General features: G+C 39.9%; 29 protein-coding genes, 8 long non-coding RNA genes and 1 pseudogene across 70 annotated transcripts; 16 read left to right on the top strand and 22 right to left on the bottom strand.

Annotated features, from left to right (window-relative positions):
- Positions 1–217: 217 nt before the first annotated feature.
- ppp1r12c (protein phosphatase 1, regulatory subunit 12C) lies at positions 218–15,072 on the top strand. Of its 2 annotated transcripts, none has more exons than XM_044346489.1 (20): positions 218–601; positions 2,121–2,295; positions 2,405–2,535; positions 3,560–3,678; positions 4,016–4,175; positions 4,328–4,472; positions 4,579–4,653; positions 4,742–4,821; positions 5,119–5,231; positions 5,334–5,401; positions 7,073–7,203; positions 7,442–7,529; positions 8,130–8,247; positions 10,139–10,254; positions 10,611–10,663; positions 11,047–11,086; positions 11,331–11,444; positions 11,861–11,911; positions 12,542–12,592; positions 13,919–15,072. In XM_044346489.1, exons 1-20 carry the CDS (start codon positions 396–398, stop codon positions 14,003–14,005), a joined length of 2,121 nt encoding a protein of 706 aa, XP_044202424.1. In that variant the 5' UTR covers positions 218–395; the 3' UTR covers positions 14,006–15,072. The 2 variants fall into 2 exon arrangements, with proteins under 2 accessions (XP_044202424.1, XP_044202426.1); XM_044346491.1 differs by having other exon boundaries at positions 219–601; positions 11,331–11,435.
- Positions 15,073–16,550: 1,478 nt separating this feature from the next.
- Positions 16,551–32,416, bottom strand: LOC122979218 (rho GDP-dissociation inhibitor 1-like). Its single transcript, XM_044346488.1, has 6 exons — positions 32,317–32,416; positions 27,915–28,103; positions 24,162–24,245; positions 21,119–21,195; positions 19,101–19,164; positions 16,551–18,671 (listed from the first exon to the last, which is right to left on the bottom strand). Exons 2-6 carry the CDS (start codon positions 28,099–28,101, stop codon positions 18,472–18,474), a joined length of 612 nt encoding a protein of 203 aa, XP_044202423.1. The 5' UTR covers positions 28,102–28,103; positions 32,317–32,416; the 3' UTR covers positions 16,551–18,471.
- Positions 32,417–33,795: 1,379 nt separating this feature from the next.
- LOC122979499 (THO complex subunit 4-like) lies at positions 33,796–36,881 on the bottom strand. The gene is made up of 6 exons (XM_044346991.1): positions 36,570–36,881; positions 35,495–35,638; positions 35,264–35,411; positions 35,079–35,145; positions 33,960–34,185; positions 33,796–33,866 (listed from the first exon to the last, which is right to left on the bottom strand). Exons 1-6 carry the CDS (start codon positions 36,759–36,761, stop codon positions 33,846–33,848), a joined length of 798 nt encoding a protein of 265 aa, XP_044202926.1. The 5' UTR covers positions 36,762–36,881; the 3' UTR covers positions 33,796–33,845.
- Positions 36,882–42,445: 5,564 nt separating this feature from the next.
- LOC122979629 (excitatory amino acid transporter 3-like) lies at positions 42,446–51,663 on the top strand. The gene is made up of 13 exons (XM_044347229.1): positions 42,446–42,653; positions 44,042–44,182; positions 45,615–45,707; positions 46,171–46,282; positions 46,526–46,568; positions 46,675–46,737; positions 46,867–47,048; positions 47,460–47,567; positions 48,480–48,602; positions 48,803–48,997; positions 49,174–49,308; positions 50,490–50,606; positions 50,867–51,663. Exons 1-13 carry the CDS (start codon positions 42,539–42,541, stop codon positions 51,153–51,155), a joined length of 1,716 nt encoding a protein of 571 aa, XP_044203164.1. The 5' UTR covers positions 42,446–42,538; the 3' UTR covers positions 51,156–51,663.
- Positions 51,664–52,621: 958 nt separating this feature from the next.
- anapc11 (APC11 anaphase promoting complex subunit 11 homolog (yeast)) lies at positions 52,622–55,288 on the top strand. The gene is made up of 3 exons (XM_044346487.1): positions 52,622–52,785; positions 52,900–53,017; positions 54,932–55,288. Exons 2-3 carry the CDS (start codon positions 52,909–52,911, stop codon positions 55,075–55,077), a joined length of 255 nt encoding a protein of 84 aa, XP_044202422.1. The 5' UTR covers positions 52,622–52,785; positions 52,900–52,908; the 3' UTR covers positions 55,078–55,288.
- Positions 55,289–56,902: 1,614 nt separating this feature from the next.
- On the bottom strand, positions 56,903–58,162 carry ppp1r27b (protein phosphatase 1, regulatory subunit 27b). The gene is made up of 3 exons (XM_044346486.1): positions 57,736–58,162; positions 57,462–57,612; positions 56,903–57,099 (listed from the first exon to the last, which is right to left on the bottom strand). The coding sequence occupies exons 1-3, from the start codon at positions 57,965–57,967 to the stop codon at positions 56,976–56,978; spliced, it is 507 nt and encodes a 168-aa protein (XP_044202421.1). The 5' UTR covers positions 57,968–58,162; the 3' UTR covers positions 56,903–56,975.
- A 1,941-nt stretch (positions 58,163–60,103) lies between these two features.
- p4hb (prolyl 4-hydroxylase, beta polypeptide) lies at positions 60,104–74,378 on the bottom strand. Its single transcript, XM_044346485.1, has 11 exons — positions 74,047–74,378; positions 71,734–71,940; positions 70,356–70,489; positions 69,837–69,974; positions 67,724–67,828; positions 67,470–67,595; positions 67,077–67,277; positions 66,661–66,781; positions 64,344–64,525; positions 63,266–63,379; positions 60,104–61,729 (listed from the first exon to the last, which is right to left on the bottom strand). The coding sequence occupies exons 1-11, from the start codon at positions 74,183–74,185 to the stop codon at positions 61,646–61,648; spliced, it is 1,551 nt and encodes a 516-aa protein (XP_044202420.1). The 5' UTR covers positions 74,186–74,378; the 3' UTR covers positions 60,104–61,645.
- Positions 74,379–83,673: 9,295 nt separating this feature from the next.
- On the bottom strand, positions 83,674–103,687 carry pecam1b (platelet and endothelial cell adhesion molecule 1b). 14 transcript variants are annotated; one of them, XM_044346472.1, is made up of 16 exons: positions 103,499–103,687; positions 103,352–103,387; positions 98,176–98,472; positions 97,427–97,708; positions 97,067–97,342; positions 96,687–96,959; positions 95,496–95,774; positions 95,010–95,288; positions 92,689–92,790; positions 92,541–92,571; positions 91,074–91,153; positions 88,337–88,390; positions 87,357–87,449; positions 86,760–86,816; positions 85,580–85,602; positions 83,674–83,939 (listed from the first exon to the last, which is right to left on the bottom strand). In XM_044346472.1, exons 1-16 carry the CDS (start codon positions 103,539–103,541, stop codon positions 83,838–83,840), a joined length of 2,307 nt encoding a protein of 768 aa, XP_044202407.1. In that variant the 5' UTR covers positions 103,542–103,687; the 3' UTR covers positions 83,674–83,837. The 14 variants fall into 14 exon arrangements, 12 of the variants coding, with proteins under 12 accessions (XP_044202407.1, XP_044202409.1, XP_044202410.1 ...); XM_044346474.1 differs by having other exon boundaries at positions 87,357–87,446; XR_006402821.1 differs by lacking the exon at positions 91,074–91,153 and having other exon boundaries at positions 87,357–87,446; positions 103,499–103,685.
- Positions 103,688–104,907: 1,220 nt separating this feature from the next.
- rptor (regulatory associated protein of MTOR, complex 1) lies at positions 104,908–283,941 on the bottom strand. Of its 3 annotated transcripts, none has more exons than XM_044346469.1 (36): positions 283,486–283,941; positions 281,036–281,210; positions 261,181–261,283; positions 258,787–258,869; positions 221,888–222,046; positions 219,173–219,319; positions 210,905–211,080; positions 195,550–195,609; positions 183,418–183,518; positions 181,807–181,951; positions 176,338–176,413; positions 174,804–174,905; positions 170,983–171,066; positions 168,774–168,884; positions 168,267–168,341; positions 167,976–168,041; positions 164,700–164,891; positions 161,117–161,257; positions 160,328–160,448; positions 156,879–157,019; positions 153,317–153,472; positions 143,577–143,695; positions 138,684–138,787; positions 138,069–138,246; positions 137,851–137,961; positions 132,210–132,315; positions 127,862–127,976; positions 127,613–127,737; positions 126,441–126,566; positions 122,966–123,013; positions 112,778–112,884; positions 111,431–111,558; positions 110,020–110,106; positions 109,822–109,938; positions 109,390–109,519; positions 104,908–107,736 (listed from the first exon to the last, which is right to left on the bottom strand). In XM_044346469.1, the coding sequence occupies exons 2-36, from the start codon at positions 281,201–281,203 to the stop codon at positions 107,668–107,670; spliced, it is 4,077 nt and encodes a 1,358-aa protein (XP_044202404.1). In that variant the 5' UTR covers positions 281,204–281,210; positions 283,486–283,941; the 3' UTR covers positions 104,908–107,667. The 3 variants fall into 3 exon arrangements, with proteins under 3 accessions (XP_044202404.1, XP_044202405.1, XP_044202406.1); XM_044346470.1 differs by having other exon boundaries at positions 126,465–126,566; XM_044346471.1 differs by lacking the exon at positions 122,966–123,013 and having other exon boundaries at positions 126,465–126,566.
- LOC122979212 lies at positions 146,626–151,221 on the bottom strand. Its single transcript, XR_006402819.1, has 3 exons — positions 151,211–151,221; positions 148,804–148,805; positions 146,626–147,085 (listed from the first exon to the last, which is right to left on the bottom strand). It is a non-coding gene; the product is annotated as an uncharacterized LOC122979212 (long non-coding RNA).
- A 22,691-nt stretch (positions 283,942–306,632) lies between the features above and the next one.
- LOC122977324 (neuronal pentraxin-1-like) lies at positions 306,633–310,784 on the top strand. The gene is made up of 5 exons (XM_044345527.1): positions 306,633–307,206; positions 307,574–307,781; positions 308,636–308,877; positions 309,262–309,441; positions 310,076–310,784. Exons 1-5 carry the CDS (start codon positions 306,775–306,777, stop codon positions 310,295–310,297), a joined length of 1,284 nt encoding a protein of 427 aa, XP_044201462.1. The 5' UTR covers positions 306,633–306,774; the 3' UTR covers positions 310,298–310,784.
- A 6,287-nt stretch (positions 310,785–317,071) lies between these two features.
- On the bottom strand, positions 317,072–398,393 carry LOC122979208 (endonuclease V-like). 3 transcript variants are annotated; one of them, XR_006402817.1, is made up of 10 exons: positions 398,230–398,390; positions 396,585–396,756; positions 393,143–393,277; positions 389,497–389,536; positions 388,078–388,190; positions 380,759–380,827; positions 380,453–380,581; positions 364,443–364,512; positions 317,839–317,992; positions 317,072–317,661 (listed from the first exon to the last, which is right to left on the bottom strand). XR_006402817.1 is itself a non-coding variant. In XM_044346465.1 (9 exons), exons 1-8 carry the CDS (start codon positions 398,271–398,273, stop codon positions 364,456–364,458), a joined length of 759 nt encoding a protein of 252 aa, XP_044202400.1. In that variant the 5' UTR covers positions 398,274–398,393; the 3' UTR covers positions 331,628–331,953; positions 364,443–364,455. The 3 variants fall into 3 exon arrangements, 2 of the variants coding, with proteins under 2 accessions (XP_044202400.1, XP_044202402.1); XM_044346465.1 differs by lacking the exons at positions 317,072–317,661; positions 317,839–317,992 and adding an exon at positions 331,628–331,953 and having other exon boundaries at positions 398,230–398,393; XM_044346467.1 differs by lacking the exons at positions 317,072–317,661; positions 317,839–317,992 and adding an exon at positions 360,940–363,950.
- On the top strand, positions 393,220–394,559 carry LOC122979209. Its single transcript, XR_006402818.1, has 2 exons — positions 393,220–393,307; positions 393,961–394,559. It is a non-coding gene; the product is annotated as an uncharacterized LOC122979209 (long non-coding RNA).
- A 3,253-nt stretch (positions 398,394–401,646) lies between the features above and the next one.
- si:dkey-237i9.1 (SEC14-like protein 1) lies at positions 401,647–434,212 on the bottom strand. Of its 2 annotated transcripts, XM_044346455.1 has the most exons (17): positions 433,841–434,212; positions 432,196–432,285; positions 414,706–414,855; positions 414,369–414,500; positions 412,903–413,031; positions 412,153–412,426; positions 411,789–411,898; positions 411,244–411,433; positions 410,565–410,653; positions 410,220–410,290; positions 409,308–409,479; positions 408,848–408,982; positions 408,559–408,693; positions 407,717–407,968; positions 407,392–407,570; positions 406,901–406,927; positions 401,647–404,692 (listed from the first exon to the last, which is right to left on the bottom strand). In XM_044346455.1, exons 2-17 carry the CDS (start codon positions 432,256–432,258, stop codon positions 404,596–404,598), a joined length of 2,205 nt encoding a protein of 734 aa, XP_044202390.1. In that variant the 5' UTR covers positions 432,259–432,285; positions 433,841–434,212; the 3' UTR covers positions 401,647–404,595. The 2 variants fall into 2 exon arrangements, with proteins under 2 accessions (XP_044202390.1, XP_044202393.1); XM_044346458.1 differs by lacking the exon at positions 406,901–406,927 and having other exon boundaries at positions 433,841–434,211.
- A 4,628-nt stretch (positions 434,213–438,840) lies between these two features.
- Positions 438,841–451,814, top strand: rasal3 (RAS protein activator like 3). Of its 2 annotated transcripts, XM_044346453.1 has the most exons (20): positions 438,841–439,265; positions 439,361–440,025; positions 442,393–442,511; positions 442,647–442,725; positions 443,996–444,063; positions 444,173–444,258; positions 444,960–445,089; positions 445,228–445,326; positions 445,427–446,098; positions 446,248–446,392; positions 446,485–446,629; positions 446,762–446,998; positions 447,112–447,313; positions 448,215–448,306; positions 448,411–448,524; positions 449,408–449,594; positions 449,826–449,936; positions 450,039–450,229; positions 450,557–450,641; positions 451,401–451,814. In XM_044346453.1, the coding sequence occupies exons 2-20, from the start codon at positions 439,401–439,403 to the stop codon at positions 451,509–451,511; spliced, it is 3,498 nt and encodes a 1,165-aa protein (XP_044202388.1). In that variant the 5' UTR covers positions 438,841–439,265; positions 439,361–439,400; the 3' UTR covers positions 451,512–451,814. The 2 variants fall into 2 exon arrangements, with proteins under 2 accessions (XP_044202388.1, XP_044202389.1); XM_044346454.1 differs by lacking the exons at positions 438,841–439,265; positions 439,361–440,025; positions 442,393–442,511; positions 442,647–442,725 and adding an exon at positions 443,096–443,313.
- Positions 451,815–452,523: 709 nt separating this feature from the next.
- Positions 452,524–461,474, top strand: trim25 (tripartite motif containing 25). The gene is made up of 10 exons (XM_044346459.1): positions 452,524–452,703; positions 453,010–453,616; positions 454,749–454,844; positions 455,479–455,712; positions 456,415–456,583; positions 456,838–456,888; positions 456,982–457,092; positions 457,372–457,506; positions 457,690–457,749; positions 457,845–461,474. The coding sequence occupies exons 2-10, from the start codon at positions 453,017–453,019 to the stop codon at positions 458,375–458,377; spliced, it is 1,989 nt and encodes a 662-aa protein (XP_044202394.1). The 5' UTR covers positions 452,524–452,703; positions 453,010–453,016; the 3' UTR covers positions 458,378–461,474.
- Positions 461,475–463,123: 1,649 nt separating this feature from the next.
- Positions 463,124–471,262, top strand: LOC122979206 (E3 ubiquitin/ISG15 ligase TRIM25-like). Of its 3 annotated transcripts, none has more exons than XM_044346463.1 (8): positions 463,124–463,229; positions 463,516–464,119; positions 464,570–464,665; positions 464,834–465,067; positions 465,402–465,570; positions 465,723–465,779; positions 466,812–467,009; positions 470,645–471,262. In XM_044346463.1, the coding sequence occupies exons 2-8, from the start codon at positions 463,532–463,534 to the stop codon at positions 470,782–470,784; spliced, it is 1,482 nt and encodes a 493-aa protein (XP_044202398.1). In that variant the 5' UTR covers positions 463,124–463,229; positions 463,516–463,531; the 3' UTR covers positions 470,785–471,262. The 3 variants fall into 3 exon arrangements, with proteins under 3 accessions (XP_044202398.1, XP_044202396.1, XP_044202397.1); XM_044346461.1 differs by having other exon boundaries at positions 463,127–463,229; positions 463,483–464,119; XM_044346462.1 differs by lacking the exon at positions 463,124–463,229 and having other exon boundaries at positions 463,244–464,119.
- A 379-nt stretch (positions 471,263–471,641) lies between these two features.
- On the bottom strand, positions 471,642–482,087 carry dgke (diacylglycerol kinase, epsilon). The gene is made up of 11 exons (XM_044346460.1): positions 480,889–482,087; positions 480,308–480,467; positions 480,072–480,191; positions 479,799–479,942; positions 479,510–479,667; positions 479,357–479,405; positions 479,048–479,161; positions 478,818–478,889; positions 477,321–477,448; positions 476,962–477,073; positions 471,642–475,479 (listed from the first exon to the last, which is right to left on the bottom strand). Exons 1-11 carry the CDS (start codon positions 481,338–481,340, stop codon positions 475,255–475,257), a joined length of 1,734 nt encoding a protein of 577 aa, XP_044202395.1. The 5' UTR covers positions 481,341–482,087; the 3' UTR covers positions 471,642–475,254.
- Positions 482,088–483,785: 1,698 nt separating this feature from the next.
- Positions 483,786–487,938, top strand: c3h17orf67 (chromosome 3 C17orf67 homolog). The gene is made up of 4 exons (XM_044346464.1): positions 483,786–483,934; positions 485,217–485,317; positions 486,820–486,971; positions 487,707–487,938. The coding sequence occupies exons 1-3, from the start codon at positions 483,880–483,882 to the stop codon at positions 486,934–486,936; spliced, it is 273 nt and encodes a 90-aa protein (XP_044202399.1). The 5' UTR covers positions 483,786–483,879; the 3' UTR covers positions 486,937–486,971; positions 487,707–487,938.
- Positions 487,939–489,251: 1,313 nt separating this feature from the next.
- cbx8b (chromobox homolog 8b) lies at positions 489,252–492,872 on the bottom strand. The gene is made up of 5 exons (XM_044346590.1): positions 492,633–492,872; positions 492,474–492,517; positions 492,190–492,255; positions 491,994–492,060; positions 489,252–490,890 (listed from the first exon to the last, which is right to left on the bottom strand). The coding sequence occupies exons 1-5, from the start codon at positions 492,801–492,803 to the stop codon at positions 490,027–490,029; spliced, it is 1,212 nt and encodes a 403-aa protein (XP_044202525.1). The 5' UTR covers positions 492,804–492,872; the 3' UTR covers positions 489,252–490,026.
- A 6,514-nt stretch (positions 492,873–499,386) lies between these two features.
- On the bottom strand, positions 499,387–507,378 carry LOC122979305 (E3 SUMO-protein ligase CBX4-like). The gene is made up of 5 exons (XM_044346659.1): positions 506,653–507,378; positions 506,408–506,451; positions 505,736–505,801; positions 503,423–503,489; positions 499,387–502,142 (listed from the first exon to the last, which is right to left on the bottom strand). Exons 1-5 carry the CDS (start codon positions 506,719–506,721, stop codon positions 500,670–500,672), a joined length of 1,719 nt encoding a protein of 572 aa, XP_044202594.1. The 5' UTR covers positions 506,722–507,378; the 3' UTR covers positions 499,387–500,669.
- Positions 507,379–555,731: 48,353 nt separating this feature from the next.
- On the bottom strand, positions 555,732–582,305 carry LOC122979198. Of its 2 annotated transcripts, none has more exons than XR_006402814.1 (5): positions 581,883–582,305; positions 578,041–578,108; positions 564,844–564,978; positions 559,124–559,218; positions 555,732–558,541 (listed from the first exon to the last, which is right to left on the bottom strand). It is a non-coding gene; the product is annotated as an uncharacterized LOC122979198 (long non-coding RNA). The 2 variants fall into 2 exon arrangements; XR_006402815.1 differs by having other exon boundaries at positions 559,124–559,215.
- On the top strand, positions 579,378–585,246 carry LOC122979196. The gene is made up of 2 exons (XR_006402811.1): positions 579,378–579,653; positions 584,533–585,246. It is a non-coding gene; the product is annotated as an uncharacterized LOC122979196 (long non-coding RNA).
- LOC122979197 lies at positions 582,542–583,823 on the bottom strand. Of its 2 annotated transcripts, XR_006402813.1 has the most exons (3): positions 583,373–583,823; positions 583,127–583,213; positions 582,542–583,005 (listed from the first exon to the last, which is right to left on the bottom strand). It is a non-coding gene; the product is annotated as an uncharacterized LOC122979197 (long non-coding RNA). The 2 variants fall into 2 exon arrangements; XR_006402812.1 differs by having other exon boundaries at positions 583,127–583,823.
- card14 (caspase recruitment domain family, member 14) lies at positions 583,863–597,446 on the bottom strand. The gene is made up of 21 exons (XM_044346451.1): positions 596,750–597,446; positions 595,969–596,667; positions 595,384–595,521; positions 594,972–595,297; positions 594,071–594,229; positions 593,842–593,961; positions 593,267–593,392; positions 591,945–592,094; positions 591,736–591,858; positions 591,052–591,152; positions 590,449–590,504; positions 590,155–590,215; positions 588,820–589,036; positions 588,609–588,735; positions 587,997–588,237; positions 587,838–587,901; positions 587,636–587,756; positions 587,384–587,548; positions 586,557–586,675; positions 585,859–585,974; positions 583,863–584,731 (listed from the first exon to the last, which is right to left on the bottom strand). Exons 2-21 carry the CDS (start codon positions 596,180–596,182, stop codon positions 584,524–584,526), a joined length of 2,952 nt encoding a protein of 983 aa, XP_044202386.1. The 5' UTR covers positions 596,183–596,667; positions 596,750–597,446; the 3' UTR covers positions 583,863–584,523.
- Positions 597,447–601,731: 4,285 nt separating this feature from the next.
- Positions 601,732–611,330, bottom strand: ccdc40 (coiled-coil domain containing 40). Of its 2 annotated transcripts, none has more exons than XM_044346447.1 (19): positions 611,223–611,330; positions 610,629–610,774; positions 610,198–610,303; positions 609,639–609,775; positions 609,262–609,345; positions 608,685–608,892; positions 607,688–607,845; positions 607,471–607,593; positions 607,034–607,155; positions 606,443–606,686; positions 606,093–606,275; positions 605,626–605,871; positions 605,230–605,443; positions 604,834–605,003; positions 604,640–604,731; positions 604,089–604,203; positions 602,869–603,057; positions 602,626–602,784; positions 601,732–602,210 (listed from the first exon to the last, which is right to left on the bottom strand). In XM_044346447.1, exons 2-19 carry the CDS (start codon positions 610,767–610,769, stop codon positions 601,959–601,961), a joined length of 2,943 nt encoding a protein of 980 aa, XP_044202382.1. In that variant the 5' UTR covers positions 610,770–610,774; positions 611,223–611,330; the 3' UTR covers positions 601,732–601,958. The 2 variants fall into 2 exon arrangements, with proteins under 2 accessions (XP_044202382.1, XP_044202384.1); XM_044346449.1 differs by lacking the exon at positions 611,223–611,330 and adding an exon at positions 611,139–611,160.
- An 833-nt stretch (positions 611,331–612,163) lies between these two features.
- Positions 612,164–646,199, bottom strand: LOC122979192 (testis-expressed protein 2-like). 3 transcript variants are annotated; one of them, XM_044346444.1, is made up of 13 exons: positions 645,061–646,199; positions 644,435–644,526; positions 627,477–629,030; positions 625,274–625,474; positions 624,671–625,001; positions 624,170–624,405; positions 623,713–623,880; positions 622,826–622,925; positions 616,708–616,834; positions 615,683–615,796; positions 615,005–615,214; positions 614,412–614,532; positions 612,164–614,281 (listed from the first exon to the last, which is right to left on the bottom strand). In XM_044346444.1, the coding sequence occupies exons 3-13, from the start codon at positions 629,013–629,015 to the stop codon at positions 614,132–614,134; spliced, it is 3,297 nt and encodes a 1,098-aa protein (XP_044202379.1). In that variant the 5' UTR covers positions 629,016–629,030; positions 644,435–644,526; positions 645,061–646,199; the 3' UTR covers positions 612,164–614,131. The 3 variants fall into 3 exon arrangements, with proteins under 3 accessions (XP_044202379.1, XP_044202381.1, XP_044202380.1); XM_044346446.1 differs by having other exon boundaries at positions 615,683–615,790; XM_044346445.1 differs by having other exon boundaries at positions 644,435–644,523.
- Positions 646,200–646,298: 99 nt separating this feature from the next.
- Positions 646,299–647,789, bottom strand: LOC122979194 (myeloid-associated differentiation marker homolog). Its single transcript, XM_044346450.1, has one exon. It carries the CDS (start codon positions 647,444–647,446, stop codon positions 646,517–646,519), a length of 930 nt encoding a protein of 309 aa, XP_044202385.1. The 5' UTR covers positions 647,447–647,789; the 3' UTR covers positions 646,299–646,516.
- An 18,269-nt stretch (positions 647,790–666,058) lies between these two features.
- Positions 666,059–668,593, top strand: LOC122977276 (perforin-1-like). Its single transcript, XM_044345524.1, has 3 exons — positions 666,059–666,091; positions 666,293–666,828; positions 667,113–668,593. The coding sequence occupies exons 1-3, from the start codon at positions 666,068–666,070 to the stop codon at positions 668,278–668,280; spliced, it is 1,728 nt and encodes a 575-aa protein (XP_044201459.1). The 5' UTR covers positions 666,059–666,067; the 3' UTR covers positions 668,281–668,593.
- A 7,765-nt stretch (positions 668,594–676,358) lies between these two features.
- LOC122979835 lies at positions 676,359–677,916 on the top strand (annotated as a pseudogene).
- Positions 677,917–733,126: 55,210 nt separating this feature from the next.
- On the bottom strand, positions 733,127–750,607 carry LOC122979234 (axin-2-like). Of its 2 annotated transcripts, none has more exons than XM_044346530.1 (11): positions 750,297–750,607; positions 747,807–748,750; positions 745,087–745,227; positions 742,234–742,336; positions 740,209–740,349; positions 739,201–739,622; positions 738,910–739,059; positions 738,559–738,792; positions 738,267–738,371; positions 737,522–737,647; positions 733,127–734,875 (listed from the first exon to the last, which is right to left on the bottom strand). In XM_044346530.1, the coding sequence occupies exons 2-11, from the start codon at positions 748,637–748,639 to the stop codon at positions 734,749–734,751; spliced, it is 2,382 nt and encodes a 793-aa protein (XP_044202465.1). In that variant the 5' UTR covers positions 748,640–748,750; positions 750,297–750,607; the 3' UTR covers positions 733,127–734,748. The 2 variants fall into 2 exon arrangements, with proteins under 2 accessions (XP_044202465.1, XP_044202464.1); XM_044346529.1 differs by lacking the exon at positions 750,297–750,607 and adding an exon at positions 749,665–749,988.
- Positions 750,608–817,106: 66,499 nt separating this feature from the next.
- On the bottom strand, positions 817,107–837,888 carry LOC122976495. The gene is made up of 3 exons (XR_006400946.1): positions 837,814–837,888; positions 834,843–834,848; positions 817,107–817,117 (listed from the first exon to the last, which is right to left on the bottom strand). It is a non-coding gene; the product is annotated as an uncharacterized LOC122976495 (long non-coding RNA).
- A 16,793-nt stretch (positions 837,889–854,681) lies between these two features.
- Positions 854,682–858,409, bottom strand: LOC122979278. Its single transcript, XR_006402831.1, has 4 exons — positions 858,046–858,409; positions 857,069–857,926; positions 856,731–856,853; positions 854,682–855,103 (listed from the first exon to the last, which is right to left on the bottom strand). It is a non-coding gene; the product is annotated as an uncharacterized LOC122979278 (long non-coding RNA).
- Positions 858,410–875,647: 17,238 nt separating this feature from the next.
- Positions 875,648–918,991, top strand: LOC122979186 (FERM and PDZ domain-containing protein 1). The gene is made up of 16 exons (XM_044346441.1): positions 875,648–875,924; positions 885,039–885,152; positions 898,434–898,556; positions 898,847–899,010; positions 903,093–903,195; positions 903,340–903,385; positions 905,593–905,697; positions 907,475–907,570; positions 908,020–908,145; positions 908,282–908,401; positions 908,977–909,113; positions 909,626–909,845; positions 909,966–910,148; positions 910,807–910,951; positions 911,097–912,437; positions 913,830–918,991. Exons 3-16 carry the CDS (start codon positions 898,438–898,440, stop codon positions 917,432–917,434), a joined length of 6,510 nt encoding a protein of 2,169 aa, XP_044202376.1. The 5' UTR covers positions 875,648–875,924; positions 885,039–885,152; positions 898,434–898,437; the 3' UTR covers positions 917,435–918,991.
- LOC122979188 lies at positions 893,270–895,183 on the bottom strand. Its single transcript, XR_006402809.1, has 3 exons — positions 894,981–895,183; positions 894,603–894,763; positions 893,270–893,781 (listed from the first exon to the last, which is right to left on the bottom strand). It is a non-coding gene; the product is annotated as an uncharacterized LOC122979188 (long non-coding RNA).
- A 6,346-nt stretch (positions 918,992–925,337) lies between the features above and the next one.
- On the top strand, positions 925,338–942,814 carry LOC122979187 (multidrug and toxin extrusion protein 1-like). Its single transcript, XM_044346442.1, has 16 exons — positions 925,338–925,593; positions 926,734–926,835; positions 927,001–927,069; positions 927,228–927,376; positions 931,437–931,479; positions 932,255–932,299; positions 932,385–932,482; positions 937,888–937,985; positions 938,204–938,385; positions 938,604–938,712; positions 939,005–939,080; positions 939,617–939,686; positions 939,786–939,918; positions 940,020–940,114; positions 940,234–940,297; positions 940,902–942,814. Exons 1-16 carry the CDS (start codon positions 925,438–925,440, stop codon positions 941,009–941,011), a joined length of 1,599 nt encoding a protein of 532 aa, XP_044202377.1. The 5' UTR covers positions 925,338–925,437; the 3' UTR covers positions 941,012–942,814.
- A 2,457-nt stretch (positions 942,815–945,271) lies between these two features.
- LOC122979185 (multidrug and toxin extrusion protein 1-like) lies at positions 945,272–956,327 on the top strand. Its single transcript, XM_044346440.1, has 16 exons — positions 945,272–945,578; positions 948,088–948,189; positions 948,320–948,388; positions 948,617–948,765; positions 949,683–949,725; positions 949,885–949,929; positions 950,029–950,126; positions 950,433–950,530; positions 951,152–951,333; positions 951,505–951,613; positions 952,424–952,499; positions 953,016–953,085; positions 953,178–953,310; positions 953,426–953,520; positions 953,641–953,704; positions 953,786–956,327. Exons 1-16 carry the CDS (start codon positions 945,393–945,395, stop codon positions 954,028–954,030), a joined length of 1,764 nt encoding a protein of 587 aa, XP_044202375.1. The 5' UTR covers positions 945,272–945,392; the 3' UTR covers positions 954,031–956,327.
- A 1,216-nt stretch (positions 956,328–957,543) lies between these two features.
- LOC122979182 (high-affinity choline transporter 1-like) lies at positions 957,544–970,311 on the top strand. 6 transcript variants are annotated; one of them, XM_044346435.1, is made up of 10 exons: positions 957,544–957,699; positions 959,487–959,606; positions 960,981–961,094; positions 961,666–961,821; positions 961,912–962,060; positions 963,117–963,260; positions 965,761–965,914; positions 967,232–967,449; positions 967,622–968,988; positions 969,019–970,311. In XM_044346435.1, the coding sequence occupies exons 2-9, from the start codon at positions 959,600–959,602 to the stop codon at positions 968,180–968,182; spliced, it is 1,503 nt and encodes a 500-aa protein (XP_044202370.1). In that variant the 5' UTR covers positions 957,544–957,699; positions 959,487–959,599; the 3' UTR covers positions 968,183–968,988; positions 969,019–970,311. The 6 variants fall into 6 exon arrangements, with proteins under 6 accessions (XP_044202370.1, XP_044202369.1, XP_044202366.1 ...); XM_044346434.1 differs by having other exon boundaries at positions 957,544–957,704; XM_044346431.1 differs by having other exon boundaries at positions 957,544–957,704; positions 959,383–959,606.
- Positions 970,312–975,175: the final 4,864 nt, after the last annotated feature.

The following is a 975,175-nucleotide window of genomic DNA, read 5'->3' as shown; positions in this document are numbered from 1 at the left end:
TCATAAGTTCATTATCACGGGTGTCTTATTAGGAAGTGGTATCAATAGTGCTATAACTGCTCCCACAGTCCAGTCATTAAGTGGTTTTGGAAGATGTATTTGCCTCTATTGTGGATATTATTTTAAGATGACGCTGACCACAGTCTCAGTAGCACAATGACAGGAACGTCCAGGCTTGGAGCTATTTCAGCATTTCCCCTCCAGGGTCTACTGCGCAGCGGTGGTGACGTCAGGCAGGCCTGCGCGCTCTCGACGCGTACAAGCACAAGTTGAGGCTTCCTCCTCCACATCCAGAGCAAGAACCAGGAAGTGAAAGTATACACATGGAGGGTGTGTCATTCCCTGCCAGTGTATGTTTTTATTTTTAAAAACATAGTCCTCCTCGGATAGAATAAATGGGGGACTCGGCGAGGACCAAGCGGCGGGAGCAGCTGAAGCGCTGGGCCGGCTCCTGCACCGACAAAGCGCCGGCCGTACCTCGGCGGAGATGGCGGGGCGACGCCGAGAACGGAGCAGCGGAGCCGGAGGCCGAGCTCTGCGAACCGCCGAGGGACCAGCCAGTGTTGGGGAGAGATGGAGTTAGCCCCCTGCTGAAGAGACGGTGAGGAAAAACCTCCTCTGACACACTGTTTGAGCAGTAACGGCCAGCCTGCCGCCAGATAGCTTAGCTGAAGCGTCTGGAGACATGCTAAAGCACGAATGTAACGTTAGTGCGTGGGCTTCTATAGACCGGGGTTGGACAAAATAACAGAAACACAACACAGCAGCCCTGTAACAGTTTAATAACGTTACCCGTGTACTGAAGCTAATAATGTTGCGGACTGTCGAGGTGTTTGGCCATTTCTGAGGCCGCAGTTTGTTGTGCTAGCTCCCTGTTAGCTCGCTAGTTAACTGTCTTTACAGTCTGTCCTGGTGAGTTTCCTTGTGACCACTGTCTTCCTTCCTTCCTTGGGCATATATCATTATCGTTTCTGAGACTGCCACATCATTTTGCAGTCTTTGTTTTCAAGCAGTCAGTAAAATTCAGGCAGTGACTATCTCTTTTAAACCTTACACTTTAGCCTAATGATAATTGACGAATTGAATATGCCAGACGTGTATTATAGTTTTATGTTTAGTTGCTTCCTCAGTTGCAAGTCTATCAGAAAGTCAGAAATGCTGCGAAATTATGAATTACTGAAGATGTGGGGACGTGAGAATGAATGACGTAATGATAAACAACTGCATTAGCACAGAGGGGTCACAAGTAGACCCACATACTAACACTGACTGAAAGACACTTAAAGGGATATTTGTGTAATAACACAGAACATTAAGGCCTCAAAGTGACCAAGTTAAAATCTGGTCATATTCAGCAGTTCCTATATCAAGTCAACAGATCCTATGATAAGATCAAAACCGACAATGAATAGATCCTGCTAACAGGAATTGTCTCTGTGTATTCTGATACAGCTTGTTCCTCTGTGCCTCTTGTCGTCCAAATGTGAGGCAACAAGAGGTTGTTCAAAAACTATTAAAACATCTTCAGTAAGCCACACTGTAGCACTGGGTGACATGTTCCTTCATTTCCATGAACAAAGACACTGTAGTCAATCCCACATACATCGTCCTGCAGCTGGAAATACTCACTGGCACAACAGATTCATGGCTGAAAATAGTCACAAATACAAACATGATTTTGTTCCTGTTAGAATAAGGGATGCAAAAAACTACAGCGCCCAGCTCTTTCAGGAATTTACCAAGCCTTTTTCAAAAGTAAAGTATCTATTTGTGGACTACATATTCAGTAGGAACTAATGGGCGTGGGGTAAGAGCCACAGACAGGGTAGTGAAGTCTGAAGGTATGGAGAGGGACTACCACATTGATGGGATTTGTTGACAGTAACAAACCATAGATTATCGTCAGCTGTTTCTTTTAACTCAACCCCTCTGACAAATTCATCAATTCAGTGTTTTTTTCTTGCAAAGTTATTCTACTGCCTTAAAAGGTGTTTCTCTTTTGTCTACTCCCTGTATGAACATAGTGGTGCTACAAGGCATGTTTTTCCCCTGAAATTGATAACCAGCTACAACAGCTAATCAGTGATGCCATCTCGTTGCCTGCACCCTCTTTTTTTTAGCAAAAGGGTGAGGTTTGACAGGGCTGCAGAGTTCCTGGCGGCTTGTGCCTGCGGGGACACAGAGGAGGCCCAGATGATGCTAGTGGAGGCCAGAGAGACCAAAAAGAACAATGAGGAGGACGTACCAGAAATTATCAACTGTTCTAATGCTGATGGAATCACTGCTCTCCACCAGGTAAGACAGTCTGTCTTTCTAAGGTTTCATTGAAATGATTGACTGATGGATAAGAAACTTATTTACAGTTGTATTATTTTGTCTCTGGTTTATTTTCCTCTCTGCAAAGGCCTGCATAGATGGCAGCATGGAGATGGTGTCCTTTCTTTTGGAGCATGGTGCCAGTGTGAACCAGGTTGACAGTGAGGGATGGACACCCCTGCATGTTGCTGCCTCCTGCGGCTACCCTGAAATTGTGAGGTAAGTAGTATATGTCTCTACAGTTAGCAAAACACAACAGCGTAACAGCTGTGTAATACGGTACTATTTGTCACAGTAGGGACTTCAGAATGCAGCGTGGGTGCCAGACTATTTCTGCATTCAACAATACTAACATTGTTGTCGTGTTTGGCAGCACAACAAGCCAGCTAAAGCATGAGTGGGCTGGCCTGGCACACAAATGCATGCAGCTCAAAAGATTTAAGAATTGATGCACCTTTCTTTTTTTCTATGGTTTCATGTTCCTTGCCTGTGAATAATGTCTTTTACAGGGCTTTACAGGGATATGGAGTAGCCAGCCAGTGGAGTGGGGAAAAAGTAGCTAGGAGGGTCTGGAGGCATGCCTCCCCCCCCAGAGAGCATTTTTGGCCCAAATTTGGTGGCCTCTGGCACATTCTAATATACACTGATCTTAATTGTTGCATATTTTCATGAGTTTGCCTACCGGACTGTAAACATGTAGTGAATTATTGTAAAGCAGAATTAGGCTTATTGTTCACTGTGCACACACAGTCTGTAAATAGCTGTAGATATTTAAAACCACATCTATTCCTTACTGATCAGAACTTTTGTAATTAAGAATCATTAGACCTTATTTATTATTTATTTATTGACACCTTCACTTTTGAGTTTATCAAGACATGGCACAGTGATGGACTGACAGATAGGCATGTTTCTCTATCATCATGCTTGCATTGTTTAGAAGCAGAGGCTGGTGATCATAAATGTACATGCATAGCGAATCGCTACTTGATAAACAAAACTATTTTATTAGAATCAAACATTAATATAATGAAGTAGCCTGCTGGGCTTAGATGAGTAGTCGGCTGTTTGGCCGGCAGCCGGCGCTTATGGACAGCTCTGCTTTTGGCCTTCCTTTGAAGGCACTGCAAACACAGATAATGTGATGGGATTTGGTGTTCTCTGTTTAGAGTTGGTTGTCCTTGTGTAGACTTTGTTTCTGCTCTTAAATGGATTCTCACTCTGTCCATGTTTGTTTTGTCAGTTTCCTTTTGCAGGATGGTGCATCTCTCTCTGCTGTGAACTGTGATGGTGATGTTCCTCTGGACATTGCTCTGGATGAGGCCACTGAGTCTCTTCTCCAGGAGTACACTGTGAGACAGGGTGAGCACTGTTCTTTGACAACCGCACACCCCATTTAAAAGGATGTGTCATCATTTGTGCTTAATCTAGGGCAAATGTTTGTGTTATGTTTCGTTGATTACAGTATACTAGCCTGTATATGGTTGTATTAGCAGTGCTGGATATAGTATGGAAAAATGGCCACCCATTCATGAAAAAAGTTTCCCTCTTTGTGGTTGACTTCCATTTTGTCATTCCAAGATGTGTGCCTTTCTGTCCATCTATAGTAATTAGTTAATTAGTAATATTGCCCTGCCCTTTTTGGAATGTCTTTCTGAAGATTTTTTTCATTTTCAATTCATTCTCTGTTTGTGTCCAGGTGTGGATTTGGAGGCAGCTAAGCGGCTGGAGGAAGAACAGATCATGACAGACGCCCGGACCTGGCTGACTGAGGGCCCACCTGCCGATGTACGGCACCCCAGGACCGGAGCCACCCCACTGCATGTGGCTGCAGCCAAAGGCTACCTGGAGGCTCTCAAGTAACCATCTCCTGATGTTTTTCAAAACCAATATATAATATACTTGCCCCTAGGAATGGTTCTTCGTTTTCTTCTTCAGATCGTCTTTACCTCATTGTTTTGCCATACACTGTCTCATGCGCTTCCTCCTGCTCGGCTCTTGTGTTGTCTAGGATACTGTGTCAGTGTGGGCTGGATGTCTCGGCTACAGATTTTGATGGCTGGACGCCTCTTCATGCTGCAGCACACTGGGGTCAGGGGGAGGCCTGTCATATTCTGGCTGAACAGCTGTGCAACATGGAGGCCCGCAGCAATGCGGTGAGGCCCACAAAATAATGAAAACTTTTCTCATTACAGCCTCACATTCAGACAGAATGTCATATTTCCATCTTGGTCATGATATTTTATAAAATGAACTCTGCAGGGTCAGACGCCCTTTGATGTAGCTGATGAAAGCGTTGAGGAACTCCTGGAGGAGTTATCACAGAAACAAGCCAATGTAAGAAAGTGTTTATCTTTACTTGGTGAATTTATATGATTTTAGCAGATCTTTTGTGTTGATCACTGACAGCTGTATCTCTCTGCAGTGGCGTAATGAACAGTCTATACTGGACAGGCAAAACCAACAGGGCTCCACCGCTGCAAACGCGCAAAACAAACGGCGGAGGTGAGTGTCCACCTCTAATCTACCCTGAATAAGCACATTTTTCCTAAATAAAAACATTTCAATTTTTCATTCCTGTGAACACCAAGGGCATGTTTCCCGATGTTCATTGAAACATGCCTTACTGCCAGTAACACCTCTATATATTACCTACATGAACAGAGCTTGGAAAGATTGTAATAATAATAATAATACCTACAATAAAAGATAAGAGGTGCAATGTAATCAACACAGGAAATTTGAAAAGTCTTCTTGGAGATCCTCTGTGCCAACATCTGTCCCCACTTTCACACCTTCCAGGAGCTCCGTGTGCAGGATGAGCAGTAAAGACAAGATGAATGTGCAGGATCAGTCTAAAGAGAGGGGCATTTCAGGAGGCCTGGAGCTGAGCGAGGAGAAAGAGAGCAGCCCAGGTAAACCATTTGCTATGTTGATAAGTTGGCCTCAAGTAGTTCATTCTCTGTAAATACATGTGATTGTGCTGATTCCCATAGCTGCTGGTTCTCTTTTCCCAGAAAGCTCCACCGTGTCCAGTCCAGACACTGAGAGTGTGACCACATCCACCATCAGCCCTGCTGACAAGGTAAAAATCACAAAGCACAGTTCAGTATGTCACACAGTAGGGCTGGGCGATATGACCAAAATCTTATATCCTGATATAGGTAATTTCATATCCAGATATCAGTACCTATCCCAATATAGCACATTTTAATTCAATGAATAAATAGTTGGTCCATCCCCTCTGTCTCCCCCCGCCGGCATAAAGCCGCCTCTGTGTATGCTTTTACATAGCATGCTGGTGTTCTGCATTCAGAGGCGTGACAGAGATCAGACTGATCAGAGCTGTAAACTCTGCCATGAGGGAGTACAAAAACATTACTAGGACGAGGGGGGGACATTTCTCTTTGTTTGATAACATTAAAAGTTAAGTTAGACTTTTCTGTGGACTCATTTTAAAAAAGATGAGAGAAAAAAAGGGAGAGCGAGCGCAGCTGTGGTCAAGTGAGCTAGAGAGTGAATGAAGACATGGAGCGCTGGTAGGGATTGTTTGTGATTGTACTGATTGTTTCACAGCTGTTACGTTCTAAAGCACAAACACACCCACACACCTCTGCTTAACACCGTGGCTGTACGCCGCACCGTCTGATTTGGTCTGAATACGGGCTAAGAGGAGAGCAGAGAAGAGTAGCGCGACCATAAATGATAGCAAAACACAGTAGAGACTCTCACACACTGAGCTGAAATTAAAAGAGTGCACATGAATTTGGTAAAAAAACATAAATAAAGACAGTCTCTACTGCGTTTCATTTATGGTCGCCGTCTCGCAGTTCTCTGATATTTTCCGTGCGGGCGGGGCTGAGCCCTCCGTGTGTGTGCAGCGCAGTAGAGATAGACAGCGGAGATAGACAGTTGGAGAGTTGGCAACAACTTAACTTGTTACGTTACTGTAGGTGCAGTAAAAGCTTCACAAGTAAAAAGCCAAGAAGAGCAATTTATCAATGTAATATATGCAAAAGATGGACAGACTCCAAATAATGAAAAATATTGCTGTAAAGAGTGTGATTTGCGTCACAACGAAATAAACGATAGAGCACAATATGACACAATAGACATTTTTCTCTCGTCAAACAATATACATCGTCATATCGCACAGCCCTGTCACACAGTAGCTTCCTCTTGCTCCAGTCCTGTTGATGCCATTACAACTTATATGAAACATGTCTTTTAAAAAACAAAATTTGCATGTCAGTCGGACGGAAACATAGCTGTTGTTTAGATGGGGATTTTGTCTGAGGGTTTTCAGCTGTGTATCTAATAAAGACAGAAATATAAAAAGATAATTTGAGGATATGAAGAGAAATACACTTTCCATTTTCATTTATATCCTATACATGTCTAATGTATGTACAAATTTTAAACCAACTATGCCCATGAATATGCCTAATGAGGAAGTACATGTATTGAGGTTGGAAAACTTTTCAAATCAGTTTGTTTAATCTAAGAGTGTCAGCCCACATGGTCACTAACACACCCAGCATTTCATCTGAGGTTTCAGACACACCCTTGATGTGTTGAAACTGCAGATGTGTAGACTTTTAGGCCAGATTAAAGAAGGAAGTAAAAAAAAGTAATTTCAACAGTATACTGGCATTAATCATGTTTCCCCACTGGCATGATAAATCTCAAATTTAATTGGTGACAGTTGATGAAAGTTGGACTTCTGGTCTTTTTTCTTGTCTCATATGTGCTTCAGACGCCAGAGGAGAAAGATGAGGAGGAGAAGGAGCAGGACAAGGCGAACCGCACTGCCAGAGTCCAACCCACTCCTCAGACGAGGGATGCCACAGCTGAGAGTCCCAACACCCCCGGCGCTGACCGCCGCAAGTAAGAAACGAGTTTTGAACAGAAAAGAAGTATTTTTGTACTCAACGTGTATATATTTATTATTAATAACTCACGCTGGATTTATGCCAGCAAGCCTGCTTTTTTAAAACTTTTTGGTGGCAGAAATGGTGACACTCCCAAGTGTTAAGAAACGACTTTTTAATGATTTCTTATCTACCAGTATGTTGTCTTGAGTTCTGATGTTTGGTGTTTGTTTTGTGGATGTTTGTCTGTTCAGGTTTCAAGCTCCAGTCAGAGACGAGGAGTCGGAGTCTCAGAGGAAAGCTCGCTCTCGACTGTTGCGTCAGTCTCGCCGCTCCACACAGGTACAGCTCACTGAGGAGCTCTGAACTGAATGCATCTTTACACTCTTCATTTGTTTCCTGTCTTTCTATTCAGCAGCAGAGACCCGGAATCATTTAGTCACTGTGAATTCTATATATATATATATATAAATTGTTGTTAAGAGTCCATGCTGCTATTAATAGTGACACTTTACAACTTATCACACCCTCTGGTGTTGGTTTCAGAAGCTGTATTAGCTCAGTCTATGATTCTCACGCATATCATTGTTAAAAACAAACTCTGACCTCGTATTGACTGATGCTCACTCATCTGGTATAACTATCTCACTAATGTGTGTAAGCGCTACACATTCTGTGGATGATTAAACATTTGTGCGCTGAAAGACAACTAACCTGCCTGAACACAGCAGTGGAATAGAGTGAATCATTTACTGGTTTAATGATGTAGTTAAGCTGATTATTGCAGGACTGTATTGACTTTAACACATATACAGCATCAGCATCTTTACTTATTCTTTTCATTCATGATGGAAAAGTTTCATAATCTTTTTTTGACCAAGAAACAGTTCTGAATGCAGCAGAAGGCCTCTGAGTGTTTTTGTTTTTGCTCTATGCTTGCAGGGTGTGACTTTAACAGACTTGAAGGAAGCAGAGAAGAGTGTGCCTAAAGCTGCTGATCCCCCGCCTCGCAACATCCAGCCCGTCAGCCCCATCGTCACTCTCACGCCTGCTGAAAGGGGTGAGTGAGGCTGAAATGCAAAAGGAAATCTCTCGCTTACAGTCTCAGTGAGCTGTGGATTCCAAAATTCATTCTCCACCTGTGTTATTTTACCAGCTAGATTGATTTTTGTAGACAGGTGTCTGAACAATTCCTCCTTATCAAAGTAACAAACAGTCACCCGGGCTGATATCATCTACTGATTTTAGCATTAGCTTTTATCACAGGTGTATCGGTGTTTATATTGGCTGATGAGTACGAAGAAATTGAAGTTGAGAAATACCAAAAATATATTTGAGGTTACTGTGTCGCCATTGGATAGTTTGTCCACCAGAGATCTCTAAAAAATGTATTTTCCAGCTGTAAAATGTCTCACTCAGTACATATCCTCATCACAACTCTTTAATAACCATGTTCAAGGGTAAAAAAACAACTGTTAGCTGACATATTGCGGTTGGAGTCTTACTTCTGTTTACTGTAAGACTACTAATGCAGTACTGGGTGGAGTACTTTGTGAGATGGACAGCTTTTAAAGGAAATGATATTTTCTCACATTGAAGGACCACTGCCAGGGTGGTTACCACATACTTTGGGTTGAGTGCATCCTCTAAACTTCGTCGTGGTGGTATCACCCCCTCTCACACTCCACCCTTGTTTTCTGAAGCGAGCATTTCCCCCTCTGACATACAGTGCTGTGCAAAAGTATTAGACACTAAAAATGAAGTGAGGATGCTTTCAAAAATAGTGCCACGAATAGTTTTTATTCACAAGTTCAATAAACAAAAGAAACCAAAAGGAAATCAATATTTGGTGTGATCACACTTTAAAACAGCAGTTCTCCTCAGAACACTCACACGCAATTTTTCAGGTACTTGGCGGAAGTTGGAGAAGTTTCCACAGTTCTTCTGTGAATTTCGGAGTCTCAGTTGCTTCTGTCTCTTCATGTAATCCCAGACTGACTCCATGATGTTGAGATCAGGGCTCTGTGGGGACCAAACCATCTGTTGCAGGACTCCTTGTTCTTCTTGTTGATCGAGACAGTTCTTTATTACTCTGGCTGGATGTGTGAAGTCGTTGTCATGCTGCAGAGTGAATTTTGGACCAATCAGACGCTTCCCCAATGGTGTTACATGATAAGAATCTAAACACATCAAGTGCCTAAAACTATTGCACAGTACTATGTCTGATCAACACCACTGAAATCTCAGTGAACTCAGTGAACACATCTGGTCAGAATGGTTTGTCTTCCTCCAAACACATCTGGTCTGGATGTTTTAGCTAGCACCAGTTTTCTTTTCAAAGTCAAAAACGGCAGCTTGTTCATGTTATCTGAGCTCACTGATCAAGTCTCAGCTTGCAGTGATCTGGGGCCGTATTCATAAAGCTACCTAGCACAAAGAGTTGCTCCTAGTGTCAAAATTCTAAGAAAATTCTTATGAACTCTGACATTATCTAGAATTTCCCCTTACAGTTGAGGAGAAACCTCTTAAAAGAATGAGTCATATCTAGCATAGGGGTCAACCACACCTCACTGAGGTTAATGTTTATGTCCCTTCCTTGCACAGAGTTGCTTTGAGAATTTTCCTAAGCTAGGACTCCTTGCTAGAAATGTTTAGGCTAAATTCAGAGCTCTCTGTGTTTGTGAATACGGCCCCTACACTAGAGACTGAGGCTAAAGATAAGACGGTTTCCTTTTATCACACAAAGTTACATTTGGAAGATGGTGACATTGTTACTGAGCTCAATCAACCTCACTAACTGTGCTTGTTATATGGTTAGCTATTATTCATGTTGTTATATGTTCTCCATACATGTAACATGAGACATATTTAGTTAAAAATGTGACTCTGCTGCAAAGCCTCTGCACCGTCAGACTTCATAGGTGTTTTCTGTCAACCTTTATGTGTCTCAGATACAGACCCGGTGAAGCAGGTGGAGCCGGAGGGAGAGAAGCGTCTGGGAGTGAAGGACAGGAGGAGAGGGAGGAGGGAGAGACGCTCCACTGGCATCGTTCAGCTGGGTGGAGAGGTAAGAAACTACTTGACATCATCACAAACACAGCAGAGATCTCACTGCCAGTCAGGTTGGAGACTTTTGTTCAATTTAAACAAGCCAGAATATGTTTATTCACATTCACTCTTTAAGTTTTACAGCTTTCAACTTTGCAAAATGTTTACTCAGAGAAACTTGATAGAGCTATGAGTGTCAGTTTTTAGTTTGCACAAGTTAAACTAACCTGTTATTGCAGGGATTTCAGTCATATTTGAACATTGCATAGAGAAGTGTCAGATTGATGTGAAATGTGTGTATTATTTCAGATTAGACATGCCAGTAAAGTGTAACTGTAGTGCTGTGTAGCTGAATATGAACCTTTTTTATTTCAGAATGAAGATGAGGATGCTCATTCAGACGATACAAACAGTAACAGCATTTCCAAGTAAGTGTTGCTGTTTTGATTCTTGTGTATTTGGTTTCAGTTTTACTCTCCCATGTTTCAAAGATGATACTTAATGCATGCAGAGGCTGTTAGAAAGTTAGAAAATAGCAAAGATTTCCATTTAATCTTGAGGTGTAATTAGATGTCAAGTTTGGTGTTTGGACTTTTCTTACACAGCAAGATGTGGGGGATCTGATCATGTCACGTGTGTCAGACATGACTTCTGTACTTGATAAGAAAATGTATATGCACCTGCTGTTCTGCCACGAGGTGGTCGACAAAAAGGTAGTTTGATTTCCAGGACTTGAGGGTAAATGTTTAGTGTTTTAAATGTATAGTCCTGTGTTGCTGTGAAGGCTTTAAGTCTTTGTGTGTCTCTGCAGTGAAAGTCAACTGGGAGACTCGTCAGCTGACTACAGAACGGTACGTGTTTGACCCTCTTCCCACAGCACAGCGTACACATTCCTGAAAAATACACCTAAGGGGTGAAAGTGAATTATAGCTGAGATCTAGATAGACCAGAGACAGGAATGATACCCAACAGGCTTTAAAGAGAAGTGAACAGAAACCCCCAGCAGGCTGTAACATCATATTTCACACCTGCACACATGAAGCTTCTCTCTCCAGCAGACTCTCCTCTGAAGTGGTTGTGTTTGTTTCCCTCTAGCTGTACTTTAAGGTACTGCAGGATAACCTGGCTCTGAAGGACAAGCTGCAGGAGATGGAGCTGCTGCTCTGCCAAAACAAAGTGGAGCTGGAAAGACTCCGACAGGTTGGGCAGGTTTGCTGATGCATCCGACCTTTTGATAGAGAGAGAGAGAGAGACAGAGTGTGTGTGTGTATGTATGCACAGAGGGATGCTATGTGGGCGAGTCAGCCATAATAAGTAGAGCGTGTCAACTTGGACAGCAACAAAAATCATCCCTTAATAGTTGTTTATGTTTCATTTTATGGAAGTCTTGACTTTAAAGTATAAATCATTAACTGTTTAAAAGTCGTCTTTGTTAGGATTTGTTTATCAGAAACTTCTTTACAGATCATATCTAAGAATTTAGGCTGTTTTTTTGTTGTTTTTTTTGCTACTTGTTGAGTATTGCTGTCATGTTTTGAGTGTGATGGATGTTTCATTTTGAAAAGAACTCTTTAATTCAGTGTCTGTTGCAGTTGTCATATCTGTAATCTGCTTTTCTCTGGCAGAGTCAAGAGAGCAGCTCAGACAGACCGGCCCTGCTGGAGCTGGAGAGATTTGTAAGTCTGCTTTGTTGCTGTATCAGTAACACATCTCAACTTTTTTTTTTTCCCTTCAGTTCACAAGCTATATTTAGAATGTGTGAAAGTCTTTTTTAAATTTTTTTTTTTTTATGCCTCCACACCAGTACCAGCTGCGGCCAGAGGTATAATGTTTTCAGCTTCTATGTCCATCCGTCCATCCATCCCATTCTCATGAATGCGATATCTTAGGAACGCCATGAGGGAATTTCTTCAAATTTGGCACAAATGTCCACTTGAACTCAGGCATGAACAGATCAGAATTTGGTGGTCAAAGGTTACTTTGACCTCTCAAAACAAGATTTTGGCCACAACTCAAGAATCCATACACAAATTTCACTCAAATGTCTAATTGTTGACATTTTATATCCAAATAGTCTCTGAGTGAAGACAGCATGTTTCTCACTGGAATCATACATGTCAATATAGTGATAAGAATCAGATAGTTTCAATCAAACAGTGCTTTTGTTTCCTGTTGTGTGAATTCAAACTTGGCTTTGAAAGGTGTAATGAAATGTAAGAAGAATATGCGCTCTGTTATATTAATAATAGCAGATGAATTTCTTGAATTTCAGTCAGTTTGTGTGTTCACACTTTTTTTTTCCACAGGAGAAGTTGGCCCTCCAGAGGAAAGCAGTAGAGCTGGAGGATGAGCTAAAGGTACAGATGTTCACTTAAACAATGATTACCACTGTACTGAGTCAACTGGTTGAAATAATTTGATGCTCTAATCTCATAAGTTTTACATTAAGTACAGCTTTGCATAAATAATGTTGCTGTCAGATGTAAAACTCATTCTCACTAACATTTTATTATAGGCTGTTAAGCAGGTTTTCCTCCTGGGATCCATATAAACAAATTAAATCAGTTTAAAACCATTTAAGAAGAATCACATAAATCTAAAAACATTTTTAAAATTTCATATGACACCCAAATCACTAAATCTGACCCCTGACCTGTCATTTAGTCAAAACCCAGTGTGTGAACCACCAAAGTACCACTAGCGGTCACTGTGTATGAGGTTTAACTTAACGCTACAGCAGACATGCTTTGACTGAGTTTTAAAGTCATACAATTCAGTATGAAGTCAGATGTCTCCAGTTCAAATCATTTTATTAATTCATAAAAATAAATATCTTTCACCATGTATGATCTGATAAATATAACACTGTCACATGTTTGAAACTAAAGTGATATTGTATAATTACATTGAATTACATTCACATCAGTCTGCATTCATTTCTGATGACAGAAAGAGGCTTACTGATTCCCTGACAAACTGCAGAGGTCAGTTATAAATGCACCAGCACAGCAGTGAGGTCATGTGATCAGTCCGACAGTAAAGAAGGAAAGTGAGACAAAAGATCAAAGATGATGATAAAAAGACAAAATAAATAATCAAAGTCACAGCTGATTATGAATTATTATTTTTTTCTGAAACCTCAGAAATATCTGACTTAATAATTCACAAGTTTCAAAAAACCAAACACACACGGACGCCTCACATCAGCCAAAGACTGACGTTCAATAACATTAAACCCAAATTTAATGGATACAGTGTTATATTGTGAACCCTCACACTACCAACTCTGTAATCATATAACTGTCTTGATGACATGAACACTCGCAAGTCGTTATGTAAATCTACCATCCATCCCATATGACGTGAACACAGCATTAACACTCGCTGTGTTTTAAACATCAGCAAGTTCCCGTTTCGCTGAACTGTAAACGTACTAAATCTCAGCTAAGCTATTAAGATGCTATGAGACACAGCAACAGCCCCATCAAGTATTTAAATGTCTTCCACATGCCTGAAGCTGAACACTCAACATGAACACATCCCTAACAACAGCACAACAACTCCAGCGATTATCTTGTAAAATAGCTGAAGAAATAAGATCTACAGAAAAAGCTTCATTACTGTTATTTTTTTTTTCAAGAGTTTAAAATCTGAAAACATCAATGTGTCATGTTTTTCTGAAGGTTCTGGGAGACCTGAAAGCAGACAACCAGAGGCTCAAGGATGAGAACGCCGCCCTCATTAGAGTCATCAGCAAACTCTCAAGATGAACCTTAACGAAAAACAAAAAAACAACCTCCGTGGAGCAAAAAGTATTACAGGATTCGTCTTTAGTCCAACTCAGAAGACGCAAACCAGGAACAGAGACAGAGTCTGATTCAAGACTAACAGCACATTCAACAGTAACTGGAACAATGTATAGATTTCAGGGTTATTAGCCTGTGTTTGGGCCTTTATGTTTTGGCAGATCTACTGTATAACAAGCTGAACTGCACCTCCTGTGGATCGACAGGACGATCCTGTTCACATCCACTTTTATATTAAGTTTTTATTGTTGTATTTTTTAACTGGAATATTTTATGTGCTTTGCTCCTATACTTTGTATAAAATCTGTATTGAGAGACTTAAAGCCATGCACAGTGGGAGCTCATGATAATGTTTTAGATTGCTTTCTTGGTTACCAGAAATATACAAAAAAAAAAAAAAATGACTTAAATGTGCCAAAAACCAGCCCTAGTCTTGCATGTCCTCTGGGGAAAACTCCAAGTGGTCAGTGTTGTTTCTCAGGATGAGTCTGGGTCGATGCTTTCTATTTTAGTTGACTGCTGTAAAGGTGGACCAAATTTGCATGCCCATCTCTCCGCACTCCTCTGAATGTGTATTTAATATACTGTATATATTCATGTACAGGGGCCATCTGTCCTGACTCAGTGACGTGTGATGATGCGTGGAAGTCAGGTGCAGCTCATGTTCAGAGGGACTGCTACAGAAAATATTTGTTACAAAAGTCAGATCTTTCAAGGGGTTGTGGAAAAACGCATGTTCTATCCTTAGTACTGTAAGTGAGTAGTCATTTCACTTTGCCATTTTGACTGGACGCTTCTGAAAGCAACAACTCCCAAGCTAAGTATTCACCCTGTGACGGACGGCTGTTATTGTTCAACAGACAGGCCAGATGGGTCAACTTCTGAATGTTTACTCCAGTTTAAAGAAAAAACTTGCATGTCATATAGTATTTTTATGCTGTGCCTTTCCATATACATTTGTAAGTAATATTTCTATTTTGCTTTGGCAAATATACACTGTTCAGTATAAAATACAGTATGGGCATAAATGATTCAAGCTCTCTTGTTTCTGTTTCTTTTTGTGAAGCAGAAGTTCAACTCTGGAAAGAAGAACTTGATATATGATTATGGAGATGAGAAATATTGGAGGGTTGACACTAGAGTCCAGCTGATGTCAGCATATTGCATACATATTGGTGACCACAGACCAATAAATAATGAGAAATAGCCAAAAATATTTTTGAGGTCATTAAGAAACTGTCCCATTACAGCCATTAGTGTTCAGCTGTAAAATGTTCCTCTCACTACATGTCTTGGTCACAACTCTTTAAAAACTAAATTTAAATACATCAGCTGTCTAGATATCTTGATTGTATTTGTATTCTTTAACTCTACAATATGGATTTGGCCTTGGTCAGGTTCAAGTCAACATTCAACAAATTTGTATTGAAGGCCTCAGCTGGTGCATTCATAAAAAAAGAAGCCAAAACCTGCTCACTGTTAACGTATATTGGACTGCTGTTAATGTCATCAGTCATGATCAAGTTGAGAAGATTCACAGTATGAGCCAGACAGCTCACCCTCCACCAACTTGTTTGTTGTGGATTTTTTTTTTTTTATAAAGCTGGATCTTATTTTTTTCAGACGTTTCTAAGATTAGAGGGGACACCAAACTATCAAGAATTCCTTTTATAAAAGAATTAACAAGGTTAAAACCAGTATTTTACTCTATGAAAGGTTATTTTGATTAAAAAGCTGCATGTATGCTATTTATTAACACCTTTACTAAAACATTTGAGGCTACAATTAATAATTATTGATTAATTTGTTGATTGTTAATCGTTTCATCTATAAAATGTCAAATAGTAAAAGATTAAAAAGATTAAAGCCCATTGCAATTTCTCAGAGCCTTGGATGACATCATTTTTTGTCTAACAGTTAAAAATACTCTTCACAAGGATATAAAAGCAGCAAAACCTCACAGTTGAGAGACTGGAACAAAATGTTTGGCATTTTTGCTGAATAAATCTCCTTTAGGTCTCCTCCACTCAAAAATGTGTTTTGCTTATTGTTACTTCACATGGATGTTTGAGCTTCAAAGTTAGTTTTCTCATTCATCTGCAGAAGAAGCGTTGCTCACCTTAAATGTCAGTTTAAGACGTGTATCTATGAGCATGACTTATGACATCACTACTAGTTTAACTTACGCACACGCACACACACATAATGGACTTTTCAGTGAAGTAGGAGATATCTTGTGTCCAACAGTTAAACTTTTGAGATTCAAATATTTACATACTGATAGATTCTGGATTTTTTCAACGAGGGAGAAGGTAGAGATGTCATTTTAAGGATTTTAACAAAGTAATTTAACATTTTTGGTGGAAAATACCCCACTAGACGCAAATTATTCAAAACAGCATTTTTTTTTATGTCTTAAACATGTCTGGAGGGGATCTTTAATGATCAGTGTGTTCAGGTTAAAGCAGCACCACTTGTTTTCAAACCAGCACACATGTTAGAGGCCAAGTTGAGCAAAATCTTTATTGACCGAGAAGAGCAATCACAAATGATGATAGAATATACAACCCCACCAGCATGCCAGCGTTTTCATAGAAACTGTACAATGTGAAGGAATGTATGGAGCAGGAATACATAGTTTTCAATATCAGAAGAAGAAAAAAAAAAAGTTTTACATCCATATGTTCTTTTACAGTACGAGTCGATTTCAATTTAATGTTACTGGTCAGTTTTAAAACCCTCCTCTCTCATTACATACTGAGCATGTGTTTCTCTGGTAGTGTCACCTGACTCTTTATGTCACTGTTGTCTCTGTCTGAGAGGGTCACTGGGTAAAAAGGCTGAAGGCCTGGTCAGTTTTCTCTTCACTACCAGCTCTGGAAGTTAGCGGGTGAGGTCAGACACCGCCGAGGTCTCCGGCAGCAGCAGACGGTGCCTGGCTCAGCCTCCTCCTGTGCTTTCTCTGGTACTACTCCTCCACACAAGGATCTCCTGACTGCAGGCTACGAGTTTGAAGCAATCTGAACGTGCAAGGGGGGGCTTTGTAGGGGGGGGATGATGTACATTAAGGCAAAGGGGGAACAACACAAAAAAAAGAAAAAAAAAAAGACACAATTTGAAATGTTTGTTGCTGTTTTTCTCCACATGATCATAGTTGGTGATAAGGCCTCATGGCTAAAAGGAGTGCCGAGATTCATCAATACTGATTTTTTTTAAAATGGGTTTGGTATCTTTTTTTTCCCTCTCCTATTCTTAACATTCAGTCCCCTGCAACTACAAGAAATGTTTTATGTTGGGATGCAGTGGGCGTGTGCACAGCTGTATCTGAGTAACCTGTATAAACAGTCTCCACTACAACAGGGCTACAGATGGTTATTAGTTGATAGCGAGAGTGAGCCCTTGATATACAGACTACCTGATAGCAAATACACACAAGGCATGCTAATTCTGCAGAGCTCCTGTCCTCCTCAGGACAGGATAGACATTAAGAAGTTTAGTCGATACATAAGGCAGCTTCTTTTTTACCCTTACTATACTTTTTACTCCCTTGTTCACTTTGGCCCCAGTCCCTATTTGAAGGGGAGTGGGTGAATACATTTAGGGAAAGGGAGGGAGGCGGCGTAGAGCAGCTCTGAATGAATTGTTCTTTTTTACAAGGCAGGTATTGGTAATTATATCAAAAGACAGCAAGCAAGTAGGCAAGCAAAGGAATGCTGAATGTAGCGAGGAGAAGGGGGGGGGGGGGGGGGGGCAGGTGGATGTGGTGGGGCCTGCTATGAACACAACAGCTGATTAACAGTGATGTGAATACAGTCACAATACACAACCATTGATACAATTATATAAAAAAGGCAAACAAAAGTTGATTGTACAGTTGCTTTTCCACATGTACTTCATACTGAGAGAGGAAGACACCATTCTGGAGAGGTGGAAGGCGGGGGTTAATCTCTTCAAGCAGCAAACGACTGGGACAAAAGAAACAAACAACGGGGGAGGGGCTGGGGTGTGAGGGAGTAAGGTGCTACATGGCACAGCTCAGTGAGTGAGTGAGTGAGTGAGTGAGTGAGTGAGTGAGTGAGTGAGTGAGGATGGCAGATTGGTGAACGGGTGTGCAACCAATGAAACCTTAAGGAGGGAGGAGATGGACGGACGGACGGGTGGGCAGGGCGTGGGTGGGTGGGTGGGGGTTTGGGGTTGATGGGGGACTGCTGCTACCGCTGCTGCTACTGATGTGGACAGAGAGGTGGGAGGGACGCTGAGGTGTTAAGACAGCGAAGGTGGGAACTAAGGCATGAGAGCATGAAATGCACAACAGAGGACAAACAAGGCAGAAATGAGGGACACGGGGCAGGGATGAGGGGGGGGGGGTGCTGAGGAACACACAGGGCTGAGGGATTCGTTTCCCTCGCCCCCCAACACAAAGGCCTCTTTTAGTCTTTCCAGTCTTTCTTGATGTTGAGGTTCCACTCCCAGGACAGGTGGTCGTGCTTGTCGTCATCGGTGAACTTGGATTTGATGACGTAGTTGCCGCGGGCCAGAACACCCTTAGGGGCCTCCTCCATCGTGGTCAGGAAGTCGTATTCGGCGGGACGAGGCCCGTAGCTGCCCACCATGTAGTCTGATTTATCAACTGTGCACAAAGAAGAAAGGACACTGTGGTCAGAGAGAAAAAGGAAGGGCAAATGTGTACATGAAATCCTCGTCTATGCACACAAACACAAATCTTAAATTTGCAAGAAAGGCTATTGTCTGTTATGCTTTCTTGAGATCTTCTTGTAAATATATAAATGTCTCCACTTTGGGTACACGGGTTATATTTCTCTCAAGGGAGCGCAGGACATTTATAATAAACAAACCGATGTGGGACGATAATGAAAAGTTGTTTCCAGGATTCTCACATGGTCAGTTGATACTTGACATTTCATTGTTTTTGCCAACAGCAGGGTGGCAGACCTGACTGGAACCAGGTCATTATTTGTTAAATATTGAACATTCAGGGGACGAAGTGGTGTGTTTGTGGACATAACTTCCAACAGGTCAACAAACACTGTTCACTCACTCTTCATTCCTTTCCTGTATGTCTGCTGCACATACTTCAGACCTGAAACAATCTCCCTGTTCACCTGCGGAGACAAAAACATTGTTAGAGACATCTGCCACAACAACCAGTGTTAGAGTGATAACAGGGTAGAAATTAAGAATGGCTCGAGGCTAAATTGTCCCTAAAACTTTATTAAAAGCTTCTGCCGAGGTTGAAAATACCCTGTTTTAGAATAACACGTGACCGTGACTAATATCCCAAAAGTACAGCATGTTATTTTGGAATCTAATGGTCTATTGGGGGATCCTCAAGACAAGAAAATAGGGCAAATATTTATCAGAAAAGATAAATACACAGCTTAAAGCAGGAAAATGTTGTCACATAAGTGCTGCTATTATTGTAAGAATCAGGACAAAAGTGACATCCCCCAAGACCTGCTGCCTGTTTCCAGCAGTGAGACAGATGTGTGGCATGTGAGATGCATTGACATTTAAACAATGACTACTAATTAATGAAGTATGTTAATACTCTTACATACATTTTTGAAAAATCAAAAATCATTCTTTTCACCTCTTTTACTTCTACCACAACTCAAGTGCTGCAGATGAATGTTTGCTGTGAGTAAAGCTGGAAAATAAATAATATCAATATCATGAGATGAGACTGGATATTTCCTGGGATTGTTTGTTGTAGTATGATATAGTTTTAATTTATTTTGCTTGTTCTTGTGTTGATTTTATATTGACTTTGAAATCTTTAAACGGTGATTTTATTGACACCCGGTAAACAGATTTATGACCTGCAATCAAATCACTATTTCATGCTTGTTCAGTTATCTGTTCACATAAACAGAGATATGCTAAATGAGAAGCAAAATCTTCAACACACAGACTTGAGTTTCTGCAGTTTCCTCCTAATTATGACTTATTAGACATTTTAGTACCATACAGAATTAGGGATAGGAATTTATAAAATTTTATTGATACCAATGCCATTATCGATTCTGCTTATCAGTCTGATTCTTTATCGATTCCTGATCAGTTTTCTCTGTGGAAAAAAGTAGGCCTACACAGGTTTTCAGTGTTAACGCGACTGTTTTGTTATCTCAGCTGTTTATCACTGACTTTGCATGCTGATGAATATATGAAATATAACTGGTAGATAAGATAAATGGTCCACAGCCAAATGTTAACTACACTAATTAATGAGTGAACTAATGTGAAAGCATCTTACAGTCTCCTGCCTGAGAATAATTCTCCACATGAGAATAACAACATGAGGAGGATGAGGAGTGCTCCACTGTGTTTAACCTTAACGTTATATCTCCAGCAGTAGAGCCTCTCTGCTGCACTACTGCCTTTTCACAATCACAAAGTCCAAAAAGTGACAGAAAACCAGCGGAGACACTAAGGTCTACAATTATTTAGTAATTTACTGACTTTCATGTCCCATTTTTGTCAGTACTTCCCAACTGTATATAACAATAATTTCTATTAATATAATAATGTGACCTAGACCCAGAGTGGCAGAAAATTGAGGGATGGATTAACAAATTACAAAATAATTAATTAACTTCAGTCTTTGCTAAATTTGCCACTTGCCACATTTGAGTGGATGAACTTCCTATCTATTGTAGCTAGTAGTAGTAACAGTGTTTGCAGCAGGTCTGATGGTGCAAACTGAAACTCCAGAAAACAGGATAAAACAGCTTCTTGCAGCACAATCCACTGTCAGCCCAGTCTGACTTTATAGATGTAGAACGTCTCCTAACAGCTCATTAATGTTGCTTTCTACAGCAGTCAAGAAAATATAAGCTTAGTACTATAGGCCAGCCTAAATAGCACAGCCTGGGTCTGTGATTTCAAAATAACATGAATCACCTCAAATTCATCAATCACCTCCAATTAGTGTATTGGGACAATCACATTTTCACAACTGCAACAAATAAAAAAGGGACAGATATTGTTTGCTCCTATTCCAGGGAAACAGGCTATGACCATATTTCTGTATATATCTGTAGCTACAGCAGCCCTCACCTTAAAGCTGATCTTTATTTTGTATTCAACTCCCTCCTTCAGCACAAAGGCCTGCTTCTTAAAGGCTTCCAGGTCCCCTGTTAGAAAATAAAAGAGGAGAAAATGCACAAGTATGAATATTTAGTTCATCACAGTCATAATGATTCATTCGTTGGGAAAATCCAGGACAAAATCCAACAACACCAAGTTCCAGTTAACTCCTTGACCGTTTGAACACAAAGATAACTTCTATGAAACAGATGGAGGTGTTTTAAACTGCCTTCTTTACATGACCGTAGCTCATACAGACTAGAGTCTGATGACTCATTCTTCTCTTTTGAGTCAGCTGAATAAAATTTGGAAGACATAAGATGTTCCTTGTTGTCAGCTGAGGGACCATCCAATGCCCTTGGTTGGCTGTTAAAATTCAAAGCTCTTTATCATTTCTTGTTTCACTTTGGGAATATTTTGCTACGAGCAACAGGAAAGCCCGCCATCATCAAGTAGTGTGAAGATCTTTACAAGGAAACATTAAGGAAGCTCTTTAATATTTCCTTTAAATTATTGATCAACTATGAGTGATGAACATCAGAGGACACTGTGATGTGAAAGCATTTCATTCTGGCTGGAGAGCTGTGACTGGACTGTATCACCATGAAGAGCCAGACACTCACAGCCTTCTGATCTGTATATATTCAACATTCTATCACTGATATGCATGCTGTTTTTGTTTTTGGTGGCTTACGATGAAATTTAAATATTAAATGTTAAATAATTCTCAAAACTAACAAGGTTATTAATTGGTTGGCAATTAACAACAGTTAATTGTCAAAATCATGTAAAAATCTGCTGCATGCATATAAACACGCAGCCCCTTGCACCTTTGTTGACAATTATAACTTCTCCCATGAGACATATTCTGTATTTATACAACTGTTTTACCAGCATCAAGTTTAGAGCTGCAACAATTAGTCAAATCAATTAGTCAATCGAAAGGAAATTAATCGCCAACTATTTTGTTAATCGATTAATCATTCAAGTAATTTTTCAAGCAAAAATGGCAAATATTTGATGGTTCTGGGTTCTCAAATGTGAGAAATTGCTGCTTTTCTTGGTCTTACATGATAGTTAATTGAATGTTTTGTGGTTTGTGACTGTTGGTCGGACAAAACAAGTCATTTCTTGATGTTACTGTATCTTGTGCTGTAGTATATTGTGATGGGCTTTTTTCACTGCTTTCTGAGGATTTATACAACACATGATTATTCGATTAATCGAGACAATAATTGGCAGTTTCATCAATAATAAAAAATAATAATTAGTTATGGGTGTCCACGGGAGGAGTTATAGTTGTTGACAAATATAGTGTATTATAAAACATTTATTAACTGTTTACATACTGCTTATGAATGCTAAATGGAGGCTTTCAGTAAAGTGTATCAGGTTGCATATACAGAGTGCTAAAACACTTGCACTCACACTGTGATTATGAGGCCTAGAGGCTTTAAACTGTTAGAGAGAAACACCAGATACTATGGACATGATAATAATAAATCAGGATTTCTTTTTCTATTCCATAAGTGAACAAGCCTCTGAAAATTTTTTTTTGGCAGCCACCATGTTGAGACTCACTGTCCTGTAGTTCCCAAGCCTCTAAAAACAGGCTCTTGATTTGACTGTTAGCTTCCAGCATGTTCCTGCTGGGCAGAGAATGCGTTCTTCCCGAGGGTCCCTACATCACAAGGGGCTGTTACACAGACACTGCAGTGATTCCTTTACTGGGAGTAATCAAAGTTTGTATGACTCATCCTCAGCAGGGTTTAACTTTAACTTCACATACACCTTAAAGATGCATTTCACCCAAACAAAACAGTCAGTTTTCATTTCACAATCAGATATCATTTGTATCCTTGTCTTTATGTAAAACTGCTTCATTATTCCATTTTAGGGAATACTGGCTATCCACACACTGAGGTACTTTATTGAATGTCCTGTACAATCAAATATAACACAATACAATACAAAAGCCCTGCAAAAAATTTTGATGTGAATATTTACTATGTACAGCAAGATCTGTGGATTATCCAGAGTTAATGGAATAACACCAAAAACGTTTTCCAAAGAATCTGATGACCTTTCTAACATTTTCAATCTCCCTTTCCACTTGTGCACGTCTCTTTTTCAGTCCAATCATCTCAGTCAAAACACAGTAATTTCAAATTTGGCTTAATCTTCATGGTTCTTAAGATCAGAGGAGAGACAAACACAAATCTTTCTGCTTTGAGAAGCTGACCCTAAAAGGCTTTAATGCATATAATGAATTTAAGTATCCCATGCTGGTCTGAATATTGTGTTTTTGGGGGTATTTTCAACCTTAACGACTACAATTCAAACTAAATACTTAATGAGAATGTGGTCGGATTTTAAGAGCTGAATCTCAGCATTAGCATGAGCTATCTGTGTCTTTGAGCTATCAGTGGTGGGGATACTGACTGGAAAACCCATAGCCAGTCAAACTGTTTTAATTTTATTTACAGAATGGGCAGTCATTATTTTTAGCTGATACAGTAGGAAAAGCTAGACTGATACAGGGAAAGAGGAGACACAGGACAGAATGTTCTATGTGGATTCAAATCTAGGCCAGCTGGGGCATGAGCGGATCCAGAGGTGGGAGTCTTAACCACTAGATCATCACTGGGAATATCATGAATACAGTCTTAAAACAGAGCCAGCGCGGGGGTCAATAGTGATGCTATATTTGACTGGGACAAATATAGTTACTTGTGTTTCGAAATTGGATGTAGAATAAGGACAAAGGTACAGAAGGCAGCATTTCTGCATTGAAATTATATCTGGAGAATATAGGGGAATAACGTACTGTTGATTCTCAGTTCTACTATGAATGTTTGGATCAGCAAGAGCTGCTTTTGACCTCTTTTAGTCTGATGTACAGAGGTCTAGGTGCCCAGTTACAAATCCTTTTTTTGACAAAAGGCACATATTTAGGTCAGAAAGTAGTTAATATCTATTTTTGCTGCATATAACGGTGTAAACAAAGACTCACCTTGCAGGTCCAGGACCAGAGGGTTTGGGGCGCTTTCACAGATCAGAGACATCCGGGTCACCTGGACATTGGGAGCAGTGGGATCTGAAACAGAATGAAAAAACAGACATTTTCAAACCAGAGGTTTGATTTTTGTATATTTACTGCTCCTTATTAAGTGTGTAGTGCAGGGTTTCCCATTAATTCATTTATTTGTTGCAGCCTGCCTCAATATCAACATTGCCTGCCACATATTGATTTTCTATTTTCTCTCTTTCTCACACACACACAAACACATAGCAACAGAGCTGTCTGTGAATAGCATGTTACAGACTCGGTACAGCAGGTAGCAACATGCACCTTTAACGCTGGGTTATAGTCTGCCAGTAAAACCAAAGAAGAAGAGGAGGGGGTATGTATGGTTGTTGGTTTTTCCGGTTTTTCCCCACAAAGAAGGATGGCCAAGTCAGTCTGGAGATCACGTTTGGTTAGTATCATCTGCACAAATTTGTCAAAAACTGATGCATTTAAGTTAATTCAAATAAGTTAGTCAATCTATGTTCTTAACACAATCTCAGAGACCCAACTCTTCAAATAAGTTATTAGCAGTTATTATCAAGCTCGAGCAGACCTTCCATCATCCTGGGGAGGATGTAACGTTAAATTAATTTTGGGATGAATTTGGGACGAGAGTTGGAAATAAAAGGACAAAGTGCGCAAAAACAGAACAAGTCCAACTCCAGACAGCTTTCTGAGACCGTTAGCGTGTTAGCCGGTATGTGTGTGTGTGTGTGTGTGTTGACGGTAAGTTAGTAACAGCAGCTCAACATGTGTGAAGCCATTAACCCAGCTGTATTCTTGAAGGATGAAGACTTAAGTGGTTAATTGTAGCACCGCTAGTATAAAATATGTGCAGTGGAGCACCTCATATGCAGTACTATTTAATAATAATTTCAGCTTAGGCCAGGCTCAAAACATTTTCAACAGGACTGCGCAAGATCTGTGTCCTCTAACAAGCAGCTGTCCAAGTGCGTGAGCTCAGGGGAGCTGAAATCAGGACAGCTCTGCTGTAGTTGGGACAGCCTCTGCATTAATTAGACTTCAGTTTATTCCCAGTCCCAATGAAGAAACCTTCTCTCTTCTCCCAGAGACGACATACTGATTATCAGGGGTTCAACATACTAGAAAATGTAGACTAAACACACACAACTCCCTCTGATAATCTAAGAGACAACATCTGATCTGATCTGAAAAACTCAAAAGACCAGTTGGACCTGGTGTTGTGCCACTTTCACTCGACAGTGAGGACATTTTTATTTGGGCTGCAACTAACAATTATTTTTAGTATCAATTTAACTGCCAATTATTTTTTCCATTTAAGATTTAGTCTATGATGATAGCAATTTCTTAGAGCCCATGATGACGTCTTGAAATTGCTTGTTTCATCCAATCAACAGTCCACATTGGAAAAGCTGAAACCAGCAAATATATGGCATGAAAAATGTCTCAAGCCATTGAACAATTTTGTCAATCTGCTAATCAATAAATTGACGGTTTCAGCTCTCATGTTTTTAACAAAGAGGAAAAAGATCCAAAGCTCAATGTTGTGGGTAAATTCACCTCCAATTACCATCTCAGTAGAAAATAAAGACTCTGACATCAGCAACAGCATGTTTTATGGCATAATATCAGACTTCTTCTTCTGTTTTTCCTAACTCATATACTGTATGAAGTTAATTCCATCATAACAAAATACTGTGACACAAACAAGCCTTGAAGTACCTCTCCTCACAAACTTCAGCTACACCTCAGAACTTTTAGATCAGTGGTTCTCCAGCTTGTTGCACATGTCTATGAGCTGTATCCAGATCAACCAAAGGCTGACTGTTTCTTTGTAAAGGAAAATCAGAGATTTCTTTTTAACACATTATACACAAATGTGTTAAATTATGCTGATACCAAAAATAATTGCTGAAAACATGTGAAAAGACTCAACTATGTAGTACTGAATTGTGGAGTTGGACCGTTAGAATGTTTTTTTACATTTCTGTGTTCAGGATTTTTTGGGCGGGTCTTAAATGGTGGATCCATGATGTAAAGGGGTGACTAGCATGACCTTTGCCCCTCTATATTAACACTAGAGCGCACATACTCATAGTTACTATTTTTACACTGAGTAGTTTTACAAACAAAAAAATCGCAGACAACTAGGATTCACTTTAGATAATATACTGTTACTGGTAAATGGGGCCATCTTCAGTCAAGGTTAGTGCTCAAGGAATTTTTATTTTAATTTAATTAATTTAATTAAATTTATTTTAAACCCAGGTGAAGCATCCGTTGACGGGTGGAGCCGCCAGCGGCTTCTGCTTCAGCACCAGTTGTGCGGCTGGGAGGTCTCCAGCCAGAGGGAGAGCATTTACCAGGCAGCACTTCACCAAAAAGCACGGTGTGAGAAGCTTTTACTCCACGGATGATGGACACAATGACGTGACCCCCAAGGACGTTTCAGCAGAGGAGTGAGTAATGTTAAATGCACCGAACTCCATTCAAAAAAATGACAATCTAACATAATGATTGGTGATGGATCGCTTGTTAACTTGTCATTTAAGTTACATGTTTACTGACACTAGTCCACATTTACCGACAAAATTTGTGCCAAATTAAACAGTGGCTCCTAACGTTACTTTATGTTTAAAATATCATCCATGTTGCTGACCTTACACCCACAAACAAGGCTTATTTTAAATTGTGTATTTTTATACAAGAGTTTGGTATCAGCATTGTTAACTCAGAGGCTGTTCAGTTGGGCCGTGCTTTCAGTGCCTACAGTTGACACAACACCAGCGTTTCAGACCAGAGAATACTGCTTATTTTTCCACGATCTTGAAAACTTTTTGAAATTTTTTTTTTATACTTGGCGATTTTTTTTGATCGTTCAAATTTGACTGGGTGGTTAATTACACATTTACAATTACACACAAACTCAGAAAACATATTTATTATTGCTTTACATGGACTTTAGAGTAACAATCTCGAAGATCTCCATTTTGTTCTCTTTGGCAGCACCATATGGCGATAAGCGGTGATTGCTGGTGGGTTTTTGGACCTCACTCAGCTTCACTCCCAGAGATCCAAACAGTGTTGCTGTGTGATGTCATGCCAGCACAAACGCATTAAAGAATGAGTCTGTTGTGTTAGCCTACCCTCTCTGGCAGATCAAGCACTGGGTGATGGAAAACGCATCACTAACTGCGCCACATGTGATTTGAATGCATCAATCAAAATGATCAAAATACTGCAAATGCAAGAGCATACATCAGTGCACTCGGCGATAGATAGTGACTCAACAGACATTTATTTAAATGAAAATCTTCAAGATTATAACTTAAACTACTTTTTAGAGGCTGAAGAGGTAAAATTGTGTTGTAATTTACGAGAAACAAGCAATGATTAGAAGAAAGTCTAATCCCCAACGTTATTAGATTATACCTCCATTAAATTGCACCTCATACTTTAAAGTGCAAACTATGACACTCTATTGACCAATCAGGTATCCTCCTTTCCATTCAGCAAAGCAGAGAGATTGTTCTACATAAAGTTGGATTAAGGTTTTATGCCATCTAAAGTGTGACAATTATTTATTTGACAACTTCCAATTTTCTTACTTACTTTCACCTGCTCATTCAATTACCCCCTCTCTCTCTCACTCTCTCTCTCTCTCACACACACACACACACACACACACACACACAAACACACACACTGCATTACCAACTTCAGCAACTCCAGAGCCAAGCAGGGCTTCCTTATATTTGCGTAGGCTCTCATCATCCTTATCCAGTTCCTGGATCTCTTTCACGCTCTTTTGGGCTGGAGGCTTGTAGTTCACCGGCTCCGGCTCCTCGTTTTCGGCGGCAATGGCTGCTAGCTGCTCCGGAGTCACCTCATCCTCAGCCATGTCTGGAGACAGAGTGAGAGCAGGGAAGGAAAAATGGTGGGAATAAATGTGTGCAAAACACAGCAGGTCAGGGATAGAAAAAAAAGAGGCTGTAAACTACAATTTTTAAATGCGCAGCACGCAGGAAATTCTTCCTGTAATCGTAATGGACACTTGGCTCTTGGGAAAGAGGTTGTAAATCAGTGGACAAACAGATGACCACAACAATAATGCTGGTGAGGAATGCTGATGGAAAGCATGCAGCCTATTGAATCTTTAGCTGCACTGAGGTGGAGCTGATAAAACGGCTGCGGCTGATGACCTAATCTAGCTGTGTGGTATCATCTGAGCACACTTCTCTGAAATAACATCACCACTCTACAAGAGTCATGAAATGGACCAAACAAACAGTTCAGTCTGTCACTGCTTCTTCCATGCTATAAGCTCACAGCAGTGTACAACACACGGCTTTAAAAATCAGCTAATGCACTATATTTCTATTTTTGATATCAGGCTACATGACAGATGTTCTGCATAGAAAATATCATTCTGTGAAGAACAATCTGCAGTACAAGCAGAGGAATTCTTGTGCATACATAAAATACTACAATTCATGTCATAAAATGAGGACTAAAGAAGAAAAGGATGGGCGGGTTAAATTAAGAAAATGGGTTTCAGTTTCACTCTGAAAGTGAATGAAGGGCTCGACATTAAGGCTTGTCCACTTGTCTGGGGCAAGTGGATGTTTTGCAGGACAAGTGGAAGAGAAATATACTTGCCCCACCAGACAAGTTAAAAATAATAAACAAAAAAAAACAAACAGACAAACAAAAAAAATACTGTGTGTCTTCACATTATGTGCCAATTATTACTCAGCTATTTAGTTAAATGAATACATTCAGAACAGCAATTTGAAACAAATGCAGTTTTCTCCATGATACATCCATCTCAGAATGGGATAGATCAGTGCATAGGCTGTGTGCGTAGTGAGTGTGCGGTTGACAGAGACTGTGTGTGTGTGTGTGATGGCGAGCCTGGTGACAGGAGCAGAGCATGAAGTTAGCAGTATAGCTGTGAACGTAGGACATAAGAAACCTCACTGTAATATGATCATATTTATATTTCATGTTTAACCTTGATCAATGTATTTCTCTTGGTGGAAATCTGATGTTTTCACATCACAGATGTTAAAGAACAGCATTACAGTCCCAGTGAAATGGAGGTTAGAGTGTCTTTAACCTCTGTACTGAGCCATTTTTACCCAGACAAGTGACTTTTTTGCCTGGACAAGTGAAAGGTAAATTTACTTGTTCAATGGACAAGTTCCTCAAAAAGTTAATGTCTAGCCCTGGAATAACCTGGTTTCTTCATTCTGTATTTCCCTATGGTGAGGTCATTCCTTGCTAAGGAGGGTAGTAGGAAAAAATCCATCTGCCGAAACACAACAAGTAACAAAAGCAGGAAGAGCTTTGTTTATGCCAAAAGATTTGACATTCACATTAAGGCCATCCCACCCTCAGCACTAGACAGGCGCAACAGGCCCCCGATCCCCACTTGAGACTCAAGCAATGCAGTGCAGACAATCAAATCACTACAATTCGTGTCCATTCCTTAAAGTGACATCCTCCTACACCTCCTTAGTGTTGCTGGTTTATCTTTCATCACTTAAGTGTAGCAATTCAGATATTGTAAATAATCATGGCAACATTCTGAGCTCTGCTACACCTGAAGAAACATAAAGGGTCACTCTGTGTATAACACTAACTTGCTCAAATGTGGAAATACCAGCAGGGTGAATTAAGAATGTAAACTCTCTCTGGGCATTTGCAACAAGCTTAATCCTTCACTGTCATGCCAAATACACAGCTAGTCAGCTGACCTGAACAAATGGCAATGTAGAACTGTGTAAAAGTTGCAGATATGTCAGACGACATTTTACATTTAGCTGTAATGACACATAATTGTAGGAGCTAACTTTACCTTCATCTCCACCAAACATTTCTCATCAAGTAATAATGCTTTAATATCTATTTGACATCAGTTTACATAATGATAGCAACCACAGAGAGAGTGGTAGGTAAATCATGGAAGTGATTGAGAAAGTTTTAAGATATGATAATAGGGCTGCAAAGCCAATTGTATATTGCAAATACAATTTCCATTATTAATCAAGCAACAAATTGTTATATAGAAGTAAAAACAGCTGTACAATATTTTATATCTTAAGTCACCATAACATATGCAATCATAATCTTGTCAACAACGGTAAACGGTTGCTGTGATTATCTCTATATGGGTTCCTCCTCCTGGTTTGACGTGGGAGTTTCTGAGCATACCCTCTTCCCAAGTCTCTTCTCTGACCTGCCCAAACTAGCAGCCGTCAGAGGAATGTCTGCAAGCATTAGGCGACTCCATCACCTGAGGAGCTGTAGGTCTGTAGTCACAAACGTGCCTGAGCAGGAGCCAATAACCTGCTCAAATTTTCCCTTTTTTCATCCTAACTTTTCCACCACTATACTACATTGTACACAAATTCTGTTACCTGAACAGAGGAACCAATGACTGGTGACTAAATGAGAGAGGGATTCATTTGTAAAATGACCTCAGCTGGTTACACAGATTTTCTGTTATCAAATCTCACTTCATATGACACTAATATGCACTTTTCTGATAGAAATTCAAATAGAGCTTATTAGAAGCAAGTCCCCTGGTACATTTGAATAATGAAAATGTGCTTCTTCTCTTGGAATTGCGATATAGACCTGGTAGACGATTGGTCATATGACAAGGTACTGCAGCAAAGGAGTCCAGACTCTTTTTACTGAACATGCCTTTGATCTCAGAATACACTCCACTGTTTTGCATAACCAAATTTGATATCTGCAAGAAATTTTTTTTTACATCAAGGCTGTTTGTAATGACAGGAGAGGTGTTGGTGGGGGAGGGGGCTTCAGAGTGGACGCATTATGTAACTGCTGGCATTAAACCCTCTGTCACTGTGGTGAAAAATCAGTGCTTCTATTTAGGTGGAAAGGATCCTATAGAGTGGTCATGTCTGCTAACAGGACGTTGGCCTCAATTAATGTTAAGGATTTTTTTGTTACTGTTTTACATACCACTGTGAATTTCTAACATGACATATCTGCCACGCTGTTCTACTTGATCACATGAGCTTTGTTTCTATATTTCAGATGGGTTCAAGAGACCCAAGATTTAAAGATGGGTCAACCAAAATATATAAGAGGCCTCATCATGTGTTGTCATGCAAAACATCAACACAAAGAAATTTCAGGACTGCGCTGGAATCCAAAGTGAAAGGCCCACCCCACCCAGCCTGAGGGGAAAGAAGCAGCCTTTAGCAAGCAAACTGCTCACTGAATAAGACAGGAAGCTAGAAACTTCAAATGCACATAAACAGAGAAGTGCAAGAGAGGCCGGAATGTGACTAACTGAAGTTTACCTCTTCTGTCTGACCTGGGCTTCTTCAAAGTAAATCCATTTCAATGTTAAACACTAACAAACTGCAGAGCAGAAACACCATCTGTCCAGTTTCTTCCTGTTGGTCTGACACAAAGATTAAATATCACCTAATACAGAATGATATATGGAAATATTATTAAAATATTTCGAGGAATTATTATTTATTCCTATTAACAAAAATGTGAAACTCAAGATTTTTTTTCCTGACACATCAAAGCTATCAATCACAGCTTTTAGAAATCAGTGCGAATAATTAAATCACTGTTTGCTGGCAAGAAATGAGCTGTGAAGACAGGGTTATGATCATTTACAAATGTTGCCTATATTATGCAGCGTTATTGACCACGAGAGTATCAAGAGGCTGATCGCAGCTGCCGTAGAGATGAAACAGTAACATGTCATGAATGTAAAGGCTTGCTCCTCCTGTATACCGGCAGCTTTTTACGCCACCGGCTAACATGTTGACGAGTCCGAGTGATAAAAATGGATTTCTATTTAACAATGGGTCTCAACTTTTCTTGGCGCCGAGCCTTTCCTACAGGGTGGGACTGAAGGGAGAGACAAGTGGCTAGCTGCTGGGTTGCTGGGAACAATCCAGCCAAGCTAACCACAGCCTGCGGGCTAACATTAGCCGGACAAGTTATCATCACTTGACGGAGGGCAGGAGGGAAATAAAAACCCTTTTTGCGGCGTGTGCCGGTTAAGAATGCTCTAGAGATGCTGTTGCTCGCTGCAGCAGAAACCGAGAAGACTTACCTTTATATTAAAAGCAGTAGTGATTTCAGGAGCCTCTGCGGTAAGTGCGTTCGTAGCTCTGCGCTGCTGAGCAAGTATGGCGGACAACGGGACTGCCGGCGCCGCCCCGTGCGTCCGGGAACATGTTCGCGCACGTTGCACGCAAGGGACGTGCGGTGCGGTGCGGTGCGGTGCGGTGCCGCGCGCACTCAAAAATCGGTTTTCAGATAAAATTATGGAGCCTTACTCTATCTTCAGTCTTAGAACACTGTAAAGTATCGTAAAATACGATACGAGACGCAGAGTTTTCTCCTCTGACGGCTGCAATTAAAGGACGGCTCAGTCAAGGGCACACAGAACTATACTATTTAACTTTTTACCATTTAATATTTATTTCGGCACTCTTCACGTCTTTGCACTATTGGTATCCTATTTACAGTTCACAGAAACGGTTTTTCCCGTATATAGTCATTCCTCGTGCATATTTCTGAAGATGTAGTATTCTGTGTAAATACAGTGAGAGCCACTAAACCAGAGTCGAATTCCTTGTATGTGTAAACATACTTGGCCAATAAAGATGATTCTGATATTAGGATGAGCTAAATTATAGAATGGATTTTTCCACAGGAGGACTGGAAACCTTGTCCCCAGCACTGACATTAGAATCATATTAGGAAAGGATCTCTTCACAGCCAGTATGGACAACAAGAATTACATTAACTAATAACTCTTTGAAAGTGTACAGTATCAGTCAAAAGTTTGGACACAATTTCTCTTTCAGTTGAATGGGAAGGTGTCTATACTTTTGACTGGGACTGTATGTGGGCATGTTAGTAAAGTATACTTGAAAAATTGTGAACCTGTCCTTTTTCAACCTTACGCTAAAGATGTTTTGCAAACTGATTTGGGCTATCCCTAAATTGGGTTTTACTAGAACATTTTGTCACTTCTGAAGCCAACGTTACTGATAGTTATAAAGAGATACAAAAGCAAAATATTCTTACAGCACAATTCTGTTTTCATTTGGTGATATTTGGTTTCTGTCCATTTTAACATGGCTGACACTGTCATACTTAAGAGCAACAGCACTTTATGTCCTGGGAAGAAACATTTCTAAATAATCGAACACCAGATGATTCAATATAATGATTTATGTACAAAACCCTTGGAAATATGTCCATATGTCAAGTATACAGTACCAAGTGACAGAATTGATGTACAGTAACATTTAAACATCACATTAAACGGTCTATCAAACCACTGAATCATGTTTACATGATTGGGGAAGAAAAGAAAAAAAAAAAAAGACAAATCTATCATGTTGCAGGAAGCTGATGGCCTAAAGGAAAAAAAAAATCCTGAAAACATGGGTACAAAAATAAGAAATATTAAAATCAACAGAATGCATTGGTCCATAAAATAAAATGGCTTCAAAACAAGTGTAATGAGGTCCAATTCATCACGTCCGATCAACCAGATAAAAACAAAACATTTTTTTAAAAAAACAAAAAAAAAAACAGGACTTGATGCAGGTTTCTGTCCGGGTGCTTCTAACTGGTGTCCATCTGAGACTGAAAGATGAGACACAAGATCAGCATTAAATCTTCACAGTAGAAGAAAAATACAGTATAGATAAAGGATTTTATGAAAAGCTAAGGACATACCATAGCATTGTAAGCATCCAACTGGGCATCCAACTCTTCTGCAGAAAGTTGGGGCCTGTTTCCACTTCCCCTTCCCCGACCTCTGGAACCTCTGCCGCCGCCGCCGCCACCACCTTGCCTCCGTTCACTCCTTTCACTCCGTTCATTCCTTTCACTTCGTTCACTCCTTTCATTCCTTTCAAACTTGTGTTGGCCAAGCCTGCTCCTGTCGAACCCTCTGTTTGAACTGCAAAAGAACAAAAAGACCAGTCATTTTTAGATGAGATGTCATTTTGCAGGAAATTAAGCTAGCAAGCTCGGCTTGGGCGGTATCTTTTTTCCTGACATTTCACCGGGGTATCGGTATATGACGGTATTTGTGGTTAAAAAACAAACAAAACAAAACATAAAAAGCTTTGCTGCTGGTGATAGAAGTCATTGTAGCATGAATGACATTATCTAGCCTTCAATGCTGTGTGTCTATTATGCAATTAGCCTACAAGTCTTACTGTGTTTAAATTCTCATGGTCCATAGAATAATGAGCAGAAAATAAGGAAATAAGCGTCTTCCTTCCACAGATTCTTGCTGGAGGTCCTGGTGACACTTTTTTCCTGCAGCCAACACATCAGTGGGCTGAACAGAGATGATGTGCGGGTGGAAGTGGCAGACTGGCAGTTGAATAAAATTATGTGGCTAATAATCTGCTTTTGTAGTTAGAAGAAGTCATCTCAAGATCAAGAAGTTATATGTGGCAGTATTTTCATGATTCACTAGCAGTCGCCATCTTTCTCAGCTCAGCTGCCTGATCCACGAGTAGAGACTGACCTCTGGTGGCGTAGCCAAGTGCTACAATACATCACCTCAATACAGCATCTCCAGAAGAGTTTAATAGAAAGAAGAGCACTTGTATTTGACAGTATTGAAAAAAATCACACAGTCAGGATTTCTAAATACTCGTATACCGTAATACCATGATACTGCCCAAGCCTACTAGTAACTGATTACAGATACTTGCATTTGTGACTATTAGTAAAGCAAACTCTGTTCATAAATGTTTCCCCATATTTCACAATCAAGCTTCCCAAAATCTATAGTTTATTCCTACGTTCAGAATGAATGACTCCTTTTATGTGACATACCTTTGTGTAGGCTGTCTACTCTGTGTGTCGACCTCTGAAGTCACTTGCTGGATTTTCATGGGACGGCCTAAAAGAAGAGGGAAAAAAAAGTATTAACACATGAAGTGGTGCATTTCTTCTAAGCACTTTTGAAGAAGCATCCAAAGTAATACAACACCACTGTAGCATGAGAACTGAATCCTCACCATCGAGTGGGACACCATTGTAGTGCTTCATGGCTTTGAGTGCATCTGCCCTTGTTACAAAGTGAACATCTGCAGTTCCTTTACTGCGGCCGGACCGGTCATAGTGTACAGATATCTTCTTTAATTCTCCAAACTCTTCAAACAGCTCCTGGAGAGCAAAACAGAAATGTCAGTCACACTCTCAACACTTTGATGCTAGCAAAGTGGATTAACAGGGTTTTAGTGAATTACCTTCATATCTGAGTCGGAGACGCCAAAGTCCAGATTGGAAACTAGCAGCTTGCCACTACTGTCTTCACTTCTTTCTGGTGCCCTGCGTCCACTGGTGTGCTCCTCAAACATGTCATGCTGCCATTTGTCTGGTAACTCTCTGGGCTGCAAAAAGCAACAAAAGAAAAACCATACAATCTTCAGGTTCCTTTTAGCCTTTTAACAGTTCACAAGGGGATGTGCTCATGTTCAGATAGCTACAACATGTTACAATTCAAATATAGGTGATGGGTAAACAGTCTTGATCAAGATGATGATACAAATGAAGAACCAAAGGTGAGACCAGTAGATGTGGGTCTGGCAAGACTGAGCACTTTCTGTAAAGCCTATGCTGTTGTGGTGTTTTGCAAAAGTCAGATAACAATAAACCGCCAGTATGGTCATTTTTCCTTAAAAAAATATTTCTGACTCAGGCCAGGTTTTCCCACAGGAAGAGTCCAATTAAAAAGGGGATATTTACTTTTCTTCTGCAACAGAGAAAAACATTAACTCTTGCCTCCCGTTGAGGTTCTGACTGAAGTAGATAAAAATAGTTCAAGGAAAAAGAACAAAGAATTATAAGAGGAAGCTTTTAATTAATTCAAATGTATTTAATTAATTATCAGAATTTAAAAATACCTGGGTAATGTTGGCACATTGCAAAACATCAACAGCCTATCCTCCTCACCGGATAACTTCACTTGAAACACCTTCTCAAAGAGGCACAAAGCGGCCATCTTGATAAAAGAGCAAGTCTCACTCGGGGGACATTTTTTTTAAAAGCCTGACCTGTTGCTTCTGGTCAGTGCTGCTAAGGGAGCGTGAAACATGGTTGTAGTACACAGTCCACAGCTGAAGAAACATTCAGTGTAGACATGTGAACTAATTCTCGGGTAGTTCGCGTACATGTGACGCTGGTTCAGGGTGCCTCACTGTCATTAAAACACACCAGTTACGGAAGTCCCTTATCATGTAATAACGACTGTAAAAAAGAACACGATAAACAACATTTATCCACGTTACTTTCACTTCCGTTCAAAGTGTTTCTCTTTCATACCCTGGTGTACGGTGTGGTTCTGTTGTTTTTCTCGCGGCTGAAGTTATTCTGTCGACTCCGCACCGACCTCGACCATCCACCGGCCCGACCTGAACTTCCCCCCGAGCCGGACGATGCTCCGCCGCGGCCGCTGCCTCCTTTCTTATTCATCTTGATAATGTCATCCAGAGACATGCTCATCTTGTCGGCCATCGTGGCGCTCAAGCTTTTTACCTGAAGCTGAATATAAACAAAGAACTTTGAGCTGTGAAACACGATGGTTTGTCTGCTACTTTCTCCTGTGGCGCGGTGTTGAAACTGGCGGAAATGCGTAAATAGCTTGCGGACGTGACGACATCATGCAAGCTCCGCCCTCTCTTTTTTTCACAAAATACTTTATTGAACAATTAAAGTCCAAACACCATCTGCATTTTTTTTTTTGTTTTGATATTAATTTTAGGACCTTGGTACAAATTTATGTAAAAACACAGTTACATATCTCTAACCTCTGCAAGTTGAAGTTAATATTTCTCTTTTTTAATTTTTGTTTGCCACTGAATTACTCAACCTGTAGGCTTGTTCATTGTCCAAATATTAAAGGAATCAGTGGGTGAAAAGTCATATAATCAGTCAACTTACAGATGGCACAGATGTACTTAGATCTTAGATCAGATACTTAGATCTATGGTACTTTGGTGGCTTTGAAGAACTTTTCAGTGGCTATTGATACAGATTCCTCTGTGTCAATTGTCTGTTTATTGTTGGTACGGAATTATTACGCATGCGCATTGGTATTAATTGTGCAAGATCACATGATCAAATTCAAATTGTTTCAAAATGAAGGATCGTTTTTGCTTGTAGGTGATACACCAATCCTTCCCATGGTTTGGGTTAGGATGGTTAGGTGTACACACAAAAACCACTTTGTTAGGGTTAGGGAAAGATCATGGATTGTATTAAAACAGTAAAAATGTTCCGTCTAACGACACTGAAATGCCCAACATGACGGTCAAAATGTCCAATAAAAATTTCCCATTTAATGACACTAAAATGTCCGACATGATGGTAAAAAATGTCCTGTTACTGGCTACAAGAGGCCCAGCAATAGGTTCTGGCAACCCATATCAATAGGACAAACTACTATCAGCATGGAAAATCAGTCCAGACCAACAGCCTGTGGACTACTGGCACGGAATCCCGTTCCTTGTCAATAGTTGGTAAATTTTTGAACCGGTTCTGTAGCCATAGCCAGTGCCTTCTGAATAAGCGTGAATTATTGTACGTAAATGGACTGCCTTTATATAGCGCCTTTCTAGCCTTCTGACCACTCAAAGTGCTTTACACTGCATGCCAACATTCACCCATTCACACACATGGTCATACACTGATGGTAGGGGCTACCATGCAAGGTGACAGCCTGCTCATCAGGAGGGGAACCTAACCCATTCACACATACTCACACAGGGAGCAATTTGCGGTTCAGTATCTTGCCCAAGGACACTTCGACATACGGACTGGAGGAGCTGGATATCAAACCACTGATCTTCCGATTAGTGGACAACCCGCTCTACCTCCTGAGCCACAGGCATATGTGCCCATATGTACATAACTCTAACAAGATATCTGTAAATGGTATACAAACACTCAATCAATTATCTAGATATTACAATATGCAAAAACTCATCTGACAGAAGTAACAAAATTTCTCACCCAAATTATCAAAAGCAGCTGTTTTTAACTGCTGGCTACAACATGATCTAACTATTCAAGGCCATATTTTGCTCCCTAAAGCAGATGATAATTCACAACTAGTGTATCCTGCTTAATCATGTTTTGTAGATGCCAAAACTTGAGCTCATATTGATCACTCTTGTTTAAATTTTTGCGGAAACATAAGACTAAATAACCTACATTAAAAGGAAATCAATTATAAGAAGTTAATGATTGTTATGGATTTCAGCGCTGTCAACCAAATTTGTCCCTTAACTGCATTTTTTTCCCCCTGGAAACAATGTTTCTCATTTGTTATTAGGAAAGACCTTATAGTATTAGGGCTCTCATATATTTATAATATCAAATAAAGTTAAAGAAATACATACACAGACATCATCCTTGCAATGCTTTATTTAAAATAAACAATTCCTTAAACTGCTAATTTTGTAACAATGAGGAATTTTCTATTATGTCCACTTCACTTTTTTTTTGAAAGAAGTTTTGGTGGCTAAAACTTAATCAGTCTCCAAAAACTACAGTAATTAAGTAATCATAATTGGCAAAGTAAAGGCAGAGTACAGAGAAGTAAAACTTATATGATACACAAACCTTCCATTTAAAGACGGAACTTTATAGGATAGGTTCACAATTGTTTAGGTCTTTCTCCAAACAACAGTCAGGTGCCCATTTGAACATTGAAACATGTTTTGCTCGCTGTAATCATTCCTCCTGTTCATACTGAACATTAGAAGATCCTCTCTAAACATGCTTACATTGTAAGTGTAAGTGACAAAATCCACAATCCTCATTTTGAGAAAAAATTATTCAAAAGATTATCTGAAGCTTATATGAGGCTTCAGCAGTTGAGTTAGTCAAATAAAATGGATATCTTCACAGTTTGGCATCAAATTCCTTATTTGTTTCTCAACAGACTGACTAATTTGGATGACTGAAACTTCATATTGTCTTCAAATAAACTTTTAAATACATTTTTGCAGGGATGGAGTACTGTGGATTTTGTCCCCCATCACTTTCATTGTAAGTGTATTATGAAGAGATCTTTTAATGGCAGGTATGAACAGGGGGAATGATTTTGGCAAGGAAAACATGTGTCAATGTTCATTTGGGCATCTGACTATTGTTTTAAGACAGAAAAAATTGCAAACCTGTCTTTTTATAATGAGATAGTGATATAATGCACATGAAATGGGTACAGGGATTTAGGTGAAAAACATTTTGATGACAAACTTTCTATTGTGTCAGCTAGGCCTGACTCAGGGTCTTTAGGACCCCTAGGTAAAATCCAGAGAGGGTCCTCCTCTCGTCTGTGCAACAAGATAATACATACAGTGCTGCTTGAAAGTTTGTGAACCCTTTAGAATTTTCTGTATTTCTGCATAAATATGACCTAAAACTAGATAAAGGGAACCCAATTAAACAAATGACACAAAAAAATCATTTTTTTCATTTATTTATTGAGGAAAATTATCCAATCTTACATATTTGTGGGAGGCACAGGCAGGCACATCCTGTCCCAAAAAGATGCAGAAAAATTAGTCCACACATTTGTTACTTCTAGGATTATTGCAACTCCTTATTATCAGGCTGCCCTAACAAGTCTCTAAAGACTCTCCAGCTGGTCCAGAATGCAGATGCACGTGTACTAACAAAAACTAGAAAAAGAGATCACATTTCTCTCATTTTAGCTTTGCTACATTGGCTTCCTGTAAAATCTAGAATAGAATTTAATTGAAGTGAATTTAAGTGAATTTAATCCTTCTCCTAATTTACAAAGCCCTTAATGGTCAGGCACCATCATATCTTGAAGAGCTCATAGTACCGTATTATCCCACTAGAACACAGCGCTCCCAGAATGCAGGCCACCAGTAATGGTGGTTCATACAGTCTTTAAAAGTAGAATGGGAGGCAGAGCCTTCAGCTATCAGGCTCCTCTCCTGTGGAACCATCTTCCAGTTTCAGTCCGGGGGGCAGACACCCTCTCTACGTTTGATAAAACTTATAGTTAGGGCCGACCAGGCTCACTTTAGATCAGCCCTTAGTTATGCTGCTATAGGCCTAGACTGCTGGGGGACTTCCCATGATGCACTGAGCTCCTCTCTCCTCCTCCTCCTCTCCATCTGTATGCATTCATGTAACATCGATGCATGTTATTTACTTGGCTTCTTCCCCAGTTTTTTGTGCTTTCTCATCTCGCAGGAAACCCTTCGCGATCCTTCGCAGTCCTGTTGGTGTCCTTTCCCAGCTATTCCTATTGCTGCTGTTATTGTTATTGTTATGATTGTTGTAATTCCGGCTCACCACGGCTCCAGTCTCAAGGACTGGGAGGCCAATGTCATCATCAGAAAAGCTCTGACCTATTATGGTCAGATTTCTGCAGTTGATGTACAAACTTACTGTTCTGGATAAAGGGGACCTTCCTGAGCTCAAGAGAGAGGTGACATTGCATATTTGAGATATGACAAATTTATTTTCCATCCACCGACCCAAAACCCACCACAACAAATGAAGGCCAACTCTCAGAGTTTGGCTTATTAGTCTCCACCATTAGGCATTTATACTGCACTTTGATTATTTAACCACACATCTGCAGCACACTATTCTTTACACAGAGTATGGACTACAACAAATCTGATTTTGAAGGCCAGATCTTTAAGCCCTTTGATCCCTCCACAATTGACTCTCACAATTTTGATGTTGATCCAGACCTAGTTTTATCATTTGATGCATCTTTGTAGTTTTTATAATAAAACCCAGTTTAATATGGTATGTAATATGCCTCCTCATATATTCTCTACTTTTCATCTGAATATAAGAAGTCTCTTCAGCAGCTATGACAAATTCATTCATTATTTATCATCACACAAACATGATTTTTCTGTTATTGCCTTATCAGAAACATTGCTTACAGGGGACTCCAGAGAAATCTTTAAATTATCTAAATACAATTTAGTTCACAACATAAGAGAGAACAGATCTGGAGGTGGAGTGTCTTTGTTTATTAAAATTAGGGATGATCTCTCTCTCTGAAGTCAGGGCTGAGATTGAATCTGGGTTTTTTTTTTTAGAGCTCTCTGGTGTCTCTGGTGGAAATAATGTGATTGTTGGTGCCACCTGACTGTCATCAAATGAAAGTTTGTCCAGTTCTCTTCACCTGATAAACAATGAGGATTAACACTGTTACAATTTAGGAGATTTCAAACCCCTTTAAAAATAAATTAGATATTCTTACTGGGGATTTTCTCAATATTCCTTATCATAGTTACTTTTGCCCTCTTTTTCATAAATCTACACAAGTTAAAGAAAATTCAACAACTTTGATAACATCCAAACTAACTCTTTGAGCGAAGGTTTGAAATCTGGGGTCTTGTATTTAGACTTGTCAGATCATTTCCCCATATTCCAGTACTCTTTAATCGAGGTTAACATACCAAGACAATAATGCACAAAAGAATTATGAGCAAGTCAAATATTTCTAAATTTAAAGACATGCTTGACAGTATTTCATACTTACTTACTTACTTAATCCTCTTCGTTCCCTGTGGAGCATGAGGTTGTGACTATTTGTCCCAGTTTCTGCAACAGGATGGAATCTCTACGGGGTGGAGTTGTAGTCGCATGCCCAACTTCCAACCTGGAGGACCAGGTCCTGCTTTTCGTCTGGCCTTGACCCTGAATGAAACCTGCCGGGCTTGGTTGGACCTGCTGGGGATATGACCCCCGCCAGTACAGCCTTCAGAGTCATGGAGGCACACAGGCCTCCCCACCACAGCAAGGAGGCAAAACAAAGGGAAGCCAGTATTTCATGGATGATCTATATAAAGAAAATAATTCTGATTTTGTCATTTTTATGACAGTTATTAGCTTTACTTTCAATTAATGTTTTCCAATTGGCAGTCATACCAAGAAATAGAGCTTCAGTAAGCCTTGGTTTACAGTTGACTTACTGAAGCTGTTAAGGAAAAATAATAAACTGTATAGAAAATATGTCTCACTTTCTGGTTTTATTTGATATTATTATTATTTGATATTATTATTGTTACTGTATTATTGTTACATATATATATATATATATATATATATATATGGCGCAAAATAAAACTAAACTAAAAAATCTAAACTAGGTGAATGACGTCATATTTGTCATAGAGTTCTATCATTAATTTTCAATTTTGAACCAAAACACAAAAAGAGCAGGACACTATTGATGCAACTGAACTCTCTAGTTTGTTTACTTTTAGCTAACAAACTGTGCGAAAATGGAGACATCTGAGGCGGATAACAATCCAGGCAGCACAGGCTGCCTGAGGGCATGTTTGGAATATATTCTTCATCATAAATTTCTGGTTTCAAGCCTGACAGCTGTAGCGCTAGGTAAGTGATAACTGACAAGCTGTTAACGCTAGTTAACGGAAGTTTACTTAGCGTTAGCTAACAGCTAGGTTAAAGTTACTTCTGGTGGACAAAGATTAGCCAATAATACTGACTTTACATCCTGTGTAACATTACATAGGAAACTTTCATACAAGAAGTGACTGAAGTTAGAATTCATCTGAATGGAAAATGAATTATATTCAAATTATATTAACACAGATTTCAATGATAAAACCATTGAGAACTTAACTCAAACCAGTTCTTCATTGTAATAACGTAACATTTGAGGGAAATATATTAGCTGATATTAGCTTAAACAATGAATGTTTTCCAGGATACAACAGCATTAATAAGTTATGTTGGGTAATTATTGTCCGAGTTTTAATGAACATTTAAACCACAAATTCACTGTCAGTTAAAGAGGTCAGAGAGGTCAAGTTTGTAGGAGGTTAAATAAATATGTCACATTCTGTTGCCAGGCAACCAAAGCTGCTAAGTGATTTACTTCAAACTCATCCGGGTAACATCTTTTCAGCTGCCACTGCAAATGTTTCATCATACTTTATCATATCTTATATTTAATAGCTCTTACCAAACGCCACAACAGTAATTAGGTCACAGATTTGGTAACCCGTCAGATTCGGTGAGGCTACATGAAACTTCTGCATGGAAAAGACCCACAGGTTGATCTGATATTGACAGAAGAGTTAAGGACTGTACGAAAATGACAGTCCATAATGAAGACAACTCTTGCTGAAGAGAAAGGTCTTTTATTTTTTTCGCAGCCCACATCTATATTTCATCCTCCCCTTGTGCAATAAATTGAAAGAAAGAAAGAAGGAAAGAAGGCAACATAATGGTTGAAATAGTGGTGGGTCATTTGCTATATGTTGAGGACAATAATCTTCACTGTTTCAGGGCTATTTTTCCCATCACTGTCAAGTAGCTGATGGGACCGATATGTCAGTTTTGAGAAACACAACATCTTTATGGATACCAGGGAATAAAAATATTATCTTTACCAATAGTTGTTTGTAACTTTTTTCTAAGTTCAAATTGTCATTGACAGTTGGCCTATGTATAATTGAAGTTTAGTTGCATCTTTTTTCAGAAATAGTTGCTTTTTATGTTTGCCATAATTTTGTTATGTTTGCCATCCCATAACAAGGGATGAATTATGATTTATTATTGTGTGATCTCTGTTTGATTTACACCTAAAGTTTCAAGGGCCTTGCTTTCTATGAATTTCCACCATATGATTTGGGTGGCTGAAAAGATGAAAGCCCTTTTTGTGAAAAAGTTTTTGTGTTTTTTTACGTATTACATCCCTATTCTTACACTTATACACTTTGTTGATTTTGTTATATTTCTTTGTTTTTGTCTTGCAGGTATTGCTCTAGGCTTCATTCTCAAGATTTGTGTCCCTATGTCTGAATTCGACCAACAATACATCAGCTTTCCAGGAGAAATGCTCATGCGGATGCTTCAGGCAGTTACCGTTCCTCTCATTGTTACAAGTGTGATAACAGGTAAGCCAAAGGTATATTTCTCCTTAACTGTACATTAGGCTGCACATGTTATACACTCCACATTCATTGTAGAAGGAACATACTGGTGGTTTGGCAAGTTTAAACCCATTAACCAAAAATATTGCATAATCTACATTAAAGTTGCCCTCTTGAGTTTTCATTGTTTACCAATACAGGTTTAGCACCAAAACACATATCAAGTATCTTTCAAGCAACTCTGTGTAACTTTTGCTGAACACCAGCCACTGCTGGTCATACATTTCATTTCATACAATTCATACATGAATTGAACAAAGTTGTATTTTATTTCTCATGAATTCAGACTTTTATTTTTAAGAGGAAATGTTATTTCTTTTTTGAAACATTACATAGTCTTGCTTTAGGTATAACAATCATGACAAATACATTTCTTACCTCTTAAGTAATTTGCAAAGCCTTTGTTTTGAAAACTGCATTGTTTACCATGACTTCTCTCCCTCTTCTTACCTTCTTGTCCTAAATGTCAACTTAACTGGAACTAAAACGGTCTACTGCATATTCTTATTATAATTATCAAATACTGTATATCATTTATGTATCATTAATTATCCAGAGTAACTGGAGTATTGTCTTTGGAAAGACATCTGGGATATGTTGCCATTGAATGCCAACAAAATATTAGTTTTATCATGTGCAGGTGTTCAAATTTTACCTGCCATGACAGAAGTACACATCTATTTATTTTTTCAGTCATCTTAGCAGTGTTATGTTTCAATTTTTTTTAAGAACAAATAAAACAAACTTTTAATGTCAAAATAGAGAGTATTGTCTGGCCGAGGCAATTGGAACAGGGGCTAGAGTACAAAGGGGATGAAACCTCAGCTCTCTATAAATTGGGGCTGTTGAACACAGAGGACGTGCTGCCTTCCTTTACATGCAAGACAACATGTTTGACAGCTGGTCGACTCTGCGCTATGTTCATTAAACACCGTCTCTGGCTGACAGGAGGCTCATATAGATACAAGCCAATAGATTTGACAGATCTGAACAGTATACTTTTTTTTTTTTAAATACAGCGCTGTGTAGTTTGTGTAGTCTAGATAGTGTTTATTGATTAGTTGCCAGGTTACAGGTATAAAAATGTTTGTAAGTTTTAACAGAAATATGTTTTCATGGAAAAAATAACTAATTTGACATCAACTTATTTTTATTATTATTATTTATAAATTATTATTATTATAAATAGTATATGTAATATACAATACAGTGACGTATGGTTTAAAATGGTCCTCACAGAGGTCTTAAACAACACATCTGAACTCACATATTTGAGATTTTACCTGTGTTGCCCTAACTTTCCATTACATTACAGTGATGCAACACCCATATATGATCTTATTGATCCTTAAACCTTTCATTTGCAGACCGTACCTTATGTTGTTATTTTTTATAGGTGTTTCTGGTCTAAGTGTTGAAACCTCCAGAAGAGTTGCTGGACGTGCAGCAGCATACTTTGTCTCAACCACTGTAATTTCTGTGACTATAGGTAAGACAAGTATTGTTTGGTTTGAAGAGTAACATAACACTTTATTGATATAACACATAACCTCATCTGGGCAACTCCTACTCTTTAGTTAGTATTTGGTAGTGCCAGGAGGAAGCACTAACCCTTATTCAATTTAATTAATGAATCAGTCTCATAACTGTAAGTTATTGTCCTGCCAGTGACCTGTGTTTACTATGCTTACAGAAAACAACCAACCACAGCTTCTTAGGATATACGAAGACATTTATTAATAGCTAAACCTGAGGATACATGATAAAGCATAAGATAATAATAAGCCCTATGAATTATAATAAAATAAAATAACAAGGAAATTATTCAGGAATAGTGGCTTGAAGTGTGACTCGAGGCTAACACATTGCAACAGGGAATGCTAAAGGAAAGCTAATTCAACTCCTCTAAAGAAATTATCTTCTTACGTTCAACCCTGGATTATGTGTTGTAGGATTAATCTTGGTACTATCGGTCCAGCCTGGGATTGCTTATGCTGTTAAAAAAGGTGAAACAGAGGATGAGGAGTCCTTTTCCACTCTCGATGCCTTGTTGGATCTAGTGAGGTAAGAAAGTGTATGTTCTGACAACCAGGTTTCTCTACTTATTCATGTTGCAATCTCCAGTTCAGCAATGTTTAGTTCAGTCAGTACCATTTCTGGGAGTGCTGGAACATGTTTGTCTTAAGCAGAAATGATTCTGTACATCAAATGCTCTATAAAGTTACAAAGATTTGGTCGCATTTCTTATGTTGTTGGTCAACATTTACAAGCTTACTGATAGTGTGACTTTTTAAAAATTGTTTGTAGAAACATGGTGCCACAAAACCTGATTCAGGCTTGCTTCCGACAGGTATGTTTCTCATTCAGATACACAATATACTAATCATTTCCTTGCATTCCATGAAGAAGACATTGTAGTATTTATGATGTGACTACTGATCAATTTTTTATCATAGTATAAGACAGAGAGGGTGGAGTTTGAATCTGAAACAGATGAGCAAAATTCTAGTCTGGAAATGGTAAGTGTGTTTCCCTCGTCTCTATGAAGACTGATCTTTGAAGTTTTCATTTGCTGTAACAATCTTTGATACATTGAGTTGTTGTGTTGTATACATGGACCATTATATTTAATGAGTGCCTTATTACAGAATGCCACAGAAGTGCGACTGGTGGGCCACTATGTAGAAGGAGCCAATACATTAGGCCTGATTGTCTGGTCTTTTATTTTTGGCCTGATCCTCAACAGGATGGGAGAAAAAGGGGAAGTACTTGTGGATGTCCTTACTGTCCTCAATGAGGCCACAAAACGCATGGTCAACTTGATACTGGGGTAAAGTGAAACAACATAGCCAAAATATATGGCACTCTTTCTCCATAATTTAAAATATTTCAAATACAGTCCATACTCCACAGTGTGAAGTCAGTGTTGATGCTAAAATACTGAATGCATTGTTAATATTGGGTATTCTCTGCTCACAGTATTGCCATTAGAAATAGTAAAATTGTCTTTCAACAAAACATAGCACTATCTGTTACTGTTCTACCTCTGGTAGACTTGTGCTCTAAAGGGGTTTCACATCATTTTTCAAGTTTTGATGTCCAACAGTATGTATTCTTTATCACATTTGATTTATTCATTTTCCTCATAACTGGTTTCTTTTTTAACAGTCATCATCAAACTTCATTAACTAAGTCACTTAAGTATTCCCTTCACTTTTTCACACCATTGTTTTCTTTCCAGCTACTTGCCATTTGGAGTGTTGTTCTTGATTGCAAGCCATGTTGTTGAGGTTCATGACTGGGAAACTACCTTTAAACTTGGAAAGTTCATGGTAGTGGTTGTTGTTGGGTACGTTAACCTTCACTCTTATTGCGCTGTTGCCAAAATGGTACTTTGATTCTACATTTAGCGACATCTCTGCCCTTCATAGCAACTAATGGGTGAGAGCAGGAGGCTATGGCCAGTATATTCACTTTCAAAGTCATCTGTCCATTGCTATGTTTTATGAGAACAGGTAATACTGCCCATAAAGTCCCAATCCGAATGTGAATCAAATGGTAGATCTGCCCAACAAAAATCTAAACAGAGGACTGGAACCTACTAATACTCTCAAATTGATTTACTGGTATTTTAGTGCAGGGATTCAACAATTGTTATTTATGATTTCTGGCCCTTTAAAAGGTTGCAACAGTGATGAAAAAATGCCTTTTTTATGATCAGACTATAAGCCACACAAAAACATAAAGACTGGTCCTTTAAAGTAAGTCTATTCAACTTTTTAAAGATTAAACAAATTCCTCTTACAAATGAAAAGTTTAATTCATCAATAAAACTAGAAGTCTATATGGACTGTAGGTAGACATTACTTTTCTCTACTTGTTTTATTATTAGTATTATGTTACAATATCATATTTTAGCATGAGCATTATCAGTGGCAGCTGTTTAGCAAGTTAAATAGGTTACCTACTCTGTGTTGTGAGTTACAAAGCAATATCTAGGTAAAGTTTGCTTACATTAGCCACCAAACATACCAGACCAAATAAGACTGTAGCAGCAAAATTCCTGCATGTAATGAACTGAGAAATTGTAAGTTTCACTGCTTATGATTTCAGCTTTACCTTTTTAAGAGGAGGGACGTGTTATTTCTTCTTTCAAAAGTTACATGGTCTCACTTTAAATCTAGCAGAGCATTGTGAATGTAAACTCTTGCTGTTGTCAGTAATTGTATTTGATATAATCAGTATTTACTGTGTGTTTCAGGCTTATAATACATGGAGTGATAGTTTTACCTGGGATCTATTTCCTGTGTGTGAGAAGAAACCCTTTTTCTGTCATCAGAGGGGTTTCTTCTGCCTTACTGACTGCACTGGTCATCTCATCCAGGTAAGGTTACTTAACAGTAAAGTGTCTTAGAGAGCTGTGTGTTCTCAGTGTTTTCTTGACCACAGCTTATTTTTTCATTCATAATCAGAACTGTCCAAGCCAAGTGGACAAGAGCAGTTAACATTTTTAAGATGGTTTAAATTGATATTTTTTTCAATCATTGAATTGTGCACTTACAAAGTATGCATCGTGTCTCTAAGCTCTGCCACACTGCCGCTCACTTTCCGATGTTGTGAGGAAAAACTCATGATCGACAAAAGAGTCACTCGCTTCATGCTGCCCATTGGAACCAACATCAACATGGACGGAACTGCCCTTTATGAAGTGGTCGCAGCAGTTTTCATTGCCCAACTCAACCACATCCATCTGGACTTAAGCCAGTTATTAACACTTTCGTAAGTCACTCTCCATGTTCTATTGGAAATCAAAGAAAAATCATGAAAAAGCAATGTTAAGATTCATTAAAAGTGTATAATATGGAACCTTTATGAAGAAGTGGCTTAAAAAATGGATGTTGTGGTTTGTATTCTCCTCAAAAACCCACTAAAGAGTCTTTGTGTTTGATCTGCAGTGTGACATCAGCAGTGTCCAGCATAGGAGCAGCAGGGATCCCAGCTACAGGAGCAGTGACCACTCTCTTTGTTTTGACATCCATTGGTTTACCTGCAAAAGAAGCTTCCATTCTGGTGGTTGTAGAATGGCTCCTGTAAGTTTAACTTGTAGTTAAATAGATGACTGCAGCTGCTCTCTCTGCATCTGGATTAATTCCTTTGCTATGTTTGTGTGTAAAATCCATCCTAAATTCTCAGTAACTACTTGCTAGTTTCAAGCTAAGTCTGGGATTAAGGGATTTATTAAATTGGGCTGCACCATTAAAACTTAAGAAATGTCTTAGCTAGTTAAGACTTTGGTAATGTGTGAATTGGTTGCTGGGAAACATCCGTAGTCCAATCAAAAACCGTGTAGACAGAAAGACACTGCAGCATCACTAAGTAATATAACTTTCACGTAACTGTTTTAAGTCAAACAGTTTTATGATACATTAAACTTAATAGCCATCCTTTGTAGGTATTACATGATTTAATTTACGTATGCATAGGTGGATAAATCTGTGTTTCATGCAGTTTAAAATGAGTGGAAAATGCCTGATTATGCTTATCTTACTTATTGTATTTGGGTCAGTTACTCTATAGTTACTCTATTAGTAGCATTTTTTTTATCTGCCCGGTTCATATCACACATTATTAAACAGCATAGTCTGATCATTTTCATATTAACCTCTTTTATTTCCTCCATCTAAACAAGCAAGCTAACATAAGTTTAATTGGTTAGTTCAGTTGGCAGCAAACAGTTACATCTGGCAGTTATTGTGTGTAATACAATGGGATCATCGCTACCATCTCATTGGCAGGGAGGTTCCCTGCATATTGCATAATATGGATGGCAAGAAATATACTTTCTGTGTAAGAACTAGATTGCAGTGGTGGAAAGTAACTAAGTACTCAAGTACTTGTACTTTACTTGAGTATTTCCATGTGATGCTACATTTACTTCCACTCCACTACATTGTTGTTTTGATACTTTTACTTAAGTGAAGGATCTGAATACTTCTTACACAACTGCTAGACTGTGTGGTGCAACCTGTTTTAAGTTAGTGATCCGTAAATCTCAATTTAGTAGAAACTGTTCTACTAAATTGAATTTAGAAAGTTTTTCAATTTAGAAAAACATTATAATAAGGCTAAGTTTGAACTTATGAGCAGCTGGTGCAACCACCTCCTGAGTAGTAGGAGGAAAAATTAGAAGTAATTAACATACTGAAAAAAATACAGTTTAATCAGCATACAGCCTCTCCTTTTATAAGTTGGTGTTGTTTGTGCCTTTCAGAGATCGCTGCAACACTGTTCTTAATGTCATGGGAGACTGCATTGGTGTGGCAATCGTTAGCCATATGTCGAGAAAAGAACTGGAAGAATTGGACGAGCATGGACGGAAAATTACAAGGTAAAACTGTTGATGGTCTCAATTGTTGTTTTTTTTTATTTTCAGTTACATTTGCTGAAAACATTGGGTTTGCCAGTGTTTATTCCAAGGAGAAATACTCAATACACACTAGTAGCACTTTTTGAATATGTGAGCAGAGTAGAGCAGCAGAAATCTGCTCACAGACCAAATCTAATATGCTGATCCTTAAACACATCTACATGTCAGCGCAACAATTTGTCTCACACCATTGATGACCGTGCTATACTTTGTCTGGATAGGGTACATGACAGTGATACTGACAGCGGCACCCCGGACGAGATCCAGGTTAACATCAGCAGACAGGACTCTGATGACATCTTGTACCTACCCCAGGACAGTGATGCATTTGAGCACTTCCAGGATGCGGACGAGCTCAGTGAGGATTCTGATCTTCAGATTCTATGCATCCCTGCAGAATACCTGTCACTCCATGACAGTGATGCTGAGGGCTGCAGCCCAGGCGAGATCCAGGTTCACATTAGCAGCCAATACTCTGATGATGACAACAGTGATGATGAGTACATTTAGTGTCAGCTCAGCCTGAACAGGGACTGGGCATCAACAGAGGAAACAATGCAGATTGTCTTATGTCTTTAATTTGTTATTATTTGACTTGTTTGGTATCACATTCATTTGATTTTGTGTTTTGTGTTAGTGATGTAGTTGTCTATGGTCGATTTATACATTGTAGTAATAGATGCAGTTACTGAATTGAATTGAACTGAATTCAATTTATCTTAAGTGTATTGATGTAACAGATGTATTGTAGTTAGTGAATTGAATTTAATTGATATAATATTTGTAGTATTTGATGTAGTATATGTAGAATTGAATTGAACTGAACTCAGTTGAATAGAATCACACTGAATTGATATGATATAGTTATTAAATTGAACTGAATTGATGTAACAGGTAGTTATGGAGTTGATGTAACAGGTGTAGTTATTGAATCCAATTGAATTGAATTGATGTAATAGTTGAGTTCAGCTAGATTTATTTTGGTATTTATTGGTAAATAAACATTAAAGATGCTGCAGTCGTGTGTTTTAATACATGAGAGGATAGGCAACATCTCCATTTAAATACAGAGGTATTTCTATTCTATTCACCACCAAAAAAGAAGAGAAAGGACCTTCTGTCTTAATATTTTAAAATTATTATTAAATCAGAACAGTGAAGGAAATGTCAATCTGAAACTATTCTTCTAATTCTGCTATAGTACGGGGCGTGTCTGTGGGGGGTTGAGGTTGAGATGCTGTGTTTACTGCGTTGAGTATTTCTGTTTCCGAAGCATAATTCAGCTAGAAAAAAGACATCAAACTGACAACATATTTGGGGTTATGCATATTTGAAATTTGTGTAAAAGGCATTCCACCATTAATGTAGGCCTACAATTATTGTATACAGCCAAGACTGTTAGGATACAACCAACTTTCAACTTAGACCCCTGTGCTCATTTCTATAGCTAGAAATGAAACAAGGTGAACAGTGGGGTAACATGTTACTTTAAGTCCCCCTATTCAGCATTTATATCTTTATCTTAGCCCAAATAAACATTCTAACTATTGATAATATGTAGTTTATTATTTCCCAGAAGCAGGGCAATCTTTAAATTTGAGGTGTAACTCATTCAAACATGTCCAGACAGTCCAGCATTACTTGTTTTCTTGCAGTAAATACATCGGACTGCTAACATTCAGTGCTGTTGTTGTTTATTAGAGGAGTTTTATCAGTCACGATAAGTTGATTTGGTTTACCATATAAATATTTTCTGATTTTATCCTGCCAACCCCTTTCTTTGGAAGTATGTGTGTACTGCAGTTTTTGTATGTGCCAAAAGGCTGCTAAAGCGATAAATATGTACCTCAAATGACTTCTTTCTTCAAATAAAGTCATTAAAAACAGTTATTTATCAGTTATTTGCGCTCCAGCAGCTTTTACCTACACTGACTGTAGAGGGCAGCGTTTCACCTCCCAGCATGCAGCCTGCCGCAATTCCAATAGAAGAAGAAGAAAAAGGAGCGTTTCTCCCGGGCTGGTAAAGCATAAGCTGCTAGTTGTTGACTTCTAACATCAAACTAGACATAAAATGATTTGTTGTTTACAAAGAAACATCAAAACGTAACTCGTGTTGGATATCTGAAGGAGAGGCTGCCCAGTAAGTCAACTAATATCTCTAAACAGTTAGTTAACTGCAGAAGTTGGTTGTCAACAGTAAGTTAGCTCACATGCTAACTTATGTGTGATGATGAATGTTTTGTGCTCCTGTCAGACTCAGAGGATGAAGGTGAAGATCCGGCATTGGAGCGGAGTGGCGTCCTGGTTGTGGGTGGCCAATGATGAAAACTGTGGGATCTGCAGGATGCCGTTCAATGGCTGCTGCCCAGACTGTGAGTAACCAAGCCAGCCTTAAAGCTTCATGGATAACTGTTAATTCTAAAGATGGTACAGCTGACAAAGTGTTGTGTATTATGTGTCTGCAGCAGCTGTTCAGTGCTGTTTTCTAGACCAATGTAAGCATATCAGCATTAGAATGATGCAAACATCCCTAAAGTAAAGAGATTAACTAAAATATACAATCAGTATTATGGTAAAACATTCAGTAATGCTTTCAAACAGTGTAATTCTCTTAAAGTTTTCAGTGGTCATTTTCTGAAAGATTAAGGGAATGGAAACATAAAAATAATATTTAGTTATATTTAGTTAGACATCGTAGCAAAAAGCCTGAGCGCTGTTTGAACCCACTTTCAGATTTATGAGACCTGTATTTTGCTTATGAAAACAGAACAAAAATGGGCGATTTCACAGCTTTTTCCTATTCAGACCAGGTCCAGATCAAAAACCACTAGACCTGTCAGATCTTATAATAGTAATCTAGTCCAGATTTGACAGTGTATAGTGGTTTTTGATCTGGACCTGGTCTAATGTGGTCTGAATGGAAGGGGGGGGGGTAATTTTTTCACAAGTGTAAGTGGTGAAAAAACAGAATCAGCTGCTAAATATTAATTATGTTTCCCTTAACTTCAGAATTGTGAAGAAATGGGTAGGACTCAGTATTTGAAATGATGCCGAATTAGAATGACTTAAAAAACATTTTATTTATTGAATATGCAGTTTTGCCGTAAAGATACACAATGAAGTCTAGAGCCTGACTTTACACTACAGAACATCTTATATTTATACAAGGGAAATGGAGAAACTGTCCCATTTTATATGGAGCAGTTGGTCCAGGTGTATCTGTGGAATGAAGAAGTTCACCTCCATGAAGAACTGACTGTCAAGTCTCAAAACACAGTAATGAAATTCATGTGTGTGTGTAATGACAGACGTGTCTGTCCAATCAGGCAACAACTACTGAAACTACAAGGTACAATAAAAAGGTACTTCTTTGACAATTTGACATTTTGTTCAGTATACGGAAACACTTTTGTGTGCGCAGTAATGTCACTGAAGCAAGCAGAAAAACCAAAAAAAAGATAGGGGAGGAAACAGAGTTTGGACTTTAAGCTACTTAAAATAAAAATGTCAGGTGTGTAGAAGAACACTTATCATTACCGTTAAATCCTGATCAATTCTGTCGGCGTGTCGGGAGATTTATATCATTAAAGAAGTTGCAGCTGCTTGTGCCTCGTGCATAAATGCACACAGAACTGCTCTTAACGTAAAGACGCATTTATCATTTCAGCTGCTGTGAGATGCTGCGGGGATTTAATAAACTCAAAGAAAGAGTTAACACACAGCCACTCGTAGGCAACAAACAGAACCTCAGTATTACAGGCCTGTTCAGTGACACGTGACATTAATTAGTAAGATTCAGACAATAATCCAACCTTTTACAGACCTGCCTGCTCTGAAGCAAACTAATAGTTGAATGTTGACCAATATTTCAGTGGACTAGATGGGAAATACTACAGAGAAGGCAAAACTCAAGTGGATTTGTGACTTTGGAGAGACCTCTGCTAATCAAAGCCATGCAAACTTTGTCTTTTTGCATTCTCTACAGTCGACCAATCTCAGAGCTGAAATGTGGAGAAAACTTTGAAACACTGGAGGCAGCAGCTCAATGTAACTTGCTCCCCATCCCTCTGACGCAGAGTTCCACTCTGTTACATGTAAACACCAGGACCAAATATATTCAAAATATTAGAGGCTGAAGCCCAAAACGATCGTCCCTAACAACGCCTTATGAATCTCATATTAATGGTTAACATCCTTTATCTCCCACATTACACTGAAATAAGACATCTCAAACACAACACCACCCTCTCTTGAGTGTGAGTTTCAATATTAAACTTGTTCTGCAGGTAAAGTGCCTGGGGACGACTGCCCGCTGGTCTGGGGTCAGTGCTCCCACTGTTTCCACATGCACTGCATCTTGAAATGGCTGAACTCACAGCAGGTGCAGCAGCAGTGCCCCATGTGCCGACAGGAGTGGAAGTTCAAAGAATGAAGCTGTGGAGGCGGTGGTGCAGCTGTGCACCCACAGAGACTCAGAGAGAAAGGAGCGCTTACACAGGCCTCTTCATGGATGTTGTTTTTGTATCAGCTGTAAATAACTATGTTTTTTTTTTACTTCTACTTCTCATCTAATTCAGTGGACACAGAACATATTCTGTCAACAGAATTACTGATTAAATAAATTTAAAAAAAATAACATATAACTTGTAGCGTATGCCTCTTGCTTTTCATGGTGCATGTGAGTGACAGTGTTTCATCAGTGTGGTTGATTGCATGCAGCTCTGTGCTGGTGGTTTTGAAGCATATGACCTGAATTTCAGTGTGCTGCTCACTGATTCTGACTTTAATCCCTCTTGATGAGATTAACCCGATTGTTTTGTGTTTCCAGTAATGACTCTCAAGAGGCACAAGAAGGTAGTTTATATCAGAGCTAAAACTTTCCATCAAAATGGGATTGGAGATGTTTATATGTTTATTCCTTTTGGCATATATTTCTATTCAGAAATTATAACTTTAAAGTTATATTTATTGATTGTTTTTGGCCACTCTGGACCAGCCGAACAAGGTGAAGACACGACATTGACATATTTTCACCTTATAAAGTTAGGGCAACGTGTTGGCAAACACGTTTACACATCCAGCGGACACAGAGCAACACTGGCATTAGTCATAGTCACGTTTCTGTCCACCTGATTTATCTTTACAGCTTTGTTTTGATCTCCACCAACTGAAAAACTAAAACCAGAGCAAAATATCTGTATTTTTAGCTGCTAAATGCTCACTAGTTTCACCAGCTATTTGCTAACTTTGTGACCTGTTTGGTGCTGAGTAGGTAGCATTTAGTGGGTTTGTGGAGCTTTTTTTGTTGAAAACAGTTGGCTGCTGCTGGAGACAAGGTTGATAGAAAAAAAAAGTTAAAAGAGGCTAAGAGGATGAGGTGAAATGCAGAATTGGGTGACATTTCTCTGTGGGTTTGACATTAAGAGTGATCTCTCACTTTACACGTTGAAATAAAAAAAAAATTAATTACTATTACTAAATTTTTAGCAGTCCTGCTATCAACAAAACATAGCTGGTCCTGGTAAACTGCATGATTTTGACACTATTATATGTTCTGTACCAAAAGCTTTTGCTTTAGAGATCCTTTTGAGGATCAACTTTCTGAAACCAACACATTTTGCCGATAGGTCATGATGACCCCAATAAAGGTTGTAGACTGAATGTGTTGGTTTTGACTATCTTCATCTTTTAGATGGTACCATGTTCATTGCAGTGCTTTGATCAGTTTTGATCTTCAACTGCTGTAAAATGAAGGAAATGGTAGACAAACTGAAAACTATTTTCTAATAACTTTATTTTAAAAAAACAGTATAAAAATAATATACAAACAACAAATTAATACAGATACCTAAATTTTATCAGGAGGCAAGAATAAAAAAACACTGGGTTTATAACTTCTGATTGACTGTAAGCAAATTTGCTAATAAGCTGGTCAACACAAACCTGTTTACACTTTGCCTGACCTCATACAGAGGTGCTAATGACCTGAGCAGCAACAGTTTCAAGTTTCACAACATACAGAAGTCCTCCTAATTCCAGCGACATGCCACATAAAATCAACAGCTGAAAATCAAATGTTTCATTCAATTCACTGCAGTGTAAAAAAGATCTGAGGCTGTAAATCTGTTAAGCTGGAGACAACTCCACTCAACCAGCTCTGCCAGCCCTCCTTCCACCAGACATCCACAGTCCTCGACCTCCAGAAATGAGGCCGCTCACAAAATCAGGATGCTGGATTGACGTGGCCTTTTCTGTCCTTTTCTGCAGTCAGAAACAGTCAACTGGGCAGTAGGTTTGAAATGAGTGTGCGGCTTCAAAAGCCAGGTGTTCTCAGTCATCGACAGCCACGCCGAAGAGCTCCAGCAGCTCCTGGTTCTCCGGGTCGATGAGGTCAGCTGGCCTCTCCCCGCAGTCGTTCTCGAGCTCAGGGTCAGCGCCCAGTGAGAGAAGGTAGCTGAAAGAAACAAACAACATAACCTGGCTTAGTAAAAGAGATTGAATCTTGCTGGTTTGCCACATTGGTAAATTCAATGCGAGTTTCTGCCATACTTCAGCGTCAGGGAGGTCAGTGAGGTGCAAGAATGCAGCATATCCTCCAGCTTCTCTTACCTCTGTGGCATATGAGAGCTATGGAGCCAATGCATGTGTGTGTGTGTTGGTATGTGCTTTCAAAGTGTCAACATGTAATGTCATACCTCCTACTGGCTACATTTTGAGAGAAAGTAGAATAAACAGCAGCAAACCTTTGTTTCCCCACAGTGTTGGCTTTAAACTGAAATAGAGCTTTGACTGGTTTGTGTGGGACTAGATGCTCACCGTGCAATATGTGGGAAGCCGTCGCTGCAGGCCATGTGCAGTGGGGTCCATCCCTCCTCGTCTCTCTGGTGGATATCTGCTCCGTAGTTGACCAGCAGCTTCACACACTCCAGGTTCCCCGACAGGACGGCCTCGTGGATGGCAGCCATGCCTGCATAGAAAGAGCAGTGAGAAATCAGCCTCAGCAGCAGCAAACAATAATATTTGTAGTTTAAAAGTAAGATCTTTAACTGCATAAGCATTTCCCAGATCAGAATGTTTCATGGCATCTCACCAGAATGATAGATGGTGTCCAGGCTGACTCTTCTGGCTCGGATGAAAAGTCCAATCCTCTCCAACTCGCCTTGTCGGACATAGTCCTGGAAAACGATGTCATTGGGGAAGTGCACATTGCGGATGGGCTTCAGAGAAGAAGAGGAGCTCTTGCAGCTGACCGGGACGCCACAGTCCTCAGTGTAAGCCTTGATTCTCATGGTCTTGGAAACGGGGCACTCGTAGTACTTCATCCTGGTCAGACTTCTTAGTTCTTGCAGAAAAACTGGTGAATTCCAGCAACAAGATTACAACAATTAGGTTAAAAATGAGAGCAGATTCTTCTTTCTTCCTGCAGAGAGATCAAGTAGTTCCTCTCAGTGTGGCTCTCCTGCTGTCTGTCTAGTGTGTCAACTGTGATGCTGTTCCTCTGAAGACCAGGCCTCCCTGTGGATCCTTTATACTCTCTGTCAGGCTATTTTAGGATGTGACACCTCACAGATCTCAGTGGCGAGATTTGGAAGATGAGTCGCCCTCTCGGGTCAGGGCCCTCCCACTAAGTCTGTCACAAGCCAAGTTCAGCCAGTAACCTCTGGCTCTGTTTTCAATCCCACATACCCAGATGCTGCCCACTCAAGATAGTGGTGACATCCCAGCAGCAGAGAGGTAGGGGGAGGCTGGAGGTTTCTAGTAAACACCATAGAGGATAAAAGTGGTTTACTGCTGGAGTGTGTGGCTGCCAACTGCAGGGGAATGCAGGGGTGAGATGTCATGTGAAGGCTGCTGACCATTAACTGCAATGACACTGACATAAACAATCTAGAAAGGCTGCTGTCTTCACAGTCATACACTATCTTAATCACTTATGTGTGACACAGGATGGGTAATGATCATTTCCACATGACATTAGTTTACGTAATCCTTTCTCTGAGTGACAGAGTAGTGTATGCTTTATAAATACTGCCATTTTTACTGAAAAAAAACCCTTGATTAATCTATTAGTTGATTCACAGATGATTATTTAGCAACAGATTCATTGTCTTAAGTTCTGTTTCATTCAAAAATTCTTTCCAGCTTCTCAAATGTGAAGATTTTCTCTGTTTATATCACGATGAATTGAATTTTGGGGGGTTTTGAGTTTTGGCTAAAAAAAAAAGGTCATTTTTCACAATTTCCTGATATAGTTAGTTCCAGTTAGTTTCAAATAGTTAGTTTCATCTTATTTTCATTGTCACGTCCCACAAAACAAGTCAAGAGTGTGACAACAATGTAGAAACGGTTTTGTTGCTTCCGTTGAGGATACTGAGGTCATGCCTTCTGTATTTGTTCTGAGAATTTGGGGGTTTTAGCAACCCTGCGTGGGCGGGGGGCGTGAAACGTGGGGGTGGGGGGAAACCTCACACAGCAGGTATTTTTAGACTCATATTTAACTTTTACAACAATGTGGATTTAGAGACCTTCCTTTTGGTGTACATTAATAGATAATACAACAGTGGTGGGAAAAGTACTGAGATATTTTAAGTAAAAGTATCAATACAACAGTTAAAAATACTTCACTAAGTGGTATATTTGGTAAAAGCACATAAATAGTAAAATGAAGTTGAAATGTCAAAAGTAAAAGTACTCATTATGCAAAATGGCACCATTCATAGTGTCACATTATTGTGTGTATATACATACAGTATACATATTTATTATTGGGATACCATGACTAATGCAATAACATGGCAGCATTTTAATGTCGTGACATTTGACATTTTATATGTACTGTTGGGTAGTTTGATCTATCAAAATGTATCTTATTTCATAAACTGACATGTTTTACTCATCTATTATCTATAATGCTTATCCTGTTTTATTACATATATATATATATATGTGTGTTAGGTTTTACACTTAGCATCTTAATATGTACTATAATAAAAAGTTAAATATTTCCTTCTGAAGTGTAGTGGAATAGAAGTATAACATTGCATAAAATGGAAATTTGCAAGTGAAGTACAGATACAGTACTCAAGTACATGTAGTTATGTTACATTCCACCACTGGATGTGAATATCTGTTGCTCGGACTAATCGTCTAACAAAACAAGCTCTTTTTTTTTTTTTTTTTTTTTTTTTAAGATGCCACTTGATAGTTACTCTGCTCAGAGTCATTGTTGAGCCAGTTTGGACATAGATATTGAGAGTTCATTGGTTTCTAACTGGTGCTACACTGTTTGAGTGTCACAGGTAGATTCTTCATTCTTTTGGTTTTTATTCATCCTCATAAATTCTGATTAGTGAACGAGCGTAGTGACATCTTCCCCACTAAGGTTCATGTGTGGAACAATACAGGTATAAATTTTGAATTTACTTCAACACAAATCAACAAAACTGAAGACAAATGTATTTTTATAGTTTTTTTGTTTATTGGCCACCATTTCACGTTTTCCACATCAATTTGGATATGATGGAATGCTTTGTTAAGTTTCCCCCACCGCTGTACAGCTGTCAAACCCATCACCTTGCTCTACTCAAGCCTCCCCTCCCTGCCAAAAAACCCAGTACAACAATCACACAATACATTCATTCTCCTGTTCACTGACCACCAAAAATATGAACTAGTCATTCCACTCACCACACAGCAATTTGTACATCATTCACACAGCACACAATGCACTCACACACTCACACACCGCTGTGGCAACAAGGGTGTTTGTTAGAGCCAAGAGGGATGGAGGTACAGTATGGGTGAGGGGTGGGGCTGTGCAACTGTTCCCTCCCCGCTTCAGATAGAACAGACACTTCTCTCAGACCTATCTTAAATGTACCAAATCTCTGTCTGCTTTATAACCACAATGAATCTCTGATTAGGCATGAATGCAGTGCGACCTATCAGGACTGGCTCCAAAAACTGTCCTGAGTCTGAGAGTGTGTTCCAAGGGCCAACTCTGCCCCAACAAGGCCAACTGGCTACAGCTGGGCACAATGGTACATCATTAAAAATGACAAGTCCTAAATTAAAAAGAAAAACAAAACAAAAAACTCATAGTGAAAGCAATTAAATAAAATAGAGGATCTTCCCAAAAAAAAGTTAACCTTTGTTCCTTTTAGAAAATAGTCAGTAGCCGTGCTGTAAAGAGGAGAAATTGTTTGGGAATGAAGAAAATGAAAGAAAATAGACTCTTTATCCCCCCCCACCCGAAAGAAAGGAAGAAATTGGTCTCAGCTACAGTTGGGGGGCCTTTTGTGCTACACTGGACAAGCTCTGTGGAGTTTATTTTAGTGAAGACTTGCAAAATAAAAACACATCTATAGGATGGCCCCTTGTCCCCTGAGAGATCAGTCCTTACAAAACCGCCATGCAAAACCCTGGTCCTCTGGATTCCTACAAGAGGGAGAAGAACATTGGCAGCCCCCCCTTACCTACAAATACAGGTTACAACACTCATTTAGCTCATACCCACACTGATCAATGGCAAGGCTTTTTTTAAAGAGGAGGGGAGCAAATTCAGCTGGAAAAAACAAACATTTTGAAAACTGGATCTCAATGCCATTTTTACATTTGGTTTAAAATATACAAGGCAAACAGCTGATGTGGAGCTTTGTAGAGAAGGCATTGAGGTCTCCCATAGAGGTGGTGCACTGTTCCACAGAGTCCCCCCAGGTGGGACAAGACCAGTCTGGCCAGAAGTTGCGAGGTTGGAGATGTGGCTGGCAAAAAGGCCCTGCCACACCATTGATGGACTGACTGACTGACTGACTGACTGACTGACTAACTGGCGGGCCGGCTAGCAGGCCGGCTGACTGACTGAGAGGCAGTTAAAGGGGAAGTATTAATGTTCACAGGACAGGGAAGGTCCACAAGGAAGTGAAGGTGGTGATGGTGACTGGTTGGAAGGGTTGGGGCGGGACTTGTCTCCTCTCTCCTTTTCTCTCCTCTGCCAGCTCTTACAACTCGTCATGTCCATCGTCATCACCTCCGTCCTCAATGTCAGAGTCATCGTCCTGTCCATCTTCAACATCGTCCAAATCCTGAAGAGCAGAGGAGGAGAGGGTTGTTGATTATGACATAATCTCTTCAATCTGCCAAGCATGCTAGTTGATAATAAATGGATCCTAAAGTAGACCTGCAAGCTGCATGTTTTTATGGTGGAACTAAGAGTCATGAAAATGTCAGTTAAAAGTACGCATCATTAGTATAAAAAATAAATTATGAGGTTGTGACACGCATTCAACTAAAAACAGTCTGAACTAATCAAATCATTCATCACTCATCATGTAATCAACACTGTCACAACCACGGCTAAGCATAGGCTAAAGATGACATCTTCGTCTCGCACGGCCATTCCTTTATGTCTAGTCTGAGGACAGGTGTGGTGAAGAGATGTATGAGATACAGGAAGGCACTAATGTTGACTGCAGCGCTGCACGTGCTGCTTTTATCTGGAGGCTCAGGTCTCCAGGCAAAGCCTAGTAAACAGCTACAACAGCTGCAAAAGATATTAGTGGACAGCAGTCGGCTGTGCTGTAATTAGACTTCTGAGAAGGGGGCGTGGTGACAATAGTGGGGTTGAAGGCTGTGCGTAAAGAGGAGCCACAATAGTGTGCACCGGATCCAGCAGAGTCAGTAAGATATGGGAGAACTTGCCTTCTCTGCACCTTTGGTCCACCTTAGAGTAAGTGTAGGAAATGTGCCCCAAGATGTTTTCCTCAAATAGCTATTAAATCCAGAGACAATATAATGCTTTCTTTTGTTCTGTCATGTCCCCTCTCAAAAAAAAAAAAAAAAAAAAAAAAAAAAAGCCAAGTGAGTCAGTTCTAAGGTTACAATCTAAACTCCAGATGGGAATTTGTCCAGAGAATCTATTCTGCAAAGCTTCAGACAAGACGCTGAATATGCCTCCAAAAAACACTAAAGGTTCGATCAGAAACATACGTATGCACCTAAACCTGATCTTTCAAATCATTAAGAATAATTATGCACAGGTTATAGAAAAACACCCCTATGTCAGTAGATACACTTTATGGCAAGGTTTTGATTGCATACTGTCAGTACATTTTCTATTTCAAAACCTTCAGCTTTACTGTAATAACAAATGATGTGTAATGTTTGAGTGATGAAATTAAATTCTAAAAACACTGATTAACTCTCTGGAAAAGGCTATATGTCCTAACTTTCACTGCAGCAGCTTTTGTTCTCATATTGGTCATTGCTATTTCCTGTTTCCCTTTGGACTTCAGAGAAGGTTTGCCTCCAGTAGAAAATATACAAGGAGCCTCGGGCCTATACATCAAATAACAAGCAGATAGTCCTGCTGCATCTATCAAAGCAGACTAAGGAAATTTAGTGAACTATTCAGACATGTGTATGATGGGATTTTTCTGAGCAAGGTCATTTTTTTTTTTTTGTTTTGAAAAAGGCACACCCCAGACACTACTTTTCCTTTGCAGCTGATAAAAGAACAGTCGAAATAAAGATCATATAAAAGGCTACAACTATACTGTAATTGTGCTGCTTGCTATAGTCTAAAGTGCGTAGCTGTGTCTCTCAGTGGAGACAAATCCTACCTCTGCGTCCAGATCGTCGTCCTCGTCCCCTGCAGGGGCACCGCCATCCTTTCCACCACTCTCCAGGAACTTGGTGAAGCCTTCCAGTGTTCTCTCCCCGTTGTAATCAATCACCTGTTGATGAGATTTTATTTCTGGTAAATGCACAAGACTGTGTCTCATCCCCAACCCGAAAAAGGTCTATACAATGCAAACACTGCAAAAGCAAAAAATAACCCTAAGCCTTTGACCCTCACTGTGCCATTTTAAATGTAGCCAATAACCTTTGGCACTCAGTCTCCAAATGATGCCAGTAAATTGCCCAGATGTGATGTATTAGCAGTGATTCAGCAAGAAGTCGGTGGCGTGTTGATTTCACATGCAACCTTATTTTAGCAAAGGACAATCAAAGGACATTTGCAAAGCTACCATTTTAATTTTTAGTTACTTAATCCAGCCATAATGACCTGCCACTCAGCTCCATCCTTTCTTAAGCACCCCCAGTCTTCTGCATGCTTCGTCTAACTAGGGTCGCGGGCTAAGCCTTAGACTTACCACGGGGTAGCCCCAATAAATACACCGCTCATGTAAGATTGCTGAACTGAAGGCTGGCACGAGAATGTCTGGTCGATAAAGTAGCACTGTGGAGTGAGGCAGGTGCAGGTCTGAGCACAGAATCTCAAAGTAAGTGATGTCATCCAGCAGGAATCTTTAAAGAACCAAACACCAACAGAATGGTGCAGAAACTTACAAGGCCAGCAGGCTCAGGTTTCTGCACGTGTTTAACGCTGCTAAATCAAGAGGCACTAATGATACTTTGGAGGGCCCTATGGCAATGATTTTGGATCCAAATAACCACCCAGATCACTGTGGCTCACAACTGCAAAGGCATGTAATGAATAAGAAAGCAAACCCGATAATTACGGGTGGAGGGGAGACGGATGGATTACGATCAGTCAACACAGATGGAGATATTTACAAAAGAGCCATGATCAGATTAGAAGATGTGATATTTAATCTCTTTCTGTTTTCTGTCCAGTAATTAAAGCAAGAAAGCATTAGTAGAAAGAAAACTAATACTCAATGATCGAGATCTCACCTGGTGCTCATCTCCTGCAGGGAAGAATTTAAGAGTGGGGAAGCTGTGGACTTTGACTGCCTCGATCTCATTGGCTGTGGAGTCCATCTTTGCGATGACGATGTCTCCGCTATCCTTGTACTTCTCCCCCAGCTTTTCCCAGATGGGAGTCAGCTGTTTGCAGTGTCCACACCAAGGTGCATCTGGAATATAACAAACAAAGAGAAAAGAGGTTAAGTGTTGAATCATTACAGACAAAATATACAGAGCATTTAACTGCAACACCATGCTGTGTGTTTTTGTTTAACCCATTAAAGTAAGATGGGGTGTTGGATTTCAGACATGTGTACATCACTATACATCATATGGCTCACAGCTCCAGAATAATTTTTTCCATCACCGTCACAGAACCAGATAAACAATTTGAACTGTCCCAAAGTGAATGTAAACCATCACAAAATCAAAATGTTTCTTCTCTTTTTGCATGGGCCCCCGAATCACTAAATCTGCCCCTGTTGATGTGTGTTTTCTTTCATGATTTACTTTAAAGATTAGAGATGCTGCTTTCAGTAATTGTAAATGTTTCCATGGTGAACTGTGCCTTTGCAATACAGTTTCATATTTATGTTCTATGTCTGCAGCGGTTTGTTTCTGCTCCTGATAAGCCATGCAGTCTGGAAAGATTGTAGCATGCTGAGTGTACCAATTTCTCCAGCAATCTCTCTTGTATAAGTGTAGAAATAACTGTTGTTAGTGTCTGTATATTTCTTAGTTTGCTTAGGTGTGAGTCAGTAATTCGTGCCTGACGAAAAATGAAGCTGAGCAGCAGTGGAACACAGCTCTGCTCTGCAGCTCTGCCATTTTCACATTTTAGAAAATGTAATTAATATTTTCCTTATTATTGATGTATTATTTCACCACCTGTGACCCATCCACAATTAATCAGAATGTTCATTTTTATGACTCGACCTGCAGATTAACTGCAGTGCCCGCTGATACAGTATAAATGCAATCCACTCATCACTACTATCCATGTACAAGTTATGTTTGTTAAATGTTTAGAGCTAAATTATAACAAAATAAGACCAATTATTATTATTAAAAATCATCTAAATGTGTGCTTTAGCTAACATCAGCATTTCTCCTGTATTCATTCTGCAGCGGTGCACCGCCACTGCAAAACTATAACCACTACTGCTAAAATTTCACACAATCATTTACATCAATGGGCTACTAATGATTTTCACTTTCACACTGTGTGAGCATGATAACACCCTACATCTGCAGTGGAATTGTTTTGAGTCATCCTCCCTCTAATCATTCCTCAAAAGACATCTACGTGAAAAGTACTGTTGTAAGAGTAGCGTAATTCCTTTAAGGAATAGGGCAGTGCATAATATGTGTGCATAGCGAGTGTGTGGTTGAGCGAGTGGTGGAAAAGTGATGGTGAATGCAAGCGGAGCAGAGGAAAATGTCAGCAGTAAGTTGTCAGTCTGGCAGTTAATGTACAGTACAGACTACAATGTGTCAGAAAAGTCTCGTCTGTTGTTTCCCCCAACTGCTGGAAAAGTGAAGGGGGTTAGCCCCGAAGTTAGCGACAATGGGCTAGCCAAACCTGACCAGGCTCACTTAAGGTGGACTGAACTTCAAGGTGGACCAGCTATTCTCATTTTAGTGTCAATCTCAGCCGAGATTAAACAGAGACCAGAGAAAAGTCTGGCTGCTGAGTCTCTTCCAAGTGTTTCTCAGCCCCCACACCAGGGACACACTGAGCATGTCACGTGCAACCTCAACTTCATGGCCTCGCTCCCCTTTGACTGGCTAGAAAGCTCCCCTGTCACCTGTCAGGGAATACGGGCCTACCCTGCTGTGCATGACTGGCCGTAAGCTGTATTTAAACTGCCAGCAATGGAAAATTCCTCCAAAAATAGTGCAAATTTGGATGTGGATCACTACAAAAATAATCCAGCAGCTATATTTAACCGGATGTTTTCAGCATCGGGGTCAGGTAACAAATTAATTTGTGGGCGGTGACGGTCAGAGTGAGGCATCAACTCTTAGGTATTTGAAAATGGCTCAGCGAGGGCAAAGTAAGGAAGGGCAAGAGTCAGATTTCAGACACTGAAGCTCAAGTCTTTGCCAAATCTACCACTTATGAGCAACGACGCTTGACTGCCAGGAAATAGCTCTGAAACAGGTGAACCCCTTTACCACCTCAACCCGAAGATTATAAACAATGGTGTTTTCATGCCATTCAAACTGAAACATCTGCTAACTCTCTGGTCATAACAAAAACGTATGCAGGATAAATCATGACGCGTCAAGAGGAAGCTCTTACAGAATTCCACAAAGACGTTCTTAGCGGGATTGAAAGCGACCTCCTCGAAGTTCTTGCCGACCAAAACCTTGACGGGGTTTTTGTCCCAGTCCTCGGGGATGTCCTGGCTCATGAGGTGGGGCTGTGAGAGAAGGCAGTTGAGATGTGAGATACATAATGCTTAACTGTGACAGAGGTCTGTTACAGGTGTTCACCACAGACATGTTAATCTCATAGTCTTGTTTTTACAGCACATTCTCAAGTGTATAGCTCAGACAGACCATGGCATTAACAGGATTAAGGATTTAATTAGTTGTGGCCATCCAAAAAAATGTCCACCAAGTCTAAAATGAACTCAAACCTAACTAAGCACCATTATGGATGTATAGGTGTATCTATAGCTTACATGTGTTATAACCAACCACTCCTGCCCTCACCTTCAGTTTGCCCTCAGTGAACTGTTTGCAGAATTCAGTGATGCTCTCTGCGGTGATGGCGTCGCTACTGGGCTTGTACTTGGTCATCTCGTCCTCCAGGGTGATGAGGCGGATGGCGGGGCACTCCTCTTTCTTTAGGCCGAAGAACTCCAGGATGCGCTGGTTATCGTCCACGTCGCTGTCGATGAAAATGAACAGGATCTGGACAGGGGAGATGAAAGAAGTCAGTGTTTGATTTTGAAATATCCCAGCTGAGCAAAGCCTCGGATTCAAAGGTGTGTGTAATGTATACACAACGTACATGTATCACATTTGACTGATATAGGAAACTGAATTTACGGCCCCGCTAGCAGGTTGAAGACCAGCATGTCTCAGTTCAGACAGTTCACCTACCTGACCCTTGAATCCCTCTGCAGCTTTCTTAAACTGGTCCATTTTGTCCTGGAAGTCTGAGGCGGTTTTGGGCAGAAACATGAGGATGTGGGACTTGATCTCTCCACCGAAGATTTTAGGGGCAGTCTGCAGGAAATAGACATATACAAGTTTCACATATAGGGATCACATTTAGACTTGAACTGCTTGTTGTCGTGGACAGTAGGATGGAGTGGGGAAAAGAGATAAATGGTCACGTTGCTGTGCATAATTACCTGCTCAGTGAACTCAATGACCAGGGGCAGCTGGTTGGCCTTGACAAAAGCCAGGAGTTTTTCTTTGGTCAGCTCTCCATCAAAGGTATTGCGTCCCTCATCAAACTGTAAACAGAAAAAATAAAAATAAAAAAAAAAGATGGATACAAGTATTATTCACGCAGCTGGTGTCCCATCTAGTCTGCCTGTGAACACCAAACATAGATTTACCAGACAGACCATTTTAAAATCCCCTGGTAACGAAAGAGCCAGAAGACCAAACTGACTTTTATTGAGTGTTAAGAATAGCTGTGGTACAGCTGTGCCAAGTAGCTCTTACTGGTACACAATAGGAAGGACATTTGGCTGGTGGCTTGCTGTCAGACGTGCATATACTGACTGAGGCTGTCAAACTTAAGCCCCAAACACCCGTTGCAATAAACAAGTGAAAAATGCCAGCTGTTTATTAACATTGAGCCCCTGCTTTGAGAGGGTTCGCTTAAGTGCGGGCAAGGAGCCCACATGTCAGCGGTGTTTTCATCAGAGTCAAGTTACAAACATGAATCAGAGACCAGACAATAGCAGCGGGAGGATGGAGCATGTGCCAACACGAAAAATAATCATCAATAACTCAACGCACTGATATATTTAGAGTTTGCAGTTTCTTGCTGAAGCAAATAGGGCTGCTACAAATTATTATTTTATTTATTATAATTATTATTTATTGATATACTACCAATTATAAAAATTTAAAAAAAACAAAAACAAATGAGGCATGAATGTTAAAAATGAAACTGAAATGAATGCTCAAAACTGAACAAGGAAGTACATAACATAAGTCATCTGCATAAAACAATTAGCGAAATAAAGTGAATGGACTACAATAAAATAGCACCTTAGAACAGTCCAGAGTACAAAACGTTTACACTGCTCCACACACTGGCACGTTCAGTGTGTTGCTGCAAACTGAATCACCTGTGAGTAATTAAACATGCACTTTATTTTATAGTTGCATTTCCAAATATGTGTTGCTTTTTGATTTTAAAAACACTGATTAACTTTTTGATCGATAGTGTATATTGTAATTAGAATTGATCCAATATATTTTTTGTGAGCATTTCAACTGTGAAGACTTTTCATTCATTGCACTGCAATTAAATCAATCAGCGTTTGCATTTCAGAAGGACATTTAAGAGCGTCACACACTTTTGAACTTCTTACAAGAATACAAAACTGAGATGTGGTCCGATTTTAGTAAATGCACTTCATTGTCAGCATGACACATTTTACCAGTTTTATGTTAAATAAAAACGAATGACTAAGGGAAATGCAAAAAAAAAAAAAAAAAAAAAAAATTACCCGGTTGCTTAATTTTTATTGACAGACACGCTGGACGTTGACCTAATTTGATAAATCCACACACTGACAGATACAGTTTTGCTGATAAGAAACCTCATTGATCTCTGACCTAAGAAACTGCACCGTCAATAATGTGGTATGAGACGAACATGACCTCCTTTTAAAAAGAAATCCCAGAGTTCGTGTAAATTTCAACAATATGGAGGAAGAGTTGAAATGCATGCAGCTGTCATTCATTCCTCATCTGCTCGTAGCCAATGAGGCTACTTGAAGGAAGTACCACTGCCTTAAACAGCTCTTTACCATTCATCACCATTAGCTCAGCATGCTGAGGTCATACACCGAAAAGGTCTAGCAGGAGGCCCAAAGGCAGCCACACGTCAGAAGAAATATTGAAGGACCTCAGACAAGCCAAGATTAGCAATGGAGAGCGGATACTGTGAGGTCAACAGCATCGCATTTCTGAAGAGTAGATCAAATACACTGGAGTGTCTTCAGCAGTCTCGCCTGTGAGCACTTACACATGTGAGAGGTGTGTCTCAAAAGCCTGATGCGAGGCCACAAATAACCTATTTACAATATATTTTGATTACACCTGTCAGTGAGTAAGTACTTAAAATAACCAAGTCATTCAATTTGTAACCTGTAGATTTGGGAGATGTCCTGTAACCACAGTTTGTCCATATGATGAATGAATATACACAGATGTGTCACCGCATGACATCTAGTTACAAAATGAATTATTTTAGAGCAGTGAAGAAGAACTTGAAGTCACCTTCTTGAAGAGGACGACACTGTCCTTGGACACCTCAAACTTGGAGTAAACAGCATCGTCAGAGGTCATGGCGAAGGGAATGTCGTCTATTGCTTCAGCTGCTTTTTCGTAGGCCTTGGCACCAGCGGACTCAGCATCCTACAGACACACATGACAACCTTCCTTTAGATGAAGCACTGTGCAAGTGATCCCCTGTGATCAAAACTTTTAAACATTTACAGCAGTGTGGCTTTTGAGACACTTGGAAAGCTTATAATGACATCAAAGATGACAAAGATGATGCCAGGAACATTGTGTCCAACTAATGAACTTCTGGGTTAGACTAAAAAGCATTTATTGAGCTTTAGAGATGACATATTGATGATATAGGTATATGGGAAAGTGATTTTATTACATAGACCATCCAGTAACCTGACCATGAGTGTATGGAGCAATATTAGTGAAAGGAAGGGCTTTATTACAAAAGGTCACTCTTACATATCTTAATTTGTATTTTAGACGTTGAGACCAGAATCGCACCTTAAAGAATCCGATGACCGCCACCTCGTTGTCAGCGATCAGAGACTCCGCCTCAGTGACTCCTGCCAGGGTGGCAACAGCTGGGCCTGTGCGCTTCTTCAGCCAGCTGACGATGTCTTCGGCCTGCCTGCCAGCTGTAAGACAACAAAACACAACAACTTCAACACCTCGGTGCACAAAGACAGCATGTGACCTGCCGAAATCCACGGCTGAAAGACTAAACCTCAACAGGTTTATTCAAGCATGGAAAAGGTGCTCAGCTGACAGCCACCATCCATATTAAGAAGGCAGGAAAAACTTTTCTCTGTATTTGAACAGAGTGAAAGTGACAACATCTTTTCTCAGACAGTTGGAGACAGCTGACCTCAAATTCAAATTCTATAGTGTCTGAGGGGAACAGATGTTTAAGTAAATTTTGCACTGCCTCTATTGTAGTGAACTCAAAAGATTCATAAATGTACTGGTGTGAGAGACAGTGGTAAAGCAGAACCAGACTACTTCTGTATTTCTGGGGATCACAGCTCCTACAAATTCAGCTCATTTGTTTCTGACTTTCTCGTTAAAATTACATTTAACAATCATTCCAAGTCTTTGCAACACATTTACCTTTATTTGGAATAAGCCTGTTGCAATTAAACTGGACTTAAGACAGACCTGGCTGTAAGACTGAACCAGTGATGCAACACAGTAGCAATCACACATTGATGAAGTGATACCGCAAGTAGTCTTAGTGCAGACTAGTACTATGAGATTTAAGGCAGTACATGGGAGACGAGAATAGGGTGTTTCTAGAAGCTGGGCTGGAATCAAGAGTGGTCATTTCAAAACCAAAAAAAAAAAAAAAGGACTTCCCAACTTATTCTCCCCTCCCTTTCCAAATCCAGCTGGGCCACAAAGAAGAGGCGACGTGAAGAACTGCACATCTCACTACCAGGCTGAGAGGCCGGACTCAGTGTCAGCATGAGAGGAACGTGCAGGGGAGACCCAACCCACTTTCTGTCTCAGTCATGCTGTTGAAAGCTGATTGGCTGACTGCCTGTTTATGCTGCTGTGCAGATCATATTACCAGAATGAAGAAAGTCAATAGGGCCTGGCTCTGGCTGCCTGATCTGACTCTTTTTACTATTCAGGAAGCATTTAATAAAATTTTATTATGACATGATATCCACTCGCTTAACTATGACAGGTGTTACTCAAGATTATGTCAGTTTGTGGAGAGAAAAAAAAGAAACAAACAAAAAAAAAAAAATCTCAGTATAACACAAAGAAACACCTACCTGCAGTATATAAAATCAGATTAATTTCCCCACACTGCCTTAAACTTTTGAGTCATCTACAGTATCTGATGTAAGTACTTATAAATCACATGAATGCTCACCAGAGTACTCTTTGGGTGCCTCTTTCTCTCCACCCTTGAAGAACTTGATGGTGGGGTATCCGCGGACACCATACTCTTGGGCCAGTTCGGTCTCCTCTGTGGCGTCCACCTTACCCAGGCGGATCCCTGAACCCTCGGCCTTCAGCATACCGGCAGCCTTGGCGTACTCTGGAGCCAGGGCCTTGCAGTGACCGCACCATGGGGCATCTGTAGGAGTGTCGGAAGGAGATTTAGCCAGGTACATACAGAGTTTTGCACTGTTTAAGTAAACCTGATGTACAGACGTGATAACTTTTGGCACAAAAATGTCTATCAGGGTGAATAGAGTTCGATTTTATCTTATAATATTGTTGGGAAACAAAACGGCAACATTGCAAAGACAGAGCTGCGACAAGCTATTGTAATAATGGATACTCAAACTCTGTAAGAAACACTGCTTAATGTCCATCACAACAGCTCAAACAGATGTCTTCACATTTCCTCATTTGCCTGAACAGCCGAAAAACTTTCAATCTATGCAACTGAATTCTTTGCATTTCTGTATTGCTAACCAGATTTGATTTTATTTTTATAGAATAAATGACTAAAGTTCTTTTTAAAATAATTTTCTGATAATCACCCACCAAAAAACACAACATAACTGTCTTAGCTCTTGTCCAAGACAAAGTCCTGCTCATACAAAGCAGAGCAGCATATATTGATATGGAAACAATTGCTTGATCAACTGATGGTCGATTGACAGAGAATTTATTGACAACTATTTTTATAAGTTATTATCGTTTGTGTTATTGAGCTATTTTCTCCATTTTATTTAATTGTAACTTACCTTTAGACTGTTGGTCAGACAAAACAAGCAATTTGAGAACTTGTAATGGACCTTTTACATAATTTTCTGACATTTTAAAAACTAAACAATAATATACACACACACACTGTTGCAGCCCTACTTTATTATGTTTCAGGACAACTTTTATTTAAGTTAGTTTGTGACCTTTTTAAAAGGAATAGTTTGAACTCTAAGGGAACTCCTTTGGAGTTTGTGGAAACATATCATAGTGGCCGGAGTAGATTGCCACAAATATGTGGGATAATTTAATTTCTACTGTGGCTTCACGTGTTAATAATTTCTAAGCCATGGTGTCCAATTGTAAGTTCAAAAGTCTGACAGCAACCACTCAACAAATAATCACCTAATCAGGGATGACACGTCAAATATTATGACCTGCATTGCATCACCTATGGTCTTGACAAATAATAAAACTTCCTCGTTCCACTTCTAGTCAATATAAACGCATAGATGAACTTTTGTAAAGTACACGTCAACCTAGCTCCACATCTCCACAGAGATCCCGCCCAGCTGAGAAATACGTGGGCCAACAAAGCCTTCATCCCTCCCATCCCGAGCTCACTGGAGAGCTCATTGGAGAGTCTTCTCCTCCGCCACCTCTGACTGGTCCACGGATCAGTCACATAATATCTGAGCAGGTCAACAATCTCACTAAAGTGTAGCGGGATGGGCCTGCAGGCTATGAAGAACTGGATCATTAAAGCTTGCGTTACAACACATAAATTAATCCTTAATTACTTCAATGCAAAATTTGCATGAAAATTACAGGTTAAATGACTGCTCAAAAATGAAACTTAATATTATATGAAACCACGGCAGTCAATCGAAACTCAACAACTCCGCACTGTACTGATTCACCTTCTCCTTTCACTTCTGGTGTTTATAATACTGATATTACTGCATCATCCCGACGGCAAATGTGATCATGTTCACACTAGCAGATTTCTCCATATGCAATATGATGAACTGCTTCAACATCCTGGAGTTATAAAACATATATGTTATAACCAGGTTAAAGTAATAATTTGGCTAAACAAACGTTGTAGTGAGATTAACGACAGTCGTAAAACAACCTGGGTTGTGCTGCAGGTTTTACAGCCTCGTCAGAGTCCGTATAACGTTTTACTCCGAAGAGACTCGATGCTAGCTAGTCAAATGTGATGAGAAACAGTCTGACAAAGAGAAAACGCCGTCTGATAAACAATACCGCGTCCATTTCCACACAGCTTGAACTACGGTGAGATAGCTGGTGGGCAACTATGTGAAATAGCGTCACGCATGGGTGCAAAACTGTGCAGACCATCAGAAAGTTAGCCTCTAACAGCAGCAACTTGTCAGAAGTGTCAAAGTTTAATGCTAACACTAACCGAGGCTTCATTTAGCTAACTTAGCTAGCCGGGGACCGGTGAGCCCGCTAGGGGCCAGCTAGCGTTAGCTGGTAGGATTTAGGAGCTATTTTTACTTACAGAATTCAACCAAGATGTTCGGGTGAGCTTTCAGAGCCTCGTCGATGTTACTTTTCTTCAGCACCAGGACATCTTCTTCCTCAGCGATCTCAGCCCTGCTGGCCACAGCCAGTGTGCAGAACAGGAAAAACTTCAACATAGTTACCGTCGAGTATTCTTACGGACAGAGAGACGAGAGCTGCAGACACGGTCGGCTAAGGTTCAGCGGAGAAATTGGTCTTAGCTTTTGGTCTTTGTCCCTGTTTGACGTTGGGAGAGTAGCTGGTATTTTGTGCGGACCGCTACTAACGTGGCATTGCACGCAGAAACCGGAGGGGTCAGCTGTTGTGCGCATGCGCATTTATTAGGCCGAAAGCAGTTCGTGTTGAAATGTGACTGGACCACGGCAGACTGCACCTGGAAGTGAAAGAGAGGCGCTCCCTGCTCCCTCCTGGCGTGCCTTCACATCAGCCCGGGGACTTAACACGAAAACCAGGCGGGAAACATGAGTTTTAAGCACCTAAGCCTTTTAAACGGACACGAATATTTACATCTACACACAGTTTCAATCTCAATCATATTATAGCAACATAAGACCGTATTTTAGTATATCTACATATGTGAAAGACTATATGAACAAAAAGTGAAATATGTGAGGTATGTTGTAACTTGGGTATTTACAATATTGATCTGGCTCTGGACTATGAGGTGTATGTACTCATGCACGTATAATGGGGAGGGTGTTGTTTGGGGATTTACTGTAGGTGTTTTAATGTTTGCAAAAAGGACAGGGTATCTGAATGATGAGTAACATTTAGTAGTCAGTCACATGATGTTTTTACTGAAAGTGCCCCAGAGAGTGCATATCATATATTACTATTGATATATTTTTTAATTTCCCTGGGAAGTTGGGATTAAAGGGTCTCTTCTGGTAACAAATAACAAAAACACAACTCACAAGGTAAGATATCTGCTGCCACTCCCAATAAGTGAGTTAGTGTTGGTTTTATCTGAGAGTCACAGTGAATGAAATCAGGCACATTTTGTTTGCTCTGACTTGTTACTTTATCTAGTAAAGAGGGGATGTGTGTCTCATAAGCAGGAGTTAAGGAACCACACGGAAAACGTGACAATCAGGGATGTTAAGAGGAAGTTTTTTACAAGGAAGTCAAAGTAAACACTATTCTCAAGAGCATACTTATGAGGATATAATAATGGAGATGTGATTTCAACAGTTTTAAAGGCAAAAGCTTAGACATATGGTGTGTTCTGACATGAGATAAGACACAAGGTAGTTAGAGGCATTAAGGCCATAGGTCAGGAGGACTATCAGGCAAGTTAAAGTTGTGGTGCTGATACAACTTGGTAAGTTTTCTCAGCTAAAGACAACTTAAACTACGCAGATACTAAGAGACACATTAAACATTAAAAAAGCTAGTTGAATCAAACACCCATCTTATGGTGTCTGATTGGTGTGTTTTACCAATCCTTAGCTGGGTCACTTTACTGTAGTTTAACAGAAAGGTTCAGCTATGCGCAAGCACGTCTGGTTACGACACTTGTGTTTAGCTGCTATGAGTTGAGCATCTAATGTATCCGTGAATGAATGAGGAACCTGAGAAGCAGCTCAGCAGGCAGTCAGTGCTCACATCCACAAATACTGTAGGATATGTTCAACTAGTGCATAAGAAACTGTCCCTGGTGCAACCTGCAACAAGCTGCTAGTTTCTTACTTTCACACACAGTCTCTTCCTGTTATGTCATACCTGTCACCATGTTAGCAGAAACTGAGCAAAAAGGGACATAATGTATGTTTATGAACTTAAAAAATAAAAGCTCCTTAAATGCAGTAATTCTGTAACATGAGGTGTTCAGTGAAAAGTGCTACTTGGCTGATGGTCCAGCTGAGCAGGTACAACAGAACTGCTTGCTGTCATTTATTGTTACTGTAAATACATTATATTTTTATGTAATCCGTATATAGTATTTAAGTTTGACTTTTAATGCTCTTACTGTGACACTAACAATTGATTTATTATACTGTAGTGTTTTGGTAAATTAGTGTCTCATTAGAAAATATCAGGATTTGACAAAAAGGCACAAATCCATAACTCTAACTGTTTCTTTGCAACAGAAATGATTGCTTATCATGTGTTTGACTGATTTGCATTAGAAATATATCACACACCATGCCCCCGGTTTGTAAGGATTTCTATTAAAAATTAGGAGCTTCCAAGCCCAAATTGAGATTTTTTTAGACATTGGAGCGCTCCATTATTGCCACAGAGTACACTATACAACTGTTTTCACAGAGTAAGTAGTATGACCCATGATGAGTAAACTGAACATGTGTACCATTGGTGGAGTACAATTTTAAGAAAAGATAGGTGAAAAACTTTAACAAACAATTCTTCCTGAATGATCTGTATCATAGTAATATTTACCACGGGTCTTAAAACCCTTTGGCTCATTTCTCAAAGTCTTTTCTCTCTGTCATCATCACCTTTTAAAACACAGACTAAAGATTTACTAAATTTATACTCCTGACTTGTCAGTGCGCTTCAAGCAGAGGTGTATAGCCTGGATGAGGTGATCCAACCACCTGGTCAGAAATTAAGGAATAAATGCTGCAGACTAGGTCACACTACTACATCAACTTAGTCAGAAGTTCCTACTCACACCCAGCTGAACTCCAGGTAAGGAGGCCAAGTTAAATAAGATGCCTCCAGTTATTAAATCTGATAGCTGTTTATCATCAAATCAGAATTATATCTGCCCAAATTTCAAAAGACATAATGCTGCTTCTGGCCGTTTGAGTATGATTGCACAGGGACGCTCTCTGCAAACAGCAGTTATGTGCATGCAGAAGACACCAGCGCTCTGAGGGCAATTTGGATTCTTTCTCTTTGCATGAACCTGCACCAATAATTATAGAGCCTATTACATAACCTTTACATTATATCTGACATACTCTCCAGAATTTGGCTCATGTAATCCCTCTACTTAAAGAAGGAAATTGCAGTGATCTTATTGCCTCACAAGTTCAGTCATTTCTGATCAACGGTATTTTAGAGGATGTTTTTAAAATGGAGGAAATCTCATTTTGAAATTCAAGTATTTGGCTCCATTTAACAGTTTTTGGTCAGATTTTATGCATATGGGCTGCAGAAGTTGGTTCTGTTTCTCTCTGACAAGCTCTTCTGATTGAAGTAACAGTGTTTAGGCAAATTAGTACTCACCCAGAGCTCCCTTAATTCTACATGTCTGACTTTGGAGCTGTTGTGACAATGTCATATGATATGGTTGCCATAGAATCATATCTGTTAAGGCTGCTAATGTCATGTTTACCTACAGTCTTTGAACACAAGGTGTTCAGCAAATGACTGCAGTTCTATGTGGACTGGTGTTTGCTTTACTTTAACTAGATTCTGTCAATATTTCACAGAGAATATCAGAATTACTGTGTGCTTGTTCAGTAATAGTGCTTGTAAAACAAATATAGTATATACTGTAGCACTTCAGTTACTTTTCTTTCCAGCAAGGACAAAAAGACACAAGGCAGGTCACTCCTTGTTAAATGCAAATCATCCGTGTCATGAACTTCTGGCACTCCTCAGTTTGACACAGCAGAGAGATCACAAGCTGATTAGCTGAAGTAATTTGACAGTTTGTCACTTTTACACTTGGTTTGTCCACGTCATGCAACCTGACACATGAGAGGAAACTAAAATAACTTCAAGCCAAAATCAAACTTGCATTATTGTACATAATTTTACAAAATGGTTTATATAAGTTAAAACAATCAGTACAATAATGAATGCACATTCATGCACAGGATCTCTATTAATGCTAAATGTGAACATTTTCCTCTCACTTTCATTAAACTTCATGTTCATTTTACTACTGTTACAGTACAGTCCTACAGTAGTTTTCACTGTGTATGATCTTGAGCAGCTGCACATTTCATGTTAACTCTCACAGCTTTTACAAGACATGAAACAATTAAATCACTGGTGAAGGGTGAGGCTATTTGTTTATTTTATCTGGGGCAATTTCTAAATGCAAATATTGCCCTTGCTGACTGCAAATTTCATCTCCTTTTTACTATTTGTTCAACTTTTATGTAATCAGGCAGGTCAACCCTGAACAGTCTGCTGTGTATAATGATGGGAGATGGTAGGACATGAATGAAGATTAAAATAAAGTGATATAACAGGAAACATTTCCACGAGTAGAATGGAGTTTTCTTCACCTACTTATAAGATGCATGGAGAAGAGAAAGTAGTCTTAAAGGTAGAGTCAGTGATTCTGGAGAAAGATTGTTCAATACACTTTTAGTAAAACTCAGTGAATATCTCCTCACGGTCCGCAAGCTGTCCATTCTGTGTGTGCACTGAAAAAAAATCCAGTGTTAATACACAGCACTGGCTCTGTAAATGGGAAACAAAAAAAGTGGCTCAGACTGAACAAGCTACACAACACTACTCCAGCTGATCATTCGTGCTGGTGCACAGGGTAAGTCATCAAACAAATTCACAATTTCAAGTTTCAAAACAGGTTTGAAACAGGTTTTTCTTGCTGTAATCTTTCCACCTGTTCATACTGACCATTAGAAGATCCCTTCATAATGCATTTACAATGTAAGTGATGGGGGATCAAATCCACAGTCCTCCTTCTGTGCAAAAATGTAAAATCTAAAAGTTTATCTGAAGCTGATATGAAGCTTCAAATGTCCAAGTGTGTCAAATCAAGTCGATATCTTTCAATGTTACAGTCTGTTTAGTGCCAAAGTTCCTCTTTTTGTTACTATACTTCCACTGCAGCTCAACAGGGAAACACTGAGGAAACGCGAAAAGGTAATTTGATGCTGAAAAAGACAGTAAATATGGCAGATACCCACTTGATATGACTAACTCAGACTGCTGGAGCCTCATATAAGCTTATTTGCAAGTGAAACAGGAAAGACAGGTGTTACATAACGTTGGGAGGAATGTGATTTGAATGTTGAAAAGTGGACGTGTCATAATTAATCTTAGCTCTGTGCCACTAAAAGTTGAAGATTGATTGATGAGTGGATGTCATGATATTATTGGTTGAAATGGGTTCAAACCTACATAAGCACACATCATATTTTGTTTTACAGGAAGAAGAAAGAAAAAGAAATTGATTTTTTGATTGATTTTTTGTATTTTTTGGTATATATTGTTAAATAGGTGCACAATATGACTAGGGATGTGATCTTAAAGGGTTAAAAAGGCATTTTTTTTAATCTCATCTCAACTTTAATATTACAAGTGTTGCTGGAGTTTTGACCAGATTAGAAATGTGCACTGACTGGACCAGATATTCAGGTAATGTATCAAAATAATCCAGGTTAAGTCCATAATCCTGTTATATTTACTTAAAATGGGCATGTAGAGAATGAGAAAGAAGCAAGTTAGAGAATAATTCTTAAACTTTGAGACTACTGAGCTTTAATTTAAAATGTTTCTAATATTTTGTACAGGCATGTTATCACTAAAAGATATTTTATAAATGGAGAACACAGCTCTGTGAATTCAAAAGATGATTAATCAGGTCTTTGTTTTCTCCTACTAGGGATGAACAACAGGAGACTGCCAACCAGAGGGACATATAGAGCTGGTGTAGAGAATAAATTTAATTGTTCATATGGATGACTGCAGCAGGAAGTTCAGTAATAAGCAGGATTAATTCAGAGAGGAGGACAGAATAAAAGATGAGGACACGTTGATTGACGTAAACACGACGTTTGAGCTCATGTTCTGACTGTTTGGAAGAAGTCAGGTCATTAAAGCTTAATGGGATTTTAATGAGGATGTTGGCAGAGACAGAGAGATAGAGGAACATTCAACCCTAAATGCATTTATTTAAAAAAAAAAAGAAAAAACCTCTAAGTGCAGTTGCCATGCCAACGTTACCAGTGCAGGCCCCAGGAGTCCTTGAGGTTATTGGCGGGTGGACATTGTGAATATGATGTGAGTTTCTAATGAGGACGCTGATGTCATAGATTAAATTACTGTGTGCCTTCATATTTCATTAACTGTTTACAACATGTGAAAGGATGCCATTTAAATGTACCTTTAAAAATATGTGTAATTCTGTATCTTACGTCAAACAATGTGTCATTTCCTATACGAAGAGCTATTTTCTAAGTGAGAAAAAAATTAGTAATTTTCAACACAGCTTTAAAAAAACATAACATTTTAGCATATTTGTGAATTAAGCAGCACAAATTTGAAATTTCAGCAACAGATTGACACAACACATGATGTTATTAATATGTACAGTGTTGGAAAGTATCAGAAGGTTGTGTTTTCACAAATTAGAGATCCCAAAAATGTGTTTTTTCAGGCGACTTAGTGCATATACAGCCACATTAGAGACACAAGATATCACTATGGACGTCCTTAAGAGTCACAGGGTCATATTGTACATTACAGACGTTTTTTGTCTACCCACAAAGCTGTCTGCTCAACAGCCTTGCCTAAGACACAGTGACAAGACAACATCAGCTTCCTCTATTAGTGCCACATCATCCTTCTGCTTCATCACTGCTACAGTTTCTTCTGTTAAGAGCCGTTTCCTATTAGATTTTCAGATTGATCATTACGATACAGATAGATATGAAGCAAGGTGGATATTTTTGTTGTGAAACAATGCAGTAAGATACGTGTGTGTGTGTAAGTAAGACAAAAAGAGAGAGAGAAAGATAGATTAACATTAGCAGCTTCCCTCAGAGCAAGCCCTTTACAATAATGTGGCATTTGCACATACAGTACCAGTCCAATCCAAAAGTTTGGATTCTTTCTTATTCAAGTACTGTATTCTGATTTTAGATGCCATGTTCAAGTAGGAAAACCAAATTCTGTGTAACTCCAACTTCAAAGTTGCATTAATTGAAAATTAATGAATGTTATTTTATTACACACACACACACACACACACACACACACACACACACACACACACAAACATATATTTAACATATTTATATTATTTTCATCCTTATAAAGTTGTTCTGGCGAATGTGTTAACAAACAGTTGCCTATTTACATTCAGCTAACATAGAGCAACATTAGCATTTAGTGGAGTCACTAATTTTGTCTGTATCCCTTGATGCTGAGCAGGTTCTGTAAAAAGTGTTTATCTGAGCTTTTTTACTCAAAACAGCTGTCCGCAGCAGCTAGAAATGGGGCTTATGAGAGAAAAAGTTGCTGGCCAACCAAAACAAGGAGCTAAAAGAAGCTAAAAGGCTCCATAGAGCTGAGGGGAACTGCAGTCAGGTGATTCTTTTCTGTGGGTTCATCACTACAAATGATCCCTTTCACATTACACAGAGATTTGATCCATTGTTGATATAAAAGTATTGATAAGCCCAACTTTATCAAACCACATAATTTGAGATTTAGTATATTCTGATAAGATGTGAAATAATGTAGCTGGCCAATGAGCATTTCCTGTTTTGGTGATTGACCGATAAAATTATTAAATATTAAATGTCAAAAGAGGTCATATCTGTGAAGATAATACAGTACATCTGATCTGCTTTATGAAGAATGTTCAAATTAAGCCTATTTTAGTGAAACAATTCCATGGTAGATTTGTAAAAAATGTGAAACTGAAAAATCAAGCTGCACTGGAGAATACAGGAACTTCAGACACATGCAGATCACTGCAGGAGCACATGAAGTACATGAAGATTACAGTACAACACTACCGCTGTAATCCACAAAAAATACACCAGACAACAGACACCCATCTTAATGAAACTGGTTACATGACGGTAAAAAAATAACATCAACCAAAAAACATCACGTCCAAAATGTCGTATAGAAATGCTTCTGGTAAAATATCACATCTTTTGACATGATAATACAGGATTATATGGCACTAATGCCATGTAGATTTATTGTTTCACAAGTCACACTGCTCTAATGTTAACCTGTGTTATTTTAGCATGATATTTAGTTTGCATTTATCTCATACCCATTGCACATAATCATCAGTGAGGAATACTTTTTCTATATTAATTGTGTAACATGTAGCTGAAATATTTTTCAAGGTTCTACCACAAGATGGATCCATGTAAGAGCTGCACATATTGAGACAACAGTGCAAAGTGAGGAGAAAAAGAATCTGTGGCACAGTACATTGTTGGGGCAATGGTGCTCTCTAGTGGTATATACTAGGAAAAGCTGATTAGTGGACTATACCGTAGATTGATGTAAATACTGAACTTAAGGGGTGTGGGTTAGTGGGAATAGGCCTTTTTTCACAGAAGACATTTTGACATGTCACAGAAGGAAAAACACAGGTGCAAATAAAAAAAATAATGATGGTTGAATTCCATTTAGCTGCTTCCGTTTCAGGGTCCTGGTATTATGCATGCTGGCTCAATGTCACACTGTCATGACTCTGGGACACGTGAACAACATAACGTTATAAGTCACACGTGTGCTTATCAAGTGAAGTGAGACAAGTGAAAACGTCTGCTGTGAAAAAGGCCTATTACTCACAAAACATATGAATGATGCAGAGATTGTACTTTTTCTCAGCCATTACTCACTAACTCACATCTGACACATTTGGGTGGGACAGGATGTGACATCACTGAGCAGCTATCTCACCAGTGGGCAGAGCAGCTGCAACTGAGCAGCTCTCAGTTGCCAGGCTGTTGTATTTTTTCCAAGAGTGATTCAATGGTAGGAGGTGAGTCTGAGCCTTACATAGCAATTGACTGGTCACACCCAAGACACAAATGTGTATGTGTGTGTTGAACAGATTAGCTGAGGTACAACCCAGAGTCCCAGGCTAACAACTGAATTAAGATGTACCACCATCTGTGACTACACTGCACCATAAAAGATCAATCTCTGATTAAAGTTTGGAAATGACTGGAAACTTCTACACAGTCACAGCTGATCAGTCTGATATTCAGTTTTTTGCCATGATGTATTGTAATGTACTGTTTTAGTTTAATCATTTTCCCTCCACCTGCCATGTTTATTTATACTTTGAGGCTATTGTAACTGCATACATTTATATTACTGCCTTTTCTACAATGGATTTCTCTGTGTATCATTGTGAGATAAATCCTCCAGCCCATCCCTAATCTTCTCTACATATTATCATAAATGATTGCACACTGATATACTGACATATATAGATGTAAATATTAATCTTCACGTAAATATTGATTTATTTACACATCGGTACATAGAGCTTGGTTCATCGTTTATTTCCTATAACTAATATAAATTCTCTGAATATTGTCATCCTGTTTTTATTTTGCATAAATGTATACTGTATGTATTATATCATAGTAGTTTTACACTTTATGTATCTACATAACCTAAAGGAATAGAATCATGATCCATGTGCAGTAGACATTTTTATTTAATCTTAACTTCATTTTGCTCCTTTTTTTGCTCAAAGAGTGACCTGTGAGGACTGTGCACTTGTATTCTGTATGTGTGAAAATAGCAAAAAGTCACTTGACTTTGAGGAACTAAACACTAAAAGATGATATTATAGTTGATGGTCATAAAGTTATTTTCTGCTAATCAAACTTCTTTGTCGCTGTTATATCTTGACCTGCCATCACACTCCACCAAACAACACAGGAAGGATGTTTCATGCCTTTATTAGGATCAAAAAAAATATTTACAGCTCACATACAGTAGCAGTCAATTATTTAACCGATTGGGGAGTCACAAAAGTAATTGGTAGAGATGTTTGGATAAGAGATGTGAGTGGGAGGGGAAACAGAGCAGTGTATGTAGGAAGAAGAGTTAATCCACCGGCACCGGCAGGTCCTGGTAGTTGTTGACCTCTGGACTGCAGTGATTGATCTCAGGTTGTTCCCCGTTGAGCTCAGCGTATTCTACTGAACCCTGCTGACACACAGAGCACACCCATTAAGCACTGTCACAGCTAATTAAGACATAGTGCACGCAATGCAAAGCAGTTCACACTGAAGCACACATCAATGCTGCCACTAAGTACTACATTTAAACCCTCTCAGAACACAAAATAAGTTTAACAAAATCGAACAAAAGCATTTTCTGTGGCCTCTGGTAAAATATGCACGACAGAATTCCCTCTGCATGTGTTAAAATCTGATTATAAGCTGTATCTTCATCCATCTCCCCAAACACTTAAGTGCCAACCCTTATTTTTCATGGTGCAAAAACTAACAACACTCTCCAAGAGGATGCTCTGTATTTTTTTCTCCCAAAACACAAACTGCAAATTGTCAGTTCAACATCAACTTCCTGAGGAGCAGACAAACCATAATAAGGGTAGATATTTAACTGAGGCTACTGTCAGACCAAACCGCACAATCTGTCATCAAGATGATACACTGATGAGAGAGTCAACTGCTTTTAGATCATGATGTCACATCCATAGTTTATTATTTCAAATTCCTCTGTTTAGCTGACTCTAACACCATGTAGGGACAAAGAGTGCAGTTAGGAACAGTGGTGATTAAGGCAAGCTGGGGGACAGTGTGCTGGCTGAGATGGCCCTGGAGGTAATTTGACTGGGCCAAAGCGCTGATCTGACTGGCTGATAGGGAAGGAAGCCCCGGCCCAAATGCCTTTGTTCTTTTCTGGAAACTTTGACGGCCATTTCCCTCTCGCTCTGGATTATTGGCCTTGCAGAGAGTCACTGTGATCAGGAGGGAACGAGGCAGGCAAAGCAGGGACATGAGGATAGTTTTAGTAATTGTACAAGTAACATACATGAGTAATGAGACTATTAAAAACTTGCTATTTGACTTTTCATGTGGTTAATGTGGAATGTAAGGTTTATTTCAACTTGAAAATTGAGATTTGGTCATACTAATTCTCTCGACTACACAGAGAATAAATTAAAAAATAAAACCAGTGTTAAGGTTCAACTAGAGCAGCATTTCCTGAAGAAAATGTATGTGATTGCTGGAAGTACTGATTCTGACTGGCATCATTTTCAGATGTCTATAATCAGTTATAGATCAGTTATATAATATATAATAATTATAGATGCAATAGGATTGAATGGGAACTTAAAAACACATAATATATGCATGAGTCTTTAAAACATTATGGTGTATAACTCAAAGTGCATATATAATAGATTGGTGTCCATATACTTTAATGCATTATATAACTCATAATGATATATACAGTTGATTAGTGTGTCATACCGAGCATTGTGACATATCAATACAATGTATGTTTATAGGATTGTTTTTAAAACTTAACTACATCACAGCACTCATCTATAAAAAAAAATAAGTATGATTTGACACAGCATCCAACTGTAGAAGATGCAAATCAAATTTGTCTTTAAAAATAATGTTTTTCAGGGATATCTCATTAACTATGCAAATTTTTCAGAAAACACAGGAAACTGCACCAAATTATGCACATGCAGATATATTGATGGTACATGTCGTGTAAACGATTCTCAAGTTACAGGTGACAAACAAAGCAAGGAAGAAGTACTGTAAGCATGACAAACATGAGTGCGATAGCAGCTTATTACTCACATAGTCATGATGGTCAGCAGCACCTGTAGGGAAAAGCATCACAGGTTAGGTATGTGTGTGTTGGATGTGTGCCCTCTTCACTCACTGGCTGACCTCAGTGTTATTAATTAGTCATTTGACAGTTGTGACGACATGGCTGGCCTTGATGATTCACTTGTTCCTCCTTCGCAGAGGCCTTTGTTTCACCCCAGAGAGAAGGAGAAGTCTGTCACTGTCGTCTGAATCAATATTTAGAATATTCTCTCTCACTCTTACAGATGCTATCTCTCAACAACTTACGATTCTTTTGCCCCTGTTGAACAGGAAACATTAGGAGTCCGATAGACTGCTTGATAGAAACATCAGCATTTAGGTGCTGTTCTAATAACAGGAAGTTCCTGCCAGTAGTAACAGGATATAGTCACTGTTCTGTAGCTGGCCTTGCTAAACTCTCCTTCCATTAGAAATACAAGTTCTCACCTTGGAAATAATATTTATTATGATCAAGAAGTTTCTCTAATACCACCAGGTTGCAGTAAATTATTTAAAGCTACATTCATTTATTTTTTTGCCACTTGAGGGCAGTGCAATAAGCTGAAAACACAACATTTGTATATCATCTTATAAAGTTTATGTGGCAAACAAGTTAGCAAACAGTTGCCTATTTACACAAACAACAGGAACAGAGTGACATTAAATCCATTGGGTGTGTTTCTGATCACCCAAGTCAAATTTAATTTTCACTCTCTGTTTGGCTCTGTTTTGTTTTCAACAAACTCCTGACATAAATATCGGGTTCTTTAGCTTCTAAACACTCTACAATGTTCATCAGCTAGTCGCTAACTTTGTCTGTTTTCTGTTTGGTGCTGGGCAGGTAGTGTACAGTGGGTTTATCAGAGCTTTTTTTGCTAAAAATAGCTACCTGCTGCAGCTGGAAATGACTCTGATGAGAGCCGTGAGAGTGAACCAAAACAATAATGTTGTGGGCCATAAAACAAAGAAAAACAAAACAAAACAAAACAAAAAAAACAAAACTGGAAGATGCTCAAACGTTCAACAGAGCTGAAGGGAAGTGCAGAATTGGGCAATATTTTCTGTGAGTTCATCATTTTAAGTGACATCTTTCATATTACACACAGTCATTTTTTACAGTGTTGATGTGAAAATATTAATCAGTGCAGCTTTAAAGATTTAAACTCACCATGTGGAGCGTTTTGGAGCTCGCTGTACACAGTGTCTGTGCCTTTTCTCAGCGGAACTGTTAATGTAAAAATCAACACATTAGCCTGCTTGAACTTCCAAAGACAAAGTTTACATTGCAACTGTAGATACTGTTTGTTTGATATATCATTAACATAAACCTAAAAATAGATGGACAATTGTCACATTCTGTAACTGCTGTCTCCAGCACATCGGGACCTCGAGCACAGGAGCATAACGAAGAAGGGGCTGGTATCATAAACCAGCCCGGCAATTAGCTCAACCCTTCCTGTTTATAAGGTCTGCAACGGTTCTGGAAATCCCAGCAGTTACAACAACCTGGAGATGTCTTAATTATGGGTAATTAGGCTCCTCCCAGGAAGTGTTGGTCTGTCTTATCAACTATTAAGGAATGTTGGCAAAGCAGGAAAAAATGGTTTTAGCAAGGAGATGTGCAATGGAAAGGGAGATAGTGCAGGATGGTTAAAAAATAGGGGATACAAAGTTATCAAAGTAATGTGAGTGAGTAATGAGTTTGAAGGATGAGAAATAAAGCAGGCAGACAGTGTGTTTTTTATGGTGTGTGTAAGCGGTTTACCTTTGGCAGAATCTGCTGCCCGGGGATGCACTACCTCAGTGTACTCCACATCAGGCTCGTTGGACACCATGCTGGTCTCCTCGTCATTGGCTGTTTCGAGCACAACAAACAAAATTCTCTATGAAACACACTAAATAGTCAACTGCATGATTATTTTATTGTAATGAAGATAATGTTTCCTTAAGCATAAAAGTTCATTCTTGACAATGAAAGTAGTAGTTTGACAAAAAGAACTTTCAACCATATAACACGCTTCGGACTTTGAGTTCATGTTTGTTTCTGAGGTCAGAAATGAACTTTCCTGCTTTACTTTTCAGCCAACAGTATGTCCTGAAAGTACTATAGATGAAAATTATAAGTTACAGAGCTTGCAGGTTAATAGATTCAACTCCATGCCAGCTGGTCAAACTCTATCCACTGATGAAGACTGTGTGATACAGTTGAAAGCTCTGGAAAAAGCTAGTAGGTGGAACTTGAGTTGGGATTGTTGTATTCTACGGATTTTAGTGGTGCATTGAAATAGTTTGACTATAGTTTGACTGGTTTAGGAACATCTTACACTTAAAGACAGACTAACTTTTGAAAGAAGAAATAACACATTCTGTTTCTTAGTTTAGCTTATAGTGGCTAATGTTAGCTAATGTAAGCAATCTTTAAATAAATACTGCTGTGTTATTGACGTTACTGACTGTTTGCTGACTTTATGACTCTTTTCTACTTGTGTAACTGTTACACTACATTTTACCATTCACCGTTATTCCATACATATCACTTGAGGACACAGTGAAGCTATCCAGCAAAAGTTACATAGGCTTTAAGGAAGTTTTAACCTTTTTTTTTTTAAAGAAGAAAGATTAAAACTCTCTGAGGTTAGATGCTCAGTTTCAGGTCAACCCATGTAAATATACATTCTTTCATGTCACTGTTAGGTATTTTAAGTAAAAGCATTGAGCAAAAGCTGATTGACAAGCCCAGCTCACCTTCTTCAGGTGGTCGCTCGCTCCACACACTGGTGACTGCTTTGTCCACTCTCACTATGAGACACAGGAAGACAGACGTGTACATAAGGCATCTGACAAATACAACCCACTGTAATGTACTTGTACAGAATCTGCAACAATGAGAACAAATAAAAACATACCTCAACAGGTAATTAACTGTAACTGTAAAATCATGAATTACAGAGCCGCAGGTTTGAATATCACCTGACATCTAGGTGATGTGTTTGAATACCTTTTTAAGGAATAGTTTGACATTTTTGGAAATACACTTATTTGCTTTCCCAGAGTTAGATGGGAAGACCAACATCACTCGCATGTCTGTCCAGTAAATATGAAGTGAGAGCCGGCTCACTTTATGCTAGCTTAGCTTAGCATAAAGACTGGAAACAAGGGAAAACAGCTAGCTTGGCTCTGCCTGCAAGTTAACATGTAATATCTTGTTAGTTTAATCTAGTTTTAAAAGTAATTTTGGTTTTAAGGGGAATTATGTGCAGAACTACTTGTTGGCCAGGAGCAGCAACTTCATCTGCTGGTTGCTTGGCAAGTTACTACGCCTGGCAAAGGAATAGTCCTGAATGTAAAGTAACCCCCAGTGAAACCACAAATAGTATTAAAAATTAAGGAACTTATTTTTACTTTCGGACAGAGCCAAGTTAGCCGTTTCCCTTTGTTTCCAGTGTTTACACTAAGCTAACCAAACCAAACCAAACCAAACCAAAACAAACTCTCTCCCGGCTGTAACTTCATATATAATGGACAGATATGAGAGTGGCATTGATCTTCTCATCTAGCTCTCAGCAAGAAAGCTAATTTCCAAAAAATGTCAAACTATTCCTTTAATATTTTCAGATTTTATTCTGTTCTAAAGGTAGTAATGGAGAGATAAAAGACATGTATTTGTGGCATATCTCCACATTTTGGCCTCATAGTGTTGAATTTATTGCTCCCAACAAAACAAAAAACAAAATCAGTAAAGGAGCTGATTTTAAAGTCTTCATCTCATATACACACACATCTTCCACTGCCTTGAGCACAATAGGCTGTTAATTCAGCAGCGACTGCACAGTATGTTCTGGCAAAACAACTTCCATTGCAATTTCCTGGTTGGTAATGTAATCTCACACAGAGCTCAACCAAGTCTTATGTGATTAATTTCCTCCACCTGCTGCATGCATTCAAACTTGCCTGGCCTGAAACAAAATAAGCCCTATCCACCCCGACACTACCAGTTTTATCAACAGTCACCCCCCCCCCCCCCCCCCCCCCCCCCCCCCCCCAACCTGTTCTGTGCCAACTTAGGAAGTTTCTTGCAGACTCTATTGTTTCAACTTCTAAAGGAAGTCTCTGTTGTGCATTCCTTTTTAGAGAATGAATCGACTTAATGTTATGTTGGAATTCTCACTTTGGACCCGTGCTGGTATGATAACACCATCCAGAGCCCATAATAAAACATTCATACATGCATCATAATAATACACATTCTTGCACTTAGCAGTTTTTGCACTTCAAAAGTTTTCAGCATATGAATTTAGCCTCAGATGCAACAGCTGGAGCAAAATGAATGGTAATGACACGCTTCTAAATAAAACCAACTTCTTTATTCTACAAGTGTCTCTTTCAGACAGTCAAGGGATCAACCAAAAATATATACACACATTTCCTGTGATGGTGATAAAAATGTATATACAAATCAAACATTCACCAACTCCTTTTAAAGATGCTTATCAGACAAACAGAGCAGTTGCAACATTTAGAGGACATGCAATCGCACAGACATGGCGAACGAAGAAACAAAGGACAAAGACAGTAATGTTAAGTATAAAATCAAAGGCCATCTAGATTGCAGGAGGAGGGGAGAGGGAGCAGCGGGTGCTGGTTCATTTTTTGGTTGTAACACGCCCCTCCTTTTCACTAAGAAATCCCATCTATGAAGAGAATGTCCAAATCCTACAACACTTGGCGTGACAAGCACGATTACTGCCTTGTGTGTTCCTTTTGATTTTTTGCTCTCAGTCTTTTATTAGAACTTCCTTTTCTCTGAAAGTTTTTTAAAAATTGAATTCAAGTCCCTCCCACATCAGGGTGTCTCTACACTGTGGCTGGAATACTGTAGCTGCTCCTGTTGCTGATGTCAGCGGGAAGCGACGCCACGCTATCTCGCGTCCCATTGGTCACTCTCCCCTCCATGCCATCATAGTGCGGCGCTGCGTCTGGAAGAAGATGATAATGGGCGCTCTAAGCAGTTTGCAACACTTGACAGTCAAAGCCATGTTCTATGATTTTACTATTTAAGCAGCTTCTTCCTGCATAACACTTGCTTGTACCTTGTAGAGTTTACTTCCTACCGCAACTGTGTTCTAACAACATCCTACTTCTCCTGCCTCCGGAATACACACACGAACACAAACACAATGTACATGCAAAATGTCAGAGACAGACGAAGACAATGCACTCAAACACACAGACATGATAATGTGCTTGCATGTAAACAGGATATCTACAGCAACATGGACAGTTACATAAACAAAAGTAGCCAGGTTACAACAATATGACCCCTGCATGCATATTAGAACATGGATCATGGAAGTGAGTATGACTACTAAACAAAACATGCTATAACTGTTGAGGCAAAAGAAATGACCTATGGCTGTTAAAGTAATGACTGATGAGGACAGTCAGTAGTAGGCTACACAGGAGAATAGTAAAACCAAGCTACCTGTGGCTGCTTTATAAACCTCTGTGTCGTGGGTTAGATTCAATCTTAAAGAGTCATCTGATTTAGGGCTCGAAGGCTTTCTGAGAAATGGTGAAAATAAAGTCAACTCTGGCAGCAGTAAAATCAAGCAGATATCTATTAAATGCCAAATGATCTAAAGCAGAAAAACTATTTTAAAAAATTCTGACACAAACTAATAATGCACCTAAACAACTATACTTGAGGTTTTGCATGTTGTAGCCTATGAAAGGTGGTGTCACTCTGGTGGCAGCCTCTTGCTGCAGGTACCCTGTGGAGTTTTCTTTGAAACAAAGTTTTGTTTACATTCAGTGTTTCTCACCAAAACACACTATGCATTGTGCACTATGTCATGTTTAGCACATGGGGCTTAAATGTGTTGAATGCATTTCCTTCCTTTTAAAATATTTGTAAAGCAATCTTTTTAAACCTACATTTTTTACATTCATGTTTGCTAGCTTGCAGTCATCTTCTTCCTTCCATTTTGCTGAGGCGTGGCTACTTTTCTTGGCACATTACCACCAAATGCTGTAGCGTGAAACCATTGGTAGGAATGTGTAGCGTCAGTGTATACCTTTCTTTATGCATGAGATACAAACAAAGCAAGGCCCAATTATCAAAACATTGCTCCATAGCGCTACTAGTGGTCAAAGAAATTAACAGGGTACCTTTAATATCTGAGTATTCTTGCACTTTTTTGTGTTTTTCTTCACTTTTATTCTGCCAAACAACTATTTTTTCATATTACATACCAGACATACTCTATATCTACTTTCCTTACATTATTAATATGCAGTATAACACTGAGCAGTACCATTGTACAATGTATATTCAATACATATAAGGGATTAAATTATGATCCCACTTTTAGTCTCTATTCTGATATTTTGATCTATTTCAGATATTGCACATTATTTGGCTTTTTCAGATTTGATTTAGTTTCTTATTTATCTCATTTGACTTTGTGATTTATGAGTGACTTGGGTGTTCTGACACTGAAATTGCCTTTAGGAATGAATTAAATACGTACCGATCTATCACAAACCTCACATTCTTTACATTACTGCTGACAATTTTAGGTTAGGTTATTTACAACCACTCAAATTTGAGAGCTGGCTGCCAACCAGTAACCTTCTTAGCTAAAGTTATACTTCAAGATGTCCATATTTGCTTATTGTTTGTCCTACAGGTCTGGTTTTCTGACAAGTTGTTCTTATTTACACAACTTATCAATGAGACATATTTCAAAAGCTGTCTCTCAATGGGCTCAAACATGCAAAACAACAAGTATGGTTCTATAGTAAGTCTATAAATAATAGGAAATAATAGGAAAACAAAACACTGTCATAGACCATCAGCCATCTTAGCCAGCTAATAAAACTAGATACACTGTCACCTCTCTACAATATCTGTCATATTCAGAGGAAGCAAGGAGTCGAGCCAACTCACACTGACAATTCAGCAGCTGCTTCTCTTTTACCTATAATAAAAGAGGAGAGGTGAGAAGAGCAGGAAGAAGGAGGAGGAGGAAGGTTGGTTTTCATACATAGTTAGATATAAGAGGCCTGAGTTGCTGGAGGACTGTAGGTCTCTCTACCTCTCTTGGATCTGAAGCACAGCACAAGTACCACCACCAGCACCGAGACCACCAGCAGACAGAACCCCCCGATCAAAGCTTTCTTCCACGTTGCCAGGTTAACTATGGAGAGAGAGAGACACACAGAGAGAAGAGAGAGTCAGTGACAAACAAAAACACAAGGAGGAAGTAGGATAATGAAAAACAGGACAGTATGACAAAGGCTGCTTAAGAGGAGAGAGGCGAAGGAGCAGAGTGAAAAACAGGGTTGAAAAGAAATGAAAAAAAGAAACAAAGAATAATGTGATACCACAAACTGATGTCTATAGTTCACCAACTCCTGTGTAACTGCATTGAATATCTGCTGATGTGATATGATGTTAAAGCTACAGTATGTATGTTCTTTCTTATATCTTTTTTGTTGAAATATGCTTCAAAGCATATCTTAATGTGGAGAGGTGTTCTGTGACTCGGGCTCATTGAACAGCTCGGCAGCAGTACAGAGATATTCCCTTCTTAAGGTTTTAAGTGAGCCTCGCCCTTCTAGCCAATTAGAGAAGGCCAAAGTCATGGGTGGGAGCTCACAGCTGTCAATGAATACATTAACATACTTCTGGCCTACTACTCCTCTTGTATCGACGCTCCATGTTAGCATTAGCCTCTGGAAGATGCTGCTATAGCTTACTCACAGGCTCCAGATACCTTCATTAGTTGAATCTAAGAGCTCCTTTACTTCCAGTCACTGCAGAGAAATCAATACCTCAGGTGCATGCTATAAGCAGGTGCAGGTGAGGGGCTGGTGGAGTGCAACAGAGCAGGGAGAGGGAGGGGAAGGAGGAACGCAGAGGTTTGGTTTAGAGTCTTATGCTAGTGTATTTCCAAAACCTGCATAGTGTAGCTTTAACTATTTTATGTTTGTGCAGTTATGTGAAGAATTAGAAACTCAATCACTGGAGTGTCCCTTATGTTTAATGTTGACTATAAAATAAAAAAGCAGACATTGCAGTGCCAGGACTTTCAAGGACTATTCAGACTGAACACTCTGTAAGTGGCACCAATTTAGTAAAGATGAGTCCATATGAGTTGAAAATGTTTCAGCATGAGTGAAAAATCCACCCTTATCCTGAGGTTATATGACTGTTTCATGAAGAGACGCAAAAAAGGGTTTGGAGGAAAATACCAGGAAGAACTGGACTTCCTGGTAAGTTTTGAGATCAGTGTGAGTCTGAGCTGAGATACACACACACACACACACACACACACACACACACACACACATACACAGAGTCAGTCAGTGCAATGGTAGCTAGTGGTAAAGGCTTCACACTAGATCTTGTATGGATGAAAAGCATTGCTACACTGACATATTACGGGTTGAAAACTCTGTTGAATCTTTGATGACGGCCTACATCACATCTAAGTGTGATCATGTGTGATCTGTTGTAATTGTGGCCACACCCAGCTGTGATTTGCTGCACAGGGTTGGTCACATGGATGTATAAAGAGAACTAGATACAGCGCCGGAGGCAGGGCCCCATTCATTCCTATGAAAGTTGCTCAATGGCGCATGAAGCCAAAAAAGTTCAACTTCTTCCTCATTGCTTCCGCATCTGTGGGGCCCATAGAGCAATTGCACTGGTGACTTTCGCCGGCTGAGTCGGCTACTTCCAGTTTTGCCCTTCGGCTAAACTTGAATGGGGATAAAACAATTCAATCGTGTGGCTCTTCTAGGCTTTTGAAATGTGATCAGACTGAATAGATCAAATTCTCACAGTGAGACAAGTCATTTTGTGGGGGTGTGACGCTGTATTTGTATCCGCTGATTTACAGACGTGTCTTTGACAATGTAAGTCTATGGGAAAAAGTCTTTTTGGGCCAGTGTGCATCACGTGACATAATTACATGGTTTGGCCGCTATGTCAAATTTGCTTTAAAGCCCAGGCCTCTTCCTGTATCCAGTTCTCTTTATACATCCATGGTTAGTCATCTCTCGTTAGCTTGGAGCGCAAGCAAGATTGTCTACCTGGGAGCAGTTAGTCTTTAAAGTGAGGTAATGAAATTGCTGTGTTCAATCTGAACACATTTTTAAAAAACTCTCCCTGGATTATTTTATTTTGTTTTTTACTTTTGCTTTTGTTTTGTGTAGATGCTGAACTTGATTCTCACCACATCCATGAAAAATGTGCTAGCCGACTGAGCGTCTGGAGCTTAACTATCTTTCTCTACTTTTAGTTTAAAGCTATTTTTTGCAAGCCTGTTTTGATAGGGATGTTAGACATGAAAGATCAGAGACCACAGAAGCGCTGGGTTCCCTACAAAGTGTGTATACCCCTCAGTCTTACCCTCTATGTCGACCAACTCGCTGTGGACAGCATTGTTGCCGTGGTTGACGGCCTCACAGTAGTAGGTGCCGCTGTGCTGTTTGGTCAACCCGAAGACCTGGTAGTTTGTGTGATTGTCGTTGGAGGTGGTGATGTGCAGCGGCTGTTTGTTTCCAACACGGTACCACTTAAAGGTTACCGGCGGGGTGCCTTGGGTACCACATATCAAATAAAGATCATCTCCCTCAGAGATTTCGGGCAAGGGGGGGATGACGGTCAGAGTCGGCCTCGAAACAGGCACTGGGAGAAAAAAAAACATATTTATAAACAGATTTTAACTTCATTTTCATTAATTAAATTATATGATTAAAGGGTGTCTGTAAGTGTTTTTTCAGGGTTATTGTTACTGTGCAAAACTGCATGCAGTAACCCATTGACTGATTTGAATATATTGTCCAGTGTTGATGAGGCAAATCAAAAACATAGTAATCAGATTTGAATATTTACCTATGACAGTAGCGTTGAGTTTTTCACTGACCAGGCTTTTCTTGTGACTATTCTTTGCCTCGCACGTATACTTGCTTATTTCATCAGTATGGGTGACGGTGACTGTGAAGAGCGCTTTTTGACTGGGCAGCTTGACGCTGATGGTGCTCAGTTGGCTTTTGTCCTTCAGCAAGGTGTAGTTTATTGGCAGGCTGCCATTGTCCGACTTACAGAGTATCTTGAAGGGCTGTTTGAGGACCACCTTGTCAACCACCGAGATATTTGGATTGGAGACAGGAACTGAAGAGGAGAAAGAGAAAAGTAAAGTGGGGGCAAATCCTATGAAGCAAAAACAAAAGCTCTTTTCAAGCATGAAATATGTAATCTAACCTGTATGCTTTTTGTGTGTTTTGTCTGTCCATCTGATTAATGTAAATCCAATTTACATGTAAATTCAAAACCTTTTAGCTCGGTCTTTGGTCTCCAACAACTCCTGAGGGAAAAATCTGTTTCTTTAGCTGCTAATGCTCAGCTATGTTCACCAGCTAGTTGCTAACTGTGTCTTCCTGTTTGGTGCTAGACAGGTAGAGTACAATGGAGTTTTAGAGCTTTTCCCACTAAAAATAATTGCCTGCTGCTTCTAAGATAACAAAAACAGTTGTTTTGCAGACCAGAAATCAAAACAATGAGCTGACAGATACTAAAATCCCAGCAGAGCTGAGATGAACTGCAATTGGTTTATATTGTAATTCTCTGTGGGTGTGTCACTATGAGTGACCCCTTTTACATTACACAAAGTCATTGGATCCATTGTTAATATATACATATATACTGATTATAGCACCTTTAAGTTGGAATTAATTTGTATTTGCTCATTTGCTTAAAGCATTTTCTGTATACTAAGTCATACATCCATGCAGTTGGCATGAATAAAAACTGAAAATATAGAGAGATGGTCTAATTACTACAAGGGTTTTTTAAACCTCTTTTTCCTGAACTGTGAGGGGAAAATAATTTTTACAGTCTGATCTGACATGAGAGGAATCTCCTCAACAACTTACAATTGGCTTGTTAGCAGTGTCTTGTGGTTTACTAAACAGATTATTTTATAAGAGATATGAGGCCAACATGTCAAATTGCTGACACTTGAGCTTGAGTCCACTGTTAATCTGTTTCTTACATTTTGCATCTGAAAGAGGCAAGCAAGCTCACCTTTAGGACGAACAGTCAGGGTGTTACTGTGTTTCACGATGCCCTTGGCTCGAGCTATGCAGGTATAGTTCAAATCATGCAGCAGGGCCCGGCCAGAAAATTCCCCAACTTTGTTTTCGCTCAGTGCGTTTTCGGATGGATCCAGAGAGTATATCAACTCTTCCCTGCGGAGTTTTTCAGAGGCAAAGCTTTCACTTTTGCAGGTTAGTGTCATATAGTCCTTTTGAAAGACTTCAGCAGGAGACATGGTGAGAATGGGCACTGAAAACAGCTCTGTGAATAGAAAAAAAGTCCAAGTCATTACATAAGAAACACCTATAGACATCAGTACTTTTAAGATGAAAAGCATGATATCAGAGGTGAAACACAGGTTTACTCACCTGTCACTGAAATCGTCTTCGTGGCAACTTTCACTACATTTCCCATCACTAATCTGCACTCAAACTCCCCTGAGTTCTTTGCCAGTGCGGTCATGTTGTGGCTGACTTTGGTTTCAGTGCTTTCACTGCGGAGAAGTTGGGTCCCCTGGCTCAAGAACAGTTGGATACTTTGAGAGCTATGCTGAGATTTTATGATGGTGCACAAGATGTCGAGTCTGTCTCCTTCATAGATCTTGTACGTAGGGGAAATGTCCAAATCCAGTGTGATGGGATACTCTGTGGAGACAAAGTCAATGGAGAGAAAGTCCTGAGGCGGGTCTGATGCTTTAAAAAGTAAAGAAAGATCAAAACTCTACTTACCTTTGACTGAAATGTGGACAGTGTTGCTATCTTTGGACTTGAAGGAGTCTGGCATCACGAGGACAGTGTAGGCACAGTGAACTTTGTGGATGCCAACGCTGTTGAAGCGAAGCTTCACCTCAGTCTGGTTGGAGTTGACCTTCTTCTCCAGGATCTCTTTGGAGTCTTCGTAGAAGTAGAAAATGATGGAGCCTGTCTCACCAGGTGCCATGCACCTGGCTGTTACCTCCTCCCCCTCACTGACCACACCCGTGTTAAGGTGGACCTCTGGTTCTGACAGGCCTAGAGACCCAAATGCAAAGGAATATGCTCAAATTGTAAGCATAAGTGCAATAAAGCTTGTAAAAGCAGATGGAAATGAAACACCGTCATCTTCTGCCAATGTTGAATAAATTCTCCTGCTTGCTGTTGCTCCCAGACACATCATTCCAGTCACATAAAATTTAAATTTATTTCATGATCATGCAAACATTTGGAATCAAGCCTTCACTAGTTTCACTATTATGGCTAGTAATGTTTGTGTAAAGGCAAAACTCCATAGATCTGTTTTTCTTGCACCAGATTCCATTAAAATTTTAATACCTTTTTAGGAATATTCTGCAGACAGATGTTTAAACTGTTTTAAACTGTTGTGGTATTTTTAAAATAAAATTGCTCCCAATTGTAGCCTATTAACTTCATCTGATCACATTCAAATTCATGTAAACTTGTCAAACTGCTATTAATAACATCCAGATAGACAAACGAACCTGTTACTGTGAGTTTCTTAAAATCGCTGATCATCTTTTTGTCCTCAATGGTGATCTGGCACTTATATTTGCCGGTGTTGGAGACTCTGGCCTCGGGCAGTCGGTACAGAAGATCCTCCGAGGTGCTGGAGGTCTTGGTGTAGACTTCCTCCCCGTCCTTGTATATGGTGTAATGACGACTCAGTGGCTCCTGCCCTGAGCTGCTGACAACGGCCTGGCATTTCAGTATCACACTGGTGTCTCGAATGACATCAGCACTGGGCTCGATGAATAGGGTGATGCCTTTTATTGTGAATACTGGGGAGTGAGTTTAAAAAATGTATTAGCAATTAGCTGATTTACAAGGTAAGCTACTACACTGAAAAAGAGTAGGCAGTTTACTTTGAACCTAAAGGTTGAACTTATTCATTTGATCTCAGACTGAAAGCTTTATGTAAAAGCTACTTAATTAAGTGAATCTTAAGTTTAGATTTTTTTGTAGTAGCGTACAATTTCCTCTATTTCAATGGTGTTTCCTTCTCTATATTTACACAAGAACAATTCTGACACAGGATGGAAACTTCTAACCGTCACACATCAATGTGAGATAATTTGACTTCGGAACACAATCGTGAACATGTCTGAACAGCTCAGTGGAGATCATTAAGTGGGACATTTCAATCAAACACTATGAAACCTTTATTTTGCATTATTAATTTATTTCTTATTTTTCAAAACAGGTTACAGTGTAATATTAATATTAAAATGACAGTCAGTGCACATTGTTCATTATGTAAGAAAAGATGTTTTGTTGATATTTGGTAGAAACCTAAATTACATACTGTCGCTAAAGTGTAGAACCTTACGCGTACAACATTTGATCTTGTTAAAAGTCTGTGCAGTTATGTTGAGATACAAAACAAGTGAGTTTAATGGTTTCCCTGATGAGGCAAGACTTTGTTTGTTATGTGTTTAAGGTGAGGTTGAAGATGTCCATGTCCATGTTTTATTGCTTTTTATATTCAAGGAACAATTTGACATTTGGGGGAAATACACTTATTAGCTTTCTTACCAAGAGTTAGATATGAAGTTCAGTCTGTCATCTATAGAGCTTTGGCGGCGACACAGGCTAGCTGTTTCCACTTCTTATGCTAAGCTAAGCTAGCTTCAAATTTACTGTACAAACATAACAATGGTATCAATCTTCTTATCTAACTCTCAGCAAAAAAGCTACTAAATATACTTCCCAAAAAGTATTACTTTAAGGGCTAGACTATATCTTTTAGTAAAATGTCTCTCATTATGTTGTCTGATTTGATGATTATTTAAATTTTTTTTTGAATTAATTTATTTTTTTTATTTGTATAGACTGGGAGAGGAAACAAAGTCCTTTGATAGTGATGTAATGTTATATCTAAAATGTTCTTTTCTGTCAAAATCTTCACCACTGCAACGTTAATCTTGGTTTGTAAGTCCATGTGGGCTGACACAGTAAAAAAAGTAGACTTATTGCTTCATTTGAAAGTAAGCTTGTAGACGATTTTCTAAGTTGTGATTTTTGTTGCTTTTTTCCATTTTGTATTCATTGGCTCTTGTGGATGTTGAAGTCCTTTCTTGACCTCTCTATGAGTCTATATGTACATCTTGATTCCCCTTTGTTACATTTGTCCTGTACTGAGTATATATACAGTATATGTCATTCAGATGTCCAGACAAAGACAAGCTGTGCTAAAATACTTGTGATGGAGTTCTGAGTGTGTGACTTTCCCCTCCTTCCTTTGAGGTTTAACATCCACAAATTATGCATTACCTTGTTAGGCGGAGATTTCTGAACCTCGCTTTGCATAGAAGTGGATTGAATAGAATTTCCTTTTAATCACTCCCCATTCAAATCAACACTGGCATATTTATAATGACGCCCACTGACATTTTTCATTTCTGTTGCCTTAAAATTGGGTTCTGCTTAGCAGGAAGCAGGTGTGTTACCATGGAATCATTGACAGCATCCTATGAGACTCATACAAGAAACAATGCTCTCATGCATCACTGCTAATGTCTTTGGTAGCGTTCTGATGTTACAAAGCAACAACAATGTCACAGTAGATAAGGAAGAGTGCTTTCTATCTGCAGCTGGAGCTGATGAAAACAGCCCCGATGCTTTTGGAGAACCATTTTGAGCAGCTTGTTTGGCGATCAGAGGAAAAGGACTGGGTGAGACCTGATATGTGACTGCATGTTTTGCCATCCTGACCCACCTGATACACTAACCAGATTTATGATTTCTGTATCCACAGTCTCCTGTATACTATCTATATCACATCTTGGCCACAACTTGTTATCAGGAAATTAAAGCCTCGGTCTGGACAACAACAAGCCACTGTCTTGTCTTCCTAACACAATTTAAAGTCTTGTAATAACCTGCATCAGCCCTCATGAGTCACTCATTTCATATTTCTGAAGAAACTTTTTCAATCTATTCATGGTTATTAATCATGTTTTTTTTCAGGATGCTTTTCAATTCTCAGCCTCATTGTCTCTGGTTTAATAACAGCAGTCGAACTGCATCGTTCACACGGCCACATATGAACGTTTTGATAATCACTTGCACCAATCCCAAAGCCACGAATCAGCTCAAATGCTCATGTGGTTTGCAGGAACGAACAGCTGAAAACTAATGAATGATTTACAGGAGATACGTGTTCATGTTCACAAATGTTGAAGAGACTGTCCAAGACTAAGACTAAAAGCAACATTTTGTCTTTTAGGATACACTTTTTATTTCTGATGCTCATGTTATCTGCATCCAGAGAGTAGGGCACTTTCAAGTAACTTTTAGTGACAACAGCTTACTTTTCCGCAGTGTAACCAGAAACAAAAAGCATCTGTACGTGCACATCAAGCCTCGCCACCAAATCACCCATATGGTCGAGTATTAGACAACAGGCTGCTGTTGTGACTTCAGAGTGGGGTGTTGTGGGGCAGTAAACAAACCAGGAGAACAAAAAAAAGGGCAGGAAAAGCACTTTGTTAGACAAACAGGCCACTCGGGAGACCTATCACCATCTCAGAGCCTGCTGAATCTGGCCCACACCCAACATCATTCAGCAGGATCTGGCAGGCCTGATGATGAGAAAAATCAGGCGTGCAGAGCAGAGATTTGCTATGGGCCCTTGATACATAGTGTGAGTCATACTGAGCACTGGCTGCATCCATATAACATGGCTGAGACCAAAGATATAAGAGATACAGTGGGGATTTAAGGGTGGATATGAAGCTAAAAATAAAAAATTTTTCTCATTTGGGAAAATAGCTCAATAAACACTTGCATCGACCTTTCAAAGGCTTTTGATACAGTTAACCATCATATTTTATTTTTAAAAGTTGCATAAATATGGTTTTCATGATACTACATACAAATGGTTAAAAAGTTTTGTCTCCAACAGAAAATAGTGTGTTTGTGTTAAAGGTTGCTTGTTACTCTGTGGGGTTCCACAGGGGTCCAATAATGGACCCCTGTGGAACCATTATTATTCTTTATTTATCTATATTAATGATTTGTCCAATGTCTCAAATATCCTTTCTCCTATAATCTTTGCAGATGACACAACCCTAGTTCTCTCTAATGTTGGTTTAACTGCCTACGCTACATGGTTCAGATTAAATAAACTATCTTTGAATATAAAAATCTAACTTTATCATTTTCAGTGGCAAAAAATCATGTTCTAAAGATTTATCTAAAATCACAATTGAGTCTGTTGACATGCCTCAAGTGTCAACTACAAGATTCTTGGGAATTATTGTTGATGAGAGTTTGACTTGGAGAGGTCAAACTGACCGGGTTAGCAGAAAAATAAATTAATCTATTGGTATAATAAGGAGGGTTAGTCATCTTGTCACCACACACTGTCTCTACTCTTCATTACAGTCTAATTCTGTCATATTGTAATATAGTTTGGGTAAGTACTTTTCCTACTACTCCACAAAATGTTGATCCTTCAGAAATGTTTTGTTAGGATTGCAACTCGATCAGTCACACATCTCATCTGCTTCTCCATTTCAGAAACTCCATATTCTTACTATTTATAACATCAGTATTTCTCAAATATGTGTTTTAATTTATAAGATACATTCAAGTGAAGGGAATATTCCTGAGCAGTCTCAGACTTACTTAAAAGCAAATTCACAATCCATTCTTACTCAACTTGTCAATCTTCAGATTTTGATCCTCCTAAATTTCTCACTTGCAGAGGTCAAATTTCGATAAGATTTAGGGATACCAAATTATGGAATGGCTTTTCCCACTTTTAACTGCTGTTTTGTAACTGCTTTTCTCCGTGTATTTTTGTCCACTTATCCTTGTTTTATCTGTTTCACCCATAGTGACGTATAGTGATGTATCATAAACAGGTGTATAAACGAATATCCCCCTCACAAACACATGCATGCGCTCATGCACATACACACTTTTGTTTTTATTTTTGTTTTTATTATTGTTGTTGTTATTATATATATATTGTTACTATTAGTTTTCTATCACTTTTAAGTAGTCATAATATTTTCTATAACATTTTGAAATTTTAACATTTTTTTGGATGGAGGCTTCAAATAAGCCCACTGATTTTCTGCTTCTCCCTGCACTGTATATAATTTGTTCTTTGTCATTTTTGTGTATTTAAAAAAAAAAAACAAAAAAAAAACTAAACTATGAAATTTCCTTTTCACCTCTTTATCAGAGCCGCCTATAACATTCTGCTTGACAGAGAAACCACAAAAACACAATAATCAAATCCACAAAGCCACTTAAAATATGGGTTTTACTTCCAACCTAGATTTGCTAATTTTCCTGCAGCTCCATAACACGACCTAATGCCTTCCATCACCAACTGCCTTGAGAGGACAGGGAGGCGTGTGACACTGCTCACCAACACGTTCCCAACGCTTCCTACCACAACTTTTCCACTGTACCACACACTCGCCATCAGAAAGCTCTGATAACAAACAGGACTGTTTCCACTGACTCATACTGAGTGAATGTTTTAGTGTTTGACAGCTGATTGAAGAGTGTTCACACTGAAAAGTGCTCAACAGAACAATAACTTTGCACATATGGAAAGTAAAGCGATGAGTCGGTGGTCTAATCAGTAAACTGTCTCTATGCAGGTTGTCTTAACCTTAATCCAGAACACATTATACTTACATGCCTGCGCGTCCACCACTCTCCATGGATGGAAGTCTTGGAACAAGATAAGAAAAGCACCAGATTAGAGACAAATCTATCAACCATCTCCTCAAAAAGAAATCCAAAGAGATCCTAAAACAGCAGGTAAAAGAGCAGGAGTCTTACAGCTGGACAGGAGCGTGGAGGTGAGCAGTAGTAGGAGGCCCATCCTGTTGAGGAACACTGCCGACTGTCCTGTAAGTTAACGGACTTGTGACTAGGCTGGTTGATGGGCGGTGGGCAGATGTGGAACTGGTGGGTGGGAGCTGATACTAAGGTGGTGCTCTACTACAGCCACTCAGTGGTGAGCGAGTGGTGGCGGTTATCACCCCGAGCAGCCGTCGGCTTGGCTTAATTTGACAGGAAGTGAGTGTTGTTTCCTCAGGATGTTCGTGCCGCCCGGTTCTTTGCTGTTGTGGAATGTTCTCCTCTGGTCTCCTACATGTATGCGTGTGTATGTGTGTGTGAATCAGTAGTCACAATAATGTTGTATTGCTTGGGGTGCAGTAGTCAGGCCTTTGACCTCTGGCCTTGGCTGGCAGGGCCTGAGCAGGTAGAGAGAAGAACAAGAGCAAGACAACACTCTTTGTGTAGCAAAGCCCATTTCCTGAGATGAAGATAATCGTTTGGCTCAGCTACTGAAAACTGTTTCCTCTGACATAAATCTCAGCCTGGCTCTTACAGGACACAAATAGGTGGAACTACTTTCACTGGTACACACACTTTCCATCATGATTTACCCAATGAAGAAACAATCAGTGGAACGTCATTTTTGACTTCAAAGATTTGATTCAATTCCAAAAGTGACAGTTTTCTGGTCTTTGGAGGGACTATTGAGTCTGTGGAAACTATGCCTTCTGTGGCTCTAGAGGAGCTTTGTCGAGTCTGAAAATAATAAAAATAATCCTGATAATGCAACATTTTTGGATCTTGACTCATACTAACGACTTCTCCAATTTTGACTGTTCTTTTAAAAACTAGTCACACCCAACTTTATGGAGGTTTAAAACTATCTCACTTAGTACCCTTTAATTTTTTTTCATCTTAAATAGGGCTGCAACTAATGGTTGAAATGATTTTTTAAAAAGTAGTAAAAGTAATAAAAAATGTAAGGTAAAAATCTACACAAATTCTACACCACTACTTAAATTTCAAGATCATTTCAATTTTGTCTTGTTAATTTGGTTGTTGAGAGCACAACCAAAGCACATTCTCAACTTCAAAGATGATATTCAATACGGTGTACTTGACTGTTCCCAACAGAATCTTATGAAGACTATTAAATTCACAGTATTGATGTTTTTGAGAAAACGTAGTGCTCTAATGCAGCTAGACACGTCTTAATACTTGAAATGATTTCTTGAAATATTCAGTATTCCTGATAAGTTAATTATTTTTCTATTTTAGAAATATTAAATTAGTCCACAAATCATAATCTGCTTTTCTATAAAGACTAATGTGTCTCATACATGAAACGTTAAAGTTGACACGAGTTAAAACTCAAAAACATGTAAAATGTCAAAAACAAAACAAAATCAGGTGTTGTATTTGGTTTATTTCATCGATTTCATCTCCTGTCTTATAAACCACAGTCAGCAAAGCAGTCTAAAGTCACAGAGACAAACCTGATTGTTTTCATTTTTCCTTTCTTACTACTTTGTTAAAGTCTCTTCTTTTTCTCCAGGTCTAAAATCTTAAAACTCAAAGCAGGATACTTAGAGATGAATGTGATTCTGGGCAATGCTTTTGGCTGAGCCGGTGAAGCAGTTGAGGCCTGCTAAACCACGGAGAGCACTACAGCTCAGTGACTGGGTGATAGTGGGGACTGATACTGTAGTCGCTTATATGGACTTCATGGCATGTGTTTCCAGTTCATTTTCAGTCCACAAGTCCGTTCCTTCTGCGGGGAAAAGCAAAGCTTGGGACATCTGATGCAGAGGGGTGAGGTGGGCGCGGCAGGAAAGAAAGGAGGGGGCATGATAGAAGGGGGTGTGGCGGGAAAGACTTCAGTGCAAAGTGTGTGTGTGTATGAGTGTGTGAGACTAAGGCCATCCCCATTCTCTTCCCTTCATCTCACTGAGGCCAAAGCAAACAAAATGCTAGCAGAATTAAAAACACAAAATTACAAAACAGAAAGAGAGTTATGATTTAAAAAAAAGGTTAAATAAGCAAAGCTGCAGCCCCAGAGAAGAGGCACGTCAATGGTGATAATGCACAAAAACAGGCATCTTTACCAAACTGCACCACGATCTCTGGAGTGACACTCGGCCAGGTCATGTGACCGACCTCGCCTGTCCATCATGCTGCGGACACCGGGAGGCTGGCAGTTGCTCGACAGTGGTTTGAGGTGGTTGAGGTACCTGAGCGAGATTTAGGACACTGACTAAAACCTGATACAGTGGGCATGTACAGGTACAGAGTTAAAGAGAGTGCCACAGGTCTGATGCCACCCTTGAACATGCAACACGCTTTATGCCTCCAACTTTGTTAAAGAAAATCAAACCGAACACCTCTGGCAATAAAAACAAAATAAAAACTCAAAGACAGGAAAAAAACAAACCTTACAGAAGGTTTCATCAAAATGAAAAACAGTCCCAACAGTGGGGCGGCAGGTGATCCCTGGTGCAATGAGTCACATGGCCTAAAGTACTCTAAATCTACAATACCGTGTGCTCAAAGGGTGTCTTTGACAGTCTAGACATATGAAAGCTGCCTCACTGTGGTTAGGTAAGCTATCAGGGTCAACTTCTATTTATGTATTCAGGAGCCAGAAAAAGATGTGAGCTACGGGAGAGCTGTACTTGACTGGCACACAAGGGGAAAAACAAACAAAACATGTGCTTTTGGGACCAGTGTCATCATGTCACATTGGCCATAACTTGAATTGCTTTTCTCACCCTCTTTTGATTCCACATTGGGAGGATTTGGACGTTCTGATTAGCAGAAAGTTTAGACAATCACAGGAAGATCAATTTAATTGATATATTTCCTGTCACTGATGTGAGCTGCACTGATGGGGTAAACACGCACCCATCTGGTACTCTAAGAACACAAAAAGAAACTCAGAGGAATTACACTGCTGTGAATGGAAATGGGTGTGTTTGTATTGCTGTAGTGAGGCACCTCTGGGTGCTGGGGGACAATCACAACCGTCTCAACGGCATATGATACTGCTATTGCCTTCGATCTGAAACACTATTTTCTATCTGAAAAGTCGGGGGAGGAGCTTGAAGCTGACTCATGGGAGGTCTTTATTGCTTTGCAGGGCAGATAGGCAGGTGCTGCAGGCTCCTTGTAGGATTGGATGGGAGTTGAGTTTAGCTTTTACCGCTCTACTTCTCCTCTCACTGTGCTAGATAGAAGGGTATGTATCATCCATAGGGCAATGAAGATTTTCCCTTAAGCTATAAGTTAAACAAATAAACCAACAAAAAAAACCCCTCTGAGCCACAACAAGGGGGCTTTCATGGAAAATATGATTATGTTTGGCACGCTGGGGTCAAGAAAGCAGGGAGGAGAGTCCTAGCATGGTAGCAGGCGTATTTTTTGGGGCATCACTTAAGTCCAAGGCTATAAAGTCCCACTGTGGGGCTCATCTGTGCTATAGTCCACTTTAACACACACACACACAGGCACGCACAAACAAACACTCATCATGTCTGCCTTGTTGACATGTCAGGCAAAAATGACCACAGTCCAATCTCTGGGTACGTCTTGCCAGCGGTGTAGCGGAGTAGCAAAACTGTGTGTCCTTTGACCGAGAGTCAGTCTTTAAAATGAATTCATAAACACACTGGGGTCCAGCAGAGGGCAAGTCCGTATTTCTTGCACCAGTGAATGTGTTTTAACAGTGTGTGTTGTCCTCTGGATGACCCCTCTGTCGCCACATCTGGTTGGGGGGGGTTGTCACAGTTCGTTCAGGTAGTGAAGCTCGCTGCGTGGCGAGGAAGAGCCCCAGTGATCGGTGGGTACCACTTCTTTAAAATAGAACCTCTCTTCTTCTGTATATGCTATTTAAATATACACACTCCTCAGCACAGCCAAGTCTACAATCATTAGCTTCATAATAAGAATATGAATAAACAATGAGAATAATAATAATAATAATAATATATATAGTCGTTCGTAGCATGAGTTTTTGTCAGCAGCCATCACTAGAACATTCAGGGTGGTAATTGCATATGTACAACAAAAACGTCATTTACATCCCGGCGCTCGAGGCTCAGGGTCAGAAGTCATATGTGGTGGTTTTGGTAGGAAGAGGGGGCGAGGGGGGGTTGATGAATGCTGGTGTGTTATCTGAGCCTCTTCTCTGCTGAATAGATGGACATGTAGTAGTCGTTGCTGCCTACCGCCAGGTGGGGCTGGAGGGAGACAAAGAAAAGGAAACAAGGGAGATTAGACAGTCATGACTTACTACATGAGAATTGATGAGTGTGTTCATAGAAACTGAGCAGAGGAAAGGTCTCATGTTTAAACTGTAACAAACACAATGCGTTGACAGTATACCAATAATGATACAATTCATGTTGTATTTCCTTCACATATACAGTGGTAATCTAATAAAGCTCTAAGGCCAGCTAATGTAGTGATATAAAGTTAGCTAATGCTTGCCTTAGTGGTAAAAGACAGCTAAAGTAAAAGACAGTGAAGGTTCCTGCACAGAGAAGCGATTGCGATTGACATGCCGGTTTGAACCTGGAAGATTTCTCACACAATTCAACTCCTACATTTATGATCGGAGTAAAGTTAAAGTTACCAACATTCACAGAACACTGAGGTACTTGTATCTCAGATTATACACAGGAGTGGTGCCGAGGAGTGCTTGTAGCTAAACAGCTGCCAGCAGATGACTGCACAGAGGCAACAACAGCAACATGAACAATGAGTCTGACTTGATAAAAAGATACTGATTTAATCAACATGGTAAGACATCAAGATGTTTATGGAATTTTGCTGAGAAATACACTTGTACTCTGTTGGGGTCTTCACTGGCTCTCAAGGGAGATATCTGGCTCTTTACCTGCTAAATGCTAATATGTTCACCAGATAGTTGCTAACTTTGTCTGACTGCTATTTGCTGCTGGGCAGTAGGGTACGGTGGGTTTATCACAGCCTTTTCACTGAAAGGAGCTGCCAGTTGTGTCTGGAAGTGATGCTGATTAGAGTGGTCAGCTGAGAGGAACCGCAGAGTCTATTTTCTGTGGCTTTGTCCCTATGAGCAATACCTTGTTAATATAAAAACTTAGATTATAGCCGATTAAAATACAGTTTTGAGGTACCGTACTGTACTCGAGTATTTTCATTTCATGCTGCTTAATCCTTCTTTTTTAACTATATTTATAGGGCTGCAAATAATGATTATTTTCACAACTAGTCGAGTAACTGTCTTGTCTATAAAATGTCAGAAATTAGAGAAAAATTACTGTTAGAATTTCTTAAAGCTCAAGGTGACGTCTTAAGATGTCTTGTTTTGTCAGATCAGCAGTTCAAAATCAAAAGATATTCAGTTTACTATCATGTAGAAAAGCTTCAAATTCTCACATTTGAGAAACGGCAACAAATTAATGTTTGGTATTTTTGCGTAAAAGATGACTAAAACGATTATTCAGTTATCATGTAGTTGCAGATTAATTTTCTGTTGATTGACTAATTGATTAATCAACAAATCATTGCAGCTCTATACATTTCGTGCAAGAAATTTTTTACTTTTCACTCCAGAACATTTACCTGACAACTATAGTAACTAGTTACTTGAGTTTTCACACATATTCATCAGTCTATAAACTATGATGTATTGTTACACAGCACCAGTCAAAAGTTTGACACTCTTTCTCATTGAAGGGAATAGGAAGGTGTGTCCAAACCCTTGACTGGTGCTGTATATGAAACTACCCAAACTCCTCAGACTTTCAGTGCAAGTCCTGAGAGTAATACTGAGATGATTGATAATTATGGGCCCAGATATGAAACTGCATGAAATCTGTTGTAGTAAGTCATCATCAGTGTTGGTTTACCCAGTGAGGATGGAAGGCTAAACAGCTGATGGCCCCGATCCTTTGACCCATGAAGCCATCATAGTACTTTATGTTGCTGATCACATCGCCGTTAGCGTTGTAGACTGCTATGAACTGATTCATCGATCCACTGGAGGGCAGAGGATAAGACAGAAAAAGAGAGAGAGAGAGTGAGAGGAATGACTTGTAGCAGAATGTCTCAGCTTTAAACATCACATCAATCATAACACGCTGTCTTTACTGTATGGGATTTCTTTTGTGGTGAAATTTTTTTGTCTGACTTTGGTGAAAGCTTATTGGATATCAATTCAACAAAAACAGAAAATCAATATATTTTTCTTTTTTTTACTAGGAAGACACAAGAGGAAGACTGCACTTTCAGCTGATCTTAACACTGTGGACACTTGATGACCTTTTCTGAAACAAACTCACCAGGCGAACAGGTTAGCCTGTGGGTGGATGTCCAGGGCTGTTAACCCCTTCACCGTCTGCAGCACGTTAATGGAGTCAGGTGTCCGTGGTTCAAAGAATCTAACGTCTCCGTTAACGCTGGTGGGAGAGCATCAAAGTCAGTACAGGCAAGAAAACAGTGAAGTTATAAGACTCTCACCAGAAAGAGAAAGAATGTACCTGACGCTGATAATATGTCCATCTGTCTCCTTCTGTAGATGAGCTTTCACTACCCAGGCTCCGTGCTCCCTGTAGGTCATCACCCGACTGTGGAAACACATGACAGATAGAACAAATTTAACATCTAACTGTGCATTTCTTCAGAATAGCCTGGTGGGAAAAACAGGAAAATAGCAGCACAGCTGTGAGACTGTGAACATCAACAGCTCCAATATGCTCGGAAGCCCAAAAAAACTTGTTGCAAAAAAAGGAAAAGGAAAGAAAGTTTCTGAGCTGAAGTAAGATTAACAGATGATGAGTGAATTATATTGTTCTAGATTGTAAGTAATTGCTTAAGTAATAACACCAAAACTAAAAACTCTGGCTTAAAGTTGCTTTTGAGGACTGGCACTGCCACATGTGGGAGAAACATCTGTTCCAGTAAAAAGAAAACAGCAATGTGTAAAATGTTACAAGCGTCTCTCTATGCTATAAAATATAATAAAGGTGAGTGAACACTGGGTGGCAGTGTGTGATCATGACAGAAGAAAAACAAGTGTGGCTCCTTGAGCGGCTGAGACGGCATGAGAGCAGAAAACAAAACCAGTCTGATCATCTTTGTAGAACTGAGCTGTGCCACTATGCATGATAAACTATGAAACTATGTCTTATGCTGTGCTGCACATTCTGACTGCAGCTGTGACAGGAAGCACATCTGATCTTCCTTTAAATAGATTTCATGAAAAACACTCGAGACACAAAATTAAGCATTTTTTTCTGCCAGTACTGAAAACAAAAAGCAGCAGCAGAAGAAAAACTAACACAAAAACAATTAACAGCAAGTTTGAAATTTCCTCCCTAACATACAGGCCAAAGCCCAAACATAACTGCTGCATATGTGAAACATGCAAAACAGTCAACATTTCATCAAGAATATTCAAAACATGACCTGCTTGTGCCTGTCTACTAGTCCTGGACTACTCTCAGGAGGTGCAACATAGTTGCTTAAAGATGTAATTCCTTGCCTGAGGGGAACTATTAAATTAGCTTTACTTAAAGATTTATGGGGCACTTCATGGTTTAACTGCTTTGTTTTCCCCCTTTGGGATTGAAATTAAAATAATGTTTAACCAACTGGGGGGATACAGTACCACAAGGGTCCATTAAAAGAGGTGGCAACCCCAAAGGGAGATTTACAGCATGCTATATATAATAAATATAGATTAGAGAAGTGAATAATGTAGGACTCTGTAGGAGTTAAAGCTTGCAGAAACTGCTGTGTGTGTTCTAGTGTATTTAAATAATGGTGAGACAGTTAAAAAAAGAGCTGGGAATGAAACTGTAAATGAATAATCTATTTAACCTTCTCTATGATTAGCAACTGATGAGTTCAGAGGTTGCATGAAGATCTGAGAGAGATTGTGTGTTTTACCATTCATTGGGACCCATTCTCCTGTCGAAGACGCGTACAGACCCGTCACCCAGACCGGCAACGATGAGCGAACGCTGGGAATCACAGGACAGGCTGGTCACACAGCTGTCTGCTCCTGTTGGGATGTCCTGGTGGATATACAGAGAAATCCCCTTGTAAAGATTTGTCAAGAAACCTACCAAGCTAACTGCTGTTACAACGCTCATTTCACATTTAACAGTCTTTGAAATAATCAATCATGTGCTCTGTTGACTGTTGGCTCGTTTGAAGCTGGACCCTGCATCAATATGCAGCCACAGGCGAGGCTGGGCCATTTGTACTTGTATTAAGTCCATCCATCATGACAATGATTAGTACACTAAGGACCACTGGATGTGTAAAACAAAGAAAAAAAGAAAAAGAAGAAACCACACTAATGGTGTACAGCCACAGATTTCCATTACTGTTTACCAAAACAACATGAGAACAGTAGACAGTTCAGTGCTAAAGTAGCTAAAAACCACAGACATGATTCATTCATATTTTAGTGTAAGCAGAGTTATTCAGGCTGTTTTTGAGGAATACTATGATAATACAGTTTTCAAAAACTCCACCTGAACATTTACAGATACTGGACTTTGTTGAGGCAAGTTTAGTATTAACTATGACATCATCTTTTATGCACAAATATGTAGATCAGGGTTCTGCTTCATGGTCAGTCAAATGTTACATTGCAGTATTTTAAAGGTGTGAACTGATGTCGTTATCCCTCTATTATACATTCATGTATTTATAGAGGTTGATTCTGATAATGATTAAGTTGCAGTCAGAATACCACCATACTGTGCAGCTCTTCACTTGATATGTTTTAAGTTGAATGCTAATTCTAACTTTTGGCATGTTATTATCATGTTGTTGCTTATGCTATCACTTATGTAATTTTGTGTTTATATGTAAGTTTATATGTGGAGCCCTCCTTCAAAAATAAGACTGTCAGCAGCTTCTCTATAGAAAACTAAAGACATCAAACGATTAAAAGAAAGGTGACTGAAGGGAACCTGGTGGACAGCAACCCATAAGCACGAACACAATTCTCCAACTTTTCCAGAGAGCAGCCTCTTAACAATTTGTTCACTCATTTACTTTGGATTGGATGCATTTATCAAAAAAATAAAAGATGACACAATGCTTTTTAGTAACAGACTTGCAAGTCCTGGATGCGACAGTTTCTCACCATCTTCCTTACAAAGCCATAAAATGTCATTTTTGAGCCAAGGGCTTCTCTATGCACCAACTCTCAGCTATATATATTGTGACCTTTTTGAGAAAGTCAGACATACAGACAGACAGGTGCACTGAATACAATACCTGGACTTTCATCTCTCTGTCAGTGTCCCAGATCCTGATGACTCGAACATCTCCAGAGGTCATGAGGAGACCAGTCTCCTGCTCCCAGTCCACGACCATGCCTGCACCTACGAGACAGGATGACACAGTAGTTATAATGCACAGTGCAAACACGCTCCATAAAACATAAAGCAGTACGGTGTTGTTGTTAGACAAATATCAGTGAACTGGCTTCACTTGATTCAATTAAAACAAAACAGAAGGTGGCTTTTTATCAAAATTAAAACTAAAACAAGCTTCAAAAGGTGCCCAATAGCTCAAATATGAGCATAAAATATTTAATTACTGAAAATAATTTGCACACAATATGTGAACTGCCGTTTTCATTTACTGTTTTTAAATGAGTTCATTTAATTTATAAGTGAACCTTTACACACAGACACAGCTATTAAACACACCGAGCATGTATTTATCCAGCCTAATACACATCACACACAATCTGTTGGAGGTTTCAGAAGGCTCTTGTTGCCACATGTAGCAAGTCAAATAAAATATTAGTGCAACAGCTCACTGCACCACTGTGTCAATAATAAATAGAGCACAAAGGACTCGACATAGAGCGGAAAAGCAGGTCAGTTTATTTAATAACATAATTTTGTTAAAAGAAATGTTAACAAATCTGTGTTTTTACTAAAAGTTTCTCATTTCGGAGTGTATAAACATGGACTACACGCAGACGGAAGTGTAGTTTTGCATTTTGCATCCTTCCCGTCAAGACAACCACTGGGAGATGCCAAAGCTGACCCTGGAATTGAGCCTGTCAGCAGATTCTAGCTTCGATGAGTCAAACGGCACTCAAGTGAGAGAGTGAAGCGGGAAGACGCTGAAGACAGCAAGACTCTTCCTCACATGTTGGCAGTCACAGCAGGAATCAAGTGAGCAGTGCTATCTCAGCCACATTTGGCCTGCTGGCTCAGTGATGCCTGGCAGAGGCCTGCAGGCTGCAGCCTAAAGGGGTCAGTTTGCCTCAAACCAAGTATTTGCTGGATTGTTGCAGGGCTTCTGAACCTCTGTCTACCCACAGCTTTCTGATGTTGGAATTAAGGAGGGTTGTCCCACAATTTTTGACAATCACGCACACTTCATGAAGGGATTTGCCTAGTGTGCAAAGAAAGTGTAAAGTAGATGGGATTTAAACTTTTCCCTTACGCTCTTCTTTCCTTCTTTACACAACTATTCTTGTGACTTTTTGTTTGTACAACAAAGAGAGCCCTTCTCCCTGTTTGTATGATTCATCGCCTATATGGATGGAGACCCACAGCAGATGAACAAATTGTGTGACATTGCCTCACCACTTTTCGCTCAATTCTGTGGTTGTGTAAACGCTTGTTGAAAAATATTGTGTAAATAAGCAACCTACGACGCTCTCCAGCAAATTTTGTGAATCTGTGCCAACCAAAACATTGTTTCAGTTAGTATCTGTAATCTTGGAGGCAAAGAACAAAACAAAAGAGGGATTCCAGAAACTAAATGGTAAGGATCTTCTCCTTCACAGAGATGTATTCACCAAACTTCCTGCATCACTTCTTTGTTGTTAGTTTTTGGAAAATCAGTGCAGAGCCTCCAAACACATTTCAGCCTTTTTTTTCTCCACATTTTCCAACTTTCAACTCCTTTTCTTTCATGTAGCTTGAAATCCCACAATGCCTTGCAAAGTGATTTGCTCGCATCCCACAGAAAATGTTCAGTGGATCTTTAAGGTCTGATGGCAGATCTTTCCCCCTGTTTATGAGTGTGGCCATTCAGAACAGGTATTAACACTTGCCTTTATATGTGGTCTGATACAGACCAGTGGGCCTGGTTTTGTTTGTACTTTACTGGGTGTCTGTGTGTGCCAACGTGTGCAGTTAGTGCAGGTACATATAGTCCATGTGATTCAAAACTTGGTCTGTTCACAAATGTTCACATAGGGGTCTACAAGGACCCTTGAAGACTTGAGCAGATGACAAAATTTACCTGTCAGAAAGTTAATCAAAAGTTCATCAAAGTTTTTAGATTCATCTCAAGGTCTTTGAAGATTGTTGAAAGCTTTGGATCCTTGTTTCTACCCTGTGCCATGAGTCGAACTTAACCATCGGCAGCAGTAGGAAAATCACATTTCCCACAAGCCACGGAGCTAAGAAGAGTACAGGTGCTCTTTTGATAATGGAAGTTTATATGCTGGAGGAGGAGAGATAAGAGAGCCAGGAGGTACTCCAGAAAATCAAATGCCCATAAACACTCCTCGCCTTTCTCTCACTAGGATGCTTTTACCACAGATGCTAGGACAATAGCATCCTTCTCTCTCTGTTTGAAACTCATCATGGCATGCTTCATTTCCTCCCTCCTATTTTTTCACAATCAATAACCATCTCGAGCTCACCCACCTATGTCACCAGCTTGCTTTATACATTCACTTCATGCTTCAAGACTATTTTTTGCCCCTAATTGGCTCCTTTCACACAATTTTCAAGAGGAGATAGAAGAATAAGGACTCCAATACATTACTTTTCTTACAGCCTTGCAGAGCAATAGTGACTACGTGTATTATTTGAGATCCTTTCCCTCTGGTTATCTCCTCAGTGTGCTTCCTTCATGAGTTGTGACTTAGCTTAACTTTCCTCTACTGAACCATCTGTACCGGGGCTTTCTACTGTTCTACTTGGCTTGTGTTATCAGGAAAGCCCAAGCCCCATGTGGCGGCTTAAAACCCTCCACTGTGACGTCAATGGGCCTGCTCAGGCATCACGACATCACACTGCTGGTAATGTGGGCACACGTGGGTGGATAGCATGCAGGGAAAACCATCTCACAGAACTGTGCTCAGTCAGTGACACGTTCAGTTGCACACTTTATGCTGTTTCATTTCAGAGGCGGTGAGAAGAAAGGAGGCATTCCTTTTGAAGCTGGCAGCTCTGCGATGAGGAAATGTGGGTTACAATGAGAGGGCGTGGAGAACGGAAGATTTCCCAACACACAAAAACAAATGCATGTACGTTCTCTAAAATAAGGAGCCAAACCTTTCTTTTATTTCTTTTACGTTTTATTGCTCTTTACTCATTATCCTTCCATGTTGTCCCGTATATAAAACACAGTGTTTGTACAAGATCCCCAACAGACTGAGCACTGCTATGGTCAAACCGTTTTTGTGTTGGGGTTCTATCTTAAACATGGCTGCATTAATCTGCTACGGGCCCTGGTCCTCCCACATTCTTAGGTCTTAAAACTATTTTGACAAAGAGCCGCAAGATTTAAGGATAAGCCCAGTGTGTTACATTATGGATCTTATTTTATAGGTCTTGCCATTGTTTCTATCTGTGATAATAACTTACTCAAGAAACTGCTGAGATTTCAGAACTCAGCAACATCATTAAAAAGAAATAAGCTGGGACAAGAAACACAAGCAGTCAGACAATCAGACAGATTTTAAACTCTTCTTTGGAAGAGAAAACCAAGGTGAACAATCTTTACTCTGCCCACCTTAAACACCCAAAATCCTTCAACATGTACAATTCATACATACTCGTGCAAATATAAATTAATTAATTGGATTTGGAAAATCACATTTAATCCCTTAAAGATAAATTATTTTCTGATTTTTATTTTATAGTTCGGAGAATTTTTCCGCAAACTGTTTTACATGTGAGTGTTCACTTTGAGAAAATGAAGACTGTGATAATTAGTCATGTGACTCAAGTGTATTTATCACACCTGTGAGTACTCAGCAGTTGTACTGAGCAAACCTGAAGAAGCTACAGGCGAAATGCGTTGTTCGCTCTTAATAAAGTCACAGTAAAGTCATTACAGTGTGCGGTGGTTCATTTTGATTTTCACCTTATATGTTCCTGCGACCGACCAGCACCTGTCTGAAAATACTGGCTATGCATGGGGAGTTCTGTCCTTTTGTTTTACACGTGGGTTTGTCGCCCAGCAGACTTCTACCGGCTCTGTTCAGAATGTCTGACTGAAAAAATGTCAGCTGTAGCAAAAAGCCAATTAACCTGGTTTCAATTATCAATTAATACTGTCCATTTGTCAAACCCACTGTCTTGTCTATTAGATAAGATTGTAACTGCTTGCAAAGTGAATAATGTTCAGCCAGCAGTAAACATGCTAGCAAATAAGCTAGCTAGCACTAACTATCACTAAGGTTTATGCATGTACAGTATATGCAGGTCATATGGGTGTGTTGAGAGTCTCCCTCCGGTTTTTGCAGACCAATTTCCTGGTTCAACTTTGACCTGCAGTACTTACCATACTTGTGCACACACAGTTTTCCTGTGCTATGAGAGATTATAACATTTGGTTGGTTTTACCTCTAAACAAAGTGGTTTAGATAATTTGGCTAAACTGTTTGCTTGTTTAAAATCTGTCTGATCATCTGACTGCTTTTGTTTCTTGTTTCATTGTCCTGGTGATGACACCATGTTCCCACATGAGTGAGTACAGTGATTCCATAACCAGCAGAAATGATGGGCAAAAAAAAAAAATCCAAGTAGTAATGAACTACAATTATTTTTTGAGTAATAAAGCAGGGTCCATGCCATGTCAGTTGATTTTGCACTTTGATGACGCATACAATTCAAACCAATTTTGCATAAAGTGAACATGATCGATTCGTTGACACAGTAAACCAGAGGCTTTGGAGCTCCTGGAGTACTGGGATCCAAGGGAAGTTGCCCCTTTAGCCCAGTTCAGCCTTTCCATTAGTCTTTCAATCCCTTCCATCAATCTCTCTGGCTCTATATCCGGCAATCCACTTCCTCTCTTATCCTAATCTTACTTTATCTTCCCCTCATTATTTTCCCCTCTTCAGGCGACTGAATCCTCCCTAACTCCCATCAAAAAAGTTTACTAGGAGTTCAGGGGGTCAGAGCTCACAGATCTGCAACCTCAAAGCCGACCCTTCAGTTTTGTCTCTCGTGGTCATCACTCAGCCTCTCAAAACGGGAGAAAATTCTGCCTTAGAGGGAACCTTTGTGGGCCTGACTGGGTCTTAGTTACCCACACAGAAATCAATACAGACATGGAGAATGGAGATGTAAGACTGAAGAGCGGGAGCAAAGAAGTGTGAGCAATGTTTCCGCAGCTTTAAACATTACCACTTTACAGAGGTGTAGGTATAGATAGCTTCGGTGTGTATCCTCTCTTTATGGCTCTGCTCTTTTTGTCTCTGCTTTAGTTCAAATGTTTTCCCCCAATAACGATATCAAAAACAATAATTATATTGTTAGCAGAATGGTTTTTCCCTTGTTGAATCTTCAAGAGCTAGTTTAACCACCATTAACAGTCGGCCTGCCAGCAGTTGTGGTAGATCATCTTGCTCCTGTGCCAGTGTGTTGAGACAATCCCTAATTTGTGATATATATACATATCTATTCTTTTGCATAAATATCTTTGTTTCCCTCCTCTCTTTTCTCTGTGGAGAAGGCAGCTTCCTTTGTATTCTTATTGTGCACCATTATCTCCAGTGATGGACTAGCTCTCCCACACACTGCAGCTCATTAAACCAGCGCAGCGGCCTTCCTGGTTCTTCTTTCCCTCAGTGTTTTCTCCTCTCTTCCCTTCATCCTGTTTGCTTTGAAAAGGTCCTCCAGGATTCCGGTAATAAACTTTGTCCAGGTTTACCGGGGACTTGCCCGGCATGTATGTGTCTCTGATGGAAGATGACGTTATCTATGGGACCACTCTGACTGGCAGGACACTTCACTGCCATGGCATTTGACTAACCTTTAGCTGCCGGGCCCTGACATTCTGAGAGCTAAAAAGCTTTGACCTGCCTGGTTGACATAGACCCTGTGAAATGAGGCATAACCTGCATGACATTAACACTTGCTGACCTAATTATGGTGGACAGGAGACTAACCCTAATTTCTCAAACTGTTTTGCATAATTCACAACAGGGGAGTCCCCCAACAGTTGTGAACAGAGCCTGTAATTCTCAGCAGCTGCACACAAAGGCCAAACTAGGAACAAGCTTTCAGGAGACCTTTCATAACCAATTGCATCACATTATAACCTTATGTGATGTCAGAGTCCTTTAAAAATACTGAGCAGAAGATCATCTTGTGTCCGTGATAGATTTTCCAGTACTGTTCAAATTAAAGCGGTATTCTGCACTTCCATAAAGCTGGGGGACTCACAAGACTTCAAAAAATAACCGTCAAAATCAAAGTGGCAGAGACAGAGATATCTTAACTTTTAGTCCCTAGAATAGGTCAAGACCTCAAAATGCTGGATCCTACAATTCCCATAACGCAACTGTACAGTGTCATTTGTTAGACTCCAAACAAGGTGAGCAAGTCCACACCTTGAGCTTGTAACATTAACTTTCTGTTAAGAATTTGAAGTCTCGAAGCCCAAGATGAGATAACCTTGATGACATCATCAGAGTTATTTGTTTCTGACTGACGGAAATTTATGTTTTACTGTTTTTATAGAGTAATGCTCACCATGACGAGTAAACTGATCTTGATGTTGATGTTAAAACGCCGTGTGTACATGTTTTCAACAAGCTCTTTTATAAAAAGCATTATTCAAGGTTGTCTGTGATCTAAGTTCAGTTTCACTATATTAAGATTAACAATCTGCTACTGGTGGCTTTAGAGGGAGAACTTGATATCACCTGATGGTTTTAGATCTCCTACCTGCCTGCTGCAATCCCACTTCTATACCAATATGTATGGACAAGCACATTTCTGTTGTGTGTCTTCTTGGGGTTATTTGTGTCCTACAATACACTGAAACCCCTGCAGCAAACAAAAGATGTGAGCCTGCCTCAAAGCTTTTTGTCTCATTTTCCTGACACTTCCAAGTCATGTGCCTCTCTCCAAGTCCTCACCGAGCCCTCGGTTCTGGATTTAGCAAGTTCCCAGAGCCCCGATCTTAACAAGGCACCAGGCAGCAAAGCCAAATGTAGAGCAAGACACAGCGTCTGCCTCCCTAAAGCCAAAGAGGCGACAGCTGCCCTACTTTCACTTCTACAGCCAAAAGAAAAGGGACAGAGAGAAAGAAGGATAACAAAGGAAATAACATATCCCTAATCATGAGCAGGACTAAGAATAAACAGGGGGAGGTAAACGAAGAATGGAATAAAAAAGCTGGAACATTATTAACAGTATGTGGATCAGACTTTAATTAGATTGGCTCTCAATCTAATCTGCAGAGATGTAAAGTCTGTGCTTCACTCCCCAACAAATGCTGAGAACTCAAACGTGGGTAACGAGTATCTTTGTTTGTATTTTGTTGTGCGTGCGGTTGCTCCTTGCTCCTAGCCTGAAATAAACACTATCAGATATATATATATGACCTTCTTTTAGCGCAGTCTCTAACTTTTTGATTTGTTTATTTTCTCTCCATCAAGACTTTTTCTTCCTCTCTATTTTCCCATTTGATTCACAGCCATCTCCACTATCAATCTCTTTGCCTGTCCAACTGTTTATCCGACTCTTTTAACCCTCTCTCTGACCTTACTTCATAAGAAATCTCCCACTTTTACCCAGAAGCCATTTTCCTCTTGTTTTTGCCCAGACCTCTCCTTCCCCTCTCTCCCTCCAGTGACACGCATTGCATACTAATGCAGCAACAGTAGCTGCAAGAATAGTTCTCCAGTCTGTGCCAGCTACAGTCCCCTAATTTCACTGGTTCCTCTGGAGTTTAACAGGCTGATCCCTCCGGTGAGACGGATTGGGTGGCTCTGCGCTATTAAAATCACACAACACCGACACGCTCCCAATCAAACACTGACACCTTTGGGACCAGCCTAAATAGCTTTTTTTTTTTTTAAACATGAGAGAAACCATTTTAAGGTGAAGATGAGTAATGGGGGAAGTGGCTGTTTGGAGGAAGAGCTTGACCTTATTGAAGGCAAAAGCTATTTACTTGTTCTTTAAATAAGCCTCTATCTCAATGTAGTTTTGTATTTAGATTTCAGCCAAATATCCATGTACAACTTTGCTCTGCCACTGACTGTTAGCTAATCCCCTATTAATCAAACAGTGACTGTCAAGTCATAGCTTAGCAACTGTAACCAAGTACAGCACTTCTGATAAACTTGTAATTCCTCCAAAAGCCAAAGCAGTGTGTGGGGGGCTGTAGTAAGAGTGAGTGATTTAAAGAGTATTTATCCACTCATATATACATAACAAAAGCTACAATAGTTAACATGTCCAGCTAACTAGCTAACTACCTACAGTAGTAACAGAACATTACTACTGAGGCCAAGGAGTACATCATTAACTAACTACATTTGTTTGTGGGATTACAGCTTACATGAAAAAACCAAGTTCAGGACTAACACATCCACTGTGTAGTATTTCCCCACTGTGTGGAAGCTGAACCTGGATCAGCGTTGTCAGATGGGAAATGTTAAAGTATCATACCAGTGGCTTACAATTCCTATTTTGAGGAAGATGATTGTATGCAAATCACATCCAAGAGAACAAATAGGTATAAATGTGTAATTTCAGAAAAAGTGTATTTATTGAGACGAACAACTTTTTGACACTGCCTACAAATCTAGCCACATTGTTAAAAAAAAAACAAAACTTGCTGACATTGTTATATGATGTGTGGAAGGGGGTAGACTTTCAGGACTCACTCAAATGAAAATGTCCAAACACTGAAAACAAAAGCATAGTTGTTCAATAAACTAAAGGCTATAATAGTAAACTATAACAACACAAGCTGTGGAATGTTCAGCATCTACATGGAAATGAACAACATACTTACCCCTTCAGCTCAAGTGCCACATAGTCTACCATTGTGCAATCTTCAAATAGGCTACTCTATGTGTGTATGACTCGGTCTGATTCAGCACTTCTTTTCAATACTTTTTTTTCACATGGATGCAGCAGTAAGCTATCTCTCATGTAGAGTCTCTTCAAATGAGCAAACCAGCCAATCGTGCTTGTTATGATGATGAACATGAGTCACGTTCATCATCACAACAAGCATGATTGGCTGGAAAGAGGTCATGTGAGAAGAGATGAATGAACACCGACGTAGGATCGATATTTTACTATCCTGATGTGTTGAGAAATTAATTAAAATGAGATAGCATAGACTGCAACTACAAAGTGTCACAAAATGATCAAATTATCGTACATTATGGGACTTTAGGCATTTTTGATCATACATTGTGCAGAGGGCAAAATTATCTTACAATAATGATCTTACATGTGGCAACGCTGTCCTGGATGTTATCAGAGTTTGTGGCTCTGTCTGACTCATTTTTGAATTCGGGCAAGTTTACACTCAGCAAATGCAGCCAGCGTTACCCCAGAGAGTGTTATCTTTCCCAAACTCATTGGTCCTCATCTTTAAAGGTTTTACTCTAGTAACATTCAAAGTGAAAAAATATTGTTTAAAAAATAGGAACTAACATGTACGCTAAGAAATAACATTCTGATCTTACATTGCTCCTTTTAATACTTAAACAAAAAAATTTAAAAAAGGACTAACTAGTTCTACACTGCAATGCAGGAACATTGTGCTGTTTCCTTGTTATATCTTCTACATGGTGAGAATGCTGACTTTTTTCCTTGGGAATGAAACTTTTTGCGCAATACCATGTATGCACCCATCAACTGTATATTTAAGACCCCTAAAATGGTGTTCTCATTTTAAAATGAGTCAGCTGGAAACATTAAAAAGCCAGCTGAATGTTTAGCTTAATTAGCAAGTTAGCTCTAGCTGATAGCAAAAGTTGTCATTTCAGCAATACAGATGGTTGCTGGCAAGAAATGAGGCACCTTCGTTTGTCTACCTCTGTCTGAAATCATGACTCATTGTTTAATTTAAGTAAAATTTTAAATTTTAAGTGATAAATCTCATGCTGTTGTCATTGTAAACTTCATATACAAGAGCAGAAAGCCTGATAGACGCAGCCAAAAAGGACTGTCAATTATTAGAACTGTCTATCCAACTTGTAGGGCATGTTAGCATTTGTAGAAATACAGTACTCCAACTTGTTGTGTCTTAGTGAGTCTTCTAATCTCTGGGTGAGTAGCAGGGATGGAGTGATTGAGCACCACCGGACAGATGAAGGGATAAGGAGTGGTGGTGGTCAGGGGGATAAAAGTAAACAAAAACGAGGCACGCTGCTGGCTGTTAAGTGCAACACCTTTGCTCTGGGGTTGAGGGAGTAGAGAAACGAATGGCGACACTCACCTCCTTGCTTACTCCTGTCAAGATAGATGGAGACCCTTCTGGCCAGACCTGCGAGCGGGAGGAGGGGGGGCAAACGGAAGAGGGGAGGAGGAGGGAGGGAGGGAGGAGAGCGGGAACGCAACAAAGCAAGCAACAAATTAGCAAGGACCCCTGTGCATGCAAGAAACACACATTCACACACTTTCATGAGTGTATTCCACACACATTCCAATAGCAGAGGGATGAACAAGGCTGCTGTTTCCCAGTGTGGCATCTCCCAAATGACTAACAGTGATACGCCAGGATCAAAGTGTGTGATGAGAAAGACAGAGAGAGAGAGAGAGAGAGAGGCCTGAGCTGAGCTGCTGCCTCTGCATTACAAAAAGGAGCTGTGAAAGCTGCACAGGGTCCCCAAACTCCAAGCCTGCAGGACACAGAATCCCAAATCCCTTCACCACAGGGCAAAAAGTAGGCAGGGTGGAGCACTGCTAGAGGACTCTGAATGTGAGTATGTGCAAAGAGTCTGAGAAACATCAATAGTAACCAAGACCTATGGAAATAATTGAACTGGATATGAAGGTGTGTGTGGTTACAAGAATCATCATATATCCATTTATGTTATTAAATGAAATGACATAACAATAACAAGATTTGTTGCTGTGGTGGGTGTATGTCATCGGGAAAACTGGTCGCTGCCTTGTTCAGCCTCTCTGTCACTTTGGGGGCTGGGGCACAAAACAATATCAAAGAACCAGCAAAGTAACAACAAGCCAGACGGTCACAGAGTCTACAGAGATGGTTCAATGATGAAAAACAGCAGACAAGCATGTCATTGGAGGACAAGAATGGGATGAGTGCAGACAGGTTGTACAGGGACTGGTGTGTATGTGTGTGTCTGCCAGCGTCTCCTTGAAAAACATTCTCTGTCTTGTAGCTACTGCCTACAGAGGTAGAGCGGGTTTTCTGGCAGCACAAAGACAGACTTGTGTAATATTTTATCAGGTTTTACATTATTAATGCTGGCGAGGCGATGCTAAAAATCTAAAAGAGTCCAAACAAACGCATATAATTATTGTACTCCTGCTGAAAGATGTTCCAGGAAATGATAATAATATTATAATTAATACTGGGCCAGGAGGGGAGGTGGCCTGTGTGCATTAAATAGGGAAAATCGTATGTGTGCGCTTGTGTGTATGTGAGAATAAGATGTGTGGAGACAGGGAGTTTGCAGATGTTCTTGAAGTATCTTGCCGAGTTGGAAAACATATTTGAACACCACAAGCTGAAGCTGGACTCTTCAGTAAAACTTTTCCAGGAAAGATCTCGAGTGGCTGTTTTTATTAAAATTGATGCCTCCACTGTAGACTGAATGCAGTACCTACACAGTGACTGTCACTAAAGACACATCCAGGATAACAAGCACACCATTAAATGTTAAAGTCTTAGTGAAAACAAGGCTGTGGCTTGCTGTGGGAGAGTCCTCTGCAGAGGATGAATCTCTCAGGGCGATTTGTGTCGTGAGAGGCAGCAAGACAGTGATGCTAGTTAAGTGTGTCGCCTCTCTGCAGGTCTCTGCAGAGCTTTAGTGACTCTGTGGCTTTGTAATGATGGAGACACACATGTGCACGCAGTGTGTGGTCCACACAGATAACCAATCAGCCAGTCACTCATCCTGACAGCTCTGCTCCTGTTGCTACAGTACCAATTAGCCAAATATGTGTCTTACAGAGATGTGCTCTAAAAATGCTATCAGAAAGTTGTCCACCCACATAAGCATGTGCTCATGCTAACACGATGGGTCATAGATCATTTTAAAACTTTTTCAAAACATACAAAGGAATGGAAGTTGATTTTTGCATTCATTGAACAGCTTATCAAATATTCAGAGAAACATATAGTCATTCCTACAGCTGCCACAGTTTCCCCAAAAACTTCCATGACCCAGAAACGACGGCTAAGAAACGCCGGAGGCAGAGCGATGGAAATGTGGAGCAGTGGAGAGAGTCGAGAGAGAGAGAGAGAGAGAGAGAGAGAGTGTGTGTAGGTAACCTGACACAACGCAGAAGTGGGTGGATAACTCTGACAAGTGTGTACTGTGGGTGTCAGGCCTGGTTCAAATATTTGCGAATAACTCTGCCTCACAAACTATGGAAGTTTGCCAACACCTAAGGTAAACATGGCAGCACATCCACCGATATCCACAGTCCAATATTATATTCACACAACTTAAACAACCCTACAAGAATGATGAATCTACCCGTTACATTTTGATTAATGTAGTATTCTTAAATAAACAGACTTTGAATGTAGGTTTCTGAACAGATTAGACTTTCAACCCTGTCAGGTGTGAAAGATATGTGATGAATTCGGCATATGTCAAATGGTAAGACAGGTGGAGCTGACAACGGGGGGTAAGTTAGCTACATTAGTTTTGACTGATGGAGCTAAATACAGACTCCTGACTTACATCCAAAAACCTGCCACCAGTGTGGCAGGAATAATCATACAATGTGGAACTTAGGATCAACTCAGTTCATGTAAAGAAAGCATGTGACCTCCTCTCCTGGACTTCATGTGGTGACTATTACGTCATGTGTGTGTTCATACCTACTGAAAACACTGATAACTTGGTTCCACTGTGTGCTACCACTAGAATTTTGACATATTCAGTAATCCGAATGGCTCTCTGGTTGGTTGGCAAAGGTTCAGAGATCACTACTATCGGATGTTTTTGCCAAAGTCGTGGAATCATTTAAAACTTCTCTTGGCAACTGCAGAATGGACAGCCATTAACCTAAAATGTCTTACCTTATTAAAAGCACATGCCTACAGTATTTAAGACATTTATTGTGCTATTGCAGAGTGTGAACAAAATACTTTGGCTAGGTTTGATTGAGATGCTTCAGAGAGCCGTGCCATAACTGAGTGTGACGAATGCTTGTGATAGTCATAAAAGTTGTTACATGATTTCATTTTCACAAATGGACAATGCACTCAACAGTATTAAAGTGCAAATAATATCAGCTAATGCTTAGCCAACGTACTATAAGGAATGTTTACACCAGAGGTCAAATGGCTGCAGTGTCACCAGCACTTAAAGCTTCTTCTTCAGGAAATAATAGTGTGGTTCAGTTTCTACGACTGTTAGCTGTTTACTATTACTGAATCAGTTCACTGACTTAATGACTCTTCTCTAACTTGTTTTAGTAGTTCCCATTATGTTGTGATATTCAGTTGTGGCCACACTGGTTGCTGTTCAGCAAATACTTTCACAGGCTAACCTTAAAGTAACAAAATGTGTCCATTTAAAAGTTTACATTGTCTCACAGAACAACATGTGAAATCCTACCTGGTTGTTCTTTGGATGGGGAGGTGTGGAAGTGTGACTGGGAGGGGTATACAGTGGGGCACGTGGTGATTTACTACAGGAAGTACTATGAGAGTATGGGTTGGTGGGTAGAGGGGTCGGATAATAAAATAGAGCGTTGGTCTTTACTGTGAGCGCTGGAGGAGGGCTGACCTCTGGTAGTGGGCAGCATATCAGACAGGCCCTGCCAGGCCGTCACCATCTCCGGATTCTTCTGGTCGGCGAAGTTCTTCCAGATACGCAACGCTCCATCATCTGGAAAGAGGGGAGGGGTGGGGTTAGAGGTGGAGAGGGAGGGGAAAGAGTGAGAAAGAATGTAGATAAAAAGTTGCAGCGAGGTAATAAGGCCAGAAGGAGGTGAAGCACACAGACTCAACACTCGTTTGTATTCTTTTTGGATTTGGAAGTGCATTTTCAACTGTGCAGAACATTTGATGTAAACCTTGAAGTCAGACTCTTTCAAAACATGCAACACACAGTGCGACCTGACCATGACCACACACACAGACACAAAGAATCAATAGAAAATGTAGAGCAGCATCTTCAAAGGCTTTTTGCCTGAAAGAGTACAACTGTCAGTGGGAAACAACCTGAGGCAGGAGTCTCAAACCCCAAATATCTCTGTCAGAACAGTGTAGCTGAAACACAGCTAAGACACAGAGCTAAACATAAAACATGTCCGTGCACTCTTACGAGGAAGCTATTACAATCCATAAAGGTCTCCGCTTGATTTACATTCTGCATTTTACTTTTTTAATGCTGTATATTTTTTATAACTAATGTTCTCGCTGACATCCCTCGTAGCATGACTGATGGAGTAAAGCTGAATGAGTGCACATTACATTTTGATGAGAAGGAATTTAAATGTATTAATCCCTGAGCTTTTATCAAAGTTTCAGAAGGTGTGTAAGGGAATGCAGCATTCATTCTCAGTTTAATGTTATACTGTAAAGACAAAACAAAACAAATGTGTGTTTCTGTGGGTGTTTTCTACAGTTCCTCTGGGTTATGAAGATAAAGCCATGGAGGGTAATTGCTTTGTTCCGTTGATGAAAGATGATGAATACACATGAGTGTTTTGTGTGTGTCTGTGGGGGTAAGAGTCAAGTGTTTAAGGCTTGTTGTTGCTACAAATGAGTCGCATTGCGATTTCTACTGTGCTGGTGGGTGCGAACATTTGAGCTGCTCACTCAAGGAACATCTTTGCTAATATCTAACTTGAGTTTTTACTTTGTGCAGTAATGCGTGCACCTGAGTCTTCCATGTGAATGTATGTATATATGCCTGAATGCGTTTCCAACCTGTTGCAGTGAGCAGTAATGAACAGTCATGTCCATTCAGGTACTCCATGGCTGTGATGCGAGTGTAGCGAGGGTTCCCGTTGTAGAAGTAGTCCAGCCTCTCGCCTTTTTCCCAGTCCCAAAAACTACAACAGGCATACAAACATAAAGTCTTTAGAATATAATCTCTTAACCTGTCTCACATTTTAAACCAGTGTGTAAACTCAATTATTTTGTGTTCAAGTGTGTGTGGTGCTCTTTGTCTCTGACCAGATGCTGTCTTTGTCAGCCACAGCAATGCAGGTGTTGAAAGGGTGAAACTTCACAACAGACGGCACTCCAGGGTTGCGGTTGATGAATATTTGATCATCCAGACGGGAAACACCTGTAAGCGGGGACAAGCCAGGACAGAAATAAGTGTAAAGTAGAGCAGCCAGTCCCAACCATGGGACTCTGATGGTATCTCTGCAGTAACCAGGAGGTACTAGGAAAGATTATAAAGAAGAACACACATATATGTATAATATTTTGATAAAAAATATATAAACCTAGTATCCAGTAACCTTACAGCTGTCAGCTGTAAAACTTTAAGAGTAAATGTTATCAAATTGTTGTCAAGTGAGCAGAAAGGTAAAAATAGATTTGCATAAGTAATAAATTCGTTGTTGAATCGTCAAGCTTCTGCAGTAGTGCTACAAATGCTACCTTAAGACTTGAGACAAGCATAAACATCAACAATTCCAGGGGTCTTGTATGGATTCACATGCAGCCATGGTGGAAACATGGTTCTTCTCTCTCTTTGCAGAGAAATACAGCACCATTAAATAATTCCATTAGGCCATTCATTGAAAGGGTATGATGAAGGGGTGCTTTAGCCCAGCTGATTGAGCTGTGGGAGTGTGTCAGACAGCTCTGCTCCTGGTTCTGTACATGTACACTTACTTCAGACAGATATGCAAAAATCTACTTGCTAAAAAGTTAAATAGTATCAAGAACATAATTTCCAGCTGGGATGCAGAGGAGCTTCTCACTTCACTTTTCAAAATGCCTGTTTTGCCCGTTTTCACACTAGAAATGAACTGAACCATGGTTCAGTTTGATCCGAAAAGACCACCTCTTTTTGTCGGACCAAGGTTCGGCTATTTTTTGACATGTTCTTTATACTAGAACAGATGTTCTTGGTTCTTAGTTTGACATTATTCACTTTCTTGTTGAGAGTTAGATGAGAAGACTGATACCACTCACATGTCTAACAGTGCTATCAATCTACTCATCTAACCCTCAGCAAGAAAACAAACGTATTTCCCAAATGCTGAACTGTTTTAAAATTAGATTAGCTATCAAAAAGTGTCAGATCTCAATCAGTGAAACTAAATGTGATTTCATGTAGGTTTGATGCATTAATTGTAGACTTACTAAATTAATACAGAATTTAATCATTCTTTTGAGAGTTCTATTATTATGGAAGGCACAGCCAAATGGTTGATGTAAATGTATGTAAATGCAGATAATAGCAGTTGTAGTTGTTTCATAGGTTCAGTTTTTTTTTCTTCCTTTTTTTGGTTCATGAACAACCCCTGGTTTCAGTGTGTCTTCTTGGCTACTACCTTAAAGCACTCATTGCAGATGGCCATCTTAAAATGCTTTGAAAATGAAAATGTTTTTCCTAAATTAATATAAAACTTTAATAATGCCAGCAGCTTCTGTAGCTGCAAATAGGACAAGACAACAGAGCCGAGGAAAAACAAAACAGAAATAAATAAACAGCAGCGAGGCCTTTGTAACACAATTTTAGAACCAGAACATACTGGAATATATGATTGAGTATTGGATAATTGCAGCACTGCAAAGATGTTGTTACAAAACAACAACAGTAGGACTTGAGGCAAAGCAAGAGAGGAAAAAGAAACAGAACATATGACAATATTTATTAGTGATCCAGGGAGGAGAGACAAAAAGTCTCGTTATGTACCCCTTTGGCAGGTTTCAACGGGAGTATAATGCAGTGCCAACACACTGATACAACCGATAAGTTCACCGCCTCACCATATGTTGTCATGGCAACACCATGTCGGTTTGCCAGCCTGTCCTTGGCTACCTGAACAAACTCTCGAGACCGCCATAATGAGATGAAGAAGAATGAGGAAAAATCCACCATGAATTCATCACTGACGCAGCTATGTTGAAAAAATGTAGTTGGAGGGAAAAGTAGATACGAGTGTTTGAGTCCTTTGGTAAAAAGCTGGGCAAGATCATCTTCATTGATTGCTTTTGTTTGTGCTATTTGACAGCATGTTCAATACGGAACTACTGTAAAATCTGAGACTACCCCGAAGACTTCAGAACTGCTTGGTGATTTGTGTAAATTTTGTATCAACAAGAAAAGAAAAACCAATGAGTTCAAAAAACCAGATAGTTTCTTGCGTTTCACTCTTTTCTCCTCTTTCATTTCTTGCCTCCCCACCACCGCCTCGCATCCTCTCCTTCGATCCTACCCTCCCTCCACCTCCTCCTCCTCCTCTCTCGTCTTGTTTCTCTCTGGGGGGAACAGACTGAATGAGGGCAACCCTACTACTCCTCTGTCAGAAAAAACTCTAAGGATAGAGGGGAATTCAATGATATAGCAAGCAGTAAGAGAGGGGGGGGAGGACGTGCGTGAGCGAGCCTCAGCTCTGACGCCAATCACCTCGTGACTCTGCATGTATGTGTGGAGGGGGCTGCCAGTGACGTTGGGGGTGTTAGCTGCTTGAGAAAGCTCTGACTTCAATGGGGAGTCTCTGTGTATGCTGGCACCCCGGGCTCTTTAATATGTGGGCATGTGTTTGTGTGTTTGTGTGAGAGAAAGGGAGTCCTGTGACTCATAAAGGGGTTTGTTTCTGGCTGTGAGTAGATTTCAATCAATCCTCTTATCACTGCAAACCATCTGCACACTCAGTCACGTGACTGAAACAGAGCTGTAACATCTGCACTTGGTGTGTGTCTCGGTTTGGGCTTTTTTTTTTGGGACAGTCAGTCTCGGTTTCAACCTGATTCTTCCCTCGAAGAGGATCTAAACAACTATCAGTTAGACATTATTCAGACAAAAGCTCAGCATCAGTACAGACATATTCTGAATTCCCTAAAATCTTATTATTTGAGCAGAGATGTTTTCCTGCCCATCAGTAATTATGTTCAAATAAGTAAACCTGACATGTTTATTTATTTCAAGGTTCAATTCTCTGGTCTCTTTGTGGTGCTAAATAACAAATTTGCCTACATAAATATACAAACACTATGCACATTTTTATTTTTATTTTTATGGACTACAATTGTTTGGAATTGCTACGTATTGCATTGAACAAATTAAGGAATTGTTGTGCCTTAAATCCCTGAAGCTAAATAACGAAAAATGAGATGAATGTGTTTGAAGTTAACATGCACCATAAATCTCTGAACCTGATGACCAAAATCCAACCTAAAATCTTTGATATCCATATCAAGACATCAATAATCATTTCTTACCAACCTCGACTCAGACACAAAATAAACAATTAGCTTTGATTCTGATGTGTGAGATGCAGGTAGAAAATGTTTATTTTTGCCACTGCCGATTCTTAAAGCTACATTTTTAGCAACTTGGGGGCAGAAGAATTATTATGAGCTCATGAGGTTGCAACATAAAGTCAAGCAAAGCAAATATGGAGCAATATTAGCATTCATTTGAATTTCTGCTTTTGGCCTCCTCATGAATTTAACTCCAATATTAACTCTTCATGAGCGCTGTTCTGGTGGCCATTAATCCTGATGGAAATATACAGCTCTTAAGCTGCTAAATTCTCCCCTTTGTTAGCTAGTCGCTCACTTTATCTGTGTCCTGTTTGTAGCTGGACAGGTAGTGTATCATGTTTTTTGGAGTTTTTTCACTCAAAACATCTGCCTGCTGCAACTGGAAACTGGGTTGATGTAATAAATGTTCCATAAATCCAAAATAATGAGCTGAACATAGCTAAAACACTCTGTAAACCTGCATAGTTAGCTGATAACTCTGTGGGTTCATCATTATGAGCTACACCTATCAAATCATATCATTCATTTTCACATCATTACACACGATTCATTCTTAATATAAAAAATATTGATTAGTGCAGTTTTCAGTTTTCAATGCATGTTTTATTATCATTTTAACATTTAATTTTCTTAAGAGAGTAGTACTAATGTTTTGCTTGTTTCTTAACTTTTATATAGTTTTTTTTCAGCCTTTTACTATTTCATTTTCTTATGATTGTCTAACTTCATTATTATCTCTGTGATTTTGATTCTCTGTGCACATGTTTATGACTTGAAATAGCCATGTGTATGAAATGTGATCCATAAAACTTGTTTTACATTTTATTAGAGATATCAAACCAGTCATGTCATGTAACGTCGATATGATTAACATATCATTTTGATAATTGGTTTAATTTCATTTCCAGTAATGTGTGAGAAAATTATTTATTTATTTAACATGCAGCCCACTGTTCCTTTCATCTTTAAATAAGTAAGGTGGCTTAACCTGCCAGACAGAGTTGTAAAGTGTAAATACAATAGTATAAAGTGCACATGGGAGTATTTATACATTAGCATGTGTGAGACTGACCTCTTTGTGTGATGCTCCGGCTGTGCCTTCTCACACGAGCATTTCTCAGGAACCTCCACTGCCGCTCCATCCTCACCTGACTCTCCAGGTCATGTTCCTCTGGGATCTGAGAGTGTGAATAAAATAGAAGGACAGGGACACAGAGATTCTTTTGATCACTCTATTTGAAACATTTCTGAGAGAGAACAAAAGGTTTAAATTTATTGCGCACTCAGACACAAGTACATAAATACTGTGGATGTACTGTATAACAGATGAACACTTCAGATGTCAGACATCAAGTCCCACATCAGGCACAACGAGCATCAAGTATTGCTCCTCTAAACACTGACACATTTGGCTGCAAAATTTAAACTTTAAAGGCATTTTCTGATCTGGGTGTTTTTTTCAAGAGGAAGATTACAGGAAGCAAAGACATACATGAGGGCAGTTTAATTGTACTGCATGAAGAAAAGTATATTATTGAGCTGTTATAACAAGTATGCATCAACAGTATGTTCATCAACGGGGGGGTCTCTGGTGTAACCTCCAAACACACGAGTCAAGTTTTGTGAATTTGCAGAGGCGAGTAAGAACAGCATGTGATAAAGAACAATGCAGAAACGATATGAGAAAATAAGGAAATATAGGATACAAGTAAAATAGAAAAGAATGAGAGTGGGAAAATCAAACATATGAGAAGTTCTTACGGACCCAAAGAGTCATGTTTATATTCAATGCTTCTCACCAAACCCACACTGTGCGTATCACTGAGGCTTTACAAACATGTTTAATACATCTCCTTCCTCATAAAACCTTTGCAAAGCTGATTTTGTGAATATTTTGAAATCTGCATGCTCTACTTCTATGTTTCCTTCTTCTCTGTCATTTGATGGTGGATTGTCATGTTTCTTGGTGCGTGAACCAACAGAAATGTGTATTGTGCATGCGTGCGTGCTAGTGACGCACAACATACAAATAAAACATGGACCAATCAAACTATTGCTCCATAGCGCTACTAGTGGTCAAAAATTTCCACTGCCTTTACAGGAATGGTTCAACATTGCTTTTATCAATAAATAGGGATAAAATGTATTTATTGATTTTTTGTGCTTTAACTATTTCTTGACAAACAACAGTTTATCCCTCCGCCCAGCAGTGCCTACGGCTGTAGCTCTGGTTGCTATATACAGTCAGTGAACACAGGTATAGGTCGAGTCATTGTGCCTAGCTGTTGTGTGCAAGGATCAGATCAATTTCTCTTTGTAGAGAAGTAACAAATAAGATATATTGTGTTAATTAGTAAGCTTTAGAGATATACTGTAGGTAGGCGTTTTTTATCCTCTATGGACAAAACCAGTTGAGCTCTTTCTCTGTGGTTTTCAGTTGGGCAGAGAAAGAAAATTCCTAAAATGATGAATGATTCCTTTGATGCTTAGAGGCCTGTTTGGCCAGTGATGGAAACATTTATGTGCTGTGTTGTTTGCTAAATGACACAACTGAACCAGTGCTTGTTTTTGTCCTGGTGATCACACACAAAGAGAATAACACTGACATGATTTGTACAGTTAGTCTGTATGTAGCAGCCTGAGCACATCCACCTCGCTTTGTGTCACCCTATAAAACACTGACATCCTGATTGTCAGGTCGCATTATGTTCTCATATTAAAACCATTGCGCTCATTGACAATTTTACATGTTTAAAAACGTTTTTCATCACAGTGCAGGCCTAGATTACTGTGCCAGCTGCGATGTTAAGTGATGCTCTTGCAGGTATTCAGATAATGAGAGGGTGATGAGAGGAACAATATGAAAAATATTAACTCCATTAAGACTTATGTAACAAAATGTCCCCCACAGATTCTTTTTTGCCGCCTTTATTTTTAGAGAACAAAATGAGTCCCTTTTTTAACATGACATTAATTACACAGAATGTAACATAAGTATGATTTATGTCATTTTTCAGTTACAAGTATTAAAGTTATAAATTAAAAACTTGGACTTTGCTATTATTATGCATATTTGACAGGTGAATAAATAAACAACAGCGTGTAAACAACAGAGAAGTGTAATAGTGGGGAACTAACTGTCTTTGTGTGTGTGTGTGTAAATGCTGGTTGCCAGTGTGTGCTTATTAAGCACATTTCTACAGCGAGGCCTCCCACACCTACTGAATGCTAAACAGCCTGACACACACCCACACACACCCACACACACACACACACACCCACACACCCACACACACACACACAGCTACAGTGCCATGTGACTACACCACTACTGTAATCGATCAATATCCCAATAATGTCTTCACTCGGTGTATGTTGCTTTTAGGGAATACACATTTTGACACCTTTAAGCTGAATTTGAGAATGAATATATTTGTGTGTGGTGTATGTAGAGAGTGTGTCTCTGTGAGTGTGTGTAGTCAGGTCAGGTTTATCTGTATCACATGCAGTGTCCCAATGGGCTTTATAGTTTCTGACTGAGCCTGAGAAAAGGTGGATTTAGCAGTGAGCAGCAGAGTGTGTGTGTGTGTGTGTGTGTGTGTGTGTGTGTCAAGGTAAGAGCCAGCTGATACTCTGGCTCCCAGGGTTGTGGTCCTGCACTGTATCAGCTGCTAATGTAACGTATAATGAGACCCTGAGGTGAAATGTGTGTGTGAGACTCTTGCATACATTTTCAGCAGAGCTCTACACACTGTGGATATACTGTAAAATCACTCCTACAGTATATGGCCAGTAAGCATATGGACACTCACACAGTATGTAATTGTTGAACATGTCATTCAAAAACCATGTGCATCACTATGCTGCTTTAACAGCCTCCACTCCTCTGCTTTCAACAAAATGTTGATTTTGGAACCTGGCTGCAGGGATTTGCTCTCATTCAGCAACAAGAGCCTCAGTGAGGTCGATTATACCTGGCTCACTGTCAGTGTTCCACTTCATCCCAGAGGTGTTGGATGCGGTTGAGTTTAGGGTTAGATTGTAGCAGCTATTAATAAATTCATTACTAAGTTTGTGAGTAAAGTCCTTTTTAACTTCTCAGTAACTACTAGCTAGTTTCTAACTGGTAATCTGCAACATCTAGTTGCATCATTAAAACTTGAGAAATGCAGGGACTTTAAAAAAAAGTGTACATTCGTCCCACCATCCAATCAAAAGTAAACAACGCTGTAAACAGGAAGTCAGTGTAACATCACAGTGAAACAGTTTAAGGGGCCCAGCGATATATATTGAACTTAACTGCAAATCCATGGAAATGTGTGTTAAAGAATTAGTAGTATTCATGCGGTTTGGAATGAGAGGAAATTATCCAATTATGCAACCTAACCAAAAAAAAACCATTACTTCAATTTTACTGAAATAATGTTTTTTGATTGGAAGCATCATGTGTTATTTTTGTGAGATTACATTTAAAATCTTCCCAGTTTACATCATTATTGAACAGCATTTTGATAAGGTGTCAGGTCAGATGTGTCAACCATATTCAATATTACCTTTTTTACTCTTCAGTCTCATATTTTAACAAGGTAATGTTAGCTTTGTCGGTTAATCCAGTTAGTTGCAACAGTAACACCTGGCAGTTACCGTGTGTAAATATTTTCTAATGACTAAACTCTATGTAAAGCTAGTTTGTTTGATGCATTTTGTGATGTGTAAATCTCCACTTTAACACGTGAGAGCTAAGCTTAGTCAAGTTCTTCCACACTAAACTGTAACCCATTTCTATTATTTATTGACCTTGTTTTGTACACGGGGCACTGTGATGTTGACAAAGGAAAGGACCTTCCCACAAAAATGGAAACATTTAATTATCTAAAATATTATTGTATAATTAAGCATTAGTTGGAACTAAAGGGCCTAGCCCAAACTCTGAAAAACTGTCCTCAATCAAAAGTCCACAAAAATATGTAAACTAGGGTGTCCACATACTTTTGTCCATATAGTGTATCTGCAAGTTGTGTGTGTAACCACTGCTCTCTCTCTCACACACACGAACAATAACTTGTAGCTGTCATCTTTTTCATCAGTCTCTCATGTGAAGACATGTCCTTGCTCCTCAAACACCCCTAAAATTGTAAGTGAGGATACACACTCTCTGAAACTCTCTCACACACACACACACACACACACACACACACACACACACACACACACACACACACACACACACACACACACACACAAACAACCACACACACACCCACCTTGTTCTGATGACACAGTGATATGATACCCTGTGTGCAGACTTGAAGGCGTACTCTCACACACATACAGAGCTCTGTAAATGGAGTGTTTTATGGCAGCACTCAAAATTTTGCCAACTCAGCATTCTGATTTGTGCTACGGCAAAACCCCTCACCCCCCCCCTCCTCCTGCTCTTTCACTCACTATATACTTTTCCTATCAAATCATCTCTGTGCTTTTCATCACCTTTTGTTGCCACTTCTGGCTCAGTCTTCCCTTCATCCTGTTCCTCCTGCCGCTGTGCTCTTTACACAGTTTTACTTCACTTTCTACACCTCTTGTTTTTCCTCTTCTGTCTTTCTCCCACACACTCTCCTTCCACCTCTATCTGCCCCTCTATGTCTGCTCTTCTTTTCAAATATTTTACTTTCATCATCTTACTTATCTCTTTGTGCTCTCTCTCTCTCTCTCTCTTTCAAACACAAACCTTCCTCCTCTTTTTGTCCAAAATGTCTTCCTGTTGTAAATATTTTATTTTACTAAAATCTACTGTTCTACTCTTTCTGTATCCGCCACTTTGTCTCTCATGCACACATGAAATTCTAATTCTTTCCTTACTTATTTTTCTCCCTCCACATCCAAAACTTTCTCTCCTCTATTTGACCCTTATGCTTGACTCTCTTTGTAGTAATTCCCTCCTTCTCTGTTTAACCTCTACAAAATGCGCTGACACCGTTTGTTTTACCTTTTTTCCAGACAGGATGGTGTGTTTAGGTTGTTAAAACAGACAGAAGCTTGATTTAATATTACAAAATTCAGCACCAACTACTGTGCATGGTAAAAAGCACTACTTTTAATCTTAAATTTCACTTGGGAGGATGTAAAGTTATGTATCTCAGAGAGCTCAATTATTCAGCGAAGCCATCTTGTACAACCATCAGGCTCTTTCTCACACTGTGATTGGTCCCTGACCTGCTGTTTTCCATAGGACTTCATTATTTTTTTAAATAAATGCTATAACGGAGAGTTCATGTCCTCACATGAATCAGTTCCCTTTAAAGCAATTGTAAAATGCATGACAAACGTGCACCTATGACACCAGCTCACATAAATATTTATGTGAAAACTGAAAATTACCTGTCATATCAGTGCTTCTTTGTTGCTTAGCAACCACCTTAAGCTGCTGTTAAAGAACTAGATGGCTTGGTGGAGGAATAATATGAAAATATTATTTTTAAATGATTCATTAAAAAAGATGCCTTTGCTCCCTTTCTTTCTTTTTCATTTAGCTGCATTTAATCAAAACAATAACTCAACTGACATGTTGCTTGTAGCTTATCGATGGATTTAAAAAACAGTATACACACACACACACACACATACACAGAGGAGAAGAGGAGATGACAGGTGGAGACAAAGACAGGAAAAAGGAACAATGGATAGAAAAGAGAGGACATGGGAAAAGATACCTTCATGACTGGCTGAGCGAAATACTTGGCACTCCAATCACACAGACCCGTCTGGAGGGCTGCACTGATGTAGTTCCTGTGACCACCTGGCTCGTCCCCATCCTCAGCTGCCTGAACACACACACACACACAAACAAATATTAGTGATTCAAGGAGTTAATTTCAGATCATAATAACATAGTAACTTCCCACATTTCGGCTGAGCTATGTTCTTCTACCTGCTCAGGTCCCTTGTCAAACATCTTGCGAGTGCGGGGGAACTGGTGGGAGTGGGGCGCCTGTCCTCCCAATGTGGGTGTGTAAGGGGGGCGTGTAGCCGGCTGCTCTCTGGCTGGGGGTTTGGGCACCTCATTGGTCAGGCTGGAGCTGCTGGTGCTAGGCATGGGAGGAGAACCACTGGAGGACCAGAGAAAGGAAGGTGAAGACAAGACAGGAGGAGGCAGAATACTGGTATAAATACTAAATCCCATATTGGTATAATTTTACACATAAAATACATAATTGTTAATTTGTTTAAAACTAGTCGGTTATCATGTGTTTGTCATTTTTTTCCTTGTTTATACTCTCTTTGAGTTTATGCTCTTGAAAAAATGAGATAAAGAATCTTAAGGGTTACAATAATGAATCTAAAGTGATGCAAACAATAACATTTTTGCAAGAAATTCACATAATTCAGCTGAAGGTTCCCCCCAATGTCCTCATCATTAAACGAAATTGTGTTTCTGTCTTGCTAGAAGGAAGGTTGAGTGAGCTGTATGCATGACGCAAATGTTTTCAGGCTCCAATATAATTAGTTTTCTGTATATGTTGGGATTCATGTGTGTGTTCCTCACCCAGCCTGGTGGATGTGCGTGCCCTTGCTGGTGGGGCTGGCCGGGGCTGACTGGGTGAGAGATCCAGAGTCCAGGATCCTCTGAGGCCGAGCGTTCATGGTTGCCTGAGTGGAAAGAAACGGTGGGTTAGTTAACTGTTGTTTCATTAGGTTATATTACTGGACATTTGGAATTAGAAGCTAAAAAGGGTAGAAGGGACAAAGGATTCAGATATTTCAGAGGATTAGAAGCAATACATGAAAAGCGGATCCTGCTTCCTATAGTAACAGCGCATTTAAAAGTTTGCCTAAATTCCCAGAACTTTATCTCATTAAACGAAGCAGGTAATATAACCTCTTCATTGTGAGTCGTCTAATGGCTGCACACTGGGGAGGAGTAAACTTAATAAAGATAGTAGAGCGAAAGCATCACTGATGAATAGCAGAGTTGTTTACAAAAGCCGGTTGGAGAGAAAACTCTGCAGTGTAAATCTAGTTAACACAGGCAAACACATTTTACTAGCAGGGATTGCTTTTGAATTGATTTCTATGCTAATTACAAAATTGCGGCAGGTATCTTTTGTTTTGCATTTGTCTAAAAGGCTGAGAGGGAAGGAGAAAAGTTTTAAATGCATAGTTCACACACATACAATATACTGCATTTGTGAGGGTATAAAGACAACAGTAACAAGGGTTAGCTGTTAGCGCTTCATTAAAAGACAATTGGAAATGAAACAAAACAGCAGTAAAAGCAGTTGAAAGGATTATTATGGAAATAGCTCTGTCACTAATCTAAGTACTTTTTCTACTCAAGCAGAACAAGATCAATATGATGAGGACATAAAAAAGCAAACTAGATAAACAACCTTATTTTTGACAAATTGGAAAATGAGTGTATGCGGACGATGGGTAGCAGCAAGTGTCTTGAAGGCAGCAATGCACCGCAGACACCATGCAGAGAAACTACACATATTATAATGGAAAAACTGAGCTCAACACCGTAGCATGAAGCCTTCTGGAGCTCATTTGAGAGTTAGCGAGGGGTTGCAGCAGTGATGAAAGAAGTATTTAGATCGTTTATCGTTGGTCCCTCTGACTGACATATTATTATATATGACATCATTAGATTATTTCGACTACACACTGCTTTTTGTAAGATGTCGAAAGCCAAAAAGGTTGGAAACCACTGGTTTTATCTTTAACAATGTGTTGTATTTTAAAAGCTTGTTATATTATCCATTGTATCAAATCTTCATCTGAAAGTAACTTAAACTGTCAAATAAATGTAGTGGAGTAGAAAGTACAATATTTCCCTCTGAAATGCTGTGGAGTGGAAGTATAAAGTAGCATCACATGGAAATACTCAAGTAAAGTACAAGTACCTCAAAATTGTACTTAAGTACAGTACTTGAGTAAATGTACTTCCACCACTGGGTTGCAGCAAAGTGCAGCGGTCGTCTAGTGAAGGCACAAACAAAACATCCTTTGGCAGCAGGTTGGACAAGTGGTTATCAAGCCTGTCCGGCACTAAAGTTTCAGAGGTTTTATTCCCTTAACAGTCAAGTGTGCATCCATTAACAACTATGTGATCTGTTTCAAGTCACCAAATTTCACCAAATGTGTGTCCTTTAATCACCAGAGAACATTCTAGATACATTTGGCCATATGCTGGTATGAATGTGAAATTACAGGCCCATCAGTTAAAAGGGCTCCATTATGCAACATGTTCATGGATTATTCATCAACATTTGCCGGTCATCAACATGTGGTAAACAAACATCACGTTAACGCAGGAGGCCGCATGCCTTATCTGCTGACAAGCTCTCCAGCAAATGTGATATGCAAAACTCCTGCATTAGCAGGAAACCAGGGGTGGGGGTGGGTAATCGGTTCTACCAGCTGCGTTGCTCTACGCTGGGAAACAGCTTGCTCTCCCGTTTCAACCCGTTTCCCCTCTCTTCTTCAATCATTAATTGGCTAAAGAGTGAGTCAACTGAGCAAACAATTTACAGACCATGCTATTAGCATGGTTCCGGTAGGACATAGGCGTGAAAGCTGATGACAGCTCAGAAAAACTGAATGGTCCTATTTAATTATTGAAGGTGCATCTAAAATTTTAGCTGGTAAATGTTAGAGGTGATTTGTCAAAGTAGAGATGGTGGACTGATGGAGGGAAGATGTGGTTGGTTGGAGAAGAATGAGGAGCTGAGTGTAAGAGAGGAGATTTGTGCTGTGTCAGATAAGGGGAATTAGAGGATTCGGGCCTCTCAAGTCATAATCTCCTCTTATGACTATAACTGCTTTTTGTCTTGTCAAGTAAACAAACTGCATGAGTGAGTGAATTACGTCGTCCACTGAAACATTGAAGGACTTTATAAAGTAATGTTTCAACTGACTATAACTCTTTGTCAGGTGAAACTTCTGTTTTCTGAAAATCTGTTTTCAATAAAACTGTATGAATCTTTATTTCTCTTGCAATTTCACAAGTCAAACTTCAGTGAGTACGGTGAAAAGACCAGACACACTAGAATACCGGGATTAAAGAAAAAAAAAAGACCCATGACTTTCACCACAGAATCATGCAGCAGGAAGGGACTATTAAAAAAATATTTAATGCTTTCATTATCTAAGAAGCAAGCAAATTTTAATTAGCTGCTGACCTTGTTCTCTTTGTTACAAATCAATAACATTTGACATTTAAAATCCTAATTAAAAGTGCTGGATTCCCAGTTAGTCTGATGTTAACAGTGGTGAACTTGGGATGAATGTTCTGATTAAGTCATCTCTGATGATGCTCTCTGCAAAAAAAAAATAGAAATACCACCTTATGGATGTATGCCTCCGCCAGGAGGCATACATCCATAAGCTACAAATTCTAAAACGTGGATGCCTCACACACATCTTCAACCCGGCAGCACAGAAGATCTAAACAATCACCACAGTTTCATGGTGGGAACCCAGGATTAGTGTCATTGATTCAGTATCTGACCAAATGTGAAATATATCATCCATATCATCTATTAACACAGCTTTCATGTCAGAATAGTATGTATGACATGAATGAAACCAGCACCACACACTGAACTGCACTCATTTCAAACTGGACTGTGATGTAGGTGTATAACCAGAGCTGAAGAGGAGTGTGTGATCTAAATCACAGTAAGAATATTTTAGTTCAGTATCATTCAGGAGAAGCAAGAAGCCGAGCTGTTTTTAAAGCAACCGAGACAAGTCCAACCTAAGTCTCATGTCAAACTGAGACAATTCAAATCAAATCCTGAGTCAGTCGAGACAAATCAAATCTCAAGTCACTCAAACAAGAGTCAAGTGCAAGTAACGTTTCAAGTCTGCTGAAACAAGTTCAAGTGATGTTTCACGTCAGTTGAAACAAATTAAGTCTCAAGTCAATTGAGACAAGTTCAGGTCAACTCTTCAGTCAATTGAGACAAATCAAAGTCAAATTTTAAGGCAGCCGAGACAAGTTAAAGTTGGTAGATGTAAATCAAGTTCAAGTTAAGTTTCAAGGCAGTGGAGATAGGTCAAGTCAATTGAGACAAGTCCAAATTAAGTCTAGTCAATTGTAAAAGTCCAAGTCAACTCTCAAGTTGATCAAGACACATTAAAGTCAACTGAGACAGGTCCCAAGTTAAGTCTCAAGTCATTAAAATTAAAATGATACAGTATTTGAACAAGCACCTTTTGAAGCTTTGTAAATGGTGTATTTAAAGGTGAGACCAAATTCTTTCAATGCTGATGTCCAATAATTAAATATTGAAATTGTGTAGGCATAGAAGGCGTGCTTGTTGCTGTCTTATTCTTTGTTGTTAACATTAATATGTATGGATTTTACCAGTCGAAACTTGAGGCTTTAAAGTTTTTGCTTTAAAGTCTCAAGTCAAGTATTTCAGTAGTCAAGGCTAAAGCAAGTCTCAGCAGTCAAGCACAAGTTATATCCTAATTTTTATCAATGAAGTCTGACTTGAGCCAAGCGTAAAACCTAAAATCAACAGCTCTTGCTTATTAACAGACTTCTAAAGATGACACAGAAGGTCTGAGGTGGTTGCAGTGCTTGACTGAATTGTCTCTATTTCTGTTTCAGTTATCTGCCTTGGGATTATAGTGTGGCTGAAAGTCTGTTTGTTCCCATATGTTGGCTGTCAGAGTGTTTTTTTTTAATAAATATGACACCAGTGTTTGCTCAGTTGACTTCAGGTCTGCAGATACACAGTAACCAACACCACAGGAGTGTGTTGCAGTGCCACGCAGACAGCCCAGTGCATTACCTGGTGGAAGAGAAGTCTATTGCATTATGTTGTAAATCAAGCCCTGTTGTTTTTTATTGCAGTCCAGTAGGGAGTCTCATTGCAGAGATGCTGCTCGTTTGAAGGTAACTGAGGGGACAATTGGTGTTGGTGGTAGGAAATTTTGCCTCAGGATTAGGATGGGTGGTGAACTATAGTGGTTATTACGGCTCCTTAAGTTACGGAAGCCTCTTTGCTCTGCTCTGCTCTGTTCTGCTGAGCCTGGGGGAGTCATTGGCGCTTAACTGCATTTGCACAAAAGTAATGGCCTTTTGGAGGAGGAAAATACTGGTGGGAGGGTGGGGAATGTGTGCTGGAAACAGATCTTTTTCACTGCATAACCAGGTAGTGAGAAAGTACTGACATATGGATATTGAGACAAAAAGTCAATTATAACACCCCCCATTACATTACATTGAGGAAATTAGTTGATACTCATCTTCGAAATGACTTATAATGAGAACAGTAGTGAAAAAACTTCAAGTCCTGGATCCTGAACATTGTAAGCAACAACTAAAAGAGTAAAACACCCAAACAACAGCTCCAACAATTCCTGAGCTCCTCCTAGAACATTTGTGCGTAGCTTAAGACACTCAAACATGTGCACTACATACCTTGTAGGCGATGCTGTTAAGGACCTTCATGGCCAGATCAGACACTTCAGGAAAAGGGTCTGCAGCAAGATGTAGCAGCACTCTCCAGATTTGAGTGTAAACACTGTTGAAGGACACACCTGGAAAAGATACACAAAGGAAATAAGCGGGTTCAATAGTTTTAAAATTTTCTCCAAATAAAATTCAGTTTTAGATGATAAACACTAACCACTAAATCCAGATACACACATATACGGCACTCAAGGGCACATACACCTCACTCTGGTGTAACTCTCATCTGAGTTCATTACCACAGCACAGATAAGTGGTAATGCACAATCATCTCATTAGCATCATGCTACCCGCCCCGGTCATTTTCCTCTGGATGAGTTGAGGTGTGTGTGTGCGCACACACACACTCACACAGTACAAACAGTTGGCTCTTCTCATCCATTGGAGCTTCATTGCTGTCAACAATCACTGTTATCATGAACACAAATGGACAAAGTCTCTCCTGCTGTCAGGTGGTTTTGTTCATCTGTCACTACTCTTATCTTCGGCATTGTCTGTGGAGAAAGGTGACAATCTTCGCAATTTCACTCTTCAGGTTGTTTATCGTTTAAACTTGTGATTTTTAACTCTCCGTCTCCTCTTTGTTGTGCTTGTCTGCTAATTTACCATCTACCTTCATCTCCTGTCATTTTTTCTTGAGAGTTGCTTCCTGAAGTGTCGTCGACATCAGATTGTTTGTTGTGCATCTCTTTGTGTTAGCAGCAACCTCCTTCTCTTCCACACACCCTCCCTCATTCTGGACTTTTACTTGCTTTAACACATTGCCTCTGCAGTTCACCCAGCCTCCTTCCCTGCTGCTGTGCCTTTTTTTACTTGTTTTTTTTCCCTCCCTTCTTTGCATCCCTATGTCTGTCAGCTCCAATCTGTTGTCTTTCTTTTCTCCCTCTGTGTCAGCCATAGGGACACTGAGTGGTAATAGCCTCCAAACTGTTGCTGTTTCTAACTTTAACCCCACTTTCTGTTTCAACCTCTCTGTCCTTCTCCTACTCTCAACCAAGCAGGTGATCCTATAAACTTGACCTCTGAGGATGACCGCTCTTCATTTTATCTCCCAACATCTCTGCTTCCTTCCCAACTTTTCCATGAGGCAAACAGGCTGAACTCCTTAGGGTACTGTGGAGAAGTTAGAATGACTGAGGCCTGGACCGCTGCTCAGACTGATCTCCAGAGAACCCCAGGAGAGTTCAATGGTCCCACACTTCAAAGATGTGAGACCAAGGAGGGATGATCCAAAGAAAGGAGAGGAGGAGGATGAAGTGCTACAGCTAGGGGAGACAGAAGGGATACGATACAGAACAAGGAGGAAGGTGGAAAAGGTGAGGAGCAGAGAGGCCAGTGGGAGGAAAGAAAGAGAGAGAGAAGGATTAGACATTTCAGTAGCCTGTGTGCTCTGAAATAGGGACAAAGATTGGTCAAAAAGAAGAAAACGGAGGAGGAGGAACACAGAGAAAGAAAAAAAGAGGAAACCAGGAGAAGAATGAAAGGGAAAATGGGAAAGAGGTGAAAAGATAGAGGGAAATAGTGACTGAGGGAGAGAAAGTGAGTGAGAGAGTTGAAGAGGTGATTAGGCTGTAGCCTGAGGGGCAGGATATGATTAGTGATAGCTAGCCTGCACAGTAGCTGCTGCAGTAAACAGCCAGTTGATAAATGTGAAATATGGTTTCTCTCCCATTTAACCGCCGCACCACATCACGGGTGCACACAAATTACCACTGCATCGCCTCAACGTAGTGCACATGAGGGAACGTGGTGGTGGATATTATTCACTGGCTGTACACTGCACCAGTGCCTTGTCCTGATGTGACACTTGTGTCACTTGAAGACTTGCACAGAGAGAGCAGTGAGTGAAATGGATGTACAGTAGTAAAGATGTTAACCATTGGCTAAATGAACCACTGCATCATGGTTTTATGGCCTCCTCAATTCTGGTGATGACATAAAATACTTTTAACACTGCATAGTGATTTTTGGAGCTTCAAATGGTCGAGGCATAAAAAATGCATCAGAACATTTGAAAGCAGAGAAGAAATTCCTCTGTGAGGCATATTTTAAATACATTTCACAGGGAGCTGTAAGCAGTGTAAGCTGCGCCAAATCATATCTGTGGTGCTTTTTAAATGTGAGAGTGCCTCAAATACACTGACGCAGGTAGACGTGAATCTAAACCTTTGATGTGATAAAATATAAATGTCAACGCAGATATAGAAAATGTCTGAGTAAGGCACAGTGCAACCTTAAGACACCTTTATCTGGCATTTATATCAAGACACAGCCAGTCCACCTCTTTGGTCTAGAGTAAAATATCTTAAGAAATACTGACAATTTGTTGAGATATTTAACAAATACTGGATGGACTGCTATTAAATTTTGCACTGACATTCATGTTCCTCAGGGGATGAACTAATGACTTTATCCCTTGATTTTTCCTCTAGGCAACCCTGGTTAACATTTTTGGTTTTAAATGAAGTGTCTCAACAACTGTTGGACTGCTGGTTAGTATGGGAGTATGGGAGGAGTCCCACCAGAGGTACAGAGGAGCGAGAGTGTTGTATAATCATTTTAATATGATTATGTGTCATGTTACTCCGATGTTGAGTTTTACTGTCCTTTTTTTTTAAGCCATGCTAGTGGATGGCCAATGTTGGCCAGTTGATCTACCACTTAAGTCCAGACCCAAATATCTCAACTTTGGAAAAAAAAAAAAATTGCTTGTTCCCAAGAGAACAAATCTTAATGACCTTGACATCCCCTGACTCTTTCTCTAGCGCCACCATTAAGTTGACATTTTTGGCTTTAAAGGACCAGTGTGTAAGATTTAATGGCACCAGCGGAACGGACTTTGGTTGCAATCAACCTCACCGCTAGATGCCACTAAATCTTACACACTGGTCCTGGACAACTATTAGATGGATTGTCATCAAATTTGGTAGATATGCTGATGGCTGACGATGAACTGACTTTTATCATCTGGTGTCATATCTCAATATCTACAAGATGAACTGTGACACAATCGTCATCGTCAGGTCAAAATTTCAATTTCTCTAATACTTTGGTTGATAAACAAATACCTAGAATACAAATTCCCTTAGTCTCAACTGTACTTTGTATTTAGTACTAATTAGCAAATGTTAGCATGGTAACACTGAACTAAGATGATAAACATGATAAACATTATATCTGCTAAATATTAGCATGTTAGCATTGTCTTTGGAGCATGTTAACATGACTACCTCTACCATACCAATCACCACAATTTACATTTTTACTTTTACTTCATCATAAACAAAGACCAGAAACAAACTCTGAACGTCAACTTTTATCCAGCCTCACGGAGACACCAGCGTGGCTATGGCGTCTAACTAATTCATTCAGGCAAAATATAGTAAGAGGGCAAACACAAACAAAGAAAAGAATGAATTTTTACAAAGTAAATCAATAAATCACTATTGCAACTCTGCCTCAACTCCCACACAGTTTTGTTATCCTGCTGATTTCTTGTAGGCTAGTGCCCAGTGGTAACAGCATTTAGCATTTATGGTTTCAATTCGTTTTAAACTGCTACGCTATAATACACAGAACCCTCTACCTGTCAACATTTTTTCTAGTTTGGTTTGCAATGTTAAAACATAGATGAGATAAAACTGAGAATGTATGTTGTTTGCCAGAAAGAGAAAAACAAGTTACAGTAATACATTTTAAAGCAAGATGAAAAACAAGCTCCCAAGGGTCTTTTTGAAAACAACTTCAAACCAAACAAAAGATAGAAGCAAATGAGTGAACAACTGAAAAGTCAGAAATGACAAGTGAAGTCTCAGCTGAGTTAGATAACTGAATGTAAGTGATGACAGAAATGTAAATGTCAACAGAACATGGAATTCAATTCGGTACTCTGTACAGGTACTCTGTATTTCAGCCCGTCTATATGCGCCTGTACAGCATACTAGAAAATATCCATTCATTTGCTCTGCCCTGCTTGTTTATACATGCAGCACACTGCGAGGTGGGAGTTATAAACAAGCGCTGGGAGGCTGGGACTCTTTTCAGCCATGGTGGGGGCACAGCTTAGTGGGCGAGGGGCCAATATGTCTTTTAACCTGTTTACATGGGGACCTCACACCAGCATTAAGTGCCCCGAAGCAGCTTGAAAAAGGTTTAACTGAACATCGAATGCTAAGTTTGTCAGATTAAAAGGTAATGAGAGCAAGTGCTGTGCCAGGCGTTTTTTTTGTTGTTGTTGTGGGCTTTTTTTCCCATGGTACCTGTGTCCCAAAAAAATACTACTAGAACAGATGGACAACAAGGATGAATAGTTTAGACGGAGTTTGATTAACTCTGGATCCATGATAAATCCCAGATTAGAGGATGACTTGATATGTCTTCCCAGAGAGGGAAAAGGGCAGACAAAAAATATGATCACCTTTGGCCACTACTGTCTCTGTGTGAGTAAAATGAAAATGAGGTGCGTATATGAGTTTATCCCCATTGTGACGACCCCTGATGTCATCTGTGTTTGGCCTTGGGATTTACCTGTCTGCTCTGTTTCTGCAGGTGCTCGTTAGGGCAACTGGCGACACCTGAGGGCCCACGGTGTGGCCAGGTGATTAACATGAACATAGCTGAGGCAGCTCTGTCTCACTCTCCTCTGACTGCTGCTGTGTGCAGCTCTCTGCTCTCCCCTCCTTACTTCTTTAATTTGGTTTAATAAAGCTTCTTTTGTTAAATGTTGACATAGTGTATTTCTCTTTTGTTGTGGCCACTTGAGCCACGTCATAATAAATGGGGGCTCATCCATTAGGGTTAGATTGTTAAAAAGTTTCTTCTGTGCCTCAGGTAGCAGTTGGGTGCATGGTGTGACTACGCAGCTGTTGAGGTGATTTGGTCCAGTTGTGTGCTGGATTTTGGTCTTTGGTTAAGCTCTAGTTTTGCTCTGGTTTGTTGGTTTTGGGAGATACACCATGTGTTTATTCTCTCTAATTGTTTTTTGACTTGGGTTGGTTTGTTGTGTGCCGTTCAGAAGGTAAGTGTTACTGTTTTGACATGCTTTTATACAGAGTACTCCCAGTTAGGCTGTAGTGTCGTTTCCCCTTGGGTTGCGTCCATTTGTTTTATTTTTTTTTGTAGTGTTGTGGTGACGTGGTTAGCGTCAGCCGTTTTCGGACAGCTGTCTTAGGGGCACGTCTGCATGATTTTGTGGGGTTGCCTGCTAGCAGGTCACTTCACAAGTCCGCTGGTTTTCAGTGTGTTAATACCTGCCACAAGCCACGTGAAGACTTTGGGTGAGTTTTTAGTAAGTTTTTGTTATGTAGTTCAGAAATTCTGTTGGGGGTTGTCATTAGCCCAAGTGCTTAATTTGGCAGTGATACTGTCTGTTTCGGTAATTTGTAATTATGGCTTCCTTGTTGGGGTTTTTTGAGATGCTTATGGTGGCATTTTTGAATAGTTCTAAGAAGGAGCAGTTAGAAAAAATCGCTGACCATTATGGCATTGTTGTTGCAGAGAAAAGTCAGAAAGATGAAATTAGAAAAGCAGTTTTGTTGTCTCTGTTTGAACAAGGTGTGTTACAGAAGAGCAAGTTTTGTCCAGTCGCAGTGGAGCTAGCGCCAGTGCTGGTGTCTGCGCCAGCAGTTGTGCAGACAGCTGGTTTGACTTTTGAGTCAAACCAAGCTTTCTCCAGGGGGGTCTAGTACAGAGGATTCTGCTTCTGTTGGTTCTGCCCCAGGTGGTGTTGATGTTGTTGTGTTTGGTGTCGAAGTTTAATGAGCGAGACCATGACACTTTTTTCACTCTTTTTGAACGTGTTGCAGATGGAAAAAATTGGCCAGATTCAGACAGAGTACTAATGCTTCAGTGCGCCCTCACTGGGAGAGCTCAGGAGGCGTATTCTGCTATACGTGCTGAGGATGATTTGGATTAAGATACGGTGAAGTCAGCTGTACTAAAAGCATACGAGTTGGTCCCTGAAGCATTTTGCCAGAAATTCAGGAATTGGGTAAAGGGCGATAAGCAAACAAATGTGGAGTCTGTCCGTGATTTGGTGTCTAACTTTAAGCATTGGTGCTCAACTGCGAAAGCTGATACTTTTGTATAGCTTTGTGAATTGACTGTGTTGTAACAGTTTAAAGACACTATCCCTCAGTGCAATTCTACCTATTTAAGTGAGCAAAACCCTCCACCGCGATTAAAGCAGCTGAATTGGCTGATGATTTTGTGTTGATACATAAGGGCAGTTTTTCAGAGACGTGCTCTTGGGGTGACTGAAAAAAATGGGGATGACAACTGTGGTAACTCCCCTGGTGGTGCAAAATTTTTGCTTGGTTCCTTGCGTAAGTCTGCTTTTACGGGGCGACGTGAGGGTGCCAGAGTGTGTAATTACCGCCATGGGGAAGATCATTGGAAGGACCATTGACTGCTGTTGAAGTCAAGAGCTAAGAGGCATCACTGTCGCCTCCGCATCATTCACTTTCACGCAGTTTGCCATTGTATGCTCCAACTATGCTATGTTCTACAGTTTTGGAGCAGAGACCGTTGTGTGTGGATTTGAGTTCTGGTTCTGGCCTGATTCCCAAAACTGGTTCTGGTTTTGAGCTGTTTGTCGGCAATGCTGTTGTGTTCTTGGTTGGTAGTGAGAAGCGTGTACCAATTAAACTGTTGCGTGACACAGGTACTAAGCACTCATTTATTGTGGTGCTGCCTCTTTCACCCACTACAGAAACAGAGGATTTTGTACTGATGAGGGGTATGGAGCTAGGCTTAATGCCAATGCCATGCCATTATATTGTGCTGGATTGTGAGCTGGTACAGGACATTGTTCCTGTTAGGATGCACCCCATGTTGCCACTTGATGATGTGGGTATGATTTTGGGCAACAACCTGGCTGGTAGTGCTATGTGGGCCGATGTGCTGCAGTCTCCTGTGATTATTTCCAAACCACTAGAGTCTGGGGAGCTGGAAAAGAGTGGTCAGAGTGATCCAGGATTTTTTCCAGCCTGCGCCATGATGCGTGCACAGAGCCCTTATGTGTCTGCTCCACACCCGCCTGATCCAGGTGTTTGCTCAGCCTGCGATGTGACATGCGTGTGTTTGCAGATCCTGAGGTCCCTACTGTGTGTTTGGACGGTGAGAGGGACCTGAAATCTCCTGATTCTGATGTTCCTGTCACATGCGGTAGGCTAAACGAGAATTGTTTAGCCTACCGTCCTTTAGCTACTGGCCAAACTTTTTTTCCAGCTGGGGTTGGGTAGTTGGCCCCAGTTGAATAATGGAGGGATTTTTTTGTTCTTTTTGTAAATTCTTTCCTTTTTGTGATTAGTTTGGTTTTTGATTTAGTTTCCTATTTCATCCTGTGTTTTGATTGCCCTTACCTCACCTGTACTCTTAATTTTCTTCTCAAGTATCAGGGTTGATCAGAATGGGTGGGGGTAAGTGGTGGTCCAAGGACAGGATGAAGGTTATGTGTGGATACTTTGTGGGTTTTTTTTCTTTGGTTTGGTTTAGTAATGTTGCTGTAGTTTTGTTATGTTTTACTTTTTTGAACCTTACAACACTCACATGCACATTTTAAACCCATGCACACCATACACCACTGATACTACTGAAATCTACACCTTAATTATATTTAGTTACTTCTTTAATTTGGCTTAATTTGGGTCGATAAAGCTTCTTTTGTTAAACATTGACATGGTATGTTTTCCTTTAGTTGTGGCCACTTGAACCAAGTCATAACACCACACAGATTTACACAGTAGATTGTGTTAAAAATTAAAATCTAAGAGCTGAGGAAATTGTTCTGTTACTCAGAAGACAGATATGAGGCTGAGTTCGACTGAGTCAGGTACACCTAAAATAAAGTGGCATTCATTTAGCAGCAAATCAAAGAAAACAGGCTGAAAAGGACATTTCATTACAGTACCTGAACCTACTTTCATGCCAAGTCAAATTCATTGTTCTCTAGAGCTCAATTTACTTTTCCATTCAATTTTCCATTTCAACTCATTTTCCACTGTGGCGTGCAAAAGGCACACACTGGGATGTGACAGGGCGGCTGGGAGATTACAAGAGGTTTGTAACTTGAAATGCAACAATAACACAAAAAGAAAGAGAGGGAGAAAAAAAGGGAATCCCCTGTTTCACTTTCCTCTTTCCTGTGGAGGTGGGAGTGAGTTAATGGTTTTCCTGCTTGCACACAAACTGGCTGTCAGGACATATGGTGGAGCCTGCCAATCACCTAAGAGCAGGGTTAAGTGAGCGGGTTCCAGTTTAGTGTGTACCAGGAAAAGCACTTTAATGCCCTCAGGTGTCTCACGGGGTCTATCCTGTCACCTCCTCTGCTCTGCTGTCCTTTACACATCTGCAAACCTTTTTTACACTTGTTCTATTTTTAGACTGGGAGCTTTCTCCTCCATCCCTGCACTCGTTTGAGGGGCTTCACCATCTCTAGGGGTGGCCTGAGGTCTCCTCACTGGTGCTATCACAGTCTCCTAGTCATTTATTTCCCTCTATTTTTTTTCTCAAGTTTCGTCCTCTTGAGAGTGTTTGTTCATGAGAAGTCTGCTTCTGTGTCCAAGTGTGCAACACAGTCCCTGCCACTGTGTGCAGCCTGCAGCAGCATCTACATCACTCATGCTGCTACTAGCCTCTACATGCATACTCATAGAACATATATACAAAATTAATAACATGATGATATTCTAAATACATGTTTAATTCCAAACAGGTCCACGCTGTTTCAAAAACAGCCCAGCCTCTAAATTGTGGCAGCAGGTTCAACAGTAAAATTGATTATGGAAAATTACTGTTATCTCCCTTAAAGCTACATTAATCAGTTTTTTGGCCACAGAGAAAGATTAGCATTGATTTGAGGTCATGTTTCTGGCCACCTGATGACTGTAAATCTAATATTTACTCTCCTTTTTTGATCTGGCTTGGTCTCCACCAATCCCTGATAAAATATCTTCTTTTAAAATATCTTCCTTTTAGCTGCTAAATGCTCCACTATGTTCACCAGCTAGTCACTGATGTTGTCTGCTGATTTGCTGGAAACAGCAAAATAGCAGCAGTTGATGAGAGTGATCTAAACAGTAAATAAATAAAGCAGTAGAAAACAAAACAACAGGCAAAAGAGGCTATTAAGCTCTGCAGAGTTGCGATGATTCTCTGTGGGGTTGTCACTATGAGCTACTACTTTTTATATTACACGTTTTGATTTGACCCATTTGGTTATATAAACAAATTACTAGTGCAGCTAGATTGTATTCATGCAATTAATTTATTTGCATGGTTTAAGCAGCCATAATGTTGGGGGACTAGAAGAAGATAGAATAAAAAAAAAAAGAATGGTCAAAATCGAAGCAGCAGAAGCAGCAATATCCTGACTTTTAGACCCTAGTATGGGTCAAACGTCCAGCAACTCAGCAGTGTCTCTATGCCTGGTAAATGACCACAGAAGATATTACACAAACTTATTCGAATTATACAACTGTTTTCACAAGCTATGTAGTACTTCACATGATTAGTAGACTGAACCTAATGTGAAAAATTGGTGGAGTTCTCCTTTAAAATGAATGCATAAACAGCAATGAAAAAAAGTATTTTGGAATGGAACACATAGACCACATCGTCCTGTCTGATGCTCAGCAGTAGTCCTACAGAACAGGCATGGCAGAGCTGCAGTACCACTGACAGGTTGTTACCTATGAGGGAGTTGAGGGAAGAATAAGAGGACACTCGTCTCATTTTGTCGATGGTCTCGAAGGACAGGATGTACTCGTCATTGTCAGGGCTCCCCAGGGTGCTGCTGGCACTGCTGCTGGTACTCAAGTTACCAGGAGAGAAGGCTGCTGGTCCACCTGGATGAAGGGAAATCACACATAGACACAAAAGCTTTACACTCAGATCCAATCAGCGAAAAAATCATGAGCACCATAAATGTAATATGAGCTAAGTGGAAAAATAAGAGGCTCTTATTTTGTTTAGAAAGCACTTAAGCTGCTGTAAAAGTGCTGTATAAATAAAGTTTATCATTGTTATTATTGATGTAAAACGAAAAAGACAAAGCCAATGGCCAAATCAGCAGCCAATAAGGTGTGAGATGTGTAAACTGTGTAAGCAGTCCGCATACTTGGAGGCTGCACACCAACACAGGAAGTTGCCTATAACTTCATTTCAGCTGTCAGGCTCAGTCATCTCCTGTGTTAACTCTTTTTATTACCAAACATTACTCTGACTCATACAAACCCAAGCGCCATGCATCCTCCAAACCGACTGCAGGCTGAAATGTGGAAATGGAGATTGGAGGAGAATGAAAATACGCTCTGCTCTGTGCTTATTGATGATAAACACTGCTGCATATTGGAATGAGCACTGTGAATATGAATTAGAAATGGTGTCAGCAGTAGGTTACGCGCTTCACCAAGTGCCAGTGATTTAGCTCCACTCAGGACTTATGAATTACTCAGTCTGGCGGTGGTAGACAGAGGGCAGGGCAGGCAGTTAGCTTTGGTTGTCTGAATCACAGAGCAGTGACACAAACAGCAGGTCAAGAACTCAGTGGGGATGGCAGGTCATGTGCTCCCAAAGCTATGGACATAGATGTTTGGGTGACATGATTACAACTTGAATTATTACATGATTGTTTTGGTTGATATTAGGATTATCAATAATAATAATATCATAATTACACATATATTGTAAAAAAACAAAATTGTTTCATTGTAGTTGAACATCATAAACTGACAGTAAACCTCCTTCACACTTCAACAAAACCTGGAAATTATACTTCCTTCAAATATTTACCTCATAACAAATCTGACCTTTTTCACAAAATCAGCATGTCCTCTTAAAAGCTTGTTATATAGAGAATTTAATTATACTTGTACATTTTCTGAAGTCAAAGTGCCCTTTTTTTTCTTTCTCTCCTCCGTTAACACAGTATGTTTGTGTTTAAACTACTGCTATGGCCTATTTTTCCAACACTGATTTTTTCAAGGAATATTTAGATTAAATCACAGAGAGGTGTGGTGAAAATAAAGCAAAAACATCAGTTTTTGGTGCTCATCATTTTACAGTATATGCAAGCTTCTTTTTAAAAATGTTTAAAGAACATTTTGCCTGGGTGCCAATCCCCTTCCCTTGAAGTACTGAAGTTCTTTGAGAAATTTACAATGTAATGCAAAGTCAAGAGGTTGTGATATATAGCAGAAGAAGCTAGCAAAGTTCAGTAAAAGGAACTGTGTTCCTGCACATGCCAGTGTTGTCTGCTGTACAAGCAACTTCTTTCCCTAGAGTTACAATTTTATCACTGTTATTACTCTTTGGATCTGATTCTAAACAAACTATGGTAGCCATCGCCTTCGGGGCAAAGGAACATGTCACCCAGTGCAGCAGTGTGACTCAATAACGTGTTTTTAATAGTTTTTGGACAACAACAGAGGTCTACAGCATAGAGGAATAAATATATCAGTCTTTGGATACACACACAATTTCTTGTAAATATGATGAGTTCATTGTTGGTTTGGCTCTGCACGAGATTGTTGACAGTAAGAAAAATATAGAAAATTGCCAGCCAAATCCTTTAAAGGCCCCCTCCAGACATGTTTTAAGACATATAAAAAAAGACACACAGTGTTATATTATATACAGTATACTGTATACAATACAACTTCAGCTGGGTGCTATAGGTGTCATCAGGTCTCTACGTTTCCTGTTCATGACGTGGAGTGTTTATACCCTCCCTGTTCAAACTACTGTATTTGAGCTTGTCCCACAGTTCAGCACCATGGACAACGCCATGGACAGCGCCCAGTCCTCACTGGTGATCCTGCCCCTGCAGGTTGAAGTGAGGTCTGCACATCTGCTAAAATGATCTGGGTTGAGCTGTGACAAAAGAGCTCAGCTCAGCAGCATGTTTGTTGTCCCTGTTCCCTCCCTGGGTTTTGTTTAACAATGTGGATGAATATCAAATAAACTGGTAGCCCTGGTATGGGTCTTGAACTTGCATCATGTTGGTGTCTAAAGCCAGAATGGAAATTATGAATTTTGACAGTGCCACTGCACTAAGACTGTGAGGCAGATATCTAGAGTTCCATGGCAGAGAAACCACCACCAGGCCAATGAGAACCCCCACCAGGCTAAAAAAATCTTTTTTTTTTACTGCCAAAAATAACTCCAAATATCCATTAATGTGGAAATCAATAATCACATGCATTTGGGAGCCTCTGTGCGACACTGTTCCAAAACGTGAGTCAACCTCTGTGTTGTTGCCTGGGAAACTCTTGATGTGACAGAGTGCCACTGATATCAGAGTCCTTTTAAAATTACTGCAGAGCGAGAGTGTGTGGGATGCAGGTTAGCTAACGTGAGCATGGCACCGCCTAAAAAGAGAAAAAGTTCTAACGCAGGTGACAGACAAACAAATATATTAATGTTTTTCTCCAAAACTCTGGAGCCAAGTAAAAATGCAGAAGGGGGAGAAGTGAGAGGGGCCGCTTTTTTTTATGCAATAAATGCCATTTATTAAGTCATCCTCTCCTTGTGACCACTTTGTTTTAAGTTTTGAATATGCTGAGCAAACAAAAATTTGAATGCAAATATAAATTGCAGATTGCCTGCTGCGCAACCAAAGCTGAGCGCGCGAATATGCCGTCCTGCGCGCCTCGTCTCTTTAGGATTTTTTTGGTGCGTACCACCAGGCCTGAAAAAAATTCTAGGGGAAACACTGAAATGTTCTCTGTGTTTTAGAATTTATCCACAATAAACGTTTGAGTAAAAGACATGTACTGTTCTGGCATCAGTGAGATAAATGAACAGGTTACCTACACAGCTATGACTGGTGCATTGTGACAAAGATGATGAGCATTTTCCAGAGAGCTGGATTGGAATAAATATCAACAAACCACAAACTTAATTATTATCTCTGCTTGACAAACTGGTCACAGGCTCTCTGCTGCTTGTGAAGCCTCTTATTAATGTTCACTGAGTCTGTCTCAGGAATAATAATGATTGAATGAAGAAGTTAGCCTGAGGACTGTTACATCCACACACCACAGCTGATGTAAAGAAAGAAAACCTAATGAAATGTGTTGCTGGACTCTTCTTTGATTAACTTCTTTCATTCAGCTGAGCAAATCTTCATGTTTGTCTTCATTCAATCCTCCTACAGATTCATCTAAATTTCTGTTTCATCTTGTTTATCTCTCTCTCTCATCTGCCTTATTTTGTCTCTCACTCCATTTCCCAGCACTCTCTCCCGCCTACCCTCTTCGTTGAGGTTGAGGTTCTGCAGGCTCTTGTTCAGGTTGCGGGCAGTGGTAGCAGCTCGGATGTTGGTGTAGGAGTTGACTGATCGCAGGCGTGGGATTGCCGGGCTGTCCCTCACTGGAGTCAGATTACCAGGCTCTGGATGTAAACACAGGAGGACATACGTCAGGGTAGAGCCTCAATAATCAAAAGCCAATAAAAATGTCTTCATTTTTTTATTTAACCTTTATTTAACCAGGAAAAGTCTCATTGAGATTAAGAATCTCTTTTACAAGACCATCCTGGCCAACACAGGCAACAGCACAATTGACAGGGTTGCAGACATAAAAAAACATAACAATTTAAAAAGAAAATAAAGAATCATAAATCATAAATATTAAAATATTCATCACTATTCATTGAAGTAATCAACATCAGGGATCAAACAGGGGCAATATAAGTCAGCCAAAACATCTACAGCCAGATGTGCCTCCAAATCATTTAGAATTACTTTAAATGCATCCAGTGAGACCATTTCTCGAAGATTCAAGATTCATGCTCAAACACCCTTTTTCCCCACTTCAGTACCAGCTTTAGGGACAGATTATTAGGAATAAGACCTGGGAGAGAAGACAATAACTTCTCATACTTTTCTGAAGGATGTAGATCTGTAGGTAAGATGGAAGAAGACCAAGAATCACCTTATAAATAAGAATATGCCAATGGTTAAGTCTACGGGTGGACAAGTCAGACCACCCAACCCGAGCATACAAAGAGCAATGGTGAATAAGAGCTTTCAGATTTGTAATAAACGCCAGTGCTCCATGGTAAACAGTATCCAGCACGTGTAGGCATTACAAAGATGCATGCGTGTAAATAACGTCACCATAATCCAGCACGCACATAAAGGTGGCAGCAACAAGTCTCCTTTTGGCATCTAAGGAAAAGCAAGACTTATTTCTAAAAAAAAAAAAAAAAAAACATCCCAAAGAATGTTAAGTCACAAAGTTAAACATACTTATTCCAGCTTGAGTTTGCTAAAATCAAAGATGACTTCCAATCAGCTTTCTAGATTCACTGATGTAACTTTTTTCAATCATTATTACTGACTTTACTTTCAGATTTTCTGATAGTGTTGTTACTTTCCATATATATGCACTGAAAAAGAGCTAAATGTTAGATGAATAACAAAAACACAAATGTGAAGTACACATAAACACATAAAAAAAAATCTAAAATCTACATGCCCGGGTTCACTGTCAGTCAATTCACTTGCAACAACACTTATTCACCTCCTTTCATGCCTTAAAGCCAAATTACCTCAGTCATCTCAATTATTACACTCTTCACCTCACTAAGAGCACGTCACTGTTGACTCTGCATTTCATTAGCACTGACAGGACAAATTCAGCTAAACTGTTCTAGTTAGTGTCAGTGTTGATCAGCCTCAGTTGGTGAGTTTGCTGCTGAAAGAGTGCTGTGTTTTTTTGTGTATCACTGTTCCGACCCCTTTGAGTCTATACTGGCTAGTTCATGTTTAGCTATGCTAACAGAACTACCTGAAATCAAGCCCCCAGGAAAAGGTCAGGATCACCATAACTACATCCTCCACATGTCAGGCTGAGAAGTGCTCTCCTTTGGCAGGAGGATGGCAACCACAGTGGTGGCACCGAGACATCTGTAGCTTACTCTCTGCAACATTTCAGAGAGGGTAAAGGTCATTTATATAAGTGAACCAGCATCTGCTGAGGGTTTGTTCGGTCAGTCACTTAATGTTATTCAGGTGAAGTTTGAGCTGAGGAGGAAGCAACATCATTCGAAGATGTGATTTTCAGTCCAAACACACCATTAATGCCCACAGGCCTGCTGCTACACCACTGCCTCCAACTAAGAAGGCAGCACAGTCTGCAAGTTTAGTGAAGTGAAGCAGCAACCTCCCAGTCAAATCTCACACCGCTCAGCTTGGGGATGCTTTCTGTCATGTGGTGACACACATGGACTACAGGAACTTTCTAAGGTCTGCATTACAGGGCAGAGCCTACGAATACTTGGTGCTACTGTTTGGCCTGTCACTATCCCCCATACCTTTACTAAATATGTTGAGGAGGTGTTAGCTCCTCTCCAGGAGAAAGGTGTCCACATTTTAGCATATCTGGACTATTTTGCTCCGATCACACCGGTGATGGCGCAACTGTCGCTGGTTCTGTCGTATGTTCAGGCCCTGGGATTCTCAGTGAATTTGCAGAAAAGATTGCCGACTTCAAGTCAGCATCTGTAATTTCTTGGGCTGGAAACCATTTTCACTTTCCAGAAGAACACATCTGTCAGAGCACAGAGTGACTGCATTTTGCCACTGCCTTGTTCATTTTCAGTTGGGATGCAAATTGCGTTTCTGGATGATTTTACAGCTGCTGGGCATGATGGCATTGATGATCATGTTGGTGCAGCTCGGACTGTTAATATGTGAGCATTTAAATGCTGGACTCAATCTCACTGGCTGTGTGTGTTGCATCACCTCCAGAGGAGGATGTAGGTAACCATGTCTTGCATGTCAGCTTTCTTCATGTGGGGGGAACCAAGGTTACTATGCCAGGGCTCTCCCATTGGCAGGGTGTATTTTCGCAAGGTGGTATCAACAGATGCCTCCCTCAGGGGGTGGGGGTTCTGTGCCTTTGTGGGGGGAGTGTGGATGCTTGTACAGTGCAAGTTTCATACCCACTATCAGGAGCTACCGGCTACCTTCTTAGCTCTAAAACATTTCTGTCCGGTTCTAACAGGCCAGCATGTTCTGATCAGGACAGTAGTAGACAGCTATGGTTTCCTACATACACATGTAAGGAAGGACTCGCTTTCTTCCCTAGTTGAAGCTGTCTCACTCTCTGTTACTGTGTTGCAGTGTTCAGTTTCTGTCTCTCAGAGCCACCCACAGCCCAGGCTGTCTGAACCTGGGAGTGGACCTTCTCTCCAGCAGGGGCCCTCTTTTGAGAGAGTGGAGGTTACAGGCACTGGTGATGGCTCAAACATGGGATCTTTTTGGCAGGACAGTAATGGAACTCTAGGGAAAATGTCTTCTACCACTGTTTTCATAAGAGGGACAACTATGTGTCTCTGGGAATGGATGTGTAGCACATTCTTTGTGGTCCTCCATTTGAGCCAGTTGAGTCTGTAGATGTAAAGTTTCTTTAATACAAGACTGCACTGTTACTCGCTTTGGCTTCTGCAAAGCAGGTGGGCAACGTTCATGCTTTTTTGCGCACATTACTATTGTAACCCAGTTCACTTTGGATGGTTCTGGGTTGTTATCAAATCATCTGCTTTTACCTCGTGAACAAAGGTGTCTTTGGTCAGACGTGATATACAATACTTCATTTGTTGTACCTTGTTCCTCTCCTTCAGGGAAAAGAAGTTATAACATTTCAACAAGTAAATCTAAACTGTGTGTGTGTTGTTTGTGTGTGTGTGTCTACCTGCAGTGTTGGCTGGTGACGGCACTGTGTAGTTCTTCTCCTCTTCTATAAACTGCAGGGCAACTGTACAGAAGTTGCTTTCATATTGGACCACCAGGTGACTCAGTGCTACCACCAGCTCCTACCAAACACACACAGAAACACTTCATTAAAACTTTATAAACTTTAAGTTTTATTAATATTTTCAATATTTATAATGTGACAAAGGAGCAATAACAATCTAATCCAAATGTTTCTACTGTGTCTTTCTTGCTAGTTTGATAAAATCAAAGGACAAGCCTGGAAACTGTTAAAAAAGATCAATCTAAACACATAATCCCCCCAGCAATTTTTGTTCCCAGCCAAAAAAGCCAAAAGCCAAAAAACCCCCTACCTAATGGGGGAAATGTTTTTTCAAGAGATCTTCCACAAAGACCTTGGATTGGTGGTTTTAGTCAGATTTACCCATAAACTGTATTATTCTGATCTTCCTCAGTTATTGTATTTCCAGGCATAATTCTCTCTTTCATTTACTCTCGATATAGACTGCCAAATGATTCTTAGAGTTCTTTTTCTATTGTATGTAACATGATATTACAAGTTTCTCTAAATATATTAACTAAAATAGATCACTGTTAGATATAGTTATCTCCAACTTGGAGATATTTGAAGATTTTTTTTTTTTCAAGGTCAAATGTATTTGAGAGGTGTTGAAACATGTTTGCTTATTTAAATATCAGATGCATATAATGACATAGTAAACTGCATGTGCTTTGTGTGTGTGTGTGAGTGTTTGTGTGCTGCAGTGACCTTGCGGACCACAGGACTGCCATCATTGATGAGCTGGGCAAGCATCATGGCTACATTGTGGTCGATGGTGGTGGAGTGGTCCGTCCTCTCAGCAGAGTTTCCCACAAATGTTCCCAGAGCAAAGACAGCTGCACATCTCACCTGCAGCAGGACAGTTACAGCATGAATATAATAACACTATCAACTCACTTTACTCTTGGCTTAAAACAGATGTTGAGCTGATGAAATTTAAAACGCAAGGTTGAAGCTTTTTGAAGCAGTTGGATACTTTTTCCGTCTGATCTCTTTTCATTGGTGCAAAGCTCTGTCAGTGTGTGGCCCATTTCCTTGAAAAACCAAATATTTGCTTGCCAGACTTATTTAAAAATGTTCTGTTTTGTGCGACCAGAGGGCGAGAGTTTTAAATGGTAATTATGGTGTGATTTTCTCTCTATGTATCACCATAAAATACACTGGAGATGATCGGTGCCGTGTGCTACGGTGAGCTGCTTTTTGCCAGTAAATCTCATTATGTTGTCTGCCCACTTGATTGGATGTTTAATCCAAACTTACTATCATGTGGAAGGCATTTTCCATGAGGGATTGGATTCACTAACTGAACCAAATTGCAGCACAGAAATGACTATTTGGGTGTATTGTTTGTCATGGCAACAGAAAACATTTTATTGCCAGCATCAGGATGCATCATCAAAGCTTGTGAAGCAGCTTTAGTGTTGCTACAGCTCACAGATGTTACTTTGATATAGTTTGCTTCGCTCCAATTAAAATGATCAGCTCAGACATTTCAGATGAACATAATGTCATTTTCTTTCTAAAATCTGGAATGAAAATATGTCATAAAACCACGGTGACTTGAAAGCAAATTAGAATACATCTGTCTCCTTCAAATAGTAGCACATAGAGAGCATGGAGAGAATAGAACAGCCCCTCAGTTAATTCTACATCTGCATCAAGATGAGTTGATTCAAATCTATGGTATTTTTTAAAGCCATAATTAGTGATGGTGTTGTATTGCATTGCTTTATATTAAAACACAAACCCAATACAAATCCATGGGACTTTTTGAGTATTTTTGGTTTACTGCAAACATCCTCAATGACCACAAAGTTCAATCAACACCCCTCTGGCAAGTTATTTCTCCATTAAAATGGTATTAAAGTTTTAGTGGATTTCAAAAATTAATTTAACCCCCAGGCCACGAGGGCGCCCTGAACATTATCAGCTTTACTAAAGTAGTACTTGTTGACGGGTTGTTGCATTGATTAAACTTCACAGGTGTTTATTATATCGTGTCCAGCTCATGCACATACAGTATTTTGCCAACACTTAGCTAACCAACATCAAAATTTACTGAAAAAGACAACTGTAGAAGTGCTATCTTGCTACAACTGTTAAATAAATCACAGACAGAAAATACATATTAAAATATGCATCAATGAAATATTGTTTTTTCCTACTTTAAAAAACAAAAATCATGAAAGTTTTAATTCTCATAAGATTCAAATTTCTTTTTCAAGAGAAAACTAACAAATGAGGCAGCAAAAAAGAAGTGTTACCACAATGAATAGACTACAAACAAGATAAACAGAACTAGAAAACTGTGACACACTGCACACAAGAGTATGAACAGTATCCAAGGTAAACAAATTGGTGCTGGCGGGCGGACGAGGAGGCCACACATTTCTCCGTTCTCTGTTTAGCGTCATTAACTGATACACTGTAGTCTGCACTGTGCATTTACTGTCAGACAACTTTCTGCTAACCTTTTCCTCTGCTCCGCTCGCAGTCACCGTCACTTTTGACGCTCGCTCTCTCGCTTGACCACTCACTTGCTTACACTCTGCCATATTCCTTAAAAAGGAGTTATGCTACCTGCAGTTTCCCAGGCAACGACACAGACGTTGACTCAAGTTTCGAAACAGCGCTGCTCAGAGGCTCCCAAACGCTATTGATTTCCAAATGAATGGATTGGCATTTAAAAAAATATTTTTTGGCCTAGTGAGGGTTCTCGTTGGTCTGGCGGCCCACCAGGCCTGTACTATTATAGGAGGAAACACTGGACATCTTAGTGCTGTCCTCCATCAGACTTGTGCTGACACCTAATTAAAACTCTCTCACTGATGTCTTTCACTTTCTGTTCCTGTTCTACTACATATCTCTCTCTTCACTCATCTCTACGAGGCTCTGGGGGAATACACTTACTGTAAAGACACACACACACACACACACACACACACACACACACACACACTGTAGATACATTGTGAGGTGTCTTGATCATACACTAGAGAAGAACTTTAAAAAGCTGTCATTTATCTGTAAATATGCTATTTCTCAAAAATTTGAAGCAGTTGATTATGATCAGTCTCTAGTGGTCTTGAAGAACAAACACTGAAATTGCCTGATGTAAAACAAATTAACAGCTTGTAAGTGTAGCAGTATTTGTGTGTGTGTGTGTGTGTGTGCGTGCGCATGTGTGGGCACCGACAGTTGTGCCTGCAGACCCCAATTTCAACCCTATATGGCCGAAGCAGCTGTCTGTCCAAGGGAAGGAGGATGTTGCTGCTGGAAACAGATGTTCCTAGTGTGTGCATGTGTGTGTGTTTGTGTGCATGCATATTTGTGAAGTGTGAGAGTGAGGGCACAAAGTGTGTGGGTGAGCTTCAGGGCAAACTCTGTCTCACTGTCCCTCTGGTCCACACACGACCCAGTCAGATGCTGACCATCCTGCTTTAACACAGTGGGTCCCTAACTGTTCAAACCTGTGTGGATCTGTTCCATGTAAAGCCACAGAATATCACCGTATTCTATCAACGCATTATCATTCCTAAAGAATTAAGAAACTATGTTTTAATACCTTAATGACTAATATAAGGACATTAAATGCATTCTAGCTACATTCAACCTTAGGTTTAGTCCGGATGTCTCCTTCTTTTAGGACTCTATACTTCTTATACAGATGAGAAAAAATATTGTATAATCAAGAGACATTTGGCACAATCAAACAAATTTTTAAAAAAACCTGCCAGTGAGGTAGGCAACAATGAGGCCATTACGAAAAACAATCTGACTTTAAAAACTAAGTTTTAAAAAACAACAACACAGATATTGGCAATGAAACTTCAAAATGTCAAGAGAGTTTGTTGAAATTACATTTTTTATCCTTAAATCTAAATGATTTCAGGAGACATTGATGATACAATTTAAGGAAGATGTGACATTTTCTGCTTCTTTTTCAGATAAAGACAAAAAGACATTTGCAATTGCTGATTTTGTCTACCCTATTTCACGTCTTCTACTAACAGATATTCTGGATGAGTGTGACAACAATATAATCCACTTTTTGGACTTGTTTTTGTCAGCTTTAAGCTAAAAGGTCTATTAAAAAAAACAAAACAAATAAGTTTGAAACATTTGATAATCTAATGGTGCTTGACAAGATAATTTATTTTAAATTATTCTAAAATAAAGATTATGACTGACTTTTTTAAAATTGTTCTTTTAGCAGTGCAGGATTTGGAAAAGGATCAAAAACATCTTATAGTTTTTCAAATGTATGAGAACACTGCTATCCACGTCTCACCTCGGGGATGGGATCTGACAGCAGGGTGTAGAGCTTCTCGTGGGCACTGTCCCGGACTCCGCACCAGCGTGCCGGGTCGAAGTTCTGCCAGATGCGGCCCAGGCAAATGGCCACCCACTGGCGGAGCAGGGGGTGGGGGTCTGACAGCTGCTCCAGACAGTTGGCTATTAGGTTGCCCTGCAGACAGGCCTCCTGGTGGAGGGGGAAGAGGGTGAGAGGAGAGTGAAGAAGGAGAAGTGATGCAGAATGATGATGTGAGATGTTCACTTGTTCAGATGTACACTTGGACTTTTAGGTTTAAAGGGGGGATACCCTTGGATGAGTACATTCGGGAAATTTAAGATTTTAAGGACTGTGAGGTATGAGGTAATAACAGTGAAAAAGTCATTTGTGTTCACAGAGTTTGTCCTGATGTGTACAGTTGACACCGAACATGAAACTGTAGTAATCAGCACTGACCTGCCAGTACTTCATATTTAATAAAGTAACAATATCTGCTTCATAAATGAGTCGAACCGTCCTGAGCAGCACAGAGGCTCCCAGCTTGGAGCAGTCTTGTAACTCATTAGCCAGTTAATCACCACTGACCTGTAACCTCACGTTGTATGATGGACAAAAGGATTACGAGCTTTGCAGCAGTATGACTTATTCCTTTGAACCCCTTCAGCCCAATTCAAATCTTTTTTTTTTCTTTTTGTGAACAAAAGGTAATTGGTTTGAGGTTTGAAACTGTGTAAGGTTAGATGGAAAAAACTGGTATCACAATCTTTACAATCCTTTTTTTTTGGTTTGATTTATTGATTCTCTGCAGAGCATTAATGAGTACTCTCTCCTTTCTTGTTCTGTGATGCCTTTGTGTTTCTTCTTTTCATGAAATATCACAGGTATAGCACTTTAATTGTCTGTGTAGAGGATTAGCTGTGCTATAATGGCTTAAATGGTAAATCCACCTTAATGTACATTTCCATGGCATTAATTCTATCAGTACAACAATAGACATGTCATACTTACCACTATCTTTCTCTGTGTTTCTCTTTTTAAACATAAATACTATTTTCTATCCCCTTTTAAGTCCAATCACTTCTACTTTGCCACTTTCTGGTTTGGTGTTAAGCTACTGTCAATGAAACTCAACACTAAAAAGCTTACCAGGAAAAGGAAAAGATTATACCCTTTGAGCCACTGCAAGGCTTTTGCTTTGAGGAATCTTGAGTTATCATTTGCTAATTAATTCTACTTTTTTTCTACTTTAAGGTAGTGTCAATAAAATACAACATTTCCTGTACAGATGATTCAGTTTTTTTACTGCTACATTGACAGTAGCTTGACACCGAATTTTCAAGTCAAACACACTGAAATTCTTACTGAATAGAAATCAGTATTTCTGTTGAAAAGAGAAACTTAGAACAGCATAATGGTGAGTGTAATATGACTCCTTGTTATACTGATAACATTAGTGGAGTGGGAATGTACATAATCTTGAATATATATCAAGACAACAGGTAAACATAGAAGAATTGTTAAGTTTGCATTAACAGTGACAGTAAAATTAAATGGGAACAGATCAGAGCGCAAGGGCAAAGATTACTAAAATATGATGATAAATACTTAAAAACTGGGGAAATAAAGAATAAAGACAGTCAGGCTCTCTCTGCAGTTGGTGTAAATAAAAGCATTTATGGTAAATGTGTAATTTCTGTTCTCAGCGCCTCAGAAGTTCATAGCAAACATAAAAGCCTCCAAAAAACACCTCATACCCACATGAACCACAACAAAGACCCGTTTAGTGTGTTGAGAATCCTCCTTTGTCTCCTGCAGATTGAGGCATCATAACAACAAATCTTATATCAGCAGCGACACAATGTGCCCCTGTTTCCTCGACACCCCCCTCTACTTTCTTCATGTGCTTAAGATCGCTCTTTGCGTCATTCCCTCGGCTCTGATCGCACCTCCCAGCTGAACCCTGCGATCTGGAATATTAAGACGCCAGTGCTCGGTGACATGTTCGCAACAGCGATACCGCAGTAATGAGCGCTGTTGTTGAAAGTAAGAGGGATAAATCATGGAGATGTAGAGCAGGCAGAGAGTCTCTCTGTAATGTTGGGGATCATCTATTATTTACAGACCTGTGAGAGAGGTGGGGGCATTAAGTACATAGGGATATGGAAGAAGAGTGGGTGCTTCTGAGCACGAGAGCACATATAGCTTTTCTGATTTGTCACATTTTTATAATGTCGAAAGAGAGAGAGAAGTAGTATTAGCTGGTGAAGAAAAAAAAAAAAATCACCAGGGAAATGAATGAGTCAAATAACATTCAAAACTAGGCAGAAAAATAACTGCAGAGAGCAGAAGACAGGAAGCAAAAAGGAGTGATTGTGGAATATTTCTTTGTGAAAAAGTGTCAGCGAGTGTGTGTGTGTGTTTGTGTGTGTGTTCGTGTACTCCATGAAATGACAACCTTCATCATCCCAACATTGCACCCTTGGATGTTTGATCAGAGTCAGACACAAAAGGCTTCTGGGATTGAAAACCGGAGGCTAGGAGCAGGCTAAAGTGACACTTGCGGTGATAAAGTGTCACCATGGAGGTGGCTGGGACGGAGACGGAGATTATAGAGGTGACTGTTGGTGACAAAACTGTCACATAACCAATATCTCCCTGAAATACACAATGGGCAATAGAGTAATCTCTCAAAATGACGGCTGGCCCCGAAAGAACCCGCGGTAGGCTTGGTGAGGGAAGTAAATTAATAATTTGGTATGTTTTCCCTTTGGGCCCCTCATGAGCAAACCATTGACTGTATATAAATATGGACGACGCGTCTCCACTGCTGTGCAAAAGTGAAGCCAAAATATCTCCTTTCTTGGAGCTGCTATCTTGCTTGTGTGATGTCATTTGGGGCCAGAGTCTGCGCAGTAGAGTTGGGCCTGACAGAGTTTTAAAAGTGGCTGTCACTGCTGTCAATCATGATGTCAAATCCCCTTTCTATATCATCAAATAACTTATTAAAAACAAACTCATCGGAAAAAGCTCTTGGACAAGCATCAGTGTGATAAGAACTACTTAAAATGATAGAAGCATCTTTGATTTTTTAGTTTGGCTCATGTCCTACCCGCTAACATGGAGGAGGCAGGACTTATGACATGTACTGCAGCCAGCCACCAGGGGGCGATCAAGATGTTTTGGCTTCACTTTTGGGGAGCTGTCATAACGTCCATCTTTTATACAATCAATGATGGAAACACACACAGACTGTATCCGTACACACACTCGTACCTGTCCTGTGTTGTAGCTGTTGACAATAACAGCTAATATGAAGACAGCCATGGTCCGATGCTCAGCCTGCAAAACAGTTTTTTAACGGCGTCAGCTTCTTTTAATAGAAACCTTAAAAGTGACACATTAATATACATTTTACTCTGCTGACCTCTTCAACTCCTCTCAGTAAAGTGATGAGTTCAGCATCAGAATCAAGAGATAAACAATGATATATACCTTTACATTGTATTTAAAGTGCTACATGGGTCATTTTCTTCACCACTGTGTTTACATAATCATAATACTCACTGGCATGTAATTGTCAGCCAACACCGACAGGAAGTACTTGTGACCGTTGTCTTTCACCAAGTCAGCTTGACATGACTGCAGAGAGCGAGAGAGAGAGAGTTTGAAGCCAATCGTGGTCCAGTATGCAACTTACACAAGAGTGATGTGAAAACTTGAAGCCTCCAGCGCGCAAACACTGAGAATGGACTTTTCAATAGGAGACATCGTTTGTCCAGCAGTTAAACTTTTGAAATGAAACATATTTGCATATTCATAGATTGTTTTTTTCAGAGTTGTAGCCTTGAGACACATGGCAGTATTACATCATGCACATATCAAGACACTTGCACAGATAAAACTTAGCAAAAAGCTACTTGTAGCTGCTCTACTGAGCATTCATCTCTTCTGTCAGCTATTATAAGAAGCAGACAGAATTCAAATGATTAAACCTGTGGTGAAGAAAATCAGGGTTTCAACAGAGACAGTGCATCAAGATTTAAAAGTATGTGAGTGTTTTACATAACTTACACTGTCCACAGCGAGGATTTTAGCCCAGATAAAAACCAGCAGTGGCCGCAGCTCTCTGGCTGAGCTCTGAAGCAGCTTCAACACGTAGGGGAAGATCCCTACAGAGAGGGCCTGGAAACACACACACACACACAGAGCTGGTGTTTACAGAGAAGTAGATATTGCTGTTATGTGCCAGGCCTCACTGATCTCCAAGACACACTCGTGGTCTAAAATGTAAACATGTACACAAGAATGGAACTGAGCTGAGCAGAGGCTGGAAGAGTTATTGAAAACACAGTCTGATTTTTGATTGCCAATAAGATGAGATGGCCTTTTAAAGCAAACAGTATGTACTAAGTGGGACTGTGAGTGACAGTACAAGGCAGCCGGTGCCAAATTAAATCAACCACACAATATCTTGAAAACAGTATTACTGTATATCTTCCAGGCAAAGAAAAGAAGTGAAGATCAGTGGTATTACTATATACTGGCTTGCCAGGTTAGCAGCTACAGTATATTGTTTTCTGTAAAACTAGCTTTTTGTTGATTGTTCACAAATAAGGATGATGAAGGTGTAATTCGTCCCACCTTAAGATGCCAATCAAGCACTGTCTGCACACACTCACATAGTCCTGATAGGAGGCCTAATCAGCCCAAAATAACTAAAATCCCCTGTGTAGGTTTACCATGGGTATAGAGGTCCTAAAAATGTACATACAAATACCGACCACCATTAGAAGAGAGAGGAATTTGCTACTCAAACACCAACTTATTTTAGAATATAATTTGTGACTTGTATTTCTAATAAGAATTTGGGTGTTTCCTGTAGACTTTAATACAGTTTTGTTTTGTTTTAATATATTTTGGGGCATTCTATGCTTTTATTAGATAGCGGTAGTTGACAGGTGACAGGAAGTGAGGTGAGAGAGAGAGACAGGGAATGACATGCAACAAAAGGTCTCCTCCGAGTTTAATACAGTTAACTTTTGAGACAATGTATTGCAGCAATATGCCTTTTTCAATGAAGACATTTTGACATGTCATAGTAGGAAAAATACAGGTGTAAATAATAAAATGAATGATGGCTGAATTCCATTTGCTTCAGTTTCAGGGTCCTGGTATTGTTCATATTGGCTCACTGTCACACTGTCATGACTTACTGGGACACTTGAACAGAATGGAGCCATTGTTAATGTTATTAGTAACACCTGTGCTTCTCTTTCTACGACAAGTTAAAAAAACGACAGTTTACTACCTACCTGTAGTTGTATCTAGTTATATAGATAGCTTGCGTTTTAGGTGAAAATATTTTGACATATCTAGGTTTGAAACTCCTATCCCAATACAACAGAGGTAAATACATTTTTGTCTCTGTTCCTTACATGTTTTGCCTGGTGTTCATTGAAAAGTTAAGATTTAAAAAACTCAACTGCCAGTTTTGGTCTGTGGATTATCCAGAGTTACAGAATACAGTTTCTGGAAAAACTAGCTGCTGTTAAGGTTGCAACTAATGATTATTTTCATTATTGATTAATCTGTGTATTATTTTATTGATTAGTTGTTTGGTCAATACAATGTCAGAAAATGGTTAAAAATGTCAACCACTGTTTCCTGATGTCCAAGATGACGTCTTAAAATGTCTTGTTTTGTCCTGACCAACAGTCCACAACCCAAAGTTATTCACTTTATTGTCATGGAGGTGGAGCAGGTAAATATTCACAGAAAATATTCATATTTAAGAAGCTGCAATCAGTGAATTTGGACATTTTTTTCTTAAAAAAATCACTCAAAACGATTAATCGATTATCAAAATAGTTGCTGATTAATTCAATAGTTGACAACAAATCAATTAATTGACTAATCAGTGCAGCTCTAGTTGCTGTTGTTTTCAGATTTCTGAACGCCACAAACAAAACTCCTTTCACTTCTGAGGTGGAGGCAGAATCTCAAAACCACAGCTCATAAAAGTGAAACTATCAGCATGGCTAAACACCCTTTAACAGCACTTACAGGATTACATTTTCAACCAAGGTTTCTGCAGCTTGATGTTAATATGATCCAGCTGCAGAGCAGAATATAAGGCCAACCAAGTGTGCATAATTTTGTGCTAACAATTATTTTGTGAGTGAGTCACGGTATCCTCAGATTTATCTGCTTTTGAAATAGTATCATACCATCATATCATCATATTGTCAGACAGGTACAGTAGATGTAGAGCTGTACGCACCAGACTGACAGCCCAGGGTCCTAGGTCCAGAAACCGCCCGAGCAGGTCTAGAGCCCGCAGCCGATGCACCTGACTCAGGAGGACCTGTTAGAGAGCAGAGGTCAGAGGTCAACTGTGCGTTCGACTGAGATTAAAGGAGGAGGAGGAAGAGGAAGGACAGCAGGAGGAACGGCAGAAAGGTTGAAGTGGTGGCGTGAAACAGATGGCTCTCCCACCACTACTGCTAACACACTGGCTCCAGGATGCACTTGTTTACTGTGTGTGTGTGTGTGTGTGTGTGTTGGGGGGTGGGGGGGTTGACTGGGTGTGTCCTCTTGGCTGCCATTTCTCTTGGCCACTGATTAAGATACTGGTTTGGGACAATACCCGAGTGTGCGTGCGTTTTACTTTACGTGCAAGTGTACATGCAATGTAACAGTGATGCCAAACGGGATCACAAGGAAGCGATTTTGGCCAAGAACACTATTTTAAGGATACATATGGTAAGTGCTAAAAATGTATGCGTATGTAGTTTATGCAGCATAAAGCACAGCGTAGCACAGAGCCTGTGTGAAGGCTGGACACCGGTCCATCCCCATGTGACTGTCCCACAGTGTGTGTGGGAACAAGCATATGGTAGAACACAGGTCTACACACACACACACGCACGCACGCACTTCCACCACCAACATGTAAAGTATTATTAGCGTCCTCTGTGACTTCAACCTGGTGAGCATGACCACACAAACAGGAGGAGGCCGGGGGAAGACCAGTCCAGGGTTTCCTCCATCTCCAAGAAGAGCGTGGGAACATGGATATGGGTGTGTGTGTGTGTGTGTGTTGTAGGTGTGTGCTCTACAGGAATAAGAAAAGGCAAGAAGGAAGAATCAAACCTAAACCTCTCCTGATCCAAGCTTCAAGAAAATGTCTTTTTCTCACTTTTTTTTTTTTTTTTTACACGATTCACCTTTTCAAAACTCATCAGCTGATTTAACACAGATGTCTCACACACACACATGCACAAGCACATTTTATGCTCATGATTTAAATAACACATTAACATACATATGCCGTTTTGTCATAGCAGGACTGAACGTACAATCCCTGAGTAATGCAGCTTTATTAAAATGCGTGTGTGTGCATATTTGTCTCCGTTTCTCATTTGTGTAACACCTTGACTCCAATCTTGTTTAGTGAGATGAGTAAGCACTTCCTATCATGTTGTGTGTACGTGCTGTGAGACACACGCTATCATGTTACCATCACGACTTAATCACTTCACTGCCATCTCATGCCAAATGTGCGTGAACGTGTGTGAATGTGCATGTGCTGCTGTTACCGTAACATCACAATTTAGAGACGCTGTAATCTCTTTGCAAAAATCTGTTAATCCTTCCTGGATAAAATGGCTGTTGTCAAGACAACGCAGCGCCGTATCTCTCCTTCCTCAGCTCTGTTGTCCTCCCTTTGCTCATTTAATTAAAGAGCATTATTGATGGATTAATCTCCGTTGCCCATTTCTTGTCGCTCTTTGCATCTTTCAAACGGAGCCAGATTATATTTTGGCATAAAATCGTAAATCCTCTAAGAATACGGCAATCTTTAAACTTCATTATTATGCAACCGTGCTTAAAAGGGTATAAAACCTGTTTATGTGTCCATCCATTACATCAGAGTGCTTGAAGTAGCTTTGAGATTACTTTGCCCTCATGTTGTAAAGCTGCATAATGTTGCGTAATCTTAAAGGATACTGTTGCTTTACTTCCTCTCTCCCTTCTTGTGTCCACATCAACAGCAAACACACACACACACACACATACATACATACAAACATAGCTTCATGCACCATCCAGCACTCCCTAATCAGTCTGCCTTTTCCTCAGCTTTTAACAGGTCCCAACAGAACTGCTGTATGGATGGGCTGCGGCTCGCAGAGCACTGAGTCAGCAGTAAATTACCATTCAACATGGACAGCGGCACACCACCACTACGCTGTGATATAATACAGCACCACAGCTGTACAACCCCGTGGGGTGGTGGTGGTGCGGGGAGGAAGAGGGAAAGGAAGGGGGAGGAACATTACACCGCTATAGCTCAACAGCTGATCCACACAAAGAGGTTTTGACAAGATTTCACCCCAATTAAAGCATCCCAAACAAATTTAACACTACTACAGGGAGCACAGCAGACGCTGTTCTTGTCACAGGATTTGTTGAAGAGCTGTAAGGAGGAAAATTAGCCCGTTTTTGCAGCGCATATCGCGCCTTTGTGCTGGCAGATTGACAGTGGGGACCTGAAGAAAGGTACAGTAATAGTGTGAAAAACACTGCTGTAACGGTAGTGCTCCATTTTCGTCTTGCCAGGTGATGTGTGTGTTCGATCAAGATGCAATCATCATGAAGGAAAGCGGTTACTCGTGCATAATAGATAACATGTAATTAGCCACATTGCTGTTTGCTGCCGTTGTTAATGTGAAGGCATTTTGATGTTCAAACCTACAAATGGGTGACAAATTAAAGGAAAAACCAAGATGAAGTGTCTTAAGATGGAGTCAGGCCACCACAAGCCTCCAGAACAGCTTCAGTGCTCAAGTCTGGAACTCTATTGGAGGGATGATCAGCATTCCTCCACAAGATATTCCCTCATTTATATATATTTAATCAGGTAATCTCATTGAGATCAAGATCTTTTTTGCAAGAGAGACCTGAGTACAGCAGATAGAGAGAAAATCAAACACAGACAAAGAGTTGAAGTGAGTGGGAAAATAACGATGTAAAAAGGAAAAATGTGTCTTTAGTTCTCTCACAAGCTGCATGAATTTTTAAAACCTATTTTGAACCTGAATGTTTATCTTCATAACTTCATTAATGACCGTTGTGAGCAGGAGAGTCCCTGTGAATCCACTAATAGATTTTCTCATCAAGATCAACATTAATTAGCGGCATAGTTAGCATAGTTCAGAAAACAGTTAAAAATGACACAGTGAGACTCATTTCAATCCTATTTGCTGTAGCCTAGGTAAAGTATTTTGCTAGATTTTTCTTGCTGTATGCAGTTAAGATGAATAAAAGCAGAAAATGACTGATGGTCTGATTAACATGTTTTTTTTTCTCTAATCTTACCTGCGCTACAATGGATATAAATGAATGAAAACACACTTATAGTATATAGTATAAAATCAGCTCATCAACAGTATTTTGTGTTTATTAAAAGTATTATACTTCTCTGTGTGTAAGAGATTAAAATTAAATTGCTAATTCATAACTGTGCTCTTTGAAGGCAGAATAAGCAGCACATTTAACATCGCTCTCCTGTATTTCTTTATTTTATTTGCTAGAGATCATGTACAATATTAAACAAATGTTACCTCGTGTTGCAGTAGCTTTTACTTTAATGTGACAGCATTTAATATAGACTTTAGCAGTGTTGGAAGTGTTACAGAAATGTTACTGGGTCAGAGGCTGCCTTCGCGACTTTTACAGAAATGTCAGTCAGGAAATTTTTACAAGCATTAGTCCAACAGGAGAAAGTGCCAGCAGATGTACATAATATATCTGAAAGGGGTGTGATGGAGAGACTGCTTTACTGCTTTGTGCAGGTGTTTCTTTTGTGTCTAGCCCCTCCATATATGAGCTTATTCATCATTTTTCTTTATATGCTTTGAACATAAAATATTGTATTTATACAATATTATACAATAATTATACAATATAATATATGTATTTAGATGTCATGCAATTGAAGCAAATGGAAACTGAAAATTTCAATTGAAAAAAGAGAGCGACCATGCTTGGAGGGGCGTGTGTATGTGTGTGTGTGTGTGTGTGTGTCTGTGTGTATACCTGCAGTACAATAGGGAGCTGCTCAGGAGGATTTCTGTTCTCTACTCCCATCGTCAACCACACTTGAAATGCTGTCAGCTGCTCCGCAAAGAAAGGACTGTGCTGTGGACAGAAAACACACACACACAATGTTAATGTTAATGACCTTTTTAAAGAATGCTCAGTCATTTTCTCTCCCATACACACACATAATGAGCCAGTCTGCAGTGACTAGCCTATCATTTCATAAAAGCCCTGACACAATGAGCTCAGAAGTGACACTGCACTGCAGTAACGACATAAATCCTGATATATCATGATCATCCCCCCCCCCCCCCCACCGCCATGGCAGTTTGCCTGATTGATTGGTTGCTGGCTGCAGAGTTTTTGATCATGCGGAGTGTTAATATTGCAATGGGAATTACCACAGCGTTGTGTAGACTCTTGATGGATGTAGAGAGGGAAATATCAACGCTTCATGGCTGGATGGCTAAATTAATTTGTGCATAATCAAAGCTTAATAACTCTATACACACACCATTCATATTCTTACTGATACATTAAAAAAATTGGTGTACTGTATGGTGGACAGAAACCTAGGTTATAGACTGAGCTTCTGTATTTGCACATTTTTATTCAGTCCTAAATTCAGTTGTGACAGAGTCCAAGAAAAAAAACAGTTGAAGTACATCAGAGAAGGAATTAAAGGCTCCTGAAAGAGGGAGCAAGACAGAGAGGGAAGATCTCCTTTAGTAGGCCTCAGAGGCTCAATTACGATGCCGGTAATTTCTTTCGGCCTGAGTGCAGGAGAAAGTAGAGTAGGAGTGAGGATGGAAAACTGCTCCTGGGGGAACAATGGAGAAGATGCCCACCTCCGACTGCCAGGTGGATGAGAGAAAAGGCCCAGATAAAAGTGCCAACATTGGGAAAGCTGCGCCACTTCCACTCCTGCTCTCTTTTTAAGACTTTTCTGATTAGTCAGCGTTACAAAGAACATGTTGCAGCTCTCTGGTCTGTCCGGCATCTAGTGTGTATCTGCACACACACAGAAAAATGCCTCGTGTTGACCCAGATATCCTAATTTATCATCATTCCTTGCAGCTTCTCGCAGTGTGTTTCCATTACACTCAGCATCTCCATCACATCTCCTGCCATGTCAGTGTAACGATAAACACGCCAGTGGCTGAAAGTGCAGGGCCAGTGGTTTCAGCAACTATTTTTTATTTGACACTCATACTTGAATTATTAAACTTGACGTTTCACAACGTTATCCACTGGGACTGAGTTTGAGAGATTAATTGAGATGCTGTAGATGTTGGTGGTGGAGAACTTGCAGCGCAAACAATAGCAGTTTGTTTGAGGTTTATGGGCATCAGTGGTAGACAGATCCAAGATAAAAGCCATCCATCAAAATTACATGTCCATCCGTCTGTCCACACACACACACACACTTATTTGCTATAAACACAGTCAAATGGAACATCTTTCCACCGGAGTGAATTCAAGTGAAGCTAAAGAGGTATCACTGTTTTTTCTCTCTCACACACACACTTACTCTGAAGGCGGTGCCCTCCTCGATGATGGTAGGCAACTGAGAGAGGCAGATGTCCACAGCCAGGTCCCACGCTTGCCTGGAGAGAGATGACACACACGTGCAAAACACAAACCGCATTACAATTGCAACATTCATTGCAAGGAAGATCCCCAAAACCATGCAGATTTGTTGCAGTTTATATGGAATCTCATTTTTGTGACCTGAAGCAACAGAAGCAAATGCAGCTCAACACTTGGTCCTTGACTTTTCCTTTTCACCTCACCACTCACACTAATTTTCCTCATCTCACGTTTTCTCCCTTGCGCTCTTCCTTGTGCACATACACCTCTTAATATTCCCAGCCTGAGGTCCTAGAGAGGGCAGCATGGAGCATTTAATCCCTTTCTAAACACCAGCATTATCTCATGGTCATCATATCTAATTCATGTGGTTATGTAACTCACATCAAACCTTATAGCGGCTTTTCTTTTCTTTCTGTCTGTTTCTCTTCTTTCCACCTTCTGGCTCCTTTTTCTTGCAGTAAATTGAGCTTCTGGCCTCGATGGAGCTTTTCCCACTCAGTTTGAACGAGTTAGGGTTCAGTTATGCTCCCAGTCGATGCAGCCAGTGTAATGTGATGCTGAATGACTGACACAGTGTTCACACTATCTGAGACTCTTTCTGCTGCTTAAACAGCTTCCCCCATTAGCTGTGAGGAGTATAACAGAGTTTCACTCCTTGACACCACAGTGCTGAAGATACAATGGATCCACTGCTGCCATGTATGTGCAACATGCAAACTACACTTTAGTATGTGGCTACAAAGTATTAGTGTTTATTTAGAAAACTGGGGGGCTTAATTTTGGCGCGTGGCTCATCTGTTCCACCTTATGTTATTTTAAAAGTCAACAGAACAGTAATTTATTCCAGGATCCAAGTCAGCTGGTACTAGTTCAGGCTAAATAGGAAAAATTGTGAATTCAGCTGCCACTGTGGAGGAAAAATAATTTACCCTCCGAGTAAAAATGTCAACAGTGCATAACAGACATTCTTGCATTATTAAGAACAGGTGCTACTTTGCATGAGTGTTATTGCCAGTAAAGTTCTGATTTTAAAGAAATTAGACCTCTATTATGTTCAAGTTAATAAAAGGCTCTTTGCTGCACACTGGCTGCACCAAAAATACTCAGGAAGGAATCAAAGATCTTAGCTAGTATCTCCAATTACATTTAGAAAACAAGGATGATACTATGTATATCTATATATACACAGTATGTGTATATACTTTATACATAGTAGTATTATTTCTTAGTTAAATGTAAGTTTTTTTCTGAGAAAAAGGTGAAAAGATCAATATCAATCTCTCCGTTAAGCACTTGAGCTTGAATCAGAACATAGTTAGCGTAGCATAGTATAAAGACTGGAAACGGAGAAACAACTAGCCTGAACTCTCCAAAGTTCAAAAATATGCCCACCAAAACCTAAGAAGAGTTCTCATTTTAGAGAACTTAGGGAGAGTTACATGCTGAAACCAAACTAGCTGTTGCTCGCCAAGAAATTGTTTCTGCATAACTTCCCCAAAATACTTTTTCCCCCCCTTTCTCTTTGTGTAAGAATTTAAACAAACATGATACAATGTGTTACTTAATTAGCTTTATAGATGTTGGTAGGTGTTACTTTTCACTTTGGAGAGAGCTAGGCTAGCTGTTTCCCCTGCTCCCAGTCTTTATGCTAAGCTAAGCTAAGCTAACCACATTCAGACTCCAGCTCCATATTTAACACACAGAGATGAGAGTGATATCAATCTTCTCGTCTCACTCTTAGAAAAAAGCAAAGACGTATTTTCCATAATATTTAATTATTCCTTTTAGACTAAAGGCATGGTATTTAACATTGATGGACTAGTGTAGGAATTTGAGGTTTTGATTTTGTTTAACTCAGCTCATTTACTGCATGTTTCCTGCTGCACAGCTCAAAAAAATAATTGTCACCTTGCTGAAAGCTAAATGTTAGTTGTCAATGGAGGGAAACATCATTTTAACCAGCAACCTTTTGATGCCTTTTAAATAGTGATGCTCTTATTTTTGCTGTCTAAAATCATGATTATTGAGTAGAAATACAAAATCATTAGATGTAGAGCTGGGAACAAAAGTTTTTGTCTCACTAATTTTGTATCATGCTGGATTTTTAAGGCATTTCAAAGTATCAGTGAATACTGAAAAGTACTGAAAGAATATTTTAAATTCTCTTGTGATTAATGGGAGTATTTGTGAAGCAAATAAACATAATGGTCCTTGTGAACAGACAAACTGGTTTGCCATGAATAAAATTCACAGGAAAAATAACTTTCAGTAAAACAAGCTTTTCTTTAAAAAGAAAGGATTCAAAAAGGTATTTATTTAGGTTTCATAACATGAAGTACTGGGATTTGAATTGGTGTAGAAATGTTGCCAACAAATATCCATCCCTGCTGGTGTTTATGTAATCCAACTGTGAGGAAGCAAGCCGATAGAGCAGTCTAATCAGCAATGACACGCTTACAGGGTGGAGGCTGCCACACCGTTTGAGATGACAGCATTAACTCGGATGATGCCTGTCAATACAAATGAGTAACTCATCACCAAAATCTGTGTGTGTGTGTGTGTGTGTGGTGCATGAGATGAAGGGACATTCGACAACAGAGGAGTGTAGGGAACCAGTTGGCGGCTGACTAAGCTCTTTTTCCTGTTGCCTGCAGAGTGGTGCAGCTACGCACACTCGCAAACACACATAAAAAGTAGAGGCACTTGCACACATACACACCCACACTGAAACTGCCCACGAGGGAGTAATCAGCCTTGGGTTTATCTGCTCTCCCCAATTCAGCTCCATCTGAATAACAATTGCTGTTTGTGTTTGGGCACCGACATCGATCAACGAGCCCCCAAATTATTTAATTCCCTCCCTTCATCCTTCTCCCCCACCCTATCTATGCTGATCCAAACTTTTATTTTCCTACTCACCTTTTATCTCTGGCAATTTCATTTTTTATTATTCTCTCAGTCTTGTTTCCTGCACTCTTAAAGCACCTCTGTTCTTATTCCGTCCTCCTTAATACTGCATGTGCTGCTGTGAAACAAAGTGCAACTCCCAGTTTCTTTGGCGGTAAACAGTGCAATATACCCACAATCTAAAATAATGGGCCTGTATGAGCGAGAAAAAAAAAAGACTATTGCTTGCTGAAAGAGCAAGGAGCAGTATTCTTTACAATAAGCGATGCCAGGGTGTTACACAACAAGCCGTTCCTCGAGGCAGAAAAAGAGTGAGAATTTTTCTTTTTTTTTTCAACACGAGCCAGATAATGAGTGGGAGAGTGGAGGGAGGCATTTATAGAAGACCAAGAAGAGAAACAATACATAGTGGGAGAAGTGTTTGTGTAACTAAAGGGAGATAGATGACTGGATAATATTTGTTACACAGTGTGGAGGAGCATATAAAGTCAACTTACAACAGGGAGGATTTTCAGCATCTGTGTGTGTGTGTGTGTGCATGCATATGTGCAGGTGTGTGTGCAACATTTGTAATGAGAATACAGGGGAGACAAATAAGAAAAATTGGGGAAAATGTTAACTTCTGGCTCAACTCTCAAGTGTGTGCATAAAAGGGATAGCACTCTCAATCTCTTATATTTGTGATGTTTCATTATTTCAAAAAAATGTATTTTTGTTGGACTGGTATAGGCTATGTTTTGTGGTGCTTTGTGGAGCCGAAACCTGCCAGAGATTTTCAACATGTCCCACAAAGTCTTTTAATATCCCCCAGTAAAAAGGTGTCAACTCGCCGCTTTCAATCAAGGGTGGATATATTCGGCTGCAGGTTATGTGTGTGGGCGACTGAAGCAACAGCAATGTTTTTACTCCATATACAACCTGTCGTGTCTGTCTGCATCACATTCAGGTCGACTGAGGCTGCTGTCAGTGAAGAGACTGCTTTATCTGCCCCCGTTATGAGGCAGGGAGCAACACATGCAGAGCAATACTGGCATCAGACAATACAGTCCTACAGAAATAACTGAGAAACATAATTATAGGAATTACACATTGCATAAGTGAGATGTACACATATGCTAGAGGGCAGACGCAAATACACACACCTACATGTTTTGGCTTGCACTTCCTCAACATTTATTTTGAGAAGTTGTGAAAGTGATTAAAGCATTTTATTTAATGTGTCCATTTTGTGTTAAATGTGGCTTAAATTGTGGAGGAATTGTCACAGGTACTTATGGCTTGTGTTCCTTTTTTTTTTTTTTTTTTTTTAAACATGAATCGATCAGTTGTTGTACCTGCATATTTTCAGTTCACATCCATGGTCTGATAATGATAATCCTGGCAAACTTATTGTATATTTAAGTGCAGGTGAATTAATGCTTTTTTCCTTTTAGTACTGTACATTAATAGGTAGCTAGAGAAAAATATTACCACACTATACAAAAACAAACCAGGTACAAGTCTATGTCTCTGTTCCATTCTCACACCATTTCTGAGTGCAGTTGTGCCATCATCAGGAAAGCTCTGACATTTTGGCAAACTTTCTGTGCTTTCATAAAAAAGACAAATTCAAGTTTTTAGCTTTAGCTTAATTCTTAGCCTGACCACTGCAAGCAGGAAAGGCTAGCCTCCAACAAAAGAGGAAAATGATACCTTTAGAGAGTTATAAAATTGTATTTTTTTGTCATGTTGTAAATTGTTAGTTCACAAATAGCCAGCAACACATCTAAGAATCACAAAGGGTTCTGTTTCGAGTCAGGAAAGTGTGTGAAGTAGGAAACTAAACTGTGAGGTTAGGATTTCTGAGATTTTGTGTGTGGTGAGCAAACCAAGCTGTTGTTGGTCGATAATTAGCTCCAATGGGTAAGGTAGCTTCTCGATACACCACAATGTGTTGGTCTCTATTAAAACCAGTCTATAAAACTAGAAGATACCAACTTGTGCAGGTATGAAAGCAAACAAGGATATTTCAGAAACTGTAACAGTATTAGTTGAAGCTCTGTAAAGTTTCTGGTAGAGTAGCTAGCACTGCTGGAAATATCTTACTGTGAGAAAACATTGTTTTCCCAGTTACTTGTGGTAATAAAGAAAATTACAAAACCCAACAAAATGGCCAAAGTACATTGCTAATGGCTGTCTAACAGTGGAAAAGTATTTTCATTTAATGAACAAGCTCATTTACTTTTGTGACCAGTCTGATAGCATTTTCATCTCTTCATGACTTTTTAAAAGTAACCATTAACAACCATTTAATATACACACCATACTGTAAAAAAGAGCACTGTAATCAAAGTATCTATCTGTTAGAAAGTCTGTTCATTTAACTGCAGTGTGTGTGAACAAATTGTAAAGCTTTGTTCCTCTTCCTCTTGCCTTCTGCTCTGCAAAGCAAAGGACATCTGTGTTTCTGTGTGCATGAAAGCGAGCCCTGAGCTCAGGTTTTTTTTTGTGTGTGTCTTACCACATGGCGTGCATGTATGTAGGGGGAAGACGTGGACTGCTGACCGGTGTGCAGTTGTATGACCTCATTATCCTCTCTGCTAACAGGAAATTGCGGAACAAGCTGGCCACCAGCAGGTCCTGACGAAACAACTTCTGGAACAAATCTACAGACAGAGACAGAGTAGAAATTATCCATCACGTCAGAGACATAAAAGGGGCATCCAATTAATAAATTAACACAAAGACAGGATTACAAGTGAGGAAAATAGGGCACTGAATGAGTGAATGACAAAAAAAAAAAATCAAACTAGAAAAAAGAATGCTTACAGAATATACAGGACAGTGATATGCAGATTAAAGCGTTGGGTCGCGGTTACATTTTCATCTTTTCATCAGCTCATTAATGTATTCACTAATTCACTTTAATGGGGCCGGGCCAATCCCATGCCAATCTCTGGCTTATGATTATGATTCCTCTGTTTGTGTGTGAGAGACGGTGTGTGTGTGTGTGAGTGCGTCGGGGATATTTTATGATAGATTGTGTCTGACAACTCCTGTGCCAGCTGTTAGTGTTCAGCTGTTTAAATGTTGAAGTGTTTGTGTTAGTGTGTATAAGTCTGAGACGAAAGTGTGTGTGTGTGTGTGTGAGAGAGAGAGATTTGGATTAGGTGTGCAGTGCCTTCATTACAGGGATTCTCTCTGATGTGGGCTGCTTCATTAACAGCAGAGCCCTGGGGGTTTAAAAGGCTTTGGCAGCCATCAGCATTGTCACATTGCTATTCTAGCTGGGATACAGTGTGTCTCAAGGGAGTCTGAGTGTGTGTGTGTGTGTGTGTGTGTGTGTGTTTCATACTAGGGCAGGACAGGACAGCTGAGCAATGAGAGAAGTTATGTGCGCTGCATGCGAAAGGTAAATACATGTCAAAAAAGATCATGTGTGTATATTCTCATGTGGTCAACTGAGTGTGTGGGGCAGCATGTGTGTACTTACTATGTGTATGCATGTGTTGTCACCATACTGTACAGAGTATTGCTTGAGTGTGTCTTTGTGTGTGTATGTATACTTGCTTTTACTGTACGGTTGCCAAATTCTGGTTAAAATGATATCCCCAATTACTGTGCTACACTCAAAACACAATTAATCTCCATTTGAGGAGCAAACCTGCACTAACTGAACTTCTGGCATTTTATTTCATCATCTACACTGTTTTCAACAACTAAGGATGTTCTTAAAGTTTTAGTATTGCTGATGCTTCACTAAAGTGCTGTTTTTATTAAATGCCATTATTTGGGCTCTCAGTGGGCGGAATCATTGTCATGTTCAAATAAGGATTTTACATGTCAGTGTAGCAGAGATGTCTTCACAAGTTTGTCTTTCCTCCACTTCATTTTGCCAGATTTCTTTTTAGCGATGTCAAAATGCTCCCAGATCTCAGTAATTAACTTGGGGAGTACATTGTTACCATAACCAACAGAAATGATGTCCAAAACTACATTAGAAAAGCCCGAAGTTGTAATAACGTGGAATTATTCTGCAATATTGGTAACTATGGTAAATAAAATGGTGATGTGTGATTAAACATGTTTAACTGTGCATCCCTGGTGTATGCCTGCTTGTGTAAAGCCTCACCTCTGGGCAGCACGTTCCAGGCGATGGTGTCGGTGATGGCTGTGAAGATCCAGTTGAGCTCTCCAAGGGGAGTGCGCCTGTCGTTGAGCCTGCCAGGGATCCTGCACCACACACAACACAACACAGATGGCACTGTGTCAGCCGCGCTCACTGTATGTCACATAGTTGACTCAGAGCACAAAGTGGCAACTGCTCAGTACTATCATCACAACACATCTGAAGACATTTACATTTACAGGCTCTTACACATAGAGACTAACAATGAGTGCAAGCGCAGTTTGAATATTTATGTGCGCTTTTACATTCATATGTGCAGAGGAGCTACTATAGGCTGCAAACTAAGACGCAGAACAGCAGACACAAACAGAGAAAACTGTAGTTCTGCACAGATTAAATGGGAGATTTACATATACAGTAGAGTTGTTTCAGGTGATGTAATGTAACAGCTTCATCTGGGCTTTCTCAACAGAATTAAGCAGACAGGAATACATTTGTGTAATGATTCGTCCTGGACATTGGAAATCTTAGCAGTCACATCTGTAGGGTTTCCCCGCATACATCTGATTGTTGAGGAGTTTGGCTGCACCAGCTAAACTGTAGACCAGTTCCACCAACTCCATGAGAAATATGAAATTTTTAGAAAATAACATCTCAGAAACCAAGAGGGAAAAAGCAAAGGCACCATTTCACAGAAAGGCTGCATGTTTATGTAAAGCTATTGTTTAGACTGTCACCCTGTAAACTTATCTTAAGAGCACCAGCTGCCAGGTCAGCAAACAGCAGTCAGTACTTCTTTCTATTCCCCAATTGGCTGATAATCTTAATAGTCTTATGGGGAATCTATTTTGATTATAATTTATGGCACTTTGCTAGTTAGCCACACTTTGGAATATTGACCATATCCCATACCTCTTTTATCCAAGGTATTTTAATCTTTTCATTTTAATTGCTGGTTTATTTTGTCATCCAAAGAAGAGGAATCACTTGCAAGGCGTTGTCAACCTCAGCTCTAAAACTGTTGGCAAAACACACAGATCTTTAAACAGGCCCTCAAAATGATCATATCAAGGAGGTGGAAGAGATGATCAGTTTATTCTCTGTATAGATTAATAATTGAAATAAAGAAATAAAACAAGCTGCTGTGTGTGGCTAGTAGCTGCATGATATTAAAAATGGACACTTTGTCCTTTAAAAAAGCCAAGAAACAACTGTGTAAATGGGCAGATAAAGATACAACTCAGACAGACAGTACAGGACAGTAAAAGCTTACGGATAAAGACAAGACCACTTAAACATCATCATGTTTGATGATTTCCATATTGAACATAATGTACCAGATTGACCAACACCTCTGGCAACAGTGTAGAGATGGACATGAAACATGGGGGGAGAAAGAGAATGACATGAAACTGAAATTTAACAGGGAGACTACGGTTATGTGGTATGCACCTTAACCATTAGGCTACCAGTATGTCTTTTGTATAATTCTTCAATGGATTTCCAAAGAGCCAATGACAATACATCTGACAATACAAGCTGTTGTGTTATTGTTATTCTCCTCCTTATGTGCCAATACTATCTTATGCTTTAGTTCAAATGTGCCATTATCACCCCCACAACTTTTGTTAAATTTGCAATGATGGCACACTACTGTATTAAACGTGATTTTATTACATTACGATGATTATATAAATTTCTTTTGAACATACATATTTCTTGTCTTGATTGTAGTGAAAGAACATCTCATTACTGAGTTGAACATTCAGCAGTTGCCCAATGATATCAGAAGTATAGAAGCATCTTTTCTTAGTCTTGACCAACCTGTGGCACACTCCTTTCAAGTAGCTAACATGAGCGTGCTCAGACTTGCTTACAGCATCTCCTCTGACACCTTGCATCTTTTAAATGGAGAATATCAACTTCTGCCCTCTAATAGGTGATTCAGAGTCCCTCAATTTATATGCAGCATGCTGAAGAATTCAGTCTATCCTGTTTCTAAACCAAGATCGGTGTGCTGCTGAGATCTAAATCCAGAGGATATCATGTGATATGTATGACTGTCATGACCGTTTGATGTGTTTTGCACATCTATGAAAAGTGTCATACGTGTAACTGTGTATCTCATCTGTGTGTCACTACATCATTACAGTACAGTATGTATGTGTATCTGTAATGTGCAGAGGAACTTGAGGCATGTAAACCGATGCATCATACATCCATTTTCACAGAAACTCCTCTGCTTATAGTCTGGCACTCGAAATCGGAGAGGAGTGATTCTATGACCGGAGAGTGGGAGCACCATGGAAATGAGAGTGGGGAAATCTCTTCCAGACAAAGCCCAAGATGGTTTGACAGTAATCACTGTAGCAAATCCGAGAAAATTACCTTTACCACACCTAGCTGTCTGCCTTTTAATGAACACTGTGTAAAGCAGTGAGAGAAGACAGGGAATGAGGGCAAACACTGGCTGGCTCACAGATATTATAGTTAATGCGAGCATGTGAGTCATTTGTGTCTGAGGGAAGAAAAAGAAAGGAATATGCTTTAATTTAATGGGAAAAAATGTAATGAGAAGTGAAGATAAATGAGATAAATCACTGCTAAGCACTTTTAAAACTAAGTATAACAGCTAGCAATGCTACATCCAGACAAGAATATATTTCATTGTCTGAAAGCAGGCTTGGTAGATCATTTGTGTTGGCGACAGACATTGGACCAACAGATCATACTGTAGCTCAAATGTAACGGCTCCTGTACACTGTGTGATTTCAGGCTATCGCAGATGAAACTTGTCTATGTGAGAGAAATGTGGTGAAATCTCTAGTCAGTAATCCAATATGGTGCTCCTACTGTCAGACAGTCTACAGACAACTAATTTTGAGCTTTGGTGACCAAAGACAGTCTGCATTACAATTCTGATGTGTCAGAAATGTACAGAAGCACCAAAAGCCAACAATCTGACCTTTGCTACAACATATACTGAATGGTTACCATGTCAATCTGACATGTCTCAAAGCTGATATCATACAGTCTGACAAAAATTGCAACCAAGATTCAGGACCCTTCTCTGGCCAATTGTGATTTTTTTGTGCTACAGCAATTTCTGGTCTCATATTATGTTACATAATGGACCACCATGTCCAGTGGTCATCATGTTTTCTATGCGTAATGATACGTTATTGTAAATGGAATCATAAAGATTATTAATTATCATTAATCATAATATAATATCATTAATCATAAAGATTCCATTTACATTTACATTACATTAACACAGTAGCTACATCAACCATTATAAAAACCTGTAGTAACATAAATAGAATAAAAATTGTTTTCTATTGTTTCAGCTGTGTCTTCACATTAAAAACCCAAACCTTGGCATGTTTTAAACAACCTATAAGGCTGTGTAAGAAGTGCCAGTTTCACTGTGATAAACATGGTGGGTTGACACACTCAGTGATAATATTCAGTACTAAAAAAATTCCCCAATACCACACTGTTTCATGTGTGCCCCATGATATAATCATCTTGTTATCTCAAGATAGTAATTTTTGTTTTACTGAGATAGTTAGCTCTTTAACTCGAGGGTTAATTAATGAGATAATTGACCCTTTATCACAAGAAAACAACTCTTTTGTCTGAGATAAGTTAATTAAAGGGGACTTATTATGCTTTTCCTTATTTTTTTTCATATACAGTATATAATGTTACAATGTCGGATGTTAATATTTTCCCTGTGAGCAAAAAGCACCGACTCCAGACTGCTCTGAACGCTCAGCTTCATCAAACATCACCACTATGACTGTTTCTGCTGGTACTATTCCTCCCTTAATTATTCCTGACTGATCCGCAGAACAAACTGCTCCAAATATCTCCATATGTTGTTGAGTTGACCGGTTTTTACTGCAGAATAGCAGCCGCCAACGAAGCTCTGCTAATTCAGTGAGGAGGTTTCATTTCCTCTAAATTCACAATAAAAGTCTCCCGTTATTTTGTCACTTAAAAGCATTTAATATGAAGCAGTAAAGGAGGAAATGCTGGGTTTTCATCAGCAGTAACTTAACGTGACTCTGATACGGCTGCCCCTCGCTAGGCTTCCTGAAGCTGGGGGGGTCTTAATGAGCTAAGACTGCCTGTTAAGAGACAAAGGCTGAACTGAAGGGCTGCATAAAGGGCTAATATAAGATAAATAAGGAGTTTTTTGACCCGTGAATCATGTTAAACTACTCTAGTCCTGCAATAAAAATATAGAGCTGGAAATGAGCATAATAGGTCCCCTTTAACTTGTGGTTTTGTGATAACAGGACATAAAAACATAACTAATCAAAATCACTCTTGGCCTCTTTAATCATGTGGGAATGCAAAATTTGGAGGGAAAAATAAATGCATGACAAGCTCAAAAACATAATTATATTTACTTCACTGACACTGACATCCTGAAGTATTTTCTCCCAATTCTCTCCCCGCCCCACAAATATCATCACCCACTGTCACTTCTAAACATTTCTTTTCCACTGTGGAGCACTGCCAAGAGCATGTTTTGTATCTTCAGATGGAAGAATGAAATATAGTTAGCATTATCTGACAATAAATGACACACTATATAATAATACATAACTTACTCAGTGCTTATCAATTTAAAGAAACCTTTAGAGTACATTCATAATGTCTAATCATCACCAAAGTTTGGCTGCTGGCATGTAAAGTCAATCAGTGTGCAATAAATGACTTATAACTACACACAGAGCATCTGAACTTTTCCTGACCTAAACCTCCTGTATCCACCTCTAAGTGACAAATAATTGCAGCTGTGAAGCTCCTGGCAGGTACAAGCCCACTGTATAACTGTGAGGGCTGGCAAGCTCCTGAGCACTTTGAGTGCTTGCCAAAGGTGGTTGGCAAGTCAGCACTAAGGATGAACACTCAGTAGTTCATATCTTTCTCACTATCCAGTGTAATATATGTGAGGAGGGAAAAAGAGGGTGAGTGGACAGATAAAAGAATGAACCACTGAACAGGCTGGAGAAATGCCCTCAAAGGTGTTTAGGTTTGTGTCATTGATCAAAATAATTGTTTTACCTATTTATTCTGTGCTGTATTATCCTGTTTCTTCACATACAAGTAATCCTCTTTTTTATTTTTTATTTAGTGAAGCACCTTGTTATTTGAGGAGTGCTATGCTATGAGTGGCTATGTACTGTTGTATGTTTGTTTTTAGTTACTTGGATTGTGAATCTAAGATGCACAAATACAAACATTTTTAGTTTGCTGGACAGATTGTGAAGTTTACTCACACGTCAGAGCAGAAAATACATACCGTTTGATCACATGTTAGGCCATGTTCAACCCAACATCAGGACTTGGTTAAAAAAATTCATCCAGGGGTTAAGGTACTAACCCATGGCCCGCAACATCCTCTGTTTATGTTTGGCAAGAGTGATTTTTTGCATGTTGTTTCCTATCTCTCTCTCTCTTCTCTCATTTCCTGTCATTTTTCTATTTTCAACGATCTACTAGGATCTACATTAAATATGTAATATGTTCTTGACCAGTGAAGGTCTTGTCAACTTTGTAATGTGCATATAACACAATAACATAAATACAGAGGGACATAACTTACTTTCCAAACAACTACAACAACAATACAAGCACCTACAATACTCTACCCCAAATTTTATAAAAACAGTAGCCCCTAACATTAATCACTATTTTACAAAGCCTTGAAATGGAAGGTGGTGGTGGATGTGGCCTTGGTTGCTGCTCCATAGCAGACTCTTCTCTCTAACATCTCTGTGGAACATGGGCATGAAGTACATCCTCACAGGATCAATAAAGTTTCTCAACAGTATTATTAATGCTGAGGTGCCATCACAGCGATATGATTCCTTCAATATAAAGCCCAACTCCAGAGACCCCCCGGTGAATGGAGCACAGCTGGGTTTCAGACAATGAGGAGGCAGCCCTGTCCACTGGGGGGGAGACTCACTGTGTAGAACTCAGAGAGAGGCTGTGAATAGAGATCAACTCACGACACTTGTGTCAGCCATGTAAGATGAAAGAGAAGGGATGAGTGTGTGAAGGAGAGACTGGTGTATGTGCGACTGAGCATGAGGGAAGACAGTGAGAGATACTGTAGCGTGAGAGGGATCGAGCAAGTAGACATGTGAGTGTATCGCAATCAGGTAAAATCCACATGCGCTCTACGTCGTGACTGTCTTATCTAAAAGGCTATTGTGAGTGGATACAGCCAGAATGTGTGTTGGATGTATGTGGGAAGCAGAGACAGAAGGGTGCACAGATGGAGAAGAGACAGAGGAATTATCAAATTAATAAACAAATCAACAGCACACAAATACTCAATGCTGACATTATGCTGAAAACATTTTCCAAAAAAATGTCTAATATTACAAGGACGATGAGTGTTTGTTCGATACGATGAGTGTTTGTTCGATACGTTCCTTCCAACTGTGTATGGCCTTTAGAAGCTATGAATACATGCCCAATGAGTGTTCACAGAGTGTGATGCCCATTAGCTGTTTGCTCATGCTCATGTCCATGTGTGCAATCAGGACACACACACAACAAAATGATGACAAAGGAAAAATGCTCCTTTGAATACTATCTGAGACACATTTTCAAGGCTTAACAATAACGAGCTGCCCTGCATTTCTTTGTTGAAGCCTCCGAAGAAAAGCAACGTGGTTCGATTTTTGTGTTGTTGTTGCTAAGATACCACAAATTTAGCTGACAACTATCTGCCATTTCTTTGTTAGGTGTCCTACAGTTACATTATCATTTCAAACTGCAGGAATGATAGACAGTGCAGATAAAAATAAGGCTGTCAGAAACTCAACGTACAGCACAGATTAGCTGTCAGTAAAGACAATGAAAAAGAAAGACAACATCTTCCAAAAAAATTAAGCACAGACACTGAAAAATGTGAATTCACTAAAATACATCCTCTACAACAAGTTGTTCATGCTGAAAAATATCAATTTGTGATTCTCTGTGTATTCCAGAAGTGTTTGTGGTTCCTCCTTTTGTTGTACAGCATGCTCTTGTCAAACTTGTCAACACCCTCTTCAGTTAGTGAAGTTTTCTGCTGCTCATCTCTTCTTGCACTAGAAGTATCTGGATATTTGATGTCACATTGTGCACTTTTAGCCAAGGATCATAATAATAAAATCCCAGAATTTAAAGTTACACTGCCAAAATCTGTGTTTTAAGTGTGAATTGTTTCTTATAGTACTAAAAATGTACAACTTTTGGAAATATCTGGCTCTGCAGTTGCTAAATTCTCCGCTACGTTCACCAGCTGCTCACTTACATTGTCTGTCTACTGTTTACTGATGAGCAGGTAACGCTGGTAAGCTTTTCAGAGCTTCTTCACTGAAAAGAGTCATGTTGTGACTGGAAAAGTGGTTGATAAGATCGGAGTCTGTGGTGCAGAAAACCAAAACAATTCGCTAAAAGAGGCCAAAAGAGGCTAAAAAGCCCAGCAGAGCTAAGGGGAACTGTAGTCGGGTGGCAATGCTCTGTGGGTTCAGCAATACAAGCATCACCTTTTTCATTACAAATAGTCATTAGATTGATTGTTAATATGAAATGATTTATAAGCACAGCTTTAATAACATCTGAATTCATAAATTTGAATCATCTTCACGACACTTCTAGTCACACAAAGTGCTATTTCTGTGATATTTCCTGTTTTGATGAAGCGTCCCTTGAAAAATGCTCGACTTTGGCACTTGACTTTAGTTAGAATGCTGGCCCAGCCTCATAGAACAGAGAGGTGAGGCGGCAAATTAGTTACGTGCCATTTATCTTTTATGAGCTCTGAGGCCATCCATTATTTAACTCCGGCGGACATCAGCTGAGTCAACATTTAGCCCGCTGTACAACACGCTGGACATGCAATGAAGAAAAAGAGCAACTTAAGCATCAGGGATCCCCATGCTCATGTTCAGGGCTGCTGAAACTTTCAAGACCAAGAAGAAAAGCCCCTCTGTGCCATTAAAATTACTTTTCTCTTAATACTTAATTTGTGCATTTTAGTGTATTAGAGTATTTATTTTATTGTATTTAAAGAGGCCATATTACACCCCTTTTCCACAAGTTAACACAGTTCCCTGGGGTCTTGATAAAATGAATCTGACATGCTTTGGTCAAAATACAACAAGGGTCAAGCACCACTGCAGCCTTCTTATCCTGTCTAAACAGCCCCGTTCAGAATGGCCAGTTTGAGTGTAAATCAACTTAGATTTTGCTGTGATTTAATTGCAATAAACAGATCAAAAGGATGACAAAATAACTACATCATTATGTCCATTTGTAAAAGGCCTGAATTCATCCTTTGTCAAGTTTGTCCACAAGAAGACTAGCAAACAACTGTTAAAATGCTTGTTTTTTGAACAAAGTTCGGATTGATCAGAACTATGTTAACATTGTAGCTGCTCCATCCATTCTCAAAATAATGTAATCTAAAGGCGTAAATACCGCAGTAACGTTATTGTTTATACATATAGATATCTACATACTGTGTAACTTTAAAATTACATAAACTCACCGGCAATTAAGATGTCTATTACTGATGACATCAGCAGAAGTGGTGCCTCGGCAAGCAGCGGCTCTGTCCCCCGGTCCAGCCCCGCAATACACCATATTTTTCACCCTTAGTTTAGTTTAGCCTAGCTTAGCCCCATGTGATGTCAGAAGGGGCATCAAAACTGAATGGCTTGTTGAATTACATGAGTACAGAGAAAGCCAGCCCACACTAAACTGACTGGGTGGTCTTACTTCACAGCTTGTGTGTTAATAGGCACATCGGAGACCCAAATACATACACACAAGCACTGAAAAAGTGAGTTTTTCATTATATGGCCCCTTTAAATGTTAATTTTCTCCTGATGGAACATAACGCAGACTTTTTTGTAATTCTTGATGTTTTTTTGGTTTTTTTAGATTAATTTTCACCATCAATATTTTTCTTTTTTACATCAATTCAAGGTCATGTATCTTACTGAGTATCTACCGGTTTTCAATATTGTTTGGAATCAACATTTGAAATCCAATTTCAGGAGAGCGTGAAGAGCAAGAACTCTTTCTCTTAACCTTAGTGGCTTGTTATTAGTATACAATCCTGATGTGTTTATGTCTGAATCAGACAGCTGACACTGTGATACTAGAGCAGAGCACAGGATCTTATAAAACATAGCAGAATAGCCGGGGTATGACTGGTTCACCTCGCAGTCTCAAGGAATTTTTTTGTTGAAGTGAAACAGTTTTTCAGTAGTCGTGGCAGTACATTTTGAGAAGCCGTTATAGGCCTTGAACCTACAATGTAGTGGAATTGTACTGAGTGTTTCTTTCGCATGCATTGGTTTAGAGCTGACTTCATCCAAGCACTGCCAATGATGGTTAGTGACTGTAGCTTTGTATTCAGATCACAGTTTGTTTGTCTTTGACAGGAACCATTTTGAATTTCATTCTAAGGTGACAGACTGACTCTAAAACCGTTGTTAAACTGTGATGTCTTTGATGTTTCTGTTCAGTGCTTCACTAATGCTGAACAGGAGAGATCAGGTGAGAATGCATTTCCCAACACTGTTTCTGACGTAAACTAGTGTGACGTTTGTGGGTGTTAAAACTCTCCTTACAGCCAGCGGGTCATAAATTACTTTTTCCTCTGCACAGAAGCCCATTCTTTATTCTGTCAAAACAAGTGATAAAAGATGAAGAGAACATAAGAGCTTGAGCATGAATGGAGAGCTTCAGAGTTGTCAAACCCACCAACTGATGCTGGTGAGGTTGAGAAGGGAGAATTCAGAAAATGAGTGAAAGACAAATGGAAAAAGGCCTTATTTCTTCAAAGGTGTTTGTCATCGCTCTAGTGGTTTCCCATCCTGCCTTGGGAGCCACTAGGCAGTAGCTATACCTACAGTACTTGAGCATTTCCTGTGTAATACTTATCGAATGGAGAGAAGTGGGGTTTGACAGGAGAAGAAAAGCAATAGGGGAAATGATGTGGAGAAATAACAAGATGAAAGAAAAACTGGAAGCAAGTGAATGAGATTAATAATTAGAAAGATAATTAAATGGTAATAGAAGGAAGAACAATGTCAAAGATGATGTGGAGAGGTGAAAAAGGTGAAAGTTGTGGATAATCCTTATTTATCATGTAGAAACATGGGAAACAATATGTGACACATGAAGAAATAAATGAAAACTGAAGTGTGAGCCAAATCCTTCCTCATTCATTAGACTAGAACACAGAAAAATACAACTAAAGAATAGACACTAACAAAAGAAATTCCAGAGATACTGGAAATTCTTAAATAAAGTGCATTAGTTAAATACAACAACAGAGTGATCCCATACTCACCAATCTGCTGCTAGAAATTTTCATTCAATTATTAATTTCAATTGCTTCTCCTTTGCCATTACTTGGATCAGTGTTAAGGTGCTATCAATGAAACTCAATGCTGTCGGTAGATGTTTTAAAGTAAAGGTCTATTGCAAAAGGAGCTGATTATGTGTTTTGAGACAATGGGAGACTTTTAATGTAAAACATCAGTGCAGGAAAGTTTAGGTTTCATTAACAGAAGCTAAATACTGAACAAAAAGACAACAAAGTACAAGTGACTGGAATTAATTACTGAGAGAGAAAGGTTGATTAGTAAGTATAAAATGTCTTTGTTGCTGTAGTGCTGTGGAAGTGCACATTATTCTCAATTTATGAAGATGATGGGTAAACATGGAGGAAACGTTGAGTTGGCATTAACAGTAAATGGCAACAACAGCAAATTGAAAGGCAGCAGATCAAAAATGAGGAAGGCTTTTTATATTCTATACATATATAGATACTATGAACATCTGAAATGAACGCATGTCTCTAATATAAACTTATTTCATATAAAAGTTCTGGCATCCTTCTACAGTTTAGATAAATGAGGCTACAATTTGAGAATTTGCAGTAATATCAAAACTACTTCTGTTCACTTGACTGAGGTGAGGGATTAGAAGTATTTTCTCCAAACTAGAGCAGGTAAAATGTAAGTTTTGGCAGAAAAATAAAAGTGCGTCATTTTGGGACAGCTCCTGCTAACAGGAGTCGGAAGCGCCACAAACACACACACACACACACACACACACACAGAAACAAAGACACATACAGACACACCTGAAAACAACTCTTGAAGACACACAGGACAAAGAGGAGCAGATAAGCTCACAATGTCTCTGCACAAACCCTCAGCCAAAAACTAATTAAAGTCTAGTGGAAGATACAGATGCGCGGGTACTGTTCGTGCATGTGTGTTTGTGTACAAGCCCTCACAACCTGTGTCGTGTAGGCTGAAATCATAGCTTGATCAGGTGAAGAAAAACGATTATTTAACTTTAACAAACAGACTGAGAATCATCGTAAAGAGCTTGTTGAGACACTCTTCAACTTTGGCGCTTAGAGGTGTTTTCCAACAACATATATTTTTTCTGCTTTTAAGTCACTTACTATTTCTAAATCTAAGTTTCCTCAGTTTATGGGCGTCATTTAACTCTCCCCCGCACGTAAGGGGAAGAAAAGAAAAGCCACCCCCGATGGTTCTGTGAAACTACTAAAACTTTAAAACTTTATAGATATGACATCCATATTGAGTACCAATATCAATCTGAGAGTGTGTGCCTAAGAGCGAGAGATGTTCCATGCTCAGACGGTCGGCACCCGCAGGTTTATTGAAGAAATGTGGAGCTTTAAATCTGCCAAACTACTGCTGCTTTGGCTGTGAGGGGGAAACAAAGGCAGAGAATTATACCTGCAGGATGGAACAACAAAGAGAGGGCTGACAATAAGGAGGAGACAGCAAGAGACACAGACAGGAAGACAGGCAGAGAGAGACAGACACGAAGAAAACAGAATAATGATCTCTCTAGACTGTGCCCTCCTGAGAGAGAGAGAGAGAGAGAGAGAGAGAGAGAGAGAGAGAGAGAGAGAGAGAGAGAGAGAGAGAGAGAGTGGAGAGAGAGGGGAGAGAGAGAGAGAGAGAGAGAGGGAGAGAGACAGTAAGAGGGAAAGAGCGGCGACAGAGTGATTTGTTTGTGTGTGTGTTTTTAATATGGCTGTGGAGTGCCACTTACTTCTCGATGAGGTCTAACGTCACCCCTGGCACCAACTTGGCACTCTTCTGCATACAAAACCTTGAAAAAAAAAAAAAAAAAAAACCAGACAGGGAAAAGTTGCTGATGAGGGTTGGGAGGAGAACAAGAGGTGCTCAAAGACTAGACAAAGCAATAAAAACGTTTGGCCTCTACAGTACAGATTTTATGACCTACAAGAGAAACAATCAACGGGTAAAACACTCGAATGAAAAACGAGAGCTTCAAACATTACAACCACTGAGCACTTTGATAAGTGTATTTTGGCTGAATTAGAGTCAAAGGGGAGGGGGGCGGGCAGCGGGAGACACAGTCATATTTCTGAAATGTCTGGCATGGGGGTTATTGTTTACTGTGCCTGGTTAGCTCCGACAGGTCGGGCCAGCTGTAAGTAACAGCAGGTTGGCAGTCAGAGGCTCGACAGACGTGAGCGGAGGCGCTGGAGCTCACAGCGAGTTGTCAAACACCTGGAGGAGAGCAGGTGTGTCTGTGTGTGTGCATCAACTGCAAGGAACATAATATGAAGTAAGGTGACACTACATTGCCTTAAATTTAAAGTAAACTGATGTAGTACTGAATAGTTGGTTTAATATGCTCATTAGTTGTTGCAGTGCAAAACTCACTAGGTCAACCTGACATAACTTCATATAATTGAAAATATATTGATGCAATTATTTTATTTTATTGCCACTAAACTAAACATATAGTACCAGTCTAAAGTTTGGATACAGACTTTTGGACCCTACTGTATGAGTGTGTGTGTGCTGTACGAAAGTTTTAGGCACTAAAAATAAAGTGAGAATACTTACAAAAATATTGATATAAATTGTTTTAATTTATCAGTTAACTTCTTACAAAGTTGAGTAAACAGCAGAAACCTAAATGAAATCAATATTTGCTGTGAGCAGCTTTGCCTTTAAAACAGCAGCAGTCCTTGGTTCACTTTAACACAGTTTTTCATGGTAACTTGCAGGTAGGTTGTTGTAACCATCCTGGAGAAAGAATGTTCTTCTGTGGATTTATTATTTAGGTCATCTCAGGTGCTTCTTCATGTAATCCCAGATTGACTCCATGATGTTGAGATCAGGGCTCTGTGGGGGCCATACCATACCATCTGTTGCAGGACTCATCATTCTTCTTGTTATTGAAAATAGTTCTTTATGACTCTAGCTGTATGCTTGGGGTCATTGTCATGTCATGAATAAATTATGGACCGATCAGACACCTCCCTGATAGTATTGCATAATGGATAAGAATCGAAACATCTAGGGTGCCTAAAACTTTTGCACAGTACTATATATATGTATATGTACACACACACATCCTGTAGCTTTGAAATGTAGTTTTGAAAAGCTGCCAGCTTACTCCTTCGCACTAGTGTTGTTTTACGTTCATTTACAGCTGCCTCTGCCAGCTGCAGAAACAGTTGACCAATCATATCAGAGCTTTGAAGATGGGATTAGAAATGGGGATACCGTCTTCCTACATAGCTACCTAGCTACATCCATGAAAAATACTGTGGTTACAGAAAAGCCCATGAAAGGGACTGTAGCTGAAGAAGTTGTTTTAAGTTCACATACAGAAATACAACTCTTATTGGCTTATCAGTTGGCATATTTCTTCAATCAGCATGATAAATGTGAAGATAACTGCTCCCAGCAAATGCTACCACAGCTTCTATGTGAGCTGCACTGGATCCATCACTCACCCAACCAGAAATCTACCAACGTGAACCAGGGCTTGACAATTCATCGAAAAGTAACCAAAATCAACATTATGACTCCCAATTTTAGTCATATTGATATGTTCGATATATTCATTCCTTCATACAGAATGTCCACCTGCAGTTCAAAATGATGTAATTAACCATATTTGTGATCACAAAATGACGCATGCAGCTGGAGGAGGGTGCAGATGAGAACAAGCTGGTTAAAAAAAAAAAAGTTTTGTCGGTTATATGGACACATGTTGGTTTCATTCAACACGATACAGGACGGAGCAAAGCCAAATGGAAATAAAGCTGGAAAATAGCAGAGTAGTGCAGTTTCTTTGGGAGATTACTAGGCTATTTTTGCAGAGGACTGCAGCTGTAGGCAGCAATTGCAGTGGATTCCAGTGGTGAGCAGGTTGTCGAAGATTAAAAGCTTCCTCTGGGAAGAAGCGAGCTACAAACCTTTCAGAGCCACCTTTCAAACATTTTCTGTGGAGTATTGCTGTTGAGTAATATTCAAACTACTCATTATTAAGGTTTTGTCTATATTTAAAACAGCAGTTAACAGTTAACACATGATCCCAAGATCATCTCACTACCACATGCAGCTGCTTTCCCGTCTCAGAACGGGTCATATGAATTATTATATTAGCAGAACAACTGAGGTTTGGAACATGAGGGATTAAGAAGAGTCTAAATCAGAGCTCCTGGTTACAAATAAACCTCCCTAATAAACAGGATTTTCCATATTTACAATTTAAATGATTTCATAGAACAGTGTGATATATCTCATGATTATTTTAGGTCAATGACGGATCAGATTAGATTTGAGATCACCCAGCACAGAGACGTTCACTTGGGACAGGAAGGCTGATTGAAGGAGTAATGAGCTGAAGAAGACAGCCTGCTCTGTGGGGACCAGAAAAGACACTCTGCCCCCATCCCGCTCCTCCTCCACCCTCCCCACTCTGGGAGCAGTACAGTAGTTTCCTCACACAAGATCCACTTCATTTCCCTCCTCAAAGTTTAATATGTACACGCTCACTCCCACCCTCTCCTCTCATTGCCCACACACTCACTTTGTCTTATTCAGCGAACCAATTAAAGTTTGGCCACATTGCTCTCTGCTCGTAATAATCCTTCAATTTCCTCTTCATCTCTGCCCTCCAGCCCTTCTGTACTTCTGTCAACTGTCTGTGATCTCTTCAGCGTAGGAACGTTTAGTTCACCAGCCATAGTTGTTATATCCCGAAGTTCGCTTAAAGAAAAAAAGCTTACTTTACTTTCAAAGCAGTTAGAGGTGAGGTGAGTTATACGGATACAGTGTGCCTCACCTCTACCATCCATTTTCTGGGTATCTTTTATCGGGTTTCAAATCCCTTACTCCAAGACATAACTTTCCCCACATAATTTGGTACAGACATCCATGGTTCTAAGATGATGCATCCTAATGACTTTGGTGATCCCTTGACTTTTCATCTAGTGCCACCAGCAAGTAGACGTTTTCGGTTCAAAGTGAAATATATCACAAATTTTTGGATGGATTGCTATGAAATTTGGTACAGACGTTCATGATCCTCGCCAGATAAATTTGGTGATCCCCTGACTTTTCATTTAGTGCCATCATCAGATTAAATTCTCAATTTGAAAAAAAGTTTACAAAAGCAGGCACATCCAAATGATAAATACTAGGTGCTGGACAGGAGAATATGTGATAAACGGAAAAATAGAAAAATAGAGTCCGCACACTTGATAATGCTCCCATGAACATTTATACTAATAAATGCATTATCTGACGTGCAGACTGGTTTTTTTCTGTTTAAATTTTCACTTTGTTCAGTGCTTTGGTATATCATGAAAAACTTGCAAAAATAATGACATTCCCTTCCGTAGCTGTATTTTACGTTTAGAACCAATAGCAAATATTATCATGCTAACGTGCTAAAATACAATCAACCGAACCAAGATTTATACTATGTAACCTAAGAAAAATTACTCTTCCTTATGACAAACCTTTAAAATCTGTTTCATACATAAATAGGCTGACATTCGCTACTATTACAGACTACATATCTGCAAATGTGTGGCTGACAGGGAGGAAAGATGGTCACCTTGCCAAATGTAAATTTAAGTAAATAGCAGTTATATATATGTGATCCTTACACTTTCCTGTTCAGCAAAACTGACCACTGAAACAGCTCTAACTACATCAATATTTATCTTTTTTTTTTCAAATCATTTGGCTCAAACATTGAATCAGAGGTTGACTTGAAAATCCATAAAGAAAATGATGTCCAGCTGTTTCTGGAAATCTTTCTGATTAAAACCAAAAGCAAGTTGTCCCCATCACCTCTGACTGACTGATGTTTATTTTCCAAGTTTAAGTCATGGCTGAGATGAATTATGAAGTTATATGTTTTCCTTTGAATAGTGTTGGTGTGAATTCCCCTCCAGACATGTTTTAGGACATATAAAAAACATCTATTGGAATAATAAATTGTGCCTGACATGTTTTCCATAAAACAAGACTAGGTCAAAACCTAGTATATGGATGGACCGTATATAGTCGATGTGTGAAATTGTGGCCAATGTGTTACAAGGATAGTCAGTGGTAGTGTCTAGAATCTGAATTCCTGGATATTAAATGTTCATCTGCAGTTTTCTGTTGTGGACTCAGTAATATTTGTTGTTAAAGTGTACTGAATTAGCATCACATGACATGGTTAAGCTATGTTTGAGTAAAAAAAGGTTATAAATGCAGTTGTACAAACAATACTCTCCACTCATATCTTGGGATGTTTGATTTGAAAGAGAACTTATTTTAATTGTAATTATAACTATTCTAAATATCTGTTAACTGTCCCCGCTCTTTCATCTGTTTCACTCTGCATTGAGTGTTTTGTCAGAGTGATGGTTATCTGCGGTGCTTTAACTGTGCGCTCTCCCTCATGCCTCTATGTGCCTTTTTTCTGCCTCTTTCTCGGTTGATGATCATGGAGACTGTGGTGGAAATTATAAATGAAAGTTTCGACAGCATTTTGGGCACAAATTCAGGAGTCTTATTTCTGCTTTGTTACCACGCACATTCTGAATTCGGCAGATATTTTCCCAAGGCCAGCGAGTTTTACGCAAGACCGGAGCAACAACAGATCTGAGACAATACAGTACAAGCCTTGATAAAAGCTCCCTCCACTGACCTCACAACTCTCATTCAAATCAGACATCAAGTCTTAGAAACCAACGTATAATCTGGTGTCAGCTTGTAGAAGGCCGTTGTGATTCCTGCTTTGCTGTGCAGACTTAAGATTCACTTTTATCTTGTAGATATTCAGGGTTCCATGGATTGAAACATGCATCTGCATCCCTGCTTGATCCCCCTGTTGAGTTTGTCACAGGGATTGATAGATTGATACCCACTTTATACATAATTTAATATCACTTCTTATCACACACTAGACAACACATTTTCCATTTTAATTATTTACTTTTGGTCCCTGTCTCATTGCTAAGCAGTAAACATATTCACTTGCTTTGTTGCATTTGTAGTTTTGATATTGAAAAAAAAATAGTGTAAGCAAGCCAGAGGGGAATTGTTACAGTTCACGTTCAGACACTGTGATCGTAAGCGCTCACAGAATCACTTTCCTCTGATCACACTGCGTGATCAGAATGAAGTTTTTTATCATTTGAGAGTGCACGATAGAGCTTTTTCATTGGCAGATTGTGAATCAAAATAACTATAAATACTGATGTCACCAAACACTGCAAGTGCTCGCCATGCCTCCTCCTCCTCTGTCCTCTCCTCTTTCCTTCCTTATCTCTCCTCTCTTCAATGCCTGCGGGGATCTTGCATCTCTCTGTTCAGGGGTTGGATGGAAACACGCTCTCCCTGATGCAACCTCTACTATATCTATGCTCTGTTTATTTTAGCCCTTCTGTCTGTTCCTGCCAGACTCCATTTTGAGTTTATCATCTCTGTTTATATCTGCAGCGAACACAGACAAAAACATAAACAAAATATTTAATCAGTGGTTCAAATGATATTCAAGAGTCAATGTGGAACTGTCTTGGTTTGTACTGTATTGGGGAAAACAATGATATACCTCAAACAGCAAAGCGCTGGCACATGACAATGTAGGTTTAGCACATCATGGCTTTCAGTCAATATGTTGCTGATCATTAAGACTTAAGAATAAGTTTTCCTGGTTACATTCTTCTCCCTCTTTGTTCCTGGAGTGTCAGGCACACTCAGGGCCTGTGCTTTTCTTTAAAGAGACAGCAATTCACACTGATGTCATGTGGGATCTCATTATTCTCAGGCAGTAGGAAGACCCTTTGAATTTAAGTGCCATGGATTACGTCACAGTCAGGATGGATCAGTTGTTGGATACAAACTCCCAATCCATGCATGAATTTGATCTTTTTTGGAATTCAAATTCTGCTCCCAGGCGTGATGGCAGCTTTAAGTGCTGGTGGAGAAAACCGAATAATCAATAACAATCACCACAGATGATGGGCTGAATGTGGAAGCTGAAAAAAAGTGCAAAAGGCTTTGACCTTGTGATTGTATTCTTACAATAATATTTTGCTGTCAATTTAATTAAATTACCTGATCTTTTAACATTAACTAAATAGATATGAAAGTCAATTTAACGTTAGGTCAATTTGTAAATGGTAAATGGACTGCATTTATGTAGTGCTTTTCTAGTCTTCTGACCACTCAAAGCGCTTAACAACATTCACACACACATTCATAAACTGATTTCAGGTGCTGCCATGCAAGGTGCCAACCTGCTCTTCAGAATCTAATCTAATGCACATTCACACACCGCTGGTGCAGCCTTCAGGAGCAATTTGGGGTTCAGTATCTTGCCCAAGGACACTTCGACACACAGACTGGAGGAGCCGGGGATCGAACTGCTAATCTTTCGATTAGCGGACAACCTGCTCTACCTCCTGAGCCACAGCCGCCTGGTCTCACAGTCAGCACATTTTCAGAACTTGTAATCATGAATTCTTGGCGTTCCCAGCATTTGAGTTAAAATTCTCTGTTTTCTAATTTAAAGAAATGTTGTTATGTGTCTGTCTCAGATGAGCCACAGAGTCCTTTCTCAGTTCAGGATCAGCACTGATCCTGGTTTGAATGTTACTACTAACAGTATAGCAAAAACAGTAATCTTAAGGCAGTGTGGTCCCTGAACGATCAGATGTGAAACTATTAGAAAAAAAACAGAACTGTAAATGTAGCCTAACTCTACCTCTTGTTAAAACAGCTACTCTGTTGTTGGCTAAATTAATCTAACTGTTTTTCTTAGAGCTGAACGATTCAATATTTATTTATATTACAGTGGGTCAAAAATTACAAATAGAGTGAAAAGTGTTGCTCATGGTGACAAACCCACAGAGAATTATTATCCAACCCTGCAATCCCACTCAGCTTGACGGAGCATTTTTCAATCTTTTAACTCTTGGTTTTGGTTTTCCGGATGCTCTCTCACCATCAACCTCGTTTCCAGCTGCAACAGGAAGCTGTTTTCAACTCAAAAATCATATTCAATAACATGAATAATAATGTTTATGTTAACCATATCAATTTTATAAGCCCATAATATGTTAGATATGTAATGTTCAGCTTGTTGTTTAATGTTACATGGCAAAACTATTGTTGGGAATAAGCTGCAAAAACAACGCAATGCCTTCATTTCAAAATGGTACATGGCTCCTATGGGTTTTTGTAGCCGAATATATGTATAAAGGATTATAAGCAACAAAGGAGTATTTGGAGTATTTTCCACTTACTCATTGTTACATAAAGCTGATATCAAGCTGCTCATTAAGTGGCTGTGGACTCCTAAAGTCCAGTACAACTGCTGATTGTTTCTGAGCAAAATTTCAAATGATGATACATTATGATTAACGTTCAGGACAAATGTGAAGATGGAGAGGGTCCTGCTTGATCAGCATAGAAACATGCCCCATTAATGCTTTCACTTCTAATTAACATCAAAGTGTAGTGCTAGTGATATACTGTACACATTATGCTAATTAAAATACATTTCCTGAACATACAGGGATGTTAACCTTGCCTACGGCACTATTCAGTTTAAAAGAAGATCCACCTTAAAATTCACGTTACTTCCTATAATATTGTACAGATCCATTTCAAAAAAAATTTTTTTTTTAAAAACCCAAGCAGCACAGACTCTATCAATGATGTCACCTTGAGACAAATCCTGGAGCGGCTCCGACAATGAATAATGGAACAAATGTTGAGACTCTATGACAGCAGCCATGGTGATTTTGCTGGAATATGAACACATTTACTGACTCACAGCTATAAGTCTGACATTCAAATTAAACTGATTTGGATGTACAGTAATAAGCAGATGCCACCTGATGACATTAAGTGTGTAGACTATTGTGCATATTGTGCATTTATAGAGACTCATTTGACCCTCCAAAACAACCTGAATATGTTCTGGTGATTTAATGGCTGTATTCACGGCTGTACGAGCGGTCACTGAATGGTTTGAGTTTGAAAATGATGTGAATCATATTCTATAGCCAGAGTCACAGTCAGATCTCAACCCAGTAGAACACCTATGGGAGATTCTCTCTCTCCACCATCATCATCATCATCAAAAAAGAGGAAATATCTGTAGTGGAGTTCCAGAGACTTACAGAGTCTATGCCAAGGAGCACCAAAGCTGGACCAACACTTTACTACGACTGTACTGTATGTTGGTTCTTCCTTTAACTTGTCAACCATGTATCTGTATGTATTCAAAGCTTTACAAACAGATGCACCCACAGATGTTTCTTGTTCATTCTATGGTCCCTCATCACAATTTCACATTGTTTGACATGAGGCTTTAACAGAGATCGTCGGTTTCACCAACTCTGTTTTTCTAGAATCTAGCAAAGTTGGGACAGAGTAGTGATGACTTTTATCTTCAAGAGACTCTGTTTGTTACCACAGATCATGGGCATAACTGGGACAACCTGTTAGGGAGCCCTGGGGCAAAAATACACTGTTGGGTCTATAATAACCTCCCATCTACCGTCTGTGCATTGTGGATGTGCTCCGTCACCTCCAACCAAAAACCACCAAGAGATGGACCAGCACTGCTTTGACGGAATAACAGTACGGGGCACTTTGTCAGTAATTGTGACAATTTGATTAAACAATTTAATTTTGAAAATGCAAGACAGGGTAAAACTGCTGATAATGGGTTCACCTTCATTACTCAAGAGGGACGAATTCCCACATGTCATCTGTTCAATGGGGTTTCAAATCCGCAACACTGACCACCGTTGCTATTTAGAGACTGACTTGAGATGGACTTTCAGTGGCCATATATCTGTTTAAAAAAAAAAGCTAAAATATAATACAATGATCATATTCAGGGAGGTGAATAATTTAAGTTTTTGTACATTATTATAAGATGCAAAACCTGTTTCAAGTGGCAGCAAACAGGGTTCAACTTCCTGCTGATCAGGTCCTAGTGAACAGACGCTGCCATTAGTATGCACGTATGATGGGGTTTTCTGAGGTAAACCTGCTGCTGCCTTTAAATCCACAGAGGTCTACAGGAACTAGTCAGCCAAGGCATATGCAGTGTTATGTAACAGTTCCCTTCTGTAGTTCACCCTCTAACACGAGACAAGAGGGGGAAAGATGAATGTGTCAAAATTTTACAAGTAATTTATATTTCAGTTATTAAACCCAAGGCAAGAATAAGACCAGAGTGGTGTGTTGTGATTATTTCATTTCACCTATAGAAGCTGGAAAAAGGAGAATACATATGTAGCCACATTTCTTCTCAATGAACATAATGAGGCTGTGATGTGTGTGTGTGTGTGTGTGTGTGTGTGTGTGTGTGTGTGTGTATGTGGGTGTGTGTCAGGGGAGCTCCTGCTGAATGAAAGGAATACAAGATGTGGTCATGTGAGCCCTTACAGCTGCTGCATTTCCATTAAAACCTCATCTGTGTTCCTGCTCTTGAAGGTGTACATACTGTTTACAGCACATACATGAAGATAATGAGATGCTACATGAGGTCAACATCATGCCTGTCAAAGCTGAGCAGCAAGGTTGAAAGGTTTACATCTATGCATCGTTATCAGCATGCATGATTATTCACGTACATGCAGCAAAACATAGCACCCCGGTGGAAGGGTGAGCAAGTGTAGAGCGGGTGGGTATTGGTGCAATATTGAAGAGATGAGAGCAGGGTCTTGCTGAGGAGTTGGCTCAGCCTGCTTTGCATTCTGCACTGTGATTCATCACTGCTGCCTGATTCTTCACTAAAGCATTGAATGACAGAGGTGCCTGGCAGAGGTGGTACAGTTTCCCCCCTAAATAATCTTGCTATTATTTTGGCCACATGTGTTTTTTTTAACAAGACAATAGGTTTTGTCAAACAGTTTGTACTTGTGTTCTTGGTGCAGCCCAAGTCCTGTCACAATTTAAGTCAGAATTTAATAAAATATGGTCCAAATGACTGCAAGGGCCTTGTGTAAACTTGGGGTGACAAGTATCGCAGCATTCATTTTGCATAATCCAGTGGCAATGGCGGTGGCTATGAGCCATATTTACAACTGTTATAGTTTTTGTTCTACAGCACTTGTGTAAGTTTTGAGAGTTTTTTTCCTCAGGTGAAATATTAACTATTTACATTTCAAATATGTGGTCGATTTATCCAAACAATGTCTACTTGAAAATCTCACCATCGGGCCAAGATCGTAAGTCTTGGCAAGGCCTTTTGTAATTTACTGGTGGCACAGATGTTTTGAACAAAAGATATAATAACATTGGAACATAAACTTCCAGGGTCAAAATCTAATATTTGCTGCAGGTCAAGTTAGTTTGGATAACGGTGATTTTAAGGTTCATGATTTATCTTGCCTATTTGCCTCGGTGTATTTTTGGGTGCTTATATGCAGCTACCATTACAGTCACACTTCAGTAAAAATCAATCAATATGTATAAATGAAAACCAACAGTGGCAGTGTGGTATGTGATGATATTCAATTTTGTTTTACTGTCAATACATATTGCAGTGAGGAGAACAAGGTAACAGGATATGCATGTATTTAGTCTCAAAGCAAAGTATTCGACAATTTGCTATTTTTGTCCTGATGATGGAGCTGGATGAAGTGTCAGCAGACAAACAAATTAAGAGCAAAATAAAATGTTGACTCTTATGTAAACTAAAAGAATGATAAAAGCTGATAAAAGCTTATGAATGCACCTTTCATTGGCATTTTACAATTCTCTATGTAAATGGAAAAAAAATTTAAATAAATTTAAAAAATCACATAATCAGAGCAGCTGATTATCAACCTAAATAATGTTTTACTAAAAGATTCCATCTCTCATCTTATATTTAATCTCCACCTCATCACATCACCATGCTTTAGAAAAACATGTGTACACCTGGTTTGAAGAATGCGTGTGGTTCACACATTCTCACCGCACATTGTGTGTTTATAAATAGCAGTTTATGTGTGGGAAATGGCGTATGAATGGTTTTTGTGCGTACGCATCGTTTGTGCATCTGGCCACTGGTGAAATCCTGTTCCCTTCCCTCTATTTACAGACGCTCACCTCCTCCATCCCTCCCTGTCCATCACAGCAGTGGGGAAATCCCTTGAAGATGGCGCTCCATCAGTAATGATTTTCTGCTCAGCTGAGCAATGAAAGGTACACATGCACTCGCTCTGCCTGGCTCGCCCCAGCCCATTCTCTCTCACTCTCTCTCTCTCTGTAAACCCCATCATCCATCCCTCAATGCATCTCATTAAAGTTTTAAAGCCAAGGTAAGCCAGCACATCAGTGAATCTCTCCATCCGCCCACTCATACCCTGCTAAACTCCACCCCATCCCTTTCTCATTTTCCCCCAGTTTCTCACTCTGGGCCCATGTGAAATTAAGGAGAAGACAGCTCGGCATGTCTTTATTTAGAAAATAATAAGCGAACAGGAGAGGCGGCAACAAACTATAGGAAGAGCAGGAGGAGGAGTGAAGTGGTGAGTGGGAGCTGCAGCACCTTTGGAGACTCTTTAAGAGCTCCAAGTCTCGGTGCAAGCTGGAGAGCAGGTTGATGTAGCAGTGGGCCACAGCTGGCATGTTATCCTAGTGGGGAGGTATTTCGAGCACTGGGACTCTTCTCAATCAAATTGTTATTCTCTACCAAACCTGGCAGGAGGACTATGAACGGCAGCTGTATACTATGTCTGGAATTAGTAATGTACCTCCCAGCTGTACACAGTACCTCCTCCTTTACAGCCTTGAGTTTAAAGCGAGCCTCTGTAACTTTTGCTGAACAGCAACCACAAGTGACAATCACAGGATAATGGTCAATTCTAAATGTAGTTTAAGAGTAGCACAATAATGTAATGCTAGTAATGTCAGTTACACAAAAATATCTACATAAAGTTTGCCAACATTAGCCACCATGAGCTACTGGTCATACCAGACCAAGTAAGGCTGTAGCAGAAACCCCCTGAGTGTATTGAGCTGAGCAGGAGTGTATTTTACTTCTTATAAATTCAACTTTTCATTTCTAAGTGTTAGAAAGTGATATTTCTTCTTCCAAAAGTTACATAGTCTTGCTTTAATTTACAGTGAAGCCCACTTCAATTTCAGTTTGAACAGGGAGAACTACATGTCAAAAAAAGAGTGATGACTGGATTTGTTGTTTTCCTCAAAAAAAATCGATGGTATTCTTCTAAAAATATCTTCTAAAATAACATTGATGGAAAAAGTTTGTTTTTTTGTTCTTTCTGATAGGTATGTATTTCATTTATTATTATATTGTGTGCTTTCAGAGTGTAAATAAAGGTTAAATGAATTAATGAATAATACATTTGAATTTTCTCCTTTGAAGCTTTGATATTCATGTAAAATGTATGCCATGTGAGCTTATCAAACTCTACTGAGCTACGTAAGGGAATTTCAAATATATTGCATATATAATATGAGACTAAACTTCCCCCGATTCATTACTGACTAACAAATAATTACATTAATATGAGCCACTGAACTTGACCTTACAAAGTCATTAATAGAAAGAATCAGTCCCAACATTCCCTGCAAGTCACAACATCCATTTTTGGAGGCAGAGGGTATTAAGATATAGTTCAGTCAATATTATCCAGCAGGCTTTTAGCAACTTGTTCTCTGAAATGGGATGTTGGTAAGGGATATCAATATTAATGGCATAATACCGAGACCTCATTATGCTGAAGGTCATGGAGGCATGTGGATTTGAGTGGAGGAAGATAAACGAAACTCTTCAACATTTATGGCAGAGAAGAAACATTCGGCTAGCTGTTGGACACCTCCTGAAGGCAACCTGTCATTCTCACTTACACACTTTTTTAAAAGTTATGCGCCTCTTTCAAATTTTTTTTTGAAAATTTGTTAAATCATCCATCTGACTTTTAGTGTGTGCAAGGTGAATTCCATCATTAAAATGCAAAAAACTGTAGGGGTAAGTAATGATTTATGGCACCAAAGGGACTTTGTATGGGCCGTAAAAGGGAATGAGAGTTTGTCCAACTACCTGACATTTCAAAACAGGCCTTCTTTTTTGAGTAATTCACTATCACTTACTAGGGCTACACCAGTGCTCATATGATACCTGAGTTTCAGCACTAACAACAAACAATTTATTTTTTAAATATTATATTTATGTTTGAGGAATCAAAATCTGTTTTCCTACAAAACCCCTTTTTCATTTAACACATTGTGCCAAACTTCCAAATGCATGTGGTTAAATACTGTCTGAAGTCAAGCAGCTGTACAAGAACTTTGTTTAAATAACATACAGTCTGAAGCTAGCAAAGTTAGCTGATTTCCCGATTTAAATGAGGGAATATCTCCAACCAACCTAACCAGCAATACTTCACAGTTTTGGATTCTGGATGCTTGTGACAGATTTCAGTCAGGACTTTAACAGTATTGAGATTCAATACTCAGCCTTATCACTCACAGTGGCCTAATTTATCTCTCTAATCTGCTCTCACTTCTGTCAGGAATAACACAATCTACACATAGGATGTGGATTGACATGACATATATTGCATATGTGTGTGTGAGTTGTGTTGACAGTGGATCGGAGGTGATGCAATCACCTTTGCCTGGGTGTGCAAGCCCCATATGCTCAGTCTACCCCACACACAGCTGACTGGCTGATGAAACCAGTGTGCTCCTGTGGTTTAGCTTGAAGCTCCATCAGTACATCCCTCTGAATGATACATCATGGCACATTTAAATCAGGCCACTGTATCAGCCACGTCTCCCAGATGAACTCATTTTGCCTGAATATCTTTCACATCTTTTGCAGTGTGACTTTTCCACTAGGTGGGGCTACAGCCTGGCAGTTCTGTGTATTTTGGCCGTGAGCATACGCCGTACAATGTAGCATAGGGCTAGCTGCTTATGGCTAGTGGCCAGACTAGTGGTTTCTAAAAGTATCTTTTGGTGGCCACTTAGCAATTGCTTTACAATTATCAACACAGTAACAGAATTATCTGTGTACTTTTTGCCTGCCTTCAGGGTGTACATGTTGTCTAATAAGGAAGAAGCAATTGGGTGGAAAATTACTCAATCTGGCAACATTTCTTGGGTGTAAAATTTTCCGCCCCAGATGCAGTTATTTTCAGCATGCAGTGTCAACCAATCAGGGGCCACCAGGAAAAGCTGAACATATTACACACATACCGCCGTCAGGTGGAGAAAAGTACGTCCTTCAGCATATAGACACAGATTGTAGGCAGCACTTTTTCATTAGTCATCACATGTTTCTGTGATAATGTGTGATTAATAAGTAATTATGTGAGAGTAACAACTAACATTTATACACACATAACACAACAATAACAAAAATGATTTTTCATTAAAATGTGTATTTCACAAATGGAATAGCAGAGGGGCGGCGCCCCAGCACCTTTAATGGACCACAAGCCTCAGCCTATTTTACTGAACCCTCCTCTGCGGTGATTATCACCCTCCCCTCACAGCACTGGGGATGATGTTGGTTTACATTTTTCATCATAGCTGAATATTTATCAGAGCTGAATACTGAGCAGGGTTGGAGCTCAGAGGAATGTTGGTACTCTACACACTACACATCATCGTGTCATCAGAGTGTCCAAGAAGTGATCCAACCTGTCGCTAACTGGCCTGACAAATGAATGACACACGGTCTACTGCAGGGAGACATCTTCTGTTCCCTCATTATCACAGAGAAATTAAGAATAATATGAGAGAATTAATCCATAATCTTAAAATAACTTTATAAATGATTCAATCAGATTAATCATAATAAACATGATGTTCAGAAATGTTATGTTTGAAAATTTCTTTTTTTATCAGTTTCTTGAAGTTTTTCATTCCCCTTGTTTTAAAGCCAGTTTGGGCTCAGTAATGGAGAACACAGTTTAAAGGTTCTAATGTAAAACAGTTATGTGACAAAAATTCCATCTAACCAAGGGAATCAATTTGGGTCATATCCTGATTGTACCATCTGGAACACATATCTAAGAATTCCTTGATTCTTCAAACATTCAGTGGGTGATAAGAGTGGAGGTAAAGAAAGAGTGTGAGAGGAGCATTACCACCGGAGGGCGATCTTGATGGGTGTGGTGAGGCAGGAGGTGAAGAGGTCAGCTGGGAGGTCGGGGTTCATGGGCAGCAGCTCACTGGCCTCGCAGGCAGCCAGCTGGATGCAGTTCTTCATGGAGGGCGGCAGGGGCATCTGGGCAAGCGGGTGGCTGGGGTTGATGGCTGCCACCTGATCGGACACAACAGGACATTGTTTCTTTACCTTCATTTGGCTGCAATGATCCACATCTAGAAACATAACTGAAATGTGTCATGTGCCCACTAACAAGAAGAATTAGCTTTCAAATATAAAATCAGGAGATATTTTAAAGCTGTCCCCAATGCAAAGATATTCAGTTTAACTGTCATAAAAGACTAACGCTTCATTTATACTCCAAAGAGGACGCACATATGGACAGCTGTGGACAACATGGACGGGTAGTTGTTCTGTTTATACTACTGGGGTCTGCTTGGAGGACGCATTCCACACATGCACAGTACATCACCGTCTACAGGAAGACAGTGTTGTGACTGCATGTACCTGTCTGCACCAGCACTGACACAACAAATTGCAGGTACACAGATGTCTGCACGGAGACTACACATACACCCCACCCTCTGATGATGAAATTTATGTCATGCGGACCCTCATGGACGCAGAAACTATAATTTCAGCTTAAGGAAACCAGAAAAATTGGACACCAAATTGAGAATTTGGGCATGTTTTTCTTAAAAAATGACAAAAAATGATTAATCAATTATCAAAATAGTTAGTGATTAATTTAATAGTTGGCAACTAATCAATTAATCGACTAATCACTGCAGCTCTAGTTTCGGACATAGAATTATTTAACTGGTCCACAAGCTAACTGTCTGGGGAAATTATTGACAGAGGGACAAACAGAGAAGACCTGACTTTTCACCATATTCTGACATTTTATAGACCAAACGAGTAATCAAGAAAATAACTGTCGAATAAATCAATAATGAAAACAATCTTTAGTTGCAGTTCTAGTCAGAGGACTCAGACATGGAGAGTATACGTTTGTCACAGACCCTGATAGATCAGTCAAAAATATATTTGCGCAAAGTTGCTGCCATTTACAAAATGTGGAAGTACTTCACTTTGATGGCTTTCCTTGTTTGCTGTGGTATTATAGTGTCTAGAATTCAATTTAGCTTTGTGACAATGGCAAAAAACTAGTATTGTGGTGGTAGCAGACAGAAGAAGCAGACAGGACGATGAACTCAAGTTGAAGACCAGATAAGACATGAAATGAAAGGTCAGAGACAAACTAAAGAGCAGCAGCTCCAAACTGATGGAGAAAGATATAGATGAAGAAAAGAGTTAAAATTCCCAGAGAACAAAGACAACATAGAAAAGAGGAGACCTTTTTGGTATCTTAATCCTTGAAGTAAAAGCGAGTAGAAAGCTTATCTGATCTCCATGTGTGAGTTTATACAAATGTCCAGCGATGGCAAAAGGTGAAGGCTTTCGCATCCTCTGACCACCTACACAAGCCTGCTCTAACTGTCGTCACTATTACTGCAAGCTGTTTGTGCTCGACAGATTTGGCATCACCTCGTTGCTCCCCGGAAAACTTTTCAACAAAAGGCAGATTCATCATTCATTTCGTTTTTTATTATTGTATGGACCTTAGAGCTGTTTTTTAATCTTCATAAGATACCGGTTTGGAAAAGAACTGGCACAAACTATGAGTTAAACGTCTTGCTTTCATTATGAACAGTATGGAATGAGCACTGAAGTCTTTTTTTCAGTGCTTTTTGCAGGTTTTGGCACCTTGTGTTTCCAGGCAAAACATTACACCTGAAGCACTGCCTGAGACATTTTGAGAACGTTATGATAATGTGATAATTTATCGATCCCAGCGGGAAAATGTTCCCTCTCACCTGCCCCCTCAGCAGGTGGTCTTCGATGGTAAACAATCCTCTTGTCTATTCTTAAAACAGAATTAGCGTGTTATTTCCTCACTCTTGGACAGCTCAGTCAATACTTAGAAACGTGAATAATGGAGAGGGCTTGCATATGATGTAAAACTTTAATTATATTTGGAGCTCTTGACTATTTATGTGCTTATTGTGCTGTTGTACTGTTGATTTGTTTGCTGGGAGTTAAATATGGTTTCTGTCTTTTGCTGAGTAGACTTTAATGAGCTGTGGGTCTTAATAGAGGCAAGAACCCAAGACTTCCCTTCATCATCGCTGACTGCAATGGTTTATTTCTTTCATTTTGCAGCCCTGCCTAATTTTAGTAAGAAATTAGGGAGGGAGATTATTACATTATTATTATTATCGCCTCTTTTCTGCAAAACACAAGTCTCAACTTTTCCGAGGAGCACTGCATCATGGTGCTCGTCCGTGTGAAGGGTGGAGGGTTTCTGTTGATGTCATGTCAGATTACAGTCCATACTCTTGCTCCTCTTTTGTTGTTCAAATAACAAAAACTTAACAATAAACTGCCGGAGGACTAAAGATCCAAATTAATACAAGAGAGTTGTTTCTAACGCTCTAATTAAGGAAGACAAAAAAAGACAACTAAAATGAAACTTGATCACAGCTGAGGGAATTAAGTTGAGAATCACAAATTATTGAAATATGCTCCTCACATTTCATTAGCCAGAGCTCAGGAGATCTCAGATTCTTTAATACTCAATACCCCATCAACAACACTCCTTACAACAGTCACAATGTGCCAACTATAAAAGGGCTTCAATATCCATGGGCATAGGTTTACTTTTAGAAATATAGGGGGACTCTGAATCTCAATATTCAATACTCAATATTATATAAAGTTTGCACACCTGAAGCTCACTGTAGATAAATTTGTCGGTATAGATTGCAAACGGTTCCTCTAAGATCTCTTCCAAGAGCTGCAGACACCTCAACAGCTGGCTATAGCAGCGGAAAATGTTGCTTCAAGTGTTAAAACTCTTTCTGTGTTGTATGTAAACACTTTTGGGGGCTGCAGGCACCGAGGCCTAGCAGCAGGAGCGGGTGTGAAAAACCTTCAGACTGTCTGGCGCAGTGTTAGAACACACTAAAAGCCTGGCAATCAATCCACAGTAACACACGCAATGACGCAAGTTAACATGTGCAGACATATAGCATGAGAACATATCTAGACAGCCACGGGGGCACTTTTATATACATGAAACGATCTTAAGATACACGCAGCAGTGACACACCGGGGCTCCTGAACAGAAACTTCACCCTGGGCCTCCCAGCTTGCTGTGTGCTGTAGCTCAGCATCTGATGCGAGTCTGGTTGATCTCACACTACCTGAGGCGAGCACTGAGGGAACGCGCTGGTCTTTCTGCGTCCAGAGGGTGAGCCGAGTTGATTAGAAGATGATAAGAGAAAACAAATACAATAAATGATCCACGGGCTGCCTGGGAAACACGACAGGAAAAATGCACCTCCTCCTAGTGTAGTGTAGGCTTGAAAAATTCATTTGTCACAAGCAACACAAATAGTATTTTATTCAATAAACTGCCACAACCTGATTCAACTTTTCAATCCGGTTTTCAGTTAAACGAATCAAAGTGCAAAAAAGGCCTGTGATGGGGCACTGTAGATTTATGTAATGCCTCCTCGCTCCTGTATATATACTGCACACCCTCCCTGCTCTCTGCTAGTACAATAACTCATTAGTTGACTCTATAATAAGTCAACTAGCCGAGAAAAGGCGGCAGCAGAAGAAGCACAGATCTCAGTGTGAGACATTATGTATTTACAGTACCGCTCTACAAGAAGCTCTGCACACACATGAATAAATCATAATATTAAAAATACAGAAGAATAGTCTTAATTAATTGGGGGGAGTGTGATAACATGTGTTCAACTGTGTGTGCATTTCTCTTTGAAATGCTCGCAGGCGTGAGTGGGTGCCGATTGTTGCTTTGCGGATGGATCTGTGCCAGTCTTGGTGTAACATAATTCCTCTTCTCTGTCTCTGTCTCTCTCTAATGAGGAAAATGTCGACTGGCTCACAGAGACAGACATCACAAACAAAGCGGCATGCGTTTCCAAAGCCTCTTGTTGTGTCAACCTAAGAGGAACAGTGTCTCTTGAATGAAATTTCGGAGGAACTGTGTGACGGCGTGCCGCAGTAATCCGTATGGTAAATACGACAACATTAAGCTGATTAATGCCAAGCATCCACTGTAATTATCACATTAGCATATTGTAATCTCACAAATTACCATGAAAATCACCATGACAGCTTTCTTTTCTCTCTCCTCCGTTGGGGATATCAGGGCACAATTTAATTGCTGAGAATACCCTTTTTTTTTTTTTTTATAAAAGTGACACTAATTTATGAGACTAATCCTATGAGGAGGAGGGGAGGCTGATTTCAGATGTAACACAACAACACACGATCACTGCAGAAGGAACACAGTCACGCACGTACACGCAGGGCTACCAAAACACAACTCTAGTCGAGCAATAAATTTTACAGCCGTGAAATTAATTATTCATTAAAATGATAGAAGGAATCGGTGGAGGCTTAATGTGAGCATCCTGGAAATACCGGCAACACAAACACCTAGCCCGCAAAAATAAAACACCACACACAAGCTCTCACAGTCCAGCGTGCACTCACTGTGAGTGCTGCAGTGATTCTCTTTGAAAGTCAGTTACACACACACACACACACACACACACACACACACACACACACACACACCTCTTTCCACCCTGCAGCTAATGCAGTGAGCATGTTTGCTGAGTGCACGCATGAAGTGATGAGATATTTAAAAGGAAGCAGGTGGCCCTTTAATAGAGCACTCAGAGCAGACACCTACACACACACACACACACACACACACACACACACACACACACACACACACACACACACACACACACACTCTGACTGACTGACTGACTGACTGACTGACTGGAATGCAGAAGGTTGTTGCATTGATAAGGTGCGGTGGAGGAGTGATTTTTTTCTTCAGCTGTCTCCTTCATACTTTTGTCTTCATCTGCATCACTGCATCCCCAAATAATACAGTCCCCGGTGAGATCAGGCCTGGTGTTCAGGAAATGTGAAGAAGTGTGCTTGTTTTAGCAGTGTGTATTCAAAAAATGTGTGTGTGTGTGTGTTGTCTTTGCACGATTCCACTCGGGACCACCCGTGTGCATGCACAGACTGTCGCGACAGAGAGATGAATGTGCAGGAGTGCGTGGGCGAGGTGGGGGGCTCCCCGCTTGGATCATCTCCTGCATGATTAAAAAGCCTCTGGAAGTGATCGGCGCTCTCTTTATCTTCCATTACCCCTCACTATTATACACTTCCTGTGTGAGTGGGTGAGAAGGGCAAGCACTCAGGTGGAAAGGGAAATTGCTTATGGACCTTATGCAACTTCCCCTGCATTTAACTGGGGGGACTTACTCAATTTATTTCCCTCCCAAAACACTACAGTTAAACCCTAGAGCTCCCACTTTTAAATAAACACTTTTTGTGCAATGGTGCAGCTAATGCCTTTTGTACACAGCATGAAAAATCTATTTTCCCAAAACTAACTCACCAAATGTTTACCATTCTTGCATCAGCCACACAGTGGCCCTCCTCAATGACCACAGCAGCTTCACAAGCTTTACTCCCAGGCCTCAAGGCTGAGGTTTGACTAGAATTACACTCAACAGACAGTGGTAGCTAAAACTTTTATCTTGGCTGCAGCCTTGGGAGAACCCCAAGTGGCCCATTACTCTGTAACCCTTGTACAAACTAGCTACAAGAGCGTGGAGTTTCTGCTCCCACCACCTCCTCTCTGACTGCTACAACACTGATCCATTTGAATCTAACTTACTACTTCTGCTCCTGTGTGAAAGCCTGGCCTGATTAGATATTCAAGAGGCGAGAAAGGTTGGAGGGTCAATTTACTTTCAATATGCATTACTTCAGCCAAAATAAAAAAGTAAAAGCTCAGTCTGTAAATTGTGAACTTTCAGTATTGTTGTTTCATATATAAAAAATGTTCTGTGTGATGAGATTTTCAAGTAAGCTAGGTGTATTTTGGGATGTGATTTGAACCTTGCCCTCACCCTGTTTCGCCAACTTTAAACTTTGCTGACAGGTGATCTTCTTGGTTAAGGTAAAAACTGATAAAAAACAAAAAGCTTCATATACCTAAGATGTGCCATTAAAGCCAAGTCATTAAACATTGCTCATTATGTAGTTGTAAGTAGATCAATTCATTGTTGGTTTGGCTCTACACATGAGATTTGTTGAAACATGTAGAAAATCACCTGCCGTTTACTTAAACGCCATATAACAAGTGTGTGTTACATTCCCCCTAAGTGTTAACTGGAGCATATTTTCCTCTCTGGGTGTCATTGTGTGCTCTCTGTGCTCCTGGTTACTGTTGAGAGCAAACGAGGACAAGAAGAAAGGATTCTTAAAGAAAATGAGCAGTGTAGGTTGATTAAGTCCTGTCTTTGCTGTAGGATATTTAAACTTCATACTTGGGTGAATTTGCATTGAGATAATAGAGCGGTCGGGATAGTTTTATTTTAATGTACTGTACAGCTACTGTATATTCACCAGATGTAACACTTAGCTCTGGATAGGTGACTATGTCTCTAAAGGCAATTTACACTTCAGTTCCTTCACAGATTTTTCACAGGCTATCACAGGCTGTTTAAGAGCCACAGTTTGTACACCACCCAGCACTACATGTTTACGTATTTAATATCCAGTGAAGGCATAGCCTGATACAAGGATGCTTCATTTTTTTAAAATTATTTTACTTTAGCTAATATGTGGTGCAAGCTTTAAATGTAAAATCTCAAACAACACACATCAAGAAAACAGCAACTATTAAAAAGTAAAGACTGAAACTTTAACACTCATTGACTATATATAGTGCAAATGTTAAACTTGCTGCTACAATTACTGTCATTGCCTGTAAGAGGCACCATCAACTTACAGTATACAATATGCCAATTTTTTTTTCCTAGGATGGCGAAGTCATGACCCCCCCCCTCCAGGTCTGCATCTGACTGGATAGTCCTCGTTGCCTTTGTTGGTTGGATTAGTTAGGTTTAGGCAATGAGCCAATCAGAGGCAGAGTAGTGCAGGTCATGACTTTGCCACCCTAGGAAAAAAATATGGCATGCAGTATATACTGGCAGGTCTAAAGCATGCTATTACTGTCTTTTCCTATAGATGATGCAAGTTGTTGTGTGTAGAACTGGTCGAAAACTTTAAAATGTGAGTGAATTACAGGTCAGCTCCATGAGCTGCTTGAGTTTCTCTTATTGCAGAAACGCCTTCACAAAGTAAGAGAAAATAATTGTTTTAATTATCCAAATATGGACCTAATATAGAAATAAAAAATGGCCCTTGTAGCTAATCTTTTTTTTTTTTTTAAATAAGTAATAAGAGTTGTGATTTTTGTCCTGACAGCTCAGCCCTGCCGTGACCTCTGCAAACCGGGAGAGAGCAGGAAAAGCTGAGGATGGAGAGACATTTGTGACAAGTTCTGTCAAACATTGCAGCAACTCAGCAGTTTGGCTGCTGCCTTCACCTTTACTTTAACGGTAACACAGCATTCACAGCAGCTCTTCTTTACTCTCGCTCCACCTCCTGCCTCTCTGCTACGTACTGTTCATTCTGTACCTTCCCCTCTCTCTCTCGCTCTCACTCTCTCTCTCTCTCTCTCTCTCTCTCTTTTCCCAGCTAATCTACAGTCTGGCTGAAACTTCCCCATGAATAATTGAGATGAATGACAGCGCCAGCTCATTAGGAATTCACATAACATGCCATAGCCGGGAGAGAGAAAGAGGGAGAAAACGTAATAAAAAGATGAAGCAGTGAAAGGACTGAGGCTGGTAGTGGTGGTGTCTGTATGAGTGTATGTGTGTGAGTATTTATGTGTGTGTTATACACTCCCGAGACCAAACCAAAACTCAATCATCAAGTCAAGCTGAGAATCATGACTCGACACCTCTTGGGTCCCCTTTATACATACAGCATATGAGTGTGTGAGTGACGGAGTATGAGTGTATATTTGTGGTGTGTGTCACCCAGTTTGCCGCTAATAAATCATAAATACCGACAGATCATTTCACCTTGTTGGCGCACACACAACAACTGTGTGTGTTTGTATGACTCACCTAATCTCTGAAGGGTGTTTTTTTTTCCCCCCCAATTACAACCCTACCATTAATTCATGGCTGCTGTGTTGTGATATGCCATAAACCATGAGTATATGTGTGTGTGTGTTTGTTTGTGTGTCTCCACAGAAGCCCACCTCTAGCTCCTGCTCTCTCTGCAGGGCAAACTGTTTGAAGGACTTAACGATGATTCCCGCGTTGGAGCAGTCGTAGACAAAAATGGACGGGCTCCCCATCCACGTCTGCAGGTCGTAGATGGACAGCGGGATGTACTGGGTGTAGTTCTGAAAGAGAAAACGAGAGAGGCTGTCAGAGTGAGGGATGAGAGAGATGGTGCATCATGTTATTGCTGATAACTCACTTTTATGGATTTTTTTTGGTTAATTATTAACTAGTCATCTGTTTGATGAAGAGTGTGAGCAGAGGAGAGGGGGAGAGGAATAGTGGAAAAGAGAATTATAACGAAGTAACGGGAGACACAGAAAAACGAGAATCTTGGAGTCACAGAGAGAGAGGCAGGCGGTAATAAATCTAAAAACCAGTGTGCTATAAAGGTGTTACACTTTGTGTTAAATTTGGTTGTACAAGACTTCCTTCATTTCTTCAACACCAAATCCCCACTGATCTCCTGTTTCAGCAGCCAGTGACGCAGCAGCTTCATTTTATAGGAAATAGGAATAAGTATCAGGAATACATTATGGAGGAGAAGGAAGAAGAACAGAGTAAGGGAAGAAGACACAAGGCCCGAGGGTGCACTGGGGATGTGGAGGCAACAGCTAAGCCTGGACAGCGGCTGTGCATCATTGTGAGTGGGTGCTTACTTACAGGACAAGGCAATGAACAACTCAAGATTTTATGTCCATATCCTGTAAGAATATCTGTTTTCGAAAAGCTACAATACCGACTTTTCTTTAAATGTACATTAATTGAGTTTTTGGCTACTTAGGGGCAGTGGAGCAAGCTGTTAACATGACATTGGCTTATAAAGTTGTTATGGCAAAGACACACAGCAGACAGAGAGCAACATAAGCATTCATTAGGAGTCGTTTTGTGTTAGTTTGTGTCGATCTGTAGCTCCGTTTTGGTCTCCACCAGCTCCTGATAAAAATATATATGGCTTTTTAGCTGCTAAATGCTCCACAGGTAGTGCGCAGTGGGTTTATCAGAGCTTTGACGCTGAAGACAGCTGTCCACTGCTGCTGGAAATGATGCTGATGAAAGCGGAGAGAGTGAACCAAAACAGTAAGTTGACAGACACTAAAACTCTCTGAAGAGTTGAAGGGAATTGTAGATTCGGATGATAAAATCTCTGTGAGTTCATCACTACAAGTGTCCCCTTTCACATACACATAGTCGTTTGATCCATTGTTGATATATACAAATATTTATTAGTGCAACTTTAAAATGCTGCCTGGACAGGAATGTAAAAAACTAAGAAGGAAAAGTTGGTAAAAACCACTGCTGTCCTGAAAATTTTCTGAAACTATTATTTCTTGTTATCTTATTAGGAATGGATAGTACATGGTGTTTGTGATGATAGTGTTAAGATTTCAGCTTTCTATATTGGCATTGTCATATTTCACCAATCATATGATTCCATAATTTGACATCTGCCACGTGTTTTATTAATCAGTATACCTTTGACCAGGAGCTTTTCAGCATTAATCTAATAAAAGCATGTTTTACATGGGCTTTGCTTTACTCTGATTATTACCTTAATCACATTATAATTGTATTTTTAATGCATGTTGTATATCGAATCATTGTTTGGTTGAATATTCCATCATTGTTACGCAGATGACCCTCAGCTATATTTTTCAGTGAAACCAGATGATTTTAGCAACCTAGACATTCTCAACAACTGTTTAGCTGCAATAAAGGACTGAATGTCTCTCAACTTTCTTCAATTTTTGGCCCTGAAGAATCGACCCACTTGTCAAAACTAACACTACGAATCTTGGCATTATAGTTAACCCTAAATTGAAATTCGAACACCAGGTCAACAAATTGGTTCACTCGAGTTTTTTCTAACTATGGAATATTGCAAAAATCAGACCATTATTATCGGCCTCTGAATTACAACGTATCATTTATGCCTTTATTTTTTCCCCGCCTCGACTACTGCGATGCCCTTTTCACCTGCCTTAGTCAAGCTGATCTGGCACATCTTCAGTTCGTACAAAATGCAGCAGCTAGGCTGTTAACTAGGACTGGCCATAGATCGCACAACATTCCTATTTTAGCCTCACTGCACTTGCTGTCAATGAAGTTCAGGATCAATTTTAAGATTCTTCAATCACAGTTTAGCTGCTGCCTACATTTCCGAGCTACTAAGCCCTTACACTACCGAGTGGTTACTTACTCATCCAACCAAAACCTGTTGGGCATACAGCGTGCCAACCAAGACTTTGGAACAATCCCCCCCACCCCTATTAGATCCCCCTCCAGCTGAGTCTGTTGACTGTTTTAAACAACATTTAAAAACCCACTTTTTTAGGATTTCCTTTCTATAACATTAGATAACTTCAAGGGTTTGCTCTGGGTGGTGACTGGTTGCTGTATGCTTTGTGTGTTCGTATGTGCATTATGTCTGTATGTATTTTGGATTTGTTTTCTTCTTTTTTTTTCCTGTTTACTTTTCTTCTTTTCTTTCTGTGCCGATGTTGATGTAAAGCACTTTGTAAACTGTGTTAAAAAAGGTGCGATATAAATAAAGTTTTACTTACATGTAAACACAGCCTGTGACATCTTAGCAACAGATAATTAAGTCTTCTGTGGAACCATGTTGCATTAAAGGGTTTCCATTGCTACTATATGTGAATGTGAGAACCTATTTCCTGTATCCCTTGTACCTTATTAAAAACCCAGATCTCTCCATTGACAGTGGGTCGTGGCACCCCGTGGCCATTGTAGTGGAAGAGGACTCGCTCCTCTTTGGCGTTGCGTCTCAGTGACGTGCACAGCTTCTTCACCTCGTCCACTGTGGGGTCCAGGCTCTGTTTGTAACGTGCCTGAAAAACAGGAGGGGCGGGAGGAAGATATGAGCATCTGGAAGTCAAGTTTCAGGCACAGAAGTAGGAACTTGGTTTAATCTCACAAGCATGACTTTATGTACAATGATAATATTTTGGCATTCTGTTCGAGTAAACCAGCAGATCCACCAACAAGGTTAAACACAATATTCAAGATGCCGCTTCATTCAATCTCTGTGAGTGGATGTGAATCATTGCTTTGTGAAGGAACATGAAACACGCACCAGGAAAATGTACAATGACCCATCTTAACTACAATTTATTTATGACCCCAAAATCTTTAATCCAGATAGAGTTGAATATAGAATCACACCAAACATTTCCACATCCATCACTTATCATGCCTGCAAACCCTAAGAGATAGTAAAAGAAGAGCAAACCAAGCATTAGATCCCCATACATCATGTTAAATGATGCAATACTCTATATAGAGGCATCAGTAGGTATTGGTGGTTGTGTAACAAACAGAAAACAAAGCCCAGAGATAGAGAAGTACATCTATGACAAACAAGGCTAGATGGCCATCGGAGGTTTTCTCTGCTCATGTCTTTATGTACTGTATGTGTGCGTCATGAGTCTTCATATGAGAGAGAAACTGAGGGCACTGAGTCATGCTGATCAAACAGTGACTGACATAAACAAGACGTACTACTGTTTATTTTAATTAGTCATTTCTATGGTAGACATCTAGTAAGTATAGGGATTAAAGCAAGAAAAGATTTTTGAGCCTGAAGAGCTGTGTGACGTTAATCGCTTCTAAAGGAAACTACCTGACATGTCAAGCTGAACTGTAAGAAGATGTTTTTCTCGAGGAAACACTAAACAATACCAGAGAGAAAATTCTGTGTACTGACATTTAAAATTCAATAAATCTGCAGAACAGACAAGGACACAAAATCTATGACCAAAAAAGTCCAATTCTACATGTCACACTCACACAGTTTCAACTTCACATTAAGTTAGACATTGTTGAAATGCATATTACTGTTTCTTACAGTAACATGGTATACCCAGTCTTTTTACATTTAATGTGGAAAAGATGGTAGAAGAGGCCAAAAAATATTGAACAGGACCAGTTGACCTGATTTTTGATAAAGTTGGCAAGAGTGAATCACGAACCATGAAAATCATGTGAATCATGTGGTATGACCTTCACAGTAACCACATCTCAATCTAATTGAACACCTATGGCAGATTTTGGAGTTGACAGATTAAATCAAATCCAAAATTATTTTGAATACATTTAACCTTTTCACCAACAAATTACTTTATTGATTCTAGGCACTGGTAAATATACTGAGGCACAAATTCAGAACCTAAAACATTTTCTTACATTTAAGAGAAACAATCTTTATATTTGAAAATATCAAACATTCCAAGTGATTGGAGATATCTACTGAGGATCTGAATAAGTTAAAAAGTGACTAACGAGCTGGCAGACCAGACAATTTGTTTGCAATGATCCAACATTATATTGACTCAGACAAAACGTTGCGTTTTGCAAGATGTCAAACCTTTTACATGCTGGTACATTTTACATGTTACAATGATAATGATTTTGACTGAAAACCTGTCCGCATCAAAACAAAAGGCTGACAGCATTTATGGGATACTTGGCCTTAATTCTAAGAAACACAAATGCTACAAATGTCATTTGTGGACAGACACAGAAACTTTTATAAGCTTTTACACTTCTGAGTGTGAAATTTAAACAAGCTGTTGATAGTAGGAAGGGCATAAAATATGACAAAATACAGTAACAGATCTGCAGACAGTCTTGGAAAGTGTTGTACAAGCAGGCTCAGCAGTGCTTGTTGGGAGCAGATTCACAGTACAGTGCAGCAAATAGTCTACACATAAACTAACTCAAAAACACAGAACACTTGAGTTTGAGGTGATTGCTGAAGTTGCTTTACTGCTGTCAACTTGTTTTCTCTGCCACCTGTTGCTGACTTTAGATCATACTTCTCTAATTGTAAAGAGAGTGAAGTCAGTGTGATGCTCGTGTCTGTACCTGCAGTGTAGAAAAGCTGCTCAAGAAACTTTAGGAGTAACAGTAGGACACAGAAGATATGTGCATTATTTGTGTTCCCCTCCGTTCATTAAATAATGCGTTTGTGTGTGCGTGGATGGAAGGGACACAGAGGTGTCAACTAGTTATGCAACAGAAAAGTGGCCGTTAGACCGGCCTGACTCATTATCACACTCACCATGTGCCTTCTGTTATACTGTAACTAACATGCCTTTTACTCAACAGCCTGCCTCCTGTCAAATGACTTTGAATCACAGAAGAAGCCATATTTTGACCTCAACTTCTTGCAAAACTTCAAACCATTAAAACAAACCAAAAAAAGACACACAGACTGAATCTCGACAGTGTTAGGGGTGAGAGAAGTAGTTACCCATCATACAAAAATATGAATGTAAGACTGAATAGCTTAATAAAAGTTCCAGATGGGCATCAATAAAAAATAACACATACATCCTCCTAGAACAAATGTATCTCTCTGAGCGTACTATTTTCATCCACTAAACATTTTCAGTTACTACCATTTTGCAGTTTTTTGACTGCTGTTAAGTTACCGTTAATGACACTCACTTCCTACACAGATGTGTCATATTAAAAGCCTTCCACCTTTTTAGCATCAGATTCCCTCTTTGTTAAGTATAGTAAAAAAAGAAGGACTTTGACTGTAAACAGACAGAAAGATGTCTATTTGATTTGACCCATTTGGATGCTGAAGCTTCATATTAACTTCAGATAAACTTTTAAATACATGTTTGCACAGAAGGAGGACTGTGGATTTTGTCCCCCATCACTTACATTGTAAGTGCATTATAAAGGGATCTTCTAATGGTCAGTATGAACAGGAGGAATGATTACAGCAAGAAAAACATGTGTCAGTGTTCATTTGAGCACCTGACTGTTGTTTTAAGGCAGACTTGAAAAAGTCAGTTGTTAGTGTACTGGTAATTCTGCCTCTCCTCAATGTTTTTTTACACAGGTTTATTGTTAAATTTTATTTTATTGATCATGTAAGCTTTATTTGTATGAGTCTTTGAACTATACAGTAATTTATATGTTTACAGCTGTGTGATCAATGCTAGATGCTGTAATCCTAATTATTAATCACAATTCATGGTCCTGATTCAAGGAATAAAATGATCACTTCTAATTGTTGGTCACATCACACATCCTACAGAAGCCAAACTGAATAGACCTTGATCAAAGATGCTACCTTTCAGCTTCCCATATTTGAGTTTGAATTGCAGCATGATAGCAGAGCTGGCAGGCTGATTGAATTTGGGTATAATCAGATAAGAGCGTCTGAATGCCGAGAGCTGTAGCTAATCTTGACGATATCAAGTGGTATCTGAATGGCATAACGGTGTTAGTGAGGGACCTGCGGTGATGGAGATATAGCATCTGAAATCAGAGCTCGTATAGGAGAGGGGAGGGTCTCTGGTGGGGGAGGCATGACTCTGGAGGAGGAGAGTGCTGAATGAACTGAGGAAAAAGAGAGAGAGGGAAACGGGCAGGTGGGACAAGTGTCTACACCTGCTTGTAATTGTTATTTCAGAGGAATCCCAATTGTATTTAGATGCTTTCACAAAGCTGTGCATTTACATTCATGACAGTCGGGCATATTAAATTCAAGTGGCATGGAGAGATTAAGACAGATCCATATGTATGAGGAAGACACCTAGGAGAGTCCATATAAATATACCAATCAGTGGGTGAAGGAGGCATGAGTGTGTGTTCAGCACGGTGGAGTAAAGAAAAAAAGAAAAATGTGAACTCATATCCTAACATTAACCACCTTGACCTGGAGGGGGAGCTCCTGCTTCCCGTGGTGCCAACTCTCTCCAGAGGTTGATACAAACTGCAGTTGACTGCTTGTCTCTTTTTTTTACCTCACACCACCCCTGTAAAACACCTCCATTATGTCCATCAAGATCACAGGGAACAAACTCTTTTTAAAAAGGTATGTTCTGCGATGGCTCCATCGCCATTTATCATCATGTCACTTCCTGAGAAGAAGAGACCTTTTAAAGGTACTGTAAGCATTCAGGATTCAATTAAAATACGTAATAAATAAATAAGTAACCTAATGGAAAACATGCCTTTCATCTACTCCTGTGAGAAAAGGTGACTATTTTGAGTTGCGGGGAAAAAGAATATGTTAACTTGGATGACAGTGACAGTGGCAGCCACTTGTCAGAGAGAGGAAATGAACAAAGTTAACCTCTGTCCTCTCAATTGCCAATCAACATGTGACCAGTAACACTGAGCTTGGATGGGGAAAAAGAAAAACAGAAGGAAAAGAAAGAGCAGAGGAAGCGTTTCAAATAACGAAGAGTCAGTATTAATCACAATGTAACACAACCCACAACCCACGTCAGTAGGATTGGGTTCCAGTAGATTCCATTTTGAATCCACTTTCCGGTTTGCAAAATAATATCTGAATTTGCTCATCTCAGACATTAATGAATCACTTATCTAACTTTTTTTTTTTATCTCCTCTCCCTCATTATTATTAGGAAAAAAGAGCAACATAGAAATCATTCAAGTAACATTAGCAGGATTCTCATTTTCAATAATGGCTAAATGGTTAATATGCTCTCTGAGAGCTGATGCCCACACTCAGCCCAAGTTCATTTGTTACTGAAAAGAAATTTTGCCAAAAGTGGGCTCTGTGTGTGTGTGTGTGTGTGTGCATGTGTGTGTCTACAACAATCAGGGATTACAGCATGTCAGCATCAGGAGTATTTCCTTATATGCATATCAATAATTTAAATTGATCAATTCCACTATAAGGGACATGTAGCTTGTGAAAAATAAGGTGTAAGAGTGTGCAAGTAAGATACACCCGTTACTTCAAAGTGTCAGATACATATTTAATCAACCTTTCTTATCTTCTTCTGCTCATCTGATTTTCATGTTGTAGCTAAAGGTTGTGAACATTAATTAGGCTCCCACTCAAAACAGTAATGTTTCTGCCTTCTCAGCCAACGAAATGGGATTACAGATCTGAATTGAATCTTTGAGTTTTAGTTATTTATAATGTTAGTTAGTTGCAAATGTTGAAAACTAAACCTAATTAGATTTGATTAGGGATTCAAAAAGGATTTGGATTCAATACTGGATTTGTACTTAATGACTAGTTCAACACAAAGCCACAAACAGTGAAACTAAAGCTGTGCTCAGTCTAAAGTTGGGTTCTCTTGGTTCAGACCCAAGAGGAAAATGCATCCATTACTAGTCCAACTGAGTGTTTTAAACATGGCGTCACATGAACTGACAGGCAACTCAATCATTGGACGGTTTCAGTCACCGATCCTTTGATACCAGCACTACTTTACCCCACAGGGGAAGAAATATCAAAACTACAATAAGTTTATTCTGATGACTGATAGTAAATCACTGTGTTTCACTGTGGTTGAAAGATTTATTCATCTTCTGAGTTGGTCATGAGGAGCTCAGGCAGAAATGAGCATTATTCAAGACTGTAACTGGACTTCATCTGTCATAAATAACAATGAATGTCTTAGAATCAGAGTGAAGGAGAAAGTACACCCTACTCTGCGACACGATGGAGGAAATGGTTGCCACGATCAGCAGACAAATGGGGCACATTTGTTTAGTTTCATACATGTGTTATATATCAATGTCACATAATGCTGTAGGTGTTCTGTTCTGTATTCTCATCACACACAAATCACATCAGTTTGCTTGTGAGAGGACCAAGACCCACTTTTTCAGGCAGTATGGGTACAGGGGTTTACTTTTCCAAGGAACAAATATTCACTTCAACCTGACACCTGTCAATGACAAGGTGAGGGTGTCATTAACAACCTAGTTACACAACCTCACTTATCCACTATACCTTATGACCGGGGAAGCACTAAACACACACAGAAGTAGCTTTGAGACAAAGTCTCCTTCATCTTGAATGGCAATTTGAAAAAGCCATTGCTGTACAATATGCAGTGTCAATAGCATGATGTCAATGATGACGTTGTGTGAGTCACAGTCTATTCTACGTCAAGAGAAAGAAAGTCATCAGATTCAGATCACATTTTAGCTACCTGTTGTTACTGCACACTCCAGGACATTAGTGTATGATCAGTTAGTGAGTGGATTCAGTGATTGTTATTTTTAAACTTGCTTCTGGAAAAAAATATATGACATGATATGATAAAACAAAGGCTGCCAGCTTTTCTGATTTCAATAAGTCATATTTCATATTATGCCATATTGTGTAATTGTGGTGCCCCTATATAAGTACAAATCGGTACGGTATGTTGTAGCTTTTAGTTAAACGTTAGTGTTGAGCTACAGATTCAAGAAGAACCATGCAGATTCTATCCTGGTTGCAGAACAGTGGACCAGCTCTTTCCTCGGGGTCTATAAATTCTTTGTGGACTTGGAGAGGGATTATGTCCCCCAGGGTATCTCATGGGGGTACTATACACATGTGATCTGACCTGGAACTGGGGTAGGCAAAAAGATCATTTCAAGAGTCAAGAAAGTGTATTATTCAAATTTATATGAGAAAGTACAGCCAGCTTGGTAAAGAGCAGTGTGCAGGCCTGTGTGGCAGGAGTCATTTCCCCAGTGACAGCAGCCCTGCTGGGGCCAGTGTGTGCGGACTGAGTCAGTTCACAGCAGGTCGGATGGAGCAGAGGGAGAGATGACACATCAACTTCCCATCTTGGCAGCACACACACCTCCTGTCAGGACTACGTTACCCACACAGCCTTTTCTCAGTTCCAAAATTATGGCTTCAGAGGAACGAACGACCGCACTTTTGAAAAGTTTTAGTCAAAAACACCATATAGACATTGTAAGAAGGGAAATAATCAACTAACGTTCAACACAGGGCTTTCCACAAGGATATAGAGTAGCCAGCCAATGGGACAAAGTAGCTAGCTAGGGGGTACAGGGACACGCCCCCCTGGAGAAGAAATTTGGCCATAAAAGCCCAAATTTGGTGGCATCTGACAATCTGATGCCACTATTTCATCATATACACTGATCTTAATTATTCCATATTTTAATGAGTTTGGTTTTTGGATAATGTATTGTTTTATTAGAAACATAAATGCTCTCTTGTTCAATGAAAATAAACATGGTTGTTTTAAGGGGGAACATGTTTTTAATCCCAAGTCTTCTCTAGTCTATGTATTGGTTTTAAATTATTTACAGAATAAACCTATACCAAAAATATCTCTACAATAACAAAACATGTAAATCACTTGACTCAAATCATGTGAATCTACCGAATCAACACAACTTCTAGTCATCTTCATCTTCACTATCATCCTGAGTGTGAGGCTGACTTTTTAATAGTTACCACGCAACCATCAAGTTGCTGCCACTGGTATTTTCTGAAGTAGCCTGTCTAATGAGAACGTCCCCTGTCTGTGTAGTCAATGCAGCTCTTTATGTGTTTTGTCATCAATTATTTTGCTAATATTTGTCAAACATTCATATAGAGCATGTGAGGGCAGGACTGAAACAGACAGATAGAAACGTTTCTCTATCATCATGCTCACGTTGTTTTGAAGCTAGGCTAGTGGCTAGTGGTCGTAAATGTACACGCACAGCAAAATTCTACCTGTTAGTCAAAACTATTTTATTAGAATGAAATATAATTAATATATATATATAATATTATGAAATATAATTAATATAAAGCAGCCGGCTAGACTTAAATGAGTAGTCGGCTGTTTGGCCGGCAGCCGGCACTTATGAAAGCACTGTCAACATGTTGTAAATAAGGGAATACACTGACTTCTTATTTATTTGTATAATCTTATAGTACTAATAACTTAGAGGCATTTTGTGTTCCAAATGGCAGATAACTGATGGTACAGCAACACTCATCATATCTTCTTCGTCTGTTCTTGTGTTTAAGATGAGTCTGATGCCGAAAGGGAGCAGCAGGAGTCAGAACACTGCTGCTGCAGCTGACTAAGTGACATGGGTTATGTAACTGGCAGAAGGTCCAAAAGTGTTTTTATGTATTTAAACAGAATTTCAAACTTAAGCTACTTCAAACACAAGTGCACTAACTGTTTCATTGCACCGGTTGACATCTATCATTGCTGAAACACATCCTTCCACTATGATCATCAGTGCTCAGGCCTCTACGTTTGTATGGAACATGATCCGGATCATTGAGAAGTGCTGGGAAATCAATGAGGCTTCCTCTCTTCTAACCATAACAAATCTCACTTCCTGAAACCTTTTATTACTTGATATGCTTTCACACTGACTACCCTCTTCCTCTCCTGACATTTCATTTACGCATCCAGTCATACCTTTTCTTTTTTTTTTTCTTTTTTTTTTTTTTTTTTACAACATGCACTTCAACTTGTAGATGCTTTGGAAATTTGCCATTGCAGCGACATGTGAGAACACGGAAGTTGCAACATTCCCAGCAATACATATTACACTGTCACGTCATGCCCTTGTCCCTCCATTGTCCAATCAAGTTTTTGTGTGGCTTGATTCCATGTCTTTTGGTAAAATGTTTTGGCAGGCAGCAAAACATATCCAGCTTTCATTTCAGAGTCAGAACAGGCACAAAAACTGGTAAAGCATGCAACACAAAAAAAACCAAAAAAAAAAACCACTACACATGTGTGATCACTTCATTGTCAGACTCAAGGAGCTTTAATAGGCTGTATTAGTCAAAACCTCTGTGAATATCCATGTTATGTGTGTGCAGTGTGTGTGCAGTGTATATATGCGTGATAGAGGAGGGACAGAGAGACTTCTAAAGCACCAGTCCAATTAAAAGCTGAGCTCCAAGCAGCTCTCAGAAGTCTTAGTGTTGTAAGTGCGTGTGCGAGTACACACATACATACATATATATATATATATATATATATATATATATATATATACACACACACACTCGCACGCACACTGTTGGTCGGAAGAATTGAAATGGGCAATATTTCCCTTTTTTCTAACATGTTTTTCTAACATTAGACTAAACATTTCCAGAAAGTATTCATTAGATTAATAAATAATGATAGTAATTCTGGATATTTTTGGCACTTCTTACCAATGAATTTCCTTCTCTGGATAATAAAGTTCCATTTTACTGTGATTAGTGGTGAAGGGATATAAATAGGCCTGTATTGCAATATGTAACCAAAAGGTCACAGGTTTGATACCTTCCACAGTGACCATGTTCTCTGTCACAAATGTCCTTGACAAAGATATATGAAGAGACTTAGCATATTAACATCCAGAATATACACCTTTAATATATTTGTGTATTTTTATAGAGTCATAGTTGTAAAGCAGTGTAAACAATGCCGAACACGAGATGTTTCATTTGTCATGAAGTGCTGGTGGGCACATTGCAAGCATTAATAAGTCACAGTAACCTGTGGTCCAACAGATGCATTTGAGCAGCTATACTTATTCCGAGCAGCCGGCTGCCTATTACAGCGCTCTCCTCTGCTCTAATCAACTGCTGCCCTCATTTCCAGCCACCTGCAGGGAGAGTTACACCAGTTGGTGATTGAGGAGGGATTGGAGCGGGCAAGAGTGCCACAAACCATTAGCCCGGGGACAGAGCTTAGGGACCGCTGCTGTCTCTGACTCTGTGTGATGTCGTGACTGTGTGTGTCTATGTACTTCTAGTCAGGGAATCTACTGAAAGTCAAATTAAAGTTTTATAAAAACCTTTTCATTATCACCTGATTTCAAAGGGCTCATCCTTCAGCGGCCTGTATCTGATATACATAATAAAATTACATCTTCTTACACAGAGATGAGTGAGCTGAGGAGTTAGAGTAGTGATGCCTCATTAAAGTCTAGTGAATAGCTAAATGTCACTATGCAAAAAAGCTGTAATAATACTTGTTAGTCATTTGTTTTTATGGCTTGCAAATCGATTGTCTTGTGATGCTGGATGCTTGCTCACAGCCACAAAAAGCAGCATCAGGTAGGGTAATGAGTTATTATGGTATTGATCAGAAGCCCAAACAAACATACAGACTTATTGCGGAAATTGTGTGCTGTGTGACACTAAGAATCCTTCTTAATGCTGCTTTAATAACCAAAGTAAGGAAACACAGATCTGTCATTAACAGCTTCCAAAACTTCTCTAAGAGACGGCTGACACATTAAAGAAAACAATTTTTGTTTAAGTAATGTATCAAGTGACAATGCCAAATATACTGTACACTCCTTTCAGTTTTTCAAATCGTAATTTGCTGCTTTTCTCTGTTTTTTATCGTTGTAAATTGAATATTTTTGAGTTTTGGACTGTTGCTTAGACAAAGCAAGCAACTTGAATACGTGACCTTGGGCTTTGAGACGTTGTAATGGGCAATTTTTCACAATTTTTTGACATACTAAACCAATGGTTCCCAACTGGCGAGTCATGGTCATGAGTGGGTTGCCAGCATTTGGGTCAAAAATGTTTTACTTTGAAATGCAGTGAATTTCTACTTTGTAGCGGTCCTACAACATGCAACCTTACAGTACCATTTACCTATCAATGTTGACTTTTTAAGTCATGTGACCCCCACTTTGAATGTCCATTGACTGTAGTGGTCTTTACAGAGATGAAGAAGTAGTTTGCTCCACAACAAGCTGAACAAAACACAGAATATATATATTCAGCTTGGGTTTACTAACACTGAACAAGAGACAGAGAGAGAGAAAGAAACCTAGCCTGGCTTGAAAACAACTTATCTTGTCTGTTTGTCGGTTGTATTTCTGTTCTTTAGGTCTGTTTACAGTAAATCTGTCATCTGCTGTAAAAATAGTTTTAAATAAGACTGAATTTTTAAGCCCTAATTGCTCTCTGGCTGCAATGCATCTTACTTTATTGAGCTTTAAGCCTCTGTTGTACTCAGGTTATTTTAGTTTTCATTTTGAAAATTAAAGGAATCACAACCATGAAAGAAAGTAAAAGGAAGTGAAGAGAGAGAAAAAGAGTGGGATTTTGGTGTCAGGGTTAATTTTAAAATGTGGAGCAGTAGGGCAACGAGGGGAATGACACACAAACACACAATACACAGAGCCACGCTCGGATTGGATGTAATTGATTCACTTCACTTCAGAAATAGCTGGTAACAAAATATTTGTGCAGGATTTATTCCAGCTATTCAGAAATAGCTGGTAACTGTACACAGCACCAAGGATCCACCGGACGTTACACATACAAACACATGAACACACGTTCATGTTATTTAAGGCACACAGAGGATGTCTGTCAGCTCTGTGCTCCAGCGAAAGATGCATTTAGTCAATCCCAGGGGGCATTTGGGGTAGGGTAAGGTTTCTGTGACTGACCCATACAGACACACATACACATATGTACACACACACACACACACAAAACTGCAGAAGCAAAGTAGCAACACACTGCAAAGTGTCTCACTCTCTCCTCGTTTCCAAGTGTGTATCAATCGCACTTGTTTCTTATAATAACTCAGCAGGAGCTCTGAGGGGTTTCACAAGACATATTTATAACTTGATCAATGGATCCATATCTACACCTGAGCCGGAAAGAGCATTTTCTTTATTATGCATGTGCCTTGGTGCTTGAGTGCCTGTATGTATATGTGCATGTGTGGTTCCCCGGGCTCCTCATTAGTGCCATTCAGAGCGTTAGTGGCTCAGCATGCATCTTCACCTGAGGAAAGAGAGCTGGCCAGCAGCCAATAAACTTTTTTTTTATCGTGTATTTATTTGCCTAGATTCTGCCCTGCCATCTTTTTGTCTCCTCCTCTCTACAATCACAATTCCAAAGTATCATTTTAAGTTTAATATTCAGTTTTGGTGTTGTATGTGTATACTTTGAGGTAAATAAGTAGGTTCAAGTTTAATCTGATAGTAAACCTCAGTTGTATAATAAATCTGTAGCTGAATTAGAGCTAAAAGCAAGTTGATCTTACACACAGATGGAAATAAGTTTTTAGTTTTAATCATCAGGTAATGGACTGAAATATAAAATCAGTCAGTGGTCAAACACTGTATTCTGAAACTACACAATAATAATAATAATAATAATAATAATAATGATAATAATAATAATAATAATAATAATCCATTTTTGTTGTTTTACAGTGGTGTTGATTTATAATCATTTCTGGACCCAAAGTATTAAAAATGAATAAAATAAATAATAATTCATAAAATAATAGTTTCTTAACTGTGTACAAAATATGAAATATAACCGCAAAATTGTGAAATAATAAATTGTTAAATACATTGTTGAACCTTGTTTGTCTTGACTGCTAGATGAAATGTTGTCATGAAAAGTAACGTTATGAAATAATAATCATTAGGAAAAAATGGCATTGTGAAATAAGAGCAGACTGGAAACATTTTGGAATAAAAACAGCTGGAATGAAAATAACATGACCTGCTATAAACTCTGTTACAGTGACAAGAAGAATGAAATAACATTTCCACATTTTAAAGTTATTGTATTGTTTCACATTTCATGGTAATATTACATATTTTACCTGTGTTTATTAATATGGTTACCTTATAATGTCCTGTTTATTCAGTTAATTTTGTGAACACTTAAGTCTCCATAATATTTGAAGCTCCATAATATAGTCGTGTTAGATTTGGTTGAAACACATACAAAGGTGTTTCTGATATCCATGGAACTGACAGTGGACAAAATATTTGTGCAGGATTTATTGACAGGACATTCTATTGTACTACATCAGATTATACAATGGCACCAAATAAATGGACAACTCATGTTATCCTTGAAAACAAGGACTGCTGTGCTGCCTTCCTCACTGAGCTACTTCATAGAGTTCACACAGTTCAGTTAGACACACAAGCAAAGAAACGGAAAAACCTTGAACAAATTTAATTTCCTGTCATACAAAAAAAAAAAGCAGCCTTTCTGCACATGCTCAGTAAGTGTGATGTTAGTCGTGTGTAGTTAAGACCTCAGCAAGACCACAAGAACTTCATATTCAGTGGGGGGTTTAAAAACACTGCTAATTGTGGCGCTCTTGTGCCTGCTTAGTGAGTAATGTATGGGAATGTGTGTGTGTGTGTGTGTAAGAGAGATGTAAGCATGTGGATGTCAGGTGAGCCCTCGTTGCTGTGATTAATGAACTGTCGGTGTGTGTTTGTGTGTGTACAGTTGTGACTCCAGCCCTCGGGGCTTTAAAGCCCATTGAGCATGCATAGAAATGACCTTCTTCCAGTGTGTGTGTGTGTGTGTGTGTGTATACATGTTCCTCACGACTAAACACACCTCCATCCACCGCCCACTCCTTCTCCTTCCCCCAGGCCTACTGTACCAGCGCTGGGAAATGGACATAAGAGTGAATTTTCTGCCCTCCTGCCTCATTCCTGGAAAACTCAGGGAGGTATTTATCACTAAAAATAGCTCCCACATCATCAAATCTAATAGCCTTTTCAGATGTAGCTATGGTGTTTTAGCAGTGAGTAAGAGAGCATCTCTCTCCAATGAAAGGAATAATGGTTGCACAAGAGGCTCCATTCATATTGCATTAAACATAATGGCATTGAGCAAGAAGCTGAAGATGGCTTTATTGGATTGGCACAGTGTTATGTTAGGAAAAGGAAAAGAGGACATTGCTTAAAAGCCTTCACAGGAAATTTTTGACATCACCCAGGACGACTTGCTCAGTTTCATATATTCTCAGGGTTGTTATGTTGTACTAATAAGAAATCTGGTTGCTATTCAATAGCAGCTTGCTGATGGGAAGCTGCATCACCAATGGGAGAAAGAGATCAATAACAGAAAAGGCAATGCAACAGCACTAAAAGAAAAAAAAAAGACTTAATGCATTATGATATTTGTCAGGAGACTGACAACATATCTGTATTTCTCTATGTTTCCTCCACTTTACATTACATGACTCACAACTACAAACAGGAAAACATCCTCCACAACCACACATGAAAAAGACTAACCGTTAGCAAGTATTGGGTGAATCAGAGCTTATAAAATCATCCAGGCAGAACCAATGTGGAAGTGAAACTGTCTGTGCAAATTAAAAGGACAGAATGAATTGTAAAGGCAGGATACTATTGTTTATTCTTGGTTTGTGACTGGCACTGCAGTGTTAATAAAATAATTTGATCACCTAGCAAGTGTGAAAAAGCTGAGAGTTAATATGTTAAAGTATAGATAAACATGTAATGGTGAGTTTAAATGTATGAATCTTTCCATGAAGTTGCTGCTATTCTTACTATTCTTGTGGCACACAAGTTAAGCTAGTGCTCTGAGAAAAATCCTGTTTTGAAGTTTAATCCTAATTTTAAAAAATCTTTTATTGAAAAACCCAATGTAATCATTCTGTAGTGTTGAAACAGTTTCATGCCTCTAAAATGTGTTAGATTGCATAAATCAGTGGCATTTGGCATGCTTTGGGTGTAGCACACAATAACCGGACATTGCTGTCTAATAAGCTTTTTGTTATCCATTCAGTTCTGCCTTTAACCATCTCTCTCCTCTGTCCTCTCCTACCGGTTAAATGCATCAACTCATCTGAGAAGGCTATCAGCTTTCTCCTTCAGGAAGTTAGAAGCAGAGGATGATGATTATTCTCTTCCAGTCCCTCCCGTCACTGCTTCATTTTCCTTTTCACCTTGTACTTTGCTCCGATCTTTCTCAACTTTCTCTTCCTTCCTTTTCACCCTCTTTATCAGTCTACATTCCTCCCTAGCTGACAAGTTCTGTTACACACATAAAAACACAATGAAGAGGTCAGGTGCACAGACAGACATGAAGCAAGGCTTTCTGCAAAGAAAACTCACTTGATATTTGAATAGAAAGAGGAAAGTGAATCTCACTATGCAGACAAACTGTAGAAAGAGCGTTCTTGATCCAAGCAAAGCCTCCCATCCAGGGATCGAAATTAGCACCGGCTACCGGCCAAATGCCGGTGAATTTGTGAAGTGGCTGGTGAATTTGCTCTAACTACCAGCCCCGGTGGCTGACGTGCTGTAATGTTACCAGTCGATGGCAAGTCTCTGCTGCAGTCCATATCAGTGTGTGTGTGTGTGATTGTGATGTTACTGTCTGTGCCACTGAGTGTACAATGTGCATGTTGTACTGGAGACAGGTAAAGAAACTTTAGGAGTAAGAATATTCATTTACTTTTATAAACTGGACCCAGATGTTTAAAGATGCGCTCCAGATATGTGTTAAGACGTATATAAAACACTCTACTTTGAATAATAATTTGTGTCCGATATGTTTTTTCCACAATTATCTTGTTAAAATCCTTAAATGGCATCTCCTCCTTCTCTTTCATTAAAAATTCCTGAATCTATAAATATGTAAATATATTTCATCTCAGAAGTTGAACCGTTTTTGACAAGATGTGTCCTACTTCACTGTAAAGTCCATTCTCAGTGTACTTCCACTGGAGGCTTCACATTTCCACATCACATTTGTGTAAGTTGCGTACTGGACCACAATTCCAAACTAGCTGTGATGTCACAGTGAAGCTCAAACATTCAAGTGTAGGAACAAGAAGAAAAACACATTTTGAATGGAGGGGGGACATTTTTTTTTTGTCCAACTAGTCGTAAAAGTCTTAAGACCTGGTCACACCAGAAAGTGGCACAGTAAAATTCATCTGCACATTCTTGCAAAATAGTTGATGCAAGACACTGTGATGTATTAACAACTCACAAGTATAGTCACCAAACTACTGGCAGGCTAACCCCAAACTCGCTATCCAGCTGTGAACATACTAGCACTAGTCAGGCACAATAGCTTGCACAGCCAGATGGTTTGCCAATTAGCAAGCTGGCTATCAGTCGCTAACAGGACAATAAGTTGTGACACTTTATTCGAGAAAGATATTTTTGTACAATTAACTGTCTGCAAATCTCTTTGTGGAGCAGATTCTATTCTGGCAGAGCAGTGTTATATAAAAAAAATCCTCTGTTTTGGACTCTGCAGCTCTCCATTCTCTCAAAGGTCAGGACAGTTTGTAATTGGTTACTGAGCTAATTCACATGTACAAGTTAAATTGGCACAAAGGAGTTGCACAGATTCACGTGGTCCTCAGAAGTTGTTCAGCTAATCGCAGAGATGCCATTGAAATGAGCTGATTTTGCTCAAAAATTCTGCTTGTTTTTGTTGCTGTGACCAGGCTGTGACACTCAAACCTGGGACAACCAGCTTCTATGTTAATATACTCCATGAATCACAAATAATGTGGAGCATCTACAAAGAATGACCATGCTTATCTGTTTTAATATTCTCTTCATCCAAAGGGCGAAAGTCGTCTTTTTCATTGCTTCCTCTCAGCAGGAAGGTCTGAACAGAGTGTCATCACAGTGCATCTCCTTGAGCCGATGAGGAATCAAGCGTCTAGCAAAGATCCATTATCCGCAGTCGGGCGATGAATTCTTGCTGGCTCAGGAGACGCTACTGTGTACCTGACCCTGACCTGTGACCTCCTGGTGAAGGGGAGGAAAAGCCAAAATAGAATTTCTCAATGTGGATCAATACAGCATCACATGACACCAAGGACACTCAGGGTCACAGAACATGGCTTACAAGATTGTCTTTCTAAATTTTTTCTAACATGTTTCCACTGTGACAAGGCTGCTGTTTTTCATTTTGTGCTGATCTGAGGGCTCGCTCATCCATCAGGGAGGAAGCTTAAATGTTTCCAATTTAGATACTGTATACAGCTCCTGCTTTTATACAGAGCAATTTACAATTAATACATCAGGTGAATAAGCTAATCAGCAGTTAGCAGTGAGGATGATGGCTACCAATAATCCTGTCACCTCTGCATTATCCTGTCAGAGATAGATACTCACAAAAGAAATAAAATAAGATAGAATGCGAGATGTAGAGGGGATTATTCTGAAAGCCACTTTAGCAGATAAGACAGGAGTTGATGTGAAGTTTCTCTTGAAACCTGAGTTTTCCGCTGAAGATGAAGGACTATTGCTGCTGCTCTGACTGAAGTGACAAGGTCACTCCACCGCTGGGAGAGAAGAGGGAGAGGAAAACGAGACCCGATGTCAAACTCCAGCCTAATAAGGTGTTCATCCAATCACTCCTCACATGTAGTCTATGTGTTCCTAATGGTAGATTGCTTAATATAGAGATAAGCGTCTCATGTTGACAGCTAGAGCCACTATCTATCTTCATTAAGCTGGCTGCAGTGGTGGTTTGGCTGTGATAAATGGCTTCCTCTGTACTCTTTTCCTATGTCTTTTTCTCGTGCCTACGTCCTTTTATTTTTTTCTGTTCCTTTTCATGTTTGTGCAAACAATCCCACTGCTTCTACAACCATCCCACTGAGGTACCTATATATTAGTGCTGTCAAGTGATTCAAAATGTAATCACGATTAATTGCATTATTTTGTGTAGTTAATTGCGATTAATTACAAATTAATCGCACATTCTTTATCTGTTCAAAATTTACCATAAAGGGACATTTTCAAGTGTTAATACTCTTATTAACATGGGAGTGGACAATGTATGCTTACTTTGTCCAAATGTATAAATTTATTGTTGGAAATCAATTAACAACACAAAACAATAACAAAGATTGTCAGAAACCCTCACAGGTACAGCATTTAGCTTTTTAAAAATATGTTGAAATCATAACTTATGGCAAACTCAAGCTCAACAGGCAACAAGCAGGCACATTGGCCAGATACATTTTCCATTACTTCAGTACTGATTAAAGATCACTTCCTGGATCCCTTGCTTCAAAAGCAAATCACACAATGTAACTGTGTCCAATCTCACATGGGAAAAATAAAGGCTCACAAAAACATCCCCTTGTGCTGTGGGATAAAAACCACATAATACAAAATAAAACAAACAATAAATAAAGTGAGCAGGAAACAGTGGAGAGGGAGTATAAGAAAAAAAATTACTTTCGCTTTTTTGTCATCATACAGGTTGTGTATCTTTGATACAGTGGTGGCTCTCAACTCAAGTGCAGTCGTTGGATACAATCCAATTTATTTCAGGCAGACCCTCGTCCTCAATAATGTTAGCTGGCCATCAAGCTGTAGTCACTCATTTAGCTACTGCTGTTGAAAGCTTGATGCTTGTAGGTTTGTCCATGGTTTCCCTCACACACTATCAAACGTGCTTTGCTGCAAGCAGGATGGTTTGAAGACTGGGTAGCACATTACAAGAGTCAAGTTGTCAAGCTCAAGTCACAGATGCCGGTTGGGGCCAACTTTTTCAAACCAGGGTGGTGATAAAGTGCTGCCAAATGTGTATTCTGACACTTTAACTTGAACACTGTCTCAAATCTGACTAGAGTTAGTACCGCCTATAAGTCAGCATCTAGCCCCAAAACCATAGTAAGGCTGTTCGGGCCACTTTGGTCATTAGTGTTGTAGCATCAACTCTAGTCGTGTTTTTCCATCAACCGGTAACCGGGAAAGACATCGTCATTTCGTCCAAAATGGGCTCTCCATTGTTCTTTATTATAAAAGGTTTTAAAAGTCCTCACTTGTGTATGCACAGAAGTGAAATGGTGGTTACTGCTACGTTGTTGTGTTTATGATGATACAACTACTTGAACAATCACAGGCGACAGCCCTGTGTGCACCCCTGCCTCCCCCCATGAGTGCCTGGAACTCAATTTAGTACTGCCTCCTGAAGGGTGCTGAAATTTATTGCTTGGAACTAGTTTCGAAAGCAGTCGAAGAACAGTGGAAACAAAAGCAGAACCCAGGACAACAGCTACAAGTTTCATTATAAGTCAGTAAGTACCGGTAGCAGAAAAACGTCAAAGGAGACACGACTGGGGCTTTCACACTTTTGTAATTCAGACAATAAAACATTTTATTTTATTTTTCAGCAGAATAACACAATTTATGATAGAAACTGAAAAAATAACGATATAATAATACAAGAATTCATAATTCTGATAATGTCGCAATATTATATAAACGAAACCCTTCTAAAAAACTTCATGTTTTCAAGAATAATTGTGTGACTCAGAGCCCTGTTTAGAGATGCTGCTGACCAGCTCTGCTTTAGGCTTGTGAGGGCCGTGAAACACCGAGAGATATCTAAAGTGATGTACCAAAACACACAATATCCTGTCGCCACACTTGTGTGCTGCTTATCTAGTGAAGTGTCCACTGCAGGGAACAAGCAACTCATTCCAGCCCTAGTAACACTACAACACCTCCGTGTCTGGTTCACCAACTGAAACCAAGTGCAGGAAGTGTATAGAAAGAATTATAGTAAATAGAAGCAGGGTGGGGATGTGGTACAGAGACTAGGCACAGATCTGACTGACCAGTAGTTGTGGTTTGGACCACTCCTGAAAGAGTGCATCATGCTTGAGAGAACAGTGGTCAGTTGTGTGAGGTGCGGGGGGAGTACAGGGGCTTAAGACTGATGTCAGCAGTGCATCTGATCTCACACCAATGGGGATGAAACAAGGTAAGTGAGCCACAGAGGTCACAGATGATCTTGCTTCCCCCTTCACTGAGCCTCTTTGATGTGTTATTCACGGTCCAGATTGCCCACACATGTCAGGTTAGGAAAGGAGTTCTGGGCAGCATCAGACAGCTGCTTCATGTACAGAAAGCTCAGGTCAAAGATCCGACTTGGTGAAAGAGGAGACAAAGAAAGTTGTGCGAGGAACAACTTGTAGTTGGATGGGAGGATAGTGGTGGGAAGGATAGGACTAGCTAGGAGAGTAGAGCTATGATGACCGGCCTGCTTGCTGTTATATTGTCTGGAAAATTTGATTTATAGAGGCGGTCATGTTGTTCCAATGAGATGTCTCCTATAATCAATCAATTGTATGATGTTTAGTTCTTTCCGTTGTTCCAGTTTAGGAAGCTGGACTTCTTGGCGACAGTGAAAGCAATCAATGTCATTGTGGGAACAGTGGTAAATAAGACAACGCACGGTCAGATTCTTAGGGGCACGTAGGCTGTAGGATAACTTCTTGTTTTTGGAAGTTTTAGTCTTGACAAAACAAACAGAATATCTAAGTTGTATTTGACTTCTACACATTAGTGATTTTCTTCCAGAGGTGTTGTATGGGCAGGCAGTACCAGATTGCTAGATTGTAAGTACACTGTACAGTGTGAGGCGACCATAAAGAGCAAGTGTATGATTTTGATGGATCTGGTGCACAATTTGAGTGTGATGTGAAATCTCTGAATGTCTCTGTACTGAATAATTTGCAGTATGAAGTTTTTGGTGGTTCAGAATGTGTTCTTACAGATTTTGTTTGTTTAGCTTGGGAGAGATACTGAGGTTTTTACCATATATTTCTAAATCAGCAGGGAACTCATAATCTTGACGCCTGCCAGAGAGGTTGTGGAGCAAAAACAGACGAGACAGAGTGAGCAAACTGATAAAATAAAGTGTTATGTTAACAAATGAAAGATGAAAAGCGGTGAATTTACTTCTTATAATGCTAAATGTCTAACCCAAACCCTGCTTTGCTAAATTGGATACAAATGCATGCATGATTATAGTCATTGCTGTCTTTCTTTTAACTGGTTGAGATAAACCATTCAAGTGACTGGGTTTTGTAATAAAACAAAATTCTGGTGGTGGTGGTACAGTAAGAGCAAATGGAGGGCAGATGAGGGAATAAGAAGAAACAAGCAAGAAGAGGAAGCAGCAGAGAAGCAGGGAGATGAGTTTTATTGTGGACATGGCCTAAAAGAAAGGCACAGTGAGTAAAGGAAAAAGGGGAGGGGAGACGATGTGGTGGGGTGCAGAGGAGACGTGTAATGATCAATTGTCCACAGCCTGTGGCAGTCGACAAACCCCTCTAATCCACAAAAGACACTCCCCTCCTTTTAATGATGCCGGGGGACAGGGAAGAAGAAAGAAACCCTGTCAAGCTCTGCATGGCTAGGCTTTATGGTTTTTGGAGGATTTTCCTGACTCTCTTATGTTAGGACAAGCTGTAATACAGTTCACAGTTCTTAGATGTTTGGGCTCTTCAAGATGGTTCTGTTTCTTTACATGGCTACAAGTTTTGTTGGTAGGTGCTTCAGTGAACATATTCAATTCTATACGTAATTAACATATTGTTAGTAGCCTTGGGCGATATGTCAAAATTTTCCTACTGGTCATGTTGGTATATTCGCATCGGTGGGTTTGAGCAGCTGAGATTGCCACAAAAATGAGAATAGCTGGTCCACCTTAAAGGTCAGTCAGGTTAGGCTAACCCATTGTCGCTAACTCCGGGGCTAACCCCCTTCACTTTAATCAGCAGGTGGCAAGCAAGACAAGAGAACTTGGCTTGGGTCTTATGGAGTTGTAGCATTTATTCACTGACAAAAAGCCTAAACTGTGCACACAACACACCTGTTAAATGATTGGCTGTGCGTGTCACTCATAGCACTCTCCGTTATCAAGGGATATGATTGGCTGTTTATGTGCCAGAGAGGGAGCACGCATGGGGTTTGTTCATGGAATAGCATTTCATTCACTGTTTTTCCTTTTCAAAACTAGAAAATATTCACATTTGAGAAGCTGAAATCAAAGTATTTAGACTTTTTTTTAAACTTACTCAAAATGATTAATCGATTATCAAAATAGTTGGCAATTAATTTAATACTTGGCAACTAGGCTAATCAATTAATCGACTAGTTGTTGCAGCTCAAAATGATTGTTTATACAGAGAATAGTACGCTCCTTTGCCCTAATGACCCACCCCTCTCCTGCCTCTGCTGGCTCCCTACCTTCCACTATCACATTTCAGTAACCATCCCCAACCGCACAGTAAGAAACGCGGCCTAAAACTGTTACATTGCATTTGCAGCCATAAAAACTCACTATTGTATCATAAAACACGCCAGTGGCACCTCAGACCTCATTACTCATTTAACAAGGCGAAGTGTGTGCCGACACTCAAATTACTGAGAGCAGAAATCAACACCATTAAGGCAGGTAATGATGGCGTTAGCAGCTAATGCTACCTCCTCACTCCTCCCCGTTACTGAAGCCATGTGCCCATGCAGCATTATTGAAAACACCGAATTCAGTAGGATGACACTGACCCAGGAACTGAGTTAAACAATGTTCAGTCTGTAGCCTTTGGTGAAAAATTCATCCTCCTCAGAGGCTAAAAAGTTATCCACTGTGGCAGAAGACATCATTTTTAAGTATTTGGTGGGAGTGCTTATTACCTTTGTTAACCAATTTCCTGGGGGACACCCTAGAAGAAACAAACAAAATATTTAAAAAATCCTACATAAGGTCAGAAGATGACCTCCTCTATAGGGATGGGAATGGAGAACCGGTTGAGAACTGGTTCCAAATTGTCCAATCTATCAGAATCGTATGCCTCCGAGCTTATCAATTCCTCTTACTGATGCCCAGGTATGTGATGGTGACAGAATGAAAAAGTAGGAACTCAACTGTGAGGGCAGTGCAGCCTCCAGACTGTCTACAGCATGCACACACTCGACTTATTTTAGGCTATCTTATAATTCATCTTCAAAAAAGGCAGAGGTAGCAAACATGTTTTGATTTAATGACTAAATAATTACCTTTACGAGACGAACGTTAAGTATACTGTGAACTTTCTACGCCGTCACTCAGAGACTAACGTTAGCGGAGTGGAGCAGCTAATTCCAGCAGTAACAAACGAGACCGGCTGGTCAACACACACTGCAGCATTAAATAATTTAAACCAACTGTGAGGTGAGAAAAAGAAAAGAGAATAGAAAATAAGAAAAAAAATAAATCGGTGCTTAGTCTGTTTCACCTCAAAAACATTGCGCCCGTTCAACGTCTTGGACAGCGATGGCTTTCCCTGCTAACTGTGCAGCAGAGAGGCTGCTCTACTGCTGCAGACATGTCGTTAATAACAACACAGCGGAGCACTCCTCCTCGTCCCCTCATGTTGTTATTCTCATACAGGCAGGAGACTGTAAGATGCTTTCAAATCACTTAATTCATTAATTAATGTGGTTAACATTTGGCTGTGGACCATTTATCTTATCCACCAGTTATATTTCCTATATTCATCAGCATGCAAGGTCATTGATAAACAGCTGAGATAATAAAACAGTTGTGTTGACACTTCAACCTTTTATAGGCCTACTTTTTTCCCACACAGAAAATTGATCGGGAATCGATAAAGAATTGGACCAATAAGCAGAGTCGATAATGGCACTGGTATCAATAAAGTCTTAACAATTCCCTTCCGTACTCCTCTTCTACACAACTAGAAGCCAGATCACTCAGCTAGATAAATGAGAGTGATCCTGACCCTAAATGTTTCACTGGAGGCCATTAACAATTTGAAACAACCAGATGTTTTCTTACTGCAAATGCAAAAAAGAATATACTTATATTTTAGCGTATACAGATGAGTAAACTCAAGTAAAAGCCAGTGTCCTTTACATATTTCACTTATTAAATCCACATCAATCACATGAAGACAGAGAAAAGGACCAGAATCAAACATTTTCAGTTATTCCAGTGTGGTGTTGTAGAAATAAAACTGAAAAATCAACACAGACAGAGTATCAGCACAATATAAGTAGATTTGTCAGTTAATTCAACACTCCCCAGATGGGTGTTCTAATCATCTACTGTATGGATCCTCCTAACAAGCAGTGGCCATCTGCCATTGAAAAAAAAGAAAACACTTTTATCTGGGGGTTAAGTGTCATTACATTTAAAGATGGACAGCAAGGCAGAAATCATGTTGTAAAATGAGCCCATTAAAAGGCCACCGCTGGTCAGGTCGCTGACACAGATATCCCACACTGCCTTGAGACAGAGAGAGACTGTGAGGGAAGAGCAGGCCATTAGAGAGAGAAAGGGGGACAGGGAAGCCATTAGCTGAAGACTGAAGGAGTAAAGGGGGACACTAATGATCTTTACAGACAGCTGTCCTACTAATTAGTGCAGAGTGAGAGGTAGAGGTCCCAGCATTCACTAACAATCAGGGCCGAAGTGAAGGACAGCGTGGTTGACTGGCAGCGGGAGAATTGGAGAGAAGGATGCTGGGTAGCTGCTGACCAAGCCGCTGTGTCTTGTGACATATAGACTTCCTGTTCTGCACTAATGAGAGACGGAACATGAAGACTGATCTCACAATCTGCTGAGTGCATAATTGGAAGAACTCACTCTTTAATTGAAGCCACTTTAGGAAAAAAGACTTAATAATTATTAGACAGTGCACCCTAATAATTTTAAATGCCATTAGAAAGAACACGGAGCCCTCTGCACATTCGCTGTATCGACAGCAATTATTGTTTACAACGATAACAACAGCATCTACATCAAGTGTACTGACAAACAGCTCATTACTTCGAATTCATTAGTCACGCTATTCAAGGCTAAAGCTACTTCTCAATTCTGTCTAATATCTTAATGAAGGACAGAAAATAAAACAAAGCGGGAAAATCTGTGACTAACATCTCACTGCTGTATACAAGCAGTGCACTCTGTGGAAACTTCTCTTAATTAATTACGTCTGTGTCATAGCCTCTTCTATGCCAGTGCATCTGTAGCAAGGACATTAGTCTCTATTAGCAGATGCTTTGCTGGCAGTGGGAGCATACTGTCATGTTGTAACAAAAGGGAGTATTTTGCACAAAAAACTCTGGCTTTCAGGAGGGTGAGATGCAAAGAACGGACAAACATTATTCAGAAGCTTAGAATGCTAAGGTGCTATTCATCTACAGTGCTGCAGAGCTCAGGAGGTGAGCCACACTTATTTCACCATCAAGAGAATATACCAAAAGACTTGAGCTTACAAGCAAGCTGCAAATCTTTTAGCATCACCTTTCAAGCTTAAAGCCCTCGTCACACCAAAAAGTGGTGCAGCAAAGTTCATCCACACATCACACAAAGAGGAAAGCAGACAGCGAAAACATAGCTTTTGATCAAGAATGATGCACAGACTCTTAGGCTTCTTTCCATGGGCAGTTCAAAACCAGTATGTCTCATATAAGCATAAACCTTTTGAGCAAATATACCCACTCAAATGATCCAAACTGAGGCCACAGAAAATAAACAATCTAAGAGCCCAGTATGATCAATCCACTATTTTAGGATGCACTCATTACACTTGAAATGAGAAAAGATTCACTATTACAGTACTTAACCTCTGTGTATAATATAGAATCTTAGTTTCTTTCATGTTGTTGGTGTATATACTCATTCACACCTCAAATCAACTGTATTAATTTGTATATGCTTTGAAGCAGCAATACTGAAGGCCATGCGATCAGCCCAACAGGCACGTTTTGAACGGGTACTGCACTTGCATTTATTCAAAAGAGGTATCCGTACCATGGACTCCTGTCTCAAAGCTGTTTGAAAACTACACAACTTCTGTTTTTATACTCTGACATAGCAGGCTAACATTCAAGTGGACAGCTAATGAGCTATGAAAGCTTCCTCTGCTCCACGGTCAGTGCTCTCAACACAGTTTGTTGTTGGTCAATGGCCAAAGTTCACCAAAGCTGAAGTAGACGATTAAGATTCACATGGATTTACTTTTGCATCCCCCGAGCAAAGCGCTGGTTGCAGCGATTCCACGGAAATTTTGCTGTTATAAGTGCTAATGTGACTGAGATTTAAAGGAAGTGAACATGATGATGATAAAAAGACAGATTTTAGGTGGTGTTGCTTTAATGCTACTTTTAGATTCAGAAAAATCAAGATTGTAGATAAAAAAGATTCTGGAGATCAGATACAGATAAGACAAGGCAAGTTAACGGTTGGCTAGCAGAAAAATAACAATTAATGTCCAAATTTGGACTAAACAATGTCAACAAATGGAGATATGCAGTCCTTGAGCGGCTTCAAACTTAAAATTTTTTGACCAGATTTTGATTGGATGTTTGAAGCATGCAGTAGCCTATATGTTTTTAAGTGATATAGAATGACAGCACTGAGGTACCTCAACAACCACAAAGTGGTAGGTTACTGGAGGAGACACAGTGAGGAGAGGTCAAACTACTGTGTGTGTACTAATCAGTTCCTTGACAGGGCAAATGCACGGACATATTGTCCCATTCGCACATGATGGTTACTGGAAGAGACAGATCTGACTGCCAGACGTTCTTGAATACTGGCCAAGCAGTTACAGCACGCATGCTGTATCATAAAGGATGTTCCTCTGCATCATTATAGCTTCAATTGTGCTGAAACATTAATATCATAATTTAATATTGTCTTGATGATCAGAGGAATAACATTCGTTTATTGGGATTCTTTTTGGACTTCAACATACTGACAAGTTTTACCTTGAAAGACACTTTAAGAGCAATTTTTCACTTCAGTGTTAAAGTTCAATATACCACTATATGCTTTTCTAATCCTTAAAGTGAAGCTGTGTCAAGTGTACTCTGTGTGAATGACAAAAAAGTACACTGTCATTGCCCTTTTCTCTAGGGACTGGACAATTTTCAGAAACACTTGAACTCGCAGCACAGAACAAAAGAGCTTTTGAATTTAATATCGCAGCTATGGCTGGCTGAGTAGAGCTGTATTAATAATAAAGAACAGTAACATGTAGACTATAGGCTCTGGATGATCCGTGTACAGAAGAAAAAGTAGGCTGGTGGGCAGTGAAGTGGCTCCGATGACTTGCAAAGTCACAAAAATGTCTTCAGGGGTGGGCGATTTGTCACCACAAGAATACCGAACTCCTCCACAGTTTAAATTCAGAAAGTCCAATGCTGATTAGATACGCCCCCCAATTTGCACCATTGTCCTTCAACACACCAATGCACCGGTGCCCACACTCCGCTCAACTGGAAGCTTGTCGGATTGGCGTGCACATGCAGCCCTAACGATACATTTTTACATTGCTAGAATAAAAAATAGCTGAATGAAAGGTGGGTGGTGAATCTCTGTCCGCTGAGTCACATCCTGGCCTCCTGCGCTGTCCCGTCCTGCTCTGCATCCTCTCCAGAAGGTTCATGCCAACACATGCACACATACAGTATGTAAAAATAATGGTCACAAACTCACAATTTGTCTTTGAGCACAGCACACACTGAAGCTCAATGAGTGTGGACAAAGAGAGGTGAGTTACGGTTGCTCATCTAATTAGAATAGTTTCGTTATTATTGTTATTACTTACACCTGAGAGCATTGGACTCTTTATAATGTTCTAGTTTTTCCCACCAGTGTTTGCTTTTCCAAAATCCTGTCAGAAGTGTTCCTTTCAACCCTGATGAAGCTGATGAAAACACACTTTAAATGTGTCTATTTTTCTGTTTAAGATTTAAAGTTTAAAGCTGCACTAATCAATATTTTTATATTAACAATGGCTCAAATTACTATGTATAATGTGACAAGCATTGCTTATAGTAACAAATCCAAAGACAATTATCACCTGACTCTGCAGCTCCCTCAGCTCTAAAGAGTGACTTTCAGCTCATTGCTTTGGTTTTCAGGTCCACATATTCACTGTTTGGTTCAGTCTTACTACTCTCATCAACCTTTATCCAGCAGTAGCAGGAGGCAGCTGTTTTTAGATAAAGAGCTTGGATAAATCCATGGTATGCTATCTGTCCAGCACCAAATAGCAGACAAAAACAGCAGATAATTAGCAACTACTTGGTGAACACAGTGGAGCATTTAGCTGCCAACAAGTCAGATATTTTGCTCAGGAGGTATTTGTAGACCAAAACAGAGCTAAAAGAAGAGGGAATATTGGACTAACACTCCTCAGGTGGCCAGAAACATGAGTCTGAATGAATGATAATGTTGTTCCATATCTGCTGAATGTGTAAATAATAAACTGATTGCAATATCACATGCCAACATCGATAATTTGAGAGTCTAATTTGGTCTGGTATAAAAATAACTTATGGAGGCTAATGTTAGCTAATGCTAGCAAACTTAGATATTGCATTGAACGGATTTGTCAGAGCAAATGTTACACAATGGTCACTGACTTAGGTTCATTTCGGACACAGAAAAAGTGTCAAAGGCATGTTGATTATACTTTTATACTGTCAAAACCAAACCAAGACCAACTGACGATTATTTTCCTTATCGATTAATCTGTTATTTTCTCAATTAACTGATTAGTTGTTTGGTCCATAAAATGTCAGAAAATGATGAAAAATGTCCAAACGCTCAAGATGACAGTCTCAAATGTCTTCTGTTGTCCTGACCAACCGTCCATAACCCAAAGATATTTATTTTATTTTCATTTAGGACTAAAGAAACCAGAAAATATTCACATTTTGAGAGCTGGAATCAGAGACTTTGGAAATTTTCTTCCCACGGGCAGTTTAAAACCAGTATGTCTCATATAAGCACAAATCTTTTGAGCAAACATACCCATTTAAATTATCCCAACTCAAAACGATAAATTATCAAAATAGATGCTGATTAATTTAATACTTGGCAACTAATTGATAGATTGACTAATCATTGCAGTTCTACTGTGAAGTACAGTCCCCAGATGTGTCATTTTTTGGATTTTTATAATGTGCGTTTTACACATAGCTATTCATGAGAAAAAAATATTCCAGAAGACACACACACACAATATCAATGCTGCTTTGCGTCATCTCAAAGCTTACGTTGTCTCCTTCCCTTCATCTGGTAAAAACTCTGCTCCTCAACATGTCTCACGGCTAACAAAGTCACACACCACTTTAAAAAGAAATGAGAGATTAGCTCTCCTGTCCTGGGAGCAATGATCGATGAAACACATTACTGCTCCACTCGCATGAAGACCCACTCGCCACAAAGCAGAAGCCCATTTTGGGTCCCAACCACTCGCTTAATAGAGCAAATACCTCTACTAGGCTTGTTAAAACAAAAACCATTCTGCATCACCTCGACATCATCATAATCTACAGTTAATCTCCACATCCAACCATCAACACAAGATGGTTTGTCGTTTAGTGGGATATTTATGAGGTGATCAGCAGCAGTGAGAGCTGATCGATATGCTCTCTCTCTCTCTCTCTCTCTCTCTCTCTGTCCCACAAGGATATGACAGCTGTGACCTGTAGCCTTCCTCATAAGCACACTGTTTATAGATGTATTAATGAGATGTCCATAAGTCTTCTAGTGGGCTAATGGTTTTCTCTGTGGCTCCAACTGGACTGAGTGAATGAAGAGAGACGAGGGGAGATCATTAAGACGGCTTCCGCATTGCGTTATTCACTCTGCAGGTTCTCGCGCACCGGCTGTTAATTGAACTCAAATGGGAAACAACTGATTTGGCAGCTCTGAGGGGTCCCCAAAAGGAATAATGTAGTGGGTGGAGTGGTGTTGGTTATTGAGTTGAAAGTGTGAAGAGGAAGTACAGCTGCTATATTAACACCACAGCCAGGTATGACACAACTAATTTTTTACTGAATCAGCCAAAGACGGTTTTATCTTCAAAACTGAAAACAGAAACTGAAAGTGTGAAACAATCCACATGTAAGCGCTACAGCTCATGTTCAGTCTTTTCATTTTCTAGCCTTTGTGTGTGTGTTTTTTTAATGTAATTTCATGACCCTGTGTGCCATTTTTTGCCACATTTTCCTCACTCCTACTCATGCTTTCTCAGTACACACCCACACACACTAGATATGTCCAAACCACATTTTCCTACTGCGGGGCACACAACAGCTTCTCAAGGCCACACATTGTTATCCTCACATGATTTGGGTTGTTGTAATTATCCTCACATGATGTTTCCACCTGATACACTCACTTATTTATATCATAAAGTACAGGCGTGGCAAATTCTTCTGTTACTGTGAAAGACAACTGCCTTGAACAATCCAACACTGGCAAGCTTAAAGATGTAAACTGAACTACAACAGTATAGTTCTTTGAAAATTAAAAATGTAATATCATCATTGCTACAGTATATTCATGTGGGCACATCACTACCGTTACTTCCCCCGCTTCCCAACTTCCTTGCGAAGAGAAAAATCATACTGCTGAGGGAAGTTGCCTAATTAATATTGTTTTTGTCCCTTCTGTATTTTCACTTTCACACAGTCAGACAGACACTGCATCACTGTCTATCTCTCAATAAGGAAAAACTAAAAAAAAAAAAGTGTCTGGAAACACTCTTCATCCTGCACATTGAAGCTCTCCGCCATGGACTCTTTTTCACTGCATATTCTCTGACTTGTCATAGCAGGAAAAGCACAGGTATAACTAATCACTTTAACGAAGGCTCACTTCCATTACACATCCCAGTAATCACAAGAGCAGAGCCCTGGAAGTGGCTCATTATCAATTATTGATTACTCATGTGCTTTTCCTGCTATGACATGTCACAGTGGCCTTTTGTTCTCGTCACAGACAAGATATCATCACATATAAACACATCAAGAGGTCAATATACATAACGCTATAAATGGATGTGCCTATATCATATCTTTGTTCCAAAATTAAAATCTAGTTATGTGATTCAACTGACAACACATTTCCTTTATCTATACTCTTTACAAATCAGGTCTCCTTCACTAGGTTTGGCAGGCACAGTCCTCAATAATGGCCCTGGTAATTGGCAATGGTATATAGCCCAATATGTAAACATAACAACTGGATATAGGTGGACCTTATTAGAGATGCACTCAACCTGCAAATAAACATTGCCTGACAGCTTTATCCAGCTTCTCTTCTAGGGATGGGTACTAAAGGGCCGGTCTTAACTGGTTCCTGATTAGTATGAACTGCAACCAATGACTCCTGGGCAGTCTGCGCTGCTATCGATATTTGAACCTCATTCATTAAGTTAACATTAGGCGCTCTCAGTTTGCCTACTGTTAAATTTATTTAGCTGTCCGTTAATGATCCGCTGGTTCTGCTCACATTTTGAGGACTGTAGTTGTAGCAGACACAAGATAAGTAGCACTTGTTATCAGATATAACAACTTAACTTTAGAAAAGTTTGAATATGTTTATTAATAAGGATGTTGAACATAAACAGAGACCAAATGAGCACAGAATAAGATTTGTCATCTTGCCTCTATTGCAGAAATATGTGGATGATGTTATGCGAGTGTGATCTGTAACTGTTGACACATTTGGCACAAACAGCTGACCCACTGATTCATGTTTGTCATGGCCTCTCAGTATCATAGGGTATGATAAAAATGTTAAATTACCCAAGCATAAAAAGTGCATTGCATCATTACTGATTACACACAGAAATCCTTCACTCGCACTCGTCCTCTGCTGAGCGGTTTGGTGTTTCCAGGGTGATAAGAGAAAAACTCCAAGCTAATCAGAAGCAAAGTGTTTGAGCTGCAGCTCTCTGATACATAATGTAGAGGCAGTTAGTGAAATGGACAGCAGGGGTTCACAGGCTGCAGCCAGACAGGAGAGGAGGCACAGATACAGAGAAAGCCAGACCAAAGGAGAAATGACAATTACACAGGCCAGAGACACGGCATAATCCTGTTTGGCAGCTGCAACATGTTCAGCAAGTACACTGCACTGCGTGGCTTTGAAGGGGTCATTTGACAAGACAAGCACACCGCTTTTCATCTCAATAACTAGCCAACATCTAGCGAGTCAAGAGGGGAAAATTTCAAACTAGATTCCCAAACATATAACAGAGGACAGAGAGAGAAAGAGAGAAATAAAAGGATGACATGCTGACAGAAAATGAAAGAGAACAAGTAAGGCTTGAAAGAGAATAGAAGAGCAGAGGATGCACGTTGAGATGGAAAACTCAAAGAGAAACTGAAAACAAAGAAAGGTATCTCTTTCTTTCTATTTTCTTGATGTGTCTGTATGAGACAAAAGCTGTCGTCAGTTGAAGCCAGTCTGAGTTTTAATGTCACACAATATAGCCACATCCAATAAAAACACAGACGGCAGAGAAAAGACCGTCTTCTGGTAAGGCTCAACAACAAACATGATTGACAAATAAAATTATAATGGTGAAGATGTCTGGTTGCGCTGGTTTCAGATCCAGTTTGGTCAGTTTTTGTTTTTTTTTTTTACATGTTATCATCAATAAATGACATCCATACTGGAAAACCTATCTGAACCTCCTGAACCAGCTAAAGAGAGATAAAAAGTTTAGAGGGGAAAAAAAGTATCCACATCCAATAAACTGTTTAACAGCTGCTGGGCCAAAAAGGAGACATCATGGCAAGAAGTAGAATCTTCACACTGTTCTCGGGTCAGACAATGTTTTTTTTTTTTTCAATCAGATCTTCTTCAGGCAAAAACAGCACTAACAAACATCACATTATATTCATATCTCAAAATGATGGCAAGCTGCAACAAGTGACCGAACTGCAGTGTCATTGGCTGTAACCCCGGGCAACCAACAGAAAAATAATGAAGTGATCACTGATCACAGGTGTCAACATCTGCATTCCAACTGTTGATACGGAGCAACTTCACCACAAAAAAAAGTCCTTTTGGATGAATCAAGTTCTATCTTATCTAATTTAGTTGAACACTGTCAAAAACTGAACCTGAATAGATTCAAAACAGTGTTTGAATGGATCAAATATGTTTTGATGATGGCGGTGTTGAGTGCTGTCTAACATATCATACCAAAACCTCTCATAGGTGTTCAATTGAGTTGAGATCTGGAGACTGTGAAGGCCATAGGATATGATTCACATCATTTTCATACTCATCAAACCATTCAGTGACCCCTCGTGTCCTGTGAATTGGGGCATTGTCATCCTGGAAGAGACCACTCCCATCAGGATAGAAATATTTCATCATAGGATGAAGGTGATCACTCAGAGCAACTTTGTATTGATTTTCAGTGACTCTTCCCTCTAAGGAGACAAGTGGACCCAAACCATGCCAGCAAAATGCCCCCCCACAGCATAACAGGGCCACCAGATCCCCTCACTGTAGGGGTCAAGCATTCAGACCTGTACCAGTTTTTCCTTTAATTTGTCACCAGTCTGTATATTGTCAACAATGATGACACAGTCACAATGAGCTCATAATCCAATGTTGTGTTCTGTATTACGTGAAACATGAGCGTGTATCAGCTTTTGTCTTTCACAACATGTCTGTGCAGAGGACACAGACACGCCAGTAACAATGAAACAACCTGTGTAAAGATGGGGTTTATTATGAAGACAATCTTAAGGATTCTAAGGTTCAAAGAAATTGTGGATTGATAAATTTATATATTGACTGATCAGTTGCCATCAACACTCTCATGTCATATGTCTGATAACTTTAACCAAGGCATGCTATGATTTGAACTTAACACAAATCTCCTACAAGGTCAAAACACACATACAACCACAGAATTCAAGTTGGGTCTCACCACAGCTGGACATCTATGTAAGATAATCTACATCTACTGTTGAGCTCTCAGCTCCGAGCCACAACAAGAGGCTTCTTAACATGGTTTCAGCACTCTAGTGCAAACAAAACACACACACAAAACAAATCTACAGGCAAAAAGATTGGTACAAACATGAAGAGTCGAGATGGACACAGGAGAGCTGTGATTGAAAAAAATATATCTTTGATGTGGAGTGGAAAACGATGATGAAGAAAGGTCAGAAAAGGAGAGAAAAAGATGTGGAGGGAAAAAAAATGCAGAAGGTAGTGGTGGTAGAGAAAGTGAGTGGGCAGCAGCCAAGACTGTGTTTGCAATTCTCTCTGTGTTTTCTGGCCATGAGGGTTAATGTAAGAGCACAGAAGCAAACAGAGAAATGGATTCGTGACGGCAGGTTGGCACAACTAAACTCTCTGGGCAGCTCAAATGTTACTAACACTGCTCTTATACACCAGCACCAAGGGCAACACACAGGAAAAGTGACAAAATGGATTTTAGATTTGCTCTTAGGCTCTAATGTTTATCGACTCTTCTCATCCAAAATGAACTTGTTATGTTATTTCTCATTGCAGGGACAAAGCTAGTAAATAGCGGCGGTGTAATTGATTGCTTTGTCAACAGTTTATGTAAGGTGTGTTGGCGATGCTGCTCTGTGGAGCTGTGAATCCTGAGGCTGGAAAAGAGGAACAGCTTTGTCACCCTCCCACTCCTCCTCCTGCACTCCTGAAACATTTGCTGCTGACCTCCTGGGTCAACCAAGCCAAAGCCTACATTCCTTTAGCTGCTGTCTCTTGGGATGTCTCTTCCTCCTCCTCTTACCTCATGTGTTACTTACTATCTAAACAAACAGCCATCACGTCATTAGCTTCTACTTTGACTTGCCCAAGATAAGATCATTTTGGTTATACAACTTCCAGCAACAAGGCAACAATATATCTATTTTGATGTTTCCCGGCAACGGTGCTGAGGTAACTCAAAGGGTATTGTTGCGCTAAAGTTGCCCTGTGTGTTACCGACTTGTCTCTCTTTCACATTCTGTCAATCTCACACTGCTTTTAGCTTTCGACTCACCAACTGACCCTCCACATATCCTTCTCCTCTCCATAAATAAATAAATCCTTCATTCCCCTGTCTCTCAGTGACCATGTTCAGACACAGTGGTAGGTGGAATCTGTTTTACACATATCTAATACCAAACAGACATTTTGTTAAAACAGGAAAAAAGGGCAGGATCAAAATCCAATCCTTTCTGATGGGATTTAAAACATATTCGCAGGTGGTTTGAAATGCTATTCAAATCCAATATCTGCATGCAACTCAGCTCCAGTGCTCGGATCATATTTCAAGTGTTTGCTTATTTTCTCCATCACTCTCCTCAGGACGCATATTTGACATAGCAAGAGGAACAAGCGAAACAAATATGGAGAGTCAAAATGTATATGAACAGCGGCTAATACCACTGAGTACTAAAACTTTAAAATGTCTACATAAAACCAGTTGAAATTGGACAAATTTCTTAGCTGTCAGAAAAAGTACTTGTATCCTAAATTCACACCACATGTAACATTATTTTATTATTATATTATTATTTTATTTTCCACGCCCACCATAGCTCTATAAAGCCTTGATTAATCACTATGGATAACATGTTATAGGTTACATTTGTGCAATTTCTAGGAATGCAACTATCGATTCTTTTGATTATCGATCAATCTTCTGATTGTTTTCTTAATTTATGATTTGGTGTATAACATGTTGGAAAACGCTCTTTGCAATTTCCCAGACTCCAAGTTGACATGGAAAAAAAAAACAACAACAACAAATCTGCGGAACTAATACATTTTCCCATCTTTGCACGAAACATCACAAAACAATTATCAAAAATGTTGCTGATAAATATTCTGTTTCAGCTGTAGCAATTTGAGCTACTACCAAAGATTATACTTCAATATGTGTGCCTGAGAAAAAAAATCAATATTGTGATATGAGACTAGACATCATCTTGACTTTGGATATCATAATATCATAATATGGCATAAGTGTTGTCTTTTCCTGGTTTTATAGGCTGCGTTACAGTAGAGTGATGCAATTTTCTGAACTTAGCAGACTATTCTAGTTGTTCTTTTATTTGCCTTTATCCACTTGATCATTATATCCACATTATTGATGATTATTCATCAAAAATCTCATGGTGGAAATATGTTGCGAAAGTACCAATAGTCATCCCTACAATACTGCCAATATCAATATCAAGATCAAGGTATTTGGTCAAAAATATGATGATTTTGTCCATGTCACCCAGCCCTACGGAGGTGTTTTGAATATCGAGATGGTGTGAGATGGAATCAGTGTGGTTTGTTACACAGAGATGCAGAAATAGAAGCATATCTGTTACATAAAACAGATGTCTACATTTCAAAAAATGCTGGCGGTGTGGATTGACCATTAGATTACATCTAATGTAGTATCGGCAGCAAATGATTGAGTGCTGTCTCAACACTGGCCACTTACAATGTGGACAATCGATCGCAAAGATCAGATTTCAACAACAGGTCGGATGTTTCTGCTGACTGATCAGAGTTTCTCTGGTCAAGCAGTGTGCGAGCAGGTTTCAGAGCACAATCCAGTCTTTTCTTCATCTTCTCTTCACACCTCATCACCTAAAATCCTTTCTTCCTATACTTCACGCTTTGTCCAGGGTAGTGTTTTTTAGAATGTGTTTAGGAGTGATGGGGGACGGATGCCCTTGCCATCTGCTCCAGCAGCGAGGCTCCAATGCTCGGAGGCCGAGGGGCTACTGGAGGAGGACAACAGACAGGGGAGCCTCTGGGAAAACACTGAGCTTGCTAACAGCTAGCAGCCAAGGAGAACAACCACTGCTGGCAATTATACAAATGCATGTATACACACACACACACAAACGTATAACAGCTGAATTTACAAGAACACATGATGCATCTGTTTCTAAAAAAAAATGAATCACTATCAAGAGCATGTGGGTGTTTTGTTGGCACAGTGCAGACAGGAAGTGTATTAGAGCTGACACAATGAAATCTCTAAAATAAACACATTCACCCTTGTACATGTTCAAATGATCACTAAATGTAAGGAGCCACAGTGTTAGAATGACACCTACATTGTCTTTTCATGCCTGCTTGAATCAAGGCTTTGAACAAGAAGTTTTGTCTACAACTTTTAACAAGCTAGTAATGTGCAACAAGCTCTCACAGCCTGATGTAGGGCTTCAGGTACACAAGAATTGGGTTCATTGCACTTGAACAAATCAGAGTAGAAACCGGTGTCCTTAAAGTGATAAGAGACCCAAAGAAAACATGAACAAGCTGAATCAATAATGGCATTGGTATCAGTAAAATCTTAACAATACTCATCCCTATGTGTGAGTGAGTGTATGTGCTCATTGTATAATAATAAGAATATATATGAGAAGGAGGGAGGCTGCTTCGTTTTAATCCACTCACCCTGGGCTGCCAGTTTTCATATTGCTTCTGAAGGTTGGCCCCAATGGTCTCCAGGGCTTTTTGTGGACTCATCGACAGAGGATCTGGCGAGAAAACAGAGTGAAAACTCACTGTGATCACATGCAAAACACTCATAGCATAGCTAAAACATACATGCTCAATCAGGAGCTGACAAATCAGCCATAATTATATTATTCACCCACACTTTAACATTACTGTAGTATTTCCAAAAAAAAGATACAGCCATGCCATGATTACTTGGTAGTTCTTATAAATGCAATATCATCTATGTTTTTGACATCAAAGGAAACGTTCTTATTAAAAACAGGAGCAGGGTTTGGAAAATTGAAATATTGATGAGAGCAAATCAATATGGAATGAAGAATAGCAGAATATAGATTGCGGACAGATCAAACTGTGCTCAGCAGGCAGAGAAAAATGTATTGACAAGTTTTGCAGGAGATACTGATATGCAGCAAATTAAACCGTTCACTGTTATGATGAATGAGGCCTTCTGAAAATGCATCAACACAACAAAGACAACAGAGCGATGTGTTTGATGAGTCAAATTATAACAAAATATAAGCTACTTATGAAAATTCAAAACACAAAATAATTACTTCTTACTGATAAAATTATCTATAATCTCTACATACGTTTCTCAAATTAGATATGGAGTGAGAAATACGTCCTACGATGGTAAAAATCTAAGTTGACCTTTGCCTACATACTGTGTGATCAACCTGTGAAACCATTTTACAATTTCCTGTTATGGAAGGGGAGGGTGAGGGGAGGGGTATTCAGTTGGTTGCAATCTGCAACCTCACCACTAGATGCCACTAAATCCTACACACACTGGTCCTTTAATATTCCCAAATATCATCTCAAAAACCAAGTGGCAGGTCTGAACAGTGTCAGCGTCCTCAGAAGCAGCTGAAAAAGTTTCAGAAACTTTAAGAACTGTGTTCCCTCTTTTATGTGCTTTCCTCACTCTTGAGACTCAAGCTGTCTCAGGGGAGCTAAAAAATGGTTTTGAGGTTCCCATTCAATGGAGTTGGTTCTTTAGTTTTTGTTCTGTGTGTTGTCGCGTGGTTCTGGTGAAGGCAGACTGCTTCATCCCTGTTTGACAGAGGCCGTATGAATTGAGCCCCCATGGGAAAGACTGAGAATATCCCTAAGTGCTACAAAGTAAAAGATCAAGTAAAAGTTGACAGTATTGCATGACTTACCAGTACTTAACTCTTTGAAATCTAAGCTCTTTTATTCTTTTGCCAATTCTTACTCCCTTTATTTACAGGCTTTCGGCATTTTATCATGTCCTAACTAGGAATACCACATATTGTCACCTTTCAGATAAGTTGGACCACTCAGAAATGCCACCAACTTAAATGTGACTGGTACTATGAAGTTTTTGCCTGCATGTCCACAAGTTTCCAACACACTACACATATCAGTATATTAATTGATATGCTCGAGGGCAATAATGGGACTTTTTAAGCCTTTGTAATGTCAAAACAAGACAAGAGTTTACAGCCTCGCTAGCTATGTTATGAGGCTAAACGCTAACATCAGCAGCATGCTCACAGTGACAGCTGACATGCTGCTGTTTAGCAGGTAAAATGTTTACCAGGTTTGTCATCTTAGTTTAGCCTGTTAGCATGCTATCATTTGCTAATTAGCACTAAATACAAAGCACAGCTGATGGGAATGTCATATGTTTTGTAGGCATTTGGTCATAAAGTAAATTTTGATGTGATGATGGCACTAAACAGATCGTTACAGGATCACCAAAGTTGTTACAATTCAACCTCAGCCAGGCTAGCGTGGCTAAAAATGTATGAAAAAAAAACAATATTAATGTTATTTTACTTCTCTATTTCTCTTTGTGATAAACATGTTCCAAGTTTTTGGAACAACAGTTCCCATCATGCTTTCGGTTGCACTGTAACTGCGCTTATACATGGTCTTCAAGGTGATCTAGTGGTTAAGATGTGTAAACACTGTGATTGAAATGTCTGCCATTCAATTCATGTACCTGAGCCCTTTGTTACATGTCGTTCTCTCTCCCCCCTCATTTCTCATCACCTCTATACTTCCACCCTTGAATAAAGGCCGAAAAATACTTTTGAAAAAAATATTTTCTATATTTTCTCTATTCTCTCTTTTCTTTATATGATTTCTAAGGGGATTTATAGACATATATCCATGAAGGACATCAGAGATACATGATCATTGTAAAGAGTTAGTTGCTCTGGTTTCAAGAGTGTGTATGAACTATCTGCATCTGTCACAAATGTCACATTCATGAAAGTAAATGCCTGACATTAGGCAGGTAGCACGGAAAGATTTATGATATTCAGATATTCATGTTGGTGTCTGTCTATGTGGACTCACCTATCCAGCACTCCAGTCTGGCGCAGGGAGAGGTCTTGACTACATCAGGAGGGTCCACTCCCACGTTGAGACACAACACCAGTGCTACACTCACAGTCTTCATCTGGGGGAGAGGCCACAAAACACAATATTACTCTCTCACACACACATATATCTCAGTGCTTGAATCATAACAGACTATTGGATTAATTGTTAATGATTTTCAAACCACATTAAATCTTCATTCATCTAACTGGATTGAGCACACATTCTAGTATTCAGCTCAGTTACACACATTCAGTCTTGGGAGTTTTCCAGTAAACCACATTGTTCTGCTGTTGGCCACTGAAGCTCCAGCAGACCACTGAAGGTTAAGTGTCTCGCCCAGGGGAAACTCAACAGTAGTTATAGAAAAATTTGTTATTCACTCCACTATTATATTTTCCCATTTGATCCTGGGATTCAAACCACAGAAATATTATTGATCATAACACTACTACTGAATCTAACCTGCAAATGCCTCAGTGGACCTGAGTTGTATTGGACAGATTGCGGGCATAAGTGTGTATGACTGTATGAATTTACAGCAGAAAGATGCAGATCAGGAAGTAAATAACTGTCAAAATAGGACAACAAACTGACTGGTGATGAACCCAACACAGCAGAGCACTGAGGCAGGAAGTGAGTGGAAAGAGAAACATGCCATCTGAAATAGAACCATCATTGATCTGTGGGTTATGTGCAATGTCCTGACACACAGACACACACACACAGATGTGATCAGGCAACAAAGGTCTCCAACAGTGCAAATTACACATTGCAGTAGCAGTGAGCCATCACTCCATCTTCACTGTCAGCACCCCAGAAACACTTTTCTTTGTGCATCACCGCAGACATCAGTATTTGTGACATGTTGTTGCCCCAACCTGTAGCTTCAATGAGTTTGAAAAAAGACACTGACAGATCAAGCAGACCTTGCTATAACATGTAATTTTTATGCATTAAAATGTCTAAAAACAACTAGACCTATGTTATATGTTTTGTTGAGTTGTGTACTTATATTATCCAAAATGTTTCCACCAATTTTCAAACCCAGAGAAATCAGTAATTTTAATCAAGATAACGGTCCGTTTTATTTGGTCGCCTGTCAATGGTGTCATACCTCCTCTACCAAAGAGTGCACAAGATGCATGTGTCAGCGTTGTGGTTGTCTGCTACAATGGCCTCTACCAAAGTTTATAAGCATACAAGATAATACATCGGCGGCATTGTGGTTGTCTGCCACAATGGCATCTATCAAAGAGTATACGCGTACAAGATAATACTTCGGTGTTGTGGTTGCCTGCCAGAAACTGACATAAATTGACTTTTATTCAGTTTGAAGCCACATTTTTATGATAAACTTTTTAGATCTTGGTCGTTTTTAACTGTATTTTTAAACTGGATGAAGGATTTTAGTCATTGGATGTCTTAAGTTATCAGAGAAACAAGCTGAGCAAACGTTAGCTGCAGCTCGGCTAGCAGCCCCTCCTGGACGTCCTCTTTCCACAGAACAGCGTCAAAGAAACACTGATTTTTAGCGTGACACTGCTTTGTTTTGGATTTGGCTCCTGGTAAAAACATCCTGAACGATGAACACTGGAGTAATCCTCACCCAGAGAATCTGGTTGTTTAACAATGAAGACAACAACTCCCATGATCCCACGCTACTTCACACCCTCATCACTCTCCGTCTTTTGTTATTGTTTTGATTGACAGATCCCTAGTGGCAGAAATTACATATTGTGTGTTTAAAAGACTTGTGCCTTGACATATTCAGTCTTTTGGTTATAGTTGGGCTTAAACACAATGCAAAAACTAGACCTGACGGCCAGCTGATCATCAACCTGCATGTATGTTCGGCAGCTGCACAAGAGGAATACTGTGTATTCATAATGTAAGAAAAACTAACAAACAAAGCAAACTAGAGTGCCATTGTCACACCTTGTGAATCTGAAATAAACACGTTAACCCTCTTACCATAACCCTAACCCTACCCTAAAGCTTTGCGGTGTCAGGTGTGGCTTCCCAAACTGATATGGGTTATTAAAATAAGTGAACTTACATGTAGTAAGTAGACTTATTTTCACTGCACTCAAGAATATTGATGCATTATCCTTATGTTGACCAATGATGACAGGAGTTTCACTTCCTGAAATAAGTGAACATTTCTGGCAGAACACCTTTGAAGTATGCAGTGCTGGTGCCACTGAAAACAAAAACATTGCAGTTTCTATTATGTGATGATGAAAGAGATATCTAGTACAGCCCTCCTTGCAGCCATCAGTGTTTCGGTATAGTGGCAGAATGCAAATTTAAAGCAAACATATGAGGTCATTGAGTTTGCTCAAATGAAAGGCAAAACCAGAAAGAGCTTCATTAAAATATACAGTAAGCAACATTTTTACGACACTGCTGACAGCCAATGTTGGTGTCTCCTTGTCCAAACAATGTTTCTCCATCATCCAACCAACCAGTTACCTTGTGAGGCAGCTGGATTTGCAAGATCACAACATCACGCAATCATCAAAAATCCAGCTGTCTCGCGAGGTAAGACAGTGATAGACAGATGGTTCATCCAATCACCTGCAAAGTATTTTTTGAAAGCGCCTGCCCTTTTCCAAACAGTTTCCAAAGAAGACATCTCGATGGTTCTGTGCAACAAACCATCTGGTGCATCAGGTTAACCATCCAAGACTTTATTCAACTTTCAGAGCTAGTCATGAATATATTTTCTGAGCATGTGTCTAGTTGGAACATATAGCAAGAAGAAAATTACATTAGTAAAATCATATCTGATGCCTGTATATTGTGTCAACATTAGCATTGTGTTAAAAAGCAAGACTTTTTCCAAAGAGTAGGGTGCAGTATGTAAGTATTCAGTGTTTTCTTCTTTTTCTGCTTAGTTAAAAGTTCAGCATGAAAACAGCCACTTTATTTCTGGTCCAGGACTCTCTAGTTGCTGCCACTGATATTGGCCATCCATTCAGAAACACAACTGTTTGTTGATGGTGCTATTTGACCCGAGCTGACAAGTCACTGTATCATCATTGTGTCACTTTGTAAGACAAAGCCTGATGGCGTTTACTCTAGGACAGATGGTGCTTGAACTTCACGAGGCCCATGTGTCCTCTTGGCTCCAATTAGCCGAAGGTGAGCTGCCTACGGTGTCAGTCTCTGGACTCCATTCTTTCTTGCAGACCCTTGGTTTCACTTTTTCTGAAATCAGGCCAAATCAAAGTGTCTGGTGCCTTCAAAAAAGGCATCAGACTAATATTTGAATTGCTATAAAACTTTATTTTTAAAGAGCACCTATTAAGAGGCTAATCTGGCAGAACACCTTTATTACAATGATTAAACATAAAACCTAAAATCAGGGAAAATAAAATAAAAACCATAAAAACCAAATTTTCAGAAAAACGCAATCAACATGCAAAAGTCAAGGATGAAAAATCTGGGTGTACAGAAATGTCAGCAACTACATATACAGACATATAGAGAGAGCTATAACTGTCTGGTAGTGTGTACACGTACAGGATTATCATCTGGGTCAATGCAATAGTGCCAAGTGACCTTTCACAGGTAGTGTTAGATACTGTCTCTGTGTGATATGCAGACCTATGGAGCACGTGTTGTGTGCACTGTGGGTTATGTGACATCCCAGGGCTGAAGAGGGTTAGGATAGCTGTTGTTGTGAAGGTAATTAAGGCGCCCTCTGCTCTCACCGACCGAGTAAAAGGTCAGTGTGCTAGTGGGACTCAGCAGAACAAGACTCAACATGCACATGCGTTCACATACACACAGGCTCACTCCATCACATCACATTCATTCTCACCTGACCTCCTCACCCCACGCCCTTTTACCGCCTGTACAGTGTATGTCATGAACCCATTCTGCTGAATGGGAACTGATGTCAAAGTGTGCTGCTTGGGTACAACACTATATGCACACAATACCTCAGTTACTGAGAAAAATGAAACTAGAGCCTACAGCCGCACTAGCAACTCTGTGAAGATGTATTTGGGCACAGCATAGCTTTGAGCTAAAGGCTAATGTCAGCATGCTAACATTCTTAAAATCACAATATTAAAACACTCATGTTTAACAAGTAAAGTAAGGTTTAAGTTCACCATCTTAATCAAGTGTGTGCACATGCTAACATTTTCCAATAAGCAATAAACTAAGTACAGCTGAGGCTGATGGGATTAGGGGCAGGGGCACTATTTTTGCAAGTATTTGGTCATGAAGCAAAGTACTGGTCATTAAAAAAAAAATTTAAATTAAAATTTTGACCAGATGATGATGCTAAATGAAAAGTCAGGGAATCACCAAAGTAATTACAGTTTACCCTGAAGGAAACCAATTTCTGTCTGTACTAAATTTCGTGGTAACTCATCACGTACTTTAAATATTAATAATCAGTCTGGACCAAAGTGGTGACCAATCAACAATCAGACCAACATTTGCCACTATAGAGGCATTAGCATAGCACAGAACCATTACCATAGCATTTTTACAGTGGGTGAACAAAATGACAAAGGTCAATGATTTTCAAGCAAGGGTTAATTTGTGCTAGAATGTGCTTCAATAAAGGTCCAAGAAACCCTGCTTATACATCTGAAGCCAAGCAAATAAGCAAAAGATGTTTAGCCAAAAATAGTCCAATTTAGTGTAGTGCTAAATTGCAGGAGCATGGGTCCTAACAAGAGAGCCTACAGCTGGCTCATTGACAACATGCTCATGATTAGTAGATAATGTTAACCATGTTCAAAATCTTAGATTAGCATGTTAGCGTGCTAAAATTTGCTAATTAGAACTAAACACATAGTACAGCTGAGGCTGGTGTGAATGTCATTAGTTTAGCAGGTAATTGGTCACAAAGCAAAATATAAATAAATAAAAACTTTCACCTGATGATGATGCTAGGGTAGAAAGCAAGGAGTTAAGTTCAATTCCCCCTTAAAGGAACATCAATCTATAAATCTACCACAATGCACACATGGCAACCCGTCCACTACTTGCTAGACATTTAACTCAAAACCACAAATGTGAACCTGCGGGTGGTGCTGATGGTTAACCCTCTCATCAAGACAGATGTATGTCTGGGGAAAGCCAGATTATGCCTCCAATACACATGTCTGTTGCTAACTGTTGGATCTGTAATGGTGTCTTTAAATCCAGTGAAAGCTCAAGAGTAGTTTCATGAAACAAGGCTAAAAGCCAACCCTGGCCTCCCCAGTCACCAGATCTAAAACTCAGTAAGGCTTCATGGGACATAGTGTAAAGATTTTCACTTCCTTCATCCTTCAAAGACCTGGAGGCTTTCCTTCAAGAATTGTCTTATGTCCCCTGACAAACAGCTCAAGAGAAGTCAATAAAGACTGCAGCTGTTCGGAAAGCAAATGGTGGTCCTACTGCTTGTTATGTCCATACGTTTTATTCTATGAGGTGTTCCCCATTATGTTGTTCAAGCATTTCTTCATCACACTAGTCAATGAAAGGCATGGTGCAGTAAGATCCACTGTTGGCAGACAAAACACCTAATTGCAAGTAATTTGACTCTGTGTTAGATCAAAGCATGAGTGTGATCTCCTTATGCAATACACAAGTGTATCTGTCATTTGAATAAACACAGATCTGGGTTTACCTCTGCTGTGCACATAAAAAAAAAAAAAACTGAAAGACATTGACCCCAACTGACTTAACCATATAATATGTCTTCCCCTATACATGTGAGTGTACCTGTTTTGTGTCAGCTCTGCAGGGGAAGCAAATATCGACACTACTATCCTGGGGAAAGACATCTATATCGAAGACATACTACAAAGACACAGACTCAACTAGGAAAAACCTAGACACGTTTGCCCTTTAAAATACAACAGCTGAAATGACAGCATACTTTGTGTTTTAATGCAAAGTCCATTGAGAGAGTAAAAAGTGTCATGGCAGATAAAATGTCAAAGAAAATTGTTGACTCACTGGAGGAGATGGTAAGATATCATTCCTTTACTGTCAACATGCACCTACTAAAAATACACAAAATTACTACTTAAATAAGTAGTAGTTAAACTCACTCGAGGTACAGTGGAGACAAGGGAGTGCACCAGTGATACCACAGTGGTATCACGTTGGTGTTAATCATGATTACAATTAAGTGGTTCAAGACTGCTAGATAATTAACATCCTAATATAAACAGCCCTGATGAAATTATTTGTTTCCACCCAGCGTCCAGTGCAATTTATAATACATTTGGCACTCATTTGCATGAGAATAATGCAGATGAATGAGGGACAGTGTTTTTCTGTTCCACCTCATCATCACAGTGCAATGTGGCCTTTAAGTGTGACAGCACACATATGTGGTCCGCATTATTCTCATTCATTTATGCGCTCCTTTATTCCACATATTACTTTAGACAAACAAAACAAAAACAAGTAGATCATTTATCAACCTGGTTTGGACATTACTGGCTACTTGTAGCCATACTTGACTGGCTACAAGGTATAATGCTGGTAAATCTATTGAGCAGGAATTAATCTGCATGTCTTGTAGTAATGAATGAGTTCCTATCCTGCAGTAAGATGTGAGACCTTCAACCTGTCTGGTGTGGCGTTGTTCTGTTCTCATTAAGGTGAAATGAATGATAATGAAAGTAGACAGAACAGGACTGGACTATTGCTGGTTTTTAACTGTGAGATAAGGAGGCTACTGTAGAACCCAAATTGTAAACATTGTGGAAAAAAATGTATCTTACTAAATCTTGACTCAAGGTCCACTTACTGTCAATCTTACTTTCAATCGCATCTCATGGTCTTAATCAGCAGACGGAGTTTGCACAGTTGTTATCATGGGACCCAAGTATGACCTCCATGACAACTGAGCAAACTCAATCCGCTGATGAAGAGCATGAGGTGCGGTTGAAAACTCCAGAAAAAGCTTGTAAGTGCACTTTGAGTCATTTGTTGTTGTTTTTTTTGTTGTTTTTTTTTAACTTACCATTCCCAAGATCAAGAATGAACTTTCACACCCAAATTTAGACTTCAATTCAGGTTGTACATGGGGTCACTATTTTTGTTGTTTTTAAGATGTGTTTTGGGGTATTTTTTGTTGACCGTGGAGAAGCAGACAGGAAAACAAGGGGGAGAGAGAGGGGTATGACATGAATCAAAAGGTCCCCAGGCAGATATGAACTAGTGACGTTTTCAGCTATCACGGTGTTCCAACACTTTCCTTTTAAGTCTAAATGTTTTTAACATACAATGAACTTGTTCTGTGTTCTCCTGTGAACTTCTTGAACTCTTTACAGTATGTACAGTAAGGGTCCGCGTCCTGTATGTCATGTCTTGCGGTGTATAGTATTACTTTGAGGACAAACTCATTCAGCAAAAAAAAAAAATTCAATCCAAAAAAACAAAAAAAGAAAAACAATAATTCTCTACCCTTGTATTCAAGATACTCTAAAGGAAATTAAAGAAAAAAATCATCTATTAATGGTTTCAGTCATTTATTAAGTAAAAATGCAAAACATTCTCTGCTTCCAGCATCTCAAACATAGTTTTTATGCCTTTTTTTGGTTTTCTTGGTTATGATATATATGCTTAATGTTAATCTATTAAGAAATGCTGCACATCAAATCCAGGGCTTCAATCTGCTCTGAATGCTTCATTTGCAACGTCTTTTTCTACCTTTAGCTGACATCGGCTCATTGCGCATGCCCATAAATGGCCGTCCATTCAGTAGCCTTTGTTGCTAAGGTTTTTCCATGTGTTGTTTGTGTTGTCCACTCTCATATTTCAGATTGGATTTCGTCTCCAACACGTACGGATGTATTTAAGAAGTTGATATTTTGAAAGAAATAAAGTACAAGAAAAAGTTGTGAAATCCTACTACTATAGTTTTATGGTGCCGCCAAAAAATCTGCCAAGGGGCAGCTTCTGAGAGCTGGCCAATCAGAACAGAGCGGGCTCTTCAGGGGGGAGGACTTAAAGAGACAGGAGCTAAAACGGCCTGTTTCAGACAGTCTCTGAACTGAGGGGCTGCATAAAAAGAGTCAGCATGAGTTAAATAAGGAGTTTTTTGAACTGTGAATCAGGCAAAGATATTCCAATAGAGCCCAAGATTAAAAATATAGACCTGGAAATGTGCATAATATGTCCCCTTTAAACTATTCATCGATAATGAAACCATTTAATTAGTTGTAGCCGTAGTAAAAAATGCACAGAGACAGCTGTAATCAACATTGCACCAAAGGAAAGGGAGGCAGGAGTATTACAGACAGTAATAAAAAGTAAGAGTGAAGAAAGGGTAGACGGAGAGCAGAGATAAAACGACACTCAGACTCTGAACAAAACACCTTTTGACCTGTAACAAACGAGTGGCCCAACCCTGGTAATTTGACTGTTGGTATTAAACTGAGAAGGAAGCCTAAACAAAATTAGAGTTTAATACAGGTATGCTGAACCTCATGGATTTCCAATAATCCTATAAATTCTCCTTCAGCGTGGGGAGAAAGGTGACGGGGAGGAGGAGGAGAGGTTTAGAGACAAGGTGTGACGAAGCATCAGAAGAGATGAGGAGAGCATGCTATCACAACACTTTGTTCTTTTCCCCCCTCCACAGTCTGACCCTTTGGTGTGATGTGAAAAAGTGATAGAACTGCGGAGACAATGAGAGAGACAGAGGGGAAAGAGAGGAGACAGAAAGAGATTAATTGTATGCATGTGCAGTGAGTGTGTGTGCATGTCTGCCTTTTTGGGCCTGTGCATATAATTGGTAGCCGTCCTCCACTCATTAATAACTGCACGGGACTCCAGGGGACTTTCTAGCCTTTTCCCTCTGCTCCCTTTTAAGACTCCCATACAGCCCCCAGCGCCGCTCGCTGCCTGGATCAATGGCCCCTGATTATTCCATTTGTTAGGTCTGCAATAAATGAAGGTTATTAAAATGGTGGAGAGCATCGATCTCCTCCGGGCGTGCAATAGCAATTGGGCAGCAACAGGTCAGCTGGACATTTCAGCTGCAAATCCAGAAAAAAACTAAAGAGAACTGTGCTTAGGTCGTCTTTAGAAATAATAATTTATCATGTCATATTATAAGCACTGACTGTGTTCAGACTATGGATGGCTGTCAGTAGGTGATATTGTGAACACACCTGTAGGTATAGATAACTGATGGCTAAAAGTGTGCCATGCACCAAGGGATGAGTTGCCTTTAAAATAGTGTATAGAGGAACAACTGCTTTTCCAGCAACACCCTGCTCCTTTCACATATAGCTATACACATTAAAATACAGGAAACAATCTCAGTAAGCTACAAAACCAGTGAGGCAAAGTTTAACCTGCATCATCACTGCTGAAGATGTTTAAGATGTTCTTAAATGTTCTCAGACTTGCAATACTTCAGTAAGTTTAATTTTACTTGATAATGATACCTGCCCTGTTAGCTTTAGCTGTTATTTAGCTAAAGTAGCCAACATTAGCCCAAGTGTGCACCACTCTGTGTTCCCAGTAAGGTAGCATTAGCTTGGGTCTGAGGTAGCGGGGTGTGTTTCCAGAGCGTGAAAGGAAACACCCCACACTCCTTATTTGGAAGGTCCAGGCTCCAAATGGAAAAGATGGTGCCGACGATAAGCAGCAACTCTGGGCTTCAAACCAGTTCCAATGCAAACCAATGGGTGACGTCACACCTCGCTACATCCATCTTTATACACAGGCTATGGTCAGAACTGCATCTTGCCTCAGTGTCTTGCTCAAACAAGTGGGCTTGAATCTACAGCTCCTGGTTAAAGGACGGTTACCACATACTAACTACAGCAAAGCAGACACCATGATTCAACACAGATATAAAATCACTGGCATATAATTATGCCCTGTACTTTACAAATACATTCTGTTTTCATGCCCCTGAAAGTGGCTGAAAGTCTATATGCTGCCTAATGAACTGTGTACATTGATTGAATTCAACTAATGGTGCAGGAGATAAAGCGGCACAGACCACCTGTCTCATTTCCACATTATTACAATGAGCTTGGTTATTGATTACTTATTGATTTCATTATTCCAAAGTCAAAAATCACAGTGTGTGATGCGAGTGTGAAAAACCAGCAGGGAAGAATATGAGAAAATTTAAATGAACATTGTGTGTGTGTGTCCAACAGCTGTACAGAAAGATGCGAGTTACTGGTCATCTAACACACAGGAACATTTGCAAAAGCACATTAATTCACACCATTTCCAAAAATCAAGTATGATATCCAACTGATTATGAAGCCTGTCAAAATATATCTAATATTTAAATATAATTAAAATCAAAGTCCTACAAAATACAAAAACAAGACGGACTTGAGCTATTTGACAGTCCAAAAGGGGAGCAACAAATGACTAATGAAACTGATACATACAAATTTAAAATCTCAGGAACGTACATTGTTTAACAAATACCGAAGATCATTTTCACACAGCTACTTACTGGTTTGACAACTAGACCACTGATGAGACAGACTAAAATGTTGTGATAAAGTATCATGGAGGAAACAGCCAATCATGGTAGTAGTATCAAGATTTCTTTTTTCATGCTGTGCACTGATCCATTTTTGCAATATTTCTTGTTCCCAGTAAGTTTACATGGTGCACATTTCCACTTTTTTTTGTCACTTAGAGCGTGGAGTCTAATTTATGTATAAAAGTTGTGTGGTACATCATGTAGATTTGTCTTTGTTGTCTTATCAGCAGTAATGGAAGACAGGAAGTGACAATGAAATGTATCCTCTCTTTCACTTTCATTTCAGCGTGTAGATTATTACCGTGATGACATACAGACAAAGAAGGACTCCACCATATATTATTGTAAAGAGAGACTTTAAACATTTTCTGAGCAGGCTTTTCTTCATGACTTATTTCTCAGTGATATCACAAGACCATGAAATAGCCCTAAGCCATTTCCCAGATGTTTTTAACTCTTAATAAATAGGCATGCTTCTTTTAAGAACTACAGAGTAAAACAGAGTGGTTCTCACCTGAAATCTCAGAGATGTTAAGGTTAAGAGATGTAGCAAGGGCAAAAGCATGAGGCTCAAACTCCTCTACCGATTGGCAGATCTTAACAGTTCAGAAATGCTAAGTCATTTTATTTTTTTGATATCCTGTCCGATTGTAGAAGTAATTCAGCAAAATTTTGGAAAACAATTAAGGCCATAAATCATGGTTATGCTTTCTCCAGAAAAAGAACAAATTTGTGATATTTTTAATAGCCATTTTATTTCTTCTGGTCACCTGTTTGAAAACCCAACTCTATCTACAATTGCCTCATCCGCGGACGGGCACAGCTGTAAGCATGCAAGCAAAGTTTATTTATATAGCACCTTTAACAGAGTCACAAAGCACTTGCTGTCAAAGAAATAAAACCAAATACAATCAAATCAAAAGAAAAAACAAACAACAGATAAAATATACAAGGGGAACAGACATAAGAGACAAATTAAGACTATAGACTATTTCAAAGCTTCAGGGCTGCTGACTGGAGAGCACGATCTCCCCGAGTCTTAAAACCTGTCTGAGGTAGACTTAGGAAACCCTGGATAGAGGACCTAAGAGCTCCACTCATGGTAGAAGGTTTCCAATGATACCACTTGGAAATGCTAGAGGGGGAAAGTTGAAAAGTTGTCTGTTTCCGCTTTAAAGTCAAATTTTTTGGCTATTCAAAAGGCCCTGATTAAACTTAAGCTTTTACTAAATCCAGATAAGACTAATTACATGCTCTTCATGAGATCCCAAATGAAAAATCCTCCAGGTTTTACTATGAGTACAATAACTCAAATTAAAAAAGTCCTATGTTATAAGCACCTGGGTATCTGATTAGATGAAAAATGATCTTTTAAAACTCATGTCGAGGAACTCACTAAGAAGCTTACTTTTAAATTAGGTTTCTTTTTTTTTTTTTTTTAGAAATGAGCAGTGCCTGTCTTTTAGCAGTAGGTTGCAGATTATACGGGCAACATTTTTATCAGTGCTTGACTACGCAGATGTAATTTACATGCATGCCGTTGCCCAAACCCTCAAACCCCTTGATACTGTGTATCTCTTAGATTTATTACAGGTGACGCTTTTAGAACCCATCATTATATCCCCTATGAGGAAGTGAGGTGGACATCACTCACCACTCGAAGGGAACAACACTGTCTTTTTTTTTTTTTTTTTTTTTTTTTTTTTAAACAAAGCCATCCTTAATAAGCTACCATTTTATTTATCATCACTTTTAAGACTTATGTCTTATATGGGATACCATACTCATTCACAAGAATGCATTACCTTGGGTATCCCTTGGGAATAAGGGATGTTTTATATAATGAATGCTCATATTTTTCTTAATGTGACTGCTTTGTCTCTCTGTAATGTACCTGTTTTACTGGTTTTTTCTTTGTATTTTGTAAGTAATTTGTCTTGTGTTTGTGTTGTATTCGTGTTTTGTATATGAATGTTGATTTTACACATTTTATTATATAATTATATAACTTATTTTGATTATGTATGCACACGTCACAATTGTGAATGAGAGCTTTGTTCTCAACTGGTTTTCCCCTGATTAAATGAAGGTAAAATAATAATAATAAACGTTCATTGTATTTTTTTTATTTTACTGACTAACCATCAACATACAGTAACTTGAGCTGGGGAATCAACTGCCCTGCATGTGACACACAGTGATCAGAAGCCTGGAAAAAGTCTTTACATGCCACGATTTCCAGAGTACGGTAGAATATTTACATGTTGTTGTACATGCACTCAATAAAAAAACGTATAAATTAATACAAAAACACTTTGGACTTTTTACTCTATTGGACACAAAGTGTGTCTTGTAGTTGATGTTAACGCTGTCATCACGTTTAACATGCAGCAGCAGGTTTACCTAAATTTTTACCAATGAGAAATAGGTCAAGTGTCACAGTGTGTTTAGCTAAACACTATTTGAGATATTTAAACGATCAGTTCATCAGTTTCCCTAAGAGTGATCAACAAATGACCAGATCTTTTTATCTGAGGAACATAATTAGCAACGTCTCAGGTCTGAACAGGACCCTTACAGTAACTTAAGGCTGGTGCACTGTGGAGGTATTTGGTCTGCTGCAGGTGCCACACTATGAGTGATCAAGATGTAGTTACAAGTAGATCAAGGCCATTTCCAAGAAAATAAAGTCACAAACATTTACCCACTCTCTAACTATATTTTCTAATTTTAGAGTGCTTGCAAATTGAACCAAAAAAGCCAAAATACAGGCTGTCTAAACACTTCACAGTGATGAGTGATTACTAGACAAACTTCAAGCTCAGGCCAAAGTGCCCTAATCAGCCTCTGTGTACTCTGGCCCAACACAGCATCTGATACTCAGATGGAACTGTATGTTCTGCTGCTGGTTATGTTTATTCTACTCTCTATTATTCACCCTCTGCAGTCCGCTTGCATGTCCTACAGTCTCCACACAATTGCCTCTAAAATTCCTGTCCATTTGTTATTGGCAAATCAAATCAATTCTGATCCACCTTCACACTCAACAAGCTGAACGGCTACCCATACACACCGAGTCCTAAAAATAAGCCTCAGGATATCAGGCTGGGACAAAAGGGCATCAGAGGGAGACAGGACGCTGGCAGCTTTTATAAAGATCCAACACTGTTAGACTCTTAAGGAATGGACATAAAGTTTGTGTCAGTTAAACCTCTACTGCTGTTAGGTGCTTTGGAAATAATGCTCAATTTCTTATTTATTTATTCAGTAGGTATGTCTGTAACACCTTCTGTTAAAGGATAAGGCTGGAAATCTACATTTTTCTTATTGTCAACAAATTCCATTGAAAGAACAGCTAAGTACATCACTCAATAGGCTCCAACTTCCCCACCCTGTCTGTGGCACACAACCCTAGCCCAGTTCTTCCTACTGAAGACGTAAAACTACAAATACAATTTGGTCATGAAAATATTCTGTACTTTACCTGTTAAAAAGGCTACAGAATTTCCTAAAACCAGCTGTGCACTCTAGTTTATCACCATTAAACCCTAATCTACAAAGCTTTACATAAATATACTGTATATCTATAAAACCATGCAATAATTTTGTCCACTCAAGGTATTTTCTAATTAAAGCCACAAGATGTTAATTGTTTAATCGATAATTACAAAAAAGTGAACGAGGTTAAGTATAATAATGATCATAATCACTCAATCCACAGCTCTTTTTCACAGCAGAAGTTTTGACTTGTCATGGTATGAAAAGCACAGGTGTTACTGTTGACATTAACGATGGCTCTGTTCAATTAAAGTAACCCCAGTAAACCATGACAGTGAGCCAGCATGCATGGTACCAGGATCCTGAGACTGAGGCAGCTAAGTAAGGGATAATCAACTTGTAGGTGTGTGTTAAATTGTTTTAAGGCACAATGTGGAGGCAAAGAACCATCCAGCGCCAAGTGGAGCGGCTTGCCTCCACGAAGTGCCTTAAAACCGCTTAACACACACCTACAAGTTGATTATGCCGCTTATACCGTGGTCATTTGCCAAAAATATAGAATAAAAGCATTCGCAAATTTCTGGTGAAAGTTTTGCACTCAAAATCAAAGGTTATGAAGCAAGAGCTTACCATTGTCATAACAACTTTTCACACTGTACTCGCCGCCAGCCTGAACTGAGGCATAAAATTCACAGAAGGTGTCATTAGGTATAACAGCAGAGTATGTCTCCAAATCATTGTTCCTTTGTTTTTGGTAGAGAAAGTCTCTCAGTATATTAACAACCCATTTTGTTGCCTTTTTTGTATTAATTTCATTCTTCTCTTCCTCTATCAGTCTAAGCTCCTCAGGTGTCAGTTCCTTGAGCGTTTTTTTCGCTTGGTTTCACTCTTCTCCATTTCTTTTTCCTGTTTACTTCCATTTTTCAAAACTTCATAATGTGTAAGCTTTGACCACTGTGCTCTTTAATGTTGCTATGGTTACAAGTTGGTATTACCCAGACTAGTATTCACCCAGACTATGATATAAATAGAATTCAGGCATCATCATTTTGATCTTTTATACATGAGTATTTCCTACTGTGACAAGTCAAGATGCAGCATCTCCTGTATGCTATATATGATGAAGGCCACTGCTGAAATTTCATGTTGTACATAATAATCACAACATACGCAAACCATGTGCACATTCTCCACTTCGAGCAGCTCTCTCTCACTCACACACACACACACACACACACACACACACACACACACACACACACACACACACACACACACACACACACACAGAGTCACCATAGTCACAGTGCGTGTCCTATAATGCTGCTAGACAGAGTGAACGTGCAGCCAGTTGTTTCAGACTCAAGAGAAGCGGTGGTATACAGCGAAAACATAGCCATACTACTCCTTACAGAAAGCCTTTAATTTGGCTCACTTCTTGGGCAAAGACAGTAGGATTATAACACAAGGACCACAAATTAATGTTTCCAAATGTCCACAGTGAAGTGGTTGTTACTAGAAAAGAGTGTAAGCTTGAGCAGTGTCAATATGTTGATTATCATTTGTTGATAGAATGCAGCCGATGCCACTGAGGCTGCTTAGTGTTGTAGTGAGACAGTAGTGTTATGAGACAATTATGTTCTATGCTTTGTTATCTAATATGTTATTTATTCATATCATCTATTAGCTATGTTCGATAAAAACTGTTTACATTTTCTGTGTTGACGCATTTCATTCTTTGACACTTATTATAACTACAGCTATCTGAGCCTCCAGGGCGTCTAAAGCTCCTAGTAAATTGTTGTGCACATGACTATGAAAATGAATGAATCTACAATTCTAAGGTAAGTTATTCCACTGCCAGTGGGGCTCTGCATGTGCACAACAGCATTGCTGCTGAAAAAAAATCCTAGGGGAAACACTGAAAATGTCTTTTGTGAAAAAGGCCTATTTCACTGGGTCCTTATGTTCTGCTGCCTTTTCCTACACCTCATGGCAGTGGAGAAGGCAATATGGAAGTGCCTAAGCTGTGGGAGCTACAGTACCAAAAGAAAAAAAACCCACTCTGACTCCCTGAAGGTCCATTCATAAATTACCAGTTTTCTCTCACAAAATTCAAAGTCTATAACCAATCATTGTGTCTATAGTCTATGGTTATAATTCATTATTGATATGGACTTTATAGGCAATGTTACTGTTATTTCAACCTACATTTTCAGTCGATGTTTGTGAACAAGATGTGATCAATGGTGGTCTGAGCCTATGCTGCAATCACTTAGTTATCTTACTGGGTCGAGGTCCAGGTCTGTTTGCTCTCAACACACAGGTGTCATGTTCTACGTTCACTGTCAGCGCAAGAATGAAAACAGACCAAAAACAACAAATTACAGCACCTGCTCTTCCACTTAAGTTTCAGTATGTTTTAGATTTTTGGTGGGAGCCGATCAAACCTACATGAAAACACTGAAAATCTAATCACATTCTCTCACTCTCCGTCAGCCTGACTGTTTTAATTCCTCACTGCGGGTCCAATAAAAGAAAACTCGATACTTAGATCGGCTCTAGCCACACCTCTGATCTTACTGCAATTAACATTACTAACAAAAACCATCCTCCATGACTTCTTGACAGCTTTCTAATCAACAATTAAGTAGCACTGTGGTAGTTAAATAGAGCCACTCGTCATCTGAAGTCAGCCCTGACCTTGTACTCTGCTGTAAAACACTGATAGCCATTCTTATATCTCAACACTGTTATCACAATTCCACTTGGCAGGTGCAGCGACCGTACACATAATAATGCTGCACATAGAGTGATACACACAAACAGCTGTGTACAATTGCAAATGCATGCACACACAACTCAACAGCTGCCATTAACCCAACAGGGGGAAAAAACACACCATTTTGACCAATGGGTAAATTGTACAGTCTCACTCTCTCTCCTCCTGTGTTCTCTGTCATACTGAGACAACTCTGTGTGTGTATTTGTGTGTGTGTGTGTGTGTGTCTGATTTCCCACAGTGCAGAACATCATTTACGGCCCACTCGAAAAGCCTTGCACAGCACGCTGCTCTCGACAGGCTTAACTGTTCACGTACCAACTCGCTCGATATCCTAACTGCCACAGATACTGTACATCAGCTTAAATCACCCAGAGCCAGGCCTGGATTAACGTAGTGTGGTAGAAAGGTGACCACACTCGAAGCGTCCCTCTCCTCCCACTTTACATGTGAAAAAAAGGCTCAACACACATACTACAGAAAAATGTAAGACAACCAAAAAACCCGGCAGCATAGATAGACATGAGCCTATAAATGCCATACTAGCCCTTACACTGATGCTCCAATCTGAATGCAACTCACATCCCAATGCAACACGTCATATTGAATATCATTATCTCCGTAATACATGGCCTGTATGGGGACTACATGCAAAACCGTTATAGAGTATGTCTCACACATCTGTTGCAAGCAAGCATTTCAACAGCTGGATGATCACATAGCACCAGGTGAGGTGATGACGGTATCAGGAATAGCACATTGTGACATTGTAGCTATTGCAATGTGTAGGCTAGTAGAAATTATGGTTGTTTTGTTGTTCTGTTCTTTTCAGAAACAGAAATTAAAGGAATGAAAACAGAATATTGATTTGACTGTCATTTCAAAATCCACAAACGAAAAGGCACACAGAAACAGCAGATACAACATTTATAAAAGGACTTGATTTTCGCCTTTGTAAAACAGAAAATAAAATAGTAAGCCTAACTAATGTATGAACCGTAGCACTCGGGAATACTAAGATGTACTTATTCCACACAGAGGGATGGATTAGTAAAATGGTCTTTGAACATATTTTCTATCAGCTACTGTTATTACTGAAATAAACAGCATCTCTCTCTCTCGCTCTCTCTTCTCGCCTCCGTGGTGCTGAAAGACGCACAGCAGCAGCTACTGTTCAACTGTTTTCTTATTCTTATTATTCACATTCTTATCAATAAGAATAACGATAAATAAGATCTAAAAGTGCTTTATAAATGTTGTATCTGCCGTTTCTGACCACCATCGCCCGATGTGATACATGGATAATCTGCCCCAGCCCATGAACAACTGAGAAGAAAAATGTACAAAACTGCAGAATGAGACCCTGCATGACTTCAGGTGATGTTTTAACACAGTATCAATAAAGTAAAAGCTGCGAAAATGAATGTGAAAATAAAGCCAGATGTACCACTGCATTTTCTTACTAATGTATATTTGTAAAAAAAATGACAACATCATTGCATTGTCATTCATATCCCAATCTCACTATTCAGAAAAAGATTTTTTTTTTTTTTAAATTACAGCCCTCTTAAAAGATGGATTTAACCTCAAGCAAGAGTTATACTAAAAGCCAATTCTTCCTGCACAAAATCGTCTCTTTGGTCTCAGCTGTCTGAACCCAGAGAAAGTCCTACAAGTGTACAAATGAGGGTCCACAGCCTGAAAATACTCTGAGCAATGAAAAATCTTACACAGTCAATTTAGCATGACTTTCTGATAGGAATGCTCATTTCAGCCAGCTTTCAGCCCCTATAACCTCTTTTAAATCAATACCAGCCTCACATTTAACGATGCCTTCCTATTCAACATTTCCCTGAAGCTTGACACTTGAGCGGGCATTGCTGTGTAATTCAAGTGACGTCCTAACAGCGGCGACGTGTTAAAATTTAATTTGGGTGAATTTTCTACAATAGGTGCAGAGTTTGTGAGGGTTATGTATGACTGCGTGGCATTTGCCATCATTACACCGGTAGTGCTCTGTAGCCGTGAGGCAATGAAATAATCAGGTTGGTAGCACTGCAGTGGATCAAACGACAGCTTTATGTGAGCTGAAACACACTGTAGCCATTCATGAGGGAAAGCTTTGAGGTTCCCCTGTCAAAGCATAGCAGGTAGCCTCCAGCAGAATGAAATGAATTTGATGAATGAATGATTTGTTGCTGTGTCCCGGCTGTTTAAAGACGGATGTCCTCTCAAAGCACAAAGTGTAACATTGGCGCATTTGATTTGCTTCTTTACTGAATTGAAATTTCTTTTTGATGACACTTTCCCTGATTCCCAGAAACTATTAGCTATTGATTACAGTAAGTGGATAAATGGTATGGATGTCATATCATTGACCCAATATAATAGTTAACTTAATAGTTTTTAACAAATGTTACTTGGGGACTATATTTAGCTGGGGATTAATACACATTTTGTGTGCTGGTGAGAATGTACGGCGACAGGAGTTGGTGTTGGAGTGGCTCAAAATAAGCTACATAGTGTGTTCATGGTTATAAAGGAACATGTCACTCACTGCACCCGTGAGACTCACTGATGGGTTTCTATAGTTTTTGAACAACAATGGAGCTCTATGGCATAGAAGAAATTATCAGGCTTTGGCTATGTAGCATCAATTCATTGCTGGTTTTGGTCTTTTCATGGGATTTGTTTACAATAAGGAACATATAGAATATCACCAGACTTGTGCTTTAAAGATGAGGAAATGATGAAAGCATCTTTGTAAATCCGATGTGACGTCTAGTATTTAAAAACATCAAATGGGACATTCTGTTTTTTTCTCCCATTTGTGTAATAAATCATCAATTATAACCAACTGTTCCAGAATTCATGTTTTATGAGCTCCACCTATGAAAATTAACATGTTCCGCTCAGAGATATTTGAATATGGAAATGCTCTTGCACAACTCTGCATGAGTTCATACCTCAGCAACTCTGCATGCACTAGATTGACAGAGCTACAGGAGAAAGAGCCTCCTACGACCTGAGCTGAGAGTAGATGAGAAGAAAATTACCCTGTCTTTCATCCTCCAGCTCTGCGCTAAGGCCTTGGAGCCCTCAATCTTCTCTGAGTGCCGCTTCTTCATGAAGGCCAGTGGAAGTTTCCAGTCATTCATGTCGGCCTCCTCTTCCTCTGCCAGGCCCACGGCCGGGGAATGAAGCAAATCTGAGTCCATTTTCATCAGGGCCCTGCAGGGGAGAGCTCAGGTTAAACACAGATCCTGGGGACCTCTTGTTTTGCAATCCAGGTGGGAAACTAACGCTAACCAACACTATGTAATTTTGACTGTGGCTGGTACTCTAATCTCACGACAACAATGAAAACAGCTATTAGGGTTTCCCCTAAAGATCAAAAAATCCTACTGAAAAAAATAAAAATATCTTTCAGACATTACTTGAAGGAATTTGAGAAATTTTCTCCTCATCAGGCTGTGTGTTCTCTGCCATGATGCTACCTGCCAATATGTGTGTGCTAAAACAAACCATCCGGCTCAAGAAAGATATTTTGCAATATTGGGAAGCCAAAGAATCTATGCAGCCACACTATTATGACTAATCCAACATTAGACTAATGTAGTTTTTGTTTTTTTAATGGTGAGATGCCTGAGAAATGATAAATTTGACAGTAAACACAGAACATCTATATAATACTTGTTTACTTATTCTTTGGTGAGATAATTCCTGTTTTAAATCAAAAGTTGCCAATTTCAGACAAAATGGGCAAAATTCTTCATCTGCTTGATATTTAACATTTGAGAAGTTTAGCTTCTTTTTTTAAGTGAAAAAATGGTTTCACACAGAACTACATCTAATCCTCAAAGAAAGAGGTTGTTTTAAAATGCGTTTCACTTGTGTTCAGATTTCATTCTTGCCTACATCACTTCCACTAGAAAGTCAAAGAGCCCCGCGCACAGTTATTACATCAGACTATCGCCAGACAAGCGCCAGATTTGTTTCACACAGGCTTGTTAGGAAAACAAAAATGTTTCAGAACTAATATACATGCACAGACTATTCCAAATGTTTTCCTGTTATATCCTTCTCGCATCAGGACGCATTAGCACTACAAAGGATATGTGGTCAAATGCGTCCCAGACCACCTTGGCAAGTAAGTGGTTTGAGTGTTTAGCGCTGTCCACTTGTGATCCAATTGCCCAAGAAACATTTTAAAACCAAGAATAAACAGGGTCTTAGATATCAAAAAAATATTGGCGTTGTAAAGGCATTTGTGTCAAAGAATCCCAAACAATACAAAGCAACAACAATACATCAGCTGTGATGTTTCAAGCATCAAGTGTTTGTGTTCCTCTACTAATGTCAAGCCAGTGATGCATTCACTTACTGCCTGTAAAAACAAACCAGTGAGAGTCGGTTTTGAATACAATAAATGACATTTATATTGAAAAAAAAAAAAACCCCAATACTGAAATTTGAGAATCTGAAAAACCACAATAGCTTTGTTTTGCAATTCATGACCTTTAGCTAGAACAGTTTGATGTTGATGGGATGTTGGTTATGAGTCATTTTTGATGTTCTGCTGTCAATGAAAACCACAACAACTGAAACCAAAACACATGCTCACATCTGGATTTTTACAAATCAACAGCAGCACTTAACTCTGCTAACAGGGTAGCTGCTTACTTTCTTCCATCCAGGTTGCTTTAACTCTTTGACAGAGAGCAGCACCTGGATGATGTCATGTTTGGGCTCCCGCTGCGCACATGAACACACCTCTAGGCAGAGAGGTGCTAGCTTGGTAATGTGTTATGTGACCCTATATTAAAAGGACAAGTTCACAAGTCTTAAAACAATAGTCACTCAGGTGCCTTAAATAAAGTTTGAAATAGGTTTTTCTTGCTGTAATCATTCCTCTTGTTCATACTGACCATTAGAAGATCCCTTCATAATGCACTTACAAAATCTGTTTAGTGTCAAAGTCCCTCTTTTTGTTATTATATTTCCACCGCAGCTCAACAGAGAAACACTGAGGGAACACAAAGAGGGAATTTGATGCTAAAAAGACTGCTAAGACTGCTGAAGCCTCATATAAGCTTCAGATCAACTTTTAAATTCATTTTTGCACAAAATACCTGTGTGGACACTGCTGATTTTGGCCCCCATCACTTACACTTAAAGCACATTTGAGGGGGATCTTTTTGTAGCCAGTATGAACTGGAGGAATGATTACACCCAGGAAAAGCTCTTTCACTGTTCATATGAGCACCTGACTGTTGTTTCAAAGACAAATACGAGAAATTGTGAACCTATCCTTTAAGTCGTGTTGACACGGACTGGCTGTGTTAAAGCTGACGTCACAGCTGGGGCTCTTCGCTAGCCAGTAGTTGTTTGCAAATAAACCTGTCACACTGCAAGAGAGAGTAGCGCTATGTAAAACCATTCCCCGGCTGCAACATGAGCACACAGAGCGCAGGTGAACAGACATGTCGCTGGCGGCGGTGCAGACCTCGGAGCGGTGGCGGTGTCGGGGTCAGCCCGGGCCGGGGACGCTCTCCGCCTCCGGACGATGACAGACACGGTAGCACAAACTATCCTGGTCAGGAGGTTGTAGGGCAGCGTCCACAGCCTGTACAGTATGTCAAACCCGTCAAATCCGAGCTGCACGGGCGCGTGTTTGCAGGGGAACGTGCGGCTCCTCTCCGCGCCGCGCGGCGCTATGGGAAGCGGCTCGAGACCAGGCCCATCTTCACGCGGACAGTCTGCCACAGCCACACGAGGCACGGGCCGCGCTTATCGATGACTGCGGTGGTATGGTCTTCTTCTACAAACCAGCGTCGCTGCTCGGCGGTTTGGTGCGACGGTTTCCGTGGAAATCTCTCAAACAATCCCGATAATTTCTCCGGAGAGGCACTGCTTCAGCACTTCTGCAAGGGCGCAGCCATCTTGGGTTGGACCCAGAATGCACTGTTGGAGCGGCCGCGAGGCTGCGCGAGGCTGTCATGAAACGTCACCGCTGTTGTTCCTACGACACACACATGTAAACACACACACACACGAACACATAAACACACATACCAAGTCTGCATAATATATTTAAAAACCGAACTAATATCTACTGACTGCATAATATATTTAAACACCCAGTAATTCTCCCAAGTCTGTATAATATATTCAAACACCCAGTGATATCTACTACCTCTGTATGATATATTTAAAAAACCCACTAATATCTACTAACTCTGCATAATATATTTTAAAACCCATTATATCTACTGACTCTGCATGATATATTTAAAAAAAAACAAAAAAACACTAATAATGGCTAAAGCTGTTTCACCACATTTGGCTTAAACTCTGGGCACCACTAACTGAGCAGTCCCTGCTTAATTGAGAGACCTACCCAACTTGTGCTCAGCAAACATATCTGCGATATGTATTGGGCCCAGACCATTGAGTGACTTACTGACAATAAGTAATGCCTTGAAATCAAATCTATGTTTAACTGGAAGCCAGTGCAATCTAAGAATTGGAGAAATGTGTTTTCTCTTCTTGGCATTTATCAGTATACTAGCAGCAGCATTTTGAATGAGTTGCAACTGTCTAATGGTCTTATTAGGGAGACCAATAAGGAGTGCATTACAGGAAATAAAAGCATGAATGATCTTTTCTAAATCTTGTTTGGACACAAAGCTTCTCATTTTAGCTGTGTTTTTAAGATGCCAGAATGACAATTTTGTTACAGCTTTGATGTGGCCACTGAAAGTTAAATCCTCATCAATGATTACACCAAGATTTTTGACATGGGTGTTAGTTTTTAGTGCTCTAAAACCAAGGTAAGCACTAAGTGCCAGCCTTCTTTCTTTATTGCCAAAAATAATTATTTCAGTCTTTGTTTAATTGAAGGAAATTTTGTTGTGTCCAACTGTTTAATTTCTCAAGGCACAGACAAAGTGACTCTATAGGACCATAATCATTTGGTGAGAGTCCCTGATAAATCTGAGTGTCATCTGCATAGCAATGATAATAATAATAATAATAATAAACTTTATTTATATAGCACCCCTCATAACATAAAATGCAGCTCAAAATGCTTTACAGGAAGAGGTACAAACAAACAAAATAATAGATATTTTAAAATATTAAAAGAAAGGAGAAAGATAAATACAGTAAACAAAAAACAACAGTGATAAAAAGGGGTAAGAAGATAAAAAAGGTAAAATCATGAGATAAGAAAGATAAAACAGGTAGTAAAAAAAACAGATGATAACAGTAAAAGGCAAATAAAAGGTTGAGTTCATTAAAAGCAAGACCATAAAAATAAGTTTTGAGCTGCTTCTTGAAAATATCAACAGAGGATGCTTATCTAATATGTGGTGGGAGTTTGTTCCAGATCTTTGGTGCATAGCTGCAAAAAGCTGCCTCACCATACTTTTTGCATTTTGTTTGTGGCACATTTAACAAGCCAGCATTAAGCGACCTAAGCGAATGGAACATATTCTGACAAGCAATCTGAGAGATATGAAGGTGCTAGACCTTTTTGGGCATTAAAAACAAGTAAAAGAATTTTAAAATCTATCCTCAGCGTTACAGGTAGCCAGTGCAATGACGCTAATACTGGTGCAATATGTTCCCCTTTCCTAGTTTTGGTTAAAATTCTTACTGCTGAGATTTGAATGAGTTGCAGCTGATCAATAGTTTTATTTGGTAAACCAGTATAAAATGCATTACAGTAATCTAAGCGTGAAAAAACAAAGGCATGAGTGAGTTTCTTGGCATCTTCCAAAGTAAGGTAGGGTCTGACTCTTGCAATGTTTCTTAAATGATAACAAGCTGTCTTTGTAACGTTGTGGACATGACTTTTAAAATTCAATTCAGAGTCAATGATAACTTCTGTTTTATCTTTATTTAATTTAAGGAGGTTACCGCTCATACACTGTTTAATGCTAGAGAGGCAATCTATCAAGGGAGTTAGGGCATCTTTATCGTCTGGTGCTACAGATAAATATAACTGGGTGTCATCTGCGTAACAATGAAAATTTACACTGTGGTTGCAAACAATTGCTCCAATCGGAAGCAATTGTTTCCGATTGTTTTCTGATTGACAAGAGCCGTGACACTGTTTACATAAAAGTTGGTAAACTCTTCAAGTAAAGGCGTGGACTGCCCGTCCACCTCAAGGTGTAATTATCAGTCTTTACAGCTTGAGCACCTGGTGTGGAAGTTAGGAGAACAGTAGCGGACCAAGAATTGAACCCTGAGGAACACCAAAGAGAAAGTCACACTTGTTGGACACATGTTCACCAAGGCTGACAAAATAGCTTCTGCCAGTGAGGTAAGTCTTGAACCGATTCAGCGCAGTTCCAGAGAGCCCCATCAAACTTTCAAGTCTGTCTAAGAGTATCTCATGGTCGACTGTGTAGACCATGAGAACTTAGATCAAGAAGCACAAGGACTGAAAAGTTTTTATTATCTGCGCTCACTCTGAGATCATTTGTTACTTTTATAAGTGCTGTCTCGGTACTATGACCTCTTCTAAAGCCAGACTGAAATTTTTCATGGATCTCATTTTTTTGCAGGAATGCATCCAACTGTTTTAACACAGCCTTTTCTAAAATCTTACCTAGAAAAGGCAGGTTTGAAAAGGGCCTAAAATTACTCAAAACAGAAGGGTCAAGAGTGTGCTTTTTGAGTAAAGGCCTGACTAAATCTGTTTTGAGTATATTTGGAAGATGCCTGTCTCTGGGGAGCAGTTCACAATATCCAGTACATCATCAATGAAACTATCTAAAACTTCCTTAAAAAAGAAAGTGGGAATGGCATCGAGGGAGCAACTGAAGGATTTCAGCTGTGTAATGATTTTCCGGAGTTCTGCTTCACTAATTTTTGAAAAGAAGTTTAGATTTCCCCGAGAAGTACCAGCAGATTTTTGATTTGTAAGATTATTTGCAATACTAGCTTGGATATTGGTAATTTTATTGTCAAAGAAGGATGCAAAGTTTTATCAATAAGTTGGAAAAGATTTAAAAGGCGATCAATGGTAGAAAATAATAACTAACCTTACAGTCTTAGAGAATTGACCAAGAAGAAGCATGTAAAGGATGAATAGGAGGGGCCCAAGAACTGATCTTGTGTGACTCCATACATCAGGGCGGTTCTTTCAGATCCATTATACTCCAATACTGACTACATATCCCCTGCTTATACATACATACATACATACATACATACATACATATATATAATTTTATTTCTTTTTTACAACAGATAATGTCAACCAAAGATTTAAATGAAAAATTGAAGTAACTGTAACTAACTGTCTATCTTTTAAAATGAAATTAGTTTCCATAAAATGTGTTGTAAAATTATTCTCAAAGGGGGTCCAGAGTGCACACATGAAATAAATACCTTCATTTATTCCCAGCCTCTTTTTCTTAAGAGAACTTTCTATCAAAAGTGTATTGAATTAGATCCATCAAATGAAAACATTTTACAATAATTTAATGTGAAATATTGCTCTAATCTTACACAGTATAGAACGTATTCCACACATGTCACTTCATTATTGCCAGTAATCATGGAATAGATGTACCATTAGTGCCAAGTGTATGGAGTTTGGCTAATTTAATAGCCAAGTGAAGACGTGCAGAATGTCTTCACTCTGTGTGATGTGTTCAGTCAGCCAGTTCATCTGATAGCTGCATCCATCACAAAATAGCAGGGGAGCAGATGTTCTAAAATCCCTCACTGCATGTGGGAGTGTTTTAAAAGTAGCCTGTGCTCTATTTAAGTCACAGAGGTGCCCTCAGAATGGTGAATCACTGAGGGTAAAACGTTATTTTTTATTATTTAAAAGTTCAATAATGGATTTTTTTGGCTACTTGGGGGCAGAGGGAACACAACATCTGACTTATTATCACCTTCTAAGTTGACATAGTGAACTTGTTAGCAAACAGTTGTCTATTTACACATCAAGCAAATAAGGAGCAACATTACGCTAGCATTAATTTGGAGTTGTGTTTCCTGCCACTTGATGAAAGTAGGTTGAATATTCCTCTTCTTTTATTGTGTTTTTTGTGTCCACCAGCTCCTAAGGGAAATATTTGGTACTTTGGCTGCTAAATGTTCCACTATGGTAACCAGCTAGTTGCTAATTTTGTCTGTCTGCCATTTGATGCTGAGTAGGAAGTGTACAGTGGATTTACAGCTGCCTACTGTGGCAAAAAATGATGAGAGCAGTGATAGTTCACCAATACAATAAAGCTGCAGGCTGAAAAACTAAAACAATGAGCTGAAAGACACTAAAAAGCTCTGTAGAGTTTGAGGGAACTGCAGAGTTTGGTAGAAATTCTGTGGGTTCATCAATACAAGCAATCACTTTCTCACACAAATAGTCATGCGTTTCATTGTTGATATAAAATATTGATTATAAACACAAATGTAAATGTAAGAAGGACATGAATAAGATCATTTCACGTTTTATTTGTTTGTCTTCAACAATATGGTGATGTTTGCCGTGCAAAACCTCGCTGGTCTCAGCACCTGCGTGAGTCAAAGTGAATTTACACATGTTATTTCCCCATCATCCTTTGCTGTCAAGCTTCACACTCATTTCTCAAACAGCAGGAGCCAAAGGTTTGTTTTTGAAAGATAGAGAGAGAAAAAGCTGTCCCATCTGTCCGCGAGTCTAAATCTAACACCAGTTTGCGCGTACTCACTCAGGCAGTTGGTCATGACATTACTGAGAGCCTTGTAATTGGGGGAGCACAATCAATATGTTTACCAGTTTGTTCCTGGTGAACAAAGAGATTTGCTTGAGGGCCTTGATGACTTTAACCAAGCACAACACAGTATGTCTTGGGCACAAAGGACAATTCTGCGCTGAGATGACCAACAGCTTTCTTTTGGGCCATCAGCTCATCAGAAAACATGAAAACGCTACACCAGATGGATGGAGCATGAAAACATCCCTCTTTATGCATTTACCAGTGTAGCAATCACCGCTACGGCCTCTTGGCTTGCCACACTAACAGCGCCAGAGCAATCTGGTGTGTAAGAAACTCATAGTTACATCCGACTGAATTTGTTCCTCTCGCCTTTCAGTCGCAGTGTCCTCTGCAGGGGGGAACCAATCCAATCTCCAAGGTGTGATAGAGGTTGGGACCCTGGGATGGCTGATGGGTAACAGAGGGAGGACAAGAAAGAGAAGATTAGTCTTCTTTTTCCTCCTCATACACCCGTCTTACATGTAGGGAACAAGGTGACATGATCAACTGGGTTGGGTCCTGGAAGCTGGAGCTGTTCCCAGAGACAAATCTGACAGGGGCAGGAAAAGGCTAAAAGTCCTGTTTTCAAGGATTGATTGCAACAAGGCGAGGGAAATAGCCAGAGAGAAAAGAGACTGATGGATAGATTTGAGGGAGGGAGTGTTTCAGGAGAGGAAAGCTTTGCTATCATGTGATCCTCCAATGGGACGCCAGTAGAACATTGACTCCTCTCAAGAAGGAAATGGGAGACACAAGATCTGTAATGGAGCATTAATCCTCTTCTCTTGTGCTTTCATAGCTCATAAAGATACATATTTTACAGGAACTTTCTCACTCACCACTGTCATAAATCAAGTTCAACAACAATTAAAATGTGTTACAGTTAGATGAGCTAAAAACTCCATATACACACTCTCATTCAAACTCTTCTGACAAAGTTTCAAGGAAAATAAAAGGTTATTCTGAGCTTTTTTGTGTGTCTTCCGCCAAAAAAAGGCCAAACTCTGTCCACCTTAATCATGCGTCCCATTGCTGTTTCAAGCCAAGTTTACAGTACATCAATAAAAACACTGCTGCAGTGATTAATGCTTTGTACTGTGTTGCATAATGATGATCAGTGTTTACTCTCTGAGCATAGGCCACTCCAGTGAAAGCCGCAGCCTTCATAACTCACGCTCAAGGTTGACTGAGAATATGAATTGTAAATCCATTTAAGTCCCCATGTGAAATTTGTGAGACAATGATTGCTTTAAATGATATTCACTGATGGTTGATGTTTAGACAGACATGAAATGATTTTCTTAGCTGTCAGAAGCTGCAGGCACGGGTTTGAGTTGAAGATGAGGATGCAGATGCTGATGGAAATGGCTATCGAAGGGCTGTAGCTGCAGAGTGTGCAGGCAGAAATGGCTGATGATGATAGTTAGTGCTGGGCCTTTCTTTATGAAAACTGAGGTTGAGACTGGCTACCCACTTATCCAATACAGGGGAAGCGGACAAAATTTTATTTGTGTTTCTCAAAGAATTGCAAAATACATTTGTAAAATTCAACAGCAATGTGTCTGTCCAAAAACATCCCTGTTACTCCAGAAGATCCACAAACCTCAGTGTGAACACTTATCATCTGGTCTATTCTTTGTAAATCAAAATATAACAGAATTTGATTTAAAAGTTAATTTAGGAGTTAATTTAAAATATTACGTCCTGTTTATTGTCTGGTTAGTGATAAATGACAATCAAACTTAAAATTTATATTTTAAAATGCAGACTTATGTCAGATCAAGAATTATATATGCCCATATATGAGCATGAGTTCATTCTGTTGAAAAGAAATTATTAGGGAAAAATAATTTTTGATGTACAATGCACTGTTACCATTTTTTAAAATAATATATTTAGGAAAAATGCAACATGCTTCACTGTATACCTCATTATACTCCATAAAGCAATTTTTTGACATAGAATGAAACTTAATAAATAATTAGCCCAAGAGATTGTTGAGTGAAATTGAATTTTTACTTTATTTCGGTTGGTTTCTGGCTGTTGGAGGCTACACGGGGATGTTGGTTTTTGAATTCTGAGGCTGCATGTGGAGGTTGGGGCTGAGACTAGTTGCTCTAACAAGTCAGACTGAAGATTTCAGGCTTTAATTGGCTTTCAGGAGCTGCAGGCAAAGACTGAGACTGCAAATCACAGGCAGTAGCTGCAGGTGGAAGCTGAGGATTGTAGGCAGTGGATGACGTTGACTGTCAGATGCTTTTTAGATGAAGGCTGTGGCTGGAGCTGCAGGGGCAGGCAGAGGCTGGATGGCAGAGGTAAATGGCCGGATGCCAGAAGCTGCAGTTGGACGCTGGGGCTCCTGTTGACTGGCAATAGCTGCAGAGAATGGTGCTGAGGTACTGAGAAAAGCAAGGTTGAACACATCTAACATCAATCAAAAAAAAATAAATCGTATTATTTATGGTGTGATCTTCCTTTTTCCATGATTGTGTTTTATAGATTGAATGTCATTGAATGCCATCTTACAGGCAGTAACTGTGGGGGGAAGCTGAGTCTGAATGCCAAAGGTTGTGGGCAGTGTCTGTGGATGCAGTTCAGCTTGGTGGAGTCTGGGGCTGGGAGGAGCAGGCTGCATCTGGGGAAGAGACTGGCTGATGGAGGCTGAAGCTGTGAGATGTAGCTGTTCTTGCACTGGTACTGAGGTACTGTGAAAGGTAAGGTTGTAGAGAGACAACGTCAACATATTGTTCAGCAAGAACAAAGAAAACAAAATCTTGGTGTTTAAGACATTCATCTTCCATTAACCTTCTTGCTGGCTTTAAAGCACACTTAAACACTGTAGGGACTGGTTTGGGGGTGCAGCTTACTATCAGCTTACTATCAGAGGCTGTGGGTGGAGGCTCAGGCTGCAGCTGTCTCTCTAAGAACTGAGGCTCCAAGTGGCAGCATGCAGACAGAAAAGGCTGCAGGTTATGACTGCTGGAGCTCATACTGGCTGCCAAAGCCTTCAGGAAAAGGTTGAGGCTGCAACTTACAGGCAGTAGCTGCAGATGGAAGCTGAAGCTGGCTGCCAAACATTGTAGGCTGAGGCTGTAAATGAAGGCTGGTGCTGGATGGAGCAGGTGGGATTTGATGAAGAACCTGGCTGATGGTTGGCTGCAGTTGGGTGGCAGAGGCTGCAGGCTGTGACTGGACCAGTACCGGTACTGCAAAAAGAAGACATCAACATATTTTAAGCAAGAATAAAGTAAAATCATCATTCAAGAAATGAAACTTTTCAATTTGTAAGAAGCTGAGGCTGCTCGTGGCTTTATTGAAATTGAGGAGCTGGAGGCAGCTGGAGGTAGTCCGAGGCAGTTGGCGGCCACTGAAGGCGGAAGCTGGAGGCAGCTGGAGGTGTCTGGAGGTGTCTGGAGGCAGCTAACAGCATCTGGAATTGACTGGCAGCAGAGTCTCCAGGTAGTGGCTGGATCAGCTTTGGTTGTTTGTCAGAGGCATCAGGGATTCTTGGGTTGCAGGGCTTAAATTTGAAGCAGCAGGTCAAGGCTGTTGGCCACAGCCAAGAGTATAAACCTGTGTGCAGACACATGATGTCTCTTGGTGAAGGCTTCAAGTCTAGACTGTGACTGCTGAAAAGGTGTAGGCTGATGTTGAAGTTGCAGCTTGTTGCCAGGGGCTGCAGGTGGAGGCTAGTGACTAGGGATGTAGCTGGCTGTCAGATGGCTGTGGCAGTGGCTGGGGCTGCAGCTGCAGCTGACCTTTTGAAGGTGCTATTGGAAAGCTGGGGCCATAGCTACATTTTGAGGAGATTCAGGATGAGGGGGAAATAAGAAGGATGGACACTGTAATCAGAAGCTTTTTGAAGGCAAAGGCTGCAGATGGAGCGTGGTACTCGAGCTTGCTTTGTGAAGGCTGCATGTTAATGACTGTAGGTGGAGGCTGAGGTGCAACTTGATGTCAGAAGCTGCAGTCTGACTCTAGCTTGTAGGTGTTGTTTGTTGATGAAGGTGGAGGCTGGGGCTGCACTCATGTTCCTCTGACTACTTTGGTGTATTTATTAAAATGTAATGGGCGTTGGATTTCTGCAAGATCATCTGAATAAAGAATTCTATTTTCACAGTTGTTTTCTTGTTATTTAAGATATTTTATATTACTTATGATATTTTACAACTGCTGTATTTCTTGTCCTAGAATTACTTCATTTAGTTTAGTTGAGTTTTTTTCCTACCCAGCTCCCAAGGGTCCAGTTCACCTGAGATGTCCACATCTATTAGGGGTGAAGAGATTCCTTTTGCCCCCTTTTGATTCAGTGACTTTCAGGAGTCCATCCTTATTCTCTTCTATGGTCAATTGTGGACAATTCAGTTTCTCCCACAGGCGTGCTGTTTAATCATTTGTCCAAGCTGAAGACAGGGGGGCAGTGGTGGCCTTAAGGTAAGAGAAGCAAGCGTGTGACTGCAAGGTCATCAATTCAATCCCCGGACCGGCAGGATAAATCTGGGTGGGGGAAAGTGAAACAGCAGTGTTTGCCCCTCCCTCATCACCACCACTGAGGTGCCCTTGAGCAAGGCCCTTAACCTCAACTGCTCCAGTGGAGCTGCCCAGTGGCGGGCAGATCTGACTGTGGTTGTACAGGGCAGCTTCCAGGTATTAATGTGTGCAACTGTATGAATGTGATCAGGGCGTTCCTGAAAAAGAGAAGATACCTCTCTATGAAACTTCCCTGAATAACTAAAGGTTAAAAAATTTTTTTTTTTAAATTTTAAATTTTCCAAACACACTTCAGCATGACATGCCCACAGAGTCCTAATTCTCTAATACTCTTCACCAGAGTAACCGTGGATCATCAGAGGTGTCTCACTCTGCAGGACAACATGCTCCTGAGGTGAAGGCCCGGGGAATGGGGATGACTTCTTGGACCTGCACATCTTTGGGAGTTTTAATGGCAGCCTGGGGAGTCAGGAACAAACCCAGGACCTGGCGGAGGTCAGGACTAGGGCTTGCAGGCTGGGGATTAAATCTTGGGCCTGTTGAAGGGAAGGCACATGGTTGCTGTTGGAGAGATGTCAGGCTTTGGCACAATCTTAACAGCATCCTTTGACAGTAAATTTACATCTGACACACTGCAGAGCATAAATAAAAAACCTTACACGTTCTGTCAAATTTACAGGGTTTACCAAAGTTTGATAGCAATGATAATTGTTTCATTCACCATACAGTATGAGTATATACAGTACAAGTGTATTTAATTCTAGATTCATTTCTATTCAGTAAGGTCATCATTAATTCAATGTGTGTTGTGTCCGAGACAATAAAAGCAATGTTATACACAACACAACAAGCAGCCTGCGGGTTTTTCCCTAAGCAGGTTCCTCCTCCTCTTCCTCCTCCAAGAGAACACACACACAACACTGCAACAAAACACTTCAATAAGACTAGAATTAGGCTCTACTAAGGTAAATGCAACATGCTATATTGAAGACAGTTTCCTTCTCAACTGCCAGCAAAAAACCCCCAAAAAACTGAACATGCAATATTTTGCCATGCACTCCATGAAATGTCATAAAATCTGCATCTGCTGGAAATAACAAAGTGCAAGTACTTAAGGCTTGTACTTAACCCACAATATTACTATACAGTATATGCCACACATAAGACAAAAAGAGCAAATATTTAAAAATATAATATAATAATATTTGTGGTGCTTATTTGAAAATATAAAGGAAGACGTTCTTGCTAGCATGCAGTGATTTTATTGCTCTTTATGTGCATTTTGGTTCATTTAATTATTTTAATACGTACATGTGGAGATTCAGTCTAAGGCAGTGTGACCTAAGGCTGGATTACGCACTGGGCAAAGCAGGCATCTGCCCCAGGACCCCAGATCCTCATGGGGCCCAGAGGCTTTTTGTTAAAAGTGTATGCACCACCAAAACCCATTTAAACAGAAGAAAACACCTGCATTCTTACCTGTTTTTAAGGCCCCATCTTGTGAGCTTACAAGCTAAATCTATAGATTTTTATTATTTTACACTTTGCTTATGTGGTTAATTTGTTAAATAACTTTGTACTTAATCAAGTTACCACAAACTAATTACAGTGCACAATGCACAGAGAGCAGTGGGGGCAATAGGGGTTTATCTGACAATGATGACTAACTTTTAATTAAATGGAGTAAAATCTCTTGTGATTTTTTTTAACATTAAAAACATTTTTTCATAGATCTAATATGTCCTGTCCAAATCCTGTGGTATTTATTAAAGGCTTCTAACTTACATGTTAGAAGGCTATAATATATGGAAATATAAGTTTTTAGCCATATGTCCCAGCTCTACAGAAATGTGGGTCTCTTAAAAAACCATGCTCACACAGTTGAGGATATTGTTGCATTTGATTAATGTCACTCACAAAAAAAAATAAATTATGGAATATTGACTATGAGGGTGGTGATGGTCTCAATGGCAAATATGTTGCTTTTTTTTAAAAGCCTGAAAATCTCACATGTTCCAGCTGAAAGTTGTTTTGTCTGAGTAAAAAGGTGTTTGGAAGAAGTCACATTGAAAAAAATCATCACTGAGTCTTTCTTTTAAAGAAATCATTGAATAAAACTTGTAAAACTTGGTTTTCTTCAAGGTCAAGACTTGGGGTTTTGTTTATGTTTAAATGTGAAACCTGCTAAAATGATGCGCCTGGAGACGAAACATAGCAACATGGAATCCTTCAGGTCTATGAACATTGATCTTCTGCAGCTGTAACTTCTCACCACATGAATCAGATGTTTCATAAGATCAATCACACAGTTTTACCTAACTGATCTCAGACCCCGATAAACTGAGGAGGGAAAATGCTAATGCAGAAGAGCAGAATGTGGCTGATATGATAAATCTGAAAAAAACATTTTTACAAAAACGCAAGATTCAACTTACTCCTCCTCAACCATATCTGAGTGGAATGAGCTGCTAAAAATATTGATGAATCATGCTAGATTTGCTAGTTCAGGTTCCTTAAAGGGTTGGTTCACCAAAATTACAATAAAACATAATTTCTCTGTTTTCATTTAAATATATATTTTTTGCTCAATATTTTTGCAAAAGTCCATAATTTGTCATACAAAACAAAATGAAACAGCAATTGCTGAGATGTCAGTGTGTGAAATAAAAAATATATTTAATTCTAAAATCAAAGAAATAGACTTTACACTCTGTTTGGCCATATAAGATTTATGTGAGAGAAGATGGAAATAAAAAATGAAAAGTGTGTAAAAGTCAATAAAACATTTAAGCTGATTTTCATTATTATTATTATTATCATGATTTTACTTTCATCAGTCAGAACAGATTTGTCTGAACTGTAGAAGTAAGATTTGTTTCAACAATTTTTTGAAGGGTTTAAACCTGATACACTGATGGCTGATATATTACTGACAAAGTAGATTTGATTTATTATCCATGAATTAATTATTTTTTAAAACATGCATATTGAGGACGAGGCTACTTCTCCTGTGTTTAGTAATAAGCAAAGCTGGATTAATATCTTTCAAGGCAAAAACAGAAATTTACAATTAATCAAATGATCACATCTGCAACACAGTGAACCTGATGCTTCTGAATTAATCTCAATAATGAGAAGGAATGGCAGTTAAAAAAAAGATACATTATAACATGACCATGGATTGCTACATGCTGCCTTTGCTGTTGCGTTATGCAACATTTTGGCAACCTGCAGAAATTTGTTGATAAAGCCACAGAAATGCTTTAAACACAGGTTTTTAAATTATAATCAAATCTGACAACCTTGTGCTTATTAAAACCTACCAAACAGCTTTGTCAATAATTAGCTTTGAGAGATATTTAAATTGCCTCTGTGTTCATGCAATTCTTCTGTAATCAGGAGCAGCTTCTCCTGACAAGATAATCGATAGCCACTTACACAGGTACCTATTCATTCATGACCGTACAGGCATCATGGAGCACACATCCTCCATGTCTCTATTTACCCTTGATCAATGAGTTCATATGAGACCAGATGACACCCAGTCAATTGAATGAATGGGGTGTGTCTACATTATGTGTCTTCCTCCCAGCAAAATGAATGTGCATGAAGCTCACTGAAAGATTACCTGCCACAGCATCAGCAGGTTAAGAAAGTGATATTTTACTTTGGGAAAATGTGGTTGCCAGGAATAAGCGCATAGAGGTTCATGAACAGTTGACCTAAGTATTTCTTGTTATTTTTTTGTTTTTGTTACTACAAATGAGTATGGGACACACACCTCTGGCTCCACAACATACAGGATATTTACTATTTACTGGATAAAAATACTCTATTAAAATACTACTATTTTACTGAAAGGAAGACTTGACAGTACACACACACACACACACACACACACACACAAATGAAAGAGAGAGATCGACAGTGACAGGGAGTGGGGGAGGAGAGGAGGAAAATAAGGGCTGATTGACCTTGACCTTGAGTTTTGAAGTGATGTCCTCAATAATGCTGATGTCACTTTGTATTTGACAAGGCAGACGCTGGAAGGATTTGTGGCACTTCAGGCTCAGCTCTTGTCTCAAATTTAGAAAAGGCAATTTTGACACACACACACACGCACACGCAGGAAGGCCAGTGATGAGGCCGGCGCTCAGGCTTTGTTCCTCGGAGAGGACCGGAGCCACGTGTTCACACTCATTAACTGAACAAGCCCACACTACAAGCGTGAGGAGCATTTACCATAGCAGCTGCTGTTCACCTTCCCAAACACACTGAGTGTAGGCGGTGTGGAGTGCCTGAGTCTGAGAGCAAACCAGTGCAGACCACTTCAGCTCACTGAGATGCTTTTTCTGTATTTGTTTCATGAAAAGGCAGGCAGTATTGAATCATCATCTGAACAGAATTAATGTAACAAAGCCCTACAAGTGGTCATTACAGCTGTATGAAACAAGTAAATAGATATATAGTATGACATTAAAGCCACCATGCAGCTTTTTTTGCATCATAGCTTGATTAGATCAGCTTTGATTGTTTTGAGAATACAGACTTTGCAGCAAATTCTCAGTGAAAAAAAGTGTAAAAAAGTGTAAAAAAAAAAAAGTGAAAAGTGGTATAACAGAAGACATTTTGACATGTCACAGTGGGAAAAGCACAGGTATAAATAATAAAATGAATGATGGCTGAATTCCATTTAGCAGCTTCAGTTTCAGGGTCCTGGTATTATACATGCTGGCTCACTGTCACACTGTCCTGACTTACCGGGACATTTGAATAGAACAGAGTTCTCATTAATGTTATTAGTAATACCTGTGCTGTTCCTGCTATGACAGGTCAAAATGTCTGCTGTGAAAAAGATGTATTTGACAAACTAATCAAAAACACCTGTTTTGATTAACAAAGCCTTTATTAAAATTTTGCTCAAACAGAACCGAACAGAACCACTTTACAAATTGTACTTTTGATAATTATATACATGTATGTTGATGAAAGCTGTGCAGCATCTTTGAGTATTTAGTCAGACTTATTTTTTACATTTTTTTTTAATGATACGTTTTTTTCCCAGCTACCATGGTAAAACAGTTGTAAATCCCTGTCAGTCAAGCATATAATGTATATTATATAATATTATATAAAAATATATAGGAAGCAATTACAAAGCCCGTTCAGGCCCACAGCTCATTTACGAATATGTAACGTTTTAAAGAAGAAATAACACAGCATGCCTCTTACACATAAAAAGTTACTTCCATAATCAATCAAACACCTTTTGATCAATTCAGTACATTCAGGGGTTTTGCTGCCACAACCTTACTTGGTCTGGTATGACCAATAGCTTCTGGTGGCTAATGTTAGCTTATGCTGGCTTAGAAATTGTTGTGTAACTGACATTTCTGAGTCAGTTCATTGACTCAGAAATGTCATTTCTGTTCATTGGCTCTTCTCTATTATGTAACTGTTACACTATGTTTTAGCATTCATCACTATCCCTGAATTGTCACTTGTGGGCACAGGGGCTGCTGTTTCAGGGATTTTGGTGAAAAATCATCATGTCAACGATGGCTGGCCCTGGCTGCTTTAGAGCCCCTGGGTAGGATCCAGAGATGGCACTCCCACGTATTGTTGTGCACCACCAGACAGCTTTGCACATGAGCTACTGAGGCTTTGTTGCATGTGCACACACTGTTTGTTTTTCACAACTGTAACATGCAGTTTCCCAAACCTCTATTTTATCATACAAGACATACTGGTCAATTCAAAACTGCAGCAGAGGAGTTTTAATAGATAGATAGATAGATAGATAGATAGATAGATAGATAGATACTGCTCAATGCCAAAAAGAATAACACCAGCTGAGTAAAATAAGACTGTGATGGATAAAGTAAAGATTAATGAGACATGACTGTAACAAAGCATTCAGAGTCTGCTGTACTCAAATGTGCTTCAGAGTGAGCGCCTTGTAGAGAAACTGTGAGAGTGTCAAGTGGCCTTGTGCTCAACATCAAAGGTACATGATAGAAGCAATGTCTGATTTAAAGGAGTTGCTTCTGAAATTCAGATTAAATCGGCTCATTTGTCATCGCTCAAGGTCTTAAATGCTCACACAGAAAATATAACTGAACACAGAGTCATCAAGCAGCTTCACTCAAGTGTAAAATGTGAGAAATTTAAGAGGAACTGGCATCCTGGATGAAAGGAGTTGTTATAGTATACAATCCCTAAAGGTGTGATTCCAACAAAAAGCATCAGGAGATCAAAGTTTATTTGTACTGATAATTAGAAGACATTCCGCTTATTAAATGGTGAGTTTATGAGCCCAGCTGTGTTATCAAGAAACTCCTTGCATCTGTATTATTCATGTGCAGTTCATCACTGTTTCTCGTTTGTTGTATATAAATAAACTAAGTGGTACAATGCTGAGATCTCTAAGATTTGCTCCAACATTATTAATAATGTAGACCCTGGAAAAATGAACCAAAAAGCGAATCTGAATGATGACACCGCTGTGCTTTGATGAACTGTGTGGATAATGTGACAATGTATCCCGAAATGTAGCCTGACAAAGAGACAATTTCAGGACAAGTGTGACAGAAACCACACTTTGACAAGTGCTTAGAGTATGGACAGAGACAATAAGCTTCTTTAAATTTAAAAGAATTTAATCATAACCAAACAGAAACAGGTGTAACATCTTTTGCTATGTTCTGTACATTTGCAATAGAAAGCTGATGTGTTTGATGAAATTTCCTCCACTTTTTCCCTTCTCCCTAAACTATGTTCACTTCAACCTCAGTGAAAATTTAATCTCCTTTTGGGAGAAGTAACCCACAAAGGGCCGTGGGGACAAAGTTGTTTTTTACAAGGAGACGCTTTGGTCACTTGATGTAATTGAGAGGGGATGTGCAGAGAGCTCACTCTCCCTATCACTCACTTCCACTCCAGACCCTTCTGGTTTACAAGGTTTCATCTTCACAACGTTATTGAGTTCTAAAACACACCTGCTCCCACAGTGTGATGGCCTCACTCCGCCACTAAACACTGAGTGCTTCGGCTTGTCTTTAAGACTGTGAGCTCAGTGGGAACTGTTCCAGCTTCATTATAGCTCTGTATAAAATTTTAGAAGACTTATTTATTTCTGTCTGGATGATGCTGTGGCAGAACTCAAATGGGTCAGATTGAAGGGTTAGTGTGTCTTGGAGCCACATATAGTCAGCACAAATGGTGACATTTTCATGAGGAGGGAAAAAGTGACCTCTCAGAAGCAAAATATGTGTTGTAACAATGTTACAAGCCTTGTTCACACATACAGTATGCTACGACTGTGAGAAGTAATACTCCAGCTAAAAAACATATTCTTTATTATTGTTTTTATGAAAAAAGTTCATCTTTGCAATAAAATGAAACATTTAATAGGTTTCTGTGAACCCTTTTGAGTCACGTGTGAATATAAACAGAGATCAAATCCACAGGGAGTTTATCTGTACTAATAAAAGTAAATAGTCTCTCAGCAAAAGACTTCAGGCCTCAGGTTTCTGCTTCAAACAAAGAGATTTTCAGATCATCTAACAGCATTTGAAACTCCCTTTCAAATGTCTGAAGCATTCAATCAGAGGTGTGAAAGTTGGCCGAAGCTCCTTTTTCACTCTTTAAACATCTATTCCCATCATTTTTTGTGTGTACAACTAAATGTCTTTGATAGTCAACTATTCAGCTTCTAGAGGCTTTTTAACTTTTAGTTTCAGTTTTATTCTGCCTCTGGATGAAGTTGTTTTGAATATGAGGATGTAATGATCTTTCTCTTCAACCCACAGCTCTGCCGTCACAGCGATACCATAGCTGTCTGAGGTCTTTAGCTGTCTGAAGTCTTTGTCCTGCGTACATGTAGAAAGCCGGTTAGAAATCTGGTTATATGGTACTAGTGTTCTAAAGGGAAAAAAATCAGGTCCTCCACCTCAGTTATGGAAATGATGGGTTTCCTGTATGTTTGCCTCATCCGGTTACTGCACAAATCAACTGTAACATAGTTACTCAGTAACATGTAACAGTAATATGATCACTTTGTTCAGTACTGACTAACATAGAGGGTTACAATTTGAAATTCAGTGATTATACCTACACAATTTCATACTGTATGTTTTATAATCCCATTAACACTCTACTACTCTGACAATTTTGTGGTTGTCTTATTCACTGTTTTACCAAGAGTTTGATACTACTGATCTGCTGGTTAGTTGAGTGGATGTAAATGCACTAATGCTCAACCTGTCATAGGACCTAGTTCACTTGAAGCATACTGAGGCCTTTGGAGTAGATGGACCATGTCTTTGGAGTAGATACTGTTTAAAACTACATAATAAATCAGCATGAGACATTCTGCTTCTCTTATTCCTAAAATCTTACACAGGAAAAAACTAAAATATCTCATTCTTCACATATCTTTTACCCAGATTGAAGCAGAATTAGCATTTCAATCAGTCTGAAGCAAAGTACTAAACCCACTTCCTTTTTTGGCCACATTTTGGCCACAAACTTGTTGAGGCGAAGGCCTAATGGGGAAAGTGTTGTTTCTGGAGGGAGTCCAACAAGGCCAACACAAGCAGCTTGATGAACAGCGCTGTCGTAGCAAAAGTGTTAATGTGCGGGCTTTGGAGAATTATGATGAGGTTAGCTTAGTGCCTAGTGGAACGCATAATGCCACCAGTATTTGTTTATGTCACTTTGGGTTTTAATGAGAGGGGAATAACTCTGGTGTGGCTGGACATCAATAAAACAATGTTCTGGTCTGAGAAGTTATGAGCAATTGATTATAGAATTGACGGTCAGGGTAAGATCATTCAGTCCTGTTACTCATCTACATACATGGACATCTGGAGGAAAATAATGGGCCCACAGAGTGAGCTATTTACAAGCTCTTCTTTATTTTTGTGTTTATGCATGAATTGAAACCAGCTCACAAGACAGGAAGCCTAACATGCAGATATAAACCTGAAATCTGATTAGACTTTTGCACACACGTACCTGTGTGCATGTATAAACTGATATACTCCTTCAGCTCTTTCTGCTCTGCTCCATTCTTCCAGTCTTTCACACTGTCCCCGGTGGGAATACATGCGTAGCTGCAGACTGCTCCACAGTGCAGACGTTCCATCGGACAACTCCCTCCTGACTCCCCCTTCATCTCCTTCTCTGCGGGATGGTTGAAAATGAAGACGTCAGTGCAGCAGAGACAGTGGAGCTGCTACGCCGACTTCCAGTTACCTGGCAGCAAATCTAAATTCTCAGTAGTCAGATGTGGAGTAGTGATGTGTGTGAAAAGGGAAAGTAAAGCTTACTTTGTGGAACATGGAAAGAGCAAACAAAAAGAGTGAGTTACAAGCCTTAACAATTAAAATTACAATCGTTTGAGTTGCAAAAGACAATAGAAGGAGATTCTGAACAGAGAAAAGCAGGATAAACCGTTTTGAGATATGGCACAGACATGAATAGAGAGAAAAAAAACAATTTTTGGTGATACATCTCAAGACCTTATCTTATCTTAACCTTATCTAACATACTCCACAGTACACCAACGTACAGCCTCTGCCCTCACTACAACCCCTCTTGCTTTCTTGTTTAGTTTCTGCAGCACTGTCAGTTTTACAGTCATCCCCCCCTCTGCATCTTCTCTCCCCTGCTATTGCAGATGCTGGATAAATAAGCAAGCAGTTTGCTGCCAGTGTGTGAAATAGTTCTTATCTATATTTCTGCCATTAGAGAGTGGGTTCTATTATAAAGCTTTGCATTATTCAGTAAGCCTGAGAGACTGATCATTATGGATTTCAGCCCTTTTCCACACAGCCCCTGGAGTCAAGCTCGGCCTGCTGGCTGGTGAATGCATACATCTGACCTTGCGCTCTGAACGCCTGGTGTGAAAGGAGGAACGGTCAGCTTGAGACTTTTGAGTATTCAGCTCCAAACACCAAAGCAGAATCTACTAAAACAAATCTGGCTGCAAACTATCAAGTCCCAGCAGCATGCTTTGGTTTCAGAAAGAAAGAATGGGTTTGTAAAATAATAAAGTCGACCTCAACGTTACGCCTGCAGCAGTTTCCAAAGTTCCTGGAAACAAATGAGATTTGTTACACTCTGGAAAGTTAAGTAAAAGCTGATTGACATCTAATGCAATTTTTTCCTCAGTACGGGAGACTAAGTGGCAGACACATGGTGAGAGAGAAAGAAAACATGCTGAACATATGGTGCTGCAGCACTTTTTGAAATGCGTGGGACAGGAGATGAATACTGAATAGATACATGTGGCAAGCTGCTTATCTTTTGCTGTAACCTCACTGTATCAGATGTGGGCTACTCATCTTCATCATGAATACTTCTACACACCAAAAGCATTGAAAACTACTCCAATTGGTAAACAAGCATTGTATTGCTGCTGGTCGCCTGCAGATAATGAAGCATTACTTGTTGATCCGCAGCCGTTCACTAATGGCAAGTATTGTGCTGAGATAAGGAGTATTTGTTACATGCCTGTCTTGCGCCCCAGCAATTAGACTCTGCCATTAACCATTTGTTATATCCGCTGTTTCTCGCCTTGAGCTTGGCACCTTGCTGATTACAACGCGCTGGATCGATAATTAAACAAATTAAAGCGGACTGCTGGGTCAATTTTCATCCCATCTTAGCCAGCGGCTGCCGCGACGTCATGTCTGAAAAACCTCTTGACATGCAACAGGATAAAATTAAAGGCTTGCTAAAAAATGTTTGGACTGCACCTTTGTTTTCAGTGTTTGGTTTGGTGCCGCAGTTTTACGCACAGCGCTGACCGCGACACACACACACACACACACACACACACACACACACACACACACACACACACACACACACACAATCACACACACAATCACACACAGACAGAGAGAGAGAGAGAGAGAGAGAGAGAGAGAGAGAGAGAGAGAGAGAGAGAGAGAGAGAGAGAGAGAGAGAGAGAGAGAGAGAGAGAGAGAGAGAGAGGGGAGTTATTTGACTGAGCAGACAAACCTGTGACTTTCATAGTCAAGACCAAATTCTGAAACGGTGCAATGGCTGATTACTGAGAATACCACCTACTGCTATTGGCACAGGTGGAAGAAGACGATGTGCTGTACATTCAGTTGTGAAGTGGCACCCAATATGAGTATTTGAGAGTGACTTTCTCAGTCCAATGCACTTAAAAATGGAAATGTTGCACTTTCTATGAGATTTATGAGGACTGGAGATAGAAGAATGACATTTCACATCAATACTAAACTGAACCAAAAGTGAGCCTACTCATCTTTTTCAGTTGATTGAGTTTGAAATATTACTGCCTAATCATTTTGTGTAAAATGAAGGGTTTATAAAGTGCTTTATTTGACATGATACAGGCTTCATTGTTTATTTAGTTGACAGGGACAGAGCATATTGAGCAACATTTAAAAATGAACTGCAAATGAGGCTCATTGTCATCTGTTGTCAGACAGACACCATAAAAATAGAATAAAACAAAATGATAAAATCTATGTACACAAAATAATAAATGCGCACCACACAGTACAGCATACACCCAGCAATAGCCTAAACAATGTCTCCATTTCAGATACTGCAGTTAGCTGCAATCTCTGCTAAAAAAAAATGCAAGAAAAGAAATAAGACATTATATTGTGATATTGTTTACTTTGATGAATGATTTAGATACATTTTCAGCTCTGATAAACTGTAGTGCCGTTGCTTAGAACATGTCTAGACTGGCTCTTCAGTTTGCCAATTTGACGATTAAAGATGACACAAAATAAATATAGTTATGACAGTGGTTTCCAACCTTTTTGGCTTTAAAGCACGTCTTGTAACTGAGTTTTTAGTAGTTCAGCCAAAAGTGCATTTCCTTCTCAGCATGCTTCATTTGAACTGTTTATTGAAGCTTGAAGAAGTACTGTTTGAACTTTTTTGCTCAAATCCCACTGCTGCACTGTCTGCTAAAGTCTCTAAATGTTCTTTAAATGAAGTCAGTTTAGGTCGAGCTGTCTCTGTGTCCGTTCAAGCTGCAAATGTGGTCCTTCCTACGGCGTGATTTGTGATCCCGACATGGTCTGTGTGAGGGTGTTGGATCTCTTCCCTTTTCTTATTTAGTAATGCGGGAGCCGCGAGGGGTCGTTGCGTAACAGTGTGTTTAATTATTTGGAAACATTTCACTTTCCTTTCAGCGCCTCCGTCTTGTAGTGATGAGGTTTAACGCACCGCTATCAGCACATCAGAGGAGCCCAGAGCATCTCCATCAGGCCAATTAACCATCTTTCTCTCTCTCTCTCTCTCTCTCTCTTTCTTTCTTTCTGGCTTCACTCACAAGTATAGAAGAAAAGCACACTTCTACTGAGAGATTCTCTGTTTCTTATTATAGAATACAACCATTGTAGTAGAAACACACACTCTTACAACACGTATTCCCTTGGGGGAATATGAAAAGCCCGTTGTACTGTAACCTCGTGGATAGTGGAACGTTTTAAACCCTGCGTATTTTACGGTTTTACGGTGTAAGAGCGCGTGAGGAGAGAGGAGGAGAGGTGGTGCTCGCGGGGACTCCAACAGTGGGACAACAAGATGGGGAGCGGCTTTCATTTAAGGCGGAACACATGCAAATCTCTGCCACGCAATATCCCACGTTTTAAATGAACCCAATTTATCATGGTAACTGAGTAGACTACATTTACTCAATTAGTACATGTTCTGAGGAACTTGTACTCACACTTCTCTATTTCATGTTGCTTATAACTCCACTTCACTACACTTCAGAAGGGAAGTCATTTTAGTCTGAAAATCAGTACAGATGTACAGAAAGAAATATTCTTACTGCACTGCAAAATATTTTGTTAAAGACTCAACTATCGACAGAAATGTCTTAATAGGATAGGAGGTTTTTGCAGATTAAACAGCCTCATACTGTGCAGAATATTTGAAATCAGCTCCACCTTGATCAACTGCAAGAAAAATACTGCATCTTTTAACACAATGGCAGGGCGATTCGGCATAGTGAGTATTGTTTTAACTGGCCTGTTTACTTTTATTTCAGTAAGATTTTGAATGCAGGACTTTAACTAGTAACTGAGTATTTCCTGCATTTCTGTTGCACTTTTTATTAAGTAAATTGTCTGAGTACCTCTCCCATCACTGATAAAAATCATATGGACAGACTCGCGATCAATTTCCACTTCCAATGTCGACTTAATCTAATATTAATAATCTAATATATTTTACTACTTAGACATAGTGTGCGCGCTCTCTGCTACAGAAGACGTTGCCTGTGTAGATGCTTGGCAAACAGTGAGGACGACCTTAAATAAGGGGCTGGACTCTGTAGGTAGAGCAGAACCCGCTGCCTCCCCTCTGTGATGCAGTGAATCTGCGCTGCGTTAAGTCCGCTATATAAACTGCACTCAGCATCCACAGCTCCCAGCTTCAGCGGACAGCTCCGTGGTGCTGAAATCTCAGAGACACCCCACTCTCTCTCTCTCTCTCTCACACACACACACTCAAGCATGACTGGAACCATGGACGCATCCCCCTGGAAACTTTTTCTACTTTCTTGCCTGGTTGTTGTGGAGAGCTCCGCGCAAGACTTCGGACAAACGCAGTTTATTTGCACGTCGGTGCCCAAGGGAATGGACTTGTGCACGGCTACGATGCAGAACAGCGGGCCGGCGGAGGACCTGAAGACCACGGTCATGCAGCTGCGGGAGACCGTGCTGCAGCAAAAGGAGACCATTATGAACCAAAAGGAGACAATCAGGGAACTAACGTCCAAGTTGAGTCGCTGCGAGAGCCAGAGCTTCCCTGCGCCGGCGGGACCCGGCGGGAGGCGGCCGGGGTCGAAGAACACGATGGGAGATGTATCACGGGGCACCACGGACACTCTGGCCCAGCTGGGACAGACTTTACAGACCCTCAAACAGAGACTGGAGAACCTAGAGGTAGGCAAGCTGAGGAGTGCAGCGCTGACCGGGTCAAAAGTTAATTCAATGAGTTGCCCTGGTAGTTAATTAGAATGAGGATTAAGCCTTTATACGCTGCTGCAATATTTTCCTGGCACCACATGTGTTTTAGTACATCTTTTTTTCCTGGCAGCAGGAGAGAACCATCATGTAAAGTAAACCAAGTGGGTTGCTACCTTTTGAATAATGTGTCGCAGAGTGTAAACATAAACTAACAGTAAGGTTAAAGAGAGGCTGTAAGCTTCAAAGTGAGTATGAAGAGAACATGTTTTAGGGAGTTTGATGCAAAAGAAAGTCTTCTCTGTCCTCCTTTAACCCAGTATCTGTCTCCCTCTGTCCCTTGCAGCAATATAGCCGAGGGAATAACACCGTGCAAGCGAACAGCCTGAAAGATCTGCTGCAAAACAAGATAGATGATATGGAGAAGCAGGTTCTGTCCCGGGTCAACACGTTAGAGGAAACCAAACCGGGCACCAGGAATGACACCGAGCAGCGGAACAGAGTGGAGTCCACGCTCACCTCTCTGCACCACCGCATCACTGACCTGGAGAAAGGTGCGTTTGGATTTTGAGGGCGCACAGGACTTAAAAGTGACCATCACAGTGTTGCTTTCACGGCATCAAATTTGGCTCCACAGGAGTTCTCAGCAAGATGAGGTGTAATTTAATTGTTTTAAGTTCCAGGGTGTCGCATCCTTTAGAAAAAAAAACCCAGTTATCTTCAGCTCGTGCTCATCAGCACTCATATGGAACCGTTCACGCTGCCGCAATCATCACGTTGCGCACAGATATTGTGAGGGAGGAGAGGAGAGCTGCATTACTTTGCATATCTCAAGACCTGTTAGCACTTTTGCTTCGCTGAGTTGATGTGTTTCACAGCCAAAAAACTGACTGTCTAACTTGCGAGCCTGATATGCAAAAGGAGATTTTTTTGCAGAGGTCAGACGCAGAGAAACTTTGCAGGGTGCGCCTCTCTCTGGCGCGTTTTGGGGCATATATCAAGGCTCGTTCAGCCTTTCAACACGTGCGTAAGCGCGTGCACACAGTGAATGTGAGAGAGAAGGAGAGGGAGGAGACAGAGCCCTTCTACATACAGGCAACAGATAGAAAATGATTGTGGAAACAGTGTTTCATAATCTGATGGGATAGCGGTAATTTAAACAGTGGGAAATATCATTATGAAAACATAGAACAGATTACATTTTCTTACAAGCTTTCTTCCCATAAAAGAGACTCTCCTCATATAAATTCCATAATCTTTACCGTGTGTTCGTGTATGTTAAAATGGATGTGGGTTTATAAAGGTTTACCCTCCACTTAATCCCTAAATACATTTAAAAAATGCATGAAAATACTCACTGTGAATTTTACAGATGAAACAGTGGAACTGACATTAATCTCATCTACAGGCAAAGACAACAGGCCAACAGATAAGTTCCAGCTGACCTTCCCCCTGAGAACCAACTATATGTATGCCAAAGCCAAGAGGAGCCTTCCTGAGATGTACTCCTTCAGCGTGTGTCTGTGGATCAAGTCCAACGCCTCACCCGGGGTGGGGACACCCTTCTCCTATGCTGTCCCAGGTCAGGCCAATGAGCTGGTGCTGATCGAGTGGGGGAACAACCCTATGGAGATTCTCATCAATGACAAGGTAAAGGCAACAGATTATCAGAGATAAAGACTAATTTTCTTACTTTTGCAGTGCATTGGTGCCTTTTAAATTTACATGTTGTTAAGACTAGACTTACAGTTAGTGTAACAGTAGGAAAAAGTTAAAATACTTGTGCTTGGATGAGTCAGGGAAATCTGACAACTTCTCCATGCCAAAACTGGAAATGGGATAAAAATAGGTGCTAAGGTGAGCAACAGAAAGATATGTGATAGGGGAGGTGATTCTGCAGGAAGAGGAGAAAGTGTGGAAGAGACGGGTTTTCAGGCTGCAAATGAAGACGGGGAGTGACTCTGCTACTAAAGTGTGAGGATTAACTCAGAACAGAGGAGCACAGAGTGAAAAGTGAAAATGTCTCTGCCTCAGGTTGCAAAGCTGCCGTTCCTCATCAATGATGGAAAATGGCATCACCTCTGCATCACATGGACCACCCGTGACGGGATGTGGGAGGCCTTCCAGGATGGAGTGATGCGGGGCAGCGGTGAAAATCTGGCGCCGTATCACCCCATCAAACCAGAGGGAGTGCTGGTCCTGGGACAAGAGCAGGTGATTATACATTTTCACATCACTGAGTACAAATATAATCGCTTTAAGCCCCACATACTTGGAAATCAACATCAGCCAATTATGAAATTAGTTTTGGAGAAAGATTAAAGGTGGGAATATTTATGAAATGAAATTGTGGAGACCATGACGAGGTGGCCAAATAAGGCTTTCCAAACTAATTAGTGTATAATTTTTCATCCCATCATAGTAAAACATCCAATCATCATAAAACATAACATTGCACATCATCAAGTTGGCCTGAATTTATACAGAAAAACATAATTTGACACCTGTTTCATAGAGAAAATCACTCTCATTCTCACTCACACAAGCATTACACTGTCAAATAAAACATGCCAGAGAGTAAATGGTTTCCAGACTGGAGTTCAATGAAATAAAGGTAACCTATTGCTCCTAAGTCACATTTCTGTGTCTTTAACTGAAGACTGCTAACTTGGTGCAGGGTTCAATCATATCTAAGAACAAAAGTCCTCTCTGATAATCTCATGTTCAACCAAATCTGCAGTCTTGTGCTCAAATACCCACCATCTGCCTGTGAACACTGCAAAGAGGAATAGATATTAATGTGCACTTACAGCGCTGATGTCCTACATTTGTCTGTCTCATTCCACAGGACACGTTGGGAGGAGGCTTTGATGCAACACAAGCCTTCGTTGGCGAGTTAGCAAACTTAAATATCTGGAATAGGAAACTTTCTATTGCCGAGATCTACAACTTGGCAACCTGCAACAGTAAAGCATCAGCCGGCAACGTCTTCTCCTGGACGGAGAGCAACATCGAAATATTTGGCGGAGCAACCAAATGGACCTTCGAGCCTTGCCGTTCGCTCAATTGAACTGCGTTTCACCGTTCAAGAAAGGCCTCTCTGTATTTCTGAGCTTTTGTCGTTTTCGTCTTCATTTGACGTTTGTTAGAGACTATTTGATCTTGAGTTAGTGGTAAGCTTAAATCTGGGATTTCTATCATTCTTAGGTATTTATGTGCAAAACAACACTTTTCATCTTGAGGAAAAAAAAAATCGTCTTGGGAAACCTCAGTGAGAAAGTATTGGTATCTGTTTCTCCTTTTTTCTCTCGGACGTTTGGTTGAAAGCACACCTAAGCTTTTCGTTTTGCTTATTTCGTCTTGGACTGGCAGCTGGCAATCTGCGCCTTATGTTTGGACAATTCACAATCCAAGTGAGGAATTACATAACCACTCCCACCCCTTTCCCTTTGGAGAGTGGGAGATTACGCTGTCCGTCCAATTCTTGTCAGTGTTTGGCGCTGTGAAGTGATGTCTGACTCGGTACAGCTCCCTGCAACCCCCCTCCTCCCCCCCTACCCCCAATCCCCCCCACCTCCCACCCCCATCCTCCTTCACTCTGCCCCGCCCCTCCGGAACTTGCACTGTGACTGACGAAGAGAACGCCAGGAGAGGAGGGTATGCTGAAGGACACTGCAAAGTCAGACTGTGGTACAAGTCAATTTGTAATCGTTGTTCGCTTCCAGTGTTTCTGTAAGAATGTCGTTAACTTGCCAACATTGCTACAAAGCCTGGGTGCCTTGGGCTGGTACAAATATTCAGCACATTCAGAATGTTTTAAGTTGCAAATTAAATGTTAATTGGTTTCTGTTTTTTTTATTTCTCTTCTTTTTTTTGAGCTAGGTTGAGTTTCTTGTTCCTCTGGTAAATGTAATTTAATTACAGTTTGTTATCTGACATAATGTGTTTTGGCAGGTGTTTGTACTACTCTGTATTAGGAATGTTACAGTATCTGTATAGTAACAGCATGAATGACAGAGTGCTGTGAAAGCATTGTTGAAATCTGCTTTACTATCTTCTCTGGGTCTGGGTTTTTTACTGTATTGTTATATGCTCCAAGCATGGCAAAACTGAGAGATGAAGAATTTAATTTTTGTAATAAAATTGTGATACTTAATGTCACAGTGCATTCGTGGCGTTTGGTTATGTGCATCAAAAGGTGTGATCATAACAGGGGGGAAGAGGGACGGGAAGCCAACCCAGAGTGAGAGGGCGCAGGAGGGAGAATCGCTGATCAAACGTAACATTTTTAGGGTGTCAAATGGTAAAGAGGGGGAGGTAATTTCCACATAAGCGAAATGTCCAAGTCAGTGAAGGTCAGAATGGGCACCTCAGAAAAGAAATCAAACCGTGTGGGTGCCTGCGTGTGTGCAGTCACTCCTTTGTAGCTGACTGCAGAAGATAACCCACTCGATGCTTTGTTGTTGCTGCTGTGAGATGCAGTGCTTGCACTAAAGACAGCAAGGCTGTCGGAGGATAAAAGTGCCTAGTCATATCAGCCTTTGAGTAGCCCAGTTCAAGTGAATGCAGCTTAAACTAAAACTACAGCACTTTAAGGTTGACTGTCATTATCAGATCACCTGTTGCTGGCACACCGAAAATTCACATTGACAAGATGCTGCTGTTTATTGAATTCAAATTAGTCACTTAATCTGTTTCTTGTGCATCAAGTGGTGAAAGCAATGTCATGATTATGTTTTCCTGTTTTCAAACCAATTGAGATATTTTATTATGAAACATTTCAGAGTGGGCAGCTGTAATCTTATCTGACAACAGGGTTTCCCTTTATTTAAAAAAGTAAAGCTCCATTGAGCCTTGCCTGAAATATATTAGGGAAAGACAAAGTTTTAGTATACTTGCATGGTCTCTGTCACACAAATTTCTCGTCTTAAGCTTGACCTTGAAGCGGATTTTATTTAGCTGTGAGAGGATCTGCATCACCTCAAAGTAATCTCCCATCATGCACAGCAGACAGTGGCCAGGGTCAAGAGCCTGTTAAAAGAATGGCAAGGCATTAATACAAAGAGCCAATCTTTGCTCCTGAGTCACTCTCCCCCAATAGTTTTATCCTGGGAAGCAGCATTAAACACACACAGGGACAGAAAACGATTTATTCTGGTCTCTAAGCCATGTTGGCAGATGTATCACGAAACACATATCAGCCAATTACATTTATAGAAAATACCAGGACAGCTGAAAGATGGCTGCATAATGCTTTCCAACCAAATTCAGGATTTGGCAGGAAGTCTTTCCCATCCTCAGAGTGGACAGGCATGGTGTTGGAAACAAAAGTCATCATAATGAGAGAGCACACCCCTTCTTGAGCACCCTGTCATTACGTTGAAGTTTCAACATTGATTTGTGTTAAACAAATAAATGAACCCCCATATTATAATCTAATATTTTGAGACCAGCGGGTGGTTCTGTGACTGCTGAGTGAATACCAGCTCAGACTTCAGCATGGTGGTGGATGAACCGTATCCAGATAAGACTGACTTTCATTTTGATGCCACCACACACAACACCATCACTGGGCACGCTGTCATAATCACTAGGTCTACTACACTCAGCTAATACCCTGCCAGCGTAATGCTGCTAAGCCCTGACAGAGTATATTGCTGTGGTGCAATTGCATTTGTGCTTCAGACACCGCGATGTGCAGAATTTAAAGCCGACAGACTAAAATAGATCCAGACGGCCTAAAGGATGATCTTACACCTTGTATTTATGTGTAAGACACAAAGATCAAGCCACCTCTTACATGAGCACAATCTCCACTGACAACGTTACACAATGAAATATTTGGGGTTACGCCTTCCAGTCGAGCACAATGTGATTGCGCCATAAAGCTTTGACACAAGCACAAAGTACAGAGGCCACGACTGAGGGGAAATGAGTAAAGAGCAAATTTTTAAAGGTTGTTAGTAATTTTCATCCTCTATATGCTAAGGTGCAGTACATCACACAATGTTTTGCTGGCAAAGCACATATTCCAGGACACATCCTCACTTGGCAATGTAAACAGATGCTGCTGTTCATACTGACATTTAGGAGAAAGTGTCCTACTTAACTTTTTAGTACTTCACCTTATTTATTTAGGTAAGGTGCTTTTCCCAAACCTCATATTCAGGGACAATATGTTGTTGTCAGACCGATGCCGTTTCACATGCTAACCTTGGGGTCAACAGAACATACACACACAAAAAGCATCAACAGCAATTATGGACTCATGAACACTTACACAACGACCAAGATACCAAACATATATACAGTAAAAAAATAGAAAAATAAACTAGAAAACTCCTAAACAACTACACAAAGAGCTGTTACATGTACACATAATTAATTATATTTTGATACAAGAATGAGAGAGTTCCTCTTATTTTTATTTTTATTTTTACATTTTTTACCCAGATGTATAACTGTCATAACAAAACAGAAGGAGACAGCATTTCTAAAGATGGGGCCCCCTGAGTCAAGCCGCTCGAGACAAACAAGATTCATGGTGCTACGTTATATCAATTCCTCCGTGGAGGTTGTTTTTTCTCTTGGAGAGATTGAGTGGATAAAGACGTGACATCTCTGCTGACATCTCATTAATTCATAAGCTGTCCCCTGTGGCAGAGGCAAGGAATAATGGAACAGGAATAATGTTTCAGGTCAGAACGGCAGCAATTTCTCTTATTAACATTGGGGTGACAAAGCAGCACCATGTAATGAGAGTTTGGGGGTTGCCATGCTCTACAAATAAAACTAAGAGGACTGTCTGCTGAAAGAGTGTGTGTTCCCTCAAATATTAGCACATGGTGAGGCCTTTTGACTACCGACAGCCTGCTTAATTTTGCTGCTGGAGTTCTTTCATGTTGAGCATCAAGACATGACGTGGTCAAAGGGATTTGATTCACAGCAACTGCCTGAAAGAAGAGAGCCAGCATCTAACTGGAGAGAGAAAGACAGGGAGCCTTGTCTTGTTCCTCAGCTCTCCTCCTCTTCATTTTCCTCCTATGGTGAGAGCTCCCAGAGACAGCAGGGAGTGGAACTTGTGGCATTTACTGATCAGCAGAAGCTTCCAAGAAGGACACAGGGAGGATAATGAGGCTTCCTGGGCAAGCTGGGATCAAGGTGGATGTAGGCCACGACAGGAGGCTGCTGTGCTGGTCAGGAATCACTGTGGGACAAAAACTTCTACTAAATGAAGACCTGTCTCAGTCGGTACAGAGAGAATACATTCCTTTTTACCCCTCTCTCTTTATAGCCCGAATATCACATAAGTCCCAGTCGGCTTCACAGGCTGACAACAGCAGTAGTTCAGCAGCCCAAGAAGACAAATTTCCCTTTTAAAATAACCTCAGCGTGTGGGACAAGAGAGAGCCCTCCACCACAATACAGGAGGAGCTGAAGGAGAGAAATAAACTTGTAACAATAAATAGATAAATAAAGTACAACAGTAGGATTATACACTGTACACAAAACTACCCAACAAAGCTAAATAAAATGATATATTTTGAGTTTAACCATAAACTGTATATAAATATGTACATAGCAAGGTGTGATGTCACCTGTTGGTTTCCATTCAAACCATTTGAAGCCCAGAGTTGCAGCTCATGGTCGGTGCCATCTTTTCCGTTGGAGCCAGGACCCTCTGAATAAAGAGTGAAGGGTGTTTCCTTTCATGGCCTGTAAACTACCTACCTACCACTACCTCGGGCTAACGGTAGCTACTTTAGCTAGATTGTGCTAACAGGAGAGGTATCATAATCAAGTAACGTTAAACTTGCTTTTATTATTTACTATTACGACAATAGTCAGACTCTGTGCAAGTCTTGGAGTCAGGGAGAGCAGCAGGTGAGCCAACTGTAATTCTCAGCTGTCAATCAACACCCACATGGAAGACATCAAAACTAGCTTACTATAAGTCTTCAAATCTTATTAACGGAGCAATCATTTCCAAAGTGACCACCAGCACACTCATTAGAGGGCTCAACTGTAGTGATTGAGACCATAACGACTCATTGAAAAAAATTATTGACTTTGTATTTCTACAGGAAAGTTGAGGTGTTTTGAACGGGAGTCAGTTGGAGCCAGGGATTCTTTGGTGCAACTCCAATATTCATTCTCCTTTTAACTCTGCTTTTGGTCTCCAAAAATCCTGAGGGAAATATCTGGCTCTTTAGCTGCTAAATGCTCCACTATTTTCTCCAGCTAGATGCTAACTTTGTCTGCCATTTGGTGCTGGGCAGATAATGCATAGTGAAATCTTAGAGCTTTTTTGGCTGGAAACAGCCTGCTGCTGTTTTCTGTAAAAAATGCTAATGGGAGTGATGAGCTTGAATAGTAACAGTAAAGTTGCAGGCCAGAAAACCAAAACAATGAGCTAAAAAATGCTGAAACTTCATAGAGCTGAGGGGAAACTGTGTCTTTGTTACTACGACTGACATAATCCATTGTTAATATAAAAATATTGATCATATCCAGTTTAGGAACAGCTTCAGTTACCAGCACCACAGTGTTTCCTGATTTAAATTTTGAACAAGTGGAGAGGTGTTGAGAATTGCTGCAGGTTCTTTTTTGAGGAAGACATACCTGCTAGCTAATAACATTAGCACTAAATAGGTAATTAGTCTTGCACTTAAACAGTTAGAGTAGCTACAACTAGTAGCCTACAACTCTCTAATAATTCACCTGCGAGTAAGAGAAAACCTAACTGTTAGTAGTCTAGCCACTAGTCAGTTGTACTGCTCATTGGTATCAAATGCACCTGCACATTATATTCTGCTCAGGAGCATTTCAGCTGCATTTGATTTTAATACTGCATATGCTGCCAGATAATTAGTCTCAATTGTCCCATTAGACTTCATTAATGCAGTCTCATGTGCTGTTGCTGCAGAAGAGACAGTGAGAACAAGGTGTCAGCAAACACTTTAGGTAACAGACCGCATGACTGTGTCAGTCCTTCTGCAGTAGCGTATTGATTGTGGCCTTATAATACACCTACATTTCAGATCGTGAAGCTCTGCTCTCATCCTTATATTTTCATCTCTGTTGATCACGTTTGAATGACTAAGTTAACCTTTTCAATCTTTTCTTAAAAAAAAAAAAAAAACTTTTGTAAATGCTCCTCCACAAAGATGGATTATCAACCAGGAAAAATGTGCTACTAGGGCCCCAGACCTTGTTTCAATGCTTGTCAGTTAGTTTTTGGTAATTTGATTAACTGCAAATGTATTAGGGAATTTATACCTCTAAAGTGCACCATCAACTAAGGTGCGACACATTTCTATATTGTTGTCCATTTTTATAGAAGGCCCTGTGTCTAAATCTAGTTTCAACTTCTTTATTATTTTCGCTTATATTGCCCTCATATGGTGTATATTCCTAAATAAAGTTGTGTTAAGCTAAATCATCTGTACATAACCAATGCAGAGAGAAGGTCAGGGGGGACAACAGTGCAAATCTTTGCCTCAGGGCCCCCGCAATAAAAGTGCAATAATAAATAACCCATATTTATAAATGTAATGAAAATGCATTACAGAAAATTAATTAATCATAGGTAAACAAGAGAGTATTTAATTTAGATTTGGAGCACAAATAAAGTACCACCTACAGGCGTCCTCTAGAGCCAGTGCTTGGTTTGTCCATTCTGGGCTACTGTGGAAACATGGCAGTACAACATGGTGGTCTCTGGTGAAGAGGACCCGCTCCTTATGTAGATATGAAGGACTCATTCTAAGGTATCAAAAACACATTTTCACACTTATTTTCAGTTGATTATAAACTAATGAAAACATACTTGAATGTTAACACACACACACAAAGCACACATGAATATTATATTCAATTTCTGCCAAGTCTGTTCCACCAGATGCCACTAAATTCTATGCACTTCACCTTTATGCAGCTTCATTGTGGTTGTTGTACATCCATAACTACTTCATGCTTGTCTGAACTAAGGGCATTTATTGATACTTTTGATTCAGCTTTCGCTTCATCTCATTTCATCGAGCCAACTGTTTGTTTGTTTTTTTTGAACAAACAATTTTTTTTTCTTTTTTTTACTCATTAACTCTTCATACTGCATGTCTATATCCCAAACAAGTCTGACAATCCTGACTATTCAGGCCCTTCTTTGAGATGTGGAAGTCTTTTGAAGTGTGCGTTTGATCTGAAAGCCTGCTGAGTTATAACCCAACTCTCCACAGATGGATGCTCTGGCCTGTGGTTCTGGCGGCTCTCGGGTGTTTCCTCCCTCTGTTTGTGATGAGTTTCTCCCAGGTGAGCACAGGTTTCCTTCCACTCACTGGACCTCTCTGTAGTAAGCATGTTTTTTCATGAGTGAATGCTTGAATTTTCTTTCTGATTCATTAATTTTGAGCAAGCTTTAAGTTTCCTGGGGTCCTGAAACAAACAAACATATGAAGTTTCAGTTCAATTGAAAAGAAAAGGAAAACAACCATGACTGCAGCCCACATGCCTGCTGCCATAACAGCACCAACTCTGTATGAAATTCCCCCACACCAGTTCCGATCTGCTTTGATTTATTTATGTGCCTAGCCCTAACCTACTGCCACTTACCCCTCGCTGAATCCTCAATAAAATATGTATGGCTGACGCACGACGACAGGATGTCAAAGAGGAAGCTGGTGGAACACTGGGGAAGGTGATGGGGAGGAGCCATCATCGCCAGGAGTCTTGATCTCATTTAAAAGGTTGTCTCAGGTGAACTCCCCTGTGGAAATCAGAATCTGTGAGGCGGATAAATGTGACGGAGCTGGTGTTCAGTAGAGGAAGACACAGACTCAGGAGTGGTTAAAACCAAGCCATGCAACATATCAACTATTCTCAGTCATACAGGTCTTGGTGTATCCAGAGGGGGTTAGTCAGGAGCAGCTGGATAATCAAGTTACAGGGAGGTGTGTTGAGGCTGTGGTTAAGGTCTGCTGTTAGGGTCAGGGAAAAATCATGGTTTGGGTTAAAATGATCACTTGAAACGTGGTATGGGTTAAAGTTACTAATTCTTTAAAGTTAGGGAGACTTTGTCATCATGGCAACAATAAACACCAAAACAATTGTAATTACAGTCTTTTGGAAATGTGACATTTGCATTTGGAAGAGGGAAGCAAACTGCAGCCAAGTCCATGTTTTGCCATCCATCTATCTATCTACCACTCCCCAAACCCACCTCCTCTGGTTACGGAAATTTGTCATCTTATATTGACATCATCTCAACTGCGTCACTTCTCCGGATCATAATTACTACAGCCGCTAGATGGTGGCGTCTGTCACTCAAACGTAACTATAGGTCGTTTTTGCTGACTGAATTTTTGACCTTTTCTACCTTTTCTTTTGAGAATGGACTGTAATTAGAGGGTATACAGAGACAATGTTCAATTAGTACACCGCCAATTAATAGTAGTCTAGTGTAACATACAGTAGAGTCTTTTAGTCAGTCCACAGCAGGTCAGTCAAACATACAGAAATGTGAAATTTGTCTACAGGGAAGCATACATTTGATCATAGGAACAATGAAGTTCAAATAATGAACTAATAGTAAATGAGTATTTACTTGGGTTTAAACAGGGTTTCTGTTTCCCTACCAAGTTACACATTTCTTTCCATGAAACCATGAAGGAAATCACAGAACTTTAAATTACCATTTTCTTGTATGTCTTGGTTTATAAGTTGTAACTAATGTTTTTTTTTTTTTTTTTTTTTTTTAAAACAAAACTGTGAGTAAATCATTTACTAATGATTTACATTGATTTATTTTATGAATACTTTTTGGTTACCAGGTTCTGAAAAATCACTCAAAAAGACTTCAAGTATGCAGTTACAAATGTTAGTAAGTCATTAATAAAGAGTCTTATTTGCTAATAAGCCTTCGAGTCATTAATAAAGGTTTTTTTCCAACAATCCATCAAGTTTACACGTAATAAAGGTGATATTGATAACTTTTTGAGAAGGTCAGAGGTCGGTGTGTTGGTGAGTCTGCCTGATGAGCTGAAAAGACAAATCAAGTTTGATGCTGGAAGAGAATAAACCAGGAATGTTTTACTACCTGGAAGCCCCAAAATTGTTCTTATTAATGGTTTATATAAAGCATTAGCAAATTATTTATGTTTATTATATTATATATTAACATAAAGCAATTAGTTACAATTTATAAACCCTTTATAGAATTTGTTAAATTTCTAATGAAATTTACATTGAAATACAGTCCAATGAGTTTAATGACAGACATGTTCCTCTGCACTCTGTTCTGTATTTTCAGACTTCAAGCCTCTCTCTCGTTTTTTCTCCCTCCAGCCTTCCCTTCCTTTGCCCCTCATATTCTCTTTTACTCCCTCATCATCTTTATTTCTCTCACTGTGAACCCAGGCAAGCAGGCATATGTTCTTTCTTTATTTTCCCCTCCTGCATGTTCTCTCTCCCAGATTCCCCACAAATTCTTATACATTTTGCTCTTTTTCTCATGTTCCCCCCTCCTTGCCTACATCTCTCTCTCTCTATCTCTCTATCTCTCGCTCTCTAGGGAAGCAGTTACAGCCCATATCTCACAGAAACGGGCCATCCACCAGAGGAGGCCAGTGATTTCCATAACAGGGAGGTGGTGGTGGTGGTGGTGGGGGTGGGGAGTATCACAGTGGTCTACTGCATTGAGAAGAAAACCTAAAAAAAAAAAAAAAAAAAAAAAGGGTGTGGACGGCAAAATCAGATCAAGGAGGGGAAAAAAAAAAGTAAAAAGCATAGAAGACAAGAGAAAGAAAAAGGTATCTGGAGATGAGGAGGTCAAGAGGTTTGAGAAGACCATGTGGGCCAAATACAGGTCCTGGACATGTCTTTTACATAGATCCCTGCAGGGGCTGGAGGAGTGTAGGGTGAGCTAGAAGTGGGATGATGTAACCTCCCAAGGGGGGTTAAGTATAGGCAGTGATCACATATTCAAGGTCAGCAGTATAAATCCTTGGATGCAGTTTGCAGCCTGGTCAAGACTAACACCCCTTCTCTCTCCCTTGAGCTTTGAGGGCTCTAATGGTAGGGCTCATCCTGTGATCAAGGCCCTAAGGAGGGATGGTGACACAATGTCAAACAGTAAGAGAGAGAGAAAGAGAGAGAGAGAGTGAAGAGGGGAAAAGAGAGACCTGTAAATTAATCAGATGGAGAGCGACAGATGAGGGGAACAGGAAAGAGACTGGGAGAGGAGAAGGGGGGAAAAAGGAGGAAAGAAAATGAGAGACAGGGCAGATCAAATGGAGCAAAAGAGGCAGACAAAAGACAGAGAGAGAGAGAGAGAGAGAGAGAGAAAGTCAGAAGGAGAAACAAAGATGAGAGAGGTTATGAGAGGCAGGCGCAGCAGGGCGGGCTGACGACAGTGAAACAGAGTAGATGCACATACATATTGTATTCCATCTCTGAAGCTGCCTTTCTTAGGAAACACCTCCCCTCCCTTCCTTCATCGCCTCTCTCCTCCTCCATCCCTCTCTCACTCTCTGTGCCAGAGCACCGCAATAGCAGTATGAATAATTGAACAAGCCTGAATCAGGATTGAGAATTTCTGTTGCGGTTGTGTCTGCTGGTGTGGCAGGCAGGCAGGCAGGCAGGCAGGAAGGCAGGAAGGCATTCATGACAAAAACAAAATAAAAAAACATAAACAAAACAAAGACACACAAACAAACAAAATGCCTGAATGACCTGTCTGCTTCAGTAAAAATGTGAGAATACGCTTGAAGACATAAACATAAACACACGCATGCCCTCGTCCTATCCCATGCAGAGTAACAGGCCTGCCGTCTCGCTGTGGGGATTTGCGTCAAGTAGAATATTCAGCTACAGATGTACTGGAGCCTTTCGCAGCCTTGTATGACATTGAGTCAATGTTCAGACTTTGTGCACTTTGTAATACGGCCGAGATGGAAAGAGAACAGGCGATGTTTCATATGAATATTCCCAAGCAGATTTCCACTGGAGGGGGATCTGTGTAGGATCGGATCAATCAGTTTTCCCAGTGGAGATTAAAAAAAAAAAAAAAAAAGCACATGTAGAGGACATAAGTTAGAAATATACTGCGGTAGATATGTATGAATGTGTTGTATGTATGCGAGAAGAGGACAGAGATATGAGAGTGCTGCAGTGGATGTGTATGTGTTTGAGAGAGAGAGGGAGGGACAGAGAGACGCTGCAGTAGATGTGTGTGCATACAGTCTGTGTGTGTTTGTGTGGACAGAAAACAGGCTGAGTACCTGCTTAAGTGTCTGTGAGATGTGGAACAGAAGGGAAACGTGTCTGTGTGTGTGTGTGTGTGTGTGTGTCTGTATGAAAGAACAGGAGGATGTATCCACAGCGTGTTGTCAGGTCGGGCCACAGCTACAGCGACAGTGTGTGTTTCTCTCTGTGTGTAAATTTGTGTATATTCTCTAGTTCCAGTTTAATTAACCCAAATCTGCCACTCAGTGAGGCCAGTTCCTCCATGTGGCCTCCAGGGAGAGAAGGAACATAAGTGACATTAAAGTAGCTCTCTCTCTCACACACACACGCACGCACACCTGCCCACCTGCCTTGCATCCATCTGGGAACAACGCCAACGGATGTGCAATGTAATTAGGTCAATTGTGAATAGTTGAATGCATATTCACAGGTATACAGCACACACACACACTCCTTCATGACATAATATTCTAGCCGCATACATTTGAAACCTGTTGTTTGACTGTAAATGTTTACATGAGGAAGATCTGAGGACCAAAACACTGCTAATAAAGTTTGCATGCAGCCACACCTGCACATTATAACACACACAGTGCAAAGAAGACAAAGTATGAGACACTATAAGATGGGTCAAATTAAATCTTGGTCCAAATCTGTGTCAGACTTTGCAATATCAGTGTTGAGGCATGTCAGATTGTACAATGACTGCCTGGTGAATAACAGTGTAACACAATGAAAATAGAAACATTTTGAAAATGCAGAGAAATAAAAAACAAGCTTTGGCTATAATGCTGATTTTAAAAAAAAGTGCTTATAATGTCAGCATCAACCAATGTATTCTGTAACATTTCATGCCATATTGCCATTGGCTGATTTATAAACACAGGTTTTTGTAGAAGTTAGTCCTAAATTTCTCACACTGTCTGAATGTTGCTGTTATTGATATAACAAAATTTACACATAGCTCAAGCAAGTGTCATTTTTTTCTTTATTAATACCAAAACACATTTCCTGGGACAGACTGCATCCATTTACATTTCTATGACAGATATGCACTCTCTGCATTGTCGAGTTACATTTAGACTAGACTACGAGTGTGATTTTATGTTGCATTAAATGAGACGGACATCACTTGGTTGCATGAAACAGAAACTTCGGCTGTTTAGGAGTTGACTTCTCTCCCATTTTATACACATGATGCACTAAGTGAAACATCACTTGCACTAATGGTTTGATTACAGCTGACTTAATTCAGTTAGAGTGTAAGTAGAGATGGTGGAACTGAACAAAACTGACTACAGCAGAGCAGCAAGTGTTGAACTTACCATCAAACTAACATACAGCTGGTGCAGTAGGCTGCAAAGCTTAAATCAGCCATTGTTAGACGTGTCTCACAGTGTGATCCAGGACCATTGTTTGGGATTGACAATCGAAGATTTCACTGCGTTTTTTTCCCACATTTCTCAATTTCCGTCTAAGACAGCCCAAAATAGAACATTGCTTTGAGACCTTAGACAGAGAATGGTCAAAGTTAATGCAGCAGAGGTTGAGATATCCTGACTTTTAGTCTCTAGTATTGGTCTAGCTCCAAAAAACCTGGATTGCACTTCTTAGTTACACTCTGCCTGCCTGGAAAATGGCCAGATCTTTAAAACTCAATGTCCCCTGTCCCGGCCTTCTGTTATAAATTTGTATTCTCCAAGTCCAAAACAAGGTTATTTTCTCAGACTTAACAAAGATCCTTAAGAGCCACAGTAGACATTACACAACAGTTTTCACAGGCTGAGTAGTACTTCTCATGACTAGTAAATTGAACTTCATGTGTCAAATCGGTAGAGTGCCCCTTCACTTCTTTTGTCTGTGTGTTTCTATGCATCCATCAGGCTTGGTAAACCTTATGTAAATTCCAGTTTAGGCATCTGAACTGAACAGCAGGTGCTGCATTAAACTGTACAGCAGCATCGCAGCTGCAGATGTAACTGTAAATCACACATCTGTTGTATTTAAATGTTAATGCACAACTAACAATTAGGGAAATGAAAGCAAAATCTCTGACGCTAAATGAGCTTTGCTAAAATCAAACCGGCTGCATACTAGCAAGCTAAATCAAGATAGCGAGGGCTGTGAGAGCTAGCTAGGCCACAAGTGCAGCTATAATGCTTAACGAATGTCCTCATGGTAATTACAAACACATTGCCGCTCATTAGTCGTGACTGTTCAGTTCAACATGATTCATCTCTGCATAAAGCCGTACTGGCAGGGGTATTGTTTGGAGTGTTGATACTGCAGCAAAATACATTACATAATATAACATATAAATAAGTTGGAATTACATAAGCAAGCATAGAGAAGCAGCAACTTTTTCTTGGATCAGTGGCTGGGGACCGAGAGCTGGCGGATGATGGAGGAAAAAAGACAGAAAGAACAGAATCAAAGCGATGATTCAGCAACTGAGTGAAAGCCAAGCAGAAGCCATGTGGCTGCAAAGCTCACGATGACAAGGCAGAGAAAGAAGACACTTCAAATGCAACCAGGAGGAAAGGACCAGGGTTCTCCTCAAATAGATGGGCTTTATGCTGAACATAAAAACATGAGAGAAAGTGAATAGAAACACAAGGATAAGGAAGAGGGAGAAAAGAGATAAAGAAGAAGAAAGGACAAGAGAGTCCATGCTGATGTGCTTCTTATATCTTGTGTTCACCTCCGCATGCTATTCTGTAAACAACATTATTGCTGCTGTCACATGCATGACAAGTTGATCTAGGCAGAGAGAGGTGCCATGAGACAACCAATCAGTCTTGTGATGGAGAGGGAAGTAGTTACAGGATTTTTACACTGAGGTTTCCTGCGTTCCCTCAGTGCTTCACTGTAGCTACAATATGTTGTTTCCAAGACGCTTGTGTCACTCGATGCGTCTTGGTTTTTTCAAAGCATTTCAAAGCAAGAACTATGTATTCCTCTGTCCTGACAGTAAAAAAAACATAGGCAGTTTGAAGCTGAATGTGTATATGATGCTAGATGTTCTGCTTATTGCCAACAAATGATCTTATTAGTAAGTTATGTCTGTGTAGCCAAAGCCTCATATAGCTTAATCCATTGTGCCACTGAACTCTATTGTTGTCCAAAATCCATTAAAAACACATCAATGAGCCACACTGTTGCCCTGGGTGACATGTTCCTCCATTACCTTGAACATGAGCACTCTGATTTATTTTGACTCAATCCCACATACACCATCCTGCTGCTGCTAACACTCACTAGCATCAAATGTGTATTAATCCACATCTGAAAATAGTCCCCGACAACAAATAGCCCAAAAACAGACTGAGGAAGTCAGAAAGTCGAAATAGTTTTGGTCTTTTCATGGGATTTGTTGACAGTAAGAACAATGTGGAATAACACCTACATTTTCTTTTTGTGTCATGAATGACAGTTGGCAGTGGCCTGTTACTTTGGTGTGCCTGCTTGCTATTGGTTGAAATATTTATGTTGGAGATCAGACGTGTGTCGTGACTTTGACGATCCTGCTTGTCCCTCAGAAGAGAAGCACCTGAAAGACCTTTGAGTCATGAAAGTCACATTGCAGTAAAGCAGTGGTTGGTTTTTTAATCAAGTACAGTGTCATGACAGTGCAGAGGGGTCCTGCAGCTCACAGGAGACCTCTCAGTCACTATGACTCTTGGGTTGCTCTTGATCTGCACATTAATATATCATGGTGAATGGAAGCTCTTTAAAAATGCAAAAAGTTCTCAAGCGTAATCGTACTGTTACTTTGCAATTTTGCAAAACACAACTGTCAGCTTTTTACTCACAGAAATTCACTGTGTTACCACCAATGAGTTAATTTGAAGTCTTAGAAGTTCTTGTATGCCACATGGAATAGAACAGAAATGAATGATGCCCAGCAGTATCACTGAAGGGATTCACTTTAATTGTGGTGCATGCATGGTGCTCAGATTCAAATGAAAGAGGCTGGCATCATAAAAATGAACATCCACTCATGTTACAGTCGTCCTTTAGAGAAAATGGAAGCGTTTTTTATGCTCTGCAGCAGAATATGACCTTGTGAACACGAGACACCTCCACACGGGCGAAAGGCCAACTAATTCCCTGTTGGTTTCCGCAGACCCCCTAACCAATTACTGCACTGACGTCCCCTAGAAAGACAACTTGAGCCCTATTCACTCTGCAAAAATCCCTTGCCTCCCTCTAACCACACACAGGTAGCTCACAGATTCATTAAAAATCCTTCTTCTGGTCTTTTCTCATGTGAACACCTCTCTTAAGGGACTCTTCTCTTCTCCTTTCCTCTTGACTGGGCCTAAAACTGACCTTCACATAGCTGAACAAGCAAAGGAGTCTCCTTGTGAAGGTATTGACCACCACTGAAGACACACTTTGCCATGTACTGCCTTGGCAGTGAAAATGTTTTTTTTTTGCAGCTGAACGCACTGTTGGCACAAACTTCTTACATCCATGAGTATGATAAACATTATTAAAAAGCAATGCATGTAATAATAAACCAAGGGGAAAAACAAGTGATGAATGATTTTAAGAATTAAACTCGACAAATAATAGTTTTGAATTTAAGATACAGTTTGTCAGCAAAATCCTGCCTTGCTCTTTACTACCACACAAGAAAGGCCTTTTTAACAGCCTACCAGCCTGTTAAAGGAGGAAAAGCACAGGTGTATTTAATAACATTAATAATGACTGTCCATTCAAGTGAGTCCAGTTTCTAATCTGTGATTAGTAACACCTGTGCCTTTTTTACTATCACATGTCAAAATGTTTGAATCAGGGATTATTTTGAGACTGTCCTCACAAGATAAACAACAACAAATGTTGCCTTACATTACCTTTGTATATGTGTACCTGACAAGGACCTCTAGCAGCCATGTGAACTATGATCACTGTAGGTAGGCTACTGCACAGCATTGTTATTACTGTCGCCAAAGCTCTTTTGGAGGAGTTTGGAGTGGATCTTTTTTTTCACCACAACTGTTATAGTTTCCTAATCTTAAACCATTGTTTTGGTTTTATGGTGTGCAACTTTACTGTTTTGATTCACTCTCACTGCTCTCATAGTGTCATTTTTACACGTAGCAGGCAGATGCTCTTAAAACCCACTATATGAGTCCAGCACACAGCAGACAAAATTAGAGACTAGCTAATGAACATAGTGGAGCAGTTGGCCACTAAAAAGCCAGACAAGAGTTGGTGGAGATCAATTGTTTGCTAAAGGTTCGCCCTGACACTTTAAAAGGTATGTCAGTGTTGTGTTTACAGCTTGTTTCCACTGCCCCCAAGTGAGTAAATTATCGTTTTTTTTTTTTCAGGTTTAACCAAAGCCAATGATCATATACTATTCTGAAGACACTGACAAATGCAACCCTATCACCAGACAAAAAAGGTGATATTTAATGATTCTGCAAAACCCTGGAATATGTTCAGGAAATCTTTATAGAAATTCTCACGTTCAGTCATGTCTGTGCATGGCAATTATGGTATAGTTAAAGTTAGGGGAAGATTGTGGTTATGGCAAATAAACAATGATTATGGTCGGGGTTAGGCAACTATAACACCTGGTTAACATTAGTGAAGATTGTTACGGTTAATGAAAGGGGGAAATTTAATTGTAGGTCTCTGATTCTGGTCCTGAGCATGAAAGTCAGGTGTGCTACATGCCCATCCAATACCCTGACCTCTACACCCATGCTATCCGCTTTGATACATTTTGCATTGACACTGGACTTTAATCATGAGATGTAGAATCGCTGGCACTTCAACATACTTCTATACTGGTTGTCAATTTAGCCTGATCCTCTGAGAAAATCTTACTGGATCTCACTCTGTGAAAAACAGATGATACATGTGTAGCCTCAAATCACATAAACTTGATCTTCAGTATCTTAAGAAGTAAACATTAGCGTGGTAGCTCCACTGAGGTGAAGGGGGAGGCCACCAGGAGATGGGCAGGGAGAGGACAGAGTCGGGCAGATGTAGATGAAACTCATCACCATAACAGAATTTCCTACAAGGACTCTTGCAAGTTACGTTGGGGGACTGTCACACACAAACTAACTCACATATTCACCTGTACATGAGCACACAGTGTCCCTAATGCATCAAAGAGTTAACTTCAGTCAGAAAGGCACAAAAGGGGGGAGGTGTGTTCTTTCTGTTCCTGTTCTGTGTATCTCTCTATGACGTGATTTCTGTCTTAGTCCCTTTAATCTCCATCCAGCTGAAAATCACCACGAGGCCCAGGTATACTGTAGCTGTTCCAGGAGGGAGACATAGACAGACAGTTAATATTTCATGTCTGCAGAGACTTTTAGTTCAGGAAGAGCTAGGGACCACATGAAACACTGTTTGATGGTTAAACCAAGTAGTGAGAAATCAGCTGGATAAAACCCCCGGGATGAAAGGGACTGAAAGCACTTTATCTCTTCTTTCTCTTGGAAGTCATTCATCTGAGAGAATTGGAGATCGTTTTGGACCACAGAAAAAGGAAAGTTTAAATCTGCTTCCAGTCCCTGTGATTCTGTGCAGCCATGCATCTGTGACAGCATGTCTGCTCATACACTCACCAACAAATCAAGGATGCCCTGTTTGTTTGTATCTTGTATAAAACTTCTTCAACCAACCAACAGGATTCCACCTGCTGCACAGCATAAAAGGTCTGAATGTTTAACATTGTACTTAACAGAGATTGACACTTGAGACTCAAACTTGAATCAGATTTCTGTCACAAAAATGTGGGTTTGAGACTTGATTGGGACTTAGCCTAATCTATCCTTCACTCTCTGTGACTTTACCTGACAGCAAAAACATGAAGTCTCCTGTTTTGTTCTGGCAAACTCCTGGAACAAGGCCAGCCTGACCTGTGTAGCCACACAGCTTGAATAAAAGCTTGAATAGCTTGAATAAAAAATGAATGTACTAAAAGGACTTGGTCTCAGCCATGTAAAAAGCACCATTAACACAACTTTGAAAGGAAAATGTTCAAATGCCACACCATTCAATAGCCATCATTCAGAGATCTGAAAAACTTGCATCACTTGGAATTTGCTTATAAAGATTTGTTTTGAGAGTTACTCAGGCAGACTTGAGACTTGACTTAAACTTGTCTCAGTTGAACCTACTGTCTACTTGACTTGAACTTGTGTCAAATTACTTGAAACTTGACTTGAAGCGGTGTTGACTGACTTGAGACTTGACTTGGACTTGTCTCGTCTATGTCAGGATTAACTTGAGCTTGTGTTGTGTTGTGACTTGAGTTGGACTTGTTTTGAATGACTTAAGAGGTAACTTAAAGATTTGTCTTAAATGACATGAGACATGACTTGAACTTATTTCGACCGATTTGAGAATTGACTTGGACTTGCCCCAAGAAACTTAAAACCTTATAAACTTTCGGTGCTAAATCATGCTAATCCATCCTGATACATTTTTATGAAGGCTTAGCATCTTCATAAACACTCTTATCTCTCTCTGTATGCAAATAAATGGAACAAATAAGCTCAGGAATGTGTGATGAACCAAATAGAGAAACCTTAAGGCAGAAACAAAAGTCAAGTTTCAATGTTTCTGATAGTTCTGGAGTAAACAAAGGCCACTATCAACCAAGAGAAAAAAGCTTTGAAATGCTAGAAAGCCAGTGGAGGTAAATGATAGCAAAGCAAGACATCTGCTTTGACAATGAAAACATCCATTTGGCTCAATAATTGCAGGCAGTATCCACTCTAAAATACTTCACATATTGCACATTACATTGGACGGATATGTCTGTTATGTTGGTGTTGTGCAGCTGTGATCAAAGACAAAGCAATATGTTCATGAGCTAACTAAGCTCTGTTGACTATTTGAATGAGTTTTTGCCTGTTTTCTACAGATGGTTATTCCAGGAAATTTAAGAACTGACTCACTGATGCAGAAATAGATGAGACAGGTTAATGCATAAAGAAAGTAAATTGCAACACTGATTACAAAATACCTTCTGTAATTCACCCTTGTGAAGAATTTTTCCTTTAAGCTCTGATCTGCTTCTCTACATTATTGTTTCTCTTCAAAGAGTTGAAAAAGTTCCTTAGCATGCGGCAGACGCCTCTGTAAATTCTTGCCATTGCTCTCTGGAGCTCGTCCAATGCAATCAAAAGAGAAATGAATACTTTTTTCTTCTCTTTACAGACTACATGGCCCTCACTTCTGTCTTGCACACTATCCTTTGTATGGCTTTGCTGCAGTTGTGTTGAGAAAAACGTCTCAAGGGCAGACACGCTTTTGGGCACCGTTTCATTTGTCCTGGTCACATCTTCAAGAGTTTGACAGATTGCTTTCTCGAGCTTTTCTTTGCTTCTCTTTCTTTGCTTTATTGTGTCTTATATCTAACATGTAACATTGTGTTGAGAACACATGTTGATGCAGCTGTAATTTAAATGTTCTGTTTACTGAAAATGTATTATAACATCACTGTTTCTAAATTCATAAATATTTTAAAAATCACTTTTGGTTTCAACTCAACTGAAACAGTGATTGGAGTTGTATTGCATGACTCTCAATCCATTTTACAGCAAGTTACAGAGTTCAGGGCCACAGCTTTGTAAAACACTGAAGTCAGAAAAGCACACTTCTCTCAAAAGAGAAGACAATTATAAAACTGAGAAACATCTTTAAAAATGTGAGCAAGAAGATAAAAGGAGGTCATAGTTGATGGTGAGTCAAAACAAGCCAGCTTTTCTTCAAAAAGAACGACGGAGAGCGTGGAGGAGACAGAAAGGCTGCCGAGAGAACAGTGGCAGAGCTGTCAGACGAGGACAACAGGATCGCTGCCCTCTGTCAGAGTCTTCAGGCTCTAAATAACGAAAAAGCAAGACTCAAGTTTCAACTGCTCTGGGCCTATGAAACTCAGAGTGTGAGAGGGGAGGTGGAGATGAAGAGGGAGAGACGAAGACGGGAAAACCGCGGAGCAAAGAACGGCAGAAGAGGAAGAAACTGTCAGATTTTCTCTCAGCAACTCTGACCATCAGTTCCTCATAGACCAGTGAAATAAATAATACGAGCAGTTTCTGCCGGAGAGGTAATATATCATGTAAAATCCTGTAGCATTACCGTCATCCCTTATTTTATAACTTCTGAATAATGCTGAAACCTACATAAAGTATCTTTTGATAGTGATGCTGATGGATCGTCCACCATCACCGAGCATCTAAAAATATCATCCAAAACAGCAAGAACGGGCAAGAAATCTCAACACAAACCATTGTTCTTTTATTAACAATGCAATCGAACCCCCAGTCTTACACTGATCTGGTGCCATGGGACATGGGCCTTATGAAGACTTTGCTGGTTGAAATGTCACTTTTTCCACACTGCATACTCATTGTATGATCACTAGGGCTGACTATCAAACTTCAGGTTTTGGAAGTTTTTGTGTATGTAGCATTTGTTGAAAATGTTCAAATAACAAAAGTTAGCATCAAATGTGTTGTCAGATTCATACAGTTTACCTCTGATTTCATCAAAATCTAGCAAATTTTAATGAATAATGGAAGAGTTTGAGTTAGAAAATCTATCTTTGGTTTGTGTGTTTCTTGACTAGTCATAATTCAGAATATAGGGCTTCTTAAACCACTGTTTACATATATATATACTGTATATATATACTATATATACATATATATACACGTTACGGTTTCCACAACAATCCACTGGAATCTGCAATCCACCACAATCTGTCCATACTGTATATTTGCCAGTGTCCTTAGCTGTATAAGTCCGTCTGACGTGGGACCAGTCTGCGGTCGCCACCAGCTGATCCCCTAACCCCTCCTGCTGATCAATACTGCCCCATCTGACCACTTCTATTCCTGGCCACCATCCCTGCAGAGTCAGCTCCCTTCCCCCCCTGCCCTTCTTTTCCGCTCACCTCGCTGGGACCGGCCTGGCACAGCGCTGCCCGCTGCCAAGTCTGACTCATTTAAAGAGAGACACTCTGTGACGACACAATACCCAGTATGGCCTGTGACAGTTTGTGTGTTACAGTGTTTCCGGTTCTCACACGCAGCCATATGCGAACAGCTTTACTGTATAACTCAACGTAAAGCACAATTCTCCCCCAACAGATACTAACAGATGACCAGAACTCTGAAGCACATCAGGAACATTTATTATTTATTTAAAAGGCTCCCAGTGTAAAAAGCTGAGTGACCCAAAAATGTAATAAGGACAGTATATAAAAAGATCCAGTCTGACCCATATCCAGTTTAAATATGGGCTGAGTGCACAAAAAAATAGTTGATGTGATGGTGTCTTCTTCACCCAGACTAAAACACCTGCACTTTTAAAAGCACAAGAAAGCTACAGCACTTTCTCTCTCATCAGAAAACATTCTCTCTCTTACACACCCACACAGAGGAAGAGTTTTAGGAATCTTTTGTTGTTGGTCTTCAAAGTTCCTGAGATCCTTTGCTGCACTATTTCCTGAAACAAGAGGGGGAGGAAAGGGAGAGATTAGCTGTGACAAAGAACAAGCCTTTCAATGCAATTATAAAAGCAAAAGCTATTTTACAGCGTCAACAGTGTTCAAAGACAAAGTTTTAACAGTTTTGAGTCACAGTAATTGCTGGTCACCTGTAAATGGCAGCCATTTAGCATTCAGCAGTTGCTCTCAGCTTAGCTGAAATTGCTAAAAACACCAGGGACACACAAACTCCAGTCTGATCTGTTACTGGGAAAGCATACAGATTCGATGGTACAGAAGAAGTGTTTTAACTTAAGAGGTGAGTTTACACTGAGGGGCCTCATCAGACAGTGCTGAACATATTATACTATCATGCCACAGCTACTGCAGTGCTGTAACAGCAAAAACTGGAGCCTAACAGCGAGGTCCATTAGCGGCCTCGGTCATTATTATTCCCCTACACTGTGGGGGAGGCCTCGGCCTGACTCCCAAGTCCAGTTAGTTTGGGCCCTACAACAACACAACGCAAAGCTATTTACTCTGAATGGCCACCCAGGACATTTTCAGTGCTTTACAGAGGCTATCAGCATCAGCAAGTAAACTGGAGGAGAGCGACACTGAGTGACAGAGCAGCAAAGAGGAAATAGAATTCGAAATGGGGAGGTATTATTAGTTCTGTTGGTGGGATTTTATGTGCATGTGAGTGTGTGCATGTGTGTTTAATGACTGAAGTAGTCATATTTTTTTTATGCACAATCATCTTTGCAGGTGCATAATCAAAAAACACACAACACCCCCGAGTCTGTCCTGGAGGAGCAAAAAAAAAGTAGGAAGGCCTGTCTCTCTTTTGTTTGAAGCTGAAGTTTTGTTCCAGTTAGCAGCTTTGCAGAGAGAAGTATGTTATTATAATTAGCACTGGGTTGAGTTGTTATTATAATACCATGGAGCTCAGTAGGTAGATCATAGTAGTTTGGTACTCATTGTAGCTTTTTAGCCATCGTTTCTATCAGTAATAACATTTTACTGACCAAGTTAAATGTCTGCCCTCATTTTCAATTTTCCTCCAAATAAAGTGAGTTCCCAGATCTCCGCCATTACTTTGGAAATGATGGCCAACACTGTGAAAGCAGGACACTGTGGCTACACATGTTTGAGAGGAAAATGAGTAATTAGAATACTTTTGATTTCTCAGGGTTTGATTTAGAAGAAAAAAACAACAACTTTTTTTCTGGTTTGAAGTGGGTGGGTCTGAGTTGGAGGTAGGTGATATATATTTCTGTGCACCAATCAGAATTAGGAACATCTGAATCAAAATTTGATGACAGATATGCAGCAAATGTGATGAAACCTTATTCACACAGTCCTGATGATGCAGATTACATAGATCACTTAAAGGGTCATATTATGCTTTTTCTAGTTTTCTGTTATGTATATACTGCTATGATGTCAGATATCTATGCTAAACATGGTCAAAGTTCCAAAACTTGAGGTTAACATATGTAGAAATGTACCCTACAAGTCAAAGGCCAGGGCTTCACCCTACTCTGAACGCTTTGTTTGCATTTTTCTACCTTGCTGATGAGCTGACATTGGATTGTCACACATCACCATAAATGGCTGTTCATTCCATATGCTTGTTTGCTGAGGTTGTTGCTAAGGTTTTTGTTATTTGCGTTGTCTACCCTCATTTCGGATCAGATTTCGGCTCGAACATGTACGGATGTATTTAAGAAATTACTACAAGTAAAGAATGAGAAAAAGTAGTGAAATCCTATTACTATAGTTTGTTGCATGGTTTGTTAACATGGCCTCCAGAGACAGAGGAAGTCTGCTGATGGGCAGCTTCCAAGAGCTGGCCAATGAGAACAGTGTGGAGTCCTCGGCAGTGGGGCCAATTTAAAATATAGACTTGGAAATGTGTATAATTTGTCCCCTCTTATAATTAATAATCACAGATGTTTTTATTTTCATAATTTTACTTTCTCTCTTTTTTTAGTAATGATTGTTTAAGGTTATCCAAAAAAAGAAAAAAAACACAGCAGATTTGAAACAAAGTCTTCAGGGGCTTCAACATAAATTTAACTTCTCTCAAAGCTGATTAATAAGTGATGAGGTGAACTGTGGTGAATTAGTGGTTTGCCTGAACACTTCCTGTTGTCACAGAATAAAGGCAGGTGGGTGAGTAAAGAGGAAAATAAAGGAGAAGGCATCCTCATTTCCTGCTTTTCTTCTATGAAATATAAAGCTGACAATGAATGTAATTCACATAAAAAAATATGTTTTTGATACATCTGTACATGTCATAGATGAACAGCATTTCTTGTTTTGGTTTTACACTCAATATGCTGGAATAGATATACTTGTTCTGTTGAAGTTGCTCAGGCACTCTGTGTTTAACCACAAAACATGTGGTGCCCCCCTGTGAAGATCACCACTCATAAATGTGCAGCATAGCCAATGTAAGATTGACACTGAAAAGTGAAAAAGAAATTGAAAGTGACCCATTCTCATTTCAGTCTCTATTTTCCCACCGTTCCCATCTGGTCTTTCTTAAAATACACACTACAGTAAAAATATCCTCATTTTCGAGTGTGGCCTCATTCTTCTTCTTTCTGTGACACATTTTGACACTGTGTGTGTTGCTATTAAAAGGTTATTGCTATAAAAGATGATGAGTGTTGTTTTTTATAGAACCAACTCATTCTTTAAAGAGTACAGTGGGGCTTTGATGGCTTATGACTCAGGCAATTAGAGTTGAGGAGTGTTACTCTAATAGGCTATTATGCATCCTTTCTAATTAGATATAAGACACGATGATACATGGGGGGATATTACAGGGATGCAGCACTAATTATAAATTGGAACATTTTAATATATACAGTATGAAATATATTCAAGCATTCAGTATTTTCAAACACAGAACTTTTAGTCTGAAAGAATTGCAGCCAACAGAAAATATAGAAATTCAGTCAGCAGCCTTGCGTTTTTGGCTCCAGTCCTCTTTGCTCTGCTGTGAGACACACCATGAGCTGCATTGTCAAGCAATATTGTACCATTCTTCAAAAAGGAAAGCCTCTAGTTCTTTAAAGGATGAAGGAAGGGGACATCTACTGAGTCCTAATGTAAATTATTGATGTTGTAGCTACAGGTAAGCTCTGAAACAAAATAAAAAACTCAGAGTAAACAACTGATATAAAAACACCAAGCTGCTAGGCCACGTTGTCCTGGTTGCAGCTCTCCCTAATGCAACAATCGTTGTAAATCTGATCATCTCCAACCTGCAGCTCTGCTATGGTTTATTCATTTGGACAACAAAAAAAAGCTAAGTATAAGAGCAACAACATGAAGTTACAAAATGTTCTGTGTCTCAAAAATTTCAAAAAGCACAATCACCAGTGTAAATGCCAAGCTTGAACTGAATTTAACTTTTCAATTTGAACAGGAATATTTTTATATATTTTTTAAAATTTATATTATTATTTTAAATTTATACAGCAATTTAAGTGAATCAGTCCAGGAACTCTGGACCATTACTGCTGAGTCTTGACAGGAACCTCATCATCACACTTAGTGACTTTCACTCTGATTAATATGATGTACTAAATATGGGGGTCCCACAGGGATCCATTCTTGGACCACTTCTATTTAACTAATACTAGTGCTGGCAAAAACTGAACAAAATCTTTTCTATTGAGATTCTCACTCAATACTATGTGACAAAGTTAACTTGCTTCAAGCAGCGCAGGTGGTGACTGATTGAGACACGTTTTCCCCTTGAGACTTACAGCTATACTTGCTTGCTGCTGAGATTTCTCAGTATTTCAAACCCATATACTCAATTCAACTGCTACAGATATCAGCTTCTTCTTAGACACTTCTCGTAAATGTTGAACTGCTGTCCGTATGCTGGAGAATACCAAAGAGACCGCTTGGGACTTTGGGGCTTCGGGGCTCGCCAGATTTCATGTACAAGTAAGGCAGTAGACTCCATGCTTGTTAGCCTGTTATCCTGTGGATAATAAGACTGGCTGGAGTTCCGTGAGAATCGGTGCTACAGTTTGATATACTCAAAAAGCACAAAATCTATAAATATATCTAGAGGTCCAGACTTGGGTATACTGTGGCAATGTAACACTCAAACTTTCCAGCACTAACTTATAGATTCTTAGCTTTGGCTACACCAGTGACAATACTTAAGCTGACAACACCCAACTTTTAATTTCACTGTCCCATAGTGATAAGAATCCCAGACTTCCTTGTCAACAGCTAATACTTTTCTGTTTGTGGTTGCAAAGACTAAAAGAGAGCAAAAACAAACATTTAAGGGGATGTTTTGGATGCTCATCTGAACTTTCATAATCACATTTGCAGCATCACTACTAAGAAATATGTCAAAAATCAGAAGCTTTCCTTCCCAGTCTGACCTTTGTTGTGAATAGGTTAGATTTCTAATGCATTTCACTCTCAATGGGCTTTCCTGCTAAAACCACTCATGCACTGTATCTCATTAAGACTTTAAATAAGGACAAACAGATCAGACTGCATCACCCTGGTCCTTAATAACTTGTGTTGGCTACCTGTTAAGTTTCAGAATTCAATTCCATTCAATTTAAGATCCTCCTCCTTTGGTCCAAAGCTAATAATAGTCTGACTCCACACCATATCGGACATGGCTTCAGTTTAAAACCCAGAAGATCTCGCAGGTCTCAAGGCACCATTGCCCCTCATCTTCCCAGAGCTCTCTCCAAATCTAGTGAGACCATTTAGCCTTTCACACATAAAAGCACGGAGTAGTCTGCCTGCTGATCTGAAACTTGAATTAATACTGTGAAACTACTTGAAATGGATCACATTTTCCTTGAGAGAGCTAAAATTATTTTGGAGCATCCTTTTCGATTCTCTGTATGAACAGTTTGAACTTCTTTCCACTGCACAGAGATTTATATTATCAAAGACTATGGAGTATCAAAGACCAAAGAGTTTGTGTATACAGTATTTTATTTTGTCTAATGCTGAAGTTGAAAAACAACCTTTTTATTCAGTTTATTCTTGTAAAGTATTGTTCTTGTATATTTGATTGTCCTGTCTCTGGAGCTTGTGTTCTATTTTCCCTTTTCTACTTGTTTGTTTGAATGTTTTATTACCCTCTGATGCACTTTGAACTGCCTTTGTATGAAACGGTGCTTTATGAATAAATTTCAACTTGAGCTTATTTATTTCATGATAACAGGTGGCATCAAACCCATCCAAGAGTTTATACTTGGAGGATTAGTCCAAACTTTCATTAGGCAGTTCTGGAGGCTCGTGGAAGCAGAGAAAGAGATGAAAGTGTTGAAAGTCTTCAAATGTCACTACACTAAAAATGAGGGGATGTGATATTCATCCATTTCACAGTGAGGGTGACACAGGCGCACAGGTTTTGGTGCCTTAGCAACATCAGATTTCATCTTTAAGAATTTATGCGAATTCTGTTGTGGCACAAACACCCTCAAAAAGAGGACAAATGAGAAAAAATTGGTGGCTGTACACCTGTCTTTGCACCACCTGCATGCACACTGTGCAATCACTGCAACTGCTGAGTACTTGTGCAAAATTTTGAAGCTAATTTAGGGAGATTGGTGAACTGAGTGCAGTCTCAATATAGATATCCCGACCCTACAGCTCATTAAGAAATAATGAGTGTGACCTACACTACAATTTACATGATTAATGCAAATAGGCTTTCATTTAGACAAGCAATATTAGTCAGCCTCCCTCTCACTGAGCACAGTTACTGACCAGAGTAGCTTTATGATTTGGTCTGTTTGGTCATTTCTAATGGCCTAAGTCTAGTAAGAAGTGACAGCAAACGAACACATAAAAATGAAGGTAGAAACTCAGCTCAGAAATACACTGTACAACATACTGTACAGGCTTCAAAAACAGCTGGCTTCTGCATTTATTGATGTGCAAAAATATATTTACACATGACACACACGTACCTCTGCAAATGCATGCATACAGAAACATTCACACACAAAACCCCCTGAAGTCAGCACATTTCTAGGTGGTAAACAAGCCTGTGAACTGCTTAGCCATGCTGGTCAGGCTTCAGGCATTACTAGTGCACATAACATGAACTGCCCCCCACCCCCACCACCACCACCACACACACATACACTCACACAAACGGGGCAGTAAACATTAGCAATATTTTCCCATTTCCTCTGCAGGGCAGATGGGAGAGCGGTAGATCTTCAGGGGGGCTGAGCCCTTCACTGGTAATAATCTGCCTTACACTTCACACTGCCAGGGAGATGAATCACAGTGGATGGGGTCACTGTGTGTGAAAGAGAAGGGGTCGCTGATGTGCCATGGGAAGGCTGGCCTTTATGGTCCTTGTGTGTGTCCCTTTGTGTGTGTGTGTAGATTCAGAGGTGCAGAGAGAGGCCAAGGATCTTGTTCAGATATTGTTAGCAGAGCAGAGGAGCAGAGATGTTTCCACTGCTGTAAATAAGGTCACGTGGATCCTGAGAGCTTTATGAAGTACAGGGAAATCACATAAACATATGCTGATGCTTTTCAGGCTGTTACACGTTATACTTCTCTTACATGTAATTGCAAGGTCTCTGCCACCCACATACCCTTCCCTTTCCCTGTTCTGAAAACATATGCAATACAATTATTATTATATTAAACAAACAATCCCTTGGGAATCAAAGTAGTTTGACCTACTTAAAGGAACAGTTTGACATTTTAAGAAGTTTTCGCTTATAAGCATATTTCCCAGAACATCAAACTATTGAAGAATCTGGAGTTGGCAGTTATATGACAAAAGTGTATACACATTTGTCATATATATATATATATATATATATGTGTGTGTGTGTGTGTGTATATCCACGAGAAGCTTGAAAAATATCAAGGGGCTGAAGGGGAGGAGCTAGAAAAGATGTGGGGAGTAAAGGCAACAGTGGTAATCAGAGCATTGGGGGCTTTGACCCCCAAATTGGGAGAGTCGCTCTAGCAGATTCCAGGTACAACATCTGAGGTCTCTGTCCAGAAGAGCACAGCCCTAGGAACAGCTAAGATACTGCGCAGAACCCTCAAACTCTTGAGGGGGAGGGGGGAGGGTTACACATTCCCATTCACTTGAATGAGAAAGTGTGTCCAAACCTTTGACTGGTACTGTGTGTGTGTGTGTGTGTGTGTGTGTGTGTGTGTGTGTGTGTGTGTGTGTGTGTGTGTGTGTGTGCGCGCTAGGGGTGTTGAAAATATAGGTGTGTGAGTTCCAAGCACTGAAATTAAACATTAATTGTGATTTCTGGAAATTGGAACTTTAAAGTTCTCCTCAATATTCAATAACAATAAATACTATTATTCCTGTCTTTTTTACTCTCCTTCCTGCCTTTCATATGAACAGCATGACTATTTTCAACTACATGGGACATTCATAATATTAACTGTGCAATCCAAACACTGGTTGTGCTGCTGGTTGGAATATTAAAAAGATATTTCTGTTGGATTCACACTGAAGATGAAGTGTACTCATCGTACCAGGCTCATGTTTTCCCCAGGGTCTAAATAAAATGTTAAATGTGTTTGTGTGAAGTTGTTCTCCCTAGAAAAATGACAGGATCAGGTCAGACATATATTTCTGTTCAAGTGACAGAATCCCTCTAGCAGCCATAGTAATTATGATGGGAGCCAAGGAGGAAATCAGATGTTAATAATAATCAACAACCTGCAAGGAGAGGATCATGTGACCAATGGGGGTAGCCGAGCTAGCACTACTGCTAGCGAGCTAATCCACTAGCATGTTTACTAGAGACTGACCAGTGTGTGAGCCATTACTTACAATGTTATATTAACCACAGTGACTGTGTTTGCAGTTTTTGATTTATGAGTTATTATTTTAAGATTGTTACAATGGACATATTTTTCAGTAGTAAATTTATTATTGAAAATGATTGCTCTGTTTTTACTACATTGGCATTGAACTGTGTCCTCTTCATTATCTGATATTCTCTAACATACATTAGAGAATTTGGTCCTTAAATGTGGTTTTCAAATTCTGATAAACTAAACTCACTATGAATAAGTCAAATTCTGGAGGGAGGTTGGCTGCTACAAGTTTTAAGTTTTCTTCTCTCATGGTGAACGTCTTTACATTTAAAGATGTTTTGTTGTTTCCAATCACAACTTGTCCAAACTACATACAGAAAAAACTAATTAGTAGGCTACAACTAGACAAGCTAGCTAGGCTACCAATAACTAGCCCACTGACTCCTTTGGCTGTCTCTGTCAGTCACATGACTGCTGTAGCAGTGAGAGTCTCCTCGCACAGGTCGGAGTGGACAGAAGGGTCAACAAAACATCAGACTTTGACTCAGGAGATTGCTGTTCGTCTCCCATTTCCATCTACAAGTCAGCACTATTTTTTTTAAACCAAGACCTTGATCGTCCCTTAATATTAACCATGTGGTTATTATTTTAACCCTGATGACAAAGATCTCCTACTCTTAACATAGAACTTATTTTAACCCAAACCGTCATGATCTTTCCCTAAACCTAACCAAGTAATTTTTGTGCCTCAACGTAACCAGACTATGACCACTGTTTTGTCACATCACAAAACATAATTACTTCTCAACAGTGATTTGTAATGGTTTTGGAAGGCGCAGAAAAATTATGTCCTGCTGATTACTGCTGATTAGGGTGTCAGATCAAAAACGCTTGTAAGTGCTGTTCTGCAGTGCAGGGACCAACACTGGATTTTGTCATTTAATTTCGAGGACTTGGTGTGTGTGTGTGTGTATAGATACATCCGTGTATTTGCGTGTCTGAATTGGTTAATTCAAATAAACCTTTTAACACAAGATCTGGCCCCAAGTTATTTTCATTTCAAAACCTGTCCAACTTTATTAAAGTTTTATTCAACCTTTTAACTAACCGAATGAGTTGGGGCTAACTTTACTCATATTGAGTTCCTTCTGTGTTCAGTATTCTTTCATGGCTTCATCTGAAAGAAGTCTGATGAAACAGAACCTCATGAAAATGCAGATGGCTGGTTTCGTCTCATTCTCACACCTTTTCATCATTTTTTTTCACCATTTTTGTAACTACATTATCATAATAGTCTTACTTTCCCCTGTGACTACATTAAACATAATATTGTTGGTTTGAATGTATAAGGAGGAAGAGTATGAACAACTTAATCTTTGAAATAACTGTTGATGCAGATTAAAGGGAGGGGACCACTGGGATGTTGAACATGATAAAGTAGAATTCATGAGTATGTCAGATGATGCAGTATCAGGTCTCAGACCGACACAGTATGACGTTAGCAGTGACCTGACTGATGAGGACATGGCAGAGTGACAGAGACACTTGCCACCAAGCCAGCCCCTGGGAGATGCTCACCACCTACACAAACTGCTGACCGACTTCAGGAGAAAAGATAGAAGCACTAAAATTTATGGGTGACATCTGCAGGGTGGTGACAGGCTGCAAGTCAACATCAGAGTGTGAGTTTTTAAGAACCTGAGCCTTCATGATTCAAAATGACACCGACAGTGTATTTTACAAGAGTTGACACTTCAGCCAAATATTTATGACAGACTGTAACGGCAGTAATAGTAGATCTAGTAGTAACAGCTCTAAGTGCATTGACTTAAAGTGTATTCTTAAGTACAATTTCAGTGCTGTATGAGGTATTTGTATTTCCATTCAATGTTACTTTATATAGTACTTCTTCTCCATCACATCTATAGGTACTTTGTAGATTAAGATTTTACATCAGCACATCTGACCTGCTTATAAATATTAAAGATTAAACAACGCAACAGTATATAATGTAGTTTAAATCAGCTCCACCTCTGCCATGTACAACATTAAAACGCTTCACTGAGTTGCCGGTTTATTAAATTAACTTTGGTAAAAATACAGTCAAACACAGCAGACCTGCAATAAATCCTACCTTCATGAATATTATAATGTTCACTTTTTGTCTAGATTGTTTTAGAGATTGATTAAACTTCATGGTTATTTTGGTGAATGTAGTTTGTTGTGAGTTTAAATTGTACTGAGAAGTGATTGCATTAGAAATAAATCCAGTTATATACTATTTACAATAATGTAACATTCTGAAAGGGGACATTCTGTTTAACAAGTACCACTGAGTTACATGCTACGACTTTGAATGCAGAACTTGATGTTTACTTTAATAAGGGATCTCGACACTTCTTTCCCCTCTAGTAACAGCGGGAGCAAAAGTAGCAGCAGTATAAACTGTACGAGGAGTAACAGTAGTAGCACAGTACACTAGTGCAGGAGCGGCTGTAATAGTACAGTAGCATAGTGGTAATAATAGTGGTGGAAGTTGTTTTAGTAGTACTAGTAATAATAGTAAACAAAGTAGTGGTGAAAGTAGTAGTAGTTAGTAGCATTAATGTTTGATTCTCATAAAATAGTTTTGACAAATATTAGTGAAATAAATGATGACAAAACATATTAAGAATCACGTTGATTACACAGGGGACATCCTCATTAGACAGACTACTTCGGAAAACGCTGGTGACAACAACGTGACAATTGTGCAGTAACTATTAAAAAATCCACTGAAAGCGCGTCATTTTCCATACATCCTTGTGGAAAGCCCTGTAGTAGTTGTTGTAGTAGTAGTTTTTTTTTTTTGCAGTACACCTATTTATTAAGACACTGTGGTCAGGTTTGCTTCTCTGTTCCTTCTTCACCCAAACATGTAAAAAAAACATTTTGCTTCAGGCTCTCTTTTATTGAGATATTGAGGTGACACATTTAGTCAATAATATGTGATGGATAATTAAACACTTGCCTTTTCTCATGTTTGAAATCAAGTTGCTCTTGCTCTGACTGTTTTTTTTTTAATACACCAATGATTTTTTTGTCATAATGATTTTGATTTTTGATCTATCATATTTTGTCTGTTCTTGTGTGTTTCTTGTGTGTGCTATCTACAGCAAGAATTTTTTTATGAAAAATTAGAAAAATAGGAACATGTCAAGGCCTTCTTTAAAAAAACAGATGATGCATGGGGTATATGGTGTATATATAGTGTTGATGCAAAGTATTTTAATCTTCACATGACCGACTCTGTAATCATATAACTGTCTTGATGACGTGAAAACTTGCAAGTTGTTAACATAGGTTTCCATATCCACCATCCATCCCATATGATGTGAATCCAGCATTAGGCTACTAGTGCAGTGTAGCAGAATTACTGATTGATAGATAGTAAAAAAATAGCAGCAGTACAGTAGAAGTAGTAATGCATTAATTCCATGATGTAAAGTCTCTGTGTGTGTGTACTATAACTCCCCAAACTCAAAGTCAGCAGCAGTGACTGACAGAAACAGTTTTTGGCAGTGAAAATATCAACAGCTTGTCTGCTGAGGCTCAGCTGCACACTGGCTACTTCCCCAAGAGAAATTATTTGCAAAAAATCCAATATTGCCTGCTCTTCAGCCAGTGGAAGTGAAAGGGAACAGTCTGCTATTGTGATGGTTGACAGACAATGGGGGTTTGTAGTACAACACACACTTATATAATATTGTGGTCCTTGAGGTTTAGTTAGAAAAGGGTTGTACACACAAACTCTGTTTGTCACTGGTTTGAATCCTCATCTGAATCTTTGCTGCATATCCTCCTGCTCTCTCATCTCCCTCCACTGCTCAATAAACTGACTTTCATCATGGCCACCTCTTTAATGACACCCAGTGTAATTTCAGACCTACCCAGTTGCATTTGACTGAACTGTCACTTTAAAAACACCTACAGCATCCAAACTATTTAGGAATTCCAAACAGAGAAAATCAGCGAACAGTGAAAAGTTGAGTCCCTGTTGCCTCTCATCTGTCTGTCTTTCCCCGGTTTCTGCTCCACAGCAGCTGCCTTCCAACAGCCGACAATCGCTTGGAAGAGATGCCCCCTCACACTGAATTCTGATTGGGTCAGTGCGATACGATTCACTGCCATATGTGACAGCAGTGTACCAGAATGAGAAGGTGATGGAGGGGAGACAGAGTGAGAGAGATGGTTGGGGCCAGAGAGATGAGACAGGGAGAAGTAAAGACAGACAAACAAAAAAGAAAAAAAAGTTGTGAGGACAGGAGAGAGAAGGGAGGGTGATGGTGGAAAAAACAACAGAGAAAAATGGAGGAAGAAAGGAAAATGGAGGGATGTCCAGGAAGGCACAGGGCCAGAAGAACTGGGAAAAACAGAAATGAGAGATGTATAAAAACTGTTTGAAGCTGCCTGACTGACATTAAAGAACAGGCTTTTAAGGCAGCTGAGCCTTGACACTGAAGGGAAGGATGAGGAGGAGAAGAGATGAAAGGTCCCTCTGTTGCATCCCGTCAGTGAAGAGAATTGACATAACGAATAGTACAATCTGTGCACCTAACGATCTGCACCACCGCCTTCTCAACAGCCAAGATTTACCACCATGTACAGTATGTACGGTATGTTCTGTAACTATAACATTATGTCAGAGTGTCCTTTATAAATTTATGAACATGGCAGATGTTTGCGCATGCAGAGAGAAAAAAAAAACCACATTTGTGTGACATTTAAGTTTGAAGTCAAATATCATCATCATTGATTCACTGCTCATCTTGCCAACAAATCACACTCTTGCCTCGCCTGTAGTAAAACACCATATCACTCTCATGCAAATGAGGTGTAGTGGATGTGATGCATGGAACTGGATGTGGTATCTTTGGGAAACTCGCAGGCAATACAAGCCGCCACCACTCATGTTGATCTACTCTGCACCAACACACACGTTACAGCTTATGAATGGCCAGGGAGACAAGACGTTACGGTGGGCTGCAGTGAAAGAGCCCAGAGGCCGTGGGTTCTTTATAGTGAGTAATGATGTGTGTGAGTGAGGGGAAGTGAGCATGTGAGCGTGTGTGTGTGTGTGTGTGTGTGTAGGAGCTGCTGGTTTTCCCACAGTAACTAGCAAGTGTGATGGCGTATTGAAAAAAAACCCACATACTTATGAGTGCAAACACTCACGTACACATGTAGAGAGTATCTCAGGGGAGCAGTGTGAAATGTGAGCGAATACGCACACATGTGTGAAAGGGATAACGTCACTGGAGCTACTGATGGGATGTCAGGGCTAAGATGAGAGGCTGATACTTCAGATCAGCATGTGATTATCAGGGCTTGTACTTGTGAGGTGCATCCATTGTTTCAATCAGGAGAGATAAGTGAATGAAGTAAAGACAACTGTTTATTATAACAGATGATGTAGTGATAATTAAATCTTGTCAAGATAGTCTCTGGCGCTTAGACTCTACAGAGAGATTTTTGTAATTGAGGGGCACCACCCCTGAGTAGCAGCAAGATAAAAACCCCCATAGAGTCCAGACACTAGTGGTGGTAGTGGCTAATGACTCTGCTGAAACTGATAGGCTGATGAGGCTGATGAAGTGGTGAATCTGTGAAGACTAGGCAGTTAAGGGGAGGTGGAGGGGCACGCATAACAGCAGCATGAAAAGCACTAGAGGCGGAGAGAGAGAAAAATTTGAAAAGACAGCAGCAGGATGATAGGCTAACAATGGAGGTGTGTCGCTGTGCTATTGGATAGATGTGACCAGCTGATGTGAACAGCTGATATCTTAATTGACAGCCCTGGGAAATGACAGCAAAGGAAATCATGAGTAAGCATGTGTGAGAGATGTGAAAGGCAGGATGGTATGAGAAATATATTGCAGGCCTATGCATGCAAACAATAGTCTTCCTGCCTGAACTTTTGCTAAAGCTTCATTTCCTCAGGGGCTATGCTGAGTGTACAATAAAGTGTGTTGGTGTTTCTGTGGATAGATAAAACAGACTACTAGATAGGTAGAATAGCCAGACAGAGAAACCCCCAATACATTAGCACCTCCTCAGAGGAGGAGGAGACACCAAGAGAAAAATTTCTGAAATGTTCAAAATTATTTTAATGCAGTTAATTTTTAAATTATATTTTCTGAAAATTATTTCTCACACTGAAGGTCTAAATGTGGTTTCTAAGGTTTCATCAGACTGCAAGGAATAAAACTGTTAGGCTTGAAAATAGTCCAGTTTAGATATACACTGCATTGAGAAAGAACATGTCAGTGTGTCATTCGCGCCAATTTGACCGCTGGACCATTTATGTTTATTTTCCCCAAACAAAAGGTTTCAAATGCCCTTCTGAGAAAAATACAAAGAACATGATCTGAGGGTTGTCAATAGTAGCTACAACTCTGACACATACCTGTCAAAACTGGGCTTTGAAAATAAGGGGAGATATTCTGGGAAAAAAATCAATGGATAGTTGATGTGTTCTTTGTGGCTTCTTAGGGGCGCTTATGTTTAACTGACCTAAATGGTAAATAGACTGCATTTATATGGCAAATTTCTAGTCTTCTGACCACTCAAAGCACTTTACAATACATGTCAACATTCACCAATCCAACAATTTGGGGTTCAGTATCTTGCCCAAGGACACTTTAACATGTGGACTGAAGGAGCTGGGGATCAAACCGCTGATCCTCTGATTAGTGGATGACCCGTTCTACCTCCTGAGCAACATCCACCGACCTAGCATGCTATTTAACATAATTTTTCCCACCATTACAAACACTAAAATCCACCTACACACCTTGCAGAACACAATTGTTTCCCAACTTGCTTTTTGTCAGGAATGGGAAAATAATCTCCAATGTATTTAAAGGTGATCTATTATGATTTTCCTTATTTTCTGTTATATATATAATATTACAATGTCAGATGTTCATAGTAAACATGGCCAAAGTGTCAAAATAATGAGGTAAACATGTGTAGAAGTAATCCCTGTGAGCAAAAAGCATCGGCTTCAGACTGCTCTGGACGCTCGGTTTCCAACATTTTTTTCTACTTTCAGCCCGAGCTGATGTCGGCTTGTGATGGATTTCTTTATATTTCTTTATATGGAAATCTGCCCCAAAGGGAAATATAGGAGAATTACGGGGGAAATTACACAACAGGAACCCGGCGAGAGAGAGGATGAATGAATAGGAGAGTTGACAGGTCTGCCCTCACAGCTAGCTAGCAGCAGCCATAATAGACAGACAAAGATAGCCTAATAGCTAGAAGAATACTTATAGTTAGACAAGCAGAAAGATGGCTAGCTATCTATCACTATCTTTTTGTCTTTGTCTATCTAGCTCTCTAGTCAGATAAACAGTTAGCCAGATAGTTACATGTATAGCTAGCTCAGCAGCTAGCAGTAGAGGTTTTGCAAATTAAAGATAGTTATTCATTCTGGAGAAAGATTGTTGATATTTGAACTAAATACAAAAACAAGTACACCCCCCCCCCCAAACCATCTTCCCAACAAGAAGTGCTGTAAAAAAGAAGAAAAAAAAAAAGGGGATATATTGTGCACATTTTCCTGTATTTATATTCTGGTTCAAAAACATAGTACATACAAACATACTTATTTATTTACTGGTCTTTTATGCAGCCCCTCAGTTCAGCCATTGTGTGAAACAGGCCGTTTAGCTTCTGTCTTTTTAAGGCCCCATGATGTCACTTTAAGCTAAATCTAAGCTAAGTCAAGTGTTATTTGTATATTACCTTGCTAGCTTTGTTAGCATTTCCTATGTTCACTGCATGATCACAGTAAAGGCCTTCCACTGCCTTTTTTATGTAACACGTGTTGTGTTACCGACAGTAGCTTTATGTTTTTAGCTGACTGCAGCAGTGAAGGATGCAGAAAAAAGAAAGCATTTAGGCTCCTGCTGTGATAATGCATTGGTAAATGCTGATAAGTAAGGCATTATTATTTGCAGGGGATTGTAATAAATGTAGGAAAAACTATGTAAATATGTACAGGTTTTTATTTTTCACACATTAAGTATGGTAAATCTGGTAAATAGAAAGAATAGAAGAATCGACAAACAGATCATCACTGAGTGATCGATGCTCGGCTCAGTTCACTGTGATGAGGTACAATTAAGTGCTCTAGGCGGATGTCTATCTAATGCTCTCTGTAAGATTATTAATATTCATCAGCATTAGCCAACTCTGATCAGTTGCACAAAAACACAAACACACTCACACAAACAAAAAAATTCTCTCTCAAGGTATTATTGTCAGACATCTCTGGACAGCATTGATGTGAATGAGCCTACATTCTGCCTGCAAGTTTAAAGGAAAAGCTGATTACTTTTCATGGAGCAAAAACAGAGTAAACAGGGCTTTGAAGAGGCCTGAACCATCGTAATGGAACATGTCTGAATATTTTGAAAGATATAAACTCGAATGAGAAAGCAGTTAGAGAGGGGGAGGGTGAAAGATTTTCTCAGGCAACTAAATGCCAGAGTAGATCAACAGAAACTCTAAGGACTTGCTAACTGTCCCTATGCACCACAATACAAAACCAATTTTGATAAAACTAACATCATGCTGACAATTTTGTCTTTTGAGTAAGAAATTATAGTTTTCCTGAGGGTGGCATTTGAGGAAAGGCCAGGATCTCACCAATGATGAATGTGGGAAACATGTATGCAACCTGTAGGGAAGCATGAACATTTATACCATAATTCACAATTTACTTTACCATACCATAATCCTGCCTCGATTTGTGGGGATATCCAAAATTAAATTAACAACAGAGCAAATCTGGCAAATGCCCCTGTGCCCCAGACTTCCAGTGTCCCTCCACGTCTGACACGATTTTCATATTTACCAAAATGTTAACTAAATATGTGTCTGACAGTGAAACAACAGATGCAGCCTACTAAATTTGGCACATCTTAATTTTCAGGAGCTTCTTGATCCAAGTGGTAGAGGCCCAGGTTCAAAACTGTTAAGATGATAAGATGAAATTATATACATGGATGAAAGTTTAACTGAACAGAATTCGAGTTCTGAAATTGATGTGAAGTGATCAGCTAGAGCATTTTACTACCATATGTATTAAGGAGAACTGCTATTGTACACTGCTACTCTTTCGAAAAGAGAACACACTCTAGTGTCAGCTCTTCGCAAATCTGTGTCTTTTGAGTGTCAGAACTCAGAGTCACTCGATAATAATTTTTCACATTTGCACAACCTTATTTTTAGTAGCATATGTAAGTGAATTGTACTGTAGAGCCAGGCTGTCAAGCAGCTTTGGACCAGGCTGATGTGAATAAAACACAGTGGGGGTACAATAAAGAAAGGATCGGCATTTGATCAGCTTTATTTTAGCTGATGCACATCCATTAAAATATGCCTGGATTGGCCCTGATATTGATACTTAGGATTGGCTAGGGACCTCTCTAATAGCAATACCGAACACAATGCACAAAGCAGCCAAGTATCCCCAGGAATAACGTTCATATTGGGTGATTCCACACCTCAGGAGTTATATCCAATGTCAACATTCAGTGCAACTGCAGAAAGCATGTGCTCTTTGTGTAGTGAGGTGGAAAGTAAGGTTGCAGAAGTCGAGGAGGTGAATGGGCATATGGCATATCTGACTGTGATAAACTGGAGTTTGCATCCTGTCACTGACCTGCAATTAATGTTTTCTTTAAATCGTAACCACAATTTTTACCTAACCTTAACCATACTGGAGTGGCCAACTGCAGCATTTGGACCCAACAAACTGCGGGACTGATGAACTGTTTTTTGTTATACAGTACATGCATACATACAAGGAATTAGTACAAAAGGCAATGAAGTAAATATTCTGATTCTGATCTGATTATGTTTGTGATTTTCATGGACAGAATCTCAAGGAGCAGACGGGGGGAGGAGGGCGTCTGGTTTGGGGACCTCAGGATTGCTTCTCTGCTTTTAGCAGATGATGTGGTTGTTTTTGCTTCAACACACCGTGACCTCCAGCAGGCACTGGGAAGGTTTGCAGTCGAATATGAAGTGGTAGGGATGAGAGTCAGCACCTCCAAATCTGAGGCCATGGTGCTCTGCCAGAAAAAGGTGGACTGCTCCCTCTGGACTGGGAGTGAGTTGCTGCTCCAAGTGGAGGAGTTCAAGTATCTCAGGGTCTTGTTCATGAGTGAGGGTAAGATGGAGCATGAAATTGAAAGGTGGATCGGTGCAGCATCAGCAGTAATGCAGGTGTTGTTGTGGTGAAGAGCTGAGCCAGAAGGCAAAGCTCTCAAATTACCAGTCGGTCTATGTCCCAACCCTCACCTATGGTCATGAGCTTTGGGTAGTGACTGAAAGAATGAGATCACAGATACAAGCACCCGAAATGAGTTTCCTCCAGAGAGTGTCTGGGCTCAGCCTTAGAGATAGGGTGAGGAGCTCAGACATCTGAAGAGGGGCATGGAGTAGCGCCACCGCTGAGGTGGCTTGGGCACCTGGTTAGGATGCTTCCTGGATGCCTCCTTCTGGAAGTGTTCCAAGCATGTCCTATTGTTAGGAGACTCCGGGCCAGACCCAGAACATGCTGGAGGGACTACATATCTCTTCTGGCTTGGGAACACCCTGGGATCCTCCAGGAGGAGACGGAGGGCATTGCTAAGGTGAAGGATGTCTGGGTTTCATTACTCAGTCTGATGCCACTGCGACCCGGTCCTGGATAACCAGCGGAAAATGGATGGATGGATGGAGGATAAAACAAACATCAGGAAAAGATCTCCTGAATAGTTTAACACACAATTGAATGCTAGACAACAAAGCTATGGTGGGAATCTCATTGTCTAAAGCCTCCAGTCAGTGGGAGAGGCTTCTGAGAGCGTTAATCCCACTCCTGACGAAGCTGAGCATCCCTGCTGAGTGAAGCACCTTACAAACGGGAGCACAGCAGCCTTCTGGCAGCAGCGCTGGAGTTACTAAGCAGGGGTGGACTTCACATAACAGCCACTCAATGAAAACAAAAGCCCTGGCCCTGTCTGCTGAGCCTCTCTTCCCCTCGCCAGGAAATCTAATAACCGATGTTCGCAGCATCTCCTCTGCCTCGTCCAAGGCTGACGTGTCCTTATTACAATAGATCGGCCTCAATTGATTTGTCTTTAGAAGCCTCAGGGAAAAAAAGGCTTATTGATTTTCTGGTTTATAGTGAGGGCATGTGAGAAGCTCGAGCTCGTGGTGAAGAGGATGGCAAGACACCTGGATGGCAAGTATATACATACACCTTCATCCTGGGTAAGGATGTTGGATGTTGGTTTGAGTCGGTGTGCTTTGTGCCAAGGCTTTTATTGGAGATAAACAAGGCCATTTGTCTGGTATTGCAGCAGCTCACCTGTCTTTATAACTCAAGTGCCAGGCAGTGTCAACCCAGTCATCCATCAATCACACATGCGTCAGGATGTCACAACAGCAGAAGAGGCTGCTGACAACAGTGGATACGGTATAACACCGCAGGGACACGTTTTGTCAGTTTAGACTGAACAAATATAAAACACAGCAAACACACATAGCACTTCTGTTTGATTAACCTTGCAGGAAGAGCCTCAAATGTCATAAGTGAATGAATAAATGCCAAGCTTCTTTCAAATACACTTTCTGAACTCTTTAAAAAGTACATATTATAGTTCACATTTTCACATTGTGGGAACTGAGTCGATGCTTCAAACCAAAGTCACTTGACATTGAATACAATAACAGTATGCCAGCCAGAGTGAAGGACTGCACAATAATAGCCAAACAGATAATCACGACACATTCATCTCACCTAGAAAGTAAAACATTTTACTGCACTTGGACATTTTAGTTTGAAAAAAACAAACAAAACCAAAAAACAGAATTTTCCACATGAAATAGAGAGGCAAAGTAAAACAAGAACATCAGGGTTCAGTTCAGGGTAAGAAATGGCATCAAAAAACCCATATTTGTACATTTACATGTGTAGTAACGTAATTAAAACAAAAAATCCAGCCTTGGACCATAGTCTTTCTCAACAGTATGCCATATTGTTCACTACACAAGGTCAGTAATAATAATAAAAAATCTAATAGCTGTTGATTCAGTAATTCAGTTTTTTCGTTGCCTTTGACAAACTGCTATGGCTAGACAGTGATACCAAGACCATGGGGAAGACGAGGGGCCATGGTTGGTACAGACATGTTTGTAATAACAGCAGGACACAGAGGAATGAACAGTTTAACATTTTTAGACAGCTGCAGTATCAGCTGGAAAGTTGAAAAGATGACTTTAGAAGAGAGTGTTGAATTGGTTGAATTTTGCGGATATGGACGAAACTAAATTACAATGTCATACACACCTGTGCTTCTGCTATTTGTACACTCACAAAGTAATCATTGTTTAACTTTGCTAAAGTCATGAAGGTTTCAACTTTTAAAAGCAAGTGTATTGGATGCCAATTTGTCTTAGAATATGGAGAGTAAACCCCAGGCTAAAGATTTATTTTTCTCAGAAAGACAGATGAAAAAATGCTGAATGAGAGATTGCACTGAGTTACAGAAGCTAGTGGAAAAGAGGCTAGCCCAGACATGACATCATGACTTCAGCTCTCTATTAGCACATCTCCTAGAAGCTAATGTAACTGAACACAATACCAGTAATGCCACCACTGCATACAAAATGGACATTTACATGTTCAGGTTTACATGTTCATAAGTTTTAAGTAAATTTCTGTAAAATAAATTGTGAATAAGCACGTTTTTATCAACTATACTTCATATGAAGAATATATTCAAGATGATGACAAGATTATTAACCAATATCTTTAATGATTGGTTAATGTGTTGCTTTTGTCAGCTGCTAAGGTTGCAAAAAGGGTCCTGTTTAGACTGGATTTTTTATTTTTTGTACTCTCTGGTAGAGTGCAAGCATGTAATGATGAGTGGCAGCATGACATGAAAGCTTTGTCTACAGTACAGTAAACAGAATCAGGTACCGTAATGTCAACATGTAATTGAAAAGTCTGCTGCAGTCATTATACCAACTTTTCCACCTCAGCCAGGTGTAACTTTCTGTTTTTGCAATATTCCATCTTTCCCCCTCATTTTCAGGGTTTCTCTTCAGGTTTTCTTTTATGCATAAACTGAAAATGTGCATAGAACAGGTGGATAGAAACATACCTGAGGTGAAAATGCTCTAGCCTTCAGAGGCAGCACTTGATTTATTGCACTGGCTCAAGTTGCCTAACAAAAGTCATCAATATCACATCTGATCAATAAGAAGCCAAAACTGCGATCATGATTATTAGTTTTGACACGGTAGTACAGCAAGCATAACTAAAAAATAAAAATACTCTGTAAAAGATGGAGTTGGCTCTGCAGCTGTTCCTATATTGGGGAGACAGGAGGAAAAGCTGAATAAATCTGAGGCAAGACCACACTGTCATCTTTCCACCCAATGACTTGTAAGAGCGGTACATCAGTGTATAAACCGTCACCACCCCTCACTGGCATCATCCACCAGCAGAAAAAAGCCACAGGAAAAGGTCAAAGCATGATGGGAACGCAGAGTAACAGACAAGTGAACATTCTATTGATTAACTTGACTGTGTGTCTTTGTGCAGCTTTGAGTCACCTACAGACCTTTCTCCTGGCGTAGTGTCCACTGAACACAGCAGCTTGTGCACAGATCAACGGCATGACTCAAACCCTTCCAACACAACTGCCTCAAGGTGTGATTTATAGTCGCACGGCTGCTGGAAATGACGGCATTGTTACAACAGGGTGCTTACAGGAAACAGGTAACTACAGAGTTATTTGTGGTGCAGTGATGTTTAAAGCCCACAGCTGTTCAGCTTTTAAAAAGATTTTAACTTTTTTTGAAACACTCATACTTTCTACCTTTTCATACCTCTTAACAGTGTCTTTTTTTTGCCTGTTCCCAGGTTTATTTCTCCTCCTGAAGCTATTAAAGTAACACCTGTAGACAGTAGATCCCATTTGTTTGACTTATTCAACTGAAATAAAACTGGACTCTTCTTCTGCAGTGCCTTAAAAAGGCATTCAGTTCTCTGTGACAGTGACTTTGTCACTGGCAAGCTGTGTTGTCCCATTCTCTACCTATCCGTCAAAAGCTAAAATAAGTCATGTTTGCTTCTGCTTGTTTTCTTCTTCTGCCCTCCCCTCCCCACCCCCCCCCCAAACCCCACCCACTTATCCGCCCACCCTTTTGCCCTTTCCCTCTGTCTTCCCATCTCTCATTCCACCGATTGTTCTTGTTATCACCAAGGAGTCCACAGGGGTTTTGTGTCAGTGCGTATGTGTTTGACGACGAGGCGGCGGTAGTGAAAAATGAGGCAGGTGGTGGCAATTTATCAACACTTGAGCGGCGCATGGCGGCGTTCTGGCAGAGGGAGGCGAGGTGGCGCAAAACGCGATGCTGAGGGTTTTTCTGTGTGAGGCCAGGCATGATGAAATGGATGCACTTTCTCCTCCGCCGCATCAGACAGACAGGAGGGTGGATGGATAATGAGAGAGAGAGAAAGAGGGGAAGGGAGGGAAGGGTCTTTCCTCTCTCTGCAGGCTTCCACTTCCACATCAAGCATCGGTTTTTCTCCTTCAGCAACTCCCTTTAAATTATCCCCATCACCCCCCTCCTCCTCCTGCAAGGGAGTCAGTCTTTAAGGGTTTGCTCTACAAATGTGCAGCACGCACTTTTTCTCTTCCCCTTTTTTTCTCTTTCCTATGCAATTTGTATCTCTGTTGGCGTGGAAACAGATGACAGAATGCCAATAGAAGCGGGGAATGAACAGGGAGAGAAACTCTTTCACACACCAATGATGCCATGTCAACTCTCTCTCTCGCTCCCACCCACCCTTTAACTCTCAAACCATCTCTTGATTTATTTCCCTCCCTATCATCTCTGCTCTCAGCCCCCTAAATCAGCATACACACACACACACACGCACAAACCCCCTAGCCACCCTTACACTTTTTGACCTCTTTGCAATTTATCTCCTTCCCTATCATCCGATCATCTCTTCTTTCAATCCCCCACTTCAATACATAAATACACACACACACATACATTATACACACACACACACACACACACACACACACACACAGTTACTGTACTATGTTGGCCCTGCTCGCTGCCTGCCGCTGCTTCAGGCACACTGTGCAACTCTCTCCACTGGGAGGAATGCAGGGAGGGAAAGACAGATTAAGGCGTCGGGAGGGTCAAGTGATAAAAAGCTGCAAAAAAAAAAAAAAAAAAAAAGACAGAAAACATGGATACCAAAAATGCTGGAGAGTCATTTAATTAAAAAAAACAAAAAAACAACTACTCTTGACTGAAAATTGTGCTTGACAAGTTCAAAATGAGTCCATCTGTTAATATCTCAACAAAAAGCTTAATGTGCCAGTGATTTCATTGTCCTAACAGATAAGGGATGAGTCTCACAGAACAGATTAAGGACAGCGGAATTTATACAAAGCACAATCAAATTATGATGAAGCTGAGCCAGTAAAACTGGAACAAATGAGGGAACAATAAGTGGTGGACGGTAAAACAAGGACAAATAAGAGAAGGAAACAACGGAGCAATAGTGGAATTGCCTGCGGTGATCCTTAATACCAAGAAGAATGGCTTAATCGTAACTCTAGCTTTGATTTTAACATCATATTGAACAGGGAGCATTTTCTGTTTTATGATCATATTTCATGCATACACACACACAGAAAGAGAGAGAGAAGATAAATTGTGGAAGAAAGAGCACAACAAACAGCGATGATGCAGTGACATTTGAATTACTTTGCACTCAAACAGGATGTGATAAAAAAGTTTTTGACACAAGGATTGGGGGTCTTTAAAGAAAAGGAAAGGGCTACTTTAACTGTAAGTTGACCTGTTTTATTGAAGGTTTGTAGTCTGCAGTCAACATATAAAATCTTATAATTTGACATCCCCTCAGTTAATAGCTTCTCCATGTTTTTTTTTTGTGTCTTTCTTTTTTTTTTAAATAGAAAGGACCAAAAAACAGCAGACATGAACTTCCATAGAACGAGCTTCAACAGCAGAAACGCTCTTTAGCTGGTAAAGGCTCCGTAATGTTCACCAGCTAGTCACTTACTTCGTCTGCCTGCTGTTGGATGCTGAGCAGGTAGCACTCAGTGGATTTAACAGAGCTTTTTGGCTGAAAACAGCAACCTTCTGCTGCTGGAAACGAGGTAGATGAGAAAGGTGAGACTGAACCAAGCAGTTAAGTTGAGGGTTGGAAAACAAATGAAAACAATGTGTTAAAAGGAGGTAAACCTTCCGTAGAGTTGAGGGAAACTGCAGAGAAAGGTGATAATTAGAAAAGAAAAATTAGCTCTATTAGCCTCTAAACTTTACTTGGAGGTAAAACTGAAAGTGAGTACATCCGAAATGTCAGTAACGACCCCTCACTCCACAAGGAGGTTGTTTTTGTGTGTTTGCCAATAAGTTTGGATTACCTGAGGGTTTGTTTGAAACCTTCCTGATTGTCTGACTGCTTGTGTTTTTACCCCATCAGACTTCACAGATCTCAACATTTACTACTTTATTGGCACAATTCTATAGATATGATGATAATAATAGGCTATTATAGATGGACCAGCAGATAAAAGATGCCTTGCTAGTCTTCATAATTCTCCACCAACAGTCAGAGGGGATTCAAACAAATGAATCCTACTTCTCTATGTTCACTTAATTTTCTGACTTCAGAGTATGTTTGTGAGAGAAAGAACAGAGAACTAGAGACAGGCGGAGAGAAAAAATATCATTAAAGCTTTGTGCCCCTGAGTCACCTTAACATGTTTTATTTACTGTCCCTTCGAAGCAGAGTTGGCGTCATAACTGTTTGCTCCACAGTCTGGGTCAGTCTGGGCCGAAGCCCGACACACACAGCCAGAGGCTACAGTCCTTCAGGACACACTTGAGCCACACACACACACACACACACACACACATGCATGTTGATACAGCAAACTTTCAGATAAAGCGTTGATTAACTTGATCTTTATAATAAATCCAATCCAATCTACCAAATCAGTTACATGCCAACCAGTTTACATATTGCTGAAGGAAGCCTGGTGACATTAAGTAGAAAATAAATAAATAATAATAATAATGATAATAATAACAACCACACAAGCTGTTCTGTGAGGCTATACCGAGCAACAACTACCACAGCTTAAGGTTGAAGCTAATGTGGAAGTACCTTAAAGTGCAATGCCACAGACTCCCATTCAAAAAGCCTCAACTTCACTCTAGAAATACTAAGTCGATATTTTTTTTCCATGAGTCATTATGGTCTCAATCACTTAATATTGGTCCTCTAATCAGTGTGCTGGAGGTCATTTTGGAAATTATTGCTCTGCTAATAAGATTTAATTAAGACTTATTAGTAGCTTTGCTGTCTGCTGTGTGCAGTGCAAACCAGTGACTGATGTCACACCTTGCTACATCTATCTTTATATACAGTCTATGGGCTACACTTAAAACACAGTGGTGCTTTGAGCCAAATGCTAATGTCAGAAGGCATGCTAACATGTTGATGTTTAGTAGGTACAATGTTTACTGTGTTCACCATTTTAGTGTAGCATGTTAGCATGCCAACATTTTCCAATTAACACTAGATACAAATTATTTCATATTAATGTATGTAAAGTATTCTGAAAGCTTTAAAAGTCATCCAACTGATGATGAGATATTCCACTCAAAACCAAAAATGTCAACCTCATGGTGGTACTTGATGAATAAATTTAAGACTTCTCAGTTGTCCTCAGTTGTCGCTTGAAGCTTTTTTGCATATGAGTGGAGAGTATTATGCAATAGGAAGAAATAACTCCAGCAAGTTTTTATAGTTTTGGGTTGACACTCACCCTCACACACATAGAAGCTAGTGCTGGTTTACGCTACACTGAGACACAGTGAAGGCTCAACAGAGCAACACTGAGAAATCGAGGAAAATCATTAAGAAGTTACATAGTACATAATATATAGTTGTGCAGGAGAAATGTGTACACAGTCCTTAAAAAAGCTTTCACTCCCATGGCTGTAGATGAAAAGTCAGGTGTCACCAAAGTCAGTAAGATTCAGCCTGTGGGGAGCTTGAAGGTCTGTGTTGAAATTCATAGCAATCCATTCCATAGTTGTTAAGATGTATAACTATAAAAATCACTGGGTTAAACTTTTACCCAGTTTGGGTCAATATAGCACCAATAGAACACTGAGTTAACTTTATCCAGTAGCAATCCAGTTATTTTGGGTAATATTAACCCAGTGTTATATTGGTGCTATGTTGACTAAAACTGGGTATAATTTGAACCCAGTTCAGTGTTTCCCATAGAATTTTTTTCAGGCCTGGTGGTACGCACCAAAAAAACCCCTAAAGAGACAAGGCACTCACATCGTGTCAAGAGTTTCCCAGGCAACGACACAGAGGTTGACTCACATTTCAGAACAGTGCCGCACAGAGGCTCCTAAACGCAAATGATTATTGATTTTGAATGAATGGATATTTGATAGTTATTTTTGGCATTAAAGAAAAGATTTTTTTGGCTCAGTGGGGCCTCTCATTGGCCTGGTGGCCCACCAGGCCTGTACAATTATAGAGGAAACACTGCAGTGATTTTTAGTGTGTAATCTGGACCCAAGTGGTAAACTGACTAACCAACCAACTGACCGATCGATGCTGCCATCCCTTGAGTCATGGCACAAGTGTTCCTAATAATGTAACTCATTTGTGCTCTTGAATTAAAAATGTGTGTGCACAAATTAAAAAATAAAATATTAAACAATACAGCTAAATTTATGATTAATGATGTCGAAGACATAAAACATTGTTTAACGGGCAAAATTCAAAATATATGCATGCATCTCTGTCAACATTAAAGTAAAACTGTTAAAAATCAAAGCACCTCGTTAACATTAGATTGTGAGTTTGAGCTAAAAAAAAAAAAAAAAAAAAACCCAAAAGTGACACTGACCAAGTTCTGTAGAAATCAAACTAGCAAACCCAAAAACTCCAAAAACGTGACCTATGACAGAAACACATGTACACACACATTCATCCATGGTGGCACAGTTTGTTGATAACTCAAACTTAACAGGTTCATCTCAACCCAAAGTGAAGTGAAATGGGGTGATGGAGTTTAAAAAAAAAAAAAAAAAAAAATCACACAGTGATTTACGGTGTGACTGGTGTTTCTGGGGGAGAAGAACGGGGAGGAGGAGGGCGATGAAACTTTCACTGCCTCTGCAGCTCAGTCCTCCAGTTAATTCTGACTCTGAATAATACCTCCAGCAACAAGCTGTGTCCTTGTACCACAATAACTTTTTAATGAGAGTGGCTGCTCCCAACAGAGCTCCTCGGTCCAACCTTGGGCCCACTGCCTCTGCAACATTTTCCATGACATTTTTAAAGTGTTTTTGAAAAGGGCAGTAAAGTTTGTATAACAGCATGAAGTTGATTAAAACAATCTCCACAGCTGAAACTGAACACTTTCCTGATGGCATGTTGATAGTCTGGGACGATGGTGTTTGGTGTATGATGTTAAAACCTTTAAACATAACTCACACATAATAGCACTCAAAGTTGTTTAAAAATCAACTTTTTTTGCTTATCATCACCCTCTCTCTCCCTGTATTACTGGTCTCATCACATATACTGTTTTAGTATCAAATTAAGGAAAAAATATCATTAAAAAGTCTTTCCAAAAAGAAATTATTTTTGATATTTAATTAATCAAAAGCACAAATAGACAACAACAGAAATCACACGTCCTGATGGGAATATTTTGCCGATGCACAGCTCTGCCAGCAGAACATCACCAGTTTAAAAAAAGAGAATGAAATAAACATAATAGTGCATTTGCATTGTTGTATTAAGTGGATGAGTTGATATGTCGCAGCAAATTATTATTCTAACCTAACTGTATCTTGATCTACTTCTGTGTATATTTTCACAGTATATTGACTTGGACTTCTGTTTTTCAAGGAAAACCTTGTTGAAATAACCTCTACACTGTGCTGCCACTGTGCTGTATGTGTTATTGATTTAGCCTCGACAAGAATATTATCATTTTCACCAGGAGGACATCTGGAAACTGACAGTGTAGCATTATAAGCAACATACTGCACCTTTAGACAGTGCAGTTCATTTTTCCCAAATTTGGGCTACTTGGTGTTGAGGATGAAATACATATTTAAAATTGAAAAACAACATTGATGTACCCTGATACTTTGAGCAAAAAGTGGAGTGTCTCTCTTGTCTGTTAATCAACATGAGAAAAACTTTAATCTACTGTTTGTTCTTAAAAAAAAAAAAAAAAAAAAAGCTCTTGAAGTATAAGAACTGCCAAATGCTGCATTTTGTGTTTGCTACAAGTCTCCTCCTGTTGTACCATAGTCACAATATTTCTCATACAAGTGACCATACAATGTAGCATGAGCTCTACAAAGTTGTTCCTCTTTTTTGTGCTGTGTTTCATTAGATAAATTAAATAATGAAAACAACAAAATAGTCATCGAGTCAGTGAGTGAGTGATGACGTTAGATCCTCATCGGCTGGCCAAGTGTTGGAGGTTTCCCATTGGCTGTTGCTCCTTTAAAAATGAATTTGCACGAGATGATGGATGAATAAATACGGCATTTTAATTTAAATCAGGTGAACAGTGGCTATTAATGGCATTTTGGGCTTTCCGTAACTGTGTTTCTGCTCTGAGCTCATGTTCATTGTTTGTGACATTTTCACATCACAAACAATGAACGACGAGCATTAAAACACAAGTCTTGCAGTAAAACATTTGACTCATGTAGACTGTTCAATTTAGTGTGGGGCGGCTGCTCTGAAGGTGCGCTTGATTTGAATGTAACTGCGGTAACCCAGCCGGAGATAAGCCTCCTGAATTTGTACCCAAAATGCTGTCAAAACTTTCATTTACAACGTCCACCGCAGCCTCCATGATCATCAACCGAGAAAAGACGGATAGGGGCATGAGAGAGAGCGCGCAGTTAAAACATCCAAATAACCATCACTCTGACAAAACACTCAACGGAGTGAACAACATCAAACATCCCAAGATATGAGTGGAAAGTATGCATTAACCTTTTTTTACTCAAATGTAGCTTAACCATGTCATGTGATGCTACTTCACTACCACGGACTGTCCCTTTGACAAATTGGCCACAATTTCACACATTGACCATACCAGGTCCATTCACATACTAGGTTTTGACCTAGTCTTGTTCTCTCTTACAGACATTGATTTTCCCTCATTCTTGCTCTTTCCCTCCCTCTGCACCCCTGTTGTTTTCCTCCTCTGTTCGAATCTCTTCATCTCCTCTCCTGCCGCTCCGTCTTTCATGTCTCTCTCCTCTCTCTTTGACAGAGACAGAAACTCTTATTTCTTTTCCTCTGCCTCCCGGGGACACAGACCACAGTCAGCTGTCGAGCCTATCGCTCGCCGAGCCTATGTGCAGGTGAGCGCTGGAATGAGTTCAGCCTGATTCTGTGGTACTCTGAGCTATAGGTAGATTTTCTACCTGTGTTTAATGTGTGCAAAAAGAGGGGTGACAATTTATGGTGCATTTGATACCTAACAAACATTGCCTGGTTGCACAAAGACAGCCCATGAAAAAGATTAAGGTAAAAGACAAAATTGATGGATCTTCAAAAAAGTGCAGTGATTTAAAGTAAAGAAGCCAGCGAGTGCTCCGGTCTTGAAGCTAAGTTATGGTCACTACTACTGCCAGCCATTCCTCTAGAGATAGCCTCTATTTTCAAATCCTGTAAGCATCTTTTTTTTTTAGGCAATTAAAAATGGTGTCGGTGAATATAACACAAGGCTACATTCTTCCTTCAAAAACCTTTTGCTGTTGGTGTATCAGGCTGTGTACCTGTTGGATGCTAAAGCCCTGAAGCTCCACTGAGAGAGCACATTTCTCTGTCAAGGCTACACAATCCTCTACATTTGAATAATAGAAAACACTCACCACTGTGATTAAAAAAAAAAAAACAACCTGCAATAACTTGTACATACCTAAACATCCCGTCCAGTAGTATTAGGGATGTTGCCATGCTCACATCACATCATACAGACCACAATTACGAGCAGCTGAGAGGTAAAAACCGTTCATGTCAACCTTGTGGTTGTAATTCTGTGGAATTTCTGACAGCTACAATATCTCCCACTTGTTGAAAAGAACAGAAGTGTCAAAAAAGTAGTGAAAAAATGGCTGCAAACCACCATTGCTGGCAGTTACACCTAAATAAAAACCAATATTCATTTAAAAAGAAGATATGAACGGTTTTCTTTTATCTGGTTTCCTTAACTGCTACAAACATGTAACATGATGCAAAATAATTTAGACTTAATTTTCATATATCTGGTGTAGCTACAAATGTTAGAAAGCTGGGAAAATGAGACTTGGCAGTCTGTTATAGATCAACATGGCTTTCTTCAGTCTCATTCAAATATTTGATGTACTAAATTTGGTCAAGACTGGATGAAATTTGTGAGAGAAGTGGTGAAAAAAATGTAGGGAACTGAGAACTGTTTAGGCTGAAATGGGATAGACTTTTGTGGAAAGTCTAATCTTGAAGGAATCCTGAAAACATCAGACTTTTACAAGGGGGATTGCTGTTCTTTTCCCATTTGGAAAGCACATTACAAATAATACATCTGATCAGAAAACACTTCTACATGTTGTTCTGGAGTACAGAGACCAATGACATATTTTGTTGTTTAATTTGGAGGACTTGTTGAAAAAAACGAGATGAGATCATCTCCACTCCAAGACCCAACTTCTCGACTTTCTTTTACTAAAATCTGTGACGTAGTTTTTCTAAGATCTCCTTTACACCTGGCATTACCATGTGATCTTAAGCTACCTGATGCTATGTTTCCCATCTAGTCACTAACTTTGTCTACAGTTTGGTGCTGGGCATGTAGTATACAGCGGGTCTATCACAGCTTTTCTGCTGAAAACCACTGGAAAAACACTGATGAGAGCAGTGACACTGACCCAAAACTGTAAAGTTATGCACTGAAAAACCAAAACAATGTGCTTAAAGTCACATTGATAACTCTTGGTGAGTAAGTAGCAACACCTTTCACATTAAACCCAAGGCCCATGAACAATGTCATCATCAAGATAATGTGCCCAGATACAAATTGCATGTAAATGTGGTCTTGCAGACATATCTCATAAGTCATGTATCCATCAAATATTCAGCAAACTGTCTTGGTGATAATGATGCATGGATACAAATTCTAGTCCTGCTATAACTAACCTATGAGATCATGTGCCTGCAGCGCATAGCTCACCAGCTACAGTGCATCTGATCAAACGTGCCTGCGGCCTGTTGAGTGAGTGAAAGGGTAAAGCTGGGTTAAGGCCTAGAGGAACCTGCTATAGCCCTGCATACTCAGCACAAAGCCTCTCTCCCTGTCTCAGTCTCTTTGTAGAGAGGCTGATCAAAGAGCGGAGCGCGCTCAGAGGATTCACCACGTCAGGGAGCTTCTGAGTGGATGAACACGGACATCCCATTATGTTTCCCAGTGGGGAATGCTGAGGGATGTGAGAATGCACACACCCTCGTATGCCTGCGTGTGAGCCACTGTGAGCGAACCTGTATAGGTGAGCTCACACAAGCGGCTGTACTTCGCTCCCGAATTTTAGATTCGGTGCACGTTTGAAACTACTTTAGTTTGCGAGAGTGACAGCGAATGATGGTTGAGTCTTCGAAGCATCTGAGTGTGCTAACGGTCCGTGGCTTTGATCGGTAATGAGGGAGGTAGGGTCGAAGTGAGCGGTGCCGCCTGTTATTTCAGATGAGAATCACAGGATCAAAGGTTTTTTTCTCTCCTCATCATTCCCTCTCTCTCTCTCTGCTTGTGTGTCTCTGCTTAACCTCAAGCATCCCTAGCTCACCTCTGCCCCGTCCACACCCTTCCAAAAATGCAGAGAAAAACTGTCAAAGCCTCTTAAACTCTTAAACTTTCCCCCGCTGCTGCAGCAGAATAGAGTTGTGTACAGTCACTGAAACAGGAAGCCTGAGTTTAAGTTTCCATCTTAAAGCAAAACAAAGACTTCCAACCAGCTGAGTGTTCCTCTGTGACCTCTGATGTCCCTGCTGACAGAGGATAAAACAAAAAAATGATCCTTACAGGGATCATGACCTGTGTAATGTAGGCTACACAGTGTTTGTGATGTATGACTTTAATTTCAATGGTTTGATTTAAACTATTCTCTTGCTTTACTCTCCCTATTGTCCTCAAGCTAATAAGCCAGACGGAAGAAATTTAGGAAAAGATATTTTCTGGCAAATTCTGAAACCGTTTCTGAAGATGCCAGAGTGTTTATCCTCCTCTACAATAAATTTGCTTAATTTAAACAGAAAATTTGATGAGAATAATTAGGGCTTGCTACCAACAAACTTGGCTTTACTTTAGGATTTGAGGAAATTCCTTTATGAGTCACTTGCTGTGGCTTTTAAGCCTATTTTAAGACTGTGCAAATCATTTCTCTCTGACTGTTTGCCAAGGTATCACACATGCAATTTGTGTGAGTGTGTAAATCAGAGCGTGAGAATGCACACGTGTATGGTGTACATTTTGTCACCTACCTTGTTGTTTGATTCATGTATCTGCAGCAGGGAAGTGTATGCGAAGGTATTCTCTGGAGCGACAGTCAGCCTGTGAGAGGACAGGGATGGATGGAGGGAGAGAGAGAGAGAGAGAGAAAGGAGAGAGACAGTTGTCATATACTGTTGTCAGTTGCTCTGCTGAGATCAGAGGTGAGCAGGAACGTCCTCACAGAGTGAACACATGCTTCTGAAGTTTGCAATTAAAATGAAGTGCCTCGATGCAAACCAAACTCTGTTTTCTGCCGGAACAAACCGAACTCTATTTGCTGCCAAACAACATAAATCATTGTGACACAGATAGGTGTTTACACAAATGTTTCTCAGAAAATATTTCCATCTAAATATCATTAGGGGACCTACTAGGGTCCCATTTTAAAAAAAAACAAAACTTTTTATGATCTCTGTGGCTCCACAAACGGCTATAATGCACCATAATTATAATCAAATGTTGCTGTGGGTTATTCTCTCCGCATAATGGTTTGAACCAAAACTCATGCTGTGAAGGTGTAAGGTTCAATAATAGCAACTTGACACATCAAATATGATGACCATAACTTGATTATAGTGATGGTGGAGCAGGTGCTGGTTTGCTGCTCATGATCCCATCACTTGATATTCAAGAAGTTACCGCACCTTTTGTGAGTATCATCCAGTCAGCTATAATCTTGAAGGATCACTTTTTAAATTGTTACAACTTTATACCCCATTCAGACTGCCACAGTGATGTACAGTATCACTCAAAAGTCTGGACATGCTTTCTCATTCAAGTGAATGGGAAGGTGTGTCCAAACTTTTGACTGGTACTGTAGGTCAAGTCAAGTCAATATTTACTTATATGGCCCAATCCTTATATGGCTTTACAATCTGTACAGCATACAACATCCCTAATCCTTAGACCCTCAATGAGACTGTCCACCCGAGAAAAATGACATTTGAAATGACAATTCAATGATACCAACAGGTAAATGTCATTTAACTGACTTGCAAAAGAAAGAGAGGGACAGAAAGCGTATGTGATCAGAAGTCAAACAGAAAGCTAGTTTTTATCTGGTAATTATTCTATGTAATTTCACTGATTTATCAGTGAAATGTATGAAACTCCACGATAGACTGCTATCAGTAAGAATCAGGGTGACAGCTGTGTCTGAATGGGTAATGTGGGGAAAACGCATGTCAAGTAGACCCACTTCATACATGTGTCTGCTGTCTGAAAGTGGTTTTACTCTGGTTGTTGAGTGTATACTGGAGAGCAGCTCTCTGCAAACTGGAGGCTCAGCTTAGTTAGTGGTAAGTAAGTATTGATCATTATTATTGTCATAATGGGGAAAATTACAGAAAAAACAGAAAAAATAAGCCTTGGTTTGACTATTTTTGGCCAATTTGTGCCATCTCCTTCCTAACAGCATCAAACAGAAGTTACCCCATGAGCTTTTGATCAATGCTTTGATTCAGTGAAGCCGTTTGAGTTCATAAACCTGCTCTCCTCTGATCAAGCTGCTTTACATAGTCAGTTGATGCTGGTTGTGCCATTTGGATGTGACCTGCTGACAAGGACCTGTGTGTTTGTGTGTGTGTGTGTGTGTGTGTGTGTGTGTGTGTGTGAAGAGTATAAGAGAGAGAGAGAAAAAAAGGAACACTTTTTGCACCAATGAAAGAGAAGCCACTCTGTCAAAATCTCTCTCTCTCTCTCTCTCTCTCTCTCTCTCTCTCACACACACACAGACACAAACCATGAGATATAAACTCAAACCCAACATCATGTTTAGTCTTTTTAAAATGAGTCTAATAGACCACTACTTTAGATTGTAACATTAGTGTTTTTCTAAAATCTTGCACACAAAACTAATTGAATGGACTCTTCACTGCTTACAAATGTTCCATTACACTCATTATGTTGTCTGTTTCTTCCAGACTTCTAAATATAAAATGCCTGCTAAGCCAGTGGCGGCTAACAAGCTAACCTGTTTTGTGTGTCTTCACAGATTGCTGCTTGCTGAGTAAAAATACTCTTAGTTGAGATCCAGGCAGTAGTTACAGCTTGAGAAATGTTGGACACCCAAAAAAGAACAGAAACAGAAGGTTTGAGACTGCTTATTTACAAAGTGCCAAAGAAGAATGGAGCTTAGGGACACACACACACACACACACACACACACACACACACACACACACACACACACACACACACACAGACCACATACAGCAACGGTAACACTGGGTCGTCCACCTCATCTGTCACGTCCTACTTGAGGGGAACAAACCCAGAGACAATCTTTGATCTTTTTGCAAAATCTTCATAACATAAATATAGAAATGTTTCTACTATAGAATTCATGATCATTTGATCATATCCCAGCTTTCATTTCAACAAATCACAAACTTTGTGTTTCTAAATCACCACCCTGCAATTTTATCCACTTCTAGTAGTGTGTCAACTGAGACTCTCGAAGGACCACTACAAAATGAGAGGCAAGGGTCACATGACAGATGGAGACAGCTGAAGGTAGGTAGTAGGCTACTATTTGGTAGTCTAGCTAGCTTGTGAACTTGTACTGTAAGAGGGTAATGAGTGAAGAAGCATATAATGCAAATGTCCTTGAAAATTTGGAAAAGTCCTTACAGCAAAGAGAAAAACCTGCTGCTGTCTTTCACCTCCTTTCAGTTTTGACAATGCAATAAGTTTCAAATAATTTTAACTACCAACAGAAAATCATATGATTCCTCAAATGAAGTCAAAGCAATAGTTTTTGGGATGGGCGGGTATCTGTTCTGATTGGCCAGCTTCTGGACAGTGCCTCCCAGCAGACTTCCACCGGCTCCAGAGGCTACATCAACGATGCAAAATTTAACTTCTTTTCTCATTCTTTACTTGAAATGTAAACTACTCAAATACATCCGTACATGTTTGAGCCTGAATCCAATCCGAAATATGAGAGTGGACCACACGAACAACCTCAGCAACAAAGAACAAATTGAATGGATGGCAGCTTACAGACATGTGTGACAAGCTGATATCATCTCACCAGGCTAAAACTTGAGCTTTTGACTTTCAGGGAGCATTTTTACATATGTTCACCTCAAGTTATGGAACTTTGAGCAGCCAGTTAGCTCGGGGAATTAATTAGTGAGCTTTAGACGGGCTGATACGTGGATTTTATTACCTTCGGACAGAGCGAGGTTAGCTGTTTCCCCTGTTTCCAGTCTTTATGCTAAGCTTGGCTAACAGGCTGCTGACTCAAGCTTCATATTGAACGGACAGATATGAGAGCAGTATTGATCTTTTGTTCTAACTCTCAGCAGAAAAGCAAATAAGCATATTTTCAAAAATGTCAAACTATTCCTTTAAAGCAAGAGGGGACATCACGGAAGAGGCTGCAAGAAAGGAGCCCAAACTTTTGGACTCATCTTTTCACCAAATCCTCTCCAATTTGGCAAGCTGACACAAATGTCCAATAAATCAGCCACCTGCAGTTCCTGCAACACTTACTTACTTGCCTGATTAGGCAGCTTCAACCTTATAAAAAATGCAACAAATAAAATGTCCCACTCTAGTTTGGCGCAGCATAAATCATTGCCCTGAGTCTACCTGACAAAAGGGAAAATGAGGGGAAAACAACTGCCAAACTAAGAGAATATGACAGCTGTGTTCCTGCAGAGCAAAGAAAAGACTCAACTGAAGTCTGACCAGTTCAAAACTGGTTTCCTCTGGCCACAGTCCCTGTTAAGGTAGGAATCCACAGGTGAACAGATGTGCTCTACTGGCTCTCTGCAGGGGCTTTTGGCATATTCAGGCCACACACACACACACACACACACACACGCAGAGGTGTCTGAGTCCTGGCTTTGGTCCAGTGGCCTGGGGCAGGTCTTTATCCTCCAGCCCCACAAAACCCCTTAAGCCCTGCAGCTATTCCATCCTGCTCTTTCCTTTCCTTTTCTATAACTCTCCTTCCTTTTTCAAATTATTTTAATAATCTCCTTCTCCCTGGAATCCACCTTCCCTCACATTTTTTTTCTAGTCAAATCCTTTTTATCACTCTAATCATTAAACTTTTTCCTCCAGATCTCACACCTTCCTTCTCCCACCTCAAATCTCTCTCACCTCTCATCTACACCTTGCTCTCATATCACCCCTTGGCTGCTCTTTCTTCTCATTCCACCCCTCCTCCCATCTCTCTGTGGAGACCCAGAGTCCAGTGGTTGAAGCACCAGAATGTCAGACAGCCATATATTAACATTTAGACAGCCTCGGGGCCTGAAGGGGAGCGACAGTTTAAATCAGTCACATCCTCTCCACATGTTTAGAAAAGTTCCACAAGGCGACTGGTACAGCTGGCACCGGCGGACCACTGGTGTCAATCTTCATGGATGCTTTACCCTGTCAGTCGTCCAACGTGACTGTTTTACGCCTTTGTAGGCTTCTCTCTTTCCCACTTACTTTGACTCTTAGACAGTCTGTTCCCTTCAAATTCAACTAAACACTTTGTGGACACTGTGTTGTGTCACTGTCGGTGTCAAGTCCCCACAGACTTGTTTTAAAAGAGAAACAAGTGAGGAAAGTGACTATGCCACTACTATCAATGTGGCTGGAAGTAGCAATTATTTTCATTACTGTTTAAATCTATAGATATTATGTGATTAGTGGTCTATCAGAAGAAAAGGAAACCAACACTTCCTCACATTTAAATTACTGAAATCAGTAAATTTTTAGCATTTTTGGTCATGCTAGCGCCATGGCTCTAGAGGTGGGAATGTTGGTCGATAGGTTGGACTGAAATTGTCATCTCCTTGTCTAGCGGATGATTCCTAATGTCTTTGGCAGTTCCCTGACTTTACCTCTACTATGATTATGATGTTGATATTATTGGTTTTAAGCGAGATGTCTCAATAGCAAGTGGATGGACTTCCATGAAATTTGGTACATACATTCATGTTCACCCTTCAGGATGAACTGTATCAACGTTGGTGAATTTTCATGTAGCACCACAATATGGTCAACTTTTCAGTTTGCCCAACACTTTGGTTTATAACCAAATATCTGCACAACTTATGACATTCCCATCTGTGCCTTCTGTCTGGTGCTAATTGGCAAATGTTAGCATGTTAACATGCTAAACTAAAATAGCAACCATAACAACCACTATTCATTAAAACATCAGTGTGTTTGCATTGTCATACTGATGTTGCCATGCAGAAGTTTGCAAGTTGCATTTAGCTAAAAGCCTAGCTGTGCCTAAGTTCTGCTAGCAAGGGTGTAGACTTTGAGTATTTGTCTGTCCTTTATCAAGCGACAAGATTTAATTATCCCCCAAATGGGAATGAAGCGGTAAACTTTAATTTTTTAAAAACAGAGCTAAAAGGAGAATACTGGACTTACATTTCGTCATGAAGGCCAGGAAAACAACTCCAAATGAATGCTAATATCCGTCCATGTCAGTTGGATGTGTACATAAGCAATTGTTTGGTAACACGTTTGCTGACTTTGTCAGGTGATGTCAGTTTTCTGCTGCCCCCCAAATGACCAAACATAAATAAATCAATAAATGCAGCCTTAAAAGAAGCATTTGTTGATGTTGGATGCCCAGTGGATGAAGTGGAGCCTGGAGGTTTTATGTACTAAAATGTTTTTTTGCTACAGATTACAATCTGGCCTTTAATGAGTATGTAAATGTGCTGCTGTCTTCAGCAGGTTTTACATTTTGCTTAATGATAGATTCTTGATCTCAGCGGGAATAATGAAGATAATGATTAAATTAATAAAAGCAAACTGTAATGACTCATAATGACTCCATAATGTATTATAGTATGCTGTAAAACCAGCTGAACACAACACTCAGCACACACAAGAAAACAAATAGAAAGGAAGGTGATCCATGTAACCACAAACAAGCACTGGTAGTTTCTATTTGCTAAGTTGGGTCTTTCCTCACACATTACTCTACAGTTTGATTATGTGCAACTTTGTGAAGACATAGAAAAGTGACACATATCATTAATCATTGCTGGGAGAGCAGAGACGACAAGATGCACAGTGATGGTGTGAAATCCTTGTAAGGATGATTCTTCATAGTAAGTGAGTCCCAGAGGTCTCATTGAGTCTGGTAGCTTTTGTTTCTGTCGGCAACCTTGTTTGTATGAATCAGGGTGTGTGTGTGTGTGTGCACGCTTGCACAGCTGTAGTAGTATGTGTGTCTGTACATGCGCACTAGTATGGGCTGTGTTTGTGTTGCTGCAGAGGTGAAAACAACCAAAAATACACTAGCTCTGCTGCCTGAATTATTCAGAGAGTGGAGACGGAGCATAAAGGGGCTTGGGGGGGGTTGGTAGTGATAGATGGATGGATGAGAGACGGCGGCGAGAGAAGAGAAAAACAGTACAGTGAGGATGAGCAAAGTCGGGCAGAACAAGGAGGTGAGAGGAAGTTGAAAAAGTGGGGACTCATCAAAAGCAAGGCACACGCACAAGCCAGGGTTCTGGTGACGAGAGCGCACACACACACACACACACACACACACACTTTATGTTATGGTCTGCTGGGGTGCAGAGCGAATTCTTGCATCTGCAGACTGCAGTGCCAACAAAATAAACAGAAATACAATAAAAAAAAAAGCAGAAATTCACACTTCTTACACACAAATATGTCCTGGGTTCCAATATTTGCACACAAAACACACATCAGCAATATCTCTCTTCTTAAACAAACACACACTGCATGCATCCTCCTCCTCCTCCTCTCACCACATACAGTATATCCTCACACATTTCTTTTATTCTATGCATGCAGGCTCCCCATTGCCTACCACTCACATTGAAATTCCTTCTGTTTTTGCATTCTGGTCGTGCAGCTCTGAAGCTTTACATTTCCTGTCTTCCTGCTCGGAAAAGGGTATGGAAACCCAAGACGGAGCCACATTTATGTCCTCTTAACAGGGAAGTTGTACACATTTAATATCCAAAGAACCTTACAGTACTGTTAAGGAAGATGTTTTGTGCTTGGGTGGCTCTGCAGGGAGATTGTTTCACTGCAGCCATGGATAAACATCAGCTATGCAGGAACACAGCCTCTGATCTTTCCAGGAGCCAACTTGACAGAAACTTTAGACTACATGGAGACTTTTTCCAGTCTTGTATGAACTAATTTCTCAACTCTAAAAGGCATACTAGAATCACAGAGAGCGAGCAGTGTACAGGTGACTACTGTGGAAAGAGAGGGAGCATAATTAGTGACTTCCGCTCAGTGCAAAGCACTCAGACAGAGAGGAGAGGTCTGGAAATAGGCTGTTACTGTACGTCTCGGCCAGCTCCTCAGAGTCCCATTACCAGTGGATGTCTTCCCATCAGTGTGTGTGTGTGTGTATGTGTGTGGAGGGATGATGGAGTTGGGGGGGAGGGTGTAATGGATTTCAGGCTAGAGATAATGACTGATGGACCAAAAGTGCCCCAAGACTACATGCATAGCATGTAACATGTACACAAACATTTAGGCAAAAACTAGCGATAAATTTGTCTGTCAAACTTCTCAGTCATCCAGATGATAGGATGTATAGAAATGATGAGTCAAAAGGTAACAAGATTTACTGTGAAAGTCCTGAAGATGTTTTGACATTCATCCAAGAGGCTTCATCGGTTCAACAAAATTAAATGATGAACAAATTGGATTTGTCCAAAAAATTGCATTAGGAAAGAAAATGCTGCCCTTAAAGGACAGGTTCACAATGTTTCCAAGTCTGTCTTAAAACAACAGTCAGGTGCCCAAATGAACACTGAAATCAGTTTTTCTTGCCATAATCATTCCTCTTGTTCATACAGGCCATTTGTATTGCACTTGCAATGTAGGTGATGGGGACCAATATCCACAGTCCTCCTCCTATGCAAAAATATATTTTAAAGTTTATCTGAAGCTAATATGAAGCTTCAGCATCCAAATGAGTCAAATCAAGTAGATATCTTTCAATGTTACAGTCTGTTTAGTGCCAAAGATCCTCTTTTTGTTACTATACTTCCACCGCAGCTCAACAGGGAAACACTGTCTGAGGAAACACAAAGAGGGAATTTGATGCTAAAAAGACTGTAAATGTGGCAGATATCCACTTGATATGACTAACTCAGACTGCTGAAGACTCATATAAGCTTCAGATAAACTTTTAAATGCATTTTTGCACTAAATGACTGTGTGGACACACTGTGGCTTTTGGCCTCCATCACTTAGTGTGTATAGTGTGCATTTGAAAGGATCTTTGAATAGCCAGTATGAACAGGAGGAATGATTACAGCGAGGAAAATCTCTTTCAGTGTTCATATGGACACCTGACTGTTGTAAGAAGACATGACAGTCTTGAAAAATTGTGAACCTATCCTTTAAAGTGAAATGTAACTTTTGGTAACCAGCAGCCACTGTGGCCACAAGTGGCAATTACAAGAAAATTATCTAAGACTTTTTCTTTTGTTGGATGTTTTGTGGGGCCTTTATTCGCTTGTGTATAGTAGACAGGATATGTAGGAAGGGAGAGAGAGGTTGAGGTAAGTAATTTGTTTTAAACATATTATTAGGTGATAAACAAGAGATGAGAGCAAGTGTAATGAGACAAGTACGCTTTAAAATTTTAGATAAAACCACTGAAATATTTGTGATATTTGTGAACGGTAGCTTAAAGAAAATTAGGTTTCAGTTCTACTGCTGCTCATTAGAGCCTTTAACTAACTCCTGAAGGACAGGAAGGAAGGAGCAGGAGATGTGCATGTGTGTGTGTGTGTGTGTGTGTGTGTGTGTGTGTGTACAGGCACAGTGTATCTATATCTGTGGATTGACTGTGCATGTGTGTGTTTATATAAATGTGAAGTGTTTTAGTATATAGTATATTTGCCCATGCTCTGACATACTCTCTAGCTTTTTCTGTGTCTAGACTCCAAAACAAACTGACACATTCTCTATGTTGTCCATATTTAAGTGAGTGTGAGGTTTTGATTTTTAGTTCAGCATCAGATTTCACCCGTTGGTAGCACCACAGCACTACATGAATGTTTTGTATATGATCAAGCTGCATCATACTTTAATTTTATTCCCCACAGTAATTGTGTTTTACAGTCTGTCATTTGCTTTGAGACATAGAGAGATATTGGGAAGGTCTATAGTGAATAGGAGACCTCTGCTGTGCAGTTATCGTTCTTTCATTCATTGTGACAGAGTGATACTGTGGTGAGCAGGAGGTTTGTGGTGGGTATGGCTTCGCTGAATGTGTCTGGAAAGGAGAAGATAACTTTTCTTCCACAAGCTTCATGTTGTCTTCACTCTTAATAACAACCAGCATTAGAAAATTGTGGGAGAAAAAAAGTGTAGCCAAAACTGACCAGTCACATTTATTACAGTTCCCATGAAGTATCTATGTAACCTCTGTAGCCCAAGTGTGTTGTTACTTTTTGTGGCGGCACACGTCAGCTGTCTCTAGCTACACAATAATCCCTTCAAGCACAACTATAGGTCCATTATTTCCTAATAATTCCCTGACTGTCTCCTGTAAATAACTTTGTAGTTTGGGACTAAAATTCAGAGATGTGTTTTAGTTAGTTGTGTTGAGTTTAAAAGCAGCTGTTGATTTCCCGAGAACATTTCTTGAAAGAACTGCTCCATTTATAGCGTTACGGTTAAAGTTTTTATCATACATCTATTATTGGAAACATCATGCATCATGTTGAATTGTACGCTTGCCTGTGGACAAATGTCATTTTTGCATATTCAGCTAACTTGACCTATTGGAAATAACAAGGTGGAAGTGTACCAATTGAACATTGTCACTGATGCTGTGAATGTCAAGCAGAACCATGCAGAAGAGAATACACACACGGTCAACAACAGTCCATTAATGAATACAAAGTAAGGTTTGAAGACCAACTTTTGTTTCTTAAAAATCTATTGTTTTTAGGTTATTATCAAAAAGAAGAAACAAAGTCTTTGAGGAAATATCAGAAATGCTCCTTTTAGTTTCAGATGGCTAGAGGGGTGCGTCAGTGTCTGTGTTTGATTGACAGCAGCTGACAGGCTGCCAGGGTGCTGGTGTTGCACCATATGAATTCAAGAAAAAGTAAACTTGCAGCAAGTTTTTTTGTGTGTGTGAGATTTGTAAAATGGAAATTTTTTAATTGATTAATTGCTTTTGTGTGGTTCATTTTTTCATTCTTTTAATTTACATAGGAGTTAACATCTTTTTTTGCTTTTAATCTTATTTTATCCTTAGTTGTGTCACACCTTGTAAAGTCGGTTTAGATATGAGCATTACAAACTAATCACTGATTACATTTCTGAGATATCACTGCTGACGATGGTTCATGTGATGAATTAATAACATGGACGCTATAAAGAGCTGCTGTTGTTGGAGAACCTCACTGGTGCAACGCAATCGGTGAAACAGCACTTCTTCTTTCCTGTTTGTTTCATTGACAGTGTAGAGCAGGCGGCAAATTGATATGAAAACAGCTGGTTCAGGGTGTGTCTTCATCCATTTATGGCTAATTGTGGGAGTGGAAATGAGGCTCATGCGCGTACTCACAGTTCCTCAATGATTGAGATTATAAAACAGAGCTATGTGTACGCACAGCTTTATAAATCTGAGGAAAAGAATACGTATGCATATTTTTGGCTTTGTGCATACACATAGTTTTAGTCATGAATCCACACAGAGGTTTATGTATCTGGCCGCCTTCTACTTCCCATCACATGTTCTCTAAGGCTTTATCAAGTGAAGCATGGGATACCAAAAGAGTGTGAGAATTTAATGGTGTGAGAGAGCAGGACTGAGATAGGGCGTGAATTAGTCTGTCCTGTGTGTGTGAGTGAGTGTGTGCGTGTGTGTTTTAGCTTTGCACTGTGGTACATAAGATTCTGCTGCAGTGCATTCACACATCAGCCTTCACTGCAGAATCCAACCATGATGTCATTTTTCCCTTTCATCTTTTCTCTCTCTGAATCTCTCAAGCTGTGGAAGGAGGGGTTTATTTCAGTCATGATGTAAGGTGAGAGGATCTCATCAGATAGAAGTATGGAGAAGGAGGAAAAAAGACACAAGGCAGAGACACTGAGTGAAGGGTTAATTTGTAGGCAGGTTAGCAATTTTCCTCTGACGGTCATGATTACAAAGTATCATGCATGTGTGAGTAACACCTTGTAGTAATCCAAGACATAATTTGTACCTTCTACAACCAAAATGTATTAATCGTTCTCTATGGTAGAATATTAAAATGCTCTTCTCTGCAAGTATTGTCAAAATATCTAGTCAATTGATTAGCTAATGAACAGAAAACCAGTCAGTAAAAAAAATATGATAATGAATTGACTATTTATTTTATGTTTATCATGTCATTTTTCAATTTCTTTCAGTTTCTCAAACATGATTATTATATTTGCCGCTTTCTACCACTTCACTGATAAACTGAATAAAACAAAAAAATCCTGCGTACTGTCGATTACTTGTACTCATTAGTGCCATTTCTTCTTCACGCCTCCATCACCACCGTTATCATATACACACTGTATATTAAGTCAAGAGTGTGCAGGAATTCTTTTTTTGTTGCTGTTTTTTTTTATCCACTTGACTGTCAATAAGACTTTCTGGTGTGCAAGGACTTTGTAGTAATTGTTACCTATTGATCATTGAATACAAGTTGGAAATTAATTTATTTGGAAATTGAATACTTTTAGGTTTTAGACTGCTACTCAAACTAAAGAAGCTATATTTTCTGAAAATAATGGGGTTTTAGTATCTAGTACTTTTATAGACATTTTATAGATTTTAGTGATTAATTGATCAAAGGGGCATTCCACTATTACTATTAAGTAATAGTAACAAGTTAAAATAAAATGAAGGGCTCTAAAGGGACTTAAAGATTTGAACAAGAATGGCACAGCAGAGGCCTAGATATTCAGATTTTCAGTACCTAGCTTTACCTTTCAGATTTTCAGTACCTAGCTTTACCTTTCAGATTTTCAGTACCTAACACTGGCTTTTTCCAAAAGGCAACGATTGTGGTATGTTTTCATTAGACCTTTTACTCCAGACAACACCCACATCTTTCAAACCCCATGCCCATAGTTTGTAATGCAGGCTTTCTGTTTTTTTCAGATTTTGGAAAGTAACTCCAGAGCCACAGAAGACATTATACAACTGCTTTCACAGAGTAGTACTAACCATGAGGGGTAAACCAATCTTTACTTGTAAAATCAATGTCTGTGTAAGAGAGAACAAGACTAGGTCAAAACCTAGTATATGGTTGGACCTTGTATGATCAATGTGTGAAATTGTGGCCAATTTGTTACAGGACTGGAAACATCACAGCTACACCTTATTTTTATACAGTCTATGGGCTTCACACAGCACAGCACAGCTCTACCAACGATGCTAGCCATGCTAACTAGCTGCTGGCCTCCATGCGGGCTGGTAAAATGGATCCATCGTGTCTCTTTGTATCCACGTGTTGGTGCTCCTGTCAGTGTTGGAGCCTCCATATGAGATACTGCGGTCGGTAGATGTGTGTTTTTAAAAATCTTATTTCGGGACAGTGCTCACTCTCAGTCCTGCTGAGTCTCCCTGGGAGTGAGCTGTGCTCGGGGCTCCACTGTAAAGGCCCCCTGAGGATGTAATCATCACTCAGTCAGAGGGTCAGTGAGTCAGTGAGTCATTGACGGACAGACATTTAGGGTTATATGGCTGTTCCGTGGCCGGTCCAGCCTATTCTATTTCTGCCACATACAGACTGGTGACATATCAAAAGATGAAAACGGGAATAAACGGGTGGAGAAATGTGACAAATGGAGATGCTTCCATACAGAGCACAAGGGGTCACTGATGGTTTGGCGAGTGTTAAAATGATGTGAATCACATTCTACAGCCTTCACAGTCACCAGATCTCAACCCCACTGAACACCTATGGGAGATTTTGGAGCGACGTATTAGACATATTTTGGAAGAATAGTGTTCATCCTTTCAGCAGAGTTACAGAGACTTGGAGAATTAATGACAAGTAGCACTGAATCTGTGCTGGAGGCTCATATTCATTCATACATAAGACATTTGCTGTTTTAATGTTGTTTTTAACTTTAATTCTCACACACTTGCATATGCTACCAGCATCAGTACTTCTCCTGGCACAAACTTTTAGCACTGTGAAAACTTTTCATTGTTTTACTTCTCTTCATAGATTTGTGCCTCTGCCTGTATACATGAATAACATATCTGCTTCTCCGGTGCACAGCTGATCACACTCACACAGTGTTTCTCTCCAGAATACATAAGCATTTACTGTGCCCTTATCTGACAAACTCCACCACTCCTCTGTGTCCCAGCAGTGAACCACAACTAGTCACAAACCACAACACACTGTTCGCCACAGAAACCTGACAACCTTTAGCTGCTGAGTGTGACTAAGTGTGGGCAAGTTTATGTGTGTATGACAACACACATATATATTTATTTGACAGTGGAAATTACATTAATGGGTGTGTGTACTTGTAAAAGTTGTTGTTGTGTGTGTATACAGGTCTCCCCTCCGCCCAACCTGTTCCTGTTGTTGCCTGTGACAAGCATCTCGACAGAGGGGAAGAACACTGCAGCTCGTCTTCTTCTATTTTCAAACTTCAAAAAGACGACCTGTCAGATTGACAGCTTTTTGATTTTTTTCTCCACAAGTTGTGACTGAAGTTTCGCAAGCCTGAGGGGCGTGAATCTTGTCCTGCCCACAAAAGAGTGACGTAAATGCAGAGTTCAACTACGCACATGACACTCACCAGAACTTGATTTGTGAGGGGCTTTTTCTGTGATGTCAGCAATATGATGTCAAAAAGATAAAGCCAGAAAAAAATAAAGCCACAAAAAAGAGGTGGCAGTGATTGGACAGATGAAGGTGAGAGTGTCCCTGGTTTTTCTCTGATGTCCACATTCAGTCCCTGCTGCTGCTGCTGCTGCTGCTGCTGCTGGTGGAGGCACCTCCCCTCTCCCCCCCCAGCTAAACACATCACATTTTGATGAAATAAACACACACACACACACACACACAGGAGGGGATGAGTTAACCACTACTACACCTCCCCTGGTGAAAAACTGATTTTGAGATGTGTACGTGCTTGTGTGTGAATGTGTGTTTTCTGTGCAGTGGAAGTAAAAAGATATTGAACAACAGAAGCACAGCACAGCCTAGTGGCAGAAAAAAAGAGCCTGAGGCAGGATGGAGGGATCAGTTCAAGGAAAGTCAGGTTCTTTTACTTCCTATCAGAAAAATGACAGTTAGTGGGTTTTTTTATGTTACACAGACAAATCTGTTTAAGATCTTTTTTGAAAAAGTGTGTCAAAACTACGACTCATTTGGCTCTACTCCTGAAAGCTGTGAACATACCATGCATTTTCTATACCCACTTATCCTTTTTAAGAGTCATAGGGGGCTGGATGCACTGCAGAGTACACGTTATAGATGGACAATATGAGAAAAGGGACACTAAAAAATTCATACTGAACAGCAGTAATCTTAATCACCACCTCTGGGTTGCCCAGAATTCAGTTAACAGTATAATCTACAGTAAAACTCAGCCTGCAGTCACTGACAAGCAGACATAAAAAGCAAAAAATGCTCAAAGAATCAACAGCACACTGGACTTCATGGCAGAACGTGTTTTGGACTCCTATCTCAAATCTCTCTTCTGTTTTTCTGTGAGGCTCACTCATACATGTGTCCCAGGTTTGATTCACCAAACTGAAATCCTCCTAACTGCACAAACCGGTTGTAAACAGCTTTTTTAACCAAATGACAGCTGTTAATGAACAACATTTCATTTCTGCAATTTGACGACCCAAAACTGCTGTATAATGCTATCTGTTCCACTCAGTTTGGGGGTTCATTTCATTCACAAAACTTGTCACAAAAGCAAGACAAAGAAACTACTGAAGTGTAGAAGTTGTCATGCCACAATACTCATGCCAGTGAAATCTGAAACAAAAAGGAATGTTTACTTTACATTACATATTGTTTTATTTTTATTTTTGTTGATTTGAGTATCATGTTTAAACTCCAAATTGATTCATATCAGGTTAGCAGGTATTTAAATGCTGTTGTGGCTGTTTGCTTACTGTCACTGAAGCATGAATCAACCCACCAGTAGAAGCAAATAAGTAACAATCTGAATATATGACCAACTTCTCAGTATTTCATTATAACTTCCCATGTGGCCTTGGTTATCTATTCTATCCAATGCTGTTGCTTTTGTTGCATGTTAATACGCTCCAGGGCAGGAAATAGATTGTTTGCTTGCCTTGGAGCATATAAAACTGTCACACTGTAGTTTTCAAAATGAAATAAAATTACATTATATTTCCTAATGCTGCCTCAGTGTTTGTGTGGTTCTCTGCATTGGTCCTGGAATAAAAATCCAACACAAAATTAGAGCATTCTTAATTTAGCCGCACACATTGTTCCCTCAATTTTTACAAGTCTCCCAGGCCCTGCTGCGGAAGAGAGCCGCACAGCATGATGCTCACACCTCCCCGCTTCACAGCAGGACGCTGTTACACGAGTGATGAACACTGCTCGCTTTCCAACACTGCGCTTTGCCTCATAGCTGAGGAGTTCAACTTTTGTTTCATTTGATCATAGAATCTTTTGCTTCTTGCTCTGCTGTTTGTGTGTGTGTGTGTGTGTGTATGTGTATGTATGTGTGTGTGTGTGTGTGTGTGTGTGTGTGTGTGTGTGTGTGTGTGTATGTGTATGTGTGTGTGTGTGTGTGTGTGTGTGTGTGTGTGTGTGTGTGTGTGTGTGTGTGTGTCATAGGCTACTTTTGGGGACAAATTTCAGACCAAAGACTTGTCCAATTGGATACAAAAGCCATTTCCCTAATTGGTCAAATTCTGCGGTTATGGTTATGGTTAGAATAAGTCTCCAGGAAATGAATGTAACTATGTAACGTCCCCAAAGGTGACCTAGGTCAGCATGTGTGTGTGTGTGTGCGTGTGTACCTGTCTGATAGGCTCTGGGACACGGTAGCGGCAGCAGGAGTGTGTGAGGCGTACAGCTGTGTCCAGACTGATCTTGTGGCCGACGGACACATACACCGGCTTTGAGCTCTTGTCAGAACTACGCAGTGCCTGGACAGAGAGACAGAGACACAGGTTGATGTTTATCTAACAACTTTTCAACATTTTTCTCTATCTCTCTGATTTTGACTGTTGTAAGCATTTTGTTGGGTTTGACTTTTCACAGGGTGGTTGTTCTTTGACGTCAGTATTTGTTTCTATTTTTTGTGCATCTGTCATTTTCCACACCTTTCCGAGCACTTTGCCTGAGGTAGCTGTGAGTGGGAAGCTGTCTCCTCCTTTCTGCAGAGCAGCTATCTGAAGAGACAAAGAAAGAAAAATGAAAGACAAAAAAGATGCCAATACAAATACTACTGACCTGAAACAAACCATTAACCTGCCGTGGAGGCTTCATACTCTCTAATCTCTGTCTGACTCGACTCTCATGTCCATATATTTGGAGTTATGTTTCAAAACTCCAAACTGAGAACAAACAAATTATTTTTTGAATAATAGTATGACGTCCTTGATTGACAAAATATAATCAATCCTAAAGACAGCTGACAGCTGTCTTTAGGATTGATTATATTATATACAAAGTTTTTTTCCTCAAATAAATAAATAAATAAATAAATAAAAATGTAAAAACTCTTAGACAAAGTGTCATTTTCTTTGTAAAATAAATAGTCACCTTGTTTGATTTAAATTTTTTAAATGTTTTATTAACCAAAATCTTTCAGTTCATGCGTAAAGTATCAAGGTACTAAAAATGAACAAATTAGAAAACTATTTTTCTCAGCAGTGAGCAGCCAAATATCTACAGTGCCATACCCATATTAAAGTAAATAACAAGCCTAATACAATAAAGCTATGAATAAACCAGTTGTACCCCTCAGCAGAACAAAGGAACTCAAATACAGGAGGGAGGGTGTTTTTAATGAGGCTTTTCTGTCCAGTGACAGAGCTCAAAATATAATGTTTTTATAATCCAGCACTAACTGCCTGTGGATAAGATTATTACTATTATTATTATTGTTATGAGGTGCTGAAGAAGTTTTGGTCAGTTATCTTTTTCAGTAAAAGGCTCACACCTTACAACCAGAATTAAAAACACAGTCAAATCTTCACGTTTTCACTACACCAGCCAAACAATGGCTTAAACAATAGCAAAGATGCGGACACTCAATCATTCATATTTTTAATCAGAACACACTATCATCAAACCCAAATCCACATCTTTGTATGAAAACTTAATAAACTGATAGAAATCAGCTGGTCACCCACTTTGCTAGTAATCTCTCTGTATAAAGCAAGGAATCTATCTGTCTGTCTTTATATTTGTCCTTCGCATATCTTGAGATCTGTTCACCCAATCTACTTCATACCTGGCTGATGTATTGCTGGGGACTCAAGGAAGTACAATGTCGATGTGAAGTTGTTTGGATGAGCAGTTCTCGAGAAATATACGAAAATATTATAAACAACGTTGATTTGCTTCTTCTTCTGCTCGTGGAGTCAACGAGCGGAAACACAGACAGCACCACTCTGCCCTTGCAACCCACACTGTGGTCAGAGGTGGGATTTCATCCACAGTGTTAATGACTTGAAAAAGTCAGAGGACTTAAACTCTACTATTGAACTGTGTACTGCGAATGAAACTTAGCATGTACGTTCGTACTGTAGGATGTCTCGGACACATTTTGAATGGGCACTACAGTTCATCTAACTAAGAAGCAAGGAACCTCTGTCTGTCTGTGTGTATGTGTGTCCTTCGCATATCTCGAGCACTGTTCATCCGCTCAACTTCACACTTGGCGGGTGTATTGCTGTGGTCCCAAGGACATGCAGTGTCGAATTTGGTGCAATCTGGACACACGAAACGTTAGTGAAGCCGCTCAGCTCCATGTCTGAGTGCAGTGGGGGCTTTTTGATATAAACACTGTCACATCACAGCGAGGCGGGGCTTCTAGGCTCTGACTTGCTGAGTGGGACAAAGGCACGTGCCCAGCTCATAACAATAACAATATAACAATAAGAAATCGGCCCGTACTGAACAGGCACGTTTTCAACAGGCACTGAACTTGTCAATTACTGAAGCAAGAAACTGTGGAAGGGAAATATCTCCTTTTATTTCATAAAAGAACAACAGGTGTTACGGAGCTTATGGAGATAGAGAAGGAAGCACTGCAAGACCTTTTGTTGGCATTTACCAACTCTTCCCATAGCTGCCACTGAGATACTGTACTTGCATGTCCATTAAATTAATAACTTTCCTAATAACGAAAAGAAAAAAAGACTTGATAGACTGAGATTGCAACAACTGCTTAAGCCTATTAGTCTAGTATTAAATCAACCATACAGAGAAAACATTATCAAACTGCATTATCAGTCGAATCAGACTTAACACTGATGTGATATTTAATTAATGCAGTAACTTCACTAAAGCTGGAGATGTTTCATATTTGATTAGTTGATGATGAACTAAAGATCACTGCATTTTAAAAGTGAGCTTTCATTTTTTCCAATAGGAACTAAAAGTTTTCCTCTCACAGTCAAAGAGACGGTGCAAAGTCAGATGGTAGTGATGTGGGCTGCTGTTGACGGGTGTGCTGTGGGTTATGGGCCAGAGCGATGAAGGGAGCTTAGCCTTCATGATGGATGGGGTGTCTGCTCTACTATGACTGATTACAGCAAGCAGCCAGCAGGGAGACAGGAGGGGCCGCACAGGGCCTCAGATCCCGGTTGGGATGAGGCCAACAGTGTGTGTGTGTGTGTGTGTGTGTGTGTGTGTGTGTGTGTGTGTGTATGGGGGCAAGTGTAGGACTGAAGCCAGAACAGCAGAAGTCAGAAAGACAGAGCAAGTCATCAATAACATACTAGTTTGAGTTACAGCCAGGCAGTGATCAGTGAGAGAGAGATAGACAAAGAGGGGGGGGAAAGAAAAAGAGATGAAAAGGGAGAAAAAGAAAGAAAGGAGAGAAGGGGAGACACACTGCAGGTGAAGGAATGAGGCAATGAATGAGACAGTTAAGGACCAAGAAAGAGAGGAAGGGAAAACAAATAGAGGACACAAGATCTGAGGAGACTCTGAGCTACATCGAGGATATCATTTTACAATATAGAGGACAAAAGAAAAGAAAAAACGGGTGAATTTCCTGTACACAGCACAAAAAGTCCTGACATCGATCTAATCTGACTGCGAAACGATCTGGGCATATCTCATTTTCACAATGTATGGATGGGTTTACTGGTGGGTTCCAAGCATCAAACAATCTGTGCTGTCCCAGACAGCACTGGCTCCATGGTAAATGATAGTCTTTTTTTTCTTTTTTAAACTCTGTGGGCTTGTAGGCATTTGTTTTAGGCAGCAGGCTATCTGTTTCAGAAGATGGAACGTGTCTATTGGTTAATGATCTGTCTAAATGTCCCTTCACTGGCATCCCTTAGTAGTTCCTCATTGTCCCTGCTAAAAAGGAAGAAAAAGGGATTGTGTCCACGGTTACACAGTAACATTGTTCATAGCTGACTGGCCACAGGAAATATACCCTGATACCAATCAAAACTCAACAACTTACAAAAAATATTTTCATCTGTCTATCTCTTCAACTAAGGTCTATCTTGATTCAGATGATATTGTAAAGAGGGTGAAAATGAATAAACATAAACTGTAAAGTAGGAAAGAAATTAATTGATCCACTGCTAGCTACTGTTAATTCAAGAAATACAAAATAATCATAATATTATGGTGAGTAGGTAGTAGCCAAATGATTAGGGGAGTATGCTTGCAGCCAGTGGCACACTGGTTCAATATTTGAGTGAGGAAGCCCTAACTGTTCCTAAACTGTAGTTGTAAGTTAGTTGAGTAGTCAAGTGTTTTGTTCAAGGACACTTAAACAAGATGCATGCATGTCCTTTAATGGACATTGTCAGTTGAGGGGACAAGTCAGCTGGTCTAGTATTTTAGTTCTGAAAGAAATAAATTACATTTTTCCATTCAACTAGATTCAAAAGTCTTTTCTCTGACCCAGAACAACTGGAATTTTCTCAATCTATGGCCTGATTTTTGTCATGATTTTGTGGAATACTTGACCGTTTTGGGAAAAACAGACTGGTGACAAATTAAAGGAGAAACCGGTACAGGTCTGAATGCTTGACACTATACAGTGAGGGGATCTGGTGGCTCTGTTATGCTGTGGGGGGGCATTTTACTGGCATGGTTTGGGTCCACTTGTCCCCTTAAAGGGAAGAGTCATTGCAAATCAATACAAAGTTGTTTGGAGTCATTACCTTTATTCTATGATGAAACACTTCTATACTGACGGGAGTGATCTCTTCCAGGATGACAATGCCCCAATTCACAGGGCACGAGGGGTCACTGAATGGTTTGATGAATATGGCCACATCATGCCAGCAAAATGCCCCCCAAAGCATAACAGAGCCACCGCATCCCCTCACTGTAGGGGTCAAGCATTCAGACCTGTACCAGTTTTCCTTTAATTTATCACCCGTCTTTACATATAGACAGAGATTCCTTGCTTTATATAGTTAGATTCATTCCTTCATTCTGTCAGCAAAAGCTTAATTTAATTTACCCGTTCAGTCATGCATTAATTCATTCATTCTAGTTGTATATATGTATATATACTTCATGTTCCCATTCATCCCTATCCCATAGTAGTTAATATCTTGATATATTGCCAAGTCGTTGTATTTGTGTATTTCTTTACGACAGATGTATGACTCCTTGTATTTAGAATTTACGACTTTCAGATATAAGACTGAATTATTTAACTTTTCTCTTCAAAGTGAAGAGTGGTGCCCCATATAATTTATGAGTGCTTAATATTAATTTCAAGTGTAGTGTTATTCCTACACAAGGAAGAATAATGCATGGAATACTGTAAAAGATTGAGACATAGTGAGTCTGACAGTGTTATAGGAATGCAATAGTACATCGGTAAAGTACTTTTAATGCACAGACATGAGAGTGGTATCAATCTTCAAATCTCACAAAGAGAAGAAAAAAGTACATTTTTCAAAATGTTGAACTACTCCTTTAAGAAGTATTTAAGAAGTAAGGCTGAATATGAGTCGAAATAACCACAAAAAACTTCTGAATGAGTCTAACCACAAGGTCATCCTGCCACAAATGTGTATGTCTATTTGTACATACAAACAATACTTTTGCTCCACTGTGTTATATTTTCACATTAATTCCTTCAAAAGGTCTGTGCACCTGCATTTGATAATGACACACACGCGTACACACTTTTACTCTCAAGGCTGAAAACATGTAATTACTGCAACTGAGAGAAAAGGTCTGTCTGTAACCTTCAGAGACATTTCTCAGACTGCATACTGGTTTTTGAAAAGTCTCAGTGAGCTGGCAATGGTTGTGGAAACTTTTACTGACATCCAATTGAGTATGACAGCGTATCTCTTGTCAGTGGTACATGGCGGTGTGTCTGCACATGAAGTAATGGCTAATCTTATTCCAAGACGGCTAATTTTCCAAAATTTGGTAGGGAGCCTGATATGGCTTGTGTTTCACGGATTACTTCAAAGCTAATTTCCGACCAAGCGATCAAACGCCAAAGCTGGTGTTGACGTTGCAATTCTGTGCATGCCTGTAGACAAATTAGACAGAGCCCCAGAGAGTGACAATTATCTCAATAAGGACGAGAAGGGGGTTATAAAATTTCATGCACAGAAACTGATCCAAAGCTAAAAGCTTGAGCATGGGTGTGCAATGCTGATGCTACCCGATACCTAAACGTGAACATGACTGAGCCACTAGGATTTTTGGCACAGAGAGATTGCATCAGTAGATATGTTTGACAGCAGCCTTGGAGGTGACCATATTCCGTGTAAACAAAGAGATCAGATTCCTCCCCATGGCAGAGATGACCCAACATTTTTCTGACGCCAAACCCACTAACACTAATTGAGGGAGATGGATACACTCCAACAGAGAATTATATTAGCATGTTACACGACTACATGAAGACTGCTGGGGTTATAAGCAGTGAGTGTATTGCCTGCTAATTGAGTTAGCAATGGATCATATGATTGCTAGAGCCGTCCACATTGGCTCCCTTGAAATCTTTTGAGTAGCACTTGTCATCAGCATTACAGGAGACGCCCATCACTCCTCTTGTACAGATCAACATCATCTATAAAGGATTTGCATAATGACATTTTCCTGAGGGGAAGCACTTGAGCTCAATTATTATCACTGTCACTTCAGTGCAAAAAAAAAAATTACAGGGTTCAAGGCCTTTTCTGTGAGGAGTTTGCATCCTCTGACTATGTGCTTGTCAGTTTGCTTCAGGTTGTCCACCCAAACATATTGAATGTTGCATTTCAAAGCATCTCCTGAAGGGATGACAGATGCAGTAACGACATAGTGTGTGTAAATGCATCTACAATCCACATGATGGAAATGCACAATTCTTATTGGGAAAATATCATTGAAATGCTCATCAGAAATGGACATTACGGCAGTCTAAATATCGATGTGTATAGCAGAGACACAGGTGGAAATATAATCCAGTTGCACCAGATCCCAGCACAACATAAGCTATTAGATATATGTTTGTAATGTGAGTTATCTGAGAATCTTAGTTTTCTTTTCTGCTGACTCATTTGAAATCCCTCTAGTGTCAATAATGCACTTATTTTTTACACATTTTAGTGAGTGATTTTTAAAAAAATCTGACTTATTCAACTACATTACAGAAACTCAAAGTAGCAGACACCAGAGCCTCTCCTGCTAAATTAAATATATGAACTTTATTACTATATTAAATTAAGATATTAACTTAATATTATGTTCTTATTTTAGACAACAGCCAGATGCCCGTTCGTCAAGCAAATTTAACTTTAACTTCTTGTTGTTCTCGTCTCAACAGGTCACTGAGGCACCAGACTGAAACAAAGTGAACATTTGCATATTAATGAAATCCAAATTTTGCTTTCCCACAGGTATACATAAGTATTTGTTCCAGCTTGATTTGTATTCAGAGAGTCACATTAGCATTAGCTACACAAGGAGGCCTTGGCTTGCAATAAAAGTCACACTGTCAAACAGCACACACGCACCAACGCACACATTCACACGCACGGACGAATAGATGCATAAGTGTGAGTTCACATGTACACACAGGTGCACATTCAAAAGTAATTGAGGATTCTGTCCTTTGCTTTGTCCCTCCCTGACATTTCTTTGTTTTTTTTTTTAAGAATGCAGCAAGCAATAAACACGAGAGGAAAAAAAATTACACTTTGAAAACTTGACTTAAATAATTCATTAATTGACTCTTGTCAAGGCTGGCAGCTCTTTTACAGAGGCAACATTTGTACGCAACTAGAAGCAACACAAAATATGAAGTAGTACATCATCTTTTCAACATCTTTTTAACACTGACGTGTTGTGTAATCTGAGTCACTGAACAACAAACCTCTGCAGCACAGAAGGGAAGAAAACAGATGTTCAACTTTATTAAAAACTGTGGATAAAGCTGAGTTCAAGTTAGGTTAAAACAGGGTCTAAAATTGTAGAGTCTCACCTGTGACTGATGCTCTTCACTCTTGTGCACACCCTGCACCTGTAGCAGGTTCTTGGCTACACCCACACAGGGCAGCCCTGACAGCACTCCAAGGTGACACGCCAGGCCGAACTCTGCACGGGTCAAATAGTGACAGTAACTCACCCTTAAGTCTTAACAAGTGTTTCTCCAAGTTTCTGTTATATCATTTCTTAAAGGAATACTTCAACATTTTGAGAAATACATTTATTTGCTTACTAAATGAGAGTTGTCAATAAATCACACTGAAGATCAAATCCACCTCTGCGTCAGTCCATTTCTCAATAGTTTCTGATCTCTCTACCCTGTCTTGTTCCGACTGAAGTATACAGTTGCACTTATTAAAAAAATAAATTTAAAAAGCGGGGCACTGTAGTTCTTAGCAAACATTACTCAAACAGGAGTAAACAGTGTCTATGTTGGAGTTGTCAGCCATGGATTACTACACATTTGGTTCTCTAGTGAATATGTGAAAAATAAATACAAAAATAAACAACAGTAACCATATTCATGATCATGAAGGAAGATGTCATCCTATTTTTGTGTTTTTAGACAACAATGGAGATCTATGGCACAGAGGAATTTACTATGTCAGGATTTGGATACACAGACAAAGTAAATTATGATGGTATCAAGTTATTTTGTTTTGGTCTTTTCGTGGGATTTGTTCACAGTAGGAAAAAATATAATATTCTCAGCCATATCCTTTAAGCACAGAGGTGGAGTCAGGACATGCTTAGCTTAGCTTGGTATAGCATAGAGACTGGAAAAACAGCTAGCCTGGCTCTGTCTAACATTAAAAAAAAGAATATATAGCTACCAACATCTCTAAATCATTAACACATTGTATCTTGTTTGTTTAACCCTTACATAAACAAAAATGTAAAAACAACAATTTGTGGTTTTAGAGGGAGTTTCCTTGGTCTTTATGCTAAGCTAGGCTAAAGATATCCTGACTTAACGCACAAACATGAGATTGATATTGATCTTTTCATCTCACTCTGAAATAAAGCAAATAAGCGTATTACCCAAAATGTTGAATTTTTCACCCCTGCGGGATCCAGATAGTTAAGTATTGTTAACACAATATGAACCCAACTGCTGCCATAAAAATGACTTTGGGAATCTGATTGCAATACATCTTTTTTCTACTGCTGATATTTTGACTTTTCATAGTAAGAAAAGCACAGGTGTTACTAATTTAGTTAACAATGGCTTAGTTCCATTAAACATGCCAGTAAGTCACATCAGCATCACAGACACACAGTCTACAGCCAGCATGCACAATAACAAAGCCGGTCATTATCTATGTTATTAATTGCAGCTGTGCTTTTCTTGCCATGACCTGTCAAAATGTCCGCTGTGAAAAGGTTAATCTTATTGTCAGGCATTTTGTCTTACCTCTGTAGTGGAAGAGACCATTCCCATCCACAAAAACCACCTGTTGAGAGGGCACACAAGACACACACACATACACACAAATGACATATGTGAAATTAATTTGTCTATGGCAAAAACAAAATCGCCAGTCCCATTAAACATGAAGATGAAATTCTCAAACATATGATAGGTGTGCATGTTTCTAAACCAATAATAATAATAATAAAATCACAAATAGCAAGTAAAATATGCATTTCTCAATATTTGTGCAGAAATGAATCAAGTTCTGAACTGCTGCACCACTGTCCAGCATTTTTTCACATTGACGTGTTTCCAGACTAATAGACCTTTTTCACAGCAGATAGGGATGCACGATATTATCGGCATGTCATCGGTATCGGCCTGTATAAGCTATACAATGAAATATCGGCATCAGCCCGAAATGAACATTTTCTGCCGATTATGAGAGGCTGATATGTTGCCTTCTCCTTCACCGCCTGACTGTGTTTCCCTCCACGGACTGTTTCACCCTGACGGTCCCGGTGCTTCCTCCGCAGGCTCCACTTCACTCAGCTGCTTCTTCTAGCAGAGGCTAGCTGGCTGTGCTTCCCTCCGGCCATGCTGCTGCTAACGCTCCGCTAGCCTCTCAGCTAACGTTAGCTGGGAGGCTAGCGGAAGCTAGCTGGCTGTGCTTCCCTCCGGCTATGCTGCTGCTAACGCTCCGCTAGCCTCTCAGCTAACGTTAGCCCCGGCTCTCCGTGTGGATCCAACCGAAGCCCCAGTTTTTTATTCAGGTTAAAGTGGGAAGAAGCAGCTGAGTGGAGTGGAGCCTGCGGAGGAAGCACCAGGACCGTCAGGGTAAAATAGTCCGCGGAGGAGCTGCCATGTTCGGCTGCATAGATAGGAAACACCCTTGCTGATAGGATATACCACTCTGTTTGGTTTAAAAAAAAAAACAAAAAAAAAACCTTCTTCTTTTTGGTTTATAACGGCGGTTGGCAACCAGCGTTTTAGGCGCATTACCGCCACCTTCTGCTCCAGAGTGTGGACCAGAGATTAAATCCTACAGATTAATCCCGTCTGTCTAATAAACTCAAAGAAAACTCTACTGCTCCACCCACTTGGCAGGTTCATTAAAGTTTTAAGTCTGAGCTCCTGAACTCAAGTCTTACTAAATTCTTCCCTCATATATTGTCTTTCTTGATCATACTTAGTACAATCTATGCTTGCATGCATAATAGTCTCCTCAGCCAGCTGGAAAAAAATATGTGTATATATCAGTATTGGCATCAGCAATCGGACACAATGAGTTGGAAATATCTGCATATCAGATATCAGCAAAAAATCCAATATTGTGCATCCCTAACAGCAGACATTCTGAGATATAGCAGGAGAAGACATAGGTGTGATTAATTATGTTAATCATCACTACTTAGACGCTTCAGAAGAACAGCTGTCGTTAATGCCATTAGCTCCACCTGTGATATCCCTGTAATAACAAGTTAAAATGCTTTTCCCCCACTTATCTATAGTCAGCGGGCCCAAACTGAAACCACTGTCTGATACAATGATAGTGCACAGTGTGAGATAGCAGAGTTTCTTTATCCCGAGCTTCAAAAGTTAAAGTTAGCAGGAGACGAGATTCTTGAACTGATATTCTGACACTCCCAACTCCAGCACACACCGATGATTTCTTGAAGCCAAAGGTGACTTCACACACGTAATTCTGCAGTGACTCATAAGTCAACAGGAAAATTCACTTCAAAGGTTGCAGATAAAGGGAGCACTGACAGCATCGGTCCTGGGCTAAATGTCAGTGGAGGTAAATCCGAGCGTGTGTGCATGACTGTGTGCGCGGTGGGTGAGGGTGTGTGTGTGCTTGTGCACGCATGGTGACAGTGAAGAAGAGTAGGAGTGAGCAAGGGAGGGAGGCATGTTGGCTGTGACAAACAGAAGTGAGTGGGTGAGGACGTGTGAGAGGCGACTTTTGGAGGGGAAAGAGAAGAGCTTTGTCAGTGCTGTAATTCATTCACTGTGTCTTAACCATGGACCTATTACAAGAGCTGGATACTGAACCAAAAATGGTGCCCATTCAGTCCAATAAGGATTGCTCGGCTGGCGCATACGCCAATAAAAGTTTCTAGCTTCCTGGTATGCTTCCGCATTGTGTGGCCCACTGAATATGCGTAGTAGTGTTCCCCCACTGGTCCTGCCTGAGTTACCACCAGTCAAGAGACTTTATATTGTGATGATGTCATAGATTTTTAAAGCACTTTTCTCGGCTTGAGGAAAGTTTTACAAATATGAAACCTCCATGCATCAAAAATTCATAATAGAAAAAGTCAGTGCCATATCCAGCTCTCATAATACATCCATGGTCTTAACATGCATTAAGAGCCAGACGTGAGGGTTTACACCAATTAAGGTAGCCCAATAATGTCAGGAAGTTGTACACACTGTTAGGTGTGTAAGTAAACTATCACTTATTTTAAAAGGGAAAAATCCCACACTTCATTTCATCCAGGATACCTAAAAAAAAACTAATCACATAAAAGTCTCATCAGCCTCAATCTGTACTTTGAGATGAATGTTAACATGCTACAGTTAGCATGCAACACTGATCTGCTTACATTTAGCCTGTTAACATACCATATAAATTAGCACGCCGCCTTTAGTATTAAACTCAAAGCACAACTGAGCCTGAGTATACCTGAGGCTAACAGAGCAACAACTAGACTGATTTAAGTTGAACGAGGTCTTAAATTGTAGAGCTGAGCCTGACCATGAGAGACTGAAATGTCCTAAAATCACCACCATTTATCAAGAAAACCCATCCTGATATACAGTAGTTAGCAACTTTTCTCTTTTGCCATCCTGAGTTGCTCATCATTTTTGGGAATTAATTTAGCTTAGCATACAGACTTGGGGGGGAAACAGCTAGCCTGGCTTTGTCCAGAGTACTTTCTGTTTCTCAAAGACTCACAAAACCTTAAAATATTTGCCTTTATTACATTCAGAAAGAATACATCCAAAGTGGAGTTTGTTTAACAAATCAATGAAACAGTTCATTCTGACATTAGTGGGCATTACGTGCTGTAGCTAACAGTTTATCCCTCTGCTCAGTACTTCAGTGCAGCATTAGGCTATAACCCAGGTTGCCAGATGCAGTCAATAAATAAAAGTTTGGGCCTGGATCTAAACAGGCACCATAGAGCCAGACCTGAAAACCTCACTGTGACAACAGTGCTTTACAGCTTTTCATAGGCGTATTTTTAAACTTTGGGCAGTGCTTGCTAATTCCCTCTGCTTGCGGTCTTTATGATAAGCTAGCCTACACATTTGTATATGCTTCATCAGGTTCACTCAATCGTGTGATCACAACCTCCACATATACACTATTACTGTGTGGTGAAACAGGATTTCATTCACAATATACAAATAGTCAAACAACTTACAAATATACACATTTTTAAAGAAGTTTTACTTCTCTACATCATGCCTGTAATTTCCTCCTATACACACAACATGTTGCTCCCTCTTCCACCTCTAGAAAGTGTCATAATTGAAAATAATGAAAAGACAAATTAAAGACATATTTTATGAAGTAATGAATATGATCCCATTAATGTGTGTGTGTGTGTGTGTATGTTTGTGTACAGAAGTTGACCTGAGGCATAAGTTTGGGATCGTTCTTCTCTAGCCGCTGCAGAGCCTCAAAGAGGAAGGGGGTCTCTCTGAAGGCGAGGAAGCCAGCTATGTAGGGGGCCGTCAGGGTCACCATCTGACTGTTCTCATACAGCAGCTGGGAAGAGAGGAGGTGGCAGACACACGGGTTAATAAAAGTTTTATCTCCTCACAAGTCCATCCACGACCATTTGTTTCCTGCTAAACTGTACTTGAGCAACACATTGACATGATTCACACGACATAACTGCAAAACGGGATGACTAATTGATTCAGTTGGACTCTAATAGATGAAGTGTGAAGTCAAAGAAACTCAGCTATGGTTGGTGATACAGATGGGTATTTACTGAAGGTAAAGTACCAAATCGGAAATACTGGTCCTATTTTCCATTCATGTGATCTGATTGCCACATTGATTCAATTTTGTATCCATTGCAAAACAGCACAGATGCTGTCCAGCAGTGTGGTGGGTTTGTTTAATTATGTCAGCTACTGCCTTGAAACAATTGAAACATAATCTATGTCAGGTTGTTAGTGTAATGAAGACCATTTGGAATATATTTTATATCAGAGGGTATATATCTGACATGCATTTGTCAGATGTTGTCAAGAGTAAAGAGATATGAAAAATGACATGTTTCAAAGTTATAATCTTTCAAGTTTGATAGTTATAAAAGTTTGGACAGCTAACTGGTCTTTTTTTAAATTAAACATAAATATTATACTATATATAATTATTGCTTTTTGCTGTATTGGGTTCCTGAAATTGTTATAATTTGTTTCATTTTCATTATCTATCAGTATCAGTAGGGTTCAGGAGGCCAGGAGCCGCAGCATTGACACAACTCTTTGACCGATTTGAAAATCTGCGCACAATGAGAGGACGTGCCAAGGTCTCAGACACTGTAACATTAAACACCTTGGTCAAGGATTACAGGAGTGGCTACGAATGTAACACACAAAAGCTCTCACCTCTGCTCAAAGATGAGCCCAAAGCCTCCACACGGGGAGGATCCCTGAATACACTCTGTTATCAGAAACGTCAATAACCATGTCAATGTCATACACAAAGATGTCCTTGGCAGTACCGATGTGTTAAAACATTTCTGGGTGTTATGCAGGAAAGTAGAGAGGGGGTTTTTTGTAGGCTACTTACTGCAGTTGAAACTTAATATTGATTTTCATCATCTGTTATCTGTTCATGGAGATTTCTGTAAAAGTCACTACATGCCATAAATAAAATTCCTAACATTTGTTAATGTCAAGAATTTCAACAATCAGGGTGTGCATGTTGATGTGAATTTCTTTAAATTTACAGTTTTAAAAAGTGTGTTACGTTCCCTTTTTAAAAGGATTGTCTTGTACAATAAAAAGAGAAAGCCTTTGCCTTTTTTCTGTTAGACCCTGTGCATCATACTACCAGTATTACTTCGTGTCACAAATGGCCTTAGGTGGCAATGTTAGAGTAAATTGAAAGCAAGCAGAGAACATAATCACATTATTGGACAGCATTTCTGAACAACATTTCATTAGCCTCGTTGGGTCCATGTATCAACAACGTACTGTGACAAATGTCATTAATTATAACGGGTTATATAATGGGAAGGTGCCAGCAGTCCATGTTAATGCACAGATAAATAGCAGGAAGGAGTAATGCTTGTGAAAGGCTGCACAAAAAGTAAATGAAATTAAAATTGGAAATGCCAAGGTCGCTTTAACAACAGCCTGTTTAACAAGACTCGACCTTGAGCTGTATTGTATATTACAGCACAACTCTCCTGTGTATTAACATTGCTTTCTATGCAAGTCTGCTGTGAGTGCTTAGGTTGACTTGAAAAACGAAGGTTGTTTTTTTTTTATAAAGAATATTAAAATTCATCACACTTATTAGAGAGGCGCATGGGTTAAGTGATTAGAGGACAGTTTTATAAAGTGAATCAATAACATTCAAAAGTCCCTTTGAATTTGGATGTTTTTTTGACACAAGGTCTGAACAAACACTTTGTGATATTTGTGACTGTTAATTCATTTACTATTACAAAGCATTTGGCAGTTCTGTATCATTATTTTACAACTGCAGTGATGTTGCTGGCTATGGTAGGAACATCTGGCTTGATTCCATATTGTTGACTCTGATCCTCCTCCTACCCTAACCCTAACCCTAACCCATGACCCAGATATACCTTAAAAAGGTGGAAAAATCACTTTAAAAACTAACATACGGGTTAAACGTAAAGCTGAACTAATTAATATTTTGAATTAACAATGGATGAAATGTGTGATATAAAAGGTGTCTCTCATAATTATGAACCCAAAGACTCTGTAGTTCTCCTCAGTTCTATAAAGCATTTTAGCCTCTTTCAGCTGATTGTTTTGGCTTCATGGCCCACAGCTTTACTGTTTTGATTCAGTCTCACCAGTTTCATCAGCTTTGTTTCCAGCAGCAGCAGGGAGCTGTTTCCTGTTACCGTATGCTACACACTGTTCAGCACTTTGGTCTGTTCTGTACACATGACATGTCTGTCATGGAAAACAGTACCCTCCTCTGTTGCTCTTCCTGAGGTTTCTTCCAGTTTTCCCCTCGTTAAAGGTTTATTTTCCTCATCGGAATTGAGGATCTAAGAATAGAGGGCATCGTATGTTGTACAGATTGAAAAAACCCACAGTAAAATTTGTGATTTGTGATACTGGGCTATAAAAACCAAATTAACTTGTTTACATTACACTGTACATACTGTCAGTAATGTACAGTACACTTGGACAATCCAGTTCAGCCAATAACAAAAGCTTAAAGTTCTTTTTTTTTTGTCTACTATACATCTTCTAAATCTGGCAGCCTGAACGTGCACTACAGGTCCCAAAACCATCTAGCGAAAAGAATTGAGTAACTGACAGAATATGGAATAAGTAACTGTTTCATATGCCATATTTTAACTTGCTGTGTGTTATCTGTACAAACATTCAAATGATGAAGTGAAAATGGACCTTAACTGTTTTTATGTTGCAATCTAACAATGTAAGAAACAGTGGGGTCCTGGTGGCACTTCTGGTCATTACTTTGTATTAATGCTGAGAGTATCCTATTAGACAACGAGTGGAAATGGACATATAGAAAACAATGGTTTCATAGGTCAGTTATGCAGGAAGTTTATAAAACTGTAAGCAGGACCATTGACATTATCGATGTGTGTTGAATACATTCTGTGATTCAATATTTACAGAATGTATTGGGGGGAATATCACTTTTTCTCTAAAGTGCAGGCTTGTGTATTTAAAGTGGCTGGATGTGCCGGAGACTTGTGTTGTATTTAATCTTTTCTGTCAACACTGCCGCTGTTCCCACTTGTCACCACTAGAGGCGACCAAAGGTCATGGATTAATCTCTATTGAGTGGTTATGGTGATGACACAGAGGCCACAGCTCACCTCCAGGTCAGGATAGCTCAGTACCACGAGCTGGGCACAGGCATTGACGTCATCCCCTTTGATGAAAGAGAGGTCCACTCCACCGACTCTCTCCAGGCCCGAGAACAAGGGGCTCCTCTGCCAGTCCTCTGTGTCCTCCTCCACCAGCTGCTGTCTCAGACGGGCCTGCTCACTGCACAGAGCACACATCACTGAGTCTGCAAGTGCAACAAATGCACACACCTATCTAAAAAGATACAGGGCTGTAGCTACCAAAATCATATCCTTGTTAATATTTTGGGAAATTAGGGGATGAGGAGTGTAAAAACATGAGGAGAAGTTTATATTCTGTGAATACACACACAGGGAGTTTTTTGAAGGCTAATAGTGGTACTTTTTTAGTCTCAAATGAGACTTCTTTTAGGCAAAAACAAACAAACAAAAAAACAACTAATTGAAATAAAAAAAAAGAATTACATTCCTGGCACCACACCATAATGTAGAGAAATAAAATATGCAGAGGATGTAATTTGAAAGTTAAAATAATAAGTACAATGTTAAGTTTTATGATGTTTTTAATATTCAGAAAAGGTTTGGTTGTTGGCTGGTAAAACATGTGGGTGGGTCAGTGTTTCAAAAGTCTTGGCCTGTGGTCAAACTCTTTAAAATCTTACCTTGTGTGTTAAAAGAAATACAGATTGGGGCTTAATAATTTTCTTCATAATTTTGTCAATTAATCCTTTATTTGTTTTGCCTGTTAAATGAGTCTAATGTGAGTTATTCAAATTACTTGTTTTTTTTTCAACTAACAGTCCAAAACCGAAAAATATTCAGTTGTGAGAATTTGCTGTTTTTCATATCATATTATATTCTCACGTCTGAGAAGCTGGAACAAGCAAATGTTTGGTATTTTTGCTTAAAAAATAACAGCAAATTATTCTGCAGTCATTTTGCTGATCGATTCATTGTTTCAGTCAGTCAACCAAAAGATGAAATGATCGTTTCAGCTCTAAGTCTTCCTTGTTTGACCAGAGTCCCTTTATTGTTACTGCCTGTAAAACAGATAATTGAAGCACCAAAATATATTGTAACAGTGTGACTAAAAAGTCCAATCTTGAAAACAATCACACCTCTCTATCCCTCCCATCAAATAAAACTGCCTTTCTTTGGCATGCAATTGGTTTACACAAACACTCACAGACACACACACACACACACACACACACACACACACACACACACACACACACACACACACACACACACTCACTCTCTCTCTCTCTCTCTCTCTCTCATACACACACATATCTGAGATGGAGATGGCAGGTGGCATCAGGACATAATATGGAATCATGGTGTTATCACAGGCCTTTTCATTACAAACTACAAATCAATGGCTGGAGTGTTGGAGTGGTGGCACAAGTCCAGAGCTGCTGGCAGAGATTATAACAGCGCGGCAGCATCTGTCTGCACCGTATGGAGTACTTGTTTTTTGTTTTTGTTTGCTTGTTTGTTTGTTTATTTGTTTTTATCAAGCTCCTACTTCAGGTTAGCACATGATAACAGGAGTCTGAGCTGTTGGAATGAGTTCCAGTGATATGAAGTGCTTGTATACAGCGTACTGGATCGTTACAGGGTGTATTTGATGCAAGAAGAGCGCTCTGACCTTGTCCATAGCTCGACCAAACCTTCATCAGGAGGAGCAGACATCTGTGTCTGCCTGGTGGAGAGGACGCGTTCGGCTGCTAAAGGATTTTCAAAAACAGAAATTCAACGGACAAGAGAAACGTGATCACCAGTCGGGCTGTTTTCTTCCGTGTCCTGACGTCACCAGGAGGGCGGAACCTGTGTGTGAGCGCAGTGCGGCGTTATATTTGTTAATGCTGCCATCTAGTGGCCCAAAAGATAAATTACAACAATTTAAAAAAAAGGCTCCATGCAATATTTTTCTGTCCTGACAGTTCAATGCACCTTCATTAAAAAAAACCCAAAGAACTAATTTAAAAATATAATAATTATCCTCCAAAATTACAATAATTAGGCAATTATCCAAAGTGACAATAATAATGACCTGCAGGAGGAAGAAGCATGGTACATTTTGCTTTTAAAGGATAGATTCACAATTTTTCAAGTTTGTCTTAAAACTCTTGTCAGGTGTCCAAATAAACACTGCAATAATTCCTCTTGTTCATACTAGCTATTAAAAGATCCCATCAAAATGCACTTTCAGTGTAAGTGATAGGGGCCAAAATCCAGTCCTCCTTCTGTGCAAAAATGTATTTAAAAGTTTATCTGAAGCTAATATGAAGCTTCAGCTGTCCTATGATTAAAATCAAGTAGATATCTTTCAAAGTTACAGTCTTTTTAGTGCCAAAGTCCCTCTTTTTGTTAATATACTTCCACTGCAGCTCAACAGGGAAACACTGTCTGAGGAAACGCAAAGAGGGAATTTGATGCTAAAAAGATTGTAAATATGGCAGATATCCATTTGATATGACTAACTCAGACTGCTGACGACTCATATAAGTGTCAGATAAACTTTAAATAAATGCAGTTTTGAACAAAAAGAGGACTGTGGATGTTGTGTCCCATCACTTACATTGTGAACACATTTGAAAGGATCATCTAATGGTCAATATGAACAGGAGGAATGATTACAGCGAGCAAACTCTCCTGTTTGGAGTTGTATTTGATTTGTGTGGAGATTCTTTTTTGGACTCTGTCTTTTCTTATTTAATGACTGACCATTATACCTCAATATTAATTATTTGGTGGGTGTCCCGTCTATTTATAATGGTGTAGTGCTGAATTGGTGACAACATTCTTATAGTTCAGCTGCTACATTAAACAAACTGACACAGTGATGAATGAATGAATGAATGGCATGAGTTTGTTCTTTATGTTGACACTGACCTGAAGCAGATGACTGTTCGTGGTGATGTTGAATTTGATTGAGGCGCCGTAGGTGTGATGATGTTTTCTTGAGCTAAATCCTTCTGTAAAATCCAGTGTGATGGAGAAAATTAATAACAGTTTTTGCTGTTTCACAATGATCCGTGATGATCTCAATGAATGATCTGCAACTCCAATTTCTGACAACTCTGCTTGCATGTTTGTTTTAGTGTGATAGTTGGTGCATTGCATCAAAACATGATTGACAGTTTCTGTCTCTCCACAGGTGCATTTTCTCCACACGAACACTTGATGCAAAGGTGCTTTATTTCAACTAATGATGAGGGCCATCACCATAACCACGTTGTTGCACCCTATTGGCCTGGAGTGCACATGCCCACATGATCTCTGAGACATTAAAAAAGCTTCCATACTCCTGGACAGGACACACTATGCAAGTAAGTGAGTTCAGTCTGACTGCAGCTTTAAGGGTCCACTGTAGTAGCAACACAATGAGAGTGAGTCTCTCCCCTGAAACTCACACTTGTGTTGGCATCATCTCTTGACAACTGTGTGATCTCTCAAAGTCAAGCATGCAGGTGTTAATTTTGATCCCACCTTTTCCTTTGATCTGCATATCAACAAGGCTGCCTTCTTCTACCTACAGACTAACAGAGTTGACTTGAAATAACCCACAGCAGAACAACCAGTGCCTGAGATGATAATTCAGCTTGAAAAATAATTTGCATTGATGTAATTCAGGTCAGTGGGGACACATCATCTTCTCTGATCATTACTGAAGTAAGTAATGCAGTGAACATGAGACTCATTTTTATGTTGCTCATTAATTATCAGGCCATTAAAAAGTGAATGCAGCCAGGGGCCCAGTGCTTCCAAGATATAGGAGAAAAATGAATGTCATTTAATTACATAGATCCAGGGGAAATATGTTTTGGTGGTTAACATGCTGTAGGACACATTATGGCTTCTCTTTAATTTCAAACTGAGGAGGTGAATGCATACCACAGGGACATGATTTAATGTCTCACCCTGGACCCCAAACTGACCTCTTTGCCAAGAGGGTGTCTTGAGATTGAACAGATTGAACAGACCTCCTGAGAGACCATTTCTTACCAATAACTAAATTATGGCCTGAACTTAAAGCATAAATGACCTCTGGGGTCATTTGAACCACGAGAAAGGATCAACAACTCAGTAAACATGGACAGACAACTCCCCTCTTTTGGGCCTCTTATCTTTCCCAGACCAGAGCCATAAACTCTAACTCACATTCCTGAAGTCTCCCTGCAAATCTGAGCCAAACCTTAATTTCATGTAAATTAAATGTCTAATCATTATGTAAGTTATGTAATGTTATTTGTCATGTAAATACATAAGAATGGTATAAATTTGATAGTCGTGTGATTATCTGTTGAGTAAATATTAATTTTAGATTTTATTACACTTTCTACTACATGTGTCAATACTGCCCTCTAGTAGTAAAATTTCAAATTTCCTTATGTTAAGAGTAATTGAATGTTTGGTAACTATGCAATTGTGTTTTAAAATCACCTAAGTGTATATTTTAATAGTTCAATTAAATAAGTAGTAATATAATAGTTAAGTCCAGTCACATAGTTGTTGTTTTAACTTTATTTCATTTCACTATAGTATTAAAACTTTTATTTCAGTGTAGATGGTTTGAGAAAGTTGAATCAATGAAGGTTGGCTGTCTAAAAATCATGAGAAGACTTAATGTGAAGGTCAATGTTTGATATGTTGATAGAAAAATGGCTTTATTACAAAATGAATGTATAATGTTGAATTGTTTTTCTGAATGGTTTTACCATATATGGTACAAGGTGAAGTACATAGTGAATCTGAAGGGTGAACTTGGTGTTTAAAACTAAAACTTAATTCTCCAGTGTAAGAAAGTCATTTGCCATCTCAAGTTGAAGTCAACCACACCTTAAAAGTCCCTGAAACAAAGAAATTGAATATTCATAAGTAATTGGGCGTGAAAATGTTTAAAACACACCCAAAAAAAAATTCCAACCAAAAAGGGTGATGATGCCCAGACGATGTCATGTTTTATATTGTGTTATGTTACAACAATGCACATAATTTTATTTATCACACAAGCAAAACTAGCGAACGCAAAGGCAAACAAATGAATGTGACACAAGTGCAATTATTTTCTCATAATTCAAGTTTAATGTCTTCAAAAAATGTAAAGGCGCCATATTCTCATTAATCCAAACAAGTACTTTTTACATAATTTCTCACATCAAGGGAAAGAGAAGATATGCAACGACGTCAGAAAAGGAAGCAGAGAGACAGACAAATGTGTGGAAAAGTCCAGACAAACGGTTATAGCCCTCATTTGTCAATGAGATCTTTATGAAAGTGTACACACAGCAAGAGCTGAAGTCAGAGAGGCAGAGAAGTCCTCTGGTATCTCTAACACTGAATTCAAATGGAAATGAAACAATATCTGATCTCAGTACACTTTACGTCCATGGCTTCAACTCTCTACTTGAAAGTGAGCCAGTTTTACAAATCTAAGGTCCCCTCTGCTTTTAGATATACACAATCAAAGTGTTTGGAAAGCAAAAACAGCAAAACTGGAGTGTTCAAGTGACAAAGTAGAAAGAGAGACAAAAGAATAAATTAAGAGTAGTTAGGTCTGCTGCTGATGCTGCTTGTCGTTTCATCAGAAGACCCATTAAAGAAACTGAAATTAAGTCTCCTGATGGAAATAGCAGGTGAAGGAAAGATAGTTCTGTGTTTCTAGACATGCTGCAGAGAAGAGAAGAAGATGAGGAAGTGAGAAGAGGCAGAGTAGAGATACAAACCTGCCGTGAGGGTCAGAGGGAGCGTTTACACACATTTTACAAGCATATCCTTTTTTTTCCTCGCCGTTTCTAACATTCATTCTTTTACACCATCACTCACACATGATAGCCCTCGTTCTGATGAGATTCTTTTCCTCAGAAAAGCATTTCATGTTATTGCAGTTAAGGACATATAATACATACCACAAATTACTCCTTGACCTTTCATTTATAGTTAAAAACTGTTTCATGTATCAAAAACAAAGACAGACAGGGCTAGTATTGTCAGGACTTTGATTCCCATGTAAAGTGAAAGCCTCTTGCCAATGTTTTTTTTTTTTCTTTTCTTTTTGTTCTCAGCTGCACTCGGTAACCATGGCAACAGCACCCAATGACTCTTGGCAATGGTGATCAGTTACACCCTCTGCAGGGAGTCAGATCTATGTGAAATCATCAATGCTTATTAACCACAGACACTGTATCAAAAAACTGTTGCATGGATGCGTTGCATTTAGAAATGTTCATGTCATTCAATTCACAGCCGCTCATCTAATACAGTGGTGACCTTCAAAAGAGCAGGTATGTTTCTAAATGATGCTTACAAAAGGCTAAAATGGTATTTATTGACACATGGCTCTTAAAACAGCTATATCTTAATTTTTAAATAGTAAACCCAACCGTCACGTGAGCATGCAGTAACACACCACACTGCTTCACTCCATCAAGTACTCATCTCCAAAACAGTAACAAACTCCAACCAACACTAGTACATGTACAGTATCAATATGTTTTCTACTGGCGCACCGTCAAATGATAAGCATCATCAACAAAGTAACATTCATCCCTAATGCACACTGAATCTACATCACTCTCAAAAAGAAATATCCAATGATGGCAGTTCTGCCCGCTTACATCACGACCCTCCAAAATTCAGGCATTTCATTGGTTAGCCAATCAGTAGCACATTCACAAATCAGTGACAAGGCATCTCCTTGACAACTTGATTCTGACTCGAGTTCCTCAATCATGCAGATGCTGGACAGAGCAAACCGAATCTGGTCATTCCACAGGAGAAAAAAACCCAAAAAACTGGTGAGTTATTTTTGTTTCTCTCCAGAATGGATGGTAACAGAGACAAAAGCAAAGTGATAATGTTGATGTTTACTGGCTCTGCTTGCCTGTCTGTCTGCCTTATGACAAAAAGGTCATCTGCAGTCAGCAGCACCCATGATCCTCCACATACATCTTAATGATAAATAGAAATATTTCACACAGTAGAAAGTCAAACTCATGTTATTGCTTCTAGCGGATTACTTCGCTAAGAGTCAGACCCAGGTCAAATATTCAAATGCTTTTCAAGCTGTGATAAAGCCCTCGTGAGACAGACGGGTGGGGTTTGCCACATAAGACAATAAAATGAATGCCAGAAAGCTCCGACAGCTGCGGGAAAAGTGTCTGAACATCAGTGTAGTATATTTTCCCCATCAACTGGAAACTGTGCTGACAGCATCTGTATTGCCGTGATTCAGTAACCTCCACCCGCTCCAGAAATCCATACTGTTTGAAAAACATATTTGTGAGTGATATTCGACCCAGGTCTAGTTAAGAGTTCACCCCGCCCGCCCACACTTGACCTATAAACAGTTCACCAGATTGAACAAATCCCTCTGGTAATATGGCAAACACTGTAGATTTTTGCATGTCATCAAACGTCTGTGCATGTCTCATTGTGTGTGTGAGTGTGAGTGTGTGTGTGTGTGGTGGTGTTGGTATGTAACAGCACATCCAGTCTTGTCAGCCAACGCACATGATGAGTTATGCGTCGTCTGAGTACTGTGTGTATATGAGTGAACATGTAAATGCATATATGTAACAGCGCCTCCAGTGTCTTCATCCGGTCCCACGGTTTCCAGGATGAGAATATTGCTTCTTTTGAGCTTCCAATTCATTTCCCGACCTTTAAACTTTCCACCCTGCTTGAGACACGACGCAAACAAACATTCTGAAAATGTTCTGATTCAAACTGCTGCCCAGCAGAGGTGCCAGGCACGAAAAATATATGACCTCTGTGCAAAAATCAGCCCTTTAAATTGTACACACAGTCTCTTGTTTTCTTTTTGCCTCTGATTTTTTTTAAATTCTTTGTCTTCTGTTTGTGCAAGCATGCTTCAGTTCCATAGAGACTGGCTGTGCAATAGGAGTCCAAAGACGAAAGGGGTAGGAGGAGAGTTGGCTTCGGTGTTGATGGTTGGGACAGTAGGGGATGGGGGGGGATTGTGGACATTGAAGTCCTCCGCTTCCAGTTTCTACCTCGAGATCATCGAGCTGGACTGTGATGAGGTGGTGGCGGCGCTGAGCTGAGAGAAGCCGCTGTGGCTCGACTCCAAGCTGGTCATCGATCCCCTGAGGTAAGAGAGAGAGATCAAGAGAACATGTGAGGGGACACGAACTTTGCACTTTTTACAGCTAATTTGACACATAAGCAACACCTGAGCAACCTCAGTCTGCCAGTGACTAACTGAATGTATTCTGTGTGCACAACTCCACATGCAGCCAAATCACACCCACAGGAGGAAGATTCACTCTGTGTGGCACACAACACTCTGGCTCTGCCATAGGCTGCAAAACCAAGTGTTTCAGGTGGAAAACGGTTGTTAGAATTAGATCGTGTGTGAGAGGACATCAAAATGCCAAATACTTGGTCCAGATTCATATTTTCATAAACACTATTGGTGAAAAGTGTTTGCTCCTTCAAGGCAGGCTGAAGGCAGAAACAGATCCACTGTCTCATGTGCAAAAGCTAAAAAGCCTTCAGTGTTAAGGCTTTCTTGCATGTATGAAGGTTTAGCTGCCTATGGCAAAGCATGAAGCATTTTTGTGTCTTTTTGCATGAACTTCTGCAGGAATACGTAAAGAGAGCTTCAATATTTATAAACCAAAGTATATGTAGCAGAAAGGCTGCTTGTTTCATTTGTTTGATTCCACGAGGCAATATAGGGTCAATGTGAAAATTGTGGCAATACTTGAAAGAGAGAATGTCTGTAATGTATCATATATAACTACGTGATACATGACAGCATATGATAATGCATTAGGATGTTACAGAATATAATCATAATACCTCACAGAGTCTTGTATCACAATATTCCCCATTTTGCATGAAAGTTTATGAAATCCTTTGAGAGGGCAGTATGAGAAGCTATAACCACATTATGCATTCACTATGTTCACAGGAAGTAGAGCCCAGCACAGACTGGATTTCTTAAGCCTGATATCTTTATAAATATTTGAAAAGTAAATCAAATAAATAAATAAAATCTGATGATATTAGGACAAATTCATAACATAAACATAAATAAAGAAAGTATTTTTTTTTATAAAAATACAGTAAATTTGAATATTAAAGATAAATTATAAACACCATATATATTTTAAATTAACTAATCAATCACAGTATTTCCTGTGATTAAAGCTTGTAATAATGGCTATTAAAATATAAAATAGAATCAGTGCCAAGAAAGTAAATTCAAATACTATTGTTTAATAGCATCTTTTCAACTTTAACACACTACTCCAATAAAAGCATTGAGGCCATTGATTGTCAACTTGAAAGGCATATTTCTTATATGCACTAACAGAAATAATGACCAAACCCAGGCCTTTAAAGTGCCAGCTGAGTTTCAAAACTATCAAGGCCATTAAAATAGATGAAAATAGATATAAGCTTAGAAGGCAAAAAATTCTTCTATGCACTAATATAAATGATAATTAACAGCAATAAATGTGTTCCATGTTCAAGAGCCAGCTGACTTTCATCAAAGTCCACAATAGTCCATGCAAATATGAAAAAAAAACAAAGAAAGACTCCGATTCACACATGGAAGACAAAGAAAGAGAGAAAGTTCAAAGGGAGCCCTGTTTGTAATGCCTTGTGGCTGTTATAAATCCTGATATTTATGTTTTATGCAGCTACCTATAAAACATTCAAAACTGTTCAGACTGGTGCTTTAGATATTTAGATATATTCTGTCTCAACAAAATGTGTATTAACAATTAGCACAACATCTTGTTACTTATTCCCAGAATTAGTTAGAGCAGTCAGGTCATTGTTTTTAAAAGAGAAAAATGAAATGAAATAGTAAGTGCACTGAAAGAAAAGTGAGTCAGTGGGTTGGTAGTACAATGGATGAGTGTAGAAAACAAATGAATGCCTGGAAATGTTCGTTGAAGTGCGTAGGAAAGTGTGAGTGTTGTTGTGTGTGCACACACTCAGATACACAGCAGTTGAGTGCAAATGTGCTGAACTCAGCCCAGCCTTGGATTCTTAGTTTTGTTAGTCATGCAAGCAGGGTGACTGAAGCCAGCAAGTGTATAGTTGGACTGTAGTCCCTGTGCAAAGATCCTTCCTTCACTGGAAACACGCTCATAAGAATACAGCACTGTTAGCCAGCGCTAATAAAAGCCTTTAGCAAGAACAGATGCAAACAAGCATCTCTTTGCTGAATCAGAAGCGTGACTGCCATTGAAGGGGACATTCAAATTAGCAGCCAAAAGCAGCGATGACGATGAGCTAGTGCTAAAAGGAAAAGGGGCAAACACTGAGCCACTTACAAACTCTGCACATCACAGCAAGCCGTTCTTCACAGGAAGAAGACAGAGCAGGAGGAGGAGGAGGAAGAGGAGGGGGTTGTGAGCGATAGAACAGGAGTGTATTGGACAGAAAAAGCTGGATTAAAAAGGAGTCTCTGAGGGAGGGAAGCATCCTCATTTTAAAACTCTGGGCCTGGAAAACTCATGATGCTCTTAGGGCAGTTGATAAGGTCATTTTAGCAACATTACAGAATTAATTCATTCATATATAATATGTCATACGTGGCATTATGTGGTAGGTTGTAGAAGGGAAAAACTGAAAGAAGACAGGAGTGAAAAATGAGTGGTCATAAAGGAATAATGTTTGAAATTAAAACTATTACAACATCATGGTAAAATGCCTTAAAACAGCAAAAATATGGACACATACATACACAACATGTATATAGCAAGGACACAAGTGTACCTATATACTGTATCTCCCTCACACACACACACTAAGAGTTACTAACCTGAAGTCCTCAGAGCCCAACACCTCGGTGTAGTACATGACTTTACATTTGTGCGAGGACACCTGCAGGGTGGCCAGCACGTCGTCCACTCGGGGTAAGTTGGTGGCCGAGCAGGCTGGCATGTTGTGGAACTTCCACTGGAGGATGTAGAAACCTGGCCACCGTGTAATATGAGAGCCCTAAAGAAAGCAGAGGTTCATGAGTTCATAATACAGACTGTGACAGATAAAAAAATAGATCTTGCAGAATTAAACAACCCATAAGATAATTTTAAACAACAAATACTGAGACTATTACGCATCAGTCCATACTCCTGGAGCCTCACCTGCACACTCTCTCCCTCCTTGCAGGTGAGCGGGGACTCCACCATGCTGTAATCTTGACCCAGTGTCCAGGACTTGTCGATAAGCTGGACGTTGTTGCCTCCTGGGGAGGTGATGCCATGGGCTCCCAGGGGGTCCTTGCGTGGTGGCTGAGGAGCCCGCTTAGAGTGGTAGATGTTGAAAACCACGTCGCCTTTGCAGACATCAAAGTCCCAGGTGATGACTGAAGAGGCGTCAATGATCTCAATCAGAAGCTGTTTGAAGGGAGAGGGGGCAGATATGAGAACAATTTTCAGGTAAAACACAAAATAGAAACATTTTACCTCTCTTCTTAACTATTATTTTCTTTACACACATCTTTTCGTGGTTAAAGGAATATTGCCAGAGCACTATGGCAGTGGCGAACTTAAGGAACTGTAGCACTAATTTGATGTCTCTCCATATGTAATGCAGCAAAATGTGGTGAAATACAGAAACCATCAGTGACAAAGAGCAGGAAAGAAAACTGTTGACATCTGTTTGTGACATTAACGGCTCATTTACATGACACTAAAACTACTTCCAGAAGGGTGATTATGTATGACGATGCCTCTCTCCCTTTGGTATGAATTACGCAACATTACTAACAGTTTGTCACGGCACGCGGATTATGTTCCACAGAAAATGCCAATTCAAAACCCACTGATAAAAGTAATGTACAAGTTACAACCACTAGATGGCAGAAAAACTTACATATGAGGCATCATAGGGCTCTCTCGTCATGCCCTATGTATTCATTTAAAACATCACTGCAGGCTTTCTGTCTTTACCTCTCACTTCACCCAGCAGTGGTGTTCAGCCTCACCTCGTGTGGAGCTCCCTTGAAGATGCTGGCGCTTTGGTAGATTGTCTCGGTCCACAGACGGACATCCTCGTTCTCAAGCTCCTCCGCTGTGCGGTACATAGACTTGGGAACCAGACCACCCTCTGGTACCTCACACTGCAGAGAGAAAGCATGCGCACAGATAAACACACATATAGAATTGGGTCAGTAAAGGAGATTCAGTGTGGGAGGTGTCATGTCCCAGAATGCTCACATCTAGAATCAAATTATATTCTTAAATAATAACGTACAAGCTTAACTCTTCACTCACCATACACTCTCCTCCCAGGAAGTCAGGGATGATCTCCTTGTCTATGTAATCCACCAGCCCTCCAGGACCCTGGTAGTCATTGCCTGCATAGATTAGGAACTTCTTGCGGGTGTTTTCATCAATGAATGGACTCACCTAAGGGCAGAAGCGGAAGAAGATATAGGTTACAGTGTCTACACAGTGTGTGTAGCAAAAGCAGCACATTAGCAGCAGCAGCAGCATTAGCTTCAGTCCTCCATTAATGTCTACACAAAGTATTGAGTATAGGTCAGTATAGGCGAGTATAGGCCCTGTGTTTTGGCAGGTGTTTTTGGGAGGCCTTTATGAACACTGTTCTCTCCATGGCAAAAATGGCTACACTACGCATAAATCTACCTAATCTACAAATACACAAACTGGTACTGTAAGAGGAGTGTGCCACATTGTTTGAGCTATAACGTATGTCCTTGCTGGTTCTCACCAGTGTCCAGAGGACTGGGAAAACTCTGGGAGCTCTCAAGATAAGCAGGCGTCCCAGAGTCTCTGGATAGTTGGCCTCCACAACTTCAATGATCCTCAGCAGTGCCTTGACTCCTGGTCGCCACAGGTGACGCATATTCAGACCCTCCAGATCTACCAGACATGTCCAACAGCTACAGAAGAAGAAAGGAGAGGATTAGCGTGTGGATAAACACACGTCGCAAACACACAGTCACACACCTACACACATAACAGGGCTGCAGCCTCTTTCCGACCACTTAGTACCTGTCACCCACAAGTGAAGCTTAAGTGGTGAAGGCAATGCTTGCTAATTCTGGACTCCTCCACCCCCCTCCACATCCTCCCCTCTGGATAAGGGCTGTGACGTGACAGCCATTCATAGTTCACATGCCTTCCTGGATGGCTCTGATCCCAGCCACCTCCTCCTGTTTGAGAAGCCTGACAGATGATAGATACCATCTCCATTCCCTCCATCGCCATGTGAATCAGCGTGCTCACAGAACAGCCTCGTGCATTCCTTTCATTCTGCTGGAGATAATACTACTCTGAACTCACTCATGGTGCACGTTTGTGTGTGCACCTGTGTCCAGGCTACAAGTGTTAAATTGAATCCAAACAGCCTGTATGCGGGCTGGTGGTTTAAAAAACATGGAGGTGGTTGTACTGACAAAGTGACATCTTGACATTTAAACACTATCTAAAAACACCATGATCAATGTGTAATGTATCAGTTTCTGCCTCTGAAATGTTGCTTGTTTAAATATTAATATATTTTTCAATCTTTTCCACTTTTCCACCATGTCTTTCTGCTGATCTATGATCACATGTAAAAGACAAAAAGCTTGGGTGCACTGGGGTCACTTTTACTGGGAGAAACTGGTACTCTGTTTACCTGATGGGTCGACCGAACACCTTGGTGTTCTCTTCGCAGCGTCTCAGACCCTCCTCGTTGATAGACAGCACCTAAAAATGACACAACATGAACTCAGTGATATATTACCATTTGACATTTCAAGCATTTGGCTAACTCTCTTAACCAGAGCGACTTACATTGAGAGCAACAACATAAATCAGCATACTATTTATACATGTACTATATACATCCTGGTGTTAATACACTTGTCAGGACATGCCACTGGACATTAATTCCCTAACCTGTAATCCAAGTACCAACTGCCTGATCTCTGAACTTATTGACACACGCAAACATTTGCAGCGTTGCAACTTTGGTACGTACATGTCTGAGCAGAGACTCCTCTCCAAGGGCGCGGACCAGTCCTTTGGTGTCCATCTGGCCCAGCCTCAGGATGTACAAAGGACGACCATCTAGACAATAAAACAAACATTTACATGACCCACCCCACTATTTACATTCTACAAGGCTGCGCATTAAAGGGAAAGGTCTGCTCTGTTTGACTGTCTGCTTCTTTTTGTTGTATAAGACGATAAATGACTGTGTGCACAGAGGAATGCTTTTATGTTTTGTGCCCGTTTATCCCATACAAATACTTGTGGAGAGAAAAGACTAACTGCACACTAATGTGGGAACATAAGAGCCATTAGAGATGTATTATGTCAACAGTCACCCTCTGCTCTAAATAAGAAATCCAAAGCATTATCCAAAATGAAGAGTGTGACTGTGTGTATGAGCTATCTGGATAACCAAGTAGTGCCGACAAATTGGCCTCACATTTTATTCATTTGTATGGCTGAAGGCTGCGGGCTGCTAAGAATGACTTCTGTTTATGTGGTGAGTGTGTAACTTGACTCTGTAAGACACTTGAGAACTGAGATCTTCCTCTAGTTAATGCTGCAAGAATAGCCGGCTTTGAAATAGCCTACATAAATCATGAGAGTGCATGCAGCATGTTTTGTTGTTCAGCTGTGTTTGAGTGTAGGTGTATATGCAAATCTACCTCTGTCATGGTGGTGCCAGCCCCCGGTGTAGTAATCCTGGAGGACCTGTGGTGAGCTCCAGGTCTCCAGCAGGTAGTCCACCTGGTGCTGCTTCCTCCAGGTCAGTGACTGGCAGAGGATCTCCCGGGCCTTGTCCATGTTAAAGTCCCTGGCTCGCAAGAAGCGCAGGATGTGCTCATCCTTGGGGATCTGTGATGTTAGGGGAGAATGTTAAGCCATTGTTTATTTGTGAAAATAATCAAGGAAAATATAACAAAACACAGAACTTATGACAACTTTCATAACTGTGGTTGTCAGTTGGTTTATTCAAACAGACCACTGGTATAGCAGCAAGTGGAAGGTCAGAAATATTAGCATGTAAGAGCTAGCTCTAAGATTAAAATATGATTAAAAATCTACTGCAACTGAATTTGTTGTGTTGTGCATATGTTCATGATAATTATTAAATTTGGAGGTGGACAGTAAGTCTTTAAACATTTTCATACCACAAATTATTATTCTATTTTACGTCAATATTACAAACGCTGCAAAAACAGTGTATCACCTTTCCCTTGTGCGTCTCCTGCAGCCATTTGCGAAGTCTGATGAGACAGCTCTCCTGCAGGGGGGTGAGGTCGCCAAGGTAACGTTTGATATAGTCTGCATCCAGTTTATCTGCAGCACAAAAACATAACACCTCAAATTAACATGACTCAGGGAAACAAGGACAATTAACCCCATAATATGCCAATACCTGACATTTCAAAATTACTATGACAACCCTTTTGTAGAATTACTTTCTCATTTGCTTTGACATGTGCATGTCTTCTGTATTCTGCTGTAATTTAAACAGTACAACAGTTTAACTATTAAAAAGAAGCATGCAAGTAGTGCTGGTGCCTATTTTCCAATTAGCTGTGGGAACATACCTTCAGGTGTACCAGCCAGGATATCAGTTAGACTGTCTCCCTGAAGTGCACTGCTGTCCTGCTTGGCATCCTGAGAGGCGCTGTCCTTGGCGTCAGCGGGCAGCGGGATAGAAACAGCGGGCGTGACCGGGAGTTTTGGGAGGACAGGTGGGCTGGTAGAGAGGCTGGTCGGCCTCGGGGGAGGCAGGGAAAGGGAGGAGGGAGTCCAGCGGGGCACATGGGTGATCCCCTCATCTTCAAGTTCCTTAAGGTAGTACTCTATGATTTCTTTTCCCTGTGAGGAACACGAGCGAACAAAACTTCAGTACAGTAAAAATAGCAGAAGACGATGTGAATTCTAGGAAATTGATATATTATATCTTCATATGTACTTTATTCAAACCAGGTTCTGTATATTCATTCAGTGTTTCCAACATAAGTGTCAGGTAATGGAAACAGAGGGAAAATTAAAAGGACATTGCCCACATCCATCCTAAATGAAGGCAGATGACTCATTGGGTCTGCTGTAGAAGACCACTCTCAGTGATTATACAAGCTTATTTATACAATTACAGTGTGAGACAGACTGACATGCTCCAAAAACCTCTGAACACTAAACTTAACAGAATACATTAATGTCAGTTCTGCATTATCTATGTAGCATCGATTGTGCTGCAACTATTCATCTTTTGTGAACATATGTTTCTATGTATACACCAACACTACAAGTGTACATGTAAAGATTAGATGTAACAACACACAAACACACACCTTTTTTATACTGCTGGCATACTGTTTCATAGCAATTTTTTCCACTGTGCTCTCAAAGCCAAAGAAAGACTTGATGTCAAGGCTGGCGGTCTGCTCAAAACACGTCCAGTCCTCATTCTCCGGGTGGACCTGTAAACACATACAAGCACATATTGTATATCATACTGTAATGACTGGCAGGAAAAAAGATGACCATGTTACTATGGTAACCACACACCCAGCTTCACTAGATGATGACGCACACAGAGCAATTTTCACACTGTGCACTATGAGTGGTCATGTGGGTGTAAGTCTGTCCATAGAAAAGTAGCCAGCCCTTTACACATGAACAGTTTAGAGCTAAAAAGCACAGCACACAAACATACAACGGCACACATGTTTTTGGTGTGTTGTGTAAAGGTTCTGAGAGGCCAGTGTTAAATAGTACAGAGAGCCACTTTTACACATATGGACACTAATCATCAGGCTTAGCTGATCAGTATCCCACACTATAAAGAACAATTATTTTCTATCTATCTTTATTTTCCACCTATCCATCAACTGATTTTAGCACTGCTGTGGCGGCTGTAGGGGCGTAGTGCTTTAAGTAAATTTGAAATATTTTTATATTTTTAGGTAAGACAGAAAAATCTAAAAAAATTCCAGTTATTTTGGTGTGTTTTGTGTATATTTTAAACAAATAACCTTTGTTAAAATCATTTTGATTTAGGCGACAACGCCATTAAATTTGGAAAGAAGTCAAAAATTAGACGCATTCTAAAGGCACTGTGCTGGTAACTTTATTCTCCTTGGCCACCAAAATATTTCAGCTTTAGCCAGGTCCATTAGCTCAGTCTAATTGAGCTGTCTATCCCAGTTACTGTTAGCACAGTGAGCTAAAGCACACAATAAGAACCTCTGTGCGGCCTTGGACCTAAAATTAGCGCTCTAGATGGTTGGAGGCTAATACGATGTGCTTGACCTCATTAACTCAGTGCACGTCCATTCACGGATAGGCAGATCTGAAGTCAGAGTTAAGCATACAGTGTATCGAGGAGGGCAGGCATGCTGGTTTCAGATCAGAATTTGAGAGCGTTCAGCCAGAATGTATGGAGACTGAATAATTCACAGAGAGAGATGGGCTGAGATAGCTAGCAACATGCTCAGTGCTGGTCTAAACATGGCTTTCTCCTGCAGGGAAGCAGGGAAGAGATTAGAGACAGCACAAACATTAACATGAGTGTGCTGGCGGCAGCTTCCTGTTCAGCAGCTGAACAACAGCTTTACCGAGCATGTGTGAATCTGTCAGCATGTAGATATGTGCCTCTGGTTTACCCAATGGGTTGAGCATGTCACAAAAAGTGTCAGGGTCAGGGTTTGATTATCCCTCTGGGACCACGTGTACTAAAAATGTATACAGTCATGTGCTCTAAGCTGCTGCTTGGTAACAACCTGCACAAAACAGTGCTTGGGTGTGTGGTACTGACCGAATAGCAGCAGATCTCATGGATGATGACCCTGTTGGAGAAGGTCTCATTATGGGACTCAATGTGAAGCGTCCTCTCCTTTCGGTTAAGTGTGTTCTTCTGGATGAAGTAGACATAGTCCACACCCGCAATCTGCAAAGCAGAGACACAACAACTCATGATTCAACAAACTAAATTGACATGACACACCCAAGATTAGGCATAAGGTTGCAGCTTCATAAACTACTGTGCCTGGAGCTAAAATGAACAGACTCAAAAACAGTTGCCAAAAATCACAATAACCACAATGCACTGCACTTGTGATCCACATCAGCTGACGATCTGATCGGTAATTTACCCTCTTGAGAAGCCGCGGGGCATCCACATCCAGGGCACAGCGGCGCTCGATCCTGTGGGTGGATCCGTCCTCGCTAGTCTCCTCATCCACCACGTCACTCGCCACAAACATGGGGATAAGGTGACAGGTGGGGAACCGGCGCTCATAGGCCTGAAAGAGGAAGGAGGAGCAGAATTGTTATTAAACACAACCTGGGAAGATATCTTTTAGGTTTCAAGTTTCATGCTAGTGAATAAAGGAGTAGAAGGATAGAAAAGAGATTCCAATACCTCCAGTGTTATCTCTCTTCATACCACCCAGAGGGCAGACAAAAAAAATCTGACAACAGTGTTTGAGACAACGCCTATGTGGCAAAGGGTAATGTTTGGAAAACTTCCACAAGATTAATAAGGAAAAAGTTCACATATTCTCAAGTATGCAAATACTGAGCTATGAGGGACTGAAGAATTTGAAAAGGTGGGCAGACAAGAGCTCTATGTGCAAACAAGTGAGAGGCTAAACAAAAGCTCCTTTAACTTTGCAACATTCAAAACTTCACACTCGACCTAAGTACAAAATGGCCCCAGCTCAACGACTGTACTTTTTTATTCAACAAAGGGCTCAACACACAATAAGAGCCGCTGAGCCCAAGGGCAACACTGTGTCTCAAAATTATGTGTTCTCATAAACGCAAAACACAGGCAAACTCTTGTAAAGACGCCAGACAGCTGTTATGCAACTAGGCCTTAGCTGGCACAATGTGACTACAGCAGCACCCATTTTCATCCTTTTCTTTATCGCCACCATACTCCAATCTTGGATCTGATTGGCGCGGTTACATAACTGGCAAGTCTAAACAGTAACATGATGTTCATGATAACGTGTTCTAGAGATGGTCAAAGTTAGTCATAATATGAGCTTGTCTGAGCCTATTATCTCATGTATCCTTTCTGCATAAACAGGTGATATATTTCCTCATTTTGAATGGCCTGTGAAGCTCCATCCTGAAACTTAAGTCTCCAGGATTTGAATGAATACATTTATCTTTCAGTGAACAGGCAGACATGTGAATGATACAGATTTAAAAAAAGGGGCAAGGGAAGCAAAGACAGATAAAGGCTTTGTAAAGGTCAGAGTGGAATGCTATCAAGCTGCAATCCACTTCATCAACAGGACATGGTCTGCAAATATAGTGCCGACTGAGGTTTAAGCCTGAAAGAGGAGAGTGAGGACAGACTGCGCGAGATCAACCGCAAGAGCAAGTGCTGCTCACAAGACTTTTGGAGTCGGCTGAGTTACCGTCAGCTGAGTCTCGCTGATAAAGGAGCTGTGTTCTGTGGAGCAAAGGACAACCTGTATGTCTTTGAGCTCCTGTGAAAACCCATGAGAACAGAAAATCACTGTGACATAAGACGGAGCTTAAAAATTCAACAAAGCTGAACAGGAAGCTGAAGGTAGATATTCTTCCACTTGCAACAATCGATCCATACGTATATCAGTCTTAATATAGATTTTTCATCTTCTAAAATGCAAAACAAGACAAATAAAGTCTAGTTAGGACAATGTTGCCTTGTTCAGAGCATTTCCACATACACAAGCATAGGTTTAGGCTGTTTAGTATGTTGAGCAGCAGCAGCCTCTGTTTTGTGTGCGAGTAGGCAGTCTATAGAGTTCAGCAGTTCCTGGCATACCGCTGCCAGGGCTACTGAGTCGATCAGCTGCCCACTGTCCACTGACTGAGTGAATGCTGAGCTGGGTCTTTCAGCCCTGATGCTCTGGAACACTGGGCGCCGGCTTTGTACTGCCGTCAGCATAACGGCACTGACTGTAAACATCAGTTTCACCCATCAAAAACAACCATCGACAACAAACTCAACCACAAGTGCCGTGCTCTGTCAATAACACCACTACTTCTCACGGTTAACAACCACCTACACAATAGGCTTACCTACTGAAGAAAACCACAGGGTTTGCTATACATGAGATAGTGAATGCAAACTATATGAGGAACAAAAAAACTCAAGGCCTTTCTCTGCTTCATGAAAAACAGACAAAACCAAACCAATAGCCAAACCTTAAGCTGCCCCTTGTGCACTGAAAATAGCCCAACTGTTTTAGTATAAAGACCAGGAAATTAAAATGTCATGAGTTTATTCCTTAAAAAGGGAATGTAAGGGCACACTGCTATGCTACAGTGTTGGTTTCTCAAAATACACAGAGACCCAATCTGGCCATTTCTGATCATCTCACTGGCTTTAAAACAATAAAGTTAATATTAGGGCTAGAGCTGCTGTGGTATTGATTTTTTCCTTACCGTGTTAATTAGCAAAGCCATTCAAACTGCCGCGATAACAGCCATTACAAAACAAGAAAATTTTTAAACCTCAGGTGTTATATAATAATTGGTTCCTAAGTGCTGTATTGGCCCAAATACAATGCGACCCTGATTATAAGATGACCCCCCTTTTCCAACACCTGTTTTTGGAAAAATACTTTTTGAATATAACTTACATCATAGTATAGTTACATACGCACACATTCTCCTACCAGGCTCTTGGAAGCAGTCAAAAATGATGTTCTCCAGCTGTTAGCATTTATACGATTGCCTGTTTGTGTTTTTGAGCTGCTTATCATTTGTCACAGTGGTATTTGGCAGCTTGACATATTCCACTTCTGCAGTAGAGACATTAGAAGAGGCTTTGGACTCATTTTCACTCGTCATGAATTTATTTCCTCTGTGGCAGAAAAACACGTTATACGAGCCTTCAGAAACTCCTGCAGGTTAAACTGGAATAATTTGACACTTTTAGTACTGACTGACTAACACACTCACTATAAACTGACTTTAAGACAATCGCTAGCCTAGCAAGATTAATGTTACAACCAACCCATAATGCAACACTCTGTGTAGGAGTGGGTTTTACGCCAGTACTTTATCCATTCAAAAGGAACACGTAATTGTCTGGACCCCGAATACAGGACGACCCCACTTTTTGAGACACATTTCCAGGAAAAAAACCCATCTTCAGCATTCTTTATGTCAAGCCTGAGATAATGTCCCATCACTTGAGCCACTCACTCAGCGGTGAAGCGGTGATCAGCTTGACTCTGCGGTTGGTGTGACGTAATTGCGTTACCACGGTAATACGGTAACAGCAGTAGCTCTAATACACTGCGGTTTTGAACATAGAGCTGCATTCTTGTCAAAATGACAGTCCCCATTTTTTCTACTCAGAAACTTTTCCACTGAAATTTTCCAGGCCTTTTCGTGACATTTCAGGTGATCTTACAAATTTGCGGTTTACTTTTGGTTGCAAAGTAATGTAGGAGCTTCTGCGTAACTGTCATCATCACCTTTGAATCCAGTTACACACAGCAGACTGCACAACTTTTTTACCATATTAGCAGAAGTGGATTTATTTATTCAATTTTATTTCAATTAATCATGCAGCGCTCTCTGACCATGATGGTTTATTGTGAATAAAACGCTGACTTTAACAAAGTTAAAGAGAAGCTCATAAATTATTCATTGCAATAAGTGTCACAAACATACCATGTAGAAGTCTTTTGGCAAATGACTTTTGTACTATCAATGTGCTGCAAAAATCAAAAAATTATACCTATTAACAAACTAATTATATTTCTGTATCAAACGCTGCAATTTGTCTATGATGTGCTGGTTAACATAGTGTCTCAAAATTCATCTCTAGGCCTTTTGACCTTTTTTGACCCTACCAACCAAGCAACCCATTTTCCCAGCATTTCATTGGGTGTTTACATAAGATCTTGTTTTAGTTAACAAACCAGGATGCGTCAACTCACTTCTAACAGGATCTTACCCGCATTTATCTCCGTTGACACTCTAATAAAGAACCTCCGCCAGTCACACGTCATGCATGCATGACTCACAGCTAAATGAGTAAAATGAAACTAAGTCAATATTTAAGTCATTTGGCATTTGTCCAGATAATTACATAAGTCTACATTGATCTACTATGTAATGTTGGCAAACAGTGTGAAGTGCGTCTTGAAGAGCAATTCATTAAGTCACCTTTTCATTATTTTCTCCTCTTCTCTTCTATTACGGAGAGAAAATGTGCTGAACTTGGGGGATGGGATACAGTCATAGAACCTGCTACTGAATCCAACTATAGATAATGAATCAAAAATTAAAAAGCATTGCTAAGTGTGTGCTTAACAGTTTAACAACAATAATCATCCAAACCAGATTTCTACATAACTTCTCAGTAAGCAGCCAAAAACGACAGTTTAACAACAAACATTCATGGTTGTACATGACAACACCCTTCCGCGTAGGCAGTTGCTGGGATAAGGAGCGGGCAGAGTGATGACACATCAACCCAGATCAGCCACAACCAAACTCCACAACAGTAAATTTATAAATATATTTTTGTCGTTTCCTCAGCTCCTTTCTGGAACACTTGACTGCAAAAAAAAAGAGGACAAAATCTTTCCAAGTTTCCAGACCAGCTGAAACAACTGTGCGTGTGTAAGAAAGAGTGCAAGAACATCGTCCTCCAGTCTCCATGGTGACAGGATACGTTGGGACACACCTCGGCAGGCCAAGCTATGAGTAATGCTTCCAAGAATTTGGCTGGAGATTTTATATGCTTTCCAGGGGCACATGAGAGAAAATATCAAAACAATACACTGTTACTTAATCCCTTCCTGCATACACGCAAAACTTTTTCCCCTTTGGACAACGGACAAGGATATGGGTATGGAAAAATAAGAGCTCAGGAAAGGAGATTCAGGAAATTTAGGAATTCCAAGGGGATACATAACACACTTTAAGATTACAAAGGGCTGCATGGTGCACGTATATGTGTACAACAGGCAATAAACAAATGTATTGGCAGGCAGCCCGGGCATTATCTAGCTTAAACTTGTTGCATAAAAAACAAACTTAAATATAGCTGCGAGCACGATGCCAACAAATACAGGAAAAAGAACTCACTAGGACATTCAAACTTTTTTTTTTTTTTTTTTTTTTAAGTTTAAGTTTGTTAAAACATGCCTTCCATATGTCAATGGGGGTTGGATGATATGGATAAAATTCTCTTTCACAGTTAATGAAATTTTAAAATCAGGATATCAATTAATATAGCAATATATAAAATGTCTGGAATGTAAATTTATGGATAAAATTATCAGATGGCAATGTTCAATTTAGGCTAATTCAATGAAGTAAATAACTGGTTGTTTAAGATACTAACATTTTGATGCAGAAATCATTTAAAATCTAACACTGCCATGAAACAATCTGGCTCATATGTGTACAACAGAGCCTACAGTGATCCACCACACCCAGAGATATTAAAGGATAGTTCTCAGGTTTGATCTTGCACTGGTCACAAGTTAACTGGCTTTTGCAAAATCCCTTTATTTAGTAATGAATGTGCAGAAACTTGTGCCATCAACGCTAGTGCTGAGTCATACTGATGGCAAACACAACAGATTTACAGTACATACGAGATAAAGGAAGTGTAAAGAATTTACTCATAATGCCACAGTTACAGACATCAGGCTTTCTGGCACTGCACATCGAGACAATATGACAAACATGCCCGTTGTTTAGAGAAGGGAAGTTACGTCCACAGTTGTATCACAATATAATGGTGAAAGATAGTTGTTACAGACTGCATTAACAGTGAGAAACACCCTGACCCAAAGCGTTTGTAACAAAGAGACAGCTCTGATGCAATGTCTCAGTGAATTTACAGCTGTTCAAAAGAACCAGATAGAGCTGTTGAAGACATGAACTGACTTGTTGGTAATATTTTGTTATATCAAATTTTATACAGTAAAGGACAAAACGCCACAAACACCCAAGGCTGGTTAGACAAGACCATTCTCTTGTTGTCATTATACTTTAAGAACCTTTAACACTTTTTGGTTGTGTCTTATTTAATGGTAGCGCTATTTGCTCATCTGGTCAATCCTGAAAGTGAGATATGGTTCAATTCATGGCCTGTAGGCCTTCTGGGACCAACACTCTGACCAGAGAACACTTCCAACTTCCTCGGCAGCAGTGTCACATCTCTGGAGCTTATGAAAATGGTTGCATAACAGAGACGACAGCCGCCCAGAGGTCAGCTTTTGCTATTTTTGTCAGTTGGCTTTTCTGGCGGCTGGGAAAATGGGAACATTTTGGTTTGGGGGCAGTTTTAAGATTAAGATACTTGATGACGACAGCTTAGAGATGATGTCAAAACATAACAAAACAAAACAAAGCACATAATAGCTGAGATGCAGCAGTCGATCTGGCTGTATTTCCACAGTATTCAAGAGAACTTCTGAAGTGGACTGACTGCAGAGTTTAAGAAACATGTGGAAATGTTCTGTTCATATGTTTAAACATATTCCTCTTGTAAAAAACAAATGAGTTATGCTGACTTAGGCATTTGGTCTCAGTTATAAACCAATACTGAACACATTACATAATTTTTGTTTGGTTTTGTTTTGTTTTTTTAAGTACAAATACCACTGGTTTTATGTTTGGCCAGCATTCTTATTTGTGCTTGTATTAATAACAGATTAAAAGGTGTAGAGATAGTAGTATGAGTCGGCAAGTACTCCATTAGACACTCAAATTTTACTTTTATCATTTCAGTGCCTACACATGCAGTCACACTGATAAATGAGGCCCCCTGTCAAAAAACAAACCATATTATTGGGTGCGCTGACACACTTTAGGCCTTCTCTGAAGTTGCTCTCCTCATGTTTCCTCTTTAAAGACCGAATACAAAATTGTATAATCACTACACACCACCCTTGATGTCACATATCAACAAAAACTGGTGTCAAGTGAGGGCTGCTGGCAGGACTGTGACATCATTTAGCCAATGCTTGGCAAAATCATTACGAGTCCCCACCCACTACCCCTGGGCAATCCTGGGCCTTGACGTTTTAGGGACGTCATTACAGTGTTGAGATCACACACTAGCCTAGTCACATTATTTGTATTTTCGTTGGGCATTGTCAACTATGCCTGTGCCAATAATTAATTGGACTGACTGGGCCATGTTCAATGTTGCTGTTGCTCGCAAAGAGGACGTTAGGATGCTGTCTGGTGGATGATCAGGGTCACAAGAACAATTGAGACTATTAGGCATTCAGATTAGTGTTCCACTTTTAGTGATCATGTCAGTGCTGCCAAACGACAGATGATGAATGAAACAGGTTGTAGCAGACAGAAGGCATGCTTTTTGAAATAATGGTTCTGACGCACAAAATTTTGCAGGCATCTGTTTACCCAACATGATATAACAAAAAAGGGTCTGGGTTTGAGCTGAATAGGTTATAGAGAATGAGGTATAGAGTAGGCATATGGAGAGGAAAAATCCTCCTGGGTTTTATTTCACAGAGCAAAGCTATAAACTCCAAACTAGGTCATTGTCGAGGATGGGGGGAGAGCAAGAGGAAAGTTACTGAGTAGGCAGCTTTAAAATTTTGGGTTTCTTCTGATTGACTCAAATACACAGGGAAGTGTGAAAAATAAAAAAAAAAACACTGGTGTCAAGAGGTTACTTATATATTCATGTACAAAAGTTTGGAGGTTAGAATTTAGACACTGGCTACGCTGGTTTATCAGGGTACTAGTGATGATCAGGAAGAAGGAACAGGTTTCATCCGTTAAGTGGAACATTAGTGAAATCAAGAGGAGAGAAATATTTCCTAGTCCTTTCCTGTGTTTGGATTTTATTTCTTTCCTCATATTTCACTTACTTAATTACTGAGTTTGTCCAGAGCTGTCTGGGTTATTTGATCCTTACACCTGAACGACTGCAATGATTGGAAATAAGCTGCTTTTTTTTTTTTAAATCTTAAACGTTGTTTTCATTTAAGACTAAAAGTTCCTTGCTTTTAGTGTTTTACAGAATAAATGCAAAGTAAAGTTAGATTTGTCCACCCCCTTCTTAATTATGGTGTTTTGCGCTGTGTTTATTACGCATGTTCACATTGCGATGACGATGAAAATTCGATTCATCAGTCAGTACTACTTTGCACATTGTCACTTAATACATTATTGATCAGTCAAACTGTGATTTTTTGACCTTCAATTTATCATGAACGTTTACAGCTGTGTTCATTATCCTTGCAGCAGCTGTTGGGGCCCAAACAATGGTACTAAGAGCTCAGTTTGCTCCATTAGGCTTTTCAAATAGGCTGGGTTCACTATGACTCATCTAACCTTTTCAATATATGTGTATAGACTGAGCACTTGAATAGGGAATGGCTCTTGCAAGCCTAACTAGGTGAAACCGCTCTTGGGAAAAGACCCTGCAATGTATCAAAAGCCTCCATGCCCCTGTTCTCTATAGCTGGGCCAACCAGTTAAACAGCTTTAGACCTGCAATGCTACAGGGATGCTGTGGATACAGCCTCCTGTGTTGATATAGTACTAATACTATTTTATTTGTACTTATTGAAATATTTGCCATACAGTTAAATAGTTTGAGCTGTTCTTGCATCTTGAGAGATGATGGAGGTGAATATAATGAAAAAACATTATATTCATAACACTTTTAATACTCTTAGCTGAAATGTCCTCCCTATTTTCATAAGACCAACTTTGGTGCATCACAAGTGTCCACATTGTTTGTTTGTATAGGCACTACACCTACAGGTTTGTCTAAATTAGGTCCATTATTTCTCCACCCATCAGGTCGAACAGTGTCTAAGCCTAGGTGTAGAGTGGATGTGGGAGAGGGGAGAGAACAAGCTCCTGATTGAATAGATGCAACAATAGAGCCTTTGGTCTCTGCATGCTATACCACCCACTTCTCTCCTTCCAGTGAGCTCACTGCTACAGTGTGCATTGTAATGGCAGAACAGCCTGGAACTACCAACTTGGAGGGAGGAGGGGACAATCTGCCAAGGACACAGACCTTATATAAATGTAAGGTCCTAAATATTTGGTGGGCCATGCAATATGTTAAGCTGTACTGCTAGGTGATGCATGCATGACTGCTTATATGTGTGCACCAAAGCATAGAAAGCAGCAGGATGGCCATCTGCCGACTATCAAAAAGTCATCACAGTGAGAACAAGAAATGCTGCACTACATAGATTTCTGCTGGTGTAAGGGCTCCCTTAGACATAAATGTCTCACTAAAAGCTTTAACTCTGTCAGCTAATTATAAACATACAGGAAATACTGACAATATGAGGACACAGTACTTTGGGGTTCATCTGCATTTTATCAAATCTTAATCAAGTATCACATCCATTTAGTGAATCCAAAACCTTTTTCCAATCTCTTATAACGTCTATTTAGGTTTAGCTCAATAGTTATAAATAACTTAATACAAATCAAAGATTGATCTGATTCTGTGAGTGTCAAATAAAAACTAAAGTCAATGAATCACTTAAAAAAGACAAAACCCCCTTGTGGAGGTTCTTACTGAATTCTGGTTTCAAAAGGTAAATAAGTCGTACTAAGATCCAAGACATGTAATAAAGTAGTAGACTGAAAAGTTAAATAGGTGAAATATTCTTAAAAAAAATGTACATCCTCAAGTTGGCCTGTTATTTTGTCAATTTTGTTAATTTCCAAACCTTCTGACTTAACATATATGTTAACGTTATGTATATGATACTTCCTTTCATGTACAGTGTCTTCTATATTTAAAAAAAATATTTAGTGCTGATGGAGGAAAAAGGAAACCAGTTGTTACACATATTGTGCCAACATTATGTCTTTAAACGTCGAGATGATCAACTCTGTCCGTTCTCTACACAGGACTGAACCACTGCTTAAAGGTCAATGAGAATTCCTCATGAGCAACGAGTTACAGGAACTGCAGCAGTATTGCTGTCCCAATTTAGAGTGAGAGGAAGAAAAAGAGGTGCTGGCAAAGCATATTCATTGCCTGTTCTGCCATCACTATTACAACATTCAGTTAATTTATTAATTGAGATGAATCTCTTATTGAATAGTTTCAGTAAATGCTGCTTGAGCTTCCTGAGCATCAGATTTTTTCCAGGACAGGTTGAGACAATAGCAGTGACTGTAAGGAAAGGAGAGGAGGGTAGAACAAGCTAGCTGCTGGTTTCTGAACACTGCTCTTCAGAGATTAATGCTGCTCTGTGTGTGAGTAGTATGTGACAATGCACACTTATCTGAAGGGAAATGTGACAGATATATATAAAGGATGATAAATCTGACTCTGCAGTTGGATGTTTGATACAACGTTGTGTGAATCACTTGGGTTAGTCTTCATTTGTGGGAAATACTTTTATTGGGTAAACAATTTTTTGCCTCTAATTGCACTCAAAGACATAACAATCGAGCCTTGCTACACATTTTACATATTTTGGTTAACAGCAAGAAGAAAGAGCTTTAAGCAGCCCAAAATACAACCACACATTAGCAGCAAGCATAAACACAGTGTCCCAAATTAACTTTTTGACTCAACTGCCAATGGGACTGGTAGACAAAGAAAATCCACTGGTCAAGCATATTATTTTACCAAAATAGTAATTTTTTGTGTCACATGTACATTTAAATATAACTAAATATTGTTTCTAAAGCAGCAACAGTAACTTTTACAACAGCAAAGTCACTACATGAACTCAATAATATCTCACTGGAAACAATCTAAAATGTCAATAAAAGAATTAATATTCCTGACATCAACAGTGTTTCCCATATAATTGTACAGGTCTGGTGGGCTACCAGGCCAACGAGAACCCCCGCCAGGCCTGACTTTTAAGGTGGACCAGCTATTCTCATTTTAGTCTCAATCTCAGCTGCTCCTAGACAGAGAATGGAGAAATATCTGGCTGCTGAGTCTCCCCCAATTCATTTACCCACCAGTGTGGTGGATAGCCTTCAGAGATTTACTCGCCAAACGGAAAATCTACCCACATTTGGCACTTGGTGGGTGTTAATTTCAGACCCAGTACACACATATGCTAAGGCCATTCCGGTATACTGTATACATTCCTATTAACGTCACATAGCTGCCGCAGAGATCTGACTCACTGTCCGTTGCCACACTGTAGCATGACTGCGGTGTAAAATACGCTAAAGGGTCATTTCATCTGTGTCTGGCAGAAAGAAGCAGGGTGGGGGAGGGGAGCTGTTGGGGCAGCATCTCGACCTTGCAGCAGGGAAGAGGGTAAATGAGTGTCCTGGTGATCAGTCAATGAAATCAGCTCCAGAATTTTCTCATAGGCCTCTAAAGTCATGTGGTGCTGGCAGTACAGTCCTTTATTAATGCTGTTTGAAGCAGCACGCTGGATGATAAGCTCCTCTCCCTAGAGCAGGCCATAACTCTTCATTGTTTTTGGCAAACAGCATCTAGCGGAGTAAGTGAATTAGACACTGCAGGAAAAAGCTCTGACAGATTCATTCAGAAAAGTGGATGGAAAATTTCTGAATCAGAGGAGACAGGTGCAGTGCTGGGAAATGCTAATGACAAAAGTGTATATAAAGCAGCTAAATCAGCAAACATTTCACTGGGATAGGCATACTAAATTTCCTTCCTGATATAAAATTTCCCTTGAGGAACTCTGTCTACTACTATGAATGACATGTAATCAGGTTTCATTCTTGTGGTTTGTGCTCTCTGTTTCAATGGACCACGTTGCCTGACAAAAAAATTAATAAAATGACCACATTTCTCTGAAGGTGAATGTTTGCTTGTATAAGTACAAGGCTCTATATGTGAGACCATTAGATGATATGAGTGACCGACAAGCCAGCAGCTCACAGGCGGATTAAAACAACAGAGTAAAGCTCGGGATGTTTCGGTGACAGCGAATTGGGCTGCAAAAGCCTTAACCAGACCTGGCTACAAGTGGGTCAGGACATGGTGGGACAGGATGTGAGCCAGGCTAGACAAGGGAAGGGGGACAGCAGGATGAGCCAAGTTTAGAAACACTGGCTTGGTGGTAAACAGGCACTAAAGAATGTGTTGGCGGTCTGACACTTGCAAAAATGTGCTAGGGATGACCCACATTTAGACAGTTACAGGCGGCAAAAGGAGCACAAAGCAGTTTAGTACAAAAGAAGACAAAATTAACAGACTTTACCGAATCTGTGTTCCCAAGTGCAGCAGCAAAAATGATTTCATCAGTTAGAACATCCTATCTTTTCAACTCTTTACTATCTGTGGCATGACAAGTGTGAGCTCTCTTATCTCAAACAGCTGAGTTTTGGTTCTGTTATCTAACTAACCAACAGGCAAAGCAGACACTGATGCGCATCTACTGGCCTCTTGTACTTCCTTGAATAAAGGTCCTTTTTTCTGCTTTGCATTAACTGAAGCTGAGATTGAATGTCCAATAGTCAGCCATGATCCAGTGTAAAAAATTACACTCATATGCCTTGTTGACAGGAGATGTCCCGTAAACTGTTTTTTTTTTTTTTTTTGGGGGGGGGGGAATCAAAATGATATAAAAGGAATGGAATCAAAATGATATAAAATACTCGACAGAGCAGCAGGCAGCATGTGACACAACTGGTTGTATGTATGTTTTCGATGAATTGACAAGGTTGTTCAAACACTTAAAATGAGTTGCACTGCTGGTCCTGTTTTATTCACTAGCCACAATATAGGGCAGTTCATGCAACCCTGAAATCATTATAGGAAACAACCATTTTCAGTCATACACTGAGGTCCTCATTAATGAGCCTTTGTAACAACTTGTTATTCAGCAAACAAAAGGTTCTAGACTACCTTTTCAATGGCACTGTGTACAAATGTGTGAAAGCATATGTCTGAGAGGGAGGTTTGTGCAGTGCACTCTTTCACCCTTTACTTTCACAAAAGTTAAACAGAGTGTGTGGGCTCTACATGAAGGGAAGTGCTGAAATTCAAAGAATCTGAAGAACAGCTGTTGCCTAGAGGCTACTGTATAAGCAGGCACAGCTAAGCCTAATAAATGGCTAACACAGTCTGGTTCACTCTGCCTCTCTTTTCATTCTTCCCTGCTGTCTTTCTTCTTATTAAATTCCTGCTTCCATTAAAGTTATATTTATTCCTGCTCTGTTTCCTAATTGTTTGGCCAATTATTTTGTGTTCTCCAGTTACTAAACTGTATGAGTCAGATTTTCAACATTACAAGGTTTTACTAACCAATGACGTGTTTCTGAGTGCTATTTCTGTTGCCATGCAAACATTTAGTTAAGTACTTGTATCTGTTTGTGTTGCTACCATTGACAAAGAAAATTTAGTCGGCAAGAAGAAAACATGCCCAGTTGTTGATGGTGCAGTGGGCATTACACTGGCACAGCACATCCTGTTCTTTTCTCTGCAGAAACTCTACTGGGACAGGGGCAGGACCAAAGCGCTTTGTCCTCATGGATTAGACCCATACAGACCCATACGTTTCCATGGAGCAGGTTAGCCTACCACAGGCTTTGACTCACTTAATACCCTCTCTCTGCAGCATGCGTACTAATCTAGTAGTATAGGGACTTTAGGGGATAGTTATTGTTTTTTAAACTCAACTGTAACAGAAAGTGCAAGTTAGTGGATATTTACTATTCCAGGTCAGTCTGTTTTTACTGAAGTCCTTCTTTATCGTGGATGTGTGCCAGTAGCAACTGTCCCTTCAGGCCTGAAACAACAGCGAGAGGGGTATTGTGCTTCTGACATTCCTCTGTGACTCCCCGAGGACAGACTAGTGTCTCTGAGACTGGACTGCTGCGATAATAGCAGCAACAGCATCGACTACATTTCCTGTTATTGAGATGCGGCAGCAGACTCAAGGGACCGCTGTGGCTGAGGGTGATTTAAAAAAAAACAAAAACTGCTGCTGTACTTCCTTACTTCAGTGATACTCCAAACCCTCCTCAAAAAAAAATACAGGCCAACAAAGTTGGCCTGCCCAAAGGCTATCAAGGTCAATACTAATACACATGGGTGTTTGTGTGTTTTAGTATATCTCAAACAATTCCTGTCAGCTGTCAGTACACAGCCCCCCATGGGTGCAGCTCTCAGATGGATGGAAGTGCTGTTGACCGAGATTACTTTATCTACAAAGGAAGTTCACAGTTTCCTATTAGGGAACATACTGAAGCTGCAGTGGTGTGCATTTCACCCTGGCGCCCTTCTAATCTTGTGAGTTCTTCCAAGCGCTGGCCTCTTAAATAACATGCAATCCTCAACAAACAGACGCTTCTGCAACAAAATCACTGAGTGGAACATTACAGCAGAATCTTTAATTAAGTGTCAAGTCTGGTCCTGTATATTTGTATGATGTTTAGTCACTGTTGCAATCTTAAAGTGCTTCACAAAGCTGATAAGTCAATATCAAAACAAGTAAAGCAACAACACCCAATGATACAAGACCATTTATTTTCTTGCTTGTAGAGTTGCAACAATAAGTCAATTAATTGATTAGTCAATCAACAGAAAATTAATCAGCAACTATATTTGATTATTGAATAATCCTTTTTATTTTATGGGATTTTAAGGAAAAATGCCAAAAATGATGTGGTTGCAGCTTCTTAAATGAGATGATTTGAAACCTTTATGTGTCAAATATGAAGGTAAACTGAATATGTTTGGATTTTGGACTGTTGATCTGTTGTTGATTTATGTCATTATTGTTGCAGTTTTAAGATGTAGATTGTAAAACCAACGGATTAGATTTATAACTGCCAAGTTGTGAGAAGAGCATCAAATCTGCCAAAAAGACATCAACACTGGGAATACTGAGAGTACCATGTTGAAAACAGGATACAGTAACCACTGCAGAACAAGAACAGCTGAAGGGCATCTGAGGTGCAAGATTGACTTATGCAACAGTACATTCAAGCCACAACAGTGTTAGCCAGAGGTTGAAATACTTTGATAGCACCTGTCAGTGTGCCGAGTGGCTCCTTGAGGCAAAGAGAAGAAATACTGCATTTCATCTATACTACAGGAATGCATTTTAAGGCTTTAACAGAGGAATGTAGAGCCTTGGTTTTTACCCTTAGAAGAGTAAATGGGAATTTCAAAGAACTGACAGTATCCAAACAGCAGAGTCAAGTGGAGGGAGAACACCAAATTCCTCAAAGCAAAATGTCAAATATAATCCCCCCGCAGACGAAAGTGAGAAGCCGTTACATACAAATATTTCTGAAGCCTCAGAGACAGGAACTGCGAGGAGGAATAACAAGGCTGAACTAAGCTAAGCATAGTTATGTGCATATTCTTTGGAACTACTCTGCATAATGTCTAGGCCGACCCACACAATATGTCCACCTTATATGCTTTGAAAAGTTAAGTAGCACTGACATAAAGAAGCTGATTGCACAAAATTGTTAACACAGAACACACTGTGTTGACGCGTCATGATGGCTTCCCATAAGCGCAGGATGTTGTCACACTGATATGATTGCGATGGTGACAGACCTGCGACAGAGGAAGTGAGAGGGAAGAAATTTCACTGGATTTTCAATAAAAAGAGCCAGCAAGTGTCGTGACGCACCATTAAGTCTGCTCTGCAGTGTCTGCAAAAATACTCACTGCAGAGAAAAGTCACGAGGAGGGAAAAGAATCAAAATGCACCAAACTCAGCTTCAAACAGATGATCAGAACAGAGATCTACGTTTTAGCCGCTCATTAAGTCACAAATTCTGACCACATTGCTTGTGTCTTAACAATTATATGACAACACAAATCAAACGTTATTTTCTGTATCCAACTTTTGACATCCGCCTTATCCATTGCTGCCCTAGTTTAGAAACACCCATGGCTATTCCATTAGTCTTCCAAAAGTAAGCCTGTCCCATCCACAAAAGCCCATAAGGTGGGTCATCTTCAGCTTACAAATCATGCAAGTCTGCTCTGCTATTATTACTATTCCCCCCTTCAGCTGCATGTGTAGACCCAGGTGTCAGTACCAGCCTTCTATTTATAGCCATCTGTTTGCCCAGTGCTCAATCCAGCCTGTGCTAAGGAGATTTAGTCTTCCTGCATCCTCCCTCTCGCCGGTGTAGAAAGCTTATTTCCATTTAAAGAAAACAGCACCTGTCTGGAACTTGCTGTGCTACAAACACATGACAGGTTGTAAAAAGGAAGTAATTCCTAATTCACTTCCTGGTGATTAGAGGACTATACATTTAAATGGATAAAGCGTGGACGGCCATAGATTGCTGAAATTATCAGCACAGCAATAAAGCATCTTTTACTAGTGAGACTGGCTGGTTGTATAATCAGTAACATTCCAAACTCTGTTAGCCTCTGCATGCGTGCACCAACATCACATCACCAACAAAAGGAGCTGAGGTCAAAACATTTGCTGAGTAACTCATCCATCCAGTGTGTGATTATAGTTCATAGTGTATTCTGCTGTAGCTTGTTGTTCTTTTCTCTTTTTGAAAAAAGAAAATAGATCCCTTTCACAACACAGAGATAAGGTGTGAAAACATGCAGTGTTTTCGTGAAACTCAACAGGAGGAGACACTATAAAAAAAGGGACTTCATCACTTAGCGTATTTCCATTTGCTCGCTAATGGAGCATTTACATTCACTCATCAACTGTCCTACATCACAAGGGTAAAACTGGTAGCTACACATGGCGTAACAGACACAGAAAGGGAAGTTAACACATGTTAGAAATGTGGGGAGAAACGGCACTAGGAATGCTGATGAGAAGGCCGTTTTTGAAAAGAGCAAAAAAAAAAATAAGAGGAACATGCAAATCCACAGTCTCTGCACTCCACTCTGCACTCATGCTTAAAAGAGAACAAAAACAAGCAGCGAGGCAGTCTCTAACTAAAAGCTATGCAGCCACTGAATTTTTTACGCTGCAAATGGACTACCACCGCCAGGTCTGTGGTGGAACCAATGTTTGACACAACAGCCTTGTTATACTGTATGTGCTGAGTGTGCAGATGTACAGTACAGTGGTTAGACACCTCAGTAACAATGAGTGGAGAGGCTAAATGGAGCAGGTCATGTCTGTTGCTCTCATGACATAAGAGTGTGTGTGTGTGTGTGTGTGTGTGTGTGTGTGTGTGTGTGTGTGTGTCGCAGTGGTATAACCTCCTAATTATAGTTATCATAGTAGCTAGTTAATCATTGGTCTGTTTTAAGCAGCTGTCTGTGTGTTCGAACTGCAAGAAACTAAAGAAAAATCAGCTCCATGTCTTTTTCTATTATCAGAGAGATTAGTTGTGAGGATTGCTTGGTTTTCATATTTCTACTTGGAACAAGTTTATATTATCGTTGCTTGTCAGTAGCCACTTTTGTAGTAGTGTTGCCGTAGGTTCTGCAGATCACTAAAAAAGCACTGACGATGCAGCTTGCAAACACCAAACTCAAAAAAGGTGATATGGTTGCCAACAGTGAAAACATGAAGTGAAGCCTCCAACAACAGCACTTTGAATCTTTGTGCAAATCACACACAAGGTGTGCGACTCAATGACCTTATGCGGATGACCTCTGAAGCGCCAACCCGCCAGCATTACGTAACTCTGCATCTATGGCATGCAATATTCATGTGGACAGGGGGTGGACTGCGAATACAGGTATCGACACTTACCGCCATCACCAACTCAAAGGGATGCTTGTACACCCGCACAGGTGACTGGTACTTCTGCACCATGTTGGGGATTACAGTAACACCAACAACCTGAGCAGGAATAAAAACAAGAAAAAGAAAGAATTCATTATGATCACAGGCATTTGTGGAATACAGAAAAGCTGAGATGTAGGGCTGTATTTGATTCACTCTTGGCACCACCACAATAACAGTATACACAGTGCCAAAATGACAGCATTATAGCTGCATCTGGCCCTACAACAGGAGACTTAGCGTGTAATTAAATAAAGGTGTGTTTTGGCTGACTGCTTGAATGATGCCAGGTGCTTGTGTTTGTGTGTGTGTGTGTGTGTGTGTGTGTTTGTGTGTTGGCAAGCAGCCGAAAGAATGAGAAAACCACGTATAGTGAAGGGCTGCAGAAGGGAACTCTCCTGAGCCGTGACCGAGGACCACACTGATCAATGGATGCAGCATTTCCCGCTCATTTATCAAACAGAGACTGTACCACTGCAATGGCATTTTACTGCAAACTACTGGGGATATAAATACGCCAAGTCCAACTAATGCGTCTGCAGGAGCTCAGGTCACAGATCCACACGACAGCACTCCATGTAATGATAAAAAAAGGCAGGTGCTGTTCATTCTTTATAATGTAAACAGCACATTCCACTTGCTGGAACATTTGAGCAGAGGCTACAGACCAGAGTGAGACTGAGGGTGAAAACAGGAATAGAAGGAATCTTCTAGTCAAACTGAATAGTTAAAAACAAATGCACATGTTTTAGTAAAAAAGAAACAAAAACAAATGTGGTGTAAAAATAAACATTCTGCCTACTCCTGGTAATTTTAAATAAGTACAAAGTGTGATCTGAACTGAACTTCATGTCTGTGTTTGTTCAGCATGCTGATACATGTTTGGGACTCCTGCTATGCTGTGATGGGAACACAGCTGTAAGGAGAGGGCAGAGCTAACATCCCAGCACTACTTTACAGAGGGATCAGGGCAGGCAGGCAGACTAATAATAACCAGGCTAGGACAGACAGTACACCTCTATAAAGACCACACATCTAACCATTGCTACAGCAGTACATAATTACCGTCATGCTTCAGGATCTGTCAGCAGTAAAAAACAAGACCATTACTTTAGAAGTTGCGATGAGATGTAAGGCGACACACTTTCAAACAAGCAAACACACACCATACCATTCAAGAGTTATCATCTTTCTATTATCTATTATCATTCTTATACCCCATTTTCTCCTGCTTTCGTATTTGAACAGGTCGCTACTTGCTGGTGTTTTGAATGGTTTCGTTTTTCTGTTGTTTGGTGAGTTGCTTTGATGTCCGTGTTAGAGAAATCGAGTACATTTTTAACTGAGCCACACATGGGATAACACAAGTTTTTCAATAACAAACTGTTTTGTTAAAGGGTGAAAGATAAATAAAACGAAAGTCAATAACAGGTATTGTTATCTTAACACAACAACCTCGACACTCGTTAACAACATTTGCCACGCTGACTTGGTTCATCGTTAGCTTATACAACAGTCACTGAGAATAACAGTTAGCCCGCAAGCTAGTGCTAACTTTACAACTCGCTATTAACTTGCTAACAGAAAAATCCCATAACGGCTGCTTACTTACCGGTGATTGAAAACGTTACAGAAATTGGGACTGGTTACGTCTGATTAATCGTTGTTTCTTCTGAAAGGGCTATCCGAGTGAACTCTTTGCCATCCCCTTCCTCAGCTCTCCACTTCGCCGGGTCCGACGGTTAGCTTTATTGTGCTAGCTGGCCATGTAGCCGGAGTAAGTGGCTAACAGGCTAACCCGGGCAGGTCTTCTTCACAGCCCGGCAGTGAGGGATACAGTAAGAGCTAAAAAACTAAATATCTGAGACAGTCCGCTGTTAAATCACGCCTAAATGGATGAAGTGTCGGCACAGGGGGACAGTATCCCTCTGTCAGTGCTCTCCTCCTGCTTTGGTCATCATGCTGCTGATGCCGTCGCTCCTCCCCGTTTTGTACAGTAAGCTCAGTTTTTTTCCACCTCCGAGTCACAGCTGCTCAACTGAAGGATAAACACCACAACACAGTCATCCAAGCAAAGCAAATACTCACATTTATTATAATTACATTTTGTCATGATGTCACCGCATTATTGTTTTATTTCAAATTTGACGTGACTGTATTTAGTTTCATGCAGCCAAAGGTCATGTGGACAGCTTATTTGAATTTTTTTATGTTCAAAGTTTTTAGTTGGTCACGTTCACAAAGCAAACAACTGTGGTTCTCAAACTTTTTCACGTCAAGGACCACTAAACTGACAGAGTCCCCCATCTTGATATTATTATTTATACTGTCAGATGTTTTATTACAGAATGTGTATTAAAACCCAACACCACAATACTCATTCATTCTGTCATTGTGTTACTTATGGATGGAATTATAGTGAAAATAAATTATTCTCCGCTTTGCTGGGGACCCCCTGGAACCTCCTCAAGGACCCCTGGGGGTCCCTGGACCCCACTTTGAGAACCACTGGCATACAATACATGTGCAGTGAAATGCACCTCAGACCCTCCTAGATTAGTTTATAACTGGTAAGATAAAAGAATAAAACAATAGTAATAATAACAATAGTAAAAAAAATAAAATAAAAAGATGAAAAAGGGATAAAATATATAGAAGTAAACATATTATAAACAGATATTAAAACTAATAGTAAAAAGAGACAATGAATAGTAATATGAAGGTGTAAACAGATAATGTAAACAAGTGTTAATGGAAAGTGAGCAGATGAATAAATAATGTAAAACAGTTCAGGGATCAGCAGCATGATTGTCAACAGTTTTATTATGCAACCAGCTCAGCAGTGGTCACCAGATTAATTTCATAAGTTTCCAGCGCAGTATAATGAATGATCCTATTTGTTATGTCGTTGGGTCACGAATGTGTAAATCTCAAACTGCACACTTTCCAGTTTGTAAAATTGTTGTAAAACTGTTTTCACAAGGTGAGCACTATTCCTCATGCCCAGTAAACTGATCTTTATGTGTAAAATTCACAGGGTCACTATATCAATGATAAAGTCATTTCTAAAAATGAACTCAAATGACCAAAGAGTTTACAAGGCTGCAGCTTGACAGTGACGCAAATGCAAAGCAACTCTCGGAGGATTTCATGTATTGTTTCAAGTATTGCTTGTGCAGATGCAACACTGTTATCTGTGTAGGTGTTGATTAGAGGTTGGAGCTTTCACTACAGACAAGATAATGAACTGGGTCGCACCAAAGACACAGCATCTATATATTTCAGCTTTTCAAAATGATAGGGAGAGTGGTGTGTTCTTCTCAGGGGAACATCTTTGGTTACATCTTAGTGTGTGCTAAGCCCCCTAATACAGTACCCTGTGTAAATGGAGACAGTGTAAGCTGTTTCAGGACACAGGTAATCAATCCCAGTGTAGGAATCTGATCGTTACTAGTATCTCTGACATGTAAAACAACCTCTGTAAACAAGTACTGGAGCTATGAGCCAGCTTGTTTATACACATGTAACACAAGACCTCTGCTGTTGTAAAAATTGAATTCTGAAATGTGCAGCTACATGTAACCTTGCAAAAAGCATTCTTTCCTCTGGTCTTGTTTATTTCTTTTTCACTGGATATATATAGTTTTATAAAGATTCAATATAAGGATATTTTTAAACTGGCTCCATAACTTCCATCAGTATCACCACATAATCGTGAAAAGGAGCAATAAAATGACTCAGTGTTCTAGACTTGATAAGTGTTTAAGACGTAAACATGACATATGTAGAATGTCTCTGCTAATCAACACAATGGACTCTAAAAGATAGGAGATAGATTTGTAGATGTGCATACTTTCTGTAAGCTCTCTGCAGGCGGAAACTGAAAATACACACGCACTTAAGATTTGCACATAGACTGTATTTATTTTACTGAAATGTTCAATGATAAATTATCATTCTGAGCTTGTGTGTTTCATACAAGAATGTTTATTTCCTCTGTTGTTGCACAAATATCTGGACTTTGCAGAGGCCTGTAAGCTTCTGTTTAGTTCTCAGAGTTAAATACACTCACATCCTAATTATGTAAGAGGGTTAGCAGCGATGGCGGTGGATGATAGCATTAAGGCGATTGTGTTTCAAAGGGCAGGCTTTGCGCAGATTACACCAAGGTCTGCCACCACACCAAATGTTAAAAGAACAAATGCAGTCTAATAAAAAAGGCAAAAACAAAATGTTATTGTATTGTCACATTATGTCTGGCTGGAGAATTTGGTAATGGAGAATATGGCTCATTGTGAGTCAGTTATAAAAGAGTAGTACACTATTCATTTCCTACCATGAAAACAGGATGTAGCAGCAAATATCACAGTGTTGGCTGAGATTCAGTCAAGGTCATTACAAAAGGTCATCATGCTGTGTGTTGTTCAGTGGTTCAGCAAGGGTGAACTTCAACACCACTTTGTAAAAAACAGAACAAATACATAATTAAATGAGGTGTATAGTAGCTTTATTTAAAGTAAATACTACATTACTGTGATGTCCTAGGTTCAAATCCAGCTGGTGATTCTTGTCTTTTCTTTCCCTTGTATTCCCCTTCTCTGTATTACCTGCACCCTCACTTTCAACCATTGATAATAGTCCCTAACTACCTTTCTTCTACAATTATGACTCTGCAAATGTTTTCCAATTGTTTCATACTCTCAAAGGCATTTCTAGACTGCTATGTTTCATATTTTAATACACATTTTCCCTTCAGATCAGGGGTTTGCAATATTTTTTTAAAAAAATGAAAAGCATCTGTCCTCACCACCTCTCATCCCTGCATACTCTCTCATACAAACTCACATATTTTGTGTCTTTCTTGCTGATGATGTGGTGGAAAACAGACAAAGACTTTGCCGATAGTCTGATTATCTGTGCAGAGTTTAATTAAGAGGATGTGTTTTAATTGAAATATATGACAATAGCATCTATGGTAAATAGTGACATGCCACTTTGGATCAATCAATTACAAGCAGACAACAGAAAATGCTGTATGTTTATAAGGACAGAAAAAAGATACTGTTGTGTGTGACCTGAGGACATTTACAGTGACATGGATCTGCAGTGACATCTGCTGGGGAATGGCTGCAGTTACAACAAACTGCAGTTGAGGCAAATAGTCAAATTAAGAGTCAAAATAACTACCAGCTCACTTAATTTGAGTACATTACAATGATGGAGACTTTATTTCACAAGCTCACATTCCAGCAACAACATGGCGTCCTCAGAGCTTACAGGACTAATATGGTAACATCCTTTTTGTAGCTTCCAGCGCGATCAGATACACAATATAGGATAAGTGCAGTAAATACAAACACAAACAATTCACATGTTTTTGCAAAATTCTCGGTAGGCTCAAATCTTTACTCTTTAGACCCTATATCAATACCTATACAGAATATTCTATACTACTTTCCCCTGCTGTAATAATCCAGCAACCCTTTATGATCTTGATGAATTTATATTTTTTTTATATTAAATGATGGTATCTCACAGATAAAGAGACAGTATTTTACCAATGACCCATGCAAAACATAAATAAAGATTTCTGTAATTAGACTGACCAGTAAAATGTTAGCATTGGTAATGATGATGATCAAAGTTATATTTAGTTGCAGTCAATACACATTTTCAATACTAATACCATGTCAATACTATTACAAATAGCAAGACACAGCCACCAGATGGCCTAAATAATACAAGATAAACATTTTTTAACCTGTGGTGGTTTCATACTCTGAAACTGAGACCTCCACATTTGTTTACATTTAAACGTGTATGATTTTTTACAGACTGGATCCTAGAAAAAGCTTAAAGCTTAAAAGTAAGAGTCAGGCCCTTAAATAAATAGTAAAAGTGTAATCTGTAAATCTGAATGCCCACACATTAGATTTGATTTGGAGAGTGCGACAGGGGCATCCGAAACTTGCTGTTTACTTATATTTTGTGATATAGTTACATACTTTTTGCCCCATTGGGACACAGAAATATCCTGCAGGTGTGTTCAAGCAGAGAACGGTGTGAGCGCAGGAAGTGGTTTTTCAGAGTCTCACAAACCGATCTGAACAGGAAGTGCAGCTTCGCTCTGACAGGAAACTGTTCTCAACAGTCATCAGTCTATACACCCACAGGCAGATAACAAATGGATACTGTCACAACTTTATTGCTTTACCATATTGATCATGATCTTAATAACTGTCACAGTCAGTATTTGTGTATAACTGAGTTTGCATGCAATGTCACTTATTCTTGTAGGACAGAAGAGATGTTGTCCTTGCTTATATATGTCATTACCACAAGTATTCTTCTAACATGGGGATAAAAATCTCAGTTACTTTACTTGAATCATTGATTTATTAGCGTCATCCAGTTAAATGTCTTCATACATAATAACAGAAGGCAGAGGGTGGAGTAAAGTTTAGAATCCAGGTGTAATCCTTGTTGTATATCTTTCAAACGCCATCAACATTATGTCAAAAGTACTTGATTGAACTCAAAACCACATTTCTCTTGCTCATACTGTGACAGACTAAATGACTCAAGAACTAACAGACCAACGTGCTTCCTTTGAGGTGAAGGTACAGCCGAGAACTACCTACAGCAGACCTACAAACCAAAATCAGACTTTCAAAATAGAATAGCATGTGTGTTAGGGAACATCAGTGAGAGTTGCATTTGAAGGAAAATCTTTGACATAAAAGCAGGAAGTAAATAAGAAGGGAAGTAAAGAGCGAAAACATTAGGAGATGAAAAAATTAGAAAATATTTCTGAAAATAGGTGAACTTCTCTCTGTTGTTTCATGAGGAAGCAAGCAACCAGTGAGTGAGAAGAGTTGGGCACTGCAGCAAAGCAACCACAGACAGAACAGCTTGCCGCATGTTGTTGCCGGATAACATTTTGCAAGACAGGAAACGAGAGAAGCAGAGAGACAGAACCAGAGTAGTCACGGACTAGTTTTTCATCCTTAACAAGTGCTATAATCTCAGATATAGTGGTGAGTCAGAGGAGAGAGAGGCGAGGTCTCCTATGAAGGTACCGTATGCACAGTGAATTCTGAAAATTTAATTTTGTTTGATTCATCCTTGACAGAAGAGAAAAACAACTGAGATATACACCCTGAAAATCTAAAATGGGCACTGACGAAAAAGATTCAGTGCCAGCGGCTCAACAACCACAGAAGGAACAAGGATCAACAGAGAAGGAAAACGAATCTCCAGCAGAGCATCCTCCAGGACAAGCATCTGAGACCACCGACCCTCTCAACACATACAAATGGCATACCGGCTCAAAGGGAACGCTTGATGAGGTGAAAGAAGAAGGAGAAGGAGGAGCAGCTTCTTCAACATCTACAGTCGATAAGATTCAGAAGGCCTCAACCAACAAATGGAGCAAGATGCAAAACTGGCGCAAGGCCCTAAGTGAGGATAATGGAGACAAAAATTCAAGTGGGAAAAGTGGAGAGGCAACCAAGGCGGATAAGGGTGCTGGAGGAAACCGAAAGAACCCCTTCAGAAGGGCCCTGTCCGAGCCTCCTGGGTCACTGTTTGCAGCCCTGTCCCCTTCCTCCAGCTCTGCCAACACGCCCCATGCAGCTCCATCGTCAACTGCTGCAGAGGCCTCAGGGGTCTCCTCCACAGACCCTTCTCAGCGAGGAGGCGGAGGGGCACTCTTTAAAAAGTACCTGAGGACAGTGTCCCAGAAGCTCAAAAGGCCCAAGCTGCAGAGTCGGAGCAGCACCCCCTCATTACTGCCAGGTGAGGTGTCTGAATGTACCCAGCTACAGAATATGAAAGTGCTTATAAACCAGTTCAAACTATATTAAATTTAATGTTTGAGATTAGCGTCATAGTTGTTGCATTTTTGTATGAGGGATGCTACAGAAATTAGCAAAATTCCTAACATTTTGCTTGATTAGTTAACCTTTTTCATGTTTTGATTGATACTTGTGGGCAAAATATGATGAAATGTGATTCCGTACACATAAAATACACTCAAAGGTTTGTTTCACGTAGCAACATGGTTACCCCATGTGGTTACCAGCATGATTTCCTTTTATGTAGGATCACTCAGTGACACACTACAGTAGGTGGGGTATATGTGACTTTTTAAAATACTGCTGCATAATTCCCTTAAGACTTAATCCTATATTAGACAAACCAAGTGTCAAATTACACAACATAAAAAGAGAGCTTAAAGAGAGAAAAGGTATCAAGGTTAAAAGAAAAATAACTACAAAACCAGTCACAATTAAATGAACAGGGTTAAATTCTGGTAAACTGGAACTTGAATTGAAGCTGGAGAATTGAATTGGAGATGGATGGAAAAGAAAATTTGAAAATCTCAATTGAAAATGTTCAGAACTTCAAGCACGACAGCAGTTGTCATAAAGCTAAATATAAGAAATATAAAAAATTATAGACATCAAAAGCAACTCTTGCACCTGTTATGGCAACTTCAACATTTACCTGCAGAAAATGCTTATTGAGTATAAGTTAGTAGTAACCTTGAAAAGCTATATTCACCCATGCTCTCAACGCAAGATTTATATAAACTTCAACATACCATCCCATTTTCCCCCATTTTCACATTTTCACACTAATATTGTAAATCGGGATGCAGGGTTGTTTTCTTAACTATTAGAGAGCAGTATACGTTGAAGTGTCTTTTGAGATATGAGTGAGGGTGTTAAGCACGGCTGTTATCTCAGCCCTGCCTTTTTCAAATGTATGTGAATGAAATGGAGACGTTACTGGACCTACTATATAAACAACAGTTGGTCTCGCTTTTTTCAACACAGAACTCAAGTGTCTGTTTTATGCAGATGATCTAGTCACTCTGTTCATCAGTACTGTCAGACTTTCAAATTGAACAAAAAAGGTCAAAACTGCAGAGAAATTACCCTGAAATTTAGCTGTACCAAACCAAACCAACTCACTTAGATTTATAAACCACTCCCACATGAAACTTCTGCTTTGCGGTGATGTGACTCAAGTTAAAGCATTAAAGGCTTATTGTTTCTGCTGAGGAAATGGCTAAAAAATCGAGTTTTCCAGTCAGACACATTATGACACCAAATGACCAGTCAAACAAGGGCAAAAAGCCTTTACAGGGGGTTCTTGGGTATTGAAAGCATTCAGGACTGAAGTATCAAAATCTGGAACTGTATTTAAAAAAGGTCCTTTTTACCTTTTTTAAATACCTTTTTACTTTAGCTATTACCTACCAATGGTTGAAAATAGAAAGGAGTCCTCAGCTGGTACTGAGGCTGAGACCTTACATTGAGTTACATCAGAAACTTCAGCCAGCCTTGGAACAACTTCAAAGAATTAGACCTGACCAAAAGTTCCCAACACAAACTTGCTAGATATTTGGGCCTCAGATGACAGCATACAACCTGGCAAACTACCTGACCACAGACTTAGCAACAACTATCTGGATGTACAAGACAGTCTACTCGATGTTTGTGTATCAATATTTTATTTCTATTTAATATTACCACCTCTTTTAGTTTTTCTTTAGACTAATGGGTGTTTATTGTTGCATTATTCATATTGCTAACATCTATCATATAGTACTAAATAGAAAAAACATCATAATCATCAAATAATAACTTTTCTTTTTATGACTCACCTTTACTAGATGGTTTGTTATTTTTATTTCAAACATTATTGTGCTTTAGAAAGGAGACAAATCTAAAGTGCTAGGCAAATACATGTTGAAGGATATGCACATAATGAAAAAACTTCAGAGAAACCACAGGATGTGCGCAGCTCATCCTGGTGTGTCATAAAAGGAGAGAGATAGCATCAGTGGCCCCGGCAACTCCACAAATGGGAGTGGCCAAGTGCTAGGGGAGATAAGTGCCATCATGCCATAATTACCAAAAACATCAAACAAACTAGGGCCGGCATGTGCCTGTATTTATGGCCCTGCATTTATCTAACTATAGTCAGTTCTCAAATGTGAGAGACTATGTTACGTATTTTGTAGAATGTATTTAGTCTGTGATTATGGTGTTGATAAAGAGCTTACATCTGTCACTTCTCTGCAGTTCTGTAAGCTGTATAGTGATTAATATGTCACTATATGTGTGTGTGTGTAAATGTCTGCTTGTGTGGCAGATCCGAGTGAGGCTGAACTCCCAAGACTACAATGGGCACCACCTCAGGAGGTTCCCTTATGGGACATTAGCAACTGTGTTCTTGAAGATGGACAAATTTTCATCTCTCCAGAGGAAGAGGTACCAACACACACACATGCACACACACACTCCGAATGTACAAATATACAACTATGTACTTTGATAGTGACAGATTATGTATGTGTGTGTGTGTGTGTGTGTGTGTGTGTGTGTGTGTGTGTGTGTCTTTATCAGCCAACAATGTGGACCCGAAACCGTGTCAGCAGCTGCCTGTCCAATCTCAGCATGCAGAACCTCGTAGACATCGACACAGGTCAATACATATACACACACAAACACACACACACACACTGTTTAAGCAAAATGTAGAACATATTAAGATGCAGCAAATATTACATCACCAGGATATGGACAAGCATTACCAGTGAAACAGCTACTGCCATCACATCAACAAGAAGTATGATTCTGCAGACAGTCACAGAGGAAATAGCTGAATGTTTATGCGTGCGTGTGACTGTCAAATTGCTTCCCCTACGTTTTTTTGGGGAAGATAGCATCAGGCCTGGGTGTAGTAGTCCAATGAAAGCTCGTATAGAGAGAGAGAGAGAGACAGTGAGAGAGAGAAAGAGAGAGAGAGAGAGAGAGAGAGAGAGAGAGAGAGTTGGTGTCTGCCTCCATTCTGCTCTGGCGTTTTGTTTAGAAGAAGCTCTGAGGCTGCACTGAGGTAGTGACTGGTCCTGCATTGATTTTGGCTGGTTGGCTCTGTGTAAGCACCAGCATCTGCTTGATGAAGAGAGGAGGGCAATGTTAGAGGGACAGAGATTGAAGAAACAAGACTGTGGAACACCTCTGGACTAAATGATGGGATTTAGACGCTGGTTTGTTTGCGGTGGGGCTTTGGGTAAGCAAAGAGGAGTGAAAGTCTGTCTGATAGAACTGTAAACTTGTTAATTCACATCTTTAACTCTAAAGATATCTTTATCTTATTAAGAAAGGGTTACAAATGCTACACTGAAGAGAAAATCATGGCAGAAAGTGATTTCCAAATTTCATCCACTGCAAAGCTTTAAATAAGTCTCAATAATAAGAAGACCTGCGGGTGAAGTATGTACAATAAATAAACTTTACGTAGATAGCTGCAGCTCCAGCTAAAAACCACACACATCCTGTATGGGCTAATTGGTCTATATTTGCTAATACAGCATTGACTAATTTGAGGTATTAACACTATCTTCAGCGGAAGTGCAGAAAAGAGTAGTGGTGGCATTGTAAGAGCAGTGATGAAACTGAATCTTTCTGGAAGTTTTGAGAAAGGGGTTTCAAACTATATGAAAATCAATCAATTGATTGAGAATGAATCAAACATTTGGTTTGGCTGTTTAATGTCTGGAAACAAATTGCTAAAACAAATAAATATAATAGAAAGGCAAGTATTGACCACAAACACAAAATGAAAAGGAAGGATGTTTTTATGTGTATAATAGCCTTTATTAAAGCTAACATCAGTTCCCAAGAATATTTGTAACACTGTTAATTTCACTTCATTGTCATCATCAACAAGATCATTTCTTCCTAACACTTAGAATGTAGCCCTGACCATGTGGGCCTGGGAGGTGGCCCTCGACCAAAGAACCAAGATGGTGGTGTGAGGGTGAGTGTTTTACACATCAGAGATAATAATCTCTCTGTTATGCCTCCATTTCCTGTTGATGTCAAACATTATTGCCCTCATACACCATACTTGCCTTCTTTACCCTCAGGCACTGATCAAACGACGTCTTGAGAACAAGGCCAAGAGGAATAGCAACACTCAACTGAACCCCGTGGGACTAAACAAAGGAAACAGGTAAAGTACACTGTAATGTATGTGAAGGCAATGAGTACAGTCCATAAGTACTTGGACATTATTCTTTGTTTGTGTTGGCTCTGTACTCCAGCATACTGGATCTGAAATCAAACCATGACTATGAAGGTATTTACATCCATAATGGGTTAACAGTGTATGTACTGTTGTCCAGTCCAAAACTTAGCTGGATGACATGTAAAAAGGGGTCTGGTTCCTACACTGGTCATCCAATGGATGTAAACACTCTAAAATTAAGCTGAGAGTCAGAATTTTAACCTCATAATCATTGTTTAATTTCACATTCAATGTGCTGGGGTTGGTCCACCTATATTATAAAAAATGTACTATTCAGAAAGAATTTGGTTGTGAGGTTTTCAAGGACTCATTATATTGTTGGACTGCTGGGCTACTATAAGAGATGCCTTGTATCAGTTTTATACTCTTCTGTGCATCACTTGTACTAGGTGTTCTCTTTGAAAAGAAATTCTATTCTATAAATACATATATCACATGTACAAATATTCATGTAACTTTTTAGAGCATCAGCAGTCTGTGTAATTTCTGCCTATAGTGGGTGGCAAAAGGTTTTAAAGTACATTATGTTACAATTGACAAATTATTTGGTATCAATCAGTATTTGACACTCTATGTCTTTATCAGTTCAGTTTTTGACTGGCTTTTCCCCACTCTGTTTATTAAAGGCACTATGGCTCCCGGGAATCTGTGTCAATTCCCGTCAGTCCAGTAGGAAGTCTGGATCTGAGTGCAGACACCAGCACTGTCATCAGGCCGGTCCACAGCTCTATTTTGGGGGAGAAATACTGCTTTGAGGTACATTTCAAATCATGCGTTCTATCTTGTGTGTAAAATTTGGGGTCCTTAAGGAGCATCATACAGTACCTCAGAAAAACAGAAACTTCACATCCCAGGATGGCTAACACAGTCCTGTTGGTTTCACTGTACTTGCAGGTGATAAACTCTGAGAACACACACTGCTTTGGCTGCTCGTCAGCTGCAGAGCGTGACCGTTGGATTGAAGACCTGAGACGGGCTGCCCAGCCTAATAAGGTCAGCTATGAGCCATTTGTTTCAAAGAAAAAGTTTGTGTTGTAATATTCTGGTGCAAAAATGCTAATAAAATGATATTTTAATGCATCATTGTTCACAGGATAACATTGAGCGCACAGAAAACTCCCTAAGTCTGTGGGTAAATGAAGCTAAGGATCTGCCACCCAAACGGCGTTATTACTGCGAGGTACACCTAGATGGGACCCTGTTCGCCCGCACTAGCAGCCGATCTGTTGGCAAGGCGTCTAACCGCTCCAGCCTGGCAGGGGACAGCTCTACTGGGTCTTCAGGAGGCCTGGGGGGCAGTGGAGGTATGGCTGGAGGGTGTCAGCTATTCTGGGGTGAATTCTTCGAGCTAGACAACCTGCCCTGTGTCTCCCAAATCACCCTGCACCTTTTCCGCGAAGAGGACCCCAAGAAAAAGCGTCACTCCCGAGATGAGTTTTGCCTGCATCCACTGGGCAGCGTGGCCATACCTTTAGCTGAGATCCGAGGTAGGACCTATCAGGAAAAGTGGTATCCCATCACTCCATACAAGGCCACAGGCACTGCTGGGAAAGAACTTGTGGGGCAACAGGCTTCCCTTCGCATCAAGGCCCGTTTTCAGAATCTGAAGGTGTTGCCCATGGAGAAATACAAGGAGTTTGCAGAGTATGTGACCTTGGATTATGTGGAAATGTGCAGAAGTCTGGAGCCACTTCTGAATGTGAAGGAGAAGGAAGAGCTGGCAGGAGCTCTGGTCCATGTACTGCAGAGTATCGGCAAGGCCAAGGTGAGGAATGAGTCACACAAAGTTCATATATGCTAACTGCATCATAGTTTTGAAATCTCAAAGTATCACTCAAATACAATCTGATGTAAAAACACAGCAAAAAGGAATAATCAGACATACTTTTCCTTGCTTGCATGGGTATGCTTCAGGAGTTCCTCATTGATTTGGGCAGTGCAGAGGTCGAGCGTCTTGGAGAGAAGGAGGCACTGATCTTCAGAGAGAACACACTCGCCACTAAAGCCATAGATGAATATATGAAGCTGGTTGGACAGAAATACCTCATTGACACACTAGGTAGGTTAGCTCAGTGGTAAGGTGGCTTCTTGTGATTGGTATCAGTTGGTGCTTTGTTTTCACTAAACTCTGTGCTTTCTTTTTCATTGCAGGGGAGTTCATCACCCGTCTTTATGCTTCAATGGAGAACTGTGAAGTTGACCCTCGTAAATGCCATGCCTCTGAACTCTCAAACAACCAAAAGCACTTGAGGGAAACCTGTGAGGAAGTGGTGCAGAAAATTATTGAGAAACATGGGTGAGAGAATGGAGCTCATCTAAGAAAAGACATGAAATAATAAATATCAAAAGTTAATTTCAGAGTAGTGTTTGAGCTGATGGAAAAAATAATATTCACAGAGCTGATGTTTGACATGTTTCTTGCCTTCAGATCCTTTCCTGAAGAGTTACACAAGATCTTCTCCAGCTGGGTGGAGCTGTGTGAGGACCAGGGCAGAGCAGAGATTGGCCAGCGTCTCATCTCTGCTTCCCTCTTCCTCCGCTTCTTGTGCCCTGCTATCCTCAGTCCCTCTCTTTTTGGTCTGACACAGCCTTATCCAGAGCCAAACACCCTGCGTACCCTCACCTTAACTGCCAAAGTCATTCAGAATCTGGCCAACTTCACCCTGTGAGTGATGTACCTCAGCAAAGTATCTTTTGATATACTGAGAAACAAGTATTTTGGGAATGAGAAGTTCACTGAAATGGCTTAAGTAAACACATTTTTTTGTTCCAATTCAGGTTTGGAGAGAAAGAGGAGTACATGCTCTTCATGAATGAATTCCTGGAGCAGCACTGGGATGGAATGAGGGGCTTTCTACAAACTGTGTCCAATCCAGACACCGAAATGCCAATGACTTCCTTTGATGGCTATGTGGATCTTCCTCTGCGCTTAGCTGTGCTGCATGGCCTGCTGGTAGACATCATCTATCAGAGGAACCAGGTAGGATGAAAACCAATAAGTCCATTACTTAGTTGTACAGGTTTATGTAATTGTGTGTGCTTAAACTTTAAGCTTCCGTATGATTGGACCAGTAGACTGTTCACAATACTGTATAGTTTCCAGTGTTTACAAGTATAATTTTAAGAAGTAAATACACAGGAAATACTACATTTTGATCATTTTCAGCTTGGGTACTGGTGCCCCCTAACCCCACCCTTAACCTTTAAGATCACGTGTGCACAAGATGTAGGCATATAACAGCATTTTTGAATTTATGTTTCATATGTGCCAAGACGTAGACCTTATTATAATGCATTAGGCTAATTTGTCATTAATTATTTGGTTCATATGATGCACCAAACCAAAGAAAGTCATGTACTGAGCCAAACACACAAAATACTTCAGGACAAATACACATACCATTACAGCCCTAACAGAACAAGTCTCCATTGCCTGCTTAAAGGCCTCATTTAAACCTGTTAGTAAAATGGTGTATCCAGATGAATATAGAACTAGTTCTGGATATTTGCAAATGAACATTTTCATTTCAATCTGCCAGACTCGCTTTGGATGTCATCAGGTGCATCCAATTGCATTCCTGTTGCTATTTGCATGTACCCCTTGCTTTAATGCTATTTTTTTAATCATACAATGTATCAAGATAGTGATCATTTTGCATAAAACATTAAAAGCATTAAGACAAAGTGCAAAAGAAACACATTATAAAAAGACATTTAAATACAATTAAAATAGTTATTAAAGAGTTAAGAGAATAAGAACAAAAATAAGCTAAAATAGAATAAAACAGATAAAATACAAGAATAAAAGAATCAAAAGAAATGAAGAAATGAATCAAAAGCCTCAAATTTGGGGTCTAACATGCAGCTTGTTTCTTCCTCAGGATACAATTGACAGGCTGCACCCTCTGCCTTCAATTCTGAACCAGATAACAGAGTCACTGGGCCCTGAGGCACCTCGGATCATAGTTAGCAGGTGTGTTGAAGGCCTAACATCTTTGACTTATCAGCAACTTGTGATGTATAACAAGCTTGAACATGGTGTTGTTACGTGTCACTTAAGCAGGCTCTTTCTTGCAGCGAAATGGGACAAGTCAAGCCAGTCTATGTTCCTCCTAAAGACTTGGGCAAATACAGCCCTCACCAGTCTTCCCTCCAGCAGCTTCCTGTGGACTCCAAAGGCCTACGAGATGGGTATGATGGGTGTTTGTCTGTTACTGGGCTCAGCCAATATTGCTTTTCAGATGTTAGTAATCATGAAGGCGATTTTTGACTGTCCCTGAACTCCTTGATTGCACATGTTATGTACCAGTGGTAAATCCATTCATTTTCTACCACTTATCCAGTACAGCTTGTGGTGGTATACCATGGTGGTGGTAGGCCAGACCTCCTTAGATGCTAGACCTCTAGCTATGTCCTCCAGATCCTTCTGGAAAATCCAGAGGTGCTTCCAGGCCAGAGGGGATATGTAAACTCTCCAATCAGGTTGGCCCCGGAGTCTCCTCCAACTCCACAAGGAGTTGTCTGGGAGGCATCAGAAAAAGATGCTCGAATAACATTAACTGATCCTTCTCGATACCAAGGAGCAGCGGCTCTATTCTGAGCTCTTTCCGGATGTCTGAGCCCCTCACCCTATCTTGTCATAGCCCCATTTTTTTAGTCGCTACCCAAAGCTAATGACCACACGTAGAGGAAGTAGTCAACTGGTAATTAAGGCCAATTCAGACAGGCCAGTATAACACTTGCCTTGAACATCAGTCTGAGTGATGAACACTTTAAATGTGAAGTTGATGATGATGATGTTTTTCATCCCAAACTATACAAGTAGTCAAGGGTTTTCCTGAAAAATATTTAAACATTTAGAATATCTTTTCAACCATATGCAAAAGAAGTTCGGCATGTTTTACTGCAATCCGTCTCTGTTGTTAGTGAAATTATATGCATGCAGAACATGCATTTTATGTAAGTGTACACTAACACAGGTATAGAACAGTTTAACTTGCTAAAAGGATTTACAGATTTACAAATGCCACCATGTGATGTATATCACCTGAATAATTAATAATTCATTAAACAGGGATGGCAGAACTCGGAGAAGTATGAGAGAAAGGAAGCCAGTCACCAGAACTCAGAGTGCCCCACACAGACGTCCCGGTCACACAAAACATGCCCTGAAGAGGCAGATAAGTTCTGAAACTCTGCCGACAGCTGACAATGAACAAGAGATGGAAACAAACGAACCACTTATCTCATCACCAAAAACCGTGAGTACAAAGAGGAACTGTGAACTTAGCTTGGTTATTTTGGCTACTGAGTGCATCAGGCCATATGCCGCAATGCAACAATAAATACTTCACCTTTTTCTAGTAGGCTATCTTAAAATATTGACTGTTTTTTAAATCAATTTTGATGTTTGTGTTAGTTAATACATTGATAGTATGACTTTGTCTGGTTAAGTAGAAGGAATTATTATACAATCTCTCATCTTATTTCAGAGTGACAGTATCAAACGTCCACCTGCACCAGTTCCCTGGATCAAAGACATACACAACAGGGAGCCCAGTGAGATGAAGACTCAGAACGAACAGTTCAACTTACTAGATAGGGTATGTCATACCTGTTACCCACTAAAGTGACATAATTCTGGCTATAGTTTATCATTTCACTGTTACATTTCATAAACTGTTTATTTGTGAATCACACACCAGCATGCTCAAGAACTGTCAGAGCTTCGTCTGGGGATAGAGCAGGTGACGGAGCGTGAGCTGGATATGGCAAAGCGGCTTGAGGACTTCATTATTCAAAGTCAGGACCAGAATGTAATACTGCAGACTGAGGTGAACGAGCTTCGCAGTCTGCTGGCTGTGCGAGAAGAGCAGCTCGCCAGTGCCACCTTCAGGTAATATTATCGAATCAACAGTAATACTGTCAACAAATGTACAGAGAAACTTATTATGTTCAGTTTCCAGAGGAGATATATTCAATTTTGCCAACATTTAGTGTTTTTATTATATGTAGTCTGCATACTCTATACTTTATAACTGAAGATTAATGACGCAGTTGATAACTTTGATTGGATTGGGTGCATAAAGCAGTAGGCTTGGCTGTGTTCAAATTGTTATTAATTGCTAATTGTCTGTAATTATTTGATGTTTTGGTATAATTTATTACCAAGGTGTTCTGTTCTTGTCTATATGAGCATCTCTTCTATCTGTGTCTGTGACAGGTTGGGTGTGATTGAGGAGGAGAGGGAGGAGGATGAGAGGAAACTGAGTGTTGCAATTGCAGCAGCTGAACGAATGAACGTACTGGTAAGACAAAAAATTAAGTAAATGAATACAGCCAGTTATTAAGCAGAGATGAAGTGAAGGATTATCAGAATATTAGATACATACTTATATCTATTATATTAGATATATATCTTATTTTGGAAAATTACTACACAATTAAGTGTAGTATATTACTGTACTGTTAATGCCTTGTTAAAGGCATAGTTCACTTCAAAATGATGAACATGAAATGAAAATGATGATGATCTGATGTCAGTCAGAACGGTATCAAAAATTATTATGGAGTTTAAGGAGTTATTTTTACAGCTTGAGGATGAAAATTATATCATTTCTAACTCCCAACACAAGGGTTTTGTATCTGAATAATTGCACTTTGGGTCCCAAGCAACAACAGTTGTGCATTCTCAGTGAGGAAAATGCAGGATATAATTAGGTATATATTGTAAATATATTACACAAAACACATCTGAAGACACCTGATCATAATGAAATACTAATCTGGGATACTCAAATGAAATTGTAACTAATTTGTGAGTGATTTGTGTGTTTGGTGCCCTTTTAAACATTTCAATGGTCCTATGGTGGAATAGATAATAGATAGTTAACCATCAGTTCATGCTGTTATCATCAGTTCACATTAAATGCATATTTTTCAAAATACTAAAATATTTACTCTGGAGATATTGTGGGAGAAACTCATTTGTTTACAGTATACTGCAGTTAAATTACATACAAGAGTAAGCTGATAAAAACATTTTTGTTTTTTCTATGTGCTCACAGGAGGAGCAGTTTGCAGGCTTGATGAAGGACCTTCACCAGCTCAGTGAGGCCTACAACAGTGGCCAAAACAATATACAGCATCCTGAAAAGCCACACATCAACAGCAACTGAACCCTGATAGAAAAAGGTTCAGAGCTACAGTATCACCACAATTTTGTATAAATAAATATATAAGTAGTGAATAAATAGTTAATGTGGAAACCCCTACCTGAAGTCACAATCACGGTTTCCTAATTAGATGTAAGTTTATTTTATGAACATATTCAGAATGGATGTGGGTGAAACAATTATGTCCCAGGTGAACGTGAAACGTACTGGATTTGTCTGCATTTCAGCCTTTATTGTATCTCAGCTACAGATGTGTTTGACTTGTAAACCTTTCTGATAAATAAAAGAATACTACCTGTCTGTTTATCTGAGTGCATTCAGCAATGTGTCATTAACAGTGCAACAGTGGTGGAAAATATGGTATAACAAATATAACAGTACTCCACTTCTGTACTTAAAGTGGCTATAATCAATATTTTCATAGTAACAATGGATCAAATGACTATGTGTGATTTGAAGGGTGTCACTCACAGTGATAAACCCAGAGACAATTATCAGCAGACTGCAGTTCTCCACAGCTCCACAGAGCCTTATAGCTTAATTTGTCTCATTGTTTTGATTTTCCAGGGGCCCAAAAGCTCCAATTTCACAATGTGGCAATTCATTTATGGTAATGAATCAATAAATTAATAATTATTATTTATCTGTATTATTTTAGTACATAGTAAGCTCACAAGCATTTTACTAAATACGTTTCTGCTTAATCAAGTAACCACAAACTAATTGGTAATTACCAACTTATAGACTACTTATGAAATACTAGATGCTTAAGTGCATTTTGCTAGTAATACTTATGTACTTTATTTAATATTGAACTTTATGTTATAATAAGTCTCAAGTTCTGAGATATAGTAAAATGATTGATTAAATCTTATTATCTTGATTTTGTCAGCCAGACTTTGGACTAAGTCAGCATTTGTTTGGACAGTACGACTGTGTGTGTGTGTGTGTGTGTGTGTGTGTGTGTGTGTGTGTGTGTGTGTGTGTGTGTGTGTGTGTGTGTATGTCTGTGCGCGTGTGCGTGTGTATGCGGAAAGAGCCAGAGAGGGAGGACTCTGCCTGTAATCCGCACAAGTCACTGGATATCGGGACACTGCAGACTGTAAGAAGCTATAAAGCTTCATACAGCTTCATACAGAAGATAATCGACTTGGACTGAGTTATCCTGCATTAACTGTACACCCGGCGACTCGAGGTATTGTGGGAGATTTTGCTTAAATATATTACAGGCTTTGTACTCTCCAAATATGAATGTAAAATATGAATATGAATGACAATTTGAATGTCAAACTCGGCGTCGCGCTGAATGTTCCTCATTTTAAGATGCGTTAGTTTAAATCTTATAAGATTTGTGTAGCCTAACCCTGCAATTTCGCTGACTAAATATGCTAAGCTAGAAGAAAACCGTCTATATTAAGTTTAAATACGTCTTGTATGCGGAACTCGGTCTGTACTTTCGTTTTCATGTACTTCACAAGTTAAGTTTCGTTTCTCCATGCAGCCTCATCATGGCCGAATCCATGGACGAGACTTCGTTTTCCCTGATGAGTCTGGAGGAAGAGCTGACCTGCAGTATCTGTCTGAGCACCTTTGACAGTCCGGTAACCATCCCCTGCGGACACAACTTCTGTCAGGACTGCCTCCTCGCCACCTGGAAGGAAACCTACAGCTGTCCTCAGTGTCGGACCCACTTCGCCACCAAACCGGAGCTGAAGAAAAACACGGTCCTCAGCACGGTCGTGGAGACCTTCAGAGTCCGGTCGGGCAAGAACGAGGCCGGTCTGTCCGGAGAGGAGGGGGCCAAAGCCGAGAAAGAGGATGTCATCCGCTGTGATACATGTATGGAGGCAAAAGCGTCCCAGACCTGCCTCACCTGCATGGCCTCTTTCTGTGACGAGCACCTGCGGCCGCACCGGGAAAATCCCATTTTCCGTGTCCACCAGTTGAGTGCGCCTGTCGGCGACCTGATGGACCGCATCTGCCCCGACCACCACAAGCTGATGGAGCTCTACTGCACCCAACACGACCGCCTGATCTGCAGCCTCTGCCTCCCAGTCCACAATGGATGCGCCTACATATCTGCTGAGGAGCGGAGGAACCTGAAAGAGGTGTGTGTGTGTCAGTTGTCACCCGAGAAGATTAAAAGGCTAGTTCACTCAAAATAAGAAAAAAATGCTCCACATAGAGATGTATCAGATGTTTAATATGGAGGTGAGTGGAATCTTGTTTGAAGTACTCACAGCATTGAAAGTTTACATTTGACATTTATTTATTTATTTATTGAATGGGACAGTGTGTAATTTGAAACATTAAAGATGCACTGCACCAGAGTTAGCTTGAAGCTAATTTGCATATGTAGTCCCCGACAAAAAACATACAACAGCACAACAACAAACAGTAAAAAGCAAACAAAAACAACCAAAAAACAAAATAAAACAAAACAAAAAAACCCCAAACAGAACACATCATACAAAATACAAAATACAAAGCTACACACAGCACATCACATACACCCACAATGTCAATTGTGATCAGCTGTGTGACTCAGTGGTCACACAGGTGTTTGGTCTTTAGTACATGTTTCAGTCTGGTCTTGAATGTATTGATGGAACTACAGTTCTTCATATCATCAGGTAGGGCATTGCACCAAGTTGTGGCTTTCACAGAAAAAGCTGACTGCCCAAATGCAGTGCGACAAAATGGTATGGTACAATCTTTTATAGAGGATATTCTGGAGGATCTAATAGAACTTACTGAGCATGTGATACTATAGACAATCCATAGAACAAGCTGTGAAAAGTTTTCATTGGAACTTTTCACACTGAGATCCAGCTAAGTAGGATACTTTGCTATGATCATTTTTAATTACAACTCTATTTTCTTCACCAGAATACCGTCTCTGTTAAAACAAATAACTTTTCATTTGCCTTTCTTATTTAAACAACAACAAAACATAATCAAAAATTGATTATGTTTTGTTTTGGAAAAGGATGTTTAAGATTTTTCAAGAAAGAGTGTAATTTTAAGAAGTTAATATGAGCCTGGAGTGGTGATGCTGAGTGTAACAGCCTGGTGATGTAGTCCCTTTAAAAGTGAACCCCCATGTTCTGAAACTGAAAAACAAATTAACCCAATAATCTCTTTGTAAGACAGGGCTCTGGGCAAAATGGACCATGATTCTCTCTGAACTGTGTGTCTCTGTTTTAATGAACTGAATGTACCATGTTTCTCTGTTTGCAGTTCGACCTGAGAAGCAAGCTAAACTTGATGGACGGGAAGATTACGAAGAATAAAACTGTTATATTTCAGATGAGGGACATGCAGAACTCACTAAAGGTAACCAAGCATTTGTGTTGACATTTACTGTAATCCACATAAATACAAATAAGTGGCTTGAAAGACAAAAAGCTTGAATACTTCAGTGATTCCTCTTCATTTGCCATCTATTGTATAACATTGAGGTTACATGGCTATTTGTTGGAAATTACATTAAGTTAATGTTTTTATAGTTTATGGAATATGAACTAAATGGAAACAACTTACAATACATTACAGTGACCAGACTATCAAAGTAATACAGCTCAACAGAGTTATTGTATAGCTGATAGTCAGTATTCATCCAGCTGTCAGAGGTCTTTATTCAACTCAATGGTCATTTTTTAGGTCATTTTGTTAAGCAAACACCTGGCTATATGTATTTCAAAGTTGCCTTATGCTGCCTCAAAATCTTGCAAAATCTAAAAGACATGGAAACAATACTCAGCCCTTTATAGCTGACACATACTATAAGTTGTTGTTCAACACAAAATGTCACATGTTTAGTGGTCATTTGATTAAATGTGTAAAGAAAACAACTTCATAAAACTGGTATTTTACTGCGGGGATGTTATATTTTGAGGCATTTCTTTTATTTTGTGCAAAGCCCTGTAGTTACCTGTCTCATAACATACTGATCTATTTTTTCCATTAGGACTCGGCGACCAACAGGAAGAAAGCTTTGGCAGTTGAGTATCAGCAGATCCGGGACATCTTGGCCCGAGAGGAACGTGATGCGATGAATGCGGTGGAGCGAGAGGTGGAGACTGGTCAGACCAAACTCAAAGTTCTTATGAAGAAGTTCAGTGACAACATTGATAGCATGAGCAAAGCGAAAGAAGATATCCACAGGCTGCTGGGTCAGTCCCAAACCATGGCCTTCCTAAAGGTGAGGCAAATGTGATTATCTAAAAGTGTAAGTAGAAATAAGAGTTCAGATGATTTGTGTTTGTGGTTTGAACTACATTTGTTCATGATTTGCCCAACTGCCCCAAATCACAAACAAACAACTGCACACTTTGATCCTATTTTTGTTTGCCAGCCTGCCTCTTACATAACATGTGCCTAGGCCCAGGCCCAAATCTCCCAAAAGGTCAGGCACCATTGGGCCATAAAACGTGCAAAAACACTAGTATGGTCCTTTAAGAACCTGCAGTTCTCATAGTGTTTGTGTTTTCACTTTTATAAGTGTTTCACAATTTGTAGCATTTTTGGATTTGGACTACATGTTCTTAATTTTTGTGCTATTGCTTTTGTATGTGTTTAATCCACCGTAAGTTCATGTCAAGGATTCAATTTTATTTAATCTCTGAATTCACAGTAAGACCACACATGTAAGAAAGGGGTATGTTCAAGTTTAGAAATAAAACAGATCCAGATCATTTTTTTAAAAGGCTGCTTTAACATATTCATTTAGTAAGTACATGAGACAGGATGACTATAATGATGCACAGGAATAGGCGAGATTTGTTACTACTACTGTTTTTACCTCATATTTGACCCATGTAAAGAAAATAGTATATTTTTATTAACAGTTTAAATACATCCTTGTTCCACCAAAGAAAACTACATTGTGTTCCTGTCCTCCCAGGCTTCACTTGACCTGCCCCAAGTCGTAACCTTTGACCCTTACACCCCTCGAATCAACCTGGACTCCAAGAAGGTGATAGCAACACATGCATTTGCTGCTGCCCTGAAGGAACATCTGAGCGAGATCTTTAAACAGCCTGTTGAGGCCAGACTACCAATAATGAAAACAGGTGAATTTGTAGGTACACTTTTCAGTGGGAGACTTTGCATTTGGAGACATATTTTGAAAGTATAGTGAATCCAGTTGTATCCAATTTTGTTGAAGAAATTAACACTGACATTGTTGCATCTGGTGAGTTGGTGTGATATAGGAATTGGTGTAAACATAAATCAAATCAAAATATAAATTTCAAAGTATTCCTCAAATTGGTAATTCATGTGGATAAAAATATGATTGTAATGACACTCTCTGGCTTGTTCTCAGATGAAAGAGCAGAATCTGCCTCTTTGAGCCCCGGAATTCACCAGGAGTCTGGTACGTTCATCTGTGCAACACGTATGCTTTATGATATGTGACATGATAATTGACTAGGTGTAAATGCTTCTTTTTTGCCTGTTCCTATTTCAGAGCCAAAATGGCCACTAGGGCATCCCAAACTCCCCAGCCCCCACAGTCCAGGTCAAGCTTCTCAGCCCAAAGTAGGTCCAAAGAAGAAAAAGAAGGAAGAAAAGGAAAAAAGTAAGAAAAAAGTTGCTAGTTTGTTAGGTACACAGAGTTGAAACTAATAAATCATACCTTTATTAAGATTATAATGTTCAGTTTTTAAAACTGCTGTAGAGAGGTTTAGCTGCAACTTAATAATCTGTTTTGAGTCTGTAGTTTTGGTGCTATTGAAATGATTTGTGTTATACTGAGAAGTATAATAAATAATAAAGTATAAATAATAATACTTATCAACAGCTCTTCAGAAGGTTCGCTATTGTCACAAAACAAACATATTTTTTTCTTTTTAATCAGAACAACCCAAAAAGCCCACAGAAGGCAATATGGGAAATAAGAATCAAAACCGTTCGATGGACAACCTGTTGGTGTTTGGTACTTTTGACAAACCTGGAGGCCATCCACTTGCAGCTGAGCCCAAAGATAAACCAGGTGACAACATCTAGACTGAATACATAACAGGATGCAAAGCAACCTCTGCATTAGTGGAGACATCAAGGCAATATGATATTTTTGCAACAAACACGTCACATGACGGGAGACGGCTTTTTTTTGCTTTCATCTGTTATCCCTGACCTTGATGATGAATGACTTTTTTGTCTTCCTCTGTTGTAGAAACGTTGGACAGTCCCCTAAACATTACATCTGCTGAAAAAAGAAGTGAACTTCTGAAATGTAAGTGCATTTGTAAATGTGGTTGGTATCTTCCCCCTAATATGATAAGAGAAACAGAAGTTGTTATTTGAATGGCCTTGTTTTCTCTGTCCCAGATGCCACAGTGCTCACTTTGGATTCAAAGACAGCCCACAAACGCATCACACTGACTGAGGGCTTCACTAAGGCCTCTGTGTCAGATGAGCATGCAAACTACCCCGACTGCCCTGAACGCTTCGCTGTCTGCTCCCAGGTGCTCGCCTCCAAGGGTTTCTCTAGAGGGCGCCACTACTGGGAAGTCCGACTGAGCAGCAACAACTTCATCGGCATAGGCCTGGCGTACGGTAGCATTGACCGCAAAGGTCCCACCAGTCGACTGGGCCGCAACATCCAGTCCTGGTGTGTGGAATGGTTTAACGTCAAGCTGTCAGCTTGGTATAACAGCAGTGAGACCGTGCTGGTCAATTCCAATCCTAAACGCGTCGGTGTGCTGTTGGATTGTGAGGAGGGCACTGCTACATTCTATAACGTGGCAGACAGGGCGTATCCCTTCCACTCCTTTGTGTTCCCCTTTGCTGAAGCTGTGTATCCAGCTTTCTGGATTTTCTCCAGTGGCTCGTCCATTTCTTTGTGCAAGCTGCAGGGATGAGGATCACATGCACATACAGTTGCATATGCACGTACACACACACACACACGCACACACACACACAGTCAATCTTTTGTTCTTATTACGAACATTAATAATATAAAACAGTTCTTTCCTAATGTTTCGAGTACATTGGCTAAGAAAAGGTAATTTTTCACATCATGAGGCTGACCGGCTGCACTACCCAACCAACAGTTTTGTCAATGTTTTCTTCATTAAAAGTGGAAAACCAATATTGCCTGTATAGTTGCAACTGTACAATAATAATAATAATATTTTTTTCAAAGTACCCTACCTTTAGGTCTCCTTTAAAAATAAGAAAATGAAGGAATAGTAGGTGGTGGTTGTGCCTGCCTGGCCTGAGAATATTAGTCCTCAGTCAGCCTGGAGCGTCACAAATGATAAGCATGTTATTAACTTTGACATAGCATGTCATAGTTAATGTCATTAGCTATGCTTGCTGTGATTTACATCAGCTGAATTTGTGGCTGTGTGGCCACAAACATGAAGCTGACACAGCTCCTGTTCTTGCAGGTTTCTTTCAACACAGGCAAGCAATATACAGTGTGTTTTCAAGTGTATAAACTGCATATCAGGTGACAGTGACACACTAATGCATTCCAATCACTTTTTAAAAATATTTAAAAACAAGATAAAAATTTGCCATCACAATTTCTTTTATCTAACATGCAGAAGGAATGAAAAGAAAATGCTGTTTGATGGAAAAACATGAGCAGGATAAAAGATAAGTTGTCCTTTTTCTCCCAATAAATTTTATTGATACAATAACAGATACAATACATCAAGTAACCATACAACCATAACCATATAATATATTACAACTAAAAAAGATCTCCTGTCAATTAGTCACCTGAAGGCAGATACCCAGACAGGGTGGAGTAATGAGGAGCAGAAGCTGGTTTTCCTTGTGTTGTTTTAAATTTTCAGAGATTTGATCTACTTCCTCCTCCTTTTTAACTGTACATACATAAAACACAATGCATACTTACTATACAGTATGTATGTACTTGTGTGTCTCCCTTTTATTTACCATGCAGAGTATTTATTATACACTGTATGATGGTTATGAATGTGTGTGGGTAAAGAAGTGAATTAATCCCTTTACTGTCAGGCACATGTCAGTACAGTGTTTCAATATGATTTCTGCATGTAAGAGTGTGGCTATTAGGATTATAGGGCTGGGTGATACGGAATATGTGTTTTCATATCAGTTGATATCAATATATGTCACGATATGAATCATTTCTGGCAACCTTAAAGATTCCCCTACGTTTAAAAGTCTATATATAAATCCACAAGTAAGGTCTTTGTGATGGTTGAGCTGTCACTTTCTTTGCTGACACTCTTTCATCTGAAGCAGTGCTCATCATCCATCTATCTATTGGAGTTTTGAAACCAGAGCAGTAGCATGTGGTGTATTTAGCTCAACTCAAACAACCCTGTTTTGCATTTTATTAGGAAATAGTCTGTTTCTGAAGGACTGCCATATGATTGGTTATAAATAGCTTTGTTTCTGTCATGCGATAGGCTGTTCAGTTTAGAAAGCAATGTATCCTTCGGGTATTGTATGACAGTTTCTCAGTTTCATGTTATGGAAATGTTTTTACCAAGTGTACATGTTGTTCGGATCACCCAGCCCTATAAGGTCATCTCCTAAACTCCGTGACTGGTTCAGCTGATGAGAGCAGAAGTCATATAGACTGTGTTCTTATCAAGGTCTGTCAGTCTCTCTTTTTTTTTAGAATTACATTGCTATTGCAATTGTAAATCTATAGTAGGCACATTAGAACAACAAGCCATCAGAATGCTCTGTTGGTTTCTTGTAAAGCGAAAAGAAGGTAGTAAGATGTATAGTTTCACAGGGGTAAATTATTTGTGGTATACTACAAAGTTTATCCCCACCTGTGACATGTGTTTGCTGAAAAACACTGGTGACATTAGCCTCAGTGGCTTATTTCCTTATGTGACACCACTGCAGTCCATCAGGTGATGAAGTGGTCAGTCAGCTGATCACGTGCAGTCAGAGCAGACTCGTCTTGCAGGTGCTAAAAGGTGTGAAATGTTACTGTATGGGTGTGAAGCAGTTGAGATCTATTCTCTAGATCTACCAACATACAGCACATTTCAATGAAATTATTGCAGTGCTGTTTCAACACGTTTCTCTTTGTTCTTTTTGACAAAAAGAACTAAGATACTGAAGAGGTTCAGGAAACACCATTGTCCACAGTGGTTTACTTGATAAGCTGGTACAGGTTCAGACATGATGACTGCTGTACTAAAATGATAAACTATTATAGACCTTCATTTTTAGGTTACAGTACATTCCAGTATCTGAAGGTCTGTCCATCACTGCAGATAAAGTCTGAACCTGTATGGTGAAATCTGCTGTTTTCACTATATGCCATTGCTTATCATTACAATGGAGAATTTTGGTTTGAGATACATATCTTTTTGAGACAACTAAGAGCTTTCCAATACCATGATGAGTGTCCAAGTCCTGATAGTGTGTTGACACTGGTTTACTCTTACTACCAACCTTAAATAACATAAGAGAGGTATCTGTGCTTACCAGAACCAATGAAAAATTTAGTTAATTTCATGCAACATTTGACTTTTTTTTGCTAATGGCTTCTGTTTTCGGCTTGTAAAATGTATCCTATAGACCAACCTGCAGTCTCCAGTGGCCTGCAAATCATTTTGTTGATTTTATTTGATTTGTTGTCCATTGCTGATCTTCAAATGGAATGTAGTTCATTGTTCTTTGCAGATATTTTCAAGTGTTCCTGCACAATAACAGTAAATTAACATCAAATCAACCTTTTAGTAATGCTTCATTGTTCAATTGTCCTGTGCTTACTGCTCAGTGTCGTGAAACAGCTTTGGCGATAGGTATATTATGCCATATATGTGGTGATTTTAGTGTGTTCCCAGCAGGAGCTTCTTAGATTAAGTATGAGCTTTTTATCTGTCTGTCTTAACAATTGAAATGGTTATTTCTCTACTAGATTTAGTTTAATCAAAATAACTTTGTACTACAATTTAACCAATGATTGTCAATAAATGTGTCTCTCTCTCAGACATGCTTCTTGTGCCTTTCTATTTGTATTGTGAAGAAGCCACAAGTGGTTTAAGGAGCAGATGAATATATTCATTTGCTGTGTTTAACCACAGATAACAACATCAATATCATTTCTCATCTCTGTGTGTCCAGTGTAGATAAAGGTCTAAAAACACAGAGATGAAATCAATATTGATCTTTTTAGTTTGACTTAAGCGGGTGACAATCATACTTCTCTAAACTATCAGTGTTCTTGTATTCTAATGATCATTTTGAAGTCAAAATTAACTTTATTTAACTTTAATTAGTGTTATTTTCTGACTGAGTCATTCTCATCACTCTTCAGCTGCATATTTCACAAGTAGAAACACTACGCAGATATTAACTGGTCCCCGTCCAGCCTTGTTAGTGGCAATGTGGACATGCTGCAAGATTTCTGATTACTGTGTTTATTTATTATGCAGCATACAACACAGGCTGTAACACACTGTAATTTAGCCCTCCTTAAGTTATTGAGGTTGCATTATCTATTCAGAAATGTACAGGAGAGTTTTTGTTAAATATAAAAAATAATACAAAAGAAATAACATTTGGTATATAAACATTGTATTTTGAAACAACTTATATATTATATTTATATGATTGATTCAAGTGATTTCCTTTGCTTTCTAATTTTTAATATTTACTGTTGTATTTATAAGAAGTGCATTTAGTAGTTACACACATTTTTCATTTCTTTCAAAATCTGAATTCAGATTCTTTTGATTTTTTTAATAATAATTTTTCATTGGACTCAGCTTACAGATATTTTTTATTATTTTTTTTATTATTTATAGTTTGACTTCTTGGAAACATTTTAATTCTGTTTTCTATTGGAAGTGTAGGGGCATACTTGATTTCTTCTACCGATTAAAGAAAGCTGAAACTTCCCCCCGAAATGATTGTTTTGCCTGGTCCCTCTGCAGACCACTGTGTGTTTGTGTGTCTTTGGTTTGCAGTATCATGCTATAACTTAATAACACGGCCATTTAACTGCATTTAAAATTGGCTGGCAGATGTGCCTTAAAATTGTATCAGAATTGATAAGGTCACGCAGTGTGTGACAGACCTATAGTCTGAGCTTTTTAACCCTCAATAACACACTGCCATCAAATGTTAAAGAGCCATGAACTTGTAGTAAAGGAGCAACAGTGACTCAGTATGCTGTGAAAATGGTGCTAGTGTTGCTATCAATAACATGAATCCAGAGAACATAACATTGTTCTACTAGTTTGATGAAAAGGGAAAAGGGAAGAAAGTCCCTACTGTAAACAGATTTAAGTCCCCACAACACGAGAAATACCTGGTACACACACACGTAGGTAATGAGGCCCTTCATTGATATAATGCATTCCCCTGCCCATAACCTTAACCATGACAACTTAGTGCCTAACTCCAACCCTTACCCTAAAATGAACCTAAACCCATTTCTAACCTTGACCCTAAAACCAAGTCTGAACCTTCAAACAGCCCTTTGAAGGTGTCAGAAATGTCCTCACTTTCCTTGTATAAAACTCAAATTGGTTCTCAGAAGGATAGCCATACAAGTACACACACAGACACACACACACAGAAAGGGAAAGAGAGAGAGAGAGAGAGAGAGAGAGAGAGAGAGAGAGAGAGAGAGAGAGAGAGAGAGAGATGTGCGTAGTCATGACATATCTGGCCTTGGTTAACACTGCCTACATTTCTGAACTGTTTATGAGAGCGGAAGTTATCTGCACTAGCACAAAGGTACGTGTGGCAAAAAGGAATTATTCATTTTAGGGACATCATTATGTTTGGGTATGTAGTAGGTGTGAAGTCGTTTGCACTTTTATTGAAATAAGAAATTTATCGTCGTGACGTCGTGATATTTGAGCTGAGCTTAAGAAAATATAGCGTTTTACTCCGACTTTTTGCTAACTGTAATTTCAGACCAGGGGGTGGGGTGAAATTCAATAACAGCATGATCACATGGAAAATCGTTTTTTCCTCGTTTCCCCAGACTTGACAAGTTAAGTTTCGTTTCTCCCTGAAGCCTCACCTCAGCCGAAATGGACGAGAGTCCGTTTTCCCTGATGAGTCTGGAGGAAGAGCTGACCTGCAGTATCTGTCTGAGCACCTTTGACAGTCCAGTAACCATCCCCTGCGGACACAACTTCTGTCAGGACTGCCTCCTCGCCACCTGGAAGGACACCTACAGCTGTCCTCAGTGTCGGACCCACTTCGCCACCAAACCGGAGCTGAAGAAAAACACGGTCCTCAGCACGGTCGTGGAGACCTTCAGAGTCCGGTCGAGCAAGAACGAGGCCGGTCTGTCCGGAGAGGAGGGGGCCAAAGCCGAGAAAGAGGATGTCATCCGCTGTGATACATGTATGGAGGCAAAAGCGTCCCAGACCTGCCTCACCTGCATGGCCTCTTTCTGTGACGAGCACCTGCGGCCGCACCGGGAAAATCCAAACTTAAGTCTCCACCAGTTGAGTGAGCCTGTCGGTGACCTGATGGACCGCATCTGCCCCGACCACCACAAGCTGATGGAGCTCTACTGCACCCAACACGACCGCCTGATCTGCAGCCTCTGCCTCCCAGTCCACAAAGGATGCACTTTCATATCTCCTGAGGAGCGGAGGAACCTGAAAGAGGTGTGTATGTGTGTGTGTGTGCTGCCTCACTCTATGTTTAACGGGATATCAGTGGATATACGGAGCTAGCTGGTCTCATTAAGGTGGTTATGAACCTGCTGTGCCAAACCGACATAAACAAGCTGTCAAGCTGTCGTAAAGTGTATTAATAACTTACAACAAGAATATAACAAAACTGAAGTAACATATAATGTGTGATACAAAACAGAAGTCAATCACTAATGTTTGAATCAGTCAAGAGTATAAATCCATTTGAGCAACTGAAAATATTTTAATAGTAAGGTGATACTTAATGCTGCCAGTTAGAGAGAGGTGCTGCAGGAATAAAACAGATGGTGTACATATTAAAACATTATTTGCATTATGCTCCAGGCAAATATAACAACCAATGTAATAATTCTCTTTGTACTGAAGCTGTCTTATATCTTTTTTATTTATATGTCTCTGTAGTCTGACCTGAGAACCAAGATTGGGTTGCTGGATGGGAAGATCGAGAAGACTGAGACCACTGTGTTTCAAATAAACAACATGCAGAGCAAGCTGAAGGTAATTTTTACGGTGACATTTCCCATGTTATTCACATGAACACTTACCAACTGGAAAAAAATTAATTATTGAATTATTTACAAAGAAAAATGTGATGTCAATTACATGCCGGTGTGTGTATTTACTTGTCTCCACCCCACCGGCTCCCATCATGGTCTTTGCCTACAGGACTCAGCAATCAATAGGAAGACAGCATTGGCAGCTGTGTATCAGGAGATGCGGGATATGTTGACCCAAGAGGAGCGTGAGGCCCAACATGAGGTGGACCGTGAGCTGGAGATTGGTCTGACGAAACATAGGGACTTCCTGAAGAAGTTCACCGAGAACACTGAGATTATGAGAAAAGCCAAAGATGATATCAACGGTCTGCTGAGTCAATCCCAAACCCTGGTCTTTCTACAGGTGGAAAACAATTGTCATAGAAAGATAAAGTAGGGGAGGTGGAAAGGAGAGATTGATGTTTAGCCTAAAAAATATGACAGAAATGACTATACAGAGAGCGATTGCAGTTAAAATGAGAAAAGTGGTCCTCATTATTGAATACACTTGGAATATTAAGATTTATTTAAAGGGCCCCTGCATATCTTCAACAGTATTACTGAAGCAAAACATAGAAATTAGCCAAATTTTATCCCTGGCCAGTAGAGCTGTATATTATTTGTTTGCATGAGATGTTTCAATGATTCATGAAATCACATCCCATAAAAATATCTCTCCTTTATCTTGTTCCTCACAGGCTTCGTTTGACTTACCTCGGGTTGTAAAGTGTGAGCCTCACACCCCACGAATCAACCTGGACTCCAAGAAGGTGGTAGCAACACAGGCCTTTGCTGCTGCCCTGAAGGAACATCTGAGCGAGATCTTTAAACAGCCTGTTGAGGCCAGACTACCAATAGTTAAAACAGGTGAATGTGCTAGTGCATTTTTAGTGGGAGATTTTACATTTGGATATGTATTCTGAAAGTATAGTGAAGCTAATCATGTCCAATTTTTACTGTGTTTTGCTGTGGTGGGGGAACTGTTTCTACTGAAATTCTGAGTTTTGTGATCTTCACAGAGGAAAAAGCAGTTCCTGTCTCAGGAGATGCAAGCACTGAACCACAGCCGGAATCTGGTATGTTCATCTATATAGAAGACAGACAGACAGATAGATGGAGTATTCAATTCATCCCAAAGGGAAGTGTAGTATTATAATGGCAAAATTACACATAAGAATCACAAAATAGTAAAAGGTCACCCAAAAAAGTAGAAAAAAGTAATAAAACATAACTAAAATCTTATTTAGACACTGGACTAAAATTAAAAAACTGGGACCTTATTCTAAATCTATATATGTACAATGATAGCACCTGATAATAATCTGTACATGGTTAGTGCTTTAAGTCTCATAAATAACTGTACAGTGAATCTACACTCGGCCACCTGATTAGGTACATCTGTGCAATATAATGCAATCCAATACAACAGCTCTGCCATAAATTCCACATTTACGAAGCTTATACATTTTCAGTTTTTGTTGACATTGTCAGAAAGGTGATAATTCTACTTTATGGCTATTATTGAGGTCGTAGTGGGTGGTGCTGGTGTACTGGGATGCATTATATTAAAAAGTGTTCCTAATATTTTGTGCACTCCATTAACATACATGAAGGGGGCAAAATATTCGGAACACTTTTCATATATGTACATATATATACACACACACAAGTTCAAGAGGACAGTGAACATTATGTGACATTTGACATTCATTATATCAACAATTTGTTTTAGTTAATAAAGGATGGAGAATTATCTGTAAGAAGACGTTTGTCCATGTGCAGGAAAATATTCACACACATCAGTAACTCTGAAGTCATAGAACAAAGTCAAGTCACATATGTAATAAGTTTTCATGTCTAGAATATTTTCTTACAATGATGCTTTAATATTTTTTGGCACAAGTATGTTTCGCAGCACATTGTATACACGGTTTGATACACTTATATTGTACGAGTATTTAGAGATTTTAATTAAATGTCTTTATGTGTCATTGTCTTGCACACATGCTTTATGACAAGCTCTCTACTATAGACTCTCTACAATGTGATAAAACATTTATGGCTGTACACTTTATAATGGCTTCTCTGTTTGCCTATTCTTGTTTCAGAACCGTCACAGCCTCCACAACAGAGAAAACCTCCCAGGTCCCACAGTCCAGGTCGTCCACCCATCCGGCCATACTTCCAGCCAGTACCTCGTTTTCCCTTTATGGGGTCACACCCAGGCTGGAATCCAACCCAGCATGGACTGGGCCGGCCACCAGGATACTATATGGTTCCTCCATTAATGGCAGGTCAAAGGCCAAGTAAGTCAGATATTAACATACAATCACGCACACAATATCAAATTGTTGAGATTAAATAACAGACTGACAGCAACAATTTTTTACCATGAAACTTCTGCCGTCAGAATAATCTGAAAGATGTAATAATCACATAAAAAATTCTACACATGGTGGCTTTAATTTAGCATGTATCAAATGACCTCAAAGAGAAAAAGCATGAATAGTTCAAACGACTGAAAGGCAAATCAGTCAACTAACAACCAACCGACCAACTGATTACACAGCACACAGAAAAATAAAATACCTAGCATACGTAGCTTATCCGGCTTATCCACTTGAAGAATTGCCAACCTCAGAAAAAAAACTACCACGATAAAAAGAAGAAAACTGTCTGTAAGCCAGTTCATAAAGCAACACATTCACACTCAGCCGCAAACTCAAAAACAAAAGATCAAGAGGAGTACATTTTTGTAATGAAAAGTACATTTTTCATGGATGTACCACACAGTTACAGGCACAGGCACCCACTACCTCCCCTGTCTCTCTCCAAGAATTCTGTCTCTTTAGCTCAAATTTGTTGACTTGATGTCATGAATCTTACAAATGAGTGATGTCGCACACAACTGTACACATGAAATGTGACACAAGTAGTTGTGTGAAAAAACAAAGTGAAGAAATTCTAACACCACCTTCTTTCTCACCTACACTCACCAGGCCAATCACTGCATGATGATGTTGTGATTGTCAAATTGTCAATTTTGGGAGGTGGTGTCAGAAGCTGTTCAACAAGCCCTTTATATGATGCATGCTGAAGCCCTCAAGGCTTCTGGGTGGTGCAGGGAAAAAAACATTTGCTTCTTGTTGTGCTTTCAGACAGAAAGCGGTTGCCATTGTGTCTTTCACCTGCTGATATTGCTGTACTGTATTTTTGCTTGGACTGCAACAGCGGGGCTGGACCTATAACCACGTTTGTTCGTGAGTGAGTGAGTGATGAAGTTACACCATTGGTCGGCCGGCCGTGTTTGAATGTTCCCCTTGGCCGTTACGCTTTCAAAATGCAGTGTTTCCCCTAGAATTTTTTTCAGGCCTGGTGGTACGCACCAAAAAAACCCTAAAGAGACGAGGCGCGCAGGACGGCATATCCACGTGGTCAGCTTCGGCCAGGTGGTGCAGCAGGCGATCTGCAATTTATATTTACATTCAAATTTTTGTTTGCTCAGTATATTCAAGACTTAAAACAAAGTGGTCACAAGGAGAGGATGACTTAATAAATGGCATTTATTGCATAAAAATAAGCTGCCCCTCTCACTTCTCCCCCTTCTGCATTTTTACTTGGCTCCAGAGTTTTGGAGAAAAACATTAATATATTTGTTTGTCTGTCACCTGCATTAGAACTTTTTCTCTTTTTAGGCGGTGCCGTGTTCACGTTAGCTAACCTGCATCCCACACGCTCTCGGACTCTGATATCAGTGGCACTCTGTCACATCAAGAGTTTCCCAGGTAACGATACAGAGGTTGACTCATGTTTCAGGACAGTGTTGCACAGAGGTTCCCAAACGCTATTGATTATTGATTTCCAAATTAATGGATATTTGGAGTTATTTTTGGCAGTAAAAAAAAGATTTTTTTGGCCTGGTGGGGGTTCTTGTTGGCCCGGTGGCCCACCAGGCCTGTACAATTATAGGGGAAATACTGAAATGAATCGGTGTGAGATGATGGAGGACAGCAGCAAAGCAGAGTGACTGTGTTTCTGCTCTGAGCTCTGACTCTCTCAGCTCTGGTGTTAAATGCAGTGAATGCACTGAACTAATACCAGAATGCAAGCTTTTTATTTCTCTGACGTTTTCAACAACAACAACAGCATTGAAACACGAGTCTTGCAGATAAAACATATGACTCATGTAGCTGTTATATCAGTTTAGTGTTGGGCAGCTGATAATAATAATAGATAAGCTGATAATAATAATAGATAAGCCTCCTGAATTTGCACCCAAAATGCTGTCAAACCTCTCACCACAGCCGCCTTAACTGTGAAAGAGGCAGAAAAAGGGAGTTAAAGCACAATTAAAGCACCCCAAATAACCACTGTTACAAAACACTCAATGCTGAGTGAAAAACAAGACATCCACCGAGTGAAACAGATGAAAGAGCAGGGGGAGTTAACAGATAATTAGAATAGTTATAATTAAATAAAGTCAGTTCTCTTTCACGTCAAACATAGACGATATGAGTGGAAAGTGTTTCCTTTTTTTTTACTCAAACCATTACTTAACCATGTCATGTGATATACTACTTAAGTAAATATTACCGGGACCACTACAGAAAATTCCAGATTAACATTTAATATCCAGGAGTTCACGTTATAGACACTACCACTGACTATCCCTGTAACAAACTGGCCACAATTTCACACATTGACCATACACAGTCCAGCCATATACTAGGTTTTGACCAAGTCTTGTTTTGTATCTGACCTAAGATACCATTAGTCTTGAAGAACACTTTATGTAAGCTGCAATATAAACAACATGCTGCATACCACTCCTTATGGAATCATTGTAGTTCACAAGCCACTGGCAGGACTTCTCTCATTACGATTTGACTCATTACTTTTTGAATTGGTGGGTGATTTTTTTAAATGGCATCATTTATCAGTATTTACCATGAAGGTGGTGGCCCAGTGAACACAGCAGTAAGTGTGTTATTCTTGGAAGCTTTCCATGCACTGTGGTGATGAACGCCTGAATAATAGACTGCAGGCAGATGCATACTTCGAAAGTAATTATCTGTGGCTAAAAAAAGCAATTTTTACTCTGAATTTGTACAATGTGTTTGAAATTCTTATGTACATTTCTGAAATTTTATGCTAAATTTTTTTTTTACCTGGGTTTTTAAATAGAATGTGGGTATGTGGCAGGACTAGTTTGAGGTGCAGTTGTCACTGGAAATGTTCTGAGTGTCTTAGATTAAGCTGTCACATATGAGATTAGCTTGCTTGGGTTACCATGTATCATGGGTGTAACACTCCCCAGGAAAATAGTAGAGTTGTAGCAGTGAGAAGGCTACAGTGAACAGGAAAATAAGTTTTCCAAATTTTTTGAAAGACTGTGTTCATTTAACACATTAGCATTGAATTTAGATTTCAAATTACCTTCTTCCATGTTGACATGAATGGTATTTATAATTCAGAAATTGGTAAAAGTTTTTGAATAGAATTGAAAAGGCTAGTTTGAGGTGCGGTCTTTTTACTGTAAATGTTCTGACTTCCTCCTTCCTCCCTTCCTTCCAGATTAAGATGTCACATCTTAATGTGATGATGTTAGCCCAGTAGTTACCATGTGTCACAGGTGGAGCGTCCGTCTATAGACTTGCCCAGACTTACTCAGCAGTAGAGTTGGCAGTGACTAGTGTGCACAGGGAACTGGGCTTGCCAATAAAAACAACTGCTCACCAACCTGCATTACTTGAACTACCTGTGTGCCAAGATGTTAGCAAACAAAAAGGCTTTTGTCAAGTTGCATTTGTAATTGTGGCTTCAAGAACGTCAGAAAACATTTATTTTCTATGAAAGTGAAAATTTTAATCAGTTTGGCAAGTGGCACAACTCTCATGCTATGGGTGAGCTAATAAAGAAAACTTTGTATATTTTCCTTCAGGACAAGACAAAAAGCCTCCCAATGCACCAGGTGGAAAGAAGCCAAGTGCGTCTGATTTCACTAAGAAAGACAATCCCAGACGCCAACATTCTTCAGAGAGATCAACTAGACAGCATCAACGGCCTAACAAAAATGATTAAATGCAGCAGATGTGTTTATCTACAGTCCTTATACAACAAGATAGAACGAGGCATTGTGAGACTTGTGCATGAGAAAAATGTGGAGATTACCAGTCATATCATAGGAAATGGCACTATACTATTGCTTAATAAATGCATACACACATACACAGAGACAGTCTTTGGTATTTATTATCATTACTTTTAATAATAGTCATGTTTTTTTAACCTGGAAATATTTAAGTGTAAACAATTACACGAGAGTAGTAAGTAGAAGCAATTCTGGACTTTCCTGACAGAAAGACACTTAAAGGACCAGTGTGTAGGATTTAGTGACATCTAGCCATGAGGTTGCAGATTGCAAGAAACTGAATACCCTTCCCCCTGCCCCTCCCCTTTTAAGCATGTATGAGAACCTAAGGTGGCTGCGTAACTCACGAAAAATGTGAAAGGCCCTCTCTAGAGCCAGTGTTTGGTTTGTCTGCTCTGGGCTACTGTAGAAACATGGCAGTGCAACATGGCGGTCTCTGTGGAAGAGGATATAACGGGCTCATTCTAAGGTAACGAAAACATAATGACTCTTATTTTCAGGTGATTATACACTAAATAAATCATACTTATGAGTATTATATTCCATTTCTGCCAAGTCTGTCGTACTAGATGCCGCTAAATTCTAAACACTGCACCTTTAATGGGAAATTTAGCTGATAAATCCTCAAAAAATTAGCTTCACCAAATTGGTATTCATAGGGTTTGTGTTGTGAGGTGTTTCTGTTTGTGAAATGATTACTTTTTCCCATGCTGTAATCAGCATCCAAATATTGATGTTATGTTGAGAGTGATCTTACATAATTGTGTTCATCTCTACTTTTTACTGTAACATTTCACGTTATTGCATAAGCTCTTAATATTTGTCTTGTGTTGTTGTTGTGGGTCATTGTGTTGACTGCTGTTATGTTGTTTATCTAGTCATGATCTGATCCTCAACTGAAATCAAATTCTTTGTTCTTCACATTGAATGTTTTCCAAAGATCTGAGTTTTTCTTTAATTCGATGGTTTGATGGTCTTTTTCTTGTTGGTGAATCGGTTTTGTGTAAAAACTTGAAATCCAACCACCAAATGTTCAGTTCTCTTGCAACTCAATGTTTGTTTAGTTGTAAATGATCACCACATCCCAATGTCATGATGTCAGTGTTATGGCTTTATTATATCCCACATGGGCATAGCCACTGTGATCTTTGACCAGGCATCACAGCAGCAGTTTTTCCCTCAGATTCTTGAATTATTTATAATATAACTTAATTAAAACACAGAGACATGCAGTTTATATATGAAAATATTTATGGGAATGTCTTCAAATTCAAAAGATCACTTCATTACATTCAGTTCAATCAAAATCAGCTTTTGACACCTGTAGTAGCAAATTCGCTAGACCCTCTTTACTACCATTTTTGTAAACAGCTATGTGTTACATGATTGTGACCAATAAAAACTCATTTTCTTCCAGACAATGTTTCTTTGTAGTCTCATTTCTATTTAGCATAGGTCAAGAAAGGGTTTCCTCTTATATGATAGTCAAAATGAAATAAATTGTTTTCTACACATTCTTATTAGTCTTTAGGGTTCCCTTGTTTTTTATGTGTACACATATTTGACAGCAAAAAAGGTAAGCATTTGCAAATGTGTATTAATTAATAAAGCATTTTGGTACAAACAACACAGTGTAATGTGAGCATCAACTGCATTTTGAATGCTAGAGCCCAGTGCTAATTATTTGATGTCAGTCAAGGATAGCACATAGGTTATATACAGTATCTTACACAGCATCACCCAGTTTGCCTTGCTAAATTGAGTTTATATAAATACTGTTTTACATGTGCCTAGATATAACAATAATAGACTGACAGCAGTGGATTGGTAGCATTCAAAACAACCAGTAACATCACAGTCATTCCTCCACCCCCACAATAAAACAGGCAAGTCTTTAGCCACACTAGCAACCCTGTGAGGTCATCATGCCAGGAAACAAATTTGTTTCATGATTTAATAATGAAGAGACCACTTTGCTGTTGTTAAAGCCTTACCACTACTTGGGCAAAACATTTTAAGGGTGGTGCCAGAAAACAGGCCATGTTGTTGTACAATTGGCGTTGTCTGGGACATATTGCACTCAGCTGGGCTTGGCTCCACATTGTCAACTTTTATCACGTCAAAACTGCATAAGTCACAATAATATACATTTGATGAATTATGGCCTCATAAAGTTGCTATGCTGAATATGTTAGCAAACAAAAGCATATTTACACATCCAGCACAGTCACAGTCACCTTGCGAGGCAGCTGGATTTTATTTCAAAAAAATATATTTTATCTGTATTTTGCAGACCACAGCTGAATTTAGGACCAACTCTGATTTGTGCTGAAAGCTAGCATGTTAGCATCATGCTGTCATGCATACAGTTGGCACATCTTGTGCTGTATCCCGCCAAGCACTGAAGTGTTTGACAACCACAATTTTTACCTATTGGTGGTGCTAAATAAATACTCGGAGGATCAACAGAATCATTAAGATTCATTCTCGGGGGACCATGAATAACTGTACCAAATTGCATCACAATCCATTCAACATTTGTCGAGATACTGAACTCTAAAACAGTGTGTTGAACTAGAGCCATGCTGCTGATGTGGCTAAAAACCTGCCAATAAACCCAGTTACGTTACAAATAAATTCAGTGTAACAACACACACAACTCTGGTAAACATGGATGATAAGGTAAAAGGTCAAATAGGTGCCCTTGAGCATGAAGACATTCACCGAACAAATGGGGTAATGAAACCATTAGCCTTGGTTACCTGCCAAGGGGGTGTATATTGCAAAAGCATAGGCATTACGCGGCTATTAACTGATCCCTGTTCAGCTTTTCTATTCTACAGACTTTTCTGTTATGGCTGTGAGCAACAGGCAACCATTCTGCAACAAACAGGATCACCTAAAATGGCAAAATTAATTCTCCCTACAGGTAGGCTATTTTACAGAAAGAACCAAAAATGACCTCTTGCACACATTATGTAGAGTACAGGAAAGACTAATCAATAAAACCACCTGACAACTACACAGAAAGTACATGCAAGTTACTCTGATGGTATTAATATTAAACTGTAGAGGTTTAAGTACAAGACCAACTCTTCTTTACCCATCTATGAAAAATACTGTCTTGAGTCCGCCACCTTGTGGTGAGTATTGAGGAGTGCATGAACAAGGACAGATTGGTAAAACACAAATGACAAGATGCAAGAGGACTGCTTGAATAACATAAAATAGCTACAGTACATGGGACAGTATAATCTCACCAGCAGTTATCACTATCAACATTACCACTTCCTATGCAGTGTAAGGTATTTATCAGCTTAAGTGCCAAAACAGTGCAACATAAAAAATGTAAAGAGGAGGTGTGTAAAGAAGACGAAAAAAAGGGTTAACATGAAGGCAAAATGGATCATCCAAACAAGTTACTTGGCCATACTTTCAAAACCTCAAGTCAGACTGTTTCCTGTAGCTCTTACAGGAAAGTTAAATATAGTTTCATATATTATTGTACAAACCAGCAGTTTGGCAAGCTACTTGAGACAGTGCATCATGATGTAAACAAACATCAACGTCCAGTGATTAAGAACACATTGCAGTTGTAACAGAGTAGAGGTTCAGAGACTTTTTGCCCTACACACACACATTTCAAAGCCTTATCTTAGGTGACAAATGCAGGAGACACTAAAAAAACTATCAACATTGTGATGAAGGACCTGAAAGGGGAATTAATATATCCTGTTTCACCCACCATCCACTGTAGTCCTATTCTGATTTTGTTCTTTGTGGAATAAAAAAAAAAAATCACTTACAGGAAATAAAGCTTTCATGTACCTTCAGGCAAACCTCCATATGACAGTAGTATTCCCTCCTGTGATACAACTTCATGGCCTGCTGTTGATTTAGACATGGCTTTGAGGGGGTTTGATCAGCAACTTGGTCATCCTATTAAAATGGCTCACTGATACCTACAGGCCTGCACTGGGCATTTGTTTGTAAAATACATTATAATCAATACAGTATAGTCGACTATATATATCTATGGCACAAGGGATCAGTGCAAATAAACAGCAATCTTTCGCCAAAACATTCATCTCCTCCTTTCTGAGTTGCCTGAGCTCTGGCTTACAATATATATGGAGGAGTGTGAAGATAAAGGACCGAACTAACCTTTCTAACTCCTGTGAGCTCTCTGAAAAAGACAGGAAGTGATTACACAGGAAAATTATAACATCTCTTCTCATCAACATGATCTGAGAATTAAGTGTGTTCAAAGATCTTAGAGGATGACGACTAAGCGCCCAATAATATGAGCCATTACGATGATAGATTAATAGAAGCTGGGCCAAAGAAAGGGCATAAACTAAGGTGAGAGGAGCTTCAGATCACATGATGTTTGGGGTGGGTCATGCGCGAGCGGATGCTGGCCCTGGGGGCCTGGGTGAATCGTGAGGGGTGGGGCTCTCTGTCTCAGAGGCGCTGGATTCGTCGTCGTCGTCGTCATCCGTCTGCTCGGCGCTGTGGTACAGCATGAAGGCCTGGGTCTTATGGGTGATGGTGATGGTGCAGGGGCCCTGAGCCCACGGCTCTCCGTCCACCTGCATGGGCATCTTGGAGCTCTTAAGAACCAGCTGGAGAGGGCGGCATCGTCAGTAATGGTGATTTGAGTGATAACCTCTACATCTAGCTCAGTAATGTTTCTGTACTATATTTTGCACAGCTGGGCGCAATTTGGTCACCATGGCAATGACTACAATACAGGCTGCTGCTATGCTAAACCTATCCCCTCTGGTTAATATTTCCAGTTGGGACAGGAGGACATGTCCTCACTTTATCCCTCTGCCCCAACCGTTTTACAGTTTGAGTAACTCACTGTAATCTCTCTGAACTTCTTATTTTTCAGTTGCCATGAGCCAGATGAGAAAAGCTCTGACTTGATAAAAATAAAGGTACTCTCATCTAAGCTACCTTCAACTGTTGCTCACAGCAAAGCAAGAAACTTAATCTTGCTTAGTCTTTTTGCTGCTGTGGATTTCACCTGTCAGGTTACAGACTGTGCTGACCTTTTGATTGGTGGAGCGCCACCCAAATTCTTATGGAAAAAGTATTTATGTTTAGATTAATATATTATAATATTCTCCTAAAGATACACATTCAACATAAATCAAAGCCAATGAAGTAAAAGTGCTCTTGATTATTTTTTGGTTCACGACACAAGTATATTATCTATCATTGTCAGGTCTCTGCTAATAATCTAAAAAGATCATTTTCAGTAGGGTAAGGCCATTAGTGATACAGAAATGAACACAGCATTCCTAATTCTTTTGACTACCATTATTACGGAAGGCTTGAAGAAGTGTGTTATTTGCTAAGTTGATGAAAATGCTTACCAATGCAAGAAATAGTATTCACAAAGTCCCCCCTTTTTGTGTTAGCCCTTGACTTTGTGTTCCCCTATTCATGACATCAAACATACACCCTGGGTTGGCAGCAGTGGTTTTGAGAATCATTATATGCAAATAGCCATGTAAGCTATTCAAATACCAGTAAAACTAGTTCCTCCATCTTGTTGTTCTTCTTGTGGTTGTCACGGTCACACTCACATACCCATACAGATGCACAATAATGGCATCCATCCTCTCTTTTTCCTTGCCACTGATGTGGTGTTAACAGTGAAAATAATGGAGGTGGCAGCAGTAACCGTTCCATTTTAAAGCACTTGTAAGTCTCTGAAAGGCTAAATTTATTTGTTTTTTCATTTTGACCTAGAAATACACAGTACATCATCAGTAGCTGATTTTCACATGTTTTTGAGAGTGTTTATGTATGGACTTTTTTTGCTGGAGGCTTAACATGAAAGAGGGAGCAAAGAAAAGAACAGAGTGAGGTGGAGTGAAAATAAGCAAAGAAAATGAGCACATGCAGGAGTCGAGTAACGCGTACTTAATCAGATTAGTTAAAATTAGATTCTCAAGTGCTGTGATGAGGCAAATGGTAGTGAAAAATAAGTTGACTCCCTCATTGTCTTCCTCTACATCTACTCATTGAGGTAAACAGGAAGTGCTGTGTAGGGACTGTGTGAGTGCGTGTGCACGTGTGTGACTTGGCCTCACCCTGACAGTGTGGGCCTGTCCCAGTCGTACAGGGTTGGCCAGCTTGACCTGGATCTGAGCACAGTGGAAGGAGCCGAAGACACCCACCACCTCCAGCAGACCATCATCCAACCTGCAAAGAGAGACAGGAAACAACACTGCTGCTCAGGATTGGTTCCCATAGTAACCAGGTGCACTTCATATAAACACTTCAGTAAGAATAGCAGAGCATAATAACTGGACATGAATTCTGCTTACTCATGATGGGCATCTGACATTTTTTTATTTTCAGTAAAATAATTATCAAAAAAATAACTGATGAATTGATGGTGACAATGGTAATTAGCTCTAACTGTCCCAAATAACCGTGCTGGTCTTACCGTGTGGGGGGGCAGGGTTCATCTCCCATACCCTCCCAGAGTCTGCAGCCTCCGCCCCAGTAGCCAATGTTACAAACTATGATGCCCTCCAGACTGGGCAGTGCCACCCTCTCCCCATCTAGCTCCAGCTGTGGTAGACACACACACACACACACACACACACAGTATTGATCATTGTCAACGTTCTAAAATCAGTTTCAATCTTCCCTATCCAGCCCTGGCACTTCTCTCTCACAGGCAAATGGTATTTGTTGAATTTCAACTTGGTTAATGTTAGATATGACTGGACACTCTGACCAACAAAACAATATTATTTTCTGATCTGTCCAACATGTCTGTAAGCAACACAACAGGAAAAATAAGGTCAAGTGTAAACTTGTCTAGAGCGTAAAGCCCAACCAATTCTGGATTTTATATTATGATATTTGAGAGTTAAAAAGTTCTGATAACAATGTGTCATCCAACATTCATTTTTAACACCAACACACAACAAAGACAAGCAATTTTTATAAGGATCCCTTATATTTTGTTATTGAAGAGTGACTGAAGTATGTACAGAGCAGAATATTTTACAGGACACTAAATTTTAAAGATATACAGTACTTCACTATAAACAGCACAAATATTAAAAAGGTGAGATAAGAAAAATAAGGCTCAAATATATAAAAAGAGCCACTAAAAAATAGAACTATAATCAATTCTGCTGAACTATAATACTTATAAATGAGGTACTGTGTGGTGAAGGCACACATGTTTTATAAACATGTAGTGAATTTTTGATAGTGAAAATAACCTGTCATCAATGGCAGGTCATGTCATTTTTGTGTATTGTGGAAATACACTTATTTGCATTTCTGCAGAGAAATAGAAGAGAAGATTGATACCAATCTCATGCTTTTGTGATAAATATGGAGCTAAAGCTAGGAGACGATTAGCCTAGCTTAGCATAAAGCCTGATAGCAGGGGAAAACAGCTAGCCTGGCTCAAAAACATTCAACAAACACCCCCAAAGCTCACTGATTAGCGTGTTCTATCTTGTCTGTTAAATTCATATAGAAATGTAAGTAAGACAGGTTTTATGGAGGTGCATTTTTGAACTTTAGCAAAAGCCAGACTAGCTGTTCCCTCTTGCTTCTGGTCTTTATACTAACACTTACCATTACCGTCCACTATAAAACATAGCTACAAATAACTAATGATAACAAATTCCAAACACCTCTAGGATGAGGGTTTGTCAATGAATACCCACTTTTAGAAACTCAATGTAAAATCCAAAATAATGACAACAGCAGAATAGTAAAAAATTTCCAATGACTACAAAAAGTAGTCATTGGAAATTTCATTCATAAGCAGACCCAGACAAGTCAGTCATTTTCATCCAAAAATATCACACATACAGTAAAAACATTGGCTGATACTGTCTGATACCCTTTGTGAACTGCAGACATGAAAGCAGAATAAACATGAAACTTCATTACATGAACAAGGCTACTGTACCTCAATCCTCTTATCCAGATCCTTACATTCCTGTACTAAACAATCTTTGGTGCCATACAGGAAATATACAGCCTGGGGAAAGAGAAAAGTAGGTATCAATACAAAGCACCTTGTTGTCCTGATGTTCCTGACTATGAACCAACATGCAATACCTGTGCGTTAATATGAAAATTCAAGTACAAAGTAAACCTGATTTGTGTATTCAAATGAAGCCTTTCAAACTCTCCGACCTTGTTGATGATGCGGCTGGAGAAGAAGGAGGGCGTTTTCTCGCGATGTGTGTGAAAGTTGAGCGCCATCAGAGCATCGGGCCCCACAGAAAAGTAGTTGTTCATGGACAGAACCTGAGGAGGACATGCAGTATATGCATTATTTAAACTGCTAAGTGTGTCAATGGGTCAGTTTCCTAACAATGTCACTGACAAACTGCACAGCAAATCCCAAAACACAAAGCCTGAGCAATAGCACAACAACATATTTGTAGGTAAAGATATGGACGCATAATCATAAAAGAAATTCAACAGAAACATCAAACTCACCTTTGGTTTACGAAAGTAGAGGCCTTTTGAAGCTACCTGCACTTTCCATCTGAAAATGATAATGTGGCAATAAGCAGAAACATACAAAACGCAAACAGGGCTGTAGCTAGGATTTCAGAAATACAGAGAACTTGAATCCACAAAAAAACCCACCTGTCCATTTTGACCACCTCCGCATCGAGGATGTTGCGGAGAACCTGTTCCACAGGGATCTCTCCAGCATACCCAGCACCCCAGCCCAAAGTGTTGGAAAGGTCATTTCCTGTGCCCAGGGGCAGGATGGTCACCCTTGGGATAAACTGGTCTTGGCCCTGAAACAGTAAAGTACAGGAGCAGCAGGTCTCTTGTTATCTTAGCACAGAGAAATTGAAGGTGGAGACAAAGAATTCAACATTGCAATGCATCAAAGAAAAAAAAACATCCCATCTCATTCTCATCTCACCTTCAGCTTCATAGTGTCGATGGCATCCAGCACCCAACCCACTGTGCCATCACCCCCACACACAAGCACCCGGACGCTACCAGGGGGAAGGAGGGTGCACAGCTGGAGGGCTTTGGAGGGAGCCAGCTCCGACAAGTCAAACACCTGGAGGAGAGACGAGAAGAAAGAAATTACAATCTTGAGTCATCACCGGGCTTTGACAGCTGGATGACAACTAAAGGGAGACCGGAAGGATGCTTTAGTCAAACTGACACGAACAAAGATAAGACTGACCTGCACAGGGTTGAGCAGGGTGCGAAACTCTCCCAGCAGAGCCTCCCCCATGTTGTTACCGCTACGTGTGTTAGCCAGGACCAACACTGGAGTCCAGCCACTGCCGCAAGAAGACGCCAGCTGCAGAAACACAAGAACACAATTCCAACATAAAGCTCTGTGACACCACATAAAGCCTGCTGTACCAACACAGATACTATCTGTGGCCCCAAACAACCCAGTCATAACTTGGCCACCTTGCTGTACTCGTCAGGGTGTCTCCTGCGGAGCTTGTTGACGCAGTAGAGGTAGTGAGGAGGGATGATGAGGCTGTGGAACTCGCCCAGGTCACAATGGTCTGAATCTGCCAGGCTGTCCATGCAGTCGTCATGGACTGTGGTCTGACACCACACACACCTAGAAGTTAAAGACACACACACACACACACACACACACACACAGATTAGAAAAAGAACATACAGAAAGGGAATTCAGACTCCTCGCTGCTAAAGGGGGATTAATATGAGATTATGCTAGACTGTGCCGTGCAGTTCCACAGAGCAACAGCAGTACTCCATTAGAGCAAATTAAAGACGGATTAAAATGAAAGGTCGTTGAACTCCATTATGTTAAGTTAACCCTGGTCGGTTGGACTGTACTGCAGTACAGGGAGTTGTAGATATTCTTAATGTGTAGACAACCACCTACCTTCCATATCCTAATGTGATTTAGTGGCTGCAACAAGAACAAAATCGGTCCTTTACGCACAAACGCAGCTACAGGTCTACAAGTGAGTCTACTACATATGTGGATGCGCTTGTCCCACTGTCAACGTTACCTGAAGTCGCAGAGCTTCGGCTGCGTCCCACACTGCTGTTTGCACATTGCACAGTAGCTGGCGAGGGGGACATTTCCCCGGACCCAGCGGTGCTCCATGGCTCCATCAGGCCGGGAAGGGGCCATAATCTCCTTGCACGGCAGGCTCCGGTCGGCCCGGCGAAGGCACTGCTCGTCGGCGCACACGCCGCAGCAGTCGCAGAAAGCCCCTTGCAGGATATGCTGGGAACACACACAGCAGTAGGTGGGCTTGTTGAACAGGTCTGTGTAGTGCCAGCCGTGCTTGCTCTTGCGAAAGAAGTCCTTCATGTGCGTTTTCCGCTTGGAGCGCTGCGCGCTGCACCACAGCGTGATGATGACCGGGACGATCACGGCCAGAGAGGTCCAGAACAGGAGCGTCCACTCCTCCCGGGAGCCGCAGTCGTCCTGCACCTCGTCCCCCTCCTTGTACATCGCTGCTGGTCGGTAGTGGGAGCGGTGGATGATGCTAACGAGTGCAGAGAGCTATGTCAACAACACGGACTGCAGGCAGGACGCAGGCCACGTTTTCCCTGCGACACTCATGTTCACATACACCAACAGGATGCTGAAACTAATCCAAGTTTAAATCATCTCCATGTATAACTAACTAAACGATGTGACGTTGGTCCTACGAGCTACCTCGCTAACGTAGCTTCAGCAAAGAGTGTTCAACAGTCAAGATGGTCATCTGACAAACAGGAAAAAACGCACATGCGTCGTGCATATCCCACATCATACAACAGTTACGGTTTAATATCACTACGGACATTTAAAACATATTACGTAGGGCAAAATATTCCACCTGCCAGCCTTTAAGAAAACTATAGAGAAAATGCTTATAACAACTGTTATAATATTGATACGTATAAAACCGGAACAGGCAGACAACAAGAGAACATATGACTCAAATATAGCAAATTATAGCTATTAAAACCAAGATAACGCATCTTATTCAAGTGTCAGTAGGTAGCTACAAGTGCAAAGGGTGTCCACATCATGAGGGTTGAGATAATTATCTAGTTAAAAATAATTGTAATACTTTGGTGAGATTGATGTAGTCTGCAACAAAATAACATCATCAAAGGCACTTAGATACCTTCTTAAATTATCTTTATTTAGTGTTTAGATGAAGACTATCATGAAGCCCATAGATGAAGTCTTCTAGCACCCTGGTGAAAGCTCATGTAGCTGCAATACCTAGAATACTGTGGTAGCAACTGTAGTGTAACAAAACTAAAGGCCCTGCCCTCCCATTTAGTGGCATCTACCATCTTAGTTTCAGGTGATTATACACTAATTAAAACATACTTATGAATATTATATACCATTTCTGCCAGGTCCTTTCTGCTAGATGCCACTAAATTCTACACTCTGCACCTTTAATGGTGAGGAACAGACCTCACACAATTTCTATCATAACTCCACCGAACTTCAACCTGAGCATACGTCTAGAAGTGAAAACACCTGTGTGGAAACGAACAAGGAAGTAAATTCGAATAATATCTCATTCGGCTGTCATCTCTGAATCTGAGCTCCTGATGTGCAGGCAGCAGCTCCACAGCACGCATGCGCTCTGCACTGCATCATGAGCCCATAGCGTGTTAGATAATCACATTGAGGGAACAAAAGCTTCCTATTTCTATGTCTTAGGAATGAATCAAAGCTACACCATCAGTGTAATATAACTGCGCACGGTGGCTACCGCAGACATGGGTCATGAAAAAGGAGCTCAAGAAGAGGAAACGGAAAGAATGACGCACAATGACGTTTTCCCTCGAACGTCACTGGCAGTGCCCCACTTCATCTCTACAATAAATTAATAACAGAAAAGCTAATTAGCTTAATATCTTGGCAGGTAGGCGATTAAAGAAAACAAAGACCTAAACTCTGCAATCATAATACATGTTTTAATTTTTAAAAATGAGATAAAAGCTTTACGATCCCTGTCCGGAAATGTGGTCTTTGTAACAGCAGAGCAGTGATGTTAAGAAGAAAACAACAATAATCATATTGAGAATAACAAAAAAAAAAACTAACTGAAAACGGAGATAAATTATTATAATTGACGCAATTCAAAACTTTAATTGCGGTTTGACTAATGAGATATTTTCTTACTGAGGTTATTTAACCTTCTGGAGGCACCAAGCAGACGTTTGATTTCCCTACCAAGAGTTTCTTAGTATTGCACTCCCATCAACTTGGGGGACTTGTCAACGACAGATTTTTTTTTTTAAGAATGGTCAAAATTGGTCTGAGACATCCTAATTTTTGATACTTTGCGTGGGGTCAAACTCTAAAAACACTGGATCCTACACTTCCCATAATGCTTAATTACCCTCACTGACAGGTGAACGCCCACATCTTTTAAATTCCATTTTCCCAGTTTGTGAAGCAGCCCTCTTTATTAAATTTTCTCAGAAAAAAAATTAAACCACATGGTGAGTACTAATGGTGAGTGATCTCTGTTTTAAACTGATATGTGTAAAATCAAGTTCGTATCATGTGTTTATTTTGTTGTGTTTTGTGTCTAAATTGTGATTAGTGCTGATAAAATCAGACTATTTCACAAAAACTTGATTTACTGAAATAGTTTTAACAGCCTCAAAAGCAGCCTTCATCTCTACATGACTGTGTGTGTGCACTGCCATCTAGTGGCCAGCCTCAAACCTGCCTCACAAGTCAACAAACCTCATACATCATATTATAGGTGCTGTTAATTGTTTATCCTCAATAATTCTCTCATCTTTGGAGGTGTAATATTAATCTATATGAATTATATTTGTGTGTAAGTTAATGTCTCAGCACTATCAGTCATTTATTTTTTATTATTTTATCAGTAACATGAGCAGGTATGTGATGTGGTTTGTGGGTGACGTGCAGGAGGGGGAGGAGAATTTCCCCCTTCATCCCCTCTGGACTCTGGTCTGGACCTCAGAGCAGAGAAGGCTCAAACAGAAAAAAGGTGAAGAAGATGAAGAAGCTGGTGGTGTTTTTGCTCTGCCTGGTCCTGCTGACCATCCACACAGGTAGGAACCTTTAGAGAATTTTACCTGAGGAGAAAAAGCTGCCTGTCTCTGCACACAGGCTGATATTTGAATCAAAAGAAAGCTTTTTTGTCTTTTTTAAAGACAATGAAGGACAGTGAATGATGCATATCATGGAGATAATTGGATGGTGTCATTTAGATTGTTTTTTGTGTATTTGTTTGTTTGTTTTTTGCAGGAATTTGGTACAACTTTCCTTTATTGTGTGACTTTATTTAGATGAGGAAGGAATGTTGTTTCACATCTATTTTTATGTTAATTGCATTTTACTTTTTCCTTTTACCTCATTATTACATTTTGCAGGAACTGCATCTACATGTATAATTAGTTTAATTTCAGCATGCATACTTGCTTAAAACCAGCACAAACTAAAACATAACAAATCATCAGGGTTAAGTCAGTCTGTCTTATGGATTGATTGAGTGTTTTGCCACGTTGCTGTGAGAGTCCAGGCAGCAGCAGCAGCAGCAGCAACTCTGGCCTTGTGTTGACAGAGCTGGGTTCATTTTCACAGCAGCTCCCTCTGGCAGAGAGTAACAGAGAGCCAGCCTGGCTGCCTGCTGGGGTCACGTGCTGCACGGGTCGGACTCCCTGGGGAGCGAGGAGGATGAATGGGCACTTTGTTACCTTCCACCACCTCTCAAAACAGGCCTGAGTTAGAGCGAGGGAGACAGAGCCCTCGCTCTGCAGAGGCTAGTGTGTGTTTGTGTGTGTGTGTGTGTGTGTGTGTGTGTGTGTGTGTGTGTGTGTGTGTGTGTGTTGGAGAGCAGGAGTGCAGTTCCCTTGGGGCTGGCGTTGAGGAGTAAACAGCCTCACATGGACTAGCTAAACAGATCAGGCCAGCCACAGCTCACCAGCAGCAGATAGTGGTGAGAGGTTCATTCATGGGTCTGAACACAGCGTTAAGTGAGAGGAATGTGATCCTGATTAGCCAATACCCAGCCACCAAGCAAACAGCTGTTATGTTCATAGCAAAAACAAAATAACTCTGGCAGAGGTTAAACTCAGAGCAGACAGTCCCGAGTCTCTTGTGAAGAGCGAGTAAAAATAAAGGAAATTGCTAACACACACTCACATCACCAATAAACCTGTCACAGTCTCTCACCTCTTTTATGGTTTTAAAGCAGGTCTCACAGAGCAACTTCATTCCTTCTTTATTTAATCTTTCCCAGCACCAGCAGAAGAATTGGATGTGTATCACAAGACATTTGAGTAAATATTTTATCTCTGTCCAGGCAAACTCTTATCTTTGTCACTCCCTCAGATGCCAACCCTATCATCAAGGAGAGCTTTGCTAAGCAGCTGCTTCGCAGCAAGAGGCAGGAGCGACCAGCGAAGCCCGGCTACCCCGATGAGCCAATGAGGGTAAGGTTCATTCAGAGCAAAGAGCACAGATAAATACAGTACAAGGTGGAGACTGACCAGATACTATTGACCATGCTGAGCTAGGTAACACTTTAGTTTAACCCTCCCTGAGCATTTGTAAGCAGTACATAAATATTTAATAAATGCTTCTAACACTAAAATGTAGCTGTAAAAAATAATGCACATTTGAAAGTGTTTATTAATGTCTCATATGAAGCATCCATAGCAGTTAATGATTGTTAGATATAACTGTAATCAAATAAAATCATATATAATTACACACATTCAGAAATCCTTACAGTGTTATAAAGCATTTGTTACAGATGTACAAATCATTCTCAGGTGAGTTTAAACCTGCCTACAAATGTTTTCCAAACACATATGATTATATATGATTATAACTTTGTTACATGTTTGCAAGCACCTCTTATGTACACTTCAATGAGGAGTTACAGTTGTTTTGAAATACCATTAATAATTTTAAAATGTCTTTATATCTGTTTACACTAGAAAGTGTGTGTAAATAATAGCAATATGATATATATAATATAATTATGTATATATATAATTATAAACAATTATTAATAGTTTATACACTGCTAATAAATGCTAACTACTGTAGGGGGGTTTAAATAAAGTGTCACTATTTTTTTTTTAGTGTTTTTTAAGTTTGTGTAAAATATTTATATATAATTTTATCATTTTTATTATTCATAAATTAGCTTTTTTCTAACTTGGATGGTAACTTTTACAAAATGTAAAATTAAAATCAACATGACAAAACAAAAATCAGAAAGACAAATAAATAAACTACCAATTATAAATAAATAAATAAATACAAATAAATGCCAAAAGCTCAATCTTCAATCTTGTACAACTAGAAAAGTTCTCGAGAGATATTACTTGACATGATTTATCATTTAAATTCTACTTTGAAATTAATTAGAAGTAAATACCAAATGGGAGAGAATTTTAGTTAAGCACAATTTCTTCTTTTACACACCGTAAGAGCACATTTACAGTAAATTATGTCATTCTGGACATCACCTCCTAATTAACAATCTAATCTAGCAGAATCAAATATATGTGTTTGTCTGTTTCTCTGAATTTGTTTCTTTGATAATTATTCTGGTCTGAGGAAAATCTAACTGAAGCTGCAGCACATAAAAACATGACTATATTACTGTCTATGTCTTTGGATTGTACCGCTCTTGAATTATTCCACTCATCACTGTACAAGTCCAAGCATGTTTCCCTCTTTTTAGCTCTACTCATATCTGTAAATGTATTTTGATCATGCTGCCATGCTGTCTGTGAAACTGAAAGCAGGGCGATAAACAGTTCTGAGTCAGTGGAGTTTCACTCTGACTGGGTTATTCCCCTGTTCAACATTTGGTTTTGTTTGTGCAAATGTGGGTAGCAAACTAAATCCACATTCATCAGCCTCCATGTGTTCTCTCTTTTAATGTACTTTCATCCACCAATGCACATTTCTCCCCCAGGAGCATCTGCTCCACATGCAGGCTCTGGATCAGAGGGCCCAGGAGACCAACCTGGAGCACTGGCTGAACCCTCACTGCTACCCACGCTGTGACAGGAACTATGGATACCCTGTCTGATGATGATGATGATGATGGTGATGATGATTACAAAGGTCACCACAAGTCTAAACTTACACTTCAAACCTCAAATACACACTGTACATGATTGCAACACTGTACAGCTACACAGCAACATAATCAGCAGTGTTAATTTAAATCAGATTTCATTAGCAACACATGCAGGGTGCAAGAAAATTGGAATGACAGATTTCATATAAATTCAGAGCTGATGTTCTTTTAAATTTCAAAATACACAAGCAAGTCGTGCTTCAAGGCCTGAGAGGAGTCATTACATTAATCTGCAGCTGTCTCTCTTTATTCCCTGCTAACTTGTTAACTTTTGTACACTGAATTACTTGTTTCTGTAATTTCTGTAATGTTTTTTTTATCTCTTCCTGTTTTTTGTGATTATATCTGACGTTTTTGGCACAACAGGAAACCTCAAACAACCTGTAAAACAGTTTCCGAGTCAGGCTCATATTATGTAATATTTTTGACATTGTCATTTATCTTGTGTAAATAATTTAACACTTAACCTGGTGCTACCAGCTCTGTTAACACACAAAAACGAAAAATATGAGGCTGTATGGTGACAGCTTCTCATTTAAATCTAAAACTGACCTCGATTATTAGGTTGAGGAATATGACTCAGTCACATTTTACTGTCTGGATAATGACCAATAATTCAGTCTGTTTCCATCACCTTTGATGCTGAAATGTTCCAACATGTGTAATATATGTTGCAGGATTCACAGTTTGAATTGCTCTTTATCTTCTTGTCTCCACAGGAGAGGACCAGAGACTGACAACATGGATGGTTATTAAAAGATCTCTTTCTCTTGGAATATAATGATCATGTGATGTCTGTGGAGTAAATGGTCATGCATATATAATCCTACAGCTGTGTAGTTTACCATTATCAATAGTTTCCACATGTATTTTTCAAATTGTGTATCATGTATCATAGAGAGTGAAGTGTGTTAATGATGAATACAGTCTCAAATAAATTCAAATGCATGATCTTTGTAGCAATAGTTGTGTTATTATTATTATTATTATTATCATTATTATTATTATCATTATTATTATTATTGTTATTATTATTATCATTATTATTATTATTACAGTATTTTATGTTTATCTTTTTTGTCGTTGCTGCAAAGAGGAGTAGAGGTGCAGACAACATTCAGTCCACTGGTGTATTTCACTCAAGGACACATGCTTTTAGTCAGTGACGGAGGGGATTTTACCGCCTCAAATTTGAAACCTGCATTTGCATAGGCTACAGATTGGTGACGTTGAGGGTTTAGTAAATCCCTTGACAATCAGCTAAAAGACCTTAAAACTGTATAAATCTACGTTTAGTAACACCTTTCAAAGAGCTGCCTTTCAGGAGGGAGCGGGATCTGTTATTAAATCAAAAGAGTCCGAAATCAGTTAACATTGTATTTCGATTACGTCATTTAAAAAAAAAAACAAAAAACTTTTGCACTAAGAAGAGGTGCTTGTTTAGGGGTTAATAGGTTGTCCTGTCAAATGGCTCGGCTTTGAAGCTTGTTAGGTAACCCTGAAGTCTTGGATAAATGGAGCAGTAATGTGCCTGCAAAAGGCGGTAAATCTAGGCCTATAGAAAAATATAAAATAGCATGAAAAATTCAACTTTGAAATGGCGCTTAGATGGTTGTGCAATGATAGAACTAGATAAATACAGCAGCTGGGGCCTGTATGAAGGAGGAGCCGCATTTTCCCCGCCAGGCAGCACCCACATGTGAAATATATTCAAATGACTGAATTTAAATGCGTCTATAAAAAGCAGACCTACATGCACGACGAAAAGGTCTACTCTAAATGTAAAATTCACACCAAATGTGTGGGTTTATGAACTGCTGAACCCGCACGAAAAGCCATGTTATCGCTCAGCAAACCGAAGGGAAATCAGTGAGGGCCTGCTGCAGGTTTGAATTGGCTAAATTAGGTTATTTCGTCCAAGCCTGAGGCCTCTAACTCCCACCGTAGTTATACACAACTCTTCATTTAGCATGGAACTCGGCCTATTTAAAACCATTATATGAGTAGCTTTTTTTCCAGAGATTTCCAAAATACCTAAAGCAGAAATTGAGACCATTAGAATATTATTATTCGAAATAATAAAATGTTTCCAATGTTTTAGACCGTTCTCTAAAGGCCTCATATCGTTACAGGTTTGTATAAAATACATAACCTCATTTCTCGGTGTTGGTGTTGCCTTCAAAGGTTATTTAAAACGGGTCAAGGCCGACGGTTCTGTAATAAACACTGACAATAAAACGATTAGACAGTTAAACACAACAAAATGAGAAAATTCAAAAGGTTTATTGAAAAGCGTCTAAAAAGCGATTTGACACCAACTGTAATTATCTTGTTACATCAAAGCTTCGTTCTCTATGAAAATGTAAAATATACTATGTTAATGGAAAAATGCTGTTATGCACAACTTGGGAAAACTGGTAACATGTTCGACATGAATTTATTAATTCAGCTTACATTTAGAAATGTTATGACATTACAAAGTCAGCATGGCATGCTGTAAACCAGAACACACTCGGTCTTTGAACACAACACGAACGGATTCTTTCTTAATACTTTTCAATTCAAAGTGCTTGAGTACATTTTTAAATAACATTGTATTTTCAGTCTAATTGGTTCAAATTATAGAGAAATATTCAATCCACGGATTGATTTAATAGTCTCGCCTCACCTCTCCGTTTACTAGCATGAGCTCAGGCTGGAAGATATGAGAGTGAAAAAAATACATTCTACTTTGTTACACTTTTTTTACTTTTCAAAATAGTAAAATTCAACAAGCTCTGTACAGAAAGTAGCCAGCTGCTGCAAAGGAAACATGCAACTCACTCATGTAACCAATGCAAGGTGTGAAATGGACTTCATTTGATTTGGTCAATACATTAAATAGATGTCCAGCTTTATAATATATACACATATGCACATAATGTAATTTTCCTTTATACATTACATACAAAAAACTGCTTTGCTTAATCACACCAAGTCCTATAAACGTCAGAATGATTCTGATACAGGTCAGAGAAAACGAAGCGTGGCATCAAGAAATCATCTTTTGTCTTTGAAGAAGCCTTTAGAAGTGCTGCTCTCCTTGATGGTGACAGTCAGGAAGTTGGTGGTCACGTCTGTCACCAGGACCTTTTCCACATTGCACAGAGAGGGCCTCCACGTCACTTCATCCAAGTCGTCGACAAGCCGGGTCGGGGATGGCCTGTCCAAGAAGTAAGGCTTTTCCATCTGTGGAAGCTGTGCAGGGCGACTCAGGCTCTGGCTCATTTTGGACTGGTGCTTGAAGTGTGCAGGTGCCAAGTAGCTGGAGCCATCCTTAGTCCTGTGTGTGTCCATGTCTGTTCTGTGTGGATACAGGCTGCAGTCTGAGTACAGCTGCTTGTAGGAGCTTCCCCCGGACATTCCCCGGTTGTGTGTATGGTGGTGGTGGTGATGATGGTGGTGGTGTTTATGGCTGTGACTGTAGTTCTCTGGATGTCTGTGGGCAACTTTGACCAGCCTCATGTCTTCACCCCCCTGGAGCTTGACCAGTTTGTGAGGGCTGTGGCTCACCTGCTCCTCTGCTCTCCTCTTGTGGGGCTCGGAGACAGCAGGGCCGCAGCTGCTGTCTTTGAAGCGGGGCTTAGGCTTTGGGCCTCTTTTTTTGGGTATATGGATGAGCCCTTCGGGACCGGTTTGCTGAAGGCCAAGCTGCTGGTGCTCACGGGCCAGTTCTGGTGGTCTGACACGTACACTTTCTCCACGGTTAACCGTGCTGGGTGGGAAGATGGTGGGAACAACAGCTCTCAGGCCCTCTCTGGCCCTGGGAGTGATAACCGGTTCTGGGGTTGGGTAGGTGATGTGCATCCCTCGGACTGCCTCGCTCCTGAACTCATAAGACTTGGCTTTAACTTTAGCCTGAGCCTATAAGAAAATGATGAAAATAGGAAGGAAATTATTATTAGAAATTACACAAACAAATTGATATTACTCAATTCCCCTTTTTGTATTTCTTAGTCAGCTTAATAGGATTTTTTCACATCATGACATTTGACCTGTGATAGCAGGGAAAGCACAGGTGTTTCAAGTGTCCCCAGTAAACCCTGACAGTGAGCCAGCATGCAAGAGCGGGACCCTGAAACCAAAGCAGCTAAATGGAACTTCGCCATCATTCATTCATTAATTTTCACCTGTACTTTTCCTACTGTGACATGTCAAAATGTCTGCTGTGAAAAAGGCCTTTTGATTGTTTCAATTACTGTCCATGCCTGACACTGGAGACTGCTGTTACACTCTAGAAATGTAACATTTAAAAATGGTGAAGAATTAGTGGCATGGGACTGTAATTATATACAATTAGGTTGATAACTGCAACAGTAAGCAGTTCCTGTCTGGACAGAGTATCTACTAGTGAAATTCCACTACCCATTTTTTTAACAGCAGCTGTCAACGGAGATTCTGGTATTTAGTTCAAAATAAACTGTCGGTCATTAAGCAATTTTCACGGTTCGCCGTCCTGAAAAGCTGAAACCTCTTGCTGACTGTATCGGGCTATGATGCTTTACTCAACCCACTTCATTCACAATCACATACGATAACACATATTTGCATTAGATTTCCTGACCTTTACAAAGACGGATATATTAATTAATGCTAAAAGAAGAAACACAAGCAATTATCCTCGACGGAATCTTAATTATTAACTGCTTGATTGTTATTCCAAACGGATACCAGCCTTTTAGTGAGTCAACAGTTCCCCATCAGCTAATACACACCCATTACCAGATGCGCTGTTTTCAACATGCATAATTAGCATCATTAAGGAGCCCTGCGCGTTTAAACTAAATGAGGCCGAAATGAATTTGCAGGTGCTTTAAGTGAACTGTGCAGCAGTTCAGAAACCGATAGAGGACACACACGACACATAAAACGTTGTATGAGGATTTGACGTGATTATACTGCTGCATTATTCGTTGTGAGCATGCAATATATAAAAAAAACACACCAAACAATGCTGCTGAACTTACCTTGAGCAGAAACGTCTTGGGCTTTGGCCCTCTCTTCTTGGGCCCATAGAGCTCCCTTTCACGCTCCCTGTGAAACATACAGTCAGACACCCATTTTGAGTGTCACGGGAGCAAAGTGCACCGAGGACACCAGATATTTATTGGACATGTTAACACCCACTGGCTCTGCCCATAAAGGCCAGCCCAGACATCCTACCTCTGCTCAAAAGCGGCAAACAGGCGGGAGTCCAAAATATTCTCCTCTGGTTCCCAAGTGCTGTATCTGCGAAATAAAACATGAAGTTACATCGAGGAAGCGATGTGCACGGCCACAGCCAGCTAAAAGTCAGCCTGCGAGCTGAAGTCCCCACCGTACTGTGTACCTCAGCTTTAATCTGACTGTCTGTCGCTAGCTTTGGCGAGCTAACGACAGACAGTACAGACACCACGGCGGCCGGCGGGTTGAAAACATGCGACAGACACAAATGTAACAGGACTTACTTGGGAGACCAGCCCTTCCATTTCACAAGGTATTCAATCCGACCCTGCATGCCGTCAGAAACAAACACAAATGACTTCGTTAGCCTTGCAGGGCAACAGTAGTGTTGAGAGTACGGTGTTGGTGCATTATATTCAACACGGGCGCGTTACATCTCTCACCTTCCTTATCCTCCGTTTGATGATAGACTCGGCAGCGAACACCCTCTCCCCGACGGCGGACAGCTCCATGTTTACTGCGGTGCTACCTACCGTTAGCTCAGCGGACGCTAACGTTAGCAGAGCAGATCTTTTTTTTCCAGTCCCAGCCACTCTGAATTCCCGACAGACCATAATACTCCCGAGCAGAATGGACGTCAGCGCAATTTTTTACAGCGTTGCTAAGGAAACCGCAGTCGGTGGAACCTCTAGCGGAACGCCCATTGGTTCAGCCGTTGCTACGTGCTCGGGTTGCTAAGTGAGGGGAGGAGCATGAGCCTGTGTGTGAATTCTTTCAGGGAGGGGGGGCGGGAAATGGAGGCTCGTTTTTCCCCGCGCGGTGAGTGAATCATTCCGCGCAAGTTATGATGTTCAAAAACGCACGTGGTGTCAAAAGTGGTCTAGTTATGTATGTGCGCGCGACTGTGTCGTCAAGTAAAGAGAGAAACCAGGAATAAATAAATAAAAGACAAAAACACACCCCTCATTTTCGTTCAGTCTATCCAGTAACATTTGTATCTGCACAGACAGTGAACCCGCCCGGCTGAGGGTGTTTATATCAGACCATAAGCTGTACAGTCTGTGTGATCTCCTCACAGATGTTTCTCCTGCCCGCATTTATTCCGCTTGTCCTTGCTTTGTCATTGTTGTTGTTTTTATTAGATTAGATTAGATTAACTTTGTTATTATGCCAGAGGGAAATTGGTTTGCAGTGTGTGCACAAAACTTGACATACACAATAAAAGAAAAATACACACTAAGAAGAAAGAAAGCAATCCAAAACATAGTCCGCACATGGCACACATGCTTCATAAAATACATAAAAACACAGCACCGTCCAGCAGTGCTCATGGAGAAACAAAGATTCACTATTAGAGAAAACAGTCTATCATTATTATTGGTGTTATTCGTGCCTTTTACTACTGATGTCATTTTTTTTCTCTACTGTTGTTCCTTTTACTGTAATTTGTATAGCACTTTGGTAAACCCCGGTGGTTTTTAAATGTGGTAATAAATAAATTTGATTTGTCCTTGCTTTGACAGGCCAAGAGGAGGAATCCACTTCTTGGCAGGAAAAATTATAGCCAGGCTGTTTATATTCATATGATTTCATCTAAACAGGTTAACTTGGTTAACTTTGACGGTAAATCATGAATCTAATCTGTTGGCAATGCGCAAGCCCATGAGTGCGTGTTGTTTAATATGATCCGCACAGAAGATTCGTTTTTTCACATTATCTGTCATACTGGTCGACTGAGAGTCAATTTGAAAACAATCTTTAGTCGGTTGAAATGACAGTCAGTCCGTCAGATTTCTGTCACTGACCACATGCGAGACATTTAGGGATTTTGATATATAAAATGTTGAGATAACGGAGCTGTGTTCACTGCCTGCAATGTGGCAAGAGAAGATGATGAAGAAGACATTTGACGACAGTCAGGAAAGATTTTCAGATTTTTCTGCATTATGACACAAGTCTGACTGATCTGATCAATAAAACATATGAGGAAAAGTTGTGGTCTGCTTCTGTGATTTCTACTATTAACATCTTTTATGTTGATATATATATTTTTTCTGGTAATGACATTAGTCAACCAAAATAATGCGGAAATAATCTGTACAGGCTTCCATTAGGCCTGCCAATCAGTATGGCCAAAAAAAAAAAAAAGAGCCAAAAAAAAAAAACAAAAAAAAACCAAAAAAAAAAAACAGAGTGAGGAAAAGTGAAAAGAAAATATCACTGCTCTCTTGTTTTCACATTCGCATTTAGTTAAACAACCCAACAAAAATATTTAACAAAATCCGACATCATAATCCTTTTAATGTGGACTTTAGCGCTGAGTCACCATGACGTGGTTTCGTCTCATGAATCAGCTCTCTGTTTCGCTCAGTGTGTGATATACAGCCTGATATATCGGTGTAATGCTTAGAAAGAGAGAAGAAAAAAATAAAATAAAAAGTGAAAATAGATCTGTGGCTTCGCAGCTTGTATAACAGCTGTATACAGGCGGGATAATAAAGTAGGCCTGTATCTAAATAATAAATTATAAAGCCGAATCCTAATAATAATGATGATGGTGATGATGATGATGATGATGACGATGATGATGACGATGATGTCGGTGACACTTCGGATATAGGCTAATTTAAATAGATGACTTAACTAGTCTATTTAATAAAATTGGAGAGTTACGGGTCAATAGAGGTCAGTTACTTTTTTCTATCTAAATAATTATGCAAGGCCTAAAAAAAAAGAAACATTGGACTCTTTATTGTCTGAGTTGATAAAAATAATACTGTTAAACCTTTATACTTCATGTATTCATTCCTTATCTTAATCTTAACTGATAAGTGAAATGAGCACGAAATAATAAAAAGTCTCATAATGCGAATTAGAATTCAAGTGAAGATGTATTATTGATAAAAAAAGATCTGCTCACTGCTGCAATAATCAACTATTAGTTGAACAGATAATAGCTGCTTTAATTAAACGATTCTATAGGCTCCTGTTTTCCTGTACAGACCAATTTAGTCTTAAATAGCTTGACACTATGCGACATGTCCAACTGAAGATTTCAATGCATTTAAATGCAGGAGACTGTAAAGCCTAATCAGAGTATCACTAATGTAAAAGAATGCATAAACAATTTATTTGAGTTATGGCCGATATTTGAAACCTATCAATTTTAAATTATTTGTTTATTTTTTAATGAAACAAACCGGCTAATAATTTTATTTTGTTTTTGCTTGTGACGAAGATCATGGATGTTAACACGCATTTCAGCAGAACCCATAAAACGATCCTCATAATGAATGAGAAAGTCCTCAGACAGATGACGCTGACAGCTCAACTCTCATAAACTTATGGACTCACATCCATTATATATATTTTATTGAATGGAACGCATGAAAATCTGTTTAAAGTCCATGACAATTCACATTAAGGGGTAATTCAGGGTCAGTTATTTATTACACACAGACCACTAACATCTTTTCATCGTGTCTAATCCAATTAACATCATAAACTTCGTCGTCAGGGACTTATACAGCATGATTCAGTGTCTGCAGACCGTCCTGAATGTTCTCAAAACTTTTCATTTAGACGCGACTAAATGAAGAGGAATTTACTGTTATTTGTTTGAACATTCGTTCCTAATGAAGACAGGTCGGTCCAGTCTCCTGCAGGCTGATATGACAATTGTTTTCAGACAGTAAAGCGTTGGTTTAAGATCAATCACTAAGCAGACTGTATCTCAGCCATCACATTCTTCGCTAATTTGTTTCATGCCTTCAAAATGGAAACATTTGCCAAACAAGGCAGACTATTTTCATCAGCCAGAGCTGAAAATATACCTAGAAAAAAAACCTCGAAATCAATTTTTACCAAACATTTTATTTTTGGTGGCTATCCGCAATTTATAAAATGAAAATGTGAGATGTGTGAAAATGTAAAGATATGCTACCACAAGAAAATGGTTTGTGTTGATATCACAGTCTTTTCAGGTGAGCATCGATGCGTCTGGAAGCCAGTGGGTAATTATTTCTTAAGGAACCTATTTGTCTGCATTCATAATTTTTTTAAAATAATTTTGTATTTATATGGTTGCCCTTCTTTTCTGTCGTATGGTGAGCATAAACAGTAAGCATAGGCAGAAGGAGAAGATGGGCGCACCTCAGACTCTGGATGCGATTGGTCTCGGCGCGCCTGCAGTGCAGCAGTGCTGCCGCCGTTAAAACACCATTGGTTGGCTTGTATCCGGGCAAGACGCGGGTTCCCGGTGTGCGCAGGAACTGGAAACCCGGCCACACTACAAAGGCGCAGTAATATGGAAAGAAGCAGTAATATGGAAAGAGAAAGAGAAAGAGAGTATATGAACCAGTTTATCTCATAAAGCCGATTAGATCGGACTGTTTTGATAAAGAAGGGGAAATTAAGAATCACACAGTTCAGGTGTGGCGATGGGGAGATACGTCACCACTGACCGAAATGACCAATGGCAAAATTAAATGGTCATTTCACATTTTCTCTCTAACCACACCAGAGATCATTTGAATTTTTCTCAGTTACTTATAGGCCATATGCAGCTAATGGAAATGTGAGGCGAGGCAGTTTCACTGGTCTCATGTCATACTCACTAGTATTCAGTATGCATGCAGTCTTGATTCATTTAGTTTTATTTCCCAGATTCTCTTTCTGTCGAGCAAATTAAAATTTCCATGTAGGCCTACCAGCCGTCAAACGACTCCAAGCGCATCAGAAACGTATATCTACGTATATGATGTACAGACTGACTGTTGAAATGAATGGACACATGAGTGAATTCCAGCGCGCGCGTGCGCTCGGGTGCACGCTTTCAGATTTATTTTGCCCGCGTGCCAAGCACAAATCTCCAATTAACCACACACTGAAAAACACTAGATGACTGGTTGATTGGATGAGTATACAGGCCAAATTTAAACACGAAATTCACTAGAATCGTTACTGTTGATGAGTCACAGTGAGGTCAGTCTGTATGCATCAGTCACCGCTGAGTCATTTCTTGTTTGTCTCTCGCTAAATTGGATAAAGCTGGAAGACCAGTTACAGTTAGTCACTGTACATTACGGTCAGGCATTATGAGCGCGCTCTCACGCGCAACAACTTATTAACGAAAATACATATGGGGATAGATTTTAAATGAAGATTTTCTACCTCTCCCATCGTGGACCTACACGGTGGTTTTATGATAGAGATCCAGAAATCTTTTTCTTTTACAAAATGAATTAATTTTCAGAAAATAAAGGAGGTCTATAGTTCACTAGGTTCTATATTGTGCTAACTAGGTTCACAATTTATTTGAAGTATAATTGTGTTCAGTTTCTGACAGTTATATAATAACATAAAAGACTGCATGTGTGAATATGCTGTAGGCCTATAGGCGTCATTTACATGCGGTGACTCGGTTCAGAGGACTGTGGCGCTTCACTTTCTATTTCTGTGCATCTGTGTATGAAGAAATCTGTGGGCCTACTCAAGACTCTTGTGACTCTGTGGAGTAGTTAGTTAATGTTTTACATTATGTCCCTGTCAAGTTTTCCAAAAAGTTTCCCTGAATATATCTGGGATTGTGGAAATCATCAGGTGCGGGTTAATTGTTTAAAAGACATTCACAGGCCTGAGTCAGTCATGCAGCACAAATTCAACATGAGCTGACAGATAAGAGGAAGATGAAAAGAGGGTGTAACATCAAGACATGCCATTGCACCTTTCTTTACACTTCTCGTTTTATTAATCCAAAAACATTACAGGCTTGTTCTTGCAGTTACACCTACATACCTGCAAACAAGCCATAAAATATGCTACTCTGAGGAAATCGTTTCGCCTTCAGTCCAGCGGGGGATTTCCAGCTGTAGCCTCTTAGTTGAAACATTGTTGTAATTATTTTCGGGCTGCAGCAGCGGCGAGGCGTTTTAGAGAGACTCGATAGAAAAGTGGATGGAGCAGAGAGAGAGAGGACAGCCATTTTCTCTGTCGTTCCTCACATTAACGCGCACAGAAAGCAGTTTTATTGGCGGGCTGCAGCAGAGGAAATGGTCGAGAGCTGCCGTCTCTGTCATTTCGCACCGCGTGTGACGACAGCTCAGCGTCGCAACACGCTCGTGTCAATTATATGTCCGTGTAAAAGATAACAGGCAGGGGTTGGGTTCAAATTACAGCAAACAAGATGAGTGTTTGGAGAGGTTTACTGGTTCGCCAGCGGATCGAGCTCCTCTGCACATCTTTGCTTTAAAGCGCCTTTCAGTTATTCAGAGGAACAGCAGCTGGCTGTCTCTCTATAAGAACGTCTGAAATGTAAAATAGGAAACACCGCCACAGCCTCGGAAACATGATGCAAAATCATACGTGATGCCATTTAAGCTGAACCTGCGAGAAACCCCTCGCCTCCCTCAGTGCCTCTCAGCATGTCAGGAGGATTTATTCGAGAGCACATCTGATAGGTTCAGGTCAAAGTTGTGTAAAAATGATGAGCCTTACACTAATATCCTCTTTAAGACACATTTAAGTGTTGGTTGGACTATAACGCAATGTCGCTCACAGTAGGTGGATTTTTGTCGATATCCAATTAGCAATTAAGAACAATTATTAGACAATCATCCAGAGATGTTCAAGTTTTTCTTGAATTATAATATACATATTTATTTAAGTTATATAATACAGGCCTGTGATGATAATTATAACACACTGTAAGTTTCATACATGTAACTGCAAATCTTCTCCTGCAACATTTTATGGAATAAATGCAATTTATAGGTACATTTGAAGTAATGAGGAGTCATTGCTTTACATATATGCAGCCATAGGCGAGGCGTGACCAAATAGTTGGTCCGGGCAGCCTGCAGGGTTAGATGATGCCCATCTGAAAATAAACTCACAGGCTCTGTAATAATCCTCACGGCCCGCAGCCTACACACACACACACATACAGGGCCACAAATAGACCCATGCACAGATTTAGCAACTTCTGAGGTAACATCAGTCATTTAAGCGTATTATAGCAGCCGCCCTCTCCTTTTAAAATCCTCAATTCTCCGTGAGAAACCGAGATCACATGTGATGTAGGACACCAGCCACGAGGTTTCTTTTCAGGACAGCAACAAAGGCTGGTAGGCTAGTGTATAAGAGAGATAAGATAATGTATAAAAGTATAGCAAGAAAGACATCACACACAAGTCCAAATACCACTTGCAAACAATTTTATTATTGCAAAATGTATCATAGGAAGCCTTCACTTAGTCTGCACACAAAACATCAAAAGTGCATCTGATCAATGTTCTCACAGTTCAATGCACCTCTGGATTTTCAGACCACACAGTGCTGGAAGGGATATTTAAACAAACAAACAAAAAAAAAGACACACAAGGAGGCATGGATGTATAACCCAAGGGGAGCAGATCTGATCATGATAGGAACATGTGCTTTTACAATCCTTTAAAGTGATAGAAAACTCTGTGCAGCCCACACAGAGCATGTCAGGGCGCCAGAGGCAGGAATATGAAAAGCTGAATCATGGAGCACCCAGCTGGTGGTACTAATCTGTTGGATTACACAGCTCAACTGGCAGTGTTAACACAGGTTTGTGACTGATAGAATTCAAATGAACAAAAGTTCTTGTGAGCTGTTTGCAGTCACTGAACAGCTGCAAAACATGAAATAAATATGGTGAAATGGTTGTATGTCTAACGTCGTAATGGAAGTGACTTGTGCTCAGTATCAGATCTCCAGATGCATGACTCAAAAACACTTTGAACAGAGACCAAATAATAGGAGCATATATCAAACATTAACCATTAATATTCTTTCTTTTAAAAAAACATCCTCCTCTTCAACAATGCAAATTACATTTATTGACAGAAAGGCGCTTATTTTTTCTTTATCTGCTTGTTTAAGCATGCCTAATGGCATAATCTGTCCAAGCAGCATGCATCCTTGTTTAAATCTGTCCATCTGTTCACACACACACACACTCATTCACACACTCGCACACACACACACGCAGACAGACACAGTGTAATTTACCAATATTCAATATAATTTTTCTTCCTTACAAAATTCTCCATATAGCCCACATTTAACATTATCTGAGAATGTAGACAGTTGAGTGTATAAATCAAATTACATCCATAGAAAAGTGAAGAGTATTTACAAGTAGGTAAGTAATTAGGTAAGTGCATCTTCAATTAAACTTCCGGCATTTATTTCATCTAATTTTGCTTTTTAAACTAAGTTTGAAATAGCTGCAATTAGATACTGCATGTGATAAAATCTCCAGAAATTACAACAGGTAGAGCTTAGAAGAAGAAATATGCAAATAATGCAATAAAAGATCCAAATATGCTTTTTTCTCCTAAACTATACAAAAGAAAACAACATCAAGGGTTCGTTTGTACATTCAAGCATCTGAAAATACAAATATATTTCATGTACATTTGTACAGTTACACAGTTGGTACACAGTTACAGTTAAACTGTCACATATTCCTTAAATGTGACTGTGAGGCAGTTCGTAGTAATGTCTGTAATGACTATATTTCCAAGGAAAGGTTGGAAAGAAGGAAATGACTCTTCTTTTCTTTTTTCGTGGTCAGAAACAGACAGTGACTCGATTTTCTCCTCATCAACAGTTTTTTGTGTTTCAGCCGGGGGCTGAGTTTCTGTTTGTGTGTCCATCTGTGTTTGTGTTTCAGCTTGTGTGTGTGTTTCAAGTTGTGTGAAAGTTTCAGCCTGAGTCACTGTGGAAGTTGCAGTTTTAGGCCTGGACTTCACAATTCTCAAGTCAATGGGTTCCTCTTGGTCTACATACCCACAGCCCTGCTGTCCAAGGTGACCCTGGTGAATGTTTTGGTCTATGCTGATGCTTTGGGTGGGCGAAGATACCGTGTTAGGAGCACTGACACTCCTGGAGCTCAAAAACCTCTTACTACTCCCATGCTCCTCACTGCCTGTGTCAGAGAGGTGTCGCTTTAGTCCTTGAAATCCACCTTGGCTTCCCCTTTTGTCCGTTAAGGAGGGAACTCCCCTATCCAAAGGCAAGGAGACCAGATTAGGCTTGGTTGTCAATTGTAAAGGCTGATCCGCTGGAAGCTGCCCCTGACCCCTGACCTCGACATGTTTATCCTGTTCCGTCACAGTTGGCTCCATCTTAGGGGACTGTTCCTTTTCTTTGGGGCAATCTCCTTTAAATCCAGCACTGGAAAGGGTTGGTTTGTCTTTGGGGTTTTTTGCAAATCCATTCATGAGGCCCAGCTTTTTGACGAGCTTCATCTTCTCGAGGTGGTTCTCCACACTGTTGTCTGTTCCTTGCTGTGGTTTTCCGCCAGTTTCAGATTCACCATTTTTAATCTTAGCCGCCTGCATTCCGTTTTCCATGTATTTGCTCATGACAATAACAATCCGCCCGTTCTTGTTTTTGTTTTTCACGATCTTGAGCTTGCTGCTGCTGACACCATTAGACTGCGGTGGGGCGTCCTCTTTGGGTTTTACCTTCTCCGGCTCTTTGTGCCCGTTGAGGTCTGCTGGAAGCTTCTTCAGCTCCATGGTGATATCCTTTACTTTGGTCAGGCAGCCAGAGTCCTTGTCCCGGATCCATTTTTGCTGCAGCACAGGGGGAAGGTTGTACCCCTTGTTGGACAGCTCCGGAGCCTTGACCTCTCTGGGCTTAGCAAACATGGGCTCGTGCACCTTAAGACCCGGCTGGTAGTGGTGGTGCTTCTTGCTGTTGAGCTGATAGTAGAACTTCTTGCCGTTGGCCTGCTGCTCAGCCTCGCGCTCCCTGCACAGCGGCTGGTACTGGTGGTGCTTCTTGCTGTTCAGCTGGTACTGCTGGCTCTGGGGACGGAGCATCTGAATGGGGTTGGTCTTCTGACAGCTGTCGTCGTCCAGAGATGCCTCATGAAGGTCAGCTAGAATACTGGATCTCCGGGCAAAAGAAGGGACCTGTGAAACCAGATGATCATTAGTGTTTTAGAAAAGCACAAAAATATATATATCTCAATGAATATTACATGAAGAATTAGGGTATTTCTTCTGCTTTTACATGACTATCCAAAATAAAGGGCATCCCTCTTTGTAGGGAATCTGATTAATGGTTCAACTGTCTACAGTATCTATACATGTGTCTATGTCAGCCTACAACAAAAAGCTATGGTTCATTTGGGGCCCATGAGCTGCACCGTGCACAACGGTGCTTGGAATGTGTGCAGGGGCTCTTCTGAGGCCCGAACCACTGCAACATTTATTTCAGGGGCCTTCGTCCATGTTCACACAGCCCTCCTACAGTTCATGAGCAGCTCTTTCAGCCACCGGCCTGGCCATTAGAATGACATTTCAAAGTGTCTCCTGTGGCTGTGACCTCAGCTTGGAGGAATGTCACTGGCTGCTTTGTGTCCCGTCATTGACTTTATCCCATGTGTTACCACAAACACCCTCCTGAGAGGGACAAAAGCAGTCCTCTGAGCGATTCCCCTGGCCTTTTGGAGTGGTGATTGATGCGCTAAATGTACGATTCACAGTCATTTAGCTACAACTGTTAAGTCAGGGAACTTGCCCCTTTAAATCTAATGCAGATATTTTGTTGCGCGTAATGTATATTCTAATTTTCAATGCTCAACACCGCAGTTAAAGGGGCATGTCACCAATTTTACCCATAAAGTTCAGTTTACTTGTCGGGGCGGGGGTGAAAACACATGTCTTCTGTCCATGTATAATGTCCAGGAAGGAGCTTTCTAAAGTCTGAGAAAATAACCCTGTTGATGTCATCAGGGTTGTCTTTGCTCGAGCTTGAAAGCTACAAATTTATAACAAAAAACCTGCATTACAAACTGGAGGTGTTCAGTTTGAAGGGTGTGGGCATTTACCAGGCAGGGAGGGACTAACAAAAGACACTTTTGAGTTGCATTATGGGAAATGTAGGATCCAGCATTTATAGAGCTTGACCCCTATTAAAGACTCAAAATCTTGGCCTCTCTTGTGGCCATTCTTTGTTAAATCTGTGTCTTGTGAGTCCCCACACTTTATGGAAGTCTAATATGAAATTGCTGGAGTAACCCTTTAAATAAGCCTTATTGTAGAAATTTCACATTGTTTTATAATACTTTTTTATAATACAGCCCATTTGTGAGGGAATCATGCATGAAAACAAATCTTAAGCATAACTGTAATTCATCATGTACATTATAGATAATCAAGCGAAGTATAAAGTATTCTTCTTTTCTTACCTGAAGCAGTAGGTGCTTGGGCTTGGGTCCTCTCTTGCGATATCCCATCAGCTGCTCTTGACGTTCCCTGTGGGAGAGGAAAACAGCAGCCAATCAGTGAAACCATCTCACAGAGATGAGTCGCTGTTGCATGGCAACACAACGTTACGGGTGTCCTCCTCAGGCTCAATTAGAAAACACTGAGCCCATGTTACAGGTTTGAGTTACACTTCCTGATGCCAAGTGCCATTTATTCAACACACATTCAAGGAGTTTTAAAAGATTTTCATTTCAATCATAATATGTATTTACCTTCTCACAGATTCCTAATCTTTCTTTACACTGTATCAAATATTTAACACCTAATTATGATCAGCCCTCACTGCAAAAAAAAGCTAAACAGTGGCATCAACTTAGGCTTGTTCCTCCCTGAATAACATTAAATATCTGATTTAACACCTTTATTTTCTATTGTGGATACAGTAGAAGATAAAGGCCAGCCCCTCTTTGACTTTCCTTAGCTTTCCTCAGTCTCTGATCAAGTCTCTCCAAGGCAGTAACTCAATACCGCAGACAGGAGTGATGTCAGTCCCCTCCCCCACCCTCCTCCCTCACATCTAATTACAATGACGACTCAGTGTATTTTCATAGCCTGGTATTCAGACGATTTGGCTCCCCGGAGAGACACGCAATTAGTTTCAATAAAATCTCTCCGCTTTAGAGAGAGAGAGGTAATTGCAAAAACAGACGCAGAGTGATGTCGATGTTTTGCTATAACGTGTGACCTGCGCCTGAGAGGTTGCTGTAAGCAAAAGCTGAGGGAGGCCAAGAGGAAAGCCAGTGACAGTTTAACACACCATGCGTTTAAAAAATTCAATTACGTTGTCCTTCACATGGAGCTGTCTGGACAGTCACTCAACAGACTATTTAGGAATTAGCCAAGCAGCTAATTTCACCATGGAGGACCACTTTGAAAACCGTGGACACAGGGCCCTTTATTAATAGGGGACAGGAGGTTATATTCTGCAGGCACCACTGATTTATAACAATTTCTACACTACTATTTAGTTCTCTGTTCACTTTAATAATTTCCCTTTTGACATTCCACTACATCAGGAACAGATTAAGAAAAGATGTGCAGCATAATTAATAGTCTCTGTCCGCTCAAAAATGTGTTTTGCTTTGTTGCTTCACTTGGATGTTTGACTTTCTCTGTTTGACACTGGAAGGCTGTTTTCACATTCATCTTTGAAAACAGATGAATGAAAATCCAAGTCACATCTACTCCTCATTGAAAAATTCAGAATCAATGAATATGTAAATTTCAAAAGTTGCTGCTGAAAACATGTTCAGATGTCCCCTGCTTCACTGAAAAGTGAGTTCTCAGTGTACAGTGCTCACTTTAAATCTGACTTTGAGATGTGTACGTACAAGATGATTTTGTGACATTACAGCTGGCTTGGAGCCAATCATTGTCTAGCGCACATACACTGAGAACTGACTTTTCAGTAAAGTAGGAGACATCTGAACATGTGTTTAGCAGCAACTTTTGAAATTTACATATTCATTGATGCTGAATTTTTCAATGAGGAGATGTGACTTGAATTTTTAATGAATTAATTGAACTTTTTTTGAGAAAAACCATTTCAGACATAAATTATTAATTGTTTTATTATTCTTCAAACATTTCTGGAGGGGGTCTTTAGGTTCGTATCTACTTAAATAATGGTGCATATGAGTAAAGTCTGAAAAAAATTAGCATTCAGCCAAAAAAAACTTTTGTTTTGGTAAATTCATTATTTTGGAAAATCAATAAACATTTGGTTTATTGGTTAAAACAATTGGTTGCCATGTTCTACTGAAGATGACACAGGTGCATCTGGTGAGTGAACGGTGGAACAGCAGGTAGCACTTAAGCATGATAACCTGATGCTGACACTCACATAACTATCAGGTAACAAAACGTAGATGTTCAACAAAGTGTCACAGCTTATTATGGTAAGCCTGACCTGAGTTTAACCCTTATCTGACCCTCTGATGACAACAGTTTTAATCCTATCCCAAACCTAACCTAGGTGCTTGATATGCACCTTTAACTGGCCCATTGTGTAGACAGTTTATTATCAACATGGGATTATCTTGATAGTGTGACATAACTACAAACACACAGAGAGTTCCCACTTAAAACATGTTGATGAGTCAGACAATCTATGTAATGTCAAGAACTGGAAATGTGGGAAATTGTGAATTGAAACCTGTTTGGTCATGGTACTGTGTGAGGTACATTATTGACCTCACCACTTGTGAGGCAGGTTTATCCAACTCTAAACTTACCTGTCTTGGAAAGCATCAAGCAGTCTTGGGTCCAGAATGTTTTCCTCTGGTTCCCATGTGTTGTATCTAATCAAAGAGAAGACAGCAAACAGTGAGGACACACAGGCCTGTCAAAAAGTGGCTGACATCAATAAGCACTGACTGAGGATAGCAGGTGATTTCTGCATCAAAACCACAAAACGTCCCTGAACTGGCCATCGCCCCAATCTTTAATTTCTACATTCTCCCATAACTCATAGGCGTGTACATGTGTAAACAACATGCTGAGACACTTGCAGTCCCTGTGGATGCACGTGTAATAAATCACGAGTAACTTTTACGCACGGCTGTAGGGGGGAGGAGGATACAATGGCTCAGCCTCCACTCAACTGTAGATATATGTGCATTTCTTAAACATAGGGTTCAGTTATAGACTTGTTTTCCTTTAATTGGCACAATGGGGATTGCATACATTGTACAATCACATTCATCATCGAGGCCAACGCGTCAGGCGGCCAAAGCAAGAACGCGCAACCGCCCATAAGCGCGGCCACGTTCACGCGGTTGCACACATTCACACACACACACACACACACACACACACACACACACGCACACACACACACACACTTCTGTTTCGAATGTTGTGTTGTCATCATCATGATTATTGTTATATTTAATAAGGTGACTTACTTGGGAGACCATCCTCGCCACTTGACCAGATACTCAACCCTCCCCTGTGAATGGACAGAAACGGGATAATCAGCGTAACGTTACTTTACGCAGCGCAATGCACTCTGCATTGCACCGTCATCTTAGAAATTATCTTGTGAGAAAAAAGCATGTATCCATCGGAATGAGAAGAAAAGCCAAAGTGAAAACACCCTCACTTCCATGTGCAATCATTAAAAATGTCCTTCAGTGCTCTTGTGACAAACCTTTCTGCTGCGCTTCTTCTCGATGCTCTCCACCGCAAAGACGTGCTCTCCCGCGGCGGGTAGCTCCATTTTCCGATATAAGAGAAGCGGCCCTCTGTTTTTCTCCCCTGCTTTTGGTTTCCGACACCTTATCTTCGCGTCCAGGCCGTTTTTTCTCGCTCCTCTGATGTGAAACACAAGAGCCCCCCTCCTCCTTCGATATTTTCACTGCGCCTCTTCCCTCGCTTTCGTCCTCTGAGAGACTCCTTCTGCAGGCGAGTTGAAGCTGCAGCTACAAAACACTTGATGCAAATAGCCGTTGGCGTGACGTCAGACGAGAGGGAGGTAATAGGGGCGGAGTTTGTTTTCTTGCTGCTTTCAAGTACTGTCGGAAAAAGTGTAATCACGACTTCGAAAGCACATGAACGTCAGCAAATAGCTACGTTGTAGGAAAAGCATGTTTTTTTTTAAAATGAAAAGTGATATATTATGGTATGATATTTATTGAGGAGTATGGAACCATAGCAACAACTTGTGGTAGCCTATAGACTATGTGAATTTTACTATTGTAGGCCATTTTATTGTTTGACCTTCTTTCTAGACTGGTTAGCCTTTTTTATTTCTATTACTATCACCTATTATTTAACCTTTAGCCAGTATCTGCATAAATAACACATTTAGCTTATTATCTTATTGAGACATCAGTTAAAGGGAACCTATTATGCTTTTTGTAGTCTTCTGTTATTTTTATACTGTTATGATGTCAGATATCTATGTTAAACATGGTCAAATTTCCAAAACTTGAGGTTAACATGTGTAGAAATCCTCCCTGCAAGTCAAAAGCCAAGGCTTCAACCTGCTCTCAACACTTTGTTTGTGGCGTTTTTTTTCTACCTTGCAGATGAGCTGATATCAGATCATTGAACATGCCCGTAAATGGCTTTCCATTCCATAACCTTGGTTGCTAAAGGTGTTGCTAAGGTTTTTCCATGTGTTGTTTGCATAATTCACTTGCGGCTCAAATGTGCATTGATGTATTTGAGAGGCTGACATTTCAAGTAAAGAACAAGAAAAAGTAGTGAAATCCTACTACTGTAGTTTGTTTCATGGTTTGTTTATGTAGTCTCCTGAGCGGCTGGAAGTCGGCCATGACAAAGTTCCCAGAGGCTAACCAATCAGAATAAAGTGGGCTCTGTGGGAGGGGGCCTTAAAGATCTGTCTGCTGGATCTGTTTCAGAGACTGAACTGAGGGGCTACATAAAGGACCAGTATAAGACAAATAAGGATTTTTTTGAACTGTGAATCACGCAAAGCTACTCTAGTTGAGTCCCAGAATAATAATATAGAGCTGGAAATGAGCATAACAGGTACCCTTTAACACAAATTATGCACATGTCTTCCTCTTTGCTATGTTTGTTGTGTCACAAAATCATAAAAGCATATAATTGATGCAGGAAATAGGGTGTCCAGACGTGTAACATAGAAGAACAGACTACGTTTTGTCACTGGGTCATCCATCTCTGGTTGAGGTGTGTCCATGTGTGATATAAGCTGGTGTGCTGTTTGGTTGGACAGAAAACCTGCATATAATCTACTTTCATGGCAAAGAAATCAGAATCACTGATAGCCACTCAGATTATAATAAAGCACGATATATTTTCGATTGATCAACCTAAAGCAGGTGAATTAGCACTAACTGAACAAGTGACCGTAGTTCTCAAAAGTAGGAGCTGAGATGAGACCGTAAACGCCACATCTCTCTTTCCTGTGTCGCTGGATTAAACTGCAAGCGAGTGCTATGAAAGAGAGCGTTTTATCCTAAACCACGATGGCCTGAATGTGCTGTTCACCAACTCCAATGTGGCAACTTACAAGGCCTTTCGCTTAATTTTATTTCTGTCATAACACATCACTAGGCTGGGTTTGGCAGATAGCCTATGTGTTTAGGATGTGTGCGCCCACAGTATACCGACCACAGACCCACAATGTAGGCTGTTTATGAGCTGGTGCACATAATACGGTTGGTTTGTATGTAATTATAAGACAACCAATATCAAAAAATAATAGGCCCAAGTTAACGTCAAGGCCATTGAGTGACATTGATTTATCACGGCCGCCATGACATGGCCTTGTCTATTACAGGGAATCCATGTGAAATAGGAAAACAATTTCATCCGACGCTCTTGTAGTGTCGGATGAAGCCGCTTCAGTGGGATGATAATGCGGCATGAATCATAGCCTGTGTAAAGTTAAATTACGGACAGAGCCTGGTCGCTGTTATGCGCATTACAATGAATAGATTTCCATATCCTCCCTGAGTCAAGGTCACACAAAGAGATGACATTTCAGATGGCACCGTGTCGCGGGGATTTTCTGGTGGATTTCCACCGTGTTAAAAGATAGCCCCTGGTTGTGTGGCACCCGATGTAGGTCAGCATCCTTTGCGGGGGCTCCAGCTCCACCGGCTTCAGCTCCAGCGGGGTTATTTCTGACTGCGGAGACCCGACAGGACAGGCAGCAGCCGGTTCAGTTATCACTTGGCACAGCAGACAACACTCACGCTATGAACCAGCTCAGGCCTGACGTTCAGGGCACAAAACACACACAGACCTCATCTGGCACCAAAACTAGAGTTTTAACTGCTAATGGCAGTGCCCCAGGTTGCACCTAAGTGAGGACAGACTATTGTGATATAGCCGAAAAAAAGAGACATTACAAATAACATATCCAGTTGTTTACTGCCACTGCCTTGCATGTCTAGCTTTTTATTGTTATATTTACATTTATATCTACAGCAGGAACACATTTTCGATAGTTTGCTTTCAAAATCAAAACACAAAATTGTCTATGACGCCCTCATTGCATTGTTTCATACAGCTGGACCAAATAAAATTCAGCAGCGAAAGGGTTAAAGTGCAGGGTTCCCGCAGGCTGCAGCGCTCGGCCTATTGCAGAAAGGCACGACTGTCTTTCCTTATAAGGCAATGAGTGCAAATCGGCGGTGGAATATCAAACGAAATGAACGAGCACAGCGCATTCACAGTTGTCTATTTGCCGCTAATACCCTTTCATAAGCACACTGACTGTCAAAACATCCATTATTCTTCACTGGTTCGCTGTCTACGACACGGCGGTGTTCGCGCGCAGCGTGCAGCAGCCTCGGCGCGCGCTCAAGGGCGCAGCGCCATGCATAGAGTCTGCTAATTCAGCTGCGTCACTGCTAAATTAACAGCGACGGAAAGAAACACGGCCGTCAATTAGTAGCAAATGGGTTGATGGAAGGTGTTGCTTTGAAACACTGGTCAGGAAGCTTTTATCAGGCGACTACAGACCAGATCCAATGTCACCTGTCTGCTTCTCATCCCACCACACAACATGATGCCTTCACAAACAGCTGACAGTATTGACCAGATATGATATCTATAGACTGCTCAGATATGGTATTTCGATAGTTCAATAATTGTTTATGGGGCCATAAGTTGATGAAGACAGGCTCAAGCGACAGGTCTGCCAAGATGTAAGAGATTTGGAATAGGGCACGTGCACCAGGGACGGATGGAATGTGATGCAGCACGTGCGTGCGTTGTTAATGGTACGTGCGCACTTGAATGTCACTAGAACAGCACCGCACAGAAACCCGCTCACAGCCCGCAGTGCTATTATTTATTTATTTATCAAAAAATTAGGTACCAGATCAACGAAAGTCAGCACAGACATTGACAAAAGCAGCCAGTGTGTCCAGCTGTTTGAAGCGCGATTCATTTAATGACATGCCGGATTCATTTAACGACATTTCGATGAAAAATGACGCTACACGGAAAGGAAAATTATTTAAAATCAAAAACCGAAACGTGACTCATAGAAGCGAACAAACAGGTCTGGTGGATTTTGAATGCCCTCATACACAAACATGAATCAACAAAACAAAACCCGCGTTCCTCCTTATCTAAATGTGATCTCACCAGGTCTCCTTTCAATAACAAGAGAAGTTGAGAGGTGTGGTGAAGTTGCTGTCAAGTCTTCAGAAACGCGTGAAAAAAATGTGAAAATCTCTCTCTGACTGAACTGTCTTCATCCCTTAATTTCTGAACATGAAATGGTCTTTTACATGAAATAGCGCGGTGTGCAGGTGTAAGCGCTCACATGAGTGAAACTGACTGAATTATTGCATATGAAAGGATCTGCTGAAAATGTTCACTTTCCTTCAGTAAATGCAGCACACGTGAAGATGTTAAGAATCTATCCACAGGAAATTACGGAGAAAGATGAACTTATTTTAAATCTTATTTTTAATGGAGAAATTTTAACTATAACTCCTTGCACAACACTGATACTGTAGGCTATATGCAGGCATTAATCCAATCAAAACTATAACGGTAAGGAAATGAGAAAATAAAGCATTTTATTATTTATCATTTAGCACAATACTTTTTCACCTGTAGCTCTCCTGTAATTGTTTGCAGAGTTGATTGTTCAGTCTTAAATATGTATCTCTACACCTGCATCTTCAACAAGTTAGACGAGACAATGATGTGTGCAGTACCTCACCTCTTCTAACTAACTAATCTGAAGCACGTGATGCTATGCAAGTCTTCACGTCATTCAGGGAGGAGGTGAAGGCAAGAAGTGACAGTGAAGGAAGGAAAGAAGTTGGTTACTGTGTGAAAAATGTTCAAACCTCTTCATCAGAGGAATGTTTGAGACAGTTGTGTTCAATGCATCACATGCTGACACACAGCATAATTTTCAACAAATGTGTTGTGCTGGAAAGAAACACAAAAATACACTGTTCCAGACTTGACACAAAGAAAAAAAATCCTCAGGATTGTTAATGAGGGGTTATTAAAGGGGATTTTTGATGCACATCCATCTGTGCGCTGCACATACAGAAGGGAGAAGCAGTGGATGAGGATGAGAGCTGATGTTTATGGATGAAGATACTTTGATCCATGGATCCAATGACACCACTGCTCTTTTCTGTAAAGTGAGGACATCTGATTAATATGACATTTCCACGTAGGAAGAAATGACGCTCTGCCTGCGTCATAGCGCTGTACAACGGATCAAATGACAGCAGGGGAAAAACCAGAGGATGAGGAGTGACAAGGTCATTAAACAAAGTCCAGTTCAAACGATGTGAATAATAACAGCACATATTTGCTCATAAGGAAAGCGGAAATATACACAGGTAGTTCCAAATCAGCTTGATTGTTTAACTGAACAAGAAAGAAAATCCCTCTGAGCAACTGGAAAATAAACTCATATTGTCTGAAGTATAAGTTTCCATAAAGTTTTCAAACCCTCATGCTTCATTGAGAACTAAATTTACCGAAGAAGAATTTAAAAATCTCAAATGAAAAGATTTTCTGCCATCAAAGATCAATTATAATTCCCTACAGGACATATTTAATGCAAATAATCAGCTACAAAGCACAGCAAACTAACACTGACATCTAATAAATGCATCTCAGCAATGAGAAAGAGGAATTCTATCTTGCTGCTAAAAGCCTTTATGTGATTTAATAAATTGCAATGTTTCTTCAAAGTATTCATAACATGGCAGGAACTCAGCTGGCCATGCAGACAATCGATCACCGACTGTAAAATAAAGGAAAATGCACTCAGTTGTGTAAGAATCTTGCTTTTTTCATGTGACTCCATTCAAAATTTCATATTTTAACAGAGCTGAAAGATCACATAGCTCCTCTATGGCTTGAGAAAAATGTTTTTTAATGTAACCTCTTCAAAACTTGTTGGAAAAACTAAGAATGCCTGATGTTCCACCCAGAAACTAGATCATTCCTTGCAAAGCTCCTGAAGATTTGACAGTTTAACTTGACTTCGAGTCGAGTGGAATGAGGTAAATGTTATTATAAGTATCAGAGCAGTGCAAAGGTTTCTGATGCGGTTGGTCGATGGTTACAGCTGAACAGCCCAACTGTCATCACTCCGTTTCACTGTTCGTTTTATTCTCAGCTGGGACTCATGACAACTGTTTCAGCTTTTTACAAAGATCAAACAAGTGAGTCACCACTGCACTCAGGGTTTAATGCCACTTTAACAACAGCTCAGCTTGTGCTTGTGACGTATTTTATTGGTTTTGGTAGCAGTGCTGGGTAATGAAACTGAGAAAAAGGGGAACTGAATTTATAATGTTGTAAATCAAAGTGATACTCCAAATCAAGCATTGTTAGAACAGACAAACAGCTTTCTGGTACAACACACATTTTTATTCATATTTTTAACACGACACCATGTGATGTGACACCTACGCTTGTAAAATGATTGATGGCACATAACTTAACTATGTGACTTTTTAAATCACACATGAAATGTCTGACAATGAGAATTTTTGTGCTTCATTTGTCAGTATTTTATATTATTTAATGACTCACAGGCTACATCTGTATATGTTGTGTCAGTATGTCCTACTACGCCTTGAAAAGCAACACAAACATGTATTGTCCCGAACTAGACACACAGGTGTGCTGAAAATGACATGTGAATGATGTATTTTTAGACTGACTGAAACAGCAGGCAAGTTATACAAACACACAACTCTAATATCTCACTTCTTCAGAGATTTGTCTTTATATGAGTCATAAAAAGAAACTGTAATCTTCAGAGCTGCTTCCAAAGAATCTGATTTCTCTGTGTGACTAATGTTTTTAACCTGCTGCAGTGACAAAGTCAATTGTTTCAGATTCATGAAGTCACACTCATTATCTCCTCCTTTGAGTATAATTCAAAAGGTTTCAGAGATGCATTAAACGGGTGCTACACATAAATCACCAGCATGCAATTAGGGATTCAAGACGCAATCCTGATATTGAAGTTATTTTTATCAGTAATGTAATGACGTAGACGTTAATAGGTGCATATGACTCATGGGTGAAATGAGCCTCATAGGAGGTTTTGCTGGAGCTCTCAAAAGCTGCTTACGTCAACAGCGCTCCTACTCACGACACAAGCTGTTTGTGTGTCCTGTGCATTTAGAGTGAGAGAGGGTGAGTGCCCTGGCATCGCAGTGACTCAGACTCCGATCTAGACATGTAATTGATGAAGGTGGGTGTGCGTGTGTGTGTGTGTGTCTATCTGTGCGTCAGAGGCAGGTAGCAGTCATGACTGTGTGAGCAGTGACCGCTGTGCTCGGTGACTCATAGCAGAAAAGTCTACATAATGGATCTTACACTGCTAGTGACATAGGTTAAGCACACACACACACACACACACACACACACACACACACACACACACACACACACACACACACACACACACACACACACACACACACACACACACACACACACACACAATTAAAATTATTTATCAAATAATCAATTTTATCACCAATGATATGTGGTCAATTTCATGCCTCCTACCCTACCTGACACTCACAATCAGCTGTGCAGGATAATGTGAGTTCATAAATATGATTATTGGCTTCAGCATTTGGTTTAAGACAACAATTAGCTACACTTTCCATTACTAGCTCAGTTCCTAGCACAGCGAATGAAAACAAGAAGGCTAGTGGACAACAACAGGTTGAACCATAACCTGATTGTTTTTATTCCAACAAATGATTCCTGGGAGATGCAGTTCTTTGCAGCAGTATCTGTCCGTCTGGTTCTTTGTCTGCTGCACCTCAGATGTAACGGTGCCAATGGACTGCAGCCTAATTGTGTGTCTGGCAGAGAGTGGTGTAGGCGACGTGTGTTGTTGGTTAGGAGGAGGAGAGACAGAGAATGAGCTGCATGGATGAGATAGCAGCTGAGTGGAACAGTCTGCAGACAACTGGCTTAGGAACGGACACATGGTTTAACTTGATGGTCAGGTCAGCAGGTCAAAAGGGGAGCAGACATGTATATGTGACATACAGACAGACAGAAACACACACACACACACACACACACACACACACACACACACACACACACACACACACACACACACATACACACACACACACACACACACACACACACACACACACACACACACACACACACGTGTGCCTTAACCCTTATTTATTCAGGAAAAGTGGCACTGAGAGCAATGCTCTCTTTTGCAGGAACACAAATACACACAACTTTTCAATACAACCACTGATTGCCACTGACCAGCTCAACTCTTTCACTGTCCCCTCTTAGATTTATTCTGCTAATATGGGGATCAAACCTATGACCTTCTGGCCTGCTTCTTTAACCTTAAGGTCACCACCGCCCAAATTTAGACAAATTAGAAGGGTTATGCTGTTTAAATGTTTTTGGACAGCAGGGGAGGTCTCTTAACATTTTCACATTACAGATTAGTGTTTTATTTAATTCTTCTCGGGTGAGATTTATTGTAAGAAAATTTTAAAACAAGACTAAGATATTACAACTACACCGGTGGCTCTGTGAGGCTGCACTTTGGCAGAGCAGTGCTTTGTGCTAAATGCTAACACGCTCACAATGATAATGCTAACATGCTGATGTTAAGCGGGTATAATGTTTACCATGTTCAAAATTATAGTTTAGGTTGTTAACATGCTAAGACTTGTTAATTACAATAAACACAAAGTAAAGCTTAGGCTGATGGGAATGTCACTGGTATGGCAGGCATTCAGACGTAAACCAAAGTACTGGACAAAGTGAAATTTTGACTTGATGGAGAAAAGTCAGGGGATAACCAAAGCTATTCTAATTCATCCTGAAGAGTACATGGAGGTGTACCAAAATGTACATGAAAGTTTGCCAAATTTCATGTCTTTCCATCAAGCAGTTGTTGAGATATTTTACTCAAAACCACAAAGGTGAACCAGCACACAGAGGAAAAGTCATTACGATTCATTCTCTGGGACTGTGAATGTCTTTACAAAATGTCACGGTAGTCCATCTAATAGTTGTTGAGATATTTCAGTTAAGACCAACATTGCCATGCCTTAAGCCATATGGCTAAAAAGACAAAATATGCGACAAAGTAAGCACATCTATTTTTTTCATTTATATTGGGCCAAAAATATTTGGATTGAAGAGTTGTGCCAGAAGAACAAAGACAGAGGAAATGGAGGGAAGAACTGTTCATCTCACTGAAGACCAGTGGGCTGGTTGAAGGCCATCATTGGAAAAGATTGGAGAGAGGCCATACAGCAGCAGGGAATGGGGGACAAGCTCATAATCAGGTGAGCCACCTTGAGGAGCAGCTCAAAGTAAAAGAGAAGGACCTCAACAGGGTAGAAGACCTGCTGGAAGCCTGCACAAAAGCCCACTATCAGGACCTGGACCTTCTGAGCTGGCTGAAAAGAAGAGCTGACACAGAGAAGAGACAGCAGCTGGCCGCTAGTAAGGGTGACAAAAAGAAGCCCTCCTTCAAGAAGGAGCTCTCCTCAAAAACAAGCTCTCCGAAAAGCAGGAGGGCTATAAAAGGAGCTGCCTGCCAAGAAAGGCTTCTGAAAGGAGCTGGCTGCCCAAGATCAGAGATTCAAAAAGGGGCAGAAGAAGAGAGGCTTCAGGTGTCGTAAGAACAAGAAATACTATAATGGCAGGATGACTGCTGCTGCTCTGGATTGACAGCAGTAGACTACTCCCCTGACATCTTCATCACACAATAAACTCTAACAGCTCTTCCTATCTCATCACATAATGATGGCATCTGATGAATTCATCAGGGTTATTTTCTCACACATTAGAAACCTCTAAAGCTATAGCAGCCATTGTACAATATTAAGTGTGAAAGATCAGGAAAGCCTCCTTGATCTTTTTGTGGCTGTCCACTGACTCCTGGTCAAGGACTTTGACCCATTCCCTTCCTTAAAAGTGATTTTTCCTTATATGAATGTTGAAGGTCCTTGCAAAAGAACCCTCATCTTTGATTCAGAAGGACTGTCACACAAACCTGATTTTTCTTGTTAATGTTTGGAGATGCTGAACATTTTCTGCAGTAAGATTCAGTTGTAGCTGCAATAGAACAATCTCAGTGTCATAAAATGCTGTCTACATTTGTCCTGTTAGCCACAGAAATAAGAAGACCAAACCACCAAACAACAGTGAAATCCTTTAAAATGGTGAAAACGGTGCGATGATCTGCACTTCTGAGACTGTTAAAATGAATGCCAACCACTGTGTGTGTGTGTGTGTGTGTGTGTGTGTGTGTGTGTGTTTGTGTTTGTGTGCCACAATGTAGACTTGACTGAAGGCTTGCCTGAGAGAAACCTTGAAGCCGCCCACATGAGAGGATGCTGATATAGGAGCGGCCTCCCTCCCAGCTCCTCTGGCAGCCTTCTCCCCTGTCGGAGCTGGTGGTGAAACAGCTGGAAGCCAGAGCTACTGAGCAGGCTGATGAGACTCCAGCCTGGAGATAACGGCAGGAAGGTGCTGTCTGAGGAGACAGAGGAAGAAGAGAAGGAGGACTACCTCCCTCAGCCCTCAGGCCACAGCCGAATCCCACTGAATCCACCCAAGGTGACAGCGAGAGAAGTGGTGGTGTGCGGTGGGCCTTGGGCAGGGCAGGAGGAGGGAGGGAGCTTTAAGCTGAAGAAGGAGAACAAGGAAGAAGGACAGGAGTGAAAAATACATTTTCTCACTTTGGCTTGTGTTTATTATGTGTGCGTGTGTGATCATTTGGTGTAAATGTTAAGAGTGGCCTGCAGCCATGCTGACAGTGCACTGCAGGGGGTGATTAGGGCTGAGCCATCCATCTCACAGGCTGACTACAGCAGCAGTGCGGCAGCAGCAGCGGCAGGGGTGGTGGAAGGAGAGAAGGGGCCTGTTTGGAAGACATGACGGAAAAGGGGGGATTACTAGCAAACGCTGATTAGCTGGCAGCTTAACGACACGCTGTTTTCCATCTCATCGTCAGCACATGACCTGGGGCTGATAGGGGGAAATGAAATGGTATTTTTGATTTTTTAGTAGAGAGAAAAAGAAAGTGGAGTAGGCCTTGTAGCTGGGACATGAATATTCAATTCAGGCAATTACAAGATGTCCTACTTGGAGAAGGATAAGTGATGTGACACTCAGCTGCTGCGAATGGCAGTTTTTTTATTTGTTTTCTAATGTTTTTATCTTTGTACATTTCACTATGTACAACGACAAAAGAAGTCTGATGTTTATATATATATATATATATATATATATATATATATATGATTATAATATATATATAATCAAAGGAGATTATTTGTGTTGGCTTTTTAATGACAGTTTTGGAAAATATTATAGAAAAGTATAGTAGCTATGATAGAGTTGAGAGGACATTTCTGTTATGTAAAATTGATCTTTTGAAATGTTTTTTTTTTTTTTTTTTTTTAAATTTTTGACACTGTACTTCATGATTTTGATATAACATGTCAATCAAACAATCAAATATACATAATATTTATTTTTAGTGAACCATGGTATGAGAATAAACAGATACAAAAGCAAAATACAATCTTCAATTTCAGCATAAGTCAAGCAGGAGAGAGCTACACTAACAGGATTTATCACACAATCACAATTCAGTTTTATTTTTTTTATGAATATGAGTCACTGCACTCAAAAGGGCTGTTTTTATAATACGAGCGTTCTGCCACACATTTTATTAAGTCCGTGCTATTCTCTCGGAGATGGATGTGATTGTGGCGTGGCGGTGACTGAGTGTCGTGCTTAGGAGGCTCTGCGTTTTCTGGCTCATTGCTTTGAAATGACTCTCCCAGTATCATTGTCAACGAGTGCTGGGAGAGGGAGGATCTTTATCTTTTCTTTCCTGCTCCTTCTCTCCTCCTCGTTCTCTCTGTAGTGCGGCAGCTCTGTCTTTTCTCTCTCACCTCCTCTCTCCCTGCCAGACGTTCTTTCCATGCCTCTCTCTCTCCATTCTCAGAGTAGGGAGCCCCCACGTCACCGCTTCCCTGGAGCTGCTGGAGTGGGGGATGGGAGAGAGGGAGGGAGGTGGAGAAGGAGGGAGGAGGGAAGGGAGGGTGAACAGATAGTCTGCCAGGCTCGTGGGGAGGCGGTGGAATTCTGCAGGTTGCCACGGTGAGCCAGTCGATAACGCATTGAGCCACTTAGCTGCCAAATGCACGAACCCTTTCTCTGCCCTTCACCTGCTAGACCGAGGAGGAAGACAGGAGAGTGTGTGTGTGTACTGTGTATCTCTAATATTCACTATTCCCCACCCCCCACCCCTTAGTTACTGTTGCTATGCATGTCAAGCTTTCCTTTCTAGCTCGGCACATATGCAGCTTATGATAATAACATGGCAGATTTACCTTTTCTTACTACTTTTTGTTGTAGAAGACAAAATCAGCCTCTCAGTTTTAGCTGGCAATTATCAATTTTGTCGGCTGAAACAAGTGTCGCTTTGATCAGCTGTAGCTAGCTAATTAACATTAACTCTATGAGTTGGTTTGAAACTCGTTAAGATGCTTATGCTATAAAAACATACTTGACCATGTGTCAGGATATATTCATGCTAAACTGTTAGTTTTTTCAAACAATATTTCTCACTCACTTTTGGCTTGGCAAACAAAAAAGTACCAACTAACTGGATGGTAGGCTAATTTCATAGGGACTGTTAAGTTGGATGGCAGATCTACATAGCTAGATAGACACATTTCACTGAGCCAGAGAAACTTGCATTGAAGGCATTACAAACCAAACATCAAACATAAAAAAAAGAAAGAAAAAAAAATCTAAGACAGTGAAAAATTTCTTCCCTGCTGACTGACTAAGTTGTGGCCCGAAAGCTGTGCGCTCAACCAGGATAAGTTATATTTCACCAACTCTACTGAATTGGCAGTCTCTATTATATATATTACCTTATAAATACATAATAATCAGTATAGGTTACTAGCTAGGTTGCTACTGTATGTCGTAACCTAGTTAGCTGGGCATGTTAGTGTTAGCAGCCTACATTTGAGCAGACAAACACTGTTTTAACTGTTTTTGTTTTCTTCTTGTGTTTGTGAAAGGTGAAAAAATGATTTCACACTCATCTTTCCGATGTTTGAATTGTGGAGGGAACCAACAAACTGACATTCACACTTCTCACAGCGATTGTCCGGGTGTACAGAGATGAGAAAGTGAGCAGGTTCTTCTCTCTCAGGCTTTTTTCGGTCCTTACTCAACTATTTCTTGTAACTTTTTGTGTTTAAAAACAAGCACAACACTATGAAGGCCTTCCAGAAGACACTGTTTATCAGCACTGTTTATCCCCATATTCAAAAGATCATCATGTCTCGCCCCCTCTCTCTGATGGACAGCTTTTCACTCTGTCTTCAAGTGTGGTTGTTTGAAAGCTATAAACACTTTTCAAGTGTGATCCAACAACACATAGTACTAACTAGATCTTTTCTAGCCTGGCCCTTAGAGTTCGAGTAGGGGTTTAGCGAACAGCTAATTTCACAGCACTCATAAACAAATTGTCTGAAGGGCACACACATACAAAGCACACACTAACACACTAGTCCAAGTCCATTATCCGCCCACCAGCAGCAGCAGCAGACAGGAACCAGAGCACATCAAGGCTGCAGTAAGTTGGATTAATGTTCAGTGGAAACTTCACATCTATGTCTCATAAGGACGACACCGCCTCTGTTTTTATTGTATTTCTTTTTTGTGTGTGAGGCAGTGTGTGCCTGCATTGCGTCTGTGTGAATATTCTTGTCTTTTCTCTGTTATGGGGTATAATAAGTGTGTGATCATAATATGCATGCAATTGTGTTTGTGGGTGTGTATGAGAGAGAGTAAAAGAGAGGGATAGAGAGAGGGACTATCTGCTAACTCGTCCAATGTCATGCAAATTACGAGCTCCGGGCCTATGTTGAGGGAACAAGGCCATTGATTGGAGGACCTTGCACTGTTGCTGCGCGCCACTCAACGATGTCCTGTGGGGGAGCAAATTTGCTTATTGTGATTGAATTTTAAATTTATTTATTTTTTTAAAGGGTGCTACGTGGTGTGGGGAAATGAGTCTGAAGGGAGAGAACAAGGAGAGAAATGACACAAGGAATCTAAATGAAAGTAGGAAAATGGCTGCCTCACCAAGGGGGTATTTGAGAGCCATTTTATAGAGACGAGTTATTATCATACTAGTATTTCACTGTCTTTTGAGAAACAGTTAAAAATAAATAATAAATTATAATAATTATATCCTCAAGTAATTTATGTTTTTTTTCCCACAAAAAGTACATTTCAAGAATAAGTCTGGTGATATATTTTACATTTTTATTGTCAACAAATCCCATAGAAAGACCGAAACCAACTATGCACTGATCTAATAACGAGCATTGTCAGTGTACTCTAAGCCGGATAGACTGAGCTCCATTATTGACCTATTAAAAACACATCAATGAGACACACTGTTGCACTGAGTGGCATGGTCCTTCATTACCATGAACATACACACTGCCATTTATTCCTGCTGCAGGAAATATTCACAAAAGCACCAAGTGAGTATTAATCCACAGCGGAAAATAGTCCCCAGCAACTGTACTATATACTCTTGTTTTAGTAATGTTTGCTAGAATCTACAGCGCCCAGCTATTTTAGGAAATTACTGAGCCTTAAAAAAATGAAGCTATATTTATGACTCACTTTTAAAGAATTCTGTCTTCTAGGAACCAGTTGGCTCAGGGTCGAGTGCCACAGACAGGTAGGAGAGCTGGAAAGTATTTGGAGACAGACATATGAATTGTTGGCTTTGTTTTTTGATGGGATTTCTTGACAATAAGAAAAATATATAATAATGGCAGCTTTATCCTTTAAAATGTAGGTGTTTATTTATGATAACCAATAAAAAATGATTGCTATGTTTTGATAGCAAGTGGTGACGTTGATTAAAAACAATCATTCTGAGCATTTACATGATCTCTTTAACAAAACATGTCTGAATGGTCTCAGGGCTTTAGCATCAAAACCATAGAGCCAACAAAAATTAAGGTGATGCTAAAACACTGATTCACAAGAGAGAAGTGCAATGAATGGATATTTCAAAGAGGAAATAAAGGACAAAGCAGTGCAGCATTAGTTCCCGCTCTCAGTGCCCTTTCAGTGCTACAGCCTCTCTGCTGCTGGTATTAAACACCGTCGTTCACAGCTCTGCCCTCATCCCTCTCTCCTCACCCACTGTATTCAACTTGACCTTTTCCTTCTCTTGGCCGCTTCCACTCAGAACCCAGGAGCCTTTTGATATGTGGGAACATTTTCTCTGACCAGACATCTCGCACCCTTGGTTACACACTGGAGGAGAGGATGGGGGAGAGAGGAGAAAAGGGGGGGAGGTGAGAGATAAAGTGCAAGAGAGACAAAAAGAGAGAGTGAGACAGGAAACATGGGAGAAGAAAAAAGAGAGATGAACAGAAAGTGAAAAAACATAATTTGTTCAAAGACAATTTAGAGTTTGGCTTGAATTCAAACTGGTCCTTTTACAAATTTTTTCAGGGTTTCGTCTCAAAAAGGCTGAAATGAAATTAATCAAGTAAATTAAATGAAATTCTGTTGCTCTAATAAAACATTTCTGCAAAGCTTTATACATTTTATCATCTTCCTCATCTTCTCAAACCTCCGCTATTATCCTTATCTCTATTGTAATACAATATTGAAATTTCTTTCAATATATTCTTTACACTCTCAGCCTTGCTCTCACCAAATCCTGGAGGAAGACAGATAACCAGAGAGAGAGAGAGAGAGACATGAAGCATTAGATCTTTTTAAATACACATTAGTGTGAGAGACGGTGAGAAAAATTTGATTTGATTCAGTGGGAGATTTTAAAATTACACTTGAATTTCATTCTGAGTAAAAGAGCTGCAGAGAGATAAGAGAGGTGGAGGAGAAGGATCGAAGCATTAATGCCAAATTAGCAGGAGTGGACCTGAGATAAATTAGATTTGATTCAGAGGCTGAAGGAGGAAGAATTGGAATTATCCCTCAGATCTGTGGAAAGTATTGGGTATGGAAGAGGGAGAGATGGAAAAGGGAAAGAAAAAGGGAGGAGGGGGAGCTGTAAGAATGGGAAGGAATTTTGCAGAGGGAGTTGGAGAAAAGCTGTTCAGCTTGGCACTGTCTCTGTTGAATGAGCCGTCCTCTCCATCCAACACTCTGCTCACCTCTCCAGCCCTCCTCCCCGTCCCCTCAGCGTGTTAAAGACCCCATAAATAACTCACAGTCCCATCCACACACACAAAAGACAACAGGACGCTTTCCTGCTGCTGTTTCATTTCAATGGTCTTTACTCTGTGCTGCTGTATGGAGTCAGTTAGAGCCTGAAAAACATCATTAAAAACCAATAGCTTCCTTTTGACGCACACTCCATCCTCCGCCCCCCGCATTGTTGTGTGGTAATCATGTTAAACAACACAGTGCTTGGCTACAGCACGTTCCCCATAGGCCCAGAACAGGTGGCCATTAACGGGGGTCAGGCTCATTTGGGGATGAAAAGCTCGTTAAGTGCGGGTTTAGCGTGTGTGTTGTTGTGGAACATAAAAACAGTGTGAGCGTGGAGAAAATGACAGAAATAAACATCCTAGTGAAGACACAAATACAGAAACAAATGCATGCATGCATACCGGCACACACACCTACACACACACGACTGAATGCTCTGTCTGTACAAAAGCCAAGTGGCGGAGCGGGGAGTTGGTGAGGGGCCAGAGAGGGAGGGCTGTCTGCAGATTCATAACTTAGAGGCCTTGTGCAAGTCCACACAGCCCAGAGAGAGAGCGAGAGAGAGAGAGAGAGACAAGAGGCCAGTCTGGCAGCAAGAGACAGCAGCACACATTCACTACACTCACACACACACACACACACACACACACACACACATACGCACACGCTTAACGGATAGATAAACGTGCACATGCTTGGGAGAGCACACTCGGGAATGAGCATTCAGAGGCAGCCATAAATATGGACAGACACACACACACGCACACACAGAGGGTGGCGTGGGACCAGGAGGTCTTGGCTGTGTCTGCTCCACGTGTCTGAGCTGTCCTTGGGTTTCCGGCCCTCTCTGAGAGCCTGCTGATTTATGAGACGGATCACTGTGCATGTGTGAGTTTATGAGTGTGTGTGTGTGTATGTTTCAGGTTGTTTGAGAGAAAGAGACTGTGACACAAATATACTATATAATGCAAAAAGAATGAATATGCACTCCCTTATATTTATGGACAGACAGAGAGTGTTGATTATTTCCATCTTTGACTTTGGGGCAAACTTTTCTTCTTTCTTAAAGGATAATTCTGCTTCATTACGATTTTTTTTTTGACAAAAACAATCTCTACACAAGGTCAACTCTGTAGCTGGAGCTTTCGATCGTAATACACCATCTTCTTTAGCAGATGGATCTCAACCTTAAAGCCAACATGGATGAAAAATCCTTGAAGGAAAACTGAACATCTATAATTCCATGGCAACTAGACAACCTCTATATGCTGATGAGGATAGTGTGTTGAAAGTGTGGTGACATTGTTTTTATCAACTGCTGTTTCCAAGGTCAAGACTGATCTTTCAGTCTTTACCTGGATCTTATATCTGCAGCTCAATATCTGTAATATCTGAAATCTGGGAACACAGCGACATCACTACAATAGACTTTTTTCACAGCAGATATTTTGACTTGTCATAGTAGGTGGAATTGATAACAATAATGACGGCTCAGTTCCATTCAAGTGTCCAAGGACGCCGTACTGATGAACCACCAGGCAATATACAGGGTAATGAATGTGTAAAAACTGAATGGATTCAGCCACCAGTAATGTTATTAGTTATTAACACCTGTGCTTTTCCTACTACGACAAGTCGAAATGTGTGCTGTGAAAAAGGCCTGTGCTAATATCTTATGAGTAAAGGGTTTAAGACAATTCAACAGTGGGATTTATTATCATATGAGGGAATTATTCTGTCAGTGTCCTATTTTGAAATAACACTAATGAATTCTATTATCTTCTGGGACTTCATTTTTCATACATACAATAAAAAGAATTTAAACAGCAAATTTGCCCGTACTCTGCATTACATGAAAACATACATGCTGGCAAATCTCCTACTTTGAACCAGCTTTGGTGTGAATTTTCTAGCGTGCTGAATTTATCCCTGGTGACCTGCTTGCCCCGCAGGTTTGGCCACACTAGGCCTTACTTTACATGCATTTTAATTGGTGTGCCATGGAATTCTCTCTAATATACTACTATTTCTCATGTGTAGCATGAGTCAGTGGAAATCTTTATCTAATTTGCATACAGTATCATTAAAATATTTTTTCCGGCTTTGCATAAAGAATCATTAAAATGAGCAACTATTTGCATGTGAGTGTAGTGGGTGGTGTGTGCATGTAAATAAGATGTGTGTGGATGAGTGTGTGAGGTTGTGTGTATGTGTAAAGGCAGAACCATATGTTTGTTAGTATTTTTCCACAAGGAATCTGCATCTGTATTCAGGTCTCTCTCTCTCTCTCCCTCTCTCTCCAGCTCACACACGCATACACAAATACACTCACACACACACAGAGGCCTGCAGAGGGAGAAATGGTGGGAGACGAGGGAGGGAGAGGAGCAGTGAAGCGTGAATTATAGATTTTGAAGGATTTCCCATTGCTGCAGGAGTGTGGATATACTGAGAGAAAGAGAGAGAGAGAGACAGGTTAAGCCAGAGAATGAGTGAAAAAACAAAGAAAGAAAGAAAGAGAGAGACAGTGGGGGAGTGGAAAGAAAGCAAATGTCTCTCACATCTAAAAAAAAAAAACTTGAGGAAAAATACAATGTTCCTGTATACTTGCTTTAGGGAGCTCTGGGGGCAGGTAAAAGCGAGTGGGGAGGTGAGGGCAGGCACGCCTGACCAGTTCAACACCTCTTTTTCCACAACTTGGACTTTCTCTTGCGCCGCCTCTCTCTGTCTTTTTCCCTCAGGCTGCTGTATGAAACGAAGCAGAGTCAGGTGGTGAATGCTTAACCATGTGTGGCAGCGGATCAAAACATTTTTCTGATGGAAGCGCTTTAACACAGGCAGTAAAACTCTGGATAGCTGATAACCTCCACGCACATCTGCACACACACACACACACACATGCACACACATCTGCTCATGCTCACATGCGCACACACACATATCTGAGGTGTTACTGGTTACAGATAAGATTTAGTGCTGTATGTTAACTGCCAATCTAAATACATTCCACTGATCTCTGTTGTTCTCATCTGCTTCAGTTTTCTTGATTATTTTCTACTCTCTGCAACTGCACCTCCCAAACCTTGCCAACATACACACATGCACACACACAAACACACGTACACACACATACACACACGTACACATATACAGGTCTCTCCGTACGGTCACGCTCAAGGCCTGGCAATACATCAGGGTGTCACTGCTGCTCGATCTCAGCAGGTTATCCCCTAGACACACAAACACACACACACACACACGCATGGCCCATGAGGATTCTTTATGTCCTTAACAGCTGTCTGCAGGGTTGCTGCATATTTTAGTTACAGTCACGACTTCTTTGAGACCGCTAACTCTCAATTAAATATTTTGTTTTTTACATTTGTGCAACTGGTGCAAGTGTTTTCATCAAACAGCCAGTGCGAGACCAAAAAAAAAAAAAATGATATTGATAACGATGATGTATAATTTATCAATTTATATTTTATAATAATCAATTTACCAAGCAAAAGAACCAAACATTCACTTGCACTAGCTTTTGGAATGTGACTAATTGCTGTTTTTTTCTGTTTTGTGTGTGTGTTTTTGTATCATTTTAAACTGAACTTCTTTTAAGTTTTGGACTGTTGGACAGCTGCCTGCTTTGCCTGGTTCATAATCCAACTTTGCTATGCGTCAAGATCAGCCTGACAAGTGTAAAAACTTAAAACACATAAACATTAACTGTAAAAATACATATTCATATCCAGCAGCTAAAATAGTGCATATACATCTATATGCAGGAAATCCTTACATATTGTTTTTCAGTGGTGGTGTTATTGTTGGAATGTGGCTTGATTTTCTCCACTGTGTGTGCCATTGCCTAGAAACCTGTTAGCAGGCAGGAAATTGTAACAGAGAGCTTGTAAAAATATATTCCTACATCCTCTAGTGAGTGGCACGACATGCAAGTCACCATCAGCAGGTGTTGCATCATTTCTGCCAATAGCACTTTTGTAACAACCGCACACATCACACATCACACACACACACACACACACACACACACACACACACACACACACACACACACACACACACGCACACACATGCACACACAGAGGCAGACAGAAATGTGTGTGTGTTAACAAAGCTGAATGGACAAAGTGTGTCACTGTTTCCCATTACTGATCCAGTGACACTAAATACACAGTCTCTCTCTCACACACACACACACACACGCACACACTGAACTAAATACTACATGGCTGGATGTTGCTTACACCATTTAATGACCATTTAAGGGAAGATGTGATTAAACTGTCCTCATCATGTGACACTATCTGAGGACATGTAGCTCCCCTCAAAGCATTTCACTTCCACCTGTGAATGCACAAGAAAATCTTCAAGACACCCTCTGATGACTTTGACCACAATGTACTGATGAAAAAAGCAATAACATAAAACAAACAAACCATAACGACGCATATAAACAACTTGAAAACAGCTGAACTGTCAGCAGCTTCCTGTTATGAAACCAATACTAATTCACTCTGCTTGAATGGTGCAAGCACTGATACCCACCTCAGGCTGAGTCTGTTACATCAAGAGTGTTCTTCAGGGTTTGAACTGAACTCTAGCTCTCCTTTTTTAAATTAATTACACAACTATTTCTGACACTTTTCATAAAATGTAGCAACACTGTGAATACCTTCAGGGAGATGAAGATGTGGTGGTTATCCCCATATTTAAAGGATTATCTTGGCTGGCTTTTCACCCCGCCTTTCAGTGTGGCTGTTTGAAACAGCTATAGACACTTTTGCCTTCCGATGTCATCATATAAACTTGTTCTTTTCTAGCATAACCTGGTGCATTGAGTTAGTTAGTGGTCAGGGACCAAATAATCTGTCTTGCAGATAAAATCACATCTAAAACCCAAATAATTTACAGGCAACATGTATATTTTTCTTTCAATGTGGCGAATTTTACAGGTGAATTGTTTAAAATGACACATAAAAACAAGGCCTCAAGTGTAACTAAATGACACACAACTTTAAAGCAACTACCTAAAAAAAGATCATTTAAAAACTGTCTAAGCTTTTGGCAGTGACCTTATTTTAAAGACTACTTCCTCCCACAGATGTAGTGGAGGAAACCATAAAAAACTGTTACATATAATTATTGGTTTGACAGCAACAACTAATCATCAGACCAGAGAGCGTGAGCAGATGTAAGGTCATAACATGTATAAAAGTAAAAAAAGATTAGAGAAATCAGATTAGGGAATATAAATTAAAAGGTGAGAAGTGACAGAATAAAAAATCAAGGTGAAACTATGGGATGGATAACAAATAACAACGAAAAACCTTTATATAACAGCAAAAAAACAAGAAAACGGTACAGCGCCTGTGTTTTGTCACACACCAAACCATCAAAGACAGTCCATTCCTTGTCACATGACTCCTTGAAGTGAACAGAGCTTGTTGTGTCTTTGTGGTGTGAGTGTTTATGTGTAGCAGGTAGAACGATCAGTGGAGCGATCAGACCGTAAGCACGGGTCTGCATCAAACTGACCTGAGGCAACGTTAAAGCACAATGAGCAGAGTCATCGACTGCAGCGTTCATACTGCGTGAGTCTCCAGCTCGTCTTAGGTTTCCAGAGAAGAGCGTGTGGTTTGTGTTTGTGCCTATGTGACTGTGTGTGTATGTGTGTGTAGCGGAGAATAATAATCATAGCCCCTTAGATACACTTCAAACTCAGCCAGACGTGACATCTCTAAACCACAGAAAAAAGTGTGTTCATGTGTGTGTACGACTGTGTGTATGTGTGTGTGTGTGTGTGTGTGTGTGTGGACCTGATGGGGGAAGTGGAGAGAAGTGTGAGTGGCATTCAACGTCTTTCTGTGAGAGTCCTTGGGAGAAACAGACTGTACTCACAGCTGGGGAAAACATTGGACAGGTGTGTGTGTTAGTGTGTGCGTGTGCATGTCCGTGTGTGTGATTCACATGTGTCCTCCCTCCCTCCTTCCTCTCTGCTTTGTTTACTTCTCTCTCTGGACCAACTCATCATCCACAGAGCTGGAGCCAGATGATTTTGCTGGTTGGAGTCCACAGTGAGTCAACACTGACTGTTATATAAACCTCATGTGCAGCGGATGCTTATCTCAATCAAGCCGCTGTGATAAAAGTTTTATCAGCTGCCCACAAAGTTGCACCACGCCTCATCCTGATGCTGTGAACAACTCCGCTGAGGGCATGGTGTTGGTTGTGGGTGTTAAAGTGAATGATATGATGAGAATCAGAAGACGGGGGGAAGGGGCAGGGGTCACAGTGATACAGCAGCATTTTTTTGATTGAACACATCCAAATAAACCTTAATGTGATACTTCTTATTAAACTAGGCGAGGATTTTCAGTTTTCACTGTCACCCTCACAGGGAGGCTGCGTGGCTGGAGCTCATGTAGAGTCAATCTACATTAATCCTTGCAAAAAATACAAATAAAACATTGATTTTAATTCAAAAACATAAAAAAACACATGGAGAATTCATGTTTTCACATATAAAAAAGCACTTTTGAATCAATCAGATGAGAAACTCATTTCACTCATGAAACAAAAAATGCATAAAAGAACATGTGGTTTATGGACATTTCACATATGAATTTAAATTATTTCACCTCAATTTTCTTTTCACATCTAATATCACATGTGAAACACAATCTCACGTGAGGTAAATTCACATATAGGCAGGCCTAAAATATGTTTCCCATCCAAATGTAATATTTCACTTGTGAAAACATGAACTTCATATGTGCATTTTTAATAAGGGACTAATTATAATATTTTATATTTTTATATATATATTTTGAAACAAAACAGAGAGAAAGGGCGATGACATGTGAAGAGTAGAGTAAATTATTTTTCATACCTGAAATGTCCAAAAACCCCATGTGTCTATGGGACAATTCTGTGAGCAACAAGCTGTCATATGGTTAAAAATGTAACTATGCTGCTTGGAAACTTTACATTTGGGTGGATGATCAGAGACATGTTTTCTTCCTCATTTTATGAGTGATGACACAACTGTGAACTTTCAACTACCAACAAACTGGAACAAGTGGACAAGTTAGTGTCAAAACAACACTTTAACTCTATTTCATGCTACATAGTTTAACTCTAATTTAATGCTACATTCATTGATTCAACAAGCTGAAAACTACCTTGTAAAGTTGTTATGGTGAATGTGTTAGTAAAGAGACATTCTGACATGTCCCAATAAAAGCACAGGTGTAAATAATACAATTAATGATGTTGGAATTTCATTTAGCTGCTTCAGTCTCAAAATCCTGCTATTGTTCATGCTGACTCACTGTCACACTGTGATGACTTGAATAGAACAGAGCCATCGTTAATGTGATTAATAACACCTAGGTAAACACTAGCGCAACATCTGTTCTGCTGCTCTGTTTTATTGTGAGAGATGACTATTCACAAATTTGATCAAATTCCTCAGCCTTAACATTTTCCACCATGGAAATTCCACTCTGAAGCTATCTGACTATCCATGACAAAAAAAATCTGCACTCTGTTGGAAAAACATGAAAAAGTTCAAAGAGCCCTGTTGCCAGAATTAAATCACTTCAACCATGAACACCAGACAATCAGCCAACACTCCTCCAAGAAGCGATTGGTTTGACCACAAACCTCAAAAATGTTGGGGTAATCATAATGTGTAAACCATTTTAATCAAATATACCACACCAAACACCCATATATCACAGACATGCTGAGACCTCTTAACATCCAAATAAATCTTACAAAAGGCCGTTACGTGGTGTGATCACAATTTTGAACACGACACAAAAAACTCTAACTGCAAGTCTGATAATTTGCATGTTTTTACTTGAGGGGCTAACTATTCTCTAAGTAAAGCCAGCTTGAAGGTTTTAGCAGAGGGCTCAGTGAAAATAATGATGCAATTTTGAGAATGTGTGGCCATAAATCTTAAAATGATTGCTTTTTTCGTAATTCCTGAAATGAAATAGAGCATGGATGGTTCATTACGCAGAGTCATTTGATTCATTATTAATATTGCACTAATATTTATGAGTGCGGCTTAATAAGTCACATATTGTGTACACTTCCGAGTTCATATTTATATTTTAGGGTTCTACTTGTAAATGTTTACATGCTTTAAGGTTCAAAATGCACATTGTTTCACAGGATCTTTTCATTCTACATGTTTTTACTCATTCTGTAAGATATTCTGACAATTCTGTCAGATAGTTGTTATTACATTTATGTTTGTCAAAGCTTCAGGTTATTTGTATGATATCCTTTTAAAATACTGACATTGTATTAAAGCTTTTTTTATAGGATTGTTTTTTTTTGCATTTTGCCTTCATTAGATAGCTGAAGGTGCTGAGAGACAGGAAACAGGGGTAGAGAGAGGGGTGTGACGTGTAACAAAGGTCAATAGATGGAATCAAACCGGAGATGTTGCAGTGATCTGGTATACATCTTAACCTGTATGCTACTCTTTAATAAAGTTTGACAGTGAAACAGAAATGTGTTGCTTACAGATTCACTATTTGCTATGTGAAGTAAAGAATTACTAGCAAACTTTATTCTAAAATTATTTTCCTAGTCAGGATGTTAGAAAACTAACTGTGATTAGGAATTTCTGCAACTTCACCTACTTACAAGGTGCATGGAGAAGGGAAATATTCTAAAAAGGCAACACTTGATACTACTGATCGACACAATGCATTTTGGCTGGTAGCCTTCATCACAGTCATCATAAAACATTACAGAGCATTTAAAAAAATATATAAACAGGATGAGCATGAAAAAAAAATCATACACATGGAAAAGCTTAAGGGAAGCATCTGTGTGCTTCCCTTTAATGGAGGTGGGTCAGTTAACTAGAAATACATTTGCCAAACCAGTTTTTTCTTTTGGAAAAGTAAAAAGCATTGTCTGGAAACACTTCTAATAAAGCAGTAAAGTAGTATTGTCCAAGTCTGTTTTAGAGTGCAGCATCTTGTTCAAAAACAAACTTTGACAAAAAAACACAAAGGGAAAACTTATACTGTTTTCAACTTGTATTTTTCTGTTTTACAAGAGAAAACTGGTTGGTTTGGAAAATGTACATCTGGTTAACTTCCTCACCTCAGCTAAAGAGCAGTTCAGAACGGCTATCTGACGTGAAACACATGTGTAAAAGTTGTTGCTTTTCATTAAAACATACATTTTAATCCCTGATCCTTACATCCTCAGATTCTCGGAATATGTGAAGGTGTTTAAGTAGGTCCTCGCAGCCAACAACAGAACAACTTGTGGGCTTTGCTCTTATCTTGGACACCTTGCATGTTAACAGAGATGTCAATAGCAAAGACAAAACAATGGCAGTCAGCGATGTAGATCCACAAGGTATTCTGAAGGAGGGGACGCTCACCCAGGAGGCAGTGCTATTCAAATCAGCACCTCATTGACTATCAGAAGGAGAGCCAAATCTGAATGGCTTAAGCTCTGAAACGTTCGTATTTCCATGTTTATCTTTCGGGTTTGATCAACCAACAAAATGAGCTGTGAATGCAGCCGACTTTTGGACTTTACGTAAACACACGACTGTGACACTGAGACATCTGGTTGAAGGTCAGTCCTCCTACTCACTGTAACACAATGCAAACAAACACACTCAGTGGGAAAGCACACTCAGACACATAAACACACCCTTCATATTGCTGTCAGTGCAGAATCACATGTGCACTCACACACTTGACTGTTTTCTGAAACAACACTGATGTGTGAGGGGAGCCGTGTTTCACTTCACTATTCTCTCCTTCTCTAAATCACATTTCTTCTTCTTCTCACTTTATCCCTCCATCAATGTTAGTGATGACTCAGAGGAGTGGTGAGTCACTGCATCCTCCAGGTCTCACAAACACACGCACACGCACGCAAACACACACGCACACACACACACATACACACACACGCACACAGAATTACACACAACCTTTAACACTCTTTTTTCCTTTTACTGGAAGCAGGTTCCCCTTTTCAGTCAGAGAAATATTTTTGTTTTCCTTTCCTGGTTCCCTTTGCTCCCCTGAACTCTCTGGGGTGCTGTGTATGTTTGTGTGTGTTTCTGCATGTGTGCACATGACTGTGTGTGTTTGTGTGCAGCTGTATGTGAGTGTCTGTCTCTGTGTGTGTGGTTGTAGTTAATTAAAGTTTGGAGGAGAGCTTTGGAGGAGAGTGAGCTGCCAAAGGCTGTTGCATAAAGTAAACAGGCAGACACACAGTCACATACAGACAGCGCATGCGCGCACACACACACACACACACACACACACACACACACACACACACACACACACACTCACACACACTGCAAACCTCCTCCATTTTTAACCCACTCTGAGTACTGCTTGAGTACGATTTATTGCATTGAGATGGTTCAGATCAGTCATATCAGTGTAAAATACTTGCCACTAATTATATTGTTGTAACCCTAAAACACACACCTTATAAATTTAAAGAATTAAAAAATAGCACAACAACTCTCAGCACATCCAGCTTTCTCCCTGTGTCTTATTTTGAAGTGTCAAATTTGCAGCATTTTTGTTACATTCTCTGACAGAGCCAACACACTGAAGGTGTAAACTTTAACTCCGTCTGAGTTCAGTCAACCACAGATGAGTGGTTGTCTTGTTGGTAAACACCAGTGCAACAGCTGGTCTGTTGCAAAATTTCCCCCCCTTTTCTTTTCTTTTTTTTTTTTTTTTTGACAGATGCCTGATCAGAAATTTGATTAAGTTCTTCAGTCTTAAAGGTGCAGTGAGTAGAATTGAGTGGCATCTAGCAGAAAGGCAGAAATGGAATATAATATTCATAATTATGTTTTAATTAGTGTATAATCACATGAAAACGCCTTAGAATGAGCCCTTTATATCCACATCCCTCCTACAAGAGCCCTCTTCCACGGAACTTGCCATGTGTCACCACCATGTTTCTATAGTAGCCCAGAACAGACAAACCAAACACTGGCTCTTGCAAGTAGGTTCTCCTACATGCCCGGGAGGGAGGTTGAGGGGAGGGGTGTTCAGTTAGTTGCAATCTGCAACCTCACTGCCAGATGCCACTAAATCTTACACATTGTTCCTTCAGCGTTTTCCACCATGGACACTACCCTGAAACTATCTGACTATCTGGCCTCATGTTTTCATTAAGGCATGAAAAAAACCTGCACTACAAACACGAGAAAGCTGGGTGAACATAAAATTAACATGATGATATATTTTCAGTGTCCTGTATACGTTTTGCACACATTGATGTTCTTTGGGGTAAATTTGACCCCAGGCTGTTATAAAACCAAGCAGCAACCTCTGGTGCTGAAAAATGAAGCCAACGCGGAAGTGCCAAAAACTGCAGTTCCTCTAATGGCCACTTGAGGCTGGCTCCAAAAGTGAGTCAATCCTCACAGACCCCATGTTGAAATGCCCGATTTTACAACAGAAATAGACATGTTTACATCCTGGTACAAAAAATGGTTTCGGTCTCTACAGCTAATTTCCCCTTTCATGACAACTGTGTGGGAAGTGATTTTTTTTGTAACTCACTCATTTAAATTTTATTAAACTGTAAAGTTATGCATAATTAAGGATGTGGCTGCTTTGAGTGACAGGTCACTAGCCACCAGGTGGCTTCAGCAACCAGGCTTCATTCAGCCCGCTTAAGCACCACCTCTATGCCCATTTTGGATTATTTGTAGTCTGTCTGACTTGCTGAGGCAGGCGGAAAGGGAATTGCAGTAGTCTAGCCAGGATGATATAAAAGCGCGAGCAATCATCTCTAGCTCAGGTTGTGATACAACAGACCTGAGTTTGGCAATGTTTCTTAAATGGAAGAAACATGTATGGGTTAATGATCTGATATGATGATCGAAGTACATAGCCTGATCAAACACTGAGACTTCCAACATTAGACTGTACAGCTGAAGAAAAAGGCCCAATACATTGAGCAACCCCTGCTCCTTACATCATCAGATGCTGGGAATATGTGAAGGTGTTTAAGTAGGTCCTTGCAGCTATGCTATCTAAAGCAATGATAAGGACCTCAGTCTCATGTGTGTTTACTGTAAAAAGTTGTTAGCCATCCAGTCCCTTATGGCAGTCAGCCAAGTGTGCAAAAGAGATCAGGCTTTAAAAGAAACATACAGCTGAATATCATCAGTGTAACAGTGATATGAGATACCTTATGATTAGGGCATTTTTTCCAGCCACCAGACAGTCCATGTTTTCTCCTGTTTCATACAATTTGATCACAGAGAAACAAGGCAGAGCTGACGAGAGCGTGACAAACTCGCAGCAATATGGGATGTATGGGACAAGTGGGTTCAGCAATTACCCTGTCTTTACAATCCAGGCCCCCATGTGACTGTGGATGAATGGTTGCATTTTGTGGGTGCTGGCCCTTCAGACAATATGTACCAAGCAAACCGGCCAAATATGGTATCAAAATATGGGCAGCAGGTGATGCACAGCCCAGCTTTGCCTGGAATATGCAGGTGTACACTGGTAAATCCCCTGGGTAAGCACCTGAAAAAAGTCATGAGGGTGGTACTAGACATGACTGAGGGACTGAATGGTCATAACATTACATGTGATATTTTTTTCACATTGTACACCCTGGGTGAAGAATTGGTGAAAAGGAAGGTTATCATGATAGGGACAGTGAGAAAAAACAAGCCGGAGCTTCCCTCTGAGCTTCTTGCAATGAAGAACAGAGAGGTAACATCTTCAATGTTTTCCTTCTGACAGAGCCACTGTCATCTCCTATTGCCCCAAGAAAGGGAAAAATGTCCTGCTGATGAACACCAGAGAAGACAGAAAACCACAAATGGTCTTGGACTACAACAAGACAAAGGGAGGGGTTGATAACCTGGACAAGGTCAAAGCCACATATAGCTTCATGGCTGCTCATTGGCCTGTTGTCATTTTCTTCAACATCATTGATGTGAGCACCTACAATGCCTTTGTAATGTAGAGCGCAATAAACAAGGACTGGAACAGCGGAAAACTGAGTTGCAGGAAGATTTTCCTAGAGCAGGTGGGTTACACACAGGTGAAACCTCATATCAAGAGAAGACGGTGCCTTCCAAGAGCATCAACAGCTGCTGCGATTGTTGTGAAGGACATCCAAAAAAAGACACAAACCACAACTCTTCCAGTGGTTCAAACAAGCAAATGTGGCAGGTGCCAGGTCTGTCCCAACAGAAATGACTCCCAGACCAGCAACACCTGTGTGAAAGCAAGAAATATGTCTGCAAGGAGCACACACACACTTTCTGCACATCATGTGCACAGTAGTGCAGACAAAAGCCTGGACTGTACCCTCTGGTGGCCTGTAGGAAAACTAATATGATGTTCATATTCTGTCTATGCTTTTTGTATTTTGTCAAACTCATTTTGGTGACTACATAACTTTTTACTTTTTTTTTTTTTTTTAACTTTTTACTATCTCACACATACATATTTACATACATAGCATTTACAGTAGCAAAGAATGACACAATGCTCAAATTTACTTTTTATAGGTTTTTTTTTGTGAATAAAGAACTGTAATATGTTCCTGACTGATGTTCTAATGATAATGATGCTCTGTTTTACAAATAAAATCCCTCTGAATGTTTGAAATTGTGTTTTTTTTCCTGGGGTCAAATTAACCTGAACATAGTGCATGTTACTATCCTTGATGAACAGAAATTGTTTTTCTTTCCAAATGTTGTAAATAACAAAAATCTGTACATAGAAATAATATAAAGCCATTACAACACCAAAAAGAACTTTCTTTCCAATTTTAGGTCAATCAGTAAGATTTTATGGTGAATAGCATATAGTCACATAATGGGTATTCTGGATGTATGGTGGGGTTATGTTTTATTTAAATGGCTATTTAGGTAGTCAACAAAGAACAACTTTAACAATTTTAATTATAATAATTTTCTGGAGGTTTAAATTGCCAGAGTCAAATTGACCCCAAGGATAAAAGATGATAGTAAATTTGAAAATAACAGGAGGGTTCACTTCAACCATTAACACCAGACAATCAGCCAACACTCCTCTGAGAAGCAATTGGTTTGACCACAGACATCGAAAATGTTGGGGTAATCATAAACCAATGTATCACAAACACCCATATATCACAGACATGCTGAGATCTCTTGACTGCAAAATAAATCATACAAAAAGCTGTTGCAGGAGGTGATCACAATTTTGACCACAGCACAAAAAACTCAGATAATTTGCATAGTTTTTCCTTTACTTGAGGGTTAAATTTTCTCTAAGTAAAGCAAGCTTGAAGGTTTTAACAGAGGTCTAAGTGAAAACAATGATACAATTTTGAGAATGTGTGGCCATAATTCTGAAAATGATGGGGTTTTTTTTCGCAATTACTGAAAGGATATCGATGGTTCTCATCCTACTCCAGAAATTCCCCTTCTCAAGTGTCTCCCCTCTGCTCTCACTCTCTACTTCCACCTCGCCCTGCAGGCTTTCAGCCATTTGTTTCAAACCGGTGCTTCATGTACTTGGACTTCAGGTCTGCTTTGCTCCAAAAGAGTGCGATTATGCATTCAAGCCCTGTAAAGAGTGGGATATGGTGTGTATGTGTGTGTGTGTGTGTGCACGGGGAGCCACTCTTCTTTCAGTATGAAAAAGAAGGAGAGGGAGAGAGAAGGGGGCTTTAACATGCAAATCCCTCCTACTGCTTTATCTCCCTCCTCTCATATCGTCCATAGCAACACGGATACAGGCCGTAATGAGGAGGACACACAGGTTAACAGCACTGAGCTGTCTCAATGGGTGTAGTTGACACGTCCTTCATGAGCACACACACACGCACCGGTGTCTTATCAGAGAGAAATCAAGTAGGTGTATGTGTTAGCTTAAAGCCATAAACAGACAGCAGCAGGACAGGATGATTCAGCTGATAAGCCTTGTTGGACTGTTGGCAGCCTGAGACTTAACTCACACACACACACACACACACAGACACACAGCCTCTCTCTTTTATTTGACACTGCCGGGCTGATTTCGATTTATGAGCGTATTAGCGCCATTACCTGAACATGTGTCATGGTGCTGCTTTACTAAGCAGGCGGAGGGTCATATTTGACTACACTTACAAATATACGAGATGAAAATGAGGGTGAACGGTGTTTTTATTTAGGTCAATTGTGGCTCTGTTGTAAAAAGGCCAACAAAAAGAAAGATGATAAGGTTATTTACATATTTTTTACAGATATTTGTGTGTGTACTTGCAGTCTGACTTTGACTCATTTAAACTGAGCACAAACACAGTTGGATATACGGCCCTAAAGAGGAATGTGCTGTATGAGTTCACTTACACTGTAAGAAAAAAACAGGATTACATTACACAGGAAATGTAATGTTTAAGTGAGGACTTAGTTAACATAATACATTTAAAGTGGTAATCTGATCTAATTTTTGATATCTTTGCAGTGAAGTGGATTTTGTTTAGATTTTACTCTTCATATCATTAGTGTATTCAGTGATCTACTTTACTTTATTTATCAGGGGCAGTATACATTAATTAACATCAATGTGTCAGGTTTAGCTAAAGGCTCATTTTCAGTTCCTAGGCTGGTTGATTAAAGGAAGATTGAAGAAAAAAACAAAACAGACAAGACAATCTGCAAAAAAACATCTGGATGCCCAAAAAAATGGATGAAAAGTTAGGAATGATAAAAAGCTAAAAATACATGGAATTGTAAATTAAAATTATGAGATATAAAGTCAAAATAGTAACTTTCCATGTCAGATGTATAAGTCAAAAATGGGCTTCCATATAAACAACTTCAAAGCAGTTACACTGCACAGTAAAATACAGTGTAAGAAAAGAAACCAGATAAAAGCCATTGAACAGACACAAGAGCAGATAACAGTCATGAATGAACAACAGACGGGACTAAACATTACAAAGGATTACAGAAATATGGGCTTAGAAACAAATACTAAAAGTGCATTACAAACAACAAATAGGAAGCAGGCACAGAAAGAAACAAATATGAACCATCATATGTGAAAACTGCACCCACAGCCACACTTAGAGTCTAAAATATTTGGCATGTTTTCCACTCACTCTCACTTCCATTTTAATTTGACCTTTTCTCTCATTTAGGTTTACATTCAATTACAGACAATTTTCATAATTAAACACCTGGCACAATTTGATTTAGTATTCAAGTTTGTGACATAATCTTAAGATGAAAGCGTTAACTGAACCACATGCTTGCCACACTCAGTGGGGATTGAGGAAAGAATGGTCTTTTTTATTTGTACATTTCTTAGATAATTTCTTTCTAGTTAATGGTAGCTTGTTGTTAATTGACTATGTTGAGTTGTCAGCAAACTGTCTGTTTAGTGTTATGTGTAGTTATTCCTAGTTATTATACTTCTGTCCAAACCTTGCCTATTTATGTGTTTTGGGTAGTCAGCATATATGTTCCCCTCATGCATTGTCAGATTTGTGTCTGCTCAGGTTGGTTAAGTTACACAGTTCTGTTGCTGTAGTTTGAGTTCAGCTCTGTTGACCTATTTTAGGACCCAATTTAGTTAATATTCACAGTTGAGTTGCCTTAATTTTTTGTGTAGAAACCCACCTTTTGTTAATGTGAAACCCTGTGCCCCGTGTCTTCCTGCTCTAATGACAAATATATTAAACATCATGTTGGCGCCGTTCCTCTAATATGCAAAGTTTGAACTTTCCAGCAGCAGTACCATACAGGTTTATACAGGTGTGTTCCAGTCATGTGATGCTGATAAAGAAAAGGCTGATCAGCAGTTTCCCTTGCTGGTATGATGTGGTCACCTTTAACAGATTGCGCCTGCTTGTTGTTTTCTTCACACCTCTCTGTGTTTGAAACTGCAAATATAAAAGCATATTTCATACTGCATACATTCATTTTTATGAAAGTGCTTTGGAGTACTACTAAAACTCACCATTTGGATCAGTTTTATTATTTCACACCTCTTCTAATGAGTCAGATTTTTGAATGAAACCTGAGACAAATACACTTGACTCTCACTCACTTAACACACTCACTTTTTGCAACTCTGAGCACAAACAAACCTCTCTGATGCCACTGCCTCCATTCAGACATTAGAACATCAACCATCCAGACCATGACAGCTGCACACTAGATACACACCACACGCTACACACACTTGGACGTGTACATGCTAAAACAACAGTGTGGCAGCTAGCGACCACCACGCTGGTAATAATGAGGGTGCAGAGCGGCGCCTCGGGCCGTTCCTCCAGCCTTGGGAGAGGGGAGGGGGGGGGGGAGGGGGGGCAGGTCTGGATGTGGCCCCCTCGGTGCGTGGGGATGCATCACTGGAATCATTTAATTCATACCGTAAACGTGACAGGGTTAATGAGTGGCAAAGAGAGCCTGGGGACCAAGGGGGGCTGGGTGGGGGGTAAGATGTGTGTGTGTATGTGTGTGTGTATGGATGGGTAGCCAGTGTGTGGGTTGGTGGGTATAATGTTTGCGTGTGTGTTTGTTGTAGGAATGGCGTGAACATGATAGGCTGAGGCCAGGGTATTGTACACTACAGTCATAACTAATGCTCTTTACAGTAATTCTGAGTCTGGATGCTACGGCTCATGGAGAAACTCCTGGAAAATGGGCAAATGGCAGCATTAGTGGTACGTTTGGGAGAGAGTGTGTGTGTGTGTGTGTGTGTGTGTGTAGAGAGAGAGAGAGGTAGAGACGGAGAAAGAGACAGAGGTGGTTCAAGAGTATCAGGTTTAGCAGGAGACAGATGGTGAAGCCTGGATGTAGTTTTTTGTTCCTTTGGTCATCATTGGTTTTAATTACAAACTGAGAATACAGATACACAAACACAAACAGAACACAAGAAAAAAGTTGCACTGATCTTTGCAGTCAACCCACAGTTGAACTGTAACAATATGAATACACATATGCTCAGTTTTTACATGCCTTTAAAACACACCAGCAACAGAATACATGCACGCACAAAACAGAAAAGACAAAAATAAAGCCACAAACACACACTCAGAGCTGTCATTCAACGCCCTCTCCAACAACAGACTGCTCGAATTTTGCGATCAGACACTGGTGGAGAGAAGAGCGGCTGACAGAAAGGAGTGAAAGAGACGTTAGGATGGAGGACAAAAAAGCGGCACTGTGTGGAGGAGAGAAAAATGAGTGAGAACTAAATTGGCTGGGTGGAGTGATGGAAGACGGAGAGGAGAGGAGAGCGAGAGGTGATGGTGATGGATGAGCAAATGGTGGGCGTGTGATGGGGGAGCGAGGGGGCAGAGGAGGGGAGGAGGTGATTCACGGGTCGGAAGCACCAGAAAAACCCTCCTCAACCTCCCCTCCCCTCTCCACCTCAAACCACCCCCCCCCCCCTCCCTGCTTCTCCATTAACACATTGTGCAGCCTGGTAACACTAGCACTTATTGTCTGTGAGGCATGCAGTTTACGCTCGCCTTTGCCCCAGACAATTAAATCTGCCATCAACACACTGGACTGCTTTCACTGTGTAGGTGCACATGCTGCTTTTTTTTCTCTCATGAAGGATGTGTACATCTCTGCCAAAATGACAGAAAAACAGGCATTGTTTACTGTTTGATTCCACGAAAATTATTGCAGAAAAGAACAAAAGAAAGAGCTGTGAGACTCAACAATGATGTGTTGTAGCATTAATGTGAAAAATGAACCAGATGCAGCACATTAAGCTGCATAATAATTCAGTTTTTTCTCTCGGGTACTGTCATGGTTGTATGTTTTCAAGCTGGGGTCAGAAAAACAGCTTGTTTGCTTCATCAAAGCTCAGGCTGCAGTGACATTAAGGCCTCTAGCAGAAAAACAAAGGCCTCCCCCTTCACTTCCCCCCTCCTCAGCCTCAGCCTCAGCCTCTCCCTCCATTCCTCTCTCCTTGGGGACTCTATCAGGACATGGAAAGGTCAGGGGTCTGGTAACACTGCAGTAACCACAGACACACACACATACACACACACCAACACAGGATGTCACACACGTCTACCTGCACACACAAAGCACCTGCAGACAAAAACAATCATCTCTGTATGTTAGGCCTCATTTTAACTTCTGTATCAATAAGTCACTCTGACATTTTTAAGCTGTTTCCCTGATTGGTTTGTTTTTCTCTCACTTCCAATAATGGCAATGAGTAGTGCAATTTTTTATTATTTTGATTTTTTCCACTTTTTTTAGTTACAGTTAAAGGTGTGGCGTCCAAACCTCACTCTATGGACTTTGACCAATTTTAGAAAATAAACATTTATTTTATTTTTAATGGCCATTTTAATGTCTGCTGTAACCACTGGTGCTTTATGAGTACTTTCATTTGTGTTTGATCACCATTACTCTGGAGTAAACACAGCCAAACAGTGAATCAGTCTGTTATATATTACCATTACATTTGAGTCACACAACTCTTCATTCTTTGAGAAATCCAGGAGATCATTTAACAAAACATAAAGCTGTTCTGAAGGTATTTACAGAACCCTTGAAGACTTTTTTTAACCATCTGGATAAAAACAATATTCTGCCCACTGCACATTAAGATGATTTTTAACTTGTTTCTCAAGTTGTGACAGTATTTCCTATCCAGGAATTAACAAATGTTCTCACTCATTTTGTACCACACGGAAAACTACAAATGAGTTATTTTATTTGAAAATATAAAAATTGCCAGGTATGTATTTGATTAAAAAAATGAATCCTTAGCTCTGTGATTAAAAGTAATGGTAAACATGAAAGACACAAATTGAGGTTAGGACTTTAGTATTCCAAAAAAGGGGAAGTCAAACATGGGAGACGCAAACAATTACTGAAGTTATTAGGGTTCAACTTCTCAATAAAAGCCCAGAAATTTACCTTATTGGTGGAAATCCCTCTCCTGCATTCCTGCATGGCCCTAAGGAAAACACAGCAGGGATTTAAAGTGGACAAATGGGGATGGACTGGACCGGTGTGTGAAAGCTATGTCACACATCCCAGGAGTTCCCTTTCGGACCATTTCTCAAAACCAATCCCAGATTTATGACTTTCAGGAGTGTGGAGAGGAGCTTGGAAGGAACGGCTGGAAAAGTGTTTACAATTTATGACCTCCATTCAATAAAATCCATTGAAATGTGAAACAAAATATTCTATAATTACCAGTCAAATGTCTGGCTTTTGCATTCTCATAATGTTTCTATATTTCTGTTCCAACAACAAGACTTTTATTGTTTCAGCGTTGTCTCTCTGTGGAGCTTTTTGTTGCTTTAATATGAACATGACTGTGATTTACAGTTATTCAAAGTGTTCATTATAAAATCTATTTCTGTCGTTTTTACTGTGAAACCATCAGTATGTTTGTGCACGTGTAAGATTAATGATGATAAAAATCTCTCCCTCTCTCTGTTGTGCATTGGCTCCAGAGGAACAGGTCCCCCTGACTGATACAGTATCTAGCCTACTTAAATAACACATCTCATTAAGCCTGCTGACTAATGAGGTGATAAGCCCCGGCTACCAATAACTAGCGTTAGCCTAGCGTAGAGTTAGCGGCTCTCTCCGAGGGTTTAAGCACAGTGATTCAGATGGAATGGCTAATATGGCTGGTGGTTCAGGCTATTAATTGCCTGAAAGCTATTAGAACTAATGTGCAGATATGTGAAGGACAAATTACTTTAATTAGCCTCTGTTAATGTGTTTGCTCGCAGAAATATTAGTGCATAACATCAGCAAGAGGAAAAAGAGTAGCAAAGAAAGGCTGGGTGCCCTGCTTTGGATTAAGGGTGGAGAGCTTGTGAGTGTGTGTGTGTGTTAGCAGCTCTTTGGGAAGGGCAGGGGGGCCTCAGCAGCAGTGAAGTGTGCCACGGCTATTTATAGGCCCAGTTGATTGCAGATTTATTCTCCTGGGAGAGTGTAACTCGGAATAGTGTGTGTGTGTATGTGTGTGTGTCGTGGGGAGGTGCAGGTTATGAAGAAGACCCACTGTGGGAGGAACAGCTGTCTGTCAGGAGGAATCCGTCGGTTAATTTCCTTTGGGGAAGAGGCAGAACTGAAAGCTGAGATGAGACATCACTGGCTACAAAAGCTGATCGTTTGTCTTACTTCGGTCGAATAAAATCAAATATCTTTTCCCGTGGCTTTCAAAAGAATTTAGTTTTTTCCATGTTGCTCTATCCAACTTTTGTCTGCAAAATGTTAAATTCTCATTCCTACTTTTTAGATTGATGAATGAATTTCACGGGTTACAGAATTGTAAACCTCCGCCTATAAACCACCATGTGAACCTTTCTACCACTGAAATCCAACTGAAATATATCTCTTGGCTCTTGACCATATAAATAAAGGCCTTGGTTTTTCATGAAAAGTAAAGAAGATGGTTAAACAGGCTAGTTTGAAACCCTGCCGTTACTGTTTAGAAATAGAGAATCTTTAGGACAGGCTGTGACAAAACATCGTGCTAAATGAGTTTAAGCTCAGTATTAAAAAGGTGGTGTTACCATTTTGTACAATGTGTTCCTACAGATTTGTATTGTAGTGGTCAGAGCTGCATGTGTATGTCAAGGAGGAAGAATAAAGCAGCAGAGTAAACAAGGAGGTGCATGAGGCTGGATATGGCTCTGTTTTGACAGGGGGATGGGAAATACTGGGGCTATGAATTAGACGAATTCCTGACTGCTGGCATTTATGGCAGAGACAGCGCTGGGCATGAGGGGAGGGGAAAGTAAAGCTGATGTTGACACAGTAAATAATGGCAACGTATACACGGACGGGCGCATGCACATGCTCCCTCGTCAGCGACACGTTCATCGTGACGCAATTGTTACTTTATCATTGTGTGTTTTTGTGAGTCTCTGTCTCTTCACTTGTCTTGACAGCTGTATCTCTCTCTAATTCTTATTTATTTCTCGGCTGCGTTCAGAAGATGAAAACCGAGCTAGCAGAAACAAAGAGCCAAAAGCCTCTGAATTGTTTGGCTGCTTAACGGTTGAATGACAAAAGTGTTTCAGATTTAACCCCATCTCTTCCTGAACTCTGTGGACCAAGTGGCATGGCGGACGGTGCCAAAAAATGTGAACAATGCCAGTGAGCTCAGTGCTGGTTTAAATGAGCCATTCAGAGGATGGAGGCAGTTAAAATTAAAGGTCTAAGCCTTATTCACAGTGTGATAGGACACAATACACTCTTTTGTTGTACTTTATAAGTGTGATTAAGGTTTTCTACACTATGAAATTAATTGGTTTAGCTTTTGATACATGATGCATATGAAAGCTAAACACAACCTGTAAATGTAATTCAGTGATAAAGGTTTGTTTAGAAAAACTGGAGCAAAACAGTCTTGAATTATTGGTTGTGACTCACCCAGAAACACGTGAGCACACTAAAATGTAATAGTCTAACGTGAACTTGAATCAGGGACTGTGTGAAGGTTTAAGTTGCAACAGTAATGAGCACTTCCTGGCCTGTAAAAACACACACCACTGTGGCTTGTGGGAGGACAAAAAGAGCGCTGTTTACAGTGACAATGAGATGACTAACAAACAGGGCTACAGAGCTCCACACACACATATGCACACACACTCACTCACACACACACACATACACACACACACACACATCCCTGATGCCATCTCAGAACACACACACACACACACACACAAACACATACACACACACATACATCCCTGATGCCGTCTCAGAAGTCCAGGACTGTGCCTGGGTGCAGGATCATGTGTGCTGAAGCCCGCCTGGCATCGATGCTGGTGATGGATAGCGTGAGGCTGGCGAGGATGGTGAGGCTGGCACCCTCCCCTTGGAGTGGTGTTATATGCCAGCCGACCCGTTGCCAACAAAGGCAGCGTTACAAATACCTCACATTAGGGGAATTATGTCTTTATGCGCTATCCAAACGGGCGCAGGGGCGAAACAATGGTGTGAGAGAGATGCTGTTTCCGTTACAATTAGCTGCGAGTTAATCAGTTTTTCCTCATCTTTTTCTTCTCCTTTTCTGTCTCCTTGCCTTACGGGCCTCAGTGTATGAAAACAAGAACAGTACAGGACAGTGTAATTGCAAAAAATGAGACAAAAGTAGCAGTGGCAAAAACAAAAAGGCTCTGTGAAATAACATAAATCTGTGTTACAGCATGGCTTTAGGGGGGAGATGAGCAGATACTAAACAGTGTGTGTCTGTAACATCCCCTTGGTATGAGAAATGTCTGGAGATTCTTATCTTTTCAGATGTCTTAAGTTGGGTCTTTAATATGCTTAAAAAAAACTAGGATGTATGTATGTACACAGACATATAGGATATTCCCAAACAGTGTAGGTGAAGGTTTCTCACCCTTCGCTTGAGTGCAAAAAGACCTGCTGCCCTTTAAAATGCAATTTCCTGAAACAAGACACATGGACCAAATTGGGCTGTGTTTTTTCCCTCCTCTGCTTGCCTATTACTGCTTATAGAGCCCTGTGAAAGCCCCGGCCAGGCTTTCCGCAGGCACTTTGGCAAGCATGAGCATCCAGTCTATTTTTCTCGGATAAGGAGGGGGGTGGGGGGTGGTGATGGTTGCGGGGTGGTGGTGTTTTTGTCTGCCTGTGTGAGAGGGAAGGAGGAGGAGGAGGAGAGGAAGGAGAGGAGGGGTGGATAGATAGAAAGAGGGAGGTAGGCTGGAGGGAAAAGAAGAAGACGATGTAATGATGCGGGAGGGGGGGTGATTGGGGAAGTGGATGTAAACAGCTAATCAATCAGCATAGAAGAGAGACGGGGATACAGACAGCAGAGCAGAGATGGAGACACAGAGATACAGACAGATGGGGACAGGGAGGGTGGGCCTCCTCTTCTCTGCACAGCTGGCTGTGGCTGGCAGGACGCCGGCAGACTCGGCTTTCTGTACACACCGCTGTCCCCTCCCCTCTCCCCCTGGCCGGCCTATCTGTCTGTCTGGGCCTTGGTGGGGGATCTAGGTGGTGCTGTGACATGAGCTCCAACATCCTCTGTGTGGTCAGACTACCGTCTGCCCCTCCTTACCCTGCAATCTCAACTCCCACTGGAGTCCTCGTGGTTACAGTATGTTTTTGTTTTTTGGGGCTGGGGCGTCTCAGAGGAGGGAAGGGAAGGGCCAATGAAAAGAAATTAACTCCCACTGCAGATTTCAGGTGCTCCCCACAGACAGGAAAACGCACCTGTGTTTGTTTTTTTTTATTGCCAAAACAACCCAACACATTCTTCCAAATTCTGAAACTGTTCAATAAAAAAATGCATTGAAATGTCCTGCTGAGATTCAAATAGACATAAAAGTTTCCATTTATATAAGAACATGTGACCTTTAACATGGCTGCATCCTCTCCTACTGCTCTCAGAGAACACATTGACTGAAAGCCCAGTGGACTTTTATAGCCTGAAGAGTTTCTATTTTTGCAAGCTAAATTAGGAAGCCAATAATGGCACGAGGGGCTGTATTAATGTCCCATTTTTCCTATAATATTTTTTTTGTCATTTGAAATCTGAAAATCCTCTTACAGCTCTCTGCAACAAAATGTAATTTATCCATTCTTAATCTCAAAGTGCAGTCCTAGTCCTGTTTAACATGTGCCAGAACACACCTGATATTTCCCTACAAGACAATCTTCCCCACATTTACTGCAATTCTGATACTGAAAAGGCTAAATACTGCGTTGTGATAAAGTTAGTGAGATAATTCTGCACAGACAGACTCTAAGTATAAAGTGTAACTGACATGGTGCCACGTCTTGGTGACTCAGCAGGAAATTTATCATGTTCTAACTTTGACTTTTATAATTGTGTGTCCTGTGAGAGACCAAAGTCTGCCAAAAGATGCTGCAAATAATTTCATTTTAACTTACTTAAAATGTCTAATTTATAAATTAGTATAATATCTCAAGGCCATCACATTAACACACAGTTTACTTCTTTGTATGCTACACTTAATTCTTTAAGTTAAAAATGTCATGTTAAAAGCGTCTAGAATAGAAGTTCCTTAAAATACTGAAATATATGTAAAATATGAGCAACCTTTCAGACATTTTCAGAAAAAAAATGTAATTTTCCAAATCCTTTAATGAAAATGGAAATCCTCTGAAAAAAGAAAAGTGTCTGCACACTGTCTGAAACATTTAAGAAAACACCTGCCTCTAAAGATTTTCAGACAAGTGTGCAGGACATTTGATGCCAGTTTTTCCAAACCATCTACTGCTGACAAAATCATTTCATAGGAGCCATTCAATGCAAATTTCTTTCTTTTCTTTTTCTATTTATAACGTGTATTTGCATTACAGCTACATAAAAAGTAGTTTGGAACTGGCAAATAGGGTGAGACATGCAAATGTCCTCTTTAAATGTGTTGTCAGCAAAGGCCATATGGATAAAGTCATTTAATAATCATTCCTTCTTCTTCGGTAGGCTCGAGTGGACTTAAATCTAAAAATCAAACTGACCTCTATGAACCCTTCCAGAAATATCTAGTTGAAAAAGCTGAATAGATGTAAAGTCATGGACGGGAACCCAGTGTTTTGTCCACCAAATCAAGTGTGTGGTTGTGGTAACATGAACTATCACAATGAATATCAAACTGACAAAGATACTGGGAATTAATTCAGTGAATACATACTGAAGGGTAAAACCACCTTAACCCAGTTTACCCACAGAGCTCATTTATTCTCAGTCTGAGGTAGGGGAATGTCTTTGTCATTTGGAGCTACTTAATGTAGGAGCTGTGAAGCCCTTTGTGACTGTAACTGTGAATACAGGCTATTGAAATAAAATATGAGGTTTGTATATCCAAGTCCCAAGGACTTGGATATACAAATGTCATACATAAGCACTAACTAACTCACTTTTCTTTCTATAGGCAGAGGTTTAGCCTGCTGAGGCTTACAGACTGGAGGTCAGGGTTTACCTCTATATCTACATCTGTATCAGTGCACCAGAGCAGATTTACAACAGCTGGAGCAGCTTGTCACAGCTCGGCATGGTGTCTGGTCAGGTTGACAGCACATGTGACAAAGTAGAGTGCGGCTGCCTCTTAGCCACGTTTCCTATAGAACATTTCAATTTAGTTAGTGAAGACAAACATTTAGCAGAGCTTCTTCATGTCTGCTAATTACTTCTTGGATGGTGTCACACTGATAATACCACATGAAAATTTGCCATCATATTGCCCCATGGCTGTTATAGCCTTTTTCTAATTCAGTAATTTACTGGTATGCTGGTGCATAGGCCACGGTTATTCCTGTTTATTTTTCACATTTCCCCTCCAGGAGACATTTAATGTTTCTCATCTCCTAAAAGGGAAAAATAGGATGTGATTGCCTGCTGCATTTTAGGAGCAGCTCTCATCTGTCATGCAGTGAAAGGACAAAGAGAAACCCCTCACTGTTTGTCCCGTTGTGCTTTACTCTGCTGCTAGGATGGCATTTACATGTCAGCCAAATAAAACAGGCTATTTACATGTGAGCGCTGCTGACATAATGTCATGTGGCATCTCTTTATAGGCACAGCAGGCAGGCACAGTGATTTATTGACACCATGCCTTGAGAGGCTGTGCATTAAAGTCATTTTTTTCATGTGGGATAACCTAAACACTTTATTTGTAACATGTATAAATGTAGATAAAGGTATTTATTTTCAAAAAGAAAATATTCAAATGTAGATGAATTGTTAACATTAAAAATACTCTATCTTTTATAAAGGCATGTGGCTCTTTATGAGGAGCAGAAAGCACAAGAAAGTAAACTCAACCTTCTATAGCCACTGTTCTTTCAGGTTACATTAGCACTGTCACTCTTATTATACTGTACATCAGACATTAAAAAGGGCTATAAGCTCCAGTCTCATTAAATCTGCTTTTAATTCCCCCAGAAATCAACAGGACGCCCACCTATCTACTGCACCTGGAATAAACCAACAGGTGAGGGCATAATATATAAATATAACGCCTGTTGACACATTAGACAATGATTCATGGATTTTATTCACAACTAAGTGTTTGTCTGTCTCAGATTTGAAGATTTCAAGTGTGCATTTAAATATTTTTTCTGTTTTGGTCCAATTATATGAACACATGTAGTGAAAATATGGCCATAAAAAGGAAACGCACAACAAAAAAAGGATGTGAAATATTCGGAGTAATGACATGCTGTGAAAGAACGGGCACACTTTCAAATGGATTAGCTCACAGCTTCAAAGATGACCCGCCTGGTAAATACAGACACTGTTTGTCTGTGAGACCACAATCCCTTGTGGGTGTGTTTGAATGTTTGTGTGTACATTATGTCTATAGGTGGTCATGGCGGCCGTGCACGTCTAGAGGCGTGGGATGCAAAGTGAGCAAGAAAATACATGAGAGAGATAAAAAAGATGATGAGGGGATCAAGATGGGATGGGAGAGAGAAAAGGAGAGGGAGGGATGGTGGCTTTTCTTTTGTCTTGAGCTGCAGTCTGTTTCATTAGCACACCAGCCAGCTTCCCTCCTCCTCCACCTCCTCCTCCTCGCTGGCTCCCCAGCCCCAGACGGAGAGCCCGGTTACTGTCCTAATGGCAGCTCTGTATTCATTATCACCTCCGCATACGCCTCCACCCCCCCACTCTGCCCGGGATGATGGGGGGCTGCCGTAATTGATAATTAAAGAGCAATAACACAGCGGTCAATGCAATCTCACCACAGGAGCGCCTGAGACCCCCACCTCACACACACACACACACACACACACACACACACATACACACACACACACACACACACACACACACACACACACACACACACACACACACACACACACAGAACACGAGGAAAAGGTTGCATTGATCTTTGTGGTTAACCCACAGACGAACTGTAACAAACTACAAAGAAACACACGCGCAGAAATATGTTATCTCTTGGCACAAACACTGAGAAAGACAACTACGTGTGTGCACAAGTTTGCATGTAAATGCAAATAAACACACACCCACACACACCCCTGGTAGCCATATCCATACCCACAATCACACACCCAGACGCACACATGAATGCACACAGAGGGAGAACAAGCAGTAGAACACTGAAGAACAGAGCCATAGGAGAAAAAAAAACAAAACAAAGAGACACACGTGTTAATTTAGCAGCACAGTCAGATCAATACATAGACATGGCAGCGAGACCACAGTGCTATTGATTATGAATGGGGACTATTCTCTTCCATTGACAGTGCCAGTGCCTCTGTAGTGCTTATTAACATCTCGTTAGTCAGCACATTTCATGAGCCACAAATGCCTCCAACAATTGCTGCTAATCAAAGCGATGTTCACATTCATTCAGGACACAGCATAACATTTAAAACTGTATTTTTGTCAAAGGAAATAAAAATGCATAAGCAGCAATGCTGTAATCAAACACAATGTCTGTGTACATTTGGTGTCGAGGGCGTAAGTGTACATGTCACTGTGTGTGTTTGTTTGATCAAGCCGTCATATATGAACCCCATTCTGTCACACACACTGTGACACAGAGACGACAGGGATGAGAGACAGACAGAATTCATTATAGAGGGTGAGATCCCTCTCTGTCTCTCTCTCAGTCTCTCCTCTTGAAACTCGTTTAGCGCTGCGATGAGGATTCAATCTGCTGCTTGATGCGGTACGTGGGATGTAATTACAGAAGGAAAGAACGAGGCAGAGCTTCCACTGATTAGAGAGAGAGAGAGAGAGAGAACTAATGATTATGTATGTACTGTATGTGTAGGAGAGAAACAGGTGACATTTCCTCTGCACTAGACTGCATGCAGTTTCATGCTAATGAAAAATAAACATAACAACATAGCTTTATGTATTGTTTTTGAATTTCTACAGGCATGTTTTTTGCAATCTACTTCCTGGTTTCTGAATCAGAAAACTGAGATGAATGGAACTGTATATGAAAACACATGACTTCAACAACAAATTTAAAAATATGCAGTTCTCAGATTCTACAGAATTTGTGAGGAAAAGCTAAGAGACAACAATAAAAAGTTGTGAGACATTACACTGTGATTTAGTGTTTTGGATACTAAATCACAATACCATCCCTTGAAAGGGGAACCTCCGCACATCAGCCAACATGGAGCTACAAGCAGTGCCTCAACGGACAACAATAAGATGAGATCTGGTGGGATGAGAGTTGGAGCATTTAATTATGATTGAAGGTTTTTAATAAGGTGCAGAAACTAATATTTCAACAAACAGTATGTTTTGATCTTACAAAAATGAGGCACTGACAGTAACAATGTTAGTATATAAAATAGCTGTGTTTCCTAGGATACGCAGGTACTGAGTATTGCTTACATCTAGACAATAATATATTGCAACAGCATATATATATATATATATATATATATATATATATATATTGTATATACGTCATAAAAACAAAAGGATACAATGGAAAACAAGATGAATTAATAACTTGATTTAGTCCACATGATTCAATTCAGTGTTTAGATTTATCTTTCCCTGCACCTGAATTAATCACTCTCTCTTGTACACAGGGATATTTTTTCAGTACTCCAGTATTTGAGGGTGGAGGTAGATCCATAATTTACATTAACATAATCACATGCCATTAAATACTGTTTATTCTTGGTAAAAAATAAAGAACATCTGCAATTCTTTTTTTAATGAACTTTGTTTATTGTTTTTTTTTTTTATACACAAATTGACAATAATGTTAAAGAGCTTGTGAGTGACATGTAGTAGTGCAGTAGAAAAACAACAACATACAATACATAGCAACTACAAGGAAAACACCACACAAGTCAGCTTGGTCATATTTTACATATTACAGTAAACATAATAACCTCACCCTTTAGATCAGAATAAAAATAAATAGATAAAAATAATGAGTAAATCAGATAAAATGGGATTATTATTCTATAACTGGGAAGGTAATTTTTTCTGCATAGGCAAAGAAATGCCACCCACTTTTTTTTATATTTGTTGGAAGAGCCTTTCAATGTATATCGGATTTTTTCAAGCTTTGAATTATTGTCAGATTATTATTATCAGGTCCACTTGAAGCCTGTGCAAAGGCAACTGAGGGATGCTGAACAGAGCAGTAATGGCATTAGGCCCGATAAGTGTCCCAGTTACCTTTGTCAAAGTATTGAAAGCTGCAGTCAAGTAGCTATGCAGACATGTACATGACCAAGACATATGCACATGGTATGCAGGTGTTTGATGACATTTTTCACAAGAGGGGTCAATATTGTCATAAATTTTGAAAACCCTAACTTTGGTCCAATGAGTGTGGTGAACAACTTTACATTGAATCAACCCATGTCTGGCGCAGACAGATGAGGTATGCACACATTTAAGAATATCCCCCCAGAGTTCTGCAGAGATCCCCTCTCCCAAATCCTCCTCCCACAGAGCCTTCACAGAATTCAGAGAGGTTGAAGATAAGGTTTGGATTTGACGGTAAATATTTGAAATCACACCTTTCATCACAGGAATGTGAGTGAGAAAAGCATCTAGAGGTGTGTCATCAGGCAGGTTAGGGAACTGGGCATATTTTTTCGAACAAAACCACAAATTTGCAGGTATCTAAAAAATGTATTTTAGGAAGACAGAACAATTCTAAGGTGCTGAAAATCCTCTTCTGCTGAAAGGATGTAAATATATTATCAACATATAAGTCCTTGAATTGTTTAATGACAAGGTTGGACCATATGGAAAATGCGCCATCCGATATAGAGGGAGGAAAAGCATGATTTGCAACTAGTGGAGCAAAGGTAGAAAAAGTTTGTAAAAAGTGACATTTTAACTGGCTCCAAATCCTTAAGGAGGTTTTAACAGTTATATTTTTAACATAGAGAGAGAAAGGGCAGTTGATGGGGGAGTGTACAAGAGCTCTCAGTGACACAGGTTTAAAAAGACTCTATAGCCAACCAAGCAGGAGGGGGGTGGAATGTATCAGATCTGAGCCAATACTGTAAAATTCTAAGGTTATTAGCTCAGTAATAAAACCTAAAGTTTGGTAAGGCCATTCCTCTGAGAGGCTTTGGTCTCTGTAAAAAGTCCTTACGTAGTCTTGGGGGTTATTTGTTCCAAATAAACTCCAAAATTAGGCTATCAATTTTCCAAAAAAATGCTTGAGGGAGAAAAGTAGGTATACACTGAAATAGATAGGAGAACTTTGGGAAAGTATTTTTACAGAGTTGATTCTCCAGCTAAATTATTGGGAGTAGTTACCAGTGTTCAAAGTCTATGTGCTCAACAAGGTACAAGGTGTAATTTTTGAATTTGCTTGTATCTTGAATTCCAAGATATGTAAAACTACCTAAAACTTAGGTAAATGGTATTTAGGTGCCATTGTGTTTATGGGGAAATAGTTCACTTTTACCTAGATAAAGTTTATATCCTGATATAAAACTGAATAATTTCAGCGTGTTAAGTGCGGCAGGGATGGATACAGATAAGTTTGAAATGTACAGAAGAGGGTCATCCGCACAAAGAAAGACCCTCTATTCTGTGCCATTCCTGGTTATCCCAGTGATACTGTGGTTAGAGTGAAGCACGATGGCAAGGGGCTCAATAGCAATGGCGAACAGCAGCAAAAAATCTTAAAACTCATCATTAATTTTCTTAGGATCAATTGTTAAGCCCGAATATGTTTGAATTTGGTGAGATGATGATGTCTGTCGCAGTTGATAGGCTAGCAATCTGCTGGCCTTGTCCCCATGCTTGTAATAAATATATCTGGAATTCAGTAGCATTCGTTGTATGATCTGTAACTAAAACCTCAAACTCGGCCTGTAATGAGAGGCACTCCTTATATAGATCTGGAGAAGGAGAGGTGGCATAAATTGTGTCCAGCTGTGCAATGCATTTTGTTAATTCAATATGTTTTTCCCTCTTGATTTTCCTCTCATAACCACTATAAGAAATTATTTCACCTCTGATATATGCCTTCAGGGTCTCCCACACTACTAATGTGGACACATCAGGAGTCTTATTTACGCTAAGAAAAAAATCTATTTGCTTAGAAATAAATTCCACCAAATCCTCATTTGAAAGTAAACGGTTATTGAAATGCCATTGAGCACGGTTATTATCAGATACTTTAAAATGTATATTCATAGTAACTGGGGCATGGTCAGATATAACTATTACATTATGTGAAATTGACTTTATAGATGGGAGAATTCTATTATCAACAAGAAAGTAATCTATTCAAGTAAAAGTGTGATGGACATTTGAAAGAAATGAATATTCCTTTCCAGAGGGATTGAAAAATCACCAGGGGTCAGATATGGCAAATTGTTCTTTAAAGAACTGGATCACCTTAGCAGACCTTGAAGACATTTTCAGGTATAGGAGTGGTCCAGTTTAGGATCCAACCAACAGTAGACCCCCCCCACCTAAAATAATAATACAAGGAAATGTGAGGATATATCTGGTAGACTGGAAAACAAAGTTTTAAAAAAGCCATCTTCATCATCCCAATTTGGGCCATATATGTTAACAAGCACCTCTTTATGCAATATAATAGCTACTCCTCTAGATTTACCCTGAAATCCTTTGGTCTGTTGTCATTCCAGTCTGCTGCTGCTAATGATTGAAATTTGTTACAAAACCCCCCATTTTCAATGATACTTGTAAATGTTTTACTTCTGTTTGATTAATACTTGTAAATGTTTTAAATGTTTTATTTGTAATTGTTTACTTCTGTTTGATTAATTGGTCATTCTTCTCTGTTTTGTTTTGTTTTGTTGTTGTTTTTTTTTGTCCCTTACCCTCCTTCCCTTTTCAAGTGTCTTCTGGCACTTGCCAGGCCGTCATTGTAAATAAGAAACTGTTCTCAATGTCTTGCCTGGTAAAATAAAATAAAATAAAATAAAATAAAATAAAATAAAATAAAACGAAGAATGGTAAGTATGGTCAATGTAACTACTTTTTAATCTGGTCTGATCAGAAACTCTAAGATGAGTTTCTTGTACATAAATTATCTGGACACCGAAGTGTTGGAGATGGGGCAGTAGACTCTGCTGAGCTTGACAGGATTATTAAGGCCTCTACAATTACAGCTACAAAATATTTGCACACTTCCATCTTACTGTGTTAATTTAGGTGAAGCCATAGAAACATCTTAAGAGGCAAGGAATGAAGCATGATAGACATACCAGTGAATAAGAGTATCTAATGAACGTATTCAATGTTGATAGACCAAGCAGACACACAAAATACAAACAAAAAACACAAAATAGAACAACTCTTTGTGGTAAACAAACTGTGTTATCCCCTCCCACCTTGACAGAAGTGTCTCCCCAAATGAGACACGTCCATTAAACGTGCTAAACACTCCACTGTAGCCATCACCATCACAGACAACTAGAGCTACCTATGAGATAATTGTGACAGTATCAAACAATTGTAAACATGTATGAAATTAACAGAGCCGCAGTAACAGGATACCAATAAATTTCCATATTAGGGAAGTCATCCATTAGTACAGAAAGCAACAATGACTTAGTGGGAAATGTAGTCCAAGTCAAGGTAACAAACGAGTGTAGGCTAGGTCAGCCAGCTCTGCTAACTCACCTATGTCTCTTCACACATGACTTGGAGTGACTGCTTTCTTGAAGCTTTTGTTGATGAAGTCACTTGCAGTGGCAGGATCTTCAAACCAGTGCGTTTCTCTGCTCAACAGGGTGATTCTGAGTACTGCCGTGTACAGCAGCCCAGACTTGATGCACGGACATGAGTAGAGCTGACGCCGAACATTGCAAAAAGCAGCCTGCTTTTTAGCGACAGTGGATGTGTAGTCAGCAAAGATGTAAATCCTCTTATACCGGTAGAGGAGAGGAGCGTGTTCCCCGGCCCGACATACAATCACATTGCAAATGAAACTAACTAACTGTTGCTACGATCTGTAGCTGCTAGCTCAAGTTCTAGCTTAGTTTGCCCGTGTTGTTCGACCTTTTCTTGCAATGGTTCTATCAAATTCTTGTAGTTCTTTTCAGACAGAGGAAATCTCGAGACTGGAAGAGAAAGACTCAATTTTCACAAAGATGTCTGCTTTCAGGGAGACCATCATAGTTTGCAAAAGTTCGGCATTGAGTGTGTTATCTACATTAGCCTCAACCACTTGTTCAGTAGTTGACCCAGGAAAATGCAAGGCTTTGGCCTCCTCTTGGTGGTTTGGATTTTAGATGAGCAGAAGACATTTTGGTTGTTCTGGTTTATAAATGTCACATACAACATTTTTTTAAGTATATGTTCTATGTTTTCCATATGTAAATGACCAGAATCGTGCAGGAAATTAATAAATTAAGTCACATTCAGGAGCAACAGGGAAATTTACATCATTGGCACTCCTCCTCCCACCACATCTACAATCCTCTGTTGATTTAGTTGTTATTTACCATGCAGCAGAGATACTGTGAGTTCTACTGCAGTTAATAAATGACTTCATTTTGTATTTCCATCTCTCTGGATCTCTCACCATGTTAATCCCTTTTGTTCTGGATTGTAACTTTCATAAGCCTATCCCATTGAGAAAAAGACCACAACCTTTGTCTATACCCCTAACCGTGATTAAACATAAAACTTGTAGGCTGTATGGGTCATGTGCAGGGACAACATCAACTGTCAGTGTGATATGTTTTACATGTGTTTCAGATTTTGGAAATGTGTACATCAGCACCTTGGTGAGCGAACATGCCAGGCAACACCTCAATGCGAGACACATGTTACTTTAACAAAGCATGTTTCAGCACAATGCTCTGCTTCACACACATGGTTACATGCATTCATACTTGTTCAGTACAACCAGTGTTTCATCAAACCAGTCTGCTGGAACACCTGGAGCTTGAATGACCAAACTGCAGGGCCTGTAACTGAATGTTCGACTTGTCTAACAAAAATGGGCAGAGAAAGTGAAAGACGTCGACAAATCAAATCAAATTACATGTGGAGATGTGAGATTTTACAGTGACTGACAGCTTATGAATCCCTGACTGACAGCCAGTTCAGCCAATCTAGAGGTCAGTGGAAACAACAAAAGACAGAGATGATTCCCCAGTCTAGCCTTGTTAACCGAAAGCCTAACTCAGTGACATCGTGATGGTAGTTAGAGAGAGTGTGTTCTTCACTTATTTTACTTGCTCGTTTTCTCCTAGATAAATTAAAGTCATCCTTCCAATCACATCCCCTCCACTCCATCTTGTTGCTTTTTCATAATTACCTCATCTAAATGTGAATGAGTTGGCTAGGTGCTATTTTAATAAAGACACACAGAGAAGGAAGAAGAGCGAATAGGAGAAGAGAAAGTGCATGTGAGGGTGCATGAGCAAACACATATGGCGGTGCATGTGTGAACACTTGTGTGGGGGAGCCATATGCTGCAAAATGGCAGCCCAGAGGGGGTAAGAGACTGATAAAGATAGAGTGAAAAGTGGAAAGAAAGGGAAAGAAAGAGTGTGTACATGATAGAAAGAGAGGAAAATATGAGGAGAGAAAGAGCATGTGTGAGCATGAGAGAGATAGTTTTCAGACTAGATCAAGTGTAGCAGAGCTGTCAGAGAGCTGTGTGTCACACAGGGCAGATGAAACCTGACATACTCCGGCTATCGCCCACTCCTCCCTCCATCAGTCTTGCTCTGTGGCAGAGAGCGTCCCTCTCAGCCCTTTTCTGGAGAGTGGTATTGACTGCGTCGGTTCAATGTTGGCTATTTCCATTTTCTCCTGCGGGGAAAGAGGAGACAAAGCAATAGAAAGTGGATTTCACTTTCTCTGTGACCGAGGCTGAAACCAGGAACACATCAGTCATTGTGACACTCTCTATCTTTTCACTTTCCTCACTCTTCCACTGTGTGTGAGACATTACTTTTTTTATACACACATCAAACAGTTACCTACACACACACGCACACACGCACACACACACACACACACACACACACACACACACACACACACACACACACACACACACACACACACACACACACACACACACACACACCTCAAACAGAGGCCCAAAGCACTGCAGTGCTCTCTGTAGTTAATTCCCAGGAGGAGCCCAGATTGGAAGAGGGCATAAACAAAGCCATGTACAGCAGTCCATCATTACCTTACACACACACACTGTTTCTCACGGTCTCTCTCTCTCACACACTAACACATGCATAAAATACAAAACAAACACACACAGATACAGAGATGTCTAGACTCACATATCTATGCACAACAAATGCAAACACATTTACATTTACACATATACATTTACACACAGACATATGCTGACAGACACACGCAAGCACACACCTCTGAGCTCAGCTGTGTGGAATGAGGCCACTTTGAAGTGCTTAAAAACGTCCTCCCTCCATCTCCACCGCTATCCGCTCCCTGCGGGATGTCTGCTATGGCAACAAACACCACACACACACACACACACACACACACACACACACACACTCTCCTCACTTTTGGTCATCACACACATGTGCATGCATGAATCTAAACACACATCACACAAAGCACAGCATCACATCTGCGTGCCCACAGCACTAAAATCACCTTGTTCCGATACTATAGCATCTGACAGGAAAATACATACACACACACAAACACACACACACACACACACACACACACACACACACACACACACACACACACACACACACACACACACACACAAACACAAACACAAACACAAACAAACATCCAACTTCATTTTCAGCCTTGACTACATGATAGCGAACATGTGTTGTTGGAGTAATGTACTGAAATGATTATGGAGTTTATGGTACAGAATAAAGCATGGCACAGAGAGAAGAGAGAGAGACACACAGAGAGGTTCAGTGAGGAGATTCAGGGAATAAGAGAAAAGTTTTAAAATATTGGTTTTCAATGAGCAGGTGAGCTTGTGGACTACAAACAGACAAGGTGAGAAAAACTGCAAATTTAAAACTTCAACAGCAACATTTCTTTTCAGAAACGGTGCTTGTGTTACTTTGGATAATCCACAGAACATGCTGTAAACAGTTTTCCTAAAGACTATTTCTTCTGTAGAAAGGAGTTCAAATTAAAACTGTTTAAAACCAAATTAAACCAGAACCATCTGCATGACCAGATACCACTAGAGGTAGGTAAGAAAATATGTTTTTCCTTGTAATTTTGGTAAACTGATGCTTTAAAACAAAAGGTCTCATTATAGATTAGACCAGATTACATTATAGATTCCAGAAATTCCAGAAATAAATACTCTTAACACTGAGTTATGATAGCAGTAATTTTTAGTGTTTGATTCATGATGCAACATGGGATTACAGCAGTTTGAAGATTGAGATTCATTATCTTATTAGTTATTTTTCTCTCTATTCATATCACTTTTTCTTTATTTAGTAAATCAATTAATTTATATAATGCACTCAGTGTATATAAACTTGACATTGAAGACTGGCTCGGGTTAAAAACAAACTGTCTTTTATAGAGCAGAAAATAAGACTCACTAGGCTGACAGCCCTGAATCTAATTTTAATTTGAATTCTACTGTCATAAATAACCCCTTTCTGTTTAGCAATATATCTTTACATTTTTGGCATGTAACAGATTTTATCCAACAGATAAGTATGCAGGTTTGCATCACATGGCAGGTGATGGAAACACTGGCTGTTGGGTTTCAACATGTGACTTTCAGAGCACAATTCATCCTTGCTAACCACCTGACCACCTGATCACCCGGCCTTCTAGTTCAGCGTTTGGTATCTCACTTGGTCTTAAATCACACAACACTGCCCTGGTTTTGATCTCTGCCATTTGCACTGTGATCAACCTTCATGCCCCTGTACACACATTCCTTCCTAACAAGCAAGCAGAGGTCGATACTACATACTAGCCCACAGGCACACACCACGCCCGGCCCCAAATCTAATTTCGCCCTAGGCTTTTTCGGGGGCCACGTCTGTCAGACCAGGCAGCTAGCCTCTATTTCACAGGTAATCTCTCCTGTATTGACTTAATGGGTTCAGGCTCTATAATAGAGGTCATTTAGTGCTGTGGTTTAGAGCTGTGGAACATTATAGGCGCGATTGGGGCTTACCAATCCTAATGTTACATTTTAGCTGCAATTTGGGGATATTTACGCTTTTCCTTCAATCCTAGAACCCCCGTTGTCACCCCCTCCCAAAAACCCCTGGAGTAGCACTCAAACAGCCCCTTGAGACCACAGATTTACAGGATCATCTTCCCTTGTGTGTGTATGTGTGAGCATAGAGTGGTTTGTAGATTGCTGAGGGGTATAGATTGATTTGGTTTTGTTAGGCAGAGAGGATTTGCGCCACAGCGAAGCTTTAGCTCTTTTAAAGTCTCTCTCTCTTGATTTCTCTCTCGCTCTCTTCCTCTTTTCAATAGGGACGGGGAAGTAATTAACAGCTTCTTAAATTCCCTTGATGGATTTTGTGGACAGAGGAGAGGGGAAGGGGGTAGTGTGGTGAAAGACGTGCTCTATCTTCTGAAGCTTAATGCTGCCATTTGCTGAGTGTAATTTTGTCCAAGAGAATTTTTTTAGAGACTGGTTCGAAAAGAAATCTATTTCCTGATGTAGCATTATTCAGTAATGAAACAGAATACTACTAGAAGCTGCTAATGTATTACGAAAACCTCTTTGCATTTATGCCTGCTCCCACTGATTGCATCAAAATTTAAACTCCACAACCTGTCCTCCAATGGCTCAGCACAGAGCTGCTTTGTCTCACATACTGTACATGCTTTTAATGCTGATCAATCCCTGTCCAGCATATTCTACAAGTCAAACTCTGTTTGCTATTGTTTACTCTCTAACCTGCTACCAAATAAGGACTCAACTGCTGACTGTCCTGCTCCTCTTACAAATTCCTTACATGTTTTAATGATTCACACCACCAGAGTAAATCAACTTCCTGTTGACATGTCCCCACTTATCAACAGGAAGCCAATAAAGTCTATATTACTGTCCACCACGTTTTTACAAGCAAAGTCAATCACAAGCACATTTCACTCCACCAATCAAACAGTAGTCCCCAGATGGAAACGGCAGCACTTCCTGTCAACATGGTTCAGCTTCCTTTCTAGTCCCCCTGTGCTAACGGCTGTGTCATGTGTGTCAGGGCTGCCAGATCAGATGTCCCGCGTCTTGCGCGGATATCAAACCAGACAATGGACCTCCTGCTGCAGGCAGAGAGAACGCCGTCTACCCAGAAAGCATTCATTTCCCTTCTCGGGCTAATCCTCCATCCCAGGAGAGACCAGCAGGAGGCTAATGAATACAGAGGAGGAAATGTGAGTCTGAAAGGCGCTGCATGCTCCACGCCATCAAACGCACACTGTCTTTATACACACATACACACACTGTTTGGATAGATTCATGGATGCATTAACACATATACTGTACACTCACACTCAGAAACACACACACACACACACACACACACACACACACACACACACAATTTATTTGGTGTGTAAAACCTATCCAAAACAGCGATTAGGTAAGTCTCATTATGAAATTATGTGATTATGGAACTAACACGACCTACTTTCCAGACAGGTGTGTGTGTTGCATAACCATGCCAATGAAATATTCACTGTCCATCAACCTCAGCTAACCTCATGCTGTTATGCTGGCAGGAGCTCAAACACACCAATACGTCTAGTTAAAGTCTTACATTTTTTGTCTGTTTGCTGTTTTATTTATATAAGTTCTAATAAAAGTTTCTACTTCTAAAAATTCCAATATTTTTTAAATTCCACAAACTGTTTCATAAGATTATGATTAAGAACTTTTTCCCAAGATAAAGAGCTTATTGAATTTACTGAATAGTGACTAAAAACAGGCTTGCACGTATTTTCAATGCACAAATGAATGCCCTTCTTACATAAAAACAAAATAAATGAAAAAACACCAACATAAACAGCCAAAATTACATATGTTAAGGTTACATCATAAGAAAACATAACTGCAGTTATTCATAAATTTGTGGTGGAAGCAGCTCTATTTGAACCATCATGGAAAATGTATTAATACACAATAACATTCTTTCTTTGAATTTAATTAAAAATAATAATACGCATTGTTACCTTTATCTGTATCTAATTTTCACCAAGCAAAATTTCTATTCTTTGTTGCTGCAGTGACCTATTTCTAAAATTTCCCCAGGAGTGTGGCACCAATTGTTGGTGTGATTTTCAGAGCCTGCCTTTAACACAACACACTGTGTTTATGTATTTGTATCCTTTACCACAAAATAAGCTTGTCTCACGTGGTTTTGGTGATATCATGGAATTAGCTGTGTAAGGTGGAAGAAAAAGGAAAGAGTCTTGATTCTTTAAAAGTGAGGGCTGACACCTCTACAGCTACCTGTCAAGCCACAAACCTGTAATTTGCCTCCATCAGGTGTCTGATAGCTCTGGATATAAATACCTACCATTACTGAGAGCCTCGCAGGGGACCAATCGACGCTGGCTGGGGGTGTGGCCCTCCTTACCGTGCACGTACACATATACACACACCTCTTAAGTTAGGGCGTAAAAGCATTACCAAGGCCTTTTACATTTCACTAGATCAATATATTGGCTTTGAGTAGAAATAATAACTTCTATTTTGAGGACATTTGCTTGTGAATACCAATTGAGGAGGTGATATTTGTGTGTGTGTGTGTGTGTGTGTGTGTGTGTGTGTGCGTGCATGTCTCAGAGTACCAGGGCCATCTCAAGCTGAGGGACAGATGCCTCATGACTGCCCTTCCCCTAGATCGATAACCCTCGCTCTAGGTTTTAATTAGCTAATCAGTGGAACATGGGCTTTTAAGCGTGGTGGAGAATGTGTTTAAAGCCTGTCGTCAATACCTGTTAAAATGGCCGCTTCAGCTGTGGCTGCGCAGGCAAGGCCATTGACTCACAGGCATTGTTTTTTATGGGATTTGAACTAGCTTAAGGCTGCAATGAAACTCTATGTATAACTGGAAGGGTGGGGTGATTTAGCCTGCAGAGAATGGACACAAAACTGTACAGAGGTGCTGCTCGTGGGTGTGTCACCGTTTGTCACCATTACTGATTACAGTTCACAAAAGTATAGAGACTGAATTTTCTTCTCTTATTATTTGTCTGTGAAACTTCCCCTGTAGAAAAAATTCCACTGCCTGTAAAAAAGATTCAACTGCTCTGAGTAATGCTGCCTTACACTTATTCCTCCAATTTTTACACAACAGTTAGTATAAAAGTATACTTTTGTGGCTGTTAAGCTTTCTGATGACATCAGGTTGACACAGATATGTTGACATTCATGTATTAACAAACAGTCAGCTTACACACCAAAATTAGCAACGCAACTGCATGCATAGAGGATGTTTGTTGGCTTACAAAACAAAAAGAAAAACTACGCCCAGTGAATCCTCGCTGAGTTGATTGACCGCTGTGTACACTTGTCACGTACTGTAAATACCAGAGGGATTAAGATGGAGTGACACAGCGTCAAGAGACAGGCTGAGTATTCAGCAGCCACTATAAACTGTTTGGTAAATATGCTTGTGTGTGTGTGTGTGTGTGTGTCAGAGGTCAGGGTGGTAATGTGGAAGTCAGGGTGTGTGTGGTAATGAATTGGGATAACGTGTTTTCTTTCTGTCCATATGCCTACTTGTGAGTGTCAGTGTGTGTGAACGCTCACATGTCAGAAACCCTAATTTATGAGCTTTATGAGCATGTGGACTCTGTGTATGTGTGTGTGTGTGTGTATGTGTGTGTGTGTGTGTGTGTACCAGGTATTCCTCATGTTGTGGGGACAAAAATCAAATCCCCTTAACGTACGTCATTAATTTTAGGGTGAAGACTTGGTTTAAAGTTAAGGTTAGTTTAGGGTTATGTTAAGATTAGGGTAATTGTTAGGGTTATGCATATGGTGGTTATGGTTAGAGTTAGGATAAATCCACAGGAAATGTAATGTCCTCTGAAGTGATGTAAACACGACTGTGTGAGTGTGTGCCCACCCTGGTGACATTCATGTTTACCTTGAGCTCAAGCATGGAGGCGTCGTCTGAGTTTGGGTGACAACATGCCGGTAGTTTTCCAGAGCTGCACCGTCACCTGTGGTCAACAGTCAACTTCCAGGACAGCACAGGAGCCTCTGGATGAAAAATCACAGACTGAAGGGTCAGAGACAAAAAGACACACACACATATAGAGAGGGAAAGAGGTTATTAGTAAAGCAGAAACAGTTTATTACAGCTAATGCAACTGAAAAATAAAGAAAAGGACAGGACAGGGACAGCAAGGAAAGGAAGTCAACAAGGGCTAGAGCTGAGCAACCAGGTTTTTTTTTTTTTTTTTACCTGTGTGACACTTTACGTTTCCTCTCGGTTTCAAAACTAATGGCTGGCTATCTCTGAGACAACTCCCACGTAGCCACTAGTGGTCTGTAATTTAGACTTTAGTTTGATTTAGCTCCACTGTGATGATATAGTACTGGGATGAGTTAGAAAAACACAACTGATGCAACCTAGAGCAACTGTTTAGTCTCTCCCTGCTCAGACATTTGCATGTAGCTGCAACTGACACCAACTTTGCTTCCAGATCCTGCATATATGTGCACATACACACTGTTTCAGACAAACATGCTTGCATTTAACATTTTATCATTTTTCTGGGACCTATGTGGTAAAAAGTGACACTACAGGCAACATAAGATAACCTGCTTTTGACAGCCTTGAAAAAACACTTTTAAAGCACTGTTTCATCACACCATTGAAATGGCATCTTTTAATTAAGTTCTCTGATGAGGTGAGACCAGTTGAATTATTCCTTATTGATTTCCATGTTACCTTTTTATAACCACCACAAAAGTACCGTGAGTGTCTGTACAAAATGTTATATCAATCCATCCAATAGTTGTCATTGGATAACAGTTGATATTTCTGTCTCGATCAAAGTGATGAATAAATTGACGACGACCAATCATACAACAGACCAACTTTGACATCCCAAGCGCCATGCTGCTAGCTTTGCTACAAAGAGGCAGACATGGTTTAGAACGACTTGAAGTTTTTCAGACAATGTGAGAAGTGGCTTGTAAAGATGAGAACCTGATTAACATTGCTGTACTTTCAGCATATGTGCTTTGCTTTATTGATTAATTTTTGGAAGTAGGATTATATTCACACATACAGTATATGTGAATAAGTTAGCACCTGATAGTTTCCACACAGTACAGTCAAATAACTGCTTGTGTTTAAATCCAAATGTTTCCTCCCAACAAGATGTTACAATGTGATTACAACATCTATGTAAGGCCATCAGTCAATCAGCTACTGAAGACTTTACCCTGTGTGTCATCATTACAGTGTAAAGCACAAAGTACAAATGACGCTACTGTGGAACTCCCAGTTTTATTACAAGCTTTCAATCAAACAAAGCCCTATCACTGTGAGACTTAATGGAAAGTTAAACCTTTAGATTTTGTCAGCTCTTTGATAACACTGAGTTATATATGATGACTGGCTCGGGATTTGTTTCAAATTTTGTAGTCTGGCACTACTGAAATACTGAAGATGTCTTTAAAGAAAGAGGACTTCTGTAATGTTTGCCAAGATATCATCCAGCACCACACATATTTGAAGGTCTGTTGGTGAGAAAGAAATATTTTAAGTTGCATTCTGAAGGTCTTCTCTTAGCAGGCTAATTACAATGTTCTTTTGGATTAAACCCTTTTCCCTAAAGCAAGAACAGCTTAAGCAGGAGGTTTTGCAAAAGGCTCAGACTGCCCTTTGTGGTCTAAGCAGAAATGTTTCTCATTTGACAAATCCACTTTCTCACCATGAAGACGACTGACCTTCAAACGTTATGATTTTAATCACTTTCAGATAAGACTAACTTCATAGAGTCCATGGAGACATTTTTCCAAAAGTCCCTGCAGCTCTTTGTTATCAACAACAGCTTCAAAAGATTACAGTAATGTTGTTTTTTTAACCACAATAAAACCTACACAAAATAAATGAAAAGGGAATTTTCTGAAAACTAAGCACTTTGTCAGAGCTGTAAAAAGAGCTGTAAATGTGAAAAGACAAACCCCTTTCATTTAGCATGCTGTCATAATACTATATATCCAGATCAAATCACGCACAAAAATTAGCACACTAGATAAAAAATAAATTACTTAAAATTAATTATCTGAACTCATTCTGTACTGTATATGTCTTACATTTCAGACATGAAGATATAAGAAAAGTACAGAAACCTTAGACAAAGACAAAAAGCAGAGAATGCCATATAGGAAAACTGAATTCAATTCAGTGTCTATCACTACTATATTCTGCTGGCGTGCACACAGTTTGCTCTGCCACATCATCTGCCAGCCACAGTGCATGAGATCACCAGCACATTACCGCTTTACAAATCCACGGCTGCTTTTATGAGGTGTGATTGCTTGGCCCTGAGAACTCGGGGGAATTCAATATTTTTTCAAAGGTATAATACACACCAGTATCTGGCAATAAAAGAAAGAACAACAAAAGTGTCCATTTTCACTAGGAAAGAGTGAAGGAAGAATATGAGGGAATTGGTCAGAGAGGAGAGGAGTGTGTGTGCGTGTGTGTGTGTGTGGAGAAATCATTCACTGCTTTAATATGATGACACCAGGCCGGCCGAGGCCATTATCAACCTTGTAGACTGCTCTGAACACAGACAGAGAGACAGAGAGAGAGCACATACCCACTTTAATAAAAGGGACCCTTTGCCATTGTCTGATTAGAAATATCATTTCCTGATGCCCGTCTTTTTCTCTCCATTAAATTGGTCAGAGCAGAGTTGGGATAGACTGTATATAATAATCTAGAAAGAAGGAGGGCTGTAAAATAACTGAGGTGACAGACAGGGAACGACTGCAAATGCTAACAGGCACATGTGCACACACATACATACATGTATGTATGTATGTATGTGCACACACATCTACACACCATCGTGCACTTGCTAAACCTGGTGAGGTGCGGGTGCTTTAATCTAAATCGTCTGCCTCTGCTTTGATTTGCTTCCATGAGTTTAATCTCCTGCCTCTTCAGCCTGTCCCTCAAAGAAAACACAGGCATAAATAAACCAGCAGCTTTCAGCAGGACCACACACACACACACACACACACACACACACACACACACACACACACACTTACACGCACACACTGGGTGACCTACATAACAAACCAGATCACCATCATTAACTGCAGTATCTTCTGGTATTATGCTTCAGTGTAAATCGCATTATTCATGTATTCACACTGTTACTGAAATGATTGTTATGTAAAGTGTATTCCAGTGTGACATCAAGCAGTCGTATTTCATTGCTATCACTGTGGCTGTTACTATCAATTAGTATCATAATTATTCATGAGGCTAATTATCATGTCATTTTTCACATGTGTACGTTGGAATCACTGCCACAGCAAATAGATAACGATTACTATTATTAAATGGTTCATCGCCGTATGTGTGTGTGTGTGTGTGTCTTTGCATGATTACATTATCATCATGAGGAGAAATGGTCGTTTTGGAATGAAACAGACACTCCTTCCCGGCTGAGTGAGGGAGATGGCCTGATAAGTGGGGAGATAATAAATAGCCTGATCCTGTCGTGAACAGCATGCAGACAGCCACACAAATGTACACACATGTACACACACACACACACACACACACACACACACACACACTTCATCTCTCTCTCTCTCTCTCTGCCCCTGTGGCCAAAAAGGCATCTGCTGCTCATGCTGATGTCATCTGGAGATAATAACCAGGCCCAGCGTGGCACTGGGCCACAGCCAGCGCCTCAGACCCCCTCCACGCTGCATGGGCTTACTACGATCTGGCAACCTGCAACTGGGTGGACTGAGGACCTGGCATCCCCCAGCTGGGGGGTTTGGGAGGGTGGGGAGATGAGAGAGTGGGGGTGTTGTAGGCATGCAAAGTATAGCCGCTGGGCTGAAGGGCACCAACAGTGAGCAGTTAACAAGTTACTCTGGGTATGTTCAGTGTCTGGCAACCCACAACTGGAGCGGATATACAGTTTTCTCCCCTGCTAGGAGCCCGACAGCCTGAGTAACTGTACAGCTGAGGGAGCAGCACTGCCTGCAGTTAAGGGGGATATTTAACAAACAACAAGGACTGTAAACTGGTGGCAAAACCAACATGTAACCAAAGTGCTCCTATGAATACAACCTGCTGCCTTTGGGTGCAGATTGTGTGTCATGCTGTGTAAGTGTCCTGGGGTATGCACAGGTGAGGTGATTGTGTGTACATTGTGTGCTTTGTTATATTTTCAATTCAAAAGGTACGTTTTTTTTCAATTTTCAATTCCCACGTCATGTCACAATTCATGTAGAAGAGCAAAATATTAACAGATCCCAATATTTACCAATTTTCCTCAGAATGTGACAACTGTATATTTTGACACTGATAATATAGATATTGCACTTGTAGTTTTAATGTACATAAATATTATATTATTTCAAAACTGGGGTGAATATTCAGGCTATTTAGGGTGTATCTTGCTTTATTTTTAATAATATTTCTTAATAACTGTCACATTGGAACAAGAAGTCAGATTCACTTCTTGATCCCTCTTTGATGACGGACTGCAGAGTGTGTCTGTATTTGATAAAATTCAACCCTTAAGATACAGAATTAATGCCAGAGAAGGTGAATAATATGGCAATGCACAGTCAGACATATGGCTACCCCTATCAGGTTTAAAAAAGCTGCACAGACACATATGTCTAAGAATATATCCACCCGCTACCCATAAATTGATAAAATAATCTGGCTTTATTACACAGTGTATATTCTGTATCAGCTTGTTCCAAGTCTTCCAAGCTATATCGCAGTTTCACTGACTGACATATTCAAACCCAAGACACCATGGAACCCTAAATAAAATACCCAGCTGAACATTATGTATAGATGTATTTGAGTGTGTGTACATGTGTTTGTGTGTGGGGATATATGTTGGGGCATGAATATACAGCACCAGTCAAAAGTTTGGACGCATTTTCTTATTCAAGGGAATGGGAAGGTGTGTCCAAACTTTTGTCTGGTACTGCATGTGCATATACAGGTATGACCACATGTTTATGTATTGCATGTATCTGACAATTTTTTAAGTAAGACTCGAACAAGTGCAGGCTTTGAAAACAATTTTCCCCTGAAAAAATAAAGACTATTTTTATCTTCAAATGGAAACATTCTAGATGTGTTATGCATTATCTTACACATTTCCCCTAAATTCAGCCTGACATATTTTATATCTTTGGAAACTTTGGGACCTCAGCAAGAATTTTAAATTAGGCTCTGCGGTTTCACACAATGTTTGGCTGCAAATCATGTACATATTTGTAGTGACTGACTGGCAGGTCAGTGAGGTTTAAGGGATCAAGATGTGTGCGTTACCAAAATTTTAATCCGAGTGGTGGCAGTATGAGTAGAATGATCAAGACTCCCAAATTTAATACTGTATCTCAACCAGCATTTCTCTCCACGCTGTCTTTTATATTTCCAGCAAAGCACAGACAGACACACACCCACACACACACACAAACTGACATTACGTTACCACAAGGTCGGCCACTCTCGCCATAATTCACCTTGCCAAGAGTCCTCTGTGGGTTAGTAAATCTATCTGTATACACGATCACAGAGAGGTAAGAGCACAGTATCTGCTCACCAATCTCATGTGCTGAAAGGGGCTGAAACGAGAGAACAAAACCGAGGAATTGAGTTACTTTGGACAGGATGGCTCCCTCTCTCACCGCCCACCTTAACTGTGGTCCATTATAGGAGCTATTAAAGGAGCTAACAGGCGTCAATCTGCCCATTTGGACAGCAGTGAGTGGGTGGACTATTAAGAGGCTGCCTGGATGGCCTCTCCTATTGTCTTCCTCTCTTTCTCTCCCACTGACACAGTCAACCTTTCACCTGCTAAGTTTTTTTCCTCTCTGGTTTCATCTATTCTTATTTCATTTTTGCGTCAATCTTAATTATCTGCCCCTTTATTTCTTATATTTCTCAAATTGCCTTCTTTAATTTTACATCTATCTTGCACCTTCCATCTCCTTCTTGATCTACTTCTCTCTCTGTCTGTTTCTATCAGTCTCTCTCTTCTCTTAGACCCGCTATCTGTGGCCATCAAACCCTCTCTGCTGCCTGTGTCTATGGAGAAGAAGGAAGCCTTGAAGTAGAAATCAAATTGTCTGCTAGCATCTAATTCCCCCCGACATCCACTTCAGTCTGGCTGTCTTTACCCACATCCTGGAGGAAGGAGAGGGGGGGAGGAGGGGAGTAAAGGGATAGAGGATGGGATGCAGGGGCAGGGGTGGGGGGTAGTAAATGAAGGAGCAGGGGTGAATGTGTGTATGTATGTGTGTGTGTGTACAAGGAAAAGTGTGTGTGTGGGGGGCAGTTGGCTGGAGGCCAATTCTGACTCCCTGTGCTTCTTGTCAGATCGACCGTGAATCAACCTGCGGCTCAGACCTCACCTCAGCATGAATTTCCAACACATGCACACTTGCACACACACATACACACTGCACTGCTACATTTCCTCATGATGTCGGGACAGACTTACAAACATGTGCTCAAAGGACAAACTACTGCATCCTTCTGTTATGAAGACAAATAAAATAAAATAAAAAAAATTAAATGTTTTTGGGTGAATCAGTGTAACAGGTGCTATGCTAGTAAATACATACAAGTAATTTTGGACATGCATACATGGGTAATAAACATTCTTAAACTACATGTAGAGCTAGACTGGTATATTAGAGGACCAAGGTGTGAACATATTATCATATTAAAGATCCTTAATTTAATTGCCCCTTCAGCTTTGATATTTGATAGTAGGGCTGCAATGATTGTTTTCATTATTAATTAATCTTCTACATGATGGAAAATGGTGAAAAACATTGATCAATGTTTACCAAAGCCCAAGATGCAACCTAAAATTTCATGTTTTGTCCCAACCAACAATCCACAACCCAAAAGGAATTCAGTCTACTATCACAGAGGACTGAAGACTAGAAAATACTAGAAAATATTCACATTTAAGAAGCTGGAACTGTCGATTGACTAATCAATCCATCCATCCATTTTCTGCTGCCTATCTGAGACATGGTCCCAGTGGCATCAGACTGAGTAAGGAAACCCAGACATCCTTCACCTCGGCAACATCCTCCAGCTCCTGTTGGGGGATCCCAAGGTGTTCCCAGGCCAGAAGAGATATGTAGTCCCTCCAGTGTGTTCTGGGTCTCTTAACAGTAGGACATGCTTGGAACACCTCCAGGAGGAAGTGTCCAGGAAGCATCCTAGCCAGGTGCCCAAACCACCTCAGGTGGTTCCTTTCGATGTGAGGGAGCAGTGGCTCCACTCAAAGCTCCTCCCCTGATGTCTGAGCTACTCACCCTATCTCTAAGGCTGAGCCCAGACACTCTTCAGAGGAAATTCAATTTGGCCACTTGTATCCACAATCTCATTCTTTCAGTCACTACCCAAAGCTTTTGGCCATAGATGAGGGATGGGACGTAGTTCTGGCTCAGCTCATTCTTCATCACAATGATCCAGTATAATGCCCACATTATTGCTGATGCTGCACTGATCTGACTGTCAACCTCATGCTCCATCTTTCCCTCACTCATGAACAAGACCCCAAGACACTTGAACTCCTCCACTTGAACTTACTCTCAACCCAGAGGGAACAGTCCATCTTTTTCCAGCAGAGCACCATGGCCTCTGATTTGGAAGTGCTGACTCTCACCCCTGCCGCTTTACATTTGGCTGCAAACCATCCCAGAGATTCTGTCCATGAAAATCACAAACAGAATCATAGACAAGGGACAACCCTGGTGGAGCCCAACACCCACTGAGAATACCCACAAGGTAGAGTAAATCTTCTCCAAGTCCACAAAGCACATGTAGACTGGATGTGCTAACTACCATGACCCCTCAAGTGTCATTGCAAGGGCAGAATCCGCATGGTTCCTCCTGAATACAAGATTTGACAATTGGCCGGAACCTCATTTTTAGCACCCTGGCATAAACTTTCCCTGGAAGGCTGAAGAGGCATGCCAGCCTTGACAGCCCAACAATATCCAGACCCTTCAGCATCTCAGAGCGAATTTCATTCCTTCATTCCTGGTGTCCACCTTGGTGACCTTCAGACTACAACTTTGAGCAGCTGCCTCCACAACTGAGGTCCAGAACATGGCCCACTTGGATTCCATGTCCCCAACCTCCTCCAGGATGCAGGATAAATTCCTCCAGAGGTGGAACAGGGGCTTCCGCTGGATGTTCCCAGTCCACCCTCACTACTTGTTTGGGTCTTCCAAGTCTGTCCGGCCCTGCTGCAGCTCTGCTTCTCTCTTCACCTGAATGTCCAAGATATGAATCTGCAGATCTGATGACACAACTACAAAGTCAATCATCGTTCTTTGGCCTAAGGTGTTTTGGTATCAGGTACACTTATGAACAACCTTTTGCTCGAAAATGGTGTTTGTTATGGCAAATGCATGGCTACCACAGAAGTCTAGTGACAATGCACCACTCGGGTTCAGATCATGCAGGCCGTTCCTCCCAGTCACCCTCCTCCAGGTTTCTCTGTCATTGCCCACGTAAGCACGACTACAAGCACAACTATGGACTCGCCAAGCCATGTCCCCTAAAGGGCCCCAGCCAGAGACTCTAAGAAGGCTGGATACTTCGAAATGCTGTTTGGAGCATATGCACAAACAACAGTCAGAGTCAATTAATCACTTAATTGCTGCAGCTTTATTTGATAAGAATCTTGATAGGGATTGATAGATATTGTAGATATTGAAATCGGTTTAGGTAAGCTCATAAAAAACACATAACATTCAATACATATAACACACTGTATATCTCAAAAATACAACACATTCAACATTTATCAAGAGCATCGGATCATACAAATGTTATAACATATACAATCTGAAATGAGTTTAGCCAAAATATTGTGTTTAAAATACAAATGGTAGCTAGATAGATAGGTGATATTCTTGCACCTGGATGAATATAATGTTACAGTAGCTGGAATCTAAAAAAAGATTTAAAAAAACTCCTTCAGTACATTATTTAAAGGAAGTGCGTGAGGTTAGTTGAAAGTCTCTAAGCTTTCATTATTTACAGAATTCTGCAGCATGTGAATTACATGTCACAGATGTGCAGCCTGAGTGAAGTCTATTAACTATGAACTGTTCAATGTTACAATTACTTGGTTGATATATTGTAAAATTATCATTATTTTTATTCAATTTCAGCATTAGGATGAATCCCAAAAATTCACTATAAAAGTATACAACCTCGGTTTTTCTGTGGATCTCAATAATCCTCTACTTTCTGTTTTTAATATATATCAAATAATAATAATACATCTAACATAGATGCCTCCACATTCTTAGTGTTGTTCTGAAGATTAAAGTCAAGTTGATTCTGTAACAGTCCTCTGCAGGCTACAAAGTGGAATCATGTAACAGTAGATCCCTGCATTGAGACAAAACCCATGAAATGAGGTAATAACAGGAGACCTCCAGTCTCATCATTATCTGTAGTTTACTGTGAGTAAATGACATCATTATTAGAGGGTATTGATTGTCTTCTAGCTGGGTGACAGCAGGTCACCTAATAGATGGTGCTTATTCCAGCCAAGACTACATTTATAGACTGGAGAGAGCTTAAGACCAACACATTAGCACTTCAGTGGAGATGGGCAGTAAACTACAAGATGTGATTATCGAACAGAACATTGACATTATGTCTGGTATTTATATAAAGACTGAAGAAATGAAAACATCTCTGCTTGCATTACAGTGCTCAGAACAATTCAACCATTTCTGTAACAATCACAATAATCCTCCATTTAGACCTACACACTCATGCACACATGTTCACATCAAGACATATCCACACACACAGAATTTCAACATGGGCCCCCTTGACTATAAAAACAGGCTACACTGACAGCAATTCACCTTCCTGTGTCTGTGCTGTGTGTTGCTGGTGTGCTAAACGGCACTAAGACAAATTATTTTTCTTCTAATAAATTACCTAAAGGGCCAAAAAAACTAAGGTCCTTATTGTCCTTATTTTGTCTTACTATAGACACTCCATGGAATTGGAAATATTTTCCAAGCCAAGGACACAGCCATTTTACATGACCAAACTCTAGGAGTATTTGACTGTGACTGTCTTTATTAGCCAGCTTTATGAGTTTCTTCCTCACTGTCTCTCTATTCCCACAGTACATATATTTTTCATAAACCCTTCCTTATTCCTTTTCTTGCATATCTTTTCTCACTGCTCCAATGTTTAAAAGAGTTACAATCAAATCATCAGTCCTTTTCAGGCATGGAATACATTTCATTGCTGGCTTCACCTATCTGTTAAAGTGATGACTTTTTGTCATTCAGACATGTGTCTTTTACATGAATGTTCCCTATAACTGTATTCAGACATGACAGGACATTTATTGAAAGAGCCATATGTGTGAAAGACTGATGAGAGGATTCACCTCAACGACTTAAAATTGGCTCTTTCACTGTTTCCTTGTTTATAAATTAATTTTGTTCTATCCATAAATAAAATGTGTATTTTCTTTGTGATTTAGAGATGACGATTGAGATACTGAGATAAATTTATTACAGTGATCTTAGAAGGTGGAATGAAGATGTATATTCCTCTCTCTCTCTATACAAGTTTAACCTTGTGTTGCTGTGGTCTTTAGGTTAATCCTATTGTATGGCATTCGATTAAGATTCAAGTCAGAAGTGTTGTATGTTACTCGATCTGACCTATAAGATTGCCATTGTGACTTTCACGTAAAAATGACCTGACATGATATGAGAACAACATGTTAGAAGAGATTAATGTAAAGACATGCATTTCTGAAAGGGGACATGTTACTATCTGCTTTCTGCTCAAAACTAGCAGCAACAACAAAACCCTTAACCCTAAGTGAGAAAAAAAAGTAACAAAAAAAAAAAAAAAAAAATCTGAACCTGAAAGTCAGTGTTCTTTTCAACAATGTAAACTTTCTAAAGTTCTCTCTTTTAACTCTTCTCCTTTGCTCTCTGTATCCCCTCCTTCTTTCTCCCCCTTTCTTTCTCCTGAATCCTTCTTGTCCTCCCTGACTGAGAGTAGGATGGTGCTGCCAAGTGGTCGGGCCATCACTGCAGTGACTCTGACCCTGGCATTGTGTATCTCTGACTCTTGCTGACCTCTGGGCACAATGGCTCCACTCACAGCCTTCCAGCCTGCCTCAACCCTCACTGTCAGCCAGAGAATGGAGGGGGAGAAAAGACTGGGTGGTGGAGGGGGGCGGGTGAGAGGAGGGGAAAGAAGGAGAGAGAGGTATGTGTGTGTGCGTCTGTATGTGTGAACATGTATGATACAGTAAGTCAACTTGGTAGGATGACAGCAGTTCTATTGCTTCTATTGTAAAATGCACATTACATGAAGCCTAATGCTCCACATATTTCCTCAAAATTACATATTTTTGCTCACTGTTTGACAATATCACACACACGTACACACACAAACACACACACATACACACATCTGGTATTTTTAGAAAGATTTGGATCATTTGGGTCTGTACAAGAATGTGTGCAGACAAGTTTGTAGTAAATGATCTGTGGTGTTGAGGAAGAGATGCCAAACATCCTGTGACTGCCTGTTCTTTCATTTTCTTTACACATAAATTTGATTCATGAGATTTGTGTTCCAGGTATTTTAAAGGTGGTATCCTAATTGTTTGTTCATTAATAAATCATCTGTGTATTATATAACAAGCAGCGAGTATTATATAATAAACAAAGCAGTGTGTTGACTATTTTGTGGTGTTACTAAGACTGACGGACTTGTCATGGCAGGTTCAAGGTGATGATTCCAATAAAATCCATTCAGAGAAAACAGTGCACTAAAAGCTACATTTTACATACAATGTGTCTATTTTCACATACTGATATTAAACAAAAGCTTAGTAGTGTCACACTTTCCAAGCTGTATTTTTATAAGTTTTGTAGCTGACTGATGATAAACAGCGAGTTCAACACAATTCAACACAACAACACAAACCATATTCAGTTTTTATATCCACATTTACTTTTATGTCTATAATAAATATTCCTGACCGTCTGATGACATCTTATGCCTATAGTTGCTTGAACACAAGAACACAGCAGTTTTTATACTAGTAACCTGAAAAACAGACATCAGTGTAACGCAATCAGTTTTTTCAGCTTATGCATCAAAAACACAATCTATTGTTCGTATTTGTAGCAGATGATTATGCATGTTAGATGATTTTAAGTGGTGCACACATTCCCATTCAGTATGTTCAATCTCAGAAACGGGCTACATTTACATAAATAATACAATAATCAGGTTATTGGTGATTACAATCCATTTTACATGAGCGACAAAAAAGTGACAGAATAAGCAGTCACACATTAGCAATTTGGCTATTCTTAATTACTGTTGCTCCTAGAAACAAACACAAGGAGGTAATGAAGAGTAATGGCAGTTTCTGTTTTTTGTGTTTTGAAATTTGCATTGTGTCTAGATTTTAACACAATATTTGTGTGTTTACTCTTGCATGTATTTTGATGCGTGTTGTGTTTCTGGATTTTCAGTGAATGTCTTTTGATACTTGTGCTTTTACCATCTTGTATGCGTTCTGTCCTTGAGGGTCATACTTATTATGTCTCAGGTGTATTCATGTCGTCTCTATTATACTTGTAACACTGTAGTACTATGAAAATTACTGTGATGATTACCACTAACAAACAGAATCATGTAGAATGAAGCCTTGACCTCAGTTCTCAGTTCTTTACATCACTGCTTCAAGTACAATGCAATCACACTGGAGTGTGTATTATTGGTCACTGCAATGTCACATTTGATATATACCTTTGTGATCAAACACAAGGGTACACACCATTTGTTTTACCTGGTCTGTGCCACGAGGCTACGTGCATGTCTTTAGGGCTCAAAAAAAGCCACTGATGATAGATGCTGGATTGACTGTTGATACTGCTGTTGTACACTGAGAAACTGTTGACTGAACAGTGTGTGTGTGTGTGTGTGTGTGTGTGTGTGTGTGTGTGTGTGTGTGTGTGTGTGTGTGTGTGTGTGTTTGTGTTGCCTGGAGAGACTCACACATGGGTTTATAGCCACTCCTATGTGACGTCTTTCACACCATGCAGGGTCATCAGAGGGTCACCACTCTGTGAGAGAAGAAATTTCTACATTAGTTTTAGATTCCATCCCCAAGAACAACAACACAATTCAAGAATGAGTTCAACAACATTTCTGCATTTTTTAAATAACTCTAAATTACCATAACTATCAGTACATAGCAGTGCAGTTTGGATTTTTCAGTGAGAAGTGTGACGCAAATGACTTTCTGGCCAGTTTTATCTGGTGTTGTGTGAAACTGCTTCTTCGCAAACCCTTTAAAGCTACACTAATTGATTAATGAGTTAATAATTTTCATATTAACAATAGATCAAATGACTCTGTGTAATGTGAAAGGTGTAACTCGCAGTTACAAAACCACATGATAATCATTACCAACTCTGCTATCCCACTCAGATCTACTGAGTTTTCAACCTCTTTTAGCCCCTTGTTTTGGTTTCCAGCCCAGGACTCCTCACTCATCAACAATGTTTCTATATGCAGCGGGCAGCTGTTTTCAATGAAAAAGCTCTGATAAACCTACTGTACACTTCCTGCCAAGAACCAAACAGCAGACAGACAAAGTAAGCGACTAGCTGGTGAAGAAAGAGAGTGATATTTCCCTTATAAGTTAGTCACAGGGCTAAAAGGAGACTGAATATTGTATTTACATTTGCCACGTTTCCAGAAACACTCCAAATGACTCAAATGAAGGCTAATGTTGCTCTGTGTCTGTAAACAGACAATCATTGCCATGAAAACTTTATTAAGTGATAACATATCAATGTTGTGTTTGTAGCTGTTCCACTTCAATAAGACCAAAAACTTATATTAATAAATAAATCAATTAGTCAATGTGGCTTTAATGTTTATCAAATTAAATAAATCTACAGTATTACCTTAATTCTATACCTGCTTTTGTCAGGCGGTGTGTCCAAAATCACTCCCTTATTCAGTTCTCCCTAAAACACTATGGTGAGAAGTAAATTGAGATTTTGGACACTTATTAGTCCTTTTGTGTCATCACTGACAGGTGAAGTGTTACAATACTATTATTATCTATAAAATGTGATGTATTGTATCGTGGGATTGTTAGTAGAAACCGTTATAAATGCCATGGGCACACATTTTTTTCATTCCTTTGTGTGATGTTTTGAGAAATCCCAACATTCAAATAACATGGTGGACCTTAAATATAGTCATTTATACAGTAAAGAGGAAATGATTTCATACACAGATGGGGACAGGTCTCTCAAGCACAGTCTGTAAATGCAGACACAGTCCTGACAGAAGCTCTAATCAGGCTAAATAAGTGAAAACACCTGTGTGGGTGCACCATGTGTATGAGTTGGTGGAAGTGAAAGGTGTTAATTGCTTACCAATGGCAACAGGAAAGAAAAAATATAATGCACCAATTATTTCGAAATAAAACCCAAACTTTACATGTTTGTTGCAAATTGTAAATTTTAAGCCACAGTGTATTTGTTCCTAAAACTGCAGCCGAAATAGGACATAAGCCATTTTCATGCTATTGCACACATAAAATCCTCGACAAAAACTCACATGCTCACGTACTGCAACTCAAGTTACTGCTGGTGAGTAACAATTTTTTATTTTTTTCTATTTTAATTTATTATTGAGGTATAAGAAATGTACTGAGCAGAGCTCAAGATGGCCCTATTGTTTTTAATTAATGTGACAGTTTAACTCTCACATCAAGGAGGAAAGAATTTGGCAGCGAAAGGCGTTTCTGACTGTAGGATGAAAGCGTTCACACTTACAGTGCACACAGACACGGCTCCTGCCTGTAAATCTCACACAGATATGGTCATAGACAGACAGATATGCGCGCACACACACACACACAGTGTGATTTAGGGTAATTGTAAATAACAAGTCTTCTGCTCTGACATCCAACCTCTATCAATTAAACATCAAATATTCTTCCCAACAGTTTTGCTGCCAAACACATTCTTCATTCCTTTAATCCCAAAAGCTGAAACTGAACCCAGTTAAAATGCCAGTGGAGAGTGAGCGAGTGAGTGAGGGAGAGAGAGACAGGGGAATCAAAGCATGTTAATCTAGCCCTACAGTGTAGTATGCAGTGTGTATGTGTGTGTGTGTGTGTGTTTGAAAAAAGAGACAGTACACGAAGAGGGAGCCAGAGTAGATGCATATAATCATTTTTCTTTTTGAACCCCCATCCCTCTCTCTCTTTCTTACCCCTTTCTCCAGCCAGCCAAGGTTTCTACCTCCCTCTCTCTCTCCCTCTCTCTGTCTGTGTGTGTGTGTCACTGTCTATAATGCACTCTGACAACACACAAATCACTGGAGTGGTTTCCCAGCAACAGGAGGGAGGGTTTGGGGTTTTGGACTCTGATGGAGCCAAAAACGTCTTCCAGGAGAGGAAATTGATTCAGTGGAAGTCTTAAAAAAATCCTTCAGATCCAGTCAATAATCACCACCAGATAAAAGAGGGGGGTGTGATGGTAGGGGGTGTGGGGAGCATTGATTATCCTTGTTTTCTGCTGCCCAGTACACACAGGCAGTAAAATCAAGAGCTGGGAAACAGCCACAGAAACAGCATGATAGTCTGATGAAAGACAGTGGTGCTTTGGGCTTGTGGTCAGAAATCAAATTTGTCCCCTCTCATCTCCCCCTGCTCTTCCTTCTCTCAGTAGGAACCATGTTTTCCTCTCTCAACCACTCCCTCTTACTGACATTCATTTCTCTCTGCCTCCCCCCTGAGGCAGCTGAAGGTCATGGCACTGCTTTCAGCTATCAAATGTTCCTCAATCAGTAAATGTGAGCTGCAGCTGATTAAGGATTCTTTTACTTTTAAGTTCCAAGGACTAATTATTTCCTCCATGTGCGTACCACTTTACAATAAGGCATGCATACTTACAAGGTTTATAAATTTAACTAATGACTTACTGTTAATTAGTATTTATCATTTGCAAATTAGTAATAATCCCTTATGATGTACGAAAACACTTTGGGTAGCCAGGTTGAGAACAAAAGGATCCTTACTTAAACTAAAAGATAAAAATGATAAGGCTCTTAACATGGCAACCTAAACATTACTATAATATATGTATGATCTGTAAAGCATTGGGAAATGATTTACTAACATTTAATTAAATCATTACAGCTTGCAAACCATTTATAATTTACAAATTCTATATAATCCTTTATATACAAGTAAACCTCACTGTAAAGCGCTTTACATATCATTTATGGAGTATAGACCTAACTTTCAAAATGTACTGTAGCCTGAAACTGCTACAATAGAAGCAGACATTTCCTGTAGTGCTTGATAATGAGTATACAGCGACCTCATTGTACTTGACTTGGGCTATTCATGGCTAAATACATATTTGCGGTCCACGTTTTTCAGTACATGCGGAGAATGAGTGAACAGATGGAGCCTGTGAAAAACTGTAGAAAAATGTAATTCAATCCAAGAAATATGCGATTTATTACATTAAACTACAAATAGAATTTTAATACGCTATAATTTGAATTAAATATTCTACCACGCACAGGGACATTGTAGGGTTATTACAATGTTCTGCTCCTCTTGTTTCTCAATGTGAGTTAGATGGAAACGTTAGAGAGGTTTGAGTTAAGGCTGGAGGGCTAATTGTCAATCACCTGCAGAGCTGAAGGCTAAAATGAAATTATCGGACCTGAAAAAACCGTTTCACTGACATTCAGTTTGGCTACAGTAAACTATTTAATCCCTTCCACAAATTTACTTGAAATACTTTCGGCCAGTTTACAGAACAAACACAGTCCAATTAAGCTAGCAGGTGTTATCTCACCTGTTTCTCCGTGCAGCTCCAGCCAGGTGAAACTGGAAATTAATAATATTGACATTAAATATACCAAATGCGGGCATACAGTAGGCGCCATACTGTGGGGTCTTCCTTAAAATTAATGTTGCGTGAAATCTTCTGTTTCCATTTTGCTCCCTCTTGTGGTGACGCAGCTCAAAATAAAAACACCTAAAATACGCACGCGCCGCTGACTCTTAATTAAAGCCTAAATTGGTCGCACCTGAGGCGTTGACAGAACATGGAAATATGATTATCAATGTAAAATATAAAGACGGAAGATTGGACTTTTAACTGCTTCAATAAAATGAGCAATTAAAAGATAAAATCATCATAAATGAAGATTGTGGAAGAGCAGAAGTTTTTCCTTAAGTTTTGTTTACTCACCAGTATGTTGGGAACAAATTATATGGTAAGAAAACAACTGAAGTTACTGTGTGTTTTGGAGTCTTTGTTTCTGTACATTAGACCAGACAAGTTTCACGTTTTTCAAATCTCATTTAGGTTATAATAATATTTGAACATTGAACATTCTGTCTAATTATAAATCAAAATACCAATAGACTAGGTACATAAAATTACACCTCATATTTAGCCACAGAACTTGTTATTATGCCCCTTTAAAACCAACCCATAAACTCACCATATCAAATTTACAGATTTTATTCAAAGAGGATGCATGTTGCATCATTTGGGCTTTAGATCACTGTTGTATTTAGGGCCTCTGCTGGCTCTGACAGGACAGTCTGTTGCAGTTTTACATCTCTTGAACTCAGGGAGAGCTGCACCTCTGCCCTCCCTCTGTTTTTGGAGGTTGAGTGGGGACAGCGGGGTCTCTGCTTGTGAAGTGGAGTACTGTGCCTACTGTAGGCAGTGGTCTCAGAGGGTGAACTCAGTCTTTTCTTCTCCCTTTGGTGTGGAGGGCTGGACTTCTCCTGCTCTGCTTTCCAGATGCCTATCAGCAAGTAGACACCCCATTGTTCAGGATTTCCATGCGTAGACGGACTGGGAGCTTCAAATGAAGATGTGGCAGGCACGCAGATCTTAGAGGCCACAGTCTTTCCAGGAAACAACACGTTCTTGCCCTCCTCACATGCAGCTGGTCCATAAACTTCACATAACCAAGAAAATAACATTCATACACAAATATAATTTACAGTGACAGTCAGGATACAGAATATTTACAAGAATATTTCACAAATGAGATGCTCAGCAGTGTAGGCACAAGTTACCTTTCTTTTTCTCTTTTGGTATCATCTGTGTTTTGTTGGAACACATTGTGCATAGTGTAGTTTGTGCTGTCTTGTGCTCACTTAGAACTGTCAGATGAACAATATATTTTAAAAGATAATGACAGTAACATGTATACATGTTTTTCTTTAAACTTACATACATTTCTCACATTTTTCTTGAAAGTAAAATATATGGGAATTGAATGTTATAGTACTATTAATAATTAATATTCAGTTTCTGTCCACCTTGCTCACTCTTTTTGTACACTTTTTGTGGAAATGTTTCCTCTCTTCATTAAAGCCTGAACTGATTCCACCTGAGGCATTTTGAAAATACAGAAAGACAGATATTACTTTGGAGAGTGAAACACTTTTGAAAGCTTTATTTTTCTGATCAATCAAACTGTTTTAATCTTTCCAACTTAACCTTTTCATCTTTCAGCTGCTTTCAACTGAATTTACATTTTCTAGTTTTTGAAAACTCAGTCATCTAAAAATTGACACAAAAACACATAAAACAGGCTGTGAAAATAGTAACAATGACACAATGCAATGTTACATGAATATTATGAGCCTCAAACTTTTATGAACATAGACCAAATATTCACTCATGTCAGAAAAGTTTAGTCTAAAAACCTGTAAATCTGTTGTGGAAGAACAGAAAATGGTCACTGATGTTTACTGACCAGTAAGTTAAATTTATTTAACTTAATCATTTAACTTAATCATTTAATTATTATCTAGAAGAGGATCATGGAAACAAATCCTTTGTGTCAAAATAACATAAGTGTATGCTCTAAATGCAGTTATACCAATTATTTTGTCGAATTTTGGTCCACAGTGCTAACACTGGAACACAATTATATATTTTTATTGTTTTCTCTTAATCATCACATTTTATGCACACTGAGTTTAAAACATCTGATGGAAACATGAAGCAAAGAATTCCAATTAAGCACAAGAAATGGTTATGGCACATCAATAAAAAGAAGTCCCTCATAGTGGGAGAAATTATCTACAACATATTGTAGAGATACAGTACATACTTATAATAAATGTCCTCACGATAAAAGTACATTTGACCTTACACCTGTGTTTGTTTTAAACAAATGCCTCTAAAAGAGGCAACACACAAAGTCAAAAACAAGTCTGGGTACAATAAAGAATGATGCAGCTGTTAAAATGTATATAGCACGTTATGAGACTCCTGCATTCACCCAGTTACTCATAAGTATCATAGATACATACCTGTGTTTACAAAAATAAAGCTTGTAAAGCTTGTGTATATTATTATCAATATATACTGTTGACAAAAAAGCCCTTTAATAAATTAAAATTCTTATTATTTTTCTTATCTTCTGTGTTTTCTAAGATTTTTTTCTTTTCTATTTTGCCTTTCACCACAGGTCAGGCTCCACCCAGACGATCTTCTTCTGCTCCTCCCAGATGATGGTACGCAGGCTGGTCAGCAAGGAGGCCTGGTCACACCAGGAGTCTGAAGCCACACTGTGATACAGACATGGCAGCTTGTCCAGCAGGGGCTCCTCGCTCCTTGAACACGCCAGCAGCTGCTCCTCTGACTGGCCGTGGCGCTGCAGCTTTGACCTGGAAGTGTTGGTAGAAAGACAGAATGAAACTACAACATCATTTTTTGGATCCAATTTTGTGTTTTTGATTTTTGTTCATAGTTCTAATGTAGACAATGCGACATCATAACAGTATATTTCTACATTGTACAGCTGCAATTGAGTTTGACAAAACCAAATTATTCAGTTATCTAAAATATTGGACATTAGGTTTTGAATAAAAAAAACAGGCTTCCTTCTAGGTGCAGGTTGAACATAACCCATTGCAGCCACAAGAGGACATACTGTAACTGTTTTGTTTTTCTTCGGTGGAAAAAAACATGTATTGCTGCTCTGGTGCTATTGATTATTCAACTTATAATCAGAGGCTGTTCATTAAAAGTGTAAGCCTGTTTTTTGATTGAATATCAATCAGGGAAATGTGAGATTAAAGTAAATTACAAGATTTAATGACAATGTAACTACTGAAATATACTGAATACCACAACATCATGATATGTAACAGTGCAATAAAGGGTGGATTTTGTCTTTAAAGTTGAGCATTTCATGTAATGCATTTAAAGGATGCAACATGGACGAGAAGGACGTCTAAGGTAGGGTTTTAATAGCCTCTCTCCTTTTTATTACTATTTAGTCACAGAGTTTATTTCCTTCCTGGTTTGCAGCAAAAGACAAACACATCAAATGTTTGACAACATACAATGTGAGATCTGTTGTGCAAAACAAACCTTCATTACTGCCTGAAACTGGAAACAGAGGCAATGAGTGACACAAGAGATCATAAGAATTATTGTATACCTATTATTATTAATTATTGTATATGTAACAAGTGATCATGAGTAATTGTTTTCAGTGTTTGATTTACACTCTCTTATTTCACATAACCTGATGTGTAACTGCATGTCAGTATCTATTCTGGAACTGAGTGGAAAGTTAATGTCTAAATTTATCCGTTTCTGCAACAATAGAAATATGAGATGAGACATCAGTGAGGTGAGAGATTACAGGTGATCAGTTTCACATTCAGCTAAGAACACATTCCTGTACTTTACAGAGATTATCTAAATGTGATATCAGAGTCCTGAGCTCCTGAGCTGAACGAGGTGAACTCTGTCAGCATTTGTATGAAGAATGAAGAGAATTTACCTCAGTTTACGAGAACTACGTGCAGACTGTCTGATAAAGATGATGATAGGGAATATCTCAGCCCTGTGCAGACGACGGACACAGTCCAGTCCCAGCGGCAGAACACAGTGAATTCCCTACAGAATGAGGAGGCAAAAAGATGGAATATGGGTAAAAAGAGATTTTTAAATAACCATGATTTAAAGACATTCAGAAAAGAGGAAGTATGTTTATTTGCTTTCTGGCTGAACAGAAAAGAAGACTGATATCATTCTCACGTCTGTGTGTTAGCTGGTTGTGAGTGAATGCTGGGAGTCTGGGAGTGCTGAGACTAGCTTAGAAGGGAAATAGCTACCCTGACTCTCTCCAAAGTTTGCCTACTCCACTACTTATTTCCTGGTGAATAAGAGGCAGGAGTCTCCACTGGTTGCCTGGTCACAGGACTCTAGAAAGTCACTGCCTCTGGACACTACTCGCCAAGAAATTCTTACTGCATATACGATTCCCCGTAAAATCACAACTTATTTCATTTCATTAAACAAAGAAGATACAGCGTATTAATTTGCTTTAGAGGTGATAGTAGGCGTATTTTTGAACTTTTCAGAGAGCCATAATAGCCATTTACGTCCTTTCCACCCTCTTTCACACCACTAGTTACTAAGCCCCACTCTTGAGTCCCCAGCCATCACAAACTCTGATTTCATGTTGAAAGCTCTGACCTTCTTCATGACTTTCTCGACACTCTGCAGGGTGTAGCAGCAGTTTCTTCCCTGCTCACACTCCTCTAGGATCTCAGACCTCTGCAGCCGAGCTGCGTGCTCACTGGAGCTCAAAGCCTCTGCAGCAAGGGAGGGAGAAAACAAGGGAAGGAGTGGAAATAGAAACAGACAGTGATGGGAAGGAAAGATTACATATATAAATTGATATAATAAGGGCATGAAAGAAAAATCGTGAACATCATTATTTTCTTTCAAGCTTTACATGAAAATTAAGCATTTTACCTCCAGTAATTGCATTATCTCTGATCTATTTATCTATTTTTAATTTGGCGTATTATCTTAAACTTTATTTGACTTTCTCTCATATATCCTGTGTTTTTGTTCTTGTAAATATCCTAGTCGTATACCTAGTCTTATCAAATTTTTTATTATTATTATTACTGCAGGGACCACTGACTAGCATTCACGGTCTTTATAGCCTCAATCATTTTTTACTACTATTTATTCTTAAAGTTTATTTCCTTCCTGGCTTTCAGCAACAGACAAACCCATAAGTATTTAACTCTGTACAGCACGAGATTGGTTGTTTATTAAGGCAGCAAAACATACTTCTATTACAGCATGAAATCGGAACTAGAGGAAGAGATACAGAGATGCTATTTAATAAAACATGTGATCCATCAAGACTGATCTGCCAGCTCAGGAAAGTGTGTCTCTGTTCTATATTGAAACTTTTGACTTCAATGGCATGCGTTCAGGTGGAGGAAGATATGAAATATGAATGCACAAGGTTGCATTTCAGTATATAACAACAGAGTTTCTCTTACCGGGCTCACAGAGCTGAAAGCCCTGCCAGCCTCCCAGCTTCTTGTCCAACATGCGTCCCAGAACGGTGGGCAGCAGCAGGATGGGCCTGCAGATGGGTGGGTAGTGTGGAGTGACCAGAGAGTAGGGCATGAGGGTTACACAACTTTTAGGTGCCGATGTGTTTCCTACATGGGAAAGAATGTGTATCAAACAAATGTCATAGCAGATACAAGAAGAAATAAAGCAGAGTACTTTTGTGACTGTTCTGGTACCTGACTCAGTGCTCTTGGTCTGTTCATCCTCCACGCTGACCCACAGTGGGTTCCTGCCCTGGCGCCCTGTGCTGACAATCCTCACTGCTTTCTGTTGATTCTGAGCCACAACACGCCCCGCCTGGTGAAGAAGAGGAATATTGTGAATGCTGTGAAAATGTGAATGGGGGTCACTGGGTGGCAGTAATTAAATTATTCTTACCTTTTGAGACTTCTTTGTTTGAAAACTCATATCTTCAATTGCTCGAATCAGAAGTCGCTGTGCCCTGAGACATCAGAAAATCATGAAACAAAAACAGTTTAAAGTACTGTGAGTGGTGATTTCATTTCTCATGTCTTTATTCTTCGTCAGTGTATTTACCTGTAATAGTTGGGTACGGTTCCACTCTGGAGGTCCAGAAGCTGACAGGGGTGAACTTGGCAGGCGTGCCATGAGTCCTCGGTGCCAGCAGGTCGTGTGTTGGTCACGTGCAGGATGTCGTTGCAGGACACAGCCAGGGTTCCGCTGGGGCCAGCAAGGAGGGACATGTTGACGCGCACGTAGAAGGAGTCTCCTGATGACATCACATTGTTCTGCAGCTGGTGCAGCAGCGCCTCATAGTCTGAACAACAGGCAAAGGAGAACACTTGAACTAAAGCCCCTGTATATTTCTATCTTATAAATGATTTACATATGATCTAATCTATTCAGAATTAGACTCCTAGTCTTCATTAGGCCCATACTTATCAAAAATCAATTATACTGCTACTGTTTTGAAATAAAATATCCACCCATCACACCCAACAGAATTATCTGTTATTAATTAATTAATTAATAATTAAAATTGTGGCTTAAAGAACAGACAAATGTTTCAGAGTGAGATGTGTCGTCTTCACTTAAATGCTGTAGAAATGATTCATAATGAGACAAACCATCTTGTTTTATTTAAGGTGTCTCATTAAAAATGTTTCAGGTACATGCTGTGGGACGAACCATCTTGCTTGGGTCGGAGGGAGAGGTGGCAGAGGCCTGTGACCTGGCCGAGAGCCCACATAGCTTCCTCTAAAGTGGAATCCTCCAGCAGCATCCTAAGAGCCTTCTGGTTTTGCTCATACTTCACCTGCAGAGCAATAGTATGATGAGAAAAACTCACAGCAGGCAAGATGAATACAAGTACTGTGATCCAAAACACACTTCCACTTACCTCCACTATTTGTGCCCCAGGGCTGATGCCAACAGTATGTGCAGCACTCCCTTCTGTCACCTGGTGCACAAACACTCCGGTCTTATTGCCTCCCACCACTGCCAGCTGGCTGAGCAGCGCCTCCCCCTGGAAGCAGATGGTGAAGACGCGGCCGTTGACCCGGATGGCTTTCGGCCGAGAACGCATTAAGAAGGGAGGGGCTGAAGTTCTACACAGACTGAGAGGAAATAAAGAAAGGATGGAATGTTTCATTGAACACTTTAACCATTGTAGAGATTATTGTTTACTTTTATGAAAAGGAAACATTTTACTTCATACTGGACATAAAATCCATTAAAGATAAGACAATGTGCTCTGTAAGTGGTAGAACAGTGACACATTTTTCCTGTACTTTAGAACATTGGATTGTTAATGTTTAATAGTTAAGACTCAGCTTTAATTTGCGGTTCTTTCATATAACACCGTAGGAGTTGTAGCTCTTTTAACACATGAAATTTTGAGGACCCAAATGTATTGAACAATTTAAAACTATGTAACTTTTGAAAGAAGCAATAATACAATCTTCCTTTCATTAAAAAAAAAAAAGAAAAAAAGTTGAATCCATAAGCAATAAAATGCACCCTTGTATAGTTCAGTACACTTTGAGGTGCTAAAGCCTGAAACGGTCTGGTATGACCAATAGGTTCTGGTGGCTAATGTTAGCTAACTTAAGACTTTGAATCTTCTTTACTTTTGTTGCTGTTACACTCTATTTTATCATTTACTCTTATTCTGTAATGGTCACTTGTGGCTACACTTCAAGTTACGTAGTCTTGTCTTAAAGTTACTTAATTTAATAAAGTCATCGTATTTATTATTGGGATACAAATCCTTTGCAGTCAGACTGTCTACAGTCTAGGACCCATAGACATGTAACACATGCTCTGTTGGATTGGGGAGAGTTGATTGAACTATTGGCCAAAAACTCTGCCTTGTCTGTATTTTATATACAGTCTATGGACTATGAATAAAAAGTTATTGTTACATTCTAAATCTAATATGGTGGAGCAAAAAGCCAAAACAATGACTAATCTGTCACTGCCCTACTTCCAGCCTGCACTTTATGAGCTCTTACTGGATGTTGTGCGTCATTCAGTAGTGTAGATTATTGATTATTAATCTCCAGTACTATTATTACCCTCTATTAAAGTTATAATTCACCTTAAGGGTATGCACATCCTTCAATATACAGTATGTCACCCACATTCAGGTAGACTGCCATCTGTTCTACTCAAAAAGGCAAAGTAACATGAAACAATTTATTTATAACAATGTTGGTCCAGTGGATCACCTCACCTGTCAGCGCTGGTGCCATTAGAAGAGGAAAGCTTTGGTGTCTGTTTGTCTTCACTGCCCACTAAACAAAGAGAGGCTGTTTAATGATTTGGCATCAAGGTTGTTTCCCCGGAAATAATGTGTCAGAGTTAATGTGTCACTCTACAGCCATGGAAAAGAGTCATCACTGCACAATAGCTGATGAAGGTCCTGCCAAACAACAGCAAACCAGCAAATCCTCCCACAGACACGCACACAAACAGAAGCACACACAATCACTTAAACAAACAGAGTTCATATGTTTTCTATGCATACCATTGGTGAGGAACACAAAGTCGTCCAGTAGAGAATCAGTCTCCGCTGTTTCCAAGCTACAAGAGAAAAAAGACAACAGCTACATGAGCACCTGTCAGATTCCTCTGTCTCCTTCTCGCACAAACAACCATGTACACAGTCACACATTTATCCTGATGTACATACATTATACTGAGTTAACTTTAATAAATAAGTATATGCTTTTAATATGATACAACTATCTGGTTAGACTGGTTTGATGGTTAGGAATAATTACAGCGTAATGATGACAAAGCTGAATCTTTTGACACGTTCACTTGTGCAGCAAATACAAGACTTGAGAGATGTGAGGTTGTTGCAGCATATGTTCTATGATTGACTTTTGATTGCAGTTATTTGTGTCTCTCTTGGAATCGTTTGATCCTGGCTAAGCCCCTCTTATTCCTGTAAATTGATAATCCACCAGAAACTGGATCCCGTCATGTTACGATAACAGAAAGGAATGCAGAAGACAATAACACCTTGAAATATTCCCCCCTGGTGGGTGTCTGTAAAAGTTTGCCAAGAGCCTCGGAACATATGTTGTACTTTCAAATAAAAGCATGAACACACACACACACACACCTGCTCTCTGCATGTAGAAGTTCCTTCCTTCTGCGGAGAGACTTTGGACTGGGAGGCTCTGCGTTGCGGGATTTGATGCTACTTGCTGCAGTATCTTCATACTTTACACATACATATAGATACACACACACACACAAACATCAAATCAGCACTATATAAAAAAATCACCTTTTAATGTCTTTATATATTTCAAAAATGAAAGGGAAAAAAGAAAATCTGACAATATGATCACTTTGAAAAAAATATGCAAACTGATAAAAGCAGATATAGAATCAAGGGATGGGTTAATGTTTGACATTTTACCATCATCAATATGGTTTTTCCAATACCATATATAATATCATAATATCATTTAATGTTTGAGCAAAAACATACTTTTCTACAAACCCCTTTTTCATTTAAGAAAATATGCCAAACTTTTTAATGTTTAATGTTGTCTTAAGACTTAAGCTGTCCAAAAACTTAAACCAAAATATAAAATAAAACAAAAAAAAAAGTCTGATCAAAGAACAAGTAAACAGGACCAAGAATCAATACCATTTTGCAGAACTTGACAGTTTATCTATTTCATGGACACATTGTGGTCAGTATTCAGAAAGGATGAGGTTTGATATCCAGCGCTGATAAAATCATTGTGGCTGATCTTACACACACACATACACACACACACACACACACACACACCTCTGAATCGCAGGGACTCCGTGACATGGGATTGACTGCGTCCATGCGGCACAGCCTGCGTCTATTTGGGAATGAGGATTCTTCAAAGCTGGACCCCGGGCTCTCCCAGCTGACCTCCCTCTCCTTTGACAAAAACATAAAGCACGGCATTAACATTATTATTCCTCCTGTATGTCTGTGTGCTCATATTTGTTTGTGTGAGAAATTACATCAGAGCTCTGCCGTTTTTCTCTGGGGCTGCGATTGGCTTGCAGGCTGAAGACCCTGTCCTGGATCTCCACCAACTGACACCTCAGGGTGTCCTTCTCAGCCAGGATGCGGGCAATCATGGCCTGGGCCTCGTCTCTGGACTGGTATGCCTAGAAGCACATTACCGTTCCATTCCATACCGTTACCGTAGCATTTATTTTACACAGAATTGACTGTGCACAGACACGCCTAGTTTTTTTATTCATTAAACACAATCAGGCCAAGTTTCTGCCTCATGCAGAAACCAAATTGTCATGACAACCACAGTTACCAAACTCGTCACGCACCACCTGTAACTTAAAATGCAGATACACATGTCTCATACAGGGATTGTTTGAATAATTCCAGGCTAGTGTTACGGCCAACATGGTGAATGGTATGCAGGATGTTTTCTATGGTCTGGCAGCTTTTTGACACATTCTTGTGAACAAATCAACTCAGCAACAATACATGATAGAATCTTATGTTAGAAACAATGAGTCATATGTCTCTCATTGTTTTACAGTGAATAATAGAAAACCTCTTACATAACACGACAGTGACTTTGGAGCAAAAGTGCTGCATATATATCTTCTCTTACTAAAGCTACAATCTCAATTACATGCATCTTAATTCTTTAATACACTGTGATGATTATGGTAGAACATGTTGCAACTCAAATGTCTCTTGAATTTGGGAGGTTGGATTGTTCAGCACTGTGGAATTTTCTAAGCTTTATATTATGGACTGTGTGTCACACATCATACAACAAGCGTGAACCAGTAATTACACCCAGGAGCTGTCAAGCATTATCAGTCTTGTGTTGTGGAAGTCTTGCACAGCTCTAATGGAGCAGCTGGCAGCTATGTGACTTGCTTGTGACCACCTGACAGTTGTTAGGGTATGGGTGGATTGTTCATTTCATTCTTCACTGAGGAAAATCCTAAGTCATGTTAAGAAGAGTGAATGGAGAATGATTGAGATGAATAATATGAGATGAATCGTCAGCAGCAGGTGGCATCAGCAGGTGAAAACGCTCACATAAACACACAGTGTTTATGTTTTATGTTTACATAAACACACAGTGTTTATGTAAACATAAAGGTTCAATGACAAAAGGAATAGTGTTTCCAGTAGAAGAGAGTTTACCCAGGGTCCCTTATCAAAGAGACATAAATAACTACACCTTTTCAGCAAGGAAAAACAAACATGATGTGATGGAAGATCATTTCCGAGCTTGCCATAAAAATTCATTCTAAAACATGAAATACTGCTTGGAATTGGACTGATATAAGTTCCTTACTAGGTCTCTCTCTGCCTGCAGCTCTCTCATCTGGTTCTGGATCACGGTGCTCTTCTGCTGGTGCATGTTACAGTCCAGGGTCAGCTGCTGCACCTGAAGGCTCAGGCATTCCTTCTGATCCAGGAGCTGAACACAAATACACATGTTACACCAATGAGGCATCAGGGATTTTAGGTATGCATTGCAGATACACACAGAATCTGATGAGCAAGTCAATGCTCATGCTAAGCTACACATGGAAAAACTGTTCTTTGAAATAGATAGTGGTGCTATATGGTATTACCATTAAAAAACAAACAAACAAAAAAACAACAAAGATGGGTTTTTTTCAGTTTTGATATTATTTAGTGTCTTTACATAGTGCACATTTTTAGTACTAATACTACTCAGAAAACGGCTAAAATTGGACGCTTTCCACTGGTCAAGCACCTGCTCGTCATGGTAATGTGTAGCAGTGGGCTGCTAAATATTACCATGATAAGCTCAAAAGGGCACTTTCCATAACAGATATATGGCTGACTTTGCATGATTGATCCATGATGACTGCAACACAGACAGAAAACACACCCAAATACCTCTTGTTTCTCTCTGAGCAGCTGCTCATTTTCCCCTCTGTAACACCTGAGCTGCTCGGCCAGCTCCACCTGGCTACCTATGGCCTCAGCCAGGTCCTGGGCTAGGATGTCCTGACGAGCCTGACAAGGACACAGCAGATAAAATACATGAAGACACAAGTGACTACTGACTCTTTCACTGTAACACACATCTGCTAATAACACAGAATGATTAAGTGATTATTCTCACTGGGTTCAGCTTTTCCGCCTTTGCCAGCTGGCAGCGCAGACTCCTGACCTCCTCTTGCAGTTGTGGTGTCTCAGGAGTTGAAGCACACCTGAGCGAGTGCCGCTTGTGGAACTCGTTCTCCGTTGAGGCTTTCTGCAGCTCAGTTTGCAGCTGGTACACCTGCCACCACACAAGACAAAACAATGCTGATGGGGCTGCAACTGATGATTATTTCTCCTATTGATTAATCTGTGGGTTTTTAAAAATCTTTATTTAAAAACATTTCCATCACTTTGTACCACAGCCCAAGCTGCCATCCATACATTGTTTTTATTGTCTCACTGACAGTCCAAACCCCCCAAATGTAATCAACTTACAATTATACAAAAGCAGTAAATCCTCATATTTGAGAGGCTGTGACTGTTTAAAGTTTGCTTGATAAATGACGATTAATCTATTATTAAAATTACTGTCAAATATTTTTACTGTTGATCAATGAACTGATTAAATAACTAATAGTTTTATTTGATACAATATACAATATAATTCAGACAGAAACAAATATTATTAATGTGACTACCATGTGAAATATCAACTATGTGTATGTAAAAAAAAAAGAAAAAAGAATTTGTCTCTGCTCTTGAATGACACACCGTTGCACACAGTCATGTGATTATAGGGGTACTGCAGTCATGTAATATTGCACTTTAAAAAAGTTTAGAAACTTGAGATGGATTAAAAAAGAATGGCCAGAATTGATGATGAAGATACCGAGATGTTCTGACTTTTAGTAGCTAACGCAAAATGCTCTAAAAATACTGGATCATACATTCCCATGCCAGTATGGGATGTAATTTTCTCAGGCAACGCATCTCTAGAGCCACAGAAGAAATTATACAGTTAGAAAGTGAGGATCACTGACCTGCAGGTTGAGGTCATGGAGGCGCATGTTCACAGCTGATTTCTCCTCGATGGCTGCTGTGTAGCGCATATACAAGTCACACTTCTCATCCTTCAGCTTGGTGACTTCACGTTGCAAAGAACACAAGTGTCTCCGAATATGCTCATTTTCAGACTGAAGACATCTAGACTTCTCCTCCTGCTCCATTATCTGCCCAATTTCTGACTCAAGGGTGGTGCAGCGTGCTCTCATTCTGCCAGCCTCGCAACGCGCCTCCTGGAGCTCTTTCTGCATCCCGGTTACTGCTCTGACCAGGTACTCCGTCAACTCTGAGTACTTTATCAGGCCTGCAAGGAGAGTGATGCAAGTCAGACATACAGCGAGAAAAACATACATTTTCCATCAAAATGCAGGAAGACTTTGGGCCACAGACCGCTGAATGTGGAAGGCTCAGTGCTGGGCTTGCGTCCAGTGACTTGGGTGTACAAGGTTGGGTAGTGGATCATCAGGCTCTCCAGCAAAGCCACAGCGCCATTCCTCCCCTGGGTCCTCAGCAGATCCAGCATGTAGCCTAGAAACAGTGGAAGATACTATCAATAACTCCAACTATAACTTTTGAATAAACAAATTTCATCTAAAAATATAAGGTCATTCAGTTCCACTACAGGGAAACATCTTGTTTTAGAAACAAAAGTGCAACATTATCATTTCAACAGTTTTATGCAATAACTACAATTAAAGATTTGAAGAATTTGTTAATAAGCACGCAGATATACTCTCAGACTCTGTCAGGAGACAAGGCATATTGATTTTACTGATAAATTTTTATTGTTAGTACTGCAGGTGTCACTAGAATTTCCTTTTTCTCTTGGTGATGCGCTATACAGTCATTGTAAACAAACCAGGTGCAGTAAAAGAGGACAAAGCAGAACCTACATGTTGTCAACAAACTGAGGCTGACTACATTACTCTATGAGGCCATGGATAGGCTTTTAACTGAAAACGTCAAGAATCTCACTGGTTCTCATGCAGCGGTTGGTGAGGTTGTGGCAGGAGAGGATCTCGTCCTCATCCATCTCGGTGAGCACCCTGGCCTGCCTCAGGTACGGAATCAAGGTGCCCGGCCGCACCCCCAAGGAGATCCGATGGCGGTTGTCATTAATCAATTCCCACAGTTCCTCCTCGTCCATCTCCTTCAGGTTTGGACCCTCAGGAACACACTCCCCCGCCATCCTGAGTGTGTTGTGTGTGTGAAAAAGCCTGCTGCTGCTGCTGAGACGACAGGCACAGCTGGTGCGGATGGAGCAAACACACACCCGTAGCAGCAAATACACTTGTCACCAACTCATTCCTGGAACTTGACCGAACAGCAGTCTGACTTGAAGAGAGCAAAAAAAAACTTAAAACGGCCAAGTCAAACCACGCCCTATGGGTGTTTGTGTCAAAGCATGTGTGTGTTTATGTGTGGGTGTGCAGGAAAACCTGTCAGACAAGACCTCTGTGATGCGGTGCAATAAAGGGCTCTGAGTGTTGCTCAAACACAGGCTGGTCCTGAAACAGTCTCTCACACACAAAACCACATATTAGACACACACACACACTCAAAAAACATTAGTCAAGTGAGCCACACATTTGCCTCTTCTAGTCACACTTTTGGTGGCTGTTTAACATTTGCTTTCTCATTCAATATCTATGCACATCACAAACCTCTGCCTCGCTTTTCTTAATGAGATGTTTGTTGAATGGAGTCAAGCGGCAGCCTATGGCGTAAATGTACAAAGGCTCTCAAACGCTGTAACATTAGATGACATGTGAGTTCACCTTAATAATTCCTAATCACAGTAAAGCAAACACACATACCACACCACAGACAAGAGCAAACACTGAGCCATGAAGTGCAAAGTCCTCCTTTAAAGAAGGAAATGAGGGAGTGTAGCTGGTGTGTGTTGTCAGTGTAAGGTCAAAGGGTTTCTCATCCTGTTAGCTAAATTACCGCTCTTGTGTGTGAACATACTGTTTACTGTACTGTAAAGGGTTTATGCAAACAAATAGACGCTATCAAGGCAACCTACTGTAAATTATATACTGGCATAAAGACTTTGCAGGATGTCCGGATTGAACTCACTGACAACAGGAAATATGGAAATGGGAAGTCTTAAGGGGTATAATTTATCTGTAAAGATTAAGGAAACATTTTTGACTATGAATGTGTAAACATTAATCTAGAGCGTGTATCAAAGGTGATGCAAACTGTCTCACATACACAGAACCATTTCTGTATTTCCCATGAATGATTAAGATCAAAGGAAGTTGTTACAATTAGAGGTGAATTAATTTGCAAGTACCAGTAAGTTTCAAGAGCAAAAACTATGATTCAGAAAATTATGTGGCAATTTCACTGGACAACATCAAAGCATGTGTTGCTACACCTTGAAAAATGATAAAATCTTACTTTCAGTTAACAACTAGAAAGCAAGATTTTGGAAGTGGTGCTGATGCTGCAGAATGGTAAGGAGTCTTTTAAACTCACAAACAGCATGACTTAAGCGCTCAGCACTGCATATTCCACCAAATTTATATTTACAACAAAGAGGAGTAACAGAATATAAATCTCTCAACCCTGCAATGTCTCTGCAAAACTCAAAAGTGCTGCTGTCTAAAGTACATGATCCACTTTTTTGTAAACTGACCAGCGTCCGCCAACAGCACAGTGCTTTCTTATCTCAGTCATAACATTTCATACAGACAGGAAAACTCATCACTAGTAGGGATTTCCCCATAGAACATGTATGATAATAGACAAGGAAACAGAACAGTAATAAAAGCTGGTCCTTGATATTTGGCTGCAGGACAGGTGGTAATTACACCACAGTTAATTACAATATAAAATTATCCACCACAAAATCAGAAACTTTATGAGGGAATATGATACACATACTCAATAAGTTACTAATAAGTTGCATGCAACACCAAAGCCTTCTAGAGAATGACAGACTTTTACGTTAGAGTGTGACTGAAGGCAGCTTAGGAATTTCACACAGTTAACTTTTAACAGTGATAACACTGTAACCAGAAACATGGTTTTAAGATCAGCAGAGACATTATGTAACAACAAAAGACAATTTAACACTAAAAATAGAAGTTTAATAAGCAGTTGCAGTTTAAATATCAACATGGGAACACAAAGTGGGGTGTGTTCCCATTGTCACTTGCACTAAGAACACATGCACTGCCAATAATAATCATAATCATGCAGGTGCCTGAGGAAGGACCTGCTAATGACGGTATTGATCCAGTCCTAACAACTGAGCCCTACTCCTTGCAAGACTTGGACTGAAGCCAAGAAGCAATTTAAGTATTTTAGTCAAATACTTAAATTAGTGCCAATCATTTAGATTGGCACTAATTTAAGTATTTGACTAAAAAAGTGACAAGTTTTTTGAAAAAATGAGACAGAGAAGTTGAGAGATGGCACAACACAAAATAAGTGCTATTTTCAAATTAGCATATGTTAAGATAATGAAAATAGGGATCTAACTACAAGGAAGTGTCTGTTATCTATGATAAGGCATTTATACCTATTTATAAAAGACCAGTTCTTATAGTGCTGTTATCTTGGAAGTCCTGCTAGCTCAGTGCAAGCTACTTTTGCTGTTGCTGCTTTACTGTACTCTAGAGAGGGGTATGGGGTGTGTCAGAGTTTACATTTGGGTTCGTGTGAGTAAAAGACTGAGTTCTTTGTATTAGCTGTTTGTCTGTGCTCCAGGGCCTGCGTGAGAATGCTTCCACTGCTAGTGACAGCCTGTAGGGTGTCTCTGGGGGCTGTGGAAAGTCCTAACAGACACAGTACAAGATAGTGCTCACGCCAAGCATGCAATCTGAGGAGCCGGTTCCACAGCATTGCACACATACGGCTTAGTGGCCACATATGATGTCACTGTCACTTACAGCAGATGTGCTGTGTCCCAGGACAACTTGCAGGTGCTTGGGCAGTATGTTACTTAGTCTCATTGTCCCATGCGATTCACATATCAGTTCATTATAAATTAGTACATCTATTGTTTTGGACCAAAGGTTAGTGTATAATAACAGAGATGTTTTTCTCTGCTGAAATCATATTATTGTGCTCTGATTATAGCTACTGCTCTGTACAGTATCTGACACTAGACAAGATATAAAGCTGAAATTTGTAATTGTATGCATGTTGTTGCCCTCTAGAGTGGCAAGTTAACTGCAGTGTACTACAGAAAATCCACAAAAGATTGTTGTGGATAGCTGGTTGTGTGAAAGCCTGCTGTTATAAGTGATACTGTCAGGCTTCTGTTGTTGAAAATGTAGACATGGTATTAGGTGTGTAGCAGTTTATTTTGAAAAGCTTTCACTGCCATATTCAAGTAGATTCATTGTGACAGGTGCCAATAGCAGAGTATGAAGACACATCTCCACCCATGGTAAATGTGCAGGTGCTGTGTTTTGTAATGCACTACCACACAGTTGAAGAACACAATAGTAATTAAAACATATTACAGATTCCAGTTTTAATAGCTTCTGATCCATTATATGCTTGCAGTGATATCTGTGGAATGTGCAATGCCAAATGTCTAAGTGGACGCCCAAGATTTGCCAAGGCTCCATTTGGCTTCCATTGTAACCACAAAAACCACTTAAGTTGTTGACTTACAATCTTGACTTACACTTACAATTGTAAAAAACTGGGGCAGAAGTAACTCATAAAAATATCCTTCCTGAACAAAAACAACAAACACTATAAACAAAAACTATAGGGAAGGAGGAATTAACAGAGTGCAGACGAGCTACACTCATTCCTTTATGTAATGTTTTAACGTATACTGGCATATAGTTGTGCCTACGTCAGTCACATTTTTGAGATTTAACTCAGGGTGACAACTTCCTGGTGGTATCCAAATTTTATAAAATCTACTAATATGTACTATATACTAATTGTCATAGTGCCTTAGTCATTCTTTCTAAACTTTTTGAAGTTAATATAAATATAAATATATATATATACACATACATACATACATATATACATACATACATATATATATACACACACACACACACACACACACACACAGACAGTGTTGTAAGAAGTATTCAGATCCTTTACTTAAGTAAAAGTATCAATACAGCAATGTAAAAATACTCCATTGTAATTAAAAGTTCTGCATGAAAAATCCTACTTAAGTAAAAAAATAAGTAATATGAGCTTGATGTAGTTAAAGTATTGCAGTAAAAGTAGTGGTTTGGCCCCTCTGACTGATATATTATTATATATGACATCATTAGATTATTAATACTGAAGCATCAGTGTTAGAGCAGCATGTTACTGTTGTAGCTGCTGGAGGTGGAGCTAGTTTCAACTACTTTATATACAGTTAGCTAGTTTAGTCCAGTGGTTCCCCAAAGGGTCGGGGTCCTCCAAAGGGTCACCAGATAAATCTGAGGGGTTGTGAGATGATTAATGGGAGAGGAAAGAAGAAAAAACAAAGTTCTGATATACAAATCTGTTTTCAGTTTTTGGACTTTTTATCTAATCTTTGATTTTTGGTGAAATATTGGATCATTTGAACATTTACTGAAATGAAACCATGTGAGAAGTTTAGAGGGAAAAATCACTATTTGGTGGAGCTGTTAACAACTCATAGACATCTGAAATGTGACCCGACTACACACTGCTTTTTGTAAGACATCAAAAGCCAAAAAGGTTGGAAACCACTGGTTTCATCTTTAACAATGAGTTGTATTTTAAAAGCTTGTTATATTATACATTGTGTCAAAACCTTATCTGAAAAGTAACTAAAGCTGTAAAATAAATTTAGTGGAGTAGAAAGAACAATATTTCCCTCTGAAATGTAGTGGAGTGGAAGTATAAAGTAGCATCAAATGGAAATACTCAAGTAAAGTACAAGTACCTCAAAATTGTACTTAACTATAGTACTTGAGTAAATGTGTTTATTTACTTTCCACCACTGCTAACAGAAAATAATGTGTTGTACATGTGCTGATGCACATCAATCAAGTTTGACTTTGGAATGACTATGCCCATTTTACCTTATCATGAGAAAGCAAATGTATTTCAAAAAATGTAATACTTAAAAAAAATCTGAGCTCTTCCTAGAGCTGTCTCACCAACATCATGTTTTTTGTTTTACAACTGTGAAAACCTCCTTCACTTCCTTTGTGTATAGCGTTGTGGAACATTGGTCTATATTACTAGTATGCATGACTATTGTGAGAATACTTAATTCTGTCACTTTGCCAATATGAACTCAATGCGAATCCTTCTTTGTGTAGTCAGGAATTGGGATGCAGAAAATGTTACTCTTTTGACAATAATGAAAGGCACACTGTATGTTTGTATATTGTATATATCATGTGAAGTGGAATTGGGGTGTAAAAAGCAGAAGAGAAGAAAATAAGTAATATAATATAGGATTATATCTTGGGTAGTTTAAAACTCACAAAATGAGGATGTGAATAAAGAAATTAAACATCTATGAAATATGATTATATTGACCTGGCGCATGATTTAAAGAGCTCAAATGAGCTGCTGTTTGCCCTTTTTTCAGGAACTGGAAGGTATATGAGTGCAATGCATGATTTAGTTTATAACAGCAGGGAATTAAAAAAAATGTTTTTGTCAGTGCTGGATTAATGGTTTAGAGAATGGTCACTTTGATCACCTTTTATGTATGTTACTAAATGCTTCCACTAAATGACAAATCAATCAGGAAATTGGATTGAAGAAGCCAAATACTATGAATGATTTAATAATATGTATTATTGTTTCATACAGTCTTTATTTTATTACGTTGTTTTACAATCAGTATTTCCTCTAAAAGCATAACAGAATGCATAAATTAAAATAAATTACCTCACTTATCTAATCTTTCCCTCCTCTCTTCACCACACTTTTACTCACTTTACATCCCTCTGCACTTGTCCTGTACTCACTGTCATGTCTAAATCCTCCCCTCACTCTCAGGACGCTTCCCGCTCCAGGGCCTGTGTGCGTGCTGCCAGCGCTTGCGACAGCCTGCGGAGCGCCCCCTGGTGATGAGGGAACTCCTCACACACACGGTGCAAGATGGTGCTGGCAGCGTGCACACGCTCCATCTGGCTCTGCAGAGCGGCTCCCACGGACTCGCTGGTGGATGAGGCTTGGTAGCTACCCTCACACACACTCTGCAGCTTCTTGGTCCTGCTCTGCAGTGCCACCAGGTGGGCGAGGTTCTAGACAAGCAGAGGGAAAGACAGAATTTGGGGTGTGTATGTGTTTTGTGCTTTCACTTGCTAGAAACTGTTGACCACTGACCACAGAAGGTGGAAAAACAATGAGTAGTTGCTTCTCTATTCTTGTTTTGTGGGAGTGGTCTCCATTAGTGGAAACTGTGATGCTCAAATCAGTCATGTTAACATAACCCCATTCTCACGACACCATCACTACAGTTATATAACACTCACTGGCAGAAGACTGAGGATGCATATTTCAGTTCTGAATGGAGACTTGATTGACATATAGCTATTACTACTCAGGGAGTTTAAATAATAAGTTATGACAAGGAAGTACTTGTATTACACACAACACTGAGTGGCTCCATTTGTTTACATATACAGTGTAATGCAGTACATAGTATGCACTCCTTACCCTATCTTTTGTGTCCTGGAGATTTACGAAGTCAGGGTCAAGGATGCAGCTGGTACTGCATAGTTCTATCAGCAGCTGCTTCTGCTGTGCAAGCCTGTCGCTCAGACTCACCTGGCTCCTCTGCAGCTCCCTGATAACCTGCTCACACCCTATTACATGCTGAAGACATACATACTGTATATGAGTCATTGTGCAACATCCCTCAGGCACATATGCATACATGGAAAATAGAACACTCCCTACCTTGTGTGTTTCCTGGATCTTTCGCTGCAGGCCATGGATGATGCGGCTCAGCTCGGCCTTTGTGGTCTGTTTGTTAGAGCTGTGGACCATGGCCTCCTTGCGAAACACAATGGTCTCCCTCCTTGCCACTGCTTCTTCACTCTCCTTCAGCAGCCGCTCCTGCTGCTTCATCAGCTGGTTGAGTCGCACCTGCACAAATATACACATACAGACTACAGTTCACAAACATTAACACATAAGCACAAATCATAGAGAAAAGCATACAGAGCATCACGAGGCCATCATACCTTATTGGTTTCACCAAATAAATTTACATCAGCGATCTAGCCATTCATTTTTTCTCACTCTAGATGTTTGATTAAGCCAAGTTATAAACTATGCTATTATATTAGGGCTGCAACTAACGATTATCATTATCGTTATCATTATCAATTAATCTGTGAATTATTTTTTTTGATTAATTGATGACTTGTTATGTCTGTATATTGTCAAATATGGTAAAAAATGACGATCACTGTTTAACAAAGCCCAAGATGATGTCTCAAATATCTTGTTTTGTTCCGATCAACAGTCCAAAACTCAAAAATATTTAGTTTACTGTCATAGAAGACTAAAGGAACCAGAAAATATTTACATTTGAGAAGCTGGACTCAGATTTTGAACATTATTTTCTTGAAGAACAACTCCGAGTGATTAATCGATTATCAAAACAGTTGGCATCTAATTCAATAGTTGGTGGCTAATCTATTAATTGACTAATCGTTGCAGCTGTATGTTGTATTGCCTGCTGTTGTACCTTACAGATCCTGTTGTTACCTAGATGAGGAGGTTCCTGAAATAGTGTTTGAAGAAGATACAGACCAACAGAGCTTTAAACATGTAGCATATTAAAACTGCTGATACCTGACATTCAATATGTATTAAATATTATTCAATATGCAATATATGTATTTTATGTTGTAGTCAGTAAAATATATTGCTTGAAATGAAAAACTTTAAGAAATAGATCATGAGTAGATTCAATGCAAAATACAATACAAAAAAGTTCTGTATTCAGAAAGTTTTTTTCTGTGTCAATGTATATTTATGCATGTATGTAATATACAAAGACACATGGATAATAATTTAATATGTTTATCATCTCTCCATACAATCATCTTGTGACAAAATTCATATCTCATTCTGTTAATGTGCCCCTGCTGGACCTAGACTGTATTTACCTCCATACGGTGTATCTCAGCCTTCATCATCTGGATGTCTCCCGCCCCAGAGTCCACAGCTGATTGGGTCTCTTTTACAAGCTGGGTCTTCTTCTCCCATAACATGATCTGCCGCCTGTCGGCCGTTCGTACAAAACAAGCACACACACATAACAAAGGATGCATGTAAAAAAAAGCAAAAAAAAAGCACCCTGTATGTGAAGTATGAGCTATCAATGTAGATGGAAAAAGATAAGAAAACCAGACTGATGAACTGTCAGTAACATACCAACAGTTATGTATTAATTATTGGAAAATAATGTCTTGATATTTATGAATAAGTACAGTATATTAAAATGATAGCTGTAACTGTTTTTTAAGCAGTGATCTACAATGAGCTACTAATTATAACTATACACCATCATATTTTTTTGGATAAAGCCAGCAATGATTCACTAATATTTTTTTTGTTAAACATCTCATTAGGGAACAAAATTTTTCAAGTTGATTAGCATACAGACGTAAAAATATGAACTTGTATTGAACACAGAGAAAATTAATATATAACTGACTCGGCCTCCACCAGACTGTTGAGGAGTCTCTCTTTTTCCTCCCGGGTCTTCTCCTGTTTCATCTGCATCTCTATGGACTCCCGCTCTGCCTCCTAAACACATTACATTATAGCTAAAGATCATTCTCCATCAACACGGTAGGCAAGAACAAAATTATTAGTGTATTATTAATGTATTAAACAGCAAGGTCATGCCTTCAGTCTGTGAAGGAAGTCTGTCTCCATCAGTGCGTTCTCCTGCTCCAGGGCCTGGCTGAGCTGTCCGTTCTTGCTCAGCAGGGTGTTGAGCTTCAGCAGGTCTTCTTTAATCATCTTTGAGTTCTTCTCCAGCTCCGTCTCCTCACGGTGCTCTACTTCAATCTGACCTGGTGGGGTGGGGTTGTGCATAGAATGTATGAATGTTTTTATTATAAAAGTTTTGAGAGAGAATCTTACTTTCTACTCCACAGACCAGAAGTAGCTATTTATAACATAGTGTATTTCAATGGCCTTTTCATTAGTGGTTAAGTTTTTCAAATGGTAATATCTGGCCTTGGACCAAGATGTGTCTATTTGTGCATGTGTTTGCTTCTTTATAAGTATATTGCATACTCTCCAAGCGGATTCTCCTCTGCTGCATGCCAGTGTACTCTGTCTGCAGTTTGAGAATATCCTTTCTGTTGGCCTGTATCTCCTGGGTCAGTCCTACTAGTGTCCCCTGCTGTTTCATCCAGAGCTGCTGGTTACTCTTGATTTTTGCTGCCAGCTCCTCAAGCTGATCCATTAATGCATCTGCCTTGATTTGCAGGGGACTGAGGTCTTCATGCTGGGAATGCAGATACACAAATGACAACTAACAACAGGGTTTTTATATTTGATTGTAAAGATAGTTTCTAAACTCAAAAAACTCATGTCATTATTGCATTATATAACTTATTTTTGCTAATGAATGTCTATCCAGATAAACAACAGACCACCAGGGATCATTGGTTCCCCAGAATTTCTCACCCCAGTGCTGGCTACAATTTGATAGATCCTTTTGTTGTAGGTGGTGATGGTGGTCTGCTTCTGTCCAATGAGTGTAACAAAGGAAGAAATCTTAGCCTGGTTGGATGAGAGCAACTTGTTGTACTTAGCGATCTCCTCATCTAGCGTCTCTTGAGTGAGGGCCAAACTGTCCAGATGCTGGCTGACCATGCTGCTCTCCAGGCGCACAGCCACTACCTCGCCTTCCAGCTGCCACAGCTGAGAGATCTAACGGGGAAAAAAGGGATGATGAGCAAGACGAAGACACTACATTTGTCTGCAACTTTATCTTCACTATAACGTACATGTATTGTTCTATCTTCATCACACTTTACACATTGTTGTGTATGCTCTTGTAATGATTCCATTTCCAGTTTTGCTTCCTTACATAATATTAATTCATAAAGTTATAGGCCCAAAACATCATGGCTGCATTTTGAAATCTTTACCTTCTCCTTCTTGAGTGAGGCTATCTTGTTGGTGAGCCGTTGAGAGTACTTGGCAGCGTTGTTGTGAGTAAGCTTCTGTTGCATGTGGGTCATTATCTTGTCCTCCAACTCCAGACGCACAGCACTTTCTTTCTCCAACTGCCTCCTCTGATCGTTCACTTCGGTCTGGTAGGTACTGGTTTCCTAGAGCAATGAGGGAAAGGGAGGGAGTAAAAAAAAAAAAGAAGCAAGAATCAGAATGTGGAATATTACAGAGGGAAAGATAGGTTAGGAAAGTATTGTGATTACACAACTCTCTGGACAAAGTAAGTTCAGAGCTGCCCACTAAGTAACCTTTGCCATTCATCTACCTTAGTGAGCCTGGCGAGGGTGCGCTCTGTCTCCCGCAGAGTGCGGAGGCAGGTGCTGTAGTGGGCTTGCAGAGCTTCTTGCTGGGTCTGCTTCTGACTGATCAGCTTTTTGGAGGTGGCAACGTCCATCTGGGACCAGTTCAGCTGCATTGTCAGTGTCTCATTTTGCTCCTGCTCCTCAGTGGTGGATTTCTTGTAGCCTTCGATCTCTCTTTCCAGTAGGATCACCTGATGCTCGACCATGCTGTGGAAAACAAAGACAGCTGAAAGGAACGAATCGAGGCTTGGTGTCATTTTGATATTTGTTACCTTTCTGTTTAAATCTCAGGTTATCATTGTGTGTCCTACAAATATTGTGTTGTACTCTCTACATATTTTCTACACACATCTGTATTTGTGGAAATAAGTTGAGACGTGAATCATATTTTCTCATAGTAACTGTAATTTTTGTTTTCATTTCCCTCTTTACTTTTCTGCCTGAAAAACAAAGGAAATCAAGAATCTATCAGAACCCACATTGTTTGATACGTGCATGTCTGGAATGCATCAACACATTTAAAATATTCAGCCTTCCCTTGCCCTCATTCTCACCGTATGGTCTCCTGCATCGTGCTGAAGGCCTCATCTCGTCTCCTCATACCCACCAGACTGCTGTTCCACTGCTGCAGCAGCTGTTTACGCGCCATCACCAGAGACTCCATTTCCATTTCGGCCTGCACACAGACACAAAAACAATTTAACAAAGACAAATGTTGAATTGTTGATTGGACTAATGAGATTTTTTTTGTTTTTAAAGCTGCACTCATCAATAACATCATTATCAGGCAGCTATTTTCAGCATTAGTGATCTGATTAACTAACTGTAAACACATCTTTACAACTTCCTGTAAATTAATATGACTTGATTAATAGCACTAATTAATAGCAATTGGTTGCAGAATTTATCGTTGTACAAATTTACAGAACTTGTTGGTGATTAAAAATACTTTCAACTTATAGAATGTAGAGTCTTCTGCAATGCAAGTTACCTCAGAGAAGGCCTCTTTAGCTGCCTGTGTCTCCTCTGCTTGGGCACTGGTCTGGGCCTCATACATGGCTATCTGCTGTGTCAATCTCTCCATGTCCTTTGTTAGACGCTCCACATACATATCCTGGTGGCACAGGAGTATTTCAGCCAATAAATGAATCAATGTTAATGCCTAACAGAAAAGATATTTTTGATGTATCTGACTTCAGCCTGTCCACCTGCTTGAGTTTCTGGTCTTCAGCCTGGGTCCTTTCAGCTCCTGCTTTGCGTGTGACATTCTTCATGGATTTGACGTTAGAGCGCAGCTCTTCACTGACTCCTTGTGTGAAGAGGAGGTGCAGCATCAGGTTGTCCATCTCTGCCTGTAGCTGAGACACTATGGACACACAGGAGTCGGCATTAACAGAGTACCTTTTGGAAACATGAACTGAGACTGTAGTGTAAAGCTGATGCTGAACTGCACAATATTGTATTGTATATCCAATAGACCGAACTAGAGGCAGCTTTTAATACAAAGCCTTAGTTGCAATAACAAGGATTAAGTCTTTCATCAGTGTCAATTAACTTTTCAACCTGAAATCTAGACCTATTTTAATTTATGCTTCATTTAATCAAGGTTTATATTGCAATTTAAACTGAGATTTGGTTTGAATTGCAAAAAATTTGTGTTGCAACAAAATTCTAGACCTATGTGACCCACATGGCTTCAACAAAGACAATTATTTTGACCATTTTCTGTCTCAGCTTTCAAAACATTGAGTTACCATCATAAGCAGAAGAACTGATGTTGCTCCAAATGGAGAAGAATTGCTGTCCTGTTAATGCTGCAACCTGTAATAACCCTAATACAGTATTTTATGCTCCTGAGTGTGTCTAAACCTCTGAGTCACACTTCTGAGAGACAACTGAGTGTTACTGACAAATTCAGCTGTTTGAGAGGCGACTAATAGGGGTTTCTGAATTTTAAACAGCATATTAATATTAATAATATAATACTATAATTTACAATTTTTAGAAATTGCAGACCAATCCCAACCTCACCCAAATTTTGGAAATATTTCCAAATATGGTGTTAAATATGACAAGTTATATTAGATTTGTTAGTCAGAGTTTGAACTAACTAGTGCAATATAGTTACACTTTGAATTAAATTGAATCCTGGATCAGACATAAGACAAGACCACCAAATGAGAAATCAGAGAGTAATAGTCTCACCATTGGCTCTGGCTTTGCTCTCCTGGCTGGTATTATTGGAATAGTGGCTCTTCATTGCCTCCAGCTGATCCTGTGCCTGCCGGTGTTTGGCCTTAGTCGGAGGACGGTCCTCTAGTCTGGTCTGGAGTCTGACCAGCTGCTCCTGAACGTTGAACAACTCTGAACATATCTCATCTCTGTTGCAGGCAATTTCCTTCTCCATCATCAGCTGGGGCAAGGGGAGAGAGAGCAGAGAGGAATCAAAAAATAAGTCATCAAAACAGTCTGTTTGACTCTTCTGCCTGTCTTCCACACATTCTTTCATTCAGTGATTTGATCCATTGTTATTGTTATCATTGCTTTATCAATGCTGTGCCTTAAAATGTATATCCTACATCTAGGAAACAAGATCCAAATAAAAAGGGCAAATTTGCACAGGTCAACAGCACCATCCTCTGGACAAATTGGGACCCCATAGATGTAAAGTCAGGGAAATTTTTACCTGTATGTATATGTGAAATACACTTTGTTTGCTTCTGTATGTGTATATCTGAGTATATGAATACTATATGAATACACAGAGGGAAAAGAAGCTGACCTTTTCCCTTAGTCCCAGGTTGAGCCTCTCCAGTTGCTTGCTGAGCTGGCTGTTCAGAGCAGCTTGTTGTCTTCTGACCAGAGGCTGCCAACAGATCAAACATGGCATCAGTGACATGACAGGACGATTGCTAGATATCTAGTGTCATATTTAAAGAAGCTCTTTTATGAACTCAAGAAGCCAGTTTATAAACTAAATATATATGTTTATTAGAAAACACAGGCTAACTTTTAAGTCTTACCAATGCACCTAACACACAACATACAAGACACACAGATGAGACATTGATACCATTATTCTCTTTGAGGAGCAGTAAACAAATTAAATCTATTCATTTAGTAACCACTGATTGCAATATTGAATGAGAAGCTACAGACGTGTTCAGCATCAAGAATGATAAACTCCTCCTCCTCATCGTCCTCCTCCATCAGTGGCTCCTGATCCTCGACGGGCTCTGGTGTGTTCAGGTTTGACAGGAGGGGTGTCAACGGAACCTGGGCAACATTTTCTTGCTCTGAAACACAGAAAATAAAAGAAATTGTTTAACCACTTGACAATTTAAAATGTGAAAAATTATAAATACTGCTGAATGATTATTTATACTTAAATGTTGTTTTTTTGTCCCTGCCCTCTAAATGTGGATGTACTTTATGTGGGTTACTTCTCCATATGTTAATATATGCTTTCGTGTTACACTCTTTGTTTAATGCAAATATCCTTAAGGACAATAGTTTATGTTAATGAAGGTGCTGCAATCTTACAGCAAGGTATCTTGCCCATGGATGATAACGTTTCCCATATTCAATTTAAATTGGTAATGGACCTCTGAAGTAAGGTAATCTACGCAAGCTGGCCAAAATTAGCTATGTTTTACTGTCATTCTGGGTTGCTTTGTACTGAACTGTAAACTCCCAGCAAGGTTAGTGTGTGACTGACCGAAATGTCTGGCTGCAGGGGAGTCTTCATCAGCACTGGTGAGTTCAGGGTGAGACTGAGGAGCCAGGTCATCAGGGTCTGGTCCTGACTGATCCTGTGAGCCACCCTGGGATACACACAGAAAGCATGTATAAAGGTCCTTGACTGGTTATGATTTTGACAATACATTTCTGCATTTAATACATTATAATATTTTACAGCAGCTGGCAATTGTTGTCCCATAGGACTCACACACTATAATAGGCTTGAACTCCTTGTTTACTTATTATGTGCATCCAATAGTAAAGGCCAGAAGTGCAACATCACAGCATCTGGACAAAAGATGAAGATGAATATCCCCATTTTCCCATAGGGAGTTGATAAAAGAGTAAAAAGTGAAGAAATAAAACACACAAGCAAAAAAAGTAGCTTGACTCGTCTTGATTCCTCACCTTTTGAGCAGGTGGCACATTCGCTCCACAGTCCTCTGCTGCTTTGTCACTTCCATCCTGCTGCTTGCTGTCTCTCTCCTCTGGACGGAGGGTTTCTTCCCCTCCCTCCTCCCCGTCTCCCTCTCTTCCAGGGCTCTGCATTGGGACTGTGATGAACAGGTAGTTACGTTAGTCTCTAACTCTTCTCTAACTAGGTTAATGTATTTGTAACAAATACTGTACGTCCATAGGCATATGCAATCCACGTTTTAATTTTGAACTGTGCGGCAAACTAGTTTTACATATGCTTTTGGTACAGAAAAACACAACTTTCAAAGTCTGTCTTGAAATTACAAGAACACTAAACATTAGCTAGGTTAACGTTACCTAACGCTAGCTTAGTGGTAACTTGTTAACCTCGGCCTGGACCAGGGTTAACGTTAGCTGGCTAGTTAGCGTAGCGGTCAAAGGAGCTCAGAAAGACTGGCTGAGGAAAACATTAACCTACAATTACAACAGTGGACGGCTAACCTTAGCTCTTGAACAAATACAAAGTGTATAAATAAATAACTAATGTCCATTTGATACCACTTAAAGCAATAGTTAGTTTCTCACCACCGTGGCACTGTCACTGACCACCGCACTGATGTTGCTAGGCAACCGTCAACATCCGATGGAGGAGGAGGTGTTGTGTTCGTCAATCCAACCGATCTATGTGTATTAACTCTAATTTTCAAGCCGTAGGCTAATAATATAATCATTGCCGGCATAATTACCTTTTCCACAGTCGCATCTTGACTAATGTACCAATTTATTTACTGATTTTAGGCTGTTCATGTGTGCTAAACTTAACTTTTAAGACCTTTGAAGGCACGGTTACGTATACAGTAACTAAGCACATTCAAATCCTGTACAACACACTGCATACACACAGCTATAGTTGGTTATTTTGCAAATTAAGATATAGAAAACCTATGGTGAGTTAATTAAATACAGTGGTAGAAGTATTTAGATCCTTTACTTATACAGCAATGTAATGAAGAGGAAGTATAAAGAAGTATCAAATAGAAATACTCAAGTACAAGTACCTCAATATTGTAGTTATGTATAGTAGTTGAGTAAATGCTTAGTTACTTTCCACCACTGATTAAATATGATGCATGGTTATAGATAAAACCACCCTTCACTACAATAATGCATTCATAATCAGAACCTAATGATACATGATAATGTAACACTGACAGGGATCATTCCACTGCCTAATAAATACTTTTACTTTTCATGTTAAGTTCATTTTGTTACTTACGCTTCCTTACTTTTGAGTTAATCTTTTTAATTCAAGACTTTTACTTGTAGTGGAGCCAGTTTACATTATAGCGTGCTACTTATTCTAAGTAAAAGACTATTAACGAAAGCAGCTTTCTACAGGCCTCACTAGAAAAATCTTTATTTCAGTCTGAAACAAATAAATACAAAGAAAGCAAAATATATATCTACAATTCAGAATACCAGATTTGAGAAATTCCTCTGCAGAAATAAACATTCGCAAAAACGAAAAGGCTTTCACTGACATATTTATTTTGCTCTATAAATAAGGCAGATACACAGTCACTGAATTTGGCCTTAAAATTACATGTCAATTTTAAAAAGTCATTAATAATTCACAGATACAAATCATGACATGATCTTCATATATCCTCAAAAATCTTCATTCTGTTTAACCAAAGAAATAGACAAAAAAAATACAACCATAACCCACCTCATGAAGTCATTCAAAAACAAATACTCAACAAAAAGTAACCAAGACATAAAGGGAAAGACAATCATATAGAACAAATCCATTTCATGTTACAGTGCTTTAGTATCCTAATATAGCAAAAAATAAAACAAGGTATTAATTCCTGTAAACAATGTTAATGCAGGTATTGTAGCGCATTTGTAAATATTACCTCACAATGCTATATCAATACAGGATGTGTACCTTTGAGCAGAGAGAGATCTGGCACTGTGGGCCCAATCAAAGGACTTTGGTTAACATTAGAAATATGTCACGGTTAAAAAGGTGCTCTCAGAAAGGGAACCTGTAGGTAAGGCTATACATTCTTGGCAACAGATGCTCTGCTATGTAGTACGTACCTTAACTTCATCCAAGTGTCAAACTACAATGAAGCGCCTGTCTACATACAGTATGGCCGATAGAGTATTTTTAAAGCACTGTCACATATTAAAGTTGGTCATTTAAATTAACTTCCAACACTATCATCATCATTGACATCAACACCATTAAGTATAAATGATGTATAGATAAATATACCACCTGGTACTCCATAAACATAATGATTGAATGACACATTTGGGAAAAAAAGATATGCAAGATGAGATAGTGTTTATCACAAGAAACCAAAAAGGAAACTTTCACTTGTGTTTGTGCAATAATTTGCATACCCCAATCAAAATGTGACTGGGTAAAAAACTGTTCTCATATAACAACATTAGGAACCAAAATTATCCAAACATACATTCAAAAGACGTGTTAGAGGCCTTGTACTTCTCAGACATACGCTTTTATATACTATCTTCACAAGATCACACATAAGCCTATGTAGCGTTTCTATCATTGCACTTATTGTGTATTGTCATTAGTATGGAATTTACATTGTGGATGACACTTTACCTAAATTATGCAGTATGTTTGCACTTGAGCATTATGTCCATACAGACATGGATAAGGGCATCATTGGCATAAAAAGTGGGGTCTTGGCAAATAAAGGGAGGTGTTCAGGGTGTGGTCACAGCATGAATGAATACTGTTAGTTAACACCTGAAGGAAAAAAAACAAAAACCCTGACATAAAGCCACTTCAAGGTTTAATGTCTCATCTGATAAATAAACATAACATCAAGTATCTGAGCTTTTCAAATACACTTTTTAACCTTCTTACATTTTATTAATTCTTATAACAACTAACAACTCTCCTCCACACACTAACCATTTACTATAAAACACCTCTAATTTCAACATACTATCATACTTAAACTCTCCACTTGCTGAATGTCTAAACTAAAGGGGCTACTGTGGCCACTCTCTGGCCTCAGTTGAAACTTGTCATCTGCAGGCTGTAAGGTATCTGGTGAATGCTTTCATATTAATGTGTTCATAGGACATTGTGTACTTCTATATCCCCATAAATTCCCCTTATTAACTGAAACCACCCACACTACTGAGCCAAATATAACTCTTCACATATCCCTAGTCCCTATTCAGTAGGTTCTTACTGTTATATAAACTCTTCAAAGACACAAAAAATACTACTGAACAGAGCAGCATGCAACAGTTTATCTTTAGTGTTTCCTTGGCTAACTCTACCTTGTTCCTTTAAAATTCATACTGTCTTCACTACGATAAGTGAGAGAGCCACTCAGTATGGGAATGTGTTTGTTTAACAGTAGCGTCTGACCTATCGACTTTGGCTCCAGTTCCCATTTTGAGACTTAATAAGCTCTAGGAAATACTGTAAACATTCTTCATGGCTGGCTGGTGCTGTCCCTCTCCGACTGGGAAGGCTCTGGGTCCACTGTGGGCCCGACTAAGGGTCCACCTGATGTGCGCTGGTCCATGGCAGAGTGCATGATAGTCAGCCACACATCGTCCATGTTTGGCATTACAAAGATTTTCTAACAGAGGAGAGAAAGAGCGATGGGGACAGTGAGTTTTTAGGATTCTTAAGACATTTTTAACACATATAGTATCTTGGAATCTGAGTGCTTTGAACCCTAAATACCAGAAACATAAGTTGATCAATACCTGAAATTCCTGGTCCAGTTTTTTCTCTATCCAGTCTGTAACATGAGCCAGAGTGACTTCTCTTTCTCCCAGTTTAGGTCGTGCCTTCAGTTCCAGGTGAGGTGGCTTCCGAAAGCCATACCTGAAAAAGGAAACGGTCAACACATTGACTTATTTACTCACAAACACCACTAACTGCCAAGAAATGTTTCCAACACAGTTTAAGGTTACCACCAGCAGAGGGCACCAAGACAAATATATGAAATGCTTCTTTTGATTTCTTCAATTAAACATGCTATTGTACTGTAAAACTAACGACTGCTGTTCTGAGTACTGATAACCATATTATGTATGTTTCATGTAAATTATCCACCATGTAGAAATCAAAGTATGCATACGGTAACAAAGTTACTGTTGACATGAGAGGAAGTGGGTTGATTAAGAGGCATCTTAAAGACCTTTGTTTGCAACAGACTTGGCTGTGTTTGTCCATCTGTGGGAAAATGCTTTCTCTGAAGAAGATGTGATTACTTGTTACTGGGACACACATGGAAATTCACTTTTGCAGCATTCCAGTGATTATGGAGCAGGAAAACAACACTTCCTTCACGTACCATATCCTGTCGGTGGGTGGAGGGGGTATATTGACAGCTAGCGTTCCTTGGAGTTCCTGCACTTCCACTGTGAGCAGGAGGGGTGTGTTGGACACTTCCTCCATCTTCTTTTTGATAAACTCCGTCTCTGTCGCTTTCTGAAAGTATTTGGACTTGGCGATCTTGTCCACAAAGCGCATGATCTTGCTCGGTTTGTGGCCTCCAACGAAACTGTATTCATTAAAAAGAGGATGAGGGTTAAAGCCACATATTAGTGTAGATATACTTAATGACATCTAATGTTATAATTTTTTTTCCATCTGACTAATAAATGAGTTATGCTGTGCTGGTCAAGAGGGTGAACTGATTTACTGATTAACTCCTAACCATGTGTTACCTGCAAATGTATTGTTGGCCGACAGTTATGTCATCTGTCTTTCTTTCAATAATTCTTATTCAGAACTTTTTACTGCAAGCCTTGCCTACCTCAAAGATTGTTTCCATGGTTACGACAAGGCAGAACTTTTCAAGCATTTCTTTTCCTATTTTGTTTTTTTCTTGAATGATTGAGAAACATTTATTTCAAATGAAAAGCAAATCTATCACAGCAATAAATTTAAATTTTTTTATATTCCAAAAAAGTTCAAGTGATCACACAGACAGTCAATATGAACAATTACTGTATAAACCCATCCTCACCCCTCTGCTCCAGCTGACTCATTTGAGAGTTCTGAGGAGTCTTCCTCATCTGATGAGCCTGCACTGGATGACTCCTCATCACTGTCAGCCAGGCAGTAAGTCCGAGGCCTGTATCTAGAAACACATGAACAAACAGAACAATAGATTAGTGCAAGCCCACACACACACACATATCTACACACACACATGCACTAATACATGCAAGGTTTGTGATTCTATGGTGTTTTACTGCGCTAATGCTTGAATCCTACTGTATAGTACATTCAAGAAAATACACACAAGGTATGGACACAATCAGTGAGAGATGAAAGTGTGCACATGTGCATACCCATGACTGCACACGTCTACAAACACAATAAAGCTCTGGGAGCGTTTAGTAAGATAGCCTAAAAACTGCTGCTATGTCGTATGTTTTGCACTTTCACTTGTAATTTGATGTGAAACTGGATCTATGTTTGTTTCCTTATGAGGACCGGCAAAAATTGACTCACTTCTCATTTACCAGCAAACAATCCATCTCTGAAAGGTACACTCTGTACCTTACCTTGAAATTGACATATTACTGAAGGATGAAAGCACTAACACAGTAAGAAATTTACTGAGATGTAAATAATGTGAGTTACTGAGATGAAAGCACTGAGTAGTATTATGAAATGTGACAACTCCAAAAATAGAGACATACAAAGATGGAGATTACGAGTTGAACATCAGAGATGAAAATGGAAAGTCAAGCAGCACTTACTTACCAAGGACAGAAACGCATCCGATTAACAGCCACATAAAAGTAGGATCCAGAGGGCAGAAAGGGAATAGCAGAGAAAAGAAAGGAAAAGATATAAAAGACAGAAAAGATATAAAACTCTGAGTAAGGCAGGTGAGGTGCCAGACAGAACAGTGGTTGACTTCTGACAGAGGCAAGTATACTTTTAGTGTCAAGTAGAGAGGAAAAGGCGAATCAAACCAAGAAACATCTCGGTGCTTTTCTAAAATGTGTGTGTGGTGGTGACAGAGTTTGGCTGTCTTACCCATCTTTGCCAAACTCTCCTAAGCGGAGGTTTTCTCCCTCCTTGCCCAGGCGAATGAGGTTCATCTTGGTCTCCAGGGTCATCAGGAAGGAGCCACTGTAGGAAATCTCCAGGTCAAACCACAGACCTGCAGGAGACAAAGCAGTTGTTAGAATGTTGATCTGAGAAAAAATGAAAGAAGTGAAACTGTGAGGTATATGATTGATTTGAGGATATGAGCTTAACATGCATTAAGTAGCGTTCGCAAAGGTTGACTTGTTGGTTGACTATTCCCTAATGTCTTGTTTTACAATTCATACCATCACTCAACCCTATTTACCGTTGATACTTGGCTGAGGGGTGTTTTAGGCAAATCTCCTCAACACAGAGACCACTTCAGGCTGTAGTCCTTCTTCATGCCTGTTAAACCACACTGTCTTTCTCTCACTCCTTTGTTTCCCCACTTCTCAGATTCCTCCCTCACTTTGCTGCCCTTTCTGTGACATCTCTCCTTTCCCAAAGCATCACAGAAGCAGGGACCCCAACTGATATTATTTTCTTGATCCCTCATCTTAGACACAGTGAAAGACCCGGTTAAGGGAGAGAAAAGAAAGAGGGAGAGATCACAAGGTCCTTTGAACGGAGAAGAGAAACAGCTGGAGAGCATGCAATCTTCCTCCGCTAGCCCCCATTTGATATCAGCAGGGGGCTGGCTGTATAAACAGGGCACTCTTCCTCTATTCCTTTAACCCCTGCTCTACCAAACCTGCTGTAATCTGGATTATATAAACTCCTCAAAAGCCTCCATCAAAAGCCTGGCTTTTCTTTGTTTTCGTGCTTTACAACACAGAATCACATGCTCTTGTGTACAAAGAGGCACATTTAACCATAAACTTGGGTGCGGTTTCTGTGTATGCCACTGGAGGGCAGCAAAGTTCAACAGATGATGCAAAAACATTAATGAAGAGAGTGGAAGGAAAAAGGCCATTAAGAGAAACTGAACCAAAACACATTTGCTGCAACTAAGTCACATGTGCACGTGTGCAAAGCCCAAGTCCACATGGTGTGTACGGATACGTAATGGGACATGTGTTGCACACCCACCTAACCCCTCTCTAGAACTGTATTTAGATAACTTTCCTACATGACCCTGGGACATGAATGGAAGAAAATAAGTAGTTAAGATTGGATCAAAAGATGTATTGTGAGAAAGCAAACAATAAAGAGACTGACAGCATTAAGGCTGTGTGCCCTCTCCTTGCTGCTCTGTTGAGGCCTGAACACCAGCTGGTTGTGCTAAATGACGTAATAATGCAATGAGTCTGGTGTGCCGCAGAGAAAAACAATCAGAGAGTGTGAGCAAGTTAGAGAGAAACAGCAAGTGAGGGCGAAATGAAAGCAGAAAAAGAACTTGGAGCCAAAGAAAGAACACAAAGTTAAAAAGTCAGTGAGGGTTTGAGAAAGCAAAAAGTAAAAATAGACAGTTAGGCAATCAGACAGACAGAGAGTGAACATGCTGGGTCTACTGAGCCCAGTGGGCCTTACTTCACCCACCAGTCCTAGGAGGCGGGTTGGATAATAAGACTGTGTCTGGCTGGGTCGGGGTTTATGCAGGGCACTGAGGTTTGTTAGTATGGGGAGAGGAGAGAGGAGCCTCAGTATAAGCTGTTGGATCAGGGTGGTTCTTGCTTAATTGGGGTGAAGCTGCATGGTGAGGAGTCAGGAGTGTGTGTCGCACACACACACTGCAAAGAAATGCAATCATACATGCAGGGTGACTGCTTGTGTGCATCCTCAAATTGACATTACAGAATCGTATGAGTACAAAGAATAAACATGAAAGTTGCATGGGCATAAATGTACAAGCACACAGAGACAATCGCTTGTAGAGACATGCACACACACACACACACACACACACACACACACACACACACACACACACACACACACACACACACACACACACACACACACACACACACACACACACACACACACACACACACACACACACACACAGTTGGAGAGGGTCATCGATCCATTGCACTCAGCATGCTTATTCCAGGAAAGAGCGGGGTAAGGGAAGGTAAGGAAGAACTTGAGATGTCCAGAGGATACAGCCAGAGTAACACCAGTGGAAATTCCAAAAGGAAAACTAAACTGACCATTTCCACTAGAAGCTCTCTAACTACCACCTCAAGGTAAGAGCCTATTGATCATGGAAACAAAATACAGAAAAGTGGAATGAAACATTCATTTTCTCTGCAGAGGTATGAGCTGTAGAAAACAGAAGCAAGCAGAGGGCTCAGTTATCTATAGCGAAGTCAACATTAAGTCTTTTGTTTGGATCATTCACCTCTTTCCTGATTCACACCTCAATTTACTTCCAGGAAATGTGTCTAAAAATGAGGCACTTTGCTATTTTAGATTGACAAAGAGTGATTGGGATCAATTCATTTGCAATGTGTTACAAAAAAACCCAAAAAACATTTGGCAACATATTGCAGTTTCCAAAGGAGAGTGCAATTAAGGCTAACAAACTATCAACAACATCAACAAAATGGTGGCCTCTGCACCCTGATTGTGTTGTGTGACTATTGAGGTGTGTTTAGCCTGGAACTGTTCCAAGAAATGCCACTGCTGTCTCAGTGGGAGATGGAATCAATTCCTGCTCTCATTATAGGGTTATGTGAGTGCTGCAGTGATAAAAATGAGGCAGTGACTCAAAGCACAGGAGGGAGGAAGAGAGACACAGACTAAAAGAGTGAGAACGGACACAAAGAGGAAGATGATATGAAAGGGAATGTAAGGGGAAGAGAGAACTAGGAAGAGAGTTGGAGACAATATATATATGAAACAGATGAAGAGCCACATCTGTGAGAAAACTAACAGAATGTGAAGCAGAATGAGAAAAGCAATGCAGCACAAAGGGATGGAAAGCTCACTGCTGATGTACATCTGAATGATCATAGAAGGATTCCTCTTAACAAACGGCATACAAAGCTCCTTCTGATCAAAACTAGAACAGAGTTAGCTGAAAACTTTGGTGCTCCTTGAGCCACCGTAGTTGTGCAACTCCAGCAGGGAAACCCATGGTCCCTTACAAAGCTAAGACCTTACAAAGCTAAGCCTCTACAGATAAGACCTGCTAAAGTGCTTAGAGCAGACTCAGCTAAGAGTTCACTACCCAATCAAATTCTGTTATACTTCTGTAAACAAAGGTTCCACTTATTAAGTGTTATCCAGGATCTACAGTATACAACACCTTTAGTAAAGGAGATTTATTAAAGTCTGTGTAAAGCAACAACAAATATGTGCTCTGAGTTTTTCACGCCACAGAAAAATGTGTTATTAACCATCCCAGCCAATTTTGACTGATGAAAAAAAAAAGCCAAGTATATAAAATTAGGTTTCAAAATCATGGAAAAACAAGCAGTATTCTGATCTCTGAAACACTGGGGGTGTGTCCGCTGAAGGCGCTGAACCTGGCCCCCAACTGAACAGCCTCTGAACCTCTGAACATAACAACACTCATACTGAACTCCCTTAAAAAATATACAATTTGAAATAGGCCTTGTTTGCAGGTGTAAGACAAGCAACATGGATGATTTTCCAAAAATAAAGTAACGCTAGGAGCCACTGTCTAATTTAGCACCTATTTTGTAGGTAAATGTGGACTTATTTCAGTAAAAATGTAATTTAAATGAGTACTTAACAAGCAATCCATCACCAATCATTGTTATGTTAAATTGTCATTTTTTTCAATGAAGTTCAGTGCCACTCATAAAAGGATTATAGACTGCAACTTCATGATTTTTATAGAAACATGGTTTAATAGCGGCAGGGTGGATACAACAGCTAATGACTCTGGTAAGACCAGAGGGGCGTGAGGGACTGTGCGTTTATATTAACAAAGCTTGGTGCACGGACAATGCCATTATCAAGAGGCTCTGCTCTGCTAACCTAGAATATCTCATAGTTAAATGTAACTCTTTCTATCTGCCCGGAGAGTTAACACCTACTATTGTGACTGGATGCTAATGCTAAGCTTGCAATGAAAGTATTGTATGCTGCCACTAGCAAACAGCAGACTACACACCCAGCCGATGCCAGGGTGCCCTAGTTCTTATACAGTATTGGAGGGTAGGGGAGGTCATGCTGGTCAGCCCTCTATGTCATGGTGCAGCCATTTTAGGCATGCCCAACAAATCCAGAACACAGAAATGGGGAAAAACAGTTTAACGGTCTGACTCCACGATTCAGTACTACATAGTTCAGTCTTTTCATGTTTTCAGCAATTATTTTCTAACATGTATAATGTATTTCAAAAGAAATTTTCCTTTACACAGACTTTAATATAAATTAAGTTCACATACGCTTTCTAAGCACATAAGCAAGTTTATACATTCATAACTTCCAAATGTCCAATAAACAACAATTGTCTAACTGAGCTCTCAGCAATGTTACTCTTGTTCAGAAATCTCCAGCAGCAGCTGTAGAGGATGGGAAGGTTTGTACTTGTTTTAACCAGCAGAGAGCCCATAAGCAACAATAATGTCTCTCTAACCTCAAGGGTACCACTGCCTGACAAGCTGAGTGGGTGTAAGTGCATATTACCCCACAGTGTGATGCACAGTAAACCTAATTTTGCCTGTGCTAACTGAATGGAACAATTATTGTTGTTATTGGCTGTAATTATACTATCGCCTGCTTATTGGAGCTAAAAAATCATGTGTTCTTGGCTTTGCCATTTCTTTAATTTCAAGTTTTTTTTTGTATTTTTACTAAATGGTTTTTGCATTTCCATTTTTTTTTGGAAAGTTATATATTGATGCTGATTCATAAGTACATGACATACAGCACAGGTCTTACCACAAGCACTGAATTAGAAACAAGATGATGACATGATGTCTCATTTTCAGCATTGTGAGCATCTTAGCCAGTTTTAGTGGAGAGTTAGGACAGCTATCACCAGTGCTGCTGTTCTTTGGATGGATAGCACGTCAAAATCACCCACAGACACAGCCTCAGTATTGTGACCTCACTAGTCACAGCAAGAAGGCTTGAGAGAGAATGAGAGCAATGGCTTGTCATGCGACAAAATGTCACTTCTGTCCACACACTTGTGCACATGCACAGTGGGTTGCAAAAGTGTTCACCCCATTTGACATTTTAGACCATTTCTTGTTACTCAAAGTTTTGAGAAATGAAATTATTTGTATTTTTGGAAAGATTGCAACAAAGCTCTTATTTTTACTATGAATTTTGGCCACATTTTATTTTAATACATACTGAAATGACACACTTAGAAAGTATTCATCACAGGAATATCATCTACCGTATGTTCATTCATTGTGACTCATTTGCACTCTGTCAAGCTAGCTCAAATGAATTCAGCTCTTTTTTTCACCTTTGTTTATACCTCTGAGCGTGGCACTTAAACACTTTGTGCACAGGATGATGGGAATTGTGAAATGTGGCGTGATTCTTGCTTGTAAGAAGCTTTGTCTTGTTTACTTCACATATACTGAGAGCTCCTGTGTGTGTTTGTGTGACACAGCAACTTTATATTCATGTATGTGCAAAGGCATAACAAATGCCTCTCTTCATTTGTGTTAAGCAGACCCTGCAAGTGGCACAGAGTGAGAATCTGTAAAAACTGTGGCCAGTTTTCACAAAAGTTGGGAAATTGTTAAATCTGTTTTGTTTATTTATTAAATTTTATCTGTGTGTTTGAGCGTTCAATTCACTATCCAATGTGTGAAAACATTTTTTAGCTGGTTCTTTTTGCAGTATGTATGTGTATTTGGCGGCACACATGCACTTAAGCTAACAAAATGTATCCTGATCCTTAATAACTACCTAGCATTACCACCTGTTTATCTTTGTTATCTCTAATGTAGACATAGTTAACTGACGGGCAGGTGATCAATGTAGGGATGTTGTGCTTTCAAACATGAAAGACACTAAAATATGCTCTGTGGAAAAGCAAATACTTCACAGTAAATGAGAGACTTTCAGAGAAATCATGCAAAGAGCTCGATGTGCCACTGGCTGGGCATGCCAGTATCTCTGCCACTATGTGTGTGTGCGTGTGTTTTTGTGTGCTTGTGTGTGTCATTGCTTTCTCTCTTGCCTTGGTAGTCAATGGAAGGTTTGGATGCGCCAAGGATTCTGGGAGTGACCACGCCCATGTCCAGTTCTGTCAGGGTTAGCTCATTCATGAAGTAAGGCAACTGGAAAAGACAAACGCATACAACGTAGCTGAGCACACTGTATATTGATTATGAATTTGCAGAGTATGATATAACCAATATGAAAATATTGTATAAGAGGATATAGAGGCCAGCTTATGTATCACTATCATTTGTGATACATTAATACTGTATCGTAATTAACTTGTAATGAGTAGGGATTACTTTTACTCCAAAAGTGATCAGATTTTGGGACTAAAAATGAATGAAAAAATGGAAACACATTACATGAAAACACATAAATGCTGTAGATACAATCACACTCATGTACACACACACACACATACACACACACGAAAGACACTCTTCCCTCCACCACACCTTATAATCAACTGTCTGGTCAGTCCAATGCGGATTGAACTGTGCTCAATCTTTTTCCATCATTGTATTAAGACTACAATATTAGCTGCAGTCACGCAGACCAAAACATTGTTATGATGAAGCAAAACAAGTTTGCCTGGGGGACAGGATCAGAAAGAAAAAGTGGGATAAAGGGATAGAAGTGAAGGATAAGGAGTTTCTGCCTCCCTCTGTCTTTGAGCCCAGTGTGGAGCTGCTGGGGCCTGTGAAGAGCTTCACAAAAATACACACTGACATTTGGAGAGCTTGTGTATGTGAGCATGCCCACATGTGGTTTTCCGCAGGAAGGTGAGTATAACTAATTTTTTTTTTTTATTTCTTCTCTACTCTCTAACTTTCTCTCTTGATTGCTTGTTTAAATTTCAACCACTGCTAAGGGAGAGGTTGCTATGGGCCTTGCTCCACTCACCCGTATCTTGCTGAGCTTCATCTGAATCTTCTTGGAGACCAGTTCAGCCCAGTAGGGCTCACTCAGGAAGTCCCAGAAGACCCGGCCAAGAGCTGCATTCACCCAGGCAACAGGATCCTCCTCCTCCTCCTCTCCGAGCTGCGACTGAGCTGAGGTGGTGCTCTGAAGCTAAGGACAAAGCAGGGATGAGGAAAGAATAGAAAGAATATGAATCTTGTGTCTTTGTACAGGATTATAAAACATTTAACCCCCGACAACACAATCTTATTCCACTCCGCTGACTTCATCTTTACAAGGATAAGTCACAATATTAGCTGCCTGTTCTTGTTTGGAATTACACTGCTTGTTACACATGGGGTTGACATTGCAAATTAGATGATTGGTTTGGCGATTAATAAAAGCAAATTAGAGACAAAAATGTGCTAAATGGTGTTAATGGATGATGAGTATGTGCTACCTTCTTGTCAGCTCCAGGGCTGCTCTGTGGACTCTGGAGAACAGGGCTGGCAGCTGCAGGGCTGACTGCCACCTGTTTTGGCAGTATGGAGGCCATGTAGACACTGTATTCCAAGAATGGCTTAGCTTTGGCACTGCCTGCTGTTGAGGAGATTGAGGAATCCTTTGACCTGGGCTGAGATCCCAGTGCCTCATCCAGACTGCTGCGGCTGCTGCTGCGACTGTGAGAGCTCATAGCTGTGGGCAAAAGCGAATATCAGAGAAAGGTGAGGAATTAGATGCTGCACTCACTGTTCCTAAACTAGCAAAACTTAAGTTAGGAAGTGCCACTTCTCTAGCTGTAGTGTATGAATAGATCCTTTTAAAAATATATTTAGACAATTTAGCCTTGAAAAAACAAAATAAATGGACAAAGAAAGAAAGGTTTATGTCCTCTACAACTGTCAACTGCAGAGGAACAACTGACAACAGTCTTGTCAACTAAAACATTAGTTTTGCTCACCGCTCTTACTCCCCACAACACTGGAAGCTTTCTTCAAATCTGCCTTGAGCTTGGAAGCTGAAAGAAACCGCTGAAACCACTCCTCCTTCTCCCTCCCAGTCCTTCCAAACAGATAGAGGGTCAGATCTCTACTTGAGGAGGATGACCAAGCCCTCTCCTGCGCTCCTCCTGTCCCCTCTCCTCTGTCCCTTGCGGTCCAGCTGTCACCGGCCTCCCACCTGTCACCCTCAGCCTTTGACATGAAGTCATCCTGTTTGCCAAGTTCAATGCAGATGGGGTATTTTTTGTTCCATATACGTTTCCTGGCCAAACTCTGAGGCGCTAGATATACCTGGGGGAAGATTCAGGGAGAAAGAAAGTGTTGTTAAAAAAGTGTTAAAGTGTTGAATTACCTTGGACTTGATTTACTATATGGACTTAAACATCAGCAAATGTGTTATTTGAAGAAAAAAAAAAAAAAAGACTTTTCTTAATGGGTAATTACAGTTGACATACAACACTCAACCCAGGTACAGAAGGATTAAGAACAAATTTCTTTTACATTTCCAGAGCTTTAAGGATGTATATAATCCTATCAGGGGAAAAAGTAATGCGATCACATACTTTGCTGTTGGTGAGATCATAGATCTTCTGACTGATGTAGGTGACATCAGGTTTTGGTTCATTGTGTGTGGCACGACGGGGGACGTTGTGGTTGGGTTTAGAAAGACGAATGGTGGAGCCCTCCAACCGGACATACACAGAGTGTGTCAGTGTGGCGTGGTATGTCTCTGGGTCGTAGTTCGATATCTCATTCATCCAGCCCTGGAAAGAAGTCGTAACCAATTACATTTCAAGGAATGACTTGCAAATTAATTTTAAAAAATCTGTCAGAAATTCAAATAAGTACGATTTGTCATGTAGATGGTTCTTTAAAAAAAAAAAAAAAGCAATTGAAGAGAGAAATGCTTTTGAACAACAGCAAACATAGAGAAGACAACAGTCAAACACTGCCTGCAAAATAAGGACACTGTAAATATCTGCTCACCGTGTGATGTCACCTATGTAACATGTTTCTACAGTGATAGAAAAGGTTACTTGTCTTTCCCTGTGAACTTCACACTGATAATAGAGTGTCTTGTAACCACTGTCTTTTAAAGTCGTAAACAGTTTGTTGTCATTTGTTTTCTGCATTGGACTTTGAAGTTCCTCTGGCTATATTAAGCCCAGGATCCACATTCAGTCTATTTGCTGCTTTGTCACTTCAATATGAAAAGTGTCATGGAAAGGTGCCTCTTAAATTGCATGTTTGTCTTTGTACACAGCATCCCACAGACACAGCTGTACACAGTGCCACAATCATGTAAAATCCTACCTCTTTTTAATATATAAGTTCATGTCATGTAGTTTTTATTATTCAATTCTGTGGTCTGTTGTTTTAATACATAAATCAGAGGTGGCACCATGGTGCAGTGGTTAGCATTGTAAAAATGTCAAACTAAACTGCAGAGAGGTATGAATGTGTATTAATATGTAAATATTTGCCTGTCTGCATGTATTAAGCCTGTGATCTGTCCAGGGTGTACCCCACCTCTCACCAAATGAGTGCTGGGGTATGCACCAGACCCCACAATCCTGCACGGAATAATTATGGATTATGGATGGGTTGATAGATAAATAAATGTACTATTATATAATTCTATCAATTACATAATGGAATTACATCGTCTGTGACAAAATTGATAATGTTGTATAAAGACCTACAGTCTGTATTGGACATGACCTTTTTTCCATGACACACTGCAGCCCTGAGGCACCCTAAACACACCAATAAAAATAAACTCTTGACTGAGGGGCATCTCCGGACATATGTATGCACTTAATAATACAGATGGGTGACAAATTAAAGGAAAAATCAACATAAATTGTCTTAGTAAGGTGTTGGGCCACCATGTGCTACCAGAACAGCTTCAATGCAGTTTGGCATTGGTTCTACAAGTCTCTGAACTCTTCTGGAGGGATGAACACCATTCTTCAAAAAGATATTCCCTCATTTAGTGTTTTGATGATGGTGGTGGAGAGCGCTGTCTAACATGTTGGTCCAAAATCTCCCATAGGTGTTGAGATCTGGTGACTGTGAAGGCCATAGGATATGATTCACATCATTTTCATATTAATCAAACCATTCAGTGAACCCTCGTGTCCTGTGAATTGGGGCATTGTCATCCTGGAAGAGACCACTCCCATCAGGATAGAAATATTTCATCATAGGATGAAGGTGATCACTCAGAACAACTTTGTATTGATTTGCGGTGACTCTTCCCTCTAAGGAGACAAGTGGACTCAAACCATGCCAGCAAAATGCCCCCCCACAGCATAACAGGGCCCCCGGGTCACCTCAATGTAGGGGTCAAGCATTCAGATCTGTACCAGTTTTTCTTTTAATTTGTCACCTGTCTGTATGTACTAACTTTAAAGCCCCTGAAAATTTGTTATCTAATCTGCATCACTATTTTTCACACTGCCTTGTATATTATCCACAAAGAGAGGAGTGTCAGTGTCTATCTATTATGACCTAAAGGTTTAAACACTCCTAGTAACAACATAAAGCAGTTAGGAGACTAGGCTTAAGTTTTAAAACGCTTCAGTTTTCATTAAAACATCATTATTTAATCGATCATGTAATGCTCTTATAACATGTTCCTGTAATACCACTCAATTGACATATCAACATTCTGAGCAGTCAAAGGCTTCTGCAGCATGACAGACTGAGTTTGAGGGGTTCAAAACGAAAAAATAAGAAAACAGAAAAAAAAGATTTACTAACCTTAAAGATTTCCGGTTCTTTAATGTCCAACTTTGTCAGATTCCACAGCTTCCCATGGTGTCTGGAATGTCTAAAACTACGACCTGAAGGTTTTGGTCCTGTCAGCCATACAACACCAATGGCTAAAAAGAATCCCAGCCCAATCCCAAGCAGCATCCCTCCAATGTAGCTGGGCAAAGGTAATACAAAATACCCATATACCAGTACAGTGAGGACAATCAGAGTATAGTGTGGAACACTAGGTGCCGGCTCAATACTTTCCGATTCATATTCACTGCATGGTTCTGTACTATCACTTAGCGGTACTCTAGTTTGACTACCAGTTCCAGTATCATCAGTTCTGTCACCACCATAACCTTCAGTGTCAGTGCAAGTCTCAAAGTCCTCGCTGTACAGGATGCAAAAGTCCTCATCCTCCTGTTTTGCAAGAGCGGACATGGTGCACTTTTCCATTGACATGGAAAGTAAAGACGATTTGTTGGGGCTCTTAGTGTCAACAGAGGGGGGAGCAAGTGCTTCAGCTGGACCAGAGGCCTCACTGTTGGGGCTGTCAGCCTCCCACTCACCTCCTTCTTCCTCTTTGATGCAGTAATTGTTGTTGCTCTCCATGTGACCATTGATAGAAGTAGTGTCAGAGAGCTCTGAGGCGCTGGCAGATAGGGCCTTGGGTCGGTAAATGCCGCTGCTGCTCTTTTCATCCATAATCTTACTCAGAAGTTGTAGTGGTTCATAGATGACCTCAGAGAGACGGCGCTTAGTGTCTTCAATTCGTGCCTCGACTTCAGAAACTTTGAAGAAGCTTCGGTTGTCTGGTGAGGTTAATGGAGAGGAAGGGGCAGTTTTTGAATCACCAGCTGATGATGTGGTGGCAGTTGACATCCGGGACTGTGTGAATTGCTTGAAAAGTTGCAGGTTAAGGCGGGGTTCTGGAAGACGGTAGGGCGTGGAGGAGGAGGATGGGTCCTGGGATGTATCTGAAGATAAGGATTTGACCAGAGACTTCATCAGATGCCTATGTCTTATTGTCGGAGCAGAAATAGAAGAGACCCCTTCACGTGACTCAATGTCAGAGGAGAGAGACTTCACCAAGCTGAAGAAGGGTTTGTCACTGGAGGGAAAGCTCAATGATTTAGTGGGAGAGGAATTAGAACTTGAGCCTTTATGCTCAGCAATACGCGTTGACGGTGTTTGTGTGGGAGAATTGTTGGTGTGACGTTTAGAAATGGGAGAAAGTCTAGTGGATTCAGGCATGACAGCAGCCTCAGCTGCAGAGTACAACTGCGCCCCTTCAAACATTTCCTCACTTGCCTCTAAGCCTGTCACAATATGCGAGTCATCCTGAGTGGCTGAGGTAGGGGAAACAGTTGCCTTGTACAGCTCTTCTTCCTCCTCCTCTTCCTCCTTCCCAAGAGCTGAGAAGTGGATGGTGATGGTCTCCTTTGACAGGGATCGCTGGACATGGAGCTTGGGGGCCACGGCAGGTGGCTGTTTGTCTGTAGAATGAGCGCTCTCTGCATGGCTAAGGTGCCGGCTGGTCATTGCAGTACTCCCAGTCTACAAAGAGGGAAAAGAGATGCCATTAAATTCAGTGTATCTGGAAACAACATTGACTGGAGCACTCTATACCCCTGAAACTTTATGATCTACAAAATGGTGTGAAAACATGATTGGTTGAAAACACTCAAAATGCTCTCAGTTAACTCCAAGATGAAATATAGGGGCCAAGTATGGTAGAACAGTGCAAACTGTCTTTTGCAGTTAAGAGCAAAAATAGGGCAGGCAACTTGCCAGCATTCAACAGTTTTGGTTACAGTTTAGGAGCGTGAGATGATGCCGAAAGCCCTGAAAGTTTTATGAACAGAAAGTATATCTAGTATCAAGTCAATGAAAGTTACTCTGATATGCTTTCTTGTTAAATTGCTTGTTACCTGCCATCCAAACAAATACTGCACAATTTTAAACTCTGTTGGGGAGAAGAATTTAGCATTTCCATTCGGGGAGAAAAGGATGACAAATCTAAAATTACAAATAGGAGATGACATATTCTCAAAAGACAACCTTTGTTGCTCAATACAATACTGAATCACCAACCATCTATCTAGATATCTAGAAATGACCTAGCAGTATTTGCTTGCTACTGTATGTTATGTTAGCTATATTTCCTACTTCCAGACAAAAATGTGTATTTGCATATGTGACTGTGCGGGTGCTGACAGATGAAGAGTGATATCTCTTAACCAGTTTGGTTGCATCAAGACTTCTGTTCACCAGCAATCAGGCATGTTAAATCATCACACACACACAAACACACACACACACACACACACACACACACCCCTAGTGATTAGAACCCCCAATCCCACTCACAACCTGCTGACATATTTGCAAATACCTACCAACAATTGTGCTCATATATTGTGCAAAAATCACAGAGCAATCAAAAACAAAGATAGCGTGGCTAAAAGAATAATCAAGTCTAACTAGGCAGATGAACGCTACAGGTGCTACATAAAAATAGGCTTATCTTAGGACATTTTCAAACCTTTGCCAACAAGAACAATATCCACAATGCTCCCCAAGTCTTGACAGGTGGTGGCATGTATTAAAAACTGTATTACAACACAGGTTTTGATGGCACATGTTCAGACACAACAGACACCAGCCTAAGTCTAAATAATGAACTGAGAGTGGAATGATGTAACATTGCATAATGATGCAGATTGTTGCGCACCACAACAAGAGGCCTAAAGTATTCTGGGTGATCAACAGTCTGCAATTTCAGGTGAATTTGTATAGCACAAAGAAAAGGATCCAACTTTATGAAGGGTACATTAATACAATAGCCAGCATACTGTTAGATATTGAGATTCAGTGTTGAATGTTCACAGAGCAAATAAACAGTAACTTTAAAATCTGCCAGACACCATAGGTCAAAAGTCACCAAATTAACCAGGCAATTACCCTTTGAGTTTAGTCTGCAAGCTTTACAGCCTTATGTTGCGCCTGCTTTGCTATTTAGCAACCAAACCATTTAGAAACATCATACCATGGCTTCCCATGATCATTAAATAGCTAATCCTTTAGAAACAAATCACCTTTCAGTAGAAAGGTGCATCAGTGCATCAGTCAGCCCAAGTCTTCAAACTCCAAATTCAGATGCATGACATTTGTAGCTATGAATTTAGTTTGATACTAAGCTTCCCAGTGTAATGCAGAACAATGCGCTTATGATGGAAAGGAATTCATTCTTACCTTTCCTTAGCTACATACTTCACCACTCCCATTCACACTTGGTATGTGACATTTTGTAAAAAAAAACAAAATACCTCTTTGACACACACAACACACATAATCAGTGTTTGAAACATCATAATTTTTCTTTACTTTTGGGAAAACTATGCCAGAATATATTTGGCAACACAATGTGATCCAACTGTTGCCTCTTTTTGCGTCTATGTGACATCCTCTGGTAGTGACATTAGAATTATGGTAATGCCTTGCTGACATTTGGCAATGGCATCCTTGTGCCTTGCCTGAACAACAGAGGTGGCATGAGGTCATGCTGGCTCACTCATATACAGACTCAACTTGGCCACTCATTGTCACATGGGTCACGAGTGAGCTTGTTACCCACCCAGGCATTCTGCCAGCCACCTCTGTCTGTCCCTTGCTAGGCAGCCCTCAGTCAGCAGCAACACAATGAGGCCATTCTAATGGACAGCCAGTTGGACATAGTTTTTATTTTAACATACAAGACTACTGAAAAATCTAACAGTATTTGCTTACAGTGTGTTAGGAATAGTGATTATGTGAGGAGGTACTCTATGTGTTTGTGTGTGGTCTGTGGGCTGATTTTTCCCAATCAAACACCATGGAAACGAAACAAACACACAGAGCAAAAGACTGGCTGTCCATCCAATTGTGTCAAAGTACACATTGACAATGCAGTTCCTTAATGCTCTGTGTCCCCAGAGCCATTCCCTGAGCCAATGACCATACTTGGAGAAGGACAGTGCAGAATGAAATCTTGCCATTGATGCTGATGAAGCTAATTACAGAGGCAACCCAGCCTCATTAACCCTCATGTTTTGCACTCATTAGAGACATGTTCACAGCTCACTTCTTCTGTATCAACAGCACACACACTTGTAATGAAAAAAGACTCACAGTTCTATTACACATACTAGAGATATTCACGCACATGAACTGAGAAGCTCTACATGGCTTTGTGTGTTTAGCAAGTCAATGTAATATTCAAATGAACAAGAGAAGACTTGCTGGTGAGGTGAAAAAAAGACCAGCTGTAATTAAAAAGTATCGTGATATTTGTTTTGACACAGCGATGTCTTGTGAACAAAAATGAGGAGTAGCCTAAAACAGATTCATTCTATTCCTGAGAAGGTAAGTATAATTTAATCCTGCATGCATTTATGAATCAAATGTGTGTGGTATTTTAAAGCAATTTTCAGGAGAAAAAAAAACACAATAAAGTGCAATTTTTCACATCTATAGAAAAAAGAAGACAGGGTTTTCTATAAACTATGTGCATGAAAAGGCACTCCCAGCATTATTTGTGTATACACACAATAGTAGAAATCTGAGTGAGAAGAGCTCAAATGCATGCATTTCAAAACATCAAGGACCTTCACTTAACAAAGTCTGTATGAAGTATTTTAGGGTTTCATTTGTTAGGTAAGATATAAAACAGTTTAGCCACCCTTCTGTAACTCCTTCTGGTATTATACCAGGCAAATTTCGCTACTGATAGAGTGTGTACTGAGACAGGGGTTTTCCCTCATGGAAGAATATTTTGCAGCCCCTAAAGAGGTGTTAACCAGTGCCAAAGGAAAATTATCCACACCAAAATGATAAGAATTGAGAATAAAAACAGCAATGCAAATCCTTTCTCCAATTTATCAAACATCTGTTGAACATACAGAACATTAACTTAAATACAACATCTTTGATTTCCAGCAGTCATCTCCCCTTTATCCACAGCCACTATATTTTACACATGCGGCTGGCGCTGGATAAACACAGACAGCTAAGCTGCATTGTTTAGACTGGGCCTGAACACTCTGCTGTGAAGCTAGTGCTAATGGGAGGGAGGACTTCCTGTGATTTCTCATAAAATAAAAGCTGTTTTATTTCTGGTGAAAATCTTAAATACACTGAATTACCACCACAGCGTAGCTACTTCTTGCATCATGTCCTGCCTTCTGCACACCTTGCCTAAACCCACACACCTCTCCCTCAAACTCACTCCCCTCCCCTGCTTCCAATATTGTAATAAAATGTTTTTGTTAATTGGGGTTTCATTTATTCAAGCACAATAGACATTTTTGTTTATCAAATAGTCAGAAATAACAGGAAAATGCAAATAAGGTAACACAGACTCATAGTTTTTACTGTACACACACTGAACATTCTTACTGTAGAGCGTAGTTTCCGAGCCAGGCAAAACCCTGATAGAGGAATATGAGCAAACACAGAGCAACAAATCAAGCCAACATAAATACACAGCTACAATTTGCATTAGAAATGAAGAAGAGAAAATGAAAATAAGATGAATGTAGCATTCTTATTAGTGAATGTGTTCACACACCAATGTCAATAAAGAGGGCAAAACTCAAGGCCAGGATATGAACCAATAGTCCTACTTGGCTTCCCAACTGATGATGCAGCTAATGAGTTGCTTTGAGATCAGACTGTTCTCATCCCACTGACACCTTGTTCTCTTGGTATTACTCTCCAGGAACAAGACCCTTGACATCTGTCAACACAACACATCTCAAAATGTACACGGAAGCCTGTTATTTATTAGTCTGTCACACTGTAGTGTTGTTTTTCTAAGAACTGAACAGCTGTATTAACCCTACAAAAGAGATATTAAGACAAGAGTATTAAGACAATAAGATAAATGGTAACGAGCAATACGTGCTTAATGAAAGGTACTGTCAAACGCAGGTATTGATGCTCCTTGCATTCTCTTTTTTTATTTAGTATAATGCAGATATTCTTACTAATATCTGGTCCAAAATAAATATTCAAAGCATAGGGAAATCTACAAATAGACAAAGTATCAACCAAGTATAACATCCACAAAAATCATCATGTATGATGAAACCTGGCCCTAGTCTCCTATTCTGTTTTGGTAATAAGGTCTCTGGTCCATCACAGGGGGGCTACAAGATGGGTTGAAAGCATCCTTTAATGTAGTATAGTGCGATTAAACTAAAACACTGGATAAGCTACCTAACATGCTTTTAATTTCAAGAGTAGTTTGAGGAAAATGTGTTATTGTTCTGCAATTTATGATTTAATGCTGATTAATCCCTTAAGGTAAACTAATCATTGTTCAACATCAACTTTGGGTAGAAGCCTGTAGAGGAGGTCTTTGGACAGTGTCACAGTAGACACGGATCAATGTAGCCACAAGACATGTTGCCTTATTAGTGAGCAATGCAACTATCACTATCATTCTCTAAGGATTTCACACAATGTCATAAAAGGAAATGTAGGAAGTCCCTAACTGAAGCAGAAGTGGTTAAATGCAGTCAGATGAGGAAAAGTGGGTCCACCAAATGAAGAAACAGGAATTTACAACATTGACTAAGATAAATGGAATACTATAACCATCAATGACTGCTGTTATAACATTGGAAGTGCATACAGAGGAGAATAATTCTTTCAACATCTAGTATTTCCTTAGAATTGACATAAGCTCTCATCATAGAGATATTTTGGGTTCCTTAAATAATCACAGTTCTCCAAGTAGCATGACTAAGTTGCTCACAATGGAACCACCTATTGCATGACCTCATTATAAGCTCCAAATCACACTTCGTCAGCCAGTCTGGAACCGAGGATGTGACAGCCAGGGAGGAAATAAACCCTCCCACATACCAGGCCATGTGTCATTCTAACAATTCAACTCTTCCTTGCAACGCATTAAGAAAGAGTGCAGTCTGGTCAGCTACTCAGAGAAAAAAGGTTATGTTCTCTGCGTTTGTTTTGTTTCTCACAATAGGAAATACTGACTCCTGAATTTCCAGACAGGCATATTCTGGAGACCAACTGTCCTTTATAAAGTATTATACAGGAGAATCCTCAGCAACAAAAAGCCACATTAAACACTGAGTCAAAGAAGGGGCTATATCATTGATCCTATAGAACCTGGAATAATAACTGGCAGCAACCCATGTAGTGCAATTATCCTGAATTGAGACCCTTCTGAACAGAACCCATGAAGTGGTGAGGCCTCTGACAGATTATAGGCTCTTAAAGTATCAATATGCTTCAAACGAAGCACTTGAACATCAATCAGCATCAGCGTCTAAAAGCCCTTGCCCTCACACCTCTCTGATTTCGGAATAAAGGGTAATTTTTTGAGAGTGACAATCTGACAAGTCCATCCCCTTCACATGGTGACTGGAAAAGTTTGTGGAGGTGATACAGTATGCAGGGTTTAAACTCTCACACAAACACTTCTGCCACTTTTGGCATGTACAGCTGAGTGCAACACCATGAATGCCTATAAGAAAGGACTGCCTAAAAGTGTGCACCATCAACTTCATTTGGATGATTATTGCATCACACCTGTTTAAGATGGAATGCTTTTTGCCCTGACTTAGAGCATGTACAGGGCTGTTGGCCAAGGCCACAGTGCCAATAACACAATGGGAAAGAAGCCGTTTCATGGCTTATTGATATGGTGTTTTGCCCAAGACACAAACAACTGATCACTTTTTCTTAATTTTTTTCGAACTAAATCCACTCCTAATGAGGAACTGCGCAATGTGCTTTGGGCCCATAAGAAAATATATCAGTCAACAACTTTTAGAAGTTTACTTAGGATTTAGCCTGAATCACACTAAACACAAATGTTAACTTGTGTCAAATTTCTGCTATGTGCCCATGGGAAAGGAGATGTCATCTGGGGAAGAAGCTAAAAATTTGAAATTTTGTTTGATTTATGGTTCCATTGTGTAAAGGTTTACATAAGCAAATATACACATGAATTAACAAGTCAACATCCTAACATTAGTGTCTTTATCTCCTAAATGCATGTGGGCCTAAGATATCAATAGAACTGGCTGACAGTGTTTCCGGTGTATGGGGCTCAGTAACCGCACAGTGAGGATATTTTGCAAGTCATCCTGCCTGTTGCTTTCTGCCAATACAACACCACATGCCAGCCCTCCTCAGAGCATCTCAAATGTCATACACCACTGTTTCAGAAGACATCAGTGGCATTCACAGGAAGCTTGCTAAGAGACAGAGATTAATCTATAAGAGAAAAAGCCTTGCAAACATGCCTCACACATCCCCCTGTGGAAGACATAATGAAATCCCAGACCGCTATACCTTATCCAGGTTGCCTAGTAAGGGATTAGAAGAAGTCTCACTTTGAATCCTGCTGTTTATTTGCAGTATTAATGGCTTTCCCTGTACTTACCCTGACAGTTTAACTAATGACATGCAAAGCGTCTCACAGCCCAGTGCTCAAATTAATGCTACTGCCAACATTGCGGCTACAGTAGGTTAACAGCTAATGGCCCCACAGGTAATGACAATGTACAGATATCTAATAGCTGACAAAAGATTATATGCCATATTGTTTGGGGTTATTATTAAAAAGTACATTTTGAGGCGAGAGGAATTAAAGCTTAGCATAACTGAATATATATTACTATAGAATGACTCTTTGTGCCTGTTTGAGATTTCTCTTATCATGTGAACACTTTGAAGCCACTTATGTACTTAAACTGGGTGATAAATATATAACAGATTATCTTTTCAGTTGTGTGGATGCAAGTAAGGTATGTAACATGTTTCTCATACTTTCATACTCCCTTTGTCTCTGTTACAGTATACAGTATAAACGCAGTAAGCAGAGCAGGATGGTAGTGTTCAGTGTCGCTAAATGAATTAGCCGAGACCAAGGTGTGTGAGAGTGTGTTTGTGTGTGTAAGTGTGGTCATGTTTGAGCGACTGAGTGACTAAGAGGCTATGGTAATCTGGTAAATGCATTTCTCAAAGTCCTTTCAGATTTCAGGTTCTGGAGACAAATGAACAACAGCAGGCCAAACAGAACCGAAACTGTTCTCAAGAATGCAGACAAACTGGTGAGACGGGTGGAGATTGATGTGTTAGGCAGTGAGCTGAGTATGAACTGACTCCCAGCCTTCCTCAGCCATCTAGAGCACTTTCTATTTGCCACTGAAACAAGATAACCAAGATAGTATATTGACGAAATACGATTATGTTATTGCTTGTGGAAGGTCAGTGTAACACTTTTATCCTTCACAGCCACAGTTTAACAAACTACTGGTGTTCCATTTCGCTCGAGCCTCACTCGTTACTCATCATTACTGTTAAAACATCATGACTCCTGTTGTTCAACTGTGTCTTCCTTAAATTAAAATCTTATGTTTGCAAATGTGTGAATTAGTCTCATGACACTTGGGGTCATTAAAACTAATAGACCAATGTGCTGCATATAATTTCAAAAACATTACATCCATAAAAGACACCCAGCCTTTCTTAAATTACTGAGAAGACTTTTTAGAAATACAAGGTTTCTATCGTATGACAGTGCTATGCCAGAGAAAATCCACTGTCTCATGCAGGGACAATGGATAAGGAAACAAACAATGTCAATGACAGACAGTAAAACCTCTAGGGACCCAGACATATGGTAGGATCTTAGTCGACATTTCTGTTGGAAAGTAACAGCTACTGACCAAAAAATATGCTTACTATTGACAAATGTAGACATAAGTGTGGGTGTAGTGTAAGCTCGCCTTTGAACTATGCTTCTCTTGCTGAGAATATGTCTGTTGGTGTGGTGGTTGGTTTATGTGGTGTTCTATCAAACACCACATAAATCAAAAGCTTTCCTGTTTTTTTGTTTCAAAAAATGTTTGAATATAATTTAAGTTTTCATTACTTTCATCTGTACACTGTACCTATAGTTAAAGCAATGAGAAATCAAATATTGTTTATGGTCTTTGAACAACCAAAGTAATAAACAGCCATCCTAGAATTTCTATTAGAAAAGCTTGTCCATCTGAGCAACCAAATTCTACTCCTACACCTGTTTGACTACACTGCAAATTCTAGGTCTTTATGTCTGCAGTTTCTTAGCATTTCATTAGTTCAAACTGTAATATGTAATGTATGTCGTTCATCAGTGATGTGATGGAAAAATGAGACAGGAAAGGCACACGTTTCTGATAAGAGACATATGTTTGTATAATAAAATATTTCTTCGTACCTCCACAGATAATATTATTAGACAAGGGCTACTTCATGTTGTCATTATATGAAATGCAAATGACTGATTACAAACTTTGCGCCTGTTTAGGAACGTTTTCACGATGCTCAAAGTCCATCCAATAAAGTGTTTCAAATGAGACACTTTATTCTTTATTCATTCTTTATTCATTCAAGCAATGATTCATTGTCATAGTTCACTCAAGATAGCAACAAGGTGAGTTAAATAAGATTCTACACTGATAAAAGCAAAACATAAAAAAAGTGTGGGGAAACATATCCCTGTGGTTTTTAATAGCAATTAAATTATTTTCTATGTTTTGTCCTCTTTTCACTGATATTCAAACATTCTGATAAGAAGGCCATTATGTCGGATTTGGAAGAAATAACACTTTCTCTCAAATGGCCATCAAGATATTTGGATTGCTCAGTTATTGGCAGCGATGGCTCAACTGTTGAGGATCACAACAGTGAGAACACACTGGCTCGTGAAAAGCATGTGACAGAGTGTCCACTGGGACTAGGAAGTAAAAATGAATCCTGTATTAAGAAACAGACAGAGAGAGAAAGACAAGGAAAGTGTAGGCTTTCATAGTACAGTGACCCTGTCTTTAAACCAAAACTACGCAACTGCTTTAACTCAAAAAGAACATAAAGAAGTCATGTGTCTTTGAATACAAGTAATACTCTGTAAGATTCAGCCTATTTCATACCATGTCTGTTCACTGACCCAGACGTTGTTCATGTTAAATAATGCAACCCTCACTTAACTGCTTAACCTCGTCAACAAGCCCTCATTATTTTTGAATGAACTCCTTGGCTGCAGCAGTGACAAAACTGTGACATAGACAGAGAACTACCTCTGCTCCAGTTACACTTAAGACCAACTCCCACAGGAAACACATCTCTCTCTTTTTTTTTTTTTAACTTTTAAACTCAAGAATTTGTATGATTCTTATGAAGTTGCACTTTAAATAGTTTTCAGAGCTGTCATTTAAATTTTTGTTGGTCTTTTTTAGTTTATTCATTTTCATAAGAAAGTTCTTCTATCGCTATTTTAACAAGCAACTGTACTATACAGTGGTTTAGCAGTAGTCACATGTACAGTCCTTCCCATTAAAAGCAATACGCTGGTTACAGGAACAAAGAAGAATTATGATCACTGTTTTTATTGAGCGCAAGAGGTCATCCGTGTAATCCTGTTTTTGCAGACAGGCTATCAAGACAAACCCAGGCTCTGTTCATAAGGCCTTGGCCTAGTTAAAAGTGCATGGTTTAGTTATGGTTTATATTTCTGAAAAAACTAGGGTAAACACTCAGCAGTTACACTAATGTGGTCAAGTAGGCCTTTCTGCGGACTGGCAGTATCTACACAACACACCCACTTTACTACATGACACACCCACTTGGTTAGGTTTAGGCAAGAGCAGTGAAATGGTTAGGGTTAGGGTTAGGGTGTGTGTGTTGTGTAGCATGCTGTTACGGTAACTACATATAGACCCTTCTCAATCTGGTAGGGACTAAGCACAAGTCTGAAGTGTATAAAAATAAATCCCACTAGCCAACATAACAAGGGCAATGGTTCCAGTATGGGTCCAGGCCTTTGGGGCAGCCATCAGCCCAGCTAGCCACATCTGGTAGAACCCAGGAGAGGACTGGACCAACTTCCTGTTTTTCTTCCACAAAAGACTCCAGTGTTTCCCAAAATAGCTCCCAGTACTTGCCAAATGTCAACAATCTACATTCATTAATTTCCACAAATACAGAATGAGAAACTAACAATTGTGTGATTGCATCATGGCAGAAGTAACTTGGGGGAGTTCTTCTCTCTGTTGAATCGGGGCTGTTGATTTTTTTCTTTTTCTGATGACATTTACCATACCTCTGACTGGCTGCCTTATCTGTCTGGAGTAATTAAAGTTTCGTTCCACTCTATACAGTACTACCGCAGCTGGCTTCTGGGGCACACATGAGACATCAAACGCTGTTGAGAAGCTACTTCACAAGGGAATAAAAGATCAAACAAAATCTATTAATAACGGGTTGTCGGGCTGAACATTTAATCATTAGTAAATGTATCGATTTTGAAGTACTGAAAGATTTCATTTAGAATATCCACTGCAATTAAAATAAAATGACAAATCTTCTCTAAAAGAATTTGTTCCTCTCATCTTATTTAACAATAATTGTGCGCTCCTGGCCAACAATAAATCAAACTGAAACTTAACTAAGAGTCTGGAATGCTAATCGTACATTTGTTGTTAGATTGTGTTGAACAATGTGAAAGAAATTGGGCAAAGCATTTCTCAGCCAAATTGTAATGACAAAAGACTACATTGTTATCAAGTGTGAGAGCAGCTCATGGGAGACTGAAATGTTATGTTATTGTATTCCAGACTAATCTGTGGATTGTGGTGAATAACTGCTAGAAAGTCTAAAGGAGTGGCTTTACTGTTGTAAAAGATAAGTGCACTATTCCTCAGGGCTCAAATTAAAACAGCAAATTTCACTGATGTTCAGACATCTCTATTTTTTCCTGGTGAAAAAAAATGCTTGCACAAAAAATGCTGCCTATGAACATAGTGTAGCTTTGTAAATAATATCTCAGTTTGAAGTGAGAAGTAATATTTATAGACAGGCTATATTTATACATCTTACCACCTCGTCTCTGTCTCTTTCCTCTGGTAACAAGTAATTATTATGACGGTGGTAGCGAGATGAATGGTGCTGTCAGCACACAGTGGAGAGTGCACCTGAAACAGGCCTGCAATTGCTGCTGGCTGGCAGGCTGACACATTCTCCTGATGTCTTAGTAATGGCCATTATTTCAGGGGTGGTATACTGAAAGTGAGGGAGCAGCACCTGTCTGTAACAACTGTGATGTTTTTCTGGCACCTGCATGAATGAAGAGGAAGCTCAGAGGAAGCTATGCTTAGCTACAAAAAAAAAAAAAAAAAAAGCTTACAAATGTTGTTGACAATGAACGGTGGATCCTGCATCCTTATAATGGAAAAGGCAACTTGATAAAATTAATGTTGACAGATTTAAAAAAACAACAACAAAAAAAACAACATATCTTGTCTTTGTGTCGGTTGCGCCACCAGTACCTTACTGACACACATCACAATTGTCTAGAGATCTACAAAGAGTTCTATAGAAATCCACAAAGATACACCCCTATGTAAACTTTTGGAAAGATCACATGTCCAACAACGCCCTGGACAATGCTCTCATAAAAACTAAGTTGCCTCTACAAGCACATACTCATGTGACAATAGCATGGGCTAAATATCTTTGTATTGTTGTAAAGATTGCCGACTGTGTCAAGCTGGGTCAGAGTTTAAGGACATGTCTAAGTATTCTATCACTTCAGTAAAAAAAGGAAGCAAAGACACAAAAATGTACAGTATTTCTTCATCAAGGCTCTGTATAGGTGTAGACTAAAACACCTGTCCAAGAGAGCATGACAAGACAGTTGAATAAGCAGTGAGTGAGGAACTCTGAAGCAAGGCACTAACGACCCCTTATTAAATGAATCACAAAGCTGTGTTGTTAGAAGAGGAGGCTTACTTTGTATGCATTTTTTTTTTTATCAAAATAAGCCTCGAGTCAGGGGCCTGAAAACTGTGACATGTTTAAGAACCAAAAACCAAATAAGGTTAGCATATGACAGAGGGAAACCTGGACTAGCTTTGCCTAAAAAAAGTTAAAAACGTATCTTATAGGACTGGATCAGACTGGAGGTAAAAACAATTTACATTTCCTGAGTAATATCTAAAAGCCTGTAGACAGATTGTAAAAAAAAAAATTAAACTGTATATGTGCCACTGTTCTGTATTGTAATGGGCCATTGTAAAGGAAGAGATTGATTCCAGAAAAGGTGTAAACCTACAAAGTAGTCCAGTTATCAAATTATTTACACATCTGTTCTCCAGGAGGCTATACAGAAAGAAATCCTTTTAACATTTTCACTTGAAAGAAAATACATTACACCATATATTTCTTCAACTAGCTTTGACCAAAACAAGAAGATTTTAGTATAAAAATAGCTTAGACCTGGTGAGAACTTGGAAGGCCATGAAGTGAGTCAAAGCTATGAACAGGTGTACAGTCAACAGGGGTGTAGGCCAATTTCTATGCAGAGTACGATAAGCAGCACATGTTCCTTGTCTCAGGGTGAAGGATGAATATGACACATTCCGTTTGAGGAAAAAAAAAAACACTAGATAAAAGGCACTGCCACTACCTGTTTTACTGCATTGCAAAAAGCTCAGACAGAGCTGTTTGCCTTCCAAAGAAATAACAAGACACCACATCCTATCATCAGTGAACGCTTAGGCATTTCAACCAATGCAAAGGGTGACATCCACTCAGATTTTGAACGGTGAACATTCAGCACCGGGCCAAGAACATGTTTATTTTTAAACACATTTTCACAGGCAGGAAATGAAGACCTGATCCTCTCAAAATCATTTGGATATACCGTCGGCTGTGCTGCCGACAAACACCAAAGTGTGACATCTCCCTTCACCGCACCTGCTGCTCAAACCCTAAACCTCTGTCAGTCTCTCACAGGTGTTAGATTCCTGTTTGTGCTTTTTCTTTTTCTAACAAAGTGACACCTTCCTCTCTCACTCACCTTTTCTAACATAACAGCTAAGCACATACAGCGTACTGGTGCCGTGTCTTTTCTGTGGCAGATGTCAGGTAAACCTAAATGATAATACTGGTGTTATTTTATCTTTTTATTATCAGCAAGTCCAATTAATTTATCCTATATTACCATCAAGTTACAATGAATTTTTCTTACTAATCAGTCCTGTCTGTTTGGCCTAAGTCTGTAGCTTATGTGTCCTACCCATCAAACTCCATTTTTATGCATTTTTATTACCAAAAAAACCCCAAAAAACATAAAAGAGCTGTTCATTTGCATTTGGGTGGGATATTCTGGGTCATTTTAGTAATTTTCTATCAACTCATCAGTCATCTATTTGACTGATCCTCTGATACAATACAGCACTAGGCATCCACCGAATCCAACCTTTTTTGAGTCATATCAATTAGAGTCTGACCCACATCTTCAGATATTGATAGGATATGGAAATTGAAATTTATGCAAAAATCACACATAAAATAATCAAAGAATGCTGTGCAATTTAATCAAGTCTCTTCTCCTTGATATTCACAGCTTCTTGGGCCTAACCACACTGAGTAAGAAAAAAACAATTAACTGATTAGTTGAGCGACACAAAACTAATTGGCAAATATCTGGATAATTAATTCATTGTTTTATGTATTTTTTTAATGCTGGAACCGGAAAATGTCAAACATTCTTTGGTAGCAGCTTCTCAAATGTGAGGATTTGAAGCCTTTACTTGCCTAACATTATAGTAGGCCTAAATCAAATATGTTTGGATTTTGGACTGAACAAGCAATTTGAAGACATCAACTTGAGCTATGGGAACTTTTGTGGCACTTTTCACTATTTTCTGAGCACTTTATTAATTGATTAATTGAGGAAATAATCTGCAGATTAATCAATAATGAAAATAACTGTTAGTTTCAGGGTCAGGACCTTAATAGTGTGAAAACATACCTGAGTCCTAAAATCATCATGTGATGAATTATTACAAGAACAAAGGGGAGAGACAAAAGGAATTTTAGAAATCCAACAGCACCAGAAAACATGGTCCAGTAGTCGCACAGCAGTAGTGGGCCATTGCTTGTAGCTATGAGGGTGCACATCCCTTGATACAACATAACAGATTTTGTGATCAATAAATGATCATTACATGACTTAGGCTCCAAGATATCAAGCCTGTTAATGGGTCCAAAATAATCAGCCTAATATAAGCACTCTGTTGTAGGCTTCTCCCTTGTTATATTAAATGTTGAACTTCCCTTAGACAAGACATTGAACTCCAACCAGCACACTAAGTCGATGTTCTTGTATACAAGACATGCTACATGACAAAAAAGGAATGAGAGACCACTGTGAGCATTTAACTGGTTCAATGGGTGGATGTCATTATGCATAGAAAGCTTGCACAGCAAGTTACTTAACATTTTAAATATACCTACAGGTCAATGTGTGCAAAGAAACCTGTAAAACACCTTGCTGCTATTGACTTTAACTATCCACGCTTCAGGGCCTTAACTTATAGGCCCTGAAGTGTGGATGTAGGCCCATATTTGTAAACTGTTTGAATACAAAACAAGTCTCTCTTTTCGCTCTGGGGCCTTGAAGTCTGTGGCTTTCCTGATGTTAGATCAGTCATCTAGAGGCCAGGTTTGCTGAGAGCTAATCAGCCTATTATATTTCCAGATGTTTTGTGCACCAGCATCACTGCAGGGGATTGGCAAGGTGTCAAACCTGTTCTTTGTAGTTATGATTCCGATGTGATGAGACAAACTCCTTATTTTGTAATCTCCCACGTTTCTGTGTTCCTTCAGGCATGTAATATCATGGAAATGTCTTGATAATGACCTTATGTTTTCTTTGAAACCCTTAAAGTACACAAATTTATAAGTATTCCTACTCTGATCTTCACTCTTCTGGCCTTGGTTACTCCCCCCCCCTCTCTCTCTCTCTCGCTCTTTAGACTTTGCCCTCAAATAGGTCATTTGTAGCTCAGGAAACGGATCAATAATGAGTTCAAATTTACTGGCAAAGTGCTTACCTTGTATCCTCAGTGCCATTCAATCCAGCCTGGGACTTGCATCTGCCTACTGCAGAGTCAAGTTTCACATGTCCGTGGTGCTCAGGGAGCTTCTGAAAAACATGATCAGCAACAGAAATGCAAAAATCATTACGGATGGAAAAACACAAACACTTCACTAAATAGCTAAATGTTTAGCTGAACGTTAAACTAAGAGCCTTTGTGTACAGTGTGTGTACTCTAACTGAACCATATGGCAAACAATGAAAAGCTTTTCCACCAGTAGCTAGGTTAACATATGGGTGTTGTTGGAAGGAGTGATAAAATATTGGCTAATAATTGTGCTGATGTGGTTTAAATAAGTACTTGTAAGCCTTTAATAGCAAACCTAACATCGACTAGTGAAACCAGCCTGTCTTGTGATGCAGGTAGGATAGTAAGCTAACAACAACATTAACTGGCAGACTTGTGTTGGTTCCATTAGCTCAAATTTTACTTCGTATTAAATTGTAAGCTAACGTTAAAGAAAGACCGATAAAAATGTAAACTAGCTTGCTACAACTTGAATCAATTTGTTCCTGCTGGTCGAGGTTATCTTACCAAACTCACAGACTGTTTCAAAAAGAGACATGTAAAACATAGCTCACCGTGTCCAGGAAACTTCATTTTTGTCTGGATACGCCGAACAAAACTGAGCGTCGGAAAAGAGGCTTTTCCCCAATACAGTAACGCACGGTAACGCTTGTGTTATCAGCTCCACGTACTAAGTTGTTTGGACTGCTCGTTTTGTCGCTCAGCCTGTTGACAACTGACTAACTGGACTCAGTTCCTTAAAGAAACAACGCTGGAGTCTGTCCAGACCAGAGTAATCGAGCGCGAGCAGTGGGCTATCAGGCCCTCTTCGTGGTCCGGGTTTGACGATCGATTTTTCGGTAGAGCCGCCTAGAGTGCCTAGAGAAGCTGAGGCAGATGTGAGAGTACACATTGTAAAATGTAAATAAGTTATTATAATGTTGCACAATATTTTCTGTCTTATCAATGCAGGAAACAAGAACAACACAAAATAATAAGTTAATATTACTAGATAATATGAACCCCAAATTAAGTAAGTTTCGAGCCCTCGTTAAATGACTAGCTTATCCCACAAAACAGACAACTGATATAAAGTAATGTTTTCTTTTTACGTGTAATGTCTATAATCAATGTAATGCTTATCTTTTACGTGTTAACAGAAACAACGGCTTCAACTGAACTATTTACATTAAAGCCTGGTGTGATCTATCTAATTAAACACCGTTACAATAAACGCTTCTTGAGATCAAATTCATTTCTGCTGTAGAAAAACGCTGATTATATTTTACATTTACAGTTCAGTCCTGTGATTTAAATAGAGGTACGTGCTGATGAGAGTGTTGCCATCTAGTGTAAATAAAATGTAACTATTCTAAAAAATGCAAGGCTGATCAGACTATGAGCTCAACTTTAGGGAAGCAAAGTTTATAATCTGAAAAAGGACAATAAACTTGAAACATTAATGATTTTTCAATGATAAGATGGAAAACTTTTTGTTATTCTACACCTCAATTTTCTTCATTTTTTTGTGGGCTCTATATTCCAAATTGTCCACAGTCATCAGTTTATATTTCAAGATTTATCAGTGGTGATTGTTTTGTAAGGCTACCTCTACAGTACACACTACAATATCTGTGTTATATGTCCATAAAGGATGCCTTAGCCTTATAAGTCAGTGCACCGGTTTAGTGGTTATATAGTATGTGTGTCATAGTGAACCGTGCCATAAATGTCACCCTACTTTCTCACATGTCAATAAAACCAATCCCATTTGTAGAACTAACCAGAAAAATACAGTGCAATCATTGTAATCTGTTTCATACAATTAATTTGTATTAAGTTTAATATTTGAACAATTTGCATTCTTTTAAATTACCAAAAATAGGTCTCCAGAGAGAGTTTGATTACACAGCATTGATTAAAAGCATCCATTCAGTTTGACTTTTACATACTTGCCAAAATCATAATTTCCTCCTTTCCTCCTGTACATGATGAACTTCACATACAATAAATTTAACTTAATTTGTTAGTTCATGCATGATTCCTGTCACACAGTAGTTTGACGGAGAAGGCAAGGTCCACTGTATAAGCTAACAGCGTAATACTGGCAACCACTGTTTTCGTGATAACCAGTTTCGTGGAACCGTTTTTTGGGTCTTTCAACTGCAGTATTTTGGTAAAACAAATCACTGTGGCCATCATGTACAGCAGCACTCCAATCAGACTGAAGCCAGCCAAAAATCTGTCAAAAGGTAGGAGACATCTCCCTGCAAAGTCCCCTAATATTACCACCAGTATGATTAGAGACATGAGGACACAGACACCGTATGACAAACTGGACACCCACAGCTGCCAACTGTGCTCTTCACTGTGCTCCTCACTTTGCTCTTCCCTTGGCAGTAGAGTGTCGACCACAACCAGCAGTATCATCTGACAGCCTCCCCACAATTGGAGTATCTTCAGCAGACCAGGCATGCTGCCCATGTAGCCTCTTTGCTCATGGGCTTGGGTGCGCAGGATGTAGGATTCTGAGGTATAGGCAAGGAAGGTGAGACAGGAGGCCACAGCAGCCGCCACATTGTGCGGCCGCACCCTTTGATACTCCACGATGATCCAAGGGAAAACCACTGAGGCACTGAGACACATCAGTGCACCTAAGACTGCCACTGTCACTGTCAGGTTCTTCCAGGATACTGGGATGAGGCTATGAAACTGGATGACGGAGAGAATGTGGATAAGGAGGGTAAGGGTGAAGAAGAGGCACCAGGTAAACATGCAGAAGTCCCTGAAACTGTTGAAAAGTTGATGAGTTTTTTGAGGAGTTTCAGATAAGGTTTTGTTTTCCGAAGGCTCTGGCAAGGCCACCAGACTGAAGGTAACACAACTGGATAAGACCTCCCATGTCCGCACCAAAAAAAGGGGACTGGCAAAGTCTCTGGCCTCTAGTACAATCACAGGCATTGTCACAAAGTTTAATCTGAATAAGCCAATATCCAAGAGACAAGATTTCCGTCGGTGTGTCAAAAAATACCTCAGTCTCAGTTCCTCTGGATTTACTTTTGAAAAAGCCTGTGGTTCAAAAGCTTTGTCAACCAGCTAGTATCACTCCCAAAATATCCATCTAATATCGAGTTTTGAAGAATAGTCCAGTAGAGTCCATGAGAAAAAATCACTTCAAACAAATCTTAAAAACACAAAATCACTCGAACCATCAGGTTTAATAAAAATAAAACACATGCTTTCTCTTTGCTCTGTTCACCAGCGCTTCATCCTTTTTAAACTTCAAAATTGCACCTTTTGGAATGTATTTTGTAGAACTGTCGCTGTCAAAAAAAAGAGGCCTCGCCTACTTCCTTTTTGAGGCTGCAGGAGTGCACTTTCAGTCTTGCTGGAGGTAGGTGCAAATGACCACAATAAAAAGCATATGCAAACAACGCTATCTGCCTCCCACCCTTGATTCTCATGAAATTCCGTTCCTTTTTTTTCTGAGGTACCAGAAAAATAAACTACAGGTTTTACTGACTCAAAAGCCTTTACCACCACCTGCCTCCCTCTTATCAACCACTTTGACCTCACTGTGGAGGCATAAATTATGGTGACAGGTAGTTCACTGGTAGCTTTCTGTGCAACATTTGTATTAGAGCAAGATCTGTTGATTTGTTGAGTGCTGTAAATCATTTGAGTGAAATGCTGCTCAGAGGATCTGGTTTAGGGTTGTGGATCTGCTCTCAGCAGAGAAGAATCTTATATTGTGAGGAGTCTCTCTTTTCAACTGACAACACTTGGAAATGTGTTTTAGCTGCTTGAATGGAAATTAGTGTTTAGGTATCTGTTTGGGTACCAGCAGCATGCTGTAAATCTTTCATAGTCTGAATGTATGTGCATTCATGCATGTGTGTGGATGTGTTTATCTTGTATGCAAAGAGTGCATGCACGTGCTTGCACTCTATGAAGTTTTCCTATGAGGATAATATATGTGTATGTTTGTATGCATGCATGTTTTCACAGGGCAGGTGCAAGTATGTTCCCTGTATGTGTATTTACACAAGCACAAAGAGTCCTCTGAAGATCCCAGCCAATCACTTTACCTCTGTGTATGGGCACACCTGCTCTCTGTGTTATAAATAGACGGTGGATACATCAATTCCCTCGTGTCACACAGCTCAAGTTCAAAAACTTCTGTTTTGACGGATGGGAGAAGACACACTCCACAAAGACAGATGATAGCTGATAAACAATGGTAACCTGCTATTTCAGAATCATGGTTGTGATGTGTGTATTGGGGGTTTGTATTCATTTGCACAGCTTAATAAAATTAAAGATGTAACCTCATCAGTTTATGGTTAAGGCTCAGGTGTGTAGTCAACAGATGACTTCAGTGCTCTTATATTTAAATGTAATGAGTTTCATTTCATTTTCTCCTTTGAACAAAACTTTGAACTTTTTGAATTTTTTCCTTTCATGACAAGACAACCCTGTCCATTAATTTCTTAATTTTTTTTTCAAAGATTCTCTTGTACAGAGAAACACAACACACAAAAGCTTTAAGATGTACTGAAACAAAAGTACTCATGAAAACAGCTGTTATGAATAACTGACATTTGTAGTCTGTATTTCCGCATGAAAGTAGTGACTCTCTGTGGTAACAATATGAAGTGCAAGTTTTCAGAAGGCCCAGAATATTGGAACGCAAAGATGAGGGCCATTGGTAGTACTGGAAAAGCAGCAGCAGAGGGTGAATTTATAACATCTTCTGTTATGAACAGAACTGCAGTAGAGGGAAACCCCATCTGTACTAAAATGTAATGTATTAAATGTACCTCTTTCTTTCCACAGTACAATGTATTCACCTTCCACTGCTGACAAAAATGTTAATTATGTCAATGAATAGCACACACTTAGTACACAAGTTTGCATAATATATATACTACACAAATGAAGCTTATAATGTTAATTACAATAATATATATATATATATATATATATATATATATATATATATATATATATATATATATATATATATATATATATATATATATATATATATACATTTTAAATAATTAGCAATGTGGTGTGAACCTTTAAAAAATCTACTGCAAAATTAAGCTTCTGCATGCCAATAGATGTGAATGACCACATGAGACACAGTGTGAAATGCCTTTTGGTTGGTAAACATTTTGGTTTATGTGGTATGGGAACACAGCAAGCACGGTTGCTATTATTGAACACTGTCTCATTAATACACAAAAGAAAGATTAATACAACATGCAGCAAATTTACATATAACAAACTCTGCAAAACAAGATTTTGTGGTTATTGTTTCACAAATCAGTCAATATAAACATTTAGAGATTGTTTTGTAGTGTTTTACGGTGGGATGCATCTGCAAACTTGCAGCACTGACAGAGAGCACAGCTCTGTTACAACGCAGGAAGTTTTGTAAGTGTCTCAAGATGACTGTCACTGTTCTGATGGTAACTCTCAATTGTTATTTTTACTACATACCTACTACATCAACCACCAGGCATTGCACAGTGCACAAAATGTACCTCACTTAGATATTTTATTGTTTTACACTCAATCACAATGGATGTAATAAGGGTCTGATGAATTGATGATGAATCTCATCATATTGATCTAATAACATAAAATGATTGCATACATATTCAACCACACGTGTAATCAAGGTGTAATAAATACTTGTATCCAACGATTGATTTCCTTGTGAAATGCATGCTACAACAGTTGGTGACTTATGTTTTAATGAAGTGAATGTAGAATTTAGTTGTTAAGACTGATGGATGTAGGGGTGAAGAGGTTGAAATATTAATTTTAGGTAATGCAGAGCAGAGTTTTCCAGTCAACCTGCAACAAACAATGATAGTGTAACAAAGAAAAAAAAGGAAAGCCTGTTTATTAAAAAAATGTTAAGTATACATAGTTCGTTGTTAGAGAGCTAAAATTGCAAAGACAATAGTGTGGTATGTGACCTATTCAATGTATGGTGCAACTTTTCTTTTAACAATGACACAGATAAAAAGGAAGCACATGCAGAATGGCCCTGTCAGGTCAAGATGATGGGAGAACCTGTAAAGCTTTTCAGTTGTATCATTTATTATTTTAAAAGTATCATTACTGTGTATTGAACAAAGGAACCTGATTGGAATAATAATAACAAATAACAGTGAGCAATAAAGGTTTTAATATTGTGGAGTGATGATACTTAAATCTGCTGCAAAATGAAGCTTTTTCATTCAACTGAATAAGATCATCCAAATGAGACAAAGCGTGAGATACGACAGATGAACAAAACTGAGAAAAGACCAAACATTTGACATTTTGGTTTATGTGGTTTGGGAACAGGGCGCACATTGTTGCTATGGTTGAGTAGACGTCAAACAGTAAGAGGAAGAATTGTGCACTCTTCATACTGCATTTCATCTTGTAATTATAGTTTATTATTTCACACAACATTCTGTATGTTCATTTAGAGATTGTTTGGGGTGTTTTAAGGTGGGATGCATCTGCAAATTTGCAGCACTAACAGTGAGCACAGCTGTGAAACAGGAAGTGTGTATGCATCTCTAGGGACGTCTGTTACTGTTCTTAATTCATTACCTCTATTTCTACTATTTCTACAAATACAAATAATTAAATAAAAAAATTAATTTCAAAAATTAACAGCTGGATGCAGGATGTCTTCTACTTCACTGCAAAGTCCATTCATGTTTCCACATCAACCTCGTGTAAGTTATATATATAATATATATATCATATATCTAATATGTAAGCATATTAGACCAGGATTGGCTTCCAAATTAGTTGTGATGTCACAAATCAAGCAAGTATATACATGCCTTAGATTTAAGGCCAGCACAGAAAAATGTTCCTGCTTCAGCTGATGACTGTGAAAACAAACTCTGTACATACATCTTACTGTGCTGTGAAGGTCAAACATTCACATGAAGAAACAGTAAGTGAAAGACATTTTTGAGTGGAGGGGGACTGTTTATATCCTTGGGAACATTTTCAACTAACCCTAACCCTTTTCCACTGCACTACTTTGCAGCTACAACTGCAACTGGCTATTGGCTGGGCATGACAACCAGGGGGAGTCATGAAAGATGATGATTTGTGAGTTGGAGGAACTGAAACCCCCCAAAAAAGGAAGAGAAACATATTTAAATAACGGAGGGAGGGTAAAGAGAAAAGGACAAAAAGTCAAAACTAGAAAGAATAAAGAGTAAAGTATTTTTGTGGGCCTTGCTCCTCATGCTGATACCAGTGGCCTCCATTACTGTAAAGATATACACTATATATAGCAGATATTCACATCAAATCATCCCAGCCTAAAATTTTGAAATTAATGTTAAAGATTGACAATACTCCTTTAATTGTTTAATGGACAGACAGTAACTTCTGTGCTGCTGACCTTTAACAAGACAATACTGTGTGTGTGTGTGTACATGTATGCATGCATGCGTGTGTGCGTGTGTACCTCTCTAGGTTACCATTGGACAGGTCATCAAGCTTTGTCATTATTACAGTAGCAACATATATCAAGCATACTCACACTGTGTTGTCCTTGGGTGGACAGTCATAAAAATCACTTTTGCCAGTTTAAAGCTGTGTAGCACCAACCACCACTGGAAACATGTCCCATGATCGCACACATACCTAAAGACAAAAAGACAAGTACACACACACACACACACACACACACACACACACACACACACATCTCCAATTATTTAAAGGGAATTATAGTAAAATATGGTTTCTGAACTTTACTGAATTAAAAAGTAAACCTATTCCAAAACCCAAGAACACTAGCAAAACAGGTATCTTTGGAAGATGGCAGTCCCACTCTATTTTAAATAAAAATTAAGTTGTACAATCTTTTCTTGGAAAACTGAAATATCCAAGTATCCTCTCAGAAGAAGAGACATGGGTGCATTAAAACATAAATTTATTTGGAATGATTTTCAAAAAACAAAAAACAAAAACAAACAAACAAAAAGATTTTTTAGTCTAACTACGCATACGTTCGACACACCAATATACTTAGATATTTTAATGTTTTGTCAGTTATTTGGCCCCAGTGCTGAAAAAAAAACAGTGTAATTTCCTCTGTAGTTTTTATAGTTGGAATGACAACAACAGCCTGAACATCAGCGGAGACACTTTTATGTGTCATTTTGATTATATAAGATTATAACAATGAAAGTGCATTGTTTACATTGCTATATCATCATATCAGTCTCTGAAGTGCAGTAGCTGGTTTACACAGCCAAATATGACTAGGTACTATATTATGAAAATTAACATTTCCTTCTGTAAATAAGTAAACCAAGCAAAAGGATTCGAGGTGAACAATGCAAACAACATAATTTTACAGTGTGTGGATGATTTAAATAAGGAACAAAAGAAGTGAATGATTTAAAATGCAAAAATATTAAAAGTAGGGAAACAGTAGGGATGTTATGGTCCTGAGAGTGAGGTCAACTGTACAAAAAAGCAAATGAGTACTGAGCTCAACATAACTGACCTCACATAGGACACACGATGGTTTTACTCTACTGTATACAGTATATACAGTACATGCAGTATGTTAGCTTATGTGCAATGTTGACTGACACTGTCTTTTTTGATGTGGTCACCAAAGTCAGATCTTTTCAAACAGATAGGAGCTTTAAATTAAATGCAAACAACAAGTTCTAATAATATCTATCTATCTATCTATCTATCTATCTATCTATCTATCTATCTATCTATCTATCTATCTATCTATCTATCTATCTATCTATCTACCTATCTATCATCTATCTATCTATCTATGTATGCCACAAATTTGATTATATATATATATATATATACACACACACACACACACACACACACACACACACACACACACACACACACACACATATATATATATATATATATATATATATATACACACACATATAAGAAAGGTAGAAAATAACATTTTGGTCATTTATTTTGAAAAATATAAACATCTAACAATGGCTCATTGGCCAAAATTATCACTGAAACAGTTAAGTTTTGTTGCAGTAGAAAAGGAAAACAACCTTTCTGTTTCTTGCAAGGAGTCAGGACACCAGCTGACAGCTGTGTTATGATGATTTATGGTCTAACTGTATATAATGTTAATCTGTCATAGTTGTTAGACCTTGCCACATGCTTCTGGGATTGCCCTCCTGGAATTGAAGTTCTCCTTTCTTCCATCACAGACTCAGTGAATCCACTGATGTCATTGGTGATGTTGACTGTGGTGTCCTGGAATGTGGTCCATGTTGTGCAGACTGTGGGGGGCCTCTGATTGGCCTGACCATTTCTTGACCTCTCATGGCACTGGGACCATGTGTTATAGTTTGTTTACATACTTTGACCTCAGCAAGATGGCCACATAGCCACTCTTTCCAAATCTGGGTAACTATTCTACTCTGTAGTCATTTTGAATGGCGTGTAACAGTGATCCAGAGTGTTTACTCCCCTTGTGACTTCCATCAATATGTTGATGGAAGTCAAGCATAACCTCCTTAAGGTCAGCCTGATTGAAGTCTCCAGCAACAATGAGTGCAGCATCAGGATTACTGGTCTGTGAGCAGTTCAAGTCTTTTGAAAAGATCCGACAGGGCAGCCTCTGTATTCGCCTGTGGTGAGATGTAGACAGCTGTGATAATGACTAATGTAAATTTCCTTGGTAGAAAGTGCGGTCTGCCTTTGATTGACAATAACTCCAGATCAGGTGAGCAGGAACGGTTTAGCATTTTAATATTCCCACTATCACATCAATCCTTATAAACCATAAAACACATGCCTCCTCCTTTTTTCTTGCCAGAGTCCTCTGTTCTGTCAGATTGGTTTACAGAAAAAGAGTCACCTGGCTGAATGGTGCTATCTGGTATTCCAGGATTACAGTTCCTGATATCCTGTTGGAAACTGATGCAGGCACAGAGGTTGTCAAGTTTATTATCCAGGACCTGTACATTGGCTAGCAGGTTGCTTGGCAGAGAAGATCTGTGTGGCCAGGATTGCCACTGATGTTTAATCCCTCCACGTTTACCTCAGTGTTTCCTCTGACTTTGAGATGGACGCAGAGATGGTCTTGCTTGTCTCTGTGGTTGGGATCATAACTGGTGTTTATCCCCTCCACCTTTTCATCAATGTTAACTCCAATGGTTACATTTGAAAACCTCGACCGGCCAGGTAGCAGAGTCAGCAGGAGGAGAGTTCACAAAGTGGTGAGTTGACCATATCCCTATCCTGATGGGTGACATGTAGTCACATGTTATCATCATTATCAAAAAGTACAAATAAATTTGTTAAAATAAATGTTAAGAGCATAAATGTGCATAAATTCGGCAGAGCTAATGGAGAAGTGACTGGATAGGTCATGCAGGGATAAAATGGGTCATCAGGTTTTGCACAAATATGTGGAATCCATGCCAGCTCGAGTTCATGCTGTCATTAAAGCAAAAGGGGGACATATCAATTACTAAGATATTCTTAAAGTCATGTACACTTCTCAATAATTCAACTTTTCACTCAAATTGTTAAGTTGATATTACCATTTGTAATGAAAATATTAGTATTACATTTGAAACAAATGCAAAATAGAAGTATCTTGATTTGTTTAATTATGACTGGAAAAACAAATTAAATTGGTAAAAGGCTGCTAATAACGTTAACAATAATCCACCAATCAGGTCATAAACAAATAAAGTGCGAATGTAATTTTTTACGGAGAGTCTGTGCAAAACCCCTGAGTATTGTGCAACAGTCTACATCCAGTAATCACACTGAAGTAATGGCCGCTAAAACCAAAGTTAGCTTAGTTACACAAAATACCTGTTGAACCTAACTTTGAAGTGCAATGTCCTCCTCCAAACAAAGCCAATACTTATTCCATAGTCTCCTCGGTGGATTCAATTATTGCAAAATCGTGCCACCTTTGTGATGGAACCACTGGCCCAGCCTCATTGCATCAATCAGCTGCTGGCTGAAGACTTGGGCCTCCTCCACTGTAGCACAAGATCGCCGTCTCCATTACAAGTCAACCATATTGTGGCTGGATAGATTAGGAATGATGGAGTGCCCCTGGCCCTTAGCTCTCTCTGTACAATGCTGTAGGCCTTCCTCTTTTGTATGTCATGACTGTAGACAGTGAAAAACATCAGATTCTTCCCATTATACTAGATGAGCTTGTTGTTCTTCCTGGAATCCCTTGCCCCATGCAGTATAGCCTGACCGTAGATTTGATGTGCCCTCTCAATCTGAATTGGATCAGAGTCAAGGTTTACCAGCCAGATATTATTCCTCCTCTTGTGATCTTATAGGGATGCCATGTTCATGTTAGCCTTTAGCTTCTCTATCTCCAGGTTGCAGGTGTTGGCGTCACATTTTAAACCCCTTGTTTTTGACTGAACGGTCCATCTTATCCAGTACTTACCTAATAGACAAAGTACTGTCATTTCTTTGTGCAGTGACCCAATCGTCCCGTTTATTTCCACCAGAACTTACCAGATTAGCCACCATGATTTATTGCTTAGCCAGGGCCTGTGTAATGGTGTCTGCCACCTTATTCCTTATCCCTGTGCTTCCCATATGGGGAGGCAGCTGGAGAAGTCATTGTTTTCCTGTTCGTTGACATTGATACACTTAGATTTCAAAATATCCAAATAAAATCTGAGGAACCAGCATCAAAACAACAAAATAGTGGGGATAAAGCCAGAGCTCAGAGTACTGTGGCCATATATGGGTCACATGACCTCCCAGAGTCTGTGGCTCTTGTGTTGTGCTGCAGAATGCTATCAGACTGCTCTGCCTATGATCAAACACTATATTATTGCTATATACAAAATTTGATTTGCTGTCAACATAATTTCACCATAACAGATCAGGAGGCACCATACTGAAAATATAAATTTCTCCCTTTTGGTTTTGGATTATTCTCTCAACACAGTGATTTACAGTGCAGATGTGCGTAGTAGACAAGAAATATGCTTTTTAATTTCATTTCCTGCTCAGAGCAGGTTCAGCAGTTTGGCAAGTGCATCAGTCAACGTCTTCCATCATGCTGGATTATTTCTTTGAACAGAGCCACGCTAGCTGAATATCACTGCTTCCAGTTTTTGTCTCCAAAGTGTCTCCTGGCTGTTGCTTCATATTTAATGAACAGATATGAGAGTGGTACCAATCTTTTCGTCTAACTCCCAGCAAGAAAGCAAATAAGTATATTTCCCAAAATGTTGATTTATTCTTTTGTAAAAACTCATAATGTATCAAACATGTTTGCTGGGACTGATGTTAGAAGAAAGGAGACATGATTTGTAACAGCTGATGGGGGCGACAGATCATTGAACATTGCCCTGCTGTTTCCTTGAGATCTGCTTTGTTTTACACTCCAGTGAATGTCTCTCAGCAGATTTCCCAGATTTTTCAGGGCTACACAGTCTGTACCTAGATCTCAAGGAGGTTTTTATCTCTCACTAAATTCTCATTTATATTCTTTCATTTCCCTTTCTTATAACATGTTAATAGGTTAGTGTGAAAGCTCAGTTTCCCCAGTTGGGCCATTGGGGTTTTTCAGTGTGATTGTGTGAAGGAAATGTGAAGTATGAAATTGCGTGAATGCACAGAAGTTTTTAGAATCTGATAGATCACATAGACAATCAAGATTCAATACTATGATATAAGTCAGACATTGTCAGCCACTGAACAGAGCTTGCTGTCAACAGTCAAAGTAAGGTACATCTTCCTTCTTCCGTTCTTCCTTCTGTGAAACTAGTAGTTTCACATCAAAGTTTCATTTCAGTAGTTTGAGACCACCAGCTTAGTACTTCATAATCAAATTTTCATTCAAGCTAAGTTTGAATTGTTAGTCAGGCCTGCAAATGTTTCTTTTCAAGTCAGTGGCTCCATCTCCTGGACAAATAGGGACCCTATAAATTAAGAGACTGATATTCTACCTTTGGGTCTGTGAGCAGCATACTGTGTATCTATAATTCAAAGATAAAGACCATCCTCACATTAAACAGGTTATAGATAAAGGACAATAGACAAACACTTCCACTGTAGGATGTCTACAGTGGAAGTGGAAAAAAAAATCATGACATCTGGTCAAATATTGGACAAAGATTCTATGGTCTGATGACATCAAAATCAAGTTTTTTTTGGCTATCATACCAAACTACTGTATTGGTTTGGTTTTTGTTTGGTTTAATACACAAAGAGACACACCATCCGCACTATGATACCTGGTAGTGGCAGCAACATGCTGTGGGAATTGTTCATTGCAGCAGGCCATACATGGCCTGTGTAGTTAGCTGGTCAAATAAACACAGCAAATCAAAGAACACAAATAAATTCTGGAGAGAAACCCTCTGCAGTCTGCATAATAACTGCAACATGAGGATAAAAAGATTTATTTTCCAGCAAGACATCGACTCCTACATAAGAATGGCCTCTTAACCATCATTATTGTCCTGAAGTGGTCAAGTCAAATTCCAGACCACAATCCAATCCAATAGTGTCAGGACTACAAAGTTGCTGTTCCCTCATGGCACCAATGCATGGCAGGGCCTGAGAGGTTTTACAGAGTAGAATGGGGAGCAGAAGGTGTAGCCTCTTGACATTCAACTTGTTTTTGGAATTTTCACCTATTTGGCATACCCAAATGGAAAAGCTTATAACAGATAACTGTAAGGCCAAAGTGCATGTATTGGGCTATTTGAAAAATAACATCTTGTAGTTGCTGGAACTGTGCTTGTTTAGCATGTAGCTAAAACACAACCAAAATTACATAGTCCAAATATGGCTAAAAAGTGTTTTTGGTCCTCGTCAATAAGGAGTCACATTTGACTAACAATAACTAGGACAAGCTTTATGCCAGAACCAGTGTTGTAGTCGAGTCACTAAGTCTCGAGTCCAAGTCCAAATCCGAGTCACCAAAGAAGAGTCTGAGTCGAGTCCGAGTCGAGTCCCCATTACCTGAGTCCGAGTCGAGTCCCAAGATGGGCTCCAGTGCTTCACTCTGGCACGGTCAAAGAGCTGACATACAAATAAAAAAGTCTACATTAAACAAAAATGACACAGCTATAATTTCATATTAATATTAATGATGCACTGATTGCAATTTAATTGCATTTTTGGCGATTCTGATTTTCTTTATAAGAATTAAATAAGATTTGTTGTGGGCTTTAAGGTATTACAAATTTCAAACTTTGTGTCTTCTTCACTCACGCTTAAGAACTTCCATACCAACGGCGATGTGTATGTGGGGCTGTATTGTCTTTGCGTTGTGTGACAACAATGTCTGTGCTTCAGCTGCTGCTGTGTGCGTGACGTGAACCATAGTGTGACTATGTGAAAATATGACCGGCAAAAAATCGGATATATATTACCTGTTTATCAATTAACAAGTTCGAGTCCTAGAGTCCGAATGCAGTCAATACTCGAGTACAAGTCCGAGTCCGAGTCATCAGTGCGCCAGTCCGAGTCGAGTCACGAGTCATGAAAATCCAGACTCGAGTCGGACTCGAGTCCTGGACTCGAGTACTACAACACTGGCCAGAACTATGTAAATCATCTCTAGGCCTAACCTTAGGGAAGCGAGTTTTTAGTTTGTGGTATCACTGGTGTCCCCTAACCAAGTGGCCAAATTGTGCCAATTGCTTTTACTGTGTGACGCTAAGCTGCTTACAACTGGCTTAAGCGGGTTGCTGGCGACCCGGTGGATGTTAAGAAGTTAAAGCCGATACAGACTCAATGTTCACTTACTTGCAAAGGTGCTTTACTTAATTTTGACTTGAAGAGGGTATAATATAATCACTTATTTGGTATAAATTTATACTTAATTTATATTTTATCAGAATTGTTTTCTCTTTGAAAGGGAGTTTTTTATTGATCAGTGTCAAAAACGTCAATTACATTCACTGTGTGTTCAATCTTGTAAAACAAGAAAGTTTTAAAGTACTTTTTAAGTACTTGTATCACAACCACTTCTAAAAACATGTAATTTCTAGCTATGTATATCTAGGTTGTATCATGTGGCCCTTCAACAAGGAACCAGCCTCCAGCACGAGTTGAGACCTGCATCTGTGAATCTGCATCACATACTGTAACAATATCAACACACAATACACAAAACAGCATCATATTTCTGTGTAATCGTGAACATCACAGCACTCTGTGATCATAGATAGGCTGTTGATGAACTTGGGGGCGAAGTGTGGAGAGTTGGTGTGAACTCACACTCTTCTTTTAAAGTATCTCTTTCTCTGTTCTGTAATTGTTTTTTGCAGATAATGCATTCTCCCTAATAGCTTTAAATTCTGAGAAACTGCGTGTTCTGCTGCAGCTTGTGATTAGGCCTAAACATGGTACACAATTTTTTGATATCCTATTCGGGGCTGAAGGAGACTGGAGCCTAACCCAGCATACAGTGGATTAGAGGGAGAGGGCAGTGGGTGTACGCACCCTGGACTCAGAGATAACATTTGCAGACAAACACATTCATACCGACAAGTAATTAAAAAAGCGCCTGCTTTTTTAACTTGCGTATCTTTGGACATTTGAGAAGAAAAACTGAGCTGGTGTAACATCATTATCTAATGTTATGTCAGTTTTCGCTCTAGCTTGCAACAGTTGTCGGAGTCATTGTTGTCAGACATATTTTTCTTGTTGACAAGGTTAGATTATGTGCCTTGGAGTGCTTGTTTCATATTTATGGTTATATGTGCCCAATTAGCTGCCAATTATGGAATGACAGCAGGGGAAGGGACATTTGTAGAGTGTTTGTAACCATAGGGTTAGGTATGCCTAAAATATAGATACTGTAGGTATTCCCACCTCTGGGCATTTTTAGGTAGGTAGTCCATACCTTTACTTGAAAAGTTTTGTGTAAACAGTGTAACAGCTCTTGTCAATCAGATATATCTTTTTAATATCTACATATACCTGCATAGAGTTTATGCACGACTACACCTTTGCTTTGGATAGAGCACAGCTAACTGTTTCCAGACTTTGTACTAAGCTAAGCTAACCAGATGCTGGCTGTAGCCTTATATATAATGGACAAATATAAGAGTGGTATTGATCTTCTCATCTAACTCTCCCCCAGAAAGCAGATGAGCATATTTCCCAAAATGTAAAACTATTCCTTTAATAGAGCTCTGACTTGGAGGGAAAATGACTGGGACAGAGCTGCTGAACAAGACCAGAGTGACATGCAAGTAAAGTAGTCTCTGACAATTATTAGCTGCCCTTCACTCTCCTCCTCTCTGAGTTTCTTCAACCCATTCGTTTCTTCACCCCCTTAACAATAACCCCTCTCCATTAGAAAACTGAGTAATAATTTGCAATAAATTGCTATCTCTGAGCCCCCCAAACCTCACAATATATTTAGATGAAAATCTGTATGCATTTCAGGCAGTTGGAAAGTGTCAAACTGAATTTACGGGGTTTTTTTGTAAAACAAAGTATTTAAACTGTTTAAATATTTTTATAAGTACAGTTGTAAATTTCAGACCTTAATTGCTTACAAGGTTTGTCTTAGTTTGCTGGACACATCTGCAAAACATGTTCACTCACTTCGTCATCCTTGAACCTGAGTGTCTTTGGGTGTTTGCTTCTAGAAGCAAAGTTTCAGCAGTGGGATTTCATTTGATTCTTAAAGGTGCAGTTCATGATTAAATAAACCATCTTACCATAAAAAAGCAAATTAGTGTAAAACAGCAAAACTATTTTAACACAATATAATAAAGTGCACCACAAACTACTTCCAAAATGACCATACAGTTGAATCAGCAGCTCTTTAATTTTAACAAGCTTCAACACAAACTAAATATTATAACCATGATGGTAGGATTATTGCCAGTATGTTTATAATTCTATTTTAAAAAGTAACCTTTAGAGTGAATATATAGATTTAACATTCAGATTTAAGTTTTAAAATTTTGATGAGCATTTAGCTCAGCTCATTTTTTTGAATTCTGTTTAATTGCTAGTTATGTGTAGATATAAGACTTATGTTTAACATTTACAATACATTTATCTAGGTTGTATCTTGTGGCCCTTCAACAAGGAACCAGCCTCCAGCACGAGTTGAGACCTGCATCTGTGAATCTGCATCACATACTGTAGCAATATCAACACACAATACACAAACACAGCATCATATTTCTGTGTAATCGTGAACATCACAGCACTCTGTGATCATAGATAGGCTGTTGATGAACTTGGGGGTGAGGTGTGGGGTGTTGGTGTGAACTCACACTCTTCTTTTAAAGTATCTCTTTCTCTGTTCCGTAATTGTTTTTTGCAGATAATGCATTCTCCCTAATAGCTTTAAATTCTGAGAAACTGCGTGTTCTGCTGCAGCTTGTGATTAGGCCTAAACATGGTACACAATTTTTTGATATCCTATTCGTGGCTGAAGGAGACTGGAGCCTAACCCAGCATGCAGTGGATTAGAGGGAGAGGGCAGTGGGTGTACGCACCCTGGACTCAGAGATAACATTTGCAGACAAACACATTCATACCGACAAGTAATTAAAAAAGCGCCTGCTTTTTTAACTTGCGTATCTTTGGACATTTGAGAAGAAAAACTGAGCTGGTGTAACATCATTATCTAATGTTATGTCAGTTTTCGCTCTAGCTTGCAACAGTTGTCAGAGTCATTGTTGTCAGACATATTTTTCTTGTTGACAAGGTTAGATTATGTGCCTTGGAGTGCTTGTTTCATATTTATGGTTATATGTGCCCAATTAGCTGCCAATTATGGAATGACAGCAGGGGAAGGGACATTTGTAGAGTGTTTGTAACCATAGGGTTAGGTATGCCTAAAATATAGATACTGTAGGTATTCCCACCTCTGGGCATTTTTAGGTAGGTAGTCCATACCTTTACTTGAAAAGTTTTGTGTAAACAGTGTAACAGCTCTTGTCAATCAGATATATCTTTTTAATATCTACATATACCTGCATAGAGTTTATGCACGACTACACCTTTGCTTTGGATAGAGCACAGCTAACTGTTTCCAGATTTTGTACTAAGCTAAGCTAACCAGATGCTGGCTGTAGCCTTATATATAATGGACAAATATAAGAGTGGTATTGATCTTCTCATCTAACTCTCCCCCAGAAAGCAGATGAGCATATTTCCCAAAATGTAAAACTATTCCTTTAATAGAGCTCTGACTTGGAGGGAAAATGACTGGGACAGAGCTGCTGAACAAGACCAGAGTGACATGCAAGTAAAGTAGTCTCTGACAATTATTAGCTGCCCTTCACTCTCCTCCTCTCTGAGTTTCTTCAACCCCTTCGTTTCTTCACCCCCTCAACAATAACCCCTCTCCATTAGAAAACTGAGTAATAATTTGCAATAAATTGCTATCTCTGAGCCCCCCAAACCTCACAATATATTTAGGTGAAAATCTGTATGCATTTCAGGCAGTTGGAAAGTGTCAAACTGAATTTACGGGTTTTTTTGTAAAACAAAGTATTTAAACTGTTTAAATATTTTTATAAGTACAGTTGTAAATTTCAGACCTTAATTGCTTACAAGGTTTGTCTTAGTTTGCTGGACACATCTGCAAAACTTGTTCACTCACTTCATCATCCTTGAACCTGAGTGTCTTTGGGTGTTTGCTTCTAGAAGCAAAGTTTCAGCAGTGGGATTTCATTTGATTCTTAAAGGTGCAGTTCATGATTAAATAAACCATCTTACCATAAAAAAGCAAATTAGTGTAAAACAGCAAAACTATTTTAACACAATATAATAAAGTGCACCACAAACTACTTCCAAAATGACCATACAGTTGAATCAGCAGCTCTTTAATTTTAACAAGCTTCAACACAAACTAAATATTATAACCATGATGGTAGGATTATTGCCAGTATGTTTATAATTCTATTTTAAAAAGTAACCTTTAGAGTGAATATATAGATTTAACATTCAGATTTAAGTTTTAAAATTTTGATGAGCATTTAGCTCAGCTCATTTTTTTGAATTCTGTTTAATTGCTAGTTATGTGTAGATATAAGACTTATGTTTAACATTTACAATACATTTATCTAGGTTGTATCTTGTGGCCCTTCAACAAGGAACCAGCCTCCAGCACGAGTTGAGACCTGCATCTGTGAATCTGCATCACATACTGTAGCAATATCAACACACAATACACAAACACAGCATCATATTTCTGTGTAATCGTGAACATCACAGCACTCTGTGATCATAGATAGGCTGTTGATGAACTTGGGGGCGAAGTGTGGAGTGTTGGTGTGAACTCACACTCTTCTTTTAAAGTATCTCTTTCTCTGTTCCGTAATTGTTTTTTGCAGATAATGCATTCTCCCTAATAGCTTTAAATTCTGAGAAACTGCGTGTTCTGCTGCAGCTTGTGATTAGGCCTAAACATGGTACACAATTTTTTGATATCCTATTCGGGGCTGAAGGAGACTGGAGCCTAACCCAGCATGCAGTGGATTAGAGGGAGAGGGCAGTGGGTGTACGCACCCTGGACTCAGAGATAACATTTGCAGACAAACACATTCATACCGACAAGTAATTAAAAAAGCGCCTGCTTTTTTAACTTGCGTATCTTTGGACATTTGAGAAGAAAAACTGAGCTGGTGTAACATCATTATCTAATGTTATGTCAGTTTTCACTCTAGCTTGCAACAGTTGTCGGAGTCATTGTTGTCAGACATATTTTTCTTGTTGACAAAGTTAGATTAAGTGCCTTGAGTGTTTGTAACCCTAGGGTTAGGTATGCCTAAAATATAGATACTGTAGGTATTCCCACCTCTGGGCATGGTATTTTTAGGTAGGTAGTCCATACCTTTACTTGAAAAGTTTTGTGTAAACAGTGTAACAGCTCTTGTCAATCAGATATATCTTTTTAATATCTACATATACCTACATATAGTTTATGCACGACTACACCTTTGCTTTGGATAGAGCACAGCTAACTGTTTCCACACTTTGTGCTAAGCTAAGCTAACCAGATGCTGGCTGTAGCCTTATATATAATGGACAAATATAAGAGTGGTATTGATCTTCTCATCTAACTCTCCCCCAGAAAGCAGATAAGCATATTTCCCAAAATGTAAAACTATTCCTGTAATAGAGCTCTGACTTGGAGGGAAAATGACTGGGACAGAGCTGCTGACCAGAGTGACACGCAAGTAAAGTAGTCTCTGACAATTATTAGCTGCCCTTCACTCTCCTCCTCTCTGAGTTTCTTCAACCCCTTCATTTCTTCACCCCCTCAACAATAACCCCTCTCCATTAGAAAACCGAGTAATAATTTGCAATAAATTGCTATCTCTGAGCCCCCCAAACCTCACAATATATTTAGGTGAAAATCTGTATGCATTTCAGGCAGTTGGAAAGTGTCAAACTGAATTTATGGGTTAAATTTCAGACCTTAATTGCTTACAAGGTTTGTCTTAGTTTGCTGGACACATCTGCAAAACTTGTTCACTCACTTCATCATCCTTGAACCTGAGTGTCTTTGGGTGTTTGCTTCTAGAAGCAAAGTTTCAGCAGTGGGATTTCATTTGATTCTTAAAGGTGCAGTTCATGATTAAACAAACCATCTTACCATAAACAAGGCAAATTAGTGTAAACTGGCAAAACTATTTTAACACAATATAATAAAGTGCACCACAAACTACTTCCAAAATGACCATGCAGTTGAATCAGCAGCTCTTTAATTTTAACAAGCTTCAAAACAAACTAAATATTATAACCATGATGGTAGGATTATTGCCAGTATGTTTATAATTCTATTTTAGAAAGTAACCTTTCGATTGAATATATTTCTTTAACATTCAGATTTAAGTTTTAAAATTTTGATGAGCATTTAGCTCAGCTCGTTTTTTTGAATTCTGTTTAATTGCTAGTTATGTGTAGATATAAGACTTATGTTTAACATTTTCAATACATTTAATCATTTGTTAAAAGAATATGAAAAAATACACTTTTCATCCTGTTTATGTCCTGTCTTCAATTATCCTATGATGTTTTTATTGTGTTTATGTTTCATGTTTTTGTGTGTTTTTATGCTGCCTTGCTGCAAAAGTAATAACGGTATGAACTGAACTGAATTGACTTGGACATTGTCAAATGCTGCAAAAATTGAGATGTTAATTGGGGTTGACCACTTCACACTTAAATTAATTTCAAAATGTACGCTTCAAATATAGTTGTGTTAAATGAGTTCTGCTTCTCCTACTGGAGTTTGTTTGCCACTTCTGTCAGTGCTGCAATCCTTATAATATAAATGTTTTACTTCTTAACCAGCCCTTCTTAGGTAAATTCTCAATTGTCAGTATCAAATCCAATTTTGGTTCTTTGCTTAATGTTAATATGTTACAGCAAAAGTCTCATTTCCCCATTTGGGGCATATAGTTTCATCTCATCTGACTTGGGCTGGTAGGGTGTGAAGAAAAATGTGTGAATGAGGCTGGTCAAACACAAAAAAGACTCCACCTCCTAGACATCAAAACTTTAAGTTTGACTTGGTGAGCCACTGAACAGAGCATGCTGTTTACATTCACAAGTAAGGTAAGACACTTAAGACGTTCTTTCTGTGATACTTACAGTTTTTGTTGAGTAATCTCTTTCGACAAATCAATCATATTCAAAATTCCTTGATGTCAATGTTTTAATGCCATCTTATCTATATTGAAGCAGTACATTTTAAGTGCATTGTTTAACAGATTTTATGGCCAGGCCATTTTTCATTCTGTCAATTCTTTCATACAGATGACAAGGATGTGGCAGCTCTTGCTCCTGTGGTGGTCATGGAGTCCTCTGTGTCTGCCATCCAGTGTAAGCTTCATTGGTACACCACAACAGTGTCAGGAGGCTCAATTTGTCCCTGGTTACAATCTGGGTGGAGAAGGCTTCGACATCGTCACAATGAAGCGGAAAGGTGCCTATGTCATCGACACTGAAACATGGAAGCTTGGCAATGGCACTTGCAGGCTATTCATTAACAGCTACATGGAAGGAAAGAAACAGAAGGTCCCAGCTGCTGTAGTGGACTGGAGAACCCTCCCCAAGTGCAATTCAATGGTCTCCAGTGTAGTTTATGGTTCTGTTGAAACTCTTGTCAATGATTCCACCTCATCTGTGTCCAATGATTGGAAAATTGGCCTTAATGTCCCTGTCAATCCTACTACCACTGTTAATGTGGGCTTAGGAGGTTCCCACTCTAGAGAATCAGCTTTTGGCATGAAAAAGTCAAAAGAAGACCACTATACCTTCCTCAAACATTCTGTCCACTGTGACTTCTACCGGTGAGTATGTGGACAGATATTCCTCTTCTTGACATTAACTCTGATTTTATTTGTTCAGTTTGATAAGCATTATTTAATTGTACAGTGTTATACACAGTACATATAAACTAATCCTATACCCTAGTGCTGTAGTTATTTGTTTGTAAATACAGCATTTTCAAATAACAAAATTGCACTGCATATGGCAATAATGTTTGCTTGAATTGAAAATAACTAAACCGTAACATCTGAATGATATATTATGATGGACTGTAACTTACTTATTTTATCTCTCTGTTTTACAGTTACAGAATGGCAACAAAATCTCCCCTGAGTCATGACTTTCAATCAGCTGTCAACTCCCTTCCTTCCTATTCATGTACAACTGCACCCTCATATCGTAATCTGATTGATACATATGGTACACATTACATCACACAAGTGTTTCTAGGAGGGGAAATGAAGGCAGTCACTGCTGTCAGGACCTGCCAGGCAACCATGAATGGACTGTCAACAACAGAAGTCAATGACTGTTTGACAGTTGAGGCCTCAGTAGGATTTGCTAAAACTGCCAGTATTGATTCCATGGTAAAACACTGTCAGGAGAAGAAGAAGAAGTTAAACCATGATCAGAGTTTCAGCAGCACGTTTAATGAGCGAATCACAGAGGTAATTGGTGGAAACATTAACGGAGCTGATATCCTCTTTCAAGGGCAATCAGACCCCTCTGTCTATAGCACGTGGATTAACTCACTGAAAAACATACCTGATGTGGTCCAATACAACATAAAGCCTCTGCACATCATACTGCCAAGGGGTCATCCAGCCAGTGCCGGACTGAAACAAGAGGTGGAGAAGTACATCAAGGAAAATGCTGTGTTGAAAAAATGCTCAGAATCCTGTCAAATTGGGCATACATCTAACAAAAGGGATCCTTGTGCTTGTGTTTGCAACAGTAATCAGAATATCAAGTCAAACTGCTGTCCTGCTGGTAAAGGTCTTGCAACATTAACGGTTTTCAAGCTTTATGCAGATGGGCTGTATGGTGATAAGTGGACGCAGACAGATGGTTCAGTGGTAGTTAAATATGGTGACCAGATAAGGCGCACTGCCATTATATCAAACAATGATAATCCTAGATGGTCAGAGAAATTTAACTTTGGACCCATCGTCATCAATATGAGAAACAAGCTTGAGTTCAGTATTTATGATGAGGATACCTACTGGAATAGTGATAATCTTGGTCAATGCTCAATTGATCTGCGCAGTGGGAAGGTGAGTGACAGCTGCATGTTAAATGATGGTACCTTCTTCTTCTCCTACATAGTAGAGTGTGCACCACGTCTTGGTGGTAACCAATGTCAAGAATACATACCCTCCCCACTGAGTGCTTCTCTGGCCAAGGTCTTCCACACCAGAAATGGGGTCCTCGTTGGAGAAACTGGCGAGCAGTGTGCTAAATCAGTCACTTGAGGCCAGCTGGTGATGTGAGATGCAATGGGAGATTTAACTGGAGATTAACCTTTATGATGGATACTTTGTCAGTAGGTGATAGTGCCTGTTTTGGTTTTACAATGCCTGTTTTTCATTTCATGTGCTTTTAACTTTCATGTGTACCCATAATTTTCTTAACAAATATATTTGTAAATCTTCCATAATCCAGTTTTTATGATTTTGTTCTTTGTGATGTGTGTAAAAACAACACCAGCATCTGTCTGACTGTATGCTTTAAAAATGTTGTTAATAAAGCATTAAAAGCAAAAAAGCAAAGCAAAAGCAAAAAAAACTGTTTCATTTTTTGGTTGACATGTCTATGGTAATAACTGCACAAGCATGCAGAGATTCCCCAAACATTTAAGGAGAGTGTGCTCAAGTTTGTTCAGTATAACAACAAATTAAAATAAATGAATTTAGAGAGTAACTTTTACCCTGATTATAACGTAATTGTTTAATATAGAGTAGGAGTAGTAGTACTAGTAGTATTTAACATTAGAAATATTTACAGTTTGCCTCTACATTTCCGACTTGGAGGGGCTTCCCCTTGCTGTGGAGTGAAGTGTAGACGAGAGGGATTCATGCTGAGAGAACACCACAGGTATTACCATAAATAACTTACCTGTACTCATGTGACCAGTGATATCTCTTGTCAATACTTTGCATAATTGCTGCTCAGAGAAAATCATGTTGTCGCTGAACATGTGCTTCATAATCTCAGATGATCTGCCCTTTAACTGAAACATGATGTGTACAGTTGTCCAAACTCGTTTGATAGAATGGAACGGGATAAACAGTAGAAGAAGTCATATATGGGATGAAAGTGTCTTCATCAGAAACACAATATTGGTGATTTGTTGAAATGCTTAAAACTATGTAGTTTCTTTTCACCAAAAAAGCTATAGTCTTTGAAAGAATGAGGACTCATAAGCAGAGGATAATTATGGCCTTCTTGTAATCAGGCACATCACAAACTTTTAACCATCTATCTAAAGTTGACTCTTGTTGCTGTGAAAAATCCCCTTACAGTATGTCTGTCCTGGCGTCATGCTATCTAAGACACTAGCTTACACGCGTTCATGCACACACAGACACACTCATGACAAACGTACAAACTTGATCTCCTCTGAGGTTAGTCAGAGCTTATTCACAAGTCAGGGGGGGATTTTTTACAGTTTGGGGGTAGGGATGGGATGGACAGTGGTTAAAGTTCAGGAAAAAGTTATGATAGTTGATGAGTAATGCTTTCCAAACATCCTGCCACAGTTTTATTCAATTAAAAATAAGAGGTGGTTGTTTTGGATTTTTGGAAAACCTTGTCTTACTGTTAACAACTTTTGATTTAGTCACACACAGTACCAGGTGTCGGAACATATCATCAATGCTTCATTCGTTTTATAACAAAAGTTTTTTTGGTCATGTTGTCCCTCTCAAAGCAGGTTTACCTTCTTTTTGAGGCTGCAGGAGTGCACTTTCAGCCTTGCTGGAGGTAGGTGCAAATGACCGCAATAAAAAGCATATGCAAACAACGCCATCTGCCTCCCACCCTTGATTCTCATGAAATGCTGTTCCTTTTTTTTTTCTGAGGTACCAGAATAAAAGACTACAGGTTCTACTGACTCAACAGCCTTTACCACCACCTGCCTCCCTCTTATCAACCACTTTAACCTCACTGGTGGAGGCATACAATAATGGTGACAGGTAGCTCTCTGGATATTTGTTTACATGGTGTTTGAAACTGTCTGTTGAGCATTTGTGTTAGAGCAAGATCTGTTGATTTGTTGAGTGCTGTAGATCATTTGAGTGAAGTGCTGCTCAGAGGATCTGGTTGAGGGTTGTGGATCTGCTCTCAGCGGAAAAGAATCTTATATTGTGAAGAGTCTCTCTTTTCAACTGACAACATTTGGAAATGTGTTTGAGTTGCTTGAATGGAAATGAGTGTTTAGGTATCTGTGTGGGTACCAGCAGCAAGAACCACACTGAATGTATGTACATTTATGCGCATGTGTGTGGATGCATTTGTTTTGTATGCATACAGTATCGGAATGCATGCATGCGCTTGCACTCTACGAAGTTTTCCTATGAGGATAATATATGTTTATGTTTGTATGCATGCATGCTTTCATAGGGCAGGTGCAAGTATGTTCCCTGTATGTGTATTTACACAAGCACAAAGAGTCCTCTGAAGATCTCAGCCAATCACTTTACCTCTGTGTATGGGCACACCTGCTCCCTGTGTTATAAATAGACAGTGGATACATCAATTCCCTCGTGTCACACAGCTCAAGTTCAAAAACTTCTGTTTTGACAGACGGGAGAAGACACACTCCACAAAGACAGATGATAGCTGATAAACAATGGTAACCTGCTATTTCAGAATCATGGCTGTGATGTGTGTATTGGGGATTTGTATTCATTTGTCAACAGCTTAATAAAAGTAGAGATGTAACCTCAGGCTCTATTGTGTAGCTTAACAGATATTTCAGTCATCTCACGTTTCAACATAATGATTTCTTTGGACATTTCACTTACAGTTTTGATTTGACCTTAAATTATTTCTCCAAAGTAATTTTAAAAATATGAATTATTAACAATGATTCAGTAAACAGAGGAACGTTACACAAGTTTTCAGACTCAGATGTCTGAAGATTTGTATTCAGGCACAAGGAAGCCTGCTGTAAAACAGCTGTTAGGAATATATGACATTTCAAGTCATCTTTGCATGAAACTATAGTGCCCCTCTGTGGTAACAATATGAAGAGCAACTTTTCAGAGGTCCCAGAATACTGGAGAAGAAAGATGAATTTATTTTTATGTTATGGACAGATTTTGGACAGCGGAAGGAAACCCACTAACTTAATGTAAATAAATGAATAGTACACATAGAATTTATGTGTCTTTTGTGATATTTTATGCAATATGCGCGGCGGTGAAATAAGTATTCAAATTGTTTACTTTAAGTAAAAGTTGTAACACCACAGTGCAAAAATACTGCATTACAAAGAAAAGTCCTGCAAGTACAGAAGTCTTACCAGCAAAATGTACTTTAAAATAACTCATTATGCAGAACCTTTTCAGAATGAATTAAGGAAATAATTACAGAACATACAACTGTACCTAACAACATACAGCACTAGAAGTACACCAGCCTTCTTGCCTTTGTCATTTTACCCCTATCGAGGAAGTTATGTTTTCACTCCTCTTCATTTGTTTGTTAGCAGGGTTACTCTAAAGGTTTTCTTCCAGATTTCATAAAAGTATCATGACAGGATCAATTTTTTAAACTTTTTAACATGCCTTGGCAGAGGTTTAAGTTCTACTGGGCATCCTTGTAATTGCTAATGGCTAAAGCAAACATACCTCTATCTGCCTCTTGCTGCATTTTGCAGATCCCTTTGTACTGTCTTCAATTTTCTGTCTCTTCTTGGCATTCTGTAATCATAAGGTAACCCAATGCTAATCTCCCTCTCTACAAATCCAAATTAATCCTAGCTAAAGGGTTGCAAACGCAATTTGAATAAAGAACACTCTAATGATTTCCTTAAAGATTTTACTGCATTGCAAGGTTGATTTCTAGTTTGTACCAAATATTTAGTATAGAGATGGCTAAGTTCATATCTGGCTAGCTAGCTACTATCCACCTAGCATATTGTTTAGCATGTTATACAGCTTTGAACAGGCCTAAACATAAAGCCAATTCAGAAAATACAGTTTACATACATTAGTGATGCATCCTTAATAAACTCATAGACCCATAGACTTGTTTTAATTGCAAAAAAGCCTTGCTATGTGACCTATAGGCTATAGGTACCAAAATCAACTGAATGGAATAATGTCAGCTACAACTACAACATGTTTTTAAGGGTGATTTATTTACAATTTACAATTTACAATTCTGAGTATGTTAGACTTAGGGGAACTCTAAATTACACTTTTTCCTTTTTTTTTTTTTTTGGTTCACTAGAAGGGCATACAGAACCTCCAGCTCACTCCATTACAATGGCAACTCGTAGGGCGCTGCATTACATCCTCTTCGTTTAAAGGGCACATCATGTTTTCTCGATTTTGGGGGTTCTTTACAGGGCACTATCACTTCCATTGAAAGGGCACCCATCAGGGCACATCATTCACTCTATAGGGCATTTCATCCTGATTTACCCAGAACTAAGACAATCATTACAGAACTTTGGTATGTTTTCTCCTTTGTGCGGGCACCTTAGAGGACACTTTTTTTTCCTTGGGGGAACCCCCTCCCCACAAAGTCTGCCAGTGAATTTAACCAACTCTATAGTACTGTGGGTAGTTTTATATGTAAATATGCAGCACAAATTGATCATATGTTTGGTATGTAAAATCTTAATCTGCAAAGTAACTGGAAATAGTACAATAACCTCAAAACTGTACTTAAATACAGTTAAGTATATATACTTAGCTACTTTCCCCCATTAAATAGTGTGTGTACTATGTTAAATAGCATGAATCTGATATAATTTATATGGACATGTCATTGGTACTTGAAAATGGTGTAATTCCAGTTTTGTTAATTTTCAGGTTATAACTTAAGTTGAAGGGTTACAGAGAATTAAAACCATTTTGATAATCTTAAGAATGAATAGTCTACACAATTGTCGCTCAATACAGTAACGTAATTATAATGACTATTTCACTGGGGAAATAAAAAAACAAACAAATTTGGTTTGATTTTGTGTGAGCTTCACTAACATTCACAGACAAACAGCTATGGCATTACAGTGCTGCCTATACAATTTTACAAGAAAAGGTTCTGTATGGTAGACAGATACAAATAAAAAGGAAGTACATGCAGATTGGCCGTGTGAACAAATGTGTGAATACGTTTTTAACTGAAAAGGGCAGGTTGATGACATACAAGGTACAATGACACATGATGCTTTACAGTTGTTTATTTTCTAAGGTAGCTCTCCTATCACTTTTCCTATCACTTGATAGTTTCATTATGGTGTCTTGCCTTGTGGGGTCTAATTGGAAAATGGGAGGTTTGTTGATAAGGTTTGTCTATAAAAATGAATTCTTGATATGCCACAGAAGGCAGCCTACACAAATGAGACTTATAACAATAACAACTGATTTTAATTCACAATTGTAATTTTTACATATGTATAAGTGCTACAAGCACTATCATCAAGTGTGACAGTTGTTAAATCACTTGGTATTTGCTGTACAGTGCAATAGTAATCACTGTCTTGGACTTTCTCATGTTAATTGTGATACACTGAATCCCAGTGGATGTAATTAGATTTTTTTGAATACACAAAAGACTTTATAATGCCACAGTAAAAAGAAATCCATACAAAATCATCCAAATAAGTACAAATATAAAAGTGATCTGGACAGCCCAACAGCTGGTTTGGAATGAAGGAATGACGGTAGGATTTCATTGTTGAGGGTGAATGGATGAAGGAATAAGGAGGTGACTGGTTTGGGCTCACTGCATGGACCAAACAAGTATTTAAAAAAAAAAAAAAAAGATTATCAAAAAGAATAAAAAGAAAAATCAGGCGAAAGATACAAGGAACTTGAATATCAAGGCCTGACTGTGGTACTATGCTACTATGGTCTAGGTTTGGATCATGGCAGCAGCAGGCATAATTAAAGTTAAAAGAATATTGCAAAGCTGTAAATCGGTCCAAAACAGGCCTCAAAAACGAGTCTGTGTGAGTAGGGCACTTGTGATTGAGGCCACTAAGAGACATATGGCAATTTTGAAGTAGCTACAGGATTTCATGACTGAGATGGGAGATGCTGTACATTCAACACTAGTTGCAGCTTTGTGGCAGAGTGGGAAAGAGCAAACCTCTGTAGACTGAAACAAGGAAGACGCTTCTGTGATCTGATGAGACCAAAATTGAGCTTTTTGGACATTTTCTAAACACTGTGTTGGTTGTGAGCTGGCAGAGATGCACAATCCCCTCCATGAAGCCTGGCAGCGCTGTGTGGATGCCTCTTTGCAGCAGACCATAGAGGGTAGAGTATCAAATGAATACAGCGAAATACAAAGACACTCTGATGGAAAACCTACAGTCTGCACAAAACAGTAACTGCGACATCCACAACATTTATTTTCTAGCAAGACCCCAAACATCAAAGCTTAGTTCCACAGAAGTGACAACAAAACAATGATGTTACGGTGATACAGACATATTCACATAGACTCATAGCTGCTGCAAAAGTAACCTCTAATAAATTCAGTTTAATGAGGTGAATACTTATGCAGTCAAATATTTTGTGATTTATATTTCCAGTTAATTTAGATCAATTTGTAGAGATGTGAATTCACTTTGACTCTTTTTCTGTTGATTAGTGCCAAATCATTCTAATTATGTTTACTATGATTCAGTGTTGTAAAAGAAAATTTCAAGCTGTGGATATCTTCAGTTGAGCTTACTTGCTCTCATCAGCCTTTTGTATTTTGGACACGGGACCAGCACCCCCCACTACTGCACATTGGCATCCTGCAATCTGTGAATCCCCACAGATGTTTTTCTATCAACAGATGGTAAGATGTGCAACAAGTTTGTAGAGCCACAGACAGCCACAGTACTGTCAATGGAACAACACCCTGTTATCACAAACAGAGTGTTGGTCAACTTGTGAGGGTGAGGCAAGAAATGTTGATCTAAGTGCATCGCTTCCTTTTTTGTAAATGCTTTTTTCGTATCTTTGCTCTTGTTAACAAGCAAAGAAAAGAAAGATTTGCCTACTTTGTTTTACACATGACTGTTTATCATCATTTATGCACCCTCATTGATTTAATTAATTTTACAAAAAACATTATTCAGTTGCAGCTTCTCAATAGCCCTAGACATAAGTCATTCATATATCACTTTTCTTTATTTGCTCATTCTGTTCAGGGTCATAGGAGTTTGGGGGTACACACCCTGGACACGTTATCTATTACAGGCTAACATAAGGACATTTACACCTTCTATTTCACCTAACCTGCACATATCTGGAAGTGGGAGGAAACCAGAGCACTTTCACTCTTGTTGTAAGGCAGCATTGCTAAACACTGATCCATAATGCTACCCCTTAAAAATGGGGCATTTATTTCCCCGATATTTTAGGACAGCCAAATGATGATTCATCTTTTCAAAAGAGGAGGTTCACGGGATGTTCAAACATGTCAATATGTTCTGCTGTTCACAAACAGTGTTCACAAAGGTGGGATTGACTTGATTTCTCTTAGTTGCAGAAGTAGGAAACCATGCAAATTCAAGTAAAATCAATTTTGGTTTCAGTAAAAGTCATGGTTTAGGGTCAAGCTCCAAGCTGTGCAGTGATAATATATAGATGGGTAACAAATGAAAGGGAATCCAACATACAGTGTCTTAGTAAGGTGTCACCATGTGCCAACAGAACAGCTTCACTGATTCTTGGCATTGATTCTACACATCTCTGAGCTCTTCTGGGGGGATGAACACCATTCTTCAAAAAGATATTCCCTCATGTGGTGTTTTGATGATGGTGGTGGAGAGCGCTGTCTAACATGTTGGTCCAAAATCTCTCATAGGTGTAAAATTGGGTTGAGATTTGGTGACTGTGAAGGCCATAGCATATAATTCACATAATTTTCATACTCATCAAACCATTCAGTGACCCCTCGTGTCCTGTAAATTGGGGCATTGTCATCATGGAAGAGAACACTCCCATCAGGATAGAAATGTTTCATCATAGAATAAAGATGATCACTCAGAACAACTTTGTATTGATTTGCAGTGACTCTTCCCTCTAAGGGGACAGCATAACAGAGCCACCGGATCCCCTCACTGTACGGGGTCAAGCATTCAGACCTGTACTGGTTTTTTCCTTTAATATGTCACCCGTCTGTACTGCAAGAACCTTTCATTTAATCTCTCATCTTAATATGGTGAGAAGTAAATAAAAAAGTATGACTGGTTAAATATAAAACTTGTTAGAATGTAATAGATTACATTGGCACTAAAGACTCCACCTCCAGGACAGCAAAACTACAATATAGGTCAGCCTTTGAAAGCACTGAAAAATGCTTGCTGTCTACAATGAAGGTAAGGAAAACATCTCCTCTTTTATACCAGTAGTTTGTATTGAGTAATGTTTTCATCTTCTTCATAGATGCTGAAAACAAATGGTCAATTTGTACTGAAACTGTAAATTTCAAAAAGTTTGCATTTGTTCAACTGATTTTTATGTGCATGCCTTTTTCCCATCTGTTGCTTTTTGTATCTTTCATACAGATGTGGCAGCTCTTGCTCCTTTGGTGGTCATGGAGTCCTCTGTGTCTGCCATCCAGTGTAAGCTTCATTGGTACACTGTCAGTGCCAGGAGGCTCACTTTGTTCCTGGTTACAATCTGGGTGGAGAAGGCTTCAACATCGTCACAATGGAGCAGAAAGGTGCCTATGTCATCGACATTGAAACATGGAAGCTTGGCAATGGCACTTGCAGGCTATACATTAACAGCTACATGGAGAGAAAGATACAGAAGGTCCCAGTTGCTGTAGTGGACTGGAGAATCCTCCCCAAGTGCATTTTAAAGGTCTCCAGTATAGTTTATGACTCTGTTGAAACTCTTGTCAGTGATTCTACCGCATCTGTGTCCAATGATTGGAAAATTGGCCTTAATTTGACTATAAAACCCACCATCATTTTTGGGCCAATCTATGGAGGTTCCCACTCCAAAGAATCTACCTTTGCCATGCAAAAGTCAGAAGAAGACCGCTATACCTTCTTCCACGATTCTGTCCACTCTAACTTCTACCGGTGAGTATGTGAACAACTTTGAATTGATTTATTCAGTTAACTTTAAAGTGTTGTATAAACACATATACCAACACTATAGTTAATTAAGAGTGGGATGCAAATCAAGAAGACAGCAACTTTGCTTAGAACAAACAACATGGACAGTAATATCTAAATGATAGTGAATTGTGACTGACTGTAACTTATTTGATCTCTGTGTTTTACAGTTACAGACTTGCAACAAAACCTACCGAGTCATGAGTTTGAATCAGCCGTCAACTCCCCTCCTTCATACTCACGTAAAACAGAGCCATTATATCGTAATCTGATTGATACATATGGTACACATTACATCACACAAATGTCTCTGGGAGGGAAAATGAAGGCAGTCACTGCTGTCAGGACCTGTGAGGCAACCATGAATGGACTGTCGACAACAGAAGACAGTGACTGTTTGTCAGTTGAGACCTCGGCTAACTTTGCACATCCTGACAGTATTAAGTCAATGATGCAACACTGTGAGGCAAAGAAGAAGAAGCTCTCTATCCGAAGTTTCAGCAGCATATTTAAGTTCAGTATTTATGATGAGGATACCTACTGGAATAGCGATAAGCTTGGTCAATGCTCATTTGATCTGCGTAGAGGAAACATGTCAGAGAGCTACATGTTAAATCATGGTACCTTCTTCTTTTCCTACATAGTAGAGTGTCCACCAAGTCTTGGTGGTCAGCATTGTCAAGAGTACATACCCACCCCTCTGAATTCCTCTTCAGAGGAAAGCATTATGCTGAATCAGTCAGGTTGAGGCCAGTTATTGATGTGACAGGGAACAATGACTGATATTAAGATTTGGTTTTAAGATGAATGTTTTTCAGAAGTTGTTCGAATCCATTTTTGCTTTTGAAATTACTCTTCATTTTCTTTGACTTCTGTGTGCAAAAATAATTTCATATCTTCATAATGCAGTTTTTTTGCTTCTTTCTTTTTGACATGTATGTTACAAAATCTGCCAGTAAAGCATCAACAACGACAATGCAAGTGTCTGTGGAATTTTGTATTTTAAAAGGTATTGTGTATTTCTGAATTGTATATCTATTGCTCTAAACTTGTTTCTGGTGGCCATATACAGATTTCTATCCTTCAATTTTAGTTAAGAATGAGGGTACGGAAACTGATGCCAGTCAATGTGTGAATGCAGTAGTTTACTTAGTTTACTTTAGTTTTCAGGCTTTTACCCACAACACTAATTAAATTATCTGTATGGAACAAATAACTTGTGGATTTTGAACAAGACAACACAGTGTATCTGTGTGTGTATGTGTGTGTGTGTGTGTGTGTGTGTGTGTGTGTGTGTATGTGTGTGTATTACTCATGTTGTAGGGACATAAATCTCTTTACATAGTCACATTGTGGGGACTTTCCATCCTTTTGGATACAAAAAGCAAGTCCCCATAACATAAATCATTAAATTTCAGGGTGAAGACTAAGTTTAAGGTTAAGGTAAGGGTTAGTGTAAGTCTCCAAGGAATTAATGTAAGTCAATGTAATGTCCTCTGAAATGATCAAAACCACTGTGTGTGTGTGTCACCATCACACATACACAGTTGTAACTGTCACTGATGCATGCTAAAGTAGCAGCATGCATCAGTTGAGCACACACTGCGTTGTCCTTGGGTTGACATGCATAGAAAAAACACTGTTGAAAGTATGAAGCTGTGTAATGCCACAAGGGAGTATTAACTGTAAACAGGCGATATGATCACACCCACGCACCACAATGTGTCATTTTTACATTTTGGTCTTTGTACAGCTTAAACAAATGAGATGAAACATTTTAAGAGTGTTAGTGAGCTTAAGAAGTGCTGGTAGGCTTTTTCTTGCCTTTAGACAGAGCCAGGCTATCCCTGTCTCCCTGTTTTTAGTCTTTATTCTAAGTTAAACTAACCAGCTGTCTGTGGTAGCTTCATAGCTACTGTGCAGACATGAGAGTGATCTCAATGTTCTCATTTAACACTTGGCAAGAAAGCAAATAGATGTATTTCCCCAAAATATCAAATACTTCCTAATACCTAAAGTTTTTGAAAAATCCCAATGGGAGAGAATTCTCATGGGTTGTAGTTGCTAGCAAAGTGATATCATGGATCAGAGGTGTGTGTTTGAATGTCAATTCACAAAAACTTGTTTAATTTCATTTAATTTAATTGTTTAATTTTAAATAGGGTGTGGTTGAGGTATAATTTATTTAAATTTATCAATTACTTGGCAGCTCCGTATCACATTCTAAGGCACACCCCCTTTAAGTGATTCAATAAAATCTGAAGGATCTGATCTAAATCCCTCTTGTATGATGAATGGTAATGAAGCTTTACATTTATGTACGGCACTGAAGGTGAAGGTAAATGGTCAGGGTTGATGGCAGGATGTATGACAGTGACACCCGAAACGAGGTTTGCATCCTGAATCCCAACAAAAGCACTTTCATTGAGATAAGTGAAAGATTATGGTTTTGGTTAAATGTTAATAAACACATTGTGTCTCATGCTTCCAGACACTGAGGACCTTTTTTCTGTATTAAACCAAGACCATTATCTTTTCCTATTTTTCATTGTTCCACAAGATCTGATAGTTTGGCAGAAAATAAATGAAATATGTTGTCACTGAACAGTTTACTTATGTGTATCTTGCCAGATACATCAATTAACATTTCCTCATAATGTTGACAGAAAACATTATTGTGGCAGCATGACATTTCCTTCGAGATGCATTTTCTATTGCAATTTAGTAGTGTAGCCTATAAAAATGTAATTTCAAGGAGACAGGGTTGCCAGTAATCATACACAAGCAGATCTTTATATACTGTATGTAGACTGTAATACATAATAAAGGAAAGCAGAAGGCATCACATTAAAGTATTGAGATCCACCCCTTTATCCTCACTTTCCTCTCGCCTGCTATCAAACAATGACCCCTTTACCAGCACCCATTATTCAGACTCACTCCCTCTTCCAAAACAGGTCATCTTAGTTCTTCAACTTGACAATCTCCTGCTGGCCTGGCTTATCCACACCCCATTCCTTTCTCCTTCCCTTGCTCCTAGAAGAAAAGAGACAGAGACAAGGGGATTTGCCTCATGGTAGGTAGCTGTTTTATGTGAAGCATATGAGAAAAGAGAAGAAAGGAGAGAGGTTTTTTGGTGAGGCTTGGCAAAGAGAGCCAGGAGCCCACTTGAGGGGCAGTGGGTCTTAGAGCTGGAGGATTTGTTTGGAGAAGCCCTCTCCAGCCAAAAGGAGGATTAGCTGAGCACAGGTTCCCATGGAGCCAAGGCGAGGTGGAGAGGGCTTTTAGAGGTTACCACACCCCTGCATGACTACACATGCATGTAGACACACATGAACAAAAACATGTACACAAAACACAGAAAAACAGAACACACATATATGAAAGTTTGCACCTCAAAGGACATTTCCATGGGTACAGAAACTACTGTAAGGCATAGCATTGGCTGGTTTGCACAACCAAATGCACCAATGATTTTTACCAATGAAGCTTCTCACTACAATATGCAGGTAGTACAATGTATGGTGAAGCCAAGGTATAAACTATCACAGATGAAAAAAAAAACCCAATTCTATAAAAGCTTAAATGCAGTGTTTTCAACATCAGAACAATATAATAGGATAAATCTCTTGACTAAGACTAAACTAAACTAAAACAAGTCATCATGATCTCTGATTATCAAGTTTACAGCTTGAGCTACACCTATTACCAAGATGAGTCACAGCAAAGACAATTTGCAGATATATTTGCCTGTGTGCACCACTGCTTTAGATATTCTACAGTTTTGGGTCCAGGACTTGTTCATTGTAGTGAAAATTTGCTGTTTATTATACACTGTAACTTTCATAAAATAAACTTTCTTCTCTCTCTTTACACACACACCTGCATTAAACATTACAGCTGCAAGAGGCTAGCATGAGTTGCCATTATCAAAACAAAACAAGTAACTTATTCAGCTCATTGATAAATTCCAATAAGCAGACTAACTAGTTAGTTGGAGGCATTCCCATACCATAATATAAAAGACATAGTACAGAAATAAATATTCTTCACTTGTAGTCATTTTTAATTTGGACAATCACTTCCTCCAGAAAGTTGATGGTCTGCAGAGCTGAAGGCAGTGCATGGGCCAGGGAGGTTGTGCAGCAAGAAGGTCATGACCTCTGCTGAATGGGCCTTGCATAAAAGCAACATGGGTTGCCTTATCACAGAAGGAGGATGAAGATGCAGGTTGTTCATTACTTGTGGCCACTGCCATCTGCTGGCCTGGTCAAAGAATTGCATTTTGGTGAGAAACAGTTCAAGGATTCATTATAAGCTTAAGTTTACTGTAGTCTTTACTAAACGTAAAGGCATAATCTTTGCTGACATTTTCAAGAAAAGTGAATAAAAGTAAAAATGTCTCAATACTTCAATATTATTAATGTTGATCAAAACTATTATTGATGGTACATGTTTTAATGTTTCACATTTTCCCTTTTCAAATATCCCAAAAGATGTTTAGTGAGTTTGAGGTCTGAGGTGGAGAGAATCATAAAAGTAAGCCCTCCTCGCTCCCCCTTGGACCTAAAACAGTGCTGGCATATGGTGCGCCTTAAGGATGATTGATCCTGCTGAAAAATGAATTATCTTCCAAACATCTTTAAGCCAGAATGAATAACATGGCTCTACAAGCCAGTTATTCCTCTTTTTTGGTCCATGAGAAGCTGATACTGTGCAAGTCACCAAATCAGAAACCAGGGAATCATTGCCAAACCTAAATAGATCCCCCCTCATGTTTGACTGTAGGATGTGTGCCAGTGTGTCAGCCTCTTTTATTCAGATCTACAATGTTAAATGAAAAGTTCAAACTTTGACTCAAACTTTCATGAAGTCCTCAGTGCTTAACATTTTATAATTGTTTCATTCAAAGTCAAAATGTGGTTTGAAAACTGCTACTCAGAAACCAAACTACCATTTATATATGATGTACTTGATAACAGATTTAAAGGCTCATATTATATTACATGAACATGTGCGTGTTTTTGAATCATGTCTCCTCAAATATATGTGACAGAGATTTGATGAGACCTCCCCAAATTAAATATTCAGATATATCACTGTTTTAAAAGCCTTCTAAAGACCTGGTTTTGTACCAGTAAAGTCTTTTGGGCCTGACTATATATTCAGGAGCATTATTCCTTTAATAATGCAAGCATGTATTCTTTATATCATCTGTGATTTGCTGACTGAGGTAAATTCTGTCTTCTTTCTTAAACGCATTCATGTTAGTGACAGCTGATGTGTGAATGAACTTTATTAAAGTGCTGTGAAGACAATGATGGGACTTGTGTTATACACAAACCCTCATACTATGAAATACTGTATATGTGGGTATGTGACTGTATTAGTGTAGCTTGCATGTCCTATGCCGGTAGACCCCCATGTCGAAGCAGCTGCCATGACCACCACCCCTCCCGCCATCAACTCACCCAGTTTTTGTGGCTGTCCACGGCAACCTGGGAAATCTTTAGTCCCTTTCATCTCCCAGTACCACCCCAGTGGAGGACAGAACAACTGGTAGCACTACTGTCAACACCTCCCTGTACATGCCACGGACAGCTCCGCTTAGCCTTGTGGCAAACATAGCGCAGATTAGCATGCCAGCAGTTCTCTTCCCAAACATCTCTGACAGCATTAGCACATGCTAAGTCAAGGGCGTACGTGAGAGCCAGCTGTCAAGTGGAGGGAATTCCTAGTGCTTCAGTCAAGGTCGCTCCCACCATTCAAAGCAATGGTGCTCTGTCATGGCTCCCACGCTAGGTGTTAACTCGGTATCACTAACAGTTTAGCTTGGATGTCCTGGCATGTTTGAAAGAGGGTCTTAACTGGTGCTTTACATTCACACAGCAGGGCTACAGTGTGTGATTGTCACCTGTCACACAACACAGCGTCTCTTATGATGAGGTCACAGGGAAGGCAACCTTTCCAAACAATACAGTATCTATTATTCAAGGAAACAATGAGACTGATTTAAGAACACAGATGTCCAAACTTTTAAGTGCAGCTGGTTTCATTGTGATTGTGCCATGACCAAGCCTGAGAAGGGCCAAAATAAAAGTAGACCTTTTCAGTTTACACAAATGATGAAAAAAAAAACATATTTTTGCACCTGCCTCTCATGGTATCTAGCCACACAGATAGTTTTGGTTTAATTTACCCAGATTTTGAGATATTTGTCTATGAGATTTCTGCCTCCATCCCAAAACAATGGATGGGATGTGAATTGAATTTTGTTGATGGTGCTCAAAGCCCTGAAGATCTACAGAACACACTGTCAAATGTTTTATAGGGACTATTTTATCTACTATTGTATTATTTTTATTATTCCCAACCTGGATAAAAAAACCCAAAACAACTAGATAGCTTGAGATAACTGAGAAAATGTTTTCTCGGTTTTTTTGTAATTTGGGATAAAACGACCCTTTAAGTCAGATAAACGACAGCCTCTTCATTAGAAAACTGTACCAAAGACCTGTATGTCCACCATTTGCAGGGCTCTAAAATTTGCACCATTACACAGTGAGCTGAGGTTGTGTGTATGTTGTCTACTTATTAAACATGCATACACATCTATGTGTTCACTCACAAATACATGTTTGTGCAAGCCTATATACATTAGCACACAATATGCACAGGGTCACTCTTTCTTCTTCTCTCCTTTACTTTTGTCTCAATATGCACACTATATATAATACGTTGGTGAGCACAAAACTTTTGCTATGAGTAAGCCGTCTTCATAACAGAATCATAACTGAAGGTGTTTAAATGGTTGGACTCTGTATTCGCAAATGTGACATTCATTACTCTGCATGCAAGTCCAAACACAAAGATTATGCAGTAAGTAGGGACTGAATAGAATGAGTTCACTTTAGACAAATTCAACAATTCATGCTGATTTGAATTACAGCCAACAGTGCAGTGCATGCAACATTAAAGCCTCAAAACACACAGGGCTACGTTTCAGACAAGTCGTCCTCTCTCTATTTTCCTCCTTTGTCACTCTTTCTAGTCCTCCCACCCTCTGTTGCCCCCTCCTTCACTTTAATCCAGTGGCGGAATTTCACTCGACAAGTGATCAAAGACCAGTCGCACGATGCCAGGTGCAGCTGCAGCTTCAGCCGTTGACAACCACCTAGCAATTTTTCCCCCCTTTCTTTTCTCTTCTCTGAAAAAAAAGAGAGAACCTAAACAAAGCTGGGCGAACTGCTGTTTGTGTTTGAGTCTATGAAAAACAGCCCCCCCCCCCCCACCCCCCACCCCCCCATTATTTTTTAGGACTATTCTTTTTTTCCAGGAGGGGGGGGAGTCAGAATGTTTTTTTCTGTCTTTTTGACGGTGATCTGTGTTACCTATGCTGTCCCCCTCTGCGCACTGTGTGGTGGCCGGTTTGAGGAGTTCTGTGACAGTAAATTACGGCACTCTTGAGACAGACGACCAGCAGGAGTTGTGGAACAGAGAGAGCATGCACGGCAGGGATTAGGCTTTATTAAGACTCAGCCACCACGGATGGGCACAACAACACAGCGTGTGTGTGTGTGAGAGAGAATAAGTGAAGGATACAGCACAAAGTATCTTTCTCAACCTATAGGTGGTCCCCCAGTGAAGTAAGACACATCAGCTCTAATAGGTATCTCATGTCTAAAAGTGTTGCTATACTTGTCACCGCATCATACTATTGTATACAGTATATAGCACTGGTTGTACAAATACACTATATTCTGGTGATATGATGCTGTTTGTACATAGGAAAGAGACCAGGAATAATGAAATAATGGTATAATTATAAGAATTTTAAAGTTTGTGATATATTTCTAGATTTTTTTTTTGTTTATTTTGTAGTGTATTGAAGTAGTGATACAGTACGTTTTATGTGCCAGAATAGAATAAAATAAAACTTTTTTGCCCAGAATTGAAAATGTTGGCCTCAACGAGGATTGGTGCACAATGTATTATTTACATCAAAACAGTCTGACAGCTCTAAAAAAGAAGAAGTACACAAGTAGATATTTTCTGACAGAACACATGGAACAAGTTGTGGAAGTTGCAATAATTCGTTGTATGTTCAGGATGCTGATGGTAACACTTGGAATAAGCTTAGTTGCCCTTTGCGCTTTTTAATCAATGCGTGTGTTTGAGTGAGCCCACATCTTTGCATATATCTTCATATTTAACTTGTGTGTTACTTGTGTGTTATTTGTGTGTGTGTGTGTGTGTGTGTGTGTGTGTATGTGTGTATGTGTGTGTGTTGGGGGGGGGGGGGGGGTTACTGACAGGTGGGAAAGCCAGCACGATTGGCCTCCAGCTGTCTTGAACCCCCTCCAGAACACTCTCTAACACACCCACGTCAAGTCCACCAACCACCCCCACCTCCCCCGACTCTAATGCCTTAACTATCATCTCTCATCTAACCACTGCTGTGTCCAGCTGGAAGCTTTGTACCAGCCCACACACACACACACACACACACACACACACACACACACACACACACAGTCCACGAGTTGGGGGAGTTGAATAAGTAGAAATTACTTTGACTACGTCTTTCATCTGTTCCAGCATCTACTACTCAGTCCAAAGTCAAGGGACAGGAAGTCATGATTACAGCCATTTATGGTATTGAGTCAGGACTTTGACGTGAGCCTCTTTAAGGTTCCCTGCAGAACTTTCTTGTTACTTTCAGGATTTCTTACCAAATGCTTTGTGTGTATCCTTGAAGTCCAACAAACATGTTGAGTGCATTTCCTTCTTCATGAAATATTTGCAAAACTGATTAAAAATATATATTTTATTATCTTACATTTACACCTGTACCCCTATGTTTGCTAGCTTGCAGTCTTCTTCTTCCTTGTCTTTGTTGGCACATTGCTCCATTCATTGGTGCGTTACGGCCACCAAATGTCAGTCAGTGGAATAGCGTGAAACCAACAGCAGGATTTGAATCACAACGCGTATTTGTTTGGGTGTGTGTATGTGATTCCTCCAGCATGATATAACCAAACAAGGACCCACTCATAAAAACATTGCTCTACAGTGCTACTTGTGGTCAAAAGGTCCGCATGGTACCTTTAACACACGGTGATTGAACTGGAGTCGACTGTAGTCCAGCATTCAGCTGAAATGTTGGAGTAGCTGACACTTTTATACAAGGTGGCATGAATGAACTGTGCAGGCAGCGACTCATTTTCTACATGCACTCCTTTAATGTACATCGGTTGCTGTTGGAACTGTCATGTCAACAACCAAGTCAAGGGATGCGCTGAACTGCTTCCTTTGAGGACTGAAACTGATTATTTTTGTAAAGCTCCAATGTGTCTGTTTTGTGCCTCAAAATTTAAACAAATATAGACTTCTCATATCAGCCAAATTTTATTGTCATTCACTGTAATTTTAACCCTCTCATGACCAACTCTGCAATTCTTCAATCACCTTTACTTGTCTGATGATGTGAGCACTCATAAATAAATAAATACTGAAAGTCATAAATATTAAAATCTTTCTTTCCATTCAACATGACATGAATGCGACCCGAACCTGTGCCTCTTAGCACTATTGACCATAGGAATGAATATCATGAATTTAAGAGTTTGTAGCAGTTGTTTTTATCTACTTCATCTACAAGCACAACTCTGTCCCTAGACAAGAACGTTGATATTGGACGACTCTGCAAAAACCTGGATTTATGCCCAAATATGTAATTTTACTGTCAATTGTCAATGTTTTTCTTTCTTCAATATCTGTTCATGGCTATAATGGTATGATTAAGATTAAGAAAAGTTGGTATTGGACACTGGTTAGGTGTGTATATATACATAAATCCGAGGGATATTGGGCTGACCAGCATGTACTTTAGGTTTACCACAACAGAGACATTACAATCATCCTCACACTGTCATCATTTCAACATACCTTGCTTGCCTGTGATTAACAATTTAATGAACACCATCCATAGCTGCCTTGACCCAGTAAAAACACTGATCTGGAAGTGGGTTAAAAGAAACACCAAAAAATATTTTCAAATGCTGTCTGACCAAGGAATTTAGAGCAGTTAGGGGGGACATGTGCCACAAATGAAAGGAAAGGTTAAGACAGCTGGTTTAAAGTGAAAGGCATGGCAATACAAGAGGACTGAAGATACTATTGTCCTTTAGAGAAACCGCTTGTTTTTCCCCTTTGAAGAATTGGTTATGAGAGTAAATCTGACAGAAAATTACCTGACTAAAAGAATATAACTCCAACACGTTGAGCGACTGAAACAGTGATGATCACATTAAAGAAAATCAAGCAAAAATATTCAGCCAATTCCTTTCAAGTTGATATGAAAATGGATTGTTGCGAAAGAGAAAAAAGGGGGCCAAAGAAGTCTTTTCTGCCTGTTAAATTGGATGTGCATATGACAAATTTCAAAGGCTGTCAAAATAAAAAAAGAGGGGAGAAGAAGAAAGGGTTGGAAAAAATACATTTACATCATAAATGCACAGGTTCCCTTTCAATAGGCCTCTTCAAAACTCTGTCAGGCTTTTAATGGTAGGCAAGTTCAAAGTGGCACTAGACTCCCACTGCTTCCAGAGATAGAAGTAGAACACACACACACACACACACACACACACACACACACACACACACACACACACACACAGTAGTATGTGAACTAATACCTCTAATTCCTCACACCAAAACCTGTCTCACTGTTTGCCCTATTGTGTGTGTGTGTGTTTGTGCATGTGTGTGCGTGTATGTGTGTATCTGATTGAAGGGTGTATACGGAGAACTGATGGCAGCCACTTCTTTATCACTCTCATTGTTCCCCTTCTCTACCTCTGTGATCACTCTTCTTTTAACCGCTTTCCTTATCCACTCTCTTCGGTTCCATTGACTTTTCTCTCTCTCACTGTGTGATTTCTCCGCTTCTGCTTATTCTCTTCCGCTTCACTCCGTCCTTCCTCCCAGTTTGTCCTGGACTGTTGGCGAGGGATTGCTCGAAATGATGTCTTGGGGAATGTTGCAAACATTCTGAAAGCGCTCCGGATCCCAGTACCAGCCAACGCCAGCCAACCAGCCATGCCCCACGGTGATATCCCGGCATCAAAGCCACAAATCTTCCCCTTTTTCTTTGCCTCCCTCCCTTTCTCTGTCTCTTTTTCCACGGTGGCACTTCCAGCGGCTCCGAATGTTTAAACTTCATATATCAGCCTCATTACGGAGCCTCAAAGCCTTCCATCGATTCTAAAGGCGCTCATTTGAATTTTTAATCACACGTATGTACGAGTGCTGTGCTCAGCAACTATCCGACGCAAGTGTGCACACACACACTCTCGCGCTCTCATCTCCGCTCCTTCAGCTCTTTCAAAGTGCTCTGCCTCTGAAGTTTTGGAGTTCAAACTTCCACTTAGAAAAAGTCTCAGCTAATATTTCTCCGATGAGTTTGAATTTGGAGTGATAAGTGCGGGCACACAGTTCAGACTTCATTGTGAGCACAGCGGCATTGCTTGTGGGTGGCAGAGTGCTTGACTTGTGTTAACAGTAGCATTTCATTGCCTAGCCTAGGTGTTACTTTATCGTTACTGTTCTCTTTGATGTCAAATATGTAGTTTGAGCGTAGAAAATATTATATATATAATATATACAGTTATACATCACTCAGTCCCCTTGGTGGATATACTGTAGCTATGTAGGGCCTACTCACGCTCAGTTACCATGTGCATACAAAGTCCTGGCTAAGCTACAGAGACTTTGTCACTCAAGCAATAACAGGGAGAGGGAGAAAGAATCCTTTAGATCTTCCTGCAAGAAGTACACCTTTGAATCTGAATTTCCTTGCAGAAAAAAGTGCTTTGAAAATCTAATGCATAAACATTATCTTCTTTCCCCCACCCTTCTACTTCTTGATCCCTCCATTCCCTCCCTTCACCTAAAGCGCACAAGCTTCTGAGCGACTTTGGAAGAACTTCCCTTTTTTAGAGTCCTCAGTAACTTAAATAAGAGGCGGTCTGGGATTTGGATATTGTTATGTCTCATCAAAGGCAGAGATCTGCAGCTATCCTCCCTTGCCTGTTCTCTCGCTGTCTGTCAACGCCCAGTCTTCAAGAAAGATGCTTTTCCTCAAGACTGATGTACTGTAATTTGATATATCCCCCGCTCTATCTCCCCTACTCTGGGGTTTTTGAAAAATCTTTGTTAAGGCACAAGCTAACTCAGGGGAGTGCAGGGGAAGATGTTAGCACTGGTTCAGTCAGTTAGTTATCCTATTTTACAGCATAATAAAACACAATAACCAATGAAAAAGGTTGCCCTAGGTAACTTGACCTGCAACCTATTCACATAAAAATATATCAAATTTTCTTGAAAATACAAGAACATTACGATTTTAAAACCCCTTTTAAACAATAACCATTGTTTAAAAGTAGAATGTATGCTTTCTTTATATTTGGTAGCATTTAAAGGGTTTCAAAGGTTTTCTGCAAAACCGTTGAATTTTCTGATCACAGAATTGGGTGTGCCAGCAGAAAGGAGACAGCAGGTGGAAAGGGTAGTGCTGTGGCCACATTGATCACACATTGACAGTAGCATGAAAAAGTTGTCAGACTACACTCAAAATCTTCAACCTGGTCAAAAGGCATTTCTTGATTTGTCTTTGCAATCGACAGCCACTTGCTGCTATCTCCTCTGTTTACCTTCACACAGCGGGCAGCAGACCGTCAAGTGTGAGCCTTCCTGCTGTTGTCCATGTTGGCTTTGCTGCCTCTTGCAGTCCACAGCGTCATCAGAGCGCCTAAGTTCAATGGATCATAATGAAAAGCCTCATGGTAGCGCAAAATCAAACAGGGATTCCATTTATTGGAACCCATGCAGGGACTGCACCTCATTGGCTTATGGGCACTGAGTTTGATTCAGTGAATGCTACACATATGTTGGCCCCTCCTCACTCCCCCACTCACATGCTCTTTTTCTCCTTTCCACTAAACCACCCGTACCCCTCCTCCATCACCCCCACCCGCCTCCTCTCCCTTGCACCTGCTGCTGTGAACAGCAGGATCCCAGTGTGTGTTTCTGTTCATCCCTCGCTTTTCTCCCTGCTCTCACCACTCCATCCCTCCATCCCTTTCTTTCATGTGTGCTCTGCTGTCAAGCCCAGCTGGATCAGGCCTGCCAGTCTAGTCACACGCAGTCTTTGTTGGTGTGGAAACAAGCAGCGTTAAACCAGGGATGGTAAACCAGCAAAACTTGTGTTTTTTGCAAGGCCTTTTATTTTTATGGAAGACTTTATGTTAAAATAATGTTGAAAAAGTGCATAGTGACTTAAATAGTTATTTTATTTTCTCATTGTGCTGCAGTTACAGTAATATTTTCTGTATTTTATGCATGCACAATCTTCATGGTAGATCATCTTAATATATTCAGAGTAAGAGGCATCTGGTCTTTGGCTGACGCAAAAAAATTTGTTTGTGCATTTATCTCTTGTCGGTCAAACTATTGCAGTGCCCTCCTAACTGGTCTTCCTGAAGACTACAGCTAATACAAAATGCTGTGGCCAGAGTTCTAAGAACAATGAAAACATTTTATGTTATAACTTTTCTTAGATCTTTACACTAGTTTATGGTCAGTTTCTAGATTTACAACAAAATGTTACTTTTTGTCTGTAAAGCCCTACGCAGCCTTGCTCCACAGTACTGTACTTCTCTGACTTGTTTAGCCAATATGAATCAGACCGCTTAGATCAGTTAGCTCAGGCCTTCTGGTTTGTTCCAAGGGTTAAATTTACAGTTGGTGAAGTGACATTTAGTTTTTCTAAGGTCCTTTTTTATGGTGTATGTGTTTTCTGAGAAGCACATCTCCCCTGGAATGAAGTGCTACATAAATAAAGTTTTGCATGCTTACTTATACAGTATTATCTTTATATTTAACAAATACATGTCCGCAGTATGTGCATATTCAAATTGTGGTGTTATAAAATGTAGATAATATTTTCATGTGTAGTGTCTCCTTGTAGAACATGTGACATGATGACATTATGAGATAATGAAGATTATGTAAAGAGAGAAACATGGGAGTCTTTTTACTCTTTACCTTGTGCTCTGCATTGATTATGGAGATAACCGGAGATAGAGAGGGAATGTGTCCCAATCCTAAACATGTGTGGAGGCATGTCCTGGTAGTTTGGTTTGAAGCATCATTGACAGCCTGGGTTAGTAAATTTGACCACCATGGATGCATTTTGCTTATGTTACATTACATGATTTCAATTCAGTGTTAACTAGTCAGTTCTCACTATCATTAGATTTTAACATAGCAAAGCAATTTCTTTTTAGTTGATGAAAGGTGTGGACATTTGTTTCTGAGGTCTGTCCCACTTGTTGCTAAAGGCAAGTATGATTGCAAAGGCACATGTACACCAACACTGCCTTCATATGGAGCTGGTGCAGCTCTAGTGAGACAATACTCATGAACTAGGTGTTGCCATGCACCTTGAAAGACTGCGTCCTGGTTTGCGTCCCTTGTTCGATTCCAGCTGGGAGCATCTCCTTTCTCCCATAGTTATCTGTCAGCCTCTCAGCTGTAAACCATCTAATTTTAAACAATTAAAATGGTTTGTTTGTTTGTTTGTTTGAAGTCTGTCTTTACTCACATAACTCAGTAATGTGTTGCTGTCTTTTCAACCACTGAACTGCTGACAGAGGAATTTCATTATTTTAACTTTACTAGTATGCAGTGTGGGGTGCACAATAGCCAAGAGTAAATTTAAGGAAGGCTTGGCCAGTTTGCCAGTAGTTACTGCCCCAAAAATCATTATTTTGTTGAAGGTTAAATTTTTTCAGTGATAATTTTGGGGAAGCTAAGCTTTCCCTAGCCTCTCGATAGCGACACCCATGGTTGCTCCCTGTTTAAGACACAGGGCTTTTTTATGTGCCCCAACCTTTCAGGAGCAGCTGGCCACTAATACACACACACACACACACACACACACACACACAAACACATGCAGACAAGCCTCCTTCAAACTCGAACTTCATTCAAAGTCCTCGCAAAACATCAGCCACTTTCTTGATGTTTCATTTACATGCGCTGAAAAAAGAGAAAAACATCAAAGATGAACACTTCAACAATCAGCTATCACTCAATTAGCGTTCAACTATTTCTCTCTCATGCACTCCAGAAAGAACGTGTGGAGGGTGTTGCAAAGGAGCACCAAAGTCTTTGAAAAATCATACTTTTCCCTTTATCACTTCATCTCATAGCAAAACAATTTCTTCCTATTATCCTCACAGCAGGGGGTCCACTGTCCTGTAAAGGTGTACCGTAATGCTTTATAGGCAGAGAGGAGAAGACTCTTTTATTCTTTGCACCTTGTACCCTGGATACATTAAACAGAATCAAAGACGACATTTACATACCATTTGCGTTTCATGTCTGAGGAGTTGAGACAGAAGCAGTGTTCATCCTGTGTGAAAGTAGGAATGCTTTGACTTTATGAACTTTTTCAGAAAGAGAGACAGGAGGGAGGGATGATTGAAGGGTGGAGAAGGAGGGAGGGACATGAGGAGCGAAATTACTCTCAATCACTTTCAATGCAATTTTCTTTTGTCATCCTGTCACTACTTCTCCTCCTTCTTATCCAACTTTACCACGAACATGTCATAAATTAATGACAAAAGCCTTTGAATGAGATTCCCTCTCTTTTTCTGTAATCATTGTCTGTTTTACACATTTCTTCATGGTACCTGACAATGCTACAAGATACATTAGCAGTTAGCCTGATTAATGTATGAGAAGATATTAATGAGAGCAGGAGTCCTACAGTATGAGATTACATGCACAATTGATCACTTCTTGTTTGTTTTAGATGGTGAACATCTCTCTCTCACACTTATCTATCACCTCTCAGTCTGTCTTTGAGTTATACATGTGTATGTAATGCATCTTTCTCAGTGTAAAACATGTTCATTGTCATTACCACTTCAAATCAATAACCCCATAACATGGTTTGGCTGTTAATGAAGCACTTTCTAGGATTCCATATAATCAAATACAGCTACACATCTTACTGCAGGAGATGTTCATGTCTCCTCATAGATCAATTTCGGCTTCATCATACTTTACGCAGTGCGGGTGTATGCTACATATGAGTCGTCTCCTATGATACAATCACGCTCGGTCCCTGCGTTGCTCCCCAGCGGCCTTGGTGTTATTCCAAAGTCTGTCATTTATGAGCTGGCGCTCAACATTCTCCATACGGAGCGTACTGTTATGTTTACATCCCTCCAGCTGTTTGTGGATGGAAATCAGACGGTTGCACAGGAGTTCCCTTCAGTCCTGCATTTAACTTATATAAATACAGCATTTGAATAGGAGGTGCCGCTATGTCTCTCACTTAAACTTCCATTCGATCGATGAGGAGGTGGTATTCATTCCTCCTGTTACATACATGTGTTTCATATGATATATATGAGGCTGTCATACAGGCATCCTGGACATAGTGTACATATTCAGAGAGGCACAAGATTATAGAGATTGTTCTGTTAGATAAGCAACACATAACTCTTTTTGGGTTTAATCCCATTGTATACAGTCTATTTTTTCAATCTTATATGACAATTATTTTAACAGCACAATTTAAAGAAAGATCATTTTCTAACATATTTTATTTGAAGGTGACTCAGAAAACTTTTTGTTTCCAAAAGATGCATCAACAACTAGAAAGTGGCTTGCCATAGCTAATCCATTAGAATGAACAGGTTTCTTTTTGTAAAAAATATTATATTGTGTCATAAAACAACTGAAAGCACAGATTTGAGGGAAAGTGTAACAAAGGTACATTGATGTGCTATTGTATAAGTTTGGGAAAATAATTTCCCTTCTAGGAAGGCAACAATACTGATTTTCATAATCATTTTAATGTTTTAAGATGTTACCAAATTCACATTCCTTTCAAAATATCTATTCTTCCTTATTGTTAAGCAACACGAACTGTGAGGACCACATGCCTCAACAACAACTCTCTAATGATAATGTAACTTTGACAGTAATAACTATAGAATGATGTTCACTCTAATGGCTTACCAGTCTGTGCAAGTTTACAGCAATAGACTTTTTTCACTGCAGACATTTTGACTTGTTATAGCAGGAAAAGCACAGGTGTAACTAATAATATTAACAATGGCTCGTTTCCACTGAAGTGCTTTAGGAAGCCTCACCAATGAGCCAAGTGAAACCAAGTGGACTGTAGTCATAATTAATGTTATTAATTACACTTGTGCTTATCCTGCTATAACAAGTCAAAATAATAAGATGTCTATGGTATAATATAGCTGACTGAAACCAATGGCTGCCTAGATATTAGGAAAACATGTTCATCTACTAAAAATACTATTGTGTTTTGTAATATTAAAGTTGCAATACATGACATTCAGTCACTAGATGTCACACTATAGCACCAACATCTCAGACCAAAATAAACGTGTGTGTCGTTAACTCAATAAAGTTGGGGAAAAAAAGAAAGCTGTCAACTCATGAAATTCAGATCAAATTGTCAAACTAGGCAGTGCTGATCAAATATGGATCAAGATTCTGTTAGTGCATTGCCTATTTCTCGCCTCAAATGTTTTCAGAAACATTTCTCGTGTACTGTTTAAATGGACATGGAGGACACGGAGGGACTCGTGTGCTCACATGCACTAACATTCATCCATTTGATAAGATTTTAGTTTTTATATATTCTGTCATTGTTTTACTTATGGATGGAATAATAGTGAAAATAAATGATTCCCCTTTTTGCTGGGGACCCCCTTAAGGACCCCCAGACCTCACTTTGAGAACCACTGATTTAAAACACAATATAAACTCATTTAAAACATGTGCATTTTTGTATGGATTTCCTCTAGGTGCTCTGGTTTCCTTCCACTTTAAATCCATTCATTTTAGGAAATAGTCCTGGAGATGTCTTTTACTGAGGCACTCATAACTGGAATTGGTTCTTGGGTGCTGCACTATGGCTGCTAACTGCTACATGTACTAAACAGTGGTGGAAGATGTGCTGAGATCCTTTATTTATATAAAGGTATCATATTACAAGGTAAAAATACTCAATTGCAAGTAAAAACCCTGCATTTAAAATACCACTTACGTAAAAGTACAATTGTATTATCAGCAAAATGTACTTAAAGTAGCAAAAGTAAAATGACTCAAACTGCAATGGCTCCTGTGACTGATATATATGACATTATTACATCATTTATACCAATGCATTAATGTGTAAGCAGCATTTTACTGTTGTGGCTGGTCAAGGTGGAGCCTGGAGGTGGAGGCGGGGCTGGACAGTGGTGGTTTCCAAACTAGGGGCTGGGACCCTTTCATAGGATCACAAGATACATCTGAGGGGTTGTGAAATGTTTAATGGGCTAGGAAAGAAAAAAAGATATAACAAAGTTATTATACAAATCGGTATTCTTTTCTAATCCTCAAAAATATTGGATAATTTTACCTCTTCAGAACTTGAAAAATCAGGGGAAACATCTCTGCCATCAACTCTATATTATATCTATATTTACATCTTTAAGATGTATTGTATTTAACAAACTGATCAAAGGTTGTTTTTTGTAAAATCTCAATCTGAAAAGAAACTAAACTAAGCTGCCAGATAAATGTAGTGCAGTAAAAATTACAATATTTTCCAATGAAATGTAGTGGAGTAAAAGTATAAAGTAGTGCACTTTATTTACTTACCACCATTGCTGATAAATAAAATATGTTGAAGCAGCATCCGACTGAACTTACTACTGAACTGAAGACAGTCAGAAACAGTGCTGAATGATATTATGTGATTGCTTGCTGATATGGTTTAACCTTTCTGGGTGGAGTGGCCTAAAATGAATGAGGAGGCTGCGTGGTGCTGTTATCACCATGAGTCTCTAGCACAGTGACAAGGGCATGATCCCTCACTGGCTTCCCACCCATGAACTTGAGTGTATTATTGCTTTTGCCCATTTGTGTTTATCTGTCTTTACAAGCCGGCAGATTAAACTGATGAACTTGAGTTTCCGAAACAGTTAAAATCACAATCTATTATCTAATTTACTGTGGTCAGTTCTGCAGATGTGACTTCCCCCTTCATTTGAACATCAGAAGTTTTGGTTCATCACATTGAGGGTGTGGTTTGTATCACCACCTATCCCATCATGCTGTGTAAATAGGGCTACTTGCATCTTGTGGGCAATAAATGGAGGCAAAATGTGAAGTTGCACCTGCTGTGTATTCTCAGTAATCTTTGCTCCTCTGTCTTCATACTCTTACATTAGTTTTCATTCAACATTCAGCTCACTTGTCTCAAACTCTAACCCTCCGCCCTCTGTTTCCACTTTCCTCTGTCCCCCAACTCTTGGTATTTAGCCACTCTGTCTCTTCCTCCTTCCATCCCTCCCTCCACGTTCCTGCACCTTTTTATCTCTCCCTCCCTCCATCCCTCCATTGCCCCCCTCAGGTTTAATGAAGTCTGCTCTTGTGTAATCTTCCTGCGATCGGGCCCTCTCACCTCCCCTCTCTGACTCAGGTGTGTCCTCCAACAGAGAGCCATTGTTCTCTGGATCCTCCGCTGAAGCCTGCCTGGCACAAGCACACACCTGCAAACAACAATGATACCTTTATTCACCTTACACACTCATGAACACAAACACACACACGTGAACTCTCACAAAACCATTCGATCCTCACAAGAAAAACAACAGTATAGGTCGCAAATTCAGCCAGCAAAAACAACCTATAGTTACAGATGCCATCTAGCAGCCATAGTAATTGTGACCTGGGGAAGTGATGCAGTTCAGATGACGTCAATGTGAGGTGACAAATTTTCATATTAGGAGGAGGTGGGTTGGGTGGATGGCTAGATAGATGGCAAAAATTGGACTGAGCTGCAGGACACCTGTTCGCTGTTCGCTTCCTGCTTCCAGCTGCGAGTCAGGACAGTTTTTTAAAAACTGTAACTTCGATTGTCATGGTGTTTACTCTTGCCATGACAATGAAGATTGCATAACTTTAACCCACACCATATTTCAAGTGATCATTTCAACCCAAACCATTATCTTTCCCAAACCCTAACCAAGGGGTTTTTGTGTTAACAAGCCTGTCCTCGAAAAAGAAAAACAACACTATAGGTTGTTAATTCAGTCGCCAAAAATGACCTATAGTTATGTTTGAGTGACAGACACCATCTAGCATCCGTAGTAATTATGACCCAGGGAAATGATGCAGTTCAGATGACATCAATATAGGGTCACGTCCTTATGAGGAGGAGGTTAGGTGGATGGTTAGATAGTTAGTTAGATGGCAAAAAGTGGCAAGAGCTGCAGGAGACGTTTCGTGTTTCCAACTGTTAGTGTCATGTTTTCAACCACAAGTTGGGACATTTTTTTAAAAACCATAATGTGGTGTTTACTGTTGCCATGACGACGATAGTTGCCACGTTTAACCATGTTTCAAGTGATCATTTTAACCCAAACCATGATCCTAACCCTACACGAGTGGGTTTTGTGCCTAAACCTAACCAGACCTTAACCACAGCATTATCAACCATAAAACATAATTATTTTTTAACAGTGATGTGTTACGGTTTTGGAAAGAAGCATATTATGATCCTATTTTGTGAAATGTGGGTCATTCTGGAGTGCAGGTACAAACAACCTATGTTGTTTAATTTGGATGATTTGGATGTGTCGGCCTAAACCTAACCAGACCTTAACCACAGCATTGTCACACCATAAAACATAATTATTTTTTACGACTACTGCCGATAGAGTCAAGCCAAGTCAATTTTATTATTCATGTAGTACCAAATCACAAGTTATCTAGGTACTTTTCATGTACTACTCTTTAAACTTGCAGTGTGGAACTTTTACATATAAATGAATGTCTGTTACATTCAAGCCCTTGCCACAATGCAGATTAACCCTATTACCACCAGGTAAATCTCTCTGTATTTCATAGTATACCAGAGTTTTTAATCTTGTGTTGGTGGCAACATTCATGCGCTGGCCGATGAATGCATACTGCACATGCTCTATGGGCAGAGCATGTGCACTATAGACTTCCGCGGGCCAAGTGGCTAATTTCAGGCTAGCCCTCTGCTAACTTGAATGGGGATAAAATAATTTAATTGTGCAGCTCTTTTAGACTTTCCAATTGGTATCAGACCAAATCCTGATAGTGAAATGAATCATTTTGCAGGGGTTGGGTAATGCTGAAAACAATTTATCCACTGTTTTACAGCCGCAACAGCAACGATGGAGTAGGCTACCGTTAGAGCCTATGATGTAAGCATGTGTAGACAGTGTTTTTGTCATAACTCTCACTGCCAGAAGGGGGAGACAAAAGTCCTACACTCCAGCTTTAATTTACGGAGACCCAACATTCCCCAATGAGCAAGAACTTGGTGACAGGACAAGGAAAAACTCCCCTTTCATGGGAAGAAACTGAAGAAACAGAACCTGGCTGTCGGTGGGCAGCCATCTGTCTTGACCGGTTGGGCTGAGAAAGACAAACATGCACAACAACAACAATAATAACAATAAAAACAACAATAATAATAGAAATATAACTAGCAATAATAGCAGTAACAGTGGGCGTCAAGCTGGACAGTTCACAGCCACAGTTCCGCAGACCCCTGTGAGACAAAAAAGCATAAAACTATGGGGAAGATGCCAAGTTAGTAACATGCATTAATGGTACATGGATGCATACAGATAAAGAGGGAGAGGAGGAGAGAGGAACTCAGTGCATCATGGGAAGTCCCCCGGCAGTCTAGGCCTATAACAACATAACTAGGGCTGGTCCAAGGCGAGCCTGGGCCAGCCCTAACTATAAGCTTTATCAAAAAGGAAAGTTTTAAGCCTACTCTTAAACGTAGAGGGGGTGTCTGCCTCCTGGACCCAAACTGGATGATGGTTCCACAAGAGAGGAGCCTGATAGCTGAAGGCTCTGCCTCCCATTCTACTTTTGGAGATTCTAGGAACCACAAGTAAGCCTGCATTCTGGGAGTGTAGTGTTCTAGTGGGATAATAGGGTACTGTGAGCTCTTTAAGATATGATGGTGCTGAGAAGGATATTAAATTCTATTCTGGATTGTGTGCAGAGAAGCTAAAATGGGAGAAATGTGATCTCTTTCTCTAGTTTTTGTCAGTACACCTGCAGCTGCATTCTGGACCAGCTGGAGTCTTTAGAGACTTGTTAGGGCAGCCTGGTAATAAGGAATTGCAATAATCCAGCCTAGAAGTAACAAATGTGTGGACTAGTTTTTCTGCGTCTTTTTCATAGAGGCAGCATATTAGAAAACACTCCTATGGGTTGCTCTGGAGTGCAGGCACATATGTGGTCATTTCATTACGAGGATGTATTGCACAAAACATGCCGACGTGCAGAGGAATGAGCTCTCGGGCATCATCTAAATACAGAGGGTTTGAAATCACCTCTCGTTATCTTATGCTACCTCTCGTTATGAAAAAAAGAGAAAAAATAACCGTGTGAGGGAGGAAGGAGCAGAGGGACAAGGGGAGGCACAGATAACATGACCAAGTTGTTGTTTGCGCGAGCTGGTGTCATATTTTATTACATTGGACAGAAGATCAGCTGGGCTGGTGCACAGAGGAGGAGGGAGGGAGGAGCAGCGTTGCACTCTAACACCACCAGCAATTACACTACCAGGGTTAATATTTAGCGCACATCCATGACAGAGACATAACTCTATTTGCATTCCCTGGCTCATATTTTGGTTTCACATGCTCTCAGGCAATACATCTCAAAAATCAAAGGTGATCTCTGCCTCACAAAAAGCAGGACTGGGGGATTTCCAATACACCTGCTGCAGTTTATGTTTAGGGAAATGGCCAACCAATCCTCTTTTTCCTGTGTCAGCCACTGAAACTGAAGTCATCGTGCACCTTAGGGGAGAAAGGGGGTAAGGGAAGATGACAACAGGAGCAGAAGGGAAAGAAAAGATGGGACAGACTGAGGGGGGAAGTGAAAAAGAGGGGGAAAAGGACAAGTTAGAGGAGATAAGACAAGATTTAGGGAAACATAGAATAGAATAGAAGAAGAGAAAGGAAAGGGGAAGGGGTTGTCTCTTGTAGCTGAGATGTGATATTGGCATCACCTGGTAACGGGTGCAGGCCTGCAGGCAGGCTTTTTAAGGTCTCAGATGTCAGTGTATGTGTGTGTGTGCATGTGTATGAAAGAGAGACAGAGTCAGCCCTGGTTGTGATAGGATTTCACTTTAGCGTGTACAGTAAACACACTGTCTTGCCGGAGGATGACACTCAGACACCAGGTAGAATCTCTCCACCCATCCCTTAGGTTAGATGATGAGTGTGAGGTGTATCTGTCATGTTATAGCTGCACAGATCTTCACATATTTACAGACTCGAAGGGGGAGACTCTAGATGAAGAATGAGACAAGAAAACGTTGCTGTTGCCATGTGTACACAGTGTGTGACACAGTATGAATACAGTACACAGGAGTGTGCGTATGAGGGAATGACTGGGGTTAATTTAGGCGATTTGCTTCATGCTTCTAACCAAAAGTTCACAACCTCAGCTTTCCAGTTCTTTGCCTGAACTCCAATTTGCGGCAGGAACACTGTAAAGTTGTGAAGTATTTTGAGAATAAGTGGGTTATATGCCTCTCTGATGTCGGAACATGGGGAAAAGGGGTGGGATATGAGTGAAGAGGAGGGGTATGGGTGGTGGGGCGGGGGGGCATAGGAGGCCTTTTGTAATTTTACATGTGACAGGAGCGAAGCGAGGGATGGAAATAGAACAATGGAAGAAATGCTGAGCTTCTGAGGAGGCCCTCAAAGACTTCCAACTCAGAAGCTGATAAAAGCCCCTATACTTCTTATCCCAGCACCCCCTCTTCTGTCTCTCAGACACACACACACACACACACACACACATACACACAGCTCTCTGAAGAGAATATCTTCAAGCTCTGTGCGCGTGCAGCTGAGCGACAGATCGCCAGGGTGTGACAACGATGATGGTTTCAAGCTGAGGAGACGTCTTGAAACGGAGTCACGGCAGTGTCACATCCTGATCGTGGCGTGATGAAAGTAGAGTAAACATGGTAAACATGCCAGAAAATTTTGGTCAAAACTCTGAAAGTGAGCAATATAATAGGAGGATGTGAGTGTCTGAAAAGTGAAACAGTCTTTATCCACAGTTGGGTTGACAGTGGACTAACTGTACACTGTCTTCGAAGGTGCAGTCTGAGGGTGACTGTGAGTGTGATTCCTTTGGGATGTACATTGCTTTTTTAAAAATCTGTTGTTAGTGCAGAAACATAAACTAGTAAGTTTAAAAGACTGTTATGCACTTAGATATACTGAGAAGTACTGATGAAAATCTTTTCTGAAATGCTATAAGATTTGAATAATATCTAAAAATGCAAACAAATGCTACTTGCAAAAAAGGAGGATTTTTCCCACCACTGCATAGGGAAGAAACAACTAGAAACAGGCAGTTGGGTGACATTAACATGTTTTGGAAAATATGGGTGTGGCAGAGGGCTGTACAAACATTTGTCTTTGACACCATACTGGGTCCAGTTCACAACTCCTGAATATGTTTTCCTATGATTTTTGTTGTTGTTTTTCCGGTATTTTATTTTACTGACGAGGTCGGTACTTTTTTGTTGCTTAACCCTCACCACCTCGTTCATAGTACAAGTTCAATAGCCAGCTACAGGAGGTGTGTCATGTTGAGCTACATTATTTCTGTGGTTACGGAAAATATCATTCTCGTCATCTATTCCACAATATGTTGTGTTAATGTTATCTGACTTTCAATTAATTTTGTATTAGCTGAGTTGATCAGTTGTTGTCTACAACCACATGGTCCAAGGGACCTATAGTGACCTAAGAAGACACAACAATTTTGGAATTACTGGGAAGCCCATTTCTTGAGTTTTAGCAGAGGCTAGCCTCCAACTAAAAATGTCCATCAGACAAAATATTTTCAATGACACTCCATTTTCTCCTAAAATGTGATTATGTGATAGTGTGATGTGCTACTTGTTAGCGTGTTTCATGTGTTTGGTGCCTGAGAGTGTATTTAGTGCCTGCACTTCATGCTGTTGCTGGAGAACTTTCTCTCTTCATATCTTTCTTGGTATCCTCCTTCTGAACCATTTTGAGAGAGGGAAGCTAGGCTAATTAGAGTTGCACAGCCTTGGAAGTTGAGGAGTAGGGGGGATAGTTAGCTGGCGGACTCATGGTGGCTCCCTGTGACATGATTGATTTGGACTGTCGCAGCGCTCAGCTGGGTGTCATTGCATGGCGACAAATAAAGGATTACATCGTCTCACGGTAACATCCCCCCCGCCAACGCCGCCACCATTGTTCGTCCCACATCAAAGCACAAAAGAGGCACATTAGCATTTTTAATCAGAGGCGAGGCTGGGCGCTGTGCAGGCACCCAACGCTGGATTGTTACTTTAATCTCTGGGCACTCCAACTCTCCCCTTAAAACACACACACACACACATACACATTTAGACAAACACACACATTCACTCATATAAAGGGCTTTGCCGGGGGTTACAGTGTGACCTGGTGGTGGAAAATTAACGAGACCCATCTGCAGTCAGACTTCAATTAGCACTTGAGAGTTTGCCCTCATTTCGCTGGACAAAAGTCTGTGCTTTTTTCTAAATCTTTTTTTCAGCTCGGCAAATGAGGCCCAGCAGAAGGGCCAGAATGCAATTGTCCTCCTCTGCCATGTGTATGGCCTCCCTTGGAACATGCAGATGGATAATTAGGGCTATACTCCTGGTGAGAGGACAAAGATGATGCTAATTCCATTCATAAAGGGGTCTTCCGCTAATTACACACAGAGTTGCTCTCTCTACTGAGTGAACAATTGCACAGCTGAGTGGTTAAGGTTAAAGGGAGCAGCGTTCATGTTTGGAATCAAACGAGATTAGCTCTGATTGGTGTGTCCCTTCAGCCCTCTCAGGAATAATTTACCTAATAAAGTACCTGAACTACAGCTTTTTTCCTCTCTTTTTTGGAGTTAGCATGCTTGTTTCCTAGCACAAGTATTGCATTCATGAGCTTTGTTGTCAAAAAATCAAAATCAAACAATACAATAAAGTAAAGCTCTGTTGACAATTTTAAAAATTAGGCATAATATATTTTGATCAAATTTAGAGTTGGGCAAAATAGCACAGAGTAAAGAATTTTATTTTTAATGTGGAGCAAATTAAATGACTCAGCCTTTAGTGCTTGGGTCTAAATTACAAATGACTAATTTATCATGATGCTGGAGAATAAAAAGAGATGAACACAGAGCAAAAGAGAGATTGGAGACAGAAGAGGAAGTGAGTAGATAAATGTTCTGAGGCACTTTAAGTAAACAACCTTACTCTCTCTTTAACTGTGGTTTAACTACAAATCATGTACACTGTATGTTACTGCAGACCATTTCCAGGATGTAGCATAAGTTTGTAGACCGATTTCTAATCTAGAGGAGCATAAATCCAATCATTTCACTTAAGTGTGAAAAGTTACTTGCAAACAAAAATTTAAGATAAGTAGTATGTCACATGCTATTCGTATGTAATAATACAACTGCAAAGCTCTTCTTGGCCATGAATTCAAGGACATCCAAGAATTGCTTGTTTTCTAGTACAAGCATTGTATTCATGAGCTTTGTTGTCAAAAATGAAACACATACAATAAGCAAACACGGAAGCTGTCAAAAGTATACAACAGATCTGATGGTTTCTCACATTATAAAGGTTTCTGTTTGGCAGCTGACTCTCATATCTTGTCTTTGAATGCACTGATAAGGAGATTTTTCTCTCAACTTTATTACAATGTATAACAATAAATAAATAAATAAATAAAAACACGAGACAGCACATTTTACTTAACCAGAAACTTTTTGTTATTGTCTCTTTTGGCTGCATAAAATAGTTAACATAAGAAAACAAACACAATCAGTTTACATTCATGTATAGCACAGTAAATACAGGACCTGAAAGAAACAGAAACAATATCCTTGCCCATTTGGAACAATTACATACTATAAAACATTTTTTGAATGTGATGTTTGAATGCCTGATACAAAGGCAGAGTTTCTAAATGAAGCTTATTTTGTATTGCTATATACAATATGTATTATTCCCAAGGTGCATAATATAAAAAGACAGTTTTGCTAAGTTCAAATAGGCTCTGGGGACAGAGAAGATTATTCATCTAAATGATATGATATGATAGCCGTTCAAAACAAATGGTTCAATGGTTAGTTGTGATTGATCACCTATCTCAAGCAAGTTTTTTAATGCCTGTCAGTTGGTTTTATTATCATAGAAAAAGGAAACCAATAGCTGCCTGGACTGTAGAAAAATCATCAGTGGTGTAAAAAACCCACTTTGAAAAAAAAACACATTACAAACAATAGGTCGGTATCCGTGTATCCTTCGATCATTTCATATCTGATTTAGAATCCAAAATCAGAAAACCAGTAACAGGCTGTCTTTCATTGTTTTGATTTTGTTCTGAAGTTAAAAATAGAACATGGGAAAATGGGATATTTAGACAGACAGATAGATAGACAGATAGATAGATAGATAGATAGATAGATAGATAGATAGATAGATAGATAGATAGATAGATAGATAGATAGATAGATAGATAGATAGATAGACAGATAGATAGATATATAGATAGATAGACAGATAGACAGACAGACAGATAGACAGATAGATGGACAGATAGATAGATATATAGATATATAGATAGATAGATAGATAGATAGATAGATAGATAGGCCTAAGAACAGTCCACATGAACATGGGGCATCCTACATGCAGGATAATGATAACAAGTTGTGCTGAACAGTAGGACAATTGAGTAGCCTGCTGTTATCCTTTGCTTAAAACAAAAGTATAATAATTAAAGACTGTGATTACTTGAGACCACATGATATATCAGGGCCTCCACTGGGACAGATCGCTTGGATCAGATGTTGATGTACTGGTGAGCAGCGTGTCAGGCAAGGAGGGAAAGCATCACTGAAGGCACAGTGTCAGAATCAGCTGCACAGGTCCATGGCACTGATACCCCTAGGGTATCTATGAGTTAAAAAAACAGCCCATTCCTTAATACTTTTTCTGTATTGGTGACCCCAGGTTCGTGTGAACTGTTCTTGGGCCTATCTATCTGTCTTTTTTTAACTTTTATTTATTCAGGGGAATTTCACTGAGAGCAATGCTCTCTTTTTCAGGAACGCCCTGATCATATTCACACAGTTACACATTCACACCTGGAAGCTGCCCAGTACAAACACAGTCTGATCTGTTTGCCACTGAACAACTCCACTGGAGCAGTTGGGGTTAAGCGCCTTGCTCAAGGGTCCCTCAGTGGTGATAATGAGGAGGTCTGTTGACAATGTTTTTGTAGAGATGCAGTAGGGGCAGATAATATAGATATAACCATAAAAGTGAAAAACAAGTTGTTTTCTGGTTTTGGTTTAATTTGTCTTTTTCAATGTGGATCTTGGTAACAGTTAGCACTAGTTACCGACACAGTGATAAAAAGACCACCATGGCTGCACATGAACAATACACCAATTTTATTGAAGAATTGTTTGAGGATGGTAAGACACAAATGGAGATTTCAGTTGCAGCAGATGGTTGTCCAGCGATGCTCTGCAATGAGTGTGAGATGTTTCTGTATCCAACACAACCTCAGGTGGAAACCTGCTAGTGCCGTCAATTAGACTATTGTGAACCCTGCTAACAAAGTGAAAACATGATATTAATATACAGACATAGCCTACATTATGAAATTACAAAAGTAGTTGCTTAGTGATGAACTCATATCAGCTGTTGGGAGCACCAAAAGTTCACACCCCATAGGGGAGATGTTGTTTTATTATTCAGCTGCCGGGCCAGTGAAACTATAGCCTATTTTGGGTAAGAAAAAGCCAGTGGGGAAAATGTTAGCATACATTGCTCATTGACGTTTTATATCTTGTTACCTCTCAAACATTGTTAGTGAATGGTTATATATATGAGTTTTAACAGACGGGCCCACCATATGGCCACAAGTGTGTGTAGGGGAATGTCACACTTCAAAAATTATGTCATTGTGTCTTTTGCATCGAGTGCGAAGGCTCCACAAGTTGTCGTGGCACTTGGTCGTGCACCTCTGAAATTTTGTAACTAGGCATGCACTGCACAAGTGGTCCCACCAATTCTGGTGGAGGTGGGATGGCTGTCCAAGTTCATCACACATCGAGAGATGGACAAGCAACTAATTACAATGCACAAATGCGATGTTTGGTAGTACGTTGGTGTTTACTACTGTTGCCAGACAGCCTACTTTCCTTTACTTCCGCTCTCTCTATTGTAGTTAATTTTCTGTGTCTTTACAGCACTCTTGACAACACTCTTTTACTTATTGTCAGAAAGTGACCACACAACAAAACAGCAAAATAACTTTGTAATAACTCTTTCCATGTCGTGATACGCAGAACAAAGTAAACAAAGACTGGAAATGGTAACAGATAACACTCATTGACTTATTGCTTATTCACAGAATATTTTGTTTGTATGTCCTCTGGTGTTTCGGAGAATACAGCCATACCATAAAATGCAACGTCATGTAGGCCCATGGATTCAATGGAACCTTAAGTAGGCTAAACAAGTTGTTGATCACCCTTTGAACTATTACACTATCTTATGCATGAAGCCTATAGTAGGACATAAAAAAAACAAATTATATAACCAGCATGCATAAGAATTCACCTGTAGGAGAAGGTTTCCCAACCCTTGTACCTATCCTTGCCCTCAGTGTTTACCACCCATCTTGTGTAAATGATCAAAATCATTAGATAGGTATGCCTCTCTTAATTTAACTTAATGAGGGACAGATGGAAAACATGCAGGGCAGGGATATTCAAGGAGCAGGACTGGGAAACACTAGCCTTCTAAGGAAAACATCTAGGCCTAGTGTCTAGTTTCTCAACCCTGGTCCTGGAGCCCTCCTGCCCTGCATGTTTTAAATGCCTTTCTGCCCCAACACACCTGATTCAAATGATTGGCTTGTTATCAATAAGCTGCAGGGGTTGTTAACCAGCCTACCATTTGAATCAGGTGTATTGGAGTAGGGAGACATTTAAAATATGCAGGGCAGGAGGGCTCCAGGAACTAGGTTGAGAAACGTGATTATGTCGAATAATGTGGCCTACCCAAGATGCATTACAGGCCTACAATGATCATTTCCACCACTTCTTTAGGGTGCTTGTAATCTAAACCCCATCCCTTACCATGCTGAATATATGGGCCATAAACTTCACCTAGATCAGAATGAGAAGCTTAGGATGTTGGGAGTGACACACATCTTGGCGGTTGATGGTTACAAACAGCAGTGAACTAATATTATTTTACATGACCATTCACAGTGGTCAACATATCAAAACTGTACTGCTCTATTCATCTGCTATGTACTATTTATTCACTGAATGTAATCCACTCCTCTAGGATTTGTTAATGCAGCCACATGCATCTTCTATCTCCAGTAGTTTTGTGCTTTCTCATCTCTCTCCTCTTGCCCTCTGTTGCTTTCTGTGGATATTTCTGCCTCTGGAGCTGTAGAATCTGGATCTGTGATTGCAGGCCACTTACTGACCCCGCTCAACATCCACTGCTACAGTTATTATTACTTTTATTTTATGGTGACCTCTTGCAGTCCCTGGGCTGTCAGGACCACCTCTTCAATGATCTTCTTAATGTCATTGAGGCCAGTACAAGTACGTGCAAAATGTACAAGAAAAAACAAACAAAAAAACCCATATATATATACATGTGTGTGTGTGTGTGTGTGTGTGTATATGTATGGCAATACGACTGCCATTGCTCATCAATCACTACTAGCCTACTGCTACTTCCATTGGGATTTTGATTGCTCTATTCAATGTTGTGTATGAGATTCTCTATGAAGTCTTTATCTGAATGTGAGCATCCACACTAGTAGGGCCTGTGTCGGCAAAACATCTTTTTGATAAAAAGTAATAGAAATAATATAATAAAGGTTATAAAAATATAATAAAATCCATAAAAATATATAACCCTTCGAAGCTTTTCAGATACCTCAGTCTCCTCCTTTTGTTTCCTCATAATTGCAGGAAATCATCTTCTGACACTGTGAAACCCTTCCTGGAACTCTGCTTCCAGTATATTGATCCTGATTAATTAATGATGAAAATGGGAGTGGCTGGGTGGTCAGGAGGCTGGGTGGTTACTTCTTCTTGCATGTCAAAGTTTCCCTGGGAGAGGATCTGGCTAGTGTTTTGCTCAAGGATAAACATAGAACAACTCAATGGTACCCAATATAATGCTTACAAACACTAAAACTAGTCAATGTAAAATACATCAACAAGAAGGAAGTGCACTCCATACAAAAGGATTACAATACAAAACTGTAGAATGTTCAACTATATTGTTGGTTCCTTTTGAGCCCAGGATTTTAATTCGCTGGGCATCAGTGAGGATGAGTGACTCTTCTCTGTTGAGGGCATGTTTGATCTTGGAAAGCAAACTCTGAAAACTGGACTGCCAATGTTTGACTGGTCTCCTGCTTACCATCAACCAGCTCCACCCTGAAGACATTCCTAAATAAATATAAACACATCATGTTTTACACATATAGCCATATAGCTAACACAAACATTGTTATTAGAGATTACATATACTGATAATTTGTATGATTTAGTCATCAAAAGGTGTGAGGCCACACACATAAATACAGCCAAGTAGCATCCAGTTAAAGGCCATTGATGCAGTAACTAAATGACAAATTGAAAGCAGGTACTCTGATATTATCAATGTCACATAGGATTAAAAACTTTATACATGTTGCACATGTCTAATTGTTTGTATAGTTAGAATGGTTAGGGCTCACTAGACAAGGGTAATGTAGTGGGAGCAGTGTGAGAGCAACACGTTAAAATCAATGCAAACATTCAATCGCTCGATCTTCGGGCCTCTGCTCTTCAGCTCATACATAAATGTTTTAACAACATGCTGTAAAAGAGCTGGTTGTCAAATGTACACTGATGATACAAGCATTTATGTATCAGCTAAAACCCCTTCTGTAGCAGCAGAGACATTAACAAACAAAATGGAGGGTGTATCCCATTGGCAAAAAACAATAATCTAACCCTGAATCTTAAAAAGACTGTGTCAATGTATTTTTCCATGAGAATGAAAGCAAAAGATAAGCTTACAATTAAAATTGCTGTAATTTTGGACTCCCAAAACAAATTTGATAAACATGTTAAAAAGCTATGCAAGACAGTAAAGACAAATCTGAACTGTATTAGAATGATTTGATATTACATACCTCTTAAGGCAGTTCAACTGTTCATGCATGCCATGACACTTTCACATTTATCCTATCGTGTTACTGTAGGCAGGCCTCAAAGTTAACTGTCAAACTCATTACATCACTATACAAACGAGCACTGAAAATAATGTATCAAAAACAAATGAAATAGCACCATTGTATAATTCTGAAACAAGTGCAAGTTACAGTTATGACTAAAACTTTATGAAGTTTTCTTTTATCAAATTGATTTTTAAATTTGTGAACAATCTTGTCCCAGCTGTACTTTGTCCATATGTAACAAAAATAAACACCAATAGAATCGTCACTTGGGGATCAGCAAATGGCAACTGCAGGGTGGCACAGCGCAAAACTACTTTCTATCAGTCATCTTTTTCAGTGAAAAGGATATATTTTTGGAATGCCCTACCAACAGAAATAAAAACACAAACTGATCTGAAAACATTTAATGAAACAAAACCAAATCTGTGATCATTGATCACTAATCACACACTTGTGCACGAACACATGCACATGGACATGTACACACAGATAGAGGAACAGGCACACATAGACAAACATACATAGATACTCATAAAGACTATGCACATGGACACACACACATATAAACATTATACACAAATACACATATTTCCATGAATTAGGGAACATACACACGCACACACATACACTTACAGAACACATGTAAAATGATTGTAATGTGATGTAAATATTGTAATTTGTGTTTTTAAGAAGAAAAGCCTAACCAGGAACAGGGGTCACAAATAAGCCTTTGCTAGAAATCCAATATGCAACACATCTGTATCATGTTATTGTAACCTGTGACAGTGTTTTTTGCATTGTTGCTGACAAACCAGTAAAAAATATATATACTGTATATAAGATAACATTTACCAAAGACTTGAATGAAACAGTGATAAATTACTTGAATAGAGGGGTGATTTATTATAGCCTACTCTAACTTTTGCGTAGCTCGTGCTCCCATCACTAGATATTGTATGACAGGTATGTTATGACACATGTTTAATTCACCACCTTTGGAATGTTTAAGCCATAGAGGCCTTTAGACCAGGAGTAGGAGCCCCAGTTGCAGAACCTGCAGTGGTGCTAGGTGGCCGATAGAAAGAAAAGTGGTGACCCTGAGCTGGGATTGACTGGTTCTGGCTCTGGTCAGCATCGGCACTGGGATCTGGTAACAGCACGTTTGTGTGGTCTGTCAAATACAGGCTATCGCTGTTCACCTGAAAGAATGGCAATAATGTCAGCTTAGAAATGGCATAGGTCACAGGTATGATGCTGGAATAAAACAGTAACTCCGCAAAAAGCTTGCTACCAAAACTGACGTAAATGGTTTAAAGTTAGCTAGCTACTGGGTTTAGCTACTTAGTATCATCCTTACCAGTTACCTCAGTGGAAATAACCACAGATGTGGCATGTTAAAAACAGACTAATTATGCCAAGGAATATAAGTATGGTAGTACTTACTATGAATGGCTGAATTGGAAAATAAAGAATACCCACCGCTTCAGTGACAGTGACATGTAATGAGGATAGGCTATGTTGAGCTTTTTTGTGCTTAACTGGTCAATGTAGCTAAGTTATAGCCCAGTACCCCTTTGGATTAGCTATGGCTTAACCAAGTGTATTAAAAATGAACTTCTATAACATAACTACTACTAGTAGAATATCATTGTATACTCTCTAGCTAACTGATTTCTTTCTGATTTGATGGGATTTACTTGCTTTTATCGGTGAGGCTTCAGCCAGACTGGCTGTTTGACAGATTGCTTAGTTAAGAAGGCTAGTTTGCTAAATTAGACAAAACACAGTTGCATACCTGGAAAATACAGGAGATGTTTAAAACAGTCATATCCTCCTCCCTCAATGTGGCATGCTTTGTTTCTCAGAAAAGGACAAAACAATCCATTATACCTCCTTCAAGTTCAGTAGCTACCAGGCAGAGTGGAATGACTGAATAAATGAATGACATTGGGCAGCTACTCATGTCTGTCAGGCATGCCACAAAAAAATCAGTAACTTCATGGTCACAACAAATCAGAAATGTTAAATGACAAAATCAAAGACAACAAATATCCCATTTTCTCATTTCTATTTTTAACTTAAGAACAAAATCAAATCAACAAAAACAGCCTGTTATTGGTTTTCTGATTATGGATTCTAAATCGGATATGAAATGATCAAATGATACATGGATAGGTTGGCTATTCACATTCATAGTATGCATTACAACAACAACAATCTTGTGTATACACAGTTTTACATATTGCTTTGATTACTGATGTATTGCTACCTAATGAATTGTGGTGTCAACCTTCCTTGGGGAACATATTCTTGAAAAATCACCACTTTTGCCAGTAGCAACACTTGCAAGAGAGGCAAAAATGCAGATCCCAAAACAATAAAAGCAAAGGAGTTTAGCGGGGCGGCTGGAAGAAACAGGCCTAATCTGCATGATCATCACTATGGCACGCGCTGGTGATCAAATGTGGAGGGGGCTAAATAATAGATCACAATGGGGCTGTCATTGCCTTTTGTTTTGATGTGTGCACTGTGATGAGGCAGAGAATGTGCCTTGCAGTTTAACTTACAGCCTACTGCTCATCTACAGTAGTGTGGCACATTTGCCCTGTCACCCACTGCACATGACTCGATTTGGGAAGAGAAAAGAGTGGGATAAGAGAAAGCTGTCACACCGAAAGACGATGTGATAGCTACTAAAATTAGAGAGTGGTAACATTTTTCTGGAGAGAGACTGAATGAAAGTGAACAAACTGAGTCAAAGGTTGTCTCATCCCACCACAACTGGTAAGACGACTTTGAAATGGTGACTATGATGTGTGCTGAAATGAAAGAGACGAAAATACAGGAGGGAGCCAACGGGTGCTGATTACAATGATGAGGAAGAAAGAGAGAAGAGGGGAGGGGAGAAAACAAACTCGAGTCATCATCGCTAATCGTGTTATACTTTGATGTGTCAGTGGCGTACACAATATACTTCTATCATTTATGACTTTTAGTGAACACATGATGGCAGAGGATTACATTTGTCAGTGGGGGGGTGGGGATGGGGGGCTTTGAAAGAGATATGCTAATTTAGCCAAGGAGCAAAAGAACAACATCAAATATGTACCAGTGAATAGCCAAGGGACTTTAAAGTCTTAATATCCCTCAGAAGTGCTTTATCTTCGCACCACAACCTGCATTTACAGCACAAACAGGAAAAGAGCCAGTTGTAGCTTCAAAGCACCGCTGGTCCATGAGTTTAATTCCAGATCAGGCTTAATAAAGGTTATCAGCTGGACCACTAATGAAACAAAGGCAAGTGCACATATGCAAACGGTGTTAGCATGTTTCACATTGCCCCCTCTTTCTCTTCACCTTTTCCTCTCTCCTTCTTTCATGGCAGACGTTTGATTTTTTTTTTTTCCCAGCGTTTTAAGTTCTGCATCAAAGTGACTGGAAACAATACGCGACCCGCCTGACTCTGACTCTCTTCTCGCACTCCCGCAGTCAACGTTTGGAATCATAGCAGGGTGGTGCTTGTTTGATAGCTTGATAGTCATTTGTTTTGATCTGCGACTCCTTTGTCTCTGTTTGGGTCTGAAACAATAAGAGATTAGAACCCTAGACTGAGGGTGCAAGCGCAGAGAAAGAACAAATGCTTTCTTTGTTGTTTTCCTTTCAAGTTTGCTTCTTTTTCGCCACAAATCATGCAATCTTTTTTCGCCTCAGAGTGACTTGCTGTGCTCTTAAAGCTCCCCAAAAAGCCTCTCTCAGAGGGTTGTTATGAGCCCAAGCAATAATGATTTTGAGCTGTTGCGTACGCCAAAGGTTGCCTCGCTAACTTTCTAGCACACATTGACAACAGGCAAAATTGGTTCATGTGGTTCAGTGATGGTATCCCAATTATGAATCCATGAACACAGGGAGAAAGGATGCATGATGTGAGCATTACAGTGAGGAGAGTGGTAATCGAATGGGGACCATATTAAAGATCTTTTTCTCCGTATTCACCATGAAACATCAAGGAAAGAGACAAAGAAGAACGGGAAGAGAGAAAGTGCTGTCTACCAGTGGAGGCCTTGACTGAAGATGAAAGCCTTCTAGGAATCAAAGAAGCCCCATCACTCATTATACCTTGGTGGGATGCCTCAATCCCCATTCACCACAGTCACGGCGCAGGGTGCCACACTAGAGGTGGACAGGGGATTCAAGGTGAAGGTCAAAACTTATTGCAGCCCTTTCTTGGAATAACAGCGGTCAAACACAAAGCCAGCACTTCCCAAATTTTATGTTTTTCCAGGTTAAAATACCAAGAATTCAACCATCACTGGTTGGTAAAAATGGGATTACAATGTCCCAAAATGACAATGATTGAAAACATTCGGTCAGTAGAAATAAGACTGAGACTGGTGGCTGCAGTAAGGCAGCACCTTCCCCTCGTATGAAAGAATTCAGACACAGATATCTCTGTCTCTCTACTCAGAAACCCCAAAGATAAGGCCCTACGGAAAGACAGAGAGCTACAGTGAAGAGAGCAGGAGTTATGGCAGGGTTGGCAGGGAGGTCAGCGCTTTTAATAAGCAGGACATACAATCTGATAAGGATGTGACTCCACATTGACACACATTGTCTCTCCGGCAATGTGAGGCTTGTCCCGGACAGTCACCTACACTCCCTCATTTCCTTCCATCATGCCTCCCGCCCCCCCCAACCCACCCCCCTTGTCCCCTCCCATCCCTCTGTTGTTTCGTTTTATCTCTGTGAAAAATAATGAAAGCAAGCACTTGCAACCGCGTCTCCATTGATGTTCGAATACACAACCAGCAGATTCAAAAACACATTCTGGGATCAAAGTAAAAAGGGGAGGGAGGGGGGGGGTCTTCTTCTTTCCAATGAAATTATGAGCACAGAGGAGTCTGGGGTGCAGAGCTCATTTGCTAAGACTGTGAGGCAAATAGTCGTTAAAGAATGGCCTATAAGTAGGCATTAAATGGAAATGCCTGTGATTCCTGTGGATTAGCATAAGAACCTTTTCTTGCCAGGCCAGCTAATAATATTCATTTAAAATAAATACATGGGAAACGAATCTGTTTGAAAAGCGGGGCGATTGCACATATTTACTGAAGGGGCCGTCGAAATGAAAGAATGGAGAATCACGGAGTGCTCGGAGGGATGTGGACTTGCGAATCGTCAGTTCTTTGAAGTTCCAGAGACTGGAAAATTAAAGTCTTTACAAAAAATTAGAGGAGGAGAAAGGTTTTATGATTCAGTAGGCTTGCAAGGGAACACAAGGCTGAAGATGTCAAGTACCTACAGTCATGTTGAATGAATTCATTAATCTTGTTTGTCATAATTGTGCCACACAGCAGATGGTAACCTTTGATCTTTTACCTGTGCCAGCAGTGACTTCCTGTTGAACTATGAGGAACTTAACTATACTGACATGAGTTTCTGTCCCTGATTCAGCACGTTACGCTAACAAGAGATGTGAAAGTTTTTTTTGTTAGCAAAGTCTTAAATCTGTGACATGAAAAAGTGAGTTCTCAGTAGTCCAAACACATCAGGCCTCTGTTGCTCATAGGTTCTCTGTTGCTCGTAAGTTTGTAGGCCAAGCCAATTAAAATGACCCCCCTACCCCCCTAAAAACAAACACACATGCACATACACACTTCCACAGGGCCTTGTTTATATACCCTGTGTCAGCAAATGTGTCAATGTGTGTCTTGTGTGCACTGGCTTCTAATGATGCTGGCCCATCACGATGGCCCAGTCAGACACTGACAGCCAAGCGCTAAAGTGGAGGAACTCCAGCCGTTTCTATAGCTACTGTGGAGTTCAAAGGCGGCCATCTTTTTCTGAGCATAACAAGAAAAGAAAGGGGCCATCACAGAGCAAGAGACCAAAGACGACCTCCAGGGTTACACGTCAAACCTAGCCCCCTCGACCCACAGACCCCCGCAGCCCCCCTTACCCCATGGTGTGAAGGCATGGTCCCAGGATCTGTGGCTGGACTGTCAGAAGCCTCGGACGAGGTCAACAGAGCCAGGTAAAGATTCTCCTATCAGTATTATATTAGCCCACTTTCTTAAAGTCAAGGCTTTGAAGTGACACCAAAGTCTGTTGCAAGTATCTCTCATCTTATGTCCTTTTTTCTAAAACACTGCAGTGTCGACATTTCAAGCATCTTTCAGCGTTTAATGTTGGGCCTTTGATTTTTTTTAAGACACTAATTTTAACATCTTCAAGGGAGAAGTGAAGTCTCTGCATTTGGGTTCTTTTGTCTGCTGTCTTCTGCCCTTTCTCTCCCTTTATGATATGAAAAGATCTTAAAAGGAGAACTTGTTAAAAGGCGGATCTCCATCAAAAGTAATGCAGAATGTGCTTTTTGGTGACATTTTTGCTACTTGGCCATTTTAACATGATGCCTGTCATCCTAGGGCTACTTCTTCTGCTCTCAAAAAGAAATTTTAAAAAGCACACAGACAAAGACTGCTTTTCAAGAGGCTAACAAACTTGGATTGGGAAACCTTTGATATATTATCATACAAAGTTGAACAGCAACCAACACAGACAAAGGCCAAAAAACTTGGTTGTGTTGTGAAATTTTGGGTATGAAGCGTTGAGTGTTGAAGCAGCCGCCACACATCTGGTCGAGAAATCATCTCAGTATCTGCAGGGTGAAACTGAAGTCATATAGATTTCCAAATGGTTATTGAATAGAGAGAGGAATCAAGGAGTGAATGCTGGAAGAGGTAAAAGCACATCAAACTGTTTCCATCTCCCTATCCTATCACAACACAAAGACTGGATGCTCAAAAGATAGGTTGTGTGTGTCTCAATACAATACTCAAATGCCATATATACAATTAGCTATTATTCATTGTAATTATTGCTCCTTAGTTTCCATAAGGAATTTTGACAAGATCCTTACCTACTGTTACTACAGTGTAAAGGTGTGTTCAGACACAACTAGTGGAGACAAGCTAATTTTAGATGTGGCATGGTAATTGAGGCAAAGATGTGTCTGCACAAGTTGAAAATGTTTCAACTTGAATTAAAAATTCACACTTTATGAAACTACTTAATAAGAGTACAGAGACGTGGCAAAAAAAGAAGGACTGGAGGAAAATAACTGAAAAATGCTGAGTTCCCGCTGAAATTACTCACAGCTGACACAGCCAGTGTGCAGGTTTCTAGCTAGCGAGAGCTAACTCACATTTAACTAGGAATGGGAAATACAACTGAATTTTGTTCTGATCCGATACAGATACCAGGGCCAGAATGACAATACTGGTGCTTTTTATTATTGAAAACAGCTAATGTACTTATGCAGGGAAGAGTCATGATTTATGAGGTGCATTAATAGACTATCTTTCAATATGTTTTCATTACCATTGATTGATTTGCAAAAAAAATACTCAGATGTTTTTACTCCTCTCTGTTAATTACTTAATCACATGCATGTTAAAACAAAAGATAAGTAGCAAATATAATTCAAAACAATACTAAGCATTGGTTGTATCAATACTTTGGGTATCCATCTACCCACTCCTACAGCTAACATCTGAAGGCTACAATTGGCACATTGGCTGTTTGTGGTGAATAAACAATAAGCTGTGATGAACTCCCTGGTTGTAGGTTTGTTGCCAGGACACAATACGAGCAAAGTATTACACATAGCAGGATGAAGATACAAAAATGAAGTAATGACTTTGGTAACTCACAGCTGATGCCTCTTTTTTGCTTGGGTTGTACTTAAGAAACTGAGCAAAGACTATGGATTTTATCCCCTATTTCTTACAGTTTAGTTGCATAAGGAAAGGATTTGGAGGCCACTTACAAACCAATATGGAGAGGAGGAATGATAACGGCAACCAATAACTTTTTTAACATACATAGTACATGTAAATGTTGTAGTAAAACAGTCTTTGAATGAATCTGAACCTATCCTTTAAATCTTGTTTGCTATCCTCTCTTGGCTTAATCTCAACAACAAACTGTAACAGGTGTGCTGCAGCTATAATGTCAATCTTGTCCCTTTTCCATCTTCCCTTCCTCTCTCTGCTCCTTTTCTGCTCTTTTCCAGCCAAGGATACCAGTTTGTATCTATGTATGGAATCATCAAACAAAAGTGAGCTTCACATCACATCAGGTAAAGAAGGCATGCCCGGGCACTTCTAACAGCCTCCCAAAGATGCCTGTTTCAAGTCCTCACAAGAAGGCTGCCTCTCATTGAAGTTCAAATGGATAGCTCTTGGGCACAAGCTTTCCAGGGGGGTGGGAGGGCAGCTTGCTCACCTCTGTACCAAACTCACACATCCTACCAGGGAGCTACGTGAGGGGAAAAAAAATTAAAAGTAAAGCTCATGGGCAAAGCAACTGATTTCTTCTTTTCTGTCTCTCAAGTAGCCCCCCATTCCCTTTTATCACCCAACCGCCCCATGCCGCCCCCATCCCCTAGAGCCGCTATTGCAATGTCAACAAAATTGGGGCTGGGAATGTGGCCATCTGATGAGAATCAGCTTGCTCAATGGGATCCTCACATGAAAAGAACAGTGCCTCAGCACAGATTTCCGTATCTATCATTATGAGCCCTGTCTATAGCGAAAATGAACTAATCGTCTAGTTATTGGTGCCTTGTTATCCACAGTATTCCCCGGCTGAATGGTCTTTTCGCCATGAGGACCTGCCATTGAATTAAGACAATTAAACTACAAAGGGCACGATTACAACTCTGCCACTTTGATGAGGGAACAATAATTCCACCAATACCAATCCTTATGAGTTCCTCAGGGTTAAACATTTGGGGGAAAACAGTGTTAAGCTGTATCAAATTAAGTCAGAAGGGGGAAGTTCATTTAATAGCTTGGAACTCCCAATCTCAGACTAAATATCTTTTCCCATGAGCCTTTGCCTGCTGTGCCCCTCCTCCCTCCCTGCAGTGAGGCCTAATTTTCCTGTTTTCACCAAGAAAATTTCACGGTTCACAAGATCAAAAGCTTGCATAAGCTCTGCGTTTGTTTACATCAGCCAACACCCAGGCAAATAAAGCCATGTTGACTATCTTTCTCTTTCACTTTCCTGGCTTGCACCCGTCCGCCATCACACGACTTCCCACCTCCACTCACTGCACATAACTGCTTTTTTACCTCCTTCCAACACTCCTAGGTGGATGACAGGATCAAGAAACCGAATCATTCCGTTTTCTAACTTGGTCCATATTCATGAAGTGATTCCAAAGAGTTTAAAGCTAAAGCTAACACCACACTTGGATGTTCTGAAACTGCCGACTCCATCCGTGAGAGCAGTGACAACTTCTTTTCTGTCTCCACGAGGTGCATTTTGACACAGCCCAAATGAGATCCTTTGACATTTGAAATGGAAGTGTGACAAGAGGGACAAAAACAACCACCAAATCAACACATGAATAAATAATCTGTTTGCCTTTTCAGTGTCCCATTTCGACAAACCACAGGCCATCCTTCCTGAAAGATGTCTGTGACTCATTTAGGGCTGAACTGTTTTGAATGAACACGTCTCTTTGATGTTTGGCGGAGTTTTGACATGTCTTTATAGTTCTATTGTTTTTTAATTTCCCACTGATTGGAGTCCCTTAAACAATAAAAATCAAATATCATGCGAGCAAACATCTTGAACAACCTCTTCAATATTACATATTGCAATAATTACTTTGTGTGTTCAATCTGAAATCTGTAACTTTCCACACATTATTGCCATTTTGTAGTAGCAAGAAGTCTGCAGTAAAGATGGTAGAGTTGTAATGGAGGGTTGTGCAGAGACTGATCTTACCAGGTTTGTCATTTTTGCACCAAAATTGGCTTTTCTTATTGTAGGTGCAAGAGAAAATTATGAAGTTGCACAAACATGACAAACACATAAGCAAGGAGTAATAATCCAGACTGCAATAGTAAAACATACAACACATTTTGCCACCATTACACATTCATGAAAGCCAGAACAACTTTCTAGAAGCTGAAAGTGCCATATATGACTCAACAGATTGTCTAGAACTCACTACATAGTAAACCACTCTCTTATTTGTTGCAGTGGTTGCTTCCTTAACTTTATCTTTCAGCTAGCAGCATCAGCTCGATGCATTTACAGTGAATACTGGGTACTGAATTAATGTCTGGAAATAATAAGTATAAAAATAGCATTTCATTAGCCTTGCAATATTTATTTTTCATTGAACCAATACGTTAGCCAAAAAAATGTTTGCTTCAAGATTCATACAACATAATGAAAATAAAATATCTCTTTTTTATTTTATTTGAGCACATTTAATCCAAACTAAGGCAATTAATTATTCTTGAGGTCACGTATTGTCAGTTTACTTTGAACTGTTGGCACCACATGTGTTCATCACATGGTGGTTCTTGCTTCAAGGTAGTGTTCCTACTGCTCCACTAGCTACATATTGCTAATTAGCACTGACTTACTGATCCTACACTAGCAAAACCTGGCATACTAATTGTATGTATTTTCAAATAATGCTTGTACAATCATTTTAAACTCTAATAAACTTATGAATCAAGTAAAGTCAACAATTTTAACCAGTGAACATGAATAGAGACCAGAAAGACAAGTTGTGGCAGAGAAACATTTACTAAATTAGGTGTCCTCATTGGTGGACATATTCACAGATATTTGTTGGTTTGCATAAGTACTGGGCTGCAAGCCAGAAATTACCAAAAGACTAATTTTAAACACAGAAAATATAAATGGGCTTTACATATGTGATTTACACCTTTTTGTGAAAGGCAGTCATTTATTTAAGTGTGATGCAAAACCTTGTACCCAATAGCATAGTTCTGCATTTATGCTTGATTGCAATACATTAAAATACACACATGCTCTGAAGGGAAAGAAGCCTTTGTCTTTGATTCCTTGGGGAAGTAATTACTGTAATGAAAAATATGTATTAAATAAAGAATAGAAAAGGATTTTTGAACTGTCTTTACTAACACTGTCAACAAGGACAGGTGCAATCCGACAAGACAGGACAAGCCAATCAACAGTCCTCAAGAACACAACTGAGAGTTTCTCCATACACAACGAAGGTACCACATCGTATCTTTTCTAGTCCAACCACGCAGATGGATTTATTAATTATTTTCTAAATTTCAAATAAGTGACACAATATTCGGTTGAGATATTTACATTTCATCTACAGGAGACTTGGATAACCAAAAACTTTTAAGACATCTAAACCATCTGCAGTAAAAGGATGTAGTGTCAGTCCCTAAGAATCAAGAATGAGTGCTTCATTAGGGCACGTCATTTGTGCTTGAATTTTTAACAAACAGAAAAAAATCGATTAAAGGAGAAGGAAATATTGATTTCAATGAACAATTTTGCAGCACAGCCACATGATAGGTTACATTTTAACTAAGATGTTTGGGTCATTCTTGTAACAACACAAGTACTGCTGGTGAAGTAAAGTCAGTGATGAGAAAGTGATACACTGCAGAAAGGATCACACCACTTCAAACTGCTATTTCAACACAAAATAATGCCCAGACTCACAAACTGATGATATTTTATAGTGTAAGAATATATAAGGGTGGAGTTTTCTTTCAATAAAAAATCAGACCAACAGGTCCAATAAACTGACACAAACTTTATGTCCCACAATCTGTGGAAATTACAAGGATTGAATACTTCACACAGTATTCTTGTCTTGAGCAGATTACAAGCCAAAGGTGTGCAAAGGAGAATGGAATGCCCCCCTCCCCCACCCCCCACACTCCCACTTCCACTCCCACTCCTACAAGGCAATTGGACAACCACCGACTTATGTGGGTAGGGGCTGGCACAGCTCATAGACAGAAGAGGAAGAAGGGGGAGCAAAGTACCTGGTTCTGGTTCTAGTGAAGGCTTTATAATGACGAGATCAGTGCCAGCAGTTGAGGTGCCCAAGGCATACGGAGTGAAATAGTTACAGCAGAGGAGTGTGCACCACTGAGCTTCAGTCAGAGAAACAGGGAATGTGATAGCAGGAGAGTTTGTATTACTTTTTAAAGGGGCCATACTATGAAAAATGCACTTTTTCAGTGCTTGGGTGTATATATTTGGTTCTCTGATGTGCCTACTAACACACAAACAGTGTTGCCAGATCTTGCGAGAGAAACTAGCAACCAGGGCTATGGAAACCAAAAGAAGCAACTTGGATTTCAACAACAACAAAAAAAAAAAACCTACCACAGATACTCACCAGCCACTTCATTAGGTACACCTGTGCAATCTGACGCAATCCAGTACAAGAGCTCTGCCATAAAATCTACTTTTTCTATTTCTAATTAATTATAATTCTACTTTTACAAAGCTTACACATTTTCAGTTTTTGTTGACATTGACAGAAAAGTGATAATTCTACTTTATTTTTATTATTGAGGTCATAGTGTGTGGTGGTGTACTGGAGTGCATTATATTGAAAAGTGTTCCTAATATTTTGTCCTCTCCATTAATATATATGAGGGAGGCAAAATATTAGGAACACTTTTCAATATAATGCACTCCAGTACACCACCACTACCCACTACAACTTCAACAATAAACAGTAGAATAATCATCTTTCTGATAATGTCAACAAAAACTGAAAATGTAGAATTTATGGCAGAGCTGTTATATTGGATTGCATTAGATTGCACAGGTGTACCTAATGAAGTGTCCAGTGAGTGTATAAATATATATGTATGAATTTATTTTGCATTTCATAAGCAACAATTTCTAAAATACTGTAACTTGTAATTTTATATTTTTCTTTTTAACTCTAAAGAAGTTGAAGAAAACCAACTAGCCAACAAAAAATGAAGAGTGAATAAATGAATGAATGAAAGTGGAAGTTAAGAAGTTGCATATAATGAACTGGTCAAGTAGTTTACATGGTACGCGCACTAACCGGTCAACCACCAGGGCGCAGCTAAAATTTTAATGTTGACTAGTACATATGTGGTTCTGACAGCCGGCAGCAATTTTTGACAACTTAGATGGGGCACAGTCAAACTTTATTTAATGTCAGTTAGACATATAGGGAGCAAGCACAAATAAGCAACTACACTTAGAAACAAGCCTAAAAAAACCAGGACCCACGACTACCAATATTTGTAGGCAACTTTACAGAAGAACAAGCCTAAAGTTGCTTATAATAAGCGGACTTAGCAACTGTGCTCACAAACTGTGAAATAAGACAACCCTGTCAGTTTGGTGTGGGCTGGCTTGCTCTGTACTCTTGTGATTAAACAAGCCATTCAGATTTGATGCCCCCTCTTATATCACTTGGGGCTTCACTGAAATTGTACTGCCCCCCAATCCATGCCTGTCTCTGAGTCTCCATCCACTACATTCCCTGAAGTCCGCCATGTTTTTCTTACAAGTGCCGACCAGGACCTGGCTGAACTAAATTAAGCTAAGCTAAGCTAAGCTAAGATAAGGGCAAAAAATCTGTGCATGTTGTGGGGCTGGACCAGAGAACAGGGCCCTGCTTGCCGACAGATGGCTGCTGAGCACCGGCCAGCTCTGCAGGAGAGAGCTGGGGAGCAGAGTCGGAGAGTCCTGCGTTGCTGCTGCTGTCTCATCTTCTGGAAGAATAAACAACTGATTCCACTGTGATCCGGAGCAGTTTACAGGTGGGAAGAGTTTATTTTTTTAAACTTCTGGGATTAAGTGGATTTATCTTCAAACTCTTGTCAGCCTAGCTGGAGCGAAATTAAGACTGGAGTCATGCCACCTCAGCTGCTGTCATCAATAACAAACATCTTAAATGTGGTTACTTTATATAACTTTAAAGTTACCCAGTATGTAGATATCTATGTGTATAAACAATAACATCAATGCTGTATTTATGCCTTTAGGTTATTTTGAGTGTGGATGGAGGAGCTACAATGTTAGCATAGCCCTGATCAATCTGATCTCCATTCAGAAGACAAGCATTTTAAAAGTTGTTTTCTGACCTGACAAAGCATGAGTTCAGAATTTTTACAAATCGGCATCATGACATAGTTATTTCAGCATCCATTTGATGTGTTTATTGCAATTATATCACCACAAAATCATTATTTTGGGTTCATTCAGGCTGAGCTTTAGTACCATCACCACATTGGTTGGGGACTAGTCAATCCCAGCCGTGAGTCGCTGGCTGTTTGGGGTGAATAAACACAAATGATCCCATGGTCGAACTTGCGCGAATAACGCAAGGTGTTTGGTGTGTTTGCTTTCTTTGGCAGCCATGTTACTCTGGGGTTCACGCTCAACAGTTGCCAAGGTAGCCCCACGGAAGAGGGGGTGAGGTGGGCAGGACAGACACTCAAATTGGCTGTTCTGAACAGGGCTGTTTAGACAGGATGAGAAGGCTGCTGTGGTTCTTGATCCTTGTGGTATTTTGACCAAAGCATGTCAGATACATTTTATTAAGTCCCCAGGGAACTGTGTTAACTTGTGGAAAAGGGGTATAATGTGGCCCCTTTAATAAGCAAAGATCTCCACTTTACAAAACCGTCAATCAAACTCAATCAAATTAAGTGAATACCCTTCAGAGGATTAAAAATACTTTTCTGTTTCAAACGAGAGAAAATTGTTCAGTTTTTGTGTATATGAAAACTAGGGGTATTTTCTTGCTTTTATGTATTTACGTAAATATCTAATTTCAAGGAAAAGCCTCACCACTGCCTAGGGAGGAGTCAAATTTGAAGATGATTATGAGAACGTATTTCCCTCTGCTCATCTCAGGAAACAAACAGTCCGGCTCTGAATTTAACTCAACAAACAAGAACCATATGCCTGTCTTTCTTCTCCCGTCATCCCCTTCCACCACCCTCTTTTCCATGAGAAACATGTAAATACAAAGACCCAGAAACACATGTGGTTAGTCATAAAGCTGCAAATGTAACCCCCCTCCCTCATTTTTCTTCTTCTCTCTGTTCCGCCCCCAGCCTCGACCTCCTCACCCGAGAAACAAACCCGCAAGAAAGAGGGAGAGAGGGAGAAAACCCAAGTTACAGGAAAACAACAAAAAACAAGAACAAAGAATGTTGGAGGGGATCACAGCATTGGGAAACTGACTTAATTGCCTGTGTGTGAAAAGCAAAGGAGAAGAGGGACAAGCTGGCGACAGGGAGGCAGTAGGGAAAACAGACAGAGCTGCTGTGGGCTCCTGCAGACTGCAAAGCCATTTCCTCACAATGGTGGCCTCTTGTCGTGCCAGGGGGGCCATGTTGGCCCGTCAGTAAGTGGCATGTGGGATGAGGAACACAAACATGGAAAGACAGTGCCACTACAGTCCTCATTAAGAAATGACTGCATTTTGCGGTTGTCCATTAGCTTGTTCAAAGATGGACAGATTCCCTTGGAGGCAGCCATTTTGCGCCTGCAACTTTCTACCTTCTCATCCAACTTAGTCCCTTCCCATCATCAAGGCCAATTAACCTAATCGTTTGTGCTTCAGGGGTAGTTATCTTCTTGGGTGTTAGATGAAAATGGCTTGCAGCTGGGTTGTGTACAGCTCAATCTCTAACAGGTGCTGGGCTCTGTGGGTAAAGAGTAAACAATGGTGGCTAAGCCCCGAGCTTTGCCAGGCAGAGTGTCTATGATGGGAACCAGTCAGGCTTGAGGGCTCACACACCCACAACGCAGGTGGTTTTCAAAGGTTCATTTGGGCATGTTTAAACTCTTGGTGTGGTTTAACTTGTTTTGGATGGTGAAAAATGTTGAAAAAAAAATAAAGGCAGGTTGAGATCATTTTAGTCACTAAATGATGATCTGGTTTGCATATAAACTGTGGAGGGAAACACAACACATAGATGGTAGCGTCACGGGATCATTAAATGAGATATATGACGTGCATAGTGGATTATCTTGCATATCATTATATTAATCAAATGGTGAACACCCTATACTAGTACTAGTGTTCCCCCTTTGCCTCTCCTTTTCAACTCCAGTTCCACAAGAGTCACATGACTGTGTCACATGATGGAGGCTAGTTTTTATCCCTGTGGTCCCTGGGAGGCCTCCAAACCCAGAGTGGCCTCACCACATTTCCCACAGCCGTCTGGGGAATGGACTGCGGACCTGAAGGTATGTGTGAGGCACAACACTGAAGCACTACGGCTGTCTTAGGATAAAAGCACAGAGAAATTCCCCAGTTCTAAAAAAGAGCTCAGTTCAATATTGTCCGTGGCAGCCACACCCAAGCACGACAACATGTATAGATGACAATGTCTGGTTGCTGCTGCAGGTCATGGAAGTGAATGTTACACTTATTCTTTGTGGTTTATGTTGGGGTTTTAGAAAATAAGTTGCTTTCTGAATCAGCTGGTATTTTGGTAGAAAATGTGACTTTATTAATGCTTTATTTGTACTGTTCCACTTATTGATATATTCTGGTCATTTAAAAAAGCAAAACAAATATAGGTCAACTTGTAGCACAGAATATTTAGGTGTACTTGCACACAGCAAGGGCAATATGGAAACAATTTCATTGTGCACTTTTGCAATTTAAGTTGAGTAAAGCTAAACTGAAGTGCTAATAAGATGACAGTAAAATTAAATCATAGATTGGATAGCCAGTTCCATGTTGTATGCAACATCCACATCCATCAAAAGAGAGAACAACCACATCAGAAAAAACGTAACAAATTTTGTTCCAGCAACAACAATCTGACTGTTTCTTTATTTTAATAACTTCTTCTTGACGCCCTAATGAAAATTGTGTTGAACTTTAATCCCAGTTGCCTTCTAAATTTGGCATTTGTACTTCTGACAGCAAAGTAACTTTGCAAAAAGGGATCACTTGGCCACTTGCAACCAAAACAGAATCACAGAAGCAGACTTTATCTGTACTGGATTTTAGTTTCCCCACTTGTCTGTGCCACCACCTCATGACCGGACTTTCAGAGCTACAGTGTGGTACTGGTTAATTGGTCTCATCTGTCAGGAATATGTTTAGCTTCAAAGCCTTTTCTGACACCAAAGTCCAAACCAGTTCTCTGTTTGCATACCAAGCTGCCCGCAATGTAATGTGGGCCAACGTGTTAACAAGACTCAAGGTTGCCATATCTTGACACATTAACATACTTGGTGTGTGTACAATGGCCCAAAGGGAGTTTTGTTCGAGCATTCATGTGAAAAACCACAACGCCTTAATCATTGTATTTTTAGAAATGCCGCTCCCAATATTCAGGACCGTTCAAGAAAAGACAAGAGTCTGATGGATTCAAAATACACCACACTGCCTCCATATGAGGCCACAGGCGAAGCCTTTCGAGGGACTGCATTCCGTCGGGTCACTGTGGAATGTGGACAAGGTTGCGTGCCATGACAAACTAGTGTTATCGGATCATTTGGCTGTTCTGAAGTTCTAAACAATGGCGGTCCGGATGGTGGTCGGCATAGACCAACTTTGGGCCGCATGGCATAATTCTATCTCTGTTTCTCCTCTTGAGATCTGAGAAAGATACCGTCCTGCGGTGTTTACTGACGAAAGAACACTGCTAAATGGAGCTGTGGTTCACCGATCTGTAAATATGGCCCTTGCCAGCCAAATTGTTCCCCTTGTTGACAGTGGTTTGGGCCCAAAGCTCTATCTTGCCCAAAGAACACAGGCTTCCCTTGGGGGTGGTTTGAGACCCGACAGGGGGTAGTTAGACAAAATAGACAATGCCTATCCACCGCTGTCACAGAGTTGGCAGAGGTAGAGAGAAAGGGAAAGAGACAAATGGATGCTCCCAAAATAAATGAACAAAGGTTGTCCAAAAAGAGTGCTCTTAAATCAGAGCAGAAAGGACCAAGAAAGCTACTATATGCTTTTTCTCCTTTTGATTCTTGTGGGCAGTCATATAGTTTGTGATTACTGTAGGCACAGAACTACTATCCATGAGGTAATTAGTGACATACACAAATTCTCAAGAAATCTGCTCACAATTTGAGTGGGAAAGTTCATTCTTGACCTTGGAAATAGCGGTTTGGCAAAAAAAGAAATAAAATAAAAATTTTAATTTGTGTAGACCAGGTTGTACACATGAACATCACATTAGTTTTGCAGGTATTTGATCACAAACAAAGTGATGACAAAGTATTGGACAAAATTAAATTTTTACCAGATGACGGTGCTTGATGAAAAGTAGGGAGATCAAAGTTATTACAATTCATCCTGAGGAGAACATGAATGTGTGTAACTAGTTTCACAGTAATCAATTCAGTAGTTGCTGAGACATTTCGATAAAGAACTAAAAATTCAACATCATGATGCTGCTGGAGGAAAAGTCAAATGATCAACAAAGTCATTAGAATGTATCCTCTGGGGACCCTGAAATCTGACAGTTATTTTACGCTGAACCACAAATGTCGAGCTCTCGGTGGTACTAGAGGGGTTCCCTGAAGTCAGTGGGGTTCATTTTCTGTGGATCATTAATGTCATTGTCATAGCAATGCATCAAATAATTGTTGAGATAATTCAGACTGTACCAGATTAGTAGACTGACAGTCCAACATTGCCATCCCTAGTGCCATGCTGCTACCATAGCTAATAAGCAGTTTCCCATAACAAGTTGATGGAAAACTATTAACAATAAAGACAAAGTTCCCTGTTAGTAACCTCATCTCATGGACATCATCTCAGGAAGCCAGATTTTGTTTTTGGGTAAAGTCGGTAAAATAATCAGAGTTATGAACTTGCTCAACAGGCATGCATAGTCAAAGTTATGTTGAATCTAGATATTCCTTCCAGATAGCAGATACCCCCTCAACACCCTCACACCCACATACACATCACCCTCACAACAGAATGACAGAGAAACAAGATAGTTCAGGAAAGCTGGAAAGATAAGTAAACTTGACAACACAAGAGAAGGGGAGACTGGGTGAGCAAGATAGACAGACAGACTACAGGAGAGAGACAGAGAGAGAGAGAGAGTGAGAGAGAGAGATCTCCAGCAGTGCCAGCCGAAAGAGGATCAAGGTGGTTTTGGATGAGTTTCAGAGGTAAGCTGCAGTTAAAGCTCCTAGCTTGGACCGTTCACACGCAAATGCCAAGCCCCACCGCACACATCATGAAACACAAGACAACATTCAGGTGAATGGTGACGGGAGAGAGGACAGCATCCACTGTTTGGGGTTCGGTTCAAGAATGCAAGTGCAGTATTATATGCGGTATCATTCCATGTTGTGGAGAAAACATTCTCATAGTATGTATAACATACTTTGTGTGTTATACATACTTGATTCTAACTTATATGAGGATTTTTATCACATGAATTTATAAGTGCATAAATGCACCTAAGAGTTGACTCTGGTGACACTATGCCCCCATCTTCCATAATGGTTACACATGTCTGGAGACATGGTTGACATTGTTTGCAATGGATTATGCAGAATGCTTAGGCTCAAAATTGTCATTTAAAAACAAGTCCTGAATTGTATCCTTGTTCAATTTGATGAATAAAAAAGGGTGAAATCAGAATTATAAAATATAAAATCCATTTGAAATTTTGGGGTTTAAAACACAATTTGCAGTGCAAACACTTGTTAATTAGTGCACAATGAGCAGCTTATTTGGATTTTCTCCACATTTTTCTCTTAGTAGTGTTGCCATTCAGTAGGAAACATAAAATCCAGGGGAAAAATCCATTTAGTATCCATCTAGTACTTTTACTAATAATGATCTCAAAAGCTCAACTAATCAGAAAAAAAAAAATATATATATATATATATATATATATATGTGTGTGTGTGTGTGTGTGTGTGTGTGTGTGTGTGTGTAATGTGAAAAACTGCAGTGTTCTACAGTGTTTTAGTGTCTTTCAGCTCATTGTTGCAATTTACTGTTCACTCTCATTACTCTCATCAGCTGCACTAAATAGACCAAAAAATCAAATAATGCAGGTTTAAGTTTACTATACCTGTCAAACATTCCTTATAGAACATCTGAGTTGAATCAGTCATTTCTGCACCATTTGACATTTATATCATTTAACTAGTATTATGGGATGCAATGAGCAAACTGAACCTTGAATTACTGATTACATTTAGGATGCAGTGCAATCCCAGTGGGTATTAATCCATCATTTGAATCAATAGGAGCTCAAATGCTGCTAAATACTTCCTGAGATGATTCCCTGCTACAAAACCAGAATATGGTAACAGTTGTAGGTTCGAAGATAAGACACAAACTGGTGTGTTGTTCTTTGAGGTCGTCGTGACTTCAGATAAGTGAACTGACATCGATTTGAATCTTCTGGTCTTTTAACCCTAAAGGTTTAACATGGTGAATCACTGCCAGCCTCCAATCAGTCCAATTGACCCATCTCCTCTCCATTACTCGCCCTTCAGTCATTACAGCAAATGAAAGTGAACAATCCAACTAGCTTCTCTCGCTCTCACTTTCTTTCTCTCTGTTCAACCCCTCTATCTGGCACCGGGTTCCAATGTTTATGCATTTACTGAGATTGCTGGCGGGATTGTCAGAGAAAAAGGAGGGTTTATTTTTTTTTTCTTTTCTCTTTCTTTTTTTTTCCTGTGCAATCTCTTGCCTTCAGAAACCATTAATGCCCATTCAACATCAACATCAAGGCACAGCTTTGATGTCTATTCTGGCAACAGACCTCTTTCTTTCTCCGCTGCCTGCTGCTCGTCTCTCTCCTTCTCTCTATCCCCCTTTATCCCTTCCTCTTCCCTTCGCTCACTCTTTACGGTTACTGTACAATCAAATAATTAAACGGATTGTCGACAAAATGATTTTACCTGGCAATTAAATATGCAAAGCGAGTCGGCAGGCGGTGTATGAGAAGGCGATTAAAAAGGGGCCCACTGCAAATCTACAAAGGCTTCACCAACACAATAGGCAGCAGCCCCTGCCTGCCTCGCACACTAGCTTAGCCTGGGGAGTGACTGGTGCCTCTTTATACCAGTCTCACACAGCCATGTTTACAATAGCCCCAACCATGCTATGCCAATTACCACTATGCAAGGAGAAATGAATGCCACTGTTTGGAGAAAAGACAGGGATGGCGGCATATGAGACATATGGGGCATACAGGGCAGGGGAAAAGAAAAGCATATGCTGCCAATGAAATCAAACTTTCACCACAGAAATGTTCTCTGTTGATGAAAAGTCACTGTGTGCTTCAAATTAAAATTTCAAGTTTAAGAAGTCAAAAGCATCCCATGGAAGTGAAGTTTCCGTGAAAGCAGGAACTTCAGAAACTGCGTGTAACCTGCATTGCACTTCAACAAAGCACCTATTGGGATTGGAATGCCATGGAAAGGCTGAGAGAAATTTAAGGGGGGGGGGGGGGACACAGAAAAGCCAGAGCTCCTGATGTGCGAGAGAGGGAATGCGACAGTCAGTGTCCATCTATCAACGCTTCGGTGGGGAAAAATGCAAGCAATTTTCCTGGATAGGTTTCCCTTCAAAGCCAGAGCCCCAAGAGGCTGTAAAAATAGAGTTGGGGAGAGGTGGGGAGGGTGGGGGTAGAAGGGTGGAGGGTTACACCTGCCCCGTTCCAGACAGTTCAACAGAAACTAGCTGGTTCAGCCTGATTAAACCCTTCTCATTGTGAAGTTAAACCCGTGGAAGAATTGATTTTAGGGTTTCAGGAATATGTAATACATTGATTATGTGTTGAAGTTTCACCGCTCCATGCTTTTGATGAAAAGAGTCTTGGAAATTAATTTGCTATTTGTGGTGTTAAAAAGACTAACTGTTAAGGGGTGGCTGCAGTAAAATTATTTTGAAGTAAAAAAGAAGTGTGTATGTGCTTTAAGAAAGAGAAAACCTACAGTGTCTCATAGATGTGACAAGCATTGGCGGCTTGTCTGTTTTTCTTCCTTTTTTTGCCATATTGCCAGGAACAGCTAACAGGGTAGAAAGAAATGAGAAAATCATTTTGTGGGAAGTGAAAGCTTGTCAGTAATGACTGTTGTTATCTTTGTTACGTGGCTACCTCTGCTTTTTGCCAATTGCAAGTCTCTTTTTATGTCAACAATTTGAATTGAGCTGTACAAGTGAGTGAGTCTGCACGCAGCAGAGAGCATCACGCTCCCCACCACTGAATTATTCCCTGGTATTAAACGATTTTTTTCCTCCCACTGCTGAAATAAAGCCAGATAATTGAGGCAAACATGGCTAGGCCCTCTGATAGGGGATGCAGGGTGCTTCATTAATGTTTGTGTTGACTGTCAGAGAATAGCGCTGGTCCTCATTGCTCTTTAATAGGACCAATTAGCCCATGCCCCCATTTCCATGCTTAATGTTTCCCATTTAAGTGCTGAATACAGAACCCGCACATTTAAACACTGAGGAACCGTAATGCATCAAAAGGTTACAGGCTTTTAGTGATTCCTGTTAATGCTGTGAATTAACAGCTTGCATTCATGAATTCAAACTTCAATCATTTTTTCAGCAATGAGTCATGTTTTCCAGATTTTCAGTCCAGCTATGTTTTGAACTCCTGGCAATAATGACTGAAGAAATGACAAGAATTCATTTAATCATTCATTTTGTTCAACCAGAGAGTCACCTTCTCACCATCCATCTGCACTGTGTGATGTGCTCACGGCACTACACTACAGTACATGTTTAATAAAGGCAACTATAACAATATATTACTTTCTTCATTACTTAGAAAGATAGGAGGGTAACAAAGTAAGCAGGTAGCTGTCAAGAATAATTCCAGTTCGCTAATATTTCACAACAGGTTCCGCACATATTTCCTACTTTGCAAATTCCGTCCTTTTCAGAACTGCTGTATGGTGTAGAGTCTGCATTTTCAGTATCCAATATTTCTTATCATTTATAATAGTTATATTGCTACATTTCTGTTTGACCAGCTATAACAGAAATTTTATTTTAGTGGGCTTTCACTAGTAATACATTTGATTACATTGCTACATTATTCCTCAAAAAAAGGAATTTAGCGGGACCTAGTTTGAGTTATTAAAAATGTTTATTTTTTGGTCTTTTTGCTTAAAAATGAGGGTCCCCAGACAGTCCTGAATTGGGGACTTTTTGGTGATATGTTACACCAGGACACCCTTGATATGCTTGATACTAAACACTTAGCATTTAACAATATTCCAGGTGCTGAATTCATGATTTCTGCTTCTCTAGATTTGTATAACTGCAAGAACCTCATTGTATATGTGTTTCTTCCTCACCAGGTGTCCAAGAGCAACCTCAGCTCTGTAAGCTCGACAAAGTGGAAAAGCGACTTTCCAATCAACTCTTGTTGCCTCTTAAAGTCTGTCACAGAGAAAAATATAATCTATTGCTAATGCTGGAAAGTTTGCTGTGCAGTATGAACTGGCTGTAATATGAAAAGATATGTGATATGTCGAGCTGCAGTGTAAACAAGCATTTTTTTCGATTTGAAGCAGTTTTTCTGGAGAATCATGAAAAAGGCAATTCCAGGCACAACAGCTTTCATTTGAAAAATATAAAACTTTAATAAAGGCTACATCTCTCAATAATTACAATAATTATAGGTCCATGTAAATCTTAAAATGAAACTCTTTATATAATGTATAATTTACAGTTTAGATAGAATGAAACAAAACAAAAAAGGCTGTGGTGTAAAAACAAAAACAAAAAAAACATGATTACAGGATATTATTAAAAGCATAAAAATATCTTTTCAACATAAAACCCTTCTGAAAACCAAGGGATATATATTAAAACCCTGAAACAGGGTAGCACATGGTATGGCATCCATGTAGGCACAGGTGCTGTACTCATAAAACACCAGCGATAGTGTGTTTATATGTGTGTATTGTTTATGTGTGTGTGCGTACTCTATGTGTGCATCACATGTGTCAGTATCCATACTTCAGAATGCATAATTACAATGTATACAGGAGCTCTGCTATATACGATGTTACTGTAACAACATTCAAAGGATATCGGAGCCATAATTCTTCAATGTTCTGTTTTTTTTTCTTTTCGTTTTTTTTTTTGACACGCTAGCTGACTTCCTCAAGAAGTCATTCTCTGTGACCCAAACTGGTTCTTGTTAGCACAAGTTATTTTGGTGTGAGGGCTGTAAACACTGCCATTATTAGATGGTACAACTTGTGCTCCAGGTCTCCTCTCTGTGTGTATCTGCAACTGTATTCATCCCCCCCCTGTGCAATGCCTGGTTTACAAACAAAGGCACAACAAAAAAGATTGAGCTCTGTCGCCGGACTGAGAGAAGACAAAAAGAGAGGAAGGGGGAGAACGAGGGATAGGATACACTAGTGTGACAAACTTAACATTACAAACTATCAGCAGCATATAAGACTGGGATTAACCATTAGAATAGTGAAGGGAGTGCGCCTCGGACAGGACCACTGCTAAGGTTGTTAGTTTGGGTCAGACGTGGCTACAAGGCTATGGGAGGTGCTAGGCTAGTGTCACGTCCTTTGTGTAAAGTAAAAACAAACACTAAACAATATCACCACAGTATTCTCCCAACATTCAAAGCAGCTTGCCCATTGGCTGGAAATGGGGAGGGGGTGGGACATAGGTTTAAGGAGACTTGGGAAAGAGGAAAGGGGAAAGGAGTGGGTTGTTTTTTTCAATAAATACTTAATAAAAACTTTCAACTCATGACAAAAAGCATCTATATATATATATAATACATGTATATATACATATATGCATGTATGTATATGCACACGTACAGACGTTTTTGTAACGATGTTGGAGTGTAACGTTAAGAGCAGGTTGGTGGCACTGCGTCTTCAGCGCCTGCTAGTCCGTTGCACTCGGCCGTGAAGCCGGTGCCATCTACATCTTCAGTGGTTATATTCAAGAAGAGGCAGGGTCTCACCCCCACTGGCCTCCAATCATTATCATCATCATCATCATCATCCTTGTATTGGTCTTTTAAAGTCGCTCATGTCATTCCCTTGTGTTTCTAAGGCTGATTGGTTGAGAAAGTCAGGGAGGGGCAGTACCTCCTCTGGGTTCGGCATACTTCATTGGCTCGTCTTCCTTCAATCACTCCTCTTGTGCTGGATATATTAACTCTGTTTAGCTTAATATTAAGAAATAGAAAAAAAACAAAAACAAACAGGAGTCCAGAGTGTTTTTTGTTAATTACACAGAGTCTCTTGCTCAAGTTTTTAGGGACAGTTTAGCTTTTGGTTGGGCAAGGAAGGGCATTGGTTGGTTGGCAACAAAGTGGCTTTTAGTCCATCCTCTCCACCTTGCCCAGGACCTTGCCTTCATACATGGGCAACACGGTGGCATCTTCCCACACCTCCTCGAACACAGCACCACACTCAAACTCATCGCTGGCCTTCTTGAAGTAGTACCTGAGGAGAAACAAAGAGAGAGGTCTGTGATTAGAAAATGTTGAGCGTGGGTGTACGTGAAAAAAATAAAAATTGAACTCAAACGAAACCTGACAGAATGGCAGCAGGAGTGCATCTGATACATTTCATCGTGTTTTAAACTGCTTTGAGGCACCTACACAACTACTTCCATATACGCGCTCGCGCACAACTCCCTTTAGTCCAAATCAAACACAAACACACACACTCTGAGAGCCAGAAATGGATCCTGCTCAAAACAACTTAGTCATAGCCTTCAATGCCATCCCTGCACACATCAAAGGCAGAGCCTGACTCCACATCACACCGCTGCACAAACAGAGCTGAACCCTCCGTTTAAACGCTCCCTGTGATAATTCAAGCTGCTAGAAACAGCCTGTATGTGTGTGTGTGTTCATCCATGTGTGGTTGTCTCCTCATCCACTTGTTCATCATGACTGTTGGCCATTCAATAGATGTCTATCTGTCCTGCAAGGTCTTATTAAAGTTGAAGGGTTAATTAGAGGCTGTCTTTAGTCCCCCCTCCTCTCTCTCTTCAGCAGTGCCCTCCTCCCTTTCTGTGTCTCCATGGCTTCTAATTGGGCTGGCTGTCAAATGAAGGGCCTTTCTGTCACACAGGTTGACATTTCAGGTGCCTGAGAGTCTGCCTGTGACTGCAAGTGCACACTCCGCTGCTTGCATATAAACACACACACACCCTATGTTACTCCCTTACACATACAAATACACACTTGCCATCTCACCACACATACACACACACACACACACACACACACACATATACACACACTTCGGGCAGCTTTCCGATCACCAGCGGAGAACAGAGGAAAAAAGAGGGAGCAGAAAAGGAAGAAAGCAGGGGGAAGTGGAGTGGAGGCCTTCACTGGCCCAGTGAGTGGGTGTGATAGGTTGGATGTGGGCCGAGCCTGAGGGGCTTTACCCCGGGAGGGGGGAGGAGGACGACCACTCAGACAGTCTCCTGGAGGTCACAGGTCACCTAGCTAGCCCACTCTTCTTCTTCTCTCAAGCAGAGATAACTCCCAGGGTTAGCTTGGTCCCAGTGACTGTGAAGTCTCCTGGAGCTCCTAATGATTTCTCCTCTCTACTTTAAACCCAGCAAAAGATCAGCAGGAGGGGATTTAATGATAAGCTTTGTAATGGAAAAATGCCTCATTTTGCCCATGTGTGCCTGCGTTCAGAATACAAAAAAAAGACAAAAAAAAAAGAAAAAAAAGCTCTGTGTTTTATGAGCAATTGCTCAGCTTAGAGTCATTCAAACATCACATGTAAGGAGAGGCATTCAAAAACGTACACATACAGTTTTATTTCCCATGTTGATTGTAATTACACACAAACAAAGGAGGAGGAGGTTGTGTTACCACAACTGCAAGAGCTTCTATTCAAGTGTGCAGCTATGTGACAGAGCGGTGATGGCTTTGTTTAATGATATGGCATTTCAGCAAACTTCTTCTCTGTTGTCTATGCTCGGCTGGGCAGGATTTGGCCTTCTCATCTTCATTATTATAAACCAACTAAATGCGTGACCCTTCTCAATGTAATTGGCGGGGCAATTTTTTTTGAGGAAAATGCTACATTCTCACTCACAAATAGTTCAAAGTCATCACTTTGTTTCAGAGTGAGACAGAGAGAGACAGAAGGAGCCTTTCCATTGGAACATGTTTTATGTGGCAGGATTTTTCTCTCTTCGCAACATCTGGCACCAATATCGTCTGGCAGAGCTGCAGCGTACTGTTCTCCGCTGTACCGTTGCCATGTCCAAATTAACCAACTCCACACATTCTGCTGCCATTGAAGCCAGACGCTTCATCCCCATCTCCCCCTTTTCTCTCGCTCGCTGAAGAGTTATGTGACAGCAGGGGTGCAATGACTTGTTTGCAGGCCTTCTCTCTCTTGCCTAACAAGCAGATGTGGCTGTAACCTAATGTTGATGTCATGGGCATGCAGGCTTCATGTCTTTTCAGTGGCAAACAACCTAAGCAGTACTGGAATAGTTACTTGATAATGCAAGCTTGAACTTAACTGAGGGCTTTCTTTTTTGATATTTCTTTTAACCGACAATATTATAAATTATCTAACAAGTCCTCACATTGTTTAAGAATTTCCTCTCAATGTCTGACATTAACAGGAGGTATGTTTGCTGTGTTAACTGCTATCAGTCATTAACAGAAGAAAGTGCTTGCGGCATTTGATTTTAATGCCTGATGCAATAATGTGGAGGAGGAATTTGAAGGCCTTGCAATGGTCTTTGTGCACAAAATAAAATGGCCTAGGCTTCAAAGCCATATTTATTAAGGCTGCCTTACCATGGAAATCAGTACCAGATGTGAGAAAAAATTTGCTCCAGAACACCCCCCTTCTCTCTGTGTGTGTAAGCTCTGAATACAGTGGATCAGCCCAGTTTCTTTTCAACTATTGGGCTCCAGTATTTCACACTACCACTCAGCAGATGAGCATATACAGTACATGACCAATAACAAATGCACATACATTAACAGCTAACTAACCCCGCAACAGCTTCAAACACAACCAAACAGGTGTGCATAAACATCTAATTAAGTATGTGCTAGTGTATTGTGATCTCTGTGGTGTTGTCAGTGGTGTATTTACCTGTAGTTGCCTTTCTTGCTAAGTTGTTCCTTGAAGTGTCCCAGGGTGAGGCAGTGGGTCTTCATCATACTGCGATAAGGAATCTCCTCACCACAGAAGAAGTAGGTGACCACTAGCTCCTTAGACCTGAGAATGCAAAATGAAAATGGGTTTTCAACATCTGGACTTGTAGGAAAAAGGGTAAGATTGTTGAATGTAGACAACAATTCTTTGGACTAATATTAATTAAGGATGCCAACAGACAGCTGGCTCACTGACGGTCAACCAATTAAAAACTAAAAGAGGCCTCACAGTCAGGTTGTCTGCGGCTTAACATCAAACACCCACCCCATTCAAAAACAAATGTGTGAAAGGAGCCAATAAACTTGAGTTACCAGGGGCTACTCAACACATCTTTGTTGGGTTCCACTGGTGAGTGTGTGTGTTGGGAGACGGGTGGGTAGTTAGGATTCCGTATTAAAGCATGTTTAATCTTAAATGATTAAAAAGCGAGAGAAGAGGAGTTCAAAGACATAGCTATGCTGACTCACAACATCTCTCTTTGAAGGGAAGAGCAAGAAAATCTGGGAGGAAGAGAATGAAAACACAAGCTTGGAGAGAGAGGGAATGATCAAAAAAGTGTCTAAGTGTAACAGGAATGAATTCTATTAGAAGACTAGAAAGCAAGTGCAAAAGAAATGAAGAAAAATAGAATTGTAGAAACAAAGACAGTAATGTGTTACAGATTAAAAAGAGAAATCCGTACTCGTCTGTTTGCAGTCCAGAGCTGGCTAGAGGGCTTCCTCCAGTGGGGAAAGCAGCTGCTGGATGGCTCCTGTCTCTCTGAAGGCTGCTGGCTGCTGCTGAATGTCTGTCAAAATCACAGAGAGATCAATACGAATCAGTACTCACATCAGTATGAAGAGAAATCACTGGACACCGTTTACAGTAAACACTGATGTGGTCAATCAGATGTGGAAGCTGGGGAATATGATCGGCAGTTTTGGTTTTATGTGCACGGTTGAATGTGTGTTCTAAGTGTGTCGGAGTTTGCCTACCTCTGTTTCGGCGGCTTGGAAACCTCCTCTAGTCTGCGGCAGGCCTCCTCCAGCTGTGCCAGGGTGTTGGGTGGGGGCAGGGGTGGCATGGCTGGGTCCTGTATGAACGGATGGCCAGGGTGGTGACCACGGAGGTGAGCCCCACTGCCGATACCGCCTCCACCCCAAGAGGAGTGAGTCCGACTGGGCGGGGTCTTGGAGTCAAGGGGGTTGGACTTCTTTAGACCTTGAGTGCTGTTCGATTAAAAGGAGTCAATATATAACATGAGTAGTGAACTCAAGACTGTACTGTTCTTTGGAGGCCATTCTGTGGTACAGATGATGTCGTGGTGATTCCTGACAGACACTTACCTGTGTGGCTTGTGCTTGCCCTGCCTCTCACTCTCCAGGATCCACTGCCAAACATTCTGAGAGCGGTCGGTGGCATCTAGGGGAAGACGTGGTGGAGACACGCCCTCATCGGTAGCCTTGACTGGCCGTCTGGACAAAGTGCTGCAGCGACTGGAGGAAGAAGGCAAAGCAAGTTAGGACCAGAGAAAGAGCAGTTTTACCACTGAGGGAATTTAAGTAATCAGGTACTAAGGGCTAATGTACAATGCTGACTGACAACTGGTTCCAGCATAGCTAAGAAGTTACACTCACGCAGGGGTGAAGTCGGAATAATTGGCGCCCCCTGGAGGGCAGAGGCACTGCACACGCTGAGCCGCCTCAGCCTCAATCTGCTCCTTGGTCTTGGGCCCAGCGTGATGATGGTGGATGTAGTGGTGGTGAATGTGCTTTGTGGACTGCCTGCCTGTCATCAGAACCTTGGTGGCCCCAGGATAAGCACCAAAGAAGGGCCCGTGGCCAGAGGACACCAAAGCGCCCGTCCGATCGGGGGAGCCTGAGCGCGGTGAGTGCCGAACCACACCTGGTGACTGGCAGCCAGGTGTCTTCAGGACACGGGATAGGTGTTCGTCTAGGATAGCCTGGGGGTCTTCCTCACACTGACTGCCAGATGGGAGCAGAGGGTGATGGAGGGAGGTGTTGCTGGTGAGGTCGCCGCTTTCCTCCCTTTCCTCCTCCTGGACAGGCAAAGAAAGAAAAGAAAAGTTCAGGCAATTGACGAAACATTCATACACAGACACAAGCAGAGGAATTTATGTATCAACTTACACCAACTTATATCTATCATCCTCTGAAGTCAGTGAGAGCAAACGCTTGGATAACTTGATTTGAGTTTCCTTTTTGCCGTACTGTTATCTTCGCTAACAGGCTTTGGGTGCGCTTCATCTATAATGCAGAGTGTGCCTGTGCTTCACAAAGAGACTGGCACTACACATACTCAGCAAACGTGCCACTGGAGAGAAGCTAAGTGCTAACTATTTGAAGGAACTTGCAAGTGTGTCTAGAAACATAAGTTTGAAAGTTCCTCCTGGTGAAATAGTGGAGGACAGAGAGGGAAAAGGAAGAAGTAGCTAAACCAAGACAGACTTTCAAATCCCTTGGTCTTATCCCTGTTCTTCGACATGCTAAAGTTGGCATAAAGGCTTTTGTAGTGCAGTAAGGAACAATCGTCCTGACCTAACTTGGATAAAAGTTAGAATTCACAAGTGGCTGCCATGCTAAATGTTGGTGAAAGTGTCATAACAGGTTTGTATGCATCTGTACCTCCTGGATCTGCTGCAGCCTCTCCTCCAATGAGCTCATGGTGTCCTGCTCTCGCTTCAGCTTCTCCAGCCGGGCTATGAGCTGAGCAGCAAAAGCTGAGGGCTCAACGGGGGTCATCTCCTTAGGCAGCCGATGTGTCCTCTGCAGGGTAAACAATGCAGGGGGAAGGACACTTTAGTGTGTGTGCGAGTGTAAGTGCTTAGTGTTTCTGATGAATGCAATATGGTGCATTAATCCACTGCCCTTGCCCTAATCCCATCTTGTTCCAAAAAGCCTGCTACTATTCCAAAAGGCCTAATCCAGATGCCCTTGCCCTCAAGCTAACCTGAACCTTCTCCGCCACCCGTCCCTCCCCAGATCTTCTCATGCCCAGTGCCCTTGGCAGTGCCAGGCTACTGGGCGAGGGGGAGAGAAAGGGGTAGCAATGGCGGGGTAGCAGTTGGTCTCGCTCGGAGGGGAGGCCCCCTGCCTGCACCCTCTGTAGCCCGACCAAGCCATCAGCTAGGCAGCCTCTGAAGTCAGCACACTTCAAAGGGCCCTTGTCAAACATCAAACGCACACTAGGGGTGGGAGGGACACGCAGCTTTAAATCTCCGAATAAAAGCCAGATATCGACAGAGAAGAGAGAGTGAGGAGAGGAGAAGGGAAGAAAAAAGGGAGAAGGGGACAAAATTAACAGCATGAAAAAAGAGGAAGAGGATTGAGATGTGCGTTTGTGAAGTGGCAATGGTGGCAGAGCGAGAGCGAGACAGAGAGGAGGGAAAAGAGGGAGGGAGAGGATAGAGGAGTCAAATACTGGGAAGATCTGAGGGGAAGTAGTAATTTATTTCCCGGCTGCATGCAGGGCAGCTCAGAGGTACTCTAGTCACATTATCCTCCTTTTTCTTTAACTTTATGCGCCGGTTTCTCTCTCTCCCTTTCTTACTTTTTTGTTATTTGGCACACTGGCTTTCTTGATTTTGACTCTTTTTTTGTTGTTCCTCTCATCTCTTTGTAGACACGATGAAGGGAAGAAGAAGAAAGGCAAGCGGAGCTGCTGGCAAAGGAGCGCCAGCCCTGCACGGGGCCCCTGCTGCCTGGGGCTGGTGCATCATGGGAGACAGAGCCATCTCCAAATCAGGAGGGAGACATTAAAGGAGTGCAAGTGGGAAAGGAAAAGAGAGAGAAATTGAGAGCGAGAAAAGACAGAGAGGAAGAGAGAAAAAAGGGGGAACAGACAACACTGTCAAATGCATGCACAAACACACACATAACTCTTCCACATACACATACCTGTGTTTGGATATGAAGACAAAAGAATTTTATATTTCTTTTCTTGTCTCAAACGTATCCGCCTCCTAACCTGTGTCAATCTGTTCTAACCCAGTTCCTTAAACCTTCCCACAACAACTTCAGCAGGTCAACAAAATCTTCAACAGTGTGTGTTCAAAGCACACACACAGCATGACCCAAATAGTAATGGGACCAGGGTGAGAGTAGAGGAAAGTGTAATTGAGCAGTGCTATGACTCCCATTAATCTGCTGGGATTTTAACAGTAATGTTGGCATTCATTTATGTCATTCACAGAATCATTTGATTGTTGAATTTATCACCTTTAATATTGCCGTGATGTCTATTACCTAGGCTACAACCACAGCTATTATCATCGAAAACACATGAAGCTGTGACGCTGCACGACATACTACAGTTACAGAGAAGGAATACAACGATGAGTTTATATTTACAGCCGTACAGAAGCTACTTGGATGGGGGAAGGGGGCGGCTTGAAACGGCAGAAGAGGAAGTGAAGTGGTATGCAAATCCTGCCTTTCATTTACCCTGACTTTTATATGAAAACGAGCGGGGCAATGAAATATAGTATTCTGTCACAACATGCTCTCTGAAAAAAATAAAATAAAATAAAGGAGAACTCCTCGAGGGAATCAGGACCCAGTTGTCTTTCAGTGTGTAGAAGTTTGAGTTTGGCGGATTACAAAAAAGGCAACACTGAGACAGGAAGTAGAACTTAAACAAGTAGGACTTACAGGAAAGTGGGGTAGCGAAATCTGGCCATTGATCTTGACACTGCGATGCATCTCTCGCTGGAGCTGCTTCTTGGTGCCCAGCTTATATGGAGGGATTCCATCTCTGTAGAAATAAATTAAGATATAGACATTTACATTTGGTTTTAAAAAAAAGTCAATCACAGACCACTCAGAGACTAAATTTTCAATTACACTGATATGTTATAATCAACTATCTGGTGGATGTTATTTTTGCTCATTTACTGCCCCTCTACTAAATGCTTGAACACCAACTGCTGGTGCATTAGCACCATTAGCCAATGTTTGTGGCGAAAAAACCCTTAGGAGGTAGTTCATCATTGAAGTGACTGACACAACACCACCCAGTAACCACCCACTAGGCACACTAAGCTAAATCAAAAGACCTCGGAACCCTTGAAGCCAAGGCAACAAAAACACACATAACAAAACACACCAGGACAATAGGCGAGATATGCTAAACATCCTACTGTGGGCTTCAAAAGAAGAGTCCCACTGATTAGTCCTTGAAGATTAGTCCTTGTCAACTGACAGCAGTTGTTTAAAAAGCAAAAGAATTAGCAGTAACCTCAGTAGCTGGTAAGAGTCAGAAACTACTTCAGGCTAAAGCAGGCTAGCAAATGCTTCTGGTTTTGTAGCTCTGATATATTAATATGAAAATAGAGATGTAGCTAGGAAGACTAGTAGTCTCTGGACAATTAAGCATTTATTCTGGGAATCTTATTCTCAGTTTTTCATTCTGTGTCTGCTAGCTTTTCCAGTCAGCTGCCACTTAAGCTGGGCCAATTATCTTGGCCGTTTTGGCTGCTCAGAAGTGTCTGACCTAGCCCAAACGCTACTTTTTCTGCTGCCTCTTTGAAATCTCACACTCATGCACATATGCACCCGCTGCCATCTTCGTTTGGCAAGCGCTCTGCTGTGAGCCTCTGATCTCAGCAACATCAAAAGGCTGGTTTGTAAGATAAGGTAATGTTTGAAGTTGGTGCAGCAGCATTCCCCAGCGTCCAAGTAAATCCATAAATAAGATATAAGCAAAAAGAGAAAAAAAATCCCCCCACCCCTTCTTCTATCCCCCCTTCCCAAATCCTCCTCTTCTTGTTCTTTATCTGGGAAATGAGATTCAAATTTGCAGTGTGGCTTTTAACCACAATAAAAGGACGCACTAATCAAATTGTTCCCTCGAATGAGAGAGGAAGAAGCTGCGTTTTTTATTAAAATCAGTTAGGGGTGGAGAGAGAGCTGGGGACAAGGACAGGAGAGATCTCTGTGTCAAAGACCTTAGTGAGAACTATTAAAAGAATATGACTTTGACAGATGACGCTGTACAACAATGAATCTATTTTTTCTTCTTTATTCATCTGACCAAGTTCTGCAAGTCACATTTCAGAGTGACACTGTCAAGAAGAATCAGATAATGAAGCCAAGCTGCAGATATCACCAGTGTTGCAACAAGCTTCTTGTAAGTTGGGCCTCCTACCAAAATCAATGCTTCACAAACTCTACCCTTGAGACTACAAGCCATCATCCCTCAAGGCGCAGGAAGAAACACAGGAAACTCTTCAAAAGTAAAACTCAACAGCCCAGAGGAATTTGTGCGCTAAAAGGAACCCCAAACTTAGTGGCAAAACATCATACCCAAACAAAGCTCGCCAACTTCCCTCTCACTAACTATGTTTTTATCAACCCAAACTGTCCCCACCCTGGTGAACCATTTGACGACCGGGTGCTTTGTGCAGGTTGGGGAAGAGAAAACAGCCGTGGACTCTTTCATGGTTTCATGGGCCCTTACTTTATGGGGATCTCCTATTCAGTTGTGCAAGTCATTTTCAAAGCAGCCAGCCACCCTCTTATCCCCCTAAGCTCCCCTCACCTAACAATAGGCTGAAAGCGATTCAGTTAAGCCCTTTATACTCCATGCACTTTATTTTCTCACTCCCTTGCACTTCGAGCCTCACCACTCCTGCTATTGGCTCTGGAGGGTGGAGGAGAGAAGCTGTGGAGGGTTGGGTGGGTGGAGGTGATTTTTTGGGGGTGCCCTAGTCTGGCCAGGGGGAGTTCCTCATGCCTTGTCCCAAGGTCTAGCAATGAGTAACCCCTGTGAAAGCCTCGCAGACACATGATCTCAGCACGCCGCAGAGGCCAGTGGCAGGAAACCGACCCACCATGTGAGTAAGCCTCCTTTCATTTGGTGCCAACATTTTTCAATGAGTTTGTCTTGAGGCCCGAATGGCCATTTCCCTCCCCCTCTCCTCCAGTTCTTCAAAGGGAAAAAGCGATTAGATAATATGAAAAAAACAAGTCTGTTGTGGCAGAAGGGTGGGTGGGATGGATACATTTCAACTTTGAGGAAAATGAGGCAACGCCCCCACCCACATCAAGACGATCTCATTTTTTTCTCCCTTCTCTCCAGCCTGCAACGCATCAGAATAAACTTCAAAAGGTCTTCAGACATAATGACTTTCCCAGAGTTATCTCCCTGGAGGCCACAGCAACAACTACACATTAATAGAATTACCTGTATAATTAAAATACATTACAGACCATTATTTCGCAACAGTGCAGTCCCCTGGCCCCAAGAAACGCTGAATCTGTTGAACTACAAGGCCAAATATTTTTCTTCACATCTCTCAACATTTTCCTGGAAAGGTGTTGACTGAACTTTGTTCCAAGCACATTAAGATACTATGGAAATAATAAAATTCACAGAGCTTTGGCCAGGGTCAGCTGAATGGAAATGAGCCTTTTGAAGTTGCTACATTATCTCCGGAGAAGGCTGAGTTGAAATGAAACTGACCCACCTACTTTTTGATTTCAATAAAATCTAAAAACACTTACACGCTACTGTCCGTCATGGACATGGAATCGTCCGTTGTGGCATCGCTGGAGATCTCACTGTCATTGGCACTGGTGGCAGGGGCAAAGATGTAGCCGGAATTGACAAAGTAAGGGCTGGCAGGGTCTCCCCGACGGTGGGACCTGTGGACCCAGGAAGAGATTTTCCACATTTTTATGTGATGTCTTTCAAAGTTGTGGTGTGAAGCAAGGACAGTGAAGAGTTATGACAGAGTTGGGTGAAGTTTATTTACCCCGTGCTTCTGTCTTCATTTTATCCAAATTTAAAAGGAAACGTGACAGCTTGGAGTTTGTTTTGTTGATGTTCTGTGCAGATTTCTGTAATTAGAGTCACTTTCATGAGACTTTGGGGCTGGAGGAATTTGACAACCATATTAAGAGATTGAGCTATGGGTTCTCTTTTTCTGGTCTTTCTTTCCTTCTCTCTTTCATTCCCCCCTCCCCCCCATAACATACAGGGGTTGTGTGTGTGTTTGGCGGGGTTGAGGGGTGACAGTTGGAGTGAGTGAAGTGAGCAGCCTTGCTGTGTGTGAATGAACAACAGTATTTCCCTTCTTTCCCTCTCTTCTGTTATCTCCCCACCCTTTTGTTTGGGCCAGCCCATACTCCTCCACTTTTCCACTCTGAAACTCCACTCTCTCTTTCCTTGGAGTGTTTTCTCTTCCACACTCTCCCACTTCTATCTCTCCCTCTCTCCATCATTCAGTCTGGGGCCCCTCCTTTACCCACTCTCCCCTGCTTTCCTTTCTAAAGTCTCTCTCCCTGTCTTTCTACTCTCCTGCTGTGTTGCATTCCTGTTCCAGTAGTGAAGGGGGTGGACAAGGAAGAGAGAGGGAAGAAGAGGAAGGGGGAACTTGAGCTTTAGAGAGGGAGGGAGGGAGGGAGAGGGAGAGAGGGAAAGGGGGAAGGAGGGCCCCTTTCTTTATGAGAATGCCTTCTGCCGGGAGTGCTGAGAGGAGAACCCCAGCATGACTAAAGCCGTAGGCCCCAAGCACAAACCTGACCTTTGGAAGGTCCGCGCAAAGAGTCAGGTATTTAGCACAGCTGGGCTCTCTGCACCCCCCACTCTCTTTCTCCATCTCTTTTCTTTCTTTCATGATCCCCCCCTTCCTGTCTTTCCCCCTTCCCCTTCTCTTGTCTCTCCCTGTCTCTCTCCAAAGCATGCTTAGTCTCTGTCAGACAGATTTTTTTTCAAAAAGGAGAGATAAGTGTTGGATAGAAAAGAAAGAGAGAGGAAAACACTGAGATTCACACACAATCTATGGCAAAGTAGGATCTGCGGTTGAAGCTGAGGAACTGAGTTGAGGATGTTATGTTTTTTGTTTTGTTTTTCTATCACTTTGGAGTTGAGAATTGGAGGTTTCTCAAAAGAGGAGAAAAAAGGAATCTGTGCAGTGGCAAAATTAGTTCCACATGTTTGAGATGGAAATTGGTTGACCTAAAGAGATGGTGAGGGGCAGGGGGAAAGGGGGAGAGCACGGGTGACAGAAGGGAGAAAAAGGGGCTCTCTCCCTCCCGCTTTTCTTTTAGTGAAAACCAAGAATGCAGGGGATCACACCAGGAAACCAGGAGATGCTCACATGTCAACAAACCCTGTGCTTATTGGTTCCTAACTAAACATGGCCACTTTGAGGCAAATGAGTAATTGTGCTATGATGTTATCTGACGTCTGCTCACATGAAAGATAAAATTCTCAAGGGACTGTTTAAGTTGAGTTATTAGACTTAATCAATTAGTTTTTACACTGTTATTAAAAAGTCATACTAGAGGCAATTTTCAAACCTTAGTCTCACAAAATGTTTGGTTAACTTGACAAGGAAAGTATGGATTATCTTTAAATTGCACTTTTCCTACAAATACCAAAGCATCAAGACATTGTCAAACCTCTCAGTTATAATTGTGTCCAGATGTGAGGACAAAGTAGTTGAGCAAAACATTTTTAAAGTACCCTTTGATGGAGGCTCATGCATAAAATCCAGTTTTTGAAAATGTTCCTGGCTTAAAAAGATTTCAGCTGTTGGACAATGTGTGGGAAGGGCTCTGAAGATAAAAGCCTAAATGCTTTCCACAAACAGTTCTGCTTTCATCTCTGACCAAGAGAACAATATCTCCGCTTGGCACAAGACTGACTGCACAAGTTCTCTTAACTCTGTACTAGCATTTCTTTGGGTTGGGAGATTTTATGATGGTGTACACTAACAATATGGCTAAGTTAGTAGATTTAATAGAGATGTACTGCATAACTTTACAATAGCATCATACTGTTTCATGTAGCTGTAACAGTCTGAGTCTTGGTGTCTGACTTTGTGCCTGAACCGGAGGAAGGGTTTCAAAGCACAGGAAACTTGAGCAAGCCAGCAGAGGGCTGCCTGCAAGACACCATTTACTTAAAAGGAAGGCTCAGATCCATTGATGTTTTGTACCCACCCCGCCCCTCCACCCCTCCAACCCCTTGACTAACTGCAAGGCAGGAGGGCACAAATATACAGGCATGTTCCTCTGAGACCCTTTGATCAAGTGCCTTTCTCTCTAAGGCATTTGTTAAATAACTACCAACTACCACATATTCACTGTAGTTTAACTAATGAAGGAATAATGAACAAGAGGAAAGTAAATAAAGTAATAAAAAAAAAAGTCCTCATGCACTAAGATGTAATGACAAAGGCATGCATCCTCTAACGTAAGGTGAGCGCTGCTCTTACCTGCAACTATTCTCCAGTACTTCAGCTGCTGTCCGGATGGTAGCAGTAGCCCTCAGGGTTTTCGCAGACAGTCCAACCACAGACCCTAACGCTTTTGCCTTTAGGTCATTACAACTCCACTCCTCTTCCTCCATGAGAGGAGGAAGGTATCCGCACATCAGCTTGAGGCTGCCGAGTCCGCCGTGGTTCACGTACGCGGCGTTCTCGCACCCGGTGCGCACGTATTCGAGGTATATGTCAGAGGTCAAAAACATCTGGTATGCATTCTCTTCCATGTTCGACTGAATTTCCGTCTGTGCCTGGTCAAACATGACAGAGTCTATTTGTTGTTTCTTAATACTATCCCTTATGAAGGTCTTGGTGGCGGGTTTCAGCTGCTTGGCGACAATGCTGTTGTTCTCAATGTACCGCTTGAAAATAACTTTGGCAACTCGCAACGTTTTGGTATCCTTTAAGTCCATTTGCCTGAAGCCGTTGCAGGCGAACCAAAAGTCCAAAGTGTCCACGCAATTCTCCCGCTCCAAAAAGGTCCTGAAGAGGTGAGCACCGTCTTGGTCGCCCAGAAGAAAATGCAGAGACTTTGTCCACCGGACTAGGGGCGAGTCCGGGGACGCGCTGCCCTCTGGCTCCCCGAGTCCATCCTCGTTCCTCCGCGGTGTGGAGCCGGGAGGCGCGGCGGCGACGGGGCTATCTTTAACCTTACTCTGGGCTCTCATTTTGGCAGATCTGCTGGGGTTGTAGCATGACGCCTCTCCCTCCTCCCCCGGTACCGGAGGACGAGGAGCATCTTCTCGGAAGCTACTGCTGATGTGCTCCGTAAGCGCCCTGCTCATGGCTCCAGCTCCGGTTGCCGTGTGAGAGTGCCGTCGTGCCTCCACTGAGCTCCAGCCTAATCCTCCTCACTCTCTAAAAGCAGCGGGGGAGCTTCTCAGCTCCTCTTCACTCTGAAACACAAAGTATTGATCTAATCAAAGCCATATCCTGCTGAACTTCAAAGAAAGACATCAAGTAAACAGTCCCTTTCAAAACCCCTCGCCGGGTTCACAGAGAAAGGAAATATGAAAGGCTTTTTTTTCGTTTCATTTATCTATTTATAATCTAAATGAGAGATCAACTGCAGCCTACATTCTCAACGTGCATTGATTTGTCACATCAAAAACATTTTACATGAACAATCATATCACAGTCATATCTGAGCCTCACTCTTTACCAAAACCGTATTCTCACAACTGTGGCTTACACGTGTTTTCCTAACGAGTCCATGTCACAGGCTTCAACTCCAATTAATTCCCAATCTGTTTCGGACGACCGTACCCTACCCCGGTCTGCATCACACACATACACACACCGACTCATTTTCACTCGGAGCCCACACTTATCCTCACCATCCCAGAAATGTACAGACGAGTAGAAATGCGTCTGATCTGCACCATAATGACCTTAAACGTTGTAATGTACCGGGGGTAAAAAGCCCCGCGGGAAAAGCCAGTCGCCCGTGCGTAAATGTAAGCGATCAATCGTCTTAATACCTACCCAAGAAGGCTATTACAGCACATTATTAAAGCCACAGCCCCGGCAACGTGTCTGAACTACCAACACGACAGAAAAGACGTGTTATATTTGGAGTAAAACCTCATCCAACGGATGAGTGATTTTAATCGGAGCCTCGGCGCCGAATCGAAGGAGACTGCAACATTGTTACGTTAAGCCTCTAAAACAAAATAAAGTGTGTGCTCGGCTGTTGCAAATGCTATGTAATGACTTCCACACTCTCAACAGGCAGTGTAAGTGTACAGAATGGTGAAAGCGATGCTTAAATCCGATGGATGAAGTCTAAATAAACGTGCGTAAAACATACCATCGCAGAGCAGATCCAACCAGTGTAAAACCCGTTAAAAAGTTGAATTATTACTCCATTTTCAGAAGAGCTGAGTACGGTCCAAAACTCTCAAAACAGTAATCCAGCACAAAAAGCGACGACGGACTATCAAAGCCTGTACCGTGCCACATGTGTCGTATATCGCTGCAAAACAACTGCTGTAGTTTAATGTACCCTGTCCCATTCAACAACTGACCTCAGAGTAGGCAGGCTCAGTCCCTATGTAGATCACTGGGGGTGTCAAAATCTGGAGGAGGTAAAAGAGGAGGTGGAGGGGAGGGGGGGGCTCTGACTGAAGAATACATCCCACTTTTTCCCAGCTTGGAGACGCACCACCCGACAAATATTCGGTTTTTATCTGAGCTACACATTCAAACATTCACTCACTCACACACACACACACACATACACACACACACACACACACACACACACACACACACACACACACACACACACACACACATACACATAAGCTTCTTATCTATCTCACCGTATTTCTCGCCCACAAACAAGAAACATAGCCCGCATTTCTCAACTTCAAAGCTCAGCAGCAGCACATCAAAGCGGCCAAGAGAGGGGGCCTGTGGAACAGCTTTCCTACAACTTACCATCCATGTACCCGAACAGCCTCCCTGATTAGAAAACGTTAAAGTTAAGTAGTCCAACAACAAGCTGTGCCTACAACCGCCTCGGCGCTCTTCTCCGTCCTGTACTGTCTATCACATTGGGCAACATTAGTGCAACCGCGAATAAAAGAGAGACGCGTTTTCCTCTCGACTTTTCTCCCCAGGTAGTGTTTCAAGAAGTCATGGCAGGCGGTAGAAATCCTCCGGGCTGTTTCTAAACCAACTGGGCTGAAGGTTTAACTGTGGACTTCAAAGTAAAAAACCGCTGGCCTGGTCCCGGAAGATACATAAAAACACAGCGTCTCATCTTTGCAATAAAAATGAAATAAAGCAAAATAAAATGAGCTAAAATGAAGACAAAGGAATGGAAACAGCCACAAATGGCAACATATCTCTCCTTTATCACTTCTTCGTCAGCAAAACTATGCGTTTTAAGTTAACTAACATTTAATAAACTTTTCTAGACAGGGAAATAATTTACACGTGTGCCAGGACCTTATCAAAGACAGGCAATCTAGAGCCAACTCCCCGAGGCTTTGGAGCGTCAGAAGTAAGTGATCTACCGCGCCAATAGCATTATTCTTACAGTCCGTCTGTTACTACACAAAGTTTCAACAGAAACACAAAGCAAACAAAAGCGATACTTTTGTTGCCCGTGGCCTCTTCAGATGACAGGAGTGAGTTTAGTGCATTCACCTATAGCTGAGGAGAAGCCCTTATGATATGGTTGAGGCTACAATACTTTATCCTTATGTCATTTCAGTAATATTTCTACTTAATTACAGGCTTACCAGAGCAAGGGGAGTGACAGTAAAGAATTTCTGGTTAACTATCATTTTAAAGAATGTCCTCAATTATTTAAAACTTATTCTTTAAGTTATAGCCCAATTGGATAATCCTATAGAGTGTAACTGTCAAATAATTTACATATTAGTCACAGGCTTTTAGCCACAAAGATGTCAACCTAACACACTTGCCAGTTCCACATTCAGGGAAAATGGCACAGCATGACATTTTGATTGAAATTGGACAGAGAGCAAAGGCAAGAGCGGTTCTCTAGTCTTTTAATTCACATGACTTCCCTAATGTCATTGTGACAGAATCTTAAAGAGTGGGTTAGACAGTGATCCAATCCCATGGTACTTCAAAGGCTATATTGTCCCTTTGATGTTGAAAATCAACTTTAAAGGAGAATATAATTATATAAGTCAGAGGATTCAAATTCACAAAACTCTCATGATGGTACAGGACAAGAGAGCTAATGAAATCCAACTTCTCTGAGGTCCCCAAGTGGTGATTATTTCATGTTGAGCTATACATAAAGAAATATGCATGCTGCGTAGCAGTTCCCATGTGGATTTCTGGTTGTGTCAGCTTCTTTGTCTGTTTGTCCAAATGTATTTGTACAAAGCACTCTGCCTCATGGTTAGGGTGACATGTAATCTAATGGATTGGCACTGTTGAGTGCTGAAAATGATTATTCAGTAACTAGCGACCCTTGTCATTTTCAATGTAGATTCAATGTTCAGTTTCCCACTGCATTGCCCAGCCACAGTGATAACATTTATACAAGCTTCCAACTTGTGGATTTTAGTTGTGACATATTTTGCTGAGTAATTTTAACATATTCCAGATTTTGAACAAAAATATGAGCCAAATATGAGTCCAGTTGATCACACTGACATCCTGCCAACCACTTCCTGCATGCTGTGAGTTTGTCTGGCAAATGAGGCCAGTTTACTTAAAATCTAATCTTATAAGAAATGTTCACTGTAAGGTGTTATCACAAAGCTGTACGATATCAGACAATACAATCTCTTTCTCTATTTGTTCCTCTGTGTCTGTTTAGGTGTGTGTGTGCATGTGTGACAGTGTGAATATGAAGAGGTCATTCATTGCCACTGTTTATACTGGAGGGCTCTGTAAAACAAACATTGCTGCCACAAATCCAACAATCCAGCACCCAAAATGCACAAAAGCTTTCAACACTTTGCAATGGGAAGTGCCCACTGTCTGCGAGATGGATCATGAAATGACAAAATGGGTCAGCAGCATTAGCACTGTGATGTTCAAGGGCCACTCGGCTGATCAAGCCCAAATTAAAGCCATGAAATATGTAGCCATACTGTTATCTGCACACTAACTTCTTTAAAGTCCTCTTTGAAAGGAGAATTGAGATATAGAAGGGTTATAAAATGTGCAGGACAATCTTAAAAGTGGGATATTTCACATTCAGGATAAGATGTTATCTTTGCTCAAATTAAATTAGGCCGCACATATCACTGCAAAAGAGAAAAAAAGTCCACAGACTGTAATTTTTGCTGACAGGCAGGAAGCTTCGTTCATGCTTTGCTCAGTCTGCTTTTAATGACACGTAAAGTTCAAACTATTCAACATTTCAGGAAGTGTTTGTTTTTAATCCATTGCTACAACTAAAACAGTTATGATCGCAATAGATAGAGCCAAAATACAAGTTGCTGTATATTTAAATTCATTTTGGGTTTCATGAGACACTAAACCCATGAGACCACACCTGTTGACCCTTGAATGCCCACTCTTCTGTTTAGCAGTGACAAAAGAGAGAGGCTGCTGTAAAGTAGGCACAAGAAGCCCCTTTTTGATGTTGACCCTGCCCTGACCCTTTTGTTGGGGCCCTAACCATTTCACAGGAAGATCCAAATGCTTTAAAAGCACAATACAGGACAAGAGTGCCGCCACTGACTTGCTATGAAGCCCCAATAAAATGGGGTGACCTGGAGGCTAATTGAGAGCTCGTGGTTGGGAAGAAATTAAAGGCATCTGGTGTATCACCACAGATTGGAAATAAAGCTCCTCTTTAATTAGAGCCTGCATTAAAGACAAAGAGAAAGTACACATTTCACTGCTGTCAGTGCAGGTGACACATCAGGATACAAAGAAACAGACAGTGAACTTTAATAATGGCAATGTGTAGCGAACGGTTTGTTAAAATAAACTTCTTTCTTTCTTTCTTTCTTTCTTTCTTTCCTTCTTTCTTCCTTTCTTTCTTTCTTTTTTTCTTAGTATACTGCAAAAGTCTTTGATGGTGTATCATTAGTTGCATCAGTCAAACAGTAGTCCTGTGTTCTTTTTTTTTGTCGCTTTTTCATAAGAACTTTTGGATTTGCATCATATCACAGCCCACAGTATATGTCCCCACAATGCGAACAATAAATTCTGTACAGCCCGTTTTATCGCCTTTTCCTCTGCTCAAATCCTACACTTGTGCTAAAATAGCACAGAAAAAAAGTGGAGAGGGTGGATAATTACAAATAACCCAATATTTGGGAGTTCAAAGGCTGTGGTGGGTTTGAGTGATAATTTTGGCTGAAGCATCACCATAAACACTAATAAAATTAAGTGCGTCGGAGGGAGGAGGGGGCGTGGCCAGGCGTCCCTTTGAACAGACCCTGTGATCAGTTCTCCCTCTCAATTAGCGTATTGTCCACTTCTCCTTTCAGCTGGGAGGGAGGGGGCAGTCTCCCCCCTAGCTTCCCTTTGAAGTGATTATCCCTTTATCTCAAGCCTGAGCGAGGAATATCTTGGGGGACAATGGCAAATTAAAGCCCATATGGAGAGAAGCGTGAATGTCTGTTTGTAGGCTCAGAGAGAAATAGAAAAAAAAGGCGTGATAGAGAAATAAATACAGAAGGGAGAGAGAGGAAAAATGGGGGCAAATAGCATCATTCTGTTTGCATGAGCTGAGGGGTGAGTGGTAGATGTCAACGCTCATCCAAAAAAGTAATTTAGGGCTCGTGCCTGAGTTGACACTTGTAGCAGAGTGACTTTAGAAGAGCTAAAGGAAAGAAGGGGGAGGGGGAGGGGGGGGGGTGAATCTGTCATGACAGATGGAGAAAGACGGAGAGGGAGGAATGGAGAGATAGAAGGATGAGCATGAAGAAGAGAGAGGAGTGCAGTTGTCAGCAGAATCAGATGGCGGTCAGGCAGACAGGCTTGAAGAAGATACAATTAAAGTGTGGAGTTAAGACGGGCTTTGAAGTCGGACATGGTGCATAACACCCTTAAAGTTTGAGAAGCCAGCCATTCATCCGCTTGTTATGGCTTGTTAAGACAATTCCTTTTAAAAGGCCAAATTTGAGAAAATAAACTTTAATTTCAACTTTGGGAAAAAGTCTAAATAAATCAAGAGCGGCAACAATCAGGTAAGGTTTTCGACAAGGTTAAAAAAGAAAAACAGAATGGTCATCTTTTGAAACTTGAGTGAGGGATTTGCTAAGGAAGATGTGGGGGTGCATGTGAGCACTGAGAATGAATAATTACTTTCTCTTCCCACTCTCCCTCTTTTTTCTTACAATCCTGTTTTTCGGTGGCTTAAAAGTTTAATAATGTATAGAAACAATGCCTGTGATGCTTGGCCTAATCCGTTTTGGCTTGGCAAACCTTTGTGGTAACCGAAACCCTATCTGATGTGAGCAAATATTTGCCAAGCCAGCCTGTACAGACAAACAGACGTACAGACAGACAGACGCACTGTGTCTTTCTCAGTTGATAGAGTATGTACAACTGAAAAATTATATAAAAAAACAACCTTAAGCACATTACGTTGCATCATTTAATGAATGCACAAAATGATTAAAAAAACCAAACTTTTAATGCAACACATTTTGTCATGACAATTGTTTGCACACTATGTGCACTGTCCTCTTGCACTGGATGCACCGTATAACTGTGTTAATTATTCCGGCGGTAATGTCACCAGAACAATTTCATGTGTAATAATTATGTTTGTCAATTTGTCATGCTCAACAAATCAAGTCATTCTCATTCTGATTGTGAAAGCGAGAGAAATGTGTGTGTGTTCACTTTGAGCTCAGTTAGACTTCTTCAATGGGCATCAGACAAATGATGTAGAAAAACGCTTGATATGAAGCAGCAGTCAGGCATATTAGAGGCTGAACAAAACTTGTTACAGACCTACGCTAGTTTAAACTGACAACGGCTAACTGGCTGAAGCTCAGCCTGACAGTAAATCCATGCACTGATAAGACAAATGAATTGTCCCTCAGTTGTTGACTCCTGGACAAGACAGCAGCAAGAGACAACGGTGACACCATAAAACCAACTGATAACAATGGTTCATTGTTTAAAATACAATCTTTCTTTATGGCCAGCCGTTCTGATATCAACATATCCACATCCTGCCGGTTCAGACGCCATCTACTAGAAAAAAATGGGTGTTTGCTGTGTACACACACAGTTTCATATTTGATGACAAAAACCAAACTATTGAGTGTGGTGTTAGCATTAACCTGGCAAGCATTTCATCACTAGTGTGATTTGATACACAGGTTTTGTTTCGTTGTCAATTTTAACCTGTTTTTTGTTCACATGTAGCCCTGCTTGCCTTGAGCTGCATCCTACGGTTTGGCACAAAGTGTTTCACAGGGCATAACAAAAAAAAAATGACATAGGACTTGAGGTCAATGGGAGCATAAATACCAAAGGGTGGACAAAATAATACAAACACTACATGAAAAGGGACCTCAACTTTGAAGTGAGTGGACCATGATTACAAAGGCAGTTAGTTACACAGGCAAATTAAGCTGATGGCCAATTAGCAGTATGTGTCAGCTTTAAAAGAGACTGACGAATGACACTTTATATGTGAGTTTTCAAATCAACTATCAGAGTTCTAAAGGGGTAAATAGTTGGTCCCTGGATTATAAATGCAACTGTTGAAACAGTGAGCGTGTACAAAAACAGAGAGGCTGGAAGAGTCTCTAATATCTTGCCAAAATATGCACAAATTAAACAAATTGCTTCTGTAATGAGGGACAGTGATCACAAGTAACTGCGACAGAAATCTGACAGAGCTGGTACCAAACACCCAACCCTATCGCTAGACAAGAATGTTGATAATTGATTCAGTTCAGATTCATTTTAAAATAATTACTCCTTTCTATCTGCATATGGCAACAATGGTAGCCAATGGTTAAGGTCAGGTAAAGATTTTGGTTATCGCGAATAAATAGTCATGGTTAAGGTAAGGCAACTGAAAAACTTAAGGTCAAGAAAAGATTAGTTTGAGACAGTGAGTAATAATTGTAGGTCTGTGAATGCATAAAAGTTGAATCTGCTATACAACAATATGTAGTTGGCTCAATTTAAAATCTTTTTCTTTCCGTCTCTTTTCATTTTTTTCTCACCTAAAACTGAGCTTTTCCGTGTAAGGTCTTACTTTCCAGCACACTACATTTTGACCATACTACTTTCTACTACTACATTCATTCCCCAACTTCTCCAATGAATTTGTACAGTGGCTGTAGTCATTGTACAACTGTAGCTATACTGGGCAAACATCACTTTGTGCATTGCTATACATAAGAGAGCCTTGTGTTCAGCAAAGTTCTACTGGATAAAAAAAGAAAATCTGAAAAAAATATTTGGTGTATCAGAGCTGAGAAATGTGGAAACATGTTTCTGATTATCATGCGTAAGATGCAAATTACCTCAATGAAACAAGAGGGAACAAATATTCTTGTCATAAAAATCCATAATTATTGTAGCTGTCAACTGGATGTTTTGAAATATGAGCTGATTAACTGCCAATCATGTGTGGTGATGGTGGCTTGTGTTCATTTATCCTAAATGTTACAGTATGTCTACGGTCTGCTTTGTTCCACCAGCTCCTAATTGATTAGATTTGAGAACAGCTGTCCTATTGATTGTTTAAAATATGGTTCATTTACATAAACACGTTTATTCAGACACATACACATTTTTTCCTGCTGTTGCTGTGTGCAGGCTAATATGCATGAAAATAGCATGGGCATGTCTAAAGGATGGTGAGTTTTGCAGGGTTTTACTTATGAAAAGGAAAAAGTAAAGTCCTCATCTCGCTTTCATGTGCAGACACCAAAGGGCTCACTGACATTACTCCCACAGCGGCCATTTGGAATTTACACCACCTTACCTTAAGAAACCCAGAAGATTAATACATAGCCTCTATACAAGAAATCTAACATTACCTCAACAGACCTAACAACAACAAATTAAGGAATGCTTGAAGTTTGCAAGGGCCATTAACTAGTACTTCCACAGACTTCCACAGTTTTAGTGTAAGTCATACACTGTGCCTCACACTCTAACAGTCCCCAAAAAGTATCTCATACTAAATCAGAAACTGCAATTACAAAGCAAAACAGTCTAAAAACCTAATTTATAGCATTCCATCATTTTCAGTCAGCAGCCACAATGACTCATATATGTACAAGCTACATTTTATGGGAAAAACTTGATTTTAGGTTTTAAAATGAAATAATGATTTTGATTTTGCGCAAATATGACGGTGGAAATCAAACACTCAATACACTATTTAAATTCATTCGCAGAAGGCTAGGAGGTTGCCAGTCATGTTGCAGCGACCAATCTCTGAAAACCAAAAACCACTGACTTTTTAGTAGAGTCAGACTCTGCAACTATAGCAGCTACAGGCAAGGCTGGAGTTTCAATAAAGGAAAGGATGCATGCATACAGTATGTTGTGATGTCCATCGAGGTGCACAAGTAGGTTTATGCATACATAAAATCTACTTTTCTTTGCCTTTCTTTACATGCTCGTCTACAACCTAATTATGTCTCCTTTTATGAAGTTTTAATGTGTGTGTTCTCTTTTGGTCTTGTGAGTGTGATGGCGATATGGCCACTGTATGAGTAAGGTTCGCAGCTTTATTCTCTGAGGTTAAGATATGTTTACTAGATGAAGAGTTAAACCCACCTACTGTGAATAAAGGAAGTCCCGGATACAGTAAAAGAGAGCAATCATCCAGGACCTCAGCTCTCGCCAGCTGCATATTGTTCGTTAATTCCTGAGAGAGTTTCTAAATCCATAACTAAAACTAAGATAAAAGTGTTTTGACCCTATTGTGGTATGTTTCCCAGTGTCATGCAGCTACTCAGCAGGTGTGCCGAGGGAGGGTGAGTTTCAAAACACACTGCACAGCAGATAGGCAAAGAGGAACATCAACAAAGCACTGCTGCTATGCACCTCACTGACTGCACTGACAACCGATAGGGAAAACATTCCCACAGAGAAAAAAAAGATGGAGAGGTGAAAGATGGAGGGAAGAGAGATGTAGAGTGTAAGATGGAGAGAGATAAGAGAGGGGAAGAGGGACAAAGAGGAGAGAGGAAGACAAAGAAAAATGGATGAGGAGAGAGACAGAAGAAATATATCTTGCTTGTTTTATTCATGTATTATTTCTTGTCTATATGCTCTAGCAACCGTGAATGTAGGATCAGAATTTACATGTCAACCAGAAAACAAGACAAGTGAAATTTGAGGTTTTGAGGAGAGGAAGAGAACAACAGAGAGACGGAGGAGAAATACAGACATAGACACAAAGATAAAGGGGGTGCAACCATAATGGAATCACCTGTACAATCTTTTGTTATCAAGTACAGCAGCTGCACAACAAATGCTACATTTGTGAAGCTCATAATGCTCAGCTTTCTGTAAGACTGTGCGAGAGGTGTTGATTTAGCTCAATTTGACAAATTTTGACACCGTAATTTGCGCTTTTGATTTGGATTGCATTCTATTGTGAATTGTTGACCTCATCATACACACTAATACAGTAACACAATTTAACAAAATGCCACAATCTATTACCTCAAACAATTCTGTAAATTTGAACCAACATCTCTGACACACTGTCAGAAAGGATTGATTTTTAGCATTTTAGGATCAGCAAAAATGGTATTTGTTATAAGATTGTTGTGCCCCATTCATACATTGGAACTCAAACACTTGACACAGGATCCAATTTACTGTGACTTAAACCTTGAAAAACATGATGGCGCTGCCCATTACTCAAAGACTCAAAGCAGCCCAGCAATGTGAAGATTCTGAGAGAGGTTTAACTATTTGTAAATGTCCACTGACATGCAGGAGCTACAACCTGAAGACGACCAATCATGCTCATTTTGATCATCTCGTGAAACAGAAATAGGTTGTCCTACCACAATCAAATACATAAAAGTACTTCAAACAAAATGGAGGAAAAGCTGATGGTCTCGGTCAATGGCTCCCCAGTTCTCTAAGTATAACTTTAACGAGCTAAGAAAACAACAATGATGCATTGAAACATATTGTTCTTGAAATAAACTACTTTGTTGTGTGCCATATAGTGGCAGTGCGAGAAAATAACTGCCCAGTCAGAGCTGAGTATGTAAATTATATGTTCAACGCAAACATGCTTCAAGCTAATTGTATCTGCATTTGTGAACACATCGTAAAGGATTGAAGTAGACTGTTAGCTGTTTCTATTATTTTTTACCACCTCCTGTAAAGAGTGCAAAAAATGAAAGACAGAATGTAAGAAGAACAGAAAAGAGGAAAACATAAACTTTCATTGACTTCACTGTTCAGCACAATTGGAGACCTTCTTTCTGCAATATTACTGTAGCCCCTTTCACACAGCCTGTTCAAGGCGGGAATGTTGCGCCTTTCTTCTGCCTCGCTGTTCTGTATAAAAGGTACAGACATGGAGTTGGGGGGGCAGAGTTGCTACGCAAATAAGCCGGCAGCGGAGGTAGTCACAGAGCTGGATTGACATCTGTATAGAAGGGACAGCCGGCATGGCGGGACTACAGACACTAGATGCCAACGCTGTTACACGTCACGCCTCTGATTCCAGAACGCTAGCATGCTATCTAAAATCACACACAGGAGCATCATTATGCAGGCTTTGCTTGGTTGCAGTGTAAAGAATCAAAGCCGAAATAATGACAGGTCTTCTTCACGGCTATAGTGTGAGATCCCTTTATAAAAGAGCCTTATGGGTCAGTAATGGTTTGTATAGTCCAAAAATGTGAGTATTTCAACTATTGTGAAGTCCAAACAGTAGGGAGCAGAATAACAGAGACTGTGGGATTGAAAAGGTCAACAGAGTTCACCAGGCCTCGTATTAACAAGTAGCACCACCTTGGAGTGGAGCAAAGGTAAAGGCCGCCAATCATCGCTGCTCCTCCAGCGTTGCTGAAATGTGTCAACAACACAGTGTGAAAGGAGCATGCTCCACTATTTGCCCTCCCACACCTGAAGATGATGTGATAGGTAGAAGAAAATAAAAAAAAAAGTGCATAAAGAGAGGGGTGAGAGAAAGCAAGGGTAGGAGCCCCCCTCACCCATCCACCCACCTACCACTCCTCCTCCTCTCTCTCAGAATAAAATCCGGTGCCATAAAATGTAAGAGCGGGCAAACAGCTCCTCCCCAGCTTGTCGGGGAGTTTGTTTTAAAGTGGAAATGAGGCTGATGGCGCACTTGGCGATTAGCCCCGCGGCTAACATGAAAGGAGAGGAAAAGACAGCTGCTAATTTTCTCCTTTGACCTTTGGCTCCCGCTGGTATTTCATACAAACGCTGATTTATGGAGGAGCCTAACAGCTCACTGCTACTGGAGGGATTACCGTAAGAGAAAGAGGGAGGGAGGGGAAAGAAAAAGAAGCTGACCTCTAGGACTCACAGTATCTTGATTCATTCATTTCATCTTTTTGTTTCTATCTCTGTCCTTTTTACTTCATATGTCCTTCTCCTCTCTCCCATATCTCTCTGTCAATTTTCCTTTGTTTCTCTCTCTGTGTGCTTTAGTGGATTTCTAACTCTTTATCTTTTTCCATCTTTATTTGTAGTCTGTTTCTGTCTGCATTTGTCCTTCATCATGTCCATCCTTTCACCCCCTCCCTTGTGCTCTCACTCTCTTTATATATTCACTGTGAAATAACCATTTACAGCACATTAGGTACATACAGTATATGAGTTCTTTGTTATGTCACACTTTTCTTAGATTATCATTACAAACTCTGTAAACAAACCCAAACATCCTGATGCCCTGTGGTACAAAAATGAGGAAGATGACACCCGCTTCTGTGCGGAAGCTTTCTCATCCACTGTGCAGTGTCCAGTTGTCAATATGAATACATGTTGTGTCCCAGCACTTTTGCTGCAGGGAGAACACATCAAAGTTAGTTTCATGTAAATCCCATGTATGGATGGCCCCCATGTAAGGAGGTCCTTAAAAGGCCTCAGGGGCAGCAGAGACCCAGGAAGTGTAGATCCGGCTGCACATTCCCTTCCTCCCCTCCCTGTCTTTATTATTGCCCCTCTGTTGTCCCTCTATTGTTCCCAGAGTTTGCCAGTGGGAGGTGGGGGGGTGGGAGGGAGTGATTCATAGAACAACTTTAACAAGCCAGTCACTGGAAAACCCCACTTCAAACATTCAGGTTGGATATTAGTTTGCAAATCACAACATGGTTGTTGTCATTATGCATTCAGTCTGTATGAGAGCAGCTACATTAAACTAAAACTGTGTTTATAAACAGACCAACTACAGAGCCATATAAATGTTTAATTTGTAGCCGTACACTGATAAATATCTTAAGAAGTCATTTAACCCTCAAATCTGATCTTTCTCAAAACAAGGAAAACATTTTTTAATGCGGTAAGAGTGCCTTATGCCTTTGCCGCTGAACCCCTCTGGACCAAAAAATAAGTAATAGCTGTGTAACAGCTCATGCATCACACATGCAACTGCAACCTGAGGATTCTTTTTAGGTTTGATGTGTATTCTCTTTTTACCTATGTACATGTGTAAATCATTTTGTATTAGGCTGTGACCACTGTCAAAACACCTCTGAGTGTAAGGTTCATGTAACCTTATTAATGAAGCTTCATACTGGAGGCTGCACACTGTTTACAGTGACAGTGCCTTCTAAAAACCAGTGACAGAAGGGCTATAAGTCAAATCTTTAGTGACAATCAGGTGGTGAAAATTTGTGAGATGTGGTTGAAAACAGATAGTAAGTGGACCTGGAGTTGAGATTAGGATTAATTTCTATGTTCAAATCCAGCAACCAGCTCTTAGACACTTTATTTTTTATGGAGCTTAAGTATGTATATTAACTTACTGACTGTAAAACAAATATTATGTTTTTATATACAGTGATAAAATGTAGGGTGCCCTTTGTTTAATTGAGGCACTGCCCCTCAAAAGTTTATGTACATCCCTGAATCTCTGCACAATTTTGCTTGCTTTAGAAAAGTTTCATAAATGAGGGTCCATATTTTGAAAAAAGAGCGGATAAGGCATCACAGCACAAGTTTAAAGAAAATCACAATCAGTGCTGCAAAGAGCTTTAATAATCTCAAACCTTTGTCAGAGTTTTGCAATTGCTTTAAGCAAATAAGACTTTAAAACAAATAAGACTTTAAAACAAATAAGACTTTAATGGGCAAAATATAAGTAGTAATATGATAGCAGTCGACAAAATGTCTTGTTAAGATGGAGCTGTGCTCGTTGTAGCAATGGTTTATACAGAACATTCCTTGAACATTAAAATGCAAAACAAAGCTCAGTTTTCCCAGACAAAACACATCAGTAACATACAAAATAAATAATACTGGGAAGTAAAAGAGTCACAACAAGAGCAGCTCGTCACCAGCCAGACACAACAACCATGGCAAAAGCTTGGAGGCAGACGCGCAGCATGTTGAATGGAAATTACTTTTGAGGATTTCTAAAATCACAGCAGATGCTTTACCAGCTTATTCAACATTTTGGTTGGATTAAAAAAAAAAAGATGCAAGACTGTCTCAGTGATGCACTGAAGCTTCTTCATGTTGACTGAACAGGAGACCCACAATGGCCAAAGTGATCCTGCAATGATATGGTACATTGCCTGTTTCTTTACTGTACCATTGCAAGGAAGTGACACTCATCAACATGTTTCAGTTCACTTGATGATTTAACAACTCCATCATTTGTTTCTTGGTTTTATTACAAATAAAAACAATTGTCTTTCTTTGGGAATTCTCACAAATAAGAACTAAGCAGTCAAAGATCCTGATATGAATGTAAGGGAATTTAGTGAAGTTATACTTAATATTACTAAAACCTCAAAACATTATAATCTATATAACAGTGGGCCAGAATAAATCTTTCATGCTCACACACTGCATGGTTTCAACTGTATCTCTTTCTCTCTCTCTCTCTCTCTCTCCCTCTCCACCTTTTGTTCTCACCCGCTGGGTTTCATTCAGAGTTCAAGCAGGTCATTAGCAGAGTGATTACAGTGGGAGAGAGGGCATCCATTAAGAACATGCAAGCATTTGTGTGTGTGTGTGTGTGTGTGTATGTGCGCATGTGCCTGTCTGTGATCAACGTGTGAATGTGTGCATGCATGTGATCACAATGTGTGTGTGTGTATCAATCACTCCAGTGTGGGTGACGACGAGGAGCTGTTTGTCTTTCTCATAAAAGGGAAAGGGATCAAAAGGGCTGGTCTACCAGCTGGACCTTCAATCACACTGGGACAACGTGACTTTAGAGCCCTGGGCAGCTGGAGCTCTGGGGACTAATGGCGTGTGTGTGTATGTGTGTGTGTGTGTGTGTGTGTGTGTGTGTGTGTGTGTGTGTGTTGAACCCTTTTAACCAGGGTCCCTGCACATTTTCCATCTCAAAATTCCATGCTTATCCTATACTTTAAAGGATAATTCCAGTTTATTATGACTAGGCTCTTCTTTCTGTAGTTTTGGTTCAGTTATGATAACATTGTAGTCACCAATATAATAGGTCTTTTTCACAAGACATTTTTTATGTCACAGAAGGAAAAGCACATGCTAGCAGGTGTAAATAATATAATTATTGATGAATGCTGAATTTCATTTACAGTAGCTGCTTTAGTTTCAGCGTCCTGTTAGAGGAGCCATTGTTAATGTGATCAGTAACACCTGTGCTTTTCCTACTACAACAAGTCAAAGTGTCTGCTATGAAAAACATTGTGTTGAATCAAATCATATCAAATTGTGCTGCATCGTGATAGGGATGACCCGTATTGTATCGCATTGGTAGTTGCTTCATACGTATCTTTAATGTATCTGATTGTTGGCAATGTATTGAGATGCGCATCACATTGGCCTAAGTGATGGAGACGCACACAGTGTCACTGGTTCAAGTCTGCAGGGGACTTTTGTTGCAAGTCATCCCCTATCTCTCTGTCTCCTCATTTCCTGTCACATCTACTGTAAACTATCTAGTCAACGCAAATATTATCCAAAAAATACTTTAATAGAAGAATGTCAACTTTTTTTTCTCAGACATTCCAGTTGAAATCAGGGAGTTCAATAATTCAATGCATTCAGAGAAAAGTAGGAGAGAGAAGGCAGTTCTTTTGTCAGTGACACTACATGTATAAATATAATGTGCTTGACCATTCATGTAGGCCAGATGATCCATAAACAGACAAAGGGTAAGGGCATCATAATGTAGATGAATTGTTGTAAAGCAGGAGTGATTGTGGCAGCCCAATATTACAGTCAATTCAAGTCACTGGCGATGACGAAAAACTCCCAAACACCAAATGTTTCATTTCAATTTCCACAACAAAGTCTTAAACAATGACTCACCCAGTACTTCATGCAGAGGCTCCATCCATACTATGTTTCTACCAAAACCTTAGCCGACACCTGTAAGAAGAACACAAAAGCAAAATTATTTCCATGTAAACAAACAACAAATTACAAATCATCTCATGTTTTATAACTTTCAGGAAGTTGTATCATCTACTTGTGCCAATACAGGTTGTTCCCACACTGAAGCTTATTCGCAGCTGGCTCTGTAACCCAGTGGGCTGTGGGATAATCTGTGATATGGCACAGGCTCGAGTGTTTAAAAAAATACTATCTGCATATTGTCAAATGAACAGGAATGCACAAGCTATTGCAACCAGAGTTCAGCAGCTACACAGATGAGGTGAGAGTTCAAAATCCTTGCACATTCTCGCTAAGACATTCCACAGACATAACTTATCATATTTCCTTTCAAAGCCCCCTCCAAGCTCCAAAGTTCCAAAATGTCACCCTACTTGCTTTTGTACCCGATATAAATCACCCCCCTGCTTCACAAAGGAGGGAGGATTTTACCTGGGTATGTGTGTAAGTGCAAACGTGTGCATATGTGGGAGTCCATGAATGTGTGCATACATCAAGGCGGCAAGATCAAGGCTGCAGGACAAGCATGACTGCAGAGTTTTAAGATCTTAACACTAGTGTTGTAACTGCCATGTTGACAGTTGACAGGCTTGTTCAGTTTGTCCATTGTTCTAAGAAGGTCAATTAGGCTCTGTGTTTGACATTTATTGTATGATTAGTAACCACAATGATTGTCTTGTCAAGTACAAACAAACATGAATTTATGTCCCTAGCTCTGCTAGATTGATGACATAGCACTGAGAGCACATAAGCTGGTTTCACACATTTTGTTGGTTCCTCATATTTTGTTAGCCAAAGCAAAAGAAAAGGTAAAACGTCATGCATTCCCACTGAAAAACTGGAAAATATAAGAGGAAAGGAGTGTGTATGTTGATTGTTTCTAGAGCACCAATGTTAAATTTATGTCCTACTTGAGTTAGGAAAAGTCAACTCAATATCCTAGATATAGACAGATTTATGTCCAGTGCCAACACTCGCCAATGCAGGAAATAGAGTTTCCTATATGTGGCGAGGTGGAAAGTAAGACTGTGGAGACCTTGTCACAAATCTGCAATTAACGTTTGCCTTTTTACAAACCGTAACCACGATATTTATACCTTAACCAAATGTTTTGGTTGCCTAACCTTAACCATACATTAACTATAATATATTTGCAATAACCACATTCTTACCCTAACCTTAACCATATTGTAGTTGCCTTGTACAGGTAGTGTATAAAAGCAAGATTTTTTAAAATAATGGATGCAAAAAACAAAAAACAAAAACATTGTCATGAAACGTATTTTGCAGAATTGCCCAATACTGACATTCTTGTCTGGCTAATGAATTTGACAGTTATATAAAAGTATTTTGAGGAAAAACAACTCCAACACTAACAGACTGTGACAAATATTACCCTAAAATCAGATTAAATTTGATTCTAATAGACATGTCAATTAGGAGTCTCTTAGAAAATCCTAAAAGTTAAAGTATAGGTTCACATTTTTTCAAGTCTGTCCCAAAGCAATAGTCAGGTGCCCATATGAACACTGACACATGCTTTCTTGCTGTAATCGTTACTACTGTTCATACTGGCCTACTTAATATGAGGCTTCAGCTGTCCAAAGTCAAACTAAGTCAATATCTTTCAAAGTTACAGTCTTTTTAGTACCAAATTCTATCTTTTTGCTACAATCCCTCCACTGCAGCAGAACAGGAAAACACTGTCTATCCAGACACAAAGGGATTTTTTTTACTAAAAAGACTTTAACTGTAGAAGATATCCACTTTATTTGACTAACTCAGACAGCTCAGATGGCTGAAGCTTCATATTATCTTCAGATAAACTTTTAAATACATTTTTTCTCAAACCAGGTTTGTGGACTTTGTTCCTCATCACTTATATTGTAAGCACATTTGGGGGGGATCTTCTAATGGTCTCTATGATTAGGAGGAATGATTACAGTGAGCCTGTTTCTATGTTCATACAGGCACCTAACTGTTGTTTTAAGACAGACTTGAAAAATTGTGAACCTATCCTTTAATGTCTATTTCAACAGTAGGACATTTCTAGGCTGAACTTCAACTGGGCTGAACATACTTCAGAATGTAAAGTTTCAAAGGTAAAACCAACAGATCTTTCAGTCATGACTTAAGACCTGCCTGCCACTGTTTGTTTGAGCCTGCGACTTACTGTGGGTAATATAACCTGTTAAGGATGCAAGGAGTGGGTGTATCTTTTTGTGTGTGTGTGTCATGACATCACCAAGTCTATTCCCGGCCTTTTCAAGGGCTCAGTAGGTAAACAGGTTGAGAGACAAGGTTTCGAAACCGCAGATCAAAGAAGGAGGTGTGTTACAAATGAGGTGAATTACAGTGTAGGGAAGAGATAACCGGTGTGGCGACTGCACTCCTGCCAAAAACCTTTCCCATAAACTCCTTCAAAGGTGGAGGAGAGGTTGACGCAACATCTAAATATGTTCTACTGTGTGTTTATATAAGCAGCTCTGTTGTTACCTTGTATGTCCAGTTTTAGTGGAGGATTGAAGGATTATAATGTCTTCTATGGATTTAGAACATGTTAGACTCAGACAAATCTTTCAAAGCCTGTTGTGTAATTTCAAAAATGCATGGTCACCGAAGTAAAACTTAGAATACTGAGAAGTCGGTGGAAGGCTTTTGACCCTGTAGCAGTGATAGCTAAATGCATGGAAGCAGCTTGGGAATGATTTCAGAGACATTCTTTAGGAAGCCTCAAAAAAGGTTGCTTTTTTTTACTCCCTTTGGAATCTGAATGATATTTCAGTCAAAAGGCAAGAGCAAAAGCCTGTGGTTGTGTGGGTGAAATTCGGATACCATCCAATGTTCAAAGCCTTGAAATACATATGCCACACAATGTTAAAGCATTCCTTTACACAATTTACAATGCATAAACATGATGGTTTACAGAGGCCCAGGGTGATTATTTGCACAGAGGTCTAGTTTCAGCTATTTCAGGTTTTCTTGAGGCTGCCCCACGATGCTGCCCCACAAAGTGATTCTTGAAAGTGTTAAACCACGGGCCCCCCAGCCTTGGTGAACATAAAACACTGACTGTTTAGACTGAAATATCCAACACAGATTATCCAGACAGCGCTAGTTACAAAGAGCAACTCACGCCTATATAACACAAAAATAAACTATTTGGACATTTATGTTGTTTTATACCATAACTGCCTTTGTCCGTTCCTCTCATTTCACACATTTAAGAATTTTATGAATGAGAGAGCCCTGCTTAAAATATAAACAGACAGCAATACATTGTTTCTCATAAAATACATGACATATAAATCACATTCTATTTAAGATAAAGTCTGACAAGTTGCACCTTAAAACTCTACTTTGCTCCGGGTCATGTATTCATGGCATCGCCTTTCTGCACATACAGAACATGAACTTACTGTCAGCAGCTCTGATAACACAAGAGAGAATGCACCAATTTCTCATTTTTCAAAAGTTGTGAAAAACCTAAGCAGAGCAGCATCTCCACAAGGGCCCCACTGATGTATCTTGAAAGACTGTGACTTCTCAGTTTGCATTTGATACGGTGTCTTTTTAGCAGCCACGCGAGAAAGCCAGTTATGGGAAAACTGCAAAAGGGAGAGACAGGACGAGCTCCTGGGCCTTCAGAAGTCTTGTCAAAAGCCTTTCCTTTCTATGCTTTGTCCCACCAATATTCATCTTGCCAGTTGAAAAGTGAAGACGGCAAAAACTTCGGGCTTGAAAAGAACTTTTTAACTTCTAAGAGATACCTCGCAACAGGATTGAGTATTTGAAAAAAGAAAAAGAAAAAAACTGAAACAGTAGGAATGGAGGGACTTCCAGACTGAGAGACATGTAAAAGAATCAGATACCACATTTGGAAAATGGAGCGAAGATGAATATGGCATTGTTCTTTGGTGGAAAGAGGAACCAGACATGTACAGAGTGTGTTGACTCTGGCATGCTTTGTGTCCCCACATTCTTAAAATCAATTTGACGTATCCCAATAAACCTATACTTAAGCTTTCTATATATGATCAGTGTGTATGTGCACATTGTGTGTGTACGTGTGTGTGTGTGTGTGTGCGTGCCAGACAGATATAGATAGATATAATAGAAAAAGAGAGATTGTGTGTATGTGTGTGTGGTAGTGTGCATATGTTTATGTATTAGCTACAATCAACAGTAACACCTTGTTAGACAGAATTCTTTTCAGAACTGTCGTCCAGCAGCAAGCTGTTAAAAGAAAAGTTTAATAAAGTTTGAACACCATTTATTTTATCTCAAAGATCAGTGGGGCCTTTCAAAATTTGCAGAGCAAAAACTTTCACTCCACATCTTTTTACCTCAGCTCTACTCGTCTCTCAAAAGAAAGCTGACTTCATCACCGCACCTCGAGAGTTTGACGAAAATGAACGCTAAGCTCTTGAATCCTTTCTTTCTTTCGCTCAATGGCAAAATGAATAAATGATATGCCTCCCTTTAATCGACGCACTCAGCGATAACAAAGAGACTTTGAGACACTTTGAGGACACCTAACGATCAGAAGCATCAGGAGGTGCTCATCGTTTTCGTTGACGGACAGGCACATCAAAAAGCAAGCCCCTTAAACGCTTCTACCCACTTTAGAATAATCTCGCTTTTTCCCTCTTTCAAGCACAAAGTGGGAAGAGAGAATAATCGTTTCATCTTTACTCTCTTCTCTAGTTTCAAAGTTATTTTGCCCGTGATAAAGCGCTCTGTATTGACGACTTCGAAGGTGCCTTGTCTCTTGAAAGAAGTGACATTTTATCTATATATAGTGTTAGAGTGTGCTTCAATTTAACTTTGTCTGGCGCAGAGCGCGTCTAGTGTTGATGTGGCTGACAGCTGCTGGTTGAAAGACACGGGGAAAGTACTGAAGATTCAAATGAAGTTTTGCCATGACGACAGGGGCTTGATGTATGCTAATCAATCGATGGGGTAGAAAATATGCTTGCTGGTGGAGAGAGAAAAAGAAAAAAAGTGAGTGACAGAAACTTGTCAGACAGCACTCACCGAGATATCAAAAAGTCACAAAGTTTGCGTCGCCACACAAGAGCCCAAATCGCATGTGGTATATGCTACAAAAGGTTTGACTTGAAAAGCTTTGCATTTGATATAAAGGAAAAGAAATTGGGACAATTCTCCATATGGTGTGGCAGCAAGCAAGATTCTCCTTTTTTTTTTTACAAGGAAGGGGGGCAAGCTTTGTCTCTGTGACACCTACGGTGAATTCCTAAGAAAATTTTCTGTCTAGGTCTGTCTAAGCTTCTTCCATCCTTCAAAGGACACGAGCCATAGGATGTTGAATTTCCATCACAAAAGACCCTGAACTGTCTCACCACGTTAAGGTGTAACAGATGATCAAACAGGCACGTCAGATCAGATATATCAAACATCAATATCTAATAGAACAGATTGTGAAGGATGGACAAGACATCTGCTTTAAAAACACTCAGCAGAGGCTAAAAATGTACTTTCACTACAGTTTATCAGAGCTGTTTAGAAGCTCAGTAATATCGTAGCCAGATGCTTACAAGTTTACCACCTTGAAGCCGGTCCCCAGGCTACCTGGCTCGGAGAGTTTAGGGTAAAACCACAACATCTGAGCTGCTGCTGTTCATTTCAGCTTTCAGCTCAGCAGCCGGAGCTTTCATAACGCAATAAAAAATCCATTCCAGATGTGGATCCCTGTGGAATTCCAGGAAACACTCGCTATCTCCACTGATCTGTTCATCCACACGTATGTCTCACATGTGTCAAAAACAACAGGTTAAGATGAGTGAGACAGCAAATTCAATAACCACCTCATAATGTCTGAGACACACCATTCTTGACTTCTCTCGTTTCATCTCTTAAATGTGAAATTATCAAAGTATTTCTGGGCCCTACTTTATATGGAGGATCTTAATTGCATGTTGTTAAGCCGCTACATGTGAAGATTTAATCATGTGCCTCTCTGTTAACCAAAAGAGACCCACATAATTAAGACAAAACAAACATGGGAGTGTCATAAAAATTTAAGGCCTGCAGAGAAGACTCAAGAGGCACAGTTGCCTTTTTTGTTGGACTTCAGGGCCATGAACACTCCTCCAAACTCAACATCGGAACAATAAATCCTCACATACTAACAATTGCGCTCATGTACACAATGTCTGACTCATATTTACGCATACAGAATAAATGTGCTCATGTTGGCACACACATACACACAGACACACACACACAAGGAGCTGTGTTATCACCAAATGTGATTAACGCTGTAAAACGATTAACATCAGGGTATTTATTCAAATCTAGACATCAAACACATTCTTTCTTCTTTTTTATCTCCACAGATCACAGAAGTTACTGTCAGGGGAGAAAGGCGCCTTCCGATCAGCTCAGCGTCCAGCACGGTCGGCCAAACAAGGCCAGCGCTTTCAGCAGAACTCTCTTGCTCTCTTTCATCATTTACAGAGGGAGCGTGCCACGCCAGCGCCGTCCTCCTCGAAAACAAGGCCACTCACTATCAGGCGGACAATGGACAGTAGAGCCGGAGGTGGCAGTGGACTCATTGTGACGGATGATGTCACCAACATCAGACCCTGACACTGCCAGACACCAAGCAGGGGGTCAGCAGGTCAAGAGTGAGGGTGGATGGCAAAGTGGTAACAGTGACACGGGGCTGTGGGGTTAGAGGGCTGGGAGACATGAATGGGGAGTGTGTTTTTATCTGTGTGTGTTCATGGTACTGTTGAAAGAAATACATACTCTAGATAAGCAAAATATATACAGGCATGCATAGAAACAGAAGGAATGAAGGGGATCCGGAACAGAGAGACAAAAGACAAGCTTTTGAACTACTGCAGCACAGTGATGCCATCTGATAAAACCATCATGTGGCTTTTGAACTCTGCATAATCTACACATTATCTTCAAGCACAACCCTGCATATAACGCAACAAATTTATGTCCTCCTATTCAACTCTCTACAGAGAAAGGCCATGGTTCCAACCACAAATTCTGAGCATCCACAATTCCACTTTCACTTAAGATCCACACCATTTATCACCATTTAAAGCCTACCAATCCACAACTCAAACACTCACACACATTCATTTACTATTAAATTATGAGACACAACTCATATTTCTCTCATGATCTAATCAGATATAAAATATCAGCCATAATGCAGGTTCAATAGGAGGCAGAAGGAGTTCTAAATCTATTCCTGCCTTTCCCACTTTGTCTCAGATAACACAAGTACATCAGGATTTTGAGAGTTTTATTTAACCGTTTTGAACATTTCAACCGAGAGCAGAGCAGTGTCAATTGATAGTATTAGATACTCTAGAGGACTACAAAAGGATTTTTTAATCAGTCCCTATCAGGGGCCTTACATCAGATTTGGGCCCCCTAGTGGCATTTTACTGTAACTGTACATTTCTGAGTGATTTTGAAAGACAGTAAATTAGATTTTTCAGAAGTAGCATAGTTTTTTTCATGGCACATTTAAAATCAACACACCTTTTAGAAGACAAGCTATGAAGACAAACTATGATTATCATTTGAGGTGCTAGTTTTCATTTCTGACTCCCTACATCTGTTGGACTGAGTATGTTTTTTTACACCAGTGCTTCCACTTACATAAAATATCAGTTAAGTAACAGCATTTCTACTTGAGTTCTCTTTCCACTAGTATTCATTAGCAACATACAGTTGACAAGGTTTTTGCTGTAGATGCCCTCAGTCAGTACAATCTGAAACATTCTTTTCACTCTGCATTGTCTGATTTATAAATTTAAAGAAGCATCAGCAACAAGCTACTCAGTACATTAGCATTGTTTCTGCAGGCTACCTGTCTGGAATAAACAGGTTAAAACACATCCAACCACCCACTCACCCTGAGCCACAGTCCCTTCATCCCGCTCCATGCCCACTTTCTCTGGCATTACTGTCTTAGTAATTAGAGACACAGCTGTCTTTATTATACGGTGCTAATGCTACAATAATGGGAGGGGTATAGTGATACCAGGTGGACTGGTTTATCTTAGTCAAATCAAGTCAACCATTGTTGTCCTACCAAGGTTAAACCTTGGTTTGCAGCCAGTGTTTAAAACAGTAACTGTAACAGTTACTCATCCAACAACAAACATCACACATTCAAATGTCACTGAATGACAGTACAACAATGGAAATGATTATAGAGTGTAGAGTCATGTTCATGTTCATCACGTTAAGCTGAACAAAAGCTTAATGTGAAAAGTAGACCAGGGAGCTCCTTCGCCATGACCTTAAAACAGAAACGTGAAGGTAACAGTCCAAACTCCTTCATGCAGGACCAGTCAGGACAGCCAGTATTGTAGGCCCGCCTTAGAATCAGCTTGACATAAAAATTCATGAGCTGAACCTGCCTCACCCCAACTATCTTCCCGGATACTTCAATAAGACTGTCAAACATGCAAATCAACAATACAAAGCATAAAAATTGCATAAACTGAGTAATTATTAGCATGCAAATGTTAAAAATAATTAATTTTCCTCAACAATAAAAGGTGCTGCTCTTTCATATTGCATATGCATGCTGTTGAAAGCATAATTTATTGTCCAGAACAGTTTCCTACTTCGCCTTTGTATTTGTCCACCAGCTTGATATTAACGCTTTTAGTCCTGAGTGATGACTTTTTAACATTGCTACTACCTTTATGATTCAACACCATGACACAAAGTCTTCTGGCACAGACCCATGATCCTGTTCCCCTCAGCAGGAAAGCTACAACAGCATCATCTGCAGTGTGTAATCTGTATGTTCTCACAGATGCTTTGACAATTCTTTCTATACATAACATTGTAAAGGAGTAAAGGGAAGGAAAGAAAGACCGACTACAGTAAAGTTTCCACCAAATGTAGGGCAAATTTTTGTGAATTTTCATAAAATTGGTAAAATAAAACACATATTATTGCTTGTTTAAACAGTTGGTACCACAAATTCTCCAATAAAACATTACAGAAGAAGAGGGAACACCAAGATAATGTAATTAAAAGAATGCAAGTCAAACCTTCAGTGATGGAATACCATGTAGTAAATGTGATGGAAACATGACATTTGAGGAACATTATGGTCTCCTCATCACTCCACACAGATCTGAAGTTTTTGCTTATCATTCTTTTTCATTTCTTCAGTGGAGCAGAAGCTTGAGTGACGTTAAAGTCACCTGCTTCATGTATGTCATGATTTATTTGTGAAGTCTGTTTTCATCGCACTTTTTTACAATTTGTACTTCACTATTTCACTGCACAAACTTTTTCACCTCAGCCAATTGAAAAAATATTTTCATAATATTTAGATTTAGATTTTTTGACATTTCCACAGCATTTTTTAGTCTCAAATTGAAAATGGGCATAAAAACATACATACATTTACTGTTTAGTAAAGTGTGTGAAGGCTACTGACTTGAGACCATTTAACACTTTCACTCCTTTCAAGTTACAGGGGCAATTATTAGAGTTTTCATACTTAAGCTGCTGCTGAAGAAGCTACATACAAACAAAATAAAAGATACCACAGAGTTGCTATGAAAGTCCTCAGTAGAATCTTTCATCTTATTTTTCTACATTTGCTTCAGCTGCATAAGGTGCCTCAACAATGGAAACACTACTTGTGTGTATGTGTGGGAACATCAAAACAGTTTTAATTGTGGCTAATCCTGGACTAAGATTATTTCTAATGGGAAATCTTCAGTGGAGATGCTCTGACTCAATTTCCATCTTGGATTATTGAACTCTTTCATTCACAGGCTTATATCTCAGTGTGGATAATCAGCCTTTAATGTCTTAGCTTGCCATTAAAAATAAATAACAGAAATATGATATATATGGTGTAAACACACACACTGGTGTGCACACCCACATGCACACACACACTACTGTAATGTGGTGATACTGTAACCTTGCTGGATGTAGCCTAGTGTGAATTTGAGATGTGTTCTTTGCTTTTTTGCTTTTTGGAAGGGAACATGAGGCCTAGGACGCCCATGTAGGTCAAAAACAAATCCTGCGCCTCAAGCTGGGAAGCCAGAAACTTCTTTGAGCATCTGAGGGAAAGAAGCAGGAGCACCGAGTTTCTTCCAGGTGCTGCTTTTCACAGTGGTAATCCTGCCACGGCGTGACTGTGATTTTTACAGAAAATCTCTCCAAACAGGGCCCAGATGGTGGGAGGTAGAAGCACACACATACACAGAAAACACATTCATTCACATACGCACGCATACGCACACACACACACACACACACACACACACACACACACACACACACACACACGCACACACAGAGGACTGTATACAGACACAGGCGTACACTTGTGCTTATAAAGTACAAAGCTTGCGCACACACACTCAGACTAAAGGTGAGAACTGACTTGTTGCTCCTGGGTGGTCTCTGTGTAAAGATAAGGGCAGGCAGGAATAAAGCCTGTTGGTTACGTTGAAATGCAAGTTTGTGACTGTTTCGTTATGTTCCTCTTTTATACACATGTGGAATGTCTGTGCAGAGTAAGAACTTGTTCCTTTCTAAGTTTAGCTCCGATTACAGAGGGCTTTCTTAATGACAATGAGTCAGGACCAAAGCTATATAAACCTCCCCCTCAGCTCTATTTCTGCTCTCATCAGCTCTGTTTGTGAAGGAGTTATGTGTCCTAATACAAGAGACACCTCTGCTTTGTAGTGGTGTTGGTCAGGCATGCAGATCCTGACAGTGGTTAGGATGTGGAGGATGTGAGTATGGAGGACGTTTGAAATGAAGAGATAAAAGAGTTAATCTTCTACCGTTTCTAAACCGATTCCCTCCATAGCTCCCTATTTATGTACAAGGAAAGAAAGAAAAAAAAACTTGCTCCATCTCTCCCAGCCTTTCTCCATCTCTCCCTTTCTGTTTCATGTGGTTACTGGAACAACAATGTACATTCTGAGTGCTAGGCCTTTGATGTTGTTGCATTCACCGAGCCGTCTTAAACCGGAGGAGAAAAGAGAGGGCGAAAAAGACGCAGGAGAGATTCTGTGCTGTGCTTTTGCTCTCTCTCCCTCTTTCCATCTCTCTCTCACTGGCAAGGCATCTGACATCTCCCGGCAAAAGACAAATTCGGTTTCGCCTGTTAAGTCGTCAGTCAAAGCTGCGCAAGAGTTTTTTTTTCTTTCTTGCTCTCTCTCTGCCTCCTTTCTCTTCCTCTCTCTCTCTGTCTTTGCTTCATTTCCGTGGATGCGGTGTTGTGAAGGCCGCTTACACGCTTTTCAAACAATAACAGTTCATCCCCCCCACCGCAAGTTTCCTCTCTGCCAGAACCCTACACATGCCAGCACATCCTTTAGAGAGCCTTGAACCGACAACAAACGCTAAGCATTTTCACTGCCGAGAGAAAAGAGGGGCCCATCCGCAAGCCCCTGTGTAATTAAACTAGATCTAATACTGTTATATGTTTCTCTTAGTGAGAAGGAACGTTTCAGGGGCCTCTTTCTCACAGCAATGAATAGCTGTTTCCAGGTCAACACAATGCCCCGCACAGACAGGAATAAAGCTATAGGAGAAGGACATTGCAGGTTTTTAAACTTGCTTTTGCAGGCCTCGCAGAGAGTGAGTGAGATGTGCAAAGAGCTCACAAAATCACAATGATGAACTTTATACTGTCTTTGAGCTTCAACTACTTTTGATCATCAGGTCTCATCTCATAATCACTGTATTTACACACATTTAAGTGATCTGATTATTCCAGGTTTTAGCAGTATGTGATTTCTGCATCATTATGAAATGATATGACTTCATATCACAGGTTAATGGTTTAAAACCACGCTCACAATGAGCCAACTCTTTTTTAGCACATATAGTACCACTCTGCTGTCCACAGTGAAAGAATCCTGTCATGATGCTAATTGTACTCGACACAGTTTTACCACCAGGGCCTTTTGCAACTCGCTGTTACATATGAGAGAGAGCCTGGAGCGTCTGAGAACCGGCATCCTTCTAGTGCCTCTGTCCATCAGCTTGGCAGAAAAGCATCACACCTCAGTCTCTCTCCACTGTGGTAGTCCGCTTACCATCGGTTCACCTCCACCCCAGTGTTGCTGCTTATACTGAAGGCGGGAGGAGAACATGAAAGAGACAATCAAACACAAGGCATCAGAGCTGTCACTGGTGCCTGCAGAATGCAAAGTGTTATCAGAAATACAGCTGAACCTGATCCTCTGGTGCTCTGTCCTTCCCACAGGCAAAGTTATCCTTTCAACTCACTGTGGCTTCCAATAACACACAAACAAAAAGTAATGCCTGCATCGTCAACTTCAGAGATGACTGGGTGTTTGAATATTCAGACAGCATGAGAATACTGCTAATGGTGTGATATTTAATATCAGTTCTGAATAAAGCTGCTAATGGAGAAGAAAAACAAAACTAAAAGCTGATAAAAAATAATGTACATGACTCTGTATTTTGACTTAACACTGGCTCTACAGGCCCGTGTTTGTAATATATCTTTGTTATGATAGAAGCATCCAAGTCTATATGAAAATCAACTGAGCTGAAATAGTTCACAGCACAGTAAGCCTATAGCGTCTTTGAAACGCTGAACACAGTGGCGCTATTGTCACAATAAAGGGGAGGTGTGAGGATGTACAGAGAGAATACCCAGAAGCCTCAAATACCCCACTGTTGGTGCAGATGAAAGGGCCCCACCAAGCCAAATCACTTTATCAGCCCAAACAGCCTCTCTTATTGTGGGATGCCTCTCAGACGTTGGGTGCTGAGATGTCACACCACTAATTGAGAGTCACAACAAGGACCCTTGTTTGGCCTGCTCCACCGGTTGTGTACAGCTACTGTAATCACCACAATAATTTGGCTCCCCGAAACATCAAATGGCGGTGTGGAAGCTGCAGGAATTTGCATTGCACCCTTTGATCTGAGAAATTTAAACAAAGCAAGCTCTCACTCTATGAACAGCGTGAAGGTTATAACGTCCTGCCCTCCCTTGTCTGCCTGTCAGTCCCGCGTCTGTCTAAACCACCTCTATTGTCGTAATTATTTTGGCTACAAAAGCAACAGAGCGATAAAAATCACGCATTAAAGACAAATATAACCCCAGGCTGACCTAACAGGCTTGTTTATCTGTTATACACAAACGGAGACAGACATCATTTTGGCAACAAACCAATAAAAGTCTAAAAGTCTTGGTGATGGTGGTTTACATTTCACAGGAGTAAGAACTCTTGGCTCAGTAAGTCAGTGTGCATTTCTGAACATCAATGCATCATTTGAACTATGGTATATATTTTGTTTCTTGGATGAGTAAAGTTGGACTTATGCATGCATGCAATACAACTATTTACCAAGCCAGAGATAGCCATGCTAGTATCTCTGTGAGACTGTACTTTGGCACAATGGTGCTTTGAGCTAAATGCTAATGGAAATATGCGAACATGCTCATGATTACAATGCTAACGTGTTAATGTTAAGCAGGTATAATGTTAACCATATTCACCATATTAGTTTAGCATGTTAGGAGATTAGCATTAAACACAGTAGACAAGTGCAGCTGAGGCTGATGGGAATGCCATCAGTTTTGTAGGTATTTGGTCATAAAGCAAAATACTGGATACATTTTGACCTGATGATGGCACCAAATGAAAAGTCAGGGGATCGCAAATGTTAGTGCAATTCATCCTCCTGGGACCATGGATGTACACAATTTAATATCAATATATCCATTCAGGACCAAAGTGGTGGACTGACTGACAGACCGCCAATCCTAAAAAGCCACAGAATAAATAAACAAATGATTAACTAAGATTCATCATAAAAACAATTCAATATGTTCAAGACTTCTGGACCCCAAAGATACCTTCTTTTCTTTATGGCACGATACATTTTCAATCTCATCTTCATTTACCACCACAGCAAGCAAACAAGGCTACAGTCACTCACACAGCAGCAGATAAAATACATTTACATGTTGCTTCATCTGCATTCCTTATCTGCTTCCCAACCAGCTAAACCCATCGAGGAAGAACACTTGACACTGATTTCACATCATTGTCTGTGAGCGACCTCATCCTTTCCTCTTCTCCCTCTGTGGCCCCCTCAGTGAGATCTGTATGCTCACTCAGCCATGCGTACTGACGTCTAATCAACAGCAATTAACCCTGGCCTCGTTCACGGGCCGGGGAGCTAGGAGATAATGAAGACACCACTGTGTTTTTTCTTTTTTTCACACCCAGCTTTTGTCACCCGAACACTTCCCTCATGGCTGACTGACAATGGAATGTGATTGGCCGACTTGGGAAAGTGTACCCTTGATATTGCTGTGGCTACTGGGTCAGAACAAGTAAGGCTGTGATGTAGGAAATAAGATACTGTACAAAGTAGGTGGCTATTTAGATTTTCAGAGTGGATTTTGTGTAGTGTAAGATGTCATATACATGGGAGCCAGTGCTGCTGATGTGTGACAGACCTTGTTTTGGGGGTTTTAATTTCATTTCTCATTCCTTGTTGCTGAGATAATGGAGTTCCTGGCCAATCCTTCCGCTGCATCTTTGGTCTTGTTCCAATCTCACTGTGACACAGTGGGCCGACCTAGCAAACAAATAGGCACAGGACACATCCACACAATGTTATTGTCTTTTGTTTGAGACAATGGTATTTTGCATAACAGGACTAGCAAGCAGATCTCAGATGGAGTTTTGGAAACCACCTTGTAATCTTGAGCAGAAGGACGATTCAAGTGTCAGTCAATCTCCCCTGTGAAAAGCAGACAGGCTGGTTGGAGCCTTCAGTGCAAAAATAGCACAGGAGATAGAGGACACCCCTGCTCTACCCCCACAACTGACCTTTGGCCCTTTGAAGAAAAATGTCTACATCAAATACTCTGAATTATCTATTCAAATGCCTGGAAACAATCTTTGGACAATGACACATCAATCAAATGTTCCTCGAACCGGGGGTGGTTGTTTATATAAATGCTGTCCATCTGGGGGAGAGATCTCAGCAATGTTACATCTCTTTTTCTGTGGGGAGATGGCAGAAAAAAGAAAGAAGGAAGTTCATAGAAAAACTTAAAATTCAGCTTTTTTTTTCTCTTCTCCTTTTTTTTCTCAAATCCCAGCGTGAATGTGTCGGCGAGCTCGTGGTATGCAACAAGATGAAAAGTAGAGGCCATCCCTTTGAAATCCTCCTCAAGTCAAAATTACCATTTCATTTCAACTCCAGCCAGGAAACGGAGAGCGGGGCCACTGCTAACTGCTTTGGGCATATCGTTATTTATTGTGTGTAAACTTTGGAGGAACATTGTTGCCTGGGAAAATGTGTTGTGTGGGTGGTGGAAGTGAGCAGTTGGAGCAACCACAAAGGGAGAGATCAGGCCTATTTTCTCTGTAGGAGGAACACATAAAAGTGAAAATAATGCCCATTATTACAGAAAAACAACATCAGACTTCTTTGCTCATAATTTTCTAACAGCCAAGAAGTTACCACCGAAGCTGAACAACCAACCAGTTGACCCTATTTAGGTAACTGCATTATAATTTTCTTCTGCAGCTCTAATTAGTCGGCTTTCTGTGTTAAGTGGTCCATTATCTAAGTTGGAACTAACTGCTTTTTCCATAGTGGTCACATTAAGTCTATCATGTCGTTTTATTTAGTTGGCTTTATTTACCTCTTCTCTGCAAGGGTTAGCATTACCTGAGCTATACAGTAGACCAGAAAAACTCTGCTTTTAACACATATATGTTATATTTTAATTAAGTCTTTTGAGGCTACCAGAAATAAAGTGATTTTCATATTTATATTATATTTAACCATAAAGGATCAGAATATGTATAGTATTCTGTATTAAAACATGCCGCACACTTACCGAGCACTTTATTTGCAATTTGCACTTTGATGCAATCCAATACAACAGCTCTGCCATAAATTCTACTTTTTTCCTATATTTTGCCCCCCTCATGTATGTTACAGGGGTGGACAAATATTAGGAACACTTTTCAATATAATGCACTCCAGTACATCACCGCCACCCACTACGACCTCAATAATAAACATAAAGTAGAATTATCACCTTAATGCTGTTGTATTGGTGTATTTTGTTCCTAATAAAGTGAGTGTATACAGCACATTTAATACATCTTTGCTGTAAATCTTTGCTATCCCCTAAAAATGTAACCTTGTTGGTTATTGGTCTGTCACATTTACTTAATTTTACATTCGGTGTATGTAACTTAATAAAGATCAGATTATATCAAAAACTGATTATATCATGTTTTGGCTGGAGCTATACAGGTGGTTACAATTATCCTCCATTCAATATCACTCACCCCCTGTAGATTTGAAAAGTGTAGTTAAAATTGTAGTTTGGTCCTTTATGGAGCACAAAGGATAAAATGGAATCCAATAGTGACAAGTTAATAATTTAAATAATTTTCATTTAAAATAAAAATGAAATAAATAACAAATAAACTCAGTTCTGCCCTGGCCCAGCTGTCCTGACCTGTCCTGGTTTCAACCTGGCACCCTTCATACTTGGCACCCAAGGATTCTTCTTCTTCTTCTACCCACATTAGCACACACACACACACACACACACACACACACACACACACACACACACACACACACACACACACATGTGCATGGGTGCCTGTGCATCTAGTATTTATTTATTTTTGTTCATACTGTAGTTTTGTTTGGGTTATTGTCTGGTTCTGTTGCTTCTCCCATTTGTACTGTATATGTATTTATATTTGTTAATCACTCATTTTGCACAAAATAAAATAAAATAAAATAAAATAAAATAAAAACTTCTCACTTCATTCCAGCAGCATAATTTTCTCAATCCTCATGCACAACCCCGTCGAGCTTTAGCAGGCATGTATGTTGGTTTGCACATGCACCTGCTCTTTTTAGGTCACTCATTAGTTAGACTGATGCTGCCCTCCCTAAAAACAACAAGACTAAGGGTTAAGACACGGAGAAAGCACCGAAAGCTTCTATGAGGGTCCTTTGCAGAGAGCATGATGGGATCTGGGAAAAATCTGCACAGTGACCAATCACACTTGACATCTGTCTTATATTAATTGTCAATAAATTTAATTTAGGCCTTTGCATTTTGCAACAATCAATCAGATGAAGTTCCTGTACCAATCTGTATCATTGTGAGCATAACAATAACAATAGTGGGCTCAATGGACAGTAAAGTGCATTTGGATTGACAGCTTGGTGGATCTGCCCACCGTCGCCTGAGTGCAGGAGGCACTGGTGGTTCCTGGTGCCTTTGCTCTCTGTTTCTATTCTAAGGCTGCGTTCAGACCAACATTAGCTCTACATGAAAAAATGGAATGCTGTGCAGCATTTTGGCATCTGATAAGCCTTCAAATTCACGGATCTGTTTCTAAAACTAAACTTCTTGGATCATATTTCATTTCTCACTGGTACCTGAAGCAACATTCCCACACCGAGGAGGCCCCTTGCATTGTTTCAGTGTAGGGCTGTTTTTGGTCTGACTTCTTGTTAAAAGTCTACAGCCAAGCTAGGAGCTCTGTGAATGCTTAAAATACAACAGGAAATGAGACAAACACACAGGTAAGAAACAGGCTGCAATAGGCTAGAACACTGGAACAGAAAGCTTTTGACCAATTGTAATGGCAGACAAGCTCAACAGGATCATGCCTGAGGATTGAGGTGGAAGCAGTGCGTTAAGTAAAAAATGTCTGTAACATAAGGAGCATACTGATGGACAGTGGAAAAGTGGATTATGCTGCTAGGGTGGTTTGAAGGTTTCTTTGGATGTTTTGATACTTTTACTGCTGTTAAAATAAATCACTACTGGAACCCATATTAACCAACATGAATCTAAGCAAAACACTGCCTCTATTCTCCACGATGGAAGCAACTACAAGCCTTTTACAGCCACATGCCAACTTTGCACATGTGTTTGATGTAAGACAGATATGAAGCATAGTACGACTTTAAAGCTGCACTAATCCATATTTTTATATAAACAATGGATCAAGTGACTAAGAGTAATGTGAAAAGGGTCACCCCTGGTTACAAACCCTCAGAAAAATTTCACTTGACTCTGCAGTTCTTCTCAGCTCTACTGACTGTTCTTTTAGTTCATTGTTTTGGTTTTCTGACCTGTATCCAGCCCCACTGGACTGTTTTCAGCAAAAAAAAAAGCTCTGATAAATCAACCATATGCTACCTGCCACACCAAACAGCAGACAGACAAAGTTAGCAACTAGCTAGTGAACATAATGAAGAATTGGAGACCCAAAAAGCACTTAAAGGAGACCCAATATTGGATTTACATTCGTCAGGGAGCCAGAAACACTTTAAACGATTGCTAACACTGCTCTGTGCCTGCTGAATGTAGAATAGGAAATTTTTACTAACATTTTAGCCATTACAACTTTATATGGTGATGTGATGTTTTTAGCTTGATCTGCTGCCCCCAAGTGGCCATAAAAATCTATTAATGCAGATTTAATGACTGGGTCTTTCTTAATCATTTATATGAACTATTCACAGAGCTTTCACACTAAAGAAAAATCTTACTGTGGGTTAGCAGCTAACACTAGTTCTGAATTTGCATAGAGCAAGAGGTTAAAAAAAAAGAGTCACATATTTACATAACTCCTTTTCTTTTCAGGTTGTTTATCTACATATTAAATACATGTCCAGAAATGTACAGACATGTCACTAAACATTAAGAAGAATATTATTTATTGTATCATTCATAATATAAATGTTGTGTTATTCTTCACACATGTGATGGCTGTTATCATAGTATTTAATAGAATTAAGACCACAAGGAGAGGGCGCGGACAGAGTCCGGTTGATTCATGACCAGCGGGGAAGCAGCAGAACTTTGTTGACTGTGTTCTCGTCTAACAAAAGAGTACATCTAATCTTAAACATATGGCTGAAGCCGGGGATTCATGCATGACAGCATGCAGAGTGTGGAAAAATACTGCTGTTGTCTTTTTTTCTCTCCCAAAATGTACGTCTACTCCTTTACGTCCTGGATGTTTTTGCTGGTTTCAGACTTTTTTTTAAAAAAAACCTAAATTATTTCAACTATTGGTCACTTCATCGCTGTTGCACTTTCCTATAAGTTGCTCAGGATAGTAACAATGTCTCCTAAATACATAAACTGTAAATTTTATGTATCAAAGTGATGGAAAATCAGAACAAAAATACAGGAGTTTGTCACAGAAAGCAACAAAATGCAGGCTAGTTGTTTGATTCTGTTGAAGACTTTGCAAGGTGTGTTAAAGGGAAAGGCAAGCAATATGGATCCAGGGATTCATGAGGGTATATGAGTGCACACTGTGTGTTCTTATGTCAGTATTGCAACGACTCAAACCGTAAATCAAACGAAAACTATTAGACATTTATAAGCAAGGTTCTGCCAGAGAGAGAGGATGTTTTTTGACATGCACTGTGAGTAATGAAGGTTCTCACTATGGTCTTTTCACATCACTTGTCAAAATTTTAGTGAAGTGAATCACAATTGGTCTGTAATTCTGGTGTCCAACAATCCAGTTCTGACTCAGTAACATCATTTTGCCTGATTCTGCTAACGTGTCAGTTGAAGGAGTTGAAAAGCAAGCTGGGTGTTGCATATATATTTGGACTACGAGGGCTTGTTCATTTGTTTTATCTATCCCACTTTTTGTGTCCACCACCTCAATTTATTTGTACTGGCCTCAGCCACATCGGACTTGGCTGTAGCACTTACTGTATATATTTAAACAAGGGCTTTTGAGGGTAGAGGGAAGTGTTCGACTAAACTCTAGTCGGATTTTCTCAAACATTTAAACGTGGTTCTGTTGGTGGGGGCAAGATGTTTACCTCAGCTGGTTCTGTTCCCGCTGCACAGGCCACTAATCTGTCTCGGATGTGCACTCTGAAACAGCAAAGAAGAGCACAGGACAGTCAGAGAAGAAGAGTTTGTCATTAGTGTAGAAAAAAACAAAGACGGGGCAGTTTGAGGAAGTAAACACACTGACTGAGAGAAACACAAGCAAAGGCAAAGGACAGATGGAAACAAAAGAGACTCAGTCACACAAGGCTAGATCATCTTACAGGAAGCACACGCTCTGATACTTTAGCCACTGACCTCTCGTATACAGGAGTGGGGGTGGAGGCGACAAGGGTTCTGCAGGCCCCATCTGCATGGCTTGTCCCAGGCTATGTGGCCATGTGCAGCACCTGGCCCCACGCCAGCGCCCAACGCCCCTTTGTGGTGGCTAGAGTGGCCGGTTGGGGTCTGCCTTTGATCCTGGGCCAACTATTCATCTCTAAAGGAAGAGGAAGAGCAAAAAAAGAGAAAAAGATAAACAGAAAAAAGAGGGGGGGTGCAGAAAAAAGTCAACCTCTGCTGCCAATTATTGGAAAAACATCAAGGTCTTTTCTGTCTGTGTAAAGAGAAAGAAGAGAAGAGAGGGAAGGGGCGGTAGAAGAAGAGATAGTCGTTTGATGGCTTGGCTCAGTGTTAGTTGGAGGACTGTGGCGAGGCGAGGCAAGGTAGAAGCTGACCTGCAGGAGGTGATTACAGGTGGAGAGAGGTATTTGTCTGGCTGCTAAGACTCTCTTTCGTTTTTGGTGTGTTTTCTTTTTTTTCCTCGTATGCCCTTTTTTAATCTTTACCTCTTTCACTATCTCTCTCAGACTCCCTCTCTTCCTCTTGTTGTTGCATTCCTTATCTGTGCCTTTCTTTCCATTACCACCATATGCTGTTAAGACAGTTCACAAGGACAAATAAAGGTCAAATTTTTTTCTATGTTTAGGTGTTTCTGTCTCTGTCTGTCAGTCTGCTTCTTTCTCCCTAGTCTTGAACCCTCAGTGCACACACAGACATATATACAGTATGCTGTTTATATATATATATATATATATATATATATATATATATATACACACACACATATATCCACACACACTAACTGTGTCAGTAAAGCAGGAAGCAACCGTGAATGACAGCCTGTATACTGAAGAAGCATGTCAGACAAATGATTAGGATGTCATGACAACAAACAGAGCGGAGGATTACAGTGTTGTCAGTAAGCAAGACACATTTTAAAGCCTGTGAAGAGCAGAAATAATCACATAAATGATGCAGGTTACACTTCCACTGTAACTCTAACTTGGCCTAACAGGCTCAAGGCTATTTCTTTTATTCCCTTCTTATTCAGGAAAGTGTTTGGCTCTATGTACACGTTCTTTTTCAGACAAAAAAATGCTTCACATCACTAGTCAGAGCACAGTCACTCAATATAACTATACTCTTTTACTACTGGCCATATGGGATAAAGGGTTAAATGACTTGTTCAGTGCATAGTTTTTGTTAAGGGGACCGGAGTGCGTTACCGGGGTCACAACCTTTTAACCTTGTTAGGCTGTCATCACCTCAACTCCACATTATGAATGAAGGACAAACTTAAAGCTGCACTAATAAATATTTTATTTCTGCTCTACTGAGCATTTTAGTATCTAGCAGGTACAGAGTTAAGCAATCTGACAATCATATATGGGTCGATATTTATCTTTAAGCATAATTGTATAACCCTCACACTGGGCACTGTCTCTATATTACTGCTAACTTACATCTGGCAATTGAATGAGAAAGTGTGTCCAAACCATTGTCTGGTACTGTATGTGCTGACATGGATATATCTATTATAAAAGCTGATATTGGCTGATAATTTTGGCTGGCTGATTTATCGATTCAATCTAAACTACTTTATTTGTGGGTGAAACCAAAAGTGAGTAGATCTGAAAAATTGCAAATATTTCCTCATTGTACAAAAACAACACAGTATGTCAAAGTTGAAGATAGCCTGTAAATTAGATGATGTTTTCAATTAACAGTTTGTGTAATCATTTCACCACATTAATATTCTTTTTCAAATAAGTTTGGTTAAACCGGGGCTTTTTTTACCAACCTGTCTGATTAACTGAATGCTTGTGTTTCCTGCACCATCAGACTTCTTTTCACCTTGTTCCTAGATCTTATCAATTGACTTGGTGTCATGAGACAAAATCCTGCAAACATACTTATACATACAGTAGTAATCTTGTATATATAATGCACATAGACACACCTGTGTGCTAGCAGTCATGCAGTTACTTTTCTATCCAGCTTGTGGTTAGGTATTTGGTATGGGGGGCCTAAACACTGTTTATATGCCTCACTTGCCTCCTCTCCTCTTCCTTCGTCCTTGTGGACAAAGAAACAGAACAGACAATAGCACATGCATTGATCACCAAGGACGAGTTTCTATTGCTCTCTCTCCCTCGGCCTCTCCCTCGCCCTCTGTCTGTCTCTGTCATTTTCCTTTCATGGCTGTTTTTCTACCGTCTCCCGAGAGCTTCTCAGTCGACAAGAGAAAACACAAACTGAACATTAAAACACCCCACAGCCCTTTAAACACTTGTCATTTGTCCTTTGTACAAATCATGGCGAGAGTTGCTATAGAGACTGCTCTTTTTTATTTTTTCCCAATTCTTGTTTCATTAAGTTTGCTGTTGAGACAGAGAGAAAGAAGGAGAAAGAGAGAAACTAAAACAGACAGTGAGAGAGAAAACCACAGTCAATTATGAGTATGGGGGAATGATCAAAAACGAGCCGTTTAAAAATCCAATTTGCCACGGGGGTGTAAGATGAGAGATGAGTGAAGGACAGTCAGTGTACTGCAGATCTCTGTGGACATATTGACCATCATAAAGCTTTTTCTTTTCTGAGAGAAGACAGATGAAAGGGATGAGACTTTGCTTGGATGTTTAGTCCACAGTTAAATCATGACGGATGAATATTACTTTTCTGTAATCAGGCTGTGCAAATTTTCGTCGCAGCATGTTCTTGCTTGGTGTTTGTTACATGTGAGTGTTTTTCCTGTGTCATGTGTTCAGAATCCTTTTTCATTGTTGAAGTGTATGTCTGCAAGTGTGTACTGTGTGAGTGTGTGTTCATTAGATTCCCAGTACCTGCGCCCAGCCATGGGCGTTTAATTCAGTGAGCAGGCAGGGGCATTATCACACACTACCATCACTAATCCCCATGGAATGAAACACCGACACTTTGATGTCTGCCAAAGAACACTGCTGTAGTATTTGGAGGCGAGACCGCGCATCACGTACAAACCGTAATTAACAATCTATAGCTGGACTCAAGCCAGGCAGAGTGGTGGAGGAGCAAGGAGGGCGGGAAAAGAGAGAGAAAGAGAGAAAAAGGAGAAAGACAGAAAGACACTGGTGGTATAGAGCCAGAGGCAGGATGGTAAAGCTTGAAAGGATGTACTATATATATGTGTGTGTGTGTAAATATATATATATATATATATATATATATATATATATATATATAAATATATATATGGGGGTTGAAGTAGCTAGAAGACATACCATCAGTCCCTACCAATGTGGAAGTCTTCCTTCAGTGATCAATGCTGGACTCACACTGACACACACACATATGCTGCTGTTGTAACAACAGTGTTGTTGCCTCAGTAACAACCTGCCCGAAGCTCAAAGAACACAGGATGGTGAAGTAAGTCCTGGACAACAAAATGAAGCCGAGTGGCCGGTGGGTAGAACACAAATCCCTGGACTTTTTGTATTTGACGAGGACGCAGAATGAAAATTCAGGCACTCCAACGCCGGCTGGCACCGAGAAAAGTCCCTTATACACACAAAGCAAGATTCCTCATGCCACCTACACACATTCTGGTGAGAAAATGATATCACTGCGTGCCAGTGTTCATCACAACACGTGCGAGTGCGTGTGCAAGACACATACACACACATGAGCACGCAGACTATAATACGTACACCTCGTGTAAGAGGATAAAACACCAAAAAACCAAAGACTTTCATCAAAGCAAGTGAGAGAGGATGTCAGAGATTTTTTCTAAAGATGAAAGCGAGGGATATTCTCTCATTTCAGCTCATCTCTCTCTCTCTCTTTCAAAATCCTTGAAGTATCATCCATGTTTCTATGACGAAGAGAGAGAGAAAGAGAGAAAGGGGGGTAAAAGTTATTTACGTCCCACGCTGTGTTATGTGGTCTGTCACTTCTCATTTTCTCCCAGGGCTGTCCAACTGGAAGACTTCAGTCAACTCTCTCCAAGCCTGTATTTGCTGAGGTAATTACAAAGTGACAGCTTCAAATCCTCTGACACACACACACACACACACGCACGCGCGCGCACACACACACACACACACACATACACACACACACAGCCAAATGTGGGTAAATATGGGAATATGGGTCTGTGGCATTGGCCTTGCAGATTCTGTGCTCACTTAGATCGAACTTGAGACATCTATCTCTTGTTTCATTCAATCAACAGCTATGTTCCCAAAAAACTATGCAATGATTAGTAGTCCTGATAATTATATAATATGGGGAGGAAATTGAGTAAGATGCCGATGCATTTTTGTTGGCTATCTGCATTCCCCATAAAACATGTGGGATGAACAGACACACATGCCGGCATTCACGCACAAACACGTCCACCTCCCATATCCACTTAGAGGTGATTGTGAGAACATCTTTGATCTTTTTTTCCTTTCTTCTTCAAGGAGATGCATTGCCTGTACACATAATCCATGACAGACATAATGTGATTTGGTAGTATCTCTAAATGGCAGGGAAAACCAGCTGACAGAAATTAATAAGTTACCACGGCAATGAAGAAACCGGAGGAGGAGGGGTTGGGAGGAGATGGTGGAGGTGGTGGGGTAACCTGGCAGCAAAACACACAGATCACAAAATTATCTTTTGAGGCATATCGTCATGGTAAAAGTCGCACACACAGAGCTCAACCTGCCCTATCTGCAGCTGCACACAACACCGGTCTGTCATCTCCAGTTTGGATCATTACTCTAAAAAAAACGAGGGTGGTAGAAGTCAAAGGCTCCGTATTATGAACAAGCTGGAGACCTGTTGGGACATTTGTACTTCTTTTCTGTCAGTTCAGTCCAGATCCATAGAAGAAAGGTTTCCACTTGATGCTTTGAGCTCAGCATGAGGCCTCAGGTTTGAATGGGAAGACTCATTTCTGTTTGCCACACATAGACGCTCAGACAGAAACTTCAGTTGGAGTCATGGCAATGTGTGCATGTGCGTATAACTTCATTTTCGTTTCACACTGACAGAACTGCAGGTTTTGACCTTCTTTAGGTCAAACCCTGCATACTTTTATACCTCTACTCACCTGGCTAGTCGATTGGTGATGTGGCCAATGTGACTGATGATTGTCAGATTGACAGTTTTGGAAAGTTATATAAATTGTTGATACAGCTCCCCCAATTCTAATGTTGGAAAGGTGAGAGGGGAAGAGTTTTTGGATTGTCTTTGGCGATTAGACAGGCACTCTGTGTGAAACATACTGACCTCTTAATGATCCATGTCACACCAGAATATATAAATAAATACGAGCTTGGGGGGGAATTTGGTTTGGGGAATTTTGATCAATTACAAACTGCATATCAACAGAGCCAACTTTAAGCATAAACTGCTCTACAACAGAGGCATGGTTTGAAGGTAGATATGATACAGGAGTGAATGTGACAAATATGTTTCCTTCAATTAACTGCACTAAGTTATTGTCCAAGTGGCAACCGAGAATGTCACCATGTCACAAGCTCCAAACACCACCTATTCGAAGGTAATCTGAGATCAATTCCAGTCAAACTGTGATACAATCTGTGTGCTGTCACAATTCGCTCTATACTCCCAAAGGAAGAAAATTCATTCACGCATGTCATGACGACATCATTAGTGGCACTCTGACAGATGATGAACAGAGAATAATTTTAAAGTCTAACTTGGTGCCATATTAAATTTTTTTCCTAGGACGGTAGTGGATGTCATGCTCCCATTAGTCATGGTCATGTGGCTCCACCCCGTACTTTGTTTCCCATTTTCCCTGCGTAAGCCAACATTGTTTCCTGGCAACAATGGTAAACAGCTGCACTTTGATGAGAAAAGCATTACGTAAATGTACCACAAACTGGAACAACAGTAAACAAGTGTGAAAGCAGAGCAGCATGGTTAAAGGGAGAAGGGACAGTCGAACTCTGGTTCTGTGTGTACAACATGTGTGTGCAAAATCGCATGCAAGCATAGTAAATCTGTATGTATGTGCAATGTATATAAATAATAGCCAAACTATATATCTAACCAGACAAAAAATGTTCTGGATGTGTCAGTGTACCACAGATAATGGCAGCGAGTGACTTTCAAGGTGGCACTGTTGGTCATGTCCAGTAGGGAATAGTGGGCCAAATGTGGGCTCTATGGGTTGAATATGTGTCTGTGTGTGTATGTGTGTGTGTGTTTGTATGTGTGTGTGAGAAAGAGAGAGAGAGAGAGTATGAAAGCCAGTCAGACAGACAAAGAGAGAGATGGAATTGAGAAAGAGAGAGTGTGAAGAAGGGAAGTGTCATGCTCGCCAAACCACTCAGCAAGACTCTGATTTATTTGGCAACTGCTGGATGGTGGTCCGAGTACAAGAGGCCACCTACACCGTTGTCTGACCTACGACCCGCTCCAACTTCTGAAATGAACTCAGCTGTCCTTGCTAAATCTACACCCAGACAGAAGGGATGAGCTGTTACTGGGGAGAACATACACCCAGAAAAGACACACATGCTCACATTTAGGCTGCAAAAAACACACATACAGGTGTGTGCATGTACACAACCACCCATATAACGTACACCAGTATCTTGTTTTATGTTTCATGTTTTCACACATACCTATTGTGGTATCTATCCATGCAGATAGGTTTGGTTTTATTTGTCCAGGTTTTGAGATATGTCTTTCAGCTTCTACCCCGATACAATATAGGAGAATCAGAGCTCACAGCTTTGAAAATTTTTAATTTGAAAAATCAGCAGCAACTTGTCTTTCCAGAAAGAGTGTTCCAGTCATTCAAAATGATTCACAGAAAAGGCTCTCAACAGTAGTTCCAATGACAAATGTTCATAAAGAGATGTGTGGATTATCCAGAATAACGGGGAAACTTGTCTGGAAAGACAAGTTGCTGTTTAATTTCTAAATTTTTAGACACTGTGGAAACTACAAATTAAATTCCATGCGTCTTCAATTATTTTGAGGTGGGCTCAGAAATCTCTCAAATATATCTCCAAACTTGAACAATTAAACCCCAAACTATCTGCACTGCTACATACCATCAAGAGTTAAGTGAGGAAATATGCTTTTTTGTAATTTGTGTGAACCGACCCTTTAATGTGTTTCAGGTCCTTTACACCTCCTCTCCCTTTATACTACATCTCTCCCTCTGCCTTTTCTCCATACAGATGGTTCTGGGCTGTGACCTTGGACACACACGCACTCTCACTCACACACTCACACGTCCATCTGCTTGCACTTAGATTGGCGTAACTCATTCACTCTCTCTCTCACTCCCCAGTTCTCGTCTCTTCCTCCCTTTGTCGTCCCTATTGTTGTTTCCATGCCTTTGAAACTTAAAAATATCCCACCTCGATTGTGTTCTGTACATTTTGTTACCATGGTGATTGCCATGTAGAGCAAGCAAAAGGAGTGTGTGTGTCTGTGTGTGTGTGTGTATGCATGTATAATGTGTGTTCGTGTGCCAGTAGCTGTGCTATCAGCCAAGCACAGAGTCTAAAGCTATTTTCCAAGGAAACAACAATAAAAGGAGAAACACCCACCATCCCTTTTCTTTGGTTTTTCTTCCCCCTTTCCCCTTTTGTCATCTTTCTCATTCTCCATCTTTTTTTCTGTCCCTCCTCACTGTCCTTCATCCCTATCTTACTCCACTGGCCCATTCCTTTCCCTCTCTCTTGCCCCTCCATCTCCCAGCCCCACCCTCTCTGCGCCAGCCTTCAAACCCCCTCCATCACCCTTCTGCACCCCATGGTAACAGCCAGGAGAGGGAGCGAGGTGGAGAAAGAGGGAGAAAGACAGAGGGAGATTGACAGGGGCATCTCAGAATGTCTTGTGGGAGTTGTACTGTAGGTGATGGTGATACTGAGCGAATGGCCAGCCTCATCTGGCCTGCACATTGCACCCCTCTGACGACAGCTGCAACATGACATCAAGGTGTCAGCTTACACCCCACCACCACCAGTGGCCTGAGAAACAACACACCACTTAGAAACTGGCTTTAATGAGGGATACCCCCTCTGCATGTGTATATGTTTCTGTCTGTCAATCTTAATCTAATTTGTGGCTTTTTCTATGTGTTTATTTGTGTGCTGGTGTGTTTGTGATGAAAGGGGATTCATATTTTATGTTTTGATGACATCTCTTTCTAAAATATGTGCATGTGTAAGAATGTAGCAGTGCGTTTGCACACATGCCTTATTAAATGTGTACAAACATTAAGTGATGGATAGATATTTCAATTTGTGTGTATTCTTGTGTATCGTCAAATTAAATTCATATTATTTGGCCATGTGATGTTCCCTCCTGTTTTGTGTACATGTAATCATGCACATATGTCTTTCTCTCTGTGTGTTTGTGTATGTTTAAAGCCATGCAAGAGTTGATTCTTGCTGATCAAGGGAGCAATAGGCTCTTTTAATCCAGGGGTGGTCCCCATGTGCATCCACCACCCTGGGCTGATCAAGGGCAGAGCAGCAAGGGAGGAGCAGCCAGAAAGGCCTGGTGGGTCTGTTCATCTGACTGAGTCAGCCTGTAGAAATAAGTGGATCTCAGCAACCTATTACACACAGGCAGGGATTACCGAAACCACAGAATGTTATTGATTGATAAATTTCTTCCTGGTTTCAGTCTGTTAGGTGATAATATACACCCTCAGGGAGTTATTTGAGACAGATAACAAAGTGCTGAAACAGATATGGAGAGAGAAGCATCCGCCAAAATACAGGATCTGATGTTACTGCCCTTTGGTGAAATGCCTACGCAGACACCTAACTTGAATGTAAAAGGATAATGCTGGTTTATTACAGCTTGGATCTTATTTTGGTAGTTAGTAATTTTATAATTTATTTATTCAGTTATTATCACATTGTCTCACAAAAATAATTGCAGAGAAGATGAGAAGATGGTGTCATCATTACAGCAGCAAGACAGAGAAAGAAACACGAGTAGTGAGCAGTTTAAATGAAAGATGAAATGTAAACTGTGAAGGGTACAATGGACACTTTTGATTTAAACCAATATTGCGGTTTGATTATTGATTGAAACCTGTATAACTGTTTAACTGCTGTTTCTTGCCCCATTGAACTTCTTATTAAAAGTGTCACTGATTAACTTGGTGAGTACAATCTTATGACTGAAAAGAGTGATAACCAAACAACTAAAATAAGTTCCAAAATGTAATAAACCAGTTTTATTCTTTTATCATGCATTAAGTGTGTTTTTTCTACCATTTTGGGGCAGAGCAACAAGATGTGAACACAACACTGGCATATTATCTCCATACAAAGTTAAAATGGTGACCATAGTATTAATCCATCAAACACATCAAAAAGCATTAGCATTAACAGTCATGTTTCTGGCCACCTGACAAATATAAGTCTAATATTCACTCTCCTTTTATCTGTTTTGCTTTCCACCAACTCCTGAGAGAAATATATGTCTCTTTACCTATTAAATGCTTTGCTATGTTCACTAGCTAATCACTAACTTTGTCTGTGTGCCGTTTGATGCTGGGTGGCTTTATAAGAGCTTTTTTCTGAAAACTGGTGCTGGAAACAAGGTTGATGTGAGCAGTGAGACTGAACCAAAACAGTAAAGTTGTGAGCCATAAAACCAAACCAGTGCGCTATAAGATGCTAAAATGCCTCATAGAGCTGAGGGGAATTGGGGGATCAGGGCTCATCCTTACAAACAATACCTTTCATAATATATGTAGTCACTTTTCTTATTGTTCATACAAAAACACTGATTAGTGCAGTTTTAAGAGAAAAGGCAGGACAAAGTGATAAAAAGGAACTGTTTCTTTTTTTTGCGTATGTAAAGAGAGAAAACCAGGCACCCAACTGTAGAGGGGTAGAGGGGGATAATGTAGCTCTGTGTTGTCAGTCCCAGCTTGCCAGTCACATTTAAGACAGTGGATGGTGTGTGTATTCCGATAAGCTTCTTCCTGGAAGTCCTGTGTTTCCTTGGTTGGTAATTACCTCTCCTGGAGCCTGACCAGGACGGGAAATAAATCTAGACGTGTGTGGACTGGATAATGGGAGATCTAGGGGGATGATGGCTTTAGCTAGTGGTAGAGGTGACACACACACATAAACATGAACACACATACACACAGAAACACTATTCCTCAATCTACCTGGCGACAAGCAGAGAAACAGGGATTTGAGACAGAAGCTTTCTCCACAGCTAGCTGATAAACTCCTGTTAGCAAGTCCTGCAGCCAAATAAAGTCTCCAGCCTGTGTATGTGTCTACACCTCATGTAATGTATCCTCGTTCTCTCCTTCTCTAATACTTGTAACACTGTGCAGCCATTGAGCCATTGGGTCTGATCACTTCTGATACCCCCTCTCTCTCCTCCACCTTCCCAATCCCTTCAAACAAACTTGTTTTAATGAAAATACATTCCTTAGTTTGGCGGGTTTAGCAGATTTTCCTCCCACTCTCATCTCTCCTTCTCTCTCCAGGATTTTTTTTTTGGGGGGGTGGGGGGGTTGCTCCAGCTGGAGCAGTGGTGGCAGCAGCCCATTTTAAGAAGTGCTGACGCCAGAGCACTGAGCATTTCTGTGTGCATTCAAGGAATGAGGAATGCATCTCCAACCAGCTTAGAGAGAGGCAGAAAGAGTGGTAGAGGGAGAGAGGCAGGGAGTGGAGAGGTAGGTAGAGAGGATGGGGAAATGTATAAATTAAGGGAGGTAGAGGGTGGTAGAGGACAGAAATTTAGACAGGAAAGACAGGAGGAGAGAAAGAAGTGAGGAAGACTACTTCATCCCCTGTTATCAATGTCAGGACAACAGAAGACTATTGAATCCTATTTCTGGACACTGGTATAAAGTAAAGCATGAACCTTCTTTATTTGTTCTACATAATGTGAATTCAGAGCTTTTTGTCATGCATTGTTCCATCAAGGACAAGAGAAAGCAGAATGAATCATAATTTTGTTTCAGGGTGCTCTACAGAAGTTTTTGAAAAACTGAAATTCAGATTTGGTGGGTTATGCATATCATACAGAATATATCACAATTATTTAAGGGGGCATGAGGGGTGACATATGGTGACAAAATGGTGGGGGTCGGATCAACCCACAGACATTCCTAGACCACAATAATCCACAGCAGATGATGCCTGACACACATGTGTGCTCCATGAGGACAGTGGCTTTGATGGAAACCATCAAGGCCACACAGCCACGATCATTATTTCCTGCTCACTGATTTACCGTACATGCATCTGTGATGTATTTAGGATTACTGATATCATGGACTGCGGACGAACCCCTTCTAAATCTGAGTTAAAAGCATGCAAATGCACCTAGTGGGTATTTCGATTTAAACTCTGAAAAATAAATCGTCACATCATCAGCCAACTGGCGCCAAAATTGTTTCTGGTCGGTTCATGTGAAGAATGACAGCAGCTACGGAAACAGCAACACGTCAGGCCAAACCACAGCTCTCTCCTTCTCACGGCTGCTAAACACAGTCCCTCACCATCTACAAACTCCACAGCATCCATCAATCCATTCAGCCAGGCATCCACACTTTCCAAATCCTCGAAACCTCATTTGAAGTGATCGACATGTTAAAGTGTTGACCTCCTATACAGCTGTGGGTAGTGGTGGATTTCCTTTCCAATGATCTTTGGGCCAAGCCTGACATTCCAGAGGTCTGTCCGCAACCGCTGGCATGAGGATTACACAGCCATCACTGATAAAACTGGTTACACTAATTGATAGCAAGAGGTTCATGGAAAGGGGAATACTGTGGAATCAATAAAACAAATCAGTTTGAAATGAAAACATGGACATGCATAGGATACGAGCAGTCAGAGTGAAAAAAAAAAACATTGATCAAAAGAAGAGGCACATTCTTAAAAGAGGCACTTTTATAAACTTATACACACATACAAAAAAACAAATGCAAATTAAACTTGCAATGAGTCCTATGGGGGCTTCGTGATTAAACAAATGGAAGAGGAGAAGACAGTGAACATCACTTGATGTTTCTCACTGTTGACCGTGGTCCATTGTGTCTGGCCAGAGAGTGAAGAGTCCTCCTCTTCTCCAGCTGTCCCTTGTCATCCTTTAGCGTCCTTGACTCCCCACTGCAGGCATCTCTTGGCCCCATGGGAGCCCTGGGCACTGCCAGCTGAGCCATCTTGTCAACAACTCTTTCCCATGGCTGGCCAATGACGCCTTGCTTTGTACCCTGGAACAGACAGGAAGAACACATCACCCCTAAAGGTAAGCATGAAAACATTTCATCATAGGGAGCAAGGATGACAACGGTGGCCAGAGACAGGTAGATGTATTCTATTATTCACAGCCCAGCGAGGGCATCAGATCTCCCTTGCGATCGCTACAGAGGCCAGTGTCAGAGGTGACATCAAACAGACAAGGGCTTGGTGACAGCCACCGAATACGCCACCATCGAGGTAATTCCCAGGTGCCCTGGCAAGGGTCCTTACTCTGGAGGCACCAGTGGGATCAGGAAAGGTCATCTGGCAACACAGGTCAAAGCTTTGATCCAATCAGAGGAAAATTCTGCAGGGGAAGGCTTTTATGAGTGAGGGGTAGAGGGAAATGGTTGGCTGTCATTTTATATTTCAGAGGCAAAACATGGAGCTAAAGGGAAGCATGCAGCAGCAGTGGCCCCATCATTATTTAATACACAGCTTGCTTTAGATGCTTTTAGACTAAAACACATGGTGGAAACAAAAAAGACCTATGATAACCGTTATTATTAAACTGCATATTTTATGAGCGCCCCCCCCCCCCCCATTAGAAAGTCAATTGCCGGTTATGTATTCACGCAGGCAGTGAAAAGGCACTGCGAGAGTGACCCTCAAGCTTGACCTCGCACGCTTTGAACTTTTTCTCCTCAGCCCCCCTCCTGTCTCTCTTTCTCCCTCTCCTTCTGCCTGCACTTGGTCCCCGGGAATGAATGCTTTGATACGGGCCGTCCAGCTGCATAAGTAAACCACATTACATTTTAGGAATGTAAATAGCAGAAAGTGCTTTTGTGAAAAATTCATTGGATGCTCCCGGCTGGACCACATAATTATTTAGAGAGCATATGTAAATACCTCTTACGATTATGGAGGAATGCACGCAATTTCCCTTTCAATGTCCTAACCAGTCATTTGGTCTGGAGATAGGAGGTCACAGAGACAGAGTGGGAAACTATAGAAGCACTGTGCACAATGGCAGTGAACCGTGGTGAAGGAGGTGATCTGTTCAAGAGTTCCAAGTTCCTCTTTGGACCCCAAACAACAGCCAGTGTCTCTTACTGGAGTATCATATACATCCACAGAGCACCCGGCGAGGGCTCTAGGCTGACGCAGCTGCAGACATGCTATGATATCATTGCAATTTAATGCCATTCGTCAGGGCTTTACAAAATAATTTGTCAGGACTGTCAGCAGAATGCATCATCATCCCCCTCATTGGCTAAACAGACATGTTAAGCTGGAAAACATACATGGGTTTGTGCATGTCAAATATCATTCAAGACAACATAACCCTGATACATGCATGCTATGCTGAGCTGTGTATACTTTTGCAAAGATCAAGTGTATACTTTACACTGCACACCACAACTGCCATATGTAGAAACATAGCTGAGCTCAGATCGGCTGCCATCGCTCATCACTTCCTCCTCTCCACGAACTTCACACACAGACAGGGCTGACTTCCTGTCTGTCTGGAAGATTGCCTGTCTCTGGGGAATGGGGCATGTCTCTGGAATGACAGGACCTCTCTCTCTCTCTCTGTCTCTGTGTGTGTGTGTGTTCTTCTATCTACAGTAAAATATACAATGATTGTGCTTTGCCAAATGCAATCACTTCTACATTTCTTTGTGTCCTTCTCATGTCCTCTACCATATATTCTGTTGTTATCCAGACTAACAAAGGTACACAATCTGAATCCCCCCCCCCCCCCCCATGATCAAATGCAACAACACTGACAACCAAACATCTCCTCAGCCAACACACAACATCCCCTAAGGTAGGCTGATATGATATGAGTGAATCTCTTTCTCTGTCAAACATCAGTGCTTCTCCGAAGACAAGAGATTGGTGACAAGACACAAAAACACACTTCAACAATAAATGGTGTTATTGAGGAGGTGAATGAGGAATAATAATTAATAACAGGCATGCGGCAGGACAACAATGCGCTTTAAAGACTAGCCCGCTGTCCCCCAAGGGACAGAATGGGGCTTCAATTAACTGACAGGCAGACGTATTAGAATTTCTATCATGGGCCTTGGTGGGCTAGTGAGATGCAGGACTACAATGCTTTGAAAACCAGTGTGGTTTCCCCATCAAACACGTCCTCTAGGTCCTTTGATCTGCTGGGTGGTATGTGTCCTTGGAGATACATGTCTACTTCCTCAAAGCTCTTTGTTGCCAGCACCTCATTTTCCTGCACTGAGTTTTAGTGCTACAGCAACAGCAGGCTCAGCTGCATTCATTCTCAGATAAGAGAAACGGCACAGCCACATCATGTGACACCAGGTGATTTTAAACATGCATGCATGATGCTGAATACACCAGTAATGTGTGTGTGTGTGTGTGTGTGTGTGTGTGTGTGTTTGTGTGTGCGTGTACCAGGTATTCCTCATTTTGTGGGGACGTAAATCTGTTTACACAGTCGTGTTGTGGGGACTCTCTCTTATAAGGACGAAAGACAAGTCCCCTTAATGTAAGTCATTCATTTTGGGTGAAGACTTAGTTTAAAGTCAAGGTTAGTTTAGGGTTATGATAAGATTAGGGTAAAGATTGGGGTTAGGCATGTGGTTGTTATGGTTAAGGTTAGAATAAGTCTCCAGGAAATTAATGTAAGTCAATGTAATGGCCTATGAAGTGATGGAAACACAACTGTGTGCGTGTCTGTGTGCGTGCACTGCAAGTGCATGCAGCTCATGGAAAACAGGTGATATGATCATCTAAGACTGAATATACAAACAGTGGCTACTCGTTTGTATTTTTGGATGTACACACAGAAAATCACATCAGAATCAGCCACATTCAAATAAAAATGCAGTTTGCAATATTTTCTAGATGGATAGCTTCTCCTTCATCTTTAAAAATAATACCACTGACCTAGTCTATTTCCAGACCTCTGAATCACGGCCCACATCTCCAATTTGTTCTGTGATTCAAACAAGTCCAACCAGAGCTTCGTAAACTGGATTAAGAATGGTGACATAATCTTCCTCCATATCTAGCTAGCTACCTTGCTACATCTGTAAAAATATAGCAGAGGGACAAATTCTTCAATTGCTACTGATTATTTAAGGCAACACAAAACAAAATAAGTCCTCTCCTCATATAAAATGAATCAGATTGTGAATATGATCTGAAGTAGCATTTCCATAGCATCCTACCAGTCTACGGTCTATCTTGAGAAACTTGCAGGTATGCTTTTCATGTGGCACTGATGTTAGAGCTGCTACAATCAACTGTAAAATATCAGGAGTGATAGTTTGTGGGGCAAATGCCAAGCGGCCTCCTTTCCTCCTCCAGAAACCCCCCACATGACAACCGACGTCAGCAGGCCTTCTCACCAGCCGCCTCTCCCTTGAACTGCTGGGTCAGTTTCCTGTTAGGCCCTGACACAATATGCATGAATGCTCCATCTCGCAGCGCTGCCTCCCTGTGAAGTGGTGTTCAGGTTACATTCCTCCCAGCTAAAGCCCTTGGCCCTCCCCAGCCACAGCAGATCTGTAAACTGTTTACACTTCACTTCCCACACCTGGAAGGGGGCCAAGGAAAACCTGGAACGAGGCCCGCAAGAAGGAACCAACAGATAGGCCCTCAGATTTCAGCAGGAGAGGAGTGATTGTGTCTTGGGCTGGAGAAGAATATTGACTCACCAGCACCGCTACCCCACTTTCTTTTTCTCTCTCCTAAAGGGAGAGTACAAGAGGAAGTTTGAACTGGAAACAGATCCATATGTTCAGCAGTCTGCTGGCCCACAAACCTAAAACTCAAAATGCTCTCATCACATAACTATCTCCTCACATTAATTCTACTCATTTTTCAGATGTACAGTGACTAAACAGGTTATGGGGATGCCTTATTCATGCTTAATATTTTTATGTATTTGGATCATATGTATATGTATTATATTTATATATAATGGTTATTTTCTTTCTTCATTTTCTTCCTCTCTCCTTCCTTTCTGAATGTGACTAACAGTTCCTTGAAATCACAGCAGCAAACCACTGCCACTGACGCACAGGTGCTCCAGCGTACGTCACTGCTCGATTCCCACTGAGGATATCATAGCTAACTTGTGCTTAAGCCACACACCACTTCTGCCATGTCAGTTTTCATGCATGCCTCACCTCATGTAAATGCAAGTCCAATCCCTGACATATTCTGCAAGTGTGATGTAAGTCTAAGACAGAAAGAAATCCTCCGTTCCCCTGGTGCTCACAGCGAAGCTCTTAGAACGAGGAAAACAGGCAACTGAGAGCATGAGGGAGGACCCGCTGAATGTGCTTTACTATAAGAAAAAAAGAAAATGACTTAATGTAAAAAGGGCGGGGGATTTCAGAGAGTAGGACCCAGATATACAGATAATACACTTAAATAGAAACAATGTTATGGGAAAATAATGTGCAAAAGTGTGCCATGTGAATAACAATTATTATGTCTGATGATTATATTTACTACTGAACTAATGAGAGAGGGATCTATGCACTAAATTTAGTGGGGGAGAGGCAAGGGAAATTGGAGAGGGACCTACATTCTGTTTTATACTACACAATAAAGCTTCTAGTATAAAGAAAGGGGCAGGCCTGTTTTTTATAAAGTCTTCTATAAAACATAATGTAGCCCCAAACCAAGCAGCGAGGGAGGAGGGGTAGATTCAAATGTAGTGGACTGTCTCAAAGCTATGCTACTGGAATGCTACTGGAAAAAATGGAAAAATATGTCAACCATGCTTACAGTACAACCCTTGCCCAGCCTATTAATTGCCCATGTGTCCAATTTGCTGTCTTCTTTATAAGTGACACTTGCAAAGAAAGGCATTTTCTATGGCTGGAATTAGGAGAGGATGAGAGAGGGAGACATAGAGGCACGGAGCAAGAGAGAGTAAACCCATAGCCCCAAACTTGCATGTCCTGCAGTGACATGTATATTGAATACCAATCAGAGGCATGGGGCCTGCCAGCCCCGGCGCAGCACTCATTTCCAATGCACACACTGTAGCTCAATCAGTAGGGCCCTGGCGGATAAAAAGAGATTGCTTGCCTGGCTCTCTGAATATTAGCTAATGCCACATTTGCAAGTCTTCAAGAGCAAAGGGGGGGGGGGGGCAAACAGAGAGATGAGGGAGATATAGAGGGATGGAGAGACAGAAGGATGTGAGAAGGGGTGGATAAAGATAGAAATAGAGTGAACGCAAGAGAAGGAGGAGAGAAACATAAAATACTGTGCTCGGTTTGGGACTGTGGAAAAAAAAGAGATTATTTCTTGCAATAAAAAAAAGCTGTGAATGGCTTTGTAGTGCACAAGTGATGGAAGTGATGCCTGGATGGGGATTATGCTCTTTTCATCATAAAGCCCCATCTGGTATACTAGCAAGACCACGTCTGTCCAGGCCTCTCACCCTTTAAAGTGCCGGCTTGGGTTACACATCAATCCAGTCCTGTTGCAGCTGTGCCGGGAAAATAACGCAGACCAATTCTGCACATACATGGCAAGGCACACACTAACATGCGCACACATGCACGCAGAGAAATGCTCATCAATTACAAAAGTGTGTGTACACATGCAAACAGACAGATGGATGAACAGGGAGAGAGAGTGTAGGACAGACAGACAGAAGGATTTCACACACACAGACACACACATATGTACCCCCTTGCCCCTGTGCGCAAAGTCCCACAGAAACAATGGTAAAACACAAAAAGGACAGCTCTGTTTTTGAAGCACGCCTATTTCTAACTTGAAAGAGCCAACCATAATTAAAACCAATGGGCAGCAATGCGAGATAAATGAATAGCAGAGCGTTCACCAGACCCCTCCTCATCTTTTAACTAAACCACTGGTCCGGTGTCTGACAGATGTTCCAGCTCCATTTGATGTGTGCATGCCCATGTGTGTGTGTTTTTTTGTGTTTCTATGTGTCTGCACTGACTGGCAGGACATTATCATTTGTCATTTCCTTTTACTCCTTCTTTGGACATCCATCATGGCTGCTTACATACATAAACCCATCATGGGCTCAGATTTTTATAAGAACCAGATTTGCCTTTACAGTTGCTGCACATACAGTAACATGGTACAGAAATGGTACAGTAAGATATGCCCTACTACAGTGCTCAGTGTGATGACATCATGTAGAGTTATAGTATCTATTATCAAGGGATCTAATTAAAATACATACATATATGTTCAGTCTTTTATCATCTGAGCATTTGCCAATAGAATTTGCACGCTTTGCAACGCTTCATGTACCAACAAATTTCTTTAGGCAGCTGGTGGATGAAACTGTACACGCGTTTTGGGAATCCATGAATTGGTGTCATTAAATATTGAAACACTTAGAAAACTTAAACAGCATTTAGATTATTCTACAGTGATTAATACTATGTAGGGAGCTGGAAACTAAAGTAAATCATTAAAATTGGGTCACGGCTTAATTCCAGATAATAATGAAGATGGATTAAAATCTACACTACACCACCAAATCCCCATTTTTGCTTATACTTATTCTTTAATTCTTGGGCCAGGACACTCATGCAAGAGATTTTTAATCTCAATGAGGTTTTCCTGGTAAAATAAAGGTTGAATTTAAAGGAGGAGAGATTTAACTGATCGGTCACATTTCTCCTGCAGATGTACAGTACAATTACTCTTTTTAGAAGAGACATCTGCCTTTTAGCCATAAATGATATTAGATGTCTCAAATTAACTTGAAGGACGTGATTCACTTTCTAGCTATGCTAGACCTTTAATTCTCCTGTCTAAATTGGATATGGAGGATGGTTCTTCATCTTTAGACCGTGTTATCCTCACATTGGGCCTCATCACTGGAAGAAAGGCTCACAGTCATTATCTCATGATCTGCCTATTCCTAGTTGTTCCTAGACCAATAGGATATGAACAAAGAGGATAATATTACAACTGGATAAAGATAAATGGAACTCAATTTCACTGGAATTAAAACAAGCTTTTGATTCATTTGAAAAAAGAAATGATAACAAGGAATTCAATTTGATTTGTTTGGCATTAAAAGTAGTCTGTGGTCTCCTTTGACCATTCTGGATGAAGAAATTAGTGTAGCTTCTCTTCCAGTGCCTTCAAAATAATGAACAATGGAGAAAGAGAAACAGAGAGATTGAGACCGGGAGGGGGGAAACGTTATGACTCTATTGAAAATTGTGCTGTTAACAAATTGGTGGGTCTCAGCTGTTTTCCAAGACTTCAGCCTCCAGGTGCATTTGTCTGCCTGTTTGTCTGTCTCTTGCTTCATTGTAGTGCTTCTATCAATGCTGGACTTTCAGTTGTATCTGGACAGCCCAAATGACAACGCTGCCGGCAAGAGAGAGGTAGTTGACGGGAGAGGAGTGAATAAAAGGAGCCCAAATCATCACTCCCCCCCTCCCTCCTCTCTCCCCTCCTCCCCTGTCAGCCGATCTGGACAGCCCCAAGGAGATCAAACCTGTTTGTAATCCCGCTCTTCCACTTCATGTCTGTGTTTACAACCTGACCACATTGCTGCTGTACGCTCTCTCACAGCTCTGTCTGTGGTCCACGTCTCCCTCTATTAAATCAGATGTTGGAAGGTGGGGAAGAAATAGGATGCATTCATTGTCCTTGGCTGGCAGTTTCTCAGAGAGACAGTTCCACAGTTCTAGTTTTTCTGCACTCCACTGACAAGTGACGGGCAATTAATTTGAGCCAACCATTCCCCCCATCTTTACATGGTCATAATAGACAGTTCCAGCCTCAGGTCTGAGTGAACGTTGAAGTGTTTGCTGTATGACTGTCATCAAATGGTTTGTTCTAGTTCTGGTTCCTTCTTGGGAGGAATGCAGGCTAACTGTTAGGAATGACATTTTTTCTCTGGAGCAGGCTGGGGGCCTTGTTTCTCTTTCGTCCATGCTCGGGTTCTTTTCAAATGCAGTAATTTGCGGAAGGGGACCCCAGTCATAGATCACAGGCTCTGGATCTGAGGGGTTGGTGAGCAAAGGGAACGGCCTTTGGGGTGCAACCCTGGAACTTCTTCAATGTAAACCGCATGGCTTTTAATGGGCAACCTCTGGGTGGTCCAATCAACCTCAACATGACTTTTACTGACACATGCGCGACTGAAACCCATGAAACATCAGCTTAGTATCCCACTTTTTTTTGGATGTTTCAAATTCTGATTTATCTGGACAACTGAGGCGGTTGATTATATGATGCCACAAATGAATTCTACCCAGGTTGCGCTGGGTTTCCCAGGGGGCTTTGTGGCTTCTCTGACATCTTCATCAAGCCAGCTTTTACAGCACTCTGTAGACAAAAACAAGAATCTAATAAAAACTAATGACATTAGTAAGCAAAGAATAATCCTGCATGAAAACATGTCTTTGATTTTTCCCTTACAACACATTGTTCACGCCACCATTCACAGCGAATATAATGCTGTTAACATCTCCTTAAGCCTCAAGGTCAGAAAGTAAACAGAATGGTGTAGAGCTCACCACATCTGACCCCAGTCACCAAAATGTTACTAATCTGCATCATAAGAACAGCAATCATCTCACTTCAGTGGTTTTTCTGCTGCAAACCCTCTCACCCTGCAACAATCTGACATCATTGTCCACAAACTCTCCAGAACATTTGTGGTGTGTAATTTCAAAGCAATGGGAAAACCCCTTCCTTCCAACTCGGAAGTGACCGTGAATAAGCAGCTTTTCACTGGGTTAGCTGGTTTCACATGTAAATGTCCGTTTCCTGAGCAAAATGATGTCCACACCCATTGAGATGCTTTAATGCATGAAGTGAGGCTTACTATGGGAGATATTACGTATGGGTGGATATATGTAGCTCACATGCACACTAAGCTGTATATATAATAAATCCTACACATTTTTAATTCATATAGAGTCCATTAATAAAAACTATAAAACATAATACTGGTTCATGACTTTAAAAAACTTTAATTTATTCTCAAGGTTACTATCAGAAAATGTTCCCCCTATTTTCATCTTACTTGCCATTAGCTTGGATTGTAGTTCACTTGGGGTTGTATGAAGGTTAAACAAGTAAAGCGTGTTCCCTGTGCCCTGGGCAGTGCTGATTACCATCACAAATGACATAATAGTCCAGCAATCAGCTCGTAGTGATGAGCTGCTTTTGGGATCTCTGCCTAAATCCAGTTTGCCATTATTAAGCTGAAACATACAGGCTGCTCAGGCCAAATAGCTTCAATATCTCATATCAAATTGGCTGACCAGGCCTCATATAGAATATACTTGGTTGGGTTGGATTAAAAATGCTGAGTTGGGGGGAAAAGTGACTGTGTGTCTGCCTGTGTCTTAAATTAGGTCTGGTATCACTGTGACTAAAGCCAACTTTCAGACAATTGTAAATTGACTGTTTTACCCCCAGTATGGGATAATAAACCAGGGATTTTGCACTTTACTGTGAAAACTGGAATGAGTGACCATTGCTATCTAATCCAACCTGCTATGACTATGATATAGAACAAAAACAACTATTTGTCTCACACTTCATCTCATTGTTGAAAATGGCTGAAATATCCAGACATGGCAAAATAATAACATAAACACCGCATAAAACCATTGAAAGTAAGGCCCAACTCCCATTTCTGCAGGAGAAAAAGTGAAATTATTAAATTGAGATCAAAATTAGTTGAATACAGGTAAACAGAAATCAAGTAATAACAATTGAATCTGCATGTATGCATAATGTCAAGATCCTCCCAATATGAATTATAATTTTACAACATCAAAAGTAACTGATCTTTAATAAAACAGAAACTAATGGTTCACCAGTCTTTTGACCAACACAATGACCCCAAAGCCATCCTGCTGGGCCGATTATCTAACTGTGGAGCCGACATTTACAAAAATGTCCAGCTAAAGGAAATGTTTGAAAAAGAAAAACATGCTGATATCCAGCCATGAGCTAATGAAGGTGGTTTTGCCATGCTGACAACCTACATTTGATTCTGAAGTTTGAAGAGTCAAACACTACCACTATTGGGGGTCAGTCTGTCGAATGGCGTCCCACAGAGACCTCATGATAGAGGGACTGGAGCTGAGCGAGGGAGGGGTAAGGAGAGGGGAGAAGAGGTTTGGTGCTCAAATGAACTGCTAAAAGAAATAAATGCAAATCATAATCATCTTATGGACGTGCTAGGATTTGAAATCAAATAATAATTGCAGACAACTACAATTCAATAGGTTGAAATAATAAGCTTAAGAGGACGATGACCATAATGGCTACCTGCAGTGCTTGGAAAAAAACCAGAGTGCGCCCCCACCAAGCCGTCCATCTTTCATAGAGCTACAAACAGCCCCGGCTTCTCCTTTGGTCAGCCAGGAGCAAAATGAATAGAAAAATCCTCCCCACGGTTTGGAATAAAAGGCCTGAATCAAACTAACACCACAAGAGTTTTTAGTTCACTTTGCTACCTGCAGTTTCTGCATATTAGCCTCTCCTACTCCTGGTCCACATCCCGCAGTGAAATGAATACAAAATTGCATTAAAGTTAATGCTACATGACATTTCCCCCCTTTTCAAAAAATTTCCCTTGCTTTTTGTTGTGGTTCTTGCAGCTGTTGCACATTTGTAAAAACCACCTGCAGGAGTGATTCGCCAATTTGGTAAAGTGCACCTGGAGCAGTCCGATAGCTACGACCACGTCCCGAAACACCATATAAGCCGTATTGATGGCAATGTTCGATAACTGCATGCCAACAGCAAAAATAAATAATGCATTAATACTTTGTATTAATAGCAGCAAAGAATTGCGGCTCTAACAGCATCAGACATGATGGAGACCCCCTACCTGGCAGCCGCTGTATCCACGACCCCTGCTGTTTGTGTATTGTCGAACCATGGCGGCCCATTGACAGCCTCCCCCGAATTGCCAATTTCCCGTTGGTGGTCCAGGGTTTCGCCTGTCCTTTCTCAGCATTGTGCAACTGGAATAGGTGCGTCCTCCCCTGTTCACGCTGCGGTTGTAGCTAAACGATCTGATTGGACAGTGCTGAGCGAGACTTCATCAGCAGAACATCCCTGTCGTCATGACAACTTGCCAATATCCCAACAGGGGTGTGTTTGTGGGAGGGTGGGGTGGCGGGGCAGGGTTGCTTTCTTGCCTCCGACTGGATCACGACAACAATTAATTTTACATCATCGTTACCTCATTGCTTGCTTCCCCCTTCTCAATCCTAGTGGGCTATGCTAATCTGTCCAGCCTGCGATCTCAGAGAATGTATGGGCCACAATCTGTGAGTCTACAACCAGCTGTCCCATCATGGTTTCTTAGCTCAATGTCTCGCACCACAGGATGCCAAATCAGCTTAAAACGATGGCCATAATCACCATTCCGTCACATGAGATTCAGGATGGAAAATCCAAAGAGGGACTTCTAACTCTAACAAAAAAAGTTTGCTCCACAAATGTCCTAAGCGTAATATTATGTTCCATCCACGAAAAAAGTCTTTAACAAAGGGAACAGCAGTTTGGACAGGCTTTTTGAAAACATGGTAATCTGAGGAAGAAACTTTTAAAAAAAGACATTTCTATCCTCAAATGGCCTTTCTCATTGTACTCCACCACTTCTCACCCATATCCTACCCAGGAACATTTGAGGACAACTTATGCTAAACTAAAAAGACTATTGTAAATCGTTCTGCTAACTCAGCATACAGTTTAGTTCAAAGAAAGAAAACCAAATCCCACAGAACCAGGCTGGAACAGAGCAAAAGAGATCAACAAAAGACAGAAAGAAGAGAGAAAGTGAGAGGAAAGTAAAAGGCATTATCTTGTTGTCAGCTATGCTATCCGTGGGACAAACAGATGAATGTTTGGCGGGTGAGACACCTGCTGTGCTGCTAGCCTGCTAGCCCGCGATTAGCACATAGCAGGCGGCTGGTTCCCAGGGTTCTTTCCCAGTTACCTCCTGCCGAGCTGGAGACGATGACCTTGGCCGCTGCTGGAGCTCTCCTCCCGTGCTAGGAGTGAATGGCGGGCCGGGACGGAGGGCCCTAGCCTCCACACTCCTTTGATTGCTAATCCCCCAAACATTGTGCACCACCCGGCACCCTACCTGGCCTTCTAGCCGGAGGCGGCTTGGTGTTGGCCATTGAAAGCAGGTGATGAATGGGACATAGCTGCTGGAAGCCAGGCTCCCTGGGTAGCAGAGGAGCTCCGCAGGGCCACAAAGCTGCTTAAAACAGTCCAGTGTGGTTCTCATCTGTTTTGGTGGATTTCAGAAGAAAAAAGGATGCCCCTGCTTAGTCCTTGTTATTTGGAGTCTTGATGAGTGGACAGCATTTTCCAAAAATAGCCATGTGAAATGAGTATTGCGCTTTTACAAAACGTAAACAACGCCTCTCATAAGCCTTGAAAGGGTGCTACAAGATACCCGTCACCATGTGCAGCATAATCATGTAAAAAGCTATGACATGGGAGCACGATTACGGAAATACAAAAGCTGACAACTGAAAAAAAATTATAATACTGCTGCTAAACAGAGGAGCCGGCAAAAATTGATCGAGTGTGGTTTGGGAGAGTACATGGACCTCTTAAAGTGATAGCATCCTTTTCTTTCTGACCACCGCCCAGCGTGGGTTAGAGCTTGAGTGTAAACCATGTCAGCGTAGTGATAGTGTGTCAGTCCTTAGCCTTTTTTTCTGTGTGTAAAGTTACTGACAGTGCTTTGACCATTCAAATGGTGACTATCACAGGATGTAATCTACGGAAATTCCAAATGACATACATAAAAAGCGGTAAATTTCCCATAAAAACTTTTCTAAAATATTCCTCAGGACAGACTAACAAAAGCTAGATATTGTATGGAATTCACCATGACTAACAGAAGGCAACAATACAATAACACTTCTCACAGGGCGATGGCGGTAACACTCGATTCTGCCAATTCAGATTTTCGCCCCAGTGACATGGAATCCTAAATCGTTCCCAAATACATTTCGGAGGCAGAGGCGGAGGCAGAGGCGGAGGCGGCAGTGGCGGCGCCAAAAAGAAAAAATAGAAAAAGAGGGAAAAAAATAGAAGAGCCATGCCATGGAGTGAAAAAATGAAAACACAAACCTTCTCATTGTAACGTCAGCAGCATGTTCAGGAGAGACTGCTGGATGCCAGACTCTTAAGGGGACCGGAGCTGAATTCAATGCCTCTTGTCAGGGGAGCTTGATGTGATTATCGCCCCCTGCTAGGGCAGGGATAGTGAAGTTGTCTGGCGCTGGCAAGGACGCTCAAACAGCACTGCGGGATGCCCCTCTCGCTGTCCCTACTCCAGGAACATCGCTCCGGACACAACAGGGGGTGGGAAGCATCCACCATCTTTACTATGGAGTCTGTGTGTACGTGTCAATGTGTGTGTGCATGCGCACATGTGTGAATTCAGGTTGTGTTGACATTATTGTTCTGCAGTTCCTCACTATCGGTTCTGCTGATGCTATAGAAGCAAATGGGGGGTGGCGAGACAAGATGGGGCCCCCTCACTGACCTAAAAACTTGTGTTCAAGGTCAAGGTGCTGCTAACTGGCCACTTATAATCTTATTACTTTTTAATGCATTACGCCTCAGTGTGTGAAACAATTTTAAAGTAGTCCCTAGTGTCTGTACAAATTTGTGTTTGCCTGTGAGTGAATAAAAATCATTGTTTGGTCCGCCTAAGGAATATTCCCCTCCCCCCTTTTCTCCGCTGAGGAGTCCGTCGCTCCCAGCTCATATTGACAGACTCTCTGCTGACTATTGATCTATGAATTTGTACAATATGATAATAACAATATGTCTTTTTCAGTAGTGGGATTGTGATGTGTCTGTTTAATTTTTTTTCATCTCTTGTGTGTTTCTCTTCAGATAGAGACTGCATTTTAACAGTGACTTTGCACTGAAAGCTTGAGTCTTTTCTAAAAGATATAGTTTCTATTATATTACTACATATATGAATTTACCATTGTTGGCTTGGAGGTATAAATGAATTACATTTTACTTAGAATTTATGAGTGCATAATGTAAAGAATGCATAAATAAAACAGAGCGTAATAGGGGCCTCAGGATAATGAAACTCTCTCCTTAGAACATGTTTACGCATGCAGAAAAGAATGTGAGTATCGCCACTGGCATGAAAAGACAAACTCATAGGACACAATCAGGCCCATGCAGTGTGCGACACACTGACATGTCAAATCTGACTGGTGATGCATTTCTATGAGCTTTGACCACCCAGGCATGACATAAGGAGAACAGTGTCTTTTGGGTTATCAGGGCATTTCGGCAGATTTCCCCACATTGTACCACCCAGCACCCCCCCCACCCCACCCTTTGCTTTCTGTGCTGTCCCCCTGGAGGCAAAGGGGGTAAAATAAGACTTCAAAGCAACTCCAAAATAGTCCTGACACAAACTCATTTCCTCATGTTACATGAAGGAGGCTGGCAGGCTTGCTAGACTACTCCTACTCTGGTATGTCTCAGCCTCCTGCTCTGCGCTACCTCATAACAAGCAGTGGTGACGGGATGCCATTTTGACAGAGCGATTATGGACAGACTGACATAGACTTAAAAGGAGCCAGATGGGGGGAGAATTTACAAGGGCCTATCTGAGGGTCATGTTGCGCTTAGATGAGATGAGGAAATGGGAGCTCATTTAAAGGGATGCTATTAGCAGTGAAGGACCACAAATGACTTCAGCTTGTAACTATATAAAGATGAAGCAGCGAAGGGTGGGATAGTCTGCACATTCAGCTGTTAAAACTGTTATTTTTTTACTTTTTGACTATTAAACATGCAAGGAGTAGTGTTTGTCCTAAAATATAGTCAGTTCACCCAAATGAAAATAAAAAATACCTCCAGTAGTATCCAGCTGTGCAGATAGCTTTTGTTCTTACGTGCCAAGGTTTTGAGATATCTGCTTCTGAAACTTGTGTCGCTACCTCAATGCAATGGAGGTGAATGGAATTTCATTTGTACCGCAGGAAGTAGTTACAATTGATCTGTAAACATTGAGGTTTGTCGATTATCCAGCGTAACTGTGACATTTTGTAATTTTACTCTGAGCAGCGCAATAGAAAATTCCATTCACCTCCATCGTATTGGGTTGACAGCAGAAATCTCAGATTTCACTAACCCAGCCGATACAACGTAAACTATCAAAACCAGTGGGTGTAAGTGGGAATTTATGTTTTTTAGGTAAATTTAGTTCACTTCATTTTAAGGATAAAGCACAGTGGTAATGTTTCTTGTGTTTTGACCTGATTTTAAAGAGTGCATTTTGATATTGGTCATGTAGCAAACATGAAAAAATGGTGTATCTACTAAAATCTCATAACAAGTGATGAGGACAGGGTGACATTTTGTCAGATTAATATGGACAGTCTGACACAGAGCATATGTAAAAGTCATGCTTTCGTAGTATGTGAAATACACATATATACTGTATATGTATATATATACAGTACCAGTCAAAGTTTGGACCCACCTTCCCATTCACTTGAATAAGAAAGTGTGTCCAAACATTTGACTGGTACTGTATATATACATTATATATAAAATCTAAAGACCACAAGTGGCTTTGAATTGAATGTGAATGTGAATTCATCACATGTGAAACGCTGCCCCACAAGTGACAGATATTGCATGAGAAATTGTTGTTTTCATATGTGATTTCTTACATTTCACATGTGAAATATCTGGAAAATGCATGTGGCTGTACTGTATCATGTGAATTTCCCACATGAGAAACATATTCATTGTGAATTTATCACATGAAAATGTGTTTCACATGCAATAAATTTACACATGCGTGACATAAGAAAAGTAAACTAAGTTACATATTGAACAATTAAAGAGGCATAACACACATGAATTTATTTTACTTTTTAAATTTCATACAGTTAATGTCCATTTAAAAATGATAAAACATTGAATAAAAATAAGGATGTGTGTGTGTGTGTGTGTGTGTGTATGCATGTAGACATATGGCCCAAAAAGCTGCACAGAATTACATGGCCCTGAACTTGACTTGGCTGAAATTCAATCAAGAATTTGCCACACTTATTACTAAGAAATTATAAACTGGCTTCAGATCTGAAGCATAATTTGGAAGGAGTCTACCCTCCCTGGACCCCTTCCCATCAAAGCACTTCTTCATTTAAAAGTTTCTAAATGATTTTACTTTTTTCTTTCACCAAGTCTGTGCAGCTGTAGCAGGATCATGATGCAGTGAAGGATAAATTATATTCTGTCAGATGTGCTGTATTTGATGGTTAGGAATCTGCAGCTTGGAATAGATGCCAACAGCAATATTTGGCCAACAGGTATCCAGCTGTTGCTAGGGACTCCCTCCTGCTGCAGTGCTCCAATGGTGATTGGTTAATGCATTTTACCCTGTGAGAGTGGGGGTGCAGCATTGTATACATGTCTGACCACACAGGCACTGAGATAATGCTACGGATAGGATTTTAATAAGGAGTTCCTCCTTCAAAAGAAGCCATTTACGGCCAAACAATAGAACTGCTTTCTGCATATATTACAGAGTCATCTGCATGATGTATTTCAATCACAGAGCGAAATGAAGTAAGATTATTAATCAAGATTAGGTGATACTAATATTAGATAAGTCCAGGATGTAATATAGCTCATATAATGAAAATAGGAATGAACCTGGGAAAATTCATAAGATAGTAATTGGTACAAGCATTCAATCTGCTCAGAAAATTGATACCTTCACATTACCACCACCAGCCCCACCTCCACCACTACCTCCTACACATAAACACACCCAGATCTATGCATATACATGCCTGTGGTAAGGGATAAATACATAAAGAATTCACAGTTATGATTCATAAAACAACAGTTCAGCAAATAATGAATGATAAATAAATGAATGTGGAAACATTGATCTGTCTTGCAAATTGCAGCCGGGCAAAACTGAGGATCTCTACATCACTCCGCACTAAACATAGATTCTATGAAAGCTATTGACTTTTTCATTGCTTGAGGATACATTGATTTTTCTCTTTGATTGTGTTTTCCACAGACACAGGAAAAGGAAAAGCAGCTTCAGTCTGATGTGCAGATAGCACAGACATTTCCACAAAGAGAGGATCCAAAAACAGATACCTGGCAGGACGGAGCAGCCAAGGACATGCAGTGAAAAGCTGCAGAGTTAGAGGAGTGACACAAACCTGTTGAGCAACTCTTCCTCTCGCCTGCTCCACTGCTGGGAGGACACTTGTTTCTCGTACAGTGGGATTTTGATCTTTTTGCATCGGCATCCGCTTCCTCCATCTACAAAGACCATGAAAGAGAATGAGTAATTCACCTATCTGTGCGCATGTGAGTGTGTATGTGCGTGTTAGGCTTGACCTATTTCTGCTGCACTGACATGAGTTTGGCATTTCAGCCTCACAAGTATAACAGGTGCACTGTTGCTTGTTTTCCACATATTGAAAGAACTAATGTTAGAATGAAAACACAAAAAATGAGCATAAAAGCACAGTTTTTGTGTAATAATGTTAATTCATAAAGGGTCCTGTAAGTACTGTATGCATACCACCTCTAGATAGGCCTGTTTTAGTAATCAGCAATTATGTCACATAATAAAACATAATAAAGCAAACATAAAATTGTTGATTGTTACTGTAAATACTGTAATTGTGGTATGAATTTACTGTATTGAAGAAATTCTTATCAGTCAGAATAGTTATACTTTTTCAAAAAATATTTTATTATTTCATAATGTTTACACACATACACACATACATACATAATACATTTTAAAAAGAAGAAAAATAAAAAAGAACACATCCAAACAAACAGAAGGCACAAAAAAGAAAAATAACTACAAAAAAGTATGCAGATTGATAAATAAAAGATGAATGGTACAAATGTTCAAAATTAGTTCAAGATTTCAATAAATAGTCAAGAAAAGATCCCCAAACATCTAAACCACTTTTCGGATATCTGGCTTAAAGTTATAATCCTAAAGATTTCAGTCCTGGTTGGTTTGGTGAGCCCGTGGTTACCGTGGCAACAGCAAATGTGTTTGAAAATAACCATCAACACTCCTGGAGCAGTTACTTTGTCACTCACTGTGGCTGCTCCTTGTTCCATAATATAGGAAATGTTGGGTTATCAGTAGGTTAATACGGCTCTGATCCGGCTGTGGGAAAGTAAACTATGAACAGTGAGGTCGATATCAGCGAGATGAAATTACAAACAGTGATCGGCTTGATTGCTGTGAATTAGTTTGTCTGTTGGCAGGCAGTTTGAAACCAGTGCGGGAATGGTGGACTTTGACACTAACAATGACAACTACTATATAAAGAGGTAATTACAGACATAAGTGAGTTTATTTATATAGCACCTTTCACACAAAGTTCTTCACTTAAAAAAATAAGGCAATAGACATAAAATAAAGGAGTACTGCTAAAAAAAAATGCAGACTTTAAATAAAATCAAAAATGAGATTTGATTTCACAAAAAATCTAAATGATTATAACTTTAAGTACCTTAGAAAACCATCTTAATAGTTCCAGCCTATATTAAACAATATAAATGAGAGAGTGATCCTTCAGGTAGTTTACATTTGTCACGTAATGGTGATACTGATGGACAGATTTTTCTCAGTTCAGCTATGAGGTAGTGAAACCTTTTGACAACTAGCATTACACAATTTTAAATATGTAATGGAGGAAAAAAGCACCTGCGTCACAATTATGAGGGTAGTAATGATTAATAGCGAGCAGATGGCACCTTATTTCATGTTTTGGTTGCCTCAGTCCTAAACACACAACCAGCGCTTCACCTTGAGAAGAGGAAAGAGGAAGCCTCTATCAAAGCTTTGATGTGGGACCGGAGACTGAGGGAAGTTCAAAGGGCGTGTCAAGGAAGAGAGAAACAGAGGGAATGAGCGGGAGATGGGGGAGTGACATGGGAAGACTCTCGCTGGGCTACTCCAGGGGATAGCAAGGAGACTCTTAATAAGGACACAAGCTAATGAGGTCCAGGGACATCCAATACACACAAACGTCTCCGTAAGAGCTTCCCTCTGTACCGCTGACTCCTATTTCACCATCAAGAGTGAAACGACGCATTCTTCATGATCTTATGAAAAACAGGTTCTGGGCTTGATATAAAGGCCTTTAATAGGAAAAGCAGGGCCATGTGAGGAGTCTGTTGTTGTTTACCAGCATGCAGTTTCCTTCATAGCACAGTGTTATTCAAAACAGGATGCTTTTTGAAATAATTATGCAGGGATGTTTGCAATTTCATCTGGCCATACAAAAACAATCTCTCTTTGCAACCAGATGGAACATATCATTTCAGCGAGCTTAAGAATGGAAAAATCAGTGTCCCACTATTCTTTTTTTTCTTTTTTTTTTGAGTTATCACTGCAGTAATAGCATGGAAGACCTGCGTACATGATCAGGAACTGAGTTTGAGGTATTTCTCTTTTCTTTTTCTTTTTTTTGCACAGTTGAAAGGTTTGGCTCTGGGGTGCTACGGTAGATCATCAGCTCTGGTGGAAAATATTAAAATTGTTTATGAATTTACTAATGATTAAGATGAAGTTGTGTATGAGTTTCAGCTTTTGGCCACAGGGGATGGCAAATTATGTAAAGAACGCATTGTTTCCTCCTTATCATTCCGAGAAAGCCCATGGGGAAAAGGTGTGGGGTGAGAACCGACATTCCTACATGGAGCCCTCATTAAGCCGAGTGGAGAGGGAAAGACTGGTTTAGATTCATGGCCATTCCCAACCTCGGCTCAATTGGTGCATCTGAAAAGACCTTGTGATAGAAACAGCATGCAGCAGGAAATTGAATGCAGCTGCATCCCTGTTGTTTGTTTCAGTATTAGAGCTCTTTTTTCTTTTCTTTTCTCTCTGCTTTTTCACACTTTTTTAAGGAAATGAGGTAGAAGAATTAAGACTCTTTAGTCTTAATCATCAAAAGCCTAGGCTGAAGTAAAGGCTTTCTGCATATACTGTAAACCCAGAGATGTTTTCACAGATCTGATTGGATGGCACCTGCCCTCCCCCCCACTCTGAGGTCTCTGGGGGATTTTTGCAGAATGTCTACGTCAGCCATTACAGGGAAAACCAGGAATTTCACAATCGCAACCCGTGTCTTTGGAAGTGGATGTCAGGCTGGTAGTCAATCAGTGGTGCCTTGGTTTGATCTTCTGAGGAATCTGAGGCAGCTTCTTAGTGAGACTAATGCTGCTGACACATTTCCTCATTACCCCCATTATATCTAAACCAAACCACTGGAAATCAACTTCTTTGTGTAATCTTCCACAAGTGGAATTTTCTTATCTATATCGTCTTCTTTTGTACTTCCTACTGGAAATAAAAATATTTATAGAATGGTACAGAGGGAAAAATGCAACTTGCAAAATGTATTTTCAAATGACCTTGCATTACATACATGTGTCAAAAAGACAATAAAGATGCTAAATACTTTGAATGCTCCAAGAGTAAAATCATATTTAAAAATCAAGTATATTCAGTTTGAAAGTTAAACATCGTTGGTTTTTTTATCTTTCAAAAAAATGTTTCGATAATTGTGGTAGCATACCGTCTGAAATAAACTGCTGGTTCAGCCGAAGCAAGCATACAAACACTAACATATTCCAATATTTCAGAAATCTTTGTACAACTGTATTTTCCACCAGCAGTAAACTCCATTAAAATTAGTCTGAAGACCATCAAATATTCATGACTGCATTGTGTCACACTGGGTGTCTTCATATAAATTTTGAATTTTAAAAAATAGATTTATTTAGTTGTGACTGTTATTTTATACTTACCTTGCAAGGCAGCTGGATTCGCAAGATCACAAGATCACGTGAGAATCCATCTTGTGAGGCTTCAAGTTATGCACTTGTGTCTGAACCACGAGTGGTTCGGACCAATCAGCATCCTATGAGGATTCTTGTGAGATCTTGTGATCTTGCGAATCCAGCTGACTTGCAGGATAAGACGATGATAGACAGATAGTTCATCCAATCACCTGTCAAGTATTTTTTGAAAGTGCCTAACACAGGTTCCAAAAACAACTTCTCAGATGGTTCTGTGTAACAAACCACTTGATGCATCAGGTTAATTTTATACAGGGTTTGTCATTAACGTCTATCATGAACAGAGTTCAATGAACAGATTAAATAGAACTGATTTATGGGTGAAGTATTGATATGTGTGAATGCAGAACAGTGATTGAGGTTAAATATATCTCAGCTTTGAACCTTGATTTCTCATTAGTCCATGAAAGGACAGAAGCTGTCAAGGTGCGAGAGGTCATGATGTTAAAAAATGACCTTTCTGTGTCTGTCTTTACCCTCACAGTTAAGGCCTGCAACTTCTTTTCCACCTGCTGCTGCTTGTCAGCTCCCTCACTGCCCAGCACACACACCTGCTCCATGTGGTTTCACTGCTGCTCCTACCTGCTGAGTGAACAGCTGCCCACACTGCCCGTAAACCCAGTTACCTCCCATCTACGCTGCTACCTCATGTCAGCCCATGTCATCACATCAAGCATGTCTGGGATGGTTTATCTGAACTTTTATTTTTACCTTTAACATCAAAGTTAACAACCCATTTTAACTGTGTGCAATACAAGGGTAGATTTGAATATTTTAGCACTTTTGTGGGCTGCCATCAACTCTGACTACCTGAGTTCAATTCCAAACTGTTTTCTGCTGTAAAGGATATCATAATGTTAAGCACTAGTTATGTCATTATGACCTGTTGCAGTTGTCTGTCTGAATTTTTAATTGCCTGAACATAACATTAGGTTTCAATAAAACAATTACATATATAATGAGATGTGAACATTTTGGCCACTTGGGGGCAGCATAACAAGTTGTACACAAAACAACATGATATATTATCACTTTGTAAAGTTGTTATTATGAGCATGTTAGCAAATTATTTACACATCCAGCAGGTACAGAGCAACATTAGCCTTTACTTGGGGTTGTGTTTCTGACCATCTGAGAAATGTCAGTCCAATATTTACTCTCCTTTTAGCTTTGCTTTAGCCTTCAACAACTCCTGGGGAAAATATCTGGCTCTGTAGCGGCTAAATGCTCCATTATGTGCACCAGCTAGTTGCTAACTTTCTCTGTCAGCTGTTTGGTGCTTGTAAGGTAGCACAGAGTGGGTTTTTAGAGCTTTTTTGCTGAAAACAGCTGTTTGTTTTGGCTATAAAAGAGGTTGAAGAGTACAGTGAAAATGAATGAAAACAGCAAAGTTGCAGACTAAAGCAAAACAATGAGCTCTGTAGAGTTGAAGGAACAGCAGAGTCAGGTAAATATTCTTTGTGGATTCGTCACTATGAGTGACCCCGTTCACATTACACATTCTTTTTTTTATTGTTAGTATGAAAATATGTATCAGTGCAGCTTTAACCTCAACTTGTTTTCCTAATCTAAACTTAACGGCTGTAATGTTTACATGTGTAGAACAGATGACAATATTACATCTAATTTTTGCTATTGACACATAATTTGATTTGTGGTAAAGAAACTAACTTCAATTGAAACCACAGTACAATTTGTGCTCATTTGACAAGATTTTATGTGTGTTATAAAAGCAAATGGACAGTGACGTCTGATGGAGGCTAGTTATTCTTATTTGGAAAGAATAATGGAACAAAATGAACTTAAGGCAAACCACTGTCTCTGCTGATGCTTACATGCAAATATTTAATAATGCCCATTGAACAAACCTAACTTGCTTGTAATTGGTGTAATTTAAACTAACACACACCAATTGTAAAGATACAATTCTGTGATTTGGAGCAAATACACTTTCAAACAGACTTTAGGTGGAGTGGTATCAGATACGTACAGGTATCATAGCATTAACTCAACAAACTCACAGCCTATATTTAACAGTTTATGGATTTCACGAGGCCAGTGATGAACCCAATCACCTCCATCACAGATTCATCACAGATCAGATGGACTCCATATGACAGGATGTTCCAATAAATTTATAGTTGTTTTTCCCAAATACAAACACATACAGTAAATAAACAAAAGACACATCAAAACTGTCACAGCCGCTCCAGATGACTGTTTTCAACAAATACTGTACGTCTGCGATGACGCGCCAACATCCCTCGAACAGGGAGCTCGCTGTCATGATTCAAGTACAATGGGGCTTCTCCTCCATGTCATTTTAGCTTTGACGCCTCAGTTCCTGTTGTCACAGTTAAAGCACACAGTGTAACACTACCGATCACTTTTTTAAAGGAAAGGAGAAGTCTTTCCATACTGACACCTGTCAAATTCAAAGCTGTGTATCCAGAATGTCTGCAATGGAGAAGCTGGGAGTACAGCAGGTTCAACATGGATAATGCCAACACTGTCTTTTCTCTCACTTTAACTCCATTTGCTGTTTCTACGACTGTGAATGTGATTTGGGTTATGATTCTGAAAGTGAAAGATGTATGTATGTGTCAGAAACACTGAATTCTATGCAGTATTTGGTGCAAACTGAGGAAAGTGTTTCCATGTGTCTTGCTTCTGTTATTCAGTTTAAAGGACGGGTTTGCAATTTTTAAAGCCTGTCTTCAAACAACAGTCAGGTGCCCAAAGGAACATTGAAATAGGTTTTTCTTGCCATAATCGTTCCTCCTGTTCATACTGACCATTAGAGGATCCCTTCATAATGTACTTACAGTGTAAGTGTTTGGGGCTAAAATCCACAATCCTCCCTCTGTGCAGCTAATATGAAGCTTCAGCATCCAAATGAGTCAAATCAAGTAGATATCTTTCAATGTTACAATCTTTTAGTGCCAAAGTTCCTCTTTTTGTTACTATGCTTCCACCCCCGCTCAACAGGGAAACACTGTCTGAGGAAACACAAAGAGGGAATTTGATGCTAAAAAGACTGTAAATGTGGCAGATATCCACTTGATATGACTAACTCTGACTGCTCAAGCCTCATATAAGCTTCACATCAACTTTTAAATGCATTTTTGCACAAAATGACACAGTGTGGATTTTGGCCTCTATCACTTGCCTTGAGACCACATTTGAGGATCTTTTAATAGCCAGTATAAACAGGAGAAATGATTACAGCGAGGAAAACCTCTTTCACTGTTCATATGGGCATCTTACTGTTGTTTTAAGACAGACTTGAAAAATTGTGAATCTATCCTTTAACCTCCTCTGCACTGTGACGATTAGCAGCATCTAAATATCACAAAGAATTCAAATGAAGATGAAAATGAAGAGAAATAATGAGTTTTTACACCTGATCCCCAAACCTCTCAAACTCAAGTAAAATCACACAATATATACAGTGCAGGCACTGAATATGCAATATATTTCACATATATGAAAATAATATCTATAGTAAAGCATAAATTATGTTTATTAAGGGTTCAGAAAATTTTACTTGTTTTGTCACCAGTGTTCAGGAGTCACTTTATAGCTAAACTGCATGTCCCAGTGCAATGTTTCAACTATTGTAAATTCTATTGTATATTCAAAATCATGGAACATTTTCAGTAGCTACATCATTTCTTTTGGGGGGAAAAACTCATGAATGATTGTTGTGCTCCAGTCACATACTGTACATCTCACAGCCTGTGGAATAGTTGGGGTTATAACTACTGTATAACTAAGGTAGGGGTTGAAAAATCACTCACAAATGTGCTGCAGACACGATTGAAATCAATGATCAGGGCATCAAATATTAAAATCACCTCACCTTCCTTGGAGAAATTAATCTTTTACATTTTTTCAATAATTACTGCTCAATAATTATAGTAACTATTGTTTTCTTTTTCTAATAAATTACATGAAACAAGAGATAATAAGTGCATTTTATTTATCATTTTAATTCACATCATATGTTTCTTTGACAACTTGACTTGAAGCTTCAATTTCTGATTTTTTATGAGTAGCTGGTCATGAAGCTCGCTACCTTCCCTGTGTGGTGATGCTGTAGCTTAAAGATCCCCTCCAGACATGTTTTAAGATGTATATAACATATTCTACTTTCAATAATAATCTGTGTCTGATATGGTTTTTCCACAAAAAAACTTAACTTGTTAAAAGCCTTAAAATAACATCTACTCCTTCTCCCTCATTAAAAAGTCCAGAATCTATAAATATGTAAATATATTTCCTCTCAGAAGTTGAACCGCTGGACACAAGATGTCTCCTACTTCACTGAAAAGTCAATTCTCAGTGTTTGTGCACTGGAGGCTTGAAGTTCCCATATCACATTTGTCTAAGTTGAATATTGAATCACGATTGGCTCCAAATTGGTTGTGATGTCATAAATCAATTTTTCAATCATTTCAATGACCTCAGAGAAACTTTTCACTTTCAGCAGATGAATGTGAAAACAGTCTTCTACATCATTCTGCACAGTGAAGCTCAACCATCCAACTGTAGGAACAAGAAGAAAAACACATTTTTGAGTGCAGGGGGATTTTAACTACTTCCAGTGACGAATACTATACTTCCACATAGCTATATTTTACAGTAGTCTCCCAAAACAATGGCTTACACACAGCAGACAAAGATAAGATTTATATATGTTATCGTTGTTACAGAATGACTGGTCAAAGAACAGTGGGTGTTGATGATACCAAAACAAACTACAACAGAAAAACCAAGATATGAAAGCAGCTTGACCTCAACAAACCCAAATTAAGGATTTGCTTTTGTCAGAAGGGATCAACAGGATCTCACAGGAAACGTGTTTGAATTTCAGTTGTGGTTGTGGTCACTTTGTGTGTGATTTGTTGATATTCATTCAATATTATTATTAAAGGGGAGAAGTATCATTTATGTTTGGAGGGCTCCCCGCAGCCAATCATTCAGTATTATACAAGACAAAAAAAGTACTGGTTTTGTAAAGTACAAGACAGGAGAGACTGTAAATTCTCATTCCAATGATCTTTGGTTTTTTCAGTTATAGGGAGTTTCATAGCAAAGCAAAGGAAAGAGCACCCTCAACCTTTCAATTACAGCCCATAATCATAACTCAGGGCCACGACAGCTCTGTCCTCCTATATTTGGCCATGGTTTCTATTTATCCTAATGGTACACAAAACAAACAACATCTCATGAGCTTACTGATGTGCCCTAACATGTAAACAGATGGACCAAATCCTATGAAACATTATATATAACTCCTTCTCATCTTTAGTGACATTGTCACAAAGAAAAGTTGCCATGCCACTTCTCAAATGTGGCCCTCCAGGGGCAGACGCCTCTCTCCTTTAAATCCTCCTTAATGTTTTTAATGCACTGCGAAACAGTAGAAAGCAACAATAACAGGAAGTACTGCCAAGAGAGAGGCAGACAGAAAGAAAGACCATCTTTCAAGACCTTTCCTCGTCATCCTTTTTTTCTTTGTAATTTTGGTTTCTCTCATGTTTGACATCAAAGATGTTGAAATTGTTTTCCCCGATGTTGTGTACTCTGTAATTATTAATCTGCCTTGCATGACGACTGCCTTTGGGGCAAAGTCAGACACAAAAGGCCCCTCTCTGGATCTCTGATGTGGAGCAACACACAAGGAAGAAAGGCAGAAAAAAGAAAAAAGGAGAAGAAAAAAATGTGCAAAGCTGCCACCAAACTAAAAGTGTGAACTTTCAGACAATAGTTGTAAACTTTGAAAGACAGAGGAAGAGAGCGCCATAAAAAGCTGAAAAAGCACAAAGTGAGACACACAGAGAAAGAGAGGGTAAGACAAAGCTGTAAAAGTGCAGTGTTGTTATGACAGAGCCAGGTGAAGGAAGAGTGACTAGATGCAGTAATGAGGTACTCATTTCTACCAGACTCACTCAGCTCCTACACTCTTCTTAACACCTTGAAGTGATTAGTCACCATTCACAAAACTTCAGCCTGTGATCATGTGAATGTGACAGTGAGACACCAAATGAGTGTAGCAGCTTTACACTGATATTTTTCATTATGAGTACACAAGATAATGCCAGCCTTCTCTGGCAGAAATCTGTTACTGAACACTGCAGTAACACAAAGTTTCCAGGATGTCCAACTAAACCACAGTTTGACAAGAAAGACAGTGTGAATTTAAATTAACGGGGTTACAGAACAGCAGTGTTGGGTAAGCTACTTGAAAAACACATTTAATTACTCATTAGAGATTACTAATTGAAACATTACATTACTTTATAAATTACACAACAGCAAAAGTAATTATTAAGATCAATTGTTTCTTTACTTTTTGTCACACAGCCCGGCTCCGTCAAAAGCGACTTTAAACAACTCCAAAGCCGCAACACCCACAAGTCACATATTTTCTATTTAACACATGTAGAAACAGAAAGCAAGACATTGTGTTTTAACAAGCAGCCAGCCAATGGTTAGGAGGTATTTACTGACCATCAGCAACATAATCTTAGCTCCGGTGACTGACCGCACACAGCGCTTCAGAGAAGACCCGTGCTCAGCTGAAGACTTACCAACCGAATGTAGGAAAAGCTACCGGTGGGAAGCTAGCTGCTAAGAAGATACAAAATGTAATAAAAACTAACTTTTCCGTCACCACATGTCTGCCCTTTTAGGTTAACTGCCTTTCACCTCCTGCCCCACCAAGCTTTGTGTCTTTTGTGTCTTCTGAACACACAGATAATAAACTGATATCAACCATACATCAAACTCCCTGTACGACAGCAAATTCTTAACCCTCCAAATTATGTAAGTAAGAGTTTTCGTGGGATTTGTAACTGTGATGTAAATACTGTATTTTGAATTGCAATCCCTTACACTACTTACTAAGTAATGCATTGCTGCCTAACCCTGCCAGACAGGTTGTGGTATGTAAAGGTGACCTTGATAGTTCACTTACAGGCTGGTTTATTTCTGGGCTCTCTGTTGGCACAGTACCTCACATCGCCTGTGAGTCACTGTTTTTAAAACTGCATTATGTTGTGCCAAACGTTTTGCGCCTTTCACAGTCAGTCTTCAGCAATCCAAGCCGAGTAGTTTTACCTTGCTTGACTGTGCGTAGCGCTACGGAGGAGGGAGAGCTGACATGGTGGCTACACTGAGGTGCTGATAGTAAAATCCCATTAGCTGCCCTCCCACTGATGCCAAACTGACATCAATAGGAAGAGCCAGAGCAGGTGGGTGGTCTGTCACTCTCTCAGCGCTCACTGGCAGGAACAACCTGCTCGTACACACACACAGCTGGAAGAGCGCTAACACATTACTGCTGTTCTGCTGTGCCTCTCACTGATAGTATGTGTGTGTGCGTTAGTGTGTGTGTGTGTGTGTGGAGTGGCATTGATGGTGGTGGTGGCGGCAGGGTTTTATGTTTGTACATGCATCTGAAGCCCACGATTTAATATGATGGACAACAACTCAGAGAGGAAATAAATGAACTTTCTAGTTTAAGCCAAGACAGAGGTGGAAAGAGACAGATAGAAATAAAAGAGCAACCAAGAAAGAGCCACAGAAGTGAACAAACCATTAAAAAAGGAGGAAAAGGGGAATGCCAGCTCCTACGTGGCCACCAATTTAAAATGGTTTCTGGTCAGGGGAAGTGGCAGGAGTGGATGCCCAAATTAGAGAGGTCCCGGTCGGATCTTAGGAAACCCTGTTATCCTCAGCATGCCGGCATTCCAGCGAGAGAGGAGCATGGGAGCAGGAGCCACCCGGACAATGTTTGGTTCAGACGAGATGGGAGGGCCCCGCTTCGTGGCGGATTTTCCGAACCTCCAAAACCACAAGGCACTTGGGAAGACAGGGGCTGGGAGTCTATCGATCACAGTCGGGGCTGTTTGCTGTTTGCTGTCAAACATACTGCCAGGGAGGTCCCCATCAACAGTTGAATGCAATTGTCGTTCACAGAGATGAATGCACTCCTCACCCTCATAAAGTTTTTTGATCTACATTTACGCAGATTCCAAGTGAAAAGCTGTAGAGCTTGGGGTGTTTTCTTTGGAGGACTGCATACTTTTGGATATGGGCCAACTATTTTAATCTTTTCACTAACTGATGTCAGTAACGGCACAATAAATTCAACAGGCATTGTTCAGCGCTTTTCATCATCAGTATTTTCCCCCCATATTATAGTGTCACAATAAATAGTTCTGTGTGGTATTAAAGATCTACTACTTTCATTTTAGCTAGTCCAACATTTCAGGCCACTGTGTAGAAATGAAAGAGCATTATTTCTTCTTTGTTAGATGCAGTTTCCCCTGTTAGAAATAAGACTTCGCTGCTTATCACAGTGAGTAAGTGGGAGTGAAATGTACATGGTTTAAAGTAAAGCACATGAACATATGGAATTTGTGGAAAAATGCCTTTATTTGAGCGTTTGTGGAGAGAGATTCATCCAGAGTGAACTCATCCAGATGGTATGACATTCAAACCAAAGCCAGATCAAAGGAAGTAAAGGCAAGAGAGGGAAGGAGACAGGACTAAAAGGCAGACAGCTCTAGCAGAGGAAAAAAAGAAGAAAAAATAATACAAAAATTATATATTCATCACCATCAAAACAGGCTTCTTTCTTCCACCCCGTGAGACTACAGACTACCACTGTCAGCTCTGCGAGGCTTTCGCTTCAAGGCCCACGTGTATATATGCACGCATACATTAGCCAAATGACAATCACAACTATAAACAGGAGACGAGAACAAAACCCACAACAACCGCCTCTCATTGTGTGCCTGACAGCGAAGGTCACGAGAGTCAAGATGAAATATGACGCAAGCATAAAGCGACGAGACAGCTCACCACAGATATTATATATCAGATGAAGAGCTGGGGAGAGAAAACAACTTCCCTTGTAATGAACCAAATCTTCTTCCTCTTGTTTAGAGCTGAAGGGCCTTGATTTACCAGTGGAAGGGGATGAGGGCTGGTAATGGCGAGAAGGGGGTGGGGCGGGTGGTTTGGGAGGAGGGGAGGGCAGTGAAGGGGGCTTATGTTATCTGTTAGGCTTTGCCTGTCCAGTGCATTACGAGTCCTGCATCGCTCATTTCATGGCAAGTGTGCTGGAACAGATTATCGCCGGCTGGAGAGAGAGAGGGAGAGACAGAAAGGGGGGGTGGAGAAGGGTGGCAGGGCCTGGTTTTGTAGTCAGAAGATGAGCAGCAGAGTGAGCAGCCTCCAAATCCCTGATTATGCACACCCCTACAATTGCCTCACATTATCCACCGATTTATTTACTTTATTTATTTACTCTGGCATTCAGCAGGTTTCTCCCTCGCCACCGTCCATACTCTAAAATAATTTCTGTGGCTGTGCTGCTTTACAGAGAATAAAAAAAGTTTGCTCTGACTGAATAAGCAATCTAACTTTTCTACACACACTATCAAAACCACTGAGACTGATTCATTTGCTTGTATTTTCAGGGGTTTCACTGTTAACAGAGATTGCGCTCTTTCACACACACACACACACATATTGTTGCTGTGTCCACATCACCTATCGCTGATTTTCTCCAAAACAGTCCTTAAGCCTGCAGAAAGTAAATTTCATTGAGGCATAACCTCAAAGTGCCAGAGTACATGGTATTGTGTTGTGTGTTGTATGTTGTTCTGAGGCTCAAAGGTTTACAATCACAGGAGCCACATGGCCAGCTCAGGAGGAAGCCATTTTGTGGCTTTGCCCTGCATCTGTTGATCCCTGTGGATACTTCCTGCCTCTTGTGTTCTATGAAAGATGAGATGACTACAGACCACCGGGTGTGGATGGGATGCCTTTGCCCCGGGGGGAGGCAACAACTGGAGTCATCTGGTGGCCTAAACTTGGCCAAAGGGCTTGGAGAGGTAATACAGTTGTTTGGGGGCAACGGTAAGGATGACCTCTCACTCTGTGGCAGTTCTTATTTAGTGTCAACGGCTGTCCCATCTCTCAGATAACATGTCTTACCGCTTCAGTAGTGAGGTCAACACCCAATGCTCAGGTATGAGAGAGGATGTCAACTGTTCATGAAATGATTCAGTGGTCACTAAACATCGGATCAAGTGTTCTCCATTGCTGTGATGGTGTTAAAGTTTTTATGTCATTCCTGTGTAATTACAGAAAACTTTATTGCCTTGCGATGGAAATTTGACATGGCTCACAGACAACATACAGGAATAAAAACATATATGTAGCCAAAATATACAGCACTGAAATATATGTACTGCACATATAGACTTAAAGACAGTACAGTAAGTGCAAGTGTTGTTTAGCATGTGAATGGCAGTTGATATGGACATGCCAGGAGGTTTTTAACATGGCGGCCTGATGGGAGGAACTGGGATGAGTTGTGAAGGGGATGTGAAGAGTGTGTGATGAAAGTTTTTGGGTTTTTTTTTTTTTTTACATCTGCCTGGGTATAGAGATCTGATAAATAGAGAACCTACTGTACTGTGATCACATATCTCAATGACAGCTCATTTTACTGTCTTGTGTTTATATTAAATGTTTAGTTAAATGGTTTTCTCAACATTTTCCACTGACAAATTAACTTCTCATTAGAGAATTTTCAGGCAGTTAAAGGAACAAAGGAAGACTTTTTTCTTTAAACTGAGAGGTGCTCAGATGACAGGTGAATCTATTTTTTCATGGCTCTAAAACTAAACTGAATAAATGCACTAATGTTCTATGTAAATTCTATGTTATGTGTGTAATTATGTTAGTTATTTAACATGCTGAGGTACAAGAGTTTAGAAAATATGGTACAGACGGCTCTCTTATAAAACTTAAAGGCACTTTTTTCATAATGTATAAATAGATAACCTTTCAACCCTGAACTGTATCAAATTATTCATACAATTGTGTCACAGCCAGCCGAATGAAAACACATCACTCATGATGTCTTTGCCAGTAGCTTTTTGGTGGTGGTGTTGGTGTGGTCCTACAGAGTTAACCCCTTAAAGGAACCATATGGCCTTCTTTATGCAACAATATTTGCTTTTCAGCTCATTTTATGAATGGTTAATAGAGTTCTTAAGAGATTTGATTTGAGTAAGTATATAAGATGTAATGTGCGTTGAACATACTTCATCTAGCTAACAACTTGCTCCATTGCAAATTTCTTTCAGTCAGCGGGCGGGTAAGGCTGCTGTAAAAACAGAATAGAAAACTAAAACTAAATCTTGTGCACATAAGTACAACGAAAGGGATGAATTTAAAAGCCTTGTGTGTGCTCTTTGTAATTGTTGCTGCCGGTCCTCCTCATGAAAAGAAGACAATGATGGTTTGAACCTGCCAGCTCCAGCTAAAAGACTAATGACTTGTTTGATGAAACATGTATCTTGTGATGCCAGGACTCCCGTAAAATCCTCTGGATTTGTTAAGCGACAGAAATGGAAATTTCACTGGAAGATAATGAGAAGAATCACTGGGCATTATCTATTTAAAGGATACCATGGTTACGGAAAATACTAGTTTTCATTGTGTGTGTTACACAGTACACCTCAAACCAGTTCCAGTCAATATTTTAACCATTTAATCAGTGTGCATGTTATGTTAAACTGCGGATATCCATAGCAACAATCTGTCTTCATGATACATCACAAATAATTCTATCATTAAATATTTTTTTTCTGTGGTAAGTGGCCATAAGTTCACTAAGATAATACACACGGACATGTCCTGATGTAGAATATGGAGATATATGAAAATTCCAAAATAGATTATAAATAGTCCCATAATAAACACCACATTTCCTCAACATTTAGCTCTGGTTAGGTGGTTTGGTCCTGGTTTGGTGTGGGTTGTGTGTTGATTCTCAGTGGGCTCGACAAGAAGAACAACACTTGACACTACAGGGAGTCATTTGATTCAGCATTGCTTTAAAAAAAAATCCTTTAATAGAGCTTTAAAATCTCTTTACATATGTGTTTAAATGCCCAGTACACTATTCTGTAAATGAAGCTCGCGTCCATAGGCTAGCATCGACCATTGTTCTCTCCCTCTGTCTCCTTTTGTATGAGCACCCACCACAGGGGTGAGCCAGTAAGACAGCGCTCCTCTTTCTTCTCCCTTTTCCCCCTGATCTGGCCAGGAGACAAAGCATTCAAAGAAGAAGAAAGGTTCTTATCTGAGGCAGGGAAAAGGTTTTAACCCGAGAAGCCAGAGCAAAGAAACTCCGAGGTTGTTCAGCTTCCCCCTCTCTCTCTCTCTCTCTTTCTGTTTCTCTCTGTCTCTTCCTCCTTTAGTGTTCCTGAGGGGAACGCGCAGTGGGCCGCATATTTGTGTTGCTGTGTGCCCACTTTATACCGTGCTCCCCTGCCGAGAGAGGCTACACAGCATGAGTGAAAGGCCACGCTGGAATGCCTATAATGCACTGTGGAAACTGTGACTGCTTTTGATTTAAATGGTTTCAGATGCGCCTTTTGGAGGTGCGCAGTGAGAAACAGCTGGTTGCTGTGGCTATTGATATGCACAAAAAGACTGTTGAGGATGTTAAAGTAGCCCCGTAGGCTGAATTCAGACAGGATCATGCCAAAACATGGCTAGCATCCTTATGTATCATGTTTTGTTATGTAGATAGATGTTTTTAGTAGCTTATCATGATACTGATTTGCATGAGTCCTTTCATAAAAACATGCCTACTATCCAACACCCTGAGCTGATTTATATTATATTGTCAAATTACTATATGAAAATTACAGTTGAGCTTTGAACTGCAACAATGAGCATCAGCCTATCTGCTGCTGAATTCCTTTCAAGGAATTTCTTTGAAAAATCTTCTAAAAGACTGTAGATTGCTTTTGATTAAATGGGTTTTTAGTAGATATCCCAAAGGAGCAAAAACTCACATAATGGCGACTCTGAAATGCGTTCTAGCATGCTTCTATATTCCCAGTGCACTTGAAGGCACAGTTCGAACACAGGGAAAGTTTGTCACAGAGTTTGAACTTTGAAGTTTTTGTCTTGTGGGGGATTTAGGATTCAATCTGTGGTGAGCTCCAGTGAAGTTCAATTTTCTTCCGGGTCCTTTGGCTTTGTCCCTGCTTGGACTGCCCTGATGTGAACACTCTGACTCGGGGTGTGTAAGTGCAGGATTTGGGAGTAGAAAGCACATACAGAACAGCTAACCAGGACGTAGTCCTACCCGATCACCTTTGATGATTCTCCATCACATGCTGCTCAGCTCAGCCAACAGAGCTCAGTCAATTTCAGCTCCCAACTGAGCTGAAATTGACTGAGCATAGAGGAGAGGTTGAGCTTATTATCACCTACTGAGCGTCTTCTGATGTGTTTTTAATGTCTATATGGCATCCTAACACAAAGAAGAAATACAACACTGTGAAGCTATATTTGTCTTCAGATGAAAGACTGTATGTATGAGCGCTCACTTTAAAGTGAGATAAAGAAAACAGATTTGTTGTCCACACTTTGTGAACTCACTAAGCTGTCTGAAGATTTAGTTTCTGTTTTGAAAATTAATACAAATGAATATGGCTCTTCTGATGATATGTTTATTTTTCTGTCATTTGAATCTAGTTGTGGTTCAAAAGGCAGCATGATTAGTTTAGGGGAAACTGCTATACGCTAAATGACCTAAAGCTTAAATGATAAAGGTTGGAGAAAATATTTAATGGTAATACCATGTGATGTTTCCAAAATCATGTATGGACACAAACAAAATAACTGTAGAATTTGTTGTTTTTTTTTCTTTTTTCAGTCTGCTCAGACTCATTTCAAACTGTTTTTCTTTCTTTCTTTTTTTTTTTTGTCTGGCACACAAAAGTAATTTACTTCATGAAGAGGAACTATTGTTATGTTCCACACGGTGTGAGAGAGTGTTAGTGTTAAGTGCACATATACCCGCAGATATACACACATACACAAACCTCCCTTGCCTCTACCTGCAGACAGTGTGGAGAAGAGATAAGGCTGCATCAAATGCACAACGCAGTATTGATTTCCATGCCAACCAATCTCACCCAATCAAAAAAGGTCACGCTGTGTAGAAATCAAAAAGAGACCTCTTTGTTTCAGAATTGCATGCTGGGTAGCCTTCAGGCAGACAGATTCAGTGAGTGAGACAGTTTGAAGCGTAACGTTTTTCATCTGTGGCTAACCACCTCGTGCAGCAGGCAAAATTGGAAAACAATATTGATATCTGACCAGTGTAATGGCTCAGATACCGGTGTGAGAAAAGGCAATTTTTTTTTGTCTCCTTTCTTTTCAAAAAAGTAGTCTGGGCTCACTCTCATGCACAACATTGGCGAAAGTACACCCATTACACACTGGTGTTGGTGTGAATCTAAATTTGACAGCCCCATGCCATGCCTTCCAAACTCTATCTGTAGCCTTTGTCTGTCTCTGCAGCTCAGTGAGACATGATAAACAAGGCAACAATTCAAATCTATGGGGCTGGTGGGCGGATTTCACAGCCTTCCTATGGCTCAGTGTGATGACGGTCAAGAAGGGGGCTTTGGAAGGCGTTTTTGATGTGTTTGTGTTGTTCCGTGCTGGGTCCGGGTCACCCCTACATGCATTAATGAGCTGATGCGGCGTTTGATGTTGGCCTTCAAATCTCCTTTGGTGCTCTGGCCCTGGTGTCCACCCTTCTATCCTCCCTCTTTCTCGCACAGAAATACACTTTTTACTCGCATAGTCAACATCACACAGGCAGGCAGATACTCACTCATTTACATTGCCAGCAGGAAACATGCTGCTTCATTCTCCTGCAGTGCTCTGCTGATGATGAAATGAGGAAGACTGTGCACCTATGTTTGTGTTTCTTATGTGTGTATGAAAGAGGGAGGTGGAGACAGAATATGTGACTAGTTTGTGTGTTTACACACAAACATGCATGTGTATGTTGACAAGATGACACTTATTCAAACAGTGACAACACTGAATGAGATGCCATGAAACCTTCTCCTGACAAAAAGAGAATGATTATTTTCCTCTGCTGGTCTATATTCTCCTCATGATTATTTCTCTTTTTTTCAGTGTGTTTTTCCCACTCATTCGCCAAGCCCCCCCCAAAACCCCATTTTTGTTCAGGCAGCCAGCGCGGCCTTCCAAATGCACAATTGCTTTCCTCTGTGAGCTCTCCTGTTTCCCGGTATGCTAATTTCCTGTGATGATCAGAGGGACACAGGGATAAAAGTGCTGTGCTTTAAGCACTTTGTAGTTTTTATGTTGTTGCCATAGTAACATGAAACTGGAGGCCAAATCAATGTGGCTTCTCTCATTTGCATGGAGAAATAGAAACCTTAAACAGAAACAGAAGGGAAAGAAAGAGGAAAAAGTAAAAAAAAAAAAAAAAAAAAAAAAAAAAGAGGGAAAACAAATGCCATCCCACATTGCAGAGCATCACCCTTCCTTCAGCACTAGCTAGTTTAACAAGAACAACAACTATTTATGCATGGCAAACACTTCCTCTACAACAGGCCAATCGCTTATTAAAGTGCACTTGCAAAAAAGGGAAAAAAGGAGACTTAACACTTTCTCCTATCTGAAAGCATTTAGCTGGTCTCTACAACACCCCCATGAAGCTCCCATTCTGCACTGTTCACTTGATATGCACCCTGCATGCTGCTGACTCCACTTTGAAGTTGTTCACAGGGCTATGGAGCTATGATTATCCTGCCCCTCACAAACCATCCACTCCTGCTCTGAACTGTGTGCTGCCGACTGCAGGAGCCACGGAGCTACAGCCGGAGCGCTGTCCAAACCACTCCAACCAACTACCGCCCCAATCCCATTCTGATTCTGCTTGTGAATGCTTAATTAGTTGTTAATTAGCTCAGTTCCATACGCCACTCACTCTATCTCGTCATTTATCAGGTTCCCAGACTGGGCAGCTGTTAATGAATGGTGTAATTTATTCAACCCAATCTGTTTGTCGTCAGAGTGCAAAGCTGTGTAAAGACTGAGCGTGTGCACATGCATGAAAAGATTAGGAAACATCTTACTGCGCTATCAGAGAGGTGTAGTGGAGGTGTCTGCAGGTAGCACAGACCTACCCTCTTTCTTTAGGTATTAGCACCAAACCCTTCAGTCTAATTATCATTCATATAGAGAGATTGGAGGTGGCACCAAATACACACCTTCTGTCAGCAGTCTCCTCCCATTCATCTATCACTACACCCAGCTGACTCCAGGGGATGCTAGATTCACAAAACAGTTTCAACTGCGCCTGCATCATCTTCATAATTCATCATGCAACAGTTGAGGTTAGTGACAGAAGGAGGTTGATGCCAGATCAGCATTCGAGGAGCTCCCACCCATGAAGAGAGCAGGAGGGAGGTGATAGATATGAAAAGAGGAAATGAGATCAGGAGGTTCTGGGTGGTATTTGTAGCAGAACTCCATTGGCTCTCATTATCTCCTTGCATGGTCAAGAAGTCATGCTTTCTGTTGGTTCTGGCATCTGATATAAAAGGAGAACTCATTTAAATTCAGAATCCACAGGATAATCGTGTGGATTTTTTTTTTTTAAAAAGTCCAGCGCCTTAACATTAGCTGGGATCATATACTGTATATCCTCCCTCAGGTTACAGCCAGGGGTTAAGTCAGTTCAAAGAGGAAAACTAAAGCAGGTTTGGCTGCATCCCAAGGAAATGTGGTGTTTGTAAGGCTGGCATGTAATTACCTCCCAACAGCCCTCTGATTCCACTTAGCACTGGGCTTAATCTTTATAGGGCTCCATAATGCATGGCAGCCATTAGTCATTTCAGATAGGTTGTTTGTCATCTTGCTGCAACATGGAGCATTCAAGAAAACAGAAGTGTGTTTTGAACAAGGAGATGAGAAACGCGGGGACACGAGGCTGGAATTCTCGCCGCAGTAACAGAATTTCAGTAATCCCACGAGGGAATCTCTAGGAATTCTGCAGAAACAGAGTCAGAGATTTGTGGTGAAAAGGAGTCAGGAATGGAATTCAGAGATGAAAGCCAGATCCCATACTTCACACAAGGGGCCAAATTACGGGATGACGTCATCATTGTTTTCCACAGCCAAACAGATTAGCCTTAAATGAGGCCCTGGCTCGGTGACTACGGAATCCACTCATCAGGCCCGAGTCCACGTGGTGGCCTGGTGTGATATCTCTCAGGCAGGAGCCAAGTAAACAAAGAGTAAACACTGACATCATCTATGGGAACCGATCAAGTGTGACATCAGCGGGAAATGTTCAAGAGCAGTGTCTAGTTTTAGGGTGGAAGCTGTTTTTAGTGTTGTTGTTTTAACTTTCTGGGGAAAGAGCAGAGTTGTAAGGAAATTGAATGATGTAGAATAATGATTCAAGATTAAATACTTTTAATTTTAGTGTACTGTAGTTGATAGGATTTTTTTGTGAAAACAAAACCGAAAGCACATCACACAACTACACTGAGACAAAAAATCTTAAAATGACCATAGTCATACGATAAATCCTTAATACATAAAAATAATGGAATAATACAATTAAATAAATAAGTGTTCCTATAGGGATGCTATCAGCCCTTAGAAGTTAAATTCTTTCATATTTGATAGTGTAATACATACAATACATTCTACATTTTAAAACATAGAAAATAAACAGAAAAACAAAGCGAAAAACACAATAGGATACTTCTATCTTACCATCAGTAATGCACAACATTTTAGAGGATGAAACATGTAAAAAAAAATTATCAATAAATACCATAAAAACTTAAAAGATAAGTCCAACTTATCACAACTTGGGTTTTATTTTCATTGTTTTGGCCATCATTCTTATCTGTAATAATAACACTGTGATCGCCTACTTAACTGCTGAAAACACGGCAGCTTGGGAACACAGGGGTATCTCTAAAAAGAGTCAAACATTTCAAGCAATGTTTAAAATTGGTGCCCAAAATGTCTGAAATCATCCATCGATTTCCTGCTTCAAGTTTGGCCTGCTGTGTTTACTTTTGATTTTTGGTAACATTTTGAATAAACTGACGTGGTTTAGATAATCTGGCTAAACTGCTTGATAGTTTACAACCTGTCTTACTGTCTGACCACTCGTGCTGTGTGTCCCATCAGACTTTACTGTAATGATGTCGCCATTATCCCAAATCTCTGAAATTACTTTGGTCAGTTACCATAACCAATAAGTTGCAATAAAGCAGAGGGGTGATGTAAATCAAGCATGCCAGACAGGTGAAGGGTTGGTGCAGGTGTCCTCATTTAGGGCAGGTGTGCAAGCACACACACACACACTCCTCAGTTACAGCTTAATTGACACTGCACCCCTGGACACTGACCAGGTGTTGCCTTCATGCTGTTCACATACCTGTCTCCTCTCAGCCACCTGACTGTGGAGCATAAAAGCCGTAATTAATTTAGGCTGTAGCTCCCCTTTTCAAACCAGTCCTCTGCTTGCTTTGATCTGTTTGCACTGCATTTGATCTTTAGTGAGGCTGTTAACAGCGCCACTGAATTAGACCATTGGCCCCAGACGAAGTCCGTCCTAATTACCGTCCCCTCTACTTAACAAAAGGCCCGGGGCCTCAAGCCTAACCAGTCTGCCTTCTCCGGCAGATACAGGAACAAACCTTCACATTCATAACTTCAGACAGCAAAGCTTTCAAAGCTGAAGAAATATAAAGAGTATGGCAAACATGAAAAACACGTCTGATGTTGTGATCATGCTTCAGTAAATGTCTTTTTCACCTCACATTCATGTTCATTACTGTAAAACAGATACTTAAACGACAGGTTCACAATTTTTCATGTATGTCTTAAAACAATAGTCAGGTATTGAAAGAGGTTTTCCTTGCTGTAATCATTCCTCCTGTTCATACTGGCCATTAGTTTTGAGTAAAAATTTATTTAAAAGCTTATTTAAAGATAATATGAGGCTTCAGCTGTCTGAGTTAGTCAAGTAAAGTGGATATCTTTCACCATTAGTGAGTCTTTTTAGTAAAAAATTCTCCCTTTCTTTGTTTCTCAATTGGCAGTGTTTTCCTGTTCAGCTGCAGTGGAAGGATCATAACAAAAAAAGGAATTTGGCACTAAAAAGACATTAACTAAAGAGATTGACTTCATTTGACTAATTTGGATGGATAAAGTCTCATATTTAAATAAACTACATTACATATATGCACATATACATTTTTGCACAAGAGGACTGTGGATTTTGTTCCCCATCACTTACATTGAAAGTGCATTATGAGGAGATCTCTTAATGGTCAGTATGAACAGGAGGAATGATAACAGTGAAAAAAAAAAACATGTGTCAATGTTCATTTAGGCATCTGACTAGTGTTTTAGGACAGACTTGAAAAACTGTGAACCTATCCTTTAAAGGTCCCTTATTATAGAAACTCCTACCCCTCCTGAAAGAAACAAAATATGTTTATTTATGTTATTTACATAATTTATGTGCACTTGTTTTATCAGCTCAGTGTGAGATAGTCTCTACTGTGTTTTGCTGTCATTTATGGTCGTACTAGTTTCTCCCCTCTCCTTTGCTCTCTGTGTTTCACCAAGGGCAAATTAGTCATTGCACAGCCTTCCACAGGTTGGATAACATTATCCTCAGTGGTGGCCATCACAATTTACCGGTGAGTTTTACCCAGAGCCCTGGTTTTACCTAGCTACAGTCGAGGCTACAATCCATTACCTGTGGTTGGCCTGGGCGTTCATCACTCAGAAAACAGTCAGCCAATCAGAAGAGAGGGGCATTGAGCAGACACAAAACAGCCTGTTCTTGGTAGAACTTTATAGATAAGTTTAAGAGAGGAGATGTAAAAGGATACTGAGATGGTTTCTGGTACTTAAAACCACAAAAATATCTTCTTATGGATATCAAGACCTCAAATAAAACACCAGAAAAGTGTAAAATATGGGACCTTTAAACTATATGCTATGCTGTGCATTGACTTAAGGTTGATAAGATCATGATCATGTAAACATGTAGAGTTTTTTTCCCTCCCTGTATCTTTTGAAAATTATTTTATTCAAGGCCTTGATTTTTGTCTGATTGCTCATTATTTGTTCATCATTATGTTCTAACTTTGATGATTCACATTTATGCAGAAGGCAGAAAATAGTAATTCATGTATGAAGTCTGTAGTAGACACACTGCATGTTGGCTCTTTTTCACGGTTTTTAAGAAATGATATCATTCAGAGGCTGTTTCTTCCATTGCTAAGATGATATATAATTTATGTGAATGCATGTGTACGACATCATACTACTACTCCATTGAAATGTAAATTCCCTCTGGGCTGTCCATAATGAAGCCATATGGGAATTTCCATATTGGAAATCTTACCACTTCACCTGGAGGTATAATTGTATTTATTTATAGGTTGATGCAAACAGAAAGATAATAGAGTGTGTTATTCAGATGCAAAGTTGACAGAAAATTTAAACCTAACTCCATGTCAGTAATTGTGGAATGAGCTCAGATTTATTATCTACTCATATACACATATTTTGACACTAAAACATATCTCTCTCACACTTTTTGAACACTCTCCACATCAGATTTCCGTTTTAAGAAGGATACTAGTTTCTATGTTAAAGAAACAGTTCATAGTGTCAGTTTAAATGGTGCTGTCAGTCCAGCGATAATCAGCAGTCATGATCTCCTAGTTGAAACCTCCACGTGTGAATTATGAATCTTGCTCAGAGATCACAGGCATGCTCTGAAGGGCTTCTACATCTAATCTGATTTTCTTTTTTAAACATGGCCTTTGATGACTTTGCAGAGTACAGTTGGCTCGACAAATTCCCACAAAACATCATGAGGGCACTTTAAAAGGAGAAGCACAGTCACTCGGTCAAGCCCACATTGTCTGTTCAACAGAAATCCCCCATGTTTCCATGTTCCTCTGAAGATACAGAAGTTGGTATGAAAGTAAAAATTTGAAAACTGGCCTTTGACTTAAAAATGGAATGGATTGCCCTAGATCTCCAAGAACTATTTAAAAAATGCAGCATGCTTACATTTGTTAATGAGCACTAAACACAAGGTAAAGATGAAACTGAGTATGACAAAAAAGTTAACCATATCTGATGGTAACCCCAACGTCAAAAGTTATATTTTTTTAATATATATATCCAGTGTGGTGTCACAGGGTTCAGTGGGGTATGGTGTCAGAAAAAGCCACATTCTGACAGCCTAAAATATTAATATTGTATATCCAAAACATAATGACTCTGGCCATTTATTACAAATGACACTACAGAGTACTGTGTTGATCCTCCTCAAGATTTCCCAGCATGCAACAGTAAGAACAATCAATTCAGTGTTTCTGAGTGTTATTTAACTGTTTTGTCTCATTTTACTGTTGGAGGACTTTGTTAAATGTATATGTCATGAGCACATAGTGGTGTTTTTCTTCTGATGCCATATCCCACTGAACACCGTGACACCACACCAGAAATTTTTTTTGAAAAAAATACAACTTTTGATGTCTAAATGATCAGATACAGTATCCATGCTCATCTGCAACACAAAATATAATCTTTTATTAATAAAGTATATGTTTTATCCCCATTCTATGTTGAGTAACTTATGAGTTTGGGTACAGGCTAGTCATTAATTTTCATTTTTGTTTTGCTGTATGCTGCCTTTTGGATTAAGTACTGTAGGTGCATCGGCCCTTTAAGAGTGATTGTTTTTTTTTTCTTCTCTTTCTCAACTCCAGCCATGACTCCACTCCCTGCATGCCAGATTCCCTAAATACCACAAAACACACATGCTGGTCAGTTTTTGTGACTGACTCGTGGATCAGTTTTTGTGATTCGTGAGTCACTGGAAGGGCAGAAAACAGCACCACCTACTGTGCCTGTTCACCTGCCACAGGTCAAAAAATATTCCCAACTCCCTCTCTCATTCTCTTCGGCGCATGAATGTGTGTACAAACCCTAACAGCAGTCCATCCAATAGTTAAGATATATCAGTCTGGACCAAAGTGGTGGACCGACCAACAGTCCGACAGACAGAATGAATGACATCGCCATACCTGGAGTAAAAAATAAATTAGCTGGGATCGTAAAAGATTGATGAGAAGATAAGACTGATGTCTTTATTTGATGTAAAAATAGTTTTGAAGAGGAATCTACCCGAGAGAGACAGCCAGTGTGTTCATGAAATGAAATTTAGACATACAAAGAAAGTATTACCAATAAAACTGCACATTATAATATTCTGTGTTAAACTCGACCTTATGTGGCTTCAACAGAGATTCCTTTAAGGATTACCAACTTATAGAATAGGGTTAGAGCCCAGGGTTTTCCCTGCCTATCTAACTCAAAGGCAGGCCGCCTTCGTATTACTGGCTGCAGCAGTTGCCATCATGTTTTGATTTAATGACTAAATAATTACCTTTGCAAGACAAACATGAAGTATATTGTGGATACTTTCTCCAGCATCACTCAGAGACTAGCGGAGCAGAGCAACAACCAGCAGTAACAAAATCGATTCTGAATCGATTCGGCACCCAAGTATCTATGGACATTTCTGTTTGTCAAATTGTGATTTTTTCACACATGTGCACGACACCCCAAGTTATGCATACATGCACATTCTCCAGCTTCTGCTAGCTTTCTCTCAAAAAAGTCCAGGGAAAACGCTGGAGCCTCAACACATTTGCAGTGATTGTTTAAAGAGACCATAAGTTAAACATGTATTTCAGTGGTAGCTCAGCATTTTAGCTTTGGTTTCACATCAACACCTGTTGAAGCACTAAAACTGATTTAATTTGGATAGATTGTTGTTTTCATCTCCTTTACTTGAAAAGCTTCACTCAGTTGTTGTTTTCGTTTTGGGGAGAATTACGTGAAGTTAGAGCGGTACAGTGGGTTTTTATTGGCAGTGTCGGTAATTTTCCTCTTGTGGTATCATGTAGAGGAAACAGTGCTCTACAGGTAGGAACGGAGTTACTATTGCACATATTGTTCTTGTCAGTTCTGCTTTTGTTTCATGTTGCTGGAGTCAAATATGCCTGAAAGCTCTTTGTGTGGGTTGTGAGGAATGTACTGTATAGGCATAAGAATATGATAGATATACATACTGTGAACAATAAGCATGTGCATACCAACACACACACACACACACACACACACACACACACACACACACACACACACACACAAGGGTAGCATTTTGGAATGCAGAAGGTGCAGGTTTATACACCTGATGATGAAAGACTTATTTGATTAAGGCTTTTAAGTTCAGAGCCAAGGGCTGATGTTAATGGATGGTGGTGATGGAAGGTGAGCGCTCCACTCCTTAAAGGGATATTCAGCTTTTTTTTTACAACCTAGGTCTTTTTGTAGTAGCTTTGACCATCATTCATGTAAATTATGATAACATTTTACACACTAACTTCAAACCTGACATTAAAACAGAGTCCAAAAGGGCAAATGTGAGAGTGGCCAGACAATCAGGTTTTTTTCCCCAACATGGTGGAAGTCCTACTCATTCCAGTCATGCATGCCTCAAGCCCACGCACACTTGTTTTTAAGTGTCACCATAAGGCATAATGAACTAAAATCAGCATATTGCTCAACATATAAGAAGAAAAGTCTTCTATTCAGTCTTCTTTTCAGTTATAAACAGAAAAGGGAGATTGTAAAGCGATGCCCTTATACCAGGAAGTAAACCAGGGGAAATATCCGGAGATGTCATCTGAAGTTGACTTGCAAGAGTTCAAGAATTAAAAGTGTGAGGAATTTAATGCCATATTAGTGGAGTTTTTATTTCGCCACTTGGGGGCATCGGAACATACTCTAAACACAAAATTGATATATTATGGCATCAAAAACTTAATATGGCTAAAATGTTAGCAAACATTTGCTTGTTCGCACATTGAGCCAGCAGGAAGCAACATTAGCATTCATTCTGAATCGTGTTTCTGAAAGTGAAGATGAATATTCACTCTCCTTTTAGCTCTGTTTTAGTCTTCACCAACTCCTGAGAAAAATATCTGGCTCTTTAGCTGCTAAATGCTCCAATGTGTTCACAGCTAGTCGCTAACTTTGTCTGTCTGCTATTTGGTATTGGATAGATAGTGTACAGTGGGTTATCTGTGGAATTTTTTTGTTTGTTTTTTGTTTCTGTTTTTTTGTTTTTTGTTTTTTTTTACTGAGAGCAGTTGCGAAATGCCGCTGGAAACTTGTTTTATGAGAGTGGTGAGCGTGAACCAAAACAGTAAAGTTCTTGGCTGTAAAACCAAAACAATGAGCTGAAAGACGCTAAAATGTACCACAATGCTGAGGGCAACTGCAGAGTTGAGTGGTGATTCTCTGTGGGTTTATCACTACGAGTGACACCTTTAACATTAGTCATTTGATAATAACATAATATTTTAAAAAATGATTAGTGCACCTCTAAAAATGTGCTTGTGTTAAAATTGTAGAATGTTCATGATGCTTAAATTGTTAAATACTTGAGGTGACGGTGGAAGACATTAAAATAATACCTTTTTGAATTGACTGAGGCTTATTTTTCCAAAGCTTTCCTTTGAGTTCATACCTGAATCCCCACCTGGTCTATGTGTATGAGGAATATGTTTGTCTCTTGATTCAACTGCCTTGTCTACATGCCCTTGAGGAGCTTTCTACACATTTACTTTCAAGTCATCATCATCCACATGTGACATCATCAGTACTCTTGCATACCTTTGTTGCATTTTCCTCCTCGCTTTAATTCACAGCCACAAAAGATAAGAGGAACCCACAGCATACCAGCCAGCGAGAAGAAGAGTGCTGAAGAAAGAGCAACGCAAAGGCAAAATAAACAGATTTCAAAGCCCTTTTATATCAAGACATCAAACGTCCCATGCGATGAAACAACATGCCGCAGCTCGCTTTAATTGACACATTGACAACCTCAAACTTATGATAAGAAGAGTGGAGAGGGGGCAAGAAGGATGGAAGGAAGGAGGGAGGGAGGGAGAGAGGAGCTGAGGAATGAAAGAGAGATCAGCCTAAACTAACAACAATAATGGAATGATAGAAGGGCTTAATTTCACCTGACAGACGGCGCTTTCATCAGATTGTGTGCCTTGAACTGCACCTTGATTAATTATTAAATAAGGCGGCCTGCTCATCAGCTCTGGCCCTCATTTGATGCTCCCGCAAATGTGTTTCTGCTGACAGATAGAGGTCCACTACACACCGAAATAGAGCAGCCGGCAAGTCCCAATACTGTGTTATACAGCATGACTGTAGCTTTGATGGTATTACAGCCGCCTTAGGGAGGTTTTCACTATCCGATTTCGACCTTACACATAGATATTCTTTATCCCTACTATGTTCACCAGGTTGATTTATTTGTTTGTTTATGCACATATGGAGAGATCTGAAAATTATTTCTTATTTTCTCCAACTGTAGGTATTAAATCATGTTTTAAATGTAACACTGCATAAAAGTATGTGGTCCTTCTCTGCATTCACACAGACAGCAAATACATTTCCTTAATGGTCGACTGTAGCCAGTTACTACTAGCTACTAACTTATAGTTTTGAGTAACGCCATGTTATACTACACTTTAAACTTCAACTCCACCATATGTCAGAGAGAAAATTTTACTTTTTATGTGTAGATGTATATACTGTATGTGTGTGTATATTCAGTATGTATGTATTTATATGTGCATATACTGTATGTGCATATGTGTATCCTTCATGATATACTGTATATTTTTGTTTATAAGTTATGGTGACTGCTACTGTATGTAAATTAGGGGGGGCGTAACAATGCCGTTTTTTGTTTTTATTACACTTCTAATTTTAAGATATCAAAGTGTTAAAAAAAATGTTCTTCAATTAATTATTTTGCAAAGGAGAGTTCTCCAGGTCTTGAACCCCCCAGTCTCCCAGACATAGCTCAGCTCCACCAGACATACTGACCTGCAGCTATTTATACATCCATGACACAGAGATAGACAGCAGAGCAGAACAGAGGAGAGAGACGGAGACAGTGATGTAACCTCACTACGCTATGAGTCCTGACCTTTGCGCTGTTATTTGACATGTTTTTTTTTTTCTTCCCATAAACAAATAATTTTTAAAATATTTGTACAAAACAAATATTCATAAAAACCCACTATCTGTGCTCTTCCGAATACCTGATTCAGATTCGGCTCCACCCCTAATATACAGTGTGCTATCTTACAATGCAGAGCACTTTATTTCTCATAAACCTTGAGGTTAAACATTGTTGGGCACATGTGCTACACCACAGACGTGCAGAGATGGAGTAAGAGGATGATTTATGGTGGTCCATAAATAACATCAAACTGCCTGCACTTTGACATGCTAATAAATGCTCCCTCCAAATCAATCAGACATGGGAAACAATAAGCCAGCCCATCATTCAACAAATCAAAACCTCATGATTTTCTCTGAAATGGTCACAGCCTTCTTTACACGCTGAAATCCGTGCTGTTGTCCTCGATCTGACACAAGATTAGAAGGCTGATGGTGGAATCGGCGTCCATCTTTCCTTTTTCCCTCCCTGTTCCTTTGAGTTGGGATACCTCAGTGTGCGGGCTGCGGCCTTTCAGCCTCTCTTGTTTGGTTTGGGCATATCTGGCATAGCTGCGGCCTTGTTAATACTTCCCTCAACTCAGCGCATCTGGAGAACCTCCCGCACACCTCCTTGGTTGTGTCAGACACCTAGTGCATATGACGTACTGTACATATGCACACTCACAAATGGGATATACACACACACACACATACAGGGGACCTCTTGAATATGTACAGGTACTCATAGCTTAAACTATACCTCACAGATGCCAAGTTTGTCCTCAAATAAACTGTCTATCTCCCATTACTCCTTCTTCAGCTGATTTCAGTTCTCTGAGGACATCTCCTGCCCATAAACTCACACTTCTACATGGCTGGAAAATTAGCACATATAAACAAGTCTTCTTGAAATGTTAGGTAGTATTCAGTGAAGCCTTTGATCCAGCCTTAACTAGATCGCTTTGACAAGTCCAATTTATGGCTGCTTCTCCCAACAATAGCTCATTGTGTAGAGAGCTGGAGATGATCTAATCACTGCTGCCCTCAGAAGTCTGAGTGAGGAGATGAAGAGGAAACATAGTGGAAACATTGTCATCCATCACTTTTGATGTGAAAACACATGATGGCTTCGTCTTATCTGATTTTTCTTCCAAATTAGTAAGACCAAATGAAATGAAGCAGATCAAACAAGATGAGGGAGTCATTTAATTGCATTACACACCCACACTCCACTTCCTACAGTAAACTGTCCTCTTCGTCTGCAGGAATGGACATTGTGATGAATAGATGAAGAACAATGTTCCTGCAGATGATGGTTTGTTGAATGGTTCACATGGTGTTTTTATCAGCTCTCAGCTCCCTGTTCACACAGCTGCAAGAACAGCCATCCCAACACATATCTCGCACACAAACACACAAAAGAAATGTTTCACACACAGATTTTTCACACTCCAAATAAACCTGGTTACCAAAAGACAATCAATGGCCCCTTATCACCAGCAATCCCGCAAAATTCCCTCCGCTCTGGTGAGAGTTCAGATGTCAGCTGCAAACTCAAAGACAAAGCTGAGCACAGATACTGACTCATGCCATCCTCTATCTATGGCACCAAAAAACAAGGCAGATTCTGAATTGCCACCTCGTGACTTTTGGAGGAGCTAATCTATTCTATTTAATGTAGTTCAGAGGGGCCCCAGCTCCGCACTGAAGACACAAGACAGGATTAGTCCTCATACAGCGGTGGCAAGATGAAAGGAGATAAACCACTTAGCCTGGTTCTTGGATGACTTTATATATTTATTTCCCTCAAGTCTCTTCCCAACGTTTGAAAAGGGATTTAGCAGCGAAGACACTTAAGTCTCTGGAAGTTAATCTTTTTTCCTCCTTCAAATAAGTTGTGGATTTTTTTGCGCAGCGTTGAGTTTTATTAAACTTTCGACAGTAGTTCAGAGAGGGGAGGGTTGGGAGACAGAATTCCCTTTGCTAACTGTGGCCTTTGTAATAAAAAAAATCTTAACATTGCCTTAAAACTCTCATGAGAGCTGCTGTAAAAACAAAAAACACTGCTTTGACATTTGAATGCATGTAATAGGTCACTGACTGTGTATTTCCCTTTGAATCACACCTCTAAATAAACTGAATAACCCTCGTAATTTGAATGCAGATTTTCTGACCCCAAAATGTGTTGCATAGCCTTCATGTCTGGCTGAGAGTCTGACCCGTCTGCTCTTCAGTATCTTCCCACTCCTCTATTGACTCTGTAGACCCTGTGCTCCGAGCCGAGCTCGCTGAGGGGTGCCGACCCCAGGCTTTGGCCCCCGCACATCAAAGGCTCCTTATGGAGGATGTTAATATTTGCTCAGGTGCATCTCGCGGGTCTCCCTCTCTGAGCAGAGACTGCTCCGAGCATATAAATATATCAGAGGCCAAAGGGACGTCTGGTCACGCTGTCCTTGTGTGTGTGAGAACAGGGGAAGGGAGTGGATGACAGTGTGTGCTGTCGCAAAACACACATATTCACACACAAACACACATACACATAGACTCCTCCCCTCCTCCAGACTCCTCCGGTCTATAGCCTGTATTTGAACCCCCTCCTCTCCCTCTTTCCTTTCTTCTTGCTGGCCTTCTGACCTGGGGCTGCCCTTCGGTCAGGGGGACATGGACAGGACAGCTGGGGACAACAGGAGCCCTGTCCCCACCAAATCCCCTCCTGCCTCCTGCCTCTTCCATCCCATGACCCCTGCATTGCCTTTGAACTTCTGCCGCCCGATACCGAGGCAAGAGATCCCTCCTGAGACGCCAACTGTTTACCCAACAATGTTACAAATAAGAACACAGTGGCTAGATTAGATATAGCTTTCCCCAACCCTTTGTTTATGGCGCAAGACCTCCATCTCACATCTGCACCGATTCCATCTCGGTGTCACTGATTACGGCGGCTTACAGAAAACCTGGGCCCCATCTCCCGACATTGCTTACACTCCTGTTCTTTGGATGTCAGGTTGACTTGGCTCGCCGCAACCGGCTTGTTTATGCTGGGCTCTGCAAATAAGATCTAACCCTCAGCAGCCTCCGTCGTCAGCCAACGCAGATAGACAGACGTGGAATCTAGAAACTCCAGCGTCACATCAAAGAAGCTGGAAGCCAGTCAGCCCCACATCTGTGGAACAATCTGACTGCAAGACTGATGTGTTTCGTAACCGGCTCACTGACAATACACAGACTGTTGAAGACCTGCAGAACTGCTGCTGCTGGAACACACGTAAACAGGCCCCAGTCTAACATATAGTACATGTCTGTAGTTTAGGATTCCAGGTAACCATGGAGTGTTGGTGCAGGATGACAGCATTATCCTTTTGAGCAATCTAGTGTATTGATTCTTGACTTGATTACAAAAAAATACTTGCTTGTTTAGTATAGGAAAAGAAAATCTGATAATATACAGAAATAACTAAACAGACTACCTACTATTTTATAAAACAGAGTGACCAGATGGAAAGCTACACTGGTTATTTCAACATAAAAAACAGGCGGGTTGAAACAGATTGTGTAGTTTTGTTCGAGCAAGGTCAATACACACGGTACCAACAACAGAAAATCACCTTTGAGCAGTTTGTATCACAGTTATGCACATCATACTTTTGCTCAATGCCAGTGGCAGAAAATCCATTAATGCTGTGACTGTCGGTTCATCATCGATGTGGAAATGTTAAAAAAGTCTTTCACAATGACTTTGTCTATCTATCTAAACTCAGCGCCGGTCCAAGGACGTGTGCAGAAGGAAATGTCATTCTTTGATGGCATTCTCCTATATTGCCTGTGAATGACGATAACATTACCGGGCAAAATCAAACAGGAGTGCTAAATTATATAATATTGATCATCTGTTCTTATCAGTCAGGCCCAGGGTTTATCCTTCCTGCTCATATTGTCCTCCATGCTTGTTGTGATCATTACTTTCTCAATGTTAAAGTGGTGGAAAAAGTTACTGTACCTGTAGAGGTTCAACCAAATTCTACACTTACACTATTTCCAACTTAACTTTTGTGGCATCTAGCCATGCACATAAGGCTGAGTTATCAAAGGGCAAAGCTGGCAACTGCCCCGGAGCCCAGACCCTAAAGAGGGCCAAAAGGCTCCAGATTCACAGAGTGGTAATTTGATTAATTGTGAATTTGTTGGGTAATATTGAATGCAATACTAAAAGCACAATGTGAACTGTGGGATGTCGGCCCGCAGGACACGCCCCCTCTGCCTGAAAGAGGTTTGAGAGCGGCTGTCACAGCTGTCGATCATGATGTCACACCCCCTTTTTATATTGTCAAGCAACTAATTAAAAACAAACTTATCAGAAAAATGAGTACTTGGACAAATATCAGTGTGATAAGAACGACCTAAAATGCCAGAAACTATCTTTGGGAAAAAATTATTTGATGTGTACTTTGATTTTTTTTTGGTTCATGTCCCTTTCACTAACATGGAGAGGGTGGGACTTATGACCTATATTGCAGCCAGCCACAAGGAGGCGATCAAGATGTTTTGGCTTCACTTTTGGGGAGCTGTCACGACGTCCATATCTGCATACAGTCAATGGTACTGGACAAAAAAGAGCCAGCACATGCAGATGTGGTATGTAATTTGTGTAAGGCTGTGATCCAAAAGATCCGAACATTTTGAAAATATATGCCAACACAACGTCATAATTAAACGACTGCATAGGTCAATTGTACTTGCACTCTAGAACAACCTATAGTAGCATTTTCAGAACGACCCACAGTAGCGTAATATGAAAAATTATAACAAATAATTATGTTTTATGGTGTGACAACACTGTGGTTAAGGTTAGGTAAAAATTGGTTAGTGTTATGAAAGATCATGGTTTGGGTTAAAATTATCACTTGAAACGTGGTTAGTACTTCCTTAAAGTTTCACAACCTTCATCGTCATGGCAACAGTAAACACCATGACAATCATTGTTATGGTTCTGAAAAAAAAGTCCCAACTCACAGTTGGAAACATGACATTTGCTGCTGGAAACAAGAAGCAAACAACGGTCTCCTGCAGCTAAGTTCAATTTTTGCCATCTATCTATTCAGCAATCCCCCCCAACCCACCTCCACCTAATAAGGAAGTCACCTTATATTGATGTCATCTGAACTGGGTCACTTCCCCCCGGGTCATAATTACTACGGCCGCTAGATGGCGTAAACATAACTATAGTTACGTTTTTGCTGGCTGAATTTTAAACCTATACTGTTGATTTTCTTGTGAGGATAGGCTGTATATGCATATACACAAGTATAGCTACAGCAATGTATAACTTTGACTTTTTAGTATTAAGTCGTGATCATAGCGTTACCATCAGTGACCACAGGTGTTGCCAGTTCTTAAGGACTATAACTTTAAAGGTGCAGTGTGTAAGATTTAGTGGCATCCATTTAAGACTTGACTTAAATGGAATATAATATTCATAAGTATGTTTAATTAGTGTATAATCACGTGAAAAAAAGAATTGTTGTGTCTTTGTTACCTTTAAATGAGCCCTTTACATCTCCATAGGGAGCGTGTCCTCTTCCAAGGAGCTTGCCATGTTTCTACAGTAGCCTTGGCTCAGGTGACCTTACAGAGCACACAGGCTATAAACAACAAATTACAAACAACTTAACTGGCTGCCATCACTTTATTGGCTGAGGACCTTCAGTTATGGGGCTACACTTTTATAAGCATCTGGAGCACAACATGTGCAATTAAGGAACAAATATACTTCTTATATCTTGTTTCATAAGCAACATACTACATTTATCTGTAATCCTATCTACACATGAGGATCCGCGGGCATTATACTTCTGTGTCTTATTTGTCTCTTTGTGTAACATATAATTGTGTGTAAGTAAATAAAACCAAGAAGTATGAATTTTACATTTATTACTTATTATTATGAACTTTATTATCCTGCTTTGCCTCAACAAAATGCCATAGGCTGTATTATCAAATTAGAAACATCAGTATCAGTGTATGAGGCATTATGATCACTTTAATTATCATTAAGGGAAGAAACTAGGCTGCAGAAGATGCCTAAGTGTATTGTATAAGCATGTCCCATAGGCTTCTGACAGGAATGCATAGGCTACTATTTACACAACCTTGGAGATTTTTTGTATCTGTATGAGTCTTGGTTTTGGGATTATATGTCAGCATAACATAGCCCATTCAATCAGAATCAGAATCTATTTTATTAGCCAATGCAAACATATGAAGAATGTGTCTGGAATTTGCTCCCAAAAAATGCAACACAGAAGAATAAAAACAGACAAAAATAGGTAACAATAATAATGAAATAAACAAAGTGATATTAAATTTAATTAATCAATTAATTTTAAATCTATTTACAGAATGGAATAGTAATAGTTTTTAAATGGGATATAGAACATTAAATGAACTACTGACTGTACAAAGGAAATATGTACTGTGCTATAAATATATATAAATATAGATAAATGTGCAATAAATAATTAAATCATGTAACAGTGGAGGTTTAATGCAATGCACAATCTAAAGTCCACTTTTATGAAATATATAAAAGTGACAAGTGCAGGGATTAAATGATGGATGTGAAATGTAAAGTCCAGTTTGATAACCCCGTCTTCCTCCTGTTTATGTGGCCATGATACAAGATTTGATGCAAGGGCATCATGGTTAAATGGGAAGGTGCTCATTTAATTTTATATTTCTAAGAATATGTGGCTGAGGAAAGAGATCATCATCTTGAGAATCTTTCTCAATTAATATTGAGCCATGTCATGTCCGTTTTCCCGCCCTTGGTTCAATCCCGTTTTCCACCCAGTCCTCGAACCTCTTTCATCCCACCCCTCGACGCTCCTTTATCCCACCACCATGCACGGTTTGCGATCATGCTGATATCTCATACACCCGACTCATCCGACTGACCGTCCCAATCGCCAGTTGCCCGTTTTCTTATTCTTGGTCCACCTGCGGTTTCCAACTAGTCTGCACCCCTCCACTTGACCCTTCTTCACTCGTCAACCCTCATTCTTCCCTCTGTATCCAACCTTCATCCAGCCCTTTATGAACCTCCCAGCTCTCATCCTACCCCCTCATCCTCCGTCGCCCCCAATCGCACTACCAAATACCACGAAATCCTCCCCCCGCGTGCTCTCTATGAACCGTACCACGTCATCTGCCCTCCATTTTCAGCTTCCATGCCTCCCACAGTCTTTCGTTCCCTTCACTCAACGTCCTGACCCTCTCCTGCTTCACCACCTTCGCCCGTTCCATTCACAAGTTTAAATCTTCCACCATACACGTCTACGCCAGCCGAATTAACATCTCCATAAAACTGTCCTCAGGGGCACCATACCTAGCCTTGTTTCACGCACACTTCGGCATGTTATCTGTAAGTCCGAACCACATCTTATGCCAAATGTTCGCCCCTCACTTCAGACTTCCTGGCCCACTACCAAACTCTCCGCACAGGCAACCTGTCTCCCCACATCGACAAAGTCAGTCCACATTCCTACCTGTACTCTGGCCAATTCTTCCGCACTGGAGCCGCTTAAACCGCTTCCATATAAGAAATCCCAGACCACCTGTTAAAATTGAATTAATAAAATTCTCGACCGCTAGTCTTCCCAAGATTCCATACCTACCTCAACGACATTTAAAGAGCCCATTCTCTTTAAAGAGCCCATTCTCACATAGTCCAGTGAAGTTAACTTTGGGGGATGACGAAGCAGAAAGCTCATCGAGACATGTCCCCCACCCTGAGTCTCGACCCCCGGGTTCCTAAACGCTCCAGCCTCTTTGTGATTCAATTTGGTCCCCAGTCATCCCCATGCCATCAACCCCCTTCATCCCTCTCCTCAACCCCATCATCCCACCATACACGACCCGGACCAACCTTCAGCTCCCATTCATCCCCTGGCAATCGACCCCCTTTATCCCTCTCTTCAATCCCCATCCAGCCCACCATACACTATCCTTATCCAATCCTGAACCCTCTCGACAATCCAAATGAAACTACTACCGTTCAAATGGCGTGGTCTTTGTTAGTGAATCCTTTCTGCCTACCGTCTCCTGCATTTGGGTCCACCTGCTCTGCTCTCTTTGTTACAGTTTCCCCATATATTATTGGATGAAGTGGTGTAACAGTGTACTTGTGTTGTAATTAGTACAAACTACACCCCTCAATTCTAAATCAAATATTGTCTTGAACATACTGAGTATAGGGATGAGGGGATTTTCTACGACACTTCCTGACATCCAGTTAACGAGGATGCCAGTCAAGAGTCAGAAGTCTAAAAATATCTCCTTCAGCACTATTTCCCTTCCCTTAATCAGCTGGCTTGTTATGGGGATGCCCTTCCACTGAGTGAACAAAATGCTAACACAACTTTTCTGCTCTATCTCAGTTCAAATTTTTGAGCACCTTAACAAAATATGAGCAATTACGATAAATAAAAGAATAGATAACAAGGAAAAGTAACAAGTGCTGCAGTTTTTGCCATTTCCCTACGAAAGATACCAACCTACCACAGCTGTTCTTCATTCAGCACTAAAGCACGTTGACTGACAGTAATTAATAAAGAGTGGATAGGAGGGGAAGACATTTTTGAAATCATTACAGGAAGGTGAAGACAGACCTTGTCAGTGTTATCAGTCTGATGTGTCACCATGTGGGGACAAACATATTGAGTTGACTGGAATTAACACAGACTCCCAGAAGGATATTACTAAAGTGAGGTGACCATCTGTTCAGCAATGTGGAAGTAATTAACTGCACATCAATTAAGCTGATAAACACACAGTGGGTAAATCCATATCTATTAATATTAGATAGAGGTATTACTAATAGATAACAGCCTGACTGTGTAATATAAGCACATAAATGTATGTTTGGAAATTATCTAACCTGTGCAGCCTCTCATATTTGGATAAATATGCAGATGAGGAAACTCTTTTTGCTATTTAAGTTTCATCATGAGGATGCCAGTATTACATTAATTATATGTGTCGGTGTGTGCATGTGTAGGCCACCTTAAATGAAGAATCAACCCACCACAAACAGTTTTTATACTGTTATAAGTATCTGAAAGGTTTTTGTCTTGTTGTCATTTATATCTTTTGGTACAATTATTACTGTTGATTTATAACACCTATGTCTACTGGTGAGATCCTTCATTACCCAGAATGACTTTCAGCCCCGATTAGAAACCAGTCATAAGCTAACATAGAGAATGTAAAGCTGACATCAACACCGTGTTGAATTTTGAGTATGCGCCATGTTGTGAGTATCATGAGGATCCCACTGGCTTTCTGTTAGTGAGTTGGAGCTATGAGTTGGTTACTTTTAACAACATTCCTGTATCAATGAAAGTGCTTACACATGCAGCCATTTGTAGCATTGTGTATGGACGCTTAAAGTAGGTGAAGTCCATTGAGAAGTTTAAAGCAAGGCTGTAAGCTAAAGTCATTACAGTGACAGTTCAGAGATAGTAGAGCTGATGCAAGTTGAGCTAACGCCATGATATATATAACATGCTCACTACTGTTTTAAATATGTTTTGCAAAGGTAACCCCTGTGAGTAAATGTGTTGCACCAATTTGGACCCAGAGCTTCATTCTGAACCTGTAACACACTCATGCTAACTGGCTAAGATTTAGCATTAGCTAATCCCGGTTGTTTTATTTAGCAATCAGCAATCAGTTTGATATAAGGAACTCTTAGTAACTTATACACGTCTGCCTTTTTGTCTCACAGTAATGTTATAACGTTTTTTTTATGTCCAGCAGTTTACTCTAAATTCACATCCATTAATGTTATACGATCCACCAGATTAGCTTAAAAAATATAAAGCTCTTAAATGTTTGACTGTGATTTGAGGCTTACTGTTGATAAGCAGTGATATAACTGAACAATACTGAAGACCCACGCCATTTTAGAATATATTTACTCCTGAACAGTTACTACCCTGTCTACATGAAATATGTAATGTTTAAACTTTGAAAAATATTGTGTTATACTTCTGTCCATCAACAGGCTCACACCCTGCAGCGAGGGCAGAGCTGCATCACATTGAGTGATGAAGACCACAGCAGCAACATGGGGCACATGAAGAGAGTGAAGCTTGATGTAGGACTGAAGCAGAAGCTGCAGGACATCCACCAACCGTTCCTTAGATGAATATCACCCTCTCCGTCAGCCCTGCCAGGAGATGATGGCGTCCTGTGTTGGTGTGTTGATGGGAGCATCAACTTGTTCAGTAGTTTCAGACAGAAGCATCCAGGGGCTGAGCTGTGGCTACTGGATATTAGTGTAATCCTTAACATGATCTTTTGTAAAATAAAGTTTTATTCTATACAATTCTGATGTGGTGTTCTTTTCTTCATATTATACTACTACTATACTACTTGTACTTAAGTGTTGAATGTGACATGTATAACTTGTGCATACAGTTTTGTGTAAACATGGTTGCAGAGAACCTGAACATACATTATTTGCAACAGTTTACTGAAAATGATCTAATGCTGTTTGTATTACCAAGTGCCCACATCAACCAAAAATGTAATAATAATCCATGATGACAAGTCTACTGACCTTGTATTACATTGGCTTTAATGTTGTTACTGTACATTACATTCAAACAATTACAAGTATAATATGGGATTAACTTTTCACATTAATACTGAGAAAAAGAGAGAAATCACAGTCAGTTCTGCTCAGGTAACAAGTACATTAATAAAATTACATTTTTATGATTTCTGTGAATGTTCAAACTTTTGTTCATCTCTACATTTCTTTCAAAGACTGTGACAGAATGGACATGAACAGTAGAGGGTTCGCTGTCCAGGCTGGAGGTGTCTTCATCCTCTGCATTGTACAGAGGCTGTGACACAGGCTGCTTCTGTAAATACAATCACAATTGTATAAAGATCAGTTTGAGCTCAGTGTGAGTATGTGACCACAGAAATATAAAAGATAATTATTGTTCACGCTAACAGACACCTTATCGCTGTCTGCCCTTTGACTGTCTACTAAGTTTTGTATTTTGTTTGGTTTAATAATTGAGCCAAAAATAGGAGTGCCAGCTGACCTTAGCTGACCTGAGTATGACTGTGCTCTTGCAGTTTGCCGGCTTGTGAATCAGCAGATCTTGCACCCAGCCACTGCAAAACTGAGCTTCTAGGGATTTGTAACTTTTAAACTATTTAACTATTTGACCAACTTTTTAGCCAAACAAAACAAAAGGAAAGCAGGCAACAACCGTAGCACCTTAGTTACCTGCACTGTAGCAGGCACAGGCAGGTAACAGAGCGTGTTCCTCCAAAGATGGCACCCCCCATCCCAACATGCAACACAGCATGACGTACCTTCATATTCTCTATTCAGCACTGGGATGTCAGCAGATAAAAATGAATAGGCCTACTGATGGCCAAGTACATTATGAGCAAGAGAATTTTCCTAGTCAAGAAAAAGTGAATAGTGCCTGCATTACATTCTGATTTGCTAAGAAATTATGTGTTGATCCTACATGGATTTTTCCCTCTTTTACAGTTGAACTTTGGGACAAAAGCCTAATGTTTATCGCACTTAAACTTGCTGTGGAGTGAGGAGAACAAGAGGAAAGAAGAAAAATAAATGGTGATAGTAATGTGATGACTCTATAATTATCAAAGATTATCTATCTACTTGATGGCACCTCTCAAGTGACCAGCTATCATAAAACATAGATGCAAATCAAATTTTTTAACAAGGTAGAGGTCACAGAGCAGCTCTTGAAAGGACGAGTGAAACAAGCTCAGCAGGATAAAACTGACTGTCAGGAAGCCTCACTGACATATTGCACGTCACAAACTCTCCTTGTCAAATATTCATCACATTTTCTTCACATCCCATTTCCCTCCCTGTTTCATTCCAGCATCAATAGTAATAAATACATTAGTGGATAAAAGAAAATCAAACCAGCTCCCGAACGGAGCATGTGGAGCCTCACAATCTCCATGCTGTTTGTACTTGGGAAGAATCAATTAAAAATGTACAGCTGCCATAGATTTATTATTTATACGCATATCTTTTTCAATTCATCGATGGGCCGACACATGTATTTGTCAGGCGGGTAAATACTGTACATCAGCAGAGGAGGAGGAGAGGAGCTGGCTTTGTGCAGGCAGCATTCTCAAATCTGTTACAGTTTCCAAATGTTGGGATTTTTTTTTTCACCATTTTCTCTACTTCTGCTATCTTAGATTTATAACCTTTTAGAGACTAATGAGTGTCCTTTTGCCCAATGTATCTTTAAAAACACTTTCCCTTTCTATCTGTGTCTGTCTCCTGTTCTATCAAGTCGGTATCTCATCCCTCACTTTCTTTCACTCTGTTGTTCTCTCTCTTTGTTCTTTGTCTGTCTGTCTATCTCTGAAACCCAAACTAAGAGCGATTGTTCAGGTGCTTGGGTAAAAACATGGATATTGACTTGTGCATTTTTGAATTTTGACAGATTCTTATCTGATACTTTATCATTTCATCCTTACCCATCTGCCTGCCAGTCAGGTTGCTGGTGCTATAGATCCCTTATGGCTCAGCCAAAGAAACCATTGAAGCTTTGCTATGCAACCTCTCCCCCTGCGCTTTGCTTATAGGATCCACAAGCAGACCTACAAAGATGCGATTGAAGTGAAAGAGTCAAGTCAATCTGAGCTCACTCACTGGCACGCACGCACACACAAACACATGTGGGTGTTTCGTCTTGTAACATCTGAGATTCTTCAAATGCGCTTTTAAAAAAAGTTTCTCGCCAACCACATCAGTAAAGGCGAAACTTGTGAAAAGGGCTGCCAAGTAAGACACAAACACACACTAACACACCTACCTCCAGGTTTCTCCTCCATGAGAAGAGTGTCCTTTCTTCCTCCTCTTCCTCCTCCTCCACTTCTTTCTCCTTATTGCATTTTTATTAAAAACATCAATCTGTGTAATGCTTGCCTGACATCTGTTCTGGGGAAAGTTGCAGAGCCTTAATGGGGGATCAATAGAGGGAAAATTACTCATGCTCAGGTGGAGGGGTGAAGAGTATAGCTTAGCAGATGTTCCATACAAAGATAGGTGAGGTGTGTATGTGTGTGCATCAATATAAGCATGTGTTTGAACGTGTGTGTGCTGTGGTATGTGTGAGATAACAGATATAGAGGATCGCTGAGGGAACCCTCTTCCTGAGAGTTTCATCCTTCAGGCAGAAAAGCTTTGGAGGAAGCATTTCATACCTTTAAAATTACAAGCTTTGAAATATGAACGACTGATAGACAGCAGCATTCAAGCTGAACTAATACCTTCGTTTAGCCTTAATGTGTTGCCGTTGTGAGGCTGGATCGCTCTATCATGTCTTTGACTAAACTTGATGGTAGAGTGTGTGCACACATCTTTGCCCATCTGCTGTATAAATGTTCCTTTTATCTCTGAGATATGTTGCCTCTAAGATAAGATGATATCTAAGATGACTTTGTCCAAATCCAAAACCAAAAGCATGGGGGTGAAAAAAAGTGAGATCTTGAATGTTGTGGATATGCTCATCTCCGTCCTCTGAGGTGACAGCTGCTGTCGTTCCAGCTCTCCACCCCTAGAGGGCGAATTCAGTCAAAGAGCCTCTCTTCTCTGAGGATGTACACTGGGTCACAGACTGTGTTACTGCAGGCAGGGACCATAACAGTATCCGGTGGTAAGTGTGGCAAAACTGAAAGTAAAGACAAAGTTTTAATCTGTGCACATGAAAGAAGTGATGGTTCTGAATATTTCAGTATGGTAAAATTACTGTGAGTCAGAAAGACAAAGAAAGTGAAAACAGACAATGACCTGCTAAAGCATCTTTCTGACACAATTCCTACTGGCTCTTTGCCACAATTTCTCACTTCTTCTCTCTTCCAGTTTTTCCACATCTGGTGGTGGAACATAAAGGGGTTTTTGAAGGCTGGAGATATTGTAGGTTACTGGATGTTCCTCCACTTGCAGGTTGCTTCAATCACACACACACATATACACACACACAGTAAAACAAGCTTTATCTGGTATGTTAAAAGCACATCCCAGACACAGGAGGAGCAGCTTGGATGTTTCCAAAGGCACTGTTTTAGAGAGACAGCAGGAAAGGTGTGAGGAGGAAAAAATATGTGGCCTTTGACCTCAAAGGAAGTGATTTATACAGGACTATAAAGCAAACCCCCAGAAGCAGTGCTGGGCTGTGAGGAGGTTTTGGCGTGGCGACCACAGCCAAAATTGCAAGTTAGGACTTTTTTCCCATACACAATTATTTAAAAAAACATTTTTTGAGCATTACAAACACTTCAAAACACTTATATCATCAAACTTTGAGCCATTAGGTCCAGTAAAAAGAGTTCTGAAGAGTCATATCAGGTATCAAATAATATTTTCATGTCATTCATGTGTGGGGAGTAGATGCTGTATGGACCCAAAAATACAGAGGATAAAAACATTTCTTTTGTTAAAGTGACAATTTCTAGAATGAACAGTCAAACTTCTAGGTACATTTTGCAAAATAAAACCTATAATGTATATTATGCTGTTGCTAATATGACAATGTACACATAAATCTACCAAAGTCCTCTTAACTCTATTGATTAATACAAAGCACCATCACTAAAATTTTCGAAAACAAAAAAATGAGTCTGTAAACTATTGGTAGAGGGCACCTTTACAACATACCATGAAATGGAAACATGCAAAAAGGAGCAGTGTCTCTAATTGTGTCTTATGTGTGTCCCTGTTGTCATCAAGAGGCAACTGCCACAGTTGAATTCTGCATCCAGTGAAGATATGTTGTATTTGAGGCTGCAGTTCCTCTAATGACCACTGGATGCTACCGCTAACAAAACTTAATCTGTATTCAAGTGAGTGAAAAAATGTCCCTGTTGATACATAAAAATACAAGTTTTCTTCAAGACCTTTCATAGATACAAGAGGTAATTTCATTACTACTAGTCCCTCCTCAGATATTCCAAGGCTCCACCCGTTTGCCCAAATTGGCGAATTCCAGTCTAAGCTTTTGCCTCTTCAGCAAGACAGACTGTCTACATTGTATATGTAAGTGCCAGATAACCAAACTGTATCACATTATAACAACATCAGTAGTTCAGTAAGACTAAGGTCTCTGCTTTATTTTACAAGACAAACAAGACTCCTGTTGGGACGCAGACTCCAGAAGGTATCGAGATTTATTGGTGGCAGTGTTTACTTACATCATTACTGCACAGGGCGAGGCATGTTGTTCTCTTCATCTGCTTCAAAAAACACTGCATTCTGAGATGGTTATGACGCACCACCTGATCAGAGTTGATGGGGAGTTTGCTTGGATCCACTCCAGTATTAGAAATACTGACAAGACCAAAGACCCACAGCAAAACAACAGAACCCTACCCGACTCTATTGTCTGAATATAATCTGAACCCAGATCCTCAGAACCAAATTGACCCATGAAGAACACTGTATTAGATGTTATTGACTAAAATAATTGATAGCCTATATTAGTCATCCACATTTAACATGCAAACCTTGTGAGAAAGAGGCCAAGTGATGCTAAAAGGTCCTGGAATTTAACTTGTACATATATAATGTACATTTTTTTGACATGTTTGTCTGGGCAGTTACATAGTTATATGTGCATGAATGTATAAATGTACCCTCACATTTTACTCACCACAAAACAAACACAAAAACCCAAGAGCAATTATAGAGGTATTTAGGAAAATTTGCACTCTTTAGCTTGTTTTCTTCTAACAACATCAACCTAACATAGTAAAGCTAAGAGAGCTTGCCTTTTGCTCTCATTTTCCTGTCTCTATCTCTCTTTGTGTCCTGCCCTTGAAAAAGAAAAGGACAGGCTCAGACAGCCTGGGAACGGCTAACTACTAGAGGATCCGAGCAGCGCTACATCAAAGGCCACCCCATTTGCACAGCAGCTTACACACACCCACACATACACAAACACCAGCTTACATATTTGGGGTTGCTTTCTCTGAAGTTCATTACAAGTGGCAGCACTATTACCCTCTTTGACAGCATGTGTGTGAGTCAACTACAAGGGGGGAGAGTTCAGCTCATAAACAGTTCAACTTGGCCAAAAAGTTGGGAAGCTTTGGAACAGTTCCTGCATTATCATTTGGGGGTTTTTTTTCTCTTATTTTCAGATTGTGAGAGCAACTTGTCTGCCTGCGTGTGAAAATGTTTTATCCACAGATGCTACCAAAAATATGTCGTGTACAGTAAATAGCTTTCACGAGTCATTTTCCGTGACTGGTGGTTTAAGTTAGTGGAACAAAACGGCAAGAATCATAAGTAGATGGATTAGTGGACATCTCCTCCCACATCCTCTGATCTTTTACTGCAGCTTCATGAGAAGGAAGCCCCCTTCCACAGTCATCTAGTACACTTAATCTGAAGTGGCAATATTAGAACCCTGAGCCGGTGCCAAGACAAATGCAGCTAGCGCGCACAACTGGCTGTTCTCAATGGTTCCCGGTGTACCATGTCGGTGAAAGGAGAGGAGGGTTCTCACAGGGGCAAATGGATGTAGGAGAGTGGAAATGAGTGAGGGAGGAACAGGCAGATTAACGTGAGAACAGAGGAGGAGTGTATCGTGTGTGGGAGGGACAGATGATGGATACAAGATGTGTGAAGATCCTTAGGCAGGATGAAAGAGTTTGGGGAGTCATATTGAGTTATTGGACTAAGACTTTGAGCAATATGATAATAATAGCGAGAGTGAGAGTGCAGAGGTCACTGTGACGTCATTAAAAAGGGGATTAACGTGAAGTTTCACCTTAAAAGTTAAGGTGGAAATGGATTCTAATCTTCCTGTGGTCCTGTGTTACTCAAGTAGGCTGAAAAGGCTTAATTTCAAGGCCAGGTCTGGTCAAAACATGAAACTTAAGTCCAGATGAATGAGACCTTAATCAGGATCGAGGCCACGGTGGTTAAGGTGGACAGAGAAACTGACTTTGTTGCCTGGTTGTAAAGTTGAGCTTGCATTCCAGCATCCACTGGTGGTTGGATGCAAGTCGTCTCACCACATGTTGGAACCATTACATGATGTCATGGTGGTACAATTTCCCACCAGTGCCTGCATGTGTGAGAGGAAGTGATGTCACAGGCTTAGGCTGAGCACCGCAGATGGCACTACGATAGACCAAGGAAGATACTATCTAAACCATGTGTGTATACGTGTGTTTGTGTGTGTGTCTGTGTGGGAGGGGGGGTTAATGAGACATGTCAGCAGATGCAGATCGGTTGGTTTATTTCCAAAACAACACCTTGCTGGTGTAAGAGTTTTCCATACTTTCTTGTTTCAATTTTAGAACTGGGATTAGCTGCTTATAGCCAGTTTTAAATCAAAAACAGCTCTGTGCCATTAAAGCTGCTCTTATCAATATTGTTATATTAACAATCAGTCAAATTGCTAAGTGTAATGTGAAAAATGTCACTGGTAGTGACGAGAATCACCCTTCTCTGCAGTTCCTCTCAGCTCTCAGCATTTTAGCGTCTTTCAGCGCACTGTTTTGGTTTTACAGCCCACAACTGTTTCGATTAATTCTCACAGTTCTCATCTTTATCATTTCCAGCCGCAGCGGGCAGCTGTGTTTATGTAGAGTGCAGCTCGTTGTGCTACCCCCATTTGGCCAAAAATATCAGGGAATGCAGTTTTAACAATTTGCTTTGGTATATCCAATCTTTCTAATTAACACAGTTCATTTTACGATGCCAATTAGATTTATAGCTGTGAAAACATAATACAAAGAGAATATGCATGCTACAGTATATTTAATATTCTTATGAGTGAGCACTAAGCAAATTATTGAATTAATTAATAGATATATTACCATATATGAATGCCTACTGTACTTTTAAATATTAATATTATCACACCCTAATTCATCCTGCAGGTATAAATGTCACACTTCTATGACAAACCAAACTATTTATATTGTGTATAATAGCATTAAATTGTTGGCTAAAATAGCGCTTCACATGGGAAGATAACAATTAGCACTGCCTACAACCCTTTATATTTACATACTGATGAAGTAAATTGGAACTAAATACTGCCACAACAACTCATAAAACAATATACGCAACCTCAAAAATCCCAGGTGTTTATTTATTTGCATTTCAAACACATTTCTCTTTGTGTGTAAACTGCTTAAGCGCTTAATCACTAGTTTCAGGGGAAGGGAAAGAGAGGAAATGGAGTGGGACAGTTAAAGTGGATTATTTTGCAAGCGGGAAAAAATTGTGGGTAGAAGAGGGAAAAAGGAGAGGGAGGCTGAGCAGCAATCGATGGTTTTTTCCCCCAGAGCTCCACGGGGATTTGCGCTGAGTGATCTGAAGTGGCGCCCCGCTGTGCAAACCTGAGTGCTTTGACTCCACATAAAACCATTCAATCACAGAGCACCATGTTCTACTAAAAAGCCCCTTATGAGATCATTACCAAGGATGAACAAACAGGCACTAATGAAAAGAGCCAGAGCACTTTCCTTGTGTGAAGGGATATGGAAAACAAGGGGAAAGTTGGAATACGAGCTCCAGTCACAGTTTCATGAGTTTGTATGGTGTGTTTTCTTGCTGTCGCCAAGCTAAGATGGTACAGAGGCTTCTGAACTGATGTCCTGCAGTGAAATATCTCAGCTGGAAAAACGCTTTGGAGTCAGATTTTTCTTACTTTGGGTTTTCGCTTGAAGGGGCACCCATCTGATTCTACACATAAAGATTACTCCTCATGATAAAATTGTTAAAATTGTTGTATGCTTTGTCTGAGCTTTGCCAAGTGGCAAAACAACCCCCTGATGATGTCATATTGATGTCATCAAGTTTATCTCAGTTTGGTCTGGGACTATACAAGTTCATGAGAGATAAAAAAGACATGGACATTTACCAGGCAGGAAGGGTCTTCAGAAAGACTATTGAGATTGACCCAGACTGAAAGTCAGGATATCTCTGACTCTGATGCACCAGTTTTAACCATTCTTTCTTTAATCTGCCTCTCACAAGTCCCCCAACTTTAAGAAATGACATCACTAAATCAATGGAGTGCTGCTTTAATCTGCCGGATGTTCACAAGATTTGGTATAATATGGAGTTGATGCAAGTGATTCTGTTGTACAAATCATGTCAGAAAAGCCATTACCTATTGAAAACATTTTTTCTGGTGTTGTTGATGTTGTAATTAACTATTATTAGTTAAAGAAGAAACAGTAAGGATAATTTGCTATGCCAATTCAAGTTTTTTAAAGGCCCAATTTGTAATTATGGTATGGCACTTCTGCAAATACACAAGTCTGCATTTACAGGTAAGTTATAAAATAACAACAAATTACTCAAAATGAAATGTATGCAATAAAATAAAAGCTTTATATTTCCACATAATTATTTCAAGAATGTGTGTACACTGCGCATTCAGAGAATTCAAATAAACGCTATTACCTTGTGTTTCTTAAACAGTCATAATTGTAAATGATCATTAAATATGTAACTCTGATCAACACACAAGATAACGAGACAGTAGTAGTGGTCAGCACAGCTTTATCTGAAGTGAGGGTAAATCTAACATACAGCATGCTCACAATTTAAATGACGGAAACGTCATGCCATGTGTTCCCTTCAGCATTCAAACAGGAATAAGCCATTTGCTGTTGGGAACCTGCCACTATTGTCAAATTCATCACTACTTGACACAGGCTGAACCCTGCCAACATCAAACAAAGCAGGGGGCCCATTACAAATGAGCCTCAACAACTACCGACATAAACAAAATTCTTCTTTCTCTTTGTGGCTTTCAGGACCTGGGAACATGAAACCCAACACGGCCATATTGACAGTTCCTCCTGTTAGCACACACAGAAAAACAACATTGGATCAATGTTGAATGTTGGATGCAATCCATCAAGCAGAAACAGTAACAAGCGGCAGCCCCTATGCAAAGTGATACCGTTGTGCTTTAAAGCCCTCATAATGCACCTGCTTGTTTCCACAACAACAGGATAACTCACATTTGTGAGCCAATGGCTCTTTTTACACATTGACCAAATGGCTTCCAGCTCTGACTTGGCTGTGGTTGCACTGAAGTCGAACGGGAGTTAACCATATATCAAAACTCCAAACATGTCCAAACTGTAGCTGCTCGGGAGGCATCCTAACTTCTACTACTTTTATGAGTTTTGTGCTTGTTGAAATAGTTTCTGATATCCAGGATAACATGAATAATTCTTCCATTAGGTCTGTCCAAGAATAACCTGAGAACAAACAGGATCACAGAAATTGTTATAAGTCAGCTGCCAGTTGTCATGGACAGGTGACAAAGAATTTCTCAGTGCTTGAACAACATTGCGTGTCAAGAACACCAAAAGCAATACACATGTCATTGGTGGATTAAGTAGCCATGCCATGCACAAAGTCTTGCAACTGTAGACATAAGCGGGGTGGAACCACATGAAACGGCCAGCAGCAGCAGCAGCAGAAGTTGTATCACACGTTTGCCAGTAAAGACTTCTTGGTCAGTGTACAGTGTGCCCTGTTTTACAGCCACATGCACAGATTAAAAGCCTACGAACATTAAAGAGGTTGACCACCTGTCTCAGTCCTCTCTCTCAGGCCTGAATGAGACCACAGGGAGATCCTCTTCCTCCAGCACACCACCTGCTACCACTACCTCCCCTTTAATGTTGGGCAACTCTTTAAAGATCCAATGCACAATGGCACTTTGTAAGAGCGCCCAGTTTAGCATGGAGGCTTCTTGCAAAACCATGCCACGCTGTTCTGTGACTTGACTTAAACTACAATAAAGAGTTTACAATTTCCAAGTTTTTGTGTTTTCCCCCCTTAAATTAACCTCAGTGGGATCATATCTTGTTGAGATGGTCCCTGCAAATATCAAGAAAGAAAAGAAATATCTGATGCACTCACTGTAACTTACAACAAGTGATGGTTTTGTAATTTCAAATTATTCTTTTCACACCACACCTTGAGACAGTATATCAAAGTTAAAATTATAGACCATAACCTGTCACCCTTCCAGTAGCAGCTAAATGCACATTAAATTTCCATCAAAATGAACTCTAATACATCTGTGGCCTTCTAATGATTAATTACAGTACTTGCTTAACTATTTAATTTTTGAATATGAGTCTTGTGTATCAAACATTTGGAATAATAACATGTCATGACCTAACAATAAACGTATGAGAGTGGTATGAAAAACAGCACTTGCAAAAGCATATACTGTATCTTATAAGAGAGGAAACTGATACTGTGGGTTGAAGCCTTGATACATGTATGACACGTATAGCGTAGAATGAGATGAAAATAAAGTGCTGGTTGTGCAACTGCAGCCTTTAGAAGTCAGCTCTGTGGTGAAAGAAGACGAAACAAAAACTGTGAGAAGCCCCAGCTTGTTTCATACAAAGATCAGCCTCTCTCTCTGACTCTGTCTTCCTCTTTTTGCTCAAGGCAACCCTTTTCATCTTTTGTACCCACCCAAACAGCCATCCGTGACACTTAAAGGAGTCCATTTAACTCCAGTGGAATAATAAAGACTGTGAGTAGGAGCTGATCTTTCCAGTAGAAGTAAATTACAGTAATGATGAGCAGCTTAGATTATATAAGATGCCTGATGGATCAGCATATGCCCTTTGATGGAAGTTTATCAAACTGAACACAGTACAGCGCTAACAGGAAATAGAGGGGAAAAGAAAGCAGTTTTATGCCAAGTTGTACTCAGTGTTAAATTTAATGGTACAAGTCAGAAAGGCTGAGTTACATCAAAGGCCACTTTAAACGGGGATTTTTTTTTCTGCTCAAATAAAAGACAAACTGCCATCATCATTAAACTTGGCCACAGATTGTTTTTTTCTCTGTTTTGGATAAAGAAAAAAGGTTTATTTATCCTCCATTCCTCCCACTGCCATGTAGGTCAGTGTCAGTGAATCAGATGTAACATATATTAGGGGGAGAAAATGCAGAGTTGCAGCCAGACTCAGACTGGCCATCTGGCAATTCTGGCACACGCCTGAAGAGCCTATCCACTTCAGAGCCATTACTTACAAAAATGATTTAATGATAGATATTTGTAAAAAAAAAAAAAAAAAAAAAAACTGTAGAATGAATGTGTTTCACAGAGCACCTCCACAGCATTTCATTGTAAAATCAAAACACTTGGGTGCACTGCTGTCTTAGACCAAATTATTAGAGTCTAAGACATTCATAGTTGCAACAATATGAAAATGATAAAAAACATAAAAAATGATAAAAGGATTTGAAATTGTTGTGATGTTGCACTATTTTCTTTCATTTCAATTAGGTTAATCAGAATTTGATTTGGTACTATTAAAGCCTCTCAAATTGTGATACTAAAATTTGGTGATTTGTATTTAACACCATTGTATATGACATCTTAAACCCGATTATCAAATTGATCCCAATGCAGTTTCAATAATTTTGTAGCAATAGATTTTAGTACTTTGAAACCAGACAGAATATCTCCACTAGAAAAATTTAAATCTTAAAATGATTCATGATTCATTTTTGACTTGAACAAGTTCAGCTGCTTTGGAAATAAGTGAAATTGTCTCAGAAAAATGGATTTAAGAAAGAATGTGCAGCAGACTTAGCTTTCATTCCAGCAAAGAAAAAGAGGTGTGTAGTTTTGGTTTGGTTTTTCCCCACGCTAAGGTTTACGAAGGTGACGTTATGCGACCAAATCACAGTAATATACAGAGTGCTGAGGTTAAAAAATGGGGTGAACTCTTAGCTGGTAAATGCTTCACTGTGTTGACAAGCCAGTCATTAACTTTGTCTGTCGTTTGATGTTAGGCAGCTATAGCATACAGATTCTTCACTGAAAATAGCCACCTGCTGCTGCTGTAAACAATGCTGATGAGATCAGTGAGAGTGAACCAAAACACTAAAGTTGCAGGCTGTAAATCTAAAGCAATGTGGTGCCAAATAGCTCAAAATAGTTGAGGTGAACTGCATAATTGGCGATAATTTTCTATGACTTTGTCACTACGACGGACCCTTTTCACATTACATGAAGTCAGTTGTTCCATTGTTGGTATCAACATATTGATTAGAGCAGCTTTAAGAAAAAAGAGCTCAACATTCAATACAAGGAAAAACGGATGTTTTTTTTTTTTTTTAAACAGTGCAGGTGCAATTCTGCATATGTGTTTCAGTGCACCTATTCACTCGCTCATACCCCTCACAGTCCTGTCTCAGCTGTGTGATTTACACTATTACATTATGATGTTTCCTCTGCTGGAGGTGCACATGTGAACTCGGTTCAGATCATCAAAGGAGGTGCAGCCCATTCCCATGCTTGTTCCTTGGGTCTTGCTATTAAATATAAGAAGATCAGGTTAAGTGATCAAAGACCCATGGTTTCTGGGGCTTAAGTGTTGCTCTATTTCATCAAAGGCCAGCAGTCTTTTTAACCTCCATTACCTCAAGGTAACATAAAACTAGCAGGTAATGGAGCTTTGCCTTTCCTGTAAATACTGTACGTGCCTTTTTTCAATGGGAACCAATATGAAAGAGGATATAATGACACAAAATGGCAGCTCCTTTTCTCACATTCCTCCAACCTCCAACAACAAAGGCACCTGTCTCTTTTATCTGCAAAAAAACAATACAAACAGACTTCAAAAGCATATCCGGCTGACACTTGGTTTTCCTCCGACCAAAGTGTTTATCAGACAGGCATATATCAGGCCACTCTGGGGCATTGTGTTGCCAGTAACCCACTTCCTCCAGCCCCTGGTTAATTGTCACGACATGTGTCCTTCCAAACCACAACTTGGGAGCTATTAGTATCAACTTCCTGTTGATGACTAATGTATTCACATGGCGCTGTGTGGCACCCGCTTCACACAGCAGCAGTTAAACACATTTGTTTCACGTTACTCAGTTGGTTATTAACACAGATATAAATGCAAATGAACTCTCTGAAGCAAATAATCTAAAGCACATTTTGATGTTTTGCTAAAACTGAAAGTAAATTTCCATGGACAACAAACAGGCATTTCTCTATTGGCAGCTCATACATGCCAGCATTGTCACAGTCAAGGAGTTTCGATCTTACTGCGGCCACCCATGTTGCATTTGTGATACTGTGCGGCACTTGGAAAGACTTGAGGTAAAAACCAGGTAATCAGGTGCTCAAGGTGCTCATGTGCTTCTCCAGTTTAAGCTGTTTGATTGCAGAGAAACAGTTTTTGTCACAGCCATGTCTCTGCTTTACTGCATCCATCTGCACGCCAGCTAGATCTTGACCAGATGGAAAGAAAAATAAAGCTCTCTTTCTCTGTGTGTGTGTGTGTGTCTCTCTCTCACTCTTCTGCGTGTGAGAGAGAAAAGTTCTAACAATGTGCATTGAATACAGACAGTCTCCATCCTAAACATAAGGCCAGCATGTGTTGGCATGCTGCACCTATAGACTGCATTGAGTCCAGCTTGAGCCCTGCTAGAATGCACGGCAGCCACATCATCAGTCTGCTGATGCCACTCATGTTAGCTTCAGTAATGTACAACTTCAACTTGTTGGCTGAAAGCAGGATTCATGGCAAACAACGCCCTCCTAATGGTTTGCAGGTACGGCATAAAATAAAGTACATTGCTTAGAGCTTCCTACAAAGCAGAAAGCTAGAATGCTAAGGACTACACTGGAATGTACATAGTCACCCATCCTTTTCTGATATTCTGCCATACTTGAGATTTTTTACCCAAGTGAAGGGAGGATCACAGAGTAGAGTTACATAACTCTGGGAATACCGAGATACACAAAATTAACTTGTCCTCCGTTCGTCTTTAAAGTGAAACTGGAGTCATCATAACCTAGACCTCCTGCTACTGCTGGAATGCCATTGGATATGCTTTTGGGGGTCAAAGTTCAACTGAGTTTAAATTTGGCTGCAAAATCTGGCAGAAAATCAGGGCAGTGTGCACCACTATGGCTCCACTTAAGTGCTCTTTGGCAGCCCCATTCTCCATTGAAAACACTGACCTTGCTCTGGGCAATGTTGCGCTTGCGCATTTAGTGTGAAAGCAGGGTAACACCCCCTTTGTACAATTCATTACTTCTCATCCCTCTCTATGACGGCGGACCTTTCGCCCCACCTTCATGTGTGGCCATTGAGAACAGGTATCAAGACATTTGCCCTCAGATGTGGTTAGACAACACTAGTTTGTTTCAAGCATAACTCAGCCTTAACTATCACTGACTGTGAATAGAAATCTCTAGATGGGGGGAAGCAAAATGAGACTTTTTCTATCAAAACACATTGCTTATTAATGATGGCAATGATTAGGAGACAGATTTTGCATCTGAAATATCTGAACTCGATAATCTCCAGACTCTTCCACTGCATTAATGAGCACCTTGTTTACCTCTGAGCATTTATTGTTGCACTTTAACATAAAACATACCTTTCCCTTTCTTTTAGCTGTATCATCATTGCTGGCCTCCACAACACTTTCTCTGTCTACTTCTCAGTATCTTCTGCCAGTTGGCTGGGGACCCAAGCCATGCTGTGTATATTGGTAAATATTCTATGCAGCTCTTTGGCCATACTTTTTCCTGACGGTATCTGGTAAATTCACAGCACTAATCACAGGTCCTTTGAAGCTCCTCTTATCTCACTTTGTAACCAACAACAAATAACATGCACTTTTATTACTTGGTGGACATTTTGTATTTTTTCCCTAATCCTTTCAAGTTTGTTCTCAGCAGCACTGTATGTGTTATGATCCGTCTCTTGCTCCCTCCCTTTCTCCCTCCCTCCCGATCCCTCATCCCTCTCTCTTTCTATCTAATCCCAGACGAAAGGGAGTTGGACACTTCCAAAAGTTGGATTTGTAAATAGCTTGAACCACATCTAAGGGAGAGACAGAATTAGCAAGAAAACACCAACTCAGGGCAGAGAAAGGAAGAGAGAGAGAAAAATACCGTATTGTCCAATATTCAGACCCAGAAATTAAATCCTCAAATGCAGCTCCCATACAAGAGGTTATGTGAGACAGAAAAGTACATTTTCAACAGTGGTTAGTCCAAAGTAAACCTTGGAGCCATGCACAATTTCCATCCTCACTTAACAGGAAGTTTTGTTTGATCTCTGTTATCCTGGAGAAATTATCAAAGGTAATTTGATCGTTTTAGGATCCATAAAGAGGTTAATCACTGACATGAACAATAATGAGGAAGCGTTCATCCAGTGCAGACAGAACACTGACAACAAAGTGACCCACAGTGACCATCGCAGCACTTTCAGATTCAAGTTTGCTTTTATGTGGGTGACGTGTCCTGCCCGCGTCTCCAGGAGACGCCAGCTAGGCACCATGGTCTGATTAGGGAGCTGCTGGCAAACAATACCAGGGCCCAGTGCCATCTCCAGCTGCTTCCTCTCCACAAAGGCCCTCACTGAAGTGGATTGTACTTATTTATTCCTCTTTTATAAGGCTGACATGAAAGACAGAGCTGTTTATGTGTGTTTTTTATTATGACTTGGGTTCGCAATAGGAACCTTAAGGAAGACTCCCTCAGAGAATCAAAGTGCTGGTGTGTGTTTGATGCTGGACCCGAGTGGTCTTGAATGCTGGGATCAGCTGGTTACTCTGAGTTCATTAATTCTGCTGACATTTCGGCATGATGTAGCATGAGCTCAGCTTCCCCACAGAAGCATGCATGGCTTTCAAGCACTCCCTACTCACCTCAGCAGATTTGGAAAAACACTAAGGCTAAAGGCAAGGTGGCACACTGAGTTCTCTATACCTGAAAGTGACGACACTTCTGCCATTGTTACATGACTACCTCCGCACTCACTCTGAAAACTTGGCCATATCCCATGCGCAACCCTGTGGGGAATGGCAAAGCCTCACGTCTGCAGCCGATTAGGGAGAGAGATTAAGGCCTGCCAGGAGAAACCGGGCCATGGTGGAGGTGTGGGTACTGGGAGAGATGGAATGAATAAAAGACGAGTTCAAACCAAATCAGGCCTGCTGGGCTTATCCACCATCAACTGCAGAGTGGTTGGAGCTTCCCGATAAAGATGCAAGGAACCACGTTGAGACGAAGAAGGAGAAAAAAAATGTTGAACCATTAAGTTTACATAGGTTTCAACCCCGACTACCAACTGTTCGCTAGCCATCCAAAATCTGCTCGCCCTTTTCTTCTTTCACCTTCATCTCATCTCTCACCCTACGTGATGGCCCCTTTGATTCCAGAGTCATGCTGGTGCTTTAAGCTCTTAACCAGCCAAAGGAGATTTTTCTGTCCTTATTGTAATTTAAAGTAAGATATTTCTCTATTTCCTGATTAGAGAAAACTGTTGAATCCATTTATTCATTAGACACACTGCAGACAGTTACATTTGGTTTCGATAACATCTTCATATGGAACTCTTTTCATCTTGGTTAATTTATTATATGAACTCTACTGTATATTATTGCCATCTGTAACTGATCTTAACATATGGTGCTTATCACAAGTGGACACTATCAGAATGCAGGATATGGTACCCTTCTAGGTAATGTCTTTTTGTACGCCTCAAGATTACAGTCACACTACTGTAATGTTCAGGTGGAGTGAAAACATGCATGTTCTTGGGCCTCTATGCCACATACTTCAGTCTAATATGATGATCCCAAGTCTTATTCACTAAACCAATGATATCCATGACTACATTATCAAATGCTCTGTGGCGTGATGTATCAATCAAATTTGTTGGTGGTAAGTGCTGTGTTTAAACATACACTTATACCATGATAGACCAGTTAAACCAATTTGTACTGCACAGCTGGATTGTATGGTTATGCGCCTTTGTCCTCTTTCTTTCTTTCTGTCTGAAAATACCTGAGCTTTTACTGAAAAACACAATATGTGAAGTATGCAGATGTTTTAAAAGGTTTCAGGAGATGTGTATATTTTGGTAATTTTTGTTCATACTGGAATGAAACAGACGTCTTTTAATGTGTGATTATGTGGTCTAAAATATCCTCAAATCTCTAATATCTTCCAGTAATTCCAATTCTCCTCTCCCCCTTCAGTCAGTCTCATTTTGAATCAGGAGTAGTTCCACCATCTAGTGGTCATATCAGAAAAATATCAGCTTTCTTCAAAATGCACCCACCTCATTCACGATGCAACAGTCTCGAACACAGAACATGAAATAGTACTCATGTTGCTTCTATGGTAACACAAATAACTCCAAGCCAATCATTTGAAGTTCATCCATACTGCGCTAATGATGCTAATAAGGCTAATGACAAAGAGGATCCTCTGTTCTCCTTTCATGTCAGCCACGAAACAAGAACAACATCTCCCTTCCTTAGGACAGTATTGAATGGATTTTGGCTTCACAGGGTAGCTCAGTTCGCTTTGAAAATCTAGGGTTTTTTTATGATAAGAGAGGAGGCGACTGGAGCAAGTGAGAGAAACCGAGAAAAGGATTGTTTGGAGTCAGAAACACATTTCAAAGGCTTCCCCAAAAACAGCCTGCGAAATCTGAGATGAAACTAGCTAATAAAGCGCCACACGGCAATAAATAATGCAACAAGAGGAAACAACATGAAAGATCTTTTCATCTCCATATAGAGAGAAAAAGGGAAAGGAAGCAATGAGAATATGTATACGCTCAGTTCTGTAGTCAATACAATAGTTTGTTGGAATTCTCTTTGAAACTTTGGAACATTTGGTCAAGAGGGGAAATGTATTTCTGGTTTTCAGTTTTGACAGTGTACTAAATTAAAGTTTTGGCTAAAAATAAAAAAATGAAAACAAGCATGTGCCTTTCTTCTACTAGTCTTCATGCACCTTCTTGTGTTGTCTTATTTTCTCTTTATATGTTGTAAGATTAGTGTTGAATTTGTGTTTTTATTTCCCCTTCTTGTCATTACCCCATATGAATACAATCCAATCTTTTCTCTCATTTTAGCACTAGAAAATTCTCCTGCTCCCATTGCAGCAAGTCTCTCCACTCTAGATGAAAAGTGGAGCCAATTCTTATGACTCAGTACATTCAACAGGCCAAAAAATCCCCTCACACCCACCCAAAATAGTTCTGTCCACCAGCTGACGGCCAAGAACAGAGATCAAACCGGCCACAAAGTGGGGGGGTCGAAATAAGAGCAATAAAAGGGTTTCCTTTCCTAATCTCTGTTAAATTAGAGTAGACATGCATGGCATGTGGGGGCTCGAGTAGTGACTGGAAGTGGTTATGATATTATTAATAAAGACGGTGTGGAGGGTGGACAAGTGCTAAACCTGTATGTGAGACTAGTTTGTGTGAGGGTGAGTGTGTGTGTATGTGTGTGTGTGTGTGTGTGTGTGTGTGTGTGTGTGTGTGTGTGTGTGTGGATGAGAAAAGGAGACTGAGGGAAAGACAGACAGAAAAGAAAAAGAGAGAGGAGGCAGAAATAAAGTTATGTAACACTGACATCTTGTGGCCAGATGTGTAACCGTACTACAGTACACTACAATCAACATCAGTACATCTACCCTTTTTTATTAACTATATGTAGTTCAAATGACCCATCATTTACTACCACAGATTTTCATCTAGCTATCACTTGATAAAAAGTGGTCCATATGGATAAAATCCTCAATCCCAATATATTTAATATTATATATCATATATCAATATATTATACTGTATATTATGATTTTTCAGGATGGCTTGATCGCCCACCCCTTGCTCATGCTGTTTACAACTTTGTCAGTACAGTGTTTGGATAATTAGCTAACAAGGAAATTGCAGAGAATAAGTGGAATCATTTGTTTTTTGTTTTTTTGTTTTTTTTATATTAATGTACAATTACCTTATATGAGGACTTCCCATTCAACCCTCTGGATTCAGTGCATTGTCTGCATAAAGGTTTTTGTATATTTGTGTCGACATTGCTCTATTTGAGTGCAATGGGACTGAAGCAAAGTGCGTATGCATGTTAGTATCCACATGGTGAACAGTGAGTAAGGAAGGGGGCTAGGAGAGCACACCTAATCAACTATTTTTAATTTTGAATTGCCACCATTGTGTGGTGACTTCTTTATTCAATTTCAATATTTCAAGGATTCAGCACCTGGCTTTTTGATTGTGTGTTGAGCATGATGTATTACATATTTTTTTATAAACAGTGAGTAATACAATCAGCAGGGACACCTAATGCACTGCAGCATGTCCACCGGAGTGTTTACAGGCTTTCTGCAGTACTTTCTATACGTGTGCACAGCATTAATCGTTCTATCCAGCTCAGTCCTTTTTCTCAGTTTACTACTTTAGTTTCAGTCAACCATAATCATGGCCAGGTTGACATGTTTAGGGGGGCAAAGGCAGAAATTTGCTACTGGGCCCCTGTCTCTCATAAAGTAAAATTCACACAGAACACTATAGATGGCAGCTTCCATGTGTTTTAGAGACCAAAAAACCAACCAATATTCCCATACCAGATTGCTACATGCCCCAGGTTTTCTATACTTCAGTTAGTTTGTAGTAATTTGATGAAAAACAAACTTTTATTTAAAGAAAATACCCCGTGAGAACGATACAAATTGAAATAATATAGGTGTTAGAACTAGATTTAAACAAAGGGGCCCTCTAGAAGAAATACAGTACTGCCGGCCCACAAGATTACTGAATAATGAAGGACACAGTTGATATAGTATTTCCATGGTGCAAATTCCCAAATCAATTTACAAGCGATCCAATCAGCATAAATCAATAGACACACACTGTAGCACTACCTGGGGCCTTTAGGGCCACTGGAGGTCTGATGCCATCGGCAGCTTCATGCTTTGCCTACAGTTAATCCAGCCTTCACTAAATTACATTTGTCCCTCACATACACAGCAGTAACTCTGGGTGGCAGTAAAACATTAACGCCAAAAGGGGGCGACATAAGTCAATTCATGATCTATGTATCTATGTATCTATCTATCTATCTATCTATCTATCTATCGATCTACCACATGTCTGTGACACTTGATTCATGAGTTTGTAGGCTGGCCATGGTATTTTAATTCTCAATAAAACAGCATAGCTCTGTTGTAAAGGAGGCTATAGTTTGCTGAAATATTTGTGTTCTTTGGGGATGTTATGTCCTCAGACGGTATGGCTCTTGCTCTTTGTGTTAACGCGCGCGCGCACGAGCACGCGCATACACAAATGCACAAGAGAGTGAGAGATGCAGGTGTGTAAACACCAGAGAGCTCAAAGTGTATATCTCCACTGTTTGTTTAGGCTACTCTTTATGAAGCGACGACTCAACCATCACTATTAAAACTTTGTGTATGTGTGTGCGTGCGTGTGTGTGTGTGTGTGTGTGTGTGTGTGTGTGTGTGAGAGAGAGAGAGAGAGAGAGAGAGAGAGAGAGAGAGAGAGAGAGAGAGAGATTACAGTACTTTAAGCCGCGAGCCGCGTGCGCCTCACCCATCCGCATCTCGCGCGCTCACCTGCTCTGGGACTTTATCAAACGCACCTTTTGATTTCTCACAGGGGTCTCGTGTAGTGTACCTCCTGCTGTCTACACACCAGCTGATATGGATTACTGACTTCTTCACTGTCTGTCGGAGGTGCGGCTTTTTTTTTTTTGCACCGCTTTTCGAAGTTGTTCAACATCCAGGGCGGTCTGGACGGCCCGCCCTGCGCTCAGGAGGGGATTAGAGAGGAGATACCCGCTACTCGGTAAGGTCTTTAAACCTCATTAGTATTATGCAGCCAACTAGACTGAACAACAACTAGATACAAAGAGCCAGGAATATATTTCTGTCAATACAAATTGCATTTGTTTCCTCTGAGTACCCCGATGTAAGCTAGCAAGCAAATGACGATGCTCGACAAACGCCACACATTTTTTAAAAGAAAAATAAGAAAAAAAAACTCAAGTTATGCTTAAAAATATGTATTACACTGTTATCTTGTTTATTGTCTAACAAACTGAGAATGTAAAAGAAGCTTGGCAGGTTTAGCCTTTCAATATAGCCCACCCGAAATGAGAAAAGTCATAATTTATCATTAAACTCTTATGCAAACCACTAAGTTGTAACTAAATGCACAACCAGCAGTGAATGAGCAAATGAATACCTGCTCTCTCCCAAAAAATACTCCATCTGGGATAAAGCAGGTGAAAGTTACCACTCATTGACGACTTTACCTGTTTAAATCCACCTAAGTCATATGATGAAGGAGAGGTGCACATGAGGGGGAGGAGGCAGGGACTCTTAAGCTTAGAGACAGTCTGACACATGGACTGTGCGGAAAGGACTGGGAGGTATCAGGAAGGTGGTCCTAATGCTCTCAGATATCTCACTTCAGCCAGATAAGATACAAACAGACTGAGGCATTCCCTGGCTCCTTTCAAAGCAAATGCCTCTGTCATTTTCTATATTCAACTACTGCTAAACAATTGATGAATAGACTAATAGTACATAGTCTGTGTAAAATCAAAATGTGCTTTACTAATGCATCACTGCAAGCAAGAACATGCACAACCACACACACAGGCACTCATTATGTGCATACAGACACATAGACACACACTACTACATGCATTTTACAGTAAGATGTTGCTCCAGATATTTTGCTGCATCATGCTTCAGCCTGCCTCCTGAAACACAGCACACTGTGTAGATGTCATTGTTACATGCTAATAAGTGTCACAGTCTGTGTGTGTGGGTTGTCTGCATCTGTATCATGTGAACTGTGTGTGCCCACATCCATGGGTGTGTGCAACGCAAACATGTATCTGTGTTTCATGGTGAGATGTGAATACAAAGCGAGCCCTGACACTCAGCGCAGAAATGAAACAGAAGAAGAAGAAGAATATGAGGCCCGCTGAGTTCTGAAGACCCTCCCAGGCTTTACTAATTTATGATGTTATTTTTAGGTTCGGCTACATTTTTGATGCTTCGTATTTGTCAAGTTTAATACTGGGTGAAAACTCGGGGTGTGTCTGTCAACCTTGGTACGAAGCTGTGTGTACGTTTCTCTACACACAAACATAAGGTGCACACACATGCCTGCACACATTCAGACGTACAAATGATGTATGCAGATACTTGTAAGGACCTTTGGCACTGCATTAATAATAATAATAATAAAGTTAATTTGTATACAGATTGTGCAGATTGCACTTTTCAAAACGAAGATTAGAAAAGTGCTTATTGCCCACTCGTTTTGGTTCACACACAGACAGACAGACACACACACACACACACACACACACAGACACACACACACACACACACATGCATAGCACTCTGTTCAGCTCTGGTCTCCTGATGTAACCAAATCTTCCTCAGCGTTCTTCTCCATCAGAGCTTTTAAGCTTTACACTCAGAGGTAAAATTGGAAGCAGAGTAAAATTTTGTTATTTCGACAAACCAAAGAAGTTACGTATAAAAACTCTCGACCCCAAAATCTCAATATCAGCCTTTACATTGTGCTACTGTATACTTAGGCTACTTTTGAAAATGCAGCTCTCCCTGACTTGTTACAGCACAGCGGTGAATGAGAAAGTAAAGAGGCTAGGAAGAACTGCTCTAATAAGGTCTAAAAGGTTTTAGGTCAACCCTAATCTCCTTTACCATATAGACGGCACTTTCAGCCAGTTTGGCTTCAATCTGAAACTCCTTATTAAAGGGTTTTCCGACAACAGCAGAAATAGTTCTTTAAGCGCTTTTAGTGCACTAGGCCCATCAGAGGCTATCCATCAGTTCCTATTGGATGGGGACAGACGATAAACTGATGCCACTGTGCTGATTCATTGTGCTTTCTTTTGCTTTAGATTTTACCTCTGTAAATCTGATATATGCAGCAGTTAGTGGGAATTCTGGGCCACCGATGAAGAGCTGAAGGAAACAGCCCACCTATTCTAGTGAGGTGCTGGCGTACAGGCAGCCATAAAAGGCAGAAGGAGAAAGCTGCACATGTTCAGTTCTGAAGATTGATGTTTCATCACATTGACTTCTTCAGGATCTTGAAGAAAGAATATCTAAACAGAGTTATAAGAGTGTTGCTTTTCTCCTCCACAACATGATCTGATGCCCCACTCTCAATGGACTAGTCTGACATTTTGGAATATACACCTATTAACTTTCTTAGTTAGATGAGTTCGAGAGCTAGATGAGAAGATCAATACCACTTTCATGTCTGTATGATAAATATATAGCCAGGAACAGTTGCCAGGCAACCACTGGAAACTCCAGGAAGTTACTGCTGCTGACCAAGAAACAGTCCAGCACACAGCCCCTCGTAAAATCACAAGTTGTCATTTTACACTTTTTGTAAGGATTAAACAAACTTGATTGAAACATTGATGCTTCCAGCACCGCAATAAACAAACAATATATAATGTGTTAATTAATGAGCTTTAAAGGTAATAGAAGGCAGATTTTTTTTACTTTGGACAGAGCCTTTCTAACTCTTTTCCCCTATTTTCAGCATTTTTACTAAGCTAAGCTGCTGACTCCAGCTACATATTTATTATACAGACATAAAAGTGGTATCAATCTTTTCATCTAACTCCCGGTAAGAAAACAAGCGTATTTCCCAAAATGTCAATTTATTCCTTTGATCATGTAATTTCATACTGCATCACCTTGTATGTCTGAGGGGCCCTTGTTGCTCAGGGCCACATTAAAGTAGCTCCTCTCCTCCTCTAGCTGTGCAGATTGAAATGTATAAATATAGGTGGGATATATGTCTAAACCATATTTGGTTGTTTTCTAGTTACCTGTCTGTACTCTTCATATGCTCAAAGTATCTACAGTATATATCTGAAGCCTATGTCCATCAATGTCCATCAAATGTGGCTGTGTTGATTTCTGGCTAGATCATGTTGCTGCCATTCCAGCCCACATGATGTAGCAGCGCTTTATACGCTGGGTGGGTCTGTTTTTTCCAGACGTGTTTCGTTCACTTGTATGGAAATATTTATATATATTGCTTTTAATTAGCATTTAAGATTCAGTAAAGACAAGTTATTAAAACAGTACAGCTACAAGCTGTTGTCATGCAAACTTGTTTCCAATACGCCTGTAAGACACGGAAATTGTCTGCAAAACAACTCTAAACATTATTGGAAATGTGGCTTTAGTAGACTGACGCTCCTCTTTTGGCACTTTCAGTCAACATTTTAGCAGTAACAGAGACATGAGGCAGCCATGGCGCAATCTGAACATGATGCAGCTGCATCCAGGGGACATGAAGTTTTTAGCAGCGCCAGAAAACTGTGTTCTTTACAGGCTTGATTTGAGCAAGGGCTGCTCTTGATTAGTTGATTTATTGTTTAGTCCATGGAATGTTAAAAAAGGAAAGGCCACGGTGATGTCTTCAATTTGCTTGCTTTATCTGACTAACACTATAAAATGTTAAGGTATTCAATCAACTGTCACTGTGACTGGAACCATCAATTGTCATTTTTGCATGGAAAATGATTAATCAATTGTCAAAATAAGATATTTTAGACAGTCGACTAAGCTAAATCATGAAGGTAGCCAAATGACTCAGGGACTCATGAGGACTATCTTTCTAATTGTCAGCTCTCACTGTGAATTTGGCAGAGGACAGATAAAGTAATAAGCCAATGTAAAAAAGAAAACCCATCCCTCTCACTAGAACCAGTCTAATTGCCCACGTGTCAGTGGATTAATTATCCTACTAAACAGTAAAGCCACTGTCTGCGTGTCTGTGCCTCATTGATAAAAACTTAATGATCCGTAAGACTAATGGCAAACAATTGATCCCTATGATGCCTGTTTCATCTCCCTAACAGGAAGGAACCAGCTTGAGATTTATATCTATTAGTCATAGATCATAAATCTCAAGGATTTGTGAATTCAAAAAATAGAAACAGAGTTTGTAACATCGGATAGACAAAAATACACATGAATGAATATGATAGCACCGGTGTTACCTTCGATCCTATTTTCTTTTTTGCCAAACACCCATTTAACTTATTGACAGAGTGGAGATCGAAGATAAATGTAAATGAATAAATGAATCAAAGCCAACCTTCTGCTCCCTGAGACAACACTCATAAACTGCAATGAAATATGAATCAACTGATGAGAGAAAGGCAACATATCATCTTAACCGTCACTCTGTTTGGCACTGCGTACTAAACCAAGATTCTTGAGAAATCTCTGTAAACTTTGCTCCAAAGTCAAGTAACTGATAAGTTTAATGTAAATTACATGTAAATCACTTGCTGACATGTGCAACTTGACACACACACACACATCATTGCACACAAACACACACACACACCGTGTAAGCCACCCACTGTCTATGTCAATTACATGGTAGGCATTTACCTTAAAAGGTCATTAGGTTACAAGGATTGTTTAAATGTGTGTGTGTGGATGCGTGTGTGTCTGTGTCTGACTGTGATGTGATGCTTATTGGATTGTGTCCCCTCTCTGCTGCCCTTACAGGAGTGAACCTATAATACTTTTGGGTCAGAGCAGCACAAAGGGGAGAAAAAATTGAGAAAGGTATGAATTAGACTGAATGAATAAAAACACTGAATTAGCACATAAGGCAACAGACCCATGTAGTAGGATAAATACTAGGTTTGATCAGGTGGAGAGACAAACTGTCACAAGTGCGGTTAGGTTTAGCTTATGGTTAACGTTAATGTTGAAAGAGTTTTACAAACCGTCCCTGATCCAATCTAGCATCAACCATGTAGTAGGAGGAGACTGATATAATTTACTGTAGCACTGCTGCAATTACCAGTTGATTAATTGATTGAAAGAAAATTAACAGAAACTATTTTGATAGTAGAATAATTGTTTCATTTTTTAAGCAAAAATGCCAAACTATCTCTGCTTCTAGCTTCTCGAATGTGACGATTTGCTGTTTTTCTGTGTCATACATGACAGTAAATTGAATATTTTCAGGTTTTAGACTGTTAGTTGGACAAAACAAGAAGTTTGAAGGCATCACTGAGGCCAGTTTCTTAACATTTCATTGACTAAATGATTAATTGAGAAAATAATCAGCACATTAATCAATAATGAAAATAATTTTTAGCAGCATCCCTATTTTACTCACTCATAGGTACACCAGATAATTCACGTTAAATGTTATATGCAAAATGTATGTTCATATATTTGAAACAATCCATGACATTTTCATATAAATATCTGCATTTTTCATCAAATTAGTGCAATACTGACAATAGTTTTTATATTCGTAGTGAAATGTAAAGGCATTTGTGCTGTCAATGTGTTGAATATTATTGATATTGATTATAATATTGAGATTATTGTTATAAATGGTTTGCTGTCAAATGGGAATTAGTGGGTGAAACTTCCAGAACAGGAAACGTCTTCACACTCTTGTGTCCAATCTTGTCCAGGAGAAGCATATTGTACATCATGAAGCAGATGCTCAAAGCTGAGTTGGTAAACATTACAATAATGTGGGTAGTTTACGGATGATACATTAGCACTGGGCCTTATAGATAAAGTTGTGAAGTTACCTAATGTTTTTATCTGGAGTTTTTTAGTGAATCCTTAAAGCCACCTTCACACTCATAGTATCTGCACACAGGTGTTTTCATTTATTCTTGACAAAACCTCTTCTCAGGACTGTATGTGTGTACAAACTGTGCTTGATTGAGAGCTTTCTCACACTCCTGTTAGTTTAGTTGCAGCTGTTAGTGCAGGACAACTTACACTGTTATCATTCAATCAGTTGCCAGCACTGCTTGTAGGGGTGCAAAAGATCATAAAACTCACAGTTCAGATTGTATCAACGTTTTGAGTCACATATTGGTCATTTTTCGGATCAGCAAAAAAAAAAAAAAGGAGACAAATATAACTCTGCTCTTCATTATTTTGTAAAACTAAAAGCAAGGAACTTTTTCCCATGGTCTTAAATGAAAACAACATTCAAGTCAAATGTTTAAAGAAATCTTAAAATATATAAAATATTCAATACTCAATTGTTAAATTAAGGTGCAATATGAGGCATGATACCCTCTTCTTTTAAACACAGTAGTGAATGAAACAATAGTCAGTGTCCACATCATTAAAACTTCATGAACTTACAAACATGAAAACACATCTTGTCCTGCAGCTTAGCTTGTTGAACGAGCCACCAAACAAACATTCAGCAGGGAAAACCTCCACCTCTAACATCAGTTAGCAGCTAGATAGCAAATTAGCTGCTCAGTTGCAGCACATAAAACAGCATGTAAACATACCTGAATATGTCATATCTCACCGGTTAGATGCTGGTTTGGTTCTTCTTCTTCAAAATCCCTGTTAGCGACACGCTGTCTGTCCATGACTTGTAGCTACAGCAGTTTGTTTACTTTGTCTCCAAAGAGACATTAAATTTTGCACATTAAATCTGTACGGATGATGGATCAACTATGTTCTGTTACACCACTAACTGTTAGCATAGTCTAATCAGACAGGCACATTGAAAACACCTGCGTGCTTGTGCAGGGCCTTTAATCTACTATTAGTAAGATCATTGTTTTTGAATTTCAGAATTCTCACTCAAATTTTAGGTTCCCAGGCATCCGAAAGTGGTTGAGTTGTCTGCTATCATGGGTGAGTTTACAGAAAATAAGGTTCCTTGGCAACAAGGACAGCTCAGCTCATTAAGTGTTTCTGTAATAGAAGAGAACATTCAGAAGAAAACAGTTATTAAACTAACTTTGAGTGTTACATGTGTTAAGGCATATTCACATTATTCCAGAAAAACTGCACTTATGTGCACCTCCTCCATTATTTTGTATGTTGTGTGTAGCTATATTCCAATAAGTTGCTGCATAGACTCCTCCACTCCTCCCAAGAATGAAAGCAACTTGTGCAGAACAAGAGCCATGTTTTTCTGCCAATACATGAAAACAGCTTTACACTGCAAATGATATTTTTACAATCTGATTTCCACTTGAATGTTTGTATTATTGTTTTTTTCATTCATTGGTTTATAGGCAAACTAAACTAAATAAATTCACAAGTTCAAGCTGTAAATAATACACATAATACAACATCTGCCATAATGTGTAGAGTACTTGAAAATCAATGACTGACATCTGTGTTAGCCTCTTGCATTAACCCCACCCGCTCTTAGTGTGTTAAAACACTGAGAATCATTCCCAAATAATATCTGACACCCAGGTGTGACACACGGACATATGTTCTTAAGGTTTCCCTTCCCCTCATAACGTCACCTTCATGCTCTCTTTTTGTGTTACTCATATTCTCCTTTCTCATCTTTCCTCTCTTTGCAACCTCATGTATTTTCCCTCTCTCTCTCTCCTGCCTCTATGTCTCTCTGTCTGTCTTCCCCCTCATTCTCTTCCTCTTTGCGTCGGTATGCCTGTTAGTTGTTGGTAGAGTGAAGCGGCTGCATTATCTAGATACATTATTGATGCATGCAGCACTTTGACTAACACACACACACACAGACACGCACACACAGACACGCACACACACACAAACTCCAACCACTCTCTCACATAATAAAAACATACATACACTCATAAAATCAAACACATCATTGCACACACACACACACACACATACACACACATATACACATATGCACAATCACAAAGAGCATGTGCCTCAATTTGTTTTTGAATGTGAGTGGGTACAAGAGAGGAAAAGAGAACACGTGCATGCTGTTTCTTTATGGGTGAGAGAACACAGCTGATCCTGCCCAAGTCTCTCTCTGTTTTTAAGAAAAGATGGAGGAGTCGCCCTGTTTGAAATGCACCAGACTAAAATTAAGCATTGGCAGCCACATGCTGAGCTAATAGGTCGGCGCTGTGTGCTTGCTTAACATCATGTCGTACTTTGGGAGGAGTTGGCAGTGGAGTGCAAGGAGACAATCAATCTTTAAAAATAACTAAAGGGTGATGTATAGAGACGTATTCAGAAAAACAGGTAGAGACAACAGCAAAGGGCGAGAGGAGGGAGAATTATGAAAGAGAAAAAGTACTGAGGGGTGAGAATTTGAGTGATGGGGAAGGTGGAGGTGGGAGGAGGGGGACAGAAGAGTTCCCAGCATCTCTTTTCCCAGGGCTTTGTAAGGGCCTCATTAAATATGGATGGTGTTTGGAGCAGAGCAGGGGCAAGTGGGACTCCACAAACAGCACAAGCAGCCCAGGCAGGCCCATTCCTGTTGTGATGGAGCCCTGCTGTCTTTTTCCCCTCGTCTGTCTTTCCGTCTTCCTCCTCCCTCGACTCACTTCACCACCACTTTAACTCCCTCGTTCATTTCCCGGCCCATACCTCTTTTCCGACCTTTCTCTCAGCCGTCGTCTATGTCTGTCTGTCAAACTCTCTGATGGGACAGTGTGTGTCTGTTCTTGTCTTTTCCCTCTACCCATTTTATCTCTTCTTCCTCGGCTTCCTCCTCTGTGTTCTCCTCTGCTCAGCCCTGCTTCTTTCTCTCCCTCTCTACGCTTACTCACTCATTCTTTTCTCTACCCCCCCCTCCCCCCCGTGATGATTACCGAGTTGTTTGATTAGCGCGTATGAATGAAGAGCTAAGCTCCTCTCCATTGTTCCAGTCCCCTCTTCATAGCTTTCCCTTCCTTTCAGATGAAAATCATGTGTGGCTCATGGAACAGTCATTAATAGTATAACACTGATGCTGACACTCCTGCATCTGTCTGTCTGTTTATCTATCTACAGCATTAGATCTGATTCTGCCTGTGCCTGTATCTTTCCTCAGTGATGTAAGATGATTCTAAGTGATTCAGACTACAACAATCCCATGTACACCACGGCGTACTCTAACTCTTAATTCTGACGTGTTTTTCATCAGGAGATGAAGACACGTCACCCTGGTCCTCTTCAGCGGAACGATGGACGGAAAGAAAGCAGAGCGGGACTGTAACTGGCACCTTTATGGAGCCCTGATACACAGGGTGGAGTGCAGGTGTGTGTCCATCTGTCTGTGTCTGTTAATATGAAACACATTTTGTTTGTATGTGTGCACAGAAATAAAGATGACAGGATTAGAGGATCGGGAGAGTGTGGGATAAGGAGAGAGTTAGACAGACAGTGAGTAGAGAACACAGGTTGACAGTGTCTGTGTTATGGTTTTATCCAGTCTGTTGCCCTAAACAGACCTGTAAGGTTGAGGTGAAGCTCAGTCTAATCTGGCTCAGCAGGAGTGACGCACAAAGACAGATACACTCTATAATCCCATTTGCTTCCTCTGTGTGTGTGTGTGTGTGTGCATTCAGAGCATTATACAAAAGTTGTGTATCAAGTTGTAAGTAATGCATGTTTCAGCATACGCTATGCAATCACCTCAAATATTTTTATATGCTACTAATTTGCTTTGGCAAATTTGCTTTGGAGGAAACTGCAGATAAGTCATAGGGAGGCTGTCTGGATGGATGTGTAGAGCACAGGACTTTGATAGCAGAGATGTGAGTTTGCAGTCTGTGTCTCATATGTTGTTAGGGTTAGCCTATACATGGCAAGGGGGAGATTGTGATTTTGGTTAAATATTACAAAAAGTGCAACATTAGCTGAGTGACATTATTTTTCCTATGAAATGCATTTGCTGTAATTGGTTATATAAGCCACTTCCCCACTTAACATATGCTTTCTGTATCTGGAACATGTCACAAATCTGCTGTGTGTGCTGTAGACTGTCCTCTACAGCGCACAATGCCCTCGCAGTTGAGTTACGCCTTTTTCATTCTGTCAACATCACATTATTAACTTACGTTTAGAAAATTCATTTTTTGACATTTGTGAATCATGAAAACCCAGGGATGCTACACAGTAGTGCTGGTTTGTCATTAGTCTTGCTATTGTTTACTTCTGCTTTCAACACCCATAAACCGGCTAAGCCTGTCCTAGCATACTGCAAATTAAATCGATCGAACAGTTTCATACTGCATACTATTATGAAAAGCAGTATGCAGTACCATGTGTTGTGCATAGTACATACTGCGTTCGTTGGTATTATGTAGTAGGCAGTTCCATATACAGTGTATGTCTAGACAGGCTCCATTCATTCGGCAGTATGCACTCAAATTTTGAGCATTGTTTTTGATCGGTTCTCTTGTTTTAATTTGCACCACCTCTCATCTGCAAATCAAATCAAGGCACATTGCTCTAAGCTAGCTGAGTCTGCTATGCCCCTGACCAGCCGACTATGTCAAGGCGGGTGGCTATGTTGTGGGATAAGAACATCTTTCAGTGCTGGATATTCAACAATATTTTCCTTTTGATATCAGAAAAGGGCTCTAATATTACTGTACAGTGTAAAGCTTGTTTACCAGCAGTGAAAAGGCTTTCAACATTGAAATGCTCAATGTCAAATCTGAGGAAACATCTTCAGGTAAGTTAATGTAACTGCAATCAATCACATAAAACAAAGTACCTCCCACCCTACCATGTTATTTAGATGTAATTTAGCTCTATATTTTGCTCGGTGCCCTTCCAGTAGGCTAGGCTACATATTTATTTTTAATCTCTATTCATTCAATTAATTGCTAGCTAGCTAACAGACGCCTTTTAACTCTTCGGCTTTGTTACCCAGTTTAAAACATTTGTTAGAAAAGTAATTAAAAAGTAATCAAATGTAATAAAAAATAATCTTACATTTTTAACAGGGTAACTAGTAATCTGTAACCTAGTACATTTTCAAAAGTACCTGCATATCAGGTTGATTGTTACAAGACTGGAACTGTTTATTCCATCCATCCATTTTCCCCCGCTTATCTGGGACCGGGTCCCGGTGGCATCAGATTGAGTAAGGAAACCCAGACATCCTTCTCCATGGCAATGCCGTCCATTTTCTCCTGGGGGATCCTAAGGTGTTCCCAGGCCAAGAGAGATATGTAGTCCCTCCAGTATGTTCTGGGTCTGCCCCGGGGTCTCCAGTTGTACATGCCCGGAACACCTCCAGAGTTAAGCGTCCAGGAGGATCCTAATCAGGTGTCCAAACCACCTCAGCTGGCTCCTTTCAATGCAAAAGAGCAGCAGCTCTGCTCTGAGCTCCCCCAGATGTCCGAACTCCTCACCCTATCTCTAAGGCTGAGCCCAGACACTGTCCGGAGGAAACTCATTTCAGGCGCTTCTATCCATGATCTCATTCTTTCAGTCACTACCCAAAGCTCATGACCATAGGTGAGGGATGGGACGCAAACACAATTGAGAGCTCTGCTTTCTGGCTCAGCTCTTTCTTCATCACAACGGTCCGGTACAACGCCTGCTTTACTGCTGATGCTGCACCCATCCGCCTGTCAACCTCACACTCCATCTTACCCTCATTTGTGAACAAGACCCCAAGATACTTGAACTCCTCCACTTGGGGCAGCATCTCACTCCCAACCCGGAGGGAGTAGTCCACCTTTTTCCGGCAGAGCACGATGGCCTCAGATTTGGAGGTGCTGAGTAATTATTTATTTATGTCAGTTAGCATTGTTTGTAGTTAGATAAAGCTTGCAGACTGGAGTAAAACTAACATTGGCCAAACGTAATATTTACTTGAACACATGGTTAGGGATTTTATTCTAAGGCAAGGATGAGGCTAGGATATACTAAGCTAACTAACTAAACTATACTACTTTACCACACTTTGTATGTTATGTACACCTGAATTCGCCCTTCCCACTATCCATATTGGGCTCTCATGGCCACAACTCAAGAAACAATGAGCTTTTTTCACAGCAGACATTTTGACTTGTCATAGTAGTAAAAACACAGGTGTTTCTAATACTAATGAACTTGTATTAGAAATACAAGTTAGACTAAGTATGTGTGGAATGCAATAACATATACAGAGAAGAATATGGAGATGCCACTAGTGAACAAATGTACGAGAAAGCATAAGTGTGGGCAGTGGGGGATAATCTATAAATGCTGCCACAGCCCCATTAGTCAGCTTGTGTGTGTGTTTATTTCTCCGCAGTGTTTGTTTCCCTGCCCAGCCCCAGCCTCAGCATTAGGGGAAAAATCCACCCTAAAACACTTCATTGCTGGGAGATGACATTAGGGTTTCCCACAGTGTATTATCTCAGAGGCATGCCACTTCACCTGAGATAAAGACTTCCCTGATTATGCCAGAAGAAATTATTATACTTTTAACCTTTTGGGAGGAAAGCAGAGGCATTAATTCTCACAGCAAGAGACACATGTAGTCTTTAAGGAGTGAGGTGACTGTTTAGATCATCACTGAATAACAACATTGATTGTTATGGTGGGTTCAGAGCATGTCATAATGTTAGATAAAAAGAAAACTTTTTACTCTATAAATTGAGTAAAACAGAAGCAAACAGCTCAGACAGTCACAATCAGGTGAAGATGTGTGAGGAAAAAACTCTGCACAACCAAAGGAGCAAAGCAGCTCTGTCAGTTTAGTTTTTAGTTTGATAATCACGTGCTGTACACATTTCATCCAATACTGTTTGAATCAATCTGAAGTTAGTTAAAAGTTAAATGTTTGTTTGAACTTGTGCTTTTGCTTCAGCTCTGTGTCAATTACATTAATGTCTCAGATCACAGAGTTACCTGGGGGAAAACCCTAGAAATGATGTCATATTGAGATATTTCCAGTGCAGTCAATCACACTTCTTAGAGTTTGTACCTCACCTGCACTCATTTGGTATTTTGGTAACTCATCTTGCACTAAAATAGGTGCAGCAGGAGAAGTGTAACTGGCATTCCAGTAACACTACAATTAAACAGGAAACAATTGTGGGAAATTGTCACTTATACAAGCTTAGAAAGGCTCAAAGAAACTAGTAGTTTGACAGTATTGACATTATTGTAGAATGTAGCCATATCTTATTACATGCACCACTACAGTGAAACAATAAGAAAAAGAAATCCTGCAAAGCACTAACGCAGAATCCAGTCTTATTTATTTCTCTAAAATGCTCTTATTGTGTGAATCACTGTGAATCATTTCGAATAAAATTGGCTCTTGGCATCATTATTAGGCTGCAGTGTACTGTGCATGTCCCAACTGTGTGGGTGTGGACACAATAACACACCCATGAACATGGTTATCTGGCACTATGCCTATTCTCTACAGGCTGCTGAAGTCATTCACATCAAAAATGTAGAGAATAGATAAAAAGTATAATAAGCTCATACATAATTGGGAGAATATTAAATGAATATATTGGAACTGTCAAGTAAGCGATTCCGTAAGCAATATACTGTATATAAGCAAACTACAGAATTATGCAAGATTATTTGGTAGCCATGGTAACACATATTTGCATCAGCACAAGTGCAGGGATTTTCCCTGATACATCAGAAAGGGAAAATGAGTTTAAGAGGTGTGTTGTGCTTGCGTCCTACTCTGTGTAATTTTGGTAGTTCCTCATAAAAAAGTGAGTGACCACACAGCAACTTTCCCCTGGCATCGTGGTACAAAATGTCTTGTTTTCATCGTGTTTCCAGCTGTCCATCATTATTTATGTCATATGTGGTCCAGATGCAGTCTCGCCTAATAATGCTCATAACCACTTATGTCTTTGTGAGCTCTTTGTGACCACCAGAGTGGATGAATAAATGCATAAGGTGCAGTAAAGTGCAGCATGACCCGTTAACATTCTCGGAATAAACTTTGTCTTAATTTTCCTCCCAGACGTGGCACTGATGATACAGGATGACAGTCACTAAAACAGTTACCTCAGTTATCAGTCCATGTGACTTCATGTTTAGATCTCTTGGTTCATTAGTAATAAGTCAGTGTGAGCTTAGTACTTATTATTGGTCCAGTGAGTGAACAGAACTTGACAGGAAGTGTCTTCCTCCAGCCAGTCAGTCCCAGGATTCAACATCGAAACCTTTCAGTCACAAGCCTCTCTTTCCAAATTCTATCTCATGACTCAAAAATATCTTATATATCGAAAATGGCAACAAGCACAACATCATTCTTTAAGACCCCTCTAGACATTTTTTTAGATATATAAAAATACTATGCTTTGAAAAATAATTTGTTTCTAATTATAGTTTTTCCACAAAGGAAATTACAATTACATCATTCAAATCCTTAAAATGATATCTACTTCTTCTCCCTCATTGAAAAATCCAGAATCCATGAATATTCAAATATTTAGTTTGACTGCTGGACACATGCAGTAGGATGTCTCCTACTTCACTAAAAAGTTAGTTCTCAGTGTATGTGCACTGGAGGCCTCAATTTTCCATATTGCACTTGTGTAAGTTGCATACTGGACCATGATTGGCTCCACACTAGTTATGATGTCACACTTCCTGCTGGTAGGTACGCAACTTAAAGGTCCAGTGTGTAGTCTTTAGTAACATCTAAAAGAACAGACTTGGTAAAAATTGAATAGATTATTTATAAGTATATCTTAATTAGTGTCTAATCAGCTGAAAATAATAATTGTTGTGTTTTTGTTACCCTAGAAATAAGCCCTTTATATCTACATGGGAGCCGGTCCCCCTCCATGGTGGCCGCCATGTTGCATCGCTATGTTTCTACAGTAGCGCAGAACGGACAAACCTAACACTGGCTCCAGTGAGGGCCGTACGCATTTTAGATTCAGTGGGCGACTACCGGAAATGCACCGGTTTTAAAACAAAGAAGAAGAAGAACGGACCAAACATTTTGTATTGTGAGAAGTTTTTGAAACCAAAATCTGATAAATGGAGGATCATACTTATTTAGAAAATCACAGGAGCGTGAATTGTCGTCGTCAAAGAAATGAAAACACGAAGAAGCTAAACAAAATCGGGACAAGCAACGGCATAAAACGAGGATAAACCCAGATGGAAATCCCTGATGAGAGAAATGTTTGCAGACTGACGCCGAAGTTTCCTGTTTACGGCTGGACAGGTAAGAGTGTAATGTATATTTATTTTGCCCAGCTGGTAATGGTTCAAAACCTAGATGATGTACAATGTTTATTAGCAGTATATTAGTTTCCCTGAAAAGAAACGCCACCACGTAACGTTAAATATTAGCACACTTTAGCCTCAGTTTGTGCCTCTCATGGAGCTGGTGGTCTGATAAGAGACAACAGGGAGGCAACGTCGTGCTAATAACCCAACGATTTATTCATTTTCTTTGGCAGTAAGACAACACATTGATTGATAGCTAAGATATTTAGCGCTGGTGATGTGCTAAAGACAGTAAGTTAGAGTAATGAGTTAGTGTGAAAGATAAACGGAGGAGAAGTCTGCTCATCACCGAGCTAATACATCCTGTGAATTTATATTTATATTTTTCACAGTGCTCCATGATTTCATTGTTTGCTCCTAATTTGTCATTTAGGAGCACATGTACACATTGGGGGGCAAAGTTAGCTTATAGTCCAACACAAGTAATGTTTTCCCTGTTTCAATGTTGAAAAACATGTAATTGCTACCGGAGTTTTAATTTTACATTTATCAGTCAGAAGTGGAATTTTCTGTTATTTATTTTGGTATGTTTATCCAGGCCAGCCAAGGCTCCCAGCATCTTAGGACATAACATAATGTATTACAAGGGTTTGTGACTTTGTTATGTAGCACTTATTTTCTTGATGTTGCTGTTGTTTCTCCAGCTATGAGAGAGGTCCTGTAGCATCGATGCATGGTATTGCCTTTATCTTCCTCCTAAAGTGACTGTGTAATAGGTCAGGGGTATTTCACCATGTGCCATTGATGGCTGGGAGTACATAGGTTTTCATAACAACCAAAGACAACAAAAGTTGATTTCACTGAATAGCTACTTGTCTCTGACTGAAAGTGTGTTAATCAATTAAATAATCTGATCTAGTCTGTTGTTGGGATGAAAATCTGCATGGAATAAGGTTGAACAGTTTCTGGTGAGCACATTAGATAGATAGATAGACAGACGGATAGATAGATAGATAGATAGATAGATAGATAGATAGATAGATAGATAGATAATAGTAAGTTCATTCATTTGTGCTGTTTTATTTTTCTCAGGCACTATGGGTTGGCATTATTCACCATGTCTGTGACATTCACACCCGCCATATCAGAAGTATTGCAGACCAAGTCAGGAGAGGTCTAGGTAAGTGATACACATTTGTTTGCCTATGTAGCATATTAACATACCCTGTAAGTCCTACTCTTGGTTAAAGAACAGTATTTTCACATGTACAACTGTATAAAATGTATGAAATAGTAAATTATCTCTATGTGTAACGGTACTGTCTTCCACAGAAGCAGTTTTCCATGCAGCTGCTGCTCTACACACAGCTCCTGGAGCAGATGAGGAACAGCAGTGCCAGTGTATCATGGGTGTTGTTCCTGCCATGAGAGCATCTTCATCCAGAGCAGTAAATTGAATACCTTTGGTGTGGTTTTGGTCTGACCCTTGTCAGCTATTATATGTGCAGCAATTTGACTGCTGGACGGTGATCGGATAAGTTTAATCACACTGCTTTTAGTGTTCAAACAGACTAATGATTTGATAGATTATTGTCTTTATCAGAATCAACTCTGAAGAACACAGAATAAGCTGTCAAAATGTTTGTCTGAACAGTAAAAGCTGCATGTTTATGTTATCCTTTTATTGTCCAGATTGAAAAGGGCGTCCAAAAATGTTTCTGTTAAATAAAAGATATTTTTATTGCAAATGTCATTATTCTTAGTGTTGTTTTTTATATTTTTATTTTGTGGTTCAAACTAGTGAATTACAGTTAACATAACCTGAAGTGGCAATGAAAATGAATCCATAACATGTACTACAGTGCCCTGTTCTGAGGATCAGTGGTATTCCGACTTCACTACTGTTTTATGTTACTTTATAAATATAAATAATGACAATATAAATTGATGGTGGAAGTGGTAATGACAATATACTGACTACAGGGAAATACTGTCATTGTATAAGTATATATTAATATGTTTATCATTGTAATTATCACAGCACATCTGATGAATATCTTTTATTTGGTAAACTTGCACATTTAAGTTGAATAAATGTGAATATATAAACAAAAAGTTTAATAATTATCCAGAAAATATATAAATATAGAAAATGTATAGAACAAGTATGAAATAAATAAAATATCAGAAATGTAACAAATAAAAATGAGATGATTTGATGCCTTGATGATGAACAGGCAGGTGTGTGAGTACCTGAGATACTGTGTGGACGTTCCAGAGGACCTGGAGGGAAACTCAGAGGCCAGGTGTGAAACCAGTGTGATGTCTCTGGAGGACCAGGGAACTTGTCCCTGGTCCTCCAGCATAACGGTACTCCCGGTTGTCATCCCCAGGCTTCCTGGTTTGGCCAAATACCATAATGTCCTCCCAGTACCATCTGTGAATGCATAAAAAGCATTTTCAAGACAGTACTGGGAGAAGTGCGGTATTATTATTACACAATCTGCAGGGTACTGGCCACAGCATTTCCTCTCCCGGTCCATAGGCATGTCCGTACAGTTACTATAAATACTCCATGGTACCCCTGGCACTCCAGCAAACGGTGGGACACCATGCCTGCACTGATGTATCATCAAGGCATCAAAAATGAACCCTGGCTGCCTCTGAAGCAGTTCACTGGTGAGCTGCCTGTACTCCTCCAAGGTCATCTCTTCAAGAAGTTTCTGAAAAAATAAAACACAGGAAAAACACAGATAAGGCTTTATAGGTTATAAGTTTCATGATATGTTGGAAATATGGTAATGGTAGTGCAGAATATGGATTGTAGGCTGTCCAGTGTTCCCAAACATGTCTACAACAATAACATGATTTTTTTTAAAAAGTCAAAATATTGCTGCTCGATATGCTGTTCCTATATAGTATTTATATAATCATTCAGTAGTGTTGCTGATGTTTTCTGTAGCCTCTTTTATACAGAGAACCCACATTATAGGCGTAAAGAGGATCCAAGGGGAGGACATTTCTCTCCGTTTGATAACGTTAAAAGTAAAGTTAGACCTTTCTGTCGGCTTCCCAACTCATTTTAAAAAGACGAGAGAAAGAGAGAGAGAGAGCAGCTGTGGTCGAGTGAGCTAGAGGGTGAATGAAGAGAGGGAGCACTAGTAAAGTTAGTGGGGAAGCTGGTGAATCTGATTGATAAACGTTATTTTCTGATTGTTTTACAGCGGTTAGTTTCTAAAGCACAAACACACCCACACACCTCTTCAACCCTGCAGCTATGCACTGCGCCGCCTGATTTGGTCTGAATACGGGCTAAACAGAACAGCGAGGCGGATTACAGGCGCAGTATTCCCGCCTTGAATGGGCTGTGTAAGAGGGGCTACTGACTCACATTACACTGATAACACATCAAACTATACAGACTACAGTAATGTAAAGCACAGAGCTGCTATGTAAATACCACTTTGTGTTGTATTGGCATTTTTAATATCGTGCAGAACGGGTAGGAATATGATAAAATAATTGTATAAATAACGTCACAAACCTCAGTTGCTTCGGTCCCTTCAGAGGGTTTCCAGCCTCTTGCCCTGCTTCCGCAGTGCTGGTGTTTGCTCTCCTCCCTCGCCTGGCCCTGCCTGCAACAGAACCGCTAACTCGCCCTCTTTCTCGCCCTCTTCCTCCTCCTCTAACCTCCAGTACCTGACTCTGCAAACGGATAATAAAATATGTAACGTTATCCTGCCAACGCTATCTCGCTATCAATAATGCCTAACGTTAGAATAAAATAACATAAGTTTTATTTAGCATGACGTTGCTAATGTTAGCTTGTATTACCAAAACAATAAAACACTCATAACTGCTATCTTACTTGTGAGCTATAACCTATAGTGTTATAGACTGAATAATTAAATAACATCTCCACCTCATCGCTTGACTTGTTAGCAATGCTCGAAGTTGTCGTGGACGATGACATCTTCAGCAAATAGCTTCTTGTCCTTGAAGGCCACTGTAGCTTCTGGAATCTCTCCAAAGTCTTAGGGAGGGGAGGGGTTAGCGGCGGAGTGCTTCAATCTAGAACCTCACTGTTAGAGGCCGCTAAATACCACACATATTACACACTGGACCTTTAAGGTGATCACAGAGAAACTTTTCTTCTTCAGCAGGTGAATTTGAAAACAAGCTACTAGTGTCAAACTCACCACATACATCATTCTGCACTTCCAACAAAATGACCAAGAAGAAAAACAGATTTTGAGTGGAGGGGGACTTTACATAGCTATCTTAACATTATCCAATAGTAAGGCAGTGGTGCCTAAAGGTTAGAGAAGCAAGCTTGAGACTGGAGGGTCACTGATTCAGTACCCCAGACTGGCAGGATAAATCTGGGTAGGGAAAGTGAAGAAGTAGTGCTTGCACCTCCCTCATTACCACCACTGAGGTGCCCTTAAGGCCTTTAACCTGCTCCAGTGGAGCTTCTCAGTGGCTGGTAAATCAGACGGTGGTTGTACTGGGCAGCTTCCAGGTGTGAATGTGTAACTGTGTGAATGTGATCAGGGCTTTCCTGAAAAAGAGAGCATTGCTCTCAGTGAAAATTCCCCTGAATAAATAAAGGTTAAAAAAAACAAAACAAGTTGTGACAGTCCTGATGCAGTGACAATATTCATGAAAAGTGTGCGGTTGAGAAATGAAAGAAATGAAAAGCATCTTGTGATTGGTGTGAAAGGGAAGTACAGTGTTATATTCCCAGCAGCCTCTAATGTTCTAATGTTACACCTGTTTAAATCACTGATTATCTGCCTCTTGAAGGAAGCCACTTCTCTGGAAATCCATGATTTCAGGGCTTCAGAGCTTTTACTGTATGTGTCTATGTATTTGTGTACAGTATGTATCTATTTCACTTGTGAGATCACCACACTAGAGTGATGGTGGATATATTCTGACCCCAACAAGCCTAAGTACACTTCTGCATTGTGTCTCTGTAACCTGAGAAGTGAAATCCTGCAAGTGGAGCAAACAGGAAGAGTGAGATATGGAAGAGAGAGAATTGAGGGGAAAAGTGAGGGGCCAATAGGATGAAAAGAACAAGAGAGAAAGAGAAGCAGGAGAGGGTATTCACAGACAGATGGATGGATAATGTGCTTATGACTCAAGATCCCCCAGGAGACATTGCTGTCTGGCTGTGTCACTCAACACTTTCATCACTAAGCCTTCCTCTTCTTTCACCTTTTATCACACTTCTCTCTTTTATGTGCTCCTTTCATTCTGTTTTTTGCTCTTGTCACATCATACTGTACCTGATGCACTGGATACCACTCTCTTCTTTCCTTTCTTTAAACATCTAACTCCTCGCCTCCTCTCGTCTCCCTCCCCGCCCTCTTGTTTCCTCTAATGGATGCTACTAATGCCCATCATCAGCAATGTCCGTCTGGGGGAGATTCCTTCCTGCAGCTGCTCGCTGAGGGACGCAGCAGGCCTGCTGAGATCATTCACTCATTCATTCCATCCATAAATCAGTTCATCCCTCCTCTGTTTGTTGTCTTTAATCATTCTTTGTCCATTTGTAGCTTTCTAATTCATTCATCCATCCACCTATGCATTTTTACATTAATTCATTCATGCATCCTTTAACCATCCATTCATTTGCTCTCATTCATTCTTAAAGAACTTTATTGACCGCTTATTTCATAGAAAGGTGATTCTACATGAGTGCTCCCTACTTGAGTATCTACTTCCCAGTCACAGCCTAGTAAATTCAGCTTTTGATGATGTATTAGGTAACAGTTAATGACCAAGTCTTTGTCTGACTCAGTCATCCTCTCACTGGGAGGATGGTTTTGTGTGTGTGTGTGTGTGTGGTGAGTGAGAGGGAGATTTTGAGAGCAAATACTTGTATTCTCTGCTAATGTTTATGCATTTTGACAAGCCTCTGCAAGTTCACTTAAAAGCAAAAGCACAAAATCTGGCAGCTTTTGTTTTTGGCAAGTGATCAATAGTTAAAGGAAAATTCCCGTTTATTTCAACCTAATGTATTTCCCATAATGTGGCCATTGTTGGTTCTATGATTCATGCTAACTTTGCACTTGTCAGCTCCATTATAGAGATACGGGGTAACAGGGACGCTTCAGTCACACAGAAAATAAACAGAGAACGGGGCAACTCACCGGCTAATCTAACCACCTTTTTTCTCACTGTGTGGAGAGCTGATCATCTGGTCCAGTCAGCCTTGGTGAAGCTTTTATTGCGCTTACAGGAACATAACGAGCATAGGTGCCTTCAACTCGAGTACCTCAACTGGTTCACTTTTTAGATCTTTTTACCGGATGAAGGATTTTAGTCATCCTAACCCAGTGTGTCTGTGTTTATTTGGGACTATATCCAGTCATTCAAGGGAACATGAATGTCTGTAGGCTTGTACGTGTGTGTGTGTGTGTGTGTGTGTGTACGCTTATATGGCATTACCTAAAATACTGTATATGTATGCTTCCACAAGGAACCAATTAGCCCGACTAAACCTCACAGGCACCAGAGGTGACCCATGTCCATTACATCCAACTCACCAACCACCACGGCCTGTCAACAATCATTTATGATGACCACCTGCCTCACAGCAAACACAGCAGGGACCCATTTAAAGGAGACGCTAATGTTAAAGGAAATTAGGAATTATTGATATTGATGTTTATTGAAGCTTGAACGCAACATGCAAGCAATTGGCTCATAACTCTGGCTAAGAGCCTATTTGACTGCATGAAGCCACAAGTGACATCATTGTTGGCCTCAGTCCCTGTCTAATACCCAGAAGTCCCACTGCCAAGCCTAATGCGTGTGTGTGTGTGTGTGTGTGTGTGAGTGTGTGTGCTTCGTTTTGTTCTGGCCGCTGTGTCTCTTAAGCTTCACACTTTGCAGGTTCTTTTCACACCTGCGATTACCTTGCATCATGTGTTCTGATGGCAAAGATCTGATGGAGTTTATTTTACACATGGCATTTTCTCATGAAAACACAGATTTCCATCATATTTGTGTTTTTTAAAACAGACAAAAACCCTTTGGCTTGCTTTTCACCATACAGGTCATGTGGTTTTGATAAGGGTTTTTTGCACCTGAGCTCCTGTTTAATTTTCTCATGTTTCCTGGTTGGACTCATGCACAAAACATTTATTAAATTGGCTATTCATATCACCCATACTTTATTATTTATGAGGCCAAATGCTTCTCTTAACAGCTCTTGAGGTGCTTGAGCTAGCTAGATCTACATACATACATAATCTCATGACCAGTCATATGCATTTGAATTCCAGACATCTCACATGTATTCTTGAGCCATTTAACCAATTTTATTGTATGTATGACTCCTTTGACCTTTGCCTCCTGCCAGGTAAATGGAGGTGCAGGACAGGAGCCGCTCCCCGTCCCGCAGGACCAGCAGGGTCGAGCAGGTAGTTGGACGATGGCTGAGACGGTCCCGAGACTTAGGCAGCAGGTCTCACTCTCTGAGCAGGTAAACCTCTGTCGTTGTCTTATTTAAATGGATGGTTATGTTAACATTTACATTTGCATTTACAGAATTGTCAATTTAGATTCTCTGTTTAATCTGACCTGTTCGTTTTTTGACTGAGAGGCTCCTGTGTTTCAATCTAATAACAAATAATGTATGCTACATTTGATACTGTCTGTTGTCTTTATTTTTCTAATACAAACAATTATGAAGTTGTTCACCAAAAACTGATGAAACTGCCAGAGCACAATTGTAAATACATGTTTCCTTTTTCTTGTTATGACCACCTCCAGAGACAGGGTTGCAGTAGATGGGAAGACAACAGAGTCTGGTGGCTCCGATCAGAGGAATTACCCCTTCCGCTTCAATGTTCAGATCCAGCGGGACCCAAACCTCAACTCTCATGGCCTCACTCTGTCCCCCCAGACTCCCATCCTGGTGCAGGAGGTCACCCCAGGTACAACAATATATACAGAATATAGACAGCATTTCAAAAACCTGATCTTGAACTTTGAATCAAAGTGGTCTGCTACTATGCACACTTAAAAACCTCAGTGTGTTTATACTTGTTTTTAGGAGAAATGGCTAACACAGCAGTAACAACACATTGCTCAGGTTCAGATCAGATCAATCAGAAACACCCCTCCTGGTGTCCCTGTCAACACTGTCAGTGCTGCTCTTAATAAGACCAGGGTCCCTAGTTCCACATCCACTGTCTACAAAAAGGCCATGTATTCTGAAATGCTGTGTACAGCAGATGCATAAATAACTGTCAGACTTCATCCACATTGATGTAACTGTCTTGTCCCTAAAACCAATGCAGCACCTCTCACCCTGGTGAATTTGGTTTCATTGCTGACACTGAATGTTTAGGTCAGCTCTGGTTGGTACTTCTCATCTTCCCCACACCAGCTCAGGCTCCTTCCCCCACAGAGATCACATTTTATGTGCCAAGAGCCAGTTTCCATTGCCAAGGTCTGCAGTCTATTGGTCTGCTTTGTCAGTGCCTGTTGTCCAACGACAGTGGACTTAGAATAGCCTGTACCACCCAGCTGAGGGGAGAGAAACTGTTCTGTCTCCACAGCCACCCTTCAGTAGAAATATATGTAACATAGTGAAGACAGCCTAGTGGTCTCTTCAGGGCCATACTGTACAATGATGAAATTGTTGGACAGAGCCAGGACATACTAATTAACAGAAGCTGTAGGCATTGTTATGTGGATAACAGACTGTCCCAGGATTCAATGTAGAAACCTTTTAGTCACAAGCCATCTCTATCTCTCAAATGACTAACTCTTAACTTCCTGTCTTACGTAAAGAGCTGGAACGTACAACATTGGCATGAAATAATTCAGACAGGAACACACTCCAGCCAAGTATGTGGCCATAATTTGTAGGATAATTGGTAGGAGGTGATTAAAATCCAATATATTCTGTTCTTGCAAGAGAGAAAAAAAGAAATGTCCTATTCTCCCTGTTCTTCTTTCCAGAATCCACATAGCATACAGCAAGTCTCCTCAGCAAATGCACAATTGGAGCTGTGCCAGACCAGTACAGGCCTCTGGCCAGTGTACAAAACAAACTGTAAAAAGTGCAACCTCCAAGGGAGGCTGATGTGCTCATTCTGCATACATGCACACAGAATCACATTAACAAAGGAAACGCATTTTCGGACTGATGTTGTGTGTGCATGCGTGTGTGTGTGCCTGCGTGCGTGCATGTGCAGCATCTTCAGTATAACGAGGAAGCAAAATGGTTTTGGGATTTGTAAGAGGCATGGAGTTTTTGCCCTTAACTCAGGCTCTCAGGCGGTGTTTCCACCCAGACTAGTACTGTCCACAAGAACCTTTACCAATCAAATGCTTTATGTACTGTGTGCTATGCAAGACATGTTTAATGCAGGGGTTAGGGGTATTATAGAGGTTGGATTCTGTCTGCTGGAATCTCAGCAAAGGAGGTAGGATTTGCAAATAGCCTGAGGTGTGTCTGGGAAGGTTAACTCAGGGCAAAAAAAGCCCTCTGATTTAAATTAAGTTTGTGGGACTTGAGGGTGTGTCAGCAGTAATAGGTGGACATGTCATCCCTACTGCATCCCATGGCACAGCACCTCTTACAGGTCAACTCCCAGTCAGTATGTGCTATCTGTACTATCTGCTGCTGTTAATGCTGTTACATCTAATGAAGAGCTGCAGTCTTACAGTTCCTCAGTGACTTTCCCAAAATAGAACATGATTTACTTACAGCTCTCGTAGTTCTCACTCACTTTAGGATTAATTGCCTTTTAGAGCTGATGCCAACCTGTATGCCATGCAAAGTGAATCATTCAAAAATTACTTAACTTGTGCCAATTGACCATCACTGCCTTCAGTATGTTTTGTTATATAATGTCTGTACACAACTCCCATATATGCATGCTTATGGCTTATGGCTCTGACTGAAAGAGGCAAAATACAAAAATGTATATTCAACACTTTTCTAGCACTAAACATGCATGCTACAATGCATTTTACTAAAACAATGGATTGATGAAAAGTTCCTAAATCTGTGTCAGTTTTGTAACATCAGTCAATTATATTCATTCATTGTTTAATCTTGTTTACCTTTGTACACAAGATTAACTGAATACATTTGAACAAATAACAGCCTCCACCCAGTCAATAGGATATTTTTTTGTTATAAATTTGATTGTCCTTATGTATATGTTTAGTCATCTTAATGACTAATTATTTTGCATTGGCCACAAAATTAAATTGTAGCTTTTTTTCACACACACATCTCACAAGATATGCTAATAAAAACTCAACATAGTACTGATGAGTGAGGTACTGACATTTTTACTGTTACCAACTAGCAAACTATCATAAAGACTATCATTTGTATAGCACTATAACAAGGTTCATTATTGGAAAAGTATTTCAGCCAGAAGCTATAGCTCCATGAATATGTTATAGCTAATGACAATGACATAGTTTCCACCACTGTACTTCATATACTATCTAACTTACAGAAATCCAGTGCATGCAGAAAACATAACTGCTGCATATGTAATAAACTGCAACTTAACAAGTATATTCAGTATTTACAATTTTTTTATTGTCAGTTAGAGAAAATTGCATGATTATGTAAAAATCATGAAATGAATGCTATGTATTATATCCTGCCTATGTTTTGTACTCTGAAGTGCAATTTGTCTGCTGAGCTGCAGAGCCAAGAGGGTCTGAGTCCCCCTGAGGTCCAGGGGCAGATTACCTCGCTTTCTCCTGTCTGGCTCAAGTCTGCTCTGTCACCATCTGCTTCTGCTTGTCCCACACACACACACACACACACACACACGCACACACATACACACATATGCACTGTTGCTCATGTCTCCAGTGGCCCTGCTAAGCCTCACTTTTTCTTCTTTCTGTCTCTATGACACGTGCTGCAGCATCTTGACAGTGAAATATGAATCCTTTATCTAAAAGCATTTTCAGAGCTATCAATGTCACCTGCATCTGTCCATGTTCATTTTGGTTGTAAAATCAATTAATAACTTAAATCACAATGATATAACTCAGTATTGAAGTGTTACTTAGAAAAAAATATGCTGAAGATGCTACAGTCAGAACCAGGATTTTTGCTTTGCTGCCAGTGGACCCATTTCAGATCGCCTGAAATTACAACTTGATTTATCCACCAGTGATTTGTCTTTTAGCATTTGTATGGTGGAAACTCAGGGTAAAGACCCTGTTCGGGCCTTTGCACACTTATACACTGTATCCCAGGATATTACTTGTTGAAAATGAAATCCGATTTTTTTCATGAGGTTGTGCATAAATATAATAAACTAATTTAGAGTTACCAGCAGTTCTATAAAATCAAATCTTGCCAGCATTCAGCATATTGGCTCAAAGCGCTAGAAATGCTTGGTGCAATGCCTTAATAGTGTAAAACTCAGCTTCACTAATGCAATTCCATTCTCATTCCAGATTTTCAGTTTTTCAGTGTTTCAGTTTGGGGTTTTTTCACCACCCTTTTACAAAATTTGCGAACACAGCAAGGGGCAGTGTCATCTGCAGAATTCGAGCAGTTGTCGAGCATTGTCTGTACAAAATATCATCTCCTGTTATGAACATCTACTGTTACTTTTGGTCACAATTGAACTATTGTGCATCTTCTTTAACACTACAGACTGTACAAGGTTTTTTTTGTCAATTCATTGCCTAGTCTAGTCTATCCACTACCTTTGCCCCTAATGTTGTCAGTATTGGTGACTGTATTTTTAATTTTTTTAAAAGGGCATTGTTTGAATGTTAGTCACGTACAGTAGTGACTAAGTGGTCAGCAAAACACTAAATTGCAAGTACAACAATTAGATTATGGTCCTCCTTAATGGCTGGGTTTGGAGAGCTGTTTGAAAAATTATGCATCAGTGTGAGATGAAAGGAGATCAGTAGAATACAACATACTGCCTGTCACCAGCCCCAGTTGTGGTATGAATGCAGACCAATTCAACACCCTCAGGCATGACAACACAAGGACATTTTGTGTGTCCAGGTGGTCCTGCAGATGGCCGGCTCGTCCCTGGCGACCAGCTTGTGAAGATCAATAACGTCGCTGTCGATGACCTGACCCCGGAGCAAGCTGCTGAAATAATCAGGTCTACACAGACAGCTGCACTCACAAACACACATATATGCACAAGTATTGGTACAAACACAAGAAAAAAGTGTTTAAAATTAAGATTCGTACATCACATCTCCACAAACATCACCTCAACAGCCACCCTTTCTTTTCTTTTCAGAGAGTGTCAAGACACGTTGACAATGACTGTCCTCAGAACAATGTTGGTGAGTCTACTGCATCTAACTAACAACACACACACAAATACTTCACAGAAACACTCATTTCCACACTTGTAGACACTTAATTGGATGATGGCTGTTTGGACAATTCCTCTAGTTTCCCCTTTTCATTCAGTTGTGAAAACAAACACAAGCATGTACAGTATGTGTACACATGCCTACATGCTATAGATGTACAATGTCTATGTACACATGGGATTCTAAAATGCTGTTGTCAACAAACACATAAATCAGCATGTCAATGAGGCTTGGGGTCAAGCGTCGTTGCTAACAACCATTGTGTCACCGAGGTCCCACCACTGCATCACTGTTAAAGGTGACAACATGTTATATACCCTCTATCATGGTCACTCCATCTGTGTGTGTGTGTGTGTGTGTGTGTGTGTGTGTGTGTGTGTAGGTTGTACACCTCAATCTGTGTGTGTGAAGTTGACATACGTGTTTGCGCTAAGGTGAAGTGGATCGGTAAATAAATGGCTGCTCCTCAGTGATTCTCATCAGCGGCTCTGCTGATGGAAGCACCTTTATGGTCTGATTCATGGCTCACAGCTCCTCCAAGAAATCATTACTGAGCTTCAAGGAATTATTAGCATTTCACAGAAAATATTCATCTTTGTCATGATAATAATAATAATGTAGACAGATAGATAGATAGATAGATAGATAGATAGATAGATAGATAGATAGATATTGTGCAATATATATTATATAATATAAAAATAAAGTGGAATAAAATCCCCAAGAATAAAGATGAAAAAGAAAAAAGACAACAGTAATAATGAAACAGGTAATACATGTAAATAAAAACAGTGTGCTAGGATTAATAAAAGGCTTTTTTTTAAAAAAGATATGTTTTGAGAAGTGATTTAAAAGATATCACAGATCCTGCAAGCCTCAGATTCTCAGGCAGGGACTTCCAGAGCTGAGGGGCCCTGACTGCAAAGGCCCGGTCACCTTTAGTCTTGAGCTGGGACTTAGGAACAGCCAGCAGAGCCTTGCCTGGGGATGTGAGGCAGTGCTCTGGCTCATAGGAGAGCAGCAATTCAGCAATGTAGCTGGGAGCTTAACCATGAAGTGCTTTAAATGTGATCAGTAAAATCTTGAATGAATTCTAAAACTTACCAGTAACCAGTGAGGAGATCCTGAAACAGTGTTGATGTGATCTTTTCTTCTAGTATTTGTTTAAAGCCTTGTAGCTGAAGGCATGAGATCATTTTTTGGCTTAACCCTGAATACAATGAATTACAGTAATTAAATAATAGCATGGATGACTTTCTCCAGATCAGACTGGGAGAGAAAAGACCTGAATTTTGAGATACTCCTCAGGTAATGAAACATGATTGAACAACAACAATTGTTGTGCCTGTTGATGGTAAGAAACCATCAAAAGAGTTCTGAGCCAAGGCTCATCTAAGTGAATCAGACTTGTATTATAAACACACAGTGATGTAAGAGCTTTAAGGGATTGTTTGACAGTTTCCTCTGATGCTTTCAGTAATGAAAGATTATCTTTGTTACTAAGCACCAGTACTTACGATGAATATAAATGCACAACGAATATCTCCTAAATGTAAAATGTATTTGGATGCCTGTGTTGTATTCACAGATAGGATTGGTAATACTTCAATAATGCATTTTTAAAATTCTTGCACACATCGATGTATCATAATCACTTGTCTCATTCTGCCTCCTATCGTTTACATTTTTCCAATATTAGCTGAAGTCCAGTCCACACAGTTCACATTAGACCCTGACAGTGCTTTGATATTTTATTTGATAGTATTTGTGTAGATGAAGACTTGCTTTTGTTAAATAATCAAAACCTTTTCTCAACACATTGCATTGCAACATGATATATTTGATATCAACATTGGCTTTTGGTTGTTTATACAGTTTTCCAACACTTGAGTAACATGAGACAAGAAACAACTATAGAAAATAGCAAAGATTTTAACTGCAAACGTTAGTCTACAACCGAGTAGTATCATCCCAAGAAAACTACCGGGGTTCATATAGTTAACCTATTATTAATTGCTTGAATAAAATGCAAAATAAGGCTGCATATATTTTCATTTTCTTCACATGTACCACTTTATGCTCTGCTGAACATATACTGTACCAGCATCATATGAAATACTGATTAAATTATGCAAATATAACCTGCTTTACAGTTTATTGTCATGTACTCCCAGGGCCCAAAGTCATCATTCATCACACCAGAGAAGAGGGCAAAGCTCAAATCCAACCCTGTGAAAGTTCACTTTGCTGAGGAGGTGGAGGTCAACGGACACTCTCAGGTGAGCGTGAAAACATTTTGTCCAGTTATTCTGAGAACTTCTCCCATCCCTCTCTTCAGTGTTTATTATCATCATCTGTTTGGCAGCATTTCCTTGAGACACTAAAGAATTCTTCTTCAGATTCCATTTGCACACAATCTGTATCTGGATACATAATCGGGATAATGACGTCTAACATCTGTTATTAATAAGCCATCTCACTTTCTCATTTCCTGCATTGTGATCAGATCTCAATATGCACTCTCAATAACAATAGCTAGTTAGACAGAGTTGCTGGACTTGTAAACAAACATGTGTTTCAGATGAAGGGAGGTGTTATATGGGCTCCTCTTATTTTTCCTTTACTGAGGAAAGGATCATCTGTAGCTTTTTTTCCAGACTTGCTTGTGATAGCTGGAAAAGTCAGTTCGATGGCCTTCCAACTTATTTGGATTAACAATTATTTTCATTATCAATTAATCTGTCACTTATTTTCTCGATTAATCGATTAGACGTTTGGTCTATAAAACATCAGAAAACAATGACAGATGACAATCACAATATCATAGTGCAAAGTGACATCATCCAATGTTGTTTTGACAAACAAATGTCCAAACCCCAAAATATTTAATTAACAATGATGTATGACCAAGAAAGGCAGCAAATTCTTAATTTTAAAACCTGGACTCATTAAATATTTGGCACCTTTGTTTGAAAAATTACTTAAATGATTAATCAATTACCAAAATATTTGCCATTAAATTTTCTGTCGGTCAATTAATTATTGCAGCTCTACACTGAGTTAAGGTCTCCTAGATTTTGAATAATGAAAATATTTGATAAAACAGATAGTGCTTTATATGTCAGGTATACCTTTGCACTATGAGGAGTAGTGATGGTTTATAATTGGTTAGTATTATGCCATACTATATGCAGTTTTTCTTTTTGAAGCCTGGCTCTGGTTGGAGTTCCCATCATGCCAACGGATGTGAAATTCGCTGAATGAGGAAAACCACATAGGCTGGAGTGCCTATTACTAATCACAGAGAAAACACGGATCGATATTTGCTTCATCCTCCTGTCCTAATGTCTGTGATTACAGGACAATAAGCATCAGATTAGGGGGAGTGTGTGTGTGTGTGTGGGGGGGGGGGAATTGCCATTGTTAAAAGGGAGAGAAAACAAGAGAAATGGAAGATGGGAGGGTGACAAGGGAGGGGTTGTCTAAATCTGAAAGCTCTCCGTTTGAACTTCACAACACACAGACATCAATGTTGCATTACATCACAGTGTCAATACAGCAAAACACTTTCTAAAATCATGAGAGAACAGGGATGAGGTAGAGAGAGATGACTCACTACAGCGAACGAGCAGGGCAGACAGAAACAGGCCAGAGGAGAAGAAGATATGATGTGAAGAAAAGCTCCGTGAGCAGAGCTGAAAATGAGACATGGCCTAATCTCTCTCTTTCCTCTTGCAAGTGTGTTGTAATATGCAAAACATGCTATTTTATATTTTTAATCTGGCTTCCCAGTATTTCAAAATATAAATAAGTTTTGTGTGTAAAAGCAGCAGCGTCAGTGTATCTAGGACAAACATTCCCCAGGCAAAATAAAACATCCAGTTAAATCTTTATATTTTTGTGTCTCAAACACACACACATCTTTCTTTTCTTGTTTCTTGCTCATATCTCTCTATCCGCCTGTTACTCATAATCCTCTTGAACCAGCAGGTTTTATGATGCTCACATTTTCATCTGACACCTCCCATAACATCTGACCCCTTGTGTGGCTTGCAGGGCAACTCGCTGCTCTTCCTGCCTAATGTTCTGAAGGTGTATCTGGAGAACGGGCAGACCAAGGCCTTTAAATTTGAACCCAGCACCACAGTCAAGGTACTGTGCAATGATACAGTCGACCATATTAACTTCCATTCTTAATTATTACCAACATTCAGGCTTACAATTTTCTTATACTGGATACTTAGCTGTGTTAAAGCCAACATTCATTATGTGTTTAACCTGGCGTCAAGGATCCTGTATGTTCACCTCTGTGAATTTGAATGTGATGTAGCTTTAAGCCTGCAGTAAGCTCCATATTTAAACATAACCATATAACTGAGACTCTATTGGATTGAATAAGTCCAAATTTAAAAGCTACAGCTGATATGATTCACTCACTCCCTCAGCCTTTATCAGTATTAGATATATCTGTTTCCTGGATTTGCCAGTCTTCTCCTTGCTTCACTGAGACCTCCAAACCTCAGCTCAGCTCACCTCAGCAAATATATTTCCTGATGTGATAAAATATTGTCTCACAAGATGTAATTTTCTTTGTGCATCAGGACATTGTGATGACACTGAAGGAAAAGCTTTCTCTCAGCCGTATTGAACATTTCTCCCTGATGCTGGAGCAGAGGCACAGTGCCACCAAACTGCTGCTCCTACACGATGAAGAGAGGATACACCAGGTACACACACTCACACACACACAAATAAGAATAAATCTACCTCTCTCCTTAAATAACAGTTTAAACCAGCTCACCCTCTTTGGTGCAAAATTTGTTGCAGTCAGTGTACTCCCCTTCTTTGTGTGTGTGTGTCCAGGTGGTCCAGAAGAAAGAGGCCCATGACTTCAGATGTCTGTTCCGTATTTGTTTCATGCCCAAAAACCTCCAGACTCTGCTGCAGGTGGATCCCACTGCCTTCGAGTACCTCTACCTGCAGGTAGATTAATGAACCTCTGACCCACAGAAAACCACCAGACTGCATTTGAACTCACCATCCACACCACCACCAGTCTGTTTTAATGTTTGTTTGAGTTCAAACTCAATTTTTCCCCTTAATTTGATTATTTTTATATAGTATGTGAAAGGGCTGCAATCAGGATTTTGATGTCTAAATCAAATGAGGAAGCAAAGTATTAACACCCTCAAGAAATCCAGTTAGTTTGTCCACTTATTAGTGCAGATGAAGCATCTTACCTTAATGTAAAATAGCACTCAGCAGACCAGTTTTATCTCTGCCATGTGGTTCTTTTGTCACTCAGCAAGTAAAACTGAATACTATACTGCTATACTATTAACACTGTATAAATACAACATTTAGCTTGACCTACAGGCATTTTCTGCTAAATGTTGACCTCCTCAGCTCACAATTAGGAAGAAAAAGCCAAAAAGCTCCTCTTACAGCAATTCTGTATTATGTAAACATATGTTATGTTAAGCTTAGCCACATAATGTCATTGAAAAGTAAATCATGACTTGTTCCAACAGTGTTTTTTTCATCTCTGTGTTTGTTAGGGGGTGAATGATGTGCTGCAGGAGCGTTTTGCCGTAGAGATGAGGTGTAACACCGCCCTGCGACTCGCTGCGCTGCACATCCAGGAGAGGTTGGCGAGCTGTGGACAGTCACCAAAGACCAACCTGAAGACAATAACGTGAGACGTACACACATTTAAAATTTCCAGGACATTACCATAGAGCAGGTCCTTGAGCTCCTGAAATCAAGAGTGTGTAATAAGACAAATATCATATAATTGATTTAAAACAGCACATCCCTATAAGTCATATTTTTGTTATTTTTTATCATACATGCAGACCACACAAATATGACTCTGCTTGAAATGTAACAGACAAATATTAGTTTCACAAAAGAAATTCATATTAATGATGTTCGTCCAATAAGCCATTTTTAGCTCTGGTGGCATTAAATTAAAGTCTTAACACTTAATAAGACCTTTTCCTGTACATTGCCTGCCATACACACAAATACGTACACACAACTTAACTTACAATATCTGTGGAAAATTTCCTGAACATGTTTACTTTCAAGCGACACTAACAGTCACACACTCACACAAGCTGTGTAGTACAACCGGAGTTTCAGCTTGGTAACATATATGTACACACAAACAGACTTTATCAAACTTTGTTTGTGTATTTCCTCCAGGAAGACTTGGGGCATAGAGAACTTTGTGTCTTCCACATTGTTGAGGAACATGCGAGAGAAAGATCTGAGGAAGGCCATTGCCTACCACATGAAGAAGAGCCAATCACAGCACGATCCCAAGCAGAAGGGCCTGCCAGCCGATCAGGCGCGGATAAACTATCTGGAGGAGCTGAGCGACCTCAAGTCATTTGGAGGAAAATCCTTCAGTGCCACCATGATGGTAGGGTTTTGGACTGTATACTGGATATTTATATAAATGTTTCTTTTGAGATTTGGTTGATTGAAGTTTCAATCTTCTCTGTCTCTGTCATTGCTTCTCTTATGTCTCCCCACCCTTCAGCTCCAGGACAGGGAGTCCATGGTGACCCTGTTGGTGGGGGCACGCTACGGGGTGAGTCAGGTGGTCAACCACAAACTGAGCATCTTGTCCACCCTCACAGAGTTCACCAGCATCACACGCATCGAGCTGCTGCCTGAATCCGACAAGGTCAGCCTGGTCAAAATATACCTGCAGGACATCAAGGTAAGACCAGTATTACACACACACACACACACAAGTTATGCAAAATACTGTAAACCACATCAAAAGCGCTTTAACTTTGAAGCGACTAAATCAGCATTACAAATGCTGCTACAAAGGATGGTCATGTTAGGTTGCGTACCGATTAGCATTATTTGTTGACCTCTTTGTTGGTGCAGTATGTCTGTTTGGCCTGCGTTGCCATGATTTTACACATATCAAATAGAGTTATGTAATTTTGTATTGTTTTTTTTCTTTTTTCGCTTGTTTGTGCTTTTTCAGTTTGATGCACCTGCAGTTTGCGCACAGGAGATTTGGCCTCTCACGAGGTCTGTTAGTCGTCTCTTGTTGCTTTAAAAGTTTGCATACTGCTGACTGCCAGACCTCTCTGCCTTAATTGGCATTCAACTTAATATGACCCCCTTCTGTAGCAGTGTTTTTAGTGTTGACTGACCTGTTTACATTCTTTCTTGAACTTTGTGTATACAATGTGTAGACGTCAGCATGAAGAGAAGTAAAAATGCTTTTTCATCAATATTAATGTATAATCCTTTTGAATACAACATTACATTAAGTGTTTTTCCACTGCTGAAACTGTCTTTTCATTCCTTCTATTTCCTTGCCCCATCTTATATCATCTTCTCTCCTCTCTAATACCAAGCCCATCACATTACTGCTGGAGTCAGTGGCAGCCAAAGATATGTCCTGCCTAATAGCAGGGTACTGTCGAGTGTTTGTTGACCCCAACCTCAACATCTTTCCCTGGATAGATGTCTCCAAGAAACACAGAGTGTCTGCTGAGGAAGGTACAGAGAAAGCACACACATTCACACCAGTAAAAAGTCACACACCTGTGGGCTCTAAGTAACTGAAAAAATAAGGGATATTAATAAGAGTGTTAGATTTATCCAGCTGTTCATGGTGTCGTGTTTTCATGGGCATTTTTCGCAGGTTACGTGTCACGGTGTGGCAGTGACTCAGACAACTCAGACCTGGACATGGAGCCACTGGTCTCCCTAGTGTCTCACAATGAGAAGCCTTGCCCACGTGTCAGATCCTCATCAGACCCAGAGGGAAGAAAATGGAAAGACAGAGACAGAAGGAGACAAAAAGATGGCAAAGAAAAGGGAGATAAACCATGGGCGGATAAAAAACAAAAGAAAGAAAAGGAAGCTAACACAGAAAAGGAAAGGTCTCTACCAGATAAAAATAAAGAGCACAAGAATGAGGACAGAGAGCACAAAGAGGAGACAGCGAGAGCACGGGGCGGTGGACAAATACAAATCGAGATAGCAAACAATGACTCTGGGGAACAACGGGAAAAAGTGGGGACACAAAAAGAGGCACAAGAACGCAAGATGGGAGGTGGAGAAGAGGTGCAAGCAGCGGAGGAGCAGCCGTCTGTATCAGAAGCATCAGATTCATGTCATTCTGACTCGCGTGTCCTCACCAGCCCCTCCAGCGACTCTCTCGATGCCCTGGAGGAAGATGACTTGATTTCGTGTTCGTCTTCCTCCATCCATCCCAATGCTCCCACACAAACTCATGGCCACATCGACTCCCCCCTACAGCTTCATCCTTACTCTCATAGGCACGCTCAGACCCACCTCCTCGCTCCTCCACCTGCTCACTCCCATCCCCTTATTCACTTCTCAACTCACGACGTAGGAGAAGGGGACTGCAGGAGGTCAGGCGATGGCGCTGATCCCCAACTCCTCGGACCCGTCTCAACCTCAGCAAACATTCACCACGTCAAAAAACATTTAAGCACTTCCTGCTCTGATGACAGCTCCCTGTGTTTCGCTGAGCTCTCCCGGCTTGTGGACTTCCTGCCGAGCCCCCCAGAGGCCAGTGACGATGATGAAGACGAAGAAGAGGAACTGAGGAGAAGGAGAAGGAAGATGTTGAAAGAGATGGATGAGTCAGTGAGAAGAGCAGGAGAAGGAGGAAGCATAAGTGGGGAGGGTAGTTTTAAAGAACATTCACTTTCCTCTTCGTCGTGCTCCTCCCACATGGAGTTTGTGTTTAACTTTGACCACAGCAACACAAGCTCCTACTACAAACTCTGCTCCAACATCACCCCAGACAGCGCTTGCAGCTTTCCCCGCCTCCTGAATCATAATGAGGGAGAAGAGGGCGATAAAGTGGAGGGAGATCAGGTAGAACTGGAGCCGATCCCCATCCTCCAGCCACCACCCGGCTTTGGAGACAGCAGCTCTGATGAAGAGTTCTTTGATGCCAGAGATCGCTTCACCTCACCTGAAGACCCGACTTCGGGGGCTGTGCCTAGAGGTGATTCAGTTTTCTCTGTGAGGCTTTCTTTGAGCCTCTTATTCATGTGGTCACAAGCATTTGCTGTCAGTTTCAAGCCCTTTAGAGCGATTAAAAAACAGGCTTGAAATTGCTGCCATCTGGTGGCTGAAGTTCTTGCCCTGCAAAAGTGATACAGCAATGCATTATAGAGCAATGTACTATCATTAGCAGGAACATTGCAGGCCACACTTCTGACCACACCTACCAGTGATGTTGGATGTGGTATACCAACTTTAAAGATTCAGCCTATAGATGTTAGAGCAACCATGCTTTCCCTGGTTTTGGGTCTCATGAGGAAGAAATTTAGCAGTACCCATAGTTCAATATACTAGTAAATAAATAAACAAATTAATGAAAGCTTTATATAGAGCATTAATCTGCAACTCATCTTTGATATAAACCTTTTAAGTCCAACTCAAATGAATGCCCTGTGATCTCCTGAAAAAAAAAATGGAATCCAACATTGACACAATTTTGGTTTTGTGATTGTCCCCCCTATATTTGCATAAACCAGCTGGAGATGGAGAACTTCTTTGCAAATAGCCAGTTAAATTAGGCAGATGGACACCATGGAGCCAGCCTGACTACAGCCTGAGACACAACAAAACCAGAAACACAGACTTTGAACAACAAAAACCCACATTTCTTTTCCAGCTAATGCCTCCCTCTTCCCTACAAACAAGGACATGTCTTGCTCTGTACCATTGTTTTCTGAATGAGATACCAAACAATCAGCCCCTGGAGAAAATGTAGTACCAAAGGCAGTTTGCAGGCTACATAGCTAATAAGCTGATCAACTGCTGCACATTGAACAGCTTAGGAAATTACCTGCAAATGTCAACATCGGTGGTGCAGAAGCAAAGTCGTTTTGTCCTTATTTTTCTACACCACCACTAAAAAAACACTGTCTGAGATTTAGTTCTTAGTACAGGTTTGTTTAATTTGTCCCTCCATGCCCCTGCGAGGGCTCAGCTTGCCGCTGTCAATCAAACACAAACACCAAGAACGTCCACTCAGTATTGAGAAAAAGGAGCATTTCTAATATCCCCATAGAATATCTAATTTTTTTTTTTACTTTATAGTACTAAAAGTCAATTAACTTTTAAGATTCACTTTGACATGACTTTGACCTCAAAAACAGATGACTAATTGTGATTTAAGTTGGACTTTCCACAAAATACTGTGAAGTGGTTCAAAATTAGAAGTTCACTGGTCTATGAGTTGATTTATGTTCATCAGTATTCATTGTTTTTATAGCGCCAAGAACATGAGAGATATTTACTAGTTTTTGATAATGTGAAAAGCTCGTTTTCATGTACCCCTTGTTTAAAACACAAGTTTTGTTAAACCTCTTTTTTTACTATCTTGCAGATATTTGCAGAGAGATGAAAGTGGACTTCCTAAGCACTCTTAGCCTCAGTGACATCAGAGTCTCTGTGTCAGATGCAGACAAAGATGGGAATCCAGAAGAGGATGGAAAAGGAGAAGAGGAAGGAGGAGGCAGAGAAACGTTGTACCAGCTCAGAAAAAGATCCCGTAAGCGGCGTTCCTTCATGGAAACTGATTACACATCTAGGGTGTCATATCCAGAACCAGATCCACAACCTCAGCATGATCCAGTCTCCAACAGGCTTCATAAAAACCTTTTGGCTGAAATCAGTGATGCCCAGATGCTGAGTTCTGACCCTGAACCCTCAGAGCAAACTCAGAATCCCAGTCCCACTGTCTCCTCCCTCACTCACTCTGAAGGGGAACCAGCCCAGCTCGAATCAAAACCCATCCTGTCCAAACCCCGCCCCCACAGTCCAGGTTTTCCTTCTGGTTTTGTGTCTCACGAGCAGATGAAAGACCCACAGGCCTCCTCCAGGACCAGGAAGCAAGAAATGGAAATGGAACCTGATGCAATGGAATCCAAATCAGTCATAGACCTCTTGAAGGCAGCGTCTCCTACCATCACTGTCGTCCGGTGCCGAGTGGATCCAGATGGGAAGGAGAGTGCTGATCGGAGGGGTGATGGAAAGGAGGAAGGGGAGGGACAGGAGGAGATGGGTGAGGGGAAGTTGGAGAGCGAGGAAGAGGAGGCATCAGGTGTGTCAGGGAACGGGCCCTTCACTACTCATATGTTTTTGCCAGAGATCCCTGAAGAGGATGGTAAGGGGGAAGACGCAGGAGAAGAGAGTAAAGGGGGAACGTCAGAGTACTTGCCCAGTTCAAAGAGACCTCTCATTGGTGCTGAAAGGCATCCAGAGGCCAACACACTGACTGCATGTTTGATAGATGTGAATAAAAAAGGTAGTAACGGCCTTCTGGGAGCCCATCTGATTGCTCCAGAGCAAAATTCATATGTAGAGGAATGCATGCTTGATGATGTGAGTGCTGATTTAAATCCTCCGTCATACTCACCGCCACCCCCTCCACCCTCATCCCCTCTACCTCCAACACCAGTTCATCACAAATCCCAAAGTGACTGTTTAGTAAGGGAAGAAGAGGATGGCACAAACACAGGAAGTTCAATCAAAATGTCTATATCTAATTCCGAGGAGATGCCACTTAGTAATCAAAATCACACTAACAAAGCACAATTACATTTAGAAATCACATCCAGTGTTAATGAAGACAAAGCCATCAGTTTTGTAGGTTCTACCATGACTGCTAGCGATGAAGTAACCAACAGCACCAATTCAGACAATGTTTTTGATGATGACGAAATGATTAATTCCCTAAATTTTAGTTCAAGTGACATGAAAGCTATAGACAGAGATGATTGGACTATAGCGATAAAGCCTAGCATCAGTGCTAAATCAGCCACAGCAGATAAAGGTGAGTCTCAAATTAGTATATGTACGTCTTTTACCAACACTGAAGCTCATACAAGAACTCATTCCATTAATTCTGAATATACTCGAGCTATAAACTCTATCACAGCAAAGCTTGGAGCTGCAACAAGTGTCACCTCTCCTACATTTAATTCAAGTGCTAAATTGAAAAGGAGTGAGGTGACACACGAAATTTCTTCATGCTCAAATCAAACTGTGGATAAACCCAGAAGTGAATTCACCATGCCATGTGCTGAAGCTAAAGGTTTGGTTAGTCCCAGCTTAGCAAAAGCTAGGACAGCCACGATCCATGATCTCTCCAAAGAACCTCCTTCTCCAACTCACTTCCTCTTCCAATCTTGTTCCCCCGGCATCATGGGCCGCTTATCTGCCTCCACACTTAGGGGGAAGATTCAAAAGTTGCCCCTTTATTTATCGCGCTCCCAAGAAACCCTCAACCAAGCTGGGGTAGGAAATGTAGCCCAGAGTCCTGCTAAGGACAACAGTAGGGACAACAAAGAGATCACCATCAAAGTAACAGACATTCATGATGTCACACAAACGATAGATTTTGAAATGGGCACAAATGAAGAATCAGTGGAGTCAGACGATTCAGATACAACGGTCACAGGATCAGAGGTAGAGGGGGAGATTTTTGTGGAAACAACCTCAGCTAAGAGTTCTCATTCGGTATCAGAAGTGAAGGAAGCAGTAGAGAAGGTATTGGTGGTGGTGGACGATGACAGCTCATTGTTTCCCATCCAGACTGAGCCCAAACCACAACACAGAAATCAAGTTTTCTACAGTGGACCTAACAAGAACACACCAGGACCAATAACAGAGCCTCCAGCCTCCTTATTGAGCAGCCTCCAAAGAGATTCTACAGGCCTGAATATGGACACTCCCGGCCCTATAAAAGATGCCCCAGCATCAAAGATGAAAGTCACAACTCCAAGTGAAGACATTCCAGTTTATAAAATGAGCAATCCATCACCCTCCATCCCCCCTCCGATAGTGGTGACCACACAGAATCTAAATGGGCCAGGACTCCCTTTTCATAGTCAGACACACAAAGTAAGAAGGAACAGTAGTGACAGGCCTTTAATGGGTCTTTGTAGACCTACAGAGCAGAACTTAGACTCGCCAAAAATATTTTCCTCAGGCTGCAGGGTGTTTACCATCTGTGAGGACCCTTCCCAGACAAAGACAACGGCCGAGATGGGGACCGCCCCACCCTTGAAGTCTGAGTTTGGCTGCAGTTCTGTGCTAGCATCTGGATGTGAGTCAGTTGTGGAGGGGGTACAGGTGCCACTGGATGCTTGTGGTTGTCCAGCGGTCTACACCAACTGCTTCAGTGGGGGGGACAGCTTTGATGAGGAGCTGACAGTTTACGAGTTCTCCTGCCGCACACAGAGCAGCGGTGTGACTCAGACTTCTGGAGCAGGTCTTCCTCTCATAACTGCCCCTCCTGTTCCCTCCTTCCTCTCCACCTCCGCCACCCACTCTCCCTCCTTTCCACGCTCCATCCTTTTCTCTTCCTCTACCTCTGAGCTCAGCCCTCTCCTCTCACCACTGTCTGACGCTTCTGACTGTTTCATGTCTCAAACGCACAAGGACACCATCAGTCGACTAGGCCAGCAGCACTACCCGGAACCCCCCACAGGTTTCCAAGTGCTCCGTGTAGACGTGGACCAACTCCTCTCCATCCTGGAGAATAGTGGTGCTGACCGATCTGTGGCAGGTTATGGAGGTCGCCACCCAAGGGACACCTGCCCTGCCCACTTTACAGAGAACAAGCGGGTGCTCCAAATAGAGGCACGGCGGCTGATGTCAGGCTGCCAGAAAGTGGTGGGGATTGGACAGAGCCCAGAGGAAATGCTTCACTCCCTGGCTGACAGTTTCCGGACCCTGGTGGAGTTGGCCGGGATATGCCTCTGGTTCTCTGGTTGTGACAGGTGTGACCGGAGGAACGCTGAGGCAGTTGCAGGTCTGGCAGATGTGGCTCGGTCATTCAGGGACTTCTGTCTGGCAGCGGAGCGTGCCAGTAGCAAGCGCAGCTGCCAGGACCTGAGCACCAAGCTGCTAGCCAAACAGTGCACCGCGCTCACCGCCTCTGTCTTCTGCCTCACTCAGCTGTTCCGCACTCTCACTGCACTATGAGACAACAACCTCTGCAGACTTTGAAATGACCTTCAAGCAACCTGTGGTGTGTAACCTCATGGGGTCACTAGTGAGTCCACAGCTGCTGTAGATGTGGGCAGAGTGTGACTGGGACAGTCGGCATGTTTATGTTGGGTATGTATGGGCAGCAAAGCTGCGGTGAGGTTACATGTGAAACACACTAGTGTCACTGAGCTCCATGATTGCTCAAATGATCACAACAACTTCATTGAGCAGGTTTGCACTTTTGTGCAGTTTACAGGGCATAGATTGGTGAGGTGCATGTGGTTACTGACTGTATGCTGTGCACGTACTGAAGCCCACAAACCAAACAACCAGACTATAGAGTGGTGCAAGCTGCAAACGCAGAACCAGCTTGCATTCCAGTATTGAGGAACTGATGTACTTGAATGTATTCTCTATTACGTTTATCAATTCATTTATTTAATTCATGAGTTACTACAGTGTGTTTATGAGCAAGCAAGGAATGTAAAGACAATGAAGGGAGACATTTGGAAATGTTTACAGGCATAGCTTTAGACACAGGAGTAGAGGTGTATCAGAGTAGTGGGCCTTTTACACACATACGCAAGCGCACGCACACACACACATACATATACATGGAGTGAATCAGTCTTTGATTCATCCATTCATATGTAGGCCTTTTGTCCGACTGACTGACCATCTAAAGATGACTTAACTTCCTTTGATCTTCTGATAAAAAGCACTGCAGTTTACTGATGCTTATATACCTTGACATTTGCCAGGCTGTCAGTGAGGAGTTCTTTGAATGTTACTGTTTACAAAACCAAAAACAAGAGTGAGAAATGATTTATCAAATCACATGTATCAAGCCTAAAGCTGTGTTTGCCATTTTATAAATCTAGTAGCAGAATGCTGATGTATGCGCATTATATGACTTTATAAAACAACAGTTAAGGTTTGGGTGAGGCACAGTCTTTTGCACATTCAGTTTGTTGTCATTTAGTATAATTTATGGAAGTGTAATACATTTGCTAGCTTTTCTCTCATTGGTTTGTCAGCACTTGCTTTCTCCACCTGCAGGTGAAACACTGAGCCCTCCAGTGCATGAGTATGATGCTGTCAACCACTGATCTTTTCCATACATTAATTTATTTTTTCTATTTAGTGCTAACAAATATCCACTGAGATCATGAATCTCTGTTCTATAGGAGGCCTGATGAAGCCATTTCCCAAAGATACATACAGTGTGTTATATAGTTTGATGATAATTTTAAGAGTCTTAAGTTACATTCTGCAACATTCTGCAAGCTTTTTAACATCATAAAAACCTGCATATCTGTGTCTGAACTTCGGGGACCTTCAGCAGGAAGGACTTTTTGCTGACTTAGACTACACTGTCCCTTACACTAAGTGCATTAATATTACAGATGCTCCAGTATGGCCACAAATACTAGTAAACCGGTGACTAAATATGGGCACAAATAGCCCAAGCAGTGCAGAAATACAGAATGCAGCACAGTCAACTATCCGTATGTGCTTTTTTGTCCTTTGATTGACACACTGTATGGAAGGGTTTAAGAGAAAATCAGTGAAACTGATCCAATCATTGGAGTTCATTAAACTCAACACATTCATCACAAAATCATATGCAACACTGACTTACCTAAAGCTTTTGTGGATAAGCTGTTGTATCGCAGCATTTTCACTTGGAATGTTTCTTAAAATAAAAAGGATTGACGCACATTGGACTTGCATGTTCACTGGAGAAATTTCACCACTGCAGAACTGGGAACACAATATATTACAGACAGTGTTTCTATATATATTTATAATGGCTATTTTGCTGAAACACTTTATTCGTTAACTTGTAATGTTTTGTTCCCTTTGTTTCAACAAAATATAATTTCTTATATTTTATTTCCAATTTGCAGAAGAATTGAATAACTATTATCTCCAGGAGGAAATTGCCCCATACAAATGTTTGAAAAAAAACTTCTTTTTTTTTAAATCATCATCTGTGCTCACAAAGCATGCTGTAATAAGCCATAAAATGCATTGTTGTTTCATCAGGGATTTTATCTGAGATTGACTGAATGATGACGTCTGCTCTTGCTTTGTAATGCTCAACTCCCACCATTAAAAACTATGTCCAGATTTTCTTTCTATTACTTCTTTATTGCTCATCCATTTGTGACTTCTTTGCTCATTCAGCCAAACAGCCACCAGGACATTTACATCTATAACCACTTTTGTTTCTCAGCATCGTCAGATCGTCTCCAGACTGAAGTGGAAAACTCAGATGTCACATAGCAAAATGTGGTATTGAGACACCAAAAATAGACTAGCACCAAAGATGACTGACACCATGTTTACACAGATACCTATTTTTACTTATTTTTTCATTCATTCAACTGTTTATATTCCTTACTCCTGTTCCTGTGATGTGGCATTGAAAGAAATAACAGAGTTGGGGATATCACATCATCTGTCATTTAAAATAGATGAAATTCTCAACATCAGTGAAAGAGTGAAACACACATGCTCACATAATGTCAATGCTGCTTCTGCACAGGTTGGTTTGTATGAAATTGCCGCTGTTAATTTCTCTTAAAGATTGTGATTATGAAGTTGTGCACTTCTGGCACTGTGAATAAATCTGGAGAGAGGCTGCATTAAATGATTTCACCACTAGAGGGCAAAAACATTTCAAAACAAATTCACAGCAATGATACTTATAACTGACAATGCCTTGTAACCAGAAAAAAACATCAGCATCGGTTGTTCTCAAATGCTTAGAATAACTACTGAATTTGTTATATGTTGTAACTCAACTTTCAAACCATTGTGTACATTATGTCCTTAAAGTGCTCAGAAAAAATTTTAATATCGATAATTCCATGACAACTGAAGATCATGTTATTATGATTGATAGCTCCAGAATTGGTTCCTTCACGTTTGTATATGCAATGTAAAATTGTATAACCAGTATTGTAGCCATAGTAATGTAGTGTATGTATTGTGCAACAGTTTGAATACTTCAAATGTAAGTAAACTGCACGTATGATGAGTACAATGCGAGTCTGGCCAGTGGCACTTAAATCTAAAAACACTCCAATTCTGCCAGGACAAGAAAAAAGTACATTAAAATGTAGGAATGGCCAAAACAAAACCCTGAGAAAATTCAAAATGATGAGGTAAGAATCCAAAATTATTACTTTTTAGGAGGCAACGTAACACCAGCTGAAAATCTTGTTTTTGATGACTTCTCACCAGTACACCCAGACATTACCTTTGGGTGGGATTAGATGTGCTATAGAGTACACATCTGAACACAGCCATCACTGACACTGATTGTGGCAGTGACACTGCTTTTCAACCTGGTATCAAGTGACTTGTGAATTATGAATTTTTAAGTCAACATCATGAGACACTAATTCAAGTTAAACTTATTGGATTTACTATGTTAGATACAATGACATTTAGAGACACAATTATGAGCTAGTAAGTCAAGTAAATTGAAATTATGAGACATTACAGAAGACAAAATATTAACTCATGGATATGACAGGTTTCCACTGAATCCTCTGTTAGTTATCAACATTAACTTTTAATTAATTTACCAGCCTTGTTACATATTTTCACTGTATTGAATCAGTTCTAAATCAGAGCTTGCTGTCTGTTTGGTGCCTGATCCCGCTCACTATTGAAGGTTCTGCAAAAACAACAGTCAATTTCAATGTGAAGGGAGCTTTATTGACAGCAGGTGATGTGGCCTCATCTGTTCAGGGCTCTGGGGAAGACTGCAGCTCTTGCCTGAGGCACAGTGAAGGCTTTACCCTTCATATCCTGGGCTAGTGGAATGAGCTGAAACAACTTTTCGGCATGGCAGGACCAGTGGTAAGACTGAGTTGATACATCCAGAATGCTTCTATTTAGCCTGTATACCCTCTGTAGTACTCAAATAAAGTATATGAATGTGTAGTATTTGTGTTACTTGTACTGTATATGTATATATACTTCTTTAATTATATAGGATAGATAGTCACTTGTTATAATACTTTTATTTCTTACATTTACCAACTAAAGCCTTTTAATACTTTCGATTTACCTATAGCTGGACAAATATATCCTGCAGGAGAGGAGGACGGCAGGTTAGGAAATAAGGGTGTAACAACTTTATGTTGTTGTAAGGTGACTTGGAAATAAATTTCACTGTACGTATCTTTTTAAATTACTATTTAATATATAGTTTTGATGTTCTGTAGTCATTTTGTTACTGGGCAACAAGACAGGGAAAATTGTAAAGTTGGGGGTGTGATGTAAGAGTGTTGATATTGGAATTGAATTAGTTATGTTATCATTACACTTGTGTAAGAAAATATAAACTACAATGAAACTGTAGTTATTGTGCATATTTGTGATTTTTCAATAAAGGGTGAAGCCGTTTTTGTACATATTTGTGGAAACAGCACATTTGGTGAGACCCATCATGCTGTTAAGTTTGTATTCCACTCATATGCCCTTCTTTAATGGGTCCAGTTGTGGTGATGGAAAAAAAAACCTCACAACAGCATATAATCATGTAACATTGGCTCTATGAGCATTACCCCATGATACAGATCATGACAAGGAGTAATGTGTGGAGTCACCGAATAAACGAACGCAGATCTTCAATCACAGATAGGACTGCGCAATGGCTGACAGTGTCGGTTCCCCGAACTTGTTAACTGCAGGATTCATGTCCTTGCCTTGTTATGTGTATATATAAGAACATGTTGTTCTTGTTATTCTTACAGTATTTCATAGCAAGTTTTTATTTTGATTTCACAACTTTAAAACGTGCCGTCAGCAACTGTCTTTAATGTCTCTACAGTAACTACAGTAGCAGTTGTTGTCTCAGTAACACAACTGGTCGCTGGACTCTTCTACCTTGTCAGAATACTGAAATGACTCTGGCAGCTTAAATCTCCATCAAGCAAGAGTATATGTTAGCACTGATTGAATTAACTCCCTATAATGTGAAGGGATTGCTCATACTTTTGATCTCACTGAGGATCAACGCCTCGGTCTGCAGCTTTGTGCAGATTTATGTTTTGGCTTGCCAGTCTGTCTGCTTGTACTGCTCCGGCCCACCGTAGCCCCCTCATACAAAACCACTGAGCTGCTCCCATTATGCAGTGCAATATGACAGAGAAAAAAAGTAAAATACTCTGGTAAGAATCAAACATCTAATAAGAAAAGAAAAAAAATTCTCAGCAGTTAGCATGGCAAATGAGGACTATAATACAAATAAATATTGAACCTTATTTTGGCAGTAGCAAAGAGAACTCCAAGGAGAAACACATGTTCTGATTCTGTGGAACGTGTAACTAACATCAGGTAAGTGTGCACCTAATGTTAGCCATGAGAACTAGATAAGTTGATCTGGTGCAGTTTGTTTTGAACTCACATGTTTTCACACTTTTTGTCAAAATTTCATAATGCAACTTTAATGTACAATCTGTTCAGACATGTCCTGTCCTCTTTATAATTTAAATGCTGCCTGAAGCACTTAGTAAGATGATGTTAGTACATCTTGTAGGCTACATCTTCATTTATTGTAATAGTGCATGCCTTGAGTAATGTGCATGTAGCCGGTTCTATAAGTAAAAATGGGCTAGAAAGTGAATCGTGAATGTTTATGTATGAGTGAATATTTAATTTTTTTGTATTTTGTGTATTTTTTCATTTTTCATGAGGTACTTGATATATCAAGTTGATTTAATAAAGTGTGTATCATTTTGGTTTGGTTTTTGTTTATCATTTTGTTTATCATTTTAATGTGCAGAGTTGTTCAAGGATGATCATTTGCTCAGTGAATGTGTGCATGTCCTTGAGAGAAGGAATGTTTCTCTCTTTTCTCTCTCTGTCACTCCTCCCTCTTCATTCTAGCTTAGGCTCAGATAAGGTAACATCCTGGGTCTTGTAAACAGGACAGGTTAAATATAGCTGAGTGCTCTTGCCTGCTCTTGTCTAGCATACATGGGCATGTAAATTAATATCTCGTGGCTGTTTGCCATTGGCTGTTATCATGTAAGCTGATACATTGACTAATCCCAGATCATTTCTCTGTTTCTTCTGCAACTATAATAGAATAGGTTTGCTCTTTGTTCGGGCAGACGAACTGATGCAAACTTTGTGTGTTCTGTCTCTTTATTGTACAATAATATTTTTAAATCTTCAACCCAGCCGTGTTTTGTGTATTATTTCATATGTGTGTTTAGTGTTGTAAGATGATTTCAACATCAAGTGAAACAGAGTACAGACAGTGTGAAACTGGCACTCTTTGGACACACTTTTTGATTTTTCATTTTGGTTGATTTGGTTTCACATGGCACAAATGCAAGCTGACCCAAACATCATTATTATATATAAAGTGTCTGCTGTCATGAAAATGAGACCTGTATTACTTTTGTAAGCAGAGCCATGCGTAGATCTACATGGTCTACAATACAAAACAATTCAGCAGTATTTAATATTGTAGGCTATCTGGTTGGGGTGAAGCTTCATTTTTTAAGTAGCTACTTCATACTGTTGGTGACAATTATAATTTATTAGCTAACCATATGTTTTGTATGTTAAAAGTTAATCTGAAAAGAACAAATGTAGTTGAGTAAAAGTAGGCTTCATTATGTGGAAGAATCTTTAGTTCCACCAATAGAGAATATTGTCTTTCATTTAAACATGACAATGACATTGTGTTAGACAGGTGACAAGGCGCATCCACACAGTAGTTTGGTTCCCGTCTAATCACAATGGACAGAACAGCAGAGGTGGTTCTAGGAATTTTTAACTGAGGTGGCCCAGGGGTGGCAAAGGGATGTCTAGAGGTGGCTGCAGTGTGTTGCTAATGTGCACAGTACACAGACTTTTTTATATGCATTAATATTCCTCTAATAATAGGCTAAAACATAAATTAATAGGCTACATGCATACACATAAGTGTTAATGGCCAGTCTCCTATTTTGCAGAACCTTTATAGTCAAGTAGGCTAACTTTAACAATGACTAATAGATAAGACCTTTTTCTGAGCTCATTTACAAAATCTAAGGCTTTTAAGTAGTCAAATGCTCTAAACAAACCACCAAACAAAAATGCATAATGCAAACCCTGGATTCTATCTTGCTCTAAATTAGCTCTAAATTAACTCAAAATGTCTAATCTAAATTATATAGTGTGCTTTACATCAAAGCATATACTAATATAATAAGACAATTATCCTGGATATTTTTGGATAAAGAATAAAAAACAGGTTCTGACCATGTTTCAGGCCGTTACAGTCATGGACTTTGTGCTGCAGAATTCTGAGAATCTGAGGAGACTAACATGAAGTGACTGGATAAGTAACATGCACCATTACAGAGTTAGTGTGAATCTGATTTTTGGACAAAGCAACAAGGTGTTTTACCATCTTCAGGTTCCTTTATTATAATAAATAATGCTCTGACCTGTAACTAAACCAAGTATTTGTGGTCTTGTGTTTTTAAAGATCTTTACTGGATTTCACAATTCCATTTACAAATGCCAACTCCTAAAACATTAGCTAGGCTACATGTTACATGACATGTGTCTTTGCTAACTAACTTTTTTGGCTTATACCATTTACTATCATCAATCATATCTCATCATTCGTCATTATCTGCTCCACTGACCACTGTCCTGCTTTCTTTTCTTTTTCTCTTTCTTTTTTCACTCCTCTCTATTTTGTCTAAGCTTAGTCAATGTAAACAGTAGTTATCCGGATGTTATTCTGGTCATAGAAAAGCCAATGAAATGGGGCCCCTTTGGGGGGGATTTCCTAAAAATTTGTTGTCACTTGAGACAGTGGCTCAGCCCTCGGTGGTGGCCAATCAAATTGTAGGGGTGGCACTGCCCACCTCTACTGACCACCCTTACAATCCCCCTCGCGTGCAGAAACACGTTTTTTCGCTTGGTCTCATTTTCTGTAAAACAAACTGTAAAGCTCCTCCGTTTCGGGTATGGACTGTCCTGCACCAACAGTAAAATACATCAGAGGAGTGAATGGACCTCTGACAAATGAAGCGGCTCCCTGTGATCACGGCTCCGGTGTAGGTTTCATCCTGCGGCTCTACCGGGATGAGATAGTGCAACTTGTCAAACTAGCGGCGCCAGTGGTAAGACTGGGTTTGAGCGCATTTCCTGCTTTACAGGCCTGGAAAGTAACGAACTACTCCTCTAAACTTCTAAAGAAGTCGTTTTTTCCCTCTACTTGTAGTTTTTTGAATAACTTACCAGTAATACCAGTATTTTTGAGTTAGCATTCTTTATTTCAAGTGCACGTCGCTACAAAGTAATAACAAAGTCACGTGATATAGCCATGGACATGGACAGACAACAGGAAGGTTGGCAGCTCTGTACTTCATGACTCCACACTGATCAATGACTGTCTGCTATCGCAGCTACTGTTAGGTACAACACAGACTGTGTGTAAAGACATTGTCTACCTGTTAGCAGGTATAAAATATGCATTTGGATGCAGAGCTTAAAAACAACATCTACAGCCTTTCATGGACCGTTATGCAGAGTATGTTGATAACTACTAAGCTACTTTACGTTCCTGTTACTATGCTTTAATTCAATCTGTCATAAACATCTCATAGAGGAACAATACGCAACCATTTTTTTTAACAAATTGATTGCCTGCTGTAAGTTATTATTAGGAGTTTGAGGCTAACTGTTACACAACTCATTTGTTTAGATACTGAACATAGTCAATGTCTAAAACATAATTTCTTTGTTAACTTGTGTTCTCCTACTTGTATATTAATTAATTAATTAATCTATTTATTTATTTACTTAATTTGATCCCCTTTAGCTGTTACCAGTGCAACAGCTACTGTTCCTGTGGCCCTTATAAAAAATAAATAATATAGGCTAATAATACTACTAATATAATTTCATATAATAATGTGAATCAAAAGTAAGTAAAAAATAATATTACATACACACATATATGCACAAACATAAATACATGTATTTACATATAAAACAGGTAACTAAGTAAAGTAAAAGAAGGTACAGTACTGGTTTGTAATGGTCAGCAGTAATGCAGCATACACACTGCACTCAAACGTCCATAATAATATAGAATAATAAGCTTCCCTACAAAGTAAATAAACCCTGTATCAGTTAGAATAGCTTTAGATCTAACTTTGACACATAAGGAAACTCTTAAACGTTTTTTAAAAAAAACATCTATCATTTCTCTGAACAAGAAAAAAAGGGAGAGTTTTGTGTTTGTTTTTGTCCTCCAGGTCATTTCCTACTTTATGGTGTTTCTGATCAGTATCATCAGCATGGTGTTCTGTGGTCACCTGGGAAAAACAGAGCTTGCAGCTGTATCGCTAGCAACTGCGGTGAGGAAACATGCTTGAATCTTTCAGCCACCTGTGTGCTGTTATGCCTTCTATAAGCTTGCCTTCAAATGTATCTATTTGGCAATGAATTGATCAGGTTTGTTCTGAAATTGTGTTCTTTTTGTCTACACAGATTGATTCTGATGTTCTTTTCCTCAATTGCAGGTGGTTAACATGGCTGCTATTTCCATTGGCACTGGTTTATCATCAACTTGTGATACCCTCATATCTCAGGTAGTGTCCTCAACAAAGGTTGTTCTTTCTCCCTAAAAACAACTCCATAATTAACTTTTGTGTCAAGTTTGCTTTCTTGACCCATTCATATGTTTACTTAGTAGTGTGATTTGTGTTTTCTAACTCTACTTCTTTATCTGTCTACCTGTTTCATGTAGACGTATGGGAGCGGTAACTTCAAGCGTGTGGGTGTGATTCTCCAGAGGGGGATTCTGATTCTGCTGCTGGCCTGTTTCCCCTGCTGGGCTATCCTCATCAACACTGAACCTCTCCTACTTGCTCTCAAACAGAGTCCAGAGGTTGCCAGGTCAGTCCCAGTGGTTAATTGTATGGAGTCTCTGTAAGACGCAGAGTAGTCAAGTCAATTTTATTTAATCAAATCAAAACAGAAGTTACCTCAGGACACTTTTCAGACAGAGCAAAGGGGTATTCCATCAATGCAGGTAATGAAAGCCGCGCTTACTTAAAAATGTCTGGCTTGAATTAATGTCAACTTTAACTTAAGGCTCAAGCAGTACCACTAACACAATTAGCTGTGTCTAGTCATTAACTCTAGCCGGGCTTGAATAAGCTTGCATTGTGCACATGCACGGAGTACATAGTTGATTATGTCGCAAAAAGAAGAGAAAACTGGAGCGTTCTCAAACAAACCCTGCTGATGGAAGTATATGGTAAATGGACTGTACTTGTATAGCAACTTTCTAGTCTTCCAACCACTCAAAATGTTTTTTTACATTACAAGTCACATTCACCCATTCACACACATTCATACGCTGATGGCACAGCCATGCGGAGCAATTTTGGATTCAGTATCTTGCCCAAGGACACTTCGACACTTCCCCTGACCGGCAGGATATGTCTGTTGGGGCAAAGTGAAAAGCAGCGCTTGTTCCTACATGTTGTTTTCAGGTCACTGACGGTGGCTGTATTATCAGTAGGCTAGATAATATCAGATGCATGTTTAAAATCATGGTGTTGGACACTTATGAGAACCAACTTACCAACTCATTATTACCAACTACATAATTATCTACTCTTTGACACATTCTCTCTTTCGTAGGATGTCATTGGATTTACAAGCGTCATCAAAAGTTAAAAATTAAGAAATTGCAGTCGGAGATGAAGAAACTGGAGAAGGATATAAATACATTAAAAACCACTTATAGTGATCATGTCTGTCCGGGTCAAATATCATTATAAGCAGATGATTATTATAACACAATTTGTGTGCACGTTTTTGAAGTAGCAGGGGTTCTGACTTTTGCCAATGACATGATGGCGGCAGAACAGGCAAAGAAAGTGGTAATACTTTCCTTATTCCCCCCCCCCCCCCCTTTATTGTCAAAAACTTATTACGTGTTTCATCGAGAGAAAATGACTTTTTTTTTTCCCGTCATGATTTCAATGGGCATGCAGCACCAGCCTCAGGTAGCCAGCCGGAAGCAGACAGTTACCATCGGTTACTGTGAGGCAATAATGGTGCAGCAGCTGCTTATCATGGGTGTAAAGTAAAAAAAAATAAACAGAATGACCTCAGTTTTATTTTTTTTCCATAGTTTGTTTGAAAGGACCCAAAATGAACACTGCAAGCGGATTACTTGATTACTGTAAGGAATTTAATTAAACATCATAAATTTTGTATAGGAATAATTCTGTCCCAAGCTTTTTGATCCATAAAAGCAGTTGATCACTGTAACCATGATCACTCTAAGTAATTTCCACTGTATAAATTTAAACACAGCAGAGGGTCATGGTTTGGACTTCATTTAATTTTCCTTTTGTTTTCACTGATGGAACAAAATGAGTGAGTGAGTGAATGAATAAATAAATAACTTCAAAACAATGTTGGCACACTTTTATTTCTTAAATTATGAATGCTTAGCTTTTAAATAAAAATGGTTCACTCCAAAATGAGGTGACCATGAATAAAATGGGGATTAACTGAAATAGGTATTTCTTTAAAGCTCCCTCTTGGTTCTTCCATTTCATGTTTCCGAACACAGACAAAAGTGATGCAAGTGTGAAAAGACACTTGGCGGAACCCTGTTTTGGGAGTCTGTTTCCACCCATCTGACATTCTTTGACACACAGATTCTTATACCGCTAGTTCTGCGGTATAAGTTGCCATGGTTACTGAGCTGGGAATCCTATAAACCACAGTAATGGAATGGAACTCTTACTTAAATTAGCGAGAATTATGAAAATGAGTCAGGCTTTTCCTTTATCCAGCTCGATGGAATGCCCCTCGGGCCTAGACCGTACTCTTTAATTTACAGAGACCCAACATTCCCTCATCTTCCCCAAACCTCGAGCAGAACAGGGCTCTAGGTGGGCGTCCATCTGCCTTGACCGGTTGGGTTTAGAGAGAAAGAGAGGAGAGAGAGAGAGAGAGAGAGAGAGAGAGACAGACAGAGAAGCACAGCAACAACGATAATAACAATAATAATAATATAAATATGACTAATGATAATGGTTGTAGCAATGGGCAAAAATGACTAATAATAATAGCAGCAGTGGTGGGCGTCAAGCTGGACCATGGGGTCAGCAGGCGGTCCACAGCCACAGTTCTACAGACACCTGAGATAAGTGAGACAAGAAAGCACAAAACTCTGGGGAAGAAGCCAAGTTAGTAACATGCATTAATGCGTACAGATGGAGGGGAGGAGAGAGGAGCTCAGTGCATCATGGGAAGTCCCCTGGCAGTCTGGACCTATAGCAGCATAACTAGGGGCTAGTCCAAGGCGAGCCTGGGCCAGCCCTAACTATAAGCTTTATCAAAAAGGAAAGTTTTTAGCCTACTCTTAAACAAGAGAAACTGGAAGATGGTTCCACAGGAGAGGAGCCTGGTAGCTGAAGGCTCTGCCTCCCATTCTACTTTTGGAGACTGTAGGAACCACAAGTAAGCCTGCATTCTGGGAGCACAGTGTTCTAGTGGGGTAACAGGGTATTATGAGCTCTTTAAGATATGATGGTGCCTGACCATCAAGGACTTTGTAGGTGATGAGAAGGATTTTAAATTCTATTCTAGATTTTACAGGAAGCCAGTGCAGAGAAGCTAAAATGGGAGAAATGTGATCTCTTTTTCTAGTTTTTGTCAGTACACATGCAGCTGTGTTGTGGACCAGCTGGAGAGTCTTTAGAGACTTGTTATAAGCCTGATTATAAGGAACTGAAATAATCCAGCCTAGAAGTAAGAAATGCATGGACTAGTTTTTCTGCATCTTTTTGAGACAGGACATGCCTGATTTTTTGCAGTGTTATATAGGTGAAAAAAGGCAGTCCTTGAAATTTGTTTTATGTGGGAGTTAAAGGACATACCCTGATCAAAGATAACTCCCAGATTCCTTATGGTGGTGCTGGAGGCCAGAGTAATGTCATCTAGAGTAGCTATATCATTAGATAATGTGTTTCTAAGGTGTTTAGGGCCAAGCACAATAGTAGACATGAGGGTGGAGTGTGTGATTGCATTGCCAACAGCCAAATCAGAAACAGCAATATCATGTTGCTCATAGACTGTATAAAAATAATGGACGTAGCCACCGTGACGTCACCCATTGATTTGTGGACTCCCATTTTGAAGCCTTGAGTTTGCATTTTGACCATCACCATCTTGGATTTTTGGAGCCAGAAGTGACCATATTTGGATGAGAGGGTGGAGCCGACCCTAACGCTAGCAACTAGCTGCTAGCTTGGTTAGCACGGTGCATTTACAGTCTATTGTTAACTGTGATAATGCTAATACTAGTGCTAATCTTCGCTAGTGAAAAACAGACTTAAAACCATTAAAACAAAATGTACTCACTGGAAAAAACTGGACATCTGACTCCTTAGAGGGTCTTTTAGTTCAACCGACAACTATGGCTATACTCTCTGAATCTGGGGTTATGATATGGTTACGTTACCTAACCTCATTCAAAGTGGCCACACCTTTCATTATGCATAACTTTAAGCCTTAATAAAATTCAAACGGTTGAGTTATATAAAAATTTACCCCTTGTACAGTTGTCATGAAAGGGGAAATTAGCTATAGAGACCAAAACCATTTTTTGTACCAGGCTGTGAACACATTTATTTCTGCTGTAAAGTTGGGCATTTTAACATGGGAGTCTACGGGGGTTCACTCGCTTTTGGAGCCAGCCTCAAGTGGCCATTCGAGAAACCGCAGTTTTTGGCACTTCCACATCGGCTTCACTTTTCAACCCCGGAGTTTGCCGCTTGGTTGCCCTTAGCTCTTGCACAACTTACTTGTGGTGATGTTAGCCTGCTGTGCAGTAACCTGGGCTTGTGCTGATTCTCTTGCTATTTGTTGATAGTTTCATATGTTTTTTATTCAATTCATACACATTGTCTGTTTTTCCACCATAAAGTCTCTCCCAGCTGTATGTGAAGATCTTCATGCCTGCTCTGCCGGTGAGTTTGAGGCATTCTGTTTTCCTTCAAGATCCCATGTATCAAGGTAGTGAGACATCTGTTCAGTTAGGGGTGGGCAATACTTATTCTGATACTGAGTCTTCTCCATACATGTTGTACAATTATATATAATATACTATCATAGAAATACATTTTCTGGAAATTTAAATGAGAAAGCATTCGCAGATGAAATAACAAAATGTCTGATTTTGGTTAATTGCCTGAAATAAAAATCCTACAAATTAAGTTATTTTAGGACACTGCTAAATCAGATTAAGTTAAATATTTCCATAACACAGTCTTGCTCACTGATTTCCAACACTGTCCGCAAGGGCCTAATACAACAACAACAATAATGATAATAATAATAATAATAATAATAATAATAATAATAATAATAATAATAATAATAATAATAATAATAATAATTAACTTCATTTATATAGCACTTTTTGAAACACAATTACAAAGTGCTTTACAATTTGAACAGACTAACTTTAAAACAGAACACATTTAAAATGCAAAAATAATAAATTAAACTAAAAGCCAGATAATCACATTATAAAAACACAAATAAAGTAAAATGAACTAAAATGCCAGAGAGAGAGAGAGAAAGAGAGAGAGAGAGAAGGATAGCTACCTCAGAAGACACTAGTCTTTATTCTCTGCATGGTTTGGTCATGTGGCCCAATCCTATGTTCAACAAATACAGATTTCAAATATGTCTTGTCATTTTTTTGTCCAAATTTAATGTGTGTCTCTCTTCCTCCTTCAGGCTGCTTTTATGTACCAGCTGCAAGGGAAGTATCTTCAAAATCAGGTGTGGTCTCTCAATGCAAGGCTACTGATGCATTGTTATTAAAATCAGTATTAAGACCGACATTAAATTGTTCTTTGGTTTACAGGGAATTTTGTGGCCCCAGTCTATAACTGGAGTGGTTGGAAATGTGCTCAACGTGATCATCAACTACATCTTCCTCTATCCTCTGGAGCTGGGTGTCGCGTGAGTTTTTACACCATCACAATTCATTGTTAGAGATTAGTATTCAAGAGTGTACTATAACACTCAATCTTTAGGTTTTTCACATAACATAAAAAAGTAAAATCTTTTTTTTTTTAATTATAATAACTGTAATAAATGTGAAAATGTATCATTTTAGTGATATTGGTTAGTTTTAGTGGTATTGGTGTTACACTATAGCATCAAGAGGTCTATATACCCCTAGAGGGAAATATCTGGACAGTTATTGGGTTGCCATGAAAGATGTTAGAGAAGCCCAAAGGATGAATCCTAATGATTTAGGTGAACCCCTGACTTTTGATCTGTTACACCACCAAAAGGTGAAAATTTCTGTCCAACATTTAAGGTCATGGACAGAACACCTAAAAAACAAATATTAATACTTTATTAATGAATTACCGCGTCATTAGGGCACCACCTCCTTTCTGGTGAGGATTTGTTAGTGCCAGGAAGGAGCACTAACACTTGTTCAATTTAATCAATAAATCAATCTCACAATCGTAAGTTCTTGTCCCAAACAGTGACCTCTGTTTACTGCAGCTCAGAGAAACAACCAAACACTTTTAGGACAAATGAAGACATTTATTAATAGCTAAACGTCTTGAGGATACATGATAAAGCATTGATAATATAATATATACAGATAATATACAGAAAATAATAAATAAAAGAAAGTAAAATAAATAAATAAATAAGGCCTGAGAATGATAAAAAAAAATTAATAAAGAAAATTATTCAGCAAGAGTGGCTCAAAGTGCGTGACTCAAGGCTTAACATGTTGTACCGGGAAATGCTAAGGAAAAAGCTAATTCAACTTCTCTAAATAAATTCTTTAATTTTAACGTTATTCGACATCAACCCTTGATCACAAAGCCATGTTATGCCTTACTGTTGAGGTGTGTCGTCGTGGTAGAGGCGTCATCTTGGCAGGTCCAGCGTTGTTAGTGCAGCATCACCAGCGATGTTGCAGTGAAAGAGCCCATATCAGCTGTGGGCTGTGGCGCATCTCAGTGGATGCAGGGGCGTTGAATGCCGGTAAAGAATCAAGCCGTTTCAGGCTGCTCTGAAAGAGTCTTCAAGCCGGCTTCACTTCTGGTTTTCAATACTGCTCTCAGAGAGCAGGTTCAGTTTCAAGCCTTCTTTTTCTTCTTCTTTTTCTTTTTCTTCTTCTTCTTCTTCTTCTTCTTCTTCTTCTTCTTCTTCTTCTTCTTCTTCTTCTTCTTCAGGAGCTTACGTTCAGGCTTTATTTGGCTTGTAGTAACTTGAGTTAAGTGTCAAATAAAGTTTAGTCTGACTACGCTCAAATCTTCAGCGGCGTCCACTTCAAAATAAAATACTGTACGTGTTTACCTCAAATTACTATACTATACTTAAATTACTATACACGGAAATACATGACTTAATTTTACTAATAAAACAAATCAAATTAACTTGTTGCGATAAAGATTAAATATGGATACATTTGATTGAAAAACAAATAAAAGAGATGTCTTAAGAGCTTTCTTGAGTTCTTGGAGGCCAGCTCAAAGAGGGATCTCTTTGAGGCTGTTTTTATGAGTTAGAATAAGATGGCAGGAGTTTTAGGGATGCTCTAAAGGGGTTTGCGCCAAATTATTGATGAATATTCAATTTCTTTGTTCTAGGGGCTTTTGGTGTGGCTGGTGGTCTGCAGCCTGTGTCACCTGAAGTAAAGGAATTTGGGAAAATCTAATTCTGAGTTTTTACATGCAAAAACTTACACTATAAGTCACTGTTGCCTATTATTTCACATTAAGCTGTAAACACATTCCTGTCATAATGTCCAAATATTCATGATATTTCTGATTAATAACGGTCCTGTCAGCTTGTATCATATTTGTAAAACCATTAAAGAAACAGTTAAGCAGTTTACACAATGCATGATAAGTCAGTTCTTCTAATAACAAACATTAACCTTCATATTAACACTTCACAAGTATACAGCCTTCATTAGTTCAACTTTCTCAAACTATTTACACATCTTAAACCATCTGCTGAAATAAAGTTTAATACTATAGTGAAAGGAAACATTGTGTGTGATTAGATTACTTTCAGAAACATATTTAAATATAAGTTGACATAACTTACTTCATAATATTAAAGCATTCAACGTGACTATTGTTTAACAATAAAAGAAACTTTAAACTCAAATCCTTCAAATATTATCTTTACATTCCTATTATTTTAGAAACTTCAATCTTTGAACCAAACTACTCGTCTAATTTAACTACTAAAATATGATTGTCATTGAGTTTAATAGATTACAAGATAAACACTTAAAATACAAATACATGGTGATCAAACATTCATCAACTCTTCACATAAAGGATCCTGTAGTATAAAGGTTAATACGATCTAAGTCTTATATCTCTTTAGTAGATAGTCATACACCTATGAAAGTTAGACTGTTCCTCTTGTGTTTACACGACAAATAACATGATATAAGTTGCATAATGATAAGACATTTAATTTACATGAATTTCAGGTTTGCCTCAGATTTGCAAAGGGGGCTTCACAAAGTCCTCAGGAATGTGGATTAGTTTATGGCTTTATTGATTAAGAGCCTGTCTTCCCTCTAAGGTGGGAGCTGTTTTACTCCGGTCCAAGTGGCCTTTAGGGTCATTTCATACTTTTAGTTTGTGTCGTAATTCAACTTATCAAAATGGTTTCTTAGGAGGCCTTTCTGAGTCTGTTGAGCATCACTGATCAACCCCCACTTAGAGGGTTACAAAGGTCAGTTCTGCAGGCCAAGGGTCTGCTCTTACAAACTTAGGAATCCAGGGAGTCTGTCTCTTATTTTCCTTAAGGATCAAAGATTAGTTAACAGAATTAAAGAACAAGCAGTTGTCCTCCTACACAATTCTGGTCAGCCTCAGCTCAATCTCACTGCTGTGCCAAATGTAAGCATATTAGGAGGAGGGAGGAGAGAGCTGCACACTCATAGCTTTAGTGCAGTTTTTTTATTCAGAAATACATATTAGCATAAATGTATATTAATAATACTTTACATGTGAGTTACAGCGTGCGGCTAGCTAGCCACAGCTCACTAGTATTGTATTTTCCTGAACACGTTGATGCACTAATATGCTTTGTTAACTCTTATTATTATTATCATTTCATTAAGGTACAGCTGTGGCCAAACTTTTTGAGAATGACACAAATATTAATTTTCACAAAGTCTGCTGCCTCAGTTTTTATGATGGCAATTTGCATATACTCCAGAATGATATGAAGAGTGATCAGATGAATTGCAATTAAATGCAAAGTCCCTCTTTGCCATGAAAATTAACTTAATCCCCAAAAAAACATTTCCACTGCATTTTAGCCCTGCCACAAAAGGACCAGCTGACATCATGTCAGTGATTCTCTCTTAAACACAGGTGAGTGTTGACGAGGACAAGGCTGGAGATCACTCTGTCATGCTCATTGAGTTAGAATAACAGACAGGAAGCTTTAAAAGGAGGGTGGTGCTGGAAATCATTGTTCTTCCTCTGTTAACCATGGTTACCTGCAAGGAAACACGTGCAGTCATCATTGTCTTGCACAAAAAGGGCTTCACAGGCAAGGATATTGCTGCTAGCAAGATTGCACCTAAATCAACCATTTATCAGATCATCAAGAACTTCAAGGAGAGAGGTTCAGTTGTTGTGAAGAAGGCTTCAGGGTGCCCAAGAAAGTCCAGCAAGCGCCAGGACCATCTCCTAAAGTTGATTCAGCTGCGGGATTGGGGCACCACCAGTGCAGAGCTTGCTCAGGAATGGCAGCAGGCAGGTGTGAGTTCATCTGCACGCACAATGAGGTGAAGACTTTTGGAGGATGGCCTGGTGTCAAGAATGGCAGCAAAGAAGCCACTTCTCTCCAGGAAAAACTTCAGGGACAGACTGATATTCTGCAAAAGGTACAGGGATTGGACTGCTGAGGACTGGGGTAAAGTCATTTTCTCTGATGAATCCCCTTTCCGATTGTTTGGGGCATCCGGATAAAAGCTTGTCCAGAGAAGAAAAGGTGAGCGCTACAATCAGTCCTATGTCATGCCAACAGTAAAGAATCCTGAGACCATTCATGTGTGGGGTTGCTTCTCAGCCAAGGGAGTGGGCTCACTTACAATTTTGCCCAACACAGCCATGAATAAAGAATGATACCAAAACATCCTCCGAGAGCAACTTCTTCCAACCATCCAAGAACAGTTTGTTGACGAACAATGCCTTTTCCAGCATGATGGAGCAACTTACCATAAGGCAAAAGTGATAACTAAGTGGCTCAAGGAACAAAACATCAAAATTTTGGGTCCATGGCCAGGAAACTCCCCAGATCTTAATCCCATTGAGAACTTGTGGTCAATCCTCAAGAGGCAGATGGACAATCAAAAATCCACAAATTCTGACAAACTCCAAGCACTGATTATGCAAGAATGGGTCGCCATCAGTCAGGATGTGGCTCAGAAGAAGAAGACAACAGGTCTTGAAAAAGAAGGGTCAACACTTTAAATATTGATTTTTTGTGCAAACTTAATGTAATTGTCAATAAAAGCCTTTGACACTTATGAAATGCTTGCAATTATACTTCAGTATACCATAGTAACATCTGACAAAAAGATCTAAAAACACTGAAGTAGCAAACTTTGTGAAAACCAATACTTGTGTCATTCTCAAAACTTTTGGCCACAGCTGTACTATTTATGACAGGATTATTGCATTAGATAACAAGCTATCATTATTGTCAATCCAGATAGTATAATACAAAATGTATATAAGGTGTACATAATCATTAACAGCAGTAAGCAGTAACTTTATTTACAGAGCACCTTTCAAGAGCAGAGAAGGCACAAAGTGCCTCATAGAGGAAAGAACATAAACATACATACAGACATAAAACACAATAAACAACAGAATAAATAGAAAATAGAAAAATCACACAAAGGCAAGTCTGAACAAGCTGCTTTTTAAAGGTGTCCACAGCATCCACAGATCTGAAATCCAATGGGAGAAAGTTCCAAAGTTTAGGAGCCACAACCTCAAAGTCTCCTTTAGTTTTAATCCTCATTTTAGGAACAACCAGCAAATCCTGATCAGATCATCACCCGCTGGTGATGTACAGTAGGGCTGCAGTAGATCTCTAATGTAGGCAGGTGCTTGACCATGCAGAGCTCTATAGGTGATAACAAGAACTTTGAATTGGATTCTGAATTTGATAGGGAGCTAGTAAAGAACAATCAGAATGATTGCTTGTCTTTGATTGATTGATTGATTGATTGTCTGATTTCTTTTTCTGTTAGCACAGTGTGGATTTTTGTCAGCAAATAACAGCTTTTTACTGTTTTTTTCTGCTCTTTTTCTAAAACCTGCTGGTTCATTGTGATCCTATTGAAGTGGATCTGCAGCAGCCAACGCTATCTCACAGTATTTGTTGGCTTTGTTTTTATACATTTACATCTACTGGAGGGGTCTGCACAAGACCACATGGGGAGGTCAGTTCTTTTCTCCATTTTGTGGAGATTTTGACCAAAACGTGTTTGATGTTTAAATGTTATTTTTTGCAGCAATTTTCATGTTCTGTCCAGTATTTGCATCTTGTTTCATCATTCACGTCTCTTACAACCTGTTAATAGATTATCTTTTATAAACATTCTGCTGTGTAATTGTTGATAAATTAACACTCTTCCAACTACAAACCTTTGACCCACAGGCTGGTCAATTGACTGTCTGCACGAGTGGGGTCCATTTCTCAGACTGGCCATTCCCAGTATGCTCATGACTTGTCTAACGTGGTGGATATTCGAAATAGGAGGATTCCTGGCCGGTGTGATAAGTGAGGTTGAGCTTGGTGCTCAGTCCATAGCATTCCAGCTGAGCACTATAGCTTTCATGGTAACTACTCTTCACTCTTTCCTACCTCGAAACTAGAGACAATGACTGTAATGTGATTGCTCTGAAGAAATGGTATTTTAGGAAAGCAGGTTTAACACCTTTTTTGGGATGTGTAGATGCCTTTCAAAGCAGTCAGTTTTAGTTGTTTTAAAGATAAATATCACTTTCGAATAATGTATTTCCACAATAATCACTTATATATACTTTAACATCCACAGTTCCCACAAGGATTCTCAGTTGCTGCCGGTGTACGAGTTGGGAATGCTCTTGGTGCAGGAAACACAGAGCAGGCCAAGCTATCCTGCAAGGTCCCCATTATCTGTGCATGTAAGAGCCCATGTGTACAGTACATGTTGCCTGCGTTATATTTACAGAGAGTCACAAAAGTAATGAGAACACATCTTCAGCTCAGGCCAAGTGGTAGTAATATATAAACATTTGTATTAAGAACACATTGATGCAGTCACATCAACACAAAAAAATCTTGATACATACAAACTAAGACTATTGTGTTCTTTTTTCCCCTGGCAATTTCAGTATGTACAATGTTCTGAAAATCTTGCATTGTTAAACTTTATTAACAACACATTCTATTTTTTGTTTCTGTGTTCCAACACAGTCATAGTCGCATGTCTTGTTGGAGGTGGTCTGAGCATCGCCAGGAATGTCATTGGATACATTTTCACCTCAGATCAGTGAGTAAAGTCTTTGACACAATAACCTTTTCTTTCTTGCACCAACACACATGAAAAACATTTGTGCGTATCCTTAGTTGCAATTCATAAGCTACAATATAGCAGGCTTAGTTTCATAATGTTTTTCAGATTGTTGTACATTAACTAAGGTGATCATTTTCATGCTGACTCATACTGAACTGTAATTGTTTAATGAACCTGTTACTTGATGTTTGACAGGTCTTTGAGTTCATTGTTGTTGATGCTGAATTCAACACTGTGAAGATAGCCAGACTCTTCTGAACAGATCTGTTTCATTTTTAATTATCTGACTGAATAAGTAAGTTGAGCACATTTTTTCAAATTTTAAGTAAAACAAAAAATCTAGAAAATGGGGTTTTAGCATAGTCTGTAAATTTTATTCATCAGTTGGCTTGAAGATTATTTCAGATGCAGTTATCAAACTAAAGAGCTCAAAAATCCTCTCCTGTCTTTTCATCTCACATTTCAGTAAGTGTCAGTATATACAGAGAATCTCTTCTTTGTCTCTTTTCTAGAGACATTATTCAGAGGGTTGCCGATGTCATGATTATATTCGTTTTCATGCATATTGGCGATGCCACTGCGGTGAGAAACAGTGCTCAATTAACATTTTGATGCATGTAATTCACAAAGCTTTTTAGACATTTTGACATATATAAAATGTGATTTGACCAAATATCACAGGGTGTGGCTGGAAGTGTTCTTAGAGGAGCAGGAAAACAATTGATTGGTGCTGTGTGTAACCTGGTGGGATTCTACTTCATTGGTTACCCCATTGGTGTGTCCCTGATGTTTGCAGCAAACATGGGCATTGTAGGTAAGACCAAAATATTAATATTCATACCATGTCCTATGCCTCCTGTTTGTCAATTAACATTCAGGAAAGCCATTTAAACTTTACTCTTGTCTCTGTACTAGGACTGTGGACGGGACTCACCATTTGTGTGTCAGTGCAGTCGACTTTTTTTATCGCATTTTTGTGCAAACTTGATTGGAAAAGGGCTACTGAAGAGGTGCGTTCTTACACTTCTTGAACAATAAAAATTTTATTCAGTCATTTTGTTACTTTGCCTTGGGATCTGTTTGAAGTGGTAACACTCTATCAGCAACTGTTCTCAATGTCTCTGATCAGGCTCTCGTGAGAGCAGGAGTCCAGATCACACAAGAACAAGAGACAGTTGAGTTGGAACACAAAGGTGGGTACAGGCACCACCCTCACTGTCTACTCTTTCTGTAATTACATGAATATATGCATAAATATACATACATACATACATACATACATACATACATACATACATACATACATACATACATACATACATACATACATACGGACGTACGTACATACATATATACACACACACACATACATATACATATGTATATATGTATATATATATGTATATGTATATATGTATGTGTGTGTGTGTGTGTGTGTGTGTGTGTGTGTGTGTGTATATATATACACACACACACACACACACATATACATATACATACACATATACATACTCTTTACTTGAAGAGTTTACCAACTTTTATGTAAACAGTGTCACGGCTCTTGTCAATCAGATGTAATTGTCTTTTTAATATACATGAACCCAAAAAATGAACTTAATTTAAGTTTCCTTCCTTCCTTGAGCAGTTGAGATCTTAGGGAAGTTAGATGGTAACTCTTTGCCATTTGAAAAAAGCATGAATTTGAATGAAAAATGAAACATACCTGCTTTGATTCTTGCTTTTGAGTTTTGTGTTAATACCAAACATTCCATCTCAAACTCTGCCTCAAACCTCTAGACTCGAATCAGACGCAGGCCTGGGTCACTACAACTGCATCCAGTTGTGTGAGTGCTGAGGAGGGTGGCACAGACCTGGAAGAGCATGGTCCAGGCCACAGTCCACTATAATTCACTACCACTACTGTAGGAGATGTCCTGTCAGTGCCGCAGCTGGTTTTACGGCGTGGCCTGGCGTTGTTGTTCATGGTCGTCATTCTCGTCACTGCAATCATAGCCAGCGACTTGCTGGTGAAGCTGTTAAAATAATAACAAAATTGCAAGTAAATAGTGGACTTGCAATTTTCTAATGCAGTTGCATTGTACAGTCTGTTCAGGCAAGTCCTATTTGCTTTAATATTCAATCACTATGTCTGAAGCACTAATAATAAGGTGCTGTATATCTTCATATATTGTGGCAAATTTGCCAGAGTTCATTAACACAGATATTGTACATGTAAAAAGATGCTTTAAGGGGTGACAATGTAAATTCAAAGATGTTTACATTTTTGGGTTATCATCTGTGACATTTTTTCATTTTGTACTTTGGGTGCTACTGTAAGTAAATATAAAGTGCATAGACTTTGGTTGTTTTCTCACCTCTTATCCATGAAGTCAAAGTGAAATGTGTGGAGTCCCACATGGGTCAAAATGATAGTTTTTGGTCCCAAAGAGGAATCACTGAAACTCACCTGAACTCTGAATAACAAAGTCTGCCTATCATTGCTGCAGTCGATAGCAAGAATTATGTCAGCCTGCGCTGATCAGCTGAGTGATTCCAGATTTATTCACACATGTGGTTAAACTGCCTTTAGCTCCTATGCTTCACACATCTGGAACAAACTTTCAGATGATCTGAGACACCTTCCTGGTTATATAAATCAAACTAAAAAAATATCCATTGGTTGTTGCTTTTAATTAGACTTGAGGGTGTTTTTGGATCTGCACAAAAATCTTTCACATCTCTTTATTTTTGTATTGTCAGCCATTTTCATTTCCTGTCATTTATTCTGTTTAGTATTAATGTTTTTGAATTATCCTGTATATGACGTGTTATACAAATAAAGTTCCCTTGCTTTGCAAAATAAACATAACTACTGTATCACTGCAGAAGACTACTCTTGTTGTGTTCCAAAGAAAACTTATTGGAGAAAGATAACAAAGATACTGTCAGTTAGCTAATGTGTGATTATACTGCTCATCATGCCTTGCCAATATCTTGGCATGGATGAAAGAAACTTAACCCTTCTAAAACCAAGCTCCTTGTCATCCCAGCCTTTCCCGACCTTACAAAAACAGATCAGTATCCAGCTCGCATCAACCCAGCTCATGCCCACAAAGTCTGCCTGAATCTTGGGTTTCATGACCAACTAACCTTTAAGGTTCATGTGGCCTCAATTGCTCAGTAAGGTAGATTTGCCCTGTACAACATCAGGATGCCTCCCTGCATGCATGTTCAAACCTCTGCAGATGATCCAGAACGTGGTGTCACAGCTGGTCTTCAACCAGCCCAAAACAGCACATCACCCCACGGTTCATATCGCTCCCCTGGTTCCCAGTTTCATCAAATTCAAAACCTTGACACTTGCTTACAAAACAGCAACTATAACAGCTCCCACCTACCTGATGGTGGCCGACCGAGTTACCAAATTTCATCTGATCCGCAGAGTTCCTCTCAATCTTTAAGAAAGGACTAAAGACTCGGCTCTTTCGCCAACACCTCTGCACTTGATGGACTGAAAAAAGAAAATCTGCTTCTATGTGTTGCCTCTGTGCACTGCCTGCTGGCACCTGCATCCTATCGGACTCAAACTTAACTTTATGGCACTTAATCGCTTTGTTCTCTCCTGACTAGATCCCTGCTTGTGTTGTATCAACTCTCAGATGTATGTCACTTTTGATAAAAGTGTTTGCTAATTGAAATTGTAAGTTGTACTGTGCTTTTAAGTGTAAATGTGTTAGAATGAGCAATGAATTCCAGTCGGGACACCCTGAACTACAGTCCTCCCTGGCAAAATACTTTAGCATAGTAGCCAGGTGTTTGATAAAGAAGGCTAAGTAAAGTGGGGCTAATTGTGAAAAGTCTGTTTCACAGACCAGAGACACCAAATGCAGATTCCCTCAATACACATTAAAGAAAAAAAGAGATGTAAAGAGAACATTGCAATGTCTGCAGGTAAAACAGAAGCACATAATGAACATATAACATGAAGAATTAAATATTAAAGCAAATACTGAGAAAACAGGGCCAAGAACCAAACTACTATTAACCACCAGTGAGCTCAGAGTTTGACTATGTAGAGATGACCTCTACTACTGAATTCTTGGCTCAGTTTGTTTCAGCTACTTAACGTCATCTTAGGTTCAACTGCAGTGTGAGTGTGAAGTTTTTCTCTCTATCATGACAGTTGAAAATTAACTTACACTTGTAAGATGCAACACACCTACTCTGAAGTGTGACATAGGAAGGACTGTAGACAGGTTATGTATTATAATTTGCAAAACAGTGGCAAAAGTGGCAAAACAGTTTCCATGTGGTGGAAATGTTTAAACTTTGATCAGATTGCTTTCTGTCTTTTTTACTTTCAATAAAAGGATTTTTGGATGTTGCATTTTCTTACATGTTGTTTACATGACATTTAAAGTGACAACAAGTAGTGAAAATGATTCTGGCAATGAGGCTACAGCCATTATTGGCTTTAGTTTAATCATGTAGCCTAAACCAAAATTATTTTCCAATACATGTTGGAGCATGAATGATGACTGAAATACTGTGCAAATAATTTACATCACATTTAAATTAGCCACTTTCTGCAGCATGAGTCATGAGTCAGTTTTTTAACATGTATTGCAGTTATGTTAAAACTACAACAGTAACTTTAGAGGAGAAGATGTTTCTGGCAGATTGAAGGCACAGAGAGGAGGCATAGATCTGGGGAGACTACAAAAAAAATCTGCTGCATTGAAGGTTCCTAAGAGCACAGTGGCCTCCATAATTCTGAAATGGAAGAAGTTTGGAACAACAGGACTCTTCCTAAAGCTGGCTGCCCAGCCAAACTGAGCAATCAGGGGAGAAGGGCCTTGGTAAGAGAGGTGACCAAGAACCTGAGGGTCACTCTGGCTTCTGCCTGAGCTCCAGAAATCCTGTGTGGAGGTGGGAGAAACCTCCAGACGGACAACCATCACTGCAACGCTGATCTGAGCTTTATGGCAGAGTGGCCAGACATAAGCCTCTCCTCAGTGAAAGACATAAAAGTCTGCTTGGAGTTTGCAAAAAAAAGCACCTAAAAGACTCTCTGACTGTGAAAAACAAGATTATCTGGTCTGATGAAACCAAGACTGAACTATTTGGCCTCAGTTCTAAGCATCATGTCTGGAGGGAACCGGGCTGCACTCATCACCTGCCCAATACCATCACTTAATCCCAACAGTGAAGCCTGGTGGTGGCAGCCTCATGCTGTGGGGGTGTTTTTCAGCGGCAGGGACTGGGAGACTGGTTAGGGTTGAGGGAAAACTGAACAGAGCAAAGTACAGTGATATCCTTAATGAAAACCTGGTCCAGAGTGCTCAGGACCTCAGACTGGGCTGAAGGTTCACCATCCAACAGGACAATGACCCTAAGCACACAGCCAAGACAATGCAGAAGTGGCTTAGAGACAACTCTGTAAATGTCCTTGACCAGCCCAGCCAGAGCCCTGACTTTAAACCAATTGAACATCTCTGGAGAGACCTGAAAATGGCTGTCCACCAACAATCCCCATCCAACCTCACAGAGCTTGAGAGGATCTGCAGAGAAGAATGCCAGAAAATGCCCAAATCCAAGTGTGCAAAACTTGTTGCATCATACCCAAGAAGATTTGAGGCTGCCAAAGGTGCTTTAATTAAGTAGTGAGCAAAGTGTCTGGGTACTTATGTCAATGTGATATTTCAGTTTTTCCTTTTTTAAATAAATTTTCAAAAAGTTCTAAAATCCCGGGGGGATTTTAGCATAAAGCTGCAACATAACAAAATGTGAAAAATGTAAAGTTCTGAATATTTTGTGAATGCACTGTAAGTATGACCAGGCTAGTTTGGAAGAGTTTCATGGTGAGCTTTAAACTTATTTAAACCTGATTAATGTCCTGAAAATGAACCTGGCTTTAGTGATATTCTTGATGAAACACCCCTTAGTAGTTTTACTAACGGTACATGTGCACACAGAGTATGGAGCTACAATGTCGTTATTATACACTATACATGTTATGTTATATGTTTATGATAAATGAGTCAACTGAATCTCAAAATGAGTACTTGAATGCAACACCACGTCTACCCAATAGCAGTGACTCGCCAAAACGGTCGCACGAGGTGGTTGGGTTAGAGGAAGCTCTTTAAATCTGCAGTGGTCCCACGTGCGTAACCCCTCCTCTGGCTATCAAAAACCAAGTCGTTACACCTCGTTTGACATTGTCCGTCACAGTTGGACGGAGCACTGTCAACATCATCTGTGAAGAGCGCCTAAGTTTGCACAATTATGGACGGCTCCAGTAAAACCCCAATTAAGTCTAGTGAAGTAGTGAAGGAGGATTTAAAAGCAAGTGAAGCCTCTGTTCATGGCTCCGGTGAAGCCCCGGGCTCGTGCCTAAAACGCGTGAGAGACTTTATCCCGTTGGACTACCGCAATGAGCTGGTACAACTTTTCAAACTAGCGGGACCAGTGGTAAGACTGACGCACCAGAGCCCCTCCAAGTTTGCTCTGTGTATTATTTATGTACAATATGCGTTTGTATGTATACATGCATGTGTGTATATAGCGTAGTCCTCTTGTGTTTATGTATATGGACAGTGGTTAGGTCGTGTACTCAAATATTTGGACCGTAATGAAACAGTTACTGATTTTTGAGTGCTAACTTTTAAATTTAATGTTGTTTAAATGTGTTCACATCCATATTTTTAATGAACAATGCAGGAGCCAAAGACTTGCATACATAACCTCTCAATATCTGAACAGCACAGGAGAAACAACAAGAGGTTGCAGTACACATAGGGGAGACAAGGGACAGTTGTAACATGGGATGCTTGTAACACCTTGAATTCCTACAATCAGAAACAAGCCACAGTGATTAAACTCACTCTGCTCATGCTCAGTTAGATTGTCTTCTTGCTAACAAAAAAGAGCCACATTTGAAACTCCCAGAGAAAGTTACCAGCTGCCAGTTACCAGTGTTTTTTGGGGGGGGTTTTGAGGTATAAATTTAACTTTTCTATCAGATGTACTTTTTTGGATACTGTCCTAAAATCAAATGTCTAGGAATTCACACAAGTAGGCCTATGATTAGAAACACTGTTTTGTAAGCTAAAAATAGAAATGGCTAACATGTGTCAAACTAGCAGTCAAGTTAGTTCACAAGGTTAAAACATGGCTGGTGATACTGAGAACGCCTTGTTACAACCGTCCCTGAACCAAGTTTCATTTATATTTTAAAAATCTTAAGGCCTACATAAGCTAGCTAGCTAGCTAGATAGATAGATAGATAGATAGATAGACAGATAGATAGGTAGAAAATGAAATGTAAAATGTCATTAAATTACATGCTAAGTTAATGATAATCAGTTGCAAGCTAATAGTCAGTGGAAACACATGTGATAGTTTACAGCATGCTAAATATCAGAAAGAGGAAGACAGACAGGGGAGTCCCACTTCCTTTGCTGGAGAGGGCTTCAGATGGCATAAAACAGGGCAAATCAGTCAGGACAGTGGCCAAATCAAACGCCATTTGCCATGTGACCCTGTACTGACTGTTGTCCTCAAACTAATCCATTTTGATTTCATGTTTAAACTTTTTTGAGGATGTGTGTTCTACCTTTTAAATAATTTTCTTTCATTATAATTTGATGGCTTCCCCTCTTTTTTGTCATGTAGTGTGAAAAAAGGTATTCATTACTTAAAAAAAAGAAATGAATAGTCACAATAACATGAATGTTAAAGAAATCATCTTTTTCTTTTTGAGTGTTTGATTGATTAATTATGTATATTTTTGACATGTTACAACTGTCCCTGTACACTGGGACAATTGTAACAGTGGAGCGACTGTATTTAAATCAATTTTCAACCTGTACATATTTCATGAAACCACATTGCAGTTTATAATATAGCAAATGGACTGTTCTAGTTCCAATGGTTTTTGATTTATTGGGAAAATTGCAAAAAGTGTTACAACTGTCCCTGGTCTCCCCTACTGTTCCCTTATTATCAGGGCAGGATTTATCCTATAGGGGTCTCTTTGTGGGTACAATTGAACTGATGCTCTTTATTAACATCCTTGTTTGTCCCGCTCTCTGTGCATAGTGAATGTATTATTAGTTTGTGATAACCTCATGAAGCACAGATTTATCGAGGACTTTGTGCCATAGAAGTACAACATTAAAGGGGACCTATTATGATTTTCCTTATTTTCAGTCATATATATAATGTTACAATGCCAGATGTTCATATTAAATGTGGCCAAAGTGTCAAATAATGAGGTAAGCGTATGTAGAAGTAATCCCTGTTAACAAAAAGCACCAGCTTCAGACTGTTCTGAACGCTCAGTTTCCAACAGTTGTTTTTACTTTCAGCCCAAGCTGACATTGGCTCATGACAGATTCCTTTATATGGTCATCTGCTCCACACACAGGTTACAACTGTAGAAGACTAAAGAAAGCAGAAAATATTAAATATTCACATTTAAGAAGATGGAGCCTGATAATTTTGGCATTTTTTTCTTAAAAAATGACTCAAAACGATTATCAAAATAGTGACTGATGAACTTCAGTTCTGTCGATTGACCAATAGATTAATCATTGTAGCTCTATAGGTATACCTTGTTCAGAGTGTTAACCTGTTTCATTCCTTGGACTAAGTCACCTTTGCATTATCACACTTTCATTTCAACATCATTGGTTTTGCTTTGACTTATGATGATACTTTTTATAGATAATGACATTGTTGATAATGACTTTTTATAGATAATGACTATCTAATTTCTGTTCTGAGTTTGGAATTTGTGTTGATTTTTTTACATATCTCATAAATATATTTAAAATCATGTTATTGTCCTTTTCTGAAATCACTTGTGTTTCATTTCTGAGATTTCCTATGTTTTTCTTTGTTATTTTTGCATTAGTATCATGCATTTGTATGAGCAGAAAAAACAACAGAGGGTATTGTGTTTGTTTTTGTACTCCAGGTCATTTCCCAGCTGATGGTCTTCATGATCAGTTTTGTCAGCACGGTGTTTTGTGGTCACCTAGGGAAAACAGAACTTGCAGGAGTATCATTATCAATTGCGGTGAGAGGGCTGGCTCAAGTCCAGTCTGTGTTTGTATTGCATATCCAAGTCTGTCTGTACAGGCGATTGAATCATCTATCTGTTAATGTTTAAGGTTTTCCCTGAAATATGTCTTTTTTTTAAATTGCAGGTGGTTAACGTCACTGGTATTTCCATTGGCACTGGTTTATCATTAACTTGTGATACCCTCATATCTCAGGTAATATCCACAACAAAGGTTTCTATTTCACTTTATTTATCTAACCAAGACAAACACAACCACTACCACTGGGTTCCCAGGTTGTCCTGGGGTCCCCTTACAAACAACTCAACAATGAACTTTTGTATCAAGTTAGTTTTCTTTGATCAGTCAAACCCTTGTGTATTGCTGTGATTTGGTGTTTTCTGACTCTGCTTATTTGAGTATATGTCTACCTGTTTCATGTAGACGTATGGGAGCGGTAACTTGAAGCGTGTTGGTGTGATTCTTCAGAGGGGGATTCTGATTTTGCTGCTGGCCTGTTTCCCCTGCTGGGCTATCCTCATCAACACTGAACCTCTCCTACTTGCTGTCAAACAGAGCCCAGAGGTCGCCAGGTCAGTCATTATTAATCCCCAAAAGCTGCTTCTCAATCCGTGACACTTTCAAACATATAGTCTTATCTATCTGACAATCTGTTTATATTTGTACTAATTTAGAAATTGAGTGAGGTAGGGCTGTTAATTTGTACAAATTAGTTAAGTAATCTGAGGTCACCTCTACATTAAATGTACATTAATTCATATTTTAGCCACTTGGGGGCAGCAGGAACAAGCTGTAAACACAACAAGCTGTAAAGACAACTATGAGAGTGATAAAAAATGAACCAAAACATTACATCTGCAGGCCGTAAAATCAAAACAATGAGCTAAAAGATGCTAAAGCACTCCAGACTGTAAAGTTGAGGAGCACTGCCAAATTGTGTGGTAATTCTCAGTGGGTTCATGGGTCATTTGATCCATTGTTCTTATAGAATTATTGATTATACCAGCCTGAAAACACAACTTCTAGACAGATAGAGTGATTGATTTAAGGGAGTTAATTACCAATTTATGCACACAGATTATCAAAATTTTTGTCTTTGATACCTGCAGGAACTCATACTTATGCAGCTGTATTAGAAAGAAGCTACTGTTCACAGACAATGGGAACAATTGATGAAAAATGTAATTGGCACATCAGTTAAGGGAATCTACAGTTCCTATAGATTGGGTTGTTTACTGTTAATCAGCTGTGTCTTCTAAGACATAATTTAGATCCAGTTCTAAGCCTTCAAGGATGGCACTGTTCGTCAGCAGCTGGATAGCAGTTGCCATGAACTTTGGTAAAGACATTTGCTGGTACCAGAACTAGATGATATATCCTAATGACTCATAACCTCATATGTTATATACAGTGTATATATATGTACAGTAATATGTTTCAATACCACAGTTCCACATGTATATTCATCTGTTGTTTTTTTGCCATGAAGTCTGTCCCAGCTGTATGTGAAGATCTTCATGCCTGCTCTGCCGGTGAGTTTGCATTCCGGACAGTGTGTGTGAGAAGAGACCAGTAAAATAGACACTACGTATTTACTTTATGCTCGATCATAACTCTCAAATAGTCTCAAATTTGCTCTTTACCTTCATGTCAAACTCACACCCCTGCAATTTTATGCTTTCCTTATTCAGGCTTCTTTTATGTACCAGCTGCAAGGGAGGTATCTTCAAAATCAGGTACAGTTTTATGACACAAAGCCACTAATGAATTTAATAATGGCTGATGCTTAGTTATTACAATCAACATTAAGACCAGGTTGTGTTGTTTTTTTGCAGGGAATTATATGGCCTCAGGTAATAACTGGAGTCATTGGAAATATCCTCAATGCAGTCATCAACTACGTCTTCCTCTATCATCTGGATTTGGGGGTTGCGTGAGTTTTCTTACATCATTATCATGTTAGAGTTTAGTAATTATTAGCAGATTATAATCATAATATTTGTGATGGATTACAATGTGCAGAGGTTTCTCTTTATCTCATCACTCTGCATTTTTAGTCAGTAACATCTTTTTTATGAGTCCAAATAACCATCTGGACACAAAATGTACAGTGTGTGAAGTCTAGTTTTAAAACCATGAGCACCTGTCAGAAAAATGTCTGTCCACAAACAACTGCTTTCTGTAGTTTCTATTTCTCTGCTCTCTAAAACCTGCTGTTTTGTTTCTATATTTCTTGAAGTGGATCTGCAGCAGCCAATGCTATCTCACAGTATTTGCTGGCTGTGGTGCTTTACGTTTACATCTGCTGGAGGGGTCTGCACAAGGCCACATGGGGAGGTCAGTTGTCTTTTCATCTTTATCCGCAACATGGAATTGATTAAAATGTTGTTTTTTTTCCTCTCTTTATGAGGTTGACTGCATTCATTTACTTATTCAGTCCAGTCATTGCATCTCTTTCATCAGTCAAGTTTGTGGTCTTTCATTGTCGACATTCCAGTATGTAAAGTTTGACAAAATTAGTTACACTCTAACTGTGTAATGTGATGTAGAGGAGAGGTTACAGTGGTGACGCAGCTGGTACGAGTTAGGATTCACTTAAAAGTTTCATAATTTTTCTGAAGACTGTTGTGTAAGACTAGCAATAATTTACTAGCAGTACAGTTATTCTGTTTTTTTCTGACTTTAGATAAAAGTTTGCATGATTAGTCATGTACTGAGTGAGCACTTTCAATCTGGGCTTATTTTATGCTCATTTTATGATTTCTAAAACACACCAACTATATTTGAATACTTTCAAATCATGAACTTGAATGGATAGATTTTGTCAAGTACAAATCCATCCATTCTTACCTTTATTGTGATTTTACTCAGTGAGCATAACCAAATGCTACAGGATTAAATGACAGAGTAACAATGTACTTTACACACTTGCTTGACATACAGACCTCTGACCCACAGGTTGGTCACTGGACTGTCTGCAGGAGTGGGGATCCTTTGTCCAGCTGGCCATCCCAAGTATGCTCATGCTTTGTCTGGAGTGGTGGATGTTTGAGGTGGGAGGTTTCCTGGCTGGTGTAATCAGTGAGGCAGAACTGGGAGCTCAGTCAGTAGTATATGAGCTGGCGGTGGTAGCCTACATGGTGACTCCTCTAAATTGTTTTTTGTTTCATTAATTACAAATTAATCATAAAGTCTGACCCTCTACTATTACTATTACCTTTAGATTACTCCAATGAAAAATTAATTAAGGAAAAGTAGCTGATATACACTTTTGGGAAGTACGGCTACTTTATCTTAATTTTCCTCCACAGTTCCCACTTGGATTCTCTGCTGCTGCCAGTGTACGGGTTGGGAATGCCCTTGGTGCAGGAAACATTGAGCAGGCTAAGCTGTCTTGCAAAGTTCCCATCATCTGTGCATGTAAGAGCCACCGCGTACACTACACGTTGCCAGCATTACATTTACAGAAAGGCATGAATGTAATGAGAAGGCCTTTCCATGAGTGGTTTCATTAAAAATATATTTGACACTTAGGTTATATGTGTCTCATCAACACAAACCTGTCAAGTACATTAAAACATATAAAGTATATAGTAAAGATAAATGTCTGCCAATCTAAAAATGTAGTGTTAATGAAGTATAATAATTGTGGTATTAATTTAAAAAAAATTAAAAAGTGATCCCAACCAATCGATGGTGTGATCAGGCAGTTGCTTGCCGTTTTCCAGGAGTAAATGTCACCTCTAGATGGCAGCTCTGTGCCAGTGATAGTCTGGACTGTTCTCAAAACCTCATGAACACATTTTGTTTGAATTACTGTAATGTTTTGTCTCAGTTATGAAGATTTTCCTCCACTGAATGTTCATTTTAAAGACTATGATTTTCATGTAATTCAAAGCATGGCCTGATGAAGGAGATGAATTTAATTTTTCATACAATACAAGAAGTAAAGGGAAAATGCTGACCAGAAATTGCTGCATTGATAATCACACTTTATATTTAAAATGTATGTTAAAGGATGTTGAAGCTAAAACATCCACAGTTTTGATGTAGTGTATAAACCACATTTTGAGCTATTTCTCATGATTGAAACTTCAATTGCACTTGAAATCACTCATTCCCTGGTGATTTTAATATGTAAACTGTTCAAAACCAGATTTTCACACAGTGTTCATCTTTATTATTTAACATTTTTTTTGTTTCTTTCTTCTTCTTCTTCTTTCTTTGCAGTCATAATTGCATGTTTTGTTGGAGCTAGTCTCGGCATCTCCAGAAATGTCATTGGATACATTTTCACCTCAGAGGAGTGAGTAAAGACACAATAACCTTCACTTTCCTGCACTGACAGAAATTAAAACATCTTCTATGTATCTTTAGTTAAGTCAATATTGAACTCCTTATCAGTCTGCCAAACTGTTGCCAATTGCCCGTTTTGTTCCATTTCACCTACAGCGATTAACTTTAACAGATTATATGTGATGAGCACGCATTTTTTCTGCAGTTTTAAGTGAGACATAATATTCCTAGGCCATGATGGTGGTTGGTAAAAACTTTCAGGAAACAGAAACTTTAATCTCTGTTAAGTAAGGTGATTTTTAACATAGAGGTTATCATGTTATAATGTCATGTCTTATCACAGGTTACTTCATTACGGGATATGGTGGGAGGGTGCTGTTCCCATGCAGTGTTATTATCTATAAGTTGGCTTGAGATACTTTTAGATGCAGTCACCTCACTAATGTACTCACAGTTCCTCCTGTCCGTCTCCTTGCCAGAACATATTTTAGTTTCCACTGAGAATCTCTATCTGCATGTTTTTTAGAGACATTTTACAGAGGGTTGCTGCCGTCATGATAATATTTGGCTTCATGCATCTTGCTGATGCTGTCGCGGTGAGAAACAATTTCAACAACAATTTCACACCAGAAATCAGCATTTCAGGCGCAGAAAGTGATTTGAATAAATTGGTGTTTGATGACTGCAGGCTGTGGCTGGAGGTGTTCTTAGAGGAGCAGGAAAACAGTTGATTGGTGCTCTATGTAATCTGGTGGGATACTACTTCATTGGCTTCCCTATTGGTGTGTCTCTGATGTTCGCAGCAAACATGGGCATTGTTGGTAAGAACCAACTATTGATATATTATAATATACATTAATACAATTTGTCTTGTCTCCTGCTTGTCAAGTAACATTCAGTAAAGCCATTAAAACTCTTCTCTGATCTCTTCAAAAGGACTTTGGACAGGACTTACCATTTGTGTGTTAATGCAGTCAATATTCTTTGTCGCATTTGTGTACAAACTTGATTGGAAAAAGGCTGCTGAAGAGGTGCGTACCTACATCTCTTGAACACTCAGAATTCAACTTTGTAAATGGAATTTACTTTGTGAGATGAAATTGAAGTTAAAACATCACTTTAACACAACTTTTCTAACTGTCTCTGATCAGGCTCTTGTGAGAGCAGGAGTCCAGATTAAAGAAGAAAAAGAGATTATCGGGATGGGACACAAAGGTATGCACTGGCACGCTGACTGAAACATATCTTGTGTGACAGTATGGTGTTAATACTAAAGTTTCTTTCTTAAACCTTTAGACTCCAATCACAACCAGGCCCAGGTCAGTGCTACTGCCTCCAGTTGTGAGAGTGCTGAGGAAGACCACACATACCAGGAGGCGGATGGTGCATGCCAGAGTAGAACTGCTACTGCTACAGTAGGAGATGTTCTCTCAGTAACACAGCTTGTTTTGCGGCGTGGTCTGACATTGCTGCTCATGGTCGTCATCCTTGTGGCTGGAATCTTTGCCAATACCTTCCTCACCAGGCTGCTGATGGTTTAGTGCTGCCAGTCAACCTGAAGGCTGTCAGGTTTGATAGCATAAAGCTCTGCTAAGCAATATTTATATATAACACTAAATCACCCTGTAGTGTGAAAGGGTTACTGTGCTGTTGATCCCACTGAGGATCAACACCTCAGTCTGCAATTTTGCACAGCTTTTAGCCCACAGCCCTCTCATATAACTGGGCAGCCATTGTAGGACAGCAACCTGAATTAAGAGTCAAACATCTTGCAAACCAAAGAGACACAGATGTTTTTTGAGGAGTTTTCGGACCAAACCAGGAGCTACATGCAAGTGATTGACCTTGGAGTGCTGGACTGATCAACAGGTAGTAAGATAGAGAGCTTAAATGGGATGCTCATGTCATTCTGTTTCTGTCAAATGTTTGTGTAATATCGGGCAGGTGTTAATAATCATAACAAATTTGATGAAAGTTGATGTATGTCTTTATGTCAATGCTTTTTACTGTGATTTTGTGTTGGAGTCAACGTGTAACCCCTAGAAGTTGAAACCGCTTAATGCAACTTTAACCCTTTCATGCATGAATTATGATAATCTCAGTCAGGATTTTTTTCCTAAGTGTTTTTATTCCTCTTTAGGCATGAAAAAAAAAATTGAATTTCATTTTTTTTTAAACATGCATTTTTCAAGGAGTTTTTCACATGTTCACTCAGGTGGACAGCATGTGTTTGAGTTTTCAACTGAAGGAATATGTATTTAACAAACCAATGAATACAATTATATATTATTTGAAAACTATAAAATAATATATATTTTCAAAGCTGTTAAACTATTGTTTTAACATATTTTAACATATTCTAATACTGTTCAGTGCAATGCCAAAACACTGAACTTTGTTCCTGACTGCTCAGCCTCTCCCTTCTGTCTTACTGTATTTATTAGCACATGAACTACAGATGACTTGAAATGCAGAAGATCCTTCTTTTCTAATCCAGACATTCTTTTGAGGTGCCAGGCATTCCCTCAGCATCCTCAGCTCCCTCAGCATCCTTATCCTCCTTAGCATCCTCAGGATCCTCAACCCCCTCTGCATCCTCAACCCCCCCAGCATCCTCAGCATCCTCAGCTCCCTCAGTATCCTTAGCCCCCTAAAACTACAAGTTACATTCTAATAACATAAATCAATTGATTCACAGCCAAAAAAGTTACTGCAGATGAAGTGTTTTCAAGAACAACAAAGTTGCAGTAATAGTATAATTGTAGTTGAAATATAGCCAGTGATGCATGATGTCCAACTTAGTGGACAGATGATTAATCATCATTTTCTCCCAACATAAAATTAATACTTGGAAAGTTTAACAATTGTATTACTCTTTAGTTGTTACTTGATATTACAAAATTTTATTTACCTGCAAGGGTCTACTACCATAGAAGGATTGGGAAGATATTCCTGAGATGCTGAGCATTTCCGGCCGGCTGGCAGTCATCTTGATTTTGAGTGTCTGTGTTTCACTTACAAAGGCTGGCCAATGAATGGCAGTGTATGAGATGACACACTAGAGTCCACTGTGGTGGCTGATGTGCAACTATACCATCAAAACCCATGCATATATAAGAAAATGGCTTTTGAATAGCTGTCCACTGTAGTGACCACTATGCATGAAAGGGTTAATGAACAATCTGTTCTGGCATGCAGTGTTTGCTTTAATTTTCAAACATGCCTGAGCCAGGTGAGAGTAAGGCGCTGTATGATATCATGTATGAAGGTAGTTCAGCTCAGGTCGGGTTAGAAAGAAAGATGTTTTGATTTTAGAGGAACATTTTTGAGATGTTTACATTCTGTACCTTGGGTTCAAGCAAATATAAAGTGCAGTAAGTGTGTTTTCTAAAGAATATTTGGAAGGTCATATGAGATCATATGATGCCTTGTTTTGTCATCTAAGGCTTTTCTTTGTAAGACCAAAACATAAAACTCTGATATTTTTTATTCAGGTTCCTTGTAAGTGTTAGTCTTTGATTCTTGGTCAACACTTGTGAATATTGTTGTGTTTATACAGTATATACCTGTAGTATAGATGTAGATGTTTTCCTCAGAAAGTCTGTGGTATTTAGTATGTAAATGAGTTGCCTTTAGTGCTCTCTAAACTACTCCTTCTTTTTCATGCCATTTGTGACAAATGAGTGTTTTACTTACAAATACCAAAGAAAATAATCAAAGTGAAAATCAGCAAAGCCAAAGAAGTTGTGTGAGCAACAGGGTGAGAGTATTTTCTCTAATGAGTCATATTCTTACCATTGTCATTTTCTCAATATGAATAAATAAGTGATTGACATAACAGTGCTGTATTGTATTTGTATATAAAACAGTACCTCATACCATACCTCACACTGAAAGCTCTGTTTCACAGTACACAAGATACTACATGATGGTTTGGAACATGTCCTTTTACCAATAATACAGGGATGGGAAGAGTTCTTAATGTCCCAGTAAAATTAAAATAGCATTAATTGACTTCAATGTTGATCATGTAGAAGTAAGTAGTTGTTAACATTTTCAATATGAATCCACCAAATCTATTAATCCTCATACAAATAAGTGATGCACTCCAAGGTAGCAACCATGTGTTGCTAAGATACTGTAGGAAGATACTGTTAACATGCAACAATATTTCAGACAACAAAACTCTTAAACATGTAAAATGTTATTAATCTTATCAGAGGGAAATATTGATCACTTACTTGCTCAGGGACCTTTAAGGCTAGAGTAATCTCCACATGAGGAAAGTAAAGAAACCATGCAAGTTTAGGTGAGCACCACATATCAAGCTTTTGTCTAGGAGTATTTTGTTTGTAAGAAATTAATTGTACAAGTTGTTAAAAACATTAATGTGCATCCGTATACAAAGTGTGTTTTAGGTGTGTCTACAGCACCAATATCCTGACACAGGACACATTGGGAACCAAATGGTTCACAAGGCAAAATGAAGTAGCCACCACTGAGAACACTGATGTCCGTGTTTTTTTTGGGGGGTGGGGAATTTAGTGTTTTTTGCAACGTGGCAGGAGTTTATAATTAAAAAATGGAAAATGTAACTGAACAATTAACTGACTACAAAACAACTGAGTAATTTTGGAGAATTTCTTTTTGGTGTCTTGGTTGTTGGGGCACGGAAGAGGATTAGGGCCACGTGAAAGAGGCCCTAGTTGTTTGTTTTTTCAATAAAATATTGGCTACACCTTTCAGCAGTTAATCAAGATAGGTCAGTTCCCTTTTGTTTCCTAAGAGCCCTCAAGTCTGACACCCTAGCAGAGGATAAATTTACCATTGAAGACCACCAGAAGCTGAGTGTCCCGGCTCGGTCATGCAGTGATTTGATTAAAGTAAATAAATAAAGTAATGCACCAAGCAAAGCTGGTGTAATAAACATGCATGTGTAGTTATTTTATCCACATTTGCAATGGCTTTCTCCACCAAACAATTGATCATTTTAAAGTAATAAAATGTTGTCAGTCTCCTGCTAATATGACCAGCTGACACTGGGCGCATGAGGAGAGACGCCCACGCGCAGCTGGGTCTGATGCGGAACTTATAACGGTTTCTTGATAAAAACCATACACTATAAAACCAGGACTTGTGGTTATTCTGTGTGAGAATGTTAACATGAAAACATGTTAAAACTACCAGAAGAGTAGCAGACAAAAGTGGAAGTAAGGTGAGTCAAAGTGATGTAACTGGACTTACCTGACTGAATTTAAGAGAGCTCCTCGACGTTACGACGCTGAAGTTAGCTTCCGATTCAAGGTTAAGGGGAAAGTTAAGGGAAACATAAATAATGATGTTTAGTGGCTGATTCTCCGTTTCTTCACCACTTGCACTTGTGAAAAGTGTTAGACGTGGTAGCAAAAAGCCTTAACGCTGTTTTAAAATGTATTTTTTTTTCTTTTTTTATAAATAAAATAATGGTTTTATAAATCTGAAAGTGGGTTTGAAGTGTCATGGCTTTTTGCTACGATGTCTAACACTTTTTCACAAGTGTAAGTGGTGAAAAAACAGAGAATCAGCTGCTAGATATCATTGGTAATGTTTCCCTTAACTTTTCCCTCAACCAATCTGAAGCTAACTTCAGCGTCGTCTCATTGCTTTAAAGTTGCATTTTATTAGCCTGATGTACACACTGCTATTTAGCTAGCTATTGTGAACCTGCATAACAGCTAAGTTAACTTCACGTCATATTTCACACTTAAAAACGGCGGTAGGTCATTGTTTCCAATTAAATATATATGCTCACTGGACATATAATCGTACATTAGGCGTTACTTTAATGTCTGACATTAATAACACAAACACATCACTGACAGCATCACTGCTGACTATAGTTAATGCAGATTAATTTGACATTAGAAACTCATTAATTTAGCTATCATTGAACAAAATAAAGTTTAGGCCTTAAAAGGTGAGGGCTTTTTCAAGGGTTGAAAAAGTAATATTTTACATGAAGTTGCTAGTATTTTACAGTATCATGTGTGACTTTTAATGAAAGTCAATGTAGTTCAGTCTAGTTTGTGCTTTAGTGATACTTTTGGTGACCCGTGGTGGTGGTTTGGCTTTGTGGAGTTTTAGCTTTACCCAGCATGTAGAGCAATTAAACAATTATTTTCATTATTTACTAATCTTATGATTATTATCTCTTTTAACACATGTATTGTTTGGTCTACTAAACATAAGAAAATATTGAAAAATCCAAACCCAAACCCCAAAGATGTATAACTCTTTCAGGTGGTGATGATTTAGTGTTGTGAGACCAGGTTCTACTGGCCCTGTTCACTGCCCCTGATTCACCTGTTGTATAAAAGATACAGCTTTTCCACTGCATGCAGGCTCTATGTCAACATACTGTGTCATTGTCTTTTCGTCTGTGACCCATTAGCATTCAACTTCACTAATACAAATGTTTTCAAACTGTTATCTCTATGCCCTCTGAATATATAGATTTAGTAAAATTTAGTAGAGTAACAGCAAAATCAGGAGTGTTTAACAGGGTCTGGACAAAAAGTAATTAAAAAAGTTTGAGCAGAAACATAAATATAGAGAATAGAAATATTTCTGTAAATAAAAAGCAGTTGTCATTAAAACATATGATATTATTTAAAGTATGAGTGATTGTGGTGAGATTCCTGGTATGCGTGTAGTGTAGTAATAACCAGTTGGTTTTGGACAAGTGAACTTTGCCTCATCCTTGACAACTTTGGCAGGTCAAATTAAACTTTCAGAATATACCAGCAACATTGGCACCTCAGGTGAACTCAAGAGTGCTTACATCATGGTTTTCAAGTGCGTTTCTATGTTTGTGACCTTTGTTCTTGCAGTATTTGTATTTGTTATTCATTCAGCCCATCTGCCTAGCATTGCGCTCCATAGTAGTTGAACGCCATGGCTTTGAACATCCCTGGTGTGGTTGCGGTGGTGCTGTTCTACACCCTTATTCTGGCAACAGGGGTGTTTGCCGCCCGAAAGTCCAGGAAGGCTGAGAGGAAGAGCCATGGAAACAGGACCGAAGTGGTGCTCCTCGGAGACAGAAATATCAGTTTGGTGGTTGGGATTTTCACCATGACTGGTAAGTTGTTCAGTTTGGCTCAGAAACTCATCTTAGCCCAGCTGATAATAGGTTATATGATCATAAACAGTCTAGTAGTTATATCAGCTGTTGGTATTATACTGTAGTTATTCTGTTTGTTTGTTTTTTATCTGAAGATCATCTCATTATTACAGGGTATCAAAGTTGTTTTCTTGTGCTAAAAGGTTAATTATCTTGAGAAAAGTCACAACAGGAAAACAAAAGTAAATTTTCTCAAAATAACAACATACTTATATTTTATGTAGATAGTGAGATAATTAGATCATGTCAGCATGCACAGATTTCTCGGCTCATATTAGCTGACTTGATGTCAATCCAGGATCATTTGAGTGCATGCTAAGACAGGCAGAAATTGTATCATGTATTTCTATTGGAGATAATATCCAAAGCAGTCTTCCTCATTTAAGAAGAAGATTATCCTGGCTGCATCTTTATAGATGATTGCAATTCAGTAATGGATATCCTTTTGATATTGTTTATTTCCTCGGGACCAAATGATGTACTGGATGAGAGGGCAGATCAGTTGGATTACATGTTACTAAAGACATGGGCTCTTATTTCGTGATTGAAGGAACAGATGCACCGTGGCTGTGGCTGTTTTCATTGCTGGTGGCTGTGCAGTGTGTATGAAATCAATCTATGGTTGCTTGCGACAGTTGCACAGGCTTTATGGACAGAATGCACATGTTGTTGATGGTTCACTGTGGTAACCTTGGTTCAGTTTTGCATATGCAGTACCAGGCTGCTGCAAAATAACAAGTTTTCAAGGCCAAATTTGGTTACATCATCGCTTTCATTCCAGCTTGTCTGGAAAAGTACTGTAACACATGTTGCATTTTTAACTGCCATGGGTAGACCAACTTAAATACCAACGTCATGTGGTAGAGCAAAATCCTGACATTTCATTGACAGTATCAAAATTGTATTGGTTGAATGTAATAACGACTAAGAAAAACATCTTCAACATCACAGGAACTGTCTAGTTTAAGCCAGTAGCCTATTTCATTCCCATTGCTGGTGGCAGTGACTCTTACTGATTCATTGCCAACTTGTTGTCTTGTTGCATGTAAACATAACAAACAAAGGAGGATCATTGAAGTGCATTCATCTGAAACTGTGAAAAACAAACAGAATATGCACAATAGCCCCTTCCAATGTATGAATGAAGATTTTGCCCTTACATTGATCTTGCAGTTTTATGCAGTTAATTAATTTGTATAGGCATATTTATTGATGAGTATTGGAATATCTGTAGGAATATAGGTTTCAAAGGAACATGAAATTTCACATGACTTTGTGTGTGTGTGTGTGTGTGTGTGTGTGTGTGTGTGTGTGTGTATCATTGTTCTGCAGCTACATGGGTTGGAGGTGGTTTTATCCTAGGTGTGGCTGAGGCAGTGTCCTCTCCTAAAATGGGTTTAATATGGGCTCTTATGCCCATACAGTACTCAGTGTCCTTCATCATAGGTAAGACAAGTCATACACACAAAAGACAGCAGGCCTAAGTATAGAGAAATTTAGACATTCAATAACACACACATTTCAAATGTTTTTATAGCAGACACAACTCAATGGCTTTTATTTTCATGTTAATATGAGGTTATGCCAGATCACATTTATGCAACAAAATGTTCTGACTTCAACAATTTTTTGTATGAATTTTTTAACCCAGCTTGTCACAGTTTTTCAGCTCTTCTGATACACTCACACACAGACATACACATGTCTCAAGGTGGCTCATTTGGTCTTCATTTTCTTAATGTCATTTACGTTTTATCTCTTAGGGCAATCCAGATTGTTTTATTAAACAGCTACAGTTAAATGTAGAACACTGTAAACATTGAGGAATTTGTTTTGGTGAACTTGGTGTACTGGATATCAGCAACTTACAGTCCACTGTGCCCATAACGTCAAACAACTCAAGGACATGGTGTAGACTATAGAACACAAAGTACAGCTTTTAATACATTATCCATAAACGTCCCATTTTCTACAACTTTGCATAACATATTTGTTAATTTCTCATCCACTGCACAAGGTGGTCTTTTTTTCGCTAAGCCAATGAGGGACAAGAAATATATCACCATGATGGACCCATTCCAGGTTAAGTATGGCAAAGTACTGAGTGGTGCTCTGGTACTGCCTGCTCTGCTGGTGGATGTGCTGTGGGTGTCCTGCACTCTGCTTGGCTTGGGTAAACATACATGCTTACCAAATAAAAACACAATTTCCTTCAGCAGATTCAATTAAAGCATTTAAATGAGTTTGTTGGTTTGTCTAACAGGAGCAACGATGAGTGTGATACTGGACTTGCCTTACTCCTATTCTGCTTGGATCTCGTCAGCTGTGGCTATCATCTACACTTTGTTAGGAGGCCTTTATTCAGTGGCCTACACTGACGTCATCCAGCTCTCTCTAGTATTCCTCAGTCTGGTAAATGACTATACCTTCTACTGCAACATGTGCTTATTATAAAGACATACCATATCTGTAGATGTGTACATTGACATCTAGTGTAAAGCTCCACCACCCAGCATGTATTATATCTTAATAGTAGTTCTACAGAAAGGGCATGAGAATTTTTAATTTCAAGTAATGGGATCAAATCTCATAATGTCTCAAACGCTGTTTTTGAGGTATGTTGTTTCTTAAGTACTAGGAGCAGTTTTTGCTCACAGGGTTAGAGAGAGTACAGTCACTAATAAATAAGCTTGTTTCTTCATTTGTTGTAGTTCAGTGACTGTTGTGAGGTGTGAAGGTCACAACAGTGGTTTGGACACAAAGTCCAAATTTTCCAAAACAAAATGTGGTTCTCAAGCAGTGTTGATTCTCTCAGTTCTGAAGAGAAAAAACAGTCAAGGACTGGTAAAATTTCACAAGCTGATACTGAAGCTGCTGAATGGCATCGAGATAAACTTGATGATGTCAGGAGTTTGATATATTAGTAATATTACTGAAAGCACACATTCGAAGCAACCAAAACAATTACTGCAGTCCTAGGACATCCTTGTGACCTGGTGGTCTAAGGCACATATCATGTAGTTGCAACGTACCTGGTTCGATTCCAACAGGGAGCCTGTGATGCATGTTAGTCCCTCTTGATTTCTTTCCATGTTACCTGTCTGTTTCTACTGTTGACTGTTGACAGCAAAATCCCAAAAAATCTTTAAAAAGTCACCACAACCCAGTTAATCATGTCAGCAGTTGGCAGGTAAACTGCACATCACCTCGGGGGAACATGGTCCTCAGAAAACTTCTCAAGAGAGAGCAAATCTTTTAAATTCACCCCTTTTGAACTTTTCATTGGAAAGGGGAAAAAACACAAAAAACAGGACTGTTCTGGACCACAACCTATGACAAACAGCAATTTTGAGTTTGATGTGGAAATACAATAGATTTAACATGAGGTGATGTTTATATTTTACCATCTGACAAACCGACTTCTTGTACTAAGGCCTTCAGTCTGATGATCTGATTATCTGTTTGCAGTGGTTGTGTATCCCCTTCCTTCTGCTCAACCCCAGTTCTACAAACATTGCCCAGACTGCTTTTAACCATACATTCCAAGAACCCTGGGTTGGCACTCTGGAGCGGGACAACATCTGGAAGTGGATTGATGACTTTTTAATGCTGGTGAGTTTAATATTCCTCAGCAGATTTCATTCACATACAAGATAATCTCATAGACATGTTATATTTTTCCCAGTTACATCCATAAGCTCAGACTGACCAACACTGCACTTGCAGTGTTGCATTACATGCATTTTTTAGAAACCCTATTCCCCAGCTAGCTTCTTTGGCCATTTAAACAAAAAAAAACTTGTTTCTAATCATCTATGTACGTACGTGCATGACATCAATACACAGAGCCAGTGCATTGTTGTATTCGAACTAATGAAATACAAAGTCAACAGCTGACTATTTTTGAAGTTCAGAAACATTTCAAATGCTCCAAAAGTAAATAAATTGAGAATCAGCATCTTTTATCACTACAGTTAAAATGTGTGCATGTACTATAAATGTACTCATTAACATATGCTTTGACTTTTGTGAGGCAAGACGTACCACTGACTTCAAACAAAAAAAAAGGAAAGGGATGCTATTAATATCTAGGCAATAGATGCAAAGGAATTTGAATTCCGTCAGTTAAAATTGTTTCAGCTCACTGGGACTCATGTCCAACCACTAAAGTACATGCTGTAGCAGTGTTAATTCTAATAGCTGAACATGGGCAGGTGCAGAAAGTGAGACAGTCTTATTTAATTGGCAAGCTTGCAGTTGGCAGCATGAAGACAGTCCAAACAGACAAACGGAAAGATCAAAAGCAGGCAAGCGGTCATGCAGGCAGATGTAGGCAGACAGAACTGGACTGAGACTAGAAACCTTGGTGGACATTGATGATCTGGCAGATTTAGCTGGCTAAAATACTATACTGTATGGTGGGGGCTGATTAGGAAATAGGGGAATTTCAGCAGTCTTGGCTGATGAGAAGAACTGGTGACTGGAGAATGACGAGAGGACAGGTCAGCAGTTGAATTATGTTGCCTCTTACTTACATTGCAGGTACACTATACACAGTAAATGAACTAATTAAGTATTGGTGAACATGTAACTTGTTTTGGTCTGTTGGTGGACAAGAGACTGAGGGCCCTATTTTCATGGCAGCACAACAAACAGTGCAAGTAGCGATATCCCAGTTTGCAGATACAGGTGGGAGGTTGCGCAAAGCAAAAGTTGATATTTTGATACTCTGGTACTGTGGCACAATAGATGTCCCTGAACCACGTCTGTTTTTGGCACATCAATCTGCTGAGAGTTTGATCATTATATTTAGAGGGAGGTAGGGAGGGGTTTTATTTTGTGTGGTGTGTTACAACAAAATGTTCTAAATAAATAACAATGTTTAAATTGAGAAGTTTGGACTTATCATCCGGTTTATTGTTACCTTATTAAGTTTATACAGTTAGGCGAACCCAGGAGGACACTTGGTTACAATACCATTACACTATTCTATGCCTCTTAAAGAAAACTGAGACTATACATGCCCCCAGACACACCTGGCAGAGATCTGAAATCTACTGAATGCACTCTTCTAGTTAATCATAGCCTCCGTTACAACTTTTTTAAAGCAAAAGTAACGTTTCACATTTTATTCTTGAAATTAATTATGGTGCAAAGACTGTTGTGTAACATCAATTACTAAATGAATAATTAGAGTAGAATTGAAGATGAAGATGATGAAGTGGTTGAAATAGCAGTAGATTGATGCAATCATATAAACGGCTTCACCACATTTTTAAATAATTTATTTCTACTGTCAATGTACAAACTCTAACCCCCTCTATCTGCCTGTCTGAGCTGATGTTGTCATGCTTCATTATGATTGGCTCAGCTGTTTCAGAGCTCGGAGAGAGAGTGTATTTATTAATCACCACACCTGCTGAACACTTTTCCACTTCACCCAGCCCTTTTGCTCCGTGCTGCTGCGCATGCAGGAACCAAAATAGTGCACTTGGAGACACCCACATAATCCCTGAGCCCAAGAACTAACACTGTGCACTTGTTGTTGTGCTTGTGTGGTTAAAATAGGCAGAAACACAGTAAACAGACATTAGCTGTCTGTGAACACCATCAAAATAGGCTAAAGTCAGTAGACAAAGATGTTTCAGAAACAAAGACAAATAAGTTTCATAATGCTTTAGAAGTTTAAGTCATTTTTTAATACACTAAAATGTTTTGTTTGACACAGTTTCTCATTCAAGGGAATGAGAAGGTGTGTCCAAACATTTGACTGGCACTGTATATAGCATTTTAAAAAACTGTGGTCTGAATGTCAGCCCTAAGTTTCTCTGTTCCCCTGTGGTTAATCTACTTTATCTGTTTCAAAGACAGTAGGTTGAACTGGAGAGTTTTGATTTCCAGTGTGGGACCTTTCTAGAGTGTTGTCCTGCCTTTTGCCCTTAAATAGGATAAAGTGTACTGAGAACAAATATTTCAGTTTGTATGATCTTGTTTCTCCCTGATCTTATTCACAGAAAATTTCCTTCAGTCTAACCGAGAAGTATCTGTATATTCTCATTTTTTCTTGTCATCATTATGCATCTTCCTCCTCCCCTTCTGCTCTTTTTACTAGGGTCTCGGTAGTGTTTCATTTCAGACCTTCCACCAGAGGACGCTGTCTGCCTCCTCATCAGTAACAGCTCAGTTGACCTGCTTTGCTGCTGCAATTGTCATTGCCATACTGGGAATTCCCCCTGTCTTGGTTGGAGCTGTTGCCGCTTCCACAGGTGGGAATTATGTTATAGGTGACAGATCTTTAATAAAGATCATGGACGGGAGCAATTGGTGTTCTTTGGCCTAATTGTCAGCTGTTTTGCAATATGTCAGAGAAACTGCTCTTCTTGGCTAGTTGCCTTCCTAAGCCTACATGTGCCCTCTGTACATTACCAAGAGTTAATGTGACAAAGGCTTATTTTAAGCAGTGCGGAAGGTAAGACATTTCATCCCCTTGGGGCTTCCCCTAGCAATACAAACACAGATTCATGTTGCTGTGTTGGTGCCAAACTCTCATTTGACAAGATAGCACTCATTTCTGGCCTTTCTGTTTTGCTGATTTACTATAGAATACTCAGTGCTTATTTCTTGACAACTCTGTGATAAACAGATATCCTTGTCACACCAGTAATCAGCCCTGCTAATAACACTCACATTTTAATACTTTTGTACTTGATACTTCCTAAATAGTCATCTATTACAGATTATGCTTTAAGGAAAAATAGATAATATTGTTTGTTGAATGGTTAACAAACAACAGTTATTCAGTTCAGTGTTGCTCACCATAACACACTATGTTTATCTAACAAATGTGCTGAATGCATTTGCTTCCTCATAAAGCATTTGCAAATGTTTCTTAAAAGTTTTAAACCTGCATTGTGTACATCCATGTTCACTAGCTTGCAGGGTTCTTTTTCCCTGCCTTTGGTGGCCCAATGCTATGAATCTTGGCACATATCTGCCACATGTAGATTATTGGAATAGTGTGAAACCATTGGCAGGGCTGTGTATCATGTCAGCCAAGGAAAACAGGGACCCACTCATAAAAAAAACTGCTCCATAGCTGTGCTAAAGGTCAAAAACTCCACAATCAATCAAATGTCTATTTCTGACATGAAGGGAGTTGCTCAGTGATGAACCTGCAGAGAGTTATCCCCTCAGCTCCATGGTGCTTTTTAATTTCGTTCACTCCCACTCTCCAACAGGCACCTGTTTACAGTGAAAAATACATTAACCTATAGCATAATCTTTGAATAAAAGGAAAGTACTTGAAAGTCTGTACAGTGTTTTTTCTTTTCCATTGATAATGGAGGGTTATGACAAATACCTGTCTGGTAAGGATTAGCCTATTTGCTGAAGTGCAGTGGTGATGAATGTACTGTTGATCAGATCAGTGCTTCAAACAGGTAAATAAATGGGGATGATTCTGGGACTACAGAATGTATGTAGTATTTAGCATAAACTATCTGATCACTCATCCTCCTTCACTGAAGAATAGAGCCCAGGTTTCTGTATGAGTGCTGTGCTAACCTGTTATTTCTCTTGTCCAGACTGGAACCTGACTCTCTATGGTTCTCCAGCTCCATATATGCGTGGTGAACAGAGTTTGGTCCTGCCCCTGACCCTACAATACCTCACTCCGTCTTACATCTCAATCATTGGAATCGGAGCTGTGGCCGCTGCAGTCATGTCATCCATTGACTCTGCCCTGTTGTCTGCAACCTCTGTTTTCTCTTCAAACATCTACAAAAACATCCTGCGTAAACAGGTAAGGAGTACAAGATGTTCATGATGGGGGCTCATGGGCCAATTCAGTGGTTTCCCTGTCAATTTCCATTTGGTATCAAAGAAAAAAACTAAAGAAAACAGATCTTTTTAAAAAGCATAGGTAAATTAATGAATAATAAAGTGTCTCCATTTGTATGGCTCCATGTCCCTAGGCATCAGACTATGAAATGCAATGGGTGATTCGAGTCACAGTGGTGGTGGTGGGTCTGGTTGGGACATCCATAACATTCTACACCAACAGCACCCTGGTCCTCTGGATTCTTGGAGCAGATGTTTCCTACACTCTTATATTCCCCCATTTGGTCTCTTTGCTCTTCTTTAAAGTGACAAATGGCTACGGTGCCACAGTGGGTTACATCACAGGGCTGACTGTAAGGATTTTGTTGGGAGAAAATGCTGTAGGTCTCCCTGTTGTTCTTCATCTTCCTGGTTGCACACTGGAAGATGGCATCTATATCCAAAAATCCCCTGTCAGGACAGTCTCCATGTTCTGCACTTTGGTAACCATCTTAGTTTTTTCCTTTCTGGCTTTGTTCATGTTCAACCATGGCCTGTTGCCTGAGAGGTGGGACCTTTTCAAAGTGAAACGTAATGTTACTGTATCACCAGTGGATGTCACACAGAACCTCAACGAGGAAGCTGAAAGTGAGACAGAATGTGATGAAAACAGACACGGAGTTGCATTACAGCCAATGTTGCAGAATGGATTGTAACCCTTTGTTTTTCCTTTTGTTGCTAGCCTACATTTTATATGATCTTAATAATTGTGTATAGAAATTGCGAGTTATAGTTGTCTTATTCTGACCTGCTAACAAACTGCTAATAGTTGCTAATGAGGTATTTCACATTCTTAACCTTTTCTTTCACTGCATATGTATATTGTACATATTTGTTTGTTTCTTTGAGACAAGTTATATGAAAAAGTCATTGCGTGGTGAAAAGGGGATATATGTTGTGTGTGTGCCTCTGTCTGTTGTGTAGCTAGGAGAATGGCTTTGAGCTTAAAACGATCCTAATAAACAAATGCGTTCATCTCAAAAAACAGTAGAAATCAAAACAAAGATATCATACTTTTACAAAGTTAATGAGTGAGCAACATATGGTATGACTAACATAGCAATTCAAGCTCCAAACCACAACAACATATACAAAGAATATGACATGCACATGGCTGCTCTGTGTGTAGTTGCTCTTGCTAATACTGACTGTCTGGTCTGTGCCTTCAAACTGCTATATTCCAATACAAAGGAAAGCCACAACTAACCAAACTACAGTATAATCAAAGAAAAACTTAAAGCTGCAGCCACAAAATCAAAATGTATGTCTGCACATGAATTATCTATTTAATGTTTTTTATTATCTAGTTGTAGCTTCTATGTATTTCACCTGGACAATGCCAGACCATGACTGAACACCAAACATTACTGTCCATCGCTGTCATACCAAAGCTAAGCTTTTTTGGGCATGGATTTAATGTAATTATATCAATATATTATACAGCTACCCATCAATACATATAGTAGTATTACGAGTAGTATTGTAGTAGTAGTATTGTATACTACATTATACTTTTATTGTACTATTATTAGGATTATACTAGTATCAAAATGTATGCAGCTTATTTTTATGTATTTTTAACTTTTTCCTGTATTGTGTTACTTGTTAATTGTACTACCCTGCGTCCCTCTGCGAATTGCCCCTCGTGTACAATACCTGGCTTACATTATACTTGGAGTGTAGACAGTGTTGTGTTAAAATTAACTGTGTGAAATCACAATTTCCAAATTGCCAATTGGGTGTACCACAAAGCTCAATATTGGGTCCTTTGCTCTTCTGCTTATATGGGTGTCACATTTATGCAAATAACACAATCATTTATGTAACAGCAGAAACTCCTCAGCAGGTTGCAGAAATCTTAATAGGCACGTAGTCTGTGTCTCCCAGTAGCTGCTTTGTAACGTTCTCAATGTGCTTTTCATTTAAGAGAAAAATGTTGGATAGATTTATGGTCAATATTCGCCCAAAGAAAATTGAGGAAGTACCTTGGTGTCATTTGGGACTTTCAACTTAAATTTGATGCATATATTAAGAAATTGTCCAAGACTATCTAAACCAATTTAAACTTTTTGTTTTATAAGACCATGTATCTCTCTCAAAACACCTCAAATGTATATATATGCATGCCATGATTTTAATCACCTATATCCTACTGTGTGATTATCTGGTGCCAGGCCTCCCAACCAGTAATCAAGCCTAATGTCACTTTACAAACAAACCGTTAAGATGATGGATTAGAGACCAATGAAAGGACACCATTGGCTAATTATTCAAAAATATAATTTGATGGCCAAGAGAAAACCTGTAAAAAAAAGTAGAGTGGGTCGTCCACTAATTGGAAGATCGGCAGTTCGATTCTTGGCTCCTCCAGTTCGCATGTCAGAGTGCCCTCGGGCAAGATTCTGAACCCCCTATTGCTCCTAATGGCTGTGCCATCAGCGTATGAATGTGTGTGTGAATGAGTGAATGTGGCTTGCAGTGTAAAAGCGCTCTGAGCTGTTGGAAGACTAGAAAGGCACAGTCCATTTACCATTTACCATTCATAAAAACAGTAATTGAAGTTTTCTTGCCCCAGATATAATAAGAATATAAGGTTTTCACTACACAAGTGACACAAAGGCTTAAACAACAACAAAAACGTGAACACTGAAATAAATAAAATGAATTCACTTGTCACATCTATACATTGTTCTATACTGTATGTTATTACTCTCATAGATATGCTGTCACATCTACAGTGTATTCAAATGTATACACAGTCATGTACAATAAACACACAGACACATGCACATACACATGTACACATTTTTGTGTGGCTGTTTTAAACCTACTGTAGATTTAAGAGCCTTACCAGGGACAGGGGCTTCAAATTAGCTTTAGCTAGATGCCCACAAGCATTACATCTATTGTATTGCTTATCCTTATGTAACAATGTATGTATGATCTAAATAAATAAATAAATCTGGTCCTTTTCAAAAAATTCATCATTATTTAATCATTTCCTCATTTAATATTCAAGTCTAATTCCCCCAAGTTACACCTTCACAAATTTTGTACTTGCTTTTATTGTTAAGTTTAATTTGTGCTGTTTTTAGCTGTAGTTTAGTAAGTAATGAATGTGCATAGAATAAAGCTGGATTTGACCTGTGTTTGTATTAGGACATTTTGGTTGTTGGCCTTTTAAATCTATGCTACTCTCTTCTACATTAAGACGGATATCGATGTCTATTGTGACTATGATACAGCAACTACCTCTCATAACTTGCCCTTGAGAAGGCTTTCCCCTACGCACCAGAGAGACTGATAAGAGTTGAACATTCTTCTCAGAGTTACGCAATAATTTTCAGATTAAAAAAAAAAATCATGCCAGTGAGCTAAAATTGCACTACATTAGTGTAACATAAGCCTTAAAGGGCAGTTAATCTTACCTCTTCAAAAGCAACTGGTCTTGTGTCACAGTTGACCTGTGATTTAAAACAGGTTCTGCAAATTAAGTCGGTATGTAAATGATGACTCTTTTTACCTGCAGTACAAATCACTACGGACATTCCTCATTAGTGTAGTAAATAAGCCAAATATTTTGTCTAACCTGCAAAGAGACAGTCATCTACTTAATGACTTGTCTAGAGTTGACCTTTTGTCAGCATGAGGTTGTCACCATATGCCTCTGGCACAGATGGATGAGGTTGTATAGGGCCTAAAAAGGCCTCTAAGCCAACATATGGGTCAATCTATTTTAGAACAGGAAGACTTTATAGGCCAGCATCATAAATATAAACATGAACCTTTGACACACATGTTCCTTTGTGGTGAGAGTGGTGTCAAAAGATCCTAAAACCAAGCATGTAACCAAGGCTGTGGCCCTTGGTTCAGAAACAAAAATAGTTCTCGAGTTTTTGATGACTAAGCCTTTGATGGGAGGCATATTTAAAGCCACTGAAGACATGTAATACATGTCTTATGTAATACATTTGAGAAATAAGTAAATCATGGCTCCAGCTAAATAGTGTGTTCCTAACTAAATTCTGGGGGGGAGAAACAATATCATGATCACTTGTACAATGTAATGTTGTCCCTTGCAATAGCCCTGTGCAAATAATACCACAAACCCAATCTGAGTTGTGGCATAGCCAAACACACAAATGCAAGTTATCCTGTAGTCTGACAGTTAAAATGAGCTTATTTTGTATTGCTTTACAGAAGTCAACAGAATTATTACAACTTGCTAAGGTACAGGGTGTCCCTCTAACAAGAGAGAAATGTAGACTACTGACCTACTTAACCCCACTAGACACTTTGACATGTGTGTGTACAGTCTAAATACAGCTTAGGATGTTGGGAATGTTATTATTTGGTCACAAATTAAAACTTTGACTTGATGATGGCACGAAAGGAAACGTTAGATGTTCACCAACGTCATTAGGATTCATCCTCTGATGACTCAAAATGTCTACCAAATTTCATGGCAATCCATTTAACAGTTGTTTGATATATTTCAGTCTGGACCAAAGTGGTGGACTAACTAACAGAAAGACTGACATTGCACTCCCTACAGCTATGCTGCTAGCAAGGCTAAAAAAACAAACAAACCATCTTTTTCTTCATGCTGCCAGTTTTCTCTATCCGGACATTAAACAGTATAATCTGTAATATAATCTTCATTCAAAAAACTCAAATGAAATCAACATCTCTGTTCATGCTTTGCCTTGAAAACAGCAGCAGTTCTCAGAAAACTTGCACACAGTTTTTCAAGGTACTGGGCAGATAGGTTGTTCCAAGCATCTTGGAGATGTTGCCACAGTTGTGGCTGTGGATTTAGGCATCTCAGTTGCTTCTGTCTCTTCATGTAATCCCGGACTGACTCCATGATGTTGAGATCAGGACTCTGTGGGGGCCAAATCATCTGTGGCAGGACTCTTTGTTCTTTTTGTTGATGGAGATGTTGGAGATACTTCTTTACGACTCTGGCTGGATGTGTTGGGTCGTTGTCATGCTGCAGAATAAATTTGGGACCCATCAGATACCTCCCTGATGGTGTTACATAATGGATAAGAATCTAAACATCTAAAGTGCTGAAAATCTTTGCACAGCACTAGTTGTACATTCCACAGATACCCTGCAGGCCAGTTCCCTTCATCTGTCAGATGCAGTCTTGTAGCCTGTCATGTCTTTCTGTTGAAACCTGTCTCTGCCTCTCTGTCAGAACCTGTTTGTGCTTCTATCCTCTGCCAACATTCTGCCTATCTTCCACTTCTACTATGCGTGTCTGCTTGATCTGACTGGCCTACTTGTTGACAGCTGTTGAAAGACCTTGTCCTTGAAAACTCCTTATAAAGGTAGAGTCAGTCATCCTGGAGAAAGATTGCTTATATTTGGACTGAACATCCAAATAAATACAGCCCTCCTTTTGTGCTCCTTCAGAAGCTCCGCCCCCCCAATTCTTGGCATTGCCAAGGCAATGACTGAAAGAGAAATATGGCGGATGCAATGCATCAACTGTAGAGTCACCTCTGTTCCTCTCACACATTATTATGGGCAGGAAAAAAAATTGTCTTGTGAGTACAACAGTCAGTCCACACGCTCCACCTCCCCACTTCTCACTTGACCTGCATTCAGTGTCTCTGTCCACAGAAGCAGCCGTCTGTCAGCTGCAGCTCCTGGAGATCTGAGAGGACAGTGGCCAGATGAACTGCCTTCACCAGGCTGGCTGACAGTAGAAATTTACTGAACCAAAATAGTTTTCGTGTCGGCTCCACAGGAAGAAATCGACAGCGTTTGTTTTTATTGATTCATTGACACAGTTAATAAGTGGAAAACATATACAGCAGGATATTTGTGTGATTTAAACAGCTGCCTGCTCAGATTACGTTTCAATAAGGGGGTTCCCCATGAGACTGTCTCAGATTCAGTGTGGATTGATACATTCAATAAAATGGAAGTGTATCTGTACTGTGAGAAACACATTCTATGTGGCCACAGCCTCTCTCTCTCCAGTTCACCAGCCCTCCCCCACCATTCAACAGGTGTTGAGACGGGAGACTATCATCTCCTCACAAAGACAGCTGCTCTGATGACTTCCTCCTGCCCTGTGCATGAGCAGGAACACCAGATGTTGCTGATTGGCTGAGATAGAGTTGTGTGGCTCGCTCCAAGCCACTGTGTTTACATGCCCATTTACAGAGCCAGTGCTGTGTATGAACACCAGATTTTTTTCAGCACACACACAGAATAGACAGCTAGCAGACCGTGAGGAGATATTTGCTGAATTTGACAAAAAGTGAATTGGATTAGAATCACTGACTCTACCTTTAACTCTATCTGCCGTCTGCATTGGAGTTCAATTCCTAAGTAACCTGGTTTTTGACAACTTTATTGAGTTGTGGTAACTGACTTTTAATTGTTCTTCCTTCGCTCCAAAAACAATTATTTCAGTTTTATTTTTAACTGAAGGAAATTTTGCCTTGCCTAAGCATTGGTTTGTTCAGTGCACTTACTCAATGCTTGTATGTGATCAAAGTCCCAGTGATATAGTTATGTAAATTTGTGTGTCTAAATAATTATAGCAAGATATTTGTTGTTTTCTATAGTCTGAGCAAGTGGGAGTATGTAGATGTTGAACAGAAAAGGCACCAGAATGGAGCCTTGGGGATCTCCACGTGTCATTTTTGTATGCTTAGATGTGTAGTTACCTATAGACACAAGGTAGTCCCTGTCCTTTAAGTAGGATTCAAACCAATTTAGTACTGTCACACCCAGTTTTCTAGTCGGTCTAAATTATAAATGCGAAGCCTCTTTGCATAGATGTCATAATAAAACCTGGAGATTTGTTTTTCGCCACCTGCGTTCAGCTTTTCAACACTCTCTTTTTCTACAGTTTTTACCAGAGTAGCATTTCACAATGGAGATCTTTTCTTACCAGAGACCACCTTTATCTTAGTGTGTGCAATGGGATCATTAGCATTTGTAACTTTGGAACTGAAATTATCTACAAGCTCATTGACTGAGACCCAAGAGAGGGCAGGTGTGGAAGAGAAAGCATGAATAAATATTTCACTGGTGTTTTCATTGATTTTGTGATTACCTCTGATTGAGCATTTGTGTGCACAGAGATAGCACTCTCAAAGAAAACACAGGAATGATCAGAGACAGCAACATTAGTCACCACAGCCTTAGAAATGTTCAGACTCTTAGAGAAGATTAAGTCCAGAGTGTGCACCTTGATGTGTGTGGGCTCTGTCACATGCTGAGTCAGTCCACAGTTATCAAAAACACAACACAGTTCTTTAATGCTGCTGTCCTGAGGGTGGTCCACATGAATGTTAAAATCACCCACAATAACTACCGTCAAAGTCAAGACTGTAGACAGCTCAGCAAAGTCATCACAAAAGTTAGGGCAGTATTTAAGTGGCCTGTAGATGTTAAAGGATATAGCTCAAGAAGGGAAATTCAACTGAAGAACCACATATTCAAAAGATGCAAAATTTCATCTGCATTGAAGGGAATCATTAAACAAAATGGCAATTTTACCTCCTCTCTTATGCACTTTAGTTTCACTCATCAAACTGAAGTTGGGAGGGTGCTGACTCAGTAAGAACTGCTGCACTGCTGTTATCTTAGTTATCTTAAGTTTCACTTAAAAACATGAGATC

Source organism: Thunnus albacares, chromosome 3 (assembly GCF_914725855.1).
Source record: "Thunnus albacares chromosome 3, fThuAlb1.1, whole genome shotgun sequence".
NCBI lineage: Eukaryota > Metazoa > Chordata > Actinopteri > Scombriformes > Scombridae > Thunnus > Thunnus albacares.
This window is presented reverse-complemented; position numbering and strand designations above follow the sequence as displayed.

Excerpts from the sequence above, each read along its gene's own strand:
- ppp1r12c (XM_044346489.1), top strand. The coding sequence starts at position 396 with ATGGGGGACTCGGCGAGGACCAAGCGGCGGGAGCAGCTGAAGCGCTGG. Across the intron at positions 602-2,120 it reads AGCCCCCTGCTGAAGAGACG|CAAAAGGGTGAGGTTTGACA; the intron begins GTGAGGAAAAAC and ends TCTTTTTTTTAG. Across the intron at positions 7,204-7,441 it reads CCCGGCGCTGACCGCCGCAA|GTTTCAAGCTCCAGTCAGAG; the intron begins GTAAGAAACGAG and ends TTGTCTGTTCAG.
- LOC122979218 (XM_044346488.1), bottom strand. The coding sequence starts at position 28,101 with ATGGCTGAGGATGAGGTGACTCCGGAGCAGCTAGCAGCCATTGCCGCC. Across the intron at positions 21,196-24,161 it reads TCTGGTCCTGGACCTGCAAG|GGGACCTGGAAGCCTTTAAG; the intron begins GTGAGTCTTTGT and ends ATTTTCTAACAG. Across the intron at positions 18,672-19,100 it reads ATACAGGAAAGGAATGAAGA|TTGATAAATCAGACTACATG; the intron begins GTGAGTGAACAG and ends CTTTGTGCACAG.
- LOC122979499 (XM_044346991.1), bottom strand. The coding sequence starts at position 36,761 with ATGGCCGACAAGATGAGCATGTCTCTGGATGACATTATCAAGATGAAT. Across the intron at positions 35,412-35,494 it reads TCTCCGACTCAGATATGAAG|GAGCTGTTTGAAGAGTTTGG; the intron begins GTAATTCACTAA and ends TTTGCTCTCCAG. Across the intron at positions 35,146-35,263 it reads CAATGGTGTCCCACTCGATG|GCCGTCCCATGAAAATCCAG; the intron begins GTGAGGATTCAG and ends CTCTTCTTTTAG.
- LOC122979629 (XM_044347229.1), top strand. The coding sequence starts at position 42,539 with ATGGAGACATCTGAGGCGGATAACAATCCAGGCAGCACAGGCTGCCTG. Across the intron at positions 46,569-46,674 it reads TTCAGGCTTGCTTCCGACAG|TATAAGACAGAGAGGGTGGA; the intron begins GTATGTTTCTCA and ends TTTTTATCATAG. Across the intron at positions 50,607-50,866 it reads CATGGACGGAAAATTACAAG|GGTACATGACAGTGATACTG; the intron begins GTAAAACTGTTG and ends TTGTCTGGATAG.
- anapc11 (XM_044346487.1), top strand. The coding sequence starts at position 52,909 with ATGAAGGTGAAGATCCGGCATTGGAGCGGAGTGGCGTCCTGGTTGTGG. Across the intron at positions 53,018-54,931 it reads CAATGGCTGCTGCCCAGACT|GTAAAGTGCCTGGGGACGAC; the intron begins GTGAGTAACCAA and ends CTTGTTCTGCAG.
- ppp1r27b (XM_044346486.1), bottom strand. The coding sequence starts at position 57,967 with ATGAAGTACTACGAGTGCCCCGTTTCCAAGACCATGAGAATCAAGGCT. Across the intron at positions 57,613-57,735 it reads GGACACCATCTATCATTCTG|GCATGGCTGCCATCCACGAG; the intron begins GTGAGATGCCAT and ends CTTTCTATGCAG. Across the intron at positions 57,100-57,461 it reads GGCTTCCCACATATTGCACG|CTACCTTCTCTCACTGGGCG; the intron begins GTGAGCATCTAG and ends TGTTTCTTTCAG.
- p4hb (XM_044346485.1), bottom strand. The coding sequence starts at position 74,185 with ATGTTGAAGTTTTTCCTGTTCTGCACACTGGCTGTGGCCAGCAGGGCT. Across the intron at positions 70,490-71,733 it reads GGCACCCAAAGAGTACTCTG|CTGGCAGGCAGGCCGAAGAC; the intron begins GTGAGCATTCAT and ends GTTGTCTTACAG. Across the intron at positions 66,782-67,076 it reads TCACTGAGGGCAAACTGAAG|CCCCACCTCATGAGCCAGGA; the intron begins GTGAGGGCAGGA and ends CTTCTCTCACAG.
- pecam1b (XM_044346472.1), bottom strand. The coding sequence starts at position 103,541 with ATGGGCCTCCTACTACTGCTCACCTCCACGCTCCTGTCCAGCT. Across the intron at positions 92,572-92,688 it reads GTGCTTCAGATCCAAGAGAG|GTAAAAGAGAAGCAGCTGCT; the intron begins GTAGAGAGACCT and ends CTTTTATTATAG. Across the intron at positions 86,817-87,356 it reads GGCAGCAGATTCTGCCAAAG|TTCCGCTGAGAAAAGGCACA; the intron begins GTAAACCGCTTA and ends TTACATTAACAG.
- rptor (XM_044346469.1), bottom strand. The coding sequence starts at position 281,203 with ATGAAAATGGACTCAGATTTGCTTCATTCCCCGGCCGTGGGCCTGGCA. Across the intron at positions 171,067-174,803 it reads AGCTCCCTATTGTACTGCAG|GTCCTCCTGAGTCAGGTGCA; the intron begins GTATACACACAG and ends GCTCTCTAACAG. Across the intron at positions 111,559-112,777 it reads ACAGAGAGATGAAAGTCCAG|GACATCCCAACAGGAGCAGA; the intron begins GTATTGTATTCA and ends TATATCCACCAG.
- LOC122977324 (XM_044345527.1), top strand. The coding sequence starts at position 306,775 with ATGACTGGAACCATGGACGCATCCCCCTGGAAACTTTTTCTACTTTCT. Across the intron at positions 307,207-307,573 it reads AGAGACTGGAGAACCTAGAG|CAATATAGCCGAGGGAATAA; the intron begins GTAGGCAAGCTG and ends TGTCCCTTGCAG. Across the intron at positions 308,878-309,261 it reads AGATTCTCATCAATGACAAG|GTTGCAAAGCTGCCGTTCCT; the intron begins GTAAAGGCAACA and ends TCTCTGCCTCAG.
- LOC122979208 (XM_044346465.1), bottom strand. The coding sequence starts at position 398,273 with ATGTCTGCTCCTCCTGATGAAGGTTTGGTCGAGCTATGGACAAG. Across the intron at positions 396,757-398,229 it reads TTGGTCGAGCTATGGACAAG|TGAGCAGGCCCGTCTGAGAC; the intron begins GTCAGAGCGCTC and ends TGCTCTGTGCAG. Across the intron at positions 389,537-393,142 it reads ATCCCAAACTTATGCCTCAG|GTGGTTTTTGTGGATGGGAA; the intron begins GTCAACTTCTGT and ends CCCTCTCAACAG.
- si:dkey-237i9.1 (XM_044346455.1), bottom strand. The coding sequence starts at position 432,258 with ATGGTGCAGAAGTACCAGTCACCTGTGCGGGTGTACAAGCATCCCTTT. Across the intron at positions 414,501-414,705 it reads CCCCGCGGCTTCTCAAGAGG|ATTGCGGGTGTGGACTATGT; the intron begins GTAAATTACCGA and ends TCTGCTTTGCAG. Across the intron at positions 411,434-411,788 it reads AGGAGACGCACAAGGGAAAG|ATCCCCAAGGATGAGCACAT; the intron begins GTGATACACTGT and ends CTAACATCACAG.
- rasal3 (XM_044346453.1), top strand. The coding sequence starts at position 439,401 with ATGGGCACTGACGAAAAAGATTCAGTGCCAGCGGCTCAACAACCACAG. Across the intron at positions 444,064-444,172 it reads ACCAAGATGGTGGTGTGAGG|GCACTGATCAAACGACGTCT; the intron begins GTGAGTGTTTTA and ends CTTTACCCTCAG. Across the intron at positions 445,090-445,227 it reads GGGAGAAATACTGCTTTGAG|GTGATAAACTCTGAGAACAC; the intron begins GTACATTTCAAA and ends CTGTACTTGCAG.
- trim25 (XM_044346459.1), top strand. The coding sequence starts at position 453,017 with ATGGCCGAATCCATGGACGAGACTTCGTTTTCCCTGATGAGTCTGGAG. Across the intron at positions 456,584-456,837 it reads ACTACCAATAATGAAAACAG|ATGAAAGAGCAGAATCTGCC; the intron begins GTGAATTTGTAG and ends GCTTGTTCTCAG. Across the intron at positions 457,750-457,844 it reads AAGAAGTGAACTTCTGAAAT|ATGCCACAGTGCTCACTTTG; the intron begins GTAAGTGCATTT and ends TCTCTGTCCCAG.
- LOC122979206 (XM_044346463.1), top strand. The coding sequence starts at position 463,532 with ATGGACGAGAGTCCGTTTTCCCTGATGAGTCTGGAGGAAGAGCTGACC. Across the intron at positions 464,666-464,833 it reads ACATGCAGAGCAAGCTGAAG|GACTCAGCAATCAATAGGAA; the intron begins GTAATTTTTACG and ends CTTTGCCTACAG. Across the intron at positions 465,571-465,722 it reads ACTACCAATAGTTAAAACAG|AGGAAAAAGCAGTTCCTGTC; the intron begins GTGAATGTGCTA and ends TGATCTTCACAG.
- dgke (XM_044346460.1), bottom strand. The coding sequence starts at position 481,340 with ATGTACAAGGAGGGGGACGAGGTGCAGGACGACTGCGGCTCCCGGGAG. Across the intron at positions 479,406-479,509 it reads GAGGTGGTCAAAATGGACAG|ATGGAAAGTGCAGGTAGCTT; the intron begins GTGGGTTTTTTT and ends TATCATTTTCAG. Across the intron at positions 477,074-477,320 it reads GAACCCTGCCCCCCCACACG|GTTGGATGATGGTCTGCTGG; the intron begins GTAAGACCAGCA and ends CTCTCTTTGCAG.
- c3h17orf67 (XM_044346464.1), top strand. The coding sequence starts at position 483,880 with ATGAAGAAGCTGGTGGTGTTTTTGCTCTGCCTGGTCCTGCTGACCATC. Across the intron at positions 483,935-485,216 it reads CCTGCTGACCATCCACACAG|ATGCCAACCCTATCATCAAG; the intron begins GTAGGAACCTTT and ends TCACTCCCTCAG. Across the intron at positions 485,318-486,819 it reads ACCCCGATGAGCCAATGAGG|GAGCATCTGCTCCACATGCA; the intron begins GTAAGGTTCATT and ends TTTCTCCCCCAG.
- cbx8b (XM_044346590.1), bottom strand. The coding sequence starts at position 492,803 with ATGGTCTGTCGGGAATTCAGAGTGGCTGGGACTGGAAAAAAAAGATCT. Across the intron at positions 492,256-492,473 it reads TGGAAGGGCTGGTCTCCCAA|ATACAGCACTTGGGAACCAG; the intron begins GTAAGTCCTGTT and ends TTTATTTCGCAG. Across the intron at positions 490,891-491,993 it reads CCAAGACGTTTCTGCTCAAG|GCTCAGGCTAAAGTTAAAGC; the intron begins GTAAGTTCAGCA and ends ATTTTCTTATAG.
- LOC122979305 (XM_044346659.1), bottom strand. The coding sequence starts at position 506,721 with ATGGAGCTACCCGCCGCGGGAGAGCACGTCTTTGCGGTGGAGAGCATC. Across the intron at positions 506,452-506,652 it reads AGAAGAAGCGCAGCAGAAAG|GGGAGGGTTGAGTATCTGGT; the intron begins GTTTGTCACAAG and ends GTCCATTCACAG. Across the intron at positions 502,143-503,422 it reads CCAAGCACCTACTGCTTCAG|GTCCCTTCTTTTGCCCGGAG; the intron begins GTAAGAAAAGAA and ends CTGGTTTCACAG.
- card14 (XM_044346451.1), bottom strand. The coding sequence starts at position 596,182 with ATGGCGGGGGAGTGTGTTCCTGAGGGTCCAAACCTGAAGGAGATGGAC. Across the intron at positions 589,037-590,154 it reads AATGGCACCAGCGCTGACAG|TCTGTGTAGAACTTCAGCCC; the intron begins GTGAGGTGATCC and ends ATTTCCTCTCAG. Across the intron at positions 586,676-587,383 it reads CTTTCAGCTCTGTGAGCCCG|AGGCTTTGAGCTCCAGTGAG; the intron begins GTAAGAGAAACT and ends CCCTTGCTGCAG.
- ccdc40 (XM_044346447.1), bottom strand. The coding sequence starts at position 610,769 with ATGCAGAGCCCTGGAAGAGAGGGAGACGGGGAGGAGGGAGGGGAAGAA. Across the intron at positions 605,872-606,092 it reads CCTCACTCAAGAAGGAGAAG|ATCTCTCAGCTGTGGCAGCT; the intron begins GTAAAGATTTCA and ends TTTCCCCGTTAG. Across the intron at positions 603,058-604,088 it reads CTGAGATACACCGTATGGAG|GTGCGACTCAACCAGCTGAT; the intron begins GTAAATACAGTC and ends ATATTTGTGCAG.
- LOC122979192 (XM_044346444.1), bottom strand. The coding sequence starts at position 629,015 with ATGACCAGCCGGCACCTTAGCCATGCAGAGAGCGCTCATTCTACAGAC. Across the intron at positions 625,475-627,476 it reads AAGAACCGGAAATCTTTAAG|GGCTGGATGAATGAGATATC; the intron begins GTTAGTAAATCT and ends ACTTCTTTCCAG. Across the intron at positions 615,215-615,682 it reads GAGTCAGCTGGAGCAGAGGG|TTTCGTTGGAGGCCACAAAC; the intron begins GTGAGGATGGGT and ends TAATGAATACAG.
- LOC122979194 (XM_044346450.1), bottom strand. The coding sequence starts at position 647,446 with ATGCCTGTGATTGTACTAGAGGCCAGAGACTTTGCCAGTCCCCTTTTT.
- LOC122977276 (XM_044345524.1), top strand. The coding sequence starts at position 666,068 with ATGCTGTTTACATTCACAAGTAAG. Across the intron at positions 666,092-666,292 it reads TGTTTACATTCACAAGTAAG|ATGACAAGGATGTGGCAGCT; the intron begins GTAAGACACTTA and ends TCTTTCATACAG. Across the intron at positions 666,829-667,112 it reads GTCCACTGTGACTTCTACCG|TTACAGAATGGCAACAAAAT; the intron begins GTGAGTATGTGG and ends TCTGTTTTACAG.
- LOC122979234 (XM_044346530.1), bottom strand. The coding sequence starts at position 748,639 with ATGAGCAGGGCGCTTACGGAGCACATCAGCAGTAGCTTCCGAGAAGAT. Across the intron at positions 740,350-742,233 it reads TTTCGCTACCCCACTTTCCT|AGGACACATCGGCTGCCTAA; the intron begins GTAAGTCCTACT and ends TTTACCCTGCAG. Across the intron at positions 738,372-738,558 it reads TCCAAGCCGCCGAAACAGAG|ACATTCAGCAGCAGCCAGCA; the intron begins GTAGGCAAACTC and ends TGATTTTGACAG.
- LOC122979186 (XM_044346441.1), top strand. The coding sequence starts at position 898,438 with ATGGAGGTGCAGGACAGGAGCCGCTCCCCGTCCCGCAGGACCAGCAGG. Across the intron at positions 903,386-905,592 it reads CTGTCCTCAGAACAATGTTG|GGCCCAAAGTCATCATTCAT; the intron begins GTGAGTCTACTG and ends ATGTACTCCCAG. Across the intron at positions 905,698-907,474 it reads AGGTCAACGGACACTCTCAG|GGCAACTCGCTGCTCTTCCT; the intron begins GTGAGCGTGAAA and ends TGTGGCTTGCAG.
- LOC122979187 (XM_044346442.1), top strand. The coding sequence starts at position 925,438 with ATGGACTGTCCTGCACCAACAGTAAAATACATCAGAGGAGTGAATGGA. Across the intron at positions 926,836-927,000 it reads CTGTATCGCTAGCAACTGCG|GTGGTTAACATGGCTGCTAT; the intron begins GTGAGGAAACAT and ends CCTCAATTGCAG. Across the intron at positions 927,070-927,227 it reads GTGATACCCTCATATCTCAG|ACGTATGGGAGCGGTAACTT; the intron begins GTAGTGTCCTCA and ends TGTTTCATGTAG.
- LOC122979185 (XM_044346440.1), top strand. The coding sequence starts at position 945,393 with ATGGACGGCTCCAGTAAAACCCCAATTAAGTCTAGTGAAGTAGTGAAG. Across the intron at positions 952,500-953,015 it reads TACATTTTCACCTCAGAGGA|AGACATTTTACAGAGGGTTG; the intron begins GTGAGTAAAGAC and ends CATGTTTTTTAG. Across the intron at positions 953,086-953,177 it reads ATCTTGCTGATGCTGTCGCG|GCTGTGGCTGGAGGTGTTCT; the intron begins GTGAGAAACAAT and ends TGATGACTGCAG.
- LOC122979182 (XM_044346431.1), top strand. The coding sequence starts at position 959,423 with ATGGCTTTGAACATCCCTGGTGTGGTTGCGGTGGTGCTGTTCTACACC. Across the intron at positions 959,607-960,980 it reads TGGGATTTTCACCATGACTG|CTACATGGGTTGGAGGTGGT; the intron begins GTAAGTTGTTCA and ends ATTGTTCTGCAG. Across the intron at positions 965,915-967,231 it reads AGCTGTTGCCGCTTCCACAG|ACTGGAACCTGACTCTCTAT; the intron begins GTGGGAATTATG and ends TCTCTTGTCCAG.